General features: G+C 46.4%; 1 protein-coding gene across 1 annotated transcript; it reads right to left on the bottom strand.

The window, feature by feature from the left end:
- Positions 1-121,565: 121,565 nt before the first annotated feature.
- Positions 121,566-725,762, bottom strand: FA2H (fatty acid 2-hydroxylase). The gene is made up of 7 exons (XM_069217631.1): positions 725,314-725,762; positions 446,464-446,562; positions 266,859-267,001; positions 180,171-180,274; positions 147,805-147,977; positions 130,141-130,393; positions 121,566-124,555 (listed from the first exon to the last, which is right to left on the bottom strand). The coding sequence occupies exons 1-7, from the start codon at positions 725,722-725,724 to the stop codon at positions 124,482-124,484; spliced, it is 1,257 nt and encodes a 418-aa protein (XP_069073732.1). The 5' UTR covers positions 725,725-725,762; the 3' UTR covers positions 121,566-124,481.
- Between the last annotated feature and the right edge of the window lie 427,671 nt (positions 725,763-1,153,433).

Consider the following 1,153,433-nt stretch of genomic DNA (forward strand, 5'->3'; position numbering starts at 1 on the left):
AGCATGACGATGCGGTCGCAAATAGGAAGGGAACACCCCTTCCTATTTGCGAGTCGCATTCACATTTTGTGAGTCGGTACCGACTCGCAAAATGTGAATCTGAGTCGCGATGGCCATTTTGCATGATGCAAACTGCGTTTTTCGCAGTTCGCGACATGCAAACCGGTTGCTACATCTGGCCCTAAATTACAAAACGGTCCCAACTTTAGTAAGATAAAAATGTCTGATTCAGAGTCCAGAAACCAGGAGCTCAACCTGGAACCTTAAGAGGCATATAGCTATGACCAATTAGGGAAACTCTGCAGACTGTACAAAATTCAAACTGGAAAAAGCCCCAAAACAGAGAAACTTAGGTTTCTGATGGCCCAGTATGAAAGAGATCATCCCCCAGCTGGTGATGATGAATCTGAGGTGGATGAAGATCCTGTGGTGAATGGGGATGAGGGTAGCTCCTCTTCTCTCACAAGATTTATAGCACCCACAGATACAGCCCTGGAACTTGCCAAGCTGACCAAAAGACTGGCTTTAGAAAGTCATCTTTTGGAGATGGAACAGAAAAGAAAAGAATTAGGCTTGGCACCCATCTCTGGTGGCAGCATACAAGTGTTAAAAGAAAAAGCTTTTAACATCAAACTCCCCAAAGGAGTTGTCCCTCCCTTCACTGAAGGGGATGGTATAGTGAAATGGTTTTCTGCCTTTGAAAGAGCCTGTATTGGGTGAGAAATTGAAAAGAAACACTGGGGCACACTGATGTGGGAGTTATTCTCAGGAAAGTGCAGAGATAGGCTCCTGACACTGAATGAGGCAGATTCTATACTTTCCCCTTGGGGCCAACACAATTTTGATATACAGTTATCCTTGAACGAGCAGTCTTGTCTAGAGCAAGAGTCAAACTACGACATGGTGCCACCAACTATGATGTTTAGGCACTAATTTACGGATGCCCTGAGAATCTCTGTCTCACACACAACAGGTACCCTAAGTACCATTATACGGCAACGTCTGTGGTCTTTGGGAAGATCCTCCTCAGCTGAACACGGAGCACCTAATTAGGCTGAAGGTTATTCGAGCTCGAACTCTTAAAAGGACTTTCTCCTCACTTGGTGTTCCATCTCTTTACCCATTACACAGTATGGCTAACGCCATAGACATTCCTGGAAATGCCAGGCAAGCATTAACACTACACCTAGTAGTGCATGGCTTAACAGAAGAGGGCGGGTATGTCACATTCATCGTAGAAGCTAATGAAGCCTGCAAAACAGAAACATTCTACTCTTGGGTCACCTTTCCTCAGGAGGACCCTAGATCATTTACATTCCACACATACAGTATTGTGAATGTACCACAACGATACTACGCATACCAATAACTTGAAATACCGTTCACTTATCAAGAACATCAAAACTGGTTTAATGGCGCCCTCCCACACGTAATATAACCCGTGAAATTAGGTCCCTTAGGTAATGAAGGACCAAAGTGGCCTATGTTTGCCACATATACACCTCAACCTGGTGTACAAACCATGCAGGCAGTTGATCTGCGCAATCCATACATTGAGCTAGCAACACTATATAGACAACTTGTTCAGTTCGTATTGTGAACTCTGAACACAACACCACTACGTCCAGCACCACCAGCACCTGCTGGACATCAATTGGCCACTACTGGGATTAAGCCACAAACAGTACATTCTATCATGGGCAAAGTGCCCACAGAACAAGAGAAAATCCTGTTCTGGATAGCCCAGAAAAAAAATCAGCTGGAGGCTGTGTTTCCCCGTACGGACCACAGGAAAAACATAGATTTCTCACAATGTGCTTGCCCTTCGGGATGGTTCCCTCAGTGGAGGATTGTGCCACATTGGGTACAGTCTTCACTGCGATTTACACTGCCACACATGGTACCCCGACACTTGTCAATCTACCAGAAGTGTTAAAACAGATTCAAAACAAACACTGGGCTGCACCAGCCTAGATTTGGGGATGAAACTGATGTGTAACTTCGATGCAGTCTCCTCAATCATACTCAGTAACATTAAAGGGGAAGCGGTAGCATTGGCTATATTCCAGCGTCTCCAAGAATTTCCACACTTGGAACAGGAGAAACAGCTACTGAAGATAATTTCCGATACCTATATCAGTATAGGATGGGATAGTTTGGGAGCCAAGCGAAAAATATTGAAATTCAGAGTACCACCCCTAAGGAAGGTACTAAACAAGCAGTTGGATAAGCAAAGGCAAATAAAAGATAGACAAAGTCAGAGAGCAGATTCTTCACATCCGGAGAACTCTGAAAGGAGATATAATCTCAGCAATAGAGAAAATATAAAAGCTCCTGACAGATATACTGATTCACGTCCCTCTTGTTCCTTTCAGGACACACTGGATAGACGTAGCGAGAGAGTTGGCCAGTCAGAGCAAAGTCCTGACTATGTGAAACAGATGAAAGACTCACCACAGTCTTCAGACAAAATTGAAGATAAGTCCCCACAACAAAAGCCACAGTTTAAAATCAAAAAGGTGGCAGCACTTGAGAACATTGCTGAAGCACAAGACATGGGCAGTAACACTGCTAGACAGCACGGCAGAAGTCACAATATGTCGTTAGAGTCTGAAAGATCATCTGGGTGCAACAGCAACTAGCAACTTTATTGCAGTTGAGACTGTGGACGGGCTCATTTTCCCACCCAAAAGGGTTTATGATTTAAATATCCAGATTGAGGGAGACATAGAGCGCACCATTAGTGTGATATTCTGGGACAAACTTAGTTGTGATATCCTGCTGGCCACCTGAGCACGTCTGTAAGCTCCAACTTGGGGAAGCTGTAATTTTGCTTTCTGTCTCTGATCTTGTTCCAGAGGCGGTAAAAGAAGCATACGCTGTCAACTGGGCTTTAGTGCAGGCCCCTGCACTATACCATAACCATGTAGGTTGAGACAAGGATTCTCCTTGCCATGTAATACCTATTACGTCTACACCCCGGCCTCAGCCCCAATACCTCGTTAAACATGAAGCTAAAGCTTCAGTGGCGGAGATCCCCACTCAGCTTGAGTACCAGGGTGTAATTTAGCCATGTGTCTCTGCAATTAATAAACCATTATTCCCCCTTGCAAAACACTACCATTCTTACAGAATAGTCGTAGATAACAGACACCTAAATAGTCATACACACAAATGCAATACAAAACTCTCACAGCACTAAGGGGGTCATTCTGACCCCGGCGGTCTGAGACCGCCGGGGCCAGGGTCGGCGGGAGCACTGCCGACAGGGCGGCGGTGCCCCGCAGGGCATTCTGACCGCGGCGGTTCGGCCGCGGTCAGATGCGGAAAACCGGCAGTCTCCCGCCGGTTTTCCGCTGCCCTTGGAATCCCCCATGGCGGCGCAGCTTGCTGCGCCGCCATGGGGGATTCTGACACCCCCTACCGCCATCCTGTTCCTGGCGGTTCGCCCGCCAGGAACAGGATGGCGGTAGGGGGTGCCGCGGGGCCCCTGGGGGCCCCTGCAGTGCCCATGCCAATGGCATGGGCACTGCAGGGGCCCCCGTAAGAGGGCCCCACTGTGTATTTCAGTGTCTGCAATGCAGACACTGAAATACGCGACGGGTGCAAACTGCACCCGTCGCACATACCCACTCCGCCGGCTCCATTCGGAGCCGGCTTCCTCGTGGGGAGGGGTTTCCCGCTGGGCTGGCGGGCGGCCTCCTGGCGGTCGCCCGCCAGCCCAGCGGGAAAGCCTGAATGGCCTCCGCGGTCTTTCGACCGCGGAGCGGCCATATGGCGGCTCCCTCCAGGCGGGCGGCGACCGCCGCCCGCGGGGGTCAGAATGACCCCCTAATTTACAACATAGTGCATAAAAAATACAAAACAACCTTGGATATCTCCATAGTTTTTTTCTGCCAGAACTTAGCTCACTAAAGTCGGGACCTGAGTGCATTCTCATTTGACTTACAAAAACACTTCAGTTGTTTGCCCCAAGACTACAAGAACAGCCCAGAGCTATTCTTAGCCCATGTAACATCAGTATTGCATGATATTGATCCTGAGGCGTTGTCCTATGTGGAAATCATCTCTCTCACGTATAAGCCTCATTTTGTGCTGCTCAAAACCGAGTTGCCCTATGCATGCATCACAACACTTTGTAATGGTTGTGCAGGGAAGACGGCACAGCTGCCCTGCCTCAGCTTCATTATTGTACATTTGAATGGCAGCCCGAATGTGGCGCTTGGACTCTTCATACAGGAAACATACGACATGTACAGATCCTTAACCCTAACATGCTGCACTCAACCGAATCAGCACCTGTCATGCACATGCAAATAATGAACTTTGCATGGAAATGGGATACTTACCAACTGCTCCACCAATCTCGATGTCCAGGTGATCCAGCAGACCTTGCTCCCTTGTGATGAGGTCAGCCCAGCGGTGTTTCAATTGGTGGTCATTCCTTCCGGTGGCAAAAACTCTTGTCAGGTGGTGGAGCACCATGCCCCACCACAGCTTCCTGGCCTCTGTGGGGTAGCCCTGTATGACACGGCCACCCAGTACCAGCATCATGGGGAGGTAATGCTGTACCAGCCATATGAAACCCCCCAGCTCATCTGCCGACATCCTGGCCATCCTCCGTTTCCCTGAGAAAATGGACTGCAAATGCAGTTGACTGAAAAAATGAATCCCTAAGACTACCCCAACTACCCCAAATACCCACACAACTATACTACCCCAGATAAACACCCCACAGTACAGGCACAGATACAGAACACTTACCGTACAAAAGACAGATTAAATTAAAAATAAAACACAACAGCTTGTGAAGTGAAAGTGGACTCACTGTACTATGTATGCAGGCAGGATGTCCTGTTTCCTCAATTCCTGGGCCTGTGTGTCACGTTTACACTCATGATTTTTTTTTTTTACGCACGGCGGTCATGCGTCAATTGTTTTCCCATTGTTCGTGAAAAGGCCTGTGGACGTGCAATAGGCGTTCAGGGGCTATGCGCCCTTTTAGCTTAGGAGAAAAGTATGGTATATGAAAATGTGTGTAAATGTTTGATGCATGATGGTCATGCATCAAATTTGTCCTCATTTTGCCTGAAAAGGCCTGTGGACGTGCGATAGACGCTCAAAGGCCAGGTGTCTTTTGCCTGTGGAGACAAGTATGAGGTTTAGGTATTTGTGTCTATAGTTTTGACTCCTGACAGTCATGAGTAGATTTTTCACCATGGTGCGTGAAAAGGCCTGTGAACGTGTGGTAGATGCTCATGGGCTGGGGGTAATTTTTCTGACGTTGCAGATGGTAGATTTGAGAGTTAGCGTAATTTCTTTTTAACCCATGATGGGAATGCCGGGAATTTTGCAATATAGGCCTTGAGTGCACCCAGATTCACTCGGAGTATGTAGTGGACTAGGACTGGATTGACATCATGTTAGTACCGCTGCCAATTTGCATGTGCATGTGTGTCAACTCTGTGGTGTGTTGTTGATTTTGCCTTTATGATGCTCTGCTACACGTGTGACGTATAGTTCCCCATGCATCTTAGTAGCAGTAGATGGCATGTACACGTGTCACTGAAGGTTGGTATATGACGTGTGTGTGTAAAGATATGTATAGTGTAATTTCAGTAACATATGACCACAATGGTGTGTTCATGGGATGTGAAACCTCACATTACTATCTTCCTGCATGGACACATGTTGAACTTTGACAAATGCATGTGTAGTCATATCAGTGCTGTATGAAAGTACCATCTTTCATGGCATGTTACCCCCAAATTCTGCCTGTTTGTCAGTATGTTTTGCCTGTCTCACTGGGATCCTGCTGGCCAGGACCCTAGTGCTCATAGTTGTGTGTTGTCAGTAGTGCTTAACTGTGTCACTGAAGTTCTGCTAACCAGAACTTCAGTGCTTATGCTCTCTCTGCTTCCAAATTAGTCACTATAGTTTAGTGACTTCATATTCCAATCCCAATTGTCACACTGGATCCCCCTTAAAAGTCCCTAATATATGGCACCTAGGTACCCCGGGCATTGGGGTTCCAGGAGATCCTTATGGGCTGCAGCATTTCTTTTGCCACCCATAAGGAGCTCAGACAAAACTTTCTTCAGTACTGCCACTGCAGCCTGAGTGAAATAGTGCCCACACTATTTCACAGCCATTTTCACTGCACTTAAGTAACCTATAAGTCACCTATATGCCTAACCTTCATTTACTGAAGGCTAGGTGCAACATTACTAACTGTGAGGGCACCCTTGCGCTAGCAAAGGTGCCCCCACGCTGTCCAGGGCCAATTCCCCGGCCTTCGTGAGTGCAGGGATACCATTACACGTGTGCACTACATATAGGTCAATACCTATATGTAGCTTCACAATGGTATCTCCAAATATGGCCATGTGAGGTGTCTAAGATCAAGGAATTGTCCCCATCATTCCAAATCTAGTATTGGGGGGCCAGTCCCATGCATCCTGGGGGCTGCATCATGGACCCCCAGTACTGCCAAACCAGCTCTCTGAGGCTTGCACTTCAGCTACAACTGCTGCCACCTCACAGACAGGGTTCTGCCCTCCTGGGGTAGCCTCCCAGAGCCTCTGGAAATGCTTTGAAGGTCACAGGTGGTCCACTCCTTGCATAAGCCTGTCTACACCAGTTCAGGAACACCCAGTCCCGGCTCTGGCACACAACTGAACAAAGGAAAGGGGAGTGACCACTCCCCTGTCCATCACCACCCCAGGGGAGGTGCCCAGAGCTCCTCCAGTGTGTCCCTGGCGTTAACCATTTTGTTTTCCAAGGTGTGGGGACACTCTGGAGATCTCTGAGTGACCAGTTCCAGCTGGTGACATCAGAGGCCCCTCCTGATAGGTGCATACAGGGGTAGGTAGCCAATCCCCCTCTCAGGGCTATTTAGGGTCTCTCCTGTGTGTTCCTCTTCAGATTCAGCTTGCAAGTTTCCTCCAGGAATCCTCTGCATCATCTGCTTCAGCTTCTGACCGTCGGATCAACCGCAGACTGCTCCGTGAACCACTGTAACTGCAACAAAGTATACCGAAAGGCTACTGTGACCCTGCAACTTCAGCCCCAGCCAGCAACTGCAACAGTTTCCAAGTTGTGCACACTCTGAGAACTCTATTCCTTCACCCTGCACGAGAAGAACCGAAGGAATCTCCCTTGGAGTGTTGGAGTCACTTCCCTGCAGCTGCAGGCACCTTCTAAGATGACTACTGGTTTTCTTGTTCCCCTTCCAAATTAGCTGCTCCATCATCATCATCCCAGGGAACATTTGTTCTTATACATATGCTATGGAGGTTTTCATATGCCAGTATGATTTTACATACCAGTGGTGGAGCATATAAGAGGCTTCCACCTGTCAGGGCCAGGCAGCTGAACCTTGACTTCAGAAGCCCAAATGTTCTCTCCACCACATTGCATGTTCTTCTGTGTCCTTTGTTGTGTTCACGCTTTTCCACTGTTGTGGGATTGGCAAATGGAGTCACTACCCATGGCTGTATGCCATAACCTTGATCAGCTGCAAAGGAATGAGAGAAGATGTGTTGGTAAAGCTTGATAGTAGTTTGGAATATACTATGGCAGTTGTTAGATGTAGGTGGAGTAGTGATTCTGACTTGCTTGTGGTATAGTGTATGTTCCTGTGTTTGTGAAATGGTTTCATAGGTCTTTGTTGATGGACATGGCAATCTTGGGTAGTGGTTTAGGGACCTGGGAATTTTCAAAGATTTCAAACTGATGGTTGAACCATTGCAAACATGTGTTGTGTAGTCCATTTTTGAGGCAGTGTCCTATTGTTGGATGGAACCTACCACCTCCTTGCACCACAATGGTGTCAGACGAATGTATGTCGGAACAACGCATGCTGGAACAACGAGGTCTGAACAACTACCACGTTGTTACCACTAATGCCTTTACCAGGAATGCCTTAACAGCTATTTTTCGTTGTAAAGGCATTCCTGGTAAAGGCATTAGTGATAGGCATGCATGGTTCCAGCATGTGTCCCCCTGGCCCCCCACCCCCACCCCTAAAAATTACGCAATCCCCCTCCCCTAAAACCATGCCAACCCCCCACCCTTGCCCCTAAAACTACCCCAACCCCCACCTCGTCCCTAAAATTACAGCGACCCCCACCCTGCCCCTAAAACAACACCAAACCCCCACCCCATCCCTGAAACCTAAAGTACCCCAACCCCCACCCCTTAAACCTAAAACCACCCCCACCCCTAAACAACCCTGAGCCCCCACCCCTCCCCTAAAACCTAAACCCCCCAAACCCCCACCCCGCCCCTAAAATTACCCAACCCCTCAACCCACCCCTAAAACCTAAAACCACCCCAACCCCCACCCCTACAACAAATCCAACCCCCATCCCATCCCTAAAACTTAAACTACCCCAAGCCCCTCCCGTGAAACTATCCCAACACCCCTGCCCCTAAAACTACCCCGAGCCCCCACCCCGCCCCTAAAATTACCTGACCCCCAACCCACCCCTAAAACCTAAAACCACCCCACCCCTAAAATTACCGGAACCGCTCACCCTGCCCCTAAAACCTAAAACCACCCCAACCCCACCCCTAAAACCTAAACCACCCCAATCCCCCACCCCTAAAAACCTAAACTACCTGACACCCCACCCCCAAATACTAAAAATACCCGGCCCCCCCACCCCGCCCCTAAAACTAAAAATACCCCTCCCCCAAACCTAAACCGCCCGACCCCCACCCCTAAAACTAAAAATACCCTGACCCCCCACTCTCGCCCCTAAAACTAAAAATACCCCTACCCTCCCTCCCCGCCCCTACACCTAAACCGCCTGACGCCCCTCCCCTAAAGCTAAAACCCCAACCCCCCACCCCTGCCCCGAAAACTAAAAATACCCTGACCCCCCACCCTGCCCCTAAAACTAAAACCCCAACCCCCACCCCACCCCTAAAACTAAAAATACCACAACCCCCCACCCCGCCCCTAAAACTAAAAATACCCTAACCCCCTACCCGACCCCTAAAAAAAAAAATACCCCGACCCACCACCCCGCCCCTAAAACTAAAACCCCAACCCCCACCCCTGCCCCTAAAACTAAAAATACCATGACCCCCCACCCCGCTCCTAAAACTAAAACTCCAACCCCCCACCCCGCCCCTAAAACTAAAAATAACCCAACCCCAGCCCCTAAAACAGCCCCACTTACCTGACTCATTGCGTCGTCCTCCTCAGCCGGCTCCCTTGTTCTGTGCCTAAACCACGCATGTGAGTGGTTCAGCACATGCGTGGTTAAGGTACTAAACAACAAAGTCATGGTTAACGAAAGCGTTGTTGCGCTTTCGTTGTCAACAACTTCGTTGTTACGGAGTCATCGTTCAGGGCGTTTCCCGTGTCAGACGTAGAGATACCATGATAGCCCTACAAAGCCAAACTGTGCCATCCATGTTACCATGTGGCACTATGCATGCAGTGCGACACTTAGTTAGCCTTTGTGGAAGTTGATGGTTGTGCCAGCCATCAAGTGTACGAGGGGGTGTATCACACATTTTCTAGGATGATCTAATTTGGTGCAGTAGTGTCTCCTAGCTTCCAATACATGATTTATCACAGACACTTTCAACACATGCACCGTGCAGGCTTTGGGAGAGGGCACTCCTATTTTTCACATGGGTCCCTATGTACGGTGCATGCAAGGTCAGGCATGTCCTCTGTACTCCTGCCGAGTCATACTATGGCATCCATGATCTTTACAGTTTTGCACAAATTCTGCACCATAGTGTACCTTTTCTAGTATACGGAACAGACATGGGTGGTCATTACAACCCTGGTGGTACAAGACCGCCAGGGCTGTTATGACGGAAGCACCGCCAACAGGCTGGCGGTGCTTCCCAGGTCATTACGACTGCGGCGGAAGCGCTGCGGTCACACCGCCAGGGCCGGCGGTTTCCTGCCACAATGGCCCCAGCGGTAGTAATCCGCCAGGGCAGCGCTGCTAGCAGCGCTGCCCAGGGGATTACGAGTCCCCCTACCGCCAGCCTTTTCCGCCAGGAAAAGGCTGACAGTACGGGGAGTCACGGGGCCCCTGGCATGGGCAGTGCAGGGGCCCCCTGACAGGGCCCCATGCAGCTTTTCACTGTCTGCATAGCAGACAGTGAAAAGCGCAACGGGTGCAACTGCACCCGTCTCACGGCCGCAACACCGCCGGCTCCATTTGGAGCCGGCTCCTGTGTTGCGGGCGAGATCCCCGCTGGGCCGGCGGGCAGAAACTAGGTTTCCGCCCCCGGCCCAGCAGGGATCTCCAAATGGCCACGGCGGGGGTGTGGCCGCATTGACGGCCGCCCGGCGGTCCGATCTTCGTAATGAGGGCCATGGTGTTTGGGGGTGCTAATGGGCGCATGTGAGGTGGGACTGGAGTAGGTGCTGCCCTATGTCACATGATTCTGCCCCATGGTCTTTCATGGCAGGCTAATTTGTATTTGTATGTGTGCGACACAGTGCAGCAGACAGGTGTATGTGCACACTACAGGTATGTCAGGTATGTGTAGGTGATATGTAGTTGGCAATGGCACCACGTGGGTGACATTTGATATAGGGGCTACCAGAGGCTTGCACACCATGATTTATGTGGGGCTTTGCCTATGTGTGACTTTCTTTAAATGGCCGTGGTCTATGCCATTGACATAGTTGAGCTATTCTTTGTTTGGTGTAATGTGTGTGGATTCTGTATTTAGTTGTCAACCAGTGGACACTAGTAGTGGTTTGTTGGCAACTTCTATATGCAAAGGGGACATTGCTCTACCTGTCCACAAGTTGTGTGCCAGTCAGGTTGTGGCTGTGTTATGTACATGTGGGTGTATGTGTTTGTGATGTGCAATGATTACGGTGTAGTGTGGCATGTTGCATATGTGTTGTTGCCTGCCCATATGTATTTTGTGTGGTGTATGTCTTGTTTGTCCTACATGGTTGGTGTGTTGTGTGTGTAAGGATTGGTATAATGGCTTACCTACAAGTAGGCCATTGCCAAATTGCCCATCCTGGAACCGCTTATTGATAGTGGAATGACGGAATATGTAGGCATCATGGATGCTGCCGGGATATTTTGCTAGGATGTTAGTGAAGAGCCCATGGTGGTCCACAATGGCCTGCACATTGATCAAATGGGTGTACTTGTGGTTACTATATAGATGTTCTGGTTGCTGCAGGTGGCACCAGTTATTTTTGGGTGCAGTCCATTGCAACCAGCACATGCGGAAAACCTGCAATTTGGTAGTAACCTTGCTTGGTCTCCTGCTGCAGTTTCTAGGTGTTTGGGAAGCAGATGTGGTGAAGTGTGAGATGTATGATTGCGCCCAGGACCTTAGGTAGGAGGACTGAGAAGGATGGCTGGGACATACCAGCCACTTGTGCTCCCATTATCTGAAAAGATACAGACACCAGCATATAAAGGACAGCAAGGAGCTTTGTCATGAGTGATATAGTTGTGGGAATTGCACCCTTGCTGTGATTTGTGACGTAATGTGGTGCTGTAGGCGTACAATGGACTCCTGGTTCAGTCGGTACATCCTTATGACATCTTGTTCCCTGAGGCCAAGGATGGTTGTCCCCTGTCTGAAGATCTTCTCCTCCCTTCTGTGCTGCCTTTGTGGCTGCTGTGGTGGTGTTTGGGGCTGCTGCGGTGGTGGTGGTGGAGGGACCTGTTGTCTTCGCTGACGTCTGCGACCTGTGCCAAGCTGGAGCAGTGCCCCTCTCATGTTGTCCTCGAGGTTGCAAATGGTCCTTCTGTGTGTTTTCCTTGAGTGGTGGTGTGTGAGCCTCTTTTTAATGCCTGGTCTGACCAGATGTTAAATTTTGATGCTAATCAGACTTAGGCCCTTATTACAACCCTGGCGGTTGGTGTTAAAGTGGCGGTAATACCGCCAACAGGCCGGCGGTAATAAAAATGGGATCATGACCATGGCGGAAACCGCCAACACAGATAGCCACTTTAACACTCCGACCGCCACGGCGGTAGCAACAAACACTGTGGCGGTAACCGCCAACAGACAGGTGGAAGACAATGTACCGCCCAAACTATTACAAGGCACCAATCCACCAGCTTTTCCGGGGCGTTACCAACGGCATCAAAAGCACAGCGGAACCAGTACACAGAAGGGAAACCACTTACCTCTCGACACCCAAGGAGACGAATTGCAGATCCTACCCTTGTTGCTGTACCTATTAATATACCACGAAGTGGAAAGAAGGCGGCAGTGGCGACGACAACGGCGAGAACTGCACCTAGCACACAGGGGAGGGGAAGAGGGAAAAGAGAGTGACACACACATGCGACATGCAGCACCCACACCCCCCACCCACAACATACACACACACATATCCAATAAAATCACAGATACACCCCGTCACCCCCTGGAAGAACACAAGGACCAAACAAAATGAGTTTAACTAGTGTAATATTCGAACAATCTGATAGATCAAGAGAACAGCAAATAATCAGTATACACAAATATTTACAGCAAGTACACAAGTCTGTACACTGTCCCATGAAATGTCCGTGGACCAGTGGTCCCAAAAAGCCCGGGTGAAGCCCACACATGACACCTGCCTCAAAACGGAGTGAACACTGCAGGGGTATCAGGTTGAAAAAAAATAGGCACCTCAGGGGGAAGAGGAGGGGGGCACCTCAGCCGGATGATGGTATGACACCACTGCCCCTTGAGGAGGCTCCGTGCCCACTGCCTGGTCCTGGGGAGTGCAAAGCCACAGTCTCTCAAGTCTCTCAAGTGGGTGCACTGCCCACTGCTTGGTCCTGGGGAGTGCAAAGCCACAGTCTCTCAAGTCTCTCAAGTGGGTGCACTGCCCACTTCTTGGTCCTGGGGAGTGCAAAGCCGCAAATCTCCCAAATGGATGCCTTACTCAAGTGGTTCTGGAGGGGGCTTTGTGCCCAGCCTGCTTCAACCTGCAAAGGATAGGGTGAGTGGATGTATCTCTCCACTGGTTCTGGAGGGGGCTCTGTGCCCAGAGTGCTTTATCCTGCCAAAGCTAGGGTGAGTGGATGTATCTCTCCACTGGTTCTGGAGGGGGCTCTGTGCCCAGAGTGCTTCATCCTGCGAAGGATAGGGTGAGTGGATGCCTTTCTCCACTGGTTCTGGAGGGGGCTCTGTGCCCAGAGTGCTTCATCCTGCCAAGGATAGGGTGAGTGGATGTATCTCTCCACTGGCTCTCGAAGGGGCTCTGTGCCCAGAGTGCTTCATCCTTCCAAGGTCCCATCTCTTGCGTCAGTGGGTGCTCCGTCTATGATAGACCCCCAGAGTCCGCACTTCCTTGGCAATGGCACGCCAAATACCCTTCTTCTGGTGGGCGCTGACCTAGAGGAAAGGAACAGGAGGAAAGGAAATTACTCACCCGTCCGGACCATCATACTCATTGCCCACCATGGCCTGATGCACATACCCTCACCATCCTCATATGCAGTCCTCAGCCCCCGACATGTATCTTCCATCCACACCACTCCAAACAGGCATTGCCCACACATCATGCTCACAGTGTACTCACCTGTTTTTTCTGGAGCACCATAGAGTAGCGTGTACTAGGGGAGAACCCCATCCACCAGTTTGTCCAACTCCTCTGCGGTGGAGGCAGGGACCCTCTCCCCAGACACTTGAGCCATTGTCGCTTCCAGACTCGGGTCACAGCAGCACTTGCAGTGTAGGTCCTCTCCTGTTGAAGGTCAGGTATCAAGTGAGTGAACAGATAGAAAATGGCGGTCACGTCCGCGGCGGTGCATACCGTCACCGCCGGCGTACATCGTCATTGGCTCCTGGAACCCATTTGGCCCAGTGATAACTAATGCTGAATTGCGCGGTGGTCTTCGACCGCCTACCGCGACGTTGCACAAAGCCAGTGCAGTTACATCATTTCCCCTTGTCCCTCCTCACAGGTCAGGCAGCTGCCATTTCAGGGGGGCACATGGCATGGCACCTAACTGCGTCACAACACAATTTGGCAGATATACGGACAAACTACGCCGCACACGGATTTACTCACATTACTGCAAACACACTTGTGCAACCTATGTGGTACATGGCCCTCTGCTCACCATTCTCCTCCATAGGGCACATCCGCTGGGGCAGATGATGAGATGGCGTCATCTTCCAGTGTACAGACAACCGCTGGACCTGTCGACAATGGAAGACAGACACATCATTATCACCTACAGACTTGATTGTGCCGCAATCCAAGACCTGTGTGCCCAATTGGAGCCAGACCTGATGTCAGCTATCCGCCATCCCACAGGAATCCCCCCTCTAGTGCAGGTCCTGTCAGAGCTCCATTTCCTGGCAATTGGCTCCTTTCAAACTACAGTGGCCATGGCATCTGGGAAGTCTCAGCCAATGTTTTCTAACGTGTTGGCCGGAGTGTTGTCTGCCCTGCTGAAACACATGCGCAGCTACATCGTGTTTCCCCAGGTAGAGGATTTGCCCACAGTGAAAGCTGACTTTTATGCCCTGGGACATATCCCCAATATAATTGGTGCCATTGATGGTACACATGTGGCATTTGTCCCCCCGGGAGAAATGAACAAGTGTACAGAAATCGAAAAAGCTACCTTTCGATGAATGTGCAGATGGTGTGTTTGGCGGACCAGTACATCTCTCATGTGAATGCCAAGTATCCTGGCTCTGTGAATGATGCCTACATTTTGAGGAATAGCAGTATCCCTTATGTGATGGGCCAACTTCAGAGGCACCGGTGTGGCTAATAGGTGAGCCCAAGGTCCCCACACAGTATGAGTAGGTGTCTTGGTATGGGGTAGTCCCTAAGGGTTAGTGTGTGTCTAACAGGTATTCCTTGACATTTGCAGGTGACTCTGGTTACCCCAACCTGTCATGGCTACTGACCCCAGTGAGGAATGCCAGGACAAGGGCAGAGGAACACTACAATGAGGCACATGGGCGAACTAGGCATATTATTGAGAGGACGTTCGGCCTCCTGAAGGCCAGATTCCGGTGCCTCCATCTAACAGGTGGCTCTCTATACTACTCACCGAAGAAGGTGTGCCAGATAATCGTGGCATGCTGCATGTTGCACAACCTGGCATTGCGACGCCAGGTGCCTTTTCTGCAGGAGGATTTGCCCGGTGATGGTCTTGTGGCAGCGGTGGAGCCAGTGGATAGTGAGGAAGAGGAGGCAGAGGAAGAAGATATTGACAACCGAACGAACATCATCATGCAGTACTTCCAGTAACACACAGGTAAGAGACTGCCACTGTTCCTCACATTTCTGAATACAGTAGGATATTGTAAAAGTCAGCCTCTTCACCTCTGTCTATGGACACTGACAGTTCACTTTGGCTTTCCATTTTTCAGATCTGGGTACCTCATTCAGCCTTCTGCTATATGTACTGCTGCCCAACAACTGTCATACATTGGTATGAGCAAATGAAAATTTACATTGATATTTGTTGGTGATGTTGTAATAATACATTTGTGAAAGAACAGACTGACTCCAGATTGGTTTGTGATTCAAGGGTGTTTATTTAGGGGCTAATGTGTATAGGGGTATGTGGAAGGGGCTGGGGTGATGGTGGAGGAAGGTCCTTAGTAGAGTCCAGTCTCTTGGTATCACAGGTGCATTGTCCAATGGGGCCTAGGAAGGGGAGTAATGGCAGTTCAAGGTGGACAGGGTGACATAGTGGGACGGAAGGGTGACAATCAGGAGGGTCCTATTTTCTGGCGGGGGTCTTGGCAATGTTCTCTGTCTTCTGCCTGGATCGCAGGGACTGTTTGCGGGGTGGTTCTCCTTCTGCAGGGGGTTGGGTGCTGGTGGGCTGTTGTTCCTGTGGCAGGCCTCCTGTCCACTAGCTCCGGTGGAGGTGGAGGGCTGTTCCTCCACTTGGCTAGTGTCAGGGGCACTTTGTTGTGCCACTGCCTCCCTCATGGTCTTGCCTATGTCAGCCAGCACCCCTGCTATGGTGACCAGGATGGTGTAGATGTTGGTGAGGTCCTCCCTGATTCCCATGTATTGTCCCTCCTGCAGCCGCTGGGTCTCCTGAAACTTGGCCAGTACTGTGCCCATGGTTTCCTGGGAATAGTGGAATGCTCCAATGATGTTTGATAGTGCCTCGTGGAGGGTCGGTTCCCTGGGCCTGTCCTCCCCCTGTCGCACAGCAGTCCTCCCAGCTTCCCTGTTGTCCTGTCCTCCGTCCCCTGAACCGTGTGCCCACTGCCACTGACCCCAGGTCACTGATTTTCTTGGGTTTGTGTGGTTGCCTGGGGTCCCTGTAGTGGTGGACACACTGCTGATTGACGGGTCCTGGGGACAGTGGCATAGGCCGCTGGGTGGGTGCTGTGGTAGTGTTTCCTGAGGAGGGAGGTTCTGTGGTGGGTTGGAACTGTGGCCTGGGAACCGACTGTCCAGAGGTCTCTGATGGGCCAGGCTGGTCATCTTGATCCAGGCGTGCAGATATGCTGTTGTCACTGTGGCCCTCTTCTGTGGGGGGACTGGATATGGCTGGCACCTCCTGTCATGTGACGTTGGGTAGGGGTCCTGTTGGGGTGTAAATGCACTGTTATTTTATCTGTGTGTGCCATCTTGTGCAATGGCTGTGTTTCCCTCTATTACTGTGCTTGCACTATCGCCTTGGCCCTTGTGTGAGTGGGGATTTTGTGCCCTGGGTGAGTCTTTCTATTGGACATGCTATGGTGATGGGTGTCCATAAATGTCTGTGATGGGTGTCTATGCATTGTTGTTGCATGCAGGGCTTAGTTGTGGGAGTGGTGGGGCGTGATGGTGGGGTGTGTGGGAGATGGTGAAGTCATGGGAGTGAGGGTGAGGGTGGGAGTATGTGTTGGCATGCAGGTAGGGTGGAGGGGATATAATAGTAAAGATTTGCCTTACCAGAGTCCAGTCCTCCTGCTACTTTTGCGAGGCCCTCAGGATGCAGTATTGCCAAGACTTGCTCCTCCCATGTTGTTAGTTGTAGGGGAGGAGGTGGTGGTCCACCGCCAGTCCTCTGTACGGCTACCTGGTGTCTTGCAACCACAGAACACACCTTCCCCCGTAGATCATTCCACCTCTTCCTGATGTCATCCCTTGTTCTTGGATGCTGTCCCACTTCGTTGACCCTGTCGACGACTCTCTGCCATAGCTCCATTTTCCTTGCAATGGACGTCTGCTGCACCTGTGATCCGAATTGCTGTGGCTCTACCCGGACGATTTCCTCCACCATGACCCTGAGCTCCTCCTCAGAGAACCTGGGGTGTATTTGAGGTGCCATGATGTGGTGTGGGTGATGTGTGAGGTGATGGTTGATGTGATGTGTGGGGTGATATGTTAGGATGTTTGGTGTGTTGTGCATGGATGGTGTATGAGTGATGGTGTTGTGTGCCTCTGGATGCTGGTGTGGTCTTTGCTTTTCTCTCTCTGTGCTTCTTCCAAATTTTTCGGTGTAAGGGGTTGTGGGTAATGTGGGTGTGTGTTTCATAGTGGTCTGAGTGTGAGGGTGTGGTGTGTGTATGTGTGTCAGGTGTGTGTATTTTGAATTGTCCAATGTGGTGTAGTTTTAAAAGTGTGTGTGTATTTTGAGCGCAGCGGTGTGTACTGCCAATGGTTTACCGCAATAGAATGACCGCTGCGTTGATTCGTGGGTTGTGATACTGTGGGCGTATTCTTGTTGGCATGATGGTGTGGGTTTTGCTACCGCCAGTTTATCACTGACCTTTGGTCTGGGGGACTTGTGAGGGTGTCTGTATAGTGGCGGAATTCTCAGTGTGGGTCATAATACTCATTGTGGATTTCCACTGCGGACACAGTATGTTGGCGGACGCCGGAACGGCGGGCAGCGGGATTTACTGCCAGGGTTGTAATGAGGGCCTTAGTGTAATTTTTGAGGTCCGCTTCCTTGGTGTGCATCGTTTTTGCTTCAGGATGTAAATATGGCGCCAGAGGGCTATGGTCATTTTTAGGAAGGGAACGCCTACCTTGCATTTCATTGTCGCAGTGAGATGTAGGGTGGGTTGGCGCTTCCTATAAATGGTGCTAACTCCAATATTTTGATGCTAGATGGGTCTAGCAGTAAAATATAAATATGGAGTTAAGTTAGCACTGCTTTTGCGTTAAAAAATTATGCAAAGGTGGCGCAAAGTTTTCATAAATATGGGCCTCAGTTCCCAAACTAGGGTGGAGTATGTTGATTCCCTTTGCAGAGCACTGGATGGTTGGGTGAAGGTAGCGAGGTAGCAGACTATCAGCAGCTGTACAATTTTATTGCATGGGAGCACTGGTCTAGTCGTTGTTTTCTAGAGCTGCGCCCTCACTTGATTGCCAGCAACCTTACTGACCCCAGGAAGCTTGCCAAGGAGGCAGACCATTGGCTCGGCCCTAGGGTACAAAAGAAGTTGTATGTGGGAGACTCAATCAAGGGTGGGCAGGGTCCCCAACAGAAGAAGGAATGCGAAGTCAAGGGAGACACAGACAGGTCCCACGATAAGGGGGGAGAAAAAGGTTTCCATACCCCTTCTGATAGGAAGGAGGGCGGTTCTGGTAGGCGGGGGCCCAGGGCACCCCATTTTCAACCCTTTTGCTTTGAGTATTCCCAGCTAGGACACAAGAAAGGGACTCTGTCCTAAGAAAATCCCCACTGGTTGCCCCTCAACAGGGGTGGCCAGTGTGACCTTAGGGGGAGGTAATCCCCAGGGCCAGGTCATAGATCATGCTGTAATCTCCCTTAATTGGGAGGTGAACTATGAGGGTGAGTTGCTGATCCCAGAGGGTGCAAGTAGTCCCTTCTACCAGGTAAAAATTAAGGGGGTCCCAGTCACTGCTCTGAGGGACACCGTGCTAGTCAGACCATGATTGTGGAAAGGCTTGTTTCCCCATGTGAGAAAGTAGCCTCTTTCTAGCATGGTTACCCCCACTTTTGGCCTGTTTGAAACGCTGTAACTGCAACAAAGGGGGTCATTCTGACCCTGGCGGTAATTACCGCCATGGCGGAGGTCGGCGGTAGCACCGCCAACAGGCTGGCGGTGCACCGCTGGGCATTCTGACCGCAGCGGTTCAGCTGCGGCCAGAAACGGAAAGTCGGCGGTGTACCGCCGACTTTCCGCTGCCCTTGAGAATCCTCCATGGCGGCGGAGCGTGCTCCGCCGCCATGGGGATTCTGACACCCCCTACCGCCATCCAGTTCCTGGCGGTTCTCCCGCCGGGAACAGGATGGCGGTAGGGGGTGCCGCGGGGCCCCTGGGGGCCCCAAAAAGAATTTCAGTGTCTGCCTAGGAGACACTGAAATTCGCGACGGGTGCAACTGCACCCGTCGCACCTTCCCACACCGCCGGCTCAATTCTGAGCCCGCGTCCTCGTGGGAAGGGTGTTTCCCGCTGGGCTGGCGGGCGGACTTTCGGCGGTCGCCCGCCAGCCCAGTGGGAAAGCCAGAATGACCGCCGCGGTCTTTTGACCGCGGAGCGGTCTTTCGGCGGGAACCGCGTGGCGGGCGGCGACCGCCGTCCGCCGCGGTCAGAATCACCCCCAAAGTGTCTACAAGAGACACTTTTCTTCAGCAAGCTCAGCTCCAAGTCAGCAACTGCAACAGTTTCCATGGTGTGCACGCTCTGGGAACTCCCTGTCTTCATCCTGCACCAGAAGGACCGAAGAAATCTCCAGTGGAGTGAGGGAGTCACTCCCCTGCTCCAAGCAGGCACCTTCCAAGGTGATGGCCGGTACCCTGAGACTCCTCTCACGTAGACGAGCGTGCTCCTAAGGACACAGAAGGTGGACGTCATCAACATAGACTGTCCAGAGGTCCTGCTGAGGCAATTTGGAGGAGGTAATACCTTGCCTTCTCTGAGAAGGACAGTACCCCTGTGTATTGTGTCTTCTTCGCCTCCTGATGCCTCTGTGCACTCTTTGCAAAATTCCTTTGTGCATAGCCTGGCCCAGGTCCCAAGCACTCCACCCTGTGACGCTCAATTTGCTGAGTTGTTGTCCGGCGGCGTGGGACCTTCTTTTGTTGTGCTGCATCAACTACGTTTTGCACCTCCTTTGAACCCAGATCCTGCGGCTTCTGGGGGTGCTGGCTGGCATCCTCAGGACTCTCTAAAGTGCTGAGAGCCCCCTCTTCATCCTCACACAGAGTTGAGGCCCCCAGGTCCCTCCTGGGTCCATCCAGCGCCATTTTGATGAAAAACACGCCTTCCAATACGAAATCCCATCTGCAACGATCTTCACACCGTGAGACATCTTTTGCATCATGTAGGAACCCGCTGGCATCTTCCTAGGGTGCATTTCTGCAGTCTTCTACTAACCACGGACTCTTCTTTTGCACCCTCTTCTGGGTTGGCAGGGGCTCCTGTCCTTCCTGGAACTTCTATTGACATCTGGACTTGGTCCCCTTCCTCTGCAGGTCTTCAGGTCCAATAATCCAGCAGTTGTTCTTTGCAGACTTGGTTGGCTGCTGCAAAATCCCAAAAACAGCTGTATTGTGTCCTAAGGAAACTTGCAGTATTTTACTCCTGCTTTTCTGGGCGCTGGGGTGAGGTAATTTACTTACCTTTACTGTATTCTTACTCTCCCAAGATTCTGCACACACTACAGTTGTCTAGGGGGGAATTTGTGATTCACATTCTACTTTTTTAGTATATGTTTCGTGTTGCCCCTAGACCTATTTTCTCCCATTGCATTCTATAGGATTTCCTACTGTTTGCATTGTTCTATGACTATTTACTTGTCTAATTTTGGTGTCTAGTGTATATATTGTGTATAATACTTACCTCCAAGCAGGAGTATTGTCTCTAAGATATTTTTGCCACTGTGTCACCCAAATAAATACCTTTATTTTTGGTAACACTGAGTATTTTTTTAACTTGTGTATAAGTACTGTATAACTATAAGTGGTATTGCATGAGCTTTGCATGTCTCCTAGTTCAGCCTAACCTGCTCTGCTTTAGCTACCTCTATCAGCCTAAGCTGCTAGAACACTACTACATTTCACTAATAAGGGATAGCTGGACCTGGTATAAGGTGTAGGTACCCAAGGTACCCACTACAAACCCGGCCAGCCTCCTATATTGGTGGTGCAGAGGTGGGATAAGTACTTGCAATTGCTTTACCACTTTGTTTCCTGTGCTTTTCACAAAAAAGCTTGCTCCAATACTTTGAGCATATATAATATATACCTAGAAACAGTTTTCTAACTTTCTTAAAAGTTCCTTAAACTTTGCAAAAGTTTTTACAAAGTTCTGAAACGTTTTTGTCTTTTCTCTAAAAAGTTAGCTCTGTTATTCTACTAACTTTTTACTCACTTTCCTAAACTATTTTCTTTCAATATGTCTTCTGAAGAAGCCACCCCTAGAGCTGTCAAGACTACCTATGACAATTTAAACTATAAAGGCTTGAAGGGGCTCTGCATTGAAAGACATTTAGGGATTGGGAAGAATCCCAATAAGGAGTACCTCTTAAATCTACTCCTCCAGGATGACCAGGGAATCAGCACTGAGGAAGGGGTAGAGGATAACTCCAACCAGGGAAGCTCAGAGGAGCAAGATGACAATCCTAGGGAGGGTCCTTCCACAGACCTATCTGTCAACAAGCCCCCTAGTATAACTGGTAGCGGTAAGGGTTCACACACAAGTAGGGCTCCCTTCACCCCTAGAGGCCAAGTCACTAGAGTGGCCCCTGTTAGAGATAGGTATGCCTCTGCACACTCTCATCTTACCTCTCTTTCAGAGGCTTCACATAATTCTAACCATGAGGACTAGTCCCTAGATAGGGAACTCAGAAAGCTGAGGTTAGAGGAGGCCAGACTGAAGCTAACGCAGCAGCAGTTGCCTTAGACAGGGAATCCCTGGCTGTGGAGAAAGAGAGGCAGGGTTTGGGGTTAGTTCCCCATGGTGGCAGCAGCAGTTTTAGAAATACAAATGTGAGGGAACCTTCATTTGATTCTAGGAATCTGCACAAAGTTGTCCCTCCTTACAAGGATGGTGATGACATCAACAAGTGGTTTGCTGCACTTGAGAGGGCCTGTAAAGTTCAGAGGGTCCCTCATGTACAGTGGGCCGCTATCCTTTGGTTATCCTTCTCTGGCAAAGGTAGAGACAGACTTCTTATTGTCAGAGAGGATGATGCAGATAATTACCAGGTTCTTAAAAATTTATTCTTGGATGGTCTGGGCTTAACCACTGAACAGTACAGACTTAAGCTCAGAGAGACCAGAAACGAGTCATCACAGGACTAGACAGACATTGTGGACTTTTCTGTGAAGGCCCTAGAAGGTTGGTTACATGGCAATAAGGTGACTGATTATGAAAGCCTATATAACTTGATTCTAAGAGGGCATATTTTAAATAATTGTGTGTCTGACTTGTTGCATCAGTATCTTGTGGACTCAGATCTGACCTCTCCCCAAGAATTGGGAAAGAAGGTAGACAAATGGGTCAGAACAAGGGTGAGCAGAAAAGCTCATACAGGGGGTTACAAGGTTGGCAAGAAGAAAGAAAGTGAAAAATCTCAGGAAGAGCATGGGGATAAAAGTAAACATAAAGATCCTTCTTGAGGTCCAAAACACTCCTTTGGGGGTGGGGATGAAACTACTTCATCTTCTTCAAACTCTTCACACAAGCAGAAAAAGCCTCAGTGTTATGTGTGTAGAAATAAAGGCCATTGGCCAGGGGATAAGTCCTGCACAGGTAAAGCCCCTGAGCCTACCACCACTAAGACATCAAACTCTAGTGCCCCTAGCAGTAGTGGTAATGGTGGTGGGACTACTGGCAATAGTCAAACTAAAGGTGTAGTTGGATTCACCTTTGGGACCATAATAGAAACTGGGGTAGACAGTCCCAGACAGTTTCTGTCACACCTGGTGGCATTGGCCTTGCCACCTTAGCTGCTTGTCCCCTTAACATGGATAAGTACAGGCAGTCAATCTTAATAAATGGTGTTGACGCCCAGGCCTACAGGGACACAGGTGCTAGTATCACTTTGGTGACTGAAAACCTGGTGTCACCTGCACAACATCTCCTTGGACAGAAGTACCAAGTTACTGATGTCAATAACTCCACTCAGTCTCTCCACTTAGCTGTAGTTCAACTTCATTGGGGTGGAGTTACTGGCCCTAAGCAGATGATGGTATCACCTAGCTTACCTGTAGACTGGCTCTTAGGGAATGACCTAGAGGCCTCAGTTGGGCTGAGGTAGAGTTTAGTATCCATGCATCAATGCTGGGTATCCCTGAGGAATTACTTCCTCTCATTTCTGGTGAAATGAAAAAGCAAAAGAGAGAAAAAGGTCTGAAATCTCAGGATCCCTCTCCACCAACAGGTAAAAAGGATATCAAAGTATCCCGTCCCCACCCTGCCACTAAGGATACAATTCCTGTGGTGGGGGAAACCTCTCCTGGGGTGGAACCTGTACCAAAGGAGCCCTCAGCTACCACAGCTGAACTCCCAGAGGTAAAAGTACTTCTCTATGGAACTGCTAATCCAGATCTGCAAAACTGCACCATTTTACTAAATATGGAGCATCCCTCCAACCCTCCCAGAGAAACATTAGTGCAGCAGCCCTGCACTGCCTCTAAACACTTAGGACAGTAGCCCTGTCCTGGTGTGGAGCGTATAGGACAGCAGCCCTTCTCCAACTCAAGAGAAACAGCAACCCTGTTCTCTCTTACAGCCATATGGACAACGTGTTTGCCCAGCTATGGCTTTATTGAGACAGCATCCCTGTCTAGCATTTCCTGCATTTAACATAGGCCCAGTGGATCAATCCCACTGCCCAACTTTAAAACATACTAATAGGAACTCTTGAGAATTTACACTTACACTGTTGGTTAGGTAAAAGTCTCCAAACAGGGTGGTTTACATCCCCACAGGGAAGTAACAATATAGTGGATGATAAAGGGAGTAACCACTCTATTGCAGATCTACTCTCCACTTATCACCACTTAGACAATAAAGTCTCAACTGTCCAAGGTAAGCCTTATTGTCCTCCGTTTGGGGGGAAGTTGTGTGTGAAAGTAGCCCCTTTCTAGCATGGTTACCCCCACTTTTGGCCTGTTTGTGAGTGTGTGTCAGTGTGTTTTTACTGTGGCACTGGGATCTTGCTAGCCAGGACCCCAGTGCTCATAGATAAAAACCTATATGTCAGTGTGTTTTGCCTGTCTCACTGGGATCCTGCTAGCCAAGACCCCAGTGCTCATAGTTTGTGGCCTAATGTGTATGCCTGTGAAGTGCCTAACTGTGTCACTGAGGCTCTACTAATCAGAACCTCAGTGCTTATGCTCTCTGTGCTTTTAAACTTGTCACTGTAGGCCAGTGACTTCACTTACCAATTTCAATTGGCATACTGGACTTCCCTTATATGTCCCTAGTATATGGTACCTATGTACCCAGGGCAATGGGGTTCCAGGAGATCCACATGGGCTGCAGCATTTATTTTGCCACCCATAGGGAGCTCAGACAAACCCTTACACAGGACTGCCACTGCAGCCTGAGTGAAATAGTGCACACACTATTTCACAGCCATTTTCCACTGCACTTAGGTAACTTATAAGTCACCCATATGTGTAACCTTCACTTGCTGAAGGTTAGGTGCAAAGTTACTAAGTGTGAGGGCACCCTTGCACTAGCAAAGGTGCCCCCATATAGTTCAGGGCTATTTTCCCGGACTTTGTGAGTGCGGGGACGCCATTACACACATGCACTACATATAGGTCAATACCTATATGTAGCTTCACAATGGTAACTCTGAATATGGCCATGTCTATGGTCATGGAATTGTCCCCCCATTCCAAATTTGGTATTGGGGAGCCAATTCCATGCATCCTGGGGTCTCCACCATGGACCCCTAGTACTTCCAAACCAGCTGTCCGAGGCTTGCACTGCAGCTACAGCTGCTGCCACCTCACAGACAGGGTTGCGCCCTCCTGGGGTCTGGGCAGCCCAGTCCCAGAAAGGCAGAACAAAACATTTCCTCTGAGCACAGGGTGTTACACTCTCTCCCTTTGGAAATAGGTGTTACAGGCTGGGGAGGGGTAGCCTCCCCAGCCTCTAGAAATGCTTTGAAAGGCACAGATGGTGCCCTCCTTGCATAAACCAGTCTACACAGGTTCAGGGACCCCTTCTCCCCTGCTCTGGCGGGAAACTGGACAACGGAAATGGGAGTGACCACTCTCCTGTCCATCACCACCCCAGGGGTGGTGCCCAGAGCTCCTCCCGTGTGTCCCAGACTTCAGCCACCTTGCTTTGCCAGGTGTGGGGGCACTCTGTAGGGCTCTGATTGGCCAGTGCCAGCAGGTAACATCAGAGACCCCTCCTGATAGGTCTATACCTGATAAGGTAGCCAATCCCCCTCTTAGGGCTATTTAGGGTCTCTCCTGTGGTTTCTCTTCAGATTCTGCTTGCAAGTTTCCTTCAGAAACCCTCTGCAACAACTTCAGACTCTTCTGACCTCAGATCAACCGCAGCCTGCTCCAAGAAACGCTGTAACTGCAACAAAGTGTCTACAAGAGACACTTTTCTTCAGCAACCTCAGCTCCAAGTTAGCAGCTGCAACAGTTTCCATGGTGTGCACTCTCTGGGGAATCCCTGTCTTCTTCCTGCACCAGAAGGACTGAAGAAATCTCCAGTGGAGTGACGGAGTCACTCCCCTGCTCCAAGCAGGCTCCTTCCAAGGCGACGACCAGTACCCTGGGACTCCTCTCACAACGACGAGCTTGCTGCTAAGGACACAGAGGGTGGACATCATTGACATAGACTGTCCTGAGGTCCTGCTGACACAATTTGGAGGAGGTAAGACCTTGCCTTCCCTGAGAATAAGGGTACCCCTATGTATTGTGTCTTCTTCGCCTCCTGAGGCCTCTGTGCACTCCTTGCAAAATTCCTTTGTGCACAGCCTGGCCCAGGTCCCCAGCACTCTAACCTGCGATGCTCAACTCGCTGAGTTGTTCTCCGGCAGCGTGGGACCTTCTTTTGTTGTTCTGCATCAATCATGTTTTGCTCCTCTTTGAACCTGGATCCTGCGGCTTCTGGGGGTGCTGGGTGGCATCCTGAGTGCTCTCTAAAGTGCTGAGAGACCCCTTTTTCTCTTCACACAGAGGTGAGCCCCCTAGGTCGCCCCTGGGTCCATCCAGCACCATTTTGATGAAAAACACACTTTTGTCTTAGCCAAGGCTTGTTGGCGCTTTCCAACCCGAAATCTCATCTGCAACGATCTTCACACCGTGAGACATCTTTTGCATCATTCAGGAACCCCCTGGCTTCTTCCTAGGGTGCATTTCTGCAGTCTTCTACTAACTGGGGACTCTTCTTTCGCACCCTCTTCTGGGTTGGCAGGGGCTCCAGTCCTTCCTGGAACTTCTTTTGACTCCTGGACTTGGTCCCCTTCCTTTGCAGGTCTTCAGGTCCAATAATCCAGCAGTTGTTCTTTGCAGACTTGGTTGGCTGCTGCAAAATCCTAAAAACGAGGTGTAGTGTGTCCTAAGGAAACTTGCAGTACTTTACTCCTGCTTTTCTGGGCTCTGGGGTGCGGTAATTTACTTACCTTTACTGTATTCTTACTCTCCCAATGATTCTGCACACACTACACTTGTCTAGGGGGGTATTTGTGATTCACATTCCTCTTTTTTAGTATATGGTTTGTGTAGCCCCTAGACCTATTTTGTCCCATTGCGTTCTGTAGGATTTCTTACTGTTTGCATTGTTCTATGACTATTCACTTGTCTAATGTTGGTGTCTAGTGTATATATTGTGTATAATACTTACCTCCAGAAGGAGTATTGTCTCTAAGATATTTTTGGTACTGTGTCACCCAAATAGATACCTTTATTTTTGGTAACACTGAGTATTGTCTTTACTTGTGTATAAGTACTGTGTAACTATAAGTGGTTTTGCATGTCTCCAAGTTCAGCCTAAGCTGCTCTGCTATCGCTACCTCTATCAGCCTAAGCTGCTAGAACACTACTACATTTCACTAATAAGGGATAACTGGACCTGGTATAAGGTGTAAGTACCCAAGGTACCCACAAGAAACCAGGCCGGCCTCCTACACCCCAGAGCAGTACACTGGCCAGGTGGGTAGATTGCCTCCAGCCCATGGGCAGGACTTTCTCTGCCCTATGACTCTGGTGCCCCTAGAGTGGGGTAGAGAGGTGACCCAGTGAAGGGTCATAGTTAGACCCCAGATGCCCACAGACTGCATTCTGGGGAATGAGTTGCCCCCAGTATCAGAGGAATCAGGAGGAGTGGCTGCCAAAGGCGCTCTAAAGTTCAGTTTTCTTGGGGTACCACTTCAAAGCGGTAAGTACAAGACCCCAGCAAGAGAGACAGGAGTGGGGAGAGCCCACCCCTGTCCTCTGCTTATCCTGAGGGCAAAGACCATAATTTGAGTGGCCAGTCTCAGGATACCACCCCATAACTGGTAGGAGGTGAAGTTGAGAATGGGTGCAAGGCACCTGGGGCTACTGCCCCCCACTTTTCGAAACCACAGAGGCTAGAGACCGTGCGATGGCCTGGGGCTGGCTTTTGAAACTGACAAGCTGTCAGTGACCTCTGTTGGTTGTTGTTCTTGTGGTCAGAGATTTTCTTGAGTTGCAGACCGAAGTCAAACCCAATGGGTGGAATTGGCCCCACCACTATGTTGGCCATGGTATCACTGTGTGTCTACTATAACACATCTGTGCACAAATTAAGGGTAGGTGCTGCACAGATGGGGTCCACAGATTGGAAGAAGGATTCCCCATGGGTTAGCTTAGTGGGTTCTGAGATTATGGACAGAGTAATCCAACTGTGTTCAGAAAGGTGTAGAACTGGAACACACCCCTGCTGTTGCGGGCCAGGGTCTATGTTCTGTCACCATAAGCAGGGAAGTCCATCAAGGTATTGATTGGCCTACCCTGCTTTAGGCTGGAAGGCAGTTATGTTGGACCTGGCCTTTTTTGAAGGGTTATCCCTGAACTTTATACCTTCTTCATGATTTTTTTTTTCTGAGTTGTTTTGGTTGGCTGTAGGACTCTGAGAACTTTCCACTGCTAACTAGTGCTAAAGTGCATATGCTCTCTGTCTAAAATGTGTTGGTGTTTGGTTTAACCATGATGGGCATACCTGATGTAATAGTAGGACCCTAGTACAGTGCACCAGGTGTGCCCAGGGCCTGAAAATCAAATGCTACTCTTGGGCCTGCAGCACTGATTGTGCTACCCACTTGAGTAGCCCTGCAAACATGTCTCAGACCTGCTATTGCAGTGCCTGTGTGTGCAGTTTTACACTGCGATGTCAACTTGGCAAGTACACCCACCTGCCAGGCCCAAACCTTCGCATTTACTACATGTAGGTAACCCCTAAATTAGGCCCAAGACAGCCCCATGGACAGGGCACAGTATATTTAAAAGGTAGGAAATGTACAGGTGTGTTTTACATGTCCTGATAGTGAACCCTATCTAAATTTGTTTTTCACTTTTGCAAGGCCTGTCTCTCCCATAGGGTAACATGGGGATTGCCTAGAAAATCTTTTAAGTGTAATTTCCCATTGGGAGCAGATAGAGATGTGGAGGTTGGGATCTCCTAACTCACAATTTAAAAATACATCTTTTGGTGAAGTTAGTTTTTGAATTGTAAGTTTGAAAATGCCACTTTTAGAAAGTGGGCATGTTCTTGCATAACAACTCTGTGCCTCTGCCTGTCTCTTGAATACACATCTGGGCCAAGATGAAATTTGGGCTATTTGTGTATTTACTTCAGACAGTCACACAAAAAGGAGCTGCGGTGTACCCTGTATTTCTTGATTGTTCTTCCTGAGTTAGGTTGGTGGGAGGAGTTGACAATTGCACTTCAAGAGGGCTGTGCCTGTCCTTACTTAAAACAGTCTCCAACCCCCTGGAGTATGTTTGGGTCCAGGGCAGGGAAAGGGAGGGTCGTGTGCACTACAAAGTCTTCTCTTTGAAGCTTGCCTACTTCAAAGACAGAAAAAGGTATAAGTATGTGACCTCTGACACGACATAGTTAGAATCCTTCTGGACTGAGGACATTCTGCCAGGAAGAAGAGCTGGATGCTGTAGGAGTGACTGACACTCTGCCTCTTGCTTTGCTGTGCTGGTCTGCTGCTTGCTGCTTCTGTCCTGTGAGTGAAAGGACCGGACTTTGCTTTCTACATCCTGCTTCTAAGGGTTCTCTAACGTTTTGGACTGAGCTTCCCTCCTATTAAGTAAGAAGTCTCAGGGACTTCAAAGACCTGGGTTCTCTTGCTAAGAGTCCTGACTTGTCAGGTGGTGCCACATCCAGTTCCTGGGGCCCTTGAGAGTGAGTACTAGTGCAACCAAGAAGAAATCAAGTACATTGACTCCAGAACAACTTCGGAAACCAATGCCGCTGTTCACCTCCATGCCGCTGCCTGCACTGGAGTCGTGGTCCCTCCTGAGTGCAACGACCGACGCTGCCCCCACCCCTCTGACTTTCCACCACAGCGTGAGACCTGAGTGCCATGTCACTGACACCTGTGACACCAGACTCCAACACAGTACCTGTGGCCCCAATGGTTTGATCGCGACACTGCGAAGTCGACACCTTGCATCTTGACCTGCTGGATTCATCCACGCCGCTTTGTTGTAAGGAACTGATGCCTCGCCACCAATGCCTCAGCACCTCCCATGTAACCATAAGTAAACAACGCCTTACCTCCCCTGCCTAGTAGTAAGGAACTGACACCTAACCTCCCTGATAGCAGTAAGGAACCCACACCACACCACTCTGGCAACATCTAACCACCCCGACTCCGTGCAATGTCTTTGTTTCCTCGTTTTCCAGGGTACTGTACTTGGAGTCCATGCGAATCCGAGATCAACTGTCACGCCCTTGCGAGTGGCATCGGACTGTTGGGAACAACTCAGCCGAGACGCGGTGATAGTCCCTGTTGGAGATATTGTGGGACATATTTATACTTTTTGACGCAAAACTGCACCGGCGCAGTTTTACGACAAAAATATTACCGCCGGCTAATGCCATTTTGGTGCGCCGTGCAGGCGTCAAATTTATACTTTGACGCATGGCGGCACAAACCACAGGTGGGAGTCATTATTTTTGATGCACACCGCAGCGTCAAGTCGGGAAGCAAAACGACGTGAACGCGGCAGAAATGACTGTGGGTCGATTTACGACCCCGCAAACCGGATATGCGCCGTTTTTGGACACAATAGCGTCAAAAAACCCTGCGAACTCTGCCATTTCACCAGAGGAGAGCCAAAATGGATTCCAGATGCCACTACAGACCCCAGGAAGATGACAACAGACCAGGAACCATCCAGGAGGACCTTCACAAGAACTAGGACACTTGTAAGAAGAAAATAAAGTGTTGCTTCAGTGCAGAGGATCAGGAAAGTCTGGTTAAAGAGGTGACGGAACACCAGCACCAACTGTTTGTCACCTCAAAGTTGCCAATCATTAGGAGAGAGGCTATATGGCAACAAATTGTTGACAAGATTAACAGTGTGGCTGAAGTACGCAGAACAGTCATCGAGTGCAAGAAACGCTGGCATGACTGCAAGCACAGGACCAAGGAAAAGATGGTCAGGAACAGGAAGGCAGCACTGCAGACTGGAGGTGGGAGTCCAGCACATCAGGAGGCCCTGGACCACATGGAGGAGATGGTTGCAGCCGTCATCCCTGAGGAGATCGTCACATGGATCCAAGGACAGGACAGCGCAGACTACCAGGAGACAACGCACATGCAGGGTAAGTCGCATGATGAATTAAAATGCAATAATGTCATCTACAACCGGGGGGGATACTGACTACAAAAAGCATGGAAGTCATCATATACATGGAGTGGCATGGGTAAAGGTGGATGGCATGGGGGCATGGCCTGCACAAACAGAAGCTGGTGCACACCATTACACTACACCAACAACAGTCCCATGGGGGCATGCTGGGGAAATCCACGCCAGGAGGGAAGGCCACAACGTCAAACTGACATCCCAGCACACGCCAGCCACCATACCCCCTACATTAACTAGGGCCCTCTTAACAACCTCTAGCCATACTGACAACTGGAATGTAACTGCGACAACAGTTGACACTACCACTTCCGCTCTGTGTGCAGCTCAAGTAGCCAATGGCAGTAACCTCCCCATGGATCATACACACCTAAATTAGGGGGTTGAGGATGACAACTTCAACAATCCCCTGAAACAAGACAAAGGCCCCAGTACTGTCAAATGTCAATGCCCATAGTTGTTGCAAACATCAGCCAATGTAAACAACAATAGGAGCTACACAGCACTAAGGACATACCCATGCTGCAAATGTCAGGGTCCATCCTGTGCCTGGGTCACAATGTAACATCCCAAATGTCATACTGCTCTGACAACAGCATTGAGGGGGGGGCCACATGTAACTAGTCACTGAAATACACCTGCACAGTCAGAGGAGGAAATAGGACACTGATACGACAATCAGGTCAATCCAATGTACCACGCATTCCCCAATATCATCAGTACACATTACCAATGCCAACATCCATATCGTGTCATAACATTACTATGCATAGGATATGCCACATGTCAAATACATTTAAGTGGATGTGAAAGATCAGAGATTGGGGTAGGTCCAGATTGTTAAGTGTGCTGCCAGTGCCATCAGAGCACCCACAGCCAGTGAAAGGTCTCACCATGAGAATGGATGTAGACAGAGGCTTGAGTAGGACAAGAAGGTGGCAATTCTCTATTTGGCCAAAACCAACACCTAGAAGAGATGATGCCGACAAGTCTAATAACTCAATAACATACATGTGGCATGCAGGTGGAGCAAAGCCCTGGGAGAAGGCCCATCTGAAGGACTGGAGCAATGAACACAAAACAAGATCACAATGTGAATTCATCACAAGGCAGGCATGTCACATCAGTCATGCCACAACACAGACACACTAATTGTACCCGGTTTCATTGCAGAGGAAGATGGATCTCCTGCGGATATGCCTGTCCCAGATTACCCTGATGACATGGATGACGAGCCGATAAACATTCCCCAGGAGACTATCCAAAAGGTCCTTGAAACCCTCCAGACCCCCCTTCAGTCACAAGGAGGAGCACAGAACAAGCAGCCATCGCAGAGGATCCACCCACCACCCCAATTGTAAGACCTGCCAGCTCCAATACAGCTGAGGACTCCGACGACACTGGCACCATCTTTGAGAGAACTGTAGTTGGAGTACAGCGGGAGCTGGCCAAGGAGGTGCGGGTGGGGATGCAAACTATGGCAGCCAGCCTTGAGGGGGTGCGTTCGTGCATGATGTCATCTGCAGATCAGGCAGCAGCTATGCAAGCCCTAACATCTATCTTGCAGGAACAGCAAAAAACCCAGAAGGAAATCAGCACAGCTGTAATACAGTTGACCCAACACCTACAACACCAATCCTGTCAACGCGTGCAAGAATGCAACATTGAACCCCTCAGGGCCGACCTGGCTGCCTACCATCGTGATGTGGCTGCTATTCTCAAAAACCAGCAGATCCTCCTTGCTGCTGTACTGCCCTTAAGACCTTCACAGGGAGCAGCGACCGGGATGTCTGACTCCATGTCTTCTAACACTGAAGTGTGTTTTGGCCCTTCACAACCACCAACAACAAGGACAGAGGAGGCAACACACACATCAGAAGAAGAAGACATGGAACAGATCACATTCACAAGGAAAAGTACCCGGAAGCACTAGTCCCTGCCACATGGCCAACTATTACCAAGGTCCTGTGCTTTGTAACATGCCAGTCTTGCAACAACTCTACTTAATAACTGTTCTGCTTACCACTGTATATCTTTTCAGCCTGCCCAGTTATTGTCTCTCTCCTACTCATTGGCAAATCCTGTCCCTTTTCACTGTCTGAAACATCAACCCCAGCATGTCAAATGCATTTCCGTAACCCCTTGTGTACGATCACAATGTAAGATGTCACTATAATGGACTCACAATCATGGACAATGTACAGATAGCACTACAGCACTTTTCAATAAGTAGCACTTACACAACAAATCTGTCTCTGGGTAATGTGACATATCAACTGTGCAGTAGATAACTGAAATGTGTCTACTGTCAAATTACGTAGCTTGTCAATACAACTGTCCTGATATTATGTAGTCAGATAAATCTGCACAGTGCCCACGATTGCATCATACTCTGCCATCCTGAGGGACATATCTGATGAAGTGAGAAACCATACACCATCATGCTGTGTTGGGCAGAAGAATGCTTCCTCAAGGGATATCTAAGTCATCAAATAGTAGCCGCAAAATGTTGTCAGCATGCAATACTAACACATATAACAGTGCACACAAATCTAAGCAAACACTACAAAAACTGCATGAATGAAGGTGTCTGAGTTTACATACAAATAGGTAATCATGCTGAACTGTGTCACAAATGACGTATGAGTCATGAAGGCAAGAATACAAGAGTGCCTACGAGAACTCATCTTATAAGGGTGTCCTTGATCATCACACTGCAGTCAGACCTAATACTGTTCCCCCAATACCAAGTCTGGAAGCACTGTTTGTGACGTAGAAAACACACTTATCAACAGAAACACATTGTCATCCATATTTACTGTGATTGGTGGTTGCAACGAAGGGTGGAAACTTTGCAAGGTAGCTCTGGGGTAGCTGCCAATCGTACAGCTCAGTTGGGATTTGTTTGTAGCATAGGACACAAATGTAATAGTACAAAATTAATGTACACTGATTCCAAACCCAGGATCAAGTACCATTTAACACATACTGTTAAGGGTTAACCAAATATTTATTAAATGCTAATCACAGAAGAGGAAACTGAGGGAAAAATCTTACCTACCCTAATCTATCCTGACTACTCATTACCCCCAACTCTCCCTAACTAACCTAAGCTACACTTACTTATCACATGTAACAAAACGTTCTAAACATCCCCCCCCCCCTTATGAGACGGGACACATGGAGGACAACACATATTAACCTAAACACATACTATACTATCCGAAACAAATATATATTTTTTTGTATTTTATTTTGTATTTTTTTATGTTTTTTTTTTAATTAAACACACAAGAACCCCAACATAGCCACCCACCCACCCACACACTTAATAAGTAAAAATAGAAAGAATGAGGACCCCCCACCCACTAACACTAACTAAACTAACAGCCTATACTAACCTAACACTAAGCCCCTAAGCCCACTAACTATAAGAACAAGGAAAGAGGAGGGAGGGGAGGGAATCATGTCCATTTCAAAAACAGTCTAGAGGTTGGCCCTGCGGAGGGTCCTCTTGATTGACTTCACACGCCGGTTAATGTGGTGCACATCCTGGCTCAGGTGGCTTAACTTGCACAGCACACGGTCCATCTTCCGTTCCATGTTGTGGAAGGCTGCAGGATCAACAGATGGAACTGGGGCAGTCTGGGTACCGGTGGAGGAGGTCTATGTGTGTGTGGAGCCAAGGCCAGTGGTCTGTCCTGCACCTGTACCAATGCTGGGGCCTTGAAGTCTAGCAGATGTAGGCATAACAGCCCCAGCTGTGGGTGGGGCCACCTGGCTTGAAGTGGTGGTTGTGCTGGTGGTGGCTGTGGTGGGCAAAGTAGGGCCACCCTGTGGGAAGGCCCTCCATGCCCTGGAGGCCCGTTCATGGCGATATCGACAAGCCATGCTCCGAACCCCGACTCCACCAGCAGGATGTGCTGGTATCTCATGGCCCAGCGCTGGAATTCACAGACCTGGTCTGGAGTCATGTTTGCAGCTGTGTAGACAAATGCAAATATTCTACATTAGTAACTGCATTATGTGAAATGGCACAAGAAGTTAATCAGACGATACATCTACTGTACTTGTAACAGCTCATATCACAATACAGATCATTGAATGTCCCTAAGGAAGTACATGGCAGGCCAGCCTACAAAGGTCACATCACACATAGCACATCCATAACCTACAAGATGGGTAACAACTGGCTTTGACTTACCATCTGAGTGCTGCCAGTTATCAGCTAACAATCATGCTGCATATCCTCCGCCAAGACCTGGGCTACAAATGTCAGTGTACGGAATGCAAAACTAAAGCCACATGGTCTGCAAGTTGTAACTGGACTTGCCAGTATAGTACCAAGTGCCAAACCTGAGTGTGTATACTAGGTTCCAACCAGTCACTTATTCACATGTATGTGTAACATACTGGTAGCATCAGCACTAGGTACCCCATTCACAAACCCCTGCCTGTGTTTGAGGGTGGGGGGAGGATAAACAACTATCAATTTCCAACAACATGTACACCGAGGAGTGTTTGGCTCTACACACACACCACAGGTTAGGTCTATCAACAATGAGGAGTCATCAAACCCTAGACCAATCATACGGCCACACATGTCAGGAAATGCAGAACTTGGTACACAACATATACTTCCAGTAAGGCCTGACTTACATCAGACACAGAGTTGCAAGAACACCCATGATCATGATTAGCATGCACACCTAGGCCATTGCACTCAAGTTCCACATACTTGTAGCACTACATATGGAAGTACATGCTGCTAGGAGGTTCTACCTACAGTTTAATAAGTACCTTGGTAAATAGGGAAGCAGAAGTATATTGGAAAGCAATTTGCTGTACCAATCTTGGAGAATGTGGGTCTGACAGGCTGACTAAATTTGAGCTGACTTCCAGTGCAACTCTTGTTGATACAAGTGTCATCCACATGACTCACCCCAGTACTCACTGTGGGGCCTACAGGAATGGCCTACAATCCCTAGATAATACCATAGGATACGCAGTGGCCAACTCAAAACATTTGAGAAACTGAAATCCCACTCATGGAGCAAGAGAAATGATTGCCCAACGCATCACACCTTGCTATGCGTTCAACACACACAAGTCCATAACCAGCAAACACAACACATAACAGACATATCAACACTTACTGGAGTGGTCGGGGTCTTCAAATGTCACCACCTCTCCCACAGTGTAGGGTGCTGGTCCACCTGTAAGGCATGGAAGGAAGAAATGTGCTCAAAATCTGTGCACAGAGCAACAATTTCATTAACATATACAATGTGTAGGCTGAATAAGGAAATGGCAGCCATTCAGACATGATGATACTGCATCTGATATATCACAGCCAACTTGTACATAGCATGGGTCTCCTGTGACAGTTACACACATATTTGCACACATACATTGGCCCTAACTATCATGTGGTGGCAAACATGCCCCGTCATTGGTGACCTGAAAAAAATATGGAGTGTAATCGTCTCATCATGTGCATCCAAGAGAGCCATTCAAAGCCTGGTTACTTGAGGACTTCATTACCAGTCAAACTTCTATGTGGCCATGACACATTTATGACACATAGGTACAATGTACAGAGGGAGGGGCAGGGACTTTTGTAAGCCCTCCTGTTGTTACAGTTTAATCAATTGATGTGGCCCAGCTATGGTGATTTGCACCAACCATGGAGATGTGAACCCATGTGTATACCTTTGGACTGCCATCCATATTTGGAATGTGGCACAACTAACTCCAACAAACATTCTAAGATGTTAGCTGAGGGTACCTTACACCTTTTCACGATGTTTTCAAATCCAGATCTGACATGTATCCAAAAAGATAAAGGACCACAATAATCCGAAACATTCATAGTACTTCCATGAACGCTTTCCTTCCACACTCACCAGACTCACATGAGACATATGTCTGAGCCACTTTGCTATAATTAATTGACGTGAAGCCAGCACTCATTTTCTGCATCATGTAGTGATTCTAAAGTCAGTCTAGCTATAGTGTCAACAAAGCTAGCCAATATGTTGGTACATCTTTACTTCTCTGGCAAAAGTGCCCTATATAGACATGTTTGGCTCCTATTTTGTTTGGTTGTCTGACACAAAGGCCGCACCAATTTACTTAATGGAAAAGTATCCTGTACGTTTGCTGAGCACGTGCTACCTGACAGCTAGCAATTGTGATCCTTACCATAGTGCATCAATTATCCCTGTATGTTTCCCCAGCATTACACACAGTCAGCAAGTTAGCTGGCAGACAGAGTACAAATCATCTGATGTCACTACAGAGCATTTAATCGTGCACATTTACATGATTAGTACTCACCAACAGGGCCACCAATCACGATTCCCAGGTGGCCCAGGAGATCCTGCTCCCTGGTGATGAGGTCAACCCGCCGGTGCTTCAGCTGGTGGTCACTCCTCTGGCTGGCATACACATGCTGCAGGTGATACAGCACCTTTCCCCACCGGATTCTGCGCGCCTCTGTGTGATACCCCGTATCACCCTGCCTCGATCATCAGTGGCAAGAAATGGCACACAAGCCATATGAAGCCCCCCAACTCCTCTTCACCCACCCTGCCAAGACGTGGCCTACCAGACATATTAGAAATGTGAAAGGGAATAGGGGTTAAAGAAATAGAAAGGGGAAAAGGGGGAAAGTAGGGGTACAAATACAAAAGAAAAGTAAACTTAACCACTAAAAGAGCCCAACTATCCCCAAACTACCACTACCCACAACAGACTCCCACAAACAACAAAAACTCTAGGTAAATGGACAAATGTACACAAAACACAGTAGGACAGTATACAACAACAATATTTTTTTCACAAATTGACAATAGAGACAGCACACAGGAAAAAAAAGCACAAAATCTTAGGACACCGCTCTCTACACAGCCACACAGTCTAGAAGAATCATAGACTGCAAAGTGAAAGTGAAAGTACACCCACTGTACATGATCTGTAAACAGGATATCCTATTACATCACTTCCTGTATGAAATGTCTGCCCTTTTTCGCGTTATGCGTCATTTTTTGTCCACCAATACTGTATTTGTATCAATTTATTTGACGCACAGGAGTGAAAATTAGCCCGCATCCAAATAATAGTACATGGCCTGTACAAATATCTGGATGCGGCCTAATGTTCACTCCTGTGTGTAAAAGAAAATGACGCAAATACAGTATTGGTGGGCAAAAAATGACGCATAACACTAGGAAAGTCAACATTTCAGTGCATGAACTGGTTTTGGGCATTTGTTCTTTTTTTATGTTATGTTACATTTGGGAAACATCAGAGATAGGCTGATTGCACCCACTATGGTGTTGATGGTGTATGTTCACATGTGTGATATCATTTTGCAGCGGACCATGATCCGCTACTCACTTCACAGTATTTTTACGGTTGGCTGACGCAATAGATGGTCATAAGTGTGGCCTACACATATGTGTTGCACAAATTGGGAATGTTTGGCATAAGGAGAGGATAGCACTGTGACGCACATATGTACAATACCTAAATGCCTTTGACTCAATGTGTGTGCTTTGGCAACTAATGTATTTGTTGACCAAGTCTGTGTGTATCACATGAAGCATTATTGCACATATGCTTGTATGAATGTGACGTCCATGTGTCCAATCCTTAGATGCAAGTCATTGTGGAACGGAGAGAGGACATGTGTTAGTCATACATGTAGCCACATCCGTAATGTGGAATTCCAAGATTTAGGGTAACGTAGACACCACATGTGACAAAGCTTGCACCAGATAGATGGCAGACGCTTGTTCATGTCAATAGTCCACATTTTCAACATCCTATGTCCTAGAGTGTTGGTAACAGCTTCCTAGGCACTAGTTGGTGAATCTCACAGTGAGTCATACACATGCATTGAGGAAGTGGGTACCATGTTGTTTGCCCAGACAGACAAAGGTGAATCACAAATGTATGATGACACCACAGTTGAGGTCATAGAAGTGAGCCACAACTCTCAAGTGGCTGTGGTGGACCATCAGACGAGGCAGCACGTGTCCACATATTTCCAGTGATCAATTGCACATAGGTGTCTTGTTCATGTGTGTGGTCCAATGATGATCCTGTATATTGTTTGGGGTGTAATTTGTCACAGTTCGGTCCAGGACTCATCATGAGTCAGTGACAGCTATTCCTGTATCTACTGAGTATCCTTGGTTGATCAATGTGAGTAAAGTGGATGAGGACATGAGAACCTACATGGGGATGGTCCCACCCTGTCACTAAAGACGTGTAATGAGACAGTCAACAGGGCAACCTTGGTGGGCTGAGTGAGGTAATGTCTCAGGTGTCATGTTCCGGCAGGTGTCATTACAACATTTGTACACAGGTTAGCCTCTGCAATTCCCACTGCATCTGGGATTATCATAGCCTCTGTGCTGATTATTCTCGCAGCTATTAACCACACACGGCCCATCAATATGTTGTGAGCACTGTGATTCTGTGTGTGAACTGTCAGGGTCCTGACATGTGTGGATTTTTCATGGACATTATCAGAGGTTGCTGGTTCTGCTGAAAGCCCTGTACGCAATCCCTGCATACGCCCTGGGACAATGTCACACTTTGTCATTCATGCATAAATGAGACCCAGACAAGGGATGGGCCATGAATTTTGCTTTTCACAGAGGATTTAACTCAAATGGTACAGTTAAAAGGCAGATGATGCTATACAATGTATTTGGGCATGCACTGAAGAAGCCCATGCCCAATACCCCCTGATGAATGAGAGGTTTGCTAACGCAAGTGTGGTACATATGTAGACACAGGGATACTTTAGTGTGACGCACAGACAGATGCCAGTCAGGCTGACAGAATGCAGGGTGATTCAGGATCCAGCAGTTTGACAAGTTACATAATCAGTGGTCTGACTCAGACTGTTTGGAGGACGAACTAGACAGTTGACATGTCAAACTGTGTATGTCCTGTGTTTTTGAAGGTGACAAATGAACCCAAGGGCTGTGTTACACGGCTTAATTAGTATCAATGCTAAACGGTGTATTTGACATAATGGCAACTCCTATGCTGTTCCAGGCATCAGCAGGGGCAGTGCTTGTTGAAATGGGTGGTTTGCTTGGAGGTGATCACAGGTGTGGGCTGCATCTGTTTCTCACAAGTCCAGTAGGGGAGATTTGCATTCTAATGGCCAAAATACTTTTTCACACGGGAAGCAATCTACAGGTGCTAACAGAGCTTAGAAACTAGAAGACAGTGTATTAATTGACCTGACGTCCATGCAGTCAGATGTTCTATGACAATGGCATACCATAGGAAAGGGTGTAGCACACTGGACTGCTATTGTTAGTCTGTGTGTGTAGAGGAGGGAATATCAGGGTACACATCTTAGTATTCCAGGGACCTCTTCAGACAGATGGGTTGTGATTAGGTACATGGGTGTGTCAAGAGTTAGGAAATGGGCTGACATGTACATGGAATGTCATGTGTGCAATGCTGCTCATATGAGTGCCACTTGTGCTGTCTATGTTCTGCTTCTATGGAACTCTGGTCACAGATAGTCCTTGCAAATATTGGATGCAGTTGGACTTACTGTTGTCAAGGGTCTGGTCAGACATTCCTGTTACTGATGCAAAAGCACATCGACTGCCTCATATATGAGGCTTGTTTTCCCCTTATTGAGTGATGGTGTCTTAGTTGAGTGCCACATGCTGCGTTGGACTTTGATTTCAACATGTATGTGTGAAATAGGTGTGGTCCTCTGCTATTGGCCTTCAAAGGAGAAATGTACATGATATATGTAATTTACAGTGTGTGTGTGTGTGACCATTGTATGTTACGCATCACATTAGCTCTGGGATTTTCAGTGTCCTAATCAGTATATCAGCAATGCTCCATGAGGCAACACTCTTATTCTGATAAGTAGAGATGAAGGTGTGCAAAAATGATTAGCCAGACCATGTATGGTGATTATTATAGGTGTTTATTTAAATTAGTTCATTAAAGTGGTGATGGTGATTATATTTAAAAGAAATTGTTGACATTATGTTGCCGCCAGCGTATACCAGCGGCTGTGTTCTGTAGTTACCCCTCATGTTGCAGGCCACCATCCTCCTCTTCCTCCTCTTCAGGCATGTGTGGCTCTGGTTCCAGGAGGGGAATGTTCCTTTTGATGCAAATGTTGTGCAGTATTGCACATGTTAGGGTGATCTTACAGACCATCTCCGGGGAATATAGGAGGCTACCACCAGTGATGTCGAGGCACCGGAACCTTGACTTGAGGATGTCGAAGGTCCTCTCGACTATGGTGCTTGTCCTACTATGTGCGTCGTTGTAGGCACGCTCTACTGCAGTACTCGGGTTTCCAATAGGTGTCATTATCCATGGCTGGATGCCATACTCCTAATCTGCAAGAGAAAATGAATGGGATCATGTTGATGTAGCTGGCCCTATTGAAATGACCTTTCATGGCAGTAGTTGTCTTGTGTTGTCTGTGACTCTTTTATGTTATAATGTTGCATCCTAGGCTTCTAGGATGTACCATCTGCATTGTTTTGTTTCCTTGGCTGAACGAGTGTTTGTCTGCTGACCGTTTATCAGCAGTATGTTTTGGGATTTGCAGTACAGTGTGCCCTCCCTAGCATTGTGACTTGTGATACAGGGGTCCCTGTGTCTTCACTGGGGATGAGATGATAGTTCCATACACAAGTTAAAGTTGACCGTGTTGTTAACACGTTCATATCAATGTACCGTTGACATCCCATACCTTTAGACTTATGCAATGGATTAATGTAAACGTCATTGGGACACTTACAATTTGCAAGGTGACAATCAGGCAAACCACTCCACACGTTGTGATCATTGCCGTCTTAACATTAGACTGTACACTAATTTCAGATGTGTGACAGGTTCACTGCAGACCTATGAAACATGGCTAGCGATGTCACGACCTCAGTGTGTTCCTGTTCACATGTTGCTGTTGTCGTGTCTGTGCTGTGTGTCCTAGAGGGTTGCTGTGCAGTGTATATATAAGTAGGTTTTTGTACTTACCAACAAGTAGTCCATTGCCATACCGTCCATCCTGGAAGTGTTCATTAATGGTGCAGTGACGGAAGATGAAGGAGTCATGGACACTCCCAGGATATTTAGCCACGATGTTGGGGATCAATCCCTGGTGATCGACAATGGCCTACACATTGATGGAATACGTGTGCTTCCTGTTGCGGTAGAGGTGTTCAGTTGCCGTAGGTGGCACAAGGCGTACATGTGTGCAGTTGATTGCCCCAAGGACATGTGGGAAGCCACTAATGAGGTAGAACCCCTGTTTTGTTTCCTGCTGCTTCTGCAGTGTGTTAGGGAAGCAGATGTGGCGGGGTGTAAGTCCAATGATGGCATCCAGTACTTTGGGCAAAAAGGCAGAGAATGATGGTTGTGATATTCCGGCAACCAGGGAACCAGTTGTTTGAAAAGAGCCACTTGCCAGCATGTGAAGTACGGCAAGCAGCTTGGTTTCTGTTGGGATGGTGCAGAGTGTCAGCAAAGTGGGTGCCAACTGCGGTTCAATGTTTTGCAGCAGCTGCTGAATGGCCTGCCAGTTCAACCTGTACCTCTGGATGATGTTGTGTTCCCTGAGGACATGAAGGGTTGTTCTGGGGCGGAATATCCTCTCCTGCCTTGTGCACTGCCTTTGGGGTCCCTGCTGGTGTTGTTGTGGCTGCTGGGCTCTGCGTCTGTGTGCACGCTGGATAAGAATCACCTCGATGTCTCCCATTTGCTGCTCTGCTGTTGCTTCTGTGTGTTCTGACTAAATACAGGTGTGTTTGCCCCATTTTAATGCCTGCCCTGACCCATGCGTTATTTTTTACGCAAATCGGGCTGTGCGTCATTTTCTGGCTCCGCCTCCTGGTTGTGCGTAATTTTTGCCCGAAAGCATAAATACGATGCACGGCCGTTTAAGTCATTTTTTGGATGGGAACGCCTACCTTGCATATCATTAACGCAAGGCGGGTTGCCGCATCCAAAAAATGACGCACACGGCGGAATTTTGACGTCCACGGGCTCGGGCGTCAAAGTTTAAATACGGGGCAATGTTTGCGCTGAATGTGCGTCAAAAATGTTGACGCACATTCGGCGCAGACGGAGTATAAATATGCCCCTGTGTTTCTAAGTGCCATACTAAGATTTAATCTTTGAAAACAATTCTCTTTGCTTGTGTATGTTGAATTTTTGTCATTTTGGTCTTGGTTTACTGAGATAAATATTGGCTATTTTTCTAAACTGGTGGGGAGTACTTTTGGGGTGTTTTCACTGTGTTACTGTGTGTGTACAAATATTTGCACTTTGCCTCTGAGATAAGCCTGACTGCTCATGCCAAGCTACCAAGGGGGTGAGCAGGGGTTATCTTAGCTGTGTGACTCCCTTACCCTGACTAGAGCAAGGGTTCCTACTTGGACAGGGTGCAAACCACTGCCAAATAGAACCCCTGTTTCAAACAATCCCATACATGGGGGATAGAGGTGTGGCAGCAGAAATGTAGTGGACTTACAAAAGGGGGAGTCTGACAGTCACAGATTTAAGTGCGTTTGAAAAAAGGTGGGTGGGTCTTTAAAAGGAGCATGGCCCATGTGATCAAGGGCACAGCTTAAACATAAGCTAATTTTCTGTGATTTCTGTAGTGTGCCACTTGACCAGAATTTTGGTTCCATTTTAACCTTTCTGTTATTGAATCCATATATATAACCCAACAGCTGACATATACCTAAAACCAGCCAGGGCTGTTGGCTTTGTCAATGGTTGTTAGCTGTTTAAGATAAATGAACAACAATATTTTTTTGTAAATAACGTTACAATCCTTCAATTCTGAAAATGAGAGACTGAGTTAAACCTTTCAAAAGCACGTGGAAGGAATAGTGGCATTTGGAGTCCCTTTATGTTCACTCTGTGTTAGACAGAAATGCCCTTTTTCTCTCCACATCTCGTCAGCTTATTTTAAACATCAACTCTTTCATCTTCAGCTCCCTCTTTTTGTTTCTTTCCTGAATGCAGTTCTTTGCAACTCTTTTGTTTACCCGCCCCAAACACACAACGGACCCGCTCATTGATAAGCACTGCATTTTCTTTTCTTCCTTCTTGTTAGTATTTTTTAATTAAGTTTTAAGGAGTAAGTTTATTGAAAAATCATACAATAAACAAAAAATCTAAACACATTTGATAATAGTAATAAATTAGTATAACAACAGTTCAATTTCCTGAGAAAACACACATTAAAAAGAAAAACACTTTAAATATATTAATACTGTAAAACCGAAATATATATACATAAAATAAAAATACTATAAGAGATAGTTAAATATAAGTAGGTAAAATAGGGTAGGGAGAAAAACACAATTCATGGTGGTTTAGAGACCTCCTAATTTCTAGGAAAATTATTACATGAAGAATAAGCCAAAGAATTTAAATAATTTGTAATAGGTAACAATAGCGTGTCTCTTTTAATAGCAAGGGATATAGGGGAGACATAAGCTCTATCCAGTCTATGATTATAACACACACCATACCATCAAGCTTGAAAGGACAATTGAGACGAATCCTTCCAATTTTTCGTAATGTGTTGCAAGGCAACAGCCAATAATAAATCTAAAATTACAATATAATTTTTTGGAAAAGAAGACCGGTCAGCTGCCAGGCTACCTAGAAATATGTTGGCAAGGCTCATGGGAATTTCAGTTTTAAAAATAGTATTAATTTGACTCCATACTTTAACCCAAAATTGAAAAGTATATGAACACTCAAAAAGCATGTGCTTAAGTCCGGGGAGACAGGCCCAACAGGAGGACGGGGAGTTAGAATTCATTTTATATAAAAAAGAAGGTGTAATTAACAACCTATTGTATATAAAAAATAAAATGTGAATTGCATTAGCTGCTCTAGAGGATTTCCGTATTTTAATCCACACTCTATTACACAAAGAAGGTGAAAGTGAAATATCCAGATCCTTCTCCCACTGCAATTCTATTGCCGACTTAGGTCTATCTTCAGGAAGAGCTGTAATAGTTTGATAAAGACAAAAAGCTGATGCAGATTTTAATAACAAATTCTTAATTGGCAAAGGACGGACTGAAGGTGTTTGCTGAAGTGGAAAGGATTGATATAAAGCATTTATAACTTGTATTAGAGCTTCATATTTTTTATGATAAGAGGATGGAAACTAAAAAAGAGATTGTGCCTCTTCAAAAGAAAGAGGGGAATCATTTTCAAATAATTGATGTACCCATCTTAACCCCTTCAAATGCCATGATTTCCAATAGATGGTTCTATTATTCAACTTAATGAGCTTATTGTACCAAAATGACGAATTGAGAAACTGCACCTTTTCACTGGTATATGAAGCAAAAACAGGTTGTAAAATTCGACAAGAGTTGTTCAAAATCAGAAGGTAGATAGAAGTTGTTTTATTTGACAGAGTCAATATCTCCGGAAATGTAAAGGGAACAATGAAAGACTTTTCAACATCAACCTATAAAGGTAAAAAAATAGAATCATCATCCTTCAATAAACAAGAAGCTTGCTTAAGAGAAAATGCCATATGATAAGAGTAGAGATTCAGAAAATTAACCCCTCCGCTGCATTTAGGTCTCATTAACTTTTGAAGAGACATTCTGGGTTTCTTATTATTCCATAAGAATTTAATTAAAATGGAATTCAACTTCTTAAAGTAAAAACTTGGAATATTAATTGGAATATTTGATCAATAAAAGAGGATGATAGGGAGTAACACCATTTTGAGGGAATCTAATCTGCCCCACCAGGATAAAAATAAAGGGTTCCATTTAGAAATAAGAGAATCAAGAACAGAAAATAATTGTAAAAAATTACAAGCAATTGTATCTTTAAAAGAGGGTTTAAACCACAGACCTAGATATTTAATTTTATCATTATTCCAAATAAAATTTGAGGATTTAAAATCTTCAGGAAAACAGATTTTATTTAGGGGAAGCATTTCACACTTGTCTCCGTTTAACTTATATCCTGAAATAGAAGCAAAATTCTGTACTTCGGATAGAAAAGAAGGAATTTAAGATTTTGGATTTGATGTAAAAAGTAAGATGTCGTCTGCATAAGCCGAACGATTTATCTGTCTTTCCCCACATTGGAAACCATGCAAATTTGGATTAGCTCTGAGTTTCAATAAAAAGGGTTCCAAGGCAATAACAAACAAAAACGGTGACAACTGACAACCCTGGTGAACTCCTCTATGAAGTAAGAATGAGGGAGAAACAAGACCATTTAGAAAAATAGCTGCTGTAGGAGAAGAGTACAATAACAAAATTAAGTTTATGAATTTAGCTCCAAAGCCAAACCAGGAAAGTGTTGAAAAAATAAAAGACCAATTAACCAGATCAAAAGCTTTTTCAGCATCTAGAGCTATTGCAGATAGAGAATCTTTGCACACCACAGTCTGACTTAAAATATAAAAAAATAGGCGTGTGTTTGTCCGATAATAAGCATCCTTTAATAAAATCAGACTGCTCTTTACCAATTAACTTAGGTAGAATCAATTCCAAACGCATAGCAATAATTTTAGCAAACATTTTATAATCCAAATTTACTAGAGATATAGGTCGATAATTCTTACAAAACTTAGGATCTTTATTATCCTTTTGTGAAAGAACTAGGAACTGGAAGCACCAGACTGGAGCGACGATCACCGGGAAGAGGAGCGTCAAAGATACAGAGAAAGAACAGCAATCATTTCCAGTGGAAAGATTAACGAAGGGAGAAGAGGAAACGCCGCGGCAGACTGCCAAACCAGAGTTCCGGCCCGAGACTCGGAGTCACGAACCAGCGGCGCAGGAGGCGCCCAGCGCAAGCTCCCGCCAGGCTTGGGGGAAAGCGTGGCCCCATCAGGGTCCCTGACGCCGTACACCCAACCGCCCGGGACTTGCTTTGGCAGCCGCGCTCATATATCGGAGCTCGCGGCCGCCAAGTGAATTCCGAAGCGTCCCGCCGTGCAGCTGGTTCTTCGGCCGCGTCTGCGGCCCACGCATTCACCGCTCTGAGCGGTGCGACGCCTCCGGGGGCTTGACGCCGGAGACCGGACCCGCGCCTCAGCCAGAGGCTGTGAAACAGGAACTCCAGCCCTGCACACGGCGCTGGTGACGGGCGCGCACCCTTTGCTGCTCTGCCGGGCTGCGGCGCTGAGGCGGAGTGGATCCGCCGCGGAGCTGCGCCCCGCCCGTGGATGCCTGCTGAAGCAGGCTTCAATCTTCAAAACCCATCGCGCTAAGGGGAGGACTACAGGACTTCGCGCACAGGCTCCAGTGCAGCTGCACATGTCTGACCTTTCTTGATCTGACGCTGATAACCGGCATACTGGAAACTAGGGCATCTGCTTCAAGGCGAGTGGTGCTATCTACCCCTTTCTTTCTGCTCTCAATAAAGGTGCTGACGCCCTAAATCAGTGATTACCCTGGACGACAAGCTAACCAGACTTCTAAAGGACTCCTCAGAAGGCTCTGCCCACGGTGTTCACTGGCAGCGGGCGCGCTAGATATCCTGCTGTGCCCTGAAACCATAACCAGGGGATACCGTCGGACTTGCTGTTTGCTGCTGGTTTGCCTTTGGACTCTCCTCTACTTCGCGGGTCCCGCTGCGGCGTGAGAGCCGCTTGTGCAAAACCTACGGACAGTTTCAGTGAGGGACTGGGCGAGTGCAGGGGCTGCGAGCGTCAGGACAGGACTACGTCTCCCAGCAGCACTGTTAACCCGCGCCTCCTGTCACCTGGCCGCTCTCCCCGCAAGCCCCGCCCCACTCACAGCCTGAAAAACCACCTCTGAGTTCCACTCCCCTGGGATACCCTGGGATACCGTCGGACTTGCTGTTTGCTGCTGGTTTGCCTTTGGACTCTCCTCTACTTCTTGCGGAACCCGCTTCGCGGGTCCCGCTGCGGCGTGAGAGCCGCTTGTGCAAAACCTACGGACAGTTTCAGTGAGGGACTGGGCGAGTGCAGGGCTGCGAGCGTCGGGACAGGACTACATTTCCCAGTAGTCCTGTTAACCCGCGCCTCCTGTCACCTGGCCGCTCTCCCTGCAAGCCCCGCCCCACTCATAGCTTAACTTTTCTCTTATAAATTCAATCAGCTACTTCCGCGTCGCGGGAGCGCGAGGGAGCGCCCGGGGATAAGCCCGGGACAAGGGCGGGACCGTCTGTGGCCGTCAGGAGGCTGGGCTGGGCTGGGCCCACTCTCTTTCACCTGCATTTCCTTGATCCTACTTGGTATACCAAAAAGGTTCTGGGTATGCCATCATCAGCCCTAGGTGGAACAGCAGCGAAGGAGGGGGGAGCCAACACTGGGACTCTGGACAATTATTTTAAATCGGCAAAGGGTGATGGGGGAATCGAAACCTCTTTGGAGATGCGTAGGACAGAGCGTCGTCGCTCGATTGAACATATGAAAAATAGGCCCCTCAGTGACATAACTCCCTATCCTATCTCCCAAGAGGAAGGTTCCCTCAATGGCAGCCCGGATCTTTCATCCCAAGAAGACGTTCCCCTATTACTCCGGGATAGTTCTCCCATTTCTGGCCCACCTCCTAAACAAACTACGGACACCACTCCACTATTAGTTGCCAGTAGTTCGGCAGTTGACTTATTCACCCAAACACACACCAGAGCCAAAATCAAGATTAATAAGCTAAAGCAAACTGTGGTGGCAGAGGTGTATGACCTACCACCAAATAAACGCAGAAGGAAGATGAGGGGTGGTCAGGGGAAGAAAAAGATCCCCCACTCTGATTTTGGAAAGTCACTCAAGTCCGTACCTATGTTAGACAGGCCTTTAGTTAATGTGCAGAGGGCTACTCCCTCCAAGGGTACTAATATTATTACCACTGCTTCCATTAGCGACAAAGGGAAGAGCCCACTTAACACATTACTTCCCGGTAGCTCTTTGGGGAGCATTGAATCTTTAATTAGATCACTCTTGTTGCCCATTAGCGAGAGCTTGCAGAAAATAGAATTCAGGCTGACCACTCTGGAGGCAACTTTAACCACCCTGAAAATTTTGGACAACAAACAGAGTAGAACCACTGAGTCCATTCTACCAATAGGAACCTTCCCCAATATACAAAACCCACCGATCCACACAGGGCCTCCCTTGGGCACTACTGCCGCCCCTCTTTTACAGCCACTTATGGCTATCCCAGTTCCAATTTTACCTACTAACTCTAACATCCTACCATCAGAAACAGATGGCCCAGCACTCCAACGTATACTCCCTGGTAAGCCTGCCCCTAGACCACGAGGACCCGACTTACCACCAGAGGCTAACAGCCTCATGGTGGTGTTGGCTGGTGTTCCCTCTCTAGAATTGGGTGAAAATGAGAACTATCACTCACTCAAGAGGAAAACCATTAAATGGTTGAATTGGAACAGACCTCTTCCAGCTCACCTCAACAATGAGATCATTATGGTAAGAAGGGTACCATGGTTGGGGAAGTCGGGGAAATCAATAGCAGGGTACTGTATCATTGTGTCTTTTCGAGACCCTGGAACAGTACTATACATTTGTGCTGGGTCAAATAGATCACTGGATTCTACCATACAGACTTTGCCAGTTTCTTTCTTTTTCCCTCCCATTCGCTTGCACCATGACTTGTCACAAGGTAACTGGACAAGGGTGGAACGAAGATCTAGATACAGGGGATATGCTCCACGTCAAGTTTATCGACCTTCGGAGACTCCCTTTTTGGACCACAATCGTTTTAACTGTCTGAATGGTCTGGATGGTGTGGACTGACTGCCCCCAAACCCGAACTCAAATCCTGTGACCTTGGATAATGGTCCCAGTAAACTGCCTGATCCGGCTGAATCCACTTCTGAAAATGACCCTGTTAGAGTAATTGGTGTAGTTTCTGGCTTTGGTACTGGCTCTTCCCCCCACTCCATCCCTGCAATCTGTTCTGTGGCTTCTCCAGCGCACATGAGACTAATTTGGTGGAATGTGGCTGGTTTAGCCAGCAAACTGGGCACCCAAGATTGGATAACTTACATTGAGTCCGGGGATGTTTGCATGTTCCAAGAGACTTGGGCAAGGGAAGATTGTAACCATCAAGGTTACGAGTCATTTTCCATCTCGGCTAGGTGGGAGGGTAAGGGCCGCCCCTCTGGTGGACTCACAACTTGGGTGGCTTCCCACTTAGGATGTCAGGCTTCACGCCTACCGGTGCCATCAGATGATATCCTAGTGGTTTTATTAGCCTGGCCGAACCTAGCGAAACTTGCCCTGATAAATATTTACTCTAGGCCAGTGGGAGCTTCGCGGGAATCCCCCACTATAGAGGAGCTTTCAGTATATTTAGCGGAAATGCCAAGAGATATCCCTTACATAGTGGGAGGGGATTTAAATTCCCATTTCGAGCCGTTGGTCGGTCTCGTAGAGGGATTTCCCATGGAAGAAGAGTTCAGGTGGTCACTACCCTCTGTTGTAGCACCTTCTCCAAAGGCATGGACGCCTGTGGCTTTGCAGATTACTGCTCTCACCCTAAAGCATGGAATTAGAGCCTGCAATGGACGTATTAAGTCTGATGTACCAAGCAAAACCACGTACAACAGAGTGGGAAGAGAGTCCCGCTTGGACTATGCTCTTGTACAGATAGTGAACTGGTCTTCTATCCTGGACTTTAGGGTGGTGGAGAGACTGGATAGTGACCATAACGCCCTTGAACTCGATCTTAGCCATCCTGGGCCAAAGGCCTCCATAACAACCATGGGGGAGTCCAAACCTGAACTACTATTAGACAATAACAGGAGAAGAATCAGGTGGGATAAACTAGCTACGAGCCAAGTGAAACTTTCGAAGCTCTACGCAGGTTTAATCCCCATTTTGGAAAAAGTAGGAGAGCTAGCCAACGATGTGGGCAATATAGTCCACCATGAGAAATTATATCAGGCTCATGAGGACCTTATAAAGGGAGCGGCCTCTGAGCTTTTTACCAGGGTCCAGAATCAGAAGAGGATCCAACAACATAACTCCTTATGGTACAATGCAGTATGCAGGAAGGCAAAGGGAGAACTCCTCAGATGCATCAAGGTGGGAACAGATAGAGAGAAGCTGCGAGAAAGTAGACGGGCTTATAAAAAACTGGTCATCCATGCTAAAACCGAATGGGAGGAGAACCAGTGGGAGGAGCTTACCACTTCCCTCGCAACAAGAGATCACCGAATGTTTTGGAGAGTAGTAAACGGGGGGTCGGGGAACCTCCATTCGGCAATAGAACCAAATATTGCAGCAGGGGTGTGGCAGGCACACTTCCAGTCTCTCTACAGTTCCGAGCGGGGAGAAACTAAGATTGATTTCGGTACTGGACTGGTAGAGTATGGCGGGGATTTGATAACAGTGGGGGAGGTGAAGGTAGCACTAATGGGACTTAAAGCTGGAAAGGCGCCAGGATTGGACGGCCTGCCCGGGGACCTGTTCAAGCAGGAGCCCGGTGTTTGGGCCCCCTATCTGGCTGCAGTGTTTAATGGAGTTTTGTGTGGCATGGAAATTCCGAGTACTTGGCTGGGGGCAGAGGTGGTTCCTATATTTAAAAAGGGCTCGCCCCTGCTCCCAGCCAACTACAGACCAATCAGTCTAATTGACGTGTCACAGAAGCTGTTTGGCAGGATACTGCTGAATCGACTTCAGGACTGGGTGGAAGAAACGGGTGCCCTCAGTCCGTATCAGGCGGGATTTAGAAAGGGAGTTTCTACAGTGGACCAGGTTTTTCGTCTGAACGTTATCTATTGGAGGGCAGCAATATTGGAAGGGGGTAGTTTATACACTATATTTGTGGACCTGAGGGCTGCGTTCGACCTCGTGCCCAGAGGGAAACTCTGGAGTGTTCTGGCTGAGATGGGGGTCCCCCCAGACATCCTGATCATTTTAAAGAGATTGCACCATAATAACTATGCCCGGGTCAGGTGCGGGAAACACGGGGAATTAACGGACAGATTCGCCGTTGACAGGGGGGTTAGACAGGGCTGTGTATTGGCACCGACCCTGTTCTGCCTCTTCGTCAACGGGGTAATCGCCCATCTCAATGGAACTGAATACACTGATGCCCCAAATTTGAATGGCAGCAGGGTGCCTGCAATCATGTTTGCAGATGACACCCTGTTGCTGTCCAAAACCCCCATGGGGATACAGAGGATCCTTGATTCTTTTGTGGCTTTTTGCACAGATAGGGGGTTAGAAATCAATGCTAACAAAACCAAGTTTATGGTTATGAACCCAACCCCAAGATCACGCCCGAACCCCTTACTGGGAGCTTCACGTTTAGAGAGAGTCTCCACCTTTGAATATCTAGGTGTAACGTTGAATGAAACCATGTCCTGGGGAACTCACCAGACCAGGGTTAATCTTAAATTAGTGCAGACCACTGGCGGCATTGCTCGGTTGATGAGAAGCTCCACATATCGACCGCTGGGGCCGCTTATCCAGATATACAAGGCACAGGCTAGAGGAGCTCTGATGTACGGGGCGGAACTGTGGGGTCACACAGCTTCCTGCAGTTTGTCTATAACTGAGAACAACTTCATTAGACAGATAGTAGCACTCCCGCGCAGTACTCCGCTCCTCCCCCTGAGGATGGATCTGGGTCTGAGACCAATAGCAGATGAATTAGGTCTCAGACCCATAGTCTTCTGGCGAAGGCTATGGAGCACCGAAGAACTCTCTTCTTATAGGGCGGAACTGAGGGAGTTTTTAACCCACCCTAAAGCTCTACTGATCCCGTGGATAAAATACATAAAAAAGTCCTGTATGGGATTGGGCCTCCCTGACCTGTGGTCGGATCCAGCTAACGCCTCACTAAGGATCCCACGAAGAGCTTTGGTCAGTGCTTACCACGAGCAGAAATTAGCTATGGCCCTAGACTGCAAGAATGAGGGGTCATTAACATCTGTATTCGCGCAAAGCAAGGACTCATACCGCCTGGAGAGGGTTCTGGATGCTATGTCTCCTGTGCTGGCCAGGAAGCTATTTCTCCAATGGAGATATGGCACATTGCCTCTGCGATCTTACACCTGCTCCTGGTCAACACTGCCATCTACCAAGCTATGTCCGACATGTGTGGGAGCAGAGGAAAGCGATCTGCATGTGGTCTTGTTTTGTCCAACTTACAAGGCCGCCAGGAAATATTGGCTCCTACCACTTATTAGAAACCTTGGTTTTAGGGAGTACCTCCCGGTGTACAGAATTTTAAAAACTGATGTTTCAGGTCCAATTGTGTTTGCACTAGCCAAATTCCTTACCAATGTCTGGCATATTCGTACCCGTATTTTAAAGTTGCAGGCTCCTATCTAACTTTAAGTTTTTATTTTAATTGTATGGTCTTTTATCTGATGTGTTTCCTGTTTACTTTTCCTTGATGGTTTTACATGTTCATATGTGTGTTTTTTGTGTACATCTTTTATGGCCAAATTGGCCGAAATAAAGATTAATTGATTGATTGATTATTATCCTTTGGTATAAGAACTATTAAGGCTTCTTGAAAAGACCCTCCAGAGGATTGTGCTTCAACAAAATGGGTAAAAAGCTTAAATAATCTTTGAACCAATAATTTAGAAAAACGTAAATAGAATTCAATAGTAAAGACATCAGGGCCTGAGGCTTTACCTTTTTAAATAAGTTTTAGTGCACTAAGAATGTCATCAGTAGAAATATCATGGTCAAGTGCAGAAAAATCAAAAGAATGAAGCGCAGGTGGATTAATGGTAGACAAGTATTGATCAATAAGATCCTGAGCAGGGACAGAATCAGGAGTGTATAATTGTGTGAAGAAATGAACAAATTCCTCCAAAATGTCCTCGTTCTTATGTAATAAAATATTGGAGGACTTATAAATAGATTCTATCTTTGTTTTATCTTTTCTGATTTTAAGATAATTTGCCAACAATTTCCCTGATTTCTTTTGGCCCCCATAATACTTAGCACTAGACTTAAGAAGATAAGAATTTTTATTGAAGGCAAATTTAGCTTGACGTAAGTCATTAAGACAACTTGTAGATTTGGACGAGTAGTAAAGATTTTCTAATTGTTTGATGCGATTCAGTACACTAAGGGGGTCATTACGACCTTGGCGGGCGGCGGTACGCCGTGCGGCCGCACTCCCGCAGCCCCCATTACGTCATCCCTGCTGGGCCGGTGGGGATGAGGCCGCAACATAGGAGCCGGCTCCTAATGGAGCCGGCGTGTTGCGGCCGTGCGACGGGTGCAGTAGCACCCGTTGCGCTTTTCACTGTCTGCTATGCAGACAGTGAAAAGCTGGCCGGGGCCCTGTTAGGGGGCCCCTGCACTGCCCATGCCAGTGGCATGGGCAGTGCAGGGGCCCCCAGGGTCCCAAGGAAACCCCTTACCGCCAGCCTCTTCCTGGCAGTGCAAACCGCCAGAAACAGGCTGGCGGTAGGGGTGTCATAATCCCCAGGACAGCGCTGCTTGCAGCGCTGCCCTGGCGGATTATCACCGCCGGGGCTAAAACGGCGGGAAACCGCCGGCCCCGGCGGTGCGACCGCGGCGCTTCCGCTGCGGTCGTAATAAGGGCCTCCGTACCGCCAGCCTGTTGGCGGTACGGACGCTACATTACCCCTGGCGGTAATGACCCCCTAAGTAATTTTTTATTAGCCGTTTTCTTTTTGTTGGCAACATAAGATATAATAAAATCCCTAGAGGCTGATTTGAATGTATCCCAGATAATTTGAACCAATATCTGAGGAGTATCACTTTCTACAAAGAACTGTATGACAAAATTCTCAAAAAGCTGAGTTAAATTATTATCGAGAAGTAATGAATTATTAAATCTCCATCTATTACTTGTCCGATTATGTGCGATAAGATCCAGGTCCATGCTCACAGGAGCATGAACCGAGATTAATATGGAACCAATCTCTGAACCCAAAACATGTTGTGCAAGAGGTTGTGAGACAAACAGACAGTCAGTCCTCGATTGGGAAGAATGTACTGGGAAAAAAAAGGAAAATTCCTGTAATGTGGGGCTGCACAATCTCCAAACATCCGTTAATGCTCTTTGTTGAATCATGGAGATAAACTGTGAAAATATGGTGGATGGAACAAATCTAGAATTGGATTTGTGGTCAAGAAAGGGATCCATAACCATGTTACAATCACCTCCAAAAATCAAATATTCATCTGAAAGAGTCATTAACTTAGCTTATATTTCATTCCAAAAGGAATACACATTTAAATATAGTTAGAGGTACTTTATTAATATTCATTGAAACTACAACCCACCTACCCTGCTCATCAAAATCTTGAGAAAAATCAGTAATGGTCAAAGCCTTATGACACAGAATAGTAACCCCATTTCTTTTCCCCATACCTGGAGATGCAAAAACATGACCTACCCATTGTCTTTTAAGTTTAGCTACCTCATCACTTGTTAAGTTAGTCTCTTGCAAAAAGAGCAATATCAACTTTCAATTTTAAAATATGTGTTAAAACACTTTGACGCTTTATTGGGGATCCCAAACCTTTAACATTCCAGGAAAGAAATCTAATTGTCATTTAATATACATAAAATGTAATATAACCATGAAACTAATGCACATAAGCTACTTATTAATATGACAAAATTGAACCAAAAGAAAACCTTTGGTGTACAAAATAAGAAAAATAGAACTACGAGCATGAGAAAATAGAAAGAAGAAAAAAGGAGGAAAAAATAATAAGGGCAGAAGAGAGAAAGTGAAAGAACATAAACCTGACAAAATAAAAAAGAAAATATGAAAACTACGGAAAAAACACATAACGAGTAATAAACACATACCTATAAGACAAAAACAACATGAGGGTGATGAAACCACAGAGGGAAGACGACGCAACCTTCACTCCACGACTGCAGATACGAAGGGAAGAGGGACCAGGCCACACAGGTTGTTACCACATAATAAAAATGGGTACGTAAATGCATAAAGATCGAAAAAGAGAAGAACATAGGAAACAGCAAAAACCTTGGACAATTGAACACATTTAAGATTACAAAAACCAAAAATGGGCATATCTAGTAAATAAGAGTATAATAGAAAAACAAAAAACACAGGTTGTTACCACATAATAAAAACGGGTACGTAAATGCATAAAGATCGAAAAAGAGAAGAACATAGGAAACAGCAAAAACCTTGGACAATTGAACACATTTAAGATTACAGAAACCAAAAATGGGCATATCTAGTAAATAAGAGTATAATAGAAAAACAAAAAACAATACAATAATCAAGTCACTGATATTTTGGAAGTGTCCATTGTTTCACCTCTACAAGACTCAATAAATCGCTGAAGTGATACTGGATCTTCATATGTTGTGGTCTTATTATTGTAGGTCACCTTGAACAAACATGGATGAGAGAGACCATACCGAGCATTAAGTGACTTCAATGCCGGACGCGTATCCAGAAATTTCTTTTGTTTGTCCACTGTCGACTTAGCATAATCTTGAGCAAAAAAAAGATTAGAACCTGACCACGTGATCCGACCTTTAGCTTTTGCTGCACTGAGAACCTTTAGCAAGTCTACATACTCCAAAAAATAAAGTATCATTCGTCTTGGTTTCTTTGACATTGAAGCCAAATGTGAGGGATGACCAAGTCTGTGCGCTCTTTGTATATTCAAAACAGGAGAAATAGGCAGGTCCAGAATCTTGGGCAGAAATGCTTAAAAAAAGATAAAGAATCCAAGCATTCAATTCCTTCAGGTAGACCATAAATACGTAGATTATTTCTACGATTCCGATTTTCTATATCTTCTGCATGCTTTTTTAACATAGTAACTTCAGATTGCAAAGATTGAATAACCGCCACTGAATCCTCAAGCACTTCCACTCTTCGCTCCACATCAGAGACTCTGTTCTCCACAAGAGACCATTTGTTGTCCAATATTTGTAATTGTTTATTTGTTTCTTCCATATAGGGTTTAAGTGCTCTTATTTCCTCAAGGAGTAACTCCATAGATATGGTATCAACAACTTTAAGAGGAGATGGAGGATCTTTTTTAGCTCTCTTATTTGTGGACATCGAAACCGTTACTGGAAGCTTGGACAATACTTTATTAATAACAGAAGGGGGAGAAACAGGTGCCAAGAGTGTAGCATCCAGAGTAGCAGCCCCGGCATTCTCCATATTTGATAAAGGAGCAAATGAGTTTGACAGAGAAATATTTTCAGAACTTTTATTGCTCTGTACTTTGTTGCTAGTCAATTGCCTAGACCTGCGCAGTTCCTAGATCTGCCCATAAACAAAGATTAATAATTCTGCCCAATTTATAGTAAAAAACATATTTTATGATACTTTATGAAGTGAGGTTCATCTCAGAAAAGAGAGTAGTCAAAAATTCTCCTTAAGCTGGACCAAATCTTCCAAAAAAGGAAAATACGCTGACTAAAGAGCATAGATACCCACCTTTAAACCAAAAATTGCAAAAAGAAACTCTTAGACCGCGACAAATAGAGCAAAAAACGAAATTATGAGGTGAAAAGTAAAAAAAAACAAAATAGCATTCGCAGTAAATTCCTCAGACGATATAAGTCATTGAAAAAAAGCTTACAAATACCTTTTACTTCATTTCAAGGGGAATAATGCTGCCCAGGCATATTCCCCTAAGTTTTTCTCTCTTCAGATATAGAAAAATCCTGCAGGATATATGAGCCAGCTCCCCATGCCTCCGTCGCGGTCACGGAGCTCCGATGAAGACGGCCATCTTCTACGGCGCCAAGCACTGCCCCCTCCTCTTGTTAGTATTTTGAAAACTGTGGGCCTCGTTTACGAGGTTTTGGCACAGGGCAGTCCTGCAAGGGCTCTTGGTCGGAGCTAGCTGTTGGCCTGGGTAGATTCATATACAGTTGCAGCTGTGAGTTAATGCTGACACCTAGTGATGAAAAGCTGTATTTCTTTAAACATTCCCTGCATCTCACCCCATTGCCTTGGAATATCAATTCCCTTGCATTGTAACTGCAGAGATGACTTGAGAAACAAGCATTTGCAATGCAATAGGTCTTGCATTTAATTGAGTTGGAGCTATTGGCATTGTAAATGCATAACTGGACTTTTTTGCCACATTAATTGGTTAACCCTGCTGCATATTTTGGTCCTTTCTGCCACATAATTCTAGTGGCTCTGCATATAACTAAAGGGCTAGTAGGCTTACTAGAATATTTTTTTAAACAAGGCCTTAAAACAGAAACTACTCCCAGTTGGTACAGGAGACAGAGAGATTGTGAGATAGAAAGAAATAGTTAAAAAGAGAGAGAGAAAGAAAGCGAGAGAGAGTGAGAGCAAGAGAGTTGGAAGGAAAGAGAGAATGGAGAGAGAGAAAGGAAGGAGAGATAGAAAGAGAGGGGAAGAGAGGGAGGGGGAGAGAGAGAGAGTTAGAGAGACAGAGAGACAGAGGGAGAAATAGAGAGCAAGAGAAAGAGTTAGAGACAGATCTTGAAAGAGAGATAGAAAGAGAGAGGAGAGAACGAAAGAGAGCGATAAAAAGAGAAAGAAAGACGCAGAAAAGAGAGAGAGGGGGAAGGAGAGAGACATACAATTAGAAATAAGAAATAAAGAGAGAAAGTGGGGGAGAGAGAAAGAAAAAGAGAAATGTAGTAAGAGAAGAGAGAGACATCGTTAGAGAGTCAGACAGAGAGGGAGAGAGAGAGAGAAGAAAGTGAGAGAAAGAAAGAGAGAAGAGAGAGACAGAATGAGAGAGAAACAGAGTGTGAGCGAGATTAAGACAGAGAAAGAGATAAAAGGAGAGAAGAAAGAGGAAAATAGAAAGAGTGAGGAACAGAGCAAGAGAGAGGGTGGGAGAGAGAGGGGATAGAGAGAGAAAGGGGGGAGAGAGTTAGAGAGAAATAAATAGAGGGAGGGATAGATTTGGAGAGAAAGACAGAGCGAGAGAGAGAAGAAAGTGAGGGAAGAGAGTGAGAGAGAGAAATAGAATTAGAGAGGTATCAGAAAAAGAGAGAAGAAAGTAAGAGGAAGAAAGAGAGAGAAGGAGAAAGACAAGAGAGTGAAAGAGAGGAGGGAGAAAGACAAAGAGAAAAAAGAGAAAGTGAGAAAGGGTGAGTTATAGTGAAACATAGAAAGAGATTGAAAGAAAAAAAGAGAGAGAAATAAAGAATGTAAAATAGAGAGAAGAAAGAGAGGGGGAGAGAAAGAGAGGAATGAGAGACACTGAGAAATAGAGATAGAGAGACAAAGTGAGAGAGAGAACAAAAGAAAATGAGAGAAAGATAGACAGATGAGAGAGAGAAAAAGGTACGAAGAGAAAGCCAGACAGAGAGGGAGAGAGAGAAAGATAGGAGGGTGAGAGAGAGAGAAGGAGAGGAGGGAGAGTGAGAGAGAGAAAGGAGGAAAAGAGAGAGAGAGAGAAGGGAGAAAAACAGAAAGAGAGTAAAAACTGAAATAAAAGCAAAGCGAAGGCACCCAAATCTTTTGTGAAGGGAGACCGTAAATAAAGAGTTAAAAACTACTAATTCAGCTCCACAATAGCAGTGTTTGTGAAAGAGCGCTCCTGTCATGGATTAAAAGGAGAGTCCCTATTAGAAAAAGTAAATGAGCCAAAAAAACAGCAAATCAAACTAAACATACCATGTATTTCCTAAGTTAAAAAGAAACAACATGAAGGCACCCAAAGCACGTTTTTATGGGTGTTTGTTTAGTACACCTATGTTTTTCGCAAAGAATGTAAATTTAATTGTAACAATCAGATCTATAGAGAAAGGTAAAACCTGTGTCAAATAAAGCTGTATTTAGAAAAGTGGTTACAATTCCCAAGTAAAGTTTTTTTTTTTTTTTTAATATAGTTCGGCAAAATGGTAGGTATTTTTATCAATAAATGATTAAATAGCACCCGAACCAGCAAATCCAATAAAATGCACCGTGTTTTTTTAAATGTGAATTTGTTTGTTTTTCCATTAATGAATGAAAATAAAACTATCCTGGAAAGAATGCAGATGCATGGGAGGTTTTTCTCAAAGAAGTGTGAACTGGAGCAGCATGTGTTTAAAAGCACTTTATCTGCAGTTTGTGGCTGCTAAGTTCACATTGACAAAAGTTGGGAACGACATAACGAACAAAGGGCTTCGGGCCAGACCGCCAAATTCATTCCTTGAGGGAATGTGTTTAACAGCAACAAAGGAACCGGATTTTTCTTGCCACATTAAATGGAGAAAAAAAAGCGCGATCGCGCTGCTACAGTTCACTCGTAGTGAAACCTATCGCCAAAAGTGCAATTATCTACGTAACCGGCAAAAGTGCATTTAACTATGTAACAGGGTCAATGTCATGTAAAGCACTCGACTTCTGCCAAGCGGGATCGCGCTGCGAAAAAAGATAAAAAGTAGTTCACAAACCTGAAAGGAAACAGCGAGCATTGTATATTTTCAGTACTTCGTCGCTGCGCTCGAGGAGGGCTAACCACTGGAAAAGACATGACGTATGCGTGCCTTCCACTAATGAAAGCAAGCAGATTTTGAAAGGCAAGCCCACGAACCAGTGAAAGACACTGACGTGACATGGACGGGGCTCTGAGCCCTTTTCTAACTACTAAAGCGTCTCGCAAGCGAAACACATGCGCTTACGCCAACCCCTTACAGATAGAAAGGAATGGCATGCAAAAATTAAAGGAGGGTGCGCAAACTGAGACTACAAATCATAATGAGGAACACCTGAACAGGCACCAACGCATGCCCAAGTCCCATCCAGCAGCATCAAACCATGAAATGCTTTGAAGTTCCTTATGATGAAAAAATGTGTGCTGCAGACACTAATGATCCTGGAAATTCCTGGGGTGAGTCTGCTTTACACCTTAAAATGTGGATAAAGATTCTACTAGTGATTTTCAGGATCTTGTGTAAATACTCAACGTACACTGTACTTCTTTACTTCCACTTTCACTACTAAGACACAACAGGACCATGCTAACCGATATGCTCGCCAAACAGAAAGTCTAAGATTACACTTGCTCGAGGATTCAGGTGAAAGTGCAACATTTTGTGACATGAGAACTCCCGGCTAATTTGAGCAAATAAGAACTAGAAATCCCATTATAAGATGGGAAAATTGTAGATTCTTTAGTGGGCACGAATGAAACTCTGTGGTTCTTCTGAACACACGCACACAATTAAAGAAATGAAAAAAAAAAAATATATATATATATATATATACACACTTAAAAAAATAAAGGTTATAGGGACATTATAGTTAGGCTCACACTTCAAACATATGAAACCATAGAAATTCACCAGTTATAGTTAGAGTTACCTAAAGTAACTATAACTAATGCCCTAAGGTAACTAGAGCTTGCGCCCCCACCATGCACAGTGTCTTCATCAAAAGTTTTACATAAAATATTACATTAATATCATCAATGATGGTATCAAAGATGTCATGAGTGCCGTAATTTGTGGGGTAATTAGCAGTGCATGGTGAGGGCGCAAATTATAGTTCCCTTAGTGCACAAGTTATAGTTACTTGAGGTAACTCTAACTGGTGAATTTCTGTGGTTTCTTACATTTAAAATGTGAGCCTAACTATAACGTCCCTATAACCTTTGTTTTTTTTCAGTGAATTTCTATGTTTAAAAAAAATTACATTTCCTAACTATAACATCCCTGTAACCTTTGGTTGTTTTAGTGAATTTCTATGTTTTTTTTTTTAACACATAGTAATTTTCATTACTGTACGTTAATCCAGCCACCGCCGAACACAGCATTCAGCCATGCGCGTTGGTGGTTGGCCACAGGGCCGGAGGCCAAGCCCCTATAACACACAACTGTGCACATCCTTCACCCATGCTTAGCAGGGGTTACAAGCAAGGCCTGGCCTGCAGCCAGACTTTGCGGCCAAAGCCCCTAACCACCCAACCCCACACTGCGCACAGCCCTTTGGCCATGCATGGCAGGAGTTGACTGCAGCCTGTCTCTCTGGGTGTGAGAATAGGTCTAAGAGGATGTATCTGAGGATGAGAGTGGCTGTGAGAGTGACTGTCTGGGTGTGATAGTGCGTGGATTAGTGTCTTAGCGGTTGCGTCAGTGTCTACGCAGGTCTGTGAGTCAGTGCATGAGGGTGTCAGTGGGTCTGTGAGTGGGTGTGTGAGAGGCTGAGTGGGTGTGTGAGAGGGTGGGTGAGTGCGTTGGGTCTTGAGTGATTGCGTGAGGGTAGGAGTGGTGCTGTGAGTGAGTGTGTGAGGGGCTGAGTGGGTCTGTGAGTGTGTGCATATCTGTGAGTGGCTACGTAAGGGTCTGAGTGGGTGTGTGAGTGGGAGAAAGAGAGAGAAAGAAAGAGTGAGAGGGAGAGAGAGAGAGTGTGGCTGGCCACGTCGCACATAGGGCGACAATAAAGGGGACAGCTTCTTAGCGTCGCTCCCCTGTTAGAGGAAAAATTGGCCAGGGGGGGCCTCCGTACTAGGGAGGGTGGTCCACCACCGGTTTATGGCCCCAAAAGGTGCGAGGAGGGAGGAGTGAGGCCAGGAGGTCCATTTAAGGGGTGACCTCCCAGGGCTGGGCCTCTTTTGGCGAAAGGCGAGCAATGAGCAGGACGGGAGGGAGGCAGAGTCCTGATACGGACATCTGGCAGGGAAAATGTGAGGTGAGTCAGAGGAAAGGGGGGTACGAGGGTTGGAGGCAGTGGCGAATCCCTGCTTTTGTAAAGGGGATATGGGTCAGAGAAAGCGGGGAAGGCGCGAGTTCAGTAACCTGATGCCACCCGCTCCCTTCGGCCGCTGCCACCCGCAAACCCTTCCTCCTTCCTTTTCACCTTACCAGATCTGTTTCTCTCAGTTTCGGTTCGGGGTCCGAAGCTGATACCCCCTCTGTCTTGCCCTTCTCAGACTTTGCTTCGGTCACCGAAGCAAAGCCGCTCTCGCCTGCTCTCGTCCGGTGCAGGCGGCGGAATACTCGCAGGTTATCTTGGGGCCCCCGGGATAGTTAGGAACCCGGTTCCAAGCGGCGAATTGAGCGCAGCCGCCAACGGCATGCCGGGGCCTTTTCGCGCTGGTACCGGGGCGGAAAGGCTCACGAGGGAGCGCACGGGGATGGTTCGAGCAAGGGTGTCTCGGCCAGGGGCGGGCACCGCATGAAGCCTCGGCAGTGTTGGGCGCCAATGAAGCCTCGGAAGCGCTTCAGTCTCGTAGCCATGAAGTTAAAAAAAAAAATAATAATAATGATTGCGCGGGGGTCCCGAGGCCAAAAATCGTTTACACTAACAATAGTTAACTAATAACTATAGAAAGCTCATCGGGATTCGAAGCCGCCAGCAGCATTGAGTGGAAGGCTTCGTTCCGCAAGAGCGCCCCCCCCCCATTGCAAACACACCTACGGCCGCTCGATCAGAATACCACGTACCCCCGCCCGCTACAGTTCCTCACCTCAGTTCGTGTTCAGGGGGACGGCGCGCCATTTGCAGGCGCGGCTATATAAAGTATCAGAAGCGGCTGCAGGCGCTGACATGGCCGAGTCAGCATTGTCGTGTTTCTGTCAGGGTGCGGGCACATCGGGGCTAGCGAAAAGTTGCCGTTAGCGGCGCACAGTTGCCCTCACCAGGACCCGCGAAGGAACTGGGGGCGAGGGGCGGGCCGATGCCGCAAAGGGCTGAGTGGCGCTCGGCAAAAAAGTGCCCCCCCCCCCCCCCCCACTACTAAACACAGTCAGGGCCAACGGTCAGGGTTTTGTTGCAATGAACAGCTAGGGAATGCCGGTGTTTCCAACTGGCATTACGACATTTAACAACTTAAAGCATAAGCTAACCATGCATCTAGAAAATAAAGGAATAAATAAATGTTAAAAATATAAAGAAATTAATTGAATAAATAAGTAAGCTGAAGGGCGCCGTAACCGGCGTAACACAGTAAACTCCCGGGGTATCGCCGTATATGGAAGGATGGTTGCAAATAGTTATTGTGGTCAACAGGTTCTGGCCAGCGTGTGTTTACTAACAGCCTGCAGCACGCGCGCGCACGGCTCCCAGGTGGGGGTTGGGCAGTGTTATCCACAGCCGCTGCCTGCAGGCACTCCGAGGCGCATTGCTTCAGGCGGGGTTGTAAGTCGGGGACACCGCCGCCCAGCATACTTTAAGAAATACGTGTGTTCGGTTGCTCCAGGTGAGCGGCATTCGGGGGCGATCTCGGCTTCCCGAGATCTCCCCACGGGAAGAGAGTGCGTGGAGTCGGTTCCTCGCAGCTTCTTGAGCTGTGCAGGCGCCTTGCTGGTCAGAGCGGCGGCCGGGCTCGTCCTCGGCGGGCAGCTGATGCCAGAGTCGCCGGTTTCGTCGCCGCCCCGCCTAGCCTGTGTGCTACTGATGGCGGGACTCTGGCTCCATCGCTTCTGCTGCGGGCCCTTGGAGCTCCTGCGGGGACCTGACCAGATTGGCCAGATAACAGAACAGGGTAGGAGCCGCACAGAGACGGCCAGCGAGGTGAGGTGGCGCCCCCATAAAGGGCGACCTGCCTCCGGTCTACCCCAACAGGTGGTACCAGGTTGTGGATTCACACCTGATGCAGCGGGGAAATGTGCGCAATGCGACCGTACTGGGTGAGTGAATAGAGCTGCCAGGCAAGCATGGTGTCCTGCAGTGTTTCGTTTGTCGGTAAACTGGGAGTATTAAGTTTTTGGGTGCGAATGCTGGTTCGTGAAGCGTGGTTGCGGGTTAACCAACATGCCTAGAAAGCGCTTAAGCCCCCCCCCCTTGTTAATATACAAAGTGGGACTAGACCATACTAGGGTAAACCAGGCAGTATCAGAAGAGCTGCCCATACAGATGCGGGTGTGGGGGGGCTCTTGCTATCAGCCTACAAGAAAGTCAGCTACAGCATGTTCAAACGAAACACATATCCATTGCTTTAAAAACTACCCACAAAATAAACGGCCGGTAATGAGTAATCGGCCTGGGTCTCGATTTTCAACTAACGGCATTCCTATCACCAGTGCTTTAAATGGGCCGGCAAATCTATATAAAAAAATAAATAAAAAAAAACGTAATACTTTTAATTGGAGAGTACCGGCACTCCTCAGAAACTCTAGCACAGAGTACCCGCACTCACATTTTTTCCATTTCAAGCACTGCCTATCACCCCTAGAGCCTTTTCAGAGGAGCTTCTGGAAAGTAAAGTCCTGGTTCCCCAACAGACATTATAATTGAATGGTAGCCAGCGGATGGTGGCAACGAACTGGTATCGATTCGCTTTGCGTGGAGCGGCCCTGACAGGCCTGGCAAAGCGGCTTGTGTTGCTAGCTGGGAGATAAAAAAAAATAAAAAAAAAGGGGGGGGGGGGCGTCTGGTCAGGGCACCTTTATCAAGCTGAGGGGTGCGCAGTGTAGGAAGCTGGCCTGGCGTATAGGGGGCACAAGAGGTACTTACACCTTGTGCCTAGCCCATTTATCAATTATTAGTGTAGAAGAGGTGTTTCTAGCAGCTTAGGCTGATAGAAGGTAGATAGAGCAGAGCAGCTTCGGCTGGACTAGGAGACGTGCAGAGCTCCTACCATACCACGGGTGTCGTATGCACAATAGCAAAAAAAAAAAAAAAAAAAAAAAATCACACAATACACAGATATACTAAAAGAAAGGTCCATGATTATTATAATATGCCAAAAGGATCCCAGTGAGTGCCCTCAGTAGTTTACCATCTGGTCTACAATGGTGTCACACGCACAATATTATAGGAAACACAATACACAAAAGTACAAAAAATAAGGTACTTTATTTCAGGACAGTAGGCCAACAGTATATCAGGGAGTACACACAGCATGAGGACAAGTTACATACGCACGATCTGTGTACGCGTAAGGAAACCCCGCATCATCAAACCAATTGCCTGGCAAAACTAGGAACGGCCTTGTAATTGTAGCATTACGAAGAATTCCTTGGGGGTGCCACCTGGGGAGCTGAAAGCCACCGTTCAGTTATGACACAGGGATACACAACAGTCGTGAGGCATTAAGACATACGAGGCATGCGAAGTAAAAAAAAAAAAAAAAAAAAAAAAGAAAGTATATATATGTGTATGTATGTGGATATGTATATATATATATATATATGTATGTATATATATCTATATATATGTATATATGTGTGTGTGTGTATGTATGTAGATATATATATATATATAATAAATAAAAGAAAACATGTGTATCTTATCGGGACACTTAAGGTTGGTTTATATATATATGTATGCATATATATATGGTAAGGTCACACAGGGGAGGATGCGTAACAACTAGGGATGCCGCCTGAGGGGGGTGGGCAACATGTGTGCCCGATCAACACATCTCCGAGCTTTCCAATACCTCAGGTAGAGTGGGCGCAAATGAAGTAAACTAACAACGCTCTAATACCCTTGTGTCGAGTTTGCATTAATAGATCGACAACACAACGGTGGAGACAACCTTGAGCGGGGGAACCAGGTTCGGGGCTAGGCTTCAGCCCCTCGTCCCTCAAAACGGCCAAACCAGGGGGTCTATTCAATTAGGCCCATGGAATCGGGTGGGGCAGTAGGTTAACGGCCCCTTCGATAGCTCAGTTGGCAGAGCGGAGGACGGTGAGCAAAGTCAGGGATCTTTAGGTCTCGGGTTCGGATCCTGCTCGGAGGACAGGTTTACCCTAGGGTACCATTATCAACAGTATGTTACTGGTAACATGGGTAACACAGCGGCCCTATTATCAACAGTATGTTATGTGTAACATTGGTAACCCGGCTGCCTCCCCCACAAAAGGTTCACTGCGGTGTCACAGGACTTAGCGAAGGTGGGGCAGCGATGGAGAGTAGGACAGCACCACCAGATCTGACATGCAAGAACGATGGTGGCAGCATACATAAGAGATGGACTTGTTGGAGGGTTGAGTCAGGCGAACGATTCCAGGCGCATGTGCATTTCTGGACTACGCTTCGGGAACAAAACAAAAAAAAAAAAAAAAAAAAGATGTGTATATATATATATATATATATATACAGAATATTAATAAAATGAAATTAACATATATAAGTAAGTATAGCAATAAGGATGCGAAGCAGAAGCTTAGCCGCAAATAGCAGGTCTCCGGGGCAATTGACAGGATAGAACTAGCAAGATGGGACCTACCATCTGTAACTTATAACCTGCCTCCAAATTCTGTCTGACAGCCATATAGAGAGCAATGCGTGGCACTCGAACTTATCCTGACTTGTAATGTTAGGGACTTGTCATTTGAGGAGACAAAGGGAGTGATTGAGTTAGGAGGCAAAGGCCTGTCACAGGAGCCTACACAGGTAAGGAAACTGCGGCCCAGCTACCGAGATGAGACGTGTTGTTGTCAAGCGGATGAGGCAGGCCAGTGGGGCAGGAGTTTATGCAGGTAATCATGCTGGGGCCCCAGCTGCCTCTAAGAGTAGGGTTGTGACCAATCGGTGGCCAGCAGCGCTGGGGCCTGGATGCATACACGGAGTGGGGTTATCGAAAATTAATAATAATGAGGAATAAGCAGATAAAAGAAAGGAGCGACATAGGTTTAGGAATTTTAAAGGAATTTCAGCCGGGCCGAACTGTAGCCCGGCTGTAAGAAGCGGGCTCTGGAGGTATTATCTCAAAGTAAGAAAGGGCATGCACAGAGTACAAGGGTTCCCCTTAGAGGTAGGATAGTGCAAATGGAGAGAATTCTATGTGGTATTTTGTGGTGGTGTGGTCAGCCAGTAGGCCTATCAGGGGTTTGTGCGGAGGCATTGTGGTTCACATACAGGCAATGAATTAGGATCACACACATGCACGAAGTGGGGGGTTATTGGAAATTCAGAATAATAATGGATAAGCAGATAAACGAAAGGAGCGACATAGGTTTAGGAATTTTAAATGAATCTCAGCCGGGCCGAACTGTAGCCCAGCTGTAGGAAGCGCGCTCTGGAGGTATTATTTCAGAGCGAGGAATGGCATGCACAGAGTACAATCGTTCCCATTAGAGGTAAGATGGTGCGAAAGGAGAGAATTCTAATGCGCTGTTTTGTGGTGGTGTGATCGAGCAGTAGGCTTATCAGAGGTGTGGTGGGCGTTGTGGTTCACACACAGGCAATAAATTAGGAACACACACTCAGAGACAATTCCAGGCTAATAGGTTGTGTAGAGAAAATATCTTTCTAGTCTATTTTAAGAACCACAGGTGCAATATTTGCAAACAAAGGAAGTGGTGGCACAGGCGAAGAAAGGCACTTCAGTAATGCAGGGGAATGACTGCAGTAATGGCGGACACATCAGAGGAAGTTAAGGCATGGCAAAAAAAAAAAAAAAAAAAGGGGGCATGTAAATATATTAGAGCATTGACGAGCCATAACATGTGCGGTAACAGATGTCAAGAAGTGGTGAGGTAATGCTTCCCTTCTCGTCCATCTAGGGACTGCGACAGTATGATGATGGGGCCACTCCGTGGTGGCCAGAGCTGAACGCCTGGCCAGAGTGGGTGGCTGGAACCCGGTTTCAGCGATAGCAACTCGCCTGGATGGGAACCCCCTGAAACGTGATGTGCCATGTGTGAGCTAGAGTGGGCCAGCTGGTGGGCCAAGAAGGGGTTAAGCCAGCCTTTCCAGAAATCCACCTGGGGGGAAAACTAGCTAAACAACTGGCGGTAGAGGTCCACGGTGGCGGGCCGTCTTAACACTGGGTCTGGCCAGAAAGGTTGCCCGAGGGAGCTCTGAGGCATAATTGGGCCAAGAAGATCCCAGGAGAGGTGATTCAGGGAGCCAGGTCTCCAGCCCCAAGTGGAATGTCCAGGCAAAGAGTCAGCCCGCGCTAGTGTGAATCAGCATGGATGGTATTCAGCAGATGGGTACACCGGTCTGAGGCGGGCACAGACACTTCCTAACAAGGGTAGAAACCCTCTCGAGATAACAGCCTGGGAATTAATAAGTAAGGGAGGAGCACAGGTGGGGGGGCCTCGGTTATCGCGAGATGCCATCCCCGAGGCTTGGCAGAGTTACAGGGCGATCCTAAAGCTATAAATGATTAAAAGGCCTCCAGATGGTGATTCCTGGAGCAAAAAGCTATTCCTCAGGCTACTTGGAGCCTTTTACGGCGGGGCCTGGGATGACGTGACGGCGCTCCTTAATCCCGCAAGGGACAGTTGGAATCCTGAGCAACTGTGGAGACTGGCCTGGGTCTCGCTCTGACTTGTCAGGAGCATGACAAATTGATAAAGTGGTAAACCACAATAAAGGAACGAGCTGTAAGATGCTAAGCGTGCTGGTGCAGAGAACACCAGATGGAACAGCTCTAGCTTTCTCAGGATGGGTGTCGGCCAATGTTTAAGAAACTCATCGCTGACACCGGGATCGCCCGTAAGCTAACCCAACCTGTGTAAATAATAAACTTGCGACATATTATACCCACAAAATGTTGTCCTAGCATTTATTATGTTGCATGCATGATATTGTGATAAATGCCAATTGCACACCCACTAAGGGACTAGGGGTAGCAGCGCTAAGTTTTTTAGACTTTGATGCTTGATATATTTAGAATGAGATATTTCTGCACAAATTGAAAAGAAAAATATATTTGTCATTAAAAAGAGTAAGATTACCTTTCAGAACAAGCCTTAAACATTTGAGCCCCAAGCCCTCCCCCACGGTCCCACCCAATTGTTTTTATTTTATTTTTATTTTTTATCCTTTATGGGATGTCTGGGACCGTGGGGGGGAAACGTAAGCCCCCCCCCACATTCCCAGTCAACTCCTTCCTCCAGCACGAGCCTGCATTGCTCCAGCAAGCAGGTAGCTGCTTTTCATAGCAGCTTCCCGCTTGCTGGAGCAATGTTTTCATCTGTTTGACTGGTCCCGCTGTCAGAAAGCAGACTTTGTTTGCTGTAACTAGACTGCAGCAAACAGCTATGTCCTTGGCAGGTCCCATTGTCAGAAAGCAGACTTTGCTTGCTGTGTCTTGGCTGCAGCTGTCAAAGTTGCAGCCAAGCCACAGCAAACAGCTATGTCCCAGGAGGTGACGGTCTCCAGGGCCATTAGTGGCTCCTCGAGGTGGGCCGCGCAGCCCCTGTCAACGAACATAGCCCCAGGGAGGTGGTGGTCCCTGGGGTTTGGGGGTCCGAAACTGACCCCCTTCTTTCTTTTTAAAGCCTTGGGAGGTGGTGGTAGAAATTGGGTCTCCAGTTGGCAGTTGGTTTGCACCCTGTTCAAGTAAGGACCCTCACGCTAGTCAGGATAAGGGAGATACCTGCTCAAATACCCCCCTGCTCACCCCCTTGGTAGCTTGGCACGACCAGTCAGGCTTATCTCAGAAGCAATGTGTAAAGCATTTGCACATAACACACAGTAATACAGTGAAAACACTACAAAAGGACACCACACCAGTTTTAGAAAAATAGCCAATATTTATCTATATAAGACGAGACCAAATACGATAAAAATCCACCATACAGTAATAGATTTATGAATTCTGCAAGATTTACTCAATAGTACAATTCTTTGAAGTCAATAGCTCCATTTGGGGCTATACCGGCATTGTGATCAACAAAACCAACAGTTCAGGCCGGTCGCTGCGTCACAGGCCAGCCATGGTGTCGGGAACAGTACCTTGGATTTGTAGGGCGTCATGATCCTTGCGGTGAGTTCTGAAGAGCAGCGTCGCTGACATCGCGGTGTCGGTTCCAGAGTCTGTGCAGGAGTCGTCGGGCCCTTGAAGTCACATGCCTTGCGGATTGAACTCCGGGCTGATGAAGTCATGTGCGCCGGCATTGATGGTGCCGGGGCTGCAGTGCAAAGTGGGACGATGCGACATGCGGTACCCACAGGTCAACGTACAGGCAGTGGCTCGGTGACAGTGTTCAGCGGCATCAGTGAGACCAGGGCTGCCGTGTGAAGCGGGTGGTGCTACAAGCGTTTTCCACAGGTCACGGTACAGGCAGCAGCGGTGTTGTTGCGGAAGCGCTATCGTCAGTAGGCCCAAGCCAGCGGTGCGGGATGGGACGGTGCTTCGTGACCCTCACGAGTGGTGTCCACAGGCCACAGTGCAGGCAGGGCTGCCTGGTGATGACACTGGAGTCAATGGTGCTGGTGTCGGTGGACCGGGGCTGCGGTATGGGACGGGACTGTGCTTCGTGCTCCTCACGAGCAGTGTCCACAGACCACGGTGCAGGCAGTGCGTTGTCCGGGAGGCCCAGGCTGTGGTGTGAGCAGGCAATGCCGGAGTGCGGGACCCACAGGTCACGGTGAAGTTGTCTGATGACGGCGTTGGTGAGACCAGGGTCACAGTGCGAAGCGGGGCAGTGCGACTCTATGCCGGATTAGCAGGTCACGGTGCAGGCCAGTGGCTTCATTGGCAGCGCTGCAGTGGTTTTTCTTCTTGTACAGCCCAGAACACATAGTTCCCAGTGCTGCAGGTTGAGGAAACTAAAGTCTTTGGTGTCCCTGAGACTTCCAACAGGAGGCAAGCTCTACTCCAAGCCCTTGGAGAACTTTCTCAAGCAGGACACACAGCAAAGTTCACCCTTTGCACTCCTTTCAGGCAGAAGCAGCATCTGCAGGCCAGTCCAGCAAAGCAACACAGCAAAGGGACAGTACTCCTCCTCCAGGTCTTCAGCTCTTCTCCTTGGCAGAGGTTCCTCTTGATTCCCGAAAGATTCTAAAAGTCTGGGGTTTTGGGTCTTCTTCTTATACCATGTTCTGCCTTTGAAGTTAGCAAACTTCAAAGCAAAGTCTCAAGTGTTTGCAAGATCCTTTCTTGTCCAGGCCTGGCCTAGGATGCACACCAGGGGGTTGGAGACTGCATTGTATGAGGGGGAGGCACAGTCCTTTCAGGTGTGAACTATCACTTCTCCCTCCCCTCTAGCTCAGATGGCTCATCAGGATATGCAAACTACACCCCAGCGCCCTTTGTGTCACTTCCTAGAGGAGAGGTGTGAACAGCCCAACTGTCAAACTGACCCAGACGGGGAATCCACAAACAAGCAGAGTCCCAGAATGGTTTAAGGAAGAAAATGCCTACTTTCTAAAAGTGGCATTTTCAAACTCACAATCCAAAGACCAACTTCACTAAAAGATGTATTTTTAAATTGTGAGTTCAGACACACCAAACTCCATAGTTCTATCTGCCCTCAAAGGGAATCTACACTTTAAGGATATTTGAAGGCAGCCCCCATGTTAACCTTAACCTATGAGAGAGATAGGCCTTGCACAGTGAAAACCGACTTTGGCAGTATTTCACTGTTAGGACATATAAAATAATTTGACAGTATTTCACTGTTAGGACAAATAAAACACACTAGTATATGTCCTACCTTAAACATACACTGCACCCTGCCCCTCTGGCTACCTAGGGCTTACCTTAGGGGTGCCTGACATGGAGTAAAAGGGAAGGTTTAGGCCTGGCAAGAGGGTCACTTTCCAAGTTGAATTGGCAGTTTAAAACTGCACACACAGACTCTGCAGTGGCAGGTCTGAGCCATGTTTACAGGGTTACTAATGTGGGTGGCACAATCAGTGCTGCAGGCCCACTAGTAGCATTTGATTTACAAGCCCTGGGAAACTCTAATACACTTTACTAGGGACTTACCAGTAAATCAAATATGCTAATCATGGATAAACCAATCAACAGTACAATTTACACAGAGAGCATATGCACTTTAGCACTGTTTTCGCAGTGGTAACGTGCCCAGAGTCCTAAAGCCAAAACAAACTGGTCAGAAATTAGGTGAAGGAGGGAATAATACTAGGGATGACCCTGCAAAAAGAACCAGGTGCAACATAACCCCCCACCAACCTAAAGCCGGGGAGACCAATCAATACCTTGATAGACTTCCCTATTTGTGGCGATAGAACAGGGACCCTGGCCCACAACAGCAGGGACATGTTCTAGTTCTACACCTTCCTGACTCCAGTTGGATCCCTCTGTCCATGCTGTCAGGGTCCACTAAGCTAACCCATGGGGACTTTCCTCACTTGCGGATACCATCTGTGCAGCACAAACCTTATTTTACTCACAGATGTATCCCAGGGGGCAGATAGTACCACCATGGCCAACCCAGTGGTGTGGCCCACTCTACCCCCTTGGCAACTCTGTCCACCAGGACAGCAAGCCACAGTGGCCACTGACAGCTGTCAGGGATGAAAGCCAGGCCCCAGGCCTTTCAAGGCTCTCCCAATACTGTGACTGTGGAGAATGGGGGGCAGTAGCCCCAGTTGTCCGGTACCCTTTGACCACTCTCCCTTCCACGAGGTCAGGGATGAAAGTCTGATACTTGTTCTCTCCTCTGGGCTTCTGTAACCTCCCTCTAGAAGCGGCACCCCCAGAGTCTAGAATTGCCAGGCTGCTTGTGGAAGCAGTCGTGCACAATCCTCCCACCAGTGGAGGGATGTTAACCTACAACTGGTCTTCCAACCTGGGGTCTGTACCTTCAGGTTGGAGCATGCCCCGGGGTGAGGCTTCCCTCCCTCTGCCCTTCCTTCTGGGGTCCTGCACCACCCACTAGGAGTGGTCCCCCCAGAATCAAACACGGTAGGGGCACTGTTAGCAGTGTCCCCTCCCTCCAGGTCAGGGGGGACACCCTGAGCCTGGCCCTTCAATACAGGGTCTGTACCCTTAGATTGAACTGTGGTCAGAGGTGAGTCTCTCCCTTCCCTGCCCCCACTTCCAGGGTCCTGCATCCCCTCATCCTGAAGGGTACCCCTAGAAGTCACACCGGAGGGGGTGACTGGGCCAACCGCACCCCCTATTAGGTCAGAGTTTACCCCTGCACCTAATGCTCCACTCTAGGGTCTGTACCCTCAGACTGGATCATTGTCTGGCAATCCATGACTTCCTGGGGAGCACTGCTATCCCCCATTAGGTCGGAGCTTACTCCCTGCACCTGGCCATCCAACCCAGAATCACCATCCTCAGGCTGGACCACTGCCTGGCAAGCCAGGACGTCCTGGGGAGCTCATCTACCCCCCACAAGGGAACCACCTTCCCTAAGAGCCACATGAGACTTTGGCTGGCGCTGGTCCCCTGACCTCTGCCCACCTGGCATAGTCTGTTCACCTCCAGCCCAGAAATTGTATCACCAAGGTCATTCCTGGGGGACTCTGACCTCAGAGCTAACCCCTGCCCCTCCAGGTTCTCCACTGGGGCTCGCAACGCCCTCTCAACCCTCTGTCTGAACATCTGCACCCCCTCACTAAGAACGGTAGTGTGAGACACCAGAACTAGTGAGTGTAGGAAAGGACCATCTTTCTTGGCATGTTACCCCCATTTTTACCTGTATGTCAGTAACTTTTTGCCTGTCTCACTGGGATCCTGCTGGGCAGGACCCCAGTGCTCATAATTTATGGCCTAATGTGTGTGTTGTCAGTAGTGCTGACTGTGTCACTGAAGCTCTGCTAACCAGAACCTCAGTGCTTATGCTCTCTCTGCTTTTAAATTTGTCACTATAGGCTAGTGAATTCATTCACCAATTTCAATTGGTACCCTGGACCCCCCCCTTATAACTCCATAGTATATGGTACCTAGGTAGCAAGGGCAATGGGGTTCTAAGAGATCCTTATGGGCTGCAGCATTTCTTTTGCCACCTATAAGGAGCTCAGACAAACTCTTCCACAGGCCTTCCATTGCAGCCTGCGTGAAATAGTGCACACACTATGTCACAGCCATTTTCACTGCACTTAAGTAATTTATAAGCCAAATATATGTCTAACCTTCATTTACTGAGGGTTAGGTGCAAAGTTACTAAGTGTGAGAGCACCCTTGCACTAGCAAAGGTGCCCCCACATAGTTCAGGGCCAATTCCCGGGACTTTGTGAGTGCGGCGACGCCATTACACGAGTGCACTACATATAGGTCAATACTAATATGTAGCTTCACAATAGTAACTCCGAATATGGCCATGTAAGGTGTCTAAGATCATGGAATTGTCCCCCCATTCAAAATCTGGTAATTTGGATTAGAGTTATTGCAAGAACCAAGCAAGACTGCATACAACAAATGGTGGATTCCTGTACCTGAAGACCTGCAAAGGAGGGAGACCAAGTCCAGAAGTCGTAAGAAGTTCCAGGAAGGACAGGAGCCCCTGCCAACCCAGAAGAGGGTGCAAAAGAAAAGTCCCTGGTTGGACGAAGCCTGCAGAAATGCACCCAACGAAGATGTTCGCGGATTCCTGCGTGATTCAATGGATGTCCCACGAAGAGATGTTGGATGCAGGTGAGTTTTGGCACTAGATTCGTCCAACAAGCCTTGGTTCCGGCAAAGTTGCATTTAGCGTCAAAATGGCGCTGTCTGGACCCAGGAGGGACCTGGGGACCTCAACTCTGCATGAGGATGAAGAGGGGGCTCTCAGCACTTTAGAGAGCCCTCAGAAGACCAGACAGCACCCACGGGTGTCCCAGGACATAGGGACAAAGGAGGTGCAAAATGCATTTGGTACAGCACTTCAAAGGAAGATCCCACGCTGCCAGAGAACAACTCAGCGATTTCAGTGTCACAGGATAGAGTTCTGGGGACCTGGGCCAGGATGTGCATGAAGGAAGTTTGCAAAGAGTGCACAGAGGCCTTACCTCCTCCAAATTGAGACCACAGGACCTCAGGACAGTCTGTGTCGAAGGGGTCCACCACATGTGTTTCAAGGAGCACACTCGTCTCCAGGAGAGGAGCCCAAGAGAACCGGTCATCGAATTAGAAGGTGCCTGCGTGAGCAGGGAAGTGACTCCGTCACTCCACGGAAGATTTATTTGGTCCTTCTGGTACAGGGTGAAGACAGGGAGTCCCCAGAGCATGCACACCATGGAAACTGTTGCAGTTGCTGGCTGGAGCTGAAGTTGCAGAGGAAAAGTAGCCCTTCTGGATACTTTTTTGCTGTTACAGCGGTTCCTGGAGCAGTCTGCAGTCGATCCGAAGTCAGAGGATGAAGTAGTAGTTGCAGAGGATTCCTGATGGAAACTTGCAAGCAGAATCTGAAAAGAAACCCACAGGAGAGACCCTAAATGGACCTATCAGGAGGGGTCTTTGACATCAACTGCTGACACTGACCACTTAGAGGCCTCCAGAGTGTCCGGACACCTTGGAAAACAAGGAGGCTGAAGTCTGCAACACACTGGAGGAGCTCTGGGCACCACCCCTGGGGTGGTGATGGACATGGGAGTGGTCACTCCCCTTTCCTTTGTCCAGTTCCGTGCCTGAGCAGGGGCTGGGGGTCCCTGAACCGGTGTAGACTGGCTTATGCAAGGAGGGCCCCATCTGTGCCCTTCAATGCATTTCCAGAGGCTGGGGGAGGCCACCCCTTCCCAGCCTGTAACACCTATTTCCAAAGGGAGAGGGTGTAACACCCTCCTCCCAAAAGAAATGCTTTGTTCTGCCTTCCTAGCACTGAGCTGCTCAGACCCCAGGAGGGCAGAACCCTGTCTGTGAGGTGTCAGCAGCTGTAGCTGTATTGCAACCCTCAGAGCTGGTTTGGCAGTACTGGGGTCCATGGTGGAGCCCCCAGGATGCATGGAATTGGCTCCCCGATACCAGATTTGGAATGGGGGGACAATTCCATGATCTTACATGGCCATATTCGGAGTTACCATTGTGAAGCTACATATAGGTATTGACCTATATGTAGTGCATGTGTGTAGTGGCATCCCCGCACTCACAAAGTTCTGGGAATTGGCACTGAACTATGTGGGGGCACCGTTGCTAGTGCAAGGGTGCCCTCACACTTAGTAACTTTGCACCTAACCTTCAGTAAATTAAGGTTAGACATATAGGTGGCTTATAAGTTACTTAGGTGCAGTGAAAATGGCTGTGAAATAGTGTGTGCACCAATCGACACAGGCTGCAATGGCAGGCTTGTGGAAGGGTTTGTCTGAGCTCCTTATGGGTGGCAAAATAAATGCTGCAGTCTATAAGGATCTCCTGGAACCCCAATGCCCTGGGTACCTAGTTACCATATTCTAGGGACTTATAAGGGGGTCCAGTTTGCCAACTGAAATTGATCAATGAAGTCACTAGCTTATAGTGACAAATGTAAAAGTAGAGAGAGCATAAACACTGAGGTTCTGGTTAGCAGAGCCTCAGTGACACAGTCAAGCACTTCTGACAACACACACATTAGGCCACAAACTATGAGCACTGGGGTCCTGGCTAGCAGGATCCCAGTGAGACAGTCAAAACACACTGACATATAGGGTTTTCACTATGGTCAGTGGGGTCCTGGCTAGCAGGGTCCTATGGCACAGTAAAAACACACTGACACACTCACAAACAGGCCAAAAGTGGGGGTAACCATGCTAGAAAGAGGCTACTGTCTCACATAACCTCCCCCCCCCCCAAACGAAGAACAATAAGGCTAACCTTGGCCAGTTGAGACTTTATTGTCTAATTGGTGATAAGTAGAGAGTAGATCTGCAATAGAGTGATTACTCCCTTTATCATCCACTGTATGGTTACTTTCCTATGAGGATGTAAACCACCCTGTTTGGAGATTTTTACCTAACCAACAGTGTGAGTGTAAATTCTCAGAGTTCCTATTCGTATGTTTTAAAGTTGGGCACTGGGATTGGTCCACTGGGCCTATGTCAAATTCAGAAAATGCTTGACAGGGATGCTGTCTCAATAAAGCCATAGCTGGGCAAAAAGTGTGTCCATATGGCTGTAAGAGAGAACAGGGTTGCTGTTTCTCTTGAATTAGAGCAGAGCAGGGCTGCTGTCCTTTAAGCTCCACACTAGGACTGGGCTGATGTCCTAAGTGTTTAAAGGCAGTGCAGGGCTGCTGCACTGAAGTTTCTCTGGGAGGGCTGGAGAGTTGCTCCATATTTACTAAAATAGTGCAGTTTTGCACATCTGGATTAGTAGTTCCACGGAGAGGTATGTTGACCTCTGGAAGTCCAGCTGTGGTAGCTGAGGGCTCCTTTAGTACAGGTCCCACCTCAGGAGAGGTTTATCCCACCACAGGAATGGAATCCTCAGTGGTAGGATGGGGAAGGGATACTTTGATACCCTTTTTACCTGTTGGTGGAGAGGGAACCTGAGATTTCAGGCCTTTTACTGTCCTTTGCTTTTTCATTTCACCAGAAATGAGAGGAAGCAATTTCTCAGGGATACCCAGCATGGATGTATGGGTCCTAAACTCTACCTCAGTCCAACCTGAGGCCTCTAGGTAATTCCCTAAGAGACAATCTACAGGTAAGCTAGGTAATACCACCACTTGCTTTGGGCCAGTAACTCCACCCCAACTAAGATGAACTACAGCTAAGGGGAGAGACTGAGTGGAGTTGTTTACATCAGTAACTTGTTACTTCTGTCCAAGGAGGTGTTGTGCAGGTGACACCAAGTTTTCAGTCACCTGAGTGATACTGGCACCTGTGTCCCTGTAGGCCTGGGCGTCAACACCATTTATTAAGATTGACTGCCTGTACTTATCCATGTTAAGGGGACAAGCAGCCAAAGTGGTAAGGCCAATGCCACTAGACGTGACAGAAACTGTCTTTGGACTGTCTACCCCCGCTTTTATTATGGACCCAAAAGTGAACCCAAATACACCTCTAGTTTGACTATTGCCAGTAGTCCCACCACTATTACCACTACTGCTAGGGGCACTAGAGTTTGATGTATTAGTGGTGGCAGACTCATGGGCTTTACCTGGACAGGACTTACCCCTGGGCCAATGGCCTTTACCTCTGCACACATAGCACCAAGGTTTTTTCTGATTGTTTGAAGAGCTGGCAGAAGATGAAGAAGTTTAATCCCCACCCCCAGATGAGTGTTTTGGACCTGAAGAAGGATCTTTGTGTTTACTTTTATCGCCATGCTTATCCTGAGATTTTTCACCATCTTTCTTTTTGCTGTCTTTGTCACCCCCGTATGAGCTTTTTTGCTCACCCTTGTTCTGACCCACTTGTTTGCCTTCTTTCCCAGTTCTTGGGGAGAGGTCAGATCTGAGTCCACAAGATACTGATGCAACAAATCAGACACACAATTATTCAATATATGCTCTCTCAGAATCAAGTTATTTAGGCTTTCATAGTCAGTCACCTTACTGCCATTTAACCAACCTTCTAGGGCCTTCACTGAACAGTCTACAAAATCTGTCCAATCCTGTGAGGACTCCTTTCTGGTATCTCTGAGCTTTATCCTGTATTGTTTAGTGGTTAAGCCCAGACCATCTTAGAGTGCACTTTTACGAATGTGGTAGTTATCTGGATCATCTTCCCTGACAATAAGGAGCCTGTCTCTCCCCTTGTCAGAGAACAATAACCACAGGATAGCAGCCCACTGAACCTGAGGGACCCTCTTAACTTTACAGGCCCTCTCAAGTGCAGCAAACCACTTGTATATGTCATCTCCGTCCTTGTAAGGAGGGACAACTTTATGTAGATTTCTGGAATCAATTGAGGGTTCCCTAACATTAGAATTCCTGAAACTGCTGCTGCCAACATGGGGAACTAACCCAAACCCTGCCTTTCCTTTTCCACAGCCAGGGATTCCTTGTCTAAGGCCAACTGCTGCTGCGATAGCCTCAGCTTTCTGAGTTCCCTATCTAGGGACTGGCCCTCAGGGTTAGAATTGTGGGATACTTCTGAGACAGAAGTAACATTGGAATTTGCAGAGCTTGATCTGTCCCTAACTTGAGCCACCCTAGTGACCTGGCCTCAAGGTGTGAAGGGAGTCCAACTAGTGTGTGAACCTTTCCCACTCCCAGTTGTACTAAGGGGGCTATTAACAGACAGATCAGTGGAAGGACCCCCCCAGGATTATCAGTGTGCTCTGAACCTGCCTTGTAGGAATCTTCCTCTACTTCCCCTTCTGTCTCATCCTGACCAGTGCTAAGTCCCTGGTCATCTTTCAGGGGAAGATTTAAGAAGAACTCCTTGTTGGGGTTCTTCCCAATCGCTAAACTTCTTTCAGTACAGAGACCCGACAAACTTTTAAAGTTAAGATTCTCATAGGTTGTTTTCACAACTCTAGGGGTAGCTTCTACAGAAGACATATTGAAAGAGAAAAAGTTTAGGAAAGTGAGTAAAAAGTTTGTAGACTAACTGAGGTATCTTTTTAGAGAAAAGAAGAAAAACTTTTCAGAAACATTGTAAAAGTTTGGAAAGTTTATGTAACTTTTTAGAAAGTTAGAAATTACTTCTAGGTATAGATTATAGCACTGGTAACAAAGTGGTAAAGCAACTGCAAGTACTTATCCCACCGCTGCACCACCAATGTAGGAGGCTGGCCTGGTTTGTAGTGGGTACCTTGGGTAGTTACACCTTACACCATGTCCAGTTATCCCTTATTAGTGAAATGTTGTAGTGTTAGAGCAGCTTAGGCTGATAGAGGTAGCTATAGCAGAGAAGCTTAGGCTGAACTAGGAGACATGCACAGCTCCTGCAATACCACTTATAGTTACACAGTACTTAAACACAAGTAAAGACAATACTCAGTGTTACCAAAAATAAAGATTGTTTATTTGGGTGATACAAGGCCAAACATATCTTAGAGGCACTACTCCTTCTGGAGATAAGTATTATACACAATATATACACTAGTCACCAAAATAAGGTAAGTAGTTAGATATACAATAGTGCAAACAATAGGAAATGCTATAGAATGCAATGGGAGAAAATAGGTCTCGGGGCAACACAAACCATATACTAAGAAAGTGGAATGTGAATCACAAATGCCCCCCTAGACAAGTGTAGTGTGTAGCGAATTGCTGGGAGAGTAAGAATACAGTAAAGGTAAGTAAATTACCCCACCCTAGAGCCCAGGAAAGTAGGAGTAAAGTACTGTAAGTTTTCTTTGGACACACTACAAGTTGTGATTAGAGTTATTGCAAGAACCAAACAAAACTGCAAACAACAAATGGTGGATTCCTGGACCTAAAGACCTGCAAAGGAAGGAGACCAAGTCCAGAAGTCAGAAGAACTTCCAGGAAGGGCAGGAGCTCCTGCCAACCCGGAAGAGGGTGCAAAAGAAGAGTTCCCGGTTGGACAAAGACTGCAGAAATGCACCCAAGGAAGATGTCAGCGGGTTCCTGTGTGATGCAAAGGATGTCCCACGAAGAGATGTTGGATGCAGGCGAGTTTTGGCGCAGGATTCATCCAACAAGACTTGGTTCCGGCAAAGTCGTGTTTCGCGTCAAAATGGTGCTTTCAGGATGGAGGAGGGACACGGGGGCCTCAACTCTACATGAGGAGGAAGCGGGGGCTCTCAGCTCTTCAGAGAGCCCTCACAAGACCAGACAGCACCCACAGGAGTCCCAAGACACGGGAACAAAGGAGGTGCAAAATGCGGTTGGTGCAGCTCTACAAAGGAAGGTCCCACGCCACCAGAGAACAACTCATTGAGTTGTGCGTCGCAGGATAGGGTGCTGGGGACCAGGGCCAGGCTGTGCATGAAGGAATTTTGCAAAGAGTGCACAGAGGCCTCAGGAGTGAAGAAGACACAGTGCACAGGGGTACTGTTGTTCTCGGGGAAGGCAAGGTCTTACCTCCTCCAAATTGGGACTGCAAGACCTTAGTGTAGGAGGCTGGCCTGGCTTATAGTGGGTACCTGATGGTACTTACACCTTTTGCCAGGTCCAGTTATCCCTTATTAGTAGATTAGTAGTGTTCTAGCAGCTTAGGCTGATAGAGGTAGCTATAGCAGAGCAGCTTAGGCTGAACTAGGGGACATGCAAAGCTTCTACTATACCACTTATATCATATAGCACTATATCATAAGAATAACAATGCTCAGAGTTACAAAAAATAAAGGTACTTTACTTTAGTGACAATGTGCCAAAAATATCTCAGAGGATATACTCCCTTAGGCGGTAAGTAAAATACACAAAATATATACACAAACCAAAATCAGGTAAGTAAACAGTTAGAAAAGTAGTGCAAATACTGTAGAATACAATAGGATGCAATAGACCTAGGGGCAACACAAACCATATACTAAGAAAGTGGAATGCAAACCACTTAGGGGACCCTGGCTTAGTGTAGTGTGTAGAGGGTCGCTGGGAGTGTAAGAAAACACTAAGGGTGTCAAAGATACCCCACCCCAAGACCCTGAAAAGTAGGAGTAAATTGACCCTACTTCCCCAGAAACACACTAAAGTCGTGATTGGAGATTCTTCAAAGACCACAACAGACTGCAAAGCACTGAAGATGGATTCCTGGACCTGAGGACCTGTAAAGGAAGGGGACCAAGTCCAAGAGTCACAAAAGTGTCCAGGGGGGCAGGAGCCCACTAAACCCCGATGAAGGTGCAAAATGGCTCCCTCCAGGTAGAAGAAGCTGAGGATTCTGCAACAACGGTAGGTGCCAGGAACTTCTCCTTTGCACAGAAGATGTCCTACGGCATGCTGGAGGATGCAGAGTTGTTTCCACACAGAAAGACCACAAACAAGCCTTGCTAGCTGCAAGAGTCGCGGTTGAAGAAAAAGGGTGCTGCCTGGGCCCAGAAAGGACCAGGAGGTCGCCACTTGGAGGAGGAGACAGAATGGGAGCTCAGCCACACAGAGAGCCCATGCAGAAGCAGGCAGCACCCGCAGAAGCACTTGAACACTGGTTCAAGAGAACTGAGCACAGCGGTCGTCTCAACACTACAAAGGATAGTCCCACAAAGCCGGTAGTCAACTCAGTGAGTTGAGCAATGCAGGACGGAGTGCTGGGGACCTGGGCTGTGCTGTGCATGAAGGATTCCTTGCAAAACTGCACAGAAGCCCTAGCAGCTGCAGTTCATGCAGTACACAGGATTACTGTCTGGCGTGGGAAGGCAAGTACTTACCTCCACCAAATTTGGACAGATGGGCCACTGGACTGTCGGAGTCACTTGGATCCAGCTCCTGTGTTCCAGGGACCACGCTCGTCATGATGAGAGCGGACCCAGAAGACCGGTGAAGCGGAAGTTTGGTGCCTGCGGTAGCAGGGGGAAAATTCTGTCAACCCACTGGAGATTTCTTCATGGCTTCCAGTGCAGGGTGAAGGCAGACAGCCCCTAGAGCATGCACCACCAGGAAACAGTCGAGGAAGCTGGCAGGATTAGGCACTACAATGTTGCTGGTAGTCTTCTTGCTACTTTGTTGCGGTTTTGCAGGCATCCTGCAGAAGTCAGCGTTCGATCCTTGGCAGAAGTCGAAGAGGGAGATGCAGAGAAACTCTGGTGAGCTTTGCATTCGTTATCTGAAGAGAAACCCACAGGAGAGACCCTAAATAACTCTCAGAAGAGGATTGGCCGCCTAGTCAGGTAAGCACCTATTAGGAGGGGTCTCTGACGTCACCTGCTGGCACTGGCCACTCAGAGGTCTCCATTGTGCCATCACACCTCTGCATTCAAGATGGCAGAGGTCTGGGACACACTGGAGGAGCTCTGAGCACCACCCCTGGGGTGGTGATGGACAAGGGAGTGGTCACTCCCCTTTCCTTTATCCAGTTTCGCACCAGAGCGGGGTCTGGGGGATCCCTGAACCAGTGTAGACTGGTTTATGCAAGGAGGGCACCATCTGTTCCCTTCAAAGCATTTCCAGAGGCCAGGAGAGGCTACTCCTCTCAGGCCCTTAACACCTATTTCCAAAGGGAGAGGGTGTAACACCCTCTCTCAGAGGAAATCCTTTGTTCTGCCTTCCTGGGACTGGGCTGCCCAGACCCCAGGAGGGCAGAAGCCTGTCTGTGGGTTGGCAGCAGTGGTAGCTGCAGTGAAAACCCCAGCGAGCTAGTTTGGCAGTACCCGGGGTCCATGCTGGAGCCCCGGGGATGCATGGGATTGGCACCCCAATACCAGATTTGGCAGGGGGGGACAATTCCATGATCTTAGACATGTTACATGGCCATATTCGGAGTTACCATTGTGATGCTACATATAGGTATTGACCTATATGTAGTGCACACATGTAATGGTGTCCCCGCACTCACAAAGTCCGGGGAAATTCTCCTGAACGATGTGGGGGCACCTTGGCTAGTACCAGGGTGCCCTCACACTTAGTAGCTTTGCACCTAACCTTCACTAAGTGAGGGTTAGACATATAGGTGACTTATAAGTTACTTAAGTGCAGTGGAAAATGGCTGTGAAATAACGTGGACGATATTTCACTCAGGCTGCAGTGGCAGTCCTGTGTAATATTGGTCTGAGCTACTTATGGGTGGCAAAAGAAAGGCTGCAGCCCATAGGGATCTCCTGGAACCCCAATACCCTGGGTACCTAGGTACCATTTACTAGGGGATTATAAGGGTGTTCCAATGTGCCAATCAGAATTGGAAAAAATGGTCACGAGCCTGCAGTCACAATTTTAAAGGCAGGGAGAACATAAGCACTGAGGTTCTGATTAGCAGAGCCTCAATGACACAGTTAGGCACCACACAGGGAACACACATTCAGGCCACAACTATGAGAACTAGGGTCCTGGCTAGCAGGATCCCAGTGAGACAGGCAAAAACAACTGACACACAAGTAAAAACGGGGATAACATGCCAGGCAAGATGGTACTTTCCTACACAACCCCCCACCCTCAAACGAGGGACAATGAGGCTAACCTTGCCCAGATGAGTCTTTATTGTCTAAGTGGAAATATCTGGAGGGTCCATCTGCATTGGGTACTCCCAGGTCTATGTTCCACTGTATAGTCCATTCCCTGTATGGAGATGGACCACCTCAACAATTTAGGGGTTTCACCTTTTATTTCTTTAAGCCATAATAGAGGTTTGTGGTCTGTCTGAACAATAAAGTGAGTACCAAATAGGTATGGCCTCAACTTTTTCAGTGCCCGGACCACAGCAAAGGCCTCCCTCTCTATGGCAGACCAACGCTCTTCTATAGGGGTCAACCTCCTGCTGATAAAAGCAACAGGTTGATCCTGGGCCTCAGTGTTAAGCTGTGATAGTACTGCCCCTACCCCTAATTCAGAAGCATCAGTCAGGACTATGAATTTTGTGGAGCAACAAGGGCTTTTTAGGACAGGTGCAGAGCACATGGCCTGTTTTAGCTCATCAAAAGCCTTTTGACAGCTAGCTGTCCACAATACCTTTTTAGGCATCTTCTTACTAGTGAGATCATTAAGAGGAGCTGCAATGGAGGCATAGTTCTTAATGAACCTCCTATAGTACCCTGTGAGGCCTAAAAAGGCTCTCACCTGGGTTGGAGTTGTAGGGGGAGCCCATTCCATAATGGTCTGGATCTTCCCCTGCAGTGGTGCAGTCTGTTCCCCACCTACCAGGTGGCCCAGATAAACCACTTTTCCCTGCCCTATCTGGGACTTTGAAGCCTTGATAGTGAGGCCTGCCTTTTGCAGGGCCTCCAAAACTTTCCATAGGTGGACCAGGTGCTCTCCCAGGTGGAGCTAAAGACAGCTATATCATCTAGATATGCTGCACTAAAAGCTTCCAACCTTTGCAGTACTGTGTTCAACAACCTCTGAAAAGTAGCTAGTGCATTCTTCAAACCAAAGGGCATAACAGTGAACTGATAGTGCCCTGCAATGGTGGAAAATGCAGTTTTAGGTTTAGCATCTTCTGATAATTTAATCTGCCAATACCCTGCAGTTAAATGAAAGTGCTTAGATACTTGGCAGAAGCCAGTGTATCTATTAGCTCATCTCCCCTTGGTATAGGGTGAGTATCAGTTTTGGTTACTTGATTGAGACCTCTGTAGTCAACACAAAACCTAATTTCTCTTTTACCATCTTTACAGTGAGGTTTTCGGACAAGTACCACTGGGCTAGCCCATGGGGTCTCTGAAGGCTCAATCACTCCTAAGCCCAGCATTTTCTGTACCTCTTGTTTTGTTCAATCTCTGACATGGTCAGGCTGCCTATTAATCAAACTTCTGATAGGTAAACTGTCTCCAGTGTTGATTGTGTGCTCACACCAGGTAGTTGTACCTCGGACAAGTGAGAAGAGGTGAGCAAATTGGCATAGGAGATTTACACAGTTGTCCTTCTGCTCAGCAGTAAGGCAGTCTGCAAGCACCACTCCCTCCACCAAGACATCAGCTTCAGTGGTGGAGAAGAGGTCAGGGAGAGGGTCACTCTCTTCTTCCTGCACCTCATCAGTTGCAATGAGCAGGGTTAAGTCAGCCCTGTCATAGTAAGGTTTCAGGCGATTGACATAGAACAACCTAAGGGGACACCTGGCAGTGCCCAGGTCTACCAAAGAGGTAACCTCCCCTTTCTTTTCAACAATGAGATGGGGTCCACTCCATTTGTCCTGGAGTGCTCTTGGGGCCACAGGCTCAAATACCCACACCTTCTGTCCTGGGTGGTACTGGGTCAGGACAGCCTTCTGGTCATGCCATTGCTGTTGGAGCTCCTGGCTGGCCTCAAGGTTTTTACTGGCCTTTTTCATGTACTCAGCCATTCTGGATCTTAGGCCAAGTACATAGTCCACAACGTCTTGCTTTGGAGCTTAAAAGGTTGTTCCTAACCCTCCTTCACAAGTGCAAGGGGACCTCTTACAGGGTGCCCAAAGAGAAGTTCAAAGGGGCTAAGGCCCACTCCTTTTTGGGGTACCTCCCTATAAGCAAAAAGGAGGCATGGCAATAGGACATCCCATCTACTGAGTTTTTGAGGGAGTCCCATAATCATACCTTTGAGAGTTTTATTAAACCTCTCAGCTAGACCATTTGTCTGTGGATGATAAGGAGTAGTGAACTTGTAAGTTACATCACACTCCTTCCACATAGTTTTGAGGTATGCAGACATGAAGTTACTACCTCTGTCTGACACCACTTCCTTAGGGAAACCCACTCTAGAAAAGATTTCCAGGAGGGCTTTTGCCACAGCAGGAGCTGTAGTGGTCCTTAAGGGAATTGCTTCAGGATACCTAGTGGCATGGTCCACTACCACAAGGATAAACCTATTGCCTGAAGCTGTTGGACGGTCCAGGGGGCCAACTATGTCAACCTGTACCCTTTCAAAGGGCACCCCAACCACTGGGAGTGGAATTAAGGGGGCCTTAGGTGTGCCACCAGTCTTGCCACTGGTGTGGCAGGTCACACAGGAGCGACAAAACTCCTTAGTGTCCTCTGAAATGTGAGGCCAGTGAAACAATGAAACAAGTCTGTCCCAAGTTTTGCTCTGGCCCAAATGCCCAGCCAAAGGAATATCATGTGCCAAGGTCAGAAGAAACTCCCTATATTGCACAGGGATGGCCAATCTCCTGGCAGGTCCAGGTTTAGGGTCCCTTGGCTCAGTATAGAGGAGGTTATCTTCCCAATAGACCTTATGGCTATCAGTGATATCCCCATTCTGCTGTTTGACAGCTTGCTATCTTAAACCCTCTAATGTGGGATAGGTCTGCTGTGCCGCACTCAGCTCTTCCCTAGCAGGCCCCCCTTGTCACGGTGCCCTTTCCTCAGGATCTGCACGTTGCCGAACAAAAGGCCCATCTCCCGGCGTCACCAACTCAGAGAGCTATTATAGCACAGAGTTATGATGAAGTCAGGCGGGGGGAAGGGAATTAGGGTAGGGAACTGCAGGGAGAGAGATCTGAAAAGTAAAGGTTAGAACAAACATGCATATACTGATTCATAACATTATAACTCACCAATAGATTCTTGAATAAAATATCAGATTGAGACCCTTTATGAATTGGGCACAGCCCCTTCTTTGAATCATGAAACAAGAACAAACTGAGACCTCTGAACTTTGAGAAGGCAAGAGCCTTGGACTATGGACATACTCTGAATATCAATCATGCAACTACTATGCATTCATAAACATAAAACATTTGATCTCAGCTTAGAAATTCGCAAAGACTTAAATATGTATCTCACATATCCTCAAAGACTAAAATATGTATCTCACATATTATGCTTCCAAAAACAATGAAACTATGATTTGCCTATCTTTGAAACGTTTTCACATTTGCCACCTAGGCCTGAAGGTTTTACTCATGTAAACTTAAGCGCTTTGATTATTGGACCAAGGGTGCTTTACTTATGTGAAATGAAGCGCTTTGATTGCTGTGCCAAGGGCGCTTTACTCATGTGAACCGAATCGCTTTGATTTCGGTGCCAAGGGCGCTTTACTTCCTGTGAACTGAAGTGCTTAGAATGCTGTGCCAAGGGCACTTTACTCATGTGAACTGAAGCGCTTTGATTGCTGTGCCATCTGCGCTTTACTTCCTGTGAACTGAAGCGTTTTGAATGCTGTGCCAAGGGCGCTTTACTCAAGTGAACTGAAGCGCTTTGAATGCTGTGCCAAGGGCGCTTTACTTCCTGTGAACTGAAGCGCTTTGAATGCTGTGCCAAGTGTGCTTTACTCCTGTGGACTGAAGCGCTTTGAATGTCGTGCCGGGGGTGCTTTACCAATGTGGCCTGAAATGCTTTGCTCGTTATGCTAAGGGGCGCTTTACCTTTAGAGTAACAACTCCCTTCTAGATTGGGCTCATCAAGACCTTACCACTACGAGTACGACCTACTTGTATCTGAATTCACCATGGAAACAAGGATACTCCGAGTTACTGCCAATCTGCCCTGCAGGAATTCTGCTCTTCTTCAGAGGAAACCCCCACAAGGTCTGACTGCAACGAAGTCTTCCAAATAGTGAGCAACGTGCTTGGGTGTGGCTGGGCTTTATAGGCCTGCCACACCCCAAGATGGCTGCTGCCTCTAAAAACATGGGAATTGTAGTCCCTTCATAGGATAGCGCTGATAAGTGCATCTTGTCCACCAATGTCCTGAACCTGCAGCTACATGAGCTTTACCACAGGGCAGACAACTCTGATGGCCACTTTTGGAACAAGCAGGGATGACAAGTGGTGCACACAAAGCGCCTCAAATCTGCGCAATGGAGTTTCGGGTGGGACCTGGACCATGCACAGCCTTATTCCTGACACCCCTGCACCCAAAAGCTCAGCAGTGTCTGCTGCCAGCTCATCTGGTGTAGGTTCTGCACAGGGAGAGGATTCCTCTTCCTCAAAAGGGGAATCTTCTGGAGGGGGAGGGATAGTGGGCCAGAATTTACCCTTTCTACCCCTAGCGTTTGGGAGCACTTGGTCCATTGTTCCAGGATCCAGGCTTCCCTGTCCTCTTTGCTTCTGGGCCTGAGCCCTTGTGAGAGCAAAGAGATGCCCTGGAATGCCCAGTATTGCTGCATTAGCCTCCCACTCCACTTCAGTCCAAGCTGATGTCATCAAATCATTGCCTAGTGAGCAGTCTACAGATAAATCAGTGGCTATTACAACTTTCTTTGGACCAGTAATCCCCCCCCCAGTTGAGATTCACAACAGCCATGGGGTGGCTAAGAGTGTTGTTATGAGCATCAGTCACTTGGTGACCAAGTAGGTGTTGATCAGGGTGAACCAGTTTCTCAATCACCATAGTGACACTGGCTCCTGTATCCCTGTAGGCCTCAACCTCAACACCATTTATTAGTGGAAGTTGCTTGTACTTAGCCACATTAAGGGGACAAGCAACCAAGGTGGCAAAGTCAATACCACCATCATAGACTAAAGTAGCCTCTGTGGTCTCCCTAACAAGACCAACCCCAACTACATTACCAATAGTGAGCCCAGCTACACCCTTTGATTGGCTATTTGTAGTAGACTTCCCACCACAACTGGTATTACTAGGGGCACTAGAGGACGCAGTTGGGGTTGTGGTAGTGGGAGCCTTGGTGTTTTTCTTTGGGCAGGTGGAATCACTTGCCCAGTGGCCTTCACTTTTACATAAATAACACCATGGCGTCTTTTGATTGTTAGAAGAGGATTTGGACCCACCACCCCCAAAGGATTTTTGTGGGCTTGATGAAGACTCAGAGTGCTTTTTATCTTTGTCCCCTCCCTTGTCAGAAGACTTACCATCCTTCTTCTTGCCATCCTTGTCACCACCTGTCTGAATATTTCTGTTCACTCTTGTTCTGACCCGTTTGTCTGCCTTCTTTCCCAATTCTTAGGGAGAGGTCAGATCTGAGTCTACCAAGTACTGAGGCAACAAGTCAGACACACAGTTATTCAAAATATGCTCTCTCAGGATTAGATTATACAGGCTTTCATAGTCAGTCACCTTACTGCCATGTAACCATCCCTCCAAGGCCTTCACTGAACAGTCTACAAAGTCTGTCCAGTCTTGATTGGACTCTTTTCTGGTATCTCTGAACCTTATCCTGTATTGTTCCATGGTTAAGCCAAATCCATCTAAGAGTGCATCCTTCAAAACTTTGTAGTTGTTGGCATCACTTTCTCTGACAGTAAGGAGCCTATCCCTATGCTTACCAGTAAAAGATAGCCACAAGATAGCAGCCCACTGCATTTGAGGGACCAACTGTGCCATACATGCCCTCTCAAGTGCAGCAAACCACTTGTTAATGTCACCCCCTCCTTGTAAGGGGGGATTATCTTATGCAGGTTCCTAGAATCTTGTTATCTTACAGGATTACTATCAAGAACACTGCTGCTGCCACCGTGGGGAACTAACTCCAACCTCTGCCTTTCCCTCTCTAAATCTAGAGATTTCCTGTCTAAGGCCAACTGCTGCTGTCTTAGCTTAGTCTGGCCTCTTCCAACCTCAGCTTTCTGAGTTCCCTGTCTAGGGTGTCATTCTCAGGGTGGGAGGATTGGGAATTCTGAGACACAGAGGAAATGTGGGAATTGGCAGAACTGGACCTGTCTCTAACTGGCTGGACTCTAGTTACCTGGCCTTTTGGAGTGAAATGTGCCCTACTAGTGTGACCCCCTCCCACTAATAGTTTCACTATGTTGCCTGTTATCTTGCAGGTCTTTGGATTAACCCTCCCCAGAGTCCTCAGAGCCCTCCTCTGATTCTTGATGGATACCCCCCTTTTCTACCTCCTGATCCTGGGATGGACCAGACTGGTTCTGGTCACTTTCTAGGAGAATGGTAAGGAGAAGATCTTTAGTAGGGTTCTTGCCAATGCTTAAACCTCTTTCTATGCAGAGACCCCTCAAACTTTTAAAGTTGAAACTACCATAGGTTGCCTGGACAACTATGGGAGTAAGCTCTACTGCAGACATAGTTGTTAAGAAAGAGTTTAAGATAGAGAGAAAAAAGTTTTAGAACTTTTAAAGAAAAGAGAAAAACGTTTCAAACTTTTCAAAACTTTTCAAAACATTTTAGAAACTTTGTAGAAAGTTTTTAGAAAGAGAGTTAAACTGTTTAGGTTAACTCTATATATTTTTAAGTATTTGGAATATGTTTTTCTTATGAAAAGCACCAATGACAAAGTGGTAAAGCAGTTATAAGTACTTATCCCACCACTGCACCACCAATGTAGGAGGCTGGCCTGGCTTATAGTGGGTACCTGATGGTACTTACACCTTGTTCCCGGTCCAGTTATCCCTTATTAGTAGATTATTAGTGTTCTAGCAGCTTAGGCAGCTAGAGGTAGCTATAGCAGAGCAGCCTAGGCTAAACTAGGAGACATGCAAAGCTCCTACTATACCACTTATATCATATAGCACTATATCATAAGAATCACAATACTCTGAGTTACAAAAAATAAAGGTACTTCATTTTAGTGACAACGTGGCAAAAATATCTCAGAGGATATACTCCCTTAGGAGGTAAGTAAAATACACAAAATATATACACAAACCAAAATCAGGTAAGTAAACAGTTAGAAAAGTAATGCAAACACTGTAGAATACAATAGGATGCAATAGACCTAGGGGCAACACAAACCATATACTAAGAAAGTGGATTGCGAACCACTTAGGGGCCCCTGGCTTAGTGTAGTGTGTAGAGGGTTGCTGGGAGTGTAAGAAAACACTAAGGGTGTCCAAGATACCCCACCCCAAGACCCTGAAAAGTAGGAGTAAAGTGACCCTACTTCTCCAGACACACACTAAAGTCGTGATTGGAGATTCTGCGAAGACCACAACAGACTGCAAAACACTGAAGATGGATTCCTGGACCTGAGGACCTGTAAAGGAAGGAAACCAAGTCCAAGAGTCACAAAAGTGTCTGGGGGGTCAGGAGCCCACTAAACCCCGGATGAAGATGCAAAATGGCTGCCTCCGGGTGGAAGAAGCTGAAAACCCTGCAACAACAGAAGGTGCCAGGAGCTTCTCCTTTGCACAGAAGATGTCCCACAACATGCTGGAGGATGCAGAGTTGTTTCCAAGCAGAAAGACTGCAAACAAGCCGCAAACTAGCTGCAAAGGTCGTGGTTGAAGAAAAAGGGTGCTGCCCGGGCCCAGGAAGGACCTGGAGGTCGCCACTTGGACGAGGAGACAGAGGGGGCGCTCAGCCACACAGAGAGCCCACACAGAAGCAGGCAGCACCCGCAGAAGCACTTGAACACGGGTTCAAGAGAACTGAGCACGGTGGTCATCTCAACACTACAAAGGAGAGTTCCACGAAGCTGGTGGTCAACTCAGCGAGTTGAGCAATGCAGGACGGAGTGCTGGGGACCTGGTCTGTGCTGTGCACAAAGGATTCCTTGCAAAAGTGCACAGAAGCCCTAGCAGCTGCAGTTCACGCAGTACACAGGATTACTGTCTAGCATGGGAGGCAAGGACTTACCTCCATCAAATTTGGACAGATGGACCACTGGACTGTTGGAGTCACTTAGATCCAGCTCCTGTGTTCCGTGGACCACGCTCGTCACAATGAGAGGGGACCCAGAGGACGGGTGCAGCAGAGATTTGGTGCTTGCAGTAGCTGGGGAAGATTCTGTCGACCCACAGGAGATTTCTTCTTGGCTTCCAGTGCAGGGTGAAGGCAGACAGCCCCCAGAGCATGCACCACCAGGAAATAGTCAAGAAAGCCGTCAGGATTAGGCTCTACAATGTTGCTGGTAGTCTTCTTGCTACTTTGTTGCGGTTTTGCAGACGTCCTGGAGCTGTCAGCGGTCGATCCTTGGCAGAAGTCAAAGAGAAAGATGCAGAGGAACTCTGGTGAGCTCTTGCATTTGTTATCTGAAGAGAAACCCACAGGAGAGACCATAAATAGCTCTCAGAGGACGATTGGCCACCTAGTCAGGTAAGCACCTATCAGGAGGGGTCTCTGACGTCACCTGCTGGCACTGGCCACTCGGAGGCCTCTATTGTGCCCTCACACCTCTGCATTCAAGATGTCAGAGGTCTGGGACACACTGGAGGAGCTCTGGGCACCACCCCTGGGGTGGTGATGGACATGGGAGTGGTCACTCCCCTTTACTTTGTCCAGTTTCACGCCAGAGCAGGGGCTGGGGGATTCATGAACTAGTGTCGACTGGTTTATGCAAGGAGGGCACGTTCTGTGCCCTTAAGAGCATTTCCAGAGGCAAGGAGAGGGTACTCCTCTCAGGCCCTTAACACCTATTTCCAAAGGGAGAGTGTGTAACACCCTGTCTCAGAGGAAATCCTTTGTTCTGCCTTCCTGGGACTGGGCTGCTCAGACCCCAGGAGGGCAGAAGTCTGTCTGTGGGTTGGCAGCAGCGGTAGCTGCAGAGAAAACCCCAGCAAGCTAGTTTGGCAGTAACCTGGGTCCATGCTGGAGCCCCGGAGATGCATGGGATTGGCACCCCAATACCAGATTTGGCATGGGGGGACAATTCTATGATCTTAGACATGTTACATGGCCATATTCGGAGTTACCATTGTGAAGCTACATATGGGTATTGACCTATATGTAGTGCACACGTGTAATGTTGTCCCCGCACTCACAAAGTCTGGGGAAATTGCCCTGAACGATGTGGGGGCACCTTGGCTAGTGCCAGGGTGCCCTCACACTTAGTAGCTTTGCACTTAACCTTCACTAAGTGAGGGTTAGACATATAGGTGACTTATAAGTTACTTAAGTGCAGTGAAAAATGGCTGTGAAATAACGTGGACGTTATTTCACTCAGGCTGCAGTGGCAATCCTGTGTAATAATGGTCTGAGCTCCCTATGGGTGGCAAAAGAAATGCTGCAGACCATAGGGATCTCCTGGAACCCCAATACCCTGGGTACCTAGGTACCATATACTAGGGGAATATAAGGGTTTTCTAGTGCGCCAATCAGAATTGGTAAAAATGGTCACTAGCCTGCAGTGACAATTTTAAAGGCATAAGCACTGAGGTTCTGATTAGCAGTGGGATTAAGGGGGCCTTTGGGGTGCCACCAGTCTTCCCACTGGCTTGACAGGTGACACAGGAGCGACAAAACTCCTTTGTGTCTTCTGACATATGGGGTCAGTGAAAATGTGTAACAAGTCTGTCCCATGTTTTACTCTGGCCTAAATGCCGAGCAAAGGGAATGTCATGAGTTAGAGTTAGGAGAAATTCCCTGAACTGAAGGGGGATGACCAGTCTCTTGGTGACACTAGGTTTAGAGTCCCTAGCTTCAGTATAGAGGAAATGATTCTCCCAGTAAACTCTGTGGCTGTCATTGACATCCCCATTCTGCTGTTGACAGCTTGCTCTCTGAGACCCGCTAGTGCGGGGCAGGTCTGCTGTGCCACATTCAGTTCCTCCCTGGCAGGCCAACCCCTGCACCCAAAAGCTCAGCTGTATCAGCTTCCAGCTCCTCTGGTGTAGGTATTGCACAGAGAGAGTGTGAGAAAGTAGCCTCTTTCTAGCATGGTTAGCTTCACTTTTGGCCTGTTTGTGAGTTTGTGTCAGATTGTTTTTACTGTGTCACTGGGATCCTGCTAGCCAGGACCCCAGTACACATAGTGAAAACCCTCTATGTTAGTGTATTTTGCCTGTCTCACTGGGATCCTGCTAGCCAGGACCCCAGTGCTCCTAGTTTGTAGCCTAATGTGTATGTTGTCAGTAGTGCTTTACTGTTTCACTGAGGCTCTGCTAACCAGAACCTCAGGGCTTACGCTCCCTCTGCTTTTAAATTTGTCATTATAGGATTTCAATTGGCACACTGGACCACCCTTATAAGTCTCTAGTATATCGTACCTAGGTACCCAGGGCATTGGGGTTCCAGGAGATCCATATGGGCTGCAGCATTTCCTTTCGCACCCATAGGGAACTCACACAAACCCTTCCACAGGCCTGCCATTGCAGCCTGCGTGAAATAGTGCACACGTTATTTCACAGCCATTTTCAATGCACTTAAGTAACTTATAAGTCACCTATATGTTCATTACTGAAGGTTAGGTGCAAAGTTACTAAGTGTGAGGGCACCCTTGCACTACCAAAGGTACCCCCACATAGTTCAGGGCCATTTCCCCAGACTTTGTGAGTGCGGGGACGCCATTATATGTGTGCACTACATATAGGTCAATACCAATATGTAGCTTCACAATGGTAACTCCGAATATGGCCATGCAACATGTCTAAGATCATGGAATTGTCCCCCCATACCAAATATGTTATTGGGGAGCCAATTCCATGCATTCTGGGGGCTCCACCATGGACCCCCAGTACTGCCAAACCAGCTCTCGGAGGCTTGCACTGCAGCTGCAGCTGCTGCCAAGTCACAGACAGGGTTCTGCCCTCCTGGGGTCTGGGCAGCCCAGTCCCAGGAAGGCAGAACAAAGCATTTCCTCTGTGAGCAGGGTGTTACACCCTCTTCCTTTGGAAATAGGTGTTACAAGCTGGGGAGGGGTAGCCTCCACCAGCCTCTGGAAATGCTTTGAAGAGCACAGATGGTGATCTCCTTGCATAAAGCAGTCTACACCAGTTCAGGGACCCCTTGTCCCCTGCTCTGGCGGGAAACTGGACAAAGGAAAGGGGAGTGACCACTCCCCTGTCCATCACCACCCCAGGGGCGGTGCCCAGAGCTCCTCCAGTGTGTCCCAGACTTCAGCCATCTTGCTTTGTAAGGTGTGGGGGCACTCTGGTGGGCTCTGAGTGGCCAGTTCCAGCTGGTGACGTCAGAGACCCCTCCTGATAGTTCCATACCTGATAAGGTAGCCAATCCCTCTCTCAGGGCTATTTAGGGTCTCTCCTGTGGGTTCTGTTCAGATTCTGCTCGCAAGTTTCCTTCAGGAATCCTCTGCAACAACTTCAGACTCTTCTAACCTCGGATCAACCGCAGCCTACTGCAAGAAACGCTGTAACTGCAACAAAGTGTGTACAAGAGACACTTTTCTTCAGCAACCTCAGCTCCAAGTCAGCAACTGCAACAGTTTCCATGGTGTGCTCGCTCTGGGGACTGCCTGTCTTCACCCTGCACCAGAATGACCGAAGAAATCTCCTATGAAGTGATGGACGGAGTCACTTCCCTGTTCACGCAGGCACCTTCTAAGTTGATGGCCGGTTGTCTTGGACTCCTCTCCTGGCGACGAGCTTGTTCCTTGGAACACAGGTGGTAGAACCCTTCAGCATGGACTGTCCTGAGGTCCTGCTGTCCCAATTTGGAGGCGGTAAGACCTTGTCTTCCTCGAGTACGACAGTCCCCCTGTGCACCGCGTCTTCTTCACGTCCTGAGGCCTCTGTGCACTATTTTCAAAATTCCTTTGTGCACAGCCTGGCCCAGGTCCCCAGCACTCTATCCTGTGACGCTCAACTTGCTGAGTTGTTCTCCGGCGTCATGGGGCCTTCGTTTGTATTGCTGCACCCTCCGCAATTTGCACCTCCTTTGTCCCTGTGTCCTGGGATTCACGTGGGTGCTGTCTGGTGTTCTGAGGGCTCTCTTAAGTGCTGAGATCCCCCTCTTCCTCCTCACACAGAGTTGAGGCCCCCAGGTCCCTCCTGGGTCTAGATAGTGCCATTTTGACTCAAATGCGACTTTGCCGGAACCAAGGCTTGTTGGACAAATCCAGCACCAAAACACACCTGCATCCAACTTCTCTTTGTGGGATATCCATTTCATCATGCAGGAACCCGCTGACATCTTCCTTGGGTGCATTTCTGCAGTCTTCGTCCAACCGGGGACTCTTCTTTTGCACCCTCTTCTGGGTTGGAGGGGGCTCCTGTCCTTCCTAGAACTTCTTCGGACTTCTGGACTTGGTCTCCTTCCTCTGCAGGTCTTCAGGTCCAGGAATCCACCATTTGTTGTTTGCTGTCTTGCTTGGTTCTAACAATAACTCTAATCACGACTTGTAATGTGTCCTAAGGAAACTTCCAGTACTTTACTCCTACTTTCCTGGGCTCTCGTGTGGGGTAATTTACTTACCTTTTCTGAATTCTTACTCTCCCAGCAATTCTCTACACACTACACTTGTCTGGGGGTGAATTTGTGACTCACATTCCCCTTTCTTAATATATGGTGTGTGTTGCCCCTAGACCTATTTTCTCCCATTGCATTCTATAGCATTTCCTGTTGTTTGCACTGTCCTATGTCTAATTATTTACCTTATTTTGGTGTCTAGTGTATACCTCCAGAAGGAGTATTGCCTCTAAGGTATGTTTGGCCTTGTGTCACCCAAATAAACTACCTTTATTTTTGGTAACACTGAGTATTGTCTTTACTTATGTATAAGTACTGTGTAACTATCAGTGGTATTGCATAAGCTTTGCATGTCTCCTAGTTCAGCCTAAACTGCTCTGCTATAGTTACCTCTATTGGCCTAAGCTGGTAGAACACTACTACATTCACTAACAAGGGATAACTGGACCTGGTGTAAGGTGTAAGTACCCAAGGTACCCACTACAAACCAGGCCAGCCTCCTACATTGGTGGCAGCGGTGTGATAAGTACTTGCCATTGCTTTACCACTTTGTTAACTGTGCTTTTCACAAGAAAAGCTTGCTTCAATACTTATAGCATATATAATATATACCTATAAACTATTTTCTAACTTTCTGAAAAGCTCTTTAAACTTTGCAAAGATTTTACAAAGTTCTGAAAAGTTTTCTCTTTTCTCTAAAAAGTTAGCTCTGTTATTCTACTAACTTTTTACTCACTTTCCTAAACTTTTTTCTTTCAATATGCCTTCTGTAGAAGCTTTCCCCAGAGTTGTCAAGACTACCTATGAGAATCTAAACTTTAAAAGTTTGAGGGGTCTCTGCATTTAAAGAAGTTTAGGGATTAGGAAGAACCCCAATAAGGAGTTCCTCTTACATCTTCTCCTTCAGGATGACCAGGGACTCAGCATTAGTCCAGATCAGACATGGGAAGAGGTAGAGGATGACTCCAACCACGAAGGCTCAGAGGAGCATGATCACAATCCTGAGGAGGGTCCTTCCACAGACCTATCTGTCAGTAAGCCCCCAAGTATAACTGGTAGTGGGAAGGTTTCACACGAAAGTAGGGCTCCCTTCACCCCTAGAGGCCAGGTCACTAGAGTGGCACCTGTTAGAGATAGGTATGCCTCTGCAAACTCTCACGCTACCTCTGTTTCAGAGGCTTCACATAATTCTAACCCTGAGGACCAGACCCTAGATACGGAACTCAGAAAGCTGAGGATAGAGGAGGCCGTACTGAAGCTAATGCAGCAGCAGTTGGCCTTAGACAGGGAATCCCTGGCTGTGGAGAAAGAGAGGCAGGTTTTGGGGTTAGTTCCTCATGGTGGCAGCAGCAGTTTTAGGAATACAAATATTAGGTAACCCTCATTTGATTCTAGGGATCTGCACAAAGTTGTACCTCCTTACAAGGACGGTGATGACATCAACAAGTGGTTTGCCGCACTTGAGAGGTCCTGTAAAGTTCAGAGGGTCCCTCATGTATAGTGGGCTGCTATCCTTTGGTTATCCTTCTCTGGCAAAGTAGAGACAGACTTCTTGTTGTCAGAGAGGATGATGCAGATAATTACCAGGTTCTTAAAAATGCACTCTTGGATGGTCTGGGTTTAACCACTTAACAATTTAGACTTACGTTCAGAGAGACCAGAAAGGAGTCATCACAGGACTGGACAGACTTTGTAGACTGTTCTGTGAAGGCCCTAGAAGGTTGGTTACATGTCAGTAAGGTGACTGATTATGAAAGCCTTTATAACTTGATTCTGAGCGAGCATATCTTGAATGATTGTGTGTCTGACTTGTTGCATCAATATCTTGTGGACTCAGATCTGACCTCTCCCCAAGAACTGGGAAAGAAGGCAGACAAATGGGTCAGAACAAGGGTGAGCAGAAAAGATCATACAGGGATTGACAAGGGTGGCAAGAGGAAAGATGGTGAAAAATCTCAGGACAAGCATGGGGATAAAAGTAAACACAAAGATCCTTCTTGAGATCCAAAACACTCCTCTGGGGGTATGGATAAAACGTCTTCATATTCAAACTCTTCACACAATCAAAACAAAACTTGGTGTTACGTGTAGAAATAAAGGCCATTGGCCAGAGGATAAGTCCTGCACAGGTAAAGCCCCTGAGCCTACAACCACTAAGACATCAGACTCTAGTGCCCCTAGCAGTAGTGGTAATAGTGGTGGGACTACTGGCAATAGTCAAACTAAGGGTGTAGTTGAGGTCCAGGCCTGCAGGTACACAGTATTACTTTGGTGACTGAAGACTTGGTGTCATCTGCACAACACCTCCTTGGACAGAAATACCAAGTTACTGATGTCAATAACTCCACTCAGTCTCTCCCCTTAGATGTAGTTCAACTTAGTTCGGGTGGAGTTACTGGCTCTGAGCAGGTGGTGGTATCACCTAGCTTACCTGTAGATTGTCTCTTTGGGAATGACCTAGAGGCTTCAGGTTGGGTGTCTAGTGTATATATTGTGTATAATACTTACCTCCAGAAGGAGTATTGCCTCTAAGATATGTTTGGCTTTGTGTCACCCAAATAAACTACCTTTATTTTTGGTAACACTGAGTATTGCCTTTACTTGTGTATAAGTACTATATGACTATAAGTGGTATTGCAGGAGCTTTGCATGTCTCCTAGTTCAGCCTAAGCTGCTCTGCTATACCTACCTCTATCAGCCTAAGCTCCTAGAACACTACTACATTTCACGAATAAGGGATAACTGGACCTGGTGTAAGGTGAAAGTACCCAAGGTACCCACTACAAACCAGGCCAGCCTCCTACAGCGCTTTAATGATATTTAAAGGCAGCCCCCATGTTAACCTATGAGGGAGATAGGCCTTGCACAGTGAAAACCGAATTTGGCAGTATTTCACTGTTAGGACATATAAAAGAATTTGGCAGTATTTCACTGTTAGGACATATAAAACACACTAGTATATGTCCTAACTTAAACATACACTGACCCTGCCCCTCGGGCTACCTTAGGCCTACATTAGGGGTGTCTGACATGTAGTAAAAGGGGACGTTTTAAGCCTGGCAAGTGGGTACACTTGTTAAGTTGAATTGGCAGTTTGAAACTGCAAGCACAGACACTGCAGTGGCAGGTCTGAGCCATGTTTACAGGGCTACTAATGTGGGTGGCACAATCAGTGCTGCAGGCCCACTAGTAGCATTTGATTTACAGGCCCTGGGCACCTCTAGTGCACTTTACTAGGGACTTACCAGTAAATCAATTTTGTAAATATTTATGCCAATCATAGATAAACCAATCAACAGTACAATTTACACAGAGAGCATATGCACTTTAGCACTGTTTTAGCAGTGGTAAAGTGCAAAGAGCCCTAAAGCCTGCAAAAACTGGTCAGAAAAATTAGGAGGAAGAAGGCTAAAAGTCTGGGGATGACCCTCCAAAAAGGGCCAGGTGCAACAGCGGCCAACACTTCCTGGTTTGAAGTTTTGGCAGCCAATCAGAGCTGTGCATTTCCGTGCACAAGCTCATCTTTTTTTGTGAATCATTGCGAAGGATCGGCGTCCCTTGATATACAAATTAATTTTTCCTTTAATATCTCCAAAACTACTGAATAGATTTTCTCCAAATAAGTGAAAGCTTGATCTGTGTATGGAAAGCTAGCTTTCTGCCAAATCTGGTGTAATTCCATCCAGTGGTTTGGGCTGTAGTCATGCTTAAAGATCCTATGGGAATTAACATAGAGGGAACTGTGAGAAAGTGGCCTCCTTCTAGCATGGTTACCCTCATTTTCGGCCTGTGTGTCAGTGTTTGACAGTTTGTTTTTACTGTGTCACTGGGATCCTGCTAGTCAGGACCCCAGTGCTCATAGTTTGTGGCCTACTTGTCAGTCTTTTTCACTGTTTTTGTCAGTGTGCTTAACTGTGTCACTGGAGTCCTTCTAACCAGAACTCCAGTGCTTATGCTCTCCCTGGTTCCAAATTTGTACTTTCATACTGGTAACACAGTATTCCACTCCATATTGGTATACTGGAGCCCCCTTTTGAGGCCGTACTATATGGTAACTAGGTTTCCAGGGCATTGGAGTTCCAGGAGATCCTTATGGGCTGCAGCATTTCTTTTGCCGCCCATAAGGAGCTCATACAAACGCTTCTTCGGGACTGCCATTGCAGCCTGTGGGAAACAGTCTAAGCACTATTTCACAGCCATTTTCACTGCACCAGGTCACTTATAAGTCACCTATATATCTAACCTTCAGACCCTGAAGACTAGGTGCATAGTACCTGTGTGTGAGGGCACCCCTGCACTAGCAGAGGTGCCCCCACATCGTCCTGGCCCATTTTCCCGGACTTCGTGAGTGCGGGGGCGCCGTTATAAGTGTGCACTACATATAGGTCAATACATATATGTAGCTTCACAATGGTAACTCCGAAAATGGCCATGTGAGGTGTCTAACAATTGGGAATTGTACCCCAATACTGATTCTGGTATTGGGGGCCAATTTCATACACCCTGGGGGCTCCACCATGGACCCCCAGTACTGCCATACCAGCCTTCTGTGGTTTTCACTGCAACCCCAGCTGCTGCCTCCTCACAGACAGGCTTCTGCCGTCCTGGGGCTTGAACAACTCAATCCCAGGAAAGCAGAACAATACATTTCCTTTAGGAGAGGGGTGTTACACCCTCTACCTTTGGAAATAGGTATTACAGGCATGGGAGGGGAATCCTCACAGATGCTCTGGAAATGCTTTGAAGGGCACAGATGGTGCCCTCCTTGCATAAGCCAGTCCACCCCAGTTCAGGGCCCCCCCGTCCCTGCTCTGGCATGAAACTGGACAAACGAAAGGGGAGTGACGACTCCCCTGTCCATCACCATCCCAGGGGTGTTGCCCAGAGCTCCCCCAGAGTGTCCCTGGGTCTTGCCATCTTGGATTCCAAGGTGGTGGGATACTCTGGGAGCATCTGAGTGGCCAGTGCCAGCAGGTGACGTCAGAGACCCCTCCTGATAGGTCCAAACCTTGTTAGGTAGCCAATCCCCATCTGAGGGCTATTTAGGGTCCCTCCTCTGGGTGTTTCCTCAGATTCGGATTGCAAGACTCCAGCAGGACTCCTCTGCATCCTTTGCTTCACCTTCTACTGTTGGATCAACCGCGGAACTGCTCCAGGAACTCTACAACTTGCAACAAAGTGTCCAGGGCGACTACTGCAACTCTGCAACTTCAGCTCCTGCGAGCAACTGCAACAGTTTCCAGGTCTTGCACGCTCTGAGGACTGCCTGTATTCCTCCTGCACCAGAAGAACTGAAGGAATCATCTGTGGAGTGACGGAGTCACTTTCCTGCTTCAGCAGGCACCTCTCTGCAGCAACAACTGTTATTCTGGGTCCCTTCTCCTGACGATGAGCATGGATCCTGGAACACAGGTGGTGGACTAAAGTGACCCTGACTGTCCAAAGGTCCAGCTGTCCAAATGTGGTGGAGGTAAGAGATTGCCTCTCCGTAGCAGACAGTACCCCTGTGCACCGCATGTTTTGCAGCTCCTAGGGCTTCTGTGCGCTTCTCCAAGAATTCCTTTGTGCACAGCCTAGCCCCTGCCCCCAGCACTCTATCCTGGGACGCTCAGCTCCCTGAGTTGTTCTCTGGCGGCGTGGGATCCCTTTGTGTAGTGCTGCTATGACTACCATTTGCAACTCCTTTGTCCCCTTGTCCTGGGACTCCTGTGGGTGCTGCCTGGTTCTCAGAGGGCTATCTGAAGTGCCGAGAGCCCCCTCTGTCTCCTCATCCTGAGTTGAGACCCCCAGGTCGCTCCTGGGCCCGGGCAGCCCCTTTTCCCACCAAACGCATTTGTTGCATGAGCCAAGACTTGTTGGCCAAATCCAGTTACGAAAACCAGCCTGCTTTCATCTACTCGACGTGGAACATTTCCTTCACCAAGCAGGACCCCCCAGCTGTCTTCTTTGGTGCATTTCTGACTTTTTCTTCCAACCAGAGGTTTTCACATTTGCACCTTCATCCAGGTTAGCAGGGGCTCCTGTTCTTCCTGGACTCTTCAGCAGGTCTTGGACTTGGTCTCCTCTCTCCACAGGTCTTCAGGTCCAGGAATCCGTCATTCGTGTCTTGCAGTCTTGCTTGGTTTTTGCATTATTCTTTATCATTACTTCTAGTGTGTTTTTATGAAACTTGCTGTACTTTACTCCTTCTTTCCTGGGCTCTGGGGTGGGGTAGTTTACTTACCTTTGGTGTTTTCTTAAACTCCCAGCGCCCTTCTACACACTACACTTGCCTAGGTGGGAAACCGACATTCGCATTCCACTATTTTAGTATATGGTTTGTGTTTCCCCATGGCCCATTGTAACCTATGGTGATTTTCACTGTTTGCACTATTTTATGACTGTTTACTTATTTTGGTTATTAGTGTATATTTTGTGTATAATACTTACCTCCTAAGGGAGTATAGCCTCTAAGATATATTTGGCATTGTGTCACTAAAATAAAGTACCTTTATTTTTGGTAACACTGAGTATTGTCTTTCATGTGTGTGAGTACTGTGTGACTACAATGGTATTGCAAGAACTTTGCATGTCTCGTAGTTCAGCTTGGCTGCTCTGCCTCCAGCTACCTCTAGACAGCTTGTCTTCTAGACACAGACTACATTTCACTAATAAGTGATAACTGGACCTAGTTTAAGGTGTAAGTACCTATGGTACCCACTACAAACCAGGCCAGCCTCCTACAGAAACACAAAGTTTTTGACTAACCCTTTTTCTCGGTACCCGCTTGGCGGATCACCCCGAAACTTTCCATGTGCAACAAGAATCACTGGGCCACCTATTTTTGGAAGATTTTGTTAAGATTCGTCAAACGGTGTCAAGGATATAGGGAAATAAAAAATTGCTTTTTCTGTGTGAGGGCGTAGTGGTGATTTGCGGTGTTGGAGCAGTGCTCATTTATTTTAGTGTGGAGCTAGAAGGTGTTAATACTTTGGTGTTTGATTTTAGTGATGCTCTTGAAAGTGCAAGCCAAATGTGGGAATTTGGTAGGAGAATTTGTAATGCGGTTGAGGTTGTGTAACTGCTGTGGAAGGATATGTGGTAATATTGGGTGAGGGTGCCTCATAGTGTGCCATTTGGGGGGAAGGTAGTGGTAAGGTAAAGATGTGAAGAGGTGGTGCAGCATGGGGAAATTTTTGTAGCAATCGACGTGGTAGAGTGTCCCAATAGTGTAGTAGCCCAATATTTTGTCCATTAGTGCAGTTTTGGGATATGGTGGTACTGTTGTACTGGTGGTGAGTTAGAGGGTGGTAGTGTGGTGCTGGATTGTGGTAATTATGTGGTTTTGGCATAGAAATGATGTGGTGTTAGGGGTAAATTACAGTGATGCTGCTAACGCGTCCCGTCCTAGCTACTTTACCTCATTGGGGACTCGCTTTAGGTCAATGAACCTTTTGACCCTGATTGGAGACACCTTAAGACGAGATAGGTATTTGGCATTTCAATCATAAAATCAATAACCTCATCAATATTTCCAATAACAAATCAATCAAATTTGTTAATGACATTAATAAGAATCGAAACACACCATGACCTTTCAGCCATGAATAATCAAACCAATTTAGTAAGATTTAGGATATTTATTCTCTATTTGTTACATTCAACTAGCAAGTTTATTAGTCTCAATACCATAAAACACATCAATAATGTTACAATATGGCAACTTGTATAAGACTTTCTCAAAGCAAGGATCATGAACATTAGAATAAAACACGACGCCAACATGAATTAACTTTAGAAGAGTATCGTTAGCGCATTATTCAACAAAGCATTGATTCAGTCATTTGTCTATTTGCACCCATTATTAGTGAACTCCTTACCTAACCTCGAATTAGCTTCAGCATGTTGGCCTTCATGCGGAACAATTTAGTAACATGAATTTAGAAAAACATCTAACTAGGGCCTCTATCAAAAGAGCAGTTGTTACCTAGAAAGAAAAGGCAAACAGACAATTACAATTTCATTATCAAATAGTTACCCTCTGAAACGGGTCAGCATACAGAGTCAGTCTTCGTCCTCAGGACATCAGCAAGGTAGGGCAATAGGATCTTCCCTCATAAGGAGGAGAAGTAAGTATCGGGCAAGGCAAGGAAGGTAAGGATGGTTTGAAGAATCAAACAGCAAAGTCTTAAGGCAGAATATCAAAGTAACAGCATAAGTGTCCCTCTAATGACTGATTTCTCCTTGTAATATGTCGTTATATCGAATCCAGCTAACAAGCTTCTAATTTCCAATTGGGTAATATTTGGTGCATCATTATCTCTGTCCAATGATCCATCAATCACCTTACTAGAATTTTCACTTAAGTCAGTTTTCACGTATTTTATTGGCTCCTGTAATTGACGTCTTCAACTGGTAGAATGTCAGGTAAGAAAAGTTACACTGGTAGCTTCAGTCAGTAGTTCCGTTGTCTTGTCCCAGCACAGGCGACCTTGCACCTGTTGCGAATTACACTGTTTCATTTAGCAAGAATGTCTCCTTGAGGAAGTTGGGTTTTATGAGAAAGAATTTACTATGGTTACACACGCATCTCTAGCTCCTGGAAAAGTACAGTTACATTTCCTTCATGAAGACAGCACATTGCATGTTAGAAAAATGCATTTAATATGAGACCAGGCAGCTAGGCCCAGACCCTTGCTAACTAAGGTATAGTGATTAACTTAGCAAAACCTTAACATATAACTCTTAATGCTAATATAAAATCATACATTAGTACATTATCAATCCATAATTAGTCAATTTCATTAATCGTCATATACATTGGTGGCCACTCCCTGTGGGCACATTTCAAACGCGTACATTAGTATTAGTCTATCACGTTTTCTATGCAGCTTCATTATACATTATTTCACAAGCATTTCATGTTAATATTGATTATAGAAGCTACACTCCAACAATCCCTCCTCTGATGACTCTTGTCATCACACAAATCCCTTTCTTTCACAATTCATTCATTTTCTTATCTCTTTCATTTCTATTTCTCCCCGATTTTGCCTTTTCAAATTTTGCTCTGAACAATTTTTCCCTTTTCTTTTCTTCCCTCCTCGCATTACGTTTTGCCAATTTTGCCCTAATTCTTTTACTAATTTTGCATGATAACCACAACCCAAATAAACAGGCCAAAACAATCACTCTTCCCTGTATTATTTTTCCCAATATCACATGCCAAATACTACTAAACCAGCTTCCCACTTTAGCAAGTCCCTTTCCAACCTTTTCCAAAACTCCTGGTTCTTTCAGTTCCTTCAAGTCTGCACTATCTCTTGTTAGGTTAGTAAGCATACTTCTAATCTCATTGCTATTGTCGGGTATATAGGCACAGCAGTGACGCTCATTAAGCATCTTACAGACTCCGCCATTTTTCGCTAAAAGAATGTCTAAAGCAAGCCTGTTTTGAAGAGTCATAGCCCTCTCTGCAGCAAGTTCAGTATCCATCAGGAGTATAGCTCCTGTGAAGTTTGTCAGCATGTTATCCACAATAGTAGACAACTTTAGAATTTTTATGGAGTTCAAAATAACTCCCACTGAAGGAATTATTGCTCCAAATATGTCTCCTACTACACCAGCAGCACTTTCTCTCTTTTGTCTAGTACGATGTAATTCAGACACTTTCGGGAACTTCTTTAAGTCTTCTAGCTGATATATCTTTGGGAAAACTATCCTTAAATAACATGTCCCATACCATCCCTTTGGAAGATGGTAATAAACATTAAGTCCACAAATATAATAGACCCCAGGGATCGCTGGATCCTGTCCATTTAACATGAATGTCCACTTACTCTGAAACAAAAAGACATGCTTACATTCACTCGTTCCCACAAACACATTGTCATAATGCAGTATCCCTGAAATCGGAAGAAAACAGGCTCCGGTGTCGGCGTGCAGGCAAAGTAAGCTTACTTTTCCTGCACGCCGACACCGGAGCCTGTTTTCTTCCGATTTCAGGATTACGGTTTGATGGGCTTATCATGGCATCTCATCGACCAGTGTTATAAGATCAGAAACCTTTTGCTTCCATGGATACTGCATTTCAACTATCGGGAACTTCCATCCTGGAGTTACTTCTTGCCGCCTCAAGACTACCTGTTTATTTAACTAATTACATGGGAATTTCGCGTTTTGTACTTATTCGCCTTGAAAAAGTCCCTAGGACGAAACACGTGTTGGCTGTATTCTGGATAATGCATATACCCTGTTGACACAAGGAATTAAAGTCCAAATATTTGTGAAAACGACCTGTTTGAATCTTTGACTCTTTTTTTCACATTGGACTACACTTTTGCGGACTGCTTTCAGGAGTGCCCTGGTTTCTTTTTCTGAAAATTACCTTTCCAGCACAGTTCAAATTACGTTTTTTTGTTTCTTTCTCTGATCTAGTGCATCTAATACCCTTGGTGGTTGGGTGTCACTACCAGGTTCAGCACCAATCTAGGACCCTTTGGATCTACCAATTAGACATTACTATTTGTGCAGATGTGCAAATGTTAGGCACTGTTGTTTCTGTACATTGTCATAATATGACTTAGGTCGCGTTATGCAAAGCTTACCTACATGTAGTGCATCTAAAGCTAATGTCACTTGTTCCCTAACCCCATTGGAACTACCACTATTAATGAAGGATCGTTGCTGCAAGCCTTTTTCTAATTTCCCCTTTAGAACCCTCCTTCTATCTTCAGTGTGATCTAGAAAGCTTTTCTCTACAGGTGTAAGCAAGCAAGTCAAATTATTACGGTGTGCATAAGATGTACTAATTGTTACTCTAGCTTCAAAGAACCCTTAAATCAACTTTATGCCATAATATTTAGCTACACTATTCAAATCTTCTATGATAGGCACATAAGAGAACACAAGGTCATAATTAGAGTAAAAATATTGCACCTCTTCTTGGTTATAGAAACGTGTTAGTGGCAAACTACAACATATCCCATAGGTTAGTGGCAAACTATGATAGGTGACTCCCTCTTGCACTGAAACAGGAATTTGTGTACATACATAGCAAGCTTTTGCATCCATAGTGTCAACATACTCACTCAGCAAGCGATAGAAAACATCAGTAGACAGTTCTCCCTTTGTGTTAGTTTCCTCATGCAAATACTTCATATCTTGCTCAAACCTCTTCCAAGGAGTTAGTGTAGCAGTCTCAGAAATTGTAGCATTGTTAGCTTCATTCTCACCCACCAATGGCATTTCCACAAAAAAAGCTATTATGAATATCACACATACAACACCCAAAGCAACACCCAGATATTTACAACGTCTACTTCCCTCATTATCATCTCCCATGCTAGGCATGATCTGTAAAGAATCAGAAAGTAAAGTGCTACAAGTGTAAACAACCAACTGAGGATGGTTAAAAGCTTTTTTTCGCTCTTTTGTTTTTTTCTTTCAGCAAAGCTAAGCAAAGTCTTTCTTCAGCAAATATTTACAGCTTTCTCATTCACTCCCAGGATACTTGTCAATTCAGGTTAGCAGCATGTCACAATCGTTTTTCAAAAGTCAATTCAGGTTAACAGTGTCACATTCAGTAATTTATCAGTCTCTTTTCTCAGGTTTCTTTAGCTCACTTTTCAACTTAACACAGTCTCTTTGCATCGTGGCCAAACTCAGGTACCAGTATTGACCTGAGACTTCTCGATCAAAACAGAATGCCAAGAACTTGTGTTGCCACTCAGCTGATGGTTGCATAAGCCCATTCAGGACCTGCTTATCTTCGGTTTGCTATTCTCTTTCTTTTCAACTTGCGGTCACCTTGCAATTCTCCTTCGCTCAGGTCTTCTTTCCTTGTGGTATCGACCTCTTCATCTATCGTTTCATCAACAGCCGCCTTTCCTTTTGTCACTTGCGATTCTGGCCACTTATCTCCTTTCACTGTCTCTCTGGCATTTGATTTCCCTTGTGGCAATTAGTTGCCCTCCTCTTGTTCTATGGTATTTTTTCTTGCTGGACCTGCAATTGGCTCAGGAGGAGTCTGGACCCTCTGGCTTTCTTCTGTCTCAACTCCTTCGCCTTCTGGGTCTGTCAGGGGTTCAACTTCAAACCCATATCCGTCTGCTTCTGGGAGAACCTCTCTTTGGGTCCGTCCTACTGGTGCCTCAGTTGAGATAGGCTCACCGTCACCCCTCTGGATCCCATTTACTGTTTGAGTGACCAAGCCGTCCTCAACGGGCTCTCCTTCAGTCTCAGTTCCCCTTTGATCACTCTCCGGCCCTGAGACTTCCTTTTCTGTAGCTGTTGTTTTCGACAATTCAATTTCCTCATCAGTTGGGCACGTCACTTACTTTGTGTGGCTGGCATGGATCCAGTTTGGAATTCCCGCACACTTCACAGCAGAAGTTGTCAGTATTACTAGCTATGGGCCCTTCCAACGTGGCTCCAAACACGACTTCCTCATGTGTTTCTTGACAACAACCCAGTTACCATCTTTCAGGTGGTGACCTGGATCATTTATCGGTGGCAATGTGGGTGCTTCCACCTGGTGAGAGAAAGAGCGGACCACGTCAGCCAGACCCTTGCAGTAGTCCAACACCATATCATCATTGATATTCACAAGAGCATTTGCAGGCACTGCGGGCAATCTCATAGCTCGGCCCATTAGAATTTCACGAGGAGACAATCCTGTTTTCTTGTTGGGTGTATTTCTCATTGACATTAGCACTAAGGGCAATGCATCAGGCCATTTCAAATTTTTAGCTGCACACATCTTTGCCATTCTTGACTTAAAGGTACCATTCATCTGTTCCACTAATCCTGATGCTTCAGGGCGATAGCTACAATGCAACTTCTGTTCAATGTTCAATGCGGTACACAAGAGCTTAACCACCTCATTGTTGAAGTGACTTCCTCTATCTAATTCTAAAGAGATCGGGAACCCGAAACGCGGTATCAATTCCCTAAGCAGCAACTTCGCTACTGTAAGGCTGTCATTTCTGCGTGAAGGGTATGCTTCAATCCAGTGACTAAAGATACACACAATCACCAACACGTATATCAAACCTCTACACACAGGCATCTCAATAAAATCCAATTGCATCCTGCTAAATGGACCTCCTGCTCTCCCAATGTGGCTCAAATTCACCACTGTTCCTTTCCCTGCATTCATCTGCTGACAGATGATGCACCTGTGACAAATCACTTCCGCGGCTTGTCTAAACTTCGGGTTGAACCAATCAATCTTGAACAACCGGATCATGGCATCTCTCCCAATATGTGGTTGACCATGGTAAAACCTTGAAAACTGTGACAAAAGACTGTTTGGCAAAACCATTTTCCCCTCATCTGAGACCCACAGATCATCCGATCTTTGTACGCATTGCATCTAAAGCCAAGAGCGCTTCTCTTCTCTGCTGGCACGCCCCTGCAACAATTTCAGTTCCTCCAATCTGTCACCCACCCTTAATGCGTAACCTGTGCATGTCTCATTTTCTGTTTCAGGTAACAATTCCCACTGATCTTTAAACGATATACAGTTCAATGCACAAAACCTTGTGACTTGATCTGCATATCCGTTTCCCATTGACACAAAATCTTGTGATTTCACATGCGCGCTGCATTTCACCACAGCAATTTCAAGAGATAACTGAATCGCGTGCAACAATTCCTTAATTCTTTCACCATTTTTCACTGGAGAACCAGAAGAAGTCATAAAACCCCTCTGTGACCTTAGTTGGCCAAAATCATGGAAAATTCCAAATCCGTACCTGCTGTCAGTATAGATAGTGACCTTCAGCTTATCGGCAGCATGGCATGCTCTAGTAGGAGCAACCAATTCAGCCACTTGAGCAGAGTATACTCTTTCAAGCCAAGAAGCTTCTAGGATACCAGTGATTATACACACAGTATATCCGGCTCTCGGTACTCCTACTGAGTCTCTCAAGCAAGAACCATCAACAAAGATAATGTAATCATTTTCTTCCAATTGGGTATCTTTAATATCAGGTCTCGGTTTGGCACACAGTTCTGTTACCTCAAGATAATCATGTTCTACCTCCTCAGCATTATCAACCTCTGTATTCTCATTTGGAAGCAAAGTTGCTGGGTTCAACACAGTACATTGTTTCAGTGACACATTAGGTGACCCCAATATAATCGTTTCATATTTCGTCAGTCTGGCATTTGTCATGTGCTGAGTTTTAGTTCGGGTCAGTAAAATTTCAACTGAGTGTGGGACCATAACTGTTAAGGGATGTCCCATCACTATGCCTTCACACTGTGTGAGGCTTTGACCAACTGCTGCTACTGCACGCAGACAACCCAGTAAGGTTGCTGCAACTGGGTCCAAAGTAGCTGAAAAATATGCTACTGGTCAGTTTGCACCTCCATGGACCTGTGTCAGGACAGACAAAGAACATGCATCACGCTCATGACAAAACAGGACAAAAGGCTTTGTGTAGTCAGGCATACCTAAAGCTGGGGCCCTGCACATGCACTCTCTCATCTCAATGAACGCCTTCATCTCTTTCTCAGACACAGTTAAGGTATCTGGGCCATCCTTAACCTCCTTAACCGTCAGTCTCACCAATGGCTTGGAGATAACTGAGAAATTCGGGATCTGACCATCATCCCCCTCATCATCACAGTTTGTCTGCACTTCAATCCCTTCATTGGAGCAGGTTATTGAACACCTTGTCTTGCACAGTAAGTCTCTTCCCAGTAGGGACACAGGACTTGAATCACAGACTACAAACACGTGCAATCCCTGAAAGGTACCAATCTCGACCTGAACCGGATCTGTGATCAGGTTAGTCAGGAGCTGATTTGCTACTCCTACTACCTTTATTGTACGCCCTGAGAGAGGCAGCTTCGGAACCTCTGCACTTCTGACTGCAGAGCGTGTAGCTCCTGTGTCTACCAGAAATTAAACTTTGTGACCCATCACTTTCCCTAGCACGTAAGGTCCCCTCTGATCTACTTCTAGGGACGCTGCAAGCCTGCACTCCTTAATGTCTGAGCTACCATCCGACCATTCATCGTTTATTCCATTCTCACCACGCAATGGGAACTGTTGTACTGCATTATTTTGACTCATCCCTTGACCTGTGACCTTTTGAGGAAGCATCAGCTGTTGCTGTCCTATTGGTGCGAAGGGCAACTGCATTTGCTGTCTATATACCTCAGGAATCTGCTGTTGCACTTGCTGCATCTACCCTGGTTGTACATGTGGCAACTGTACTTGTTGCATGGGTTGAAGACCCTGCATCTGAACCAGGTTATTCTGAAAGTTTGGGTTTGGATCCCTCATTCTTGGTCCCTTTACATTTTGGAATGCGTTGACATAATTGCTTTGTTGAACAACACCCTCCTGCACCATCATCGGGCATTCACGCTTCCAGTGTCTAAAGCCCCCGCAAGCATGACATGGTAACACCTTCTTCATCCCTTGCATATCATTTTGAACTACTACAGTATTCAGGTTTGGACCACGGTTCACAAAACTTCCTCGGCCTCTGCCTCTCGCTTGCGCCTAAAACATTCAGTTTCCCTGCGGCTTTTGCACCATTTGTTGTACTCCGTTTCCCTGCATCCCTGCTTGCGCTGCCTTAATTTGCATCACCATCACCTTCTCCTTCAACTTCCTTCAATTTTCTCTGCTTTAACTGAATTTCGTCACTACAGTACTTCGCATACTGCAACACCTCATCAATCTGATTCTTGAGCATCTGACTAATCTCCGGTCTCAGCCCTTCAACAAACCTGAACACAAGGTGATTCATGTCTCTCACCTCTATAACCACTGCACCACTGTAGTGCTTGAGCGCCTTTAACAACCTCTCATAGTAGGCATGTATTGACTCTTTGTCCTCCTGTGCTGTTCGATCAATCTTTTGCCAATCAATGTTTTGCGGCGACACTTTCTGCTTTAAAAACTCAATCACCTTATAGTAGTACCTCATCACCTCAGGAGATGGTGCTCCAGTAATCCTGTCCCTTGCCAGTTCTTCTGTTGGCCAGGCCACACTTCTCTTACACGTAAGCTACAAATCAGCTGGAACTATGATCTCAAACAGTGTGTTTAGCTCTTCCCAGAGACATTTCGCAAGCTTCACAAACCTGCCTGTCTGCTGATACCACTCTATCGGCTTCTCCCTCAATCTGGGAGTCATTTGTGAATGACAAAATGTCACCTCTAGACCATGGTACATGGACAAGAACCCCTCCAGCCATTTCTCTCATTGGTAACATCTTTATTGTACCCGTATTTGGCACGGCTTTCGCCTGCTGCTGTTCCGAGCAGTCACTTTTCCTTTTATCTCTTTTCTTTGCCCATCTACCTTCCCACTTCACTAATGCTCCCCAAACTTGAACACTTTGTAGTATTTCTTTAAGGTGGGCCTTCCTTCCAGTAGACCTCATGTGATCAAAATCTTTTGGGTCGAAGTCTAACCTGTAGCTCCTCTTCAGATGTTTTGTATTGTCTAGATCTATGCCATTTGTCTGCCTATTCGCTAAACTCTGGTGCACTTTACTCACTTCTTTAGTTATCTTTTGGCATAAATACCTCAATTCTGCTTCAGTGTATGATTCTAGCCTATTCACCCCCATACTCTACAAGCTCAGCTTCTTCCACGCCTAACCTCACAAAATCCAGGTACTCTTCTCTTTCCGACCTTTCTGCTGTCGCAGGAGTGGTCTGTGGTGAATTCAACTTGTCTAACCATTCATCCAATTGTTGCGCCGTTAGACCTTGCAACAAGATATTTCCAGCCTGTATCATAGGCGTTTGTGGCACATTTGCACTTGGAATCTGCGGAGTCAGCAGTCCCAAACCTGATTGTCTCATTGGATCTGGAAGAATCCCAATCGGACTGAAGTCTAATAGGGATCTAGACCTCTCAAGTGTCTGTTCTATTGGAGTCATCCCTTGAGAGTTCCCTATGAACCCTCCTCTTGTCATCTCTTGAGTCATTACTCCCTGATCACATACACTAGGCTTTGCCTGTGCATACAGCGGTACTGGTGGACCAACCGTAATAGGTAAGGATATGGCAGCTGGCGCCTGTCTGTTTACTAAAGCCTGTGGAGCATTAATTCCCATATTCTGATTCATTATGGGTGCTGCGGCTGACTGCGGTCCTGTGACCGAAGTGTAGCTCGGAACCATCTGCTGCTGCGGCTGGGTCAGCAAAGAGGAGTTGGCTCAATCTGCACCAACTTTGGTCTTGCATATGTCTGATCAGGTGGCACCATCAAGCTCGTAGTTGTCTCTAATACTGGGACATCAGGGTAGAGCCTCTGAACCGGTGGTGGCTGCAACTGTGTCTGCATCTCTGGAGCAGTAGATACACTGACACTATTCTGTATCGGAGCTGGTGTTGTAACATTATTTACCTGTACCTGGTTTGTTGTTCCCTGGGTTTGCGTCGAATTTACAGGACCTGCACTAGTACTTGGTCTATTGTCATCTATGGCATATGGTAGCGGTCGATCATGTTAAGAAACTCATCATCATCTGAGTCATCTGCCCAAGACTTCTTAGTCTGCTTTTCCTTACTAGAGCCCTTGTCCGTTTTACAAGTGGCCTTTCTTCCCTGCGTGTCGGCTTCTTGAGTTATTGCCGGAAACATCCTAACTCCGTCTATTTCCCTTCTCCACATCCTGTGCTCACTATCCCACCTAGCGCTAGTGTCTTCTCTGCTTTCCTCATTCTCCTCTCAAACTTCTGTTGCCTCTGTCGTATGGCCTTTAGTTCCCAAATCGCTAGCGCCTCAAACTGGGCTTGTCTCTATTCTCTGGGAATGCTAAACACCCATCTTTCTCTGTTAATTTGCACCATTGCTTTAGCCAAAGACATGGCGCGACTCCTTTCTCATCCATTACGGCATAAGCCGGAGTATCCTCTGGCGGTGTAGGCTCCCCCACACTCACTGTAATGTACACATCTCCCCTCAAAGTGCTCCTTAGAGCCTTGAAAAACTTCATTTTTGCATCTTTTATTTTTGTTGTGATCGAATCAGGAAGTGACTTTAATTCCCAGAACACTCTTCGCCTACCTTCTCAACCAATTGCCTCTCACGGACGGCTGCCAATCTGTGCGCGACCCTTCTCACTAACTGGCCTATCCCAGCGCGGCTCCAATGACGTCACACTCACACACACTGCGGCTGACAAAGTCTTGCGGCTTGTCCTCCTTACTCTCTATTCACCCAAAAACGAATGCAATATATTGCGAGCACTTAACAACAGAAACTCAAGTTTGCCGGTTTACTACAGGAAGGGTAACACAGGGTAACACAATCGCTTCAGGACTTTACAGGGATTTCACTTGAAGCCTTGGCCGCTACTCTCTCCTTCTCAGATCCCGCACTCATAAGCAAAATTTGACCCGCAAATTTTACTCTTGACTTGTCAATGGTTTGTCCTAGTGCACTTTAGAACTCGCCAAATCTCCATCGAAGTTTTCATTCATGCACATTGACTCAAACTCGACTCGAAAACCACGCCCGATTGACCTATTAAGCCTCGCAAATTACAACATAAACCTAGTGTCTCATACACTTATCAGTATACTCCTGAGTCTTAGAACACGCAGGGTCCGTACATCACCAACGACCACGTGGACAATTTGTTTTAGCACAAAGCGCCACACTCACATGATGGTCGCCCACTTCCCTACTCTCATACTGCAGAGTACGCCCACTCCTACTAAAACATCACCTGGCCTAAAATTCTCACAAACCTCACAATTCACCTGCGGTATGCATAAGCTGTGCAAGCGCAAATTCTATGTCACTCACTTTATCACTAGAACGCCGAGAACATACCCAACTAACTTCGGCAAGCTCCAAGATTCCGGGAAAGTCATTTGGGACTTAGGGGCACATCATCTCTCCAATTTGCATTATTCCGAAAACACTTCTAAAACAACAATCCCTCGTCTTAGGGCCCCAAAGGGCCGAAACCGTCCTCTGCTACCAGAACTGCTAATGCGTCCCGTCCTAGCTACTTTACCTCATCGGGGACTCGTTTTAGGTCAATGAACCTTTTGACCCTGATTGGAGACACCTTAAGACGAGATAGCTATTTGGCATTTCAATCAATAAATCAATAACCTCATCAATATTTCCAATAACAAATCAATCAAATTAGTAAATGACATTATTAAGAATCGAAACACACCATGACCTTTCAGCCATGAATAATCACACCAATTTAGTAAGATTTAGGATATTTATTCCCTATTTGTTACATTCAACTAGCAAGTTTATTAGTCTCAATACCAGAAAACACATCAATAATGTTACAATATGGCAACTTGTATAAGACTTTATCAAAGCAAAGATCATGAACATTAGAATAAAGCACGACGCCAACATGAATTAACTTTAGAAGTGTATCGTTAGCGCATTATTCAACATAGCATAGATTCAGTCATTTGTCTATATTTGCACCCATTATTAGTGAACTCCTTAACTAACCTCGAATTAGCATCAGCATGTTGGGCTTCATGCGAAACAATTTAGTAACATGAATTTAGAAAAACATCTAACTAGGGCCTCTATCAAAAGAGCATTTGGTACCTAGAAAGAAAAGGCAAACAGACAATTACAATTTCATTATCAAATAGTTACCCTCTGAAACGCGTCAGCATACAGAGTCAGTCTTCGTCCTCAGGACATCAGTTGATTCGCCATCGGCCAGGATAAGCATCAAAGTCTCAGCAAGGTAGGGCAATAGGGTCTTCCCTCATAAGGAGGAGAAGTAAGTATCGGGGAAGGCAAGGAAGGTAAGGATGGTTTGAAGAATCAAACAGCAAAGTCTTAAGGCAGAATATCAACGTAACAGCATGAGTGTCCCTCTAATGGCTAAATTCTCCATGTAACATGTTGTTATATCGAATCCAGCTAACAAGCTTCTAATTTCCAATTGGGAAATATTTGGTGCATCATTATCTCTGTCCAATGATCCATCGATCACCTTACTAGAATTTTCACTTAGGTCAGTTCTCATGTAGTTTATTGGCTCCTGTAATTGACATCTTCAACAGGTAGAATGTCAGGTAGGAAAAGTTACACTGGTCGCTTCAGTCAGTAGTTCCATTGTCTTGTCCTAGCACAGGCGACCTTGCACCTGTTGCGAATTACACTATTGCATTTAGCAAGAATGTCTCCTTGAGCAAGTCGGATTTCATGAGAAAGAATTTACTACGGTTACACACGCATCTCTAGCTCTTAGAAAAGTACAGTTCCATGTCCTTCAGGAAGACAGCACATTACACGTTCGAAAAATGCATTTAATATGAGACCAGGCAGCTAGGCCCAGACCCTTGCTAACTAAGGCCTAGTGATTAACTTAGCAAAACCTTAACATATAACTCTTAATGCTAATATAAAATCATACATTAGTACATTATCAATCCATCATTAGTCAATTTAATTAATCGTCGTATACATTGGTGGTCGCTCCCCGTGGGCACATTTCAAACGTGTACATTAGTATTAGTCTATCAAGTTTTCTATGCAGCTTCATTATACATTATTTCACAAGCATTTCATGTTAATATTGATTATAAAAGCTACACTCCAACAATGCTGAGGTTGTAGTGAGATTAAACAGGATATTGGGATGTTTTCCATGTGAAGTTCTGAGGAGAAGATCCTCTTTTTGCACATCAGGGTAAGTCACCTCAACCCACAGACATATTGCGCACTGATTTGATTCCTACTACCAAAATGGACAACTTATTCATATTCTCATTTTTCTGATTTACATTCTTTTCAGATGAAAAACATTCCTACATGAACTGAACCTAGGGCATAAACCACCTGAAGGTCACTACAATCACATGAACCACTCGCAAGTCAAATACTGAGGAGGAACTCTCGATAAAGTGGGGTTACCTGAGTCTTAATGACAGGCGCATGTGACTGTGTCTACATGGGGTCAAGTAATGTAAAGTTTTGTACTACTAAAGACACTTGTTTACCACTTGCCAACCTCACTTTTCCTGAAATTATAGTGTGGAAAGTATCACTAGTTTGCTGTGTTCATCGCATCGTCAGTCACTTTCAAATGGTTTTATATTTCCTTGATTTCACTTTATTGATTGTAGTACAGAATATCAAGCATGAACTGTGGTGCTATCACATTGACAGGCATGTGTAGAGGGAGGTATAGATTTAACATTCATAAACATTTAAATATCTTGAAGATATTTACATGTTCAAGGTACATAGATGTGGAGTGAGGTAGAAAATCTATAAATACTTACTTGTCAATATTTTTGTCCTCGATATTTTAGCTACGATATTAAGGTAACACAATATTCTATGCTTGAAATTCCAGACTCATACCACTTTATGCTGTATTTCATTGCTATTTTTCTATACATGGCACAACATATATAATACATTTTATTTTCAGCCTTACAAAAGACCCAGACAAAAGCGTCACAGGGTGTCAAACCCATGTTTGCTGATGCTGCGACATTATGTACAAGACGTGACCCCAAAGACTCTAAAAAGAAACTAAGGGCCTCATTTACAAGAAACTGACACATTGGCCCTCATTTCGACCCTGGCGGTCATGGACCGCCAGGGCCGGGGTAGACGGAAGCACCGCCAACAGGCTGGCGGTGCTTCCTGGGCAATTCTGACCACGGCGCTAAAGCCGCGGTCAGAAAAGGGGAACCGGCGGTTTCCCGCCGGTTTTCCCCTGCCCCAGGGAATCCTCCATGGCGGCGCTGCATGCAGCGCCGCCATGGAGATTCCGACCCCCTTCCCGCCAGTCTGTTCCTGGAGGTTTACACCGCCAGAAAGAGGCTGGCGGGAACGGGTGTCGTGGGGCCCCTGGGGGCCTCTGCACTGCCCATGCCACTGGCATGGGCAGTGCAGGGGCCCCCTAACAGGGCCCCATAATGATTTTCAGTGTCTGCTTTGCAGACACTGAAAATCGCGACGGGTGCCACTGCACCCGTTGCACCTCAGCAACTCCGCCGGCTCCATTCGGACCCGGCTTCATTGTTGCTGGGTCTTTCCCGCTGGGCCGGCTGGCGGCCTTTTGGCGGTCGCCCGCCGGACCAGCGGGAAAGCCAGAATGGCATCCGCGGTCTTCTGACCGCGGAGCGGCCATTTGGCAGTTCCCGCCAGGTGGGCGGCTCCCGCCGCCCGCCAGGGTCAGAATGACCCTCATAGTCATCGATGCGTCAGATTTCTTGTGCCTGCCGCACATCCCCTAATGACGCCATGGATGCGCTGTATTTACAATACAGGGCTTCGAGGTGCACACAGATGTACCAGAAATTGTGATGCATATGTTAACGCTAAAGTGACCCATTGCTGGAGTTGTGTCGTTAAATTGGTGCAACTCCAGCAATGCGGGGAGCGTCCCATTGGAAAAGCCCTGTATCAATTTTATGGCTCAGCATGTGGTAAAATTTTGATGCAGTGAAGTTGTAGAATGATGGCATCCTGTTCTTTCCTGTGAGGTAGGACAGTATTGTGAGGACATCGAGATTGAGATGTTCCAGACGGTAAAATCAAGGCTGGTGTTTTCCTCATCTGTACAAACACCAGGCAGTTTTGACTCCTTACTCACAATCAGGGCCTAGAACTCAAAAGCACATCACAAACAAGATGCACATTTAAAATTATACATTTTTATTCATTATTGATTCCACATTGTTTGACAAAGAAGCCTAAATGCATTACTTATACCTTCAGTCTGACAGTGAGGAAAGAGCTTTGAAACCGTAATAAATTATTTTTATTTACATTGCAAAGCCTTTAGAGGAAGTAATTCTTAATCTGGAAGTGAAGCATTTACAGTGTACACTTACCCTCTTCGTAAGTTGTGCTCTGTTTAAAATCTGCAGCTTTTCGCCCATGCATCACTGAAATAGCCGATTTTTATTTCAACATGACGTTGGAACCAGTTCTTCATTATGTTGTAGTCGGGGATAGCTGACAGCAGCTACCTCTGGACCTTGTCATTACTTGTTCCCTCTCTGCTAATTTTTCTTGGTGGTGGAACACATTTACAACATTTCTGTACAATATTGTGTAAAAGGAATGTTTTTTTAGTGACCCCTCGACCGTAGTCGCTGCGTTGAATCACGGTCCCTATGCTTTTTAAACGTAACCTTCTTAAATGCAGTTCAAGTACATCAACTCTGAGTTCCCCATAAACCATGCACTAGATGAGGACAGCACTGTCTTCCCATTCACCTGACAACAGCAGTCCATGCTCCAGCATCTCAGCTCTGTTGGCTGCTTTTGGGTTAATCCTCCTAAAGTGTGTCAAATCTTCAAGCATTGGGCACACGAACTCAGTTTCACAGGCTAAGTGATCACATCAGAGTCCAATAAAAAGGAACACAACTTGATGAAACTGACTCCTACTTCCTTATTCCACTCAATGTCTGCAACCTGTGTAATTTGACAAAAATAATGTAGCCCTCACTAGAATTTTCCCTGGACATTCAATGGTTACACCTCCCTTCCATTGATACAAGGACCACCCAATGGCATCCTTCTTACAACATGTAATGATCATTGCTTGTTTAATCAATAGTGCGTTTCAGATAAGACCTGCTATAACACTGTAGTCTACAAATTGACATGTGGCCGAGTTAGGAGTAAGGCAAAATCCCTTCCTTCACACAGACTGGTAGCATTATCTATTTACTAGACACTGCTCTGCGTAAAGTGCACATCAGATTTTTCCTATAAGTCACTTTCAATAGGCAGGGACCTCCACCCTAACTCAGCAGGATGGGAATGTGGAACAAATCTGAATAATGACTGAAAGGAAATTCACATATTAAAAAGCAGTCATCATAGGACCACAGCAGAACCTAGGCTTGTGCTCCATCCGTTGCTTCTTATATTCTCAATATTCACAATGGCTTATGATTAACTTGTTCACATACCATCATTACAATATTTTATTACCACGTCTTCACCTTTCAAAATAGAAATCACAAGAAACAAGTGTATTTTGCTGCCCGAGAGGCTACCATAGTGGCTTAACTCCTGAAATGTTGAAAGGTCTGAGGCAAAACACTTGCTGAACTGCCTATTGCTCCAAAAAGGCCTCACAGTTACAAAGACAACAGCAAAGATTCTCTTGGATGCACTGTTATTTCACCAAAAAACCTTTTGCATTCACAAATCGTGTTTCCAGGTGCATTATGGTGCATTTACAATCCATACATTAAGTGGAAATACGTTATCTTAGTCCCATATAAGCGTATTTTAAAGGGCATCTGAGATCTTCTGAAGTTGCCTTATTTTTACTTTTAATTGTCCCTTAAAGATAAAGGCCCTCATTCTGACCTTGGCGGGCGGCGGAGGCCGCCCGCCAAAGTCCCGCCGTCAGGTTACCGTTCCGCGGTCGAAAGACCGCGGCGGTAATTCTGACTTTCCCGCTGGGCTGGCGGGCGGTCTCCTTCAGACCGCCAGCCAGCCCAGCGGGAAAGAGGCTTCCACGATGAAGCCGGCTCGGAATCGAGCCGGCGGAGTGGAAGCTGTGCGACGGGTGCAGTTGCACCCGTCGCGTATTTCACTGTCTGCGCAGCAGACAGTGAAATACATGTAGGGGCCCTCTTACGGGGGCCCCTGCAATGCCCATGCCAGTGGCATGGGCACTGCAGGGGCCCCCAGGGGCCCCGCGACCCCCCCTACCGCCATCCGGATCTCGGCGGTCCGACCGCCGGGATCTGGATGGCGGTAGGGGGGGTCAGAATCCCCGCGGCGGTGCAGCAAGCTGCGCCGCCGCGGAGGATTCAATGGGGCCGCGGTACACTGGCGGGACCCCGCCAGTGGTGCCGGTCCGACCGCGGCTTTACCGCCGCGGTCGGAATCCCCATTGAAGCACCGCCGGCTTGTCGGCGGTGCTCCCGCGGTCCTCCGCCCTGGCGGTCAAAGACCGCCAGGGTCAGAATGAGGGCCAAAGTGCTTATAAGTGATCGTGATGTATTTACACTGATTGGTAATCTTAGGAATATTACGTTTTTGATAATTTATTACTATTCAGTATATTTGTTATCAGTGTTAATTCATGAAAAAGTGGCTATAAACAGTACTTAGAATGGATCACGAAAACATGAGTAAATAGTAATTGGAGATCCTGTTCGGCAGTCACCAGCAGATCAAAACCTCAGGTGACCATGAAGACGCATGAACAGCCATTTCTCCTCACCAAGGCGATCACCCAAGGACACCACCTTTTTGACCCAGGTGGCAAGTTAAACTGTGCTTAGACTAGTCACTGTGTTCAATCTAATGAACTCTTGCTGGTGAGGTAGGAAAATGCATTTTGCCGAACGCATATTGAGTGAAATGGACCCATTATTTTAATTCAACAGTGCAGCACCACAAATGAATACGAGAAATTGGTAGACTTCGTGATTATTGCAACTTGCTTAGTACTCCCTGGTTGGCGTCTTTCTTGTATGACATTGTTTTATTGGGAAGTAAATAAAATGCCTGAACTCATAAGTTTTCAGTTCAGCAACCTAGTTTTGGTATGTCATTGCATCAAAAACATAATTGGCACTGTTCATTGATCCAGTCCACAAACAGGCAAACTTTGAGAGACATTTGGATATTGTAGTTGGGGTACGTACAACCTGCATCAATTGCCTAATTATGTGAAATTTTGAGAAAGTTACACAAAATTATGGAAACTGCAAATCTGTTATTTTGCTCTATATTTTAGCGTTGAGTTCTCACAGGAATTTTTGCATTTCCTGCAAAAAACACAAAACTCATGAACAATAGCCACTTTCATGCTAGCTGTTCCCATTGTTCATGTGCTCCCAAGCATAAATGTTGCCAGGAAGGCAGCATAATTATGCGAATGTGGCATAATGGCGCAAATTCAGCAATTTTGCATAGCAAGCATAATGCAGAATTCCCCAAATTACTCAAATTACTCTAGCACAATAACCATCACCCAGGTGTAATTGCAATTCTTTGGACAACAAACCTACTTATACTCAGAAATTATTTCAATTTAAATAGTGAGCAGAGCCGCAACAGATTATTGAGTAGCCTTTAAAGAGAGAGAGGGAAACCTAGAAAGAGACTGTGGGCCTGATAAAGACCTTGGCGGATGGGTTACTCCGTCACGAACATGACGGATATCCCGCCCGCCGTTTTACAAGTTCCATAGGATATAATGAAACTTGTAATACAGCGGGCGGGATATCCATCACGTTTGTGATGGAGTATCCCATCCGCCAAGGTTGTAATCGGGCCCTGTGTGTGTGTTTATCTGTATTAGTGCCATCTGGAAATATTAGACTACATGATCCAGTGAGACATTTTTAAAACTGGATGAGGTGTGGGGACTCATTGATTCCACTTCTGCACCTGTGAAGCTGGTGATATAATCTGGCAAAGAGAGATGTGTACTTGTCATCTCTCTAAAGTGATTCAGAAGGCATTGGGTACCTTTATTGAGAGTTGCGTGGACTAGGGCTACCACAGTAGTGTTACTACCATTCTAAGCAACAGATAAGGGAACTTATTAGTCTCTTTTTTCATCTCCTTGCACGGGAACATCCGGGGGCATATTTACAAGCTTTTGGTGCAGGGCAGGTCTGCAAGCCTTCTTGTTGCGCTGCCCTGCATAAAAAAAAAGCGCCGGAATGTGCGATATCCTCAAGATATGGTGCATTTCTGTCCTTTTTCCCTGCACTGGTGCACAATGGACTGCCATGTGCCAACACAGCCACCCTTGATCCATGGTGCAAGGGTGTGGGGATGATTGTTTTTGTGCAGGAAGGTGCCCCTTCCTGCACAAAAACAATCTAGAGAGCGTTTTCCTTTTTCTTTCTGTGGCAGCACACATAGAAAAAGGAAACAAACAAGGAGAAATAAAGGTATTTTTCCTTGTTGTGCCTCCCTTATGTCTCCCCTGTTGAGGCATTGGCTTTTGACGCATTCACAGGTTTACAAATCCTTGTTAATCTGTGAATACATTAAAATCCATCAGTGTTGGGTGGGAACACCCACCGTAACACCCATGGAAAGTCTCCCTGTTGCAAGGTGAGTCAACGCAGCCACTTGCATTGTGTTGACAGTCCATATTTACAAAGTCATGAAAAGCCATGCAGAGTGGCTTCATGTGGCCCTGTAAATATGGCCCTGCGGTGTGCGCTGCCGGACCGTCACTAAAAGTGTTGTTCTGGTAGCGCAAAGGACCTTCTAAATATGGCCCCAAAGGCTCAGAAGTAGACTGCCAGCAATATGAACTGCTCACTGCCACCACCTCGTTTTGTGCCAGAACACATTGTCTCCTGTCATACCCACTTTTTTATTTCCATCAACCTTAGAAAAAGTATGTATATGCTATTAAAATGCAATATTTGCTGAATAATGGCTCAGTGTCTTGTGTTTATGTAAATGAGCCGTACTCATTGGTCAAAACCTATTGTCTTCTAGTGCCCCCTAAAAAAATCACAAATTGGGGATCTAGGCAGCTACAGAGAAAACTATATTCTATCAGCACTAACCAGTCAGGCATCACATGAGACAGAATATCAAAAGCATCCCACAATTCAACAGCAGAGATTTTCAAAGTCCATGTGATGGTGGTAGTGTAAATACAGCCATATCTTATTTCTGAAGCAAAGCTGCGATGTCTCAGAGACGTCAGCGAACTCCTTGTTATATATTCACTTTAATTTCGCCTTTTGTCTAACTGCCACAAAACACATTTAGAATTGTAATTTTGTTTTCTGTTCGATCGAAGATCCATCCGTGGATAGCTTGTGCATTAAAGATGTCACTTCTAAAAGGGCATAGGTCTTGGTCCAGTGGTTTACGAGGCTAGGGTACAGGGCCATGCGATCCAAGGGAAGATTATCACTCCTTCTCAGTGTCCTCTGGGATTAATGTATTGAAGGGGTGGTCCCAGAGAGTGCTGGTGATCCCAAAGCCTAGAAACAAAGGAGGTGGCAGAAAGAAAACAGAACAATTATTTGAAATATTTTTTCCTCTTCATCTTCTACACACATCTTTCCTTCTACTATGTATGGTTTTAACCATTTCCCTTCAGTCTTCCTTCTCTCCCTGAAATTCGGAATGACACTTTTACTTCTCAGATTCCTTCATATCATCAACACTTGAAATACTTGATCTGGGTGAGAAGAAGATTGGAAATGGTGTCTACACTTTTAAAAGGTGCAGATGTGTAAAACAGCAGGACAGTCCCACAAGTACAAGTAGCTCTTTACCTCACGTGTGATGACTGTGTACCCTTTCGCTTTGGTGTGACACACAGTGATAGGACATTAGTTAGTCGAATGCTCCTAATGTTCCATTACCACTGTGTAACTGCTGAAGTACCAGCCCTGGGCACTCAGTCAGACTACAACAATGATCTATTAAGGAGGTGTTTGAAAGCTCTCATCCCTAAGCGCGACCCCAGTTCCAACCGCCAAGAAAACGTCCCTTGCTGTTTGGACAGGGATTTCCAGTCCAAGTGAGATGCACCAAAAGACAGTAGTGAGATTCACCAAACGACAGAAACTGTGGAAACCTTCATGTTGTTTGCTATCCTATCACTTGTAACAAAGATGGGATTACATTTCTTTACCCTGTTAATATGGGGATGCAGTTTGTTTCACATTCATGTAGTGGGTAGTTTTTCACCCGAGTGAAATTTAGACAAAATAGACCGAAAGATTTACTTTGAGGTTTATTTGAAAGCCTGAAATTACATTTTTCATTAGTGCATTAGTGAAGGACGAGTAAACGAGATCACTATGAGTAAAACAATAAGTAAGATTCAGACATAGGTGATACACACTCCCGGTCTGAGCCTTTACTTTTTAATTGATAATATCTCATTGCAAGTAGCAATTTATTTGTTCTTTGACGTGATTTAGGGATCAATGCAGCATGATTCCGATCCATGCTCTTAAAAGACACCTTAACTATGATGAAAGCAAAGGCTACTGATATCTTTGAAATTGATTTGCTCAAAAGTGTTAGGATACTTTAGAAGTATATTATTTGGTATATAGAGTTGTTTACTTTATATATCAGGCTATTGCAAGGAACTTGCTCGAGGGCCTGACACTTTGGATTCTGGTAGGCACCACATCAACAGGGCCGCCACACAAGGAGGACAAATTGAAAATTAGCAGCCCACACTGAGAAAAGGCAACCTGCAGAAAATTAAATAAACCAGGTAAAAGTCCCTAGGAATTTAAAGCTGGGGCACCATTACTAATTCTGTGCCTCTCTTAATGGAAGGCAATGTGCAGATATGTATGGTTGGACATGGGTTGCAAAGGAGGGATCGAAAAGCGTTGGCCCCCTTGCTTCGCTTTTTAAAACTGGAACCAGATTCTAATCTTTTCAGCATAAGACGTCCGGTACGACAAATGTTACAAGAGTGAAGGTACTTGACTATAAAAAAACCCACTTGAGTTAGATTACTACTGCCTGCCCTGTTTTCTCAACAGGATCTATCTAACCTTTTCCCATGCAGCATCCAGTCCTGAGCAGTTCATGTTCTTGTCTCCTGCAGCAGTTTCTACTCACAATACTCTTTCTCTAGTCCCTTTCTTGCCCCCAGAGGTTTGTGCTTGACTATTCCTCTCACTCCTCTTCTTCAGACTTCTGCATTGACAACTTCCAACTCTCTTCAGTCTGCCTTAAATATTTCCAATTTAGGGCCAGATTTCATGGAAAATGACGGTGCACGGCGCTGCGCCAAATTTGACAGTCGTGCACCATCATTATCAAAATGCAGGGATGCAGCATATTTACTAGAATACGGCTCACTCCTGTGTTTCCCTCTGCGCTGGTGCTAAATTTGCTGCTGTGTGCCAACGCAGCCACCCTTGCACCGTAGTGCAAGGATCGCTGTTCTGAGGGGGAGATTGCTTTTGTGCAAGAAGGAACACCTTCCTGCACAAGAACAATCTTAAATTGTGATTTGCTCTTTCTATGTGTGCTGCACACATAGAAAGAGCAAAAAACAAGGAGAAATTAAAGCATTTCTCCTCGTTGTGCTTATCTAACACCACTGCTGGGGTGGTGTTAGATTTTGGCACTGCCTCAGGTTTACGAAAACACATAAATCTGAAGCAGCGTCAAAATGTAATGGGTGTTGCTGTGCCACACCCACAGCAAAACCCATTGCATGCCCCTTCCACGCTAAGTGCTGCGTGTGAAGGGGCCGTATTTACAAGGTGGCATTAAGCCACAAAGAGTGGCTTAAAGCCACCTTGTAAATACAGCGCTGGGCATAGCACCACCTCTGGTGGCACTAGGGGCTCTTAAATATGCCCCTTAGTGTTTTCACAAAAGCCTCATTCACTGCCTTTAATTTACAGCTCTCATGTGCTAGCTGGTTAAAATGTTCTCTCATCAAGTGAGCAAGCTTAATGGAGAAATATAGGGTCTAGGGTGGGTCCTCCTTTCAAGAAAAAAATGAAAAAAGATGGACAAATGGTGAATTTGAAAGCAAATTAATTTAGTTAGAAAGCAAGGTTTATAAAGCAGTAGAATGTATGCTCTTGAAATATTAAACACATAAAAAACTGCCACATATCTTACTGCATTAACATGTTCAACAGTTACGTTAATGTGAAAATTGTACAGCGCAATAACTTCAGGCCCTTTAAAGTGTGTGCTTGCCCAGTGTCTTGCACTGCATGTGGCTTAAAATTTGGAAGAAAATGCTCTAACCAGGCAACAGGAAGCCCCCTCAGCTGCTGGATGCAATCAGTCTTACAAAATATGTGCAGACAGGTCTTTAAGTGGAATGAAAAAAGCTCTAAAGGGAACATGTAAAATACATTTCTGTGATTCCCATAGAGTGCTACCTGACCTGTATTTTGGTTTCTCTTTGAGATGTTATTGCATCCAGAAATATAATACAACAACAGACATACCCCTAAAACCTGTCAGTGTTATTAGGGTTGTCAATGGTTGTTAGCTGTCTACGATAAATGAGTAACAACAATTAGATATAAGTAATTAACATTGGAAATGTTTCAATTCTGAATTTGTGAGACTGAATTAGATATTACTAAGGCCTATGGAAGGAGTATGACCTTCAGTTATGTGTGCTTTACATTAGATATGAATGCCCTTTTCTCTTCACATCTCATCCATCTGCACATTTTCAACCTCCTCGCTTTCCTCTTCAGCACCCTCTTTTCACTTTCCCCTGAATTCACTTCCTCACATCTCCCTCATTTACCACCCCAAACATACACTGCACTCATTCACATTTAAGCACTTTATTTCCTTTGGCTTTTGCCTTTTAAGTATTTTGACTTCTGTGCACCCCGTCACACAACCTTGCGAAGAATTTCAATTGTAACTGGAATACATGATCATTGTTCAGTGTTCTCTGCAGAGAGACCAACCCACTTACTGACACTTTGCTTTACCTTCAGCCTGAGCACCAGCCCTCTCAATCAAATCCCCTCATAAACATCTGGCACCAGTCAAAGTGTGCACTATGCAAGAGCAATACAGAAATACAGCATGACGAAACCACTAACTCTCTTGGGAAATGCAAGATTAAGTCAAATATGTTAAATAAGAGAGGACCCAAATTGTTGACACATATTACCTTAATGTTTTAACATTCATTGTTTGCATATAAATCCATGTTTTTGGCATTAATGCTAAGGGCATGATGATAGGGCCAGTTTTAACACCATACAGCAGATAACTGCCTTTACTGTAAGCACATATTTCTCCCCTTGCGCTTGACTCAGATATTTGGATCAATTTTGCAAGAGAGCAAGAACCCTACTCCTCTTTTGGAACACTTTAGCGGGCAAATAAATACAGCAGCTCCACTTCTAAAGGAGCCAGTGGTCTGCAGCCAGGGCCTGGGTTGTCACAGTAAGGAAGGTTAGTGTGACAAGGTGGCTCAGTACAATAAAAATGACATAAGATTAGCATTATAACACTTACCATTACCGAAGGCAAGGCACTAGGGGCATATTTATACTTGTCATGCACCGAATTTGACCATTTTTTAAAATGTAAATTCAGTGCAAAACTAACTCCATATTTATACTTTGGCGATAGACCCGTCTAGCGCCAAATTTATGAAGTTAAAGTCATTTTTTGGACGTGGAAACATAGTTTGCGTCAATAAGATGCAAAGTAGGCATTTCCGTGCAAAAAATGACTCTATGGCCTTAGCACTATATTTATTCCCCTGTGCTAAAATCACGCACGGGAAGGAGGAGGGGTAAAAAAATGGTGCAAAGCTTGCTTTGCATCATTTTCTAATGCCTGGGTCAGGGCAGGCATTAGGGGACCTGTGGGCCTATTTTGATGGTGGGACACCATGGACTAAGACCACAGGTACCCTCCCCAGGCGCCAGGGACACCCCAACCCACACCAGAGGGACAGCGAAGGATGGGGTACCCCATCCCAGGTAAGTAAAGGTAAGTATTTTTTTTAAGTGCCATTGGGGGCCCTGAAATTGCCCCCCCCTACATGGCACTGAGTGCAATGGCCATGCCCAGGGGACCCTGGTCCCCTGTGCTGGCCACTGGGGTGGTAGGCATAACTCCTGTCTTTTCTAAGACAGGAATCATGTGGTATGGATGGTTTGGTGTCAGAAAATGACTCTAGGCAGGTTAGAGTCATTTATTTTACTCTAACTTGCCTAACATAATTTCTTGGTGCAAAACTCCCCTTCTTCCACACCGCCATCCCCACCCGACTAACGTCATTTTTTGAAATGCTAGCCTACTCTTTGCACCGGCTTGCACCATTCCATAAATATGGTGCCTGGCTGGTGCACAGACGTGGTGCAAGCTGGTGCTAAACCTTTTGGTGCAAAACTGCATTAGTGCAGTTTTGCACCAAAAAGTATAAATCAGGGCCTAAATCCCACATGCTTGCATCCACTCCCGTGGCATGCTGAATGGGGAAAGGGTGGGATCTATGCCTGTGAATGACAGATGGCTGCTCTCATGCAGGGATGAGGACTCTGATGCCCGAAACCATGACGCAAAAGCGTCACTGGCCTATAGTTGTTACTGCCATAGACCACAATGGAAATAAAGGGCTTTCGAGCAGTAAGCCCTGCGTCATGCGCCACAGTGTAGAAAGATGATTTACAGCCTGCTTCAAAGCTAGACAGGCCAGGCAGCCTGGGACAGACAGCCCAGACTTACATGCATGGATTTGCATAGAGATACGATCGTATCTCTTAACAAATCTATCTATTTAATATTTTTTTCTATAAAAGTGTAGGTATTTCAGAGGAACGCAGCCTCTGAACCCTAAAAGAGAAACTGCCCCTGTTAACTATAGATGGGAAACAACGCCAATTAGAAACTGTGGGGTGCATGTAGACACTATTGTTCATGCTTGTATTTTTATGTCTGTATTCTTCTCCCACTGACATTTGATATGCTTATTGCTTGTCATTTGGATTCCTTTTTGGTTGCCACCTGCATGCCTGCACACAAATCTTCAACCCCATTTTCTTCTACCGCCTGCTTCAACCTGCTGCTGGTCAGCTCATACCTGACTTCTGGTGCTTGAAGTGGTGTTTGACATGGTAGGCCTTCAATCCGTACAAGTAGGTTCCCTCTGGTGGTGCTCCATAGTGTAGGTAGTAGTGAGTCATGTCATAGATGATATAGCCACACAGAACACCAGCCACTAATGACTTTGCTATGATGTTTGGCAAGACGAGGTGTATTAATCCATATAAAGCTCCGAACAACAGTGATGCTGGCACTGGCGGAAAGACCAGCCGGGAGCTATCATAAGGAGACTGGAAGGAAACAAAAGAAGCACAGCATGAGCAGAGTAGTTATAACATATAGGCACCATCATGCAACTTTAGTATAACGGTGAGGGCTCCTCTTGTGATCAACGCTATAGTTTTCAGTCTGGAACAGTCACCCAGCCCTGGAGCATTATGTTTAGCAGCAGTAGTGGTGTTCTACTGCCATATACAAAATAAACACTGTGGTGTCTGCTTGTGGTTATATCTTTGCCATATATCTAAGGCTGCTGTTGAGCATTTCATGCAATGATCATTATTTGAAGGGGTGCTTTGTGTGGAAGTGTGCCAGTCATGCATGCCAAGGGTGAAACACAAGATGCAGGTGGGCCCTATATGGACCTAACCTACAGGGGACCCCGCATCTACCTCTGTAGCCTGTGTACAAAGAAATAGACGGGTTAGATAGCAGAGAGAACAGACATGTGTGAGTGTGAGAGAGCCAGACAGGTGAAAGTCATCTGAGAGAGAAAGAGGGGTGGGGGACCGGTGAGAGAGGTAATACACAGATACAGAGGAGAGGAAGGGGTAGCTAAGTGAGGTAGGTGGGAAGACAGAGAAAGGGGAGTGAGAGACAGGGGTGACAGAAAGGAACAGCTGAAAGTGATAGGAAGAGACAGGTATTGGACAAGCAGAGATAGACAGTTGAGCGACAGCTGAGTGGGACAGAAGGGAAGAGAAGTGATAGATCAATAAGGAAGATTCATCTGAGACCGGGAGAAACAGGCATGTGATAGGGAAATAGATGAAGACAGCTGAACAATATAGAAGGTGACACCTGTGTGAGAGCGGTGATAAAGCGTTAAAGAATGGTGAGAGACGGCTTAGAGAGAGGCAGGGAGAAAGGGGGCACGTGAGAGAGAGCAAGGCAGGTGAGCAAGGTAGAGTGAGGTAATGCATTTACGTCTTAGTTCCTACAGAGACAAGCATACATGCTGAGAAAGCACACAGACACACAAACAGTTAAAATAAAGTTACAACGTTACCAGCAAGAATAATGTTGTTGTTAGCCACATCAGCTAATAACAAAGATCAGTAAAGTCAATGGGCCAGGACTTAATATGCGAAGGTATGTAAACAGCATATGTACGTACCTATATACTAGTGCCTTGTTTACAAACTAAGGGCCAGATGTATCAAAGCTTTTTGCATTCGCAAACGGTGCGGATGCCCATTTGCGAATGCAAAAAGCTATTTCAGAATGTATTAAAGGCATTCTGAATGCAATTTTAAGGAATCGCTAAAATAGCGATTCCTTAAAATTGTGACCCTGTTTAGAGAGTCGCAACTTGCGACTCTCTAAATAAGAAATCGCAAATAAGGATTGCTTATTTGCGATTGCTAAGCACATGTAAGAAGCAATCCCTTATTGAGAACTGGGCATTAAGGAATCACTATTTACCACCAAGTTGAACATGGTGGTAACCATGTGCAAATTTTAAAAGTGCATTTAAAATGCATTTTTAAAATGTACATGTAAAGCACACATGCCCTTTTGGCATGTGTGCACCTTACACGTCCTAAATATCTTTTTGGGGTGCAGCAGTGGGGGCCTTAGGCCCCCCAGCACCCTGGGGTTTTGCATTTCCAAAATTGCGATTTCCAGTTAAGAAATTGCAATTTTGGAAATGCAAAACATTAGCAAATATGGGCCTACAGGCCAATAGGTGCGAATGGGGCCAGTTTCGCAATTTGCGATTCGGTAATAGCATTTGCGATTTTTAAGAAATCACTATTACTGAATCGCAAATGTGATACATTGTATTTTGCGAATCAGAAATAGCGATTTCTTAAAAATCGATATTTCCGACTCGCAAAAGGCCTTCTTGGTACACCCGGCCCAATGCCTTTACACTTTGTCTGCTCTACTTTTCATACACAACATACAGCCTGATCTATTACGATTCCTATTAAGAAATCGTAAATTGCATGAAATCACAATTTGTAATTTGTGATTTCTTATTAGGAATCTAATAAAATGGATGTGGTAGAAGTCGGTGCAATTTGCACACAGACGTCTACCAAATACGTTGCTATTTTGTGAACCAACCTATGTATTAACAGGTAGTTTGTAGTGGGTCGCAGCCCAATCTAACTTATTAACATGCATGAGGTAGGTCACAAATGGAGACTCTCTTCAATTGGTTGGAGTCACAGACATGGTTCCCTGCTGCAGGCCACCATACCCGCGATTGCTTTAAAATAAAGAAACTTAAACAAACTTTTTTTTTAACGTAGCCTGTTTTCCTAATAGGAAAATGGGATGCATTTAAAAAAGAAAAAAAATACTTTTATTAAATGACATTCACAAAAGGGAAGGGATCTCTAGGGTTCCCTTTCCTGTTTGTGAATAGTTATCACGAAATGTGATTTAGTGGTAAAATATCAATGTTTTGTGAACGGATTTCGGTTGCAAAACATTAATACATAAGCTGAAGAATAGGTATTTGGAAGGGATGCCCTTTCCAAATAACGATTATGTATTTATTCTAAAACCAAAACTGTGATTCAGTAACCTTACTTGAATCACAGTTTGGGTTTTGTATATTTAAACACGTCATTTTCTGGTAGCAAAGGATCAAATTTGATCTTTGCGACTGTAAAACCGCTTGGTAAATCAGGCCACTGGTACTGAGTGCAGCACGCAACATTTTAACCATATTATACTTTATAGCACTTAGCATATATCGTAATAAGGGTATGATAAAACTAAGCAAGTTTTTAGAGTTTAATAATGGACAAGTTCTACCCCACTGATTGAATGCCTGGGCTTCTATACTATTCACCTTTAGAATCCCAAGTTGTCCCTTCCATTTGAGAAGGTCCACCCCTCCTTTTTGGTAATGCCTCTCTCATAGTCCCCTGTAGTAATGTGGTGTAAGATAGAGCGTGCGTGTGTGCCATGTGTGATGTAAGAAACAGTGATGTAAGATAGAGCATGCTTGTATAGAATGTGAGTGAGGAAAGGTTGGAGATGTTTTGAAATGTATACGGAATATAACAATTAGCAGTTGTAGGAAGGAGGTACAGTGGATGTGCGTACTAAATAAAGATACGTTAAGCTTACTGTGGATGTTGTGATCATTGCCAGGTGGGCTGCTACAATCCCCTATTAGTCTCCACCAACACCACTGTTTTTATATTGTAGTACGATGGGGAGTAAAACTTATCATTTTGGACCTTTAATCTGACTTTGTAGTAAATGCCTCTAGGGAGGCTTTCCACGTTCCTAGTTTAGCACATTTGTCTGGCCTTATTGTCAGTGTACTTAGTGGCTATTTCTGCTTTGCCTAGCAGATCCCGTTGGCTCTCCATGCTGCACTTGGTTGGACAGGAGCTTATTAACGGATTGGTTTTGACAGAGTGCAGATGTTTATTCTGAAATCTTTTTTACAGACGGTGAAAGGAATTCATTTCACAGAATGTGGATGAAGGAGGGTGGTGAGGAATCTGTGGTTAGATAGATTGCCACCCAGAAAGAGCATTAAAGAAGTTTACTAACTTGTCCTTCTGATGGTTAGCTCTAACTGCAGATTCCTCATCTTCTGAATACCTACCAAAGCAATACCGCCCCATGTAGTAGTTCTGTGGAGTGGCTCAGACCAGAAAATCCTGCAGGACCGAATGGGCAAAGTACCTCTCTCACTGTATCTGGCTATTAAGGCATTAGTGCTATGTGAACACATAGCGGTAGGTGTCCAGAATGGACACTGTGTGTAAATATAGTGGTACCATCATTGGCTCTCGTGGAATAAGCCCTTGGCCTTTCTGGGGTCTACTTAGCCAGTATGTTGCAGAACCTTATACAAAGGACAATCCACCTGTGAGAAAGTAGCCTCTTTCTATCATGGTTACCCCCATTTTTGTCCTGCTTGTCAGTGTGTTTTGAATGTGTCACTGGGATCCTGCTTGTCAGGACCCTAGTGCTTATGGCTAATGGCTTGTTTGACAGTGCGTTTCACTGTTTTCTAAATTATCACTGGAGTCCTACTAATCAGGACCCCAATTTTCATGCTCACTCTGGTTCCAAATTCGTCCTTACATACCGGTAAACCAGTATGTCACTCCAAATTGGCATACTGGACCACCCTTTATAAGTCCCTAGAATATGGTACCTAGGTACCCAGGGCATTGGGGTTCCAGGGGATCTTTTGCCACCCTTAGGGAGCCCAGACAAAGGCTTCTACAGGACTGCCATTGCAGCCTGTGTAAAATAGTGCATGCACTTTTTTCACAGCCATTTTCACTGAACCAGGTCGCTTATAAGTCACCTACATGTCAGGCCTTCAGACCCTGAAGGCTGGGTGCAAAGCACCTGTGTGTGAGGGCACCCCTGCACTAGCAGAGGTGCCCCCACATTGTCGAGGCCCATTCTCCCAGACTTTGTGAGTGCGGGGATGCCATTTTAGGTGTGCACTGGACATAGGTCAATACCTATGTCCAGCTTCACAATGGTAACTCCAAATATGGCTATGTTAGGTGTCTAACAACTGGGAATTGTACTTCAATACTGATTCCAGCATTGGTTGCACAATCCCATGCACTCTGGGGGCTCCACAGTGGACCCCCAGTACTGCCACATCAGCCTTCTGAGGTTTTTCAGGCAGCCCCAGCTGCTGCCACCTCACAGACAGGCTTCTACCCTCCTGGGGCTTGAGCAGCTCAATCCCAGGAAAGCAGGACAAAGCATTTCCTTTGGGAGGGGGTGTTACACCCTCTCCCCCTGGAAATAGATGTTACAGGCATGGGGGGGTATCCTCCCATAGCCTCTGGAAATCCTTTGAAGGGCACAGATGGTGCCGTCCTTGCATAATTTAGTCTACACCAGTTCAGGGACCCCCAGTCCCTGCTCTGGCGCAAACCTAGACAAAGGAAAGGAGAGTGACCACTCCCCTGTCCATCACCACCCCAGGGGTGGTGCCCAGAGGTTCTCCAGAGTGTCCCTGGGTTTTGCCATCTTGGATTCCCAAGTGGTGGGGCACTGTGGGAGCATCTGAGTGGCCAGTGCCAGCAGGTGATGTCAGAGACCCCTCCTGATAGGTGCTTACCTGGTTTGGTGACAAATCCCCCTCTCAGGGCTACTTAGATTCTCTCCTCTGGGTGTTTCTTCAGATTCAGATTGCAAGACTCCAGCAGGAATCCTCTGCATCCTTTACTTCCATTTTCTACTGACAGATCAACTGCTGACTCCTCCAGGGACTCTACAAAACTGCAACAAAGAAGCAAAGTTGACATCTGCAACATTGTAACTTCAGCTCCTGCCAGCAACTGCAACAGTTTCCAGGTCGTGCATCCTCAGAGGACTGCCTGTCTTCAGCCTGCACCAGAAGAACCAAAGGAATCTCCCGTGGAGTGACAGAGTCAATTCCCTGCCTCAGCACCTCTCTGCAGCAACAACCAATGGTTTGGGTCCCCTCTCCAGATGACAGGCGTGGATCCTGCAACACAGGTGGTGGACTAAAGTGACTCAGATGGTCCCAACGCCCAGCTATCCAGCTTTGGTGGAGGTAAGAGCTTGCCTCCCCACGCAAGACAGTATCTCCCTTGCACCTCATGACTTGCAGTTGCCAAGGCTTGTGTGTGACCTTCCAAGAAGTTCTTCGTGTACAGCACAGGTTAGGCCCTCAGCACTCCATCCTACGATCCACAGCTTCCTCAGTGGTTCTCTGGCGGCGTGGAGATCCTTTGTGTTGTGCTGCGTGGTCCTCCATTTGCACCTTCTTTGTCCCCGTGCTGTGGGACACCTGTGCACTCTACCTGGTCTTCTAAGGGCTCTCTGAGTTGCTGAGAGCCCCCTCTGCCTCCCGCTCCTGGGTAGAGGCCACTAGGTCCCTCCTGGTCCCGGGCAGCGCTGTTTTGCACTAACCACCAGCTTTGCGGGTGCCAAGTCTTATTGGCAGAATCCAGCGACGCAAATCCAGACTGCATTCATCCATCCAGCGTGGGACATCTTCTGCACCAACCAGGAACAAAAAATCTGTCTTTTCTGGTGCAATACTGACTTTGTCTTCTCACGGGTTGTTCCTCTTTAGCACCTTCATCTAGTTTAGCGGGGGCTCTTGTTCTCTTGGACTCTTCAGTGCTTCTTGGACTTGGTCCCCTTCTTCCACAAGTCTTCAGGTCCAGAAATCTATCGTTGGTGTCTTGCAGTCTCTTCTGGTTCTTGCATTATCTTCTATCACTACTTCTAGTTTGTTTTAGGAAACTTGCTGTGTTTTACTCCTGCTTTCCTGGACTCTGGGGTGGGGTATTTTACTTACCTATGGTGTTTTCTTACACTCTGAGCGCCCCTCTGCACACTACACTTGCCTAGGTGGGAAACCGACTTTCTCATTCCACTACTTTAGTATATGGTTTGTGTTCCCCCTAGTCCCATTGCAACCTATTGTGATTTTTACTGTTTGCACTGTTTTCCTAGTGTGTACTTACCTGTTTTTGGTTACTAGTGTATATATTGTGTAATGTTCTTACCTCCTAAGGGAGTATAGTCTCCAAAGTATTTTTGGCATTGTATCACTAAATAAAGTACCTTACTTTTTGTAACACTGAGTATTGTCTTTAATGTGTGTGAGTACTGTGTGACTACAGTGGTATTGCAAGAGCTTTACATGTCTCCTAGTTCAGCCTTGGCTGCTCTGTCTACAGCTACCTCTAGACAGCCTGGCTTCTAGACACTGACTACATTTCACTAATAAGGGATAACTGGACCTGATATAAGGTGTAAGTAACTTTTGTACCCACTACAAACCATTCCAGCCTCCTTCACCACCTCATTATAAACCTTTTACAGAGACTTCTCCACCTTAATATGGTCCTTTTCTGCACCACCTTATCATTTTTTGCTCCTAAAGTCAGACAAAGAGCTGATCGTCCATCCAATGGTCTTTGGTACAATTAATGTGAAAGCTGAAGCTCTTTTAGGGTCCAAACACTGGATATCTCTTCCTCTTTTGAGGCAGGAGGTGGAGCAAAAAATGCCAGAAGGCAATATCTAGCATGAAAGGCTGTCACAACTACCACCAAACATGCTGCTCTAGTATGGAAGACCAGTCTGTCCAAAGAGAAGGTGATATGTGGTTGATGAACAGAAAGAGCCTGTAGATGAGTCACGTGACAAGCTGAGGTTATGACTGTGATAAAGACTGTTTTGAGAGTCAGAAGCATCAAAGGACAACTGTAAATAGACTCATATGGCGTATGCATATGGACCAGACCTCTAAGTCATGCTTCAACTTTGTATGTTTCTTTTTCTATTTGGACTTACCTGACAACTTGCAAAGGGAAGAGGGACTTTCACACTAAGGGCCTTAAGAATAAGAATCCTTCTGCATCCTCCCCTTTGACTTTCCTTATGCGTGTTGACTTTGAGCTTGGCTTTGTGGACCTGAATCACTTTAGGTTTAATCCTGGCGCAGTCCCTGCAAGACTTGGGGGTGTGCGAAGACTCTAGGCACCAAAGACATAAATGGTGGGAGTGTGTCACAGAAATCTGTTTGTGACAGTCCTTCATCAAACAAAATAGGGGAAAAGGAGACTATACTGATGAGCCTATCATAATTTTCATCAGTCAAACAAGGTAAGAGCCCCCTAAGCAGAATAAGTCAAGAGGCCAACTCCGTGACCCCCCATGCCTAACCCACTAACGTTATAAAGCGGACCTCACCCTCAGAATTTTGTGGTATGTTTTATCATTGAACCCATCACCCTAGAATGACAGTGCATTAGAGTGGGCTCAGCGGATGTCTATGAGCTCCTAGGTATTTTAGGGTTGAAGGGAAATACAATGTTCTATGGTGTAACCACATAGAAACTAGTTAATACCCTGATAAGGTTAAAAAACATTTAGGCCCATATTTAAAGGAAAATGACAGAGTGCGACGATGTGCCAAAATTGGCAACGCTGCACTCCGTCATTTTCACAACACAGGGATGCGCCATATTTAATTGAATACGGCGCACCACTGTGTTAGCCTCTGTGCTGTGGCTAAATTGAGCTGCTTGACGCCAACACAGGCATCCTTGCACCATCGTGCAAGGATTTCTGTGTTGAGGGGGGTTGATTCTTAATATGTTTCGTTAATATAGGTGTCCCTTCCTGCACTTAGACAATCACTAATAGTGATTTGGCACTTCTATGTGTGCTGCAGAATGGAACACACACAGAAGTGCCAAAGCGTCATTTTCAAATGATTGTTTATGTGCAGGAAGGGACACCTTCCCGCACATAAACAATCATGTCCGGCATTTTGCTCTTTCCATGCGTGCTGCAGAGTGAAGCACACATAGAAAAAGCAAAAAACAAGGAGAAATAAAAGTATTCCTCCTTGTTGAGTTTTGCTAACGCCACCCCTGGGGTTGCGTTAGTTTTTAGCGCTGCTTCAGGTTTACGAAAACTCATAAATCTGAGGCACCGTCAGAATGCAATGGATGTTGCTGTGGCACACCCACAGCAACACCCGTTGCACGCCCCTTCCACACAAAGTGCTGCGTGTGAAGGGGCCATATTTACACGGTGGCGTTAAGCCACAAAAAGTGGCTTAACGCCACCTTGTAAATAAGGCACAGGGCATTGCACCACTGGAGCGTCACGAAAAGTGACACTCCTGTGGCACTAGGGGCTCATAAATATGCCCCTTAATATTTTAGTAATACTATACATGGACGCCTGAGTGTAGTAATGGCCTCTACTTCCTTTATTGTGGTCTATATGATATGACCATTGTTTCCCCACCCAGATCCTGCGGCCTTCATCAGGACCAGAATATCCCTAAACATTATAAAGAGGACATAGTAACATGCTAAGTGATTCTCAACATACTAATGCCTGCACACTCTTAAGCAGACCTACAACCAGGGGACGACACATTGGTGATCGACAGGAGCAAGGAAGAAGATCAAACTATGATTGTTAAAAACTCTTTTTTCATGTGGGTGAAAAACACACTTGGGATTAATTTAAAAGGCATGGTCACTGTATACACTGCAAACATGATGGTGGCAAAAGTGAAAGACTGACAAACAGACATAACAAGACTGAAAATGGAAAATGGAAAAGCCTGCCCATCAGTATGTGGTAAAAGGTCACTGGTTTCTGACGTAAACTTACCCCAGTTTGGGGTAGAGGGTAGCCCCATAAGCAGCATGGATGGACCAGTCTGTAGTCACACTCTGTCAGGTGAATCAGACAGTACAAGAATTCAAACTCAAAACTCCAGGACTGAGTCATAACAGATTAAAAGGTGGCCCAATTAACAAATCAGCTGAAAGAGTCTAGCTTGACAGTCCTTGCAAGGTTTAAACTCTGTAGTATTTGGGGGCTACATGCCCCACCACACACTGTAAAGGAACCGTTTGACAAAGCACGTCAATATGACAAAAAAGTTGAGGAAGCAAGATCTCACTCTGCAGCAAAAGGCGTGAAAAAAAGGAACTGATTCTAGCGAGTTAGGATGGTGCGAGGGTGGCACATTTATGTGGCCCAGGTGTCACTTCCGGGGCGAGATGAAGCCATGTGGAGACACACAACTCCACTTCCTGGCACGCGGGAACAATGCTAAAAAAATGTTTGGGATCCATTCAGACAAATCCATGAAGTCTAGGAGTGTTCCCAAGGGGAGGAATTTATGGTTCGAAGTGTAAATCACAAAAATGTTTGCTTTCTTTATACAGCACTTCTATGACAAAGAATTTAATGGGTAATGATTCTGTGTGCTCTTGAGATGTAAAACAGTTGGGGTGGATCATCCACAATGGCGGAGGAGCGGCACCCCACTGGCTAAGACCCAGCAGCTAAAAAATAAAACAATATTTTACTATGGAGGGGGAAGGAGGAGTGGAGTGAGTGCACTTAAGTGTGCATGTCAGTTTGGCCAGCCGTCTTAGGCCAGCCAAACTGACATGCACACTTAGGTTTCTCCAACCCAGCTGTGTTGCACAGCCGGGTTGGAGAAACAGCACAGACTCCAGTGCACTGTCTGAGCGGCAGAAGAAACCGCTAGAACCAATCCTGACACCGCTCTCATGCTGGGTATAGCATGAGAGCAGCATCAGGATTGCATGGGGAGCCTGTGCTGGTGTCCTAGGGCCTGCTGGGACACCAACACCATCGGGAGGGAAGAGGGAAGAGGAAAGAGGCGGCCGGCGGTGGCCAGGTAAGTTTTTCAAAATGTATTTTGTATTTGATTGTTTTCCCCATCCCCATCCAAACCTCCCCTTGAGATTTGTGGCAGCCGCCACTGAAAAAGGTCCTAGTGTATTGCAATGCAAGCACTCAGAGGTGAAATAATACATCAAACAGATAATGGCTTGAAGTGAGAGAAAATTACTATTCTGGGCAGAGCCAAAGCCAAATCAATGTGTATTTTCAGGAATTGGTAGAAAGAGGCATTACAGACAGCTTTGTTGTCAATCCAGTCATGAAAAGGAACCTCTCCAAGGTGAGACTAGATTGGAACATTTCTCATAATGACATTAAACATTTCATCTTCACCCTGGTATCTCACTTGGAGCAGCAAATCAGACACCAAATCCACATGATATCGGGGTTCACATTGTTAAAAGCCCAATCAGAAGCAGTACTTTCGGTAGCAGCCTCATTAGAAATATGGAGAAATGGACTAATACAGATTCTGATGAAATAGTGAGGCCAAGTAAAAGGAGAGACCCCCTTTCCTAACTGCCATGCACGCTTCTAATCTATCTTGACTTTCTGTCCTACATTCTTGCCGTATTTTCTGACTAGATATATATATATATACTTTGGCAGCCTTAATGAATTGGGCAGAAGGGCGACTGGAGGTAAAAAAGCTAGTTAAGGAGACCACTCGGTGCTCGGATATGATCAGAAATAGCAAGAGGTGTGGCTTGCAGGCGTTCTTTTTTTCGCACTTAATGCCCTCCTACCACAGGCACAATGATCTGCTGTGCACACCCCAATACCTGCCAATCCACCCACATTTGGCGGGTGTCATCCCTTTTTTACCTGCATTCACCTGCCTGAAAAACATGTCTTCACAAACTTCAATTAAATGACATGCTTTTCAAAAGTATATCATCCACCAAAAAGTGTTTATTCTCCATTCATCGTAATGAGATCACCCTCTTAAATGCCTGCCTTCCCCCTTATTTTTGAGTCGGGAGATTGACAGGTATGACATACATCTTGTGACTACATGGTGTAGAAACTCCTGGGCATATTTAAGAAAAGTGGGGCTGCACACAGTTCAGCGCCACTTTTATTGCACCCCTGAGTGTCCCCCTAAAGCCACCATGTGTGCAACGTATTTAAAATATGGTGCACCATGGTGGTAGCTAGGGGACTAGCGTCTGAATTTTTTATGCTAGTCTGGCGCTTTGCAGGATTAGTGTAAAACATTCTGATGCTAGTCCTGAAAACCATGCAGAGGCCCATTGTAAGCAATGGAAGCCTCCTTTTAACGCCTGCTCTGAGCAGGCATTAAAAGTGCCCAAAAAATGTCGATTTCCTTGTGCCATTTTTTTGCCTCCCCCCCCCCCAACGGGGGAACGCCCCCTTTGCGTACATTATGCCTGGCGCAGGCATAATGTAGCGCAAAGTGTTACAAAGTAGCACAATCATGCATTGAGCCACTTTGTAAATATGGCGCTACATTTTTGGCCTTCTAATGCCACACTAATGTAAAAAAATGACGCTAATGTGGCGTTGGAATGGTGCTAGGGGCTCTTAAATATGCCTCGCTTTATCTGGGCAGACGATGAGGCAAAGCTGTCTAAAATTGCTGATGGCAAAAAAAAAAGGGGAGCGAGAGAGGGAAAGAGAGAGAAATGAGGCGATTTAAAAAAAAAAATTTGTGAAGAGATAGTTCATCCTCCTCTTAAAATCCTCTGTAGAAGCTGGACTAAAACCTGTATTGATTTAATGTAATATAGGGCGGATATTTATGTTTTTGCCATGACTGCTTTTGGCCCCCAGTTTGACCCTTGGTTCCACCTGGCCTGTTGCCCTTCCCTATGATCTTACTGGACTGAATTTAATGACCAGTTCTGCTTTCAGAAGTACCTACAATAAGGTACCATTCTCAAGGAATCTGAGTTGTGTGATGCCCAATCTACAAAGAAATGGCAATCTGTATCCCAGGGCCGGCTTTAGAGCTGGTGGCGCCCGGTTTCGCCTCCTTACCCATAACCACCTCCTCAGATTCCCTCACTACCACTGGGCAGAAATGCCCCATAACTCCAAACTCACATACATTTGGTTTTTTTTAAAGCACTGGTAAAGGCTGGCTTTCCTAATAAAAATGTATATCTATCCAAACAAACTCTTTTTCGCAAGGTGAGAAATAGGCAAAGAAAGACTGGGGAAAAACATAGGGGGTCATTTTGACCTTGGCGGACGGCGGAGGCCGTCCACCAAGGTACCGCCGCTGAATGACTGCACCGCGGTCAAAAGACCGCGGCGGCCATTCAGACATTTCCTCTGGGCCGGCGGGCGCTCTCCAAAAGAGCGCCCGCCGGCCCAGAGGAAATGCCCCTTCAACGAGGACGCCGGCTCAGAATTGAGCCGGCGTAGTTGCTAATGTGGAACAGGATGGCGGTAGGGGGTGTCAGAATCCCCATGGCTGAGGAGCACGCTCCGCAGCCATGGAGGATTCACAAGGGCAGTGGTAAACCGGCGGGAGACCGCCGGTTTACCCTTTCTGGCCGCGGCTGAACCGCCGCGGTCAGAATGCCCTCGGAGCACCGCCAGCCTGTTGGCGGTGCTCCCGTGGTCGGTGACCCTGGCGGTCACCGGCCGCCAGGGTCAGAATGACCCCCATAATGTCCTAACCTATATTATGCAGTTTGCATGCAGCTCTTTGATGACAGTTTGTAATAGTCGCTGTTTTGTTTTCGGGTTAGATCTTATGAGCTGTGGTAACTAAAGGATCTCTGTGACAAAAGCAGTAATCCACTCAGCTATCCACATAAAATATAGATCCGTGATCTGCACGGTATGTTTCAGGCATATTAACCCTCTGCACAACATTATGGTGAGACAAAACTGCCCCTAGACTAAACTCTAATCTCTCCCTAGCAGGACCATTAATCGCATTATTTATCGTGACATTTTCAAGGTAGATGCATAAGGAACTCTGCAGCAGGTGTTTTTAAATCGTAAGTTATTACTGAACATAACCCCCCTCCCCCTGAGGTCAGGACCCTCCACCAAAGGTCAGCGCTCAATGCGGCTGCACCGATTGCACCACCCCCAAAGATGACCCTGCTGTAGCCTACTTCTTTGGGATGGGCTGATAGTGCATTGAAACGCAGGTAGACCCAACCCGAGACGTGTGACCAGTCTCTCTCTCCCCCAAGAAACATCTCCTTGGCACTTTACTGACTGTGTCCTCCCCACCATTTGTGGAAAAGTCTGTAAAGATGTGCATTGTACTGATTAGTCAGAGCCTGATTTTTGTAGGTGTATATATTTTTATAGGCCCCGGCTTCCTGTCAGTGCTCCCAGTACTGTGTACGAAGTGACACTCCAGAGCCATTTCATTATATTCCCATTGCACTCAGATGAAGGTGCCCGACCAAGATGAGCACAACCTGCCTTGCTCTACTCACTAGTCTAGAACACCGGAGATGTTGCTGTTGTACCCCGCCCTGGAGGTTGAGCTGTTGGAGTGGCTAGTGAGAAGAACAGTTACTCGGACCACCACGTCAACGGACTAGGCCCAGATGAGTGAAGATCTGGGTAAACAGCACCTGAAATAAGTGACCTCAACTAGGGTGCGCAGCATCTTGCAGTCTGGCTGTATGTGACTGAACGGGGCACAGGAAATGCAGGTTGTGTTCAAGAACTGCATTTGTGATGATCCAGCACTGCCCTTGTAGCAAACTATGTGAGAACCTGCATTGATCCATTGCAAGCCTGAAAGGGGAATCCGTTTTCTTTAAGTTCCCACTCCTTATTTGCTAACTTAAATTAGTAGTTTGAGAAGGTTCCCATGTCTGGTTGATGTTCTGTTCATTTGAAATTTCTACAAAGGTGAGTACTATTGGTCATAGACTTGGGCTAGCATACATATTGGGTCTTCTGGGGATATGGAATGATACAGGGCTGTATCTCATGAACGATTGGTTGTGGTTGAAATTTTTAAATGACCAGGGCACCTGCTTGTCCTGCTAGCTCAAACTAGAAAATGAGGAGCTGGAATGTAAAGTCTCAACATCTTCGGAACTTGAGATTGTTCAAGAGTTCCTTAAATTGTTGCCTGGACCAGTGTGAAATGCCTCATCTAAGAGAAAATTAATTACACTGTAAGATATTTATGTTTCTTCATTCTGTGTGCTCTACCCACTTTAACTTGACATCTCCACTGTGCCCTAGTTCATGCTGTGGGAAGTGAGAAGGGCTTACATCAGCCTAACTAGATAAAGACTGAAAAGTGTGTGACTAGGATTTCCTTAATTCTGAGCTAGATATTGTGCATTTAATGACTTAGGGCAGGCTTCTCCAACATGTAGCTCGTGAGCTGCTGATAGCTCGCTAGCTACCTTCAAGTAATTACAGTGCTTAATTTAAGCCAGTGGTTGCCAGTGGGGATGCCACCGGCACTTATTCTTGGGGACCAGCACTTATTTTGCCACCTCATTAGGTTGAGCTCCAAAGCACTCTCGTGTAGTAATCTATCTGTGGGCTTTTAACCACGCCCACCGCACGCCCATCACTATCACTCATTCATGGGCTTGTCTTTCAAAAATCCTTTATCATCATTGGTAAATGTTTTATGTTTGTACCTACTTGGGGCGATTTTGTTACCACCTTGGCCATCGACCTTGTTATATGGATAATTGCACGTTTGCTGATACATTTGACTGCTTCTTTTTACTTTTGTGTCTCTCCTTCGCACTCACGGTGGCCGTAGCGCTTTTAAATGGCTTGCTTATGTCAACCGTTTTAATTTTAATTTTCAATTTTTGTGGCAAGAAAAGCCCAGTTGGGAATTTACAACGCTAATAGCTCTAACTCGAGCAAACGCGAGACCTATTGCATTGCATATGCTTGTTTTTTTACAGAGTGCAAGAGAGGGAAATTACACAGTTCGGAAAGATGGACGAAGAGAAGGGCAGCAAAACCATCACAAGAGAAGATAGCAGGAACCTGCAAGGTGAAATAACAGGAGAGGGAGTGTCCTGTAGTAGGTTAAATAGGTATGAGGTGGTTTTAAAACTACCAGCCTTGGTTTACCATGCGACAATGCATAATTACACTGGCTGTGAGGTTCTGAGCAGGATTTCAGGCACCAGCACTCATTCTATCACAAATTAAGCACCGAGTACCTCTCCTGTGTGCAGCCCAGTGAAGTAAATTAGAAGCTTTTGCTTGGTTGATTTAATATATGTATGCCAAAATTAAAAAGCATGTATTTGAAATGAAAATGTGTGTATTTTCAGAATTCATATGCTGATGTTTGGAGAAAAACCATTATATTTCTAAAAGATATTTAAAGTTGATATTTGAGTGATAAAAATCAAACAGTGTTATGGAGACTATTACTCATAGTATTAACTTGGTGCTAGATTCATTGCAGGAATGGCTGTTATCTATTACCCATGTAGAGGCATTCCACATTGACAAAGTATTTTTTACAATACTGCTGGCAACACTGCTTGAAGCATGGAGGTGGTCACTGCTGGTAATATTGCAAATGGTGGCCACTAATATAATCATGTCTGATGTAGTTATTACTACATGTCTAAGAATATTAGTGATCAGAAGGATTTTCATTGAACCTAAGTGGAGACTCCTGATTTAGGAACACATAAGTGTATGATCCGGGTGACCACTAAGGGGAATAGATGACTCATAGTGTTAACTTGTCACAACACTAATACAGCACAGATTTTACTGCTCTGGCGGTGATCTACAAGTTATGAACCAGAAGCTGGGTTGGAGTTAGCAGGCGCAGGATCACAAGAAGCTTTCACTGCTGGACCTGTATTCTGATATTTCTTTTGCTGGAGGAATTTGACAGGATAGTAGGGCAATAAACCAAACTGGATTTTGTAGTACCTTATGATGGAATCTTTGCAGTGCTCCTGAATGCACTTTACCTGTTCTCTGTGTAAAGCCACCTGCTGCCTATTGTGCACCTATAACCTTTGAGGGAAGCTTGCAAAGTTTCTGCATGTTTCGCACCTATCCTTGTGTGTGAGGGGTGCTCTCTGAGCTATATTGGTTGTGCACGAGTGTAAAGCTAGCTTCCCTTCTGGACATGCTGCACTTGTTCTAAGTGTGCGGAGATATAAACGTCTTCTACCTGAGCTGATTAGGTTGTTGAACCTGTGCTGAGTGAAGGGAGTCTGCATTGCTGCAGCACATGTTGCATCTGCTCTGCTTGCATCCTGAAGCCTGCAAGGTCACTGATTGCTGTGTATGGGAGGCATTCACTGCCTATGTGCCTGCAGCACTTGGTTTGTCGATAAATAATTACTCTATCGTAAGCTGTACTCTGTCTCCCCATCACCATATACCTGTATCAATCTATCCTCTATCCCCACTCTCTGACTTATCCCAAACCCATTCTACTAAAATGATATCCAAAATCACTCTGCCTAAGCTCTTACCTCCTCTACCACTCCTGGCTCACCCGAGCTTCAGTTTACTACTATGATCTCGCTAACAACCCTACTAAATTCTCCCTCACTTATCTCACCTTTGACTCATCCAAAACCCCTTCTACTACTATGATCTACCTAACCCCTTTCTACAGACTATTCCCTCCTCCATCTCTCCTTTACTCATCCCTAGCCTCATCCTATTACTATAAATCCCCTATTAACACTTCTGGATTCTTCCCTCCTCTATCCCTTTATTATTCTATTCAAACCTGCTAACAAACTCACATATCCTCTGCTGAAATCAACTCACACTAATACTAATACTGTACTCATATTTCCCTATACTAATCAACCATTAACCCTTTTGCATTCTGGAGTAGCGTGCTACTCTCTGAAAAGCACTTAGATGCCTCATCAGGGGTAGTAAGCGTTATATAAATCCAGTTACAGTACAATACAATACAAATAACAACATATTGTTATTGTGGTCTGATACTAGCAACTGTGACCTGCAGTGTCACCTTTGACAAGATGTATATTTAGTTGATGATGCTTGATTGATATTGCATGGTGAAGCTATTACTCAGTCCACGCATCTTTACTGTTCAGTATCCTACAGCAATCCCACCTCCTGTCCACTCAACAACTTTCCTCCCATATCGCACTTACCGTGTGTGACCTCCAAGCAGCATGTAAAGTAGGGAGATGGGTTAATGATGAGATAGAATGCAGAGTTTACCTGTTCTTCCACATCTTCACACCTCTATGGTCTCCCACTGCCCCTCGCTGGGCTCTGTGCCGCCTTTCAACCTTACCTTGTGGTGCAGTCCATGGAGCAGGAAGTGCAGGGTGATGAGGAGGTAGCTGCGGGCAGGAGCATTCATGTGAAAGACGAAGCGGTGAATGCAGTACTCTAGCAAGGACCAGAGAAACACTCCGAGCAGGAAGAGCAACAGGAAAAGCAGCTTGTGCACAGGTACTGAATGCTCTGTATATCAAAAAGAAAGAAGAGAGTGAATGAGCACAAATCAAGCAAGATCAAGCGAAAATGTGTTCTCTATTAGGGAGTGACAATATCTACCAAGAGAAGAGGTTAAAACCAATTTTATCATCCAAAGGTATTTGAGACTGATTACATCATTCAGAGTCTGTGGTGGAAATACAGCATTTGTTAATCAAAAAAAATCCCCGGACCTCATGTCATCAACTAAACAAAGAGAGAGAGACCATGGAGTTACACCATCAACTAATCAAATGGAGTGGCTAAGTACTGGCTAATAACATACAGATGATCAAAAAAGAATTATTAGGGTACAATTCCCAGTTGTTAGACACCTTACATGGCCATATTCGGAGTTACCAACAACCGGTTCTCTGGGACTCCTCTCCTGGTGACGAGCATGCTCCTTGGAACACAGAGGGTGGACCCCATCGACACAGACTGTCCTGAGGTCCTGCTGTCCCAATTTGGAGGAGGTAAGAGCTTGCCTTCCCTGAGAATGACAGTTCCCTTGTGCACCGCATCTTCTTCACCTCTTGAGGCCTCTGTGCACTATTTGCAAAATTCCTTCATGCACAGCCTGGCCCAGGCCGCCAGCACTCTATCCTGCGATGCTCAACTTGCTGAGTTGTTCTCCAGTGGTGTGGGACCTTCTTTTGTAGTCCTGCGCCAACCGCATTTTGCACCTCCTTGGCCCCTGTGTCCTGGGACTCCCGTGGGTGCTATCTTGTGTTCTGAGGGCTCCCTGAGGTGCTGAGAACCCCCTCTTCCTCCTCACGCAGAGTCGAGGCCCCCAGGTCCCTCCTTGGTCCAGATAGCGCCCTTTTGATGCAAAACGCAACTTTGCTGGAACCAATGCTTGTTGGAGGAATCCAGTGCCAAAACTCACCTACATCCAACTTCTCTCCGTGGGACACCCAGTGCATCACGCAGGAACCCACTGACATCTTCCTTGGGTGCATATCTGCAGTCTTCTTTTGCACTCTTTTCTGGGTTGGCAGGGGCTCCTGTCCTTCCTGAAACTTCTTTCGACTTCTGGACTTGGTCTCCTTCCTTTGCAGGTCTTCAAGTCCAGGAATCCACCATTTATTGTTTGCAGTCTTCCTTGGTTCTTGCAACAACTCTAATCACAATTTGTAGTGTGTCCTAAGGAAACTTGCATTACTTTACTCCTGCTTTTCTGGGCTCTGGGGTGGGGTAATGTACTTACCTTTACTGTAATTTTACTCTCCAAGTGATTCTGCACACACTACACTTGTCTAGGGGGGAATTTGTGATTCGCATTCCACTTTCTTAGTATATGGTTTGTGTTGCCCCTAGACCTGTTTTCTTCCATTGCATTGTTTGCACTATCGTGTGTCTAATTACTTACCTTATTTTGGTGCTTAGTGTATATATTGTGTATAATACTTACCTCCAGAAGGAGTATTGCCTCCAAGATATTTTTGGCCTTGAGTCACCCAAATAAACTACCTTTATTTTTGGTAACAGTGAGTATTGTCTTTACTTGTGTATAAGTACTGTGTAACTATAAGTGGTATTACAAGAACTTTGCATGTCTCCTAGCTCACCCTAAGCTGCCCTGCTAATAAGGGATAACTGGACCTGGTGTAAGGTGTAAGTACCCAAGGTACCCGCTACAAACCAGGCCAGCCTCCTACATTTGTGGTGCAGCGGTGGGATAAGTACTTGCAATTGCTTTACCACTTTGTTACTAGTGCTTTTCACAAGAAAAGCTTGCTCCAATACTTAGAGCATACATAATAAATGCCTAGAAGTAATTTCTAACTTTTCTAAAAAGTTCTTTTAACTCTGCAAAAGTTTTACAAAGTTTTTGAAACGTTTTCTTCTTTTCTCTAAAAAGTTAGCTCTGTTAGTCTACTAACTTTTTACTCACTTTCCTAAACTTTTTCTCTTTCAATGTGTTTTCTGTAGAAGCTACCCCTAGAGTTGTAAAAACTACCTATGAGAATTTACATTTTAAAAGTTTGAGGGGTCTCTGTATTGAAAGAAGTTTAGGGATTGGTAAGAACCCCAATAAGGAGTTCCTCTTAAATCTTCTCCTCCAAGATGACCAGGGACTCAGCACTGGTCCAGATCAGACAGAGGAGGGGGTGAAGGAAGATTCCAACCAGGCAGGCTCTGAGGAGCACACTGATAATCCTGGGGAGGGTCCTTCCACTGATCTTTCTGTTAACAGGCCCCCTACTATAACTAGGAGTGGGAGGGGTTCACACACTAGTAGGGCTCCCTTCACTCCTAGAGGCCAGTTCACAAGAGTGACTCCAGTTAGAGAAAGATCAGCCTCTGCACATTCCCATGTTACTTCCGTTTTAGACGTATCCCACAATTCTAACCCTGAGGACCAGTCCCTAGATAGGGAACTCAGAAAGCTGAGGTTAGAGGAGGCCAGACTGAGGCTACAGCAGCAACAGTTTGCCTTAGACAAGGAATCCCTGGCTGTGGAAAAGGAAAGGCAGGGTTTGGGGTTAGTTCCCCATGGTGGCAGCAGCAGTTTCAGAAATTCAAATGTTAGGGAACCTTCATTTGACTCTAGGAATCTGCATAAAGTTGTCCCTCCTTACAACGATGGAGATGACATATATAAATGGTTTGCTGCACTTGAGAGGGCCTGTAAAGTTTAGAGGGTCCCTCATGTTCAGTGGGCTGCTATCCTGTGGCTATCTTTCTCTGGCAGGGGGAGGGACAGACTCCTTATTGTCAGAGAGGATGGTGCAGATAACTATCACATTCTTATAAGTGCACTCTTAGACGGTCTGGGCTTAACCACTGAACAATACAGGATAAAGTTCAGAGAGACCAGAAAGGAGTCATCGCAGGATTGGACAGATTTTGTAGAATGTTCAGTGAAGGCCCTAGAAGGTTGGTTAAATGGTAGTAAGGTGATTGAGTATGAAAGTCTATATAACTTGAGTCTGAGAGGGCATGTATTGAATAATAGTGTGTCGGATTTGTTGCATCAGTATCTTGTGGACTCAGATCTGACCTCTCCCCAAGAATTGGGAAAGAAGGCAGACAAATGGGTCAGAACAAGGGTGAGCAGAAAAGCTTATACAGGGGGTAACAAAGACAACAAAAAGAAAAATGGTTAAAAATCTCAGGACAAGCATGGGGATAAAAGTAAGCACAATGATCCTTCTTCAGGTCCAAAACACGCCTCTGGGGATGGGGATAAAACGTCTTCATCTTCTTCTCACTCTTCACACAATCAGAAAAGGCCTTGGTGCTATAGTTGCAGAGGTGAAGGTAATTGGCCAGGGGATAAGTCCTGCCCAGGTAAAGCCCCTGAGCCTACCACCACTAATACATCAAACTCTAGTGCCCCTATCAGTAGTGGTAATAGTGGTGGGACTACTGGCAATAGTAAAACTCACGGTGTAGTTGGGTTCACTTTTGGGACCATAATAGAAGACAGTCCCAAGACAGTTTCTGTCACGCCTGGTGGCATGGGCCTTGCCACCTTGGCTGCTTGTCCTCTTAACATGGACAAGTACAGGCAGTCAATCTTAGTAAATGGTGTTGAGGCCCAGACCTACAGGGACACAGGTGCCAGTATCACTTTGGTGACTGGAAACTTGGTGTCACCTGCACAACACCTTCTTGGACAGAAGTACCAAGTTACTGATGTCAATAACTCCATTCAGTCTCTCCCCTTAGCTGTAGTTTAACTTAGTTGGGGTGGAGTTACTGGCCCTAAGCAGGTGGTGGAATCACCTAGCTTACCTGTAGGTTGTCTCCTGGGAAACGACATAGAGGCCTCAGGTTGGGCTGAGGTAGACTTTAGGACCCATGCATTGTGAAATGAAAAAGCAAAGGAGAGAAAGACGCCTACCACAGCTGGACTCCCAGAGGTAAAAGTACCTCTCTGTGGAACTACTAATCCAGATGTGCAAAATTGCACCATTTTACTAAATATGGAGCATCCCCCCAGCCCTCCCAGAGAAACTTTAGTGCAGCAGCCCTGCACTGCCTCTAAACACTTAGGACAGCAGCCCTGTCCTAGTGTGGAGCTTATAGGACAGCAGCCTGCCCTGCTCCAACTAAAGAGAAACAGCAACCCTGTTCTCTCTTACAGTCATATGGACAAAGTTTTTGCTCAGGTATGGCTTTATTGAGACAGCATCCCTGTTTAGCATTTACTGCATTTGACATAGGCCCAGTGGACCAATCCCACTGCCCAACTTTAAAACATACTAATAGGAACTCTGTAAATGTACACTCACACTGTTGGTTAGGTAAAAATCTCCAAACATGGTGGTTTACATCCCCACAGGAAAGTAATCATACAGTGGATGATAAAGGGAGTAACTGCTCTATTGCAGATCTACTCTCCACTTATCACCACTTAGACAATAAAGTCTCAACTGGCCAAGGTTAGCTTTATTGTCCTTTGTTTGGGGGGAGGGGAGATTATGTGAAAAAGTAGCCTCTTTCTAGCATGGTTACCCCCACTTTTGGCCTGCTTGTGAGTGTGTGTCAGTGTGTTTTTACTGTGTCACTGGGATCCTGCTAGCCAGAACCCCAGTGCTCATTGTGAAAACCCCATATGCCAGTGTGTTTTGCCTGTCTCACTGGGATCCTGTTAGCCAGGACCCCAGTGCTCATAGTTTGTGGCCTAATGTGTGTGCTGTCAGTGGTGCTTGACTGTGTCACTGAAGCTTTGCTTACCAGTGTAGGAAAGTACCATCTTGCCTGGCATGTTACCCCCATTTTCACTGTATGTATGTTTGTTTTTGCCCATGTGTCACTGGGATCCTGCCAGACAGGACCCCAGTGCTCATAATGTATGCCCTGTGTGTGTTCCCTGTGTGGTGCCTAACTGTATCACTGAGGCTCTGCTAACCAGAACCTCAGTGTTTATGCTCTCTCTGCTTTCTAAAATTGTCACTGCAGTCTAGTGACTAATTTTACCAATTCTCATTGGCACACTGGAACACCCATATAATTCCCTTGTATATGGTACCTAGGTGCCCAGGGTATTGGGGTTCCAGGAGATCCCTATGGGCTGCAGCATTTCTTTTGCCACCCACAGGGAGCTCAGACAATTCTTACACAGGACTGCCACTGCAGCCTGAGTGAAATAACATTCACGTTATTTCACAGCCATTTTTCACTGCAAGTAAGTAACTTATAAGTCATCTATATGTCTAACCCTCACTTGGTGAAGGTTAGGTGCCTAGTTACTTAGTGTGTGGGCACCCTGGCACTAGCCAAGGTGCCCCCACACTGTCCTGGGCAAATTCCCCGGACTTTGTGAGTGCGGGGACACCAATACTCGCGTGCACTACACATAGGTCACTACCTATGTGTAGCGTCACAATGGTACCTCCGAACATGGCCATGTAACATGTCTAGGGTCATGGAATTGTCATCCCAATACCATTCTGGTATTAGGGGGACAATTCCATGATCCCCCGGGTCTCTAGCACAGAAGCCGGGTACTGCCAAACTGCCTTTCAGGGGTTTCCACTGCAGCTGCTGCTGCTGCCAACCCCTCAGACAGGTTTCTGCCCCCCTGCGGTCTGGGCAGCCCAGTTCCAGGAAGGCAGATCAAAGGATTTCCTCTGAGAGAGGATGTTACACCCTTTCCCTTTGGAAATAGGTGTGAAGAGCTGGGGAGGAGTAGCCTCTCCCAGCCTCTGGAAATGCTTTGATGGGCACAGATGGTGCCCCTCTCTGCATAAGCCAGTCTACACCGGTTCAGGGATCCCCCAGCCCTGCTCTGGCGTGAAACTGGACAAAGGAAAGGGGAGTGACCACTCCCCTGACCAGTACCTCCCACAAGAGGTGCCCAGAGCTCCTCCAGTGTGTCCCAGACCTCTGCCATCTTGGATTCAGAGGTGTTGGGGCACAATGGACTGCTTTGAGTGGCCAGTGCCAGCAGGTGACGTCAGAGACCCCTCCTGATAGGTGCTTACCTCTTTCAGTAGCCAAGCATCCTTTCTTAGTAGCCAAACCTCCTTTTCTGGCTATTTAGGGTCTCTCCTCTGGGCTATTCCTCAGATAACGAATGCAAGAGCTCACCAGAGTTCCTCTGCACTTCCCTCTTCGACTTCTGCCAAGGATCGACCGCTGACTGCTCCAGGACGCCTGCAAAACCGCAACAAAGTAGCAAGACGACAACCAGCAACATTGTAGCACCTCATCCTGCCGGCTTTCTCGACTGTTTCCTGGTGGTGCATGCTCTGAGGGCTGTCTGCCTTCACCCTGGACTGGAAGGCAAGATTAAATCTCCCGTGGGTCGACAGAATCTTCCCCCTGCCAACGCAGGCACCAAACTAATGCATCACCGGTCCTCTGGGTCCCCTCTCATCCTGACGAGCGTGGTCCCCAGAACACAGGAGCTGGGTCCAAGTGTCTCCCACATTCCAGTGGCCCTTCTGTCCAAATTTGGTGGAGGTAAGTCCTTGCCTCCCCACGCCAGACAGCAAAACTGTGTACTGCGTGATTTGCAGCTGCTCCAGCTTCTGTGCCCTTTTCCAAGGATTCCTTTGTGCACAGCCTAGCCTGGGTCCCCAGCATTCCGTCCTGCATTGCCCAACTCGCTGAGTTGAAATCCAACGTCGTGGGACCCTCTTTTTGTGACTCTGAGTTTACAGATCTTCTAAGTGCCTGTTCCAGTACTTCTGTGGGTGCTGCCTGCTTCTGCAGGGGCTCTCTGACTTGCTGAGCACCCCTTCTGTCTCCTCCTCCAAAGTGCGACATCCTGGTCCTTCCTGGTCCCCAGCAGCACCCAAAATCCTCAACTGCAACTCTTGCAGCTAGCAAGGCTTGTTTGCAGTATTTCTGCCTGGAAACACTTCTGCCACCTCCAGCACGCCGCGGCACATCTTCCATCCAAAGGAGAAGTTTCTAGCTCTCTTCGTTGTTGCAGAATCTTAAGCTTCTTCCACCGAGACAGCCCTTTTGCACCTTCATCTGGGGTTTTGTGGGCTCCTGCCCCCCCTGGACACTTGCGTGACTCTTGGACTTGGTCCCCTTCCTTTACAGGTCCTCAGGTCCAGGAATCCGTCTTTAGTGTATTGCTGGTGCTTGTGGTTCTTGCAGAATCCCCTATCACGACTATTCTGTCTTTCTGGGGTAGTAGGGTAACTTTACTCCTACTTTTCAGGGTCTTGGGGTGGGGTATCCTGGACACTCTTACTGTTTTCTTACAGTCCCAGCGACCCTCCACAACCTCCCATAGGTCTGGGGTCCATTCGTGATTCGCATTCCACTTTTGGAGTACAGGGTTTGTGTTGCCCCTAGACCTATATTTACCTATTGCATCCTACAGGGAGTGCAGAATTATTAGGCAAATGAGTATTTTGACCACATTATCCTCTTTATGCATGTTGTCTTACTCCAAGCTGTATAGGCTCGAAAGCCTACTACCAATTAAGCATATTAGGTGATGTGCATCTCTGTAATGAGAAGGGGTGTGGTCTAATGACATCAACACCCTATATCAGGTGTGCATAATTATTAGGCAACTTCCTTTCCTTTGGCAAAATGGGTCAAAAGAAGGACTTGACAGGCTCAGAAAAGTCAAAAATAGTGAGATATCTTGCAGAGGGATGCAGCACTCTTAAAATTGCAAAGCTTCTGAAGCGTGATCATCGAACAATCAAGCGTTTCATTCAAAATAGTCAACAGGGTCGCAAGAAGCGTGTGGAAAAACCAAGGCGCAAAATAACTGCCCATGAACTGAGAAAAGTCAAGCGTGCAGCTGCCACGATGCCACTTGCCACCAGTTTGGCCATATTTCAGAGCTGCAACATCACTGGAGTGCCCAAAAGCATAAGGTGTGCAATACTCAGAGACATGGCCAAGGTAAGAAAGGCTGAAAGACGACCACCACTGAACAAGACACACAAGCTGAAACGTCAAGACTGGGCCAAGAAATATCTCAAGACTGATTTTTCTAAGGTTTTATGGACTGATGAAATGAGAGTGAGTCTTGATGGGCCAGATGGATGGGCCCGTGGCTGGATTGGTAAAGGGCAGAGAGCTCCAGTCCGACTCAGACACCAGCAAGGTGGAGGTGGAGTACTGGTTTGGGCTGGTATCATCAAATTGTGGGGCCTTTTCGGGTTGAGGATGGAGTCAAGCTCAACTCCCAGTCCTACTGCCAGTTCCTGGAAGACACCTTCTTCAAGCAGTGGTACAGGAAGAAGTCTGCATCCTTCAAGAAAAACATGATTTTCATGCAGGACAATGCTCCATCACACGCGTCCAAGTACTCCACAGCGTGGCTGGCAAGAAAGGGTACAAAAGAAGGAAATCTAATGACATGGCCTCCTTGTTCACCTGATCTGAACCCCATTGAGAACCTGTGGTCCATCATCAAATGTGAGATTTACAAGGAGGGAAAACAGTACACCTCTCTGAACAGTGTCTGGGAGGCTGTGGTTGCTGCTGCACGCAATGTTGATGGTGAACAGATCAAAACACTGACAGAATCCATGGATGGCAGGCTTTTGAGTGTCCTTGCAAAGAAAGGTGGCTATATTGGTCACTGATTTGTTTTTGTTTTGTTTTTGAATGTCAGAAATGTATATTTGTGAATGTTGAGATGTTATATTGGTTTCACTGGTAATAATAAATAATTGAAATGGGTATATATTTTTTTTTTGTTAAGTTGCCTAATAATTATGCACAGTAATAGTCACCTGCACACACAGATATCCCCCTAACATAGCTAAAACTAAAAACAAACTAAAAACTACTTCCAAAAATATTCAGCTTTGATATTAATGAGTTTTTTGGGTTCATTGAGAACATGGTTGTTGTTCAATAATAAAATTAATCCTCAAAAATACAACTTGCCTAATAATTCTGCACTCCCTGTATTGTGATTCTACATGGTTTGCGCTACTTTTCTTACTGTTACTTACCTGGTTTGTGTACATATAATTTGTGTATATTACTTACCTCCTGAGTGAGGGTATCCTCTGAGATACTTTTGGCATATTGTCACTAAAATAAAGTACCTTTATTTTTAGTAACTCTGGCCCTCATTCTAAGTCTGGCGGGCGGTGGAGGCCGCCCGCCAGACTTCCCCCCTCCAAAGTACCGCTCCGCGGTCCAGAGACCGCGGAGGGTATTCCAAGTTTTCCCCTGGACTGGCGGGCGGCCGCCAAAAGGCCGCCCGCCAGCCCAGGGGAAAACGACCTTCCCACCATGAAGCCGGCTCGTAATCGAGCCGGCGGTGTGGGAAGGTGCGACGGGTGCTACTGCACCCGTCGCGTATTTCACTGTCTGCTATGCAGACAGTGAAATACTAGCGGGGCCCTCTTACGGGGGCCCCTGCAGTGCCCATGCCATTGGCATGGGCACTGCAGGGGCCCCCAGGGGCCCCACGACAATCCTTACCGCCATCCTGTTCCTGGCGGGCGAGCCGCCAGGAACAGGATGGCGGTAAGGATTGTCAGAATCCCCTCGGCGGCGCAGCGAGCTGCGCCGCCTTGGAGGATTCTTAGGGGCAGTGGAAAACCGGCGGGAGACCGCCGGTTTTCCCTTTCTGACCGCGGCCAAAGCGCCGCGGTCAGAATGCCCAAGGGAGCACCGCCGGCCTGTCGGCGGTGCTCCCGCCCCCGTTGGCCCTGGCGGTTCTCTACCGCCAGGGTCATAATGAGGCCCTCTGTGTATTGTGTTTTCTTATGATATTGTGCTATATGATATAAGTGGTATAGCAGGAGCTTTGCATGTCTCTTAGTTCAGCCTAAGCTGCTTTGCAATAGCTACCTTCTATCAGCCTAAGCTGCTAGAAACACCTCTATTCTACTGATAAGGGATAACTGGACCTGGCACAGGTTGTAAGTACCACAAGGTACCCACTATAAGCAAGGCCAGCCTCCTTCATTGGTGGTGCAGCGGTGGGATAAGTACTTGTAACTGCTTTACCACTTTGTCATTTGGTGCTTTTCATAAGAAAATGATACACCAAATAGTTCAGTATATGTACATTGAACCAAAACAGTTTACTTTTCTATTCTAAAACGTTTTGCTAAGTTTCTGAAAAGTTCGGAAAACTTTTAAAAGTTTTCCAAAAGTTTGAAAAGGTTTTTTCTCTGTGCTTTCTAAAGTTCTAAAACTTTTTCTCTCTCTGTCTTAACCCTTTTTTTATCATGTCTGCAGTAGAGGCTACTTCCAAAGTTGTTCAGGCAACTTATAAAAGTTTAAACTACAAGGGTTTGAGGGGTCTCTGCCTGGATAGAGGTTTAAGCATAGGTAAGAATCCAACAAAAGAGTTTCTCTTTAATCTGCTCTTACAGGATGACCAGAACCATTCCGGCCCATCTCAGGAAAGGGTAGAAAAAGGGGAGGCTTCCCAGCCAGACTCAGATGAGTTCCCTGAAGATGCTGGGGAGGGTTCTTAAAAAGTCCTGCCCCCTAGCAGGGCACCTAGTGACACTGGTAGTGTTAGAGGGTCACACATTAGTAGGGCATCGTTCACTCCTAGAGGCCAGGTTACTAGGGTCCAGCCAGGAAGGGACATGTCTCTCTCTGCATTTTCCCAAATCTCCTCGGTGTCCAAACATTCCCAAGCCTCCAACTTAATGGAAAGGGAACTCAGAAAGCTGAGGTTGGAAGAGACCAGACTGAAGCTTAAACATCAGCAGCTGGCCTTAGACATGGAATCCCTAGACATAGATTGGGAAAGACAGAGATTGGGGTTAGTTCCCCATGGTGGCAGCAGCAGTATTTCAGATAGTAATCCTGTTAGAGGGCAAGATTCCAGAAACCTGCATAAGATAGTACCCCCTTACAAAGAGGGGGATGACATTAATAAGTGGTTTGCTGCACTTGAGAGGGCCTGTATGGTACAGTTGGTCCCTCAAAGGCAGTGGGCTGTTATCTTGTGGCTATCTTTCACTGGAAAGGGTAGGGATAGGCTCCTTACTGTCAGGGAAAGTGATGCCAATAACTACAAAGTTTTGAAGGATGCACTCTTGGATGGATTTGGCTTAACCACTGAACAATACAGGATTAAGTTCAGAGACACCAGAAAAGAGTCCTCTCAAGACTGGACAGATTTTGTTGACTGTTCAGTGAAGGCCTTGGAGGGTTGGTTGCATGGCAGTAAAGTATCTGACTATGAAAGCCTGTATAATCTGATCCTGAGAGAGCATATTCTTAACAATTGTGTGTCTGATTTGTTACACCAGTACCTGGTAGACTCAGATCTGACCTCTCCCCAAGAATTGGGAAAGAAGGCAGACAAATGGGTCAGAACAAGGGTGAACAGAAAAGTTCATACAGGGGTGACAAGGATGGCTAGAAGGATGGTAAGTCTTCTGACAAGGGTGGAGACAAAAGTAAATAGCCTGAGTCTTCACCAGGCCCACAAAAATCCTCTGGGGGTGGTGGGTCCAAATCCTCTTCAAACAATCAGAAAAAGCCTTGGTGTTATTTATGTAAAGTAAAAGGCCATTGGGCAAGTGATTCCACTTGTCCAAAGAAAAACACCATATCTCCCACCACCACAACCCCAACTGCAGCCTCTAGTGCCCCTAGTAATAGGGGTGGTGGTGGGAAGTCTACTACTAATAGCCAATCCAAGGGTGTACCTGGACTCACTATTGGCATTGTAGTTGGGGTTGGTCTTGTTAGGGAGACCACAGAGGCTGTTTTAGTCTCTAATGGTGGCATTGATTTTGCCACCTTGGTTGCTTGTCCCCTTAATATAGGTAAGTACAAGCAACTACCCCTAATCAACAGCGTTGAGGTTGAGGCCTACAGGGAGACAGGAGCCAGTGTAACTATGGTGATAGAAAAACTGGTCCACCCTGATCAACACCTACTTGGTCAGCAGTACCAAGTGACTGATGCTCATAACAACACTCTTAGCCACTTGATGGCTGTTGTGAATCTCAACTGGGGGGGTTACTGGTCCAAAGAAAGTTATGGTAGCCACTGAATTACCTGTAGATTGCTTACTGGGCAACGATTTGGAAACATCAGCTTGGGCAGAAGTGGAGTTGGACGCTCATGCAGCAATGCTGGGCATTCCTGGGCATATTTCTGCTTTGACAAGGGCTCAGGCCAAGAAGCAAAAAGGACAGGGAAACTTGGATCCTGTAAAAATGGACCAAGTGCTCCCAAAAACTAGGGGTAGAAAGGGTAAATCCCAACCCACTATCCCTCCCTCTACAGATGATTCTCCTTTTGAGGAAGAGGAATCCTCCCCTGTGCAGAACCTACACCAGAGGAGCTGGCAGCAGACACGGCTGACCTTTTGGGTGCAGGGGGCCTGCCAGGGAAGAGCTGAGTGTGGCACAGCAAACCTGTCCCACATTAGAGGGTTTGAGACAGCAAGCTGTCAAACATCAGAATGGGGATGTCAGTGATAGCCATAGGGTGTAATGGGAAGACAACCTCTTGTACACAGAGTCAAGGGACCCTAAACCTGGAGCTGCCAGGAGATTGGTCATTCCCTTGCAGTACAGAGAGTTTCTTCTCACCCTGGCTCATGACATTCCTTTGGCTGGGCATTTGGGCCAGAAGAAAACTTGGGAAAGACTTGTCCCCTTGTTTCACTGGCCTCATATGTCAGAGGACACAAAAGAGTTTTGTCGCTCTTGTGTGACCTGCCAGGCCAGTGGCAAGACTGGTGGCACTCCAAAGGCCCCTCTAATTCCACTTCCAGTGGTTGGGGTGCCCTTTGAAAGGGTAGGGCATGACATAGTTGGCCCCCTTGACCCTCCAACAGCTTCAGGCAATAGATTTATCTTGTTAGTAGTGGACCATGCCACTAGATATCCTGAAGCCATCCCCTTAAGGACCACTACAGCTCCTGCAATGGCAAAGGCCCTCCTGGGAATCTTTTCCAGGGTGGGTTTTCCTAAGGAAGTGGTGTCAGACAGAGGTAGCAACTTCCTGTCTGCATACCTAAAAGCAATGTGGAAAGAGTGTGGTGTGACTTACAAGTTCACAACTCCTTACCATCCACAAACAAATGGTCTGGTTGAGAGGTGTAATAAAACTCTTAAAGGTATGATAATGGGACTCCCTGAAAACCTCAGAAGGAGATGGGATGTCCTGTTACCTTGCCTCCTTTTTGCTTACAGGGAGGTACCCCAAAAAGGAGTGGGCTTCAGTCCCTTTGAACTCCTTTTTGGGCACCCTGTAAGAGGTCCACTTGCTCTTGTGAAGGAGGGTTGGGAACAACCTTTAAGAGCTCCTAAACAGGACATAGTGGACTATGTACTTGGCCTAAGATCCAGAATGGCTGAGTATATGAAACAGGCCAGTAAAAACCTTCAGGCCAGCCAGGAGCTACAAAAGCAATGGCATGACCTGAAGGCTGTCCTGACTCAGTACCACCCAGGACAGAAGGTGTGGGTATTGGAGCCTGTGGCCCCAAGAGCACTCCAGGACAAATGGAGTGGACCCCATCTAATTGTTGAAAAGAAGGGCGAGGTTACCTATTTGGTAGACCTAGGCACTGCCAGGAGTCCCCTTAGGGTGATTCATGGCAGTCGCCTAAAACCCTACTATGACAGGGCTGATCTCACCCTGCTCATGGCAACAGATGAGGGACAGGGAGAAAAGAGTGACCCTCTCCCTGATCTCTTCTCCACCACTGAAGCTGATGGCTTAGTGGAGGGAGTAGTCTTAGCAGATTGTCTTACTTCAGAACAGAAAGACAACTGTATCAATCTCTTATGTCAGTTTTCAGACCTCTTTTCACTTGTACCAGGTACAACATCCTGGTGTGAACATACAATTGATACTGGAGACAGGCTGCCTGTCAAAACTAAAATGTATAGGCAGCCTGACCATGTCAGGGACTGCATTAAACAAGAGGTGCAGAACATGTTGGACTTAGGGGTGATTGAGCCTTCAGAAAGCCCCTGGGCTAGCCTAGTTGTGCTTGTACCAAAACCTCACACCAAAGATGGAAAGGGGGAGATGAGGTTTTGTGTAGATTACAGAGGGCTCAATCAGGTAACCAAGGCAGATGCTCACCCTATACCCAGGGCAGATGAGCTCATAGATACACTGGCTTCTGCCAAGTATCTAAGCACTTTTGATCTAACTGCAGGGTAATGGCAGATTAGACTATCAGAAAATGCTAAACCCAAGACTGCAGTTTCTACCAGTGGAGGGCACTACCAATTCACAGTAATGCCCTTTGGTTTGACAAATGCACCTGCCACTTTTCAGAGGTTGGTGAACACAGTCCTGCAAGGGTTAGAAGCTTTCAGTGCAGCATATCTAGATGATATTGCTGTCTTTAGCTCAACCTGGGATGATCACCTGGTCCACCTATGGAAAGGTTTGGAGGCCCTGCAAAAGGCAGGCCTCACTATCAATGCCTCAAAGTGCCAGATAGGGCAGGGGGAAGTGGTTTATCTGGGCAACCTGGTTGGTGGAGAACAGATTGCACCACTACAGGGGAAAATCCAAACTACCATGGATTGGGTTCCCCCTACAACTCAAACCCAGGTGAGAGCCTTTTTAGGCCTCACATGGTACTATAGGAGATTCATAAAGAATTATGGCTCCATAGCAGCCCCCTTTAATGATCTCACTAGCAAGAAAATGCCCAAGAAGGTATTGTGGACAGCAAGCTGTCAGAAAGCTTTTGAGGAGCTCAAACAGGCCATGTGCTCTGCACCTGTCCTATAAAGCCCTTGTTACTCCAAGAAATTCATTGTACAAACTGATGCATCTGAATTAGGGGTTGGGGCAGTACCATCACAACTGAATTCTGAGGGCCAGGATCAACCTATTGCTTTTATCAGCAGAAGGTTGACCCCTAGAGAAAAGCGTTGGTCTGCCATAGAGAGGGAGGCCTTTGCTGTGGTCTGGGCACTGAAAAAGTTGAGACCATACCTGTTTGGTACTCACTTTATTGTTCAGACAGACCACACACCTCTACTTTGCCTAAAACAAATGAAAGGTGAAAACCCTAAATTGTTGAGGTGGTCCATATCCCTACAGGGAATGGACTATACAGTGGAACATAGACCTGGGAGTACCCACTCCAGATATTTACACTTAGACAATAAAGACTAATCTGGGCAAGGTTAGCCTTATTGTCCTTCGTTTGGGGGGGGGGTTGTGTAGGAAAGTACCATCTTGCCTGGCATGTTACCCCCATTTTCACTGTATGTATGTTTGTGTTTGCCCATGTGTCACTGGGATCCTGCCAGGCAGGACCCCAGTGCTCATAATGTATACCCTGAATGTGTTCCCTGTGTGGTGCCTAACTGTATCACTGAGGGTCTGCTAACCAGAACCTCATTGTTTATGCTCTCTCTGCTTTTAAATTTGTCACTATAGGCTAGTGACTTCATTTACCAATTTCAATTGGCACACTGCCCCCCCCCCCCTTATAAGTCCCTAGTATATGATACCTAGGTACCCAGGGCATTGGGGTTCGAGGAGATCCTCATGGGCTGCAGCATTTCTTTTGCCACCCATAAGGAGCTCAGACAAACCCTTCCACAGGCCTGCCATTGCAGCCTGCGTTAAATAGTGCACACACTATTTCACAGCCATTTTCACTGCACTTAAGTAACTTATAAGTCACCTATATGTCTAACCTTCACTTGCTGAAGGTAAGGTGCAAAGTTACTAAGTGTGAGGGTGCCCTTGCACTAGCAAAGGTGCCCCCACATAGTTCAGGGCCATTTCCCGGGACTTTGTGAGGGCGGGGACGTTATTACACGCGTGGACTACATAGGTCAATACCTATATGTAGCTTCACAATGGTAACTCTGCGTATGGCCATGTAAGGTGTCTAAGATCATAGATTTGTCCCCCCATTCCAAATCTGGTACTGGGGAACCAATTCTATGCATCCTGGGGGCTCCACTATGGACCCCCAGTAGTGCCAAACCAGCTCTCTGAGGCTTGCAATGCAGCTACAGCTGCTGCCACCTCACAGACAGGGTTCTGCCTTCCTGGGGTCTGAGCAGCTCAGTCCCAGGAAGGCAGAACAAAGAATTTCCTTTGGGAGCAGGGTGTTACACCCTCTCCCTTTGGAAATAGGTGTGACAGGTTGGTGGGGGTAGCCTCCCCCAGCCTCTGGAAATGCTTTGAAGGGCACAGATGGTGCCCTCCTCGCATAAGGCAGTTGACACAGGTTCAGGGACCCCCAGTCCCTGCTCTGGTGTGAAACTGGACAAAGGAAAGGGGAGTGACCACTCCCCTGTCCATCACCACCACAGGGGTGGTGCCCAGAGCTCCTCCAGTGTGTCCCAGACTTCAGCCATCTTGCTTTGCAAGGTGTGGGGACACTCTGGAGGCCTCTGAGTGGCCAGTGCAAGAAAGTGATGTCAGAGACCCCTCCTGATAGGTCCTTACCTGATAAGGTAGCCAATCGCCCTCTCAGGGCTATTGAGGGTCTCTCCTGTGGGTTTCCCTTCAGCTTCTACTTGTAGGTTTCCAGCAGGAATCCTCTGCGACTACTGCTTCATCCTCTGACCTCGGATCAACTGCAGACTTTTTCAGGAACAGCTGTAACAACAACAAAGTATCCAGAAGGGCTACTTTTCTTCTGTAACTTCAGCTCCAGACAGCAACTGCAACAGTTTCCACGGTGTGCACGCTTTGGGGACTCCATGTCTTCACCCTGCACTAGAAGGACTGAAGCAATCTCCATTGAAGTGACAGAGTCACTTCCCTGCTCACGCAGGCACCTTCTAAGTTGACGACCGGTTCTCTTGGACTCCTCACCTGGTGACGGGTATGCTCCTTAGAACACAGAGGGTGGACCCCATCGACACAGACTGTCCTGGGGTCCTGCTGTCTCAATTTGGGGGAGGTAAGACCTTGCTTTCCCCGAGAACAACAATACCCCTATGCACTAAGTTTTCTTCACCTCATAAGGCCTCTGTGCACTATTTGCAAAATTCCTTCATGCACAGCCTGGCCCAGGCCCCCAGCACTCTATCCTGTGATGCTCAACTCGCTGAGTTGTTCTCCAGCGGCGTGAGTCCTTCCTTTGTAGTGCTGCACCAACCGCATTTTGCACCTCCTTTTTCCCAGTGTCCTGGGACTTCCGTGGGTGCTATTTGGTGTTCTGAGGGCTCTCTAAAGTGCTGAAAGCCCCTTATTCCTCTTCATGCAGAGTTGAGGCCCCCAGGTCCCTCCTGGGTCCAGATAGCTCCATTTTGATGCAAAATGCGACTTTGCCGGACCCAGGGCTTGTAGAACGAATCCAGCGCCAAATCTCACCTGCATCCAACTTCTCTCCGTGGGACACCCAGTGCATCATGCAGGAACCTGCTGACATCTTCCTTAGGTGCATTTCTGCAGTCTTTGTCCAACCGGGGACTCTTCTTTTGCACCCTCTGCTGGGTTGGCGGGGGCTCCTGTCCTTCCTGGAACTTCTTTCGACTTCTGGACTTGGTCACCTTCCTTTTCAGGTCTTTAGGTCCAGGAATCCACCATTTGTTGTTTGCAGTCGTGCTTGGTTCTTGCAATAACTCTAATCACAACTTGTAGTGTGTCCTAAGGAAAGTTGCAGTACTTTACTCCTGCTTTTCTGGGCTCTGGGTTGGCCTAAGCTGCGCTGCTATAGCTACCTCTATCAGCCTAAGCTGCTAGAACACTACTACATTTCCCTAATAAGGGATAACTGGACATGGGGTAAGGTGTAAGTACCCAAGGTACCCACTACAAACCAGCCCAGCCTCCTACAACTGGTGTACGAATCAGACACACAACTATTCAATATATGCTCTCTCAAAATCAGGTTATATAGACCCTCATAGTTAGACACTTTGCTGCCATGTAACCAACCTTCTAAAGCTTTGACGGAACAGTCCACAAAGTCAACCCAATCTTGTGAAGATTATTTCTTTGATTCCCTGAACCTGATTCTGTATTGCTCAGTGGTGAGCCCAAAACCATCAATTAGTGCATTTTTCAGAATGTTATAATTGTCTAAGTCCTGCTGCCTAATAGTGAAGAGTGTGCCTCTCCCTTTATCAGAGAAGGACAACCAAAGAATAGCAGCCCACTGCCTATGAGGGACCCCCTGAACGTTACAGGCCCTGTCAAGTGCAGCAAACCACTTTTGGATTTCATCCCCCACCTTGTATGGGGAAACAATTTCATGTAAGTTTCTTGAGTTAATGGTGTCCTCCCTGACCCCATAACTTCTGAAACTACTATTGTTGCTGCAGCCATGAAGCACTAACCCCAACCCTTGTCTTTCCCTTTCCACAGCTAAGGCTTACCTATCTAGGGCCAACTGTTGCTGTTGCAGCCTCAGTCTAGCGTCTTCCAACCTCAACTTTCTTGAGTTCCCTGTCTAGGAAGTTATTCTCCGGATTGGATATGTGGGAAGCTTCTGAGACTGAAGTGACATGGGAATGAGCAGAGGCAGATCTTTCCCTGGCTTGTGTAACCCTAGTAACCTGGCCTCTAGGTGTGAAGGGAGCTCTACTTGTATGTGACCCACTGCCAGCTACACTAGATGGCTTACCAGGAGGAAGATTTTGTGAAGGACCCTCCCCTGCGTCCTCAGGGCCCTCTCAAGATTCTGGTGAGTGCTTAATTTGTGCTTGTTGTTTCTGGTGCTGAGCACCGGCACTTATGTTTGAGGGCTGGGGCTTATTCTTCTGCCTCAAGCTTTCGCTGCAAGCAAAAGACACACATGGGAAAGACGGAGGAAGGGAAAACCGAAAAAGCATCACAAAGAGAGAAAGCAGAAAGCTGCTAGAGTGAGTTGAAGAGGCAGGGAGTTTGCTTTAAATGGATTGAAGAGGCCTGAGATGGCTTCAGGATTATGCCGCCTCAGTATTTCGTGTTCCACACTTAATTGCTGCAGCTGCATGTTTAAGAGGAGGGCTTTGGCCACCGGCACGTTTTTATTTACAAATTAAGCACTGATTGTGGTGGGTTAGAATCCCCCTCTCTCTCCTCTATCTTGTTACCAGATTGCTCCTGGTCATCCTGGAGAAGGAGATTTAAAAGGAAATTATTGTTATTGTTCTTCCCACTCCCTAGGCTTCTTTCTAAGCAAAGCCCCCTCAAACGTTTAAAATTTAGGTTCTCATAAGTAGTTTTGACAACCCTAGTGGTGGCCTCAGAGGAAGACATAGTGATAGAAAGTTAGAGTAAAGTGAAAGGAAAGAAAATACCTACTTTATCTAACTTTTAGAATTTTAGAATGCAAGTGAAAATACTAGGTATACGTTTTGTATAGCTCCAAGTACAGAGTACACTTTCCTGTGGAAAGCACCAGTGACAGCGTGATAAGGCAATTGCAAGTACTTATCCCACCGCTGCACCACCAATATAGGAGGGTGGCCTGGTTTGGAGTGGGTACCAAGGGTACCTACACCTTATAACAGGTCCAGTTATCCCTTATTAGTGAAATGTAGTCAGCGTCTAGAAGCCAGACTGCCTAGAGGTGGCTGTAGGCAGAGCAGCCAAGGCTGAACTAGGAGACATGCAAAGCTCTTGCAATACCACTGTAGTCACACAATACTCACACAACAGAAAGACAATACTCTGTGTTACAAAAATAAAGGTACTTTATTTTAGTGACACAATGCCAAAAATACTTTGGAGACTATACTCCCTTAGGAGGTAAGTAAATTACACAATGTATACACTAGTAACCAAAAACAGGCAAGTACACTGTAGGAAAACAGTGCAAATAGTGAAAGTCACATTAGGTTGCAATGGGCCTAGGGGGAACACAAACCATATAGTACAATATTGGAATGCAAAAGTTGGTTTCCCACCTAGGCAAGTGTAGAGTGTAGAGGGGCACTGGGAGTGTAGGGAAAGGCCAAAGATAAGTAAAATACCCCACCCCAGAGCCCAGGAAAGCAGGAGTAAAACACAGTAGAAGTAATGATAGAAGATAATGCAAGAACCAGAAGAGACTGCAAGACACCAATGATGGATTCCTGGACCTGAAGACCTGTGGAAGAAGGGGACCAAGTCCAAGAAGCACTGAAGAGTCCAGGGAAAACGGTAACCCCTGCTAACCCGGATGAAGGTGCAAAAGAAGAACCACCGGTGAGGAGACAAAGTCAGTATTGCACCAAAGAAGACAGATGTGGGTTACTGGTTGGTGCAGAACATGTCCCACTCCGGATGGATGAATGCAGTCTGGGTTGTGTTGCTGGATTCCGCCAACAAGCCTTGGCTCATGCAAAACACGCGGGGTGGAAAATGTAGCTGCCCAGGACCAGGAGGGACCTGGTGGCCTCTACCCTGGAGTGGGAGGCAGAGGAGACTCTCAGCAACTCAGGGAGTGCTCAGAAGACCGGGCAGCACACACAGGAGTCCCACAGCACAGGGACAAAGGAGGTGTAAATGGAGGCCCATGCAGCACAACACAAAGAATTCCCACAATGCCGGAGAACCACTCTGGAAGCTGTGTGTCACAGGATGGAGTGCAGGGGGCCTAAGCTGTGCTGTGCACAAATAACTTCTTGGAAGGGTGTACACAAGCCTTGGCAACTGTAAGTCACGCTGTGCACGGCGGTACTGTCTTGCGTGGGGAGGCAAGCTCTTACCTCCACAAAGTTGGATAGCTGGACATTGGGACTGTCGGAGTCGCTTTAGTCCACCACCCGTGTTGCTGGATCCACGCCTATCACCTGGAGAGGGGACCCAAGGCACCAGTCGTCACTGCAGAGAGGTGCCTGCTGAAGCAGGGAAGTGACCCCGTCACTCCACGGGAGATTCCTTCGGTTCTTCTAGTGTAGGCTGAAGACAGGCAGTCCTCGGAGGATGCACGACCTGGAAACTGTTGCAGTTGCTGGCAGGAGCTGAAGATACAATGTTACAGAAGTTGTCTTAGCTTCTTTCTTGCAGTTTTGTAGAGTTCCTGGAGCAGTCAGCGGTTGATTTGTCAGTAGAAGATGAAGCAAAGGATGCAGAGGATTCCTGCTGGAGTCTTGCAATCCAAATCTGAAGAAACACCCAGAGGCGAGATCCTAAATAGCCCTGAGATGGGTATTGGTCACCTAACCAGGTAAGCACCTATCAGGAGGGGTCTCTGACATCACCTGCTGGCACTGGCCACTCAGATGCTCGCACAGTGCCCCACCACCTTGGAATCCAAGATGGCAAATCCCAGGGACACTCTGGAGGAGCTCTGGGTACCACCACAGGGGTGGTGATGGACATGGGAGTGGTCACTCCCCTTTTCTTTGTCCAGTTTCATGCCAGAGCAGGGACTGGGGGTCCCTGAACCAGTATAGACTGGATTATGAAAGGAGGGCACCATCTGTGCCCTTCAAAGCATTTCCAGAGGCTCTGGGAGGCTACCCCTCCCAAGCCTGTAACACCTATTTCCAAAGGGAGAGGGTGTAACACCCTCCTCCCAAAGAAAATGCATTGTTCTGCCTTCCTGGGATTGAGCTGCTCAGTCCCCAGGAGGGCGGAAACCTGCCTGTGAGGTCACAGCAGCTGGGGCTGCCTGGAAAGCCTCAGAAGGCTGGTATGGCAGTACTGGGGTTCCACTGGGAGCCCCCAGAGTGCATGGGATTGTGCAACCAATACTGGAATCAGTATTGGGGTACAATTTCCAGTTGTTGGACACCTTACATGGCCATATTTGGAGTTACCATTGTGGAGCTGGGCATAGGTATTGACCTATGTCCAGTGCACACTTAAAATGGCATCCTCGCACTCACGAGGTCTGGGCGAATGGGCCCAGACAACGTGGGGGCACTTCTGCTAGTGTCTGATTGCCCTCACACACAGGTACTTTGCACCCAGCCTTCAGGGTCTGAAGGCCTGACATATAGGTAACTTATAAGTGACCTGGTGCAGTGAAAATGGCTGTGAAAAAGTGCATGCACTATTTCACACAGGCTGCAAAGGCAGTCTTGTAGAAGCCTTTTTATGGGCTTCCTATGGGTGACAAAAGAAATGCTGCAGCCCATAGGGATCCCCTGGAACCCCAATGCCCTGGGTACCTAGGTACCATATACTAGGGACTTATAATGGGGCAGGCTCGGGATAGCGGCTCCTGACAGGATTTTCTCAGAAATGCCGATGACTGGACTAGCACAGATAAGAAATGGCTGACAAAGCTCTGGAGAGTTTAAACAAACTCAGTTTGACCCAGGATGGTCTCCTAATGCGCAGACACAGGTTGGTGATTCCCCTCCGCAACAATGAGTAATCATGCTAGTGTATGGTGGACACCAAGGCACAGAAAAGATGAAGGTGCGCGTGAAGGAAAAGGTGCGGTTTACCGGCCCTGAATCCAAAGTAGATGACTTTGTGAGGCAATGCCTGGCCTGCCAATTAATGAGCACCCCAGATGTGCTGGCGCCAGTCATGACAGAGGAACAATGCACCAAGCCACGGTCCAAAGTCAGCCTTGATTTTTTGGACCTTTCCCAATGACAGTATCATGTTGGTTCTAATGGATAGATACTCAGAATATCCAGTAGTGGAAGTAATTGACTCCACTTCATTCAGCAATGTTGCACCAGTACTTGAAAATATATTTGCAATTTTTGGGCTCCTAGAGGAGATTTAAACAGACAATAGTCCCCCTTTTCAAGGAACCGAACTCCAAGCAAGAGTTAATGAGGAGCCTGTGCATCCAACACCGATGGATTACCATGCAGTGGCCTCAAGTCAATGGTGAGGTGAAATGCTTTATGTGTATGCTCAAAAAGCCCTACGGATCACCACCCTGGAAGCCAGTGACCCCTAGCTCAGCCTTCAACGTTTTCTAAGGGAATATAGAAGTACAAATCCCTGTACCACGCGATGAGCCCCATGGTCCCTGATTCTAATAGGGGAAAGACGGGGCACCATCCCAACCCACCCAAGGTGGCAGCCACCTCCATAAAGCCCGAAGAGACACAAGCAAGACAGTGAGAGACGAATGATCGGGCAAGCAGGAGGAGACGTGTGGTGGCGCGACATCTAATGATTGGTGTTCAGTGATCATCAAAGACCGAAGATCTGGCTGAAAGTTCCGAATGCCATATGAGCCTGCCATGCACCATGGTGACAACAGAGAAAGGAGTTGAGAAGGTGAACCGGGGATATTTATTGTTTCTGAAAAGCAACATTTGCAGGACCTCAGGTGAGGCGTCTGATCTCTATTAAACCAACTGGGAATCTACATGAGACAAACAAAAACCTCGGGATGAGACAGGTAGGGAATCAGTGCCTGGATCAGGCACGCCCAGGCCCTGAGCCGACAGTTGTCCTACACTCAGGAAAGAGCAAGCCAATCCCATCACCAGCGATACAGTCTCCAGCCTGATCCACAATCCATCAGACTGGAGGATTTTGTGTGCTGTCTGAGCAATTGAACATTCAAACCAAATTGGGGAGGGATGTAATACTGCTGTGCAGTTCTTGACGGCATGTGTTATTGTTTGTTCTTTAACCGAGATGTACAAGGAACATATCCTCTGGCCAGGTGTGGCCAGAAGGTATAAATAAATGGCAGATTCACCACCTGAGGTCTTTTGGCTGCAAACATACTCAGGTGTGTGTGTGTATTTACTCAACTGCATGCTCATCGCGCAGCGCCATCGTCGGGCCTTGCACCAAAGTCGCTACACGATACTGAACAAAATGCTGCTCAGCATCAGCAACAACCATAGGCAAAAGTTCAGCTAATGCCTTTCTAAAGATGAGAACTATTGGCTTTGTCATTGCGTGTTTGTTTTCAGTAAGGTCATTTTGATTATTTGCTTCTCCACTGTTTCTCCAAGTTTTCACAAATGCAGGACTAGAAGGACCTAAGGTCATTAAGTTGCTCCCTTTTTCGACTGTATATGGGCAATTAAATGAAAAATAACATTTGCAAAACTATTAGGTCTGGCAGTAGGGCGGTGCGACTGGTGCCAACGCACCAGTTGCTGACTTTGGGTGGGGAGGTCCTGTTTGCCAGTATATTATGGTTGCTTTCAAAAGCACCTGCTCCCACGTTCCTTGTCTTCAGCAATTTTCATGAAACAATAAAATGTCAAGATAATTCCGGTGACTAATGTTCTTCGTGGAGAGAGTTAGGAGTTTTGTCTAGTGGAAGTTTTGACTCATCCTAAGGTAGCACAGAGGGTTAACTTGTCTGCTGCAAAAAACATGTACCATGAAGGTCACAGAAGTGCATATAATGTAAATGGTCAGTGGGTTATTGTTTTTGTCAGAGAGATGATTTTGGGCCAGATGCATCAAAGCCCCAGTTTGTATTTCTTAAATAGCGAATTTTAAGATCTCTCTATCTGAGAAAATGCAAAATGGGATGTAAGAAAATAGCGAATCCCTAATAGCGATTTCTTAAAATTCGCAATCACTATTAGGGAATCGCTATTAGGGAATGGGACTCCATTCATCCCTATGGGCTGAAGGTGCATAGGTGCGAATGGTTTTTGCCATTCACAATTTGTGAATTCCTAATTTAGGTAATGCAAATCCATAGGTGCTGGGGACCTAAGGCCCCCTTTGAATCACCCCCCCAAAAGAAATTATGCACATGTAAAGCACACATATGCCCTAGGGACAAGTGTGCACTACATGGCACTTTTAAAAATGCATTTTAAATGCATTTTATAAATTGCACATGGTTACCACCAAATTGGATTTGGTGGTAATTGCATTTCCTAAATGCCCAGTTCGTATTTAGTAAATGCATGATACATGTGCTTTGGATAACGCAAATAGGAATTTCCTATATGCGATTTCTTGTTTAGGGAATCGCAGTTTGTGATTCCCTATTCACAGTCGCAATTTTAGGGAATCGCTAAAAATTGGGATTCCCTAAAATTGCACTGCACTGCCTTTCATACATACTGAAACACGATTTTGCGTTTGCAAACGCTGGAATTTACTGATTTGCGCCATTTGCGAATGCAAAATCCTTTCATACATCTGGCCCTTTGTTACTTGCAGTTTATGTTAAAATCCTAATATAGAACAACTGTCATCAAAGAACTGGATGTAAACTGTAAGGTATAGATAAAAGCGTTATGATTTTTTCCTCAATCTTTCATTATCCTAATGTCGCAAAAAGGGTTTATTTGGGTCGAAATCTATTCTTCTTATTAAAGAGAATCCCTAACCCCAATGGTGTTACATTTTAAATTCTGATTTGGTGCTTCTCCCGACCAAGCCCTCTTAAACTATACAGCCTACCTGTATGGATGACATGGGACTCCTACACCTTGTAGTCAGTTTATATACCATTTCCTTAACACTGATTTACAGACGTATGATTGATTGTCTCTATGCTCTGACACCTCTGACACCCTGCACTGGTGTGAGTGGCGCTATGACACCTCTGACACCCTGCACTGGTGTGAGTGGCGCTATAAAACCTATTAAATGCATCTGCGAGAGAGTGGCTTTAGAGACTTGAGGGGTGGTGGTTAGGGAATCCATGGTGGAGGAGGTCACTGGGGGGCGCCAACAAACATTGTCGCACCCGGCGCCACCAGCGCTAAAGCCAGCCCTGATTAGGTGCTAATGCGTGGAAAGGTAGGATGCGCAAAAGAAAATGTTTTAGCAACATTCCTGGTTTCACTGGAATAAGTAGAAAGTAAGTCTTACTGTGGAATAAACGCAAGGGACGTTGTTAGTATGTTAAAGTCTCACCACGAATAGACCAACAATACAAAAGGTAGGATTACTGCACAGGGTTCTCAACTGCAAACATGGTGACCATTTTAGCAAAGTGTAACCATAATGTCTGTGGAGCAAATGAGGCCTTCGCACTGCTGTTTTCAAATGTGATTATTTGCAAGAATAAAAAAAAAAAAGGAAAACCATGGTATGCACAATCGAAATTCCCTGTGTATAACAAGCAGGACGCTGTGCACAGATCCTCACTTCTGCAGATCAGACCCCACAAAAGACAAACAATTAAAAAGGCCACGTGAGTGGAGGACACCTGCTAGATCGAAAGACAGCGTGGGGCAAAGCTCAGCTAAGTTAAACACAGCATCCCCTGACCATGACTGAAGCCACGCCCCTTCTCTTCAACACAGTGGGCTGTGAGAGGAGTAAGAACATGTTTCCAAGGGCGACTGTTACAGCGGAGTAGGCAAGGTTAGGTAAGAAAGGTTTAGGCCCATATTTATACTTTTTGACGCTAAACTGCGCTAACGCAGTTTAGCGTCAAAAAGTTTTGCGCCGGCTAACGCCATTCTGAAGCGCCATGCGGGCGCCGTATTTATTGAATGGCGTTAGCCGGCGCAAGCAGACCGGCGCTGCCTGGTGTGCGCGAGAAAAACCACGTACACCAGGCAGCGCCGGCGTAGGGGGAAAATGGCGCATGGGCGTCTTAAAATGGGGCAAGTCAGGTTACGTCGAAAAAATCGTCGTAACCCGACTTGCGCCATTTATTTTCGACGCCCATCCCCCATCAACATGACTCCTATCATTGTAAAGATAGGAGTCATGCCCCCTTGCCCAATGGCCATGCCCAGGGGACTTCTGTCCCCTGGGCATGGTCATTGGGCATAGTGGCATGTAGGGGGGCACAAATCAGGCCCCCCTATGCCAAAAAAAATTATTAAAAAAAAATAAAAAAATACTTACCTGAATGTCCCTGGGGTGGGTCCCTCCAGCCTTGGGTGTCCTCCTGGGGTGGGCAAGGGTGGCAGGGGGGGTCCCTGGGGGCAGGGGAGGGCACTCTGGGCTCATTTTGAGCCCACTTGTCCCTTAACGCCATGCCTGACCCAGGCGTTAAAAAGCGGCGCAAATGCGCCGTTTTTAGCCACGCCCACTCCCGGGCGTCTCTTTTGCCCGGGAGTATAAATACCACGTAAAGGCCTGGGAGTCATTTTTTAGACGGGAACGCCTCCCTTGCATATCATTAACGCAAGGAAGGGGTTCACGCTAAAAAATGACGCACATTCCGGGAACTTTGGCGCTATTCGCCTCTAACGCCATAGTATAAATATGGCGTTAGTTGGCGTTAGTTTAGCGTCGAATTTGCGTCAAAAAAAACGACGCAAATTCGGCGCAAACGGAGTATAAATACGGCCCTTAATGTGTTTAAACCATCTAAAAGTCAGTTTGCTCAGCAAACGTGAACAAGTGCCATGTAGTCACTAAGACAGCTGCCAAGCTTTCAGATTGTTGTGTGTGATTTTTTCATAATTTCAGAGTAATTATGAGTGACATTTCAACACAACACTTTCAGGACTGTTACCTGGTGCCACAAATGAAGCACTGCCTTTGATACATTAAAACGTTACTTAAATATAATCCTTGTTCTCACCAGGGGCTTAGATTCAGATCGTGGAGGGGAGGGGAATGTTACACCCCACTAACAAAGGTATCTTGTGAAAAATAGTTGGACTGAGGTGCTTTCAGTCGGGTATGTTGAGGTGTCATGTCGGATTTCACCAGGAATTTTACACACACAAACAAAAACGCACGCACACCTTCTCCCTCAATCTTCGTGGGAATACATGAAAAATGTTGGTTATTTCACAAAATAATGTGGTTTCTCTTACTTAGGGGCAGATGTATCATTTATTTGAATAGCCATTACCTAATTTCGATTTTCTGCAAATCGCAATTAGGTAATCGCTATTTGAATGTATGAAACCCCAGGAGTTTCATTTAGCGATTCCCAATGGCTCGCAAATCGACCTACCTCATTAATATTCATGAAGTAGGTCAAAATTCACGACCCATTAGGAAACGCTAAAATCACAGGGATGGTGGTCTGCTGGGCTCAACAGACGACTGTGTCAGTGATTGCTTTTAAATAAAGCGGTCTGGTTTTTTTAAATGCAGCCCTTTTTCCTTGAAGGTTTAAAAAAGAAAAATGAAGTTTTTTTTTTCTTTTTTTTTTAAGAGTAACAGTGGTCCGTAGAACCACTGCCTGCTCTTAAAAAAATTTCTTGCATGCATTCACAAAGGCGAAAGGGTCCCAAAGGAACCCCTTCCCGTTTGCAAATGGGCGTCCACCTACTTGAAGTTGGTGGTAAAATGCGAATGTTTCGCGACCTCATATCGGTCAAAAACATTCCTACATACCGCTGCAATTCGGTATTAGGAATGATCACCCTTAACAAGCCCCTTCCCAATACCGGTATGTAGACGATATTCCAAATTGTGATTCGTTAACAAGTTACCGAATCTCAAATTGGAATTCATACATACCAAAATGCATTTTTGTGGTCGCAAATAACCCAGTTGGGCCATTTGCGACTGCAAAAATGCATGTGACATCTGGCCCTTAGTGCCCCTACCAATCTGCATTCCTCTCCCTTGCCGCTGCCCCTGTGCGCCAGATTGTCATATAATGTATTAGAACTTTATGTGACAGCGTGATTATTGGGAAATGTGAAGCTCACCCCCACCCACAAATGTTACAGACAAAACTACGCTCCTGGTTCTCAATCATTGAAATCAATGCTGACTTCAGGAAGAACTCTACCTCCTCGTGGGTGTCAGCAAACCTAATAAATCGAAACATAGCGTGGATTAAAGCAGTGTGTCTTTGGCTGGCAGGTGGCGGAGATGATAAATATTTAATTACGTTGGGCCAGATTTACAAGGCCTTAGTGCCTCCTTGTCCCTCTTTAGTGTAATTTTGTTTATGCTAATTTGGCTAAATGAGGCAAAAATCACTGTGCCATATTTACAAAGTGGCACAGTGCACCACTTTGCGACCCCTTGCGCCACATTATGCCTGCGCCAGGCATAATGTATGCAATGGGGGCATTCCGGCGTTAGAAGGCCCGCAAAAATGGTGCAATGAAATCTACAAGATTTAATTGCGCAATTTTGGGCGTAATTTTTAACACCTGCTCAAAACAGGCATTAAAAGGATGTACCCATTGAAATCAATGGGCCTCCTTGCACTTTGCTGCATTAGCATCAAACTTTTTGACGCTAGTACAGAAAATTGCCACAATAGCGTCAACATTTTTTACGTTTTGACCTAAAGTGCGCCATGGTGTGCTATATTGTAAATACTGCACCCCCATGGTGTCGTTAGGTGCTGGGGAGGGGGGGTACAAGAAATCTGCTGCATCAGTACTGATGCACCAGATTCTTGTAAATCTGGGCAGTTGTGTGCTGCCTTGTTCTATGACATGCTTTTGGCATCCTTCTGGTCGCTATGGCAAGGCTACCCGTGAAAATTCAATAAAATATGTTGATAAATATTTGGGAACAGATTTAAGAAGCCTCTAGTGCAACCTTGCATCACAATTGCATAATTTTTGTTTTATGCAAATGTGGCATTAAGGTGGCATTTTCCCCACCCCATTTGTACAAAGTTAAGCAATGCATGCATTGTGCCACCTTGTATCCCCTTGCATCACATCAAGCCTGCACCAGGCATAATGTATGCAGGGGAGCGTTCCGGTGCTTGGAGGCCTGAAAAAATGGAGCAGTAAAATTTAACAGATTTCAATGTGCTATTTTTTGTGTCATTTTTAGTGCCTGCTCAGAGCAGGCATTAAAATGACGCACCCATTTAAACCAATGGGCCTCCTTGCACTTTGCTACACTAGCGTCAACATTTTTGATGCTAGCATAGCAAAGCACCACAATGGCATCAAAAAATTTGATGTTGTTATTCTAACTACCGCCATGGTGCACCATATATTTAACATGGTGCAACCATGGTGTCTTTAGGTGCCCGTGGGGGGGTGCAGAAAAAGTTGATGCACCACATTTTCATAAATCTGGGCCTTCGTTTGAATAACACTCATCGCATTACTTGATTACTCTCTGCTCACTCAGCGGCCGCCCTCACCAGCCAGGAACTACAGGAACCACACTCCTTTTATTCACCAACTTACAATTAGTCTGTGCAGAAAGATCCAGCAGCCACACGTCTCAGAGAGGCCTAGTGGGCTGGGAGAGGAAGCACTAGCTGGTTTTGCATGGGAAAGATACAATGGGGCATATTTAAGAGCCCCTAGCACCACTGGTGCGTCATTTTTCGTGGCGCTCCAGTGGTGCTAAGCACTGCTCCATATTTACAAGCAGGTGCAACTCCACTTTTTTGTGGTGTTACGCCTCCTTGTAAGTATGGGCCCCTCCGACGCAGTTTTCTGCATCAAAGGGGCGTGCAATGGGTGTTGCTGTGGGCATTCCACCGCAACACCCATTGTTTTTAATGCTGCCTCAGGTTTACGAGTTGTAAACCCCTGGGGTGGCATTAGCATGGCAAAATGAGGAGGAATGCTTTTATTTCTCCTAATTTTTTGCTTTTTCTATGTGTGCTGTAAGCAAAATGCCATGACTGATTGTTTATGTGCAGGAAGCTGTCCCTTCCTTCACATAAACAATCATTCAGTATGACGCTTTGGTACTTCTATGTGTGCTGCATTTTTCCATTATAGATTGTTTATGTGCAGGAAGGGACACCTTCCTGCACATAAACAATCTAACCCCTCAACACAGACACCCTTGCACCATGGTGCAAGGGTGCATGCGTTGGCGCTAGGCACCTTAATTCAGCGCCAGCGCAGAGGAAAACGCAGGGGTGCACCGTTTTCCTCTAAATACAGTGCAACCCTGAGTTTCAAAAGTGGCACAGTGTGGCACTACTATTTTTGGCGCAGCACTGCGCTGCCCCTTTAGCATAAATCATGGGCAATGTATTCCTGTGTGCCATCTCACTATAACAAGGAGTCTTTCAGGCCCACCGGCAGGGTAAATTGCTTTACAGGCAGAGCAACAGTGCAGAGATTAAATGCTGCACATCAAGCTGTTTGTTTGGAGTGCCCCTCCTCACCAAAATCATATCAGGGAGTGCGTGATCAATGCATTTTAATGCAGTGATGCAGTCACCAGCATTAAAATGTGTTAGTCTAATCACTGATGTGTGATACTTGGCAGGGCTGTTAAGACAGTCGTAGCGCAAGAAAGGATGGCACAGTATGCAATCCCAGAGATGCCAACATCTGCCACTGACCACAAAACATAAACCTATGCAATGCTCCTCAGGACTGAAATACATATGGAAGACACATTAAATAAGAAAAGGTTGATGGAAGGGTCACAAAGTGACTAAATGGCTTGAACCCAGAGCACCTCTTGTGTATTTTTTTAAGTTTTAAATGAAGAAAGGTTAAAAAAATGGAGAAGAATGACGTGGGTCTGGGAAACCGTAATGGAAAATCCCATTAAAAGCAACAAAAGCTACATAAAAAATAAATAAGCACTTACTTGATACATTATCTAAATAAGAATGTAGACACTTTACAATTTCTGTTGGGTCTATGTAGTTTTGGCTGCACAGAAAAAATGATTTCATTGAAAAATATGACCCTACTAAAGCTATAATGCTTTATATATTAACTTAGATTTTGCCTTTAGTAGGGGAAGCCTTTTTAGGGTCGAGCCTGCATAGCATGCGCTAACGCATGCGTATCACTTGCGAGACGCTGTAGTAGTTAAAAAAGGGTTCGGAGCCCCGCCCATGTCACGTCAGTGTCTTTCATTGGTTCGTGGGCATGCCTTTTAAAATCTGCTCACAGGTCTATGCATTTCCCGGTGGTTAGCCCTCCTCGAGCGCAGCAAGCCAGTACTGAAAACATACGAGGCTCGCAGTTTTCCGTCCGGTTTGTGGACTACTTTTTCTCTTTTCTTCGCAGCGCGATCGCGCTTGGCAGAAGTCGAGTGCTTTGCATGACATCGACCCTGAGACCGTTTCTATTTCCATTTCCATTTTTTAGCAGCGTGATCACGCATGTTTTTTTTCCACTTAATGAGGCAAGAAAAGTCCGGTTGGGAGTTTACAACTGCTAATAGCTCTAACTCTGAGAAATGCGAGACTCATTGCATTGCAAATGCTTGTTTAAGATGGCTTCGCTGTTCACCAGATAGGGCCGTCAGCCGCTGCTGCTCCTGAAAACAATGAACCTCATGCACTGCAATGGAAGCACTCCTTAGAAGGTGGATTAATCACCAATATTGAGATGGTGAGGCAAAATTACTGCTGCAGACTTTTTCAAGATATGATTTGCACGGCCCCAAACCTGTGGGTTAAGGGGGCTGACCCAAACCCACCCTCTGTGCCTATGTATGTTTTTAAAACAACAGATCTTGGTAACTAAAACATTAAAAGCCACATAGAAGGTTATACAAACCTTTATGCAGACTCAAATAGTTCTATATAAGCAACAGTTTCACATACTCACAGATAAGAAAGCCAAATGTATACAAGCACACAGATACATAAATGAATATTCCCAAACACACATACGTAGGGTGCCAAGCTGAGGCTTCATATGACATTACCTGTGCCGAGAGCAGAGAGCCTTGTATCTTCATTGGCCATGGCAGTGTAGCAATAGAAGCAAAGGTACAGCAGCACAGGAACCCACACACTGAGGACTATGTACCTACACAGAGGAAGAGACAAGCAGAATGAAGGATTGAAATAGCATTAAGGAGATATAGCTGCTACATCTGGTAATCATACTCTAGATCGAGAGAGTATGAGCCATAGAATACCAGAATGCCCACAAGTAGGAATAAACGTATTTCCCTTTGTTACACTTCACCTAGGAAGGTTTCGTTTTTTTATGCAGTCCCAGGTTTATTAGTCTTAGCAAATCAGGGAATGCACCAAAATCCACGGGTGGGAACACCCACGCTCCACCCACGGAACACCTTCCCATGGCAGAGTAACACAAATTGTTACTCTGGGCAGTGTCTAAAAGAAGTGCAAATTATATGTACCAGTAATTGTAGCATTGCTACATTTCAATTACAATTCACACGATCTAATAAACAAACGATTAACACAATTCCTTAAACTAACTAAATAGTTTAAACAGTTCTTTAAACTAATTGAAGCTCTGTGCAAAACTTTCACTTCTCTCTCAATGGTTGGTAATCTAATATGACTCAAAAAGCGCGTTTTCACGAGGGAGGCGGCGGCGGCTGAACCACAAAGGGCAGGAGCCCTTTAAATTGAACTCTCGCGCTCCCGCCCTGTGGAACGCGTGCGGCGCCCGGGCGGGCCCGTCCTGCGCCCGTCAGCATCTGACAGAGGCTGGGCTGGGCCACCCCCCCTGGCCATTTTTATTCGGATACTACTGGTATCTCTTCTTGGTCAACTATATACGGTAGGGGTGTGTGCTTTTTTTTCATTTTGACTCAGACTACATCATCGAATGTGTTACAGGGCCACGAGGAGACGTTCAAAGATTTGAGCTGCTGCCAGTGTTGCCTCTATAGACAGGGGCAGGAGCCCTTTAACAACCCTTTTCTCTGCACTTTTGTGTTGAGCCCGCCAGAGCCCAGAGGAGGCTGGGCTGGACTCATTTTTGCTGTTATTTGTTGTTATTTGGCTTAGTGACTTGCATATACTTCGTTGTGACTAGATAAAAGTGTTTAAGATAGTAACCCCATATATATAACATACATAATGGGGAGAAGAAAGCAAAACCAAATAGGGAATGGTATTAATAAAAAAAAACAGGGAAGTACTAATATGATCACAAATTACCTTACAGATGCAATGGGGAAAATTAATGAAGAAATTATCAATGCTGAAGCACGCTTAGTGACAACAAAAAATTTCCTACACGAGGCCATCATAGAAGTGAGCACTGAGGCTGTAGGCTTAATTACTGAACTGAAATCCCCAAAGGGAAAAGGTACTGGGACGGATCCTAGACCTTCCCTAGGCTCCCTTTTACCTACAGATATAATAGAAGAAATTGATTCCTTGAACAGTAATGATGATCAAACTCCCTCACCACCAAAGAAAAAAAGAAGTAGGCAGACTACTAACTCTAAAATTATACAACCAACCTCACAGTTTTCTAAGGGTAGAAAATTAATAACTGAAACGCATGGGGGACATGCAGTAACACTATCACCAGACACCGATGGCCCCTTTAAAAAACGTATGGAAACTCTTTTCAAGAAACTGCATGGCAAGCTAGACCAGATAGAGTCAAAAGTATTGCTAGAATTTAAGGAGATAAAAGAATGTATAACTAAGATAGAGGCAAGTGTTAATACAATGACTAAAGCGAAAAATTTGTCCCATGGTTGTGACACTATACCAAGTGTAGATATAAGGAATAATGCAATGACAGGGATAGAAGATTCCAATGAAAGAAGTATAGGAAACCGGCACCCCATACAGAAAGAGACTCCATTGCCTAAGGATCCCACGAGCAATCATATGGAGCAATTGGATAGGAATCATAGATGCCAGTCCTTATTTAGAAATAGACCTGTGAAAGAGGTATTACAACTACCACCAGATGCTATAATATAAACAATCATTTTAAAAAATGTGTCCAAACTTGGACCAAATATCACTGAGACCTGGACGGATTTACGTAACAAGGTAGTACACTGGATGGCAGAGTACATATGTATACCAGATATACTATTTCGTGAAATCTTATATGTAAGAAGAGTTGATTGGGTGGGATATTTGGAGAAAGAAGAGGGAGAGTGTATTGTGGTTAATTTTCGCAACCCTCGTTTTGTGGGCCAATTACTAGCGGACTTGGATAAAAGATATCAGACTCGCAAAAATTGGAGGAAAGAGATTATGGCTGTTCCTCTAGGATATTTTTATAGAACGATGAATACCTTAGGCACAAGAGACACGGGGGTTACAGAGAAAACATCCAGTAAACTGGTGAGATATAACAAACTAGAGTGCTCCAATCGATTTGCTCCCCTGAGTAACATGGTGGATTTGGATTGACAACAGGAGGACATGAGTAAAAAAGAGATTCTGCTACCGGATAAAATACAACCTACTATTGTAGCCCCCTCTCTCAAATTTCCAGGTTGCAATGGTAATATTGAGACAGATAGGAGACCCCTAGCAGGAGACTTAATTATATTCATGTCATGGAACATAGCTGGAGTAAAAACGAAAATGGACGAGAAGGAATGGCAGACCACAATAAGTTCATCACATATAATCTGCCTACAAGAGGCCTGGCACACGGGATCCTTTTTTATTGAAGGATATGCCATTTTTTCCGCCCCAGCTACTGCCTCACCTAGCGGAAGGGCAAAGGGAGGATTAGCAATATTGATCTCAACACTGGTTTCTTATACTCTGGTGAAATCTTCCCTTGATTCCCCTTATTATCAGTTTTTATTTCTCCGGATAGATGGGATTCCAGGGATTGTTTTAATAAACTACTACAATAATAAATTTGATGGCACCAATAGAGTAGTGGCATCGACTCTTCAGGAAGAATTGCAAACTTTTGTAAATGATATAACTTCAAGCTATATAATAATATGGTTTGGAGACTTTAATATTGAGACATGCCAGAATACTATAGGAAAGACATGTGGATTTGTCGATGATAGGGAAAGTGCACAATTGCACTTCTTACATAACAACTACGGAATTGTATTGAATAAAATATTATTTAGATATGATCTAGAATTGATGGAGCAAGACAGGCTCAAAGGAATGAAACTACCATCATTTATAGGAAGAGGACATTTCTCATTAATTGACCATATACTAATGTCAAAGAGCAATATGGATATGGTCGAATCCCTGAAGATTGAGCCAACCATCTATAGTGATCATAATCCCTTGGTGCTAACTCTGAGATTGGTTAAACCTTTTAATATAGGTGAACGATTGGCAAGGAATATAGGAATAAGAAGGGAAAATGGCATTGTAATTAAATGGACTGGGGTAAATGAAACAGATGTGATGGAAAAAGTTGTAACACGACATCATCAAGACATTCTCATATGTACAGAACCTAACCAAAGCCCAAATGAGATCCTAGGATCTTTCATCCAGCTTAGAAATGCCATTGCAGGAAACCTAGTGAGAACATTATGGAACAAAAAGAGCAGGAAAGTGGGGTGGTTTGATCATAACTGTTCACTAGCAAGTCAGGAATTAAAACAAGCCCTGCAGGCTCGACCAAGAAACAGGGAAGAGGTAATTATTAAACGTTCTAATTACAAACTTGCACTAATGACAAGGAAGGCACAATTGAGAGCTATGGCATGGGCTGATCTTGAGCAAGCAACAACATTAAAAGATAGTACTTTATTTTGGAAAACAATTAATCAACCATTCCTAAAAAATAATGATGTACTCCAAATAACAGCACATGTCCCGTCATCAGAATGGCTTTCATATTTTGGCCTAATTTTTAATCCAGATAATCTGACTACCCATATACCGAATAGGGGGATAATCGAGATAAAGCCACCCTTTTTGCAACCAGTCAGTATAGGGGAAGTGAAATCTGCTATGGGAAGATGTTTGAAAGGGAAGGCACCAGGCCCTGATGGGGTGCCAGTAGATGCCTACTTGACATACATTGATTTGTGGTGCCCTATTTTGACCCAAGTCTTTTTTAGTGTGACAAAGGGATATATATTAACATCTTGGACTGAAAGCATAATTGTCCCCATTTTTAAAAAGGGAGATAGAGGTGATCCTAAATGCTATCGGCCAATCTCACTACTAGATACCTCCATCAAATTGTTGGGAAGAGTGCTCCTAGAAAGACTAGAATTATGGGCTACCAAAAACCATATACTCACAGAGGCCCAATTGGGGTTTAGGCCTGGGGTTGGTACTCTGGAACAATGCATAAATCTTAACCTAATAATAAGTAAATATACAATAGCGAGGAAGGGTCATATGTTCCTCTGCTTCGCTGATCTTAGTAGTGCTTTTGATTTGGTGAACCATGTCAAGCTGTGGAAAGTTTTGATAGACATGGGTGCACCCCTAGATATAATAAGTTTTTTGGCACAACTATATAATCATTTAACAGCACGGGTGAGATATGGAAGAAATGGTGAGTGTACCCCAGGTTTTAGGATAGGGAGAGGAATACGTCAAGGCTGTGCCTTGGCACCCCTTCTATTCTCCCTTTACATAAATGGAGTAGATGCCCATTTAAAAAATATGAAAATCGATACCCCAAAAATAGGAGAATGCTCTATCCTAGTTCTTCTATATGCAGATAATGCTGTATTGTTGTCACGAACTGCAAATGGGTTGCAGAGGCTAATTGAGGGGTTTGTGGAATTTATGGAGGAAAGAGATATGTTGTTGAATCTGAGCAAAACTGTTGTAATGACTTGCGGGCAGGGGAAAGTCAGGAACAAAGCTTTTTTTTATTAAATGTCACAAATGTGAGGAGGTGAATGGATTTACATATCTGGGTATACAATTTTCTAATATGGGACATTGGAAACAACATCTAGAAATCATTAAGATGAAATATGTTAGGACAACTGAGGCTGTTTTTAGATTTTCAAAAACAATTGGTAATAAACCCCTTAGGGAAATGCTGCAAATCGACAAAAGCAAATCAATTAACAGCATTACGTATGGTTCTGCCCTTTGGGGTTCGATGCCCGAGATCCGCTCCTTACAAGTACTAGAGAATACCTTTTTTTGCAGACTATTGGCAGTGCCAAATACCACTTCCACATTTATGGTACATAAGGAGTTGGGTTGCCCTTACGTGGAAGATCTAATATACACCAATGCGTTGCTGGCTTGGTATGGTATTTGGTCTAAAGAAGGGACGCTTTTTACCCAAAAGATTATTAAAGATTGCCTTACATTAGAATATTGGGATAGAATTCCGTGGTTCATGCACCTAAAAGATTTGCTGAAAGGCATAAATCTAGTTCCAAATTTGGACAACCCAGATATTATCCTTCAATTTAGCAAGAAAGAATTGAAAGATCAACTTATAGCATGGAGGGTCTGCAAAAGAGAAAATAGGGAACGTAGGAAGATAACAGTAGCACTTTATATGACTGAAAATAATGAGCTAATGCCAAATTATTTGATGAAAGTAGCATAGATTTTATCTGACTCGAATGCGTTTTAGAACGATACACTTTTTGGTAGCTTTCCCAAAGATGAGGATTTGGAGTAAAAGTCTACCTAAGTGCCCCTGTGTGGGACAGTTTGCACAATCCACAATGCATTTTATTATATCTTCTAAATTTTATCACGATGCTAGGAAGAAATTTTTAAAACCCTTATTTATTACTAGTAAATTATTCTATTGTAGAGAGGTATTTAACTACTTATGTAATTTGGATACTAAAGAGAAATGTGATGCAGTGATAACATTTATCCTAAATGCCATTGAATTAAGGAAAAAGCTGTCATATTTAGAAAACCTTTGGTATGAGAATGAATAATTCTACAATTTGTAGTAGTAAGGGTTTTTATTTATTTATTATTAATGTTTTTTTCTTCCGTATTTTATTCTATTGTATATTTTATTATTATTTTAAAGAGACTGTTTTGATCTTTTGTGGAGTAAAATCCGAATAAAGATTGATTTGATTTGACTCAAAAAGCACAAAATACAAGACTCAGGCCCTCTTTACAAGTGGCCCAGAACCTGTGACAGGTTTTCCTCACATTGGATTCACAAATATTGGTGGTGCTGTAACTCTGGGTGTTGGGGATATGTGACCCATGAGGAGTTGGACCATGAGGATACACTAAGAAATGAGGACTTTCATGGAAAAATAGGTAATTCTGCATTCAGTTCCCTCAGTAATTCCTCATTTTCTCTGGATTTTCACACATATATTCTGAGAGAGCGTTGCTTATATAATCTGTATTAACATGAAATGTTTATGAACTAATGTGTAATAATGCGCATAGAAAATGTATTAATATGTTTTGCTAAAACGTGCGCTTGAAATGTGCCCACGGGGAGTGGCCACCAATGTATACGGGAACTAATAAAAATGACTAATGTTGATGAATTCTTATACTAGAAGATAGTTTTATACTAATTGTTAATGATTATGTTATTAAAGTTTTGCTAATAAATCTTTTAGGCCTTAGTTAGCATGAGTCGAGGCCTAGCTTCCTGACTCTCATATTAAATGTGTTTTTTCTAAATGTGCAATGTGCTGACTTGCTAAAGGACATGAACTCTTGTTTTCTTCAAACTAGAAACAGAATGTAACTATAGTAGATCCGTTCTCATGAAGTTCACCGCTCTTGTAGAAATGTATTAACTGAATGCAACAGTGTAGACTACAGGGAGTGCAGAATTATTAGGCAAGTTGTATTTTTTAGGATTAATTTTATTATTGAACAACAACCATGTTCTCAATGAACCCAAAAAACTCATTAATATCAAAGCTGAATATTTTTGGAAGTAGTTTTTAGTTTGTTTTTAGTTTTAGCTATGTTAGGGGGATATCTGTGTGTGCAGGTGACTATTACTGTGCATAATTATTAGGCAACTTAACAAAAAAAAATATATACCCATTTCAATTATTTATTATTACCAGTGAAACCAATATAACATCTCAACATTCACAAATATACATTTCTGACATTCAAAAACAAAACAAAAACAAATCAGTGACCAATATAGCCACCTTTCTTTGCAAGGACACTCAAAAGCCTGCCATCCATGGATTCTGTCAGTGTTTTGATCTGTTCACCATCAACATTGCGTGCAGCAGCAACCACAGCCTCCCAGACACTGTTCAGAGAGGTGGACTGTTTTCCCTCCTTGTAAATCTCACATTTGATGATGGACCACAGGTTCTCAATGGGGTTCAGATCAGGTGAACAAGGAGGCCATGTCATTAGATTTCCTTCTTTTATACCCTTTCTTGCCAGCCACGCTGTGGAGTACTTGGACGCGTGTGATGGAGCATTGTCCTGCATGAAAACCATGTTTTTCTTGAAGGATGCAGACTTCTTCCTGTACCACTGCTTGAAGAAGGTGTCTTCCAGGAACTGGCAGTAGGACTGGGAGTTGAGCTTGACTCCATCCTCAACCCGAAAAGGCCCCACAAGCTCATCTTTGATGATACCAGCCCAAACCAGTACTCCACCTCCACCTTGCTGGCGTCTGAGTCGGACTCGAGCTCTCTGCCCTTTACCAATCCAGCCACGGGCCCATCCATCTGGCCCATCAAGACTCACTCTCATTTCATCAGTCCATAAAACCTTAGAAAAATCAGTCTTGAGATATTTCTTGGCCCAGTCTTGACGTTTCAGCTTGTGTGTCTTGTTCAGTGGTGGTCGTCTTTCAGCCTTTCTTACCTTGGCCATGTCTCTGAGTATTGCACACCTTGTGCTTTTGGGCACTCCAGTGATGTTGCAGCTCTGAAATATGGCCAAACTGGTGGCAAGTGGCATTGTGGCAGCTGCACGCTTGACTTTTCTCAGTTCATGGGCAGTTATTTTGCGCCTTGGTTTTTCCACACGCTTCTTGCGACCCTGTTGACTATTTTGAATGAAACGCTTGATTGTTCGATGATCACGCTTCAGAAGCTTTGCAATTTTAAGAGTGCTGCATCCCTCTGCAAGATATCTCACTATTTTTGACTTTTCTGAGCCTGTCAAGTCCTTCTTTTGACCCATTTTGCCAAAGGAAAGGAAGTTGCCTAATAATTATGCACACCTGATATAGGGTGTTGATGTCATTAGACCACACCCCTTCTCATTACAGAGATGCACATCACCTAATATGCTTAATTGGTAGTAGGCTTTCGAGCCTATACAGCTTGGAGTAAGACAACATGCATAAAGAGGATGATGTGGTCAAAATACTCATTTGCCTAATAATTCTGCACTCCCTGTAATGTTAAATACAAGGTTGCCCAAACCGGTACAGACAATGGAGCTACTGACTGAAGATGTGCAAAGAATTACAAAAGGATGAAATTATACCGGACATTCTACCTCTAAAGACGTCACTTATATGGACCAATAAAATGCCTGAGAACTGATGCAGGGTGAAAGATTCAATGACATAATGCATATTTAATTGGTTAAAGATAGTGGGGTGCAACCTCTTGTCCAATTAGATTTTAGCGGAATGTACAATGAAAAAGGGATAAAACCCCTTGACACGCGGAAGTGACCAGATTAGTTAGGGAGGGAGATGCTGCTATGATCCAGAGACTTTGTCACTTTGCCTAGTGACTTCACTGATTTTACCCTAAACCATCCTTGTTCTTAGATTGCCCATTTATACTTTACCTCCTTATGAGGCAAGTACTCCTTTGCCCTTCCTGCCTGAGCTGAGTTCCTGACTGATGGCGAATCAACTGATGTACTGAAGACGAAGACTGAACCTGAGTGCTGACCCCAAGTGGAGGGTAACTATGACAATGAAATTGTGATTGTCTGTTTGCTTTTCCTTTCTAGGTACCAACTGCTTCTTTTGACAGAGACCTTAGCTAGATGTTTTCCAAATTGGTGTTCTAAATTGTTTTGCATGAAGCCCAACATGCTAATGCTAATCAGAGGTTAGTTAAGAGGGTTCACAAAACTGACGCAAATAGACAAATGACTGAATCTATGCTTTGTTGGATAATGTGTTAATAATACTCTGCTAAGGACAGTCTATGTTCACGTCTTGCTATATTCTGATGTTTGTGATTCTTGCTTTGATGAAATCTTATCAGAGTTGCCACATCGTGACAATGCTATTATGTTTTTTGGCTTTGAGATTAATAAACTTACCAGTAGTATTGTAACAAATAGGGAATAAATATCACTATACTAAACTGGTGTGGTTATTCATGACTGAAAGGTCATGGTGTTGTCTTGAGTTTAATTAAAGTAATTGACTAAAGTGAAACGCATTGTTGTGATAAGTATTGATGATATTATTGACGTGTTGATTGACATGTTGATTAGCTATTTCGTCCTAAGGTGTCTCTCAACTGGGTCAAAAGATTAATTGGCCTAAAACGAGTCCTAATGTGTAATAATTTATCATAAAGGGACGCGTTAGCAATTCCCTCTGTTTTCAACAGCTGAAAATTCAATGTGAAAGTAAAAGCAGTAGTTACCAGGTCCATTGAAATGAAGAGCCCACACATAAGGAGGGTCAGTGTTGAAACAGCATAGTAAATCCATCTTGCTCCTTTTGCTTTAAAACTACAAATTTACAGAACATATTACAACTATACAAACTACAGCTCTAAATTACCCCAAAGGGAAACACATCTGAGAAGTGTATCAAAGCAGGGACCAAGAGGTAAAATTATATGGCATTTTTAAAGTTGCCCAGAGTATTATGAGGGGATATACAGTAGAACAATCTTTAAGATCAAAAGAGGTGAGTTGGATTCACTGGATCTGAGATCAGATGGAATTTGAATAAGAACTGTCGCTTCTCTCTATGGCCCATATTTATACTTTTTGACGCTAAACTGCGCTAACGCAGTTTAGCGTCAAAAAGTTTTGCGCCGGCTAACGCCATTCTGAAGCACCATGCGGGCGCCGTATTTATTGAATGGCGTTAGCCGGCGCAAGCAGACCGGCGCTGCCTGGTGTGCGCGAGAAAAACCACGTACACCAGGCAGCGCCGGCGTAGGGGGAAAATGGCGCATGGGCGTCTTAAAATGGGGCAAGTCAGGTTACGTCGAAAAAATCGTCGTAACCCGACTTGCGCCATTTATTTTCGACGCCCATCCCCCATCAACATGACTCCTATCATTGTAAAGATAGGAGTCATGCCCCCTTGCCCAATGGCCATGCCCAGGGGACTTCTGTCATGGTCATTGGGCATAGTGGCATGTAGGGGGGCACAAATCAGGCCCCCCTATGCCAAAAAAAATTATTAAAAAAAAATAAAAAAATACTTACCTGAATGTCCCTGGGGTGGGTCCCTCCAGCCTTGGGTGTCCTCCTGGGGTGGGCAAGGGTGGCAGGGGGGGTCCCTGGGGGCAGGGGAGGGCACTCTGGGCTCATTTTGAGCCCACTTGTCCCTTAACGCCATGCCTGACCCAGGCGTTAAAAAGCGGCGCAAATGCGCCGTTTTTAGCCACGCCCACTCCCGGGCGTCTCTTTTGCCCGGGAGTATAAATACCACGTAAAGGCCTGGGAGTCATTTTTTAGACGGGAACGCCTCCCTTGCATATCATTAACGCAAGGAAGGGGTTCACGCTAAAAAATGACGCACATTCCGGGAACTTTGGCGCTATTCGCCTCTAACGCCATAGTATAAATATGGCGTTAGTTGGCGTTAGTTTAGCGTCGAATTTGCGTCGAAAAAAACGACGCAAATTCGGCGCAAACGGAGTATAAATACGGCCCTATATTTCTGTAATTTGCACTGCTGACATGAATGATTGCTCTAATCATGTACCTATCTGCCATTGTTGGCGATGTTTGTGCTCATGTTTAAACTGTAAAACTTGATATTTCATTTATCCTGTAGATGAAGCTGCAACCTAACAATTCTCTTTGCTTTTGTCACAGATTTAAACTAGTATGCTGTTTCATTTCGAAATGCTTCGTTGCCACAGCACTGCATAAAAAAAACTTGCGCTGGAGTTGAGGTATTTTCTTACGACATGGATTTGTCATATTCATGGTACGGTGCACCACGACTCAAGGTCCGAAGGAGCATCAGACATTCCAACGCAACGTCGAGAAGTATCACACATCTGCCACCTATGTGATGCAAAGCTGATTAGCGTGTTTTACAACACTTTTAAGTGCTGCAAATCAGCATTGTGTCACTTAGGAGTGCATTGCATGACGGGAAGTGTAAAAAAAATGGATGCATTTCAATACACAGAACAGCAGACCAAAAATAACTTTATAAAAATGCAGGGAACAGCATCTACCAGGCAGGAGGGCAACGACTCAAACCAGAGCCAAAATGACCAGACAGCAGGCCAGGGGAGGAGGAAGAGGAAGACTAATTTCAGTGAGGAGGAGAAGAAACTATTATTAGCTGAGGTGATAAAGAATGAACACCTTTGCTTTGTCAGCCCAAAACTGCCATTAAGGAAGTAGGAATCTATTTGGCAATCCATACTGGATAAAGTCAACAGTGTAGGGCAAACAAACAGGACAGTGCTAGAGTTGAGGACGAGGTGTCACAACTATAACCACAGGACCAAATTGAAGTGGCCAAGAACCTTAGGACAGCCATGAGGATCGGAGGAGGACCTGATGTCCAGGAGGAGTTGGACCCACTGGAGGAGCAGGCGGTGTCATTCATCTCAACAGAGTTGGTGGCAGGAGCTGCAGAACAGGGCAGTACTGCAGTCAAGTACCAGGAAGATCTACGGAGTAAGTGAATATAAGGGACCCTATGGTTGAAACTGTCCTGCGGCACAACAAGACACTTTGCTGCTCTGTGCTGTGGGCATGTGAAAGTGCAGGAATGTCTCACATATGAATTTGTTTATCACATACCTTTGAATTAATTGCCCGGACACATGTTTATGTCCATCCCTGACAAGCTTCTCTGATCTATGTGTGATATGTTGGTGCAGTCCAGAGTGTCCATTTAATCCTCTGACTTTTAGTGTCATCCACAACATGATAGACTAGGACTTCAAAACCCATAATATAAAGCAAAAAACCAAGACTGAAGCAGCACATCATGCAGGGACCTTGGAATCTTTGCTGATATGTCAGGGCCAATGCCAATCCCCTTGCACCATGAAACAAGTGTGCTTGCCCTGGGGCTAGGCAGCCAAAAGAGGAATGTAAGCTAATGTAAAGTAATGTGCTTTGCCAGAGGGTTAACTTCTCACCCGAAATGGTATCCAGGTGTTGAGAAAGAGCTAGTTGTACAGGCACTAGCACTAAACCATATTGAACAGAGCTGTCCTGATGTGCTGGGTGAGGTCTTTACAGATGTTGGCTGCCGTTCTATAGACCACCCTACCTCCGGTTTTGCCCATATGGATATTGGGGTGGGGGTTCATGCAAGTGAAGCACAGAAGAGTTCCATGATTGTTTGTTGGAAGCATAGATGGTGTATCAGCTCTGTGGGGCCTGGGTAGTGTAGTGCCTTGTAGTTGTGTGTATTGAACTTGGAGTGTTTTTGAATAGGGAGACATTGGGCCATATTTACAACAAATGACTTATAGCTGTGTTGCAGAAGCGAGGCGTCAAAAACAGTTGCGATGTGCAGGAATCTGTTACAATGCCAAAGATGCACCATATTTACAATATAGGGCACCATGGCACAAGGACTCAAGATGCGCCTGAAATTCTGACGCATCTGTGGGAATTTTTTTACATAACCATTCCGTCAAAAGTGGTACATCGCTAAAGTTGGCCTCAAAACAGACACAACTTCACTGATGCATCACAATTTAGAGGTGCTGCACCAGTTTAAAATGATGCAAATAGCCTAATGCTTTAGGACCAATGTAAAAGTCTGTAAAATGGTGGAATTTCACCATCTACATTTTTACATTGGTGCTGTATGTAAGAGTACATGCATGCAGTAACTCTACGCCACTCCACTCTGGGCTATTCCACTCTATACCTCTCCACTCTGCACTACTCTACTCTATTGTGTGCTATGTCACACTACTCCATTTGTCACTTGAGATGTCATCAGTGATGACATAAATGATTTCATAGAACATTTCATGAGCGATGTAATATGTGAAGTCATAAGCAGTGCATGGCGGGGTTCAAGTTATAGTCAGCTCTGCAAACTATAACTGGCGAATTACTGTGGTGGTGTTTTTCAGTTCAAAACGTTAATGTTGTCACTGACATACTCACCTAACTATAACATTACTTTAACCTCTGTTTTTTTGTGTGATTATACATATATATATATATATACATATATATATATATATATATATATATATATATATATATATATCCTAATGGCCAGTAGGAAGTTATAGTTAGGACCTAGTTTCCATAGACAAAGCATTTTTTGCTTTGCCAATAAATGTGGTGCTGTTTGACAAATATTCACAGACTTTTCAAGACAAGTTTGCCACTCCCTTCAGCTGATGTGTGGAAAGTTTAAGGGTGATTCGTCAAGCAGGAGTCAGAAAAAAGGGAGTGTCCCAAAACACGTTTTCCCCATTCAATTTCCCATAGGGATTTTAGACACAACCACAGCCCAAACCGCTGGACGGAATTACACCAGATTTGTCAGAAAGATAAATCTTGGTCCAGAAAGAACCCTTTTTGTAATTTAGTGTAAAACTATTCAGTAGTTTTGGAGCTATTTAAGAAAAAAGAAATATAGAAATCTAAGGAAGCGGAGGGTCCGCACATCTGAGAGATCCCATGGTGAAATCTGATTGGCTGCCAACACTAAAGCCAGGAGGTGTTGACAACCATCTTGGGACTCTGACTCATTCGAGTCCCAAGGAAAAAGTTTAAAAAAATAAAAAAATCACAGAACGGGGCAGGGTAGGAATATGCTGACCCCCTAGGCCTGGTAATGGTACCACAGGCACCCTGCTGGGTCCCAAAAACATTTTTTTTTTTTTAAATGTTGCCACAAATTCATGTAGGATCCGCAAATCCACGGCAATTTTCGAAAAACAAATCAAGCATGTCGCCGGCGCTTGTTTTTTAATTTGCCCCCTGGGTAGGTCAGGTCCCAGGAGTGTATTCATTAATGTAGTTAACAACCCAGACCTGCCATTGGACGAGAGGGTGCGTTTGGAGGCAACCAGTGGCTGGAAGCAGCATTCGTTGCCCAGGCCTCGTCCATAGCTGCCACTGTAGTACAGCTCCTCGTGGTTGTGATGCTGCTGCTGCGTTGGGGGCTCCGCTGCTGGGGGTTAGTCAGAGGATGCAGGAGAAACCTGGACCGCAGGAGCCTCAGTATCCCTGGTGGGGAATGAGGCACCCTGCCGAGGGTGAGTCAAACTAGGCACTGGTATGTTAACCGAGGCAGTGTGGGCGGTGGGCTGCCTGGAAGATGCCCACAGATGTGCAGTTATCACACAGTGCCAAGGACATGGGATGTGCAATGTGTGGGGAAGGAGAACAGGCCATGTGCCACTAGCCTGTGACAAGCAGTGGAGGATAAGTACTGCAGCAGGCATGGTGCCCAGCTCCATGCTCAATGTATACACCGCCAGTCCACAGGCAGGAGGCCAACACCTGCTCATAAAAGTCTCCCCAAATCGAACTTTGGCCCAGATTTATGGTGCCTTAGTGCCATTCCAAAACCACACTAGTGTAATTTGTTTTACGCTAATGTGGGGTTGGAAGGGCAAAAACGCTGCACCGCATTTACAAAGTGGTGCAATGCTTGCATTGTGCCACTTTGTAACCCCTTGCGCCACATTATGCCTGCGCCAGGCATAATGTATGCAAAGGGGCATTCAGGCACTAGGGGGGGCTGTAAAAATGATGCAAAGGAATCTATAATATTATTTGCGCCATTTTTATAGGCATTTTTTAATGCCTGCTAAGTGCAGGCGTTAAAAAGAGGCCCCCATTGTGTTCTATGGGTCTCTGGGTGCTTTGCAGGATTAATGTCAAAATTCTTTATGCTAGTCCTGCAAAGCGCCAGACTAGCGGAAAAAATTATGATGCTAGTCCTGCTGACTACCGCCATGGTGCGCTGTATTTTAAAAATGGCGCACACATGGTGGTATTAGGGGCTGATATGGGGCGCAAAAAAAGTGCTGCTGCAATAGGTGCAGCGCCACTTTTCAGAGATCTGGGTCTTTGTGTCTGCAGTTGACATGAGACATATTGAGACTCCTGTGCTAAGGAATGGTGACGCAGTCATAACACCAGTACTTGCTGCGCTGACAGACTAGGACAAGATGCACAGAGCACTGAGTGTGTCCATCTTGCAACATGCTCCCCTACCTTGTCGGTGTATTCTATTTACAAATAGAGGCGCTACCAGTGCTCTGAGTCCTCCTGCTCATGACGTCTGGCGACACCTCATTTGCAACCTTTCATCCTTCGTCCAGATAAATTCACCTAGACTAGGATAAAGTGTAACCCTTGTTCAAAATGCACTTTCCTGAAGTAGCTAACAAAAAGCCGTAACTGCGAAATGTAGTGTGCTTCAGGAAGTACCTGTTCCAAATGCGATACATAGTGCCTTAGCACAGCTCCTTCTTGCTACTTTCGGCACTAGAAGAACCATTAGAATTATAACTGAACTGAGCTCCAAAGCAATCCTCACAGTCTATGCTGTGTTGCCTTAGTTACATGTGCCGGCCTTTACAAAATTACTTAAATACTAATTTGCAAAATCGCTACATCTACAGGGCGTTCTTTTTGTTAAAAAAGAAGCATTTGCAATGCAGTAGGTCTCGTAATTGCTTGAGTTAGAGCTATTGGCACTGTAAATTCATAACTGGACTTTTCTTGCCACATAAATTGGTCAACTCTGCCTCATAATTTTGTCTTTTCCTGCCATATAATCCCAGTTACCCTGTATATAATAATGTTGCCATTCAGCATCCTAATTTAAATCTGGCATGCTAATTCCAATAGAATACTACTTTCAACACCCCACCATCAGAGTTGCTGGCTGGCTAAAACAATTCTCCAATAAAAGACACAAGACAGCCACAGAGAGGAAATAAACTAGAAGGGTCGCCCAAACATATCAAGAGTCTTCACGCAGTCATAGTGTAATAAGGGGGTTAGGTTGGCCTGAATTATGGTCATAATTGTAATAAGGAGAGATTATTAAAATATATATACTTATCATAAAAACCTTTATGAGAAATAAACTTTTGGCCTTAGACTGTAATGCTCAAAATATCTCCTAGTGGGCACCCTAACAAAAATACCATTTGTAAGAAACATGGTCATGTAACCATATTGTGAGCCCCTAGAGTGCATAACCCCATGAAAAAAACAGGAGAAAGAAATGCAGTGTAACCATATACTTAGCCCCTAAAGGGCATTTTAAGGACTAGCAGGCCTACTGCAATGATATTAAAAAACAAGGACTTTAAAACAACACTTATTCCAGCTGTAAAACAAAAGTTCTAGTCTTGAGAAAGCTTAAAAAACCATGAATGATGGGAGGGGTTATTATTTTGGGTTCCCCACTAACCAAGTGTGGGGACCCAGAGATGATGTAGACAGAGAGTTTTGAAGGTGGTCCCATTGCCCTAGGACTGCCACAGGCTGAGTTATGAGCAACAATGTTTTGTAAAAGTAATGCCCTGCAAAACATTATGGGTTGAGTTTCCCGAGTGCAGTGAATATTGAAGTATTGGCTCCCCCACTGTGCTGGAAGAGCCGCTTTCGCTTTGAGGATTTCTGTTTTAACGTAAAACACTTATCACTTTCAAGTGTTTTAAGGAGAGAGCCACAAGAAATGACTCTGATTAGGTAACTGTCAACAATGTGACTAGCACTCCAATACCGCCGATCAGGTTCATGCTGTTGTGCCTGTTCATGCTATGAGAGCCATGGCCGCCATGCAGCACGAAGGGGAGGGACAAAAGAAAAATGGTGCGTCCACGCTGAAGTATATTGGCAATCGTGCAATAATCCATGTAACAGGTGCAGTCTGAAAGGCATGACAAAAACAGCCTCATTGTGGGACAAATGTAAAGCATTTACCAATTACATCAGGGGCCTGATTTATGAAACGTTAGCGCCGCCTTTGCGTCATTCTTTGATGCAAAAGCGGGGCAAACTTCCAAAATATCATTGTATCAAGCCCCAAGTGGTTTTTGAAAGGCAAGCCGAGGAACAAACTAAAGTGAGGGGCATGAGATGGACGTGGTTAAAAGCTCAACAGGTCAAAGCGACCTAAAAAGGGTGACCTAAAAAGGATGACTGTATGTTTATTGCCTGGTATACACACTTTTGTCCCTCCTGCATTTGGAGTCATACATGCCCGCACTTAATTATGCTTTTGAAACTACTGACAGTGCATACTCCTCCAAGTGGAATATTAAATATAAAATGCATACAGCCATACACCAGCTGAAACACTGCACACTCTGTAAATTTTAAAACATTTCCAATGCTGCAATCCATACACAGGGGATCCAGCCGGGAGGAACCAACACGTGAACTCCAATCTTCTCCACGGGCCACGGGTGACGGGTGCAGAAGTTTTTATGAGCAACAGGTTTTTCTCCACTGGAGCCCTTGTGGTTCATGGTGCCTGTGTGCAGAGGCTGCAGGTGGCGTTGGTGAGTCCACAGTGGGGAAGTCCAAGGTGGACTTTGTCTCTGGAGGGCTGGGGGACCAGTTTTGCATCATTGGTCCACTCTAACATTGGATAGGTGGCACGGATGCAGTGGGTGTTTTAAGGTGTCTGGTTTTCTGTGGTCCGGAGACCTCACAGTTGTCGGGCGGGGAAGCAGCTCCACTGCTCCATTGGAAATTCTGGGGCTTTTTTGAAGGCAGTCAGGCTTCCCAGGCTTTTTGAGGCACACTAGCATGCAGGATGAGTCTACTTTGGTGCAAATCAGCAGAGAAGGCAGGCCGACAGGGCTGGGGTCAAATCAGGTGCTTCTTCCTCCAGCTTTTCTTTTGTGACTCTTGGATGTCCTTCTTCTTCGTAGGTCACCAGAAATCTGATTTCCTGGAGCCAGGTGCACCCCTAAATACTGAGGTTAGGGGTGTTTTGGGGAGGTAAGGGTAGTAGCCAATAGGCTACTTACCCCCTGGGTCAAAGCACCCCCTACATGACCACTTCCTGTGGGAAGTGGGCATAACCATGTCCAGAGTTCCTAAATCGTCCAACACCAAGATGGCAGATTTCTAAATGTAGCGTCCACATCAGGCAGCTCACCTTAGGGGTGGGACTGACCTAAGGGGTTGACACACATCTCTGATGTTAGACCTGACAACCTTAGGGTCGTCATTCCCCAACCTTTTCCCTGCCTCCTTCCATTTTTGTGACACTTTCTTTGCTGGTTTTAGGACTCTGCACACTTTACCACTGCTAACCAGTGCTACAGTGCATGTGCTCTCTCACCTAAGCATGGTAACATTGGTTCCTACCCAAATGGCATATTTAATTTACTTGTAAGTCTCTAGTAAAGTGTAATGCATGTGCCCAGGCCCTGGAAATTAAGGGGCATATTTATACTCCGTTTGCACTGAATTTGCGTCGTTTTTTTCGACGCAAATTCGACGCAAAACTAACTCCATATTTATACTTTGGCGTTAGACGCGTCTAGCGCCAAAGTTCATGGAGTTAGCGTCATTTTTTTGCGTGAACACCTTCCTTGCGTTAATGATATGCAAGGTAGGCGTTCCCGTCTTAAAAAATGACTCCGATGCATATGCGTCGTATTTATACTCCCGGGCAAAAATGACGCCCGGGAGTGGGCGGGTCTAAAAAACCCGCATTAGCGCCAGATTTTAACGCCTGGGTCAGGGCAGGCGTTAAGGGACCTGTGTGCTCAGAATGAGCCCAGAGGTGCCCTCCCCTGCCCCCAGGGACACCCCCTGCCACCCTTGCCCACCCCAGGAGGACACCCAAGGATGGAGGGACCCACCCCAGGGACACTAAGGTAAGTTCAGGTAAGTATTTTTAAAAAAATGTTTTTGTGGCATAGGGGGGCCTGATTTGTGCCCCCCTACATGCCACTATGCCCAATGACCATGCCCAGGGGACATAAGTCCCATAGGCATGGCCATTGGGCAAGGGGGCATGACTCCTGTCTTTGCTAAGACAGGAGTCATTTCAATGGGGGTTGGGCGTCATAAAAAAATGGCGCAAATCGGGTTGAGGCGATTTTTTTGCCTCAGCCTGACTTGCACCATTTTTGGACGCCCATACTCCATTTTCCCCCTACGGCGGCGCTGCCTGGTGTACGTCGTTTTTTTTCACGCACACCAGGCAGCGCCGGCGGCTAACTCCGGCTAACGTCATTGAATAAATACGGCGCCCGCATGGCGCTTCAGAATGGCGTTAGCCGGCGCTAATTTTTTTGACGCAAAACTGCGTTAGCGCAGTTTTGCGTCAAAAAGTATAAATATGGCCCTAAATGCTAATAGTGGGCCTGCAGTACCAATTGTGCCACCCACATAAGTAGCCCCTTAACCATGTTTCAGACCTGCCATTGCAAGGCCTGTGTGTGCCGTTTCACTGCCACTTCCACTTCCACTTGGCATGTAAAACTACAGGCCAAACCTTAAACTCCCCCTTTTCTACATATAAGTCACCCTTAAGGTAGGCCCTAAGTAACCCATAGGGCAGGGTGCTATGTAAGTAAAAGACAGGATATGTACTTGTGTGTTTTACATGTTCTGGTAGTGGAAAACTCACACATTTATTTTCCACTACTATGAGGCCTGCTCCTCTCATAGTCTAGTATTAGAACTGCCCTCATACACTTTTAAGCGGTAGATTCTGACCTGGAAGGAGTAGTCCTGTCATGTTAAGTATGGTCAGAATGATAATAAAAAAATCCTTATTGGTGAAGTTAGATTTAATATTACTATTTTAGAGATGCCACTTTTAGAAAGTGGGCATTTCTCTACACTGACTGCCATCTGTGCCTTACAGCCTATCTCCAATCCACATCTGGTCTGTGCTGGTTGACAGCCCCCCTTGTGCATTCCACCTAGACAACCACAAACACAGCACACTCAGTCACATCGGCATTCATCTGCATACTGAATGGGTCTCCCTGGGCAGGAAGGGTGGAGTAGCCCTGTCATGTTTAGTATGGTCAGAATGGTAATAAAAAATCCTTATTGGTGAAGTTTGATTTAATATTACTATTTTAGAAATGCCACCTTTAGAAAGTGGGCATTTTTATGCACTTACTGCCATCTGTGCCTTACAGCCTATCTCCAATCCATGTCTGGTCTGTGCTGGTTGACAGCCCCCCCCCCTTGTGCATTCTACCCAGACAACCACAAACACAGGACACATAGTCACATTGGCATTCATCTGCATACTGAATGGGTCTCCCTGGGCAGGAAGGGTGGAGGAGCTCTCCCTTACATTTCAAAGACCAGTGACCTGCTCTCAATCAAATAACTGATAATCCCCCACAGGGATCCTGTCAGACAGATCTGGGCTGAAATGGGCACTTGTGCATTTCAAAACCACTCTTTGAAGTTTACCTCACTTCAAAGGCATTTTGGGTATATAAACTGGGTATCTGACCCCAGCAAAGGAGACACTTCTGGATCTACACCTGAACTCTGTCAGAGGGACTGCCTGCTGCCCAAAGGACTCATCTTGACTGCTTTGCTTAGAAGGACTGCTGCCCTACTTGCTGCCCTACTGGCCTCTGACTGTGCTGGAAGGACTCTGCCTTCCCCAAAAATGCTCTCCAAGGGTTTGGATTGAGCTTGCCTCCTGTTCTGAAGCCTCGGGAACAGCGAAGACTTCATCTACTAGCTTTTAGCTAGTATTCCGACTTCAATGACACCTGAAACGATTTCAGCGACACCAGTCCTGCCGCCACAGCCCGTTCCATGGACATCACTGCATGCAAAGACTGTGGCCTGCAATGCAAGTCCGACGTTGTAGCAACACTGCTGACATCATGCAGTGTTATTGTGACATTATGAAGTCGACACATCACGTCTTGACAGACTGGCTCCATCAACCCCGCTGGATCACAAGGAACTGATGCATCGCCACGACGGTGCACCAGCTCCCCCAGCAACTAGACAGAACCAACGCCTTGCCTCCCACTGCCTCGCAGTGCGGAACTGACCCCACACCTCCCCGGACACCGTAAGGGACTGACACCCCCCAGGGCCCCAGCAACGCCTCACCCCCACGACTCCCTGCAATGGCTTTGTTCTTTGTTTTCGAAGGTACTGTACCTGGGGGGGGGTGTGTGACTCAGTGACCGGCGCCTGTGGCCTTGGCTAACTGGGAACGACCCACTTGGAACTATTGTGTTTCTAAGTGCTTTAGTGGGATTTAGTCTTTAAAAATTCATAACTTTGTTTGTGTACATTGGATTTTCATTGTTTCAACATTATTATTTTATTCAGATAAATATTCTCTATTTTTCTAAACCTGTGTGGTATATTTTTGTGGTGGTTTCACTGTGTTATTGTATGAGTTCTTGCACAAATACTTTACATATTTCCTTCTAAGGTAAGCCTGACTGCTCAGTGCCAAGCTACCGGAGGCTTGGTACATCATAAATTGGATTGTGTTGTGACTTACCCTGACTAGGATTGTGCTCCCCATTTGGACAAGGGTGTATACCTCTGCCAACTAGATACCCTATTTCTAACGTCTGCATACTAAATTTTCTGCCTGTCCTGGTGCCAAATCGGCCCGGATGTCGGGGGAGTCAGCACCTCTCCTGTGAGTGAAGCCAGGTCTGCATACCAGGGGCGGTGGGCTTCTATGAAGCCCTTGACCTTGGAATGTACAGTCGTAGGTCATCCTGTTGGATGGGGTGTGTAAACACCTTTCTCAGAGTAGGCGTAGTTTATGACTGCTCCGTGAGTAAAGGCTCTCACCCTTGGGAGGGTCAGACTCGTGTCTGGTGGTGGCAGACTGGCTAACACTGGTCAGTCAGCACACTGGTAGATATTAGGTTTTCAGGGAGCACCTCTAAGGTGCGCCTTTGGGAGCATGTATTAATAAATTCATCACTGGCATCAGTGAGGGTTTATTAACATTAGATGTTTGATAACAAACATACCCATTTTCGATGAAGCCGTCATGTAGCTAGGAAACTCGTCTTCACCAGTGTCCAGCAAATGTACTTAAAATGGCTTCCCTGCGCACTCAATATGTCTAAGAATCGATAAAGACATAGCAGGGCAATATCTGTTCATGCAAATCTGTCCTCACATGTAATATAAAGACCCTACCTTAGGGTTGCAAGGCCTGCTGTAGGGGTGACTTACATATATTGCATACAGTGTTAGGGGACATGACACACAGGCTGTGTGGTATGTCATTTATTCACTTTTAGCTGCACCAAGACACTAAGCCTATAATGGTATTCTGCATGTGCTAGGTGAGGGCCCCCTGAGGGTTGCTTAATACATGCTGCAGCCATTGGGGACCCTCTCTGGTACCCATGCCCTAGGTACCGGGGTACCATTTACTAGGGACTTACAAAGGGGCCAAAGGTATTGCCAATTGAGGAACACTAGCACTATTTTCAGGAAATAGATCTGGCACTGGGGACCTGATTAGCAGGATCCCAGTGCACTTTCAATTGCAATTGCATCAAATACCAGACAAAAAGTGGGGGTGACTATGGCAAAAAGGGGTACTTTCCTACAATATCACTTCAGGCTCTGGGGTCCATGTAAGATGTCACTTCTAGGACAGAGCCCAAGGATGACCAATGTCTGTGTCATTGTTCATGGTTGGTGCCACTTCTAGGTAGAGAGACAAGAGTGTAGTCACATCTGTGTCAGGGTGCAGGAGTTAATTTACTTCTAGGAGGGACTTTGAGGTTGTTGGTAAGAAGAAAGGCAGCCTGCATGGCTCTGAAAAGGGTATGGCTCTGTCTCTAATTCCCCATATCAATTGGTAGTGTTTATCCAATCTAAGAACACAAGACATTCGTGCGTGTGCGCAGAGGCCCTTCTGTGATATAGAGTGAGACCTAGTGTGGAGATCTCTGGTCAGAGGGACATACAATGTGCACCTCTGTTTTGAAAAAGGTGAGTATTTGCAAGTCACAGGTCTGTAGAAGAATGAAAGTGATTGTCACAAATTCTTTATTGTTGTAGGGCAGGCCTTTCTGCCTGTTGCCTGCCAGGAAGCACAATCTAGCGGTCTTGCTCATGTTATTGTTTGACTGCCGTTCATCTCTAACCGTGTCCTATTCCCATTTATGTCAGAGACAATGTCATGTGTGTGAATTTGTTTACATGTTTGGAAGTAGTACATGGAGTTTATTTGGTGCATGTCGATGTAGCTACACTGGTTTCCAAGTTGTATTTTCCAGAATCTGGTGGTACCTAAGTAGGCAGGTCATACAGAGCCCTGCCAAGCTAATGTGAACTGGAGCACTCTTTCAGATATTTCAGGAATCATGTAGGGCACAAGGTTGGAAAGTGTCTACGTGTCTAAGAGAGAGGCAATGGTTCCCTTTGAAGCTAGGTAATCTGTACCTATCCTTTCCTGCCTCTTTGTTCTTAGAAAGTGCTTTTCTCCACATGTTAAAATGTAATTGTTAAAATGTAATTGAATGGGAGAGCCGCATGATTTGTGTACCTATGTTGGGTTCTCCTTATAGGAGACTCCCAGCTCCACCTCACCTTCCTGGTCATACTTTGGACAAAGACCATGGATGGCCCAGTCTGCCTGGAAATAGCAAAAGTACAGAACTGCCCAGAACCTGTTACACAGCTGAATAGACAAAGACTGTCCACAACTTGAGTATAACAAGCATTTGCAATGCAAGTGGTCTCTCATTTGCAAGAGTTAGAGCTATTGGTGCTGTAAATGACAATGTTTTTTACCTATAAGTTTTGGTTTGGAGTGTAGTGGATGCCAGCAACCCTCTCAGACCTGTTGCTGCAAGAGAGAGGACACAGGAAGGCCGCCATCTTGGGAGTGTTTTTGCCTCATTCCTACAGACTGGCTGTGATACCCTAGAGATGCAACCCTTTCTAGAGTGTTTACCTAAAATTATTACTATCTTATCCCGGATGATTATTTCGTCAGGCCTAATGGGGAGTTGCATACATTGTTGTGGTACAGTGGCCACCCCAGAAGAGGACTACAAACCTTACAGCAGAACCCATACAATGGGGGAATAGCACTTCCCGACAACTGGGCATATTACTGGGCAACCCACCTGATAGCCGTTAATGGCTGGGGACACTTACCTTTCTATCATACTTCATACACTGTGGAATGTCTCTAGTTCTAAACTATGTCATATCTGCACAACCTCTACGGAGGCAAAGGAATACAGGCATTACTAGAGGCTACACACGTAACAATAGACTCTTGGACTAAAACACTGAGATGCATAGGATGGGATGGGAAATACACCAGACAGACCCCACTCTGGTTAGGAGCAAGGTTTAATGAGATTAGCAAATTAACAGGTTTTAAAGAGTGGGTTCTTATAGGGACGCTATGTAGGAGGCTGGCCTGGCTTATAGTGGGCACCTTGTGGTACTTACACCTTGTGCCAGGTCCAGTTATCCCTTATTAATAGAATAGAGGTGTTTCTAGCAGCTTAGGCTGATAGAGGTAGCTATGTCAAAGCAGCTTAGGCTGAACTAGGAGACATGCAAAGCTCCTACTATACCACTTATATCATTTAGAACAATATCATAAGAAAACACAATACTCAGAGTTACTCAAAATAAAGGTACTTTATTTTAGTGACAATATGCCAAAAGTATCTCAGAGGATACCCTCACTTAGGAGGTAGGTAATATACACAAATGATATGTACACAAACCCAAAACAGGTAAGTAACAGTAAGAAAAGTAGTGCAAACAATGTAGAATCACAATAGGATGCAATGGGTAGACATAGGTCTATGGGCAACACAAACCATATACTCCAAAAGTGGAATGTGAATCACAAATGGACCACAGACCTATGGGAGGTTGTAGAGGGTCGCTGGGACTGTAAGAAAACAGCGAGGGTGTCTAAGATACCCCACCCCAAGACCCTGAAAAGTAGGAGTAAAGTTACCCTACTACCCCAGAAAGACAAAATTGTCGTGATAGGGGATTCTGCAAGCACCACAAGCACCAGCAAAACACTGAAGATGGAAATCCTGGACCTGAGGACCTGTAAAGGAAGGGGACCAAGTCCAAGAGTCACACAAGTGTCCGGGGGGGGCAGGAGCCCACAAAGCCCCGGATGAAGGTGCAAAAGGGCTGCCTCTGGGTGGAAGAAGCCAAAGATTCTGCAACAACAAAAAGGGCTAGGAACTTCTCCTTTGGATGGAAGATGTCCCACGGCGTGCTGGAGGTTGCAGAATTGTTTACAGGCAGAAATACCGCAAACAAGCCTTGCTAGCTGCAAGAGTTGCGGTTGAGGATTTTGGGTGCTGCTGGGGACCAGGAAGGACCAGGAGGTCGCCCCTTGGAGGAGGAGACAGAGTGGGGCGCTCAGCAACTCGGAGAGCCCCCGCAGAAGCAGGCAGCACCAGCAGAAGTACCGGAACAGGCATTTAGAAGATCTGAGGACTGAGTCACAAAGAAGGGTCCCACGACGTTGGATTTCAACTCAGCGAGTTGGGCAATGCAGGACGGAGTGAAGGGGACCCAGGCTAGGCTGTGCACAAAGGAATACTTCAAAAAGTGCACAGAAGCCGGAGCAGCTGCAGATCACGCAGTACACATGATTACTGTCTGGTGTGGGGAGGCAAGGACTTACCTCCACCAAATTTGGACAGAAGGGCCACTGGACTGTGGGAGACACTTGGACCCAGCTCCTGTGTTCCAGGGACCACGCTCGTCAGGATGAGAGGGGACCCAGAGGACTGGTGATGCAGAAGTTTGCTGCCTGCGTTGGCAAGAGGAAGGTTCCGTTGACCCACGGGAGATTTCTTCTTGGCTTCCAGTGCAGGGTGAAGGCAGACAGCCATCAGAGCATGCATCACCAGGAAACAGTTGAGAAAGCCGGCAGGATGAGGCGCTACAATGTTGCTGGTAGTCTTCTTGCTACTTTGTTGCGGTTTTGCAGGCGTCCTGGAGCAGTCAGCGGTCGATCCTTGGCAGAAGTCGAAGAGGGAAGTGCAGAGGAACTCTGGTGAGCTCTTGCATTCTTTATCGGAGGAATAGACCAGAGGAGAGACCCTAAACAGCCAGAAAAGGAGGTTTGGCTACTGAAAAAGGAGGCTTGGCTACTGAAAAAGGTAAGCACCTATCAGGGGGGGTCTCTGACGTCACCTGCTGGCACTGGCCACTCAGAGTCGTCCATTGTGCCCCAACACCTCTGAATCCAAGATGGCAGAGGTCTGGGACACACTGGAGGAGCTCTGGGCACCTCCCCTGGGAGGTACTAGTCAGGGGAGTTGTCACTTCCCTTTCCTTTGTCCAGTTTCGCACCGGAGCAGGGCTGGGGGATCCCTGAACCGGTGTAGACTGGCTTATGCAGAGATGGACACCATCTGTGCCCATCAAAGCATTTCCAGAGGCTGGGGAGGCTACTCCTCTCCAGCCCTTCACAACAATTTCCAAAGGGGGAGGGTGTAACACCCTCTCTCAGAGGAAATCCTTTGTTCTGCCTTCCTGGGACTGGGCTGCCCAGACCCCAGGGGGCAGAAACCTGTCTGAGGGGTTGGCAGCAGCAGCAGCTGCAGTGGAAACCCCGGAAAGGCAGTTTGGCACTACCCGGGTTCTGTGCTAGAGACCGGGGATGCATGGAATTGTCCCCCCAATAGCAGAATGGTATTGGGGTGACAATTACATGATCCTAGACATGTTACATGGCCATGTTCGGAGTTACCATTGTGAAACTACAAATAGGTAGTGACCTATCTGTAGTGCACAAGTGTAATGGTGTCCCCGCACTCACAAAGTTCGGGGAATTTGCCCTGAACAATGTGGGGGCACCTTGGCTAGTGCCAGGGTTCCCACACACTAAGTAACTTGCCACCTAACTTTCACCAAGTGAGGGTTAGACATATAGGTGACTTATAAGTTACTTATGTGCAGTGAAAATGGCTGTGAAATAACGTGGACGTTATTTCACTCAGGCTGCAGTGGCAGTCCTGTGTAAGAATTGTCTGAGCTCCCTATGGGTGGCAAAAGAAATGCTGCAGCCCATAGGGATCTCCTGGAACCCCAATACCCTGGGTACCTAGGTACCATATACAAGGGAATTATAAGGGTGTTCCAGTGTGCCAATGAGAATTGGTGAAGATAGTCACTAGCCTGCAGTGACAATTGTGAAAGCAGAGAGAGCATAAACACTGAGGTTCTGGTTAGCAGAGCCTCAGTGATACAGTTAGGCACTACACAGGGAACACATACAGGGCATACATTATGAGCATTGGAGTCCTGCCTAGCAGGATCCCAGTGACACATGGGCAAAAACAAACATACATACAGTGAAAATGGGGGTAACATGCCAGGCAAGATGGTACTTTCCTACACACTATGGGCCTGATTACAACTTTGGAGGAGGTGTTAATCTGTCCCAAATGTGACGGATATACCAACAGCCGTATTACGAGTTCCATAGGATATAATGGACTCGTAATACGGCTGGTGGTATATCCGTCACTTTACGGTCACTTTTGGGACGGATTAACACCTCCTCCAAAGTTGTAATCAGGCCCTATATGTCCAATATGTCCAATGTGCACGCTCAGAGACCTAGTTGAGAATGGAGAGTTAATTACCTTTGACTCCCTCCAAATAGAGTATCTATTGCACGACTCACAATATTATAAGTACATGCGGTTACAACACACATGGCAAGTAGAAAACCTAGATGTGACAGATATCCCTGACTATTGCCCCCTGGAAGGCAGACTACTCCAGGAGGAACTCCAAGAGAAGGCAGTCTCATACACCTACAAAACCATTAATAACAATATACCAGACAAACTAAAGAAGCTAACAGAAAAATGGGAGGCTGAAATGGGCAACCTAGACAACACAGACTGGGAGGTGGGTTTGATGCACCTATTCTATCTGATTCTAAGGGAAGTTGCGATCAAGTCAAAACTTCGATTTATCCAATATAAGATCCTTCATGGAGCTCACTATGACCGGGCCCGACTACATCACTTTGGAAGGACAGAGACACTGTATTGTTTGACATGTGGAGAACAGGTCATTCTATCATACTCTCTGGGAATGTCCACACATGCGTACATACTTGTTGGAGATCACTACGAAACTAAGTAGGATCCTCGCCATAGCAATACCATTAGATCCAAAATATATAATTCTTGGTATCCCAATGGATTTAGACGTCCCAAGGGTCCAACTCCTCTTTAGTAAACTGGGACTGATTGTGGCAAAAAGAGAGGTAGCAAAACATTGGGGAGCCCGTGAGATGCCCACCTTGGCGGATTGGCGTGGGGGGATGGACCAATACATGGTAGCAGAACAGGTCATGTGTAAAGCTAGAGGCTGCCCCAGGAAGTTTGCTAAGATCCAGGGACCATGGTGTAAATATTATGGCCTGAGTGTGCTGACTGAAACGCTTGCAACAATGCAGGAATGATACCTTTGATCATCAAGATTCAAAAACATGATGTTGTAGAGTGGTATGGAGTAGGCTAGCCTGGGACAATTGATTCTGAGATTAGAATAGACTGTCATAAGCAGTGTGCGTCAAAGTATGTTGCTAGGGAGAGATGACCGCAATTAAGGATTTGGTGAGTTACTTTATTGTATTATTTATTGGAAAAATGAAAAGAAATAGTTTAAAAAAAAAAAAAAAAAGCTTGAGGCTGTGAAGTGCTTGGGTCTGGAGTTATTCTCCTTTTCTACCATTTTGGAGACAACACCTTTCACCATCTTCTTGCCTAGAAGTAACCTATGTGCTTAGTTGGCGACCCTCCGGAGGTTATCAAGAGCAGATGCCACAACCTAGTGTTAAGCTCTCCTCAGGTCAGTTGGTTATTGCACCACTGCAGAGGTCTTGACAGAACAAGAATGGCATAGATTACAATCCTGACATAGCTTTTTCACCTCTTCCATCTCTGCAAGGTTGATGCATATCAATTATCGTGATTTTGTGAACAATAGCACCTTCTTTGCAGAGCTATGATATGGCAGAACCTGTATTACCAAGCACTATATAAAAAAATGAGTTATTACCCGACTCCCCCAATACGCACCAGAAAAAGAACCCTGGGGAGATGATGTGGCGTAAGGGCCAGAGCTGCCGACTTTGAAGCTGGGGAACATGGTTCATGTCTTGGCACCGGCTCAACAACCTGTGATTCTGGGCAAATCGCTTAATCTCCCCTTGCTACCAAAAATGAATGTGCTCTTGTGTAATGTAACTGATGCTCATGTAAAGCACTGTAATACCTTTGTGTTGAGTTTGTGTTATATAAAACTGGGGAAAAAAAAGGACCCCAATACCTTTGTGTTGAGTTTGCGCTACATAAAACTAAAAAAAAAAAAATGAAAAATCCCCTGCAGACATCGCAAAGAAACAGCAAGATGCCCAAAACCAAGGAAGGTTAAGAAACAACATACTGCCATTAGCGAAGCGGCAAGGCAAAAAAACAAATTGTGTGCCATCCTAAGGTATCTCACCGATCCTGCAATAATCAATGTCAGTCTCCTAGGGGGTAACAAACCAGCCTCAAGGCAGGCCAAAATGTAAACCAATTACCAACGACATCAAGGGATTTTTGAAAGGCAGGCCCAGGAACGAATGAAAGTGATGGTCTTGAGATGGGTCTGGTTAAAGCCCACAGAATAGATTACAACATGTTCAGAAGAGCAGCTCTTGTGTGTTGCTATGCGCGACTTAAAAATGGTGCAGAAACTGCCAGTCTGTGTGCCAAGATTTCCAGACCAGAAGCCTGTGGTCCCACACCATTGGACACTCAGATAATTCTTACAGTGCCTCTTTTCAGGTTAAGGACCATTAACCTTAGGAAATGTGATGATTACTCCAGAAAGGGTTGCCTGGACCTTACTTTATGGACAGAGGTGGCTAGCTTCTTAGCATGGGTCCTAGTGGTGCACTTGAACAAGTAAATATCTGAAGGGGTTGTAAAGGTTGCCCTGGAAGAGACCTGGATTACTGTGCTGTTTGTGAGGCTCAAGGTCCCTGAAGTGTCCCAAGCACAGGTGAACACATTGACACCTGAAATAAAAGGTGCCTGGGAACTCAAGCTGGGACTCAAGTGCCTAGCACTGAGAAGCATCCAGACACTAGAAGGGGGTGACTGCTATTGTGGTTGAAGTACAAGAGGAAACTTACAAGAGTTGTTAAGAAAATGGACCCACACAAGGCCATCACTTGTGCAACCCAGGGTGGGCACCTAGTTTGGGGGTGAGTTATGATTGGGCCCGAGGAAGAACCCAAGTGGCAAGAATACCACGACCATGAGTACCTCAGCATCCAGGCAGCCTCCACTTTGCTGGTGCTGAAGCTACAGACCTGATGCAGCTGCTGGCACTCACAATACAAGAGTGCAAACATGTCAGATAGGCCATGCAGAGAAGGCTTCTCCTCTGCTTGTTGGGAACTGCCAGAAGCACACCATTTCGGCGGTATGTCCCCATTGACAGTGAACTGTCAGGCATGCCCTGCTCACAAAGAACTACATGAACTTAACTGGACAGAGAGGTGTTTTGACATTGAACACAAACGAAGGGGGGAAAGGATGATTATTAGAAATTGGGTTGTTGTGTCAGGGATGCATTACACAGCTGAGGTGATGCGTTGGTTCCAATGAGCGCTGAGGTTGCAATGTGGAGCTGAAGCATCATCATCGAGACTGCCATCAATAAGGGATGCAAGTAGCTGGTGCAAAAGTGTTGTGCATGATGGTTCCGAAGGTGATGCGCTGGTCCCAAGATGCAGTGATGCGAGTCAGTTGCGTCTGTTCCGACCCACAAAGTAGCAGTGATTTGTTGGTTCTGCTCTTGCAGCAGAAGATGCATCGGTTCTGCTGGAGCAAATGCCTTAGGCACTTCCAAGGGTTCAGGACTCTTTACAGGGCAGGCTCACAGACAGCAGATTCCAAGTAAAGGAGCAGGGTGGTTGGCAGTCTTTTATGCCCCTGAGACTTCAGATCAGGAGGCCAGCCAGCTAGCCCTTGGAGTCACCCTGGGTTCAAGTGATGCAGGTCCAATCCTTCACCTCCAGCCAAGGGAAACAGCAGGCAGCAGGGCAACCGAGCAAGACAGGAGTCCAGCAAAGCGACAGTGAAGCAGACAGGCAGTCATTCAGCAGCACAGCTGTCCTTCTCCCTGGCAGAGTATTTACAGGTCCAGAAGTTTACTGAGTTGGGGTCAGAGGTCCAGTAGTTATACCCAGTTGGGCCTTTGAAGCGGGGGAGACTTCAAAGACTGGCCTCCGAAGTGCTCAGAGGTCCTGACCTGGCTGAATACATGGGGTTATACAGCTCTTTGTTTGGGGAAAGGACACAACCTATTCTGGTGTAAGTGTGGCTTTGCCAAGCTCCTCCCTCCCATCCTCCCAGGATGGCCCATCAAGTCACACCTAAACTCCCATTGCGTGTGGCAGTCTAGAGAGAATATAAAACGCCCAGTTCTCACCCACCCAGACAAGTGATCAGAGACAGACAGCAGTCATCAAATGGCTAAAGTCAGAAAATGCCAACCAAAGGTTGGGCAGAGCATGAAATAAATGTTTGTTTCTGTGCCCACTATATGCCACTACATGGGCCAAGTGGTTAGGACATGTCATAAGAAATGTGGCACATGCAAGCTGAAGCAGGTTTTGCAGATGTTTAATAGATGGAACTAGAAGAAAAAAATACACAACTACAATCACAATCTTTCTGGTGAATATTCAACCTGCAGGTTCCTAACCTTTATATATCTCAGGTGCAAGACTGGACCTGGAAACTTCTGAAATAGCTCTCCAGTGTCAACGGTGGTGCTGACTCCAAATCAGTCTGAGGATTGGTACCACAATGACACCTTTGCACCCAGTGCAGCACCACTTTCCTTGCTCCCCTTAGAGCCCCCCTCCCGCCACCATGTGTGCGCCGTTTCTAAAATATGGCACACCATGGCACAGGGTAGGGGGCAGTAGCGTCAACATTTTTGACGCTATTGATGTACTGTTCAGGGTTAGCACCAAAATGTTGGCTGCTAACCCTGAATAGTACATAAGGGCCCACTGTAAACAATGTTGTGCCCCCTTTTAACGCCTACTGTAAGCAGGCATTAGAAGTGGCGAAACAAATGACACAAAGAAATCTCTTAGATTTCTTTGCTTCATTTTTTCAGCCCCCATGACAGGGGAACGCCCCCTTTGCATACATTATGCCTGCTGCAGGCATACTGTAGCACAAATGGTTACAAAGTGGCTCAGTGCATGCATTGCATCACTTTGTAAATATGGAGCAGAGAATAGGCAATCTTAGCACCGCCTTGGCATAAAAAAAATGATGCTAAGGCGGCGCTAAAATGGCACTAGGCCCTTTTAAATGTGGGCCAAAGTGCCCTTTCTGGCACACTGATGCACGTTCTCTTGAAGAGGTGCAGCGCAAGAACTAACTTGGCAAATTATTAAATGATGGAGGAGTTTCCTTCAGAAATGGGGGGGGGATGGTCGCTGAGGAAACTGCAGGTAGATAAGAACGATTGTTACTGAAGGAAAGTAACTTTTTCTTCTCATGGATACCTCTACCTGCAGATTTCTCGTCTTTCAATAGATTACCAATCATTGCTCCCCTACGAGGAGGATCTGAAGAAAATAATACAAGTCTTCCAGGATAGAATGTCCAAAGTTCCCTCCCTCTTCCAAATGGTAATGTTTGGCAAAGGTGTGCAGATGTGCAAAAAGGTTGCCAACGGCACTCCCATGTCTAACGCCATAGATGACTTTGCTCTGGAAGAGTGGGTTTGAATTTCCTCAGGTGAGTCCTTCTTCATCAAAGTGAATAGATCTTCACACACCAGCTAATCCAGCGAAAACAGTTATTTTGTGGCCCACCTTGCCCTTCTTGCTGCCAATATAACCAACAAAGAGCTGATCATCAGATATGATGTCTTTTGTGCAGCTGATGAAGAAATTCACTGCATGTCTGGGAACCAATGTGTGCAGCCTTCCTTTTCCTTGGTGGGGTGAATGGTGGGTGAAAGTTTAGCAAGGTAATTGAGTATTTCAGGTGAAAAAAGAACACCACTTTAGAAAGTAAAACAGCTTTAGTTCGGAGAACTAGTTCCCCTGGGAAGAAGCACATAAGAGAAGGATATACACTCAAAGATTGAAGCTCGCTAACTTTGTGAGCCGATGTATTGTCCACTAAAACAACATTTTAAACATAAGAGGCATTAACTATCAACTGTGTAAGAGTTCAAATGGAGCCCCCATCAAGAATGTCACATCATGATTCAGGTCACACTGATGCATGATAAATGGAACATGTTTGTCAAGTCTTCCAAAACTCTGAGCACCACCAGTGACTTTAACAGGGACATTTGATCTGGGGGACATAGAAAGATTGATAAAGTAGTCAGATATCCTTTCCTTGTGGCTACTGTGCAGCTCCTTTGGGCTAAGGATAATGCAATATGCAGTATATCAGCCAACAGCCCTGAACACACCAACTTAGTTAATGGGCTGAAAGGATCACATCGACCTCCTCCGATGGTAGCTGGAAAGAACTCTGCTGGCCTCACTCAGTCTACAACACAGCAGATCGACAGGCAGGGACAAATTCAATCATTACTTTAGAAAACCAGTACTCACTCCTGATTTCAAGGGTAAATTCCTTTCCCTTATTTATTTAACTCATTTGTAAAGGACAGCAGTAACTCATCATAATAGAATCCATCACGTAGTTATATACACAACATAGATATAAATATAACAATAACATCACAAACATTTGTAACAAAATAACTATTTACAACAAAAGACCTAATCAAACCATTGACTGTATAAACAAAAGGAGGGTTATGCCTAACATCATTTCTTTACATTGCGGTCACTATTACAAGATTATGAATGTGATCCACTAAGCTGTGATGATCAAGGGATTTAACTGCACCGTGCAGCACCTGCGCATCATTCTTTCTTATGCTCCAGTTGCGCAGTGTGCCGACCCCTATTTACAAGGCCATGCAATTCCACCTTGCCTGGCTTTTCAGGGCCTTGTAAATATGTCCCCCTTTCATGCATAACTCTGTGTGAAAGGGGGGTTCAATGGGTGCTGCCAAGGAATATGACAGAATCTGACGCATTCCAGATTTACAAGGCTGGAAATGCGTCAGATTCCTACGACACCTCAGGGGTGGCGTTAAATTGGCACAACAGTGAGAAATAACAGAACAACGGCATTCTGTAGCATACATAGAAAAGGAAAACGCTATTTGTGATTGTTTATGTGCAGGAAAGATTTCTTCCTGAACATAATCATCCGTGCAACGCAGGCACCCTTGCCCATGGTGCAAAGTTGCCTGCGTTGGCCCTAGGCAGCAGTTTGTGCGCCAGTGTAGAGAAAAGTACAGGGATGTGTCATATTTCTGTAAATAGAATGCATTCCCTGCACTTTCAAAATGACACAGGGAGGCACAGCAAGCTGGCTTACAGCACCAATCAGAGACCAGTGGTGCGGAAAATCATTGAGGCAGTAGTCCTCCCATAGATTTAGAGTCAGCAACCCTGCCGGGGCCAGAGAGTTATTTCAAAGGCTACTGGATTCAGTCGGGCATCCGGGGTAATCAAAGGTGAGCAATCTGCAGACAGAAGTATCCATCAGAAGGGAATTTTTACTCTCTCACGCTGTTTACTGGCGGAATAGATTGCCAAGCTTCGTTGTATCAATTGTTGATTGTATCATGACAATGAATGACTATGCTACTTTATATCATTTTATTGTTTTTATCTGGTTTCATGGGTTGTTACCCGAAATAAACTTGCTAGGACCTTATCTGTTTCCTTGAGTCAGCTTCGGTATTTTCACTTCCGTCAAATCCCTTGGATTAAAAAAACATTTTGTTTAAATGATAGTCACATAATCGAGTACTTAAAGCCAGTATTTTTGTTTACTTTACTCGGAGGCAGTGATTTATCTTGCTTTACTTAGTTTCTGCAAGTTCAATCACATATTCTTGTAAACTGGTGTGGACGTATTTAGGTTGTGAGTTTTCAGTTTACACGAGACCTTTTTCAAGGCTTATTATTTTACAGACTGGATAATACAGTCAATACTAGAACCCTCATTATAAAGTGGGGGATATTTTCCTTTCCAATACGATTGGAAAGTAATGTTTTACCTTTAACAAACATCCCTAAATGAAATGACCTCCACTAACCTCCTGGACTAGTCCACCCAGCTGCTGCTTCCCTAGAAGGAGGCACTGGAGTCTTCATCCACAAGGCGCTCAGAGCGCTCCATGTTTCCATTGGGCTGGAAGGCTCGTCCTTCGGTTTTTCCACGCAGTACTATACATTCACACTGCAACAGGGAGATGGGATGGAAGACAATACATTACACTGAGGTGTGGAATGTGAGGTGCTGTCATTACCACCTCAATGGTATTCCCGTGTATGAACCTGGGAAGGGTGAAAGGCCGAGTCCCCCCTCAAGATTCTAACCCGGGAACATGCATGTTATCCAGGTGACTGCGGCGGGTGCACTGACAAGCTGAACTGTCTTTCAAGAATAAGAAACGTACATATTATCCAGCGAAGTATGTTGAGCCAAAATATCAGCAATATTTTAGATAGTGGGCATAATTCAGGTGAGGATAGAACTAGACTGTGAGAATGCCTCTCTTTTGTGATTCCAGTGCCGGGCAGGATGCCAGTACACTGTGAGAGCTCCACATATAGTTCAGTACTGTTATAGTGGTGTACGAAGTTCTAGGTGGGATGAGGATACATTGTGAGGGCATACACCGCAGGCGTGGAAAGCTTCAGCAAGCTAAACAAGCATTTACAATGCAATGGGTCTCGCGTTTGCTCATGTTAGAGCTGATCGCGTTGTAAACTCCTAACCCGACTTTTCACCTATCGGGCAAAAGTGCATTTATGTACATAACCCGAAAAAGTGAAATCAAGTATGTAAAGCGCTCGAATTCTGCCAAGCGAGATCGGGCTCGTCAATTAGAGGGAAAAAAGTCCACGAGCCCGATGGAAAACAGTGAGCCTCGCATGTTTTCTGTACTTGGTCGCTGCGCTGGAGGAGGGCTAGCCACCGGAAAAGGCATGACATATGCTTGCCTTCGACTAATGAAAGCAAGCAGATTTTATTAGGGAAGCCCACAAACCAATAAAAAACACTGACGTGAAGTTGACAGGGCTCCGAGCCCTTTTCTAAATACAAAAGAGTCTCGCTGCGATAAGCATGTGCGAGAGCATGCAATGCAGGCTCGACCCTAAAAATACAAAGCTCTCTGCAGAGCGCTCACAATGCACGTCTACCCAGACACACACCTATCCTAATTTGCATTGCTTGATGTTAGTGTTGGTAGTGAGGTTTTGTATATGTTGTGCCAGGTGAATTATTTGGTCATAGGAAGAGGTTCAATTTAATCAATTTCATTACCTTTATTGATTGATTAATTAAACCCGGGACAAAACATCCTAAATTAGATTAGCAGAAACAATCATCCCTGGCCTTAAAAACAGAAACTAATAAAAGATAATCACATGTGTAAACAATACATTAATAAAACAGCAAAAAAAAATCAGCTTTCAATCTACAGTTTCAAACAAAATACCCAATTTGTTAAGTGAACTAGGTAAACATGTCATGGTAAATATAACAGTGTTTTGTCCATAAATTTGATAGCACACCCTACAAGACGTGGGCTGGCGCTGTTCAGCCATGCCAAAACTGCACCTTTACACCTCCTTACAATAAACAAGCATTGGCAAAGCCAATAGTTTTTCACAATCCGACAGCTGGTCGTGTTGTCAATGTCTTTTAGCCATTTGTTATGTGTGGAGTGGATATATGTGGTGTGGAGCTGAAATATGTGTAGTGTAAATATGTGGCTTGGTGTGGGCTGGAATTATGTGAGGTCTAATTATGTTGCATGGTGTCGATTTACGGCATTGCATTGTGGGGTGTGGAGTGGCATGTGATGGAGTTGAATTATGTGGCATGATTTTGAACTATATTATGTGGATTGCAATTATGAGGTGTGGAATAATGTGGGTTGGAGTGGGATTATTTGTAGAATTGTGTGGCATGGAATTGTGTGGTGTGCAGCGATGTGCAGTGGACTTATGTGACATGTTGCAGTGGAATTATGTGGATAATATTTATGTGGTATTGAGTGTAGTGGAATTATGTGGAGTAGGATTGTTTGCCAGAGAGTGTAATTATGTGGAATGGTATTGTGTGTCATTGGGTGCCATTGACTGAAGTGGAATTATGTGATGTGGTGTTGAATTATATGGCATGATGTAAAATTCTGTGGTGTGGATTGGATGTGTGTGGTGTGTAGGAAATTATGTGCTGTGGTGTGGAATTATGTGGGTTGGTGTGGAATTATGTGTGGGAATGGAATTGTGGGAAGCTGAATTTTGTGGCATGGAACTGTGTGGCGCTGAGTGAAATTATGTTGAGTTGAATTATGTAGTATGGAGTAGAATGTAATTTATGTACAGCTGGATTAGTGGTGTTGAGTATTATGTGGAGTGTTGCGTGGTGTGAAATTGTGTAGCATTGAATTGTGTGGTGTGGAATTGTGTGGCGTTGTGTGGAGTTAGGTGGTATGTGCGGAGTGTAATTATGTGGCATAGTGCAGAGTTGAACTTTGTGGATTGTAATTATGTGTTTTGGAGCTGAGTGGCTATATGTGGAGTGTCATTATGAGGCATGAAGTATAACTATGTAGATAGGAGTGTAATTATGTGTAGTGGAATTATCTGGAGTTGTATTGTGTTTCGTGGAGCATAATTATGTGGTTTGGAATGGAGTGAAATTATGTTGCGTAGAGTGGTATTATGTGAAGCGAATAGCATAGAAACAGAAAAGAGGTCACACATGCACCACGTGTGTTGTTTTAGAGGTGCCTCACTTGTTTAAGTGTGTTGTAGTGTTTCTTATGTGTAGCATGGCTTGTATTTGTGTTTTCTGTATGAATTACAAGTGCCATTTGGCTGGGTGATGGTGACATTAGCACCACATGTTTGAGAGCTGCATTTATGCTTTTATTTTATTTTCCTTTCTCTTCCACAGGTTTTCCCAACAGGATAATGTTACTGATGGGTACTATTTCATTTATTTAATTGAGTTATATACATTACCTTACCACATAGCGAGTAGTAACAGTACTTCTAACAGTGGCAGGTGCACAAGGAGTGACACTAGAGAGTTCACTTTGGTCCTGAGGAAGAGCCTAGGGGTAGACTCCGAAATATGTTGACCATATAGGAGGACAGGTACATAATATACCCACCCTCCCCATACCCCTTTTTAATCATACCACCTCTGTGAGACGTATTAAATTGGTAATATCATCCAGAGGGTAGTATTTTTAACTCACCAAGACCCCACCACTCCTATCCCTTACTAGTATGCACATTGTTGAAACCACTAGTGCTCCCACATGTTCCGTCGGTCTCAGCACACCTCGTTCTGCAGCAGAGCGGGAAGAAACCCAATGATGAAGCATGCCACCAAGGGGTAACCCTGGTGGGTGAGGGTTTTCCAACCAGAAAGATTTGTTTTCTCCCTGTGGAAGTTTCTTTTCTGGGCTGGGTCTTTATGTACGTTTACTGGAGACTTAAGGAGGATAGACCCAGTCCCTCTGAACCCTCCTTCTTCCCTTTAGTTAGTATATTCAGGCAGCGTGCAGCTGCAGGAGTCTTTTTTCATGAAACCTCTTCACACTCACACGGGTAGGACAAGTAGCACATATGGCGGAAATCACAGGACTAACTTTCTCAGCTGAGGAGGTTGAAAGGATCTTAGCATCATCATCGCCATTAGGTGACACACCCACATCTGGGAATATAGGTGATAGCAAGGATTGGGATGAAATAAACACCCTTAAAACAGACCGGGTGTAGACCATGATCCAAGGTAAAATGATCACTGAGTACCCGAGGGCAAGTGCAGCACCACAGGGCCTAATAGTGAGGAACAAACCTTTCATTTGCCAGAATGACAAGATTTTCTAAAAAGACTGGACACTTATATCATGGCATTGCACTCGCGATTGGTAGATTTTGATTATAAAAATGGCCATGCGTCTTTCAGAAGAACTCAAGGGCGAAATCCTCACCATAGAGATTTGCCTAAAAGCATTCATGTCAACAGGGGCCGTATGACGTATATTCACAACAGACTAAATACCAGAAACTCAAGAAAGATGTCAGTAAATTCTCCCATGAGAATGTATACCCCTACATCAGAGATTACCATGTACCCTCAGGGAGGAAGCCAGGGTATAACAGTGACTCAGACTCATCTGACTCAGGCTCTAGCAATTCTGACTCCAACACAAAATCATTTTTTTCAAATAGGGGTCAAAATAGGAGGGCAAGGAGAACAGGCTTCAGCTCTGGGAGAGGGTGGCCTAGGTACTCCATGTACCCACCGCATATAATGGAAGGCCCTTTTATGCTAGGCCCTTTTTCACAAGGTCTCATGCCACCTCACGGGTACCCTCTACCTTTTGAACATTGGGGTCCATAGGGAGGGCATCACCCACAGTAACGTCCTTTTTTAGGGACAGGGCAGAATAAAGAGACAGCCTCAGGTCCATTGGGCACCGTATGCAAGACAGGGGAGAATGCTGACCCGGAGTATGACAGTGGAGAATTCACAAGGTCGGGACACCCAAGCGGGCCCAAGCAACCACACAGCTTAATTTTTAACTTGAGTGGTTTGACACTTGCCCCAGCACAAACAAGTGTCCTGGAGAAAGGTTTAGGATTTGTCCCTATTGCCCTGTTAGACAAACTCAAGCTATGTATGGAGGTCAACGAATTCATAAGGAAGGGTAAGCTAAGATCCTACTTTGGGCGCTGCTTATCCACTGTGGGCCCCACTATGGGTGACACTGGTCTACACAATAAATCCTCTTTCACATCACCTAGTGCTTCTATCCCAGTGGAAATCTTGGCGTTTGAACAAGCGTTCATGAAAGATATTAATTACATTGATTCTACCTCTCTACGGGTATTCCATAATACAACAAGGGAAGAAAAGAAAGCACTACAAGACCTAGCCAATAATACAAGCGTAGTCATTAATCCGGCAGACAAAGAGGGCACCCTCGTCATTCAGACTATAGACAACTATAAGAATGAGTGCTTAAGACTACTGGGCGATACATGGAATTATGAGAAACTACAGGAAGATCCAACTAGCTTCCTGCAAAACAAGATCAGCAGTATGGTTGAGCAAGCATTGGCACACGACTGGATTTCCCAAAAGAGGGAGAGTTCCTGATGAACAGGAACCCAGTGACCCCATACTTTAACACTATTCCCTAAGTCCACAAAAATATGGAAACACCACCAGGGAGACCCATTGTGGGGGTTATTACAACTTTGGAGGAGGTGTTAATCCGTCCCAAAAGTGACAGTAAAGTGACGGATATACCACCAGCCGTATTACGAGTTCCATAGGATATAATGGACTCGTAATACGGCTGGTGGTATATCCGTCACTTTACCGTCACTTTTGGGACGGATTAACACCTCCTCCAAAGTTGTAATAACCCCCTGTGTCTGGCATAAACTCAGTTTTGGAACCACTGTCCCGTTTTGCTGACGCTTTCCTCAGACTTGTAGTCCAAAACACGGGCACGTACTTGAAGGACACGAAGGATGTACTATGTCTCCTTAAAGACAGACCTTTTGATCCTACTAATGAAACTATGTTGGGTTTGGATGTGGAGAGCTTCTTTACCAGTCTACTTCACTCTGATACTTCACGCATTATAGAGGAGGTCATTTTTTATATGGACTGAGAATACCAGACACCATGCAATTTGGTTCTGGAGTACTGCTTCTGGGCATTAACCAAGAACTTTTGCAGTCTTGAAGACACTCTGTACATTCAGAAACATGGCACAAGCATGGGAAGCACCTTTGCTCCGAGTACAGCAAGTCTTAATGTGCACCACCTGGAGAAGGAAATAATTCTTAAAACCACCAACCCAAATAGGGAAAACACCACTCTATGGAAAAGATACATTGAAGATATCCTAGTCATTTGGAAAGGGAAGGAAACACAAATAGCCCTTTTTTGGCATGGCTCAATGTGCAGGATCAGTTCCTCAAATTCACTCTAATGAAGATTAAAGAACAACTAGTTTTCCTTGACCTTAACATTATAGCAACTAATGGCATCCTAAAACCTACCACCCATGAGAAACCAACAGCCAAGAACTGTTTGCTATTATTTGACAGTGCACACCCTCGCCATTTACGAGACAACCTTCCCTTTGGCCAGTTCCTCAGACTCTGGAGAAACTGTTCCAAGGTATCTGACTATAAACAGCAAGCACAGAACCTTGCATCAAAACTGGAGGCTAGAAATTAACCCCCCCAGAATCATCAACCGTGCCAAAAGAGCACGCAATAATAATAGAGAGGCCCTTTTAGACACCCCTCCTCAGAAAGAAAAAGAGGCAAGGCCCATATGTATTACAACATTCAATGCAGCCTCCAACGTGGTGAATAAGATCATCAACAAACATTTGCGCATTTTAAATAGCGTTCGTCTGGACTTAACCAAACCTATGTTTTCCCATACGCGTGGCAAAAGCATAAAAGACATACTGGTACACACCTGACCACGCCCACCAAAGAGGGGGTTGAACACCACCAACCTCCTACCTCCACCAACTGGACATTACCCTATGCTGCAATTGCAGTGTGTGCCATTCGACAAGCGCAATTAAGAGGGTTATTTTTAATAACAACTCCACATGGGAAATCAGGGGTTTTACCAACTGCAACACCCAAGGAGTAGTCTATATGATTACATGCCCATGCAATCTGCATTACATAGGAATGCCTACCCGTAAAGCAAAAATCCGCATTGGGGGACATCGCAGCAACTTAAGATGTGGGCGCGCTACCACAAAAATGTCCTCCCATTACATCAGTAGCGCACACACAGTTGAAGACTACCAATGGGTCATCCCACAAGGAGTTTAGGTCTGAATCCTTCCTTCTCGAAGGGGAACAATGCTGGGTTTTCAAATTATGCAACCCATCAATGTGGTCTGAACGAGAACATCCCATGGTGACAACTAACGCAACACTAACTACTGTCCCCCTCCTTTGAGTAAGACACCCACACGTTCAATACCACATTCAGATATACCTAACATAGATTCCTTAAAATAACCACCAAGATACTTTATAAACATTTTCCACTAGCCCTAACATATGGCAGCTATCTCCTCGCATATATATATATTTTTTTTTTAACACTCTTCATTACTCACTCGTCACTTCCCTTCTCTTGGTTTTTCTCTTTTTATTCTCTTTTTTATTCTCTCTTCTCTATGACCTTCCCAAATAACCCCCCTTTTCTCTTTCCCCCTAACAACTTCCCCCTTACCCTTCTAGCTTTTTTCCAATTTTTCTCCTTGCACCCCTCTTTCCTTCTTCTTCCTTTTTTCATTTCCCCTTTTTTCCCCTTTCCCCCTTTCCTAAACCTCCCAAGCCCCTACCTTCTCTTCCCCCCTTCCCCTAACCTTCCCCTCCACCCTTCATCCCCTGTGTCTTCCTTCCCCCCGCTTGCCTTCTTTTTTAACAATACCTGGTGCCAATCACCTATTTTTTTAAACATGCACCGCAAGGGGCACCCGTAAGTCAGGGCACTCACAGTCCTCCTTTAGGACACTGACGACCGCCATTTTGGGAGGTCGTCGATCTAGTCTTCAACACGCCCACAAATTGGGACGCGTGAGCAGTTTCCTTCACAAATACCAGATCCCAGCTGGGATTGCGGTGTTATTCGGGCCCCAGGCGAGAAGTAGGCTAATAGCGGGAGTGCTGCTTTGTAAGTTTGCACAATGTTTTTGACCACCTGCAGTAGTAACAACGTGCTCGGTAAATCTGACCTAAGATGCTAAGCATAGATACAGAAAGTAGGCCACGCATGCATCATGTGTGTTTTCTTTAGCAGTGCCTCACATGTTTAAGTGTGTTGTAGTGTTTCTTATGTGTAGTACGTCTTGTATTTGTGTTTTCTGTATGAATTGCAAGTGCCATTTGGCTGGGTGATGGTGACATTAGCACCACACCTTTGAGAGCTGCATTTACGCTTTCTTTTGTTTTATTTTCCTTTCTCTTCCACAGATTTGCCCAGCAGGATAACATTACTGATGGGTACTATTTCATTTTTTAAATTTAGTTATATAATTTAGTTATTTAGTTATATACATTACCTTACCACATAGCGAGTTGTAACAGTATTTCTATCAGTGGCAGGCGCACAAGGAGTGACACTAGGGAGTTCACTTTGGTCCTGAGGAGGAATCTAGGGTAGACTCCGAAACATGTAGACCATCTAGGAGGACAGGTACATAATATACCCACCCTCCCCATACCCCTTTTTAATCATACCATGTATTAAATTGGTAATATCATCCAGAGGGTAGCATTTTTAACTCACCAAGACCCCACCACTCCTATCCCTTACTAGTATGCACATTGTTGAGACCAATAGTTCTCCCAGATATTCCGCAGGTCGCAGCACGCCTCGTTCTGCAGCAGAACGGGAAGAAACCCAATGATGAAGCATGCCACCCAGGGGTAAGCCTGGTGGGTGAGAGTTTTCCAAACAAAAAGATTTTGGGCCTGATTAAGGACCGCCAGGGCCGGGGTCGGCGGGAGCACCGCCAACAGGCTGGCGGTGCTCCTAAGGGCATTCTGCGCCGCCATGGGGGATTCCGACCCCCTCACCGCCATCCTGTTCCTGGCGGTTTCGACCGCCAGGAACAGGATGGCGGTGAGGGGTGTTCTGGGGCCCCTGGGGGCCCCTGCAGTGCCCATGCCAATGGCATGGGCACTGCAGGGGCCCCCGTAAGAGGGCCCCACTTTGAATTTCAGTGTCTGCTTAGCTATTGCACCCGTCGCACACCTTCCACTCCATTCGGAGCCGGCTTCCTTGTGGAAGGGTGTTTCCCACTGGGCTGGCGGGCGGCCTTTTGGCGGTCGCCCGCCAGCCCAGTGGGAAACCCAGAATGACCGCCACGGTCTTTTGACCGCGGTACGGTCTTCTGGCGGTTCCCGCTTGGTGGGCGGCTCCCGCCGACCGCCAAGCTTGGAATGACCCCCTTTGTTCCTCCCTGTGGAAGTTTCTTTTCCAGGCTCGGTCTTTATGTACGTTTATTGAAGCCTTAAGGAGGATAGACCCTGAACCCTCCTTCTCCCCTTTAGTTAGTATAAGCGGAATTATGTGACATGGAGTGGAATGCGGTGAAGTTAAATTTTGTGGAGATGCTGAAATATGTTGTGTGTGGAAATATGCAGTGTGGATTTGTGTGTTGCGGAATAGTATGGCAGTTAATTGTGCAGCATTGTGCTGAATTATGGGGAATTGAATGCTTGTTGTATTCATGGGCAGGCTGAGTGCGGGACACAGTCTACATCGGTTTGCTATATTGTCCAGTGATCTCTGCGGAGCTTAGAGTGCTGTTGACTTGGAATGCAGGCAGCATATCTACTGCAGTGCTCTGGGAGGTGGGATGATATTTTTTCTCTTTTCTGTCCTTCTCAAGACCTGAAATTGCCTAGAACAGTGTGAATGCCATCCAGCAGCTGTTGATGTCTCCCCTGCCAGCGCTTGAGTCTTGAAATGACTCCTGCTTTGGGTTGTTGGATTTATCCTTGCTTTGAGGTTTCAACAAAGGCTCTGCTGGAGTAGGGAGCATGGTGATTAAAGGCAACTCACTGAGTAAAAATGCTTATGGTTCTTTGTTTTCTGACGTATCGGAAGTGGTTTTACATTTTCTCTTCCCTCATTTTGAATCACCTCAGATTCACAGCTCAAGGGTATAATACAGCTGAAGGGTGGTTATTCTGTGTTTTTCCAAATGCATCTGTCCGGTTGGTTCTAGTGGGGCGAAGGGAGGGGTTACAGAAATCACTTTCAGTCACAGGTAGCTTAAGAACGTGAAGCCACAGAGGCTACCAGACTGTTTTGTTTTTTTGGCAAAACTTTTTATTAACTTTTCTTGTTCAGTTACATCAGAGCTCCTATGCCTTCCACATTCAAAACAAGCAACAATAGATATAGCAGTATTGGAAATCGGTATCATGATAAAACTTTTCTCAGGAACAGCAGTGAAACGTATCCGCAAAAGTGCAATTATCTATGTCAGTGGTTCCCAACATGTGGTCCAGAAACCCCTGGGGGTCAACGAAGCTTCCTCAGGGGGTCCGCGACTGCTTGGAAATGTAAATAATATAGACAGATTAGGGCCCTAGCTTTCAGTAATGACTTAGTGGGGGGGTCCCCGGATTCCAATAATGATTCAGTGGGGGTCCCTGGGTCCCAGTAATGATAAAGTGGGGGTCCTAAGAAGTCAAAAGGTTGGGAACCACTGATCTATGTAACAGGATCGATGTCATGCAAAGCGCGCGACTAGTCCTCCTTCCATGCCTTTGCGATATTGCTCTTGGCAAGCACCAGGCCCAACCACAAGAGTGTTTTTTGATGATGTGTGCCACCCAGCCCATCAGTTATGTGCAGAAGGATCAATTTGGGATCTCTTGGAATTTCCCAACTCAACGCCTCCTTGAGCTGTCCCAGGACATTCTCCCAGAAACCGTCGAGAAGAGAGCAGTGACAAAATGTGTGAATTAAGTTTCCTGGTGTATCCCAACAGCACAAGCAGGTGCTGGTGGCCAGAAAGCCCATGCGGTGAATGCGCAACCTGGTGTAATAAGTGCGATGGAGTAGTTTAATCTGAATGTGTCTGAACTGTGAAGCTATGGCTGTCTCTTTGGGTGCCTCCAATGCCTCCCTCCAGTCATCTTCATTTAGGACCTCCAGATCTGTTTTCCAGACCTTAAGCACCGTCTCCATGGGGTCCAGCACATTCCTGAGAAGCATTTTATATGTCTGCGATAGCTGGTGTTCTTTCTTATTTGTCAATAGGAGCTTATCCTCTAGGAGCAAGATTTCCAGTACCCATGGGAGCATCCGAAGCGTGGGTGTCAGGGCATGTCAGAGTTGATTTGAAAAACTGAGTGCGAAGTAGTGCATAGTCCCTCTGTAAATCTTGAAAGGATTTCAATTTACCCTTGTCCATTATGTCACCAAGGGTCATAATCCCCACCAGGTTATGAAACCCTGCAGGGCCGTGGCCCGCTGGAGGTAGGTACCCTGCCATAATGGTATTTCTAGAGTTAGTCTATTTTTCCTTCCTGTAGCCTTTTTTGCTTCTTTCCACATCCCCAACACCACCTGAGTCACTGTGGCAGCTACTTCCCCACGGCCCCTCTGTAAAGCAGATGTGGGAGACCCCGCAGTGCTATGACCGTTCACTCAAGAGCATAAGCCGGGTCTGCAAACCCTCCAAACCACCAGTCATTAATTATAAGGAGATGCACTGCCCTGCAGTACAGCCAGATATCTGGTGTGGCTATGCCTCCCTCAAACACGAGGCAACAGCATTTGCCGAAAGAAATAAGCAGGACCCTACTCCCCCACAGCAATGTACGAAGTTGGGTGTTTACTTCCTGAAAAAAGGACCTAGCGATGGGAAACAGATGATTATGCAAATGGTATAAAGGTGTGGTAGTGCCACTATCTTGAATATGGCTGAGCGCCCCAGTAGAGATAACGGTAGAGCGTTCCAAACTGAATGTCTTTAGACAGTCTCTTCATCAGCGGTGTCAAATTCCTCTTGAAGGAACTGTTTGCCTTCCCTGTAACAAGGCTACCACACTGTTGAACATTGGTTAACTAAGAAACACGCACACCTGTTTCTGTTTTTGATAAGAGAAATTTGATTTGGTCTAGTAAGTGCTGATGAGTATAACAAAGTACCTTTAATTCTAGTCACCAGATAGGGATGTTAAAATGTAATTTTAATTTATCATTGGCATATTAAGGCCGAACCCCATTTGGATTTAAAAGGTACATGGCCGCTGAGTATCTGTAGGATCTGTGGAGGGAAAGAAGCAACAGGGATGGGGGTGTGTGGGAGGAGATGGAGCAAGTGAAAAAACATGCACTTGTGTGGAGTGCTCAAAGACAAAGAAAAAAGTAGCTCCAAAAGCGGGATCAATGGATGGACATAAGTACTTGGTGTAGGAGGCTGTCCTGGTTTGTAGTGGGTACCTAAGGTACTTACACCTTATACCAGGTCCAGTTATCCCTTATTAGTGAAATGTAGGCACTGTTCTAGCAGCTTAGGCTGTCTAGAGGTAGCTGTAGCAGAGCAGCGTAGGCTGAACTAGGAGACATGCAAAGCTCCTGCAATGCCACTATAGTTACACAGTACTTATACACAATAAAATACAATATTCATTGTTACCAAAATATAAAGGTACTTTATTTTAGTGACACAAGGCCAAAAATATCTTAGAGACAATACTCCTTCTGGAGGAAGTTTTATACACAATATATACACTAGTAACCAAAACCAGGTAAGTAAACAGTCACAGAATAGTGCAAACAGTAGGAAATACAATAGAATGCAATGGGCCTAGGGGCAACCCAAACCATGTGCTAAGAAAGTGGAATGCGAATCACAAATTCCCCCCTAGACAAGTGTAGTGTGTAGAGCGTCGCCTGGAGTGTAGAAAACACTGAAGGTAAGTAATATACCCCACCCCACAGCCCAGAAAAGTGGGAGTAAAGTAATGCAGGTTTCCTTAGGACTCACTACAAGTCGTGATAAGAGATTTTGCAAGAACCAAGCAAGACTGCAATCAACAAATGGTGGATTCCTGGACCTGAGGACCTGTGAAGAGAGGAGACCAAGTCCAGAAGTCGCAGAAGATTGCAGGAAGGACAGGAGCCCCTGCCAACCTAGAAGTGGATTCTCCAGTAAGAAGAAGAGTACAGAAGAGCACCAAAGAAATGGCTCCGGGTTCCTGCGTGGGGCAGGAGATGTCCCACATCGAGTTGTTTGATGCAAACTGTTTGGGTCGCTGGATTCCGCCAACAAGCCTTGGTTCACACAAGTATGTGGTTTGCGTCAAAATAGAGCTGCCTGGACTCAGGAGGGACATGGGGGTCTCCACTCAGACTGAGGAGACAGAGGGGACTCTTAGCACTTCAGAGAGCCAACAGAAGACCAGGCAGAACCCACGGGAGTCCCAGGACACGGGGACAAAAAAGATGCAAAGTGCAGTCGTCGCAGCACAACAAAGGGAGATCCCACGCTACTGGAAAACAACTCAGCGAGTTGTGTGACGCAGGATGGAGTGCTGGGGAACTGGGCTACAGTGTGCAAGAAGGATTCTTTGAAGAAGTGCATAGAAGCCCAAGGAGCTGGAGATAATGCGGTGCACAGGGGTACTGTCCCAGCACTGGGAGGTATGTCCAAATTTGGACAGCTGGAACTTAGGACAGTCTGGGTCACGTCGATCCACCACCTGTGTTCCGGGAAGCACGCTAATCATCAGGAGAGGAGTCTCAGAGTGCCGGTTGTCGTCGCAGAAGGGTGCCTGCAGAAGCAAGGAAGTGGCTCCGTCACTCCAAGGGAGATTCCTTCGGTTCTTCTGGTGCAGGATGAAGACAGGCAGTCCTCAGAGCATGCACACCTTGGAAACTGTTGCAAATGCTCACTGGAGCTGAAGTTGCAGGTCACAGGAGTCATCCTGGATACTTTGTTGCAGTTACAGCGGTTCCCGGAGCAGTCTGCGTTTGATCCGACGGTCAGAAGCTGAAGCAGAGGATTCCTGGAGGAGTCTTGCAAGCCGAATGTGAGGAAACACCCAGAGGAGAGACCCTGAAGAAACAGCAGTGGAAGGGGCAGAGCTGTCTATATCTATCCAACAGGAAGCAAATAGATATCAAGTGCCTAGCAACTCCAAGCATGATATCCAGCCTTTGCATAATATTAGTCCGCCTGATATAGGAAGGCCAGCTAGGAAAAGAAAGAGAGTTTTAACTTCAAAATGACTAGCGGGCCAGCCCGGTTTAACTGTTTCAACCGAAACCATGTCATTAACGGATGACCATTGGGATTCTTTAAAATCATATATTTGTGATCTGTTAGATACCAAACTGGCCCCAAAACAATTAAAAGCTATTTGATAGTGCCCTAAGCCAATTATCAATTTTAAAAAAGGCCAGAAGGCTTTAGTGAAGACCTGGTGGGCAATATTGCGCATCCCAATCTTATTACTTCACCGCCTGCAGATTGATCAGTCCCCGAAAGGGTAGTGGGAAGAGATCCATGTCCTGAAAGGCTTTAAGTATCAGCAGGTAAAGGGCGGCAAGTGACTGGTCAACTAACACCCCAGCCTGTATTAATGCACAGAAAGTCTGTCAATCCCCCTTACGTTGGGCTGTCAGGAGTGGATCAGACTATAGGTCCACAGTTAACCAAAGCAACCCTAGTGGGTTTGCTTTATCCCACCTTTCTCGCCCTTCTCTAAGAATTAGATTAATGTTAGCCATGTCAGATACTTCAGATTCATAGATTATACAGGCTAATTATCAAAGTTCCCCTGTTATTATTGATTTACCATCGGCTACGAGCCCCTTGGTTATTACAGTAATGAACGTCCTTCAATTGCCACCCAATGCTCCAATCATTTATGTCATTGAAAAATAGAGTCATGCATTGATTGAACAATAATATAAAGCATGACTGAGACCTTGCACTGGAAAAATCAGGGTAAGGAGGGAATAGGTCCATTGAAGGAAAGCTATGAGGGGGATACTGTTTTTGTAAACTTTTGGAACCCCATGGTAACCGAGTATTTCCTGTACCAAGTGCATGAGACCATGATTAACCATAAAGTTATGAAGATTCTGCCTTTGGGTTATCATTATAGGCTTTGGCCCCATCCTTTATGAGGGAAAATAGGGTGTGGTAGCGCAGGTTTAAACATTGCATGCCAGTGCCTGAGCCACCTCTTTCCTTGGGAAATCGTTTTCTGGTGCTATTGGACTTAGATGAAAATGATTGACTTTGGGCAAATAAGGTTGACGAGGCTCCTTTTGCTTTGGACCAAGATTCACAGGTTGGGGCACAGGGTCCCCCTCAAGCCCCCACCCCTTGTTGCTTCTAGGGTATTGCGAAGAGCCCAGGGGGTGTACAAGAAATATTTCTGGTTTCTCACCACACTTTCCCTTTAGCCTAGGAGACACAGGGAGTAGTGCAAGGCATGACATTATTATCATGGAATGTGGCCAGCCTTCAGAGAAAGCTGTGGAATATGGATTGGCTGCCTTTTATTGGGATGTATGTTATTATTTGCTGTCAAGAATCCTGGGCCTTAAATACTGTTGTCATAAATGGGTATAAGTCTTTCTGTGTGAATCCAACTCCTTCGGCTTAGGTTCTATTATCTAGGCAAGAGGTTTTTATATTCGTAAGTGTCTGTATGAGGGAGCCATTGTATGTGGTTGGATTGATGATCAGGCCACCGATCTGGGCCATTTTATACACACCACGTATGGCGCAGCATTGAATGAACTGGTTGTATCTTTATCCCGAGCTTTCTCTTTGCCAAATAAGAATGGTGGGAAGCAAAATGTACCTACATTCACAGGTCGAGGTAAGGGTTCTATTATTGATTATATTGGTTTTGAGTGATTTTGCGCAGCATTCGCTGGATTGTGAAATTCATCCCCTATTGTTTAGTGACCACAATCCAGTGAGCTTAGGAATCTCCCAATTGACCATTGATAAGTCACGATCAAGAAAGGTGGCTCCTGTGATACAACCAACAAAAAAAAAAAAGAGGTATGTTTATGGTGGAACTCTGTTCATCCCGAACAATTTTTAGAAAACCTGGTTATCACACATCAGAGTGAGATTCAGGGTTGTTGTCTCAACGGCCCCTGATTTTATTGCTATTTTATCTAATTATAGAAATGTATGTGAGGCGATCACTAGAGGACAAACTTCAAATTAACCTAAGAAAGCTCGCCATGGTCAGTCTTGGTTTTCATAGATTGTTCTGCTGCTCTTCAGGCTTTAAAATCTGCATTTAATGCTGACCCTTTCAACGTTTCAAAAAAATAGGTTTGCAAGATTGAATATAAGTATGCCCTAAAGTGGCAGAAACAAGAACTTAGGTTAAAAGTTTGGGAAGATCTTCAGAAGGCCTCACACCTTAAAGACTCACCATTATTTTGGAGCACGGTGAATCACACCTTTTTTGGGCAGCCCCCCTCTGAGTGAGATTACATGTAACATCTCTGAGCATGAATGGATAGTTCATTTTTCTAAAACGTTTAATCCAGATCAAAAAGTTCTATTGGGGAATGTGAGCAAAGCCCTGTGTGGCTGAATTAGTATACTTGACAGCTGTGACAAATGCTGTAGAGAGTGCCTGCAGTGGTAAGGCACCTGGACCAGATGGGGTGCCTGTCGATCTGTACAAAGCAAACCTAGGATTATGAGCTCCACTGATCTTGAATGTACTGATGGCTGCAATACAGGGGGCCTGGTACCATCATGGAATGAGTCAGTATTAGTTCCAATTTTTAAGAAGGCTGACAGGCATGCTCCTGCTTGTTAATGCCCCATCTCATTAATTGATTAAGTGGCAAAAATTCTGGGCAGAGTTATTTTGGGGAAGTTTGAGTCCTGGGTGGAAGAAAATACTTTTTTAGACCTCTGCAATATAGTTTCCGACCAGGCCAGGGAACCCCAGAGCAGGTGCTCAACCTCATCTTAGATAAGTATGTGGCGGCCAGGAGAGGAGTAGTACACATGGCATTCATTGATCTCTCCTGTGCCTTTGATATGGTTGACAGGGATATCCTCTGTGGAATGATGGGGCAGGTGGGGATAGACAACCAGTTGTTGACTTTGATAAGGCTTTTGCACCAGTAGTAGTCTACAGAAGTGCGCTTTCCTATGAGAGAGGATTGTACCACCCCTATAGGAGTGGTCAAAGGAGTTCAGCAGGGCTGTATTTTAGCCCCCTTCTTATTTCTATTTTATATTAATTCTTTGGGCTCCTTCTTAACAAAGTGTATGGAAGATGTTCCAAAAATAGGTACCCTCTCTGTACCAGTCTTGTTATATGTGGATGACGCCGTCTTTCTGGTGCGTACAGCAAACGACCTCTAGAAACTTCTTGATGGTTTTAATGAGTTTATGAATAATCTTAAACTTAAAATTAATTTGCAGAAATCGTTTGTCATGTTGAGTGGTCCCAAGAATTTTAAAACAATATCCTTATATTTAGGAGGCAAAATGATTGGAAAGGTTTCTACTTTTAACTATTTTGGATTCCTTTTTGATGGAACAGGAAATGGGATTGGCTAGTTACTGTCAGATCACAAAAAATGGGGGCGGCAGCTGATGCAGTTTTTAGGTTTACTTCAAGATTGGGATGTAAAGCGGGGCAAGAGCTCCTCGAAAACTATATTAGCAAATGTACAACGATAGGCACATACAGCGCACGAGTCTGGGGGTTGTTTCTGTAGGGAAGCCTCAGACTGTGGAAAATAGATTTCTAGGGAGACTTATTGCTGCACCAAGAAACCCAACAAACTGTATTTTGCATACAGAATTAGGAGCTGCTTATATAGGAGATCCTATTAAACTGCCTCCTATATGCCTGTGGTCAAAGATAAGGAGTACCCCTCAAGCAGATTTCTCTAGACAAGTTGTGAGGGACTCTATTAAACAGGATAGTGTATCTTCAACCCCCTGGCTCGCTTACATAAAAGCTTCTTTTTACAATCTTGGATGCAGAGATCTATTTTATAACCCAGAGCATATTACATGTGACACTAGATTGAAATTTAAGCAACGCTATGGATCCTATGTGGAGGAATTAAGTTTAACTGCCATATTGGATAAAATAATGGTTATACGCTATCTCCAAGTTAATGTTACTAAGGGTATGGTGCCGTATTTGGTATGGATCAGAAATCTGGAGCACAGATTTTATTTGATTAGACTAAGGCTGAGTCTCGTCCATTTATTTGGTGCCTTTCCTACTGTTTGTAAATAGCATTCTGCCTTGTCACTATGTCCTTTTGAATGGGATACTCCATACTCCACACCTTATTTTATGCTTTTTTGCACTTTGTACAAAGCCCCCAGATTGCAGTTGTTATGCCTAATTTTAAAGAAGCAACATTTTAAGTCATATAAGGAGGGTTTATTATATTTACAAAGTCTCCCATCTACTGAATCATGTTTTTCTATTTTGAGTTATATAACTGCTGCTGTTTCATTAAGGAAACTTTATGCCTCTTAAAATCAGGTTATGTATGTTGAAATTAGTTTTCAAATGTAATGATGATGAGGGAAAAGTTAAAGATTTGGTATTGGAAGTTCGTATTTTTATGAATCAAAGTAATGAAGTATTTTAGTTATTTATGTGATCTTTTTTTAATAAATGGTTGTGCCTTGCTTTGTTTACTTTTATGGCCTTTTATGGCCTTTCCTTTGGACGAATAAAGTTATTTATTTGATTTGAGTTTCAAAGTGCTTCTGCAGGCACCTAAAATATGCGTCAGAGATTCTACCTCATTACAGCTGGTAGGACAGCCTACTTTCCTCCCAAGTTTCTTTCCAGTTTGACTAAATTCCAGTAACGAGCGTAAACAAAATCAAAACATTATAAATATGCTCTTTTGATGAATAGTTAGCCCAGAAATTAAATATTTCTGTATCTGATTATAAACATATGAGTCGAATGACTCAGCCAAGCATTCATAAGATGAGGTACAGGGTTAGAATTTCTATAACTTTGAATAGTCACTTGGGGAAATATACATCAAACAATTTCTCAAAACCGTGAAGATCTTTTGTTTAAAGGTGTAGGTCATTATTAGATGGGTCATTTTTGTACTCAGTTCATGGGACACATAGAACCTCACTATCAATAACTCTAGAGGTCAACTAGGTATGGGTTGGGAGTTCAGACCATGGCTTCTACGCGCAAATGGGCGAAACATCTCTCTGAATAATAGGTGCTGGGTTGGGGTTTGGGCACTTGGGCTCAAAAAGTTTCATTTTTTGGCAAGCACAGGTGTTAGAAATGAGGTCTCTAGTTGGCAGAGTTATACACCCTTGTCCTAGTAGGGACCAAAATCCTAGTCAGAGTAAGTCACACACAATCCAAATGATCCTGTGCCCACCCTCTGGTAGCTTGGCACTGAGCAGTCAGGCCTAACTTAAAAGGCAATGTGTAAAGTATTTGTGCAATAAATCATGCAATAACACAGTTAAAACACTATAAAAATACACCACACGTGTTTTGAAAAATATACAATATTTATCTGGTGAATTAAGGTCAAAACAATCAAGATTTGATAAGTACAAGTTGAAATATCACTTTTAGAATAAGAAGAGTCTTAAGTTTTTAAAAAGCAACAAGTGTATCTTGCAAGAACAAGGTACCTGGTATGTGTCAAAATTAAACGCACGGAGACCACAGAGAAAGAGATGCTTGAAAAACGAAGGGTGTGCGTTGGATTTACGGGTGCACACAGACGATGCGTCAATTATTTTCCACACAGCAAGGACTTTTCATCGAATTCCGGTGCGCAGGCTTGAATCCTCTTTGCGATACAGGGTCTTTTGACGCCCAGAAATGATGCGTGGAAATACTACGGCTGCTGGACGAAGTCAAAGGTGCTGCGTCGATCCGGTGGGTGATGTGGTGGAGTTTCTGTCACAGGGCAGGCGCTGCGTCGATTCCTCTGGCAGGATGTCGGTCTACGTCTTTCCAGCTTGGTGATGCGTTGATCCGAGGGGCTGTGCGTCGAAGTTCTGGTCACAATGTTGGCGCTGTATCGATTTCCACTCGGGAAGCTGGGCTGCGTCGGTCCGGTTTGGCGATGTGGTGATTCTTTCACCGCTAGGCAGACTGTGCGTCGATTCTGGCAGGCTGTGCATCGATTTTCACCGCACAAAGAGTTCCTCTGCAGAGGTGAAGTCTTTTTGGCCCTGAGACTTCAGTAAACAGGAGGCAAGCTCAATCCAAGCCCTTGGAGAGAACTTCTTAGCAGAGCCAGAGGCCTGCAAGTCAGCAGGGCAACAGCAATACAGCAGCCCTTCAGAGCAAAGCAGTCCACTTGAGTCCTTTGGGCAGCCTGGAAGCTTCTCTTGGCAGGTTGCAGGATCTGTCCCAGGAAGTGTCTAAGTTGGTAGGGTCAGGGACCCAGTTTATATACCAAAAAGTGCCTTTGAAGTGGGGGAGACTTTAAAGAGTGGTTTTGAAGTGCACAAGGTCCTCTTTCAGTACAACCCTGTCTGCCAGGGTCTCAGTAGGGGGTTTGGCAGTCCATTGTGTGGGGGCAGGCCACTATCCTTTGAAATGTGTCAGGCCCTCCACCCTTCGAGCCCAGGAAGACCCATTCAGTATGCAGATGTGTGCAGGTGTGACTGAGCATCCTGTGTTTGTGGTTGTCTGAGTGAAATGCACAAGGGAGCTGTCAACCAGCCCAGCCCAGACGTTGATGCTAGACAAGCTGTAAGGCACAGAAGGATTTAAGTGCAGAGAAATGCTCACTTTCTAAACGTAGTATTTCTAAAATAGTAATATAAAATCCAACCTTACTAACAAGTAGGATTTTGTATTACCATTCTGGCCAAACTAAATATGACCTGTTTACTCCTTTCTGATCAGAATCTACCACTCAAACAGTTTATGAGTGTAGCCTTAATGTAAGCCTGTGAAAGGAGCACGCCTCACAGCAGTGGAAAACAAATTTAGGAGTTTTCCACTACCAGGACATATAAAACACACAGATATATGTCCTGCCTTTTACATACACAGCACCCTGCCCTATGGGTTATATAGGGCCTACCTTAAGGATGACCTTTATGTAGAAAAAGGAGAGTTTAAGGCTTGGCAACTACTTTTAAATGCCAAGTCAAAGTGGCAGTGAACTGCACACACAGACCTTGCAATGGCAGGCCTGAGACATGGTTTAAGGGACTACTTATGTGAGTGGCACAATCAGTGCTGCAGGTCCACTAGTAACATTTAATTTACAGGCCCTGGACACATGTAGTGCACTTTACTAGGGACTTGCAAGTAAATTAAATATGCCAATTGGGTATGAGCCAATGTTCCCATGTTTTAAAGGAGAGGGCATATGCAATTTAGCACTGGTTAGCAGTGGTAAAGTACACAGAGTCCTAAAACCAGCTAAAACTGTGTCAAAAAGTGGAGGGAGTTAGGGGGTAACAGTTCTAAGACTGTCAGGTCTAACAACAGGGAAAAAGCATATCAAGCTTTTATGCCTTTCAATACAATGTGGAGTGTGGTTTCAGGTAGGGAATCCTGACTGCACAATTCAGTAGTTATATGAAAAAATAACATGTATACGGTTTCTGGCATATATAATTTTATGTTAGTACCCTTCTAAAGTGTCATATTTGTGCTGATTACAAATGACCATTTCAAGTAACCCAAGAAGTGGGCTGTACTTGCCTATTCCAGATAGAGAATGGGTCCACAATTCAACAAGTCCACATCCAAAAAAGCTGGTCAGCTATCGAAGTGAGTTGAGCATATGCCTCCGTGATCAATATGTAACCTTCAGGTAAAATCTCAACAAGTTAAATGAAGGGTTCTAGAACTTAATGCAGTGATCTGTGTGTAACCTGCAGGTCACGGGCTTTAATCCACTCACCTGTCTTACTAACATTAACATACTTCCTCTGTAGAGACCTTAGTGTAACTTGAAGGACGTGTACTCTAAACCCACTATGAGGGTTCTGATTGTTCATATGTTTGGCCGAAAGATTTCTGTACGACCTGCAGTTTGCAGGTACCAACCACAGTAAGATAACCAGGGGAGTTAACGTTTGGTACAACATTACCTGGATACTCCGAGATTTCAGCTTGTTAGAAGGACACGGCACTATTGTTGGTCACTTTTTACAAAGCGGGTCTCAAACTCAAAAATATACTTGCTTATGTTTATGCCCATTTAGGATATATTTCTGGGTTCGAGGCACTCACAAAGAAAGCCATGAATAATTCTGGAAACCTGCTTCACCTGCAGATTTTCAGGAATATTCCTAAAGGCAAAATATAATGAAACAGATTTTCCGCTGGAGGGAAAATCCGCATGAATAATCACATGCAAATATCTTTTTGTACTTGTAACGTTCATATTTTTTCTTCTCAAGGAAAATATTTTGCCCTCTGAACACACCTCTTCTGCTAACCCCACCTGAATTATGGGCGACAAGGGTTTGGATGTTAGCTAGCACAGGGTAACAACAAAATTCGTACAGTTACGAGTATGTGCCGGAGAAATCACTCCAGTTGTCAAATAATAAGTTGCATTGATTACATTTTATGGTTACATTTATTTAATAAATTATTCCGCACATTTTGGAAGCAGATCGGATGGAGGAGCCTAAGTATGGAAGGATGGAAAGGAATATGGCGAGGCATGGCGGTCCCTTCCCTTCACTATAGGTGGGCTAGTAGAGGGCATTTAGGATTCGTGACTCCATAGGGAACAGTGCCTGACATTTAGCCCCAAACTGCCCCTTCCCCCTTACAAAGTTCTTTGGGGAGATTTTTCAGCTCTTCCAAGTACCACTCGTGTTAGATTAACGCTTTTTTTGGTAATATTCCCGCACACTGCAGAGACAGAAATTGTCATAAAACACTGTGGCACATGGTAGGGCTGGCACAGCTGATCAAACAGAGCTGCGCTGCATCTTACAGTGTCTCGGCACAGCAACGCCAGGCCCCGATCGCTCCCTTTTCACACTTCTATGGCTGCACATCAGAGGCCAGTTTAAGATGTCAGAGAGGAACTTTGGGTAACAACTTCATTGATCCTGCCCTCAACATTCGAGCTTCGCTCACTCCCGGTACTGGCTACCCTGACACCATGTAGCAAAGGAGTCCACAAAAAAATATCTCTCCCACGACCTTCACCATGCACAGCCCCGAAAAAGTGCTGCCCTGGGTCTGCTCTACGAACACTCACCAGACCGCAAAAGGAGCGACAGACCGTCCCTCTGGAGACCTCCCAGTTGCGAGACAAGCCTTCACCAGTGGTCTGCCAGTTGTAGTCTTAGCGCTTTGTGTGTCCCTACTGTTGCACCCCGGGGTAAACTTGCCTACACTCAGGGCCACCTCTGCCAACAAGTATTTGTACAAATTAAATGTAGGTTGTAAATGTAAGCCATACCACTAGCCCTTAAAAACCTTTAAAGTAATGTGTAAAATATTACGGTCCAAATTTACTAAGGGCTTGCGTTGCTCTTGTGGCTCACAAGGCAACGGAAAGCCCTTGACTCAGATTTAGTAAACCACGCAAATCTAGCTGCATGACTCTGTACGGCTTAGTAGGCAAGGCAGTGCAAATTGCTGCCTTGTGTTACTCTGCATTGCGAAGGCGTATTATGGGTTGAGTGTGGATGTTCCCATGCATCCGCCATTGGATTTTGGTGCACTTTCGGATTTAGTAAGGGTAATAAACCGGGGAATGCATCAAGGTGCTACACCATCCCAACAGAGGTGTAATGAGGAGAAATGTCGGTATTTCTCCTCATCATTTCCTTTTTCTAGATAAATGCCACTGAGGATTGTTTTTGTGCAGGAAGGTATCCGTTCTTGCACAAAAACAATCTTGCGTATAATGCGGGCACCTTGCACTATGGCTCAAGGGTGCCTGTGTAGGCATTAGGCAGCACTCAGAGCACCACCACAGAGAGAGCAGGATTGCACCAGAACTTAGGAAATACAGTGAATGTCTGTTCTCTCCATTTGACACAGTGCAGCAAATTGCCTTGCTATGTTGCGTTTGCATTAAATGTTAATGGATGTGGTCAAAAGCCAACGGTTTGTGGGAAGCAATTACAGCGTCCCTCAAACAAGATGGGTCTATGCTCAAATCACTTTGTGTACGTACATTCGCAACAAAAAGGGACCACTTCACACTCACAATCAATATAAAAGAAAACAGAGTTCAAGAAAGCTAGCAACATGGAGATCCATTTTCCTCACCCGCAAAATTCCTGGAAGTTCTCAGTTTGGTGAAGGTTGAAAGCACACATTTCTCCTCACGTGCAACCTGAGACTCCTAATTCCCAATTCATACATGTGACCCCTAATTTTTAGTCGGTACACTTCAGTAAGCCAAGCAGCTGGCCTAATGATTACCTCTAAACGAAAAAATAATCAAAGCTAATGAAACACTATTAGACTTTTAGAAGAAGAACTTGGACGACTGAAGCCTCACCGTGACACTAGCTTCCAGTTAGGTGCTTATCTGTTCACTCTCACAGTACCACATGATCTGCTTTGATTTTGTCTTAGCTGTCAAGCTGTTCTGTTTGTCACTTCGGCCAGTCCTCAGCATGGTGATGTATAGGATTGATTAACCTGGAGTAGGGAGAGCAGGGGACAGCATTATAGAAAGAGGGCCGAAAGGGGTGTGAGTGATGAACAGAGAGGGAGACAAACGGAGGAGGGAGAGGGTGAGGACACGTAACAAAAAGACAGGCAAAAGGGGACAGGAGGGAGAGAGCGATTTATAGAGAATGAGAGAGGGTAGGAGAGTGGCAGGGAGGTGAAAGAGGGAGAGAGGCACAGAGAGGGGACAAAGGCAAATGTAGGAAGGAGAGGAGAGGTGGAAGGAAGGAGCAGAGGGCGAGATAAAGAGAAAAGGGGAGAAGAAGAAAAAAGAAGCAAAGGAAGTTACATGAGAAAGGATATGGGTGAGAAGGAAACAAAACTTGGGTGGAGGGATGAGAGGATGGAGAGATAACAGGAAAGAGCAGAAGTAATGTTGCAATGAAGGAGGAAAAGAGATAGAAAAGAAGAGAGATGAAGATGAGACGAAGGGAGAAGACAAGAGTGGGAGAAGGGAAAGAGACATGAGGTAGAAGGTGGAAAATAGGAAGAATATTAAGTTGAGAGAAGGGGTGAACTAATGATTATCACAGAAAGAGAGTGAGAAGGGAGCAGGGTGTGGGTACAGAGTGAGAAGAAGGAGGAATCCAAAAGTACAGTGGAGAGTAACAACAAATAGGGAGAGAGAGAGAGAGAGAGAGAGAGAGAGAGATGTGAATGTAATTGGATAAAGCTTAGAGAGAGGAGGAACAGAGCTAGGCTGAATGATGGAGTGAGGTGGTGCGAGGCAGTGCTAGTCTTTGAGAAGAGAAGGATAGATACGGCCGAATTTAATAAAAGTGGCGCTGCAACCAATGCAGCGCCACTTTTCTTGCGCCCCTCTAACGCTACCATGTGTGGGCTGTATTTAAGATACGGCGCAGCATGACAGTATTAGGAACAAAAGCATCAACATTTTTGACACTATTGTGGCGCTTTGCTGCACTAGCATCACAAATTCTGACGCTAGCGGGGCAAAGTGCAAGGAGGCCCACTGATTCCAATGGGTGCGTCCTTTTAATGTGCCAGACGGCCCCCTTACAACATTATGCATGGGGCATGCATATTATGGCGCAAAGGGTCACAAACAGTGCTTAATTTGTAAATAAAAATTTGCCGGTGCCCAAAGCCCTCCTCTTAAACAAGTGGCTTCTACAATTAAATCTGAGAACACCGAATATTGAGGCAGCCTAATCCTGAAACCATCTTGGGGGTCTTTGATCCATATACAGCCACTCCCTGCCCCTTCAGCTCACTCTAGCAGCATTCTACTTTCTCCCTTTTTGACGCTTTTTCGTTTTTCCTTTCCTCTGTCTTCCCCATATGTGTCTTTTGCTCACAGCAAATGCTTGAGGCAGAAGAATAATCCCCGGCCCTCAAAAATAAGTGCCGGTGCTCAGCACCGGAAACAACAAGCACAAATTAAGCACTGGTTACAATGCATGCATCGTGCCACTTTGTAGATATGGTGTGGTGTTTTTGGCAATCTAAAGCCACATTAGCATCAGAAAAATTAGGCTAAAGTGGTGTTAGATGGTGCAAGGCCATCCTTAAATTTGGGCCATGTTGTCTCACACTTACTACCTTAGTTCCTTTGTGAGCTAGTTGTCTAGGAGCTAGAGTTTGAGGTAGGTTTTAATGGAGAGAGTTCCACATTCTTGGAGAAAGTACCAAACGTTAAAGGAGAGTCCACAAGTTGAATTTCCTCCACCATCAGAATAGTATGTTAAAGGGAATACCACAGTTGTACTCTCAAGGTCAGGTTGTTAGTTTATTCACTGATTGTCCTCTGTGCCAGATGCCAGGCTGTCGAGCCCAGCTTCTCTGAAAAGCCTTTTTTGGAGTCCAACCCTTGAAAGAATAGGATGCAACAGGAAGGGCTCCCAGTATCAGCTTATGTATGCTTCATGGCTGTAGGATCAGAGCTGTTATGTCAATATACTCTTCATCTGTGTCTGTTCTAGGCTGTTGTACTTGCTGTAGCCCTTTTAAAGGGCTTTTTAGACAATTCAGAAAAGGGTGTCATTGTTTTAAATAATCTACTTACACTGATGCAACCTCCTTGCTTGGCTCAAACTGTAGTGCCACTCAAAAGTGGCACTACAGTATGCCACTTTTGAGTGTGGCCCATGAGGTCTTGAAATGTCATACATACCGTTGTACAAAAAAATAGAAATGGCGCACATAAGCAAGCTGATAACTTGGTAGCTATGATTTTTAGGTTGAGCATTGCAGCGTGCAAACACTCCTTTTCTGACGTGTTGGTATGTATCTGGGCTTTTGAACCACACCCACCTCACGGCCATCACTATAGCTTGTTCATGGGCTTGCCTTTCAAAAATCATTTGTTATCATTGATAAATGGTTTAAATTTGTCCCTCCTCTGGGCAGTTTGGTTACCACCTTGGCTATCGACCCTGTTGCATGGATAATTGCACTTTTGCCGATAACTGTGACTGCTGGCGAACTCCGTTTTCCTTTTGTGTCTCTCCTTAGCGCTTACGCTCATGGCGGCTGTGGCACTTTGAATCGACTCACTCATGTCAACTGTTTTACTTTTTATTTTCAATGTATGTGAGAAGAAAAGTTCCATGAAGATTTTACAATGCTAATACCTCTAACTCAAACAAATGCAAGACCCATCGCATTGCAAATGCTTTTCCCTTTGGCTGAAGCGGCTCGAAGAGTCAGGCAGTCAGGCGGCATGGAGCACTGAGGGAGACAATAGCACAGTGGACCTCTGTTGTTCTTAAACACAGCGACGCAACACTGAGCCAACAAATTTGATCCTCCCCCACGGTCGGCAGAACTTTAAAAAAAGAAAGAAAAGAAAAAGAAGGCAAGGAGGCTTATTAGGAACGAGTGTGGGGGTTGGGCCTAGCAGCACCACTAAACCGGAGTGCACAGAAACAGGTCAAGGCCAAACTGTTTGAGGATTTTTAACCAGTGGGGCATCACACAGGTACAAGCAAAGGAAGGCGGAGCAGCAAAAGAAGAAAACCAGCAAAAAATAAAAATAAAAAAATGAAATAAAATAAATAAAACATGGAGGAGCAGGCACAAGTTCAACAGACAGATGACATCAATGAGATGATCACCAAAATAAGGACAGAAGTGGAAACAAAGGGAAAGACAGGCTGCAGCAAAAAATGGCAGATGGAGACGACGCAACAGCAGGACCTAGTAAGGATGGCTCCCCCTTACAAAACCCGAGGAAGCAGCAGAAGAGCGATGTCAGCGTGTCCAAGAAGGTCACCAAGAGGAAGGAGCCACAAACCTTTGCCAGCTCAACAGCCCCAGGGCCCAGCAGTAAGGGAACGGAGAAGACAACAGAGGGTGAGCATATTACCGCTATCATAAAGGAGTGTTTTAAATCCTTTGCGCCCCTGAAATTTAAAACCCCAGGTGCAGTGCAGAGTCAGGCTACCGAGGGAAATGGGGCAGGCGGTGCAACCCCCAGCGGCGCACACAACATACAAGGACAGGGGGCGGAGCCGACCAGGTCCAAACAGGGTTACCCACACTAGCATGAGGCGCAGCATGAGGAAGCAAGGGCCCCATCAATATAAACCTGCCGGCATCAGGCATGGCACCCGAGGCATATACAAGGCCCTCATTAGGGCATCCAACAATGATCACAAGGGCCACTGGGCTAACAAGCGCAATCCAGCTGGCTGTGAAAGAAAGGGTATGGAGGAGAGAATATATCGGCAAATTCACCTTGTTAGAAATTCAGGTGGAAGGGCTAGACCTTAGGAGGACAGACGTGAAAGGAAGAAAGCCAGGATAGAGAGGAACTTTGAGAACTAGTTGGATGCATTTAGAATGATGGCATGTGTGATAGTTGAAAAGTTCCCCCAGTGCGCAGCAGATCTGTGGTTATATGATTCAAAATTTCATGAAGCGCATTAACAATTTTCAGGGGATGCGTGGCTAGAATACGATAAGGGTTTCAGAGTAAAGATGTAGCCCCATCCAGAGATGGAATGGAACGAGGAGGACGTGTCTAGCTACGGCCATAAAATGATGGTGGCAAAATAAGTAAAAGCATGGGCAAGGAAGGGCGAGCAGCCCTTTCGGAGCACTTATGTTAGATGAAAACAGGAGAAGTTTCAGCCAGCAATAAAGTATAACTCAAGCCACAGATGGAAGACCTCCGTGGATAGGGGTCCACAAGCGATATGCTGGACATTCGAGTCAGATCAATGCACTTGGGGATCAGGATGCAAGTTTAGGCACGCATGGGGGGGACCATCCAGCATAGAGTTGCAAACCTACACACCGGTCAGACAAGAAGGAGAAGCGGAAAAAGTCATGGGGAAAAGAAGGCACAAAGGGTGGGGGGTGCAAAGAATTGGTCAGATTTTCAGCTACCTAAATCCCCCATCAACACACACTTGCTTAGGACACTGGCCAATGGTTACACTAGTAGGGTTGATGCAAGGCTATTGATAGAGGGCTTTTGGGAAGGTTTTAAGATACCTTTGAAGGGCAGCATCACAGGGAACCTGAAATCTGCTGAGGAGCACCCAGAGGTGGTCCAACAAAAGATAGAAAAAGAAAAGGGCATGGGCCGCATTGAAGGCCCCTGAAAATGCCTCCCCCGCAGATTTGGTAATCTCCCCTCTAGGGGTTGTCCCAAAAAAAGAGCCAAGACAGTTCAGACTGATTCATCACCTCTCCTTCCCAGAGGGGACATCTGTCAATGACGGTATAAATCCAGAGGCCTGCTCGGTGGGCTACGTAACAGTAGACAACACAATTGACATATAAATGCATCAGGCATGAGGGCAGTCATGGCAAAGGCGGACATTGAGTCTGTTTTCTGCCTCCTCTCCGTACACCCGGACAGTTACCATTTACTGGGTTTCCAACATAAGGGCCTTGTGTATTTTGACAAAGCCATGCCAATGGGTCGCTCCATCTCATGCGCATATTCCAAGCGTTTCAGCACCTTTCTGGAATGGGCATTACATAAGAGGCACCCACAAGGCAGCAAACTTCATTACTTGGACGACTTCCTGTTCGTAGTTCGAGCAAGCTCAGACGAATGCGCAAACACACTAGAGGCATTTCAGGAGCAGGCAAGAGAGCTAGGAATCCTGCTAGTGGCAGAAAAAATGGTGGGTCCCACCACAAGATTAGTTTTTCTGGGCATCGAGCTAGACACAGTAGCCGGGACTTCCAGATTGCCACAGAACAAGGTGTCAAAACAAAGAGAGGAGATCAGGGCCCTATCGAGTAAAGAAAAAGCTACCTTTAGAGAGTTATAATGCATGATTGGCAAACTCAACTTTGCAGCAAGGATCATACCAGCAAGGTGGGGTTTTTTGCAAAAACGCTAGCAAAACTGACAGCGGGGCTGAGGGAGAAACACCACCACATCAGGTTGGGAAAAGGAGTGAAAAGCGATTTGTGGATGTGGGATGCTTTTCTGGCCCGTTTCAACTGTCTCCTCATATGGAGTGAGGGGTGGGTGATGGCAAAATAAATTGGGCGGGCAGCTGCGGTTTTAGCGCCATCCTATGAGATGAATGATGTGCAAAAAAATGGCCAGCCAGGTGGCACCATTTGGGCATTACAAAGAACATTACATTTTTGGAGCTGTTTCCAACAGTGGTAGACCTCTGGATATGGAAGAATCAGCTGCGTGACAAGAAAATCACTCTGGGGTCAGATAACCAGGGGGTGGTGCTAGCCATCAACAGGGTAACAGTGGCGTCACCAGATATCCTAAGGCCCATAAGGTAATTTGTTAGATTCCAACTGGAAGGTTATCTGGATATTAGGGCCAGGCATGTTTAAGGACTAAAGAACTCAACAGGAGATGCTCTCTCTCATTCCCAGATGGACAGGTTCAGAAGGTTAAAGGTTAGAGCCCAGGTGGATATGACACCCTTTCAAGAGGAGCTATGGGAACTAGCCGAGCCAACCTGTCCATATTAGTGGAAAACGCCCTCGCACTTGATACTGCCAAACGCTACAACAAGTACACCAATAGAGTGATGCAGTTAGCGGGTTTACAGTCCCTTAATGACCCGGAAGCCACAGCGCGGGCAGTTGAGAAATGTACTGAATGGGCATACCTTCAAAAAAGAGCAAGTCATTGGCCCAGAGGCACCTAGCGGCAATAGCCCATTTTTCAAAATTAGCAACAGGTGGAGACCCCATGGCTTCACATTACATCAAGACTGCCATGAAAGGATGGAAAAGGCTTGAAGGAAAGAAACAGGACACGAGGCACCCTTTAGATTTTGCAAAGCTAAGGGGAATAATTGACGCATTGGAAGGGGTAGCAGACAATCAGTAAGAAGGGACATTTTTCAGAGCAGCTTTCGCAACCGCATTCTTCGGGGCTTTCAGGATCAGCAAAATAGCAGCACCAGCAAAGAGAGACACAGGGGTATCCTGCCTTCAGGTATCGGATATTAGGCTGGAGGAAGGAAAAGCCCATCTGCTTCTTAGGAGATCCGAGACAGACCAGACAGGCAAGGGAGTGTGGGTGCACTTCTAATGCATAGAGAATACTAAATATTGCCCAGTTTGCTGCTTACAGGACTACTTGCTGGCCACCCAGGGAGGGAGGGACCCCTCTTCATACTCAGTAATGGCGAACGGATGAGCAAATACCAATTCACAAGGGTTATGCACAAAGCGCTATGTCACGCAGGCTATGCACCAGCTAACTTTGGCCCCCATTTGTTCAGGATCGAAGCAGCCACAACAGCGGCCCAACATGGTCTGCCAAAAGAAGACATCATGACAGTGGGCAGATGGCACTCCTCCTCCTACAAAAGATACATATGCACCCAATGGTTGTGAGCACAGCATGGGGCCCACCTAGGCAAATGACAGCAATTTTTTGTTTTTGTTGACAGGGGCCCACCTGGGCAAATGACAGCAATTTTTTGTTTTCATTAACAGGAACCCGGCCCAGAACGGTATGGGTGGTCCGGCATTCATTCATCCATAGGATGGGGGCATGGTGGAACCAAGGCAGTGGTCAAAGGAAGAGCCCGAAGGCAACAGACATCAAATGGTGGGAGTACCCTGGCATGAGATGGGCCCAGCTGTCGGCAACCCTTAAACAGCTACGAGTGGCAGAAAACACACACCCAGAGGTTTTGATCATTCACTTAGGGGGCAATGACCTGGTGCAATGGGGCAGAAAAGACCTGCTCACCGACATACGGGTGGGGCTAACAGAGACAGCGAGGGCCCTTGGCCAGGTCACCATAATGTGGTTTGAAATCATACCCAGGATCAGGTGGCGAGGGGCCGGATCCAACAGCGCAGTGGATAACTCCAGGCGGAAGCTGAATATTGCAGTCAGCAAATACTGCAAAAGCAATGGGTTAGAGAGCATTAGACATGGCCTCATTCACCCAAGGCGCCCGGAGCTATACACATCAGATGGGGTTCACCTCTCAAAGAAAGGCATGGAGATTTCCTGGGAGAATTTATGAGCAGCCATTGTCAAGGCGGGTTGCATATAAAATAAACACTATAAATAGGGAACACTGGGGGAGCCGCCTGGTGACGTGAGCCACACAGGCCTCGTGGCGGAAAGAACTGTTGGTATTAAGGCTCACCTAGTAAGGCGGTGGGCCAAAACAGGGGTCACTCACCTGGGGATGCCTTACGGCAGGGTGAACATGGCCAGCAGGGGGAGTAAGCGGAGCAGGGCACTCGCACACCAGACCTGCCGGATGGACGGCAGGGCAGACACAAAACATGGTAGCAAGTTTGGCCTAAACAAAACTGGAGGCTACCCCCCTCTGTCAAACAAAGACAAAATCAACAATATGCCAAGGACATCCCCTCAAGCGGCATGTATGATTGCCGAACAAGGAAAAAGACAGAAAAACAGGCCAAGCAGAGGCTAGGAGTGGACTGAGATATGTCATCTTTGGAGTTATGACCTAACAGCAAATGTAAAATTTTGATGGCCTGTCATCTGTGATTGATTTATGACCTTGTTGGCAATGATTTATGCCTTGCATGATTAATGGTATTCATGTTGCTTTGAAACTGAAATAAAGTTGATAACTAACCTTTGCAGTGATGATCAAGCATGTTTAAATAAAAACTGTGGCCTTTATACAGCCCATAAGTATCCAAGAGTTCTTTAATATTAAGACAATATTGTTGCACCCTAAAGGGGTTTGGAGTGTTCCAAGTGCGGGAGTTAAACACTTGGGGAGGTTAGAGCTAATTTCTTAAAACACTATTGGCAAGTAGCCTCGCATCAGTGTGCACTATATTTACGCAGCCAGCCAAGTGGATATTGTTCTCTTTTGCTGTGCTCGAGTCACAGGGGATCCAAGGAGGTGGTCTGATTGCTCTGCACATCGTGGGCTTTTACATCACCGACATACTATACGGCTGGGGTACAAACCACAAGAACCGGCAATACACAGATTCACTGGCCTTTCCAATCCTGTTTTGCAGTACAAAAACTTCAGGGCTAAGAAAATGTACCCACTTGCTCTAACCTGGTTATTGCCTTTTCCTCTGCTATCCACGAAGAAGGAGATAAGGTCGAGGCGGACAACTGAAGAACAACCAGTTCATAAAAGCAAACCAGAATGTATAAAGCACCTTCCCCTTAGGATCACAAAGTTTGCACGGTTTCACACACATTGCTAAAGGACTCCTGATAAAGTACAACAGATGTGGACTTTTCACGCAGGGTTTGGTGCAGCCTATTCAGTTCACATCTGCAACCCAGGTTTGGCAGGCAGCTTTGTAAAATTGAAAAAAAAACATGAAGCTTTCAAAGTCACACGCAGAGTATGGCCACCAGAGATAGGCTCCAGAGCAAAAGCACAGTATACCAACTCAAGTGCCTTCTTCAGTGATGGCAAGCTGGGCACACTGTCCTTTCACAGAGCACAGGGCTGGCTGCTGGAATTCCTTAACGCATCAAGGGCCAGATGTAGCAACCAGTTTGTGACTCGCAAACGGCAAAAATCGCCGTTTGCGAGTCGCAAACCGGAGTTTGCTATGCAGAAATGCATTTTGCGAGTCGGGACTGATAGAGCGAACCGTAGTAACAATTTACCTGTGTTCGGACGCTCTTTAGGCTGATGAATCTTTTGACTAAGTGGGAACTCTCTGTACTCTTAATCGATCAATCGCATCAAATCAATAATCAATAACGAACATAAGCAATACCCTGATCAACATAACACTTAATGATTAATCCAGAATACATTTCGGCGAACCCTGACCTTTCAGTCAGGAATAACCACACCAGTTTATTGCAAAGTTAGTAAATTTTTATTTCCCTATATTAACAAAGCTAGCACAATATAGATGTGCCTCAACACCAAATGATAAACATATATGAACATTAATAGCTGTCCATAGCGTCGAAACAAGTGTAATCTATGTAGCATTTGAATCACAAGGCATTTGATAATAGCAATGCAAAGCACTAATACGATAATCTGTAATGAACTAATTGCGTACATTTAGTCAGCATAACAAGATCTCAAATTGCATCGTGCGATATATGGAATCCTCATCTAACCTCAAATTAGCATCGGCATGTGGGACTTCATGCAAAAACAATTTAGCAAACATAAATTTAGAAAACTCCTAGATAGGGACCTTATCAAAATCAGCAGTTGGTTACCTAAAAGAAACACAATGCAATTTTACAATTTCCTTTCATATTTACCAATTACGATCAGCATACAAGGAAGTCTTCGTCTCACAGGTACCGTTTCTCGATCAGCATGGGACGGGACAAAGGGGCAAGGGTGTACGGGGCAATTGCCTCACGGCGGCAAGGTAGAACTACTACTTCATGCAGGGGGATCAAATCAAAGTTAAAGTCTCTAGGGCAAGAATCATTAAAGTCTCTTTCTCTCGACTAGAGAAAGCATCAAAGTCTCTCAAAATGGCGTCGCAGCAAAGTGGGCCATAATAGCTACGAAGTCTGCAAAATGGCGGGTATCGAGCTGGTAATGGCCGCAAAAGGAAGCTACCTTCTTCTCGTGCACCTGGGTTTTATAGACAACAGTTCGAATCCAGTAGGGTCTTCCATTGGAGGGTTCATAGGTTAGCTTCAAATTGTCCAATCAAAAACGACAGTTCTCAAGCTTTCACTTAAGCATACATTATCCTTGGAGATGGGTACGCAAGTTGCAACATTGTCTATCAATTAGCTCACTTTCAGAGCCTCCATTGTCCGCACCTGCAAGTCGACCTTGAATTAAAGAGAAAATATGCCAGGCTGGCACGAAACTTTAAGATAAGCATGTGAACAGTTTCTGTGGAAAAGTACAGCTTCAAGCAGAAATACACGTTTAATAGCACATTGGAAAAATACAAGCATCTAAACCGTGAGACCAGGCCACTAGGCCAAAGCCTCCTCTAAAGTAATGCTAAGCTAACGTAGTTCGAACAAGCAAATCGTAGCACACGTTTATGATTATGTCGGATTAGTGCAATTCTAATACACTACGTTACATAAAGCATGCGTATAAATGTTGGCAAACTACTCTGAGGGCACATTTTGTCCCCGTACAATCTTTATTAGTTCGGTTAATGTCACACAAGATTATTTCACACTACGTTTATGCGTTAATAAATCAAAACCTTCATTTTCTGCTTCATCAATCCCTCCTCTGATGACTACTTGTCATCACACAAATTAAGCCCACAAATTTTATTCCATTAAAATTCTGTCAGTTCCCTTTTCCTTTTAGTTCCCCTAGTTTGCGCTTTGTATTCTTCTGCCATTCTTTTCATAATTTTCTCCTCCTTTCTTCTTTTAATTCTTTCCATAATCATTATTATTCCCCTTTTTATTCCCCAAATTCCAAATACACAAATTATCACTATTAAAATTCCCTCTATTATTTTTAGCAATATTCCATTCCAAATTCCCCCAATCCAATGTCCCACTGAAGCAAGTCCTTTTCCAACCTTCTCCCACACTCCTGGTTCTTTCAGTTCCTTCAAATCTGCACTTTCTTTTGTTAGATTAGCAAGCATAGTTTTAATTTTCACACTATTGTCAGGTATATAGGTACAACAGTGTCTTGCACCAAGCATTTTGCAAACACCACCATCCTTTGCTAAAAGAATGTCTAAAGCAAGCCTATTTTGAAGAGTCATAGCTCTTTCCGCTGCAAGTTCAGCATCTATCAGGATTATAGCACCTGAAAACTTTGTCAACATGTTATCCACTATAGTAGACAACTTTCTTATTTTGATGGAATTCAGCACAACTCCCAATGAAGGAATCATTGCTCCAAATATATCACCTACCACAGCAGCTGCGGTCTCTCTTTTCTGGATACGATGGGATCCAGATGTCTTTTGAATCATCGATAGGTCATCCAGTTGATAAACCTTTGGGAACACTATACCCAAATAACATCTTCCCCACCATCCCTTTGGAAGACGATAATAGGCATTATACCCACAAATGTAATATACCCCTGGAATGACAGGGTCAAGTCCGTCCATCATGAATGTCCATTTGGCCTTAAAGATAAACGTATGTTTACACTCACTCGCCCCTACAAAAATGTTGTCATAATAAGATTCACCTCGATATATACAAAATTTCCCTACATGCCAAGCATCTAAAGCAATTTTCCCTTGTGTCTTTATTGCAGCAAAATCATAATTATCTACTGAAGTCCTCTTATGTAACTCCTTTTCTAATTTCGCCTTCATTTGAGCCCTTCTATCATCCGTGCGATCTAAAAAGCTTATTTCTACTGCAGAGAGTGAGCAGGTAAGGTTTTCCCTATGAGCGTGAGCCGTTTCAAAAGGTAGCATTGGCTCGAAAAATTCCCTCATAATTTTAGCATCCCAATCTTTAGCAGTCTGGCTTAGCTGCGCTATTATAGGAACATAAGCAAAGGTAACATCATAATTTGAGTAAAAATACTGTATGTTAGTTTGACCATAAAATCTAGACATTACTATACTACATGTAATCCCGTATGTAAGAGGCATGTGGTGATATGTCACCCCTTCCTTCACTGATGTCGGTATCTGGGTACACACATAACAATCTTTCGCATCCATTGTCTCAACATATTCTGTTAGTAAGCGATAGAAAACATTATACGAAAGCTCTTTCCTATCATGCAAGAGTCTCTCATCCAGTGCTAGCCTTTTCAATGCGGTTAGTTCAGTGACAGTAACAGGAGCAATAGTAGAAGCCTCAATATTCTCATTCTCACCCTTTCCATGCATTCCAAGCACAATTGCCATTATTATTAGTACACATGTAACTACCAAGCCTATACACACATATTTACAATATTTCTTTCTATTGTTTTGCGTCATGATCTGTATAGAATCAGAGAGCTAGAAGCACTTATAAATGAAACTATTTAGCAATTCAGTTACAAAGCTGGGCGAGCGCAATGTTCACACCGTCTTCTTCAAGGGCCAGTCACCTATCTGTTAGCAGCATTTGTCTCAATTCGGCAATAACTCAGTCTTTATCGGTTTAGCAAATGTCTCATCCGGTTTAGCAATGTCTCAGCTGGTTGTTTATTTCACGTTAGATTGTAGCAAGCAATATCATTGATCACCCTTTCAATCAACACTGTCCATAAAACTTTTCTTTTCTATTGGTATCTCTTCCTCTTCTTCGTTCTCGATGCTTAGAGATACAAACTCGTCAGTCCAATCGTCATTGACTGCATATGCCCATTCAGGACCAGAATATCTTCTGTTCGGTATCCTTTTCCTTTTCAATTTTGCTTCTCTTTTCGATTCTGCCTCACTGGTACTTTCCTCTTTTGTCAAGTCCTTTTCTTCACTCGAGGTTGGTACCTCGACAGACACTTCTTTTCTTTTCTCTTTTACTTTTGGCCTTTCTCCGTCGTTCAAACCTTCTCCAGACCTTTGTTTTACTGGTGATATACTTAATCTCCTCTTTGCACTGGCAATTTCAGCGCTTCAACTTCCTCATCTGTGGGACACAACACCTTCTTTGTGTGACTGGCGTGAATCCAGTTGGGAACCCCCGCACACTTCACAGCGGTAGTTGTCGTCAGGATCACTTGGAAAGGGCCTTTCCAACGGGGTTCCAGACACGACTTCCTCACGTGCTTCTTTACCACGACCCAGTCACCTGCTTTCAGTGCGTGTCCTGGACCTTGGATCGGTGGCAAGGTGGTTGCTTCCACCTGGTGAGAGAAAGAGCGAACCACGTCAGCCAGACCTTTGCAGTAGTCTAACACCATATCATCTGTAATATTCAAAAGCGCGTTTGCGGGAACTGCAGGAAGTCTCATAGCCCTGCCCATGAGAATTTCGTGCGGAGACAATCCAGTTTTTCTATCAGGAGTGTTTCTCATTGACATTAGCACTAAGGGCAATGCGTCAGGCCATTTCAAATTTGTCGATGCACATATTTTCGCCATTCTTGATTTCAATGTACCATTCATCTGCTCCACCAGTCCTGATGCTTCAGGGCGATAGCTACAATGCAGTTTCTGCTCAATGTTCAGCGCTTCGCAAAGTAACTTTATCACCTCGTTGTTGAAGTGACTTCCCCTATCTGATTCTAAAGAGATCGGGAATCCGAAACGTGGTATTAACTCTCTCAATAATAGCTTGGCAACTGTAAGGCTGTCATTTCTACGTGTGGGGTATGCCTCAATCCAGTGACTAAAAATGCACACGATCACCAACACATATTTCAGACCTCCATGCACAGGCATCTCAATGAAGTCCATCTGCATACGACTAAAAGGACCGCTTGCCCTACCAATGTGACTCGCGTTCACAACTGTTCCCTTTCCTGGGTTCATCTGCTGGCAAGTGACACATCGATGGCAAACTGCTTCTGCCGCTTGACGAAATCTGGGGTTAAACCAATCAGTTTTGAACAATCTTATCATGGCATCTCTCCCTAGGTGAGCTTGCCCATGATAGAACCGCGCAAGCTGTGATAAGAGACTATTTGGCAAAACAAATTTTCCCTCATGTGAAACCCATAACTCGTCTTGTCTCTTTATACATTGTGATTTAATCCAGGAATCTCTTTCATCCTCTCTGACATTATTCTGTAGTGCTTTTAGTTCCTCTATTGTATCTACGACCTTCAAGGCAAATGCTTCAGCTGGTTCGAGTTCTGGCTCACTTATTGAGTTCCATTCATCTCTCAGTAATATACAGTTCAAGGCACAAAATCTTGCGACTTGATCCGCATATGCATTTCCCAGAGAAACATAGTCCTGTCCTTTCGTGTGAGCACTGCACTTTACCACTGCAACTTCAGCTGGTACTTGAATGGCATGTAACAATTCCCTTATTCTTTCCCCGTTCTTCACTGGGGACCCTGAAGAAGTCAGGAAACCTCTCTGTGACCATAGTTGTCCAAAGTCATGCACAATCCCAAACCCGTATTGGCTATCAGTGTAAATGGTGACTTTCATCAATGCAGACAGTTGACATGCTCTGGTAAGGGCTACAAGTTCTGCTACTTGTGCAGAATAGACTCCTTGGAGCCATCCCGCTTCCAAGACCCCTGTTACAGTGCATACAGCGTATCCTGCTTTCAAAATCCCCATCCCGTCTCTTAGACATGAACCATCAACAAAAAGAATTTGGTCATTTTCATCAAGCTTAGTATCTTTAATGTCCGGTCGAGGTTTTGTGCAAAATTCAGTCACCTGAAGGCAGTCATGCTCGACGTCTTCAGCGTTCTCAATTTCGGCATTTTCTCCAGGAAGCAAGGTTGCTGGATTCAACGTAGTGCACCTTTTCAGCTGCACATTCGGTGAGCCCAGAATAATCGTTTCATACCTTGTGAGTCTTGCTCCAGTCATGTGTTGTGTTCGGGAGCGGGTCAAAAGTATCTCAACTGAGTGAGGGACCATGACTGTTACTGGGTGTCCCATCACTATTCCTTCACTCTGAGTGAGGCTGATACCAACTGCGGCTACGGCGCGCAAACACCCTGGGAGTGCTGCTGCGACCGGATCCAAAGTAGCTGAAAAATACGCTACTGGTCTGTTTACGCCACCATGGGCTTGAGTCAAGACAGACAAAGAACATGCATCACGTTCATGGCAAAACAGTGTGAAAGGCTTTGTGTAATCAGGCATACCTAAAGCTGGAGCCCTACACATGCATTCTTTCAATTCGACAAAAGCATCCATCTCATCTCCTTTCAGCTCAATTTGATCCAAAGCATCCTTCTGGGTCAGTTTCAGTAAAGGCTTCGCTAGAGTCGAGAAGTTGGGAATCCACTGGCGACAGTAGCCCACCATTCCCAAAAACTTCCTCACGTCCTTTCTCGTCTTGGGCGGACTCATTTGAAGTACACTCGTTATTCTTTCCTTCATTATTCTCCGTGATCCCTTCTCTATCTGGTGACCCACGTATTTCACTTTCTCCTGACAGAACTGCAATTTGGCAGGAGACACCTTGTGTCCATTCCTTCCCAAATGGTTTAACAGAGCAATGGTATCGGCTGTGCAGCCACTTTCTGTCTTTGATGCAACCAGTAAGTCGTCAATGTACTGTACTAGGGTTGACTCAAATGGCAACTCTAACTCTTCCAAGTCTTTCTTTAGAACCTGATTGAATATCGACGGTGACTCCGAAAACCCTTGAGGAATTCGACACCAACTGTACACTCTGTCTAGGAATTTGAAACAAAAGAGGAATTGGCTGTCCTCATGAAGAGGCACAGAAAAGAATGCTTGTGACAAATCGATGACTGAGAACCACTCAGCATCGCAAGGGATCTGAAACATTATCACAGCTGGATTCGGTACAACAGGGCAACATTTGACTATGATGTCATTTATTTTCCTCAAGTCCTGCACAAGTCGGACCTTTCCACTTGGCTTTATTAGTCCCATTATTGGTGAATTACATGGACTGCTTAACACTTCTTTCAGTACCCCCTGTTTCACAAATTCGTCAATGAGTTGGGCAACTTTCATGAGGGTATCTTGTGGCATGTGGTATTGTGGGGTCTGGGGAAAGATTGCATTGGGCTTTACAGTCACTTTCACTGGTTCCACTCCTTTCATCAATCCCACCTCTTTCCCTGTCATGTCCCACACTTCCTTCCCGACTGTTTCCCGTAATTCAGCTGGAATATCTTCTTCAGTTATCATCGGGAAAAGACAAATCAGAGGATACTCTTCATCTACTGTTTCCATCTCATCCCCCTCTACACTGTCCTCTTCTTCCCCGTCACTGCTCGTCTGGATTGTTATTCCTTCGTTCGAACACATGATTGAACATCCCAATTTGCACAATAGGTCTCTCCCTAACAGTGCTATTGGGCTTGAGTCACATAACACAAACTGATGCAACCCTTGATAGTTACCGATGCTGACTGGTACCGGATCTGTTATTGGGTTCGTCAGGTGCCTGTTTGCTACTCCCACCACTTGAACTGTCCTCCCTGAGAGTGGCAAATTTGGTACTTCACTGCTCTTAACAGTTGAACGTGTGGCTCCCGTGTCCACCAAGAATGAAACACGATGACCCATTACTCTTCCCTCTACGTACGGACCCTTTTGATCAACTTCTAAGGATGCTGCAAGCACACAATCTCCTTCTTCTTCTGAGCTTTCACTCTCCCATAAATTGTTTATTCCACTCTCACTGTGTAATGGGAACTGTTGTACGGTGCCATTTGTACTCATTACCTGTCCCGAGACCTGTGGAGGAACCATCACTTGCTGCTGACTCATTGGTGCCAAAGGTATTTGCATTTGCTGATTAGGTACCATGGGTAACTGCTGTTGCATCGGCTGCATTTGCGTCATCTGCATACGAGGCATCTGCATCTGCTGCGGCTGCATAGGTTGTAATCCCTGCAATTGATTTATGGTCTGAAAATTTGGGTTTGGACCTCTCATTTTCGGTCCTCTCATTGTCTGAAATGCATTGACATCATTGTTTTGCTGACCAACACCTACACCTGCACCTGCACCTTCCTGCACCACCATCGGGCACTCGCGTTTCCAATGACCTACAATTCCGCACGCGTGACACGGCATCACCTTCTTCATTGCCTGCACACCCGTCACAACAGTGTTTAAATCCGGACCATTATTCACAAAACCTCCTCTGCCTCTGCCTCTCGCCTGTGGCTGAAACGCCATGTTTCCCTGCAACTGCGGCTGCGGTACCTGCTGTTGGAACCCTTGCATCCCTTGCAAACCTTGCAGACCTTGCAAACCTGTCTGAGCTGCTTTAAGTTGCATCATCATCACCTTCTCTTTCAGCTTCTTCTGTTTCACCTCAATTTCGTCGCTACAGTATTTCGCGTAAGTCAAGACCTCGTCAATCGGTTTAGACTGCCAACAAATCAAATGTGACTTTATCATTTGACTTATCTCTGGTCTCAACCCTTCCACAAATCTAAACACAAAATGAAGCATATCCTTCGCCTCAATTGTTTCCGTGCCACTGTAGTTCTTAAACGCCTTCAACAACCTCTCATAATAACTATGAATCGATTCTTTAGCCTCTTGGGCAGTTCGATCAATCTTCTGCCAATCCACATTTTTCGCGGCAACCTTCGTCTTCAAATGCTCAATCACTTTATAGTACAAGCTCATCACCATAGGTGATGGTGCACCCGTCTCCCTGTCTCTCTCTGGTTCACTTGTCGGCCAACCTACAGCTCTTTTGCAATCCTCCCACAAATCTGCTGGAACCACGATCTCAAAGAGAGTATTCAGGTCTTCCCAGAGACATTTTGCAAGCTTCACAAACCTATCAGTCTGTTGATACCATTCAATCGGCTTCTCTCTCAGTTTGGGAAAATCATCCGTAAATGACTGAATGTCGCTTCTGTGCCATGGTACATGTATTAATTTTCCACCTGCTGTCTCCCTCATTGGTAACATGGTTACTGTCTCGCTGCTCTGCGGTCTTTTCTCGTTGTGCTCTGTAGCACTGTCCCTCCTCTTATCCTTCCCCTTTACCCACCTGCTTTCCCACTTGTCTAAGCACCTCCACACTTGGGCACTCTGCAACAATTCTCTAAGGTGTGCCTTCATGCCTGCTGACCTCATGTGTTCAAAATCTGTGGTCCCAAAATCCAACCTATAGCTCCTGCTCAAGTGTTTCGTCTTGCCTATGTCAATCCCGTTTCTGTCCGCTACTTCCTGCAAACTTTTATGTACCTTGTTCACTTCTTTCGTGATCTTTGGACATAGATACCTCAGCTCCTCTTCCGTGTAGGACTCTAACCTATTCACACCCATATTCCCTTCCACCAATTCTTGTGCTTCCATGTTCAGCCTCATCCTATTCAAGTAATCTTCTCCTTTCCCACTGTCTGAACTTTGTGTGGAATTCAAGCTGTTGAACCACTGTGTCAGCTGTTGCGCATTTACCCCCATCAGTGTAGCATTCACATCGACTGCCATTGATGGTTGCGGCAACTTTTCAGTGTTCGATGTTAAAGGTATTATCAGTGGGGGACTCGACCTCACCAGTGTAGACTGAGCACATATGGGACTAAACTCCATCAAGGACCCAGATCCATTTGGCTGAGCCGCTATAGGAGTTATCCCTGGAGTGTTTTCTATGCACCTCCTTTCTGTCCCATTCTGCAGTATTGATCCCTGACCGATCATGCCTAAGTTAGGCTGACTGTACAGAGGTACCGGTGGACCTACAGTAATGGGTAGTGATATCGCGTCTGGGTTCTGTCCATTTCCCATGTTCTGAGGCATGTTCATCCCCATACTATGGGTCATCATTGCCGGCATACCCATCTGACTCCCCGTCATCTGAGCATGTGCGTTTCCTCCCTGCATCTGCTTTTGAGGCATCATAAACTGAGTTGATTCAGCCTGTATCATTGTTGGATTGTGACCATTCTGTACTCCCCTTACTGTTTGTTCTAGAACCATTCTTCCACTATTGTCACTGCTGTAGTACCCTGGCATCTGCGGTTGATAATTTTCTGCTGGTTTCATTATGGGCACATCTGGATCTATCCTCCTAACCTGCGGTATCTGAGGGGTGAACAGTAAACTCGGGTCCTTAGACCCCGATGACGCTCCTGAACTCTGGGTTTCACTGTTCTGTACCGATGCCGGAGGGGCAGAACTGGTACTTGGACCTTGTCCATTCTCCGCATAAGGTGGTGGACGGTCGTTCAGCAATTGCATTATTAACTCCTCATCCTCTAACTCCTCTTCTCTTCTCAATTTTTCCTCATCCTCTCTATCCTTGGAACACTTCCTGTCTGTCTTACAGGTAGCTTTCTTACCTGTCTCCTCTTCTTCCTTAGTAATTGCGGGAAACAATTTTATCCCCTGCAATACATCTGACCTCCACACCTTCTGCGCATTATCCCACCTAGCACCCGCTAGTGTCTTTTCTACCTTCCTCATCCTTGTTTCAAACGTATTCTTCTGTTGCTGTCTAGCCATTAATTCCCAGATTGCTAGAGCCTCAAACTGTGCTGGCCTTGGAGGCACCTTCATGTCATACATCGTGAATCTCAAATTCTCTAGGATCCTTATATTGAATGTCCCATGTATCGGGAACGCTACGCTCCCATGTTTCTCTGTCAGTTTGTGCCATTGCTTTAGCCAAAGACACGGAGCTACCCCTTTTTCCTCCATTACAATGTAAGCTGGAGTACCTTCGGGCGGCGTCTCCTCTCCTACGCTCGCTTTAATGTAAGACTCCCCCTTCATTGCACTCCTAAATGCTTTAAGGAATTTCATTTTCTCGTCTTTTATTTCACAAAGTTTATAATCAATAGGTCACTTTTATTCCACAAAATTTGTAATCAATAGGTGACTTTAATTCCCGGAATACTCTTCGCTTGCCTTTCCCCTTCCAAACGAGCCCCACGGACTGCGTCCAATCCGTGCGTGACCCTTCTCTCCAACCAACCTATCCCAGCGCGGCTCCTAGTGACGTCACACTCACACACACTGCGGCTGACAAAGCCTCGCGGCTAGTCTTCCTTCATTCGGCTCCTCCCGTAACAACTTCTTGCATGTATCGGGAGCTACCAAAAACTAAAACAGATCTGTCGGTTTACTACAGGAAGGGTAACACAATCGCTTCAGGACCTTAGGGACCTTTCACTAGCCTCGGCCGCTATTCCGTCTTTCTCAGTCCCCACGTTCGCAAGCAAATCTGACCTGCAGATCTACTCTCAACTTGTCAATGATCTGTTCTAGTGCACTTAGAATCTTGTCAGAGCCCGAAGTCGAAGTTTCTTTCACTCCCTAACACACGTGCCGACTTGTTGACCACGCCCGATCAACCTACTAAACCGCCCAGACCACAACATGGATCAACATACTCCGGAGTCTCTTGACCTCGCAGGGCCCGTCTCAACAACAACAACCACGTGGACCTTTTTATGCACGAAGCGCCACACGCACATGAAGTTCGACGACTTCCCTACTCTCACACTCGGAGCCGCACCTCCGCTGTTTCTATGAAGTTCGACGACTTCACTACTTCTACACTCGGAGTCGCACCTCCGCTATCCTCTAAAAAGAAAAAATCCTCGCAACCTTTTCACACACCCTGCGGCAATAAGCTGTGCAAGCGCGAAAACCCTAACTTCACTCATACCATCACTAGTACCGCCAACGCTGTTTCCACACCTCCGTTCTCTCCATTCGCAAGCTCCGAGATCCCGGGAAAGTCGCGGTGGACCTAGCCCATCATCATTCTGTCAATCAGTTTTATCCAAGAAAAATCTAATTCAACTTCTCGAATGAGGCCTCAAAATGCGTAACCGTTAATTCAACACCATGTACTCTAATAGTACAGGGTCCCAAAAGACGGAACCGTCCTCTGCTACCATCTACTGATAGAGCGAACCGTAGTAACAATTTACCTGTGTTCGGACGCTCTTTAGGCCGATGAATCTTTTGACTAAGTGGGAACTCTCTGTACTCTTAATCGATCAATCGCATCAAATCAATAATCAATAACGAACATAAGCAATACCCTGATCAACATAACACTTAATGATTAATCCAGAATACATTTCGGCGAACCCTGACCTTTCAGTCAGGAATAACCACACCAGTTTATTGCAAAGTTAGTAAAATTTTATTTCCCTATATTAACAAAGCTAGCACAATATAGATGTGCCTCAACACCAAATGATAAACATATATGAACATTAATAGCTGTCCATAGCGTCGAAACAAGTGTAATCTATGTAGCATTTGAATCACAAGGCATTCGATAATAGCAATGCAAAGCACTAATACGATAATCTGTAATGAACTAATTGCGTACATTTAGTCAGCATAACAAGATCTCAAATTGCATCGTGCGATATATGGAATCCTCATCTAACCTCAAATTAGCATCGGCATGTGGGACTTCATGCAAAAACAATTTAGCAAACATAAATTTAGAAAACTCCTAGATAGGGACCTTATCAAAATCAGCAGTTGGTTACCTAAAAGAAACACAATGCAATTTTACAATTTCCTTTCATATTTACCAATTACGATCAGCATACAAGGAAGTCTTCGTCTCACAGGTACCGTTTCTCGATCAGCATGGGACGGGACAAAGGGGCAAGGGTGTACGGGGCAATTGCCTCACGGCGGCAAGGTAGAACTACTACTTCATGCAGGGGGATCAAATCAAAGTTAAAGTCTCTAGGGCAAGAATCATTAAAGTCTCTTTCTCTCGAATAGAGAAAGCATCAAAGTCTCTCAAAATGGCGTCGCAGCAAAGTGGGCCATAATAGCTACGAAGTCTGCAAAATGGCGGGTATCGAGCTGGTAATGGCCGCAAAAGGAAGCTACCTTCTTCTCGTGCACCTGGGTTTTATAGACAACAGTTCGAATCCAGTAGGGTCTTCCATTGCAGGGTTCATAGGTTAGCTTCAAATTGTCCAATCAAAAACGACAGTTCTCAAGCTTTCACTTAAGCATACATTATCCTTGGAGATGGGTACGCAAGTTGCAACATTGTCTATCAATTAGCTCACTTTCAGAGCCTCCATTGTCCGCACCTGCAAGTCGACCTTGAATTAAAGAGAAAATATGCCAGGCTGGCACGAAACTTTAAGATAAGCATGTGAACAGTTTCTGTGGAAAAGTACAGCTTCAAGCAGAAATACACGTTTAATAGCACATTGGAAAAATACAAGCATCTAAACCGTGAGACCAGGCCACTAGGCCAAAGCCTCCTCTAAAGTAATGCTAAGCTAACGTAGTTCGAACAAGCAAATCGTAGCACACGTTTATGATTATGTCGGATTAGTGCAATTCGAATACACTACGTTACATAAAGCACGCGTATAAATGTTGGCAAACTACTCTGAGGGCACATTTTGTCCCCGTACAATCTTTATTAGTTCGGTTAATGTCACACATGATTATTTCACACTACGTTTATGCGTTAATAAATCAAAACCTTCATTTTCTGCTTCATTAGGACCGACTCGCAAAATGCATTTCAGAGTCGCAAATAGGAAGGGGTGTTCCCTTCCTATTTGCGACTCGCAGTGGTATGCAACTCAATTTGCGACCGCGTACCATCCACTTGAAGTGGATGGTAACCCACTCGCAAATTGGAAGGGGTCCCCATGGGACCCCTTCCCCTTTGTGAGTGGACCCACCAATATTTTTTCAGGGTAGGCAGTGGTCCAAGGGACCACTACCTGCGCTGAAAAAATCCGAAACTAAAGGTTTCGTTTTTTTTTTTTTAAGTGCAGCTCGTTTTCCTTTAAGGAAAATGGGCTACACTTGAAAAAAAAAAACTGCTTTATTTCAAAGCAGTCACGGACATGGAGGTCTGCTGGTCCCAGCAGGCCTCCATACCCGTGAGTGCCCATAGTCGCTATGGGGCCGCAATTTGCGACCCACCTCATTAATATTAATGAGGTGGGTCTTTGCGACCCCATAGCGACTCGCAGACGGTGTCTGAGACACAGTTCTGCATTGCAAATTGCGAGTTGCAATTTGCGCGTCGCTCGGACTCGCAAATTGCAACTCGCAATTTGCAAAGTTGCTACATCTGGCCCCAAGCTACTACAGTTAAGTAACAGGCTGACCAATTTCAATTTTATGCAGCAGACATTAAAAGATTCCGAATATATGTCCACGGACGAAAAGAATACAACATTTCTAATGCGTTATTCACTGACTCCACAAGTGTGCGCAAGCCATCTTTGGGTTTCTCCTTAGTGTTACTGCATTACACTGTATAGCTAGAGTACATTAAGACTCAGAAAGTTTTTATTTTGCACATTGCCTTTACATACTTTTATAAACCTTGTCACAAAGCTTTTACCATTAGCGACCCCAGTCTTCCATCATTATGCTGAGTTTTTGGACAGTTTCTAAATTATCAAGTGCATTATTCACTGACTGGGCACCACTCCGTGCCATTGTTTTATATCCAGATTTATAAAAAGCGTTTTTACTATTCTTTACAAACAAGCGCGGGTCCTCGCGAGCCACGCGTCTCCAAGTAAATCCCATACGACACCTACATGTTATCTGCCCCCTTCCACTCCCACCATAAAGAATAGATTATTATGTATTACAAAAGTTAGTGCCCTGCAGTGGGGCTAAAACCAAAGTGGCTTACTCCGAGACTCTACAATTACATTTTAAACCGGGTTCTAAACACACGAGGCCGTCACTGCCGCCCTCTATTTGTCTACCAATACAAACTATATACCATCCTGAGATAAAATCAGGAAAAAGTAAGACTTTGTGAACACAGACAATTCCTTCAGCCAAGACAACAAAGCAGGAGTCGCTTGCTTTTATGGTTGGCCCACAGTAGGTGGGATATAGTACTACTTTCAAACAACAGATGGTGGTTTATAGCTGTTGCAGCTTTAGTGTGCTTTCAAAAACAAGCAGATTATACCCAGATAACATCTTTACAGAACTGTTAATACACTAGGTTATAAATTAGAGCGGACTTACTTTACAACAAAGTCTGAAATTTTGTCACACAACTATGCTACATGTGACTCCATCCATCCTACACCTACCTTTGCATACACCTACCTCTACCTACACCAACCTCTACCTCTGCCCTGTTGAGATGAAAGGTGGAAGCCTCCTAACCTCTTATGTTCACGTGCCCTTGGACTGAAGCACTTTCGTATAACCACAGCTTAAAATGATTATTTTCTCCCTCCACCCCTGATTCCTTTTCTACCGCAGCATTTTGTAATTTGATTACTTTTTAGAATAATGTACCACTCACTTTTCTTCGTTGGGCCCTTTAACCTGTTTATACTTCCTCCTCCTTTCATTCTTCCTGAAAAACGTAATTATGCACTTCCGCCAGCAAATAATGAACTTATATTCTTATGTTAAAAAAGTGATTATGTACAATCACGAAAGAATTTAAGATTGTTTGGGCCTTTACTCTGTCTGACTTCGTCCACCATGAATAATTATACATTTGCTCAAGCACAATTAACTTTTTTGTATTAATGAAGAATATAATCATACACTTCCCCGACAGCAAATAAAATATATTTTTTGTGGCCTTCAAACTGTGTAGAGATAGATGTAGGTAGAAGTAGCCCCTCCCTACCTCTACATACACCTACCTCCACCTCCCCTACCTTTACCTCTACCTACACTTTCCTCTGCCTACAGCTACCGCTACCTACCTCTGCATACCTCTACCTACACCAACCTCTTCATACCTCTACTTACACCTACCCTCCCTCCACCCACATCTACCTACATCTACCCCTACCTACCTACACCTACCCCTAAGTATACCTACCTCTACCTACACCTGAGGGGCCTCAAGTGATCCCAGGGGGTGGCAGGCTCTGGCCAAAAGAAAGATTATGCAGATAATAGTGCTTTGTTTCAAGTAGAAAAATGTTTATAGCATTTTAAAAAAGGCAACAGAATTAACTGCAATGTTTAAATAACTCTAGCTATATCTAAACATTGCCAACTTAATAGAATAATTATGAACAATTCTGAGGTGCCCAAATAATTCTTTTTTCCCCACTTGGGGAGGGGGGGGGGGGATTGCGGATTTAACAAGTTTAAAAAACACTGCTCAACCTACACCTACCTCTACCTCCCCAACCTTTACCTCCACCTTTCTCTACCCACACCTACCTCTACCTACACCTACCTCTACCTACTCCTACTTACACCTACCTCTACCTACTCCTACTTACACCTATCTCTACCTACACCTATCTCTACCGACACCTACCTCTAACTCGACCTACCTCTACCTAACTCTACCTGCCTTTACCCACACCTACCTCTTCCTACACCTACTGGTACCCACACCTTCCTCGATCTCTACCTACCTCTATCTACACCTACCTCTACATACCACTACTTACACCTACCTCTACCTACACCTTCCACTACTTACACTACCTTTACTTACACCTACCTTGACCTCTACCTACACCTACCTCTAACTACACCTGCATCTACTTACACCTACCTTTACCTTTACCTACAACTACACCACTTACCTCCCCTAACTCCACCTACCTCTACCTACACCTACCTCTACTTGTACCTACATCTACACATACCTGTACCTACCTGTACCTACCTCTACCTGCACCTACCTCTACATATGCCTACACCTACCTTTACTTCTACCTACCTCTCCCTACACCTACTGCTACCTACACCTACCTCTACCTACACCTACCTCTACTTACACATACCTGTACCTCTACCTACACCTACCTCTACATGCCTCTACTTACACCTACCCACACCTACCTATATCTGCCTCTAATTACACCTACCTTTACCTCTACCTACACCTACCTCTACATCCCCTACCTCTACCTCCTCTACCTCTAGCTATGCCTACCTCTACCTACAATTACCTTTACCTCTACCTCCATGTACCTCGACCTACACCTACCTTGACCTCTACCCCTTACCTGTCTACACCTACCTCTGCCTCTACCTACCTCTGCCTAGCTCTTCATACACCTACCTTTCCCTACACCTGGCTTTCCCTACACCTACCTCTACCTATGCCTACATCTACCTGTACCTACCTCGACCTCTACCTACACCAACCTCTACCTCTACCTCCTTTACCTTTACCTACACCTACCTCTACCTTTACCTACACCTATCTTCACCTCTGCCTGCACCAGCTGCACCTCTACCTACCTCTACCTACACCCACCTCTACCTACACCAACCTCTATCTCTACCTACACCTACCTCTACCTAACTCTACCTACCTTTACCTACACCTACCTCTACCTCTACCTACACCTCCCTCAACCATTACCTGCACCTATCTCTATCTCTACCTTTACATACACCTAACTCTATATTTAACTTTACCTCCACCTACCTCTACCTACCCCTATCTGTACATACACCTGCATCTACCTCCACCTACTTCGACCTATATTTACCTCTACCTACCCCACCTGTACCTCCACCTACCTCCACCTACCTCTTCCCTCTACCTACACCTACCTCTACCTACACCTGCCTCTACCTACACCTGCCTCTACCTACACCAACATACACCTACACCTAACTTTACCTACACCTAACTTTACCTACATCTGCCTGCACCAATCTTTACCTCTACCTCTACCTACACCTACATCTCTCTACCTGTACCTATTTCTACCTCTACCTTTCTCTACCTCTACCTTTCTCTACCTAAACCTACCTCTACATACCTCTACTAACACCTATCTTTTACAACATATAGATCCCCCACACTCCAAATTAAAACACATAAATAAAATACATTGTCATGTACAACGCCAATAGCTGTAACTCTCGCAAATGCGAGACCTATTGCATTGCAAATGTTTGTTTCCTATTACTGCTCTTCTATTGAGCTGTGTCTGTACATTCAGGTCCGCTTGTAGTTTCCCCAAAAATGTCTCCAAGGACAGATGCAGCGTTTACATTCGCAGGACAGATGCAGCATTTACATAACTCACAGGCGGGGCTTGAGTATGTACCGCTTTCAGATCGCATTACGGCGATCAGAAAACAGAGTGAGAGATATCTCTATGCGCAGGATAGCCCGCCCGTTAACCAACAGCAGTAGAACTGAATGTTTAATAGCTCAATAAAACCCTCTGCAGCGGGAACGCTATCAGGTGAGATAAGGCCCCCAGAGAGAAAGCGCCCGCGTGACCTTTAGCCCCTCTACGCGCAGGTTCCACGAGTTGCGTCAGGCGTTAGTGAGATAAGTGTCGGTCACAAGGGCGCGAGGGACGAGGGAGTGCCCTTTCAGCACAAGGTGCGCACGTCCTTACCAGGCCGTCTTGGAGCAGGACTCGATGACGTCTGAGTGGAAGAGGCGGATGGGCCTGTCCACTGGCTGGTGCACCCACATCTCATACTTATCCCGCAGGTGGCCCACTTGCCAGAGGAGGGGCTTACTCCAGTCCACCAGGTCCTGAAACAGAGAACAGGGGGAAACTGGATGAATATAAGCAACACATCCTGCATGTTATACGGCGGTGTACTGGCAGAGGCATGAGGAGTCTTTTGTCATTTGTAAAGCAGCTCACCTGACAGCCCAGTGCACAATTGTCCTCTTGGCTTAGGTGTTCCCAGTGGAACGTCTTACCCATAACTTGTTGAAAAAAGTTTACACCTTTTCTCAATGCCTAAAGTTGCACACATAAGAGTTTTCAATTCTTGAATGGAAAGTGTCGAGATAAAATGGTTTGTGCCCTTTGAGAGTGTACAATGCAGCAAATCATGAAGCTTTGGCCCGAATTTAAGAAAAGTGGTGCTGCATCCAATGCAGCGCAACTATTCTTGCGCCCACCCTGCACCCCCCTCACACCACCATGTGTGCGATTTGCTCCACTAGTGTCAAAAATTCTGATGCTATTTGAGCAAAGTGCAAGGAGGCCCATTAATTCAATGGGTGCGTCCTTTTAATGCTTGCTTTCAGCAGGTGTTAAAAATGACGCAAAAAATGGTGCAATGAAATCTTGTAGATTTCACTGTGCTATTTTTACAGGCCTCTTTGCATCATAACACCCCTTTTGCATGCATTATGCATGGTGCATGCATAATGTGGTGCAAAGGGTCACAAAGTGGCATAATGCATGCACTTTGTAGATATGGCACAGCGTTTTTGGCAATCTAACGCCACATTAGTGTGAGAAAAAGTATGCTAATGTGGTGTTAGATGGCGCCAGGCAATCCTTAAATTAGGGCCTTTATTTTTTCCTAATCGAAGGCATAATAACAGAAACGTCTCTGTGATCGAAGCACGTAATAGGTGAAATAGAAATACAGGGAGTGCAGAATTATTAGGCAAGTTGTATTTTTGAGGATTAATTTTATTATTGAACAACAACCATGTTCTCAATGAACCCAAAAAACTCATTAATATCAAAACTGAATATTTTTGGAAGTAGTTTTTAGTTTGTTTTTAGTTTTAGCTATGTTAGGGGGATATCTGTGTGTGCAGGTGACTATCACTGTGCATAATTATTAGGCAACTTAACAAAAAAATATATATACCCATTTTAATTATTTATCATTACCAGTGAAACCAATATAACATCTCAACATTCACAAATATAAATTTCTGACATTCAAAAACAAAACAAAAACAAATCAGTGACCAATATAGCCACCTTTCTTTGCAAGGACACTCAAAAGTCTGCCATCCATGGATTCTGTCAGTGTTTTGATCTGTTCACCATCAACATTGCGTGCAGCAGCAACCACAGCCTCCCAGACACTGTTCAGAGAGGTGTACTGTTTTCTCTCCTTGTAAATCTCACATTTGATGATGGACCACAGGTTCTCAATGGGGTTCAGATCAGGTGAACAAGGAGGCCATGTCATTAGATTTCCTTCATTTATACCCTTTCTTGCCAGCCACGCTGTGGAGTACTTGGACGCGTGTGATGGAGCATTGTCCTGCATGAAAATCATGTTTTTCTTGAAGGATGCAGACTTCTTCCTGTACCACTGCTTGAAGAAGGTGTCTTCCAGGAACTGGCAGTAGGACTGGGAGTTGAGCTTGACTCCATCCTCAACCCGAAAAGGCCCCACAAGCTCATCTTTGATGATACCAGCCCAAACCAGTACTCCACCTCCACCTTGCTGGCGTCTGAGTCGGACTGGAGCTCTCTGCCCTTTACCAATCCAGCCACGGGCCCATCCATCTGGCCCATCAAGACTCACTCTCATTTCATCAGTCCATAAAACCTTAGAAAAATCAGTCTTGAGATATTTCTTGGCCCAGTCTTGACGTTTCAGCTTGTGTGTCTTGTTCAGTGGTGGTCGTCTTTCAGCCTTTCTTACCTTGGCCATGTCTCTGAGTATTGCACACCTTGTGCTTTTGGGCACTCCAGTGATGTTGCAGCTCTGAAATATGGCCAAACTGGTGGCAAGTGGCATCGTGGCAGCTGCACGCTTGACTTTTCTCAGTTCATGGGCAGTTATTTTGCGCCTTGGTTTTTCCACACGCTTCTTGCGACCCTGTTGACTATTTTGAATGAAACGCTTGATTGTTCGATGATCACGCTTCAGAAGCTTTGCAATTTTAAGAGTGCTGCATCCCTCTGCAAGATATCTCACTATTTTTGACTTTTCTGAGCCTGTCAAGTCCTTCTTTTGACCCATTTTGCCAAAGGAAAGGAAGTTGCCTAATAATTATGCACACCTGATATAGGGTGTTGATGTCATTAGACCACACCCCTTCTCATTACAGAGATGCACATCACCTAATATGCTTAATTGGTAGTAGGCTTTCGAGCCTATACAGCTTGGAGTAAGACAACATGCATAAAGAGGATAATGTGGTCAAAATACTCATTTGCCTAATAATTCTGCACTCCCTGTATTAAGAAGACACTCCCTGGTGTACATTATAAGGATATTGCTAGTCACCAAGGAGTTCTACAAACATACAAAGGAATGAGACTAAAGGTTGAGTTCCTTTTTCTTTCAAATGAAAAAGAAGGTATGGTTGCAGAAATGAAACAGAAATATGAACTCTAATGGAAAATTAAGCACATCAAAAAAGCAGTTTGTAATTTATTGCAAAAGGATATTAGAATCAGTCCAATGTAAGTCAGATTCAAAAAGTGCAGAGGCTGAGAATGTGTAGAAAAGGGGAGAGAGATTCTATTTTTCCTGTATTGACCTTTAGTTGGCAAAAACTAAGCAAGCTGCCATAAATATCTTTTCTGCTTCCTTTAGAAAAACACACCACAAGAATGAAATTCCAGTTTTAGTGGTTGTGCCTTGTTTAAACTACAGCTGCAATTATGCTCCATGACCTGCCATGCACCTGGGCTGTTGGCTCTGGTAGGAGGCATTATGATGTCAGAGCTCAACTGTAATAAGTTGTTACAGTTGAGAATCAGCGTCATTTCACTATTACACAGGACAAGAGGTGTCAGAAGTCACATAGAATAAGGAAATTAGAAACAAGAATTTATACAGGGATTGCAGGCTCTCATATGTAATATTAGGCAATGTTAATGCAGATGGGTCTGGCTGTTTTTGTGAGACCTAGGGCCATATGTACAAACACATTTTTCCATAGACACAGAATGGGTAAAACCCTTTGATACATCTGGCCCCTAGTGTCTAGGTTCTTTCAAGAACTTTTAGTTGTCATTTTGTCTTAGGAAAATCAGTCCTCAATATTGACTATTGTGGGCAGCGTAGGAGGCTGGCCAGGCTTATAGTGGGTACCTTGTGGTACTTACACCTTGTGCCAGGTCCAGTTATCCCTTATTAGTAGATTAGAGGTGTTCTAGCAGCGTAGGCTGATAGAGGTAGCTATAGCAGAGCATCTTAGGCTGAACTAGGAGACATGCAAAGCTCCTATACCACTTATATCATATAGCACTATATCATAAGAAACACAACACTCAGAGTTACAAAAAATAAAGGTACTTTATTTTAGTGACAATATGCCAAAAGTATCTCAGAGGATACACTCCCTTAGGTAAGTAACAGTAAGAAAATGTAGTGCAAACAATGTAGAATCACAATAGAATGCAATAGGTAGAAATAGCCCTAGGGGCAACACAAACCATATACTCCAAAAGTGGAATGCGAACCACGAATGGACCCCAGGTCTAGTGTAGGTTGTAGACGGTCGCTGGGAGTGTCAGAACACACTAAGGGTGTCCAACATACACCACCCCAAGACCCTGAAAAGTAGGAGTAAAGTTACCCCACTACCCCAGAAAGACAGTAAAGTCGAGATAGGGGATTCTGCAAGGACAACAACTGCCAGCAAAACACTGAAGACGGATTCCTAGACCTGAGGACCTGTAAAGGAAGGGGACCAAGTCCAAGAGTCACGCAAGTGTCTGGGGGGGGGGCAGGAGCCCACTAAACCCCGGATGAAGTTGCAAAAGGGCTGCGTCCGGGTGGAAGAAGCCGAAGATTCTGCAACAACGGAAGGTGCCACGAACTTCTCCTTTGGTCAGAAGATGTCCCACGGCGTGTGGAGGATGGAGAGTTGTTTTCACACAGAAAGACAGCAAACAAGCCTTGCTAGCTGCAAGAGTCGCAGTTGAGGATTTTGGGTGCTGATGGGTCCCAGAAAGGACCAGGAGGTCGCCGCTTGGAGGTGGAGACAGAGGGGGAGCTCAGCAACTCAGAGAGCCCCCACAGAAGCAGGCAGCACCCACAGAAGTACCTGAACAGGCACTTAGAAGATCTGAGGACAGCGGTCGACTCAGAGTCACAAAGGAGGGTCCCAGGACGTCGGAGCGAGATGGACAATGCAGGGCGCAGTGCTGGGGGCCTGGGCTAGGCTGTGCATGAAGGAAGTCTTGCAAAAGTGCACAGAAGTCGGAGCAGCTGCAGTTCATGCAGTACACAGGATTACTGTCTGGCGTGGGGAGGCAAGGACTTACCTCCACCAAGTTTGGACAGAAGGGCCACTGGACTGTGGGAGACACTTGGACCCAGCTCCAGTGTTCCAGGGACCACGCTCGTCAGGATGAGAGGGGACTCAGAGGACCGGTGATGCAGAAGTTTGGTGCCTGCATTGGCAGGGGGAAGATTCCGTCGACCCACGGGAGATTTCTTCTTGGCTTCCAGTGCAAGGTCAAGACAGACAGCCCTCAGAGCATGCACCACCAGGAAACAGTCGAGAAAATCTGCAGGATGAGGCGCTACAATGTTGCTGGTAGTATTCTTGCTACTTTGTTGCGGTTATGCAGGCATCCTGGAACAGTCAGCGGTCGATCCCTGGCAGAAGTCGAAGAGGGAAGTGCAGAGGAACTTTGGTGAGCTCTTGCATTCGTTATCTGAGGAATAGCCCACAGGAGAGACCCTAAGTAGCCCACAGAGGAGGATTGGCTACTGAGAAAGGTAAGCACCTATCAGAAGGGGTCTCTGACGTCACCTGCTGGCACTGGCCACTCAGAGCTGTCCATTGTGCTCTCACACCTCTGCATCCAAGATGGCAGAGGTCTGGGATACACTGGAGGAGCTCTGGGCACCTCCCCTGGGAGGTGCTGGTCAGGGGAGTGGTCACTCCCCTTTCCTTTGTCCAGTTTCTCGCCAGAGCAGGGCTGGGGGCTCCCTGAACCGATGTAGACTGGCTTATGCAGAGAGGGCACCATCTGTGCCCATCAAAGCATTTCCAGAGGCTGGGGGAGGCTACTCTTCCCCAGTCCTTCACACCTATTTCCAAAGGGAGAGGGTGTAACACCCTCTCTCAGAGGAAATTCTTTGTTCTGCCTTCCTGGGACCAGGCTGCCCAGGCTCCAGGGGGCAGAAACCTGTCTGAGGGGTTGGCAGCAGCAGTAGCTGCAGTGGAGATCCCGGAAAGTTAGTTTGGCAGTACCCGGGCTCTGTGCTGGAGACCAGGGGATCATGGAATTGTCTCCCCAATACCAGAATGGTATTGGGGTGACAATTCCATGATCCTAGACATGATACACTGCCATGTTTGGAGTTACCATGGTGACGCTACATATAGGTATTGACCTATATGTAGTGTACGCGGGTAATGGTGTCCCCGCACTCACAAAGTCCGGGGAATTTGCCCTGAACAATGTGGGGGCACCTTGGCTAGTGCCAGGGTGCCCACACATTAAGTAACTTTGCACCTAACCTTCAGCAAGTGAGGGTTAGACATATAGGTGACTTATAAGTTACTTATGTGCAGTAAAAAGTGGCTGTGAAATAACATGGACGTTATTTCACTCAGGCTGCAGTGGCAGTCCTGTGTAAGAATTGTCTGAGCTCCCTATGGGTGGCAAAATAAATGCTGTAGCCCATAGGGATCTCCTGGAACCCCAATACCCTGGGTACCTAGGTACCATATACAAGGGAATTATAAGGGTGTACCAGTGTGCCAATGAGAATTGGTAAAATTAGTCACTAGCCTGTAGTGACAATTTTAAAAGCAGAGAGAGCATAAACAGTGAGGTTCTGGTTACCAGAGCCTCAGTGATACAGTTAGGCACCACACAGGGAACACATACAGAACATACTTTATGAGCAATAGGGTCCTGACTAGCAGGATCCCAGTGACACATAGGTAAAAACAAACATACATACAGTAAAAATGAGGGTAACATGCCAGGCAAGAAGGTACTTTCCTACAGGTAGGCTTTTTAAAATGGTGATACCTGGTAAGCAGTGATTATTGACCATTCAGTTCCAGGAGATTTAGCTGCTAAACACACCTGTGCCTGTGGTACGCCTTGAAATTAAAACCATGAAAGCAGAGTCAGATGCCTAAAAACCAAATGGAGAATAAGCATTGGCAAAGTCAATAAATCTGACTTTGATGTGCTAGTGCATGCACATGTCATGCCTATGCCCATGACTATGTTTGCTTGTGCTAGCTTGTTAAAGCCAGACCTATTAACTTTGCCAGTGCCTGATGTGCCAATGCAGGCAATTACGAACATCCTGCTTGAACATCCCGGCTCTGTAAAACGTGGAAGGGTCTCACAAAGTTGCAGTACATCAAGCCATTACTAGATGTCAATATTGAATCAGACATAAATGCTTAAGGAGACTTTCACAATGGTGCAGCACAGAAAACCAATACTAGATGTCCTTCTTGAATCATAAACCAGACCTTGCTGTACAAGGCTTCCGCACAAGATGCCATTACTAGAGGCTTTAATTAGAGGTCTCTTGAGTCATCCACCACTGTCCACTTGATCTCGATCTCAGGTTACTAGAGAATTATGAACGGAGCAGACATATTTGACTGTCTTTTTTAGTTGAGAGGGGAACATAAATGTACTTTTGTTTTGAGCATGGCACATCAATGAATGCGTCCAGCCTCAAAATATACATTCGCATACACTTTGGCTGTCTGAATATTTGCAATTGCTTTTGATGAGATGTATATGCCAAATACAGTGGTGATCGTCACTATCACGGCTTAGTTTATCTCTTCTATGTCTGGTAGAAGCAGCCGAAGACACGCTAAACTTTATCGGAATTACTACCCACTGGTTCTTAGAAAGTACTTTTATTTTGTACATCCTCCTGCTCATTAGCTGTTTGTCTAGAGGGTGTTCCTGGAAGGGGTAGGAGCAACATGGGCAGAGAAGTTAACCAATGGGAAAAATGCACGAATAAATGCAGTCATCTACAGGCAATTGGGTACCATAGTTTTACTTGAGCCAAAGTTGGCCGTTATGGTTTGAAAGAGAGGACAACAACAATAAACAATGCTTAACACAGTGGGAAAAAACGAAAAGGGTTGGTTTCTTTATAGAATGTATGGAGGAGACAATTAATGGAATGTGACGATTTAATGTACGTCTCAGATTTAAATTAGTCCCCGAAGCTTTGCAGTGGAACATTTGAAAGGAGACAGAATGATACATGAGCCAGTAAAGAGCACGAGGGGAAAGATGTGCATTACGCTGGACTGATCCAAAATGTGATTTACAAAGTCACAAAGCAATGGCTGAAGAGGATAGTCTTGCAGGCGTCTGCGCTCTCCGAACAAATCTAAAAAGGCAGAGTGAGGTTAATAGGATGAATTATAAGGAACCCGTTGCAAATTTTATTAAGGCTCTTCTCAAAGCCCAAAGTTTGTTGTGACAGTAAAAACACTTCGGAGCCCTATACTTTTACGAGGCAATGATTCAAGACCTTGAATAACCCACCTTCCCCTGAGTATTTTTATATTTAGATAACTTTAAAATGCTATGTGTCTTTCAATTGCTTAAGAGCACTAACTAGGCCAAAGTCTGTTTTGAAACAAAAGCATGTTAGAGTCCAGTCAGTAAATTATGAATCCTATGGTAGCACACCTATAGTTTAAGATGCTAGTTTTGTAACCAAACAAAAACATAATAGTTTAGAAAGAGTAGTGGCAGACAGGTGAGGTATTCAACAAATGTATCCCCAACACAACAAATGTATCCCCAACACAACAAATTACAAGCCTTAAGCTGCTCCCACTGTGGACTTTTTGTATAGCCGTATTATGCCTCACAAACCAGAGTTCAAGGCATAAGTCATATGGGCCTGATCTGACCACAGTACTACTAGAACCGATGACCATTCTTTTTTTGTTGACATGTGTCCTGCATTCTGCACATGGGGTCAGATGTGTAATTCTTCTCTTTCGCTCTTCTTGTGTATGCAAATCTTACAATAAAGAGCAATTTAAAAAAGAAATAGCAAGCCATAAATAATGTTTTAAGGGTATTATCACTTTGCAATTTGTACACTGTTTCTGAGGATAGATAGTCTTTGTAATCTTCTACCCAGATCACGGATCCTAATGAACAATGTTCCTGTGAAAGTCAGCCCTTATTAAAAGTGGACTACATGCCTCATCGTAATATGGAAGCCAGTTCACAGGAATAAATTAAAGATGCTCATCTTATAAAATATGGTGGAAGCATCCAGTTTACATAATATAATAGGGTTCTGACCAAAAATGTACAGTACAAAGTAAACTCCGCCAACACGTTTTGTTCTAACTAGGAACTACTTAGAAAAATGTTGTTTATAAGAACGAGCTAGTAAATCCAAGTAGATGTCAGAAAATGTGTAAACTAGTAAATATATGAGCCAGTCACTTCAGAACTGTTTTGTAGTTAGCAGAAAGTCAAAGAGCATTAACAAGAACTGGCTGTCCACCCTAGAAACCATTGGAGAGCCAATCACTAAAGAGGGAACTCAGTTTGATTTTCCTCAATCCCTACCTCATTACGTAGGTGTACATCCATGTTTAAGTTGTTGAAAAGGCCTTTGGGTGATGAGGTATGTCATGATCGTCATTGAGTTCAAGTGGCATTTTAGACATGGCAGATATCATGATCTTTTACACAAATAATAGGCCTCATGTAGGTGAATATGATTTTGCATCACCTAGGAGCAAGTAGAATGCTTTCAGTACTGGTTGAATGTGGTCAGGCATCCTCTGGTTCAAGCACATTTCAGAAGCCTGAAATTGAAGCATGTGGATCTTATTGAAGAACCTGCTAATTAGCATCAAGAATAACAACACTCTTATAGAAGTCCAAGCACATAGTCATATATCAGACATTGCTCAACTCTAACCAAAATCAGCTCAGAGAAGTGGAAAGATTTTATGATGAAGATAAAGTTCATTGACCCTCGCATGGGTAAAAACAAGATGTTGGATTTGCTTAGACTAGTAGATTTCTAAATCTTCGTTTACTTGAGGGGGGCTTACCAAGGTTCAGAGACCAATCAAATTGTGCCACACTGGATTCTGTATTTCCCAGCACAGAGGGTAGAGGATAAATAATGAATTGAAAGTTACTGGTCACAGATTGCGACCAGTAAAGAATTCTAAGAATCAACCTGTATACTATTAAGTAAGTTCATATAATTCCACACCGTAGTGGGCTTTAAACCAAACTACCTCAAGAATATTAATGAGGTAGGCCACAAATTGCGACTCATTACAGTTGGAGGGCATCACAGAATCTGGGGCCTGAAGCGGTCAACAGTTCATCATGTCTGTGATCGCTTTGAAATAAAGCAGACTTTTCTTTAACTTACTGCCTGCTTTCCTTAAAGAAAATGGGATGCTTTTAAAAGGCAAACATTTGTTTTTAGAGTTGACAGGGGTTCGTGGACCACTGCATATTCCCCAACAAACGTTTTTTAACTTAACAAAGGGGAATAAGGTCTCCAAGAGGCCCCCTCCATTTTGCAAATTGATTATTACCTCATTTGAGGTCTCCGTACCTTTTTAATATTTTGTGGCCAGATTTTAGTCATCACAAAACATTGATACATAGTATACCGATTCGATATTTGGAAGGGATGCCTACAACACTCTCTTTCCACTTCACTTCTAAAATGGGATTAGTGCATCTGAACATGCATTGTTGCCATTGCAAATGCTTAACCTGAGTGTTTTCACACATAAAAATGGGTTGCGCATCTGTCCCTTGGATCTCAGACTTGACTCCAAACAGTGGAAGGTCTATGTTTGACCAAACTGAACATGTTGTTCAAGCATGGAGAATAAATGGCTTTTTAAACTGTTTGAGTGTTAGAAATGAATTTGAGTGTCATAGGCATACATTTTTAAGTTCACCTGATAGACCTAAAGGAGTTGCATCAGGACACAAATAGATATTGAAAAGGAAACAGGATAAGGGTGACAGTTGAGGAATGCTTAAGGTCGCCTTGCTTGAGGGTGCTTCCACCAACTCATTCCAGATTTGCTGACTGCTATTAGAGAGGAAGCTACATGCCCATTCGAGGACAAATCCAGATACTTCATCCCATTTAAGGGGTCTACTTAGCAGTCATTTGTGTGTTCCAGTGGTGTACATATGTGAAATATGATTTGTGCTGTACACAGCTGAGAGTTGATATGAATGATAACTGTTGTATATTTTCATCAATTGACAAGAGGAATTCTTTGACACTAGCAGCTAGGGCGACACCTTGCCTCTCACATGCCTGAACCCGGTTCTGTGGAAGTGCAGTATTCCATACATCTAAACAACACTTTACCCCTTCCCAATGAGCAATAAGTTAAGATAGCTCTTTAGTAGCACAAATTTAAACCACGAGGAGGAGGCAATTTAGATAACCTGACTGTCCCCTAAATGCCTCCCTTTCGTGTACTGATTTTATGACGTTAACAACGGATGTTGAGGACAGGTTCCAAAGTCTACAGGTGGCTGTGATGTCTATGTAATCACAACAAGGTGCAGTGGTTTTCAAATAACTCCTCTCAGACCCTCTATTAAGAGGTGTATTCCAAAATCCCGTTTGGGTAAGCTAATGATCTGTCCGGTCGTGTGAAGGAGAAAATCCTATTTCAGGAAGAGGAGGCCTCACACCCTAATTGTGTGTGAGTCCTGCTCTTCGTGCTTCATCATTGGCAACCTCTCCCCACCCAGGTAGGACAATGCCACCAGGGTGGACTCAACCTCCTGTAGAGTAGACAGTAGGAGGGAGTTCTTAGATAAATTATGCTGTACAAAGGCAGGATCCAGATAAAATTAAAAACACCATGTGGTACTCAGGCTATCATCTTAATCAATTGGGACCATAGATATGGCTAAAAACATCTGTGAGATGGTATGTGAGAGAGGTGACTCACACCATCACTTAGGCCAGCATGTTTTTGGCCTTCTAACAGCCTAACTCGTCTTGGGCATTCGTCAGGGCTCCAGGAGAGCAAAGAGGCAAATCCTACCTGAGTATTCTGGTAAAGTACGTAAATGAAAACTATAAGGCACATCACCATAAATTATTGTGGTAGCTGGCTGACAACAGTTAACACATACAGCGCATATGCGCTAGCCACTCTTCATGCAAAAACATAGTTCCATTGAGTGAAGATCAAACAAGTGACACTGCAAACCAAACCACACTACAAACATGATAGGAAGTTGCATAAATACATGCACACAATTGTCACATACATGTAAGAAAATGATGGAAATTAACTAATCTTGTCCTTACCCTAAAATACCAGACAAATAGCCCCTGGTCTGGGAGGAGGCGGTGTCCTCTATAGTCACGCATTGTACAGCATATTCAATTAAACAAGAAACACCATAATCAAAAAGGGGCCAAAATGGGCTTTCAGTTCTCTTCCTAAAAGTGGGTGAGGGGGTGGGGAGGAGTAGAGGAAGATCTAACTCGACCCAGGCTACCTTCAATGGGGTGAATAATTCCAAATTAGGACCCATTCACAATCACCCATAAGACGCTGTGGTTTTATAACTGCATACTGGTTCTGGAGAGAAGAAAGATACATTTCAGAGAAAAAAACAGATGTGCATGTAGATAAATACGCATGAAAATGCATCATCATCAACGGCAGCAGGCACAATATTATGCAATCCGCCTTAATGTCTATTTAAAACAAGCAGAATAATAGGGAGGTATCATTGGAGTCGTTAGGGGATGTGCGGCAGGCCCAAGAAATCTGATTCATTGATGACAATGCGTCAGATTGTTGTAAATGAGACCCTTAATTGACTAGGGCTGGGTGACCAGTTCCATCTGGACAGTGGTCTAGGGGGTCAGAGTGGACAAATTGGACAGTTACCTGGCTACCAGAACATTTTTTAAGGCAAGTTCCAAACTTTTCCAGGACAACTGCCATAGACATACATGGTTTAGTCCTGATCCTGATGATATGGGCAGAAGATTTTCAAAGTATGCTCGGGTTGTGGTCCAGTTGACAGAGGTGTCTTTGTGGTCCCCCTTGGTCCACGGTTGATGTGGAGTGACATTGGCCACAGAGATCGGGGTCCTTAGAAGTCCTCTACATTGCAGTAGCAGGCCAGTCGATGATGGGCTGCTCGTCTCCATGCACTGTGGTTGGGGCGAAATCCTAAGGTGGGAGCTAATGCCCCCTGGGTGCACTGAATCTGGACTTGGATAGCACTCCTGGGTCACACAGGCGTGGGTGCAACTTTTGGCTATCTCAAATGTGTCCTTTTGGATACCCGGTGACTGGTAGCAACAAAAAGTCTGCAGTGGCTGCCAACTTGTCGGTTTCAGCTTCTTTACCTCTTGTGTTTGTGGAGCTGGTTTCAGGAGATCAGCCGGTTGAATCTTGGAGTCGCTGCATTGTTCTGGAGTCAGGAATCAACTTTTTTCCAAGCCAGGAGTTGCAGGCACGGTCCAATCTTCACTAGTCCAAAATGCAGCAGGTGCAGTCCTTCTGAAGGTGCAGCCTCTCTTTATGTGATTCCAAGGGCAGCTTGGCAGTCCTTCTTCGGTCCTCTCACCAAATCTAATGTGATCTGAAGGGGAAGGTGCTAAGGGGGCTATATTTATCCCAGGAAAGTGCCATGAGGGGACCACGCAGTCACTAGCCAATGGACTACTGGCTCCTCTCTTACCTAGTGATGAAGTTCCTATGATGTGTGCATCTGGTTATCCCAGAGTGCAACATTCTTGGCCCTTTCAAGATGGCAAGACTATTCTTTGGTTGCCAGGAGCTTGGTAGCCCACCCTAGAGATGTGGCTATCAGAAGGCTACATGCCCACAGAAAAAAAAGATTGGGGTGAGTTTTCCTTCTCTGGCCATGTTTCCACTTTGCCTGCAGGAAGAAAAGGCATCCTAGTCATGGGTGTTATCACTACTTCCTTCACAAAGGCAGCTTTACCCTTGAAGCTCACCTTTTTGGCTAACATCCTGAGTGGCCATCCTGGGGGAGGAGGTAACACCTCACTCTGCAGCAACTGCCTTTGTTCCTGAGCCTGGGAGTCTTTCACGTCTCCACAAGCGGGCAGAAAGCTGCATGTGTGCCAGGGCCTTTGTGACACAGCTGGGCTAGCTGGAGTATAGAGTTGCAACTTTCTAAAGGTTGCTCAACTTTAATGGTAGTATTAAATACGACCTGGGCATCAGGTCAGGTGTAATGCCACGATTAATCTGATACCTTACACAACTCAGTTAGGTAGTCCCATTCAGAAGTTAGCCAGGTTGGGATTCCAACCGTTAACCCTGTTTTAGCAAACAGGGCTACTAACTTATCCACAGCAAAACAACAATTTAGAAGTGATGCTGTTAAGACATATGAAAGTGATATCTCCTACTTAACAATACACCGCAACCTGTCATAGGGCTCTATGGGTCTTCCTTAGTGGAGACTTACCTATACTGTTAAGGGAAAGGGCAGCTTTGCCATTGGTTTGAGTGGCAAAGTTGACCTCACAGGTCATACACTGTCCTTTCAGTCTGCAGCAGTAGGCTGGGAGCCATTTCGTACTTTGTCACGCATAGGGTGGCACAAACAGTGCTGCAGCCCCAAGTTGACACTCTGTCTTACATGCCCTGAGTACCATGTTGTCAGGACATATAACTAAGTTAGTCCTTGCTAACTGGGTGTATCCAATTCAATATGTAATTTGTATAGGGTCAGAATTCTCACAGTCCAAAAAGGTGGGGGGCGAACACGAAAATAGAGGCATTTCCTTGCAGCCATTGTAATAGCATTTGCTTAAAGATGGACAAAAAGACATGCATTTTAAAAAACTATTTCTTACATTTGTCTTAGAGTTCAAGAAAACGCAAAGCAACATTAATTGCATTTATCCGTGATCTACAATGGAACACATTCAGTATTCTTAATCGAGAAGAACATCCACGTGTCCTAGTAATAAAAGACATTCATGATGCAGAAGTAGTACCAAACTGTAGTACAACCAACAACAGAAGCAAAACATTTAGCGATTCTGTAGTCAATGCAAAACAAAATATAGATACTAAACTTGAGCAAACCTAATTCCAGGTGCAACAGAAAGACATTCATGTATTGAATCCACTGATGTGAGATGTACGTGAAATGGCTTGATTACATGGCAATGATTACTGACTGGAAAAATTAAAAATATATGTTATTATGTATGTTACAAAATAAAAATAAAAAGATATTTTAAAACTATCAACTTATTGAGCCAAGCACTTCCTTGTAGTCTCATTAGTTAGTTAGCTTTATTTCAGTAAAAGAAAATACCATCAAAGCACATAGACAAAACACATAAATACTTCAGAAGATAAAAAATAAAAAAAATCATAAAACCTCTAGCTAATAGTGAAGAGCAATAAATATAACAATTCTGCCACATGAAACATCTAATTGAAGAATACAATATAATAAAACACATTTAAAAGTTAAAACAGCAGTATTAGGATCATAACTACAAAGTAACAGCACATCTCATGTTCTAAATTAGAAACTAGTTCTCATAGGTACTCGCAAAAATTTTGGGTTTCAATTTACAATTACTAACTCATAACAATAATAATGCTATATATCATGATTGGCACTCCAAAGATTTATGTCTAATGGGCCAAATTGCCTGCAAGAATTTTGCCAATGAACATGCCACATTGCCATACGCATTTGATTTAAAAATCCTGAGCGCAAGTACCCCGCTCCTAAAACCCATGGATCTGCAGAGTGGTATAAGCCTACGTGCCCTCGGCTTAGAATAAGCGGGGCAATTAAATAAAACGTGGGCTATGTGTTCAGAAACTCTGCATCCCATGGGACATAATTCGTTGTCAGTGACAGAATTGGTCCATTTACAAGTAAAAGTGCAAAGTGGTAATGTTCCTAGCCTAAATCTAATGTAAAGTGACCGTGCTAAGGGAGATACAATGAAGTCCATAAAATGCTCAAATTCATAGTGACATTTCAGAGATAAAAAGCTGTCAGTTAGACTAAGCGAGGGAACCTCTGCAAATTTTTTCATTTGTACACTCAACCAATATGCATCTTTCACAACCTGCGCAACATTTTCTGGAAGATGGAAAGGGTCTGTCCAATAATCTCCCTGCCCAAGATTAAAAAAGGTTTTTCTGACATAATTGCACCACCTAACGTTCTTTGAAACTTGCGTACTCCTCAGGGCACTAAGCCCAGCTCAATATGGGCCAAAAGTGTCCAAGGACCATATCCTGATCCAGTGCATCAATGACCTTAAGACGAGATAGGGTGGAGATTCAAATCCAACCTAATGGGCAGGGTCAGGGAACTTCCCGGTATTTTTAATAGCACTTTCATGAGGAGATTTTCAGCCTTCTCCAGATCGTTCAAATTACAATAACCCCATAACTGTTGCTTGAGCTTTGTATATCTCTATTACTGGAGTAATTACAAAGCTGGGAGATTTAGCACCATATCTCAACATACACCCAGATTTTTGTTTTAAACTCATCACAGACGTCGATAAATGGGCCTGCCATGAATGGGAATCCTCAATCTTATTCCCAGATAATCGAAGTCAGTTACTCTTTCCAAAACTTCTCCCTCCAAGAGTATCTTCCTCCTCATTTTTTTTTTTAGATCACCAAACACCATATATTTGGTTTTGGAAGTATTCATTTCCAGGCCATGATCTTTGCAAAAACCCATGAACTTCTCAAGCAGATTGGTGAGACCTGAGGCAGTTTGAGATAATAACAAAGTATCATCTGGAAAGAGCAGACAAGGAATCCTCACCCCCTCTATTTTGGGTGCATCACTGACACAGTCCATTAGGTAGGAAATGCAAGTATGATAAACAGTAAAAAGAGTGTAGGGGCCAGCACACATTCCTGCCTCACCCCTCTACATATTGAGATCTCGCCTGTTAATTCCCCTTTTGACCCCCATCTAATTCTGGCATAACTCCCAGAATACAGCTCTTTGATGAGATTTAGCAGAGGGCCCGGTACTCCAACTTTATTCATGACTTCTCAGAGTTTTCTGCGTGGAACCAAATCAAAGGTGGACCTAAGATCTACAAAAGGTTTCCTAGCCTCCAGGTCTATTTATTCCTTAAGCCTGCTCAATACCTGGTAACAAAAAGTGCTTTGTAAATTATCCAGGAGGCTAATTGGTCTGTAAGTTCCCGGTACACCCCTCTCTCCTTTTTTTTAAATAGGTACGATGCTTGCTCCCTTCCAGGTTCGAGGGTGAATGCCACTTGCCAGGACGGCATTTGACACCCTGTTGACATAGGGACATAGGGACCCCAATAGACAAGATCAGATTTAAACATGTCCGCAGGTATACCCAAGGGCGTTTCCTGATTTTCAGGCCCTGATGGCAGTCTCGGTTTCCTTAAGAGAGAAGGGGGTAAAACTAGATATAGGAGGCAGCTCCTCAGTGGGTTCATTCTCAAAGGCAAGAGGGGAGGCAAGCTCGCAACTGTACAACTCAGAGAAGTGGATGGTCCAATCTTCAGGAGAGATGTGACAGTCAGGTCTGGAATTTTCATTACGTCCATTTCTGGCGACTGGGGATCAAAAGTGGTGGGAGTCTTTGTCCCTGGCCGCCAGCAGTAACTCCTGCCAAGATGTTTCTTCCCATTGGTTTTTACTAGTCTTGATTGCGAATGCGTATTCACGCCTTGCATGGATTAGCTCAACTCTATCTTTTCGTTTTATTGCTCTTAGGAGATTGCTCTTGGCGTCTCTACATATCTTACCAAATCACCTGTGATGCGGGCTTGCTCCCAAACATTTATTCACACCACCAGTTCTAGTAAATAGCCCTCTCATGGAAAAAAAGACCCTCATGCAGGTCCATTACCTCATTCGGTGTACATGAGGAGGAACCATTGGGTAATTAGTAGGTTAGGACTAAATTACAGAGTTTTTCCCATAGTTTATGTGAGTTTCTAAGTGAATCCCATTTCAAGGCACGCTTGCTAGAAGATAGATCTAAAGGAAGAGGGGCTTTGTGATGTAATTGCACACCTTTTTTTATGAAAAGCTGCCTTTCGTATATTAACAAGAGGGGGCATGGTCGCTATTATATTGGTCACCCACCTTAATATCTTTGATAATGTACCATAATCTCACGTCAATGAGTAAAAGATCAAGAATACTACTGTAAGACCCTCTGAAATACGTGGGTTTAGCAGGGGCATCAGATGGAAAATGACCATTCCCTGGACAAAGGCCATGAGTTAATATGAGGTCTATAACTTGGAGAGCCCTGGCATTGGATTTTAACTGCTTTCTCTGAGGTGAGTACGGAGGAATATTCCATATCGTATTCTCTATCTGAGTAATATCACAAAAAGCAGAATTGGGTTCCAGGGACACAATAAAGTCGCCAGCTATGATGATAAAATGAGAAGAGCGATGGTCAAGCACAACAGCATTCAGAGTCTGAATAGTTTTAGACATTTGGTTTGGCTGATCTGGTCTTTTATAGACATTAACACAAAGCAACGATAAGCCTTGCTTTGTCTGAATAGACAAAGCCAATATATCAGGAGACTCCAGATGAACTTCTTTAACTTTGCCCACCTCAGAAATTCTTATCCAAGTAATAAGCCCTCCAGCTGCTCTACCAGTAGGGGACCACCTAGCTTCCTTACAAAAGGAACTATACCCCTGTCTATGAATATTTGAAGTAGCCCAAGTTTCCTGGAACAAACATATACTAAATTTGTCTATATACATCCCCCAGTCAACACTGTCTATTTTATTTCTGATTCCCTCCACACTCCGTGTTATAAATGTTGATGTTAAAGTCTCATAGACCCTAGAACCCTTTTGGGACAACTCGAAAGAGCCCACTCCAACATGGCTCTCTGTAGATTGTGGTTTTGGCGTAATGGCTTTAAGCAGCGAAGCCAAACTCTTCTGAGGGGGAGGATCTAAGACCAAATCTCTAGCTACATTTGTGATGATTTTGGAAATGGATGAATTGCTGTCTTTGGAGACTGTCAAAGCTGGCAGTCAATCTATATCTGAAACAGCACCTGTTAGACCTGTCCCACGTGGGCTTGACCTCCATTCTGCAAAATCATGTTTCTTAATTTGAGACTCATCTGGTAAGCCACCTCCTGTATAATCATATTTCTGGTTTTGGGACTTGACTGATAAGCCACCTCCCAACTTGTAGGTCTTGGTGTTTGCGAGAGAAGGCATTGCGTTCGGTTTAGGACTATTCTCAGGTCGAATACTTTGGAAACAGATACTTGACCCATTTTGCATGGGATGGCGAGCTTCCATAGATAGCGATCCCTTTACCAAGCTTGAACTGGCTAAAGTTAACTTGATAAAGTCCCATTGGCCTGCCTTTTCAGTGAAGCGTTTTGCCAAGATTATGTCTGAATAAATAATAGAACCACATTGTCTGGTATGTCTTATCTAATGGACAGCCTTATTTATCAATCATGATTATCTTCATGCGACTTTAGAGGTAAGGGAGGTACCTTACACATATAGAGTGAATGATTCTCACTAGGACGCATACAAGATGTTTGAGTGACCATAGAGTCCCACACCATTTTTACATACGGTCGTGACCCAGATGCAGCTCTAAGATGGTCCTTAGAACACAATGGACCATAGGGCTTGACCGGGGGGGGGTCTCTTATATCATATACTGGCCGAGCAGAAGCACTAAAGCCAGTTGCATTCGCACTGGTTCCATGTTGCAGGGAGTTGGGGATGTTAGTGGTGGGAGGTTCTTCTTTTTGTGCACATACAGTGTCTCCTGTCAGGCTAATAGAGTGCAAGGTATTTAATACTTCTGTTAGTACTTGCTTTAGTTCCCTCACCTCTTCTTTTAAACCCAATATAAGAGAAACCTCCTCCACCTGAGAGGGAACCATAGGGAGTAGATGTTCTGGAGATCGAGAACTTAAAGAAGGGCCCCCTTCATCACAGGTTTGGACCTGTAGGTCCAATGGCAGGAAGTGATTAGAGCATGGGATGTTATGTAAAGTCACAATGTCTGGCGTGGGGTCACCTGAGTTTAGATGTACTGTGCTATGTCCCAAAGATTTTACATTTTCACCTTCAGGCTGGGATATAAATACAGGCGAGGGGTCTTCATTTAAAGAGACACTTCCTCTAGAAGGGAGTCTTGCGGTCAGAAAGGGAGCAAGAGTATCAGATTTCAACCCTTTCTGTGGAATCTTCTACTTTTTGTTCAGTAAAGATTCAATCTCTTCAATCAGGGTGTCAATCTCGTTAGATACACAGTTTGAGAGGGTGTATGAAGTTTGGTGGAGCTTCGAGAGTTTAGATTGCACTAAGCCCGCTACAGGACTTCCTTTCGCCTTACACTGCCCCATTTCAAGACAGTATCGCCTTCACACAAATTCAAAATGTCAAACAGAGACCTTCCAACGTTCCTACCCCAAAACCAAGGGGGGTGGCCCAGCCTGGCCTCAAACGGTCTAAGACGGGCGCCGATGGGCCTGCCCTTGGCCTGGGCTTGGCCCGGGAGCGTCCCGCGTTGTGGGGCAATACGACACGCTAAAAAGCGCTCGTTTCAGGCTCAGCTCCCTCCTTGTTTCATGGGGCTCCTGGGACAGGGAGCCTCTTGCTGCTGGTGGAATGAGGACGCGTTGCGGGGCAATACGACACGCTAAAAAGCGCTTGTTTCAGGCTCCCCCCCTCCTTGTTTCACGGGGCTCCTGGGACAGGGAGTCCCTTGCTGCTGCTGCCTGTTGAAATACAGTGCTATAACAATATGTTCAATGGTCATTTCTCGGTTACATTATTCTAATGCACTGTGTGGAGTATTTCCCTAGAATCTCAGAGTGAAACTGCATAGATTGTTATGTTATGTGTATTTGTAAAGTGCACTACCACCTGACTGAGAGGGTGTCCTAATTATATATAATGGCTAATGGCTTGGTATGGCTAATGACTTGATAACAATACAGCTTCATTTCTTATTCCATAAGGAGGCACCCAGCTGAGAAGTTTAAGCCCAAATGTTCTTTAAAGAGACTAAAGGCGGTTGGACAAAACCTTTTTCGAGGCCGCGAATGGCCCAATTCACAGAACCGGGAAGTTTGCAACTGCAGAAAAGGTTTGAAAATGTACAAAAGCTAAATTGTGATTAGGTAACCTGCCACTGAATTACAATTTTTGTATTTTTTGTGAATCAGTATTTGCAAGGAGCGTGTTTAGGGCGTCCCTTTCTAATACTGATTTGCAGTGGTATGCATGAATGTTTTACAACCAAATTACGGGCATAAAATATTCATTTTTTATCAACACCTCAAGGGTGGTGGTAATCATTTGCAAATGAGAAGGGGTCCCCATGTGAATGGTGATACACATATTTTTTAAGAGCAGCAGTGGTTCTTACTCTTAAAAAACGAAACATAAATGTTTCATTTCATTCTTTTTAAACACACCCTGTTTCCTTCAAAGAAAATGGGCTGAATTTAAAAAAAAGATTGCTTTATTATTAAGCAGTCACGAACATGTTGGTCTGCTGACCCCAGCAGGCCACCATTCCTGTCATGGCTACAATTGCTAAAGGTTCACACACACTGCAACCTGCTTCATTAATATTCATGAGGTAGGTCTAATGCTACCCCATTAGGAATCACTATTTCCAACTTATAGGTTTTTGTACATTAGGATTGTGATTTCTTTGTGAATCGCAATTAGTAAATTGCAATCCCTAAATTCTGTGCATATGGCCCTAAATCCGGTGATTAGAATAAGGCCCTGATTTATACTTTTTTTTGTGCCGTATTTGCGCCATTTTTTTACACAAAAGCAGCGTAAACTTACAAAATACATTTGTGCTGCTTTTGTGTAAAAAAATGACACATTGTATTTTGTACGTTTACGTCACTTTTACGTAAACAAATTATGCAAATGCGGCGCAAAAAAAGTATAAATCAGGGCCAAAATATCTTAAGGAAATAGTTTCTGATTACATTTTAGAAGATTTCATTGTTCCTCCCAAATATGAGAAATTGCATCATTGTTGCCACACCAGTAAGGCAGAACACAAAAATATTGACATACTGTGTTGCATGTTTTCACTCCCAATTCAACCATGTTCTTCTGTCACATGACATGCACATCTTTGCCCATTTAGAGGTTCAGTCATTGCTTGATTTGAGCTGGTGGGGGACATTGCCACTTATTTTTGGAGACTGGCACTTGTTTTTTCTGCATCAGATATTTACCAACAACAAGAGAGGGAAAACACCTAGATCAGAAAAAGAGAGGAAGAAAAAGAACAAAACCATCACAAACAGAAAGCAGGAACTTGCATGTGTGAGAAAAAGGAGCAGGGAGTGTATGGTAATGGATTAAAAATTACAGGCCTTTGTTTTTGAGCTGCAGATGTTTAATTACACTGGCTGCCGCCATCTGAACAGACCTTTATGCGCAGGCACTCTTTCTTTTACAAGTTAAACACTGGGTTCAGTTGCTCACCAGCTCATTGTAAAGACCTTGGATCCTGCTTGCCATGGTGTGTCAGGCAGACAACTACAAGAAGGACATCACACACCTGTCATCCATCAGTCAGGGAGGTGACTGCCTTCAGGGCCGTAACTACACTCTGTGCACTCATATATGACAACATCTCTATGAAGTCTTAGCCAGTGCTATGCATCTGTCAGCACTTGCGACACATCAATATCTATTTGTGTCAAGCCACACTCCTTTACAAATCTAAGTTCTCTGCATAGGCGTGGTTTCAAATGGACACTTCTGGTGTGACACCCCCCAAATAAATGTATTCTTGTCTTTGTAGTTGGGTCTGGGTGCCCTGAATCGGATCTGCTATGTCTGTATTGTTTCTCATTGTCATGGTTTCACCTTGAGATTTTACCTTGTTCATTTTTTTGGATCAGGAACGTATCAGGAAATATATTTAGTAACCAATTCACCAAAAATTAGCAAATCTACACCCTTATAAGTACTCCTTGAATGATGCAAATGTACTACTTTTTGGAATTCACAAACATTGGCAGTAGTAGGCTTGGCAAGCTCCGCCAGCCTCACATTTCCAGGCATACTACTAGCAATCAAACACCTAAAAGGTGATGGGACGAACGCTTGCTAATAGTCTAACCACTGGCAATTCTTTGAAGTGGCATTCTGGACTATTATTTTTTTGCCCACTGTGCCATTCTAGACAGAGGACCCGATTTAGGGTTTGGCAGATGAAGTAAAATTAGACAGAGTGGTAGAGGAATTTATGTCTGCCACCCTCCCTTTACTCCACCTGTCAGATATAGAGATAAGGGACAATACAAAAGCTATTCAACTGTTCAGTCTAAAATGGAAAATGGTCGGATGGCTTACTTCCAAGGGCCATCAGATGACATTGTACACCAACTGAGTACATTTTACTCCATCTGTGGAAAACCTGCACCCTGTCCATAATCGGGTGGGTAGACCTAGAGTTCTGCAGACAGCATACTCCGTTGCTGTTGCAATAGAGTATTTGCCATAATGACCAGGACATTGCCCCCTGCAAAGACTAATGATGCCAGCTGTGATCTAGTCTGCATCTATCACACATGTCATCCAGGAATCCTTTCTGATACAGAGCTTCCCTTATTTGGAACCTTTCAGGTTGCATGCCCTCCAGTGCTTGGGCCAGTGACACAACTGCTTGTCCCTGCTGCACAGGACTCATCCAGTCATCCTATCCACCTCTCAGGTAACAAAGATGACATGTTTCTCCTATCTCACACTCTCTCCCAGGTGCATTGTCAATAGTCAGTCCTTATGGACACACAAAGTACTTTTAGGACATTTATGGCTATCACCAGGCCTCCATTTGCTACGTCGCACATCCCCTGTGGTTACACTTCCAAATTGTGTCCCATCGTCAGGTAAGGAATGATGCCACTCAGCAAAGGAGGAACCTGGGAGTTGCATAGAAACCTCAGAATTAATGAGGCCAGAAAACACTAGGGATCAAAACGATATTGTGGGCTAGCCAAGAACATATAACACATCAGCCATGCAACAACAGGCATTACCATCCATCAAGCATACAAGCGTGACAAAGACAATGTTATTTGTTCACAGTATCTAATATGTAATACAATATGGCTGGGACAAGAAATACGGGCCCAGATTCTTAATGATTTAGCATCAGTTTAGCGTTGCTTTTGTAACGCTAAAGTGACACTAAACTTTTTTTAGCATTCACAAACCAATGCAAATAGGTATTTGTATTGGTTTGTGTGGCAAAGTAACGCAAAGCAGCGCAAAATGCCGCTTTGCATTAATTTATATAAAAGGGGAGTTACATGAGTGGTACAAGGGTATCCCCATGCTACCACCCATGCTTTTGATGCTAAATCCTATTCTGAAAAATCAGAAGAAAGGGATTAGCGCCAAAAATTAACACCTTTGAAAAGCAGATGCTAAATGGAGAAATGTTTTTATTTCTCCCTGCTTTTCCGACTTTGCATGTGTGCTGCACTGTACGGTACACTTACAAAGTAGGAAAAGATTTTTCACTTGTCTGGGCATAGTGTTCTATAGTATAGTCATAGCATACCCTTACTATACAAAACCAATGGTAGACACACACACAACACACACACACACACACACTAAAACTATAGTGCTAAGGTTTGTGCGTGTCTGAAATCCACGCCGGCACTAGGTGGAGAGGAGGAGAGGGCCATCTATGTGAATATGGCACTCTCCCCGTGCTCTCTTCTTGTCATGCAGTGCAGCTCTTTTGACTGCTGCACTGCGTGACACCTTAGGGAATCTGGGCCACGGTTTTCAAAATTGGACTATGGGTTCAAGAAGTCCACGTGCGCTGCACATACACAGACAAAATGACTAGGACGGGCTGACAAACCTGAAAAGGGTAAGGGTATTAAAAACGTCCCAATAACACCAAGCAAAAAAAGACAGTTATAAATGATGGTGAATATACTAAAGCACAAAAATGTCCAAAGTTCAAACAGATTGACAAATAGCATACAAGGGAATTTTAAAAATCACTCAGTCTGAATTGAAATTGTGGTCTTGTGGTTTAAGGGGATACATTCTTCGACATCTTCACTCACAGTGAAGGAGGCCAAGTACTCTGGTACAGGCAACGAGACAGGAAAACCAAGCCCGCACCATCTCAGAGAAATCAGATAAAGGGGAGGGTTGAGGATGATGGTATGTAGAAATCTAAAAAACAAAAGAGATGGAGAGGGAAGATCATATTCCTATTGTGGGCAGCATTAGTGCGATCAACCCCTTATCCATCAACTGGGTCAACAGACTCTGGACCTTTGTGTACTTCCCAAAGATCTTCCGAAGACCCTGCTGCTAGCCAAGTGATGCCTGATAAAACTGCCTTCCCAAAACTTCTGGTTCAGGTTAGGTAGGAGGAACATTCATCTGAGGTAATATGTGCAAAGAACCTGCTATACCTGTTTGTATTTGGTGTTGAGCTTTGCTTTTGATGATGAGATGTTAGGACCCTATCAATTGCTGTCAGTGTTACTTTGTGCACAGGAAATCTGCCCTTTACACTTTCCTCATTGGCCTAGGAGAGGTTGAGTACTATCAACTCTTCTTCTGTGCCTGAGTCCTGGAGCAGCTGGCAAAGACTGTAATTGACCTCTGGGAGGATAGTGGGACTAGGATCTGTTGGAGTTTGCCTGACTGACAGCTGTTGGGGAAATAAAGCGGAATGCCTATCATATGAAATATAAAATACATTTGATGCATTCATATGACCCTGACCGAGGGCAGCAACAATTTTCCAAGCAGCACTTGAGTATGTGCGTTCCAGGCCTGTGAATTCCATGAACATTCCAGAACAATGACCACATGCCCTCATGTGTAAAAGGCTGTGTGATCTTCTCATCAAGTTGGCGTGCTCTACTACACATGCTAATATGAAATCTGACTCCATTTTGACAAGCATGATGGTTTCAGAAATGCACCAAAAACATTATAGGCATCTATGATTACTTGACAGTCAAAAATCATGATTGCACACATTTGATGTGCTATCGACGTCAATTGATTCATGGTCCTCAACCTATGATACATAAAGTTTATTTCCCACAACAATTAGCAGTCCATTTTCCAATGACGGGTATGGCTGTGTCCTTACCAAATGTTGACAACTGAATGAAACTTCGACCTATGGATGCAGAGATCACTGATGGTGAAGCTGACATATTTTGCAAGGCACATTGCTGAACATTTCATCAAATCAAATGGATGTAAGAATTTTGTATGTGGGCTTACTGTGCAATCAATACTTAACAAATCATTTTCTTACAATACACTGCGACAACACAGATATCAACTTATCACCTTAAGTGTTAGACTAGGTAACACACAAAACAAGACCTTCAGTTTCATTAATCAGTGTAGCAAGTACCGTGACATTGGTAGGGATGGAGTAAGAGGGGGCTGTGTGTAAGGTAACTCCAGTTACTGTTCTGCAACCATGTCCAGGGCCACTTATAAAAAATAAATTGTGATCCTTTGCCTGAATATCCTTATTCTCGTCTTCCAATGTAATCATTTTTGGTTAGCTGGGTATCACCTACATTAAGTTTCCTTTTCTAATGCTCAGATTACTTAATAGTAATCTTTATTACTCAGATTCTTCATACTTATCCCAGTATTTACTGCTTGGGGTGAATGTGCTTATTCACCAATTCTTCATCATTCAAAGCTACTTTCTATTTCCACTAAAAAGTAGAGAACCTTCCCATAATACACCCTACCTTCCCCAGTACTTCTTGTTTCTAGCTTCTAACAAGTAGCTGATAAATAAAGCCAGGAGCCGGGGGATCGTAAGTACTGTGACGATTACAAAGAACTGAAGTAATGAACAATACTGTTAAGTCATTCCTCCTCTTCTTCTCCCGCATCCTATTACTTACTTTATAAGGAGGGGCGGCTCCTCCGCGAGGAGCGTCACTCCCCCCATCACTAGCAGCAGGAGCTGCAAAACGTTTATAGAAACAACATAATAAACCCAGTTTATTATGTTGTTTCTATAAAAGTGGGTGGGCCATGGGAGTGATGTGGAGAGAGGGGGAGCACACAGCACTCCCCCTCAGTGTGCAAGTATGTTTGGCCGGCCATCTCGGGCTGGCCAAACATACATGTGCACTGTGGTCTCTCCAGCATGGAACTATGCTGCCGGGTGGGTGAGAGCATACACAGACTCCCAGTCTGGTGGGCTGGCCGAACATCCATGCGCACTGTAGTCTCTCCAGCCTGGTGCTGTGTTGCCAGGCTGTAGATAGCATACCCAGCCTACCAGTCTGCCTGGGTGCTCCCAGCCAATCCTCACGCTGCTTTGAGCAGCATCAGGATTGGCAGTAAGGCAGGCTGGGAGCCTGTGGCTGAAGCCTGCAACGACGGAGCAGAGCGGATGGAGTGGCGCGGGAAAAAAATGTAAGTTTGATTTTTATCTATTTTTTTTGGGGGTGTCCCCCACCCTCACCACCATGCTCTGCACCGCCCCACTCCTTTTCCCTCCTGCGAGCCACAACTGTTTATGAAGTTTGCTAAAGCAAATGTTCCTTCATCAGTGATAGTCATATTGAGACAAAGAGACATCATAGAGGAGACAAAATCACACTTTATCTGAAACCAACACACTTCGGCTCCATGAGAATCAGAAAAGAAACCGGCAACCAAACACAAATCTCTAGGAAGGCATGGAACCTAAAACTACTTATTCCCCAAAAGACAACTTAGGTCCCTGAGCCAGGTTTAATTTATAAAGAAGTATAAATGTGGAAGGGAAAGACCTGGGGCCTTATTTATACTTTTTGGTGCACAACTGCACTAACGCAGTTTTGCACCAAAAAGTTTTACACCGGCTTGCACCATTTTTTAGCACCAGCTGGGCACCATATTTATGGAATGGTGCAAGCCGGTGCAAAGGGTAGGCCAGCGTAAAAAAAAAACAACATTAGGCAGGTTAGAGTCACAATAAATGACTAACCAGATTAGCGTCATTTTTTGATGCTAAGGGGCATATTTATACTCTGTTTGCATTGAATTAGCGTCACTTTTTTTTCCTCTAATTCGGTGCAAAACTAACTCCATATTTTTACTTTGGTGCTAGACCTGTTTAGCGCCAAATTTATGGAGTTAAAGTCATTTTTTTGAAGTGGAAACCTACCTTTCCTTAATGAAATGCAAGGTTGGTGTTCCCATGCAAAAAATGACTCTATGGCCTTAACTTTATATTTATACTCCCATGCAAAAATGGTGCAAGGGAGGAGGGGTCAAAAAATGGGGCAAAGCTTGCTTTGCCCCATTTTTTAAAGCCTGGGTCAGGGCAGGCGTTAGGGGACCTGTGGGCCTATTTCCATGGTGGAACACCATGGAATAAGCCCACAGTTGCCCTCCTCAGTCCCCAGGGGCACCCCCACCAACACCAGAGGGACTGCGGAGGATGGGGGACCCCATCCCAGGTAAGTACAGGTAAGATTGCATTTTATTTTTGAAAGTGCCATATGGGGCCCTGAAATGGGCCCCCATACATGGCACGGGGTGCAATGGCCATGCCCAGGGGACCCTTGTCCTCTGTGCTGGCCATTGGGGTGGTGGGCGTGACTCCTGCCTTTTCTAAAGCAGGAGTCATGTGGCATGGTAGGTTTAGCACCATAAAATGACGCTAATCTTGTCATTTTGTTTTTACTCTAACCTGCCTAAAGTCATTTTTTGGTGCTAAACCCTCTTCTTCTATACTGCCAGCCCCACCCGTCTAAAGTCATTTTTTTTTACTCTAGCCTACCCTTTGTACCGGCTTGCACCATTCCATAAATATGGTGCCCGGCTGGTGCACAGAAATGGTGCAGGCCGGTGCTAAACCTTTTGGTGCAATACTGAGTTAGAGCAGTTTTGCAGCAAAAAGTATAAATAACGGCCAATATTTTGTAAGTTTGTGCCACTTTTGCATCAAAAAATGACATTAATGCGGCGCACAAAAAGTATAAATCAGGGCCTTGGTGCTAAATGGGTCTAGCACCAAAGTATAAATTTGGAGTTAGTTTTGCACCGAATTAGAGTAGAGAAAATGAAACTAATTCGGTGCAAACAGAGTATAAATATGCTGCAGAGTATAAATATGCCCCTAAATATGGCGTTAAGGCCATAGAGTCATTTTTTGCACGGGAACACCTATCTTGCATCTCATTAAGGCAAGGTAGGTCTCCACTTCCAGAAAATGACTTTAACTCCATAAATTTGGCGCTAGATGGGTCTAGCACCAAAGTATAAATATGGAGTTAGTTTTTAACCGAATTAGAGTAAAAAACAATGATGCTAATTCGGTGCAAATAGAGTATAAATATGCCCCCAAGTGGCCACTCTACAAATATCCACAACAGATACAACTACCTACTCTGCTCAAGAGGCCACTAGTAGAGTGAGCTTGAATTCCATCTGGGATATCTCTACCCTTCCTCCTTCTAATATGCCAGGGACATAACAGATTGTATCCATCTTGCCAAGGTGAAGGAAGCAGACCTTTCTGCCATCCTTACTGGCCCAAAATGAACTAAGAGGGCACCCGAAACTCAGCTGACCTTTTCAAATTGATAGTGACTCCTCTCACCAAATCCAAAAGGCAAAGTGATGAATCAGGGTAATTTGTCTCTTGAGATTATGCAGCCGTATAATCTCAAGACTCCTATGAAAAAGAGAGTTGACCTTTGGAAGTTATCTGGGATCCAAAGTGAGGACAATCTGATCATCCAACATCCTCAAATAAGGTTGTCAAACTAATGCCCAGATTTAAGGGGGCATAGTGTCTACTTGCACCACATTAGCGTCATTGTTTTTGCGCTAATGTGGCCCGAGGCCAAAATTGCTGCATCAGATTCACAAAGTGGAGCAATGCATGCACTGCGCCACTTTGTAACCCCTTGCGCCACATTATGCCTCCCCGCTAGGGAGGGTGAAACAATGGTGCAAAGAAATCTAAACAAATTCCTTCTGCCATTTTTTGCAGCATATTTAACACCTGCACAGAGAAGGTGTTAAAAGGAGGCACGCCATTTTTTATAATGGACATCAATGTGCGTTGCAGGATTAGCGGCAAAATGTTTGATGCTAATCCTGCAAAGCACCAAACTATCATCAACATTTTTTACGCTACTCCCCTAACTACCGCCTTGGTGCGCTATATCTTTAATATGGAGCACACATGGTGGTGTTAGGGGCACGCTAAGGGACGCAAGAAAAGTGGCGCTGCATTGGACACAGCACCGTTTTTTAAAAATCTGCCCTTAGGGCTCTCTATTCACCCAAATGCCTTGCTGTGGTAATGTCTACAAGGAAAACGACCTTCAATGCATGACCCTGGGTCATAGTAAGCCAAAACCCCTTAAATAATCTGGAAACTAGGAATTATGCAGAGGAGAGCTCCTCCCAGCAAGAACTGAATGCCTTTATCAGAGTCCATTGTGATCTTAGCATCGCAACTGCCAAACGCCTTTTAAAGCCCTCCCGCAAAAATTGGAGGATATTTGAAGTTAGAGAAGTAACAGGTGGGAGACCTGTACTCCTATAACAAAGAATCAAAGTAGGCCCAATGATGAGAGTTAGCCTTGTTGGCAGAAGTCCTTCAGAACACCTACGAAGAAGAAGACACCAAAGAGACAAACCTTTTCTCAAGAACCTCTCCCTTTCAACCTCAGACAAACAGTCTTAACAGACCTAAACTGTCTGGAGGAAGAGGGGGATATGCTAGAGGAGGAGGGAACAAGGGAAGGATCCATTCTGTAGCCGTCTGAAGAAATATCAGAAGAGGAAACTAAGGTTTCCTTGTCCAAAAAAGTAGTACTATGCCCATCTCTACTGATTTTCTTCGAATTCTGGCCAGTACCTTCAGATTTGGGGGTGAGAAGCTTACAGAACTTCCACTGGCTAGGGGCTGGACAAGGCATCTATGCCAATTCCTCTCTGATCCCATAACTTGGAGAGGAACAATGGGAGGTGGGAATTGTTCCCTGATGCAAAAAGGTCTAATAGAGGGACACCCCACCTCCTGCATGTCTCCTGAAAGACATCAGGGCTCAGAACAATGTCCTGAGGGGAAGGAAAGATCCTGCTCAGGGGGTCCACCTGGGAATTTAATGAGCCGCTGATGTCAATGGTATTGAGGGCTAGGAGCTTTGGTTGTTCCCACAGGAATATCTGCTGAGCAATAAGATTGAAAGAACGGGAGCCTGTACTGAATTGTCGGTTCAGGTTCAACATGGTCACCAAGTTGTCTGTGCGAAGTCACTGCCTTCTCCAGGAAAAGCTGGTGAAAATGTTGGATCACCCTCCAAATGGTCACCCGTTCCCTCCAATTGGAGGAATTGCACACTTCCTTCTGTCACCAGAGGCTCTCAACCGAATAAACCCCCCAAAAAACTCCCTAACTCAGACTACAGGCATCTGTAGTAATTATGATCAAGGTGGGATAGGAAAAGATAGTTCCACCGTCCAATGAGGGCATCATCCACCAGGCTAGATACTCTTGGATAGATGGAGTAAATGAACATCTGGTCATTGTCTTTCTCAGTAGAGCTCCAGTACTGAAAAACGTGCATCACCAATTCCCCCAAATAGAATCTGGACCAATGTAGGATATCCAGGGTTGCTGCCTGAAAAGGGAGAGAAAGGAGAAGTAATTACTCCAGGTGTCCCTGTAGATAGGGCCACTAGATCCGAGTGAGAATGGTAGCAAAGAAAAAAGGAAAAATTACTAGAAGTTACCATATGCCCTTGTATGCACAGCCAGTCCTTCGCTGGAGCCTTGTCTCAGAACAATAAACTCTGCAAAAGGTTAACCAGCTTGATTTTGAACTTCAGCAAAAACACCTCTCCCTGAATCGTGTCAAACTTGGCCCCAATTTACTATAGGATGGGCTTTGGATTCAGAGGATGCGACTTCTGACACTTGATGAGGAACGCAAATCCTTGTGGAGTCTCTAATGTCAGGTCTGTATCTGGCATCAACTGACCTTAGAATGGGGACTTAATTAAAAAGCCATCTAAATATGGGTAACATATGACCCTTTGCATATCTGGGCTAGGATCTTGGTGAATATCCAATGCAAAGACGTGAGCCCAAAGTGTAGCAACTGGAATTGCCAGTGCATGTCAGCTATCACAACTCTGAGGAACCTCTGATGGGCAGGATCTATGGGCATAAGTCAATAAGAATACTGCAAGTCATCATGAGGAGATCCTCCTTGAAAATAAGAGGTATGACTCAACAACAGAGTTCATCTTGAATGGACCATCTGGAATGTACTGGTTGAAAAATCACAAATGTATGATCATTCGGTAATTACCTGAGGTCTTCTGAACTAGAAATACTCTGGAATAACATCCCAGTACCTCTTTCCCAGGGGACCTGGGGTGAGGCATTTCTAAAATGGCAATGTTATTGCAAAGAGAATTCTTCTTGACTGTGTTCTCTCACCATGAGGTCCAAACAAAATAAGGTTCTGGTAAACTTTGAGATTCCTCTAAATAGTAATCCTTAAAGATGATCTGAAGTGTTCAGTTGTCGGAAATTAATTGCCTCCAGAAGTGATGAAACAGATGGAGACGTTACCCTACTGACACTAAAGGCTGCTCTGCATAGTTAGAATTTTCTACTGGTATTCTGCTTAACTACCGACTGCTTACAGGAAGAACAAGATTGCCCCTTTGGCTGAAAACTAGACTTGTTTTAAAAGGGGTCTGAACTCCTTCTTCATGATAAATCATTTAGTCTTTTGCCCCTCCTAAGACCTTTGTCGATGGCAAAAATGTTGCACATGCCTTTGATTTTTAAAGGAGTTGTGTAATACTTCCTACAATTCTTTACCAAAGAGATTACTGCTGGACAAAGGCATCTTTACAAGGCACTTCTTTTGAGATGCATCAATTTTCTAGTACCTCAGGTGAAGATGTCTCCTTTCAGCAACTGACCCTGCCAAAGCCATTGCCAAAGCCTTCAAATTATCGAATATGATATCAGATATACATTTTGCCTGGACTTCCATCATGTTCAGGAATTGTGAAAAATCTTCCCCTTCTTATGTACATGAATTTAAAGCTCCAAATCCCTTTACTAAGGATTGGAAAGCATAAACTGAATATATTTCAGGGAATAAATCACAACTTAATCAAGCCTGAGATCTATGGAGAGCTCCTGCCACCCTTTTATCTACCTGGTCAGATGACACAAAATTCTCAAACAAAAGGGAGGAGTTTCCCACTAAATTAGGCATTACAAGGTCTACAGTCAAAGAATGTGGCAACTTCATTTTACCATTCACCAACAGGAAGAGACAGCACATACATCTATCAACAGCAGGTTCTTTCCACTCCCGCTTCAGAACGTTCTTGATAGCAGAGATTACTGGCACTCTGGGATAGGAAGGCTTCTGAAACTGCTGGAACCACTCACAACTAGTGCATGGTTGCTTCTTCACTGTAGGTAGTTGTAAATTGGAGGACAGATAGGTCAGAATCCATTTGAGGATCTCCCTTTGAATACATTTCCCTCTAGGAGCAGATGAATCCCCTGCAAACAAACATCATTTTCATCATATACAGGAAAAGCCCACATAGAGTAGAACGATGGAGAGGAGACTAAGTAGGAAAATTAGTCAGAAGAATCAGGCAAGGACTGCGAGCGGGAATACTTCCTACATTGGAATTATATGCCTCTGACAAGGACCTAACCATGTCCCGTAGGTCTTTGTCCAAAAGCAGAGAAGAAGGTTAACCTGCGCTCTTATCTCTATGAAGATGTCTCTCGAGAAGTATGGTGTGAGGTCCCAGAATGCTTGCCCACATCGAAGAATTCACAGGAGTAAAAGCACTAATGAGAAAGAAATGAAGTTGGATGAAATACAAGCAAAGGATCCTAAACCTAGAAGACCATCTAAGTGCCTGACAGCTAACCAGCAACAGGCAAACACAAAGGGCATACCAAGATACTGATAAAAAAGGCACAACAACAGACACTAACTTTGCCAAAATCACAGGAAAAGACACAAGGTAGGATCTGCTTACCATCTTTCATTACGTTGCATGCTCACAGCCCTGCAACAACAAGACAAGCACAATATCTAAAACAGTGCACCATTGACTGCTATGTAGAAATAAATCACTCATGGTGCACTGGAGGCAGCTGAACCACCGTGCTTTTCCCGCACAAAAGACGATGGTGCCCAGACAGCCAAGAACAAGAGAGTGTCAACAAAGGCAGGATGCCCAGGCGTCCCCAAATAGGGAACACAGGTGCATAGGCAACACGGGGAAAAGGAGCACAGGCATCTAGGCAGCTCAGGAAAAGTGAAATTACAGACACATTTGCAGCCTAGGTGCAGAACAGAGGACCCCTCAGCCTCTGGGGTGGGTAGGGCCTGGTGTCCTTGTTTTTGGAGTGGTGCCACCTCACCCTCTAAGTCGTGCTATTGCAACCTTTGCAAAATGTGTGCAACGGCATGGAATTAGAAATAGTTAAACACTCTGGAAAGCCGCTCTGCTTTCCTGAGCAGGACCCTGCATCATGGGGTGGGGGGTCAACTGTTCAGAGGGCCCCTATGGAGCCCAAGAGCAATGAACATCTGTGAGACCTGGGAAATTCTGGAGTCCATCATCACATTAGCAGGGGGGTCCCATCATTTTGCGTAACGCCACTGAGGCAGCCCGGGAAGGGATACGCTGCCCATGCAGCCTAATTCTCCAGTCACTGAGAGTTACCCACATATGTCAGAAGAGACAGGGCATTACAACTATAAACAAATAAATTCCCTCTTGTACAGTCACTTACCAAATTTATCCTGTTCAGGTTTAGTCTAAATTCAAATAGGATGCACTAGAACACTCACAGTTTAATTACAAGTCATCTCATAATGGATGCAATATTATCTTATGCAGGGTTATCCTCCCCTGAAAAAACTTGTTCTCCCTCTGTTTCCAATAACATTCCACCAATTTATTGACCTTTCATAAAACAAGCATTCTATGCTCTTCAACACATCATTATACACAATGTGTCGTGTAGTGTGTAGTGCAGGGGTACATATATGGCTATGGGACAGTATATGTGTGTGTCACTCACCTCTCTACCATAGCCCCTGGCATTGTAAGAAGTCCATTGGGTCCTGATGCCGTCTACCTCTGCCAGCAAACTGCCACCAGTCAATCTGCCTGCAGAACTGCAACATTTAAATATGGCAGGTGGAAGAGCGCCGACTTGACGTTTTTCTTGGGTCCGATCTGACACAGCTTGGCAGTATGACTGCCGAGGTCTAAATCGGGCTCTTAGTTGGACTATGAGGTGGTGGATGATAAAGTGCAAGAAATTGAAATACCGCTTGTGCAGGAAGTGTGTAAAGCCCTTCAAGAGAGACAAAGAGGGCATCTGAATTTTTTGGAATCATCTTTATTAGGGTTTTTTGGCATTAGCAATACAGTATGTATGCCAGCACATGCTGGCCAAGCAAATATATTGGTACAAGCAGTAATTTCACTGCACTCCCTGCAATCATGCTATGCTCTTCCTAACCAATCAGGAGATATAGGGTTCTCATATCAATAAACATAGAATAAATCAAACAATAAGCCAAAAGGGAAGCAGTTCTAGCTAGAAAATATCAAGGTGGTGGAACTGTCCCTCCAATCCCTCAATTCCTGAGCATAATGGAACCACATCCCCAATGCGATAGGTCCCATCATCTGGTAGGTGTAAACACATGATCCGCAGCTCGCTACGTTTTTTGCCTCCCTATTCTCTGAACTGTTCTGTATAAAGTGGGATGTCCCTTTTACCAAGGTCCTCTGGAGGCATCTGTAAGGTGTCCAGCAACCCTTCCCAATCTGCTGCAATGGGTCTCTTATGTAGTCCCCGCGCCTCCTCCTGCTGCAACTTCACTACATCTGTTCTACCCCACTTAAGCATCAACATGCTCCAATGTCCCACCCTAGGCAGTACTCTAGCTTTCCAATGCATGGTGATCTGTCATCGGAACCTCAGTATTGCTAAGTTTATAAAGCGATTGGTAGCGCCACCTGCATGCTTTCGCCTATATAGTCCCATTATGTCACTTGCCATATTGTATAGATCAGTGTGACCCATTAGTTCAGTGAGTTTGTCCATGACCTCTAGCCATAGATCATCAGCTGTTGGGCAGTTGCAGAACATGTGTGCCTTGTCTGCCCCAGGGTCCACGTACTATGGGCAGGTTGAAGAGGTTCCTGTAAAATTCCTGTGGAGCCTCACCGGAGTGAGGTAAGGCCTTATGGGAGAACTTCCTGGGATATAGGCCCTGTGAAGTGTTATTAGGGGATCCTGTGATAGATGCCAAAGGTCTTGGGTCATCCATGTTATTTAGAGAAGATCTTTGCCCACAGTGTGCATGGTGTGCATAAGTGGGTGCTGATTGGGTTCCGTGTCAGTGATTTGCCACAGCCATCCAAGCTGTCACCAGCAGGCATGTGTCTTAGCTTGGTATGCTTTGTAGTCCAAATGCCTCAGCGATTGGATAAGATGTGCATGTCGCATTCTCACTGCAGTCAGGGATGACTTCTTAGCGGGGTCCCTGCGCACTGCAGTCTCAGGGGCTTCCATTGAAGCCTCTGTCTGAACCAAATCCCAACGCAGGGCAGCTCACGTGAATATCACTGTTGCATTGCAACACTACCTTCATGGCTTCCCATTCTGTCGATCTAGTGGTAGCGGTGTCTCAGTTGTCTGTTAAGTAGTTTGACTGTGTGGTATTTGTTGAGTCACAGAATACCAGATCCTTCAATGCAGCAGGTTGTAAACACCAATTTAGCACTACATTAGTTGAGCTGAATGGGGTTATGATCCGACAGAGTGCTCCCTAACTATTCAGCACTCGTTATATGCAGCTGGGTGGACTGGCATGGTGACAAAGGATGCAATCCAGTTGCACGTGAAGCGCATGCAGCAGTGAGCAATAAGAATACTCCCTGGTGTCTGAGTGCATTATGAGCCAACTATTTACCATGGACCAATGTGTAAGCCACTGGGACAAGTAAGTTGCAGCAGTCCCCAGGGGGAACACCAGCAGGGGAGGGGGTGATCCTTCCAGCTGTGGGCTCAGCACACAATTGAAATCTCCGCATAAAATCCAGTGTAAATGGGTCCTTCTGGTCAGTATGATGAAGAGGCATGCCAAGGATGATTGTTGCACCACATTCAGAGTGTAAATGGTTTCCAGTAACAGGGGCGTGCCATTCAGTAGTCCCTCTACAAAGACATAACACCCTTTTTGGCCTATTTCTGTTACCGTTCCCTTAACGGGCACTGATGGTCTCACACATATAAGGGCCCCTCGAGCAAACCCTGAGTATGCAGTGCTATAACACTGACCCAGCCACCATTTCTGGAAGCGTATATCTTCCCCTTTGGATATGTGGGTTTCCCAATTAATGCAATCTGGACATCCCTCCTCTTGATTTATTGTTGCACTGTGTCTCTTGTGCTGTTCCAATTCCACTGACATTCCAGGTGATAAAACGCAATCTAGTCATACTAGCTGCTATCAAAGAGTTTAAAACGGGTCGGAGATCCACTCATAAGATGCACTGAAACGGGTTAGGCGGTGATCAGGCTGGTGTCAAAGATGCTGCATTGCTCAAGTAAAACTAAAAACAGAACCCCCAACTCCCATTCCCAGGGCATTAAAGCAACATCTTACTCCCCAAACAAACACATACATCTACACTTGCAGGGTCCTCCAGTCTGTATGCCATGGCACACAACAGCTCACTTTGAGAGTGGGGGGGGGGCCCAACCCACCACAGTTAACTCGTGCAGAGCCAGTGCACATCTGGGTAATAAGTGTGGGGGGAAGAGGGTACAACCCTTTCAAAGTCAATCATTGCATTGATGTTGAAAGCCATCAAGGGTGGCCATAGATGGTGTCTGATGTATGATGCTGGGATGTCCAGAGCTGATTATAGGAGGAAGTGCTGGCGTTTGGTAGGGTAGCAACATGGAGGAGAGATATCCAGATGATGTTTTTGGGGATAAAAGTTGAGTAACACTTGCCAGGGAGCAAAGGGAGCAAATTCACCATTAATGAAAGGTATGACATGTTGACAGAATAAGTAGGAAGCGGGGCACCAGGGCACAGAAGTGTTGCAATGGAGGTCCTTGGTAGTGTGGTCAGAGAAGGTGGAGAGATTAATAGATAGTTCCAGGTTAGTGCACATAAGGTGGTGGGTATAGTTGCAAAGAAAGGGTGAGAAGAGTAAGATCAGGCAGCAAGTAAGGTGGCTGGGGGCTCAGGCAAGAAAGCAAAGGTAGTTAAAAAAGGGGACAAAACAGAGGCAGATAGGAAGAAAGATAAAGCAGAGAGAGGGGCTAGGAGGGTGGAAAGTGAAAAGAAAGCAAGTAAGATGTACCAAAAGATGTTTCCCTGAGGGGAGCATCTGCGCTGTTGGAAGAGCACTTATCAGCAGCCACCAAGCACAACATTTGGAAAGGGGAGTTCATGGATGTGTACAAATGACTGTACAGAGAGATACAGGCCAAAGAGGGTTCAAAGGATGAGTGGTTCCTAGCTCATAGTCCTAGTGTATCTACCAGTATAGATACATAGACAACAGCGTATTTAATTTACGCCAGTGTACACTGTGAGAAATATCCCAACAGGGAGGGTGGGAAACTGGGGAAAAGGACTGTTAGGATGGAAAAGTCCTCTGCATGGTAAGAGATGTGTACCCCAGCCCTGAGTGCCAAACCGTACTGTTGTCTGGATCTCTAATGCTGATTTTCTGCCATATGTGAACACAGACCATGCATTTGCACCATTACATAGGCCTGTCTCACGGACTGTGGTCTTGTTGGACTAGAAGGGGCACCCAAAACGCTACCCTCATAGTGGTGGAATTCTTCCGCCTTCACCAGGAGTTAAGCAGCACGTGCGCAGTGGTGGCAGCATACCATGTAGTGGTTAATAGATGTGAACAGGACATTTTTATCCTGCGTCACTGGAGTTAGGCCTACAGATTCACTCACCTTTTCAAAAGTTCCACTGCTGTGTGTTTAACTCACCCGTGGCCTATATAAGGTAAGTTGTGGAGTGCTGTGCAGCTCAGGAGTAGTGACTCTGCTTTAGTTGTATGTGTGCCTGGGAACGGTACAGTACAAGAATGGAACAGTACTGTGCAGTGCATGTGTGGTGCATTTACTGGGTGTCTGTATGTTGAGAGAGATACATTTCATGAGAGATGTAGCGCTGTGCAGTGCATGTGTGAATAAAGCATATGCTGAGTGTATGTTTATTTGCCTCAAGTACAATACATGAAGGGCGAAGAATGGTGCAGCGCACACATAGTGATTGTATGTGCTGGCAGTGCGCAAGTTTTGAAATCACACACCCTGGTTAAAGATAGAAAAGTGTCAGTGCTGAACAGTGCGCGCAGACTGAGTGTGTGTGCTAAATGCATGTGCACATGTGAGGGCACAATACATAGAGGTATTAGTTCTGAACAGAACGTGTGCTATGAACGTTCAATAGGTAAGTGTGCTTGCAATAATACATTGTATGGAGGGCCAAGGGTTCCATTTTGGGAAGCCTAGGCCTGCCTGGTAAAAATATCACAAGGAAGGGGCCTGGACTCATCGCAGGCAGGAGATAGGGCTGAGTAGAGAATAATAAAGAGTAGGGCTGGGGGTCTTGGATTAACATTTTGATGCACACATCACTGTGGCTGACATCCAAGTGTAAACTCTGGTTACACCCATGAATTGTGTCAGCTCCAGAGCAGTGGCTGCTGTGACAGACATAATTCATGAAGGAAGTTGAAAACAATAAGTGCCTACTTTAAAAAAAGCACATCCCCAACATAAAACTTCAAACACCCAGACTCTAAGTCACATTTGGTGTCTGAAAAAGGACTATAAGAAGGAGAGGATGAATCCCCAGAAATGTGTCATCTGCCAAGCAGCCAGACTGGTTGTATGAGTAAGGGAAGCTCTGCAAGACTGTCCAGGTCTGGGGGCCAGTGCCTGCTAGTCTCCCTGCTGGGTGAGGGGACACCATTCAGGAAAACCAATATCACCTGCCCTGGAACCTGGAGCACCAGTGCATGCCTACTTGCCAAGACCAGTGTGCCTGTGAGGAAGAGGAGAGTGTTGAAGATAGAGAGGTCCAGTGGGGAGCCCTACAGTGAGGACTCACTGTACAAGGCGTGAGGGTTCAGCTGTGCAAGGATCAGACTGTAGCTCGTATGCAAGACTCTTCAACCACTCACATATGCCAAGAAAGGGCCACTGTAGACTGTGTCAAGTATCTAATGCTGTGTGGTGGGTACCAAGCCCACCCGGTCTCACTGCGTTGACCCAGTGCTTGATTGTATATAAAAATGTGCTGGTGCCCAAATCTCTCCTTTGAAACATGAGGCTGCTGCAATTAAATGGACGAGCATGGAATACTGAAGCATCGTAATCCTGAAGCCATCTCGGGCATCTTTATTTCATTTACAGCCACTCCTTGCCTCTTCAGCTCACTCTTGCAGCTTTTTGCTTTCTCCCTTTGTGGCGCTTTTTCGTTTTTCTCTTCCTCTGTCTTTCCCATATGTGTCTTTTGCTCACAATAAGTGCTTGAGGCAAAAAACAAGTACCAGCCCTAAAAAATAAGTGCTAGTGCCCTGCACCAGAAACCACCTGCTCAAATTAAGCACTGCGTTGACCCCGTATGCCAGAAGTGTCCACTGGTGAAGAAGTTGTGTGACCAGAATTCCAGGGCTTGTGAACGACTGAGCAGCAACCCCATATGCATGGTGCATGTGTTTGCCCCATAGAAGTCTACTTTGTATCCTAAAGGTGCTGCAGCAACCCCGTATACCGAGGGGGGTTGCTGGGACCAAATCATTTAAGATTTTGGACTATCACCTGGGACTGAAGTGAGGCTGTGACCTGGAATTATCCACACCAAAGAATCGGCACTGACTGATCTCCGTGGATGCCAAAGAAGATGACGTGCCCTCGTGGGACTCCAGTCTGGAACCGGAGGACTGAATTCCTCCGCCAGGGACAGTCTGACTTAAATAACTGTGGGCTGGAAGCTGTTCCAGTTGCTGCGGCGAGAGCGAGTGCTCCACTCCAGAGAGTGAGGCTGCTCCCGCCTGAGTCTGCTGCTATACCACAAGCAGTCTGACTTCTCCGAGCAGGATCGGACATTGTGATTACCCACGCTGAGGGCACCTGCTGTAACGACAAATGCGCGTAAAACTTGAACTAGAGCCATTGGGTCCCCAAGATGTTCACTGCTAAAGGTGTTGTGGCACCATAGACACTTTTAACTGAAACCCTGAAGAATCAGAAGGAAACTCGTGAGTTTGGCCTAATAGTTCACGTCCCCTGATGCATCCACCAGTGAATGGGGAATAATCTTGAGCATGTTACATGAAGGAGGATGGGACAGGGATTTGCCTGACATCTACTACAGCCCCGACCTCCCTCAAGGGGGGTTATGTTGATACTTCTGAATGTCATACTGCATTGCATGTGTGGAGTTAGAACTAAAATACTACTTTTCTTACATAAGCAATTATTTGGCTGAACATGTATTTATAGTTCATACTGTTTGCACTGTGAGTTATGAGCCTTGACTGCTTGACCACAGCTACCAATGAGAGTGAAGGGCAGACAGAGTACTTGGCCTAGATAAGTTGGATCCATAGTAGACCAGGCTCTGAGACATCAGGAGTAAAAGGCCCCAACTACCAAGGCTAGGCCCAGTAATCCCTGCTTGCTCTGTGGCCCTCTGAAAGGGGTTCTGACAAGGGCATGCAGTGAATGTGCGGTCCTGTTGCAGCTTTAAAAGAGGATTGTGTGCATGAGAATAGCATGTAAATGTAAGCATGATTGCTCCAAATATGGTGTAAAGCATCCTGTCACTCAGTGTCTCAGGAAGGTGTCAACAGGCAGACAGTGGAGCCAGGCGAGGGGCAGATGCCAGCAACAGAACAAGGGAAAGGGCACCTACACCGGTTAAATACAGAAGTTGTCAGAATAGTTACAGTTGTACCCAACTGGGACAATGGAAAAGTTACTTGAGTGGGGAATTGTGCAGGTTTTCAGGGTGGGGCAACAGGGCATATATATTTTTCAAATCATGGGTGTTCTGAAAAGGATCTGCTTAAGGTCGTTAGGCAGATATTGTTGAAAAGTGTGCAGGAGGGTAGAATAGCAGGTGCATTTGACTACGGGCCTAGGTCAGATTTGGTTGTGTCTCTTTTGGAGGTGGTTCCAAAGAAGGGGGTTGGTGAATTCAGGTTTATTGATCACTGCCATGTACTGATATGTTAGTCAATTATTTCATTGCAAAAGAAGATGTCATTATACGCCATTATGTGTCAGTGGATAATGCAATCAGGATCGTGTTTTTGTGAAGAATGGGAGCAGAGGTGGTGAAACCGGAGTAAGGGAAACTGTTGCTTCCAGAATACAATTTCAGAACTGCTGTCCAAGCCTTTTTATTCTTGCACCTGGATGGTGGTAAAGCCCTGATCCATAGCCTCTCAGGTTCCACACCAGCACTCCTTAAGAGTATCCCACATTTCGCAGCCGTTCTTGTCCTGGGCCTTACAAAATATGATCACATCTCCCCCATCCTGATGGAGCTCCATTCGCTTTCCTCGCTGGCCACACCATCTTGCAAACCAGCGGCTTCATTTACAGAGCAGTCACAACCAGCACTCTGCTTATCTAGGAGGCAAGCTCAATATCTCAGGTGGTTTTCAGCACACCTGCAGCCAGGGTTCTGCTATACTGCATAATCAGAGGTGTAAAAAAAGGTAAAAAAACAAGTCTTTTTCACCTGTGCACCCAGGAACTGGAACAATAAACCTTTATCCATCAGGACCACCCCAAGTTTAGGAAAGTTTGACGACACATCTCTTTGTGGAACACTACATCACAATATATTAACACTCCACAAACCAGCTACCTTTTCTATAGCAAGCTGATTGTATGCTTGTCTTCGACCCTATACAGCCCTCTGCTGTTTTTAGATAGACTTGTGCTGAAGAAATACCATACACATACTTTCATACATACAAGGTGATGTGTGGCGTAAAGTCAGCGTTCACGTTGCTTTTGGCAGGATTATTAGTAGCCCATGCAATTTGAAACTTGGATTTTTGTTGAGTAAATGTTGTCAACGGGCTGTGCAGTAACCCGATCATTGTTTGAGACCCTCAGTTTTTTCCTACGGTGATGTTTTTTCAGTTTTGTCAGTTTACTATTCGGTCACTCTGAGGTCAGGTGCATGTCTACAGGCTTTGCAACATTTTCAACAGATGACAGAGGATTTGGGATGGCCGTTGGCACTTGAAAAGGTGGAGGGGCCCAGATGCGTGTTAAACTAAGTTAACAGCTTGTAACGTCAGTAGAACTCTGGGCATGAAAGTCGGGGAAGCCAGGTTACCAAGGCAAAGACTGAGGAGACTGTAGGGGTGATGGATGCAGCAGCGGTGGTGATGGATGTGAAAAAGGAGGTGGGAGGCTGGGGTCTTGCTGGAGCACTTGAACCTTTCATGCAGAGTGGCATGCGCTAGAAGGATTGTTTGTACGAAGTTGAGTTTTGCACTGGCGAGGCCACTGCTTTCATATCACAGAGTGAGTTTGTCAGAGGGGGTGAGATCTGCTTTACAACAGTGGATATACCTGCATTATTTCAAAGGTGTGACAATGTAGTCATTGCAGGATGAAACATTGTAATGAGTGCAGATGTTTCTGGACACGGCTGGAGCAGGTGGTTTGGGTTAATTTGAGAAGGCAAGTGGCATTCTGAGTGGTATCCACAGAAATTGATTAAAAGTCAGAAAATTGTATTTTTGGACTACTTCCCCTAGTTGGTAGATTTCGGGCCGCTGGATTTTGTTGTGGCCCACAGAAAGGTGACATTTATTGTGAGCAAGGAACTGGAGGTGGGGCTGGTGAAGGGGCAGAAGGTGAAAGGCGCACCCATGCTGAGGCTGTTTCATGTTGGGAAGAGGGCACTACAACATCGTTTGTTAGCGTCATGCCAGTGTGAACAGTAACATTTCGGATACCTTCTTCAGATGAGAGTGGCAGACATTTGAACACGCTGGTGCTGGGAGCAGATGTGAGGAAGAAGGATGGGCAGGTAAACAAAGCAATTGAGAATGAAGGCGCGGAATGAAGGTTAATAAAAGAAATGTGTCTGGGTTGTTAGGTACAGGGTCATGGAGTGACACACCATGTCTCCATTTCACAGTATGAACTTTACATTGTTCAGGCCAGATTGGGTACAGATGTATTTCATAAGAAAATCACATTATTTGCCGGAGTTAGGACTGTTTTAGTAGAATTGTCAGGCGTTGTGTTTTGTATTAGTTCAGATTACTGTTTGAGTGACACCAAAGATTTCGGGCGAGTGTGAAGCCCAACTAGAAGCAGATGAAGATAAGCTGACAGAGGGTGATGGAAGTGGGTGGGTTCTAACGCTCCCCTTATCCAGCTGAACTTTAATCCTGTGGGAGCCTGTGGCGGTTGCCGTGTTTTCTCCTCTTGCCCATCCCATGTTTGGGGTGTAGGATAAGGAAGGAGGCCCTCACTAGGTTCTTAGAGTTGCTTGTTTGGATGGTTGTTTGTGGTACATTTTGAAGTTTGGTGCTGGTGGGGGGTGGAGGTTGTTAATGATAGGAGGAATGGGGGACAAGAAGCACAGGGGACTTTGGTAGGTTAGTATATTGATGAGTTATGTAGACTTTGGACCGCTTTCTTCGGGTTACCTGGATTTTGGTGACCATGATTTAGTTTGCCACATTAGGGCAGGTTGTGGCAGGAGAAAGAAAGGTGAAAGCACTAACTACAAGTTGACAGGGGTATCACAGAGCGGGTATATCCAGCTGGGGGATGAAGGAGGGGAGTGGGTAGTGCACATGACAAGGCTGTGGTGTGGGGGAGTGCAGGACATGGTTCCATCGTCGGATTGTGTTTTTGGATGACTTTGGGTTGTGAGTGTGGCTGTTTCTGCCTATGAGTGTTTGGAATCCAGCTGGATTAAGGGTGGGATGGGGATAGGTAATGTGCTCTGTATTAGTGAGGTAGTTATACATTAAAGGATATATCGTACCGTTTAACCAGCATTCTTCCCTGATAAAGCTGCCTTCTACACTCTCAAAGAGGTCTGTGTGTTTACTGCCTCATCTCGCCCGAATAACCTTAACTGGTTCTGACCAGCCCGACTCCCCGGTCATCACTTAGCAGACATTGAGACTCAACATCCCACACTCATGCATGCACACTCATACTTTCACTGAGTACATTTATCCTTGCGGGATAACTGTACTCCATGAAAACAAGAAAGGCCTAACGGAAATCGGTTTGCAGAAATATATGATAACATTAGTTAATGCAGGAAAAGCCCTCACATCGTCTAAACACCATATAGGATTATGCACACCTGTCACCACTGGAATAGAGGATAAAAGTTTAAATTAAATGCTAGCAGATGGTGTGCACAAGCTGTAGGGAGAATGCGAAAGAAGTCCAGGCTCTTGAAGTACAGACGCAATGCATCGCACAGCAGAATAATTAGGATTGCTACACCACAGCCGTTCTTATCGAAGTTCCCATCGTATCACTTCAGAGATTCCATAGTTTTTTCTTTTTCACATGTCCCGGTTGTCCCTAGATCCCACGAGTGACCTGTACCTGTACTCCAGTGCTCTTCCGAAGCACCTTGCCCTGGTGCTGGACTATGGGCAGTGTTTAATTTGAGAAATCAAGTGTCAGTGTCTAAGGTATTTCTCAGAAGACTACTACAGCTTGCACCATCCGCTGTCCTTGCCAGCACTGTGACATGCCATAACTGGCAATTGTTGTAAACATCATGCTCAAGGGTGACAAACTGGACGATTCCAGGTCACCAGAAGCTGTAAGAATGGCTTTGCTTGCTGGTATTATTGTTTTTACATGTTTATATCATTATTAAAGACGATTCTGATGTGCTCTGGTTAAAATAAGACATTGTCACCCTTTGTTGGAATGTCTTATAAATGTGCTGGAGCTATGCAATAAGTGTCAAGCCCCAGAAAACACAGCAAAAATTAAGCCCTGAATTGGAGTGCCAAGGAGTATCCATACTGTAGCAAGGTGAAAGTATTGTGTGGTATGACTGGGGAGTCTTACCATGTAATACTAGCACATTACCCAATAGTGGACCACGGTTTCACACTGGTAAACCTTAGCTCAGTCCTAGTAGTGTGGCAAAGAGCAGTCAGGCTACTTGGAGGAACATGTGTAAAGTATTTCACAATAACAACATGGACGATAAGTAAATGACACGACTTGAAAGAAGTCTGACACCAATTTAGGTTACACACAACCGGAGTTATACATTTTAGAAGCTTTGGAAAATAAGCTATTTTCACTGTTTAAATAGCTCCCATTGAAGTCAGTGGAGAAAGTCAAGGTGTGCACTCAGGTGCTTGCCCGGTGAGTTCAGGGGAACTCACTCGGACTCATGGTTCTGCAGGGCCCTAGACCAAGAGTCAACAGTTGGTTTCTTATGACCTTGCCCAGGGAGTCCGGATGCAGATGCGATTTGGCGGGTCAGCGGCTGCTCGTGCATTTGCCACACTTGGCAAACGGTTACTTGGGGGTGGACACACTCTCTATCCTTCAGATGTAGAGGTCTTTGGGGAGCCAGGAACCAGCAGTTGGAACTTCGCCACCACATTCGGTGGCTCTGGGTGCAGAGGTGGCTTCTAGCTATCAATCACGGGAGCTGATTGTACCAAAGATGCTTTGCTGCTCCTCTTGAGGTCACTCTCTTCAGGATGCAGAAGCACAAGAGAGGGGTCATTACTGACATCAGTCTCTAAGCTGGGGGTCTGCTCTGGAGTTGGTGGCCATCGGTGTCTGGATTGGCAACAAACATGCCTTGGTAGCTGCAAAGGTGGTCTGCTGCTACTTGGACAGCTGGAGGTCGTTCAGCAGGGAGTAGAGGCTTGAATCTAAGCAGGGCCTCACTCCCACTGTTTGGATGCTGGACACCAAGGGCCTAGTGCCACCAAAGCGTCACTTTTTGTGATGCTCCGGTGGCGCAATGCTCTGTGCTGTATTGACAAGGTGGCGTTAAGCCCTTATTTGTGGCATAACGCCACCTTGTAAGTACGGCCCCTTCACATGAGTCCTTTGCGGCACCCATTGCATTTTGACCCTGCCTCAGATTTACGAGTTTTCATAAACCTTAGGCAGCACCAAAATCTAACGCCACACCAGGGGTGGGGTTAGCAAGCCGCAACGAGGAGGAATACTTTTATTCCCCCTTGCTTTTTGCTTTTTCTATGTGTTCTGCATTCTGCAGCACAAATAGAAAAGTGCAAGATGCCAGACATGATTGTTTCTGTGCAGTAAGGTGGCCCTTCCTGCACATAAACAATCCTTTCAAAATGACGCTTTGGCACTTCTGTGTGTGCTGTATTCTGCAGCGCACACAGAAGTGCCAAACCGCGATTAGTGAGTGTTTATGTGCGGGAAGGGACACCTTCCCACACATAATCAATCAAACCCCTCAATACAGACATCCTTGAACAATGGTGCAAGGATGCCTGCGTAGGCACTAGGCAGCTCCATTTAGCGCCAGTGCATTGGGCAACACTGGGGTGCGCCAATTAAATACGGCGCATCCCGGCGTGGTGAAAATGACAGAGTGTAGCGCTGCCAATTTTGGCGCAGCGTTGTGCTCCATCATTTTCTGTTTAATATGGGCCCACGTTTCCTGACGCTCACTCACACAGAGCCTGGCAGGTTGCAGCTCTCTGACTTCAGCATGTTGTTTACTTCTGCAGATCACAGGGGACTGGGACCACCAGTATGGGGAGTCTTTCTTGGCTTCTCAATGTTCACAGGAGTCCCTCTTGCGGGGACCAATGAGCTTTCACCTTGGGCACATGTCGTTCAAACAGTTCAAGTGGTGATCTCCTTAGGTCAAGTCTGTGTCCTCTCTTCGTGCTGCGGCTGGACTCCAAGTCCTGTTGTCGGTGACAACGTCTCCTTTGTGTCTCTTCTTCTTTGCAAGTCAGATCTAACATTCTGGTGCCAGGGGAGTCCCTTAAATCCTGGTTTAGGGAGCTTTAAGAGGGAGGGGCCAATGGGGGACTGGTCCCTGTGGCTAGCCCACCCCTGTAGTGACCACTTCCTGTGGGATTGGGACACATTCCTACCCAGAATTCACCAAACCTAAGGGTTTCCAAATTGGTAGAATCCTCTCTCAGCTGTACAGACCTCCAAGCCCACCTAAAGGTGTGGCTAGCATTTTGGAGGTGTACACCTCCTGCATAACTAATTTCCTGCCTGTTGGGCTAGACCGTAACTAAACACAGAAGGGGAGCACCCAACCTAATCCGCTACAGTCTTGGGCCACTAACTATTCAGAACTGAAAAGTGACTATAGAGGGATCAGTACAAAAACATTTTATCAACAATAATATCTCAATTATTATAGAATCAAATCTATTTACTAAACTCTTTTTATGTGTTTTGTTAATGTTTACAAAAAACACAGACACTGTAAGAAAAAAGAATGAAGACCTTGTCTAATGCATGTACTATGTAGAGTTCTTCATTATGGGCTATATATATTTGGCCATCAGTGTTTGAAGTTGTAATATAAGGATAAGCGAGGATATGAGTACTGATTTTAACAAATGTTGGGTGATTGTTATGTATTTTTTGTTGTAAATGTACGGTTGTCCATAAATCCTTAGCACTGTGGCTCAATTCAGACATATACATGAGAAGTTCATAAATAAAAAATATAACAACACATTTTACAGATAATGGTTAGGGAAATAAAGAACTGCTATTTGAAATGGGAACCTTTAATAGTATGGTATGCGCACAACTGGCATCGGCATCCAAGAGGATAAAAACAATTTGGGGTGCTGTGCAACGATATGGTGTGCAAAAACGAGAGGATTTGATGGACAGTAAAGTGGGTGTAGCTCTTCGAGCAGACAGGGGAAGCATGGGCGAGATGTTAAAACATTAGGAATGCCGATTTCCTAATTGCATTTCCCTCTGAATTGGAACTAGGAAATCGGTATTCCTGATTAATGAAACTCATTGAATTTCTTCTAGAGATTCCTTGTGGGTCTCAAAATGACCTACCTCATGAATACTAATGAGGTAGGTTGCAGTTTGCAGCCTATTAAAAATCACAGCCATCACAGGGATGGGGGCCTGCTGAGGTCAGCAGATCACCATGCCTTTGATTGCTTTTTAATAAAGCAGTCTATTTGGTTTTAAAATGCAGACTGTTTTCCTTGAAGAAAAATGGCATGCGTTTAAAAAGAAAAAAAATGAAACATTGAAGTTTCATTTTTTTTGAGTAGGCAGTGGTCCCTAGGATCACCTCCTGCTCTTAAAAAATATTATTATTTCCATTCTCACAAGGGAAGAGATCTCTTGAGTACCACCAGTTTTAAACTGGTGGTAAAGCATTACTGTTTTGCAGCTAGAATTTGGTTGCAAAACAGTAACACAAACTGTACCGATTCGGGATTTGGAAGGAATGCCCTAAACACGCCGTTTCCAAATACCAGTAGTAATAGAATAGTAACAAGTTCCTGAATCACATTTTACATTTTTTACATTTGAAGACACATTTTTCTGACCGCGATCGGGCCGTTTGTGACCGGAACAAATGCTTTGTACATCTGTCCCTATGTGCTCAACCGATAGCAAAAAAATGAAAAAAGGATATGAAAAGGCAAACAGAGAAATCACAAATAGTGACGGAACTTGGGAGGGAGTAAGGAACCATGACACTAAAGGGCTCCATCTTTGCAAAAGCAGCACTCCAGAGAAAAAAAAAAACAAGTGCTAGCAAAGCCAGTAGGGCTGGCATTCGCAACTACCCATTTGCCTTTGTTAAAGCTCATTTTGTCGGTCCCTTGCCAATATGAAAAAAATAAAAAGCACACTCAAGTCTCACAAACCACATATTGCCATAGCAGTCCCTAGTAGTGAAGGGATTTACTTTGCGTTGATGTGCTGTTTTTGAAAGAGAAGAATGACAGCCCTCACATTGAAGTTAGCAGGTACCGGATTGAGCTGACCCACTGCCCCATGCGGTATACTGTAGTAGGCACAGAAATAAAAACAAGCATTGACAAAGTCAAAATGTCGCACCTATACAAAGGCTATTGGCTTTGTCAATGTGTTCTGCCATGTTGACACCAGTATGGCTCCTGTCAGCTGGCTAAAAGTTAGTGATGTGAAGTGTCAGAGTGGAATGGGGGAGTAGAGTGTCATAGAGTGGATTTGCTGGAGTGTCATAAAGTGGAGTAGAGTTGAGTAGCGTTCAGTGGTTCAATGCAGAGAGTGTTGTAGAGTGGAGTGGAACTGAGTAGAGTGGATTGGAGTGGATTGAGGTAATGGGGTGGATTGGCTTGGTGTATAGTGGGATGGATTGGATTTGGGTGGAGTGGGGTGGATTGAGTGGAATGGGGTGAATTGGTGTGGGATGGACTGGAGTGAGTGGGGTGGACTGAAATGGGGTGAGGTGGATTGGATTGGGGTGTATTCGTGTGGGGTGGATTGGATTGGGGTGAATGGTTTGAATTGGAATGATAGGGCTGTGGTAGGTGGACTGTAGTTGGGTTGATTGGATTGGAGTGAGGTTGAGTGGGGTGGACCAGATTGGACTGGAGTGGAGTGGATTGGATTAGAGAGGGTGGATTGGATTCACTGGATTGGAGTGGGGTGGACTGGACAGGGGTTGGGTGTATTGGATTGATGTGGGGTGAATTGGAGTGAGGTGGATTGGATTAGAGTGGGGTGGATTGGATTTGATTGGAGTAGGGTGAGGTGGAGTGGGGTGGACTGAACTTGGATGGAGTGGGGTGGACTGGATTGGAATAAAGTGGGGTGGACTGGAGTAGAGTGTGATGGATTGGAGTGAGTGAGGTGGAGTGGGGTGGATTTGATTGGACTGGGGTGGACTAAACTGGGATGAGGCTGGGGGAATTAAATTAAGATTGGAGTAGAATATGGTGGATTGAAGTGAGTGGGGTGGGGTGGATTAGATTGGGATGTTGTGGCTGCAATGGGATGAATTAGATTGCAGTGGGGTGGGGTGGGTTGAACTTGAGTGGTGTGTGCTGGACTGGGGAAGATTGGAGCAAGGTGGATTGGAGCGAGATGGATTGAATGGGATGGACTGGAGTGTGCATTGAGGTGGGTTCGATTGGAGTGTGGTGGGGTGGATGGATTGGACTGGAGTGAGTTGGAATGAACTGGGACGGGGTGGGGTGGGTTGTATTAGCGGGAGGCGGGGTGGATTGGGATAGAGTGAGGTAGATTGGAGTGGGGTGGATTGGAGTGGGGTGGAGTGGAGTGAAATGTGTTGAAGTGGACTGTAGGGGGTGGATTTGATTGAAGTAGGGTGAGGTGGATTGGATTGGGATGGCATTGGGTGAATTAAGTTACAGTGGTGAGAGGTAGGGTGGACTAGAGTGGAGTGGATCAGATTGGGGAGGGTGGGGTGGACTGGAGTGTGGTGAAATGGACTGAGTGAGGTTGACTGGATTGAGTAGGGTAGATTGGATTTAGTGGGGTGGATTAGGGTGGGGTGATAGGACTGAGTGTGGCAGATTGGGGTGGAATGGATAGGGGTGGGGTAGAATGAATAGAGGTGGGTAGATTGATTGGATTGGGGTGGGGTGGATTGGAGTAAAATGGATTGGGTGATGTGCATTGGGATGATTGGACTGGAGAGGAATGGGGTGGATTGGATTGGAGTGGGGTGGATTGGATTGGAGTGGGTTGACTGGATTGGAGTAGCATAGAATACAGTGGTTTGGAGTTGGATTGATTGGAGTGGAGTAGGGTGGAATAATGTGGACAAGATTGGACTGGAGTGGGGTGGATTAAAGTGGATTGTATTGGAGTGGGATGGATTGGGGTGGTGAGGGTGGATTGGATTGTAGTGAGATGGATTGGGTAGCAGTGGACTTGATTGGACTGGGGTGGATTTGAGTTGGTGAATCAGTTGGATTGGAGTGGTGTGGGTTGTACTGGAGTAGAGTGGGTTGGATTGGAATGGGGTGAGATGGATTGGACTGGGGTGGGTTGGATTGGGGTGGGGTGAACTGGACTGGACTGGAGTGGGTGGATCGGAGTGGATTGGGGTGGAGTAGATTGTATTGGGGTGGGGTGTGTTGGAGTGGAGTAGACTGGACAGGGCTGGACTGGGGTGGATTGGATTGGTGTGGGGTGAGGGTGGATTGGTGTGGGGTGGACTGGATTGGAGTGGGGTGGATTGGAGTGGGATGGAGTGGAGTGAAAAAGGATGTGGGCTGGAAGGGTGGCATTAGGTGAATTGGATTATAGTGGGGAGGACTGGGATGGGGTGGGGTGGGGTGGGGTGGACTAGAGTGGAATGGATCAGATTGGGGTGGGGTGGATTTCAGTGCAGTGGACTGGATTGAGTAGGGTGGATCGGATTGAGTGGGGTGGATTAGGGTGGGGTGAGGTGGATTGGATTGACTGTGGCAGATTGGATTGGAGTGGAATGGATAGGGGTGGGGTGGATTAGAGTGGAGTAGGGTAGGGTGGATTGGAGTGGGATGCATTGGATTGGAGTGGGATGGATTGGATTGGAATGGACTGTATTGGGATGATTGGACTGGAGAGGAATGAGATGGATTGGAGTGGATTGGAGTGAGTTGGACAGGATTGGAGTAGGGTGGATTGGATTGGAGTGGGGTGGAATGGATTGGAGTAGGGTAGATTAAGGTGGTTTGGCGTGCAATAGATTGGACTGGGGTAGGGTGGAATAATATCAACTGGATTGGACTGGAGTGGGGTGGATTAAAGTGGATTGTATTGGAGTGGGGTTGATTGGGGTGGTGTAGGTGGATTGGATTGCAGTGAGATGGATTGGGTAGTAGTGGATCTGATTGGAGTGGGGTGGTTTTGTTGGTGGATTGGTTGGATTGGAGTGGGTTGTACTGGACTAGAGTGGGCTTGATTGGAGTGGGGTTATATGGATTGCAGTGGGGTGAGTTGGACTGGAGTGGGCTGGATTGGAGTAGGGTGTATTGAAGTGGAGTGGATTGGGTGGGGTGGATTGGATTGGGGTAAGGTGTATTGGAGTGGAGTGGGGTAGTTTGGACAGGGGTGGATTGGGGTGGATTGGATTGGCGTAGGGTGGGGTGGATTGGTGTGGGGTGGGCTGTATTGTAGTGGGGTGGATAGTAGTGGGGTGTATTGGAGTGAAATGGGGTGCGATAAACTGGAAGGGGTGGATTGGAATGAAGTAGGGTGTGTTAGGGTAGATTGGGCTGGGGTCGCATTGGGTGAATTGGGATGGAGGGAGGTGGATTGGATTGGAGTGGGACAAATTGTATTAGGGCGGATAGGAGCAGGGTGGATTGGATTGGAGTGAGGTAGATTGGATTTGATGGAAGTGGGTTGGATTGGATGGGAGTGGGGTGGATTGGAGTGGGGTGAATTGGGACGGAGTGGGGTGGTTGGATTGAGGTTAGGGGATTGGATTAGAGTAAGGCATATTGTTTTGAATTGGAGGAGGCAGATTGGAGTGGGGCGGATTGGAGTGGGACAAATTGGTATGGATGGGAGTGGGGCAGACTGGAATGAGGCAGATTGAGGTGGGGCAGATTGTTTTGAACTGAAGTAGGGCAGAATGGAGTGGGACAGGTTCAAGTGGGACAGATAGTTTTGGATTGGAGTGGGGCATTTTGGAGTTGGGGAGGTTGTTTTGGATTGGGCATATTGGAGTGAGGCAGATTGTTTTGGAGTGGTCTAGATTTCTTTGGATTGGAGTGGGGTGAACTGGAGTGGGGCAGGTTATATTGGGGTGGTTGGGGGTACTGGAGTGGGGTTGATTGGAGTGGATTGGATTGGGGTGGGGTGGGGTGGACTGGTGTGGTGTGAGGTGGGCTGAATTTGTGTGGCATGTAGTAGGGTAGGTGTACAGCAGAATGATGTGTTAAAGCATCATTTCAGTAATTACACATAACAAAGAAACAATATTGCTTTGCAATATTTAGAAGATCATAATCATCAACTTTTAAGAACAGCTCCCACGGGCAAGAAGAAAAGAAAATATTAGTGCAAAGTGAGAAGAGACTACTTGCAACGTAAAAGAAAGTTAGCTATAAAAAACAAAACTTTGCAATTTTGTTGGTCCTGCTGGGCACGTTTTTGACAGTCATGCATCTGTTTGCAGGGCACTAGAAGTTAATAAAAACAAAATAGTACCTCAATTACGTCGGGAGCAGTGGACAGCACTTATTAAGTTGAATCAATCAGTGCTTGGTCCGTGCTGCACACAGAGGTACAGAAATGATGATACACCTGCAGTGATGAATTACGAAGCTGTAAAGCAGAGTGCCACACAAGCTAACAAATGGTAAGCGACAGGTGGGCTCCAAGCCCTTTTCTATACACAACAGTCTTGCAAGTGAGACGTATGCGCTAGCGCATGCACGCACACGCTCAACCCTAATGAATGACTTAACAACAGACAAATGGAAGAAGAGGGCTTCCTCAAAGCCCCTATAAGTAAGTGTATTATATATATATATATATATATATATATATATATATATATATATATATATATATATATATATATATAATTTCAGTAAAATTAAAAGGTCTTGGCTAACACCAGCCCTAGTCATCTATCTGAACATGTAAAAGTGGGCTGATAATTGAGAGCATATGGAGGTGTCCGCTGGATTGTATATAGGTGGGTGATACCTGCATTTAATACCAATCAGCAGACAACGTCATTAAATATGATTTACAAAGACACGTGAAACTCGACAGGAGACTTTCGCATTCATCAGGGCGTAGTTTCACACATTTTAGGAATTAACTAAACTACACCACTTTACATATGGGAAGCTGTGCGAGTCACAGCTTTCCAATAATAATCCTGTAAAAGTTTTGTGAATTCACTTTTTATCTTTGGCATTTTCAGAATGTGGAATTGTACGAATGGCACACTTTTACATTGTGGAAAGGCAGCACCTTTGTGTAATGACACAATACTTTGTATTACTTTTTAATTCCCCATAGGTAAAATATGTTTTCCTGAGAAGAAACCCCTTCTCATAAGCCATTATGAAGCCTGGCCTGGTTTATATCCCTTCCCACCTAGGAAAAAAATGTATTCCTCACCTTGACAGAGGTAAATCTTTGACCATTTTTGGGCTGAAGGAATCGGAGTGTAGTTTGTGCCTACAAACACGTGTTTGTAGGTGTTTACGAATTTCCAAGGCTAAACAACCCTTGTCGGGGATTTATTCCTGTACAAGATTACCCAATCATGAGTTAATATTATTAAGGAGTACAAGTGTGTAACCTGCAAAGTTACCTCATGTGAATTCATTGCACTGTTAATGAAAGCTGTTTAGGTTGTAAATCTTATTTGTGAGCACATGTTGCTTTGTGAACCCGGCCCGCTATGTTTATATGTACTTTAATTATCACAAGGAATCGGGGTTGGTATCAGATACGCTATTTTAATGCAAGACTAATTATTTTGCCCAATCCTTCCTCACACTACCTTTTGCACTCACTAAATATTGTCTTTGATCCTTTTGGCAACCTGCCAAGATTAGGATAACCAAATGACTGCATATATAGTGGAACAGCCTCTGCCTATGAATGAGTCGGGGAACCATTGCACTGGCTCGCTTATAAGTGAATTAAAGCAGTAAACTAGTGTAACCGTCTTCCATTCCATGTCTTTAAAACCATAGACTAGTATGTTTATTAATATTAATTAGTATCATAAACAATATACACAAAGGTCAATTTGGTCGCTAACGTATATTTACGACCAAACTTACCTCATTTTCCCTCTGCCAAGAGTTCACAGAGGGATTCCTAGTGGGCATTTGTGCATTAACTACTGTGGATTTCTCCACCAAGCGTTTGGAGGCATCCTAAGTAGTAAATTCCACTTAAGGGGGTGTGTAAAGGCATACTTTGCCTTAACATTTTAAGAATGTCCACAAACATGTAAATTTGTGAACATTATCACAGTCCTGTATGACTTCTCCCACCCCCGGAAATCCACTTCCAGGATGCAAGGCGGAACTATTCACCCCATTGATTGCTAGGGTATGTAGGGCAAGGGCTAACTCCATGTGAAGTTTTTCTCCCCAAAGAGAAAAAAGTGGGTTTGCAAAGGATGCTCCATTTTTCCCCTGTACGGAGTTCGCCACGGATTACAGAAAGCCACATGATTTTCCAAGAAATAGGCTTGGAAAGCTACTCTTGGCGCAGATTGCTCTGACTGACAATAATTATTTCTTTTCAACAGTATTCTCACTTGCTCGTCAGTTTCTTTACTCCCAGCTTTTTCCTCCGAGGCAAGTAAGGAAACTGGCGAGTGAGGGAGAAGGCCCTCTAACAAAATATGTAGTCCAAGTCAAATTGAAGTACTCGGATTTGGAATGAAAAGGGGGTCGAAAACCCAGGAATCCAAAAAAGCTTCTGCCATCAGGAATCGATTGGAAAAGTACACATTCCTGGACAATTAAGATTTTCCAAACAATAGCAGGAGCATCCTGTATCAAGAAGTCTATTTAAAAACCCGATTTTCTTCCTCTTGCAATACTTCCTCATGAATCTCAGGACCCATGCACAGGTGCGACTCGCCCCGCCTGCTGCGCAAACACAAGTAAATAAAATGGTATAATAATGCCATTTTATTTTGCCATCGGAGCGTGAGGGCAGGGGGTGGGGCTGAATCCTGCAATTGTAAGATGACTGCTGCCCCTTTTGGTGTGCATGCCAGGTTGGCAGGCTGTCTAGCTACAGCCAGCCCAACATGCACATTGTAGACCCAGCAGCCCCAAGGTTTCAAATAGTCTCAAAATGAGCCCTGGGTTAGCCTGCTCCCACCAATCGGGGAGCTGCTCTCATGCTGAAAACAGCATGAGAGCAACTCCTGGATTTGTTGAATTTGCATTCCACTGAGCAGGAAGAAAGTTCTTCCATTTCTACTTGTGGACGCCAGGAGAGAAGTACCGCACCTGGGGGAGCCACGAATATGGTGAGTTTGGTGTCATCTCACCCCGCCATATATGAGTACTGCAGGCCGCCATTGCCCGTGCGGGGGATGATACAGATTAATTGTACTATTCCTTTATCAATTAACAGTCGTGGAAGAGGCTCACTGGATTCAGATTCATCATTTTTTAAATGCATGATCATGTCAATATTTTTGGGTGAGTATATGTATTGATTTATGTTTTTTTCATTTTATTTTCTTGTCTTGCTTTTCATGTATTAATGTTATACTGTTAAAGGTCTTTCTGTTTGTGGAAATATCGGACCTGGCATAAATAATTAAGAATTATTGAAGGAAATGTAAGGATGCATGCTGAATTAAATCCACATATAGACACTACACAAAACCTGAATCAGAATCAATAGTGAATAAAGGAACTTCACTAAATACAATGCCACTTGTCTCATTTCTCCCAAATCTTGGTCCACCAAATGGTGTGCAACTTTTGGGTTATCATTTTCTGACAGAAAGAAGGACAGTGTATTTCTGATTGTCCTAGGTGGCTGTGTCCGGTGCATGGAAAAGTAAAGTGATGGATGTTTTCTAATCCTTTTATGGAACCAGAGCATGTATTAGAAGTGGCATCTTTGGCGTGGTTTCCTCTAACTTATTTGCCTTCTGACCTCCTGCTTGCTGACTTTGTTTTCGCTGGCCTAAGGACTCTTGGCACTTTACCACTGCAGACCACTGCTAAAGTGCATGTACTTTTCCCCTAAAACATGCTGTAATTGGCTTATCCACAATTGGCTTATTTAATTTACTTATAAGTCCCTAGTAAAGTGCACTACATGTGCCCAGGGCCAGTAAATTAAATGAAACTAGTTGGCCTGCAGCACTGATTGTGCCACCCACTTCAGTAGCTCTTTAAACATGACTCAGGCCTGCCATTGTAGAGCCTGTGGGTTCAGTTTTAAACTGCCATGCCAACCTTTTAATACAGAGAGATATCGCATAAGGGAGTTGGCTTCAGCCCCTGTATGGGCACCCTGTGAGAGGGCCTCTCAGTTGGGTTAAGGAGGGCTTGGAGCAAGCTCCCGGGAGAGCCCCACAGGATGTGGCCAGCTACAAGCCAGTTTACAGAAACATGCCCAGGAGAATCTGGAAGCTAGCCTGGAGGACATGAAGCGCTGGTAGGACCAGAATGGCACTCTGCTTGAGTTTCAGCCTGGCCAAAAAGTGTGGGTGATGGACCCTGTGGAGTCTCTAACTCAGCAAGACTGCTGGCTTGGGCCCTATGAGGTAAAGGAGGGCAAGAGGGAGGCCATCTTCCTGGTGGAACTCAAGACTCCTAGAAACCCTTTGAGAGTCTTGCATGTTAATTACCTCAACCGCCACTTTGAGAGGTCTAAGATTACCATGCTCCTGTTTAAAGATGACGGGTGGAAGACAAGAGTGAACCTCTCCCGACCTGTCTTTCAAGGAGCAGGATGGGTCAGCCTCTCCCATACACTGACGCTAGATCAGCAGAGAGACTGCTGCCAGTTGCTGGGGAAGTTTGCCTTTTGGTTCTCCCTTACCCCAGGAATCACTACATGGCGTACCCATGATATTGATACTGGGGACACCACACCTGTAAAGAACAAAATGTACAGGTTGTCTAAGGTGAGACAGAATTAAAGTGGAGGTGTCCAAGATGCTGACATTAGGGGTAACTGAGCCCTTAAGCAGCCCTTAATCCAGTGCATTGGTGTTGGTCTCCAACGCTGCCCCTCCAGGTGTCACACCTAAACTCAGGTTCTGTGTGGACTACCGCATACTCAATGCAGTCACCAAGATTGACGCGCACCGCATCCCCAAAGTTTATGAGCTCATAGATCGGCTTGGAGCTACCAAGTTCCCCAGCATGTTTGACTTAACATCTGGATAATCGCAGATTGCCTTAACTGTGGTGGCAAAAGAGAGGTCTGCATTCTCTACACCAGAAGGGCACTTCCAGTTTTGGGTAATGCCCTTCGGGTTGAGGATTGCCCTTTCCAATGGTTGGTCAACCAGGTCCTAGCATGGTTGGAGAACGTAATTGCTGCCTACTTTGGTGACATCTTGGTCTTCAGTTCTAGCTGGGAGGACAACTTGTGCCACCTTAGAGAAGTGCTTCAGGCTCTACAGAGGGCACAACTGGCTATCAAGACCAGTAAGTGCCAGGTAGGGCATGATTCGGTGGTCTACTTGGGTTGCAAAGTGGGAGGTAGCGAAGTGCAGCCTCTCTAAACCAAAATTGAGACCATTGTGGCTTGGGAACCCCCCGGAACCCAGTGAGAAGTGAGGTCCTTCTGAGGCCTCTCTGGTTAATACAGGAGATTCTTCAAGGGGTATGGCACCATTGTTGCCCTCTTGACAGAGTTGACTTACAGGAAGCAGTCACATCAGGTGATTTGGACGGAGGGTGTCAGAAAGCTTTTGACACCCTGAAGAAAGCCATGTGCACACCACCCTTGCATAAGACCCCTGAATTATCCCAATAATTTATTGTTCAAGCAGACGCCTCAGAGCATGGTGTAGGAGTCATGCTCACAAAGCTAAATAAAGATTGCCTGGATCAACCTGTAGCCTTCATCAGCATGAGGCTACTCCCTAGGGAACAGAGGCAGAGTGCAATAGAAAGGGAAGCCTTTGCTGTAGTCTGTGCGCTGAAGGAGCTAAGGCCATACCTGTTTGGCACTCATGTCTGGGTTCAGCCAGACCACAGACCCCTCAGATGGTTAATGCAGATGAGGGGTGAGAATCTCAAACTGCTGAGTTTGCCAATCTCCCTACAATGAATGGACTTTATGGTGGAACACCGTCCTGGAACAGACCAAATCAATGCTGATGGTCTCTCTAGGTTCTTCCGCCTTAGTGAAGAGAACTCCTGTGGGGTTGGGTAGCTCTCCCCACCCTAAGCTGGGGGGGACATGTGTTAGACCTGGCTTCCTTGGTGTGGTTCCCCTAACTTTTTCGCGTTCTGACCTCCTATTTGCTGACTTATTTTTTGCTGGCCTTAGGACTCTGGGCACTTTACCACTACTGACCACTGCTAAAGTGCAAGTGATCTTTCTCTAAAACATACTACAATTGAATTATCCAAAATTGTCATACTTAATTTACTCCAAATTAAGGTGCACTATGTGTGCCCAGGGCCTATGATTAAATGCTACTAGTGGGCCTGCAGCACTGATTATGCCACCCACTTCAATAGCCCTTTAAACATGGCTCAGGCCTGCCACTGCAGAGTCTGTGAGTGCAGGTTTAAACTGTCATGTTGACCTGGCAAGCTAACCCACTTGCCAGGCCCACACCTTCCTTTTTAATACATATAAGTTAGCCCAAAGGGAGGCCCTGGGCAGCCCTGAGGGCAGAGTGTGGTGTAGTTGAAAGGTTGGACATGTACTTTTTAGTTTTACATGTCCAGGTAGTGAAAAACTCTTAAATTCATTTTTCACTACTGCAAGGCCTATCTTTCCCATATGTCAAATTGCGATTGCCTTATTCCATTTTCTAGGTGGAATTTCCAGTTTGGAAGTGATGGGACCCCCAAGTTTGATGTCTCTCAAATCACAATTTTAGATCACAGTTGATTGTGGAGTCGGATTTTAAAATGTAATTCTGAAAATACAACTTCTAAAAAGTTGGCATTTTCTTACCTTAAATCATCTAGTGCCTCTGCCTTCCTTTGAATATATGTCTGGGGTGGGTGACAGCTGTGCTTTGTGCATTGCCTCTAGACATCCACAAACAAAGGGAGCTTAGGTGTGCCTGATATGCAATCCACATCCTGCTGTATCATTAACATCTTGATGGGTCATCCTGAGCAGGAGGGGTGGGAGGAGCTGACACTTGCACAGGAATGGGCTGTGCTTGTCCACACACAAAGAGCTGCATAACCCTGTAGTGTGTCTGGAGCCAGGGCAGGAAGGGCAGGGACTTTCTGCACTTCAAAGGCCTCTCTTTGAAGTCTCCTCCACTTCAAACACACCACTGGGTAAAAAAAAGTGGACTTCCGACCATACCAAATCAGTGCACTTCTGGACTCGAGGACATTTTGCCAGGAAGAAGGACTGCTGAGCTGCTGAAAGGACTGTCACTCTGCTGGACTCTGCTGGTCTCCTTCTTTGCTATGCCTGCCCTGCTGCTTACTGCATTCCTTGCCTGGGAGTGAGAATGACTGGACCTGCATCTCTACATCCCCAGAACCAAAGTGACTCCAAGGGCTTGCTGATTTGCCTCCTGTTCTGAAGTCTCAGGGACATCAAAGACTTCACTCAATCCTGCTAAAATCTCTGGACTCTGCCAACTGTGAGTCCTACCCTGCCAAGTGGTGCCAATCCAGTCCTGCGCCCTTGGAAGTGGGTTCTTCAGGTGTTTCTACCACAAATTCATGCATCACCGTTGTTGCGACGGTCAGAAGTGTTGGGTCTCCCCTCCATGATGCCAACTCGCCACCGAGGACAAAGACATCCTATCGCCGGCTGCATGACTTGACAATGCATCACCTTCATCGCAAAGGGTTCAACGCCACACTGCTGCTCGAGGACATTGCACTGACTGCGCGGATCAGAACTAAATTATCGCCTGTGTATCATCCCCTCTGCGCCTCGCATCAGATTTTCAACATCAACGCAAACTTTCACACAAGGTACTTTTTCAGGGGGACAAGTTTGGACCCTGTAGCTGGGCTGCTGTCCATCGTGATCAGCCTGAACTTTGGGATTTACCCCAGTCTAGAGTGACCAGAAAGTCCTGGTTGGTGCTTCAAGCATCGAAGCACTACATTTGTAGATATTTTTTAAAAACTAATATCTCATTTTCTACTTATTGGATTTTTTCATATTGGTCTTGTTTTACTCATAAAAATATAATATATTTTCTCTAACTTGCTGTGGAATCTTTTTTGAGGTGTTTTCACTCTGTTACTGTTTCAAGTGTTGCACAACTACTTTACATATGGCCTCCTAGTTTAAGCCTGCCTGCTCTGTGCCAAGTTACCAGAGGGTGACCATAGGTTAATGTGTGGTGTTTAACTGAATTACCCTGACTTTGACAATGGTCCCTACTTCAACAGGATTCATACCTCTGCCAACTAAAGACCCAATTTTTACCAATGTGTCATTGGATCCCATTTTTTGACATGGTTGTTCATTGGTAGGTGGTCTGCTATTGCCAGGATAAAACATTAATCACATGCCTATGTGCAAGAGAGTGTCTAAATGTATCTTGAATACGTCATGTTTTCAGAGGATAGTCTACCAGATGGGACTGCAGAGCTTCTATGACTTTCCATAATGTGGTTGGTTGGAAAGGAATATTCCCTTGGGGGTCCAAGTTTCTTTAGGATGAAAGTTCTCTTATCAGATGCATACAACACCTGAAGGAGTTTTTGCGAGCAAGTATCAACCAGGCGTTTGGTGGTAAAACAAAGCATGCTCTTGCATCCTCCTGATCCATTTTTTTTCACACAGCTAACTTCTAAATAAACTGAAGGAAATGCTGGTGGGAGATGAAGCCTATTTTTCCAAAGCTTTCATTGCATTGTTCCAAGTGTTTTAGGGCAATAGCTCTGACCTATTGAGTATAATACATTCCATTGTTGGTTGGATGACAAGTGGAACATAATAAATATAAGGAGCTATCCCTAAACCTGATTTTGTAAATCTCATCATTCTTTTCACTGCCATCTCTGTTTTCTTCTCAGCTTTAGCCCTGTGATAGGACCAAGACAAGGAAGAGGTAAAGCAAATGCCAAGGTAGAACATGTTCTTACATTTCTCTAGGTTGTTTCCTGCCAGGCGGAAACTAAAGGAGTTATTTCTCTTATTCAATGGTCCCCAGGTAAGAAACATTCTGATGTGGGTGGTCTCAAAGAGGAACGCATAATTATGGGTGTTGGTGTCACCATGGCTATATGAGACATTGCAAAACACTGGAAATTCACTCAAGTCCCCTCTTTGGCTGATTGGAGAGCAGCAATGGACTTGTGCACTAAGTTGGAGCAACCGATATACCAGGCATGGGGATGCCTCCACAAACATGGAAAATTCTAGGGGAGGTGATAGTCCTACTGCAATATACTTGTGTTTTAATGATGGAGATATGACTTCTTTTATTTTCTCTATACCTATTCTCCCATCACCAGCTGGGGGAAATCGCAATGTGTGTTTGATGTCTCTTTTTCTTTCGGTGTTGTTTTTTTATCAATAAAATTTATAAAATTTGGTTAGCAAAATACTTAAGGAAACATTCATATTTTAAAAAGTAAGTGAAATAAAAAGGTTTTCAGTACTTTCAAAGGAAAAAAACAAAGTGCTTCTATTTGTAGAACACATGAATCAAATGTAATTTTAAGAAGAAGATCAAGCTAGAGAAAGGGAGGGCACTCATGAGTGAAACGGAGGAAACAGTTTTAGACAAAAAAGAACAGAGAAATAGTTTCAGACAACAAAGAACTTTAGAGAACACCGCTGGAAAGCTTGAACAAGGAAACCTGGGTTGCTAATCATGTCTATCCTATTTGACCAGAAACTGAGTGACCCTGAGCAAATTTTTATCTCTCTGTGACTTAGGTCCCTAGTCTAGGAAAGTCATTGCACCTAGAAAAAGGCTGCTGATAGATGAATAGCCTGACATTTATCTGTGCTAATGGTCATTTGAAAGATTTGAAATCATCAGAGTGAGCCTTTCAGAAAGAGCTGCAGTCTGCTTCTGATGTAGACAAAATAGAGAACAATAGGATGCTGGGCAGCAGTTGACGTGTGGCAGTATGGTCCCCAGGCATGTTGATTAGGTGGTGCAGTCTGGAGGACTACAAATTGCTGATTGGTCATCCTGATGGGCAGTGGTGAAGTCTGGGCAGTTACCTTACGAGTTTTGGGCTGCCAGCAATCCATTTTAAGGAAGATCACACTGTGGCTGCTAGTATAGGCAGGCAATTTGTGTTGCTGATGAACACGTGTTTTGCTGGCAGTGTGCAAAGATGTTTTTATGATTTGAAACAGTTTTATTGCTTGTTGGGTTCTGTGAAGCAGTTTGAAGAGATGGGAGTATGCTCACACTTGAAGCAGGCGAAAAGTTGAAGGTTTACAGTTACCAAGTAAATGCAGTTCAGGATGTAGGCAATAGATGCAGAGACAAGCAATTAAGTTAGGGGACTTGTGGAGATGGGGTAAGGGTGGGGGCTAGGCCAGGGGGTAAGTAAACTGATATATAGCAAGGAATATAGTTTGCACGCCAGTTTCCCTCAGGTTATATATGCATGTTGTGATTTGCATGTGTTTTATTAAAGTGGAATGTTCAAACTACAAGTTGACTGTGGTCTGTGCTGCAAGCTCTCGCCCAAGTGGTAGTTGATGCTGCATATGACTGTCTTGCAGTGGAAACTTTAAATGAGCGATGGACATTGCACTGACTGCGCGGATCGCAACTAAATTATCGCCTGTGTATCTGCGCCTTGCATCAGATTTTCAACATCAACGCAAACTTTCACACAAGGTACTTTTTCAGGGGGACAAGGTTGGACCCTGTAGCTGGGCTGCTGTCCATCGTGATCAGCCTGAACTTTGGGATTTACCCCGGTCTAGAGTGACCAGATAGTCCTGGTTGGTGCTTCAAGCTTCGAAGCACTACATTTGTAGATATTTTTAAAAAACTAATATCTCATCTTCTACTTATTGGATTTTTTCATATAGGTCTTGTTTTACTCATAAAAATATAATATATTTTCTCTAACTTGCTGTGGAATCTTTTTTGAGGTGTTTTCACTCTGTTACTGTTTCAAGTGTTGCACAAATACTTTAAAAGTATTCCTCCTCGTTGCGCCTTGGGAACGCCACCCCTGGGGTAGCGTTAGATTTTGGCGCTGCCTCAGGTTTACGAAAACTCGTAAATCTGAGGCAGCACCAAAATGCAATGGTTGTTGCTATGGCATGCCCACAACAACACCCATTGCATGCCTCTACCACGCAAAGCTGCTTGTGAAGGGGCTGTATTTACAAGGTGGCTTTAAAGCTACAAAAAGTGGCTGAATGCCACTTTGTAAATACGTGTGGGGCATTGCGCCAATGGAGGGTCACAAAAAGTGACGTTCTGGTGGTGCTAGGGGCTCCTAAATATGCCCCTCAGTATGGATTTTCAATGAAGGAGCTAGTGGGAAGTAACAAGGTAAGGTAATATTACTCACAGTATTACCAACACCGGGCGCTATTACCGTTCACTTACCAGGCGATTATGAATCCCAACATCTGCAATGGGAAAGAGGGGAAAAATTGTGTTACTGGCACATTTTCCGTATGTTTTTCCTGAATTCCGCTCATTTTTCGGGCATATTTCCCTCTTCTTTGTGCAGGTGGATATGTGCATGGAATTACCAGCATACTTGTAATCCCATTTCGGCTGAAAACAGTTTTGTCTGCCCTTTAACAGGGTTATCAAAACATCTTTTATCGTCCCCATTAGTTGCTTACTGTTGGATACAAGGTATAGCTTTTAGAAGTGGAGCATGTGCAGTATCACCGAGGCCAAGAATGTAAAGGGTCAATCGCACCCAATTACAACTGCTTTTATCTCCACATTGGGGGATAGAGGGGCCCATTATTTAACCTGCATTACCGGCCACGACACCCTTGCTTCGCCCCTGTTTGTGTCCGAGACTGGGACTTTCTCTTGAGAACAGTCGAGCACCATGGCTCAGGCAGAGTAATCTGGACAGACAGGGAAAGTGGGACATGGGACTTGTCCATAATCCTTTTTGTTGTAATTTGTTGTTTAGATAACGAATCCCAATGAGACCATGCCTTTCGCAAAAATCTTAAAAATAATCCAAGAGCGTGATTATGGAAAAATGAAGAAAACGGGACAGGATGGTGTACAATAATTTGCTAATGGTTACTTTAAAAGTAAGAGCGGGGCAGAATGTTTTCAAAGCACAAATTGTGTGTTTTTTTAAAATTCTTGTCATTAATTGTTTACATGGACTGGTTTATCCAATAAACTATTGACCAGGCGTGAGGCAAACCTAGAAGGATATTGTTGGAAAAAAAAGATTGGAAAAGAAGAACAATCGATTTTTGGAAATTAATTCTGGAGGAATGGTTAGACGATAGAAAGAGAAGACTGGTAAGGGTCAGGATATCACCAAGAAGAAAGATTTAGCTGCAGAGGTAGAGATAGCAGAGAAAACTAAATACATGAATAGAGATTTGAAATATCACGGAATGATTCCCAAAGTGGAAGATGAGGATATTAGGGCAATGGCGCCCTTTAGGAGCAGTGACATCTTGAGGATTTTGGAAGACCCCAGCAAGATGTTTTTTTTTGGGGAGTGGGGGGGGGGCTGCTATGAACAACTGAATTTTATTACAGTTTATGCTAATTCAAGTTCCAAGATGACAAACAATATTGAATTCTGTGTTAAAGCCAAAATAGAAAGAAATGAAAAAAAGAAAAAGTTCCTTTTCGCAGAGACCCAGTAGAAAGGGGGGGGGGGGCAACTGCCCACATTGCTATTCCTTAAAACGACTTGTTGCTGTAAACATTTTGCACAGGGTGAGATTTTCAGAACAGCCTTATGAAACCCAGTGTTTGCTTGCAGTTATCTCTTGGCAGTACCACACCCCTCTATGCTTCAATGAAGTGTAATGATATTGCAGCTTCTAAGGCACCCTTCATTGAACTGTTTTGCAAGTTATTTTCTTCCTCTCACACCCTGGTGAGTTTTTGCCAACGAATAAGGTACCACAGACATGTGATATCCTGCCTTGTTGACATCAAGCGTAAGAGGAGTCTTGAGACTCACAGATGGCTTCATTAACCCTTTTCCAGCATGCCCGCTGACAGGCTGGGCACAACACTTATCTGTTCCTCGCTTGGGACCAACTGCCTCCTAGCAGGCTGGGTCCTGAAATTATAGACCACAGTAGTAAAGTTGCTGCTGTCATAACTTCATGCTCTATGTGGATGCCGCAGCTGTGGTAACCTTGCCATTATTTTGTCTGCCCAGAATCAATAACTACAGTGTTGGTATCCCTCAACCCTCAGGGTACTTATTTTTACCAAGTCTGCACGTTGATTTCAGGGGCTGGAGTTTTACAATCCAATTTTAAATTGTTAAGAATCACCTGAATATCACCTGAATATATGTATATATTCATATATAGCTGAAAGGCAGTCGTTACTGTGAGCTCATCTTTCTTCCCTGATCTTTATGTTTTGTACTTACAGAATGTGTGTACCTTTATTCTGGACATGTCTTTAGAAAGAATGAGGTAACTAACCAATGAACTAAGAATGCTCAATGGCACAAGCAACTGAGGGGGTGCAAGAAGATAGTCCCAAGACTGTGGAGCAAAAAAACCTAGGCTCATATTTATACTTTTTGATGCTGAACTGCGCTAACGCATCTTCAGGCTTAGCATAAAAAATTAGCAGTTCCAGAATGGGCGATATGGGAGTAGCCTACTTGTTGATAAGTAAACCTGAACTATACAATACATCGACTAATATGTAAAAATGTATAACAGAAAAGCCATATCTGTGTCTGTTGACAGAGCTAGGGCCATCTTTACAAGGGGTGTGCCTCAAATGTCCACCATGCATCCCAGTACATGCATACTGTAACTCCATAACTCTGACGTGTCAAGGCACAACAAAGCACCTTTGGATGGTTTTCTATGTCAAAGCATGTAGGACAAATGCAACCTTGTGCAAAATTATGTGTTGCTTCACTGTGTGCAAGGGAGGTGTCACGTTTTTTGTGTGGGTGTTTCCATTAAACTGTCAGGGCTGATGACATATGTCATCTATACCAAACAAGGAAAATCTGTGAATGTGTATTAAAATAGTGCCCTCCAGCTGATGTGTAAGAAGGATAAATAACTATAGTCTCTGAAGTCACTACTGCTTACTAAGTGTACTTCATTCCATGGAACACACACAGTTGACTACGCCTTTAAGGGTTATATATGTGCAGGACTGTGTCTTATTGTGCACAAAGAGCAATCTTCATGCAACACAAACACCCTTGTACCATGGAGCAAGGGTGTCTCTGTTTGTAGTAGGCAACTCATTGAGTGCCAGTGCAGGGTGAAAGGACAGGAAGGTGCTATGTGGCCAAAACACAGGGCAACATTGCCCTTTCCCAATAATGCAGTGTAGATAGGTGACTTTATGTGCTGCACTGTCCACCTTCCAGCTTTTCTAATGTACAACAACATGTACCTAATGATGTCACCTACTGACATTCCTACACTAATTGGTCTATCAGTAGCTACAGTACATCTGTGAACAGTAATGTGTCACTCTACTCTGTGTGAAAGAATGGAACCACATAATCTGTACTGGTTCAGGTATCACGCCAAAATGTATGTGTATGCCTGAGAATTTCAAATGAGTACAAAGGCTACACAATAGATAATTATGAGATGAGTGTCTCCTCAGTGGTGTACGTACTCCTGGGATCAATCAAGTGTCCACATTCTGAATGGTGTGATAACAAATACTATCATAATGAATAAGTGTGTTAGACAGGCAAGTATGCTTGTATGTTGTACAAACTTACAGGACAAACACTGGAAGTAGTCTATGCAAAGATCATGTGTGGCATGCAATGTAAGTGTAGGCCCAGAAAGTTTTTTGAGATTCTATATTGTGTAACTTTATGACATCCACAGTACTAAACAGATACATGTCTCATCCATACTGATAGTTTAGGTACACACATATACATAGTGAATAAGCCACATCGACATATGTAAGTAAAGTGATAGTACATAGGTTTTGTGGTGTCATTCGCCCAAATGAAATGCTTATCAATACTGCAATGTGAAACTCACAGAATCCAACACATTGCTGAGAAAAATGTCAGACATCAGGCAAGAACATAGATTAAAATGCAACAAATGCAACATGTTCAAGCCATTAGAGTTTACTTAGGATACCAATGTCAACATTCAGTGGTCACAGCAGTGATGACAGAGTTAAGACGTAGAAGTGCAGATTGCCCTACAAGTTAGTCATTCACAGGCATGTTAAAAAGTAAAGTATTCTGTCTAAGTGTTCAGTAGACAGGTACTTGTAACTACATCAGTTTGCCCCACATAATGATGGCCCACATTGCAAGACATATGTGTCAATCAAAGTGCACCACAACAACTTCTCAGTCAAAAACAATAGCTGATGTTGGACAATAAACTGGCTACCAATAAATGTTACATGTATGCACCAAAATCACATGTGACAAGAAGTGAACAATTAAATGGCAATGTCAATGCCATGTAGGCCACTTTGAACCTGAGTGGTTTTACATGGACATATATTTGTGTCAGTGTCTAAATTGTTGCCAAGGTCATTACCTACCTAGGACAGTCCAAATGTCTAAACAATATGATTAATAATATGTCATTTAACACGTGTAGTGAGTACACATAAAATGGAGTCAGCAAGAACCTCTCTAACTACCCATCATAGTAAGCTACCGGAGAAGCATGAAAGTCAGGATGTTGAAGTGTCCAAAGTATCAGGCCATGCTCATCACTTGCTATTTCACAGAGAACAGGAAGAGAAGCCGTTGTCAAAATGTGTATGTAATACATAATATGAAATACTGTAAGAAATGTGTATGAGTTAATCTGTACACATAACACTAATGTACTGAAATGTTGCTGAAATAAAGAGCAAAATCACTTACATATATCATGTCTTTTCCACTTTCAGCTGACCAAGGATATGGTCTGCATCCTTTGATCATGACCCCAATAGCACATCCACAAACTGACCCAGAACACAACTACAAATAGGCACAGGCATAGACCCACAATATTGTGAAGCGCACATTTGGTGTGCATAAAGTCCAGGTTTAGGTGCATGGACATGTCAGGGGGCAGCCTGCTATACTCGCCACCTATGGTCTGCAAGATCATACTAGTCTGTGCCATCCTCCACAACATCTGAATAAGAACAAATATCCCATAAGACAATGACCCAGATGTTCGGGAACCAGTGGAGTAGGATGAGGATGATGGAGGGGAGATATAGCATACAGTGGCTGGCAGTCGGCGACGCAGCCAGATTGTGCACATTGTTTCTGCTTATGAAACTTGAACTTTTATGGACAAAGTATTGCTAAAATGTTAAATGTTTAACATAGAAATAAATATTTGAATCCAACCTTTGTATATGCTTTTATGTCACTGTCCCAGTAAACCTCAAAGCATCCACATCTTGTCAACTAGAACTAGGGCTCAATCATGTCATAAGACCCATTTAGTAAAGTGGGGCCATGGCTGTCATTAATTAATTACATTTAAACAGAAATGCAATGTGATGCAGTGTGGGGCAACATGACAACATTGTACATCTCCAAAATCAAATTAAACATAAGTTTCAACACTCACTTAAGAAGTGCCAAGCTTCTCAGCTAGGAGTTTGCTGTGTTCTGCATCAGCAAAGTGTGTTACAAATGACACACAGTCACGTTTGAAACACAAACCAACAACTACAATACCTTTGACAAACCTCATATTGTAGTGTGTTTCACCAATGTGGTAGCATGCAGAATGGCTGCATTTTGCTTAAACTGATGTTGTTGCAGATACAGTCAGATATAATGAATGACAGTTGTCATGGTCAAACAGGGCCGCCCTAAATTGGATTGACCAGGACAGCATCCTGGGAGGAAACAAAATTTGGTATTTGCTGTGGAGGTCGTTGCAGTGTGATGGCAGGAGGTGTGAGAGGGATGGGAATAGAGCAGAGGGTTTATAGTGAGCTAACAATTAGGCAGAGGTTCTTTAAGAGATGAGTACAAAGTCTTTAACGGGATTGGGACCAAGTGGGATAAAGGAGCTGCTCTTACCATTACATAAAGTCAGACAGCTGTGTTGTTGGAATATTGGTGCTCTGGGTCTGGGCACAGCTCCGCCATGGCCAAACCTTGCACTGTGGACAAAAGCCTGAACATGTAAAAACTATCCCTTCTAAAGAATGCATACATGTGTGTGAGGCTTTCCTCAAACAACAGCACACGTGAGCCAATTCCTTGCTAGATTGTCACATATGCCACATCATGCTACAGAAGATAATTGACAAAATAGCCATGCATTTCACGGCAATAAAATCATGAGCAAAGGCTAATTAAAAAATAAAATGGGCTGATTACATTGTGCAGTTAAAAACTAGCCAGAGCAAAATGAAATTGCTGATGTCTGATGCTAACATCTGAACATCTGAAGAATACTGAGATGTCAATAATTTGATTTCGCTTGGACCACAAGGCAGACAAAACTGTGTGTGTGTGTGTGTGTACTGTAAAAAAATGCACATGGTCAAATTGAGTGATTTGGAGATTAATTTACCGTTGCATGGCACAAGCTGTTTACCTCTGACCTGAGTGTACAACTGCATAGCTGAGGGGATAACAAATCTTGTATCATCCCAAAGGGGAAATGTAAATAGAGTGTGTGCCATTAAATATGCCTGTGTAGTATCCTTGTACCAGGAGACACACACAAAGCCCTGCACTCAGAGTAGATTTATTGCTACTAACGCTGACAGGAGTAAGACAGAGATAATTTGTGTATGACAGTATTATGTTATTTCAACATCACCAGCTAAACTGACTATTTGACCACATCACACTGCAGTGGAGCCTAAAGGGGTCAAACCCCTATTCCAAAGGTCTGTTGGTGTGTGACACACTCACCACTGACCACGAACATGTTTCCTGAAACCTGTGCATGTCATAACGTGTGCAGCACATGTGCCTGTGCAAGACATACACAACATAAAGTGAGCAATGTGTAACAGTTTGCACATGCTGAGATGGTGTGGGCTGCTACAGTGTGTTCTGCTTCATAGCCTCAACCACAGTCCAAAGGGAGTGTAGGTCCAAACACTGTGCAATGACTGAGTGTGTGAGCTGCCCTTCATAAAGTCTGTTTTCCTCTAGCATATGTGGAACACAGTATAGTCTATATATTGTCCTGTGAGTGGAAACAGATGGCCATATGATAGGCATGGACACACAGTGCAGCACAGATAGTCTCTGTTCGCCACAGCTATGTCTGCAGGCAAATTGCAAAAATGTGCACTGTATCTTTCAAAATACTTTAAAATCCTGCTTTTTGCCTTGTGTCAGGGCTGCATTGGCTGCATAGGACAAATGCATGGACACTTGCACCATCAGGTAAGTATGCAACTGTTACATGCAGGAATGTATGTGACTGTGATGGGGTGTCTTTCTGCTAACCAATATATGCTGTGAACCATGATGCATGTTCAATGTGGGCTGCTGTACACAGGACACAATGACATGTAAAGTAATGAGGAGATGTCAAGCTCTAACTCCATGTAAAGTCAGTCCTGGTAAGGTACTATTTACTGAAGCATTTTCTTGTTTGTGTGGTGTTGTCTCTTAGCAAATGGATGATGACCATCTGATGTGAATGGCTACACATGTGTGAAGGTCAAAGAACCTCTCTCAGGTGCACAGTAAAGATATACAGTGATTTGCTATATATTGTGTCACTCGTGATCAATCACACTTGTCAGGACTACTCAAGCTGAGCTTGTCATGCTCAAACTACAGGCAAACAGAATTGCAAAACACAGTTAGCAAGGAGCACTGTGAATGCGCCACACACAAACTTCCATACATAAAGGATCGACTACAGATATATCTGTCCTGCAATGTTAAATAGTCGAAGTTGCCTAGTTCAGTGTGCAAATTAATGTCTCCCGGTTAATTACAGGGGTCATAATGGTCATACACCATTCCTACCATAATCTTCTGGTTAGTCAGTAAGCTGGATGCCACGTACGCTGTAGACTGGCTGACCCAGCGTCCGGACTTCCCTGAGTGTGTAATCCATCTGTAACACATCTTATGGAAGGTATCCAGGCAAATGGTTTGAATGTAGATATTGTGCAAAATAGATAATACAATAGTTTACTCCCCAGTTAATTAAGTTCATCCAAGCATACTATAAACCGAAAAATACACAAAAATTGGTGAAAATATTTACACATTACAATATTTATGTGTCATCCACATAATTATTGGTCCACCAATATGCCAACACTAAGAAAGAAAAAATTCACACATAGGCACACTATAACCACTGATAAATCACACATCAGAAAATTAACCTGTCAGTTAAGAAAAGAGGAGCAAGGGAATTGATCCCAAGGTATTTTTCCTGCATTGCACAATTCCCTAAAGTGTATCCCAAACAACATGCCACTTGCATGGGTCAGAACCCATTCAACGAACCACTTGTACATCACATTAACCCAATCGCGCAGGTCATAAGCTGTGCTTGAGGGCCAATGTGTTGAAAATGCTTGTTGGCTAATGCTTTGTGCAATAATCATGCATTGGCAATTTCTGTACCGATGTGTCATAAATAATGACACATTTGTAAAAAACGGGCAAGGTACACCCAGGAGGTGACACTTTCTCTTACTCTGTGCTCCGTGTTGGATATATTTTGAGAGTGCCGGAGGACATATTGCTTTTCGGTCTTATCAGTGTGTGTTCTGTCCCTATTTTCTCTGAGTTGGGGGCGGGGGGGGCTTATCTGATTAATTGTCCTTACCCTTCCAAGGATGCTTGGCGCTGGTGGCAGCGTGAGCCAGGGCTACCCTACCAGGGAATAAAAGGGTAGGTGGGAATGTGGCACCATGAAAAGATATTCCATGTGGACCATACCACAGTCCAAATGAAACACAAGATTGGCAGTTAACATATCCCAGGAGGCAGACGTTATTGACTACCTTGGACTGAAGATCAATGGACCAGGAGGTAGGTATGTATGTTTTGTTTGCTTTTTGTGATGTACCTTTATCAGTAATGCCCAAAATAAACATGGAATGTATCTCATTTGTGTTTTTGAGCCTCACAATGCCTACATCAATGAAACGTAAAACACCAGTTATTTTTCTGCAGATATCTTTTGGTAATGCTTGTGTGGGTACACCTCACTTGACATGTACAGTAATTGCTATTCTTTCATAAATATTTACAAATGCAGAGCGGTGTGCTTTTAAGTCCAAACTAACAACATTATAGGTGCTGAGAAGCCATGCAGCCTTACACAAAGTTGGAACATACTACAGCTCACTACTACTCAGCACTCTATACATCAGTGCCAGTACACAGTTATATATCTTCTATTATGTTATATAAGGTGTATTTGTGTCCTTTTCCATCATAGCTACACTTAAGTATGCCTACGGCCAAACATGTCACCTATGTTTCATGGTACACTGGATTCTGAATTTATGCTGGCCATCATTACTACAAAGATCACTTCCTTGAGCCATGCTTCAGGCATGTAATGATGGATACATCTAAACATGTGCATCCAGCCAGGTCAGGCCTGCAAGTTGGCTAAATGCGTTAAATAATGTAGGACTATTTAGATGTGTGTGTGTAGGAGCCAGCATGTGCAGGTAGGGCTGAGGCTGGGCTGTGGGAGGGAGGAGGAGGAATGGAGTAAGTGCACAGTTTGGCTGGCTGTCTTAGGCTCTGCTGAGACTCCAGTGCAAAGTGTGAGCGGCAGACCAGCCCCACTCAGACCAATACTCGTTAGGTATAGCATGAGAGCAGTGCCAGGATTGCGCGGGGAGCCTATACTCGGCGGTGGCGGACAGGTACTTTTTTTTTATTGTTCCCCAACCCGTACCCGTACCCCCTATCCCCTGCCCTCCTTGAGATTTGTGGCAGTCAACATTGCCTTCCAGGGCCCCAATGCCACTTATAAGTGTTATAAGTACATGTATGTACCATTTTGACGTCTGCGTGTGATATTTGTGATATGTTATATTGTGATGTGTGCTGGGAGGTATTACTCAGCTACCACCAATTAGCGGACAGTCTGTGAATCAGAACAGGACCTGCCCGTAGATCCTTTAGTGCTGATAACGGAGTAAAATATTTGATACTGTAAGGTGTATGTAAGCAGGCCCACAGTAACTAAACATCTCTACATTTATTTTTTGGGTAGTGGCACATCTTTAGTCATGTGGCTTTGGGCGCATGGCTCATGTGGCACAAACTCTGCATGTGTTCCACAGAAACACAAGATATTGTACAACAAATGGCAGAAACCCAGATATTCTGGAGTCAACATATGTGGTAGCACAGTGATTTCTGTTTTGCTAAGAAAGTGTGGGCAGGGATTATTTGTATATGCCCAAATTTATGCATGACCCATGGCAAGATGATGTGCTATATTTCTACACAGGGACTGTTCCCAAACATGGACAGGATAGGTATCATAGAATCTGATTCACACACTGTGTGATTATACAACATATGTACTATCAACATGCAGTATAATGGCTTCAGACATGCTGCATGTTTTTGTACACTCCAAATAAGAAAGGTTAGCTTTACTGGCCATAAAGGTGGACTGCCATACCTGCTGTGTTGCACATGTTTTGTCTGTAGAAAACAAAACTATCCCTGTAACAGGATGAAAATACTAAAGTAGAAAACGTAAACACATATTACATTGGCATCAGGCTTGCCATCACAATCTGAGCAAATTTGGATATGGTAGTTGCAGCATATGTTTCTGCTGAAGGACCAACATATTCTTAAGTTATGTCTTTGGTCAAACACCGACAACACATGACATGCCTACATGTGTGTCTGTTCATGTGTTTGTTCATTATTGTATGGACATATAGGCCCTCATTACGACCCTGGTGGTCGGTGATAAAGTGGCGGTAGTACCGCCAACAGGCCGGCGGTATCTGCCACCAAATTATGACCATTGCGGAAAGATCTCTGAAATACAGCCAATGTACCACACCCACTGTAAGAGGCTGGACTGGCTTGTAGTGAGTACCAAGGGGTACTTACACCTTGCACCAGGGCCAGGTATCCCTTATTAGTGTATAGGGGTGTCTAGCAGCTTAGGCTGATAGAAAAGGTAGCTTAGCAGAGCAGCTTAGGCTGAACTAGGAGACGAGTGAAGCTCCTACAGTACCACTAGTGTCATATTCACAATATCATAAGAAAACACAATACACAGATATACTAAAAATAAAGGTACTTTATTTATGCCAAACGTATCTCAGTGAGTACCCTCAGTATGAGGATAGCAAATATACACAAGATATATGTACACAAGACCAAAACTATGCAGTATAGCAATAGAAAACAGTGCAAACAATGTATAGTTACAATAGGATGCAATGGGGACACATAGGGATAGGGGCAACACAAACCATATACCCCAAAAGTGGAATGCGAACCACGAATGGACCCCAAACCTATGTGACCTTGTAGGGGGTCACTGGGACTGTAAGAAAACAGTGAGGGTTAGAAAAATAGCCCACCCCAAGACCCTGAAAAGTGAGTGCAAAGTGCACTAAAGTTCCCCAAAGAGCACAGAAGTCGTGATAGGGGAATTCTGCAGGAAAGACCAAAACCAGCAATGCAACAATGATGGATTTCCAGACTAGAGTACCTGTGGAACAAGGGGACCAAGTCCAAAAGTCACGACCAAGTCGAGAGTGGGCAGATGCCCAGGAAATGCCAGCTGTGGGTGCAAAGAAGCTGCTACTAGGCAGTAGAAGCTGAGGATTCTGCAGGAACGACAAGGGCTAGAAACTTCCCCTTTGGAGGATGGATGTCCCACGTTGTGAAGAGTCGTGCAGAAGTGTTTTCCCGCCGAAAGACTGCAAACAAGCCTTGCTAGCTGCAAGCTTGCGGTTTAGGGTTTTTGGATGCTGCTGTGGCCCAGGAGGGACCAGAATGTCGCAAATTGCGTGAGGAGACAGAGGGGGCGTCCAGCAAGACAAAGAGCCCTCTCAGAAGCAAACAGCACCCAGAGAAGTGCTGGAACAGGCACTACAAACTGGAGTGAAACAGTGCTCACCCGAAGTTGCACAAGAGAGTCCCACGCCGCCGGAGGACAACTCAGGAGGTCGTGCAATGCAGGTTAGAGTGCCGTGGACCCAGGCTTGGGTGTGCACAAAGGAAATCCTGGAAAAGTGCACAGGAGCCGGAATAGCTGCAAAAGACGCGGTTCCCAGCAATGCAGTCTGGCGTGGGGAGGCAAGGACTTATCTCCACCAAACTTGGACTGAAGAGTCACTGGACTGTGGGAGTCACTTGGACAGAGTTGCTGGATTCAAGGGACCTTGCTCGTCGTGCTGAGAGGAGACCCAGGGGACCGGTGATGCAGTTCTTTGGTGCCTGCGGTTGCAGGGGGACGATTCCGTCGACCCACGGGAGATTTCTTCGGAGCTTCTAGTGCAGAGAGGAGGCAGACTACCCCCACAGCATGCACCACCAGGAAAACAGTCGAGAAGGCGGCAGGATCAGCGTTACAGAGTTGCAGTAGTCGTCTTCGCTACTTTGTTGCAGTTTTGCAGGCTTCCAGCGTGGTCAGCAGTCGATTCCTTGGCAGAAGGTGAAGAGAGAGATGCAGAGGACCTCTGATGAGCTCTTGCATTCGTTATCTAAGGAATTCCCCAAAGCAGAGACCCTAAATAGCCAGAAAAGAGGGTTTGGCTACTTAGGAGAGAGGAAGGCTAGCAACACCTGAAGGAGCTTATCAGAAGGAGTCTCTGACGTCACCTGCTGGCCCTGGCCACTCAGAGCAGTCCAGTGTGCCAGGAGCACCTCTGTTTCCAAGATGGCAGAGGTCTGGAGCACACTGGAGGAGCTCTGGGCACCTCCCAGGGGAGGTGCAGGTCAGGGGAGTGGTCACTCCCCTTTCCTTTGTCCAGTTTCGCACCAGAGCAGGGCTGAGGGGTCCCTGAACTGGTGTAGACTGGCTTATGCAGAAATGGGCACATCTGTGCCCATGAAAGCATTTCCAGAGGCTGGGGGAGGCTACTCCTCCCCTGCCTTAACACCTTTTTCCAAAGGGAGAGGGTGTAACACCCTCTGTCTGAGGAAGTCCTTTGTTCTTCCTTCCTGGGCCAAGCCTGGCTGGACCCCAGGAGGGCAGAAACCTGTCTGAGGGGTTGGCAGCAGCTGCAGTGAAACCCCTGAAAAGGCAGTTTGGCAGTACCCAGGTCTGTGCTAGAGACCCGTGGGATCATGGGATTGTGCCAACAATGCCAGGGTGGCATAGAGGGGGCAATTCCATGATCATAGACATGTTACATGGCCATATTCGGAGTTACCATTGTGAAGCCACACATAGGTAGTGACCTATGTGTAGTGCACACGTGTAATGGTGTCCCCGCACTCACAAAGTCTGGGGAATTTGCCCTAAACAATGTGGGGGCACCTTGGCTAGTGCCAGGGTGCCCGCACACTAAGTAACTTAGCATCCAACCTTTACCAGGTAAAGGTTAGACATATAGGTGACTTATAAGTTACTTAAGTGCAGTGGTAAATGGCTGTGAAATAACGTGGACGTTATTTCACTCAGGCTGCAGTGGCAGGCCTGTGTAAGAATTGTCAGAGCTCCCTATGGGTGGCAAAAGAAATGCTGCAGCCCATAGGGATCTCCTGGAACCCCAATACCCTGGGTACTTCAGTACCATATACTAGGGAATTATAAGGGTGTTCCAGTATGCCAATGTGAATTGGTGAAATTGGTCACTAGCCTGTTAGTGACAATTTGGAAAGAAATGAGAGAGCATAACCACTGAGGTTCTGGATAGCAGAGCCTCAGTGAGACAGTTAGTCATAACACAGGTAACACATTCAGGGCACACTTATGAGCACTGGGGCCCTGTCTGGCAGGGTCCTAGTGACACATACAACTAAAACAACATATATACAGTGAAAAATGGGGGTAACATGCCAGGCAAGATGGTACTTTCCTACACAACCCCCCCCCCCCAAACGAAGGACAATAGGACTAGTCATTTCCTGATGGGTCTTCATTGTCTAAGTGGAAATATCTGGAGTCCATCTGCATTGGAGTGGGTACTCCCAGGTCTATGTTCCACTGTATAGTCCATTCCCTGTAGGGATATGGACCACCTCAACAATTTAGGATTTTCACCTTTCATTTGTTTTAGACAAAGTAGAGGTTTGTGGTCTGTCTGAACAATGAAGTGAGTGCCAAACAGGTATGGCCTCAACTTCTTCAGTGCCCAGACCACAGCAAAGGCCTCCCTCTCTATGGCAGACCAACGCTTTTCTCTAGGGGTCAACCTCCTGCTGATAAAAGCAACAGTTTGATCTTGGCCCTCAGAATTAAATTGTGATAAGACTGCCCCTACCCCTAATTCAGATGCATCAGTTTGGACAATGAATTTCTTGGAGTAACAGGGGCTTTTCAGGACAGGTGCAGAGCACATGGCCTGCTTCAGCTCCTCAAAAGCTTTCTGACAGTTTGCTGTCCATAATACCTTCTTAGGCATTTTTTTAGATGTGAGGTCATTAAGAGGGGCTGCAATGGAGCCATAGTTCTTTATGAACCTCTTATAGTACCCAGTGAGGCCTAAAAAGGTTCTCACCTGAGTCTGAGTTGTAGGGGGAACCCAATCTATAATAGTTTGGATTTTCCCCTGCAGTGGTGCAATCTGTTCCCCACCTACAAGGTGCCCCAGATAAACCACCTTCCCCTGCCCTATCTGGCACTTTGAAGCCTTGATAGTGAGGCCTGCCTTTTGCAGGGCCTCCAAAACTTTCCATAGGTGGACCAGGTGATCATCCCAGCTGGAGCTAAAGACAGCTATATCATCTAGATATGCTGCACTAAAAGCTTCCAGCCCTTGCAGGACTGTGTTCACCAACCTCTGAAAAGTGGCAGGTGCATTTTTCAATCCAAAAGGCATTACTGTGAATTGGTAATGGCCTCCAATGGTTGAAAATGCAGTTTTTGCTTTTGCATCTTCTGATAATTTGATCTGCCAATACCCTGCAGTCAAATCGAAAGTACTTAGATACTTGGCAGATGCCAGTGTATCTATTAGCTCATCTGCCCTGGGTATAGGGTGAGCATCAGTTTTGGTTACCTGGTTGAGACCTCTGTAGTCAACACTAAACCGCATTTCCTTCTTTCCATCCTTGGAATGAGGTTTTGGTACAAGTACCACAGGAGAAGCCCATGGACTTTCAGGGTGCTCAACCACTCCCAGTTCAAGCATTTTCTGCACCTCTTGCTTTATGCAGTCTCTGACATGGTCAGGCTGCGTATAGATCTTACTTTTGACAGGCAAGCTGTCTCCAGTATCTATAGTGTGCTCACACCAAGAAGTGGTACCTGGCACAGTAGAGAAGAGTTCAGAAAACTGACCCAGGAGATTTATGCAGTGGTCTTTCTGCTCAGCAGTAAGACAATCTGCCAGTACAACACCTTCCACTAGAGCATCTTGTTCTGTGGAAGAGAAGAGATCAGGGAGAGGGTCACTCTTTTCTTCCTGTCCCTCATCAGTTGCCATGAGCAGGGTGAGATCAGCGCTGTCATAGTAGGGTTTCAGGCGATTGACATGGAGCACCCTAAGGGGACTCCTGGCAGTGCCTACGTCAACTAAGTAGGTGACTTCACCCTTCTTTTCAACAATTATGTGGGGTCCACTTCATTTATCTTGGAGTGCTCTTGGGGTCACAGGCTCCAAGACCCACACTTTCTGCCCTGGTTGGTACTGAACCAAAACAGCCTTCTGGTCATGCCATTGCTTCTGGAGCTCTTGGCTGGCCTGAAGGTTTTTACTGGCCTTTTTCATGTACTCAGCCATCCTTGATCTGAGGCCAAGTACATAGTCCACTATGTCTTGCTTTGGAGATTTTAAAGGTTGTTCCCAACCCTCCTTAACAAGTGTTAGAGGACCTCTCACAGGGTGACCAAATAGGAGTTCAAAGGGGCTGAAGCCCACTCCTTTCTGGGGTACCTCCCTGTAAGCAAAAAGGAGGCATGGTAAAAGGATATCCCATCTCCTGCAGAGTTTTTCAGGGAATCCCATAATCATGCCTTTGAGAGTTTTGTTAAATCTCTCCACCAGTCCATTTGTTTGTGGATGATAGGGTGTGGAGAACTTGTATGTCACACCAAACTGCTTCCACATGGCCTTTAAGTAAGCAGACATGAAATTGCTTCCCCTGTCTGATACCACCTCTTTTGGGAAGCCCACCCTGGAAAAGGTTCCCAGGAGGGCCTTTGCCACTGCAGGAGCTGTAGTGGTCCTTAGAGGAATTGCTTCAGGATATCTGGTGGCATGGTCCACTACCACCAAGATAAACCTATTGCCTGAAGCAGTAGGAGGGTCAAGGGGGCCAACTATGTCAACCCCTACCCTTTCAAAGGGGACCCCAACCACAGGCAGTGGAATAAGGGGTGCCTTTGGAGTGCCACCTGTCTTGCCACTTGCTTGACAGGTTTCACAGGACTTGCAAAATTATTTTGTGTCCTCTGACATTCTAGGCCAATGAAACAAGGGAACAAGCCTGTCCCAAGTTTTCATTTGCCCCAAATGTCCAGCTAAGGGAATGTCGTGGGCTAGAGTTAGGAGGAACTTTCTGTACTCCTGAGGAATCACCAATCTCCTGGCAGCTCCAGGTTTTGGATCCCTTGCTTCAGTGTACAAGAGGTTGTCCTCCCAGTAAACTCTGTGAGAGTCACTGACATCCCCATTTGCTTGTTTGACAGCTTGCTGCCTTAGACCCTCTAGTGTGGGACAGGTATGCTGTGCCACACTCAGCTCCTCCCTGGCAGGCCCCCCTTCACCCAAAAGCTCAGCAGTGTCTGCTTCCAGCTCCTCTGGTGTAGGTTCTGCACAGGGTGGAAATTCTTCTTCCTCAGAAGTAGAATCCACTGTAGAGGGAGGGATAGTAGGTAGTGTTTTACTTCTACTAGCCCTAGCTTTGGGGAGCACTTGGTCCATTCTTCCAGGATCCAAGTCCCCCTGTCCTTTTTGCTTTTTGGCCTGAGCCCTGTTCAAAGCAAAAATATGCCCTGGAATGCCCAACATTAATGCATGAGCCTCCAACTCCACTTCTGCCCAAGCTGATGTCTCTAAATCATTTCCTAATAGACAGTCCACAGGTAAATCTGAGGCAACCACAACTTTCTTTGGGCCAGTAACCCCCCCCCAGTTGAGATTCACAACAGCCATGGGGTGGCTAAGGGTGTTGTTATGAGCATCGGTTACTTGGTACTGGTGACCAAGTAGGTGTTGTTCAGGGTGGACCAGTTTCTCTATTACCATTGTAACATTGGCACCTGTGTCCCTGTAGGCCTGAACCTCAACACCATTTATTAGGGGTAGTTGCTTGTACTTATCCATGTTAAGGGGACAAGCAACCAAGGTGGCTAAATCAATAGCCCTCTCAGAGACTAACACAGCCTCTGTGGTCTCCCTAATCAGACCAACCCCAACTAAGTTACCAAAAGTGAGCCCAGCTACTCCCTTGGATTGGCTATTAGTAGGTTTGCTCCCACCACCACTGATATTACTAGGGGCACTAGGTGTAGCAGCAGGGGTTGTAGTGGTGGGAGGCTTGGTGCTTTTCTTTGGACAACTGGGATCTGTTGTCCAATGGACTTTTATTTTACATAAATAGCACCATGGTTTCTTTTCTTTGTTTTGATTTGAAGAGGATTTGGGCCCACCACCCCCACCAGAGTGTTTTTGTGGGCCTGATGAAGACTCATTTTTAGATTTGTCCCCACCCTTGTCAGAAGACTTACCATCCTTCTTCTTGCCATCTTTGTCACCCCCTGTATGAACTTTTCTGTTCACCCTTGTTCTGACCCATTTGTCTGCCTTCTTTCCCAATTCTTGGGGAGAAGTCAGATCAGAGTCCACCAGGTACTGGTGTAACAAATCAGACACACAATTATTAAGAATATGCTCTCTCAGGATTAAGTTATACAGGCTTTCATAATCAGTAACTTTACTGCCATGTAACCACCCCTCCAAGGCCTTCACTGAATGGTCAACAAAGTCTACCCAGTCTTGTGAAGACTCCTTTTTGGTTTATCTGAACTTCATCCTGTACTGTTCAGTGGTTAAGCCATAACCATCTAGGAGTGCATTCTTAAGAACTTTGAAATCATTGGCTTCACTTTCTTTCACAGTAAGGAGCCTATCCCTACCCTTTCCACTAAATGATAGCCATAGGATAGCAGCCCACTGCCTTTGAGGGACATCCTGTACAACACAGGCCCTCTCAAGTGCAGCAAACCACTTGTTAATGTCATCCCCCTCCTTATAAGGGGGAACTATCTTATGCAGATTCCTAGAATCATGCTCTTTTGCAGGATGACTATGGGGAATACTGCTGCTGCCACCCTGGGTTTCTAAACCCAATTTCTGTCTTTCCCTTTCCATTTCTAAGGACTGCCTATCTAAATCCAGCTGTTGCTTCTTGAGCTTCAGCCTGGTTTGTTCCACTCTCAATCTATTGAGCTCCCTTTCTAACATTCTGTCATCAGGGTGGGTGGGAGAGGCATGTCTAGAAACAGTCGTATGCTGAGATTGAACAGAAGGAGACCTGGCCCTAACAGATGGCACCCTAACAGCCTGGCTAACAGAAACAGCACTTCTACTATGATGAGAAGGAATACTCTTACTGTGATGTGAGACAACACTATTACTATGATGTGACTCTACATCAGTACCAGCTATGCTAGGTTGTCTGCTGATGGGCAGGCTAGGAAGTTTCCCTTCTAAATCGTTTGCTAGGGGTGCCCCAGGGTCAGATTGGGAACATCAGCTAATTTCTCAAAAGAAGTGCCACCTCTGGCCTTATCCTGTTCAACAAGCATATTAACCAACAGTTCTCTACAGGGATTCTTCCCTACACTTAAACCTCTTTCTATGCAGAGACTCCTTGCTCCTTTCCAGCTAAGGTGATCATAAGCAAGTTTGGACAGATCAACAGTTTGGCCTGTGCCAGACATTTTAGAAAGTGTTTAAGTGATAGAAAAAGTGAGAAAAGGTTTTTCAGAACTTTTTGAAAGACAGAAAAAATCTTTTAAAACTTTTTAAGAACTTTTTAGAAAGTTTAGAGGTACTTTTCAGCACTTAGAAAAGAAGTGAGAGGAGAAAAGCAAAACTTTTTGGTTAGGTGTACATACACTGAACTTGTTTTGTATATTTTTCTCTTATGAAAAGTACAATGACAAAACTGGTAAGTAGTTGCAAAGTACTTATCCCACCGCTGCACAACCAATGTAAGAGGCTGGACTGGCTTGTAGTGAGTACCAAGGGGTACTTACACCTTGCACCAGGCCCAGGTATCCCTTATTAGTGTATAGGGGTGTCTAGCAGCTTAGGCTGATAGAAAAGGTAGCTTAGCAGAGCAGCTTAGGCTGAACTAGGAGACGAGTGAAGCTCCTACAGTACCACTAGTGTCATATGCACAATATCATAAGAAAACACAATACACAGATATACTAAAAATAAAGGTACTTTATTTTTATGACAATATGCCAAAAGTATCTCAGTGAGTACCCTCAGTATGAGGATAGCAAATATACACAAGATATATGTACACAAGACCAAAACTATGCAGTATAGCAATAGAAAACAGTGCAAAAAATGTATAGTTACAATAGGATGCAATGGGGACACATAGGGATAGGGGCAACACAAACCATATACTCCAAAAGTGGAATGCGAACCACGAATGGACCCCAAACCTATGTGACCTTGTAGAGGGTCGATGGGACTGTAAGAAAACAGTGAGGGTTAGAAAAATAGCCCACCCCAAGACCCTGAAAAGTGAGTGCAAAGTGCACTAAAGTTCCCCAAAGAGCACAGAAGTCGTGATAGGGGAATTCTGCAGGAAAGACCAAAACCAGCAATGCAACAACGATGGATTTCCAGACTAGAGTATCTGTGGAACAAGGGGACCAAGTCCAAAAGTCACGACCAAGTCGAGAGTGGGCAGATGCCCAGGAAATGCCAGCTGTGGGTGCAAAGAAGCTGCTACTAGGCAGTAGAAGCTGAGGATTCTGCAGGAACGACAAGGGCTAGAAACTTCCCCTTTGGAGGATAGATGTCCCACGTCGTGAAGAGTCGTGCAGAAGTGTTTTCCCGCCAAAAGACCGCAAACAAGCCTTGCTAGCGGCAATCTTGTGGTTTAGGGTTTTTGGATGCTGCTGTGGCCCAGGAGGGACCAGGATGTCGCAAATTGTGTGAGGGGACAGAGGGGGCATCTAGCAAGACAAAGAGCCTGCTCAGAAGCAAGCAGCACCCAGAGAAGTGCCGGAACAGGCACTATGAAGTGGAGTGAAATGGTGCTCACCCGAAGTTGCACAAGAGAGTCCCACGCCGCCGGAGGACAACTCAGGAGGTCGTGCAATGCAGGTTAGAGTGCCGTGGACCCAGGCTTGGCTGTGCACAAAGGAAATCCTGGAAAAGTGCGCAGGAGCCCGAGTAGCTGCAAAAGACGCAGTTCCCAGCAATGCAGTCTGGCGTGGGGAGGCAAGGACTTACCTCCACCAAACTTGGACTGAAGAGTCACTGGACTATGGGAATCACTTGGACAGAGTTGCTGGGTTCAAGGGACCTCGCTCGTCGTGCTGAGAGGAGACCCAGGGGACCGGTGATGCAGTTCTTTGGTGCCTGCGGTTGCAGGGGGACGATTCCGTCGACCCACGGGAGATTTCTTCGGAGCTTATAGTGCAGAGAGGAGGCAGACTACCCCCACAGCATGCACCACCAGGAAAACAGTCGAGAAGGCGGCAGGATCAGCGTTACAGAGTTGCAGTAGTCGTCTTCGCTATTTTGTTGCAGTTTTGCAGGCTTCCAGCGCGGTCAGCGGTCGATTCCTTGGCAGAAGGTGAAGAGAGAGATGCAGAGGAACTCTGATGAGCTCTTGCATTCGTTATCTAAGGAATTCCCCAAAGCAGAGACCCTAAATAGCCAGAAAGGAGGGTTTGGCTACTTAGGAGAGAGGATAGGCTAGCAACACCTGAAGGAGCCTATCAGAAGGAGTCTCTGACGTCACCTGCTGGCCCTGGCCACTAGAGCAGTCCAGTGTGCCAGCAGCACCTCTGTTTCCAAGATGGCAGAGGTCTGGAGCACACTGGAGGAGCTCTGGGCACCTCCCAGGGGAGGTGCAGGTCAGGGGAGTGGTCACTCCCCTTTCCTTTGTCCAGTTTCGCGCCAGAGCAGGGCTGAGGGGTCCCTGAACCGGTGTAGACTGGCTTATGCAGAAATGGGCACATCTGTGCCCATGAAAGCATTTCCAGAGGCTGGGGGAGGCTACTCCTCCCCTGCCTTAACACCTTTTTCCAAAGGGAGAGGGTGTAACACCCTCTCTCTGAGGAAGTCCTTTGGTCTGCCTTCCTGGGCCAAGCCTGGCTGGACCCCAGGAGGGCAGAAACCTGTCTGAGGGGTTGGCAGCAGCAGCAGCTGCAGTGAAACCCCTGAAAAGGCAGTTTGGCAGTACCCGGGTCTGTGCTAGAGACCCGTGGGAGCATGGGATTGTGCCAACAATGCCAGGATGGCATAGAGGGGGCAATTCCATGATCATAGACATGTTACATGGCCATATTCGGAGTTACCATTGTGAAGCTACACATAGTTAGTGACCTATGTGTAGTGCACGCGTGTAATGGTGTCCCCGCACTCACAAAGTCCGGGGAATTTGCCCTGAACAATGTGGGGGCACCTTGGCTAGTGCCAGGGTGCCCACACACTAAGTAACGTAGCACCCAACCTTTACCAGGTAAAGGTTAGACATATAGGTGACTTATAAGTTACTTAAGTGCAGTGGTAAATGGCTGTGAAATAACGTGGACGTTATTTCACTCAGGCTGCAGTGGCAGGCCTGTGTAAGAATTGTCAGAGCTCCCTATGGGTGGCAAAAGAAATGCTGCAGCCCATTGGGATCTCCTGGAACCCCAATACCCTGGGTACTTCAGTACCATGTACTAGGGAATTATAAGGGTGTTCCAGTATGCCAATGTGAATTGGTGAAATTGGTCCCTAGCCTGTTAGTGACAATTTGGAAAGAAATGAGAGAGCATAACCACTGAGGTTCTGGATAGCAGAGCGTCAGTGAGACAGTTAGTCATAACACAGGTAACACATTCAGGGCACACTTATGAGCACTGGGGCCCTGTCTGGCAGGGTCCTAGTGACACATACAACTAAAACAACATATATACAGTGAAAAATGGGGGTAACATGCCAGGCAAGATGGTACTTTCCTACACCCACCACCAGGGCGGAAACAACAGCCACCACAGCGGTAGCCGCCTACAGCCAGGCGGAAGTCAAAGTTCCGCCCACCATATCATGACCAGACAATCCGCCACCTTTTCCGGGGCGAACCAATTACATCAAAAGCCTGGTGGAAACAGACTTTAGAAGTGAAAGGACTCATGATTGGAAACACAGGAAAGAACCAAGCCGCCATGGAACCAGAACTGTGTGTTTTTCCGATGATATTCTACGTTATACTCCACCACGAACACTAACGCTGGCGAAGATGACAACGGTGAGTACAGCCGCCTAGCACACAAGGGAGGGGGGAGGAATTCGACAGTGACACACACACACACAACACACACCCCATACACACAACCAGATGCACAAGAAAACAAGTTAATCCCTCTAAATTGCCTGAAAAATGCAAGGACAAAAGTGTCTGTAATAAGATCAACACAGTAGAAATTATAAGTTAGGCAATATAACAGATATACACAAATTTACAGAAAAAAGGGACACATCCCAATCCTCAATTTGCGTGGCCAAATGGCCACCGGCCAAAGTCCAAGGCCCCACTTGTCACCTGCTTCAACACGGAGAGAACACTGCAGGGGCATCAGTTGGTAAATATGCAGGGGGACGGGGGGCACCTCAGCCTGGAGGTGAAACAAGACCACTGGTTCTGGAGTGGGCATCATGCCCTCTGCTTGGTCCTGGGGAGTGCAAGGCCACAGTCCCTCGAAAGGGTGTCTTTCCCACTGGTTCTGGAGGGGGCAACATGCCCTGTGCTTGGTCCTGGGAAGTGATGGGCCACAGTCTCTCGAGTGGGTGTCTTGCCCACTGGTTCTGGAGGGGGAAACATGCCCTGTGCTTGGTCCTGGGGAGTGCAAGGCCACAGTGTCTCGACTCGGTGTTTTGCCCACTGGTTCTGGAGGGGGCAACGTGCACTGTGCTTGGTCCAGGGTAGTTATGGGCCACAGTCTCTCGAGTGGGTGTCTTGCACACTGGTTCTGGAGGGGGCAACATGCCCTGTGCTTGGTCCTGGGGAGTAATGGGCCACAGTCTCTCGAGTGGGTGTCTTGCCCACTGGTTCTGGAGGGGGCAACATGCTCTGTGCTTGGTCCTGAGGAGTGTTGGGCCACAGTCTCTCGAGAGGGTGTCTTGCCCACTGGTTCTGGAGGGGGCAGCCCGCACAGCAGCCCATGGAGGCAGGATTACATTGCGTCTGCCGGCAGTGACAGCGGCACTGTGGTGGTGCTGCTGGTGATGGGAAGCTCCCGCACATCCCCTGCACCCTCGGACGGATGCACAACCATGATTGGTGGTGGGGTCTCCGTCACAGCTACTGGTGCAGGCTCCCTGGCCTTCCTGCCTGCTGGTGCAGGCTCCTTGGCCTTCCTGCCTGCTGGTGCACACTCTTTGGCCTTTTGGGTGGCAGGTGCAGGCTCCTTGGCCTTTCGGGTGGCAAGTGCAGGCTCCTTGCCCTTCTTGCCTGCTGGGGCAGGCTCCTTCCCTTTTAGGCTGGCTGGTACAGGATCATTCCCCTTTAGGCTGGCTGGTGCAGGCTCCTTCCCCTTCAATACATGTGGCCTAAATCCCTTTCCACCACGAGTGGGTGCGGTTAGGACTGGGCCCGTGGACTGTGTGGCTGAGTTCATGATACCCTGGCCATACCTGCAGGATGGGGGGAGGAGTAGGGAAGAGGTCAGTGGTGGATAGGAACAGTTTTTGGGGACATTTGGGTGGGAAGAAGGAGAAGGAATGGGAGTGGAGGATGTGGGAGTGGTTGTTGGAGGTGTCTGTGGATTTGGCCGCAGGTGCATGGGCTGTATGCTGTTGTGAGGTGGATGGCTGTTGGGTGTCTGAGTGCTTCTAATTGTGTACTTTAGGAGGAGGCAAACAGACACAGTGGGAGAGGACATAGGGGACATGTGCATGGATGTTGTGGAGATGTCTGCCAGTGAGGTGTGTGTTATGCTTGGTGTGGTGATGATGCTGGTAGTGGATGATGATGTAGTGCATGCAGGTGTGAGTGTGGACGTGGTTGGGAGGAAGGTGCTGAAGGGGGAAGAGGGAGGGACAGTGGAAATAGTGGATGTTGTTGTGTCTGCAACTGGATGGTGTTTGTGTGAGTGCCTGTGGGATAAAGTGTGGTGCTTGTGTTTGCCTGTGCCACTCTTGGGTGTTGTCTTGTGTGCATGCTCGTATATGTGTGTCTGGGATGGGTTGGGGTTGAGGAGAAGGGGACTGAGCAGTGGAAGTTGGAGGGGTGACGGTAGAAACAGGGACAATGGCTGCCATCAGAGAGGAGGCCAGAGCCTGAATCGATCTCTGTTGGGCTGCCAATCCAGTGTGAATGCCCTCCAGGAATGCATTAGATTGTTGCATCTGGGCTGCCATTCCCGGGATCGCATTCACTATGGTTGACTGCCTTACAGAGATGGATCTCAGAAGGTCAATAGCCTCCTCACTCAGGGCAGCAGGGCTCACTGGGGCAGGGCCTAAGGTGACTGGGGCGAAGGAGATGCCCACCCTCCTGGGTGAGCAGGCACGGGCAATTTGATGAGGGGCTGCTGGGAATGCGGTGCTAGTACGGGTTGGCGAATGTACCTGTAGCTGGAGTGGTCACAGAAGTGTCTGCCACCACCAGGGAGCTTCCATCAGAGGAGGTATCTGTGTCTGAAGTGTCCCCTCCAGTCTCCGCCATGGTGCTGCCCTCGCCCTCTGTCCCACTGGTGCCCTCACTGTCAGTGGACTCTGCCTCCTGGGTCCTGTGGGATGCAGCTACCTCTATCGCCGGTGCCTCTGCTTCTCCAACAGATGATGCTAATGCACATAAGGACAGAACAAGAAAGGGGGGGAAGAGACAAAGGAAACAATGGGTCAATGGCTGAACCAACACCACCGTTGGCGTACACAGCACACTCACACACAGGGAACAGTCCTACACACTATGCATTGCCCTACCAGAGAAATTGCTAGCCACCAAGGAATGGGAAGGAGCCCACACAGGCAAATGCAGCACACCTGGGACCCATGCAGCCCTGACCAGTAGTGGATGCCTACGAGCTAGATAGCAGGATTATCCCTTCAGAGCCCAAGCCACCAGGGGACCTATGCTGCAATGTCAGGCCTGGCCTAGGAGCACCCACTGACACACATCCACCACCCGGATACCACCCTACCATGCATAAGTCGTAATAATGGGCACTGTACTCACCCCTTGTGGCTGCTGTGATGCCCTCAAGCGCCCACCCAGTTCTAAATAGGCCCGCCAGTATGCGGGCCATCAGATGGGTCAGGGTTCGACAGGGACCCCTTCCTCGTTGGGAGGCCATCTTCCATACCAAGCGTCTCAGCTCCTCCCACCGTTTGTAACAGTGGGTGCTCCGCCTGCCATAGACCCTCAGGGTCCACACCTCCTTGGTGATGGCACACCATATACCCTTCTTTTGATGGGCGCTGACCTGCAGAGGCAATACACACAGGAAAATAACACCAGACAAACAGTCCTGCCTGTTACAAATATGGCCCACCATACCCGTTCCCAACACTATTGCCACACCCACATGGCCCAGCACACAACCTGTACGCCGCCAAGAGGACATCCACCCACCCCCCTTCCACGAGGCCTTCACACACAGAACTCCATGCATTCATGCCACATGCATTGTGCCCACAGTGTACTCACCTGTTGGTCTGAAGGTCTATACAACAGTCCATACTGGGGTAGGAACCCATCCACCAGTCTCTCCAACTCCTCTGAAGTGAAGGCTAGGGCCCTTTCCCTAGTCACACGGGCCATGTTAGGTTCCAGACACAGGTCACAGGTCACAGCAGTACATGCAGTTAGGTCTTCTCCTGTGGAAGGTCAGGTAGCAAGTGAGGAATATGATAGAAAATGGCGGTCACGTCGGTGGCGGTGCATACTGTCACCACCGGTGTAGATCACCATTGGCCTCTGCACCCCATAGGGCCCAATGTTAACCAATGAGGAGTTGCAGGGTGTTTATTGAAGTGCTAACATATAGGGTGAAAGTGCAATGGAATAGAGTGATGATGGAGGAAAGTCCAGGGTATTGTTCCAATCTGTTTGTAGCACAGGTGCATTGTCCAAGAGACCATAGGAAGGGAGCAATGGCAGTTCACGGTGGGCAGGGTGACTGAGTGGGACACAAGGGTGACAATCAGGAGAGTCCCATTTCCTGGCAGAGGTCTTGGCAAGTGTCTCTGGCTTCTGTCTGGGTCACAGGGAACGTTTGCGGGATAGTTCACCTTCTGCAGGGGCAGGGGTGCTGGTGGCCTGTGAGTCCTGTGGCGGGGCCTCCTGGCCACTAGTGGCAGCGGAGGTGGCAGGCTGTTCAGATGTCTGGCTAGTGGCAGGGGCCAGCTGGTGTGAGACTGACTCCCTCATAATGTTGGCCATGTCTGCCAGCACTCCTGCTACCGAGTTCAGGGTGTTGTTGATGTCCTGCAAGTCCTCCCTGATCCCCTTGTACTGTGCCGCCTGTTCTCCTGCACATTGTCCAGGATCTGGCCCATCATGTCCTGGGAATGTTGATAGGCTCCCAGGATCTCAGCGAGTGCTTCCTGGAGAGTCAATTCCCTGGGCCTGTCCTCCCCCTGGTGCACAGCAGTCCCCCCAGTGTCCCTGGTGGCCTATGCCTCTGTCCCCTGAACCATGTGCCCACTGCCACTGACACCAGGTTCCTGATAGTCTTGGGGGCGAGGTGTGCTCTGGGGTCCCTGTAGAGGTGGACACTCTGCTGATTGACATGTCCTGGGGACAGAGGTGTAGGTACGCTAGGTGGGTGCTGTGGTGGTGTTTCCGGATGGGGAGACTCTGTGGTGGTGTCTGACTGGGCCTGGGTATCCAGCTGTCCAGTGGTCCCTGATGGGCCAGGTAGGTTATCCAGATCCTTAAGACCAGAGTTGCTCTCATCACTGTGGGCCTCTTCAGTTGGGGGACTGGATAGTGCTGGCACCTCCTCTCCGCTGACATTGGCTGGGGTACCTGTGGGGATGTAAATTATGTGTTATGGTTTCTGTGTCTGACATATTGTACAGCTGTGGCTTCCCCTTGATGGTTTGTTTTGCCCTGCCAGCTTTCTTGTGTATATTAGTGTATGGTGGGATAATTAACTCTCTATGGTGTGCATGCTTTAGTGATGAGTGTCCATGCAGGGCTGTGAGGGGTGTCCATGCATTGGTACAGCATGCAGGGCTTGGCATTGGGATGAGTGGGTTGGGATGGTGGAGTGTTTGGGATGTTGTGGAGTGATGGGAGTAAGGGTGAGGATATGTGATGGCATGCAGGTAGGGGGGTGATAACAGTGGAGAGTTGACTTACCAGAGTCCAGGCCTCCTCCGACTCTGGCCAGGCCCTCAGGATGCAATATTGCCAAGATTTGCTCCTCCCATGCTGTGAGTTGTGGGGGAGGAGGTGGGCGTCCACCGCCAGTCCTCTGGATAGCGAGCTGGTGTCTTGCTGCTATGGAACGTACCCTCCCCCATAGGTCGTTCCAACTCTTCCTGATGTCATCCCTAGTTATTGGGTGCTGTCCCACGTCGTTGATCTTGTCCACGATTCTCCGCCATAGCTCCATCTTCCTGGCTATTGATATCTGCTATACCTGTGCTCCAAATAGCTGTGGCTCTACCCTGACAATTTCCTTCACCGTGACCCTTACCTACTCCTCTGTGAAACGGGGGTGTCTTTGTGGTGTCATGGGTGTTCTGTGAGATGTGTTGGTGAGAGTGTGTTGGGTAATGTGTTGGAGTGTGTGATGTGTAGTGCGTTAGTGGTGTATAGGTGTGAATAGTGTGTTATAATAAGTTGTGTAGGTGGTCGTGGTGTCTCCCTGCTGGCAATGGTTTGTAGTCATAATGGGTTGTGGGTAATGTGGGTGGGCGTTTTATAGTGGTGTAGGTGTGTGGGTGTGGTGTGTGTATGGGTGGCAGGTGGGTGTTGTTCGAATTGTCCAATGTGGTGTTGTTTTGTCTGTGGGTGTCCATTTTCAGCGTGGCGGTATGTACTGTCAATGGTTTACCGCCGTTGAATGTCCGCTGTGGTGATTCATGGGTCATAATGTGGTGGGCGTTGTTCTGTTGGTGTAACAGTGTGGGTTTTGGTACCCTCAGTTTATCACTGACCTTTGGTCTGGCAGAGTTGTGTGTGTGGCTGAATTCTGTCAGATTGGTGTGTGTGTGTTATAATATGGTGAACGGATATCCGCTGCAGTGGTGGTAAGCTGGCAGCCGTCAGTGTGGCGGTAAGTGGGATTTACCACCAAAGTCATAATTAGGGCCATAGATCTTCAATGCGTTAACCTATCCCCAATCTGTGTGTTGTAATCCAGCCTCAGAGGTACTTGAACCTCCCTCAGAGTTGTGGTGCAAAGGTCCATGCATCATATCAAACATTTTTTTTGACCAGGTGAGTAGTACGGCAAGCATACACACAGTACTGAGGTGCTATGTAGACTTAATGATGTATACATCCAAATGCAGCCTTGAGATGAAGTGTGTTCATAAGCTTCCTAGTGCTATTTCCTACCTACAAGTCTGAAACTGGAGATACTTGTTACATTTCTGTACAACGGCCTGATCCTCAATGTTAGTAATGTTCCACAGTCATGGTCTATAGGAGGTGCACAACAACCCTGGATCCATGTACTAACTATCAGACAAGAGTAAATAAAGGCAGCAATGTATCCATGCTTATGGTACTCCATATGGGGTCGGAAAAGGCCAAACCACAGGGCATAGACAGCATCTCCTTATCCACTTATGTGGATGATCAATAATCAGCACATTTGCATGATGCAACTCAAAATCCCAATGTGGTGAAATAGGCCCATGTGTCCAAATTTAACTATGGGCATCAACATGAGTATGGCTTCTAGTCCGGTATGATATGGTATTTATGTCATTGTGACTAATGTTACATTTTACATTCCCACACAGATGGAGTCTCACTCAGTTTTCCTGACTCATGTAGTGGATGTCTATGTAGTGACAATATATTGCCCATTCATCCATATCTATTGATGGTATTGGTTTGGTCAGGGACACATTATTTTGTTACTATGTCAGACTATTTCTCACACACATCATGTACATGTACAGTATGTGCTATTTTTTCATTTTCACCCTATGACAGCTGAGAACACCTGTGGATATGAGATGCAGCGTAAATGTTTCCGCCATTTGGGAAACATATCCAAGGCATGCAGGAAGATGCACAACCTGTATGTACATGTAAAGGCAGTGGGGTCCTGGGATATTCCTAGACCAACAACAGCTGCAATGCCCACATCTGCCAGTGGACAAGAGAGACCAGGGCCAAGCCACCAATTGGCACCCCAGCCACCTACTCCACTGGCTACTCCTGCAGTCACACAGCAGAAACCTACATTGGTCAGGAGGCCTCACAAGAGGGAATTGGTGTTCTGTTGAACTACACCATAATAAGAAAACTAAGAAAGGTGAACAGAAATTTGGGAGGAGCAGGCCAGTTTTCTCATGTGCATGACAACCCTTGATGAGGGAGCAGATCTCCCAACTGTTGTGAATAGTTTCATTTATCATTTTTTAAATATTTTTCTATTGTAGCATTTTTCTAGCTAAGATGTTAGTTCTTTGATATGCTAGGTTTAGATAAGGAAGGTTTTACCTTTTTAAGATATTTTATAAGTTCTTGTTTTTATATATTTAAATGTTTATAAGAGTTTAGTGGGCGGAGGATAATGTTTAGGCTTTGTTATAAAAAAACACAAAAGAAAATACCAAAAACATGTCTTTTTGTTTAGATTTTAATGTGGAGTTAGTTTATTTACAGGTGTAGTTTATGTTTGTATTGTGTCACTCTATATGTGTTAAAGAGGTGGGGGCTTGATGTTTAACATGTCATTTGTGCTTAATGGTTAAGTTACTATAAGATAAGTTTGGTTTAGGATAGTTAGTTTAGGATACATAGATGTAGTTAGATAATGATAAGTGTAATTATTTTAGGTAGTGTTTAGGTTAGGTAGTGTAGTGAAGGTAGGTTTAGTTTTTTTACATGAAGCTCTATCTAGTAAATATAGTTTTCTACATTCACAACCTCGTAATTATTGCATCATTGTGAGTTTCTAACATTGACTTTGTTGAATTGAGTACATGATGCTGCTATTGCCGTGCTGTCTTTAAATGTGTATGTGATTTTGTAAGAGGGACTATCGTCAACAGGTTATGTATACTATTTGACAATCTTAATTTTTGTAAGTGGTCACCCTAGATGTCATACACAGGCCAAAACAGACACTCATCCATTGTAGCACTGTGTGTGAAAGAGAGAGACATATCATTTGGATGGTTTTGTGACAGCATATTACAGGATATGGGCTATGCTGGAACACACACTGGTGCATGCCTCTGACTCACACACCCTTGCACAATTTAGCACGTATATACTTGTTGTTAGCCAGTTACAACTCATGCATGTGCCCCCCCCCCCTGTCTGGAGAGCATCAATCAATCCTTGGCATTGTGTACCTGCTAAGTGTGGCACTACATGCAAGTAACTTTGTGCAACATCTTGCAATGTTTTTAAAACATAAGTCTCCTGTTTCCTCTTATCCTAGGGAGGTTTTGCTTTGTTTCTGGGTCTGTGATCTGTCTCAAAATCAGTAATATGTTTGGATATTGTACAATTGATGTGTGGTTATACTCATGAAGGGAGTGTGGCCAGCCGCTGATGCTGTAGGTCACGCTTACTGGAGTTCCAGCGTGATGATACCCCACCCAATGCCATCCTGAATCAATCTTTGGAATTGGGGGCCCCAACACCATTGGAAGACCCCCCTGCCTCTGTTACATGGCTCAACCAGTTTTGGATGTACCCAAGAGGCAGTAAACCGCAGATGACAACATCACTGTGGCTCTAGTGTGCAGGCGAGACCAAAATGGCGTCCACGCTCTCGTGAGCCCCACGCTGCCTCTGGAGCCTGAGAGGAGCTTGAGTCCTCTGCAGGGGGCCAGTAATGGGGCAGTGATTACATCACTGGCACCCCTTGACACTTAGAACTGGTAAGCGGAGATCATGGGTTCTCCACTGAGATGGAGACGCTCTTGGCGGGTTTTCCTAGCACGGCCGCCGGGTGGGCCTGGAGCAATAAACGCCAGGGCTCGGCAGAGCTGCAGATAGATGGACGCTTGAAACTAAGACATTGCTTGCAAGCTGACACTGGAGGGCTATGGGAGGTCCTTGTGGGAACCCCACCACTTCAGTTAGGCCCCACTGCCTCAACTACGTGGCAGAGATCACCACCATTCCTCCGTTGAGGATGCAATGCGCTGGGGCCTGTCCCAAGGTAGGAAGCCCCATCTTTAACTATCTCTGGCAGCGGGATGTGAGGATCGCTGTGAGAGCAGTGACATGTAATTGCTGGCGACCCACCAGAAGGCTCTTGTATGGCATGGGGTGGCCCTGTGGACAGTTAAAACTGAGAAATCGGAAGGACGGGAGCACTGACCCTCGCGACGGTGGTGTGCAGGACAGCCCAACTGGTACTACATTTGACTGGCCTACTGTGAGGCCTACCTACATGTGTGTACCCTGCTCCCACCTCTGACGATGAGTGGTGCAATGCTGGGCCTAGAACGAGCTCTTGAGTGGTGTAAACAAGTTGCAATCAGTGTATCTGGCTGGCTAAGGGATCAAAGCCAGGGGAAATGCCGGCTGGGGACACTGACCTAGAGACTGGCATCTGCTGCATCAACGACTGCTTGATGGGGCCTGAGAGTTTCAGCACTCAGCCCATCATCCTTTTGTTTTGCTAAAGTCACCCTAAGTGGCTAGGGCATGCCCAGACTTGGGTCCCTTGCTCACTGTGTCATTGGATTCAAGATAGCCTGCCTGAGGAGGTGTGATAACTCAAAATGGGTCCCAGGATGCTTGTTTCTGGTGCACGGAGGACCTGACCTGGCATTTCGGGCTTGGGCTGGATTGTTACCATGGGGGACAGGGTCAAGATTAATTTGCATAAGGCTGGGTCCAAACTGGGGTGGAATGGTGAGCAAAAGAACGCTGGATTAAACCCAGATCTGTGACTGGGGGAGAGTGTTTGAAAAGTTTCAGCACTCTGTCCATCATCCTTTTGTGTTGCCCGAGAGACTGGCCTGAGGCCTATTTATTGGTGAGTGAGACCTTACCTGTTTGCTTGGCATTACCTGGGGAGCGAGCCTTTGGGACCCCACTTGGAGGCTTGAAGTTGGTTATGGAGCAGACTGAAAGTAGCGTCCGGCCTTTTCCGCCATCTGGAATCTTGAGGGGGTAAGTGACACCTGAATTCCACAGTCTACTCCCTCTGAAGTGCGCAGTCACTCGGCTAATGCTCTGGGAGATGTGGGTTCCTCCCAGCTACCAATTCCCCATCATGGTCAAAGCCACCAGTAAAAAGGACCTGGATACAGGAACCAAGCTCCCAACCACCATAAAAGTTAGTGCAATTATGGACCCCACTCCAATGACTCAGATGGGACCCCAGGGAGGCCACACTCTACAAGATATTCTACAGGCCATCACTGTGTCCGGAGAGGCAGTTGAAATGAAGATTGACCTACTAGGAGTAGATCTGAACATCCTGCTTAGCGGTGCAGGACACAATGACAAAGCGGATGGTGGTGGATATCGCCTCTGATGTAGCAGCGATGAGGCAATGGTTCACACTTATGGAGGGAAAGGTGCGGGCCCTGAAGATCAGAGTGGAGGATGTTGAAAAAAGATCATGGAGGAACAAAGTCCTACTGATCGGGCTCCCCGAATGCCTAGCACTATCTCATATGCTAGAGTCCCTGGAAAAATGGCTTTGTGAGGAGGTGGCCCTGGAGAACCTCTTTCCATTCTATAACCTGGAGAGAGCACAAAGAGTCCTGGCATGCCCATCTCCACCCGGTACACCAACATGGCTTGTAGTAACCAGACTTCTATATCCTTAGGACGGTACCATATGTTGGAGCAGGCCAGGAAAAAAGGAAAACTTAAGGTGAACAATTACAAAATCATGATATTCCCAGGCTTCACAAAGGAAGCACAAAAACAGTGCTGTTCCTTTCATGAGGCTCACACCATCAGTTAGGCCTCAGCTGTCATGCTATACCCAGCTAGACTAGAAGTTGCGACATCGGAGGGAGTGCATTTCTTCTAGATCCTGCATGAAGTTTGGGATTGGATTGAGTCCCACCCACAGGCTGATGCCAGCCGGTGGTCCCTGAGGTATGCCCCCAGGCAGAGAAGACTTAGGAACAGGAATGGGGGTGGCCCTGGATCAGCCCCCTCAGATGCGGAATCCCAACAAGAACAGTGTATGTCGTAGCAGCCATGAGTGGAGGGGGAGGCTCATGATTCACATCCTGACTCTGACTCCAACTCCGAGGAGCATACAGATGGCGAACTGTCCAGGGTGACTCCTGGAACCGCTGATGAGCTTCTCTGAACTGGAGGTTGAGGTGCAGGACTCTGGTGTGATGGTGGGGGGCAAATTCTGATGTTTGTGAACTTTCAATCTGTTACTATGGCCCTCAGACCCTGTGATTACACATTTACCTTCTAGTCGGGCGGGGGAGAGCGGGCGAGGGGCTCTCGAATGGTCACCAAGCCCTCTTTTGCAACTATAGTGAGATGAGCACACCCACAAATGCATGTCTGTTAGATGTTGTCTTGGATGGGAGACTTTCACCAGCTTGTTCTAGGGAATGGGTTTATTGTATGTTTGTTAAGAGGGGGAATACGGATGATGCCCTAAGGAGCTGCTGCTTCTTTAGTACACATTGGGTGGTTCCTGATGCCCAAGATGATATTGCCCAGTGCTGTCCACTGCCTCACCACTTACTATACATAATGGCGAACACCATGACCTATAAAGTTCTCTCTTGGAATGTCAGAGGCAAGCACACCATGGCAAACAGATACAAAGACTTTTCCTGTCTTGACAGACGAGGGCTCGAAATTGCACTTCTGCAAGGAACGCATCTTATTGCCAAAGAGGGAGCAGTCCTGCAGAATAGGAGAGGACACGCCTATTACACTGCTTTCCTGACCTACACTAGTGGAGTTATGGTGTTAATAGGCCTGGGGGTTCCCTCCAAGCACACTGGTCACCTAATAGACCCAGTAGGTAGATTTGTTGTTCTTGCTGGTTGGTTGAATGGCTGCAACATAACTATAGGGAGTACCTGTGGCCCAAATGTAGACCAAACAACCTTCTTTGCAGAGATTTCAATAGTCCTAAACCCCCATCCGGTGGGCTTCAGCCTACTGCAGGAGGATTACAATTGTATGGCTGACCCCAATCTGGATTGATCACATCCCCTGCTGAGAGACTCCCCGACAACCAGAATAGCTTGCATGTTTAATGACTGGCAGAGAGAATGGGAATTGGTAGGCTCCTGGTGCTTGCAACGTCTGGGGAACGGGACTATTCCTTTTTTTCAGATGTGCATGACCTGCATGTACGCTTGGATACATTCCTAAGTACGGCAGATATGCATGGTGCTGTGTATAGCACAGAATACCTCTCCAGAACTATATTGGATTACAACCTGCTGTTGCTGCAATCGGCTGGGAGAGAGCGCATCCTGCTATACCATTGTGGCAGCTGAAACAGGGGTCCCTGGAGGACCTGCTCTTCTGGGACTCCACAGAGACTGCCATTAGTCAACACTTTGAGGACAATGCTGGCTCAGCGTCCTCCCTGCAAGTAGAGTGGGATGCTTTCAAGGCAGTGATAAGGGCAGGTGCATAGCTGAATCGATGGGGAATCACTGGACATTTTTAAGTCCTGGCTTCTGAAGAGGTCCTATGGGCCATGGAACAATGCTGGCCTCGTCACCCTGAGTTACAGCCTGACCTCTTAGAAACCAAAGAAAGGGGTGTGGAACAAGCGGAAAGGCTGTGATGCTTTGATTATAAAAATTATATGGTGCGAACGCAGGCAGAGAGAGGACAAACCGGCTCATTGCTGGCAATGCGTGTGAAACCAGAGGAATGTGGCTTGGTAAAAGTAGAACTTGAGTCAGATTGGGGTACTGCTGTATACTCTCAGGCAGATATCAATCAAGAATTGTATGCATATTACTCCAATCTGTACAGCAGTGCCACTGAACAATCACTTGCCAACATAGAGGCCTTACCTTTACCAACACTTCCTACTGAGGCAGCTGAGGTACTAGGGAATGAAACTGGACCCAAAGTCCAGGCAGTCATAAAATCCATGGCCTGGAATAAAGCACCTGAAATCAATTGACTCCTCACTGAATTTTACTCTACATATGTGGAGGACCAATTTAGTAGATCTTTACAAGGTGGCTAGAGATACATGTTTTTTTTTGTCCTCTACATGCAATGGCATGATCGTACCCTTACTGAAGCCTGGGAAATCAGCCAGGGATAAAAAGGTTTATCAGCCGTGGTTGATTTTGAACACAGACTACAAAATACTTAGTAGAATACTAGCCCCCGGTCTACTTCATCATATACTCACACATCCAGCCAGACCAAGCAATACAGCACTTGATATGCAGAGTCCTCATCCTGTTAAAGGCTGACACTTACGATTGGAAAATGGCGGCAACATTCGCTGTAGATATAGAAAAAGCCTTTGATACCCTAGAATGCCATTTTATGTACAGCATCATGAAACACTTTGGATTGGGGCAGTGGTTTGTGGCTTGGACCAAGCTGCTTCACACAGACCTCATAACCAGGGATTGCACGGGTCGTGTTATTTTGGACAGCCATAGGGTGGCTGGGGACCAGACAGGGCTACCCTTTATTGTCCTCGCTTTTTTCCCTGCAACAGAGCCCCTGGCTTGCTGTGCCAGAGCTGGAAATACATATCAGAGTATTCTGGTGGGTACCCAAACCCATCACATTGAGTTATATGTAGATAACCTATTGATCTTTTTACATGATACAGCAGCGGCTCTTTAAGGGTGCCAGAGACCTCCTGGAGGGATTTGGCTCCCTGTCTGGACTCAGAGTCAACTGGCAGAAGTCCCGCCTGTTTCCCACAACTGCAGGCTGAGATCCCCCAGAGGGACTGATGGAGTTACAATGGGAACCCCACTGCTTACAATATCTTGAGGTAAAGATTTAGCACAATTCTAATGACTTATTTGAAGGTAACGTGGAAAGGCTTTTTGAGCACTCAAATCAAGCAAAGCATTTTGGAAAACTCTTCCTTTATCTATAGCAGGACGTGTTGCTCTGATGAAAATGATATCCCTCCCTCATTTACTCAATTTTTTAGTAACACTCCCAACCTGGATACCCCGTGTAAGGTTCTGAGTGTTAGACACAATCCTCGCTGCCTTTGTTTGAAACTAAGGCCACAGGAGAGTAGCTCTAACCACTCAGAGGCAGGTGGGAGATGGAGGATTGGCAGTTCCTGACCTTGAGACCTATTATCTAGCCGTGCAGCTCCAGTGGCTGATGCAATGGCTGGTGGGGAGACTTACCTCTGGATAGAAGATGGGCCCCCTGATGCCAGACCTACCTCGCTTGTGCTAGATGTCTACAGAAAACATGAGTGTCAGTCTCCTACTCCCCCGATATACCACTGACACTTTTAGAGGTACTAACACATGGCGAGAGCTGTTGAGCTGGATAACAGCCAGCACAACAAAACTTGGGGACCTGTATGAGACTGAAGCACCCCTCACATTTAAAGAATTCCATACAACATAGGACCCACCTTAGGGCCACCTCCTTCTCCATGGAGCACTGACGACAAATCAGCAGACACTGGGGAACAGGAATATCGGAACCTCCCGACTCCAAATGTTGCCAATACCTTGTAATCTCTTCAGGGACCTTTAAGGCTGTCACTTGCCTTTACAGAAGAATTCAAGGAGACTTGCAATTACCCCTCAGCACAATTAGAACCAAGTGGGAGGAGGGCCTGAAGGCCCCTATATCAGAAAAAGACTGGGTGCACATCGTTCACAGGGTTCCCAAACCCTCGAGGAACGCCAGGTTTAAACTCATCAATCTATACATCTTAAATAGGCCATACCTCGTCCCTGGTATCCCTGGTAGAATAAACACTTTGCAGTAGTGGAGGCACAATGTCAAAGGTGTGGGGAAATAGGAGCTGAATTCCTTAATGTATTTTGGAGTTGCCCAGAGCTCTGGCCTACTGGAGAGAAGGTATCCCATGTACACCTAAGCTCGGCTTGTTAAGCTGGTTCCCGCACACAACAAAAACCATAAGTAAATTTCAGGACTCAGCTTTTGACCTGGCGAAGTTCGGGAATACTAGGAACTGGAAGGCTCTTAGGGGGCCCCAGGTAATGGCATTGAGATGAGAGTTCATAAGATGGGCAGACCACAAGGGTATACTACTACTCTGTGATGCCAGGCGAGGGCAAGGATCACTAGATACAGCCTGAGCTTGGGAAGCCTTAGCAGATTCCCTGACACACCCTCAGCCCTCAACCTGAGAGGAGGTGCCTGATAACCATTGGAAATGTTACCACTCTTCAGGTCATATCTCCCCTTAAGTGAACAATGGACAAGGTATACGTAGGCGGAACTCCACAGAGGCCCGCACTCATAATCACAGAAGTAGAGAGATACCTACATACTAGAACCACCTTCCTATACCCCTGTAGGAATTACCAGAGCTCAGGTCATACCAGAGGGGGGAGGCGGGAGGGAATAGAGAATCATTGTTTTTGACTGTTTATTTTGATGATGATATGTCTTTCACAGTCACTGCAAAGAGAGCTTCAATACTGTGACGTACCAGCAACTGTACCTTACTGCTAAATGCTATTAAACTCTGTTTTGAAAAAAGGTGCAGTTACGCTCACGCTCAAAACATGTGAGGCCTCTCAGGAACACATTAATCCTACACCCAGTGGATTTTTCAAAAGTAGTAAGCATTGCTACGTGGACCACTAATAATTTGGAATTTCATTTAATGCATACTTACATGCAAGGTGTTTGACTTACTTTGTATATCCTTGTGCAGCATAGGCATGATGCTAAATCCTAAGGAGTGTGGCCATGAGTACCTGCATATAATCAGTACTAGAATAATAACAGAAGTTTAGAGTCTCTTACGTGTAAGCATGGAGCTATCATATGTGCTTGTTAGGGTTTTCACGTTCCTAGAGCTCTTAATTTGTGCATTAGTGAAACATATTAATTGGATCATATGCCTCACAGCCCCCATTTGTACCATGTACACATTTTTGTGTTTAGTCAAGCCTTTTCAGTACGTGTGTGGCAGTTCAGTACTTGAAGCTATTTTCACACCATGACTTTAAATTTGTAGACAAGACATTCTGCATAATGCAATGGCAGTGGATGTACATGTTTGCCATTTTCAACAAGGGCAGGTGTTAGTGACTGTAGCTAATTCTCCTTGAGATGCTAAAATGTTGGTTCTGTATGTACATATATAACTTGGTATAAGTAGTCTTTTCTGCAACAGACATCCAACACTCAGGATTATAGGAGTGAATTTATTTACAGGTGTGGGCTGTGAGCTTTTATACTTTGTTTGAGAACACAAGAATAGATAGTCAGCAAAGGCTGTCCGGACAGAGTCTATTTGGGAGACATGTCATGCGACATGTAGAGGTGTTGGGAATTTCAGTGAGGTGATACACGTTGCCATTAGGGAAGGTAGGCCACTTTACAAGTACACAGGTAGATAAGATAAACAGGTGCACAAACAAAAAGTGATAGCATGATGTTAGACACAGGACCAATTGGGAATTGTCCAGGGGACACTGACAAATGTAATCTGGCAGTTCTCCTACGGGAATTGGAGACATCCACATCTTCACCCTCTGGTGGATATTGTGCCTCCCCTGCAGTTGGTGTTTGTGTGAGGGTAATCTGAGGCACAGACACACCAGAGACAGAAGATGTGGCTCCTCTGTCCCCAGCAGCATTTGCTGGAGCCATTAAGGCAGCCAGCAAATCCCTGACAAGGGTCTGGTGGCTGGCCAACAAGCGACAACATTGTGATTGAGGTCATCCATTGTTGATATATAGGAGTCCAACTTGCGCTTCATGGATTCCATAATGTTACGGATGTCCCACAGCTGTGTGGCTACTTTACTGGTGTCAGAAGTAGAGGACTGATGTTGTTCCTTTGCTTCATGACACCAGCAATGTCAGCTAGGAAGTCACTCATTCTATGAAGGCAAGTGTAGGTGCCTTTTATAGCCTCAGATGTACCCTTATTTGGACTGAGGCACTTACAGATTCCTTCTGGGGTGCTTGCTATAGGCTCCCTCCCCGCACGCACCTCATCAACCATCCACTGCTGGACCCCTACCACCCGCCATTGAAAGACAACTATGGGGTCCTCGGAGTCTACAGCTGTGCTTTGACTGGCTGATGGGACATTTTCTGTGGGTGGTAGTTCATCTGGAGACCCTTCAATTATGTCATCCCTTGCCAGGTCCAGAGAATGAAATTCTTTGGAATCCAGGAGTTGCGGGAAGGTGTCATCTGCCCCCTGCCCCCTGTAACAACTACTGCCAGGCCCACATCACATGTCAAATGTAGTGCATTATGCCCTCTTCTACAGCATCCCTTCCCATCTACTACACATGTGCAACACTATCAAAAAGAAGCAGTGCATAACTTTCACTCAGGCTACCTTGCACACATATATCACCCCTCTCCTCCTTGAGATCCAGCAGTTCCCCTTTAGACCCATTGCCAGCTCAATGAGATCAGCCACACCTACAGGGCACTACACTGACAAGGACGCACAAAGGTTCCACACATCTATGCTTCCGACAAGCAATTATGGTGTGCATCACATGCATTCCCCCCACCCCAAAAATAATTAGTAGTACAAGACAAGAAGTAGTTTTATCTCTAATATGGCAGATGACATCTGTGAGATCTGGCCCAATACATCAGAACATCTATTTGCATTGGGCGTTGATGCTAGTGACTGTACACATGGCTGTTCACATGATCCTCCATGGAGATACCCCACATACTAAAGGGCTGGATCCCCTTGGTCCTCTGGCAATCCCACACCATTATTTTACACTCCACTTTTGGCTCCTTAACCCCTAAACAAACACATTTGCCTCATGGTACAGGGGGCCTGCCTTTTAACAGCCTGGTTGGGCAGCTTGCTCATGTCCATGCATGACGTGGTGCTCCATTCAAGATTTTTTGCTTTGCATTGTGGGACTTATAACACTGGTTACTCATTTAAAACATTAGGCCACAACTTGCAGCATTCAAAGGACAACCTGGACTGGGGAAGCACATCATGCATGGACATGAGAAACGTGTCTAAGCTGGAATAGATCGGACAAATTGTCACTTAGAAAACTGACTTACATTTCTGTGATGTGTGGCTTGATGTGTTAGACATTCTTGCCCTTTCCCTTGGAGACAGTGCAATGCCGCACAGCAAAGTGTGTTGTTGCACTGCACAACATGAGATGTTTAACCTTATTGTTAATTGATGACACTTACCCTGTAGATCATTCAGGTCCTCAACGGTAGCACTGTTTTGTTTGACAAGCCCTACCGCCAACTCTGTTGGGATTATGGAAACCATCTGCTCCTCCAATGGGTCCAACTCCTCTAGTTCCTCTGGTCCTCCTCTGGCACACATGGCTGCCCTCAGGTTCTTGGCCAGTTTCCTGTGCATCCATGTCGCACCGCTACTCAAGTTTTTCTGACACATTGCTGTGCTGCTGCAGTGATGCAATAGTTTTTATAAATCCAGGCCTCAGAGTAGAAACGGAAGGGAGCAGAACTGCATATGTGTCAGCAACATCACTGGTAGGCGCTTAAAGGGCAGATTTAAGAGCCCCTAGTGCCACCTTAGCGCCGCCATAGCATCATTTTTTTATGCTAAGGTGGCGCTAAAGTGGCCTTTACCCTGCGCCATATTTACAGAGTGGCGCAATGCATGCTTTGAACCACTTTGTAACCCTTTGCGCCACATATGCCTGTGCCAGGCATAATGTATGCAAGGGGGGCATTTCCCTGTTGGGGGGGGGCTGTAAAAATGGCGCAAAGAAATCTAACAGATTTTTTTGCATATTTCTTTCCGGGATTTTTAATGTCTGCTCAGATCAGGAATTAAAATGAGGCTCCCATTAGTTTCAGTGGGACTCTGGGTGCTTCGCAGGATTAGCATCAACATTTTTGATGCTAGTCCTGCAAAGCACCAAACTAGCAAAAATGATGACGCTAGTTCCCTAACTACCGTCATGGAGCAGCGTATTTTAAACAGTTTTTTTTGCATATTTTTTTCCGGGATTTTTAATGTCTGCTCAGATCCGGAATTAAAATGAGGCTCCCATTAGTTTCAGTGGGACTCTGGGTGCTTTGCAGGATTAGCATCAACATTTTTGATGCTAGTCCTGCAAAGCACCAAACTAGCAAAAATGATGACGCTAGTTCCCTAACTACCGCCATGGAGCAGCGTATTTTAAATACAGTACACACATTGTGGCGTTAGGGGGCGCTAAGGGGTGAAAGAAAAGTGGTGCTGCCCAAGGTGCAGTACCACTTTTCATAAATCTGCCCCCAAATCTTTAATCCCGTCTCCTAGTTTAGGAACAGGGCACCTACCTCAACACATCACTACCCTCTGCTTAGTCAACAAAGGAGAAAGGCCGTAAAGCTTTTCAGCATAGGGGAAACGACCCTGATGTATTACAGGAACGGCACTAGGGGGAGATAATGTAACTCATACTGTACCATTTTCTCTACATCAGGGTAGATCTTTTCCCAATTTGCTGTTACACCCTGGCACAAATAGGCCAGGTGCAGAAAGTTGGCCCTTTCATGGGAACATCTGACATAAGCAGCTTCTGCAGTGAGTTTAATACACACAGCTATGCAACTGTATTACAGTATTGTTGTATACATTTCAAGTGTAACAGTGTAGGAGGCAGGCCTGGCTTGTAGTGGGTACCTTGGGTATTTACACCTCATACCAGGTCTGGTTATCCCTTATTAGTGAAAGGTAGTAGTGTTCTAGCAGCTTTGGCTGATAGAGGTAGCTATAGCAGAGCAGCGTAGGCTGAACTAGGAGACATGCAAAGCTCCTGTAATACCACTTATAGTTACACAGCACTTATGCACAAGTAAAGACAATACTCAGTGTTACCAAAAATAAAGGTATTTATTTGGGTGACACAGTACCAAAAATATCTTAGAGACAATACACCCTCTGGAGGTAAGTATTATACACAATATATGCACTAGACACCAAAATTAGACAAGTAAATAGTCATAGAACAATGCAAACAATAGGAAATGCTATAGAATGCAATGGGAGAAAATAGATCTAGGGGCAATACAAACCATATACTAAGAAAGTGGAATGCGAATCACAAATTCCCCTCTAGACAAGTGTACTGTGTGCAGAATCGCTGGGAGAGTAAGAATACAGTAAAGGTAAGTAAATTACCCCACCCCAGAGCCCAGAAAAGCAGGAGTAAAGTACTGCAAGTTTCCTTAGGACACACTACACCTCGTGAGCGGTATTTTGCAGCAGCCAACCAAGTCTGCAAAGAACAACTGCTGGATTCCTGGACCTGAAGACCTGCAAAGGAAGGAGACGAAGTCCAGAAGTCAAAAGAAGGTCCAGGAAGGACAGGAGCCCCTGCCAACTTGAAGAGATTGCGAAAGAAGAGTCCATGGTTAATCGAAGACTGCAGAAATGCACCCTAGGAAGACTCCAGCGGGTTCCTGCATGATGCAAAGGATATCCCATGATGTGAAGATCGTTGCAGATGTGATTTTGTGTTGGAAGTCGCCAACAAGCCTTGGCTACGACAAAAGTGCATTTTGTGTCACAATGGCGCTGGATGGACCCAGGAGGTACCTGGGGGCCTCAAGTCTGTGTAAGGAGGAAGAGGTATCTCTCAGCACTTTATAGAGCCCCCAGGATGCCAGCCAGCACCCCCGGAGGTCCCAGGACATGGGGACAAAGGAGGTGCAAAACACAATTGATGCAGCACAACAAAGGAGGGTCCCACATCACTGGAGAACAACTCAATGAGTTGGACATTGCAGGATGGAGTGCTGGGGATCTGGTCCAGGCTGTGCACAAAGGAATTTTTCAAATAGTGCACAGAGGCCTCAGGAGGTGAAGAAGACACAGTACACAGGGGTACCGTCGCTTTCTGGGAAGCCAAGGTCTTCCCTCCTCCAAATTGTGTCAGCAGGACCTCAGGACAGTCTATCTCGATGATGTCCACCCTCTGTGTCATTAGGAGCACGCTCCTTGCTGTGAGAGGAGTCCAAGGGTACCGGTCGTCGTCTTGGAAGGTGTCTGCTGGAGCAAGGGAGTGACTCCATCACCCCATAGGAGATTTCTTCGGTCCTTCTGGTGCAGGATGAAGACAGGGAGTCCTCAGAGGTGCACACCATGGAAACTATTGCAGTTGCTGAGTTGGAGCTGGGGTTGCTGAAGAAATGTGTCTCTTGTGGATACTTAGTTGCATGTACAGCGTTTCTTGGAGCAGGCTGCGGTTGATCCGAGGTCAGAGGAAGCAGAAGTTGTTGCAGAGGATTCCTGAAGGAAACTTGCAAGCAGAATCTGAAGAGAACCCACAGGAGAGACCCTAAATAGCCCTGAGAGGAGGATTGGCTACCTTATCAGCTAAGAACCTATCAGAACCTTCTGGCACTGGCCACTCAGAGGCCTCCAGAGTGCCCCCACACTATGCAAAGCAAGATGGCTGAAGTCTGGGACACACTGGAGGACGTCTGGGCACCACCCCTGGGGTGGTGATGGACAGGGGAGTGGTCACTCCAATTTCCTTTGTACAGTTTCACACTAGATAAGGGGAGAAGGGGTCCCTGAACCGGTGTAGACTGGTTTATGCAAAGAGGGCACCATCTGTGCCCTTCAAATCATTTCCAGAGGCTGGAGGAGTCTACGCCTCCCCAGCCTGTAACACCTATTTCCAAAGGGAGAGGGTGTAACACCCTGCACTCAGAGGAAATGCTTTGTTCTGCCCTCCTGGGACTGGGCTGACCAGACCCCAGGAGGGCAGAACCCTGTCTGTGAGGTGGCAGCAGCTGTAGCTGCAGTGCAATCTTCAGTGAGCTGGATTGGCAGTTCTGGGGGTCCATGGTGGAGTCCCCAGGATGCATGGAATTGACTCCCCATTACCAGATTTGGAATGGGGGGACAATTCCATCATCATAGACATGTTACATGGGCATATTCGGAGTTACCATTGTGAAGCTACATATAGGTATTGACCTTTATGTAGTGCACAAGTGTAATGGTGTCCCTGCACTCACAAATTCCGGGGAAATGGCCCTGAACTATGTGGGGACACCTTTGCTAGTGAAAGGGTGCCCTCACTCTTAGTACCTTTGCACTTAACCTTCGCTTCAGCAAGTGAAGGTTAGACATATAGGTGACTTATACGTTACTTAAGTGCAGTGAAAATGGCTGTGAAATAACATGTGCATTATTTCACGCAGGCTGAAATGGCAGGCATGTGCAAGGGTTTGTCTGAGCTCCCTATGGGCGGCAAAAGAAATGCTGCAGCCCATATGGATCTCCTGGAATCCCAGTGCCCTGGGTAACTAGGTACCATATACTAGGGACTTATAAGGGGGGTCCAGTGTGCCTATTGAAATTGTTAAATGAAGTCACTAGCCTACAGTGACAAATTTAAAAGCAGAGAGAGCATGAGAACTGAGGTTCTAGTTAGCAGAGCCTCAGTGACACAGTCAAGCACGTCCTACAACACATACATTAGGCCACAAATTATGAGCACTGGCGGCCTGGCTAGCAGGATCCCAGTGAGACAGGCAAAACACGCTGACATATAGGTTTTAATCTATGAGCACTGGGGTCCTGGCTAGAAGGATCCCAGTGACACAGTAAAAACACACTGACACACACTCACAAACAGACCAGAAGTGGGGGTAACCATGCTAGAAAGAGGCTACTTTCTCACAAACAGTCTCTACATGCTCTTCAGGAATACACTTCTTGTCTGAAAGCAATAGTAGCCCTCCTGATCTTATGTTCCAACCTGCCCCAAATCCTTTTCTCAACTACACTTAGCACCACGTGGTGTTGCATCTTGAACCTAGAGCGCATTTGTGCACTGGGAGTACTAATCATCACAGATATTACTGTAGGCAGGGTATGAGGCTTCCCAGGGAACAGTGGAAGTAAACCAAACATGGCCACTCCCATTGTAATGAAGCACAGCACCATTTCTATGCATTTGGAAGTATTTAGCCACAGTTTTATTTGTTCAAATGGATTTACAGCCTGTGCCCCCATTTACTCATTTGGGGCCATATATCATTCTGCCTTCTTGCAGGTCATAAATCAATCACTGTTAAGGTAATTGTCATCAATGGTTAAGCATAATCATGAATCAAGCCACAAAGATAGTCGGATCATCATAGATCGTGTCATAAATGAACTAGACAGGATTATTGCAGGTTTGTTATACAGTCATAAATCACACTAAAAATCATCTTGATAGTTAGCAATGTCATTGGAGTCTTTGAGTGGAGTTTTCTTTCTGTTTGGGGAGCCAACCCACAACCTCTTTCAAGCTTAACTCACTACCTTCACCTGCTTGGTGTGATCTCCTGTCTGGTGGGCCTGAGATGCAAGTACTGTGTTTTGTGTACCCCCTATCATTGACCACCTTACTCTGCTGTAAGGCTAGGTAAGTAGGCTAGTATGTCACAACACTCTGATTGGGTGTGGCCTTCCTTTACTGACCCCTTTGCTCACTGCAAGAGTACCTGCTGTTAGGTGTGGGAGCGTATGTCTTCCTGACGCTGTGCCACTTTTCCTGACAGTGAGGGACTCCGCCCATGGCAGCACCTTAAGCTTCTCCTGCCCCCAGAGGCAATTTTGAATCAAGCTCTACCCCTCCATTTGCCATTTCTTTCCTTTTGGCACCACCGCTTCCCTTTGTCTCCCCCCCCTTCTTTTGGGGTGGGGGTGGCACTTTCAGCCTCTTTTGTTTGTCCCTTCGGGATCCCACCGTACGTAGAAGCCTTAGCATGGTTTACACTGCTGGTCGCTCTAGGCACCCTTCAGGTGCAGGCCTCTGACCAAGTCCCTTTAATGTGTTTAGAAAGATGTCCAAAAGTCTTAGGATTGCTCTTGAAATTACCATCTTTTGAATGGTCTTCCCTAACGCCTTTACTACATATATGGAAGAGAGGGATCTAAAGGTTAACTTGAAGAAAATGTTTACAATGACTTGTGAGAAGGGAAGGTCTGCGTCCTGCCCACACCATATAAAAGGCACAAACCGATTTCTGCCTTCTGTTGCTGAACCTATTTTTGTTGGCCATAGAACTCTGTGTACGTTACTCCTGTCAACCAGTTGTAAAGTGCTCATGCTATCGTTTTCAGTCATTGTAAAATTGGAATACACCTGATTGGCACATTTAGGCTCATATTTATGAGAGGCTTATGCCACCGTTGCATCACTTTTAGTGACGCAGTGGCAGCATAAACCTCTCATCCATATCTATGAGGCCACGCAAAGCCACCTTGCATGGCTCTGAATGGCCTCATATATGTGGAGTAAGGCAAGGCAGCGCAAATTGCTGTGTTGCCTTACTTTGTGCCAGGGTGGCATTCCATGGGTTTTTGCTGTGGGTTTTCACATGCAACACACACGGATTTTGACGCATCCCCGGATTTACAAGAGCCTGTAAATTTGGAGATGCAACAAAACCTTATGCCTCCCTAGGGAAGGGGCAACAAGGAGAAATATCTTAATTTTCCACACAGAGGAAAAAGCCCCCAGGGGCACTTTCCTGCTCAAAAACAATCCTGCTGACAAAGGAAACAGACTTGCAACCATGGTGCAAGGATGCCTGCATTGGTGTTCGACAGCCAAAAGGACACCAGCGCATTTGGAAGGGTCAGGAATGCTCTGTATCACATAGATACGGTCATTCCTGCCCTTTCCTTTTGACACAGAGCAGCGCAGCAAGATAACTTGCTGTGCTGCCCTGTGGCAAATTCTCATAAATTTGGCCTTTAGTTTGCTTGTAAGTCCTGCTAATATGGCACCACCTGTATCCAGGGCCTGCAAATTAAAATACAATAGGGGGCTGCAGCACTTATTGTACCACCTACATGTAAGACATCTCTCCAGGCCAACTACTGCAACAGAGGTGTGCAGTTTTAAACTACCATTTCAACCTAGCAAAATAAAACCTTTTTCTAAACCTAAATGTTATTTTTTAATACTTATAAGTCACCCCTAAGGTAGACCTTAAATGCCCACAGGACAGGGTGCACTGTATTTTAAAAAAGTAGGGCATGTATTTTTAATGTTTTAAATGTCCTGGCAGTGGAAAAACTCCAAAATCGTTTTTACTGTGTCAAGGCTAGCTCTTATATAGGTTAGTAATGGTTTACACCATCACATTTATTAAGAGTTAAATCCAGTTTGGGAGTAACTAGATAAATGATCTGAAGACAATTTACAATCTTACGAAATGGACAAGTCAAATTTTATATTACTATGCTCGGTATGACACCTATATAAAGTTGTTAGTGTCCTACCTAAAACCAAAGGCTTTCATGCCAGTGTCCTGCTGTCACCTGACCTCTAATGGCTCCCCTATCGAGATGTGCATTGCTCCCAGACAGAGGAAAAAGGGCTTTGATGTGGAGTGGTATTTTTCTTCCTTTAGTAGGATGGCCTTTGGCTGTGCCCAACCCCTTCCTGTGATTTAAAAGATGCCTACTCTTACTGGGAGATGTAGCTCACATCTAGATCTGCCTACAACTTGTCTTCCTAGTCACCTTGGCTCCAAACACAGTGGTGAGTGGGAGATGTCCAAGAGCAGATCTGGAATGACCACAAGGGAGTGTTTGCCCACTACCCTAGCAATGCTCCTAGGTGGGCACAGGGAGTTCTGACCAGGGGAAGAAATGTTCTACCATGTTGGATGTATGAGGATAGGGGTACTGTGGGGAGGTTTACAGTAAAACACGCAGTATGGGCAGCAAATGTGGGTAGAGTTACCACTAGGAACTTCTACCCCATTGATTAGGGACTGGCGTGGAGTTGCTCCTGCACAAAAGTTGGCACCAAGCAGAAATTTGGCAACCCCAGTGCTGTCTTCAGAACACTCCTGTACCTGTGAAGAAGCGCTGCCCTGCTGTCTGAAGAAATTAATGTGGGACTGAACCTGCTTGCCTTGAACCCAGGACCCCAGAGGTTACTCCAAGGGTCAGCTGGTTGACCTCCTGTTTGAGTTACAGGGACACACCAAGCTTCCCTGTGACCTCCCAGCTGACCAGTTCTAACTAGACCTGCCCTGGACCCTGCTGCTGGCCTCTGCTGGATTGAGTCCTAACACCCAAGTAGTGCCCAGGGGAGTATAATTAACCCCCACAGTGCGGGGGCCCCGACCTCCAGAAGGCCTCTCAGCACAGTACACTGTGCAAGGGTGGCGTTCCTCTGGCCTGAGAGCTACTGACTGGGTTCAGGAGGGGGCCTACCTCCATGCACTTTGCAGGGGGAACCCCTCAAGTTTTCGTACACCACTGGTAGTGCCTCCAAGCCCTGGACTCTTGGCTGACATTTGTGTGTAATCCTCCTGTTGGCCAAACTGCAAGAAGTGAGACTTAGAGACATTTTGCCAACTTTATGCCTAGGTAACCGACGGAGTCCAGGGACACAATTCAAGCTGCAACCACTGAATTGCTGGTTGGGTTCAACTTGCTGGTTTATCACACTGGAGGAGGTCTGGGTTCCAGAAAAGGTTCTAAGTCTGAGCGGCACTGTTGGAAATGGTCCTTTTTGCAGGGTCATCCCTAAACATTTTGCTTCCTTCCTCCTATTTTTACTGACGTGATTTTGTTGGTTTTAGGATTCTGGGCATTTTACCACTGCTAACCAGAGATAAAGTGCATATGCTCTCTGTGTAAATTGTATTGTTGATTGGTTTTTCCATGATTGGCATATTTTATTTACTAGTAAGTCCCTAGTAAAGTGCACTAGAGGTGTCAGGGACGGTAAATGAAATGCTACGTGTGGGCATGCAGCAGTGGTTGTGCCCCCACATTAGTAGCCCTTTAAACATGGCTCAGACTTGCCACTGCAGTGTCTGTGAGTGCAGTCTTGCACTGCCAATTCGACTTGGCAAGTGTACCCATTTGCCAGGCCTAAACCTTCCCTTTTTATACATGTAAGGCACCCCTAAGGTAGGCAAAACATAGCCCCAAGGGCAGGGTGCAGTGTATGGTAAAGGTGGGACATGTACTGATGTATGTTACATGTCCTAATAGTAAAATACTCCTAAATTCAGTCTTCACTGTTGCAAGGCCTATCTCTCTCATAGATGAACATGGGGGTTGACTTTAAATAACTTTAATTTCCTTTGAGAGCAGAGAGAAACATGGAGTTTAGGGTCTCGGAACTCACAATTTAAAAATAGATCTTTAAGTGAAGTTGTTTTGTAGATTGCTAGTTTGAAAATACCACTTTTAGAAAGTTGGCATTTTCTTGCTTAAACCATTCTGTGACTCTGCCTGTTTGTGGATTGCCTGTCTGGGTCAGTTTGACAGTTGGGCTGTTTATGAATCTTCTCCAGACAGTGATATAAAGGGAGCTGGGGTGTAACCTGCATATCCAGATCAGCCATCTGTGCTAGGAGGGGAGGGGGGAGTGGTCACTCACACCTGAGAGGGCTGTGCCTGCCCTCACATAATGCAGTCTCCAACCTCCTGGTGTGTGTCTGGGGCCTAGCCTGGGCAAGTCAGGATCTTGTGAACAACATTCGTTTGAAGTAGGCCTACTTTAAAGGCAGAGAGAGGTATAAGTATTAGACCCAAAACCACTGAAAATTAGATTATTTTCGGAACCAAGAAGAACCTCTGCCAAGGAGAAGAGCTGGAGGAGGAGTACCTCCCCTTTGCCTGTGACTGTGCTTCGCTGGGTTGGGCTGCAGCAGCTGCTTCTGCCTGAAAGAGGACAAAGACTGATTTTTGTGTGACTTCCCACTGGTGAAGAATCTCCATGGGCTTGAACTGAGCTTGCTGTCTGTCGTTGAAGTCTCAGTGACATCAAAGGCCTGCCAGCACCTGGACTCTCTGCTGATACTCCTGCCCTGCCAAGTGGTGCCCTAACCTGTCTCTGGGCCCTTGAATGGTGAATCTGGTGGAAAAGGACAGAAATCCACGCACAGACTGCCGTGCAGGGAAACTTTTGACACACCATCCTCTACGCGGCTGATAAACGACACGCCACCAGCCTCGTGGCTAATATCGATGCTCCACCTGCTTCGTGGCTGGGAGATTGCCGCATCGCGGCTGGAGGAACAATATACAACACCAGCACAGTTTCCCGACACTGTGCAACTGGATTTTGACACAACATCGCTGGGTGTGAAAAATCAACACAAAGCCTGCCCGGACCTGAGGTGCCCGTCTGGGGATCGACGCATCGCTCTCTTGCGGGAGAGAGGAAGCAACGTACACTGACTCTACTGGAGAAGAAACTGTGCACGATCTCATTTGTGAGTGAGAAATTGACGCATCACTGCCCTTTTTTGATGCATGCTCGCCCGTGCAGCTTTATTTTTGACGCTAAACAGGTACTTTGTGTAACAGCAGCATTCTCACTGTTTCCTAAGGATTAAGACTCCTATTCTTTTAAAAATTCATATCTTGAGTGTGTATGTTGGATTTTTGTCCTTTTGATCTTGTTTGATTTAGATGAATATTAACTATTTTTCTAAACCGGTGTGGTGTCCATTTTATAGTGTTTCACTGTATTAGTGTGTGTGTTGGTACAAATACCTTACACATTGCTTTTAATATTAAGCCTGGCTGCTCGTGCCAGGCTACCAAGGGGATGAGCGGGGGTTAACTGAGGGTGATTCTCCTCTACTCTGGCCAGAGTGAGGGTCCTTGCTTGGATAGTGGGGTGACCTCACTACCAACCAAACACTCCATTTCTAACAGGCACCGAAAGTGACACCGAGCTGAAGTGAGTCGACGCTGAGGTCTTCCTGAGCATGTACTTTGGACTTTGTTCACTTGGAGATTTCCCATCTTCATCAATCACTGCACTGGGAGCCCACCTTTCAGCTACGTGCCATAATAAAGCCCAGCTTTGGATCCAGCCTGCAGCTTGCTCTGCCAACAACTTGTCAACAACCACTTTTTTTCCATAAGCTTTTCTAAGTCAGAAGTTAAACTTTCCTGCAGGATGAGCCTGCTCCTGTATCTGACCTCACTTCATTGTAGGTGGCCTTAACTTTTGACTCTGAGTCTGGCCTGCGTGACCAGATAACCATGGTTGTTTTTTTTGGGGCATTATTCTTAATTCAAGCTTTAAAAATTCATATCTCTGGTTCTACTTATTGGTTCTTTCTTTTTTCAGTGGCATTTTACTTATTACAATATTCTCTAGTTTTCTAAATTGGTTTGTGATGTTTCTTATGTTGTGTTACTTTAAAACTGTTTGAGTGCTGCATAAATACTTTACACATTGCCTCTATGTTAGGCTTGACAGCTTTGTGCCAAGCTACGAGATGGTTAAATCAGGTTTTGTAATGACTTTATTGGTTCATCCTAAATCTCACAATTGCATTATCTTCTTGGAACTGTGACAACAGTTTAAACAGCCCTTCCATGAATAGGTCTCCTATGCAGGTCACCTGCAGTCTAGTCAGCTGCTGTTTCACCTTTAGTTCAGATGTCAGTGGGACCATGAGTTGTCCTCAACTGGTACCTATAGAGAGTACTGTGTCCGTTCTGCCCCCTAAATGACCAACCAGGAGCAGAACTACAGTCTTAAGGGCCTATTGAGCTGCCATCTTTGTCGCAGCAACCCCATGAGGAAATTCCTGGTGCATGTAAAACTAAGTGTGTGCAGCCCTTACCTGGGCAACATAAAAAAAGCTTAAGATCATGGGTGGAGAGGCCGTAGCCTTTCTATGGCAATGGGAGAGTACTCCAATTCACTTGGGGCTGCTTATCTGCCCATATCAATTTTATCATTAGTGATTTATGAGAGTCAACAAAGCAAACGTTGGGGTATTAAGTATACTGTCAAAGAGGTAAAAAAGCATGAGGAAAGCCATAATTTTGATGATTGGGATTCGGCCCACTATAATAGTGGAAACCATGACCCAGAGATTCACTTAGTCAGCTACCTTGTTCATTGTCAACCCACTGTTATCGGCATATACAACCGAGGCATCACTCAGTACCATGCCACCAAGGAAGCTCAGTCTTCCTTCCACTGCAGTAGAAACCCTGAAAACCTTAGTCCTCTTTGTGAGTAATGATCAATCAGCACGCTGGTCAGCTGCTTGATCACCAGGGCTTATAACAGTGGGGACAGCGTGTAGCCCTGATGGGTGCCTCTGCTAATCATGAATGCTTAGCATATCATACCAGCAATGCTAACCATGGTAGTTCAGTCTGAGTAAAGCAAAGAGAACAAGGATAGTAACATGGATCCAAGTCTAAGAAGGCAGCTATCTTTATACTAGGCTTCTTTTACACTAGAGTTGTGAAGAATATGCATAATTGTAATCATCGATTGGTCCAGTACAAATCATACCCCACCATGTAGGACTAGTGGAGTCTTATAGGGGACATGGCAATGAACGATATTTCTGGCCAGGATTTTAGAACCAGTAGTGAATAGCAAAAAGGGACAGTATGTGCATGAAGACTTATGCTTTCCTGGTTCACAACCGAAACAATGATAGACTATTTAAGGTACAGGAGAAGGCATCTGCATTCATGCTTTTTAACAAACATATCAAGGATATTCAGGGCCCGGTTGTCAATCGTTTGTCTGTAGAAGTCTGACATTAGACTGCACGAGCCAAAGGCTCAACCATTATGAACATCTCCCATGGGCTTTTTATGACATATATTGTAATGGCCAGCATCAATATTTCTCTTTCTGAGCTTTCAATTAATGCCATAGTCAGTTTCTTGGAAGAGAAATAGACCTCAGTCTAAGAGTAGGGGGGTTTGGACAACTATACCTTCTCATAATAGTCCTTGAAACAGTTTAGGATGCTAGGAGAGTCATATACCATTGGCCAGAATTACAAACATTTTGCATTGTGTTTGCATCACAACAATGTTGCAAAAGAGTCCAAAATAGTTTTTTTTTTAAATATTACTTTCCAGCACGAAACTTGTTTTGTGCTGGAAAGTTGCCCAAAAGAAAGACAAAGCAGCCCGAAGCACTGCTTGGCTTCAAGGGGGCATTACGTGGGTGGGTACATGGGTGCTCCCATCCATACTTTTTGATGCAAAACTCTATCTACTAACAATAGTAGTTAGGGTTTGTGTCAAAAATTAACTCCACCTGAAAGCAGACGTTAAAAGAAAAAGTGTTTTTATTTCTCCTTTCCGACTTTGCAAGTGTGCAGCACTGTACAGCACATATACAAAGTTGGAAAGGTTTTAAAAACTTGTCGAGTTACAGTTTTTTGTACTGGAAGGGAAGCCCTTCGGTACAAATCCTATGCTAGACTCACGCACACACACTTGATCTATGGCACAAATGTGTGTGCATAGTGCTCAGAGGCAGAATTCTGTGCCATTGCTAGGGAGAGTGGAAGAGTGTGCCATATCTCCGTAGGTCTGGCACCCTCCTGCTTCCTCCTTGTCATGCAATGTGGTGCAGCATTTTTGGCTGATGCACAGCTTTGGGTGACACTTTAGTAATCTGTCCCTATATCTGCATCTGGTCCTCAATGGTAGTTTATACCTCCCTCTGCCCAAGCAGGTCGAAGGATCCTAACAGGCATCTTCCCTGGCCTCTCACCCTCCCCACAGGAGTGCCCTATAGCAATACAGAGTTACTAAGCCTCACACTGCCTACAATTGATCATTCCTGCGGGGACATCGTAATGGTTTCAGGGGCTTAGGGTCACACATAATTTGGGGCACCATTCACAGAACAACTCTGAATGTATTATACATTTTGAGCTCATGCCCGACCTTGACAATGATGGTTGGAACATAGGAAACCATCTTCCTTGGCTAGCCTCATCTGGGGCCAATCCTAGAACAGTCTCCCTTTATGGCCAGCAACAGAGAAATTGAACAACAGATAGTCTGAACATATAGTTGCATGTGGACATGTGCATCACTTTTGGACCTGTGTCTTTTTTCTGTTGACTGCACTCCTGTTTTGGCTCTATGAAGAACAGGGTATCTGAGTCGGTGGGACTAGATGCTGGTCACACCGACCTATCAACATCACCAGATGGACAGTGCAGTCATGGAGGGAGCATATAGTACAGCACTGCACAGTATTTTTACACATGGCCTGCCCTCAGGCCCTATTTTGGTGAAGTGGTCTTCAGTAGGACTCCGTCAGAAAAGCAGATAGACTAGTGATCCAGTCAAACCTTCTACCTACAATGTGTGATGTATCTGGTATGTAGGCACTATTCTGGCATATGGTGCTTATAAGAACTTATTCACAGGAATTCACAGCCCTGCGTTTCCCCCTGTGCCAATGCTAAGTTAACCTACCTGCACCAATGCAGGCATCCTTGCACCATAGTGCAAGGGTGTCTGCGTTGAGGGGAGTGATTGTGTGCAGGAAGGTATCCCTTCCTGCACATAAACAATCTACAATGGTGATTTGGCACGTCTATCTTTGCTGCATTCTGCAGCACACATAGAAGTACCAAAGCTTCATTTTTGAATGATTGTTTATGTGCAGGAAGAGACACCTTCCTGCACATAAACAATCATTTCTGGTATTTTGCATTTTCTATGTGTGCTGCACAATGCAGCACACATAGAAAAAGCAAAAAAGGATGAAGAATAAAAGCATTCCTCCTCGTTTTGCCAAGCTAATGACATCCCTGGGGTGGCGCTAGTTTTTGGCACTGCAACAGATTAACAATTTCTCATAAATCTGGGGCAGCATCAAAAGCAGTCGGTGTTGCGGTGGTACGCCAACAGCAACACCCTTTGCACGCCCCTCTGACGCAGAAAACTGCACCGGAGGGGCCCATATTTACAAGGAGGTAAAACGCCACAAAAAGTGGCCTTACGCCTCCTTGTAAATCTGGAGCAGTGGTTAGCGCCACCTGAGCATCACAAAAAGTGACACTCGGGTGGCAATAGGTCCTTGTAAATCTGGCCCTACTTATTTGAAAACTCTAGACATTCTGGGACTGTTTCAAAAGCTTAACAAGGGGCCTCTTGAAAGTAGGGACGCTAGGTCAGGGCTTTTTTGCCAGTGTTGTCTTCTTTTGGAGGCCCCAGGCAAGAAATATTTTGGGGACCCCTGTTTGAAACAACTTTGAATTCTATTACCCATTTTCTGCAAATTCAAGCCCCATGATGCCCAACAAAATAAAAGTAAAATAGATGAAAAGTTCACTTTCCCATTGGCACCCTTAAAAGGTAAGGGCCCTGGCAAACTGCCCATTATGCCCATGCCTTAAAACATCTCTGATCTCTAGTAGTGGCATAAAGTAATTCAAGCCTCTGCATGTGCTTCTACAGCCCGTCCAGGCTACCTTGGATAGATTTGAGGGCCACAGGTTGCAATGTGTATGATGCGGATATAGACTATAAACGCCTTCCACAAGACTGCGTAGCTAGAAAGAGAACCTGAGTTAATAAGAAAGTATTCTGCATTTCAGTTCTTTTCTCAGTCTTAAAAACTGCATCTAGCAGGGTATCTCAGGGAAAACAGCACATACGGGCACGAGTCACAAAGGTAGCTCAAGGTCCAGTAAGATTGAGAAATTGTCTGATGTGGTGTGTAGGAGGTGTAAGTAACTACGGGCCAACCAATAACCTATGTGTGACTGCATGCCGTGCAAAGACGAATAAAAGTGCACTCTGTCACTAGGTATTGCCTTAGCTGCCAAGAATCTACCATGCCGGCATGACATGATTTCATGGATCACCCTGGCTGCTGCTGACGATCCTTAGGGTGATGTCCCTCATCGGTCCAAGTCTATATTTAATATTTGTTGAAGTCTCCCCCACCAATGATAGAACAAAGATAGAGATCCCAACATGCAGTGTAATGTTCAATGTAGAACTGTAGGTAATTGATATTCGGACTGGAGACAGTAAGAAAGGTGATATGTAGTCCTTCTATCAAGCGCTAAGCTGCCATGTATATGTGTGATGTCACATTGCAACTATTCTGGTCAATCAGTAATTTAGAAAAATCAGATGTCACAACTGTGTAGAAAAAACAGTAACCCTCCAGAGGCATCATTTAGGGGTCGCCAGGGGTCAAAGCTGCTTCTTGGGGAACCCTTGTGCCCCCTGGCAGTGCCTTTGTGACCCCTAGCCTCAGAGGTGACAAAAGCAGTCCCAAGACCAAAAAAGAAGCATTTGCAATGCAACGGGTCTCGCATTTACTCGTGTTAGAGCTGATAGCGTTGTAAACTCCTAACCCGACCTTTCACTCGTAATGAAACCTATCAGCAAAAGTGCATTTATGTAGTTAACCGGAAAAAGTGCCTTTCCTGTGATCATAAATTAAAAGTTCTAACAATGAAAAATAATATTGTTAGCCAAAAGTATTAGATCACGACCATTTGTGGTAGAAATATCTATGGTTTCTAGTGTCGCTCTTTATTTTCTGACACTATATCCTACACTTCGAACAAAATAAAAAGCGTAATGTTTTCCTGGCGTGTAATGTTAGCATCCTAATTAAAATAGCGGTGGCATATAAAATAGAACTTTGTTTGTGTTATTATCTGTTGTGGTAATATATTAATTGAGCATCTATTATGGGATTTTTAATGTCAGGCGAAGGTCATATGATGTTGCTTCTTAATATCTCAAATGATGTGTTCTGCCACTTCCGCTACCCCTGGCATTTTGATGCATCGACATCTATGTAGCCCTCCTTCCTACCATCCACCCTGCCTTCCCCAACTAGCAGTAAGGAGAACGTCCAGTGAACCCCAAAACGCTGGGGATTGAACTCCACTATCCGTAAGCAACAAATGGGGATCATGCCAGAGGTAAAGGACGAAAGGCTCGACACCAACAGCTAATATGAATCAGTGTCTGCTCAATTATAGTTAAACACGAGAAGCACAGATAACATCCCCATGTCTGTATATGTTCCAAGTCTGCATCAGTTACAACGACAACTCTACCAATCACAGCAATTATGTACACATGCTTTTTAACAGCAGATGGGAAGATTTGTAACCATCAGAGGAAACAATACGGAGCATAAATGGGCCACCAACAGTCTGAGGGGGCGACCAGCTTCAGCACTCTAAGAACAAGGGTAGTGGGCAGTCAAAGTTGAAATATAACACAAGGTGCACCATGAATATATAGTTCATGTAGTGTCACTTAATGTGTATTATTCTACTTTAAATACAGAGATACTGCATTTGAATGAAAATACACTATATGAACTATATATTCATGGTGCATTGTGTGTTTATATTCCAACGTTGACTCTTCACTACCCTTGTTCTTGGATTTAATTTTAGTTAGTGGGATAACTGACATTAGTGGGTGAGTGTGCAGGGCCTATTCTCGGTTTATCCAGTATGGCCCTTCTCAATCTTTAGCACTCTTTCTGGTGTCAAGGCACTGACAGTTTCTCTATTGGAGCATCTTTAAAGCATTGCATATGCCAGCTGGGGGTCGCTGAAAATATTTGTTTTTGTCATGTACTGTGAATTTTAGCACTGCTGAACATACTAGATAGGAAACACTATTTGACTGCAATTTCCTGGCATTACTGAAGGATCTGCAAGCTTCCTAGGCAAAGAATGTGAAGTCTGGAAAAAGCTATTTTGATGTCCCAGTATATCAAAGATTCCACTTCTCTCAGGCCAACCACAAAGCCTCATCATGGTTTCTGTAACTTAACAGGATGGCTATGATTGGCCTCGGTAGTGTACCCAGATCTGGCTTTAGAGCGATTGACCTGTCTGTCATCTCATCAATAAAAAGAGGTGAACAGTTAGCTCTAGAGAACCAGTCAGTGAGAAGTGACTCCACAAAGGACTTCACCTACCTGTATTTGTGGGTTTCCAGGATACCTGTTTTCCTGATGTTCTTGAGCCTAACGTGAGCTCCGAGGTCCTCATTTTTAGCATAACCTCGAGGACCTTTTTTCATCTTGAGTCATTTTTCAGCTCATGTCAACATTTCATCCTTGATGTCTGACATTTAATCTTCAAATATAATAATATGTCCAGTTTTGATGCATACTGATCAAGGCACTCAGGCATACTGCCTATCTCTGAAGTCAAGCTGTTGATCTTACTATCTATTTTTCTTCAACTATGCCTTATGTCACTTAATACAGATGTAATGCCCCAATCCTTAAAGGATTCTGGAGTTGGGAGCACACACAACTCCTAATGTAAAAGGAGAGGATAGCTTGGATTTCTTCAGATCTACTTTGCCCAAACTGCAAAAATGATGCAACAGGGCTTGTGGCACTGTGGGGTGCCCCCCTGTGAAAGGCTCACCTTATGAGTCCCAGCCACCTCCGGCTCCTACTCATGATTAATCTGCCAAGTTAGTTCACATCCTTAATGTGATCAGTGACAGTCCACAAATGGAAACCTCAAACTTGGTCATTTATGTAGTTTCCATCCACTGATCTTCATTCAATATACAGTAAGTTTCCTTATCTCTTCTTCTGTTTTGCATTATGCAGCATGCAGCATGTGCCTGGACTGTCGCACCACAGAGACGTGCCTTGTTTTTTTTGCCCCCAATGGCATGGATGAATGCATCCGGTCAAGGAAGCCCCCAGGCCACTTCTGGTGGCAATACCTCTGTAGTTCACTCCACGTCAGTGCCCAGCCACCTGCACTTCATAATGATCACCCCTGTGCAGGAACAGCCAAACTTCACAATGTGAGCGCAACAGTCAAATTATGTGAGTGGCCAGAAAAGCTGCATTAAAGTACAGTGATTTTCCAGCATGGGAAAGAACAGCAACCCTGCAGAAGTAAGAGTAAACAAGCATTTGCAATGCAACGGGTCTCGCGTTTGCTCATGTTAGAGCTGATCACATTGTAAACCCCTAACCCGACTTTTCATCTATCGGCAAAAGTGCTTTTATGTACGTAACCCGAAAAAGTGAAATTAACTGTATAAAGCGCTCGACTTCTGCCAAGCGAAATCGCGCTAGGAAAATAGAGAAAAAGTAGTCCACGATCTGACAGAAAACAGCGAGCCTCGCATGTTTTCTCTACTTGGTCGCTGCACTCGAGGAGAGCTAACCACCGGAAAAGGCATGACGTGGGCATGCCTTCGACTAATGAAAGCAAGCAGATTTTACTAGGCAAGCCCACGAACCTATCAAACACACTGACGTGACGTCGACAGGGCTCCGGGCCCTTTTCTAATAACTAAAGCGTCTCGCTGTGATACGCATGTGCGAGCGCATGCAACGCAGGCTCGACCCTAAAAAGGGTCTAAACCCATAATTCATAAAATCCTATTGTATCGGGACTGCCTGGTTGACACGCTAAAAGGCTTACTTTAATGAAATAAAGATGCAAGCACATTTGGAAAGTTATTAAAACATATATATTTTTTAATTCAAAAACATTTTAGGACTTTTTTATTCTTATTTTTGATGGCTCGCTACTCTACAAATTTCTATGGACACTGTCCAGTCAATGACTCGCTTTAAGTGACATAAGCACAATGGTGGCTTACTTCAATTGGCTTGCATCCCAGTAATCGCTTAGGAACTCATTCCATGGGTGGTACCCGGGCTTCCTGTGCATCCACCTATGGTTTTTTACGCAAATCCATACCTACAAAGAATTGTAGACATAGATTTCCACCAAAATCCTAAGCCTCCCTGAGGCTGGCAAAACTAGGAGAAATATTTGTGTATGTCCTTGTTTTTTGCTCTTTGCATGTTTGCTGCATTCTGCACAAAACAATGCTGACTACAATACAGTCACCCGTGCCCTATAGCACAAGGGTGTGTGTCTTTGTGGAAACATGGATGCTGAAAGTCCAGTACAGGAAGAGAGCAGAACTGCGCCACTTCTTTGGGTATATAATGCACGGTTCTGCTCTCTGCAGTTCATGCAACACAGCACGGCACCTTTGCTGTATTGAGTGGACTCTGGAAATCTGGGCCTGCATATACTTGAGTGCTAGGCAATTACTTTACTTCTTTTAAACTTCGTTTATTTCATTTATGCATTTATACTCAATTGCCTTGACATAATACCTTTTTGTCCCTTATGTTAAATAAATAACGACCGCTGTTCAGACAGTCTACGCTATAATACCCAGGCTGACCCTATTCCTTCCTCTATTGTTACCCCCGCGTGCAGCCAACACGTTGAACATTTATTCAGGAACATCCCCGTCTCTATAGGTGCGGTGACAACCATATGGGGGCATAAACACAGCATGTCACATGCCAATAGCAAAAAGGTGTGGAATTAAAACGAATATCGCCTCTCTGCCCACTTTCGCTGGTGATTTATCTATGCTGGGTGTGTAGTGCCAGGCTCTGATCAGCAAGAACAGGCTGTGACGATGCCATAAACTGTCGGAGCAAAGGTCGAGTGGTCGGAGATATCACTGAAGACACCTGATGACTGACGTCTCCACATAGGACGTCACCGTGCACCACAATGCTGCCTTTAACGCAAACATACCACCGGGAGGGACTATGTGTATTTCCCGGTGCTTTATGACTTCCTTATGTAAGATTTGCAAATGCTATAAAGCTGATTAGTACAATGAATGTAGTTCCTTCAAGGCGGCAGTGTTTTCCTCTCCCCTCCTCCCACCATGCAGCAGTGAGTCGTCCAATGCCCCGGACGTCTTTCATTGCAGATCTGCAGGAGCTCCCAGAGTGACCCAAGTAAGGTCCGACCTCGGATACGGCCCAACACCCACAGAAGGTGCTCATAAAGCTTCAGGTGGAAGATATCAGGTAGAACTATCGTCCGCCTCCCCTCAAAGTCATTTTAGTTCAGTCCGTGCCGTTAAGTACAGACCGATAAACAAGTGTTCGTTTCCTCAATTTACACCCGATGTCACTGACCAAACCTAAGGTCTGAGTTCCGAAAAGGGGGAGATCTCGGACCAGTTCCAGTTCGGACGCGCATCTCTCCAATGCTACGTTTTCGTTTTCCGTTTAAGACGAGACGGTCGTAGGGAATCAGAGAGCGGACAGACGCCATTGCCTAGAGGTGTCTGAACTCGCGTCAGGCGCACGCAGCCTGACCCACAGGATGAAACTGGTCCCTGCGAGGAGGCATCCCTCCCCCTTGGGAGTCGGAAACAAGCAGCTCATTGTACCTCAGATAAAATGCATATAATATATGCGAAGCAAGCAGCAAAACAGTACCACAATTAAGAAATCAAGAACTGTACATTTCCAAATCAAATATCATAGGAGGACGATAAACACAGAAAAATATTTCACAAGACTTAGACAACCAGATATAAGGATCAAAAGCTGTAAATTATACAAAAACAGTCTTTGAGGAAAGCGTTGGGAAACTTTCTTTGAAGTTATCATGTAGGAAATTGATTTTTTTTTTAAATCAAAGAGTTTCATCTAAGTGGGTGAATGGAACCAAAGCAGCTTTGTGACTGACCACGGCCAGGAAAAGGGTGGTAGTTAGTCCTGCTGAACATTTTGGACTTCAAAACCTTTCCGGGGATCAAAGATGGTTAGTAGGACACACCTGATAGACGTAGCTTTAAGTGGCTCCACAAAGTTGGCTGCATTGAGTATAACCTCGAACGCCCATATATAAGGCTCAGAGCCAGAAAAACGAATAGATAAAAAACTTGCCAGGTCGGTTCAATTTTGTGCATGGTTGGCAGGTAGTCTCTGTCCTCCTCGAAAGAAAAGTGTTCTGGTACCACTGCTTCCTGGAAGACAAGTCCTCATATCATCAGGGCCTACTCCTCAGACTCCATTCTACTTTTCCCAGTTGGAGGATGGCTCCTACAGCTTTGCTTTCAGGTCCTAATAATGTGTAGTTCCCACTTGTCAAAGGGACCGACAGCTGCAGCCCTGGAGACAAAAATAAATACTAAATAAAAAGATCAAGAAGGAGCTGGAGACGACTTTCTCCAGTACACAGGCAGGCAGAAATTCTTTAATGTTGCAGCAGACAAGAGAAGTTTGAAGTAAGCGTCTGTTTCACGTGGATCAAGCAGGGTATTTAAAGCGTAAACCGACTTATGTTGGTGACGAATCATGAAATGTCCAGATTTACCGCTCACAGTTTTGCAGCACAGGGATGTACCCTTTTTCTGGGGACATGCTTTGTGGCAACAAAACTATTGCACAAAAAAGGCAAAGTGATGACTCCCGAGTCACCTGTTTGGAGCTCGCCTCTGCCACAGGACTCCACCCTTTGCCGTCGGTGCACTGGACTTCAGAGCCAATCCTGTGAGCTACCACATAATCGAGGTCTTCTGCAGAGCATGGATCCACTGGGTCTGAAGGGACTGCTTCTAATACTCGGAAAGTTGCTACTGGAATCTAGACCAACACAGAAATCCCTCTTGGCAGCCCCTCGGGCTACCTTGCTATATCCTGGGCTTGTATGGCAAGTTCATTAAAGTAGCAGTGGGCAGGCCCAGCTTCCAAAAGTATGAATGGGAAGGGAGATCACAGACGAAAGTATTTATGTATATAAAAGTATTGAAATTCACTTCTGTTGAGGTGAAGCACAATATAATCCATATTTCAAAAGTATTATAATGAGTGATTATCAAAATGACTTTACAGCCCATATTAACCTATTCACTGTGATGTTTGCGAATACAAACAGTAAAGACAAACATGTATCTGAAATACAGTTAGGAGTTTATATGCAATAACAAAGAGAAAACAGTGGTCAGAATGTTTATATTGTGAGGATCTTGCCTGGTAACATATGCTCTCCATAGCCTTCGGGTGTCAAGAAATGTAATTTTAGTTTTGTTTAAAACCCTGTAATACTGGCCTGCCACTGATGTTCGGTGGGGGAGTATTTCATTAACCTGGTCTAATGAGGTGGAAGAGTTGTAGTATTGATGGGGGGGGCTGTAAGGAGGTGCAGGTTGGCTGAACTTAAGTTGCTAGAGAGGCTAAATTGTGGCAAGGTCTCTGAAAGGTAGACTGAGGTTGTCCTATGTTTGGCTTTGAAGACCAGGGTCAAAAGTTTTTAGAGGGCTCTGTTCTAGAAATAGAGCCAGCCAGACAGGGAAGCACAGGCAGAGAACGACCCACTAATAGTCTACTGCGATAATCCAGTTTGTTAATAACCAGAGAGTTAATCAGTACTTTGGCAGTGCGTAAGCAGATAGGAGGGTGGATAATGCGTATATTTAGGATTTGATATCTTGTTGCAGTGGCTGTGACGATAATGAAAAGTTCCATAGAAATCAGGAGTTGAAAAGTATATCTAGTTTTCTGACCGAGGTGGCAAAACTGAGCATGTCTTGCTGGAAGTAAATGGAGCTAGGAGTGTAGGGAGTTCTGGAGAAAAAGAAGCGAAAGAATAGGACTTCTGTTTTAGTAGAGCTCAGCGTGAAGAGTAAAGCCAGCCAGTGATGAATGGCAGCAAGGCAGTCTTATATACAAGATTGCAGAACTGGAGAAAAAGTTGGAATAGATAATAAAACGTGGGTGTCATTAAACGTACAAGTGGTAGAAACCAAATGAAGATTAATAAAAGTAATACAGCACTGGTCAGAACCCTTTTGGGGGCCGCAAGGTACATAGGGGTTTCTGGGCCCCAACTGTGGTGGTTGGGCTCGTTTACCACTGAACTGTGGTGTGTGCTTCTATGGCACTGCCAACTGGGCTCTATCACACTTGAGTCTTTTGACAGCAAGGGCGAGCAGTTCAACATCTCCCAGAAGTAGTGAGAGGGTAAAGGGTTAGAGCTCAACAGTCACACAACAGACCGAATTAGCAAATGGCTAACCCAAATGCTTTTCTTTTTTAAAAGAGAAGTACATTAATCACATCAGAATATAATACGGTACAAGAGGAAGAGGCAGCATCACTGGGGTGATCACTAACCAATCCTCATGGCGTACCACACAATAAAACAGCAAAGGTGCACACCACAACGGCTAAAATGGAACAGCTTTTCCACTGTCTGTGACCTGTAAGTCAGTCCATTCTCTGGCAAGGCAAGCCTTATTACATAGTCCCATCAAGCCCTTCTTTTTAGCAAGTTCATAGTCAGCGTTCTCAGGTGTTGTTGCTTGGTCATCAATGTGGGGTTGTGCAGTGCCATTGTGTGTATGCCCTTATGTTGCAGCATTGGTAAGAAGATGCACTTGTGATCCCCAGAGCTTGTCTTAGTGATCCTGCCTCGTTTGCTCTGCGTCGGCAGGCAGCAGCTCGGCAAAGGGTGCAGAGGCCTTACCACATACGGTGCGAAATCAGCTCCTTCTGGTTCAGGCACTGAGGTGCAGACTTTGAGTATGGTGAAGTTAACATCTGCACCTTTTTTGTCTTCTTCCATGGACGTCACAGATTTGTGCGCTAACTTGAATCTCCTCAATGCCAAACATGATCTTTGGTTGAATATGGAGGGCAAGAGCCCTCATATTTAATCAGGTTCATTCTGACACTCTCCCTGGGAGAAACCGATTTTTCTGGACCCCTCCTCTTCTGGGCACAGCAGCTGGACTTCTCCTCCTCAAGCAGCCGGCCCCTCTATGATAAATCTTTCTCCTTTGCCCTCTCAGCAGGCAGGAAGAATACCCGGTCTCAGGCATACCTGGAGTTTATGCAGCAAGACACAGTGTTTGAGATGATGTTCCCTTCCCTCGGGGAGACTGACCAACAGCAATATCTGCCTTGCATCACAGCAGCTCTTCACGTACTGTGCAGAGTACCCCCGTCCTTTATCACTGAAGCACCTAGAACTTGAACCAAGTGGGAAGGTCTGATTCCTTCTTTTATACAGAGTTTTCAGATAGAGGATGATGATCCACTGTCTACAGGTCGGGAACCAGTTTGGAGTAGTTCCTTTTCATAACTTCATCTTTCTTCTGCACTGCAGACACTTCTTTGTGTAAGGTGATGGCTCTCACAGAACATTTTAGAGATACTATCTCCAAGCAGGAGTAATGATAACAGGAGTCCAATGGTGTGCACCTGGCTGTCATCAGCCTTCCTGAAGGGGTCCGTCAGGGCAAGGTGAAAGGCCCAGACCCTGTTCTTAGACTGTTCTAACCCAGTAACAACTAAGCCTTCTGAAAATCTATAACTGGAGCTCTCTTTAGCTGTTCGGCTATTAGCCCCCTCTTTGTCTCCCAAATGCCCCATTTCCACTTGATTTGCATACCATGTAGACCTAATACAATTTTACTACAGAAATGTCTGACCTCAATATTATCAAACAGGGCACTTCAGTAACATCATATGTGAGACTTCACCACTTCAAAGGATTTTACTTCAAGAAACCAAAGAGCTCATCAACCACTTTGATATCCTCGACCTCAAGGAACAAGTAACTGAAACAACCCACTCCCAAGGAAACACCAAGCTTTGTCTTCATCTCATGCTGTCCCGACTGCCACCCCATGATGTCACTGAAGTCGACATACTACCTTGCTCTTCTCATCCATTTCACCCTCCTTATTGGACTCTTTTACTCTCAGCCTGATTGCCTGCTTTGATACTGCCATCGTTCTGAAACTGGAGTCCATCGCAATCCAAGCCGTCTGTACCCTGGCACACCCAAAGACTCAACGGTAAAAGGTCCTTCCACAAGCAAGAAAAGATGGTGAAATTTACCATTCAAAGAAAACCTGAAAAAATGTAAGTGTTTTGCTATATACCTACAGTGACCCATTCACTACAACCAAAGATTGCTCTTAAAAATCAACCACCACAGAAAGCTCAGGGAGTAGCACAGCCTTCTTTAAAAGCATTATCTAATACATAAACCTACCCCCAAACAGTCCAAGAACCCACACAGTTGAGTGCAACATATCAACCAATTATTCACTAAAAAAATAGATAAGATCAGGTACTCAAGAAACATCATATGGCAGAGTACCACCATCCCGGGTGAATCTATAATACAACATTGAATGTTTGCACATATATAGATGCTCTCAGTGGCATATCTAACTAAAATTGTCACAGACTCATTACCATCACATTATCAATGTGACATCCTCATATCTGCCATTTTGATATCACAGAAAAATCTCCTCTCCTTAACATCATTAATGTTTCCCAAAAGGACCATCAACAAAGATGACACATACTCTCAATACTGAAGAAAGCAAGGTATGTCTTGTCACTCATCTACCAATTTGCATGCACAAAACCGAAAAAAACAGTCACTATCCAACTATAAAACCAAATCAGCTGCAACCTTGTGTCGAGTCTGGCATTATATCTAAATACCACAGGGAAGGCGCCAGAGAGCCAGCAAGTAAAATCACCACATTGCAGTGAGGCACTTGCTGTTGCAAACCACAATCTTTCAGCATCTGCACTATATCACCTCGGAGATCCACCGTATGGCAAGAGTGGAGCAGTGGAAAGCATTGCTCTGAAAAACTGGGATGAGAATATGCTGGAATAAGCTACAACTGCGTATGGCAAGGGAAGCAAGATTGCAGTCATGCGGTGAGAACGCTGCTTCCAATAATCATTCAGCATGAGAATTCTCCAGAAGAGAAGACAGGGGAAGCCTGATTATGTCGCCAGTTTGAGGCAATGGACCAGGAAGCCAAAAACATAAATAAGTTCTGGAGACATCAGTGATCAAACCAGAAAGTGGGGGGAGGACTGATGCATAGAGCTCTGCTGGGACCAGCGTGAGACTACAGGTGATGCCCCAGGTTGAATGAGTATTCCTTGCTGCAAGGCCTGGCTTGCACGGACAACTGCCCTGGAATCGGGCAGTACTTTATTGGCGGGTGGGTGTCCCTGCTAGTCAAGCTAGTAGGTCCTGCAGGAGTTATAGGTGATGGGTGACATACTGGGGTGTGTCGGGTCTGGTCATTATTGCTGCTAGACCTCCTAGGAGGTAGCCCCCATGTCAGGTTCTGGGCCTCTCTTAACACATAAACTGAACACAGGACCCCAGGAGCTTAGATGCCTACTCTGTGCCCTAAAGTGATAGCCCTACTCCCACCTTTTAATAGCAGACAACAGGGATGGTGACTCGGTCCGCTCAGGTCCGCATAATCCCCAGCCCACCTTTCTATACATGTAAGCTCCAAAATAAAGATATGGGGAAGGTAGGACTGGAGAGGTGCCTGCTGTCCCAGAAAGGCTGCAGAACATCAGGGGATCGCCCTACTGATGCGCTGAGGACCTGAGACAGAGAACCTCACTCTTTATCTTTACCTAACCACAAGACAAAAGGCAGTGATCTTTGTGGTGCAGTGTTAATAATAAAGTTCTCCAGTAATCTGGAGATACTACGCTATCACTCACTTGAGAACTACATGGAAATTGCCCCCCAGTAGCCCTCTGTAAGGCACAGTGACCCTGCTTCAACACACCAACAATGGGCAAATCTGATGTGAGGCAAGTAAAATAACCATTTGACAGCAGGCAGGGCCCAAAAACTGCAGGCTTTGAAAGCAGTGTGATTGTTCCATCAGAGCCTAACTCGAGAGATGCCATGAAGATACTACTCCAGGCAATTCAGGAGAGCTTTGGTTCTATCGAGAATAAACTGAATGCCCTCTCAGCTCGAATGGACTCCATATCCCACAAATTGGGAAAACATGATGACAAACTGACAGAAGCATAACAGAGGATACTAAAAAGAGAGGACAGCACTGCTAGCAATGGAAATACTCTACGAAACATGGAGAAGGTGCTTCAGGTTAAAACAGCAAAAAAAGAACATTTAGAGTCAGGATATCGCCTCAATAACCTACATATACTGAGAGTGCCAGAGTCAACTAACACAGGGAGGATGGAGAAATATGTGAACCGTCTGCCTGCAAAACTGTTTGGCCAGGAGACCTTCTCATATCTCCAAGTGGCGGAAAGAGCTCACAGGACTCTGAACGCGACATCTCCACCCATTATAACGTCAATGCTTAACCTCACAGATGGATACAGTGCCCTCCCTTTAGCCCAGAAAAAACACACCCTATCATTTGAGGACAATGAGATAGCGATGTCCCCATTCCTTTTTTTAAATTCCATTTTAACAAAAATACAAACAGGGACAGAAGCATATCGAATTTTACTCCAACATGACAATTCCCTGCATACCTATTACTCAACAAAAAATACACTAAAAGTTCAGGAGAGCATTTGGGGTGTATGGGGGTGGCATTATGCTATGTTTCTGATCACAAGCTGGATCCGGCTGAGGGGTGGGTCAGCCGATAATAAGGTGAGAGCTGTGCCAGCTGCTGCAAATCTGAAGTGGTGGGGCGGGGGCTGGAGGAGGTCTGTGGGGCGGGGATTAGGGATATAATATAAAATAAACTTTCCTGCCCTGCCGCCGCCCCCCTCGCTCCTCTTCATTCCTGCTCCTGATGGTGTCCCAGTAGTCCCTGAGACAGCAGCACAGGCTCCCCACGCAAACCTGATGCTGCTCTCATACCATACCTATAAAGGATTTGTCCCAGCAGCTTGGTCTGCCGCTCAGACAGTGCATTGCAGTCTGTGCTGTTTCTCAAACCTGGCTGTGCAACACAGCGTGGTTGGAGAAAACTAAGTGCGCATGTCAGTTTGGCCAGCCTAAGGCGGCCGGCCAAACTGACATGTACACTTAGATGCACTCCACTCCTCCTCCCCCCTCCCATGGCCCAGCCCGCCCCTCCCTGCACACACTGGCTCAGTCAGTAGCTGAAAAATAAAAAGATAATAAAACATTGTATTATTTTTTAGCTGCTGGCTATGAGCCAGTGGGGCGATGCTCCTCTGCCATTATGAAGGAGTCGCTGATGGGTAAGTATATCCTGAGTTGGACTAAAGGGAGTTACCTGCGGCTGAGAATGGAGCAGTCGGACCAGGGATCAGACAGCTGGGGAGAGCCAAGGAAAGAAGCGAGGAGGGAAGGGGTGGGATCCTGCACAGCTACGCTAAGAGCTGCGCTAAGGATGAAATTATGTGGTCATCAATGGGTGGGAGGGAGCCCCACATCCTCAGCCGCATCCTATTGAGGAAGTCCTTCGAGATCTAGGGCTGGCTTGGAGACATCATCCGACATTGAGGGCTCAGTAGGTGTTGGAAGGTTTGTCAGTCTGATACTAAGGGGCAGATGTAAGAGCCCCTAGTGCCTCCTTGCGCCACATTACCGTCTTTTTTTTTTTACGCTAATGTGGCCCAACTAGGACAAAATTGCCATGGCAAATTTACCAAGTGGCAGAATGCATGCCACTTTGTAATTCTTTGTGCTACATTATGCTTGTGCCAGGCAATATGTATGCAAAGGGGGCGTTCCTCCGCTGGGGGGGGGGCACAAAAATGGCGCAAAGAAATCTAAGAGGTTTCTTTGCGTCATTTTTTTCAGCACTTTTAACATCTGTTCAGAGCAGGCGTTAAAAGGAGACACAGCATTGTTTACAATGGGACTCAATGGGCTTTGCAGGATTAGTATAAACATTTTTTACGCTAATCCTGCAAAGCTTGGAACTAGCGTAAAAAAGTCTGACGCTAGTTCCCTAACTATCCCCAGGGTGCACCATATCTTAGATATGGCAACCCACATGGTGGCGTGAGGGGGGTGCTAAAGGGCGCAAGAAAAAGTGCAGAGCTATCTTTCTTATTTCAGGCCCTAAGTTTTCCAGGTGTGGTTGATAGGGTGACGATGGAGGCACATGACCTCTTCTCAGCAGAGGGCCTCAGACTCGGCCCTCACCCACCTGATGAAAGTGTGCTCCCAGGCCTCGGTGGCTGATGGTAGTGGAAGTTTTCACCTCACTGTAATGGAGCGCTTAGCTACTATTAGGGCCAAGTCTAGAAAGCGGGTGCAAATCTACCTGTAGTCCTGTGGCCACTTCAAGATGGTGAAGCACACTATCCCAGAATGGGTGGATTTGGAGGTAATACTAGAGAATATGTTTTAGCCCTGCAGCCGGGGCAGTGTATTTGGCACATGTATCCGAGGCCCCCAGAAGAGTTCAAGCGATGTATTGGGGAAAGAGGTAAGATCTGTGGAGCAGGTAGAATTGAATCAACTTGTGGCGACCGTTCCTGGAGACCTTCCTTATAAAGGCCTGGGCCTACGCCCATACCTTCTTGTGTATAGCTGTGCCAAATTCTTCTTCTCATGTCTCCCTTGCCATCTGCAGGGAGGCCTGGGCCTGTTCTGTGAAGGATCTAGCCATCCAGCTAATCAACCGGTGCCACCCTCCATGGCACATAGTTTGGAGGAGGGATGACTATCAGGTTCCTCGTCCTGAATACACTAGGTCTCAGAGCGTGCCCTTCAACACTGCATTTACCAAGAATTGTCCCTTATGAAGTCCAAACTGGTCCTGCAATGCCATTACGGGCAGAACCTGGCTTTTTTGGAACATGTCCCCTAGAGTGTTAAGGCTGACCTTTGCCCAGGATTACAATCATTGAGTTGTAGTACATCCGTCATGGGTTTGCAGGCCCAGTAGTGGAGAAGGCATGGGGGATTTGTTGGGGGCCAGATGCGCCACCGGGGATAAGGGGAATACACACATTTAATGTTTACTGACTCAGAGTCCTGAGAGAACACCAAACTCAAACAATAGGTGGACGATCAGGGAATGGTCAGCAGATGGGTCTCGAAGATAAAAAAGGATACCATCGGCATATGGCGTGATGGTGTGTGTGTGGTGTCTGGAAGAGGTATGCCACAATCTCTGCCCTATTGTTGGCCCAGGACCACCAAGGGTTCTATTACCAAGGCATGAAGGAGGGGAGAAAGGGGGAATCCGTGCCTCGTTCCCCACCATACCGACATGGATCCAGAGATCTGTTTCCTATAACGTATCCTGGCAGTGGAAGCTGGGTTAAGTATGTGGATTAGGCAGGTAAGCCGGGTGCGATGCTGATTCGTGCCAACACACTGAGTAAAAAGTCCCAGTGCAGGGTATCAAAAGTCTTGTGGAGATCCAGGACTAGAGCAGCTGCTCTGGGTTAAGAATTCTGTGCAGGCCTCCATGACCCTGTAAAGGTGGTGGAGATTAAGGGAGGTGTTCCTACCAAGGACAAAGCCTATTCTGGTCTATCTGAATAAGAGGTGGTACTACTTGTTGAATACTGTGCCACAATGTCACAATCCTGCTAAAGATCCTGTAGTCCATATTTAGGATGGCAACTGGGCGACAGGAGATAAGATCGTTGGGTCCAGTCCGTGTTTGAGGAAAGACCAAGGATGCCCCTTGAAGGGTGGCAGGAAAGGAACCCTCCCCAGGGACAATCTCAAATAGCTTCATTAGCTTGGTTTTCAGAATCCCAGGCAAATGTTTTTTAGAATTCCACTGGGAGACTGTCTGTCCTGGGAGTCATCCCCCCTCATTATTCCTGCTATAGCTGCACAGTCCTCCTGAACTTTGGTAGAGGCATCAAGGTCTGCCTGTTTCTCCATGGGCACGGGCACCATAGTCCAGTATCGCTGACTCTGGGGCAGGGGTGGAGAGGGTAGAGTATTAATTAGTAAAGGCCCAATGAATTTCGTTTTGCTTGTGGAGTAGGGTCTCCGTGGGGTCATGGACCGACCTATCTGGGGGGAGACAGGATTCCTTGTTGACTAACAACTCCAGGAGGAGACTGGACATGACACCCTCTGAGTGCACCCAGGCTGTGTAGGTTGCATACTCTAGGCAATGCAAGTGTTCCAATAGTTGTGCTTTAATTTCCAAGAGTCATGAGAGCTATGGTCACAGCGAGGGATCTTGTTTGATGTACTCCCTCTCTACTGTGTCCAAGGTTCTGAGAAGTGCCTTCCGCTCCCCAGAAACCATTAAGATACAGAAGCCCCTGCCCAGCACCGTGAAAGCTTCCCATTCAACTGAAGGTGACGAAGTTGAGTACTCATTAAGTTTGAAATATTCTACAATGCTGATGGAGAGTGCATGCCTAAAGATGGAGTCCTCAAGAGTGGAGTTTTTCAATCACCACGTGGGGATGGAGGCGAGAGGGAGTTGTGGGTCCATTTTTAGCTCCTTGCCGGACCCAGTATTAGGCTTAGCTTAGGCTTGCGGTGTAGGGAAGTACCATCTTGTCTGGCATGTTACCCCCATTTTATACTTGTGTGTCAGTTTGTTTTTGGCTGTCTCACTGGGATCCTGCTAGCCAGGACCCTAGTGCTCATAGTTGTGGCCTGAATGTATTCCCTGTGTGGTGCCTAACTGTGTCACTAAGGCTCTGCTAACCAGAACCTCAGTGCTTATGCTCTCTCTGATTTTAAAATTGTCCCTGCAGGCTAGTGACCATTTTTACCAATTCTGATTGGCACACTGGAACACCCTTATAATTCCCTAGTATATGGTACCTAGGTACCCAGGTGTTAGAAATGGGGTTTTTGGTTGGCAGTTAGGTTGCCCTCTGTCCAAGCAAGAACCCTCACTCTAGTCAGGGTAAGTCACACACAATCCAAAATCAGCCTGTGCTCACCCTCCGGTAGCTTGGCACGAGCAGTCAGGCTTAACTTAGAAGGCAATGTGTAAAGCATTTGTGCAATAAATCATACAACACCATAGTATAACACCACAAAAATACACCACACAGTGTTTAGAAAAATAGAGAATATTTATCTGGGTACTTGTAGGTCAAAACGATCAAAGTTGCAATACGAATTTGTAAAGATATCACTGAAAAGTGATATTAAGTGTCTTTAAGTCTTTTAAAAAGCAATAAAGTGTCTTTCAAGCACAGAGTACCTGGTTTCTGGTGGGAAATCTCCTCAGAGGGCCACAGGAGAAGAGATGCGTGGAAAAAGGGGTGTGTGCGTCGATTTCTCCTCAGCACACACAGACATGCGTCGTTCTTTTCCACGCGGGGAAGTCGGGCGTCGTTTTCCGGCGCGCAGACAGTCTCTTTTTGTGGATCGCGGGGATTACCAGATGTCCCGGGTCTGTGCGTGGATTCTCCTGCTTATTTTCCGGCTGCGCGTCGTTCTGCGGGGCTGCGCGTCGAAGTTTCGATCTCACGGTAGGCGTCGCGTCGATTTCTCCTTGGAAGTCGGCGGCGTTGACCTTGCGAGGCCGTGCGTCGAAATTTTGGTCTCACGGCAGGCGTCGCGTCGATTTCTCCTTGGAAGTCGGGCGGCGTTGTCCTTGCGAGGCCGTGCGTCAAAGTTTCGCACTCACGGTAGGCGTCGCGTCGATTTCTCCTTGGAAGTCGGGCGGCTTTGTCCTTGCGAGGTTGTGCGTCGAAGTCTCGATCGTCCCGAGGGCGTCGCGTTGATCAGCGTCGGTGTGCGGCGTTTTTCTCGCCGCGAAACAAGCTGTGCGTCGAAATTTTCGGCGCACGGAGCGTCCACGTGAAAGGAAGAAGTCTTTTTGGTCCTGAGACTTCAAGGAACAGGAGGCAAGCTCTATCCAAGCCCTTGGAGAGCACTTTCACAGCCAGACAAGAGTTCAGCAAGGCAGCAGGGCAACAGCAAGACAGCAGTCCTTTGGAGAAAGCAGACAGGTGAGTCCTTTGAGCAGCCAGGCAGTTCTTCTTGGCAGGATGTAGTTTCTGGTTCAGGTTTCTTCTCCAGCAAGTGTCTGATGAGGTAGGGCAGAGGCCCTGTTTTATACTAAGTTGTGCCTTTGAAGTGGGGGGTGACTTCAAAGAGTCTCTAAGAAATGCACCAAGTTCCCTTTCAGCTCAATCCTGTCTGCCAGAGTCCCAGTAGGGGGTGTGGCAGTCCTTTGTGTGAGGGCAGGCCCTCCACCCTCCCAGCCCAGGAAGACCCATTCAAAATGCAGATGTATGCAAGTGAGGCTGAGTACCCTGTGTTTGGGGTGTGTCTGAGTGAATGCACAAGGAGCTGTCAACTAAACCTAGCCAGACGTGGATTGAAGGGCACAACAAGATTTTAGTGCAAAGAAATGCTCACTTTCTAAAAGTGGCATTTCTAGAATAGTAATATTAAATCCGACTTCACCAGTCAGCAGGATTTTGTATTACCATTCTGGCCATACTAAATATGACCTTCCTGCTCCTTTCAGATCAGCAGCTGCCACTTCAACAGTGTATGAGGGCAGCCCCAATGTTAGCCTATGAAGGGAGCAGGCCTCACAGTAGTGTAAAAACGAATTTAGGAGTTTTACACTACCAGGACACATAACTACACAGGTACATGTCCTGCCTTTTACCTACACAGCACCCTGCTCTAGGGGATACCTAGGGCACACATTAGGGATGACTTATATGTAGAAAAAGGGGAGTTCTAGGCTTGGCAAGTACTTTTAAATGCCCAGTCGAAGTGGCAGTGAAACTGCACACACAGGCCTTGCAATGGCAGGCCTGAGACAAGGTTAAGGGGCTACTGAGGTGGGTGGCACAACCAGTGCTGCAGGCCCACTAGTAGCATTTAATCTACAGGCCCTAGGCACATGTAGTGCACTCTAATAGGGACTTACAGGTAAATTAAATAGTCAATCATGGATAAACCAATCAATAGTACAATTTACACAGAGAGCATATGCACTTTAGCACTGGTTAGCAGTGGTAAAGTGCTCAGAGGTCAAAAGCCAACAACAACAGGTCAGAAAAAAAATAGGAGGAAGGAGGCAAAAAGTTTGGGGATGTCCCTGTCAAAAAGCCAGGTCCAACATGACCCCCCACCAGCCTAAAGCCAGGGGAGAACAATCACTATCCTGATGTACTTCCCTGTTTGAGGCGACAGAACAAGGACCCAGGCCCACAACAGCAGGGGCATGCTCCAGTTCTTCGCCTTCCTGACTCCCATTGGATCCCTCTGTCCATACTCTCAGGGCCCACTAAGCCCATCCATGGGGAACCTTTCTCCTTTCCTGCAGATCCCATCTGTGTAGCACCTAACCTTACTTTGCTCACAGATGTATCCCAGGAGCAGGATAGTACCACCATGACCAACATAGTGGTGTTGCCCACTCTACCCCTGGGGTGTGACACTTGTCCCTTCCCCAGGGATAACTCTGTCCACCCGGACAGCAAGCCACAGTGATTACTGACAGCTGCCAGGGATGAGAGCCAGGCCCCAGGCCTCTCAAAGCTCTCCAACCACTGTGGCTGTGGAGAGTGGGGGGCGGTAGCCCCAGGTGCTGGGCACCCTTTAACCACTCTCCCTTCCACCAGGTCAGGGATGACAGCCTGAACCTGGTCCTCCCCTCTGGGGTTTGTACCCTCCCTCCTGGAGCGGTACCCCCAGGGTCCAACATGGTCAGGGTGCTTACAGAAGTCACCCTGTACCATTCCTCCACCAGTGCAGGGCTGTTAACCTGCCACTGGCCCTCCAACCTGGGGCCTGTACCTTCAGGTTGGACTAGGGCCCGGGGTGAGGCTTCCTTCCCCCTGCCCTCCCTTCTGGGGTCCAGCACCCTCCAACTAGGAGTGGCCTCCTCAGAAGACAACATGGTAGGGGCACTGTTATCAGTAGCCCCTCCCTCCAGGTCCGGGGGGACACCCTGAACCTGGTCTTCCAGCCCAGGGTCTGTACCCTCAGACTGGATCACTGCCTGGCAAACCAGGACTTCCTGGGAGGCACACCTACCCCCCACCAGGTCAGAGTTTAACCTCTGCACCTGCCCATTCAACTCAGAGTCACCACCCTGAAGTTGAACAATTGCCTGGCACGCCAGGACTTCCTGGAGGGCACCCTGACCCTCCACCAGGTCAGAGTTTAACCTCTGCACCTGACCATTCAACTCAGAGTCACCACCCTGAAGTTGAACAATTGCCTGGCACACCAGGACTTCCTGGAGGGCACACTGACCCTCCACCAGGTCAGAGTTTAACCTCTGCACCTGACCATTCAACTCATAGTCACCACCCTGAAGTTGAACAATTGCCTGGCGCACCAGGACTTTCTGGGAGGCACACCTACCTCCCACCAGGTCAGAGTTTAACCTCTGAGCCTGGTTCCCCAACCCAGGGTCACCACCCTGAGGTTGGGCAATTGCCTGGCACGCCAGGACTTTCTGGGGGGCACACCTACCCCCCACCAGGTCAGAGTTTAACCTCTGAACCTGGTCATCCAACCCAGAATCAACACCCTGAGGTTGGACAATTGCCTGGCACAGCAGGGCTTCTTGGGAGGCACACCTACCTCCCACCAGGTCAGAGTTTAACCTCTGAACCTGGGTATCCAACCCAGAGTCACCGCCCTGAGGTTGAACAATTGCCTGGCACGCCAGGACTTTCTGGGGGGCACACCTACCCCCCACCAGGTCAGAGTTTAACCTCTGAACCCGGTTATCCAACCCAGAGTCAGCACTCTGAGGTTGAACAATTGCCTGGCACGCCAGGACTTCCTGGAGGGCACACTGACCCTCCACCAGGTCAGAGTTTAACCTCTGAACCTGGTTCTCCAACCTAGGGTCACCATCCTGAGGTTGGACAACTGCCTGGTACACCAGGGCTTTCTGGGGGGCACACCTACCCCCCACCAGGTCAGAGGTTAACCTCTGAACCGGGATATCCAACCCAGAGTCACCACCCTGAGGTTGAACCATTGCCTGGCAGGCCAGGACTTTCAGGGAGGCACACCTACCTCCCACCAGGTCAGAGTTTAACCTCTGAGCCTGGTTCTCCAACCCAGGGTCACCACCCTGAGGTTGGGCAATTGCCTGGCACCCCAGGACTTTCTGGGAGGCACACCTACCTCCCACCAGGTCAGAGTTTAACCTCTGAACCTGGCCATCCAACCCAGAGTCGACACCCTGAGGTTGGACAACTGCCTGGCACGCCAGGACTTTCTGGGGGGCACACCTACCCCCCACCAGGTCAGAGTTTAACCTCTGAACCTGACCATCCAACCCAGAGTCAACACCCTGAGGTTGGACAATTGCCTGGCACAGCAGGACTTCTTGGGAGGCACACCTACCTCCCACCCGGTCAGAGTTTGACCTCTTCACCTGGTAAGCCAACCCAGAGTCACCACCCTGAGGTTGAACCATTGCCTGGCATGCCAGGACTTCCTGGGGGGCACTCTCACCCCCCACAAGGGACACGCCGTCCCCAAGGGCCACACAAGAGTCTGGTTGGCGCAGGTCTCCCGACCTCTGCCCATCCGGCAGAGTCTGGGTTTCCCCCAAACCAGAAACGGTTTCACCTGGGTCATTCCTGGGGGGCTCTGCTCTCAGAGCTGACCCCTGACTTTCAAGATCCTCCACTGGGGTCGGCCACCCCCTCTCAACCCTATGTCTGGACTTCTGCACCCCCTCACTAGGAGTGGTACTGCCAGACACCAGAACTGTTGGGATGCTGTCTACAGTCATCCCCCCAAGTTCTTCTGACACTGCGGGGCTTCCCTCAAAAGGTAGCCCTACGGTACAGGTTAGGCTCTGAGACCTACCTGGGACACTACAATCCTCTCCCACCTCACTTGGTCGGGAACCACCTAGACCACTCCCTTCAGGAGCACCCCCAAATGCCTCTTCAGACTCTCTGGTACTCACCCAAAAGTCTGCCTCCACTGTAAGTTCCCTGGGGTCAGAGAACTCACACTCCACCTGGTGTTGGCGTAGCTCTGGAAAATAAGGACCAGACATATGCTCTCCAGCAATTACATCACTCTGCCCTTCACATGTATTAACCACAGTACCCTTCACCCAACCACCCAGTAACTCAACCTTGGAAAAGCACTCTACTTCACCCTCCTGAGACTGGTGAGACAGTATCTGTCTGTCCCTGACACTCAACCCAAACTCTTCTGGGATGTCTCTACACTCTATATCCAGGACGTCCACCAGGGGGGAACCCTTTTCTCTGTCACTCTCTGCTAGAGTCAGTAAAGTGTCCCTCCCCCCAGTAGGAATATGACTCCCTGTGCCAGTTCCCCAATCCTTCTCAGGGACCCTGTGCATAACGGGAACTACCTCATACCCTTGAACCGCCTGGGGTGTGTCAACTCTCTTCTTCAAGTTGGGTACCACATCTCTGGGCTTGTGCCCTTCTTCAGCAGTACTAGATGCAAGATTTTTGCTGCCACCATCTGAACTGGACTCAGCCCTTCCGGCCTCCAGTTTCAGCTCTTTACAGCTCAGCTCTTGAGCTGCAATCTTTTCTTCTTCCAGGGCTAAGAGACTTGCTGCCTCAGCCCTTTCAATAAACTCATCTAGCTCTTCCATCCACCGTGCTTGAGCCATGAGCCATTCTTTTTTCACTGGGTCTCTTTCCTCATCTGAGTCGTCCTCCTCCTCCTCTGAGGGGTACTTAGTCATTTGGTTTCTTGCTGCCTCTCTCTCTGCCCATCTGTCTTCCTCCCAGACTATGTAGGCATGTAGCATCTCTGCTTTAGTAGATCTCTTTGCTACAGGAAGGCCACATTCTCTGCAAAGCTTCCTTAGGTCAGCCTTAGTGAGGTGGTCAGTAGGCAAAAAGAATAAGTAGGTAAGCGATCCCATTCTGATAGGATCTTACCAGCAAAAACCAAAATCCAAAGTCCAAAATATCAATAGTATATCCAGGAGGACATCAGAGACCAAAAGTCAAAAAAGAGATAAAAAATCAAGTTGACCTTCAACTGTGGGTAGGTAGTGAAATACTTAGCTACTGTATGTCACTGCACAAACACAAGTCCTATCCTCACCGCTGATCACCAATGTTAGAAATGGGGTTTTTGGTTGGCAGTTAGGTTGCCCTCTGTCCAAGCAAGAACCCTCACTCTAGTCAGGGTAAGTCACACACAATCCAAAATCAGCCTGTGCTCACCCTCCGGTAGCTTGGCACGAGCAGTCAGGCTTAACTTAGAAGGCAATGTGTAAAGCATTTGTGCAATAAATCATACAACACCATAGTATAACACCACAAAAATACACCACACAGTGTTTAGAAAAATAGAGAATATTTATCTGGGTACTTGTAGGTCAAAACGATCAAAGTTGCAATACGAATTTGTAAAGATATCACTGAAAAGTGATATTAAGTGTCTTTAAGTCTTTTAAAAAGCAATAAAGTGTCTTTCAAGCACAGAGTACCTGGTTTCTGGTGGGAAATCTCCTCAGAGGGCCACAGGAGAAGAGATGCGTGGAAAAAGGGGTGTGTGCGTCGATTTCTCCTCAGCACACACAGACTTGCGTCGTTCTTTTCCACGCGGGGAAGTCGGGCGTCGTTTTCCGGCGCGCAGACAGTCTCTTTTTGTGGATCGCGGGGATTACCAGATGTCCCGGGTCTGTGCGTGGATTCTCCTGCTTATTTTCCGGCTGCGCGTCGTTCTGCGGGGCTGCGCGTCGAAGTTTCGATCTCACGGTAGGCGTCGCGTCGATTTCTCCTTGGAAGTCGGGCGGCGTTGACCTTGCGAGGCCGTGCGTCGAAATTTTGGTCTCACGGCAGGCGTCGCGTCGATTTCTCCTTGGAAGTCGGGCGGCGTTGTCCTTGCGAGGCCGTGCGTCAAAGTTTCGCACTCACGGTAGGCGTCGCGTCGATTTCTCCTTGGAAGTCGGGCGGCTTTGTCCTTGCGAGGTTGTGCGTCGAAGTCTCGATCGTCCCGAGGGCGTCGCGTTGATCAGCGTCGGTGTGCGGCGTTTTTCTCGCCGCGAAACAAGCTGTGCGTCGAAATTTTCGGCGCACGGAGCGTCCACGTGAAAGGAAGAAGTCTTTTTGGTCCTGAGACTTCAAGGAACAGGAGGCAAGCTCTATCCAAGCCCTTGGAGAGCACTTTCACAGCCAGACAAGAGTTCAGCAAGGCAGCAGGGCAACAGCAAGACAGCAGTCCTTTGGAGAAAGCAGACAGGTGAGTCCTTTGAGCAGCCAGGCAGTTCTTCTTGGCAGGATGTAGTTTCTGGTTCAGGTTTCTTCTCCAGCAAGTGTCTGATGAGGTAGGGCAGAGGCCCTGTTTTATACTAAGTTGTGCCTTTGAAGTGGGGGGTGACTTCAAAGAGTCTCTAAGAAATGCACCAAGTTCCCTTTCAGCTCAATCCTGTCTGCCAGAGTCCCAGTAGGGGGTGTGGCAGTCCTTTGTGTGAGGGCAGGCCCTCCACCCTCCCAGCCCAGGAAGACCCATTCAAAATGCAGATGTATGCAAGTGAGGCTGAGTACCCTGTGTTTGGGGTGTGTCAGAGTGAATGCACAAGGAGCTGTCAACTAAACCTAGCCAGACGTGGATTGAAGGGCACAACAAGATTTTAGTGCAAAGAAATGCTCACTTTCTAAAAGTGGCATTTCTAGAATAGTAATATTAAATCCGACTTCACCAGTCAGCAGGATTTTGTATTACCATTCTGGCCATACTAAATATGACCTTCCTGCTCCTTTCAGATCAGCAGCTGCCACTTCAACAGTGTATGAGGGCAGCCCCAATGTTAGCCTATGAAGGGAGCAGGCCTCACAGTAGTGTAAAAACGAATTTAGGAGTTTTACACTACCAGGACACATAACTACACAGGTACATGTCCTGCCTTTTACCTACACAGCACCCTGCTCTAGGGGATACCTAGGGCACACATTAGGGATGACTTATATGTAGAAAAAGGGGAGTTCTAGGCTTGGCAAGTACTTTTAAATGCCCAGTCGAAGTGGCAGTGAAACTGCACACACAGGCCTTGCAATGGCAGGCCTGAGACAAGGTTAAGGGGCTACTGAGGTGGGTGGCACAACCAGTGCTGCAGGCCCACTAGTAGCATTTAATCTACAGGCCCTAGGCACATGTAGTGCACTCTAATAGGGACTTACAGGTAAATTAAATAGTCAATCATGGATAAACCAATCAATAGTACAATTTACACAGAGAGCATATGCACTTTAGCACTGGTTAGCAGTGGTAAAGTGCTCAGAGGTCAAAAGCCAACAACAACAGGTCAGAAAAAAAATAGGAGGAAGGAGGCAAAAAGTTTGGGGATGTCCCTGTCAAAAAGCCAGGTCCAACACCAGGGTATTGGGGTTCCAGGAGATACCTATGAGCTGCAGCATTTCTTTTGCCACCCATAGGGAGCTCAGACAATTCTTACACAGGATTGCCATTGCAGCCTGAGTGAAATAACGTCCACGTTATTTCACAGCCATTTTACACTGCACTTAAGTAACTTATAAGTCACCTATATGTCTAATTCTCACTTAGTGAAAGTTAGGTGCAAAGTTACTAAATGTGAGGGCACCCCTGCACTAGCCAAGGTGCCCCCACATAGTTCAGGGCAATTTACCCAGACTTTGTGAGTGCGGGGACACCATTACACATGTGCACTACATACAGGTCAATACCTATATGTAGCTTCACAATGGTAATTCCAAATATGAACATGTAAAAGGTCAAAGATCATGGAATTGTTCCCCCATGCCAAATCTGGTATTGGGGTGTCAATCCCATGCATCCCGGGGCTCCAGCATGGACACCGGGTACTGCCACCAGCTCTCTGCGGTTTTCACTGCAGCCACCGCTGCTGCCAACCCACAGACAGGCTTCTGCCCTCCTGGGGTCTGGGCAGCCCAGTCCCAGGAAGGCAGAACAAAGGATTTCCTCTGAGAGAGGGTGTTACACCCTCTCCCTTTGAAAATAGGGGTTAAGGGCCTGAGAGGAGTAGCTTCTCCTGGCCTCTGGAAATGCTTTGAAGGGCACAGATGGTGCCCTCCTTGCATCAACCAGTCTACACCGGTTCAGGGATCCCCCAGCCCCTGCTCCGGTGTGAACCTTGACAAAGGAAAGGGGAGTGACCACTCCCCTGTCCATCACCACCCGAGGGGTGGTGCCCAGAGCTCTTCCAGTGTGTCCCAGACCGCTGCCATCTTGAATGCAGAGTTGTGAGGGCACGATGGAGGCCTTTGAGTAGCCAGTGCCAGCAGGTGACGTCAGAGGCCCCTCCTGATAGGTGCTTACCTGACTAGGTGGCCAATACTCCTCTGAGGGCTATTTAGGGTCTCTCCTGTGGGCTTCTCTTCAGATAACGAATGCAAGAGCTCACCAGAGTTCCTCTGCATCTCCCTCTTCGACTTCTGCCAAGGATCGACCGCTGACTGCTCCAGAACGCCTGCAAAACTGCAACAAAGTAGCAAGAAGACTACGAGCGACATTGTAGCGCCTAATCTTGCCGGCTTTCTCAACTGTTTCCTGGTGGTGCATGCTCTGGGGGCTGTCTGCCTTCACCCTGCACTGGAACCCAAGAAGAAATCTCCCGTGGGTTGACAGAATCTTCCCCCTGCTAACGCTGGCACATAACTTCTGCTTCACCGGTCCCCTGGGTCCCCTCTCATCGTGACGAGCGTGGTCCCTGGAACACAGGAGGTGGATCCAAGTGACCCTGACAGTCCAGTGGTCCATCTGTCCAAATTTGGTGGAGGTAAGTCCTTGTCTCCCCACGCCAGACTGTAATCCTGTTTACTGTGTGAAATGCAGCTGCACGGGCTCCTGTGCACGTTTGCAAGGAATCCTTTGTGCACAGCACAGCCCAGGTCCCCAGCACTCTGTCCTGCATTGCTCAACTCACTGAGTTGACCACCGTCTTCGTGGGACCCTCCTTTGTAGTGTTGAGGCAACACCATGCTCAGTTTTCTTGAACCCATATTCAAATGCTTCTGCGGGTGCTGCCTGCTTCTGCATGGGCTCCCTGTGTTGCTGAGCGCCCCCTCTGTCTCCTCCTCCAACGGGGAACCTCCTGGTCCTTCCTGGGCCCGGGCAGCACCCATTTTCTTCAACCGCGACCTTTGCCGCCAGCAAGGCTTGTTTGCATTCTTTTTGCGTGGAAACAACTCTGAATCCTCCAGCATGCCGTGGGACATCTTCTGGGCAAAGGAGAAGTTCCTGGCATCTTCCGTTGTTGCCGAATCTTCAGCTTCTTCCACCCGGAGGCAGCCATTTTGCACCTTCATCTGGGGTTTAGTGGGCATGTGCCCCCCCCCGGACACTTTTGTGACTCTTGGACTTGGTCCCCTTCCTTTGCAGGTCCTCAGTTCCAGGAATCCGTCTTCAGTGCTTTACAGTCTGTTGTGGTCTTTGCAGAATCGCCTATCACGACTTTAGTGTGTTTCTGGGGAGGTAGGGTCACTTTACTCCTACATTTCAGAGTCTTGGGGTGGGGTATCTTGGACACCCTCAGTGTTTTCTTACACTCCCAGCAACCCTCTACACACTACACTAGGCCTGGGGTCCCTAAGTGGTTCGCATTCCACTTTCTTAGTATATGGTTTGTGTTGCCCCTAGGCCTATTGCATCCTATTGTATTCTACAGTGTTTGCACTACTTTTCTAACTGTTTACTCACCTGATTTTGGTTTCTGTGTATATTTTGTGTATTTTACATACCTCCTAAGTGAGTATATCCTCTGAGATATGTTTGGCACATTGTCACTAAAATGAAGTACCTTTATTTTTAGTAACTCTGAGTATTGTGATTCTTATGATATATTGCTATATGATATAAGTGGTATAGTAGGAGCTTTGCATGTCTCTTAGTTCAGCCTAAGCCACTCTGCTATAGCTACTTCTAACAGCCTAAGCTGCCAGAACACTACTAATCTAGTAATAAGGGATAACTGGACCTGGTGGCACAAGGTGTAAGTACCATCAGGTGCCCATTATAAGCCAGGCCAGCCTCCTACATTGGTGGTGCAGCGGTGGGATAACTAATTGTAACTGCTTTACCACTTTGTCATTGGTACTTTTCATAAGAAAAACATATTCCAAATGCCAATATACACAGTTAACCTAAACAGTTTAACTTTCTTTCTACAAAGTTTCTAAAAAGTTTTCAAAAGTTTTGAAAAGTTTGAAAAGTTTTTCTCTTTTCTTTAAAACTTTCTGAAACTTTTTTCTCTCTGGCCTAAACTCTTTCTAACAACCATATCTGCAGTAGAACATACTCCCACAGTTGTTCAGGCAACCTATGGTAGTTTAAACTTTACAAGTTTGAGGGGTCTCTGCATAGAAAGAGGTTTAAGCATTGGTAAGAACCCTACCAAAGATCTTCTCCTTAGCCTTCTCCTAGAAAGTGACCATAACCAGTCTGTCCCATCACAGGATCAGGAGGTAGAGGAGGGGGGTACCCAGCAAGAATCAGGGGAGGGCCCTGAGGACTCTGGGGATGGTTCATCCAAAGACCTGCCGGCTAACAGGCTATCTAGTGAAACTGTCAGTGGGAGGGGGTCACATACTAGTAGGGCACCTTTCACTCCAAAAGGCCAGGTAACTAGAGTCCAGCCAGTTAGAGACAGATCCACTTCTGCCAATTCCGACATTTCCTCTGTGTCTCAGAATTCCCAAGCCTCCGACCCTGAGAATGACACCCTAGACAGAGAGCTCAGAAAGCTGAGGTTGGAAGAGGCCAGACTGAAGCTGAGACAGCAGCAGTTGGCCTTAGACAGGGAATCTCTAGATGTAGAGAGAGAAAGGCAGAGGTTGGGGTTAGTTCCCCATGGTAGCAGCAGCAGTGTCCTTGATAGTAATCCTGTAAGAGAACAAGATTCTAGGAACCTGCATAAGATAGTCCCCCCTTACAAGGAGGGGGATGACATTAAAAAGTGGTTTGCTGCACTTGAGAGGGCTTGTATGGTACAGTTGGTCCCTCAAAGACAGTGGGCTGCTATCTTGTGGCTATCTTTCACCGGTAAGGGTAGGGATAGGCTCCTTACTGTCAGAGAAAGTGATGCCAATAACTACAAAGTTTTGAAGGATGCACTCTTAGATGGATTTGGCGTAACCACTGAACAATACAGGATAAAGTTCAGAGATACCAGAAAAGAGTCCTCTCAAGACTCAACAGACTTTGTAGACTGTTCAATGAAGGCCTTGGAAGGATGGTTACATGGCAGTAAGGTGACTGACTAAGAAAGCCTGTATAATTTAATCCTGAGAGAGCATATTCTGAATAATTGTGTGCCTGACTTGTTGCATCAGTACTTGGTAGACTTAGATCTGACCTCTCCCCAAGAATTGGGAAAGAAGGCAGACAAATGGGGCAGAACAAGAGTGAACAGAAAAGGTCATACAGGTGGTGACAAGGATGGCAAGAAGAAGGATGGTAAGTCTTCTGACAAGGGTGGGGACAAAGATAAAAAACATTCTGAGTCTTCATCAGGCCCACAAAAAACCTCTGGGGGTGGTGGGTCCAAATCTTCTTCCCACAATCAAAAGAAGCCATGGTGTTATTTATGTAAGAGTACAGGCCATTGGGCAAGTGATGCCACTTGTCCAAAGAAAAACACCAAGACTCCCACTACCACAACCCCAACTGCAACCTCTAGTGCCCCTAGTAATAGCACTGGTGGTGGGAAGTCTACTACAAATAGCCAATCAAAGGGTGTAGCTGGCTCACATTAGTAGTGTAGTTGGGGTTGGTCTTGTTAGGGAGACCACAGAGGCTGCTTTAGTCTCTGATGGTGGTATTGACTTTGCCACCTTGGTTGTTGTCCCCTTAATATGGGTAAGTACAAGCAACTTCCCCTAATAAATGGTGTTAAAGTTGAGGCCTACAGGGATACAGGAGCCAGTGTCACTATGGCGATTGAGAAACTGGTTCACCCTGATCAACACCTACTTGGTCAGCAGTACTAAGTGACTGATGCTCATAACAACACTCTTAGTCACCCCATGGGTGTTGTGAATCTCAACTGGGGGGGTTACTGGTCCAAAGAAAGTTGTGGTAGCCACTGATTTACCTGTAGACTGCTTACTAGGCAATGATTTGGAGACATCAGCTTGGGCTGAAGAGTAGTTGGAGGCTCATGCAGCAATGCTGGGCATTCCTGGGCATATCTTTACTTTGACAAGGGCTCAGGCCAAGAAGCAAAGAGGACAGGGAAGCTTGGATCCTGGGACAATTGACCAAGTGCTCCCAAAACCTAGGGGTAGAAAGGGTAAATCCTTGTCCACTATCCCTCCCTCTCCAGAAGATTCCCCTTTTGTGGAAGAGGAATCCTCTCCCTGTGCAGAACCTACACCAGATGAGCTGGCAGCAGACACTGCTGAGCTTTTGGGTGCAGGAGGGCCCGCTAGGGAAGAGCTGAGTGTGGCACAGCAGACCTGTCCCACAATGGAGGGTTTAAGACATCAAGCTGTCAAACAGCAGAATGGGGATGTCACTAATAGCCATAAGGTCTATTGGCAAGACAACCTCCTTTATAATGAGTCAAGGGACCCTAAACCTGGAGCTGCCAGGAGACTGGTTATTCCTTTGCAGTATAGGGAGTTTCTTCTGACCTTGGCACATGACATTCCTTTGGCTGGGCATTTGGACCAGAGTAAAACTTGGGATAGACGTATTCTATTGTTTCACTGGCCTCACATGTCAGAGGACACTAAGGAGTTTTGTCGCTCCTGTGTGACCTGTCAAACCAGTGGCAAGACTGGTGGCACACCTAAGGCCTCCTTATTCCACTCCCAGTGGTTGGGGTGCCCTTTGTAAGGGTAGGGCTTGACATAGTTGGCCACCTTGACCCTCCAACAGCTTCAGGCAATAGATTTATCCTTGTGGTAGTGAACCATGCCACTAGGTATCCTGAAGCAATTCCCTTAAGGACCACTACAGCTCCTGCAGTAGCAAAGGCCCTCCTGGGAATCTTTTCCAGACTGGGCTTCCCTAAGGAAGTGGTGTCAGACAGAGGTTGTAACTTCATGTCTGCATACCTCAAAGCTATGTGGAAGGAGTGTGGTGTAACTTATAAGTTCACTACTCCTTATCATCAAAAGACAAATGGTCTGGTTGAGGGGTTTAATAAACTCTCAAAGGTATGATTATGGGTCTCCCTGAAAAACGCAGGAGATGGGATGTCCTGTTGCCATGCCTCCTTTTTGCTTACAGGAAGGTACCCCAAAAAGGAGTGGGCTTTAGCTTCTTTGAACTCCTCTCTGGGCACCCTGTAAGAGGTCCCCTTGCGCTTGTGAAGGAGTGTTGGGAACAACCTTTAAAAGCTCAAAAGCAAGACATTGTGAACTATGCACTTGGCCTGTGATCCAGAATGGCTGAGTACATGAAAAAGGCCAGTAAAAACCTTCAGGCCAGCCAAGAGCTCCAAAAGCAATGGCATGACCAGAAGGCTGTCCTGACCCAGTGCCACCCAGGACAGAAGGTGTGGATATTGAATCCTGTGGCCCCAAGAGCACTCCAGGACAAATTGAGTGGACCCCATCTCATTGTTGAAAAGAAGGGTGAGGTTACCTATTTGGTAGACCTGGGCAATGCCAGGAGTCCCCTTAGGGTGCTCCATGTCAATCTCCTAAAACCCCAATATGACAGGGCTAATTTAACCCTGCTCATGGCAACTGATGAGGGGCAGGAAGAAGAAAGTGACCCTCTCCCTGACCTCTTCTCCACCACTGAATCTGATGGCTTAGTGGAAGGAGTGGTGCTTGCAGATTGCCTTACTGCTGAGCAGAAAGACAACTGTATAAATCTCCTAGGCCAATTTTCTGACCTCTTCTCACTGATACCAGGTACCACTACCTGGTGTGAGCACACAATCAACACTGGAAACAGTTTACCTATCAAAAGTAAGATCTATAGGCAGCCTGACCATGTCAGAGATTGCATAAAACAGGAGGTACAGAAAATGCTGGACTTAGGAGTGATTGAGCCTTCAGAAAGCCCACGAGCTAGCCCAGTGGTGCTTGTCCCAAAACCTCACAGCAAAGATGACAAAAGAGAAGTGAGGTTTTGTGTTGACTACAGAGTTATCAATCAAGTAACCAAAACTGATGCTCACCCTATACCCAGGGCAGATGAGCTAATAGATACACTGGCTTCTGCCAAGTATCTACAAACTTTTGATTTAACTGCAGGGTATTGGCAGATAAAATTATCAGAAGATGCTAAACCTAAAACTGCATTTTCCACCATTGGAGGGCACTATCAGTTCACTGTTATGACCTTTGGTTTGAAACATGCACCTGCCACTTTTCAGAGGTTGGTGAACACAGTCCTGCAAGGTTTGGAAGCTTTTAGTGCAGCATATCTAGATGATATAGCTGTCTTTAGCTCCACCTGGGATTGGCACCTGGTCCACCTATGGAAAGTTTTGTAGGCCCTGCAAAAGGCAGGCCTCACTATCAAGGCTTCAAAGTGCCAGATAGGGCAGGGGAAAGTGGTTTATCTGGGCCACCTGGTAGGTGGGGAACAGATTGCACCACTGCAGGGGAAGATCCAGACCATTATGGAATGGGCTCCCCCTACAACTCAAACCTTCTTAGGCTTCACAGGGTACTATAGGAGGTTCATTAAGAACTATGGCTCCATTGCAGCTCCCCTTAATGACCTCACTAGTAAGAAGATGCCTAAAAAGGTACTGTGGACAGCTAGCTGTCAAAGGCTTTCGATGAGCTCAAACAGGCCATGCGCTCTGCACCTGTCCTAAAGAGCCCTTGTTACTCCAAGAAGTTCATAGTCCAGACTGATGCTTCTGAATTAGGGGTGGGGGCAGTGCTATCACAGCTTAACACTGAAGGCCAGGATCAACCTGTTGCTTTTATCAGCAGGAGGTTGACCCCTAGAGAAAAGCGTTGGTCTGCCATAGAGAGGGAGGCCTTTGCTGTGGTCTGGGCACTGAAAAAGTTGAGACCATACCTGTTTGGCACTCACTTTATTGTTTAGACAGACCACAAACCTCTATTATGGCTTAAACAAATGAAAGGGAAAAACCCTAAATTGTTGAGGTGGTCCATCTCCCTACAGGGAATGGACTATACAGTGGAATATTGACCATGCAGATGGACTCTCCAGATGTTTCCACTTAGACAATGAAGCTTCATCTGGGCAAGGTTAGCCTTATTGTCCCTCGTTTGGGGGGGGGTTGTGTAGGAAAGTACCATCTTGCGTGGCATGTTACTCCCATTTTTTACTTGTGTGTCAGTTTGTTTTTGCCTGTCTCACTGGGATCCTGCTAGCCAGGACCCCAGTGCTCATAGTTGTGGCCTGAATGTGTTCCCTGTGTGGTGCCTAACTATGTCACTGAGGCTCTGCTAACCAGAACCTCAGTGCTTATGCTCTCTCTGCTTTTAAAATTGACACTACAGGCTAGTGACCATTTTTACCAATTCTGAATGGCACACTGGAACACCCTTATAATTCCCTAGCATATGGTACCTAGGTACCCAGGGTTTTGGGGTTCCAGGAGATCCCTATGGGCTACAGCATTTCTTTTGCCACCCATAGGGAGCTCAGACAATTCTTACACAGGACTGCCACTGCAGGCTGAGTGAAATAGCATCCACGTTATTTCACAGCCATTTTACACTGCACTTAAGTAACTTATAAGTCACCTATATGTCTAACCCTCACTTAGTGAAGGTTAGGTGCAAAGCGCTTATGTGTGAGGGCACCCTGGCACTAACCAGGGTGCCCCCACATAGTTCAGGGCAATTTCCCCGGACTTTGTGAGTGCAGGGACACCATTACACGTGTGCACTACATTTAGGTCAATACCTAAACGTAGCTTCACAATGGTAACTCCGAATATGGCCATGTAACATGTCTAAGATCATGGAATTGTCCCCCCCATGCCAAATCTGGTATTGGGGGTGTCAATCCTATACATCCCTAGGGCTCCAGCACGGTCCCCGGGTACTGCCAAACCAGCTCTCTGAGGTTTTCACTGCAGCTACCGCTGCTGCCAACCCACAGACAGGCTTCTGCCCTCATGGGGTCTGGGCAGCCAAGTCCCAGGAAGGATGAACAAAGGATTGCCTCTGAGAGAGGGTGTTACACCCTCTCCCTTTGGAAATAGGTTTTAAGGGCCTGAGAGGAGTAGCCTCTCCTGGCCTCTGAAAATGCTTTGAAGAGCAAAGATGGTGCCCTCCTTGCAGAAACCAGTCTACACCGGTTCAGGGATCCCCCAGCCCTTGCTCTGGCGCGAAACTGGACAAAGGAAAGGGGAGTGACCACTCCCCTGTCCATCACCACCCGAGGGGTGGTGCCCAGAGCTCCTCCAGTGTGTCCCAGACCTCTGCCATCTTGAATGCAGAGGTATGAGGGCACAATGGAGGCCTCTGAGTGGCCAGTGTCAGCAGGTGACATCAGAGACCCCTCTTGATAGGTGCTTACCTGACTAGGTAGCCAATCCTCCTCTGAGGGCTATTTAGGATATCTCCTGTGGGCTTCTCTTCAGATAACGAATGCAAGAGCTCACCAGAGTTCCTCTGCATCTCCCTCTTTGACTTCTGCCAAGGATCGACCGCTGACTGCTCCAGGACGCCTGCAAAACTGCAACAAAGTAGCAAGAAGACTACCAGCGACATTGTAGCGCCTAATCCTGCCGGCTTTCTCAACTGTTTTTGGTGGTGCATGCTCTGGGGGCTGTCTGCCTTCACCCTGCACTGGAAGCCAAGAAGAAATCTCCTGTGGGTCGACGGAATCTTCCCCCTGCTAACGCAGGCACCAAACTTCTGCTTCACCAGTCCTCTGGGTCCCCTCTCATCGTGACGAGCGTGGTCCCTGGAACACAGGAGGTGGATCCAAGTGACCCTGACAGTCCAGTGGTCCATCTGTCCACATTTGGTGGAGATAAGTCCTTGTCTCCCCACGCCAGACAGTAATCCTGTGTACTGCGTGAATTGCAGCTGCTAGGGCTCCTGTGCACTTTTGCAAGGAATCCTTCGTGCACAGCACAGCCCAGGTCCCCAGCACTCTATCCTGCACTGCTCAACTCGCTGAGTTGACCAAGGGCTTCGTGGGACCCTCCTTTGTAGTGTTGACATGACCGCTGTGCTTAGTTTTCATGACCCGTGTTCAAGTGCTTCTGCGGGTGCTGCCTGCTTCTGCGTGGGCTCTCTGTGTTGCTGAGTGCCCCCTCTGTCTCCTCCTCCAAGGGGCGACCTCCTGGTCCTTCCTGGGCCCAGCAGCACCCATTTTCTTCAAACGCGACCTTTGCAGCTAGCAAGGCTTGTTTGCGGTCTTTCTGTGTGGAAACAACTCTGCATCATCCAGCACACCGTGGGACATCTTCTGTGCAAAGGAGAAGTTCCTGGAATCTTCTGTTGTTGCAGAATCTTCAGCTTCTTCCACCCGGAGGCAGCCATTTTGCACCTTTATCCGGGGTTTAGTGGGCTCCTGCCCCCCTTGGACACTTTTGTGACTCTTGGACTTGGTCCCCTTCATTTGCAGATCCTCAGGTCCAGGAATCCATCTTCAGTGCTTTGCAGTCTGTTGTGGTCTTTGCAGAATCGCCTATCACAACTTTAGTGTGTTTCTGGGGAAGTAGGATCACTTTCCTCCTACTTTTCAGGGTCTTGGGGTGGGGTATCTTGGACACCCTTTGTGTTTTCTTATTCTCCGAGTGACCCCCTACACACTACACTAGGCCTGGAGTCCCTAAGTGGTTTGCATTCCACTTTCTTAGTATATGGTTTATGTTGCCCCTAGGCCTATTGCATCCTATTGTATTCTACAGTGTTTGCACTACTTTTCTAACTGTTTACTTACCTGATTTTGGTTTGTGTGTATATTTTGTGTGATTTACGTACCTCCTAAGGGAGTGTATCCTCTGAGATATCTTTGGCACATTGTCACTAAAAGAAAGCACCTTTATTTTTAGTAACTCTGAGTATTGTGATTCTTATGATATAGTGCCATATGATATAAGTGGTACAGTAGGAGCTTTGCATGTCTCCTAGTTCAGCCTAAGCCGCTCTGCTATAGCTACCTCTATCAGCCTAAGCTGCTAGAACACTTCTAATGTACTAATAAGGGATAACTGGACCTGGCACATGGTGTAAGTACCATCAGGTGCCCACTATAAGCCAGGCCAGCCTCCTACATGCGGCCTGTGTCCTTTCACCCAGATAACATGCTGTGTTTTCATTTATTCGTTTTATTCATTTTAGCACAGCTTGTTTTAGTGTTGATGTTTTTAATTTTATAATCAGTTGCTATTCTGCGAAAGAGTCACTATCTGTGTTATGCATGACATATTTTCATCATGTTCTTCTGCCCTGGGTTGACAAGAACAGAAAGCAAAGAACACAAGATAATATTTTTGTATTGCCGCACAAACAGTCTAACACTTAGGTACATACCCGAGCCAGGCTTATTGTGCAAGAAAAGAACATGTTCCTTATATAAACACCTTGTAGGACAAAGGGCTTTAGAGGGGGTTCCAGGTAGAATTTTACATCTACACTGCATGTCAGTTATCAGCCGACATCAGCCTTTGTGTCTCTACGAAGCCTGATGTGGAGACTTGAGGCCCGACCTTGTACTAAGGTAATGGGGATGGGGTATGCTTCTCATAGACATTGTACGGACAGATTAGTCTTACACTCATGCTCATGCTCTCGCTAGGGGATAGAGAATAGGCCTTAGGTAGGAATTATATATTTGTGTTTATTGCAATATGTTGATCTTTACAATCCTGATTTTGTTACTCCTCATTATCCTAATTATTGCAGCTCATGCATTTTATCGTAGATTGCAGGCTTTTCAACAATTATATTGAAAATTATCATGCAACTCCTTTCTTCCCTGTGTGTGTAAGAGACTTGTATTTAGAGAAAAAGGGGTAAGACTTGTTCACCATGACTTCCCTGGAGGGTCTGCAGAGTTCCATGTGCTAGGCTGTCACAAATCACCTTTACCGTTTGGGTTTGGGTGAGGTGCTGTAGGAGAGCTGGGAGGACTGGGCCGCCAGCTGCCAATTGCTCTGGGAGTGACTCTGTTGCCTACAAGCAGAGGTGCTGCCACCCCAAATCCAGCAGTCTTGTTGAGATTCAAGAGTCCTTACGACATGGTGCCACCAACGATTGTGTAGGCACTCATTTTATGGGTCTCCTGGGTATCTCTGTGTCACACACACTGAAGGTACCCTAAGTACCATTATACGGAGACATCCTTGGTAGTAGGGAGAATCCTTCTCAGCTGAATAGGGAGCACCTTTCTAGGTTGTAGGTTGTTCAAGCTTGAACCTCAAAAGTATTTTCCCCATTGGTGTCCCCAACTTTGATACCTATTCTTTAATATGGCAAACACAATAAATATTCTGGAGAACTACAGATATCCACTCATGCAGTTTCTATTAGTTAGTGGCTTAACAGAAGAAGGCAGGGAAGTTATATTTGTTGTGGATGCCCACAACACATTCCGAACAGAAATATTTTACTCTTGGGTCACCTTCCCTGAAACAGAGGCAAATACACATACATTTCACACATACACAATAGCAAACATACCACAACAGTACCAGCTTATCAATACTTAGAAATACCTCTCTCTTATCAAGAACATCAAAACTGGTTTAATGGCGCCCTTGAGATTAGGTCCTTTAAGTAATGATGGTCCGACATGGCTCACACTTGGCACATATACACAACATCCCAATGTGCAGGCTCTGCCAGTAGCTCAAGTACGCACACTTCACAATAAACTAGTAGCAATATATAGACGTTTAATACAATTCGCAAATGTGGACTTTGAACACCGCCCCATTAAGGGCTGCTCCAGCTGTTCATCAATTGGCTGTTACAGGAATGAATCCACAAACAGACCACTTAATAATAGGAAAAGTACCCATGGAGTGGCAGAAGATTCCGTTCTGGATTGCACAAAAAATCAAGTCAGCTGCACGCAGTTTCCCCATACTGGACCCCAAGACAAACATAGGGGATCATTACGACCTTGGCGGGCGGCTACCGCCGCCCGCCAGGCGGTAACCGCCGTGCAGCCGCCAATGCGGCCGCACTCACGCAGCCCCCATTATGACATTCCCGCTGGGCCGGCGGGCGCAAACCAAGTTTGCGCCCGCCGGCCCAGCGGGAATGAGGCCGCAACATAGGAGCCGGCTCCTAATGGAGCTGGCGGTGTTGCGGCCGTGCGACGGGTGCAGTTGCACCCGTCGCGCTTTTCACTGTCTGCTATGCAGACAGTGAAAAGCTGGCCAGGGCCCTGTTAGGGGGCCCCTGCACTGCCCATGCGAGTGGCATGGGCAGTGGAGGGGCCTCCAGGGGGCCCAGGACACCCCTTACGGCCAGCCTCTTCCTGGCAGTGCAAACTGCCAGAAACAGGCTGGCGGTAGGGGGGTCATAATCCCCAGGGCAGCGCTGCCCTGGCGGATTATCACCTTCGGGGCTAAAACGGTGGTAAACCGCCGGCCCCGGCGGTGCGACCACGGCGCTACCGCCGCGGTCGTAATAAGGGCCTCCGTACCACCAGCCTGTTGGCGGTACGGATGCCACATTACCCCTGGCGGTCTCTGACCACCAGGGTCGTAATGACCACCATAGTTTCAAACATAGACAAACATAAAATCTTTCAATGTGCTTGCCTTTTGGTATGGTTCCCTTAATAGAGGACTGTAACACGTGGACCCATATTTATGGGTGGTTAGCATCGCCTTAGCGCCAATTGTTTTGGTGCTAAAATGGTGCTAACCTAACTCCATATTTATATTTTGACGCTAGACCCATCTAGCGTCAAAATATTGGAGTTAGTGCCATGTTTAGAATGCGCAAAACCACCTGTCGTCAATGAGATGCAAGGCAGGCGTTCCCGTCCTAAGCACAAAGCTAACCCCCTAGCGCCATATTTACCTCCTGGCGCAGAAATGACACGCAAGGTGGAGGCGGACCTAAATAATGGTGCTAAGCCCGTTTAGCACCATTATTTAATGCCTGGGTCAGACCAGGCACTAGGGTGCAAGTAGGCTGATTTCCATGGCTAAACACCATAGAATGGGCACAAAGATGCCCATCCCAAGCCCAAGCAACAACACCACCGACACCACAGGGACACTACAGGTGGAGGGGGCCAATCCCGTGTAAGTTGCAGATAAGTGTTTGTGTATGTGTGCATTGTGCCAATGGGGGCCCCTTGCATTTGGCCCTCTGACTGGCACTCTGTATTTTGGGCTTGCCCAGGGGACACTGGTCCCCTGTGGTGGGCATTGGGGCGGTGGGCATGACTCCTGTCTAAACTCACAGGAGTCATTTTATGGCTGCTTGTGCGTCAGAAAATGATGCTAGACCGATTAGCAGCAGAATTTTTGCCGCTAACCAACCTAACGTCATTTCTGACCCACTTGCGCCATTCCCCCTAACGTCACCGCCCCCCCCCCCCCCGCTAGCGGCTTTTTTTTTTTTTACGCTAACTATTCCTTAGCACCATCGTGCATTCATTACTTATATATTTCGAACGGCTGGCGCTTTGGAATGGCGTTAGCTCGTGCTCCATAAAATGACGCACAACTGCGTTAGTGCAATTGTGCGCCATTTTAAATAAATATGGGCCTTAATGTACAGTCTTTGCCACAATTTACACTACCACACATGGTAGCCCGACACTTGCCAATTTACTGAAAGTGTTAAAACTAATTCAAAATGAACATGGGGTAGACGCGGCCCTGGACCTGGGCATGAAACGTATGCACAATTTTGACACAATGTCCTCAATTATTTTAAGCAACATTAAAAGGGAAGTAGCAGTGTTGGCCATTTGCCAACGGCTCTGGGAAATTCCTCAACAGGAGTGCAAGCCGCCAAAGATTATCTCCAAAACCTTTACTAGTATAGGATGGATGGTCTGGGGTCAGACCAACTAAACAACAAATTCAGAGTACCACCCCTAAGGAAGGTACTCACAGGCACAAGAGGGTTCTAAGAAATGCTGAGATAAACAAAAACAAAATAAAGACAGAACAAGCAGAGAGGAGAATCTCCACAACTGGACACTTCTGAGAGAAGATATAGGTGGTCATTATGTTTCTGGCGCTCTTCTGACATCCAGGGATAATGTGGTGGTATGACCGCCAACAGGCTGGCGGTACATACTGCCACATTATGAGATTGGCGGGTTGGCTGCAGCTAACCTGCCACTTCTCCACTCATACCGCCATGTCTGTATGAGCCACCGGGCCGGAGATGTCTATCTCCAGCCCGGCGGCCGACACAGTACCGCCCATGGCATTATGAGCCAGCCTACCACCATGGTTTTCGTGGCGCTAGTAACACCACAAAAACCATGGCGGTAGGCCCTAATGGTGACGGGGAATTCCTTCCCTGTCACCGGCAGGCAGCTCCCCCACCGCCCCAACCATTACCTGACACCCCACTTCATCCAAACACACCCACCCTATACACAAACTAACCCCTGCCAAACCACTCACCCCCACCTCATACATGCACACACCACACAACTGCCCACACACCCCACAGCCACACACGCACACATCACCCTCCTTCCCCCACCCCCACTACAGTCACACCGCCCCACAGCCCCCTGCCCGCATACTCGCACACAGACACCCACACGCACCACGCATACACCCATTCGCTTACACTGGCATACACGCATTCATTCACACACAGACATACATGCATACTTCCAGACATACTCACACACATTCTTACACACAAGCACACTGACATGCAGACACACACTCACTTCACCATTCTTACATGCATTCACTCACACGAATACAACCACACAAACAACACAACACACACAAACACATTCACACACACAATCACACATTCATGCAAACACTCAGACACACACAACACCCCCCTGTCAGAAGCCCAACTTACCTTGGGCGAGGAGGTCTTCAGGCCAGCAGCGCCCTGCCAGCAGAACACTGCCAGGTCGTATTACTGGTCATAATATAGCTGGCGGGATTCTACTGGCGGGGCAGTGCTCATGGTCCGCCAGTATGAACACATCTTTATTTCCATTCTTATTGTGGCGGAAGTCAGGTAGTGCTCATAATATGGCGGATGAATGGAAGCCGCTGTTGCGGTATGTTGGCGGCAGTCACCGCAGCGGTAGGCAGTATCTACCGCCAATGTTATAATTACAGCCATAATCTCCAAAATAGATAAACTTTAAAAACTCTTGATAGATACCAATATACTGATACACGTCCCTCTCATTCCTTTCAGGACACACTGGATAAAAGGAGTGAGAGAGTGGGACGACCAGAAATGCGAAGTGACTACACAAAGCTGAAGAAGCTGACGTTTAAAAAGAGGACAAAACTCCTTAACTAAAGCCCCAATTTAAAAAGAAACAGGTGGCAGCAATATCCATTAAACATGCCAGCCACGCTGAAAATATTGTTGAAGAACAGAATGTGGGCAGTGATTCTGCTAGACAGTATGGCAGAGGTCACAAAATGTTGCCAGAATCCTATAGGTCATCTGGATGTGACAGCAACTAACGACTTTCTTGTAGTTGAGAACATTATTCAACTCCACTTGTGGGGAGCTCCTAAGTATATGTAAACAAGTTTGTGTATTTGACGGGGCATGACACTACTAATGCTGAGGCATATTTTTTCAAATTGCCATCTTCTAGAGTGAGGAAAACCTTGCTAACCAACACAAAATTGATCTATTCAGATTCCTTTGTTTCCCAGCTTACTCTTGGAGGCTATGAGTATTGGAAAAACACTATTGATTTGAGAAGTGTGTGGGGAACAAAAAAATGGTAGATACAGAGTAGGGTAGCTTTGTTTAGAGCATGTCTTATTTCTCTACAAATTATATTTTTAAATGATACCATCACACAAACATCCTGTTTGGGGTTAGCAAAAGTAAAAGAATTGAATGTGCCTAGTATCCCCAAACAATCTAACTTTCACAGTTGGCAAACATTTTTAAATGTTACTGAAGAACAGCTTACAGCTTGAGATCAGAATGGTACCTTTATTCCTCACTTTCGATTCCCGGCAGGTGGTTATTGTGACCAATGGACTGGCACATTTTGTTAATTCCTCAGGGGGTTTCAGAGTAAGCCGGACAGTCCCTAGCTATGTCTCAGCTCAACATTGAGGTATCGTTATTATATAGAGTGTGGGTAAACTGTGCCAACAAGGATTACGTTCTTCCACCTTAGCAGCTGTCAAAGAACACCTTAGACTCCTTTCAAAGGAAATCAATTTACAAGATTTCGTGTTAGGACCCAGGAAGCCATGCTCAAAATGCTTCCTTTATGCCATATATAAAGAGATCTGGAAACGTTACCAGATGGAAGCTGCTGCACGTTTAAGGCAGATTGATAAGGAAAACATGGAAAAGGCTTTAGCTGTTGTCAATAATGGCATGAACACTTTGTCCAACTGAATTTACACCTTAAATAATATGTGTCATCTACAGTTGATATTATTCAGAATGACATGTCCGTTTTACAACATGGACAAAGCCAGCTGCGCTCCATCATGCAGTTAAGTCGGACACTGCAGGTTCTCAAAAGTGGCTACATGCCATGGAAGCATGTAATAGTACTGAATTGTTTGCCACTTTGAATCTGACTATACAGCAACAGATAATGGCTAAAAAAGAAGCTAGTTACATCATGCTTAACATTGAGAAGCTGGAAAAATTGCCTTTTATGGTAGCAGAAATCCCCTCGGTATGGTTAATACCTGGAGTAATAAATCTACCCATTTCCACCTTTTGTTTCACAAAATACTTAAAGCATTTGTAGTAGGCAGGTTTGAGCGGCTACAAGACAGTCACATACACAAAGTTTGGGAGCTGCCTTTTGATTATAAGTGTCTGAATGTGAAACAGGTCTTTCTTAGTGGAAGCAAATGAGAGACTGCTGTTAGTCATTCTATGATCTGTAAGCAAGTGTCTTTGCAATTCCTTTGCAACACAGAGGTCACACATTTGGCATGCTATCTAAAGGCACTCCTGTTTTTTTGATTTGTTTAGTATTTCAGATACTTTCTAATGGAAGGTATGTGGTCCTGAACGATCAAAGCTGCTGTGGGATGAAGCCAGGAATCGCTTATGTGATTTTGGTAGCTCAAATGGTAACTTGTTGCGGCTATGTTTTTTATACCTACACAAGAGATAAAAGTAGCAGACTTGTGGCCCCATATTGCTACTTCTAATGTAAATTTTAACAAGAGGAGCAGTCTAAAGGCGCTATTGTTCCAAAAACTTGTGGCTCTGACATTAGTCAAGGAGACCTACGATCTCCATATAGCAAGGTCATCAGCTGAAATACATTTGTTTTTAAATACCAACGTCCCCAAACATTTTGGAGAATTGATGAGTAGAATTTTCAACACATCAAATACTGCAGTGATTGTGCACTTTTTTAAGGCTGTGGGCTCTGGATTTGTCAGTACCTTCCAGACTGTGTTTGGAGTCATACCTTCAGCCACACATTCACTCTTTTTGAGTGTTTTTGCCGGATTCCCTATAACTTTGGCATTACTTGACGGAATTTTGCTTCTTCTATTTTTGATACACAGTGGCTGTCCTATCTCAGCAAAGCGGAGTGATGGAGCTACCACCAGCCCAGCTGTATCATGATCGCATGATGCAGTATTTCGGAGCTTCCTTGCTTAAAAAGCTGGAGCTAGATTGGTCATTGACATTCTGACCAATCCGAACATGTGTGCAGCCAGTTTTCCATTGCATTTGGTACCTCTTCGAATGTCCACCTATTATGTGTCTTGCAGTGCAGCCTGTGCCTCCAGTGGACAAGGATCTGTTAATGTTGTAGATGAGGGTTCATTCACAGACATGCCCCTGGAGACTGAGGTTGATTCGTGAGACATCCTATGAGCACTGGTTGTGGATCTACTGGCTCCAGCCACCTCTGGCACAATGAACAGTTGCCCTTTCGCAGTTCACTCTGCGCCTGAGGTTTCTGCACACTTCTGCTCTGTGGATTCCTCTGCCAAAACATTGATCAACTTGTCACCTGCGAAGTGGAGTCCTTTTTGGTCTCAGTCTCCCTTGATGACATCAGAGATTTTCTGCAAGACCATAATTACTGTTAGAATTTGACCACTGGCTTTTCAAAGTGTAAAATGTGACACCAAATTGCCTTTTAATTCGGCCTGTCTATTGGCATTCTATTCTTGTCGACTTTGCTAAGCCACAGGACATTATGGGCCTGATTACAACTTTGGTGGAGGTGTTAATCCGTCCCAAAAGTGACGGTAAAATGACGGATATACCACCAGCCGTATTACGAGTCCATTATATCCTATGGAACTCATAATACGGCTGGTGGTATATCCGTCACATTGGGACGGATTAACACCTCTTCCAAAGTTGTAATCAGGCCCTATATTTGAAAAACATTTTTAAGACACTGAACTTACGCTCATGCAGACTGGCCATCATTAGCTGGCTTAGCGGACTTTCGATCCCGTTTTCATGTCGAAGGACTAAATTCATGGTACAGGCCCAGAAAGAAGTAGTGAATAAAGTCGAAGCCGAGAGTGCAAGGGCCACTACTTAGGATTCTCACTCGGCTTCACTCATTTACTATTATCGTGTTCGCAAGGGAGCAAGAAAGTCCTAAAGTTAAGTTCAAGATCAAGGTTGGAATTAGTGGAGAACATTTTAGATTGCACAACTCTTTAATCATGATATGTTTTAGTTTCAAATAAGCTTTTATGTTTTTTTATTATGGCTCTCCACTAACATGTTGAATAGGCAAAGTTTTTATATTATTATGAATTTTGGAATTGTGATGGTTTTAATTAACGGTGTCAATAAACTTACTCACTAACTTACTTGTCGACTTAGACATTTTATCTCTTATGGTGAATTTGAATGATTCTTTTAAGTACTTATTTGGAGTATTTTTAGGCGTTAGGCTTTGGACTTTGCACCCTTGTTTCAGCAATAGTGGAGGATGTTGTGGTTACATTTTTAGCTCCTTGCCTGGGCACAGTATTTGGCTTAGCTTAGGCTTGAGGCCTGTGCCCTTTCACCTAGATAATATGCTCTGCTTTCATTTACTTGTTTTATTAATTTTAGCACAGCTTGTTTTAGTGGTGATGTTTTTATTTTCATAAACAGGTGCTATTCTGCAAAAGTATCACTATCAGTGTTATGCATGACATATTTTCATTGTGTTCTTCTGTCCCGGGCTGGCAAGAACAGAATGCAAAGAATACAGGTTATTAATTTTGCATTGCCACCACAAGACTGCACAATCAGTCTAACACTTAGGTGCATACCCACATCAGGCTTATTTTGCGAGAACAAAACATGTTTCTTACACAAACACCTTGTAGGACAAGGGGCTTTAGAAGGGGTTTCAGGCAGGATTTTCCATATACACTGCATATCAGTTTGCAGCCAACCTCAGCCTTTGTGTCTCTATGGAGCCTGATGTAGAGACTGGCGGCCCGACCTTGTACTAAGGCAATGGGAGTGGGGTGTTCTTCTCATGGACACTGTACTGACAGTTTGGCCTTACACTGCCATGCTCTTTCTAGAGGCAAGAGAATAAGCTTTAGGCAGGAATTATATATTCATGTTTATTGCAACATATTGGGGTTATTCATCTTTACATCTCTGATCTTCACAATACTGATTTTGTTATTCTTCATTATCCTAATCATTGCAGCTTATGCATTTTATTGTAGATTGCAGTCCTTTCAATAAATGTATTGAAAACTATCATGCGTCTCCTTTCTTGCCTGTGTGTGTAAGAGACTTGTATTTAGAATAGGGTAAGGATTGTTCACCACAGCTACACTGAGGGGTCTTCAGAGTTCCATGGGCTAGGCTGCCACAAATCACCTTTACCATTTGGGTTTGGGTGAGGTGCTGCTAGAGTGCTGGGAGGGTTGGGCCTACAACTGTCAACTGGTGTGGGAGTGGCTCATTCATCTACAAGCAGAGATGCTGCCACTATTAATCCAGCAGTCTCGTTGAGATACAAGAGTCCTTATGGCAAGGCCTTTTCCGACAAAAATACCCAGTCAAGGGGCTATGATCCAACAGCTCTCAGCCCAGGCACTCCAATAAGGTTATGTAGGGACATAGCTCTAGAGAGCCAACAAGGTGGCCCAGACGGATGTATATGTCATGCACCCGGGAACAGTAAGAGTAGAGGTGGGTGTCCGGGTGATAATGGCGCCAGACATCTGCCAGGGACCATTGGCGGAGACATGCCACCAATCTCCAGGCATTCATTATAGTCGGGGTATTGGTAAGTGAAGGGTGGTATCGATCTAGCGCGGGGCTCACTGCAACATGTGAGTCCAGCTAGCCTGGTAGGAGGAGAGGTGCTGGAGGAATTGTGGTTGGTCAGTATTGTGGGGGAAGGGTTGGTGAAGAAATGGGTCTTGTTGTCAGAGATGATCTTCAACTTGGCTGGAAATAGGATAGTGTACGCAACACCCATTTCGTGGCGGTCTCGTTTGACTCTGAGGAACAATGTACATTGCCTTTGGACCGCCAAGGTGTAGTCCAGCAATATGAATATTGACTGGTTGTGTCTCAAAACAGGTTCTGCCTTTTCAAAGACAGCATCCTGATCCTTTAACGATTTTCACAACTATCTAACGGTGAGGCCCTTTTGACACGAGGTACAGAGCCTGTTCTTGGTGGGCTTTTTCAATTGAGATCAGGGTGAAATCTTGAAGGTCCTTAAGCCAGGTTTCTAGGAAGTCCAACAGGTTGGGCCCTCTTCGCCTTCTGGCAAACCAACCACTCATATTGCTACACCGGGTGGTACAAGAGAACTATAAGGTAATGCTCCCCAAGATAACAGAACAGGTCACTCGCGAGATAGCCCTCCCGGTGTTCCTTGCTGTGTAAATAAGCCTTTTGAATATGTAATCTTACCCAAACTTCTATACCAATTTGTGAATGCATGTATAATCATCAATACCTCTTTTTTCCTTGCAGTTCAAATGTAACTAAGACAGCTATCATGGGGAAGCAAAAATAAGCTGGGACACACTTATGCTGCCATTCAGCAAGGTGAGTTTCGAGACCCTTGACCCAAAACTTTACCATTTATGGGCCTGCGTGATCTTCACACTTTACTGGCATTGCCCCTCCACATACACGACAGATGTAGCAATTGAGAAGGACAGTGTGGCCCCAACCCAGCTCAAGTCTGTGATTGGTATCCCAGTTTCATGCTTGGATGACAAAACATCCACAGTTGTGTGAACGGTTAGGGCCTAGGAGGGGCTGGGTAAGAGGGTGTGACGAGATGTCATTTACTCTCCACATATCTCGCTACACTATTATTCAAGACTTCCTGTGACGCATGAGCCTAAGGCATGGTCACAACTCCAAAAACTGGGTATCCTAAAATGAGGAGACCTCTATATCAATTGCACTTTCATCACACAGGTGGAATTCAGGGGACCAACTTGTGGCACCCCTTTAGATATATTCTTGTACTACCACGTGTAAGGTGCAAGCATGATAGCCACATCTGACTTCCCAGCATAGCTCACCAGCCTTCAGGTATTAAATAAAAAGTGTTGGACTTAGTGTACATCAAAAACCTGATCTCTAATTTGTACAGAACGGCGAAGGCGGACTTCTTAGATTGGGATCAGTCCGCTGGATGGGAGAAAGAAATGGGCTAAGAGATAACAGTAGACACCTGGGAATGTTTCTGTACTCAGAGAGGAGCAATCTCCTTTAGCAGAAGACTATGCATTATACATTACAAGATCCTTCATCATGCATACTATACCATTGGGGCCCTGTGGCAGTATGGCCTCAGGGAAGGCTTGCAGTGTATGAGATGAGAGTCTCCGGTTGCCAATTTCTTACACCTAGCATGGGCATGTACTGCAACACTTAAATACTTAAGGGATGTAATGGGTGCACTGGCCATGATGATTGTGACATTCCATTAGACCCCAGGGCTGCCCTGCTGGGATGGATTGCTGTGATTGCTCCAGTGCGATGTCAACAGTAAGCGTCTTGGTTCTAATGTTTTTTTTCCTCTTTACAAAAACAATAAAAAAATAAAAATATAAAATAACTAACTATCACTCTGGGAAGCAGCCATACACGTGGTTTACACTGTGGTGCACATCAAAGGCAACAGTGATCCTTGCCTCCTGGTCCTTCTAGATTCTCTGTAGCGTTCATTATGATTAACTAACAAGCCCAGATAAACATTTAATCACAATGCTGAAGTTTGGCAACACTGTACTAAGCCTTTTCCTCCGACCTTTTCCATCAACAACAGCTTGTCCAAAAGGGCTCTCTCAGCTGTGGCGTATCAATGATCTACTGTCACCATGCAATTTGGAACTTGTACACAGTATTTTATGTACTCCCAATAATTAACTTGTTATATAATTTCACCAGTATACCAGTGATACAGAACTCCATTTGACGGTTTGCACGATGAAGTGCATCCATGGACTCAAAGATTTCACCTCCTTTATCCTAACCTCATTGTCAAGTCCATGCACCATGCTTAAACTGACCTGATGAAGCCTGAACAACTTTTTAATTGTCCACATGCGAAACAATCCCATATCCAGGTATGGTGTTCTGGAACAAATCGAGATAGGTTCAGTTTATCACAAATGTAACCTCTCCTTCAAACCCAGAGAGACTGACAAAGCTCTCCCTTCAATACTGAGCCAAACCCTTCCCTCCAGAATTCCAATTCCCCATCCAAGAGCAGGTCCTCCTTTATCTGGGTGGTTTTAGAGCACTACACACCTGTATACTTGCCTCCACCTTTGCTACACAGAATGGAGTCTTGCATGCTACTGCACACCTCGCCAAAAGATTAAAAACCACAAGACTTTAAATATAGATGTGCCAAATAAAAGACCAGAAGACAATTATTCCCAAGATATGCAACTAGAATCGGCAGCATCCTCCATTAATGCATCAGTTTTGCCCATTCCATTCTGAACTTCAATGCACTTAGCTGTAACTCATTCATGAGCACTTCATCTGCCATTTACAAGGAAAATGCTGAAGTCCCGGCCTAGAGGTCCAAAACCATAAATAGTTTCTCCTCTGCCGTTTGACTATGTGCATATTTGTGCAGTTTTATAGTGCAGATATTACCCAAAGGTGTTAGAGAGCTTTACAATATGCATGTAGTATTACATAGGGCGCATTAATTACACAGTCAAATAATGAGAAACAGAAACACAAACGCGCTGTGTGGCTGACTACAGGCAGCTGAACGATCTCCCGGGGACTCCAGCTACCAGCTTCCCTTGGGACAAGCCCGCCCACTGCTTGCATCGCGCTAGGTGGTCCTGGGATTTAACAGCTGCACTGATCCAGGTGCGTGGCACGTGCGTGGGGGGTACCGGGCGTGTGCGCGGGGAAGGCTGGGCCAAGAATGGGACCAACTACGCCCAACGAAGTCTCGGCCAGGCCACCCCTCTTGGCTGCGTTATTCGAAGTTTGCTGCCCACTTCGGATAGCAGTGACCTAGTTGGACTTGACGTAGGAGCACGAGGAAAATAAAGATGTTAACAACCCACTTGGCTGGGGACACCATAACAATTTTAGATTTGTTTCTGTTGCACGCTGCTTGCGTGCTCTCCAAAGAGATTGAGCTAATTGAGTGGCGGCTTTCTTGGGAAGTTGGTCTTCATATCGCCCCACCCCCCCCACCTAAGATGCTGGAGACAGGGAGCAGGTAGGGTGTTGTGTGACTGACATCATATCTGAACATCCATTGCCTCCGTCTGGCCCTAGCCTGTCCGATCCTGTTTTTCTGACTTCTAGGGAACCCCAGTAAAAAAGAAGAAAGGGGAGGGGTCTTCGCAGAAAAGACCCACTCCCAATTCCAAGGAGATTTTGGTACCACAGCGGGACCCTGCAGAGTCACATAATATCAATGAACTTTGTGGTAGGGTGGAAACTAGGATGAAGGTCCTCCTGAAACCTTTGCCAGACCGCCTTGATGTCATTGAGGTTAAGTTGTCCCCCTGGTTGGCCCAGCATAGCGCATATCCCACGTTAAACACTAGGGGTGGGCAGGCACCTGTCAGTGGCATGCTGGGGATGGAGACAGAGGCAGTAGCTCGACTTCACATCAGCCAATATTTACTGTAAATGTGAATAGGGCCTTGGATCCCACAGGATTGAACACTCTCACAGAAGGTGGCCACAATGGCTGCCAGTGTTGTGCCCGTCAGCAATAATGTAACCCCCTTTCTTCCGACCAGGTCACTCCATATCGCAAAAAAAGGGGAATCCTGCTGGAATGCGGTTCTGCAGGGGTGAAACCCACCTGTCCGGCTACAAATAGAAATAGTTCTGCACCAGTGACAATCCTGAGGAGTGATGCATGCCATATGAGGTTACATCTTCCCCTGGCCTTGTGCCCATATGTTCTAATCCTTACAAATGTCTCACGCCTTAGGCCTGATCAGCCTGAAACTACAGAACAGCTAATTGCTTAAGTCACATTTGGTTTAGTACAGTTTTTGGTAGGGGCATGTTGCTTTAGATGAGATTCTTATGGCCAGCAGGGTGAATTGGGCAGGTTTGTCTTCTAAGTCCATTCCTGAGGATTGTGTAGTGGTAAACTTCAGGTCCCCCGGGGTCAGTGGTCGAAGTGAGCAGGATCGGAGAGGCACGATGTGCCCCTACATTTCTGATTTATTAAAGACCATTCCCCTACTTTTTGTACAAAAGGCAACTGCCCTGGGTCAGTTAATTCCGAACCCTTTAAATGAGCTTGAACTGACGAGCCATTCAGTGCTGTGAAGACGATGCTGGCAAACAGCTAAAAAGCCTTCCTGCTAGGAAGCTTCTGCCTGAAAGAAATGCAAATATGACTAACAAGTTAATCTGCAAATGTGAAGGATAACAGCAAATGTAAAGGACGCCTGGGAGCCGGTACTGGCTTTAATTCATCGAATCACTTAAAACTTTGGATGACAAAGATTTCTTTTTAATTGGTACTGCAAAGAGTTAACAATTTAGCTGTGAAGTGCGTGCTTTTAATTTAAACTGTATTCATATAGCTCTTACTGCCCCTGAAGAGGTGTTAAAGGGACAGTTATGTAAAAAACAAATATTATGTACAGTCTGGGTATTACTAAAATCTATATTTTGAAATCATCATTTTATCTTTAACCTTTTAAATTAATTTTGTATGAGTTTATATTATAAGGTGCGTAATGCAAGTTTACAGTAATGACTGACATATTCAAACAAGCTCTGACCTTGTAGAACTAAAATACACAAATCACTATTCTCCACTGCACCAATCAAGATTTGGGCCCATGTTTGTGAAAAATGACGCTTAACTGCGCTAGTGCATTTGTGCGTCAAAAATGTTATTCACAAGCTAACGCGATTCCTTAGAGCCATCTGCGCACCATATTTATTAAATGACGCACAATGATGCTAAGGAATGGCTAGCGTCATAAAAAATAACGCTAGCCGGGGCTGAATGGCGATAGAAAAAATGGTGCTAGGCAGATTATATAGGCAAAATATATGCCGATAGTCAGCCTAGCGTCATTTTTTGACGCCCAAGCAGCCAAAAAATGACTCATGTCTAAGTATAAACAGGAGTCATTACCACAACCCCAATACCCACCACTGGAGACCAGCGTCCCCAGGACCACCCTAGCAGACCCAGTGCCAGTCAGGGGACCACATGCAAGTGGCCCCCAGTCGCACTTAACAGTAAAACACATATACTTACCTAAATTTACCTCCTCCGGTAATGTCCCTGTGGTGTGGGTGGGGGTGATGTGATGCTGGGTTGGGGTGGACATCTATGTGCCCAAAGTAGGGACATAGGTGGAATCCATGGTTTTTCCCTTTGAAAATGTACCTAACTGCACTTTAACGTCTGGTCTGACCAGGCGTTAAATTTTGACTCTAATCTGGCTTAGCGTCATATTCTGGGTCCGCTATCTAGGTGCACGTCGTTTTAGCGGCGGAAGGTAAATATGGCGCTAGGGGGCTAGAGTCATTTTTAGGATGGGAACTCCTACCTTGCATCTCATTGTCGCAATGAGACGCAAGGTGGGCTGGCGCTCCCTAAAAATGGCACTAACTCAAATATTTTGACGCTAGATGGGTCTAGCACCAAAATATAAATATGGAGTTAAATTAGTGCAGATTTAGCTTAAAAGAAATGACGCTAAAGCAACGCTAACTTTTAATAAATATGGGCCTTAGTTCTGTGGCTCTCTGGTTACACACAGGAATGCAGTGCATTAACTAATAGAGGTTTAATAATGTACTTTAGTGCATTTGCCACTGAGTAGCAACTTTTTCAAATTTATTTTTAATTTACACTGCGTGTTATTTTAAATGTAGCTACCTGATGGTAAAAGACCATACAAAGTACAGAATATTTAGTTTTTAGCCACACCCTTGACCCTGCCCCCATGCTCACTGACCCCACCCCATTGCATACAGTATCACAGTTCCCATACTTTTTGTTAATGCACTTTAACCACTGCCCAGGGTAGTCAATAAGTTATTGAACCAGGCTTTTAATTGTTTACATTGGCCTTCAGCTATCACTATTTGTCCATTGGGGTATCTTTATAAACCTCCTTATCATTCACCACCAACTTATGAGGTGACCACAGGGATCTTTAACATGCCTAACAAAGAGGACCTTTGAGGTGATGTCACAGGGCTTTCCCTTACTAATAAGTTTGCGCCACCAGTGAGATCTCTCACAGGGTGGTAGGTCAGCCCTCACTTGGCCAATCAACAATAAATCCCCCCATTAGACAAGGTGGAGTTTTTATCATGGATTATTTCAGGGCTAGCTAAGAAGCTGGGTGACCCCAAGTGGGTGGACTTAATGGTGAAGTACCAAATCATCTGTTTGCAAGAAACTTGGATAACTGACATGTGTGTGTTCTAGATGGATATCAAGTATTCTTCTTGCCTGCCAGACCTTATAAGGTGGGCATGGCTAAGGGGGGCTTGGTTACTTTAATATCAAATTCTTTTAAGGGAAAAGTCTATGTGCATCATACCCCTTCCCCGTTCTTACATTGTATTTTTCAAGCCGTAGACAGAGAATGGGATCTTCTTTTAATTCATTTTTATAATAATTCTTTTGACGGGTCAGCCCCAGTTGTTATAGATGTATTAGAGGTGGAGATTCAATGGCTTTTTCTGGACCATAAGAAACCATTGGAGATCATATGGACTGGTGACTTTAATGCTCACCATTGCCCATTATCTACTAAATCGAATTGTGGCCTTTCGAAAGAAGCGCAGAGAGATTTGTGCATTTTAGGCATGATGATTATGGTAACGCCCTCAATCAATTTGTGGTAAAATATGGAGTGTTCTAAAGCTCTTGCTAATCTCCACACTGATCAATGTGCTGAACCAAGGGATAAAACCCTGATGAAGAAGGCCATGGCCAATTATCTGAAAGCAAGACAAGTGCGGGGTAGAGCGATCAGGGACAGGGTATATGAAGATCTCAGGATGGTGAGTCATTCTAAAGATAGTGCCGCCTTTTAGTTCCCCCTATTTTAAAGCTCGCTCTGAACCCTCTATGGAGGTGCATGTTAAGGAGAGTCAGTGGATTGAGCATTTCTCTAAAATATAATAATGCGCGCAGGGGGAGGTAGAGAGTGGGGGCGATATGCCCAACTGAACCCTACCAGAAGCCGGTGTTTGAACTAGAAGAGGTCATGGTGGCTTTCTGGGAGAGTAGTAGAGGGAAAGCCCCGGGCCCAAATAAGTTCTGGTGGATCTTTTCCTGGAGTGTCAGGATCTGTGGAGCCCATTATTAACCAACGTGTTTAACACGATTGTAAAAGCCGGCCCACCCTGCTCATGGAAAGTGTCTTTTATTGTCCCTATTTATAAAAGGGGTGACAGGTCACTTCCAGCAAATTATAGACCTATTTCTCTGCTTGACTCCACTGCCAAATTAATGGGATGTATTGTGCTCCATAGAGGAGTAGGCAAGCAGTAATAATGTCCTTGTAGATACACAATATGGGTTCAAGAAGGAAATGGGTACTATAGACCAAAGTCTGAAACTGAGCCTGATTATATCTAAGTATGCTGTTGCCAAAAAGGTACTTTGTTTATGGCATTTATGGATGTGTTGGCAGCTTTTAATTGTGTCACAAAATTCAAAGTTATGGAAACTCATTCTGGAGATGGGGACAGACAAAGACATTTTTATTTTTATTAGGCAGCTATATTCGGAGGCGAAAGCATCAGTCTGCTATGGAAAAGATGGGGAGTGTACCGACCCTATTTGATATCAAGCGTGGTGTGAGGCAAGGCTCTGTCTTAGCCCCCTTTCTTCATCATTGCACACAAATAAATTAGAGGCTGCCCTTTCTCTTAGATCAAGAGACACCCCATATTTGGATTCCTGTCCTATTCCAATTCTACTCTACGCAGACGACGCGGTTTTAATTGCAAGAACTAGTCAAGCATTACAGGGCCTCAGGGTTGCTTATATTGCTTTTATGAAAGACCTTGACATACAGGTCAACTCTAAAACAAACTTTTTTTATGAGGTGTGGGAAGTATCCTTAGATAATCCCTTCTTTTTTCATTAATAACACTAGAGTTAAGGAGACAGTAACCTTTTCTTACTTGGGAGTGCTCTTTGACAGCAGATTATCCTGGAAACCAATGGTGGCAAGCAGAGTAGCGCTTATGGAAAATCCATTGTTGGCATTGAAAACCTTTATAAAACGTTGGGGGCAAGACCTGTGAAAGAGATCCTGTCCATCTATGCAGCCAAGTCAGTATCAATTGCTATGCACAGGGCAGGCATATGGGGCATAGTGGACAGTGGAGGGTTCAGAGGGTTGAAAACGCTTTTTTTCAGGAAACTTCTTGCTGTTCCACAGTGTTGCTTTACCACTTTGTGCCATGTTGTACTTGCCATGCCCTACTTAGAAGATAAAATCAAATTGGCTTGCTCTTGCTTTGAAGGGCTATTTGGGCAAGGGAGTCAGCTCCACTTATTATCAAAGATTGCCTAAATCTTTCACAAGAACAGGAGATTCCTTAATTGTGTACATTAAATCGTCATTTCATGAGATTGGACTATCTGAACTGTTCTCATGCCCTAGTTTGTGCAGGAGCTGCCCAAAAGATAGTCTGATAGAGAAATATATGGGGAAAATCATGACTATGAGGGGACTTGACAACCACATTAAAGTGTCTGTGTGTTTGTACGAGAGGATGCTCCCTCAGGAAGGGACCCACATGTATATTTCCATTGTCCAAAATTACCAGTATCACTTTGTTCTTACTACATTTCATTTAATTATTTCCCATTGTTATTGGGCTATCTAGCGAAATGTAATTCCCTCACTGAGCTTCCCTTTTGTTCTTGTGACTGGAAATCCATTCAATCAACTATGCATATTATGTTTTTTTGTTGGTTTTATACAATTCCAAGGAAAATGTTATTGTTCCCGTTTCTCAAACAATTTAACTTTCGTCAGTGTAAATCGGTGCTATTATTTATTCTGCAGTTACAGTCCCCCTTGGTGTGTTATGTTGTGGCAAATATTATTTGGCAGGTATTGAAATTAGAAAGGCATCTGTTTAACTGGCAGGGTGTTATATTTGTTTGCCTCCTTGGCTATAATGTTTTATGCATATAAGGCATTCCGTTATTTTTCATTTTTTTTATTTTTTTTTTATACTTTGTGTTCGTCTTGTTTTTATTGTGTAGCTTATCTGGCTGACTTTGTTATAGTTTAATTACATGTATTTCTATGCATTTGTAGTTTTTAATATGTACTTTTATGCTGAAGAAATGCTGTGAATAAAGTATTTTTGACTTGACTTGAGTAACAGAATTAAAAAGGTGTAAGGCTAGGGAACTGCCAAATAAAAATATTGAGCCAGAGAGGTAAATCTCAATGCACTGATCAGTGTGGACATTCCATAGGAACATGCAAGCTTTACAGAAGAAATAGAGCATTATCTCAGGTGCAAAAATTACACAATTATAAATATTGAGTAATGGTACGTAAACAGTCATAACAATTGAGTAACAAAATAAAAAAACGTGCAAGGTAATGAAAATGTCAAATAAAATCGAGATAGAGAGGTAAGTTTACCTACCTAGGTTAGTGCTTCTTCTCAGAGGTGAAGAATTCCAGACTCTAGTTGCTCCCTTAAAAGGATTTGGCCATAACTCATTCCTTTTTATTTGGGGTTCTAGAATCAAAGCTTTATTATTCCGTGATGCTCTAGGCTCCCCATAAATCTTTAAGCCCAGATTTAAGTGGGCCTAGTGCCATCGAACGACACATTAGCATCATTTTTTCACTCTAATGTGGAGTTAGATGGCCAAAAACGCTACACCATATTTACAAAGTGGTGAATTCATGCATTGTGCCACTTTGTAAACCTTCGCACCACATTATGCCTGCAGGAGGCATAATGTATTCAAGTGGGGCGTTTCCCCGTTAGGGGGGGATGCAAAAATGGCGCAAAGAAATCTAAGATTTCTTTGCGTTATTTTTTCTAGCATCTTTAACGCCTGCTCAAAGGCTCAGAGGTTCAGGGTTAGGGCCAATATATTGGCCCTAACCCTGAACAGTACATCAATAGTGTCAGAAATTCTGACACTATTGCCCCCTACCCTGTGCCATGATGCGTCACATTTGAAATACGGCGCACACATGGTAGCGGAAAGGGGGGTGAAAGGGGCCGCAAGAAAGTGGCACTACATGTAATGTAGTGCCACTTTTCTTACATTTGGCCCTTAGTTTAGTGTCCAGGTAATGTGGCATAGATGTGAGAAGGGCCATGTGCATGATGCACACAATTCTGTACAAAGCTCTGGCTTCATTGAGAAGCCAGTAGAGTGCTAACCATACAATTGAAATATGGTCTTGGGCTTTAAGGCAAAACGTGCTGCCACATGTAAAACTCCTTTTACTGGAGATGAATTTTAGGAAGACCAGTCAAAATTAATTGTAGTAATCGAAAATAGACAGCACTAATGATTGAGTCCGTTTTGAGATCTTGCAAAGCAGCAAGTTCCCCACAGAAGATGCAACTGAATGAGTGCATTTCTGGCCAATGTTCTAACTTGTCACTATAGATTGAGACTTTTGTCAAGGATGACTCCTAGTGATTTGGCACATTCGATGATGATAGGTTTACAGTTGAGGATTCTGACTGAGTCTAAACAATATTTGTTTTGGTAGTGGTGAATGAGATGCATAAATAAGGAGAAAGGTGGGAGATCTTGGGGAGTCCTTTTGATCCATTTAAATTCCATCTGAGTCCGTTCCTCAATATTACGAGTCTCACTCTATTGTTTCCTAGCTAAGGATGAACTGTATGCATATTAATACCAATAGCAAAGATAATATTCCATCATCCGGAATACATTTTCAACATATGTGATGTAGTGACCCAGGTGAGAGAAATATATTTGTAACGGGAAATAATGCAGTAACCCTACTGGATGCCAGTTAAAACATTAACTAGCACAGTGACTGAGTAATACAGTACCTAAACTGGGAGGTGAGTTTCGAATGTTATTCATCAATTAAACTTTAAGGTAGTTTCAGAAACTTAGGCCCTGATTTATACTTTTTGGTGCAAAACTGCAACAACTCAGTTGTGCACCAAAAAGTTTAGCACCGGCTTGCACCATTTCCGAGCAACAGCCGGGCACCATATTTATGAAATGGTGCAAGCCGGTGCAAAGGGTAAGCTAGGGTAAAAACAAATGAGGTTAGCCAGGTAGGGCTGGCGGTATGGAAGAAGGGGGTTTTACACCAAAAAATGACGTTAGGCAGGTTAGAGTGAAAAAAAAATGACTCTAACAAGCCTAGCATCATTTTCTGATTCGAAACCATCCATACCACATGACTCCTGTCATACAAAAGACAGGAGTCATGCCCACCACCCCAATGGCCAGCACAGGAGACCAAGGTCCCCTGGGCATGGCCACTGCACCCAGTCCCATGTAGGGGGGCCCACTTCAGTGCCCCCAATGGCACTTTAAAATGTATATATATACTTACCTGTACTTACCTATACTTACCTAGGATGGGGTCCCCATCCTCCACTGACCCTCTGGTGTGGGTGGGGGTGTCCCTGGGGTCTGGGAGGCCACCTGTGGGCTTATTCCATGGTGTTCCACCATGGAAATAGGCCCACAGGTCCCCTAACGCCTGCCCTGTCCTAGGCGTTAAATAATGGTGCAAAGCTTTTGACCCTTCCTCCCCGTGCTTGACTTTAGCACAGGGGGATAAATATGGCGCTAAGGCCATAGAGTCATTTTTTGTATGGGAATGCCTACTTTGCATCTCATTGACGCAAAGTAGGTTTTCATGTCCCAAAAAATGACTTTAACTCCATAAATCTGGGGCTAGACGGGTCTAGTGCCAAAGTATAAATATGGAGTTAGTTGTGCACCTAATTTGCGTAAAAAAAATGATGCAAATTCGGTGCAAACAAGTATAAATATGCCCCTTAGTTCTATACCTCAACTCGGTGGTAGTATTGGAAGGTTGGAGGTGTAATGTCTCAGTTGGAGGATAGAGTTGGAAAGTTAGTAACGTACAACTGGATAGATAGGCCTAGATTTACTAATTTTCCATGCAATGCACTGCAACAGCCAACTTTGCTGTAAAAACACAGTGCAGAGCCATATCTACTAAGATTAGTCTGCTGTGGCTGTTATCCTCTAGTTCTGAGATGAGTGTGCACTTGTGTGGCCTATGATTTGCACTAGAAGCAAATCCTACCAATTAAAATTCATTCCTGTGCTTAGACAAACTCAAAAGCGTCCCACAGATTGGAAGTGTGCTGTGTCCCGCAGCGTACGTGCAATGTGTTGGTTTGTTTGAGAAAAGAGCACAATAACCCTTGTTTCGCCTGCTTCGAGCAGCTGTTGTTGATGCAAAGCTCAGTCAAGTTCTCTTAGTAGACTTGGCTTTGCGTCAATACCTATAGGTGTTTGCCTTTATCTACCCTAATAATATTCACTTGATGCAAAGCAACACAAATCAGCGCCTAGAAGTTATGCACTGAAGAAAGGTCACATATTAGGTGCAAAGCGCATTGTGAGGTGAATAGTAAATACCTTATGGCATTTTGTGTTGCTCTGTGCAGGTGCAAAGGCTTACTAATTTTGATCCTTAGTTTTGTAACTTGTAATTTATGAGGTACAATTGGGGAAAAGATATAGCAGCACATCTGTGAAGTAGTAGCGGTGTTGTGCTTCACCTGGGTGGAGGACTGGCATTAACAGAGTTACAGTATTTCACTTGTGAGATCGAATTGGAAAGTCAGAGCTGCAGCATCAAGTCTGGGAGAATAAATTGTTAGATTTATTGTGCTTGTGAATTGCAAGCTTCATGGAGGGAAGATAACAATGGATAATGAGTAGTGCAGGTACCTCTCCCTTGTACTCACATTGTCTGGATCCAGATCTGTAAATACGGCATCCTTATTTGAGTATTTCGTAGTCCGTGAATCATTTTCCACATGCTGTGTCGTTCGAAGTCTTGGAAACTGGAAAAAACGAAGGAGGAGTACATTATAGATGCTTCACTCTAGCAAGTCTATGCATTTCCAGGGCACAGGACAGGTGGGCTGATAAACCTGAGTTAGAAAGTGTGTACTGAGGGACTTCACCATGTAAACCTGCATACGCTGCGCATTCCAACAAGCTACTCCTCGCTGCTTCACCTCTGTGCAAACAATACTGGCTTGGACTAAAACCTTGAGATGCAGACATTTCCCATTGCCAGGCCGGAAAACAATTACGAAATAGATTCTCTTCAAGATGTGTAATGAGAATATATAGTACTTATAATACTAATTATAACAAAAATCATCACAGCACAACATGCTTCAACTTTTCCGACACAAGTGATATGTTGCTGGGTCTCACTAGGCTTCACTATACGTTTTATCTAAAAAACTGAATTTTAGGCCAGTTTTCTTTGGCCCAGGCCCATTGACTCTGTTGACTGACCAGTTATGCATCCAATGGCAGTAATCACTTCATGGACTGAAGTTTCTGAAGCAGAGAGAAGAGATCTGTTCTTGCTCTGGGTTGCTGACCACTAGAATCCTGCTCCACCCGCCCCTACTTTCTTGTTTTTTAAGCGATTATAGGCGCTGGAGGAAGGGGTGCTGGGGGTGCTGCAGTAACTGTCCCACAACCATGCTGGAGTTCAAAAGGTGAATGAGTTATTAAGAAGCCTTTACATTTCGTTTATATTTTCCCACATTTGCTGTACACTTAAAGACAGAGGTCACATGACAGGCTATGTCTTCTGACAAATTGCTGCTTATTCTTTTAACATGGACATTGGTGTTTACTTTTCTTTTTCAGATTCCAAAGTGAAAGGATTTTGTAAAGTGAATTGTGTGAACTACTTTACAATCTTGCTGGCATGCAGATGGTATGGAAGAAAAGGATGCAGGGTGTCTATTTTTTGTAACAAGCAACAAAATGTAAATATCTGTAAATGAACTGTACAAATATTTCAAAATACATCAGTAGTTAAAAAAGCACATTTCCTGCAGTTCAGAATGGTGATGTACAAAAAAAATTTAATACGATGAAAACAAATTAAAACACTACTGTATGCAAATGATATATATATATTCACTCAAACCCCACATATTATCTATTGTTTTGCCTTATATAGTTGTATCAGTAAAACTGCATGCCTGTAAAATGTTTATTTGCAAATTAAATAGAAAATATGCCTGCTGTAAATGACAGTGTACTTTCACACCTTGCTTTACTAAATTATTTTGACAGGGTACTCCAAACTGCACCAGCAGCTACCCAGTACGTTCTTTACTACTCTCCTGCTGAATGAGGTGGCTCATTTGCTACACTTGTTCTTTGTGTGGCAATTGGATTTTCACAATCCCTGTGAAGTCATTGATGCAATATTGATGTGAGCTCCTCCACTGTGATACTAGTTCCAGCTCCTCTGGTTGCCCATAAGAAATACACATGAATATTTGTGTACATTAGCATTACCCTGAAAAAGTACATAGGAAGTTTCACGTTAAGGAAACAAATAACAAACGTCTATCATATGCAACAGAAAAGATGTCCTATTGAAATCCAGACTGGCCCACTGGGCATCAGACATTTCCCCAACAGGCTGGAATGGTGTGAGCCTGCTCTTATTGCTGGGTGGTCGGTCTTGTAGCAGGGCAGCAGTTTCAAAAGCATTGCCAAGTTCCTTGTATATCCAACACTATTCAAGCAACAGTAAAAGTGCCAAGATAATTCTCGTGATTAATGTACCTGCTGGAGAGAGATCAAAGTTTGGTCTGGTGGAAGTTTTGACTCATCTAACGTAGGGCAGAGAGTAAATGTGCCTGCTGCAATGAGCACATACCTTGCAGATCACAGAACAGTATTTTATGTGCAATGCTCAGTGGGATACCGATTTTGTCATAGAAATCCTTTTGTATTCATAAATTATATCATAATCTAGCACATTGAGCTATCAACTGTTATCAAAGTACTGCATGCAAACTGCATGGTACAGGTTAGAAAGTTATGTTTTTTTCCCCAGTATTTGATTATCCTAATTGTGCTAGAAAAGGTTTGGGTAGAAATAAATTGTTATTAGTAAAGTCAACCCTAGCCACTGTGTTACATTCTCAATCCTGAGTTCATGTCTCCCCAGACCAAGCACTCTATAAAATATACCTACCAGTAAAGACAACATGTCAGTCCTACACCTTGTAGCCCTCTTTGTCTTATGTACCATTTTCTGTGCACTGATTTACGTACGTATGATTTATTGTCTCTGTATGTGTGTTATGTAAAGTGCTCCAACACCCTACACTGGCAAGAGAGGCTCTATAAAACAAATTAAATACATGTGAGAGAGGGGCTATAGAGCGGTAAGAGACACTGTTAAAGGGTGATGGTGAGGGAATCATTGAAGAGCCCCTATAAATATTTCAGTATCCTGGTGCACTTCACTGTAAGGTCATCATTTACTATGCTTTAAAAACGTATACAATTGAATATATAATGAAACATTTGTTGTAGAATATACAGTTTTGCCATTTTTTGCCAAATGTTCTAGGGGTTGGAGAACCACCAAAGCTTCATTGTAATGGTCAGGCACCCTCACTATGCATCCTATGGGGGCTGAGCTGACAAAATTTGCCAGGGCTGCTTTGGGTTCCCAGTCTTGCTCTGGACAAACTGTACCGTCCCACAGTACACAAATAGACAATTGGAAGTAGTACTGCTGACTAATCAAGCTACAAGCCTGTACTGTTTCACATCTGCTCCTACATTAATAGTTAATGTTTTCTTTAAATACATTAATTCTCACCAGTACAATCAAAGTTAAACTTGTAGTGGCACTTACAAAACCACAGGCTTGGTATGAAATCCACCCTTGCTTAGGATCAAACAGTTTCATCCGCAGAGGAACTAAACTTTAAAGACCGTAAAATCAAATTGTGCATTCTAGACGTTAGTTTTGCAATACGTTTTCTGTTACACATTAAAATGTCTTAAATTATTAATGTTATTAATTATAAATGTCTATTAATTATTAAATTAATAATACTCTAATGACTTTCAAAGTACAGTCCTCAAACCTTCATCAGTCACTAAAAAGGGACAGAGGAGACTACTAGAGTTTAATTGGTTTACCATATTTTTAATTACACACAATTTAACTATACAGTAACACTTGATGCCTTTCTTGCCTTCCCGAGTAGCATACAGTGAGGCCCACAAGTTAAGGTGTGATTCCCTATTCCAAACCTCAACACCAGAAGTAGCACAACTTCAATTACATAACAACAAAAATTGAGTTTTATTTCTATACATTAAGGGGTTGTTGGCAGCGGGTTACCTTTGTGGTATTTCCAATTTCTCTTGCCTGTGGAAAAACTATGCTTTCAATATCTGAATGCCTTTTAGCCATTCGCACAATTCAAGAACTGAGTTTCAGTGAGAGCTAAGCTTTGTTGGGCATCACTACATAGCCATAGGCTGTACTCCAGGATAGGGAAAAGCAAAGGATCCTTATTGAGGGAATGAGACCCAAAAGATCGTCGGACAAACTTAAACAATTAATTATGATCGTTCACAAGGGGAATCAGTCATCATAGACCCCAATGGTTCCTTACCAGATCATCTGGAGCGGGTATTGAGGCTTATGTCTTTTTAGTTTTCTTCTAGCGCCAGGTTGATCCCCAATTCCCACCATACCCTACTCCCACCCAGCAGCTTCTCTGGCAGGGTTTTTTTCCTGCCCTAGAGACATGAGGGCCAATTGTCCGGGAAACGATTATGAGGTCTATGCATCCATTGTTCTGGTACTTGTATCATATTGATGTTATGTGCACTAGAGTCCTAGTGGTTCTGAGTGGAATTGAACAGAAACTATGTAATGTGTGGGGGGTTGTTAAGGTGTGGTTAACAGAACGTTTGATGTAACAGCACTTGAGTGTATGCTGAGGAATAAAGTAATGTTTGACTGCAAATCTTGTGTGGCGTAATTCATCTGTATGCTCACTAGCTGGGAAAGACGCTACCACTGGCGACGAGTAGGGGATACTTGTCCAAGAAAATAAGACTGTGCTCCCTGAGAGTTTGCAACAATACAGAAAACTGCTTGTGCGTGCCACATGTGCCCAGAATCAATATGGAGCAGTCTGCGACTGGCACATGTGGAGTCAAATCCAATGCTCCTGCTCGCACACAGTCACAGAAGAGATTAAAGACCCTGCAGAGGAGCACATTCAAAATGTCCTGCAAAACCGCTGATGAGTCAGTTGACAAAGAAGCTGTGCCGTACCCCAAAATACATAACAATCATTCAGTCGAAGCAAGAAATAATGATAAGGTCCTGCATGCGTTGTGCCACTCTGTAAATACGGCGATAGGAGTTTGTCCTCGTTGGACCACATTAACGTAAAAAATGGTGACGTTAATGTGGCGCAAGGTGGCGCTAGGGGACTATAAATATGCCCCCAAGTGTGGTTCCCTTGTTTAGTTGAGCCAGTCAAAAGATAGCTGAAGACATGCCATATTTGAAACTATTTGTTCCCTAAGGTGAAGCAGCACCCATTGGCAATGTCTGATCTTTTTACCCTTGCCTAGGAGAGAGTTGCAGTTGACCTTTTTGGACACCATCTCATGGTAGTCCTAGACAAATATTCATGGTTTCCTTTTGTGGAAGGCCTATCGTCAACAACCAGTGGCCAAGTCATTGAATGGCTTGATGACATCTTTTCAACGTGGGACATCCCCAAAATTCTCAAATCTAATAATGGCCCGCCCTTTACCAGCAAGGAGTTCACCGGATTTCTTGACTGATTCAGCATCAAACACCAAAAGAGTACATCCATCTGGCCCCAAGCCAATGGTGTAGTTGAATGATTTATGAGCACCCTCAAGAGGGTTTTTCAACAAGCGTCCATGGAGGGAATCAATCTGAACCAAGCCATGTGTCAAACCCTTTGGGCCTATCAATAATCTCCTCACTCAACAACTGGTGAGATTATAGCCACCTTGCTATTTGGGAGAGCCATCAGAACAAAACTCTCTCAATGAACCCCGGAACGATCGGTGGACACTGACAAGATCCGAGACACTGACGCTGGTCGGTAAAGGACGGTGAAAACATACTCAGATAAGTGTCGCCATGCCAAGAAGACCATTTTTGACAAAGGAGTCTGGGTATTTGTCAAGTGAAAATGTAGATGGAAAACTGACACTCCTTTTCCTGCTGATCCGTTACAGGCTGTAGTGTGTAGAGTACACATGATGACAGCAGATTGTCCTGGACAATCCATTACTCGGGACACTTCACATTTCAAACACCTACTGCGATGTTTATCCAGTCCTGAAACTGCCACAGGAAGCAACCCCGTCAACAGATCTGGATCAAGCACGAGCGTCTATGTCGCCACTGCCTGCTCAGTGTGGACCTCGATCATCTTGGATCACCGAGTTAGCAGAGAAGTGATAAGAGAGTCACTGACTCATTGAAGGAATGTAATGTGTGATGTCTGCTGACTTTTTATTTAACAAAAGGGGAGATGTAGCATATTGATGTTATGTGCACTAGTATCCTTGTGGTTCTGGGAGGACTCTGAACAGGAAGTTCGTAATGTGCGGGGAGGTGTGAACGTGTTGTTAAGGGAAAGTATGATGTAATGAAAAGTGCGTGAGTGTAGGCTGAAGAATACAATAATGTTTGATCACAGCTCCTCTATGGTGTAATTCATCTGCATGCTCATGGACTGGGGAAGACACTACAGTTCCTACCCTGCCTTACAACCAACCAGAGTGACTGCCTGTGCAACATCCAAAATCTGATCTCTGTCTCCTAGGCCCCCATAGCTGGGTCTTACTGCATCCTGAAATTGGTCCCTGCCCCTCAGCGAGTTCAGAAACTCTAAAACTGCCACGTCATGTGATCGTAAATAGAGAGCAACTAATGCTGCACATTTTACCAAAAGGATAAAAAGGCCTTCCTTGCAAATACACTATTTTACTTATCTGTATGATTAGCTTCTTGCTGACTCATCATAAAGCAGCATATGCAACAAGTTTCCCAATCACTGCTTGTTTATGGTATTTATTACATCTGTCTCATACTATGTTATTTCCATGACTATGTTATGTCACATATGCTGAATAAATTAAAATAAGTAAAGACAAGTAGAGTAAATAATTAAGCAGTATGTATTTTTGTATGGGATTACCCTGCCTACTTCAGGAAGCTAATCGCTCAGTACACATGCAGGATGATGGTACAGGACTGTTCAGTTGTTACCTCTATTTCTCTCTCTCACACACACACACACACAGGCACATACACAGACACACAGACACAGACACACACACACTTAGTGATCCTTCATGCTGACCACTTCAATCATCTGTTGTGCTATAGTGCCCTGGACCCAGGCCACCTAGGCCAATTGGAGAGGTGAGGCATCAGGCGATTATAGGATGCTCTGGATAGGCCTATTTTGCATCTGCCCAATCCTTAGACTGCCCCTAGAATCAGTCTAATTCATGGTATGACGTTTCTAAATCAGGCTGCTCTAAGTGAAACCACCTAGAGTTAATCAGCCTCACAGAAGGCTTTCCTCCTACAGGCACAGTCAACTAACTCTTGAGCTGGACTTTCCTCTCCCTGTGCAGACACCATGGATACCGTTGCATCCACCTGGTCCATCACGTGCTTGCATCATGCAGACTGACAGCCAGGCCCAACCTAGGCTTTTCATCAGGCCACCTTTCTTTTTTCAAATGAAACGTTATGCCACAATTGTAGGCTCTGTTTCGCACTTAAACATAATTAGAGTAAAAGGCGGATGGACACAGAGCAGTCTTATTCTCCTCGTTAGGACACACTACTATGACCTAGCATGCATTCAGTCATCCCCTCAATCAGGAGGGACGCTTACAAGTTTGAAGCCAAATAATAGGCACAAAAACCAAAAGAATAGAAGTGAAGGGACACAGTTAAGCTTCATTGATAAAAAGGAACATGCACTGTAAATGCTCAATATTTGGTTTAGGTTGAGAGCAAAGCCATTGTGTTTTTTTGACCAGCATCTTTCAGACTTCGATTTGAGACTTTCTATTGATCACTTCTTGGGTCACCTCAGATAAATATTTCTTTCTCACCTCATGCTTTTAGGCTGTTGGGATACATCTTTAGTCTCCAATATAGTGCTTGTAGTCCTCCCATGAGGTTTATTCTTCACTTCTCACTCCCTGCACCACCTCTTGTTCCTGCCTGCTGTTCCTTCCACTTTTCATCATGTGCTCCTCCTTCCCTTTGCCCACCAGCTTTTCTTGTTCCTCCCTCTAGCTCCTCCCTCTGTTTTCGTTGTGCTCCTTTGTGCTCCTCATTCTCCCCACGACAGTTGGTGGACCTCTCCTGTGTTCCCAGAGGCCTCTAATTAGTGCTGCCAGACCCAAGCATTTTAGGCCTGGCTTATTTGATACAAGACAAATATTTGGGGTGGACTTTGGATCAGCCCATTGATAATGACTGCTGTCTTTCTTCTTTATCTCATTTGCTTGGTTCCTATTTAATGGTTTTCCTTCCTCCTCTTGTGTTTGTCCCTCCCCTGAAGCATAGTTTTTTTCTACAGCATTTCAAGGAAGTGCACATTTTCTTGCTCTCTCCTCATGTGTTGCATCTGCGCCCACAACTACCTTGTGCTCTCATTGTTGCTCTTCCCCTCCTCCCCGATTGTCCATTGTTTGCCTAGTGCCTAACTGTCATGCTTGTTTTTTTTGTATTCCTCTACTCCTCCAGGTCATCCATTTCTCCCTCACCTTCCCTACTCAGCGTTGTTACTCAGTGTTCACTTTTTCCCTCACTTCTAACTGCTCCTCTGCCTACCAGTCAAGGTTTTTTTTTTTTTACTTATTTTTTACTAATTTAGCTGCAAGGCTATCCCTTTCTTTAGAATGACCTTCCACCATATTGGAACAATGACTTTAGAAAATCCTAAATGGCCGCTGCATCATCATCACATATGTTCATGTATATGTGATGTATATGTGATGATGCATTCAAACAAAATCATCATCAGTCTGTGCTTGACTGGATCACGTCCTTCCTCTCCGACTGAACGCCAAGAGTCTGCCTTCCTCCCTTCCTGCCGGGCCCACCAAAACCATCTGCAGCGTTCCCCAAGGATCCTCTCTCAGCCCAACCCTTTTTAACATCTACATGGCACTGCTCGCCAACATCGTCTGATCCCACAACCTCAACATCGTCTCCTATGTCGACGATACCCAGCTGATCCTCTCACTCACCAAGGACCCTGCCACCGCCAAAACCATCCTCCACAACAGACTACACGCTATCGCCACCTGGATGGAGAAGAGCCGCCTCAAACTTAACTCGGACAAGACAGAGCTCCTCATCCTCGGCTCCAAACGCTCCGCATGGGACGACTCCTGGTGGCCAGCCACCCTAGAAACCGCACCAACACCCACCACCCACGCACACAATCTAGGCTTCATCCTAGACTCATCGCTCATCATGACCCAGGAAGTCAACGCCATCTCATCTTCCTGGTTTAACACCCTCCGCATGCTTCGCAAGATCTTCAGGTGGATCCCCACCGAAACATGCTCTCGTCAGCAGCAGACTGGACTAGGGCAACGCGCTCTACGCAGGGACCACAGCCAAGCTCCAGAAGAAACTACAACAGATACAGAACGCCTCTGCATGCCTTATCCTCAACATCCCTCGCCGCGACCACATCTCAGCCCACCTCAGAGACCTGCACTGGCTCCCTGTCACCAAGAGGATCACCTTCAAACTCCTCATCCATGCTCACAAAGCCCTTCACAACATAGGCCCGGCCTACCTCAACGAGCGACTCACCTTCCACACTCCCACCCGCCCACTGCGCTCCGCCAACCTTGCCCTCGCCGCCGTCCCTCGCATCCATCCGACTACAGCCGGCGGCAGATCCTTCTCCCACCTCGCCGCCAAGACCTGGAACGCCCTCCCTGCCCACCTTCCACAGACCCAGAACCTCCTGAACTTCAGAAAACACCTCAAACCCTGTTTTTTCAAGCAGTAGCAGTCCTTCCTCCCCCGTGCCTTGAGACCCTAGCGGGTGAGTAGCGCGATTTACAAATGTTTGATTGATTGATTGATTGACAGGCATTTAGATGTTTTTGTGGCAAAGGTTGTTCAACATTGCCAAAAGTGTTTATATTGCCATTGCTGTACAAAACTGACACAGGCAAAATACGGGACTGAATCGAATGCAAAGGAGCATTCCAAACAGAACACTTTTTGTTTCATTGTGTGGCTTTATTGTGCTAAAGCTCATGCGTTAGCACTGAAACTCACACCTATTGTGTTTGCCCATGCTCTGTCATTTGCTTTTACACTATAGATTCTTTACTTATCAGGACAAACAAAAAATTAAGGCGGCACAGAAAGGAGCATGTGAGAAAAGGCTTAACCATTGCTGATGAGATGTCTAAGCAACAAACTTTGCTAAAGGTAGCAGTTGTCAGGCAGACAAATAAAAGATTCACTTAAAATGGTGCACACGATGCACAGTGAAATTGTATCAATAACCAAAACTTAAATGAGCAGACCCAGAACAGTAAGAAATTGAACTGCTAAACAAAAAATGGGAATCATTTTAAAAGGTGCTAAATAGTATCTAGTATGTATGATGCAGCTCAAACGGAGACTGTTAGAAATTGGGTTATTGGTTGACTGGGGTGTGAGCCCTGGTCAAGCAGCAGCTACAAATCCTAGTCAGCGTAAGTCACAAGCAAACCCCAAATTATGCTGGGCTCAACTCCCTGGTAGCTTTACACAGAGCAGTCAGGCTTCCCTTTGAGGCAATGTGTAAAGTATGTGTTCAAAACCTCAAACATTAAAACAGTGAAAACACCACACAAAAAGATCCCACATCAGGTTTGAAAAACAAAGTTTAATTTAATACACAAAACAAGACCAAACTGGCATAAATCCGTAGAACTGGAGTTATGATTTTTTAAAGAATAAACTGTACAAGGCAGTGCCTAAAAGTCGTAAGCACAACCCTGGCCATCTGGTCGAGCTGGACTGGGTCAAAGACAAATGTTCAGATGGATCACCTAGGATCTAGGGTCGGATAAAGTCTCAGATTAGTCCAGCAGAAGTTTTGCCTTCTCAGGTTCTGTCCTCAGAGTCCTGTTCGCACTGGGTAGGGCTGTTAGGAGCAAGGAAAGTGTCAAGGGTGGTAGTCGGTATGAGAATGTAGCCATTTTCTAGCTTGGCTACCCCAATTTTTGGCCTGTTTGTCAGTGTGTCTGACTGTGGCACTGGGATCCTGCTAGCCAGGACCCCAGTGCTTATGGTTTTTGACCTGTTTGACAGTATGTTTGACTGTTTTGTCTCCCAGATAAGCCTTGGCTGCTCATCTACAGCTACCCCTAGACAGCCTGGCTTCTAGATACTGACTACATTTCACTAATAAGGGATAACTGGACATGGTATAAGGTGTAAGTACCTTTGATATCCACCGCAAACCAGGCCAGCCTCCTTCAGTCGGTATAGTGTGAAGAGCAGGCCAGGTGTCGTAGGTGGACAGGTAGGAGTTTCGCGTTGGTGACTTTCAATGGGCTGTTAATGCTGCTGTAAGAAGAGACTGGCTGGCAGCAGCTTGTGCTGAATTTCGGTGCCAGAGGCACAGTTTGAGTGAAAACATGTCCATTTGTGGTCATGAAGAGCCCAAAAGCTTGCTTTAAGAGCCCAGTGAACCACACCAAAGGCACAGGACCTGAGGGGCATTACTTGGGAGTCAGGAACTTGCTGCAGCCGGCCCCAGAAGCTGTTTGGGGGGCCTTTTAGCTCCCTGAGGCTCAGCTCAGGAGACCGAAGGCTTGCCCTTGGAGTCACTCTAACGTCCTGGATTCAAGTTGAAATTGTAGGTCCAGTTCTTCTTCCCCAGGCAAGAGGGCAGCAGGTCAGCATAGCAGGTAATCATTTCCTTTAGAGCAGCAGTCCAGCAGAGAGTCAATCCTTGTAGCGGCATAGCGGTCCTTCTTCATTGCAGAGTATTCACATTTCCAGAAGTGTAGTGAAGAGGCCCTTCTTGTACACACAGCTGTGCCTTTGAAGTGGGGAAAAGCTTCTAGAGGCATACCTTTGAAGTGCACAGGTGTCCTGCCTTCCTGGCTCCAGACTAATTACAGGGGGTTTGCAGCCCTCTGAGTGCAGTTATGACACAGCCTATTCAAGTATGAGTGGGGCTGTGCCTGGAGCATCCCTCCAATCCTTCCAGTTATGGCCCATCCAGTCACGCCTATGCTCCCATTGTGTATAGCTGTCTAGGAGGAATACACAAAGCCAACTGTCACCCACATCTAGCCATGGGAACCAGAGACACTGTGCAGGAACCAAATGGCTAAGGCAAGAAAATGCTGACTTTCTAAAAGTGGCATTTTCAGAATTGAAAATTAAAATCTTACATCACCATAAGTTAGGATTTTAAATTGTGATTCCAGAGAGCAAAATGTGAACAAATTACATTTTCCCGTTTAGAAATTACACTTATAAAAAATAATAAGGTAATTCCAATGTTATCCTATGGCAGAGGTAGACCTTGTAGTAGTGGAAAACAAACTAAAGAGGTTTTCACTACCAGAACATGTAAAACTAAAAAGGTACCTGTTCTACTGTTTAAATAAATTGCACCCTGCCTTCTGGCTGTCCAGGGCCTACCCTAGGGGTGACCTATATCTATTAAAAAGGAACGTTTGGGCACTGCAAAAGGGTTACGTTGCCAGGTTGAAATGGCAATTTAAAACTGCACACACACACTCTGAAATGGCAGGCCTGAGAAATGTTTAAAGTGCTACTTAATTTAGTGGCACAACTAGTGCTGCAGGCCCGCTATTAGCATTTAATTTACAGGCCCTGGGCACATGTAGTGCCACTTTACTAGGGATGTATAAGTAAATTAAATATGCCAATTGGGTGTAAGCCAATGTTATCATATTTTAAGCAGAGAGCAAAAGGACTTTAGCACTGGTTAGCAGTAGTAATGCGCAGAGTCCTAAGTCCAACAAAAGTGAATTCAGCAAAAAAGTAGGAATAGCACAGGCAAAAAGTCTGGGGATGAGCCTGCAAAAAAAGGACCAAGTCCTACAGAGACCATTTTGAGACAGCACCTAAATCAAACAACTACTGAATAAATTAACAATTTGGCTGCTGTAAAAGCAACAACTGATAGGAAGTGTACCAGTTCCAACATTTAAGTCGTTGGGCTAAGTGTCAATAACAGTAGGAATCAAGAAAAGTGTATTGAAGTGATTTACCAAAATCAGACATCTTTATATAGAGCTTACCTTGCCAACCCACAGCACTTTGACTGTATCAAAATGATGTGTATGCATGTGAGGGATATCTGTGCTACAGAATAAAGAGAATATTAAGTAGAGCAGACAAGGAGAAAGCTAATTTTGGCAGGCTACTTCAAACCAGGGAGGCAGTAACCTTGCACAAAATCTATATAGCTACCACGCACAAGATTTTTAATCCCTTTGTGGAATTTCACATATTCAAATTCAAGGCAAAAAGGCTGTGGAAGAAAGTGCAAAGGTACTTTCCTCACAAATGTGGACTTCATCAACCTGTTGAAGATAATTGTGTTTAGGGTAGTCAATCATCTGGTTATGAATTTAGTCATGAAAAATCGAAGTGGATATTTTAATTACAAACCATCAACGTTTTTGGATCCCATCTGGTTTAAATATGGAAGCTGCTAAAGTCACAGTATATGAGCATTGTTACATTTGAGCCAGTGGTTGCAGGTAGAGTCCATTGGCACTTTTTTTTTAGGAATTTGCGCTTTTTTTCCTCATCACACTTTGACTGAGAGCAAGAAAAAAACTAAAGGGAGGAAAGAGCAGGAAGAAAAAGACAGCAAAATAGTGATGGAGGAAGAAAGCAGGGATGGATGAAAATGACTTGTAAAGAGTGAGATAAAGTGGCAGAGACTATCAGGTGGAAGATTAAGAAGGCATGAGGCAGAATCTTCTTTTACCAATCAAGTCTACATATGAGTCTAATTTGACTATCATGACTTTTAAGCAAGCTAAGAGAGAAGATAAACATGGGTTGGTGAACTCAAACTACAAATAAGAAGTACTCATTCCTGTTTTGGAGGATTTTTTACTAATGGAAATTAATTTCTAGTTAATTTCTAGTTTCTAGTCTAATGCACTCACAGGGAAACGCTCTGAACGCTGACTCCGTAACAACGAAGTCGTGTACAACGAAAGCGGAACAACGCTTTTGTTAACCACGACTTCGTTGTTTTGTGCCTTAACCACGCATGTGCTGAACAACGCACATGCGTGGTTAAGGCACAGAACAAGGGAGTCGGCTGAGGAGGATGACGCGATGAGTCAGGTAAGTGGGCGGGGGTGGGAGGTCAGGGTTTTAGTTTTAGGGGCGGGTGTGGGGGATCGGGGTATTTTTAGTTTTAGGGGTGGGGGTTGGGGTTTTAGTTTTAACGGTGGGGGTGGGGGATTGGGGTTTTAGTTTTAGGGGAGGGGCATCGGGCGGTTTAGGTTTAGGGGTGGGGGAGGGAGGGGAGGGGTATTTTTAGTTTTAGGGGTAGGGTTGGGGGGTTGTGGTTTTAGTTTTAGGGGCGGGGTGGAAGGTCGGGGTATTTTTTAGTTTTAGGGGCTGGGGTGAGGGTTTGGGGGGTTTTAGTTTTAAGGGAGGGGTGGGGGGTCGGGGTATTCTTAGTTTTAGGGGCATGGGTGGGGGGTTGGGTTTTAGCTTTAGGGGAAGGGCGTCGGGCGGTTTAGGTTTAGGGCAGGGGCGGGGAGGGGTATTTTTAGTTTTAGGGGCGAGGGTGGGAGGGTTGGGGTATTTTTAGTTTTAAGGGTGGGGGGCCGGGCGGTTTAGGTTTGGGGAGGGGTATTTCTAGTTTTAAGGGCGGTTGGGGGTCGGGTATTTTTAGTATTTGGGGGTGGGGGGTCAGGGTGGTTTAGGTTTTTAGGGTTTAGGGGTGGGGTGGGGGATTGGGGTGGTTTAGGCTTTAGGGGTGGGGGTGGTTTTAGGGGCGGGGTGAGGGGTTGCGGTAATTTTAGGGGTGGGGTTTGGGGTGGTTTTAGGGGTTTGTTGGGGGGTCGGGTTATTTTAGGGGCGGGGTGGGGAGGTTGGGGGGTTTAGGTTTTAGGGGTGGGGTGGGGGGCTCGGGGTACTTTTAGGGGCGGGTGGTCTTCGGTTTAAGAGGTGGGGGTTGGGGTACTTTAGGTTTCAGGGACGGGGTGGGGTTTGGGGTTGTTTTAGGGACAGGGTGGGGGTCGTGGTAATTTTAGGGATGAGGTTGGGGTAGTTTTAGGAACAAGGGTGGGGGGTTGGCGTGGTTTTAGGGGAGGGGGTTGGGGGGTCGCGGTAATTTTTAGAGGTGGGGGGTCAGGGGTGACGCATGCTGGAACCAAGCATGCCTATCACTAATGCCTTTACAACGAAAAATCATTGTTAAGGCATTCGTGGTAAAGGCATTAGTGATAACAACGCGGTCGTTGTTCCGACCTCGTTGTTCAGGCATGCGTTGTTCCAGCATGCGTTGTTCCGACATACATTCGCACTTACATGGCCATGTCCACTGATCAACCGGTTTCTGATATTCCTAGTGGCACAGGTTAGTCTCCAGCCTATTCGTGCAGGGTTATGTACCAAATGTAAGTTAGGATCCCTGACACGGGCTTGAAAGCAAATGTCTGAAACTATATTAAGGGACGTCCAAACATCTGCTTTTGCAAAACACATGGAATCCGAAATCCATAAACATACAGAGAATTTGTGGAGAAGATCGTGTTCAACCAGTGACAACAGAACAACATTGGGGGGGATGTAATGCTAGAAGGAAAGGGCCAGGGCCATTTTAACCATAAACTTTATATGTTGTTGTGGAAACAGTCAGAAATCAAGGGTGGAATGACTTGAAAGCAAGATAGGCACAGGTGAGGTGTGCTACCACTCAGGTGACGTTATAACAATAATATGTGGCAATTCTGTGTATTCGATCTAAGGCAAACCTGAATGCAGAAATTCATTTTACTTTTTAAACTACAACACCAAAAACGAAATACACCTCTCCTCGCTATTTATAAGGCAGACATCAAAGGCGTGTCCAAGGTTCTTCATAATACTACTAGCGCATTGACGGATTCCTTCCTGTATGGGACTTTTCTAAAGTCCCTCTAGACGTTGTGATGAAGTTCAGAGAGGAACTGTCCTGGCACTTTGGGCGGGACTGTTCTTATTAGAGCAGGGTCAACGCTGATTCTCATAAGGTAGTTCCTATCTGAGGTGGCAGAATGGACAAAAAAATCAATTAACTCGATGCAGCTCTGTGTAATTACCAGTGGCTGAGATTAATTCAAACATTCCATCCATCAAGTTTTTACATTTTGTTCCTTATAATTTCTACAAGGGTTGTTTTTGGTTCTCCATCATCGTATAAAAAGAGAATAGCTCATAATCACGCGAGATGCTGTCACTTCACCTTTTGGACAACGCTTTCAGTATAGAGCAATGCTCACTAAATGTTTTAGAACCACAACCCACTTTTCGGAACCACAAACCTTGGGACTTACCTACCTTTAATTGACATGAGGCAGGGCCTAAATGGAATGGAACTAAAGCACTGTGCGTAGCGCACGGTCATTTACAGACCACACATTTTTCATTGAAATGGCCACTAACTTTGCACAGAAATACAGTTTTACTGCTAATACTATATAGGGCACAAGTAATGCGTGGAAATTGGGTTTCTGTGTTAATCAGACTAGTTGCTCAGTGGATGGGGATAGGGATACTTTAAAACACATCCCCCCAAACATTTTTTTGCTTAGAACAATTAGTCACTAGACAAGGGGGGAAGTTACTAAGGGAAGTTGTTTTCCAAGCTGTGGTGTGTGAGGATCATTCATCACTGTGTGCAGTGGGAATTTTGGAGAGCTGGCCATAAACAAGGTATGAAGTGGTGAGGGTGAATATTGTTAGAGGATATAGGGCCCTATTAGGAGTTTGGCGGTCCAAGGACTGCCGAACCCGCAGTGGCAGTGGGACTGCCGCACTCCTGTTGGTCTGACTTCCATATTAAGACCCTGGTAGTCCCACTACCACAACAGGATCATGGATTCTGGCAGGGTGGTGGCGGTGGGAGTCGTGGTCAGCCACGGTAGCGCTGAGTTTAGCGCAGCCATGCTGATCACGAGTCCTCTTTCTGCTCAACATTTCCTTGTTCAATGCACACAGAAAAACAAGGTCTTGTCACAAATGTTCTGTTGTGAGCCATGTGTGATGTTTTACAATCACTTGCATATGGAAAGGCATATGCTTTGTTTGATTGCATAAATAGTTTATTTTAAAGTGTAGTAAATTAATATCATACTAACACTTCTTGAGAAAGTTATGGCAAATCCAGACCTTGCCGCCACCAAACTTTTGTAAATCTTACCTTAGTGCCTGATTTTACGACTGATAGAGTATCAGCCACTGGGATGTAGAAGAACATTACATCTGCCATCCCCATGGAATCACGTCCATCAATTTTAGTGATGGCCGCTGGCCTGGCGGTCATCTCTACTACACCTTGAAAGGAATCACAGTGACAGTGACAGTGGTTCCCTCAAAGGCAGAAGAAAATGTTTGGTGCACACTCGCCATCATTTCTGATATATCTGTTGACCCAATGTTTGCTTTTTTTGTTTTCAGTAATAAAATCCCACAGCAGGAGTTTGTTTATGAAAAACAAACCTAATGAGCCCCACACCTTAGGACGTTTCTCCCATGATGAGGGGATTGTTATTTGTTTTTTTCTCTCACCTCCAGGTTTTACAGAAATTAAAATGGCATTGCAGTGTCCACCCTAAATAGGGCAAATGGTTTTGTCCTCCGACATCCCTACTGTGTTTAGCCATTGGAGAAAGCCTTCCGTCAACAGATCCAATGTGAGTTCTATCAACAGAAAACTGGTGGTCATTCTGGCTCCTAAATAAGGCAACAGACTGAGGGCTTGGCAGAGAGTATACTTTGTTGCATTTGGGACAAAGCACCCTATCGCCAAATTCTAAATCAGCCTCTAAGTTAGGAATATGCCTTTTAGCGAGATGGCAATCCTTACAGATGCTCCTCATACCACCCTGGATCCTAGGCTTCAACCCTGCTGCTATAAAATGAGAAACAAATGGAAGAGTACAATACTTTTTGAAAGGAGGCAACAATGAGCCATCAATGCTTATTGGCACAAAGGGAGGCAAAGGTGCCTCCCACCCCATAAAAAAGAAGAAATGCAGCAACTACAGGATAGCAGGCCAGTCTTCAAAATGTAAATTCTGACCCTCTGGCAATCTCCAAACACCACCTTCTACTGCAACTTTGTCAGAGAAATCTGACAGAAGTAAATTTCGAAGAATCAGGTACAAGATGCTGTGGTCTTATTTGCTGAGTAGGCAGCCCAAGACCAAATAGAAAGCCCCCCAACAGATGTGTGTGCCTTATTGTTAGAAATGAGGCCTCTAGTTGGCAGTCGTTTACACCCTGTCCACGTAGGGACCCTCACTCTAGTCAGGGTAAGGGAGTCACACAGCTACAATAACCCCTGCTCACCCCCTTAGTAGCTTGGTTTAAGAAGTTAGTCTTATCTCAGAGGGAGTGTGTAGAGTATTTGTACAAGAATACACAGTGAAAACATCAGAAAAGGAATCCACACCAGTTAAAAAAAATAGCCAATATTTATCTGTAGGAGGCTGGACTGGCTTGTAGTGAGTACCAAGGGGTACTTACACCTTGCACCAGGCCCAGGTATCCCTTATTAGTGTATAGGGTGTCTAGCAGCTTAGGCTGATAGATAATGGTAGCTTAGCAGAGCAGCTTAGGCTGAACTAGGAGACGTGTGAAGCTACTACAGTACCACAAGTGTCACTTGCACAATATCATAAGAAAACACAATACACCGGTATACTAAAAATAAAGGTACTTTATTTTTATGACAATATGCCAAAGTATCTCAGAGTGTACCCTCAGAGTGAGGATAGCAAATATACACAAGTTATATGTACACAGTACTAAAAATATGCAGGATAGTCTTAGAAAACAGTGCAAACAATGTAGTGGTAGGAGGCTTGGTGCTTTTCTTTGGACAACTGGGATCTGTTGTCCAATGGCCTTTTACTTTACATAAATAGCACCATGGTTTCTTTTCTTTGTTTTGATTCAAAGAGGATTTGGGCCCACCACCCCCACCAGAGTGTTTTTGTGGGCCTGATGAAGACTCATTTTTAGACTTGTCCCCACCCTTGTCAGAAGACTTACCATCCTTCTTTTTGTTGCCATCTTTGTCACCCCCTGTATGAACTTTTCTGTTCACCCTTGTTCTGACCCATTTGTCTGCCTTCTTTCCCAATTCTTGGGGAGAGGTCAGATCAGAGTCCACCAAGTACTGGTGCAACAAATCAGACACACAATTATTAAGAATATGCTCTCTCAGGATCAAGTTATACAGGCTTTCAAAATCAGTAACTTTACTGCCTTGTAACCACCCCTCCAAGGCCTTCACTGAATGGTCAATGAAATCAACCCAGTCTTGTGAAGACTCCTTTTTGGTCTCTCTGAACTTTATCCTGTATTGTTCAGTGGTTAAGCCATAACCATCCAGGAGCGCATTCTTAAGAACTGTAAAATTATTGGCATCACTTTCTTTCACAGTAAGGAGCCTATCCCTACCTTTTCCACTAAATGATAGCCATAGGATAGCAGCCCACTGCCTTTGAGGTACATCCTGTACAACACAGGCCCTCTCAAGTGCAGCAAACCACTTGTTAATGTCATCCCCCTCCTTATAAGGGGGAACTATCTTGTGCAGATTCCTGGAATCATGCTCTTTTACAGGATGACTATGGGGAATACTGCTGCTGCTACCATGGGTTTCAAAACCCAACTTCTGTCTTTCCTTCTCTAGTTCAAAAGACTGTCTATCCAAATCCAACTGTTGTTTTTTAAGCTTCAGTCTGGTTTGTTCCACTCTTAACTTGTTGAGTTCCCTTTCTAACATTCTGTCATCAGGGTTGGTGGGAGGGGCATTCTTAGACACAGAAGAATGAACAGAAGGAGACCTGTCCCTTACAGAAGCCACCCTAACAGCTTGGCTAACAGAAACATCACTTCCACTGTGGTGTGAATAAATGCTCTTGCTATGATGTGAGACAACACTATTTGTATGGTGTGGCTCTTCATCATTACCAACTATGCTAGACTGTCTAGTAATGGGCAGGCTAGGAAGTTTCTTTCCTGAATCTTTTCCTGGGGGAGTCCCTGGATCAGATTGGGAACCATTTGCTACTTTTTCAACAGATGTGGCCCCTTTGGCCTTATCTTGTTCTCTAAGCATATTAAGCAACAATTCCAAGGAAGGATTCTTCCCTACACTCAAACCTCTCTCTATGCAGATACTCCTTGCTCCTTTCCAGCTAAGGTGATCATATGCAAGTTTGGACAGATCAACATTTTGGCCTGTGCCAGACATTTTTAGAGAGAGTTAAAGTGATAGAAAAAGAGAAAAAAGTTTTCTGAACTTTTTAGAAAGACAGAAAAAAAACTTTTTAAACTTTTAAGAACTTTTTGAAAGTTTAGAAGTACTTTTCAGCACTTTAGAAAACAGTGAGAAGAGGAAATGCAAAACTTTTTAGCTATGTGTACACACACTGAACTTGTTTTGTATATTTTTCTCTTATGAAAAGTACAATGACAAGAGTGGTAAGTAGTCTCAAAGCACTTATCCCACCGCTGCACAACCAATGTAGGAGGCTGGACTGGCTTGTAGTGAGTACCAAGGGGTACTTACACCTTGCACCTGGCCCAGGTATCCCTTATTAGTGTATAGGGTGTCTAGCAGCTTAGGCTGATAGATAATGGTAGCTTAGCAGAGCAGCTTAGGCTGAACTAGGAGACGTGTGAAGCTACTACAGTACCACAAGTGTCACTTGCACAATATCATAAGAAAACACAATACACAGGTATACTAAAAATAAAGGTACTTTATTTTTATGACAATATGCCAAAGTATCTCAGAGTGTACCCTCAGAGTGAGGATAGCAAATATACACAAGTTATATGTACACAGTACTAAAAATATGCAGTATAGTCTTAGAAAACAGTGCAAACAATGTATAGTTACAATAGGATGCAATGGGGACACATAGGGATAGGGGCAACACAAACCATATACTCCAAAAGTGGAATGCGAACCACAAATGGACCCCAAACCTATGTGACCTTGTAGAGGGTCGCTGGGACTATTAGAAAATAGTGAGAGTTAGAAAAATAGCCCTCCCCAAGACCCTGAAAAGTGAGTGCAAAGTGCACTAAAGTTCCCCAGAAGACAAAGAAGTCGTGATAGAGGAATAATGCAGGAAAGACACAAACCAACAATGCAACATCGATGGATTTCCAATCTAGGGTACGTGTGGAACAAGGGGACCAAGTCCAAAAGTCACAAGCAAGTCGGAGATGGGCATATGCCCAGGAAATGCCAGCTGTGGGTGCAAAGAAGCTTCTACTGAACAGAAGAAGCTGAGGTTTCTGCAGGAACGAAAAGGGCTAGAGACTTCCCCTTTGGAGGACGGATCCCTCTCGCCGTGGAGAGTCGTGCAGAAGTGTTTTCCTGCCGAAAGAACGCCAACAAGCCTTGCTAGCTGCAAATCGTGCGGTTAGCGTTTTTGGATGCTGCTATGGCCCAGGAGGGACCAGGAGGTTGCAAATTGGACCAGGAGGTAGAGGGGACGTCGAGCAAGACAAGGAGCCCTCTTAGCAGCAGGTAGCACCCGGAGAAGTGCCAGAAACAGGCACTACGAGGATGCATGAAACGGTGCTCACCCGAAGTTACACAAAGGAGTCCCACGCCGCCGGAGACCAACTTAGAAAGTCGTGCAATGCAGGTTAGAGTGCCGTGGACCCAGGCTTGGCTGTGCACAAAGGATTTCCGCCGGAAGTGCACGGGAGCCGGAGTAGTTGCAAAAGATGCGGTTTCCAACAATGCAGTCTGGCGTGGGGAGGCAAGGACTTACCTCCACCAAACCTGGACTGAAGAGTCACTGGACTGTGGGAGTCACTTGGACAGAGTTGCTGGATTCAAGGGACCTCGCTCGTCGTGCTGAGAGGAGACCCAAGGGACCGGTAATACAGCTTTTTGGTGCCTGCGGTTGCAGGGGGAAGATTCCGTCGACCCACGGGAGATTTATTCGGAGCTTCTAGTGCAGAGAGGAGGCAGACTACCCCCACAGCATGCACCACCAGGAAAACAGTTGAGAAGGCGGCAGGACCAGCGTTACAGAGTTGCAGTAGTCGTCTTAGCTACTTTGTTGCAGTTTTGCAGGCTTCCAGCGCGGTCAGCAGTCGATTCCTTGGCAGAAGGTGAAGAGAGAGATGCAGAGGAACTCTGATGAGCTCTTGCATTCGTTATCTAAAGTTTCCCCAGAGACAGAGACCCTAAATAGCCAGAAAAGAGGGTTTGGCTACCTAGGAGAGAGGATAGGCTACTAACACCTGAAGGAGCCTATCAGAAGGAGTCTCTGACGTCACCTGGTGGCACTGGCCACTCAGAGCAGTCCAGTGTGCCAGCAGCACCTCTGTTTCCAAGATGGCAGAGGTCTGGAGCACACTGGAGGAGCTCTGGGCATCTCCCAGGGGACGTGCAGGTCAGGGGAGTGGTCACTCCCCTTTCCTTTGTCCAGTTTCGCGCCAGGGCAGGGCCAAGGGGTCCCTGAACCGGTGTAGACTGGTTTATGCAGAATTGGGCACATCTGTGCCCAAGAAAGCATTTCCAGAGGCTGGGGGAGGCTACCCCTCCCCTGCCTTCACACCATTTTCCAAAGGGAGAGGGTGTAACACCCTCTCTCAGAGGAAGTCCTTTGTTCTGCCATCCTGGGACAAGCCTGGCTTGACCCCAGGGGGGCAGAAACCTGTCTGAGGGGTTGGCAGCTGCAGCAGCTGCAGTGAAACCCCAGGAAAGGCAGTTTGGCAGTACCAGGGTCTGTGCTACAGAACACTGGGATCATGGAATTGTGCCAACAATGCCAGGATGGCATAGAGGGGGCAATTCCATGATCTTAGACATGTTACATGGCCATATTCGGAGTTACCATTGTGAAGCTACATATAGGTAGTGACCTATATGTAGTGCACGCGTGTAATGGTGTCCCCGCACTCACAAAGTCCGGGGAATTGGCCCTGAACAATGTGGGGGCACCTTGGCTAGTGCCAGGGTGCCCTCACACTAAGTAACTTTGCACCTAACCTTTACCAGGTAAAGGTTAGACATATAGGTGACTTATAAGTTACTTAAGTGCAGTGTAAAATGGCTGTGAAATAACATGGAGGTTATTTCACTCAGGCTGCAGTGGCAGGCCTGTGTAAGAATTGTCAGAGCTCCCTATGGGTGGCAAAAGAAATGCTGCAGCCCATAGGGATCTCCTGGAACCCCAATACCCTGGGTACCTCAGTACCATATACTAGGGAATTATAAGGGTGTTCCAGTAAGCCAATGTAAATTGGTAAAATTGGTCACTAGCCTGTTAGTGACAATTTGAAAGAAATGAGAGAGCATAACCACTGAGGTTCTGATTAGCAGAGCCTCAGTGAGACAGTTAGTCACTACACAGGTAACACATTCAGGCACACTTATGAGCACTGGGGCCCTGGGTTACCAGGGTCCCAGTGACACATACAACTAAAACAACATATATACAGTGAAAAATGGGGGTAACATGCCAGGCAAGATGGTACTTTCCTACATTATCTGAGTAAAACAAGACAAAACAACATAAATCCAACATGCACAAGTCAAAATATCTCCTTTTAAAAGTTTGAGCAAGTCTTGATTCATAGGAATCAATTGATGTCTCCCGTTAACACAAAGTACCTGGGATGCGTCAAAAATAAAGACGATGCAGGGAATAGGGAAGGGGGGCACCGGAAAAGCAAGGTGATGCATTGGTTCCTTACTGTGCAGAGGAGGTGGTGCGTCATTTCTTTCCTTGCAGGTGAGGCAATGCGTTGGTTCCTTACTGGCAAGGGAGATGATGCGTTGATTCTTTCCTCACAATAAAGGTGATGTGTCAATTTCCAGACACACAGTCTTGGTTCCTTACTTCAGTGCGTGGTTGATGAAACATTGGCACCCAAGGGTGATGCTTGGAAAACCCAGATGTGCTGTGTTGATGAAACTGCGGTGAAAGGTACTGCACTGATTTTTCCAGCACCGCATGTTGATGCATGGATTTTCCCCTTCAGATCATCAGCTTGCACTTCCGAGGGCCCGGAACTTGAGTTCGCACCACTTGACAAGGTAGAACTCTCAGCAGAAGAGCCCAGGCACTGGGAAATGAAGACTTTAATGTCCCGGAGACTTCTTAACAGGAGGCAAGCTCAGTCCAAGTCCTTGGAGAACCTTTGGAAGCAGGATGTAGAAAGCCAAGTCCAGTCCTTTCATTCCCAAAAAAGCAACAGGCAGAATGCCAGCCCCCCTACAGCATCTAACTCTTCTTCCTGGCAGAATTTCCCCAGTCCAGAAAACTTCTAACTATATGGCTCCAGTACATATACACATTTCTGTCTTTGAAGTAGGCAAACTTCAATGATAAGTCTTTGTAGTGCACAAGACCCTACCTTTCCCTGCCCTGGCTCCAGACATGGGTTGGAGACTGCTTTGTGTGAGGACACACACAGCCCTATTCAGGTGCAAGTGCCGGCTCCTCTCACCACTCTAGCTCAGGAAGACCCACCTTCCTGAGTGATGGGCTTTCAGGCTATGCAGGGCACACATTAGCTCCCTTGTGTGACTGTCTAGAGTGAATGCACAAACAGCCCAACTGTTATCCTGACTCAGATGTGTTTTCAGTAGACAGGTAGAGGCACAGAATGGTTAAGCAAGAAAATGCCCACTTTCTAAAAGTGGCATTTTAAAACTCACAATCTAAAAACAATTTCACCAAAAGATGTATTTTTTAATTGGGAGTTCAGAGACCACAAACTCCAAATCTCTATCTGCTCCCAATAGGAACCTACACTTAAAAGATATTCCCATGTTACCCTATGGGAGAGATAGTCCTTGCAATAGTGAAAACGTATTATAGCAGTATTTCACTATCAGGACATGTAAAACACACTCGTACATGCCCTACCTTTTAAATACACTGCACCCTGCACATGGGGCTTCTTTAGGCTTACTTTAGGGGTGACTCACATGTAGTATAGGTTAAGGTTTCAGTCTGGCAAGTGGGTGCACTTGCCAGGTCGAACTGGCAGTTTAAAACTGCCCACACTGACACTGCAGTGGCAGGTCTGAGACATGTTTACAGGGCTATTCATGGGTGGCACAGGCAGTGGGCACACCTAGTACACTTTATTAGGTACTGACTAGTAAATCAAATATGCCAACCACGGATAAACCAATCACCAGTACAATGTAGACAGGGAGCACTTGCACTTTAGCACTGGTCTGGCCAAAAAAAACAGGTCAAAACAAATAGGAGGAAGCAGACAAAATGTTTCAGGATAACCCTGCAAAAAGGGCAAGGTCCAATACGTACTTAAATCATTTCATTTCATTCTAATTTTAACCTGGACACATTTACTGTTCTCTCTTTCTCTAGTGTTTCTTCAGATATTTTGTCATAATTTATGGCACCTGCTGCACCTTGCTGACTCAAATTGTTTAACAAATCTGTCAACTGGTATGCTGTAAAACCTTGTAAACTGATTTTATTTCTCTGGGGTACTTCTACTTGCGGGGTACTGCAAGATACATTTAAAATATGATCAGGTCGGGCATGTAAGGAAGAGGAGTTCCCTGTGGAAACCTTGCATCAGGAACAGGTCCTGCTTGATTTAACATCAGGTTAGGTTCTGTAATTCATGTAGGGGCTAGTGGTGGAATAAAAGAAGCTGTTCTCTTCATCTCTGCATTGTTTGAGTACACAGATCTCTGCACACCAATTGGTGATATCCTTGTAAAGGTAGCTAGTGTTTCTGGAACAGTTTGACATTTATTCAATGAACATTACTTCCAGTATTACCTGAAGCATACAAGGAAATAACTGGACCTATTGTCACAGGGACTGCCAATGCATCGGGACCAATAGGGTTTGTCTGATTTTGGGGAACTGACATTCCAGTACTCTGTCTTGTTAAAACAGTACTGAATCTTTGACCTGTTTGACTCAGGGTTAACAATTGACATTGATTGAGCTGGAGTAAACATTGGCACAAACTGATTTTGAATAAAGTTCTGCACCGGCGCATTCACATAAGGTGTTGGCACTGTTTGATTCACAACTAGAACTGATTCAGGCTGAACTCTATTAACAGTCAGGAATGGTGGATAACCCACAGGTACTTGGGTCACTAAATTTAGAGGTGTACCTGGAACTATCTGATTTGGGGTCTACTCAACTGGAGCAGTTGGCACATTTGGGGCTACATCTTGTACTGCGTGACTTCTCGTATCTTACTCAACTGAATGATACAGAAGTGGACGAATCGTTAAAAGCTGATTTATGAATACATCTTCCAAATCACTTTCACATATTAGTGTCTTTTTGTTCTAATTGTTTTCTGCTGTCTGCTCTGCGTCTACTGTGCGTCTCATTCTTCTCTTAGGTTTAGTGCTTTCTCCTTTTTATTTAAAATAGCTTAAAACATTTGTGTGACTTCTAAAATATTTGCACTCCACCTTTTCTGTTCTGCATCCCATCTAGCTTCTGAAAGTGTCTTAAGTACTTTCTGCATTCTACTCCCATATTTGGTTGTTATTTGATCTTTGAAATTTAGGGGCATATTTAGGAGCCGCTAGCACCATTCCAACGCCATATTAGTGTCATTTTTTTAATGCTAATGTGGCATTAGAAGGCCAAAAACGGTGCACCATATTTACAAAGTGGTGCAATGCATGTATTGTGCCACTTTGTAACCCTTTGCGCTACATTATGCCTGCGTCAAGCATAATGTATGCAAAGGGGGCATTCCCACGTTAGGGGGTCCAAATAAATGGTGCAGGGAAAGCTAAGTGATTTCCTTGCAACATTTTTTTCACCATTATTAACACGTGCTCAGAGCAGGCGTTAAAAGGAGGCTTCCATTGGTTACAATGGGCCTCTCGGTGCTTTGCAGGATTAGCGTCAGAATTTTTGGCGCTAATCCTGCAACGCACTGGACTAGCGTCATAAATTATGATGTTAGTCCCCTAACTACAGCCATGGTGCGCCATATTTTCAATACGGGGCACACATGGTGTCGTTAGGGGAGCGCTAAGGGGCGCAGGAGAAGTGGCACTGCACTGTGTGCAGCCCCATTTTTCTTAAATATGCCCCTTAATTTTTGCCTAAATTCAATTAATCACAATAACTTTCATTCGAATTAGGAATTAACTTCAATCCCACAATCCTTTTCACAAGCTGTTCTCAACCAATAGCAACACAATACTGTCCACCAATACCAGTGCGACTTCACACCAACCGACCTATACCAGCACAGCACAAAATAAAGTCATACTCACTTCTCTCAGCGACTGCAGTCAAAAAGACTGAAGTCTATCATACAAGACTTGTGCACTTCTAATGCAAAAACCAACAACCTGTCTGCACACTACAGGTAGGAGCTCAAACACTTCAAAGCTGTACGGGCTTACAGTTTCCGTCTACAGTGTTTACAATTGCAAAATGAGTTAACTTGACCAGCAATTCTCATTCAGGTTGAAACAGATCCTCCATGTGCACTCAGGATTCACTTAATACGAACCACAACTCACACTTATTCAAAGAAACTACTGCCACTGTCAATGACGTCTCATGACAAGTATCTCACTGTAGATAATAAATTAACCAAGTGTCTTCTACACTTGTGCATTATCCTGGAATCTTAGGCCTTGACGGACCCGTCAACAACAACAACCAGGGACATTTTTTGCAATAGACGCCACAATCACTTTGAATATAATGACTCCACAAAACACTTGACAACATCACACTTCACCGCAATCTTCAAGCCAAAAGCACTGCAAGCGCCAAACCCTACTTAGACTTGCATACGTTACTTGTTGGTACAACGCTGGAAATTCATCAATTTTCAAAATAAACCATGAGACAAAATGCAGGTTGGGCAATTATTGCACCGAATTATTGCAATGGTCAATCCTAACTCCCTATACTATCCAAAATTATGGTTCTCCCCTTTTGTGGGACAAAACCTCAGTCCGCTATCAGATCTGCAGGAGCATTTTCATCCTTCGCAGGAATCAATGCTCATCAGAGGTCGACAGACCTTTTGACCCAGCAATCAAGTGTGGGAGAACCATTGAACAAAATCAAATCAACATTCAACAAAATGTAAACAGTATGACCCATTTGGCCTTTCAGAGAAACTCCAAACAAAAATCAGGTTAACATTTGTATTCCAAACTCAAAATTAAAGTCACGTAGCTTATACTCAATAGAAAGGTATAGATGCATTATTACCAGGGGTTGCCCAAGGCGATGAAAGAAGTTTAGTCAAACTAACATTAACACAACTAAACATTCAAGAAGAACAGTATATAACATTAAAAGGAATATCTTAAATACAGAAATCCAATATTGTTCAGGGTTAGCAATCATTAGAAATATCAATTTAACAAGGTTAGCAATTCTGGCTGGGCAGCGGAAATCCCTAAACCAGCCAAATCAGGAAAATGCATGTGTGGGACGAAACACAAGCAGGCAAAATACAAAAAGCACAAAAAGGACAAAAAAAAATTGGAAAAAGAGAACCTCAGACAGTAGGTTGCTAACTAAAATAGGCAAAAGACAGGTAAAAAGGGATAGCGCCAGCATATCAGAAGCTCAGTGAAGAGTCTCCTGAAAGGGGAACAAAGATTTCTAAGGCTCGAAGAGACATCTCAAAAGAGGCAAAGTAGAGAGGGGGATGCCTCTCCAGGGAGCATCAGGGATGGAAATCAAGGCAGCATCTCCTAGCATCTGAAACTGCATCTGCATCTCTGCCCAAAGTCCAACTGGGCACCGCAATATTAAAAGTCACTAAGCATTCTGATTCTCCAAAAGTATCAGTCCATGTCACTCTGAAGGGTATCATCCAATGATAATCGATCACAGGATTCCAAATGGTAACACGCTCTTCCTTTCCCAAACTTTCCTTGAGAACATTTTCCATCCATGAAACACCAGGCAAGTTTGAAACAATTGTATACACTGTCTGTCCATGTTCCACACTGTACAGCTCCCACGTGTGATAAGATACATTCTCTCTATGATTAAACAATGGGGTCTATTAACAAACTCTTAGCTTCTCATGGGAACATAGCCTACAGGAAAGTTCACGTTAAGAAAATGAATCTGCATTTTTAACCCAACTACAAATGCAAACTCTACAGGCCTCACTTGTGCTAGGACACAATCATGACATTACATTCAATTAATATGTTTTAATAAACATAAGTATTATGCAAACTTATAAATTCAATGTTAATAATACTTCAGTAATATGAGTAATGCATTTCATTTCAGGCAAGGAAGCTTTGTTAATACACTTCATTAAGTATAGCAGAGAAGCACATTTCTCTCATTTCCGCACACATTTTAAACTCATTAATCGTTAAAATCCAATATCATTTCAATATATTTTGTTAGTCTAGAGTCTAAATTACATTTTAATACCACATTAATCCTTCTAACATTCAATTTAATTCAAATACCTCCTAAGTTGAACTCACATTCATAAAAGTGTCAATGCAATTATCTACGTTTTAACAGTTTGTGCTCTGAATCTAGTAAAACATATATTGTCACATTCTGATGACATTTTGTGACACGAGGAACACCATAACATTTTCAAGTTCTATCACGCCCACAGTAAAATGTCCAAAACCGAACAATCCAAAACCAAAAAATCTGGCGCATTACATGGACAGACCCCATTTTGCAATAGTGATGTGAAACATGCTGCTTTAAATCTGACATGGTGAGCTTGCTGTTGTTTTTTTTTTAATTCACTACTTTTGAAAAAACTTTTTAAGACTACAAAACAAAAACTGTTGGTATAAAGACAAGAACTGAGTACAGTTAACAAGTCATACAGATTTACATAGTTTGTTGGGTGATGTATGTATTTGTAAGTATTAATCGTTCGACTCAGCTAAGGAGGAGAATAATAAACATGCAACTGAGTGGTGTAAACAAAATAAGAGAAGCGGAGGGTAGTACAAAGCTGAGAAAGGAAGTGGGTGAGGAAAGGAAATTGAGGTAAAGAGGGGAGAAAAGTGGTGAATCCTTAATACTTCTAAAGTAGGGTATAATGTTAGTCTATGTCCAGCTATGTGTAGGAAGTTGGCCTGGTTTGTAGTGGGTACCTAGGGTACTTACACCTTATACCAGCTCCAGTTATCCCTTATTAGTGAAATGTAGGCAGTGTCTAGAAGCCAGGCTGTCTAGAGGTAGCTGTAGCAGAGCAGCCAAGGCTGAACTAGGAAACATGCAAAGCTCTTGGAATACCACTGTAGTCACACAGTACTGATACACAAGATTAATAATACTCAGTGTTACCAAAAATAAAGGTACTTTATTTTAGTGAGACAAGGCCAAACATATCTTAGAGACTATACTCCCTTAGGAGGTAAGTAATACACATAAAATATACACTAGTAACCAAAATCAGGTAAATACATAGTCACAAAATAGTGAAAATAGTGAAAATTACTATAGGCTAGAATGGGCCTAGGGGCAACACAAACCATATATTAAATAGTCGAATGCGAAAGTAGGTTCCCCCCTAGGCAAGAGTAGTGTTTAGAGGGGCACTGGGAGTGTAAGAAAACACCAAAGCTAAGTAAAATACCCAACCCTGAGCCCAGGACAGTAAACACACAGCAAGTTTCCTAAAACACACTAGTAGTCGTGGTAGAAGACAGTGCAAGAACCAGAAGAGACTGCAAGACACTAACAATGGATTCCTGGTCCTGAAGACCTGTGGAAGAAGGGGACCAAGTCCAAGAAACACTGAAGAGTCCAGGGAGAACAGGAGCCCCCGCTAACCGGGATGAAGGTGCAAAAGGAGAAGCACCAGTGAGAAGACAAAGTCAGTATTGCAGCCAAGAAGATAGATGCAGGTTCCTAGATGGTGCAGAAGATGTCCCACACCGGATGGATGAATGCAGTCTGGTTTGCGTAGCTGGATTCCGCCAACAAGCTTTGGTAAATGCAAAACTCGAGTTTCACAAAAAGTGGCGCTGACCAGGCCCAGGAAGGACCAAGTCAAATCTACCCAGAAGGGGGAGACAGAGGGGGCTCTCAGCAACTCAGAGAGCCCTCAGAAGACCAGACAGCCTGCACAGGAGTCCTACAGCATGGGGACAAAGGAGTTGCAATTGGCAGTCATCGCAGCATTACACAAAGGAATCCCACGCCGCTGGGGAACAACTCACGGAGCTGAGCGTTGCAGGATAGAGTGCTGGGGACATGGGCTATGCTGTGCACAATGGAATTCTTAGAGAAACGCACAGAAGCCCTAGGAGCTGCAAAACACTTGGTGCACAGGGGTACTGTCTGGCACGGGAGGCAAGCTCTTACCTCCACTAAATTTGGACAGCTGGACCTTTGGACAGTGAGGGCCACTTTAGTCCACCACCTGTGTTCCAGGACCCACGCTCATCATCTGGGGAGGGGACCCAGAGTACCGGTTTTCGCTGCAGAGAGGTGCCTGCTGAAGAGGGGAAGTGACTCTGCCACTCCGCAGGAGATTCCTTCGGTTCTTCTGGTGCAGGATGAAGACAAGCAGTCCTCAGAGCGTGCACAACCTGGAAACTGTTGCAGTTGCTGGTAGGAGCTGTAGTTATAGAGTTGCAGTAGCCTTCTTGGATACTTTGTTGCAGTTGTAGAGTTCCTGGAGCAGTTCTGCAGTTGATCCGATGGTAGTAGGTGAAGCAGAGGTTGCAGAGGAGTCCTGCTGGAATCTTGCAAAACTGAATCTGAGGAAACACCCAGAGGAGAGACCCTAAATAGTCTTCAGAAAGGGATTGGTCACCTAACCAGGTATGGACCTATGAGGAGGTGTCTCTGACATCACCTGCTGGCACTGGCCACTCAGATGCTCCCAGAGTTCCCTGGCCATCCTGAAAACAAGATGGCAGAACCCAGGGACACTCTGGAGGAGCTCTGGACACCACCCCTGGGGTGGTGATGGACAGGGGAGTGGTCACTCCCCTTTCCTTTCTCCAGTTTCGTGTCAGAGCAGGGACTGAGAGTCCCTGATCCGGTGTAGACTGGATTATGCAAGGAGGGCACCATCTGTGCCCTTCAAAGCACTGCCAGTGGCTCTGGGAGGAAACCCCTCCCATGCCTGTAAGACCTATTTACAAAGAGAGAGGGTGTAACACCCCTCTCCAAAAGGAAATGCATTGTTCTGCATTCCTGGGATTGAGCTGCTCATGCCCCAGGAGGGCAGAAGCCTGTTTGTGAGGTGGCTGTAGCTGGGGCTGCAGTGAAAACCTAAGAAGGCTGGTATGGCAGTACTGTGGGTCCATGGTGGAACCCCCAGGGTGCATGGAATTGCCCCCCCCCCATACCAGAATCAGATTGGGGGTACAATTTCTAAATCCTAGACACCTCACATGACCATATTCGGAGTTACCATTGTGAAGATACAAATATGTATTAACCTATATGTAGTGCACACTTATAATGGCGCCCCCACACTCACGAAGTCCGGGAAATTCATCCTGGACAACGTGGAGGCACCTCTGCTTGTGCAAAGGAGCCCTCACACACAGTAACTTTGCATCTAGCGTTCAGGAACTGAAGGTTAGACATATAGGTGAATTATAAATTACTTGGTGCAGTGAAAATGGCTGTGAAATAGTGATTGCACTATTTCACTTAGGCTGCAATGGTAGTCCTGAAGAAGTGTTTGTATGAGCTCCTTATGGGTGGCAAAAGAAATGCTGCAGCCCATAAGGATCTCCTGGCACCCCAATGCCCAGGGTACCTAGGTACCATATACTACGGACTTATAAGGAGGGTCCAGTATGCCAATTTGGAGTGGAATACTGGGTTCCCAGTATGTAATCACAAATTTGGAATCGGAGAGAGAATAAGCACTGGAGTTCTGGTTAGCAGGACTCCAGTGACACAGTAAAGCATACTGACAAAACAGTAAAACATACTGACATGTCGGCCACAAACTATGAGCACTGGGGTCCTGGCTAGCAGGATCCCAGTGAGACAGTAAAAACACACTGACAAACACTGACAAACAGGCCAAAAATGGGGGTAACCATGAAGAAAGTGGCTACTTTCTCACACTATGGAGCGGTGGTGGTTCGACGCACTGGATTAGAGGGGTTGACAATTTCCATGTCTGTATCGAGATTGTTCCATAGATAGAGCTTTGCCTGCCAAAATCCAAGGCTATTGCACTGAAAAGATGGATTGGGTGCTCCCAATGTACTCTAACCACTCCCACCAAGTATTTTTTGAGGCGTTTCCTAACGGTTTCCAGGTGGACATGATACTTTGGGTGCAAAAGTAAATAGTAAGTCAGTTAAAAGTAGGTCTTCTCGCCATAGGGTCACATTAAATGAGGGATGGAAGGTACCACAGACCGAAAATGAGAATGTTCTGGGCAGCTTAATTTGAATGATGTTGTCAATGGTGTCACAGACTTTAGTCTAGTAGTCGTGGAGCTGGGGGTAGTCATATAACGTGGCACAAGTCTGTGTGAGGTGCACTGCAGCTCAAACAGTTGTCACCATATAGTAAACCAAGGGCTAGAAGTCTGTGTGGAGTATAATATGCTCTGTATAAGATGTGTAGTTTGGTTTGGGCAAGATTTGGGGTGATTTTTTTGGTAGATGGAGATGACCATAATTTATATCAGTTGATGTCTGGGGTGGTGTAGGCTATCTTGGGACAAGTCATTCTGCCATTTCCTTTTTATGGAAGCGCATCATGGGCTGGACACTTGTCTAAGTTTGGTGTAAATCTTGGAGACTATATGGCCACCCTTTTGCATCATTGCTAGGAGGGTCGGGAGTGAAGCAGGTTTGAAAGGGAAGGCTTTATATTTAGAAATTGCAGCTTTTACTTTAAGGAAGTCATAAAAATCAGAGGGGGTAGATCATATTTTTAGAGATATCATAGAACGATTTAGGGTATTTTTTAAAGCCAAGGTCTTCTACCAAAGATATTTTTTTAGTCCTCCATGAGCAGGCGATGGGTAGGTTTGGATCCAGTTTGATATCCCCATTGTGCCAGATTAAGGACTGTAGAAAGTGTCTAACTTTTATGGTTGAAAGCCATTGTTCAAGTTGCAATAGGCTGCGTCTGATGTGGTTTAAGTTTAAGTTGTCTAAAATAGGATGATTTTTGCTGAAAGTTAGAAGATATACTGTAGGAAGGTTAACTTTTACTAAATGTTCCAGAGTGAGCCATGGTGGGGTGAAGTTGTGGGTGTTGTCCAGCCTTTTCATTGCCTGAGCTGCTTAGAAGGCTAATTGGTATTTTCTGAAATCAGCGATGTTGGCCCCTTCCTAATTTTTTCGGTACACATTTTTTTTTACGGAGATACGTGGCCTCTTTGAGTTCCAAATCAATTTGTTGATGAGGAAGTCTAGATTATGGAAAAAGGTATCAGAGCACAAAATGGGGGACATGTTTAGCAGGTAATAAACTATTGGAGTGATTAATCATTTTTTGTATTCAAGTTTGCCCGACCAATTTCTGTGACCAGCTTTCTACCTTCTGGAGAACCAGTGATTCATTGTGCTTGATAGATCCTGAGAGGTTATCAATAAATTTGAGGCCTAGATATTTAAGGAATTTGGGTTGCCAGGCTAATCCAGATTCTCCTAATACTTCTTTGGTATAGGGTGTGTCCCGAAACTGCAGCATAATCATTGATTTTGGTCATAATTTCAGAGATGGCAATTTCTGCGTGTCAGTAATGATTAAAATGTCATCAGTGTATGCTGCTGTTTTAAAGGATTCACCCTTAACATTCATACCTATGGAGTTTTTTTTTTCATTAAGGGATGCTAAGAGCGGTTCAATGGCTAGTAAAAAGAGGAAGGGGGAGAGAGAGCAGCCTTGTATTGTTCCTTGCTTGAGTAGGAATGAGTCTGACAAAATTCTATTGGTTCTTATTTTAGTAGGTGTTTGGAGTAGAGGACCATTGCCATTTTTATGAATGTTTCATCCAAGTTAAAGCAGGAAAGGGTGGCTCTCAGAAAGGGCCATGCAACTTTATCGACTGGCTTTTTCAGCACCAAGTGCTATAGGGGTTACTGGTGAGTTCTTGAACTTGGCTATTTGTAGGATATGTCCTAAAACTCTGACATTGTTAGTTGGAGAGTCTACCCTTGAGGAAACAGCCTTGGTAGGGACCAATCAGAAGTGGGAGTACTTCTTCAATGTGTTTTGCCAGGATTTTGGCGTATAATTTACAATCCAAGTTAATGAGCAATATTGGTCTGTAGTTTTTAGGGTGTGTGCAATCCTTCCCCTCCTTACGTATTATTGCTATCATAGCTTTGCAGTGGTACCTTCAACATGCCCTGTTTCCGTGTTGTCATGGAAAAGGAGTAGTAATGGTTTGCGTAGTTCTTCAATTTAGCATTTGTAGAATTGGGCAATAATGCTGTCTGGGCTGAGGACCTTCCTGACTTTGAGGGATTTAATTGCTGATGTTATTTCTGACTCAGTGATAGGATGATTTAGCAGAGATTGATGCTAGTAGTCGAATTTGGAAAGGTTTAGCTTACTGAGATGATTCCCACTATTAGCCAGGTTGATGTTTGGGTTTTCATTGTATAATGAGCTATAAAAATCTAAGAAGATCTTCGAAATGTAAAGGGGTCTAGTTGTATTTGTCCCCGCCTATCTTTGATGGGCGTGAATTGTGACTTATTCTGTCTACTCTTTAGGTAGCGAGCAAGGATTTTACCAGCAGAGTTGTTAGCACATAATTGCAACAAATTACATTTAGTCACCCGTAGACCCGCCCTTGCACTTAGAAGTTTACTGTGTTTGTATTGTTTCCGGTTTAGGGCATCTAACAGAGAGTGCCTTTCTTGGAGTGAAGTCTGGACCCTAGTTACTCTATTTCGGTTTCCAGCTTTTCTAATTGGGTGTTTGCCGCTTTATTAATATGAGCACTGATGTTTATTATTATCCCCCAAATGTAGCCTTAAAGGCATCCCAATATGTTTAAGGTAGATATTCATTGGGGGGATTTTCAAGGAAGAAGCTCTTGATGGCTTTGCGGATTGTTTCTAGGTATTCTTTATCTTGCAAAATGTCTGTATTTAGTCTCCAAGATTTAGTGGTAGGATAGGTTGTGCCCCAGTCAAAAGATGCTAGTATGGCAGAATGGTCAGAGACAAGTCTGAGCTCTATTGATGGATCAGAAACCACTCTTGCCAGTTTCTTGGATACTAGTATGTGGTCAATTCCCAAGAACGATTGATGTGGTTGGAAGTAAAAAGTATAGGCCCTCATTCTGACCTTGGCGGGCGGCGGAGGCCGACCGCCAAAGTCCCGCCGTCAGGTTACCGTTCCGCGGTCGAAAGACCGCGGCGGTAATTCTGACTTTCCCGCTGGGCTGGCGGGCGGTCGCCTTCAGACCGCCAGCCAGCCCAGCGGGAAAGAGGCTTCCACGATGAAGCCGGCTCGGAATCGAGCCGGCGGAGTGGAAGCTGTGCGACGGGTGCAGTTGCACCCGTCGCGTATTTCACTGTCTGCGCAGCAGACAGTGAAATACATTTAGGGGCCCTCTTACGGGGGCCCCTGCAATGCCCATGCCAGTGGCATGGGCACTGCAGGGGCCCCCAGAGGCCCCGCGACCCCCCCCTACCGCCATCCGGATCTCGGCGGTCCGACCGCCGGGATCTGGATGGCGGTAGGGGGGGTCGGAATCCCCGCGGCGGTGCAGCAAGCTGCGCCGCCGCGGAGGATTCAATGGGGCCGCGGTACACTGGCGGGACCCCGCCAGTGGTGCCGGGCCGACCGCGGCTTTACCGCCGCGGTCGGAATCCCCATTGGAGCACCGCCGGCCTGTCGGCGGTGCTCCCGCGGTCCTCCGCCCTGGCGGTCAAAGACCGCCAGGCTCAGAATGACCACCATAGTCTCTTGTATCTGGGTGTTGGATACGCCATGTGTCTCTAAGGAAGAATTTAGAACATATCTTGTGTAATAATTTATGGGATGGTGAGGATCTAAATTTGGCTCTTGAGCTACGGTCAATCGAAGGGTGAAGTGGAAGGTTGACATCACCACTCCTGATCAGTTGTGAGTCATTAGGAAGATTTGAAATCAATTTGCCTGTGTGATTCCAGAAGTCAATATCATTAGAATTAGGGGCATAGATGCTCAACAAGTAAAATTATTTACGAGATTTGGTCAATTTATTGAGTTTCTGCCCCCCATTCTGATCAGCGAGAGTGCCCAGGACCAAGATTTTTGCTTGCTTTTGTTGATGATGGTGAGAACTCCATTTTTCTTTTTTGAGCAGGCGAGCTAATGACTTCTGAGAATCAAGACGCTTTAAAAGAAAGAAAGAATGTCTGAGGAGGCGAACTTGAACTCCTGTATGAGTATTGAGTTTCCTTTGAATTTGAGTATTCAGTAATTATTCTCCTCTTAACAGGGTGATTCAGCCCCTTGGCATTGAGGGAAAGGACTCATAGGCTATCAGGCGTCGACATGGGAAGTGAAGGGCGAGCCTAAGACATAACGGTATGCGGGTCTGACTATTGTATTGAATATTCGGCTCATACTCCCAGGGAGTCTCATATGGCAGGATAGGTACACCCCTTATTTCTGAGCTAGAACCTCAGTTAATGTAGACCAAGGACAAGCCATGCCTGAATGGAAGGGTAGAGTAGTCACCAGAAAAGTAATAAAGGAAAGCAAGAAGAGAGAAGGAGAGAAAGTGAAGAGACAATACATGAACCCAAAGAATGGGAGCATGCCAGCTCCAAAGCCCAATCCCCACACCCACCTGTAATAGGAACTGCATGGGGCAGAAATGAGGAGACTCTCCGTCTCACTTCCGCCACAATATGGGCTCATAAATTATTACTGAGCTATGGGTGGGAGTCAGGATGAGCATAATGCGAGATTTTGATAAGTCAGTGGCATTTGTGAACTTGAAGGAAATAAGGAAATCCGTTAGTCCAATTCTCAGCAGGTGCGCGCCACTACACTAGCACTCAATTACTCATGTGTAAAAAAAGGAGGTGGGTGTGACTGCGCGCAGATTAGAATTGTTTGAGTTTCTTACAGGAAATTAATTAGATCACTGAGAAAAAACAAAGGGCCTCATTTACATGCCCCTTGTACCACCATAGCATATTTTTTACGCTACGGTGGTGCAAACAGTCCCCCGCAGAGCACTGCATTTACAAACTGGCGCAATGGTACCCTTGCGCCAGTTTGTAAAGTCTTGCACCACATTATACCTGAGGCAGGTATAATGTGTGCAAGGTAGGCATTCTCCTGCAAAAAGCCCCGCAGAAATGATGCAGTGAAATCTGCAAGATTTAACTGTGCCATTTTGTACAATCACAGCGTCATTTGTTTAATGCCTGCTCAGGGCAGGCGTTAAAGTGATGCTGTGCTGTTTTCAGTGGGGCCCCCTTAGCATTGCTGGACTAGGGTCCAAATATTTGATGCTAGTCTAGCAATGCTAAGGTTTAGCGCCACAACTGAGTCAGAATTATTGATGCAGTTGTGGACACTGTGCACCATAAAGCACTGTACTATAAATAGAGCACACCATTGGCATTGTTAGGGGTCACAGGATGGCACAAGAAAACTGGTGCGTTGATCACGATTTGTCAAATGTTGTCTCAAAATTATTCAGTGTCTTCATGAGGGTCCACAGGCCCTGGACCAACCATCCCGGACATAGGACTACCAGGAGATCATTGACACATATAGGTTCAACAGTAGACTATTTATATAGAGACTGTCTTTTTGATTGCTTGTGTTAAGCTGGGAAGTTTGCGGATATTGTAAGGGCTTTGTTTCAATAGCAACCATGCTAACATAGGCGTGTTAAGTATAGAAGTACAGGAGCCATATAGCATCGCTCGGTTACACCCAACATCTCATGTCAGTCTAATCATCATGTCTATTAGTAGGAAGGACATCCAGGGTCAATGAAAAGCATTTGACAGTATAACTGTTTAAATGAGCTAACAAAATCTGTCTTATTTATCCTGCTAGGCATGATAAGCATAATTTGGGACCCAACACAAGTCCAGACATCTCTAAACATCAAACAGTAACATATAGAGCAAGATTTACAAGGCCCTTGCACCCCTTAGCACCACACTTGCGGCAACATTTTTGCCGCAAATGTGATGCTAAGGGCCACTACCATTGCACCATATTTACAAGGTTTGTGCCACCTTGTAAACCTTTTGGGCCACATCATGCATAATATATGCATGATGTATGCAAAGGGGGCGTTCCCTTGTTAGAGGGTCATTAAAAATGGTGCAATGGAATCTACAAGATTACTATGCGCCAGTTCTACTGTCATTTTTAATGTTAAAATGAGGCTCCAACTGATTTCAATGGGTCTCCTAACACTATACTGGGTTAGTGTCATTTTTTATGACACTAATCCAGCATAGCGTTACAATAGCGTCAATAAAATGACGCTATTACCCTTAGCATGCACCATGGTGCACCGTATTGTAAATACGGTGCTACCATAGTGGCGTTAGGGAATGCAAGGGGGCCACTCTCTTGTAAATATGTCCCTTAGTATCATAACCCTTTGTATCTTATGCTCTTGTACACCATCTTGCCCCAATTTAGCATTTAGGTGCGGTGCCGCTTAATATCTTGGTGGGGCCAAATAGGTACAGCCTAGACATGAATACAGGCATGAATTATGGGCAGCCTGTTCCCGGGAAGGCAGAACAAAGGATTTCCTCTGAGAGAGGGTGTTAAACCCTCTCCCTTTGGAAATAGGTGTGAAGGGGAGGAGTAGCCTCTCCTGGCCTCTGGAAATGCTTTGAAGGGCACAGATGGTGCCCTCCTTGCATAAGCCAGTCTACACCAGTTCAGGGAGCCCCCCCAGCCCTGCTGTGGCACGAAACTGGACAAAGGAGAGGGGAGTGACCACTCCCCTGACCAGCACCTCCCAGGAGAGGTGCCCAGAGCTCCTCCAGTGTGTCCCAGACCTCTGCCATCTTGGATGCAGAGGTGTGAGGGCACAATGGACAGCTCTGAGTGGCCAGTGCCAGCAGGTGACGTCAGAGACCCCTCCTGATAGGTGCTTACCTTTCTCTGAGGCCAATCTTCCGCTGAGGGCTATTTAGGGTCTCTCCTGTGAGTATCTCACCAGATAACTAATGCAAGAGCTCAACAGAGTTCCTCTGCACTTCCCTCTTCGACTTCTGCCAAGGATCGACCGCTGACTGCTCCAGGACACCTGCAAAACCGCAACAAAGTAGCAAGAAGACTTCCAGCAACATTGTAGCGCCTCATCCTACCGACTTTCTCAACTGTTTCCTGGTGGTGCATGCTCTAAGGGCTGTCTGCCTTCACCCTGCACTGGAAGCCAAGAAGAAATCTCCAGTGGGTCAACAGAATCTTCCCCCTGCCAATGCAGGCACCAAACTTCTGCATCACCGGTCCTCTGGGTCCCCTCTCACCCTGACGAGCATGGTCCCTGGAACCCAGAACCTGGGTCCAAGTGACTTCGACAGTCCAGTGGCTGTTCTGTCCAAATTTGGTGAGGTAAGTCCTTGCCTCCCCACGGCAGACAGTAATCCTGTGTACTGCGTGAACTGCAGCTGCTTGGGCTTCTGTGCACTTTTGCAAGACTTCCTTTGTGCACAGCCTAGCCCAGGTCGCCAGCACTCCGTCCTGCATTGCCCAACTCACTGAGTTGGACTCCGACGTCGTGGGACCCTCTTTTGTTGCTCTGAGTCGACTGTCGTCCTCAGATCTTCTACATGCCTGTTGAGGTGCTTCTGAAGTTGCTGCCTGCTTCTGCATGGGCTCTCTTTGTTGCTGATTGCCCCTTCTGTCTCCTCCTCCAAGGGGCGACCTCCTGGTCCTTCCTGGGCCCTGGCAGCACCCAAAATCCTCAAATGCAACTCTTGCAGCTAGCAAGGCTTGTTTGCGGTCTTTCTGCATGGAAACAACTCTGCATCCTCCAGCACACCGAGGGACATCTTCTGACCAAAGGAGAAGTTCCTGGCACCTTCTGTTGATGCAGAATCTTTGGCTTCTTCCACCCGGAGGTAGCCCTATTGTACCTTCATCCAGGGTTTAGTGGGCTTCTGCCCCCCCGGACACTTGCGTGACTCTTGGACTTGGTCTCCTTCCTTTACAGGTCCACAGGTCCAGGAATCTGTCTTCAGTGCTTTGCAGTCAGTTGTTGTCCTTGCAGAATCCCCTATCTCGACTTTACTGTCTTTCTGGGGTAGTAGGGTAACTTTACTCCTACTTTTCAGGGTCTTGGGGTGGGGTATCTTGGACACCCTTAGTGTTTTCTTACACTCCCAGCGACCCTCTACACACTACACTAGACCTGGGGTCCATCCGTGGTTCACATTCCACTTTTGGAGTATATGGTTTATGTTGCCCCTAGGCCTATTTCTCCCTATTGCATTCTATTGTGTTCTACAGTGTTTGCACTACGTTCCTAACTGTTACTTACCTGATTTTGGTTTGTGTGTGTATATTTTGTGTATATTACTTACCTCCTAAGGGAGTATATCCTCTGAGATACTTTTGGCATATTATCACTAAAATAAAGTACCTTTATTTTTAGTAACTCTGAGTATTGTGTTTTCTTATGATATAGTGCTAAGTGATATAAGTGGTATAGTAGGAGCTTTGCATGTCTCCTAGTTCAGTCTAAGCTGCTCTGCTATAGCTACCTCCATCAGCCTAAGCTGCTAGAACACCTCCAATCTACTAATAAGGGATAACTGGACCTGGCACAAGGTGTAAGTACCACAAGATACCCACTATAAGCCAGGCCAGCTTCCTACAGGTACTAAGCATCACAATATAATGTGTCACTGTAGAGAGCAGTCAAGCTTCATCTTTGGGCTCTGGGCTAAATTTGGCTATATGCTATACAGAGGAACAAGAGCCCATACAGTATCACCAGATATGCCTCAACAAGGACCAGAACTTCAAGTTCACTTTGTGTTTAAATTTGGGGAAGGTGTCTCAGTCGGTAAGCTTGTATGAATTTATGAGGTGTCCACCGATTCTATCTGTCTCTGTGGTACACCCGCCCTTGCCCTCTCGTCTCTCCTCACAGTCATTGTGGTCCAAGTCGCAGTCTCCATCTGGCTGCTCCCAGCTCTCCAAAATCTCACCCCATAATCCAGCTATGGGACGCTTCCAGAGAACCCTAATTTCCTGTTGCGGAGTATACTCTCCTCAACCCTTGCCCAGGTAGAGACATCTCGTGCCCAAGTCTCCAATACTGGTCCTACTTGTGATTTCCCGCCAGTGCAAGCCTACGTCTGGCCAACGCCAATCCTAAATTCAGGAATCTGGAGCCTACCCTATGAGGTGCAGGTTGGGTAAAACCACTCAGAAGGCAGGTGTCCACCGTGCACGGCAGCGGGCACCCCACAGCTCCACTGAGGCACAGCAGGACTGCACCCCAATAAACCTGCAACATTCGGCATCCCCATACCATATGACAAAAATCTGCATCCGGGAATTGGCACTGTGGACAACCAGTGGTCTCTCCCATATACAACTCACAGTCTATGCGGAGTAAAGAATGTCATGTGTAGGAGATTAAATTGTGTTGAGGGAGAACGTCTTGGGGTAGTCCAACATTCTATCCCATTCCCTATCTGACATGCTGTGTCCCAGAATATTTGTCCAGATAGCCCTGAGGGTCTCCAATTGCTCCCATCCCAAGTCCTTAAGTGCCTTATATATCTATGTCACCTGTTGCCATGCCGAGCCAAGCTAAAACAATAATTGAAGGACTGGGATTTGTGAGGGTTCCTCTCTACCTCATGCCCACAGGCCTGCACAAGTCGCACAAATGTCCTATAATTGAGGAATTGACCACTAGGTAGGCCACAGCGTTCACAAAATTCCTCCCTCAGCAGGAGAGAACCAGCTTTACAGTAATCCCCCACTGTGTTTACACCTGCAGAGGTCCAGGTTCGCAGCTGGTCTTATGTAAAGTATCTGATTGGTGTTCCATATGGTAGGCAGACAGTCGTATAGCTGGAGCATAGAGTGGAGTCTCATCAGTTCTCACTTGTAGCAGCAACCCTGGCCCCAGCACCTCTACCTCAAGTTGCAACATCTTGGCAAGTAAGAGTTTCCAGTGAGGCACCAGACCCAGCATGTCCAAGCTACTCCTGGTGAGCGTCCCGAGCCACCTGACCACCCACTGCAGCTGTGCTGCTATAAAATACAGTTCAAAGTCTGGGGTCCCAGACCTATTGGGTGCCGCAGACCCCAAGATACACCCTGTGCATACTTCCATCCAAGATCACCTCTTAGAGCAGCCCATCCAGCCGTTTGAACCATGTCCTGGGCATCTTAACTGGTAGGTTTGTGAAAAAATAGAGTAATAGCTGGAGCATCACCAACTTGGAGATGGACACTCAAGCCATCAGCGAGAGGTGCAGGGATCTCCAAAAGGCAATACAGGTCTGCAGGGATTGAACCGTTCTACCTAAGTTCCCTTCCATCATATCCTCAAGTGTGTGATACATTTGAATTTGCAGATGGTCAACCCAGATGCGATATTCCCAGGTTCCAATGGGCCCAGAAACCCCTCACGAGGCCCTGGTGTGCTGGTCAACAAATGCCACCACCTGTCACCCTCCAGGGTCACCTCAGGCCCTCTCCACTCTCTGTTAGCTCCTACCTTCTCAACAAGAGTCTGATGTGGTCTCCGCTAATGGGGGCTGCCGCACTCAGCTGGCCCACATCTCCCCACCATACATCTTCGCTAGCAGGGCTGTCCTTGCTGTAATAAGCTTGCCCAGCTCTGCTGCCCAATTGTGCAGGACCAACCAGCCCGTGGCCCACAGCAACGAGGCCGCCCAACTCTTTTTGCCTGTTTCACGTTGCTGAGCTCCTCTCACCTCCAACTCTGCAGGGTCTGCTGGTGCTGTCACTCATGGGGGGCTCCAAGTGTAGTCCAAGCCCAGCAGGTAACTCTGTGTAACAGCCAAAGCGTGCCCTTCCCAGCTCTCGGGCAACAGTCCCTCTCCAACAGGAGACCTCTACGACAGCCGCGGCCTAGGCCCGTCCACCTCACTGCCTCCAAGTGTTGCTCCTTGTGCCCAAAATTACCCAGGCACTGCCCCCTGTGGTGCTGTCTGAGCTACTCGAACTAATGGGTTGGATGGACCCCAGGGCCACGATCTGAACAGGATTAAGGAGCTGGCTGGTGCAGAGCAGTAAAACCCCATGTCAACCATGATGGCTTGCTAGCCACGCCCCCTTACCACCACAGTTGATATTGGAGCAGTGGCACTCACAGATCACGCCCCACTTATTATCACTATACCCCAGCCAGGCCTGACCCCCACAGCACTGTACCTGGTGCCTTAACCATAGACTCTTAGCATATGAGACGCTTGCCGCAGAGATAAAGGGACCAATCTGCAACTTCTTAGAAACCAGAGACAACACCGATACCCCCATAGCACTTTTATGGGACACCCTGAAGACAAAGCTTCCAGGCCGGATGATCGCAATGGCTGCACATTTGAAAAGCGATAGAAGGGAAAAGAGGACCACACTCGAGGGGCCGGTGAAGGAAATAGAGGAGACACACAATAAGGGGCACACAAGATACATCTCAAACTCACAGTAGACTGCAAACAGTTTAAGGCCCTAGATATGGATAGGGGAGAATATGCTCTGTTATACAGCAAACAGAAGTACTTTGTATGGGGTAACAAGGCAGGTTGCCTTTTTGCACAGCGTTTATGTGCCCAAGCTGTTAGTTAATGGGTAACTGAAATCGAGGAGCCGCAAGGCAAGCAGTTCCTCCATGATGAGCAAATTGCCCACTCCTTCGAGCGCTTTTAGGCTGACCTTTATGCTGCTGAAGATTTAGCGGAGGAAGATGCTTCCTCCTACTTGGTAAGGCCCCTTTGGAGCAATTAACACCACAGGATACCTCCCACTTGGACCGTGACATTCAGTTGGATGAGATGTTGACTGCAATTTCTCATTTGCAATCAGGTAACTGGCTCCTATTACTTATCCAATTATATAACTCATTTAGCACTACGGGCTCCCTAATGGACACTATGAAACAGGCCACCATCACAGTGCTGCCCATGATCGGCAGGAATCCCTTGCCTTGCTCATCATACCAGCACATTTCTTTATTAAATGTGAACGTTAAGATTTTTACCACAATATTAGCAACCTGCCTGGCTCCATATATGTAGGGCCTCATAGATCCAGACCAAGCTGCATTTATTCCTGCGAGGAATTGCAGCGAAAATATAAAATGTCTATGCCAGCTCTCAGATAAAATTTAACGTTCCCGGGTTCCTGCGCTATTGCTGTCGGTGGACACCGAGAATGCATTGGACCAGGTACATTGGCCCTATCTGTTCAAGGAGCTCTGAAGGATGGGCCTTGGTTCAGGCACTAGGTCTGGTGCACATATAAGGGTCCCCAGGTGACTGTACGGGTTAATTGCTTGATGTCCTCCTCTTTTGACATTGCCTCCGGTATGCAACAAGGCTGCCCCTTGTCCCCACTGATTTTTACCCTGTATATGTAGCCTCCTGCAGAGCAAATTTATAGGACTCTCACAATAACGGGCATCACAATGGGAGGGAGGAACCATAAGCTGGATCTCTACGCAGACAATTTCATGATAGGCCTGACACATCTCCTCAATTCCTAGTCCCCTTTATTGGCTGAACTTTAGGCTTTCAGGAATGCCTCTTGGCTTAAAGACAACCTCCAAAAATCACAGATTCTCAATTTAATAGTCTCGACAGCCAACCAGCTTAACGTTGAACACCTCTTTCTCTTCTCATGGACCACACAGGAGGTAGTATACTTAGGGCTCCAAATTCACCCAACACCAGAGAGATAAACTATGGCACCCTCCTGTCGAATGTGAGGTCTGACCTTCATACTTGGAAAATCTATACACTCTCTTGGCTTGGGCATCTAGCAGCTATTAAGATGACTGCTGACTAAGATTTTACATGTTATGCAGACCTTACTTTTACAACCCCCTCCACATGCTATGAATAAAATACAACATCTTATGGAAGACTATGGGCCAGATTTACAAGAAAGTGGCACATCAGTACTGATGTGCCACTTTTCTTGCGTCGCCCTTGCTACACCTAGCAATACCATGTGTGCGGCGTACTTATAATTCGGCACACCATGGTGGTCATTAGGATAATAGCGTCAATATTTTTTAAGCTATTGTGGCGCTTTGCTTCACTAGTATCAAACATTTTGACACTAGTGTAGCAAAGTGCAAGGAGGTGCATTGATTTCAAAGGGTACCTCATTTTAACTCCTGATCTGAACAGGCATTAAAAATGACTCAAAAAATGGTGCAGTGAAATCTTGTAGATTTCACTGTGCCATTTTTGCAGGCCTCCTAATGCTGGAACTCCCCACATGCATATATTATCCCTGACACAGGCATAATGTGGCGCAGGGGTCACAAAGTGGCACAATGAATGCATTGTGTCACTTTGTAAATATGGTGCAGCAAAAATTGCCTTCTTGAGCTACATTAGCAGGAAAAAATTATGCTAATGTTGCGCAAGGAGAGGCTAGGGCCGCATAAATCTGGCCCTATATCTGGGCGGGTAAGAAAGCACGCGGAGCCAAAAAACAGGCATACATATCCCCGACAGAGGGCAGCCTTAGGATTCCCTGTCCTACTCATTACTGCCAGGCTGCACAACTACGGTACATTGTAGAATGGAACAGGCCCCACCCTGAGAAGCTCTGGTGCTTCATTGATCAGGCAGTCACAGGTGTACACATTTGGAAGGTGCCTTGGCTACCTAAACATCACAGGCCGCCTGGGGTGTATATCTCACTGGTTCTTGGAGCGACAATGGGGACCTGGGACAGGGTTTCGATCTCAAAATGGTTATCAACAATCATCTCCCCGCAAACGCTGTTTATCTGCAATCCAGCTTTTCCCCCAGAATGCCAGGGTACTAGCTACACACAATGGCAACAAACAAACTGCAAAAAAATAGGCAACTTCTTTGACCACACAAAGTAATTGGACTTTTCTCAGATTCAGCACCATTATAACATCCCATCCACCACCCACTGTCAGTACCTGGCTATACCTCACTTGGTTACCCAACCCTCCATTCGCCCACATGCCAGTCATCCTTTATTGCCATTTGAGAAATAGCTACTCACTAGAAATACTAACATATATGCCTTTCTCATTGCCCCACAGAGGCAGGTCTAATCGTCGGCGCAGCTGCGCTGGGAGAAAGAGTGTGAATGCCAATTTAGATCTAAAGAATGGTCCGACATCCAAAAACAAGCTCAGTCCTCTGCACACAGTGCTTCTCAAAATAGTCCACTATTATTACACCTCTGCACGAAGGGCTCAGGGGATGAGGGATGGGAATGCACAATGCTGGAGGGGGTGTGGCCAAGAAGGGACCTTGACTCATCTTAGGCAATGCCCGAAACTGCAACATTACTGGGCGTATGTCCTTATCACCATTCATCAAATGTATGACACTGAACTCCCCAGATTTCGGTGTTACATCCTGCTTGCTCCCTCTCGGGCGCGCTATATTACCCTTTGTGCTGCCAAACAGGTTTTGCTGACACGTTGCGGTATGGCCAAAATACCTACTCACTTGGTCTGGCTATGAAAATATGGGATCTCCTTAGCATGGAAAACTAACAGCCTCAGTGGAGCAAAAAAGCCTACATTTGATAAGACATAGAGACCCTGATTGACTGCGCGTCCTCTGTCTCACGGTCACAGATCACACTGCCTATTGATTCCCCCTAGCACTGACACATGCACCCCTCTTCTGTCTCTGACTGGGTGGCACGCTTTGTCCAGACTCTGAAGGTCTTAATCATAATATGGTGGGTAGCCCCCTCCTCTCTTTATTCTAACTAGCCTTTTTTTCTTTGATTACTCTTCTTAACTCCTATTTTTCACCACCCATGGTTCCTCGCCAGCCAGTGGATGTAGGTGAGGTAATTGTTGTATTGTTATTCGGCCGTATCAAAACAATAAAAAGATTGAAACCTAAAGGGCAGGGTAAACAGCCAAGACAAGAACGCATGGGCAGACAGCCAGAGATAAGTATATTACTTCTGTGTTCGGTGCACCCCGGCTGCATGCATGGCCATTGACTGTTGCTGCAGGTGGGGGACCCCGACTGGAGCCCCCTCTCGTGCTGTGCTAAGCGGTAATGGCATACTTCTGGTTCCCAGGGGCATACTTACTCACCGCTATCTGACGGTAAATGTGACTTTGGGCTGCTTGGTGTTGTAATCTTATCCTGGGTAACAAGAGGGATGCCAACAGGCAGAAGCTGATGGAGTAAACTGGCAGTGCTACTTATGGATAAAGGTTGTTCTTGCGCTGGGGTGGGCAAGGTGAGACAATTCAAAATAGTTTGCAGCACTAACTGAATAGCATGTGTAATCATTCTACAACAATCCTCAGAAAACTGCTTATCTGCCCTCCCCCCCTTAACCCTCCCCCCCCCAACAGGGACACTTGGGATTCGGTGGCTGGCTCTGTGACAAGTGGGGAAACTCCACGCTTCTCCTTTTGTTTCTTTTTAGACATATTCCCTGTTAGGGATAGCAAGAGATGGAGACCAATGATTTCATTACAAGCTCCACACTGAAATTGTTGCGGGGTCAATTTTGGGGCCCAACTGAGGCCCAGCCTAATCCCTCGCAATATTGAATCCTAAAGGGGCCTCAATGGATCTCTGATCGAGTGAAAGTCGGCATCCATTCAGTGCACTTTAATTTGTAATGATCCCCACAGCCCTCTCCAACATTTTGTTGTTTGTGGTACGTTAAATGAGGCAGCTGGAGCACTTGTCACTTTCCTTTTCCCCATAGCGTCCACCAGCACTAGAATGTAAAAATGACTTCCTTTAGCAGGGATGACGCTGAAACAAATGTCTGAAGATGAAAGGGAGTGGACCCAGCCCAGCTTCCTCAGGGTGCAGATGGGTCCACTCTTGGCCCGGTCTTCACCCAAGCACAACCTGCGCTGTGGGAACTGGCAAGCTCGCTATATAGTGTTGGGGTTGCAGTGCTCCTTCTCCTGCCCCACCTCCAGGCTACACTGGCTTGTGGGCCTTGGAGTCCTGGCCCCATCAACAGTCACAGCATTCTGCACTGCATTAACTGGCAAACACACTATATAGAGCTAGGGCTGCAGTGCCCCATCTGCTGGCTGCACTCGCCTGCGGGGCTAGGATTCCTGGCCCCACTAACAGGGATGGAGTATCGTGCCGTGGGAACTGGCAAATGGGCTACATGGCACTAGGGCTGCCGTGCTCCTCCTCCTGGATGCACTGACTTGTGGGCCTATCCCCACCAACAGCCACAGCGACCCGCATGGTGGGAACTGGCATATGCGAAATATAGCTGTAGGGCTGCAGTGCTCCTCCTCCTGACCCTCCACCTGGCTGCACTGCTTGTGGGGCTTGGAGTACTGGCCCTACCAACAGTTCCCACTAGGAACTGGAAACGTGCTATATAGTGCTAGTGCTGCAGTGTTCCTCATCCTGCCCCTCCACCCATATGTGTGCATAGATGCACACACATAAACACAAAAGGCATGCGTGGTAAAGACGTGTTGTAATGCTGAGATTACTCATCGAGAGACAAGCTAGCGATCACAACCCCATAGTGCTAGACTTTCATCCACTTGTGAAGCCCAAAACTATATCTATAGAAAAATCTTTGTCCGTGGGTGGACATAGCCTCAAACAATGGGGGGAATTTCTTTGGGGGCTAGTTGATACAGACAAGCAGACTAACCATACAGTCAAGACTAATATTACATCTCTTCTTAGGGGCCTGGACCAAGCTTTGTTCAATAATTCTGGGCGAATTTCAGGAGATAAAAAATGCAATCGCTAATTCACTCATGAGAAAGTAACAATACCTTGACAAAATAACTATACCTGGTTCAACACTAACTGTAGAAACGCTAGGCTATAATTATGGGTACTGTCAATTTTCCCCAAGGAGTAATGGGGTAGTAATAGTTAGGACTACAAACTACAGGCAGGTCACATAAGCAGCAAAATTTGAAGGTAGCATAGATGCATAAATTGAGTCAGCTGATGAGTGCCTGCAACACAATTACAAACCTTTCTTGTGCACTTCATAGATGCTGTTATCCCGAAAGAGGACAGGTTTATCTGTTTCAGTAAATTGTATGTAAACAGTGATATGTCATGTAATCTCAATCTCCCTAGGATTGGTCATGGAATGCAGATTTCCCTGCGAAAGTGCTGACGTCAGTCAACCTAGCACTACCAACAAGAGCTCAGGTACCCATAGAGCTAGCTGTTGAGCTTTATAAATATAATCCATCTCTTTGGGCTCTATTATTGCCCAAAGTACTGACTGCTGTCTACAAATCTAGCTATTTGTCTGAATCTTGGCGTTTCATCATTATTTTACCTTTATTTAAAAAAAAAAAAAAACAAGTTGCCAACAGCCTAATTCCCTTTTGGGCTCCACTGTGGAACAGATTAAGGTAAGTGGGCAGGAAGTATAGAAGCCTTCTCTGGGGTCCAACTGGGTTTCTGTGAATAAATGTTTACTAGAGAACACTGCCTAAACCATTACCTCCTGGTAAATGCATGAAGATCAAAAGAGTGATTCTTCTTGCATTTATGGATCTGACTGTCTTTGGTCATTTTGGCAGGTAGAAACGATGTCAAATAATGAGAGGGATCCTCAACAAATCTGGCATGTTAATGAGGCACCTCTCCGCTCATTAGCAGTGTCACCACTTTCTGGCTTCCTGTTTTGGCCCCACCCATGTGAACAGCCTCATTGCCGCCTTGGAGCTTTGATGCTGTGAGGGTGTAAAGAACACACTGCTTCAATGGATGGACTTTGGAACCTACCCTATGGATGAGCCCTATACAGCTGTGTCCTGCAGCCTGAGATTTGCGAACTGTACTATTACAGCTGCTGGAACTGCTGGATTCATAGAGTTTGGTCGCTCACCAAGCTATGATCCGGGTCAGGTGGGGTCATGTGTGTTTTAAGCTGGATGAGTACTGATGGTTGGATGTGTTTAAGGGGGCAGATGCCGGAGATGTGATGGCTACTGGAGCTCTCTAGGTTCTTTCAATACAAATTGAATTCACCCGCGCTTGTGTTAAGGACGGTGTTTGCTGTGCTGGTATGTTGACCCGTGTCTGCGGGCCTATTGACCAATTTCACCTTTCCCAACTTGTTCCCTCATCATAGGACCTAAATGCTTCCTAATCCTGAGGCTATAATGCTTAAAAGTGTATATTTTCATTTATGAAACCTCTAGCCCTGCGGAATCCTCATAGTGCTAATCAATTGAAGGCATACCTCCTAAATCTTCCAAAGAGCAGAAGGGGTGGGGGGGTTAGACAACTGTGATCTTCATCAAAGGAAATAAGAAACTGATTGGAATTGCAAGAGCAATAAAAGAATGCAATTATGGTCTCGCAATCACCATCCCTATAGGCAAAAGAGGGAAACTCAAGGGGGAGCTTCAGACAGCTCTCTTCTGTCTTTCAAAGCCACCCCACAGGAAAACTTGTTCATTGTCTCCGAGGTGGCCTAAGCGGCTGGGGGTGACAGTGATACCCGCCTCCCCCAGGCGATACTGATTTAGTTGCAGAAAATGGGCAGACTCCTAAAGAAATATTTGTCCATTACAAAAACAGAACGACATAAAGAATAGATATCCCCTTTAAGTGTAGCTGCAAAGAAGCTTATTGAGGTTTTCCGTTGTTCCAAACGAAGCAAAGTATGAAATCAACCTATGCAATAGGTACCAAAAAGGGAAGCAACTGCTGGGTGAGTGTTCCGAGCTCTCGGAGTGATTGCATGATTAATCCTCTTCCATTCAAACTTCCCCTGCTTCAGAAAAGGGAGCGGGTCTAGGCAATCAATGCCATTACTAGATGAGATCTTGGGGGATTAAATCAGAGATGCAACAACAGTCTGATATGGCAAATAATTTTAAAGGGCACTTGTCTAAAATACACGCCTAATTGGTACAAGTAGCTGAGAAAAGTGAGGGAATGGAACAATGGGTCTCAAGCTGCAAGACAAGCTTTATGCGGCCAGTCATCAAGCAGCACTATCACAGCCCCGTGTGACAAACATGAACCGTAATTCTGACTCACCTTCTTTCCGATTATCCACAAGATCTAGCTATAATAAGTGCTCATAGAGTCCCCTCACAAATTCAACATCATGCCAAATATCCACGCACAAAATTAATTTTGTAGATTATCGAGTTAAAAAAATATTTTTTGTCAAAGCAATCAAAAAGAGCCTTCTCCGTACAAAATGAATTCTCATTTTGCTTATATTCTGATATGACTGTTGAGACTGCTCGCAGACGCAAGTAGTTAAAGAACAGCCCCGGGGTTCAGGGCAGGTTAGTTTAAAGGTCAAAACTGAAGGTTCTTTGAAGAGGTCAATTCCGTGCGTTTGGTAAAATTAAGGATGCACACACTGTTTTGAATAATCTCAGAAAGATGTGATGGACAGGTGTAGCTTGAATAATGGAACTGACTGCTGGCATTAGATAATGAGCAAGAGGGGTAAACTCTAGGCTAATACCTGAGTCAAGAGGATATAGAATGGTTGCTTAAGACGAAGAATATCGGCACACGGGGTGAAGAGGGCACAGGGCTATACCATCTGCAGGAACCAGAGAGCCTCGGCACCCTGCCATGGTGCCAGAACCATTGTGGCAGCGGGTGGCTGCCAGGGATAGGTATGTGAGTAGGTTACTTTCTACAGCACAAGTGTAGGAAGACGGGTGGTGGGTGTTACTGAAAAATGAGTCAATTGCGAATTTTCTTTCCAACATGCACCAATGCCATGTCATAATTGTAAGCACTTTATAATCTCAACGGGCAGTGGGCACCACGGCCACTTAATTGTCAGCATTCCAAGTACTTTATAGACTTCCTTTAGGCACGGAGGATACAGACACTGTGTTTTAGGTTAATTTATGTCTAAGACTCCTTGGGCCACATATATTAAGCTTTTTCTGAGCGCAAACAGTCCTATTCGCAGAATCGGGCCATTTGCAAACAGAAAAAGCATGTTCCTATGTACAAAACCCCTCTTTGCTACCTGGTAAACTAGGGCCAGATGTACAAAGCCTTTTGCATGTCGCAAACTGCGAAAAACGCAGTTTGCGGCATGCAAAAGGCCGAACGCGATGCTCGACCTCAAATTGCGAGTCGGTACCGACTCACAATTTGGGGATGCGACTCACAAATAGGAAGGGGTGTTCCCTTCCTATTTGCGACCGCATCACCATGCTGAGTTGCTTTGTGACCGCGAATGCGGTCGCAAACCAACTAGCAGTTACCACCAGTGTCACACTGGTGGTAACTCATTCGCAAAAGGGAAGGGGTCCCCATGGGACCCCTTCCCCTTTGTGAATGCCGAAAAAAATATTTTTTCAGAGCAGGCAGTGGTCCTATGGACCACTGCCTACACTGGAAAAAACGAAACCAAATGGTTTCAGAAGTTTTTTCATTTTGCAACTCATTTTCATTTAAGGAAAACGGGCTGCAAAAAGAAAAAAAAAAAACTGCTTTATTAAAAAAGCAGTCACCGACATGGAGGTCTGCTGTCTCCAGCAGGCCACCATCCCTGTGAGTGCAGGGACTTGCTATGGGGTCGCAAACTGTGACCCACCTCATGAATATTGATGAGGTGGGTCTTTGCGACCCCATAGCGAGTCGCAGAAGGTGTCTGAGACACCTTTCTGCATCCCATTTTGCGAGTTGCAAATTGCGAGTCGGTCAGACTCGCAATGCAAGTCGCAAAATTTTAGTTTACTACATCTGGCCCCTAGTACCGAATCACAAAATGGGTTTGCGACTCGCTAATAGGAAAGGGTGTGCCAAGGACGCCCATTCCTGTCTGCGACTTGCAGGGGGTGTATGATTGTTTTGCGACCCGTAATGCGGTCTCAAAACAATGGCAGTTACCACCAATTTCAAATTGGTGGTAAATTGAATGCAAATGGGAAGGAGTCCATAAGAGACCCCCTTCCCCTTTGTGAATGTGGGCGCTAACATTTTTCAGAGCAGGCAGTGGTCCCATGGACCACTGACTGCTCTGAAAAAATGAAAAGGAAACTTTTCATTTTGTTTTTTTGCAATGCATCCCGTTTTCCGTTAAGAAAAACTGGCTGTTTTTTAAAAAAAAACTGCTTTATTTAACAAGCGTCACAGGCATGGTGGTCTGCTAACCCCAACAGGCCACAATCCCTATGAATTTTGCAATTCACAGTGAGTCGTAAATTGTGACCCACCTCATTAATATCAATGAGATAGGTCTATTTGTGACGCACTGGAAATCGCAAATGAAACTCAATGGAGTTTCGTACATTTGGAATTGTGACTTCCTAATTACGATTCGCATGGAATTGCAATTAGGAAATCGCAATTCCAAACATTCGTACATGTGGCCCCTTGTGTACACAAGTCAAAATTATTTATGCAAGGGTGAAAAAAAAGTTGGGTGCATTTTACTACGATGGTGTTTGCTTTATATTTGTTGTGACAGCAATATGACCAATCAAAAGAGGCAGCTGTTGCAGAGTTGACTAAGAAATCCCCATGACTGACTTATTGAAGATTTCTTCCTTTATTTTCAATGGGTTAAAAATGCTAGGAAAGCACTATATATAAAATCATGGATATTGACTCATTACACCCCTTGAGGGTCATACTACAGGAACACACATCTCTTTAATAAAATTAAATGAGTTCAAGGTGGTTAAAACATGGGCGTTTTTTAATGCTTCTCATCAGCAGGGATTGCATATAGAGACAAGGCAATCCTCATTGCAAAGTGTGGAACCTCACATATACATTCATGGCAACACGATAAAGAAGGCTGGTGATGAATGGTCAATTGCAGTTTCGCCTCCCCCTGCATTACCTGGTGGGCCTTTATACTCCGAATGGGGGCGATCTGGGCTCATTATTCTAGCTTTTCCATTCGCTTATTTTGAATACAGGTACAATTATTACAGGTGAAGATTTTATTTAATTTCCGACAAAATCCAGCCATAGGCACTCCAAAGTTGGGTAAAAAACGAGTTAAACCCAAAATAGCGAGTGTAGTGAGCCAATTTAAGGCTTGTTGACCCATTGAGAGTGCAGTTTCCTAATAAGCGGGAATATTCCTGTGCCTCTGAGAGATTTCGATCAGCCACTTGTATTACTTTATTTCTTACCACTACCACAGTCAAATATGAGCACATGACAGTATTATTGAATGTTTTTCCAGCTCACTCGGCTTTGAAACTACAGACAGTACAGTTCTATATGGCTGCGACTCCCTTAAGATTGTTTTTTTACCCTTACTCTAAATCACCCATGAAGGTTCCCAGGCTGGGAACTAATCAGTTAAATTGTTGTATGTTTGATCTTATTTTCTCCTCACATATAGCTCATACTAGATTGCATGTCGCAAAATACATATACCTGCAACGGACCACAGCAAGGCCACTAGGGAGGGCCCCTATCTCCCCCGACACAGCCAACCAGACACATTTGCCACCCAACGATTAAAGTTCTAAGCCTTAACGAAGGTTTGAATTCCCCAGTCAAGCGTCTAGTGCTCTTCTTACTACTGAAGGACTCATAATGTGACATTTGCCTCATCCAGGAGACGCACCTCCTTAAAGCAGATTGGAAGCGCATGCGCTCAAAATGGTTTGACAGCCAATACTTTTCCTTTGGTACAAAGAAAACAGCCGGAGTAGCGATCCTTTTAGCCACACACTTTCTGGGGAGGATGGTCCAGACCCAATATGAATTTACGGGCAGGACACTTTCCCTGCGCATCGCCATAGAAAGTTATACCTTTACGCTAACAAACATATACGCCCCTAACGACCATCAGCAGGCATTCCTGGAGGAGGCGGTGGGAGAAATATTGACCACTCTGGACAGAGATATTATGATCAGGGGTGATTTCAACTTGGTCCCAGATGAATCATTGGTTAGGTCTATGCAAAGGTCGGGCCAAGTGGGAGTGCAGTCCAAGGCCTTTCGTTAATGGCTAGCAGAGACAGGCCTGCTGGATGCCTGGCGACTGCGTTACCTGATTAAAAAGAGCTACACATTCTCTGCCACAGTCCATCAATCCTACACAAGGATTGACTATTTTCTCCTCTCACACCACTTGAACATAGGCACTACAGCAGCAGGCAATGGGGTAGCAGCACTCTCAGATCACTCGCCCATTACCATCTATTGCCGCTTGCCGGGTCCCTCAGTCCAGCCCCATACCTGGCCCCCAAACTATACTCTTTTGCATCAGGAAGAGACAATTTCAGAAATGACTTCCGCTATCACTGACTTCTTACAGATTAATGACACTCCAGAGGTCCCAGTCGCCTTACTCTGGGTTACACTAAAGGCGGTGATTCGCGGTCACATCATGGCAAGAGCGGCCTGTCTTTATAGAGTTAGGAGAGATAGAGATAGAAGAGATAAGAGGGCCCAGTTAGAAACTGAGGTAAAGCTATTAGAAGATGAACATAAACGCACAAGAGCTATTAGAATAAGGAGGCAATTAACAACTGCCCACAAACAGTTCAAAGCCCTAGACATTGGCAAAGCCAAATATGCCCTCCTGCATTTAAAGTAGGAATACTATGCTGAGGGTAAACAAAGCGGGGCACTTATTAGCACACAGACTTTGCACACGAACCCTCTGGCACAGAATAGTGGAAGTTGACTTCCACTGCAGCCGGGTAGTCCACGATGAACAAATAGCACAAGTATTTGGACACTTCTACACCACACTATATACCGCTGAGTGCTTGAAGCCAATTCACATAGAATCCTATCTTACACAGCTGCCACTGAACTGCCTTTCTGACCCGAGTCATCTGTCCTAGAGAAAGACATCCACACTAATGAGGGGCTGCAGGTCATCCAAAAGCTTACCATCGGTAAAGCACCAGGTCCAGATGGCTACACGGCAGACTTTTATAAGATCTTTGTGCCTCTCCACGCACCAATTTTAACTAGACTCTATAAGTCCTTTAGCACAAATGGCACTCTTACTGACACCATGCAACAGGCTACTATTACAGTCATCCCCAAGCAAGGCAAGGACCCTGCCTATTGTTCGTCATACCCACCTATTTCATTGTTAAATATAGATGCTGAGATTTTTACCGGAATCTTGGCTGCTCGCCTAGCCCTACATATGTAACATCTAGTTGACCCAGACCAAGCAGGGTTCATACTGGAACGTAATTGCAGTGACAATACTTAAGAATTTGTCACCTCATCAAAAAACCTCATCGGTCTCATACCCCCAGTGCTCTCCTCTCTGTTGATGCTGAAAAGCATTTAACAGAGTACACTGGCAGTATCTCCAGCTGGTCCTCATAAAATGGGCCTTGGATCGAGGTTCCGAAGGTAGTCAATGGTTGTGGGCTAGTTACAAGTAACCTAAAGTGACCCTTTGCCATTAATCGGGGTACTTGTAAGGGATTCCCTTTGTCCCCTTTATTATTTGCTCTATATATGGAGCCTTTTGCAGCTGGTACACCTTAACAACAGCATTAAGGGCCTGTGGATGGGGGCAGGGAACAATAAACTTGTGCTCCATGCTGATTACGTGATAATTGTGTTGATGGATCCCGCTTCCTTGCTGCCCCAACTCATGGAGGAGCTAAAGAAATTTGAGGGGGCTGCCGGTTTAAGATTAATTATGCGAAATCTAATATTCTTACCACGCACTGCTGAAAGCAATTACACAAAGCTATTGCATGTAGCTAGATCTGAACTGTCTGCCTGGAAGAGACACATAATCTCGTGGCTGGGTTGATTAGCAGCAGTCAAGATGATGCTGATACCAAAACTGTATTATGTTATGCATACTTTACCATTGCAGCCCCCTTCCGCTCCTACTAAACTGCAGCATCTTATTGAAGATTTTATCTGGAGTGGCAAAAGGGCATGAATGGCGAGAAAACATGCCTACCTGCCCCCTGAGGAGGGCGGATTTGGTGTCCCTCACTTAACACGATATTATCAGGCTGCTCAACTGTGGTATATGGTGGAATGGGCCAGACCATTCATGGAGAAGCACTTGTGCTACCAGTAATCAGGCAGTGGCTGGCATGCACATCTGAAAAATACCCAGCTACCTAAACCTTACCGGCCACCCAGCGTGTACATCTTGCCAGTCCTACAAACAACCATGAGTGTCTGGCACATAGTTCAGACCCGTCATAAACTACCCTCCCACATCTCACCCCTGACACCCTTTATAGACAACCCTGAGTTTCCTCCAGCAGCACGAGGCACCTCCTTCGATACTTGGCAGACGCCGGGATATAAGAGGCTGGGAGATGTCTACAATGTGGAGGGCTTCATGGATTTCCTGCAACTTCAAACCCATTATAGCCTCCCCTCTACTTTTCACTGGCAATATATGGCCCTCAGGCACTGGCTACAACAGCCTCACATCTGCCCTCATGTGAGTCGCACTCTGGCTCCGTTTGAAAAATGGCTGATTACTCGATCAACTGACAAGCGCATGCTTTCAGATATTTACAAATTTCTCATCGCCTCCCTAGATCCCTGCAAGTCCCCGGAGCAGAAACGCTGGGAACTTGAATGCAAACACGTATTCACCATCAAGGAGTGGAAGGATATTTAGCGCAGGGCACACACATCAGCTTACAGCACTATTCGTAAATAAATATGCCTTAAAATAGTCCACTACTGCTATTACACGCCAGCCAGGGTAGCCAAATGGAAAAAGGACAGTGACGGATGATGCTGGTGACACTGCGGACAGGCGGGCATGCTCGCACACGTGTTGTGGCACTGTCCCAAGGTTCAACCTTTTTGGGAGGAAGTGATGTCTGACATTGACAATATTTGGAATACAGAGCTACCCAATTTTCCCAGCTATGTCCGTCTGGCACTCCCTAACCCACTTACTTACCCCTTACAATCGCTGAAGGGGTGGGCTATAACACTGACATTGTGGGTGGCAAAACGAGTTATATTGGCACGTTGGGGATCAGACCAAATACCAACACATCTGAATTGGCTCTACAAAATGTGGGACCTCCTGGGCATGGAGAAGTTAACAGCCAGTACATTGCATACACTGCCATGTTTCGATTAAACCTGGGGAGACTGTATTTGCTTTCTATTTGAAGAATTTAGGAATTCACATGCCCGGCATACCTACGAATCTCGGGTCTTACTTGCACATCCCTCACTACTTCCTGACTATTGGCAATGTTCTAACCCATATAGTCCGATAACCTCTAAGCAGGCAGACAATAGCTATGAGAACTAGTGAGGTTTTGTTTCTTATCCTTTCCCCTGCTCTACCTGCCTCCCATACATGTTCCCACCCCCTTTCCCTCCCCTCCTTGTTTCAGATGTGTTTTTGCCCCACTGGCTATTGTTTGTAGGTGGAAGTATGTTGTATTTCCATGGTTCAAACAATAAACAGATTTAAACCATAAAGTTGGTTTTCAATCAAATATATTTGGAGAATAAAAGTTGGGAAGAGAAAATAAAGGCAGAGATCTCCAAGTTCTTCATGGGAAATCGGGAATTTGCCTCACAAGAAATGCTTTGGGATGCATTTAAAGTCTCCCAAAAGGCACTAATAATATCTAAGGATAGTTTAGTTAGAAAGAGCCAGAAAGCTGAAAGTTAGATTTTGAAACCCAGTTCAGAAGAGACAATAAAGAAAACAGAACACTCTTTGGAAAGGCTAAAACTAATTTGAGTCAATAATATTATGACCCGACCTAAGTGAACAACTCAGTATCCCATCAGAATTATATGCAACTTGGTTATGTAGTGAAAAGGCTGCCAAAACATTATGAGCATGTTAAGGTGTACAAAATCCAAATCAAATTAATTTCAAATAGGTTTAATGCTGTAACCAGTAAGTTAACACATAGAGACCAGAGGCTACTGCTGCAGACCAGTACAAACTACCTAACAGAAGCAATAGACATTTTCTCCATGAAACACGTACCCACAATGATTTTACTTTACAATGCCGAAAACGCTATTGACCTGGTGGCAAAGGATACTCTTTTTTACATACTGGGGAAATTTGAGTTTCTAGCACAAATCACAAAGGTGATCCATTGACTATATGATGGTGCAATAAATAGGTTGAATATTAATTTATCAAATGTGGGCAGCCTTGAAGTTAGAAGAGGGACCAGACAGGGTTGCCCCCTCTGCTCTTGTTATAGAGCGTCTTCCTATTGGGATTAGAAAAGACATTACTAATTGCCCTCCCATCCCGTATATGGAATGAATTTAACTATATGCGGATGAAATCATGTTGTTTTTAAAGCCTCAAAATGTATGTCAGGAGCGAGCATTTGAAATTATTACATTATACCCGGCGGAGGTACACAAGATCAATTAGCTCAAGATTGAAGTATTACTGTGCAGTTGTTCCATTGAGAGTCTGATTCCAGATCTTCAGGGCTGTTATAATCAACATCAAAAACGCTATCTCTGCATTAAATTTACCAACAAAATTGAAGATCTTTATTATTTAAATTATAAACCATTATGAGCAAAAACTAAACCCCAATTACTAAAATGGTTGATTGACTGATTGATTGATTACCCATCTTATAAAGCGCGTAGCTACCCATTGGGTTTCCCAGTAATGGAAGCCATTACTGCTCACGATCCTTGGCAGAGTCATCCTAATCAAAATGATGATACTGCCAATGCTCAATGTTTATTTTTCTGCTGCTCCCTGTGTGTTGTATGCGACTTTTTAAATTAATTTAATTATTGTTTACATCTTTTATGGCAAGAATCTCATTCCAGATTAGCACTCAGCACTTTATATTGTCTGAGTAATGATAGGGGGCTAGCATTACGAATTTTAATACCTACTACTTTGCTCTCTTTACACAATATTTCTGCAGATTTAGAGCAATACCACGGCTGCAACCTTTGTTATAAATTGTTAGACATGGTGGGGCAGGACAATAATATTGGAGACACACTTCCCCAAATAAGATCACCAAAAAAGCATGACACAAGACAATACATTGGTTTCTAGTGCGAAGAAGTCAATACTTTAAGAATACCTCGATTTAATGTGTTAATGTGTCAACCAGCCTTGAAGAACTGTCTTTTAAAAATCAAGTGCACATGGATAGAGCAGTAATAGCATGATGGAAATTAAATTGTTTTTTCAGAAAAAAATGATTTCATGGCAGGACACCGCTAGAAAACGTGGGCCGAAAGAGAGCGAAAAATTAAAATAAATAAGAATATAATTCATTGGTCATATAACATTGCCATTTCTCACTCAAGAAGCTTTCTTCATCAATGATATTTGACCAGGGGGAATCGGTTTATGATTTAGTTGAAAATATTAACTTATAAAGAGCAGGGAGTTGGAAACAATACCTCATGATTGTAAGCAATCAAATCTATTTAAACAATATCTAATAAATGGGATACACTTGAAGACACCTCTTTATCTACTGATACTTGGAGAAAAGATAATGAGTTTAATTTTTCAATCCTTCTGGGCGCCAATCTTCTCAAAATCCAGTTCACTCAAAATGTTGTTTTTTATTACATTCCAAAGCATTTGAGTAATATTTATCCATCCAAGTCTCCAATTTCAGATGCATACACGGCTAGCTAGTCCCACATCTTTCGGCAATGTCCCAGAGCTCCATTTTTAGGTCGAGCATAGCAGCTCTCAAGCGATGTTTTTCCGATGTCTTTGTAGTTATGTGGGCTTTTAACTAAGCCCACCTCACGACCATCACTATCACTTGTTCATGGGCTTGGCTTTCAAAAATCCTTTGTTATTGTTGGTAAATGCTTTACGTTTGTCCCTCTTTGGGGCGGCTTTGTTACTGCCTTGAGGACCGATCCTGTTACATGGATAATGGCATGTTTGCCAGTATGTTTGATCGCGCACAAACTAGTTTTTCCTTTAGTTTGTGTCCTTCGCTAACATGCTCATGGCAGCCGTGGCACTTTGAATCATCTTGCTTATGTCAACTGTTTTACTTCTCATTTTTCCTTTTGTCTGCCAGACAGAAAACATTGTGTTTTTTGTATGTTTCATTAAGTTATTCACATTTGATTGGCCAGCTAAAACGGTAAACACTGCATATGTTTCACAGGCTTAGTGTAGTCAAGCAGGTTATAAATAGTCCTCTGTCTGTCTCATGGTTAGTGATGCAAGACAGCAAGAGGGGAAATGCTGCCTGTTTGTACAGCGTGTTTAGGGTGAGATGCCACATCACAGGCAGAGACAATGGACTGTTGTATGGTGCTTATTGTAGGCAGACAGAGACTGCTTTTGACTGGCAGCTATAAGAGACTGATGTTTTTACCTTTTGCATAGTGTAGGCAGACAGGAGAGATTGCACTGTTTGTAAAAATGTGAGCAGACACTAATGCACTGCAAGTGACAGGCATCTCTCACTGTATTTACATTTTGAAGAAGTACTGAATGTTATGTATCAAGCTTAGACTTGTAACATGCTCTTAGATCCTGGGTACATGAAGTACCTGCTTTGGAAAACCTAGACTGAACCAACTCTGTTTTCTTAGCTTCCCCACCTCTCTCACTCACCTCCCCCAGCTCTATCATTCTTCCATCTCATACTGAATTTCCACTACCAGTAGTTCTCCATCTTTTTCTCCCATACCTTGCACTTCTGGATCTCCTCGCCATCCTCTCTCCACCCCTTTCCCTGCTTAAACAGTTACTTTTCTTTCTCTGCTGCACTTCACCTGTTTTCCCAGTGTGTCTCTTTTGTTGCTCTTTTCTCCTCTCCTTTTAATTAGCCTTCCCCTTCTGTGTCTCTGTCCACTTCTCTCTGCTCCTTTCTCCGTCTGTCATTTCTGTCCCCTACACCTTTGTTTCTGAAGTCTTTCTCCATCTTTAGGTAGAGCGCTCAAGCACTTTGACCTGTTGTGAGTATTGTGGGCTTTTAACCACGCCCATCTCACACTCATCACTTTCACTTGTTTGTGGGCTTGGCTTTCAAAAATGCTTTGTTATCATTGGTAAATGCTTTATGTTTGCCCCTCCTTGGGGAGGTTTTGTTACCGCTTTGCAGACTCACCCTGTTACATGGATAATTGCATGATTGCTCATATGTTTGACTGTGAGCAAACTCCTTTTTCCTTTTGTGTCTCTCCTTCGCACTCATGGTGGCCATGTTGCTTTGAATTGGGTCGCTTTCGTCAACTAATGTTTTACTTTTTATTTTCAATTTATTTGGGAAGAAGAATCCAGTTAGGAATTTACAGCGCCAATAGCTCTAACTGGAGAAAATGCGAGACCCATTGCATTCCAAATGCTTGTTCAGTATTTTGATAGGCTATTCCTTATTCAACCTTGACAAAATGCAATTATTCCATTTTTGGGATATTGCCTTTTGCAGGGAACAGCCAGGAGATTTCAAAAGTCGATTTACAAAGCAACGTTAGCTGCTCATTCACTAATACTACAGAAATGAGAACCCCATATTTACAGATTAGTCCAACAAAATGTTTAGAGTTCTGAAGCATGAAGAATTGTATTCTAAATGAGCTGGTGCCTGCTCAAAATTCTCTACCACTTGGGGCACATTCTTGTGAAAAGTAACATCGAACAATTGGTGGATAAGGGGAAAGAAAAATATTTATACATCCAGTTATCTGCTCTTTAAACAACGTTGTTGCAAATTTGGAAAAAAATGTGATATGACTGCACTTTACTACTTTGCACACTTTGGATCTATTATACCGCTATTAGTTTTGCCTATGTATTTGTTTCTATTTCCTTTTGTATTTGTATTCTGCATCTATTCAATATGCATTAAATCTACTTGATGTATGCTTCAGAAAGCAATTAAAAAATTAAAAAATAAAAAATAATGAGAGTGATGGGATGATGGAAGCTGATCAGGTAAACAACTTTAAAAATGACATCACTCACTATAGTCATCAGTATGCTACAGGTCAAGGGGAGAAAGTACCAGACGATTTAAGTCAGTCATTGAAGAAAAGCAGAGATGTGTTTTAGCACCTTTTTTATTCTAGTTGTTCATTAATTATCTAGAGAAGGACCTTATTAGCATGCCTTCTGGCCTGTCAGTGATACAGAGGACAAACTCACGCCAGTCTGTTTCATATGGATAATGTAATTTTAATTTTGAGAACAGTGTTTGGTTTTGAGCGATTAGCATCTGTTGGAAATAGTCCTTTCTGCAAGATTATCCCCAAACTTTTTCCCTTTCTCCTCCTATTTTTCTGACCCTCTTTTTGTTGGCTTTAGGAATCTGGGTACTCTACCACTGCTAACCACTGCTACAGTGCATCTCCTCTCTCCCCTAAATCTTGGTATAAATGGCTTACACTTGTTTGGCTTATTTAATTTACATGTATGTCCCTTGTAACACCCACAGAAGCAGCCTTTCAAACTTGCCTCAGGCCTGCCACTGTAGTGCCTGCGTGCACAGTTTACTGCCACATTAACGTGTCAATTCAAACTATTTTCCAACGCCTAAACTCCCTTTTTACTACACCTAAGTGTACCCTAAGGTAGGCCTTAGCTAGCCCTATGGGCAGGATGTTGCACATGTAAAAGTTGGGACATTTTCTTATATGTTTTACATGTTCTAATAGTGACAAACAGCCTATTTCTTTTTCACTACTGGGAGGGCTGCTCCTCTCATTGGTCAGCATTGGGAATTCCCTTATCTATTCTTAGGTGATAATTTCTGATCTGAAAGGAGAATCGTGGGCATGTTTGGTATGTTTGGAATGGTAGTGAGAAATCCTGCTTACCGGTGTAGTTGGATTTTACATATACTATTTTAGGATGCCACTTTTAGAGAGTGGCCATTTTTTCTGTGCTTATAGTTCTAGTGTTTTGCAGCCTGACTCCAATCCACGTCTAGGGCAGAGTGACCATTACACTTGGTGCATACCACAACACAGAAGGGGGCTGAGTGTGAGAGAAGAGGCATCTGCATACTGATAGTCGTCCTGGGCTGGGGAGAGGGAGAGTCATTCACACCTCACATGTCAATAAACTGTGTCCTGCCCTCACACAGTAGGCTGATATTCCCTACTGATGTCTGGAGCCACCGCTGGACTGAAAGGGGCTGCATTACACTTGAAAGGGTTTCTTACAAGTTACCCCTCTCTTCAAATACATTTTTGAGAATAAGTACAGGGGTTCTGACCCATGATTTTAGAGCACTTTTCAAACTGAGACTGCGCCTCTTTCAGAAGGACTGCTGCACAAAGGACTCATTTGGACTATTCTTCTGTGGTTGCCCTGCCTGCTGGGTGGCATAAAAGACTCCCTGGATTGCTTTTCTGCTTGTTGCCCCGCTGCCAGTTGTTCCATGGCCCAGGTCTGACCGAACTCTCCAGGTTGCACAATTGCCAGAGGACTGCTGATTACTAGGAAGGACAGCCATTTGCATCACTTGCTCACATGTGCTAGCCTACCTGTCTGTTGCTTTCTGCTCCATACCCAGTATTCACAGAGGGCTTGTTGGTTTGCCCCACCTGTTGATGAGGGAATCTCAGGGACAACAAAAGATTCTCCCAAAGTGCTGTATCCTGCTTTTGTTCTTCTACGAGACTAGCATGTGGGGAGCACTCCTTTTTAGTCAGTGCTTCATCTTCTCAAGTTTTAGTGCGTGGTGAGCGCTCTCCGTACTTCCTAGTGTGTGGTGAGTGCTATTCCTTCATGTTTTGCCTTGGACTTTTCCCAGCACGTCAGGTGCTTTCTCTTCTCTAGGGCCGGTGCGTCTGAAGCACCAAGAGAAGTTCTGGGTTTTGTGCTCGTGCCCGGCCTCTGACAATAGGAGCCACGTCACCGCCAGCTGCAAGGAAATACTCCAGTGCAACGCCCCTCCACACGGGGGGCCACAACATACTATTCCGGGGAGAGAGGTGCTGTCTCGAAGCACCCTCTCCTTGCCTATTCGCCATGCCGGCGAGCTGAAGCACCCCTCAGTGCCCCCCCACCGATTAGAGAAAAGGAGAGGCAAGGAACTTTGCACAGCAGCAGCAGTGCTGAAGCAAAGGGGACATCTCCCAGGGGCTGTCCCAGCGATCCTTCTCAGCAGCAGAGTAGATGACCCTCGTCCTATAGAAGGTACTGGGATAGGCAGCTGCACCGCACGTTTGCAGGCTGCTGCTGCAGTGAGAAACCCAGGGGAGACCGAGTGAAGTCTCTCTGCATAGACATATGGTTGTACTTGCCCCACTTCCCTGTTGAGGACGTACCACCGGGAAGCATTCCAGATTACCGTCATTATTAGAGCCATGTGGGAGAAGAACACGCGCACTACCACTGATGTTTTCATTCTTTCTAAAAAAAAAGCCAGCATTTTGTGGACACCTTGTTCTCTCCTGGAGGATTGTGGGAATATGCTTAAAGAGTATTGTGAGCATTATATTTCCCAACATATTATTTCTGATATGTGTTCTTTTGCCGTGCACTTTTACTATAACATGTATCATCTCAGCATTTTCATGGTATGCACAGTACTCATGTTTTATATCATTTATGGTCTAACGATATGTTTACAATACAAGAACTCTATGTATAATCTGGTGTGGAGCCTCAATTTGTTGTATATGTATTGTGTTATTGGTGTTAGTATGTTGCGCAAATGCTGTACACATGACCTCTGGAGATAAGCCTGACTGCTCTGTGCTAAGCTACCGGGGTGAGCCCTGGTTATTTTTGGTGTACAACTTACTTGCCCTGATTAGAGTGGTGGGTTATGCCTGGCTTATTTGCATACCCTACCCAATAACAAAACTAATTTCTAAAAGTCTCCAAATATGTAGAATTTATGGATTATCTTTTTCTTAAAACAAATGTTTTAAAATCTAAGGTCATTTCACTTGGCCCCAAGAATCTTTAAAAAAATGGGTCTGGTTTAAAGAGTGTGCAAAAAGTAGTGTGAAATTGCACACTGACTTTTTGTGAATGTGTTCCTGTTTTGCACATCTACCTATTTATAAATACTAAATAGCAGGTGTCACAGAACAACCTGCCTAATTAATATTCATTTAATAGATAACAATTTGCCACCGCCTGTTACTGACCACAATCACAGGGATGGGCCTGTAAGGGTCAGAAACCCACCATATTTGTGATTGTGTTTAAATAAAGATAACTTATTTTAAAAAGTGTAGCCTTTTATCAGTAGTGGAAAAGGGAATACTTAAAAAAAAATTACAAAAAAAAAAGTTTCACGGGGAAACCTTACAGTAGGCCTCTTGACCACTGCCTCCTCTTCCTGTAACGTTTTCAACATTTACAAAGGGGATGTGATTGAAAGGGAATTATTTCCCCTTTGGGAATCATTTACCACTCGAACTTGAGAGTTGGTAACTGATCGGTTGTTTATGACCAGAGAAGTACAGACACACAGCGTCGCTTCCTCCGTGGGAGTGAAGGAGCATTGTCCCCCCACACTTCAGTACAGAAAGCGTCAAAAATAAAAAAGGTAATAAAATGATTTTATCACCATTTTATTTTTGACGCTTTTTGCCAGCAGAGTGCAAGGGCATGGCAGGCCAGTGTGTCACTGTGCCCATGATTGGCAGCAGTGAGGAGTGGCCACTTGACTTTGAAGTGCGCATGCTGGTTTGGCCAGCTACCTTGCTGCGTCTAAAGCACCATGATCAAGTCAATCCTCTCCAACCTGCCTGTCTTGACCACCTGGGTTGGAGAACAGGCACAGGCCTACAGTGCCTGTTGGAGCGTGGAGACAGACTGCTCCAGCCAACCAAGGAGCTTTCTTCATGCTGTTTCACACCATTAAAACAGCGTTTTGAGTGGATGAGGGAGTTGACTGTCAACTTTGCGTTCGGAGGACGTGCTGCAGAACATCAGTAAGGTAAGTTATTTAATATTTATATTACTGTGTATGTGCAGTTATATTAGTGTGCTATGTATTATGTGTAGTGGTTTGTGTATGTGTTTTTGCCCCTCCTTTTGCCACCAACCCCCCCTGCAGACACAAACCATTGATACATCAGGGTATGAAGTTCAATTTGGAAACAATGCCCACAGTATATAAATACCAATTTCTACATCATTTCTGAACACATTCACCTTTTCTGAAACAGAGGATTTGCAACTGTTAAAAGGTTTAGGCCCTAAAAATGTTAAGAGTCAATGAGATCCCAGTAGAAAATGTACTATCCTTTTCTTATCAGGGAGTCATTGTTGACTTATTTTAATTGTGGCCATTTACACTCAGCTGGCAAAACTCAATTGGAGCAAACTGAGCTCTACCAGAAGAAGACTGTGCATACATATGCCATCTATTCTCAAAATCTATAAGGCAACCGAATGCAAGATGCAGTTGTCATGCTAATTTGACAAAATCAATTTTTTCAGACATACTAGAGGTAGAATCTCCCTTCTATCCCTTGGCTACATTAGATTCAATTGGGAACGATTGGTTTCCTTAAGACCTCTGGTGTGTGGCGCCTCTCCTTAGGTGTTTCAGCATGAGGGTTATGCCAGAGGGTGTGTATCCTCCGGCTGCAGCCTTTGATCATGTTGACTGGCTCGTGTGCAGACTTGAACTTGGAGGAGTCACAGGATTAAACCAAACAAGATTGCGTAAGGATAGCAGAATTTGACTACCATATTGTTTTACGACTGAGGCTGTTTTGGCTGGCGGTTTGTGGACATGTACATAAAATTCGCTCTTTGGGAAGAGAGTGTGCTATTGATTGTGTTGGCTTATTTTAAAAAAACGTTTATTAATGTTTTCAAGGTGTCATAGTTTTCATCAACTTACATGGCAATTACGGGTGCTGTTTTCATTTTTGTAGAAGGCATCTATCTTTACATCTCAGAGCCATACATGTAGATCTAATAAGGTACACCTGTAAAACGTTGCACAGCCATCTAGTTGCGATTTTGCATTGCACGTAATTCATTTTTAGTACAATTCCCCATTCAAACCAAGTAACACTCCCCACCAAATCTGAAATTCGTGCACCCTGGAGCACACATTTTTTATACGTGGTCTCAAAGATATTACTTATTTGTTGAAAGTGGAGCAGTTTGAGAGTATATCCCTTCTCACCAGAAGGAGTGCGTCATATGTTGTAAGATACGTATATTTTCCATATACTTGCAACCCATTAAAAAATTAATTTAATTTACATGCTGGTGAGATTAACAGCAGTTGTTCGTTGGATGTTGTAGGAGGCTGACCTGGTTTGTAGTGGGTACCTGTAGGAAACTACCATCTTGCCTGGTATGTTACCCCCATTTTTACTTGTGTGTCAGTTTGTTTTTGCCTGTCTCACTGGGATCCTGCTAGCCAGGACCCCAGTGCTCATAGTTGTGGCCTGAATGTGTGTTCCCTGTGTAGTGCCTAACTGTGTCACTGAGGCTCTGCTAATCAGAACCTCAGTGCTTATGCTCTCTCTGCCTTTAAAATTGTCACTGCAGGCTAGTGACCATTTTTACCAATTCTAATTGGCACACTGGAACACCCTTATAATTCCCTAGTATATGGTACCTAGGTACCCAGGGTATTGGGGTTCCAGGAGATCCCTACGGGATGCAGTATTTCTTTTGCCACCCATAGGAAGCTCAGACAATTCTTACACAGGACTGCCACTTCCGCCTGAGTGAAATAAAGTCCACGTTATTTCACAGCAATTATACACTACACTTAAGTAACTTATAAGTCACCTATATGTCTAATCCTCACTTAGTGAAGGTTAGGTGCAAAGTTACTAAGTGTGAGGACACCCTGGCACTAGCCACGGTGCCCCCACATAGTTCAGGGCAATTTCCCCAGACTTTGTGAGTGCGGGGGCACCATTACACGCGTGCACTACATATAGGTCAATACCTATATGTAGCTTCACTATGGTAACTCCGGATATGGCCATGTAAAATGTCTAAGATCATAGAATTGTCCCCCCATGCCAAATCTGGTACTGGGGTGCCAATCCCATGCATCCCTGGGGCTCCAGCATGGACCCCGGGTACTGCCAAACAAGCTCTCTGGGGTTTTCCTTGCAGCTACCACTGCTGCCAACCCACAGACAGGCTTCTGCCCTCCAGGGGTCTGGGCAGCCCAGTCCCAGGAAGGCAGAACAAAGGAATTCCTCTGAGAGAGGGTGTTACACCCTCTCCCTTTGGAAATAGGTGTTAAGGGCCTGAGAGGAGTAGCCTCTCCAGGCCTCTGGAAAAGCTTCGAAGGGCACAGATGGTGCCCTCCTTACATAAACCAGTCTACACCGGTTCAGGGAACCCCCAGCCCTGCTCTGGTGCGAAACTGGACAAAGGAAAGGGGAGTGACCACTTCCCTGTCCATCACCACCCCAGGAGTGGTGCCCAGAGCTCCTCCAGTGTGTCCCAGACTGCTGCCATCTTGAATCCAGAGGTGTGAGGGCACACTGGAGGCCTCTGAGTGGCCAGTGCCAGCAGGTGACGTCAGAGACCCCTCCTGATATGTGCTTACCTGATTAGGTGGCCAATCCTCCTCTGAGGGCTATTTAGGGTCTCTCCTGTGGGCTTTTCCTCAGATAACGAATACAAGTTCTCACCTGAGTTCCTCTGCACCTCCCTCTTTGACTTCTGCCAAGGATCGACCACTGATTGCTCCAGGACGCCTGCAAAACTGCAACAAAGTAGCAAGAAGACTACCAGCGACATTGTAGAGCCCAATCCTGCCAGTTTTCTCGACTGTTTCCTGATGGTGCATGCTCTGGGGGCTGTCTGCCTTCACCCTGCACTAGAAGCCAAGAAGAAATCTCCTGTGGGTCAAGGGAATCTTCCCCCCGTTACCGCAGGCACCAACTTCTGCTTCACTGGTTCTCTGGGTCCCCTCTCATCGTAATGAGCATGGTCCCTGGAACACAGGAGTTGGATCAAAGTGACCCCGACAGTCCAGTGATCCATCTGCCCAAATTTGGAGGTAAGTCCTTGCCTCCCCTCACCAGACAGTAATCCTGTGTACTGTGTGAACTGCAGCTGCCAGGGCTTCTGTGCACTTTTGCAAGGAATCCTTTGTGCACAGCATAGCCCAGGTCCCCAGCACTCCGTCCTGCATTGTTCAACTCGCTGAGTTGACCACCGGCTTTGTGGGACACTCCTTTGTAGTGTTGAGATGACCGCCGTGCTCAGTTTTCTTGAACCTGTGTTCAAGTACTTCTGCAGGTGCTGCCTTCTTCTGCATGGGCTCTCTGTATTGCTGAGGGCCGGCCCCCTCTGTCTCCTCTTCCAAGTGGCGACCTCCTGGTCCTTCCTGGGCCTGGGCAGCACCCATTTTCTTCAACCGTGACCTTTGCAGCTAGCAAGGCTTGTTTGTAGTATTTCTCCAAAGAAACAACTTTGCATCCTCCAGCATGCTGTGGGACATCTTCTGTGCAAAGGAGAAGTTCCTAGCATCTTCCGTTGTTGCAGAATCTTCAGCTTCTTCCACCCAGAGGCATCCATTTTGCACCTTCATCTGGGGTTTAGTGGGCTCCTGCCCCCCTTGGACACTTTCGTGACTCTTGAACTTGGTCCCCTTCCTTTGCAGGTCCTCAGGTCCAGGAATCCATCTTCAGTGCTTTGCAGTCTGTTGCGGTCTTTGCAAAATCTCCTATCACGACTTTAGTGTGTTTCTGGGGAAGTAGGGTAACTTTACTCCTACTTTTCAGGGTCTTGGGGTGGGGTATCTTGGACACCCTTAGTGTTTTCTTACACTCCCAGCGTCCCTTTACACACTACCCTAGGCCAGGGGCTCCTACTTGGTTCGCATTCCACTTTCTTAGTATGTGGTTTGTGTTGCCCCTAGGCCTATTGCATCCTATTGTGTTCAACAGTGTTTGCACTACTTTTCTAACTGTTTACTTACCTGATTTTGGTTTGTGTATATATTTTGTGTATTTTACTTACCTCCTAAGGGAGTATTTCCTCTGAGATATTTTTGGCACATTGTCACTAAAAGAAAGTACCTTTATTTTTAGTAACTCTGTATTGTGATTCTTGTGATATGGTGCTATATGACATAAGTGGTGTTGTAGGAGCTTTGCATGTCTCCTAGTTCAGCCTAAGCTGCTCTGCTATAGCTACCTCTATCAGCATAAACTGCTAGAACACTACTAATCTACTAATAAGGGATAACTGGACCTGGCACAAGGTGTAAGTACCATCAGCTACCCACTATAAGCCAGGCCAGCCGTCTACAGTACCTTTGGTACTTACACCTTATACCAGGTCCAGTTATCCCTTAAGAAGTAGTGTTCTAGCAGCTTAGGCTGATAGAGATAGCTATAGCAGAGCAGCTTAGGCTGAACTAGGAGACATGCAAAGCTCATGCAATACCACTTATAGTTACACAACACTTATACACAAGTAAAGACTACCAAAAATAAAGGTATTTATTTGGGTGACACAGTACTAAAAATATCTCAGAGGCAATACTCCTTCTGGAGGTAAGTATTATACACAATATATACACTAGACAACAAAATTAGACAAGTAAATAGTTATAGAACAATGCAAACAGTAGGAAATTCTATAGAATGCAATGGGAGAAAATAGGTCTAGGGGCAACACAAACCATATACTAAAAAAGTGGAATGTGAATCACAAAATCCCCCCTAGACAAGTGTAGTGTGTGCAGAATCGCTGGGAGAGTAAGAATATAGTAAAGGTAAGTAAATTACCCCTCTCCAGAGCCCAGAAAAGCAGGAGTAAAGTACTGCAAGTTTCCTTAGGACACACTATACCTCGTTTTTGGGATTTTGCAGCAGCCAACCAAGTCTGCAAAGAACAACTGCTGGATTATTGGACCTGAAGACCTTCAAAGGAAGGGGACCAAGTCCAGAAGTCGAAAGAAGTTCCAGGAAGGACAGGAGCTCCTGCCAACCCAGAAGAGGGTGCACTCAAGGGAGATGCCAGTGGGTTCCTGCATGATGCAAAAGATGTCCCACAGCGTGAAGATTCTTGCAGACGAGATTGTGTGTTGGAAGGCACCAACAAGCCTTGGCTATGGCAAAAGTGCGTTTTTTCATCAAAATGGCGCTGGATGGACCTAGGAGGGACCTTGGGGCCTGATCTCTGAGTGAGGAGGAAGAGGGGGCTCTCAGCACTTTGGAGAGCCCTAAGGATGCCAACCAGCACCCCCAGAAGCCACAGGATCTGTGTTCAAAGGAGGTGCAAAGCACAGTTGATGCAGCACAACAAAAGAAAATCCCACACCGTCGGAGAACAACTCAGTGAGTTGAACATCACAGGGTGGGGTGCTGGGGACCTGGGCCAGGCTGTGCATGAAGGAATTTTGCAAAGAGTTCACAAAGGCCTCAGGAGGTGAAGAAGACACAAACACAGGTTACCATCGTTCTTGGGGAAGGCAAGGTCTTACCTCCTTCAAATTGCATCCGTAGGACCTCAGGACAGTCTATGTTGATGATGTTCACCCTCTGTGTCCTTAGGAGCACGCTCGTCACTGTGAGAGGAGACCCATGGTACCGGTCGTTGCGTTGGAAGATGCCTGCTTGGAGCAGGGGAATGACTCCGTCACTCCACGGGAGATTTCTTCGGTCGTTCTGGTGCAGGATGAAGACAGGGAGTCCCCAGAGCATGCACACTGTGGAAACTGTTGTAGTTGCTGACTTGGAGCTGAGGTTACTGAAGAAAAGTGTCTCTTGTAGACACTTTGTTGCAGTTACAGTGTTTCTTGGAGCAGGCTGCTGTTGATCCGAGGTCAGAGGATGCTGAAGTTGTTGCAGAGGATTCCTGAAGGAAACTTGCAAACAGAATCTGAAGAGAACCCACAGGAGAGACCTTAAATAGCCCTGAGAGGGGGACTGGCTACCTTATCAGGTATGGACCTATCAGGACGGGTCTCTGACGTCACCTGTTGGCACTGGCCACTCAGAGCCCTCCACTGTGCCCCCACACTTTGCAAAGCGAGATGGATAAAGTCTGGGACACACTGGAGGAGCTCTGGGCACCAACCCTGGGGTGGTGATGGACAAGGGAGTGGTCACTCTCCTTTCCTTTGTCCAGTTTCCCACTAGAGCAGGGGAGAAAGGGTCCCTGAACCGGTGTAAACTGGTTTATGCAAGGAGGGCACCATCTGTGCCCTTCAAAGCATTTCCAGAGGCTGGAGGAGGCTACCCCTCGCAAGCCTGTAACACCTATTTCCAAAAGGAGAGGGTGTAACACCCTGCTCTCAGAGGAAATGCTTTGTTCTGCCTTCCTGGGGCTGGGCTGCTTGGACCCAAGGAGGGCAGAACCCTGTCTGTGAGGTGGCAGCAGCTGTAGCTGCAGTGCAAGCCTCAGAGAGCTGGTTTGGCAGTACTGAGGGTCCATGGTGGAGCCCCCAGGATGCATGGAATTGGCTTCCCAATACCAGATTTGGAATGAGGGGACAATTCCATGATCTTATACATGTTACATGGCCATGTTCGGAGTTACCGTTGTGAAGTTACATATAGGTATTGACCTATATGTAGTGCACACGTGTAATGGCGTACCTGCACTCACAAAGTCCGGGGAAATGGCCCTGAACTATGTGAGGGCACCTTTGCTAGTGCAAGGGTGCCCTCACACTTAGTAACTTTGCACCTAACCTTCAGCAAGTGAAGGTTAGACAAATAGGTGACTTATAAGTTACTTAAGTGCAGTGAAAATGGCTGTGAAATAGTGTGTGCACTATTTCACGCAGGCTGCAATGGCAGTCCTGTGTAAGGGTTTGTCTGAGCTCCCTATGGGTGGCAAAAGAAATGCTGCAGCCCATATGGATCTCCTGGAACCCTAATGCCCTGGGTACCTAGGTACCATATACTAGGGACTTATAAGGGTAGTCCAGTGTGCCAATTGAAATTGGTAAATGAAGTCACTGGCCTACAGTGACAAGTTTAAAAGCAGAGAGAGCATAAGCACTGAGGTTCTGATTAGCAGAGCCTCAGTGAGGCACTACACAGGCATACACATTAAGCCACAAACTATGAGCACTGGGGTCCTGGCTAGCAGGATCCCAGTGAGACAGGCAAAACACACTGACATATAGGTTTTTATCTATGAGCAATGGGGTCCTGTCTAACAGGATCCCAGTGACACAGTAAAAACACACTGACACACACTCACAAACAGGCCAAACGTGGAGGTAACCATGCTAGAAAGAGGCTACTTTCCTACAGATGTATGATATGTGGAGACCTCATATATTCAGGGTGGTCTATTGACGTTGTCCCGCTCCGTTTTAAAGGTATGCATTATTTCATCCCACAGGTCAGCAAGGAGCTTTTTTTCAACCTCTTCAGTTCCCCGTTTCTAAGCACCCTGCCTTCAACTTCCACCCAATATAGGGCCTCTCAATTCCAGGTGTCCAAGCCAGAGTATTTTTGCACCTTTCATTACATTGTGATGGCCCTCTTGGCCAACAACCCTGCTAGGTTAGCAAAATTCGATGCCGCCTTTGGTGATTTGCGCTGGGCATGCATCTCCACTAGGGAACCTTCTGTGCTTCCCTCAGCCAGTCTCCCCATCACATCTATTTTGTGTATGCAGCACGGGCCAGCTCCACAGCATGTGCTGCAAGTTGGCAACGTCGTGCCCACATCTATGGCAGGCCACCAGTGTCCATGGGACCATCTGACCCACCTTGCATTGATCATGTTGGATGATGATCTTTTTGCTTATCATACCAAGATGAGATCTACCCTTATGAAAGCAAGATTGGACTGCACATTACCAGAGTACAGTCACCCGGTCTCCATGGGCTCTATTAGACCTCCCTCCATCTTGCGAATGTTGCTTTCACAGTAAGAGCAGAGCTTTCCCAGGCTAACACTACACTCCTGAGAATGGTCTTTACAACTTGTTAACAGGACCGAAGTGTTGACTCCTTGAGGTATATTTACTAAAAAGTCTCACAACGCAGTTCAGCAAATAAAGTTGCTGCATTACATTGCGTGATAGGGAAAGAGCAGGAGAGCACTATAGCTAAAGAGATATGGCACTGTCCTTTCTCCACGGTGTCCCTGCAAAATCAGGTTGCCAGAGCCACACTCACACCTTTGCACTCTTATGCATCATGTGTAGTATAGGTTTTGTACTGGAAGGATACCCTTCCAGTACAAAATGCTATGCTTAGACCAACTTTTAAACTTTTCCCACTTTTGATGTGTGCAGTTGCACATCCACACTGCTGGAAAAGATTGGAGAAATAAAAGCATTTCTCCTCGATAAAGCCAATGTCAAAACAGTATTACTTTTTATTCACAATCCTCTGTACCAATTTTAGTATATAGGGTTTTGCATCAAAAACCATGGGTGTTTGCATGGAGCGCATATGAACCACCCTTGGTACGTCCACTTGAAGCAAAGAAATGCACAGCAGTGCTAGGTGCTGATTTGTGTTACTTTCAGCTGACTTCCCAGGACAAAACAAGTTTCGGAGCCCTGACTTTTCTTCCTTGCGTGATGATTCCCTTTGCACTAATGCCTATTTTGCCACTATTTTTCTCCAAGCCAACAGCGTTGGAGGTAGGAGAGATTTCATATCATCGGTATTGCTATTTTTGCTACCAGAAAACTGAGATCAATTAATTTTGTGGCATCCTCATTTTTCTTTGTTGAGCTAGTAAGCCAGTAAATTACTTTCTATATAGTCCAAGTCTGTGTGTCCTACTGTCCTGGGTGTATCATCCAAAATTCTGTTCTGAACTGCATTACTGGTGCACACCCCCAAAACAGGGGCCAGATTTAAGAAAAGTGGCACTGCACCCAGTGCAGGGCTACTTTTTTTGCACCCGTAGTGCCCCCTTAACCCCACCATGTGTGCACCATATCTAAGATACGGCACACCATAGCAGTAGTTAGGGAACTAGCGTCAACATCTTTTACGCTAGTTCAGAGCTTTGCAGGATTAGCGTAAAAAATATTGACGCTAATCCTGCAAAGCCCATTGATGCCCATTGTAATCAATGGTGTGCCTCCTTTTAACGCTTGCTCTGAGCAAGTATTAAAAGTGCCTAAAAAATTACGCAGAGAAATCTCTTAGATTTATGTGCATCATTTTTTCAATTTCCCCTAACGGGGCAACACCCCCTTTACATATATTATGCCTGGCGGTGTAGTGTTTGGAAGCTGTGCAAAGTTTTTCCTTCGATAATTCTCCATAACAGCTGGAAGTTGTGTCAATTGTTTCATAGAGCTGCTCTAAAAGAGTGTTCCTATGGACGTCAAATCACCAAAATGCCAGGAGTACCTGAAGTGACATCATATGCCTTTTGACCTTCACTTTCACTAGCACACATACATACACACAAATACACAAATAGAAACACTGGCTCTCATATAAGGACACTCTCACCTGCAAGCACGCACATAACATACTTTTAAAATCATTTATGTACATACCTCTGCTGCAAGGGAACGTCACATTTCCGTTATTGCACTCCATTTTTTAATAAACCAAGAGTGATTAATATAATATTATTTGCTATTAGTGTAATAAAAAAAATTGACAGAAAATCAGAAGAGTGGAACCACAACCGACGTCCATAAGAAGAAGCTGGCCCTGTTTTTCTGCCACTGATTTTGCCACTTCTGATGTCAGGGGTCAGAAAGGGAGTGCCAGGACAGCAATGGCATAACGAAACTTGAGGGGCCCCCTCCTCCCTGGACCCAGTGAGGGCCCTGCTGTCCGTACACAGTGTACTGCGTTGAGGCGGCCTCCTGGAGCTCGTCCCCCGCCATGACCCCCCTCGCCACCCCCACCCAATGCGGGGGATGCGGGGGCCTTTTTTACGTCAGGGGTCGCAAGGGGCAAGCCAGGGAACGCAGCTGTGGCCCCTGGCGACTCCTAAATGACGTCCATGAGTATTCCCAGCAATATCAATTTTATTTTCTCTCCGCCCTTTGAAGCAAAAAACACTCTATTTTAGTTCTATTTTATTTCCTCTCTTTACACCCATCTGTTTTCACACCTGCAACATGCACATCTATCTCACCAATAAGACACTATTCCTTTTTCAGCCATGCACCAAAGAATGATATCCCAAAACTGAGCGCTCTGAGGGCGTGATTTTCACTGCACACATCTGAACAGCTCTGAAAATAAACATCATTCTGGACCTGTAACACATGGCTATCGCTGCACTAAGATATCCTACGAGCTCTTACAGTGCACCTCTTCGATCGTCACTACATACTGTTCTTCGAGTACTGAAACATCCACCAAGCTTTCATAATGCACCTGTACTCAAGTGCTGGGCACCCAACAGAGACGCCACAATACTAATCTGATTGGAGCATGCACAGATATATCTGTTGATGTCCCCATTTATTTAACTAAGCACACACTGATACCCGTAACGTGGCATTGTCAGTGCTGCCATGATACGTCTGAACACTCAGCTGCCCCACACCCTCATTTCTCAATACCAAGACATTCATGTGGCACCCATGATACGCTCTTAACCTAGAATACCATAGACTTGAGAGGGATGCGGCGCACTCTTGTTAGGCTGTGCATCTAGGTCAGCCGGTCCCTGTCCAGCAGCAGTCAGATCGAAGTCGCAGAGGACGCCGGCTATGCGGCAACTACAAGTGTGGATTCCTGAGCCCTGCCTGCCCCTCATGCCCTCCCCCGACTAAACGCCTGCTGTAAATTGGAGCTGGGATGTGGGAGCCCTGTGCCATTTGATGCAGCATCTTTCTGGCTGTAGATCCGGTGGAAACCCTGTGCATGAGATTGAGGGTAGCCAGGGGGGGCAAAGGCCACATTCTATCTCCTCCGGGTGACTTTGTGCGTTTGGCACATACCATAGAGCTTTTGGGACAGGTATTGCTGAGGACAATATTTGGGGGCATAGCTTAATAAACCTATACAGATAGGGCGCATAAGTGTTTTAGAGCCTTCTGCCAGACTCCAGTTTGTGTGGGGTGAGTTAGAAAGCTTTAGTAATTTTTTTCGTCACATTTATTATTCATTTGTTCAAAAACGTCTTGAAGGTCAGTTTACAATAATTTCTGGAGAGGGAACCATGTGCGGTGGCTCAGGAGGTTTTGCACATGTTATGAGCAGCTAGCAGGGGCAACGCTTTGAGGCCTGTGGTCCTTGAGCAAGCGTGGGTGGGCATGTCAAGGCCCGAGGCAAGTAGCAGGCCACGAGGCAGCGGCTGTCGCCGCATGTTCGCCATTGAAAGTCAGTAGTCCCTTAAAGAGCCTTTGGCCTAGGTGCAAGGCTGAGAAGTTCAGTGCATCCGGAAAAACCCTGAAGAAGTGAAGGGAAGGCTTACCGGGGCTGCAAGGGGTTGCGCGTTGCAAGGAATCCATGGACCGTGGGTGAGCCTCCATGAGGTGGAACTGGAAAAGCACAGGGTAAAGGGATTTTACTAACTGTGAGCCAAGAAGTAGGTACCCTGAGCAGACTGCAAAATAAGGGGAGAGGTGGCAATTAATTTGGTTTCCGGAGATAGAGGAAAGACAGGTATTTGAGGGAGCTGGAGCAGCTCACAAGTTTCAAACAACTGGAGAATCTTCAAGTGTGAGTGACTTGGGAAAAACCCAGCATTTCACATTGGACGAGTCTAAGGAAGGTTGTACGTAGATGGCAGCGGAGCATGCTGCAGCTCCATGGAAATGTCTTCTGTGGCTTTACCATCAGCACAGGACTGCATAGCCAGAAAACCGCCTACTACTTCTGGAAAAAGGAGCTAATAAGATGGGGTGTGGGTGATGACATGAGGAAATGAGTGAGCGACTGAGATGCAGGTGCATAGGTGGATGAATTGATGTTGGATTATGATGATGAGGGTGATGAATTAGAGGAGAGTGAGGTGCATGATAATAAGGTACTAGTGGATAAAATGGTGATAGATCCATTGTTGTAGAGCCATGTTAATGATGTCTCTGGGCACGTTATTTTAGCAACTAGGTCAGCTGCTTGTGCCTGTTAGTCTAGTAACATTTTATTCTGATTCATTTTATTTTTTTAGAATCGGCCACAATCATGGTAGTGTTTTATTTTCTTTCTTCTGATGTCCTTATCCTAGGAAAGCATTCCATTTCTTAGCATAACATTCTTTCACTCTGTGCTTTCCTCAAGGCTGCAGCGAGATAGGATTGTCGGCACAAGCGGTACACTGTACGTCTCTAACATTCACAGAAACAGACGTATTTTTACATGGAGACATTTTCTCAGAACATCATTTGTTTTATTATAAAAACATTTCCCTGTCCCATGCACGTTAGAGGGAGGCTCCAGCCAGATGACCACGACTCCATGCTGTCTGACTTTGTTACAGCTGCTTGCTGAGATCACCGGTTCCCTGGCCCACACGGGGATGGTGTTTTTATACATAACAGACTTCTTCACTACTGTCATACTCAGGTATGGGGGGGTGATGTCTTCCCAGGGGGAAAACCTGAATTGTGGATCAGGGCTTTTCCTGCTGTTACTGGCCAATGAAGATTGGCCACTAGAATTTGTATGTAATCTCCCACATAGGGAACAGGTAATAGAACCCTCTTTCCCACCCCTTGTTCCAAGAGAGCTCAGGGAAGCTTGTAATTGTAATTGTATTTATATAGCACTTACTACCCCTGATGAGGCATCAAAGCACTTTTTGGCGAGTAGCACGACACTCCGGAACCCAAAATGATTAGTGGTTGATTAGTATAGGGAATATGAGTACAGTATTAGTATTAGTGTGAGTTGATTTGAGCAGAGGATCTGTGAGTTTGTTAGCAGGTTTGAATAAAATAATGGTGGGATAGAGGAGGGAAGAATCTAGAAGTATTAATTGGGGGTTTATCGTAATAAGATGAGGCTTGGGTTGAGTAACAGAGAGCTGGAGGAGGGAGGAGTCTAGAGAAAGGGGTTAGGGAGATCATAGTAGTAGAAGTGGTTTTGGATGAGTCAAAGGTGAGATAAGTGAGAGAGAATTTAGAAGGGTTGTTTGGGAGATAATAGTAGTAAACTGAGGCTCGGGTGAGCCAGGAGTGGTAGAGGAGATAAGAGCTTAGGCAGAGTGATTATGGAGATCATAGTAGTAGAATGGGTTTGGGATGAGTCAGAGAGTAGAGGTGGAGGATAGATTGATAGAGGTATAGGGTGATGGGGAGATAGAGTAAAGCTTATGAGAGAGAGTTTTTTTTCTTTTTTTGTAGGACTAAAATAATAACTAAATAGATACGTGAATACATAGTAAGGGGATCTATGTGTAAGGAATATAATGGATATAATATTTGGAGATTTAAAATTGTGTTGTATAAACCCAGACTTTAAAGTTTAGCAATATTTGAGGTTAATTTATTTGTGTAGTTTTTTAACATTATTTTATCTTTCCTCAATTTTCAATAGCAAAATGATAGCTGATAAAATAATTAAGATAACATGCTCATTGTGATAGCTAACATTAAAGCAAGGATTCATAAGTATCTAATCTAACAACTTATCTAGGAACCATCCAATGACCTATGGACATGTTAAGCATAGGATAATATACACATACATGTATACATACACATACATTGTATACATACTTGGATATACATATATGCATATACACATATCTATACATTTAACCATGAGTAAATATACATTTGTTAAACAGGCTTAAAGAGTATGTACATATTTTATTATTAAATATTGATTGGGCGTTGGAGCAGGCACCTGTGTTATATCGCAACCATGTGGGTTTGGATAAAGACCCTCTCTACCACATAATACCAATTAGATCCCAACCCCAACCTCAACCTCAACCCCAATATCCAATAAAGCATGAAGTTAGAGCACCCCTGAGGGAAATCCTCACACAGCACCAGGGTGTAATTGAACTCTGTTTCTCACCAATGAACAACCCATTGTTCCCTATAGCTAAACCGGACCATTCATATAGAATAGCATCAGACTAAAGACATTTAAATAGTCACACACGCACATTTGCCATTCAAAATGCACCCAATACTGCACTTATTAATCATATAGGGCACAAAAAATACAAAACAACCTTGGATATTTCCAGGGCGTTTTTCTTCCAAAAATCAGCACCTTAAAGTAGGGATTTAACAAGTTTTAGTGCTTTAGGCTCACAGAAAAAAATTGCCAACTTCCACAACCACAATGGTATAAAAACAGTCCAGGCTTGTTTTCAGCTTGTGTTACTTCAATTTTCCACGGCATTGACCCTGTGGCATTGTCCTATATAAATGATATCTACCTTACAGATGATGATCTCGTTCAACATATAAAACGGGTAAGCCGCATTGTAGTGGGATTTGCCAAATAAGGCTATACATTTAATTTCATAAAATCGTTCTTGGATACAAACTGTCCGATGAAGGCAAGAGCCTAATGCCCCAATGTTTAGAAAAATGCACACAATTGCAACCACCAAACAGCATCAAAAAGCTCCAGTCATTGTTGGGATTTTTAAACTTTGGCAGAACTTACATTCCAGATTATGCACAATGCATTAAACCATTATATGACTTAATCCGTCCTGACTTTTCAAACAAATACTGGACAGTTGAACACACTTGCATTTTCAGAGTATTGCAACAAGACATGCTTGCAGCTAAACACTTACACACAAGAGACAATAAAACGCATTTGGTCATCAGAGTATTTGCTGTTGGCATTGGTTTCACCTATGTTACGTTCAATGAGGGTGATACAATCCCTATCACATACAAATCACATTTGTATTCCACAGCTGAACAACGTTTTGCTCCCACTAAAAAAATCTGACTGCTGTTCAGATGGCTATCATTAAAGAGAGATCTCTGGCCCAGGGGAAATGCACTATTGTTGTATCTCCGATCCCAGCCCTCGAGGCTGTCACAAAAGCCAGCATTCCTAACGCTAAGGCAGTAATCCAGGTTGGAATCAATGGGTCATGTCTCTGATGGTCACTGATGTTGATTATGTTTTTGACCCAAAATTACAAACTCAAAAATGTCTCCAATATGAACTAGAATACCCTGTTCCAGCAAACGCTTTGCCTGTTGAACATTATCAAATAATAATGTACACTGATGGCTCAGCCCAACCAGCAATAGGCACTAAACATCAATACTCTGCCGCTTGTGCAGTTGTGAGTGGCAACATGAAGGATGGTGAATTCCATCCACAACACACTTGCATGCAGACCTTAGGGGACTGCACTGCACAACTAGCAGAGCTCAAGGCTCTGTTGATGGCACTGGAACACACGGATCCAGGACAGTTAACACTAATTGTCTGTGATCCGTACTACTGTGTCCAATACTTCAATGAATACCTGCACTACAGGTACCAGAATGGGTTCAGAGATTCAAAAGGTAACACCATCAAACACAGATTACTGTGGGGGAAAATAGCAGATGAGAAAGAAACGCTACCCAGTGTCCATGTACTTCATACCTTGGGACATCAACATGTTGGAATACACATTACCGGCAATACCTTGGCTGATGAAGCAGCCAAGTCAGCAGTAGCTACGGCTTCTGTTGCTGCAATAATCCGTTCACAGAAGAGGTTGGATGATGAAACACTGGCTTCTGTGAAAGCTTTGGCTGATGGCAAGCCCATGCCAAAGGTATATCCTGCCAAATATTCCTACCGCATGTCTAGCCTCAATACTGCCCTAGTAACAATATCAGGAGTGGGTGATCATGTGATCCCAAACAAAGATCAAGACCTGTGTTGATTAAAGCAGTGCATGAGGGAGTTGCTTCTGCCCATACTGGTGTGATGGCTACTATTTCACTATTACAAGCATGGTATTGGTGGCCAGGTCTATACAACCAGACAAATCAGTATATCCTTTGAGGTGGCATCTATCAGCAAAAAAGTGGTCCGCCGTCAAACGCTGTGAGAAGGTAGCCTCTTTCTAGCCTTGTTACCCCCACTTTTGGCCTGTTTGTGAGTGTATGTCAGGGTGTTTGTCACTGTTTTCACTGTCTCACTGGGATCCTGATAGCCAGGCCTCAGTGCTCATAGTGAAAACACTATGTTTTCAGTATGTTTGTTATGTGTCACTGGGATCCTGCTGGTCAGGACCCCAGTGCTCATAGGTTTGTGGCCTATATGTATGTGTCACTGGGACCCTGTCACACAGGGCCCCAGTGCTCATAGGTGTGCATGTATATGTTCCCTGTGTGGTGCCTAACTGTCTCACTGAGGCTCTGCTAACCAGAACCTCAGTGGTTATGCTCTCTCATTACTTTCAAATTGTCACTAACAGGCTAGTGACCATTTTTACCAATTTACATTGGCTTACTGGAACACCCTTATAATTCCCTAGTATATGGTACTGAGGTACCCAGGGTAATGGGGTTCCAGGAGATCCCTATGGGCTGCAGCATTTCTTTTGCCACCCATAGGGAGCTCTGACAATTCTTACACAGGCCTGCCACTGCAGCCTGAGTGAAATAACGTCCACGTTATTTCACAGCCATTTTACACTGCACTTAAGTAACTTATAAGTCACCTATATGTCTAACCTTTACCTGGTAAAGGTTAGGTGCAAAGTTACTTAGTGTGAGGGCACCCTGGCACTAGCCAAGGTGCCCCCACATTGTTCAGAGCCAATTCCCTGAACTTTGTGAGTGCGGGGACACCATTACACGCGTGCACTACATATAGGTCACTACCTATATGTAGCTTCACAATGGTAACTCCGAATATGGCCATGTAACATGTCTATGATCAAGGAATTACCCCCTCTATGCCATCCTGGCATAGTTGGCACAATCCCATGATCCCAGTGGTCTGTAGCACAGACCCTTGTACTGCCAAACTGCCCTTCCTGGGGTTTCACTGCAGCTGCTGCTGCTGCCAACCCCTCAGACAGGCAGCTGCCCTCCTGGGGTCCAGCCAGGCCTGGCCCAGGATGGCAGAACAAAGAACTTCCTCTGAGAGAGGGTGTGACACCCTCTCCCTTTGGAAAATGGTGTGAAGGCAGGGGAGGAGTAGCCTCCCCCAGCCTCTGGAAATGCTTTGTTGGGCACAGAGGTGCCCAATTCTGCATAAGCCAGTCTACACCGGTTCAGGGACCCCTTAGCCCCTGCTCTGGCACGAAACTGGACAAAGGAAAGGGGAGTGACCACTCCCCTGACCTGCACCTCCCCTGGGAGGTGTCCCGAGCTCCTCCAGTGTGCTCCAGACCTCTGCCATCTTGGAAACAGAGGTGCTGCTGGCACACTGGACTGCTCTGAGTGGCCAGTGCCACCAGGTGACGTCAGAGACTCCTGCTGATAGGCTCCTTCAGGTGTTAGTAGCCTATCCTCTCTCCTAGGTAGCCAAACCCTCTTTTCTGGCTATTTAGGGTCTCTGTCTCTGGGGAAACTGTAGATAACGAATGCATGAGCTCAGCCGAGTTCCTCTGCATCTCTCTCTTCACCTTCTGATAAGGAATCGCCCGCTGACCGCGCTGGAAGCCTGCAAACCTGCAACATAGTAGCAAAGACGACTACTGCAACTCTGTAACGCTGATCCTGCCGCCTTCTCAACTGTTTTCCTGCTTGTGCATGCTGTGGGGGTAGTCTGCCTCCTCTCTGCACCAGAAGCTCCGAAGAAATCTCCCGTGGGTCGACGGAATCTTCCCCCTGCAACCGCAGGCACCAAAAAGCTGCATTACCGGTCCCTGGGGTCTCCTCTCAGCACGACGAGCGAGGTCCCTCGAATCCAGCGACACTGTCCAAGTGACCCCCACAGTCCAGTGACTCTTCAGCCCAAGTTTGGTGGAGGTAAGTCCTTGCCTCACCTCGCTGGGCTGCATTGCTGGGAACTGCGACTTTGCAGCTACTCCGGCCCCTGTGCACTTCCGGCGGAAATCCTTCGTGCACAGCCAAGCCTGGGTCCACGGCACTCTAACCTGCATTGCACGACTTTCTAAGTTGGTCTCCGGCGACGTGGGACTCCTTTGTGCAACTTCGGCGAGCACCGTTTCACGCATACTCGTAGTGCCAGTTTCTGGCACTTCTTCGGGTGCTACCTGCTTTAGTGAGGGCTCTTTGTCTTGCTCGACGTTCCCTCTCTCTTCAGGTCCAATTTGCGACCTCCTGGTCCCTCCTGGGCCCCAGCAGCGTCCACAAACGCACGATTTGCGTCTAGCAAGGCTTGTTGGCGTCCTTCCGGCGGGAAAACACTTCTGCACGACTCTCCAAGGCGAGAGGGATCCGTCCACCAAAGGGGAAGTCTCTAGCCCTTTTCGTTCCTGCAGAAACCTCAGCTTCTTCTGTCCAGTCGAAGCTTCTTTGCACCCGCAGCTGGCATTTCCTGGGCATCTGCCCATCTCCGACTTGCTTGTGACTTTTGGACTTGGTCCCCTTGTTCCACAGGTACCCTAGATTGGAAATCCATAGTTGTTGCATTGCTGGTTTGTGTCTTTCCTGCATTATTCCTCTAACACGACTATTTTGTCCTTAGGGGAACTTTAGTGCACTTTGCACTCACTTTTCAGGGTCTTGGGGAGGGTTATTTTTCTAACTCTCACTATTTTCTAATAGTCCCAGCGACCCTCTACAAGGTCACATAGGTTTGGGGTCCATTCGTGGTTCGCATTCCACTTTTGGAGTATATGGTTTGTGTTGCCCCTATCCCTATGTTTCCCCATTGCATCCTATTGTAACTATACATTGTTTGCACTGTTTTCTAAGACTATACTGCATATTTTTGCTATTGTGTATATATATCTTGTGTATATTTCCTATCCTCTCAGTGAGGGTACACTCTAAGATACTTTGGCATATTGTCATAAAAATAAAGTACCTTTATTTTTAGTATAACTGTGTATTGTGTTTTCTTATGATATTGTGCATATGACACTAAGTGGTACTGTAGTAGCTTCACACGTCTCCTAGTTCAGCCTAAGCTGCTCTGCTAAGCTACCATTATCTATCAGCCTAAGCTGCTAGACACCCTATACACTAATAAGGGATAACTGGGCCTGGTGCAAGGTGCAAGTACCCCTTGGTACTCACTACAAGCCAGTCCAGCCTCCTACATTGGTTGTGCAGTGGTGGGATAAGTGCTTGAGACTACTTACCACTCTTGTCATTGTACTTTTCATAAGAGAAAAATATACAAAACAAGGTCAGTGTATATACACATAGCCAAAAAGTTTTGCATTTCCTCTTTTCACTCTTTTCTAAAGTGCTGAAAAGTACTTCTAAACTTTCAAAAAGTTCTTAAAAGTTTAAAAAGTTTTTTTTCTGTCTTTCCAAAAAGTTCTGAAAACTTTTTTCTCTTTTTCTATCACTTTAATTCTCTCTAAAAAATGTCTGGCACAGGCCAAACTGTTGATCTGTCCAAACTTGCATATGACAACCTTAGCTGGAAAAGAGCAAGGAGTCTCCGTATAGAGAGAGGTTTGAGTGTAGGGAAGAATCCTTCCTTGGAACTGTTACTTAACATGCTTAGAGAACAGGAAAAGGCCATAGGTGCCCCATCTGTTGAAAAAGTACCTAATAGTTCCCAATCTGATTCAGGGACTCCCCCAGGAAAAGATTCAGGAAAGAAACTTCCTAGCCTGCCCATTACTAGACATTCTAGCATAGATGGTAATGATGATGAGCCACACCATATAAATAGTGTTGTCTCACATCATAGCAAAAGCATTTATTCTCACCATACTGGTAGTAATGTTTCTGTAAACCAAGCTGTTAGGGTGGCTTCTGTAAGGGACAGGTCTCCTTCTGTTCATTCCCATCATAGCTCTGTTTCTAGAAATGTCCCTCCCACCAACCCTGATGACAGAATGTTAGAGAGGGAACTCAATAAGTTGAGGGTGGAACAAACCAGACTGAAGCTTAAAAAGCAACAGCTGGATTTGGATAGACAGTCTTTTGAACTAGAGAAGGAAAGACAGAAGTTGGGTTTAGAAACCCATGGTGGCAGCAGCAGTATTCCCCATAGTCATCCTGCAAAAGAGCATGATTCCAGGAATCTGCACAAGATAGTTCCCCCTTATAAGGAGGGGGATGACATTAACAAGTGGTTTGCTGCACTTGAGAGGGCCTGTGTTGTACAGGATGTCCCTCAAAGGCAGTGGGCTGCTATCCTATGGCTATCATTTAGTGGAAAAGGTAGGGATAGGCTCCTTACTGTGAAAGAAAATGATGCTAATAATTTCCAAGTTCTTAAGAATGCACTCCTGGATGGTTATGGCTTAACCACTGAACAGTACAGGATAAAGTTCAGAGAGACCAAAAAGGAGTCTTCACAAGACTGGGTTGATTTCATTGACCATTCAGTGAAGGCCTTGGAGGGGTGGTTACATGGCAGTAAAGTTACTGATTATGAAAGCCTGTATAACACAATCCTGAGAGAGCATATACTTAATAATTGTGTGTCTGATTTGTTGCACCAGTACCTGGTAGACTCTGATCTGACCTCTCCCCAAGAATTGGGAAAGAAGGCAGACAAATGGGTCAGAACAAGGGTGAACAGAAAAGTTCATACAGGGGGTGACAAAGATGGCAATAAGAAGAAAGATGGTGAAAAATCTCAAGATAAGCATGGGGATAAGGGTAAAACCAAAGATCCCACTTCAAATCTTAAACACTCTTCAGAGGGTGGGGATAAAACGAATTCTTCCTCTTCTTCTCAACCTGCACACATTAAAAAGCCTTGGTGCTTTGTGTGTAAAAACAGAGGCCATAGGCCAGGGGATAAGTCCTGTCCAGGTAAACCCCCTGAGCCTACCACCACTAATACATCAAGCTCTAGTGCCCCTAGCAGTAGTGGTACTAGTGGTGGGACTGCTGGCAACAGTCAAGCAAAGGGTGTAGTTGGGTTCACTTATGGGTCCATAGTGGAAACTGATGTCATCAGTCCCAAGACAGTTTCTGTCACACCTAGTTGCACTGGCCTTGCCACACTGGCTGCTTGTCCCCTTACAATGGATAAGTACAGGCAGACAGTTTCAATAAATGGTGTTGAGGCCTTGGCCTACAGGGACACAGGTGCCAGTTTCACTTTGGTGACTGAAAACCTAGTGCACCCTGATCAACACATCATTGGACAACAGTATAAGATTATTGATGTCCATAACTCCACTAAGTTTCTTCCCTTAGCTATAATTCAGTTTAGTTGGGGTGGAGTTACTGGTCCTAAGCAGGTGGTGGTATCACCTAGCTTACCTGTAGACTGTCTCTTAGGTAATGACTTAGAGGCCTCAGGTTGGGCTGATGTAGAGTTTTATCCCCATGCAGCCATGCTGGGCATCCCTGAGGAATTGTTCCCTCTCATTTCTACTGAAAGGAAAAAGCAAAGGAGAGAAGGCCTGAAAACTCAGGATCCCTCTCCATCAACAGGTAAAAAGGGTATCACAGTATCCCCTAACCACCCTACCATTCAGGATACCATTCCTGTGGTGGGAGAAACCTCTCCTGGGGTGGCACCTGTTCCAAGGGAATCATCAGTTGGCAAAACTGTACTCCCTGAGGTGGAAGTACCTCTCTGTGGGATAACTAACATTGGTGAGAAAAAGAGCACCATTTTAGTTAACATGGAGTATCCCTCCAACCCTCCCAGAGAAACTTTAGTGCAGAAACTCTGCACTGCCTCACAACGCTTAGGACAGCATCCCTGCCCTAGTGTGGAGCTGATAGGACAGCATCCCTGCCCTGCTCCAACCCAAGAGAAACAGCATCCCTGTTCTCTCTTCCAGCCATATGGACAAAGTTTTTGCCCAGCTATGGCTTTTCTGAGACAGCATCCCTGTCTGGCATTTCCATCACTACAAATAGGTTCAGTGGACAATTCCCACTGCTCTAAACTAAAACTTACTGATAGAAACTCTGAAAATACACCTTCACATTGTTGCTTAGCTAAAAAACTTCAAACAGGGTGGTTTACATCCCCACAGGGAAGTAACCATATAGTGGATGATAAAGGGAGTAACCAGTCTATTGCAGAGCTACTCTCTACTTATCACCACTTAGACAATAAAGTCTCAACTGGCCAAGGTTAGCCTTATTGTCCTTCGTTTGGGGGGGGGGTTGTGTGAGAAGGTAGCCTCTTTCTAGTCTTGTTACCCCCACTTTTGGCCTGTTTGTGAGTGTATGTCAGGGTGTTTGTCACTGTTTTCACTGTCTCACTGGGATCCTGATAGCCAGGCCTCAGTGCTCATAGTGAAAACACTATGTTTTCAGTATGTTTGTTATGTGTCACTGGGATCCTGCTGGTCAGGACCCCAGTGCTCATAGGTTTGTGGCCTATATGTATGTGTCACTGGGACCCTGTCACACAGGGCCCCAGTGCTCATAGGTGTGCATGTATATGTTCCCTGTGTGGTGCCTAACTGTCTCACTGAGGCTCTGCTAACCAGAACCTCAGTGGTTATGCTCTCTCATTACTTTCAAATTGTCACTAACAGGCTAGTGACCATTTTTACCAATTTACATTGGCTTACTGGAACACCCTTATAATTCCCTAGTATATGGTACTGAGGTACCCAGGGTAATGGGGTTCCAGGAGATCCCTATGGGCTGCAGCATTTCTTTTGCCACCCATAGGGAGCTCTGACAATTCTTACACAGGCCTGCCACTGCAGCCTGAGTGAAATAACGTCCACGTTATTTCACAGCCATTTTACACTGCACTTAAGTAACTTATAAGTCACCTATATGTCTAACCTTTACCTGGTAAAGGTTAGGTGCAAAGTTACTTAGTGTGAGGGCACCCTGGCACTAGCCAAGGTGCCCCCACATTGTTCAGAGCCAATTCCCTGAACTTTGTGAGTGCGGGGACACCATTACACGCGTGCACTACATATAGGTCACTACCTATATGTAGCTTCACAATGGTAACTCCGAATATGGCCATGTAACATGTCTATGATCATGGAATTACCCCCTCTATGCCATCCTGGCATAGTTGGCACAATCCCATGATCCCAGTGGTCTGTAGCACAGACTCTGGTACTGCCAAACTGCCCTTCCTGGGGTTTCACTGCAGCTGCTGCTGCTGCCAACCCCTCAGACAGGCAGCTGCCCTCCTGGGGTCCAGCCAGGCCTGGCCCAGGATGGCAGAACAAAGAACTTCCTCTGAGAGAGGGTGTGACACCCTCTCCCTTTGGAAAATGGTGTGAAGGCAGGGGAGGAGTAGCCTCCCCCAGCCTCTGGAAATGCTTTGTTGGGCACAGAGGTGCCCAATTCTGCATAAGCCAGTCTACACCGGTTCAGGGACCCCTTAGCCCCTGCTCTGGCGCGAAACTGGACAAAGGAAAGGGGAGTGACCACTCCCCTGCACCTCCCCTGGGAGGTGTCCAGAGCTCCTCCAGTGTGTTCCAGACCTCTGCCATCTTGGAAACAGAGGTGCTGCTGGCACACTGGACTGCTCTGAGTGGCCAGTGCCACCAGGTGACGTCAGAGACTCCTGCTGATAGGCTCCTTCAGGTGTTAGTAGCCTATCCTCTCTCCTAGGTAGCCAAACCCTCTTTTCTGGCTATTTAGGGTCTCTGTCTCTGGGGAAACTGTAGATAACGAATGCATGAGCTCAGCCGAGTTCCTCTGCATCTCTCTCTTCACCTTCTGATAAGGAATCGACCGCTGACCGCGCTGGAAGCCTGCAAACCTGCAACATAGTAGCAAAGACGACTACTGCAACTCTGTAACGCTGATCCTTCCGCCTTCTCGACTGTTTTCCTGCTTGTGCATGCTGTGGGGGTAGTCTGCCTCCTCTCTGCACCAGAAGCTCCGAAGAAATCTCCCGTGGGTCGACGGAATCTTCCCCCTGCAACCGCAGGCACCAAAAAGCTGCATTACCGGTCCCTTGGGTCTCCTCTCAGCACGACGAGCGAGGTCCCTCGAATCCAGCGACACTGTCCAAGTGACCCCCACAGTCCAGTGACTCTTCAGCCCAAGTTTGGTGGAGGTAAGTCCTTGCCTCACCTCGCTGGGCTGCATTGCTGGGAACCGCGACTCTGCAGCTACTCCGGCCCCTGTGCACTTCCGGCGGAAATCCTTCATGCACAGCCAAGCCTGGGTCCACGGCACTCTAACCTGCATTGCACGACTTTCTAAGTTGGTCTCCGGCGACGTGGGACTCCTTTGTGCAACTTTGGCGAGCACCGTTTCACGCATCCTCGTAGTGCCTGTTTCTGGCACTTCTCCGGGTGCTACCTGCTTCAGTGAGGGCTCTTTGTCTTGCTCGACGTCCCCTCTCTCTTCAGGTCCAATTTGCGACCTCCTGGTCCCTCCTGGGCCCCAGCAGCGTCCTAAAACGCCAAACGCACGATTTGCGTCTAGCAAGGCTTGCTGGCATCCTTCCGGCGGGAAAATACTTCTGCACGACTCTCCAAGGCGAGAGGGATCCGTCCACCAAAGGGGAAGTCTCTAGCCCTTTTCGTTCCTGCAGAAACCTCAGCTTCTTCTGTCCAGTCGAAGCTTCTTTGCACCCGCAGCTGGCATTTCCTGGGCATCTGCCCATCTCCGACTTGCTTGTGACTTTTGGACTTGGTCCCCTTGTTCCACAGGTACCCTAGATTGGAAATCCACAGTTGTTGCATTGCTGGTTTGTGTCTTTCCTGCATTATTCCTCTAACACGACTATTTTGTCCTTAGGGGAACTTTAGTGCACTTTGCACTCACTTTTCAGGGTCTTGGGGAGGGTTATTTTTCTAACTCTCACTATTTTCTAATAGTCCCAGCGACCCTCTACAAGGTCACATAGGTTTGGGGTCCATTCGTGGTTCGCATTCCACTTTTGGAGTATATGGTTTGTGTTGCCCCTATCCCTATGTTTCCCCATTGCATCCTATTGTAACTATACATTGTTTGCACTGTTTTCTAAGACTATACTGCATATTTTTGCTATTGTGTATATATATCTTGTGTATATTTCCTATCCTCTCAGTGAGGGTACACTCTAAGATACTTTGGCATATTGTCATAAAAATAAAGTACCTTTATTTTTAGTATAACTGTGTATTGTGTTTTCTTATGATATTGTGCATATGACACTAAGTGGTACTGTAGTAGCTTCACACGTCTCCTAGTTCAGCCTAAGCTGCTCTGCTAAGCTACCATTATCTATCAGCCTAAGCTGCTAGACACCCTATACACTAATAAGGGATAACTGGGCCTGGTGCAAGGTGCAAGTACCCCTTGGTACTCACTACAAGCCAGTCCAGCCTCCTACAAACGCCCACCTCAGAAACCCCTCCTAATTTCCAACAAACCTCTACAACAGTGGTTCCCAACCTGTGGTCCAGGGACATCTAGGGGTCCGGGAAGCCTCCTCAGGGGGTCGCGACTACTTAGAAAATTAAACAGATTAGGTCCCCAGCTTTCATTATTGATTCAGCGGGGGGGCCCCAGATTCCAATAATGATTCAGTGGGGGTCCCCAGGATCCTGTAATGATAAAGTAAGGGTCCACAGAAGTCAAAAGGTTGGGAACCACTGCTCTACAATGTATGTAACTGGATCACTGTGGTCCCTTGACACCTGATGGTGCATACAAACACATCCTAGCCGCTGTTGACTTATGCTCCAGATTTCTATGGGTATGGCCACAACTCATGGCTGACTCCTAAACTGTTATCAAAGGTCTGCAAGTCAGTATCAGCACATATGTAGTTGCAGCTTTCCACTCGGACCGGTGCCCTGCTTTTGCCTCAAGGGCATTCAGGGACACCATGGCTTCGTTAGGGGTCCAACTGTATTATTCATCTCTGTGTCATCCTGAAGGAAACAGTATTGTGGAGTGAAGAAACCTGGAATTAAAGCAATCCTTAACAGCTAGACTACTAGGCACAGGTTGTAGTTGGTGTAATTAACTGCATGGAATCAAGAGAGCACTTAATAATCTGCCCAGAAGATCCCTGGAAGGGCATACACGTATGAATGCCTGTTTGAAACACAAATGTATGCTCCAGATCTTGAAGGTTCTGGTACGGAGGTGGTAGATACAACTTTTGACATAAATGAATATGTCACTGTCTTGCAGGACAGTTCCGTGATGAGAACGCATCTGCCAGTGCCGCCTCCCTGGGAATAAGAGATGCACCAATAACATCTACCAGCTGGATTCCAAAAGTTGAGGATCTAATACGTGAAAAGATTGCTGTGAAAAAGGAGTTTGGCCCTTCCTATCATTCTCCAGTTCCAGTCCTGGGAATACACAGTACCAGAACTGTTATTCAACCATCACTGCCTGGTTCTAAAGAAAACCGCTTTGTCTCCATCTACAATGTCAAACTACACCATATGGCCAATCCTGCACAGCAGACCTACAGGACTCCTGGGTAGTACCCGACTCCCTCTCACTACAGACCAGGATGTTCCACTACAGTTTTTAAGCAGCAATGCTGCCACCTCTCCAGATTTGGAGAGGGTGGAAAATGATCTTTCATTAATCCCGTTAACTTCTGCAACAAGCAATGTCAACAATATTGAGCAATTTTACTCAAATTCCCCCAAAAAACGGATGGAATAGTCTACTATGAACCGCCAAGAGAGACTTCTGCCAGTTCTCCCCTGTACTTTCCTCAAGGCTTCAGCAAGATAGGATTGTCGGCACAAGTGGCACACTTCGTTTTTAACATTCACAGAAACACACATATTTTTACGTGGGGACATTTTCTCAGAACACCAGTTGTTATATTATAAAAACATTTCTCTGCCCCATGCACGTTACAGGGAGGCTCAAGCCAGATGACCATCACTGCATGCTCTCTGACTTCATTACAGCTGCTTGCTGAGATCACCAGTTCCATGGCCCCATGGGGATGGTGTCTCTACAGATAACAAACTTCTTCACTACTGTCATACTCAGGTATGGGGAATGATGTCTTCCCAGGGGGGAATCCTGAAGAGGAGATTAGAGCTTATCCTGCTGTGCTCTGAGATAGCTTAGGTAGGAAGTGCATATATTGTACATAGTGACAGTATGGTGGGACTTTTACTGTGTTACTTTTCTTGGCACCATTTTGCTTCTAGTATGTTTCATCCTTTTTAATTATTGTATTTAATGTCATTTTATCTAAGACACAACTGATTCAAAAAATCTTATTGAGCCATTTTCTGCCTCTGTCTTTGCATGCGTGAGACTAATGTAAATGAAAGAAAAGGATGAGATCTGATCCACCATGATTTCCCTGAATAGTCACAATGTCATGCACATGGTTGCCCCAAAACGTCCCTGCCCCTGGGCAGAGATGAGGTGCTGCTAGTTGGCCGGAAACAAATTAGACCAACAGTTGTCAAATGGTGTGGGATTGGACTCAGATCCCCACAATTCAGATGAATCTGTCACCCAAATCCAACAGCCTCATTGGTACAATGAGACCCAATGCAACACACTCAAATGTGGGGTGTTGGGGGACCTAACTGGGGGTAAGTGAAGTTTTGATGCCTTTCAGAGGTCAAGATTAGACAAAAGAAATGCCACAAGAGGTGTCACAGAGGAGCAGGTCGGAAGGCTAAGCTGTTGATAGTGGTCACAGGACAACGCTACTCAGAGGTAAGGGAGAAGGCTGGCCAGTATGGAATATACGGAAAACAGGGAATTCTATAGTGCACAAAAAATTGGTGGGGGTTGGGGAGTGGGGTGATACAAGAACAAAAGAGGGATGATTCTGTTGTGAATTCCAATAAAACTAAAAAAGTTGCTGAAAGTGCAAAGACAAAAGGGGGAAAAGTAATGAGTGATAAGGAAATGCAGTATGAAGAGAAGAAAAAAGGGGATAACAATGACAATAAAGATGATGATGATGATTCACAACATGGGAAAAAGCTACCTTATATTGGGATAGTAATCCCATTGGGATCACATTTATCAGAAAAAACAAAGAATTACGGCCCTCATTTCAACATTGGCGGGCGGCAAGCGCCGCCCGCCAAGTTGAAACTGCTGCGCGGCTGCCAATGCAGCCGCACTCCCGCGGTGGCTATTTGGAGATCCCCGCTGGGCCGGAGGGGATCTCGGCCGCAACATGGGAGCCAGCTCCAAATGGAGCCGACGGTACTGTGGCTGTGCGATGGGTGCAGTTGCACCCATCGCTCTTTTCACTGTCTGCAGGGGGCCTTCGACTCACCTTTCCACCAGCCTTTTCATGGCAGTTCATACCGCCATGAAAAGGCTGGCGGGAGGGGGACTCATAATCCGCTGGGCAGTGCTGCAAGCAGCACTGCCCTGGGGGATGGCAACCGCCGGGTCAAAAGTGGCGGGAAACCGCCAGTCCCGGCAGTGCGACTGTGGCGCTTCCGCTGTGGTCGTAATGCCCGAGTTTGTACCGCCATCCTGTTGGCGGTACAAACTCCAGAACAGCCCTGGCGGCCTTTGACCGCCAAGGTTGTAATGAGGGCCTAAATTTGGAAACATGAATTTATTGATGTGTTTAAACTTTTACACAGGGACTTACAATCAAAAGACGGGTCAAACGAAGAGGAATTGGAACTGGTAAGTCATCCTGAGAACCATTATCAGTGTTAATAGCGTTATTGTTCAGTTAATTAAAACAATTACAATATAAAATCACCAATACACAATTATCTTAATTAAACGTTTGTGAGTGCCTATCGTTAAAAATAAATAAATATAAAAATAAATGTATCAACAGTAAAATAGTGCAAATGGAAAGTGTGAATAATTACTCTCAGAAGACATACACTACCGTCCGAACAAAGGACTCTGCGACAATGGACTAAAGTGCTAGTGCAAGCACATCAGATAGGATTATATCAATTGTACATCACTTTTCCAATAAGTCCTAGTTGCTGTTAACAGTTGAGTTGTATTGCCAGACGGGCTGGGCACTTTAATGCTGTGAATGAGCACATACTGTATCGCTTCTTTTAATGTCCGTGCTAACCAAGCCCTTTGTGCTGCTTTATAGTCTGGGCTGCCCTGCCTTCTGGATTTTCTACTAATGGCCCTGTGCAGAAAACTAAAGTACTAGTGCAAGAAACATACCGTTGCAGTTCTGTCAATAACTCTGCCCTTTTCTCAGACAGAACTTTACTTCTAGGCATAAGTTAATTTATAGCCAGGCGGGCAGGGTGTTGTAATACTTTGTACAAAAACACATACTGTGTCACTGATGTCAGTGCCCATAATTCTAAACTCTCTGCTGCTATTTTGGTGAAACTGCCTCACCTTCTGAGCTCCATGCTAGCCACCCCCACTGACAAGGAGAGCAGCCGCCTTAGTACAGTGACATATTTTGCACATCTGGCCAGGGCCTAAGCCGCCGAATGTGAGAAGCAGATGTTAGATGCTTCCAGACATGAGCGCGTCCCCAAGGCCAAAGCAACTGGTTTAATTAGCTGTCTCCTCTGAGATTCTAAAGAGGGGCAGCATCAAAGAAGGTGTAGCCAGGTTTCATGCTGGTGTGAACAGAGCCTACAGGCTCTTTTAACTTTATGAGTGGACCAAGAAGGATGAAAATCCTTGGTTGACAGAACCAATATGCACATACAGAGAATCTGCTTTTGGATTTCCGCACTTATTGATTCTAAGAAATATGGCTATGGAGCCCCAACCAGGTAGGAGTCATTTAAACCCAGCACTGCAGATGGAGATTTGACAATCGATAACTCTCGTTCCCTTGACATTTATTTTAATCAACTATTAATTGTTGTTTACCAGGTATTATATGGAATGCTTTCTCCCAGCTGAATAGAGTTTCCCATTTCGAAAGTCTTCAGCGTGTTATTTGCTTGTATATACCAAGGGCTGCCTGAAGTTTCAAAAATAAATTTAAAGTGGCATTTTGGTGATTGTGTATCTGCCTTCCTGACCCTTATATAGGACTTCAGAATAGACGCTTGGCAATCTAATTTCTGAGACACTAAGCCCAATTCTAATCTTAGCCTGGAGTGTCAGACGTATTTTGGTTGTTGTGAGATGCTCTACATTGAGTGTGCTTGTTCCAAAGTTGCATCTAGGGATCCTTGATATGTCAAGTGGCCATACTGCAGGGCAGGAAGGAGAGTCACCTTTGTTACCCACATTATTGAGGTTTCTGATGTGCTTCTTAGTTGCTTAATTTAGTTGGGCAAACCCATATATAATTTCAGCAGACTTGTTTTTAATTGCCCTTATCTGTATCCCTGCCATGTTATGTTCACTGAATCACACACACCGATGTAGTTATATTTCCTCGTTGTGCCGACAGTCTGACATCCAAGTTGCCAGGTTGTGATCTTTCAATTTTGTACCTTCCAAATATGAGGAACTTTGTTTTTAGTTGATTAACTTGCAGCTGATTGGCTAAGTTAAGTGCATTCAGAGCATTAAGGCCCTCATTACAACCCTGGCAGTCAAAGACTGCCAGGCTGTTTAGACGGAAGAACCGCCAACAGGCTGGCGGTGCTTCCCATGGGATTACGACCGCAGCGGAAGCACTGCGGTCGCACCGCAGGAACCGGCGGTTTCCTGCAACATTGGTCCCGGCGGTTTCCCGCCACGTTGGTCCTGGCAGTTGTAATCCCCAAAGGGCAGCGCTGCCCAGGGGATTACGAGTCCCCCTCCTGCAAGCCTTTTCATGGTGGTATGAACCGCCATGAAAATGCTGGTGGAAAGGGGAGTCGCAGGGCCTCCTGCCACGGCCCCATGGAGCTTTTCACTGTCTGCATAGCAGACAGTGAAAAGCGTGACGGGTGCAACTGCACCCGTTGCACCGCTGCAACACCGCCGGCTCCATTTGGAGCCGGCTCCCATGTTGCGGCCGAGATCCCTACCTAGTTTCTGCCCAGCGGGGATCTCCAAAAGCCACCGTGGGAGTGTGCCCGCATTGGCGGCCGCGTAGATTAAATCAGGGCCTAAGTGCCCACTGTAAGCAGATTCCTGTAAAGTCCATTATCACAATGTCATCATCTTATTGGTTGATTTGAACCTTGGTGGAACTGATCTTCGGTGGGATCAATCCACTAGCCTCCAACCTATTCCCTAAATCCACTGTATACAGGTTACGCAACAGTGGGGCAAGGACACACCCCTGCTTTAGGCCTCTATTGGTTTCAATTCTCTAGGTCATCGCACCAGAACCTGTAGTCACTCGAACACATGTACCTGAGTATAGTGAGATGATGACACTTAGGAGCTTTGCAGGGATACCCCATGCTGCCAGCTTTCTCCATAAAGTTGCTTGGTCGACCCTATCAAATGCTGCACTTTAATCCACAAAACAGCAGAATAACGGAAGATGATTGTGTTTAGCCACTTGCTGTCTCAAGAATGACAGTGCTACGATGTTATTCACTGTTGCCCCAGATCTGCAGCCAGATTGAAAAAAATGCAGGATTTGGTGCTCCTAGGCCCAAGCCCCCAATTGGTCCAGCAATATGCAGGTGTACATTTTAGCCTCTACATCCAAGATAGCTATTAAACAATAGTTTGAGGCAACCGTACAACCCCCCTTTTTGTAGATTGGACAGAGTGGTCCCTCTCCAGGAGTCCCCAACAGCAGCCAACTGGAACGCACTAGTGAACAGCAGATACAGCCTCTTTGTCCAGTCTGCTGAGGAGCATATAAACAGGGATGCTGGCAAACCGTTAGGACCAAGGGCGCCATCCTACCTCATACACTTGATGATGTTTTCTATCTTCCTGTGGGAAATGTATTCGGGACCCGCATGTTTTAGTTTGTCAGAAACTACTGACTGCTGTGGCCTATGGACTGCATTGTTCTCTAGCCTCCTTCTACCTCCATGGTGAGCGCTTCATTGGGGAGAGAAGGTGAATTCAGGATGGTCTCATTCCTCTTGCTGGTCATGCCCGAAACCAGCAGGTTAATTGTGTATAGATTTGTGACATGGATGACCCATGCAGCCTCTGATACACCATTCTCCCTTGGGACATCACAATTCTTTAACTTATTTACACGTTTTCAGAAGAGAGCATGATATGGGTCCTGTAGTAATTGAAATAACATTTCCAATTCTTGTTTATCTTTTGCCACCTTCACTGCCAGATTATTTTCTTAAGAGTTCTATTGTTTTTTATCTGGGCCGGAGTATAATTTGTTGGTTTTTGTTTATGCTCATGTTGTGCTCTGCGAAGTGCAGCTTTATCAAGTTGTAGAGCTGCACTTCTGACCAACCCAGATCTAATTGGGTGAGCACCGGGAGGTTTACCTTGTAGGAGAGATATAAGGTCATCCAGGATCTCCTCCCACCACTTAAAGGTCAAGTCTGTTTCAAGGGAATGGGTGTTTAACCAAGAGGCTATACGAAATGAATATTCTTGTCTCCATTTGATTCTTCTTACTAAATGTACCTTCTCTGTGCCACTAGATGCCCCCACCAAAATGTTTTATTCTGGAGGTTGAAAATGGAGATCTATGAAGCATTTTAACAGGTTATGTTCACTCTTCATCCTTTTGGAGACCTTAAAGTGAGCCAACCGCAAGGTCAGACTTTCTGACAGATACACATAGTTGTTAGAAAATGAGTCTCTGGTTGGCAGTCAGTTTGCATTCTGTCCAAGCAGAGACCCTCACTCTAGTCAGGGTAAGGGAGTTACCCTCCTAAGACAACCCCTGCTCACCCCCTTGGTAGCTTGGCACTAGAGGTCAGGCTTATCTCAAAGGCAAGGTGTAAAGTATTTGTACAATAACACACAGTGACACAGTGAAAACACCACAAAAGGACTCAGCACCAGGTTAAAAAAAATCCAATATATATCCGAGTACAACAAGATAAAAATGACAAAAATCCAACATACACAAGCCAAGTTATGCATTTATAAAGATTAAACTTCAATATAACACTTAGAAATACAAATGCTTTAAATTGGTGATATCACAGCATCATGATGTAGCCGTTCCCAACAATCTGAAGCCAATGGTTCCGGACAGGGAATCGCATGGACCTCCATGTACAGTACCTTGTGAAAATGAGGAAACAAGCAGGTGCATGGGGTCAGGGAACGAGGTGCAGCATTGGTTCCAGGGCTGTGGAGCTGAGGAGCAGAGGTGTTGGTGTGAAGTGTCAGGTCCTCGCTGCAGAGCTGTGGAGGTGAGGCGGCGTCAGTTCGAACCGGCGGATCCTTGCACTTCTGAGGGAGTCGGTGTCATGCACGTCGGTGACACAGCACTTCGGTACTCACAGAGTCGTGGACTTCAGCGAGGCTGCAGTGGTGGCTGGCCGGGATCCGGCTGCAGCGTCAGTCCTGGCATCATCCTAAGTCAGTGCACTTGATTATTCTTTGTTTTTCACCAGCTTCTCCTTTCAAGGGCTCAGGGACTGGATTAGGCACCACTTGCCAGGTTAGGAGTCTTAGCAGAGAGTCCAGGTGATGGCAGAGAAAGTCTTTGATGGCCCTGAGACTCCAGAACAGGGGCAAGCTTAGTCCAAGCCCTTGGAGAAACTTCACAAGCAGGATACACAGCAAAGTCCAGTCTTTGTCCTCTCTAAGGCAGATGCAGCAAATACAGGCCAACCCAGCAAAGCACAAACATCAAAGGGGCAGTACTCCTCCTCCAGCTCTTCAACTCTTCTGCTTGCCAGAGGTTTCTATTGATCCAGAAGTGTTCTAACAGTCTGGGGTTTTGGGCCCACTACTTGTACCCCATTCTGCCTTTGAAGTAGGCAAACTTCAAAAGAAAGACACTGTTGTTGACAAGATTCTGCCTTGCCCAGGCTTGGTTCCAGTCACAGACCAGGGGATTGGAGATTGCATTGTGTGAGGACAGGCACAGCCCATCCAGGTGTAAGTGTCAGCTTCTTCCTCCCCATTCTATCCAGGGAGACTCATCAGGATATGCAGGCTAAGGCCACACTCCAGCTCCCTTTTTGTCACTGTTTGGAGGGAATTCACAACAGCCCAACTATCAGTCTGACCCAGACTTGGAATACACAAGCAGGCAGAGGCACAGAATGGTTGGGCAAGTAAATGCCCACTTTCTAAAAGTAGGGGGAAATGCATGGTCCTTCTGTTTGGGAGAAATGCATGGTCCTTCTGTTTTATCAAAAACTCCTGTTGAGCTGATGTTCATTTGTAAGATGCCACGAAGTCCTGGATGGATTGCCACCCTCTATCTTGAAAGGTGACTTCTGGTCGGCCGCCTAACCTGCTGACATTGAAATCTCCGAACATTAATATTTTGTGACCAGGATAGTGAAGCATAACATTGTTCAGTAAACTCTGAATTGTCCCTAGCTTTAGTTTTTGGGATTGTATATATAGCAGTTAATCAAGATCAAGTCTATTTTTTGTGCTCAATTTTCAGGCCTCTATTAGTGAGTGCTTGGGGTGTACTACTGTTAATTGGAAGATTGGTGACCACCAAATTGGCTGACTGCTTAATAAAGATGGATAGACCACCAGAAGCAATATGACCATGCTTGGTCATATTGCTGACAAGAAGATCATAAAACAACGTAGCAGAAGAGATGGGACAATTTTACAGGTGTCCTGAACACAGATGATATAATTTGAATTCAAGTAGGCCCATGCTTCCCTGGACTGTATGATGCTCCTGAGGCCTGCACATTCCACGACAGGATTGACAGTGATTTAGTTGATTGTGAGGAATGAAGGGCAGAACCTTCTGTAAGGCTAGGGCCTGTGCCTCTGTTAGTCGAGTTCGTGAGACTCCTGCTCCCTCCGCCGACTATGTGTGTGTCCGGATGCACCTCTCTCCGATTGTGTGTACAGACAATGGTAAGCCAAGGCCTCTGGATTGGAGGTCGAAGCCTTTCTTGCTCCTTCTTGGACCCATTAGAACACTTTTTGGCATTTCCCTGGGGGATGTATTTAGTAAAATTAATAGATATTTAACCGGAGGAATATGTAAATTGATGCCCCATTCTGCAAAAGTCGCTCTTTTGAGCCATATGGCGGCTCTCTGTGCAGCTCTTTTCCAGATTGTTTTTGCATTTAGAAAGGGTGGCTCAAACCTGACCCAGTCCATATCCTCCAAGGATAGGTGGCTGAGTGCTGGGTCTTGACTAAAGAGCCATAATAAATTCCCCCTTTTTAAGGTATCCATAAGGCCTTTTGGATTGTAGTGTGTAATAAAGAATAGTTCCAGGGGGTCCTGTCCAGCTGCTTTGCTTGATGTGTGTCTGGTGGGCGACAAGGCCTGTTGAGACCCCAGCAGACTGCTGGGAGCTCTAATCTGTAAAGGGGCATCCATTCTGGGATGGCCGCTGAGGTTGGGACTCGTCACCAGGCTGTTAGACGTCTCCCTGCTACTCATGTTGATGTGTAGCCCTAAGGCCTCTCCAGGGTTTTGGGTTTGTGACGTATGTAAGCCAACTAGCAATGTATGCTAAACCGCTTGGGCATTACCTGGACTAGAGTGCTCCATTGAGCCACCATCCGTTAGTGAAGCTACTGCCATTGTCGCCAGATTTGCTTCAGAGAAATTCCATTCGGCTTGAGTTTCCTGATCCAGAAGAATTCTCAGAGAACCCAGTCTCCCTGCTGTAGTTACTGCTTCCCCCGGTGGCTATTCCAAATAGGGGGGCTTGCCCAATATGTTCGGCTGCCACTGTCCTCCTTGATGAAGCTGACAATAGAACAGCGGCATGTTCCGCAGACGGGTCTTTTTGAATTGGCCTAGACAGGAATATTGGGAACAACTTAACTGGATTGATACCTTCCTGGACTTCTGGAGTGTTAGTCACTTTGTTTTATGGCCGTTCTGCTTAGACCTCAATGCCATGATCGCCATATGCCCCTTGACCGAAAGGAAGACCACAGCACAGCAGCCAGCACACCTAGGGCCCTCATCGTTCACCGTGACTCAATGGCACCTCCTTCCCTCTTCAAAGGGGGGCCCCAGTAGGCCCTTAAAGGCCCTGCTGGTGCGGGAAGGCAAGTGCACAGGCAACCATGCACCTTGGTCCTGTGACTCGGCAACGCTGCCTGCTCCCGCTCTGGCACATGCCTCTTTCGGCCTCCGCTCTATCTCTGCACCACTCCTCACATTGATCACCTTCAGGAGCCCCTCCGCATCCTATGTCCTGTGTCCAACTTCAGACTTCACTTCGGGTATGGGTTTCAGTACTTTCGTCTCGCCAAACGAGCAGTGAAATACCCGAACCAAAAATAACTGGACATCAGCATTTTTTTTTATGCTAGTATTTATTCTGAGAATTAAAGCAACAGAGTTGTGGCATTGTTTAAATATAAGGTTATCATACTAAGGATCATATGTCTATTGGAGGGTATGCTCGGCTGTATTATGATGAGGAATTTAGAGCTAGGGTAAGTTTGAACCCTGAAATACCCAGGGTTGACATTGACTCAGAGCTATGGCTACAGTGGGACTCCTCTACTAACCCACCAGCAACTACACATACTGCTATATGTTGCCAATCACCCATCTGCCTTTTCAATATAGGCCATAGGTGGTTTCATTGAGTAGAGGGCAGGTCATTGGGGTTTCAACAGAGGCTACTCCCCTAGGTAATTCTGCAAATATAAATACAAATGCTCAAAATGTGTGTGATTATCATCCATTAGCACAATGTTTTACAATAACAGTGGAGACCAGAAATAGGGAGGGGACAACCAGCACACCTATACAAAAGGGCCCATACTCCAAATTAACATTACGAGATTGAGATGGTGGCTACAATTTTATCTTAATGGAGAGGCAGTATCTTGTTTGGAATTGGGTTTTCAAAAGGTTTTCAGGCTGGGGTATCAAGGACCCAGGATGACAAGGTGGGCAGATAACTTGGGATCTGCTAGAGAATTACCAGAAATTGTAAAACAAAGGATAGAAAAAGAGTTAAAGGAGGGTAATGTTGTAGTACTTTTTTGGGACTGGCCTTTGCCTAATGTGCTGATTTCTCCTTTGGGGGTAGTACCCAGGAAAGTGGCATTGGAGTATCATTTGATGCATCACTTGTCATGGCCAGAGGAGGAGACAGTAAATGATTACACTGTGGAAGAGAATGCCTCTGTATAATATGTGTCAGTGGTTGATGCAATGAAATTGGTAAGGAACAGGGGTGTTGTGGACAGTGAATCTGCATTTTGTTTAATACCTGTTCATCCTTCAGATTTCTCTTTGTTGGGAATGCAGTTCAAGGGAGCCTTTTGTTGACAAAGAGCTCCCAGTGGGTTGTGGCCTATCATGATCTCTTTTTGAGTTGTTTAGCACTTCTCTGGAGTGGGTCTTCACACACTATAGTGGTCACATTTGGTTTGTCACTAGCTCGATGATTTTTTGTTTATTGGTGGGAGTGAAACAGGCAAATGACAGCAGACATTACACTATTTTGAGGAGGTAGCTCGGGATTGCGCAGTTCCTCTAGTGGTTGAGACAGAAGGGCCAACCACATCATTGACCTTTTTGGGAATTTAATTCTGTGCAAATGATTGCTAAATTACCCAACACAAAGGTGAAGGAAATACAAGTTTTCTTGGACTTGTTGCAAAGAAAGAGAAGTTACTACTGCTCCTGGGTTATTTTAATTTTGCTTGCAGAGTGGTCAGAGCAGGAAGGACTTTCTGTAGAAGACTGGTTTTGCCATGACAGGTGCCTTTTCCCCCACCACAGAGTCAGGATTTTGATGACTGTGCGGGCGGATCTTAGTATTTGGAGAACCTTTTTGGATGATTTCAATGGTGTTCCCATGGTTTTCCTGGAGCACGAAACAAACTATCAGTTACATATATTTTCAGACGTTGCTGGAACAGACGGTTTTGGAGTTTTCTGGGATGGTAGGTAGTGTGCTGAAGAATAACCAGTACATTGGAAAGCACAGGGTAGTAGCATAACTTTTTTGGAATTCTTTCCATTACTGGTTGCTTTGACAGTTTGGAGAGAGAGTAACAGAAGTTGGCAGTGATATTCAATGTTGACTACATGACAGTTGTAGATTTAGTAAGCAAACAAAAGGCGAGGGACCTGAGAGTTTTAAGGCTACTGAGATTTATGCTACTATGTTTACAATTAAACATGGTGTTTATAGCAAGGCATGTGCCTGGGGCGAACAATAATATAGCAGATGCTTTGGGCCTGATTTTGATCTTGTGGAAGGGTTACTCCTTTGCAACAGTGACAGATATCCCATCCGCCGAAATCTAAATACCATAGAAAACAATAGTATTTAGATTTTGGCAGACGGGATATCGCCACTGTTGCAACAGAGTAACCCCTCTGCCAAGATCTGAATCCAGCCCTTTGTCTTATTCCCAGTGAGAGAAGTTTTTTACGTTGGCCTCAGGAGATGAAGGCAAGAAGACAGATTTACCACAGACAATCTGGGAGTGGGGTGAATAAGAGTAGTTGATCTGGTGAAGAAATCAGTGGCAACATCAACAAAAACGTCTTGTCTACAAGCTTGGCAGGCATTCATACATTTTGGGTGTTTTCAGCCTAATGATGTGGAAGTGATTAATAGAGAAAGGGAGAGCAAAATTGTCAGGTTTGTGCTGAGTTTAATTGAAAGAGGTTTGTCCACACTACTACTGCAGGTAAACTGGCATGAATATCATTGTATGGGATGTTGTGTTGGGTTACGATCTGGCAGAGCGTGTCCTAGCGAGAAGAATACTGCGTGGTTGGGATAAGGAGAGGTGTAGACAAGTTAGTATTCTGGGACCTGTGATGGCAGCCTTGTTTGTAAAATACTAGCTGTGTTTTCACAAATATCACTTTGATGCATCTGAAGTGCAGTTGTTTTGTTTAACAATGATTTGGATGTTTTTTGGTGCATTTAGAGTTTTCAAATTGCTAGGTATTAGAGTACCCTCAGTACTGTTATACAGTGAAGTGATGAAGAAAAGTGCTTGAGAATTTGGCTAAGAATGTCGAGGACAGATCAGAAGGGGAGGGGTTGATGGATTTGGCTAAATTGGGAAAGTATAGCCGACCTTTGTCCAATACAGGAATGGAAAATAATTCTGGGAGGACGGGTTAAAATTTGTGATGAATTATTTTTTCATAAAAATGGGTCCAGGATGTCGGCATCAAATTTGTTGGCTGTAATGAGAATGGCTTTGGGCTATTAAGGGCTTGAAATAGAAAAAAATCGCACACGTTTCTTTAGAATATGTGCAACAACGGAAGAAGCATGGTTAGGTTTTTCATGGAGGAAAATGCATAGAATTAGTATCAATCAATCAATAGTTTATTCGGTCCAGATTTGGACCATTTGAGAAATTAAAAAATAATCATACATACAGAAGGATAAAAACCATAGACCATCGGGGAAAAAGAGACATTAGCATTTAGTACACTGCTTATATAGAAAAAGGGTTCATAAAACTACATAAAAAGTTTCACAAATAATTAAGACAAGACTCTTAAAATAGTGTCTGGATCTTGCCCTATACAAGACGCTGAATGCTAAAATAATACGAATCAATTGTTAAAAAACATATAAACTATTCTAAGACGGATTTGTACATAAAATAAGACATAGAAACTACATACAATAGGTCCTGTTTGCAAAAGTTAGAAGTCAACCAGTGGAAAATGGAGCCCTAAGTTAGTCAGTTCTCTTAAATAAGTTGATCAGATAAGTTGCATCTTGCCATTTATAAAATTATATGCGCCAAGGAGCTATGAATCACTTCAATTGGGGTAACCCACTAGACAACATGCTCGGAGATACAGTCTTACGTCCTCGATAGATCGCACTAATGATTTTGCCCAGACTATTGTGACAGGATGCTAATTCGCTAGCTTCTAGACCGTTCTTCAACCGGTGGATTAAGATCTGTAATGATTCTACTGCGGATTTTCCATGCTGCTGACAAATATTTAGAAACAGAGCTCACTATCAGCGTGGAAGTGTCATATTTACACATTCTATATACACTGTTTCGGTTTTGTGTTGACAGTGTTTTACACAGAGCAATAATCCACTTCCCTCGATGGCATTTGTATAAAGGACAGAAAAATAGGACGTGCTCAGAAGTTTCCTTGCATAGATGGCAGTTTATGCATTTGTCAGATAAAGGACTATTGGTCGACCAGCAAGCTGTAAAGCTGTTGACTGCCAATGTTCCATATCTGAACTGAAGTAGTAAACAGCGGGCACGGGCTGGTATAGGGAGATCCAGGAAGCTTTCAGGCAAAGGTTCATGCTTGACCAGCAGAAACTCTGCTGTCAGCCGACCTAACCCAATTGAGCCGAGAGATTCCTCATGAATTTTTTCCCAATATCGGTCTTTGATCAGGCATCTAGCGTTACCAGGAATCGTTTCGGGATTCTCCCAATAATGGGATAAATTCAGTTTGACCCAAGCCACTTTCATCTCCCTTAGCCACCTTACTTTTTCCCATCCGTAGCAAGGTGGCAATAGTTCTTTAACTGCTGACCTGAGGGGTTCGAGTTCTTCAGTTTTCCATAGTCTAACCCAGTACAGAAGTGGTCTTAAGCATGCTGTATCTTTAATGCTATTTAGACCCAGGTCCAGTCTTAGGGGGAGCATCGGCGTGCCCTTCCCTAGTCTGGATATGTGTCTAAGGAAATTATTTTCTTTGATTTGGAGAGTGTCCAGTTGTCTGTGAGATCCCTAAATTTCCGCTCCATATAGGGCCGCAGCACGGATTTGGGCTTTGTAAATTTCTGAGATAAGCGTCAGAGGGGGGCTTATTGCAGTGCAAGCCTTACGTCCTATCACTCCACATCTTTGGCTGATGGTTAATGCCCCTTTCCTTATAGCTGCATCCCAACTGCCCTTATCAGATAGTCTGATGCCCAGGTAATCGTATTCCATTACCCTCTCCAGGTGAATTGAATCCATCTTTATATTTGCTCTAAGCTTCTTGTTCGGGGCACTGTATATCATGAGTTTGGTTTTCTTAACATTTATATCTAACCCATGATCTGCAGAATACCCCGAACTGGTTAACCAGATTCTGGATTCCCATAGATGATTTAGACAGGAGGATAGTGTCATCTGCATAAAGTAGGCATGGAACTTTGATCCCGGCCAGCTTTGGGGAATCATTAATGCAATTTTCTAAATACTTAATACAATTATTTATGTATAGAAGAAAGAGAGTAGGGGCCAAAACACACCCCTGTCTGACTGCCCTCTCGATAGCCACTGCTTCTGTTAGATCACCATCTTTACCGCTCCTGATTTGTGCATAAGTATTCTCGTGTAATCGGGCGATAAGTTTCAAGAGGCCGTGTGGGATACCCATATTGGCTAGTGTCAGCCATAGCTGGTTTCTGGGGACCAAATCAAACGCGGCTCTAAGATCAATAAAAACTACAAAAAGGTTGCCCCCTCCTACTTCCACAGTCTTCCATTTTATTGTTAAAAATCTTAGCACCTGATCTATGGTACTAACTGCTGGCCTAAACCCTGCTTGTAGATCAGAAATGGCATTGGTTTCCAGAATCCATTCTTCTAGACGGGACAGAATTTGCTTTGCAAAAAGTTTTTGGAAGTTGTCAAGTAAGGAGATTGGGCGGTAGTTGACAGGGTTAGAGGGGTTACCTTTCTTAAAGATGGGAACTATCTCTGCTCCCATCCAGGAACTCGGGACAGGTGCTCCTGCAGTTACCGCATTGGAAATGAGGTTCAGATATGGGGCCCATACATCTGGGTTTGTCTTGTATAAATCGCCTGGTATTTTATCAAGGCCGGGGGCCTTTCCCCATTTCAGTGAAGCGATCGCAGCCCTGGTTTCAGCCAGGGTAAATTCAATTTTGGGGGTCTCGGTAATCATGATATGGCTCAATTCCCTGGTAGTAACACCGGTGATCCCAGAATATAATCGGGAAAAGTGATCTGTCCACTCTACAGGGAGTATTGAGGCACCAGGCGAACGATTAGGTGCTTCACTGGCATCAGCCACCAGTTTCCAAAATTTCGAGGTGTCGTTTATTTTAGCAGACTCCAGGAGGGAAACCCATCTAAATTCATCCCATCTCCTACGGACTCTACTTTGTTCCTGTTTATAATCTTTCCTGGCTTCCCTTATATGATCTGACTGGCCTCCTCTTAAAGCTCTCAGCAGTTTGTGCTGTGCTTCCCTGCATGCAGCGTTAAACCACCTTGCGTTGCACTTCTTTTTAACTTCTTTTGCAGGCTCTTTATTAAAAAAAAAATTGGGGGAGAATTAAAAAATTGAGAGTGGGCTGCTATGAGCCCACCACTATCTTCTAAAGGCTGGGAAATGCGATCCATGTGATCAGCCAACTGCCTGTAGACAGATGCCAAGGTGACTGTGTTGGTGCTCAGGGATTCCCATCTGACATTTCGTCTATTGTTGGTCAGTGCGAGCTGTTGTTCGTGAGTCTTATGAGAGGAGACTTCAAGTAGGGGTAATAAATTCCTAAGAGATAAAATCAATGGCTCGTGGTCACTTTCCTTATAGTAGTATATAGTAGTATAGAATTAGTAGGTGGAACTCACAGTGTTGTACGAAATATATGAGAGAGTAATTTATGATGTAAGTTAACAAATGTTCTAGTTGACTAATATTTATGTTATTTTTACTTAGGTTGTATCATTCTTTTATCTGTTGGGCAGCACACTTTGCGGACCTGCAGGTTTATAGCACATCATTGGGAGCTTTTGACCACAAGGTATGAGTTTTTCTAGAAGGGCAAGATCGGAATGAGATAGGGTGATTTGCTATCATTGCTCGTGGAACTGTTTGTCACCAGGGGAAGCCGGAACATCTTGATAATTCATCTTGGGGAGAGTTATTTAGTTCAGCTTTCAGGATTGACTTTAATTAGGCAAATCAAACATGATTTGCAGTTGATTAGTAACATGTGGGCTGGAACAAACATAGTATGGACTAAACTTCTACCTAGGAAGCAATGGAGAGGTGCAGTGAAACAAGCAGCAGCAGACAAAGCGAGGTGCAAATTGTTAAACAGGGCTATGAAATGTTTTTGTCAGTCATTGGAGTAATGGTTCTAGCACACATGCATATGAATAAGAAGAAGAGTTTTTGTTTAGTTCAGATGGTCTTCAGTTGTCAAAGTTTGTGATGGTCTTTTACTTGTTGGAATTGAGAGAGTTATTGTTGGATATGTGGAAGGAGCGTTTGTGGTGTGATGGGCAGTAGTTATGGGTTGTGAAAACATTTATGGGGGTGTGGGGCAGGAAAACACCTTTTCAGGGTTTCCTGGTTGGCACTTTTTGGTGAGGGTGGAGAATCAGGTACTGGAATATCCACCCATTGGGGTGGAGGGGGCCAATGGGGGAAAGAGGAGGTTTGAGAAGAGGAGTTTGTATGGAGATGATTGGTAGCGTGTGTGAGAGAAAGATTAGGTAATGCAAGGAAAGGACTGCGACGGGAGGATGAAAGATGGTGTTGTGCGGTAAGGGGAGTTTAGCTGTTCTGGGGAATTGTTACAATGTTTGGGAGATGTTAAGAGAGGTGGGATGTTAGGAACTCTTTATTAGCATATTTAAGAGACCCTAGAGCCTCCTTGCACCACATTAGCATCATTTTTTTCATGCTAATGTGGCCCAACGAGACCAAAATCCCCACGCCATATTTACAAAGTGGCGTAATGCATGCATTGCGCCACTTTATAATACTTTGCACTATATTATCCCTGCGCCAGGCATAATATATGCAAAGGGGGCGTTCCCCGGTTAGGGGGGGCCAAAGAAATGGCGCAAAGAAATCAAACAGATTTCTAGTTTATAATTTTTTTCGGCACTTTTAAATACCTGCTCAGAGCAGGTTTTAAAAGAAGGTACACCATTGATGACAATGGGCGTCAATGGGCTTTGCAGGATTGCCGTCAATTTTTTTTACACTAATCCTGCATAGCTCCGGATTAGCATAAAAAAATTCTGACGCTAGTTCCCTAATTACCGACATGGTGCGCCGTATTTTAAATACAGCACACACCTGGTGGCGTTAGAGGGCACTAAGGGGCGCAACAGAAGTGGTGATACACTGTGTGCACCACCACGTTTCTTAAATATTCCCCCTTCTGACTAGAGAGGATGTTTTATCTAATGTACTTTTTGTAATAATGAATTTGACGACTATAAACCTGCCCTAATAAAGTGGTCTTTGATGCTATACAGATGAGTGCTGAAGAGTTGGTAACAGCAAAATATAGTGGTTCAAATGTACATTACAAAAAAGGCGCAGAGTCTCTCCTTCTCTGCTGTTGAAAATTATCGCTATGCGATGAGAATGAAGCTTGAAGTATTTTTTGCCAAGAATACATTGACATAGCGCAAGATTTATAAGAAAATGACGGTGGTGGCGCTGCGCCAAATTTGGCAGCGTCGCCCACCGTCATTTTCAAAATGTAGGGATGTGCCGTATTTACTAGAATATGGCGCACCCCTGTGTTTCCCCCTCCATTGGCACTAAATATGCTGCCGTGTGACAACGCAGCAACCCTTGCACCATAGTGCAAGAATAGCTGCGTAGAGGGGGACATTGTTTTTGTGCAGTAAGGAACATCTTCCTCCACAAAAACAATCTTAAATGGCTATCTGCTCTTTCCATGTGTGCTGCAGAATGAAAATGAGCAAAAGACGAGGAGAAATGAAAGCATTTCTCCTCGTTGTGCCATACATTAAATCTGGGGCAGCACCAAAATGTAATGGGTGTTGCTATGGCATGCCCACAGCAACACCCATTGCACGCCCCTTCCAGGCAAAGTGCTGCATCTGAAGGGGCTGTATTTACAAGGTGGCGTCAAGCCAAGGTGGCTTATCGCTACCTTGTAAATACGGAGCAGTGCATAGCGTCACCGGAGCGTCACTAAAAGTGACGCTCCTTTGGTGCAAGGGGCTCTTAAAAATGCTCCATAGTATTTCCAATGATCTTTCGATAAGGGTAGAACGCAGCAGTAATCTTGCAACCTTTTAACTATTTATTTGTACAATTTCTCCACTCAGGTCTCCACTTTAACCCACACTGAACCACATATTGGTGCTGCTCTTACCAGTCTGGGCCTCCGGAAGGACCATGTTGTGCTTTTTCTCTGAACTAACTGCAGAAGTGCTGTTTGGTTCTGGACACTTATGGAAAGATATGGTTTGTGGTTGATGGTCGCCATCTGTAGCTGACAAGTCTACTACACTAGTGATTTTGACTTGCCACAAGGCTTGTTATTTTTATGTAAATAAATTACACTCTCTTTCGACTCCTCAGGGATGAGCTAAGGTATGCTGGATGAGGTTGGGGGAGACAGCATGAACCTGAGGTTGGAGGCCGGAAGTACAATCAAAGGATGTTGGCACCCTGGTTGTAACATACATCCTAATGAGATAAGGGTAAAGGAAGAAAAAATAATGTATATACTTGTGTTAATTGGACTCATCACAGTTTTGTAATTTCTCACTCCATGACATGGTCAGAACATCTCCACGCACCCCAGTGAAGTATCGAAACTAACTGTTACAACGTTCTAAAGCTAACAAAATGGCCTAGCCCATACAAGGTTCTTGACCAAGCTACAAAAAGGTGAACTTGCAAAGTGCCAGATGTGTATTGAATTGGAATCAATTTTATCTATAATTTGCTTTTCCTTATCTGATGCTTTGGTATTTGAGGAAGTGGAAAATGACACCTCAGAACCTAATTCATTGCATAACATTATACTCAAGCCCTTGCTAAGTTAATTTGATAATGAGCTGTTTTTCAGAATAAAGAAAAAGAAAGTGTCCTAAGAGGTCTGAATGTGGTCAACTGCAAGGATACTCACACCAAAATGACACCTCACTGCATGCAATTTTGCCTGCTCAGCAAAGTCATTTGAGGATCATCCTATATTCCACTACAGAATTATGAAGAAAGACATGTTTCTGGGTTTTTAGGGAGAACTCACAACAGCCAGAGAGTTCTTTAGAAACACCTGTTATTGAACTCGCTAATCTGAATTTAATAACAATAATGCCAGGAATACAAGATGGAAACCAGAGACAAGCCTAGATCTGTTCATACACAAAGCTGAGCCAGTGACTAATATTAAAATATTCTAGTTGCTTCAATAATTGCTCTGTGAGGTCCAAGGGATAAAAACATCACAAATGACAACTATTTCATTAAAAAAATACTAAGACTGGAAATATTAATAGTCATATTGAAATCTTCTTTGGCCACATTGAAGCCTTAGCATCTCTGAAATCGAAGATAATCATGCTTTTTCACAAACTTAGAATTCAGCTTGTACTAAGGAGATATCTAGTCTTAAGTCAATGATTAAAGCTCTTGAGAACGACTCACAGAGATGCAATGTTTGTGTGGTTAGGGTTCCCAAAGGGAAAGCATATGAAAAATATACAACTAATTTTGTTACAAATCTCATTTAAAAAGTATGTGTATCTGGATGCTCCTGATGAATTACTTATATCATCTACCAATCAAGCTCCCTTTTCTACTCTGAAACCTGGTGCTTGACCTCACACTATATCAGTTATTTTCATATATTTTTGGGTAAAGACCTATTCTAACTAAAGCTTTAACAATCAATCCATGATGATCATTATTATCCCTTTTGTATCTATTTTGACATTTCTTATGATATAACCCAGAAGAAGATCAGAATCAAGCAGGTGACTGAGAAATGTAAGAGTAAGGGACCATAGGCACATCTTTTGAAACTAGTGAAGCTTAAAGTACTATGGCCCAATTCTTTCCATGTCCTTTAAGAAAACTCCGCTGCCCAAGCTCTATTAATTGAAATCCAGCAAGTCAATTCCCTAGCAGAAAGACAATGGAAGACCTGATGCATGTTTCTGTATGTGTATGGATGCACATGTGGGAACGTGCTTATGTAGGTGGATATTTCTTTAGCTCTTATTGATCCAACATATTGCATACCTCTGCAGCCTAGAGTGTTTCTGTTTTTTACTTTTACTGTCACAAGACTTGGGGCCAGATGTAGCAAATTTAAAATTTGCGAGGTGCAAAGTGTGAGTCCATGCGACTTGCACTTTGCACCTCGCAAATTGGTATGCAGTACGGTGTCTCAGACACCGACTGCAACTCGCTATGGGGTCGCAATGACCCACCTCATGAATATTCATGAGGTGGGTCGCAAATTGCGGCCCCATAGCGAGTATAGGCACTCGCAAACATGGAGGCCTGCTGTCGTCAGCAGACCTCCATGTTCGTGACTGCTTTTAAATAAAGCAGTTTTTTTTTTTTAAGTGTAGCCTGTTTTCCTTACAGGAAAACGAGCTGCACTTAAAAAAAAAACGAAACCTTTAGTTTTGGTATTTTTTCAGGGCAGGGAGTGGTTCCTTGGACCACTCCCTGCCCTGAAAAAATATTTGTGGGTCCAGTCACAAACTGGAAGGGGTCCCATGGGGACCCCTTCCAATTTGCGAGTGGGTTACCATCCACTTGAAGTGGATGGTAACTGCGATGCCATTTGCGACCGTGTACGCGGTCGCAAATGGTATTGCATACCACTCAGACTCGCAAATAGGAAGGGAACACCCCTTCCTATTTGCGAGCCGGAAATGCATATTGCGAGTCGGTACCGACTCGCAATATGCATTTCTGCATAGCAAAGAGGCATTTGCACCTTGCAAACGGCGATTTTCGCCGTTTGCGACGTGCAAATACTTTGCTACATCTGGCCCTTAGTCCCCAGCATTGGTGCAACATCTTTGCACCACATTGTGTGATGGTGGGTGGCACTTCTATAGTTTGAAAGGTTGTCTACAGTGGGCACTAGTGTGGTTTTTTTCTGCTCTTTTTATCTATTCTTTTCTTGGAATGGAGTGGGGAGATGTGGGCACCTGTGGCATGGGGCAGTAATATATAAAAGGGCGTTTGTTGGGGTCAAAAAGGGGAAAAGAAAATGGGAGTGCAAAATGCTTTTGGTTTTGATTGCCTGTGTGTTTTTCTGTCTAAACTGATAATTGATGGTATTCGGAAATTATAGCTACAATGTGAATTTCTAAATAATAGGTTTACATGTTCATTAATCTTTGACTGGCAAAAAATATGCAAACCTGCACTAATACTTCTGCAATAAACTATTTTTTTCGACAACAAAATATACAAAAGTAATTGCTTGTGGTTGGAACAAGTTTGTTTTTCATCACCCTCCACTGCTGTTTGTAGAGTCACTAGCCTTGTCAAGAAGAAAAACACAAAACTGAAGCGGTAATTACTTAACGAATATTCCGAGGCAGATGGTTGATAGTACACTTAAAAATTGGCCACTATCAGATTAGCTTAGTTTCTTACTTCAGTCCAGCATTTGACGATTCCTCATATTTAAAAGAACAAGCTTGGCAATTGGCTTAATTGGTTATTTTAGTCTGTATAGGCTGAGACAAATTTTTTTGCAGAAACTGGACAGTCTAACCCCAAGCCTGAAAAGCTGTTTTAGACTTTCACGACTACTTTTGGTCTGATTGAGCCCAATGAGCTGAAATCATCAGAAGGACTGATTATACTCCCGTTTTCTCCAGGCGGTTTAGGGCTGCCTCATGGATTGATTATGTTTTAGTCTCTTCTTTATTGTCAGGGGTCAAAGTGATATGTGAAGCAGCACCTTTTTCAAATCATCCCTTCATTTTACTCCAACTTGAGGTCCTCCTTTCACAAACTGTTCCTTTAATCAGGTGGAGGTTATTGCATACCCTGCTGCTTGAGCAATCATTTCTCTGCAAACTGTAAGCATGGAATGCATTTAAAACTACAAAGCAGGCATATTTAAGAACCCCAAACACTTAGCTTGGTAAAGCGTAGTTGGGCATATTCTCTCTTCTTTAACAAAAATTGACTTTTGTAGGAAAACCAATTTCTAAATGTCCTTCTCATTTCAAATGTAGGTTTATTACGACTATAGTCCTTTAAACATAAAACAGTAAAATACATCACATCATTGATTATATTGTTGTCTGTAAGTAAAAATATATTATATAATAGTACAATTTTTAATCATTGATAAAAAGCATCCAACGGCGAAAACAATATCTAAAAACTGCATTGAGAACAGAAAATTCATTGCTTCGCATCACTTATGCACTCCATTCTTCATTAAGATTGGTTTTTAAAATATGCCAATACCCATCAATTGGGACACCATCCTGACTGATTTTCAGAGCACCACACACCATGTCACCAACACCACTACTAGTCCAGTGGAGGGGGCGGGAGTAGGAGACAACTAAAGCTCCGCTTAACCTCGGAGCCTCTACAGGGTGGCAGGCCTGTTCCTTGTTCACTGTGTTCCAGGGTCCAGTACTGTTATATTGATCATCTTTCTAATGTGCTCTCCTGAGTGCACAAAGAGCTTGTGGCTGACTGGGATGGGTGCAAACTCACGTTTCTTTAGTTGTTGAACTACTTTAAATTGTTTTATTACTCAAAAATGTAATTGTTTACCCGTTTCTCCATAATTAATACTGTAATGCATATGTAACTGGTGCGTGTTCTATTGTCAGTATGACTTGTCATCAACTCAAAAATTAATAAACAAATTCAAACAAAACAAATGTTTTAAAAATCTAAGCCTATCCTTTTATACAAATAAACAAGCTAATAAAATATGGGAACAATAGCATTCCGCTCTTGTTCCACATTTGCAAACCCCTTCACTTTCTGTTAACCATCCTGCCATCTCAAGTCAGGCATAATATGTTTTTTAACCAGTTCTAAATTTTAGAATTGCATGCATCATTTCAGGTCTAGGGAAAGCTGGTATATACAGGGAGACAGGTGTACTCAAAAATAGTTAGCTAAAATCCATGTCCGTTGATACTTTTTCGGTCCTTATTAGTATTTTAGATCTATAGAGCTTTACAGGAGATAAAAAAGGGAGCTTTTAGCGAGAGTTGTTATGTAATTTTATCTAATTGCTCTCTGAAATTCACAGCCCACTTAACTCACTTTCTTGGACTTCTTCCCTACAGTAGGATGGATTTGTATCGTCTCTTGATGTTAACAGTCTATTAAAAAATCATAGTGCTAACCTCATCGAAATGTGATGTCTTTTATCCATCCTTATTGCATGATACATGGATGATTTGGGGATATTCAACGCATTTTTCAGACGTTGTGCCTGTCTACCTTCCGAATTCTGCATCCCAATCATAAATACAATTTCTGTCTCATATAACAATTTTGTTTGTACTATTGCTTTCAATGCAGTGAATACTGGCACTTAGTAGAGGCCCCCATAATCCGTTCTACATTTATGCAGGTAGTGGACTGCACTTCTTAATTTCAAAAACAGTTTTCCGGGTTAAATTTGCTGAGAACTGCATACTTGGGTATCGATAAGATTGTACCTCATCCACATTTGTGTTACTAAAGAACCATCTAAACATGTTCTTCTTGTGCCCAAAACCATTCTTTTTGTTTTTTCCATATTGAAAGTAATTTTTTTTAAATTCATAATTCCTGTGAAAACAATGCAGTTTCCTCTGCAGACCAAATTGCCTCACATCCATTATCATTAGATTTTCTCCATAAAGGAGGCATGACACAAATAGTGACCTCCTATCTTTGGAGAAAAATAAGCTGTCCTCAACAAGATTGATAGCATATCCCACAGATAAAGTGCAAATAAAGTAGGTGCCAACACACAGCCTGCCACAGCCCACCTCTTATTACAATTTTCTCAGATAAGGTGCTACTGTGGTCCAGCTCCACTCTCACCCAATTTCCTCCGTTAAGTTCTTTCAGGGTGTTTAATAAACCACTTATGATTTTCAGCTCCTTTAAACTATCCCAAAGTATCTCTCTGTTTATTAATTCAAAAGCTGCCTGGAAGTATACATAATGACTTAAGAAATCCTCCTTGATCAGCTGTCGAGCATAGACTGAAGCAATGGCCCGATGTTGAGTGGCCTTCCCTAACTCCACCTTGTCTGATGTGAATTAGTCTATTTTCCTCGGTCCATGCCTTTTGTATCTAGAGTATAAAGTTTGCATAGACTTTGGTCCCTATGTTGGGTGGCTTTTTAGTTTATAATCTTTGGGTTTGTGGGAGTGCCTTTTTTATAGGTGGGGTTTATGATCGCAATTTTCCAGCTTTCTGGAAATGTCCCTATTTATTACAGTTATAGCATTAAATACTACCAGAAAGATCCTAGCCTACCAATCTACATTATTATGGCTGGGAGACTGACCAGTCCAGCTGCTCTTAAAAGGGAGAGTGTCTTAATAACCTCTTTTATTGCTCTATCAGAAAACATTTCAACCACATAACTTTCTTAGATGGGCTCAAGATGACATTACTATATGTTTTGTTCAAGTGGTTCATTCATGTCACTTCAGGGACCATGCAACTTACAGTACTTTGTTTCCTTTCCATTTCAGTTTGGACTAATTACCAGTTTTTTACATCTTTTGTAAGCCCTCTGTTATTTAGTACTGGTTTATACTCTAATCTTAACCTCCAGATTTTCTCTTTTACATACTCAGCTTGCTCTTAAAAATTTGATTCTGGGGGAACAAAACACTCTCTCTTGCTATCTGTCATTCTTGATTTCCGTGTTAATAACCCTTCAGTCATTTTATATTATATTATTTAGCATTTGACTTCTACAAGTACTGTTTGACTATACCAACTTTTTATGACCGCGACCCCTACTTCAAGCTCTCCAACCTCCCACTGAATTTGTAGCTCACCTAATTTTTCTAGCTGTTCCTCCTCTATCTGTGTTGTTAGTCGATTAGGGCAATTATCTTTTCCCTCTCCATGATACACCTAGTTGCAACAATATTTGCAGTGGATAATCATGACTGTTTTTTCATAATAATACACAGAAATCCAAAATTAACTCGGGGTACCAGATTAGGATGAATACATAGTCAATCAAACATCCCTTTGAATTTATGGAAAATGTTTGTGCTGCTGGAGAATCCACTGAAAAATAAAGACAGTCAAAGATTTAAATCCACTATTTCTCATGAGGTCTTTCCAGTTATGATCAATCTTGTAGGTTTTACGGTTCAGGAAAAAAACTGTCAGGATATGATAATCAGATAATAAATCATTCTCTATATAGGATTCATCAAAAGGGTTACTTCTTGCATTCAAATCTTCCATTAATACCATTACAGAATTTGAAACAAAATTCATATAACCACTCAAATCATCTGTAAATTACTTCAACTGTTCCTCCTTATACTGCCTTTCAAACAGGTTTACATAAACATCTAACTTGATGCAGTGGCCGAGGTTCCCATTAGGGATGACAATGTTTTCCGTCCATTATTTCCATTTACTCGCTGCTGGATATTTATACTGCCTTCATCAATGACCTGTGTGCTGCTGTCTAATATAGAATTTAAAGGATAAATCTCCTTATTATGGCCAGCTGGATTCTGACCATCCATTTTGCTTGCAATATTCTGTCTCTCAACCAGTAAATTAGGAGAGGATGATAAACGTGGTTCCAGAATATCTGGAAATAAGGAAACATTAAATTGAGCTATTCTTGTTGGAGAGGAAACTTCCTCTTGCATTTCTGTACTTTTATGCTTGTTAACCTAGACGTCTGAGGTAGCCCCACTTGCCTTGTTTTAAAATGTTTTCCTACAAACTTTTTTTTATTAAGGAAGCCAGAGTAGATGTTGAAGGTTCAGTATTTGAACCATTGATATCCTATGTCAGGGATGATTCACTTCCCGCATTGTTGTTATTTGGATCTGTATTATGTGTAGAGATCATCACAGTTTGGGGGGCAATGCTCCTAGTACCCTTAATATGCAATAGGTTTTCCAGACCTTTCCTCCTTGTACTGCTTCTCCGTTTTTCAGTTGACTGTAAATTCATTAGTAGCTTTCTCATACTGACTTGCATTTTCTCAATATTGTTAATAAATCAAAGTTGGTGGGGTATATTTTCGTTTAAAAAGAGATACGAATTGTACTATAAAACCGTGATTTAAAAAATACTTTGCAGGACTCAACTCAGGACTCAATGCACCTTACTGAACAGCTGTGCCCTATTGTGAGCACCTTACCCCTCTGATTCAACTCAATACTTTTGCCTGAATTCCCTTCTGCCACAGCCCTGGTCAAATTAGATTCCATTACGTCAACTATAAAAGAACGATTTATGCAAAAAGCTTTAATAAAAGAGCAGATACACAAGATTCACGCCAACAAGGAACGTGAAAAAAACTGGCAACATGTTGGCCTGATTTATCATAGAAAAAGAGAGAAAACATATAACATCAGTCATTCATCGAGGAACTAAAATTATAACTTATGGTCAAGAAACAGTTTCTTCTTTATTTTTACATCATTATGTCAGTCTATGAAAAACCTGACCCCCAGCGTGAAGGCGGAATGTAATACTGTTTCGGTCTCACCTTCCTCTGCATCACTTTCCCCTTTGGACTCCGATCGACTGTCGGAACCAATAACTGCAGATGCGCTTAAAAGCAATTTATTGCAATTGGCTAGAGGAAAGCCCCTGGATAATACAGGTTCAGTTTCGATTTCTATCAGATTTTTGCATCCAATTTAATTTCTCCTCTTGCGCAGCTTATTAATCATATATTTCTTGGTGGAAATCTCCATCCTTCAGAAAGAGTGCCATTGTTTAGTTTTTGAAAACTTGAAAAAGCTCACAGGAGCTTGGTCCATATCGTCCAATTACACTTCTCAATAACGATCATTACATTTTGGCCAACATTATTTCTAATCGATTATTAGAAGTAGACTCAGGTTAATTCATAGTGATCAAAGCATCAAAAAGAGTAATTTTCCACTGTACACGTTTGATTGTATTGCCCTTAATAAAATGTCTGTTTTACCACTATTTTTCATTTTACTATTTACTATTCCATGTTATTAAACAAATGCGCTTTTTCTAAAACAGGCAGCATTTTTCCGGCTTTATTTGGGCCAACTAAAAACAACAATCTGTATAAAAATCCTCAAACTTGCAAAAGATAAGGAAGGTCTGCCTACCCCAATCTTCATTTATAATACTTGCCTTCTGTCGCAATCCAGCTTAGAAAGTTGACAACTAATACGAATTTGTTTGCCAACTCAATAGTAACACAAATGCTTGAATAAATCAATATATGTTAATGTATCCTTGTTCGTTCAGCAATGTTGACGAGTCAAAAATTAATAAATTGTTTTACTGGGCACTCAAAAGTTATAATTTTCACTGTATGGCACTTTTAACCAATATATGCTTTAGCACATGCCTCTAAAAATTAATACATTTTCTTACTGGCTTTTAGACACTTATCCAAGATGTTTTAATAGCCCTCTCTGGGACTGCAAGCTAATGTATTTCAAATGCCACCCCAGTTAAATATTGGAATAATAGTTTTAGTTTGTTAAGTGAAAAATTAAAGGTTCACCTTACACCACCGCCAAAAGCAATCTTCCAACGTCTCAAAAGAAGTATATTTATTGTTATACGTCCGGTATTTGTAACCATTATTATTCATATTTCGGTTGTACTTTACATCTCATATGGTTTTGTTAATTTTAGTTTTGTTTTTTCGTATGATGAAATTTTGTATCTTCCCCTAATTAAAAATAAAAACCGTGGAGCAACACGAAAATAAGGGCCTTGTCGCGCAGCAAGTCACCTTGTTGCGCTGCATGACAGAGAAAGGTCAGGAATGCACCATATTTACAAGAATACCGTGCATTCCTCCTCTCTCCTTGCTCTGAGCCGTTTTGGCAGCCTAGCGCCAACATAGGCACCCTTCCACCATAGTGCAAGGGTGCCTCCGTTTTAAGCAGAATTGTTTTGTGCAGGAAGGACCATCTTCCTGCACAACAAAATCCCCTGAGACCTATTCCTCTCTCTATGTGTGCTGCAGAACACAACGCAGCATCTGTGCTGCGTTACATTACTCCAGATTTATGAAGCCACGCAAGGCCATCTTAAGGTGTTACGTCACACATGCATCACTGCGTGGTGCAAGGGGAACACAACTAGGGCCATAAATATGACCTCAAACGTCAAGCCTGCTGCCACATGCAATGCATCACACCCATTCATCTTAGCACTGACATCTATTATGTAAAAGCCTCTGAGCGTTTGTTCTGCACAAATATAGGTGTCAAACTAACCTCCCCTTGGTCATCATTGTGATGAAACAGGATAAACTTGCCTACCTTGGCCTTTCTCCGCTTAGCTGCCCAAAAAACCCCAACAAGACTCAAGTTAAAACTGGATAAGGTCAATCGGACAGGCAGGAGGCCACTTTCGTATTGCTGGGAGTAGGAGAGGGAGCAAGCGGTTCTTAGTGCCAATCAAAGTGCATCAATTGGACGTTTGACCTGTCCTCAAAATTCAGAAATTATCCGACTATGACTTAACAATGGAGATTAAAGTCAAGTGGAATTTTAAATTTGCCCTGAAGATGTCCTGTTTTTAAGGACGAAACGTGTTGACTGTGTCCAATGCTACAAAGATGTTTTTGAGAGGAAATAATATAAGAAGATTTTAACTACTTATATATGGATTTTGGACTGTTCGAGAAATTATTTCACATGTATTTCTGGAGTTAACACTCAAGTTAAAAAATAATACTACAAATTACCCTTTTTCTTTACCCAATATAAATTCAATACACATACGTGGTTACAAAGGCAGGACCATTTTTTTCATATTCATATAGGTAGTGTACAGAGTGTATGATGTTCATGATATCAAAGCACAACATTGTTGCATTGGCTCTGTAGCCACCATTTTATAGCAGCACACAGGTGGAGATGAATCTGCCCCGCTGACACACAATCCCTACATTCACACATTTACCTTCTGGGCTGCATCAGTATTAAAGAGTGTCCAGGGGTATATTAATTTCTACCTCTCTGGCGTGTGTAGCATAGTTAACCACACACCACTCATTTTGCAATAGGATCTCTTAATGAAATTGAAATTTGTAGCAAAACAACCATACCATGACTTGCATTTCAACCACAGTGCAGGGTACCTCGTGTGTTGTTCATGAGGTCAGAAGCTATCATTGTGCTCTGTCAGCGTATCTCCTTCAGAATATAACATCAGCTTCCGCAAATATCATCCAGGAAAGACTCTATATTATTGCTATTTCTTTTTTTCATTACTTAACCTTTGTAATTAATGTAACTATTGCTCTAGACATTACTTACAAAATGTTTTTAATTGTAACTCATGTGCCCAATTTTTCCACATGCTGCAGTGCTTCTCAGACTGCACACGTGCATGGGCTCGATCCACTCTTTAATATTTTTACTCCACTGCTACATCTCTACAACAAATACACGCACAATCGATGCATGCTGCTCTTCAATTTTATTCTAGTGCAGGCTAAAGCAAACCAAATGCATTTTGGTTACGTATGCAAGCCTTGTTCACGGGATGTTGCAATTGTAGAATTCACGCAGTGGTAAAAAGTGAAAACTGAGTGGCATTAGTCTTTCTTCAAGGTCAGGCGATTTTTATGCTGATGTACATCGTAGCAGGACTTGCACTTACCTGGTTGGGGACTCTTTCTCTCATGGCCTGACTCCATGTAGTATCTCTAGCTTTTCTGAGCACTACTGCCATGTTTGGCTATTGTTGCTCCTGGATTGAATTCACATTATATTTCCTGACAGTTTAACAATACCGCCAGGGTTGGTTTCCGTTCCTTCTATGTTGACTCCACGTAGTGTTTCTAGTATGACTGCCAGGATTATGATTCTGTCACTTCTAGGCTAACTTCATATACTATTTCCACCTGGCTTAGCACTACAGCCACGGTTGGTCATCTGCTGCTCTTGGCTTGTATCCACATACTGTTTTCTGTGGGCTTAGCAGTACTGGTGGTGTTTGGGGTGCTATAGCTCCTGGGTTTATTCCACATAGTATTCCCATAGTATTTGGCTTAGCACTGCCACCTGGTTGGGGCTTTTGTCAATCTCGGGCTGACTACATGGAGCATTTTCAGGTGGCATAGCACTGCCAACAGGGTTGGCTTCCGTTGCTCCTGTGTTGCCTCCAAGTAGTATTAACTGCAGGCTTAATACTACAGCCAAGTTTGGGCTTCTGCTACTTTTGGCTTGCCTCCATATAACATTTCAAGCTGGCTTAACACTACCACCAGTGTTGGGCTTCTGGTTCTGCTGCTCTGACTCTATGTAGTATTTTCCGCTGACTTACCACGGCCAACAGGGTTGGCTTTGTTGCTCCTAGATTGACTGCAAGTAGTATTACCTGCTGCTATAGCATGAGTGTCAGCGGTGGGCTTCTGTTACTCTTGGATAGTCTTTACATAGTATTTCCTACTGGCTTTGTGCTAACATTAGGGGTTGGGTTTCTGTCTCCTGGGTTGCCTCAATACAGTACTACTCGTACAACTACTCCTAGATAGATTGCATGGCTACGTGCATGACCACTCGCATCACAGCTTGCATGACTGTCAGGGACTTAAGCTTAGTCAATGAGATTTGGGGGAATCTCAAATTTCCCAGCTAAAAAAGCAGTGGGCTGCAGGGTGAAGTGGTGAGATGACTCAGTTTTGGGATGGACTCTTTTCATGAAGAACAGGGTCCTTATTGATTTGCATTAAGTGGGCTTCTGTCTAGAGCGGCACAGTGAGCATAAAACAATGGGTTGGAACGGAGCCCAGAGAGATTTTCACTGGTTTGCCTATTTGTAAGCGTCATTCCATCAGCTTTTGGGTATTTCATTGCCAGTAGTATGCCTGTAAAATTTAGACTGGCGCAGCTGGCCAAGATGTCTACTGCCAATCTTTGTTAATTATAAAAAGAGGTAAATTTGCATCCATTTCAGGAGTACTCCTATGGGTGCAGATTTACTACTTTTTTCAAAAATCAGTCAATATATATACTTAAGATTCCAATCCAAACAAGAATTTGCAATGCAGTAGGCCTCACGTTTGCTTGAATTAGAGATATTAGTGTTGTAAATTCCTAACTGGACTTTTCTTGCCACATAAATTGAAAATAAAAAGTAAAACATTTGACATAAGCGAATCGATTCAAAGTGCCATAGCCACCATGAGCACGGAGAGGCACAAAAATAAAAAGAAGTTTGCTCGCACTCAAACGTATCGGCAAACGTGCAATTATCCATGTAACAGGGTCAATGGCCAAGGCGGTAGGAAAACTGCCCAAAGGAGGGCCCAATGTAAAGCAATTACCAATGATATCAAAGGATTTTTGAAAGGCAAGCCCATGAACGAGTGATAGTGATGAGAGTGTGGTGTGCATGGTTAAAAGCCCACAAATAGATTACAATAGGCCACAGCACTTGTGCGCTTGACCTAAAAACAACACTATTTAATTTCAGAACAATAACTGAAAAAAAACGTTAAAGCAATAGAGGTCAGCGATGTAGTCCTGGTTTTAATTTCACATGTTTTGCACAATCTTAACTTAAAAATTGTTTGTTTTTTCTAGGGTGCTGTGCTTCTGTTTTTCGGGCTATCAAAGACTACAAAGCCCCCAAAGGAGAACAACAATTATTTACAAACATTATAAGCAGCATAGGTGCAAGATGCGTTAAGAGTAATCTTTTATTTGTTCACATATAAACATTAAAATCCTATTTATATAATTGTTTAGTAGGAACAACCCATCATAAAACCAACAAGCATTTACAATGCATCGGGTCTCGCGTTTGCTCATGTTAGAGCTGATCGCGTTGTAAACTCCTAACCCGACTTTTCACCTATCGGGCAAAAGTGCATTTATGTACATAACCCGAAAAAGTGAAATCAAGTACCTAAAGCGCTCGACTTCTGCCATGCGAGATCGGGCTCGTAAATTAGAGAAAAAAAAGTCCACGAGCCCGATGGAAAACAGCGAGCCTCGCATGTTTTCTGTACTTGGTCGCTGCGCTGGGAGAGGGCTAGCCACCGGAAAAGGCATGCCATATGCATGCCTTCGACTAATGAAAGCAAGCAGATTTGATTAGGGAAGCCCACCAACCAATAAAAAACACTGATGTGAAGTTGACAGGGCTCCGAGCCCTTTTATAAATACAAAAGAGTCTCCCTGCGAAACGAATGCGCGAGCGCAGGCAACGCAGGCTCGACCCTAAAAACGGAAGGACAAACCAGTACAAAAAATAAATAAAAAGTGCTTGTGTGTAACAATAAAGAAAAAGAATAATCAGTATCCCAATGAACCACAGACTGTATAAAGATAAAAAGGCAGCCAGTTGGTTCCTCTTTCACTGCATTAAATCAATCTCGAATTTTTGGAGATATAAATCTGCTTATTGAGTCCTTCCTTGAGATCCTAAGCAAAAACCAATCCAGGCTGAAATATTCACGTCAACGTTTCGACCCCTTTCTGTCCTGGGCCGATTCACAGCTCTACAACGGGTCTTCTTCAGGACTGACTGATGGGAGTCTCCTATCTTCTAAAATCTTATGGACACCTCCTTCTTCCCAGAATTTAAACTTGCCAACCGACTGAATCTATTTGTTTATTCCACAGTTAATTATTCCAAATATATCCCGTATGCGACGCCTCTATCCTTCATTTAGTTCAATCTCTGTACGGGTCGTATCTTCTTCCGGATAACGTGTCAGGTCACTCTATGACTGTTTTTCGGGCATCGTATTTCTTTTGTGTAGAGCGTACTTTGAATTGACTTGCCTATAGGTGTCTGTTTGAATTTGAAGCTGTGTGTGGGTTAGTATATAAGACCACAACTGAGAGCTTGGAGTTCAGGGTGAATGTAGTGTCGGTTTTTCACATTGACTATCAGTGGTTTATGAAGATGCTCTGTATATGTGCTCATCCAGTCCTTGGCCTCTTTGCAGATCGCAGAGAGCTATGGTCACTTATGCCAATTGTAATTGTGACTGTACTGGAACTGGAAAGTGTGTGAAGGAGGCAGGCAGCTGTCGAAATGTTGAGGGGGAAAGGTAGAACAAAATCCATTGCTTAGAGGTGAATGGGTCTGTTGTGTGTGTAGGGGGAACGGTGAAGACGACACAAGAAATGACATGCAGGAGAGACTGAAAAGATGGTGCTGAGGAAAACGATATGAGGTGCAAGATATGCAGATAAAGGGTTCCAGAAAGATGTAGGAAGACAAGGGCATAAAGACTGCAGACGAAAGTGGTGTGAGGGGAAGGGCAGGAGTGACTGTGACACTCCGAAGACCACTGCCCCTAGCATGGACCCACTAATGTTTGATTCATAATGTCATATGTCAAAAGTCGAAACGTTTTCACGTATATATATTCACAACAATATCAGTGTTATTTGGCTGATACTGCTAACAAGCACTGCAAAGCCAATAGGTGCGGCTTGCTGTTGGTGCATGTACGTTACTGCAGATGCAAAGTTCACAGAGAGGCACCAAATTACTGGTCGGGTATAACACTGTAGAAAGCACAGAAGTTTAGTTTATATGTTTTAAGCCATGCCCTTAATCAAATATGCTACTCCTCTTGGAAAGAATTCCTAGTTAGGATATTAGACAACGCCTACTTTTACCCCCCAGCCCCCCACACACACACACACACACTTTTGTCATCCCACTTACAGCCCTTAAAGGCTTCCTTGCAGAGGCTTGGTAGAGCAATAAATATCCTGTATTAACTTTTCCCACAGTCCAAATTAACTCGGTTTTACCGCCCTCAGAAGATTCAGGTTGCACAGACATCTGGGCTGTGGAGCAGGTGCACCAACCCACTTAGCTGTTTCGCCTGTAAAATGTATGTTTATCTCAAAATGATTTCACATTAGACAATTAAACTCAAAACTATGCCCTATCAAGATCACAAATTGTTTGTATTGTGTATACCGCAGAGGCTACTTGTATATTTCCCGGAAGCCTAATTCAATGTGATTCACACACAATCTCTCATCAGGAGTACACATGTAATGACATGAAATTGGGAACATGGACATAATACTTCATTTTACAAGTGTAAAGTGATCTGACAAAATATCCAGAAATTGTGACTCTTTCTTGGACAAGCACCGCAAGAGCTTGTGGTCATTTAGTACTTTGATTTGTGGAGCACCACTTGAAGTCTGCTTCAAGGCGCCATTCTTAGACCCTTCTAAGTTCTTACAAAACTTATAATTGCTTAATTGGCTGGAGCAAGGATTCACCGCTGAGGTCACAGTTCTTTTGCTCTTCACGTTGGGGCTGTGTTTCTTTGTTTTCAAGGAAAGAGATGGGGGGACACTCTCAATGGACTGCAGGGGGCAGGGGGCCGGGAGAATCCGCTTTTTACATCATAGGCAGGCCAGGGCTAATCCCTTTTAATGAATCGCTATGTACAGGGTAGGACAACATGCACTGGGATGACACGGGTCATCGTAAGCAAACAAGTTTGGAGCCCCACAACCCCTCTGCGCCCTCGTTTTCTAGAGAAAAAAAACAAAAGCAAAAAAACAAACCAGCTTCCCTCCGATCTGCTTGGAAAACTATTGTGGACTGACAGCCTTTATGTTTTTCTTTTGTAAAAAAAATAAAAATCTTTCAACTCGCCATTACCTTTACTCCTTAATTTAATGCATTGGTGTCAAAAAACAAAGGTCAGCTCTGCCTGGCCAAGACCAACACCTCACCCCTGTAAAATAATAAAAACAAGAAACGGTCTATAAATTGACCCTACTGTGGCAGCAATGATTGAAATAAATAGTGTAGTTCATTTATAACCAGTTCCTGGACAGATGCAAAAATCGTTCAGTTTAAAATGACTACAAATAGGAAAAAGGTTTAATAATCAGTCGTTCGGCATTTGCGGGCATAAATCTATCAATACCATACCTTAATGAAGTGGGACGCGGTAGAACAATAATTTACGATTGCTTGGAAATGATGCCCTAGGCTGACTTTCGCGCAAAAACATTTAGTTTATCACAGTACAATTTATAACGCATTTTGTGATAAGGATGTTGTTATGAAGTTTGCTGCCCTCCAAGACTTGCCATTTCGAGAAATGAATATCCTTGCAAAAAGGCTTCACAAAAAGAACAATGACATCACAGCAGAACTGCATCTGTTAGCAAGATTGGAATCGTATTTCTTTGTTTCTTTGTTTGTGTAGTGCATGTGCTGTCAGAGAGTTAGTGCTCTGATTAAATGTACTCGCTGGCCTTTCTCACCCATTTAGGTAGTTCCAGCTGTCTAATTACATATTAATTATGTTATCGACTTTAGCAGTAGAAAGGCCAAGATGCCCCCACCAGGTCGTGGAAAGAGCTTGTGACTTGAAAGTTACACTTGAGCATTTTCCGAAGTTGAGACACTTTGGGGCATATTTATATTTGTTTTGCACCGAATTTGCGTCATTTTTTAATGCAAATTCGGTGCAAAACTAACTCCATATTTATACTTTGGCGCTAGACCCGCCTAGCGACAAATTTATGGAGTTAAAGTCATTTTTTGGACGTGGAGACCTACTTTGCGTCAATGAGATGCAAAGTAGGCATTGCCCTTGCACCATTATTTAACGTCTGGTTCAGGGCAGGCATTAGGGGACCTGTGGGCCTATTTCCATGGTGGAACACCATGGAATGAGCCCACACATGCCATCCCCAGGTCCAAGGGACACCCCCACCCACACCAGAGGGACAGGGGAGGATGGGGGAACTCATCCCAGGTAAGTACAGGTAAGTTTATATATATTTTTTAAAGTGCCATTGGGGGGTCCTGAAGTGGGGCCCCCCTACACGGCACTGGGTGCAATGGCCATACCCAGGGGACCCTGGTCCCCTGTGCTGGCCATTGGGGTGGTGGGCATGACTCCTGTCTTTCCTAAGACAGGAGTCATGTGGTATGGATGGTTTTGCATCAGAAAATGACACTAGGCTGGTTAGAGTAATCTTTTTTACTCTAATCTGCCTAATGTCATTTTTGGGTGAAAAACCCCCTTCTTCCATACAACCAGCCCCACCCGGCTAACAGCATTTTTATTTATGCTAGCCTACCCTTTGCACCGGCTTGCACCATTCCATAAATATGGTGCCCGGCTGCTGCTCAGAAATGTTGCAAGCCGGTGCTAAACTTTTTGGTGCAAAACTGCGTTAGTGCAGTTTTGCACCAAAAAGTTTAAATCAGGGCCTTTTTGTTTACATCCAGCTGTTAATCCGTGCAGGAAGTTCCCTCATGATGCCTTAATGTCTGACTCAGACATGTGGCTGGCAGCATCCTTGGTGCAGTGGCTGTGCTCTTAATGCACACTGTGGTCTCCAGTTTGGCGTAGATGTTGCCCAGCGAGCCCTGGAGGTGCTGTGGTGGGAGTGGAAAGTGCGGCGCTGGATACGCCTCAATAGTGAATGAGCTGTACTCCTACATCGTGTATTAATGACCCTAAGAGCTCTACATTATGCTTTTAGAAACTGCTACGCCTGAGGAGTCGGCACTTCTTGTTCTAAGCTGTAGCCTGTCTTGGGGGGCGCCGGCCATTAAGATACTGCACTTCAGGAGTCTCCGGCAACCTGTTTGTGCTTTGTCTGGCTTTGTGATCTGGGGCAAATTGTTTCACGTGACCCATAAAGGAATGGAAAGTTGGAAAGATACTTTTAAGCTGCAATAAAATCTTATTTATGTCTATTTAGTATCATGTGGGTTACATCCTGTTCGAATTCAGAACACTTTATATAGAGTGTAAACATACAATGTTTACTTAGAAACAGCACTGTATGGAGGAAAGTACCAAAGTAAAGAAAAGTCAAAATGACAGTGTGAGAGGAGGCCTCTTTTTACATGGTTAGCCCCCACTTTTGCCTGATGTTGATGTATTCTAGAAGTTGGTAGTGCCCAGGGCCCCACCCCTGCTAACAAGGTTCCCTGAGCCAGAGCTCTTTCCCTAAATCTGTTGTGATGCTTAGCACAATTGGATACTGTAAGGAAATGCCTCCATGGCATGGTTACCCCCTGACCTTTTGCCTTTTGCTGATGCCAAGTTATGATTGAAACTGTACTGGGACCCTGCTAACCAGGCCCCAGCACCAGTGTTCTTTCCCTAAACTGTACCTTTGCTTCCACAATTGGTACAGACCTGGCACTCAGATAAGTCCCTTGTAAATGGTAACCCTGGTACCAAGGGCCCTGCTGCCAGGGAAGGTCTCTAAGGGCTGCAGCATGTCTTATGCAACCCTAGGGATCCCTCCTCACATCTTGTGTGTGCTGGTGGGGAGAAAATGAGTAAGTCGACATGGCACTCCCCTCAGAGTGCCATGCCAACCTCACACTGCCTGTGGCAGAGGTAAGTCACCCCTCTAGCAGGCCTTACAGCCCTAAGGGAGGGTGCACTATACCACAGGTGAGGGCATATGTGCATGAGCACTATGCTCCTACAGTGTCTAAGCAAAACCATAGACATTGTAAGTGCAGGGTAGCCATAAGAGTATATAGTCTGGGAGTTTGTCAAACACAAACGCCACAGTTCCATAATGGCTACACTGAAATCTGGGAAGTTTGGTATCAAACTTCTCAGCACAATAAACACACACTGATGCCAGTGTGGCATTTATTGTAAAATGCACCCAGAAGCCATCTTAGAGATGCCCCCTGAATACAAATCCGACTTCTAGTGTGGGGCTGACCAGTTTCTGCCAGCCTGCCACAACCAGAGGAGTTGCTGGCCACATGGGGAGAGTGCCTTTGTCACTCTGTGGCCAGGAACAAAGCCTGTACTGGGTGGAGGTGCTTCACATCTCCCCCTGCAGAAACTGTAACACCTCAAAGGCTCACCCCTTTTGTTACAGCACCTCATGGCATCCCAGCTAGTGGAGATGCCCGCACCTCCAGCCACGGCACCCACTTTTGGTGGCAAGGCTGGAGGAGATAATTAGAAAAACAAGGAGGAGTCACCCACCAGTCAGGACAACCCCTAATGTGCCCTGAGCCGACCCCTACCTTTAGAAATCCTCCATCTTAGTTTTGGAGGATTCCCCCAATAGGATTAGGGATGTGCCCCCCTCCCCTCAGGGAGGAGGCACAAAGAGGGTGTAGCCACCCTCCAGGACAGTAGCCATTGGCTACTGCCCTCCCAGACCTAAACACACACCTAAATTTAGTATTTAGGGGCACCCCAGAACCCAGGAAATCAGATTCCCACAACCTGACCTAAAGAAGAAGGACTGCTGACCTGCAAGCCTGCAGAGAGGACGGAAGACGACAACTGCTTTGGCCCCAGCCCTACCAGCCTGTCTCCTGACTCGAAAAACTGCAACAACGGCGCATCCAACAGGGACCAGCGACCTCTGAAGCCTCAGAGGACTGCCCTGAACCCCAGGACCAAGAAACTCCTGTGAGCAGCGGCTCCGCTCAACAAACAGCAACATTCTTGCAACTTTTCTACAACTTTCCAAGACCTCACTCTTAACGCCGGAAACGTGAGACTTCACACTCTGCACCCGAAGCCCCCGGCTGGAGATCCAGAGAACAAATACCACAGGGAGGACTCCCAGGTGACTGCGACCCTGTGAGTAGCCCGAGATGACCCCCCGGGCCCCCAGAGAGAATCCAGAGGCTCCCCCTGACCGCAACTGCCTGTAACAAGGGACCGACACCTGGACCAAGCACTGCACCCGCAGCCCTCAGGACCAGAAGGAACCGAACCTCAGTGCAGAAGTGACCCCCATGCGACCCTCTGCCTAGCCCAGGTGGTGTCCTGCCCGAGAAGCCCCCCGTGCCTGCCTGCACCGCTAGAGTGACCCCCGGTTCCCTCCATTGTTTCCTATACAAAACCCGATGCCTGATTTGCACACTGCACCCGGCCGCCCCTGTGCCGCTGAGGGTGTTTTTTGTGTGCCTATTTGTGTCCCCCCCCAGTGCTCTACAAAATCCCCCTGGTCTGTCCCCCAAGGACGCGGGCACTTACCTGCTGGCAGACTGGAACCGGTGCACCCCTGTTCTCTGTAGGTGCCTATGTGTTTTGGGCACCTCAATGACCTCTGCACCTGACCGGCCCTGAGCTCCTGGTGTGGTAACTTTGGGGTTGCCTTCAACCCCTAACGGTGGGCTGCCTATGCCCAGGAACTGAGACTTGTAAGTGTCTTACTTACCTCACAATCTAACCAATACTGACCTCCCACAGGAACTGTTGATTTTTGCACTTAGTGTCTACTTTTAAAATAGCTTATTGCCATTTTAACAAAAACTGTATATGTTATTGCTCTGACTCAAAGTTCATAACTTACCTGTGTGGAGTACCTTGCATTTTATGTATTTACTTCAAATCTTGAACTTGTGGTTCTAAAAATAAATAAATTAAGAAAATATATACTTTTGTATATAAAAACTATTGGCCTGGAGTTAAGTCTTTGAGTGTGTGTTCCTCATTTATTCTCTGTGTGTACAACAAATGCTTAACACTACCCTCTGATAAGCCTACCTCTCAACCACACTACCAAAAAATAGAGCATTAGAATAATCTAATTCTGCCACTATCTTACCTCTAAGGGGAACCCTTGGACTCTGTGCACACTATCTCTTACTTTGAGATAGTATATACAGAGCCAACTTCCTACAGACACACTTTTACATACCCCTGTAAGACCCTAGTTAATAGGTACCCTATTATCCAGGGCAAGAGATAGTAGGAGTAGACCTCTGAGGGCAGCAGCACTGATTGTGCAACCCTCTAGGCTGATTGTACTGGGGCAAACCTAAAAAGCAAACTCGACATGGCACACTCCCTGTGTGCCCTGCCCACCCTACACTGTATATGATATCAGTAAGTCATCCCTCTAGTAGACCTTATAGCCGTAAACCATGGTGCACTATACTATATGTGAGGGCATAATTGCATGAGCAATATGCCCCCACTGTGTCCTTGCCAGACCTGGGACACAGTGAGTGAACAGAGTAGCTGTTTTAAGTGTATGTACTGGACACTGGTCAAACAGGCTCCCCAGCTACATGATGGCAACTCTGTGCCCTGGATTGTTTGGTATCAAACAACTCAGAATATTAAATCAAAACTGGTACCAGTGTTGGATTTAACCCTATCTGTAGCCAGGGGTCACCTTTGAGGTGCCCCCTGCAAAAGCTTACCTAACTGGCATAGTTGCTGACTGGTTTCATCCAGTCTGCCAATCCAGACAACCAATATACAAACCTGGGGGAGAGCCATGGCTCTCTGGTTTGTAAGACAAAGCCCTTCCTGGGTGGAGGAACTAACAACCCCTCCCTCAGGAATGTGGAATACCCTGGCGGTGAGCTTCAAAGCACTACTGCCCCTGAAACTCAAGCCTCCAGGCCTGCTGCTAGCAGCAGAAGGCTCTCCCATGCCAACTCCCACTTTTGGCAGGAGCAAAGGCGGAAAACCAGACAAAGGGTAGGAGGAGTAGCCTCACTGAGCATGCACCACCCGTAGGATGCCATGTTGGATGGCAGGAAAATATCCAATAGGGTTTTTTAGGGAAGTGACCCTTCCCACAGGAAGCGGTCACTGTGGTGGGTGTAGCCACCCAGAGGTACTTGTCCCATTGGACACTACCAGGTTCCCCCTAAAACACCCACTAAATTCAGTATTTAGTGGGCTCCCCTAGACCAAGACTTTAGATTCATCCAGAAGAAAAGATGATTGCACCAAAGAACCCACCAGAGGGGAACTCAGCACAGAGAGGAGGGGCATTTCACAAAATGCACCAATAAAAATTAGGCATTTAAGACAAGAACAACAAAGAATGAATAGCATGAGTGGGTGTGGTTAAAAGCCCACAGAGAGATCACAACAGGCTCTAGAGCGCTTACGCACTCGACCCTAAAAATAAACAAGTTAAAACCTCTTAGGAAATAGGAACAAGGAAAACCAATGCATACATAACAGACCCGACTCAGGGTCCCCAGACCCAACTATGACTATTGTGACGTAATTTGCATAATATCAGGTAATTCGCATTTAACTTCCTGAAATGAGACCACGCCAAATAATTACTGAGCTATTCACAACAGAATTATAGCACTGGAGCTACGCGATCAACCAAACTACAAGCGACTGTTGTTTGTGGGAACTGTGTTTTTCATGCTCTTTTTTTTAGAGCAAAATGCACCCTGGCGTCATAAATTGACTAGAGGACGCATTTCATGCAAAAATATAGCAGTAGATGATGGATTCACAATTCCCGTTATTATGTGTAGTTTAATGTTTTTTCCCAACACCGTGTGTGCAATTATGCGAAAGCGAGCTTCCTCAATTTCACACACGATTCGTTGAAAACTCAGTGGTAGAGAGCACTTCGACCTACGATACGTCACGGGAAGTATTGCTCAACTCCAGCCTGCCTATCCCTTCTAGAGGCCTACTGCGATACTTACAGAGCATTAGGTCAGCAAATGAAGATACTTGTCGTTCCTAAGTGAGCCATCCGAAATCAATAAACACCTGCTTGGGTGTTACAGTTGCGGTCCAAAGTCTGTTTGATTATGTGTTCTTTTGTCCCATGAAGTATGATTCGGGCGTGGGAGGCCTGCTGATGTCCCTGGCTCGGTGAGAGCAAAGATTGTATATCCTGTGTCACAGCAAATGTCCCGATGGGAAACGCTTTATTGTAGCACCGATTCCTTACTATGGGTCGTGTTGCTGTATATGTGGTGATGGGAAAATGTGTACCTTTCCTTTCTTCAATTAGGGACATTATTTGGGGATGATAGACTAAGGCCCGTATTTATACTTTTTTTAGCGCCGCATTTGCGTCGCTTTTTGACGCAAAACGGCGCAAACCTACAAAATACAATGGTATTTTGCAAGTTTGCGCCGTTTTTGCGTCAAAAAACGACGCAAATGCGGCGCTAAAAAAGTATAAATACGGGCCTTAGAAAGTTTCCTAGAAAGTGGGAGGTGCTCAAACATATCTTTTCTAACGCCATCTTCTCTCCTCGCTACACCCCTGTTCCATTGTCAATTGTCTGTTTAGGCTCCTGTCTGTTTTCTTCCCTCAATTTAGATCCAGGCATTTCTGCTAGGTCAGATCTTTCAAGTTACTCTTCTTTTGACTACGTTACCCTTCATTTCCCATTGAGACTGTGGTAGTAGCAGGAGTATCTTTATTCAATTATTGCACAGATAATCATTAAAGGGCAATAAATACTATAAAAAACTAGAATAAAAAAACACGGTTGAATGCAAAGTCAGCCAAGCAGAATTAAAGTACCATCGAGTTCAGGTGTGCCACCACACATTTCACGAAGCTCCACACAGAGAAAAACATGAAAGGATGGCTTAAGGTGTATAAAAAATAAAGTGCATTGCATTGAGATAGCAGCTGACCACACTGCCTTCAGGGTAACATTGAGGGGTCAGTATCCTGGTGTTGCTCCTCTGCTAAGATACGGTATTGTTTTATTCCTAAAGGGCCAATGTAGGTGGGGAGGGCTCCCCTCAGTTTACTGCTCCATGCGTCAGGAGGAGAGAGCTCAGGGCAAAGTGGATCTTATAAGGGGTCAGCAGAGAGGGCTGGGCCGCTTTATGGTTGGCATTCCCCATCTAGCCACACACCCATACCTTTGCACAGGCAGGAAAAAAAAGATAACTTGGTTGTGAAGGTTTCTTTCAGCATTTAAAGCAAAGTTGCAGGGCTGTCCTAAAGCTTTAACCAACTACAAGGGCTTCCAAACAGTGTATCTAGGAGCCAAAAAGGGAATCCCTCAGGTCAATGGGAGGCATTACAGACGGCGGGGGATGATGTGACAGCTCTCAATAGCCGCTCGATAGACAGTTTGAATCCTGAGCAACTGTGGAGACCGACTTTGGTCTTGTTTTGACCTGTCAGGAGCATGACACAAATGTAAAGAACACTTTCAGTGAATGAGCTGTAAAGAATAAAAGTGCACTTGATAGCACCAACAGGACAGCTCAAGCTTTCTCAGGATGAGTGTCAGCTTCTCAATGAACTCACAGCTGACAGCTAGATGGCCCATAAACTAACCCATGCTGCCTAATCAATAAACATGCATCATAATTTTATCCACAAAGAGTTGTCAGCTGTTGTGCCCCATGCATTGTATTGCACGTTTTCTATTTCTATTTTTCTAATTGAATTTATGTCGTGCAACTGTCACTCCCAAGGGAGCATTCTGGTACAAAAGTGAATCAAAAATATTTGTTAAAAAAGAAACATGACGTCAGAAGCCTGATATTCACAGAATAAGAGAATAGCCTAGTGTATCGGGGATCTCATAAATCCAAGTTTTAAGATGCTTTCGGAAAATAGCTTCCTCATTTATGAACTTTAGATGTCTGTAGAAAGCTGGCCTGGTGTTTACTGTGTACCTAAGGTACTTACACCTTATACCAGGTCTAGGTATCCCCTATTAGTGAAGTGTAGGCAGTGTCTAGAAGCCAGGCTCCCTATAGGTAGCTTTAGATGAGCAGCCAAGGTTTATCTGGGAGACATGCAAAGCTCATGCAATATCACTGTAGTCACACAGCACTTACACACATGAAAGAATACACTTAGGGGGTGATTCTAACCCCGGCGGTCTTAGACCGCCGGGGCCAGGGTCGGCGGGAGCACCGCCGACAGACCGGCAGTGCCCCGCAGGGCATTCTGACCGCGGCGCTTTGGCCGCGGTCAGTGCAGGAAAACCGGCGGGCTCCCGCCGGTTTTCTGCTGCCCCTTGGAATCCTCCAAGGCGGCGCAGCTTGCTGCGCCGCCGAGGGGATTCCGACCCCCCCTACCGCCATCCAGTTCCCGGCGGTCCGCCCGCCGGGAACCGGATGGCGGTAGGGGGGGTCGCGGGGCCCCTGGGGGCCCCTGCAGTGCCCATGCCACTGGCATGGGCACTGCAGGGGCCCCCGTAAGAGGGCCCCTAAATGTATTTCACTGTCTGCTGCGCAGACAGTGAAATACGCGACGGGTGCAACTGCACCCGTCGCACAGCTTCCACTCCGCCGGCTCGATTCCGAGCCGGCTTCATCGTGGAAGCCTCTTTCCCGCTGGGCTGGCGGGCGGCCTGAAGGCGGCCGCCCGCCAGCCCAGCGGGAATGTCAGAATTACCGCCGCGGTCTTTCGACCGCGGAACGGTAACCTGACGGCGGGACTTTGGCGGGCGGCCTCCGCCGCCCGCCAAGGTCAGGATGAGGGCCTTAGTGTTACAAAAATAAAGGTACTTTATTATGGTAACACAACACCAAAATTACTAAAGAGGCAATACTCACTTGGAAGTTAAGTAATACACAAATTATATACACTAGTTGTCAGAAATAGGCATAAGAATAGTTAGAAAACAGTGCAAATAATGTAAAACACATAGAAAATAGTGGTCCTGGGGGAACACAAACCATATACTAAACAAATGGAATGCAAGAATGTCACCCCCACCCAGGTAAGTGGAGTGTGTAGAGGTTTGCTGGGGAAAGCAAGGAAAGCACAAAGACAAGTACTGCAACACCCCCCAGCAACCAGAAAAGCAGGAGTAAATTACTAGAATTCCACCAGAAAACCCACTTAGAAGAAAAGAAGAGAATTGCAAAACCCAGAGACGACTGCAAGAAACCAACGTTGGATTCCTGAAAAAGAAGACCTGTGGAAAGAGGGGACCAAGTCCAGAAGACACAGCAGAGTCCAGTGGAGGCAGGAGCCCCTACCCACCAAGCTGAAGAGAGCAAGAGTTGGTCGACAGTGAAAAAAGACAGTCAGCACTGCAGCCCGGTAGACAGAGTCGAGTTCCTGGAGGATGCAGGTGATATCCCACACCGGAAGGGAGAGTGTAGTCAGGTTTGAGTGTTCGGATTCCACCAAGAAGCCTTGGCACAGGCAAAACTCACATTTGGTGAAAAGTGGTGCTGCCGGGGACCAGAAAGACCAAGGAGGACTCAACCCAGGAGGGGGAGCTAGAGGGGGCCCTCGGCATTGCAGAGAACCTACAGTAGCACAGGCAGGATGCACAGGAGTCCCACAGGATGAGGACACAGAAGGTGCAAATGGAGCCCACACAGCACTACGAAAAGGAGTCCCATGCTGCAGGAGTGTTGCTCATGGAGCTGTGCGTCACAGGAAGGAGTGCTGGGGGCTGGAGTTACCTGAAGACTGAAGACCCCTTGGAAGAAGTGCCAATAAGCCTTGGCTGCTGCAAAAGACGCAGTGCAAGGGGGTAAGTCCTTCACCTCAGTTGGACAGCTGGTAGAGAGGACCGTCTCGACCACTTTTGACAACTACCAGTGATGCAGGATCCACGCAGCTCAACAGGAGAGAGGATCCACACAGCCAGTCGTCATTGCTGTTGGTGCCTGCGGATGCAGGGGAGTGACTCCTTCACCCCAAGGGAGATTCCTTCTTCTTTCCTGTGCAGACTGAAGACTAGCTGTCCTCAGAGTATGCACTTCAGTGGAAATATTGCAGAACTGGAAGGAGCCGTGGAAACAATGTTGCAGGCAAAATATTTGTCTTTGTTGCAGATTGCCGGGTCGTGGAGAGTCCAGATGAAGCTTCTTTGGTCAGAAGTCGAAGTAAGGGATGCAGAGGAATCCTGCTGGAATCTTGCAAGCTGAATCTGAGGAACCACCCAAAGGAGACCCTAAATAGCCCTGAAAAGGGGATTGGTCAGCTAGCTGGGTGACCACCTATCAGGAGGGGGCACTGACATCACCTGCCTGACCTGGCCACTCAGATGTTCCCAGAGTTCCCTGTCAACCTTGGATTCAAGATGGAAAAATCCAGGGACCCTCTGGAGGAGCTCTGGGCTCCACCCCTGGAGTGGTGATGGTAAAGGGAGTGGTCACTCCCCTTTCCATTGTCCAGTTTCATACCAGAGCACGGACTGGAGGACCCTGAACCAGTGAAGACTAGTTTATGCATGGAGGGCATCACATATGCCCTTTTAAGTATGCCAGTGGCTTGGGGAGGCTACCCCTCCCAAGCCAGTAACACCTATTTCCAAAGGGAGAGGGTGTAAGACCCCTCTCCCAAAGGAAATCCATTGTTCTGCCTTCCTGGCCTTGAGCTGCTCAACCAACAGGAGGGAAGAAACCTGTCTGTGAGGTAGCAGCAGCTGGGGCTGCCTGGAAAACCTCAGAAGGCTGTGAAAGGAATGATGGGCGTCCTCTAAGGAGCCCCCAGAGTGTGAGGAATCCTACTTCCAATACTTGCAACAGTATTGGGGTATGATTCTGACATGTTTTATACCATACAAGCCTAAGTTCGGATTTACCATTATGTGGCTGGACATAGGTAGTGACCTATGTCCAGTACACATGTAAAATGGCATCCCTGCACTTACAAAGTCTAGGAAAATGGGTCTGGAGTTTGTGGGGGTACCTCTGCTAGTGCAGGGGTGGCCTCACACACAGGTACATGCACCGTGCCCTCTGGGCTGAGAGGACCTACCATAGGGGTGACTTATAGTGACCTGGTGTAGTGACCTGCAGAGAAAACAGGTGCATGCACCCGGTTCACACAGATTGCAATGGCAGGCCTGCAGAACCCTTTGCATGGGTTCCCTATGGGTGGCAGAACAACTGCTGCAGCTCATTGGGATCCCCTCGAACCCCAATGCCCTTGGTATCTGGGTGTCCTATACTAGGGACTTACATGGGGGCACCAGAATGCCAATTGTAGGAGGAAATACACAGTTTTAGGAGAGAGAGCATAATCACTGGGGTCCTGGTTAGCAGGATCCTAGTGAACACAGTCAAGCAAAGTGATATCAGGCAGAGAAAGGGGGTAACCATGCCAAGAAAGAGGGTACTTTCCTACAATGTCTGGGCAAGACATTCCATGCTTTGGTACCGAGAGCAGAACAAGGTTTACCACCTCTGGTTTTCAATCTAAAAGGTGAAGGTTTAAGCAGGTTTGCCCATGATCTCAAAATCCTACCAGAATTATAGTGAATGAACCTAGCTGTCAGAAATTTAAGACCAGTGGCAATAAAGACTTTAAAAGTCATGACAAGGAGTTTAAAAAGGATTCGGCAACCAATGTAAGGTTTCTAAAGCAGCAGATGCGGATGACCTTGTAGGTAATTTAAGAACTGTTCTAGCAGCTGCATGTTGGACCACTAGTAGTTTGTGTATGGTCTGCTTGGAAGAACCCTCATACAAAATATTACAATAGCCCAACCAAGAGGTATTAAGCGCACAGGCAACAGTTTTCCTTGCTGATAGGGGAAAGAGGTCGAAAACTTTCTTAAGGGATTTAATTTACTTGAAACAAGTCCTGCAACTGTCAAAGCCTGAGGTCGGAATGACAAGGAAACATCAAATTTTACCCCTAGGTTTCTTATGACCTCCATTGTAGCTTGGGGGGATGACATCAGGCCAACATTGCAAGGGCACAAAATTATTAGATTTGCCGTACCGCATAGTCATGTTTTTTCTGTATTACATTTCAGTTGGTTGGTGTACATCCACCGAATGGTGGCTGTTAGACGGTTTTTGAGATTCTGCTCAGCACCCAGTAAAGACTTATCTTGTTCCTACATCCGCTAAGGGCTAGTGGTGGCCATACTAAAATAGTGGCTGCCATGCCGACCTTCAGCCCTCTTTTACAATACTGAACTGCGTCCTGTTAACTAATAACATCCATAAGGCTATGGTAACCGGATTTCTAGATGATTCTGTTTGGTACATTCTTCTTGCCCCTCTCGATGCACTATCGCCTACTCTCTGCTCTGGTTTCTGCTGTTCTAACATATTTGGCAGGTTTCTGCTCAGCCCTGATGATTTGCTTTGCACATCGGGCTCGAAGAAGCTGAGAATGAAGAACCTGGCTCAATCTTTAGCAGCCGTACTGCTGATGAGAGGAAGAACAGTTATTGTCTTGATTAAACCTTGGATAGAATGGCTAGAAATTCTCGCCAGCTGTGCTTCGGGCCTGCTTGCCATTGGACATGGACCCACAGATAATACCTGCTGTCCCGAAACTTGTGGAAATCAGACGTCTCTTATTAATGCTTTACTTTCAATGTGCGTGAATATTTGCCAGTGTCTGATAAGGCCTATTTTCTGATGCCTCTGGTGGAAATTAAGCCTTTCTCGTTAAGAAGGCTCCAAGGTGCTGGGATTTTACCTGACCTGCGCATTCTTCATAACTCCTCTGAGACACCAGACTCAAAGGGGACATCCAATATCCCTGCTAAATCGAGTTTAAAAAAAATAAAAACTGGATTGCAAGTAATCCAGAAATCCTCAAACTGACAGTCTGAATTTGGAATGTTTTAGTCAGGCCCTGGTCTTTCCTGAAAGCACCAGGGGAAAAGGGTTGTGTCCCTGTTGTCCCACGCGATACACCATAATTTGTATTGAATTGTGGGGTGCAGAGGCCCACGTTACTTCTAGTGCCATTGTATTTGCTGCACATAATTGACTGCTTCATGCATGGAAACAGTCAGCTGGCCTCTGGCATGTCTCTGCACATCTCGGGCTAATTTAAGAGCCAGTTTGCGTCCCTTTTGCACCATGCAACATGTCGCGAGAGCGTCGTAGACCTTACATGTGATATATGGAGACATGTAAGGCCACTTTGCGTGGCCCTGAGTGGCTCTATAAATCTGGATAAAGGCACCACAGTGCAGATCGTTGCGTTGCATTACTCTGCCACGGGAATGCATTCCCACGCAGCTCCCATGGGTTTTGACACATTCCTAGATTTACCAGAACTGGTAGACCTGAGAATGCACCAAAAAGAAACGCCTTCTCAGATGAGGCGTAATGAGGAGAAATATCTTTACTTCTCCTTGTTACTTCCCCATCCTATGTGTGCTGCATTCTGGAACACACATAGAAAGAGGAATATGCCTGGGGATTGTTTGTGTGCAGGAAGGTGTCCCTTCCTACATAAAAACAATCCTGCAAGGTGACTTGCTGCGCTGCACTGCGTGACATCCCCATATGCCCCCTCGTTTATTTGAAATAGGTGAAACGATGATAATATCCTGTTGGCTTTTGGTGGAAGATGATAGCCATTTCTAAAATAATGATGATACATAATTTAATACTGCAACGCCCTGTTTGTAACATTTTCTATACAACTCTACAGTGTCCAGGTGCGAGTAATATAAACAAAAACCAAAAGCAGACCACAGAGAGAGGGAATCGGGACGATCAGAGAAACAGCAGACCCAGTCTAAGATGAGGATTTTATTCTACAGATGCCCTATTTTTGGGAAGCTGCACAATTATCTACTAGAAGAACTGGCCTTCGAAAAAAGAACCTTTGGGCATCTGGCATACCAGGAAAGGGTGCTCCAGATTTTCCGAGCGCGGCCTGCTGACATGAAATCAGAACGAAGCGATAGTTTAAAAGTTCTTAAAGTGTGTTGAACAATGTATTAGGTCGATTTTTACATTGTGTTTGTTTTGCAATCGTGAACTAGTGCTCTGTAGTGTGGCCAAGAAAATTTTGGACAGGTAATTATTGATGACAAGTGCATTATGCTTAAGACAATGATTTGTAATTTAACTTAGTAAAGTATGGGACAGTATCACACGAAGTGACCACAGGATGTGTTAATATAAGAAAGGTTCTCTTCCACTGTTTTGGGCTGACTGGTGTGTTAAGTAGTCAAAGAGCTGGAGCAGCGCTATCTTACCACATTAAAAAGTGGTAAATGTTTGCGTGTTGCAGGAAATGTTAAGGCATATTCTGGTTTTGGCTGGAAATCTTGCAGCATTTTTTGACATATCTAAAGTAAATAATTCAAAATATCACAACAACATGCACAAAGCAATATAACAATTAAAATATACCAGGACACCGCAACAAAACAGTCAAAAAGCAGCACAAACATTTCAGTACAACGCAATCACATTGCAAAAATGCACAGCAACATGCAGAACAAAATAATGCAGAATCACTGTTTCCAGTCCATAACATATACCAGGAGTGAGCTTTGGGTCCTGGCCGTAAATCGATGCCTTTTCTCCCTATTTTTGGGTGTGTCCCACCAAGAAGCCTTTCGATCTCACTGTGTTATGTTTAGGTGCAGTGTATCCTTGTAGGAGGCTGGACTGGCTTGTAGTGAGTACCAAGGGGTACTTGCACCTTGCACCAGGCCCAGTTATCCCTTATTAGTGTATAGGGTGTCTAGCAGCTTAGGCTGATAGATAATGGTAGCTTAGCAGAGCAGCTTAGGCTGAACTAGGAGACGTGTGAAGCTACTACAGTACCACTTAGTGTCATATGCACAATATCATAAGAAAACCCAATACACAGTTATACTAAAAATAAAGGTACTTCATTTTTATGACAATATGCCAAAGTATCTTAGAGTGTACCCTCAGTGAGAGGATAGGAAATATACACAAGATATATATACACAATAGCAAAAATATGCAGTATAGTCTTAGAAAACAGTGCAAACAATGTATAGTTACAATAGGATGCAATGGGGAAACATAGGGATAGGGGCAACACAAACCATATACTCCAAAAGTGGAATGCGAACCACGAATGGACCCCAAACCTATGTGACCTTGTAGAGGGTCGCTGAGACTATTAGAAAATAGTGAGAGTTAGAAAAATAACCCTCCCCAAGACCCTGAAAAGTGAGTGCAAAGTGCACTAAAGTTCCCCTAAGGACAAAATAGTCGTGTTAGAGGGAAACTGCAAGGAAAACACAAATCAGCAATGCAACAACGATGGATTCCTGACTGAGGGTACCTGTGGAACAAGGGGACCAAGTCCAAAAGTGACAAGCAACTCGGAGATGGGCAGATGCCCAAGAAATACCAGCGGTTGTTGCAAAGAAGCTCTTACTAGGCTGAAGAACTGTGAATACTGCAGGAACGACAAGGGCTAGAGACTTCCCCTTTCGAGGATGGATCCCCCACGCCTTGGAGAGTCGTGCAGAAGTGTTTTCCCGCCGGATGGACGCCAACAAGCCTTGCTACACGCAAATCGTGCGTTTGGCGTTTTTGGACGCTGCTGGGGCCCAGGAGGGACCAGGAGGTCGCAAATTGGACCTGCAGAGAGAGGGGACGTCGAGCAAGACAAGGAACCCTCACTGAAGCAGGTAGCACCCGGAGAAGTGCCAGAAACAGGCACTACGAGGATGCGTGAAACGGTGCTCGCCGAAGTTGCACAAAGGAGTCCCACGTCGCCGGAGACCAACTTAGAAAGTCGTGCAATGCAGGTTAGAGTGCCGTGGACCCAGGCTTGGCTGTGCACAAAGGATTTCCGCCGGAAGTGCACAGGGGCCTGAGTAGCTTGCAAAGTCGCGGTTCCCAGCAATGCAGCCCAGCGAGGTGAGGCAAGGACTTACCTCCACCAAACTTGGGCTGAAGAGTCACTGGACTGTGGGGGTCACTTGGACAGCGTCGCTGGATTCGAGGGACCTCGCTCGTCGTGCTGAGAGGAGACCCAAGGGACCGGTAATGCAGGTTTTTGGTGCCTGCGGTTGCAGGGGGAAGATTCCGTCGACCCACGGGAGATTTCTTCGGAGCTTCTGGTGCAGAGAGGAGGCAGACTACCCCCACAGCATGCACAAGCAGGAAAACAGTCGAGAAGGCGGCAGGATCAGCGTTACAGAGTTGCAGTAGTCGTCTTTGCTACTATGTTGCAGGTTTGCAGGCTTCCAGCGCGGTCAGCGGTCGATTCCTTATCAGAAGGTGAAGAGAGAGATGCAGAGGAACTCGGCTGAGCTCATGCATTCGTTATCTAAAGTTTCCCCAGAGACAGAGACCCTAAATAGCCAGAAAAGAGGGTTTGGCTACCTAGGAGAGAGGAAAGGCTACTAACACCTGAAGGAGCCTATCAGCAGGAGTCTCTGACGTCACCTGGTGGCACTGGCCACTCAGAGCAGTCCAGTGTGCCAGCAGCACCTCTGTTTCCAAGATGGCAGAGGTCTGGAGCACACTGGAGGAGCTCTGGACACCTCCCAGGGGAGGTGCAGGTCAGGGGAGTGGTCACTCCCCTTTCCTTTGTCCAGTTTCGCGCCAGAGCAGGGGCTAAGGGGTCCCTGAACCGGTGTAGACTGGCTTATGCAGAATTGGGCACATCTGTGCCCAACAAAGCATTTCCAGAGGCTGGGGGAGGCTACTCCTCCCCTGCCTTCACACCATTTTCCAAAGGGAGAGGGTGTCACACCCTCTCTCAGAGGAAGTTCTTTGTTCTGCCATCCTGGGCCAGGCCTGGCTGGACCCCAGGAGGGCAGCTGCCTGTCTGAGGGGTTGGCAGCAGCAGCAGCTGCAGTGAAACCCCAGGAAGGGCAGTCTGGCAGTACCAGGGTCTGTGCTACAGACCACTGGGATCATGGGATTGTGCCAACTATGCCAGGATGGCATAGAGGGGGCAATTCCATGATCATAGACATGTTACATGGCCATATTCGGAGTTACCATGGTGAAGCTACATATAGGTAGTGACCTATATGTAGTGCACGCGTGTAATGGTGTCCCCGCACTCACAAAGTTCAGTGAATTGGCTCTGAACAATGTGGGGGCACCTTGGCTAGTGCCAGGGTGCCGTCACACTAAGTAACTTTGCACCTAACCTTTACCAGGTAAAGGTTAGCCATATAGGTGACTTATAAGTTACTTAAGTGCAGTGTAAAATGGCTGTGAAATAACGTGGACGTTATTTCACTCAGGCTGCAGTGGCAGGCCTGTGTAAGAATTGTCAGAGCTCCCTATGGGTGGCAAAAGGAATGCTGCAGCCCATAGGGATCTCCTGGAACCCCAATACCCTGGGTACCTCAGTACCATATACTAGGGAATTATAAGGGTGTTCCAGTAAGCCAATGTAAATTGGTAAAAATGGTCACTAGCCTGTTAGTGACAATTTGAAAGTAATGAGAGAGCATAACCACTGAGGTTCTGGTTAGCAGAGCCTCAGTGAGACAGTTAGGCACCACACAGGGAACATATACATGCACACCTATGAGCACTGGGGCCCTGTGTGACAGGGTCCCAGTGACACATACATATAGGCCACAAACCTATGAGCACTGGGGTCCTGACCAGCAGGATCCCAGTGACACATAACAACCATACTGAAAACATAGTGTTTTCACTATGAGCACTGAGGCCTGGCTATCAGGATCCCAGTGAGACAGTGAAAACAGTGACAAACACCCTGACATACACTCACAAACAGGCCAAAAGTGGGGGTAACAAGGCTAGAAAGAGGCTACCTTCTCACACAACCCCCCCCCAAACGAAGGACAATAAGGCTAACCTTGGCCAGTTGAGACTTTATTGTCTAAGTGGTGATAAGTAGAGAGTAGCTCTGCAATAGACTGGTTACTCCCTTTATCATCCACTATATGGTTACTTCCCTGTGGGGATGTAAACCACCCTGTTTGAAGTTTTTTAGCTAAGCAACAATGTGAAGATGTATTTTCAGAGTTTCTATCAGTAAGTTTTAGTTTAGAGCAGTGGGAATTGTCCACTGAACCTATTTGTAGTGATGGAAATGCCAGACAGGGATGCTGTCTCAGAAAAGCCATAGCTGGGCAAAAACTTTGTCCATCTGGCTGGAAGAGAGAACAGGGATGCTGTTTCTCTTGAGTTGGAGCAGGGCAGGGATGCTATCCTATGAGCTCCACACTAGGGCAGGGATGCTGTCCTAAGTGTTGTGAGGTAGTGCAGGGTTTCTGCACTAAAGTTTCTCTGGGAGGGTTGGAGGGATGCTCCATGTTAACTAAAATGGTGCTGTTTTTCTCACCAATGTTAGTTATCCCACAGAGAGGTACTTCCACCTCAGGGAGTCCAGCTTTGCCAGCTGATGATTCCCTTGGAACAGGTGCCACCCCAGGAGAGGTTTCTCCCACCACAGGAATAGTATCCTGAATGGTAGGGTGGTTAGGGGATACTGTGATACCCTTTTTACCTGTTGATGGAGAGGGATCCTGAGTTTTCAGGCCTTCTCTCCTTTGCTTTTTCATTTCACTTGAAATGAGAGGGAACAATTCCTCAGGGATGCCCAGCATGGCTGCATGGGCATAAAACTCTACATCAGCCCAACCTGAGGCCTCTAGGTCATTACCTAAGAGACAGTCTACAGGTAAGCTAGGTGATACCACCACCTGCTTAGGGCCAGTAACTCCACCCCAACTAAACTGAATTATAGCTAAGGGAAGAAACTTAGTGGAGTTATGGACATCAATAATCTTATACTGTTGTCCAATGATGTGTTGTTCAGGAGGCACTAGGTTTTCAGTCACCAAAGTGAAACTGGCACCTGTGTCCCTGTAGGCCAAGGCCTCAACACCATTTATTGAAACTGTCTGCCTGTACTTATCCATTGTAAGGGGACAAGCAGCCAGTGTGGCAAGGCCAATGCCACTAGGTGTGACAGAAACTGTCTTGGGACTGATTACATCAGTTTCCACTATGGACCCATAAGTGAACCCAACTACACCCTTTGCTTGACTGTTGCCAGCAGTCCCACCACTAGTACCACTACTGCTAGGGGCACTAGAGCTTGATGTATTAGTGGTGGTAGGCTCAGGGGGTTTACCTGGACAGGACTTATCCCCTGGCCTATGGCCTCTATTTTTACACACAAAGCACCAAGGCTTTTTAATGTGTGCAGGTTGGGAAGAAGAGGAAGAATTTGTTTTATCCCCACCCTCTGAAGAGTGTTTAAGATTTGAAGTGGGATCTTTGGTTTTACCCTTATCCCCATGCTTATCTTGAGATTTTTCACCATCTTTCTTCTTATTGCCATCTTTGTCACCCCCTGTATGAACTTTTCTGTTCACCCTTGTTCTGACCCATTTGTCTGCCTTCTTTCCCAATTCTTGGGGAGAGGTCAGATCAGAGTCTACCAGGTACTGGTGCAACAAATCAGACACACAATTATTAAGTATATGCTCTCTCAGGATTGTGTTATACAGGCTTTCATAATCAGTAACTTTACTGCCATGTAACCACCCCTCCAAGGCCTTCACTGAATGGTCAATGAAATCAACCCAGTCTTGTGAAGACTCCTTTTTGGTCTCTCTGAACTTTATCCTGTACTGTTCAGTGGTTAAGCCATAACCATCCAGGAGTGCATTCTTAAGAACTGTAAAATTATTGGCATCACTTTCTTTCACAGTAAGGAGTCTATCCCTACCCTTTCCACTAAATGATAGCCATAGGATAGCAGCCCACTGCCTTTGAGGGACATCCTGTACAGCACAGGCCCTCTCAAGTGCAGCAAACCACTTGTTTATGTCATCCCCCTCCTTATAAGGGGGAACTATCTTGTGCAGATTCCTGGAATCATGCTCTTTTGCAGGATGACTTTGGGGAATACTGCTGCTGCCACCATGGGTATCTAAACCCAACTTCTGTCTTTCCCTCTCTATTTCTAAAGACTGTCTATCCAAATCCAGCTGTTGCTTCTTGAGCTTCAGTCTGGTTTGTTCCACTCTCAATCTATTGAGCTCCCTTTCTAACAATCTGTCATCAGGGTGGGTGGGAGGGACATTTCTAGATACAGAGGTATGATGGGAATGAACAGAAGGAGACCTGTCCCTTACAGAGGGCACCCTAACAGCTTGGCTACCAGCATAATGTGAGAGCACACCATCAGTATGGTGTGATTCAACCTCTGTACCAACTATGCTAGACTGTCTAGTAATGGGCAGGCTGAGAAGTTTCTTTCCTGAACCTTTTCCTGGGGGAGTCCCTGGATCAGATTGAGAACCATTAGCTACTTTTTCTACAGATTGGGCACTTATGGCCTTATCCTGTACTCTAAGCATATTAATTAACAGTTCTAAGGAAGGATTCTTCCCTACACTCAAACCTCTCTCTATGCAGAGACTCCTTGCTCCTTTCCAGCTAAGGTGATCATATGCAAGTTTGGACAGTTCAACATTTTTTCCTGTGCCAGACATTTTTTTTGAGAGAGTTAAAGTGATAGAAAAAGAGAAAAAAGTTTTCAGAACTTTTTGGAAAGACAGAAAAAAACTTTTTAAACTTTTAAGAACTTTTTGAAAGTTTAGAAGTACTTTTCAGCACTTAGAAAAGAGTGAAAAGAGGAAATGCAAAACTTTTTGGCTATGTGTATATACACTGACCTTGTTTTGTATATTTTTCCCTTATGAAAAGTACAATGACAAGAGTGGTAAGTAGTCTCAAGCACTTATCCCACCACTGCACAACCAATGTAGGAGGCTGGACTGGCTTGTAGTGAGTACCAAGGGGTACTTGCACCTTGCACCAGGCCCAGTTATCCCTTATTAGTGTATAGGGTGTCTAGCAGCTTAGGCTGATAGATAATGGTAGCTTAGCAGAGCAGCTTAGGCTGAACTAGGAGACGTGTGAAGCTACTACAGTACCACTTAGTGTCATATGCACAATATCATAAGAAAACCCAATACACAGTTATACTAAAAATAAAGGTACTTTATTTTTATGACAATATGCCAAAGTATCTTAGAGTGTACCCTCAGTGAGAGGATAGGAAATATACACAAGATATATATACACAATAGCAAAAATATGCAGTATAGTCTTAGAAAACAGTGCAAACAATGTATAGTTACAATAGGATGCAATGGGGAAACATAGGGATAGGGGCAACACAAACCATATACTCCAAAAGTGGAATGCGAACCACGAATGGACCCCAAACCTATGTGACCTTGTAGAGGGTCGCTGAGACTATTAGAAAATAGTGAGAGTTAGAAAAATAACCCTCCCCAAGACCCTGAAAAGTGAGTGCAAAGTGCACTAAAGTTCCCCTAAGGACAAAATAGTCGTGTTAGAGGGAAAATGCAAGGAAAACACAAATCAGCAATGCAACAACGATGGATTCCTGACTGAGGGTACCTGTGGAACAAGGGGACCAAGTCCAAAAGTCACAAGCAACTCGGAGATGGGCAGATGCCCAAGAAATGCCAGCGGTTGGTGCAAAGAAGCTCTTACTAGGCTGAAGAACTGTGAATACTGAAGGAACGACAAGGGCTAGAGACTTCCCCTTTGGAGGATGGATCCCCCACGCCTTGGAGAGTCGTGCAGAAGTGTTTTCCCGCCGGATGGACGCCAACAAGCCTTGCTACATGCAAATCGTGCGTTTGGCGTTTTTGGATGCTGCTGGGGCCCAGGAGGGACCAGGAGGTCGCAAATTGGACCTGCAGAGAGAGGGGACGTCGAGCAAGACAAGGAACCCTGACTGAAGCAGATAGCACCTGGAGAAGTGCCAGAAACCGGCACTACGAGGATGCGTGAAACGGTGCTCGCCGAAGTTGCACAAAGGAGTCCCACGTCGCCGGAGACCAACTTAGAAAGTCATGCAATGCAGGTTAGAGTGCCGTGGACCCAGGCTTGGCTGTGCACAAAGGATTTCCGCCGGAAGTGCACAGGGGCCGGAGTAGCTTGCAAAGTCGCGGTTCCCAGCAATGCAGCCCAGCGAGGTGAGGCAAGGACTTACCTCCACCAAACTTGGGCTGAAGAGTCACTGGACTGTGGGGGTCACTTGGACAGCGTCGCTGGATTCGAGGGACCTCGCTCGTCGTGCTGAGAGGAGACCCAAGGGACCGGTAATGCAGCTTTTTGGTGCCTGCGGTTGCAGGGGGAAGATTCCGTCGACCCACGGGAGATTTCTTCGGAGCTTCTGGTGCAGAGAGGAGGCAGACTACCCCCACAGCATGCACAAGCAGGAAAACAGTCGAGAAGGCGGCAGGATCAGCGTTACAGAGTTGCAGTAGTCGTCTTTGCTACTATGTTGCAGGTTTGCAGGCTTCCAGCGCGGTCAGCGGTCGATTCCTTATCAGAAGGTGAAGAGAGAGATGCAGAGGAACTCGGCTGAGCTCATGCATTCGTTATCTAAAGTTTCCCCAGAGACAGAGACCCTAAATAGCCAGAAAAGAGGGTTTGGCTACCTAGGAGAGAGGAAAGGCTACTAACACCTGAAGGAGCCTATCAGCAGGAGTCTCTGACGTCACCTGGTGGCACTGGCCACTCAGAGCAGTCCAGTGTGCCAGCAGCACCTCTGTTTCCAAGATGGCAGAGGTCTGGAGCACACTGGAGGAGCTCTGGACACCTCCCAGGGGAGGTGCAGGTCAGGGGAGTGGTCACTCCCCTTTCCTTTGTCCAGTTTCGCGCCAGAGCAGGGGCTAAGGGGTCCCTGAACCGGTGTAGACTGGCTTATGCAGAATTGGGCACATCTGTGCCCAACAAAGCATTTCCAGAGGCTGGGGGAGGCTACTCCTCCCCTGCCTTCACACCATTTTCCAAAGGGAGAGGGTGTCACACCCTCTCTCAGAGGAAGTTCTTTGTTCTGCCATCCTGGGCCAGGCCTGGCTGGACCCCAGGAGGGCAGCTGCCTGTCTGAGGGGTTGGCAGCAGCAGCAGCTGCAGTGAAACCCCAGGAAGGGCAGTCTGGCAGTACCAGGGTCTGTGCTACAGACCACTGGGATCATGGGATTGTGCCAACTATGCCAGGATGGCATAGAGGGGGCAATTCCATGATCATAGACATGTTACATGGCCATATTCGGAGTTACCATGGTGAAGCTACATATAGGTAGTGACCTATATGTAGTGCACGCGTGTAATGGTGTCCCCGCACTCACAAAGTTCAGTGAATTGGCTCTGAACAATGTGGGGGCACCTTGGCTAGTGCCAGGGTGCCGTCACACTAAGTAACTTTGCACCTAACCTTTACCAGGTAAAGGTTAGACATATAGGTGACTTATAAGTTACTTAAGTGCAGTGTAAAATGGCTGTGAAATAACGTGGACGTTATTTCACTCAGGCTGCAGTGGCAGGCCTGTGTAAGAATTGTCAGAGCTCCCTATGGGTGGCAAAAGGAATGCTGCAGCCCATAGGGATCTCCTGGAACCCCAATACCCTGGGTACCTCAGTACCATATACTAGGGAATTATAAGGGTGTTCCAGTAAGCCAATGTAAATTGGTAAAAATGGTCACTAGCCTGTTAGTGACAATTTGAAAGTAATGAGAGAGCATAACCACTGAGGTTCTGGTTAGCAGAGCCTCAGTGAGACAGTTAGGCACCACACAGGGAACATATACATGCACACCTATGAGCACTGGGGCCCTGTGTGACAGGGTCCCAGTGACACATACATATAGGCCACAAACCTATGAGCACTGGGGTCCTGACCAGCAGGATCCCAGTGACACATAACAACCATACTGAAAACATAGTGTTTTCACTATGAGCACTGAGGCCTGGCTATCAGGATCCCAGTGAGACAGTGAAAACAGTGACAAACACCCTGACATACACTCACAAACAGGCCAAAAGTGGGGGTAACAAGGCTAGAAAGAGGCTACCTTCTCACAATCCTTCCCCTGTATATCTCAGAAACCGTTATGTCTTTTTAAAGTTTTCAGGTCCTTTGCACACTGTCTGGGCCACAGCCAGACAGCACTGTGCTGTTTCTCCACGCAGCCAACCATGCGGCAATAATCAACCCCCCCCCCCCCCCTCGCAGATGTTGCTGTAGGTGTTGAAAGGACTCCTGTGCTGAATACACTTGAGATCCTTTTCTGAACTGGCATTGGATTGGACCAAAGCAGCTCAAATGCTTATGATAACAGATTGAATGTCAGTGAAGTGTAGTGAATAACAGTTTAACAAAACGGTAATGTTGTAGATAGTGAAACATTTGATTTCACTTCTATCAATGGTCGGTAGTGTGCGCCACCATCAGCTGCTGAATCAATAGTCTTCACTTCTTTGCATGCTGCGTCTCCTTTAAGTTGTTCAGCAATTGTGGGAACTATTGTCTTCTCTGGGGATGGGAATGGTAAATGGGTGTACAGATGTGTACTGATGCTCTGAGTACCAGACTGCATGTGATACTTGTATCCTGACTTATTTTGTCCCTGAAGTAAGGCTAATCTAGCATGTATGGAGAGACTTATGCCTGCCTCTGTGCAAGGTCCGGGACCAGTCCTGTGATCTGTTGGTGGGCACCAAACATCTCCTCCTACTAGGCAATAGAACACCGTCTCTGCCGTGGACACTTAATGTAAAGCAGTGGTGACAGTGTATTGTGTTTTGTGACTTAGTAGCGTAACCAGACCTTTTTCTCTATGTCAGTGACAGCATCATCCAATTTACCTCCGCTGACACGGACGTGAGGAGGATGGAAAGAAAGCTCCTTATAAAAATTAATTGTAGTCCTTGTTAGCAAAGAACTACTGATTAGTTCTTCCAGAGCACTACCGTTTGGTGGATGGTGGGGGGGAAGGGTGAGGCTGCAGTTTCTGTTGTTCAAAGAGAGGAAACTCCAGACGGAGGCTGCACTTTCATCTATTTCTGATTACTGCTTCAGGAAGGATGATGACAGCCAACAATAGAATTGCCACAGTTCATTGTACCCCTGTTTTCAATACTCCTGATTGTAACCATCCATATTTCTACCTGCTGTGTGAAGCATCACTTTGTACAAACTCTGTGTCGAGAGAGCAGCCTTGAAAGTACCCTTGAAAGAGAGCAACCTAAACCGGTTCTGAAGCCTTAGAAAGTGAATCTACATCACCTGTCTGGTACATGTGTATAAAAGTGGGATACAAACCACACACCTTTGTTCCAGTCCTGTGTTTTTTCTTGACAGAGGAAGGGAAGTGCTCTGCAGAGTACTTGAAGAGCTGCTATGTAAACTGGGCAGATGTCTGCCTGACAACCAGCCTCCCAGAGTTTAGGGAACTTCACCTGAAATCTACACTTTTCTGCTGAAAGAGCAGCTGAGGATGTGACTAAATAGCCTAGTATCATATCTGCCTGTTGAAAGAAGGAAGGTGTGTTCCTGGCCCTTCAGGAGGGGGGACTGTCCAGGAGGAGAAGCCCAGCATGTTCCCAGAATGAGGAGAACTCAGAGGAAGCTGATAAACAGAGGAAAGCAGGATTTATTTGTGCTTCAAAGGGGTTCCCTCCACCACTCTGCACAGTTCCTGATTAAACTGTATCATGACATTTGCTAAAATGGCCGTTTGTGAGGGCAGTCCAGGGCACACTGGGCATTCTTTTCCCTTTTCAATCTTTAATTATGCTGTTATATACTGACCTAGTGGCGTGTATTCGGGTAAACTGTTCAATCTTCAAATCATTCCACATCTCATGGGGTACTTGGCAGGGGGTGCCCTCTGTGCTCCCTTCTTTATATCCTCTTGATGGACCCATCGGTCCTCTACATGCACGCTGTTAGAAATGGGTTTTTTGGTTGGCATCAGGTTGCCCTCTGTCCAAGCAAGAACCCTCACTCTAGTCAGGGTAAGTCACACACAATCCAAAATCAGCCTGTGCTCACCCTCCGGTAGCTTGGCACGAGCAGTCAGGCTTAACTTAGAAGGCAATGTGTAAAGCATTTGTGCAATAAATCATACAACACCATAGCATAACACCCCAAAAATACACCACACAGTATTTAGAAAAATATATAATATTTATCTGGGTATCTTCAGGTCAAAATGATCAAAGTTGCAATACGAATTTGTAAAGATATCACTGAAAAGTGATATAAAGTGTCTTAAGTCTTTAGAATATTAACAAAGTCTCTTTCAAGCACAAGTACCTGGTTTAGCGTGGAAAAATCTCCTCAGAGGGCCACAAGAGAAGAGGTGCGTGGAAAAAGGGTGTGTGCGTCGATTTCTCCCCAGCACACACGGACTTGCGTCGTTATTTTCCACGCGGGGAAGCCGGCGTCGTTTTCCGGCGCACAGACTGTCTCTTTCTGTGGATCGCGGGGATTACCAGATGTCCCGGGTCTGTGCGTGGATTTTCCTGCTTGTTCTCCGGCTGCGCGTCGGTCTGCGGGGCTGCGCGTCGAAATTACGATCTCACGGCAGGCGTCGCGTCGATTTCTCCTCTGGATGTCGATCTGCGGGGCTGCGCGTTGAAATTACGATCTCACGGCAGGCGTCGCGTCGATTTCTCCTCCGGATGTCGATCTGCGGGGCTGCGCGTTGAAATTACGATCTCACGGCAGGCGTCGCGTCGATTTCTCCTCTAGAGGTCGGGCGGCGTTGTCCTTGCGAGGCCATGCGTCGGATTTTCGATCGTCCCAAGAGCGTCGCGTCGATCAGCGTCGGTGTGCGGCGTTTTTCTCGCCGCCGAACAAGCTGTGTGTCGAAATTTTCGGCGCACAGAGCGTCCAAGTAAAAGAGAGAAGTCTTTTTGGCCCTGAGACTTCAAGGAACAGGAGGCAAGCTCTATCCAAGCCCTTGGAGAGCACTTTCACAGCCAGACAAGAGTTCAGCAAGGCAGCAGGGCAACAGCAAGGCAGCAGTCCTTTATAGAAAGCAGACAGGTGAGTCCTTTGAGCAGCCAGGCCGTTCTTCTTGGCAGGATGTAGTTTCTGGTTCAGGTTTCTTCTCCAGCAAGTGTCTGATGAGGTAGGGCAGAGGCCCTGTTTTATACTAAGTTGTGCCTTTGAAGTGGGGGTGACTTCAAAGAGTCTCTAAGAAATGCACCAAGCCCCCTTTCAGTTCAATCCTGTCTGCCAGAGTCCCAGTAGGGGGTGTGGCAGTCCTTTGTGTGAGGGCAGGCCCTCCACCCTCCCAGCCCAGGAAGACCCATTCAAAATGCAGATGTATGCAAGTGAGGCTGAGTACCCTGTGTTTGGGGTGTGTCTGAGTGAATGCACAAGGAGCTGTCAACTAAACCTAGCCAGACGTGGATTGAAGGGCACAACAAGATTTTAGTGCAAAGAAATGCTCACTTTCTAAAAGTGGCATTTCTAGAATAGTAATATTAAATCCGACTTCACCAGTCAGCAGGATTTTGTATTACCATTCTGGCCATACTAAATATGACCTTCCTGCTCCTTTCAGATCAGCAGCTGCCACTTCAACAGTGTATGAGGGCAGCCCCAATGTTAGCCTATGAAAGGAGCAGGCCTCACAGTAGTGTAAAAACGAATTTAGGAGTTTTACACTACCAGGACATATAACTACACAGGTACATGTCCTGCCTTTTACCTACACAGTACCCTGCTCTAGGGGTTACCTAGGGCACACATTAGGGATGACTTATATGTAGTAAAAGGGGAGTTCTAGGCTTGGTAAGTACTTTTAAATGCCAAGTCGAAGTGGCAGTGAAACTGCACACACAGGCCTTGCAATGGCAGGCCTGAGACAGGGTTAAGGGGCTACTGAGGTGGGGGGCACAACCAGTGCTGCAGGCCCACTAGTAGCATTTAATCTACCTGCCCTAGGCACATGTAGTGCACTCTGCCAGGGACTTACAAGTAAATTAAATAGTCAATCATGGAAAAACCAATCAGTAGTACAATTTACACAGAGAGCATATGCACTTTAGCACTGGTTAGCAGTGGTAAAGTGCCCAGAGGTCAAAAGCCAACAACAACAGGTCAGAAAAAATAGGAGGAAGGAGGCAAAAAGTTTGGGGATGTCCCTGTCAAAAAGCCAGGTCCAACACACGCTAATCATCTTCACATGGGACATAGAGCTCACCCATGGTCCCCTGTTACTTTCACTTTATGCAGACGACCTCATGCTTTTCATGCGACACCCAGCTGATAATCTTGCCCCCATAATACAAGAAATCACCAGATATGGTAACCTATCAGGTCTCCAGATCAACTGGTCTAAATCTGAACTAGTTCCATTAACCAATGCTGCCCAGCCTGTCCCTGGGGAGTACCCTTTCCGTGTGGGTCACAGACGACACTAAGAGGCAGATTTAAGCGCCCCTAGTGCCTCCTTGCGCCACATTACCGTCATTTTTTTTTATGCCAATGTGGCCCAACAAGGCAAAATCGCCGAGCTATGGCCCATATTTATACTCGGTTCGTGCTGAATTAGCGTCATTTTTTTAACGCTAATTCAGCGCAAACCTAACTCCATATTTATACTTTGGCGCTAGACAGGTCTACCGCCAAAGTTATGGAGTTTACGTCGTTTTCTGGAGGAGAAAATCTACCTTGCCTCAATGAGATGCAAGGTAGGCGTTCCCACCCAGAAAAGAAGGATATGGCCTTTGCGCCATATTTATCCCCCTGTACTAAAATCTAGCACGGAGGAATGGGGGCCTTAAATAATGGCGCTAAGCTTGCTTTATTAACGCCTGGGTATGGGCAGGCGTAAGGGGACCTGTAGGCAGATTTCCATGGTCTGAGACCATGGAAACTGCCCACAGGTGCCATTCCCTGGCCCCTGGGACACCCCACCCAACCCCACCCACACCAAGAGGACACCTAAGGATGGGAGATACATCCCAGGTAAGTCCGGGTGAGGATTTTTTTTTCCCCAACAGGGCACTGACTTGGGGCCCCCTGCACAGCACTGGCCCCAGTGGCCATGCCCATGGGACATTTGTCCCCTGGGCATGGCCATTGGGGTGATGAGCATGGCTCCTGTCTTTTCTAAGACAGGAGCCATGTCCATGGGGGTTGTGCGCCAGAAAATGGCGCTACACTGCTTAGAGGCAAAAAATATTCTCTACATAGTGTAGCGCCATATTTTGAAGCACAAGCCCCGGCTCCCCCTATGCCTCCCCGGCCATGTTAACGTCCTTTCCAAGGTTGCTAGCAGGGCCTTAGCACTGGCTAGTGCCATTCCATAAATATGGCGCCTGGCCGGCGTCTAGGAATGACGCTAGCTGGCGCTATACTTTTTGTCGCAAACCTGCGAAGCGCAGGTTTGCCCCAAAAAGTATAAATATGGGCCTAAATTTACAAAGTAGCGCAATGCATGCATTTCGCCACTCTGCAACCCCTTGCTCTACATTATGCCTGTGCCAGGCATAATGTATGCAAAGGTGAGATAAGTGGTTCTGCACTGGGTGTAGCGCCACTTTTCTCAAATCAGAGTCTAAATACATGGGTATCCGACTACAGAGAGATATAAACCAAATATTTCAACTTAATTATGGCCTGGCAATAGTGCATCTTGATGGCCAGGTGACCCGATGGATTGTGCTCCCCCTGTTCCTGGCGGGCCTAGTGGCTATAGTTAAAATGGTGATCTTTCCCCGGTTCTTATACCTATTTTGGAATATTCCCATACCACTCACATTGTAGTTTTTCCATACTCTGCGCGATCATCTCCTGCGCTTGGTATGGGCCAGTTTGAGACCATTGGTTCGCTGGGACAGTTTGACTCTCCCACCTGAACGAGGTGTGTTTAGGGTCCCCAACTTTTACCTCTTCTATCTCGCTGCCCAATGTCAGTACACACACTGGTGGTATCATCCGGACACACGTGTCCCATATTTGCGACTGGAACGTTGCTACACCGGTTGGGAGAGCTACACCATAAACAACTCTTACCTAAAGGCATCCCCCTTGACCCTCAATATATCCAAGCTGTGTCCTTGACATGTTGGGCATGGAATAGACTTTGCCGATTATTCGGCTGCGGACCGCTATCCTCTGCAGCCCTGCCACTAAATAACAACCCATTGCTTCCCTTCACCCGCGAGGCATGGTTCACCGTACGCTTCAACGACATGGTCTGCACACATTAGGGGACTTGGTTCCCGATGGCCGTGTCCTGCAACTAGTGACGGGCCAACATCAACAGTCGGTCTCCACCATGGATCTCTTTGTCTTTCGTAGATTACATAACACTTTGAGATCCCTCATCCCCACTTACCCACTTGCTCCCGATACTTCCCACCACTGACACATGTTTTGACAGACATGGAAGGGGACCACCTGATTTCAAGACTGTACAAACTCAGATTCACCCTGAAGCCAGACACAACTACTCAAGCCTGAGATCTGTGGGCTGGGGACTTTGGCAGTCCCCTCACTAACAGGGTGCTGCCCCACTGCTGTACTCAGACAAAGCAAGTCTCAATAAACCATCAACATAAATTGATACATTTTAAATTTCTCCATCGCTGCTATGTCTCACCATCTGACATAGCTAAATTGACCCAGACCGGAAGTATCACTGTCCCAAATGCCACTCTTCTGGTGCAGACTTTGCCCATATTTCCTGGACCTGCCCCCAGATCTCTTGATGCTGGATCTCGGTGTTCAAGCATGTCAGATATGTTGGTTACTGATATAACCCCTGATCCTTTAAAGGTCCTTCTGGGATACACTAGGGACCTTCTACGATTGACACAACGCCTAGCCTCAATGGCCCTCTTGCTGGCCAAATGTGAACTCGGGCTGCACTGGGGGGGGGGTTAGGGCCACTGTTCCCATGGATTGGATTGACATACTGTGACAAAGTTAGTAAAGACTATGCCATTTTGCAACCTACGACATCCAGGCCCATAGATATATGGCAACCCTATCAAGAAAATCTGCATACCATCGAACACGACTCCTCAGCTTATCAATGTCATCCTCACCTGCGTAACGGATGTGCTGCATTCCACCCCGTCATATGCTCCTATATGTAGCTCTCACACATCTACATGACTCCTTATTGCCCTATCATTTGTGGTGTATCGTTTTTACAGCCCCAGTGTTTTCATTGCAAAATATTGATGATGTTTGGCACTCCAATTGCCTATTGTTGTATGTCTGTTATATATGAAAAATAATAAAAAACTAAAAAAAGAACTGTATCATGACTGCACCAGAGTAAATATTTTGGTCTTGCCCACTCGTCCACCACAGGCATAAGATGTAGGGTATGGCTCTATGTGATTTCATAGAAGAATGCTTTAATGGAATACTATTACCGAGAAACAATTTCACATGGACCATTTTATGTAAATGTGCAACATGAATGGCTTTTACCATTTCATAAAAACGATTAATAGAATATCTTGTTTAATTGACATTGACTTTTGTATGGTTATTTTTTAAGGTGTTGAACCAATTAATCATTATATATATATATATATATATATATATATATATATATATAGAGAGAGAGAGAGTTGTAAGTGTAGGTTCATGGCAGTAGGCCTCTAAAGGTGGATTTTTAATACCCTGTATTATTAAACCCTATAGATAGGTATTTTGTTACATGTAATCTCACATATTATCTTTCTAGGGAGGGCATTATCGTGTTGTGTACCAGCTATGAAAAACCGTAGGAGTCGAACATTTCTACTGTAGTAATTCTTTCTAGAATTCCTTCATCCCTTCCCTTCCGAAGGCCTGACAGGCTAGTAATAAAAAATCATCAAACAATTCATGCATCTATATATGTATGTATATATATATACATATATATATATATTTATAACCTTTAGAACAGACTCTTCTGCCATTGTCTGAGTGTCATTTATATTCTGACTCCATCCATGATAGCATTCTGCCTGAGGTATTCTTCAGTCGATATCAGTCATTGGCTCTTTGGCTTGGCCTTGTCAATGACAGCAGTTTCTGTTTATATATGCACAACCACGTTAAAATTAATGCACCTGAGTGTCACGGTTTGTCAGCCAGTCCTTTAGTTTTCAACTTTCTCCTTTTATAGTTTGTCTTTTTATTTTTATTTTTCCTATGAGGATATGACAGCTCTCTAGGCAGTGCTAATGGATCACTTGCTTGGCATTTATTTAATCTACAGTGCTTTCAGAGGCCGGGGGGACGAGGACTCCAGCTCCCAGGTGCAACACAGCAGGAGGGCCGCTTTTCGTCATTGCATGCACCCAGAGGTGTATAAAGCTAACTTGGTGGTCCCCCTGCTTGGGGCGCCTGTGGGTGCGTGCTCGGGTGAAGACTGGGCCAAGAGCGGGCCCATCTGTGCCTGTCCATGCCCAAACGAGGCCGGGCCACTGCTGCAACATCTGCTCTGCTGTAAGTTAGTTTTTCTAAATTTGGTGGAGTTTGCAAATTGGGGTTTTGAGTGCTGGGAGTAGCAGAGTTGTATACTATGGGAAAGTGTAAAATCAGGGGAAATCCCGCCCCTCTCTGCAAGCCAACTAACATTGATGTAATGCTGGAAAGAGTAATTGGGGTAGTATCCACAGCGATTCAGTTGACCGAATGAAGATTATCACTAAGTGGCAAAGGAAATACTAATCAGGGGCCGGTTAGGATAATGGACACTTCCCATAAGAGCGTTCAAAGACTAGGGAAAGGTGGGCTAATGGTTATCCCCCCAGCAGTTATCAGAGCCAACCAGGGTCCTGCCATTAGCCTGAATTTGACTGCAAATGCCAATGAAGATGGGGGCACTCCTTCTTCCTATGGGGGCAATGCGGGTGCTAATAGGGTTGTGGAACCCTTGGCAAGGCGCAAAAAGCTTAACAGCCTGGCCCCTCCTATAAGTGCTAATCTAAGACGGGTGGTCAGGAGAAAGAACACAGCCCAGAAAAATGCGAACAATGCTGGTAACATTACTATGGAGGACATTCATGCAGAGTTTGTGGCGATTTTAGAAGGACAGCTTTGCCAACTCTTGGACTGTGGGTGAGCTACAGAAAATCATCTCTCTGCCATGGGCAGTCTACATTTCCCCCCAGTGAACCACATGGGGGAAAATGAGGCAAGCACTGAACCTGTACCACCTCCGAGACTCGTGGCGGGCGGGAAAGATCATGCCAATGGGAGATTGTCAAAGGATTGTGGTGTGAATTGTGTAGAAGTTGGGCCTGGTCCATCAAATGTAAATGGGAAAGATCAGTCTCTAGGCATTGAGGGGAATGGGCAAACTCATACCAGCGAACCGGTAAGGAATATTAATGATGATAATACTGCCCAAGATGCACAGCCCAGTTTAATTTGCAACTCCACAGTGTTACACCTCCCCCCTGACGCATGCCCTTATGTCCTGGTGCTGTCCAGTGTGCTGCCATTGAATGGAGATCAAAGGGAATCCTGGTTTCAGGTCTGAAATAAGATGATACATTTGTTATGTAAACACAATAATTTTAATATTGAATAGGCAAATGACATACTGATGATTCGCAGAGTTGGTTGGATTGGCTCACAAGACAAAGACATTGGGGGAATTTGTTTGGTGGTAAACTTTAAATCCCCTAGCCTAGTAAGAAAACTGTTGAACTTTGGGAGATGCTTGCGGAACGTTGGAACCAATGTTGTAGCCTTGCCACTGGGATCGAAAAGCGCTTCGACGCCTCGTCAGGGGTAGTAAGCGCTATATAAATATGATTACAATACAATACAATACAATATATTTATAAGCCCCCCCAAAATGATGCATCGTATGCCTGTGTCCGTGCAGCCTGCCTCATGTGGTCCATTACCACAACCAACACCACAACTTCCATAATAATGATTTTATTAACATGCTGAATCATTGTATTTTGGGTCTGTCTGAGTGTATTAAAAAAATTGTACAAAAAAATATGTCTCCAGTGGTCATCAGTTTTACCTGTGTCTCGCAGGAAACTTTAATACAAACATTTTGACCTTAGCGATGGGGAGATTGGAGGCTAGACTTAGGCTCAAGGGGGAAGAGCTGCTAAATCTTCTTGCTAGGCGTGACCTGCATGATGCATTAGACCTTGTAAGGCTACGTAATGAGAGGTAGCCCCCATACAGGGGGAGGGGTTGTGCTTCTGGGATTGATTATATTTTTGTCTCCCGTAACTTAATTAACAAATTATTGGCTGGGGAAGTGGTTAATATGGTCTATGGGGATCATAACCCACTTGAATTAATATTAGATCTCCCAGGAAGGGAGACCGTTAAGATCATTGTGAGCCTTGGTAACCTAACAGCCTCTACAAATAATCTGAGGCTCTTTTGGAAGTTATCGGACCCCTGACTCATTTAGGCAAGGTGGTTAATGAGAATATGGTTTTATTCTATCATTGCCTCCAAGACGGGTGCATGGATGGTGGGATGATAGTTAAACATTTTACCAATTTGTGTTTTTAAAGATTTATCAGTTGCTTTGTAAACCCAATAGGCCTCCTTTGCACATCCTGTGGTGGTTCAATCGCTATTGCTCGTGGGCAAATCATATGCTCCGCCAGGCCCTGCCCTAAGTACCTAACTGAGAGATAGTGCTATTGTAGCATCCCTGCGGAAGCAGTACAAAGTTGAGACAACAAGGAGGAAGAATTAAATCGTTTCCTCCCATCAGGAAAGACTAGTGGGTTTGGCCTATGCTAGAGACCGTAAAAAGTTCTGGACTACTGTGCATAATATTCAGGCCCATATTTATACTTTTTGACGCTAAACTGCGCTAACGCAGTTTAGCGTCAAAAAGTTTTGCGCCGGCTAACGCCATTCTGAAGCGCCATGCGGGCGCCGTATTTATTGAATGGCGTTAGCCGGCGCAAGCAGACCGGCGCTGCCTGGTGTGCGCGAGAAAAACCACGTACACCAGGCAGCGCCGGCGTAGGGGGAAAATGGCGCATGGGCGTCTTAAAATGGGGCAAGTCAGGTTACGTCGAAAAAATCGTCGTAACCCGACTTGCGCCATTTATTTTCGACGCCCATCCCCCATCAACATGACTCCTATCATTGTAAAGATAGGAGTCATGCCCCCTTGCCCAATGGCCATGCCCAGGGGACTTCTGTCCCCTGGGCATGGTCATTGGGCATAGTGGCATGTAGGGGGGCACAAATCAGGCCCCCCTATGCCAAAAACAATTATTAAAAAAAAATAAAAAAATACTTACCTGAATGTCCCTGGGGTGGGTCCCTCCAGCCTTGGGTGTCCTCCTGGGGTGGGCAAGGGTGGCAGGGGGGGTCCCTGGGGGCAGGGGAGGGCACTCTGGGCTCATTTTGAGCCCACTTGTCCCTTAACGCCATGCCTGACCCAGGCGTTAAAAAGCGGCGCAAATGCGCCGTTTTTAGCCACGCCCACTCCCGGGCGTCTCTTTTGCCCGGGAGTATAAATACCACGTAAAGGCCTGGGAGTCATTTTTTAGACGGGAACGCCTCCCTTGCATATCATTAACGCAAGGAAGGGGTTCACGCTAAAAAATGACGCACATTCCGGGAACTTTGGCGCTATTCGCCTCTAACGCCATAGTATAAATATGGCGTTAGTTGGCGTTAGTTTAGCGTCGAATTTGCGTCGAAAAAAACGACGCAAATTCGGCGCAAACGGAGTATAAATACGGCCCTCAGTCTTTTAATAAGCATTCAACCTCCACTAGTTGTCATATAAGTAGGGCAGATGGGGAGGTCCATTTTGCGCCAATTTATCAAGCCCAAGAAATATCAAGCTTTAGGCCGGTTTCGAATGTCCCTCCTGCGTGGATAGAAATATCGGTCCAAGAAGTAGCTATTGCAATACAACAAAGTAGGGGGGAAGCCCCAGGACCCGATGGCATGCCCATTGACTTAATAAAATGCAAGATGGAGTTATGGGCACCATTGTTGTCAAATGCTTTTAATAATTTAAGCACTTATAGTATTACGTCCTCTTGGACAAGTTTGGTAATTGTTCATGTATTTAAGAAGGGCGATTGCTCTAAACCAGAATGTTACCGCCCAATATAATTAGTTGATATACCGACAAAACATTTTGGTAGAGTATTTATAATAGGGTATTAGAATGGGTGCAAGAGAACAGCATCTTAAATATCTGTCGGTATGGCTTTTGGGCGGGTACTGGCACAGTGAAATAGTGCCTAAATCTGAACCTAATCATCGATAAATATACAGTAACGAAAGATTCTGTTATTTATTTGGCTTTTATGGACCTCTCAATGGCATTCAACTGCATCAATCAGTCTAAACTGTGGCATTTGCTTTCAGGGATGGGTTTGGACCATGATTTACTGCATGTGATAATGGCATTATATACTAACACAAAGGCCAGGGTGCAGTTTGGAATGAATAGAGAGGTCACAAAGGAAATAAGTACGAATCGGGGAATGTGTCAAGGATGCATACTTGCCCCACTGTTATTTATTTTATATATTAATAATCTTGTCCCTGAACTGAATTTGTGTACGTCTGATGTTCCAAATAAAAATGGTTCCCAGCTGCCAGCTCTGCTGTACCCAGATGATGCCATGCTTATGGCATGTGCGCCCTTAGCGCTTCGGAAGTTAGTGCACTCTTTTGTGCACTTCACCATGACATGTGGTATGAAGCTCAGGAAATCTGTTCCTGTATACGAGTTGGAGAGCATGGTCTGTCATGTATTGGCACTTTCCCTTATCCTAGTGTATCCTTTAGTGCATCAGGTTCATGGGCTTCGCAGGTTGTGATACGCCAAACGAAATTGGCAAGGACAGTGGGAGCCCTTCTTAGCTTACCATGCCATGCTTGTCAGGGGGGTGGGCGTTAACACGGATGATCCGAGTATATTCAGCACAATGTGTCCTCATAGTGACTTATGAGACTGAGGTGTGATGCAATAAGTAGTATGAGACCTTACAAAGTGAGGAAAATCATTTCCTGAGGAAACTATTGGCGGCCCCAATGTCTAGCCCCCATTATGTTTGCCACAATGAGTTGGGGGTTCATTATTTAAGTGATTACATTAGTATTAAGCCTTCCCTATTGTGGCTTTCTGTGTGGTTTTACATGTGGAAGAAAGAAGAGGCTACACTTACTAGAGAAATTCTAATGGATTGTTTAGCATGTGACAAGAGTGCCCTTTTACCATGGTTGAGCTAAATTAAAAGGCCTTTCGCATCAATTGACCTGTCTCACCTTTTTACTGATAGGGAGATGTGTTTTGGGGTAGACAGCGAGTTAGTGCGGGCATCTGTATTAGCACAGCAATTTTTGGAAAGAAATAAAGTAGAGAGATTGAAATCCTCTGTGGCAGTTTAAATGGATTTAGCACCTGATATCTCACCGACCAGTTACTTGTGGCACGTGAAAGGTCAATGGACACGCTCCCTACTGTTCTAGTTTAGGGCAGGTTTAAGTAAGTTTTTGCTTTGCTTTTCCGTGGGGTTTCAGCCTGGCCTGGAAAGTATGTGTTGTCCTTGTGACGATCGCTCCAAGCAAACAATGATGCATTTTCTATTTTTCTTTGGTTTTTATAAAAAAAATTCAAAACGGTATTTGGGGCCATATTTATACTTTTTGACGCAAAACTTTAATCCGATTTACGACGTTGCAAACCGGATACACACCATTTTTCGACGCAATAGCGTCAAAAGGCGGTGCAAACACAGCAAAATGTGCAAAGGAGCCCCAAAATGGATCCCAGAAGCCATGAGAGACCCCAGGAAGATGACAACCGAACAGGAACCAGCCAGGAGGGCCCACACAAGACCCAGGAGAGGGAATAGAAGAAAAGGAAGTGTTGGTGCAGTGCAGAGGAGCATGAAATAATGGTAACAGAGGTGACGGAACACCAGCATCAACTTTTTGTCACCTCTAAATTGCCAATTGGGAGGAGACAGGCAATTTGGCAACAAATTGTCGATAGGATCAACAGTGTGGCAGAAGTACCGAGTGCAAGAAATGCTGGTATGACTGCAAGCGCAGGACCAAGGAAAAAATGGCAAGGAACAGGAAGGCAGCACTGCAGACTGAGGTGGGAGTCCAGCACCGCAGGAGGCCTTGGACCCCATGGAGGAGATGGTGGCAGCCGTCATCCCGGAGGAGATCATCACAGGGATTCAAGGACAGGACAGCGCAGTCTACCAGGAAACAACATAAATGCAGGGTAAGTTGCATGGGGGATAAAAATGCCTAATTGTTAACTGCAAGCAGGAGGGGAAGTACCTACTACACAATGCATGTCAGCCATGATAATCAGGTAGTGAAAAGGGCAAAGGGCCACAGCACGGGTGCATGGGCTGTGCAGGGCAAACCTGGGGTACAGCACAACACTGCACCAATAACCTTTGCAAAGGGGGTACTCTGCCATGCCAAGGATGTTGCAAAGGCAAAGCCAGTCCAGGAGGGTAAGGTACAATGTAAAACTGGCCTGCTTTCACACAACACCTGGTATTGTCGCTACATGAACTAGGGCTCAAATTCCAGTCTCAGGCCATATCCGCAAGTGGTATTTACCAATGACAACAGTTGTCACTACCACCTCTGCTGTGTGTCCAGGTCAAGTAGCCAATGGCAGTTACGTGCCCATGGATCAAACACACCCAAATTAGAGGGTTCAGGATGACAACTTTATCAATCCCCTGTAATTAATATAAATGTGCAAATCCTGTCAAATGCTCATGTCTATAGGCGCTACAAACATCAGGTATTGTATTTAACATTATGAGGTACACAGCAGTTTTGTCATACCCATGCTGCACATGTCAGGGTCTACCCTGTGCCTGTGTCACAATAGCTGCAATGCCACCATGCAACATCTGAAGTGTCAGAGTGCTAAGATAACACCATTGAGGGGGAGTACATATGTTTCCAGCAAGTGAAACACACTTGCACAGTCAAAAGAGGAAATGGAACACTGCTAGGACCACCAGTGCAGTCCAATGTAGCACACATTCCCCAACATCAGAAGTACACATTACCAATGCTGACACCTGTATCGTGCCATGCCAATGCTGTACATAGTATATGCTAGGTTTCAGCAACATATAGGTGGATGTGAAATAACAGAGAGTGGGTCAGTTCCAGATTGTTAAGTGTGGTGCAAGTGCCATCAGAACACCCACAGCCAAAGCAAGGCCACACAATGCTAATGGAAGTAGACAGAGGGTTGAGTAGGACAAAAAGGTGGCAACATACAATTTGGGCAGAACCTACACCTACAGGATGTGACGCAGACATTTCCCCAAATTGCCCACACTACATGTGACATGCAGGTGGGGCACAGGCCTGGGAGAATGCCCATATTAATTACAGGAACAATGAACCGGAACCAAGATCACAATGTGCAACTAATCGGAAGTCAGGAACGTCACATTACAAATGCCACAATACAGACACACTAATTGTACAATATCTCATTGCAGAGGACGGTGGCTCTCCTGGGGAAATGCCTGTCCTGGACTTCCCTGATGACATGGATGACGAGCTGACAAACATGAGCCAGCAGACTCTCCAAGATGTCCTTGGAACCCTCCAGACCCCACCTTCAGTCACAAGGAGGAGCACAGAATTAGCAGCCATCACAGAGGACCCGTCCACCACCCCAATTGTACGACCTGCCAGCTCCAACCCAGATGAGGACTCTGAGGACACTGGCATCAGCTTTGAGAGGACTGTAGTTGGAGTACAGAGGGAGCTGGCCAAAGAGGTGCGGGTGGGGATGCAAAATATGGCAGTCAGACTTGAGGGGATGCGTTCGTACATGATGTCATCTGCAGAAGAGGCAGCAGCCATGCAAGCGTGAACATCTATCCTGCAAGGACTTCAACAAAGTGTAAAGGAACTCAGCACTACAGTAAGGGAGTTGCCACAACACCTCGCACACCAAACCGTTCACTGCGTGCACATATGCAATCATGGCCCCCTCAGGGCCGACCTGGCTGCCTACCACAGTGATATAGCTGCTATACTTAAGAACCAGCAGCTCCTCCTTGCTGCAGTACTGCCCTTAATAGCCCCACAGTTGGCAGCTACCATGATTTCTGACTCCACGTCTTCAAACACTGAAGTGTGTGTTGCCCCTTTAAACCCACCACCACCAAGGGCAGAGGAGACGATACACACATCAGAAGATGAAGACGTGGAAAAGATCACCTTCACCCGTAAGAGTACCTGGTAGCACAAGTCCATGCCACATGGGTACTTATATCCTAGGTCCTGTGCTTGATAACATGCCAGTCTAGCAACAGCTGCTCACATGTGCTGTTCTCCAGCCCACTGTTACCTTGACACTGTGCTCTGTAATTGTCTCTCACTACCTCATTGGCAATTCATGTTCCTCTGCACTGTATGACACTTCACCCCAGCATGTCCAATGACATGTCCCATTGCACCTGTGTAGTATCAGAATAGAAGGCATCACACTAATGGACTCACAATCCTGGACAATGTAAATATTGCACTACAGCACTTTAAAATAAATAGCACTTACACAACCACTTTGTCTCTGTGTAATGTGACACATCAACCGTGTAGGAGATTAGTCATGATTGTCACATATCAATGGCCATAGAATGTCAATACAACCGCCTTGAAAGATTGTGGGCTGATAACTATGCACTGGGATCTGGATTGTATCATCATCTGCATTTCCTGAGGGTTATTTCTGAAGTAAATAGAAAATTAACAGTATAATGCTGTGTTGGACTGAAAAAGTCGGCTTCAAGGGATGTTTAAGCTGTAAATCAATGTGTTCAAAATTCCTTTCAAGACAATCTTTATGTATGTGACATCTGACTATAAACTTTCATCACGCACACATACACCATACAGCAGGAATGGATATGTACGAGTGTGTGGACAAATATGTAACCTGGGAGTACAATGTAAGAAAGGATAGGTCTGAGTTATGTATATAATACTGCATACGAATATACCATCACTCACCTTATCAGGGTTCACATGAACATCAGGCTGCAGGCAGACGTACCACAGTGCCCAAGATTCCAAATCTGGTCTCAAATGATGACAGTTTGAAAACACACATCCAAACTTTACAATACATTGGGACCCATAGTAACCTTGAGTGGTGGGTGCAATGGATGGCAGATGCATAGAGAAGTAGCTTTAGTGTAGCTGCCAATGTGACAGCTCAATTGGAATTGTGAATAACCATGTCAATAATGGGATTTGGATGCAGGATGGAGCACAAATGCAAATACAAAATTGACACTGTTCACCCATGCCAAGGCCCTGATCCCCAAGCATATGGCACATACTGTAAAGGAGTACCTAAATATTTATTTAACAGTAAAAAAGGATACTAAAACTAGGGAAACACCTTAACTAACCTAACCTATCCTAACTACACATTACCCACAATTGGCCCTAACAACCCTAATCTAAACTTACTCATTGCTTTTAACTAAACATTCTAAACATCAACCCCCCACCCTCCTTATATGACGGGACACATGTAGGACAACATATACTAAACTAAACACATACTATCTTATCCTAAACAAATATATATATTTTTTGGGGGGGTTTATATATATATATATATATATTTTTTTATACACATAAACCCCAACATCATCCCCCACCCACAAAAAAAACACATGTAATAATATAACACCCACCACCCTTAACACACTTATGCTAACTAATCTAACAACCTATTCTACCCTAACACTAAGACCGCTAAACCCAATAAATATAAGAACCAGGAAAGAGGAGGGAGGGGAGGGAATCATGGCTGAGGGTCCAACAGTCACAAGTTTGCCCATTGCAGGATCTTCTTTATCCCATGCAGTCTCCTGCTATTGCGGGACACCGCCTGCTGCAGCCTGTCCATCCTGCGCAACATCCGTCTCATGTTCATAAATTCGGCATTGTCTATGTCTGGAGCGGAGGTTGTCTGTGTACCACTTGTGTATGGTTGTGCTGGTGTCGGTGCCGTGCTTGGATGGGGAGGTGCAGGAGCTGCTGTCTGTGGGCCTGGAGCTAATGATGTAGAGGGACCTGCAACAGTTGCCGTCATCCTTGGTGCCACTGTGGTCGGAGTGGTGGTGCTGGTGGCTGTTGTGGTCACGGATGGTCCCCCTTGGGCAAATGCCCTCCAGACCCCTGTGGCTCTCTCATGGCGATAACGCCATGCCATGTTGCGGAACCCAGACTCCACATCCAGAATGTGGCTGTAACGCATCGCCCTCCTCTGGAATTCCCTGATCTGATTGGCATCCATGTTGGCAGCTGTAAAAATAAGAGAAAGCCAAACATTAGTTACATCATTGTGTGATACATCTACTGATGATATTCTAACACTTCCTCTAAATTAGCTTAAACAGTCCAAATCACGGTACAGATCATAGATTGTCCTTGAGGAATTACATGCCAACGCAGCCTACACATCTCCTATCTAACAACAAAGCAATGCTCAAAAAGGTGTACCTACTTAAATGATCTATGCATCATTGTTCTGCCATTAATCACATAACAAATGCTGCAAGTACTCCACATGTGACAGGCCAACTACTGATTATCTTCTGGATGACAATCAAGGGCCACAAGATCTGTGATTTGTAAATGGAATTGCCAGGACGGTATGCAGTTGCTAATCACGAGGGGGTATCCTAGGTTGGAACAAATGAATGTTGGAATTACATGTCTGTCTTCTACACTGGGATCCTCACACCTAGGTACACATATTTCATAAACCTAACCCTGTGCCTTGGGGAGGGGGGTGGACATGCAACACATACTTTCAAACATCAAGGACAGCCATGAAGCTTTGAACAGCTGTCCACCACAGGTAAGGAGGGCTGCCAACTAGGATAGACACAAACATTGGACAATCACATCCACATTTATGTTCCTAATTAAGGACAATTGTCAACATCAGTTTGATCTCACTAATACCTTTCCAAAAACAAGCACATAGATGCAAGCACCGATCTGGGCTTGAGCTGCATGCACACCTATGACATTCTACTCAAGTGCCACATAAACGTAGCACAACATGTGGAGCTAGATGATGCTAGGAAGTCAAACATACAGTCCTACATGTTCATTAGTTAACAGGGAGGCTCAAGTCTGTCGGTAATACTTCGGCATCACTGGTCTGTGTGAATCAGAGTATGACTTGCTGACTAAATCATAAAAATGCCTACCTCCAAACTTTTCATTGGCATAAATGTAGAAACAAATATCACCCTGTTCACCTGCCCATGCCTACAGGGCAGCACTAGATACCCAAAATATGACTCTAGGCCACTGATTGTCCAACTCAAAAATGGGACAAAATGTCAAACTCCAGTCAAGTCACATATCAGATCATGTTGCAGCACATCATACCTTGCTATGTGTCCGACACACAGAAGTCAATCACACAACACAGAACTAACATATCAACACTTACTTGATATGTCTGGGTCCACAAATCAAGCCACTTCTCCAATTGTGTAGGGGGCTGGTCCACCTGTAAAACATGGAAGGGTGAAATGTGCTCAATGTCTGCTCACTGTACAAAACTTGGAACAAAAACTCACTGTGTGTGACAATTTATATGATAGACCAGCACCTCAGGCATGTAGACACCCCCAACAGACATACCACTGCAAACATGTATTGACCCTGTCGCTCCAGTGAGTGATAGACACACATATGCACACATGCACTGCCTCTAACAATCATGTGGTGACAAACATGATTACTCAATTGGGTGCAGAATTATTTATAGAGGGTACTCCATTTCTTTATTTGTTGTTATGAGAGACATGCAAAGCCACATTCCTGGTGCACTGCAATACCAGTCACTCAGGTATTGTGGCTTGTGCATCAAGGGACATTCAGTTACTGTGTGATGCTCATGTGGGTTAAGTTTTGCTCATGAATTATTATGCTTTCTATGGTCCATTACATGTGGGACTGTGTTGTCTGTAGGTTACATATGCCACATTGCCAGTGTACCCAGAGCCGTATATGTCCCCTATGACACCATGATGGCAGGGATACTGGTGTTACCTGAGGACAATGTTACACTAAACATGGATTGGCTATTTATCTAAATCAAATCAACAAATAAATATATGCTGACAGTGTCTAATTTGATCATCCATGACAGAATGCATGGGCACAGGTGTAGTCATTGCACCTGAAATGTGTTACTCATGGCCCTGTGTACCTATAGCAGGTATTATAAATCACAGGTAGCCCTATTCATCATCTTACATTTGCTAAGTTGGGTGATCTGTGGTCTACGAACTGACACTGTCCTCTAATTGAAACATGGTTTCGAAAATGTCCTACTGTGGCAATCTTGATGAGGTAGGTCTCAATTTGTATGCACCTTGGGAATGGCAGTAGTCACAGGAATGCTGGTCTACTGATCTTAGCATACACCCATGTCTGTGATAGCCTTCATACTGAAAAGTTAACTATTGTACATATGCTGCACTAGATCATCAGGTGTATACCAAACATAAACTAGCAAACTATTTTGTCACTTTAAATGTATGATGGAAGCAGTCCGGGGTCCTTTGCACAACATCATGCTAATAAATAATTTGTGACCATGCATTCACCAAGATCGGGGATCCCATGATGACCCATTAACTTAGGAAAATTGCTTGGCTATAAAGTGACACAGATGGCAAATGCATCAGCTTTGTACCAGCAATTGTGCCCAAGGCAAATTAAAACACACAGGAACAATGAACAGAGGGTAAAATATTCTTTTTTTTTACTGTGTAGCATTTGTTTCATGTTTTTACGCTACAGCTATGGAAAGTAGCGCCAAACATTTAGATATCGTCTCATGTGCATTACTTTGGCATCCATTTCTAATTTAAATGCTGCACAAACCAAGTCAAAGTATCAGCCTAAGATATTAACAGAGGTTAGGAAGAACCTTGTACGTATGGCCATGATTACAGTTCAGACATGTATTCCAAATAATTGGGAACTACATTCATTCCTTGCTTTAGCATGTGAAATACATCTCATTCCTGGTACACTCACAGACCATGAATAAAACATATGTTTGAGCTGCATTACCATCATCTATTGACGTCAAAGCAGCAGTAATTTACAAGATCAAGTTGTGTTTTGTAAGTTTGTGCAGCTTTTGGGTCAACAAATGACGGAAATGTGTAGCAAATATTGTATAAATCAGGGCCACTGTATATTTAACTTGCATTCCACATGTCCACAAACATTGCATGCAGCATGTCAACAAATCTGCTACTGTCACTACAGAGCATTTAAATGTGCACATTAGTCTGATTTGTACTCACCAACAGGGCCACCAATAACCAAACCCAGTTGGTCCAGCAGGTCTTGCTCTCTGTCCACAAGGTCAGCCCAGCGATGCTTGAGTTGGTGGTCGTTGCGCTAGCTGTTGAATACTCTCTTCAGATGGAACAGCACCTAGGACCACCTGAGCCTCCTCGCCTCCATGTGATACCCCTGTATCACCCTGCCACCAGCCTCTAACATCAGGGGGAGGAAGTGGCACACCAGCAAATGAAAGCCCCCAGCTCCTCCTCACCCATTCTACCCAGACGTGGCCTTCCCAACATCACAAAAATAATAGGGATAGGAAAGGGAAAAGAGGGAAATACAGGGAAAGGAGGTAGGAAAATGAAACTTAAATACCCCACAAACAGCCCAACAATACCCCAACTAACAATACCCACTACACACTCCCAATAGTACAAAGAAAAAATCTGACACAAAAAATGACAAATACACACCTACACTGATTTACTGAGACAATTACAAAAACAACAGATGACAAATGGAATGGCACACAGGAGACAAAAGCACAATTTGGACAAACAAAACTCTCAGCACAGCCACACAGTCTAGAAGAATCACAGACTGCAAAGTGAAAGTGAAAGTACACCCACTGTACCATTTCTGTAAACAGGATATCATATTACACCACTGCCTGTCTCAAATGCAGTGCGTTTATATTATGATGCGTGAACTTTTTATGATGCTTACGGGCTTTGCGTCAATTTTTTTTTACGCAAATGCTTAAAAATTCCCCCGCATTCAAAGATCAATATATTTTTCATGGATAACCAATTTAATGGGGTGCAGTGTTGGAATTACCGGTAGGGACCAATGGATGTATAATGGCTATGAGCGTCATTTTTCAACGCATATGCAGCAAATTTTGATGCATATGCGTCTTTTTTTACACGTTTGCATCAAAATATCTGTCTTTAACTGTGTTTGTGTCATTTTTCTCATTTTTAACGTACATGAAAGCTGTAACTATACAGAGATGGGCTGTTAGGGCCTGCTGTGTGTGTTCCAGTGTTTGGGCACATGTGGCAGACCACAATACTGCGGACCATAATACTCACGTTGTTGTGCCAGATTAGCACAGCAACCCAAACATTTGGAATAAAAATTGGTATTCCCTAGTTTGAGCAGGTGGTGCGTCAATAGAGGATAGCAAGGCTACGCAACTTAATACATTCAGTCATGGCCTGTGTGTATATGTCTGTGAATTGGCTATTTCAATTGTTGTTGTGCCTCTGTGTGAACGACACAAGACGTGTTTTGCATTATGTGGTTGTGTGCATGTGTTCTAAATGTGGATAACCATCAGATGCCATTCATTGTGGTACATCAGTCACGATATGTGTTTCTCATAACCGTAGCGTCTAATGCTGTGTGAACTTCCCTGACTTTTTTGGGGACAAAACATCTCCCATGACAAACTATGCACAGGATAGATAAATGACAGTTGATAATGGCAATGTTACAAGGGTAAGCCATCACATGTACTGGAATGTTGGATACCACTTCCTGTTCACTTGTTTGTATACTACCCAATAGTCAGATATTTGAACATGCTAGGTAGGTACAGTGTTTGAGACACAGAAAACAATTCAAAAAAGTTATGTTACACCACATTTCGAGTCATATACATGACCTATGTTTCTCCTGTGGCAGTGGAGGACCAGCAGACCATGCTGCATGTGTTCACATATTTCTAGTGGTTCAATGCACAAAGGTGTCCAGTTCAAGTGTGTGGCCATGTGTACCTTGTGTCAGTATTGGCCTCCATGTTGTCACAGTTACATGCAGGTCTAGTCATGAGTCTGTAAAGCCATTCCCTGCAAAAACAGAGTATCCTTCAAAGCATAATTGACCTAAAGCCAAAGATAAATTGACGACACACATGGGGATAATCCAGCTATGGCACTGCAGAACTTTTTTAAGGCTGACAACAGAGCAACCTTGGTGTGCTCATAAACTTTATGGATCAGTAATAGGCAGGTTTCATCACAACATTTGTACCCAGGGAGGCCTCTAAAATTCCCAATGCAACAGGTAACATCAGTGCCTCTGTGCTGATTAATCTCACAGCTAGTCACCACGCAAGCACCATCAATATGGTGCGGCGGATGTAAATCTGTGTGTGGACCGTCAGGGCACAAACATGAATTGTCCTTTCATACACATTCGCAAACGTTGTTTGTTGTGCTGGAGGCACCATACCAAATCCATGCATACAGCCATAGTACACTGTCACTGTTTGTCACTCATGAATACATGAAACCCAATCAAGGGATGGGGGCTGGAATAGGCAATTTGAATACATGTCCCAGCCCATAATACTATAAGTAAACTGATTGCACTATACTATCTATTAGAGGATTCCTCGTCGACCTACCAGACACAATACCCCATGAGGAAAGAGAGGGCATGGAAAGCACAAATGAGACAAATATAGCCACAGGGAACCTCTATGGTTAACGCAAAGACAGGAACCAGTCAGGCTAACAGGATACAGGCTCTGTCAGGAACAAACATGAACAAGGAAAATACACAGTGAGCAGACTCTGACTGGGAAAAGCTGGAACAACACTGTGGGAACTAAAAACTGTATTTGTGCTGTGGCCTGCAACATTACACAATCCACCAAGGGCTCTGTTACCCAAGTGATTATACGGCAATGCACAAAAAGGATATTCAGAAAATGGCGGCTTCTAAGCAGTTCCAGGCAGCAGCAATGGCAGTGCAGTTTCAAATGGCTGGTCTGCATGGAAGTTCTCACAGGTGTGTGCAGCCTTAGTCTCTCACAAGTCCTGTAGTTGAGAATCAAGTTCAAAGGGCCAACTGGACCTTTCACATGGGAAGCAATGGACAGCTGATTACAGCTCCTACCTACTACCAGGAAGTGCATTATCGGACCTGAAGTGCATGCAGACTGATGAACTATGACTATGGCATGCCATACTGAAGAGGGAAGCACACAGGAGTCAGAATGGGAGTCTGGGTGTGTGTACATGAAGGTTATCAGGGTACAGAGAGTCCATTTACAGGGCCCCCTAGAGAAGGGTGGGCAGAAACTGAAAACATGGCAGTGGCAGGACTTATTACCTGGGATGAACTGCGGAGGGTATGTCTTGTGAGCAATACTTGTCATACCTGGGGCACTCTTGCTATCCATTTCCAGCATAGTTGGACTCCTTGTCACACATGCTCCTTGCAAAGATAGCTGATGTCACACTTACTGCTGTCAAGGGTCTGCTCATACATTCCTGTTACCAATGCAATAGCACATCCACTGCCTCATGTATGGAACACTATTTTTCCTTATGATTGATGGTGTCTTAGTTGTGTATCATGTGCTGCAATGAACCGTGTTGGCAACATGCATGTGTGTCATAGCTGTGGTCCTCTGATTCTGCCCTTCACATGTGAAATAGACAGGACATATGTCATTTCCACTGTGTGTGATGTTGGGTGTACATTCAAACCCATCAAATGTGATGTTGCTTTTTCAGTATCCATGAGGCTAAACTCTGATTATGATTCCTAGGGATCATGTGATGCATAAAAAATTACCCAGAGCATGATTGAGTGATGACGTTAGGTGTTTAATGACATATGGTAAGAAATTGGGGATGGTGACTATAGTTCGAAGAAGTTTTGTACAATGTGTTGTCTCCGACTCAATCCTGCTGCAGTGTTTGGATGGTCCCCCTCATGTTGACGAACAGCATCCTCCTCTTCCTCCTCTTCAGGCATTTGTGGGTCTGGTTCATAGAGGGGAATGTTCCTCCTTACACAAATGTTGTGCAGGATGGCACCGGTCAAAATGATCTTGCAGACCATTTCAGGTGAATATAAGAGGCTGCCACCGGTGATGTCGAGGCACCTGAATCTTGACTTCAGGATACCAAAGGTCCTCTCTACTATGGTGCGTGTCCTCCGATGTGCCTCATTACAGGGACGCTCTGCTGCTGTGCTTGGGTTGGCAAATGGGGTCATGATCCATGGCTGGATCCCATAACCCTGATCAGCTTAAAAAGAAAATAACTGTAAATATTTGGATGTTGGTTGCACCTTGATTATCACTTTGCATGGCAGTTGTTATCTTGTGTCTTCTGTGACTCATCTGTGTTTGTGTTATTGTATGGGATCCTAGGCTTCTAGGATGTTCTTTCAGCATCGGGTTGTTTATTTATCTAAACTGGTGTTTGGCTGATTGACTGGATGTCAGCAGTATATGTGTAAACTTGCAGTTCATTGTGTATCTCCCATGCATTATGTCATGTGAAAGAAGTGTCCATGTGCTTTCATTGAAGGTGACATAATACTTCCACACACAGAATCGATTCCACTGTGGTGGTAACACGGTTGCACTATATGGCCTGAACATCCCATCCAATTCAACATATGTAAAAGCATGTGAAAACAACAGTGAGGCCCTTTGATTTGGCTAGGTGACAATGTACAACACATCTCCATATGTTTGTAGCACTGAAGTGTTCACAATTGACAATGCACAAATATCCCATGTGTGACTAGTTCTATGCAAACCTATTTTTGTGCCCTCACCGAGTTGGCTCATGTGCATATGTGTACCTACACTACTGAACCTGCTCCAGGTAAGCTGGCTAACTTGGTTGTGGGGTGAAGGTTTAAGTGTCAGAAGGTCTATGTGCCTGTACATCTGTTGTGTATATGTGTAATTGTCTCAATCTGTAAGCGTAGCAATGTGCACTTTGCAATATTGTCACATCAATATGTGTTCTTTGCACAGTCCACTTCCTTATTGGTAGCGGGCAATGTCACCCCAGGAGTGATGTGCGATGTTGGTACTGCCTCAATGTTTCCATGTCACCTTCATTAGAGCCAGCATCATCATGCCATGTGTCTCATGGTGTTTGACCGGCAGCGAAACACATTACACACCCCTTACACAATACGTAGTGCTTGGAAGGGAGTATGATTGAGTGTTATTGATGTGATATTTGAAGATTCATCTTCCAAGTTGTACTGCAAGTTAAGGCCATGTCATTGTCACTGTGTGGTTTTAACTTGGTCCCTTGTGGCTCTGGAGTGGCATATGTTGTTATTTGCATCTGTCATTTGTCCATGGGTGTGTATCCCATCGGGTCAGGATTTCAAACATGACTAGCAGTGTCACAACCTCAGTGTCTTCCTGGCCACGTGTCAATGTAGTGGTGTATGTGTTGTGTGTTATACAGGGTTGCTGTCGAGTGTGTATATAACTAGGTTTCTGTACTTACCAACAAGTAGGCCATTGCCATATAGTCCACCCTGGAAGTGTTGATTGATGGTGCAGTGGCAGAAGATGAATAAATCATCTACATTCCCAGGATACTTTGCCACGATGTTGGTGATCAATCCCTGGTGATCCACAATGGCCTACACATTGATGGGAGTGTGTGTGCTTCATGTTGCGGTATAGATGCTCCGTTGCAGCAGGTGGCACAATCCGTACATGTGTACAGTCAATGGCACTAAGCACATGCAGGAAACCATGAATTTGATAAAAGCCTTGTTTGGTCTCCTGCTGCTTCCGCTGTGTGTTGGAGAAGCTGATGTGGCGGGGTGTGAGGGAGATGATGGCATCCAGTACCTTGGGTAGGAAGGCAGAGAATGAAGGCTGTGAGATCCCGGCAACCAGGGCACCAGTTGTTTGAAAAGACCCACTTGCCAAAATGTGGAGGACAGCTAGCAGCTTGGTCTCTGGTGGAACGATGTGGGGTGTCTGCAAACTGGGTGCCAACTGTAGCTCAATGTGGCATAGCAGCTGCTGTATGGCTTGCCTGTTTAGTCTGTACCTCTGGATGATGTCATGTTCCCTGAGGACCTGAAGGGTTGTCCTGGTCCGGAATATCCTCTCCTGCCTTCTGCGTTGCCTTTGGGGTCCCTGCTGGTGTGGTGGAAGCTGCTGCTGTTGGTCCTGTGCTCTGCGTCTTCGTGCATGCTGGATGAATAGCACCTCCATGTCTTCCTTTTGGAGCTCTGATGTTGCTTCTGTGTTCTCCTTAAGTACTGGTGTGTTTACCCCATTTTAACACCTGCCCTGACCCAGGCGTTAATTTTTGGAGCAAATCGGGCTGTGCGCCATTTTTTGACTCCACCTCCCAGCCGTGCAGGATTTTTGCGCGGTTGGATAAATATGGCGCACTGGTGTTTAAGTCATTTTTTGGATGGGAACGCATACCTTACATGTCATTAACGCAAGGCGGTTTCACGCATCCAGAAAATGGGGCACACTGAGATATTTTGACGTTAGCGGGGTCTAGCGTCAAAATATAAATATGGTGTTCGTTTTGCGCCAAATTTGCGTAAAAAAAATGACACAAATCCAGCGCAAGCAGAGTATAAATATGCCCCTTAGTGTCTTTTTTAAAAAACAGGAATTTTAGAAGCTGTACAAGTGCATTTTTTATCTTCAGCAACTGCCAGATGAGGAAACCTGCCAATGTGTTAGCTTTTCTCTTCGCTCTGCTGTGAGATTGCGAAGTTCCATGTTTGACTAGGTTTTATATGATTGCCTAATGGTTTTAATTCAATTCTGATGTATTTTTGTGATTTTTTATTTTTATATGGATGTTGTGCTTTTATGGTTTTGAATGAACTGATTAAAGTTATTTATCCATCCATCTATCTTCTGCAGTGCATCACTCCTATGCGGCCACTTCTTCTAAATCAGGCAACAGTTATGTAATGCTGCTGTCCACAGTGTATCTTTATTTTACCACTCCAATGTGACCACGCTTTGGTTCTGAATTTTGCAGCCATGCTGGAACAAAGGTCTATGTACAACACATCTCCAAGACAGGCACACGCTGCTATGTTTAATTTCATTATTACAAGCATATGTACGCTGTGTTTAAATGACAGCATGATTTCTTTTTTCTACTTGTATTCTTTTAATTTATGTTGCATATGTTGTTTGGTATGTGTGTGTTTCATTGTGGTTGTGTAAGAGGGTGAAGGCATGAATCCGTCAGTGGACAGATGAATTGATGCACAACTCAAAGATGAATGACAGGGTGCATTTACGATGACTCATTGAGAGTCTAAACCCATTTGTGGCTCAAAAGGCCTGTTAACTCATAAGCCAAACCTATTGGCATTGCCAATGCTTGTTGATACATTTAGTAAAAAGTGGTATATTGTGTGATTTTTAGCACTAGGAACTTTAGAGACAGAAACTTGACTACAGTATAAATGAGAGACAACGGGGGTGGTGCGGTGCTTTACTGTTAAATGAAATTGATTATACTTTATTCCTGTTTTGTAGCATTTAATTTGGGGGTTTTGTAGTTTGCAACTTTGCTGTATGATTAAAATAGTTTCTTGGCACTGGACCAGACACTACGTTATTGTATATGTTGAGTCCCCCCCCCCCCCCTCCATATTGCCTGTCTGAGAAGTCTATGACTGCTTTCTGCCCTCAGAATCAAGTGCAGAAAGGTTGTACTTTATCCAGATTGCACAGCCATAGGCGAACAGACATCTGGACCCCAGTGATAAATGACTGCAACACCCATGGTTGAAACCATGAAAATCTTATCACTTGGGGGACTCCGAAAGAAGTCTGACATCTTCACTTCTGTGTACTGCTGTGCCTCCTTGAATTTCTTTCAGCAGTCACTACTAGAAGAGAGCAGCACTACGTAATAGCTCCTCAAAAATGCACTGAAACACCTACCAGTGTGATAACCCTTTTGATGATCCATGGCAGCTTTTTAATGTAACTTCTGATTGAGCCAAGTGAGATAACGGTGCTCTCACAATAGGAGTCCAATGCCTCGATTCTACCCTGCAAGCCTGCTCCTGTGAGATGTCCACTTTACTCATAGACCTTATTAACAACCTGTGTTCTTTTTTATGGCAGTGAGGTGCCTGATGGCCTCAGGGATTTGCCCCATTGTTTTTTTTTTGTATCCAGTAGGTAGATGCTCATTTCATTCAGAAAAGCTATACCAGCTCTCTTATTAGAGGAATTTCTGGCAAGGACCAAAGCATCTTGCTCCAGCAGCAAACCGCTCCACTATGCCCCAACATTTCGCTTGCACCCGCTCTAAATGGAGATCATAGGGAATTGTCTGGCATTATCAACAGTGGTGGCCGGTGATTTTGGGAGGTAGGGGGGCAAACGGGACAATCGTGCACCCATACACACTCACTCACACTCATTCATACACACATGCGTGCACACACACATCCATTCACAACACTCATTACCAAATATTCAAACATAAACACACACGGACATTCATTTAAAAAAAAAACACACACACTTACCTGCAGCTCAGTTTCGGAAGGTCCCAGGATGGTTGGGACTACTGACTTCCCTCACTGGATGACCATAGATCAGTCAATGAGGGAAGGCAGCAGTCCTAAGCCTTGCAGGTCAAAGGAGAGTTGGGACTGCTCCCTTCCCTCACAGGCTGACCTTGGGTCAGCCAATGAGGGAAGGAAGAAGTCCCAACCTTGTCCCAGAGTGGGATGGGGTCAGTGAAACTGCAGACCCCACCCCACTCTGTAACAAAGTGTCACTGATTGTCACTCAGCCCTGGGTGCTTCAGTATCACGAGGACCTTAGTTGAGCTAAGTAGGTCAACCCCTCAGGAGCTGTGACCTCCACAGCCCAGTCAATTTCAGCTCAGGCATCCAGGAGCCTTTCCATGTCTAGCTCCTAGCTGTCTGACCTGAAAATGAAGAGTGTCTGTCAGGCTGGCCTTTGCTTCGCGTGGCAGACACTCTTCTTGAGGGACAAAAGGCGAGGGGGTGTAGCCCCTCAGCCACACAGGACGGGCCGAGGCTGACTGTCAATACCATAAATGGCTATACCAATTGATCCTGGGACATGCTGTCACCCACCCATAAACCCATGCATTCTCACTCATTCATGCAGCCACCCATCCATGCACTAATTCACATATCCCCCAGGCGTTGACTCAGTCACACTCTCCCCCACACATTCCTACTCCTCAAGCACACACACACAAATTACCAATAAATGAAGGAGTACTCTTCTTTTATAAACCAGCCCTACTGGCTTTGCTGATGCTAGTTTTAAATAGTATTCATGTGAGCCACGTGTTTCATTGCTCTCACCTCTCTTTTTTCCTCGCTCCCCTCCAGCTATTACTCCCCTTCCACTACCTGTCCAACCGCTGACCTTAGGTCAGCCAATTAGGGAAGGCAGCAGTCCCAGCCTCGTCACAGAGTGGGATGGGGTCAGTGAGACTGCCGACCCCACCCCACTCTGTGACAAAGTGTCACTGATTGACACTCTCCCTGGGCGCTTCAGTGCTTAAACCTGAAGCGCCCAGGTCGAAGTCAATAGTTGACACTTTCCTCATCACCCAGGGGAGGACCTCGAGGCACCTTTGCTGAGCCGAGGAGGTCACGCCCATAGGACAGACACTCTTCATGAGGGGCAAAAGGTGTGGGGGGGTGGTCCCTCCTCCCTAAAGGACGGGCCGCGCCTGCATTATAGGTAAAGTGGGTGAGGTAGGTCTGGGCAGCCGAGCAGTACGTGGTCCGGTGCCATGGTCCAGAGATGCACTGCTTTAGATACACTGTTTGGACTGACTATGTTGTGAAGGAACATATTGGTTCATGTAATACTGATCGATTTTATTATGCACAGTAGTTAGGGTTGGCACCTGGCCGGGTTTCCGCTGGCACCACTGGTATTTGAATGCCCTGGCCGGTACAGCTGTAAGCAAGATGACCTAGAGCTGGTATCTTTAGCTCCTATCTGCAACTATAAATAGGAGGCACTTTTAAATGGGGTTGCCTTAACTACCCCTAATTATTAAAGGAAACAAAAGCAAAAAAGTCATGTCACAAATGAACACATTCAATATAGTTTAAAGTTCTATTTTGGATCATGTCCAGGCATTTGCAGCCTCTCAACATCAAATAACCGGTATTTCTTTTTGAAGGGTTGTAACCCGAACAATAGTGCAGACCTGCCTTGCTGGGCTATGTATGTCTTACAGTAAGACTGTATAGGGAAGATGGTGTCCTGTTAGTCATGTTGTGGGAAGTTATGCAACTCAAGGTGCCTTGTTGTGTAATATGTGTAGTAGGCGCAGCACGTGAGTTCTCTCTTGGCAGACAATGCAGTGCAGGGAACCCAGGGTTCTGTATCACAGACCTCAGAGTCCAACTCGCTATAGGGCAATCAAGCAGTGTTCTATGGTGTGGTCTCACAGATCTGTGTGTGGGCCAGTTTTTAACAGTTTGTCGGCCTGTTTTATGATTTGCTCTGCTTTTTTTACTGTTAATTTTCCTGATATTACCACAAACAATGCCTGCAGCAAACACGAATGCATACATTCTCCCATCCCCCAAAAAACCTCATACGGGATGTCTTTAGAAGTTCAACACTGGCCTGATTTCCAAATGTGAGCCTCTATAGCTGGAGCCCGGGGCTATTCTTTCCCCATCCGACCCTGCAGACCTGAGCTGTAGGTACAGTACCGTGGGTGACCAGCCTGGGGACAGGGTTGCAGAGCATGTGGAGAATCCGAGCTGGCCTTGTCCTTGAATGAGAGCCAGCGGGGCCTACGGAGGGTGGAGCCGGATGTGTGCAGAAGTCTGCTCAGCGCGGTGGCACCAGGCAGCGATAGGGTTGGTGTTTACTCTGAGATCGATACTGCACCCTCTTCCCTGCCACTGGGCAGACACTGGGTGTTAAGAGGACAGCACACAAAGCACAATGTAGCCAGCTCGGGCTCCCTGGAGGGGTGGGGAACTCATCTGGTAGTGGGTATTATACCTCTTAATCTATAATCAGTCACAAGCAGAATGATTTACACGCAGTAACAAACATTTGGCTATACCGTTTCGTTAAAACAAATCTGCCTTACAACTCCCGGTCAGGCAAGCTACATGAGCGCGTGCGTAGTGTATAGTATTTCATCCTCTGCATACAGAATGACAGTGATGAAAATATTTAAGTCAGTAAATAAAGCCGCCGCTCAGCGGAGGGACTGGAGGACACACATTTACAAAGTGAGTTATCACGGAATCGGATAAGCATTGCTGAATACCTGCGATTCTGCCGCGTCAACAGCCAGAAAAAAACCTCGAACAGAGGGGACATAGAAAAACACTCATCTAGAAAATCATTTGTGACTTCAGATCACAGATGCCATTTGTTTTGTTCTCCCTCCTACAGCTACTTGGACCACGCTAAGAACAAGCACTGGCAAAGCCAAAAGGTCTGGCGTTAGTCAGCATTTTGGCTTTGTGGAAGCTTCTTCAGTTTTGTCTTAGTTTTTGCAAAACTTTATTGTTGGGGAACCTGTTGGGTCCCATCAATCTAAAAAAAACTCAAAAAACAGTATCTAAAAGCAAACATTTTTTTAGTCTCTAAAATAAAGCGTTGCCAAAGGAATCCATGGCACTTAATGTAACTACTTTGTATACGAATGTGCTGCTTGTGAAAGGGCAGAATGCAATGGATGTCATAGATCTATCAAGGACATACACTGCTGACAGGCCAAGAAGTACAGTGCCCACCAGTGTAACATAGGCGGTAGAAAGGGAAAGGCGGTACCCACACCCAGCTCAAACTCTTTCTAGATCAGTTTCAGTAACTTCTAAATGAAACATTCTGTACTTTTGTTTCATTTGCTATAGTGTATTCAAGAAACCACATGCTTAATTTTACTGTTTAATGTTGTACTCAAAATATATTCCGGAAGGAGAGCGTTTTATTATCCCAATCCACGGGAATTATTATAGATTTAGAAAGGAAACCAAAGATTTTACATTTTCTGTGTTGTCTTTTTTGAAGGATTATGTAGTGTTTTGGAGATTTGCGATTGTAGGGATTGGTCTCATTTATAGAAGATTTTCTTTTTTAATAATTAAAAAATGTAACAGTTTGAAAGAAAATTTGGGATATAGTTATATCCATATAATATGTTGACTTATACGTGAGCACCTCTTTGAGATTGGCGAGATGTCGTACGTGACTCTATGCTATAGGTCAATATGTGCTAATGCCCACTGGGGCATGATTTCTACTGCAGACACTAATAAGATGTAGATGTATACAACACACGATTTAGGCTATGCCATTATTTTAAATGGACCTGAGATATAGCAATGAATCTGTCATGGATCACTAATAGTGATGTGATTAGAATGCTTCCTGAGACCAGGTAGCTCTTAATCATGTAAAGTGGACCTCAATGTGCATTATTGCATGTGCGATTTGCATATTTGTCATTTTCATTGCTTACATTTGGTTAATTGAACATTTATTATTAATTAAGCTTACTCTTTGACTTTTGTATTGTTTTCAAATAATGATACCATTACATGTTTGAATAAGAGTTTTTAATGGTTCATTTAGCATATTATCTGCGGGAAATTGCCTAAGTTGGTAGTGTGTTTTCAGTGTCCAGTGCTTTGTTAGTATATATTTTTTTAATGGTGGTAGGGCACATTCACCTTGAGAAAGGCATCTAATGCCGAAATGCGTTGGTGGTATGGATTTATTCTGATGAAAATAAAATGCATTGATTAGCTACACACCCAGAGTGCCCGTTTTCCTTGTTGTCCTTCTGGCATTATTGGAGTTTTGTTCATATGTGAAGCGGGGATTCACACCTGCTATGGAGCACCTGCACCAGAGGTAGGTGGATGCAACTATTTCTCAGCGAGGGCAGTATTATATATCTATATATATATCAATATATATCATATGTATATATATATATATATATATATATATGTAGTTTAGGTTTCTTTTCACTTAAAAAAAACAAAAGTTACCGGGACGCTATAGTTAGGATCTGAATATACTCACACAAAACCATAAAAATTCTGAAGTTATAGTTATGTTAGCTCAAGTAACTATAACTCATGCCCTAAGGTAACTGTACCTCACACCCTCGCAATGCACAGTTTTATTCTCAATAATGTTACTGCAAATGTTACATTGATATTGTCAGTGAGGTTATCAAAGATGTCATGAATGATGTAGTATGTGGGGTAATTACCAGTGCATGTCCTCTCATCTAAATGACTAAGTGCTTCTTTGTTTTGTGGAGATGTCCTCATATTCCTCGTCATCAAGAATGTACCACCAAAATCGATGGGAAACTCATTGGGGGGCCCATTGGTAAACTGTCCATCATCCTGGCAAAAGAACAGAAAGACATTTGCATACTACTGAGGTGGACAGTACTGAGCCAAGTGGGCGCAGCTTCCAGGTGATTTGCAAATTTGCATGCTCATAGCAATTTTAAAGGAGAACAATGGACCTTACTCTCATCAAGAGGGGACAAAAAATAGTCCACTCATCACAGTCACATACAAATTGCGCTCCAATAGATCAGTGGTGCATTCTCCTCCATAAAGAATTTTAGATTGTTTTCCAATATGGAATCACTAAGTAAACATTGATCTCAGCCCCGGGGACCCAATTCCCTGGGGCCTAGTATTCAATAGGGAAGGGGGGGCCACGTGGCCCTTTCCACGGGTTGATGTAGACCCTGGGGACCCCATCCACCAGGGCCCAGCTTTCACTGAATAGGGGAGGGGACCCCCCTCCCAAGGCCGATTTCAGCCCTGGGACCTCATCCCCCAGAGCCCCCTGTAAACAATTGGAGGAGAGGGCTGCATGGATCCCGAGTCTGATTTTGGCCCAGAGAACCGGTCTTCAATCAATAGGGGCAGGAGTTGCCACCCCGGGACATAGCAAGAGCTGACCCTGGTGTTGGTGGTCCCCAGGGCCATCAGTGGCTCCTTGAGGGGGGCTGCACAGCCCCCCCTCCAACAAAAAGACCCCAGGAACGTGGTCACCAGAAGTGTGGGGGTCCAAAATGGACCCCCTTTCCATTTTTTTATATTTGTCCCAGGGAGTAGGTGGTCCCCGGGGCCGCGGGAAGGCAGCACGGCCACCGCATAGAATAACACAAATGTCTCAGGGAGATGGCAGACCCCGGCTCTGCGGGGGGAGCCACATGACCCCGTGTACCTACATTCTTGAATGCTGTGAGGAGAATGTGGTCACTGGGGCTGTGGGGGGGGGGGGGGGCTGGTCAGCCCTCCCACCCCACTGAAATCAGATCTGTGACTTGGGGAGGTGGCCGTCACCGGGCTGCGAGAGGGTTGGGTGGCCCCCCCACATTTAATATAATTAGAGCTCCAGGGAGGTGGTGGTCCCCGGGGCTGCAAGGGGGTACTCGGACCCCCAGCATTGAAAAATGAAATACCCCAGGGACCTGGCCCACCCAGGGGTATGATAGAAACCAAGCACAGGACCCTGTGCTTGTTTTTATTTTATTTCTTGTCCGGATTCGCAGCCCCATCGCAAATTCTCAGGAAAAATGTCAATGACAAGTGATTTTTAGCCCTGGGGCAGGTCCCTCTTTTTCTCGACCCCCGCTTGATGGATCACCCAAAAACTTTCCTGACAGCAGCTAATGTGACAGCTGTTGTTTTTTTGGAAAATTTTGTGAAGATTCATCAAATGGCACCAAAGTTATTAGCAAAACAAAAAATTATTTTTCTAAGTCCTAACATATATGTACATTTATATTTATACTTACTAGAGAAATGCAAATAAATAATTATATAAAAAAAGCTAACTATATAAAAAATATTATATTTGTGCATACATATATGTAGAATTTTATTATTATATCCAAATCTGAGTAGATCAGTACTTCAATAAAACAAAAGATGATGAGCGTATGCTTATGGGTTTACTTTCCAATAATAAGACATATCAGTCACTATGTGTAAATAGGATTATAGTAATTGTATATATAAGTGCTTCACTACTGTAATATTGGGGGACTAATATTTCGAAGCGAACGAGTGCCTTGTAAACGGACGATTTTTGTGTCAGAAACCGGGTGCGGCTCCTTATGGAGGAAAGGATATTACGAAGAAGTTGGCACATCTATATATATATATACACACACACACACACATAGTGTTGGCCGCCACTAGTTAAGACCATTTTTTCCCTAGAGTGCTTTTTCTTTTGCCAATAACTTTGGCACTGTTTGACAAATCTTCACAAAAAGGTCAAAACTTATACTTTGGTCATGCTGTCTTGAAAGTTGTGGTGATCTGTCAAGTGGGGGGCTGAGAAAAAGAGGTAGTAGTCCAAAAACACTTTTTACCCATTCAATGTCAATAGAAATTTTCAAATTTTTTAACACAACTACAGCCCGAACTGCTGAATGGAATTACAACAATTTTGCAGAAAGCTAGTTCTTGGTCCAGAAAGCACACCTTTTGTGATTTGGTGTAAATTCCTTCAATAGTTTTTGAGACATTAGAGCTTAAAAAATATAGATATCTGGGCATGCGGATACTCCTCGGATCCAGGTGGCCGATGCTGAGATCTGATTGGCTGCCAACACTTCAACAAGGAAGTGTTGGCAGCCATCTTGGGACTCGACTTCAGTCGAGTCCCACAAAAAAAATTAGAAAAAAGCAAAGGGACCAGGGTAGGATCACCCTGACCCGTCAGCTCTGTTGCTGGGGTCCCAGAGGGACACCACCAGAGCTTTTTAAATGTCAGAAAAATCTGCTGATACGGATCTGCACATTTTTCTGTTGTTTAACAAAAACAGATTGTTTCCCACCATTTTCTTTTAAATAGCTCCCGGTTAGAGCAGGTCCCGTGGCACTGGGAGCTTTCAAAAGGAGCGAGGCACACGGGCCCCCTCCTTGGGCTTCTATTAGCCATGGGTACTGTCTTCTTCCTGGTGCAAGTACAAATGAAAATGTGGGGGCACGTGCCCCCCCAACTGCCCCGAGCAACGCCACCTCCCTGGGGCAAAGATTTAATTGTATATGGGGACCATCATGCACAGTTTTTTCTTCAATAACTTGACTCCTAATGTTACACTGATATTTTTATTGACATTATAAAAGTTGTCATGAGTGCTGTAATATCTAGGGTAATTAGCAGTGCATGGATTGGATGCGAGTTATGGTTACCTTAGGCTGCGAGTTATAGTTACTTGAAATAACTGTAACTGTAACTGCTGAATTTCTATGGTTTTGTGCAAGTAAATTCCTATCATAACTATAACGTTCTTTTTAAGAAATATATATATATATATATATATATATATGTATATAATCAATCTTTAAGTTACAGAAGAAACGTAAAGCCTGAGTTTTTAGATATTTATCCATGCCTGTACATTTGGGACTTTTACCACTACACTTTTATATCTTCAGATTGTTTCCATATGCTTACCATGTTAAAATATCTATGTATGTATATCTCTTATGTTTGGTGTTAGAAATGTGGTCTCTAGTTGGCAAAGGTATACACCACGATCCTAGTCAGGGTAAATCACACACAATCCAAATTATCCTGTGCCCACCCTATGGTATCTTGGCATGGAGCAGTCAGACTTAACTTGGAAGGCAATGTGTAAATTATTTGTGTAATGAATCATACATTAACACAGTGAAAACACCACAAAAATACACCACACAGGTTTAGACAAATAGATGATATTTATCTGAAGAAAAGAAGGTCAAAACGATAAAGATTCAATAAGCGCAAGTTAAGATATCACTTTTGCAGGTTTAAAAAGAGTCTTAAACTTAAATCTCAGTAATCAACAGTTGTCTCTTGATAACACAAAGTACCTGGTTTGCGTAAATAAGATATGCATCGGATTTTCTGACGAGGTACATACATTGCATTGTTTATTTCCATGCTGCAAGGGGATTGCGTCGATTTTTGGCGCTCACTCTTCATTCCTCACTGCAATGGGGGGATTTTTTGACGCCCAGGGACAATGCGGGGAAATCCTGGGTGTGCTGGAAGAAGTCACAGATGTTGCGTCGATCCAGGAGAGTGATGCGTTGAATTTTCTGTCACACGGAAGGAAGGCGTTGCGTCGATTTTCAACTTAGGGAATCAGCTGCGTTGTTCTGGTTCGGCTGTGTGTCGATCTAGTTGGACGTGCGTCTAATTTTCTGTTGCAAGTCAGGCGGTGCGTCAAATTTCCACTTGGTAAGTCGGGCTGCGTCGTTTCTGCTTCAGCTGTGTGGAGATTTCTTGGTCTCAAGGCAGGCTGTATGTTGTTTCCAGTAAGCTGTGTGTCATTTTTTGGTACACAAGGATTTTCCTGAAGAGATTAAATCTTTTTGGCCCTGAGACTTCAGAAAACAGGAGGCAAGCTCAATCCAAGCCCTTGGAGAGCATTTCTCATCAAAGTCAGAGGTCAGCAGGGCAGCAGGGCAACAGCAGGGCAGCAATCCTTCTCAGCAAAGCAGTCCAGATGATTCCTTTGGGCAGCCAGGCAGTTTCTCTTGACAGGTTGCAGGTTCAGGTCCAGAAGTGTCTGTGTTGATGGGGTCAGAGATTCAGTTTATATACCCCAAAATGCCTTTGAAGTGGGGGAGGCTTCAAAGAGTGGTTTTGAAGTGCACATGTTCCCCTTTCAGTACAAGTCTGTATAGGAGACTCGCCTGGTTTGTAGTGTACCTAAAGTACTTACACCTTATACCAGGTCCAGTTATCCCGTATTAGTGAAATATAGGCAATTTCTAGAAGCCAGGCTCTCTAGGGGTAAATGTAGCTTAGAAGCCAAGGCTTATCTAGGAGACATGCAAAGCTCATGCAATACCACTGTAGTCACACAGTACTCACACACATGAAAGAAAATACTAAGGGGCATATTTATACTCCGTTTGCGCCGGAATTGCGTCGTTTTTTTTTACGCAATTCCGACGTAAAACTAACTCCATATTTATACTTTGGCGTTAGACGCGTCTAGCGCCAAAGTCCATGGAGTTTGCGTCATTTTTTAGCGTGGACACCTACTTTGCGTTAATGAGATGCAAGGTAGGCGTTCACGTCTAAAAAATTGACTCCGAGGCATGTGCGTCGTATTTATACTCCCGGGCAAAATTCACGCCCGGGAGTGAGCGGGTCAAAAAAAATGACATACGGCTGCTTTTGCGCAGTTTTTTAGCGCCTGCAAAAGGCAGGCGTTAAGGGACCTGTGGGCTCTGAAGGAGCCCAGAGGTGCCCTCCCATGCCCCCAGGGACACCCCCTGTCACCCTTGCCCACCCCAGGAGGACACCCAAGGCTGGAGGGACCCATCCCAGGGACATTAAGGTAAGTTCAGGTAAGTCATTTTTTTTTCTTTTTTTTTGTGGCATAGGGGGTCCTGATTTGTGCCCCCCTACATGCCACTATGCCCAATGACCATGCCCAGGGGACAGAAGTCCCCTGGGCATGGCCATTGGGCAAGGGGGCATGACTCCTGTCTTTGCTAAGACAGGAGTCATTTCTATGGGGGTTGGGAGTCGAAAAAAATGGCGCAAATCGGGTTGAGGCGAAAAATTTGCCTCAACCTGACTTGCCCCATTTTTTGACGCCCAGGCCCCATATCCCCCTACGCCGGCGCTGCCTGGTGTACGTCGTTTTTTTCCACGCACACCAGGCAGCGCCGGCGGCTAACGCCGGCTAACGTCATTGATTAAATACGGCGCCCGCATGGTGCTTCAGAATGGCGTTAGCCGGCGCACATTTTTTTGACGCAAAACTGCGTTAGCGCAGTTTTGCGTCAAAAAGTATAAATATGGCCCTAAGTGTTACAAAAATAAAGGTACTTTATTTTGGTGACACAAATGCCAAAATTACCATAGAGACTATACTCCCTTAGGAAGTAAATAATACACAAATTACATACACTAGTAAGCTGAAATAGCTGTAAAAACAGTTAGAAAACAGTGCAAATAATGAAAATCACAATAGTTAGAGATGGGCCTGGGGGAACACAAACCATAAACTAAGAACGTGGAATGAGAAAGTCGGTTTCCCACCTAGTCAAGTGTAGTGTGTAGAGGGGCACTGGGAGTATTAGAAAACACCAAAGGTAAGTAATAGAACCTACCCCAGAGCCCAGGAAAGCAGGAGTAAATCACAGTAACTTTCCTATAACACACAAGGACACGAGAAAGAAGATATTGCAAGAACCAGAAGAGACTGCAAGACACAAATGATGGATTCTTGGACCTGAAGACATGTTGAAGAAGGGGACCAAGTCCAAGAAGCACTGAAGAGTCCAGGAAGAACAAGAGCCCCTGCAAACCCGGATGAAGGTGCAAAAGAAGAACCACCGGTGAGGAACAACAGTCAGTACTGCACCCAAGAAGATGGATGCAGGTTCCTGGTTGGTGCAGAAAATGTCCCACGCTGGATGGATGACTGCAGTCTAGTTTGAGTCACAGGATTCCGGGAAACAAGCCTTGGCACACGCAAACCTTGCAGGTAGCAGAAAATGGCACTGCTCAGGACCAGGAGGGACCTGGTGGACAATACCCAGGAGGGGGAGTCAGAGGAGGGTCTCAGAAACTCAGAGTGCCCACAGAAGACCAGGCAGCGTGCACAGGAGTATCACAGCATGAGAACAAAGAAGGTGCAAAAGGGGGCCCATGCAGCACTGCAACAAAGAGTCCCACGACGCTGGAGAACCACGCAGGAACCTGTGCGTCACAGAAAAGAGTGCTGGGGGCTGGAGCTGCATGGTGCATCAAGAAGTTTGTGGAAGGATGCTAACAAGCCTTGGCAAATGCAAAACATATGGGGCACGGGGGTACTTCGGTAGGCAAGCTCTTACCTATACCAAAGTTGGACAATTGGACGTCAGGACCTTCAGGACCACTTCAGTCCACTACCCGTGATGCAGGATCCATGCAGCTCGTCAGGAGAGGGGTCCCACACAACTGGTCGTCGTTGCAGAGAGGTGCCTGCTGAAGCAGGGGAGTGACCCCTTCACTCCAAGGGAGAGTCCTTCGTTCTTCTGGTGCAGGCTGAAGACAAGCTGTCCTCTGAGGATGCACGATCGGGAAACAGTTGCCGGTGCTGGCAGGAGCTGAAGATACAATGTTGCAGAAGTCATCTTTGCTTCTTTGTTGCAGTTGTAGAGTTCCTGGAGGGTCCAGATGCATTTTTTTCTGTAAGAAGGTGAAGTACAGGATGCAGAGGATTCCTGCTGGAGTCTTGCAATCCGAATCTGAAGATCCACCCAAGAGAGAGACCCTAAATAACCCTGAAAGGGGGATTGTCAGCTAACAGGTAAGCACCTATCAGGGAAGGGCTCTGACGTCACCTGCTAGCACTGGCCACTCAGATGCTCCCAGAGTGTCCTACCAACCTGGAATCCAAGATGGCCAAACCCAGGGACCCTCTAGAGGAGCTCTGAGCACCACCCCTGGGATGGTGATAGACAGGGGAATGGTCATTCCCCTTTCCTTTGCCCAGTTTTGTGCCAGAGCAGGGACTGGGGGTCCCTGAACCGGTGTAGACTGGATTATGCAAGTAGGGTACCATCTGTGCCGTTCAAAGCATTTCCAGAGGCTCTGGGAGGCTACCCCTCCCAAGCCTGTAACACCTATTTCCAAAGGGAGAGGGTGTAACACCCATCTCCGAAAGGAAATCCTTTGTTCTGCCTTCCCGGGCTTGAGCTGCTCAAGCAACAGGAGGGCGGAAACCTGTCTGAGAGGTGGCAGCAGCTGGGGCTGCCTGGAAAACCTCAAAAGGCTGTAATAGCATTACTGTGGGTATTCTAAGGTGCCCCCAGAGTGCATGGAATCATACAACCAATGCTTGCAAAAGCATTAGGGTATGATTTGAACATGTATGATACTAAACATGCCTATGTTTGGAGTTATCATTAACTAGCTGGACATAGGTAGTGACCTATGTCCAGTACACGTGTAAAATGTCATCCCGCACTCACCAAGTCCAGGAAAATGGTCCTGGAGGTGGTGGGGGCACCTCTGCTAGTGCTGGGGTGTCCTTACACACAGGTACTCTGCACCCTGCCTTCAGGGCTGGAAGGCCTGCAATAGGGGTGACTTATGAGTGACTTGGTGTAGTGGAAATGGAAGTGAAACGGTGCATGCAGGCTGCAATGGCAGTCCCGCAGAAGCCTTTGCATGGGCTCCCTATGGGTGGCAAAAGAAATGCTGCAGCCCATAGGGATCCCTTGGAACCCCAATGCCCTGGGTACCTAGGTACCATATACTAGGGACTTATAAGGGGGTGCCAGTATGCCAATTTTGGGTGAAATACTGGGTTACCAGTATGCAGTGACAAAGTGTATAGGAGAAGGAGTATAATCACTTGGGTCCTGTTGAGCAGGATCCCAGTGAACACAGTCAAACATACTGACATCAGGCAGAAAATGGGGGTAACCATGCCAAAAAGAGGGTACTTTCCTACAATCTGTCTGCCAGGGTCCCAGTAGTGGTTTGGCGGTCCATTGTGTGAGGGCAGGTCACTAGCATTTGAATTGTAAGTGTCAGGCCCTTCACCCTTTAAGCCCAGGAAGACTCATTCAGAATACAGATGAGTGCAGGTGGGACTGAGTGTCCTGTGTTTGTGGTTGTCTAGGTGAAATGCACAAGAAAGCTGTCAACCAGCCCAGCACAGACGTTGATTGGAGACAGGCTGTAAGGCACAGATGGATTTTAAGTGCTGAGAAATGTTCACTTTCTAAAAGTGGCATTTCTAAAAAAGTAATATAAAATCCAACCTCACCAATAAGCAGGATTTTGTATTACCATTCTGGCTATGCTAAATATGACCTAGTTACCCCTTCCACATTCTTATCAGAATCTACCACTCAAACAGTATATGCGGGTAGTCCTAATGCTATCCTATGAAAGGAGCAGGCTTCACAGTAGTGGACAATGAATTTAGGAGTTTACCACTACCAGGACATATAAAACACACATGTACATGTCCTGCCTTTTTCCTACATAGCACCCTGCCCTATGGATTACCTAGGGCCTACCTTAGGGGGGACAGATATGTAGAAAAAGGAGAGTTTAAGGCTTGGAAAGTACTTTCAAATGGCAAGTCAAATTGGCAGTGAAACTGCACACACAGGTCTTGCAATGGCAGGTTTGAGACATGGTTAAGGGGCTACTTATGTGGGTGGTGCAACCAGTGCTGCAGGCCCACTAGTAGCATGCAATTTACAGGCCCTGTGCACCTGTAGTGCACTTTAATAGGGACATACAAGTGAATCAAATAGGCCAATTGGGAAGGAACCAATGTTACCATGTTTAGGGGAGAAAGCATATGCACTTTAGCACTGTTTAGCACGGATGTTTTGCAAATCTCAACATGATGGAAAAAGTGTGCAGTTGGGCTGCCAGGGATTTTACAGTGGCAGTAGGGCAGAGGCTGGCACAGTACTGATGAGTTGCTCCTTCAGCCGCCCTGTGCACCCACCTGCATCACTGGGTCGCTAAGCACCACTTCAGAGTCAGCAGTGGAGAATGTTAGGGGCTCGTGAAATGTAAGTGCTAGTTAGAGGGGTGACATTTAAAGTGTTTCATGCTTCAGTGGGTGCAAGCTCGGAGGGCAGCTGAGCATTTAAGAGGGAGAAGATGCTACACTGCTGGGAGATTTCTTCATTTATTTGGTATCTTGAGTTCATATTACGAAAAAGAAGGGCTTTGTTGATTTTCAAAATATCGCCACTGGCCTAGGCATAGAAATGCTGAAAAAGCCAATAAAATACATGTGGGGTTGTAACCCTACGCATGCTTCACATAAAACATATATTTTTATAATTCTTTCAAATCATGCACGGATCACAGAATATGTTTACATTATTGGGTGCCTTATATGATGGCTGGTCAGTTGTCCAGTATTGTTGGCATGGGTGAAATTTCTCTTACATGGGAGTAATCTTGTGTAATTTCGGTAATTTTATGTTACACGGAGTTCCAGAAATTACACTATTATGTCATGTCATATAAATAAGGGTCATTTGTGTCAAAAATGTAGCACGTGCATACAGGAACAATTTGAATGACCATAACGCAAGTAGCTGTTTATTTAGTGGGAAATGTCTGCAGCGTCCAAAATAGGTGTGAAGATGCATTTTTCATGCTAAAATATAGCACTTGAAGCCGGATGTACGTCCCTTTCATTTTGCGAGTCTCTAATTGTGATTCATTGCGAACCCTCGAGACTCGCAAAAGGAAATGTACAAATGTGTCTTTAGCAATTCCCAATGGGTTCGCAAATGACCTGCCTCATTAATATTAATGAGGTAGTTTGCAATTTGCAACCCCATTGGGAATGGCTGCACTCACAGGGATGGTGCCCTGCTGGGCTCAGCAGACCACCATGTCAGCGACTGCTTTTCAATAAAGCAGTTTTGTTTTTTAAATGCAGCCTATTTTCCTTAAAGGAAAATGGATGCATTTCAAAAAGAAAACGGAAAAGTTTCCTTTTCATTTTTTCAGAGTAGGCAGTGGTCCATGGGACCGCTGTCAGCTCTGAAAAAATATTTCCTCATGCATTCACAAAGTGGAAGAGATCCTTCCTGTTTCCAAATGGGTTAACATCAATTTGAAACTGGTGTTAACTGCAATTGTCTTGCGATCGCATTCACGTTCACAAAACAATCATACATGCCACTGCGACTGGCAACTCAGAAGGGGTACCCCACGGATGCCCCTTCCTAATTGCTAGTTGCGATCCCTATTTTGCGAGTCGGTAATTGCATACTGACTCGCAAAATAAGGATGGCACATCGTACCTGGCATTTTTTAGGTTGCAGACGGCAATTTTTGCCATTTGCGACCACAAAAAGGCATGTACATCGGACCATAGATGTTGGGTTTGCATTTTGCGTGATTTTCTATTCCTCAAATTTCACACAGATGGAAATTATGCAAACTTCACACACCCCTAGTTTTGTGCTTATAATCTATGTATACTTATCCTTTCATTTTCAGAACGACGCTGGGTAGCAGGTAACTTTGGGCCAGATGTACAAAGCATTTTTCCAGTCGCAAATGGGGCGATTCGCCGAACCGGCCCGGTTGCGACTAGAAAAATGCTTTTTTGGATGTACATAGCCCAAACTGCCATTCGGTAACTTGTTACCGAATCGCAATTCAGTTTTGCGATTGGGTATTAGGAGGGGGCGTGTCCAGGGCGTCCCTTCCTAATACCGAATCTAAATGGTATGTATGATTGTTTTGTGACAGTGAATGCAGTCGCAAAGCAATCGCAGTTAGCACCAATTTCAAATTGCTAAGGAACCCCTTCCCCTTTGTGAAAGCATGCGAAAAACTAAGAACAGGCAGTGGTCCCAAGAACACTGCCTACTCTTCAAAAATGAAACTGAAAAGGTAATTTTTTTTCTGTTTGAACGCGGCCTGTCATCCTTTAAGGAAAACAGGCTGCATTAAAAAAAAAAAGATTGCTTTATTTAAAAGCAATCACAGACATGTTGGTCTGCTGATACCAGCAGGCCACCATCCCTGTGATTTTTTCGATTCCCTGTGGGTTGCAAATTGCGACCTGCCTCATTAATATTAATGAGGCAGGTCTATTTTGCGAACCGCCGGGAATCGCAAAAGAAACTCAATGGAGTTTCTTACATTTTGAATTGCTATTCCCTAATTGCGATTTACATTTAATCACAATTAGGGAACCACAATTCCAAATATTCGTACATGTGGCCCTAAGTTTCAAGGTAATATTTGTGAGGCAATGCAGTGTTTGAATTCACATACTTGACATCATCATTTCTTGATCTTAGGACTTGTTTATTTTAATCCATAGGTTGTAGCCAAGGAATCTCTCTAGCAAGCTCATTATCGTGTCAAGGTCGGTGACATATTTTCAGTACCATATCTACGAGGTGTTGGCCAATGGGTGAAGTGTTTTAAAATCTATGAAATCTATGATGCAGACTGAAAAGGGTTGTGGGCAGGGTAAATGACATGGTTAAAAAGAACAAAATACTCTAACGATTCGGTTAGTCTTTCATCTTCATGTAACTACATATAAAATACAGCACGCATATTAAATAAAAAATAAATGCAAGTTAAAGTAATCGGGGAGAAATACACTCTTTTACATTACGAAATCTCAGTTGTTTAATGCAATACAAGTAGATGTTTGTGTGTGTAACCAGTGAATCACAGAATTCAATTCAGGTTGGTGCAGTGAGGAATAGTGACTTCCGTATTTATAGTGCTATGCGCTCTCAGTTTATGACACAAAGCACTGTGAATATATGTCATTATTTTAAAATGTACTACACATAGTATACGATAGACTGCCGCAAAGTGTGCAAACAAATGTAGGGGCATATTTACAAGCCTCTTGCACCACCTTACTGCCACCATAGGATAATGTTTTTGACGCTAAGGTGGCTTTTCTACGGCACCATATTTATAAGGTGGCGCAATGCTTGCATTTCACAACTTTGTAAACCTTTGTGCCACATTATGCCTGCATCAGGCATAATGTATGCATGGGGGTATTCTGGCACAAGGAGCCATGAAAAAATGGTGCAGTGAAATTTACAACATTTCACTGTGCCATTTTTTTGTCATTTTTAATGCATGCTCAGAGAAAGCGTTAAAATGACACGCCCATTAAATTCAATGGGTCTCCCTGTGCTTTGCTGCACTAGCGTCCAAATTTTGGACGCTAGTGTAGTAAAGCTCCACAATAGCATCAAAAATGTTGATGCTATTGTGCTAATCACTGCCATGGTGCGCTGTATTGTAAATATGGCGCAACCATGGTATTGTTAGGTGCCAGTAGAGGGGGCACAAGAAAAGTGGCACATCATCTATGATGCACCACTTTCTTGTAAATATGCCCCTTAGGCCTAAATTTAAGAGGGCCTAGAGCCTCCATGCGCCACATTTTTTATGATGCTAATGTAGCCCAAGGAAACCAAAATCGCTGCACCATATTTACAAAGTGGCACAATGCATGCATTTTGCCACTTTGTACCCCATTGCGCCACATTATGCCTGCACCAGGCATAATGTATGCAAGGGGGGGCATTCCCGCTATCAGGGGAACTCAAAAATGGTGCAGTGGAATTTAAGAGCTTCCACTGTGTCATTTTTTTTGCGGCTACTTTTAAAGCATCCACAGAGCAGGCTTTAAAGGGGGTGCACCACTGCTTTCAATAGGCCCCTATGTACTGTGCAGGATTAACGCCAACATTTTGTACATCAATTGCGTCAAAAATTCAGACACTATTTCCCCTACCCTGTACCATGGTGCGTTGTATATTAAATACAACGCACCATGGTGGCGTTAGCAGGGCGCTAACGGGTGCAAGAAAAGTGGTGCTGCTTTGGATGCAGCATCACTTTTCTTAAATCAGGCCCCTAGTGTTTAAGATAAAAAAAAAAATCAAAAGATATTTTTAATACTATGCAATAGTTCAAAGAACATTTTCAAGTGTCCATTAAAAGGATACACTCCATTACTCAGTAACACCTGTGAATGACCTCTCAAAAAGAATAGGTGTTTGTCACCATGATGCTTCTAGTGACTCAGTCAATTGAACCTACAGTACCTCCCAGGCAGCCATTACATTTGCTGAATAACTAACTGCACACATACATTTCTTTCATGTAGCAGGCCCCTTAGTGAGAAGGTTTGTTGTTTCATCTTAGCTCTCTGTCCTTCTGTCAGCTTCAGAGAAGAGGGGTAAACCCCTTACCGTCTCTTTCAGTCAAAGCACCCAAAGGAAGGTCTGCACTAACTGTTAAGGGGTGGTTGTTTATCAAAAAGTAGGAAAACTGTTTTTGTAAAAATAAAATGGTACTACCCACTTCAACCACCGGTGTTAGCTGTTTTTCCAAAGGACTGCAGCTGAAATGTTTATCTTCTGCTATGTCATGTTCACACTGATATACTGGCCGTCGTGGGCCTTAGTGTAAAACAAGCATCGGCAGTGCCAATAGGTTTGGCTTATAAATTAAATCGCCCGTTCAGTCACTGATGTGTCATTGATGCATTTAGGCACTCTATAGATCTTCATACATGCAGTTCGAGCATTGCAAAATCTCAATCATTCCTTAATGGTCACTAGGTTTTCAGGCAGTGGCGGTGTGGAATGTGGCATTCTGCTCATGAAATGAGTGGCAAGCCAGCGGCTCAATAGTACTGTCTTTGGAGCTGTAGTAAGCTCTATAACAATGAAAAGAAGAGAAGAAATGAAGGGGGCCTATAAAATGAAAAAATGGAAAATTAAAAGGCTTTGGCAGAAGCCTTGGCACCAGCACTAAGTGCCGTGTGTATCACGCATTTTTGTGATCGTAAACGGACTGACTGGACCATTTGCGACCGCAAAAATGAATTTTGGTATGTATGAATTTGAATTTGCGATTGAGTTGGAATTGCGCATGCATACCGAATCGGTATGAGGAAGGGGGTGTCAAGGGTGTCCCTTCCTAATAACGAATCGCAGCGGTATGTAGGAATGTTTTGTGACTGTAATGCAGTCACATAACATTTTCATTTTACCACCTACTTCAAGTAGGTGGTAACCCATTCGCAAACAGGAAGGGGTCCACAAGGGACACCTTCCCCTTTGTGAACGCAGAAACATTTTAAAGAATGCAGTGGTCCCATGAACCACTGCCTACTCTTAAAGAATGACTTTTTTTTTTCATTTTTCTTTTTTAACCGCATCCCATTTTTCTTTAAGGAAAACGGGCTGCATTTAAAAAAAAAAAGATTGCCTTATTTCAACGCAGTCACAGATAGGGTGGACTGCTGAGCCCAGCAGGCCACCATCCCTGTGATTTTAGCATTTTCGAATGGGTCGCAAATTGCGGCATACCTCATGAATAATAATGAGGTAGGTTGATTTGCGAGCCATTAGAAAACGCTTAATGAAATTTTTGGAGTTTCATACATTCAAATAGCGATTATCTTATTGCAGTTCACAGAAAATCGCAATTAGGTAATCACTATTCTAAATAATGATACATCTGGCCCTAAATCACTTAGGGCCAGATGTAGCAAAAAGCCAATTTGCGACTTGCAATTTGCGAGTCCCTGCGATTCGCAATTTGCAACTCGGTGTCTCAGACACCGTCTGCGAGTCGCTATGGGGTCGCAATGACCCACCTCATTAATATTAATGAGGTGGGTCGCAAATTGCGGCCCCATAGCGAGTCTAGGCACTCGCAAACATGGAGGCCTGCTGTAGTCAGCAGACCTCCATGTTCGTGACTGCTTTTAAATAAAGCAGTTTTTTTTTTTTTTAGTGTAGTCCGTTTTCCTTAAAGGAAAACGAGCTCCACTTAAAAAAAAAAACGAAACCTTTAGTTTCGGTATTTTTTCAGGGCAGGTAGTGGTCCCTTGGACCACTACCTGCCCTGAAAAAATAGTTTTGGGTCCATTCACAAAGTGGAAGGGGTCCCATGGGGACCCCTTCCAATTTGCGAGTGGGTTACCATCCACTTGAAGTGGATGGTAACTGCGACACCCTTTGCGACTGCATATGCGGTCGCAAATGGTCTTGCATACATTCCGAATCGCAAATAGGAAGGGAACACCCCTTCCTATTTGCGATTCTGAAATATGCATTTCTGCATTGGAAACTGGAATTTGCGACTCAAAAACGGCATTTTTTGCCGTTTGCGACTCGCAAATAGTTTCCTGCATCTGGCCCTTATTTTCAAGCAGATGAGAACATATGATCACCAAATGCTATCACTAAAAGTACAAGAGAATCACCTTCAAACTCCTCACCCACGCTCACAAACCACTGCACAACACCGGACCAGAATACCTCAACAGATGACTCTTCTTCTACACCCCGACCTGGCATCTCCACTCTGCTGACCTCCCCCTCGCAACCGTCCCACGCATCTGCAGAACTAGAACCAGTGGTAGATCATTCTCGCACATCGCCGTCAAAAACGTGGAACACTCTTCCCACCCACCTGCGCCAGACCAAAGACCTCCGTACCTTCAAGACCTGGAAGACCTGGAAGTTCGAGCAGTAACAGCACCCCCCCATCCCCTCCTCAGCGCCTTGAGACCCTCATGGGTGAGTAGCGTGCTTTACAAATTCCTGATTGATTGACTGAGAGACAATTACCTAAATGGGCTGACCGATTTCCTCATTCTGAATGCTGACATGAATGAAAAAAGTTTGCAAATAACACTTATAAAGGCATACTAATCAATGGCAAATAAAGGTTGAACCAAAGTGTGTATGTGTGTGCGTGCATGCACGTTTGTTTCTGAGTAAAAAACAAAGATTAAAGTGATGTTACAGGTAGGCATGGTAATGGGATCTTAGACTATGTTTAAGAAAATCACTAAAAAAACACACGTTACACTGACAATATAGTTAGGTGTTCAACTGAGATAAGAACTAAAGTTTAAAAAATGAAAAAAAAAAAAACTTGCACAGCCCCCTTCATGCACTGGTTATGACTTCAAATATTACATCACCCATGACACTTTAAATGACTTACATTGATGATGTCATTGATTACAACCCCGGGCAACCTGCATCAACCCTCTCCCCAGGAAGCAGTAAACCCGCACAGTGCACAACCTTTCTCTGAGTGAAGCAGAGATTGGCCCGCAGCCAAGCCCAACACCCAACATCACGGTGAGGAACAAAGCTCCACTGTGCATGGCCTTCGACCATCAGATGTGCACAACAAGGATTGGTCGCCAAGGGTAGCTGCCCAACCCGCTGTGGAACGTGAACCCCCTTAGGCACAGCTTTTAGAAGTGAGCAGTGGTGGTTTAACCTTGTCCCCGAGTCTACTACAGGCAGCATATCCTCAGTCTCCATGCCCTATAGCCTGCACAATGAAAGTTTGTTGCCATTGTGGAACCACAGTATTGTGTGTTTTTTTGGTAACACAGTTCCAGGGTGCCACAAGGGGTGCTGTGCTGTATACCATGATCCTCGGTTCTGGTACTACCATACCAGTGACTAGAAATATATAATTTTACTTAGGGAGGGTCCCCTTTGGGACCAACCTACATGGAGCAAGTGTGTACTCACCCTACCCCATTATGTGGCCTTTCATTTTTTTCAAGAGTCGGGGACTAAGGTGGTCATTATGAACATGGCGGTTCGGCCGAACCGCCACATAATGAAGAGGTTGACGGCTGCCAGAGGGGCACCCCTGGGGGCCCCTGCACTGGCCCCCGTCTTGCATGTCACTGCCCGATTTACGGGCAGTGACATGCGTGACGGGAGTTGCTGCACCTGCCGTACACCAACATTGGCCTCAATGTTGCAGCCATGTTCCCCGCCAGGCCGGCCGGCAGAGACACTGTTTCCGCCCGCCGGCGTGGCGGGTAAAACATTATACGGCCGGCGGGTTTCCCAGGAGGCTGGCGGCCGATGGAAAGACCGCCAGCCTGAACACGGTGGGAAATCCCACTGTGTTCAAAATCACCGCCTAAGTCCTTGACCCCTGTAATAACAGCTGCAACATTCTCTTCAGTGTTGTGTCCAGCCAATCTGATCGGTACCACAGTACCAAAAATATTGATGGGAGCAAAATCTCACACAGCCAATTAGAAGGCCTTGTGTTTTATAAATCTTTCTGGCACTGCAGGATTCACCCTGGACCACCCGTCGAGATATACTTAACTTTTTTTTAGCATTAACCCATTCATGCTAAACCCCAGCCCTGAAATTGTATTACAAGGTTTCTGGCAGACCATTTACCCTCTCAGGCCTTCCAAAGAGACTGTAGGACACATTATTTCAGTGCAGGTCTGTTACTAATAGGGTTTGTCAAAAGGGATAATCAACACAAAACACCTTGCCTACAAATGAAATCTGTGATATTTCACAATTTCACGTAACAAAATACGTGTGTTCAGAATTTAACATGGGGCAATAACAATCCAATAATTTTGTTGGGACACAATATCGAGGTCAGAATATCGAAAATAAAATATCGACAGGTAAGTAGGTCTAGATTTTATATACCTAAGTCGACATATATTTACCTACACTGAACAATATATCTTCAAGATGTGGAGTTACAAATAGTAAATCTACACTTCCCTATATGCACTTATATTTTATTATTTTGTTCCTCAATATTATATATTCAATATCCTTATACCACGATATTATTGGTGCCAATATTCAGTAATACAACTTCCAACCTTAAATGTCTATTAGCTTTAACATATGCATTTCATTATAAATACAGCAGACTTACTGACTTCGTTATACCTTTTCTTACTAAACAGACCAGACCTATGGTATCAGAAATACCTCTTGCCAATGTTCTAATCAGGCTTGGCATCACAACCAAAGCAGACCTACTGTACTGAGCATAAACTCTAAAAGGCATCATTCAAGGGCTGTATCATGAACTGCTTGGCAGGCTCAGCGCAGAGCCGAGTGCCAAATTCTATACACTTACAGTGTGTAAAGTGAATTAATTTAACCCAACATTTCTCTTTGTTAGTGTTTTATTTTCAGAGAGCACAGCTCAGAAACACTGAGCAGGGTGTACCTCGTTCCCTTTATGAGCTGTGCTGTCTCAAAATAAATCTCACCGTCTGAGAATTACCAGGTTAAATAAACTCACTTTACATGCTGCAGCCACAAAACTCAGGAGCACAGCTCTGCTCTGAGCCAGCAAAGTCCATCCTGGTTCAGTTAACGTATACCCTAAATACATTAGAAATATGTACACAATCAGAGTGGTGAAAACAATATACATTTCCTCTTAAAAAGGCCTCATAAGGATTATCATAGTGCATATATTTTGTCCTCTATATTGGTTTAGTGGGTCTCTAACACCAAAACCGTTGCCTATGAAACAGTAAACTGTAAAATTCCTAGTAAAATATACCTATCTACAGGCTTTAGGACAATGAACCCATAAGCCTACAATACATGCTTTTCACAGCAAGTCGGCCCACTACAAATCACATCTATGTTAAAACCATAGATTTTGAAAACTAAAAAAGCACATCAAATATATAATCTGCCATATTTTTTTCAGTGATCTAATAATGCATATTGCCTTAACTTTTGAATCGACACCATAACCAAATGGGCAACAAAAGTGTGCATAAACTGGTAACCATAATCTCTATACATTAATAAAATTACAAATATGTACACAATTACATTAAATTATTATTAATACTTGGTATATGATGGATTTCATTGTGCTGCAAGAGTTTGTTTTTCCTTATTAGTTTATTTCCCTATATGTGGTGCCCTTAGTAAAGTTTATCAGTGCTCTTTTTGCTCTGCAGCAGAGGATTGTAGACGGGGCCGCATGAGAACAGTGGTACTCTCTGACTGCAAGAGGGCTCTGAATGGCTGCCCGGCTGTGCTGACAAGCATTTCGCTACTCCGTGGATTACGCACTGACAAGGGAACTAACAAGTTTTTGCAATGGAGCCTTGGCCCTCCCCGTCCTGCCTGGAAGCATTTACACCCCATGGGGGGTCTGTATTCTATATATGCACACAGCTGCATCTATGCCTGATACGGTCAGGTTAGTATTTGGTTCCCCATTTTCTTGGCACATGGTGCCAGCGGGGGAAGTGCTCAGGCCTGCAACCTCTTAGGGACAAAGCAATGTATTTGTTCCAGAACGTGACCTACCTTGTGTTCTCCAGACACATAAATATCAGCTGGTTTTGCTCCAGGACCATACCAGGAGCCTATCTAGAGCTGCAGGACTCTCTTGCTTAACATCCCTCCTACATACAACATGATGCATGAAGAGGATTCCGCAGAGGAAGTGTCAGTCTCCATTCTTCCCCTGGATGATGAATTCTCTGAGGCTGTCGATGCCTTCAAACACCAAGGATTGGCTTCAGTCATAGAACCTCTTGAGAGGAAACTTATGCAGATAGCATATGTTTATCCAAGCCTCCCAACCTAGGGCTAGAACAACCGTACCCGCAGGACTCCCTCCAACTAGTTGGTAAGGAAGGGATTACACCTGTGCAATGCCCGACCAAATGCAAGCAAGACATGGGAGTCGATTTGAACACCTTTGAGAGGATAAAGAAAGCTTTTTTGTTGCGCTTCTGCCCCAATATGGGAGTTCATTTGGGGGGGGAGGGGGGACAAGGCAATCAGCTTAGACTCAAACGACATAGCTGGCCCTTCAAGGCCTTGGCGTCCTCCTTCTCCAGCTGCCCCTTCCCAGGTGCCTCAATCTACCTCCAATGAATTGGGAGCTCCTGCCGTTGATATGTTGGACCCAGAAGATCTCTTACACCCAAGGTCTTCTGAGTGGTCGCCAGCAGAGAAGGTTGCAAACTATATGGCCAGCCACCTTTGTAAGCCCATAGAAAAGGCAGTGAGAGACACCTTCGAGCAGAATGCCTGCGTCAATCCTTGTTGGGAAATGTCCCCCTCAACCCAGAAATTGACACCAGTATGGTCACCTTCCTAGGGAAATACACATGAGACTCAAAGAAGGACATCAACCGCTTCTGGTGGTCATGTCAGGATAAATTGCTTGATGTCACAGGATCCTAGACATGGCAGAGGAGGCCAAGCACTCTGGCTCCCTCATACCTCCAGATGTCCTGTCAGGGTGGGCCCAGAGGACCATCATATTCTTAGGGAACACGAACTGTGTCCTATCGACTGAACCTCATTCCCTCCTTATAAAGGTAGATCCCATATTGGGAGACCTGGCAACATCCAAATTAGGTGCAGTAGCGCATGGGGGCCTATTTCGTGACCCATTCATTAACGAACTAGGGAAGTTTGTATCCACATGCATTTCCTTGGATAAGGCGCTTTGCCAGGGCTGGTCATGGCATAATGTGCTTGACTAACCAATTTCTCTCCTAAGGCCCTCCAATACGGCCTGGCGATGTTTTGCTGGCGGACGCTGCTGCAGCTGCCAGCAGCGCTGCGTCCCATCTCCTGCCGGAGGACCACCTGCAAGCAGGTAAGTCGGGTTCTCCAACAGGAGAGGGGGGTGGTGTGTGCGTGTGTGGGGGTGTTGCATGTGTGTGTGTCTGTTTTTGTATGCGTGCATGCGTGTGTGAGTCGCGTTGGATGAGTGCGTGAATGACTGAATGTGAGTGTGCATGTATGTTGTGTGTTGTGAATGCATGTGTGCGACAATGCATGTTGTTGTGTGTTGCGGTGTGTGGGTATGTATGTGTGCAGGCATGGGTGGATTTGGGTATGCGTGTGTATGAGTGTGTATGTGTGTGGGTGTGTAAATGTGCGGGGGCAGGAGAGGGAGGGGGAAGGTGGGGGTGGGCTCTAGGAAAGGGGAGGGTGAGGGGGGGCACTGATAGTGCCTGCCGCCATGATTTTTATGATGGTATGCTTACAACGAAAACCATGGCGGTAAGCGGGGTCATAATCCAGAGGGTGGGATTGTGACAGCCGCCTGGCTGGAGACTGAAGTCTCCAGCCCAGCGACCGTTACCACCCTGGCGGACGGAGTGGTACATTGGCGGTTTGGCTTGAGCCAAACCACCAATGTCATAATTTGGGAAAAGGTACCGCCAGCCTGTTGGCAGTCCCATTCTCCAAATTACCGCCGACCGCCAGGGTCGTAATGAGGGCCTATGTTCCTGTTTTTTTTTATCAAATCTTTAGAAAATATGCTGAGCCTTCCCTTGCAGAAGGTGGCATAGATTCTGCTGGACCTACGCAAAACTCCACTGAAACAATCAACATCCTTGAGACAGATTGCCCCCATAGTCGGTTTTCTGTCCTCCTCGACACAGGCGATATTCCCAGGCCCACTCCACTACAGCGCCCTTCAAAGATTTAAGATGTATCATCTTCACAGAAGCCTGAAGTACTCAGTGGTGGTCCGTCTGATGGACAAGGTAAAGGAAGAGATGGAATGGTGCTCACACATATGGAGGCTTTTGAAGAGGAGAGCAATCTTTGGTTCAGATCCGGACATTGTAATAGAATCATATGCCAGCAAGTCAGGCTGGGGAGTACAATGCAGGGAATCTTGTGCAGAAGGAAAACGGTCAGCTTAAGAACAACTACATATAAATTGCCTGAAGTTGATGGCCGACTCTTTCACCATATAGTGCTTGACCAAGGAAAAGGTTAATTGTTGCATCCTCTTGAAAGATGGACAACATTTCAGATGGTGTCTGCAAGAAGGTGCAGATCCAGTGGAGTCCAATACTGTCCAAGTCATGAACTTTTTACCCTCTTTAGCAACAGAAGACTTTGCATATAGATCGGTTAACACCTTTAGTTCAGACAAATCAGTGGGCTACATCCCGCTAGATGGATAGCCAGTGGGTGAACATCCCTTGACGAGTAAATTAATGAGGGTCATTAGCAGTCCCCTCTTCCAGAGCTGAGATACTGCCCCTTATGAGATGTCAACAGAGTTCTGAATTTGTTCCTATCACAGAAGAATAATTAGTATCTTTCTAGAAAGGAACTATCAGGTAAGATGGCCATGTTTTTATGTTTGCTTTCTTGTCGCATAGGCTCGGTTGTTCGAAGGCTGGACATTTCAGGTAGAATGTTTACCTCAGATGGGATTACATTCATTATTTCCAGAAGGATGAAATACAACTCGAGGATGGCTTCTTATCCAGCTTTTGACAAAACACCCAAATTGTGTGTTGTACGCTGCCTTAAGGCCTATGAAAATATGACTGATGAGTTAAGACCTCCAGAAGGACGTAAATTTCTGATTTCCCTTAAGAAGCCCTTCAAACCAGTATACTACCCAGCCAAAGCTGTCTGTGCGTTGGACGGTGCTGGGCATTGAATTTTCAAAGTTTGGGGTCCACTCCATAAGCGAGCCCCAGATATGGCATCTTTGGTGGTGGAAAAGCTTTGAACAAGCATAATCCTCGCCTCCAGTCCTGACACAGAATGTAAAATTTCCTACATTTTGCATTGGAAAGTATTAATTCAATTAAGGACATGGTAGTGAGGATTATTGTCACAAGGAGACCGATCCCCACCCAAGAATTCAAGGCAGCTACCTGTGTTATATGTTTAGAGCATACCGACAAACCTCGTATAAGCATTTGCAATTCTTTTTGATTATATTGTGTTAGAAATGGGGTCTTTGGTTGTCAGTCAGGTTACCCCCTGTTCAAGCAAGGACCCTCGCTCTAGTCAGGGTAAAAGAGAATCACCCTCAGCTAACCCCTGCTTACCCCCTTGGTAGCTTGGCAGAGCAGTAGGCTTATCCTCAGAGTGCTAGGCATAAAGTATTTGTACCAACACACACAGTAGCTCAATTAAAACACTACAAAATGACACAACACAGGTTTAGGAAAATAGGAAATATTTATCTAAACAAAACAAGACCAAAATGACAAAAATCCAACATACACAAGTCAAGTTATGAATTTTTAAAGATTAAATTAAAAAACAGCGCTTAGAAACAAAAATGCTTCGATGAGGTGTTAACACGGCATCGTGACGGAGTCGTTCCCAACAAGCCGACACCAGCGGCACCGGACACGGAGTCGCGTAGACCCCCAAGTACAGTACCTTTGGTGACGAGTGAAAACAAGTCGATGCGCGAAGTCGGAGATCGCGGCGTCGGTGCGAAACGTTGAATCTGCGCACTTCGAGCGGCATCGGTCACGACGTGGTGCGGCGACTTCCACGGAGACGTGGACTTCAGTGGGGCTGCAGCGGCATCGGGGCTGCAAAGAGCGTCGTGTTCCAGCAAACGTCACGGCGTCGGGTGCAGACGGCGTCCCCGGATTTAGCAGCGCCGTCGGTCCGAAGTCGTCTGAAGTCGATTTCCTTGGATTTCCACCAGCTTTCCTTTCAAGGGCCCAGGGGCGGGATAGGACACCACTTGTCAGAGCAGGAGTCTCTCCAGAGACTCCAGGTGCTGGCAGAGAGAAGTCTTTGCTGTCCCTGAGTCTTCAAACAACAGGAGGCAAGCTCTAAATCAAGCCCTTGGAGATTTCTTCACAAGAGTGAAGGCACACAAAGACCACTCTTTTCCCTCTTACTCTGGCAGAAGCAGCAACTGCAGGATAGCTCCACAAAGCACAGTCACAGGTAGGGCAGCACTTCTCCTCAGCTCTTCAGCTCTTCTCCAGGCAGAGGTTCCTCCTGTTTCCAGAAGTATTCTAAAGTCTGAGGTTTTGGGTGCCCTTCTTATACCCAATTTCTCCTTTGAAGTAGGCCTACTTCAAAGTAAAGTCTCTATTCAATTTGAAATCCTGCCTTGCCCAGGCCAGGCCCCAGACACTCACCAGGGGGTCGGAGACTGCATTGTGTGAGGACAGGCACAGCCCTTTCTGATGTAAGTGACCACTCCTCCCCTCCCTCCTAGCACAGATGGCTCATCAGAAAATGCAGACTACACTCCAGCTCCTTTTGTGTCACTGTCTAGTGTGAGGTGCAACCAGCCCAACTGTCAAACTGACCCAGACAGGGAATCCACAAACAGGCAGAGTCACAGAAATGGTATAAGCAAAAAAATGCTCACTTTCTAAAAGTGGCATTTTCAAACACACAATCTTAAAATCAACTTTACTAAAAGATGTATTTTTAAATTGTGAGCTCAGAGACCCCAAACTCCACATGTCCATCAGCTCCCAAAGGGAATCTACACTTTAATCAGATTTAAAGGTAGCCCCCATGTTAACCTATGAGAGGGACAGGCCTTGCAACAGTGAAAAACGAATTTAGCAATATTTCACTGTCAGGACATATAAAACACATTACTATATGTCCTACCTTAACCATACACTGCACCGTGCCCTTGGGGCTACCTAGGGCATACCTTAGGGGTGTCTGACATGTAGGAAAAGGGAAGGTTTAGGCCTGGCAAGTGGGTACACTTGCCAAGTCGAACTTACAGTTAAAACTGCGCACACAGACACTGCAATGGCAGGTCTGAGACATGATTACAGAACTACTTATGTGGGTGGCACAACCAGTGCTGCAGGCCCACTAGTAGCATTTGGTTTACAGGCCCTGGCACATCTAGTGCACTTTACTAGGGGCCTACTAGTAAACCAAATATGCCAATCATGGATAAACCAATTACATACAAATTTTGTAAAGGAGCACTTGCACTTTAGCACTGGTTAGCAGTGGTAAAGTGCCCAGAGTAACAAAAACAGTAAAATCAGAGTCCAGCACACATCAACAACCTGGGGAACAGAGGCAAAAAGTTAAGGGAGACCACGCCAAGGATGAAAAGTCTAACATACTGCATGTTAATACTAAGCTATGGCATTTGAAATTGATGTTGAAGAATCTTCAGAGTTCATGACAAATACATTTGGGTGAGATAGGTGATTATGGCTGTAGGAAGTTGGCTCTGTATATACTATCTCAAAGTGAGAGATAGTGTGCACAGAGTCCAAGGGTTCTCCTTAGAGGTTGATAGTGGCAAACATAGATAATACTAATGCTCTATTTTGTGGTAGTGTGGTCAAGCAGTAGGCTTATCAGAGTGTAGTGTTAAGAACTTGTACACACACAGGCAATAAATCAGAACACACACTCAAAGACTTAACTCCAGGCCCATAGGTTTTTATATAAAAAATATTATTTTCTTAATTTATTTTAGAACCACAAGATTCAGAATTGAAGTAAGTACATAAATTGTAAGGTACTTGGCATAGGTAAATCTGGAACTTTGAATTAAAACAGTAATGTACACAGTTTTGGCAAAAATGGCAATAAGCTATTTTAAAAGTGGTCACTTCAAAAATCAACAGTTCCTGGGGAGGTAAGTACAAGTTAGCTTATCAGGTAAGTAAAGCACTTACAAGTTCAGTCTTTGGGGCATAGGCAGCCCACTGTTGGGGGTTCGAGTCAACCCCAAACACCCAGCACCAGCAACACAGGGATGGTCAGGTGCAGAGGTCAAATTAGAGCCCATATATAGGCACCTATGGAGACTAGGGGTGCTCCGGTTCCAGTCTGCTAGCAGGTAAGTACCTGCGTCCTTGGGGAGCAGACCAGGGGGGGTTTGTAGAGCACTGTGGGGACCACAAACAGGCACACAAAATACACCCTCAGCGGCACAGGGGTGGCCGGGTGCAGTGTGCGAAGTAGCTGTCGGGTTTCAGGTTGAAATTAATGGAGAGACCCGGGGGGTCACTCTGGCTATGCAGTCAGGGCACAGGCGGGCTTCACATGCCAGCCACCGACTGGGCAACGATGACTGTGGGCAAGGCTATGCAGGTGGCAGGTTCTTGGTCTGTTGATGCAGTGCATGCAGGTTTGAGTGAGGATGTGACTGTGAGGGAGGAGGGGGGAGACAGTGGAGTCCATGGATGATGATGTGTGTGCATCTGGGTGTTGGCTGTGTGAGTGCTTATGGACTGAACTGTGCTGCCTGTGTTTGTCTGTGCGAGTCTTTTGTGTTGTTTTGGGTACATGCTTGTCAGAATATGTTCGTGGGATGGGTTGGGATGAGGAGACTGGGACTGGGAAGTGGTAGTTGGAGGGGGACGGGTGAAACAAGAACACTGGCTGCCCTCCTTGAAGAGGCCAGAGCCTGAAACAATGAGGTGCCTGGGGCGAAGGAGATGCCCAACTTCCCGGGTGGGCGGGACAGGACACTCAGTGGAGGGCTACTGGGAGGGCAGTGCTGGTACGGGGGTGGCAGTAGAACCTGTAGCTGGGGTGGTCCCAGAGGGGTCCGCCACCACCAAGGAGCTCCCATTGGAGGAGGAATCAGAGTCAGTGGTATCACCTCCTGTCCCTGCCATGGTGCTCCCCTCACCCTCCATCCCACTGGTCCCCTCGATGTTGGTGGACTCTGCCTCCTGGGTCCCGTGGGCAGCAGCTCCCTCACTCGCCAGAGCCCTTGCTCCTTCGCCAGATGATGCTAATACACACATGGACAGGATGACAAAAGGAGGGGGGAGGAAGGGGGCACAGGGTCAATCAAAGCACCAAGAGCACAAATGGCATACACATCACTGTCACACACTGAGACTGAGAATGTGCAGTATGGACCACACTGGCATACGACTGGCTAAGTACCACAGCAGGTAGGAGCCAAACACTGCCAGCTACACCCCAACTGGGACCAGCTAAGCCCATGGGAAGCCAGCTACCAAGCTATCAAAAAGATGCATTTCACCCTATTAACCTAGGCTGGACCAAGCAGCAATGTCTAAACTGGCATATTGGAACATCCACTGACTAGTACCCTGCACCCAAATCCCAAGCCAGGCAACAGAGACAGTTGTCAAACACACTGTACTTACCCCCTTGCGGCTGCTGCGATGCTCTCAAGCGCCCATCCAGCTCTGAGCAGGCCATAGCCAATGTGCAAGCCATCAGGGGGGTCAGGTTCCAACGGGCACCCCTTCCTCGTTGGGAGGCCGTCCCCAACTGGGCCTCCGCGGTCTTCCGGGCCCAGCGTCTCAGGTCCTCCCACCGTTTCCTGCAGTGGGTGCTCTGCCTGTTATAGACCCCCGGGGTCCGCACGTCCTTGGTGATGGCATGCCACAAACCCTTCTTCTGATGGGCGCTGACCTGCAGAGGAAACACAAATAGTGGGAGAACATTAACTAGACAATCCAGCCTGACACACATATGGCCTCCAAAATGCATTATCCCTCATCAGGCACACACATGACCCATACCCCTGCATTAGCGCTGCCACCAGCCATACCACCCCCATATGACACAATGCTAGCACACACAAACATCTCCAGGCAGCCATGTTGCATGCAACGTACCTATGGTGTACTCACCTGTTGGCTTGGGGGTCCATACAACTGCCAATACAGGGGTAGGACCCCATCGATGAACCTCTCCAGCTCTTCCGACGTGAAGGCTGTGGCCCTTTTTCCTGTTGCACGAGCCATGGCAGGTTCCAGACACAGGTCACAGCAGCACACGCACAGGGGATGTCGTCCTGTTGAAAATCAGGAATCAAGTGAAGTGGTAGAAATAAAATGGTGGTCACGCCCACAGTGGTCAACACCATCACCACCAGCCTTGATCATCACTGGCTCCCATACTCCATAGAGGGCTTTAATAGCCAATGAGGAATTGCACTGTGGTGCAGACCGCCTGCCGCCATGACGCAAACGCTGGCAGAATGCGGTCACTTCCACCTGTCCCTGAATACAGGACAGGCGGTGCCATTTTCTAATGCTGGTACACATGTACAGATTGATAAGTGTGTAATTTTAGTTGAATGTACTCACCTATACAATTCCAGTGTCCAACATACAGGCATGCTCTGTGTACACTGCTGTAATGTGTTCCTGGTTCCTGTTGTCACTCCCTTCTTACTTTTGGGTCCCTTAGGTACCAACCACTGTGGAGGAATAAGAGGAGACCCCTTGTGGACTTGGCTACACTGGAGGACAGGCACATCATACTCACTTATTGTCTGAACAGGGCCACAATCACAGAGCTGGGCGCACAATTGGAGCCTGATCTGCTACCTCCCATCTGTTGCTCCACAGTAATACCCCCTCTTGTGCAGGCACTCTCAGTGATCTATTTCCTGTCAACTGGCTCCTTCCAGGGGACAGCGGGCTTTGCTGCAGGAATGTCACAGCCAATGTTCTCTATTGTGCTTGCAAGGGTTTTGGCAGCCTTGCTCAAACACATGTGCAGCTACATCGCATTCCCCTACGTAGATGATTTACACAATGTGAAGGCTGTATTCTATGCAATGGGGCATGTACCACATGTAATTAGGGCCACTAACGGGACCCATATTGCCTTAACGGCCTCCCCCCCCCCCGGGCCAGTGAACAAGTGTACAAGAATCAGAAGAGTTTCCACTCACTCAATGTCCAGATGGTGTGCCTTGCTGACCAGTACATCTCCCAGATCAGTGCTAGGTATCCAGGGTTGGTGCAGGATGCCTTTGTCTTGAGGAATAGCAGTGCCCAACAGCTGATGGCACAACTACAGAGGCACAGAGTTTGGCTAATAGGTGAGCCTGAGTCCCCACCCAATGTATTTCAGTGTATGACTTCGTGAGTCATAGCCCATGCCATTGTAGTGTATGACTTTGTGAGTCATAGCCCATGCCATTGTGCAGGGCTAATGTGTGTCCCTTAATTCTTGCAGGTGATTCCGGCTACCCAAACCTGTCCTGACTCCTGACCCCTGTTAGAAATCTGAGAACAGGGGCTGAAAATAGGTACAATGATGCTCCGGGGTGTACCAGGAAGATTGTTGAAAATACCTTGGGCTCCGGAAGGCTAGGTTCAGGTGCCTCCATCTGACAGGTGGATCCCTATGCTACTCCCCTGAAGAGGTCTGCAGAATTGTTGTTGTGTGCTGCATGTTGCACAGTTTGGCCCTCAGATGGCATGTGCCCTAGCTGCAGGAGGAGGGGGGTGACAATGCAGCTGTGGCAGCAGTGGACACTGAGGACAGTGAGGAGGAGGAAGAGAAGGCGGATGTGGGCAACAGGTCACATATGATCCTGCAGTACTTCCAATGACACTCAGGTAAGACTGTTGAACTAAACATTTCTGCATTTTAGTGTTGTGCTGTGTGACTGTAGCATAATGCAAGTCATTACTTTTGCATCCCACCTGACTATCACCTATGCCTTCCCTTATTGCAGATGTTGGTGTTGTTCCAACCGTGTACTGCTGTGATGTATACAGACTGCTGAGACACATTTGTAGGATGGATCAACATGCTACTGGACATTTACATAGGATCATGCAGTTCATTACAGTTTAATACATTGTACATTACCTGTAGCTAAAGCTCTATTACTCAAGTTGTGTCCAAGGGTGTTTATTGAAAATTGGTATACAATGGGAAGTGTAATAGAGTGGGGTGATGGTTGGGAATGGTCCAGTGTAGTGGGTCAGTCTGTTTGTAGCACAGGTCCAATGTCCAAGGGGCCATAGGAAGGGGACCAATGACAGTTCAAAGTGGACAAGGTGACACACTGGAACACTAGGGGGACATTCAGGACGGCCTCATTTCCTGGCGGTGGTCTTTGTCTTGGCAAGTGTCTCTGGGTTCTGTCTGGGTAGCGGGGTGGTTTACCTTCTGCAGGGGGAGGGGTGCTGGTGGCCTGTGGGTCCTGTGGCAGGGCCTCCGGTCCACTAGCTGCAGCAGATGTGGAGGGCTTGTCAGTACACTGACTAGTGGAAGGGGACCGCTGGTGTGCTGTGTACTCCCTCATGATGTTGGCCATATCACCCAGCACCCCTGCAATGGAGACCATGGTGGTGTTCAGGGCCTGCAATTCTTGCTTGATCTCCTAATGGTGTCCCCCCTGCAGCCGCTGGTTTTCCTGCATGATGCTTATCATCTTGTCCTGGGATTGTTGATATGCCCCCAGGACATTAGTGAGTGTCTCCTGGGCAGTCAGTTCCCTCGGCCTGTCCTCCCCCTGGCACAAAGCTGTCCTCCGACCATCCTGGCCTCCTGTGTCCCCTGAATGGTGTGCACATTGCCACTGATCCCTGGACCCTCATTGTCTTGCCTGTGAGGTGTGGACTGGGGTCCCTTTACAGATGGGAACACTGCTGACTGACGTGTCCTGGGGACAGAGGTCTGGGGACGTTGGGTGGCTGCTGTGGTGTTGTATACTGAGGGGGGAGGCTCTGTGGTGGCCTGGGCGTGGGCTGGGGTAGCTGACTGACCAGTGGTCCCTGATGGACCAAGGAGTTCATCTAGATCCAGAACTCCAGAGTTGCTGTAATCACTGAGGGGATCTTCTGGTGGGGGACTGGGTAGCCGTGGCACCTCCTCGCTGCTGAGATTGGCTGGGGCACCTGTGGGAATATAAGTGGTGTATTATGCTAAATGTCTATGACATATTTTGCATCCCTAGCTTCTATATTATTGCTGTTGCCCTGCCACCTTTGTTTGTGTATGGTGGTGGACTGTGGGATTGCTAGTTCTCAATGTTGTGCATGCTTTGGCGGTGGGTATACATGCAGGGCTGGAAAGGATGTGCATGCAGTGGGTATGGCATGCAGGTCTTGGCATTTAGGTTTGTTGATTGTGGTGGTGCACTGTGTGGGACGGAGTGGGGTGATAGGAGTCAGGGTGGAGGTCGAGATGGCATGCAGGCATGGGGGGTGATAGAGGGTAAATGTTGACTCACCAATGTTCAGTCCTCTGGCAACTTCAGTGAGACCCTCAGGATGCAGGATTGCCAAGACTTGCTCCTCCCATGCTGTCAGCTGTTGGGGAGGAGGTGGAGGTCCACCGCCAGTCCTCTGGATAGTGAGCTGGTGCCTTGCTGCAATGGAACGCACCTTCCCCCGTAGGTCGTTCCACCTCTTCCTTATGTCTTTCCTTGTGTGTGGATGTAGTCCCACCGCGTTCTCCTTGTCCACGATTCTCCGCCATAGTTCCATCTTTCTGGCAATGGATAGCTGTTGTACTTGTGCTCCAAACAGCTGTGGCTCTACCCTGAGTCCTCAACTATGACACGCAACTCCTCATCGGTGAAACGGGAGTGCCTTTGTGGGGACATGGGTGTTGTGTGGTGTGTTTAGGTTGTGCAGGGGTGATGTGTGATGTGGTCGGGTGTGTGGTGCCTGTTGGGCACAAACAAAGTTCTGATTTAAAGAGCCATCCGCCCTTCTTTTGTTCAAGTATCTTCCTGTTTTGGAGTCATAAGGAGAGCAACATCTAGATGTCAATGTAGTGGAAGGAAACAAATACATATACCTTACCACTTCACAAGTACTATGACATAGAAGTACGTTTTTTACTTTGCTCAGCCCCTCAAGTAAGAGATGAGTATGCAGTGTAAGAAAGCCAGATTTATACAGGGAGTGCAGAATTATTAGGCAAGTTGTATTTTTGAGGATTAATTTTATTATTGAACAACAACCATGTTCTCAATGAACCCAAAAAACTCATTAATATCAAAGCTGAATATTTTTGGAAGTAGTTTTTAGTTTGTTTTTAGTTTTAGCTATGTTAGGGGGATATCTGTGTGTGCAGGTGACTATTACTGTGCATAATTATTAGGCAACTTAACAAAAAACAAATATATACCCATTTCAATTATTTATTATTACCAGTGAAACCAATATAACATCTCAACATTCACAAATATACATTTCTGACATTCAAAAACAAAACAAAAACAAATCAGTGACCAATATAGCCACCTTTCTTTGCAAGGACACTCAAAAGCCTGCCATCCATGGATTCTGTCAGTGTTTTGATCTGTTCACCATCAACATTGCGTGCAGCAGCAACCACAGCCTCCCAGACACTGTTCAGAGAGGTGTACCGTTTTCCCTCCTTGTAAATCTCACATTTGATGATGGACCACAGGTTCTCAATGGGGTTCAGATCAGGTGAACAAGGAGGCCATGTCATTAGATTTCCTTCTTTTATACCCTTTCTTGCCAGCCACGCTGTGGAGTACTTGGACGCGTGTGATGGAGCATTGTCCTGCATGAAAATCATGTTTTTCTTGAAGGATGCAGACTTCTTCCTGTACCACTGCTTGAAGAAGGTGTCTTCCAGGAACTGGCAGTAGGACTGGGAGTTGAGCTTGACTCCATCCTCAACCCGAAAAGGCCCCACAAGCTCATCTTTGATGATACCAGCCCAAACCAGTACTCCACCTCCACCTTGCTGGCGTCTGAGTCGGACTGGAGCTCTCTGCCCTTTACCAATCCAGCCATGGGCCCATCCATCTGGCCCATCAAGACTCACTCTCATTTCATCAGTCCATAAAACCTTAGAAAAATCAGTCTTGAGATATTTCTTGGCCCAGTCTTGACGTTTCAGCTTGTGTGTCTTGTTCAGTGGTGGTCGTCTTTCAGCCTTTCTTACCTTGGCCATGTCTCTGAGTATTGCACACCTTGTGCTTTTGGGCACTCCAGTGATGTTGCAGCTCTGAAATATGGCCAAACTGGTGGCAAGTGGCATCGTGGCAGCTGCACGCTTGACTTTTCTCAGTTCATGGGCAGTTATTTTGCGCCTTGGTTTTTCCACACGCTTCTTGCGACCCTGTTGACTATTTTGAATGAAACGCTTGATTGTTCGATGATCACGCTTCAGAAGCTTTGCAATTTTAAGAGTGCTGCATCCCTCTGCAAGATATCTCACTATTTTTTACTTTTCTGAGCCTGTCAAGTCCTTCTTTTGACCCATTTTGCCAAAGGAAAGGAAGTTGCCTAATAATTATGCACACCTGATATAGGGTGTTGATGTCATTAGACCACACCCCTTCTCATTACAGAGATGCACATCACCTAATATGCTTAATTGGTAGTAGGCTTTCGAGCCTATACAGCTTGGAGTAAGACAACATGCATAAAGAGGATGATGTGGTCAAAATACTCATTTGCCTAATAATTCTGCACTCCCTGTATGTGTGCATGCGTAATTACACTAATAATGATTTATATGGCACCTAATAACTTATTTGTTAGTTTATTTAAACCACTACTCATCCCAGTGTAGGGTATCAGAGCACTTTACATCACACATAGGATGCAACAGATCATAGAAGTGTGTAAATCAGGTGTCTCCAACCAGTCCATCACGAGCTACCAGTAGTTCACAGATATCTTCAGAGTAGCTTGAAGCCTTGAGTTCATTTATTAAATAAGCACAGGGACACATTTTCCTTTTAAAGTTAAGGGAAGGCTATCTCTACTTTACATTATTATCATTAGGCTGCAGATAGAAGAGCCTGAAAGTGAGCAGTGCTCAGTCAGATTTATGATCCAGTCTGGGGCACAGCGGTGAAGAACTGAACCACAGAGGTATTTAACTGATACATAAAAGTCTTTGTCAACTCACAATTGAATTGTGAGAACAAAATAATGTTTCTGAAAGCTATAAAATGGATGAAAATTAAATTAAGAGTTAACTTAATAATCAAGGTAACTCTTCCTTTTAATTTTCTCCCATTTCAAAGTGCTGCATTTACAAATAGCATGACTCTTGCTCCCAGTGGCCAGTAGACCCTCTGCTGTATAACTGAAATATAACGTAATTTTTTTTAAATGGGAGAAACTTTAAGTGAAAAAAATATTTCTATGTAACATTCAAATTTTTTTTCCTCCACTTTAACCCCACGGGTGCCCATGACGTAATGGTTATGCCCTTGTTTGCACCGCTAGGGTGCCGAGGACGTAACCGTTACGTCCTGGTATGGGCCCTCGGGGGAAGCCCCCTCCCATGGGCAAGGATGAAAGGGGAATCACTTCCCCTTCCACCCCGCCCCCCTCCCCGGGGCGTCTGATGACGTCAGCGCGAAATCGCACGCTGATCCCATCAGAGGCTACCCCCTCCGAGCTGGAGATCGGAAGAGAAATGCTTTAGCATTTCTCCTCCAATCACGTGGAGTGGGCGAGAGAGGCATCAAAGGAAAGGAAAGGCCTTTCCTTTCCTTTGATGTCTCTCTCAGCATTTCTGGCAGCAGAACTGTCCACTAGACACAAGGGAGTTTATTTTTTTAAATTTACTTATAAGAGGAGCGGCCCCTTGGGCAAGGGTCGCTCACCAGGGGGGCAAATTATTTGAAGGCCATTTCTGCCCCCCCAGGGGCAGACCGGCCTATTATAATTATGTTGATCTGCCCCCGGGGGCAGAAACCGCTAGACACCAGGGATTATTTTTTGTTTGTTTTTGTTCTATTTTTTTATATGTGCGTAGCGACCCCTTAGGCAAGGGTCTCTCCGCTGGGGGCAAACTTATCCTTAGGCCATTTGTGCCCCCCCTTGGGGGCAGATCGGCCTATTTTTATTAGGCCGATCTGCCCCCAAGGGGGGCAGAAACTACTATACACCAGAGATTTTTTATTTTTGCTTAGTTTCATGTAAGGGGAGTGACCCCTCAGGCAAGGGTCGCTCCCACGGGGGCAATTTATTTTAGGCCATTTCTGCCTCCCTTGGGGGCAGATTGGCCTATTTCTGTTAGGCCGATCAGCCCCCACGGGGGGCAGAAACCACTTAGTAATCAGGGATTGGTATGTTTGTATGTTGGGGGGCAGCCCCTTGGGCAAGGGTCGCTCCTTGTGAGGGCACATTACTGTTGGCCATATCTGCCCCACTTGTGGGCAGATCGGCCTATTTTTGGAAGGCCTATCTTCCCCCAGGGAGACCAAGGAAGATTTGTTTTCCAAAAAAAGAGAGTGGGGGTATGGCCAAACCTCCACCACAAATAAATGGTGCCAAAGATGTTCTGTCCACCGGTGGGCAGATGGGGCAATTACCCCCGATCTACTCCGGAGGGGGGCAGAAAGCCTACTAGATTCCAGGGAATTAAAAAAATAATAATGAGGTGGTGGCTACCAAACAGTATGGGAATGATTAAGCCCCCACCCCAACTGAAGGGGGTAACAGTTTTTCACTTCTCCCCGCACACTAAAACATCTTATCCCACGGCAAGCAAGAGGACATTTGATTATTTTGGATTTTGGTTTTACATTTGGGCCATGAGAGCTTGTCTAACTCTCAAACATGTCCCACTTGGAATGGTGAGGGCTCCACTTTTTGGACTTTGGGATGCTGCCATGTAGAAAAATCCATAAGATGTACACACATCTGAAAACTAAACATCTGGGTGAGTCCAGGGTGGTGTGCTTCACATACAACCTGCACCATTTTCTTACCCACAATGCCCTGCACACCTCCAACTTTGCTGGAAATCACACATTTTTCCCACATTTTTGTGATGGAACCTTCCGGAATCTGCAGGAATCCACACAATTCCTTCCACCCAGCATTGTCACATCTATACCGATAACAATTCTGCCACACTTGTCAGACTAAAAATATTTTTTTTCAAACTGCCCTTTTGGAGCTGCTTTGGTTCCCCCTCAATTTCGACATGTTTTTGGCTCTTCCCTGTCACAGGCACTTGTCCCACCTACACAAGTGAGGTATCATTTTTACCGGGAGATTGAGGGGAACGTTGGGTGGTAGGAAATGTGTCCTGATGCTATGATCCCACACAGAAATGTGGGAAAATGTGATTTTTTAGCTAAATTTGAGGATTGCTGAGGATTCTGGGTAAGAAAACACTGAGGGATTCATGCAAGTCACACTACCCTGGACTCCCTCAGGTGTCTAGTTTTCATAAATGTTTGGGTTTGGTTGGTTTCCCATATGGCTGCTATGGCTAAACCCAGGACCTAAAACGCAGGTGCCCCCTACAAAACCAGGTAGTTTTGTATTTGATAATTTTGATGTGTCCACATAGTGTTTTGGGGCATTTCCTTTTGCGGGCACTAGGCCTACCCACACAAGTGAGGTACCATTTTATTGGGAGATTTGGGGGAACGCTGGGTGGAAGGAAGTTTGTGACTGCTCTTAGATTCCAGAACTTTCTGTCACCAAAATGTGATGAAAAGTGTTTTTTTTATTTTTTGCCAAATTGTGAGGTTTGCAAAGGATTCTGGGTTACAGAACCTGGTGAGAACCACACAAGTCAACCCATCATGGATTCCCCTAGGTGTCTAGTTTTCAAAAATGCACAGATTTGGTACGTTTCCTTAGGTTCTGGCTGAGCTAGAGGCCAAAATCCACAGCTAGGCACTTTGCAAAAAACTGCTCTGTTTTCTTTGGGAAAATGTGATGTGTCCACATTGTGTTTTGGGGCATTTCCTGTCGCGGGCACTAGGCCTACCCACACAAGTGAGGTACCATTTTTATTGGGAGGCTTGGAGGAATGCTGGGTGGAAGAAAATTTGTGGCTTTTCTCAGATTCCAGAACTTTCTGCACCGAAATGTGAGGAAAAAGTGTTTTTTTTTACCAAATTTTGAGGTTTGCAAAGGGTTTTGGGTAACAGAACCTGGTGAGAGCCCCACAAGTCACCCCATCTTGGATTCCCCTAGGTGTCTAGTTTTAAAAAATGCACAGGTTTCCCTAGGTGCCGGCTGCGCTAGAGATCCAAATCCACAGCTAGGCACTTTCCAAACAACATATCAGTTTTCAATGTAAAAATGTGATGTGTCCATGTTTCGTTTCCTGTCGCGGGAATTAGGCCTACCCATGCAACTGAGGTACCATTTTTATCGGGAGACTTGGGGTAGCACAGAATAGGAGAAGAAGTGTTACTGCCCCTTGTCTTTCTATACATTTTTTCCTTCCAACTGTGAGACAGTGTGTAAAAAAGACGTCTGTTTGAGAAATACCCTGGAATTCAGATGCTAGTATGGGCACCCCAGAATTCAGAGGTGTGTGAATAACCACTGCTTCTCAACACCTTATCTTGTGTCCATTCTGGAAATACAAATGTTTCCTTTATACCTATTTTCCACTCTTTATATTTCACCAAATGAAGTGCTGTATACCAGGTATACAAAGAAAACCCATTGCAAGGTGCATCTCCTTTATTGGCTCTGGGTACCTAGGGTTCTTGATGAACCCACAATCCCAATATATCTCCGCAGCCAGAAGAGTCCAGCAGACGTAACAGTATATCACTTTTGAAAATCTGACATCGCAGGAAAAAGTTACAGAGTAAAATGTGATTTTTTTCACCTCAATTTCAACAATTCGTATTTTTCAGCTGTTGTTTTCGGTAGGAAAACCTTGTAGGATCTACACGAATGACCCCTTGGTGGATTCAGAATGTTGTCTACTTTTTAGAAATGTTTAGCTTTCTGGGATCCAGCACTGGCTTCACACTAATTTCTATCACTAAGTGAAAGGAGGGTAAAAGCACAAAAAATAGTATAATTGGGGTATGCCCCAGTAAAAGGCCTAAATTGTATTGAAAAATGTGGTATTCTGATTCAAGTCTGCCTGTTCCTCAAAGCTGGGAAGATGGTGATTTTAGCACCACATGTTGATGCCATTTTCAGGGAAAAAAACACAAGCCTTCTTCTGCAGCCCTTTTTTCCCATTTAAAAAAAAACGACGACATTTTCGCTGTATTTTGGTTCATTTCGTGGTCTCTTCCAGGGGAACCCACAAACTCTGGGTACCTCTAAAATCCCTAGGATGTTGGAAAAAAAGGGTGCAAATTTGTCGTGGGTAGCTTATGTGGACAAAAAGTTATGAGGGCCTAAGCGTGAACTTCCCCAAATAGCTAAAAAAAGGTCTGCCACCTGAGGGGGAAAAGGCCTGGCAGCGAAGGGGTTCCATTAAGCCAGCCAATATGTTTTTTTTTTTTTTTTAAGCATGTTTCTTCATTTTAAATTCCTCCAATTTAAACACATCGGTGTATCTTCTGTTATAAATGTGGCACCAAGGGCCTGATTTACAAGGCATTTGGGCCACGATTAATCCTTTTTTTGACGCAGCAGTGGCGCTAGGCAGTGCTTTACACTGCTCCATATTTACAAAGTGATGCATCGGTCTAGTACCGTCAGTTTGTAAAGCCATGCATCACATTATACGAGCACCCGAGCAAAAAGCCATGCAGAACTGATGCAGTGAAATTTACAACATTTCACGGTGTCCTGCGACTTCACTACATCAAAAATGTAACGCCTGCTCAGAGCAGGCGTTAAACTGACGCAGGGCTTTTTCCTATGGGAGTCTTCCACGCATTGCTGGAGTAGCATCATTTTTTTCACTAGTCCAGCAATGCTGCAGTTTAGCACCACAGATGGGTCAGAATTTCTGATGCAAATGTCGTGCACGAAGGTAATCTGTATAATAAATTCAGAGCATCCATGGCGTTGTAAGGGAATCGCTAGGCAGTGCAAGAAATCAGACACATCTGGGCCAATGCGTCAGTTTCTTGTAAATGAGGCCCCATGTCTACAGGTCACTGGGTGCAAGATAAATACAATAAGTACACTGTTCCAAAGACAAGAAAGAAAAATGAGGGAAACCTTGATCTACAGGAGTCAGAGCCCTCAAGCATCACATTGGATGTCTGGTGTCATCATTGGGAGAGATTCCTCTCTAGGCCGGTGTTGCAATGCCTAACGGGGCTCCCTGCGGGGAGCTCTTAACCATATTGCAGATGGAATTGAGTTGAAGTACTCACGCAATAATGGAGAGAAACTGGTAAAATTGGTTATCCATCTAATAATTATAATCATAAATTTTAATCAGTTGTGAAAAGATGGAGACCAAGGTTAAAAACAGAGAGAGAGCCAGGGGTGAGTGGTGATGCTCACGTGCTCTCAATATTTAAACAAGAGGAACTAACTAATTGTTGTCCTACTTGATGGAAGGTCTACATGTTTCGCGTCTATTGGCCCAGCAGGGTCCGCTGACGCTTCATCAGGACCAAGGGTAACAATAACTTCTCCAACAAAAATTAATAAACCCTACTCGGGAAAAGGATAATAAAACAGTCACTTACTTTAGTGCGTCTATTATGTCAAAAAGGTCGCCCTACAAATAAAGTTAATCATGGAAAATACAGTCATAAATGAAAAATGTATAGTACATCCATCATAGTGAACAAAGTGATATAGTGCACCACTCGTGTCAAAACAATTTTAAAAGAACTGAGCTTACCGTCCCCGGTTTTAGGAGAGAGCTCCTTGGGATCGCTAGTCAGAAACTGGAACTGACGTTCTAAATATTGGTAGTCATAAACAACAAGAAAACATGGCAAAATAGCTAAACATAAGTTCAATGAGTATGTCAATAAAGGGTTAAACTATAGGCACTGAATATGTCCATCAACAATAAAAATGAATTCATAATTCAACTGTCATTGTATATTGTTTTATAAATTCAAAAGACACCTAACGTCCTGAGTAGCTGAATATGTGGAGAGTTTCCCTTAATTCACATCCCCTACTGATTTTTCATGATGCATTATAAAGGGAAAGTGTTCTTGCGAGTCGCTTTCATGTTTCATTACAAGTTACGACTTCTCTATATAGCGGTTACAGCTGATTGCGACAGCGCCCATTCACTATGGATCTTACATGATATATTAGAAAAGGGAAGTGATCACACACTGAATTTTTAAACATTCGTCAAATCAAGAGTGCTAGACGCTTAGAGGTGACGATCAATCCCTCACTAAATTCATTATTAGCATGAATGTTTGGATATTTCACTTGTTCATCCTTGTTTTTGAATTAAGGGAAACTCTCCACATATTCAGCTACTCAGGACGTTAGGTGTCTTTTGAATTTATAAAACAATATACAATGACAGTTGAATTATGAATTCATTTTTATTGTTGATGGACATATTCAGTGCCTATAGTTTAACCCTTTATTGACATACTCATTGAACTTATGTTTAGCTATTTTGCCATGTTTTCTTGTTGTTTATGACTACCAATATTTAGAATGTCAGTTCCAGTTTCTGACTAGCGATCCCAAGGAGCTCTCTCCTAAAACCGGGGACGGTAAGCTCAGTTCTTTTAAAATTGTTTTGACACGAGTGGTGCACTATATCACTTTGTTCACTATGATGGATGTACTATACATTTTTCATTTATGACTGTATTTTCCATGATTAACTTTATTTGTAGGGCAACCTTTTTGACATAATAGACGCACTAAAGTAAGTGACTGTTTTATTATCCTTTTCCCGAGTAGGGTTTATTAATTTTTGTTGGAGAAGTTATTGTTACCCTTGGTCCTGATGAAGCGTCAGCGGACCCTGCTGGGCCAATAGACGCGAAACATGTAGACCTTCCATCAAGTAGGACAACAATTAGTTAGTTCCTCTTGTTTAAATATTGAGAGCACGTGAGCATCACCACTCACCCCTGGCTCTCTCTCTGTTTTTAACCTTGGTCTCCATCTTTTCACAACTGATTAAAATTTATGATTATAATTATTAGATGGATAACCAATTTTACCAGTTTCTCTCCATTATTGCGTGAGTACTTCAACTCAATTCCATCTGCAATACGGTTAAGAGCTCCCCGCAGGGAGCCCGTTAGGCATTGCAACACCGGCCTAGCGAGGAGTCTCTCCCAATGATGACACCAGACATCCAATGTGATGCTTGAAGGCTCTGACTCCTGTAGATCAAGGTTTCCCTCATTTTTCTTTCTTGTCTTTGGAACAGTGTACTTATTGTATTTGTTAGATGTCATTAGGGAGACTGTACACTGGACCATGAATCTCCCGGTCCCTCTTTTGTGATTTCCACTGGGTGCAAGATGCCTGCTGTTTGTAAATGCGACACTTTGATATGGGAGAATTTTTTTTTAAAGTGTTTGATGAAATCCATATAAATATAAAGTTAACTTTTCTATGTAAGAATCACATATCAACCATACTTGTAGACATTATTTGTTAAGAGTGAGCGATGGAAGAAACACTAAGGGGCATATTTAGGAAACATGGTGCTGCACTGTGCGCAGCGCCACTTTTCTTGTGCCCTTTACCACCCCCCCACCGCCACCTTGTGTGCGCCGTATTTAAAATACAGTGGGCCATATTTATACTCCGTTTGCGCCGAAATTGCGTCGTTTTTTTTGACGCAATTTCGACGCAAAACTAACGCCAACTAACGCCATATTTATACTATGGCGTTAGAGGCGAATAGCGCCAAAGTTCCCGGAATGTGCGTCATTTTTTAGCGTGAACCCCTTCCTTGCGTTAATGATATGCAAGGGAGGCGTTCCCGTCTAAAAAATTACTCCCAGGCCTTTACGTGGTATTTATACTCCCGGGCAAAAGAGACGCCCGGGAGTGGGCGTGGCTAAAAACGGCGCATTTGCGCCACTTTTTAACGCCTGCTCAGGGCAGGCGTTAAGGGGCCTGTGGGCTCAAAATGAGCCCACAGGTGCCCTCCCATGCCCCCAGGGACCCCCCCTGCCACCCTTGCCCACCCCAGGAGGACCCCCAAGGATGGAGGGACCCACCCCAGGGACATTCAGGTAAGTTCAGGTAAGTTTTATTTTTTATTTTTTATATTTTATTTTGGTGGCATAGGGGGGCCTTATTTGTGCCCCCCTACATGCCACTATGCCCAATGACCATGCCCAGGGGACAGAAGTCCCCTGGGCATGGCCATTGGGCAAGGGGGCATGACTCCTATCTTTACAATGATAGGAGTCATGTTGATGGGGGATGGGCGTCGTTAAAAAATGGCGCAAGTCGGGTTAAGACGATTTTTTCGACGTAACCTGACTTGCCCCATTTTAAGACGCCCATGCGCCATTTTCCCCCTACGCCGGCGCTGTCTGGTCTACGTGGTTTCTTCCCACGCAAACCAGGCAGCGCCGGTCTGATTGCGCCGTCTAACGCCATTCCATAAATACGGCGCCCGCATGGCGCTTCAGAATGGCGTTAGACGGCGCAAAACTTTTTGACGCTAAACTGCGTTAGCGCAGTTTAGCGTCAAAAAGTATAAATATGGGCCAGTGTACCATGGCACAGGGTAGGGGGCAATAGCGTCATTTTTCATGACTCTATTTATGTACTGTGCAGGAGTAGCGCCAGAATGTTGGTGCTACTCCTGCGGAGTACATAGGGGTCCATTACAAATAATTGAAGCCCCCTTTTAACGCCTGCTCTGAGCAATCTATTAGATTTCCTTGTGCCATTTTTTCGGCCCCCTTAACGGGGGAACACCCCATTTGCATACATTATGCCTGGCACAGGCATAATGTAGCGCAAAGAGTTACAAACTGGCGCAATGCCTGCATTGCCCCACTTTGTAAATGTGTTGCAAGGATTTTGGCCTCATTGGGCCACAGAGTAAAAAAAATGACGCTAATGTGGTGCAAGTCCCGCTATGGGTTTATAAATATGCACCTAAGTGAGAATATAAAAGAAAATGCCGGGATTGGGGTTGTCTGTATTAAAAAGACTTTATTACTACCCAAAGGAACCCTCCTTTGCAATCTTAGAATAACAACTCATTGTGAAAAAAACAATAAGGATCTAAACCCATTACATACAGTTTGCATGTAGCGTCTTCATGTCGGTAAATAGATCACTGTGCTGTATTAGAATGATTGCAACTTATGAACTAAAGGCCATATTTATGACCCAGTTTGCGTCGCCCTTGCGCAAAGCAGTATGGTGCAACAAATTGCGCAAACCTTATGTGAGATTTATGAAGCCATGGAAAGCCACCTTCCATGGTACTGCTTGCTTCATAAATCACGAGTAATGTAACACAGAACAAATTGCTGCATTACTTTACTCTGCACCAGGGAGGCATTTCCATTGATGTTGCGTTGGTGTTTCCATGCAACATCCATGGATTTTGACACATTCCCAGATTTACAAGAACTTGTAAACCTGAGAGTGTGCCAAAAAGATACACCTCCCCAGGAGAGGCACAACAAGGAGAAATATGTTTATTTCTCCTTGTTTTTCCCTCTTTCTATGTGTGCTGCATTCTGCAGCACATTTAGGGAGAGGAAATAGCCTCTGAGCATTGTTTACGTGCATGAAGGTGCCCCCTTCTGCACAAAAACAATCCTGCATGCAATGCAGGCACACTTGCAGCATTGGCTCTAGGCTGCCTAAAGGGTGCCAGCACAGGGGAAAGGACAGGAATGTGCGGTATTCTTTTAGATACAGCACATTCCTGCCCTTTCTCTGTGACTTAGGCAACTTGCTGCGCTGCCTTGTGCCACAAAGCTCATAAATATGGGCCTAGATGAGTAAAATGATCTCAGTGTTAAAAGCAGTTGCCCACTTTCCTGTCTATGTAAAATGCAAATCTTTGATCTGCATGTTACACTATGTACTCTGCAGCAGCAATATTACCCTCTCTGCTACCTTATGAGTCAGAACTGAACTTTCCCAAAACTGCGCTAACCACCAGAGATATCTTACTGCTCCAAATTGCTGGTCACACAAAGTTCTCTGCAGCAGGTATCGTATCCCTGTAAGATAATTTAAATGCACATTCTTTGTGATGAATTAAGTAAATTAGAACAGATTTAGAGTAGTTCAGTAGATTATTTTTAACTAAATGTATAAGGTGATTGCAAGACTCTGCCCCTCATGATTCCAGCCCATTTTACTGCACCACGCCTTGACCCCCAATTTTTGGGTTGCCAGAGTGCTTTGTTTACCAATCTAACACTGGCTGTGACATTATGGTATGGGCATCCAGGCAGTATGAAGATAAAGCTGTGGTTAGCAGAGGTTGCATGAGCACCAATGCAAACAAGGACAGCAAAAACACTTTGCTTTGCCCCCTCAAAAGCAGCACCACTCTCACAAGCACAAAGATATTTAAGATAGCAGGTTGGAGAAACCACTCACAATTGAGGTGAAGTAAGCCCCTCACTTACAGGTGACACAAAACTTGCTGCACCTGGTTGGTACTTACGCCTATTTATTGAGGAGTTTTGTTAGCCAATGAGCTGATCTAGCACATTTCCACATTTAAGTTCAACCAATAGACTTGTGACCTCACTATTAATGTCATGAGGAGACAAACACACTACACTTAGATGACGTTATTACAGCGCAACGGGAACAACTGCAGCTGAGTTAAGAAAAGTGTTCTACATTAAATCTACACCCACACACTATCGATCTATACAGACATTGGGTTGAATATCCCCATCCCAGCAAGGAGAAGTGCCCCAGAGAAGCCCAGTTTTTCTCCATTTATTTCCCTTGAGTAACGCATTGGGCCTGGGCATAGCACTCTGCTAGGCCAGTGGAGTATGTGGAATTCGGGCACTCTAGGGCGGCTAGTGAGTGTGGAAGAGGATTTGTGTTCACTCGTGCTGTTTTTGGCAGTGAGCAAGACTTCGTGTTTAACTGCGCCGCTTCCGGCCACTGCGGCAGCCAAAATAGTCTCGCTATCGAGCGTGAATGCACCGGGAGGAGACTTTCCCCTCGAGAAACATAAAAATCTAGTCAAAAAGAGTTTTTTTGGAGTGGATTTTCTTCTCCGATGGACCCTTCAAGTTGTTTTTTTAGCGGGAGAAGCTTTTTTTCTTTTTTTTCAATCAAGAAAGAAGTGCTCCAAAAACTCCAACTTCCTGTTCCTTTCTAGCAGGCTCCTCCCAGTGCTTTGTCCATCTCCTGGTCACTTTTCACCTGGATTTCGAGGGGGAAGGATCAGCCTCTTTGTCCCCTGGATATATATTTGTTTTTGTGAAATCACACAAGTAAGTTCCAAAAATATTGAATAAGGGTGCTGTATGTTTGCTTGGGCATGCATCAATATCTCTTTGTACTTTAATCTAATTTTAAAAAATTATAGTGGTGGGTGGTCTGGAGTTTTAGTATGGGCCTAGGTATTATGTATTTTGCATTTCATTGATTTTTCATCTTTTATAAAGGAAAATTGTTGCACAGCTCAGTACCTTTTCTACATGTTTGTAACATGTGCAACACTATTTTACCATGTGGCTTACATTTCCAAAGGGCCATCTAGCCAGTAGGCCCAGTACTAGTAGTCATAATCGCATGAAATACATGTTTCAGTGGCATGTATTTTTAAAATGAAATTTAGGGCAGGGATGGCATTGGATTAAATTAAAAATGTTGGCTATTGCTTACATTTTATTTTATTTGCAAACAGTGTATAAGAATTTGGGTAATATTTGTTGGCATGGGAAGATGTGTACTGTTGTTGTGAACTTTTTCTAGCTCAGTTAATTTCGTATTTTGCATTGATGAATTAATGTTAGTGTTTTCTTCAGTGTTACCACAATGCATCTTTATGTGCAGTGTGTGTGTCTGTGTTTGTCATCGTCTACCACTTGTCTTTGTTCTCCATGCTGTGTGGCCAAGGGCCATTTGTTTAGTCTATGTCCATAGTCTTGCATGTGTTCTTTGTTCTCCATGCCTCCATGTTTGCAGTTATTGGTTGACCATGTGGCTGGTGGCCATTTCTGCATCCAGTCAGTGTGTCTTTGTCATAGGCTTGCATTGGTTCTTCTTTGTTCCCCATGTCTCCTTGCTCCTTGTTGTTTGATCATGTGGTTTGCAGCCATTTTCTGCATACAGCCAGTGCCCCCTTGACACAGGCTTGCATGTGTTCTTTGTTTGCCATGCCTCCTTGCTCCTTGTTGTTGTTTTACCAAGTGGCTGCAGACATTTTGTTCATCCAGCCAGTATGTCTCTGCCATAGGTTTGCATGGGTTCTTCTTTTCCCCCCTTCCTCCTTGCTGTTGTTGTTTGACCATGTGGCTGTCGGCCATTTTCTGCATCGAGCCAGTATGTCTTTGGTTTGCATCTGCTCTTGTTTGCCATGCCTACCTGCTCCCTGTTGTTGTTTTACCGTGTGGCTGGCACTGGCAGTCCATTTTGTGCATCCAGCCAGGGTGCTTATGCCATAGGCTTTCATGGGTTCTTCATTTTTCGCCATGCCTACTTGCTCTTCTTTGTTGTTGTTTGACCATGTGGCTGGTGGCCAGTTTCTGCATCTAGCCAGTGTGTCTTTGCCATAGGTTTGCATGTGCTCTTCTTTGCCATGCCTCCTTGCTGTTGTTTTACCATGTGGCTGGCACGAGCAGCCCATTTTGTGCATCCAGCCAGTGTGTCCTTTCCATAGGCTTTCATGGGTTCTTCTTTGTTACCCATGCCTCTTTGCTCCTTGTTGTTGTTGGTTGACCATGTTGCTGGAAGCCATTTTCTGCATCCAGCCAGTGTCCCTTTGCCATAGGTTTGCATGTGTTCTTTGTTTGCCATGGCTTCTTGCTCCTTGTTGTTGTTTTACCACGTGGCTAGCAGCTATTATGTGCATCCAGCTAGTGTATCTTCACCATAGGCTTGCATGGGTTCTTCTTTGTTCCCCATCCGTCCTTGCTCCTTGTTGTTTAACCATGTGGCTGGCAACCATTTTCTGCATCCAGCCAGTGTCCCTTTGCCAAAATGCTGGCATGTGTTCTTTGTTTGCTATGCCTTCTTGCTCCTTGTTTTATCATGTGGCTGGCAGCCATTTTGTACATGCAGCCAGTGTGCCTTTGCCATAGGCTTGCATGCAGACATCAGCAATTATTCATCATCTGTTTATTTTAAGTTTATATTTATTTTTTTTAGTTTAATTTTCTATTTTAACTTTCTATTTTGTTTGTTCTATTTTTAATTTTAATTTTTAATTTTATTTTTTATTTTATTTTATTGTTTTTATTTTAATTTTTTAATTTAGTTTTTTTAATTTCTTGTTTTTATTTTAATTTTAGTTTTTTTTCTCAATTTTTGTTTTCAATTTTTATTTCATTTTATTTAATTCTGCATTTTGCCTTTATCCTTCTATCCACATCCATTCCTCCCTCCATCCACCAAATGGGCACAGCTGCGCTATGGATTCTTTAGGTTTATAATAATTCCATTTCCTCCTGGACACCCTGGCTGCGGTGCACTGAAGACAACTCAGCAGCATAATTCACTTTTTAAAATAATTATTCTATTTCCCCTGGACCACCTTGCGGCCATGTTTTTTTTAAGGATTATTCTATTTACCCATGAACCTCTGACTACCACAGGTTTCTACTTTAAAACAGATGGAGATAAAGCAAAGAGCCATATCTGCATGTTGTGCTGCCTGATTTTAAATAAAATGTTATGGTGTGGTGGTGTGGTTTGACTTTACAGTGCTTGACTAAATTGGTATTTATTACATAAGTAACCAACCGCCCAAATTTTGCATTTGTCTGTAGTATTTCAACATGCCACATTTTACTAACTACATATTTTTCCAGCTTAGTTGCTTTTAGGTACACAAGAGAAGAGATGTCCCATCACCCGCAGTACTGCCAAAGAGAAGGCCTGTACAGTTAGACCTCCAATCTCTTCCACCTGTGCAGCTTAGTGCCACTGCCAACTGAGAGCTTTAAGATGGTCCAAATAAAGCTGCTCCCAAGAAAGTGGTCAGTGAGAAGAAGCAACTTTCCACCAGTGGGGTGCTGACCCCAATCTTTTAAGGGAGACGTGTGCCTGCCACACCGGCCTCCGGGGAGGAACCTGGGAGCAGCACTCCTAGATCTACATCACAACCCCAACCTAGGCCCAAGACCATGTCTGTCAGTGAGGCAGCCACTGCAATCATGGCAACGCTGACGAGCAGTGACATTGAATTGGATGTGTCCCTTTTGCAAAGTAGTACCCAATTGTTTCAGGAAACAGAGCAAAATGGACAGCAGCCAGCAACAGTAGATCTTCTAGAAGTTGGAGCAGGACAGGAGGTCAAGCTTCCTGCCGAGCAAGAACCCCCTCTTTTAGAATCAATGGCCCCCAGATCTGCAGCAAGAAAAAGGAATGGTACTACTCCACCATCTTCTCCAAGCACCACTTCTTCTGACGATGATAGGAACATGGAGTGGACCCCGGCAGAGTCCCGGAGACGCCAGGAGAGGCAGGGGAAAAGAAAAGTTCTAGAAGGCCTTAGAATCATTGAAGGGGATGATGATGAGGAGGGTGATGATGACGAGCCAGTCATTGTGGAAGTTGGCACAGAGGAGTCAAGCATTACTATCCAACCTGCTCCAAGGGATGTGGCACAAGTAGCACCGCCTGCTCCCATATTTATAAAGCCCCAGCAGAGACCTGCACTAAACCCCTACCTCAGTAGAAATACACACTGCAGAGAGCAAATCGACACACCCACCTACCTCCAGTTCTTCTTCAAGCACTTGCAGTGGCCCAGTGAAAAAGTACTTCTCCCCAGTTTGGGACTTTTTTATGATTAACAAACAGAAGGATAATATTGTGATATGCTCAATTTGCCACACCAGCGTTCCTCGAGGTAAGGCTAGTTCACATTATGGTACTGGAGGCCAGGTGACCTATATGAAAAACACATCATGCAATCCGGTGGGAGGAGCACCTTAAAAAAATAACTGAATGTGGTTGCGGTGATGAAAGTGAGGGGAGCCGGCAAACATCAGTTACAACTTGTCATATCACGGTGGACGTGAGGAAGAACAGGATGACATCCTCAGGCAAAGCTGCCCTGTCCCAAGCAGTGCACCAGAATTACCTGCTTCAGCAACCTTACAATGGTACAGGCAGACTCACAGTCAGATGGAGACACCATAACATACGATGACTGCACCACGACGCACACTGAGTCTACCACCACCTACATCTCAAAGTTGCCTGAATCAGTGGCCCAGGAAAGAAGAAAATCCAGGCTACTATTATGGGCGTGTTTAGGCAGGAGGGGACCTATGACTGTAACCACTTAATGGCACGTTTGTACAATGGGAAGCTGGAGAAAAATGCTCACGCTGGACTGCCTACCTTTTTCTTTTGTGGAAGGAGTGGGATTTTTAGAGTTTGTGGCAGCCATCTGCCCGAAATGGAAGATTCATGTCGGTCCTTGTAGGAAAGTACAATCCTTCTTAGCATGTTAACCCCAATTTCTATCAGTGTGTTTTTACTGTGTCACTGGGATCCTGCTAGTCAGGACCCCAGTGATTATAGTTTGTAGCCTAAATGTCAGTATGTTTTACTGTGTTGTCTGTATGCTTGACTGTGTCACTGGAGTCCTGCTAACCAGAACTCCAGTGCTTATGCTCTCTCTGTTTCCAAATGTGTCATTATAGTCTAGTGACTCCATATTCCACTCCAGATTGGCACACTATACCCCCCTTATAAATCTGTAGTATATGGTAACTAGCTACCCAGGGCATTGGAGTTCCAGGTGATCCTTATGGGATGCATCATTTATTTTGCCACCCATAAGGAGCTTATACAAACACTCCTTCAGGACTGCCATTGCAGCTTGAGTGACGTAGTGTAAGCATTATTTCACAGCCATTTTTCACTGCAACAGGTAACTTATAAGTCACCTATATGTCTAACCTTCAGTTCCTGAAAGCTAGGTGCAACGTTACTGTGTGTGAGGACACCCCTACATTAGCAGAGGTGCCCCCACATTGCCGAGAACCAATTTGCGGGACTTCTTGAGTTCAGGGACACCATTTTAAGCATGCGCTACATATATGTGAATACATATAAGTAGCTTCACAATGGTAACTCTGAATATGGCCTGTGAGGTATCTAAGACTGAGAAATTGTACCCCAATCCGATTCTGGTATGGGGGGGGGTAATTCCATACACCCTGGGGGCTCCACCATGGACCCTCAGTACTGCCAAACCATCTCTCTGAGGTTTCAACTGCAGCCCCAACTGCTGACACCTCACAGACAGGTTTCTGCCCTCCTGGGGATTGAGCAGCTCAATCCCAGGAAGGTAGAACAATGCATTTCCTTTAAGAGACAGGTGTTACACCCTCTCCCATTGGAAATAGGTGTTACAGGCATGGGTGGGGTATCCTACCCGAGCCTCTGGAAATGCTTTGAAGGGCACAAATGGTGCCCTCCTTGCATAATCCAGTCTACACCAGTTCAGGAACCCCCCAGTCCCTGCTCTGGTGCGAAACTGGACAAAGGAAAGGGGAGTGACCACTCCCCTGTCCATTACCACCCCAGAGCTCCTCTGGAGTGTCCCTGGGTTCTGCCATCTTGTTTTCAGGATTGTTAAGGAACTCTGGGAGCATCTGGGTGGCCAGTGCCAGCAGGTGACATCAGAGACCCCTCCTGATAGTTGCTTACCTGGTTAGGTGACCAATCCCCCTTTCAGGGATATTTAGGGTCTCTCCTCTGGGTGTTTCCTCAGATTCGGTTTTGCAAGATTCCTCCAGGACTCCTGTGCAACCTCTGTTACACCTTCTACCATCAGATCAACTGCAGAACTGCTCCAGGAACTCTACAACTGCAACAAAGTATCCAAGAAGGCTACTGCAACTCTGTAACTCCAGCTCCTGTCAACAACTGCAACAGTTCCTAGGTTGTGCACGCTCTGAGGACTGCCTGTCTTCATCCTGCACTAGAAGGACCAAAGGAATCTCCCATGGAGTGATGGAGTCACTTCTCTGCTTCAGCAGGCACCTCTCTGCAGTGACAACTGGTACTCTGGGATTCCTCTCCTGTCAACGCGCATGATCCCTGGAACACAGGTGGTGGACTGAGGCGATCCTGACTGTCTTAAGGTCCAGCTGTCCAAATTTGTTGGAGGTAAGGGCTTGCATCCCCGAGCCAGACAGTACCCCTGTGCACCGCATGTTTTACAGCTCCTAGGGCTTCTGTGAACTTCTTCCAGAAATCCTTTGTGCACAGCTTAGCTCCGGTCCCTCAGCACTCTATCCTGTGACGCTCAGCTCCCTGTGTTGTTCTTCGGCGGCGTGGGATCCCTTTGTGTAGTGCTGCAATGATCGCATTCTGCCACTCCTTTGTCCCCATGTCCTGGGACTCCTGTGGGTGCTGTATAGTCTTCTGAGGGCTCTCTAAAGTGCTGAGAGTCCCCTCTGTCTCCTCAGTCCGAGTTGAGACCTCCAGGTCCCTCCTCGGCCCAGGTAGCGCCTTTTCCCGCCATCTGTGACATTTGTGTGATCCAGCGATGAAAACCAGCCTGCATCCAACGACTTGACGTGGGACATCTCTTGCACCAAGCAGGAACCTGCAGATGTCTTCTTTGATGCATTTCTGACTTTTTCCTCCAACCAGAGAATACACTTTTGCACCTTCATCCGAATTAGCTGGGGCTCCTGTTCTTCCTGGACTCTTCGTCTGTTTTTGGACTTGGTCTCCTCTCACCACAGGTCTTCAGGTCCAGGAATCCATTGTTGGTGTCTTGCAGTCTTGCTTGGTTTTTGCATAATCCTTTACCACGACTCCTAGTGTGTTCTGCGGAAACTTGCTGTACTTTACTCCTGTTTTCCTGGGCTCTGGGGTGCGCTACATTACTTACCTTTGGTGTTTTCTTAATCTCCCAGTGCCCCTCTACACACTACTCTTGCCTAGGTGGGGAACCGACTTTCGCATTTCACTATTTTAGTATATGGTTTGTGTTGCCCATAGGCCCATTCTAGCCTGTGGTGATTTTCACTATTTGCAATAATTTGTACTTACCTGATTTTGGTTACTAGTGTATATTTTATGTGTTTTACTTACCTCCTAAGTGAGTTTAGCCTCTAAGATAATTTTGGCCTTGTGTCACTAAATTAAAGTACCTTTATTTTTGGTAACACTGAGAATTGTCTTTTTGTGTGTGAGTACTGTGTGACTACAGTGGTATTGCAAGACTTTTGATGTTTCCTAGTTCAGCCTTGGCTGCTCTGGATACAGCTACCTCTAGACAGCCTGGGTTCTAGACGCTGCCCAAATTTCACTAATAAGGGATAACTGGACCTGGTATCAGGTGTAAGTACCATAGGTGCCCACTACAAACCAGGACAGCCTCCTACAGTCCTGTTTTACCAGAGTTGCTTTTCCAGTGCTGCATTATGAGGCACTGCAATTGTTTGGACATGTTTTGCAGCAAAGTGTTGTCCACACTATCCACCTGACAACAAACATGTGGACCAGTTGTAAAGCTACTGATTACATGTGCATCACTGCACACTGGGTCGCTTTTGCTGGGGTAAAGCAACAGCTATCTACAAGCCTTGGCCCTGAAGACATTTTCAAGAGTGTTCAGCGGCATGCAACAGTAGCCATGTTTGCCATGGAGAAATCACATACAACTGCAAATATCTTAGACAAATTTATTAGCAAATTGTCTGAATGGCTGCAGCCCAGAGGTCTCCAAATTGGATGTGTTGCCATGGACAATGGCAGTAACATAGACTAGGCCATGGCAGACAGTGGCTATTTCAGTGTACTGTGTTTGAGGCATTGCATCAACCTGGTTGTGGAAGACTTTCTCAAAAAAGAAGGCATAGTCAGCAACATACTGACTGTAGGAGGCTGGCCCTCTATGTAGTGTGCAAAACTAGGCAACTGTGCATGGGATCCAGGCAACCACACAGTTTCCAGAGGTAAAAATCACATAATCTAATGCTCCAATTTTTGTGGTAGTTGGTCGAGCAGTTAGGCTAATCCAGGCGATGTGCTAAGCATTTGTTGTACTCACAGTATCAATCATGCACTTCACAAACTCAATTAATAACTAGAGACCAGAATTTATAACAATACTTCAGATTTTTTATATAAAGTTTAAGACCAAAATGGTTACGATACGTTAAGTACTTTTTGAGTTATGATTTTTCAAAGTTTTAATAAAGTTAGTCTTTCTGTGCTTAATTATGCACCATAGGAATCAATGTAAGGCCATCTGTAAATAATGCATATAAAATCACAAGGTTGAGTTACCAGTCTCTTCTTTTGCAGGGTGGTCGATGAGGGTGGTGGGCACACTGTGCCAGCTGGAGAGCCACAGGGGGCTCTCGGTTCCAGCAGCAGAAGAGCCGGAAAGTCTCTTGGCACAGGCAAGGGCCAGCTGAAAAAAGAGCTGGTTTGCAGAATTAATGGTGGTGCTTCAGGGACCCCTTGGGCTGTTGAGATCGCAAGGGGTTAGGGACCCATGGCACACAGCTGGTTACACAATGCAGGGCTCATGGCGGCTGGATGCAAGGCGAGTTGGAGGTTTTGGAGGCAGTGTGCTCTGGAGCCCTTTGGAGCTGGAGGTAAGTCTTCTTCTGGGGCCTTGCAGGACGACGAGAGCACTCTAGTGGGAAGTCTGTGGTGTTCCTGAAGTCCCTTGACTGGGGCTTCCTCCTGGTCCAGTTGCAGCTCTGGGAGAGCTGCTTTTGCTGTAGTCCGACCTACAGTGACCAGTACCTGGGGAATGGGCACAACTTGGCCACGGGAGGGCACAGTGCCACCAAATTGGCACACTTATGGATCTTGTCTGTGCTATCATTGGTATGCCATCGGGTCCGGTTGCAACTTCTGGTTCCGGAGATATCGGGCCAGTCGGTAAAGGGACCCTCACTGGTTTGCTGGTTCTTGCTGGTTTATTTGGTTCTTGAGTGGTGCCTCCACTCAAGAGGGAGATCTTGGGCTATTTGCAAAGCCTAGAGGTCCTCTGGGTCTTTTGAGGTCGGTACAGTGGTCAGCTCCTCCGCAACGATGATTGGCAGGACTTTGGTGCAGCAAGCAGGAGTCTTGGAGCCTCTTCTGGTGCAACAGGTCCTCTGTTCACGTGCTGTCGGGTTCTTTGGTGCTGTCTTCTTTTCTTTTTGATGAATCTGATTTCTTGGTCTAGGGGAACGCACTAAATACTGAATTTAGTGGGTGTTTTAGGGGGAACCTGGTAGTGTCCAATGGGACACTTACCCTTGGGTTCTACACCCACAACAGTGACCACCTCCTGTGGGAAGGTTCCCTACCCTAAACCTCATTGGCTATTTTCCTGCTATCCAACATGGAGGAAAATGAAATGGAGGGTCCACTTCGCCTGCAAGCCCCTATGGGTGGTGCATGCTCAGTGAGACCCCTCCTCCTATCCTTTGTGTGGTTTACCATCTTTGCTCCCATCAAAAGTGGAGGTTGGCAAAGGGGGAAGCCATCTGCTGCTAGCAGCAGGCCTGGGGGCTTGAGTTTCAATGGCAGTAGCCCTTTGAAGCTCACCGCCAGGGGAATGCATATCCCTGAGGGAGGGAGTGTTAGCTCCTCCACCCAGGAAGGGCATTGTCTTACAAACCAGAGAGACAGGGCTCTCCCCCAAGGTTTGTATATTGGCTGTCTGGAGGTGGCATGTTGGATGGAACCAGTCAGCAACCATACCAGTTAGGTTAGCTTTTGCAGGGGGCACCTCTAAGATGACCCCTGGGTACATTTAGGGATAAATCCAATACTGGTACCAGTCTGGATTTATCATCCGGAGTTGTTTGATACCAAACAACCCAGGGTGCAGAGTGGCCATCATGTAGCTGGGGGAACGTGTGTTTGACCAGTGTCAGCACATGCATGTAAAATGGCTGCTCTGTTCACTCACTATGTCCCAGGTTTGGCAAGGACACAGCAGGGGCATATTGCTCATGCAGTTATGCCCCCACATATAGTATGGCCTTAGGACTGGAAGGCCTGCTAGAGGGGTGACTTACCCATACCATATGCAGTGTAGGTTGGACAGGGCACACAGGGAGTATGCCATGTCAAATATGTATTTTTAGGTTTGCCCCAGAACACTCAGCCTGCAATTGCAGTGCTGCGTGCTTAAGGATGCAGGGTCGTAGAGGTTGGCACAATCAGTCCTGCTGCGTTCAGGGGCCTACCCCTAACATCCCATGCCCTGTGTACAAGTGTACCTATTTATTAGGAACTTACATTTAAGAGTGTATCAAATTGTGCCAAGCACCACAACAGATTTAGGGAAAGAGCTGTGGCCCAGGGAACCTGATCAACAGGGGCCCTGGGCACTACAACTTCTAGGACACATCAACGTCAGGCAAAAAGTGGGGGTCTAACCATGTAAAAAGAGGCCTCCTCTCACACTGACCACCTGCAGACGATTCTGCACTCATTTCTGCCATTCTTTTAAATCCTGGGAGCATTTGCAGATTATTCAGTGTGGTGACAGAGTACCAGTTAAAGCCCTGATCTAGGAGGGGCTAACACATTAGAAGTCGACAAATTATATGTTGCAATGTCTTTTTGAGCAGTACAGACAGATCAATGACTATACCATTCTAAGAAGAGGGGATGCAATTGTTAAAGCTATGACTATGAATGAGGGCCAATGTGCCCTAGACAAACGCCTGACACAGATGCTGCTCCCTTTTGAGGTTTTCACGCTGGAAGTTCACAAGGAGGACAGTATAATGGGCCGAGCTATCTAGTTGCATCTGCTACAGGAGCATCTAAAGAAGATGTCTGAAGGGTTCCCACTCGGAGGTGTGCATAAAACTCAGAAGCGCATGCCTTGGTTGAGGGCCTAAGCATTTGCTTGACTTGTAATGCAAGGCTGCAAAGTGACATTATCAAGTCCAAAGCGTACATCTGTGGCATCCTACTTGATCCAAGCTACAGACAGATTCTTCCCACCTTCTGTCCTTTTTATGAAGGTGATGTTTCAAAATAGAAGAGGTGGATTGTTGAGCAAACCAGAGAACTGGAAGAACAATGGCTGGAACTTAGAGTCCCACTCCACATTTCTGGAGTGCCGCCTTCAACGTCCAGCAAGAGTAGTCTTGTCTGCAGAAGCAAACACCAGCGAGAAGAATACAGGAAACAATAGCATCAAAAGAATTGGACCCAACCTCTGCACTGGCTTGGTTTCAAGTGGCAGGTTTTAAGTCCAGTGCAGAGGCGAAGGCAAAAGAGGTTGAGCAAGTGGCAGCAGCAATTCACATCAGAGGATGTTTCTCAGCAGGTTGGCTTGTCCTGTAGCCAGTCTGTCTGTTGAACGTGTGTTCTGTGCATCTGGCGTAGGTGTTACACTGAGAAAATACAGTCTGTCACCTCAACACATGGAGTGATTAACTACAAATCAAAATGAACCAGCATTTTATACCATCTGATTACACTGTTCCTGAAACACCACAGAAGGAGGAAGAGGATGATTGGTCAGAATTAAGTGTGTTTGCGGCTAACTTCATGATGAACCACCAGAATTTGAGGACAAACTCTATTCCTGGACTGAGTAATGCAGTGTCACCACAGAACTTTTTTATTATTTCTCATTGAACTTCTTTCTTTCTTTGCAAAAAATAGCTAGTGGAACGTAGTGTCGGCTTTATACTGCCCCACCATTTTAATAATCACATATATGACTGGATTTAGAGCTGGATCAGTGTACAGTGAAGAAGCCCCCACATTCCCTTCAGGACAGTTGAGACAATGCCTGCCTCCCTGACATGCCATTGGCAACCTTTTTTTTTTTTACATCACCTAGCAGGGCTGCCCCAGAAGATCGTTGATTGAAAGACTGTCAGTGCCAAATTCCAATGTATTGATACCATCGAAGAAGGGATAATATGTTGTACCTACCACCGTGCTTGGATTGGAAGAGGTAACTACCACCTATTGAACCAGTGAGTGGTGATATATTGAGTGATTGTGAGTGATGATTGATGATGTTTGTGCGGGCTGACATTGAGGGATTGAGTTCAACAAATTTGTAAACTTGATTTTGATGATTTAAAATGTTTGGGGCTGATGGGTGACAGTTTTTCCTGAAAGTGATTGGACTTTCAGACTCAGTGAAATTCACTTGCAAGGTCCACTCCTTTATTCTGGTTCCACAGAGACCAGTCACTTTAGGTACCAAACGCAAATCTACACAAAATACTCCAATTCTATTTCTCTATTTCTCTATTTACTCTTCAACAGTGGTGGACTATACAGGTCTACCTTGTTGGGTTTGCGACTGGGATGGAGTTACTCAGAATCAGGAGAAGGAGAAGGAGGATGAAAGGATTCAGACCGGGACTATCTCAACAGCTAGAAGGAAAAAGTTATTGAGTTCAAAGAGAAACAATGATGATGGTGAAGATTCTGAGACCTAGTACTCACTTGGCTCTGTGACTGGAGAGAGGTGTGTTGATTTGGGAAATGCTGCTGAGTGTGTGTTTTACTGCATTGCTGGCTCAAAGCATGAAACTCCTCTTTATGTTCTTGCTCTGCCTCTGAGTCTTCTTGGTACACTCCTGACTCCTCATAAAGCTAACCTTGCTTCCCCCTTTGTCCTTCTACTTTACTCTATAATATAGTTACTATTTTTCTATATGCAGTCCTTCTCCTAGTCCACTCCTCTCCTGCATGGCACCCAAGAGTGAAGGACATTCCAAGAAGAATGGAGATGCACTGCCCAATTTGGCAACACAGTATTATTTTCCTTTTAACTATCATAATTTTTAGAACTGGGTGGGTTAACTTCATTCCTCCATAATTTGTATTTTTAAAACCTAAAAGACAATATTTAGAGATATTCTATCTCTGGAGCAGAATGGCTCTTTGCAATGTATTTAACTGAACTGTATCATACTTATCCTTTCCACAACAGATGAATGATGGTGTGATGTTCAATGCCCCAATGAATATTGTTGTGGTTTCTTTTGTGAGGTGTTTGTCTTTGTCACACCTTTCCCCAAATGTCCTTTTCCCGTCCATTCATCGAGCCCCTAACCCTCTTCCCCTGGGTGTGTGATTTATTGAAGTGTGACTGAATTTTACACCATAAATGGGTCACACATTTGCTGGGGTGGATGTGATGGAAGCAACACCAACTCACTACATGACCCTCCATTACCTGAGCAATATTCCACTTCTGCCCCATTAACATCATCATGAAGGCCTTGTGTTGTGTAAATGCTTAACCTTGCCCAACCACTCCTGACTCTGAGCCCACTTCCCCTGACTCAATGATTTCATTTCCTAAGCTTAGCTTTTAAATACTAGCTCCCCATTGCAAAGAAGAAGTTGGTATTTCTAGGTTTTATTATCATAGCAGGTCTTCTTTGTTGTGTGGCAAATACTGTCATTGTGGTAGTCTGGTCTCAGTCTTTTGAAAGTTATAATATATGACCCACTATCTGTTTTCTTTCGATCTAGTGGACAGTGATGGATAACCCTTTGAATAATCCTGCAGTAAGACTTTGCATAGTTGGGAGTGGCACTTTGGGGGTCATTTTGACCCTGGTGGCCGGCGGTAAGGTGGCGAGAACACCACCAACAGGCTGGCGGTGTCCCCCAAGCTATTATGACCGTGGCACAAAAGCCACGGCCATAGCGCCGGCCCCTCCACTTTACCGCCAGGTCTCCGCCTGGCGGTCATAATCCCCAGGGCAGCGGTGCAAGCACCGCTGCCCTGGGGATTATGAGTCCCCGACCGCCAGCCTGTCCGTGGCGGCAAACACCGCCATGGAAAGGCTGGCGGTAAGGGGACTTGGGGTGCCCCTGGTGGCCCCTGCACTGCCCATGCACTTGGCATGGGCAGTGCAGGGGCCCCCAAGCATAGCCCCGTCGTGCATTTCACTGCCCGAATTTCGGGCAGTGAAATGTGCGACGGGTGCTACTGCACCCGCTGCACATCAGCATTGCCGCCGGCTCTATTACGAGCCGGCAGCAATGTTGATGTGACATTTCCGCTGGGCCACCAGACGGTAACACTGTTACCGTCCGCTGGCCCAGCGGAAATGTCATAATAGGGAGGCAGGAATACCACCAGCAATGGCAGTATTCTGTCTCCCGCGGCCTCGGCGGTCTTCTAGGAAGACCGCCGAGGTCGTAATGACTCCCTTTGTGTCTTCCCTGTTAGCACACTAGATGACTACTAATACCACCACCCCCTTAAGTTGCCTCCTTGGGAAAAACCCTGCAGTAGGAAGACTGAGGTATTAGCCCTCGCTTCATCTATTCAGGTAAGCGAAGAACTATGGATTGAAGTGAATTTGTTTAGTTAGTAATTAACGTCTACTGAAGAAGATGTTGTTTGCGTGTATCTGGGTTTTTGTAGGGAAAAAAAGCAATGGCAAACATCCCCAGGTCGTCAATATAGCTACAGAGGGCTGCAAGGTAAGGGTATAAGTAAATGGCATACTCTTTTTTAGCAGATTTTAAAAACAGGATACACTGAAAGACAGCAGTGCAAACTAAAACACCAAAATAAACATTTAAGGCATAAATTGTGAGAAAGTAGCCTCTTTCTAGCATGGTTACACCCCCTCCCCCCCTTTGGCCTGTTTGTGAGTGTGTGTCATTGTGGCTTTACTGTGTCACTGGGATCCTGCTAGCCAGGACCCCAGTGCTCATAGATAAAAGCCTATATGTCAGTGTGTTTTGCCTGTCTCACTGGAATCCTGCTAGCCAGGACCTCAGTGCTCATAGTTTGTGGCCAAATGTGTGTGTTGTCAGTAGTGCTTGACTGTGTCACTGAGGCTCTGCTAACCAGAACCTCAGTGCTTATGCTCTCTCTGCTTTTAAATTTGTCACTGCAGGCTAGTGACTTCATTTACCAATTTAAATTGGCACACTGAACCCCCTTATAAGTCCCCAGTATATGGTACCTAGGTACCCAGGGCATTGAAGTTCCAGGAGATCCATATGGGCTACAGCATTTTTTTTGCCATCCATAGGGAGCTCAGACAAACCCTTGCACAGGCCTGCCATTGCAGCCTGCATGAAATAACGCTATTTCACAGCCATTTTCACTGCACTTAAGTAACTTATAAGTCACCTATATGTCTACCCTTCACTTGCTGAAGGTTAGGTGCAAAGTTACTAAGTGTGAGGGCACCCTTGCACTAGCAAAGGTGCCCCCACATAGTTCAGGGCCATTTCCAAGGACCTTGTGAGTGCGGGGATGCCATTACACGCGTGCACTACATATAGTTCAATACCTACATGTAGCTTCACAATGGTAACTCTGAATATGGCCATGTAACATGTCTTAGATCATGGAAGTGTCCCCTGTTCCAAATCTGGTATTGGGGAGCCAATTCCATGCATCCTGGGGTCTCCACTGTGGACCCCCAGTACTGCCAAACTAGTGCCGTGAGGCTTGCACTGCAGCTACAGCTGCTGCACCTCACAGACAGGGTTCTGCCCTCCTGGGGTATGGGTCGCCCAGTCCCAGGAAGGCAGAACAAAGCATTTCCTCTGAGAGCAGGGTGGTGAGCTACTAGTTCATCTAGTGTGCAGGGGTACAAGCTCATCAGGGAGATTTTGGGGCCAATTTGGGCCTGAGTGAAACGTTGTTTCTAATTATGTGGAAAAGAAAAGGGGGAATGCATTGTAGGGATTTGGTACAGTGCCTAAATGGAACAATAGTGTGTGGAAGGGGGCCAAATGTGCTGGTTTTTCACCTAGGAGAAATCGACCTTGGGAAGCAGAAGGGCATAGTTTTAATGAGGGCTATGAAAAAGGACTTGCTACAAATCAAGGTAAATTGGTCCAGCTGCTTTGTCTTATGGACAGAGTTTATCCCGAGGAGATCTTGGAGAAGTTTAGAAAGGGGTCTGGGGGCTGAAAAAGTTAGCGGGCTCTCTTTTTCTGAGAGGTAGAGGACTTCAAAGTTTTGCAGGACTTGTCAGAAGTTTGGTTGGCATTGCCAGTTGGTGAACCAGGTCCAAAGGGAGGATAGGCAGGTAGTTCAAGGTTCATTTTAGGATGTTTTGTTTCTTAGGGTTTCATACATGCAGTCATAGGGTGCAGGGGAAATGTAAAGTTTAAAATGTTGAAATGCACTACAGTTAAATAAAACAGCTGCAGGGTGGGCTTGTGGGGAGGACCGTAGGGGTGGGGGACATTGGTTAGTTACATTTGATGTTTAGAAAGGTTTAGCTTTGTAAAGCGGTTTGTCAGGTGAAGTTTGTGATGTGCACCTGTTTCAATAAAGCAGCCTTTTCACACAAGGTGGTCTGTGATATGTGCTGCGCCCCTCTCTCCCAAGGGGGATTTCAGGAGCAGCCGAATACTGGGAGGTCTGCCCCCTGGGCAGATTGGGAGGGTGGTGCAGGCTATGAGCTGCCAGTTGGTGTTGGGCTATTTTTGTACCCACAGATAGCCCAATCTCTATATAGTTTCCCATTAGGCTACCTGTCACCATTTTGTATTCAAGTGACCTGGTGGCTGGTGACAGGGAGCTGTTTGATGTTTTTCCCCGCCTGCCCATCCCTTAGACTAAGGTTTTTTCATGGGGGCCCTGTCAGTCAGTGGTTTGTTTTTGTTAGGCTCTGTTGTTACAGGTGGCAAGGTTGTTGAGATTTTATTCTTGTCACTTGGAACAGGTGCTTGCTGAGAAATTGAAAGATTTGCAGGACTTGTCAGAAGTTTGGTTAATGTTGCCAGTTGTTGAACCAGGTCCAAGGGGAGGGTAGATAGGTAGTACAAGGTCCATTTTAAGATGTTTGGTTGCTTAGGGGTTCGTACATGCAGTCATATGATGTAGGGGAAAGATATTTTTTTTAATGTTGAAATGCACTACAGTTAAATGAGATAGCTGCGGAATGATCTGGTGGAGGGGTAGCGGGTGAGGGACATTGGTTAATTACATTTGATGTTTAGCAAGGTTTAGTTTTTTAAGGTGGATTGCCAAGTAATGTCTGTAATGTGTACCTATTTCAATAAAGTGGCCTTTTTCACACAACAAGGCGGTCTGGATATGTGCTGCACCCCTCTCTCCTGGGAGCCGATGGAAAGCTTTGTTTGATATTGATATTGAGCCACAAAGCACTGGTATGTTTAGCAGCCAAAGGCTAGTTAATATTATTTTATAGTCACCATACTGTTCGTGGATCCCCATTTACTATTATTGGATATGTATGGATCTCTACGCTTACGTTTTCGGTATTGAGGTGATTCAAGGACTCATTGCCCCACTCACTGATAGCATATGGGCCTCTGAGTCGAGCCCTAGTCTAAGGCCCCATATGGTGGCCCTTGATTAACAGCGCTTCTGAAAACATGACAGAAAACAGATAAAGTAATGTTTGATGAACAAAGAATATAACAAGGTAACACTTCAAAAGTGCTTGGCAGAACACATGGTTACTAGAAAAAGCAGCAGTAGGCAAATACGATGAATACAGGGGATATCCTAATCTCAATTAATTACCTTTTAATGTCGTTGTACTGGTGATTTGAAGAAATTAATAAGAAAATACACTTTAAAAGCAGGTAAGAGGTAAAATATATATTGTTCTTTCCATATCATAAACTGAAAGCTATTGTCTGCTTTGCACTCACAGTATTGTGGTCAGAGAAATGGCCTTTTTTAAACTCAATGGCCTTCTTAGCGCTACATGAAACTGGCAATCATATTCTGTGTGGCTGTGCAAACGTGGTTCAGCATTGTGGCTTACTACTGTATGAGCACTTTCTGTTTAATCACTTTTATATGGAGAACAATTAGTTAGAGGTATTACCAGGCTCCGCCTGTCACATCTGCCCAAAGAGTGACTCTTCAATCGTGCTTTAAGCAACAGATACTGCATGTAGGTTTCATTCATTCCACCTTTGCTGCAAGGATCACTGCTGATATGCATTTGTCTGAATATAAATATTGAGTCCACTCCTGTTATTCGTCATCATCACAGATAGAGGTCGAAGTGGGCGGGATCGGAGGGGCACGACGTGCCCATACTTTTTTGATTTATAAAAAACGGTTCCCCTACTCTTTAGAAGAAGAAGTCCCGGGATGGTTAATTCCGATATCTTAAATGCTTCAGCTGAAGTGTCATTCAGTGAGTCTCCTGTGCTGTGAAACCAAAGCTGGGTATACAGTTGATCTGCAAATGTAAAGGATGCTTGGGAGTCCGTACTGGCTTTAATTGATTAAATCTCTCAAAGCTTTGTGATGACAAAGATTTATTCTTTTTGAGTGGTAGTGAAAGGAGTTAACACCTGAGCTAGGAAGTGTTTTTAATTGTAAGTGTATTTATATAGCACTTACTACCCCTGGAGGTGTTGAGGGGAGAGTAATGTACAAAATTGCATTACGTACTGTCTGTGCATTACTAAATTGTATATTTTGGAAGAAACATTTTATCTTAAACCTTTTTGCACATTTTGTAGCAGTCTATCTTATACTGAGTGTAATGCAAGCTTAAAGTAATGGTAAATATTCACAGTGCTTTCTGTCACAGGCTGTGCCCTTGTAGAACTAAAAATACAGAAGTCACTACCCTCCACTGCACCAGCCGAGATTTAATCCTGTGACTTTCTGGTTACACAGAGACCTCTGCAGTGCAGTAACTGAGAGAGGTTTCATAATGTTCTATAGTGCATTTCCTACTGAGTTTTTAATTTATTATTCATTTAAGCTGCGCGTTGTTTTATATATGACAGGTAAAAGAAAACAAAATGACTTACAGAATAGTTTTTTTTTGCCTCACCTTTGACCCCAGCCCCACGCTCACTGACCCCACCCCAGTGCATGTAGCATCACAGTTCGTATACTTTTTTAAATGCACTTCGACCGCTGATCACAAACGCTGATGCATGCCCCTGTTCTACACCACCCTATACCCTTCTCTGTGGCACAGCATTCATGGTTACTCTTAGACAGCCTGGTGGGGCTGATGTCCTTTTTTTTCAGGAGGTGCACTCAGTTCAAAGGCAATGTCTGGTATTCACTTAAGGTTCCCAGGACAGTACCCGGTGCCCAGACCATATTCTCCTTCAAGCTTGCAGTCATCCTAAGTGGGACGGGCCAGATCACACCTCCATGTTGAGGAAGAATCACTGCAGGTCAAGCAGGTCCAAGTTCGAGGTATAACCCATGTCAGCGTTCCAAGAAGCCACTATTTTTCAGTTTTTGGGGGTGAACAATAAAGAAGTCTTGCTCGATCATACCAAGAGCTATGTGTCAATGACGAAGTCAACACACCAGGAGCATGGGGCACTTCATCATTTTTATCTGAGGTAGGGAAAGGGGCTGTCTCAGAGAGGATTTCTGCCATTGATCCCCATAACCTGAATCACAAATACCGGGGTAAGGGGATCTACAAATAATTACACAATTCCAGCGGAAATGCTGCAATTCATATGAAAGGGTAAAAATACACAATGGAGTCCTCCTGAGCAGTCCTTTCAAATGTCATTGCCAAAGCAAAATATTTCTTGATCGACAAATAAAGTTAAAAAGGTGATTTGGCACACGATGAAAGTGATTAGAACAGGAAGGGGAGGTCTGTCTACAGAGGGCAAAGGTGGAATGGTTCGTCAGAGAACTGGGAGACTTTACTGATAGGCTTCCAAGGAAGAGGTTAGGTTTGCCCATATTCCTGCCACTCTCTGTTTCAGGCAAAGGTATTGACAGGTGGGAGAATGGGTGCACCCACAACCTAAGAATACCCTCACTATTGCGACGAACATCATTCATTGCATAGTTTCATGCGAAGAAGCAAGTTCCATGTTTTAAACATCCACGGCCCTTCAAGCACAGGAGAGCAAACCAAAATGTGACTCCAGTAAGGCAGGGTAGTAGCTCTGACCTGTGCAGAAGGAATGGTGGTAGTGGAGCTCACAGCTGTGAGAGGCCCTCTACACACATCCCCACGGACATGATCTCTTTCACTCATCAACCAGGCAGGGAGGCCCATTTTCCTTGCTCGAATTATGGCCGATGACAAACCTCCTGTGTCACTGCATAAAGGTTTTTAAAACAATCGACTTAACGATAAACAATCATGCAAAAACAAGTGACTGGGAAATTCCCATCAAAACAGACTGCAATTATATCAAATCACGTCACAAATCTTTCATTTAAGTTCGGAGTTTAAAACATCATGACGCTGCTGTACTGCTTGTCACCAGAAAGCTTTGCTCACATCTTACACACACAGACGTTTGTTAAATAACTGAAACTCCACAAGGGTGGCCATTCGTCACTTTGTGTCGCGCTCGCTCTTGGTATTACTGAAAATGTTATCAGTGTTGGTACTGGGGTTCCGGTGCCAAACAGGGTCGCTCTGGGACAGAAAGTGGGCTTGTACACCGAATTAAAAGTGGCCCTATTGATGAATCAGATTGCTAAAAAAAAGTGGCCTACATTGAGAAATCAGGGTCGTTTTAAAGTGTAAATGCATTTGTTTGCTGCAGGAAGTGCTGGGAGCAATGTCAGGGAAACCAACAGTAGCAGGCATTGGTATATGCATTAGGCTTCGCCTATGTGATTATTACTATTTTTGTAGTTGTAAATTTGGGATGAATGATAACTGGTGGGATTAGGAGTAGAGAACGAAACTAAATTGAAACTAAATGGCAGAAAAGAGGCCATGAAGTAGAGGGAGTTACAGATAGCAAAGTAGCAAGAAGAAAGAGACCCAAGAAAAGGAAAAAATGAGAATATAACGAGAGGGGAGACATCATGGCTAAATTCATTGGTAAAGCCAATAGGTCTCGCCTGTGGGACCTATGGGTTGTGCCAATGACATTAGCCATGATGCACATCATTTCTCACCAAATGGCTTCTTGGCGCTATATAAACCAGTATATCGAAAACACATTTGATGACACATAGCACCTTAAAATCTGCTCCATTCAATCAGTAATATTGAGTCGGTGAGGTTGCACCAACATGGAGGCTCCTGTAGCCCCCTGCCGGCTCCTTCCTCCTCTCTGAAGCTTGGCAAGGACACACCCTATCTATGCTTCTGGTCCCTGCTCCCAAATGAATCATCCCTAACCAACCTCTAGTGCTGTCACATAGCTCATGGTTTTACTGCCTCCTTCCAGTTTTTATTTTATTTTTAAATGTATCTATCTTAAAGGCAAGCCCAGTACACAGAAAAGTACAGTAAAGAACACCTTATTTGGTATGCTTGCATTTATCATTTATTTATCTTACAATACTTAATCTCAGCTCTGCCTCTAACACAATGAAAATTCAAGTAGGAGGCAAGATTTGGTATGGAGAATGTTCCAAAAAATGGCCTTACTACTGTTCCAAATAAGGAAGTCCAAAGTGCTCTGGAGTACAGTCAAATGTGGCAGACTGAATCCTGTGGAGTTTTGAGCATGCGTTTTTAGAAGAACAATTTGTTGGTAGACTGGTTTGGGCTTTAAATTTGGTAAGGTCTAGAAGGGTGCACTCCAAAGTTAACTTTTTATCGAAAGCAGAAAAGAGGCAGCATAATATAGCTGTGAAGAGTGTAAAGCCCACTAAAGTTTCCAGTACAAGCCACCTTATCTGTGTTGTACCCACTCTCTCCTGCTACTCGTAGCTCGTTTTCAGGCCAAGATTCCCCCAACAACCACTTGTTTCACTTCGAATCCACTCCCTGTGCTCAATCTCTCACTCTCCACCAGAGTACATTTCCCAGAGACGATTCAAGCTAGAGTGTGTGCAGTGACATCAAATGACTTGTAAGGTCCGCACCGTCAGATGACCACTCTAGAGAAACTTGGACAAGTGTTGTTTTGTTTTTGAACACAATGCAGTACTAATGCTATGTGACCTTGAGGCTGATGTCACCAGATACCTTGCTTTCTGAATATGTTCTCTTGGACATGTCAACAACGCACACTCACAGGACACAATGCTGAATGTCTGCGGTTTTCTTTTACAAAGCATTCTTTTAGATGGACTGACTGAAACCATTCAGGACTACAACTCCCAGAAACCATTAGGTTGTTAAGTTAAGCCATCGGGAATTGAGTACTACCTCCTTGATTACATGATAACCTTAACACTCAAAGAGTTAAATATGAAAAAGAAGCAACCAAGTTACTAATGAGTATTACAATCAACCAAGTGACCAATTGCTAAATTAAGTGATTGCTTGTGTAGTGTCAATGTCTGGGTCATGCAATTATATGATCTTGTTCCATTTTAAATTCCAAAGTGTGCCTCAATTAATCAGGACTGAGAACACAACAAGGATACATACATTTAAGGTGAGCATGGTAGCAAGGATTATGGGGTGAATCATTAGAATTTTCCTACTTCAGCCTCAGTCAGTATTGTTCCAATGGAGAGTGTGATTAAAACAAGCACGTAAGACTTGCAATACCAGTTCACCAAACGTTGCATAAATGCATAAATATCGGGTCTGAAATCTGTTGCTAATTAACCAATCAGCAGTCTGAAGTAGCCAGGGGAGAGGTTACTCTATATGACAAATGCCGGCATTGCAACAAAAGGGAGGACAAGAGTGGGTGGTGCCTGCTTCGGCCCTGGGGGGACTGGTGAGTGCTGTTGCGATGTGATTGAGTCTCAGTGTGAGGCACAACATCTATTGACTCTACTGGACACTTGCCTCCGTTTTGCTGTATGGCAGGGCACAGCTGCTGCTTCTGTGCCCTGCGCACACACATTTAATGACAATTATTTATATAAAAGACAAACGCAGCTGCAAAGGTGTCTCTTGTAGGAGGTTTGGCTGGAAACAAAGCAGAGGACCACGGTACTTGGGCTTCGGGACACTGATAAGAGCAAACACATGTGGAACAAGCATTGGTAAATGCAAGAAAATAGTGTGACAGCCAATAGAAACAGGGAAAAAGTAAGTGGCAAGCACAGCAACCAATGAAAGCAAGGGGCATCCCGCTTTTAGGATTTCTATTAAATACAATACATGTCACAGGCATCTTTCATAAAGTATTTCGCAATGTGCCCAATGAGAAGAATCACTCACATCAAGCATTTATATTTATATGCTAAAACGTTTATAAATTAAACTACTTTTGCTGGCAAACTACAAAAAAGTCACTGCCTGGGGCATTATTAAAAAAACAAAATAAGCTCCATTTAAAGAATATCACAAAAACACGTGCTAATGTTGCATACATTATAAATTCCTTCCTATAATATTCAACAAATATAATTAATATCTTTTCCATTATAGCTGTAAAGGTAAATGAAATCTGTGACAGAGATTTTAAATGTTAATAAAACAACTGCTTATTATGATCAATGTTCTTTCTTCTCAGCCATATGTAAACTCGATTTTAATTAACAATGTACGGATATCGGAACTAATAATGGGACAGTCAGACTTTTCCTTAGGACCAAGTAAAGTTTTGCTTATAAATCACGTTTCTGTGAATCTGAATTTCAAATGTAAAAGCAGAAATAACATGTTTTAGACTTGCTGATATCACCCACAAGCACAAAGATTTGTGTGGATAGTTTACACTCTGAAGAAGACGGAGCACGTGCAGTATATGCAACTTCCTGCGCTATACTCCCACGCTTAGCCATTAAAACACATGCATTATTACAGTGCTGGAACACAGCAGCAGCCCTTGCGCCCCATACAGAGATCTCCCCACCCTGGACACACTCCATCTCACCACCTCTCTTCAATGCTCGAGTCCACATGAGGCAAAAGCGCTGAGGTGCCACACCAGCGGCAGATGCACACCACACACATCACGCAACATTTACTCACACCAGTGTTTCATATTGATGCATTTTTTGTTTCCTGTACAATTTTAACCTTTAACATAAAGGCTACTACATAAAATAGTCTCCAAAAAGTTAAAAGTCCCCAAAGTAAAACAAATCAGAAATTGTACAAAGGCTGCACGGAATATTCTCCTACTAGCCGATAAGCTCGCTTATCTAGGAACATAAAAATATGCGTAGGAAGGATCACATTTATGAAACACGTCAACAGAAATAAGTACTTAATTTGCATTTTAAAGCCATTCGGAGTAGCGAACCCCCCGCACAAATATCTTGAGGCCCAGAGAAGCCTGCCCTGCATAGATTGCTAAACCTCAAACAGAACACACTCCCTTCACGGGCAGAAGTTCTATGGGGGAAGATCCCCACACGCATGCAACGAATGAGGCAACACACACCGGTTGAAAGGAAATTGCTTCCCGAAACCACTTGCGCTTTCAGTATTGTCACGGCATATCCTTCAATGTACTTGTGCAGGACGTATTCGCTACTGTGACGAAAACAGCTCGCCGGCGCATTCCCACCTATAAATAAGGAAGGACTTTTACTAATACATCATGATGGGATTAATCCTTCAAATGCATGTCTGGACAACTCTAGGAATGTAATAATAGAAAGCCATCACGAATATTACAGGCAAGTTAAACTATGTATTTTCGGGGGCTTTTGTTTTTTGAGTAAGCACTGCTGGTATATCATTTTTAATTTTCTGGTTTTCAAGAAATCCATCAACTCGCCGAACAGCCGTCTCCAAATGCTTTTCTGTGTTATGGCATGCCGGCCCCGCAACATGTGGAGCACTAGAGTGGGAGCCGGCTGCGTCCTTGGGGGGCTGGTGACTGCTGTTGTGACGTGATTGAGTCTTGATGTGAGGCACAACATCCAGTGGGCAGCCGGACACTTGCTATATAGCAGGGCGCAGCTGCTGCTTCTGTGCGCTAAAACGCTTTTAATGACAATTATTCCTCTAAAAGACAAACGGGGCTGCAGGGGTGTGTCCTGTAGGAGGTTTGGTTGAAAACGAAGCGGAGGAACACAGTACTTTGGGCGAGGGACACTGAAAAGAGCAAACAAACTTAGAACAAGAATTGGTAAATGCAAACAAAATAGCGTGACATCCAATAGAAATGGAGGAAAAGTAAGTGGCAAGCACGGAAACCAAGGGCGGTGGGAAGTAAGTCCCTTTTAAGATTTATATTAAATACAATAGATTTCACAAGGACAGCGCAAGCGCTGTGCCAGGAACACCTACAAACTGGCCCACAGACCATAAACAGCCAAAAAAACAACCCATATACTGATTTGTCAGACCACTCCATTCCGCACTGTCAGATTGCCCTGTAGGCCAGTCCGATCCTGGTACAAAACGAAGAAGCCACAGGAATGAGTAGGAACCTTGAAACAGTCTACATTCAAGAATTTTTTCCATACCCCCTTTCACGGCCCATTTGTTACATCACAAAGGCAGACCTAGCTTCTCTGGGCTATCACCCCAAAAAAGATCTCTTAAAAACCATAACTTTTGTGTTAACCCCTTACCTGCTCCACCTACGGTGAGGACTTTAAAGGTCACCTACCCCTGCTCTCTCTTTTGCACCTGTCTTTTGAGTTTGGTTTTTTGAGAAGGGGCACTGGGGATGCTTCTGGGTGTATCTACGCACTGTCCACCCTCTTATGCTCTCCAGACATCTGATGAACCCTAGTGCATAATATTATGGAACTGGATGGTGTGTGAGGTGTGGAAGGGATGAGGTATGTGGTTCTGCACTGTATGCATTTTTGATTAGCAGTAGTGGCTTAAAGCAAGAGTGATGTAAGTGGCTCATTTGACAGGGATGCTGTTTATCCTTTGGTAAAGTCAGGGATGGCCTATTCTCTTCTGGGCTGATATTGTAAGGCCCTGCCAAGCTTGGTGTTTTTCTTTTCAGGGCTCAGAAGTCGGAAATTGAAGGTCCCATTCTCCTGCCTTTTTATTAGGGCTGGCGTTATCCAAGCCCCTTTGATTTTACTCAAATTATATGTATAAAATACTTACATATAGGGTCTTTCAGCTGGCCTTTTTTCATCCATTGTGTCATTTAAAATTGTAATTGACATTTCTCTCCCACCCACAACAGCACACAGCATGGGGCAGGGAGTCGGCCCACTTAAGTCATTGGCTGACTTCACTGTGAGTGACAGCATTATGTTCTTTCATGAAAAGCTGATTCACACTCAAATTAGTTCTCTTCAGGGCCAGAGACTATTATGGCAATGTGAGCTTTGAGACACCACAACATATTTTTATGTTTAGACAAGTATTATTTTAAAGTTAACGAGAACCTGACTGATTCCCTAACAATAAAGTTCTGCAGATTTTGCAAAGTCCATTGACAAAGCCCAAAGGCCGGTGGCAGTTGCTAGACCTATTGGTTTGGCTAAAACTTGTTCATATGTTGTAACAGTGTCTGATACGGTTCCAGTAAGCGTGATTCAGATGGCCCACTGGTCAGATACTTTAAGGTAAATTATGTTTTTCTACCACTTGCTGTCTGTCACATCTCCAGAAGTTGTATATTTTGGGGATAATTAAACTTTTGTCTGTAGGATGAGAAGTGGCATTTTCAGTACATGTTTTCTCGTAATGACCATGTGACTGGCCACCATTGGGGAGTCTCTGTGAACCTGCATTCTCGCAGCTTGGGACAGCTGCTTGTTTCAGGTAGTTTGTGTCTACCGTTACAGCCTGGTGGATGATGAGTAAGCATGCCCATAAGAGTCACCATAAATTTCTCTCCCAAAACAGGGATGAGTCGAAAAGAAGCCTTATAGAGGGATATGTTGCTCTCCTTCTGCACTTTCTCAGGATAAGGTTACGTTTTCAGGTTCCTCTCCTTCTGTGCCCTCACCTGAGCATCCTCCCCACCCAGTTGATGGTGACGATGATGAAGCTGATGGGATTATAGAAGAGGTTTGTGTGAATAGAGGGATGTATGTCCAGAAGACAAATCTACAACAAACGGGGAGCTACGTATTGTGAATCTTCATTTACCTTCAGATGAGTGCAGCTTGGTCCCAGTGGGGAGTGTTTTTTTCTAGTTTCACAGGCCTACAGTACCGGCACTCCCAGTTAAATTTGCTGTACTAGGTCTACTGATGAGAGAGTGGAAATATAGTAAAGGATCAGACTTCAGAGCCACTGTTCATGGGTAAGCTTTATCCATTGGGCAAGAGTGGCTTGGATCTTGCTTGCTCCCTTTATTTGGACCCTATGCATGCTAACCTCATGGCCCAGACAGCAATTCCTACTGAGGATGTTGTGCTCACAGATGAGGTGGATAGAAATGTTGAGTTCACCTTGAAGTGCTCCTGTGCAGGTTTGTGTTGGCCGTGCCAGCTGGGATCTATGTTGTTCTTGCTTGACTGTCTTTAGCAAATAGGCCTTCGGACCACTGTAGTAGGCGATGTGAAAAGGGGAATGTTGCTTGCAGTTACTGGCCCACATTGAGACAGAATCAAAATGTTGTCTGTTGTTGCCTTTGATTTCTTGAATACTTTTCCTATGGCATCCGGGGGGGTCATCCCAGCCAGCAACGTTTGCATCGAAGTGGATGGACGGTGCATCAGACTCAGAAGTCCTGCTTATTCAGTGGGCCATTTTAGGCCCCAAATTGTCCAGGGACAAACTGGAAACTGTCCTTTATAAGTCTTACACGAATAAAATATGCTAACATTTTAGCCCTCCTGAAAAACCCTCTAAGATGGACAGAAAACTGAATGTTCAATACAGGCCTAGGATATACGCGCCAGCATCCAATTACTGGGCTTTCAGAACTAACAGTGGTCGTGAATATGCCGAGTTCCAGTAGCTGGACAATCTCATAATGGGGCATTCTGACTTTGCTTTAATAGATGTGGTGGCAGTAAGTGTTATACAGAATCCTGTGAATGGAAGAGTAAGAGGGAAAAAGATCTCAGGATCACCATAAAAATAGGTCATCAAAAAAAGGATCCTGCAAGGGAACAATCCATAAAAAGCTGTGAGGTCCTCCAGCTATAGTTCAAAGTGTATGGTACTAAAGAAAAATAATTCTAAATGTATCAGTCACAGGGTTCTTCTGAACATAAGAACTACTTCATAGGAAGACGGAATAAGACAACCCATTTACTTGAGTGAGAACAATAAAGCCACCTCATGTGAACACTGGGGTGAGTGGGGGGTGGTCAAAGACAAATTTCAAAAAGATTAATGTTTGCAAGGCGTTGGCACAAGATAAAAAAAAAATGGGAGAGCAAGCAAACTTTCCTTGAGGCTACACCCTGCCGCATGCCCTTAAGAATGCTGTGCTACTTCAAAACTAACCCTTAAGGGTTAAGTACAAACTCTTTCTAGAAGGCGAAGGGTGGATTACTGGGTAGAATTTGTGGGGATTCCATTTCTAACATTTGCAGGGCTGCCACCTACCCACTCCAGGGCGTGATTTAGAGTTCAAAGGACCCCCTACTCCATCACAAACGTGACATATATCCCGTCCACCATAGTACAAGTGCCACTGGATGTAAGGTAGTTGTAATACCACGGTTGGGATATACGTCATAGTTGTGACGGAGTAAACTGCCCACCAAACTCTACACCAGGGCCTTTGTTACATACTCATGACAAGGACTGGAACGACGGCGGAGTGGAGGGGGTAATGGCTGGCTATTTAGCCATGATCCTCAATACCTGCAAGATGACGTCTACGCTGAGGGATTTTGGTGGCTGAGGCCTCTTGTTTTTAACTGCTGTAGCCAATGTATTACCTCCCCAGTAATGCCCTCTCCATCATTGATTGCTTTACAAGGGTTACCTAATGATATGATCCTTTAAACATTTCTCTAGATACCGTTTTCTGTTTCTTAGCCGAACGTGTTTTGGCACTGGCTTTTGCTTCTTTTTCGCTTATTTTCGCGTTAATATTGATCTTATCTGTCTTTTCCTGTGAAAAGTGCCGTTTGAACTGGAAGCAGGGGTGCAATGCAACAAAAGACCAGCTATCACAAAAATAAAACGTACAAATTAATCAACCAAATGCAACATTTCAGCTTCAACACTAAAAATATCAGGTGAAAAGGGCTAGGACTTATAGTTTTCAAATCTCTGAGGGGCATATTTATACTCCGTTTGCGCCAAAATTGCGTCGTTTTTTTTGACGCAATTTCGACGCAAAACTAACTCCATATTTATACTTTGGCGTTAGACGCGTCTAGCGCCAAAGTCCATGGAGTTAGCGTCATTTTTTTGCGTGAACACCTTCCTTGCGTTAATGAGATGCAAGGTAGGCGTTCCCGTCTAAAAAAATGACTCCCAGGCATGTGCGTGGTATTTATACTCCCGGGCAAAAATCACGCCCGGGAGTGGGCGGGGCAAAAAACCCTGCATTTGCGCCGGATTTTAACGCCTGGGTCAGGGCAGGCGTTAAGGGACCTGTGGGCTCAGAATGAGCCCAGAGGTGCCCTCCCCTGCCCCCAGGGACACCCCCTGCCACCCTTGCCCACCCCAGGAGGACACCCAAGGATGGAGGGACCCACCCCAGGGACATTAAGGTAAGTTCAGGTAAGTATTTTTTTTATTTTTTTTTGTGGCATAGGGTGGCCTGATTTGTGCCCCCCTACATGCCACTATGCCCAATAACCATGCCCAGGGGACAGAAGTCCCCTGGGCATGGCCATTGGGCAAGGGGGCATGACTCCTGTCTTTGCTAAGACAGGAGTCATGTTAATGGGGGATGGGCGTCGTAAAAAAATGGCGCAAATCAGGTTAAGGTGATTTTTTGGACTCAACCTGACTTGCCCCATTTTGAGACGCCCATACGCCATTTTCCCCTACGCCGGCGCTGCCTGGTGTACGTGTTTTTTTTCCACGCACACCAGGCAGCGCCGGTCGGCTAACGCCGGCTAACGCCATTCTATAAATACGGCGCCCGCATGGCGCTTCAGAATGGCGTTAGACGGCGCTAATTTTTTTGACGCTAAACTGCGTTAGCACAGTTTAGCGTCAAAAAGTATAAATATGGCCCTAAATGCTCTCTCTACACGGCTAATACTAGCTCTCAATAACAAAGGAACAGATCACTTTATTTCAAGAATTCCTTGTGACACGACTGGAATCTTTACCCAGCAGAACTAAAGTAATCTAATCTAGCCAGTAAATAGTTCCACATGCTGCTAGCCTTTTAAACACTAACAGGGAATAAAGTTCTCTTATGGGTGGAGATAAACGAGAGCAAATCTTCAATGGAATATGAACCCCCGCGATCTCACGCCACGTCGCAGATGCAATAGCGGACATAGAATATTTATTGAGAAAGGGCTACAAGCGTTTACATCAAAGGCCGGTTCCTGAAATGAGTCACCCACCCTATGATGCAGCAAAGGTGTCAAAGGGTGGTGCAGGGCCAAGGCGCTGGTGATAACACGATTGTGCACAACATGGTTCCTCCAGAGGCAACAGGGTACCCTCGCTCATGAGACAGCAGCAGGTCATAAGAATGATTCTTAGCGAACCTAACACTTCATATTTTTAGCGTCATGCCATTGTCACCCCCTTTCTACACAAACTCACAGGCCTAGAGTAAAGTGTCCTAACTGGAGCGCTAGATCAACCTGTGAAGGTCTAGGCCAGATGGCTACCCTTTACAAGCACGTTGGTGCCCCGATCTATGTAAAAAAAGCCAGGTGGTTTAGGCCTAATTAGCAGGTGCATAGTTTCCGGGGTGTTTGGGGTGTTACATCTCCCCAATAAATGTAATCTGTAGTAAATAGTCAGGTACAGGTGCTTTAAGTTGCTATTGTGAGGTGTCTGTCGGATTTCACTTGGGATTTTTACATACACCCTCCACCACCCGCAGGCTTGTCCCTGTGCCTCATCCCTGGTGGTCTAGTGGCCATCACAAGTATTTTCCTTTACTTTTCTTCTCTCTGTCCCTCTTTCATTCTTGCATTTTCTGCCTTTCTCTTCTATCATTTGCCTTTTGTTTTCTTCTCTCTGTCACTCTTTCACTTTTGCATTTTCTTCCTTTTTCTTCTATCACGACTCTTTTTTCCCTAGTGCTTTTTCCTTCTTCCCCTCTTCCTCTGCTGCCCCATACCCCTCCAGAAGCACCTTTCCCACCCTCTTGCCTCCCAGCTGACTGCTCCCCTCACCCCTCCTCCCCTTCTTAATGGCGGCCCCGCCACTGGCGCGCCAAAGGCAAGCCCATCTGCGCCTGGACTGCACCAAGCTCCAGGAACCCTGGTGGCTTCGGTTGAGGTCCTTGCCCCAGCCCCCCCAGCGCCTTGAGACCCTCATGGGGTCATTGATTGATTGATTGATTGATTGATACATACACAGACAGACACACGCTATCTCTGTTTTAAAGGTCTTAAAAGTGTTTATTTTACAAAGAGAGTTAAGTACCCCAACAATCAACTCCCCACTACCTTCCTACTGCTCCTTAAGCCCCCTCTCATACCCTTCTTCTAATATAATGTATTTGAACTCATGTGATTTTTGCGAAATCTGAAGCTCACACCCCTTAATCTTACAGACCAAGATACGCCCCTGCCAATAAGAGCTCTAGACAAAAATGAGGGCTCAGGTCTGATGACAGCTTCAAATGACCCTAGTGGGGCACTCAAACCTGTAGGAGCCTAGGTTCTTAGGAAAAGTCTTTATAAGCGTATGCAGTCACATAATAGAATTAGAGGATGGGCTGACATGACCTAACCATGCCCCACTGCCCCATTCTAGCTGTGGTCTGTTCCATTGGCTGTTAACATCTGAAGATAATTTGACACTGGGGAGTTCAAAAGAGACAGGGAAACAAGCAAAGCTAAGAGATTGGTATTCAAAACACTTCAAAATTGAAAGCAGTCTGAAATATGGAGCAAATGAAATAGACGGCCACTCCAGTCTTTGGGGCCATATTCAAGTCTGTGGTGTATATTTGCCAGGCAATAGGTATACTCAAGCCTGCAAAGTCTTACTCAGTTCAGTGGGTCTTCAGGTGCCTGTGGGGGCCATACTCGAAGTTATGGGGTTCAGGTCAGAAGATTTCCCTAAAGAAGATTTAAGGAGTCCCTCTCAGGTGTGTGAGAACTTAGGTTCTCGTTACAGCCCTCCAGTCCATGGCAGGATGGTAGAAATGACAGGTGGAAAAAGGTGGGTCGTAGAAGTCACCTTACCAGAGGACAGCTTGTGACCCTTTACAGAAAAGGACAAAACTGTTCATGTTCTGGTTAAATGTAGTTCATGGCTTGCAACGGAACTGTGGGGGTAGATTTGATTTGATATCACATTGTTTTAAAGTTCAAAGTCACTTTGCCATCTACACTTGGCTCGAATTCCAAGCAGAAGCTGTAAGAGATGGAACACTGTTGACCCTATGGCACTTTTGAAGTATCAGGTGAAGAGGATATCACACCTTAGACAACTATTTTGTTTAACCCCCGCTTGACCAATGGGCTATGGTGCCAAGTCACGTCATATGTTTGAGAAACGTTATACATAACAGGAGTATGCACACCAGCTGATGAAATAAATCCCTATTTGCTTACATTATCCGATGTTCGTCAGATATAGCACAAACTCTGAGTCAGCATGTAGCCTTTGGGTGATTCCTCAGTATCTGAACATGTTCGGGGGTAATGGGACAAGCAGGGACTCCTGTGATACAGCCCTGTGGGCTGGGGGCGTTGGCCTCTGATATCCTGGGGTCTGCCCTACTATAGTGTGGAAATTGGGTGGAGTACAACCTCTTTAGCACTCAACTCTTAGTGGTAGGGATGGCGAGCAGCCACAGGCTTCTCAGGGAGGTTAGTGTGGGGATTACAACAGGTTCAGCACTCAACACAGTCCCAAGTGCACATTAACATGGTTGTCAAGCCCAGTGCTTATCTTTGAAAAATAAAAATATTTTATTAACAGTAAAACACAATATTATACACTATCACAAATATATCAGAGACCCAAAGTTTGTGTACCACTCTATTACTTACAATTGAGGAAGACCCTCCCCGTCCGTTCCCTTCCGCCTCCCTTACACTACGGTCTCTTTGCTGTGGGTCTCCGTACAGGTTCAGCACCCCACCCTTTTGGTTACAATCTTATGCGGTAATTGCAAGCATTCAGTCTCTCACGCTTGAATTGGTTCTGCGGTAGGCCTCTTGTCGGAATTTTGCAGTTCAGTTCTTTTCCCTTCCTCAATTGGGCAGAAGGTGTGCTGGTTGCATTCTGGCCAGGCACCTGCTCTTTTCTTAAAGGCAGACACAGGCCTAACAGTTATATGGAGGTGGTGCTGATTGGCACTGTCTTCAGGCAGCAGTGCTTTCCTGGGTGGACAGCGTAGATAGCCGGGGGCCCTCTGGTTACAGTCGTGCCTCACTTCTCTGAGCTGGGTGAGACTTTGGTTCAGCCTCTAAGACATCCCTGGATCAAAGCATGATGCAATCCTCCTCATGATGCAGGTCAGAAGTTGACAACCGGGTCGCTTTAGGGTGCTGGGGAGCAGAAGCACCTAGATCCAATCGGGCATGTTTCTGGGATAGCATCATAGGCAGCCATCAGTTGCTCAGCAAACAATGACATGTACCTCGAAGTAGCAGCTTCCAGTAGTGTAGTCCACATGGTATACAAATGGCAAATGCGAGAGCTAGCCTCCCTATCAGTCTGTTCTGGCACACTTAAAGCAAGTGCCACAGCTTCACCTGTTCCTTCTTCAGTGACACAGTCTGCTCAGGCATACTCAGGTTAATGCTTACGCTGTGACAGTAGGGTCAATAAACAGACCTGCATGGGCACACATTTTGACAGTGACGCAAATTCTCCACTTCAACAACAATATCTAGCTCTGAGCCAGGGGCATGCCAGTCAAGCGCTTCATGAGTCTCTGATACACAAACCCACAGCAGAGGGGTCAACTATTCTTGTCCACACTGGTAGCCAGCTCCTTCTGCAGAGATGGCTTCCTCCTTCCCACTTCTTTCAGGCAGGACTCTCCAAGAGTTCCAGGACAAGGAATGAGCTCATCCTCCAGGTGATGTCCGTCATCTCTAGGAATCTGGCTGTCAGGCAGACACCACCCCTCGTTGAGCAATAGTGCTCTAGGTACTCTGTCTAATCTGTCCTCACTTCAGTGTTTAGGGTAGTTCCCTCCAGTCTCAGGGATGTCAGTAATACACTTCCACTGTTTGAAAAATGAATCTCATCTCCATAATATGCACATGTACAGGCTACATGTTTCCAAAATGGAACCTGTGGGCCTGTGTCACTTTGGTTCACTCAGACACTCACTTATGTGTGCAACTTGCAGCCTACACACAATTTAAATATGCTCATATGCTCAGGATCTTAGTTCAAGAATTAGGAGTTATCCGTAGCAGGGGGATTTTATACAAGTGAGGCAGTAGACCTTCACCCCTGTCACCCTGGTGAAAGGTCTGGTTACACTGGGATTTTCAAACACAGGATTTCACAGAAATAGCAGATAACCCCTTTGTTTTGATAGACTGCATGTGATAGAGACTGTCTTGTATGTGCTTCTAGAAGCAATCAGTCAAAAGATGTGGTCAAATGTTCTCAAGAACAGACGGGCAGCAGAGTGGAGGACTATTATGAATGCTTTAAATCTGACCTTGTGAATAGAGAATTGTTATATTCCATTCCAGATATGACCAAGTCTTGAACTAAGGTCTTCAGATCAGATCTGGGCAGGACGTGCCTGATATTCGTATGATTCTGAGATGGTAGTTGGCAGACTTTGCAGATGCCTTTATGTAGGGTTTTCAGGCTTAGTTTTATGCCTAGAATGACACATAGAAGCTCTACAGAAGATATATTTTGTTTTAATGATCAACTTGCTCAGATGTTCAGCAATCCAATCAGTTATTAGTTAGCAGCTATTTTATATTAAAGGACACGGATCTTGATTTTCTGTGAGATCAGCTTTAGTTTAATATTTTTCATCCAAGTTTCTATTTCTGATGTGCATTTGGTTAGGGTCAGGAATTTATTGGGGCAATCACATATCAAGTAAATATGTGTATCATCTGTGGTTGGTGGAAGGAGAATATGGTGTTTCTGGAGAATTTGGCTGAGATGCTCAACAAAGAGGTGGGATGAGATACCAGCCATTATTGAAGAAGGTGAACTTAGCTTTACATAGTTTTTGTTGGCATGTCTTTAGGTACTTCTTCCATTTCAGTCCACTGATCTCTGTGTTTGCCTTTGTGTGTTTAGTTGGTGAAAATACCAATGGGGTGCTATTTTCTCCTTTTTTTCATCAAGCCACAAGTGCATGGTGTCCAGTATGTGAGTTAGTCTGTGGTTGAAATCTTGGAGAAGTGAGCTACTTGCATAGCTCACACTGGAAAAGTGACCAACAAGGTGACCAACAAAATGCTGACTCCGGTCACTATCATTCACTATATTAGTCATAGAATCCTTGCCAGCACGAAGGGGCCACAGTCTGACATAGTAGTAGCAAAATTGGAAAAGGGTTCAAGTGTTGAAGCAAGGTGTAAGAAATTTGAGGATTTGGATAATGGCAGAAATCTGGACCGTTGCCAAACACCAGAGGACAACATTGTTTTCCCCTATAAACAACAAGTGATGAAATGAAACCCATTGTGACCTTCACACAAACACAAGAAGATCTACTTGCCACAAACCATATTATTCCATCCATGGATTCATAAATAAACACTGTAGAAATTAAGCTATGTGCATAATAGTGTTTATGCCCATCCTCTCCTATGACACCAGCTCCTCTCTATCTCTTCCTTTTCTATCTCCAAGTCTTCAGAAGAAGCCTTGTCTCATGTTTTCAGCCGTCAGCCATTACTGAGATAGACTGCCTCGAATGTTACCAGTTGACACAACTCTGCATCCCTGTGTTGTGTTTGCCTAGTTCATCGATTCTACAGCAAATTTCTACCACCAGACCTAGTCCCCTTATATGTTTTGCCTGCTACTGCACAAATACCTCACACACCCTTACAATGAGCCCTGTAATGTTGCACAGACAGAACGCCACTCAACGAACTTTGGACAACAACTCTGGGGCAATATTACAGAGAAGTTGTGCTGTCCCAAGTTCTCCTAATGGGCACCTTTGACTAAGGCCAGACTGAGACAGTGTGCCCAATTAAAGCAAATGCACTGCACACAGACTAGGAGTGAACTTGGCCCCTCCCTACGAACAGCACAGAAATGAAAATTGGACTGGGTATTTGAAGCCACCTGTCATCACTTTTAAAGAAGGAGCAGGACCCACTCTTTTTTGTGACTATGCACACCTGCAGGCGGGTGGTTTGTGAGTCCTTGGGATCCCTGTTGCCACCTCCTAGGACACACAGTGAGTGCATCTCTTGGCAGCTTCTTAACCTTTGCACCCACGTCTGTAACATGGCATGCACTGCATGAGGTGATGCCCCATATAAATGAGAACACACCTGCCAGAATAATGCTTATGGGCATATTGCACTGGTGCAATCCGAATTATAGAAAAAACTGTGCAAGCATCTACTGCCACAATAGCTTTAAGTGGAATGAAGAAAGTGTGTGGGGGGACTCTAAAAGTGTCATGGCCTATGAAGTTAAGAGTGTGGTTAAACACAGAATCTACATTTCTGTGATACCCATAAGGTGCCCCAACTGATATTTTGGTTCCTCCCTGAACTTTTTATCATGGCATACGTATATAGAACACAGCAACTGACATATATGTAAAACCAGCCAGGATTATTGGCTTTGTCAATGGTTGTTAGCTGTTTGAGATGAATAAGTAACAACAATAATTTTGTTGTAAATTATTAATATTATCACGTCTGAAGCTGTAAGACTGTAAATTAAACATTACTGAGGCTTGTAGAAGATGTAGTAGTCCTCAGAGTGTCTCAATCACTAATTTTATGCTCACTGTGTTAGACAAGTACACCCTTTTTGGCTCTACATCTCCTCCATCTGCATATCTAAAACCTCGTCTCTTTTATCTTCAGCCTCCTCTGACATGAATGCATTTCCTTGCATATCTTTCACTTCACCACTACTATTAGAAGTGGGGTCCCTAGTTGGCCGTGGTTTGCACCTTGTTCATGTAGGGACCTCACTCTGGTCAGAGTGAGTCACGCAGCTAAGATAACCCCTGCTCACCTCCTTGGTAGCTTGGCACGAACAGTCAGGCTTATCTCAGAGGCAATGTGTAAAATATTTCCGCATGAACACAGTAACGAAGTGAAAACACCACAAAAGTACTTCACACTAGTTTAGAAAAAAAGCCAATATTTATCTGAGTAAAACAAGACCAACAATACAAAAATCCAACAAACACAAATAAAGATATCACTTTTTAAAGGTTTAGATAAGTCTTAAACCATAAAAAATCAAAGGTTGCGGGCTGCAGGGGAGGCGAGGCACTGAAAAGCAAAGCAATGCATTGGTTCCTTCCTGCACATGGGGAGGTGATGCATCAATTCTTACCTCTCAGAAGAGGCGATGCGTCAATTCTTTTCTCACAGGAAAGACAATGTGTTAATTTCCGGACATGCAGCCTCGATTCCTTACTGCAGTGCGGGGTCAATGAGAAATTGACACCCCAGGGGCAATGCGTGGAAAATCCAGATGCTCTGTGTTGATGGAGACGCAGGGAAACAGGAGCAGTGTTAGTTCTGCAGCAGCGAGACAGGTGCTGTGTTGATTCTTCAGCAGCGGGACAGGCGCTGCGTCAATTGTTCTGCCACGGTGCATGGATTTTCTTCTTCAGGTCACCAGCTTACACTTCCAAGGACCCGGGGACGGGGGTTGGCACTGCTTGGCAAGTCAGGACTCTCAGCAGAAGAGCCCAGGCACTGGCAGAGGAAGTCTTTGATGTCTCCGAGACTTCTTAACAGGAGGCAAGCTCAGTTCAAGCCCTTGGAGAAACTTTTAAAACAGGATGTAGAAAGCAAGAAAGCAAAGTCCAATCCTTTCACTCCCAGGACAGAAGCAGCAAGCAGCAGGCCAGCACAACAAAGCAACGGGCAGAATGGCAGTCCCTCTTCCGGCATCCAGCTCTTCTTTCTGTCAGAATGTCCTCAGTGCATAAGTGTTCTAGCTTTGTGGGGTCAGAGGTCCAGTACTCATACCCATTTCTGCCTTTCAAGTAGACAAACTTCAAACAAAATTTATTGGAACCCACAATAACCTCCCTTTCCTGCCCTGGCCGCAGACACGCCCCAGGGGGTTGAAGAATGATTTGTGTAATGACAGGCACAGCCCTATTCAGGTGCGTCAGCTCCTCCCCCCATTCTAGCTCAGGAAGACCCATCAGCATATGCAGAGCCCATCTCAGCTTTGTGTGACTGTCTAGAGTCACAAACAGCCCAACTGTAATCCTGACCCAGAAGTGAATTCCAAAAACAGGCAGAGGCACAGAATGGTGAAGCAAGAAAATGCCCACTTTCTAAAAGTATTCATATCAGTACAAATATATAATGTGCAGTCAAATGCTCAAATAAACAGTCAACATTACAATGTCAGTAAATCAGTCAATGGCCAGCTTATTTGTTTCATGCAAAATAATTACTTTTATGTATGTCCAGAAACAACCCAATATCACATTAATCACACAACCAGCCTATACAATTAATTCTGACTATCTGCACCTGCGCCCCCTGCAATCCCCATATTCACATCAACTGGGGATTAACAGAAGTGCACATCCTCCTGAGCATAACAGTATAACTCTCAAATTTCCATGTAGTTTTATCTTTATAATTGCAGTCTTTCAAGGACTGAAGTTGCCAATGCAAAGAATTATGTCAGAGAGGAAATATTGTTGACGTTTCGGGCTCAATCGGCCAAAAAAGTCCATAAGACCATCCTCAGGACTCAATCTTGAAAAGTGAGTCAAGCCTGCAAAAGCTGGTACAAACCACATAATAAAACCACTATTAAAATTATATACACACAATTTGCCAAATGTATGTGCATTGCCTGCCCACAAACCAGTGCAAACGACTACCAAACAACACCAGGGTACAAATAATATAAGTGCTCCCAAGTGCCCGACATACTAGCACACAAACACACTTTACCAATAAACCTGTGCCATAGGAAACTCATGCCTGAAAAACACCCACTTTTGGTATTCCTCGGCGGCCAGAAAAACAGCCCAGTATCAAGTGAGAAGGCCATAAAGAGTGAGACACAACTCCTCATATAAAATAGGCTAACAGTCTGTAGCGGGGGAAGATAAACAAAAGTGCTATGTGTCTCAACTTATATGATTCGTCCTGGAATTTACATCCATCAAAAGGAAGGAATCTTACCTGAAAGCAGGTTCTAGAACATCTCAGTACATGGTCAATCAACCTAGTCAACAAATAATGGCAAGTTAATAAATCGGTAAACCGAAAGACCACTTCATCTACTTGGACCAGAAAGAAATAAAACCCTGTACTTACTTATTCTCCAATGTCTCAAATAAATCGAAGAAGTCCACAGCGTCTTGTCTAACGGGCTCAGGCTCCTAACTTAAAACTATTGCAACGCCAAAGGTGACATGCCTGATCCAGGTCAGGTGTGGTAAATATGGGGGGTGGGCCAACTTTGAAGGGTAGAAAGTGCATCAGTAATACAGGGGTCTGCTACATCAGCATCTCAAAAACCCAGGCTTAGCCTCCCCACATAGTTACTCAACCCCATAATCATGAATGACTACAGTAAACTAGGCAATGTCTTGCCACAAAATTAAACGTAACGCTTTGCCTAGGGAGTCACACCTTTAAGATGTCACATCTAACATTTATAAGAAGGGAGAGGCTACCTTGCAACAGTAAACACTGATAAGACTCTGATTGAACAATCTACCCACCCAATGGCTATATATCCAACATAGAACCAAATCACTCTCTATTCTTTAATTAGAATCATACTGTAAGGGCCACAACGATTCCCTATCATACCCAATATTCCAACAGAATAGAAGTGTAATGTTTAAAAAGCATATCAAAATTTGCTAAACTGGAATGACTGAAACACCAGTCTCCAACATTACTTGAAGTCAATAGGAGGACTGAAAACATATGGTCTACTGGCCCATGACAATACAATCACCAAACCCTGAGGGGAGGAAATCTATAATGTGGCCAGAATCTGCCATTCCACTTGTTGATTAAGCCCCTTCTTAACTGTATGCACCATCCAAATCTACCCATTCTCTTGTATTGTAGGCAGGTGATCCACATCAAGTCTGCGTTTGGAACATTTCACTACTTCAAACACAAACCATTTCATGGAATTAGGTGCATGTAACTTTGTCAAATAATGATCAACCAGAGGAGCACCTATTACTTTAAAACAAATATGTGACTGATGTTGCATGATTTGTTTTCCTACTTCCTGAGTGGTTTTTCCAATGTAAAACATGGTACAAGGACATTCAATGCGATACATTACATTCTCAGACACACAATTGGAATGATGTTTTAGAGTCCAACTTATTTCATTGATCATAGATGTTTTCACCACAGTCGTAGTCTTACATGCCATACAAAAGGGTAATGTCCAGTCACAGGTCCCAGACCCCATAATTGATGTAATGAGACGCGTTCAGGGTCATTGCATGCTTGAACCAAACGGTCCCTTAGACTTTTACCTCTTTTAAATGCAAAAAGGGGTCTCACCCAGTGTGTTTGGGCTTGTCCAACAAGTAATTCAGTCCTATAAGTTGTTACACGTTATTCTTGTCTGAGCCTGTCATCCCGTAACTTGAAGCAAAGCATCACAGTATTGTACTATGCCCTTTTTAATGATCACTTAACCAGGTGGAATAGGTAGCCTCGGTGTACCAGCTTCAAAAGCAAGGCCCTGGCCTCTACAAAATATTCCTTCTTCCTGGTGCATTTGTCTTCGATGAGTAAGAACCGCCTGAATGGAAGGTTGTCCCTCAAATTCTTGGGTGATGGCTTGTATATTTAAGGAGAGTATTCCTTGCTGTTGGCTTGGTATACAAACCATCATCATCAATAATTTTCAGGTACAGAAAATTGATTGTATAGCTGTTATTCTTCATTGTAAACAGTAGATGATTATTCAGATTATTGAGCAATTTATGAAATTCCAAAAGTTGTATAGCAGATCCATGCCAAATGAACAGGACATCATCTATATATCTTAGCTGTTTTCTCACGTTATCGCTAAAGAGATTGGTGTCACTGTAGATAATTTGTTTCTCAAATGCCTCCACATAAAGGTTTGCAATATCTGGGGCGAAAATTGCTCCCATGACAACTCCTTTTATTTGCGCATAAAACTCTCTATTAAAAATAACATAATTACGTTCCAGTGCAATCTTAGCACAATCCCTGATGAAACCAGTTGGTACATTATAAGGTCTTGGTCTTAAATCTAAGGTCTTTTCAATAACTTCTAATGCTTCTACCTGTGGGATGCTGGTGTACAGACTCGCAATGACCATTGTCACAATAACGTCATATTGGGCATCAAATTCTGTGCCTTCAATTTGTATAATCACTGAAAGGCTATCTCTAGTATAGGACTTTGTGTGTGGGATAAATGGTTTTATGAAGAAATCCACATATTCAGCTAAAGGTTGTAAAATTGATTGAAAACTTGCCACAATAGGCCTTCCCATGGTTTTTTGGTCATCTTTGTGTATTTTTGGGGGTGTAAAGAAGCCCTGTATGGTGTAATCTTTTCTTTTCAGAGAGTAAAACTCTTTGCGACTCAACCATGAGCCGTCTAAACCTCCTGAAGTCAGTGTCAAAATGTAATTCCTAATCGATGAAGTAAGATCTTTAGGCAGTCTAAAATAATGTAATGTTGTAGCTGTCTCAAAACTTCAGCATCATATTCAGTTTTATCCTGTACAATAGTGCTACCCTCTTAGCCTCTGGTTTTACTATAATGTATTTTCGATTTGCTAATGAAACCAGGACATCATTCTGTTTTTAATTAAAATTGTACTCTACATATCTGTTATGTTTCAATATCTGCTCCACTTCCGCCAATACCATACTTTCAAATGTTAAAAGTACCTTGAACATAAGATTAGTCGGAGGGTAAAAAGTTGATGGACAATGTAGGGCTGTAGTTTCATAGGTCTGACTAGGGGGTGTGATGGAAAACAGGTATTTCAATCTTAGAGTTCTAAAAAACTTACAAAGTTCAATTTGGGTAGTGAATATATCATTTCTACACGAAGGAATGAAGGAGAAACCCATACTTAAAACTTCAGTTTCTACAGTGCTGTGCTCAAATGATGATAAATTTAAAATAGGAACCACCTCTAAATGCTTATGGGTCACATAGGCATCTACCACTTGCATTATGGTTCTGTGTCTGACGAAACCCCTGTGGGTATTGATTCCTGCAACATCCTCATCTCGAATTCTTCATTCGTTGGCCTCGTGCACTTCTATTATTCCCCAGTTGATGTGAATATGGGTATAGTAGTGGGCACAGGTGCGGATGGTCAGAATTTATTGTACAGGCTGGTTGTGTGATTAATGTGATATAGAGTTTTTTCTTTACACACATGAAATTATTTTGCATAAAACTAAAACACTGCTTAGTGACTGATTTATTGACATTGTATTTTTGACTGATTAATGGGGCATTTGACTGCCCATTATTATATAGTTTTACTGATTTGAATATAAATAATTCCTTGAGGAACCCTTATACTTTATTACCCAGTTTCTTGGGAGAAAGTTGGGTTGCCCTGGATTCTTTAGCATCTCCTAAAAGTGGTGTCTTTGAACTTACAATTTCAAAACCAACTTCACTAAAAGATGTATTTTTAAATTCTGAGTTCAGAGACCCCAAGCTCCATATCTCTAGCTGCTCCCATTGGGAAATTTCATTTAAAAGATAGTTCAAGGCAATTCCCATGTTACTCTATGGGAGAGATAGTCGTTCAAATAGTGAAAAATAAATTCATCAGTATTTCACAATCAGGACATGTAAAACACACCAGTACATGTCCTACCTTTTAAATACACTGCACCCTGCCCATGGGGCTGCCTTGGGCCTACCTTAAAGGTGACTTAAAGGTAATAAAAGGGAAGGTTCGGGCTTGACAAGTGGTTGCACTTGCCAGGTCCAAATTGCAGTTTAAAACTGCACACATAGACATGGTAGTGACAGGTCTGAGACATGTTTTCAGGGCTAATATGTGAGTGGCACAATCAGCACTGCAGGCCCACTAGTAACATTTGATTTACAGGCCCTGGGCACGCAGGGTGCATTATACTAGGGAATTACTAGTAAATCAGATATGCCAATCATGGCTAAACGAATTTAGACAGGAAATACTTGAACTTTAGCATTGGTCAGCAGTAGTAAAGTGCCCAGAGTCCTAAAGCCAGCAAAAACAAAATTCAGCACATGGTCAAAAACAGGACTGCAGAAGCATAACGTTTTGGGATAACCTTGCAAAAAGGGCCATTTCCAAAAACCACCCAAACACACAACTCACCCACTCACCTGCAAGCACTGCATTCTCTTTTACTTTCTCCTTGTCAATAATCATAATTGTGTACCGTTGTCATACATGCCTCACAAATGTACCTGGAATATGGGACCATTACTCTGTGTGCTCTTCAGAGCGGCCAAAGATTGGATAACTATGTATTCTGAACACTGTTTAAATCTATTGAAAGGAACTATAAGAAACTCAAACCGCCTTGTGCCTAAACACCAGAGCTGCCTGTTATAAACACATGGAGGTGACTCAGCTCAAAGTAACCACTATACAAGAGAAACATTAAACAGGGAAAAAACATCTAGAAACACAACATCTTGGCAATACCTAACACTCTTTTGGAATTCAAGATTTAGGAAAACATGTAAAATATAAACAATAAGTAGATTGGTGACATGGACTTCCTTAATGCTTTTTTCATCCTTTCTGTAGAAATCGATCAGTGTTTGCCATAAAGGTTACGGACATGAATATAGGGCCTGAGAGGGACCCCTTTCAATGTCCATTTTTAATTTTAACCAGGTCTGAGACTCACAGGGTCCTGGCCCACCTAAAGCCCTGGCTGCTCCTTCTGTAACACCAAAGGGCTCCGGAAATACAAAACACCGATTCCACCTTAGGAACAATAGGCACAATAGGCCCCAGTGGACTAATGCAAAATGATGGGTGCCTCCTCAGAATTTGAAGAGGGGACCCAGAGTCTCCCATATCTCACAGGTATTCATTGGCTTTGAGCTTAAAAGTGCCCCTTACTTGTTGGGAGCCCCCTGTAATGCAGGGGTTGAATGGGCCTGGGTTATGCCCCTATACGGTCCCAGGTGTACCTGTTCTCCAAGGTGCGAAAAGGAATCTGGAGAGTGTGGGGGGTATGTAGAACGCTGCTCAGCCTCAGAGCCAAATGGATGGCTCTATAGACACTATTAATATGGTGTGACAATCTTACTATCTGAATGATTGCAGCTCACATGTTGATGTTCCTGATCAAGTTACAGACTTCATGCCTTTCAGTAACTCAAGTTATGCTCCTGTAGCCGGTATCAGTAGCGCAGTGCTTAATTTGTAAATAAAAAGGTGCTGGTGCTGGTGCTCAAAGCTCTCCTCTTAAACACGTGGCTGCTGCAATTAAAAGTGCGAGCACATAATAATGAGGCAGCCTAAACCTGAAGCCATCTCGGGGCTCTCCAATCCATTTACAGCCACGCCCTGCCCTTTGAGCTCACTCTTGCAGCTTCCTGCTTATACACTTTCTGACGCTTTTTCGTTTCCCTCTTGCTCCATCTTTCCCAGGTGTCTTCTGCTTGCAGTAAATGCTTGAGACAGAAAACTAAGCACCGGCACCGCACCGGAAATAACAAGTGCAAATTAAGCACTGCATGCAGGAAATAAAAGCACTACGAAACCATACAGATTGAAGAAATGTGAAATTCTAACGTAACAGTAATGTAAATGATCATTATTTCCTCTTCGTCCTTCCTCATCCCATTCTGAACAAATGGAGTTAAGTGCCCATTCACTCCTCACGTAACGTCTAGAAAGTTACTTCTTCCCTTTCTATAAAAGGGAAGAAGGACAACGAGCATATAGGCCCTCCTCTCCCCCAAAACTACCTGTTCTTTTTTTGGCCCTAAACGTCTTCTGTTGGATGCTGTGATGGGCTGCCTGGGCACCCTTAGGAGTTCTTCTTCCCTTTGTGTGGGTGCTGCTTTCTCCTGACTTGCCACCTAAAGGGGTGCGTGATGGTGGGATTCGCCGTCACTGTCCCCCGGTTCCTGACGCCCAACTCCAGGACATGGTTCGACAGCTGTTGGATGCTTATAATTTGCAGGAGGGAAAGTCCTCCCCTTTTTCTCCTGCATCTTCTTCTGGTCAGGGCCTCTGGTCCATGGAGGAGGCTTTAATGTCTTCCAATTAGAGGGGTGTACGGGGGGTCTGGAATGCCCTCCAGGTCTTTGCCTCCCTCCTTCGGGATCACTTGGTGGTGGTCAGGGACAACCGAGTGGTGATGCCTTACATCAATCGCCATTTCGGCACCAGGTCCTCCTCCTCCCTCAATCTCCTTGCCAGCCTCATCCTGTCCTGGGCAGAGTTCCATCTCCTCGGGTTATAGACCATTTACAGTCAGGGGGTGCTGAATCATCAGGCGGATCTTCTGAGTCAGGTGTTCCATCCTCCCTGGAGTTTGTTATGGCTCCTTTGGTGATTTCTCAGATTTGCAGTCGCTGGGGTGTTCCAACAGTGGATCTCTTTGCTACCCCCTTGAATGCCAAGCTTCCCCTCTTCTTCATCCGGTTCCTCACTCGGGGTGCGTTGGGGACCGATGCCCTCACGAGTCCTTGGCCTCTGGGTCTTCTTTACGCCTTTCCCCCAATTTCCGTGATGCAGCAGTTCCTGTCTCGCCTGCTCCGCGAGGTGGCGGAGGTGGGAGTGGTCCTTCTTTTTTGGCCTCGGAGACCTTGGTTCCCTCTTCTCCATCTCCTAGGGATGGGGCCAGAGTGGTGTTTTCCTCTGACGCCTTCCCCTCTGTCTGTCCCTCTCCTTCCTCTGTGGACTCTGGCATGTTTACGTCTCACGGTCTGGAGGTTGAGAGGGACGGCCTTTTGAAGCAGGGTCTTTCTTTGCAGGTTTCCCATTCCCTCTAGTCTTCTAGTCAGAGTTCCTGTAACAAGGCTTATGTGCATCATTGGGGTTCCCTTCATGCGTGGTTGCAGGGCCCAGTCTTTGTCTCCTGTAACTGCCCCTTCCTCTGCAATGATTCAGTTTCTTCTGGAAGGTTTAGATAAGGGTCTCTCTGTGGCTAGTCTGAAACTTCAGTGGTGCTTTACTAAAACCTTTCAGGGTCCATGGGATGATTTATCATCGTTTGCAGGCATAGCCTTTAAGTTGTTCTGTGGTTTCTGCCTTCTTCGTCCTCCTCTTTGGAACCCTTTTCTCCCCTAGGACCTTCCTGTGGTGCTTTCCCATTTGAAGTCCTACTTTATGTACCCCTGGAATTAGTGCCCCTTAAATTCCTGACTTTTAAATGTTTTTTTTCTGGTCGCCATTACCTCTGCCAAGCGTCACATGTCTAGCACAGGTCTGAAAGGTTTTTTTTTTGGGTGGTTGGGGGGGGGGCAGCCACGCAGAACCCATCTGACACCGCATCATCAGTCTGTTTGCCGTAAGTTTCCGGGCCAAGCACATTAATGGTCTTTAAGCATCAAAAACACAGGATTTAATAAAGGTGTTTGATTCCATCTTTGTGGCCGCATGAGGCCATTCCTCTGAATCTGTAGTAATGCCAGCTACTAGTAAGTGTAGCGAAGCTGTACCTAACGCGATCTTATGTTCCCAAATCTAAACTTTGATCTTCTTCACCAGGGGGCTATTCCTCTGCCTCTCCCCACACGTCACCTGTTGTCCTTTCTTTGGACACACTTCGTCTGTTACCGTAGCTCTATTTCCACGACGCAGCCTATACGCACACTCCATGACCACTTGCCCTACCTCTGTCTACCGCCTCCCCAGCCCCTTAACGAGGCAAACCTCGCTAGACCCCATCACGAGCACCTCAATCTCATCGATTACCTGGGGCTTCGGGTCCTTGAGGCTGTCCGACTCCTCGCTCAGGAGGGTACCCACTCTGTACTGCTCCATCCATCGCAGGGCGTTCTCGGAGTGATGGTGTGGGGGTCCACGGAGGAGTGCGCTTACATCCTGGCCTGCGTTCTCCCGCAGCAGCCGTTCCCCTCCCGGGTGCCGTCTGATGAAGCCGGACACATCATACACAGCTCGCCCGCACAGCACCAAGCAGGAGCCGGCCTTGCATCGCCGCCGGACCTCTGATGGGGTGAGGCACTCCTCCGTCCCCGGGAGCTGAGATGAAGGCTGGACAGCGGCCGGGAGGAGCTCCTGCGCGCTCGGATAAGTTGGTGACTCCTTGGATCCCGACCTCCGGGGAGGCGGCGGCACGAGGAAGGGACCTGCTGCGCGCTCCATTGTCAGTACGAGGATGCTGGTGACTGCACTCCCGACCCGAGCTCTCTGTGACAGGCAGAGCCCTCTCCGGACCGGAGACACACCTCTCAAGAGGCAGGGACCATTACCTGCTTATCAGCTATGCAAGGCACACCCCTGCTGGCAACCGTTAATCTTTGACCAACACACCTCTGCGACTGAAGGGACTTGGGATGAGCTGTACAAAGAGAGCGGAGTCCATCCTGTCAGGATGGAAGTAAAGGATTAAGGCGTGAGAGACTCTTTGAAATAATGGGCACGACAACATAGGGGAAACGCACCGCCTGCAAAGTGGTCTGCACTTCACCAGTAGCCAGTGAATGTGCAGCTACTATGCTGTACAGTTTACTTACAATTCTGTAACTTGAAAGGGAGAGTGTCTGCACTTCTCAGCACGTCTGCGGTACATTTAATTGTAGAGCATCAGCATTTCTCGATAGCAAACAGGTACTATAGTGAGTACCTGCACTTCTACATTTCTATTTAAAACCACTGACAGAATTCCTCCACTCAGAGCCAGCCTTTGCTAGGATAGCACCTCAGTCTTCTTCAAATGGAAAACCGGTTCATGCTGAAACCCGCTTCCATGACATACAGTGCTGGGCACCAAAACACCCTTGGATGCCAAATAGAGAATCTGAACGCATCAGAAGAAATGAGATATGTGGCAACAAGGATAATCTCATGTTAGAATTTACCCAAATATTTAAACAAAACTCTGCACCAATCCTTCTCTGGAACAGACCCATCAATCTGGAATGACATCCTGCATTAATGCACCAAGCATCTCATTCTATTGAAATTGCATATATATACAGTGCTTGAAATGGAAAAATTAAAGGGCAGGTACTCTGTGCCAGAGTACCTGCTTGTTTCCCAGAAGTGCCGGTACTCTCCAATTAAAAGTATTACGTTTTTCTTAAGATGTGCCGGTACTCTCCCTCTCAAAATAAAAAAGTGACGGTACTCAGTACCGGACAGTACCGGCCCATTTAAAGCACTGCTCTTGCTACACATGACGAGGCGTTTGAGCCCTTTATGGTGGTAGCACGCTGCCCTGGCGCCTAAAGTTGAAGGTCAATGCATTGATTATCAGGATTAGTCTTGTGCTCTCGAAACATTTCATACATGCGCTTCAGTTTCTTTCGGATATAGTAATGACTTTAGTGTGGTCATTTGAGCGGTATATAGGTATTTGCAAACCCGGAAAAGACACCTATGCATAGATACTACAATATTACATTAAATACTATGAAATATTGTTACAATTTATGCATGCAAATTATTCTATATCATACAAACCACACCCAGAAACGCTGTTAGAAATTGGATTACTGTTGACCAAATCAACCTGTACTCAACACCCTAGTAGCTTGGCACAGTGCAGTCAGGATTAACTTAGAGGCAATGTGTATAGAATTTGCATAACACTTCAAAGAGTAAAACAGTGAAAACACCACACAAAAAGATTCCATACCAGGTTAAAAAATAAAGCAAACTTTAATAAATGAAACAACAAAAATCTAATGAGTAGAACCGGGGATATGAATTTTTAAAGAATACATTTTACAATAGCACCTAAAAGCATAAAGCGCCAACCATGAATTTCTAGTCACTCTAGCGTGGGTGAAATTCAAATGTTCAAGCCGACCTCAATGGAACATGAGTCGGAGACAGTCCCAGTTTAGTCCAGCTGAAGGTTTACCTTCTCAAGTTTTGTGCCAAGTACAATTCACATGTTGCGAGATCACCGGGAGCATGGAGACCCTCACTGGCCATGGTCAGTGTGACGCGAAGAGCTTGCCGGGCGTCGCAAACAAGCAGGCTGGTTCTTTGAATTGGCAAGCCACATGGGCAATTGATGCTTGCTGTGTGAAGAGGCACATTTGTGGCGGCTCGCAATACCTTTTTGTGTGAGCGTCGCAGTTCCGATGTGAGCAGGCCTGTTTGCGGTCACAAAGAGCCTAAAAGCTTGAATTGAAGAACTCAAGAGCCACACAAAGGGCCTAGGACCTGAGAAGCGCCTCTTGGAGGTCAAGAACTCACTGAAGTTGGGTCCAGGAGCTGTTTGGGAGCCTGTTATGTCCCTGAGGCTCAGATCAGGAGGCCAGTAGGCGACCTCTTTCAGTCACTCTGGGGTCCTGGGTTCAAGATGGAGTTGCAGGTCCAAGTATTCTTCCCCAGGCAAGAGGTCAGCAGGTCAGCACAGCAAGGAAGCTGCTGGTTCAGTATAGCAGTCCAGCAGAGTGGCAGTCCTTTGATCAGGACAGCAGTCCTTCTTCCTGGCAGAGTAGCCACAGGTCCAAAAGTGTACTGAAGTGGTGGTGTCTGAGGTCCTTCTTTTATACAAATTGTGCCTCTGAAGCAGGGAGAAGCTTCTAGAGGCATGTCTTTGAAGTGCACAGATGATCTGCCTCCCCTGCCCTGGTCCAAGCTGGCTGAAGTAACAGTACAGGGTCATTAGGGCCTTTGTGTGGAGATGGGAAACAATCTATTGAGGTGTATGTGATGCTGGGCACAGGTCCCTCCTCCCATCCTGCCAGTGATGGCCCCTCCAGTCACACCTAAAGTCCCATTGTGTGTGGCTGTCTAGGAGGAATACACAAAGCCCAAATGCCAACTACACACAGTCAAGTGACCAGAGACAGACTGCAGGCACTAAGGGCCAGATGTAGGAAACAGTTTGCGACTTGCAAACGGCAAAAATTGCCGTTTGCGAGTCGCAAACCGGAGCTTCCTATGCAGAAATGCATTTTGCGAGTTGGAACCGACTCGCAAAATGCATTTCCGACTCGCAAATAGGAAGGGGTGTTCCCTTCCTATTTGCGACTCGCAGTGGTATGCAATTCCATTTGCGGTCGCAAATGGAGTCGCAGTTACCATCCACTTGAAGTGGATGGTAACCCACTCGCAAATTGGAAGGGGTCCCCATGGGACCCCTTCCCCTTTGTGAATGGACCCCAAAATATTTTTTCAGGGCAGGTAGTGGTCCAAGAGACCACTACCTGCCCTGAAAAAATTCCGAAACAAAAGGTTTCGGATTTTTTTTTTAAGTGCAGCTCGTTTTCCTTTAAGGAAAACGGGCTACACTTAAAAAAAAAAAACTGCTTTATTGACAAGCAGTCACGGACATGGAGGTCTGCTGACTACAGCAGGCCTCCATGTTAGTGAGTGCCCATAGTCGCTATGGGGCCGCAATTTGCGACCCACCTCATTAATATTAATGATGTGGGTCTTTGCGACCCCATTCCGAGTTGCAAAACCAAGTTTTGCTACATCTGGCCCTAAATGGCTAAGGCAAAAAAAGTCAACTTTCTAAAAGTGGCATTTTCAGAACTGTAATTTAAAATTTGACTTCACCATAAGTTAGGTTAATGGAAACTACACTTATACAACGTAATAAGGCAACTCCACTGATATCCTATTGGAAAGATAGGTCTTGTGATATTAAAAAAACAATTGAAGAGTTTTTCACTACCAGAAAATGTAACACTTAAAAGTACATGACTAACTTTTTAAATGCATTGTAAATACACTGTACCGTGCAGTTGGGGCTGTTCAGGTCCTATCTTAGGGGTAACATATGAATTAACAAGCATGTGCAATGCAACAGGTCTCGCATTTCCTTGAGTTAGAGCTACTAGCATTGTAAACTCATAACCAGACTTTTCTTGCCACATAAATTGAAAGAAAAAAACGGAGCGCAATCGCGCTAAGTAAAACCTAACGCGATCGTGCTTCGTGGAAAACAAAAAGATCCAGTACTGCAGAAACCAGGCTGAAAACATGGAGCCTCGTATGTTTTCAATAGATGCCCGGTGAGCTTGAGGAGGGCTAAACACCGGAAAAGGCATGACGTATACATGCTTTTCACTAATGAAATCAAGCGGATTTTAAAAGGCAAGCCACAAACAAATGAAGGCGACAGGCGTGACATGGGCGTGGTTAAAAGCCCAAAGAGAGATTACAACAGGGACGGAGCACTTGTGCGCCCGACCCTAAAAAGGAAGGTTTGAGCCTGGCAAAAGGTTTATTTTGCCAGATCGACATGGCATGTTAAAACTGCACACATAGGCCCTGCAATGACAGGCCTGAATCATGTTTGAAGGGCTACTTAAGTGGGTGGCACAATCAGTACTGCAGGCCCATTAGTAGCATTTAATTTACAGGCCCTGGACACACGTATCGCCCCTTTACTAGGGACTTACAAGTAAACTAAATGTGACAGTTGGGTAAAAGCCAATGTTGCCATGTTTTAAGGAGACCCTGCTTAAGGTAATGGCAACCTTGTGGACATTTTTGGGACAACTGTCTGGTCATGCTATGAAGAAGGGCAAACCATCTGTAGTATTTCTCAATGATGTCTGTAGTCATTTGTAGAAAATGTTAACTTATCTGTTTTCGCAATGTGTGCTGTTCAGTGCTTGTAACAGGTGCACCATCAGTATTATTGAATGCCTATTTTGCGATCAAATAACATTGTGAAGCATTTGACAGTGCAATTATGTTTTAATATTTCGTCCAGTTTGACATTCAGGCCCTTATTACGAGTTTGGCTGTCCAAGGACCACCACGTGGAGGTGGCGGACACACCATCGCGGTCATGGTGGTGCGGACTGCCATATCATGAGCACGGGGATGGAACCAACAGAACACAGCCAAGTTTTCGCCCGAACCACCAAAGCTCTTGCAATACCACTGTAGACACACAGTACTTTCACACGAAAGACAATACTCAACGTCACACAATACCAAAAATACTTTGGAGACTATACTCCCTTAGGAGGCAAGTAAATTACACAATACATACACTAGTAACCAAAAACAGGTAAGTACACCGTAGGAAAACAGTGAAAATAGTGAAAATCACAATAGGTTGCAATGAGCCTAGGGGGAACACAACCCATATACTAAAATAGTGGAATGCGAAAGTCGGTTTCCCCCCTAGGCAAGTGTAGTGTGTAGGGGCGCTGGGAGTGTAAGAAAATCCCAAAGGTAAGTCAAATACCTCACCCCAGAGCCCAGGAAAGCAGGAGTAAAACACAGCAAGTTTCCTAAAACACACTAGAAGTCATGATAGAATATAATGCAAGAACCAGAAGAGACTGCAGGACACCAACAATGGATTCCTGGACCTTAAGAGTCCAGGAAGAACAGGAGCCCCTGCTAACCCGGATGAAGGTGCAAAAGTGGAACCACTGGTGAGAAGACAAAGTCAGTATTGCACCAAAGAAGACAGATGAGGGTTCCTGGTTGGTGCAGAAGATGTCCCACACCGGATGGATGAATGCAGTCTGGTTTGCATCGCTGGAGTCTGCCAACAAGTCTTGGTACACGCAAAGTGCATGGTTAGCAGAAAATGGCACTGCCCGGGACCAGGAGGGACCTGGTGGCTTCTACCTAGGAGGGGGAGACAAAGGGGGCTTTTAGCAACTCAGAGAGCCCTGAGAAGACCAGAAAGCGTGCACAGGAGTCCCACAGCATGGAGGCAAAGGAGGTGCAAATGGAGGCCCATGCAGCACGACACAAATGATTCCCATGCTGCCGGAGAACCACTCAGAAAGCTGTGCATCACAGGATGGAGTGCTGGGGGCCTAAGCTGTGCTGTGCACAAAGAACTTCTTGTAAGGTCGCACAGAAGCCTTAGCAGCTGCAAGTCATGCAGTGCAATGGGGGGACTCTCTTGCATGGGGAGGCAAGCTCTTACCTCCACCAAAGTTGGACAGCTGGACAGTGGGACTGCTGGAGTCACTTTAGTCCACCACCCGTGTTGCTGGATCCATGCCTGTCATCTGGAGAGAGGGTCCAAGCCACCAGTTGTTGCTCAGAGAGCTGCCTGCTGAAGCAGGGAAGTGACTCCGTCACTCCACAGGAGATTCCTTTGGTTCTTCTGGTGCAGGCTGGCGGCAGGCAGTCCTCGGAGGATGCACAACCTGGAAACTATTGCAGTTGCTGGCAGGAGCTGAAGTTATAATGTTGCAGAAGTTGTCTTTGTTTCTTTGTTGCAGTTCTGTAGAGTTCCTGGAGAACTCAGCGGTTGATCCGTCGGTAGAAGGTAAAGTAAAGGATGCAGAGGATTCCTGCTGGAGTCTTGCAGTCCGAATCTGAAGAAACACCCAGAGGAGAGACCCTAAATATCCCTGAGATGGGGATTGGTCACCTAGCCAGGTAAGCACCTATCAGGAGGGGTCTCTGACATCACCTGCTGGCACTGGCCAGTCAGATGCTCCCAGAGTTCCCTGACCATCCTGAAAACAAGATGGCAGAACCCAAGGACATTCTGGAGGAGCTCAGGCACCACCCCTGGGGTGGTGATGGACAGGGGAGTGGTCAATCCCCTTTCATTTGTCCAGTTTCACGCCAGAGCAGGGACTGGGTGTCCATGAACTGATATAGACTGGATTAGGCAAGGAGGGCACTATCTATGCCCTTCAAAGCATTTCCATAGGCTCTGGGAGGATACCCCTCCCATGCCTGTAACACCTATTTCCAAAGGGAGAGGGTGTAACACCCCTGTCCCAAAGGAAATGCTTTGTTCTGCATTCCTGGGATTGGGCTGGCAAAGCCCCAGAAGGGCAGATGCCTGTCTGTGAGGTGGCAGCAGCTGGGGCTGCAATGGAAACCTCAGAGTGCTGGTTTGGCAGTACTGGGGGTCAATGGTGGAGCCCCTAGGGTGCATGGAATTGGCCCCCCAATACCAGAATCAGATTGGGGGTACAATTTCCAGTTCCTTCTCACATGGCCATATTCGGAGTTGGCATTGTAAAGCTACATATATGTATTGACCTATATGTAGTGCACACTTATAATGGCGTCCCCGCACTCACAAAGTTCGGGAAAATGGGCCTGGACCAAATTGGGCCACCTCTGCTAGTGCAGGGGTGCCCTCACCCACAGGTACTATGCACCTAGCCTTCAGGGTCTGAAAGTTGGACATATAGGTGACTTATAGGTGATCTGGTGCAGTGAAAATGGCTGTGAAATAGTGCTTAAACTATTTCACTCAGGCTGCAATGGCAGTCCTGAAGAAGTGTTTGTATGAGTTCCTTATGGGTAGCAAAAGAAATGCTGCAGCCATAAGGATCTCCTGGAATCCCAATGCCCTGGTACCTAGGTACCATATACTAGGGACTTATAAGGGGGGTCCAGTATACCAATTTGGAGTGGAATACTGGGTTACCAGTATGTAAGTACAAATTTGGAATCAGCGAGAGCATTAGCACTGGAGTTCTGGTTAGCAGGCCTCCAGTGACACAGTTAAGCATACTGACAAAAACAGTGAAACAGACTGACAAGTAAGCCATAACATATGAGCACTGGGGTCCTGATTAGCAGGCCTTACTACCTGATATAAAGTGCACTGAAGATACAGAATCATACCAAATAAGGGATGTGAATGCTGAACTTAGATTTTAATTGATCTGACTTAGATATAGCATTTTGTATTTTGCACTATATGGCGGCTCTCCCCACCTAGGTCTCTGGTCTCATTGTTAGCTTTTTTTTGACAAATCTACTTAATAAATTTAACACATTAGATGCCTTTTTTGTAACTTGGCGCACCTAAGGTTGTAATATCCCTGCCACTACTATGCACCTGTTAGCGTGTCTGACCTTAATAAGCAAACTTGCAAGAGACACGAATAGGTTGATGAACCTTTTGACTCGCAATTAAGATGTTCCCACCAGAACTCCAGTACATGCAGATCAATAATCAATAATTAATCAATATCATTAACAATCAATGATAATCAATAGCATTAATAAGCAATAGGAGTCAGTAATTTTCACACACCATGACCTTTCAGTCATGAATAACCTCACCTTTAGTAAAATTTGAGTATTTATTTCCCCACATTAACAAGGGTAAAGTCATGTAAAATAATCTCAAAATCAAATGATACACATACAGAAACATCACTGGCTATCCAAATCTGCGGGAGAAAAGCTATCTAATCAAAGCTTGAACTACTACACATTCTAAAGTTTCAGTACAAATCAATAACAAGAATAAATGAGCAGACAAAATCAAATACATTTAGATTCAGCAAAATAATACATCAACATCATTCTCTAAAGCAAAATCCCTTTCCTAGGGTTGCTGAGCCAAATTCCCACTGAAGCAAAACCCTTGCCAACTTTCTCCCAAACACCTGGTTCTCTTAGTTCCTTTAAATCAGCACTTTCATTAGTCAGATTAGTACGTAAGGCCAGATGTCTCAAGCTCCCCGTTTGCATTTCTTAAATAGAAAAGTTTAAGAAATCGCTATTTAAGAAATGCAAAATGGGATTTATGAAATTTGCGAGTTGGTAATACCGATTTCTTAAAATTCGCAATCATTATTACCGAATCGCAGTTAGGGAATGGGACTCCATTCATCCCTATGGGTCTGTCGGCCCATAGGTGCGAATGGTTTTGCATTTCCCAATTTGCGAATTCCAGTTAGGAATTTGCAAATTAGGTGATGCAAACCCCAGGGTGCTGGGGGCCTAAGGCCCCCTCTGATGCACCCCAAAAAATATTTGCGGACATGTGAAGCACACATGCCCCGGCGGCATGTGTGCGCTACATGTCATTTTCAAAAATGCATTTATAATGCATTTTTAAAAATTGCACATGCTTACCACCAAATTGGAATTGGTGGTAACTGCATTTCCTAAATGCCCAATTAGCATTTAGGAAATGCTTAATACATGTGCTTTGGAAATTGCAAATAGGAATTCCCTAGTCGCGATTTCCAATTTAGAGAATCACAATTTGTGATGCACTAAATGGGGTCCCTATTTGAAGGAATCTCTATTTTTGCGATTCCTTAAAATTTCACAGCAAAAGCCTTTCATACATCTTGAAAGGCATTTTTGCATTCGCAAATGGCTGAATTTTGCGATTTGCACCGTTTGCGAATGCAAAATTGCTTGATACAGCTTGCCCTAAGGCCCTCATTATGAACACAGCGGTTAACACCGCTTTCTATAGACCGCCAGCCCCCCTGGGACCCTGCTGGTCATATAATATACATTCTGCTGGGCTTCCGCCCGCCGGCCCAGCAGAATGCCTGGCCGGGACATTGCTGGCGGCTCCACATGGAGCCGCCGTCAATGCCTCTGTGTGATGGGGCACTGCACAGGGGCCCTGGAGCACCCCTTCCGTCGGCCTTTCTCTGGCGGGGGAACCCACCAGGGAAAGGCTGGAGGAAATGGAATCATTATCCGAGGGGCAGCAGCGCTGCCCTGTCGGATAATGATGCCGTCCGCAGTCAGGCTGCCTGTCAGAGGCAGCCTGGCAGTAGAGGAGGGCCGCCTATGGTGGCCCTCCCTGTCTTCATTATGTGGCGGTCTGGGCCGCCATGCCAGATGGTGGTATTTCCCGCCAACGCCGGCATGGCAGCACAGACTGCCAAGATCATAATGAGGGCCTAAGTCTCTAATTTCTTTACTATTATCAGGAATGAACGAACAACAATGCTTAGAATTAATCATCGTACAAACTCCACCATCCTTTGCTAAATGAATGTCTGAAGTAAGGCGATTTTGAAGTGTCATAGTTTCAGTATTTATCAGGAGTATGGCTCCTGAAAAGCTGGTCAGCATGCTATCCACATTAGTAAACAACTTTCAAATCCTTATCAAATTCAGAACAACTCCCACTGAAGGAATCACTGCTCCAAATATATATCCCACTATACCAGAAGGAGACTCCCTCCTCTGTCTCATATGATGTAATTTAGTCACTTTCGGAAATTTCTTTAAGTCATCCATTTGAAAAATCTTTGAGAAAACTATTCCCAAATAACATGTCCCATACCATCCTCTTGGAAGACGGTAATAAGCATTTGGACCACAGATGTAATATATTCCAGCAATAGCTGGGTCCTGTTCATTCAACATAAACGTTAATTTACTCTGAAACGAAAACACATGTCTACATTCACTCATTCCCACAAAGTATCAGTGTGTGATTTAGGCCTATACATACAAAGTTTCCCTACATGTTGTACATCTAGATCTAATTTGCCTTGTGTTTTAATTGCACTATAAGCATAATCGTTCTTGTAAGTCCTTTTCTCTAAGCCTTTTTCTAACGTCTCCTTCAATGCCTTTCTCCTGTCATCTGTGTGATCTTAGAAGCTCTTCTATAAAGGTGTAAGCAAGTCTGTTAGATTATTGTGGTGTGCACAAGCTGTGCCAAATGTCAATGTAGGTTCAAAGAAACCTCTAACTAGTACTGTCATTATCCTTAGCTACCCTACTCAAATACCTAATTATAGGGACAAACAAAAACACCATATCATAATTGGAGTAGAAATACTGAATGTAGTCCTGGTTATAGAATGTTGTTAGTAGCAAACTACAACCTATTCTATATGTTAGAGGTAGACTATGGTAAGTAGATCCTTTAACTAATGAAAGAATCTGCATACACACATAACAATTCCTTGGATATATCGCCCCAATATACTTACTCAACAAGCTATAGAAAACAGTAGAAGAAAGTTCTCCTTGTGCATTAGTATCCTCATGCAAATACTTCTCATCTAACCTAAACTTCTCTATTGCCGTTAGTACAGTAGATGTCTCAAAAGCAGAAGTATGGTTGGATTTGCTCTTATCAAGAACAGACATTCCCACAATCAATACCACAAACAATATCCCACACACAATTGCCAAACTAACACTCATAATTTTACAGCATCTATTGTTCCTATCCTGCTGGCTAATGTTACTCATGATCTATAAAGAATCAGAAAGCAGAAGAGAAAATTAGGAAACTGCAGCAAAAATCAAAAATAAAACAAATTCTTCTTTCAGCAGTTATTTACAGGTCTGTCTTTCTTCCAGGATCCCTTGTCAAAAATCGGTAAGCAGCTAGCAAAATCAGGTTTCAAAAGTCAAATCCGGTTATCAAAGTCTCTTCTGGTTACTTTCCAACAGTCTTTCTCTCAAACATTTTCCCTGATTGTTTCAACAGTTCAGTTCACCAGCTTCCTTCAAGTGCCAAAATACTGACCCGGAACGTCTCTATCAAAAAAAAAAAGAAAAAATTATTGCTTCCATTCACTTGTAGTTGCATAAACCCATTCAGGACCTGCGTATCTTCGGCTTGCTATTCTCTTTCTCTTAAACTTTCGATCACCATTCAATTCTCCTTCACTTAGATCATCTCTCCTTGTTGTATCCACTTCTTCTTCGATTGTTTTTTTGACAACTACTTCCTTTCTCCTTGCTTGTGACTCTGGCCACTTATCTCCTTTCAGTGGACCCTTTATCAGTGCTCTCTTAAATATTGTACTTGTGACTTCTTTTTGCTATGTGGTGTTTTCTTTTGACGGACCTGCGACTGGTTCAGGAGGAGTTAGATCACATTGGCTTCGATCTGCCTCAACTCCTTACCCTTTGGGGTGTGGCATTTGCTCTGTTTGTCTCTCAAGATCGTCTGCTTCTGGGAAAGCCCTCCTCTGACTAGGCTCTCCTATTGCCTCAATTGAGAGAGGCTCTCTCAGTTCCTCTTTGTTCTCCTTCCTTCCCAAGACTTGTTCTGCTGTTGTTGGTATTTCCAACAACTCTTCATTCTCAACCGTAGGGCATATCACTTTCTTTGTGTGACAGGCATGTATCCAATTTGGAACTCCAGTGCACTTCACAGCTGTGGTAGTTGTCAGAACTACCTGAAAGGTCCTTTCCAACAAGGCTCCAAACATGTTTTCCTCATGTGTTTCAGGTGCACAACCCCGTCACCAGCCCTCAGATTGTGCGCTGGATCATGGATGGGTGGCAGCTTGGTGGCCTCCACCTGCTGAGAGAAAGAGCGAACCACATCAGCCAGACCTTTGCAGTAGTCCAACACCATATAATCTATAATGTTGACAAGTACATTTGCAGGTACCGCTGGCAACCTCATGGGTCGGCCCATAAGGATCTCATGCGGCGGCAATCTTGTCTTCCTGTCGTCATCAGAACTAAAGGCAATGCGTCAGACCATTTCAAATTCGTGGACGCACTCATCTTTGCAACTCTTGACTTCAAGGTACCATTCATCTGTTCCACCAGTCCTAATGCTTCAGGGTGGTGACTACAATGCAACTTCTGCCCAATGTTCAATGCTGCAAACAGTATCTGAATTACTTCATTTTTGAAGTGATGTCCTCTATTTGATTCTAAGGAGATCGGAAACCCAAAACGTGGTATCAGTTCTCTAAGCAGTAGTTTTGCTTCTGTGAGACTGTCATTTCTTCATGTGGGGTATGCTTCAATCCAGTGACTAAAGATGCACACAATCACCAATACATATCTCAAACCTCCACACACAGGCATCTCAATAAAATCCATCTGCATTCTGCTTAATGGACCCCCTACTCTTCCAATGTGGCTCAAATTAACCACTGTCCCCGCGTTCATGTGCTGGCAAATGACACAACGATGGCAAACTGATTCAGCATTCTGTCTAAACCTTGGGTTGAACTAATCGTGTTTGAACAACCGGATCATGACATCCCTCCCAACATGTGCTTGACCATGATAATACCTAGCCATTTGAGTCAACAGACTATTTGGCAAAACCAATTGACCCTCTTCTGAAACCCACAATTCATCTTGCCTTTGCACACACTTCATTTTACTCCATGAACGTTTCTCCTCCCTGTCAACATTATTCTGCAACATTTTCAACTCTTCCAAGGTATTAATTACTTTCAATGCAAAATTCGGACATGTTTTGTCTTCTTCAGGTAACAGTTCCCACTTATCCTTGATCGATATACAGTTCAATGCTCAAAATATTGCGACTTGATCCGCATATCCGTTTCCCAATGACACAAAGTCCTGTGACTTCAGATGTGCACTGCATTTTACCACGGCAATCTTCTCAGGCATTTGGATAGCATGTAACAGTTCTTTAATCCTTTCACCATTTCTCACTGGTGAACCAGAAGAGGTCAGAAAACCTCTCTGTGACGATAACTGGCAAAAATCATGGACTATTACAAATCCATCCTGGCTATCCGTATAGATTGTAACTTTCAGCTGAGCAGAAACATGGCACGCTCTAGTAAGGGCTACCAGTTCCGCTACTTGGGCAGAATACACTCCTCGAAACCAATAAGCTTCCAGGATTCCAGTAATTGTGCACATGGCATATCCTGCTCTCAGTGTCCCTGTATTGTCTCTTAGACAAGAACCATCAACAAAGATAATTTGGTCATTCTCTTCCAATCGAGTGTCTCTAATGTCAGGTCTCGGTTTTGTGCACAAGTCAGTTACTTCAAGACAATCATGCTCAATGTCTTCCAGTTTCTCAATTTCAACATTCTCATTTGGAAGTAACGTTGCCTGGTTCAGCACTGTACATCTTTTCAATGACACATTTGGTGACCCTAGAGTACTCGTTTCATATCTGGTCAATCTTGCACCAGTCAAATATTGGGTTTTCTTCTTTGTAAGTAAAATCTTAATAGAGTGAGGGTGTCGCGCAGCAGCAGGTGGCACGAGCCGAACACTCGGCTCGGACCGCGGCGCGCGGCGGTAGGACACGCTGCGCCCCCAGTATCTCCTGCTTAACTCGAGGCCCCAAATTAGGCATGGGGCCTCGCATCTATTCTGGCGCAGCGCACCCCCATTAATACTTATCGTTTTTTCCACTTACCTTTTCTTGTGTTCCTTTCCTCTGGCTGTCGCCCTAGTTTTTTCTCCCTTTTTATGTTTTTCTTTTCCCACGGTTCCACTCTCTTTCCCAGGTTACTTTGGTTCCCTACTCACTATGGTGCCTTATCTATTGCCTTCTATGTATTGTTACCTATCCAATATGGTGTCCTTTTACTTCCTGTCGGTCGTTTCCTGTTCTATGGGTATTTAAGGGCTGTGATTCTTGCGCTGCAACACTTCCTTTTGGATGGTGGTCTTCGCTCCTTCTCTTTTGCATCAGATATTGATTCCGCTTTTTGTTCCATTTTATTCCTGTTCATTTTGTCTTGTGTTCTGAATTTATTGATCTTTTTGCTCTATTTTCAGGAGGTCTTTTTTGAGTTTTTTTCACCTTTTTAGTTTTTTTTTCCCCTCTGGCACTCCTTCTGAAGGACACGGACTGCCCTTGGCGTTCCCATCACATGCAGCACCGTGGCTACCAGAAAGAGTCACCCCTATCTGGGCCAAGGCAGAACCTACAAGAACAAGAACCTCGTCACACGTTCAGCAGACTCCAGGCACAAGCAACGAGTAAGTTGTCACAGAGGGACCATTATAGTCAAAGGATATCCCATCCCAATGCCCTCACACTTTGTAAGGCTCTATCCAATTGCTACAACTGCACCGCAAACAACCTAGTAAGGCTGCTGCAACTGGGTCCAAAGTAGCTGAAAATATGCTAGTGGGTGGTTTACACCTCCATGGACCTGTGTCAAGACAGACAAAGAACATGCATCACGCTCATGACAAAACAATGTGAAAGGTTTTGTGTAGTCAGACATACCCAAAGCCGGAGCCTTGCACAGACTCTCTTTCAATTCAATGAATGCTTTCATTCCAGTCTGGTCTAACAATATGGGATCAGTGACGTCCTTATGAGTCAGCTTCTGCAATGGTTTTGAAATGACTGAATAATTTGGAATCCATTGGTGACAATAACCTACCATCCCTAGAAACATCCTGACATCTCACTGTGTGGTCGGGGGGTTCATCTGCAATATGGTTGTAACCCTTTCTCTGGATAGCTTTCTTGATCCTTTCTCAGTCTGGTGTCCCAAGTATTTCAATTCTTTCTGACAATATTGCAATATGCGCGGGGACACTTTGTGTCCATTCTTTCCCAAATGGTTCAGCAAGGCAATCGTGTCATACTTGCACTCGTCCCTGGCTTTGGACACAATCAACAAGTCATCAATGTACAGTACCAAGGTCGATTGGAAAGGCAATTTCAACGACTCCAAATTCTTTTTCAAGATCTGATTGAATATGGAAGGTGACTCTGAAAACCCCTGTGGAATTCTGAACCAACAATAAACTCGTAAAAAAATTTGAAACAAAAGAGAAATTGTCTCAAATTTGAAGCAAAAGAGAAATTGTCTTTGTATAAGTTTGGGGATTCGAAGTTCTTTAAAAGAAATTGATTTAAGATATTACATGATTGGGCAGTGTTGTGGTATGAGGTGAGGAAGATCGGTTGTCATATTATAATGAGTATGCGCCGATTTGGGATTCTCCTGGCTCCCCGGAGTGGACTAAAGACGCCCTGGCTATTCTTCTGAAGGAGGCAGGTTTTGTGCAATGGAGATATCTCTGTTATAATGGTGAATTTAGGGAGTTTGATAACCTTAATATGGAGGTAGGAGGAAGGCTGTCTAAGTTTAAATGCCTTCAGATGAAGACTTGGGTTGGCAATGTGACAGAGGAAGTGGGAAGTACTAACGGACTTGTGGACCAGATGAAGCTGGATACTTCAATGAAGAAAGAAGTGGCTAGATGGCATTGGCTGATGATCGACATTGTGGATGGTGAATTTAACGTCCCGGAAGAAATCTGGAGGGAGTGCTTGCCGGAGCTGCAGCTTAACCCCTTCCCCGCCACGGACGTAATGGTTACGTCCATGGCAGCGCCCGTGTGGCGCCATGGACGTAACCATTACGTCCTGAATGCTTCCCTCGGGAGAAGCGCTAGCGCTCCTCCCGAGGGCCGCCCCCCCCACCCCCCTAGGTCAGGGCTGACCGGGGAATCCCTTCCCCTTCCACCCCCGACCCCCCCCCCACCCCCCCCTGTGACGTCAGCGCGCGCTGATTTGTCACAGGGGCCTCCCTAGTCGCGCTGGAAGCTCTGCAAAAGCATTTCTTTTTCAATCACTTGGGAGGCCCGGAGGGGCTTCAAAGGGAAGGAAAAGTATTTCCTTCCCTTTGAAGTCCCTCCGAGGGTTTCAAAAGCCGGATTGCTTGCAATCCGGCTTCTGAAACCCCACTAGACACCAGGGATTTTTTTTTTTTTCATTGAAATTGACCAAAGGGAGCGACCCCTTGGGCAAGGGTCGCTCCCAGGGGGGGCATTTTTTTGAAAAGGCCTTTTCTGCCCCCCCTGGGGGCAGAAACCTCTAGGCACCAGGGACCATTTTTTTTTTTTTTTTTTTTTTTGTTTCATTTTTTTTTATTGAGGTGGGGAGCGACCCCTTAGGCAAGGGTCGCTCCCCTTGGGGGAAAATTATATTTTGGCCATTTCTGCCCCCCTTGGGGGCAGATTGGCCTATTTTGATGAGGCCATTCTGCCCCCAAGGGGGGTAGAAACCACTAGACACCAGGGAGTTTTTTCTTTGCGTGAATTTCACGCAAAGGGAGCGACCCCTTAGGCAAGGGTCGCTCCCTGGGGGGGAGGGCAATTTATTTTAGGCCATTTCTGCCCCCAGGGGGGAAGAAACCTCTAGGCGCCAGGGCAAATTTTTTTTTTGTGTTTTCTTTTTTTTAGAGATGGGGAGCGACCCATCAGGCAAGGGTCGCTCCCCTGGGGGGCAAATTGTATTTAGACCATTTCTGCCCCCCTGGGGGCAGATTGGCCGATTTTAGGTCAATCTGCCCCCAAGGGGGCAGAAACCACTAGGCACCGGGGATTTGTTTTTTGGCGCCAATGTCACGCAGGGGGAGCGACCCCGTAGGCAAGGGTCGCTCCCGGGGGGGGGGGGGGTGGGGGGGCGGGGTTGGGGGGGCAAATTTTTTTTAGGCCATTTCTGCCCCCCGGGGGACAGATCGGCCTATTATTAGGCCGAACTGCCCCCCGGGGGGGGGGGCAGAACACTCTAGGCGCCAGGGCAATTTTTTTTTTTGTGTTTTTTTTTTTTTGTGGTTTTTTTTTTTGTTGTTTCTTTTTTTAGAGATGGGGAGCGACCCATCAGGCAAGGGTCGCTCCCCTGGGGGGGCAAATTGTATTTAGACCATTTCTGCCCCCCTGGGGGCAGATTGGCCAATTTTAGGTCAATCTGCCCCCAAGGGGGCAGAAACCACTAGGCACCGGGGATTTGTTTTTTGGGGCCAATGTCACGCAGGGGGAACGACCCCGTAGTCAAGGGTCGCTCCGGGGGGGGGGGTGGGGGTTGGGGGGGCATATTTATTTTAGGCCATTTCTGCCCCCCCGGGGGACAGATCGGCCTATTATTAGGCCGAACTGCCCCCCAGGGGGGGGCAGAACACTCTAGGCGCCAGGGCAATTTTTTTTTGGTGTTTTTTTTGTTTGTTGTTTCTTTTTTTAGAGATGGGGAGCGACCCATCAGGCAAGGGTCGCTCCCCTGGGGGGGCAAATTGTATTTAGACCATTTCTGCCCCCCTGGGGGCAGATTGGCCAATTTTAGGTCAATCTGCCCCCAAGGGGGCAGAAACCACTAGGCACCGGGGATTTGTTTTTTGGCACCAATGTCACGCAGGGGGAGCGACCCCGTAGGCAAGGGTCGCTCCCGGGGGGGGGGGTGGGGGTTGGGGGGGCAAATTTATTTTAGGCCATTTCTGCCCCCCCGGGGGACAGATCGGCCTATTATTAGGCCGAACTGCCCCCCGGGGGGGGGGGCAGAACACTCTAGGCGCCAGGGCAATTTTTTTTTTGTGTTTTTTTTTGTTGTTGTTTCTTTTTTTAGAGATGGGGAGCGACCCATCAGGCAAGGGTCGCTCCCCTGGGGGGGCAAATTGTATTTAGACCATTTCTGCCCCCCTGGGGGCAGATTGGCCAATTTTAGGTCAATCTGCCCCCAAGGGGGCAGAAACCACTAGGCACCGGGGATTTGTTTTTTGGCGCCAATGTCACGCAGGGGGAGCGACCCCGTAGGCAAGGGTCGCTCCCGGGGGGGAGTGGGTGTTGGGGGGGCAAATTTATTTTAGGCCATTTCTGCCCCCCCGGGGGACAGATCGGCCTATTATTAGGCCGAACTGCCCCCCAGGGGGGGGCAGAACACTCTAGGCGCCAGGGCAATTTTTTTTTGGTGTTTTTTTTGTTTGTTGTTTCTTTTTTTAGAGATGGGGAGCGACCCATCAGGCAAGGGTCGCTCCCCTGGGGGGGCAAATTGTATTTAGACCATTTCTGCCCCCCTGGGGGCAGATTGGCCAATTTTAGGTCAATCTGCCCCCAAGGGGGCAGAAACCACTAGGCACCGGGGATTTGTTTTTTGGCACCAATGTCACGCAGGGGGAGCGACCCCGTAGGCAAGGGTCGCTCCCGGGGGGGGGGGGTGGGGGTTGGGGGGGCAAATTTATTTTAGGCCATTTCTGCCCCCCCGGGGGACAGATCGGCCTATTATTAGGCCGAACTGCCCCCCGGGGGGGGGCAGAACACTCTAGGCGCCAGGGCAATTTTTTTTTTGTGTTTTTTTTTTTGTTGTTTCTTTTTTTAGAGATGGGGAGCGACCCATCAGGCAAGGGTCGCTCCCCTGGGGGGGCAAATTGTATTTAGACCATTTCTGCCCCCCTGGGGGCAGATTGGCCAATTTTAGGTCAATCTGCCCCCAAGGGGGCAGAAACCACTAGGCACCGGGGATTTGTTTTTTGGCGCCAATGTCACGCAGGGGGAGCGACCCCGTAGGCAAGGGTCGCTCCGGGGGGGGGGGGGTGGGGGTTGGGGGGGCATATTTATTTTAGGCCATTTCTGCCCCCCCGGGGGACAGATCGGCCTATTATTAGGCCGAACTGCCCCCCAGGGGGGGGCAGAACACTCTAGGCGCCAGGGCAATTTTTTTTTTGTGTTTTTTTTTTTTGTTGTTTCTTTTTTTAGAGATGGGGAGCGACCCATCAGGCAAGGGTCGCTCCCCTGGGGGGGCAAATTGTATTTAGACCATTTCTGCCCCCCTGGGGGCAGATTGGCCAATTTTAGGTCAATCTGCCCCCAAGGGGGCAGAAACCACTAGGCACCGGGGATTTGTTTTTTGGCGCCAATGTCACGCAGGGGGAGCGACCCCGTAGGCAAGGGTCGCTCCCGGGGGGGAGTGGGTGTTGGGGGGGCAAATTTATTTTAGGCCATTTCTGCCCCCCCGGGGGGCAGATCGGCCTATTATTAGGCCGATCTGCCCCCGGGGGGGGGGGGGCAGAAACCTCTAGGCGCCAGGGGAATTTTTCTTTTTTTTCTTTTTTTTTTTTTTTTTTGAGATGGGGAGCGACCCATCAGGCAAAAGTCGCTCCCCTGGGGGACAAATTGTATTTAGGCCATTTCTGCCCCCCTTGGGGGCAGATTGGCTGAGTTTAGGTCAACCTGCCCCCAAGGGGGCAGAAACCACTAGGCACCGGGGATTTGTTTTTTGGTGCCAATGTCACGCAGGGGGAGCGACCCCGTAGGCAAGGGTCGCTCCCGGCGGGGGAGGGTGGGGGTTGGGGGGGCAAATTTATTTTAGGGCATTTCTGCCCCCCCCCCCCCGGGGCCGGCTGAGCTACAGGCCAAACACCACACGTAGGCACCTTGCAAAAAACACCTCTGTTTTCTGTGAAAAAATATGTTGTGTCCACGTTGTGTTTTGGGCCATTTCCTTTTGTGGGCGCTAGGCCTACCCACAGAAGTGATGTACCATTTTTATCGAGAGACTTAGGGGAACGCTGGGTGGAAGGAAATTTGTGGCTCCTCTCAGATTCCAGAACTTTCTGTCACCGAAATGAGAGGAAAAAGTGTTTTTTGGGCCAAATTTTGATGTTTGCAAAGGATTCTGGGTAACATAACCTGGTCAGAGCCCCGCAAGTCACCCCATCTTGGATTCCTCTGGGTTTCTAGTTTTCAAAAATGCACTGGTTTGCTAGGTTTCCTCAGGTGTCGGCTGAGCTACAGGCCAAAATCCACAGGTAGGCACTGCTTTTTATAAAAAAATGTGATGTGTCCACGTTGTGTTTTGGGCCCTTTCCTTTCGTGGGCGCTAGTCCTACCCACACAAGTGATGTATCATTTTTATCGGGAGACTTGGGGGAACGCTGGGTAGAAGGAAATTTGTGGCTCCTCTCAGATTCCAGAACTTTCTGCCACAGAAATGTGAGTAACGTGTATTTTTAGCCAAATTTTGAGGTTTGCAAAGGATTCTGGGTAACAGAACCTGGTCCGAGCCCCGCAAGTCACCCCTCCTTGGATTCCCCTAGGTCTCTAGTTTTCAGAAATGCACAGGTTTGGTAGGTTTCCCTAGGTGCCGGCTGAGCTAGAGGCCAAAATCTACAGGTAGGCACTTCGCAAAAAACACCTCTGTTTTTTTACAAAATTTAGGATGTGTCCACGTTGCGCTTTGGGGTGTTTCCTGTCGCCGGCGCTAGGCCTACCCACGCAAGTGAGGTATCATTTTTATCGGGAGACTTGGGGGAACGCTGGGTGGAAGGAAATTTGTAGCTCCTCTCAGATTCCAGAACTTTCTGCCACAGAAATGTGAGGGACATGTGTTTTTTTAGCCACATTTTGAGGTTTGCAAAGGATTCTGGGTAACAGAACCTGGTCCGAGCCCCGCAAGTCACCCCTCTTTGGATTCCCCTAGGTCTCTAGTTTTCAGAAATGCACAGGTTTGGTAGGTTTCCCTAGGTGCCGGCTGAGCTAGAGGCCAAAATCTACAGGTAGGCACTTCGCAAAAAACACCTCTGTTTTTTTCCAAAATTTAGGATGTGTCCACGTTGCGCTTTGGGGTGTTTCCTGTCGCCGGCGCTAGGCCTACCCACGCAAGTGAGGTATCATTTTTATCGGGAGACTTGGGGGAACGCTGGGTGGAAGGAAATGTGTAGCTCCTCTCAGATTCCAGAACTTTCTGCCACAGAAATGTGAGGGACATGTGTTTTTTTAGCCAAATTTTGAGGTTTGCAAAGGATTCTGGGTAACAGAACCTGGTCCGAGCCCCGCAAGTCACCCCTCCTTGGATTCCCCTAGGTCTGTAGTTTTCAGAAATGCACAGGTTTGGTAGGTTTCCCTAGGTGGTGGCTGAGCTAGAGGCCAAAATCTACAGGTAGTCACTTTGCTAAAAACAGCTCTGTTTTCTGTGATATGTCCACGTTGTGTTTTGGGGCATATCCTGTCGCGGGCGCTAGGCCTACCCACACAAGTGAGGTATCATTTTTATCGGGAGACGTGGGGGAACGCTGGGTGGAAGGAAATTTGTGGCTCCTCTCAGATTCCAGAACTTTCTGCCACAGAAATGTGAGGAACATGTGTTTTTTTAGCCAAATTTTGAGGTTTGCAAAGGATTCTGGGTAACAGAACCTGGTCCGAGCCACACAAGTCACCCCTCCTTGGATTCCCCTAGGTCTCTAGTTTTCAGAAATGCATAGGTTTGGTAGGTTTCCCTAGGTGGCGGCTGAGCTAGAGGCCAAAATCTACAGGTAGTCACTTTGCTAAAAACAGCTCTGTTTTCTGTGATATGTCCACGTTGTGTTTTGGGGCATATCCTGTCGCGGGCGCTAGGCCTACCCACACAAGTGAGGTATCATTTTTATCGGGAGACGTGGGGGAACGCTGGGTGGAAGGAAATTTGTGGCTCCTCTCAGATTCCAGAACTTTCTGCCACAGAAATGTGAGGAACATGTGTTTTTTTAGCCAAATTTTGAGGTTTGCAAAGGATTCTGGGTAACAGAACCTGGTCCGAGCCACACAAGTCACCCCTCCTTGGATTCCCCTAGGTCTCTAGTTTTCAGAAATGCATAGGTTTGGTAGGTTTCCCTAGGTGGCGGCTGAGCTAGAGGCCAAAATCTACAGGTAGTCACTTTGCTAAAAACAGCTCTGTTTTCTGTGATATGTCCACGTTGTGTTTTGGGGCATATCCTGTCGCGGGCGCTAGGCCTACCCACACAAGTGAGGTATCATTTTTATCGGGAGACGTGGGGGAACGCTGGGTGGAAGGAAATTTGTGGCTCCTCTCAGATTCCAGAACTTTCTGCCACAGAAATGTGAGGAACATGTGTTTTTTTAGCCAAATTTTGAGGTTTGCAAAGGATTCTGGGTAACCGAACCTGGTCCGAGCCACACAAGTCACCCCTCCTTGGATTCCCCTAGGTCTCTAGTTTTCAGAAATTCACAGGTTTGGTAGGTTTCCCTAGGTGGCGGCTGAGCTACAGGCCAAAATCTACAGGTAGTCACTTTGCTAAAAACAGCTCTGTTTTCTGTGATGTGTCCAGGTTGTGTTTTGGGGCATATCCTGTCGCGGGCGCTAGGCCTACCCACACAAGTGAGGTATCATTTTTATCGGGAGACGTGGGGGAATGCTGGGTGGAAGGAAATTTGTCACTCCTCTCAGATTCCAGAACTTTCTGCCACAGAAATGTGAGGAACATGTGTTTTTTTAGCCAAATTTTGAGGTTTGCAAAGGATTCTGGGTAACAGAACCTGGTCCGAGCCACACAAGTCACCCCTCCTTGGATTCCCCTAGGTCTCTAGTTTTCAGAAATGCACAGGTTTGGTAGGTTTCCCTAGGTGGCGGCTGAGCTAGAGGCCAAAATCTACAGGTAGTCACTTTGCTAAAAACAGCTCTGTTTTCTGTGATGTGTCCACGTTGTGTTTTGGGGCATATCCTGTCGCGGGCGCTAGGCCTACCCAAACAAGTGAGGTATCATTTTTATCGGGAGACTTGGGGGAACATAGAATAGCAAAACAAGTGTTATTGCCCCTTGTCTTTCTCTACATTTATTCCTTCCAAATATAGGGGTGTGTGTAAAAAAGACATCTATTTGAGAAATTCCATGTAATTCACGTGCTACTATGGTCACCCCGGAATTCAGAGATGTGCAAATAACCACTGCTCCTCAACACCTTATCTTGTGCCCTTTTTGGAAATGCAAAGGTTTTCTTGATAGCTATTTTTTACTCCTTATATTTCAGCAAATGAATTACTGTATACCCGGTATAGAATGAAAACGCACTGCAGGGTGCAGCTCATTTATTGGCTCTGGGTTCCTCGGGTTCTTGATGAACCTACAAACCCTATATATCCCCGCAACCAGAGGAGTCCAGCAGACGTAACGGTATATTGCTTTCGATAATCTGACATTGCAGGGAAAAGTTACAGAGTAAAAAGTAGAGAAAAATTGATGTTTTTTTCACCTCAATTTCAATATTTTTATTTTTCAGCTGTTATTTTCCGTAGGAAACCCTTGTAGGATCTACACAAATGACCCCTTGCTGAATTCAGAATTTTGTCTACTTTTCAGAAATGTTTAGGTTTCTGGGATCCAGCATTGGTTTCATGACCATTCCTGTCACTGACTGGAAGGAGGCTGAAAGCACAAAAAATTGCACAAATGGGGTATGCCCCAGTAAAATGCCAAAATTGTGTTGAAAAATTGGGTTTTCGGATTCAAGTCTGCCTGTTCCTGAAAGCTGGGAAGCTGCTGAGTTTAGCACCGCAAACCCTTTGTTGATGCCATTTTCAGGGGAAAAACCACAAGCCTTCTTCTGCAGCCACTTTTTCCAATTTTTTTGAAAAAAACAAAATTTTCCCTGTATTTTGGCCAATTTCTTGGCCTCTTTCAGGGGAACCCACAAAGTCTGGGTACCTCCAGAATCCCTAGGATGTTGGAAAAAAAGGACGCAAATTTGGCTTGGTTAGCTTATGTGGACAAAAAGTTATGCGGGCCTAAGCGCGAACTGCCCCAAATAGGCAAAAAAAGGCCTGGCACAGGAGGGGGAAAAGGCCTGGCAGCGAAGTGGTTAAAGACCATTGGCAAGTATCCACTACACTTCTGTATAATACTGTTAAACTGCTGCGTTAAGGAGAAATCATCTATTTTCTATTCACAGAGACTTTTGGGCTCCCAAAAAATTGTCTAGGTTGAGACAGGATAACGTGGTGAGGTGTAAGAAGTGTGGTTCTGCATCAGCTGATGATCTACATATGTTTATTGAGTGCCCTTTACTCTGTAAGTTTTGGCAAGAGGTGGGTGATGCAATTAAGGAGATTCTTCCCACAAGCCCGAAGGTTAGACCTCTGATAGTGATGTTTGGCTGTTCATATGAGGCGCAGAAGATGGGTAGGGATGGAGCTAAACTGTTGCTTTATATGATGCTTGTGGCAAGAAGGGAGATTTGTAGGAAATGGATTAGCCCTGTTCCCCCTACGTTTGTTGAATGGAAATACTCTCTAATTTACCATCTTAAGTTAGACTGTCATAAAGTTTGTAAGAGGATCAGATTTTGGAATCCGCTTAAGCAATGGTTGGGAAGTGATGAGGTGTGACTAGGTAGGATGTGATCCTATGATTATACTCTTTCCTCTGCCTTCCACACTGGAGCTTGGGTGGAAAGTTTGTCCCAGACAGGGGTGACGAAGTCGGAGATGGGTGGTGAGCAGTTGTGTGAGAACCTTCGCTGCCCCCCCCCACCCCCAGCCATGTGAGGGAAATTTGGAGGTAAATGAGGATAAAAAAAAAGAATAAAAAAAAAAAAAAAAGAGAAATTGTCTGGCCCCTTGAAGAGGCACAGAAAAAAAAGCTTGTGACAAGTCAATGAAAGTGAACCATTCAGCATCACATGGAATCTGAAACATTATACAGCTGGATTTGACACCACGGGACAACATTTGACCACAATCTCATTTATTTTTCTCAAATCCTGGACAATTCAAACTTTCCCACAGGGCTTTTGCAAACTCATTATTGGTGAACTACATGGGCTGCTCAATACTTCCTTCAGAACCCCTTGCTTCACAAAGTCTGCAGTTATTTGGGCGACCTTTATAGGGATATCTTGTGGCATGAGATACTGTGGAATTTGAGGAAAAACTGCATTCGGCTTTATGTAACTTTAAGTGGCTCAACTCTCTATATCAGACCTATCTCTTTTCCTGTTAGATCCCACACCTTCTCCTTAACCGTTCCCTGCAACTCAGGATGAAGCTCCTTCACTGTGAACATTGGGAACATTTAAATCAGAGGATATTCCTAATTTGTAGTCTCACATTCGGTCTCTGGGGCTTGACCATCTTCATCATCACTATTTGTCTGAATCTCAACTCCATCATTTGAACAAGTAATCGAGCATCTTGTTTTACACAGCAAGACTCTTCCCAGTAGGGATACTGGACTTGAATCACAGACTACGAATTTGTACAATCCCTGAAAGTTGCCAATTTTAACCTGAACTTGTTCTGTAATTTGGTTGGTCAAGTACTGATTTGCTACCCCTACAATCTGAACTGTTTTACCTGAAAGGGGCAAGTTTGGAACTTCTGCACTTCTCACTGTAGAGTGTGTAGCTCCTGTGTCAACCAAGAATGAAACTCTGTGACCTATGACTTTTCTCTTCAAATAGGGACCTCCCTGATCTACCTCTAAGGAGGTTGCAAGCACACATGGCTCCTCATCTGCACTTTCGCTCACCCAATCATTTATTCCATTCTCACTGTGCAACGGGAATTGGTGTACTGTGTTATTACTTTGGTTAAGCTTTGGACCTGTGACCTGTTGAGAAAGTATAATTTGCTGCTGTTCCATTGGGGCTTGAGGTATTTGAATTTGCTGTCTAGGTACCATGGGAACCTACTGCTGCATTGGCTGTGGCTGTGTCATTTGAACACATGGGATTGGCACCTTCTGCATTAGGGCCTCTCATTCTCGGTCCTCTCATGTTCTGAAACAAATTGATGTCATTACTTATGCTGAACAACACTTTCCTGCACCATCATCGGACCCTCCCGTTTCCAATGTCCAACGGCTCCGCAAATGTGACAAGGCAACAATTTCTTCATCCTTTGCACATCAGTCTGAACCACTGCATTACCCAAGTCAGGACCACAATTCATATTACCTCCGCAACCTCTACCTCTCATCTGGGGCTGAAACGCCATGTTTCCCTGCTGCTGCTGCTGTTGTAGCTGTTGTGGAAAAATCCCTGCATCCCTGTTTGTGCAGCTTTATTCTGCATCATCATCGCCTTCCCTTTCAGCTTTCTTTGTTTCATCTCAATCTTATCACTACAGTACTTTGCATACTGCAGCACCTCATTAATCAGCTTTGCTTGCCAGCAAATCAAATGACTCTTAATCATCTGGCTAATTTCAGGTCTCAATCCTTCCACAAATCTGAACACAAAACAAATCATGTCCTTTGCCTCTATTGTCTCTGTACCACTGTAATGCTTGAACGCCTGCAACAATCTTTCATAATACACATATATTGACTCCTTTGCTTCCTGAGCTGTCCTGTCAATTCTCTGGCAATCAACATTCTTGGGCAAAATTTTTGCTTTAAAAAATGTAATCACTTTATAGTAATATTTCATTACCTCGGGAAACGGTCTGTATTTTTATCTCTCTCTGGTTCGCTTGCTGGCCAATCTATACTCCTCTTACATTATATCTACAGATCAGCTGGGGCCACTATCTCTAGTAATGTGTTCAAGTCCTCCCACAGGCACTTTGCAAGTTTTATAAACCTATCTGTCTGCTGATACCACTCTTCTTGCTTCTCTCTCAACTTTGGATAATCATTGGTAAATGATAGAATGTCACTTCTGCTCCAAGGAACATGAATAAAATTCCCTCCTGGAACCCCTCTCATTGGTAAAATCTTCACTGGCTCTTGGCCTTGCTGCACATTTGCAGTCAGCTCCACAGAATCCCTTTTACTTTTGTCTCTTTTCTTTACCCATCTGCCTTCCAATTTGTCTAATGCTCCCCATGTCTGGGCACTTTGAAGCAATTCCTTAAGGTGTGCCTTCATTCCGACAGATCTCATGTGTTCAAAATCTTTAGCCTCAAAATCTAATCTGTAACTCCTCTTCAAATGCTTTGTTTTCTCTATTTCCATGCCGTACTTCTCTGCCAGGTCTGCTATCTTCCGATGCTCATTACTCACTTCCCTTGTAATCTTTGGGCACAGATATCTCAATTCTGCTTCCGTGTAGAATTCTAACCTATTCATACCCATAGTTCCTTCAATGAGCTCACCCGCTTCCAAGCTTAGCCTAGCATAGTTCAAACACTCCTCTCCCTTAGGAGCACTGTGCAGAGTATTTAGTTTGTCTAACCATTCAGTCAGCTGCTGAGCTGTCAACCCTTGCAAAGAGATGTTGCTGGCTTGGACTGGTGGCACCTCCTGTGCAACTGCATTCAGGGTGTGCAGTGTCAACGATTTCAAACACTGGCTAATGTTTGACCCTACCATAGTATCCAGAAGTACTCCAAATGGAGTAAGGTCTAACAGTGATCTTAATCCATCAAAAGTCTGTCCACAGGACACATACACTAGGTTTCTTCTGTCCAAATAAGGGTACAGCTGGACCAACAGTAAAAGTTAAAGATATAGCATCTGGGGTTGGTCTGGTACTTAAGTTCTATGGGAGGGTAACCCCCATGTTCTGATTCATCATTGATGATATATCTGTGTCCCTGTTACTGGAATGAATCTCGGCATGACTTGTGGCTGCACTTGGGGCAGTAAAAGTGGAGTTGGTTCTGTCTGAACCAACGTCGGTCTCGCAAAAACCTGTTCCATAGGCACCATTAAGTTCAAAGTCATTTCCATGATGGGTACATCAGGGTAAATTCTCTGAACCTGTGGCGGTTGCACCTGATTTTGCACTTCCAGAGTAGTAGGCACATTAAGACTACCCCTCATCGGACTCTGTGTCAGGCCAGTATTAACCTGCACCGGACTCGGTATCCCATTAACCGGTGTCGGAGCTGTAGGATCAGCACTGGTGCTTAAATCACTCTCATGTGCTGCAAATGGTGGTGGACGATTTCTAAATAACTGTAAAATGAATTCATCATCATCTGATTCTTCCTACACTGCTGAAGACTTTCTAGCCTCCCTACTTTCGGACAGGCTTCTGTTAGTCTTTCTAGTAACTTTCCTTTCTTCTTTCTCAGTGTCTTGTGTAATCGCCGGAAACAACTTAATTCCATGCAAAGTTTCCATCCTCCAAACTCTCTGAGCACTATCCCACCTAGCCTCTGTCAATGTCTTTTCTGCCTTTCTCATTCTCCTCTCGAATTTCTGTTGCTGTTGCTGTCTGCCTACTAGCTCCCAGATTGCTAATGCCCCAAACTGTGCTGGTCTCGGAAGGGGCTTCGATTCACATAGCACCATCCTTAAATGCTCTAAAATCCTAATGGTGAACCTTCCATTTGTAGGAAACGCTAAATTCCCATCCTTCTCTGTTATTTTGCACCATTGCTTTAGCCAAAGACATGGCGCAACACCCTTCTGTTCCATTACAATGTAAGCTGGTGTACCTTCTGGCGGTGTAGCTTCACCTATACTCGTTGCAATGTATGTATCTCTCCTTGAAGCACTCTTTAAAGCCTTGAAAAAGTCATCTTTTCAACCTTTTGGTTAATCAAATCAAATCAGGAAGTGACTTTTAATCCCAGAATTCTCTTCAACCACTTTCTCTACCAACTGCCCCTCACGGACAGATGCCAATCCGTGCGCAACCCTTGTCTCTAACCAACCTATCCCAGTTCGGTTCCAATGAGGTCACACTCACACAGACTGCGGCTGTCAAAGTCTTGCGGCTTGTCCTCCCAAACTTCGATTCACACAAAACTAATGCAAAAATTGCAAGCACTAATCAAAACCAAAAAACCAAATCTGCTGGTTTACTACAGGAAAAGGTAACACAAATCGCTTCAGAAACTTTACAGATTTTCTACTGACGCCTCTCGCTCTAACAGCTACTCCTTCTTGCTCAGTTTCCCAACCTCGCAAGGAAAATTAGATCTGCAAATTTTACTCTCAGCTGGTCAGTGGGTCTGTCCTGGTGCACATTGGACCCACTAGATCTCAGTCAAAAAATTATTTCACTCACTTTGACTCACACTCTGACTTGTCAACCACGCCCTTTGACCTATTAAACCAGACAAATTACAACATAAACCAAGTGTCTCATACACTTTTCCATATACTCCGGAGTCTTAGACCACTCAGGGTCCGTACATCACTAACCACATGCACAATTTTTTAGCACAAAGCGCCACACATGTGAAGTTCGATGACGTCCCTACTGTCACACTGCGGAGTACGCACACTCCTTCTACAACCTAATTTGGAGTACGCAAACTTCCTAAACCCTCACAAATATCACAATTCACCTGTGATTTGCATAAGCTGTGCAAGCGCAAAACCCTACTACATTCACACTATCACTAGAACGCCAATAACATCCTCAAACAACCATTGGCAAGCTCCAAGATCCTGGGAAAACCATTTCTGGACTTAAGGAAACATTTTCTCTCCAATTAGCATCATTGAAAAATAAAATCCAATCTCAGTAATAATGAACTCTCAAAAGACCAAACAATCAAGCTACTACCATCTCTGGGAACACCTATGACGGGCTCTTAAGGAGACGAACCATCAAGCTGTCACAATCTCTGTGAAAACCTGTTATTCTATACCGGACATCTATGATGGGCTCCTAAGAAGACAAACCATCCTCTGCTACCATCTCTGTTAGCGTGTCTGACCTTAATAAGTAAACTTACAAGAGGACGCAAATAGGTCGATGGACCGTTTGACTCGCAATGAAGATGTTCCCACCATAACTCCAGTACAGGCAGATCAATAATCAATAATTAATCAATATCATCAACCATCAGTGATAACCATTAGCATTTATAATCAATATGAGTATGTAATTTTCACACACCATGACCTTCCAGTCATGAATAACCACACCTTTAGTAAAGTTAGAGTATTTTCCTATAATAACAATGCTAAAGTCATGTAAGATAATCTCAAAATCAAATGATACATATACAGAAACATCACTGGTTGTCCAAATCTGCAGAAGAAATGCAATCTAATCAAAGCTTGAACTACTACACATTCTAAAGTTACAGTGCAAATCAATAACAAGAATAATTGAGAAAACGATAACACATACATTTAGATTCAGCAAAGGAATACATCAACACCATTTTCTAAAGCAAATTCTCCTTAGTGAGGATCCTTATCTGACATCAGATTAGCATCAGCATATTGGGCTTCATGCTAAACAATTTAGTAAACACAAATTTGGAAAACATCTAAGTATGGCTCTATCAAACCAGTGCGGTTGGTACCTAGAAAGAAAAAGCAAATATGCATAACAAACACGTGGGTACAAGAATACCTTTTCTCAATTGGATCGGCAAGCTATAATCTTCGTTATCAGGACATCAGTTCAGTCAGCAAGGCATCAGGATTCAGCATCAAAGTTCAGAAAAGGCAAAGTCTTTAAGCAACTCGAAAAAGAATAGAGGTACACCCTCCAGAAGAATAGAGAGAAATGGCTTGGCAAATGACAAAATGCACAATGCTGGTTTCTTCTCAGTGCAATCCTGTTAAGTTAAATTTCCTAAAACTAATTCCTAAGTCCCTATTGGTCAAAGGATTGTATGTTCATACTTTATCTAATAAACCTAAACCTTCAAATCTATGAATTCTACCACTACTCCGTTCACATGCCACTGATTGGCTTCTCCTGTAATGTCCTCATCATCCAGCTTGTCAGGTAATAATATTGTTGCAGCTTATACTCCAGGCAGTGTCTCTATTGTTCTTCTCCTGAGCAAGCCAGTCTTACACACATTACACTCACAATGTTACATTTAGCAAGAACAGCATCTTCTAGCAAGCAGTTCTCATGAGAAAGACTTTTAGCTATGAGTACATTTAGACAGTACAGTGGAAAATAACAGTTTAATTCTCTAAGACAGCCATTTTATTAAACGTTAAGAAATACAGATTGACATGAGGCAGTGCAACTAGACCAAGACCTCCGCTAAGTTAAGGCCTACAGTTAATAAAGCTAATACATAATGCATAACCCTTAATATGACATATTACTACATTAATCAAACATATACTCAACATTTCATATTAGTAAGCCATTAATAAGTACAAATTGTGAACACTGAAGGCCACTCATCGTGATTACATTTTCAAATGGGTGCATTATTTTTCTACGTTATTACATTTTCTACACAGATCCATTACTTATAGTACAAGAACACTCATTCATATTTTTTATTAAAACACCTGCGCTAGCATATCGTAAGCTTTCGATCTCATAAAGAATGTTAACAGCATCCCAAATATCAACTTTAGCTTTAGAATACCATTATGTGTTACAAATTATGCACACCAAGTTTTTAGTCCCAGAAAATCGCTGAGTAATGTTGGTTGTCAATATGGGGTGTGAATATTGAATCTAGACTCTAGTTGACGTGATCCAGATTCAGCACTTGCACTTTATGGCAGCTTTCTTTCAAAGGTTGTAATACCCGTGTCCATTCCTATGCACCTTAGATCTTAGATCCTATCAAGAAAGTTCATTATATTTTAACCCTCAGACTTAGAATACTGATATGTGTTATAAATTATGTATGTCAAACCTGAGATTTAGAAAACTGCTGAATAATGTTGACTTTGATGAAATTTTAATGGTTACATGTTTGGCTATTATTTAGCTGCAAATTGATTAATCGCCTAGGCACTGTGTGACCGAATCATGTTTTTTTTAAATTATTTACCTTATGTGGTGTTTTTATTGATATTTATAAGTATGTTTTACAACTGTTGTTTTATTATGGTATTATCCTTTTATGGCTTTTAGCCGAATAAAGGTCTTTGAAGAAAATGATGATTCTTAGAAAAAGTCAAGGGCCGTCAGCATGGGTGCTGTGCACATGGCCTCTTTCAGGGTGTCAAAAGCTTTGCGGGCACGCCTCTGTCCAGATCACCTGATGTGGCTACTTCTTGGCAGTCAACTCTGTCAAGGGGGCAACTGGTGCCATACCCCTTGACAAATCTCCTGTAGTAGCCAGTAAGGCCTAAGAAGGCTCTCACCTCTGTCTGGGTCTTGGCGGGTTCCCAAGCCTGAATGCATTCCATCTTGGCTAAGAGGGCTACACCTTGCCTCTTCCCACTCAGTGACCTAAGTAGACCACTGAACCCTGCCCTATCTAGCACTTACTGGCCTTGATAATCAGGCCTGCACTCTGCAGAGCCTGAAGCACTTCTCTGAAGTGGCACAGTAGGTCCTCCCAGCTAGACCTGAAGACCACAAAGTCATTCAGATAGGTGGCACTAAAGTTCTCCAACCCAGCCAGGACCTGGCTGATCATCCTCTTGAAGGTAGCAGGGGTGTTCTTCAACCCAAAGAGCATGACCTGGAACTGGAGGTGACCTTCTGGGGTAGAGAGTGCAGACTTCTCTTTAGCCCGCTCGGCCAAGCCAGTTTCCAGATGTTTAATCAGACTTGCTGAGGAACTTGGCAGCTTTTAGGCGATCTGTGAGCTCATCAGCTCTGGAGATGGGGTGTGTGTCAGTCTTGGTTACTGCATTTAGCCCATGGTAGTCCGCACAGAACCTAAGTTCTGGAATGACACCACGAGCAGCAGCCTTGGGAACCAACACCACTGGGCTGGACCAAGGGCTGCTTGAGGGCTCATATAAAACTCCAGCATCTTAGAGATCCCCTCCTTAATGCTGGCTCTCACCTTGTCAGACAGCCTCTAGAGTTTACTCTACATAGGCATGCTGTCCCCAGTATCAATATCATGGTTACACCATGTAGTGAGTCTTGGTGTAAAGGAGAATAAAGAGGCAAACTGCCCAAGCAGTTGGAGGCAGTCTCACTGTTGTTCTAGGGTCAGTGTAGGGGAGAGGCTGACACCCTTCACTGACCGATCCTGCTCCTTGGAAGAAAGGAGGTCAGGGAGATGTTTACTCTGCTCTTCCACCCATCATCCGTGACTAGAAGCACAGTTAAGTCAGACCTCTCAAAATGGTGCTTGAGGTGATTGACATGAAGGACCCTTAAATGGTTCCTAGGAGTCTTGAGGTGCGCCAAGTAGGTGATCTCACTCTTGTGCTCCTTCACCTCAAAAGGCCCTGACCAGTGGTCTTGCAGGTCTCTGGGCTTTGCGGGCTCCATGACCCACACTTTTTAGCCAGGCTTAAACTTGACCAGAGTGACATTCTGGTCATACCTTCATTTCATGCATTCCTGGCTGGCTTCTAAGTTTTCCTGTACTTGCTTCCAGAAGAGCTTCATCTGGCTATGGAGTGCCAGCATGTAGCTGATCTTATCCTGGGAGGCTCTCTTGGGAGCTTAATCCAAGCCCCCCTCCTACATCAGACAGAGAGATCCTCTCACAGAGTGCGCTATAGAAATAAAAAAGAGACCTAAGCTAACCCCCTTCTTTGGTACCTCCCAGTAAGCAAATAAAAGGCATGGCAGGAGGATGTCCTACTTTCGCCTCATGGGATCCAACTGGGCAATTATCTTTTTTTACACAACTCTTTTATTGACATTTCAGACACAACTGTTGTCCACACAAATGACACTACCATGGATTTCAAATCTTCAGCCAACACTCATATCCCTCCTAGTCACCTAGCCCACCCCCTTCACTTCTCAGTGAATTCTTTCATATTGTCTCCATGGCATAGCATTGCATCTTCAGGTTGGTGCAGAGTCTCACATATTTGATCTTTATAGTCATTCTAGTTCTTCTAGATTTTCCATCACTTCCTGGGGAAGCGTCTGCCCTCATAGATCACCCGCTCAGCTATCCTGCAACAGTCCATTTAGCGTTTCCAGGCCTCTATGTGTGGGGCTGACTGGATCCCCGTAGTCTCACAATATTTCTCTTGGCTACTATCAGACCTATCCAGTTACATAGACAGAGTGGCCTGATGATATCTGTATCACCCACCCTTTTAGGATACATTGTTTTACTGAAACCTCTGTTTCTCCATCCCCTACTTCTTCCAGACATCTCACCACCTCCATCCAGTAACCCTGCACCATCGGGCAGTCCCAAAGAATTTTAGGAAATGTGACCGTCTGCCTGCAACCCCGTAGACAATTGTTGTGTTCTGCCCTTCCCTTCATAACCATAGTAGTTCTTGCAGAACAGAAGCAGTGCAATATCCATATTTGATTTAGTCTAAACGCAGACTGGATGGCTATCTCCCAAGGTACTATCTGGGACTCCTCCTATTTTCCGTCTTTGATATCTCCCACCTCCGGCACCTATTTTCCCTTAGGTATATCAGGGCATTTAGTGTATGACTGAGTATTTTCTTATATGTCAGTGATGTAGCCTTTTGAGGCATAAATTAGTCTAAGAGTCTATCCTCTAGGGGTGATGTCTCCCAGAGATCTATGGCCCATATTTATACTGTTTTAGCGCCGCATTTGTGCCGCTTTTTTAACCAAAAGTGGGGCAAACTTACAAAATACAATTGTATTTTGTAAGTTTGCACCGCTTTTGCATAAAAAAATGACGCAAATGTGGTGCTAAAAAAGTATAAATATGGGCCTATGTATTTCGGCAGGGCTGTTTTGAGCATGAGGTGGATTTGCATGTATCTGCCAGTCTCGGAGTTGGCTAACTGATTTTCTTGTTGTAGGTCGGGCAAGGGGGTGATGCCACCCTGAGTCCAGATATCAACCACCTTAGAGATTCCAGTAAGTTCCCAATTGTCAAACCCTGGCTGTCTCCATAGATTACCTAGGATTCTTGTGTCCTAGAGCAGGGTCAGCTGCGGGGTCCAGTTTCTCCACCCTAAGGCCCTGATTTATACTTTTTTTGTGCCGCATTACTGTCATTTTTTTATGCAAAAGCGGCGCAAACTTACAAAATACAATTGTATTGCAGTGCCGGACATTCAGAAATATTACTGCACGTCACAACAGATTATTATTAACCAATGGGTCTTCCATTTCCCTATTGGAGCCTGCACTTCATAATGATCGATTGGTACGAATCCACTTTACAGGGACCAAAGCTAGGAGACTTGCCGGGCCCCATGTGGTCAGTAATACAGCTATAGCACAGAGCTACATCATACTTAGGCCCTGATTTCTACTTTTTTTGCGCCGCATTACCGTCATTTTGTGACGCAAAAGCAGCGCAAACTTAAAGTTTTACTTTACTTATACACAATATATACACTAGACACCAAAATAAGGTAAGTAATTAGACATAGGATAGTGCAAACAATAGGAAATGCTATAGAATGCAATGGGAGAAAATAGGTCTGGGGCAACACAAACCACATACTAAGAAAGTGGCATGCAAATCACAAATTCCCCCCTAGACAAGTGTAGTGTGTGCAGAATCCCTGGGAGAGTAAGAATACAGTAAAGATAAGTAAATTACCACACCCCAGAGCCCAGAAAAGCAGGAGTAAAGTACTGCAAGTTTCCTTAGGACACACTACAAGTTGTGATTAGAGTTATTGCAAGCACCAACCAAAAAAGCAAACAACAAATGGTGGATTTCTAGACCTGAAAACCTGCAAAGGAAGGAGACCAAGTCCAGAAGTCAAAAAAACTTCCAGCAAGGACAGGAGCCCCTGCCAACCCAGAAGAGGGTGCAAAAGAAGAGTCCCCGGTTGGACGAAGACTGCAGAAATGCACCCTAGGAAGATATCAGCAGGTTCCTGCATGATGCACTGGATGTCCTACGTTATGAAGTGCAGGTGAGTTTTGGCACTGGATTCCTCCAACAAGCCTTGGTTCTGGCAAAGTTGCGTTTGCATCACGTAGGCACTATCTGGACCCAAGAGGGACCTGGGGGCCTCAACTCTGTGTGAGGAGGAAGAGGGGGCTCTCAGCACTTCAAAGAGCCTCAGAGCACCAGATAGCACCCATGGGAGTTCCAGGACACGGGGACAAAGGAGGTGCAAAATGCAGTTGGTGCAGCACTACAAAGGAAGGTCCCACGATGCCGGATATCAACTCAGCGAGTTGAGTGCCGCAGGATAGAGTGCTGGGGACCTGGGCCAGGCTGTGTATTAAGGAATTTTGCAAATAGTGCACAGAGGCCTCAGGAGGTGAAGAAGATGTGGTGCACAGGGGTACTGTTGTTCTGGGGGAAGGCAAGGCCTTACCTCCTCCAAATTGGGACAGCAGGACCTCAGGACAGTCTGTGTCGATGGGGTCCACCCTCTGTGCTCCAAGGAGCACGCTTGTTGCCAAGAGAGGAGTCCAAGAGAACCGGTCGTCGACTTAGAAGGTGCCTGCGTGAGCAGGGAAGTGACTCCGTCACTTCACGGGTGATTTCTTCAGTCCTTCTGGGGCAGGGTGAAGAGAGGGAGTCCTCAGAGCGTGCACACTGTGGAAACTTGCAGTTGCTGACTGGAGCTGAAGTTGCAGCAGAAAAGTATCCCTTCTGGATACTTTGTTGCTGTTACAGTGGTTCGTGGAGCAGGCTGCAGTTGATCCAAGGCCGTGCTGCTCTTCCCAGACTTGCCGGGTTTCTTGTGGCCCTTCCCCAACTTGGAAGGTGTCACAGCTGACTCCACACTCCCACCGGGACCCCTGGGAGCGGCTTTGGTGGCTGGAGTCTTCCCCCTCTCCCGCCGGGCACTGGGCACCTTCTGATGCTTCACAGGTGGGGGACTGTTTGTGCTGTGGCTCCGTGCCACACTGGCTGCCCTGGTGGCTGGTGCACTCCAGATTCCGGTGACTACAGTCACCACTGGTCCCGGAGATGTTGTGGCTGAGGTGCTAGTTCGGGACCTAGGAGACGGACGGGGTGGGGGAGGTGTGGGAAAGAGGTCAAGGGTGGACAGGAAAAGTTTTTGGGACACACTGGGATGGGTAGCTGGAGGGGGTTTGGGAGTGGAGGATGAGGTGGTGGTTGTAGGAGTTGTACGTTTGGTGACTTTGGGTGAAGGTGCATGCGCTGGAGGCTGTCGTGAGGTGGATGGCTGTTGGGTGGGTGTGTGCCTGCATCTGTGTATCTTGGGAGGGGGCGTCACAGACACACTGGGAGAGGACACAGGGGACGGATGAATGGTAGTGGGGGTGGTGACTGCACGTGAGCGGGGTGTGGTGGTGGGTGTGCTGGAGAGGGACGTAGTGGCTGTAGAGGTAGTGCATGCAGGTGTGAGTGTAGACGAGACTGGGAGGGAGGAAGGAGACGAGGAGGAGGGAGACACAGTGGAGGCAGTGGATGTTGGTGTGTCTGCATGTGTCTGATACTTGCGTGAGTGCCTGTGGGATGTGTGGTGCTCACGTTTGCCAGAGCTTCCCTTGTGTGTTGACGTGTGTGCATGCTGGTCTGTAGGTGTGCTTGGGATAGGCCGAGGTACAGGGGATTGGGTCTGGGTGGAGGAAGTTGGAGGGGGGAGGCTAGAGACGGGGACAATGGCTGCCATCAGTGCTGAGGCCAGAGTCTGAAAAGCTTGCTGAAGGGCCGCCTGACCAGAATGAATGCCCTCCAGGAATGCATTTGTTTGTTGCAACTGCCTCTCTACACCCTGGATGGCATTCAAAATGGTAGACTGCCCAACAGTGAGGGACCTGAGGAGGTCAATGGCCTCCTCACTGAGGGCAGCAGGGGTGACTGGGGCAGGGCCTGAGGTGCCTGGGGCAAAGGTGATGCCCACCCTCCTGGGAGAGCGGGCACGGGGAAAAGGCTGAGGGGCTGCTGGGAGGGCGGTGCTGGTACGGGGGGTGGCGGCTGTACCTGTAGATGCGGGGGCACAGATGTTGCTGCCACCACAAGGGAGCTCCCATCAGAGGACGAGTCCTGTCCCCGCCGTGGAGCTCCCCTCACCCTCCATCCCACTGGTGAACTCTGAGTCCGTAGTCTCGCCCTCCAGGGCCATGTGGGATGCAGCTCCCTCGTGCTCAGGTGCCACTGATCCTCCGCCTGATGATGCTAATGCACACAAGAACAAGGAGACAACAAAAAGGGCGGGGACGACAGAAGAAAGACATGTTGAGTGCATGCATTACCGCTACCGTTGGCGGACACGACAGACACAGAAGCCCTCTGCACTACGCCGCGCTCTTGGGGTCCACTGTTCAATTCCTGGGAAATGGCCTACAAGGCTATGGGCGACATCTGCACACATAGATGACACAGGGGCATGACTAGGTGTACTTGGTACTCTACAGAGGTGGGGTGGGGTGCCACATGGCCTGCCTTACGGAGGGGCCTTGCCTACGGAACTCGCCCTGGCCTAGGGTAACCCACAGCCCACCTCCCCCACCCAGACAACTCCACTGCGTGCAAATTCAGCAGAATGAGAGTGTACTCACCACCTTGTGGCTGCTGTGATGCCCTCAAGCTCCCATCCAACTCCGGGTAGGCCACCGCCAGGATCCTGAACATCAGGGGGGTCATGGTGCGAGGGGCACCTCTCCTACGTTGGAGGCCATCCCCAGCTGAGCCTCCGCCGTCTTCTTGCTCCAGCGGCGAATGTCCTCCCATCTTTTCCGGTAGTGGGTACTCCATCTGTGGTAGACCCCCAGGGTCTGGACGTCCTTGGCGATGGCACGCCAAATATCTTTTTTCTGGTGGGCACTGACCTACATGAAATGTACAGGGGAAAAAGAGAAGTTATTACCAACTGCACCATCAAACTGATTGGCCCCATTCCTACCCTTGCCATGTGGCACATGCATTCACCGTCTTTCATGCACGCAGCACTCTCCCCCCTTCCTTCTTACATCCAGCCCTATCCACACAGGCATAGCCCATACAACATGCTCCCTGTGTATTACCTGTTTGTCTGGAGGACCGTAGAGTAGCGTGTACTGGGGGAGGACCCCATCCACGAGTTTCTCCAACTTCTCCGATGTGAAAGCAGGGACCCTTTCCCCTGACACTCGAGCCATTGTCTCTTCCAGACCAAGGTCACAGCAGCACTTGCAGTGTAGGTCCTCTCCTGTCGAAGATCAGGTATCGAGTGATTGAACAGATAGAAAATGGCGGTCACGTCCGCTGCGGTGCGTACCGTCACCGCCGGCATATATCATCATTGGCTCCTGGGACCAATAGGGTTCAATGTTAACCAATGCAGCATTGCGCCACGGTCTTCGACCGCCTACCGCGGCGGTGTACAACGCCAGCGCAGTTACCTCACATCCCATTGTCCCACTTTACAGGTCAGACAGCCGCCATTTCAGGGGCCCACATGGCCTCATTTTCAACTGCATCACACATACCTAGGCCTAGACTGTACACACATACAGGCCATCTTTTGTGTATGAATGGTGTTCTGTGTAAACTGTGGGTACGTACCTCTGAGTTGTTTGACTCTGTGCTCGCTGTTGTCCTTCATAGGCACCGTCCACTGGGACATGTGAGGAGATGGCGGCATCCTCCGGTGTACCGACCGTTGGTGGACCTGTCGACAATGGAGGAGCGACATGTGATTATCACATACAGGCTTGACCGTGCCACAATACAGGAACTGTGTACCCAGTTGGAGCCAGACCTGATGTCAGCAATCCGCCATTCCAGAGGAATCCCCCCTCAAGTGCAGGTGCTGTCAGTGCTCCATTTCCTTGCAAGTGGGTTTTTTCAAAGAACAGTGGCCATAGCATCAGGGATGTCCCAGCCTATGTTTTCCAACGTATTGTCCAGAGTGTTGTCTGCCCTTCTGAAACACATGTGGAGCTACATCGTTTTTCCTCAGGTGGAAGAATTGCCTACAGTGAAAGGTGATTTCTATGCCCTGGGACACATCCCCAACATCATAGGTGCCATTGATGGGACCCATGTGGCTTTGGTCCACCCCACAGGAGTGAACAGGTGTACAGAAACCGGAAGAGTTATCATTCGATGAATGTACAGATGGTATGTTTGGCAGACCAGTACATCTCCCATGTGAATGCCATGTTCCCTGGCTCAGTGCATGATGCCTACATCCTGCTGAATAGCAGCATCCCTTATGTGATGGGTCAACTCCAGAGGCACCGGGTGTGGCTATTAGGTGAGCACCTGGAAGCAAGTCAGTGGGAATGGTTGTCTGGGTCTGGGGATATCCCTCCAGGTTAGTGCGTGTCTAACAGTTGTCCCTCACCGTTTGCAGGTGACTCTGGTTACCCCAACCTGTCATGGCTGCTGACCCCAGTGAGGAATCCCAGGACAAGGGCAGAGGAACGCTACAATGAGGCCCATGGGTGAACTAGGAGGGTGATCGAGCGGACCTTCAGCCTCCTGAAGGCCAGGTTCAGGTGCCTCCATATGACAGGTGGATCCCTATTCTACTCACCAAAGAAGGTGTGCCAGATCATCGTGGCCTGCTGTATGCTTCACAACTTGGCTTTGCGATGACAGGTGCCTTTTCTGCAGGAGGATGGTCCAGATGGCGGTGTTGTGGCAGCTGTGGAGCCTGTGGACAGTGAAGACGAGGAAGCAGAGGAAGGAGACATGAACAACAGGGACTCAGTGATCCAGCAATATTTCCAGTAAGACACAGGTAAGAGTACAGACCTTCCTACTACATGTACTTTAACACTACTACCTCTCTACTGTCTGTCGTTTTCACCCAGTGTATGGTCACTGAGTTCTCACTTTCCCTTACGATTTCACAGATGTGGGTCCCACTGTGTGACATCTGCTTAGATTCCTCATGGACTAGAGCTGTGTGACATAGGTGTGTTGACATTACAATTGAAAGAGCATTTTGTCACTGTAATTGCTAATACACTATTTCAAAATCACAGACAGACTCCAGATTGTTTTGTGCTTTAAGTGTGTTTATTTAAGTGCTCAATATTGGAGGGGGTAGTGAAATGGTGAGGGGTGATGGCGGAGGAATGTCCATGGCAGAGTCCAGTCTATTAGTCTCACTGGTGCATTGCCCATATGGGCATAGGAAGTGAAGCTGGGGCAGTTTAAGTATGGACAGGGTGACAAAGTGGGACAGTAGGATGACAATCAGGGTGGTCTCATTTCTTGGCGGGGGTCTTGGCATCGTGCTCTGTCTTTGTCCTGGATCTCAGGGACCGCTTGCGGGGTGGTTCTCCCTCTGCAGGGGGTGGGGTGCTGGTGTGGTGGTCCTGTGGCGGGGCGTCCAATCCACTAGCGCCGGCGGAGGTGGTGGGCAGTTCATCGTCCATGCTAGTGTCAGGGGCCCCTTGTAGTGCCACAGTGTCCCTCCTGGTGTTGAGTACTTCCTTCAGCACCCCTACGATGGTGCCCAGGGTGGAGCTGATGGTTCTGAGTTCCTCCCTGAAGCCCATACACTGTTCCTCCTGCAGGCGCTGGGTCTCCTGAAACTTGGCCAGTACCGTTGCCATCATCTCCTGGAGTGGTGGTAGGCTCTCATGATGGAGGAGAGGGCTTCGTGGAAAGTGGGTTCCCTTGGCCTGTCCGCCCCCTGTCACACAGCAGCCCTCCCAGTTCCCCTGTGTTCCTGGGCCTCGGTCCCCTGGACCATGTGCCTACTGCCACTGCCCCCAGGTCCCTGTTGTTGTTGGGGTGGTGGGTTATCCTGGGTTCCCTGTAGTGGTGGACACACAGCTGATTGACATGTCCTGGGGACGGAGGTATGGGCCCGCTGGGTGGGTGCTGTGCTGGTGTTTCCAGAGGGGGAAGTTCTGTAGTGGCCTGTGATTGTGTGATGGGAACCGAATGTCCGAGGTCCCCGATGGGCCGGGCTGGTCGTCTAGATCCAGTTGGACAGAGCTGCTGTCATCACTGTGGGCCTCTTCTGTTGGTGGTGTGGACATGTCTAGACCCTCCTGTGCGGTGACGTTGGGTAGGGGTCCTGCAGGGGTGTAAAAGCATGATTATTGCATCTGTGTGTGCCATGGTGTGCAATGGGTGGTTGACTGTGTACCCCAGTGCTTGCATTCCTATGTGGGACCTTGTGTGAGGATGGTTTAGGGGGGTGTATGGGTTTGTGCAGTGGGCATGCTTTGGTGTTGGTTGTCCATGCTTTGTTGTTGCATGCAGGGCTTGGTGTTGGGATGTGTGGTTTGTGATATTGGGACATTTGTGTGGAGTTGGAGTGATGGTGGTGAGGGGGAGGGTGGGGGTATGTGATGGCATGCAGGTTGGGTGGGGGATGTAATAATTAAGATTTGTCTTACCAGAGTCCATTCCTCCAGCTACTCCTGTGAGGCCCTCAGGATGCAGAATCGGCAATACCTGTTCCTCCCATGTTGTTAGTTGTGGGGGAGGAGGTGGGGGTCCGCCGCCAGTCCACTGAACCGCCAGGTGGTGTCTTGAGACCACGGAACGCACCTTCCTCCGTAGGTCGTTCCACCTCTTCCTGATGTCCTCCAGATTTCTTGGGTGCTGTCCCACTGCGTTGACCCTGTCCACTATTCTTCGCCATAGCTCTATCTTCCTTGCTATTGAGGTGTGCAGCACCTGTGCTCCAAATAGCTGTGGCTCAACCTGGACGATTTCCTCCACCATGACCCTGAGCTCCTCCTCCAAGAACCTGGGGTGTCTTTGCTATGCCATGGGTTGGTGTAGGTGATGTGTGGGGTGGAGTGTGTGGTGATAAGTGTGCTGATATGTAGTGGGGTGTTGTGTGAGGTGCGTGGAAGTTCTGTGGGTGATGGTGTTGTGTGCCTGTGGATGCTGTTGTTCTTGCTGGTGCTGTCTCTCTCTGGCCTTCTTTTGGAATTTTTTGTCATAGGGGTTAGTGGGTGATGTGGGTGTGTGTTTTATATTGTAATGGGTGCGTGGGAATGGTGTGTGTATGTATATCAGGTGTGTGTATTTCCAATTGTCCAATGTGGCTGTGTTTTGTAAGAGTGTGTGTATTTTGAGTGCGGTGGTGTGTACCGCCAATGGAATACTGCAGTTGAAAGACCGCCGTGTGGATTTGTGTGTCGTGATAGTGTGGGCGTTTTTCTGTTGGCGTGACGGTGGAGGTTTTGTTTTTGCCAGTTTATCACTGACCTTTGGTGTGGCAGACTTGTGGTGGTGTCTGAATCTTGGCGGATTCCCAAATGTGGGTCATAATAGCTGTGGCGGAATTCCGCGGCCGCGGCGGTGTGGTGGCTGTCTTCTGCACGGTGGTAAGCGGCTTTTACCACCAATGTTGTAATGAGGGCCTTAGTTCTTGGGAAGTAGGTAATTTTTTCAGGGCAGTGAAGTGAGCCATCTTAGTAAAGGAATGGTGACCATGATAACCCGGTTTCCTGCTGATGGAGGTAGTGAACACATGAAATCAGTAGAAATGGTGTGCCAGGGAGCCGGTGGAACAGGTAATGGTTGTAGAAAACCTGCAGGTCTGGTACGGGGGATCTTTACTTGAGCACATATGGGACAAGCCTAAACGTATCTTTCGACATCTGATTTCCAGGTAGGCCACCAGAAAGATCGCAAGAGTAGTTCTTGTGTGGCTTTGATGCCTCTGTGACCAGCAACCGGCGAATCATGGCACATTTGTAGTGCCTTTTCTCTTAATCCATTAGTAGGGAGGAACAACAGGTTCTTATAATAATAATACCCTTGCAGTTTACATATTAGGGGGTTTAGTTTCTTTAATTCTTGATCAGACAGGTTGGAATATTCCAGTTGTACCTCATCTAGGAAAGACTGAGCTACTCCGATGATGGTACTGGGCTCAAGTAGATACTGTGATGGGGTAGGTGTACGATCTGGATAACGGCGAGACAGAGCATCGGCCAGAATGTTTTGGGATCCAGGAATATAGGTGATATAAAAGTCATACTGACTGAAGAAAAAGGCCCAACGAGCCTGACGACTGTTTTGGCATAAAAAATTACGTAAACATTGTAGATTACAATGGTCTGTTCTCACCTCAAAGGGCTCTTTGGAACCCATAAGAAACTGTCTCCACTCTAGGCAGGGTGTTTTCAGAGCTAATAACTCCCTTTATAGTACTGAGTAATGTTGTTCTGATGCAGAGAGTACATGGGACAAATAGAAAACAGGATGTTCAAGACCGTCATCTTCTTGTTGGAGTAAGGCAGCTCCGATGGCTCTTTCGGAAGCATCAGTAACAACAATAAATTGTTTGTTGGTATCTGGGTGTCTCAATATCGGTGGTTGAGTGAAAGCCTTTTTTAGACTCTGAAAAGCTATTCCAGCCGCCCTTGTCCAGACAAAGCCTTTCTTTAAATTCTCCTTTTTTAATGTTTGAGTTATGTGCCTGGTTTGTTCCGCAAAGTCTAAAGATAAACTGCAGATAAAAATTAGCCAATCCTAGAAAACATTGTGTTTCCTTAATAGAGGAAGGAGAAGGCCAGTCTAGGATGGCTTGTACCTTTTCCTGGTCCATTGCTATTCCAGTGGGACTAAGGTGATATCCCAAATATCTGACTTCGGTCTTGTCAAACTCACACTTTTCTGGTTTACAGGACAGTTGATGTTCTCGGAGTCTTTGAAGGACTTGATTCACGTGAGAGGAATGAAGTTCAGGACGTCTAGAATAAATAAGGATATCCTCTAAGTAGATGACGACCGTATGGTTCAAGAGATCAGAGAACACTGATTCCATAAATCTTTGGAAAATGGAGGGGGCATTAGTGAGACCAAAAGGCATAACTCTGTACTCATAATGACCAAATGGGGTCCGGAAAGCAGTCTTCCACTCGTCTCCTTCTTTAATACGCAAAAGGTGGTAGGCTCCACGAAGATCCAGTTTGGTAAATTGTTGAGTCCCTCTGACTGCCTCTCGTATATCCTTGATGAGGGGCAAAGGAAAACAGTCTTTTATAGTTATCTTATTTAGACCTCGAAAATCCAGGCAGGAACGAAGATCCTTCGTCTTCTTGGGTACAAAAAAGATCGGAGCCCATGCCGGAGAGGACAATGGTACAATAAGACCGCTATGTAAGTTTTCTTGCAGATACTCCTTTAGAACTTCCCTTTCAGGTTCCGTGAGTGAATACATCCTCCCAAAGGGAACAATAGCTCTAGGTTCCAGGGGAATAGCACAATCGTAATCTCGATGTGGGGGTAACACAGGTCTGGATGGTTTTTGGAACACATCTTGAAATTCTAGATAGTGATCGGGGACTCCTTGGACTGTATTGAGGGAACATCCGGTAGTAATTTCAGTAGGCATCTACCTCTTGGGTGACCAGTATGTGTCTGAAGCAAAGCAGTTCTCATGACAAAACTGTGAGGACAAGGAAATAGTCTGGGTTTCCCAATTTCCATAAGGGTTATGTCTTATGAACCACGGGATTCCTAAAATGATAATATGATTGGGGGATGATATTAGATCAAATGAGATGTGTTCTTGGTGGTTTCCAAATTGTAAACTTAGTGTCAGGGTGTTAGTATCAACTGGACCAGAGGATATTAAGAACCCATCCACTGTGTGAACTTGTTCTGGGATTTCTTTGGGTCGTGTTGGTATTTGTTGAGTCGTGGCCCAAGTCTTATCCATATATATGCCATTAGCACCACAATCAAGTAAAGCCATTGTTCTTTCTTGACGGCCGTCCGGTAACTGTAAAGTCACAGGTAACATAAACAAAGTTGTGGCGTTGTCATTGAATGAACTGATGGAAGGTATAGCAGATGATCCCGTCCCCTCCCTTCTTACAGAGGACGGGAACTGGTGTTTCCCGATGGCCTTGGAGGACGAACGGGGCAGGTACGAAGCATTTGGCCGGCAGCACCACAATACAGGCACAATCCTTTCTTACGTCTGTCTTCCCGTTCGCTAACGGAAAGCGGGCCTTGAGTGGTATCCACCTGCATAGGTTCACCTTCTGTGTCTCTGGCGGGAGGACGAGGTTCCTCGGGACGATGCAAAAAGACACGTGAAGCGCTTGGATGGGAAGAACCTCTACTCTTTCTCTTCTCCATACGTTGTTCTTGGAGACGGTATTCGATGGAAAGAGCTTGATCCATCAGACAACGAAGATCTTCAACTCGGGTGGAGTGTACTAACTCATCTTTAATCTCTTCTTTAAGTCCTCTACGGAATAAAGTCACCAGAGTTTGTTCCACCCAGGTGGTCTCAGCCGCTAGCTGTCGAAAGCGGGTAATATATTGGAGGACATCTTGTGAGCCTTGTTGGATGTCACATAAGGCTTCTTCCGCAGAGGCCTCCAATCCTGGGCGACTAAACATCTGTTTAAACCGACTCACAAAGGCGGGATAGTCCGTCAATACTGGGACTTTGGATGATACCATCTGGGTTGCCCAGGCCAAGGAAGGACCGGATAGCGCACTGATAAGATATCCCAGCTTTGTCTTGTGGTGGGAGAAGTGGGTAGGTCGGAAGGCAAAATACACAGTTAATGCATCGAGGAACTCTCACAGTTTAGTTGGTTCACCGGAGAAACGAGGAGTAGAGGTGGAGACGGCCGGAACATCTGCACTGCGGAAAGCCAAAGACTATCGTAAAGCAGCATTCTCATTGCGTAATTGTTGCAGTTCCTGAGCCTGTTGCTGAATGGTTGCCAGAAGAGATTGTTCAGGATCTGCAGCAACCGCCACTGTATCATCCATGGTGTTAGACAACGTCGGGAGTATTGGGCGCTGCAATCTGTCACGACTTACATGCTGCTTTAACCTGGAGTCCGCAGAACGAGTGGCGTGGATCTTGGTCTTGAATGTTCGGTCTTGGCCCAGGTAGGGGCGATTCTTTCTGGTAGCCACGGTGCTGAAGGCAATGGGTACGCCAAGAGCAGAACGTGACCCTCTGAAGTAGTGCCAGAGGGAAAAAAACCCTGAAAGGGGAAAAAAAACACCAAAAAGATAGGTTCCTGGAACAGGAGCAAAATACAGGAAAATACACTGGAACCGACGAGAATCAGCACAGGAATACAAGGAAGCAGGAGCAAAGACACCATCCAAACAGAAAGTGTTGCAGCGCAAGGAGAGAAAGAATCACAGCCCTTAAATACCAACAGGCAGCAACCAACAGGAAGTACAAGGACACCATCTTAGATAGGGAAAAACACATAGAACAGGATGGACTAGGAGCCATAGAGAGTAGGGAACAAGGAATGCTGGGAAGAGAAGGGTAATATGGGAAAGGGAGAAAAACATAAAGGAAGGCACAACAAGCTGACAAAAAAAAGAAGAAGAAGAAAAGAACAGGTGAGCGGGGGGTCAGGCCTGCCTGTGAGCACGGTGCGCTAAAGAAGAATGAGGCCCATGCCCAATTTGGGGCCCCGTAAGGTGCAGAGCAGGCTGGGGACACGGCGCATCTTGGGACCGCGTGCCGCAGCCCGAGCCGAATGTTCGGCTCGTGCCACGCGCAGCGGCGCAACACGTTCAACTCGCTGAGTTGTTCTCCGGGAGCATGGGACCTTCTTTTGTTGTGCTGCACCAACCCGCATTTTGCACCTCCTTTGTCCCCGTGACTTGGGACTCTTGTGGGTGCTGCCTTGCATCCTGAGGGACTTCTAAAGTGCTGGGAGCCCCCCTTTCCTCCTCACACAGAGTTGAGGCCCCCAAGTCCCTCCTGGTCCAGACAGCGGCATTTTGATGCAAAACGCATATTTGTCGTAACCAAGGCTTGTTGACGACTTCCAATACAAAATCACATCTGCGTCCTTCTTCACGTCGCCAGACATCTTCTGCATCATGCAGGAACCTGCTGGCATCTTTCTAGGGTGCACTTCTGCAGTCTTCATCCAACCGGGGACTCTTCTTTTGCATCCTCTTCTGAGTTGGCAGGGGCTCCTGCCGTTCTTGGAACTTCTTTTGACTTCTGGACTTTGTCCCCTTCTTTTGCAGGTCTTCAGGTCCAGGAATCCAGCAGTTGTTGTTTGCAGACTTGGTTGGTTACTGCAAAATCCCAATAACGAGGTGTAGTATGTCCTAAGGAAACTTGCAGTACTTTATTCCTGCTTTTCTGGGCTATGGGGTGGGATAATTTACTTACCTTTACTGTATTCTTACTCTCCCAGTGATTCTGCACACACTACACTTGTCTAGGGGGGAATTTGTGATTCGCATTCCACTTTCTTAGTATATGGTTTGTGTTGCCCCTAGACCTATTTTCTCCCAGTGCATTCTATAGCATTTCATATTGTTTGCACTATCCTATGTCTAATTACTTACCTAATTTTGGTGTCTAGTGTATATATTGTGTATAATACTTACCTTCAGTGTCACCCAAAAAAATACCTTTATTTTTGATAAAGCTGAGTATTGTCTTTACTTGTGTATAAGTACTGTGTAACTATAAGTGGTATTGCCTGAGCTTTGCATGTTTCCTAGTTCAGCCTACGCTGCACTGCTATAGCTACCTTTATTAGTGTAAGCTGCTAGAAGACTACTACTTCACTAATAAGGGATAGCTGGACCTGGTATAAGGTGTAAGTACCCAAGGTACCCACTACAAACCAGGCCAGCCTTCTACACCACCCTGAAGGTTGATATGATCGTTGTCCACCACCATGAAATGACAACTGCCTGTCCTGTATGTAGGGACAGGTGGAAGTGAGGTAACTCCGCTAATGCTGGGCATTGTGGCAGAAGGCGGTCTTGCACTTCCATGCAATTCCGCATTGGATAATAAGGGGCTCTATGGAGCACAGTGGCCAATGGGGTTCTGCGCCGGCAGTGACGGTGTATGGCGCAGCGGACGTGACCGCCATTTTCCATCAGATTCTTAACGGGTTTCCTGACCTTCAACAGGAAAACACCTAAAGTGCTTGTGCTGCTGTGACCTGTGTCTGAAACCTACCATGGCCCGTGTGAGTGGGGAAAGGGCCCCTGCCTTCACTGTGGAGGAGTTGGAGCAATTGGTGGCTGGGGTCCTACCCCAGTACAGACTGCTGTATGGGCCTCCAGACCAACAGGTAAGTACACCTTGGGCATGATGCATGTGGGAAGGATACATGAAGATTGTGTGCAAGCATTGTGTCATGGGGGATGTCGTGGTGGTGTACATGGTGTGCGCCTGGTGATGTGTGTGCCATTGGTGATGGAAACGGGATTGGTGGGCCATATGTGTGACAGGCTGGATTGTATGTGTAATGGTGTGCTCCTGTCTGTATTACCTCTGCAGGTCAGCGTCCATCAAAAGAAGGGATTGTGGCGTGCCATCGCCAAGGACGTGCGGACCCTGGGGATCTATGGCAGGCGCAGCACCCACTGTCAGAAACGGTGGGAAGACCTGAGACGCTGGGCACGGAAGGCTGCAGAGGCCCAGCTGGGGATGGCCTCCCAACGAGGAAGGGGTGCCTGTTGGAACCTGACTCCCCTGATGGCCAGCATACTGGCAGAGGCCTACCCAGAGCTGGATTGGCGCTTGAGGGCATCACAGCAGCCACAAGGGGGTGAGTACAGTGGGTGCTACAACTATATTTGGTAGGTGGCATAGGGTCCGGGTGGTGGGTGTCAGCTAGTGTGTGCCCCTTAATGCCAGGTCAGACATTGCAGCGTGATCCAGCTCAAGGTAATGGGTGCATAGCAAATGCTGGTAACCTAGCTTGTTAGCATTCCATGTCAGTCAGGGCTTTGTGGGTCCCAGGAGGGTGCAGTTGGCGGTGTTTGGCCCTTATCTTGCCGTGGCATCTAGCCAAATCAATGGCAGTGCAATGCATTTTGCTCAATCCTTATCCCAGTGTTTGACGGTGCTGTGTATGCCAACTGTGGTGTTGTTGCAGTAATTGACCCAGTGTTTCATTTCTCTCTCTCCCCCCCTTTTTTCTTCTGTCATCCTGTCCATGAGTGCATTAGCGTCATCTGGCGGAGGAGCAGGGGCACGGGTGACTGAGGGAGCTGCATCCTACAAGACCCAAGAGGCAGAGTCCATTGATGCAAGGGAACCAGTGGGACAGAGGGCGAGGGGAGCACCACGGCGGAGACAGGAGGTGGCAACACAGACTCAGATACCTCCTCCGATGGAAGCTCCCTGGTGGTGGCGGACACCTCTGTGACCACCCCAGCAGCAGGTATAGCCGCCACCCCCATACCAGCACCGCCCTCCCAGTAACCCCTCAGCGATTTGCCCGTGCCCACTCACCCAGAAGGGTGGGAATCTCCTTCGCCCCAGTCACCTCAGGCCCTGCCCCAGTGAGCCCTGCTGCGCTGAGTGAGGAGGCTATTGATCTGCTGGGATCCATCTCTGTAGGGCAGTCAACCATTGTGAATGCCATCCAGGGGCTGGCATCCCAAATGCAGCAATGCAATGCATTCCTGGAGGGCATCCACAGTGGATTGGTGGCCCAACAGAGATCGTTTCAGGCTCTTGCCTCCTCTCTGATGGCAGCCATTGTCCCTGTTCCTACCGTCCCCCCTCCAACTACCACTTCCCAGTCCCAGTCTCCTGAACCCCAAATCATCCCATGCACACATACAGACGAGCATGCACACAAGACAACACACATAAGTGGCACAGGAAAACACAGGCACCACACTTCATCCCTCAAGCACTCAGGCAAACAAAAGACAGTTGCAGACACAACCACATCCACTGTCTTCACTGTCTCCTCCTCCTATTCCACCTCCCGCATAGTCACGTCCATACTCACACCTGCATGCACTGCATCAACATCCACCACCAGCATCACAACACCAAGCAGCACACACACCTCACTAGCAGACACCTCCACTACACCCACCCACGCGTCCCCTGTGTCCTCTCCCCCCGTGTGTCCCCCCAAAGGACACAAACGAAAAGCACTCAGAGGCCCAACAGCCATCCACCTCACATTAACACACTGCCCATGCACTTGCACCCAAGTCCAGCAGACATACACCTGCAACAATCACTCCCTCAACCTCCACTCCCATCTCTCCTCCCTTATCCCACCCCACTGTCCCTAGGAAGCTTTTCCTTGCCCAACGTGACCTCTTCCCTCCCCCTACCCCTCCCCTTGTCCTGCCCGTGAGAGCAAGGTCTCAACGACTTAGCCCAGCACCTCAGCCAAACAGTCCACGCGGACAGTGGAGGCCCCTCCTAGTCATGGAGACAAGACAGTGAAGGATCCCACTCCATCAGCCAGGAAGGGTGAGGATCCCACACCTCCTGCCATGAAGGGGAAGAAGCCATCAACTCCTGCCATGAAGGGGAAGGAGCCCACACCTCCTGCCATGAAGGGGAAGAAGCCCTCAACTCCTGCCAGGAAGGGCAAGGAGTCCACACCTCTTGCCATGAAGGGAAAGATGCCCTCAACCCCTGCCAGGAAGGGTAAGGATCCCACACCTTCTTCCATGAAGGGGAAAAAGCCCTTGGCTCCAGCAGAGGCTGTCAGGATGACACCACCACCACCACCCGTGGTTACGGAGCCCTCACCGTCAGCTGAGCCAGTGCAGCCCAATCATCATGCAGAGGCTGAAAAGGAGGTACCTTCACCTGCTGAGACAGTGCTGCACTCACCTCCAGCAGAGGCTGCCCAGGAGGCACCTTCACCTGCTGACACAGTGCAGCACTCACCTCCAGCAGAGGCTGTCAGGGTGACACCACTACCACCAGTGGTCACAGAGCCCTCACCGCCAGCTGAGGCTGCCCAGGAGACACCTTCACCTGCTGAGACAGTGCAGCCCTCACCTACAGATGAGACAGTGTAGCTATTACCACCAGCGGAGGGCATGTAGGCCACCCTCCAGAGACTGCTGTACAAGGGGCCCCCTCCAGAAGCAGTGGGCAAGTCACCCACCTGAGAGACTGTGACCTTGCACTCCCCAGCAGAGAGAAATGGGCATGGAGCCCCCTCCAGAACCAGTGGGCATGTTCCCCACCTGAGAGACTGTGACCTTGCACTCCCCAGCAGAAAGAAATGGCCATGAAGCCCCATCCAGAACCAGTGGGCATGTTCCCCATCTGACAGACTGTGACCTTGCACTCACCAGCAGAGAGAAATGGGCATGGAGTCCCCTCCAGAACCAGTGGGCATGTTCCCATTTTTGGCTGAGGTGCCCCCCACCCTCCATCCCCCAGAGGTGCCTGCCCAATTGCAAACTGATGCTCCTGCAGAGTTCTATCCGGACGATGTCAGGAGTCGAATTGGGCCTTGGACTGTGCCTTGTGGCCATGTGGACCCTTAATACTTTGGACTGGGCATTGGCCCTTTGTATACATTGGTACATATCTGTTTTTCATCCAATTGGTTCATTTGGTGGCTGTTAACATTTAATACATTCTCATTACTGCATTCTTGCTGTCCTTGCATTATTATGCCATGTGTCATGTGCCATTGTTTTTTGTCTGCAGCTGGTTGTGTGTATGGTGTGTGTGTGTCGGATGTGTGTTGTGCATGTGTGTGTCACTTTCCTTTTCCTCCCTCCCTCCCTTTTGTGCTAGGCGGCTGTACTCACTGTCATTATCTTCATCGGCGTTGGTGTTCCAGATGGAGCATCGCACAGACTTGCAGTTTCGGTTCCATGGCGGCTTTGTCTGTTCCTCCGATGGTGAGTCTTTTGTCTTCTGTGTTCTGTTTCTGCCAGGCTTTTGATGGCGTTGGTACCTCCCCGGGAAATTGTGGCGGTTTCCTGTGTCATGATATGGTGGGCGATACTTTGTCTTCTGCCTGGCTGTTGACGGCTACCGCCGTAGTGAGTGTTGTTAACGTTGTGGCGGTTGGTGTGGTACATTGGCTGTCTATGGGAGTTATCACCGCCAATGTCATTATGAGGGCCTCAGTGTTACCAAAAATAAAGGTACTTTATTTTAGTAACACAAGGTCAAGATAGCTTGCATATCTTAGAGGTAATACCCCTACTGGAGGTAAGTATTATACACCATATATACCCTAGTAACCAAAATCAAGTAAGTACACAGTCAGAAAATGGTGCAGTGAAAAACAGAATAGGTTGCAAAGGGCCTAAGGGTAACACAAACCATATACTAAAATAGTGGAATGTGAATGTCGGTTCCCCCTAGGCAAGTGTAGTGTGTAGAGGGGTGCTGGGAGTGTAAGAAAACACCAAAGGTAAGTAAAATTCCCACCCCAGAGCCCAAGAAAACAGGAGTAAAGTACAGCATGTTTCCTCAGAATACACTAGAGGTTGTGATAAAGGATTTTGCAAAGACCAAGACAGACTGCCAGAAACCAGGAATGGATTCCTGGACCTGAAGACCTATGGAGAGAGGAGACCAAGTCCAGAAGTCGCTGAAGAGTCCAGGAAGAACAGGAGCCCCTGCCAACCTAGATGAAGGTGCAAAAGTGGATTCTCCCGTTAGAAGAAAAGTATAGAAATGCACCAAAGAAGACAGCTGCGGGTTCCTGCTTGGTGCAAGAGATGTCCCATGTCGAGTCATTGGATGTCGGCTGCTTTCGTCGCTGGATTCCGTCAACAAGCCTTGCTTCACGCAAGAACGCGTTGTGCATCAAAGAGGCACTGCCTGGGCCCAGGAGGGACCTGGGGATCTCAACTCAGACTGAGGACACAGTGGAGGCTTTCAGCACTTCAGAGAGCCCCCAGAAGACCAGGCAGCACCTACGGTAGTCCCAGAACATGGGGACAAAGGAGTTGCAAAGTGCTGTCGTTGTGGCACTACACAAAGGGATCCCACGCCGCCGGAGAACAACTCAGGGAGCTGAGCCTCGCAGGATAGAGTGTTGGGGACTTAGGCTACGCTGTGCATGAAGAATTTTTGGAAGAAGTGCACAGAAGCTCATGGAGCTGCAGAAGACGTGATGCATAGAGGTATTGTCTGGCACAGGGAGGCAAGCCCTTACCTCCACCAAATTTGGACAGCTGGACCTTTGGACAGTCAGGATCACTACGGTCCACCACCTGTGTTCCAGGGATCAGGCTCATTGACAGGAGAGCAGTCCCAGTGTACCAGTCATTGTTGTAGAGAGGTGCCTGCTGAAGCAGGGAAGTGACTCCGTCACTCCACGGGAGATTCCGTCGGTCTTTCTGGTGCAGAATGAAGACAGGCAGTCCTCAGAGTGTTCACAACCTGGAAACTGTTGCAGTCGCTAGCTGAAGTTGCAGGGTCACAGTAGCCTTCCTGGATACTTTGTTGCAGTTACAGAAGTTCCTGGAGCAGTCTGTGGTTGATCCGACAGTCAGAAGCTGTAGCAGAGGATGCAGAGGAGTCTTGGTCGAGTCTTGCAAACGGAATCTGAGGAAACACCCAGAAGAGAGACCCTAAATAGCCCTGAGAGGGGGATTGGCTACTTAACCTGGTATGCACCGATGAGGAGGGGTCTCTGAGGTCACCTCATGGCACTGGCCACTCAGATGCTCCCAGAGGGTCCCCACACCTTGGAATCCAAGATGGCTAACACCAGGGACACTCTGGAGGAGCTGTGGGCACCACCCATGGGGTGGTGATGGACAGGGGAGTTGTCACTCCCCTTTCCTCTGTCCAGTTTTGCACCAGAGCAGGGACTGGGGGTCCCTGAACCAGTGTAGACTGGATTATGCAAGGAGGGCACTGTTTGTGCCCTTCAAAGCATTTCCAGAGGCTCTGGGAGGATACCCCTCCCATGCCTGTATCAACTATTTCTAATGGGAGAGGGTGTAACACTCCTCTCCTAAAGGAAATGCATTGTTCTGCCTTCCTGGGATTGAGCTGCTCGATCCCCAGGAGGGTAGAAACCTGTCTGTGAGGTGGCAGCAGCTGGGGCTGCAGTGGAAACCTCAGAGAGCTAGTTTGGCAGTACTGGGGACCTATTGTGGAGCCCCCAGTGTGCACGAAATTGACCCCCCCATACCAGATTTGGATTGGGGGTTGAATTTCACAATCTTAGACATCTGACATGGCCATATTAGGGGTTAGCATTGTGAAGCTACATATGTGTATTGATATATATGTAGTACACGCTTATAATGGTGTCCTCACACTCACAAAGTCTGGGAAATTGGTCCTGGACAACGTTGGGGCACCTTTGCTAGTGCAAGGGTGCCCTCACACACAGTAACTTTGCACCTAGCCTTCAGTTACTGAAGGTTAGACATAGGTGACTTATGAGTTGCCTGGTGCAGTGAAAATGGTTGTAAATTGTGTGTGCACTATTTCACTCAGGCTGCAGTGGCAGTCCTGAAGGAGTGTTTGTATGAGCTCCTAATGGGCGGCAAAAGAAAAGTTGCAGCCCATAAGGATCTCCTGGAACCCCAATGCCCTGGGTACCTTGGTACCATATACAAGGGACGTATAAGGGGATCCAGTGTGCCAATATGAATTGGAATATGGAGTCAGAAAACTATAGTGACAAATTTGGTAAATAGAGAGAGCATAAGCACTGGGGTTCTGGTTAGCAGAACTTCAGTGACACAGTCAAGCATACTGACAACACAAATAGGCCACAAACTATGAGCACTGGGGTCCTTACTAGCAGGATCCCAGTGAGACAGAAAAAAAACACTGACAAACAGGCAGAAATTGGGGGTAACATGCCAAGAAACATGGTGCTTTCCTACAAGGTGCAAAAGGAGAACCACCGGTGAGAGGACTAAGTCAGTATTGCACCAAAGAAGATAAATGTGGGTTCCTGGTTGGTGTAGAAGGTGTCCCACGCCAGTTGGATGAATGGAGTCTGGTTTGCGTCGCTGGATTCCACCAACAAGCCTTGGTAAACGCAAAACTCGTGTTTTGTGAAAGATGGTACTGCCCGGGTCCAGGAAGAACCAGGTTGACTCTACCCAGGAGGGAGAGGCAGTGTGGGCTCTCAGCAACTCAGAGAGCCCTCAGAAGACCAGGCAGCGTACACAGGAGTCCCACAGCACGGGACAAAGGAGTTCCAAATGGCGGTTGCCGCAACACTACACAAAGGAATCCCACGTCTCCGGGCAACAAAACACGGAGCTGAGCGTCGCAGGATAAAGTGCTGGGGACCTGGGCTACGCTGTGCACAAAGGATTTCTTGGAGAAGTGCATAGAAGCCCTAGGAGCTGCCAAACATGGTGCACAGGGGTACTGTCAGGAGCGGGGAGGCAAGCTCTTACCTCCACCAAATTTGGACAGCTGGACCTTTGGACAGTCAGGGTCCCTTTAGTCCACCACCTGTGTTCCTGGATCCATGCCCGTTCAGGAGAGGGGACCCAGAGTACCGGTATTCACTGTAGAGAGGTGCCTGCTGAAGTAGGGAAGTGACTTTGTCACTCCACAGGAGATTCCTTAGGTTCTTCTGGTGGAGGATGAAGACAGGCAGTCCTCGGCACGTGCACAACCTGTAAACTGTTGCAGTTGATGGCAGGAGCTGAAGTTAGATTGTTGCAGTAGTACTTTGTTGCAGTTGTAGAGTTCCTGGAGCAGTTCTGCTGTTGATCCAACGGTAGAAGATGAAGTAAAGGATACAGAGGATCCCTGCTGGAGTCTTGCAATCCAAATCTAAGGAAACACCCAGAGGAGAGACCCTAAATAGCCCTCAGAGGAGGATTGGTCACCTAACTAGGTATTAACCTATCTGGAGGGGTCTCTGACGTCACCTGCTGGCACTGGCCACTCAGATGCTCCCAGAGTTCCCTGACCATCCTGGAAACAAGATGGCAGAACCCAAGGACACTCTGGAGGAGCTCTGGGCACCACCCCTGGGGTGGTGATGGACAGGGGTGTAGTCACTCCCCTTTCCTTTGCCCAGTTTCGTCCCAGAGCAGGAACTGGGGGTCCCTGAACCGGTATAGACTGGATTATGCAAGGAGGTCACCATCTGTGCCCTTCAAAGCACTTCCAGATGCTCTGGGAGGAAACCCCTCCAATGCATGTAACACCTATTTCCAAAAGTAGCAGGTGTAGCATCCCTCTCCTAAAGGAAATGCATTGTTCTGCCTTCCTGGGATTGAGCTGCCCAAGCCCCAAGAGGGCAGAAGCATGTCTGTGAGGTGGCAGCAGCTGGGGCTGCAGTGAAAACCTCAGAGGGCTGGTATGGCAGTACTGGTGGTCTATGGTGGAGCCCCCAGGGTGCATGGAATTGCCCCCCAATAGAAGAATCAGATTGAGGGTACAATTTCCAGTTCCTAGACACCTCACATGGCCATATTTGGAGTTACCATTGTGAAGCTACATATATGTATTGACCTTTATGTAGTACACACTTATTATGGCGTCCCCGCACTCGCAAAGTCTGGGAAAATGAACCTGGACAATGTGGGGTCACCTCTGCAAATACAGGAGTGCCCTCACACACAGGTACTTTTCACCTAGCCTTCAAGGTCTGAAGGTTAGACATTTAAGTGACCTTGTGCAGTGTAAATGGCAGGGAAATAGTGCTTAAACTATTTCACTCAGGCTGCAATGGCAGTCCTAAATAAGGGTTTGTATGAGCTCCTTATGGGTGGTAAAAGAAATGCTGCAGCCCAAATGGATCTCCGGGAACCCTAATGCCCTGGGTACCTAGGTACCATATACTAGGGACTTATAAGGGGGGGTCCAGTATGCCAATTTGGAGTGGAATACTGGGTTACCAGTTTATAAGTACAAATTTGGAATCAGAGAGAGTATAAGCACTGGAGTTCTGGTTAACAGGACTCCAGGGACACAGTCAAGCATACTGACAAAACAGTAAAACATACTAGCATGTAGGCCACAAACTATGAGCACTGGGGTCCTGACTAGCCGGATTGCAGTGATACAGTAAAAACACACTGACAAACAGGCCAAAAATGAGGGTAACCATGCTAGAAAGAGGCTACTTTCTCACAGCCACCACTCTCAATTTGGAGCTCTGACCAAAGTAAAATGCAGGAGTAAGCTCACCCGGCAACTGGTCTAGCAATAGGGTGACACATAAGGCCTCACACTATTTGAAGGGAGCAACGCTCTAAATATTGCACTCTGAAAATCAGAGACACAGGGGCCATTGAACCACACTCTGACCCCCACCAGTACATGAAAATAACAATCAGAGGTCTGGGGAAACGCACAAGAGCAAACAAAGAAGCCCAAAGCTAGCCCTACTGAAGACTCAAGAAAAAGGACTTAGTTAGGTCACCTGGCACCACTTGGGAGGGTCACTTAGCACACCACGTACCGAGAGCAGAAGGGTGCACACGTGACTTCAGGGCACATTGTAATTGCCGACCAACATCCAGTACGACACACCTCCTCTTTTACATCCCTCCACAAATGTAGGCTAGAAACACGGCTCTGCACAGATGACACCCCTATGCACACACCAGTGTGCTGAAAGGCTGAAAACACCAACATAGCACCAGGTAAAAGTTAAATACTACCTGCATCCATGAGAATAACCCCATAACGCATACAGTTCAAATGTTTACTTGGTCAAGCACGAAGAGGGAGGAGACCTGATAACGTATAAAAATAAAATGTTTATAAGGGTAACCTATTGCTTCCAGAACCAGGTATCCTAATTGGGGGTCACCCTCTGGTGCCTCGCCAAATGTCATGGAAAACACAGAAATTCTTAAGGCTTCATTGGCGATATACAGATATGCAATGTTCTTTTCTTTTATAATGACCAAACATAGCTCTTGCCCAACAGGTCTGCAGTCGAGCAGTTAAGTGCACCACCTCTACAGGTCACCATCGCTTTCTCAGCAGCCACACCAGAACCCCCAGCAAGATAAGAGTTGCCACACACCACAAGGACTTTTCACATCCATATCCCGAATGGGATCCCGTACCACACCTTGCTCCAAATACTTTTTCTGAACTGTTTTCTAGCTCAGGGACTCCTGGCACCGAAAAGGCCACAGACATATTAGCCAGAATCACCTCAAGACATACATTGTTCCCTAAGTTGTGTGTCTTCATGCATTTATACATTCTCTGGTTGTTAGGGATGGTAACGCATTCATGTATTTCCAACGGACAGTCTGATCTAATGAAGTCTATTTGAAAAATGTCACCACACTTGCATAGGGACCTCACTCATGTCACCTTTAATTACATTGCACCCAACATTAGCATCACAAATGCACTACACAGCACTCTTTTACACAAAACATGGTATCAGTACATGACCGCTGTGGGCTCCAAGACATTGGCCGGGTCATGTTATGTCTGTTCGCTGACACCACATGCAGTAGGTGCAGAGAGATTGTACTTATCCAAAGAGGTAGCCCCTTAAAAAGTAAAATGCCTTCTCTATCTGTACCTTTGTAGAATTAGGGCCAAAATGTAACCTAATAGATTAGAGCCCCATAGGGTAGTCATAAACCGGACCCGCTAGGAGATCAATCCTATAACACTGTACCTTCCTACTGAGCCTAGCAATATACAAACTGAGCTAGACAGGTTGTGCAGGAAGGAAGCTATAGGGGACACTGTTTGGCCTGAGCTTTTTACAAGAAGAGATTCTTGGAGGCAGCTAAACTGCCAAACCAATGCACAAACATGTCCGCTCCCACTCCCATCTGTGGTCCCACGGTGGCTTTTAGCGTGTCTGGGGCTATCAGTTATTAACAAATGGACCCCAGACTTCGAGTTTCAGTGCAAGGCCATCCACTTTGATGACATGAAGGGAAATAGGTCTTGTATGGGGAGGGTTAAACCACAGTGTAGATATCGCGTGCCGGGCGATCTGGGACACTGAGCTAGACAGGTATACGTGGATAGAAGGGAAGGGGCAATCCCTAATTGTATGGAAACTCACATTGGACAACTTATGTTTTAGAGGCAAAAGAACCATTCCGCTGGGCACGAACGAGAATTGTGGCATAATACTGCACATTCTGGACATGCAATGAGGCACCTCCACAATGATGGACACGTACTGGCAGTGTAGAGAGTTTGCGTACACCCAGCTCATCCCTGGAAGGCGTGGCCTCTGCTCCCTCGTCACCCTACACACCCCAACCCTGGTCATCCCAAAAAAAGATCTGTCTGAACTGTACCGACATCCCTTTGGAAGAAAACTACACTGTTGCATCAGGCTTGAAGGAGTAGAGCTGCTGATTATGTTGACTGGTCTCAGTACAAGGACATTCCAGAGGAATTTAGACAGTTCACTGACACCCATGTTTCAGTGGGGAGGGTCTGTACCTTTCTTCACCTTGCAGACAAAAGCAAATGCCCACTGGTTGCAGGTAATCCAGTGGGAAATGCTCAAAGTGATGAACAGTACTGAGCTCGGTCTTAATGCAATAAAGGAAGAACTGAGAGCCATCCGCCTCATAGTGATGCAACATTGGTATGTTTTGGACTTGATGACTGCAATGGATGGTGGGATGTGCACCAAGATCAGTGCATCCTTCTGCACTTTTATACCTGGCAATGACATGGACAATGGAACACTATTTCTTGCCATTCAAGCATTGCACCGACTGCAGAAGGACATGCATGAAGAGAAAGGTGCCCCTGAGCAGGAGTGGTTCAGGAACTGGTTCTCCTGGCCCCCGCTGGCTGACTGAATTGTGCATGTCATTGGTGGCCGTTTCGTCGTGTTGCTGTTTTGTATGTTTTCCTACAATTGGTTGTTTCCTTCTGCAAAAACGCAGTCCCCAAATTGGGTAGAGTACACGTAGCGAGGGAGGTGGGGCAACAACACTGTGACAGTCATGAATTATGGGTTTGATGGTATAGTTGAAAATTCAACTAGAGGGGGGAATGTTGATATTGGATTAGATTTATCAATGATGATTCGCACAAGAAGAAGACATCTTTGTACAAAAAAAATAAATTTTCATACACATTAGAAGTCACATCACCATTGTTAGATTCCCCCTTAGTGACCTCTCTGTCAACGCCACCATGTAAGTACGTGGTCAGACAGGCTCCTTGACCCAGGCCTGAAGGTTAACGACTGTCAGGACACAGGAGGGGGTTGCTGGCAGCCAAATGCACAAAAAGGAAAACTTAGACCAGATCCCACAGATAGGAAGCAACACTACAATGGTCCCCGGAGATTGGGCCTGATAAAACACTTGTGGCAGGATGGATGCATGCATTCCCAAAACACCATAAAGTTAGATGCCACATGCAGCCAGGTACACTTAGCCAATCCAGACACAGCACACACAGTGACCACACTCCCCTCAGGCCGGACGTCTGGACATGTACTCACTGGCCCACATTGTGTTCACACTAAGTTGATGCCCACCTGCATTCCCTATCTGGAAATTGTATTTATGACTCCTTGACAACCATTCACATTTTTATCATGAAAGGAATCTTTTCTATGACTTTCTTACACCCAGAGAAATGTATAGAGCTTGAATCAATTCAATGTAATATGAGAGACAGCCTCAAATGCTGATTCTGTAAATTCTCTCCCGGAAGTAATTTTTAATTAAAACAATTGCTTTTTGTTTTTTAAGGTACATTCTCATTTGGAGCTACATGAGGATAAGATCCTCTAAAAAGAGGCCATCACTGGGGCCTACTGCCCTCTCCAGGATCCCAACAACTCTTAAATTGTTTCTTCTAGAGCAGACTTCATAGTGAGCTAGTCTTGCTTCCAAAGCCTTTGCACCAGTTCATAGCACAATCAAGTGCTCTTTCAGTGTCTTAGTTTCTGTCATGAGTGCCACCACCGAGTCCTCCGCCTCTTTCATTTTCTCTCCCAGTGTGCGCAAATTAGCTCGGAGTAGCGTCACTTCAGTAGTGACTGTGGCTATCTTTGTTTCTGAGGAGCTACGGAGGGAGGGTCCCTCCATGTCTAGAGAACTCCCACGGCCAGCTTGTTTGCTGCCTTTTTAGGTAGCGTGTATTTGTCTAACTTTGTTTGATGGGAGGGCTGGGTTCCCTTCCTCCCGTTATCCTGGGTGGTTTCACTATAGTAAGCCAGACTTGGCACTGTGGAGGTACTCACCGCAGCCAACCTGGGCGCTTCTTCTCACGGTGCTCTCCTGCGGCGTCTCACATTTCTCTTCGCTAGCAGGTAGGTTTCTCTTTGCTGCTGATTATGGTAGGCAGAGAGAGCAGTGTCCTTGGATCACCCCAACCAATGCCGTTTTGGATTCCGTCTGCCCTGAAGCTGGTCGAGCAGGATGATAAGCTCTATTTCCAACCTTGTGCAACTGGCTCTGTCACTTTACGACAACTTCTTGCTGTCCCGCCCACTGGCAGTTGCCTGGAAAGCATCGGCCTTTAGTTGGTACCTGCTGTCCCCCAGGATCGGGTATCTTGGCTATTCTCTATGCCTCTCAACCTTTCAGGCTTCCAGAAGTCCATGGGGGGGTCTGCCTTGCCTCACCCCCATTGTGCCTTGATGACAAGATGCTCACGAACCCTTTGCACTTCTCTTGCTCCGCCATAGGACTGGGGTGGTGCAAGAGGGAGCAGGGGCTCCACCATATTGCCACTCGTAGACAGGATGTTGCAGAGGTCCCGACTTTGCTGAGGCGCCCGCCAGGCCCTATTCTACTCTTTTTGGCTTCACGTCTGCTTTGGGCCTTCGCTGCCCGATGCTGCTGTGCTGCGCCCCTGTGCCAGTCTCACCTCATGGTGCGGCACATATTCAAAGGACTGGAGATTGCAGCCCCCCAGGTATTGTGGCTCAGACTCCAGACTCTTCAGAAGGAAGGGGAGGAGGACCCACTCTCACCTGCCTCCAGGGCTATGGCAGTCATGGAACTCTCCTAGCCCGCTAGGAGGGTGGGTGATGGGGGGAGGGCCCACTGCATCTGCGGCAGCCCCACAGCTATAGTCAGGGTGTCTCTGACTCCCTGCTTGATCTGGTTAGTCTTCTTGCCTGTCACAGCAGGACTGCTTCCTCTTTGGGCCACCTGCACCCGAAGCTGCGGCTTCCCATGCCTCCACAGGCCTCAGATGCCGGCATGATTGTCCAGAGTCGTGCTGGGTCTGGGACTCCGGCAATTGGCTCCCTCCAGCTCTTGCTCTCACCGGATTAATGTACAGATTGCGGTAGGTGCATCTGTTGAAGCCTGGCATGAAGTTGGTACCACGGTCTGACACCACCTCCTTGGGGAACCCCATATGGGTAAAGATCCCTATGAGTGACCTGACCACTGCGGCCACACCTACTGTCCTAGGAGGGATAGCTTCTGGGTACCAGGTGGCATGGGCCACAAGGACCAGCATGAATCTGTTGCCCATGACTGTTTTGGGATCAAAAGGCCCAATAATGATGACGCACACCCTTTAAAAGCGAGTGCCAATGACAAGAAATGGTTGCAGGGGAGCCTTGCGCTTCCACCCTGACTTGCTGCTGGCCTGGCAGGTAGAACAGGACCTGCAGAAAGCATATGAGGCCCTTCTCATTAGATGCCAGCAAAAGTAGGTAAGCCTGTCAAAGGTCTTGTTATGGTTGTGGCACAGGAACTCATCTGCAAGACTCATACTGGACGCCCCCAGAAGGACCTACATTATACCCCTCAGAAGGGATGCCAGTTCAAGATGCTGCACATGCCTACAAGGCCCTGTGTAATGAAAGACTAGCATGCATCAACAAACGCCTGATACCTCCATTTAGCTTCCCTCTCTCTCGCAGACACCCCACAGACCTGTTGAGCCAACAGCGGGGGACGCTCCTTCTCGCACCTGCAGACAAGACTTGGAACAACCTTCCCCTGCACCTGAGGACTGGACTGCTGCTCCAGCAATTCAGGAGAGAAGTAAAGACCTGGAAGTTCGAATGGTCATACCTTGACACATCTGTATATAGCTCCAGTGCCTAAAGACCCTCACAGGTGATTCGCCGCAAATGTTTGATTGATTGACTGCATACGGTACATCATGAGTCAGCTCCTGTTGGAAGGTCCTGTAGCACTGGGAAACCACAAACACATAAGTTGTATGAGGCTCAGGAACCCTAGGGTCACTATACAGCAGACAGTTCTCCCTTTAAATTAGGTGACCACTAGAGGTTTTGCCAGTTGCTTGGTCCTCTGCCTGTTTTCTTAGTCCCACAACAACAGTAGGGCATTCCCTCTGCACCTTGCTGAACTCCTCCTAACCCCTTCCCTCTGCCAGTTGACCAACTCAGGTAGGTCCCCCATGTCAGCAACATCCTCCCTTGTAGGCTCCAGTTTGTGCACCTCAGGTTCAGTGTAGTCCCGGACTGTGAAAATCTGAGGAGCCGGTTTCTTGCATCCCTTGCTCCAGGTCCTCCTGACTACCCTATTCGGCTACTGTGGACCACGTGGTCATACACACCCACTGTTGCAACCCTAGCATCTCAAAGTGGGGTCTAAGCTCCACCTCCTTCCAGATGGTGTGCTCCACATCATTGCCAAGCAGACAATGCAAAGGCATGGACGGACTCATAGCTACCTTCAAGGAACCTGAGACACCCCCCTCTCAAAGGGAACCAAACCACTGGATAGTGACTCATGGTTGTCAGCTGCAATAGCTTGGTGAAATGCATTAAAGACCCCGCGCTCTGAGGTCACCAGATGATGTATGACAGTTGTCATAGTTGTTCTAGTGGCTTTCAGAGTCTCCACCCTCTGCCCATTGATGGTGACCAACTGTGTATACTAGGCATGAGAGCGCTCTTCACCATCTCTCCTCTCTCCTTTACTCAGAGACACTGGGTTAACCTCTACTCTGTCGCCACACTACCTGAGACAATCTCCTTCCCAACCACTGCACTAGCCAACCCCAATGACTGTCTTTGGGTGGGGGACTGTTCCCACTTGGGACATTTGGCATCCCCCTTGAAGTACCCTTCCTCATGACACGCATAGCACTTAAGGGGTGCCTTCTCTGAAGAATTACAGTTAGGGAACCATCTCTTCTTTTTCTCAGTTGGGGTAGGGGAGTCCTGACTTGTGAAACTAGTTTGGGGCCCTTAAGAAATCTTTAGAAAACTCGTTGTTATGTTTATCCCCCCCTCTTTTTTCTGATGGGGACCCTGCCCACCCTTGTGGTAATACCCCCTAGATAGCTCCTTGTGGATCCTGGTGCTGACCCAGGGGTCCGTCTCTTTAGCAAGCTCCCTGAGGTCAGTGAGCTTACTATCAATCAAGTGTTAGCACAGATCTGCAAAAGAAAGACTGAACATGTGCTCCTTTGCAATCATATTGTACAACCCCTGATAATCTTTTACTTCACTGCCCTTCACACACCATTCAGTGCCTTGCAAAAGAATTCCACTCGATCCATCGAAGGCCTGTTGGGTCAGCTGCTGACTTCTCTGGGATTAGGACATACTTCCTGACAAGGGCTTCCTTCATAGGGCAATACCTCATCCTGTCTCCCTTTTCTATGGCCATTAGGGTGTCTCCCCCCTCGCTCGGGGTATGCCTCCACAGACTAGTCCTCCAATCCTCCTCAGGGATCCTGTACATCTGTATGGCAAACTCATAAGCCTCAAACCACTTGTCAATATCATCTTCCACAACACGGTCAGGGACCAGGCCTTTCGGAATATGGACCCTTTGTCAATTTCCTGTCCTCTGCGGCCAGTTTCTCAAGGTCCAATCTAGCCAGCTTTAGCTTGAACTTCCTTTCTTCCCTCCTGTCTTCCAACTCCTCAGGACTCAGACCCCTGGAAGACACACTGCTCCCTGCGTGGGGAGAATGTACCAACTCAGCGGCCAAATCACCCCCCTTAACTGAAGGAGGGACCACAGGAAGGTCTTCTCCAGGTCTTTCACCCTTAGAACTGGTATCCAAAGCCTTTCCATCTCTGTCCATCTCATCTTCTCTTTCTGCTGCTGAAGCCAATGACTGGTGGACTACTTCCTAGGCCCACAGTGCCTTTTGCAGCTACACCTTCCTGGTACGGCTCTTTACTGGAAGTTCCCTCTCCTTACAAAACTCCTCGAAAGGGGCCAAAGTTTGGGTCTCCAAGTTAGCCAGTTCAAACTCCATGCTGGTAGAGGTGGGCTCAGGCACAGTAGACAGAGAGAGAACTTAGGAAAAGCATAAGCACAATCATGGAGGATTTACACCCAAATTGGTTTTAGATATGGTGCAGCAGTGTACACCAATTCACCATATGGCACTGCACAAACACAAGTCCTACCCTCACTGCTGATAACCAATGATAGAAATTGGTTTACTGGCTGACTGGGTTGTGAACCCTTGTCAAGCAGCAACTGCTGTGCTAGTCAGGGTAAGGCACAAGCAAACCTCAAGTTAATAAACTGTGCTCAAACCTCTGGTATCTTAGCACAGGGCAGTCAGGTTTAACTCAGAGGCAATGTGTAAATTATCTGAGGTAAAACAGTGAAAACACCACTCCAGTAAAAATAGAGCAACATTTAATAAATAGAACAAGACCTAAATGACAAAAATAAAATCAATAGAACCGGAGTTATGAATTTTTAAAGAATAAACTGTAAAATAGCACCTAAAAGCATAAAGCGCCAACTGGGAATGTCTGATTACACTACACCGGCTCAAATTCAAAAGTTCAAGCTGATCGGAATGGAGCGTGAGTTGGATGCAGTGCTAGATGAGTCCCTCTGCAAGCTTACCTTCTCAAGTTTTGTGCTGAGTCCTGTTCGAGTGCAGGAAGACTGCAGGGAGCAAGGAAAGCATCGCTGGTGGTGATCAGTGTGGCACGCGGACCAGGTCGGGTGCCACGGACAAGCAGGCTGGTGCTTCACTTTAGCTGTCCACGTGGGCATAAGATGTTTGTTGTACAGGGAGACGAACTTGTGGTGATTCACTTTTTTTCTATGACAACATGGTGGTTTTGGTGTGAATGGCCATTTGCGGTTGCGACGTGCCCAGAAGTTTGAATTTAGGAACTAGTGAGCCACACAAAGGTCCCAGGACCTGAGAGGCACCTCTTGGGGGGCAGAAACCCACTGAAGTTGAGTCCAGGATCTGTTGGGAGCCTGTTCTGTCCCTGAGGCTCAGGTCAGAAGGCCAGCAGGCTAGCCCTTTTTGTCATTCTGGAGTCCTGGGTTCATGATGGAGTTGCAGGTCCAAGTCTTCTTCCCCAGGCAAGAGGGCAGCAGGTCAGCACAGCAAGGTAGCAGTCCAGCAGAGTGGCAGTCCTTTCAGCAGCACAGTAGTCTTTCTTCCTGGCAGAGCATCCACAGGTGCAGAAGTGCACTGAAGTGGTGGTGTCTGAGGTCTTTCTTTTATACACAGTTGTACCTTTGAAGTGGTAAGAAGCTACTAGAGCCATGCCTTTGAAGTGCACAGATACCTTGCTCTACCCGTCCTGGTTCCAAGCTGTCTGAAGTGACAATTCAGGGTTGTTAGGCCCTTTTTGTGGAGACAGGACACTGCCTATTCAGGTGTATGTGAGGCTAAGCCCAGCTCCTCCCTCCCATCCTGTCAATGAGGGGCCATCCAGTCACACCTAAGCTCCCATTGTGTGGCTGTCTGGGAGGAATACACAAAGCTCAACTACCAACTGCACTCAGTCATGTGACCAGTCATTTGACCAGAGGCAGGCTGCAGGCCTAAAAGTGGTATTTTCAGAACTATAATTTATAATCCAACTTCACTATACGTTAGGATGTTAAGTTGGGATTCCAGAAACACCAAACATGAACCAGACATCTCTTTCCATTTGGAAATTATACTTATAAAATGTAATTAGGCAACTACAATGTTATCCTATGGAAGAGTGGTCAAAAACAAATTTAAGAGGGGTTCACACCAGGACATGTAAAACGTAGAAGTACATGTACCACTTTTTGAATATTTCTATTTATCACTTGAGCGAGTGAGAAGCAATAGTTCAGGATACCCTTGGCTTCCCAATGCATTAACTTTATCACAAAGAGAGGGCACTCCTGTGATTTATTGTTCCGTTGTGTCTACGTCCCAGAAGACTTTGGTGGTGGTGGACAGGAAACCTGGAATCTCTTAGAATATATAAAAGGATCCTCACCCCCCAGTAGTACCACCAGTGGCATACTCCATTGTCAGATCCTCACCCAGTGCACCTACTGTGAGTTGGTAGGCTCAACGCTGTTAGTGGAGCTCCTATTGCTAAGGGATCTGTGGTTTAAACTGCCTTCAGATTTCTCCAATCACAGCTGAGTTAGTTTCTTTATTGTGGCTACCTTCGGGAACTTTGAAAACATCTAGGAGAGGATGTTATTAGGGTATATTATGTCCCCAAACATCTTAGGTTGACATGTTTCAGCCACATTAATTACCAAGAAGAGTCAGAAGGCTTTCTTCAGGGCTGAGTTCCCTCTAGATCCCTAGGTTAGCAGTCATAATTTATCACTATTAAAATAAAGTAATTTACATTTTGAATGAAGCCAACATCTTTTCCAGTAAACTCAGAAACCTCTCTTTTCACTGTCTGTCTTAAATCTGAAGGAATGTTCTCTTCAGTGTTCACTAAAAATACACCACTTTACATTTCTTGTGATTTAAATTTCAATTCTACACTGGGATCCTTTGTGTGAATGTATACACCAGCCAGTGTACAATAAATCGAATAACTCATATTACATAAGAGGTCACAACCTAGCAAACTTACTGGACTAGTTTAACTAATCACGAATTCATGTTCATTTATCGCTGAACCCAATTTTACTAGAAGATTTGTTGTCATCGTATTACTTACTTATATATTTTTTGAATTGCCTACAAATTGGACTTCTTTTCTCAAAAGGAGTAGATTAGGAACGTTCCCTGGTCTACATGTGGAACGGGTAGCTCCACTAACAACCAAAAATGGTATAGAATGGCCATTCACTTCTCCTTCTATAAATGGACCATTCAGGTCTACCTCAAGAACTGTACGTAGAATACAGATCTTCTCCCCGACTCAGGCACTATCATTGCTATCATTTCATCTGACTTGGTCCTTCCGGAACTTAAAAGGGTGGGCACAAATTGTGGAAATTATTCACTAATCACTGATGATCTCACTTAGGGTAGAACAGAATTTTGTTGAATTTCAAAATTATGTACATTTTCCTGCTGCCAGAAACATTTTAAAGCATGGGAAAAGTAGGCCCTGGCCTGGGGCCCCAGCCTTTCATGGGGCCCCCTGATAGAGTCAGCTCTATCTGCAGAGAGTCTAACCATGATAACCGTGAATAAATCTTAAAACAGATTCTGTGGGGTACCGTTTTCCTTAAATTTATTTTTAATGTGGGCAATGTGTGAGACTGTTTTACAGACATTTCGCAGATACAATTTTTGTTTGTTTCATGAAACATCCATAAAAAAAGTTTCTCTTAGATCAAAACAGGACCTCACATATGAGAAACGGGAGGGTGTCACAGAGATTATTTGCAGGAATATCAGTGAGCTGCTGCTGTGTTACAATATTACAACCACACATCACTATCTCTTAATATTAGATATAAGCACATTCAGAATTTGGATGACAGTTCATGTGCACTGCCAGTGACCTGGCCACAGAGGGCACAAATGAGCTGGAACTGCATTATAAATTCAAAGCAGTTTCGAAAAGGAGGCCTCAAAATACATTTGGCCCAGGTAGAGATGTTTTAAGGCCCTGGCTCAGGGCCCTAGTCTTTCAGGTGTTCCCTGATGAAGCCAGTGCTGCAGAGAGTCTCAACCTGATTACCTTGTATAATTCTCAAATATATTGCTTGAAATACCATTTCCCTTAAATGTATTTTTAATGTAGGAGATGTGTGAGGGTTTATTACAGACATTTTGGAAAGAAATGTGTTTATGTTTCATACAAAATCCATAAAAAGTGTTTATTTAGATCAAACCAGGACCTCACATATGAGAAATAGGATGGTGAAACAGAGATTATTTGCAGTAATATTAGTACTGTCCCCGAATATTAGATGTAAACATATTTAGATTTTGAATGTGTGCCTGCCTTTGCACTATTGGTGAGCTGACCAAAGAGGACATGAAAGAGCTGAAATTGGATTATAAATTCAAAGCTGTGATGAACAGGGACCCCCAAAATATGTCTGTCCCAGGGCCCCCAAAATCCTTAAGATGCCCCTTGGCCCAGGGCCCAAACAATCCCTAGGACGTTCCTGTCTAATATGCTATTCTCCTTCCTGATGTTGTACAACTCGAGTTGAAAGCATAGTTCCACTAAACTGCCTTGTATTCTGGATATTCTGTACAGGTGTCTGTAGTGCTGAGCTCAATGGCTTACTTGTCCCATTCTTTTCCATGGGAATCATATTCTGTTGCATAGGGTTCATTTGAGGCACCATTTGTGTGCCATTAGCATATGATTTTACATTACATCTACAACTTTTCTTTCAATTATTTTTCTTTACCATAAATGTGACAAGCTCCATATCTAAGATCTATTGTTAGAATTGGTTTTGAAACTTCTGCTTCCACCTCAAAAATCACTACCATCTTTAGGAGGAACCTGAAACTGAGCACCACCTCCTTGTGGCACCAATGCTTGCCCTCCTTGATGAAAGAATCCAGGTCTGTGCTATCATCAACTTTTCTTTTGTCAATGTATTTTTACATTCACAATAACCACTGCAAAAGATTGGTATGTTAAGATCTCATCTACTGACTTTGCTTGACAGCACATTGCACTTTGCTGAAGCTGTGAATGTAAGTCCAGACGCAAACAAAACACAAAAGCCAAAACAAATCCCAAAGCATCTTCTTTCACTGGATCCTCTGTTCCACTGTTTTGCCTATAAATCCACACCAGTCTCTCAGAGTATGAATGCAGAGACTCCTCCACAGTCTGAGATGCCCTCTTGATCTTTGACCAATTAACCTGTTTTTCTGGAACCATTGTTTTCAATGATTAATGACTGGTAACTACATTTTCATCACCACAGATGAAGGCTCAGAACACAGAACATTTCTAAGCAGTTCTTCACCTGGCCACTGAACTGAAATTTGCAATCAGTCTACAAATCGTTCTGCACAAAAATAAAAGCCAATGCATCAAAATCTGCCCACATTATCGTAGGTACTGCAACAATTCTTTCGACCAGTGCATTCAATGGAAAATCTTTTGTAAAAGTCCATAGATCATTCCTACTCCAAAGTACATGAACATAAAATGGACCAAGTCTTCCTGGTACTTCGATGCACATTGCCCCAAAACATAATCACAATCACAACCCCTCATTACTCTTTTCACTTCACCTTTCAGTTGGTTTTCAACCTATTCTCACCTTTGACTGAAGGATTTGAAAGAGCACCCGGTCTTCTGCTGGTTCTGGACTGACCAAGGTAAGGGCGACCCTTTCTAGTAGCCACAATGTTGCTTGACAGGAAACACCTAAGCAGACCGTACCCTCCAGAAGGAGTCCCAGAGGGAAAAAAAAACAATTAATGTGGGAAAAAACCTCAGAACAGGAACTCCTGAAAGAGGAAAAAACAAGAGTGAAAAAAGGAAAAAATTAGGAAAAAATCTCAATCAGAGCAACAAGAACTGGAGAAAACACGACGAACAGGAGCGAGGATTACCATCAGAAGGAAGTGTTTGCAAAACTCAATGATGTGTGGAGAGGAGGTGTTGGCGATGACGGGATAATGCATCTGCCACTAGATTCTGGGACTCAGGTATGTAAGTTATCATAAAATCCTATTGGCTAAAAAAGAAGGCCCATCTTGCTTGATGACTATTATGGCACTAGAAGCTTTGAAGACATTGTAAAATGCAGTGTTCAATATCAAGGTGTAGCAGCAGACACGGGTGGTACATCCATTGACCGGGAGGACAGGACTTGTCTTAGTGCAGTATTTTCAGCCCGCAATTGCTGTAACTCTTGAGCTTGTTGTTGGACTGTCTGCAACATGGCTTGTGCATTTTCTACTATATCTCCCTGTGGTCCTTCCATTGTTGTCTCACAACGCAGATGATTTTGGCGTTGCAATCTGTCACGATTTGCACAATGCTTCTCACCTTTGACTGAAGGATTTGAAAGAGCACCCGGTCTTCTGCTGGTTCTGGACTGACCAAGATAAGGGCAACCCTTTCTAGTAGCCACGGTGCTGCTTGACAGGAAACGCCTAAGTAGACCATACCCTCCAGAAGGAGCCCCAGAGGGAAAAAACCCAATTAATGTGGAAAAAACCTCATAACAGAAACTCATGAAAGAGGAAAAAACAAGAGTGAAAAAAGGAAAAAAATAGGAAAAAATCTCAATCAGAGCAACAGGAACTGGAGAAAACATGACGAACAGGAGCGAGGATCACCACCAGAAGATAGTGTTTGCAACGCAAAGCAGATCATGACTGAGTGACTTATATACTGGAAGACAGGAAGTGACAACACAAGAAAGAGAAACAGCGCCATCTTAGATTGGGAAAGGCCCATAGAAAAGAATAGGAAAAAGGTAGCAGTGTAAAAGAATTCAAAGTGTGTTTGAGTGCTCTTGCTTCTGAGTTATCAGATTCCCCCGATATGCTTGCTCAGACCCATCTCAACCTACGGATTGTTCTGTTTCCTTTTCTGATTCTTTTAGTAACTGCATACTCAATTTGTATGCATATCAATATTATCAACCATCCCGCACAAACACAATACCATAGCACAGCACGGATGTAATCATCAACAACGCAACATACGTCTGCAAATCATACCAGGTTTGGTGATGCAGCTGAACATACTACAATTCTAAGAAGTCACTATACTAGGCACATTTCCCTACTGATACTCACCAACCAAATCTTTTTGAGTTGCATCGCCACCGTCAGACTCCAACCATATCACCACTTCATCATCGGACACCACAAACCAAGATTCTCCAATTGAGGGTCTAATTACCTAATTAGCCTCCCTTATTAATTACCAAATCTGTACTAATAAGTTCAATTAGCCACTCCTTTAGCATTCTCTGGCAAAATATTGACTATTTAGCCACTAATTAATTAATTTGCCCGTGGGTAATTTGAATGCTTATTGTCCACCAAAATCTGTTTCCGCCAAACATTTCTAATTATATGGGGGGATCAATCCAAGGGAAAGGGATAAATCATGGTTATCATATATTCAGCCAAAAACATTAAGGAAAATGTTTGAGACATTAATCTCAGTTTTGATAATTTATTAAAATATTAATGTAATCATTACAGAAGGCAAAAGGTTAGTTAATAAATTAAAGGAATTAGAATAGTCACATCATAAAAAAGACTATAGTTAGCTAGCTCTCTCTATCAAACAGACTGATGTAAGGTCTGTCTCATTCAAAGTTTAAGCAAAGTCTGTTCCAAACTCCATTCCTCACTGCTCTGAAGCTAACAATGCCTAAAATCCTGGCTATTGCCCAAATAGCATGTTATTTTTATAATGTTTTAGGCAAAGAAATAACACAATTTTCATAGCATGACATTACGTAAATTTACAGTATGGAAATGTTATTTGCACAGCACAAATCACATTAATCTGATAAATAACACGGTCTTGCACTGGCTAGCAATGCACATAATTTATTAGTGCAAAACACAAGAGGAAACAATTAACTGCTTTTGCACATAAATGGCATTGGCACAGTAACAGAGGCTCAGATGAGAAGCCTTGCAATGTTACAATATCAGTACACAATTTGCTAGGGAGCTACCAAAATCTGGTGAGGCCCAAACATAGCTAATTTTATGGGGTCAAGTTGCGCGAAAGGGAGAAATCGTGGTATCATATAGTTAGACTATAACATTATAGAAAAGGCTTGAGACACTAATGTCAGTTCGGTTAATTCATTTAAACATCAAAATGATGAATACAGAGGGCAGAAATAAGCATATTCAAATCATAAGCAAAAGCATACGTCAGCCCTCTCATAACGTCTATCTCATTCATAGTTTGAAGCTAATCTCTAAAATAACTGTAAGAACAAAGTTTGATAACTGCACTGAAAAGACAGACATACATAGGTAAGCTTTATTCACAACCACCAACCACCACAGTCTGCAGCAACTGCCTCCTCACGAATCAAACACCCTCAATGTTCCATGCAAGGAACATGGAACTCTGCTCCGTCAATGGTCCATACAAGAAACTAACCACACACACCCTCCTTCTTTCACAGTCAAAATTAACAAGAACTATTACCAAACCCAAGGAAATGCAATAACTATAACATAAAACAATAAAAGAAACAAGAAGAAGCTATAATAAAAGGACAAGGCTGCCAAAAGCGGATGGAGAAAAAAGGCAGTGACGAGCAAGCAAAATGCACAATTGACATTATGAATTAAGATAACTATCAACTCAAAGGTAAAAGGGACCTTAACACAGTGCAATATAAATTAATATGCCCTGAACCCTCCCCGCAAGACAAGGAGGAAGAAACCAACTGGAAAGTTGCTAGCAAAAGAACAACATATAATTATTTCATAACCAAATCCTTGAACCTCGCAGGACATATTGTAATTCTCTGTGGTATCCTAGGTTGGTGCTGGTCACACTCACCTTGTACACGATCTTCTGTTCCTACACATACTCCCATCTTCTCAAGCACAAACTTGGAATTGGAGTCAGGCACCACAGTAACAAAGCCTTTTTTCACATCCTTCCATTTTTAAGGACAACCATATGCTCCTTCACACCCTTTACTTGAGCAGACCGCGAGAACCAGGAAAATTATTTTTTACCTGGCAGTCTGTTGTAAACTTTGCCCACTGTGCTATACTTATTTTGCACCACACATCTCACATCCACAACATCACTCATCTTTATGACATCAACACTTTTCCGATCCATCCATTCTCTGTTCATCTTTGCTCTAACAACCCTGCCCCTTAATAAGGTAAACAGTGACATACCAGTGCTAATATGAGGTGTGGACCTCATAACCCAGATCACAACCCTCATCATGGACTTCCATTTCAAACGATTCACCAACGCCATCTGATCCTTTATAATGCGATTGCCTCTCTCCACTAACCATTTGCTACGGGGTGATATAAATATGTTCTAATGTGTATGATGTCAGCTAGTTCTAAAAATTCTTCCATTTCCCTCAACACAAACTAGCTGCCATTGTGGGTCACCAAGTCATAGGATATGCCTCCCACAGAAACACCTCTCAAAAAAACAGTGACAATACAAGAATTCACACTGTCCACAAATCTGATCCCAGGCCACTTCATAAAAAAGGCAATCAATACATAAGCATACTTATGTGGCTACCCAAAACACCATGGGGGTTATTCTAACTTTGGAGGAGGTGTTAATCCGTCCCAAAAGTGACGGAAAAGTGACGGATTTACCACCAGCCGTATTACGAGTCCATTATATCCTATGGAACTCGTAATACGGCTGGTGGTATATCCGTCACTTTACCGTCACTTTTGGGACAGATTAACACTCCTCCAAAGTTAGAATAACCCCCCATATGGTCCAGATATGTCAAAAGCCAGTTTATGTCATGGCAAGTTTACTGTGGTTACAGAGGTAATGGGACTAGAACAAATCACTTGGGTCTCGTTACTCCTAATGCACACACGACATTCCCGGGTATATAGTTCCATTGCCATATTAACCTCTGGCTACCAAAAATTCTCACATAGTCTATGCTTCTTGGCACAGATACCAATATAGCCCTCTGTTCTGCTTTCCTTCTCTTATCTCATGACCGAGCTTACAAAACCTCTCTGGAATGCACTTCTTAGTTTAGAGAAGACATTTATTGTTATTATTACTTCACCACGAGGTTCCTGGAAGACGAAATTAGTAGATTGGAAGCACACGTTTAAAAGTAGTTGCAGCAATGAAAGCAAAATATATAAAAGTACTTCTCAGTTGCAATGTACACAGCAAACACATGTGATTATATTATAGCATAACTTCAAAGCAAAGCATAAAAGTAAAAACTGCATCAACGTAGGGCCTATAACTCAGCTTCATCTTTCTGGGGCTTCAAGTTGATGACTCCGGTTCAACTGCGAGAAAGAGATTTTCTACCCAAACGGGGACAAGCAACTGACGTCCGTTCCTGTCTGAAGTCAAGATATTTCTCCTCCCGCTGTTGCCCAGAGCCATCGTTAAAAGTGTGAGAACCGAATAAACTTGGAGAGTGGCCAATTCTCCAAACTTCACGTGTTCTCAGACTGGATTGAGAGGTAAACACAACATCTACACGCTCTTATCAATTAGGGTTTGGTGTGAAAAACACAGCTTGGAAAAACACAGCTCATCTTCAATGTCTCAACTGCAATGTCTAACTCCATGTTAAAGCCAATAGGCAGCTAACCTAAATACCAAATGTAATGTCTAATGCCATGTTAAAGCCAATAGGCAGCTGACCTGAATACAGAATGTAATGGCTAACTCCATGTTAAAGCCAATAGGCAGCTAAACCCAAATACCAAATGTAGGGGCATATTTATACTCTGTTTGCGCCAGAATTGCGTCGTTTTTTTTTACGCAAATCCGACGCAAAGCTAACTCCATATTTATACTTTGGCGTTAGACCCGTCTAGCGCCAAAGATCTTGGAGTTTGCGTCATTTTTTAGCGTGGACACCTACCTTGCGTTAATGATATGCAAGGTAGGCGTTTCCGTCTAAAAAATGACTCCAAGGCATGTGCGCCTTATTTAAACTCCCGTGAAAAAATGGCGCACGGGAGTGGGCGGGTCAAAAAAAACAACGTCCAGCCGCTTTTGCGTAATTTTTTAGCACCTGGTCAGGGCAGGCGTTAAGGGACCTGTGGGCTCGGAAGGAGCCCAGAGGTGCCCTCCCATGCCCCCAGGGACACCCCCAGCCACCCTTGCCCACCCCAGGAGGACAGCCAAGGATGGAGGGACCCATCCCAGGGAACTTAAGGTAAGTTCAGGTAAGTAATTTTTTTTTTTTTTTTTTGTGGCATAGGCGGGCCTGATTTGTGCCCCCCTACATGCCACTATGCCCAATGACCATGCCCAGGGGACATAAGTCCCCTGGGCATGGCCATTGGGCAAGGGGGCATGACTCCTGTCTTTGCTAAGGCAGGAGTCATGTCAATGGAGGGTGGGAGTCAAAAGAAATGGCGCAACTCGGGTTGAGGAAGATTTTTTGCCTCAGACCGACTTGCCCCATTTTTTGACGCCCAAGCTCCATTTTCCCCTACGCCGGCGCTGCCTGGTGTGGGTCATTTTTTTTGACGCACACCAGTCAGCTCCGCCGGCAAACGTCATTCCATAAATAAGGCGCCCGCATGGCGCTTTGGAATGGTGTTAGCCGGCGTTAACATTTTTGACGCACAACTGCGTTGGCGCAGTTGTGCGTCAAAAAGTATAAATATGGCCAGTAATGTCTAATGTCCTGTTAAAGCCAATAGGCAGCTAACCTGAATAATGTGCTACTGGTGAACATTGAGCAACTAATATGCGCAGTGGTGAAACACGAAGTCATTGGTCAAACACAATTAATAGCATCACACCCTCATGAATTAAAGTTAGAACTCTGTTGTGCAATGCTGATGGGATCACCAACAATCCACACCCATATAAAACCTCACTAACAACAGATAATTAATCAGAAACTCTAACATAAGGAATTAAACTCTCCTGAACATCCTTAACAGATGGCCAGCGACTGGCAACAAATTCCCTTATGCATTGCATGTCACCATCACTTGCTAATGGTTCCATCCACTCCATCTCCGACAGAGCACCAGTCATGGCAACATTTATTGAACTCACCACACACACCATATCCAACTCATCTTCCATCCCCGACTGGGTTCCAGGCTCAAACAATGATCGTCTTGGCTAACAGTCAGCAAATATATTCCTGGCAGCAGCTACATACTATAATATGTACTGAAGCTCCTGCAATCTACATTGCCATTTGGGAATAGAAGCAATGTCATTTAGCTCTTTTGCCCTTACATGTGCTCAATAGGTCTGTCAATGGTTTATGATCCCTTCTGAAAATAAAAGTACTGCCCTACACAAAATCTCTAAAATTCTGCTACCCTCCTTCTCTGTTGTGGAATAATTGGTCTCCACCCCTTCTAAAGTACACACAAAGCAAATTCAATGATTTCTTCACCACCATTGTTTCGCTTCTGCATAAGTATGGCCCCAAGGCTTAAAATGCTGGCATCAGTGGAAATGATACAGAATTAATTTACATCAAATTGCTTAAGAGAGCGTGGCACCACAATGTCATGTTTGACCAGCAAACATCCTGTCAGACTCATCATTCCAGACATACTTCACATTCTTCTTAAGCAGATCCCTCAAGCATGCTGTCCTACCTGCAAAGGTTCCCACAAATTTGCCATAATATTCTATTAAGCCACAAAACTATACAGTATAAGTTGATCCTTATTGACCGGTTTAGGAACCTTCTGAATACTTCCAGCGTTTTGACTTTAGGTTGTAGATTGTTTTTTGACATATGATGTTCTATATAATCTACCCCATCCAGAGAAAAGTTGCACTTATCTTTCTTGAATGTCAATCCAATAGCTCTCAATGTGTCCAGAACGCAACTTAACCTTTGATCATGGTCTCATTTATCACTACCATACACCAAGATACCTTCTTGAAAATATGTCACTCCCAGAGTATCTTTAAAAAGCTTGCCCATTAATCTCTAAAAAACAGCTGATGCAGATGCTAATTCAAATGGCATCCAAACATAGCGACATGAGCCATCTGGTGTGACAAAAGATGTGAGAAGTCTGAATTCTTGACACAACTCAACCTGGTGTTAGGCAGCTGACATATCCAATAATGTAAAAAATACCACCCCCTTTAAGGTTGCCAACATATCATTATTATTGGCAAATAGTTAGCGATCAACCCAAATATTAGCATTCAGATCTTTTAGAATTAACACACAAACTCATCAGACGTACGTGTTAAAACCACCGCAGCAAGCCACTCTAAACCTGCTATATGTTCAAAGATGCCCAAGTCGCACACCTTCTTCTGTTCAGATTTCAATTCATCATGCAGCCCCAAAGGTACCCTGAGTACTTTGTGTACAACTGCTCAGGCATTGCCTTTCAATACAATGCAGTAGTCATTTTACCTACATTTTCATTGAAAACATCAGGATACTCCATTCACACTCTTTAGCATGATCTAAATACATCTGTTATGTGAATCGTGTATTTTGTTGACTGAAATTACCATAGCAGGATGATTGGATCCAGTACCATGTCCAATTCACTCTGTTCATTCTAGCCCAACAGATTGGAGACTTCTTTCATTCCATACACCAGTCGCTTGGTGAAATTGTCCTTGAATTCCAATGTTGCATCAAATTTACCCTCAACTTCTACCTTTTTCCCTAGTATGCAAATATCTTAATGTGTGAAGCATGTAATTGTATGTCCTGGAACACCTCAAAATCCTTCACATTTATAAGTGTGAAAGGAGACCCTGAATCTGCCATGAATTTAATGACTTTCCCATTTTCAGCAATTCCACACTCAGGAGGTTTCCTTCTGGAACACCCATTCATAGTGGATTTTTCCACAGTTTCATCGTACTGTGACAAAATTACCATTAATATACTATATCATCATTCTCAGATATGTCATTCTCTAATGACTTTACCACTACTGAACTACTCTGTTTCTGCCCTGAATTTGATTTACATACAACACACAAAGGGGGTCATTATGAACACAGCAGTATACACAGTCGACTGCCGTGGCGACGGTGAACAGAAGACTGCCATTGGCGGTGAACAGAAACCCGCCATACAAAGATGCAAATATCAGAATCCTCCAAAAAAATACCAGCCACCAGTCACCGCCAGGACATTGTCGGCGGAAATGCAGGACCTCACACCATGCCACCACCGAGTACACAAACTCCCCGCCCTCCAAATAATGATGCACAAATCACTGCGGCAACATTAGGACAACTGATACAGAGAACCCCAGAAGCAGACACTGAACGTCACAATACACAATACATTCACCCAACCACACAAGAGCACCCTCAACTAGATCCACACAACACACCACTCACAACACACACCATGGCACCCCCCAAACACCCATGCTTTACAGAAAGGGAGCTAAGGACCATGGTGGACGAGATACTGAAGGATGAGCCACACACCCATCGCCAGGAAGATGGAGCTATGGCAGACAATAGTGAACAAGATCGATGCAGTCGGACATTATTAACGCACAAGGGACGACATCCGCAAGAGATGGAATGACCTGCGCCAACACCACCCAACTACACTGACTAGGAGGAAAAGGTACTGGCCATCCTGCACCCTGAGGGACTCACTGGAAGAATGGAATTGGGTAAGTCGTCTACAAATACCCCATATCCATCACACCTGTAATGCATGCACCACCCCACCCCTCCAACAGCCACCAGGACCACTACCCCACCCAGGCCACATTCACAACATCCAGTCACCCTGCATGCCCCCAAACCCATGAACAGGCCCACATCCCTCCCCCTGTGCACAGCCACCTGCCCATGCAAGGAATCACAAAGGCACTACACCACCCACAATGCACCTCCACATCCTAAGCAAGATGCAATGGCAACCCCACAAAGGCACCCTGCATGGCCCAAAAGTGGAAAGACCTGCACAAAACAGCCCAGACATGTGCACCCCATCCGATCATGCAATTGTAACAGACATGTCCATTCCCCCCAACAGGCACCACCACCCATGCCACCCTGATGGACAGGACAAGAAGTGGCAGTGCCCCACATGGAGATAGAGGCACCACCCAGGACACTGGAGAAGCAACCCTGGACATTGACAAAAACCCTGGCCCCTCACACAGTCCCTAGACTGTCACCATCCAGCAGCCCCACCACGGAAACCACTGACACCCCTACCACCCAGCAAACAACATCAGCCCAGGTCAACCGGCCCCACACCTGTGTATCCAGACCACAGACTGGTGGAACATGGACAGAGGCCACAGTCACCCCCTACCAACAGGCAGGAAGACGAGGGCCCCAGTAGAAGTGGTACTGCCAGACCTGGGCACAGGGGGCTAGGCCCAGTGGGAGGGCATCACTGGCCCAGGGTGGAGGCCACAAGATGGATGCTGCAGCCCAGGACATGATATCTGAGGTCCTGGGAGCATACCACCATACCCAGGACAGATTGGCACCAACAATTTCCACCCTGGAGCAGAGTCAAAGGATGCAGGTAGCACACCACCAGGAGCACAGCCTGAGGCATCCACAGACCAGGAAGCCCCTACTAAAGGGCAAGCTATTGACCGGCTAACAACATTGTCAGCAGCAACTGGAGACCTGCATCTCAACCTGTACAGGCCAACACCAGGCACCCAAACAGTCCTCCAGGCCCAAATATGGGACAGGAACATCTGCCATGACCAAGGCCCCTCAAAGAAGTAACTTTGGCAAGAACTGTCCTCCAAGTGTGCCACTGAACCAACATCCACACCGTGCAAAAACAACCTCAAAAACTGGAAATCATAGACGGACATACCACTACTGCCAACAAACGCTGGGACCATGGAGCCATATTGGACAACCACCAATAGCCCACTCCCAACACTGTAAACTGCATGATGTAATCCCCGCACCAAATAAAACACTAGTTCACCAATTACAATGTCCCCTGTCATTATGTCAAAACAAATGGAAGTGTGGATGCAATTGTCTTATAAATCATTTATTCTTATCTGAGTAGCAGGAATTGCACCCCACGCATAACATGTGGTTGTGCCAACAGTATTGTCACAAATTTTACCATAATGTTACATGTCCTATGCAAGCCTGGTCACAGTGACAGTATCTATAGACCCAACACCCTCCTAGATGAAAAGACACACTGACAGTATGCTTCACAGACAGGAATCTAATTGAATAATCCCACATAGTTACTGGAAGTAGAGTTGTATCAGTTGGTTCCTGGAATGGACATCTTCCCCTGCCTCATCATCACCATCACTCTCATCCCCTCTCTGAGGAAGCAGGTCTGGATATACAGCACCCTCCTCCTCCAAGAGGGGGATAGAATTCCTCACAGCCACATTGTGCAGCATGCAGCAGGCCACCACTATTCTACACACTTTTTCAGGCTCATAGGCCATGGCTCCGCAAGAGGTATATAGGCAATGGAATCTAGCCTTCAGGAGACCTATTGTGCACTCTATCACCTTCCTAGTCTGTTCATGGGCCTCACTGTAATTCCTCTCTGCATCTGTCCTAGGATTCCTCACTGGTGTCAGGAGCCAACGCATGTTAGGGTAGCCAGAATCACCTGAGAAAGGGGGCAAAAAAGGGCTGTCCCTGACAACCCTCAGTGGCAGGCAGCCTGGCTGTCTGCTATGTGCCAAAAAGTGTCAGACACACCTGCCTATGATCCATCCTCTGTCCCCTTGTAGTTGTTCCATCTTGTGTGGCACACTGCTGTTCCTCAGCACAAAGGAATCATGACTGATCCAGGGAACGTGGCATTCACATGTGAGATGTACTGGTCTGCAGTACACACCAATTGAATGTTCATGGAGTGAAAGTTCTTCCTGTTTCTGTACACCTGTTCACTGACTCTTGGTGGGATGAGAGCAATGTGGGTTCCATCGATTGCACCTATCACATGGGGTATGTTGGCAAAGGCATAGGAGTCTGACTTGATGGCAGGAGGTCAGCACTTTGGGGAAACCTCACATAGGACTGCAGGTGTCTTACAAATGCATTCAGGAATCTGGACAGTATAATGCTAAACATTGGCTGTGAAAAACCTGCACCCATGCCCACTGTCACTTGAAATGAGCCTGTGGCCAGGAAATGGAGTGCAGAGAGCACCTGCAATTCAGTAGAGATGGCATGCTGATTACAATTAGCCGGTCTCAGTGCTGGATCCAGTAATGCACAAAGTTCATGAATAGTAGCACAAGTGAGTCTGTAATTGATAATGATGTGACGCTCCACCATGGTCTGCAAATCAAGAAGTGGTCTGTACACCGATGGGGCCCTCCCTCGCCACAAGGGTCTGTACCTAGGAGGAGTATAGAACACATGTGAGAAACACACATACACCTGCCCACAATGTTTCCTATTCAGCACAGCTGGCATGATTGTCGACGACACATATGCATAGTAGGTGGACACTGTAGTAACATGTCCTCAATGATACATCAGGACTGTTCAGGTGAGTAAATGTATATTTGTTCATGCCTATGGGGGTTTGGGGACAATAGGGAGACAATAGGGCCTGCATGGGGCAGATGTGTTACGTACTGCGACGGACTTCTACCTCTGGATTTCGGATTGGCGAATACACCAAGGGGGTGATTACAACTTTGGCGGGCGGCCTCCAATACCGCTACGCGGTCAGAAGACCGCCGCGGTAATTCTGTGTTTCCCGCTGGGCTGGCGGGCGACCGCCAGAAGGCCGCCCGCCAGCCCAGCGGGAAACCCCTTCCCACGAGGAAGCTGGCTCCGAATGGAGCCGGCGGAGTGGGAAGGGTGCGACGGGTGCAGTTGCACCCGTCGCGATTTTCATTGTCTGCATGGCAGACACTGAAAATCTTTTTGGGGCCCACTTACGGGGGCCCCACGACACCCCTCACCGCCATCCTGTTCCTGGCGGTCAAAACCGCTAGGAACAGGATGGCGGTGAGGGGGTCGGAATCCCCATGGTGGCGCAGCAAGCTGCGCCGCCATGGAGGATTCCTCAGGGCAGCGGAAAACCGACGGGAAAATGCCGGTTTTCCGTTTCTGACCGCGGCCATACCGCCGCGGTCAGAATGCCCTTGGGAGCACCGCCAGTCTGTTGGCGGTGCTCCCGCGGTCGTTGACCCTGGCGGTCAATGACCGCCAGGGTCAGAATGACCCCCCAAGTCTTCTACAGGTCCTGGATACTCCCAAATAAGGGCGACCCCTTCTAGTAGCCACGGTGCCGCTTGACAGCTACGCCAAAGCAGACCGTACCCTCCAGAAGGAGTCCCAGAGGGAAAAAACCCCAACACTGGGGAAAAAACCTCTAACAGGAACTCCTGAAGGAAAACAAGAAAAAACAGGACTTGACAACAGGACACAAAAATAGGCAATATCCAGGTAAAAGGCAGGAAAAAAGGAATAGGCAAAAATATCGCAAGGCAAAAGCAGGAACAAAGAACAGGCAAAAATCTCCCAAGGCAAAAGCAGGAACAAAAAACAGGCAAAAATCTCCCAAGGCAAAAAGGCAGGAACAAAGAACAGGAGTGAACAGCACAACCAGAAGGAAGTGTTTGCAACGCAAGGAGGAACAAGACTGACTGACTTATATACTGAGAAAAGGGAAGTGACATCACAGGAAAAGGAAGTAACACCATCTTGGATTGGGAAAAGCCCATAGACCAGTATAGGAAAAAGAAAGTAGTATAAAAGTAAAACAGAGCATGCTGGGACAAAAACACGAAGAAGACAGGATGGACACAACATGGATAGAGACAGGCAAAAGGACCAACAAAAACCCACCACCAACAACAAAAGAAGAAAAAAGGGCTACAAGAAAGTGTAGCGCGACCGGGAGCGAAATATATGCTTCCCAGAAAGCATAGTCAAAAAACGTGGGGAACGGCGCTCCGAATGTCGGTAGCGCGTTCCACCCACGAGGACAGAAAGAGACGCTGCGTCAGAGAGCGGCGTTACAGTAGGTCCCTTCCCCGAGGCACCAGGTTTGTCAGGAGATTGTAAAAAAAAAGGCGAACCAAACGGGGAGTATGGACGGAGGGAGCATCCTCCCAAGAACAGTCACTGAGGGGGTACCCTTTCCAATGGACCAAAAACTGTAGTTTGCGTCGAAAAATTCTGGAATCACAGATCTCCTGGACTTCATACTCAGGCTGTCCGTTGATAGAAAGAGGAGGTGGACGTGGGAAATGGCGATGGTAAGGATCAGGAACAAAGGCTTTTAACTGAGACACATGGAAAACAGGATGAACCCTCCAGGTATGAGGTAAGCGGAGACGCACAACTACAGGATTCAGGATGTGCGAAATTCGAAAGGGTCCATAAAAACGTGGTTTGAACTTATTGGTGGAAAACCGGGATGGTAGAAATCTGGAAGAAAGCCATGCATTGTGGCCCACTTGATACAAAGGTGCGGCTTGCCGATAACGATCCGCCTTTCGCTTCATAGCTTGTTTCGAAGCTAGAAGAGTTGTGTGAAGTAGACCCTGGATTTGACGGATCTTTCGTGAAAAAGAGGTGACTGCAGGCACAGAAGAGGATGTTCGAGAAACAGTAGTGAAAGTCCTCGGATGAAATCCATAAGTACAATAAAAGGGTGTGGTCTTGGTCGCACTATGTATTGTGTTGTTATAGGGGAACTCAGCAAGAGCAAGATATTCCGACCAATTGCTTTGTGTGGCATTACAGTAACATCTCAGATACTGTTGAAGTTCTTGATTCACTCGTTCAGTTTGCCCATTCGTTTGTGGATGGAAACCCGAGGATAAAGAAATCTCAATGTTAAAGAAGGCACAAAAGGCTCTCCAGAAACGTGATACATATTGAGGTCCTCTGTCCAAAATTACCTCTTGAGGAAGACCATGGAGGCAAAAAATATCCCATAGAAAAATGTGACTCATTTCTGGGGCCGTTGGTAGTTTCTTCAAGGCTGAAAAATGGGCCTTCTTGGTGAATGAATCTACGGTCACTATGATTACTTGGTTACCAGAGGAGATAGGTAGAGAGCATATGAAATCCGTGGATAGAGTACACCAAGGAGCGGAAGGAACCGGTAAAGGTCTTAATAAACCTGCCACCTTAGTTCGGGGTGTCTTAGTCTGGGCACAGACTGGGCATGCTGACACATAGGTTTCAGTGTCTGTCTTTAGCGAAGGCCACCAAAAAGATTGCTGAAGCAGCTCCTGGGTCTTCCTGATACCTCGATGACCGGCTATTAGAGAATCATGGCACATTTGCAGAGCTTCTGTCTGCACTTTCTTGGTAGGTAGGAAAAGAGCATGTTGATGATAGAAGTAGTTGTCCTTCTTCTGCAAAAAAGGAGTCAGTCTATCCCATTCTGAAGCAGACAGAAACTGGTACTCGGATTGAATGCGTTCTTGAAAAGATTGAGTAGCTCTGATGATTCTGCTAGATTCAATAAGATGTGGAGAGGAGTTCTGGGCTATGTCAGGATATCTGCGGGATCAGGCATCTGCCACTAAATTCTGGGAACCAGGTATGTACGTGATCACAAAATCGTACTGGCTAAAGAAGAAAGCCCATCAAGCCTGACGACTGTTGCGACACTGAAAGCTCCGAAGAGAGTGGAGATTACGGTGATCAGTCCTAGCTTCAAAAGGCTCTCTGGAACCCATCAGGAAATGCCTCCATTCCTTACAAGCTACTTTAAGAGCGAGTAGTTCTCGTTCCAGTACAGAATAATTTCGTTCAGCCTCTGATAGGATATGAGACAGATAAAAGATAGGATGTTCCAATCCATCATTGTCTTGATTCTGCAGCAGAACTGCTCCAATAGCTCTGTCTGAGCCATCAGTCATGACAATAAATTTCTTGGTATTGTCAGGATGACGCAACACGGGTGCTTGGGTAAAGGCTGTCTTTAATTCTTGAAACGCGCGTTCAGCCTCCTTGGTCCAAATGATACCCTTCTTCAGGTTCTCTTTCTTAATTGTTTGTGTTATGAAACTTTGTAGGTGGGCAAAGTTCTGAATAAACTGACAATAAAAGTTTGATAAACCAAGAAAACATTGCGTTTCTTTAATGGACGTTGGAGAAGGCCAATCTAATATGGCACTGACCTTGTCAGGATCCATGGATATTCCGTGTTGATTAATACAAAACCCGAGATACCTTACTTCACATTTATGGAACTCACACTTCTCAGGTTTACAAAACAATTGGTTTTTCTTGAGTCTTTCCAGGACTTGCAGGACATGATCTACATGGTGCTCAGGATCACGGGAATATATCAAGATATCATACAAATAAATGACTACATATTGATTGAGTACATCAGAGAACACTGAATCCATAAATCGTTGAAAAACAGAAGGGACGTTGGTCAGTCCATAGGGCATAACACTGTACTCATAGTGCCCAAAAGGGGTACGGAAAGCTGTCTTCCATTCATCTCCTTCCTTGATCCGCAATTAAGTCTAATTTGGTAAATATCTTGGCTCCTTGAATGGCATCCAATATATCTCTGATTAAAGGCAGTGGATATCTATCCTTAATCGTTATTCTGTTGAGTTCACGAAAGTCCACACAAGGACGCAGATCCTTAGTCTTCTTTGGGACGAAGAAGAGAGGAGCCCCAGCGGGGGACGTGGAAGGAGCAATCAAACCGTTGTGTAAGTTGTCGTCAAAATATTCCCTTAGCACCTTCTTTTCTTGGTCTGTCAGAGAATACATTCGACCGAAGGGGACGACTTCATCAGGAATTAAATGAATAGCACAGTCATAACTGCGATGAGGTGGCAAAATAGGATTACTAGGTTTCAGAAAAATCCTGATATATTCCTGATAACAATCTGGAACCCCCTGGATAATATTGATAGAGTTAGTGTTATCCTTAGTTGACTGACAGGACCTTTTTGGAGTCCAATAAGAAGTAGTGGAATAACAATTATGTTGACAAAATGAAGACGTTAGGGCTATAGTTCGTGTTTCCCAATTGATATAGGGGTTGTGTCGGGCTAACCAGGGAATTCCCAAAATCATGATGTGATTTGGTGAGGCTATAAGATCAAAGGCAACGTGTTCTTGATGCCCCCCAAATGTCAAACAAAGAGTAGGAGTTGAGGCCACCACTGGTCCTGAGGTTAACGGAGAGCCATCCACTGTGTGAACCTGCTCAGGAGTTTCTTTAGTAATGCGGGGAATTCCTTTACTCGTAGCCCAGGTCTCATCCAGATAGAGTCCACTGGCTCCACAATCAAGGAGAGCCAGAAGATGTTCTTCTTGATCTTGTGAACTTCGTAACTTGACCGAGAGGATAAACAGGGTGGACATGCTTTCTTTGGAGGAACATATTGATGGTACTTCAGCTCCTCCCGTCTCCTTCCTCCTTACAGGGGACGGGAGCTGGCGTTTCCCGCAGGCCCTGAGGGACGTACCGGACAACTATGGATCAGGTGGCCAGCCTTACCACAGTATAAGCAAAGTCCCCTTCGTCGTCGTTCCTCCCTTTCTGACTCCGTCAATGGCCCACGAACCAGATCTATCTGCATGGGTTCTTCATGGGTAGGTGGAGAGGCTTCAGATGGACTATCTTCCGTTCGCCGACTGATAGCACGGAAGGTACCAGACTGGTATGGAGCTCTAGTTCTACGTCTTTCCATCTTGTGCTCCCGAAGTCTATACTCGATGTTCATAGATTGATCCTTTAATTCTTTCAAAGAACAAGCTGGAGAAGAGTGTACAAGCTCATCTTTAATTTCTTCACGCAGGCCTCGGCGGAAAAGGGTTACGAAGGTGCATTCTACCCAGGAGGTTTCAACTGCCAGCTGTTTGAAGCAGGTTATATACTGCAGTACATCCTGATTACCCTGCTGAATGTCACATAAGGCTTCTTCAGCTGCTGCTTCTACCCCAGGTCTCTCAAACATTTGTTTGAAAACAGTCAGGAAAGCGGAATAGTTAGCCAGGACTGAGTCATCTGCAGAAACCAGAGGAGTTGCCCAAGCAAGCGCTGGACCAGACAAGGCGCTGATCAGATAGCCCACCGTAGCCTTATCCGAAGAAAACTGGAGTGGACGAAAGGCAAAGAAAACCATCAGGGCGTCCAAAAATTCCTTCATCTTTAAAGGATCTCCGGAATATCGAGGAATAGTAGCAGATACGGGTGGTATGTCCATTGATCGGGAAGACAAGACCTGTCGTAGTGCAGTGTTCTCTGCCCCTAACTGTTGTAACTCTTGGGCTTGTTGTTGGACAGTCTGTAACATGGCTTGAGCATTTTCTGACGCCTCTCCCTGTGGATCTTCCATGGCGCTCTCGCAACGCAGAATCTTTTGGCGTTGCAATCTGTTACGTACTGCACTGGACTTCTCACCTCTGGATTTCGGATTGGCGAATACACCAAGTCTTCTACAGGTCCTGGATACTCCCAAATAAGGGCGACCCCTTCTAGTAGCCACAGTGCCGCTTGACAGGCTACACCAAAGCAGACCGTACCCTCCAGAAGGAGCCCCAGAGGGAAAAAAAACCAACACTGGGGAAAAAACCTCTAACAGGAAATCCTGAAGGAAAACAAGAAAAAACAGGACTTGACAACAGGAAACAAAAATAGGCAATATCCAGGTAAAAGGCAGGAAAAAAGGAATAGGCAAAAATATCCCAAGGCAAAAGCAGGAACAAAGAACAGGCAAAAATCTCCCAAGGCAAAAGCAGGAACAAAGAACAGGCAAAAATCTCCCAAGGCAAAAAAGCAGGAACAAAGAACAGGAGCGAACAGCACAACCAGAAGGAAATGTTTGCAACGCAAGGAGGAACAAGACTGACTGACTTATATACTGAGAAAAGGGAAGTGACATCACAGGAAAAGGAAGTAACACCATCTTGGATTGGGAAAAGCCCATAGACCAGTATAGGAAAAAGAAAGTAGTATAAAAGTAAAACAGAGCATGCTGGGACAAAAACACGAAGAAGACAGGATGGACACAACATGGGTAGAGACAGGCAAAAGGACCAACAAAAACCCACCACCAACAACAAAAGAAGAATAAAGGGCTACAAGTAAGTGTAGCGCGACCGGGAGCGAAATATATGCTTCCCAGAAAGCATAGTCAAAAAACGCGGGGAACGGCGCTCCGAATATCGGTAGCGCGTTCCACCCGCGATGACAGAAAGAGATGCCGCGTCAGAGCGCGGCGTTACAAGATGATGATTTAACAACTGCGTAGTTAAGGCCAACATGTCTGCCCCCTCTAATCCAGAAATGTTGTAGTGGAAGTGACCCCATTCCGCTAGCGGTTGAAGTAATAGCGTAAGGCGGTGTTTACTGCCGTGCGCCAATTCATTGGTTAACATGGTTGTCAAAAGGGATTATTAGTGTATTATAATATCTTCCGGCGGTGACGGTGCACACCGCTGCGGTGCGTAGGCTAACTCATCACTTTAACTTCACTTGACTTCCGGATCCCGTGCATGCAGGTACTCCACTGAGTGTGCTGTTGTGTCCTGCCTCTGCTCATGGAAATGGCACGTGTGGCAGGGAAAGGGCGCCGGCATTCACCAGCGAGGAATTGGCAAAGCTCGTGGACGGGGTGCTGTCCCTGTACGCCAAGCTCTACGGTCGACCAGAGGTACAGGTGAGTAGGAGTATTGGGGGACATGGATGTGTGGAATGGTGGTAGATGGCTGTAAACATGTGTGCACGATTGACACTGTATGGTCCAGGGTTCCTGACATGCTGCCTGTGTGTGCTGTTATGCTGTTATAAATGGCCGTCCCTTAGTGGAGGTATAGCCAGCTGTATGTAATGGCCATTGTCTGACCTTTTTCTGTGTGTCTCATACAGGTCAGTGCCATCAGAAGAGGGGACAATGACAGGCCGCCAGAGAGGAGCGGACCCTGGGGGTCTACAACCGGCAGAGCACTCATTGCAGGAAGCAGTGGGAGGACCTGTGGTGCTGGGCGAGGAAGATCTGCGAGGCCCAGCTGGGGAAGTCTCCCAACGAGGAAGGGGTGCCTGTCGTGCACTGACCCTCCTTATGCGACGCATTCTGGTGGTGGCATACCCGGACCTGGATGGGCGCTTGAAGGCTGCACGACAGTCACAAGGGGGTGAGTACAGAAACCATAGTATGGCTCCTTGATGGATGTGTGAGTGTGCAGTGGTATGTATGCTGTCTAGTGGCAGGAACTCTGACTGATGTCCATCTACATAATGGCCCCCATGGGGAGTAGGGTTATGAGGGTCAGGTCTGCAGTACTTCAGGCCCTTCAGTGCTGTGGGGGATGGCTGTAGAGTAGGGTTGTGGCCACTAGTCAGGGGCATAACCATGTGTATAGCGGCAAGTGCTGCATGGTCTAAAAGTTGCAGGGTGGGTGTATGTGTGAACCACTTATGTACCTCCATTCAGGTATTTACAATTGTCTCTCCTGTTTTGTCTCCCCATCCCTGTTCTCTTGTGTTGTCTATGTACATCAGCATCATCTGACGAGGAAGCTGAAGCACCGGCGAGTGGGGGTGCATCGGCTCCACGGAGGCAGAGTCGTCCGACGCCAAAGGGACCAGTGGGTTGGAGGGCGAGGGGAGTACCACGGGGGAGGCAACTCCCACTGGAGGTAGTGACTCTGATACCTCCTCCGATGGGAGCTCCCTTGCAGTGGCAGACCCTAGTAGGCCCATCCATTCTGTGTCATCTTCCGCCACCCCATACCATCACCACCCTTCCATTTGCTCCCTACCGAGTTGCCCGTGCCCGCTCACCCAGAAGGGTGGGCATCTCCTTCATCCCAGGCACTTCCTCCCCTGCCCTAGTCAGCCCTGCTGCCCTCATGGAGGAGGCTATTGGCCTCCTGAGAACCATCTCTGTAGGGCAGAGAACCATTGTCAATTCCATCCAGGGGCCAGTATCAGAGGTGCAGCAGACCAATGCCTATCTGGATGGCATTCACGGTGCCGTGTCTGGCCTACATAGATCTTTTCAGGCTCTGGCCTCCTCTTTAACGGCAGCCAGTGTCCATGGTCATTCCATCCCCTCCAACAACCTCTACCCCTTCCAGCACCCCACTCCCTTCACCCGTCCAAAGCACACATTCTGACACGAAGGCACACCCCTCAACACACAAGAAGGACACTTCAAAACACAAGCACCACACCTCTCTAACAGAGGCATACACACAGCGAACTTACACAGGCACACACACCAACATCCTCTTCCCCCAGTGTGTTCGCATCTTCCGCCTCCCTGTCTGTCCCCTGTACATGCACACCCACAGGCGCCCTCATTCAATGTTGCTGACCCTATCCTTGCAGTCACCACAAAATCAGACATCCATTCATGCACCCCAGATACCACACCTGCACTCACCACACCGACTTTAGTTGAACACACTCACCAAACTTGCAGACACACAGACAACATACATTTACACTGCCAATCTGTCTTGTCCCACTGTGTCCACCCCCCTCCTCCCAAGACACTCAAACGCACCAAAACACCCACCCATCACACATCCACCACACCTCAGCATACTGTCCAGTCACCTGCAGCCACGTCACGCACACCTACACCTGTCACAACCACTCCCTCTACCTCCACTCCCACGCCTTCCTTCAGGTCCTCTCCAATTGCCCCTAAAAAACTTTTCCTATCCCGTGTTGACCTATTGGAACCCACTGGCCCACCCCGTCTCATCCCCAAACGTGCCCACCTCCTTGCCCTGTCCACTCCTCCAACGTCACAGCCCGCCCCTGTGCTACCTCCCCGTTGTGCAAGAGACCCCGTGCTGGCCCTGGAACATCTGCCCCACCCCAGGCCAAGTCAGCTCCACCTGTTTCAAGGTCCAGATCCAAGCCCCCACCACCTTCTAAACGTAAGGACAAGCCCCCTCTCCCCGTCGTAAGTCCCCACCCCCACACCCCCCAGCCCCTGTTCCCTGAGGTGCCTGGATGCCCCATTGTTGCCCCTATGAGGTGGAGTACCTTTGCAAGTTTGGGCCAATTTGTCCCATTGGACTACGTACTCTGGACTGGCCATTGGCCTTATGTTGCACTTATGTTGCTCATTGAGCTGAATTAAAAATCATGTGTGGCCAGTGTTGTTTATGGTACACTCAGGATCCGTGGTTCACTGTTTCTTTAGTTGGGGGTGTTGGGCACATGTGTGTACTTTGGGCAGGTTGGATTTGCCTTGTGTCAGTTAAGTACCTCTTGCTGTGGGGTGTATGGCTTGTGCTGTTGTGAAGGGTTGTGGGTGCGTTGCGGAGTGCGTGGAGTGGGTGGGTATGTATCTGTTCCCTTTCTTCCCTTGTTTAGTAGGTTGCAGTACTTATCGTCGTTGTCTTCGTCGGCGGTCTCGGTCGTGGAGGTATATGGCAAGGAGCAGGGCTGGTATGATCTGCAACTCTCTATCCATTTCTGCTCGGCGTGTTGTGCGTGCCTCCAGTGAGTATTTCCTTTTATTTGGTTTGTTTCTGCCTGGCTCTGCGTGGCAGTGGTTTCCGCCCCAGAACTGACGGCGGTCTAGTGCATCATTATTTGATGGGTGGGTAGGGCCTTTCCGTCGGCCTGTGGGGGGGCTCTGCCATCGTTGTCGGCACTCCTATGCTGGCAGTGAGTGGTTTTCAGGCTGCCTGTTTTTAAGGTGGTTCATAATTTGGCAGTCCAGACAGCACGACTGTTGGCGGTTGTTGCTGCCACCACCACCGCCGCCAGTGCGGTGTTTACCGCCGTGTTCATAATGAGGGCCTAAGTGTCCTTTCTTTCCAACACAATATGTTTGGTTGACAGCATTACAACATTTCGCATTACTCAAGTGAGACTTGCTGCCACATTGGAAACACAATACAAGTCTCATCCCAGACGGACTCGACGTGAGCCACTTCATGAAGAGCTTTTCCACATTCTGTTTTAGACAACTGTTTGTCAGAATGTCTAGAGTTCATTTGAACCTCACCGGATTTAGAACTACTGTTAATTTCTTTCATGCATTGCTCAGTATTCGACACTTCTTGCTATCGCGAATGGTGTTTCCAAATCAGGATCTTCAGTGGCTAGAAGTCTCTTCTGAATTTTCCTATTGTTAGTCTGTCCAATTTGGTGGCCATGAATAATCTCATACTTAAAGACTCCCCAGACAGTTGTGAGCACTGCAAAAAGATATGTTGTTTCAGAACAATATTTATTTTCAGATTTTGTCCCTCATTACAACCCTGGCGGACGGTGTTAAAGCGGCGGTAAGACCGCCAACAGGCCGGCGGTAAAAAATTTGCAATTACGACCGTGGCGTAAACCGCCAACAAAGACAGCCACTTTAACACTCCAACCGCCACGGCGGTACAAACAAACAGCACGGCCGTCACCGGCAACAGACAGGCGGAAGACAATGATCCACCCACACTATTATGACAGGCCAATCCGCCACCTTTTCCGGGTTGGATTCACCGCAGATAAAAACATGGCGGAAACAGGAATTCCGAAGGGAAAACACTCACCTCTACACACTCCACGAAGAACGAGGACACCATGTAACCGGAACGCCAAATTCTACCTGCGATAGTTTTCCTGCTCCTGTACCAGGAGCACGAACGCCGGCGGCGAAGACCACGGTGAGTACTGCACCTACGACACAGGGAAGGGGGAGGCAAAATACAGGGACACACACATGCAACACCGCCACCCACTACAACACACACATTAATACATATCTATATATTATAGTTACACCCCCCAAGCCCCCCGGAAGAATGCAAAGACCAAAGGAAATGATTGTAACCATTGTAATCAATTAAAATACAGTACTATAAAATATATATAGACTATAAACAAATATATGCACCAATAATACAAGTCCAGGTATTGCACCATTTACAGTCCGTGGACCACTGGGCCCAAAATGCATGGGCGAGGCCCACACTCGATACCAGATCAAAACAGAGAGAACACTGCAGGGGCATCAGATAGAAATACAACAGGCACCTCAGGGGGAAGGGAAGGGGGGGCACCTCAGGCAGATGAGTGCACGACACCAGATCCACGAGGGGGCTCAATGACCACTGTTCAATCCTGGGGAGTGCAAAGCCACAGTCTCTCAAGTCTCTACAGTGGGTGGGTTGCCCACTGTTTAATCCTGGGGAGTGCAAAGCCACAGTCTCTCAAGTCTCTACAGTGGGTGGGTTGCCCACTGTTCAATCCTGGGGAGTGCAAAGCCACAGTCTCTCAAGTCTCTACAGCGGGTGGTTTGCCCACTGTTCAATCCTGGGGAGTACAAAGCCACAGTCTCTCAAGTCTCTACAGTGGGTGGGTTGCCCACTGTTCAATCCTGGGGAGTGCAAAGCCACAGTCTCTCAAGTCTCTACAGTGGGTGGTTTGCCCACTGTTCAATCCTGGGGAGTGCAAAGCCACAGTCTCTCAAGTCTCTACAGTGGGTGGGTTGCCCACTGTTCAATCCTGGGGAGTGCAAAGCCACAGTCTCTCAAGTCTATACAGTGAGTGGTTTGCCCACTTTTCAATCCTGTGGAGTGCAAAGCCACAGTCTCTCAAGTCTCTACAGTGGGTGGTTTGCCCACTGTTCCATCCTGGGGAGTGCAAAGCCACAGTCTCTCAAGTTGATAACAGTCTCCACTGGTTCTGGAGGGGGACTGGTGCCCAGAGTGCTTCATCCTGTGAAGGACAGAGGTAGTGGATGGATGTCTCCACTGGTTCTGGAGGGAGACTGGTGCCCAGAGTGCTTCATCCTGTGAAGGACGGAGGTAGTGGATGGATCTCTCCACTGGTTCTGGAGGGGGACTGGTGCCCAGAGTGCTTCATCCTGTGAAGGACGGAGGTAGTGGATGGATGTCTCCACTGGTTCTGGAGGGGGTGGTAGTAGGAGGTGTACGTTTGGTGCCTTTGGGTGCAGGTGCATGCGCTGGAGGCTGTCGTGAGGTGGATGGCTGTTGGGTGGGTGTGTGCCTGCGTTTGTGTATCTTGGGAGGGGGCGTTACAGACACACTAGGAGAGGACACGGGACGTGTGAATGGTAGTGGGGGTGGTGACTGCACGTGAGCGGGGTGTGCTGGTGGGTGTGCTGGTGAGGGACGTAGTGGCTGTAGAGGTAGTGCATGCAGGTGTGTGTGTAGACGAGACTTGTAGGGAGGAGGGAGAAGACGAGAAGGGGGACACAGTGGAGGCAGTGGATGTTGGTGTGTCTGCATGTGTCTGATGCTTGCGTGAGTGCCTGTGGGATGTTTGGTGCTTATGTTTGCCTGAGCTTCCCTTGTGTGGTGAGGTGCGTGCAGGCTGGTCTGATGGTGTGCTTGGGATAGGCAGAGGTACAGGAGATTGGGTCTGGGTGGCGGAAGTTGGAGGGGGGAGGATAGACACAGGGACAATGGCTGCCATCAGTGTTGAAGCCAGAGTTTGAAAGGCTCGGTGAAGGGCCGCCTGACCAGAATGAATGCCCTCCAGGAATGCATTTGTTTGTTGCAACTGCCTTTCTACACCCTGGATGGCATTCAAAATGGTAGACTGCCCAACAGTGAAGGAAACGGGGGAGGTCAATGGCCTCCTCACTGAGGGCAGCAGGGGTGACTGGGCCAGGGCCTGAGGTGCCTGGGGCGAAGGTGATGCCCACCCTCCTGGGTGAGCGGGCACGGGGCGAAGGCTGAGGGGCTGCTGGGAGGGTGGTGCTGGTAGGGGGGGTGGCGGCTGTACCTGTAGATGCGGGGGGTACAGGTGTTCCTGCCAACACAAGGGAGCTCCCATCAGAGGACGAGTCTGTGTCGCTGGTCTCAGCTCCTGTCCCCACCGTGGAGCTCCCCTCGCCCTCCGTCCCACTGGTGAATTCAGAGTCCGTAGTGTGGCCCTCCATGGCCATGTGGGATGCAGCTCCCTTGTGCTCCAGTGCCACTGCTCCTCCGCCTGATGATGCTAATGCACACAAGAACAGGGAGACCACAAAAAGGGGGGGGGGAACAGAATAAAGACATGTTGAGTGCATGGATTACTGCTACCGTTGGCGGAAAAGACAGACACAGAAGCCCCCTGCACTACGCCGCGCTCTTGGGCTCTACAGTGCAATTCTTGGGAAATGGCCTACAAGGCTATGGACGACATCTGCACACATAGATGACACAGGGGCATGAATAGTAGTACTTGGCATTCTACAGAGGTGGGGTGGGGGGCCACAGGGCCATGCCTTATGGAGGGGCCTAGCCTACGGAACTCGCCCTGGCCTAGGGAAACCCACAGCCCTCCTCCCCCACCCAGACAACTCCACTGCGCGCAAAGTCAGCTGAATGGGAGTGTACTCACCCCGTTGTGTCTGCTGTGATGCCCTCAAGTGCCCATCCAACTCCGGGTAGGCCACCGCCAGGATCCTGAACATCAGGGGGGTCATGGTTCGACTGGCACCCCTCCCACTTTGGGAGGCTGTCCCCAGCTGAGCCTCCGCCGTCTTCTTGCTCCAGCGGCGAATGTCCTCCCATCTTTTCCGGCAGTGGGTGCTCCGTCTGTGGTAGACCCCCAGGGTCCGGACGTCCTTGGCGATGGCACGTCAAATATATTTTTTCTGGTGGGTGCTGACCTACATGAAATGTACAGGGGAAGATGAGAAGTCATTACCAACTACACCGTCAAAGTGAGTGGCCCCCATCCCTACCCTTGCCATGTGGCACATGCACCCACAGTCTTTCATGCACGCAGAACTCTGCCCCCTTCCTTCTTACATCCAGTCCTCTCCACACAGGCATAGCCCATTCAACATGCCCCCTGTGTACTTACCTGTTTGTCTGGAACACCGTAGAGTAGCGTGTACTGGGGGAGGACCCCATCAACGAGCTTCTCCAACTCCTCCGATGTGAAGACTGAGGTACTGGGTTTTTCAGAACCGGTACTGATCCGGTAACCCAGCGGTGCCAGGGTACACCCAAAGACCTCGGGTACTTTCCTGATTCAGACTACAGAAACTCAGAGTCTTCTAGGTGAAGTCAAAGATCGAATTTATTGGCTGCAACCAATTGACAAGTGTCCTAGAAGTACAACAGCACGATTTGTATGTTCTCAGGAGACTGTGTGTCAATGCAAAATCAGGTTTCCTTATATACAGTTTTTTAAGCTTCAGGCAAACATTCTTGACATTTTGGTTGGTCATTCACATGTTTTCACTACAAAGGAAAAACCAGTGTCATGATGAAACCTCATATTTCATGTCATTCAGCCCATAATAAATTACCCGGCAAGGCCTAGAATTTCACATCAGATAAGTGTGGACCCCCAATAAAAACGGGCACCTCCCCCTCGTAAAGTAAGAAGAAGAAAAGAGCAGGTGCAGGTGTGAGCAAGTTAGGCAGGGTGTGTGAGCGATAATAAGGGTTTTATGGCCTGGTGTGCCTTGATGCTATCTGATTCGGCCACTGGGAGAGGGACTGACCAAACAGGTTTGGCCTGAGGCAATGGTTCCAGCTTGCCCAGGTCAGAGAAAAGTCAATCAAGGTGTACGTGTCCTTGGAATCAAATCTGACTGTATTATAAGCCTATGTGAGGGCAACTTTTAAAAATGGCTGCCGTGTATAAAATGGGAGCCACGAGTGCAGGACGAAAATGGCGATTTCGAGGTGAAAACGCTGCTGGAATTGAGCGAAAATGCTCATGCTTAGTGTACTAGTCATTATCGGTCTTTTGATACTAAAATCGTACTGCTGTGGCAAAGTAAATTACATGGGTCCAGAATTTTTAGAACCACAAACCCTCCTTTTGCCCTTACATAGGCAATAAACCTATTCTCATGCTAATCTGAGTCCAGGTCTATGTTTATAAGGCCATGGAGATGTTGCTGGAGCAAAATTCTAGTACTTGGTAACTCTCTCTGGACAGGTCTCCTTGAACATGAAGTAGCACAAAAGGCCACATATGGCAGGACAAAATAAGGAATACCTCTATCTGCAGTAGGTGGCATAAGATCACACACCCAACAATTAGTGATGTTCACTACTAACTAGTGTTGATGCAGAAGCTGTACAAAAGAATTGCTTACGAATTCTGATCTTCTAACCTGCTCATGTTCAGGAAAAGGGTGAAAAGAGTGCAAAGAAACAATAGTAGGAAAAGACATAGGTTGGGAAGTGGGTGCAGAAGTCAATTGAGTAGAGAAAAACAATCCTACCCATAAATGACAACGTCATGTTTAAAAGACACTAGAAAACACGTTATTAAGAACATATAGACAACGGGAGAAAGTAGTGACCACTATTTACAAATGAAATAATAATTTTTCACAACCCTAACCAAAAAGCAAATCCTAAAATTATCTAGTAACATTTTTAGGGCTCCTCTGCATTTCAGTAATTTTTGTATGTTCAGGTGGAACAGTGGTGACTCTCATCAATGCTCTAAGGTGAAAAGGGGGTACTCTTTCCACAGAAAATTGACTTTATTCTGCTTTTACTGAACAGAATATTACTTTAAAACAATGCCAGCAAAACAATCAGTCTCCTAACACCTAGTCTATACAATCACACGGAAACCTCTTGTGAAACCAACTATGCCCAGAGTCCGTTCAAAAAGCCTCTCTGGCAGGCTTCTATTGTCCATCAAATTCTCTTTTGTTGTTTTCTTTCGCATGGGCCTCTTAATTCAGGCCTCTTCGTGAGAAAAGTACTGCTTAGTTGGAGTGCCCTCCTGGCAAACACCCACAGCTCACTCGAAAGTCTCAATGTCTTAAAGCAATGCACCAGTGTCTCTCCTCTGTGGCAGATACTACAAACAATGTGCTCTTCATTGATCAAGGGCACAAATCATCTCGTGCAGACCCAAGCAACATTAATTGGGAAATAGCTCAAGCTCAGCAGCACTTTCAGACTCCAACACTCATTATTTAGTGTGAGAGGACGCTCAAGCTGCTCTTTCATGGGCACTAAAATATAGTGCCTTTTTCCAAACTTGAAATCTCCGGTGCACTGCCCTTCTTCCGTTGGAGCAAAGAAAAGGGGGTGTGTGGCCAAAACTCAGGCCAAGGGGCTCAAGGGATTGCACACTGTCAGAGGTTACCAGCACATGACAGGTAGAGAAATGAAACCTCAAAACAGCTCTGCCATCAACAACAGGAATCCTTCTCTTTAGCTCTTTTACACTGAAACTTTGGTTTTGTGATGTCCAACGCCGTCTGATGGAGCAAGTACGATACCATGCGCTGGCGATCGCTGTCCAGCTTTGCTACTTCCTGGGTGCTGAGACTGTAGGGCCAAGACGTCCGTCTTTCATCTGTAGCTGTCACTGATGGGAATTAGGCTTAAATCAATGTCCTGCAGGTTATTATGACTTGATACCTGCAGAATCTAGTGACGTAGGAAGTGTGCCACAGCTGTTAGTTTCCTTCAATTTAGTACAAAAACAGTTCATGGTTTTTAACAAGGGGACTGCAAGCAGGTGGTCTGCAATCTTTAAAGGAGTAGCCATACACCATGGGCATAAAATACAAAGACAAAGGCAGAAGGGCAAAACAGGGTCTGTAGCATCTTTAATTCAGTTCTCTCCATTATTCTCTGCCATCTATAGCTACATGAGAATTCTATCTGAATGGATTTCCTCACACAGTGGCATTGTCTAATGGGGTAAACACATATTTGCCTCAATGATTAAGTCTAGGTGTTCCTCCTTACCTTAGAACATCTCAATAGAGAAATCACATGATACCGATTATCAGGGACATGTAGAAACCTTCCTTTAAAAACTGTGCATCAGGTGCACTATGCAATACACAGGCTAATAGTCAAATGTGCAAACAAAAAGACAAGAACTAGAGGGTCCTGATATTTGCATGATTAGGACACATCTGATCCCACCAAAAATTAAAGTAGCAGGAACAGAAGGGAACCGAAAACCAAATTAAAATAGACATTGAAAATTCGTCATGTTCAAAAAGGTAAACATAAGATATCTCCTATTGAGATGGAAAACTTGTCTTACTATAATATTGAGTCAGTTAACCAGTCTATCGCTACCCTCACAGTCAGGCTGGAAAACATTGAAGCAGGCCTAAGGCAAATTCTTGAAAACCAGTCTGGTCATACCAAAGGGAATTATACATAACATGGGGGTCCCTGGTACATCACTGCAGTCTGGAAATGTGAACCTGAACAATACATCAATAATAATAAAAGGGCTGACTGGTGAAAGGAATTCGAAAAAGAGAAATGGGACTAGGACATAGCTAAAATCTCAATAACTAAGCATGATGCGACATTGGTCAGGGGAAGTAACAAAAGAAAAAATCTATAGGAAGAACAAAAAAAATTATTTGGGTGATAGTCAGGCATGTGACACAACACCGAGAGTACGGGTGATACACAAAGGCCAAAGTTACACAAATTTTAACTCTACCGTTGGCGACTACAACATATACGGTACTCCTAGCTAATGTTTCAGTTCCTTCTTCAGGAAAAAATGAAAACCTGGTTTTCTTTTAAGGAACGAAAGCCATATGCTACTTAGGAAACACAACATCATTAACTAATGTAATATAGAAATTAGGCCACCTTGAGTCACAGATCTATAATTTCATCCTTAGGTCCAATCAAGGATACATAAATGTAGGGCTGCCTGTTCCTTTAAGGGAAGGGGCAGTAACGTGACTAACTGCAGGTGACACACTTTGATCCTGTATATCTCTTTTTATTTTCCTTCAATACCATTATAGCCAAATAGACATTCACTGGTGAAGTGTTGTCTTTTATGTTCACAGCATGAAATATCATTATCTGTGGAATTTAGTAACCAGAACAAGTTCAACCAACTGTTGCGTAGCGATGGGCATCGTCATGACCATCCCCTCACAACACAGGGGAGCTTGTAATAGTATCAAAAGCAGCAACAAACATGCAAAAAACAAATAAAAAATAATAAAAACGCACAAAACGTCAAGCCATCAGATATACTTGCTGTGTATCAAGCACAAAAAGCATAGACAAAACAATAGCATGTGTGAATAAGCGGTGACACACAACACCATGTCATGTACTTTATGCACTGTAAACCTGCAGCCCAAAACCCAATATTTGGGCCTGTTTAATTTGTCAGGTTTAAAATCCTTACCCTCCTTTTGACAGTAGATCACCAGGCAATGGAAATCTGCTGTCAAATATAACTTTACTGTTTCTCTTCTAACATACAGGACCAGCAAGAACAATTCATGATAGGACCAAATACATGAAAATAAATTTCCATTACTTAACTGTTACCCTCTTGTCAGTTACTTCGCAACATCAAGCCACCTTAGTTTTACCTTTCTAAAAGTAAAAATTGTTACACTGACACTCCATATTAATTTGGCACCTACAATTTCCACTGTGAAAAATAAGTCTTAATTGGCAAATCGTTCTCATTAAGGCATGTAGCCTTCAAAATTTGAGAAAAGGGCTGCATCTTATTTTCTGTCTAAGACTTAATGCAACACTTTGTTTTCTGTCAAATAAAAGCAACTAGCAGGCATCATTTTATTTTTTTAGAGCGGAGACACAAATGTATCAGTTCTGCAGAGCATTTAACATGATGTTGGGACTTTCGAAGAAACCCCTTTTTTTAATATTTTCCCTTTGGAATTAAGTTCTTTAATTGTATTGATGTTCTTCTGGAGAAACCAGAAATCCCACTTTTAGAGGCCCGTAGGGTCATTCTGCATTTTACAGAGACAAGGCCCTAATTTAAAAGGTCACAAGTGTCAACACAACAGCCTCCTCCATTGTTTATGGGAAAACTAAAGATAGCATCTCAGCAGCATGACTTGAGCCAGCCTCTGTAGCTCTCCTAACTTCTGCCACTCTGAATCTGTCAAAGACAGTAGGCCTTTCTATTTTCCTTCTAACCTGCAATAATTCACTCTATTTAAAAAAATTTTTTTTTCCTTTTTAGGCGCTAAAAAAAATTATCTCTATTTCCAGATTATTAAACTACATTTACTGTGAATAATTCACAAACCTTAATAACACACATACCAGTTGTTAGAATAAATGCTTGTTGCAATCCCATGCAATGGTACATATTTCATCAACCTCGAATGAATGAACGTCTCAGTAGGCCCAGCTGAAGTTAGAACCTTCAACCTTGATATTAAAACAAGCCTTTGTACTGGCACATTGACTCATTGAATCATAAGAAGGCACAACCTGCAAATATATATCAAACCTATAAATGTATGCATTTACTGAAGCCTGAGACACTTTAAAAAGTACTCTGAATGAAAGAAAATGCAGTTTAAACAGTGCTTTTGCCCAAAATCGACTTTGATATTTTAGGCATTAAAAAATCAATATCCTACAATTTTCTTGCATAATATGCATTACCAGAATGTCTATTACACAATCCATGAGTCAGCCATTGAAAATATTAACTTATACTTTATAGAAATGAGCTTGTTTGCTCCTGCGCCAAGGGAAAATTGCACATACAAATGTCATTTTAGTGGTGCAACATAACTTGAATTAAATTTTAATGTTAGGAGGTCATAGTATAGGTATTAAGCTTTATAAATATTAAAAAACGATTTTGAAAGGCACTTATTTTTTTAAATAATTTTTCCATAATTAATAATTTTCTTTAAAAAAAAATAAAAACCCAATTATTCTTTTTTTTGTGATAATTCCACATATAAAAGCAAGCTGCATCCCTTGCCTATTATTTGGGATACATTAACTCACAAGCCTAAGCCTAACTTGAAATGCGTCACATTTTTGCGCCACTTTCATTTAAAAGGAAGGTTATGCAAAATTCCACCCATGTTTAACTGGGAAAGTGCTGGCTGAATTGAAAATAGATAATTTCGTTTTTTTTTTGGGGGGGGGCCCTATTTATATCTATTGAATGTGTTTTCTAATTTATTAAGCATTTAACGGCAGTTTTGTATATGTGCACAATTGCTCATTCTATAAATTAAAGAGCAACATATAGCTATGTTAGCACATCACATGGTTCATTTCTGGATTTTTTCTAAGTTTCTACTTAATATTAACTAACCAACATTTTACTTAACAAACTGTAAACATCAAGAAGACCCACAAACACACATTGAGCTCATTTCAGATATAAACAGAAAACACTCAGTACACATAATACAGCGCGCTTTAGCCATTTTTCATAAATAGCGCCGTCGCAATTTACTTACAGAACCGTTTGCAGATCCTAGTTGTAAGTCATATTTACAAGAAGAAAAAAAAAAAACTTTTCTCAATTATTTCCAAGAATAGCGGACCCATACTTTATTAAACGTGATGGGGCCTACTCCGTGCTTCACATATAGTTCATAGGTTGGAGTTCCAATCGGAGGAACCGGACATGAGTCCTCCAACCGGGAGTCCCTTTTACAACCAAGACAAAACAAATTTCCAAGTCTGCTAAGACCAGGCATCTTCGCTCACTAGTCTAGCATCAAACTTCAAAGGATTATCGTTTACGATAGTCTCGTGAATACACGAGTCCTTCGGCTTTGGTACTTGCAAGTTCCAAATCAAAGTGATCCCAAAGGGATACCAAACCAAATGTCCAACTAAGGACCAAACCAAGTGTCCAACTAAGGACCAAACCAAGTGTCCAACTAAGGACCAAACCAAGTGTCCAACTAAGGACTGGGAGACGCTCCACTTATACTTAACTGAAAATATCAATGACGTCACCAGAAGACTCGTCTTATCGTTTCGCTCTACCAAAAATCAAGGGTCCAAATCAGGGCGATAGCCAGGGCAGCAGTCCTTCATAGCCGTCGGGAAGCGGGGAACCTCGCAACAAAGACTTTCGGACCACGTCGACATGCAGGGGTCGATGAAGTGGCGGCCTTCCTCCAGAATTTTCACACGAAGCTCCCCACGGACCTCAGGCTTGGACCGGTACCGCTGGTATCGCCCCACGTTTGGGTGCCAACTGAGGTACTGGGTTTTTCAGAACCGGTACTGATCCGGTAACCCAGCGGTGCCAGGGTACACCCAAAGACCTCGGGTACTTTCCTGATTCAGACTACAGAAACTCAGAGTCTTCTAGGTGAAGTCAAAGATCGAATTTATTGGCTGCAACCAATTGACAAGTGTCCTAGAAGTACAACAGCACGATTTGTATGTTCTCAGGAGACTGTGGGGGTCATTCTAATTCTGGCGGGCGGCGGAGGCCGCCCGCCAGAATTCCGCCCCCATAATACCGCTCCGCGGTCAGAAGACCGCGGAGGGTATTATGAGTTTTTCCCTGGGCTGGCGGGCGGTCTCCAAAAGACCGCCCGCCAGCCCAGGGAAAAACTCCCTTCCCACGAGGATGCCGGCTCGTAATCGCGCCGGCGGAGTGGGAAGGTGCGACGGGTGCAGTAGCACCCGTCGCGTATTTCAGTGTCTGCAAGGCAGACACTGAAATACCTTGCGGGGCCCTCTTACGGGGGCCCCTGCCGTGCCCATGCCATTGGCATGGGCACGGCGGGGCCCCCAGGGGCCCCGCGACCCCCCCTACCGCCATCCTGTTCATGGCGGCTTTCCCGCCATGAACAGGATGGCGGTAGGGGGGGTCAGAATCCCCCATGGCGGCGCAGCAAGCTGCGCCGCCATGGGGGATTCTGAGGGCAGCGGTAAACCGGCGGGAGACCGCCGGTTTACCTTTTCTGACCGCGGCCAAAGCGCCGCGGTCAGAATGCCCTGCGGGGCACCGCCGGTCTGTCGGCGGTGCTCCCGCCGACCCTCGCCCCGGCGGTCGAAGACCGCCGGGGTTAGAATCAGGGCCTGTGTGTCAATGCAAAATCAGGTTTCCTTATATACAGTTTTTTAAGCTTCAGGCAAACATTCTTGACATTTTGGTTGGTCATTCACATGTTTTCACTACAAAGGAAAAACCAGTGTCATGATGAAACCTCATATTTCATGTCATCCAGCCCATAATAAATTACCCGGCAAGGCCTAGAATTTCACATCAGATAAGTGTGGACCCCCAATAAAAACGGGCACCTCCCCCTCGTAAAGTAAGAAGAAGAAAAGAGCAGGTGCAGGTGTGAGCAAGTTAGGCAGGGTGTGTGAGCGATAATAAGGGTTTTATGGCCTGGTGTGCCTTGATGCTATCTGATTCGGCCACTGGGAGAGGGACTGACCAAACAGGTTTGGCCTGAGGCAATGGTTCCAGCTTGCCCAGGTCAGAGAAAAGTCAATCAAGGTGTACGTGTCCTTGGAATCAAATCTGACTGTATTATAAGCCTATGTGAGTGCAACTTTTAAAAATGGCTGCCGTGTATAAAATGGGAGCCACGAGTGCAGGACGAAAATGGCGATTTCGAGGTGAAAACGCTGCTGGAATTGAGCGAAAATGCTCATGCTTAGTGTACTAGTCATTATCGGTCTTTTGATACTAAAATCGTACTGCTGTGGCAAAGTAAATTACATGGGTCCAGAATTTTTAGAACCACAAGGCAGGGGCCCTTTCCCCAGACGCACAAGCCATTGTCTCTTCCAGACTGAGGTCACAGCAGCACTTGCAGTATAGGTCCTCTCCTGTCGAAGATCAGGTATCGAGTGATTCAACAGATAGAAAATGGCAGTCACGTCCGCGGCGGTGCGTACCATCACCGCCGGCGTACATCATCATTGGCTCCTGGGACCCATAGGGTCCAGTGTTAATCAATGCAGCATTGCGCCGCGGTCTCCGACCGCCTACCGCAACGGTGTACAACACCAGCGCAGTTACCTCACATCCCATTGTCCCACTTTAGACGTCAGGCAGCCGCCATTTCAGGGGCCCACATGGCCTAATTTCCAACTGCGTCACACATACCTAGGCCTAGTCTCAACACACATACAGGCCACCTTTTGTGTATGATTGGTGTTCTGTGTAAACTGTGGATACGTACCTCTGAGTTGTTTGACTCTGTGGTTGCTGTTGTCCTTCATAGGCACCGTCCGCTGGGACATGTGAGGAGATGGCGGCATCCTCCGGTGTACCGACTGCTGGTGGACCTGTCGACAATGGAGGAAAGACATTTGATAATCACCTACAGGTTTGACCGTGCCACAATCCAGGAACTGTGTACCCAGTTGGAGCCAGACCTGGGGGCATATTTATACTCCGTTTGCGCCGGAATTGCGTCGTTTTTTTTACGCAATTTCGACGCAAAACTAACTCCATATTTATACTTTGGCGTTAGACGCGTCTAGCGCCAAAGTCCATGGAGTTAGCGTCATTTTTTAGCGTGGACACCTACTTTGCGTTAATTATATGCAAGGTAGGCGTTCTCGTCTAAAAAATCGACTCCGAGGCATGTGCGTCGGATTTATACTCCCGTGCAAAATTCACGCCCGGGAGTGGGCGGGTCAAAAAAAATGACGTACGGCCGCTTTTGCGCCGTTTTTTAGCGCCTGCAAAAGGCAGGCGTTAAGGGACCTGTGGGCTCTGAAGGAGCCCAGAGGTGCCCTCCCATGCCCCCAGGGACCCCCCCGTCACCCTTGCCCACCCCAGGAGGACACCCAAGGCTGGAGAGACCCATCCCAGGGACATTAAGGTAAGTTCAGGTAAGTATTTTTTTAAATTTTTTTTGTGGCATAGGGGGCCTGATTTGTGCCCCCCTACATGCCACTATGCCCAATGACCATGCCCAGGGGACAGAAGTCCCCTGGGCATGGCCATTGGGCAAGGGGGCATGACTCCTGTCTTTGCTAAGACAGGAGTAATTTCTATGGGGGTTGGGAGTGGAAAAAAATGGCGCAAATCGGGTTGAGGTGAAAAAATGGCCTCAACCTGACTTGCCCCATTTCTTGACGCCCAATCCCCATATCCCCCTACGCCGGCGCTGCCTGGTGTACGTCGTTTTTTTTAACGCACACCAGACGGTGCCGGCGGCTAACGCCGGCTAACGTCATTCAATAAATACGGCGCACGCATGGCGCTTCAGAATGGCGTTAGCCGGCGCTAATTTTTTTGACGCAAAACTGCGTTAGCGCAGTTTTGCGTCAAAAAGTATAAATATGGGCCCTGATGTCAGCAATCTGCCATCCCACAGGAATCCCCCCTCAAGTGCAGGTGCTATCAGTGCTCCATTTCCTTGCAAGTGGGTCATTTCAAACAACTGTGGCCATGGCATCAGGGATGTCCCAGCCTATGTTTTCCAACGTATTGTCCAGAGTGTTGTCTGCCCTGCTGAAACACATGCGGAGCTACATCGTTTTCCCTCAGGTGGAGGATTTGCCTACAGTGAAAGGTGACTTCTATGCCCTTGGACATATCCTCAACATCATAGGTGCCATTGATGGGACCCATGTGGCTTTGGTCCCCCCCCACAGGAGTGAACAGGTGTACAGAAACCGGAAGAGTTATCATTCCATGAATGTACAGATGGTATGTTTGGCAGACCAGTACATCTCCCATGTGAATGCCATGTTCCCTGGCTCAGTGCATGACGCCTACATCCTGCGGAATAGCAGCATCCCTTATGTGATGGGTCAACTCCAGAGGCACCATGAGTGGCTATTAGGTGAACCCCTGGAAGCAAGACAGTCGGAATGGTTGTCTGGGGTTATCCCTACAGGTTAGTGTGTGTCTAACAGTTGTCCCTCGCCATTTGCAGGTGACTCTGGGTACCCCAACCTGTCATGGCTACTGACCCCAGTAAGGAATCCCAGGACCAGGGCAGAGGAACGCTACAATGAGGCCATGGATGAACTAGGAGGGTGATCAAACGCACCTTCTGCCTCCTGAAGGCCATGTTCAGGTGCCTCCACATGACAGGTGGATCCCTATTCTACTCACCAAAGAAGGTGTGTCAGATCATTGTGGCCTGCTGTATGCTTCACAACTTGGCTTTGCGACAACAGGTGCCTTTTCTGCAGGAGGATGGTCCAGATGGCGGTGTTGTGGCAGTTGTGGAGCCTGGGGACAGTGATGAGGATGAAGCAGAGGAAGAAGACATGCAGAACAGGGACTCAGTGATCCAGCAATATTTCCAGTGAAATACAGGTGAGAATACATTCCTGCCTACTACATGTACTTTTACACTACTACCTCTCTACTGTCTGTCGTTTTCACCCAGTGTATGGTCACTGAGTTGTCACTTTCCCTTACGGTTTCACAGATGTGGGTCCCAACGTGTGTCATCTGCTTAGATTCCTCATGGACTAGAGATGTGTGACATAGGTATGTTGACATTACTATTTCAAGAACATTTGGTCACTGCAATTACAAATACACTATTTCTAAATCACAGACAGACTCCAGATCATTTTGTGGTTTAGGTGTGTTTATTTAAATGCAAAATATTGGAGGGGAAAGTTAAATGGTGAGGGGTGATGGCAGAGGAGTGTCCATGGCAGAGTCCAGTCTATTAGTCTCACAGGTGCATTGCCCATATGGGCATGGGAAGTGGAGCTGGGGCAGTTTAATTATGGACAGGGTGACAAAGTGGGACAGTGGGATGACAATCAGGGTGGTCTCATTTCTTTGCAGGGGTCTTGGCATTGTGCTCTGTCTTGTTCCTGGATCTCAGGGACCATTTGCGGGGTGGTTCTCCCTCTGCAGGGGGTGGGGTGCTGGTGTGGTGGTCCTGTGGTGGGGCGTCCTGTCCACTAGTGTCAGGGGCCCCTTGGAGTGCGACAGTGTCCCTCCTGATGTTAAGTAGTTCCTTCAGCACCCCTACAATGGTGCCCAGGGTGGCGCTGATGGTTCTGAGTTCCTCCCTGAAGCCCATATACTGTTCCTCCTGCAGCCGCTGGGTCTCCTGAAACTTGGCCAGTACCATTGCCATCGTCTCCTGGGAGTGGTGGAAGGCTCCCATGATGGAGGAGAGAGCCTCGTGGAGAGTGGGTTCCCTTGGCCTGTCCGCCCCCTGTCACACGGCAGCCCTCCCAGTTCCCCTGTGTTCCTGGGCCAAAGTTCTCTGGACCGTGTGCCCACTGCCACTGCCCCCAGGTCCCTGTTGTTGTTGGGGTGGTGGGTTATACTGGGTTCCCTGTAGTGGTGGACACACAGCTGATAGTGTTCCTCCTGCAGTCGCTGGGTCTCCTGAAACTTGGCCAGTACCGTTGCCATCGTCTCCTGGGAATGATGGTAAGCTCCCATGATGTTGGAGACTGCCTCGTGGAGAGTGTGTTCTCTGGGCCTGTCCTACCCCTGTCGCACAGCAGTCCTCCCAGCTTCCCTGTTGTCCTGTGCCTCTGTCCCTGAACCGTGTGTCCACTGCCACTGCCCCCAGGTCCCTGATCGTCCTGTGTTAGTGGGGTTGTCTGGGTTCCCGGTAGTGGTGGACACACAGCTGATTGACGTGTCCTGGGGACGGAGGTATGGGCCCGCTGGGTGGGTGCTGTGCTGGTGTTTCCAGAAGGGGGGAAGGTCTGTGGTGGCCTGTGCCTATGTGAGGGGAACCGACTGTCCCAAGGCCCCCGATGGTCCGGGCTGATCATCTAGATCCAGTTGGACAGAGGTGCTGTCATCACTGTGGGCCTCTTCTGTTGGTGGTGTGGACATGTCTGGACCCTCCTGTACGGTGACGTTGGGTAGGGGTCCTGCAGGGGTGTAAAAGCATGATTATTGCATCTGTGTGTGCCATGGTGTGCAATGGGTGGTTGACCGTGTACCCCAGTGCTTGCATTCCTGTGCGGGACCTTGTGTGAGGATGGTTTAGGGGGCTGTATGGGTTTGTGCAGTGGGCATGCTTTGGTGTTGGTTGTCCATGCTTTGTTGTTGCATGCAGGGCTTGGTGTTGGGATGTGTGGTTTGTGATATTGGTACATTTGTGAGGAGTTGGAGTGATGGTGGTGAGGGGAAGGGTGGGGGTATGTGATGGCATGCAGGTTGGGTGGGGGATGTAATAATTAAGATTTGTCTTACCAGAGTCCATTCCTCCAGCTACTCCTGTGAGGCCCTCAGGATGCAGAATCGCCAATACCTGCTCCTCCCATGTTGTTAGTTGTGGGTGAGGAGGTGGGGGTCTGCCACCAGTCCGCTGAACTGCCAGCTGGTGTCTTGAGACCACGGAACGCACCTTCCCCCGTAGGTCGTTCCACCTTTTCCTGATGTCCTCCAGATTTCTTGGGTGCTGTCCCACTGCGTTGACCCTGTCCACTATTCTTCGCCATGGCTCCATCTTCCTTGCAATTGAGGTATGCTGCACCTGTGCTCCAAATAGCTTTGACTCTACCCGGATGATTTCCTCCACCATGACCCTGAGCTCCTCCTCCAAGAACCTGGGGTGTCTTTGCCGTGCCATGGGGTGGTGTAGGTGAGGTGTGGGGTGGTGTGTGTGGTGATAAGTGTGGTGATATGTAGTGGTGTGTTGTGTGAGGTGCGTGGAAGTTGTGTGGGTGATGGTGTTATGTGCCTGTGGATGCTGTTGTACTTGCTGGTGGTGTCTCTCTCTCTGTGCTTCATTCTAAATTTTTGTCGTAGGGGTTTGTGGGTGATGTGGGTGTGTGTTTTATATTGTATTGGGTGTGTGGGAGTGGTGTGTGAATGTGTATCAGGTGTGTGTATTTTGAATTGTCCAATGTGGCTGTGTTTTGTAAGAGTGTGTGTATTTTGAGCGTGGCGGTGTGTACCGCCAATGGAATACCGCGGTTGAAAGACCACCGCATGGATTCATGTGTCGTGATAGTGTGGGCTTATTTCTGTTGGCGTGACGGTGGAGGTTTTGTTTTCGCCAGTTTATCACTGATCTTTGGTGTGGCGGACTTGTGTGGGTGTTTGAATTTTGGCGGGTTTCGAGATGTGGGTCATAATAACTGTGGCGGAATTCCGCAGCCACGGCGGTGTGTTGGCGGTCTTCTGCACGGTGGTAAGCGGCTTTTACCATCAATGTTGTAATGACCGCCTTAATCTCTTATCTAGGATCTTGATGATAGACACATGCTCGTCCATGAGAAGTAAAGTATCACCACCCTCACCCGTTTCTGAAGGAACACTGAGTACTTCTAATGGTAGCATTGTGAAAATATTCCTGCCTTGAGGACCCAAATTGAATATCAAAAGTCCTTTTTTTCTTTTTAGAGGTGAATGTGTCACTGTTGATTGCTTCCAGATTTGCCTCAAATGCTTCCTTCCGATGTTTCCAGTTAAGTGAAGGAGTTCCCGGGACGTCTAAAAATGGTGCAGAAGCAGGTATCTTATCCATGAGTGGGCAAGTTGCTGCCACCAATACCACAGTTACCAGAAAAGCTATTGAAAGTAATTACAGTGAGAGGTGTGCCTGTTCTCTTGAACATAGGCTTATCTCCAATGCTAGTAACAATTTATTCTAAATAGAATGTCATTTTAGAGGATCATCACAGTAATAGGGTGTGTCTGTCACCCAAAACGGGATCTGTGCTAGAATACTTGAATAGCTTCCCAAACTAAGATGGTCGCTAAAACGCAGTTATCAGTTTCTAAGGCGGATTGGCCACAGGTTCATTCTACTTCAACAATGGTTGCCAGCAGTAACATGGTTGCCTGTAATTGGGTAAGCTTCCCAACTCTACATAACTCTGTTCAAACAGACCGCCAGAATACTGGTAAAAACTTATAGTCACAATTCAGTAGAGAGATTGGACAAAAGGATTCACATAGAGTTCTTGCATGGTTTTACAACTAATGACATCACTCCTTCATTACAAGACTCAGGTATTGGCTGGCATTCTATCAAGATCAAATTAAACAGTTTAACACAGATGGGAATAATCCCATACACGATTGCAGAATAAAGCTCATTAGGGATCTCATCCAAGCATGCAACCTTTCCATTTTTTTATCTTCCTGAATGTTACTAAAATGTCACTGCCAGTTATCTCTTGTCCCAAAAACTGTTGTTGATCCTCAGAAAATTTAGGGAGGAGCTTTCCCACTAACCAGTCATCAATAAGACCCTGTTCTACACTCAGGGTTTCTGTGTAGAGTTCCTGAAAAAACATGTTGAGGACACCCTATGGGGCCTATTTGTATTTTTTTATGCAAAACTGCACTAACGCAGTTTTGCATCAAAGAGTTTAGCACCGGCTTGCATCATTCATGGAATGGTGGAAGCCGGTGCAAAGGGTGGGCTAGCAGAAAAAAAAATGACGCTAACCGGGTGGGGGTGGTGGTATGGAAGAAGGGGGGTTTGCACCAAAAAATGACGTTAAGCAAAAAAAAAAATGCCTCTAACCCGCCTAGCGTAATTTCCTGACGCAAAACCATCCATACCACATGACTCCTGTCTTAGAAAAGACAAGAGTCATGCCCACCGCCCCAATGGCCAGCACAGGGGACCAGTGTCTCCTGGGCATGGCTATTGCACCCTGTGCAATGCAGGGGGCCCCAAGTTGGGCCCCAATGGCACTTGAATTAAAAAAACTATATACTTACCTATACTTACCTGGAATGGGTCCCTCATCCTCCGATGTCCCTCTGGTGTGGGTGGGTGTGTTCCTGGTGCTTGAGGAGGGCACCAGTGGACCCATTCCATGGTGTTAAACCATGGAAATGGGTCCACAGGTCTCCTAACACCTGTCTGACCCAGGCGTGAAATAATGGTGCAAGCTTTGCATCACTAGTTAGCCCCTCCTCCTACCTGTGTGTCATTTTAGCGAAGGGGGAATAAATATGGGGCTATAGGGTTAGCACCATTTTTCAGATGTGACTGCCTACCTTGCATCTCATTGACGCAAGGTAGGTTCACGCATCTAAAAAATGGTGCAAACTCCAATATTTTGACGTTAGATGTGTCTAACGTCAAAATATAAATATGGAGCTAGTTTTGCGCCGAATTTGCGTAAAAGAAATTACGCAAATTCAGCGCAAATGGAGTATAAATATGCCCCTTGGTTCTACTACTCTCTTCAGTAAACATCTTCGTATCACTCTCCATAATCCTCCTGCTACAGTTCTGGTTTCTATCTAGCCTAGCTTTCCAGGCTAGCAATTTTCCACAGCACTCCCTGTGTATGATGTCTTTAGCTCTACTTGCTTCCCATTGCTGTTGGACTTTCCACTCTAGTTTAACCCTGAATTTCAATTGGAGGTCTTTGAGCATTAAAAACCCCATGCTTCTGTCTACAATATTCTGTGAATGTGTCTTTAATAGTTCCTCTGCTTTTGCTATATCCTTCTCCAATTGCCCTATCTGCACTTTCTCCTTCCTAACCCAATTTACTGAAGGACTTTTAAGCATTCGCCTCAGCCATGTCTTATAACTATCCCAAACTATATGTATAGGTGCCGATGGGATGTTCCAAGAAAATAAATAGTCTGTGCCGTGCAGCACCTCAGCAACTATCCCAGGCTGCAGGAAAATCATCCTGTTCACTGTCCACCGCCCAATCTAATTCCGGTTTCTCAACTCAATTTTTAGCAGCATCGCACCATGGTCTGACGGATGGTTTGGGAGGTGTTCTATCCCCACTATCTTTTCTACTTCCCTATTATCCATAAAGACGTAGTCTAATCCAGAGTAGTAACCATACTTCTTACTACGGAAGGTATACTACCTATCCTTCCCTCTGACCTTGCGCCACACGTCGCAAAAGTTAAAAGTGTCTGTCATATCCAACAGCTATCTCCTCATTTTTAGGGAACTACACTGAACCTGATTTGAGGACCTATCCAGGTTATTATTCAGCAGGATATTAAAATACCCACCCAAGATAAAAGGAGCCCCAAAATCCACTAAAGTGGTAAACAGTTGGGTCAGGGGATTACCATTGTCTGCTGTATCTTTATCTCTGCAATAATCCACTTCCCTTCCTCATCTGCTCTGTATCGAATTAGCTCCACAAAGATTTTGCCTTGAATATTATTACTATACTTTTTTTTACAGTGTGACTGATCTGTTGCTAACACCGTTTCAACCCACCTTTACTTTAAAAAGAGAACTCTACACTCTTGCCGTATAAGATGGTTTTCCTGAAGCATGATGATTTGGGCTTCACTCTCTTTTAAATATTTAGAATAAGACACTGCATTTTTTTTATATGCAAACCATTAACATTTCAGCAAAGGATAAGAAGGACCTGGGACCTAGCCAGGTCTACACTTCCCTTACCTAACAACATCCCTAAGGACAACCTGAGTGTGGTTGTCTGATGCTTTGAAAATACATCCCTTATGATACATTGAGGACTTTAAAATGTTTTCCTTTTGTCTCCTATGCTCCCCACCGCGTGTTCCCCCTCCCATGGGAACCCTCCCATGGAAACCCTTCCAACTCCCAAAATAGGCATAGCTTATGCCTGATTTAAGCTCACCTCCCACGAAAGTGTCAGCTAATACAATAGTACTTCTCCATTTACCTCCACCCTCTACTTGATATAATCCTTATTTATCTGAACTTCCCCTTTTTTTTTGTCCATAATGAAATTATCGACCTCTTCTGAGTTTGAAAAGTTATGTGATTTGTTCTGCCACATGACCTTCATGATCCCAGGAAATCTAAGTTGGACAGTGGCTCCCAACTTCCTCAGCTCCTTCATTTTGCTACCTAGCTCCCACTGCCTACCTGCTGTCTCCCTGGAGGTATCTGACCTAATCTCAAAAGTAAGGCCCATTGATTGCAGAGACTTCTCCTTCAGGGCTAGGCTCAAGATCTTCTTCTTCTTCACAGAGTAAGTCAGAAAGTTGATCAAGATTTTCAGTTGATCTCTGAATTCAATTTAAAGGGATCCCTGTGTACACGCTGAATCTCTGACTTGAGATTGACTTGGGTGGCACTCAGCGGGGAGATACTTTCCAATAAACTAATCACAAAAGCTTCAATGTCTCCCCCTCCGCGCCCTCTGTCACACACAGGACTTTGATGTTATTCCTCCTAGCATTATTCTTTAACTTTTCAAGCTTCTCAGTCAGAACCGTTTCTTTTTTCTTCAGAGGTAACACCTCTTGAGAATTCTCTTGGACTGATAGATGAAAGTCCTGCATTTGATTCTCCAGATCCTGCATCTGCTGGGCTAGGCTCTTAATCTTCCCTTCTAGACTAGAACCAGCCTCCTGTATTTCTTGGACTGCTTCCCATCCCTTGGGGTTACCCCCCACAGTGTTGACATTCTCGTGATTGGCGGCCTGATCTGCCATTGTTGCACTTATGTTCTCACACACTGCCCCTTCGTTGGCCACCTCATCCATTGCCAATCAAATGGGTTTCCTGCCTGGGAGGAATATGAGGGAGTTAAATCATACCTTGATTGAATATATTGACCTGGCCATAGCTTTGGGAGCCGCCATTAGCAATTATTACCTTAGATGCCACTGAGGCTTTTGTCCGGGTCAACTGGAGTTACCTCATGACCATTCTGCACCAGCTTTATTAGATACTCTTTTCAAGATCTATAGTGCTCCAACTGCACAAATGTTGGTGAGTGATAGTCAGCTCGGAACCAGTGAAAATTGGAAGTTGGAAAATTGGACCAGGCAAGGCTGCCCCCTCTCGCCTGCCCTTTTTGATCTGTATATAGAGCCATTTGCACAAAGTTTAAGGCTGAGTGAGGGAATAAGACAATTCAGGCAGACGATTTAATGGTCTACACCTTGGACATCGCTTCAGCCCTACCACATCTTATGGCAGAGGTGGGAAACATTGGTAGGTTTTCAGGCTATGAGGTCAACAAGGCAAAAACATAGATAATGGTCTGGAGTCAGCGCTCCAGTGGAATCACAACAGTAGCAGAAATGAGATATCTAGGTTTAGAGATCATACAGGACCCTGACAAAATAGCAGCAGTGAACCTTGAAAAGATAGATGGCAAAATACGTGCACTTTTAAAAAGATGGCAGAACCTACTACTCACTATATACGGTTGGATTAACTTAGTGAAGATGTCAATCCTCCCTAAACGTACTTTTTTATTTGATATTATTCCGCTTGAATTCGATAAGAAGGCTCTCCTGAAATTACAAGGGAAAATAACATCTAGGAGCGGAATTCGGCTCGCCTGGAAAAAAACTGAGAAGGGGAACTGAGGCTAGAGGACTGGGTCTGCCAGATCTTCAACTTTATTGCTGAAGCTTCCCACTGAAAAAAAACCAGAATGCTTCTTCTGCACCCAAATGAGATGGTAGTAGGGGTGATGTTCAGTTCTATGCTAGCAAGGCTGCCAGACAAGGGCTTCTCATACAAGTTTGGGCCCCTCAAGTAGTTTAAAAAGGTTAGGCTGAAATGCTTGCAGGCAGCAGGCAAAATATTGTGCGAGATTAGATTGCTCTTAGGCATCGGCTACGATAGTAAACTGTCTCCCATATGGGACTCTCCTGGGACACTGGAGTGTTTACTTGATGGTCTTGTGAAGCTTCTGAGACAGAGAGACATAGATTATTGGAGTCAGTTGGTGACTGACAAGCAGGGATTGTCCTGGAAGTATTGGGATAGTAAGACAAATGGGTCTCTTTCCAGATTTAAGTCTATCAGGTAAATGCATAGCTTAAGAGTCAGGGTTGGTTGGATAAGTTGGATAATGAGCCTGGATAGATAGAAATAGAGCTCCCAAGAATCCAGAGTAGCGAGGAAGGAGGTGGTGCACCGGTACCATCACTTGTTGACGGCAGCCAAATAGAAGATGAAACCTCCACATCATGTATGGGATGGAGACTTGCCGGAGGTAGAGCTGGAAAAGACATGGCAAGTATTTCTGTCTACACTTTAATTTTTCACTCTTTATAGAATAAATTGTTCACCGAATAAATTGCCAAAAATAAGGGGGAGTTATAAGTCGAAGGGGAAGCTGACGATGTGCATATGTTGTCCACCTGCTTAAACCTGGAGGAATTTTGGTCTGATGTGGGTAAGACAATTTCCGACTCCATAGGATCAGCTCCAGAGGTAAGCCTCTTACAAATGATTCTTGTGGATGCACAGCTGGTGGTGTCCAATTCGCGATCCCTGTCAATGCAACGTAATTTGTTTTTCTACCTAATTTTACTTGCAAGAAGGGAAATCTGTAAGGTTTGGTCACAGCCCCTTGCCTCTAGCTGGCCATCCTAGAAGAGGTCAGTGGTGTTTTTCAGGGAGTTTGCAAAACAGTGGAAATGAGGGAGAACATTTCTGAGATTTGTTGAAGCTTTGATGAACCATCAAGTCCTATTATTACGCCCTCTTAAGTCAAGTCAGGTGATATTAGGACAGAAAAAAAGCTTCCCAACTCTAAAATAGCTGCTGACGTTAGACATGCAGAACGTGTTTGTAGAGGCAATATGGACAGAGCGTGGTTCAGGCTTCTAGCACAGCACAAGAGAAACATATGACTCACCGCAATTAACATCAAACGGCAATTGGCCTGGACCTGCATGGATCGTGTTGAAGCAGATATGCTAATTAAGAAAATTATTAATGATGTATATGTGTTTACTAATGAGAAATGCATAGAGAAATTAATCATAGAGAAAATAATGTACACGTTTGAAAATGTGCCCTCGGGGAGCAATCACCATGTGTACTAATATGACTGAGAATGTGCAAAATAATGAAAAGATATAAGAAAAAAGTAATAATATGTCATAACGAGATGTATAACCTATTTTTGCATTAATTTGTAGTGCTAAGTTAGCCGAACTAAAGGCCTAGTTTTCCTGAGCCTCACACATGCGAAGAGCTGAAATTACTAAACGATTTGCCAAGGACTGGAGGCATGCAATGACCCTGACCTGCTGGATGTTTAAGTTACTTAGCTAGAATATTCTGCAATGTACCAGCGGACAGGAGATGATGAAGACAATTTGTTACAATTATGTGTAGAGTAGGCTAACTGTATTTTACCAGGACTTGAACACTAGAGCCACTGACTGAAGAGGAACATGCAACAATTTTGATACCCGAAGAGCCGGATGATGAGTACATCGCATGGTAAACCAATCCGCATCTTGTGAACGAACTAATATTGAAATTAGTAGATCCGGTAAACAAAAGCTATAGGTTAAAGCCATATCTGCTGACTGACTGACCAATTAGCAATTAGGGGGATTGACTGGGAGACCCTAATAAAAAGTCATGACAAGGGGCAAAAATCAGAGTTGCGGGGAGAGAATTGATGATATCAGGAGACCCTGTCTGAGGTGCTGATATTGGGCTCATACTCCATGAGCCTGAGCCGTAGCTGACTAATTGATGACCTGAAGACAAAGACTGACTTGGTGCTGATCCATCCTGGATAGGTAGCTATGAAAATGTGACTGACAAATTTCGTGCCTTTTCGTCTAGGTACCAACTGCGCTGGTTATAGATATTCTTATTGAGATAGATTTTTTCCAAATTAATGTTTTCTCTAAAAGGTTTTCGCATGAAGTCCCACATGCTGATGCTAATCTTGGTTCGATAGGCTATTAAAGGAGACGCTGATAGTGACAATTGACTGACGGACTAAATTGCTGAACTTCGCTATTAATGCTGGTATTCTTAGTTTGTGGAGTTGTATTTACGCATATGTTTCCTTTAAGTGATGATGTTTTCTAATGATGCATTAATAAAAAAAGTGGTTTTGAATAAAGATCTCATTAACAGATGCTTAGAGCTGTAATCAATAGGGAAATAAAAATTGCCAACTCCTTCCTGAGTTGTGGTCATTCATGAGTAGATGGTTTCAAGCTGTTTTCATATAAGAAGTTTCTTGGTTATTGATGTTAATTATTGATCCAGAGGTCACTGCATAACTAGGATACTCCATGCGATTCAAAAGGTTCATCAGCCTATACGCGTCCCCTCGTAAGTTTACTTACTAAGGACAAGGCGCGCTAGCAGTTTTTGGTAGCAGCTTGATGGTTAGTTTCCTTGGAGAACTAGTTATGTGGTGAATATTGGTTATCTTAGTAGTTTAAGTTAGGGTTAGTTGTTCGTATTTTATGAGATTTTAATTTAGTTTTTCTGAAATGGCAATTGTAGCTTAATCCCAGAAATAACTTTCCCAGATCCAGGATCCCGCTAGTAAAGTTGGGTATGTTCTCGGCGTTTTTTGTGATAGTGTGAAAGTGGTAGGTTGCGCTTGCACAGGCTTAAAGCAAAACCGCAGGTGATTTGTGATACATGTAAAATAAAGTCAGGAGTCGGCGTACTCCAGTTGAGGTTAGTAGGAGTGTGCGTACTCCGCAGTATGAGAGTAGGGAAGTTGTCGAACTTCACTTGTGTGTGGCACTTCGTGCTCAAATATTATCCATGTGGTTGTTGGTGATGTATGGACCCTGCGTGGTCTAAGACTCCGGAGTATATTGACAAGTGTAGGAGACACTTGGTTTATGTTATAATCTGTCTGGTTTAGAAGGTTGATCGGGCGTGGTCAACAAGTCGGTGTGTGAGATAAATGAGTAAAATACATTTTTTGGCTGAGATTTGGCGAGTCCTATGTGCACCAGGACAGACCCACTGATCAGTTGAGAGTGAAATTTGCGGGTCGAATTTTGCTTGCGAATGTGAGAGACTGAGAAAGAGGAATAGCTACATGAGCGAAAGGGCCATTAGTGAAAATCTGTAAGGTCTCTGAAGCGATTGTGATCCGTTCCTGTAGTAAACCAGCAGGTTTGTTTTAGTTATTGGTTTTAGGTAAGTGCTCGGAAATAATTTGTCTTAGTTGTGTGAGTTGAGTTCAGGAATGCAAGCGGCAAGACTTTGTCAGCCGTTGTGTGTGGGTGTGATGTCAGAGTGTGCCGCGCTGGGATAGGTTGGCTAGTGAGAAGAGTCGCGAACGGATTGGCAGCCGTCCGTAAGAGGCAATTGGTTGAGTAAGTGGGTGAAGGGAATCTTGGGAGTAAAAGTCATTTCATTATTGAATCGAAATAGATAAAACAGACAAAATGAAGTTTTTAAAGGCATTCAGAAGTGCGATGAAGGGTGACTCTTACATTAAAGCGTCAGTGGGGGAGCCAACCCCACCGAAAAATTATCCGGCTTACATTGTAACGGAGGAGTGAGGTGTAGCACTGTGTCTTTGACTAAAGGAGTGGTGTAAGCTAACAAAGAAGTGAGGGTCCTTAGCCTTTCCAGAGCATGGAACATTTAGTTTGAGAATTCTGTATGAATTGCGAATAGCATTATATGAGATGAAGCCATTACTGAGACCAGCACAGTTTGAGGCTTTAGCGGTTTGGTACTAGTGCCGCTACTACTGCTCCAGCACAAGCATCAGGAACAGAGGGTGCAGGACAGACAGACAGTGGACAGATACCAGGGTTAGTACAGAGTACACCGAATGCAGGGACTACTACTGTGGTACAAGCGCAGATGCATCCACCATCAGTACAGAGAATTTACTAAGATGTGCCAGTTCTTGAGACAGTTTCGAACATAGTGGTGCCAATGGAGCAAGTACTCCCAAGGCCAATTCTAGTTCAGACCGACCCGACTCCAATGTTAGAGCCTGCAGCACAGCCTCAGGGTTTGCCAAAGTTTACACCAATTACAGGAACACAGTCAGATATTACACCAGTTATGAACCAGGCGATGGGGGTAGCATTTCCACAAGGTGCGAGTGTCAGGGACTCTCCAGATGCAATATCTTTACCAATTACTGTAGCTCCAACGGTACCCTTATTAGCTCAAAAGAAAGCGAATGCAGGAGATCAAAGTGAAATGTCACAGAGTCTTGTGAAGAGAGGAGTGAGTGATCCTGTGCAGATGATGTCATCCGCAGGTCAGACTTTCAATGGATCTAGACCTTTATTGGATCTTAGTCCACTTGTAGCACTTCCAGATGCAGTGAATGGCCCGAATGCAAGTCAAAGTTTGAAACTTTGGACGCCGCAAGCTTCAGGTGCCTTGATGCAACAGGTATCAGTGCCAAACACAAGTAATATCACATTACAGGGATTGTCAGCGCAGCAACTGAGTGAATGATTAGACAGTTTAAATACACCACAGAATACATCCAAAGGGGAAGAACAGATAAATCGTGTGAAATTAAATATAGAAGCAACCAAGTTAATTGAGGGAACAATGGGTGTGAATAGGTTAGAGTCCTACACTGAAGAAGAGCTGAGGTACTTGTGCCCAAAGATTACAAGAGAAGTGAGTAAAGTTAATCAGAAATTGGTGGAGTTAGCAGAGAAACATGACATAGAGATAGAGAAAACAAAGCATTTAAAATGCAGTTACAGATTAGATTTCAAGGCAAAGGATTTTGAACACATGAGATCAGCGGGAAAGAAGGCTCACTTAAGGGAATTGTTGCAGAGTGCTCAGATCTGGGGAGCATTAGAGAAATGGGAAGGCAGATGGACAAAGAAAAAAGATAAGCGAAAGCGAGATTCACAAGAAGGGTATGAAGATGTTCAGAAAGAAAGGGAATCAGTAAAGATGCTTCTGATGAGAGAGATTCCATGGGGAAGTTTGTTCATGTCCCATGGCACAGGAGTGATATATTGTCATTCACAAACGACTACCCAAAGCTGAGGGAGGAACTGGTCGAGTGGTATCAGCAGACAGACAGATTTGTAAAACTTTCCAAATGTTTGTGGGAGGACTTAAACACATTGTTGGAGATAGTGGTTCCAGCTGACTTATGGGTTGCGTGTAAGAGAGCAGTGGATTGGCCAAAAAGTGAACCGGAAGGGGATAAAGTAACGGGTGCACCTTCACCTGAGGTAATGAAAAATTACTATAAGGTGATCCTGTTCCTGAAGAAAAGAATTTCTCCCAAAAATATTGACTGGCAGAGAATTGACAGAATGGTTCAAGAGTCCAAAGAGTCAATACATACTTATTATGAAAGATTTTTAAAAGCGTTCAAAGATTACAGTGGTAATAAGCAATTGAGCCAAAGGACATGTTGCATTTTGTGTTCAGGTTCGTCGAAGGATTGAGACAAGAAGTAGAACAGATGATAAAGAGTCATTTGATTTGCTGGCAGACAAAGCCGATTGATGAGGTGTTGCAGTATGCAAAATAATTTAGTGATGAGATTGAATTGAAACAGAAAAAGCTGAAGGAGAAAGCAATGGTGATGCAGATAAAGGCAGCTCAGACAGGAGTGCAAGGAGCTTTAGTACCACCTATGCCGCCGCAGCAGCAGAGAGCTGTTATGTTTCAACCTCAGATGAGAGAAAGGGGCCGTGCAATTGACATGATGCGTGGTCCTGACTTGAGTACTGTAGTGGTTCAGAATGACATGCAGGGGATGAAAAAGATGTTACCATGTCATTTGGGCGGAAATGTGGGACACTGGAACCAGGAGTGTCCATTGATGGCACAGGATGGTGTCGTTCAGCAAGGTGGTGATGTCAGTACATTTCAAACTGTGAAAGTCCCAAGAATGAAAGGATTTATTCCTAATGTTCAGAATCAAGTACAGAATTTTCAACCTGTGCAGCAAATGCAGATGCCACGTGCACAATTAACACAGTGGCAACCAATACAGCAGCAGGTTCCTATGGTACCTAGACAGAAAATGCAGATACCTCAAGCCCCGATTGAACAGCAAAAGGTGATGCTTACTCAGCAGGTCACAGGTCAGAGACAAGACAGTAGTAATAACACAGTACACCATTTTCCATTTTACAGTGAGGATGAAATAAACGAAGAATGGATGAGTGACAGTTCGGATGAAGGACCGTATGTGCTTGCAGCATCCTTAGAAATAGATCATAGAGGACCTTTTGTGAAGGGAAAGGTCATGGGTTACAAGGTCTCATTCTTAGTGGACACAGGAGCTACACGCTCTCCAGTGAGAAACTTGGAAGTCCCGAATTTACCTCTTTCAGGCAGAACAGTTCAAGTTGTGGGAGTGGAGAATAGACAGTTGACAAACCCAATCACAGAACCAGTGCAGGTTGAAATCGGCAATTACCAGGGACTACATAGGTTTGTAGTGTGTTGCTCGAGTCCAGTATCTCTACTGGGAAGAGATTTAGGCACTCATTACAACCCTGGCGGTCGATGTTAAAACGTCGGTAATACCGCAAACAGGCCGGCAGAAAAAAAATGGGATTATGACCGGTGCGGAAACCGCCAACATAGACAGCCACTTTAACACTCCGACCGCCACGGCGGTACAAACAAACAGCACGGCGGTAACCACCAACAGACAGGAGGAAGACAATGTACCGCCCACCCTATCACAAGATGTCTATCCGTCACCTTTTCCGGGGTGGAACCAACACGAACAAAAACATGGCGGAAACAGTACACAGAAGGGAAAACACTCACCTCTCCACACCCCATGAGGAACCAGGATGCATTGGAGCCCGAATTGCAGATACTGCCGATGCTGGTCTTCCTTCTCTTCTATCAGGAGCTCCAGCGACGGCGGTGACGACCACAGTGAGTACTGCACCTACAACACAGGGGAGGGAAAAGAGAGTGACACACACGCACACACGCAACAAGCAACACCCCCACCCCCACCCTCACCCACAACACCATACACACAAATACATGCAGCAACAGTACACATACACCCCTCCCACCCCCTTGAAGAACGCAAGGACAAAAGGAATTGATTTGAACGAATGTAATCATGTGAAATATCATTATCAAAGTTCAAATTCCAGTAAACGCAATTATGTGCACCAACTACACAAGTCCGGATAGTGCACCAATCATTGTCCCTGGCCACTGGGGCCCAAAATGCATGGGTGAAGCCCACACCAGATACCTGACTGGAAACGGAGAGAACACTGCAGGGGCATCAGATCGAAATGAAACAGGCACCTCAGGGGGAGGGGGGCACCTCAGCCAGATGAACGCACAACACCACTGCTGCACGAGGGGGCTCCATCCCCATCGATATATCCTGGGGAGTGCAAAGCCACAGTCTCTCAAGTCTCTCCAGTGGGTGGTTTGCCCATTGCTTTATCCTGGGGAGTGCAAACCACAGTCTCTCAAGTCTCTCCAGTGGGTGGGTTGCCCACTGCTTTATCCTGGGGGAGTGCAAAGCCACAGTCTCTCAAGTCTCTCCAGTTGGTGGTTTGCCCACTGCTTTATTCTGGGGAGTGCAAAGTCACAGTCTCTCAAGTCTCTCCAGTGGGTGGTTTGCCTACTGCTTTATCATGGGGAGTGCAAAGCCACAGTCTCTCAAGTCTCTCCAGTGGGTGATTTGCCCACTGCTTTGTCCTGGGGAGTGCAAAGCCACAGTCTATCAAGTGGATAACAGTCTCCACTGGTTCTGGAGGGGGCTTTGTGCACAGAGTGCTTCATTGTGCCAAGGACTGAGGTAGTGGATGCAATACTCCACTGATTCTGGAGGGGGCTTTGTGCCCAGAGTGCTTCAGCCTGCCAAGGACTGAGGTAGTGGATGCCTTTCTTCACTGGTTCTGGAGGGGGCTTTGTGCCCAGAGTGCTTTATCCTGCCAAGGACTGAGGTAGTGGATGTGATACTCCACTGGTTCTGGAGGGGGCTTTGTGCCCAGAGTGCTTCATCCTGCCAAGGACTGAGGTAGTGGATGCCTTTCTCCACTGGTTCTGGAGGGGGCTTTGTGCCCAGAGTGCTTCATCCTGCCAAGGACTGAGGTAGTGGATGTGATACTTCACTGGTTCTGGAGGGGGCTTTGTGCCCAGAGTGCTTCATCCTGCCAAGGACTGAGGTAATGGATGTGATACTCCACTGGTGCTGGAGGGGGCTTTGTGCCCAGAGTGCTTCATCATGCCAAGGACTGAGGTAGTGGATGCCTTTCTCCACTGGTTCTGGAGGGGGCTTTGTACCCAGAGTGCTTCATCCTGCCAAGGACTGAGGTAGTGGATGTGATACTCCACTGGTTCTGGAGGGGGCTTTGTACCCAGAGTGCTGCATCCTGCCAAGGACTGAGATAGTGGATGCCTTTCTTCACTGGTTCTGGAGGGGGCTTTCTGCCCAGAGTGCCTCATCCTGTCAAGGACTGAGGTAGTGGATGTGATACTCCACTGGTTTCATCCTGCCAAGGACTGAGGTAGTGGATGTGATACTCCACTGGTTCTGGAGGGGGCTTTGTGCCCAGAGTGCTTCATCCTGCCAAGGACTGAGGTAGTGGATGTGATACTCCACTGGTTCTGGAGGGGGCCTTGTGCCCAGAGTGCTTCACGTGCAGTGTGGCCGGTACAATTCCCTCACCTGGGTGTGTGTGCCATGAGATTGCTGAGGTACAGGTAGAATGATACGCCATGGAGGCAGAGACATACCCCACACTGCTGTGGCTTCGTATTCCATATGCAGGTGACAACTGTGATGACAGTAAAGCTTCATGGAAGCTGCCCAAGGTCCTGGAACTCACCACCAGCCTCGGACGACTGACCACCGTGGATGGTAGGCATGTCTGCAGTGATGCCACTGTCTGAGGACGTCGCCGGGCCACTGGCGGTGCTTGCGGTGGTGTCAGTCGTGGTGGTGCTTGCGGCGGGGTCACTCGTGGCGGTGCTTGCGGTGGTGTCAGTCATGGCGGTGCTAGATGCGGGGTCTGTCGTGGCAGTGCTGGCTGCGGGGTCTATGGCGGCAGTGCTGGTTGCGGGGTCTGTGGCGGCAGTGCTGGCTGCGGGGTCTGTGGCGGTGGTGCCGGCTGCAGGGTCTGTGGCGGCGATGCTGGTGACGGGGTGGCGCAGTTGTCTTGCCACTATCCCCTTTCGTTTTCACTGACCCCTTGGTGGCAGGTGTTTTAGGCTTCTCCCTCTGGGATGTGGGCATCTTTTTAACCTTGGCAGGTGGCGGAATGTCCTTGCCCTCGCTCCGTGGCACACTGGTAGCCCTGATGGTTGGCGTACTCCATGTCCCCGCAGTTGCTGGCACCACTGTGCCTGGGGATGTGGTGGTTGAAGTGCTGGGCTGGGACCTGGAAAGCCTGGCCCTAGGGGAAGGATGGGGGGAGGTGAAGGGAACGAGGTCAAGGTTTGACAGGAAAAGTTTTTTAGACACACTGGGACGGGTAGATGGAGGGGGTTTGGGAGTGGAGGAAGAGGTAGTGGTTGTAGGAGGTGTACGTCTGCTGAATTTGGGTGAAGGTGCTTGGGCTGGAGGCTGTTGTGAGGTGGATGGCTGTTGGGTGGGTGTGTGCCTGCGTTTGTGTACTTTGGGAGGAGGGCTAACTGACACACTGGGAGAGGACACTGGGGATGTGTGAATGGTAGTGAGGGTGGTGAGTGCACGTGAGCGGTGTGTGGTGATGGGCGTGCTGGTGATGGAGGTAGTGGCTGAGGATGTAGTGCATGCAGGTGTGAGTGGAGACAAGACTGGGAGGGAGGAGGGAGACGTGGAGGAGGGTGACACAGTGGAGGAAGTGGATGTTGGTATGTGTGCATGGGTATGATGTTTGTGTGAGTGCCTGTGGGATGTGTGGTGCTTATGTTTGCCTGAGCCACTCTTGTGTGCTGATGTGTGTGCATGCTGGTCTGACGGTGTGCTTGGGATAGGCTGAGGTACAGGGGATTGGGTCTGGGTGGAGGAGGTTGGAGGGGGAGGCTGGACACAGGGACAATGGCTGCCATCAGTGCTGAGGCCAGAGCCTGAAATGCTCTCTGTTGGGCTGCCTGGCCAGAATGAATGCCCTCCAGGTATGCATTTGTTTGTTGCATATGCCTCTCAACACCCTGGATGCCATTCAAAATGGTAGATTGCCCAACAGTGAGGGATCTCAGGAGGTCAATAGCCTCCTCACTGAGGGTAGCAGGGCTGACTGGGGCAGGGCCTGAGGTGCCTGGGGCGAAGGAGATGCCCACCCTCCTGGGTGAGTGGGCACGGGACATGCTGAGGGACTGCTGGGAGGTTGGTGCTGGTGGGGGGGTGGCGGCTGTACCTGTTGATGCGGTGGGCACAGAGGGGCCCACCACCGCAAGGGAGCTCCCATCAGAGGAGGAGTCGCTGTCGCTGGTCTCTGCTCCTGTTCCTGCTGTGGAGCTCCCCTCGCCCTCTGTCCCACTGGTGGCTTCAGACTCCGTTGCTTCACCCTCCAGGGCCATGTGAGATGCAGCTCCCTCCTGCTCCAGTGCCAATGCTCCTCCGCCTTCTGATGCTGTTGCACACAAGAACAGGGAGACCACAAAAAGGGAGGGGAAAGACAGAAGAAAGACATGTTCAGTGCATGCAACACCACTACCGTTGGCAGACACAACAGACAGTGAGCAGCCCTCTGCACTACGCCATGCACTTATAGTTCCTAGATTAATCACATGCCCATGGGGTACTAGGCCTTAACCCAATTGCTGCACACCTGGAAGTCACAGGAGCCTGACTAGGTATAGATGGCTCTAACCACTAGTGGGGTTGGGGTGCCACATAGCCTGCCTCACGAGGGACCTTGCCTACTAAGATCGCCCTGGCCTAGGGGAACCCACTGCCCACCTCCCCCGCCCAGACACCTCGTAATGCGCGCACAGTCAGCTGAATGAGAGTGTACTCACCCCCTTGTGGCTGCTGTGATGCCCTCAAGCGCCCATCCTACTCTGGATACGCCACCACCAGAATCCGGAACATCCGGGGGGTCATGGTGCGAAAGGCACCCCTTTCACGTTGGGAGGCTATCCCCAGCTGGGCCTCCGCCGTCTTCTTGCTCAAGCGGCGCAGGTCCTCCCATCTTTTACGGCAGTGGGTGCTCCATCTGTGGTGGACCCCCAGAATCCGGACATCCTTGGCGATGGCACACCAAATAGCCTTCTTCTGGTGGGCGCTGACCTAGAGGAATGGTACAGGGGGAAAGGAAATTCATTACCCATCCGGACCGTCATATTCATTGCCCCCTGTTCCCACCCTTGACCTGACACACACACACTGACCATCCGCACATGCAGGCCTCAGCCCCCTACATGTATCTTTCATCCACACCACTCAAAACAGGCATTGCCCATTCAGCATATTCACAGTGTACTCACCTGTTTGTCTGGAGGACCGTACAGTTGCGTGTACTGGGGGAGGACCCCACCCACTAGTTTCTCCAACTCCTCCGAAGTGAAGGCAGGGGCCCTTTCCCGAGACACATGAGCCATTGTCGCTTCCAGACATAGGTCACAGCAGCACTTGCAGTGTAGGTCCTCTCCTGTTGAAGGTCAGGTATCAAGTGAGGTAACAGACATAAAGTGGTGGTCACGTCCGCGGCGGTGCGTACCGTCACCACCGGGGTACATCGTCATTGGCTCCTCGGGCCCAGAGGGCCCAATGTTAACCAATGCAGAATTGCGCCGGGGTCTACGACCGCCCACAGCGACGGTGTACAACGCCAGCGCAGTTACCCCACATCCCCTTGCCCCACCTTACAGGTTAGGCAGCCGTCATTTCAGGGGGCCACATGGCATTACTAATAACTGCGTCACACCTATCTAGGCCGGATATACACACAGTTACAGGCACATTGTGGATTTATAAATTTGTGCTAATTACATTTTGTGATGCCTCAGTGTTGGCTGACTCTCTGCTCGCTGTTCTCCTCCATAGGGCACGTCTGCTGGGGCAGGTGATGAGATGGCGGCATCCTCCAGTGTACAGACCGCTGGTGGACCTGTCGACAATGGAAGAGAGACACATAATAGTCACATACAGACTTGATCGTGCAACAATCCAGGAACTGTGTGCCTAGTTGGAGCCAGACCTGATATCAGCTATCCGCCATCCCACAGGGATACCCCCTCTAGTGCAGGTCCTGTCAGTACCCCATTTCCTGGCAAGTGGTTCCTTTCAAACAACAGCGACGGTTGCATCAAGGATGTCCCAGCTAATGTTCTCTAACGTGTTGTCCAGAGTGTTGTCTGCCCTGCTGAAACACATGCGCAGCTACATCATGTTCCCTCAGGTGGAGGATTTGCCCACAGTGAAAGGTGACCTCTATGCCGTAGGACATATCTCCAGCATCATTGGTGCCATTGATGGGACACATGTGGCATTGGTACCCCCCGCAGGAGTGAACAGGTGTACAGAAACCGGAAGAGCTACCATTCAATGAATGTGCAGATGGTGTATTTGGCAGACCAGTACATCTCCCATGTCAATGCCAAGTTTCCTGGCTCAGTGCATGACGCTTACATTTTGAGGAATAGCAGCATCCCTTATGTGATGGGGCAACTCCAGAGGCACCGTGTGTGGCTAATAGGTGAGGCCAAGGACCCAATACAGTGTGAATAGATGTCTGGGTATGGGGTTGTCCCTAAGGGTTAGTGTGTGTCTAACAGTTGTCCCCCGATATTTGCAGGTGACTCTTGTTACCCCAACCTGTCATGGCTACTGACCCCAGTGAGGAATCCCAGGACAAGGGCAGAGGAACGCTACAGTGAGGCACATGGGCGAACTAGGAGGGTGATTGAACGAACCTCTGGCCTCCTGAAGCCAGATTCTGGTGCCTCCATATGACAGGTGGTTCCCTCTACTACTCACCAAAGAGGGGTGCCAGATAATTGTGGCCTGCTGTATGCTGCACAACCTGGCTTTGCAATGGCAGGTGCCTTTTCTGCAGGAGGATGGGCCAGCTGGTGGTCTTGTGGCAGCTGTGGAGCCTGTGGACAATGAAGAAGAGGAGGCAGAAGAAGAGGATATCGACAACCGAAACAACATAATCATGCAATACTTCCAATGAGGCACAGGTAAGAAGATGTCACTGCCTCCCACATCTCATACAATTTCTGGAGCTAGCATAAGTCTGTCATCTTCACGCAGTGTATGGACCCTGACTTGTCACTTTGCCTTTCCATTTCACAGATGTGGGTCCCACTTTGTGCCCTCTGCTATATTTCCTCCAGGCCTACAGCTGTGTTACATCAGTATGTGCACAAGTAAATTGACATTGCTATATTCCATGGTTATTGCAATTACAAGTTTGTGAAAGCACAGACTGACTCCAAATTGTTCTGTGATTGAAGTGTGTTTATTTCTGTGCAAATAAGTGGAGGGGTTTTTAAAATGGGCTGGGGGGATGGTGGAGGAATGTCCATGGCAGAGTCCAGTCTATTTGTTTCACAGGTGCATTGTCCAAAGGGGCATAGGAAGTGGAGCAATGGCAGTTGAAGGATGAACAGGGTGACAAAGTGGGACAAAATGGTGACATTCAGGGGAGTCTCATTTCCTGGCGGAGGTCTTGGCAATGTTCTCTGTCTAGTTCCTGGATCTCAGGGACTGTTTGCGGGGTGGTTCTCCATCTGCAGGGGGTGGGGTGCTGGTGTCATGTTCCTGTGGCAGTGCCTCCTGTCCACTAGCGCCGGCGAAGGTGGAGGGCTGTTCATCGTCCAGGCTAGTGTCAGGGGCCCCTTGTTGTGCCACTGTGTCCCTCCTGGTGTTGACAAGGTCTTGCAGCACCCCTGCAATGGTGACCAGGGTGTTGTTAATGGACTTCAGGTCCTTCCTGATCCCCAGATAGTGTTCCTCCTGCAGCCGCTGAGTCTCCTGAAACTTGGCCAGTACCGTTGCCATTGTCTCCTGGGAATGATGGTAAGCTCCCATGATGTTGGAGAGTGCCTCGTGGAGAGTGGGTTATCTGGGCCTGTCCTACCCCTGTCGCACAGCAGTCCTCCCAGCTTCCCTGTTGTCATGTGCCTCTGTCCCCTGAACCGTGTGCCCACTGCCACTGCCCCCAGGTCCCTGATCGTCCTGTGTTAGTGGGGTTGCCTGGGTTCCCTGCAGTGGTGGACACACTGCTGATTGACGTGTCCTGGGGACAGGGGGATGGGCCCGCTGGGTGGGTGCCGTGCTGGTGTTTCCTGAGGGGGAGGCTATGTGGTGGCTTGTGCCAGTGTCAGGGGAACTGACTGTCCCGAGGTCCCTGATGGGCCGGGCTGGTCATCTTGATCCAGTTGTGCAGAGCTACTGTCATCACTGTGGGTCTCTTCTGTGGGGGGACTGGATATGTCTGGCACCTCCTATCCGGTGACGTTGGGTAGGGGTCCTGTAGGGGTGTAAAGGAATGACTATTGCATCTGTGTGTGCCATCGTGTGCAATGGGTGAGTGACCCTGTACTCAAGTGCTTGTATTCTTGGCTTGGTCCTTGTGTGATAGATGGTTTGGGGTCTGTGTGGGTGTCTGTACTGGACATGCTTTGGTGATGGGTGTCGCATGCAGGGCTTTGTATTGGGATGGGTGGGTTGTGATAGTGAGGCATATGTGAGGTGTTGGAGTGATGGGGGTGAGGGTGAGGGTTTGATTGTGTGATGGCATGCAGGTGGGGTGGGGGATATGGTAATAAAGATTTGCCTTACCAGAGTCCAGTCCTCCTGCTACTCCTGCGAGGCCCTCAGGATGCAGTATTGCCAAGACTTGCTCCTCCCATGTTGTTAGTTGTGGTGGAGGAGGTGGGGGTCCACCGCCAGTCCTCTGTACAACAATCTGGTATCTGGAGACTGCGGAACGCATCTTCCCCCGTAGGTCGTTCCACCTCTTCCTGATGTCATCCCGTGTTCTTGGATGCTGTTCCACTGCGTTGACCCTGTCGACAATTCTGCGCCATAGCTCCATCTTCCTTGCAATGGAAGTCTGCTGCACCTGTGATCCGAATAGCTGTGGCTCTACCCAGACGATTTCCTCCACCATGACCCTGAGCTCCTCGTCAGAGAACCTGGGGTGTTGTTGAGATGCCATGATGTGGGTGATGTGTGAGGTGGTGTGTGTTGTGATGTGTGAGGGGATGTGTTGGTGTGTTTTGTTTGAGGTGTGTGGATGTTGTGTAAGTGCTGGTGTTGTGTGTCTGTGAATGCTGGTGTTGTTTTAGGTGGTGTCTCTCTCTGGCGTGCTTTTAAAATTTTGGTTGTAAGGGTTTGAGGGTTATGTGGGTGTGCTTTTTATATTGGATTGGGTGTGTGGGTGTGGTGTGTGTATGTGATTCAGGTGTGTGTATTTTGAATTGTCCAATGTGGTTGTGTTTTGTAAATGTGTGTGTATTTTGAGCGCAGCGGTGTGTACCACCAATGGATTGCTGCGGTTGGAAGATCGCTGCACTTATTCGTGGGTGGTGATAGTGTGGACGTATTCCTGTTGGTGTGACGGTGTCTGTTTTGTTATCACCAGTTTATCACTGACCTTTGGTGTGGCGGACTTGTGTGGGTGTCTGCATTATGATGGATTCCGAGCTGTGGGTCGTAATACCTGTAGCCGAATTCCACGGCCGCAGCGGGATGTTGGCAGTCTTCTGCACGGCAGTAAGCGGCATTTACCGCCAGGGTTGTAATGAGGGTCTTAATGTGTAAGACAAGATGTTCCATTAATTGTTTGGACACTGGGATAGAAGTTCAAACAAATAGTGATGACGAAGAAGAGCAGGTGACTGAAATGGTGATTAATAATGCTAGTGAAGAATACCCATTGATTGAATTTTTCCCAATGTTTACTATAAAAGAATTACATGCAGACTTACAGGGAATGGTGAAAGTTTGGGATCTGACAGGTAAAGAAGTAGGTCTGATTAAGGGAGTGGAGCCGATTAAGATCACTTAAAAGCCCAATGCAGTATTTCCGCAGCTTCCTCAGTATAACATGCCGCAAGATGTTCTGATGAAAGTGGCACAAATAATTGGCGATTTTCTAAAACAAGGAGTTTTGAAGGAAGTGTTAAGCAGTCCATGTAATTCACCAGTAATGGGCTTAAAGAAGCCATGTGGGAAAATGCGCGTTGTGCAGGATTTGCGAAAAGTGAATGATTTGGTATTCAAGTGTTGTCCAGTGGTGTCAAATCCAGCAGTGATACTGTTTCAGATTCCTTGCGAAGCAGAGTGGTTCACAGTGGTTGACTTGTCACAAGCTTTCTTTACTGTGCCTCTTCATGAGGATAGTCAGTTTCCTTTTAGTTTCAAATTCCTAGACAGAGTCTACAGCTGGTGCAGGCTTCCACAAGGGTATACAGAGTCACCATAACTGTTTAATCAGATCTTTAAAAAGAACCTGGAGTCATTAGAAGTGCCATACCAATCGACTCCAGTACAGTACATTGACGATTTGCTGATCGCATCCAGAACAAGGGATGAGTGTAAGTACGACTCGATTGCTCTGTTGAATCATTTGGGAGAATTTGGACATAAGGTTTCACCTGTAAAATTACAGTATTGTCCAAAATCAGTGAAATACCTGGGACACCAGATTGATGAGGGATTAAGGAGAATCTCCAGAGAAAGGATTACCATGATACTGCAGAGAAGTCCTCCGACTTCACAGAGAGATGTCAGGATGTTTCTGGGAATGGTGGGGTACTGTAGACAGTGGATTCCGAATTTTGCCGAAATTGCCAAACCATTACAGCAGTTGACACACAAGGAAGTTACAGATCCCATTACCCTAGATGAAGATAAGATGAAAGTGTTCACTGAATTGAGAGAAAGTTTGTGCAGAGTTCCAGCATTGGGAATGCCTGATTACACAAAGCCTTTCACATTGTTTTGTCATGAACGTGATGCTTGTTCTTTGTCTTTTTTGACACAGGTCCATGGAGGTGCTTATCTCCCAGTGGCCTATTTTTCAGCTACCTTGGACCCAGTCGCAGCAGCTTTACCAGGTTGCCTGCGTGCAGTAGCCGCAGTTTGTCAAAGTTTTTCCCAATGTGAGGGGGTAGTCATGGGATACCCTTTGACGGTAACAGTACCACATTGAAATTTTACTGACAAGGATGAAGACACAATACTTGACGGGTGCAAGACTGACAAGGTATGAGACGAGCATATTGGGAGCACCAAATGTAACATTGAAGAGGTGTACAGTGCTGAATCCAGAAACATTGCTTCCAAGTGATACTGTTGAAATTGAAAAAGAATACAACATTGAGCATGATTGTCTTGAGGTAACTGAGCTGTGTACAAAACCAAGGCCTGATATTAGAGACACATGTTTAGAAGAAAACAACCAAATTGTCTTTGTTGATGGTTCATGTCTCAGAGATGGAACAGGGACATTGAGAGCAGGATATGCCGTGTGCACAATTACAGGCACATTAGAAGCTTCATGGCTTCCAGGTGTATATCCTGCACAAGTAGCAGAATTAGGAGCTCTTACTAGAGCATGCTATGTTTCTGCGAGACTAAGAGTCACAATCCATACAGATAGTCAATATGGATTCGGAATTGCTCATGATTTTGGTCAGCTGTGGTCAGAACGAGGTTTCATGACCTCTACTGGAACACCAGTGAGAAATGGCGACAGAATAAAAGAATTGTTGTACGCAATACAGTTACCTGAAGAAATTGCAGTGGTAAAATGCAGTGCACATCAAAAGTCACAGGATTACATTTCATTGGGAAATGGATATGCAGATCAAGTCGCAAGGTTTTGCGCATTGAACTGTATATTGTTTAAAGACAAGTGGGAATTGATGCCTGAAGAAGAGAACAATTGCGCAAGTTTTGACACTCTAGAAGAATTTAAAACATTACAGGAAAATGCAGACAAGGAAGAGAAATGACTTTGGGTCAAGCTGAAATGTATTCAAAGATCTGATGAAATTTGGGTTTCTGAGGAGGGCCAGATGGTGTTGCCAAATAGTTTGTTGACTCAGATGGCCAGGAACCACCATGGCCAGGCGCATATTGGAAGGGACGCCATGGTCAGGCTGTTCAAAGTTGATTGGCTCAATCCAAAATTCAGGCATCGATGTGTAATTTGTCAGCAACTATATGTGGGGAAAAAAGACGGTGGTGAATTTGAGCCACATTGGAAGAGCAGGAGGTCCATTCAGCAGAATGCAGTTGGATTTCATTGAAATGCCTGCATGTGGTGGTTTGAAGTACGTGTTGGTGATTGTGTGTGTCTTTAGTCATTGGATTGAAGCATACCCCACACTAAGGAATGACAGCCTCACAGTAGCAACGTTGTTGCTTAGAGAGTTAATACCATGGTTCGGATTTCCGATCTCTTTAGAATCAGATAGGGGAATTCACTTCAATAACGAAGTGATCAAACTCTTATGTGCAGCACTAAGCATTGAGCAGAAGTTGCATTGTAGCTATCACCCAGAAGCCTCAGGACTAGTGGAACAAATGAATGGTACTTTGAAATCAAGAATTGCCTAGATATGTGCCGCTACCAATCTGAAATGGCCAGATGTATTACCTTAGGTGTTGATGTCAATGTGGAACATACCTGGCAGAAAGACAGGACTGTCGCCCCATGAGATCCTCATGGGCAGAGCAATGAGATTGCCAGCAATTCCAGTCAATGCACTTGTCAATATCACAGAAGATATGGGGGTTTATTCCAACTTTGGAGGAGGTGGTAATCCGTCCCAAATGTGACGGATTTACCACCAGCCGTATGACGAGTTCCATAGGATATAATGGACTCGTAATACGGCTGGTGGTATATCCGCCACTTTACCGTCACTTTTGGGACGGATTACCACTTCCTCCAAAGTTGGAATAACCCCCATGGTGTTGGACTACTGCAAGGGTCTGGCAGATGTGGTTCGCTCTTTCTCTCAGCAGGTGCAGGCTGTTACCCTGCCACCCATCCATGACCCAGGTCACAATCTGAAAGCTGGAGATTGGGTCTTCATCAAAAAGCACGTTTGCAAAACTTGTTTGCAACCGTGCTGGAAAGGTCCATACCGGGTGGTGCTAACAACTACAACAGCTGTAAAGTGTGCAGGACTGCCGAACTGGATACATGCAAGCCATACAAAGAGAGTGGTGAGTCTGCAAGATCATGAAGAAGTGTTGTTGAAAGCACCAACAACAGCGAAACAAGTGGCTGTAAATGAGCCAGAACAAGAGCAAGCTGAACCTCGAAGTTGAACCTGAGCTGATGGAAGATGGATCTATCACCCCTGTAAGTGACGAGAGTGAAGAATTACAGGAGGGTGAGCAAGAGCCTAACTCAACGGATACAGCAGGAGAACCAAGCACAGCAGGGGTTCTCCCAGAAGCAGACGTGCTGAAAAGCCAACCGAGTGAGTGCCAAATCAAGAAGAGGAAAGGGTTGAGACAAATCCAAGTCAAAGTGACCTGACTCCTCCTGAACCTGTTGCAGGTCCATCAAGAGAAAACACCATTGAGAAAGAAAAGGAAAAGAGTCCAATTCTGAGGAGAATATTGACAGAAGGAACGAGAAAGGGAGATAAGTGGCCTGAATCACAAATTGGGAAAAAGAAAGAATTGGTCATAAATGAAACAATAGAGGAAGAAGTGGATACTATGAGAAAGGAAGAATTAAGTGAAGGAGAATTAGGTGGTGAACAAAGGTTGAAAAGAAAGAGAGTAACAAGTCGACGATATGCAGGTCCTGAGTGGGCATTTGCAGCTGCCAGCGAATGGCAAAACAAGTTTATGCCCTTTTGTATCGAAAAAGAAGTTCCGAATCAGTACTTTGATGCAACCTGAAGGTGATCAATAGACTGAATTGTTGAGCTAATCTGAAGAAACCTGAAAAGAGAGACTGTTAAAAATAAAACTGGAAAAGACATTGATAACCTGATGTGACAATTGAAAACCCAGATTTGACAAGCTGCTAATTGATTTTGACAAGTGAAGAAAGGGTTCCTACGTGTGAAATTGAACTGAGAGAAAGAAACATTTTCCCTTCATTTTTTGATTTTTGATTTCTCTGTTGCACTTTTTCTAAGAGTTACTTCTACTTTCTGATTCTTTATAGATCATGGCTGAATTAGATAATCACATTAGGAATATTAAATATTGTAGATATTTAAGTGTTGGAGTGGCAATTATGTGTGGAATAATGTTTATAATAATGATTGTGGGTATGTCTGTTCATGAAATGAAGGAGGCTACTATTGCTTCTGATCCTGAGACTACTACACTAACAGCTTTAGAAAGGTTTAAGCTAGATGAAAAATACTTGCATGACTATACTAATGCTCAAGGGGCGCTTTATTCTAATGTATTCTATCGTTTTTTGAGTGAATATGTTGAGACGATGGATGCAAGGAATTGTCTTGTGTGTGCGAAAATTCCTTCCTCTGTGGAAGAGGGGGTTACGTACCATAGTTTGCCTTTAACCTATGGCATAAGGTGTAGTCTGCCACTAACAAGATTCTATAATCAAGAATATATACAGTATTTTTATTCTAATTATGACATGGTGTTTTTTTTTTGTTCTTATTATTAGATATATGAGTAAGGTAGCTAAGGAGCATGATATAGTATATAATATAAGCTCACAAAAATAATCTAACCTGCTTGCTCACCCCATTAGAAAAGAGCTTTATAGGGCATACTGATGACAGGAGAAAGGCATTGAAGGAGAAGTTAGAGAAAGGATTAGAGAAGAAAACTTATAAGAATGATTATGCTTACATTTCTATTAAAACGCAAGGGAAATTAGCCTTAGATGCATTACATGTAGGCAAGCTTTGAATATAGAGGCCAAAATCATGCACTGATACTTCAATTGTGGGAACAAGTGAAGGTAGGCATGTGTTTTTGTTTCAGAGTAAGTGGACTTTTATGCTGAATGGTCAGGACCCTGCAATTCCTGGGATCTCCTATATTAGTGGACTTAGGGGGTCATTCTGACCCTGGCGGTAATTACCGCCATGGCGGAGGTCGGCGGTAGCACCGCCAACAGGCTGGCGGTGCACCGCTGGGCATTCTGACCGCGGCGGTTCAGCCGCGGCCAGAAACGGAAAGTCGGCGGTGTACCGCCGACTTCCCGCTGCCCTTGAGAATCCTCCATGGCGGCGGAGCGCGCTCCGCCGCCATGGGGATTCTGACACCCCCTACCGCCATCCGGTTCCTGGCGGTTCTCCCGCCAGAAACAGGATGGCGGTAGGGGGTGCCGCGGGGCCCCTGGGGGCCCCTGCAGTGCCCATGCCAATGGCATGGGCACTGCAGGGGCCCCCGTAAGAGGGCCCCACGAAGAATTTCAGTGTCTGCTTTGCAGGCACTGAAATTCGCGACGGGTGCAACTGCACCCGTCGCACCTTCCCACTCCGCCGGCTCCATTCTGAGCCGGCGTCCTCGTGGGAAGGGTGTTTCCCGCTGGGCTGGCGGGCGGACTTTCGGCAGTCGCCCACCGGCCCAGTGGGAAAGCCAGAATGACCGCCGCGGTCTTTCGGTGGGAACCGCTTGGCGGGCGGCGACCGCCGTCCGCCGCGGTCAGAATGACCCCCTTAATGCTTATTACCGTCTTCCTAGAGTATGGTATGGGACATGTTTTTTGGGGATACTTTTCCCTAAAATCTATCAGATAGATGATTTAAAGAAATTTCCGAAAGTGACTGAATTACATCATAAGCGACAGAGGAGGGAAACCTCTTCTGCAATTGTAGGAGAATTTTTTGTGCACTAATTCCTTCTGTAGGAGTTATTTTGAATGCAATTAAGATACAAAGGTTGTCTACTATTGTGGATAACATGCTGACAAATTTTACAGGGGCAATACTCCTGTTAGATACTGAATCAGCCGCGGATAGCGCTATGATGCTTCAAAATAGGCTTGCTTTAGACATAATTTTAGCAAAAGATGGCATAGTCTGTAGGATGATTAGTGCGAGGCATTGTTGTTCTTCCATACCCAATAGTGATAAGGAGATAAGAGACTTAGGGGGTCATTCTGACCTCGGCGGTAAAAGGCCCTTACCGCCGGTCAGAAGACCGCCATAACACCGCCGCGGCCGCGGTTAACCGCCACGGTCATTCTGACCCACAACGGCCAAACCTCCAAAAATCCGTCCTCCACTGCAGCCTGCCACATCAGCGGGCAGTGAGAAACTGGAGATGACCAAACCTCCACCGTCACGGCAACAGAAATACGCCCATGCCATTACGACCCACGAATCCACACAGCGGTCATTCAAACGCGGTATTCCATTGGCGCTACACACCGCCGCGGTCAGAATACACACACAGCACCAAAACACAGCCACATTGGACAATTTGAAATACACACACCTGATACACATACACACACCACTCCCACACAATCAACCAACTATAAAACACACACCCACATCACCCACAAACCCCTGCGACCATAATTACTGAGAGAAGGAGAGAGAGACACAGCAGACAATCCATAGCAAGACACACTGAGGCACACTACATAGTAGCACAAAGCACCACTCACCAACATACTTATCATCACATACACCACCCCACACCTCACCCACACCACCCCATGGCACCCCAAAGGCACCGACGCTTTTCGGACCAAGAACTCCGGGTCATGGTGGAGGAAATCCTAAGAGTGGAACCCCAGCTCTTCGGCTCGCAGGTGCAGCACACCAGTATAGCTAGGAAGGCGGAGCTATGGCAGCGGATCGTGGACAGGGTCAACGCGGTGGGACAGCATCCCAGGAATAGGGAGGACATCCGCAAAAGATGGAACGACCTACGGGGGAAGGTCCGATCGATGGTCTCCAGGCACAACATCGCGGTCCAGAAGACTGGCGGCGGACCCCCACCCACCCCTCCCGAATTCACATCGTGGGAGCAAGAGGTCTTGAACATCCTGCATCCTCAGGGCCTCGCAGGAGTAGCCGGAGGAATGGACTCTGGTAAGTCCAATCTCAACTACTATATCCCCCCCACCCCACCAGCATGCCAACCCACACCCCCACCCTCACCCCCACCCCCCAGCACACATCCTCCCTGACAATGTCTCACCAGCACAACCCACCCATCCCAACACCAACTCCTGCATGCCAACACAAATCATGGGCACCCATCACCTAAGCATGACCACTGCACTAACCCCCCCCCCCCACTAACTACCCTCACAACACCTCCCTCAAGGGAATGCCTGAACTGGGGGACAAGGGCACCCATAACACGCACGCTATTGCACACACAGAAACAATAACCAAACTCTCTTACCCCATGCAGGACCCGAACGACAACACACCAGCCAGGAGGGTCCAGAAGTGTCCATCCCACCACCGGAACAGGCCCACACTGAGTATAGCAGCTCTGTCGACAGTGAACCTGATGACCAGCCCGGACCATCGGGGACCTCTGGGCAGTCGGTTCCCCTCAGGCAGCCACAGGCCACACCAGACCCGACCCCCTCTGCCAACACCAGCACAGCTCCCACCCAGCGGGCCCATGCCTCTGTCTCTAGGACAGCTCAATCAGCGGTGTGTCTGCCACTACAGGGCACCCAGGCTAACCCAACACCCCAACAACAACAGGGACCTGGGGGCAGTGGTAGCGGGCACACCGTTCAGGGGACAGAGGCCGGGGGAAACCGGGCAGCTCGGAGGGCTGCTGTGCGACACAGGGGGGAGGAGAGGCCCAGGGAACCCACTCTCCAAGAGGCCCTCACCACCCTCATGGGGGCATACCACCACTCCCAAGAAACAATGGCGACGGTACTGGCCAGGTTCACTGAGATCCAGGCACAGCAGGAGGAACGCTACATGGGGTTCAGGGAGGAGCTGAGAATCATCGGGACCGCAATGGGGACCATCGTCCTGGCCCTCCACAGGATAGAGGACGCGTTGCGGGACCATGGTGCACCACACAGGGCCCCTGTCACTAGCCCGGACCAGGAACAGCCTACCACCTCCGCCGGCGCTAGTGGACAGGAGGTCCCAACACCTCGACAGCCCCCCAGAACCCCACCTCCTGCTGAAGAACAACCACCCCGTAAGAGGAGCCTGAGACCAAAAAAAAAGACATAGTAGGATGTCAAGACCCCCGCCAGCAGGACATACCCCCTCAAGTCTTCCCACTGTCCCACATTGCCACCCTGTCCAACCATGAACTGCCTATGCTCCATCCTTCCACAGGCAAAAGGACAATGCACCTGTGAGACTGAGAACTGGACTCTGCCATGGATATTCCTCCACCCCCACCCATCACCCTTAGAATCACATGTACCGATATCTAGCACTGTAAATAAATCACATTTTGCACACAAATCTGTTTTGAGTCATGCTGTATTATTAACAAATGTATTACATATTACTGTTCAATTTCTGTTCTGTCAATTAGTCATGACAACATACCAATGTCAATACGCTGTATTTCATGGGCGAACCAAGCAGAAGTCAGGTACTGAGTCAGACAGCACTGAGAAGGGAAGGGAAAGGCAAAAATTACTGAAAAACATCTGTGGGGAACTACAGAAAGTACAGATGCAGGAGGCTATAAGCAATTGTGAAATGGCGTGGGTGATTCTTACCTGTGTGTTACTGGAAATACTGTTGTATCACTCTGTCCCTATTGTCTGTGTCGTCCTCTTCGTCTTCCTCCTCTTCACTCTCCACAGGCTCCACGGCTTCTACAACACCACCATCTGGACCATCCTCCTGCAGGAAAGGCACCTGGCGTCGCAAAGCCAGGTTGTGGAGCATACAGCACGCCACGATGATATGGCACACCTTCTTTGGTGAGTACATTAGGGATCCACCTGTCATATGCAGGCACCTAAACCTGGCCTTCAGGAGCCCAAAGGTTCGCTCAATCACCCTCCTAGTACGCCCATGGGCCTCATTGTACCGTTCCTCTGCCCTGGTCCTGGGATTCCTCACTGGGGTCAATAGCCACAGCAGGTTGGGGTAACCAGAGTCACCTATTAGCCACACACGCTGTCTCTGTAGCTGTTCCATCACATAGGGAATGCTGCTATTTCGCATAACATACGCGTCATGCACTGACCCTGGGAACTTGGCATTTACATGGGAGATGTACTGGTCAGCCAAACAGACCACCTGGATATTCATTGAATGGTAATTCTTCCTGTTCCTGTACACCTGTTCATCGTCATTTGGGGGGACTAAAGCCACATGGGTCCCATCAATTGCACCAATGATGTTGGGGATGTGTCCAAGGGCATAGAAATCAGCTTTCACTGTAGGCAAATCACCCTCCTCTGGGAAAATGATGTAGCTCCGCATGAGTTTCATCAGGGCAGACAACACTCTGGATAAGATCTTGGAAAACATAGGCTGAGACATCCCAGATGACATGGACACTGTTGTCTGGAATGAGCCAGTTGCAAAGAAATGGAGGACAGACAGAACCTGCACTAGAGGGGGAATTCCTGTGGGTTGGCGGATGGGGGACATCAGGGCTGGCTCCAGCTGGGCACACAGTTCATGGATGGAGGCTCGGTCAAGTCGGTATCGTAGTATTATGTTGCGTTCTTCCATTGTGGACAGGTCCACCAGCGGCCGGTACACGCGAGGATTCCTCCTTCTCATCGCTAGTCCCAGCGGACGGTGCCTAGGAAGGAGAATATGGAGTACAGAGTCAATCCACTCACAGGTACGTACAACACAGCTTGCACAGTACAGGTAAATGTATGGTTTGATATGTTTGTATGTGTGCCATTGCAAGGCCTAGGCCTGTGTGACGCATTAGAAATTAAGCCATGTGGGCCCTTGAAATGGCCGATGCCTGACCTGTGAAGTGGGACAATGGGATGTGAGGTCACTGCGCTGGCGGGGCACACCGTGGCGGTAGGCGGTCGAAGACCGCTGTGCGAAGACGCATTGGTTAACATTGAAGCCTATGGGTTTCAGGAGCCAATGACGATGTGCGCCGGCGGTCGCGGGACGCACCGTTGCGGGACGCACCGCCGCGGTACGCACCGCCGCGGGCGTGACCGCCATTTTCTATCTGCTCAATCATTCGAGACCTGATCATCCACAGGAGAGGACCTATACTGCAAGTGCTGCTGTGAACTCGGTCTGGAAGTGACAATGGCTGCTGCTACTGGTGAAAGGGCCCCCGCCTTCAGTTCAGAAGAGTTGGAGAAGCTCGTGGACGGGGTCCTCCCCCAGTATGCGCTACTCTACGGTCCTCCAGACCAACAGGTGAGTACACTCAGTGCACATTGAATGGGTTATGCCTGTGTGGAGGGGGGGGGATGTAAGTTGGTGGGGTGTGGAGGGAATGAGGAGTGCAACGCACGACAGATGAGAGAATGGGAACCATGACAAGGTTGGGGAGGGGGGGCATGTACTCCAAACATGCAGATATGTGACGGTTTCTCTTTCCCACCCTGTACATGTCAAACAGGTGAGCGCCCACCAGAAAATCGATATTTGGCGTGCCATCGCCAAGGAAGTCCGGAACTTGGGGGTCTACAACAGACGGGGCACCCACTGCCGCAAGAGGTGGGAGGACATCCGCCGCTGAACGAGGAAGACCGCAGAAACACTGCTGGGGATGGCCTCCCGACCTAGGAGGGGTGCCAGTCGCACCATGACCCCCCTGATGTCCCGGATCCTGGCGGTGGCCTACCCTAATTTGGATGGGCGCTTGAGGACAGCACAGCAGACACAAGGGGGTGAGTATCCGCACATTCTCCTATCTGTATGCGCATTGGAGGCGTCTGGGTGGGGGAGGAGGGCTGTGGGTGACATTAGGCCAGGGCGCTCTCTGTAGTGTAGTCCGCTCCCTTAGGCATGGCCCTGGGCCCCCGCCCCCCACCTCTGTAGGGTGCCAAGTGCAGCTACCCATGCTCCAGCATCACACATGTGCGCGTGTGTTGTCCCTAGACCTGTTTGCCTAGTCAGAAGTACTGAGTAGTGTACCCCAAGTTCGCGACTTAGTGCACGAGGCACCTGTGTCTGTCCTCTCCGCAAAGGGTATTGCTAAGGCATGCACTCAACTTTGTTTCATTTCTCCCCCCACCCTAAATCTTTGTCTTCTTGTGTTTTAGCATCATCAGGCGGAGGAGATTTGGCGTCGGAGCAGGAGGGAGCTGCAGGTCACCAGGCCCCGGTGGGCACTGACACAGACACCGAGGGCACCAGTGATCCGGAGGGCGAGGGGAGCACCACAACGGGGGCCGATGGAGACACCAGCGACACGGACACGTCCTCGTTTGGGAGCTCCCTAGCAGTGGCGGCACCATCTGTGCCCCCCGCAACAACAGGTACAGCCGCCACCCAGCGCACCAGCACCACCCTCCCAGCAGCCCCTCAGTCTTCGCTCCGTGGCCGCTCGGCCAGGAAGGCGCGCGTCTCCTTCGCCCCAGGCACCTCAGCCCCTGCCTCTGTTACCCCTGCTGCCCTCAGTGCGGAGCTCATTGACCTGGTGAGGACGGTCATTGTTGGGCAGACTACCCTTCTGAATGCCATCCAGGGGGTGGAAAGGGAGGTGCATCGGAGCAATGCCTACCTGGAGGGCATTAATTCGGGTCAGGCTGCCCATCAACGAGCGTTCACTGCTCTGGCCTCAGCACTGACGGCAGCCATTGTCCCTGTCTCCAGTCTCCCTCTTCTATCTGCCTCCACCCTTTCTCTGTCTCCTGTACCTCAACCTATCCCATCCACACCATCAGACCAGCCTGCACACACCTCAACACCCAAGGCCAGCTCATCCAAACATAAGCACCACAGAAAACACAAACATTCACCCAAGCAACACACAGATGCAGACATATCAACAGTCACTACCACCTCTGTGTCCCCGTCCTCCTCGTCTCCCTCCTCCCTCCCTGTGACGTCTACACTCACACCTGCATGCACCCCAACATCAGCCAGTTCTTCCACCACCAGCAAACCCTCAACTACAGTCCGCACACCTGCAGTCACCACCCCCACTGGCATTTACACGTCCCCTGTGTCCTCTCCCACTGTGTCTGTCACCCCCTCTTCCAAGACACATAAACGCAGGCAGACACCCAAACAACAGCCAACCACCTCCCCACAGCCTACGTCCCAGTCACCTGCACCCAAGGACAGCACACCTGGCTCTCATACAACCACATCCTCTTCCTCCACTTCTCTCACCACTACTCCTACCCCTTACCTTGGTCCCAAGAAAAATTACCTCTCCAGTTTTGACCTCTTTCCCTCCCCTGACCCACCCCCTCCAACTGGGAAAAGTCCCAAGGGCACCTCAGCCACCACCAGCCCAACTTCTACAGTGCAAGTGGTGCATGGCATGTGGAGTCCACCCTTTGGCGGCAGTAACACACAGCCAGCCCCCCCCCCAGGCAAGAGGACCCGGAAATTGAAGGGCCGCCGTGAGCGGACAGAGACGGCTGCCCCCAAGAAGGTGACTCCGGCCACTTCACCGGCCACAGCAGCCAGGGGAGGCAAGGGCCCGAGAGCCCCATCTAAGGAGCGGAAGGACAGCAGGGCGGAGAGGACAACCACCAGGAGCGCGGAGCAGGAGGGCCCCACAAGCCCCATCCCGGCTGCAAGGGACGACACCAAAGGGCCCAGGACTCACTCCCCGAAGGGGCCTGACACAGCACGGTCGGAGGGCGAGTGAGCAGGGTGTCCAGGCCAGGTATGACTCCCTTGACATACTGCAAGAGCACCGCTGAACAGGGCCCCGCCGTGAAGACAGGTACCGCTGAACAGGGCCCCGCCGTGAAGACAGGTACCGCTGAACAGGGCCCCGCCGTGCAGAAGAGCACCGCTGAACAGGGCCCCGCCGTGAAGACAGGTACCGCTGAACAGGGCCCCGCCGTGAGGACAGGTACCGCTGAACAGGGCCCCGCCGTGAAGACAGATACCGCTGAACAGGGCCCCGCCGTGCAGAAGAGCACCGCTGAACAGGGCCCCGCCGTGCAGAAGAGCACCGCTGAACAGGGCCCCGCCGTGAAGACAGGTACCGCTGAACAGGGCCCCGCCGTGAGGACAGGTACCGCTGAACAGGGCCCCGCCGCGAAGACAGGTATCGCTGAACAGGGCCCCGCCGTGCAGAAGAGCACCGCTGAACAGGGCCCCGCCGTGAAGACAGGTACCGCTGAACAGGGCCCCGCCGTGAAGACAGGTACTGCTGAACAGGGCCCCGCCGTGAAGACAGGTACCGCTGAACAGGGCCCCGCCGTGAAGACAGGTACCGCTGAACAGGGCCCCGCCGTCCAGAAGAGCACCGCTGAACAGGGCCCCGCCGTGAAGACAGGTACCGCTGAACAGGGCCCCGCCGTCTCAAGCACCGCTCCGCTGGGCCCTTCCTGTCAAGCACCGCTCCGCTGGGCCCTTCCTCTCAAGCACCGCTCCGCTGGGCCCTTCCTCTCAAGCACCGCTCCGCTGGACATCGCCATGTCATGCACCGCTGCGCTGGGTCCCGCCGTCTCAGGCACTGTTTATGGTTCACTGTGCCCACCATGCCTCCTCCTTGACCAGTGGACTCTGTAATCAACCTGAGAGACTGCGGCTTTGCACTCCCCAGGATGGCACAGTGGGCAATCCACCCACTGTAGAGACTTGAGAGACTGTGGCTTTGCACTCCCCAGGATGGTCCAGTGGGCAATCCACCCACTGTAGAGACATTGAGAGACTGTGGCTTTGCACTCCCCAGGATGGTCCAGTGGGCAACCCACCCACTGCAGAGACTTGAGAGACTGTGGCTTTGCACTCCCCAGGATGGTCCAGTGGGCAATCCACCCACTGTAGAGACATTGAGAGACTGTGGCTTTGCACTCCCCAGGATGGTACAGTGGGCAACCCACCCACTGTAGAGACATTGAGAGACTGTGGCTTTGCACTCCCCAGGATGGTCCAGTGGGCAACCCACCCACTGCAGAGACTTGGGAGACTGTGGCTTTGCACTCCCCAGGATGGTCCAGTGGGCAACCCACCCACTGCAGAGACTTGGGAGACTGTGGCTTTGCACTCCCCAGGATGGTCCAGTGGGCAATCCACCCACTGTAGAGACATTGAGAGACTGTGGCTTTGCACTCCCCAGGATGGTACAGTGGGCAACCCACCCACTGTAGAGACATTGAGAGACTGTGGCTTTGCACTCCCCAGGATGGTACAGTGGGCAACCCACCCACTGTAGAGACATTGAGAGACTGTGGCTTTGCACTCCCCAGGATGGTCCAGTGGGCAATCCACCCACTGTAGAGACATTGAGAGACTGTGGCTTTGCACTCCCCAGGATGGTACAGTGGGCAATCCACCCACTGTAGAGACATTGAGAGACTGTGGCTTTGCACTCCCAGGATGGTACAGTGGGCAACCCACCCACTGCAGAGACATTGAGAGACTGTGGCTTTGCACTCCCCAGGATGCTCCAGTGGGCAACCCACCCACTGTAGAGACATTGAGAGACTGTGGCTTTGCACTCCCCAGGATGCTCCAGTGGGCAACCCACCCACTGTAGAGACATTGAGAGACTGTGGCTTTGCACTCCTCAAAATGGTCCAGTGGGCAACCCACCCACTGCAGAGACTTGAGAGACTGTGGCTTTGCACTCCCCAGGATGGTCCAGTGGGCAATCCACCCACTGTAGAGACATTGAGAGACTGTGGCTTTGCACTCCCCAGGATGGTACAGCGGGCAACCCACCCACTGTAGAGACATTGAGAGACTGTGGCTTTGCACTCCCCAGGATGGTACAGTGGGCAACCCACCCACTGTAGAGACATTGAGAGACTGTGGCTTTGCACTCCCCAGGATGGTCCAGTGGGCAACCCACCCACTGCAGAGACTTGAGAGACTGTGGCTTTGCACTCCCCAGGATGGTCCAGTGGGCAACCCACCCACTGCAGAGACTTGAGAGACTGTGGCTTTGCACTCCCCAGGATGGTCCAATGGGCAATCCACCCACTGTAGAGACATTGAGAGACTGTGGCTTTGCACTCCCCAGGATGGTACAGTGGGCAACCCACCCACTGTAGAGACATTGAGAGACTGTGGCTTTGCACTCCCCAGGATGGTACAGTGGGCAACCCACCCACTGTAGAGACATTGAGAGACTGTGGCTTTGCACTCCTCAGGATGGTCCAGTGGGCAACCCACCCACTGCAGAGACTTGAGAGACTGTGGCTTTGCACTCCCCAGGATGGTACAGTGGGCATGGTGGCTCCTCGTGGATCTGGCGTCGTGGACTCATGTGGCTGTGGTGGCCCCCCCTTCCCTTCCCCCTGAGGTGCCTGTAGTTTTGACATCAGATGCCCCTGCAGTGTTCTCTCCAAAGGACTCAGGTCTCGTGTGTGGGCTTTGCCCTTGTTTCGCAGAACCTTGGCCCACGGACATGTTAGATTCGTAGGATGTGCAGGACTTGTTACTTCAGTGATACACTGATGTGTATATCTTTTTGGTTTTTGTAAATATTTTTCACGGTTGCTCAATTATTTCCAGGTGCTTTTTTTGTACATGAATATTTATTCCAAATTTGGTTGTGTCATTGTATTTTTAAAGGGTCTTTGTGTGGTGTCACTGTGACTTCCTGCTCTGCATTGGTGTGTACATATTGGGGGGGAGGGGGGGTCGCATATGTGTATGCCCGTAACCTTTCTTCCTCCCCCCTCCCGTGTGTCGTAGGTGCAGTACTCACCGTTGATGTCTGCGCCGGAGTTCGTACTTGTGGTAGATGAGCAGGTAGACGAGAGCAGGTATGATGTTCAATTCGGGTTCCATGCTGTCCGGATTCCGCGTGGAGTGTCTTGAGGTGAGCGTTTTCCATTGGAAATGTCTGTTTCCGCCGTGTTTTTATCGGCGGGGCTCCCGCCCCGGAAAAGGTGGTGGATTGTTGGGTCGTGATAGGGTGGGCGGTACATTGTCTGCCGCCTGGCTGTTGGCGGTGACCGCCGCGCTGTTTGTTTGTTCCGCCGTGGCGGTCGGAGTGTTAATGCGGCGGGCTGTGTTGGCGGTTCCCGCCAGGGTCAGAATTGCATTTTTTTGTCCGCCGGCCTGTTGGCGGGTTGGCCGCCGCTTTATCACCGACCGCCAGGGTCAGAATGACCCCCTTAGGGCCAGATGTAAAAAGGCGTTTGCGAGTCGCATACGGCGAAAAACGCAGTTTGCGAGGCGCAAAAGCCTCACCGGTATGCAGAAATGCATTTTGCGAGTCAGATCTGACTCGCAAAATGCATTTCCGACTCGCAAATAGGAAGGGGTGTTCCCTTCCTATTTGCGACTCGCAATGCAATGCAATTTCATTTGCGACCCTCGAAAGCGGTCGCAAATGAAATCGCAGTTTCCATCCACTTGAAGTGGATGGTAACCCAGTCGCAAATGGGAAGGGGTCCCCATGGGACCCCTTCCCCTTTGTGAATGGGAAAAAAAAAAAAAATTCAGGGCAGGCAGTGGTCCAATGGACCACTGCCTGCTCTGAAAAAAACCGAAACTAAAGGTTTCATTTTTTTTTCCAAGTGCCTTTAAGGAAAACGGGCTGCAGATGGGAAAAAAAAATGCTTTATTAAAAAGCAGTCACGGACATGGTGGTCTGCTGACTCCAGCAGGCCACCATCCCCGTGAGTGCCCATACACGCAATGGGGTCGCAAAACTGCGACCCACCTCATTAATATTAATGAGGTGGGTCTTTGCGACTCCATTGCGAGTTGCAGAAGGTGTCTGAGACACCTTTCTGCATACCAAATTGCGACTTGCAATTTGCGAGTCGCACGGACTCGCAAATTGCAAGTTGCAATTTACAAGCTACCTACATCTGGCCCTTACTTACTAACTTAACTAACTCAAGTAAGGATTTGAAAGAATTGAAGGAACCAGGGGTTTGGGAAAAAGTTGGAAATGGATTTGCTTCAGTGGGAAATTGGTTTAGTCAAATTTGGAGAAGTCAAGCTACATCAGAGACTGAATTGTAAAGTAATGGTAAAGAAAGATTTGATGACATATTTAGTCATCAGAGGAGGGACTTTTGAAGCAGATATGCTAATTAAGAAAATTATTAATGATGTATATGTGTTTACTAATGAGAAATGCATAGAGAAAATAATCATAGAAAAAATAATGTGCACGTTTGAAAATGTGCCCTCGTGGTGCGATCACCATGTGTACTAATATGACTGAAAATGTGCAAAATAATGAAAAGATATAAGAAAAATGTAATAATATGTCATAATGAGATGTATAACCAATGTTTTGCATTCATTTGTAGTGCTAAGTTAGCCAAACTAAAGGCCTAGTTTTCCTGAGCCTCACACATGCGAAGAGCTGAAATTACTAAACGCTTTGCAAAGGACTGGAGGCATGCAATGACCCTGACCCGCTCGATGTTAAAGTTACTTAGCTAGAATATTCTGCAATGTACCGGTGGACAGGAGATGATGAAGACAATTTGATACAATTATGTGTAGAGTAAGATAAAAGTACTTTCCCAGGACTTGAACAATGGAGCCACTGACTGAAGAGGAACATGCAACAATTTTGATACCTGAAGAGCCAGATGATGAGAACATCGCATGGTGAACCAATATGCATCTTGCGAAAAAAATAATATTGAAATTAGTAGATTTGGTAAACAAAAGCTATAGGTTAAAGTCATATCTGCTGACTGACTGACCAATTAGCAATTAGGGGGATGGACTGGGAGACCCTAATAAAAAGTAATGACAAGGGGCAAAAATCAGTGTGCGGGGGGAGAATTAATGACTTCAGGAGACGCTGTCCGAGGTGCTGATATTGGGCTCATTATCTGTGAGCCTTATCTGTAGCTGACTAATTGATGACCTGAAGACGAAGACTGACTTGTTGCTGATCCATCCTGGATAGGTAGCTATGAAAATGTGACTGACAAATGTTGTGCCTTTTTTCTTCTAGGTACCAACTGCGCTGGTTATAGATATTCTTATTGAGATAGATTTTTTTCCAAATACATTTTTTTTCTAAAAAGCTTTCGCATGAAGTCCCACATGCTGATGCTAGATTTGGTTAGATAGGCTGTTAAGGGAGACGCTGAAAGTGACAATTGACTGACGGACTAAATTGCTGAACTTCGCTATTAATGCTGGTATTCTTAGTTTGTGGAGTTGTATTTACACATATTTTTCCTTTAAGTGATGATGTTTTCAAATGATGCATTAATAAAAAAGTGGTCTTGAATAGAGATCTAATTAACAGATGCTTAGAGCTGTAATCAATAGGGAAATAAAAATTGTTAACTCCTTTCCGAGTTGTGGTTATTCATGAGCAGATGGTTTCAAGCTGTTTTCATATAAGATGTTTCTTGATTATTGATGTTGATTATTGATCAAGTGGTCACTGCATGACTAGGAAACTCCATGCGATTCAAAAGGTTCAACAGCCTATACGCATCCCCTTGTAAGTTTACTTACTAAGGACCAGGCGAGCTAGCAATTGCTGACAGCTTACCACCAAGGTGCCGGGTCATCAACTGCACTTGCTGCAGTACTGCTGTACGGCACCTCTGCACACCACAAAGAGAGATTCTTCACAGAGAAGAAAGGTAGTGCACCGATAAAAACTGAGAGGCTAACAGCGATTTGCCACTGAAAAAATTGACATGCAGAGATTAAAGTAAGCTTTATTGATAACCGTCAACCACCACAGCCGGCAGTAATGGTCTCCTGATTAACCCCATGCCCTCAATGTTCCATGCAAGGAACAAAGAACCCCTGCATCCTCAATGCTCCATGCAAGGAACATAGAACCCCCGCATCCTCAATGCTCCATGCAAAGAACCAACCGTACATGCACTCAAACAGAATCCCATGGAAATCATGGTTGTTCGTTTATAACGCTTTAGATAAAGAAAACACACAGGCCCGTATTTATACTTTTTGACGCTTAACTGCGCTAACGCAGTTTAGCGTAAAAAAAATTAGCGCCGGCTAAAGCCATTCTGAAGCGTCATGCGGGCGCCGTATTTATAGAATGGCGTTAGCCGGCGTTAGCCGACCGGCGCTGCCTGGTGTGCGTGAAAAAAAAACACGTACACCAGGCAGCGCCGGCGTAGGGGAAAATGGCGTATGGGCGTCTCAAAATGGGTCAAGTCAGGTTGAGTCAAAAAAATCGCCTCAACCTGATTTGCGCCATTTTTTTACGACGCCCATCCCCCATTAACATGACTCCTGTCTTAGCAAAGACAGGAGTCATGCCCCCTTGCCCAATGGCCATGCCCAGGGGACTTATGTCCCCTGGGCATGGTCATTGGGCATAGTGGCATGTAGGGGGGCACAAATCAGGCCCCCCTATGCCACAAAAAAAAAAAAAAAAAAAAACTTACCTGAACTTACCTTAATGTCCCTGGGGTGGGTCCCTCCATCCTTGGGTGTCCTCCTGGGATGGGCAAGGGTGGCAGGGGGTGTCCCTGGGGGCAGGGGAGGGCACCTCTGGGCTCATTCTGAGCCCACAGGTCCCTTAACGCCTGCCCTGACCCAGGCGTTAATTTCAGGCGCAAATGCGGGGTTTTTTGCCCTGCCCACTCCCGGGCGTCATTTTTGCCCGGGAGTATAAATACCACGCACATGCCTGGGAGTCATTATTATAGACGGGAACGCCTACCTTGCATCTCATTAACGCAAGGAAGGTGTTCACGCCAAAAAATGACGCTAACTCCATGAACTTTGGCGCTAGACGCATCTAACGCCAAAGTATAAATATGGAGTTAGTTTTGCGTCGAATTTGCGTCGAAAAAAACGACGCAAATTCGGCGCAAACGGAGTATAAATATGCCCCACAGTTTTCATAGCATGACAGCACATAAATGTGCAGTACTGAAATGTTACTTGCACCTCAACAATCACATTGTTATTTTAAAACAACGCATAACTTCATTGGCTAAGAGTGCACATAATTTGTTAATAAGCACTATATAAATACAAGCGCAATTACAATAATACAAATTATGAGAGAAAACAATGAACTTGATTTTTCACTTAGCTAACATCGACAGGGTAATGTAGGCTCAGCTGAGTGGCCTAACATTGTTACAACATCAGAACATCCTTTCCTGAGGAAGCTTGCAAAATATTATTCTTTTACATGCAAGTAGAGATCTTGGTTTGCAGCTGAATTAAAAAGATTTACCGAAACAGAATGAAAACATGAATATTCAGGGCTCGTTCACACAGATTTACAGTCACCCTTTTAAATGCTACAAGCTGATATGTCAGAGCCAAGTTAACCAAAGGTAACATAAATAGAAAATATACTCCACAATCGTGCAGCATAAATCTCACCCACTGGTGGTGGTGTCCACTGGAATGGGGGCTCTGGATGTGGTGGAACCTGGGCACAGTCAAACAACACATAACGCAATGATTGCTGGGAGAAAGGGAGCGAGAAGTTAGTTGACTACACTCGCCAGATAACTCAGTACACTGCTGCATCATTACATTTAAATGCAAGGGAGATCTCAGGAGAAGAAAATCCATAGCGAATCCATTTAATTCATGCATAACTTCCGTCAGTCACTTAGTCAAAAATACTTTATTGGAGTATAAATCTATAAACATAAAAGTTGCAATCAATCAAAGATGTATTATAAATATATGACCAAAAAGCTGCAATCAATCAATCTTAAATATTAAAACATTATGAGAGTACAATGTAGCTAAACAGATTATCAAAAATGTTAAAACAGCAACACCGACTCCATGACTGCACAACAATTGAAAGAAACAGTGCAATTCTACAGCGATTCTACAGGACAGTAAATGGCATATGGCCCCTTGTCAAAATTGGTTCAGAAGACCTATTTCCCAAACTCCAATGCTCATCACAAGACACGTTCAATAAACATAGTAGCCTGGAATGGAATATTGGTCCTAAATGAGGATTTCTTAAGTTCTGTTTTCTTTTGCAAGACAGACACAGGTCTGAAATAACAATTTCTCTATTAGTTATGAACAATTAAATTACTTTGTAGGCAGGCTTACACAACTGCTGCACTGCTACCAAATCAAATGCCTATAAAGAAGTAGATCAACAAGAAAATAAACTGAAATCTATTGGGCAACTTTAAAATTGGACACAAAACTGAGCACCAAGTACATCTTCTATACACTTGACAAGCAGGGTAGCGAGGCTGAGCAGTTGAAGTCTTACTTATGAAAGTGGTGTGGATCAGAAACTCAGATCTCCTCAAAGCAAACAATCAAACTCAATATCAATGTTCAGTCAGTGTTTTGACTTTTCTAAAGTGTATGTGGTAGTGGCCCTTTAGTGCTGAGCTGGACACTCAGGTTTTAGTTAATTACATGGCCTGTGCCTTTAAACACACAAATATACTTTATTCATTATCATTTATTTAGCAGACCTGTTTTTTTGTGCATTTCTTTATATTTTCAATCAGCTTCCTCCTTCAACGAAGACAGAGGCCCTCATTTTGAACATGGCGGTAATGACCGTCACGCCGGCCGTAGCGGTCATTACCACCAATGGCATGAAGGTCCAGACCACCATATTCTGAACACAGTAGTGAACTGGCTGACTACTACCAACCGCCAGGCCAGAATCGACCGCCGGGCCAACGGTAGGCACTTTCGACCTGGGAGTGGAGGCTAGTCCGGAGTCGGGATAATGATCCCATTTCCACCATGGATTTTCTGCCGGGAGACCCCGCTAGGTAATCCTTGGCGGAAAGCATACTGGTGACAGGAATTCTCATTCCTGTCACCCGTATGTGATATGCCAGGGCCCCCTGCCACAACCCTCACCCACCCACCAAACCCCTAGAATCGCCCCACCCCCCCACACACCGAACCCCAAAAACCAAACCTCCATCGCTCCTCCCTCCAATCTCCCTGTTGGCCTCCTCATACCCCCCTCACCATCCCCACCTCCACACAGGTCCCCCCAAACCCCAACCCCCATCCACATGCATCCATATTCCTGCATGCACCCACACATTCATACACTCAGACACACATCCCCCTACACAAACACACACGCACACCCCCATGCACGCACGCACTCACTCACTCACACACACATCACAAAACCCCACACCGCCCTCCCCCCTTCCCTCTCTGCTAGCACTTACCTGTTCCGTGGCGCTGCTCTGGGAGGGAACGGGCTCCTAGGATGCTGCTCCGCCGGCATTGCTGCATCTCCATTCACCACCACGCCTATGACTGCATCATTATAGGCGTGGTGGTGTCTGGACTGATGTGGCAGTGAGGGTGGAGCAGCATTCACCCCGCCACCGACCAGCAGCATGGAACCTGGAGGCCCTCACCGCCTGAGACTCCAGGTGTCATTATTTGGCAGGATGCCGACCGCCGCCACTGGCGGTCTTTTATTGACCGCCGACACAGTTGTTGGCGGGGCATCCCGCCAAAAACATAATGACCACCAGAATATGTACTGCACATTTTTATCAGCCTTTAGCACAACACTCATTCTGTGCCTTTTCCAAGGCTGTTATGTTCAGGCAGGATATGCCAGCTTGGACTGTCGCCTCAGGAGACAATTCATATCCTCTAAGCACATCATGACATCAGGCCTACTTCCACGAACTGTATAGGGTTTGTTATTTAAACAGCACATAGGACAAAGGAGGGCAGAGGGAATTCCAGTCATGAATGACCTGGGGCGAACATTATACTGCACGCAGCGTTGCTGATCCTGATGTTGACTCTTCGCCCCCCAACAGGATTGCCAACCAGACAACAGGCAGACCCCAGCTATCCATTTCAGGTAGAAGGATTCCCTGTTTGGTATTTTAATCTCTGAATGTCGTCTTACCGAAATGACACAACCAGCAAAAGTAATAATTCCAGTAAACTGTAGACAAGCAGTCACACAGTTTTTTCTTTTAATGGGCTTTGTAATGAGGGTGGAGATGTTACATTTGTGGTAGAGGCACACAATGCTTACAGAACAGAGAAGTTTTATTCCTGAGTCACGTTTCCTGTGGTTGTTGCAAATTCAAATACATTTCACACACACACACAGTAGCTAATGCACTGGCACAATGGTGCCTCATGGGCAGTTCTAGTTGCGTACACACCATTTCCAAACATACAAAATTTACAGGCAGCAGATCTGCACCCACTATATACTAATTGAGTTAGAATATATAGACCCTTAGTACAATTTGTAATGCAAACTTTGGGTACTGCCCCAGTGAGGGCTGCTCCAGCTAACCTGCAATTGGCAACACCTGGTATAAATCCAGTAACTATCAATGCAATTATGCGTAAGGTTCCCACAAACGTGAAGAAATTCCATTTTGGATTGCACATAAAACAAGCAGTGTTTCCCCATATGGGACTTTAGGATAAACACAGAATTCTATCAATATGCTTGCCATTAGGGATGATCCCCTCTGTAGATGACTGTGCCTCCTGGGGCACAGTAATTGGTGCACTACATACCAAAACACATGGTACACCAACACTAAATAAATATAGAATGAACACATGGCTGCCCCTGCCCTGGATTTGGGGATACAATTAATGGGTAATTTTGCCACAGTCGCCTCAAATATTTTAAGTAATGTAAAAGGGGAAGCAGCAGCATTGTCACTACACCAGCGGCTCAGGGACGTTCCTCAAATAGATCAGGAGCGTGAGCTACCGAAACTTATAAAAGTATCGGTTGAGATAGTCTGGGGGCCAGACCTAATAAACCACAATTTAAAGGTAATTCCAAAAAGGATAATACCAAGCAAGCGCAAGAGGCTTCTAAAAAGCTCTTGGACAAACAGAAATCTAATAAAAATCAAGTTAAACAACAAGGAGAATCTCCACAGTCGGAGACATTAGTGAAATGTTACAATTTAAGAAATCATGATAATTTGAAACTTCCTGACGGGTATCAGTATACTGATACTCGCCCTTCAAGTATCTTTCAGGATTTATTGGACAAATGAACAGAGTGAGGTGGGTGGTCAGATCACACAAATGAGTATGTGAAACTGAAAAAGGAATCACAATGCTCATCTGACATCATGATAACGAAGGAAGAGAAACTTCCACAACAAAAAAAAACAATTTAAAAAGAAGGTTGCAGGAATTTAGGCTAAATATGCCACACATATTGAGAAGATTACTGAAGAAAAGGACATGGTCAGTGACTCTGCTAGACAGTGTGGCAGAGGTCACAATAACTAGCCAAAATCTTCAAGAGCTTCTGGAGGTGACAGCAACTAACAACTATCTTGAAGTAGAAACACCAGATGGGCACGTTGTCCCACCCAACAGGTTTACAATTTAAAAATTCAGATTGAGGGGGATATTAAGTGCACAATTAAAGTAATTTTCTGGGAAAGAATAATGCTAAGCTATGACATTCTTCTGTCAGAAGAGGATTGGCTGCCAGAGTTTGTCTGAATACTCCAACAAGGGGAAGATGTAATTTTGTCTTCTTTCTCAGTCCTTGTTCCAGATCCAATAAAATAAGCCTATGCTGCAGAATTAGCTCTAGCACAGGTACCTGGACTGTACTGCAACCATGTGGGCTAGGATAGGGATTCTCCTTATTATGTTATATCAATACAGTCCAACCCACAAAGACAATCTCAATATCCTATAAAACGTGATGCAAAAGCCCCAGTGAGGAAAATACTATTACAACTTGCATTCCAGGGAGTAATTGAACCCTGTGTATCAGCTATGAATAACCCTTTGTTTCCCGTAGCTGAGCAGGCTCATTCTTACAGAACAGTCTTAGACTACAGACATCTAAACAGTCATGCAAGCACATTTGCCATTCAAAATTCACATATCACAGTCCTTATGAATAACATTGTGCGAAAAAAATCATAAAAAACCTTGGGCAGTTCTAACATTTTTTCCTACCAAAATCAAGCACCTAAGAGTAGAGATCTAAGTGCATTTTCTGTGTTAGGCTCTCACAGTCATTTTAGTCATCCTCCCGAATGGTATAAGAACAGTCTAGGACTGCTCTCAGCCCGTGTGACATCAATATAGCATGATAATGATCCTGAGGCATTGTCCTATGTAGATGACATCTATCTGGTGGATGATGACCTCAATACAATACACATTTAGCCAGGGTAGATCACATTGTATTGGGATTTGCCGAATGTGGGTACAAATTCAATTTTAAGAAAACTAAAATAGCTTTCCTCAGTGTCCTGTTTCTGTGATATGAGTTGTCAAATGAGGGAAAGAGTCTGGGACCACAATTCCTAGAGAGGTGTGCACAACTACAACCACCAAATACAACAAAAAAGCTACAATTTCTAGGATTCCTCAGTTTTGGAAGAACCTACATTCTGGATTATGCACAGCACATAAAGCCACTGTATGACCTAATACATCCAGATTTCTCAAACAAACATTGGACGCTGTGGGAGACTGGCCTGGTTTGTAGTTGGCACCTAAGTTACTTACACCTTATACCAGGTCCAGTTATCCCTTATTAGTGAAATGTAGGCAGTATTCTAGCAGCTTAGGCTGTTCAGAGGTAGATGTAGCAGAGCAGCTTAGGCTGAACTAGGAGACATGCAAAGCTCCTGCAATACACACTATAGTTACACAGTACTTATACACAATAAAAGACAATACTCAGTGTTACCAAAAATAAAGGTACTTTATTTCAGTGACACAAGTCCAAAAATATCCTAGAGGCAATACTCCTTATGGAGGTAAGTATTATACACAATATATACACTTGTAACCAAAATCAGGTAAGTAAACAGTCATAGAAAGTGCAAACAGTAGAATCTACAATAGGTTGCAATGGGCCTAGGGGCAACACAAATCATATACTAAAATAGTGGAATGTGATTCACAAATTCCCCCCTAGGCAAACTGTAGTGTGTAGAGGGGCTCTGGGAGTGTAGGAAAACCCAAAGGTAAGTAAAGTACCCCACCCCAGAGCTCAAGAAAGCAGGAGTAAAGTACAGCAAGTTTCCTCAGGATACACTACAAGTCATGATAAGAGATTTTGCAAGACTGCAAGCAACAAACAATGGATTCCTGGACCTGAAGACCTGTGGAGAGAGGAGACCAAGTCCAGAAGTTGAAGGAGAGTCCAGGAAGGTGGTGCAACCTAGAAGATGGTGCAAAAGTGGATTCTCCGGTAAGAAGAACAATACAGAAGAGCACCAAAGAAGATGGCTGTGGGTTCCTACTTGGTGCAGGTGATGTCCCAAGTCGAGTTGCTGGATGCAGGCTGTTTGCATTGCTGTATTCCGCCAACAAGCTTTGGTTCAAGCAAGTATGTGGTTTGTGTCAAAAAGGAGGTGCCTGGACCCATGAGGGACCTGGGGGTCTCAACTTGGACTGAGGAGTTAGAGGGCACTCTCAGCACTTCAGAGAGCCCTCAGAAGACCAGGCAGCACCCACGGGAGTCCTAGAACATGGGGACAAAGAAGATGCAAAGTGCGGTCATCGCAGCACTCCACTGAGAGGTCCTACGCCTCCGGAGAACAACTCAGGGAGCTGTGCATCGTGGGATGGAGTGCTGGGAGCCTGGGCTACACTGTGCTTGAAGGATTCTTAAAAGAAGTGCACCAATGCCCAAGGAGCTGGAGAAGACGCAGTGCACAGGGGTACTGTTGCAGGATGGGAAGGCAAGCTCTTATCTTCACCAAATTTGGACAGCTGGACCTTTGGACAGTCTAGGTCACTTTGGTCCACCACCTGTGTTCCAGGGAGCCCACTTGTCAGCAGGAGAGGAGTCCCAGAGTACCGGTCGTCGGCGCAGAAGGATGCCTGCAGAAGCAGGGAAGTGACTCTGTCACTCCACAGGAGAGTCCTTCGGTTCTTCTGGTGTAGAGTGAAGACAGGCAGTCCTCAGAGCATGCAGACCTTAGAAACTGTTGCAAATGCTGGCTGGAGATGAAGTTGCAGGTCACAGGAGTTCTCCTGGATACTTTGTTGCAGTTACAGCGGTTCCTGGAGCAGTCTGCGGTTGATCCGACAGTCAGAAGCTGAAGCAGAGGATGCAGAGGATTCCTGGAGGAGTCTTGCAAGCTGAATCTGAGGAAACACCCAGAGGAGAGACCCTGAGAGGGGGATTGGCTACCTACCCATGTATGCACCTATCAGGAGAGGTCTCTGACGTTACCTGCTGACACTGGCCACTCAGAGGTCTCCAGAGGGTCCCTACACCTTGGAATCAAAGATGGTTAACGCCAGGGACACTCTGGAGGAGCTCTGGGCACCACCCCTGGGGTGGTGATGGACAGGGGAGTGGTCACTCCCCTTTCCCTTGTCCAGTTTTGCACCAGAGCAGGGACTGGGGGTTCCTGAACCGGTGTAGACTGGCTTATGTAAGGAGGGCACCATCTGTGCACTTCAAAGCATTTCCAGAGGCTCTGGGAGGCTACCCCTCCCAAGCCTGTAACACCTATTTACAAAGGGAAAGGGTGTAACACCCTCATCCCGAAGGAAATGCATTGTTCTGCCTTCCTGGGATTGAGCTGCTCTGTCCCCAGGAGGGCAGAAACCTGTCTGTGAGGTGGCTGCAGCTGTGGCTGCAGTGGAAACCTCACAGAGCTGGTTTGGCAGTACTGGGGGTCCATGGTGGAGCCCCCAGGGTGCATGGGATTGGCCCCCCAATACCAGATTTGGAATGGGGGGATAATTACTTGATCTTAGACACCTCACATAGCTATATTCAAAGTTACCATGGTGAAGCTGCATATATGTATTGACATATATGTAGTGCACGCATACAATGGTATCCCCACACTCACGAAGTCCGGGAAATTGTCCAGGACAACGTGGGTGCACCTTTGCTAGTGCAAAGCGGCCCTCACACACAGTAACTTTGCACCTAGCCTTCAGTAAATGAAAGTTAGACATAAAGGTGACTTACAAGTTACTTAAGTGTAGTGAAAATGGCTGTGAAATAGTGTGTGCACTATTTCACTCAGGCTGAAGTGGCTGTCCTGAAGAAAGGTTTGTCTGAGCTCCTTATGGGAGGCAAAAGAAATGCTACAGCCTATAAGGATCTCCTGGAACCCCAATGCCCTGGGCACCTAGGTACCGTATACTAGGGACTTATAAGGGGGGTCCAGTGTGCCAATTAGAATTGGAATATGGAGTCACTAAACTATAGAGACAAATTTGGTAAGTAGAGAGAGCATAAGCATTGGAGTTCTGGTTAGCAGAACTCCAGTGACACAGTTAAGCATAATGACAACACACATGGGCCACAAACTATGAGCACTGGGGTCCTGGCTAGCAGGATCCCAGTAAGACACCACAACATACACAAATTCTCAGATCATAACACACGGACATGCTTGAAGCAAAACATTTACACACATGTGTAAACAAAACGTATTCAGTGATCCGGACAATCCCCAGTGCCATTGGTTTCATATATGTTACATTCAAAGAAGGCGAGACAATTCCAATAGCATCCATCACATTTATACTCAAATGCTGAAATGAACTTTGCACCCACAGAAAAAAATACTGACTGCAGTTCAGATGGTGACCATCAAGGAGAGACCACTAGCCCAGGGAAAACGCACTATTGTTGTTACCCAGTACCAACCCTTGAGGCAGGTACCAAAACTAGCATTCTGAATGTTAAGGCATTATATACGAGATGGGTACAATGGGCTACCTCCTTGATTGCCACTGAAATTGATTTGAAGTTTTTGATCTAAAACTACAGACCCAAGAATATCTCCAATATGAGCTTGGATACTCCATGCCACTAATGCCATGCCTCTTGACCTTTACAGAATCATCATTTGCACGGATCAGCCCAACCAGCTATAGGTACCAAACATCAGTACTCTGTGGCTTGCGCAGCTGTCTGTGGCGTACTGAGAGGTGGCTTGTTCTGCCCTCAGCAAACCTACATGCAGTCCCTGTTTGTCACTGGAACATATGGATCCAGATCTATCAACACTTATTGTGTGATAACTATTATTGTGTCTAGTCCTTAAATGAACATTTACACTACTGACGCATGAATGGGTTCAGAGGTTCCAAAGAAAACACCATAAAAGGCCAATTTTTTGTGGGGGAAAGGGGCAGAGCTTAAAGGCAAGCTGCCACGTGCTCATTTAATCCATACACTGGTGATCGTGTGATTCCCCAAAGAAGACCGTAGGCTAGAAGTGATCAAAGCATCTCAGGTTTCTGCTCATGCCGGTGTGTCCCTTGCAATTGCACTACTACAAAAATGCTATTGATGTCATGGTCTATACAAACAGACCAAACAGTATGTCCCTAGTTGTGGCATCTGTCAACAAATAAAAGGTTCCACCATTAAACATCCACGCAGACACCCCTCCGCACATCAAATAAGTCTCTGCAGTGTGTTTACTTAGACCACTGCGGTCCCTTACATTCAAATGGTGCATCCAAATACATTCTACTTGCAGTACAATCTTGCTCTAGATTCTTATGGGTGTGACCACAACATTCAGTTGAAACAGACTGTTATTAAAGATTTGCAAGTCTTTATCAGGACAAGTGCAGTTGCCACTTTCCATTTGAACCAGGGCCCTACTTTTGCCTCTTGGGCTTACAGTGATGCCATTGGAACATTGGGGGTAGCGGTGCATTGTTCTTCACCCTACCATTCATAGGGAAATTTGGTAGTGGAGAGATAAAAACAGAGACTTAAAGCAATGCTTAACAGCTAGAGTACTAGGTTCAGAGACTCACACATGACAAAGCCAAACTAGAGATTCAAACTGAATTTCAATATCTTTATTGAAACAATTGCATCCTAGTACAAAAAGCATGGACTGCAATAATATGGAAGATGAAACATAATACAGTGATCACCATTACAATGGGGGTGAAAAATATATATATATATATTTTTTAAACGATTTGTATGGTTCTAGAAAGTCTAGTGATTCTTTCCTAATCCCTATGTATGAGAGCATAGTGGTAGTAACCCATCTGCCCATCCTGATCTAAGGGAGGAACCCCGACCCCATACCTGAATTGGATAGCAGGGGTTTGCCTGTTGGCAATCCTCTCAGGGAGCTGAAGGGCATGCGTCAGGATCAGCTATGCTGGCTGCAGTATGATGTATGCCCCAGGAGGGTCATGACTGGAATGCCCTCTGCTTTCCATAGGCCTGTGGGGTTTTTGTATAACACACCCTACACAGTTTGCTGAAGTAGGCCGGGTGTCAGGCTATGTCTAGAGGATAGAAACTGTCTCCTGAGATGACAATCAGAGCTGGCATATCATGTACCGAACGTAACAGCCTTGGAGAAGGCATAGAATGTGCTAAAGGCTCATAAAAGTGAGTACTACGTACTCTGTCTTCCTAGAAGGAGGCACCTGATTTGATTAAAAATATAAACCATTGAACTAAAAACAGGCTGTGCTAAATAAATCATCATTAATAAAATATATGAGTGCGTTTAAAGGCACCGATCATGAAACTAACTAAATCCTGGGTGTCCAACTCAGCAAAAAAGCCCTTGTCGGTTCTGGAGTGCAGATCCTGGTAAATATAAAACTATAATGAAACCCCCAAAATCTACAAAATATATAAAACCTAATGCTATTAAAACACTAGAGTATTAAACTGCATATTAAAGGAATATAAAAAAGATAAACGGTCAGATGTATGAAAAAAGCCTTTTGCGATTCTGAAATAGTGATTTTTAAGAAATCGCTAATTCTGAGTCGCAAAATGCTATGTATCATATTTGTGATTAGGTAATAGCGATTTCTCAAAAATCGCACATGCTATTACCGAATCGTAAATTGCAATGGAGCCCCCATTCGCACCTATGGGCCTGTCGGCCCATATTTGCAAATTTTTTCTTAACTGGAATTCGCAATTTGGGAAATGCAAACTCCAGGGTGCTGGGGGCCTAAGGCCCCCTCTGCTGCACCGCAAAACAATTTTGGAAGACATGTAAGGTGCACCCATGCCAAAAGGGCATGTGTGCGTTACATGTCAATTTTAAATGTATTTTTAATGCATTTTTAAAATTTGCACATGGTTACCACCAAGTTCAATTTGGTGGTAATAGCGATTCCTTATTGCCCAATTCGCATTCAGGAATTGCTTCATACATGTGCTTAAGAAATCGCAAATAAGGATTCCTTATTTGCGATGCCGCATTTAGAGAATCGCAAATTACGATTCTATAAATGGGGTCGCAATTTTAAGGAATCGCTATTTTAGCGACTCTTTAAAATTGCACTGCGAATGCCTTTCTTACATTCAGAAAGGTGATTTTGCATTCCCAAACGGCTGAATGCAAAATTCTTTGATACATCTGTCCCAAAATGTCTAGGTCAACAAGCAAAACAACCAAAGAAACAAGGCCAAATCAAAATATTTTTGGAAAAAAGAAGTGCTAAATTAAAGTCAGTGGAATCCTGCAGGAAGTCATCCAATACATCAGTAGAGATAGAATCCAGACCACACTATACTTCTGCAGACAATAGATCCACAAGTTTTTCATTTAAAAGGTACACATGATCTGTTATCCATAACCACAGCCGAAGTGCCAGCATTCCACATAGTGCCAAAGAATGAGGCACCAGGAGGCACAGCCAGGTGATCCAAGAAGGCTGACTCATAGAATCAATCAATCAATCAATCAGGATTTCTAAGCGCACTACTCACCTGTAAAGGTCTCAAGGAGCTGAGGAGGGGGGGGGGGAGAAGTCGGGGGAGAAAGGGGAGAGGTGCTGCTACTGCTTGAACAGCCAGGTCTAGAGAAGTTTCCTGAAGGTAAGTGTGAGAAAGTAGCCTCTTTCTAGCATGGTTATCCCCACTTTTGGCCTGTTTGTGAGTGTGCATCAGTGCGTTTTTACTGTGTCACTGGGATCCTGCTAGCCAGGGCCCCAGTGCTCAAAGATAAAAACCTATATGTCAGTGTGTTTTGCCTGTCTCACTGGGATCCTGCTAGCCAGGACCCCAGTGCTCATGGTTTGTGGCCTAATGTGTATGCCTGTGTAGTGGCTAACTGTATCACTGAGGCTCTGCTAACCAGAACCTCGGTGCTTATGCTCTCTCTGCTTTTAAATGTTTCACTGTAGGCCAGTGACTTAATTTGCCAATTTCAATTGGCACACTGGCCCCCCCTTTATAAGTCCCTAGTATATGGTACCTAGGTATCCAGGGCATTGGGGTTCCAGGAGATCCATATGGGCTGCAGCATTTCTTTTGCCACCCATAGGGAGCTCAGACAAACCCTTGCACAGGCCTGCCATTGCAGCCTGCGTGAAATAACGCACACGTTATTTCACACCCATTTTCACTGCACTTAAGTATCTTATAAGTCACCTACATGGGTAACCTTCACTTGCTGAAGGTTAGATGCAAAGTTACTAAGTGTGGGGGCACCCTTGCACTAGCAAAGGTGCCCCTTCATAGTTCAGGGCTATTTCCCCGGACTTTGTGAGTGCGGGGACACCATTACACTTGTGCACTACATATAGGTCAATACCTATATGTAGCTTCACAACTCTGAATATGGCCAGGTAACATGTCTAAGATGATGGAATTGTCCCCCCATTCCAAATCTGGTATTGGGGAGCCAATTCCATGCATCCTGGGGGATCCACCATGGACCCCCAGTACTGCCAAACCAGCTCTCTGAGGCTTGCACTGCAGCTACAGCTGCTGCCACCTCAAAGACAGGGTTCTGCCCTCCTGGTGTCTGGGCAGCCCGGTCCCAGGAAGGCAGAACAAAGCATTTCCTCTGAGAGCAGGGTGTTACACCCTCTCCCTTTGGAAATAGGTGTTACAGGCTGGGGAGGGGTAGCCTCCCCCAGCCTCTGGAAATGCTTTAAAGGGCACAGAGGGTGCCCTCCTTGCATAAGCCAGTCTACACAGGTTCAAGGACCCCTTGTCCCCTGCTTTGGCGCGAAACTGGACAAAGGAAAGGGGAGTGACCACTCTTCTGTCGATAACCACCCTTGGGGTGGTGCCCAGAGCTCCTCCAGTGTGTCTTAGACTTCAGCCATCTTGCTTTGCAAGGTGTGGGGGCACTCTGGAGTCCTCTGAGTGGCCAGTGCCAGCAGGTGACTACAGAGACCCCTCCTGATGGGTCCTTACCTGATAAGGTAGGCAATCCCCCTCTTAGGGCTATTTAGGGACCCTCCTGTGGGTTCTCTTCAGATTCTACTTGCAAGTTTTCAGCAGGAATCCTCTGCAAATACTATTTCATCATCTGATCTTGGATCAACCCCAGCCTGCTCCAGGAACCGATGTAACAGTAACAAAGTATCCACAAGGTATACTTTTCTTCTGCAACTTCAGCTCCAGCCAGCAACTGAAACAGTTTCCATGGTGTGCACTCTCTGAGGACTCCCTGTCTTCATCCTGCACCAGAAGGACCGAAGAAATCACCTGTGGGGTGACGGAGTCACTCGCCTGCTCACGCAGGCAACTTCTAACTCGATGACCAGTACCCTTGGACTCCTCTGACAGCGGCAAGCATGCTCCTTCCACACAGACTGTCCTGAGGTCCTGCTGACGCAATTTGGAGGAGGTAAGACCTTGCCTTCCCTGAGAGCAACAATACCCCTGTGCACCACGTCTTCTTCACCTCCTGAGGCCTCTGTGCACTATTTTCAAAATTCCTTCGTGCACAGCCTGGCCCAGTCCCAATACACAAGAAGGCTTCGGTTATGCTATTTAAGTCGATGCCAACTTTGGTGATAACAGGACCTCGGACAAGTTTACATCTACCCTAGGTCAGCTGCTGTTTGATTCCTCTTCCCACCGCAGCCTAGGCGTGCTATTGTGGTGAATATCAGTTTCACCAACCTAGCTGCAGTATTTTTTCTTTCCATTTATATGGAGAGCAGCATTGTTTTATGGTGAGAACCAGTAGGTCTCACCACAAGGATCCATGGAGATAATTCTCCTTTCACGTCAGAGACCTAGCGCAGCAGCTGCAGAGGTATGAGCAGTGAAGCCTTTAGTTACATAAAGGCATGGGTGTGCTCCACATGAGGGTAGTTAACAGGACATATGGCTCTATGCACCTAACTATGCTGGGTCTCACACTTACCGGGGTCCAGGTACTGGTTTAATTAGCTTCACTTGGATGCTCTATTGGTCCTCCATTACTAGTGGATTTAACTCTTTTACAGAAGAGACCAGACACCTGTACCAAGATCACCACACTAGAGGTGTGCGGGGAGTTCCGCTCCACTGATGGAACTAATGGAGTTTTTGGTATATCCAAAAACTCATCTAGCCCTGCCAGTGGAGCAAGCTTACCTGGTGCACGCTGCAGCCTGTCAGATGAGGAGGACCCCCTGGGAGACCCAGGTAAGTCATTGTCTCTTTATCATTGTTTGTGCACACTAGTGCATAAACAAGGACTGAAACAGAAGCTTTCGCTGCCTACAGCCCTGGCCTGAATTCAGTCCAGGGCCATAGGCAGTGAAAGCTGCCGTTTCAGGCCTCTTGTTCACAGGCCTGTCCCATGTGCACTGAACACAGGGCAGGCGGGTACACAACAGGACTGGCAGCTTTCACTGCCTACTGCCCTGGCCTGAATTCAAATTAGGGTCATAGATAGCCAAAGAAACTTGCTGTTTCAGGCCTCTTGTGTACCGGCCTACCCTGTGTGCAGTGCACACGGAGCAGGCCAGTGCACAAGAGGCCTGGCAGCGTTCACTGCCTATGGCCCTGGCCTGAATTCAGACCAGGGTCATAGGCAGCGAAAGAAAGCTGCTGCGTCAGGCCTCTTGTGCACCGGCCTGCCCGGTGTGCACTGCATCCGGGACAGGCCGATGCACAAGAGGCCTGACACAGCAGCTTTCACTGCCTACGGCCCTCTCCTGAATGCCTCTGATCTCAGAAGTGTGAAGCAGGGTCGGGCCTGGCTGACCAGGACCGACCCCGCTTAGCACTTCAGAGATCGGGCTCACTCAAGACTCCGCTGGTCACAGAAGTCCGCCTCTGCGGAATTCCCTGGAGTTTTTTTTCAACTTCATGGAATTCCACGGACTCCGCCCAGGCCTACACCATACTCCATTTAATACCTAATAGTGACACACGAGTAGGAGAAGGTGTCCCCCATATTCATCTCTGTTTTTCATTATGTTAAATAATCTTTTACTTTCAAGATATAGTCGGTGTGCCACACTTGCACTATATATAAGGGCTCTTTTTGCTATAGAGAATTTTAATTGGATCCCATTTGATACTGGGTATTAGACCTCACAGCCACAGGGTGGTCACCCTCAACTTCTTACCTGCCTTCCTCCACTTTTTTTTACACTGTTTTTGCTGGGTTTAGGACTCTGCACACTTTACCACTGCTAACCAGTGCCATGGTCCATATGCTCTCTCCCTTTAAACATAGTGACATTGGCTCATACCTAATTGGCATATTTAATCTATTTGTATGTCCCTAGTAAAGTGCACTGCATGTGTCCAAGGCCTGTAAGTTAAATGCTACTGGTGGACCTGCAGAACTGATTGTGCCACCCACATAAGTAGCCCCTTAACTATGTCTCCGCCTGCCATTGCAAGGCCTGTATGTGCAGTTTCACTGTCAATTTGACTTGGCATTTAAAAATACTTGCCAAGCCTTGAACGACCCTTTTTCTACATATAAGTCACCCCTAAGATAGGCCCTAGGTAACCCATAGGGCGGGGTGCTGTGAAGGTAAAAGGCAGGATATGTACCTGTGTGTTTTATATGTCCCGGCAGTAAAAACTCCTAAATTCGTTTGTCACTGCTGTGAGGCCTGCTCCTTTCAGAGGCTAACATTAGGGCTACCCTCATATATTGTTTGAGTTGTAGGTTCTGATCAGAAAGGGATAGACCTGTCATATTTAGTGTGGCCAGAATGGTAATACAAAGTCCTGCTGACTGGTGAGGTTAGATTTTATATTACTATTTTAGAAATGTCACTTTTAAAAATGAACATTTCTCTGCACTTAAAAACCTTCTGTGCCTCACAGCCTGTCTCCAATCCACGTCAGAGGTAGGCTGGTTGACAGCTCACTTGTGCATTTCAACCAGACAACCACAAACACAGGATGCTCAGTCACACCTGCACACATCTGCATACTGAATGGGTCTTCCATGGGCTGGAAGGGTACAGGGCCTGACACTTACATTTCAAAGGACAGTGGCCAGTGGCCTGCCCTCACACAATGGACTGTCAAACCCCCTACTGGGACCCTGGCAGACAGGATTGTACTGAAAGGGGACCTTGTGCACTTCAAAACCACTCTTTGAAGTCTCCCCTACTTCAAAGGCACTTTTGGATATATAAACTGGGTCTCTGACCCCACCAACTCAGACACTTCTTGGGAAAGAAACTACACCAGAGCCTGCAACCTGTCAAGAGAAGCTGCCTGGCTGCCCAAAGGACTCACTTGGACTGCCTTGCTGTTGCCCTGCTGCCTTGCTGGCCTCTGGCGCTGCTGAGAAGTGCTCTCCAAGGGCTTGGATTGAGCTTGCCTCCTGTTTCCTGAAGTCTCAGGGCCAAAAAGACTTAGGGGGTGATTCTAACCCTGGCGGTCGGTGATAAAGCAGCGGCCAACCCGCCAACAGGCTGGCGGTCCAAAAAATGGAATTCTGACCCTGGCGGGAACCGCCAACTCAGCCCGCCAACTTAACACTCCGACCGCCACGGCGGTACAGACAAACAGCGCGGCGGTCACCGCCAACAGACAGGCGGCAGACAATGTACCGCCCACACTATCATAACTCACCAATCCGCCACCTTTTCCGGGGCGGGAGCACCGCCGATAAAAACACGGCGGAAACAGACCACGAACGGGAAAACGCTCACCTCTACGCACTCCACGAGGAAGGAGGACAGCATGGAACCCGAATTAAACATCCTACCTGCTCTCGTCTACCTGCTCATCTACCACGAGTACGAACGCCGGCGCAGACGACAACGGTGAGTACTGCACCTACGACACACGGGAGGGGGAAGGAGGAAAGGTTACGCGCACACACATATGCGACCCCCACCCCCCCAAACTATGTACACACCAATGCAGAGCAACAAGTCACAGTGATACCACCCAAACCCCCCCGGAAAAATGCAAAGACATCATTAAAATTACCAAAATATTTATGTACAATAAAGGCTTTGAAAAGTATTGGTCAACTAGGCAAAAAACAATACCAAAATAATTATATATACAGTGCAATGGATAACCGAGGCAATGAGTCCTGCACATCAAAAGAAAATCGAAGTGTCCGTGGGCCAAAGTGTAACAACACAAGGGCAAAGCCCACACAGGAGACCTGAGTCCTTTGGAGAGAACACTGCAGGGGCATCTGATGACAAAACTACAGGCACCTCAGGGGGAAGGGAAGGGGGGGGCACCACAGCCACATGAGTCCACGACGCCAGATCCACAAAGGGGCCACCATGCCTACTGTGCCATCCTGGGGAGTGCAAAGCCACAGTCTCTCAAGTCTCTACAGTGGGTGGTTTGCCTACTGTGCCATCCTGGGGAGTGCAAAGCCACAGTCTCTCAAGTCTCTACAGTGGGTGGTTTGCCCACTGTGCCATCCTGGGGAGTGCAAAGCCACAGTCTCTCAAGTCTCTACAGTGGGTGGCTTGCCCACTGTCACATCCTGGGGAGTGCAAAGCCACAGTCTCTCAAGTCTCTACAGTGGGTGGCTTGCCCACTGTCACATCCTGGGGAGTGCAAAGCCACAGTCTCTCAAGTCTATACAGTGGGTGGCTTGCCCACTGTGCCATCCTGGGGAATGCAAAGCCACAGTCTCTCAAGTCTCTACAGTGGGTGGCTTGCCCACTGTGCCATCCTGGGGAGTGCAAAGCCACAGTTCATCAGGTGGATTACAGTCTCCACAGGTCAAGGAGGAGGCATGGTGGGCACAGTGAACCGTTAACAGTGCTTGACAGGAAGGGCCCAGCGGAGCGGTGCTTGAGACGGCGGTGCCCAGCGGAGTGGTGCTTGAGACGGCGGTGCCCAGCGGAGCGGTGCTTGACAGGAAGGGCCCAGCGGAGCGGTGCTTGAGACGGCGGTGCCCAGCGGAGCGGTGCTTGACAGGAAGGGCCCAGCGGAGCGGTGCTTGAGACGGCGGTGCCCAGCGGAGTGGTGCTTGAGACGGCGGTGCCCAGCGGAGCGGTGCTTGACAGGAAGGGCCCAGCGGAGCGGTGCTTGAGACGGCGGTGCCCAGCGGAGCGGTGCTTGACAGGAAGGGCCCAGCGGAGCGGTGCTTGAGACGGCGGTGCCCAGCGGAGCGGTGCTTGACAGGAAGGGCCCATCGGAGCGGTGCTTGAGACGGCGGGGCCAAGCGGAGTGGTGCTTGAGACGGCGGTGCCCAGCGGAGCGGTGCTTGACAGGAAGGGCCCAGCGGAGCGGTGTTTGAGACGGCGGTGCCCAGCGGAGCGGTGCTTGACAGGAAGGGCCCAGCGGAGCGATGCTTGACAGGAAGGGCCCAGCGGAGCGGTGCTTGAGACGGCGGTGCCCAGCGGAGCGGTGCTTGACAGGAAGGGCCCAGCGGAGCGGTGCTTGAGACGGCGGTGCCCAGCGGAGCGGTGCTTGACAGGAAGGGCCCAGCGGAGCGGTGCTTGAGACGGCGGTGCCCAGCGGAGCGGTGCTTGACAGGAATGGTCCAGCGGAGCGGTGCTTGAGACGGCAGTGCCCAGCGGAGTGGTGCTTGAGACGGCGGTGCCCAGCGGAGCGGTGCTTGACAGGAAGGGCCCAGCGGAGCGGTGCTTGAGACGGCGGTGCCCAGCGGAGCGATGCTTGACAGGAAGGGCCCAGCGGAGCGGTGCTTGAGACGGCGGTGCCCAGCGGAGCGGTGCTTGACAGGAAGGGCCCAGCGGAGTGGTGCTTGAGACGGCGGTGCCCAGCGGAGCGGTGCTTGACAGGAAGGGCCCAGCGGAGCGGTGCTTGACAGGAAGGGCCCAGCGGAGCGGTGCTTGAGACGGCGGGGCCCTGTTCAGCGGTGCTCTTCTGCACGGCGGGGCCCTCTTCAGCAGTGCTCTTCTGCACGGCGGGGCCCTGTTCAGCGGTGCTCTTCTGCACGGCGGGGCCCTGTTCAGCGGTGCCTATCTTCACGGCGGGGCCCTGTTCAGCGGTGCCTATCTTCACGGTGGGGCCCTGTTCAGCGGTGCTCTTCTGCACGGCGGGGCCCTGTTCAGCGGTGCTCTTCTGCACGGCGGGCCCTGTTCAGCGGTGCTCTTCTGCACGGCGGGGCCCTGTTCAGCGGTGCTCTTCTGCACGGCGGGGCCCTGTTCAGCGGTGCTCTTCTGCACGGCGGGGCCCTCTTCAGCGGTGCTCTTCTGCACGGCGGGGCCCTGTTCAGTGGTGCTCTTCTGCACGGCGGGGCCCTGTTCAGCGGTGCCTATCTTCACGGCGGGGCCCTGTTCAGCGGTGCTCTTCTGCACGGCGGGGCCCTGTTCAGCGGTGCTCTTCTGCACGGCGGGGCCCTGTTCAGCGGTGCTCTTCTGCACGGCGGGGCCCTGTTCAGCGGTGCCTATCTTCACGGCGGGGCCCTGTTCAGCGGTGCCTATCTTCACAGCGGGGCCCTGTTCAGCGGTGCTCTTCTGCACGGCGGGGCCCTGTTCAGCGGTGCTCTTCTGCACGGCGGGGCCCTGTTCAGCGGTGCTCATCCAGTAAGTCAAGGGAGCCATGACCTGGCCTGGACTCCCTGCTCAGTCGCCCTCCGACCGTGATGTTGCTGGACCCTTCGGTGACGGAGTCCTGGGCCCTTTGGTGTCCTCCCTAACACCCGGGATGGGGCTTGTGGGGCCCACCTGCTCCGCGCTCCTGCTGGCTGACTTCTCCGCCCTGCTGCCCTTTCGCTCCTTAGATGGGGCTCTCGGGCCCTTGCCTCCCCTAGATGTTGTGGCGGGTGAAGTGGGCGAACTTTGCTCCTTGGGGGCAGCCGTGTCAGTCCTCTCACGGCGGCCCTTTACTTTCCTTGTCCTCTTGCCTGGGGGGGGCTGGATGTGTCCTTGCTGCTGATCGAAGTGTCACTGCTGGCAAAGGGTGGACTCCAGAACCCATGCACCACAGTGACACTCGAAGCTGGGCTGGTGGTGGCTGAGGTGCTCTTGGGACTCTTTGCAGATGGAGGGGGTGGGTCATCGGAGGGAAAGAGGTTAAGATTAGCGAGGAAAACTTTTTTAGGACCAAGGTAAAGGGTAGGAGAAGTGGTGATGGGAGTGGAGGAAGAGGATGTGGTTGTAGGAGAGTCAGGTGTGCTGTCTTTGGGTGCAGGTGCTGGTGCTGTAGGCTGTGGTGAGGTGGATGGCTGTCGGGTGGGTGGCTGCCTGTGTTTGTGTGGTTTGGAAGAGGGGGTGACAGACACAGTGGGAGAGGACACAGGGGACGTGTAAATGGCAGTGGGGGTGGTGACTGCACGTGTGCGGACTGGACTGGAGGGTGTGCTGGTGATTGAAGCACTGGCTGATGGTGGTGTGCATGCAGGTGTGAGTGTAGACGTCACAGGGAGGGAGGAGGGAGACGAGGAGGAGGGGGACACAGAGGTGGTAGTGACTGTTGGAATGTCTGCATCTGGGTGTTGCTTGGGTGAATGCTTGTGGGTTCTGTGGTGCTTGTGTCTGGATGAGCTGCCCTTGGGTGTTGAGGTGTGTGCAGGCTGGTCTGATGGTGTGGATGGGATAGGCTGAGGAACAGGAGACAGAGACAGGGTGGAGGCAGTCAGAAGAGGGAGGCTGGAAACAGGGACAATGGCTGCCGTCAGTGCAGAGGCCAGAGCATTGAACGATCGTTGATGGGCAGCCTGACCCGAATGAATGCCCTCCAGGTAGGCATTGCTCCGATGAACCTCCCTTTCTACCCCCTGGATGGCATTCAAAAGGGTAGTCTGCCCAACAATGAGCGTCCTCAGGAGGTCAATGACCTCCGCACTGAGGGCAGCAGGGGTGACAGGGGCAGGGGCTGAGGTGCCTGGGGCGAAGGAGACGCCCGCCTTCCTGGGCGAGCGGGCACGGAGCGTAGGCTGAGGGGCTGCTGGGAGGGCGGGGCTGGTGCGCTGGGTGGCGGCTGTACCTGTAGAGGCGGGGGGCCCGGATGTTGCCGCCACCGCTAGGGAGCTCCCATCCGAGGATGTGTCGGTGTCGCTGGTCTCACCACCGGTCCCCGTTGTGGTGCTCCCCTCGCCCTCCGGATCACTGGTGCCCTCGGTGTCTGTTCCTGGGCCCACCGGGGCCTTGTGACTTGCAGCTCCCTTGTGCTCCGATGCCAAATCTCCTCCGCCAGATGATGCTAATGCACACATGCACAAGAAGATGAAGAAGAAGGGTGGGGGGAGAAAAACGAAGACCAGGTGGAGTGCATGCAATGTCAACACCGTTGGTGGAGAGGACAGACACAGGAGCCTCATGCACTAAGCCGCGCATTCGGGGTACACTACTCAGTACTTCTGACTAGGACAACAGGTCTAGAGACGACAAACGCGCACATGTGTGATGCTGGACCATCGATAGCTGTACTTGTCACCCTACAGAGGTGGGGTCCGGGAGCACAGGGCCATGCCTAAAGCAGAGGACTACACTACAGAAAGCGCCCTGGCCTAATGTCACTCACAACCCTCCTCCCCCACCCAGACGCCTCCACTGCGCAGAAAGATAACAGAATGTGCTGATACTCACCCCCTTGTGTCTGCTGTGATGTCCTCAAGCGCCCATCCAAATCAGGGTAGGCCACCGCCAGGATCCGGGACATCAGGGGGGTCAGGGTACGACTGGCACCCCTCCTAGGTTGGGAGGCCATCCCCAGCAGTGACTCGGCGGTCTTCCTGGTCCCGCGGCGGATGTCCTCCCACCTCTTGCTGCAGTGGGTGCCCCGTCTGACGTGGACCCCCAGGGCCCGGACTTCCTTGGCGATGGCACGCCAAATGTCCACTTTCTGATGGGCGCTGACCTATTTGACATGTACAGGGTGGGAAGGAAACATTCATCAATGTACTGCATGTTAGATGTGATTGGCCCCCCCTACCCAACCTTGCCATATGGCACATGCTCTCATCTGTTGTGCGTTGCACTCCTCATTCGCCCCCCACCCCACCAACTTACATCCACCCCACTCCACACAGGCATCGCCCATTCCATGTGCACCCGGTGTACTTACCTGTTGGTCTGGAGGACCGTAGAGTAACGCATACTGGGGGAGGACCCCATCCACGAGCTTCTCCAACTCTTCGGAACTGAAGGCAGGGGCCCTTTCCCCAGTCTCAGCAGCCATTGTCACTTCCAGACCGAGGTCACAGCAGCACTTGCAGTATAGGTCCTCTCATGTGGATGATCAGGTCTCGAGTGATTAAGCAGATAGAAAATGGCGGTCACGCCCGCGGCGGTGCGTACCGCGACCGCCGGCGCACCTCGTCATTGGCTCCTGAAACCCATAGGCTTCAATGTTAACCAATGCGGCTTCGTATAGCGGTCTTCGACCGCCTACCGCCACGGTGTGCCCCGCCAGCGCATTGACCTCACATCCCATTGTCCCACTTCACAGGTCAGGCAGCTGCCATTTCAAGGGCCCACATGGCATAATTTGTACTGCGTCACACAGGCCTAGGCCTTGCATTGCCACACATACACGCCTTTCAATACATAGATAACCGTGTGCTATGCAAGCTGTGGTGAACGTACCAGTGATTTGCTTGACTCTGTGCTCCATGTTGTCCTTCCTAGGCACCGTCCGCTGGGACTTGCGAGGAGAAGGATGAATCCTCTCGTGTACCGACCGCTGGTGGACCTGTCGACAATGGAAGAACGCCACATCATACTACGATACCGACTTGACCGTGCCACTATCCATGAACTGTGTGCCCAGCTGGAGCCAGCCCTGATGTCCCCCATCCGCCAACCCACAGGAATTCCCCCTCTAGTGCAGGTTCTGTCAGTCCTCCATTTTTTGGCAAGTGGCTCATTCCAGACAACAGTGGCCATGTCATCTGGAATGTCTCAGCCTATGTTTTCTAAAGTTTTGTCTAGAGTGTTGTCTGCCCTGACGAAACACATGCGGAGTTACATTGTATTCCCTGAGGAGGAGGATTTGGCCACTGTGAAGGGTGATTTCTATGCCCTTGGACATATCCCCAACATCATTGGTGCCATTGATGGGACCCATGTGGCCTTAGTACCCCCAAAAGACGATGAGCAGGTGTACAGAAACAGGAAAAGTTACCATTCTATGAACGTCCAGGTGGTCTGTTTGGCTGACCAGTACATCTCCCATGTGAATGCCATGTTCCCTGGGTCAGTGCATGACGCGTATGTGATGCGTAATAGCAGCATCCCTTATGTGATGGAACAGCTACAGAGACAACGTGTGTGGCTAATAGGTGACTCTGGTTACCCCAACCTGCCTTGGCTATTGACCCCAGTGAGGAATCCCCGTACCAGGGCAGAGGAACGGTACAATGAGGCCCATGGGCGAACTAGGAGGATCATAGAAAGAACCTTTGGCCTCCTGAAGGCCAGGTTTAGGTGCCTGCATATGACAGGGGGATCCCTGATGTACTCACCAAAGAAGGTGTGCCAGATCATAGTGGCCTGCTGAATGCTTCACAATCTGGCATTGCGACGTCAGGTGCCTTTCCTGCAGGAGGATGGTCCAGATGGTGGTGTTGAAGCAGCTGTGGAGCCTGCGGAGAGTGAAGAGGAGGAAGACGAAGAGGACGACACAGACAACAGGGACAGAGTTATCCAACAGTATTTTCAGTAGCACACAGGTAAGATTCACCCACGCCATTTAACATTTACTGAAAGCCCCCTGCATCTTTACTTTGTGTATTTCCCCCCAGTTCTTTTAAACTGATGTTTGATTTTCCCTTCCCTTTTCAGTGCTGTATGACCCACTGCGTGACTTCTGCTTGGTTAGCCCATGGACTAAGGCTTATTGACATTGGTATGTTGTCATCACAAAGTTAACTGAACATTTTTGCTCAGTAATGTGTTATACATTTGTAAATAATACAGGCTGACTCCTGAATGATTTCAGTGCAATGAGTGATTTATTTTTAGTGCTAGATATTGGTACATGATATTAGAACGGTGATGGGTGAGGGTGGAGTTATGTCCATGGCAGAGTCCAGTTCTCAGTTTCACAGGTGCATTGTCCATATGCCTGTGGAAGGATGGAGCAGGGGCAGTTCAAGGTTGGACAGGGTGACAATGTGGGACAGTGGGATGACATCAGGGGGTATCTTATGCTGGCGGGGGTCTTGGCATCCTACTCTGTCTTCCGGTGAGATCTCAGGTTCCTCTTGCGGGGTGGTTGATCTTCAGCAGGAGGTGGGGTTCTGGTGGCCTGTCGTTCTGTGGGGGCCTCCTGACCACTTGCGCCGGCGGAGGTGGTAGGCTGTTCCTGGCTAGTGACAGGGGCCCTTTGTGGTGCCACATGGTCCCGCAATGTGGTTTCTATCCGGTTGAGGGCCTGGACTATGGTCCCCATAGCGGTAGCGATGGTCCTGAGTTCATTGCTGAACCCCATGTAGCGTTCCTCCTGCTGTGCCTGGATCTCGGTGAACCTGGCCAGTACCATCGCCATCGTCTCCTGGGAGTGATGGTATGCTCCCATGATGGTGGTGAGGGCCTCTTGGAGAGTGGGTTCCCTGGGCCTGTCCCCCCCCCCCTGTCGCACAGCAGCCCTCCCAGTTGCCCTGTTTCCCCGGGCCTCTGTCCCCTGGACGGTGTGCCCACTACCACTGCCCCCAGGTCCCTCTTGTTGTTGGGGTGTTGGGTCAGCCTGGGTGCCCTGTAGTGGCGGACACACCGCTGATTGACGCGTCCTAGAGACAGAGGCATGGGCCCGCTGGGTGGGAGCTGTGCTGGTGTTCCCAGAGGGGATTGGGTCTGCTGTGGCCTGTGGCTGACTGAGGGTAACCGACTGTCCAGAGGTCCCCGATGGTCCGGGCTGGTCATCAGGTTCTAGGTCGACAGAGCTGCTGTCCTCGCTGGGGGCCTGTTCTGGGGGTGGGATGGGCAAATCTGGACCCTCCGTGGCGGTGTGTTGGCGTTCGGGCCCTGCAGGGGTAAAGGAGTATGGTTATTGCTTTTGTGTGTGCCATGGCGTGCATTTTGAGTGCCCTTGTCCCCCAGTGCTGGCATTCCCTTGTGGGAGGTGTTGTGAGGGTGGTTGGGGGGGGGTATGGGTATGTGCAATGGTCATGCTTTGGTGGTGGCTGTCTATGGTTTGTGTTGGCATTCAGGGGTTGGTGTGGTTTAGGGTGGGTGGTGCTGGTGAGACATTGGCAGGGAGGTTGTGTGCTGGGGGGTTGAGATTGGGGGTGAGGGGGGGGAGGTTTGGCATGCTGGTGGTTGGGGGGGGGTGAAGTAGTTGAGATTCGACTTACCAGAGTCCATTCCTCCGTGTACTCCAGCGAGGCCATCAGGATGCATGATGTTTACTACCTCTTGCTCCCATGCTGTGAATTGGGGTGGAGTGGGTGGGGGTCCGCCGCCAGTCTTCTGCACAGCGATGTTGTGTCGCGACACCATCGAGCGCACCTTCCCCCGTAGGTCGTTCCATCGCTTTCTGATATCTTCCCGATTTCTGGGATGCTGTCCCACAGCGTTGACCCTGTCTACTATCCTTTGCCATAGCTCAGCCTTCCTTGCTATAGTGGTGTGCTGCACCTGTGTGCCGAAGAGCTGGGGCTCAACCCTTATAATTTCCTCCACCATGACCCTGAGTTCTTGGTCCGAGAACCTGGGGTGTCTTTGTGGTGCCATGGGGCGGTGTGGATGAGGTGTGGGGTGGTGTTTGTGGTGATGTGCGTGGTGATGTGTGCGTGTATGTGGTGTGGTTGATGAGGTTGGGTTCCTGTGTGTGTTGGGGTTTTCTATTGCTGTGCTCGCTCTCTCTATCTCTCTCTCTCTCGCCTTCTCTCCGATTTCCAACTAGTGGGGGTTTGTGGGTGATGTGGGTGTGTGTTTTATAGTTGATTGGATGTGTGGGAGTGTTGTTGATATGTGTGTCAGGTGTGTGTATTTCAAATTGTCCAATGTGGCTGTGTTTTGTAATGGTGTGTGTATTTTGAGCGCGGCGGTGTGTACCGCCAATGGAATACCGCGGTTGAAAGACCGCCGCGTGGATTCGTGGGTCAGAATGGCATGGGCGTGTTTGTGTTGGCGTGGCGGTGGAGGTTTGGTCATCTCCAGTTTTCCGCGGCCCGCTGATGAGGCGGCCTTCCTTGGATGTCGGGTTTTTGGCGGATTCACAGTTGGTGGTCAGAATGACCGTGGCGGTTTACCGCGGCCGCGGCGGTAGAATGGCAGACTTCTGACCGGCGGTAAGGGCCTTTTACCGCCGAGGTCAGAATGACCCCCTTAATCTCTGCAAAGAAACTCCTTGTGTGGCGAAAACCTATTCACAGCCTGCCAGAATCGACACACAGCCTGACATGTGGTGAGAAATCATTGCATCGCCGAACTAGAAGGACGCAGCCCGGCTCCCCGAGTGGCGATCAACGCATCACCAACGTTGCGATCAGAACTTCGATGCACAGCCCACCAGATTGATGCATCTTCGAGCCGGAACGACGCAGCCCGACTTCCTGCAAAAGGAATCGACAAAGCGCCAGCCGTGCAGCAGAAATCCCACTGCATCCCCCACCTGTCAGGAATCAGGCCAGGTGTGGTCCAGGTCTCACCAGAAATTCTGCTGCACGACTCTGCAGCGCTTTATGTGCACCACTTGTCACCCCCTCTTGTTCCAAAGGTGACCATCGGCGTTGTCTGCCCTGTGGCAAAGCTCATAGAGCTGCAGTTTCAGGACACTGGTGGACAAGATGCACTTATCAGTGCTATTCTATGAAGGGACTACAATGCCCATGTTTTTAGAGGCAGCAGCCATCTTGGGGTGTGGCAGGCCTATAAAGCCCAGCCACACCCAAGCACGTTGCTCAATATTTTGAAGACTTCGATGCAGCCAGACCTCGTGGGGGGTTCTCTGGAGAAGAGCAGAGTTCCTGAGTGGCAGAGTGTTATCCAACAGAAGTATCCTTGTTTCCATGGTGCATTAAAAAACGAGTAGGTCGTACTCGTACCGGTAAGCCCTTGCTGAATCCAAGTTTGGAGGAAGTTGTTACTTCCAAAAGGTAAAGAGTCCCTTAGCATAATGGCCACACTGGTAAAGCACCCCGGGCACGTCATTTAAAGGGCTTCAGTTCACAGGAGTAAAGCGCACTGGGCACAACAGTTAAAGCACTTCAGTTCACAGGAGTAAAGCTCACTTGGCATTGTGTTCAAAGCGCTTCAGTTTACAGGAGTAAAGTGCACTTGGCATGGTTTTCAAAGCGCTTCAGTTCACAGGAGTAAAGCACACTGGGCATGACATTTAAAGCGCTTCAGTTCACAGGAGTAAAGCAAACTTGGCATGGTATTCAAAGCGCTTCAGTTCACAGGAGTAAAGCGCCCTTGGCACAGCATTCAATTTGCTTCAGTTCACAGGAGTAAAGCATCCTTGGCATGACATTTGGAGTGCTTCAGTTCACAGGAGTAAAGCGCACTTGGCATGGTATTCAAAGCACTTCAGTTCATAGGAATAAGGTGCACTTATCACGACATTCAAAGCGCTTCACTTCATTGGAAGTAAAGCACCCTTCATACAGCAATCAAAGCGCTTCAGTTCATATGAGTAAAGCGCCCTTGGTCCAATATTCAAGGCGCTTCAGTTTACCTGAGTAAAACTTTCAGGCCTAGGTGACAAATGTGAAAACATCTCAAAGATAAGCAAATCATAGTTTCATTGTTTTTGGAAGCATAATATGTGAGAGACATATTTAAGTCTTTGATGATATGAGAGATACATATTTAAGTCTTTGCGAATTTCTAGACTGAGACCAAACGTTTTATGTTTATGAATGCATAGTAGTTGCATAATTGTCCATGGTCCAAGCTCTTGCCTTCTCAAGGTTCAGAGGTCTCAGTTCGTTCTTGTTCCATGATTCAGAGAAGGGCCACGCCCAGTTTTGTTTAATGCTCAGGACACCCTGAAGTATCATGATTTTACTAATTGTTCTTGTTCCATGATTTAGAGAAGGGCCACGCCCAGTTTTGTTTAATGCTCACGACATCCTGAAGTATCATGATTTTACTAATTGTTCTTGTTCCATGATTCCGAGAAGGACCATGCCCAGTTTTGTTTAATGCTCACGACATCCTGAAGTATCATGATTTTAATAATTGTTCTTGTTCCATGATTCAGAGAAAGTCCACGCCCAGTTTTGTTTAATGCTCATGACATCCTGAAGTGTCATGATTCTACCAATTGTTCTTGTTCTATGATTCAGAGAAGGGCCACGCCCAGTTTTGTCTAATGCTCATGACATCCTGAAGTGTCATGATTCTACCAACTCTTGCACGCACGGAGACGCCTTTGTTTATTCCATAAGGGTCTCAACACTTGCATTCACGGATACGCCTTTGTCTATTCCATAAGGGTCTCAACTCTTGCACACACGGAGACGCCTTTGTCTATTCCATAAGGGTCTCAACTCTTGCAGTCGCGGTGACGCCTTTATTTATTCCATGAGGGTCTCAACTCTTGCACACATGGAGATGCCTTTGTCTATTCCATAAGGGTCTCAACACTTGCATTTACGGAGACGCCTTTGTCTATTCCAGAAAGGTATCAACACTTGCATCCATGGAGACGCCTTTGTCTATTCCATAAGTGTCTCAACTCTTGCACACACGGAGACGCCTTTGTCTATTCCATAAGGGTCTCAACTCTTGCAGTCGCGGTGACGCCTTTATTTATTCCATGAGGGTCTCAACTCTTGCACACACGGAGATGCCTTTGTCTATTCCATAAGGGTTTCAACACTTGCATTTACGGAGACGCCTTTGTCTATTCCAGAAAGGTATCAACACTTGCATCCATGGAGACGCCTTTGTCTATTCCATAAGTGTCTCAACTCTTGCACACACGGAGACGCCTTTGTTTATTCCATAAGGGTCTCAACACTTGCATCCACAGAGATGCCTTTGTCTATTCCATAAGGGTCTCAACTCTTGTACATACGGAGACGCCTCTGTCTATTCCATAAGGGTCTCAACTCTTGCATTCACGGAGACGCCCTTGTCTATTCCATAAGGGTCTCAACTCTTGCATTCACGGAGACGCCTTTATTTATTCCATGAGGGTCGCAACTCTTGCATTCACGGAGATGCCTTTCTTTATTCCATAAGGGTCTCAACTCTTGCACACACGGAGATGCCTTTGTCTATTCCATAAGGGTCTCAACACTTGCATTTACGGAGACGCCTTTGTCTATTCCAGAAAGGTATCAACACTTGCATCCATGGAGACGCCTTTGTCTATTCCATAAGTGTCTCAACTCTTGCACACACGGAGACGCCTTTGTTTATTCCATAAGGGTCTCAACTCTTGCATTCACGGATATGCCTTTGTTTACTCCATAAAGGTCGCAACTCTTGCACACACGGAGATGCCTTTGTCTATTCCATAAGGGTCTCAACACTTGCATCCACGGAGACGCCTTTCTCTATTCCATAAGGGCCTCAACACTTGCATACATGGAGATGCCTTTGTTTATTCCATAAGGGTCTCAACACTTGCATTCTCGGAGACGCCTTTGTCTGTTCCATAAGGGTCTCAACTCTTGCATTCGTGGAGACGCCTTTGTTTATTCCAAAAGGGTCTTAGCACTTGCATTCCCGGAGACGCCTTTGTTTATTCCATAAGGGTCTCAACACTTGCATCCATGGAGACGCCTTTGTCTAATCCATAAGGGTCTCAACTCTTGCACACACGGAGACGCCTTTGTATATTCCATAAGGGTCTCAACTCTTGAATTCGCGGAGACGCCTTTGTCTATTCCACAAGGGTCTCAACTCTTGCATTCACGGAGATGCCTTTGTTTATTCCATAAGGGTCTCAACTCTTGCATTCACGGAGATGCCATTGTTTATTCCATAAGGGCCTCAACTCTTGCACACACGGAGACGCCTTTGTCTATTCCATAAGGGTCTCAACACTTGCATTCACGGAGATGCCTTTGTCTATTCCATAAAGGTCTCAACACTTGCACACACGGAGACGCCATTGTTTATTCCATAAGGGCCTCAACTCTTGCACACACGGAGACGCCTTTGTCTATTCCATAAGGGTCTCAACACTTGCATTCACGGAGACGCCTTTGTCTATTCCATAAAGGTCTCAACACTTGCATCCATGGAGACACCTTTGTCTATTCCATAAGGGTCTCAACACTTGCATTCATGGAAACGCCATTTTCTATTCCATAAGGGTCTCAACTCTTGCACACACGGAGACGCCTTTGTCTATTCCATAAGGGTCTCAACATTTGCATTCATGGAGACGCCTTTTTCTATTCTATAAGGGTCTCAACACTTGCATTCATGGAAACGCCATTTTCTATTCCATAAGGGTTTCAACTCTTGCACACACGGAGACGCCTTTTTCTATTCCATAAGGGTCTCAACTCTTGCATTCACGGAGATGCCTTTTTTTATTCCATAAGGGTCTCAACACTTGCATTCACGGAGATGCCTTTGTCTATTCCATAAGGGTCTCAACTCTTGCATTCACAGAGACACCTTTGTTTATTCCATAAGGGTCTCAACACTTGTATCCACTAAGACGCCTTTGATTATTGTATAAGGGTCTCAACACTTGCATTCACAGAGACGCCTTTGTCTAAATGTATAATTGAATGTTAATGCTGTTATGAACAAGTATATACATGCATGCTTAACCATTTTTCCTTTTCAGATCTCACTCGCTGCTGTTCCCTACCCTAATTCCCTTCCCCCCGACTGGCTTCACCATAACTCTGTGCTATAATAGCTTTCTGAGTTGGTGACGCCAGAAGGTGGGCCTGTTGTTCGACGGCGTGCAGATCCCGAGGAAAGGACACTGTGACACCACTGGATCGATGAAACAGCTATGACTTCATCCCGCACGCCCAGGATTTTCACGCATTGTCCCTGGGCTTCAAAAAGACCCTGAATCGCAAAGAGGATTCAAGCCTGCACGCTGGAATTCAACGCAACGCACTGACTGCTCATTGCCAAGCTACCGGAGGGTGGGCACAGGATAATTTGGATTGTGTGTGACTCAGCCTGACTAGGATTGTGGTCCCTACTTGGACAAGGGTGTATACCTCTGCCAACTTAGAGACCCCATTTCTAACACTGGGTTATTTTGTTTTATGTTTATTGGCTTTAGGTGAAGAGAACACACTCCATGTAGAGTTCCAAGGAGGCCAGAAACAAACAGGCCAAAATGCATCAACATTTTTTCCACAAGGAGTCCACTCTGAATATTAAAGAATTTAAGAACACAGGGTTTACCAGCCTAACCACATTAAGCGTGACATACTTTGGACAATCCGCAATTGGTTTTGAAACAATGGACTACCTTACTGACGGACCTAACAAGAAAGAGCAAAAACGCTCCGGCCGTCACCTTTGAAATATTTGGTTATAAGGACAGTGTTTGATGCAAATTGCTACTTTTGTAATATATATAGGTCTTTACAATTATGTTACCAGTTTTTGATTGGTTGTGCAATATATGTTTTCATAATCTGGTCATGAGAATGGTATTCATCGATTCTAGTAGTGTTTGACATAAGTGAAATATTCAAAAAATGATATTTGGTAAATAAAAAAAATTAGTTGAATACTAATTGGCATATTATTGTTGACAAATAAGCTTCTTTCCCTAAAGAGTCAATCCTTGATTCAATAGTTGTAGATACGCCAAAGACTCAATAGGGTTAGTTTGGGCTTACCTTGTGTGTGTGTATGTGTATGTGTGTATATATATATATATATATATATATATATATATATATATATATATATATATATATATATATACACACATATATATATATTCTGGAAGCAAATGATTCCTGCAGTAGCGCTGGATCGCTGGATGTGTGCTTGCTCAGGGCTGACCATAAAAAAAACTAGTTGAAAGGGTGGGGGAGAAGGAGTCCACTCTACCTCGACTGACCCCACCAAGTACCAGAAGATACAGGCCAGATAAAACCCATGGAGCAGGAAATAAAGGCCCTAAAAGAAACCTGGATGATGTTGAGGGCAGTTCCCGGCATACTAGCATCTGCCGGTTGGGATCGCCGAAAAGGCCCAAGGCTCCAGCATGGAACTTTTCGTTGAGGATTGGCTGGGGTTGACAGCCTCCAGTCTGTATACATTAGAGCGGGTACATATGGGTCCAGGTCAGCTGCCATACCCTAGGCGCCCAACCATGGGCCATAGGGTCAGCCTTCTAAATTTCACAGACAGAGACAACATCCTCCATGTGGCCCATGCTCATGGTCCCTGGCAACTAGAAGGAAGGACTGTGAATATCTATCAGGATTACACAACAATAGTACAGTGCCAACGGGAAATCTTCGTCACAGTCAACACCAATTGAAGCTGCTGGATCTAAAATATGCTCTAATTTTCCCTGCAAGACTGCAGATTACAGACCACAACAGTGCACATTTTTTAACCTTGGCACCCAAGGCCTGGGCCTGGCTGCCAACCCAGGGACATAAGCTTCCGGAGGGGAGAGAGACTGACAGGCCCTTGGGTTCGAGGTGACAGAACAAAGTTGCTGACCATGCTGCAACCTAAATGTGGTGCCTACCAGTGACCAAGCTGAATCACAGGGGGAGAAAGCTGTGGTGAACACAAAGCTCCAGCGGTCACGGGCCGGTGCCCACAGATGGGTGGTGCTAGAAGGGTGGTGCTGGGGGAGACCAGAAGGGGTCTGATGGAGATCAGGATAAGGAGCCCTGCAGTGCTCACCCAGATGATGTCGGACACAATCATTTGAATTGACCATGTAGAGAGCTGGGGACTTTGAAGTCATAGCAACACAGAATGAGTCCTGGGGAGGGGTGAAACTTGAAGGCTGATGTAAGTGAGTTGATGGGTGTCCATTGGGACTCACACCCCCACACCCGGATATACAATCCCTTTTTGATGGTTGTTGGGGCATTGATGCATAACTACATGGAAGAAAAGAGACACAATGGGCACACAAATGACCAACGCTACAATCTTCCATGACCGAGGAGACCAAGCCGTCAAGGTGCTCTCTTAGAATGGCAACAGCCTTGGAGATAAGTTGAAACAGAGGGTGGTTTGGAAATACCAAAATTGGCAAAGCCCAGATACAATCCTGCTACCAGAAACAGACAGCGGCAGGTTCAGGTTCTTTGACCAAGCCAGGTATATGCTATTAGGCAACGTAGAATACTTGTCCGGTGAAAGGAGGGTGGGGGTCTTGGTACAAAAGACATTCCCGGTAATGCAGACCTGGATGGATGTGGGAGGTTGCCAGGCGGGTGTGTGTGGTAGATTGTGTTGGTACTTTCCACTGGGCCTACAAACAAGGAATCTAGACAAGTTGGGAAACTGGATATTGAGCATTGCGAGGCTCTCCTAATAATAGGCAGGGACCTAAAGCTATCCCTGAGGGGAGACCTGGAGAGTTACAGCGACCAGGATGGAGCCAAGAGCAGACACAAGACTACACACTTTTCTGGAGGCAATGGGGATGGCAGACATATGGAGAGAGAAACCCTTGAGGTGTCCCAGTATGCCAATGTATCTAATTTGATGTGCTTTAGGTCACCCTTGGACCACGTTCTGGTACAGAGACCCCAGCGTGGAATGTTTGAGACACATGTCTGCTGCCTTGGGGAATATCAGATCATACACTGGTGGTCATTACAGTCAGATTAGATACATTAATATGCGGCCAGGGTGGTATCTGGACCCCTGGGATTTGGTGGACTGAACTACAAAGAAAGTGGTCACGGAGACCACAGACCACTACTTCAAAGAGTATTCCGAGACTGTGGGCTCAGGAACAGCTCACTGAGAGGCATATAAGGCTGTGATGAGAAGGCAGCTGATTGTGCATGTCTCAGCGAAGAGAGAGAGTGTGTACAGTGCTGACGTGATACGTAGTGGACTTTGTGGTGCACCAATCTCCAACCCTGGTACTCTTATAGAGTGCACAAGAGACGAGTATATCTCCCTAGCCCAGTGGTTTTCAAAGTTTGAATGCCGTGCCTCCCCAGCGGGGGAAAAAGTAATCGGGTCCCCTCTCACAAATTTTCACAATTATTCTAATAAGTTGGCAATGTTTAAATATGTCTAGACATTTAAACATTGTGGTTAAGTTCTGTTACCTTTTTAAAAATGTAATAAACATTTGTCTCCTTCAAACAAGGAACGGTTATCTGCATAATGCTTCTTTTGGCTGTGGCCTGGGTCCCCTCCCCCGGGATCACTTGAGGCCCCCATAGGGGGGCCCATCCCCCAGTTTGAAGACTCCTGCTGTAGCCCAGCAGGAAGCAGAGGCAGATTTTAGAGCACAACAGGGAAGACTCTACGAGACTGAAGACAAAGCTGGGAACTACTGGTGTGGGTCACCCACAAGGAAGAGGTGCAGAAGTGGGTAAATGTGGTGCGAAATGAGAAGAGGGAAGTGGTATGAAAGCCCACCGAGGTTGCATGGGCTTTCAGAGCATACCTGGGTAACATATACCGCTCACAGGGAGTTGGAGCAGAAGGCAAGCTGGACGGCTTCATCTCAAACGTCCTGGTCCCGAGATTGGAGGAGGACACATAGCTGCACCTGGAAGCAGATTTACTGAAGCTGAGATGTCTGAGGCTGTGACCTCGCTGAAATAGGGTAAGGCCCCAGGCCTGAATGATCTGCCTCCGGAATTTTTCTAGTCCATGCATTCACAGGTTATGAGACCGCTCTGAAATATGTACTGTGAGGCTCAGAAAGTAGGCATTCTCCCACCGACTTGCGACAAGCCACAGTAGTCCTGCTTTACAAGAAGGGCATGGCACTAGAGGACTGAGCATCCTACAGGCCGATATTGCTACTTAATGCAGAAATCAATGATCTGCCGAAGGTCCTGGCAAATCGTTTGATAAAAGTAGTAGACACAGTATTAGCCCCAGATCAGTAAGGCTTCATGCCTTTTAGGGTAACAAGGTACAAACTAAGGAGAATGTTTCTGTGTTGGCGAAAAGAACCACCTTAGAGTACCAGTGGTGCTGCTCTGCTTGGACACAGAGAAGGCGTTCAACTCCTTGGAATGATCTTATCTGATGGTGATCACATGTAAGATGGGCTTTGGCCCCTCATTTTTGCAGTGGGTGAGTTGGCTCAATGGACACCCCATGGCATGTGTGAGAGTTAATGGCACATTTACTTCCAGAGTTTTTCAGGGCAGGGGAACAGGGCAGGGTTGCCCACTCTCTACTCTGTTTTCATAGTAGCCAATGAGTCGCTCATGGCATGACTGTAGGGTAATGCACATATCCGGGGACTAAACTGGGGGTATATTTCTTTATGCCTGCGACATTCGGCTGTATTTGGCAGACTCAAACCGATCCTTCCATAGGGTCCTGCAAATCCTGAAAGTCTTTGGCACTTTTTCTGGCGTGAGCATCAACTGGTGCAAATGAGTAGTGTACCTGTTAACAAAATGAAGGCTTCATGAGACCTGGGAGTGCCCTCTTAAGTGGGAAGAGGTCAGTTTTATATACCTCATGATGTACATTATATTGGATCAGATGCTCTTTCTCAGGAAAAATCTAATCAGGATACTCAAGAGCTACAAGACAGACATGGGGCACTGGCAGGGGGTGCCCATGATGCTCTTGGGCAGGGCTGCTCTCCATATAATGGTATATCTGCCTACGTTTTTGTATGCCTTGTAAAACTCCATGTTTGCCACATCAACGAGGAAGTCGATAGAGGGCGGCAGTGCCCTAGCAAACCTGCTGCTCTACTACTGACTGACTAACCTTCTAGTAATTATTGACTAGCTTTCGTGGAGCAAAGGGAACCACCACTTCTGGCAGACAGGCAATGGATCCCAAGCGCTATGTCCAAAGGCTGTATGGAGGGAGGGGAGTGAAAGAGCTACCGGGCCTCACAGCCACTGCAGTCAAGATATGGAAAAAGGCCACACAGTTCATGTGATGGAATGGCAGGTTGACGATGGAGACTCCTCTCCAGGAGGCCGAGGCACTGAAGGGACTGAAAGGCATGGAGGGCTATAGGAAGTGGGACTCACTGAGTATTTCCAAGGAGTGCTACATTTGGCAAAAAGTGGCGATGATTCCGTTCTCAGAGCTGCAAGAACAGTATTATTTGGGGGGGGGGGGGGAGGGGAGTCAATATCTCAGCTACCAAAGCTTCAAATTCCTTATGCAGAGTTAAGCCAAACAATTGAGTGAGATAAATTAGGAAACATCTCTACAGTACAGGTTGCTAGGGGTCCCACTGGCAAGGCATGCAACCTCTCAAATATATAACTCACTCATTGGCAACAGCTTTCTAGAGCTGAACAAGCTGAGAGATAGATGGGAACACGATTAGGGGGGGCTACAGAACAAAGCCTGTAGATACCTCCATGGGGTACCATAAGTGGGGGTAGAGGGGGGGTCATCTGGTCTAGCTAAAGATCCTCCACAGGGCCTATTATACGAGAGCCAGGCTTTTTCACACGGGCAGGTGTGAGACTGATATTTGCCTGAGGGTCTGTAAACAAAGGAGATTTATTGACAGACATTGTGGGGCTGCTCATCAGCACAGGAATACTGGGGCACAGTTTGCTGAAGGATATCAGCAGTTATAGATGTTCTGGTGGATCTCACTCCACAGCTGGTACTGCTCGGTATCTGTGGGGGGGGGGTGGGCAGTCATTAGATAAATACACACTATTCTTCTGCAATGTAGTGCTCATGGTGGAAAGCCAGGCATCGCCAGGCACTGGATGGGTGCTAGGTAGTTTCCGACTATCCAAGAGTAATAACACAATATGGATTGGTGCATGCGGGCTGAACGACTGATCTATAGGGCCAGGGGCTTCCCAAGTAAGTTTGAGAAGATATGGGGTCCATGGACAGGAAGAGAATGAAGGAGGAGGAGGGCCTGTAGGGAGCACATCATAGTTGTAGACCGGATAAAGAAGGAGGGCAATTGTAATAACTGAGTGTTGTTAGCACTAGAAATAATACAACTATTTAAAAAACATTATTTGCTAAGCTATTGTTTGCTCCTGTATACCTTATAAATGCTCTGATAAGAAAGGGAGGGGTCTAATTTGGTTTGGCCCAAGGGGCTACTGAAGAAAAGGGCCCCACCTTCCCATGAAAGTCCATCAAAGACCATTATACATGTTCTACCCCAACCCTGCCCACCATCTTCTAACTGGTAATATTTCCTGCTATCCCTCCTTGGCACAAACATTGATCTGCTTCCTCTCCGTTTCGCGTTCATGGAAGCCTTTGAACATGTAGCAGAGACACAGCATCAAATGTTTTTGTTCTTGATATTTAACATTGCTTTTTGCTAAAAGAGACTCTTCCAATTGATACTATTCAGGTACTGTTTCCATCCCAAGATGGAGACGGAATTTCCCATTGCGGAAGTACCAGCTGAGCGACACTAATTAAACAGCATTATGATACCATCACAGTGCACATGTTGTGCTTAAATGGTGGTTTCTTCGGTTAGCAGCAGTGTTGCAAAACATTTTTTGTTAACTTTTGCATCTATAAGTTTGAATTATTTTTAGGAACATGGAGGTGTTTATTATTATCAGCAGCTCATTACCAAAGCAAAGCAATAGAAGTTCAGTAACCACCATACCATACCATACCACAAAACTCATGATCAGAATCCAAAAGTATCTAAGGCACATACACACTTCAGTAACCATCTTCTCCTCTTTCTTGAAGTGAGGAGTCCTCAATCTAGATGGACCACTTTCATTCCACTAGCTACATTAAACTGATATACAGCATCCCTTCATATTTATCAGAACATTTCCAACACTATAAAGGGAAGGCGAGAAAATGCAGACAAGCATGGCATTTTGAAAGTGACTTTAACAACTGGACTTTAATTAATTAGATTCACATCACTAACTTCAACTACGAGCCAGTGCAAATGGATTTACAAAGGAATTAGAAGTTGAGAACTGCCTCTAGACTGGAAACCTCTTTTCCTGCCTTCATATTTTTGAGACAACGTACAATGTTCAATTTGGCCTGGAAAAGCTGGGTAATAAATTGACCTAAGAGACATCTTAGTCTTTTCAGCAATGGCAAAGGTGTCACCATCTGGAATGCGCGTTCTTTCATCAAGGTCAAGTTCACAGACCTATTTTCTTTTTAAGATCTCATTCACATCTCAGAAAGAGGAACACCTCAATGCATTAGGAACGGAGACCTGGATACCTTTCAATAATCTTTCTATCATAGAATGCGCCACTGGCATATGACCCACCGAAAGTTCACAGCTATAAGAATTCATTGTATGGTAGGTTAGTCTGAAGCCAGCCAAATCAGCCAGGAAATTGGAGATATTCACAACATCTGTCCCCAAAAGATTGGAATTTCGTTCAGAACATCAACTGGTTCCTCTAGACCATGCAGACTCACATAATTTCTTATTGCCACTGGCCCAGGCCTGCAGCATAAACTTTTAAGACAGTCTCAAAAGGCCTTCAACATTCCTTTGTTTCTACAGATTTTGCAAGTCATCAGTCGAAGCTGTCCTGACAAGAGTATAGCATGAGGTTGGCCTGTCAGACTGATAAATAGATTCTGTGTCGGAGGAAGAAATGGAGGAGCACAGCCCAGCTCTAGAAGTACATGAGGCTAGGGCTAGTTCTGCCAGTTGATGCCTGACCAGTGTTGTGACTCTCAGGAGCATCACAAAGGATGGAAAGGTGTAAATCAGATCCACTGAGCAGTCTTGGAGAAAAGTACCTGTGGCCACCGTCTCAGGATCTGGCCTCCAATTGAAGAACCTGGTTTGTGACTCAAAGACCCAAAAGTTCATCAGTGCTTGAAAATATTTTGGGTATAGTTTCTACTCACTGGAGTCTCTGAGATACCCGGAGTTCAATCTGAAACTATATTGTCTTTGCCTGACAAGTACGCTCCTACCACTGAAACGTCATGTTGAAGGCAGCGATGCCAAAAATCTTTTGCCAAAAATCTTTTACTAAGTCTACTAGAATCCTGAAGCCTGTTGATATGTAACGCTGGGATGCTTTCCATCTTCAGCAAGAAGCAACAGCTTGTTTTTGTCTTTTGCTGAGGTCTTGATTGCAAAAGATATTGGGCGCTCCCTCTGCAATAGCAGAGAAGCGTCGCCCTCTGGCTAAGAGTCAGCAGCAGAAAAATAAAATGATACATCAATATCGTTTTATTTTTCTGCTGCTGGCTCAGCCAGCATGTGAAGCGAAGGGGAGGGCTGGGACATGGGAGGTGGGATCAGGAATGGAGTGCACTAGGGGGCAGATTTATGAAAAGTGGCACTGCACCTAGTGCAGCATCACTTTTCTATGGGCCCCTTAGCGCCCCCCTAACGCCACGAATGGTAGAGCCATATTCAAACTACGGCGCACCATGGTGGTAGTTAGGGTGACTAGCATCATAATTTTTTACTCTAGTCCAGCGCTTTGCAGGATTAGCGTACAAAATGATGACACTAAGACGGCAAAGCACCCAATGTAATTAATGGGAGCCTCTTAGAAGGCATTAAAAAATGCTGATAAAAATGGTGCAAAGGAATCTCACAGATTCCTTTGCGCCATTTTATGGCCCCTCTAGTGCCAGAACATTCCCTTTGCATACATTATGCCTGGTGCGGGCATAATGTATCGCAAGGGGTTACGAAGTGGCGCAATGCTCACATTGCGCCACTTTGTAAATATGGCGAGACGTTTTTCCCCTTCCAACGCCAAATTATCACAAAACAAATGACACCAATGTGGCATTGGAACGCCACAAGGCCAGCAGAAATCTGTCCCTAAGCGCACATGTGTGTTTGGCTGGCCATCTTCGGCCGGCCAAACACACATGCGCACTTAGGTTTCTCCAGTCCGGCTGTGTACATAGCCAGGCTGGAGAAACTGACCAAGCCCCAGAGTTGTGTCTGAGCGGCAGTCTGAGCTGCTCAGACCAATCCTGATGCTGCTTTCATGTTAGGTTTAGCATGAAAGCAGCACCAGGATTGTTGGGGGGGCCTGTTCTGGTGTCCCAGTGAATGCTGGGACACCAGAAAAGGTTAGGAGCGACGAACGAGGCGGCAGGAAATGGCGAACGAAACAGTAAGTCTTTTATAAAAGTTTTATTACTTGTTCTCCACACCCCGTCATCGTCCCCCCACCCCTCCCCTTGAAATTAGCAGCCACTGCTGCTGCAAAATATCCCATAAGCAGCTCCCAACCGTTGATTTCGATAGTCACCTCCTGGATCGATCAGGTTCCTCCTGTGGAAGGAGAACAGCACCTGCCCCCATCATCTGGCATCGGATTCTATGACTATAGCCCTCATTATGACATTGGTGGCAAATCCTGCTTACCGCCATGCCGACTGCCGCCAACATAATGCGGCGGCGGCAGACAACCGCCAACCATAATATGACACACACATACCAATCCGTCACTATACAGCCACATACACAAGTCCGCCATCCTAAAGGTCAGTGATAAAGTGGCGGTATCCAAACCCACACTGTTATGCCAATAGAACAACGCCCACAACATTATGACCCACGAATCACTGCGGCGGACATTTAATGGCGGTAAACCATTGGCGGTACATACCACCACCATCAAAATACACATACTCAAACAAAACAACACCACATTGGACAATTCAAACTACACACTCCTGGCACACACCACACTCAGACACCCACACCAATATAAAACACACACCCACATTACCCACAACCCTTTACGACTACAAACAAGTGCCAGCAGAGAGAGACAGCAAGAGCACTCACACAACCAGAGCCACATACCACCTTCACCTACACACCACACATGCACCTCACATCACATACCCCAACATACCACCCCACACACCCTCACCTACACCCACACCACTCACACTACACCCATGGCACCACAACGACACCCCAGATTCTCTGAGGAGGAGCTGAGGGTCATGGTGGAAGAAATCCTCCGGGTAGAGCCTCAGCTATTTCGATCACAGGTGCAGCAGGTCTCCATTGCTAGGCAGATGGAGCTATGGCAGAGAATCGTGGACAGGGTCAACGCCGTGGGACAGCACCCCGGAACAAGAGATGACATCAGGAAGAGGTGGAACGACCTACGGGGGAAGGTATGTTCCCTAGCAGCAAGACATCAGCTCGTAGTACAGAGGACTGGCGGTGGACCCCCACCTCCTCCCCCACAACTAACAACATGGGAGAAGCAGGTCTTGGCAATCATACGTCCTGAGGGCCTGGCCGGAGTAGGAGGAGGGCTGGACTCTGGTAAGTCAACTCTATACTACTATCACCCCCCTTACCTGCATGCCATCACATACACACACCCTCACCCTCACTTACATCACTCCACCACTTCCCACACACCCCACCATGACATCTCACTTATCCCAATGCCAAGCCCGGCATGCAACACCAATGCATGGACACCCCTCACTGACCTGCATGGACACCTATCACCACTGCATGCACACTAGAGACAATCACCTAGCCCACCAAATAACAACTCACACAAGGCAAAGCTTCCAGGGCAATAACAAACATAGAGGGCAACACACCCATGCACAATATGTCACACGCAGAAACAATAACACTGCATTTACATCCCCACAGGTAACCGACCCAATCTCACCAGCGAAGAGGTACCAGCAACATCCAGTCCCCCCGAGAAGAGGCCCACAGTGATGACAGCAACTCTGGTCGCCTGGATCTGGATGACCAACCTGGCCCATCAGGGATCTCTGGACAGTCGGTTACCCGGGCACACTCTCACACCACCACACAGCCTCCCTCCTCATGAAACACCACCACTGCACCCACCTAGCGGGCCCATACCTCTGACCCAAGGACACATCAATCAGCAGTGTGTCCATCAATGCAGGGACCCCAGGCCACCCCACAAACACAGGACGATCAGGGACCTGGGGTCAGTAGCAGTGGGCACGCAGTTCAGGGGACAGAGGCACAGGACAACAGGGAAGCTGGGAGGACTGCTGTACGACAGGGGAAGGACAGGCCCAGGGAACCGACTCTCCAGGAGGCTCCCACCATGATCCTGGGAGCCTACCAACATCCCCAGGATACGCTGGGCCAGATACTGGACAAGTTGCAGGAGAACATGCGGCTGCAGAAGAGACAGTACCTGGGGATCAGGGAGGACTTGAAGGGCATCAACACCACCCTGGTCTCCATTGCAGGGGTGCTATCAGACATGGGCAACACTATGAGGGAGGCAGTGGCACACCACCGGGCCCCTGACACTAGCAAAACCGCCGAACAGCCCTCCACCTCCGCTGCCGCCAGTGGACAGGAGGCCCCGCCACAGGAACAACAGGCCACAAGCACCCCTCCCCCTGCAGAAGGTGAACCACCCCGCAAACGTTCCCTGTGATCCAGGCAGAAGCCAGAGACTATTGCCAAGACCCCAGCCAGGAAAAAAAGACTCTCCTGAATGTCACCCTTGTGTCCCACTCTGTCACCCTGTCCACCTTCAACTGCCATTACTCCCCTTGCTCTGTCCTCTTGGACAATGCACCTGTGATACAAATAAACTGGAATCTAACCTGGACTTTCCTCCATCATCATTCCAGCCCATTGCACTTGCCCCTCTACTTCTTAGCACCTAAATAAACACCCTTTGAAAAAATACAAGTATGGAGTACGTCAAATGATTCAAGTATGTTTTTGTTTAACAACGTTTAAATACAGTAATGTTTACATTAGAAAGACCTGCAGTTGGCTGCACTGAACACACCAGGAGCAATAGTGGGGAACCAACATCTGCAAAAAGAGATGCCAAAGGGTACTGTGAGTGGGCATAGAAGTAGGAATACACATCCTGCCAGTGACAATGTCACACATCACACTGTCAATTATATGTGTATCAACACTGTCTTACCTGTGTCTCATTGGAAGTATTGACGTATAATTGCACTTCTGTTGTCCTCATCCTCATCCTCTGCCTCCTCATCTTCACTGTCCACAGGATCGAATGCTGCCACATGGCCATCTCCAGCTTCCTCCTCCTGCAGAAAAGGCACCTGGCGACGCAAGGCAAGGTTGTGCAAAATACAGCATGCCACGATGTTCCAGGTGAGCAGCACAGGGATCCACCTGTCAGATGGAGGCAACAAAATCTGGCCTTCAGGAGGCCAAAGGTCCTCTCTATAATCCTTCTTGTTCGCCCATGTGCCTCATTATAACGTTCCTCAGCTCTTGTCCTGGGATTCCTCACAGGGGCAGTAGCCATCAGAGGTTGGGGTAACCAGAGTCACCTGCAAATACCGAGGTACAACAGTTAGCCACACACTAACCTTTAGGGCCCACACCATACCCATACACCAACATATACTGGGTGGGAACCAGGGCTCACCTATAAGCCACACCATGTGCCTCTGGATATGGGCCATCACATTTGGGATGCTGCTATTCCTCGGGATAAAAGCATCATGCACAGACCCAGGATACTTCGTATTGACGTGGGAGATGTACTGGTCCACCAGGCACACCATATGCACATTCATGGAGTAAACGCTCTTTCAATTTCTGAACACCTGTTCGTTTCGCCGGAGATATGTCCCATTGCATAGAAATCAGCTTTCACTGTGGCCAAATCCTCCACCTGGGGGAAAACGATGTAGCTGCGCATGTGTTTAATTAGGGCAGACAACACTCTGGTCAGCACTATTGAGTACATTGGCTGAGACATTCCTGCTGACAAGCCCACTGTCACTTGGAAGGAGCCAGTTGCCAGGAAATAGAGCACTGATAGCACTTGCACAAGAGGGGGGATCCCGGTGTGGTGACGGATAGCAGAAATTAGGTCAGGCTCCAATTGGGCACACAGCTCCGTGATTGGGGCCCTGTCAAGCCTATAGGTGAGGATAATATGCCTGTCCTCCATTGTTGCCAAGTCCACCAGGAGTCTGTACATGGGGGGATGGCTCCATCTCCTATTCATCCGCAGCGGTTGCAATCTAGGGGCCAAAAGAGTGAGCTGCTGGTCATTATCTCTACATTCCAACCACTATAGTTCAATGCATGTTGGGATTTTAACAGTAATTTGTTGGAGATGACCAAATGGCGCATTTGTGTACTGTGACGCAGTTAGGATCAATGCCCCCCCCCAAAAAATGGTGTCCGCCTGTCCTGTATGGAGGGACAGGTGGTAATGACTTAATTCCACTGACGTTATGCGCCGTTGCGGGAGATGGTCGAGAACTGCTGTGCAGCTCCTCATTGGTTATCATTGGGCCCTATGGGGTACAGTGGCCAATGGTGATGTATGCCGGCGGTGATGGTAAGCACTGCCACCGACGTGACTACCATTTTCTAGCTGTGCACTCGCTTGCTACCTGACCTTCAACAGGAGAGGACCTACACTGCAAGTGTTGCTGTGACCTGTGTCTGGAACCGACCATGGCTCGTGTGACTGGGGAAAGGGCCCCTGCCTTCATTTCGGCAGAGTTGGAGCGACTGGTGGATGGGGTTCTACCCCAGTACCAACTGCTGTATGGGCCTCCAGACCAACAGGTGAGTATACCGTGAGTGCGACGCATGGGCCGCGAATGCATGGAGTGTTGTATGTGAATGCCTCGTGTAGGGGGGGGTTGGTGGATGGGCCCTGGACAGCGTGCAGCATGTATGGTGGGCCATGTCTGTGCTAATGGGGATTGGAAGGGGCATGGTGGGCCATGAGTGTAACAGGCAAGACGTTCGGACTAATACCTTTCCCTGTGTCGATTTCCCTGCAGGTCAGAGCCCATCAAAAGAAGGGTATATGGTGTGCCATTCATGCGGACCCTGGGGGTCTACGGCGGGCGGAGCACCCACTGTCGGAAACAGTGGGAGGACCTGAGACGCTGGGCACAGAAGACAGTGGAGGTCCAGCTGGGGATGGCCTCCCAACGAGGAAGGGGTGCCCATCGAACCCTGACCCCCCTTATGGCCTGCATGCTGGCGATGGCCTATCCGGAGCTAGATGGGTGCTTGGGGGAATCACAGCAGCCACAAGGGGGTGAGTTCAGTGCCCATCATTACAACTTACGCCTGGTGAGGCGGTATCCAGGTGAGGGGTGTGGGCCCTGTGGGTGCCCCTAGCCCAGGCCTGGCATTGCAGGGTATGCCCCATGTAGGGAAGGGTTCTGATATGAAAATACACCTACCAAGCTAGTAGGCATCCACTACTGGGCAGGGGTCTTCGGGTCTCAGGTTTGCTGCAATTTGCATTAAGTGTCCCTATCCAAGGGCTGGTGACTAGCATTGTGACTGATAGTGCATTGCCTAGTGCATAGGGCTGTTCCCTGTGTGTGTGTTGTAAATGCCAATGGTGGTGTTGGTGGCGCCATTGACCAAGTGTTTCCTTTGTCTCTTCCCCCCCTTTTTGTTTTGTCACCCTGTCCTTATGTGCATTAGCATCATCTGGCGGAGGAGCAGGGGCACCGGTGACGGAGGGAGCTGCGTCCCACAGGACCCAGGAGGCCAAATCCACCAACGGTGAGGGCAACAGTGGGACAGAGGGCGAGGGGAGCACCACGGTGGAGACAGGAGGGGACAGTTCTGACACTGATACCTCCTCCGATGGAAGCTCCCTGATAGTGGCGAACACCTCTGTGCCCACCCCAGCTACAGGTACATCTGCCACCCCCATACCAGCACCGCCCTCCCAGCAGCCCCTCAGTGAGTTTCCCGTGCCCGCTCACCCAGGAGGGTGGGCATCTCCTTAGCCCCAGGCACCTCAGGCCTTGCCCCAGTTAGCCCTGCTGCTCTGAGTGAGGAGGCTATTGACCTTTTGCGATCCATCTCTGTTGGGCAGTCAACCATTGTGAATGCCATCCAGGGGCTGGCAGCCCAAATGCAACAGACAAATGCATTCCTGGAGGGCATTCACACTGGCTTGGCGGCCCAGCATAGATCAATACAGGCTCTGACCTCCTTTCTGATGGCAGCCATTGTCCCTGTATCCAGACTCCCCCCTCCAACTTACTCTTCCCAATCCCATTCCCCTCAACCCCAACCTATCCTAAGCACACAGTCAGACCAGCATGCACACAGGATAACACACAAGAGTGGACATGGCAAACACAAGCACCACACTTCATCCCACAGGCACTCACACAAACACCATCCAGAAGCAGACATACCAACATCCAATGCCTCCACTGTGGCCCCCTCCTCCTTGTCGTCCACCTCCCTCCCCGTTGCGTCTCCACTCACACCTGCATGCACTACATCCTCATCCACTACCACCATCACCAGCACCAGCACACCTATCAGTACATGCCCCTCACTGGCAGTCGCCACCCCCACATCCATGCACACGTCCCCTGTGTCCTCTCCCACTGTGTCTGTGCACCCTCCTCCCAAAGTACACAAACAGAAGCACTCAGACACCCAGCAGCCATCAACCTCACAATAGCATCCAGCCCATGCACAAGCACCCAAACACAGCAGACTGACACCTCCTACAACCACTTCGTCTTCCTCCACTCCCAAACCATTTCCTGCTTCCTGCCCCAATGTCCCTAAGAAGCTATTCCTTGCCAACATTGACCTCTTCCCTACCCCTCCCCCCGTCCCGCATGTCAGGCCAGGGTGGTCAAAACCTAGGCAAGCATCTCAGCCACCCAGTTCACAGGCACAGTAGTGTCCACAGCTACTCCAGGTGGGAGAGGATCCCGGGCATGAGGCAGCCACACTGAAAGGGTGCCTGCACCAAGTGCTGCAAGGAATGGCAAGGTGGCACCCCTAGCTGCTGCAAGGAAGGGCAAGGAGGCACCCCCAGCTGCTTCAAGGAAGGGCAAGGAGGCACCCCCAGCTGCTAAAAGGAAGGGCAAGGAGCAATCCCCTGCTGCTGCCAAAAGGAGCAAGGAGCCATCCCCAGCTGCTGGCAAGAAGGGCAAGGGGCCTGCACCAGCAGGCAGAAAGGGCAAGAGGCCTGGTGCTGGGACTCAGTCGGAGCCCCCACCACCAATCATGGTGGTGCAGCCGTCCGAGGCTGCAGGGGTTGGGCTGGAGCCTCCCCCCACCACTGCCAGCACCGCCACCAGCACCACTGCCAGCAGCAGTAGCCCCAGTGGGCAGCCATCTGAGGCTGCAGGGGAAGGGCTGGAGCCTCCCACTGCCAGCACCGCCACCAACACCACTGCCGGCAGCAGCAACCCCAGTGGGCAGCGGTCCGAGGCTGCAGAGAATGGGCTAGAGCCTCCACACACCACTTTTTGATTTGGATGCACGTATTTATACTATTTTATCTTATTACACTCACTTTAATCAATTCATTTTGTCCTGTGTCCTTGCATTATTCCTTTGGAGTACGGGGTGAATATGTAATGTTACTGCATCTATTTGTGTGTATGGTGTTGGGGGTGGGGGTGTTGCGTGTGTGTGTGTCACTCTCTTTTTCCTCCCTTCCTCCCTTGTGTGCTAGGCGGCAGTACTTACCGTGGTCATCTTCGCCGGTGTCGGTCTTCCTTGTGAAGCAGAAGGTAGAAGAGCATGGGGAACACATGGCAATGCTCAATGGCAGCTTGGTTGTTCCCTGAGTCTCCACAGGTGAGTCCTTTGACTTCTGAAATCTGTTTCTGCCAGGCTTTTGTTGGCGTTGGTACCGGGGGAAAGGGGTAGGGAAGAGGTCAAATTGGGAAAGAAAACGTTTTTTAGGGACGGTGGGGAAGGAGGAGAGAGGAGTAATGGGAGTGGAGGATGAGGGAGTGGTTGTTGGAGGTGTATGTCTGCTGGACTTGGGTGCAGGTGCATGGGCAGTATGTTGATGTGAGGTTTATGGCTGTTGGGTGTGTGAATGCTTGGGTTTGTGTCCTTTAGGAGAGGGGGGGACAGACAAGGTGGGAGAGGACGCAGGGGACCCGTGCCTGGCTGTTGTGGAAGTGTCTGCTAGTGAGGTGTGTCTTCTATTAGGTGTGGTGATGCTGGCACTGGATGTTGATGTAGTGCATGCAGGTGTGAGTGTGGAGGTGACTGGGAGGGAGGAGGAGGAGGAGGGGGAGACAGTGGAGGCAGTGGATGTTGTAGTGTCTGCAACTGTATGGTGTTTGCGTGAGTGCTTGTGGGTTGAAGTGTGGTGCTTGTGTTTGCGTGTGCCACTCTTGGGTGTTGTCTTGTGTGCATGCTCATCTCTATGTGTGCCTGTGATGGGTTGGGGTTCAGGAGAATGGGACTGGGAAGTGGTAGTTGGAGGGGGGACGATAGAAACAGGGACAATGGCTGCCATCAGAAAGGAGGCCAGAGCCTGAGTCGATCTCTGTTGGGCCGCCAATCCACTGTGAATGACCTACAGGAATGCATTGCATTGCTTCATCTGGGATGCCAGCCCCTGTATTGCCCTACAGAAATGGATCTCAGGAGGTCAATAGCCTCCTCACTCAGGGCAGCAGGGCTCACTGGGGCAGGGCCTGAGGTGCCTGGGGCGAAGGAGATGCCCACCCTCCTGGGTGAACGGGCACGGGCAACTCGCTGAGGGGCTGCTGGGAGGGCGATGCTGGTATGGGGGTGGCAGCTGTACCTGCAGCTGGGGTGGTCACCGCAGTGTCTGCCACCACCAGGGACCTCCCATCAGAGGAGGTATCTTAGTCTGTGTTGTCTCCTCCAGTCTCCGTCATGGTGCTCCCCTCGCCCTCCGTCCCACTGGTTCCCTCGATGTCAGTGGACTCTACCTCCAGGATCCTGTGGGATGCAGCTCCCTCTGACGCCGGTGCCCCTGCTCCTCCACCAGATGATGCTAATGCACACTAGGACAGGATGACAAAACAAGAGTGGGGGAGACAAAGGATACACTTGGTCAATGACTGCACCAACACCACTATTGGCATGGACATCACCATCACAAACAGGGAAGGGGCCTAAGCACTATGCATTGCACTACCAGTGATATGGCTAGTCACCAAGGCAAGACGAGGAGCACACACAGCCAACTGCAGCACACGTGGGATCCACGATGTCCTGCCTGAAAGGGACTACTAACAAGTTAGGTTACCTGTATTTGCCATGCAAACATTACCCTAGAGATGACCCACGCTGCAATGTCTGGCCTGGCCTTAGGGGCACCTACTAACACACAAACACCACCCGGATACCACCCCACCAGTCAAAATATGTAATGAAACCCACTATACTCACCCCCTTGGGATGCTTTGATTCCCTCAAGTGCCCATCCAGCTCAGGGTAGGCCACCGCAAGTGTGCAGGCCATCAGGAGGGTCAGGGTCGGACGAGCACCCCTTCCTCGTTGGGAGGCCATCCCCAGCTGGGCCTCCACAATCTTCTCTGCCCAGCGTCTCAGGTCCTCCCACTGTTTCCGACAGTGGGTGCTCTGCCTGCCATAGACCCCCAGGGTCCGCACATCTTTGGCAATGGCACGGCATATTCCCTTCTTCTGATGGGCGCTGACCTGCAGAGGCAATACAGACAGGAGAACACCATTAAACAAACAGTCCAGTCTGTTACACAAGTGGCCCACTATACCCATTACCATCACCATTGGCAGACACATCGCCCAGCGCACACCATGTACACCGCCAACAGACAATCCCCCCACCCACCCTTACACGATGCTTGCACACACATCTCCATGCACCCTTGACACATTCATTGTGCACAAAGTGTACTCACCTGTTGGTCTGGAGGCCTATACAGCAGTCTGTAACGGGGTAGGACCCCATCCACCAGTGGCTCCAACTCCTCCGAAGTGAAGGCTGGGGTCCTTTCCCCGGTCACACGGGCCATGGTAGGTTCCAGACAAAGGTCACAGCAGCACACTCAGTGAGGACTGAGCTAGAAAATGGCGGTGACGTCCGTGGAAGTGTACACCGCCGGCGTACATCCCCATTGGCTCCTGTACTCCATAGGGCCCAATATGATCCAATGAGGAATTGCACGGTGGTGCAAGTCCGCCACGACGCCCAACATTGGCAGAATTACCTCACTTACAGGACAGGCGGTCCCCATTTCGGGGGGGGGCGGAACAGGCCTATTGACAGTTACTGCGTCACAGGTTAAATAGGCACATACTTTGACATTTACACTGTCCCAATACTTAGATGCACCATGTGGGCTGATGTTGTGGTTTAGTTGTTCAAATAGTGACAGGCTACTCACTCTTGTGTCCCGTAGATACCTACCGCTGCAGATGAATAGGAGGTGGAGACAAAACCCTGTGTACAGACCCCTGGTGGATTTAGCTACACTGGAGGACAGGCACATTATTCTCACTTATAGACTGGACAGGGCCACAATCACAGAGCTAGGTGCCCAGTTGGAGCCTGACCTGATCTCATCTATCCGTCGACAGACTGGGATCCCCCATCTTGTGCAAGTGCTATCAGTGCTCCATTTCCTGGTGACAGTTTTTTTCCAAGAGACAGTGGGCTTGCCATCAGGAATGTCACAGCCAGTGTTCTCAATCGTGCTGGCTCAAGTGTTGTCTGCCCTGATAAATCACATGCGCAGCTACATTTCTTTCCCCCAGGTGGAAGATTTGGCCACTGTGAAGGCCGGATTCTATGCAATGGGACATAACCCCAATATTATTGGGGCGATTGACAGGACACATATTGCGTTTGTCCCCCCGCCAGAATGAAGAGGTGAACAGGAATCGTAAGAGTTTCCACTCCATGAATGTGCAGATGGTGTGCCTGGCGGACCAGTACATCTCCCACGTCAATGCTAAGTATCCTGGATCGGTGCATGATGCCTTTGTCCTGAGGAATAGCAGCATCCCAAATTCGAAGGGCCAACTACAGAGGCACAGGGTGTGTCTTATAGGTGAGCCTTGGTCCCCACTCAGTGTATGTTAGTGTATGCCTCTGATGTTAACCTCATAGGATAGTGTATGGGTAAATGTTGCCCCCTATACCTGCAGGTGGCTTTGGCTACCCAAACTTATCGTGGCTGCTGAACCCTGAGAAGAATGCCAGGAAAAGGGCTGAAGAACTCTATAATGAAGCACATGGGCCAACCAGGAGGATCATTGAGAGAACCTTCGGCCTCCTGAGGGCCAGGTTCAGGTGCCCATGCTGCATGTTGTACAACCTGGCCCTCAGACGCCATGTACCTTTTCTGCAGGAGTAGGAGACTGGAGATGCCCCTATGGCTGCAGTAGACCCTGATGACAGTGAGGATGAAGAGGCTGAAGATGAGGATGAGGACAACAGAACATCAGTAATCCATCAGTGTGAGAACGTAGCCTCTTTCTAGCATGGTTACCACCACTTTTGGTCTGTTTGTGAGTGTGTGTCAGTGTGTTTTTACTGTGTCACTGGGATCCTGCTAGCCAGGACCCCAGTGCTCCTCATAGATAAAAACCTATATGTCAGTGTGTTTTGCCTGCCTCACTGGGATCCTGCTAGCCAGGACCCCAGTGCTCATAGTTTGTGGCCTAATGTATGTGTTGTCAGTAGTGCTTGACTGTGTCACTGAGGCTCTGCAAACCAGAACCTCAGTGCTTATGTTCTCTCTGGTTTTAAATTTGTCACTGTAGGCTAGTGACTTCATTTACCAATTTCAATTGGCACACTGGACCCCTCTTCTAAGTCCCTAGTATTTGGTACATAGGTACCCAGGGCATTGGGGTTCCAGGAGATCGATATGGGCTGCAGCATTTCTCTTGCCACCCATAGGGAGCTCAAACCCTTACACACGCCTGCCATTGCAGTATGAGTGAAATAACGCTCACGTTATTTCACAGCCATTTTCACTGCACTTAAGTAACTTATAAGTCACCTATATGTCTAACCTTCACTTGCTGAATGTTAGGTGCAAAGTTACTAAGTGTGAGGGCACCCTTGCACTAGCAAAGGTGCCCCCACATACTTCAGGGCAATTTCCCGGGACTTTGTGAGTGCGGGGACGCCATTACACACGTGCACTACATATAGGTCAATACCTATATGTAGCTTCACAATGGTAACTCCGAATATGGCCATGTAACATGTCTAAGATCATGGAATTGTCACTCCATTCCAAATTTGGTATTGGGGAGCCAATTCCATGCATCCTGGGGGCTAAACTGTGGACCCTCAGTACTGCCAAACTAGCACTCTGAGGCTTTCACTGCAGCTACAGCTGCTGCCACCTCACAGACAGGGTTCTGCCCTCCTGGGGTCTGAGCAGCCTAGTCCCAGGAAGGCAGAAAAAAGCATTTCCTCTGAGATCAGGGTGTTACACCCTCTCCCTTTGGAAATAGGTGGTACAGGCTCGGGAGTGGTAGCCTCCCCAGACTTTGGAAATGCTCTGAAGGGAAGAGATGGTGCCCTCCTTGGATAAAATAGTCTACACAGGTTCAGGGACCCCTTGTCCCCTGCTCTGGTGCAAAACTGGCCAAAGGAAAGGGGAGTGACCACTCCTCTGCTCATCACCACCCTAGGGGTGGTGCCCAGAGCTCCTCCAGTGTGTCCCAGACTTCAGCCACCTTGCTTTGCAAGGTGTGGGGGCACTCTGGAGGGCTCTGAGTGGCCAGTGCCAGCAGGTGAAGTCAGAGACCCCTCCTGATAGGTCTATACCTGATAAGGAAGCCAATCCCCCTCTCAGGGCTATTTATGGTCCCTCCTGTGGGTTCTCTTCAGATTCTGCTTGCAACTTTCCTTCAGGAATCCTCTGTAACTACTTCAGCATCTTCTGACCTCAGATCAACTGCAGCCTGCTCCAAGAAACGCTGTAACTGCAACAAAGTATCCACCAGAGATACCTTTCCTCTGCAACCTCAGCTCCAAGTCAGCAACTGCAACAGTTTCCACGGTGTGCACGCTCTGAGGACTCCCTGTCTTCATCCTGCACCAGAGGTACCGAAGAAATCTCCTGTGGAGTGATGGAGTCACTCCCTGCTTCAGCAGGCACCTTCCAAGATGACAATGGGTACCCTTGGACTCCTCTCACAGCGACGAACGCGCTCCTAAGGACACAGAGGGTAGACATCATCGACATAGACTGTCATGAGGTCCTGCTGATGCAATTTGGAGGAGGTAAGACCTTGCCTTCCCTGAGAGCGACGGTACACCTGTGTACTGCATCTTCTGCACCTCCTGAGGCCTCTGTGCACTGTTTGCAAAATTCCTTCACGCACAGCCTGGCCCAGGTACCCAGCACTCCATCCTGCGATGCTCAACTCGCTGAGTTGTTCTCCGGTGGCATGGGACCCGGATCCTGCGACTCCCGGGGGTGCTGGCTGGCATACTGAGGGCTCTCTAAAGTGCTGAGAGCCCCTTCTTCCTCCTCAAACAGAGTTGAGGCCCCATGTCCCTGCTGGGTCAATCCATCGCCATTTTGATGCAAAATGCAATTTTTGTCGTAGCCAAAGTTTGTTCGCGACTTCCAACAAGAAATCACATCTGCAACGATCTTCTTTTCGTGAGACATCCTATGCATCATGCAGGAACCCGCTGGCATCTTCCTAGGGTGCATTCCTGCAGTCTTCGACTAACCGGGGACTCTTCTTTTGCACCCTCTTCTGGGTTGGCAGGGACTCCTGTCCTTCCTGGAACTTCTTTCAACTTCTGGACTTGGTCCCCTTCCTTTCCAGGTCTTCAGGTCCAGGAATCCAGCAGTTGTTCTTTGCAGACTTGGTTGGCTGCTGCAAAATCCCAATCACATGGTGTAGTGTGCCCTAAGGTAACTTGTACTTTACTCCTGCTTTTCTGGGCTCTGGGGAGGGATAATTTACTTACTTTTACTGTATTCTCACTCTCCCCACGATTCTGCACACACTACACTTGTCTAGGGGGTTTGCATTCCACTTTCTTAGTATATGGTTTGTGTTGCCCCTAGACCTATTTTCTCCCATTGCATTCTATATCATTTCCTATTGTTTGCACTGTTCTATGACTATTTACTTGTCTAATTTTGGTGTCTAGTTTATATATTGTGTATAATACTTTCCTCCAGAAGTATTGTCTCTAAGATATTTTTGGTACTGTGTCACCCAAATAAATACCTTTATTTTTGGTAACACTGAGTTTTGTCTTTACTTGTGTATAAGTACTGTGTAACTATAAGTGGTATTGCATGAGCTTTGCGTGTCTCCTGGTTCAGCCTAAGCTGCTCTGCTATAGCTACCTCTATCAGCCCAAGCTGCTAGAACACTGCTACATTTCACTAATAAGGGATAACTGGACCTGGTATAAGGTGTAAGTACCCAAGGTACCCACTACAAACCAGGCCAGCCTCCTACAGACAGTACATGGGACAAACCATATACTAAGAAAGTGGAATGCAAATCACAAATTCCCCCCTAGACAAGTGTAGTGTGTGCAGAATCGCTGGGAGAGAAGGAATACAGTAACGGTAAGTAAATTACCCCACCCCAGAGCCTAGAAAAGCAGGAGTAAAGTACTGGAAGTTTCCTTAGGACACACTACACCTCATGATTGGGATTTTGCAGTAACCAACCAAGTCTGCAAACAACAACTGCTGGATTCCTGGACCTGAAGACCTGTAAAAGAAGGGGATGAAGTCCAGAAGTCGAAAGAAGTTCCAGGAAGGACAGGAGTCCCTGCCAATCCAGAAGAGGGTGCAAAAGAAGAGTCCCTGGTTAGTCGAAGACTGCTGGAATGCACCCTAGGAAGATGCCAGCGGGTTCCTGCGTGATGCAAAGGATGTCCCACGACGTGAAGAAGGATGCAGAAGTGATTTCATGTTGGAAATCGCCAACAAGCTTTGGTTACGACAAAAGTGCGTTTTGTGTCAAAATGGCGCTGGCTGGACCCAGGAGGGACCTGGGGACCTCAACTCTGTGTGAGGAGGAAGGGGGGCTCTCAGCACTTTACAGAGCCTTCAGGATGTCTGACAGAACCCACAGGAGTCCCAGGACATGGGGACAAAGGGGGTGCAAAACACGGTTGGTGCAGCACAACAAAGGAAGGTGCAAGCACAACAAAGGAAGGTCCACCGCCGCCGAAGAACAACTCAGCGAGTTGAGCATCGCAGGATGGAGTGCTGGGGACCTGGGCCAGGCTATGCACAAGGAATTTTGCAACTAGTGCACAGAGGTCTCAGGAGGTGAAGAAGACACAATACACAGGTGTACCATCGCTCTCAGGGAAGGCAAAGTCTTACCTGCTCCAAATTGCATCAGCAGGACCTCGGGACAGTCTATGTCGATGGGGTCCAACCTCAGGGGGTCCAACCTCAGGGGGCTTAGGAGCACGCTCGTCGCTGTGAAAGGAGTCCAAGGGTACCGGTCGTTGTCTTAGAAGGTGCCTGCAAGAGCAGAGGAGTGACTCCGTCACCCCACAGGAGATTTCTTTGGTCCTTCTTGTGCAGGATGAAGACAGGGAGTCCTCAGAGCGTTCACACCATGGAAACTGTTGCAGTTGCTGGCTGGAGCTGAAGTTGCAGAGGAAAGGTATCCCTTGTGGATACTTTGTTGTTGTTACAGCGGTTCCCGGAGCAGGCTGCAGTTGATCCGAGGTCAGAGGATGAAGTAGTAGTTGCAGAGGATTTTTGAAGGAAACTTGCAAGCAGAATCTGAAGAGAACCCACAGGAGAGACCCTACACAGCCCTGAGTGGGGGATTGGCTACCTTATCAGGTAAGGACCTATCAGGAGGGGTCTCTGACGTCACCTGCTGGCAATGGCCACTCAGAGCCCGCCAGAGTGTCCCCACACCTTGTAAAGCAAGATGGCTGAAGTCTGGGACACACTGGAGGAGCTCTGGGCACCACCCTTAGGGTGGTGATGGACAGGGGAGTGGTCACTCCCCTTTCCTTTGTCCAGTTTCACGCCAGAGCAGGGGACAAGGGGTCCCTGAACCTGTGTAGACTGGTTTATGTAAGGAGGGCACCCTCTGTGCCCTTCAAAGCATTTCCAGAGGCTGGGGAGGCTACCCTTCCCCAGCCTGTAACACCTTTTTCAAAAGGGAGAGGGTGTAACACCCTGCTCTCAGAGGAAATGCTTTGTTCTGCTTCCTGGGACTGTGCTGCCCAGACCCCAGGAGGGCAGACCCCTGTCTGTGAGGTGGCAGCAGCTGTAGCTGCAGTGCAAGCCTCAGAGAGCTGGTTTGACAGTACTGGGGGTCCACAGTGGAGCCCCCAGGATGCATGGAATTGGCTCCCCAATTCCAGATTTGGAATGGGGGGACAATTCCATGATCTTAGACATGTTACATGGCCATATTCAGAGTTACCATTGTGAAGCTACATATAGGTATTGACCTATATGTAGTGCACGCGGGTAATGGTGTGCCCGTACTCACAAAGTCCGGGGAAATGACCCTGAACTATGTGGGGGCACCTTTGCTAGTGCAAGGGTTCCCTCACACTTGGTAACTTTGCACCTAACCTACAACAAGTGAAGGTTAGACATATAGGTGACTTATAAGTTACTTAATTGCTGTGAAAATGGCTGTGAAATAACATGTGTGTTATTTTATGCAGGCTGCAATGGCAGGCCTGTGCAATGGTTTGTTTGAGTTCCCTATGGGTGGCAAAAGAAATGCTGCAGCCCATATGGATCTCCTGGATCCTCAATGCCCTGGGTACCTAGCTACCATATACTAGGGACTTATAAGGGGGGGGGTCCAGAGTGCCAACTGAAATTGGTAAATGAAGTCACTAGCCTATAGTGACAAAATTAAAAGCAGAGAGAGCATAAGCACTGAGGTTCTGATTAGCGGAGCTTCAGTGACACATTCAAGCACTATCCAGACACACACATTAGGTCATAAACTATGATCACTGGGGTCCTGACCAGCAGGATCCCAGTGACAGAGGCAAAAACATACTGACATACAGGTAAAAATGAGGGTAACATGCCAAGGAAGATGGTACTTTCCTACAGGCATTACCCAATTTTTACCTATACTTACTGTCGCCTATGGATTCTCATTTTACAGATGTTAGAGCAATAACATCTGTGTTCTGATGTGGTGACTACAGCCAGCTGCAGGTCATTAATTCTATGCTCTCACACTGTACAGTTCATTCGCAAAGGATATGACATGTTCCATTAAAATACTGTTTCAACACATGACATACAAGTATTTGAGTGGTGTCCAAATGTGTTTATTGTAGTGCTAATAAATTGAGGGGAAAGTGCACTGGAATGGGGTGATGATGGAGGAAAGTCCAGGGTATTGTTCCAGTCTGTTTGTAGCACAGATGCAGTGTCCAAGTGTCTATAGGAAGGGAGGCAAAGGCAGTTCAAAGTGGACAAGGTGAGAGTGTGGGACACAAGGGGGACAACCAGGAGGGTCTAATTTCCTGGCTGTGATTTTGGCAAGTGTCTCTGGCTTCTGTCTGGGTCACAGTGAACATTTGCGGGATGGTTCACCTTCTGCAGGGGGAGGGGTGCTAGAGGCCTGTGGGTCCTGTGGCGGGGCCTCCTTCGCACTAGCGGCAGCAGAAGCCGAGGGCTGTTCAGTTGACAGGCTAGTGGTAGGGGCCCGCTGATGTGCTGTTGCCTCCCTCATTATGTTGGCCATGTTTGCCAGCACCCCTGCTATGGAGATCAAGGTGGTGTTGATGATCTGCAAGTCCTCCCTGATCACCTGATACTGTCCCTCCTGCAGCCGCCTGTTCTCCTGCACATTGTCAAGGATCTGGCCCATCGTATAATGGGAATGTTGGCAGGCTCCCAGGATCTCAGAGAGTACCTCCTGGAGAGTCGGTTCCCTGGTCCTGTCCTCCACCTGGCGCAGAGCAGTCCTCCCAGTTTCCCTGTTGCCTGTGCCCCTGTCCCCTGAACCATGTGCCCACTGCCACTGACCCCAGGTCCCTGATTGTCTTAAGGGCGAGGTGTGGCCTGGGGTCTCTGTACAGGTGAGCACACTGCTGATTGACGTGTCCTGGGGACAGAGGTGTGGGTACGCTTGATGGGTGCTGTGGTGTTGGATCCTGATGGGGAAGGCTCTGTGGTGGACTGTGATTGTGCTTGGGTGACCGGCTGTCCAATGGTCCCTGATGGGCCAGGTAGATCCTCCAGAACCTGAAGTACAGAGTTACTGTCATCACTGGGGCATCTTCTGTTCGGGGACTGGATAGTGTTGGCACCTCCTCTCCACTGACATTGACTGGGGTACCTGTGGGGATGTAAATGATGTATTATGCTTCATGTATCTGACATATTGTACATCCGTGGCTTCCCCTCTATCGTTGGTGTTGGCATACTACCCTTTTGCTTGTGTATGGTGATGTATTGTGGGAATGTTAGTGCATTCTTTAGTGATGGGTGTCCATGCAGGGCTGGGAGGGGTGTCCATGCATTGGTATGGCATGCAGGGCTTGGCATTGTGGTTAGTCAGATGTGTAGGTGCAATGTGTGGGATGGAGTGGAGTGATGGGAGTGAGGGTGAGGGAGTATGATAGAATGCAGGTATGGGGGGTGATAAGTGTTAAATGTTGACTTACCAGTGTCCAATCCTCCAGCTACTCCAGCGAGTCCCTCAGGTTGCAGTATTGCCAGTACTTGCTCCTCCCATGGTGTGAGCTGTGGGGGAGGAGGTGGGGATCCACCGCCAGTCCTCTGTATGGCGAGCTGGCGCCTTAAAGCTATGGAACGTACCTTCCCCCGTAGGTCGTTATACCTCTTCCTGATGTCGTCCCTTGTTCCTGGATGCCGTCCCATGGCGTTCACTCTATCCACGATTCTCCGCCATATCTCCATCTTCCTGGCAATGGATATTTGCTGTACCTGTGCTCCAGACAGCTGTGGCTCTACCCTGACAATTTCCTCCACCATGACCCTTAACTCCTCAGTGAATCAGGAGTGCCTTTGTGGTGTCATGGGTATTGTGTTGTGTTTGTTGGTGAGAGTGTGTTGAGTAATGTGGTGGGGTGTGTGATGTGGAGTGCATGAGGGATGTATGGGTGTGAGTGGTGTGTGTGTCTAGTTGTCTCTGTGCTGTTCGTGTCAATCTCTTGGTAGTAATTGTTATTGGTGAAGGGTTGTGGGTAATGTGGCTGTGTGTTTTATAGTGGTGTGGGTGGGTGTGGTGTGTGTATGAGCGTCAGGTGTATGTTTTTCGTATTGTCCAATGTGGTGTTGTTTTGTATGTGGGTGTCCATTCTGAGCGTGGCGGTGTGTACCACCAATGGTTTACCGCCATTGAATGTCCGCCGTGGCATCACACCTATAACAAGCATTTACAATGCAACAGGTCTCGCATTTGCGTGAGTTAGAGCTATTAGCTTTGTACATGCATAACTGGACTTTTCTCGCCACAGAAACTTTTCAACCGTGCTGCATAATTTTGTCCTCTCTGCTATATAACTCCAGTGGCACTGCATTATACCTAGTAATAGGGTGGAAAACAGTGAAGCCTCTCGCTACAGCACTTTGAAACTGGTATGAAACACTACATGAAACTAGAATAATATTATTAATAACAATACTGATAATAATAATAATTGTTGTTTTTATTAGTAGTAGTGTAAGTGTTCCTATAATGAACTTTGCTTTTGCTGATATTGGCTATGTTATCCAGGTCGCATCAGAGAATAAAAGGGTCCCATGTCATAAGACTGCTTTTAATTGCAAACTAATTCAAGATTGCCCGAGCTAGAATGGCCGTCTATCAGTCACTCAGTGTGACGCCTTCACCGAGCGACTTCAGAAGGTTTGACAATTGCTTTTATTAATAGTTTTGTGTTGGTGCCTGCAGCGCTAACAGCTGATATTTACAGACTTTTGAAGTGTGAAGACCAACGTTAATTTCTTGCCTAAGGTTATACTTTGAAATTAACGCAGAGCCCCGAAGCCTCTTGACGTTCTTTGGGTGCATCCTTCCTGCAGAGCCTCGAATGACCCCAGAGTCTGCAGGGCACACCGATGCCCACCCACACTCGGGTACAATTAAGTCGCCCACATATACGATTAATTCGTGATTCTTTACTTTGTCTCAGACAGCAGATGTTGGCCTAGCGAAAGTGTCTTTTTTAAATTACACGCAGAATGCGATTTGTTTCCTCATTGATTCATTCAAATAGTATGAGGGGAGAGAAGAGGGGCCGGCGTGTCCTATCTAAGAAGTTTTGCACCAACTGTGACACATGGAACATTTGCTGCTGCGTGGAGGGGGACAAAAGGTCGGGGATCCACAGAGTCTGTTAACTGCCCCCGATATCATTAGATGCGTTGAGATAGTCCACGGTTTTACATCTATCTTGTAATTTTATCCACATTAATACACCACATGGCTGTTTATGTAACTCAATTCAAAGCGCTATTTAAAGGCGTCGAACAGTGCCTCTGTGAGCGTCTCCGCTGCAGTAAGAATGTCTGCATAAATGTGCAATGACCAGAGCGTGAATGTGCGCTGCATGCAATGCAACCCCGGGTCATTCTAGACACAAATATTCCAGTGTCCACGCTGCTCGTTGGCCACGTTACTCCTGGGTGCTATTATGTATGGGATGAAGCATCCCCCGCTGTCCCTTAAAGGATAGTGCACGTCACTGAGCATTTCTGTGACCATACAGAACTAGAGGGGGTAAACGCCAAAGAAGGCATGATGTACACATGCCTTCTCTGATGCACATGCATGCGTCAGGAGGCAGTGCAGACGAGTTGTGAATGGGTTTCCTTTAATTGTAAATACGTCCCAGGACTGGCAGCTAGGCACTAGAAAGTAGCAGCGTTTTATGACTCCTCACTCTGCGATTGCCAGATGATTACTTTCAACCTGGACGTCCCGTGATGTGACATAAGTTTGTTTGCCAAGATATAGACTTGTTCCTTTGTAAATCACGCGAATAAGTTTGTGCTTTCAGCCGTTCACCCGGGAAGGGCAGGAACCAACCGAGGCCACGCCTCTTTCAAAGAAACTCCCGCCCCTGACGTCAAAGAGCCGTGGTCATACAGGGGTGACCCATGAGTGGCTTACGGACACAGTTTATGTTCTTTCTGCTGCAGATTTGCACAAAGGGCAATCACATTTTCATTATTTTAATTAGTTTCTAAGCACATGCACCTCCTGCTAAACACACTCGTGGAGGTAAACCAAAGTCAGCATTACACATACCTAGTGAGAGAGGAAAATGATAAGGTCTTGCAGGGCCATTAGCTCGTCCCTTTTAGTAATTAACATCAATAAAAATAACCTGTTTTTGTTGTTATGCAAAGTAGGAAGAGTATGTCAGCCTGAAAATGGCCTGCTGCAAAACAATGAAGCCGGAGATTTCAATCAACTGGTGCTTGAACTGTATGGATTCCAAGGTCACTGGTGCCCTCTTGTGGCTGAGAAGAAAATACTTCTGCGATGTCAAATCACATGCTTTCTGTGCTTTTTCAGTACAAGATGGAATGTTTTCCATGAAACCCATTTGAGTAGAAGAAAGGAAACCTTTTCTAGCTTTCGAAAGGCACTTCAGCGCAGCAGGAGCAGGTCAGATCATGTTTAGATGCAAAAGAACGTTGTAAACTCCTAACTGAACTTTTCATGTAGATGAACTATGTTACCACCACTGTGGAATTGATTCTGTGTATGGAAGTATCATGTCACCCCCAGTTAAGACACATGGACACCTCTTTCACATGACATAATGCAAGGGAGTACACAATGTACTGCAACTCTACAAAAATACCGCCGACATCCGGTTAATCAACCAAACACCAGTTCAGATAATGAAACAACCCAGTGCTGATGGTACATCCTAGAAGCCTAGGATTCCACACAATAACGCAAACACAGATGAGTCACAGACAGCACAAGAGAACAACTGCCATGCAAAGTGATAATCATGGTGCTAGCAATATCAAAATGTTCTCACTCATTTTCTCTTTCAGCTGATCAGGGGTATGGGATACAGCCATGGATCATGACCCCATTTGCAAACCAAGCACAGCATCAGAGTGTGCCTATAACGAGGCACATGGGAGGACACGCACCATAGTTGAGAGGACTTTTAGCATCCTGAAGTCAAGATTCAGGTGCCTCAACATCACCGGAGGCAGCCTCCTATACTCACCAAAAAATGGTCTGCAAAATCATTTTGACCTGTGCCATCCTGCACAACATTTGTGTAAGGAGGAACCTTCTCCTCTATGAACCAGACCCACACATGCCTGAAGAGGAGGAAGAGGAGGACATTGTCCATCAACATGAGGGGGACCATCCAAACACAGCTGCAGGATTGCGTCGGAGACAACACATTGTCCAAAACTTCTTTTAACTCTACTCAACATCACCAATTTCCGTACCATATGCCGTACCATTAAACACTGATTCTAATCACTATATCATGGTCTGGGTAATCATTTTTGCATCACATTATCCCTAAGATTCATAATCAGAGTGTAGCCTCATGGAGCATTGCAGGATTACAAATGGGATACTGAAAAATCCACATCACATTTGATGGGTATGAATATACACCCAACCTCACACACACTGTGAATGACATATATCCTGTCCATTTCACATTTGAAGGGCAATAGCAGAGGACCACAGCTATGGCCCGCATACATGTTGGCAACATGGTTCATTGCAGCATATGGCACACAACTAAGACACCATAATTTACTAAGGAAAAAAATGCCTCATACATGAGGTAGTGGATGTGCTATAGCATTGGTAACAAGAAGGTATGACCAGACCCTTGACAGCAGTAAGTGTGACATCAGCTGTCTTCAAATCCATGTAAGCAGCAAATGGATAGCACGAGTGCCCCAGGTATGACTAGCATTGCTCACAAGACATCCCCTGCACATGCCATCCCAGTCCTGTCACTGCCATGTTCTCTTTCTCTCCCCACCCTTCTAGAGGGGACCCTGGAAATTGACTATTTGTACCCAGTTAATCCCTCATCTACATACGCCCAGACTCACATTCTGACTCCAGTGTGCTTCTCTCTTTAGGATGGTATGCCATAGTCATTGTTCTTCAGTCTGCATGGACTTCTGGTCGAATAATGCACTGCCTTGTAGTCTGTAGGACCTGTAATCACCTGTCCATTGCTTCTCATGTGAAGGGTATTGTTGGCCCTTTGAACTTGATTCTCAACTACAGGACTTGTGAGAGACTGAAGCTGCACACACCTGTGTGCACCTCCATGCAGACCCGCCATCTGAACATGCACTGCCCTTGCAGCTGCCTGGAACGGCATAGAAACTGCCATTATATGTTTATCACTGTTAGGCATTGCCGTATAAATCACTTGGGTAACACAGGCCTTGGGTTATTGTGTAACATTGCAGCACATAGGACAAATACAGTTTTCATTTTACACAGTGTTGTTCCACCCTTGACCAGTATCAGTCTGCTCACTGTGTATTTGCCTTGTTAATTTTTGTTCCTGATTGACCCTGCATCCTGTTAGCCAGACTGGTTCCTGTCTTTGCATTACCATAACGGTTCCCTGTGGCTACATTTGTCTCATAGTTGCTTTCCATGCCCTCACTCTCCTCCTGGGGTATTGTGTCAGGTAGGTCTACAATGAATACTCAAATACATTGTATAGCGTAATCAGTTTACTTATCATATCATGGGGTGGAACTTGTCTTCAAATAGCCTAATCATGGCCCATCCCTTGTCTGGGTTTCATGTATACATGAGTGACAAATAGTGACAGTGCACCATGGCTGTATGCATGGACTGGGTATGGTGCCTCCAGCACAACAAACAACTTTAGATAATGTGCATGAAATGTTAACACATGTTTGTACCCTGACGGTCCACACACTGATTCACATTGCCCCCAATATATTGATGGGGCTTGCATGGTGAATAGCTGTGAGATTAATCAGCACAGAGGCACTGATGTTCCCGGCTGCAGTGGGAATTTTAGAGGCCACCCTGTGTACAAATGTTGTGAGGAAACCTGCCTGTTTAAAATTACAGATTTATTTACTTTGTGAGGACACCAAGGTTGCCCTGTTGTCATGCTCATAAAACTTCTGCAGTGCCATAGCTGGACTATCCCCATGTGTGTTTTCTATTTCTCTTTGGCTTTCGTTCAATTCAGCTGTGAAGGATACTTTGTTAATGCAGGGAATGGCTCCACAGACTCATGACTAGACCTGCACGTAACTGTGACAACATGGACCCCAATAATGATACAGGCTAAACATTGGCCCACACACTGAAACTGGACACCTTTGTGCAATTAACCACTGGAAATATATGAACACATGCTGCTTGGTCTGCTGGTCCTCCACTGACACAGGAGAAACATAGTTCATTTATATGACTCAAACTGTGGCGTGACATTACATTTGTGGATTGGTTTTGGGACTCGGTGTCACAAACACCATACCCACATAGCATTTTGCAATGCCTGACTCATGAGTAGTATACAAGCAAGTGCCCAGGAAGTGGTGTCGCATAGGCTCTCATTATCCTAATGAGACTACAGGATTTTTGGGTGGCAAGATCGTTCACAGTGTGGGGGACTAAGTCTGACCCACGGTGAAGGACCCTTGTCACCCCAAACCTGGTTTTTGCTCCGGCTAACTGGCAGTGCCTCATCTCCTCCGAAGGGAGGAGACAATTGGGCAGCCGAGCGCATGACATCTTAGTACTTCCCAGAGAAGTCGTGGTCATTCAGGTCACAACCGGTTCTCTTGTACACAGTGCGGTCCCATATATAAATGACAAAGGCAGTTTGAGTTTTAAAGATTGGTTTAATAAAACAACTGCATTTTAGATAACAAAGCGTGAGCTGCAATAACCAGAACTATACAACACAATAGGATTGAAATAGTAACGAGGAGAGTGAAGCACAAGAATAAAGCTATCAGAGTGCAACTAGATTATGTTCTCTCTAAGTTATATGTTGAGCACAGCCTGTCAAGCTCTAAGCCTACCTTTCAGGTTCCCCCAGGAGGACATCAACCCTCATACTTGAGCAAAGGCCTGTAACCTGCATCAGCATGTGCAACGGGGCAGTCAGCATCTAGTTGTGGGTTCCTGGTCGGAATCTCCCTCTTTCGTGTACTAGGACTAGAAAGTGTTTTTATAACTAACACGCCAATGTTCTAAGAAAAGTCCCTACGTAAGGATGTGTACTTTCTACGAACCCCAAAGACTAAACTTCTACCACGTCTATCGCAATGTACCAGACTGTATCCTTGACTGAAGCACAGAGCGAGCAAGAATGTATTGTTTGAGAACACAGGGCTGAAGTAAGCTAAACAGTGTGATAGAATGAAATAAAAACAAGACAGTGAAACTGTTTTTTGTAAAATAACGGTGCAAGGTTGAATAAAATGCATCTAGGGCAAAGTGCACAGAGGCCTAATACTTTAAGCAAATGTGCATAAAGCTATAATAAAAATGGCTACACTACACCCTCCCCTTGCCGGTAGAAAGTAGTCTAAGCCAAAACTAAAAAATGCCCTAGGCTAAAATATCATTAAACTCCTATCAAATTTCAACAAGTTAAGAGGACACTAAAGCATATCAATCCTCAATTTAGAAAAATAAGCATGCGGCCAAATGCCGAATTCAAATGACAATGTCAATTTAGAATAAGTTCAATTCAAACAGTGGTCATGGAAAGCAGGGGATTCTCCACTTCGGCTGATGACAAAACCGTAAAATCCATGCCAAAGACTACCAAGGAGCAGGTGTGTTCCAAAGCTGCAGTGTCAACCAAGGCGGCATCCCGTGTAGAGCCTGTAAACGAGTCAATATCTACTTCCTCCAAGAAGGGTATCTCGTAAGTAGCCTCTCGAAGCAAATGCAGCTGCAGCGCGCATATCTGACAATGAGCCCTCATCGGGAACATCAACAGATCAGCATCAACCACTGGGGGGCATCACTGTGAGAGACAGACGTCTAGTGCATGTTCAAAAAAGCACCAACGGCACCGAAACACGGTCTGCACACAATCCAAAACCGGTCTGAATGACAGAGACCAGTCACACTCCAAATGTTCCAGAGTGTTGCTCCAGAGTGCTGCATCATGCGTTCACGACACAGCTGCACTGATGGGAGCGCCCTCATTTGTCCTTGTTGCAGCGGGACAGCCATTGCGGAAAAACAACAGCAACAGTAAAATGCTGGCTAATAAAGCCAAAGTTATCGGAAATCCCCCCAAAATGCTTCCGAAAATTGAATGAATGGCCAAAGGTATTAAACCGAATATGGAAGAGAAGGTGTGAACGAAACCAACACCAACGGCTTTGAAAAAATCTGCTAATCTAGCTGTGCTGGACGCATTAAATATACGTCCCACGAGTTCACCAAAGTGGCTCAGAAAGTTGGTATGTATTTCCGTTGATGACCTTGCCACCTGAAGTGCTTCTGAAACAATAAAGCCTTTAGTCTCCTTAACTTGTCGAAATTCACCTTGGAAGTAGCAATGTGAGGCCAAATATCCGCTACCTCCCTCAATTTAGTGGGGGGAAACAGCACACTCCCGCAGCAAGTGACGACCTTAGTGACCGAAACAACGTAAACTATTCCGGCCCGCATGCCACAACAGTCTTCACTATTGAGGAGGACGTAGCTGCCGTTTGAAAGCACCTGGAATGTGCATTTAATCAATGGGACCGGAACTCCCTTCAGATAGCAAGCCAAGTTTGCTACCGAGGCATTACATGCCCCATGCAAGGACAGCTGCTTACAAATCATCGAATGGCTGACGGAAGTCTCGAATTCACTACCGCTAAGAAAGACTTCTTTCATGCCATTGAGGCATTTGTACAAGCAGGGAAGCTCCCACACCTCATGGATGTAACTATCTCCCAACTTTTTAAATCAACATTTTTTTACCAATATTCATAACCTACAACCTACAATTGACAATCAGGAAACAAAGGAATCTGAATATATGAACTTTGTGTTGGTCAACAACATTTGTTTATCTTTAGTAGGAGTTAACCTGAAATAATATGACTTAGCATTCTTTTGATGATGCACAGAAAAATACGTAAATTTATCAAAATACATTTTGGAACTCCCTTGCGGGGGAGTTGGGCAATGTTCCCATTGCGTATAGTCAAATATCGTTTTTGGACTACTTGCTCTATGTATGAAGTGGTGCCCATAATAATTATAGCAAAACATATCACCATAATTCTCTTTAAACTGGTAAATGTCTTCATTTTCATGGACAGTATAATATTGCAATTCTGTCATCATTGAATCAACAATCTGCACATCCAATCATCAGATACAGTGCCTGGTATTACTATATCATTCATAGACAACTTTAGTACATATGGTATTTGAATTATCTCAGTGGGACCGTATATATCAAACATTACTTTATCCCACACAATCCCATCTGGAATTGGTACTGCAGATATGTTCACAAAGGACAAGTCTCTTCGAACCCTATGTGATGAAAAATATGGTTTCAACACCTCCTCCACCTGTTCAACCGCTGATCTCTCAGGAAGAAAATGACCATGTATCAATAGAAAAAAGGTGATAACAAACCCAATCCAAAGAAAAAATGCTGTCATAGTCAATATGAGCCACAGATAGTTCCCTGGAAAAACAAAATACGTATCTTTAAGCCAACACATCAGCTTACGTGGACCTGACAGGTCAGTAGTCGAAGAGGCAAACAAGTCCGATAGACCATCGTTGTTGTCGGAAAAGTAACCAGAGGCAGTTCGTGCAAAAGGCGTCGCCGTAGTCAATGGAGGAGTTGGTGTTTCTTGCGGTGGTACACTGTAGACAGCACCATCCGTCACGTCTGTAGCCATGGTGACTTGATCAAATGTTTCTAAATTAGTTGTTGTTAGTGGAACTAATGCTAGATCATTATCCACCCTCCCCAATCTCGGAGAGGCAACAGTGTTAGTATAGATGACTTGAAGCGGAACTACTTCTCCAGTAGTGAGAGGGATCCGGGAACCACTGGACGTTCCTCTTGGTCGGCTGTGTAGAATCGGCCACATGTTGTAACTTGACATTGTCAATAGAAACAAAGCAATTTTCTTTGGCACCTGGCAACAGGGGTAGAATAACAGTTCTCGTTCCGTGTATCCCCAACACTGGGACTGGTGCACAATAAGAAGGACCAAATTCTTTTTTCACTGCAACCTTTTCACACACAAGATCCCCAACCCTGGGAATCCAGCCGGTAGGCGTTACTGGCGTATCCTTAATTCCTGTGGAGGCTGCACTTTTAGAAGAGTTATCTTCACGGAACTGCTGTAATTCCTGTAAAACAGTGACATGATCATTTATGTCAAAAGGTGTTTCCGCCGCCTGCACACCAGGACCATCAAGATCTGGAACAAACATTTGTGTTCTGAACAGGCACTCATATGAAGTACGACCCCCCAGGGACCTTCTAGGCAGGTTATTTAGTGCTCTCTGAACGCCATACAGGTGGGTTAGCCAACTACGACCCGTACCTAAGACTCTGGCTGTTAAGGATTGCTTTAAATCACGGTTTAATCACTCCATGACAGAATTTCCCTCGGCATGAAATGGAGACGAGTACTGAAGCTGGACCCCCAACGAAGCCATGGTGTCCCTGAATGCCCTTGAGGCAAAAGCAGGGCCCTGGTCCGAATGGAATGCTGCAACTGCATATGTATAGACAAAGACTCGCGAATCTTTAATAACAGTCCGAGCGTCAGCCGAGCGCTGTGGCCACACCCACACAAATCTGGAAGGAGAATCTACAGTGACTAGTATATATTTGTATGCACTATCGGGTGTTAGTGGACCGCAATGATCGAACTAAACACATTGTAATGGTCTGTTAGATATTAAGAGGGGTGTCCGCGGCGGGCGCTCTTAGCTGTAGAAACTTTAATTTGTTGACAGATATCACAACAAAGGACGTACTGCTTAGTCTCTTTATAGAGGCCAGGCTACCAGTAACGGGCCTGCAATAACGATATTGTAGATGCCACGCCAGCATGTGCAGATGCTACTCCCTCATGCACTGCTTTAATCAATTGTGATCTTACATCTTTATTGGGGATGTCGCGTACGCCTACGCTAGGAATTTTAACTTCAGCGTTCAGCATACTTCCCATGAGGTATTGATATTTATTTGGAAATCCTTTTGGATAAGGCGTTCCATCAACCGTAGCTTTTATGGTAGCCATAATCTCTGTGTCTGGTTTGGAACTCGAACGAGTCACTGTAGCTACAGTGGCAACTGCCACTGCCGATTTTGCGGCTTCATCAGCCAAAGTATTCCCAGCAACGTGTGTTCCAATGCACTGGTGTCCTAGTGTATGCACAACATGGACTTTGGGTAGAGTCTCTTTCAGGTCTGCTACCTTCCCACACAATAGTATGTGTTTTATGGTGTTGCCTTTTGATTCCCTGAACCTATTCAAGCGCCAGTAATGTAGATATTCATTAAAAGACTGGATGCAATAATACGAATCACAAACAATCAGTGTGAACTGCGTCGGATCCGTATGTTCTAGTGCCATCAGTAGAGCCTTTAGCTCAGCCAATTGTGCCGTACAATCCCCTAGAGTTTGCGTATAGGTATGTTGGGGGCAGAATTTCTCCCCATCCATATAGCCGCTCACTACCGCACATGCAGCAGAATGTTGGTGTTTTGTTCCAACCGCCGGTTGCGCAGAGCCATCGGTGTACATAACTACTTGATATTGATCAATCGGCAACGTGTCGGCGGGAACTGGATATTCAACTTCATATTGCAGAAATTCCTGAGTTTGTAACTTTGGGTCAAAAATTTAATCTACGTCAGTGGCTGTTAAAGACGTAGCCCATTGTATCCATCGTGGGTGAAGTGCTTTCGCATTTGGGACACTAGCTTTTGTAACAGCCTCGAGGGCCGGAATAGGAGAAACGACAATAATGCGTTTCCCCTGGGCAAAAGGTCTTTCTTTAATAACAGCCATTTGTACAGCAGTGAGAATTTTCTCTGTGGGTGCAAAACCTTGTTCAGCAGCAGAATACAAGTGTGACTTGTATCCTATCGGGACTGTCTCACCCTCGTTAAATGTGACATATGTAAACCCAATGTCCCCAGCTATCACCCTGATGACCAAATGCGTCTTATGGTCCTGTGTGTGTAAATGTTTTGCTGCTAGCAGATCTGCTTGTAACTCCCGAACGGTAAGTGTATGTTCAATTGTACAGAATTTGCTTGAAAAATCAGGACGTATCAATTCATATAAAGGTTTTATGCGTGTAGCATAATCAGGAATGTATGTTCTGCCAAAACTTAGAAAGCCCAACAATGATTGAAGTTTCTTAATCATATTTGGTGGTTGCAATTGGGCACATTTTTCCAAGAATTGTGGCACTAGGCTCTTACCTTCATTTGACAGCTCATATCCCAGGAATATGACGCTGAGGAAGGCAATTTTTGATTTTTTGAAGTTAAATTTGTAGCCAACTTCGGCAAACCCCACAACAATGCGGGCTACCCGTCTTAAATGTTGTAGTAACTCATCATACGTGAGATATATATCATCCACATATGACAACGCTTCAGGGTCTAACTCGTGTAAAATAGCCATCACACGAGCCGCAAATAGTCCCGGGCAGTTCTTATACCCTTGAGGCAAACAACAGAAGTTTTCTGGGAGCCTAGTGCGCTAAAGCTTGTTGAATCTCAGCTTTCAGGAGCGATTTTCTGGCAGAAGAATCCATTTGAGATATCTAGAGTTGTTTTAAAAAAAATTCGCACAATGTTGCTCATTAGTGCTGCGCTATGCGAGTTCTGTATAGCATATGTACGGGTATGTCCGTTCAAATGTCTGTAGTCTAAGATGGTTTAGCTAAGGGAATAAGGGATTATTCATCGGTGAGACACAGGGTTCTATTACCCCCTGGTATTCCAATTGTGTAAGTATTTCTGTCACCGGTGCCCTTGCTTCATGTTTTATTGGATACCGCGGTTGTGGCTGAGGATCACCTTTAATGGGAATTACATGGTATGGAGAATCCCTGTCCCACCCTATGTGATTTCTATAAAAGGCAGGTGCTTGTGCAAGAGCCCATTTAATCGAATAAGACTCTGCGAGTTCCTCTGGAACAAGGGGCGAGAAGGGACGTTCAATAACCTCCTCCCCTGCTGGGCAGGTGCAGACAAAATCAGGCGGCCAATCTTGTTCGGCCTGCAAGATGTCATATATCTTAACTACACGATTCCAAAAGATTGCGTGTATAGTGCGCTCAATGTCTCCTTCCAATTGTAGTCACTGTATACACCCTATCGGGTTAGGAGACACGCATATCTGCTGTTTCTACTTGTATGAAGTCATCAGTTGCTTTCACCTCCAGATGCTCTAGAAGATTCCGGCAAACTATTATGACCTCTGCCGCGCTGTCTAGCAGTGCTAGAGCCCATGTCTTGTTCTTCAAGAGAACCCTCTTCCTGTATGGCATGTCTAACTGAGACTGCCGCCACCCTTTTCTTTTTAAACTGTTGTTTTTGTTGTATTGGTTTCTCTTCCTTCTTGACAGAAACCTCCGAAGAGCGTTGTGATTCCTGTCTCGGTTTCACGCACTCTGTTCTCCGCTCTGACCGCCCACCTCTCTCATTTCTCTTTTCAGATGAGTCCTGAAAGGAACGAGATTGGCGTGTATCAGTATATTGATAGCTATCAGGTGTTTTTATATTATCTCTATTTCTGAGATTATACCTATTCTGTGGGGTCTCCGTACGTGGAGATTCTCCCCTTTCTTTTTTCGGTGTTTGTTGATTTTTCTCCCAGCGCTTCTTATGACCCTCAGGTTGCTGTTTAGTATTCTCTTTATGAATTTTTCCCTGAAATTGGTTTTTTTGTGGTCTAGCCCCTAGGCTATCTCGACCGATACTGGAATATGTTTCCGCTATTATTTTAGGCAGTTCCCGCTCCTGATCTTGTTGCGGGACGTCACGAAGACGCATGCGCACTGCAAGTGCAACTGCTTCCCCTTTAAGATTGCTTAAGATTATTGAAGAAACCGTGGCAAAGTTGCCCATCAGTTGCATTCCCAAATCTAAGGCAGGGGCAGCCCCATATTCATCTTGAATTTGCTTAAGTACTTCCGGTAGGTTGGCTAATGTCGGTGTACTGTGTGCCGTTGTATAGAGCGCCGCAAATACCATGCCCCATGTATTACAATGTTCCACTGTGGGAACCATCCCAAAGGGTAAACACATAGTTAGTATTCTACGTTTGTCCTGAAGTCCAGTATGGGGAAATATTGCTTCCAGCATATTCATTTTCTGCGCTAGCCAAAATGGAGTCTCCTCTCGTTTTGCTGGTACTTCATCCATAATAGAGTGTACAGTCACCGGATTTATACCTGGTGTTACTGCATGTGGTTGTGCTGGAGCAGCACGCGCTGGGTTTGTATTTAGTGTCTGCATCAGAAATTGTACTAATCGTCTATATATTGCTATTAGTTCAGTATATAAGCGTCGAACCTCAGCCACCGCCATATTAGCAGCCGCAGGATGTGGTGTATATGTGGCCAATAAAAGCCAGGTAGGACCATCATTGCTTAGTGGACCTAACCTTACTGGTAATATTGTATGGGGTAGGGCGCCATTAAGCCAATTATTATGTTCTTGATGAGATAGAGGTATCTCTAAGTATGCGTACGCCCTGTATTGTCCAGGCACGTTCACTACTGTGTACGTACGAAATGTATGTGTGTTCCCATCAACTGCTGGAAGTATCACCCAAGAGTAAAACAGTTCTGTTCTATATGCTGCGTGGGCGTCCACCACAAACGTGACTGGACCACCCTGGGTCGTAAGGCCATGTGCTAGCAAATGTGCTGTGAGCGGTTGTCTGATATTAAGAGCTATTTGTGCAACCTGGGGATTCACCTTTCTAAAACCACCAGAATTCAGAGAAAGCACCTTTTAAGGTTCAAGCTTGAACAACCACCTGCTGTAAATAGGGTTACCTATACAGCGGTGGTGGAAATCCTCAGTGCCACGGACGTCTCCGCTGAAGGAACTGAGGGATCATTATATTATATGAGACCGAGAGAAACCTGTGGACCTGAAAATTAGAGCCAGACCAAACGTTGGCGGCGCCATGTCGCGCAGGCTCTCATTATCCTAATGAGACTACAGGATTTTTGGGTGGCAAGATCGTTCACAGTGTGGGGGACTAAGTCTGACCCATGGTGAAGGACCCTTGTCACCCCAAACCCAGTTTTTGCTCCGGCTAACTAGCAGTGCCTCATCTCCCCCGAAGGGCGGAGACAATTGGGCAGCTGAGCGCATGACATGGGAAGTCGTGGTCACTCAGGTCACAACCGGTTCTCTCGTACAAAGTGCGGTCCCATATATAAATGACAAAGGCAGTTTGAGTTTTGAAGATTGGTTTAATAAAACAACTGCTTTTTAGATAACAAAGCGTGAGCTGCAATAACCAGAACTATACAACACAATAGGATTGAAATAGTAACGAGGAGAGTGAAGCACAAGAAGAAAGCTATCATAGTGCAACTAGATTATGTTCTCTCTAAGTTATATGTTGAGCACAGCCTGTGAAGCTCTAAGCCTGCCTTTCAGGTTCCCCTGGGAGGACATCAACCCTCATACCTGAGCAAAGGCCTGTAACCTGCATCAGCATCTGCAACGGGGCAGTCAGCATCTAGTTGTGGGTTCGTGGTCGGAATCTCCTTCTTTCGTGTACTAGGACTAGAAAGTGTTTTTATAACTAACACGCTGATATTCTAAGAAACGTCCATACGTAAGGATGTGTACTTTCTACGAACCCCAAAGAATAAACTTCTACCACGTCTATCGGCAATGTACCAGACTGTATCCTTGACTGAAGCACAGAGCGAGCAAGAATGTATTGTTTGAGAACACAGTGCTGAAGTAAGCTAAACAGTGTGATAGAATGAAATAAAAACAAGACCATGAAACTGGTTATTGTAAAATAACAGTGCAAGGTTGAATAAAATGCATCTAGGGCAAAGTCCAAAGAGGCCTAATACTTTAAGCAAACGTGCATAAACCTATAATAAAAATGGCTACACTACAGTGGTATCCAACATTCCAGGACATGTGATGGCCTAGTCTTGGAACTTTGCCATGATCAACCGTCTTCTATCTATCCTGTGCATGGTTTGTCATTGGAGATGCTTATATCCCAAAATATCTGGGAAGTTCACACACCATTTGTTGCTACGTGTATGACAAACACATTTCCTTTCTCATTTCCACACTGAATAGCATCTGATGGTTGGCCACATTGACAACACGTGCATACAAGCACACTTAAGAAAACACGTCTTGTGATGTTCACACAGTGGGACAACTACATTTGTAAGAGCAAATTCACACACATTGACACACATTGACACACTGTATTGAGTTGCGTAGCCTTGCTATTCTCTATTGACGCACAACCTGCTCAAACTGGGTAATACCAATTTGGATTCCACACGTTTGGGCATCTATTGCGTCAGTGAAGAGTGCAAATCCGGTACAACAACTAGAGGATCATGGTCCGCAGTAGTATGATCTGCCACATGTGCCCATACACCGGAATGTACAATGTGGGTGCAAACAGCATATCTCTGTATAGTCGCACCTGTCATGTACTAATAAAATTGAGAAATGACCCAAACCCAGTAAAAGACAGAAATTTTGATGCATATGTGTCAAAAAAGACGCATATGCATCAGAAAATGCTGCATATGCGTCGAAAAATGACGCTCACTGCCATGATACATCTATTGGTCCTGAGCGGTAATTCCCACACTGTACCCCATGAAATTGGTTAACTACGAAAAATATTTGGATGCAGGGTCATTTCTAAGCATGTGCGTAAAAAAAATGATGCACAGTTATAACGTTATAATATTTTGACGCATCATAATAAAAACACACCACATTTGAGGCAGGAAGTGATGTAATAGGATATCCTGTTTACAGAATTGGTACAGTTGGTGTACTTTCACTTTCACTTTGCAGTCAGTGATTTTTCCTGACTGTGTGGCTGTGTTTGGACTTGTCTCTTTGTGAAGATTGCGAATTTGTCTCCTGTGTGCTCTTTATATTGTCTTTTGGTGTTTCCTAAGTGCCTGTGTTATCCTGTGTAAGTATATTTTTGTCATTTCTGGTGTCTAATTTTGTCTTTGTACTCTTGGCAGTCTGTTGTGGGTAGTGTTAGTTTTGGGATAATTGGGCTGTTGTAGTGTTCTTTACTTTTTATTTCCCTCTCCTCCTTTCCCTTCATTACCCTCTGTACCCCTTAATTACTTCTTTTTTTTCAAGCATGTTTGGTAGGCCACGTCTTGGTAGAATGGGAGAGGAGGAGCTGGGGGGATTTATTTGGCTGGTGTGCCACTTCCTTCCATTAATGATTGAAGCAGGTGGCCGTGTGATACAGGGGTATCACACGGTGGCAAGGAAGCTCCAGTGGGCAAAGGTCCTGTACCATCTTAAAAGAATATACAACACACCGCGCAACGACCACCAGCTAGAACACCGTTGGGCTGACCTGGTTGCCAGGGAGCAAGACCTGCTGGACCACCTGGGAATTGTGATTGGTGGCCCTGTTGGTGAGTACAATTCAGAGTAATGTGCACATTTAAATGCTCTGTAGTGACAGTAGCAGATTTGTTCATATGCTGCAGGCAATGTTTTTGGACATGTGGAATGCAAGTTAAACATACAGTTGCAGTGAGTTATACAATAATTCCTACACATTACCGTCATTTGTTGACGCAACAGCTGCACTAACTTACAAAACACAACTGGAGCCTCTAAATTAGTGCTGCCTTCACGTCAATTGATGATGCAAATGTGGCTCTAACATATGTTTTATGCATGGTCTGTGAGTGTACCAGGAAAGACATGTTTTTAATCCGGATATTTTCAAGAATTAATGTGTCCCCCAATTATTTTGGCTACATGTCTGAACTGGATTCTGACACATACGTAGCAAGTTATTTCTGACCTCAGGTAACATTTTAGGCTGATAGTTTGACTTGGTTGTGCCGCAATTAAATTAGGGATGGATGCCAAAAGTAATACACACGGGTTCATATCAAAATGTTTGGTGCTACTTTCCATAACTGTGGCACATAAAATGAAGCAAATGATACAAATTGAGGGGTAACAACTATCCACAGCCCTCTGTTCATTGTCGAACAAAAAAAGAGAGGGGCTAAAGTGGGATGGGAGGTTTGGGAATGAATTCCTGGTCCTGTGTATAATACTCCCATCAGATATGTAAAGAAAAAATGTATATACACAGTTCCACTACAAAGGTGTAAACCAATAATTCAAAGGTTCCTGGGTGTTCAAATCATTGAAGCAAGAGCCCTCACTCACCATCTGGTGACACGCTTCATCATAGGGCTTTGCTCCTCGTCAGGCCGGCACTGCAATGCCTGACGGGCCCCACAGGGGGGCTCTTTGCTGGAGATCTTTTCAATGGTAACCAGCTGGTCAAAAAGGGGTAGTGATGTAGGTTTGGTATGAAAAAGAAGAGTGCTGTTAAAAATGACTAGAGGTAAAACATAATTTATTGTGATATCCAACCTCTGTCAAGTGAGGGGAGACAATAAATTGAGGTCTAAACTCCCTTGATCAAATGAGATAAGTATCAGTAGTTATCACTAATTCCATAAGTTTAGAGTATAGTGAGGTAGATACAGGATCCCCTGTACTACTATTAAAGCATGGTCAACATGTTTCTCGCTTAATAGTCTTAATGATCTGTTGAGTTTTGTCAGGACCAGTACACCTACCTAATCCTTAGAAAAATAACCCATACTTGGAGGAATAACATTTAGCAGGAACCTAGAGGTATGGAAAGAAACAACATGATTGGTAAACAGGTAGCGGACACTCAATTATGTGCAGTGAGTCAACAAATCAAGGCTGCATACTTGTGAGAACTCCCTTCCATGATGTGCAAAAACAACAGTGAAGGAAAAAAATTTGATATTAACATATACACACAATGAGGCGAAATTGCCACAAGTGCTTACCCTCCTCATATTAGTGGATGGGCTCCATCGGGGAAAGTACCAAGCTTGCGTGGTCCAATATGGTCTAAGTATATAGATGCAAGATAAAGAACTGTTAGACTGAAAATATACATCATGTCAATACAAGGTCAGGCCAAAAACGCCCCTATGAAAAGGAAATTATCTTTGATGCATATAGAAGGTACATCCTTAACTCTATCTTGAAAAAAAATAGAAAGGTGTCTAAAAAACAGTTTATTTTTAGTATCAACCAGGTATATATCCTACTGGTAAAATCTATCACGGAACACTCACTTCATGGCAGAGAAAATAAACATGTCTATATGGTGTGTGACCAGAAAAGTCAAATAAATTATTTAATCTGATTAGGTAAGCATAAATAAACATGGTCTAGACTTTCCTACAGGGAAGCACTTTTCTATCATGACGTATAGTGCAATGTATACATGATACATCCAGTTCAAATCAAGAAAGTAGTGTCAAAGAGCCAAGTACCAACGATTTGTAAAGGCCAGTTAAATATGTATGTATTCTAGGTGCAAGAATGCCTTCAACAAGATGATCAGTACAGGTATTACACCTCGGCGTGACCTAATGCCGAGGTTTTAAAGAGATAGAACTCCATCTCTCATACAAATGGAAAATAATCATGCAGGGATACAGCGCTTCTAAATATAGACGCCGGGACCGTAGTACCCGGTCCCGGAAGCTGGCATGTGGATAATCCCCCTAGAACCCACTCTGGCTCAAATAAATATACCCGGCTATAAAAACCGGGGAGCCGGTACAGCAAAAGCGGGGGTCTCCAAAATCGTAACAAGGCAGAAAGTGAAAGGGCACAAAACAAGAAACTGGCACTTACTTGAAATTTAATCATGATTAGTGGGTACTCCTACTTCGGCTCGGTGCTCCCGGGATACTGGGGCTTGGGTTGAAGGAGGAGCTTTTGAGAGAAGGGAAATGCATGGAAAAAGAAAAAGGACTATCATGTCTCTGCCTCGTAAGAGGTAGTAGACACTAAGGCCCATATTTATACTTTTTGACGCTAAACTGCGCTAACGCAGTTTAGCGTCAAAAAGTTTTGCGCCGTCTAACGCCATTCTGAAGCGCCATGCGGGCGCCGTATTTATGGAATGGCGTTAGACGGCGCAATCAGACCGGCGCTGCCTGGTTTGCGTGGGAAAAAACCACGTAGACCAGACAGCGCCGGCGTAGGGGGAAAATGGCGCATGGGCGTCTTAAAATGGGGCAAGTCAGGTTACGTCGAAAAAATCGTCTTAACCCGACTTGCGCCATTTATTTTCGACGCCCATCCCCCATCAACATGACTCCTATCATTGTAAAGATAGGAGTCATGCCCCCTTGCCCAATGGCCATGCCCAGGGGACTTCTGTCCCCTGGGCATGGTCATTGGGCATAGTGGCATGTAGGGGGGCACAAATAAGGCCCCCCTATGCCACCAAAAAAAAATATAAAAAATAAAAAATTATACTTACCTGAACTTACCTGAATGTCCCTGGGGTGGGTCCCTCCATCCTTGGGGGTCCTCCTGGGGTGGGCAAGGGTGGCAGGGGGGGTCCCTGGGGGCATGGGAGGGCACCTGTGGGCTCATTTTGAGCCCACAGGCCCCTTAACGCCTGCCCTGAGCAGGCGTTAAAAAGTGGCGCAAATGCGCCGTTTTTAGCCACGCCAACTCCCGGGCGTCTCTTTTGCCCGGGAGTATAAATACCACGTAAAGGCCTGGGAGTCATTTTTTAGACGGGAACGCCTCCCTTGCATATCATTAACGCAAGGAAGGGGTTCACGCTAAAAAATGACGCACATTCCGGGAACTTTGGCGCTATTCGCCTCTAACGCCATAGTATAAATATGGCGTTAGTTGGCGTTAGTTTTGCGTCGAAATTGCGTCAAAAAAAACGACGCAATTTCAGCGCAAACGGAGTATAAATATGGCCCTAAGGCCCGTATTTATACTTTTTTAGCGCCGCATTTGCGTCGTTTTTTGACGCAAAAACAGCGCAAACTTGCAAAATACCATTGTATTTTGTAGGTTTGCGCCGTTTTGCGTCAAAAAGCGGCGCAAATGCGGCGCTAAAAAAAGTATAAATACGGGCCTAAGGGGCATATTTATACTCCGCTTGCGCCGAATTTGCGTCGTTTTTTTCGACGCAAATTTGGCGCAAAACTAACTGCATATTTATACTTTGGCGTTAGACGCGTCTAGCGCCAAAGTATGAGGAATGAGCGTCATTTTTTTGCGTGAACGCCTTCCTTGCGTTAATGAGATGCAAGGTAGGCGTTCCCGTCTGGAAAAATGACTGCGACGCAAATGCGTCGTATTTATACTCCCGGGCAAAAATCACGCCCGGGAGTGGGCGGGGCAAAAAACCCTGCATTTGCGCCTCTTTTTAACGCCTGGGTCAGGGCAGGCGTTAAGGGACCTGTGGGCTCAAAATGAGCCCACAGCTGCCCTCCCATGCCCCCAGGGACCCCCCCTGCCACCTTGCCCACCACAGGAGGACACCCAAGGATGGAGGGACCCATCCCAGGGACATTCAGGTAAGTTCAGGTAAGTATATATTTTTTTTTGGCATAGGGGGGCCTGATTTGTGCCCCCCTACATGCCACAATGCACAATGACCATGCCCAGGGGACTTGGGCAAGGGGGCATGAGTCCTGTCTTTACTAAGACAGGAGTCATGTAAATGGCGTCTGGGCGTCGTTAAAAATGGCGCAAATCGGGTTGAGGCGATTTTTTTGCCTCAACCTGACTTGCCCCATTTTAAGATGCCCTAACGCCATTTTCCCCAACGCTGGCGCTGCCTGGTGTACGTGTTTTTTTTCCACGCACACCAGGCAGCGCCGGTCTGCTAGCGCCGGCTAACGCCATTCAATAAATACGGCGCCCGCATGGTGCTTCAGAATGGCGTTAGCCGGCGCTAAACTTTTTGACGCTAAACTGCGTTAGCGCAGTTTAGCGTCAAAAAGTTTAAATATGGGCCTAAGGGGCATATTTATACTCCGTTTGCGCCGAATTTGCGTCGTTTTTTTCGACGCAAATTCGACGCAAAACTAACTCCATATTTATACTTTGGCGTTAGACGCGTCTAGCGCCAAAGTTCATGGAGTTAGCGTCATTTTTTGGCGTGAACACCTTCCTTGCGTTAATGATATGCAAGGGAGGCGTTCCCGTCTTAAAAAATGACTCCCAGGCATGTGCGTGGTATTTATACTCCCGGGCAAAAATGACGCCCGGGAGTGGGCGGGGCAAAAAAAACCGCAATTGCGCCTCTTTTTAACGCCTGGGTCAGGGCAGGCGTTAAGGGACCTGTGGGCTCTGAAGGAGCCCAGAGGTGCCCTCCCCTGCCCCCAGGGACACCCCCTGCCACCCTTGCCCACCCCAGGAGGACACCCAAGGATGGAGGGACCCATCCCAGGGAAGAAAAGGTAAGTTGGGGTAAGTATTTAAAAAAAAAAAAAATTGTGGCATAGGGGGGCCTGATTTGTGCCCCCCTACATGCCACTATGCCCAATGACCATGCCCAGGGGACATAAGTCCCCTGGGCATGGCCATTGGGCAAGGGGGCATGACTCCTGTCTTTGCTAAGACAGGAGTCATGTTGATGGGGGATGGGCGTCGTAAAAAATTGCGCAAATCGGGTTAAGACGATTTTTTTGCCTCGACCTGACTTGCCCCATTTTTAGACGCCCATACGCCATTTTCCCCTACGCCGGCGCTGCCTGGTGTACGTGGTTTTTTTTCACGCACACCAGGCAGCGCCGGTCGGCTAACGCCGGCTAACGCCATTCTATAAATACCGCGCCCGCACGGCGCTTCAGAATGGTGTTAGCCGGCGTTAATTTTTTTGACGCTAAACTGCGTTAGCGCAAATTAGCGTCAAAAAGTATAAATATGGCCCTAAGGCCCGTATTTATACTTTTTTTGCGCCGCATTTGCGTCGTTTTTTGACGCAAAAACGGCGCAAACTTGCAAAATACCATTGTATTTTGTAGGTTTGCGCCGTTTTGCGTCAAAAAGCGGCGCAAATGCGGCGCTAAAAAAAGTATAAATACGGGCCTAAGGCCCATATTTATACTTTTTTTGCGCCGCATTTGCGTCACTTTTTGACGCAAAAGTGACGCAAACTTGCAAAATACAATTGTATTTTGTAACTTTGCGCCGTTTTTGCGTTAAAAAGTGGCGCAAATGTGGCGCAAAAAAAGTATAAATATGGGCCTAAAAAGGTACGACAAGCAGGGAGGCCATATTAGGAGAGGGAAACAAACCTCCGGGTTTTGAAAAAATTCGGAAATCAATGTATAGAAAACACTATTATTGAACGAATGTCCTGGGATCTGTATTATTAGGTTAATGTTTAATGCAGTATTATGGGGACCGGTAAGATAGTAAAGAAATTACCATACTCAGGAGAGACCTGGCTCTTGTAATTTCGCAATCAGGATAATTGAATTGAACAGAAAACGGAGTACTCCTATAGATGAATGAAACTGTTCCAAGGTATATCATCACTAAGCCCCACTTGGTGTGTCTCCAATCTAAAAACCCAACGCTGTACCTTCTCAAATAACTGAGTAGTACTGTACCTGGTATCCTTAACTGTTTCCAAAATAATCCATCTCAGGTCATTGCGTGTGTGATTCTTTTCAATGTAATGGTCTGTCATTTTTGTGGCTGACCTACGACACCTGATAGTGCTACGGTGCTCATTCATGCGTGTTTTGACCATTCTGGTAGTCATGCCTATGTATCGTAAGTTACAGGGACACGTAATCATGTACAGTATATACAATTCTTAGTATGGCAGTTAGTATGTCTTATTAACTGCCATTTCCTTGGTTCACCCAAATCCAATTCTTGGGTGCTGGTAGTGAGCTGGCAAACATTACATCCACCACAAGGATGGTGCCCTCTAACACCCAGCCAATTCTCAGTAATGGAAGCGGCAAATTGGCAACGAGGTCTCGGTCTAGTGTGTACCACGAGATCCTTGATGTTCTGGGTTCGTTTAAAAGCAAAAAGGGGCTGTTCTAGAGATTCCCCAGCGCTATTACCAATAGGCCAATGTCTCTGAATGATCTTCTTAATACGATTACTCAATGGAGTAAAAGTGGTCACGCATGTCATTCTAGACTGTGGGTCAGGCGTCGAATGCTACTAGCTAATTTTTTCACCTGTTTAATAATAGACTTGGGATAGTTGCGTTCCTTCGGCTCACCACATAAAACATCTGCTTGTGCATGGAAGTCAGCTAGCTCTGAGCAGTTATGTCTAATTCTCAAAAATTGGCCAAAAGGAAGGTTACTTCTTAAGGCCTTAGGGTGGTGGCTATCATATAGAAGAAGAATGTTCCTATCAGTAGGTTTGTGAAACACAGAGGAGTGTAAATCTCCGTTTAGCAATGTGATACGTAGGTCAAGGAAGGACACTTCTTTATTAGAAAAGTTAGCGCTAAAATGCAGGTGGATATCCAAGGTATTGACCCACTGCGTAAAGGCTTGTGCCTGTTCTTCATCGCCCTTCCATACTACCAAAATATTATCTATGTAGCGCCACCACAGTCTGATATTGGAGAAAAAGGGTTGGGTTGGTGTCAATATATGCCGTAGTTCAAAAGTATACATATACAAGCAGGCTAGACTAGGCGCAAAAGTGTTTCCCATAGAAGTACCTTGTATTTGGTGGTAGAATTGATCTTCAAATTGGGAACAATTCTCTTTGAGAGCCAGACTAGCACACTGCATAATGAAGCTGATATATAAGGGGTATTGTGAGTCCAGACGGTTGACCGGAGTATATCTTCTACTGCAGCTAGGGTAGCTTCTTGTGGTATATTGGTGTACAGTGCTTCGACATCGAGGCATATCAACATGTCGGTGGTGTCGTTATTGTTGAGGTCTTCTAGTGAGAGCAAAGTGTCTTTAGTGTCTTCCAAAAAAGTAGAAGTCTCTTGAATGATAGGCTGGAAAAAGAAATCGCAAAATTTGGACAAAGGTTCCAGAATGGATCCTATCCCTGATACAATGGGGTGGCCAGGTGGTGGGTTGCCTTTATGGATCTTCAGAAGACAATAGAAATAGGGTACTTTGGGGTTACTAGTGTCCAAAAACTCTGCTTCTTGTTGAGTGATCCAACCAGCTAGTTCCGCTTCAATAATCATCCCACGGATTGTACGTTGTAAGCGTGCAGTTGGGTCGGTAGCTATAGGTTCATAGTATTTGCTTTCACTGAGCAACCTGAGACATTCTTGTCTGTAGAATGTAGTGTCAAGCACAACAATCGCGCCCCCTTTATCCACGGGCTTGATTGTAATGTCCGGGTTGTTAGACAGAGACTGAATAGCTGCCCTTTCCATTCTAGATGTATTCTGAAAGGGATGCAGAGGTTTTAATTGTAGGACTTCATGGCGTACCGCCTTTTTGAAGGTAAGCACTTCTATCGGGACCGAAGTGGATGGGGGCATGGACGTGGATGGATTCCTCAAGTTAGTGTCACCCCTTGGATCATGTAGAGGGCGGTCTTTGAAAAAGAAGTTTAACCGGACTTTCTGGAATAAGGCTGTGATTTCGCAGTTCAATCGAAATTGGTCTTCCTTGGGGGTTGGTACAAAACCCAAACCTTTCTCAAGGACTGAGAGATCAGATGGAGACAAGAGAGTACCTGATAGATTAACAACTAAGGTTTCTTTTGTCGTATCACACTCCGGCTCCTGGTTATCATTTGTGGTTCTTCTTGTGCCCAATGCATGTTTCTGCCTCTTCTTCTGTTTCTGACTCTGCCTCTGCCCCGGCCTCTTCCTAAAAAAGGATTGTAGTTATACTGTGGCTGGGGTTGAAAGAAAGGGAAAGGGGCTTGTTGCCAAGGAGGTATCTGTTGGTAGGGAAACGGTGGGTGGAAAGGTGCAGGGGGGACATAGCGATTCTGATTAGATCTATGTCCATCGTCGCTACTCCATTCATCTGAAATAGAACTGTAGTGAGACGCCCGTGGTTTGCGTTGAGGGACATCAGAATCATCTGAAGTCTCTGGGGCTCCCTCACATTGATAGTCATCCTTAGTGTATGGGTAGATCTTCTCTTTACTGAATTTCTTGATGTCTTTTTGTAGGTTGTTAATTTTCTGTCGTGTTAAGTATTCCTTGGTCTCATTAAGTTACAGATTAATCTCTGCAAGGCGGGATTTAAACTGTGAGAGTTGGACCGTGGTCTTGATGGACGTTTCTGTAATAGAAATCTGAATGGTGATGGAATCAGCCAACCGTTTTGAGGTATAATCAAAACCAGCCAGTCACGAGTGCTTTCATTGTACCTGTGTGTTTTACATTGGTCTTAGTCACAATAGCTGGACCCGAGCTAATGCATTTGCCATCTGTGTTACTCTATTGCCATGTACTGCTCATAAGGTATGGGATCATCATGTGATACCTGACGTTGGGGAATGCATGATCACAATGGATTAAGTGCATGATGTCGTGCAAGGGACCCCTGACCAATTCCATCATACATATAAAGTTGACTAATACTTTGCTATTTTAGTTTGGCACACTAGTGCAGCATATGTTTAATAACTAACCTCCCAGTATGGAGGCTGTCACTGACATGGGTGTATGCTAAGATCAGAAGACCAGCATTCCTGTGACTGCTGTCATTCCGAAGGTACATATAAATTGAAACCTACATCATCATGATTGACAGAGTGGTACATTTGCTAAACCATGTATTAATAATATCACAGTGTCAGTTTGCTGTATATCAACCAAATTGGCAAATGTAAGATGATGAATGTGGCTCATCTGTGAATTCCGAAACCCACATTGGGTAAACAGAGCAATGAGTGACACATTTCAGGTGCAATGACTACACCTGTGCCCATGCACTCTGTCATGGATGACTACAATATACACTGTCAACATATATCTCCTTGTATCCAAATATGAAAACTGGTCAATCCATGGCTAGCCTCAAACTGTCACCAATTAATGCACAGGATCCCTGCCATTATGGTGTCATAGGGGGCATATGTGGCACGGTACCCTTTTAATGTCGCATATGTAACCTAGACACAGCACAGGCCCTACATGTAAGGGACCATAGAAAGCATGATGAATCATGACCTCAAATCAACCCACAGGTGCAACACACAGTAAAGGATTGTCCTTTGATGCCCAAGTCACAATACCTGAGTGACTCGTATTGCAGTGCTCCAGGAAAATTGTCTTTGCATTTCTCTCATTGATACAAATTATGAGAGGAGTACACTCCATAAATGAGTCTGCAAACAAATGATGGCGCATGTTTGCCACCACATGATAGTTGGGGCCACTACATGTGTGCAGATATGTGTGTATCACTCACTGGAGTGACCGGGTCTGCAGATGTTTGCAGTGGTATGTCTGTTGCAGTATCATCATGCCTGAGAGGCTGGACTTTCAGATTTAATGTTACACACAGTAATTGTATTTGAAAGTGTTGTACAGTGCACAGACATTGAGCACATTTCTCCCTTCCCTGCTTTACAGGTGGGCCTGCCCCCTACACAATCGGAGAGGTCGCTCGATTTGTGGACCCAGACATCTCCAGTAAGTGTTGATATTTCTGTGTTGTGTTTGCAGCTGTTGTGTGATTGGCTTCTGTGTGTTGGACACATAGCAACATATGATGTGCTGGTAAATGATTGGATATGTTACTTGAGTGGAGTATGATTTTTTTCCATCTTTGAGTTGAACAATCATTAGCATATAGTCATATTTTGGGATTGTAGAGCAGCCTTGTAGGCATAGCCATGTGAAACGTTTATTAAGAAAATTTAGCAGAGGACCATATTTATGATTTAGTCAGCTAAGTTTTGCCAATTTGAGCTGTGACTGCGTCTTTCTTGAGTGCTAGTGTAGTGCCCCACCACACCGCTGTGAAAAGGAGAAAACATTTGAGAGATGCCAGCGTGTCTCAGAGGAAACACATTTCGAGGTCGCCTAGGGGTTGGAGCAGGGACGCAGCTTGGTCAGTAAAACTGGGGGAAGTGTGAGCAGTGGTGGCCAGTGGAGTTGAAGAAGTTTCCGCGGCAGGCTCCAGCGACAAAGCGGCGAGAGAAGGGAACAGTACTGCTGACACTTTATCCAAGGTCAAAGGTGAGCTTAACCCTCCCACCTGGAAACCAAGGACCAGATGTAGGTAGCAAAAAAATTACGAGTCGGAAATTGCGAGTCTTTGCGACTCGCAATTTCCGACTCGCAAACAGGTATCCAACAAGAAAAAGCGACTTAATTTTGCGACTCGCAAATGAAGTCGCACCGCAGATTGCGAGTCCGCAGTTTGTGAGGTCGCTTTTTACGAACTCGCTAAAAACGAACACGCAAATTACGAGTGGGTGACGCAAATTGCGACTGTGCCGCAAATTGCATGCAGGTGCAGCAGAACACTCTGGAAAACACTTCCTTGCTCTTGATGATGACATCACAGCCAGGAAGTTTGCAAATACACCTGGGAGGAGGGAGGACCACACCCATTTCCAAGTGCTGAACAATCAACAGGAGGAACAGCAGCAATAATAGAGGAATCAGGCAGGAAGAGGAAAATCACATTTTCTGAAAAGGAACTGGAGGTGCTGACAGATGAATGCTGCCAGCACCATGATCAACTTTTTGGAAGAGCAGCCCTCAGTGTGCCTGAGTCGGACAAAAGGAGAATTTGGATGGACATCCATGAGAAGGTGATTGCAATTGGGGTGAGCCACAGGAGCATAGACGAACTGAAAAAAAGATGGTATGACCTGTGCTCCAGGACGAAGGAGAGGGTGGCAGAGCGCCTCTGGGAGATGAGGGGCACAGGAGGAGGCCCATCTACCGTCCCACCACCCACACCCATGGAGGAACGAGTGCAAGAGACCCTGGAGCCAGAGGCAGTGACTGGAATAGGAGATCTGGACACGTCAGTGCCAGGACCATCAACCAGTGAGTACCATGAAACATGCATGTACACCCATATCTGCCATACCCCCAACCACCCAGTACACAGCAGCATGCACAACCAAATTAGCTCCATTTCAGAGTAGCAACCACCAGAATGGTGCATTATGGGCAATGTAGTCCAATAGGCAGCTGATAGGCAACAGTTTATTAGGAAGCATACAACAGATGATAGATACTGACAGTGTGTTCCCTATGTCCCACAGGTCTCCCACAAGACACCACCATCAGCCACACCGTCCAGGGTGCAGAGGTCAGCCAACAGGCAGCACAGGACCCAGGAGCAGCCACCACAGGGCCCTGCACCACCCGACCACAGTCCCTTCCAGATGCACCAGTGGCCATAATGGAGATTGACCCAGCACCCGGTCCCAGCCACAGTGCCAGCCAACAGGACCCTGATGCTCCACCACGTCGCAGACGACGTGTGCATGTCCCTGCAGTGTCCCAGGGAGATGTAGGGGACTCCTCCATGTCCGCCACCGAGGCAGCACTCATCGAAGGTCAGCGCCTGCAGACAAGGCAAATGAGACTGATATCAGGGGCCATGCGACGAATGGAGTGGAATCAGACAACAGGGCTGGCACAGGTCCACACAGACCTTCAAAACCTGAACAGTAATGTAGGTGACCTTGCACTCTCCATCAGGCAACTAGTGACTGAACTTGTTACGGAGAGAGAGAGTGCAAGGCGCCGTGAACGCCAACTAATCTACCGTTTAGACCGCATGGCTGCCTCCATCGTCCGCCTGGCTGTGAATACTACAGGGCTGTCACGCCGCACAGTCAGTCTACAAGTTGACATGGGCCACTTTGCCAGCGATGTGGCTCGCGGCCTGGGACGGATAAGCCACGATGTGGACATGATGGAGGCAAGACAGGTGGGAAAGGGGCACGGCAGACACGCCACAAGATAGTGAGGAGGGCTCTACTATCAGTAGTGCATCTGCCACAGACACCAGGGTCTTGCGGAGTGGCAGTGCACGGCAGGGATCTGCAAACGCTCCAGGCATGCTGGGCTTTCCAGGCATAGGATTTGAGCTACGCACTTACAAACAATTGAGGCACATTAGGTTAATGTGTCCTCATAGCAGGTGGACATTTACAGCCCCTGACCAACAGTTCAGTTCTATAGTTTTTTGGTTCACTTAATAAAAGTTCTTGTTTGTTCCAGTTCACACCTGGGCTCTTTGTGTGTGACATTCGTGTGTGTGGTGACAGGCAGCACATACCTTTCAAAGTATTGGTTTGCAATGTGGTCCTGTCTCTGTCTGCCTTGATTTGCAATGCTTCTATCCCCATGATGGCGATGTGGTGGCTCTTGCTCGTCATCCTCCGAATCTGGGTCTTCAGGGGTGAGATGTAGCCCACGTCTGGTGGCAATGTTGTGCATTATAGCGCATGCGCCAACGATCTTGAATGCTGTTATTGGGGCATACTGGAGGGCACCTCCACTTCTGTGGATGCATCTGAATCTTGCCTTCAACAGTCCAAAGGTCCTCTCTATAACATTTCGGGTCCTCCTATGTGCACTGTTGTATTGCCTCTCTGTCTCATTGCTGGGTGTTAAGTACAGGGTAAGTATCCATGGTCGTAGTACATATGCACTGTCACCTGTTTGGCAAAAATGAACAATGTTAGCAGGGCATGGATGGGTTCCACATTGACCTGTGTGTATGTTTGCAAGGTGTATTCAGCTATACCTAATAGATATCCGTCTCCAAACTCCCCACATTCTAGGCGTTGGTGTATCCCACTGTGCCTGAAAATGTAAGAGTCATGTGTACTTCCTAGAAATTTGGCTACCATGTCAGTGATAACATAATGGGCGTCACATACCACCTGGATGTTCAGTGAGTGGGTACACTTCCGGTTGCAGAACAGATATTCCAGATTTGCAGGAGGGCATATTTGTATATATGTGTCCCGTCTACACAACCTATTACATGCGGGAAGTTGGCAATCCTGTAGAATTCCAACTTGGTGCTGTTGATTTCTGCCTCATTCCTGGGTAGGTATATGTATCTGGACATGTGTGTGAGTATGGCATCTAGGAATGATCTGACAAACCGTGAGAGTGCACTTTGGGATACCTCACCTGCAACAGCAATGACCCCTTGATAGCTACCTGAGGCCAAGAGGTGCAGTGAGCATAGCCCTTGCACATGTGTGGGGATGGCGCTGCCGCGCACAGTCTGTCGTTGAAGCTGCGGATTGAGTAGATCTATTAATTCTAATATTGCTGCACTGCTGAGTCTGTATTTATCATATATCTCCTCCTCAGTTTGTTGGAAAAGTGTCTGTCTGGTTCTGTATATCTTCTCCTGTCTCTGGCTCCTCCTCCTCATCTGCTGTGCGGCGTGGGCTCTCACCTCCTTGCTATTACATATATCTCCGCCATCTTGAGTAACCCAGGTGCCTTCTGGGTCTCCTTTTATACTTTGGTTCTGGTGACCAACGGCTCTGAGTTAGTGGTAAATTGGGTGTGCAAAATGGGCTTTTTGCGACTAGTCGCAATTTGGGAGTGGCGTTTTCATATGGTTTGCGACTCGCAAATTGCGTCTTCCTATTTGCGGGTCGCACAATGGGGTCGCAATTTTTGCAAGTCGGTAATGGCTCGCGGCGCAATTTGCGATTCGGAAATGGGGTTTTTGCATCCCATTTCCGATTTTGCGGGGTCGCAAATTGCGATTCGGCCCATTTGCGACTCGCAAAATTTTGCTACATCTGGCCCCAAGGGAGGACGCCGGATGCTACTGCCACTAGACAAGGAGACTCAGGCCCCTCCTTGTCTTTAGCCCCGTGTGTGTTGTACGCCGAAGAGGAGTTCTGGTGACCTACTACTCGCGGAAAGGCATAGCAGGTGCCAGTGCTTTGCGACTGAAACTGCTACATTACATCCCTAACTCAATTTTGAAAGGAACGCCTTATTCATCCTGAAGTGCTAAATATCAAAGGAGGGCCACACGTGCTCGTGCCCCTCAAACTCGAGGTGTGTCGGCGTGTCTATTTGGCCAGGAAATAGAAAAGAAAAGCATTCAAGCTCCTGTGCCCCTCATTTGAAGACGCTGAGGCATCTTCCACTTTGTAAAAGCAAGGAGAAATAACAAAAAAAAGACAAAAATCTACATAACGGGAGGATGAGGTCCGGGAAAGAAAGGGCTCTTCAGCCTCAACATAAGAAAAACAAGAAATCAAATAAACTCTCATCCTCACCTACAACTCCAAAAGGGGAAGGGAAGTCAAAGACAATACACCAATCCTTGATCTCCCCCATAGCACCTTTTTTTGTTAGGAAACAAAGATCAGGAAACGTTTTCAACAAAGCCGACTTCCTGAAAGACCCCTTGGATGTAATTTTCTCCCCACCTAATGGTGCTGCGACACTACCCCACCCAATTTCCCCCATAAAAAGCAAATGTAGTCTGCTACATGAGCAGGATGACATAAGCAGACTCAAGGAAAAAGAGGGGACGGAGAAGACTTCATCGGGAGATAAAACTAATCAAATGGAAGATAACATCAAAGAAAATGACTGGGGCTCATTAAACGATCTGGAGTTATTGACCCTCCGGTCATCCTCACCTTCTCCCGCTACTTCTAACTTACCTCCACTGGTAAACCAAACCGATTTCTCCGATCTAGGTACCAAACCCCCGTTGGAGGTAAACATTATTATTAAAGGAGCAGCTGATTTCTTTCAAAGTGAATCTTCCCCAGCGTTACAAGGCCATAGCAAAACAAATGCAACGAATCTTCACTCAGAATCCGAATATAACCTGGAGAAACACCAATGTCAAGATCGAGATCTGAGCTCTACAATGCTCAATTGTAATAAGTCTTTCAATCACGATATGGGGGCGCTCCCGCAATTACATACAATTGGAACCTCAGAAATTAAAACAAATAGTTCTCTTTTTAGAACCAGATCCCCAAATGCATCTCTCATATTAAAAAGGTTAATAAGGGAAGATGAGGAGGATGACAACGAAAATACCCCTCCACCAGCAAACACCCAGGACCGACTGGATCAAAATGCGGTATGGAACATTTTCTTCAAAACCTCACAGCTAATGCCGGATGCTTTACCTTACCAGTCTTCAAAAATGGATGTCCAGGTGGATATACTGAATACTATGGCCAAATCCATAGCAGGCATTGATCAGAAACTGGCAAATTTAAACAATCTGATTAAGAGAGCTCAAAATTTAGCTGAAATGACAATAAATGACTGCACCTGTGAGCCAATAATCAACAAGTTGGCTTTCCTTCCAGAAGTCCTAAACTCGTTGATTACGAACCTCAAAGACAATTTAAACATGAGACATGATGAACAAACCACAACCGAAGTGCCACCCTTGGATCAGAGGGAGATAAAGGATTCCAGAAACTTGGGAGACGGAGCATATGGGTGCCCGAGGAAACAAACTGACAAAGTGGTGCAAGCCCAGGAGGAATTTAAACGTGATCAGGTTGGAGACCATAAGGTAAATACAGGCCCCTCTATTCTCCCTAAATCAGTAGGGACTCTGTCTCAGCCAGTGAAGTCTCTTACAAAAAGACAAAAGAAACAACGAAGAAAAGTGAGAAACAAAAAAGCAGTAATTTCACCGGGCCCAACGGTAAAAAATCTGCGTCCCACCCTAAGCATGGACACAGAAGACAAAGGGGGTTATTCCAACTTTGGAGGAGGTGTTAATCCGTCCCAAAAGTGACAGAAAAGTGACGGATTTACCACCAGCCGTATTACGAGTCCATTATATCCTATGGAACTCGTAATATGGCTGGTGGTATATCCGTCACTTTACCGTCACTTTTGGGACGGATTAACACTCCTCCAAAGTTGGAATAACCCCCAAAATGTCCAGGTCAAATGACTCCTCGACAACTATAAATGGAATATTAACAACAAATAAACCTTTTCCAATATTTAATACCAGAGCGGGCCAAACCACACGTATGACCCAAAACTTAAAATGAAAAAATGAAAACGCACAATCTTCTACTGTGGGGGATATGATAATTAACGACCAGCAAACTACACTAATATTATCTGAATTAGGCCAATCAGAAATGGCTTCTCAGGTTACAAACCTATAACAGCAGGAGAACAAAGACAAAAAAAAAACGACCCCTAAAATAAGCAGGAGTTCTTTTGAAGAAGAGGGCACAATATTCAGGATCACAAACTTGAGACATGCTTATCCACAAGGGGCTCAAATTGGAACCCAACCAGCCCAATATCGGGGAAAAAAAGAGAAATGTCAAAACTACCTTGGGAGGATGACTACTCAAACAGATTAATAACAAAGCAAATTACCATAAAGTCAAAACGGCCTGCCAGAGTAGTAGAAGATCTAAGGCTCGCCCAACTTGGTGAACAGGAGGACGAAATAGGCAGCCCCGACCCAGGCATGTCAAATGACTGTTTACAACTAATACTGGAACCTCAATACTAGTCTAGGGGGCGATTTGACATTTTGAACAGGGGAAACATATTGAAGCTACTACAAGTTACTCCAACACTAAAAGATATAAAATCCACTGATATTGTTTCTATAAAGTTCGTCTCAATGGAAAAGACAAGTAAAGGAGTCCCTAACGAAGCAACTCTGGTAACCTGGAGGACACCATTTCTGGTAAAAAGAGTGGTTGATGAAAAATGTGCCTTTCTAAAATGGGGAATTAAGCTCAGCACCCCCAAGCAAATTGGTTACCCCGATCCGTTAGAGGAATACAAAAACCCATCAAACCAACAAATATTAAAAGAGTTGGGTAAACCCTTTTCAGTTCTTAGGTCGGCAATTGGAAAAACCGAGGGTTACCCTCTAGGGGGCACTCCTTTTAATATGTATCCTTTGATACATTTTGAACCAGGCCAGATATCAGATCTAACTTATTTAGAAAAACGTCACTGACTAGTAAGTAGCAGGGCGCATAACATGGTAACAAACCGATATAATACCCCCTTTCAGGTCTGCTCATGGAGTATTAACGGGGTCAGACCAAACACAAACCAAAAAGATCTATAAACCCTACTGAAGAATTTCCATATCATCCTCCTTCAAGAGACTTGGGCTACAAACCCTTTTAAAATCAATGGATATATTGGGTTTTTTCCCCCAGCAATAAAGGAGAAAAAGTAAGGCCATGCCTTGCTACGTTCATTTCAGCAGGTTTAAAATTATTGTGTACTCGAATATATGTTGAAAACAAAGATTTCCTGGTAGTGAAGCTAAATGGGTGGCATAGGGATCATTCAAACCCCCTCCTCCTAATCAATGTTTACATCCACCCAGATGCCCAATCCAAAAAATACATGTCATCGAAATTGATAGATATAATCGTAACTGCCCATCAAGATCTAGGCCCCCTGGAGCTTCTGATAACTGGAGATTTCAATCAAAAATAATTAAATCCCTTTGAAAGGGATACACAAACCATTTTGCAAGATCACCTATGGGCTGTACCACAATTGACTATACTGTGGTCTCACTATTTCTGCTTACTTTAATTACAATGTTTTTTATCATAAAATCAGACATGAGTGATCATGGCCAGCAATGTCTGGAAATAGGATATGATCCTCCTACTCATAACTCTGCACAAACCATGCCAGGAGACGTCACAACAATAAACTATAAAAAACTCTGATGGTCCGCAAAACTAAAGGAATCTATAGGGGTCCGATCAAGGGCAATTTTTGCACAATGTAACATGGACATAACCAGGGACCCAATAGAAACTTGGTCGCTCTTCCTAAACAATTTTGTGGTTAGTCTTCTTGTAGATCAACCACAAAAGAGACATCGAAATAAGGCGCGGGGTGCAAATACAAACATAAATATGAATTATTCAGCGCATATCATTAAATTAAGGAAAGAAAGAAATAAAGTATTAAAATTATACAATAAATACCCGACAATTGGCTGTACTAAGGCTAACTTAAAAAATCTAAATAATGCATATCGAAAACAACTATGGGAACATAAACACCAGAAACATCAAGACCTCTGGGCAAAAGCCCTATTTCTAAGTAAAATCAAAATACTCAGGGTTTTTGGAAAATGGTCAATGAATTGAATAAGGCCCCGAGCCCTTTGTTTAGTTCAAATATCCCGGAACCCGTCTGGATTGACTATTTAAATCAACACTTTGATGAATCCAAGCTAGTTGATAAAATCTTAGAAGTGGCTACAGAAAAATTAAGTCCAGGGAAAATGATGTAAAAATCCCTTTTCGTCCAAAAGGAAAACAAATAAATAACTTTCACAGCAACAGAAGTTAGCAATTTAATTAAAAAAAGTAGAAATGGGGGTGCTCCTGGCCCCAACGGGATCCTGAATGATCTGTTTAAACTAGATTCGACTTACTGGGGTGAAAATCTTGCCCCTACTTTGAATCATTGTATATCGCCAAGAAGTATTCCCAAATCCTGGAAAGGAGCGATAATTCACCCAATATTTAAAGGAGGTAACAAAACAAAACCTGAGAACTACCGACTAATAACTTTAATAGACGTAGAAGCCAAATACTACGCAGGTCTCTTACTGGAACACCTCCGTAGCTGGGCAGCGGAAAATAGTATTATCCCTCCTAATCAGACAGGATTTAGAAAGGGCCTAGGCACTGCTGCAAACATATTAACCTTATCAATGATTATTGACAAATGCAAACACAAAAAACAGCCCCTATATCTGTGTTTTGTGGACTTTAAATCGGCTTTTGATCTGGTCCTGCGACCTCTCTTATAGGAGAAACTAGCTTCCTGGGGAATACCGGAGACTTTATTAAAAGCCATACAGCAGCTACATACAGACACGTGGGTAAGAGTCAAGATAGGGGATGGCTCCTTCCTTTCAAGGAAAATAATGACAAAGCAGGGATTGAAACAGGGCTGTGTGCTGGCCCCATACCTTTTCAATCTCTTCTTATCTGATTTATCTGTGGAATTTAACAGGGTAAATGGGCACTCTTCAAAGCTCGGCGATATGATTATTTCAAATCTCCTATATGCCGATGATGTGGTTCTCCTGAGCCAAACTAAAGTAGGACTACAGCGACTCATTGTTAAGATATTTGAATACGCAGAGCAGAGTGGAATGGAAGTTAACCAGGATAAAACTAAAGTAATGAGAATTAGTAAAAAATCCTTAAAAATCAAATGGAGCTCACAAGGGGGCCCTCTGGAACAAGTAAATCAGTACAGATACCTTGTTGTACTTTTTGATGAACGCAGCTCCTTTTTTTCACAGAAACAGGAGTTATATAGAAAAGGCCACGTGCTATTATTCGCTTTCCAAACTTTAAAAAAATCCCTAACCGGCCTAGCTATCGGCCCCTGCTTAAAGTCATCGCAACCAAGCTAATTCCAACTCTAGGATATGGAAGCTAAGCTCTGTGTGGGCAAGACGCTACTATCCTAAATAAAATCATTGGAAAAGTCTTTAGGTCCCTATTTCAGCTACTGGGATACACCTCATTAGCACAAATTAGGCTGGAGTTTGGCTATGTAAACCAAAGCATAGACAGAAAAGCCAGCTACATCAAAGCCTGGAAACAGTTACAGCTGGCAAAGGAAAATCCGCTCTGTCGTGCCCTTTGGAAAGAGATCAGCTCAAACACTGCAGCCACTGGGCGCCGGTACTTAGACCAGGCACTAATCGACCTAGGGGCAGTGGAGTTATGGGACTCAAATATCTCTTACACTTCTTTTTTTTAAAAATTAAATCGGATTGCGAAAAAAAGATCACTAATCATTGACAAGGATTTACTAGCTACTAGATCACACTCGTGGATGATCATCAACGATTACAAGCTGCTTCAGCCATACCTGGAGGCAGGGTGGACCAAGACAGATAAAGATCTTTTTTATTAAATATAGATGTGGGATTATTCCGGGCAATGCCCACCTAGTCCCATGGGAACGCTCTCTAAAAATCCCACAGTGTAGGCTATGTGGTAACGGACATGAAGATATAATTCATTTAGTTTGTATTTGTAACGTTTTAAGAACCGAACGCAAACTTCTATTGAAGTCATTATTTAATCAGAGGGGTATACGGTCTTGCCGGCAAGCAGTGTTTGCCTGCCTCAAACCCCAGGATATTGTTTTAAATGCAAAGTTTTTGCATTTTCTACGCTTGGTATCTCAAAAACTTCTAACGTTAGAAGACAATTAATATAAAAAATCTTTGCATAGGAGTGTGGAAACCCTTTTTAGATATTAACAGGTTTTGGTATTCTTTTTATCATCTAAATTGTAGAATGTAAAACTGATATTTTGTATTGTATATTTATAATTTTTTTATAGAAAAATGTGACGTATCGATGTATTGATTTTTATTAATTACGCATCAAGAATAAACTTGTAACTTGTAACTTGATTTAGTCAGCAAGTCAGACCCTGAGTCTCACAGAATAGGGATGCCAAAGTCTTACCTACTGACTTGAGCCTCCCTGTTCACTAATGAACATGTTTGACTGTATGTTTGACTTCCTAGCAGCATGTAGCTCCACATGTTGTGCTACGTGTATGTGGCACTTGAGTACAATGTCATAGGTGTGCATGCAGCTCATGGCCAGATGTATACTTGCATCTATCTGCTTGTTGTAAGACAGGTATTAGTGATATTAAATGATGTTTACAATTGTCTGCATTTCCAAACATAAATGTTGATGGGATTGTCAAAGGGTTGGGTGTATCCTAGTTGGACATCCTCCTTACCTGTGGTGGACTGCCCAAACCCATGTACAGCTGTCCAAAGCTTCCTGGGTATCCTAGATGTTGGAAAGTATGTGTTGCTTGTCCATCCTCCCCCTCAGGCACAGGCATAGGGTTATTAAATGTGTACCTAGGACTGATGATCCAAGTTTAGTACACAGACATGTAAATCCGTAAATCACTTGTCCAAACCTAGGAGACCCACTCATGATTAGCAACTGCATTCTATCCTGGCAATTCCATTTACAAATCACAGATCTTGTGGCCCTTGATTGACATCCAGAAGATAGTAATTAGTTGGCCTGTCAAATGTGGAGGACCTGCAGCATTTTTTTAAATGGCTGAACTATGATGCATAGGTCATTTACGTTGTTACACATCTTTTAGAGCATTGCTGTGCTATTAGATAGGACATGTGTAGGCTGCGTTGGCATGTACTTCCTCAGGGACAATCTGTGATCTGTATGATGATATGGCCTGTTTCTGGTGCATTAGATGTATTGTCTGATTTACTTCAGTAGCTATATCACACAATGAAGTACCTAATGTTTGGTTTTATCTTTTTTTTAACAGCAGCCAATATGAATGCCATCCACATTCTGGAGTTATCGCCATGAAAGATCCTCTGGAGTGTGGAGGGCATTTGCCCAAGGGGGCCCTTTGGTGTCCACCACAGCCACCACCACCAGCACCACCACTGCCACCCATGTGGCACCAACCATAGCAGGCACCACTGCAGGACCATCAACCTCCACTGCTCCCGGACCTATCACAGCACCACCTGCACCTCCTCCTACACGCATGGCACAGACAATGGGACAAACATCTTCAACTGGCACCCAGACCACCCCTGCTGCAGTCATTGACCCTGCAGATTTCCAACGGATGCAACGTGGCATTGAACGTATGTTGAGGAAAATGAACAGGCTGCAGCAGGAAGTGGCACAAGTTAATAAGAGGGTGCGTGCCATAAAGAAGACCCTGCAGAGGGCGAATTTGTGAACAATATACCCTCAGCCATGATTCCCTCCCCTCCCTCCTCTTTCCTGGTTCTTTTAATGAGTGCGCTTAGGGGGCTTAGTGTTAGGTTAGAATAGGCTGTTAGTTTAGTTAGTAGTAGTGGGTGGGGTATGATACTTTTAATATCTGTTTTTTATTATGTGAGTGGGTGGGTGGGTGGGTGGGGGATGATGTTGGGTTTTGGTGTTTTAAAAAAAAAATACATATATATATATATATATATATAAATATAAAAATCGAAAAATATATATATATGTTTAGTATACAATAGTACTGTATGTGTTTAGGTTAGTATATGTTGTCCTCCATGTGTCCTAGTCTTATAAGGGGGTTGGGGGTTGATGTTTAGATTGTTTAGTTAAATGTGATGAGTAAGTTTAGCTTAGGTTCGTTAGGGCCTGTTGTGGGTAATGTGTAGTTAGGATAGGTTAGGTAAGGTGTTTCCCCAGGTTTTATCTTCCTTTTTTACTGTTAAATAAATATTTAGGTAATCATTTACAGTATGTGTCACATGCTTGGGGATCAGGGCCTTGGCATTGGTGAACAGTGTCTCTTTATTATTTGCATTTGTGTCCCATCCTGCAACCAAATCACAATTGAGCTGTTACATTGGCAGCTACACCAGAGCTACTTTGCTAAGAATCTGCCATCCATTGCACCCACCACTCAAGGTTACTATGGATCCCAATGTGTTGTTAATTTTTTATGTATGTTTTCAATCTCACCTACTTTGGGACCAGATTTGGTTTTGAGGACACTGTGTTAAGTCTGCCTGCAGCCTGATGTTCAAGTGAAGCCTTATAAGGTGAGTGGTAGTATGATCTCATGTAGTATGGTATACATAACTCACATCTATCATTTGTTACATTGTTCAGCCAGGTTACTTATTTGTACGTACACTCATACACATCCATTCCTGCTGTATGGTGTGTGTTAGGAAAAATTTGGGTCAAATGTCACATACATAAAGATTGGCTTGAAGAAAAAGTTGAAGGCAATAATAATTGGCTTAGACATCCCTTGAGGAAGACATATTCTGTCCAACACATCATTATAATGTATAGTTTCTATTTCCCTCAGAATTAACCATCAGGAAGGGTAGATGATGGAACAATCCAGACCACAGCCCAGAGTTATCAGCACACATTCTTTTAGGACAGCTGTTTTGACATCCTATAATCATTGACATAAGGTAAACATCACTGATCTCCATCACGGTTGATGTGTCACATTACACAGAGACAAAGTTGTTGTGTAAGTGCTATTTATTTTAAAGTGCTGTAGTGCAATATTTATATTGTCCATGATTGTGAGTCCATTAGTGTGACACCTTTCATTGTGATCCTATACAAGTGCAAAAGGACATGTCATTGGACATGCTGGGGTGAAATGTCAGTCAGTGCAGAGGGACAGGATTTGCCAATGAGTTAGTGAGAGACAATCACAGGGCAGAGTATCAAGATAAACAGTGAGATGGAGAAGAGTGCTTGTGAGCAGCTGTTGCAAGACTGGCATGTTACAAAGCACAGGACCTTGGTTATAAGTGGCCAGGTGGCAGGGACTAGTGCTACCGGGTACTCTTACGGGTGAAGGTGATCTGTTCCACGTCTTCATCTTCTGATGTGTGTGTTGTCTCCTCTGCCCTTGCTGGTGGTGGTTGTGAAGGGGCAACACACACCTCAGTGCTTAAAGACGTGGAGTCAGACATCCCGGTAGCTGCCAACTGTGGGGCTATTAAGGGCAGTACTGCAGCAAGGAGGAGCTGCTGGTTCTTAAGAATAGCAGCCACATTACTATGGTAGGCAGCCAGGTCGGCCCTGAGGGGGTCAATATTGCATTCGTGCACACAGTGAAAGGTTTGTTGTTGGAGGAGTTGTGTCAACTCTCTTACAGCTGTGCTGATTTCCCTCACACTTTTTTCAAGTTCATGCAAGATTGATGTTCGTCCTTGCATTGCTGCTGCCTGTTCTTCAGTTGACACCATGCACGAACGCACCCCCTCTAGGCTGGCTGCCATATTTTCCATCCCCACCCGCACCTCCTTGGCCAGCTCCCGCTGTACTCCAGCTACAGTTCTCTCAAAGCTGGTGCCAGTGTTGTCAGAGTCCTCTGCTGGGTTGGAGCTGGCAGGTAATACAATTGGGGTGGTGGGTAAGTCCTCTGTGATGGCTGCTGTATATGTGCTCCTCCTTGCGACTGAAGGTGGGGTCTGGAGGATTCCAAGGACATCTTGGAGGGTCTGCTAGCTGATGTTTGTCAGCTTGTCATCCATGTCACCAGGGAAGTCCAGGACAGGCATATCCCCAGGAGAGCCATCGTCCTCTGCAATGAGATATTGTACAATTAATGTGTCTGTGTTGTGGGATTTGTAATGTAACTTGGCTGCCTTCCTATTTGTTACACACTGTGATCTTGGTTCCTGTTCATTACACTTGTCTTTAATATTAGCATTCTCCCATGGCCTATGCTCCACCTGCATGTCACATGTATTGTGGTCAATTTGGGGACTTGTCAGCATCACATCCTCTAGGTGTTGTTTCTGGCCAAATTGTGAATTGCCACCTTCTTGTCCTACTCAACCCTCTGTCTACTTCCATGCCCATGGTGAGGCCTTGCACTGGCTGTGTTTTTTCTGATGGCACTTGCAGCACACTTAACAATCTGGAACAGAGCCAGTCTCAGATATTTCACATCCAGCTATATGTTTCTGAGACCTATCATATACTATGTATAGCATTGGCATGGCACACTACAGATGTCAGCATTGGTAGTGTGTAATGTTGATGTTGGGGAATGTTTGCTACATTGTATTGCACTGATAGTCCTAGCAGTGTTCCATTTCCTCTTCTGACTGTGAGGGTCAATTTCACTAGCCGGTGACATGTGTCCTCCCCCTCAATGCTGTTGTCTGAGCAGTATGACATTGGGATGTTGCATGGTGTCATTGGAGCTATTGTGACCCAGGCATAGGGTTGAACCTGACATATGCAGCATGGGTATGTCATTAGTGCTGTGTACCTCATAATGTTTATGACAATGGCTGATGTTTGTAGCAACTATGGAAAATCACATTTGACAGGATTAGAACATTTTTATTGATTAGAGGGGATTGGTAACGTTGTCATCCCGAACCCTCTAATTTGGGTGTGTTTGATCCATGGGCACGCAACTGCCATTAGCTACTTGACCTGCACACACAGCATAGGTTACAAAGTGGCACAATGCTAGCATTGTGCCACATTTTAAATATGGCACCTCAGAAATGCTTACATAATGCCACATTCGGGTAAGAAAATGAAACTAATGTGGTGCAAGGGTCTTGTAAATCTGGCCCTAAATGTCATCATTACTTTTGTATTGCATAAATTTAACAAAATGCCCCATTGCTCCCTTCACAAGTCATTTTCTACATCCAAGTTGTGTCATAAAATAACACAACTATTTTCGGACATAACTAAGACTTTTTCTAATTCAGCTGTTCGTGACATATATTTCGCTATGTTCAATAATATAGTAGATAATGTTTTTGTTATAGGAATATTTGCTCTTTGAGGTTAAAAGGAATCTTTGCACAGTAAATTTATAATTTCTTATTTTTCCATTGATAACAGTCCCATATTTAATTCATTGCATTCTTTTAGGGTTGGCACCAAACAAACAACAAAAGAAGGGAATGCATAACTTCTCCATCAGTTTTTAAACCTGGGAATAAAGTGGATATACTTGTCTGCAGTTTATTTTTCGCACTGTTACAATTCCTTGTATAATATCTTTCAAAAAAGTTCCATGCAGTTCATCATCTGCGTGTCTCATTTTTTATGTAAATTCATGATATGAAAAATGTAATCAAATATTAACATTATCTATCCTAGCCAAGGAGCTTCTTGTTTCTTTAGCTGTCACATTTTTAAAAATCGTCTTTCCTTCAACTGGAGTAAGTTGAAGTAGATCGCCAAAAACAATGACATGTTAAACACCAAAGAGATTATCTTGGGGCATCTTCAGTATTATTGTCATATGTAAATGAACAAAAGCCATAATCAAGTTGGATACCGCACTAACCTTGTCTATAATCAGAATGTGTATTTTTTCCAGATATCTACGACATTGTTGTGAAGTATCATTATTTAGTTTTACATATTTTAATTTATTATTGTGCTCCACTGGTAGTAATATTAGTTGTGTAATGTTAGTCCTTTAATATTATGTATGCTAAACCTGTTGGAGCAGTAACTACACAATATACGGTTGAATTGGTAATTTTTTAAAGGTAAGCTGTTATTACTTTTATAAAGAAACGTTTCCCTATACCAGCTAGTCCTGATATGTATTTTAATAGAAACTGATATTCTGAAAATATACACAAAACCTGTTCATGTTGTAGTCCATGATCAACACTTGTTTTAATCTCCTCAAATATTGCAAGCTGATCACAATTTAATTGTGATGACATGCAGCCAAAGTTTTCACCATCCTTACACATTTCTAACATAGCAAGTTTTACCTCACCCATAGCTATTATTTCTTCATTTAAAATCTTTGGTACCTTAAGTGGTTCTGCAGGACAAGTATGCAAATAATATTTCTGTCAGGATGTTTTTTTTATCTAAAATGTCCTAGTCCAACATATCAACATAAATCTTGAACTCTGGTGTTTTAATATTGGGGATTGTATTCATAAAAGGGTTCCTCATAAGATAAAAAATATGTTCCAATCAATTCTTCCTCTTTACACCATGATTTTAAAAAATGGAACAGTGCTAAAAATATAAAATCTTTGTTTGCAGGGTTATATGAATGTTTAAGGTGATTCCCGTCTGCTCCCTGCACATGAAATTTCCCACTGCGAACATCCTCCACCACAATATTCCTGTAAGTAAAAACTGAGCTAATTTATATAGTGACAAGATTTCCAATAATGTATTTCTATCAGGATAGTATGTGTCTCCTAAATTTGTTTTCACAATGTCCTTGTTTTCAAGCTCAGAGTGAGCAAGATATTCAGGCCCAGATTTATGAGAAATGACGCATCACTGTGGCAATACAGCGATAAGTCAGAAAAACGTGCACTGATGTGCGACACTTTGAAGGGACATGGATGCTCTATATTTACAATATGGCACACCATGTTGTAAGGACCTAAGGTGCGCCAAAAATGTTGATGCATCAGTGGGAAGGATGCTGTACACTGTCTTAATGCATCTGCTCCAAATGTGACGCCAAGGTTCATGTGTGGCACGTAAAGCAATTTGTACGTTCCACAAGTCAGATGTGTGTCACACTGGAGTGTGTCATGCATTGGAAAAGCCAAAAAAAAGGACGCATTTAAAAAAAAAAAAGTTTAGGAAACAACATAAGCAAGAAATGGAGGAAGCAGCATGCAGTTAGAGCAACAACACCAGTCAAGATGTCCAGACAGAATTCCATGGGAAGAGGAAGAACAATTTCAGTGAGGAGGAGAACCAAATATTAAATGCCGAGAGTACAAAAAATTAACTCCTACTCTTTGCCACCTCCAAATTGCCATTAGGATAGAAGAAAGCCTATTCATTAACAGTGTTGGGCAAACAAAGGGTACTGTGTCTGAGCTGAAAAAATGTGGTATGATTATAAGTGCGGGACCAAGGTCAACCTGGCCAAGAACCTGAGTGCAGCCATGTGAACTGGAGGAGGGCCAGAAGACCTGGGGCAGTTGGACCCATTGGAGGGGCAGGTGACATCACTCATCCCAACAGTGTTGGGTGGCAGCAGTTGCTGGACAGGACAGTGCTGCAGTTGAGGACCAGGGTGATCTACAAGGTAAGTGTCATCAATAAACAATGAGGTTAAACATGTTAGCCCTTGTTTATGGGCTCTGTGGCACAGGCCAGCACAGCACCTCACCTTGGAGCGCTGCCCTTCGTCACAGAGAAAGGGCAATGCACTGTATTTATCCAATATGGGGCATTCCTGTCCTTTACCCCTGCACGGGGTCACCTTCCTACATAAACGCAATCCTGAGAGGCCTTTTCCCCTTTCTATATGGAAAGATTAAAAAAGAGGCAAAATAAACATATTTCTCCTTGTTATGCCTCTCCTGGGGAGGAGTATATTTTGGGTGCATTCCCAGATGTACAATTTCTTGTAAATCTGGGAATGCATTTAAATACATGGATGTTGCATGGACTTGCCTAGGCAACACCCATGGAAAAACCTCTTTGGTGCAGAGTAATGTAAGGCAGCATTTTGTGCAATGTAACATTACTCAAGATGTTTGAAGCCACTCAGGGCCATAAAAAGGGCCCTTGTGTGGCCTCATATGTCTCACTGAAGGTCTGCGTTGCTCTTGCACCATGTTGTGTGGAGCAAGAGTGAAGCTAACCAGGCCATAAATATGGCCCTTCATGTGTGCAAAGGAAAGGGCAAGAATGTCTAACATGTCAACCCACACATCATGTAAATGTCAGTTGCTTTTTTAAAGCGAACATTTGTCCTGTGCAGCTCTGCCATGTTTCACATGTCAATGTGTGGTATGCTCTCCAGTCCAGGTTGTCCTTTGAATACTGCAACTTGTGTAATGTATGACATGAGTGTCCAGGACTACAAGTACCACAATACAAACAGAAATATTGGAATAGAGCAGCACAACACGCATGTACAGGACAAACCCACCTAACCATACTGTGACAATGCCGGTCACCTTGTACCATGAGGCAAATTTGTGTGTCTTGGTACTACCCAGCCAAAAGTGGAGTGTGAAAGAATGGAATGGTGTTGCCAGAGGATATACATTTCACCTGAGAGGCGATCCAGGGTCACTATGTGGAGTATCTTCCAGTAGATTTATGTGAATGGTCATGTGTACAGCCACTAGCATTAAACCACAATGCCCGTAGCTGTCCTGATGTGCTGGTTGGGATCTCAAAGGTGTTGCCTGCCATGTAATAGATAACACTATCTCCTGTCTTGTACAAATGAAGAATGGGGGTGGAGGAGAATGCAAGTGATGCCCACCAGAGGTCACCGAGTATTTGTTAGAAGCATAGATTGTGTGAGAGTTCGTTGTGTACCTGGTAGTGAAGGCCCCTGTAGTTGTAGCTGAGCACATTGACCTGCCAGTAGTTATGAATGGTGAGCCTTTGAATTTAGGGAGGAGAGAGGTGTTGTTTTTGGGACAAGGTGCCTCAGTGACAGTTATGCACAGCTTCTTCTTGATAGTGTTGCACTTGTGTAGTGGCTGGGAAGGGATGTTGAGGAAGAGGGCATTTGTGCACTACACTTGACATGTAATTTGGGCGTGACAGAATGTGTTGTAGGTGTCAGGAGGGAGCCTTAACCACAAAGGTCTGACTATGCTACCTATGTCAAAGCAGGAGGAGGTTAAACAGGGAAATGTCAAGTGGCAGGATGAGTCATTTGTCTAGGAAATTGGGCATTTATATGGATGGTTGGAGGGTGAGGTGTTGGAGGCTAGTTGTGTTAGCAACCAGGATAGATAAATGTCACATATAATCATCACTACTCTCTTGTGCAGTTCGACATGAGCCATAGTTCTGACATACAGGATAGACATGTTTGCCAAATGTATATTGCACCTAATAATGCTTGTGTCAGTGTCTCCAGAGAGTCAGTGTATGATCTGGGTGTCATCAGTGTCTGAGAGTAAGTCCTGGCCTAGGACCAAATGATGTATGATAGAGAAGCCATGCCAATCTACAAATGATCAGGGTTGAGTGAACAGTTGTGTGCTGTTCTGCAGAGGACAAACGTGGCTAATTACAAAATGTTGATAAAAAGAATTGTAGTATTTTTCCAAGTTTGTGGTGCATAGCCTCTCCAGAGATAGTTTACAGTTCCTATTGGGCTGGACTCTGGAGAAGTCTCTGTGTGTTAGGAAGCCACAGGAGTACACACAAATAAGAAAACCGTGCCCTAATCAAGGCCTACAGTGTTTTAAGGGTGCTTGCTGTTTATAGGTGTGTGGATGTGTGTCAGGTATGAGTCCTTGGCCACATGAAGCACACATTGCATGCAATACAGCACTGCTAGGTAGATTGGTGTGCTGTACGGTGTGAAAAGCCGAGTGATGTACAAAAAATTATAGTTGAGCAAACTAACAGCTTGTTTTTAGTAGGTGTGAGTTAAGTAATGGCTACAGGGAATACAGGCTTCCTGGTGACAGGGTGAAGTGCTCTCTGTAGTAGTGTCAATAAGTGAACATTACATCAATATAGCCATGACATTTAAAAACATTCTTGCTACATAGTAAATGGTGGCATGACAGGCCAGCAAGCTGGGTAACTGCCTCACACTGTTTGCAATGACACACAAACCGTCACACAGTGGTTTTGTAAACAGTTGTTGGAAATAACCCTTTTTGCAGGGTTATCCACAAACTTTTTGCTTCTGACCTGCTGGTTTTTTCCCAGTGCTAAATTTAGTTTTTGCTGGCTTTAGGTGTCTGGGAACTTTACCACTGCTGACCAGTGCTAAGGTGCAAGTGGTCTCTTTCTAAATTACATTGATGATTGGTTTATCCATGATTGGCATATTTGATTAACCAGTAAGGTCCTAGTATAGTGCATCAGATGTACCCAGGGCCTGTAAATCAAATGATACTAATGGGCCTGTAGCACTGATTGTGCCACCCACATGAGTAGCCCTGCAAACATGTCTCAGGCCTGTCATTGCAGTGTCTGTGAGTACAGTTCTAAACTGTCATTTTGACCTAGCAAGTGCACCTACTTGTCAGGCCCAAACCTTCCCCTTTACTACATGGAAGTCACCCCTAAGGTACGCCCAAGGCAGCCCCATGGGCAGGGTGCAGTGTATTTAAAAGGTGGGACATGTACTGGTGTGTTTTACATATCGTGATAGTGAAACACTGCTAAATTCAGTTGCAAGGACTATCTCTCCCATAGGGTAACATGGGGATTGCCTTGAAATACCTTTGAAGTGTAGTTTTTTATTGGGAGCAGATGGAGATGTGGAGTTTGGGGTCTCTGAACTCACAATTTAAAAATACATCTTTTGGTGAAGTTGGTTTTTAATTTTTAAGTTTGAAAATGTCATTTTTAGATAGCGGGCATTTTCTTGCTTAACCATTCTGTGCCTCTGTCTGTCTGCGGAATATACATCTGGGTTAGGATGACAGTTGGGATGTTTGTGAGTTCACTCTAGACAGTCACACAAACGGAACTGAGGTGTGCCCTGCCTATCCTGAAGCGTCCTCCTGAGCTACAGTGTTAGGAGGAGCTGACATTTGCACCTGAATAGGGCTGTGCCTGTCCTTACACAAAGCAGTCTCCAGCCCCCTGGAGTGTGTCTGGGGCCAGGGCACGACAGGCAGGGTCTTGTGCACTACAAATATTTTTTTCTTTTAAGAAAAGACTTTTCTTTTGCCTACTTCAAAGGCAAAAATTGGTATAGTACTGGACCTCTGACCCAACAAAGTTAGTCCTTCTAGATTGAGGACATTCTGCGAGGAAGAAGAGCTGGAAGCTGTAGAAAGAGCTGCCACTCTGCCTGTTGCTTTGCTGTGCTGGCCTGCTGCTTGCTGCTTCTGTCCTGGGAGTGAAAGGACTAGACTTTGCTTTCTACATCCTGCTCCATAGCTTCTCTAAGGGCTTGGACTGAGCTTGCCTCCTGTTAAGAAGTCCCAGGGACATCAAAGAGTTGATCTGCCAGCACCTGGGCTCTCCTGCTGAGAGCCCAAGAAGAAACAAGCACATCGACTCCAGAGCGACTTTGGAACTGGCACCACTGCTCAACTCTGTACCACTGCCAGCACCAGAGCCGCAGGCCCAATGCCGCCACAGAGCTTCCAATGTCCCACCACAGCATCATGAGTCCTAAGTGTGGTGTCACTGACGTCCGTGACATTCGACCCCAACTCTGCCACAGCACCTGTGGCCCTGTGGTATGATCACGACACTGCAAAGTCACCTCCTCACGTCTTGACCTGCTGGATTCATGGATGCCATCTTGTCGTAAGGAACCAGCGCCTCACCTCCCCTGCCTAGCAGTAAGGAACTGATGCCCCACTTCCCTGGTAGCAGTAAGGAACCGATGCCGCACCGGTTCCAGTGACGCCTCACCTCCCTGACTCCGTTCAACGTCCTTGTTTCCTCACTTTCCAAAGTACTGTCCCTGGGTTCCTTGCACTCCATGACTTGCCCACACTCCCTCATGAGAGGCTTTGGACTGTTGGGAACGATTCCGTCAAGACGTTGTGATAGCCCCAGTTGTATCTATTGTGTTTCTAAGCACTATACTAAGATTTATTTTTGAAAATTAGTATCTTTGCTTGTGTAGGTTGGATTTTTGTCCTTTTGGTCTTGTTTTAGTCAGATAAATATTGGCTATTTTTCTAAACTGGTGTGAAGTAGTTTTGTGGTGTTTTCACTGTGTTATTGTGTGTGTGTGTGTGTGTGTGTGTCTACAAATACTTTACACATTGCCTCTGAGATAAGCCTGACTGCTTGTGCCAAGCTACCAAGGTGGTGAGCAGGGGTTATCTTAGCTATGTGGCTCCCTTACCCTGACTGGAGTGAGGATCCCTACTTGGACACAGTACAAACCACTGCCAACTAGAGACCCCATTTCTATCAACAATATACAGATATCTCCATTGGAAAAGCTAAAATAGTGAAACCTGGCTTCATTCACTCTGATTAACACATGTTCAGCACATCTATCTATGTGTAACATAAAGTGAATGTTGATAAAGTCTGTTTGTCTTCTAAAATGCTATTGACAACATCTGTTATAAGTCATTGTAAAAATAAATATGATTCTTTGCAGGCGGACATTCAACACCTCTTGTACAGCAGCCTGTCCTGGATGACCCACCTGTGTGTGCTGAGCTCCTGCCCTCATGGATGATGGCACCTTTCAGCAACTCTTGGATTCCATAGAATCTCCTTCTCCGGACTTGGAAGGGATGATAGCATTGCAGGGTCTCCAGATGAAACACCAGCCACAGAAAATGGCACATCTGCCAGTACAAGTACAGCTGTGGACTCTGAGGACCCTCAAGTTGTCACCCAGCGGCGAGTGGTAGGAGTCCAGCAGTGGATGATTCATGAGGTGCATGTAGGGATGGAGATCATAGAGGGCACCCTGGAAAGAGACGGTAGGTGTCTGAGCCCCAATAAGGGTATGGGTAAGGCTGTTACTTCCTGACACCAGTGAAGTAGCCACACAGCTGGGGGCTTTCCGTAACATCAGGGTATCCATAGAGCCCAAGTTGTACTCATACTCAACAGCAAAGGTGACCTGAATTGCAATGTTGTTGCTTTGATGGCAAACCACCAGACCCTTGTTAGGGATTTGCTGGCTGCCTTACTGGCACAGACAAATGCTGCCAGGAACAGGAGAGCCACATCTTCTGCCTCTGGTGTGTGTGTGTGCCTCAGATGAGTCACACAAACATCAGCAACTGCAGGTGAGGCACAACACCCATCAGAGGAGGAAGATGTGAATTTCTCAAATGTTCGTCAGTGAATTGCCAGGTAACATTTGTCTGTGCCCCTATACAGTTACCCACTGGTCCTGTGTCCATCATCATGCTACCTCGTTTGTTACCCAGAACTGTCACTTTTTGTTTGTGCATCTGTTCATCTTATCCACCTATGGACTTGTGAAGTGGCCTACCTTTCCTAATGGCAATTTGTATCTCCTCACTAACATTTTCAACACCTCTACATGTCGCCTGACATGTCTCCCAAATGGACTCTGGCTAGACATCCTTTGATAACTATCAATTTTTGTTTGTTGCCTCAAACACATGAAAAACTGCTCCGGATGTCAAACCCACACATGTAAATTAATTGACTCCTATAAACCTTAGTTTTGGATGTCTGTTCCAGAAATGACTATCATGGTATATGCGTACATGCACAACCTACTTTTTAGCATCTCAAGGAGATTGAGCTACAGACATTATCACCTGCTCTTGTTGTATATGCCACAACATCATGTACACCCTCTGCCATTGCAGTATGCAGAATGTATAGTCTACCAATTGAAAGTCATGGTGTGAAAATAAGTTTTAGTTACTGGACTGGCACACAGTGCAATGGCCTGATTAAACACACAAATGTGTACATGGTCAAACTGGGCATGTGAGGCAATGAATATGTGTCACTCATCCACATATTTCTAGCTCTGGGAACATTAAAATGTCAATAAGCACACATGATAGCCTCAATGTTTACACTGAAGAGACCCTAAAGATCTTTAAATATGCTTGCAAGGATAATATGCAGGTACTCATGGCCAGACTCCTTCAGAATGTGCATCATACCCATGCTGCTTAAGAATGTACAGGGTCAGTCCAACACATTGCATGTTACTATGGATGAAATGCAAAATCATATTATGAGAGGTCCATTCGAAAAGGTCCACTGGGATATGTAGGACAAATGTGTTCCTCTGTCCCGGAGAGGACTCACCAGTGTTGAGTATGAGTGTAACCACACATGACATCAATTATACAATATACACACATATTACAGATTTGGAGACCGAGCACAGACCCAGGTATAATGCAACACCTCCCCAGGCTAAGAAGAAATGGTAGGTGTATGTGTTCAAAATATTGCAAGTAGCTGCACAAACTTCAATGCATGTAGTGCCACACTTGGCGAGTATTCCATGCCAAGGATTATTGAGGTTCACAAAGGCAGGTGGGGTCCACGTACATGCTTTGTAATCAGCTAACAACAAGTGCCTACTTGCAGAATGGTGCAAAGATGTGTGTGTTTGTGGCAGCCGCCAGTGTGTGTCCCAGCACAGCCTTTAATATGTTGTCATAAAACCATCCACGTTATACACAGTCTATCTCTTTCACATCCAGTGGTACAGTGGGTCAGTATCTGTGTTGGGATGTGTGTCAAATCACTCTAAGATGACCACTTACAATGCATTAAGATTGTCAAATAGTCCTCAAGTAACTCATACGTGAAAAACTCTACCTGCTGACCCTAGGCCTCTCATAAAATAACATGCACCTTTAAAGACTGCAGGGCAGTAGCAGCATAATTTACTCAACTCAACATAGTCAATGTTAGAAAACTCACAATGATGCAATAATGACTAAGTTGTGAAAGTTTAAAAAGTTTTACTAAAGATATATCTATGTAGGAAAACGAAACCCACCTAAACTACACTATTTAACCTAAACACTACCTAATATTCTTTACACTTATCCTTAACTAACCACATTTATCTATCCTAAACCAACTATCTTTAACACTACCCAACACTAACTTAACTTAGCTTAGTATTTACTTAACTACTAAGCACAAATGACACGTTAAACATAAGCGTCCCACCTCGCTTAACACACCTAGAGTTACACAATACAAACATCAACCACACCTATACATAAACTAACTACACAAATAAATCTAAACAAGTACATGTTTTTGTTTTCGTAACATTTTCATGGTTCTTTGTTTTTTTAACCAAGCCTAAACTTAAACCCCCATTCACTAAAACCTTACAAATGTAGAAATAGATATAAACAAAATGTACCTATAAATTAAGATACAAATCTAAAACCTAACTAATCTAAACCTATCCTATTAACTAACTAACTATTACCTAAAATTCTACAATATGAAAAAAGCTATAAAACATTGAGGGGGTTATTCCAACTTTGGAGGAGGTGTTAATCCGTCCCAAAAGTGACGGTAAAGTGACGGATATACCACCAGCCGTATTACGAGTTCCATAGGATATAATGGACTCGTAATACGGCTGGTGGTAAATCCGTCACTTTTCCGTCACTTTTGGGATGGATTAACACCTCCTCCACAGTTGGAATAACCCCCTGAATGTCTATACAAGCTGGTAGGGCTGCTTCATGGCCTCCTCCATGTTTGTCATCCTCACACATGAGATGGCCTGCTCCTAACGAATAGCATCCCGTTTTTGGTTCACCTTTCTCAGTTCCTTTATGATGGTATGGTGGAATATGGATTCCCTTCTTCTAGGCCTCCTGGCCTGTGTGGGTCTTTGCTGTGTGGCTGCAGCGGTAGCCAGTGGTATTGGTATTTGGGATGGCTGCTGGCTTGGGCTTGCACTGTCCTGGCTAGTGGCAGATGTTGGCATTTCAGGTGTGATAGGTCAAGGGATGTCCCAGGACCCCACTGCCTTTGCACGTTCATTTAACTTGTTAATCTTTCTGGATGCCTTTGAGACATCCTTCACCTGGCTTTAGTGACCAGTCACATTTTGAAGGTTCTTGTCTCTACAGCTGTCATGTTGTCTATGGTATAAATGTGAAAAAAAAAGTTAGCACATGCAGTACATGTACATGATGTCTGTGGGAAATAGTCTGACATTGTAACACAATCGTATGTCCCTGATCAGATCAATACCAGCAATGTAGATGGATATATGGACGATAAATTGCCACTACATAGACATCCACTACTTGAGCAAGGACAACTCAGTCAGGTGCCATCTGTGTGGGTGTGCAAACTTTAACAGTACTCACAGTGGGATAACTACCATATCATACAGGACAAACATTCACACTCATGTTGATGTCTGTGTTTAAAATTGAACACCTGGGCCTGTTTCACCAAATTTGGGATTTAGAGTTGCATCATGCAAATTTGCTGATCATTGATTATCAACATTATTGTAAGTGGACAAGGGTAAACAGTCCAGGCAGTGTGGCTTGGCATTACATACTCCATCTTGAGTATCACAAGGCTGCACACATACTATGTGTCAGATAGGTAATAAATGGATAAGGGGTTGTCATGTTCCTCCTGTAGACCATATCTGGGGAACATCACTAATATTTACCCTCAGACAATTGTACAGAAATGTGACAATTATTTCCTGCTTCAGACATGTAGGGAAAATCAAGAGGAGCTATATTTAAACATGTTTATGTATACACATCATCCCAAGGCTGCATTCCACTGCATACATCACAAATTCTGCATAGTATCCCAGTAGTGTGTGTATGCTTGTCGGACTACTCATCTAACCTAAACAAAAATTGATATGATGCATGGCCCCCTGCACCATAAATTTGAGGGGGGCTCAGGCACCACTGAGGCTGGATTACAACAGACATACCTCACAGTAATCTAACACATCGAAGATCTATATGCCCATCCAATAGCGAACAAACACATCAATAGACACACGTCGGCATGTCATTTATTGTCTGTCATGGCCTAAATAAATTACTTATAAAGTTGTAGGTCCATCACAAAAACATATCCTGCAACTACCATATTCAAATGTTGTTAAATTTTTATGACAACCCAGATGCTACTGTCATACATGTTTACATATTCCTGCTTTAGTTTGGTCATACTGCTACAGGGACAATTCTGTTTTCTAGAAACATATTATGTGTAACACAACAGGTATGTCTGCCCACCCTTATGGTCTGTAAAACTGAAATGTCTTATCTGGAGAGCGCTAAAGCATGCAGCATGTCTGAACCCATTATGCTGCATGTTAAATAAATATATGCTGTATAATCACACAGTGTGTGAATCTGATTCCATGATACCTGTCCTGTCCATGCTTTTTAACAGTGCCTGTGGATAAATATTGCACATCATCTGCCCCTGCGTCATGCACAATTTTGGGCATATACAACTGATCCCTGCCAAGACTTGCTTAGCAACACAGAAATCACTGTGCTATGACAAATGTTGACTCCAGATTTTTCATATTTGTACCAATTGTTGTACGAAATAATGTGTTTGTGTAGAACACATGCAGAGTTTGTGCCAGATGATGCACACTGTGCCCAAAACAACATGAATATAGATATGCCACTATAAAAAAAATGTAAAGATGTTTTGTTCCTGTGGGCCAGCTTACATACACCTCACAGTCTCAAAGGTTTTACTCTGTGATCATTCTTAAAGGATCTGTGGGCAGGTTTGGTTCTGATTCACAAACTGGCTGCTAGTTGACGGTAGCTGAGTGTTACCTCCCACCACACATCACAATGTAACATGTCACATAGATCACACACATACATCAAAATGGTACATATTTGTACTTATAACACTTACTGGCAGCATTGGGTTCCATTAAGAAGTCAGTGAATATCATCTTTACTGTTTAGTTAGTAAAAACCATAACAATCATCTCATAATACAACATGTTTAAAGATAAAACATCTCTAAAATTCTATAAAATTCCGTAATTTCCTTGGCCGTGAAACCATGCGAGGATCTAAAAGCAGTTTCTTAATTCTAAGATGCAAAAAAGTGCGTGATTAAGTATGCGTTCCGGATGGCAGGTTTACGTCTTTGGTGTGTGCAGTCAAGAATTTGATAAATTTGCATATTGATTGTGGGTCATTTGGATCAAACATTGACATCACCGCTGACCGGCAGGAACGAGTCCCATTTCTCATAAAAAGCAGTTTTAATAGTTGTCTGCGGGCTTCTTTTAAGGCTGGACAAATACAAATCAGGTGAACCATATATTCTTTTGGGCCTTTGCATAGCCTGCAGGAAGTCTCTCCTCTATTCTTCCACGATGGTTGATCCGCTCTAGCAGGAAATGCTCCCAAACGCAGAGTCAAGAAGCGATGCTTGATGTGAAGTGCGAAAGTTTCGGCCAAGTATTGTGACGAGGCCATGGTGGTATAAGTGTGCATTACCAGCCAGGCGTGTGAGCGTTGCGCAAGTTTAGCCTTATCATCTAGAAAAGATTGGATACTTATTTCCTTTTTTATCGCTTGACACAAAAGGGAATACGACATGTTGGAATCCCATAGGTACTTTGTTTTCGTCTCTTGCAAGGAGTTGTTCAGGTATCTATTGTATACTGAATTAGGATTGCCGTTTACTGACCTCCATAGTGCCGCTACTAGCGGGCTGACAGTGTTTTTACTTATTTTGTACCAGATCTTTATTGTGTGGGCCTTTCTGTGGAGGTGCTGTTGCGTTAGATCAAATTCCAGCCTTATCTGTGCAGGGGAAGCAGAGCGAGGGAGATTGAAGACCTGCTTATAGATTTTTATTTGCTGCCTTTCCAGGAGGCTAGCATCTTTCCCGTATTGGGCTGCGCTTCCGTACGTAATTGCTGGAAGGAGTTTGGCCGACATAACCAACATTAGTGGTTTATATGATGGGTCCTTTATTCTTTTGGCAAGAGTGCAGAAAGCGAACGTCAGGGCTTTGAACTTCTGCAGAATATACTGGTTTTGCGGCACAAAATTGATCTTATTGTCTACTGTAAATCCAAGATTTTTGTAGCTGCAGATCGTATCGAGAGTGAAACCGTTTAATTTAGTTTTATTTGCAGGATTCAAAGGGCAGCCTATTGACATTGTTTTTGTCTTTGAAGTGTTAACCCCTAGTTTGTTTGTCTTTGCAAATTCGCCCAAGGCAGTAACCAGTCGTTGCAACCCTATTTTTGTGTGGCTTAACAGAACAATGTCATCAGCATATGACAGATGTGTTATAGCCAGACTTCCCATCCTTGGAGAATGTGAGTTGGTTGCGTCTAGTTTTGCAGAGAGATCAGCCATGAAGAGGTTGAAGAGGTGCGGGGCCAACACGCAGCCTTGCTTTAATCCTATATTTGTTGGTATATTCCTGGAAACTTTTGAGCCGCCTGCTACCTTGATTCGTACCCAGGTTCTGTCATACAGAATTTCTATACACCTCAAAATACGTTCTTGCAAACCCCAACTCCGTAGTTTGTTCCAGAGAATTGCTCTGTCCACACAATCAAAAGCACTTTTGAAGTCCACAAAACATATGTGTAAATTTTTCTTTAAGCACTTTGCTCGGTTGGCTATATCTCCTAGCGCAAGAATGTTAGTCACTGTGCCGTAGCCCTTCCGGAAACCAGTTTGATTCATAGGGACCAAGTTATTTAAATTGGACCAGGTGAGCAGGTCTGCTAGGATTAAAGAGGCAAAGTATTTGGTCTCACTGTCAATTAGAGCTATCAGCCTATAGCTAGCTGGGTTTGCCCTGCTGCCTCCTTTGTATATAGGATTAATGATGGATCCTTTCCAACTATCAGGAATGGTACTATTACGTTCGACTTCGGCATATAATATTGACAGAGTGGCTGACCAATAATCGAGATCTGCCTTAAATATAGCTTGGGGGAGACCATTAGGGCTGGGAGCCCCGTCCCTACGGCTCCTTCTGATCACCTGGGCTACTTTATTGGCACTGAATTTCATATCACTCTGAGGAACGTCTGTAGGTTTTAGTGAAGCCTTCCGTTGCTGATTTTCTACAGGAGGGGTTGGCTTAAAAAAGATGTCTAACAGGTACTCCACCCATTTATCTTCTGAAATTGAAGTACAGTTTATTACTCTTGCTTTTCTGTCTATTTCATTCACTGACATCCAGAATTCTCTAGTATTAGCCTTTCTTAAGTTGAAAAGTAATTTGATCGAGAAATCATCCTCCTTTTGGGTTCGTATTTGCCATAGCTGTTTCTTATAATTTTTCCGAAGGGTTTTTATTTGGGCACATAAAGGGCCATATTTATACTTTTCGACGCACAACTGCGCCAACGCAGTTGTGCGTCAAAAAATCTAACGCTGGCTAACGCCATTCTGAAGCGCCATGCGGGCGCCGTATTTATTCAATGACGTTAGCCGGCGTTAGCCGGCGGAGCTGCCTGGTGTGCGTAAAAAAAAATGACTTACACCAGGCAGCGCCGGCGTAGGGGAATATGGAGCTTGGGCGTCAAAAAATGGGGCAAAATTTTCGCCTCAACCCGATTTGCGCCATTTTTTTTTACTCCCAACCCCCATTGAAATGACTCCTGTCTTAGCAAAGACAGGAGTCATGCCCCCTTGCCCAATGGCCATGCCCAGGGGATTTATGTCCCCTGGGCATGGTCATTGGGCATAGTGGCATGTAGGGGGGCACAAATCAGCCCCCCCTATGCCACAAAAAAATATATATATACTTACTTGAACTTACCTTAAGTTCCCTGGGATGGGTCCCTCCATCCTTGGGCGTCCTCCTGGGGTGGGCAAGGGTGGCAGGGGGTGTCCCTGGGGGCATGGGAGGGCACCTCTGGGCTCCTTCCGAGCCCACAGGTCCCTTAACGCCTGCCCTGACCAGGCGCTAAAAAACGACGCAAAAGCGGCTGGACGTCATTTTTTTTTACCCGCCCACTCCCGGGAGTCATTTTTGCCCGGGAGTATAAATACGGCGCACATGCCTCGGAGTCATTTTTTAGAAGGGAACGCCTACCTTGCATATCATTAACGCAAAGTAGGTGTCCACGCAAAAAAATGACGCAAACTCCATGAACTTTGGCGCTAGACGCGTCTAACGCCAGAGTATAAATATGGAGTTCGTTTTGCGTCGAATTTGCGTAAAAAAAAATGACGCAAATCCAGCGCAAACAGAGTATAAATATGGCCCAAAGATTCTGTAGGAGGTCTATCTTTTGTGGATCTGAGTTTACGTCTCAGATCCTTTCTTAATTCTGAGATATTTGGTGGCATAGTTAGTGGCCTCCGGTTACGATTTGGAGCTTGACGCCTGGCCGAGCCAAGAGATGGTACTAGCTGTAGAAAGCTGGCCCACACTTCCCCAGCTGAAAGATCTTGGCATGCTGTTGATTGAAGCAGGGTTTTTATATTTTTGCACAGCTGTGGTAAAGAGGACTCTGTCCAAAACAAGCAGTTTAGATTGACAGAGGTTACTGTTCCTAATTCATTTATTGCTGGAAGAAAACACGGAGCGTTCCAAGCCAATTCTATGTGCTGAAGCGAGTGGTCGTTGTGAAGAGTAGGTATGATTTTGAATTTTTTAACATGTGCCAGCAGGGGGAGAGAGACGGCATTATAGTCAATTGTAGTTGCAGATTTTGCACTATGATGAGTAAAGCTGGGCGGGACATCACCTTTCACCCTGCCGTTTAGCACCCTCATACTCAGATGTTCTAAGGCCTCGACCAATTGCTTGCCCCTTATATCCAGTTTCATCTGTATTGATGGTAACTGTGGCAGCACTGACCAAATTGCGTTTTCTGCTGCCAATTGCTCGTCCGGTTCTGGAGTATATATCAGATTACTGTTAAAGTCGCCTGTTACTAAGATGTCCCATGCTGGATTAGCGCACTGTATCTCTTCTACATTTTGTAGTAACTTCTCATAGAGAAGTACTTTGCGATGTTTCCGAGGATGGGCGTAGACATTAAAGATAATTAGAGGAGCGTGACGATTGAAACTAAAATTGATTTTTATTGCCTGTAAGTCCGTTGATGAGAAGGCCAGCTGTTCTGTTGTGACCTGAAGTGCCGTAGAGATGTATGTGGCTAGACCACCGCTTGCCCTGCCTGATTTGTTTGATTTTTCAGCTCCAATGTGGTGTAAAGAATAGACTCCTAGTTCTATCGGGTCTACCAGCCATGTTTCTTGCAGCACTATTATCGAGTAGTTGCAACTGGACATTACTGTAAATCCTTCTGTAATAATTGCTTTTGCTCCCGCAATGTTCCAGGACATAATAGTAACGGTCGGCCTTTGATCTGTATCTGGTGTATTACGCATGGTGGGTCAATTACTTCTCCTTGAATTTAGGGTACGTGCCATCCATCTCCATTCGTTTTGTACTCCATTCCCTACAATTAGGGGGTCAATAGAGGTATTTGAATATTTTTCCCCCCATTTGGATTGACGCTGTTCCGCTTCCCCGACGTCTGGGCCCCATCCGCGCTTGCGGGCCTGTGATTCCGTTTTGTGAATTGGTTCATTTTTCAGATTTAACAATAGGGGAAAAGGATAACGTGGGCTGGTTGGTTGTGATAGCCGTATACCCCAGATTTCAAACTGTTGCTTAACTGCCATAATTGAAGCAGCGATTTAGCTTGTTCTCCACATAGTCAGAGTTTGTTCCCGGTCATTCTGAGTGGTGTTGGAGAGGAATTTCAGTGATATTAAATCTGGGGACATGATTTTCTTAGTTGAAGGAAGCTCTGCCAAAAGCCTCAGAATGTTGCCCCTGTTCAGGCTATCTTGTTGGCCGCGTGAGTTATAATCTGGGGTTAGAATTACCTGCCTTGATTCCCTATCATTTTCAATAACATGACTAGATTGGGAATGCTCTATAATTCTGTGTGGCATAGGCCTGTTCCGTTGACCATCCTCCAACTTGTTTCTACTTGGGGCCCTTTTGAGCGTGCCTGGTTGTTTGCTTAAAAAGGCTTTATTTTCAAGGTCTGTTGCGGCTATTTGAGTATTTTGAATCGTTACTTTTGTCTTTATTCGTCCATCATGATGAGTAGTTGCGACCTCCCTAGAAGGATATTTGAGATTTAGGGTCAGTGGCAGGTGTGTTTCTCTGGTGCGAGGATTGAGTCTGGACTGCGAGTCTTCTGCTAAAGGAGTGAGTTTATTGTTCTTTGTGCCTGCAGGGATAACTATAACCTGCCCCGCATTGACCTGGGCGGATGATCTTTGCCTGGAAGATGTTTTGAGACTCGACAAGATGCCCTGGGTCTTGTCCGGAAGGGTTATTGTCGATAGTGAGGAAGTGGCTTGTGCGACAGCTGCATAGGAGGGTGGCTCTGGTGGAATCCTCACTGGTAATTTGGGCATCTAAATGGATTTCAGATTTATCCTTATAGATGCAATTTCCTGCCCTTAGGTCTCCCTGACACGGAGCTGCCAACCTCGTGGCCAATGCGTGCCCGTTCAATTGGTCTTGGGATGTTGGGTGTGGCATGTTATATTTGGGCGACATTGGCGAGTCAGCAGGTAGATGTTCTCCAGTGAATTGTTGTTCTGGACTGGTGACTACCCCCTCCCTTATGGCTTTGAAGCTATTTGAGATTTGCATGCTGCTTGCGGTTCCTAAAGCTCGATTTTGCGGTTGCCGAGGGGTTGAAAATATGGGATACAGATTGTCATTAATAGCTTTGGCACGTGTTTGTTTCCTTGCCTTTCTTGCTCGCTTTTTTTGTCTCTTTGTTAGGGGTTTCAGTGCTGGAGCTGGCTGTTCAATTATACTCTCCAAATTGGTAGACGCTGTTTGTTCCGACTGTGAAGATCTATCTGATCCGTCTGTGACCATTGGGTTAATGCAATGAATGTTTGCATCTTTTTTTGCTGGGCTGCTTACCCCAAAGGCTGGTGTCTTTTCAGATGTATCTTGGTTCCTGGAGATGGCCTCATTGGTTTTCCCTGCTTTGAATTCCTGCAGAATCTCTACTAAGACTTGTGGTAATGTGCACAGTTTATCTAATATTGGGCCACAATTACAAGGAAGGAGCTGGAGGTTGGAATTTTGTTCAGTTGGATGAATGGCCAGCGAGTCCAGTTTGTAATTGATGCCAGCTATGCATGTGGCCATTACCTTCATTAGATCCATTTGTAAGTCTAATTTATCTGATTGCATGTTAAGAACCACTGTTGAAGTATGTAGAGCATTCAGCAATGAGGTGTGTAGTCTTGTTAGATCTCCCATTTCACAAGTAGGGAGGCCTACGTGAGTGGGATTTTTTAATAGAATTTCCCTGTTAATGGACTCTGAGGGGATATTATTGGAAGGTGAAGCAATCAAGTTGCTTTTTACCATTAATTCCTCAAGTGATTGTATTTTGGACATCTCGCTAGAAAGTTCAATAATCGGGTTAAAAGTTCTTTCTTGTTGGTGTGTAGTAATACTGTTTTTAATTCTTTCTACCACCAGAGGATAGCTCGACTGCTGGTCCTTAGGATTCACTAGATCAAAAGTGTTTAAGTCCAGCGCTTCTCCCAGGTCTTTGTTATTTGTTATAGAGAGCGACTGTAACCAGGAATCTTCCAACCCTGTAATTACTTCGGAACCAATGACCAGTCTCTCATTGTTCCCCTGGGTGTTGAAATTTGACCGCGGGATTGGGGTTGATTATTGGTGGGTTTTTACATACCCAGTGTCATTATGTACCTCTGTCGCATTACCCGTAGAGATTGGAAGCTCGGAGTTATTTGGGTTGCCCGTTAAAACCTGTAGATGAGCACCTAGAGAAGTTTCCCGCTCCTGGGCATGTACCTGAGCCATAGTCACGATTCTACCTGCTTGCGAATTTTTGTGCGCTATTGGGCTACTTAAGTAACTGAAGTTGATTTGTTGCCCTTGGAGCAGGGGATTACTAAGCTCTTCAGGTGCTTGGGCCTTTGATGTTTCCTAACCGGGGAGGGCTACCCCTAATTGTTGTGTCGGGTTTGTTAACAGCCCGGGCCCCAGCTGCCCCGTGATGAGAGGTTGTGGAATCAGTGGGGTTGGAAGGCCCAGGTCGGTGGCAGGATTTGAGAAAAAAGCCGCTGCTGGATCTTTCAAAAAGTCTGCCTTGTTAGTGAGTTCTGTTTGTTTGAGGTAGAGCTGAAAAGGAGTGAGGGGCGCTACCAGCTGTTCCTGTCTGCTACTTTGCGGACATGGCGCTGAGTGCTTCGCTGAGTACTTTCCCTTCCCTTGCGTCCTCCTTTGGGGTTTTAAAGGTTTGACTTTGCCCTCTGCTAGAATCCTGAGTCACCCGATCTCATGGTGGCTATCTCTTGGCCTGGTTCGGCGAAAGAGAAGCGCAATTTGCTTTTTCCTGATGTTTAGGATTGCAGGGAACAGTGTCTGACCGCGGCAGGTGAGCGGGGCACCCGGGGGATTCACAAGCTGCACCCAACCTAGCGGGCTGCCTCCGTGTAACCCTGGTGCACTCTCTCTGCAGCAGTTTACAAGAACTGCTGCGCTCACTGCGGCCTGTAGAGAATGGTGGGCCCTGGTAGACCCTGCGCACTACACCCTCTGCTTAGATGATAGTAGGTGAAGTAGTACACACAACAACGTACAGCAGTGGGCTCGGAGTCCGAGGGCTGAATGCTCATAGGTTTGTAGGTTTCGTAAGTGAGGAGGTAGGTGGGGAGCGAGGTGCAGTTGGGAGGTGCGGTGAGTAAGTGGGCACACAGGGCCCACAAGCTGCACCCAGACCTGGCTGGGCCGCTTCCGTGTGGCCCTGGTGCACTCACTCCGCTGCTGTGACTGACACAGCTGCACTCACCCTGCCTCTCTCAGTAGCCTTCACGGCAACAGCAATGTCCGCAACGGCAGCGGATGCCCTCGTCCGTGTCTACAGCGGCGCCCTTGTTAGCGCATCGGCTCCGTCTCGCTCGCTCGCTCCGTCACACTCAGTGCGTCCCGTCTCACTCAGTGCGTCCACTTGAGTACGTCTCCTCCTGCTGCTTCAGGGCTTTGATTCGGGCCCCATCTAGTGTTTCATATGAGGGCAAACATGCTGTGGGAGCCCCGCGCCGGGAAACGAGTCTCAGATTCGCCGCCTGTATCTCGGGACAAAGCCCCTGAAGTTTCCCTCGCTTTTTTTGTCTCTTTGATTAATCAAGCAAATCTACCAAAAGGACAACAGATCTGGAAGCGCAGGAGAGGGCCGCTCCTGATGCTGGGAGTGGGTGTTTTCCTGCAACTGGCAGGTGGAAACTCCCGTGGTTCACCCACCGTGCCGCTTCCAAGACGCTGCCGTTCACTGTGCTCCCCGGGAAGTTTGTGCGCACACGTCCTGGCCGTGCTGGGAACAGACAGAGAGATGCTCACTCCCTTCTAATGGAGAGAGAGAGGCCGGGCTCAGCAGTCAGAGCAGGCATTAAGAAGTCCACATCTTCCCTGGTGAATGGAAGATGTCCACCTAGGCTACATGAATGAGGACATAGCATTGTAAATTTTTCTTTCCCATTTTACATTTTTACAAAACAAACTATGCTATCCCAGTATTTCAGAAGTACTCAACAGCTTAAACACACATACCAGTATGCCCAGATTATTCAGTGCATCTAGTCCACTTGTAGTCCTGAGTGGCTGTATGCCAAAGTTCAGATGCACCCATCATGCCATGCCTGAAGCATGCCTCAAGGATGTAATCTATTTAGAAATTCTGGGCAGCATAATGTCAAACTAAAGTTTACCATGACACATGGGTGACACGATTGACCCTAGGAGTAACTAAGGGCCTCATTATGGGGAGGACGTCACTGCCACAGCAGTGGTGTCCCCCCATAAGCGTATTACATTGTGTTATGCCATTATTGCCAGTCTGACTCGCGTGGACAAAGCTACGGTATTGGTCTAGGCTCCCTTAAGGAGGCGAGGCCAATACCGTAGCACACCAGCACCATCGGAATGAGCACTGTCCGCAAAGCACAGCCCACTAACCATCGAATTGCCCCTTGTGGCAGGGTATGGGAATTGTGTAATTTAACCAGTGCTTGTTTAACATTTGCTTGATGTAGGCACTCTGAGGCTCACTACGTTCAGTTACTTTATGTCATTTCCTTCAATAAATTTATCCTGAAATGCATCTTACATGTTGTAATATGGGAAAAAGAACACAAATGAAGTACAATCTATGTTTATGTTTGGCATTACTGATAAAGGCACATCCCAAAATGCAGACAGAACATACATACATACATACCTACGGGTTCACCGATCTCTAGTCCAAGAAAGTTGATTATATTGGTCTCCCGTGCTATAATATCAGCTCATTGTTGCTTCATCTTTATGGTGATTCAATCCATTTTAAAGATTTGTTGATGGTGCCAGCGCATACGCTCCTATCTGTCCTTCTTCTCCTTGAAAGGGTAGCCCTGGCTCACCCTGCCACCAGCCACCAGCATCCTTGGCAGAAAGTGGCTGTCAGTCATATAAGCCCTCTGGCTCAGAGAAATTCCTACTCTTCCAAAACACAATACACCCAAATAAAGCCCTACAAACTTTAACTAACCCAAAAACAAACCCTAAAATGACCATACTCCAACAGAATGATACAGGACCAAATATGTAAGACATAGATACAAATATAGACAGAACACACACTGACAAGATGCAAATGCTTGATATTCTCTCACACATTCTCCAAACACCTCCAACACCAAGCACAGAGAGTAATAAAAGGTAAAAGTAACTTCACAATTCCTGGCTTGCAGCCTGCCACACCCATTGCCTCACTTCATGGGTGTACCCCACCCGTTTTTTACAAATGTGTTGTTTTTTATGACTCATTGGTGCAGACGTTGCCAATGCGTGATTAACATACAATGCATTAGCCACAATGCATTGGCATTCATGCACTGGCATTGATGCATGAGCAATGCAACGCACAAATTTGTCGATGCCTGGGTTCTGACCCATGCAACTGGCCTATTGTCTGGGATACACTGTAGGCAATTATGTAATGCAGGAAAACACACCTTGGACTCACTTTCCTTGCTCCTCTTTTCTTACCTCATGGGTTTAATATTTTCTTATGTGTGATTTATGTGTGGTCATAGTGTGCCTATGTGTGAATGTTTACCTTCTTATTGGTGGTATATTGAGTGACAAATTATTTCTTTTTATTTATTTGGAAAACAAATAATATTGTAATGTGTCGAGACATTTCCACGTTTTTGTTCATTTGTCAGTTTGTAGTATGCTTGGGTGAAAGTAGTAAGACGCACATTAGGCAGATTTTTGTCAAATATATAGCATTGCTATGCCTATGAGCAACACTATTGTGTTTCCTATTATACACAATAGCTACATTCAGACATCTGTCTAGATTCCTGCCATAAGATTTGTTTTGGATGCAATACACACTCAGGGAAGCACAGAGACTGTCCGGTTTGGTCAATCTACAGTGTATGTGGTATCCAGTTTACAGATTAACTGGATGAATATGATAGATATGTTGTAAGACTAATATGACACCTGTGATTGTCCGGCAGCCATTTATTTGTGACAACTTCTACCATGCATGTTGTGGTTCATATACATTTGCAGTCAGGTCTATATGTCTGAAATAATATGTATGGTGCATGCACAATGCACCTTGGTGAATGTGTTTAGCAAATCCTTTTGTGGGCGGTGTGGCTAATTGTCCAAGATGGCAGACACACTTTTGTGAGACACCTGACAGGCAGCCGGGACCTTGCAAAATCCTGCAATATCCTGCAACTTATAAGCAACATCCCAATGCTCAAGAAGGGGTAGGAGCAGCGCAGTGCCAATAGGTCCTATCTTAGCCGCAGGAGGTGGAGGGAAACTGCAGTAACTCCCCACATTGACCCAGGGCGAGGAGGCCTGTCCGAGCCATGAGGCAACTTAGACGGGCCTGATCCGAGGTGAACCCGCTCCCGCCCACCTCTGATAGCTTTGATCAAGGTCTATGGAATGGACCCCATATTGAGGCAAAACAGCAGTAAATTACGGCTGATCAGACAGGCACAATAACAAAATAGCTGCTTCCCAAAGCCCCGAAGATGGGAGAGGTATCGGAGAGGCAGACTGCCAACTCGCAATCTCCTGATGGGACTGTGGGACAGATGTAGCAAAGTTTTGCGAGTCGCAAATGGCCCGAATCGCTATTTGCGACTGTGCAAAATCGGAAATGGGATGCAAAAACCCCATTTCCGACTTGCAAAAAGTGATGCGAGCCGCTAGCGACTCGCAAAATGTGCGACCCCATTTTGCGACCCGCAAATAGCAAGTCGCAATTTGCGAGTTGCAAACCATATGCAATTGCAACTCGCAAATTGCGACTAGTCGCAAAAAGCCCATTTTGCACTTGCAATTTACCACTAACTCAGAGCAGGTGGTAACCATAACCAAAGTATAAAAGGAGACCCAGAAGGCATCTGGGTCACTCAAGATGGCGGGGATATACCTGATAGCAGTGAGGAGGAGAGTCCACGCAGCCCAGCAGAGGAAGAGGAGGGGCCACAGACAGGAGAAGATATATAGAACAAGGCAGACTCTTTTTCAGCAAACTGAGGAAGAGATATACGATAAATACCGTCTTAGCAGCGCAGCCATACTAGAATTAATTGATTTACTAAAACCACAGCTAGAACACCAGACTCTGCGCGGCTGCGCCATCCCTACGCATGTGCAAGTGCTATGCTCAATGCACCTCTTGGCCTCAGGGACTATCAGGGGGTCATTGCTGTGGCTGGTGGGGTATCTCAAAGTGCAGTGTCAAGGTTCCTCAGGGCATTCCTAGATGCCATACTCACACACAGGTCTCACTTCATATACCTACCCAGGAATGAGGCAGAAATCAACAGCACCAAGCTGGACTTTTACCGGATTGCCAACTTCCCCCATGTCATAGGGTGTGTAGATGGGACACATATTCAAATGTGCCCCCCTGCAAACCTGGAACATCTTTTCCGTAACAGAAAGTGTACCCACTCACTCAATATTCAGGTTGTTTGTGACGCCCATTATGTCATCACTGACATTGTAGCTAAGTTTCCAGGCAGTACCCATGACTCCTACATTTTTAGGCACAGTGGGATACAACAACGCCTGGAACGTGGGGAATTTGGAGACGGATATCTCCTAGGTAGAGCTGCATACACCTTGTAGACATACACACAGGTCACTGTGCACACCAACCAGGACTTTCTAACATTGTAATGTTTGTGCCCAACAGGTGACAGTGCATATGCTCTACGGCCATGGATTATGACTCCGTACGGCCATGGATTATGACTCCGTTCTTAACACCCAGCAATGAATGTGAGAGGCGATACAACAATGCACATAAGAGGACCAGGAACCTTATCGAACGCACCTTTGGATTACTGAAAGCAAGATTCAGATGCCTCTACCGCAGTGGAGGTGCCCTCCAGTATATCCCCATTACAGCATTCAAAATTGTTGTTGCATGCACCATCCTTCACAATATAGCCACCCGACGTGGGCTACCTCTCACCCCTGCAGACCCAGATCCTGAGGATGAAGAGCAAGAGCAACCACATCGCCATCATGGGGATCAGAGTATAGCTAATCAAGGCAGACTGAGACGGGAACACATCGCAAACCAATACTTTGGAAGGTACGTGTCAACTTCAACCATACTCACCTATTGACCATAGACTCCATTTGTTAAGTGGAACAAAAAAACTATTTAATTTGTGCAGAAATACAACTATTTACAAATAATAACTGTTCATGGTCATCTAAATGCAAACCATGCATGGGGCACATTGATGTCATGTGCCACATCATCAGGGACAGGGTTATGTCTATGTCCTTCGGCGGCCCCTGCCAGCCTGGCTGGTCCCTGGTGGTTCTGCAGTGCTCTGCCTGGTACTCCCACTCCGGAGCACCCTAGTGTCACTGGCAGAGACACTGCTCACTGTAGAGCCCTCCTCGCTGTCCTGGGGGTGTGTCCCCTGTGCCCCTGGACAGATGCCGTGCCTCCATTAAGTCAATCACGTGTGTGATAAGGCCCAGGCCCCTAGCCACATCTCCAGCAAAATGGCCCATTTCGACCTGGAGGACAACTGTCCTTCTCGACAGGCCAGTGGTGTTCACAGCCAGTCTGCCGATTGATGTGGCCATCCTATCAAGTCTTTATAGGAGCTGACGGTCCCTGCGCCGCCCACCCTCGCCCTGTGCCAGTAGTCCTGCCACCAGATCCCTCATGGACAGGGCTAGGTCCCCAGTGTTTGTGGCAATAACGTCAATTCTGGAATTTAGATGCTGCATGCTGGCCTCGTTATTTCTGACAAAGCGGTGCAGCACACCACTAATCCGCCCTAATATATTGTTTTGCAAGCGCTGACCACGCAGCAGCTGTGCCTCACTGTTGGTGGTCGGTTGACGGCCGGACGCAGCCTGCAGCCCTGATCTCCTGTACCTGCGTCGCCTGCGCAGCGGTGGCTGCCCTGTGTGCTCAATTGTGCCACTCCTGCCTGTTGCTGGACCAGCCTCATGGAACACAGTTGCAGCTGGTGTGGACATAACAGGGATGGTGTTGGTCGTGCAGGTGGGAGTGGTGGCGGCTCCTGTGCTGTCCTCATGGGGCTGGCTGCTGTGGGTTGTGGTGCTGTCTTGTGGGAGACCTGTGGGACATGGGGAACAGACTGTCAGTGTCTACTATCTGTTGCACCCTTCCTAATAAACATTTGCCTATGAACTGCCTACTTGACTACATTTCCCATAATGCATCATTCTGGTGTTTGCAGCCCTGAAATGGAGCTATCTTGGTTGAGCATGCCCCTGTGTACATGGTGGGTGGGGGTATGGCATTGATAGGGGTACAGGCATATCACATGGTACTCACCGGTTGATGTAGTGGGCTCTGAGGTGTCCAGGTCTCCAAATCCTGACACTGCCTCCTGCTCCAGGGTCTCCTCCACCCTTTCTTCCAGGGGTGTGGGTGGTGGTACTGATGATGGTCCCCCTCCTGTGCCTCTCATCTCCCGGAGCCTTTCAGCCACCCTCTCCTTGGTCCGGGAGCGGGGGTCATACCACCGTTTTTTTATCTCTTCCACACTCCTGTGGCTCACCCCAGGGAGTTGATTTTTTCCTGGATCTCCTGCCAGAGTTGTCTTTTGGTGGCTTCTGGCACATTGAGGGCTGCCGTTCCAAATAGTTCATCATAGTGCTGACAGCATTCGTATGTCAGCACCTCAAGCTACTTCTCTGAGAATTTTAGTTTTCTTTTTCTATGAGTTTCTTCCATTGCAGCTGCTGTTCCTCCTATGTGCAGTTCAGCAGTTTAAAATGGGTGTGGTCCTCCCTCCTCCCAGGTGTATTAGTTAACTTCCTGGCTGTGATGTCATCATCATGTGCCAGGAAGTGTTTCCAGAGTTTTCTGGAGTGGTTTCTGGAGTGTTCTGCAGCATCTGCAATCAATTTACCTGGTACTCGCAATATGCGACACCCACTCGCAAATTGCGAGTTCGTTTTTTGCGCGGTCGCAAAAAGCGACCTCGCAAACAGCGGACTCGCTCTCTGCGTTGCGACTCCGGGTGTGGGTCGCAATTTGTACACTAACAATCTTCCTGCATTTCTATTAGCGACACGCAATTTGCGAGTCGCACTTACTCGCAAATTGCGAGTCGCTAATTTTTTCGTTCCTACATCTGGCCCTGTGTCTCAACAGCATGCCGGCCTAAACAAATGAGCTCCGGTGGCCTGAAAGGCGGTGACTATCTGTATGAAGAGCGCTGTCCAGATCCAGTGAAGCTGAACGGTGCGTAGTGCGGGTATGGATGGGCGGCGCTTCCCACTGGCCAGAGGATGCCCCCGCAAAGTGAGAGGAATCCACAGACCCCAATCAGGGTCGCTCCCTGTGGCGGCTGCGGATGGGGGACTCAAAAGGCCATGCCCATTGTACCAACTGTTTCAGGGGCCACCTGAGGATGCCATAAGAAACCTGACCCCTGCTCTCCTTATAACTACATGTGAAGACGCCTCTCACATCACCTAGGGGGTCATGATTAAACATCAGTATCATCGTGTGTCATAAATAACCAGCCCTCTTGCACCACTCAGCTCACCAAACTCAGGGGGTATTGAGCGAGACTCACCTTGGAGGTGCAGTGATAAGCTGGACATTTGCCCTTTCTTCTAGCAGGCATCGGAGGAGCCACTTGCTGTATTTAAAGAGACTAATCCCTGCAACCCAAAATATGTAATGAAGCATAATACAGCCCTTACAAGTTTTACTTGATACTGCAGCACCATCAGAACCTAGTTACTGAGTGCAGGGGTGACTGCATCCAACTCACACCTGCTCATGGTCTGACTACAACATAGGGGTTGCGTCACATAAGCTGTTGTGCTCAATGACCTACATGGACCCTAGAAAAAGTTGTACTACATAGCAGGCCACTGAATCCAGAACTGAGCCAAGACAATTCCAGACAGGTTACTCTCCAGTTGCACAGCCGATGGTGCGCTAAAAGGGCCTCTGTCCTCCCGAAGCGAGGGACTGTTTGTACTTTTCCTGTTGGGGGGGCCTGATCACTTGGGCCATCGGACCACAGAGGACTTGCCACCATCAGGTGCAACATGCCTGGAGGCGTAGTTGAAGAGCCGTTCTCCCTTGGGGGCGGGACCCCCAGCCGACGATGCTCTGAAAGCTACTCCGTCCTCTGCAGCGCACGGCTGTTTGCACTTTACCTGTTGGGGAGCCTAATTACTTTAGCCATCGGGACCACAGAAGACTTACAAACAGCCAGGTGCAACACGCCTGGAGGCATGGGGGTGGGATCCCCAGCCGACAACGCGCTAAAAGTGCCTTTGTCCTTCTGCAGTGTGGGATGTGCTGAGGCCTCACCCGGGCAAAGCCCTGGCCAAGGGTAGGCCCGTCCGTGCCCATCAGCGGCTGGGCTGGGCCCAGTCCCTTGGTTCAGTATTTTTGGCTCAGTATTTTTTGGTACCATATATGTAACTGACCAATAGTGACCTGTAACTGCCTGGCCCAGTAACAAGGGCTAACCCAGGTCTGCATTTATTTAGTCCTTTGTGGGTTATTAATAGCGGAATTATAGGCAAAAAAGGCAGTTGTAATAAGGCCCCAGCAGGGGGTAATCCAACTACAATTGACTCATTTTTGGCACAGGCTGTCAGTATTGTCTCCAAAGAGGTCGGCTTAGCGGAAAGATGCTTGCCTTTGGGTTGTGTCACCCCCCGTCCACTATCCGGCTTAGAAACAGAGGAGGGAGGGCATAACCCTATTGATTTGACAAGCCCTGCTTTCACTCTCAGCCAAGGAGAGCCTGTAGCTGGCAGGGTTGTCCCTGAGCTTTGTGAGGAGCGGCAAGTCTGTGCTTTACCTGTACCTTCACAAGCCCCTAAGCCCAGGAGGAAGGCGAAGCATATGAACGGTTCATCCCCACCTCTAATAGAGGCAAGCACCGGGGAACTGAATAATGCAAAGATTTCACAGATCCCGGGTTGGGATATAGCCCTTCATATAAGTTCATAGCTACCTTGAATGAGTGCTTGATCCTTTGAGGGAGAGATTGGACACACTAGAGGTAGCAGTGGGGAAAATCCTTGATGTACGTCAGGAACAGCAGAAAGCGCTTTTTAAGGGGTCTGTGTTTGAGGGAAGGAGCCAAGAGGCGGCTCCGCCGTCTTGCTCTTTTCCTCAGGAGGTTTCTCCCCCTGAATGTACCAGTCAGGAGGGACAAAAGGGATATCACCAACCGTGGTTTGGGGTTGGTCCACTGCTTAGTCAGTGCCCGATAGTTTCAGCTTCAACACCGAGTTTATCCATTTCTACCGCAGCCCCAGAGGCTTTTTAGTAGGGTTTCACTAGAGCCTCAGCCTGCTAACCTACTGGTGATTAACCCTCCTCCTGCTTGTTGTCCATATGTCGTTTTAGCTGGTGTCCCCTGTGTGCCCAATCTCCCTCAGGAGTCAACCCCTCAGCTCCAGAGTAAGGTGTGCCACTGGCTAGTTAACCATTCTAATTTTGATGTGCGTGATCACGGTAATATTGTACTGGCGCTCCGTGTTGCTTGGGTTGGCCCTTCTACAAAGCGTATCCCAGGCAACTGTATCATTGTTAATTTTAGGCACCCTCAAATTGCAGAAACAATTTTGGCCCAGAATTTTCAGGCCTTGGGCAGGGCTAGTGCTATTAGAATTTTACCCCTCAGTTATTTCTATAGGCCCTCTAAATCAAGACAGCACATTGTCCCACCTTCGGCCCCTTCTGCATTAAAATCCTTGGGTGATATAGATGTGACATGTAATAACCGCTTTGAGCCATTATCGGATCTAAATGAGCTGTACTGACAGTGTATGGAGCTTCAGAAACAAGCTATAAGTATTAGAGATAGGGCAGCAAATCACGGGCCTTTTAGCGGGTTTGCTGCACATTATAATATCGCCAAATATACCTCTGCCTGCGTCTCTGAAGTGGATATAATCAGTGCTTTAAATGGGCCGGTACTCTCCGGTACTGAGTACCGGCACTTTTTTATTTTGAGAGGGAGAGTACCGGCTTATCTCAAGAAAAACGTAATACTTTTAATTGGAGATTGGAGAGAATTTTTAATTTGTGGGGATTTTAATGCAAAAATGGGTATCGATACCATTGAGCTCTATTTAGGGAGTACGACACCGGAAGTTGCCCCATGGGATTTGAGGGGTAGAACCTGAGGCACTTAGTGGCACGGCTGGATTTGGTAGACACCATTTTCAGGGTTCCTGTTTAGGAAAGCCAATGAATAGAGGAGGGGGCCATAGCTCAGTTGTCGACTACATATTTGCCTCCAAAAACTGCTTGTGTTGGTGTATTAATAGTGCTGTGATCGAAACGCAGTAGAGCGACCACAACGTACTTTATGTTGAAGGTGCCTTTCCTATTGGTAGGAATAATAGACCTGTATTCTGCAACAGTATCAGTAAACACACACATGATGGGTTAACGGTAGAGTGGCACCTTAAAAACACTGTAGCAACTTGAAATAGTTTCTAAAGATAATCTTTCGACTTTTTTGGGCTGCCTAGAGGAAGGCCCTGGTAATAAGTTGTTTTCGTGTTATCACCATTTGTGTGAAATCGTTAAGAACTTCCGATCGAAACCTATAAAACTCAAGACAGAATGCCCTTGGTGTGACGCCAAACGTTCAGCCGCTAACCGCTGCCTGAAGAAGGCACTAGCAGGGTCCCCCCGAGACTTCACAGGAGTCCAGGAGGTCAGGCGGCGGCACAAAGAGGCCGTTAAAGAAAGGAAGTGCGCCATGTTTAGTAAAGACTGGGAAACGCTTGCACTGGCCGCAGCGCGCAATAGCAGCAAGGTATTTTGGGAGAAAGTAAATAGGCTTTACCAACGAGATGCCCCTCCAACCAACTGCCTGAGTGGCAACATGTCAGGAATGGGTAGCGCATTTCACTGGGGTGTATCAAAATAAGGCGGACAGAGCGCGTGTGATTGCTCTGCAACAAGCCTTTGCCTGTTCAACCCCACTTCCGATCACTGTGCAAGAGGTTTACGCTGCCATTGCTGCCAGTGCGGGCGGCACGGCACCAGGCCCGGAGGGGATCCCCACGGATCTCTTCAGCTGGAGTCCTGATCTTTGGGGGCCCCTGCTTACGAATGTATTTATTAATTCCCCATGCAACAGGATCCCAGAGTCTTGGAACCTTTCTATAATTGTCCCAATTTTATAAAAAGGTGATAGTGATTCACCAAAATGCTATAGGCCAATATCTTTGGTCGACAGCTCTGTTAAAACAATAGGGAGGGTTATTTGTAATCATAAGCAGAGAACAAAATATTGTCCCCATGTCAGTTTGGTCTTCCCCCAGGGCTCGGTACAGTAGAGCAGTGCTTACATTTACATCTGTTAATAAGCAAATATACAGTCCCCAAGTGCTGCCCACTGTACCTGGCTTTCAAGGAGTTGTCAACTGCTCCTGACAGTGTGAACAGAAGCAAATTACGGTTGATGGTAATTAATTTAGAACTAGATGTTACCCTAGTTGATTTCTTGCATAACCTCCATGGAAATCTGGGCACCAGGGTGCAATACGGTCCGTGTGGTGAACTATCGGATATTTTCCCTTTAGGGAGTGGTGTTTGACAGGGTTGTGTGTTAGCACCGCTCCTTTTTGTTTTAGACATAAATGAGTTATGCGCCACTTTAACTAATCTAACACTGGATGTACCAAAAAACGTCAACTCCGCTGCCCCAATCATATTGTATGCCAACGATGCAGTTCTGCTGGCCATTACGGAGTTTGGTTGATGCTTTTGTAATTGTCGCGTGTAAATTAGATATGAACTCAAATTTTGGGAAATCTCATGTCATGGCCACAGTGGCTGGCAGGAAAACAGTTCCAGGCTTGAAAGTGGGTGATAATTTACGTAGTGCTATCGAAAATTGTTGTTATCTAGGCTTAGATTTCTCCTCTAGTAATTCCTGGGCCACGCAGGTAAACTCTTCCCGGCGGGTTCCCTTTAAAACTTAGTAGAGAGTGCAGGTCCACAATCTCTCCTTCCATTAACTTTTTAACATGCAATGCATTCCTACAGCTGTTTACGGTGAAGGAGTATGGGAGGACCATAATTCTACAGCCAAACAGTTAGAAGAAAATATAATCTGCAGAGGGCTGCTGAATCTCCCGCCTACGAGTGCCAATTTTATTTTACACTTTGAGCTGAGGCTAGAGTACATTTCCATAGGATAAGTGTGGCGCCTCTCTTGCTTTGGGTGAGCGTGTGGTGTAACAATGAGGCAAGTCTCAACAGGGAATTAACAATGGCCTGTATGAGCCTGGATGAAGGGCCCAATACCCCCTGGTTGAAGTATATAGGTAAATTAATGACTAGTATCGGTCTTACTGATTTCTTTCTCAACCCTGGCTTAATTACTAAATCTGACAAAAGGGTTGTGCGGCTGAGATTTGATTAATTTGAGGCTCTACAGAGAGTTCAGGACGCCATCTGTAGACCGAGTATTCGCCACTATTACTCCATTTTAGCAACTGGCGTTAGGCCCTTGTATCTTACACTAGAGCTAACGAGTTGGGGAGATCGCTGCTTTTTAGATTTAGGGCTGGGAGTGTGTGAAAGTTGCTATGTTTTTAAAAATGGAATAATTCATGGGGCCCCCTACTCTCCCTTGTCCTCGTAATGGTAAGGCAGAACAATCTGTGTTGCACTTTATGTTTTTCTGTGGCTTTTACCGTAGGTTTTTTCAATTTTGTCTTAAACCCTTTTTAAGAAGATTAGCCACCCGCAGATGTGGAGAGGCCTTAGTTTTCCTACAGATGTTAAATAATCCTGACATCTGCTTTAGAGTATGTTGTTTTCTGAAGCAAGCCACCTGGAGCCAAAAAACAATTGAGGGCAACTAGCCTGAGCAGTTATGAGATTAGACTGGTCTGTCTCATATTTTTTTTTTTTAGTTTTAGAAGAGTTTTAATTTTTAGAAAAAGTTTTTAATGATAATGAATTGTGTTGGTTAAAATGTATAATTGTATTGCTTTTTGTGCACTTTTATGATTTTGTATGAACGAATAATGTTTATTGGATTGGCAGCACTTGCTACAATGTCTACTGTTAACCAATGCCGGTCTCCACACTCCTTGTTCAGCTCCTTGTACAACGCATCGGGCTCAGACTCAAATGCTAGTGCAGCATTGTTCCCAACAGTAGCGCCTCAAACATCTGACACAATCATATGACTCTCCCCATATTTTTCTAAAACACAGTATCCTTTATTGGCCTATTTGAGACTGTCTTGATTTCCGTTGCCTAAGCTGCTGGTTGAACTACAAATGGTTTGTAAGTCTGACACAGTACGAGGGCTAAAAGTTGTCGCAATTTTTGTAATAAGGTATTGGTTCCTGGGTTACCTGAGGGAGTCATCCACTCTTTACCTCAACTAATAGCTGAGTAGATTACTAAACAGACAAATACTGTCTGCGATAATGTTAGCCTATCCTCGGACAAATGCTCCCAAACACATGTTGTGTTATTATGTTTGCTATTGTGGTCGAACGACTGGTTCTCTTTGGACTGATAATTAAGGTTTATCACTTACGAATGGGGCTACTGCTGCTCCAGTGTTCTATTACAGAGGGGGGTGCCTTGATGGATGAACAGAGCACACAGGGCTGTGTTATATAATGGGACCCTACAGAAGTCACAACAATGCCAACAAGAGCTAACTTATACAAAGTAATAACATGGAATGTTAGAGAGAAGGGTTCTGCACAGAAGCGGCAGAGAATGCATGGTCTAATGAGTTGCCAAAAAGTCGAAGTGACATATTTGCAAGAGACACATCTCTTCTCCACAGAAATGTTAAAACTTCATAGTAAGTGGTGAGGGCAACTTTTTGCCACAACCTACTCAGCATACAAATATGGAGTTGCCATTTGGATACGTTCGGGTGTACCATTTGAAGCACTAGAATCCAAAATAGACACACAGGGGAAATATGTGCCGGTTCTGGGAAACTTGGATGGGAAGCCATTAGTATTGGGATGTGTGTATGCACCAAACACAGAAAAGGACTGTTTCCTATCACAGCTCTCTTTGGTTTTGGCGGCCTGGTCCCAAATTCCATGGTTCATTGGTGGTGACTATTATGGAGTCCTTGATATTCTTCTAGATTGTTCTCACCCTCTTCTCCCTAATGCGGCTCTGATTTGACAAGCCAAGGCCATGAAAGAGTGAGCCGAGGGGTGGTTGTTGCTGGATAACTGGCAGGAACTGAATGAGGGGATGAGAGAATACTCATTTTACTCAGTCCCGCACAAACTACACTCATGATTAAACCGCATATTTTTTCACCATATCTACTTCCAGACATCTCACACACAACATACTTGGGTAGAACCCTGTTGGACCATGATCCGTCAGAACTGCATATTGCATGGCGACAGATCCACTCCCTGATCCCCACCTGGTAACTCCAACCTAGTCAGCTGGAAGATACAGTCTTTAAAGATACTTCGGCCACTAATCTCACCATCAGTTGAACGGGAAGCATTTAAAGTGGTTATATGGAACGCCAAACGATATTATGAGATATAACAAAAGTTGAAAACCGGTTGAGAGCACTAGATCAGGAGGCGGCCCACAATGACACGAAAACCAAAAGAACTACAAGATTGCCACCTCCCCATTTGCCGAACACTTAGAATACCCCCGGGTGCTGGATTATGATGCTTACACAAATAGAATGAACTCCGAAGGAGATAAAGCAGGGTCCTTGTTGGCTCACCTGATTCACCCACAATTGTCCCCAGTGGCTATACTATTGATATGCACACCTTGGGGGACTAATACTCAAAAACACAAGAATCCATCAACACTGCTTTTCAAGAATATTACACACAATTGTATGAACCCCATAAATCCCAGCCTATATGTCACCTCCGTAAACTTTTGAACTATATGGCACTACCACAAGTCCCTAAGACAAAGATTGCAGAACTGAGTGTCCCTCTAATACAGGAAGAGATCTGTTGTGCGATAAACGATCTCCCACTAAATAAAACACCAGGACTAAGTGGCCTGCCAGTTGAATTTTACACCACCTAGGCCACCGCATAAATCTACACTTAGAAAAGCTATACAATACATCACTTACAATGGATCCCTCTCACCCACTACTTTTCAAGCCCTAGTGACCTCACTGCTTAAGCCTGGTAGGGAACCATAAGACATTTCATCCTACAGGCCATTATCCCTACTCTTCATGGAATACAAGATATTGAGTAAAGTTCTGGCTATGATATTACTTCCTCTATTACCAAATCTGATACATACAGATCAATACAGGTTTACACACCGTAGTAGTAAATCATTAAACATTAGATGATTCTGCTAAGTGATGGAGGTCGCTAAAACCACCTACCTGAATACTGGAAGCCTTTCAATTGATCTCCAGCAAGTTTTTGACACTTTACGCTGGGACTACATGTTTGCAACACTGGAGAAATTTGGCATCCTCTAGTCATATATCAATTGGGCGAAATTACTAAACACAAACCCAACTGCTCTCGCCCGAACAGGTTCTCACATTTCCTCTGATTACTCAATTTTCAGGGGCACTACACAAGTATGTCCGCGGGCACCTCTCATTTTTGTAATGGCCAGGGAAGCACTGACCTACACAATACAACAAAGAGCAGCAACCTGGGGTATTCCACAGGGGCAAACCCACCATGCAATTTCTTACAATGTGGACGACTTTATATTATACCTATGTGATCTGACAATGTATGTGTCACCACTAAATGTCGTCCTTATTCAATTTGCAAAACTCTCAGAGCTCCACTTAAACCATAATAAATCCTGTGCCTTCTTTTTCTGGGAGGATGCTCTAGGTGGAGACATAGACATGGGAACGAAGACTATTCCTGTGGAGCCATGTACTTTCTGTTATTTAGGAGTCCAAATTCACAGAGCCGCTTTTGATCTACTAGAAACTAATTTAAACAGAACGATCGCTTTCCTCCACTCACAGATTTGATTTTGGATCACTCTTCCTTTGTCGGTGGCCAGACGGATAGTACTATCAAAAATGGTAATGCTGCTCCATGTATTATATTATTTTGTTGACCTACCAGTGGTAATCCCAATGGCCCATTACAGGCAAATCAACACATTACTGATGGATCTAGTTTGGGGTACGAGGGAAGACGCAGGGTGAGCCTTGCTAAATCACAACTCCCCCTAGACAGACGCAGACTTCAGGGCATATTGCTATGCAGGGTATTTGCAATGGTTGGCATACTGGCTGGCAGGTCTCCACCTGACGGAAATACATTTCACAATGTGGGACTTAAAACAGGGAAAGTTACAAACACTATTATTACAGGGTGTACATCGCCCGAGCTACCTATGCTTTTAAATAATGCTCCAGTATGAGGGAATCAAGCTCTAAAATACACATAGAATCCACTACCCTATGCACCCAAGATACTTTTACTTGGCATACAAACACCCCTGGGCCCGATTACATGAGTACACATCCGGAATATGGAATACAATAGGTATACACACAATTGGTGACTTATCTGAAGATGGCGTTTTAATGCCCCACCAGGAATTTACTGAAACGCATGGATTACCAGAATTCCTCTTTCTTTTACATGCTGGAATATCCTGATATGTTTGTAAAACCTGGGCACGCGAAGGCACGGAATCACAAACACATTCGCCAGTTCAGGTGCTACATGAGTGGGAACAGAGAGACACATGGTCAACTGGCTTTACAGGGGCATACGAGAACATTCATACATATCACTGACAACTCTAAGGACTCGTTGTGAGGAGGACATAGCTCGGGCCCTGAATGACAAAGAATGGCATTTCATGCTAGAATACCCAAGCAAATTATGACACAATTACTGCTTTAAATTTATACAGTTCTCCCTATTGCATAGGGCATAATATATGCCACAGAAATGACAAACTATATTCCCCGCAGCGTCCCCAGATTGTCCCAGATGCCGTAATGGTCCAGCAGACCTTGTGCATTTGCTCTGGTCGAGCCCTTGCCTATGAGCCTACTGGGCAGGTGCTCATACTGCCCTGTCGGATCTAGCAGAAGTTCCACACTGGAACACATTAGAATATTGTATATTAGGCCTTTACCCTCATCCGACATCTTCAAAAATCCTTTCCAGCATAGTGGATCTGGCTTTACTATTAGCCAAGAGACAAATAACAAGGCAATGGAAGTCACTTATGGGCCCCACGATTGATAGCTGGTGTAAAGAAGTAGATCATTGGGGACTGGCTGAAAACTCAGCACTACGCAGAGAAGAATACCTCGGTCTCCATAAAAGACTCATCTCTCTACAATGGGACGCCTTACATGAATCACTCAAATCACAAACTACAGAAAGTACTGCAGGGGGACAATAAAATAGCCAAACTGGACTAACAATCTCGGATACCCAGATTCCTCGGCTGACAATCTATTGCAGGGGGTAGAACACTGCTGCTCACTGCACATTTTGCTCTGAGATTATATATTTAAGATATCAGATACCCAGGTGAAGCCCCATCTCTCATACACTATTCCCCTCCCTCTACCTGTCCACCGACAAATGCCTTTATGTCATTTCTCTCTCACCTCTATTTTACACTGGAAGCAACACAGTTGCGTGAGGAAGGGGGGAAGTTAAAAGTAATCAGAAACACTATAAAAATTAATTCCATTGCAATGTATTGCGATAATGGTACAATGAAACTGTACTTACCAAAAATAAGCAATCCAAGAGGATGAACACTACACTGACTATCCTTTTGTAAAACTTTGAGTGACAATATATGGCATGACTGTCATCTGTTTGTTGCAAAAACAAAACCCAATGAAACTGTTTAAAAAAAAAAAAGAAGTGTAGCAAATCTGTTTCCCTATAGTTTGATCATAACGCGTCCAGCTTGAGTAGCCCTTACAAGTGTGATTAATTACGAGTGCCACAATATAGAGCAAATCACCGCATTGCATTACTCTGCACCAGAGGGAGGCTCCTTGACATTTGCATGTGGGTAGCCATTCACATCAGATGGTAATATATGTAATATATACATTTACAGATGACATCTGGCAAACCTGCAAATGCATCAGTAAGTAGTATCTTCCCAGGAGTGACACTACATGGAGTTAGACCATAACATCTTCTTGTTACTTTAATGTACTTTGTGTCCTTTGTACAGCAGCACACATAGATGGAGCACTGTGGCTCACAGCATATATTGATCAGCAGTAAGATGCACCATTACAGTCAAAGACATTACTGCATGGAACAGTTGCATCCTTGCCTCGTGGTGCAAGTGTGCCTGCATTTGGCCTAGGCAGCCAATGCAGCACAGACACAGGGTAAAAGGCAAGATTTTAAAGTGTTTTGTTTGATACAGGACATTTCTTGCAATTGGCAGGCAAACATAGCTTTGGTGAAAGAAGGCTATCTGTGCTGCACTGTGTGGCCATGCCCATTATATGTCCATCTGTTTACACTCACAGGACATTATGTAGACAATACTGTGATCCACAAATGTAAGAGGGAAACAAACATCACACACTCTCAGTCTACCACACTCCCTTTGGACTGTGGTAGACGTTCTGAAGATGAACACACTGTAGCAGCACACACAATCTCAGCATGTGCACACTCTTACAAATAGAAAACGTTATGTTGCATATGTCTTGCACAGGCAGACATGTTCTGCACATGGTATTATCATGCACACATATTTTCTGAAAACATGATGTTGTTCAGGGGTGAGTGTGTCACACAGCAACAGACCTTTGGAATAGGTGAGAGAGCCATTAGGCATCACCGCAGTGAAACATGGCAAACTAGTCAATTTAACTTGCGAGGTTCAATTAACATAATGCTGCCATACAAACATGATCTCTGTCTTACTCTTGTCAATGTTAGTTGAGGTACATCTACTCTGAGGGCAGGCCTTTGTGTGTGCCTCCACGTCAGAAAATACTGCATTCCCTGCCACAGGCGTATGTAATTGCACACACTCAACTTAAATTTCCCATTTGGGATGATACAAGATGTGTGATCCCCTCACATATTCACTTCTACACTCAGGTCAGAGGTAAACAACTCTAGCCATCAAAGGTAAGTTCATATACAAATCACTCCATCTGGCCATGTGCAATGAGTTCGTGTGTATGCACATGCAGTTTGTGTGACTTTTGAGCCAAGTTAAATCACACTCTGGATGTCTCAGTATTCTTCAGGTGCGCAGATGTTAGCATGGAACATTTCCAATTTCATATTTTTCTGGCTTGTTACTCACTGTTCACTGTAATCGGTTCATATTGTTTTTTTACTAGCCTTTGTTCCTAATTGCATTGCAGTGCAATGCATGACTGTTGTGTAATTTATCTAATGTATTATGATGTGGTATATGTGTCAGTTCATGCAAAATGCTGCTATTCTGCATGCTACTGCATTGGTGAAACACACTGTGTGGTTTGTCTCAGTTATGGTACTTGTTGGTTTGAGCCCCAAACTTCACTTAGTGGCATCTATGGCACACTTTGCAGATGAAGAACACAGCAAGACTGCTAGCTGAGCAGCTCAGCACTGCTTAAGTGCATGAGGAAACCTATGATCAATTTTGCTTTGGCAATTTGGCATGCCTGGCTTGTCCCTTTAATGCACCATACTTGCTTCAAATTGCATTTCTGTTTGGATGGAATTGATTAATGAGAGGAATGTCCCCATGTTACTCAACAGGTCTGAAGACATGATTGTAGTCCATTGAGCCATAGCTCTAGTTGATGCAATGTGGGTGCCTTAATATTATTGTGACTGTGAAATAAAAGCATACACAAAGATTGGATTCAAACATTTATTGCTATGTTGAACATTTATCTTATTTTCAAATATATTTGTCCATCAAAGTTTAAGTATGTTAAGAAAAAATAAATTGCACTATGTGGTTGCATCACGGACTACCAGCCACTGCGTGTTGTATCTCCCCTCCATCATCCTCCTCCTCCTCCATTGGGTCCTGCTCATCTGGATCGACATCCCATGAGACATTTGTCCCTATACAGATGTCGTGGAGGATCGCACAGACAAGTATCATCTTGAAGACTATAGGGGGCGAGTATAACAATCTGCCCCCTGAGAGGGCCAGGCATCTGAACTTGGACTTCAGCACACCAAACGTGTGCTCCACGATATTGTGGGTCTTGACCAGTGCCTGTTTATACTGTCATTCCAGGTCAGTATGAGGATGTGTTATTGGGGTCATGACCCTAGGCTGAACACCATATCCTTGGTCAGCTGAAAGTTAAAAATTACATATGTAAATGATTTTGCTCTTTGTTTCAGTGACATTCCTGCCCATGTGTGTTATGTGTACTGCAATAGTCAAAAATGTTTCTTACAGTATTTCATATTATGTGTTATATATACAGTTGGACATAGGCTTACACATATATCTTCCAGTTCTCTGTGTAATCGCAAATGATTACCATGGCCGGATACTTTGGACACTTCTGCACACTTTAATGTTTTTCCAGTAGCTTAATGTGATGAGATGTTCTTGATCACTCTATGTTATGAGCACTCACTACATGCGTTAAGTGACAGATTATTGATCCAAGTTTTTTGACATTTGGTCCACCTTAAGCAGGAAGTGACATGGCCAACATGTTAGACACTTACACATACACATGCCCATGTCAATCCACTGATGTTGTTGGTGGCCTACATAGCACAGCCTTTTAATAGTACAACTTACTTTAACATGATTTTGGTGCATACATGTGGTACAGTTCAGGCATGTAACGTGTATTGTTATACAATTTATTGTCAGACTTCAGCTATTGTTTATTACTAAGAAGTTGTCATGGTGCACTTTGATTGGCACATATGTCTTGCAATGTGGGCCATATTTACGTGGAACACAGTGATGTTGTTACATGTATCTGTCTACTACAAACCTAAACACAATACTTTGGTGTCTAACATTTATGTGTGTGACTCTAACTTGTAGGGGAATCTGTGTGCCTATGCCTTAACTCTGTCATCATTAAATGTTGACCTTGGTATCCCGAGTACACAGTAATGCCTTTAACATGTTGAATTTTAATCTATGTTCATGACTGATGTATGGCATTTTTTTCCGGCATTCTGTTAGACTTTGTGAGTTTCAAATTGTTGTACCGATACGCATTTTCTGTGGGCGACTTACACCACAAAATTGGTGAACTATCACGTTGCTTACATAAGTCAATTTGGCTTAATCCCTATGTATATGTGTGTACCTATACTGTCAGTATGGGTGAGACATATGGCTGTTTTATAATGCTGGTGTCAAAAAGTTACACCCTATTCATATTTAAATCTTTCTGGGGCCTACACTTACATTGCATGCCACCTGTCATTTTGAACAACATGCAAGTATATTTGGAAGTGTCAAACACTTATACATTACTACAGTATTTGTTATCACACCATTCAAAATGTGGACATTTGACAGATACCAAGAATAGATACACCATTGATGAGACACTGATCTCAAAATTATGTATTGTGTTGCCTATGTACTCATATTGACTTGTCTGGCATGCACATGGTTTTTCACGTGATTCCTTAAGCATTGCAGATGATGTGGTTATGTTCATTTACACAGAGAGGAGTGACATATTACTGCTCATAAATGTTCTGTTACCACTGGCATTGACAGATTAGTTTAGGAATGTCAGTATTTAAATCCTTAGCTACATGTTATTATATGTTGTTCCCACTATGTGCACAACACTAGGGGCCATAAATTTAGGAAAGTCGCACAATACAGCACATCAAGTCAGCTATCTACACTTCCCTGCGTCACTGGGAAAGGGCAATGTTGCACTGTATTTTTACCAAAGAAAACTTTCCTGTCCTGTCACCCTGTACTGGCACACAATGGGCTGCCTAGCACAAACATAGGCACCTTTTCACCATGGTGCAATGGTGCCTGTGTTGCATGTAGATTACTCTTTGTGGAGGAAAAGACACATTCCTACACATCTATAACACTTAGAGGCATAGTCAATTATGTGTGTGTGCCACGGAATTAAGCACACATACGAATCAGTAGTGAATTAAGGGACTACACTTATTTATCCTTCTTACACATCAGCTGGGGAGCACTATTTTGTGGATGCATTCTCAGGTTTCCCTTGTTTGGAATAGATGACATAAGTCATCTACCATGACAGTTTAATGGAAATATCCACACAAAACACATGGAACATTTTGCTCAGGTTTTCATAAGTCCTACATGCTTTGACATTGAATACCACCCACAGTTGCTTTGTGTGCCTTGACACATCAAAATTAGGGCTTTGCATTATACTTGTCCATGATACATGGTGCATGTTTAAGGCACACCCCTTGAACAGATGACCCTAGCTTCATCAACACACACAGATATGGCTATTCTGTCACACATTTTTACATTTCAGTTGGTGTATTGTATATTTAGATTTTCTTATCAACAATTAGGCGATTCCCTTAGCACCCATTCTAGAAGTGGTCATTTATGATTCTGTGCTTGAAGATGTATACATCATGTGCGCTTCCCTGGTATTTTGCTAGCACACTGTTGAACCTCCCCAGATGATCCTCGATGGTCTGGACGTTGATGGAATATGTGTGTTTCCTATTGCAGAACAGGTGTGCTGTTTCTACTGAGGGGACCAAATGCCCATGTGTGAGGTCCATAGCCCCCAAGACATGTGGAAAGCCTGCAATGGCAGAGAATCCTTGCTTGGTCTCCATCTGTTGTTTTTGTGTTCTGGGGAAGTGGATGTACTGTTGTGTGAGGCAAATGATGGCATCCAGGACAGTGGGCAAGAAGGCAGAAAAAGATGATTGTGATATTTCTGCCACTTCTGCTGTTATGATCTGAAATGACCCAGAGGCCAGCATTTGTAGCACAGCCATCAGTTTCACCTGGAGAGGAATGTTGGTGGGTCTAGCAGTTGGTAGCAGCAGACTTGTCCCAATCTTTGGCAGCAATTCTATAACGGACTCCCTCCTGAGCCAAAAGAATTTGATCACCTCATCTTCCCTGAGGTTGATGAGGATGATTCTCTGGCAGAACACACGCTCCCTCCTCCTTCGCTGCCTATGTGGTGGTGGTATCCTCACTACTCCTTGGTACAGAATGACGACCTCCAGTAGCTGAGCTTGCCAAAGTGTTTTTGGATGTTCAGGTTTATATGGTACAGCCACTGCATCATTTCCTAACCCAGGGTTAGTGATGCAATGAATATTGTGCTGCATTCAGGATTTGCGTGTTGCATCCATTCGATGCAGCACACATTGCCACTGCCATAAATATCCCTGCTTTAGTTTTCTGTGACTTTTTAGGGGCTGCGCCTACCTTGCATACATTTATTTCTACGTGGTGCAGCTGGTTAGGGCACAGTATTTAGATAAAACAAATGTTAAAGAGCTATGCATTTGGGCATATGCATCATCTCCTAGATTTGAAATAGTTCTTGCACAGCCAATGCATGAAATATTTTTGGTGCAATGGCGGCACAAGCCTCTCACAAATATCCCTCTTATTTTCTGTCAAACTATTTGAAATTCTTCTTCGCAAGGACGCTAATCCTAAGCAAAGCTATGTAATAGGCCAAGATTTAGCAGATAAATGGTCACACACGTCATAACTATTAACCTCTCTGTGAAATAGCATTTAAAGGCTAAAGTGATACAGCCTTTTTATTAAAGATTTCTCAGCAGAAATTTCTTCCCATACTTCCATCATATCAGTTTGTCAGTTTTAGTAACATATGAAGTCATTTACCGGGCAATAGCAGTTGAATAATCAGCTACAAATTGGATATCAATATTAGCAATCCAAATATGAAGTATTAAAGTTATAGTCATAGACCCGCTCTGATGCCTGCCCTTTTTTTAAATTGTATGTGGTTTTCGAGACTTCCCTTTAACAGCATGCCTAAGAGAAGACATAAGATTATTCACTGTTCCTTTTTTTAAAAAAAATTGGCCTTGGGAATCCGAAATGACTTGATACTGTTTTGATCTGTTCCGAAATTTCCCTAAACTGTATTATCCACATTTGTGACTTTGAAGTTTAATAACTTGGTCAAACAATTGTTGTTTGTTTTTTATTTGGAATGTCACTAGTCACACATTGTTCAATAAAATGAAGAACCAATTCATCAGAGTCATATCCAAATTTTGGTGCATTTTTTTATTCATAACAGCATGTGGATATGAGGTGACTTCTCCCTCGGTATATGTTTCTCCAAAAGAAACAACCTATCCTAGTGTTTTTTTTTTTGGTTTGTTGTGAACTTCAGGATGGTTTGGAATTTGTGATTTAAAAAATCAAAAAACATTTGCCAAATCTAAAGAGCATAATTCCACTGGTGTTTTGAGAGTCACATCTGGCAAATTATTGTTAGCCTCAAATAGGAAAGTGCATAGGTCATCCTATAGGTATTCCATGCAGCTTAAAGGTAGAAACCAAGTTGATGGGTCACAATTTCTCAACATACATGTTAGTTCCCCATGTCTTCTAAACCAATATTCATTAGTACCTCTTTGACATGCCACTTTAATTAGGAAACCTTCAGCTGTTATGTTAATAAATCCTGTTCCAGTTTGTGTGACACGTGCAACATCATAAGAGGTAACTGATAATTCAGTTTCATATACTAAAGTGAAAATATAAGGTATGTTTTACCTGAAACATGGGTTTTCATAATATAGTGTTGTAGAACAATATTCCGATGCAGACATTCTGAATAGGATGATCATCATAATGCCCTCCTTTTTCTGTTGGAAATAAAATTGGATAGCATCAAGCTTCTAAAGTCTTTTCCCAAACACTAACATGATCTCCTGTAGCCTCTCTCATATGATAAAGATTTAGGGCATCACCCATTACATCTTTTGAATACACTGGGTGTATTCTATAGTGCTCGTATATTTGTTCTGAGTGTTCTCTAGTCATTTTTTGAAACTGCCCTAGATTAGTTTTGTCTGAAAGTAGTAGGTCATTCATAGCTATGAAATAATTCACTTAAAAATGTAAATAGTTTATATTTTCTAACAAGTATGAAATAGCATCTTGTACTCTTGAAATGCTTACTAATTCTTGCCAATATTTTTTTTATCTTTAGTTAGAATTCCATTAACTAATATAACAAGTTTCTTCTAATTTATGGTCTGCTCTCAAAGTGTCAATATTTTTTGGAATCTTATGGTAAAAAAAAAACCTTTCCTTTCTTGAGTTTGAAACTTTCCTGATTTAGGTTGCATTCAAATAATAGTTTGAAAGGATGTAAAGTTTCAGTTGCTTTCATATAAATTCAAACGTTGTCATTTCTGCAGGTATAGGGTAAATTTCTGAATTGCATGTGAAGTCATAAAGCCATGGTCAAGTTTCCCAAGGCAATAATAACATACATTTTGATCATACCAAACATCATATCTGTTTTTCACAATACAATGCATAACAAGTTTTCTCCAAACTACTGTACCTTCTTTTTTCATTTTTCCAGAAAATCAATGTTTTTAAATTGTTTCCCATAATGTGTGCATCTACAGCAAATGCACACTTTAATTGGATTTTCTTCTATTGTTTCCTGGAGTAACAAACTATCCAAACTATACTGTTGCAAGTCCATGTTTGTGTTCTCCATTATAGTTTCTGTGTATATGTGGTGAGTTGTCATCTTCAGACTTGCCACCAAAGTATTTTGATTCCATTTATTGTGTAATTAATAGCACCTTTTGAGGATTACAGTGTAGTAAACATCATTAATTTGCTCCAATTGTATTGCAGACCCTTTACAAAGTATAAAGTTCTTACAAGCTTTCGCATATTGGAGTGATGAATTGCAAATGGAAGTGGAATTACACCTATTATTTTTACGACAGGCTAAATTCTAGCCTTGCAGTTATGTAATGTTGTCGCATTGACATTTGTCTAAGGTTCGCAAATGTTTAATTTTACCTTGCAGATTTTTTTTTTAATAGCAAAAACCTTTAGAAGTGTTTCCATATTCCAAATATATCCTCCAAATACATTTGAGAAATTCAACCTATTCAATTTTTTTGCCTAACTTATATCATTTAAAAGTTCAAATTAAACCTGGGAGTGTTTTCATGTGATCATTGGTATTTTTTTCACTGCAGTCTTTTTTCACAATTAACTGAACATTTGGTTTATGTTTCAGTTTAGCAGTACAATTTTTATAAGAAAGATAAAAGAAGGTTTTGGAGCATCCCTAGGTTGACATGGTTTTGTACATCTGGGGAAGTGTCAGAATCCATGGGTGTTGCGTGGGAACACCCACCTCAAGGACCATGGAACGCCTCCCGAACGCAGATTAAAGCAACTCAGCGAATTGCGTTGTCTTGACTTATTCTATATCTATGAGGCCGTTCAAAGCCATGCAAAGCGGCTTTGTGTGGCCTCATAGATATTATTTTGTAGTTTGCATCACCAGAGAGTCACAAAAAGTGATGCTCCAGCGGTGCAAGGGGCTCATAAATATGTCCCTTAGTGCTTAACAATTGTTATGTACGTAAGCCAACTAGAGAATTAACAACCCCATGTCCAGCTTGAGGCAGTCTGAAATAATGTCTCTATTCATGTTAGCCTCCTTGTTGGCCCACACTCTGATCCAAAGTAAAAAAAAAAAGTGCTGATTTAGCTTTTTCAGAAATATGTTGCAGACTGAGTTCAAAATGTATAATTAAAGGTGAACTCGTGGGGGGCAGACACAAAAGCTGCCTACAGATGTGATCTTCCTTCCTTCATCTGCAAGATAGTAACATCCTGATAACCCCATACCCAAGCTCCATAGGGTGCCGCTGGTGCACACTAAGGGGGAGATTTACAAAAAGTTTACACAGTTTAGCATCACAAAAGTGATGCTAACCAGCACAAAATGTTTTCACCTAATTTACTTTCCAGAGCAGAACTTGATTTGCACTGGAAAGGAACCTAAAAGTAACTCAAAGCAGCACGAAGCACTGCTTCGCACTACTTAGCGCTAAGGTGGATTTACATGGGTGGCACATTGGCATTCCCATGCAACTACCCATGCCTTTTGACACAAACCCTAACTACAAACAATAATAGATAGTGTTTTGCGCCAGAAGTTAACACCTTTTAAAAGCAGACGTTAAAAGGAGAAATATTTTAATTTCTCCTTTCTTTTCTGACTTTGCATGCGTGCTGCATTGTTCAGGAAACATACAACTTAGGAAAAGGCTTAAAGTGTGTCTAATCATAGTATTTTGTACTGGAAGGGTACTCTTCCAGTACAAAACCTATGATAGACTCAGGCACATGCAATATGATGCAAAGGTGTGTGCGTGGCGCATGGCAGCTTAAATCAGCACCAGTGCTAGGGAGAAGGGAGGAGATATGGCGCTCTTCTGCTCCCTCCCTGTCACGCAGCCCAGCATTTTTCACTGCTGCATTGCACTGCATGACTATAAATCTGGGCCTGGGAGTTATAAATAATTAAAAAAGAGGAAACTGTCCCCCTGCTAGCTGCTTGTGGTAAATTAAATAATGGACCCTGTAAGAAAACAAGGCTGATTGGAGAGGCCCCCTGACTTTTTGCCCCCATTTTTAATCTTTTGCTGGTGTTGTCCTGACTCTGATGGTGCCTTGGGTACTCCTAACCAGTCCCTGGGCCTGTGCTCTGTATAAAATGAGTATTCAAATTGGGCTAATTATAATTGGCTAAGTCAACCTACCTATACGTCCCTAGTATATGGTAGGGCATGAAGGTTTAGGGACCCCAGCATATGTGGTGCCCCCTTAGGAGCACTACTGAGGTGCCCAGTTTCATTGTAAAAGCAGGCCTGCCTTACTGGCTGCTTTTAAATTAAAGTTACATGCAAATTCGACTTTGGAATTAAAAGTAGTTTCAAAGTCTTAAACTACCTTATTTTTATATATATATATGTCACCCCTAATGTGGGCCCTATGTGCCCCTAGGGTGGGTGCCATCTAACTTTAAGCAGGGACCTTATAAAAATAATTTTATAAGCCCTGGTGAGCTAAAACAGCCAAATTCGTTTCCCCCTTATTGTAGGGAATGGCCTCCACAGGCTAGAATGGGGAGACTTTATTTAATTTATGAAGTCCCCTTAAGTGACAGATACCACAAGTTTGGTATCAAATTAATTGTTATAATAAATCCCACAACCTACAATTGTTAGATTTAATATAACTTGTTCAGGTAAAGAGTTTTAAATTTTACCTGAAAAGTTGCAAACTTCAGCCCTACAGTGTTTTTCTGCTTTGCTCTGATTGGCCAGCCTCTGGCAGTCTAGCCACGCTGCCTTGATGAGGTGTGAAGTAGCCTGGCTCAACACAAAGAGATGTGCCTGGGGGGAGGAGATCTTCCCTCAGCAGATGGTGAAGCAGGAAGGGAAAGGGCTGCAAAACTGGTCTTCAAAGGCAGGAAAGGACATTTGGAGCAACCCACCACCTCCCTCACATCCTACAAACCCAGACAGTTAGGTGCCCCCTGATTAGATTAGGAGAGGGCAGGAGAAGGGTGTGTTTAAGATTTTTAGCCACACCAGTGGGTGGGCTCAGTCAGATGTAACCTCCAGAAATCACTTTCAGCCATGATGGATTTTTGAGGAATGTTGCTCCCTGGGATTGATTTTTGCCACACTTCCCAGGAAGTGGTCATCACAGGGGGAAGGACCGTGCACCTGTTTGAAGAACCAGGACCCCCCAGTTTTTCACCCAGGAGCAAGGATAGAACTTGCAGACCTGTACCCACACCTCAGATCCCTACCAGATTCCAACAAGGAAGAACTACAGAAGAAGAGGGACTGCCCTGCTGGACCCCTGACCTGCACCTGGACACTGCACTCTGGAGGACTACACCAACTGCACGATTGGGCTTCACCACAAGAAGGACTTTGTCTGGCTTCAACTGGTTCAAGGAGGGACTCCCTGTTTGCTAAATGTGAAAACCTGCTAACCGGAGTCCCCTGCACCAACTCCTGAAGAACCTGACCAGCTGACCACTGTCCAGTGGCCAACAGGAGTTTGTGCCAGGTGCTTTCTGGTTGTTGTAGTCCGCACCATCAAGGAGCATCTCAGAGCTTCTGGAACCTTGGGGTGAGCTGTGGACCTCAAGAGAACCTTAAAGGAACGTCTGGAAGAAGATCCAGAAGTTTGGAGAACTTTTGAAAAAAAGCTCCATAAAGGGACTGAGCCGCGGCGGCACATCTAGCTGGCTTGCCTCAACCACGACCCGGCTTGACTTGCAGGTTCAGCCCAGTGAAGAAAATTGCCAAAAAAGTGACTACGTCCGAACGTAGGAAGTTAACCGGGACCTCCCAGGCAGTGTATCCGAAGAGGGCTCCAGGGACGTCGTATCAAGATTCAGGTTTGCCCTGGTCGAAGGATTTTCATCTCAAAATAATTACTGAGTCCGAAGGTAAAAACCTCCATGAGGGCTAAAACGATGGTGGATATCTGGACCTTACCTGGGTCGCACACCATTATCTGTGATCTCCCATAGTTTGGGGCCAGATCTTATTACTCATAAAGGACATAAAAGAATTCACCAACAGTCCCTGTTGTTTGTGCCATGAGTATCGCTTCATCTGCGTAAAGCCACTCCAATACTGGTACTTATGAAATCACCTGGATGTCGCAAGTGGCTTTAGCCAGGGCAGGACACAGATGATAACATATATATTAAAAAGCAAGGGGGCCAAAATACACCCTTGCCACACTCCACGGGCTAAGGGAAATGAGTCTAGAAAATTCACCCAACCAACCATACCTAACCTTTGCTTCCAAGTTCTCATGTACCGTGTCCAGAAAGTTAACTAATGGCAGCTCCATCCTATAGTCCAGCAACAGAGATCATAAATTATATTTATTAACACAGTGAAAGGCTGTGGACAAGTCCATAAAGGCCAGGTACAGCGGACACTGCTTGGCTATCGTATATTTACCAACAGTCAGGTTCAAGTTTAAACACTGTTCCACTGTGCCCAACCCCTGGCGAAATCCAAACTGGAAGGGACACAAGGTGTTGTTAGAATTTGCCCACAGCTTCAAATGGTATAATGCCACTTTATTGTTATTTACCTTTGATGCAAATTAACTCTGCTATGTTTTTCATAAGAACTGAGCAGTTTTAAACAAATAAGTGTATTTCAAGCTTCACTTGAGCTACAGTTTTAATACAGCAGAGCAAGTAATGTTAATGCTCTTCACAGAACCCTAGTACAATTGGGCTATGTTTGTAGCCAAATGTATACCAACTAATATTATTGGTTAGTTTTTGCTATGTGACTAAAGGTAGTTTCACCTTGACTTTATTTTGCCAACTAACCAGCAACTACATTCCAAATAATTACTGTCTTACATTATTAATAGTATAGTCTATTGGTTTACTTTGTCATGCAAATTTAAATTGCAATGAAATAGCTGTATTTAGTCTGTAGTATGATAAACGTTTACCTTCTTTCTACAAATGAACAGGCTTCTCTTGTAATCTTTGGGTTACATTAGTAGCCCAACATCATCTTGAACCTATCAGTCTGTTCTTTCATAACTATATAATGTTACATAGAAGGTCATTGGCCACAATCGTGTATAGAACTTTCATTTTGCTGCATTTGCTGAGTGCTTTCTCAAGGTTTTCTCTTGTGCTAAAAAAAGATGCTTTGTATGCGGATAATTGGCCACAGTTATGTATTTTGTGGTAAGAAGTATGCAAAGAAAAGAGGAATTAAACAAAGTTTAGTTATGTCAAATATTGAGATCACATGGATGGTTAAAGAGGTTTAATGTGGAATAACATCCTACATCTCATTTCATCACGTATTAATTGTGTGCATCCACATTTTATAATACTTTAATAATAACTAATTTGTAGAGGTAATGATATTTGACATCTCACTCATGTAAAAATTGACATTAAGATGAAAGCAACTTCCACATCTTTAATGCTTTTATTTCCTCACACCCATTTTGTCTGTTCTAATATTTGCCAAAGGATAAAGCGGAAGTACTCAGTTAAAAATGCAGCAAAGTATGAAAAAACATGCAGACATATCAACAAAACTGCAACTGCGTTCTTACAAGATCACAACATGCCTCCATATATGATCTAAACATTATGGGGCTTATTTACAAGAAGCTTGAACCACTGTTGTGTATTTGTTTTTACGCAGTGGTGGTGCTATGCTAGCTCTATATTTACAAAGTGACCTATTTGGCCAAATGTGTCACTTTTCCTGGCCTTTTGGGATCCGGCTGCATCACATACATTTCAATTTATGCAGAGTTGGTGTTCCATCAAAAAAAGACACTTTCAAATGACGCAGTGGTATTTACAAGATTTTCCTCTTTTGACGCTTCTTCAAGATATGTCACGCAGAGCTTGCAATGCATCAGAATTCCAACGCCACCAAAACCCAGTCGTAGGTAATGACGCAGTGTGCCTCTGAAGCAGAAATCTGGCCATTTGAAGTAATTTCACACCCTGGAAGATGTCTGTTTTGCACCTCCCCACAGGGAGGGGGAGTAGGTCTACACATGTGTCAATCATGTTGTAGGACCTCCCTGACCAACCTGGGACTTTGGCACCTCTGATTGCATTATCCACTACAGCAATACAATGTGATGTTGTGTACTTTTTTCAAGGGACAGGCCAGGATTGTCAATTCTTCAAGGAGGAATCGATCCCCAAGTCCAGGTCTCCGTACTCCAAAGGACAACAGGTAAGTACACACATTAGGTAGGTAACACATGTATGTCCACTTCGTATTCCAACATATACTTATATTCATTCTTATATTCATTTACATTACACTGCCACTCACCAAGTCTAACATACTCAGGTCTCTGCATACACATAAGTAGGCTATGCCCACTGTAATGTGACACATAGGTGGTCATTACAACCCTGGTGGTCGGTGTTAAAGCGGCGGTAAGACCGCCAACAGGCTCGCGGTAAAAAAATAGCAATTAAGACCGTGGCAGAAACCGCCAACAAAGGCAGCCACTTTCTCACTCCGACTGCCACGGCGGTACAAACAAACAGCGCGGCGGTCACTGCCAACAGACAGGCGGGAGACAATGTACCTCCCACACTATTATGACAGGCCAATCCGCCACCTTTCCCGGGGCGGATTCACCGCGGATAAAAACATGGCGGAAACAGGAATCCCGAAGGAAAAATGCTCACCTCTACACACCCCAAGAGGAACGAGGACGTCAAGGATCCGGAACTCCAAATTCTACCTGCAATAGTCTTCCTGCTCCTCTGCCAGGAGCACGAACACCAGCGACGAAGACCACGGTGAGTACTGCACCTACGACACAGGGGAGGGGGAGGGAAAAAACAGGGACATACGCACGCAACACCCCCACCCTCACCCACTACAACACACACACTAATGCAAATCACAGTTACACCCCCCAAGCCCCCCGGAGGCATGCAAAGACAATAGAAAATGAGTGTAACCATTGTAATATATTAAAAGCAAGTAGGCAGAAATATATATATACACCATGTACAAAATATATACCAAGCATAGTAGTCCAGGTAGTGCTCTAAGAAAGTCAGTGGAACACTGGGACCACACGGTATGGGCGAGGCCCACACAAGATCCCCGACCATGACGGAGAGAACACTGCAGGGGCATCAGAGAGCAACTAAACAGGCACCTCAGGGGGAGGGAAAGAGGGGGCACCTCAGCCACTTGAGTGCACAACGCCAAATCCACGAGGGGGCCACATGCCCACTGTTCCATCCTGGGGAGTACAAAGCCATAGTCTCTCAAGTCTCTACAGTGGGTGGTTTGCCCACTGTTCAATCCTGGGGAGTGCAAAGCCATAGTCTCTCAAGTCTCTACAGTGGGTGGGTTGCCCACTGCCATATCCTGGGGAGTGCAAAGCCACAGTCTCTCAAGTGGATAACAGTCTCCACTGGTTCTGGAGGGGGCCTGGTGCCCAGAGTGCTTCATCCTGCTAAGGACAGAGGTAGTGGATGACAGTCTCCACTGGTTCTGGAGGGGGGATGGTGCCCAGAGTGCTTCATCCTGCTAAGGACAGAGGTAGTGGATGACAGTTTCCACTGGTTCTGGAGGGGGCATGGTGCCCAGAGTGCTTCATCCTGCTAAGGACAGAGGTAGTGGATGACAGTCTCCACTGGTTCTGGAGGGGGCATGGTGCCCAGAGTGCTTCATTCTGCCCGTGACGGACTAAGTAGCGTCAGTGCCCTTGGCGCTCATGGGCCAGCGGTGCTTGAGACAGCGGTGCCCTGTTCAGCATTGCTTGAGACGGCAGTGCCCTGTTCAGCGGTGCTTGAGATGGTGGTGCCCTGTGCAGCGGTGCTTGAGACAGCAGTGCCCTGTTCAGCGGTGCTTGAGATGGCGGTGCTCTGTTCAACGGTGCTTGAGACGCCGGTGCCCTGTGCAGCGGTGCTTGAGACGGCGGTGCCCTGTTCAGCGGTGCTTGAGACGGCGGTGCCCTGTGCAGCAGTGCTTGAGACGGCGGTGCCCTGTTCAGCGGTGCTTGAGAGGGTGGTGCCCTATGCAGCGGTGCTTGAGACGGCGGTGCCCTGTGCAGCGGTGCGGTGCCCTGTGCAGCAGTGCTTGAGATGGCGGTGCCCTGTTCAGCGGTGCTTGAGACGGCGGTGCCCTGTTCAGCGGTCCTTGAGATGGCGGTGCACTGTGCAGCGGTGCTTGAGGCGGCGGTCTCCATTGCAGGGACTCAGCTGCTGGCGGTCCTTCATGGCCCAGCGGGGCTTGTGCTGGCGGTCCTTCATGGCCCAGCGGGGCTTTTGCTGGCGGTCCTTCATAGCCCAGCGGGGCTTGTGCTGGTGGTCCTTCATGGCCCAGCGGGGCTTGTGCTGGCGGTCCTTCATGGCCCAGCGGGGCTTGTGCTGGCGGTCCTTCATGGCCCAGCAGGGCTTTTGCTGGCAGTCCTTCATGGCCCAGCGGGGCCTGTGCTGGTGGTGGCCTCCTTGGCAGGTAGGCTGGTGCTGGCAGGCCCCTCCTGGGCAGCTGGGCTTGTGCTGGCGGTCCTGTCCTGGGCAGCTGGGCTTGTGCTGGCGGTCCTGTCCTGGGCAGCTGGGCTTGTGCTGGCGGTCCTGTCCTCGGCAGCTGGGCTTGTGCTAGCGGGCCTGTCCTCGGCAGCTGGGCTTGTGCTGGCGGGCCTGTCCTGGGCAGCTGGGCTTGTGCTGGAGGTGGCCTCCTGGGCAGCGGGGATGATGGCGGTCTTCTCTGCCATGCTGCTCTTCCCAGACTTGCCGGGTTTCTTGTGGCCCTTCCCCACCTTGGAAGGTGTCATAGCTGACTCCACACTCCCACCGGGACCCCTGGGAGCGGCTTTGGTGGCTGGAGTCTTCCCCTTCTCCCGCCGGGCACTGGACAACTTCTGATGCTTCACAGGTGGGGGACTGTCTGTGCTGTGGCTCCATGCCACACTGGCTGCCCTGGTGGCCGGTGCACTCCAGATTCCGGTGACTACAGCCACCACAAGTCCCGGAGATGTTGGGGCTGAGGTGCTAGTTCGGGACCTAGGAGATGGACGGGGTGGGGAAGATGTGGAAAAGTGGTCAAGGTTAGACAGGAAAAGTTTTTGGGATACACTGGGACAGGTAGCTGGAGGGGGTTTGGGAGTGGAGGAAGAGGTGTTGGTTGTAGGAGGTGTACGTTTGGTGACTTTGGGTGAGGGTGCATGCGCTGGAGGCTGTCGTGAGGTAGATGGCTGTTGGGTGGGTGTGTGCCTGCGCTTGTGTATCTTGGGAGGGGGCGTCACAGACACACTGGGAGACGACACAGGGGACGTGTGAAAGGTAGTGGGGGTGGTGACTGCACGTGAGCGGGGTGTGGTGGTGGGTGTGCTGGAGAGGGACGTAGTGGCTGTAGAGGTAGTGCATGCAGGTGTGAGTGTAGACGAGACTGGGAGAGAGGAGGGAGACGAGGAGGAGGGGGACACAGTGGAGGCAGTGGATGTTGGCGTGTCTGCATGTGTGTGATGCTTGCGTGAGTGCCTGTGGGATGTGTGGTGCTTATGTTTGCCTGAGCTTCCCTTGTGTGTTGACGTGTGTGCATGCTGGTCTGTAGGTGTGCTTAGGATAGGTTGGGGTATAGGGGATTGGGTTGGGGTGGAGGAAGTTGGAGGGGGGAGGCTAGACACAGGGACAATGGCTGCCATCAGTGCTGAGGCCAGAGTCTGAAAAGCTCGCTGAAGGGCCGCCTGACCAGAATGAATGCCCTCCAGGAATGCATTTGTTTGTTGCAACTGCCTTTCTACACCCTGGATGGCTTTCAAAATGGTAGACTGCCCAACAGTGAGGGACCTGAGGAGGTCAATGGCCTCCTCACTGAGGGCAGCAGGGGTGACTGGGGCAGGGCCTGAGGTGCCTGGGGCGACGGTGATGCCCACCCTCCTGGGTGAGCGGGCACAGGGCAAAGGCTGAGGGGCTGCTGGCAGGGCGGTGCTGGAAGGGGGGTGGCGGCTGTACCTGTAGCTGGGGATGACACAGATGTTGCCGCCACCACACGGGAGCTCCCATCAGAGGACGAGTCCGTGTCACTGATGTCAGCTCCTGTCCCCGCCGTGGAGCTCCCCTCGCCCTCCGTCCCTCTGGTGAAGTCTGATTCCGTAGTTTGGCCCTCCATGGCCATGTGGGATGCAGCCCCCTGGTGCTCCGGTACCACTGCTCCTCCACCTGATGATGCTAATGCACACAAAAACAGGGAGACCACAAAAAGGGGGGGGAACAGAAGAAAGACATGTTGAGTGCATGCATTACCGCTACCGTTGGCGGACACGACAGACGCAGAAGCCCCCTGCACTAGGGCGCGCTCTTGGGCTCCACTGTTCAAATCCTTGGAAATGGCCTGCAAGGCTATGGACGACATCTGCACACATAGATGACACAGGGGCATGACTAGGTGTAGTTGTCACTCTACAGAGGTGGGGTGGGGTGCCACATGGCCTGCCTTACGGAGGGGCCTTGCCTACGGAACTCGCCCTGGCCTAGGGAAACCCACAGCCCACCTCCCCCACCCAGACACCTCCACTGCGTGCAAAGTCAGCAGAATGAGAGTGTACACACCCCCTTGTGTCTGCTGAGATGCCCTCAAGCGCCCATGCAACTGCTGGTAGGCCACCGCCAGGATCCTGAACATCAGGGGGGTCATGGTGCGACGGGCACCCCTCCCACTTTGGGAGGCCATCCCCAGCTGAGCCGCCGCCGTCTTCTTGCTCCAGCGGCGAATGTCCTCCCATCTCTTACGGCAGTGGGTGCTCCGTCTGTGGTAGACCCCCAGGGTCCGGACGTCCTTGGCGATGGCACGCCAAATATCTTTTACAGATGGTATGTTTGGCAGACCAGTACATCTCCCATGTGAATGCCATGTTCCCTGGCTTAGTGCATGATGCCTACATCCTGCGGAATAGCAGCATCCCTTATGTGATGGGTCAACTCCAAAGGCACTGTGTGTGGCTATTAGGTGAGCACCTGGAAGCAAGACAGTGGGAATGGTTGTCTGGGTCTGGGGATATCCCTCCAGGTTAGTGTGTGTCTAACTGTTGTCCCTCGCCATTTGCAGGTGACTCTGGTTACCCCAACCTGTCATGGCTACTGACCCCAGTCAGGAATCCCAAGGCAAGGGCAGAGGAACGCTACAATGAGGCCCATGGGCGTACTAGGAGGGTGATCGAGCGGACCTTCGGTCTCCTGAAGGCCAGGTTCCGGTGCCTCCATATGGCAGGTGGATCCCTATTCTACTCACCAAAGAAGGTGTGCCAGATCATCGTGGCCTGCTGTATGCTTCACAACCTGGCTTTGCGACGACAGGTGCCTTTTCTGCAGGAGGATGGTCCAGATGGCGGTGTTGTGGCAGCTGTGGAGCCTGTGGACAGTGAGGACGAGGAAGCAGAGGAAGAAGACATGAACAACAGGGACTCAGTGATCCAGCAATATTTCCAGTGAGACACAGGTAAGAGTACAGACCTGCCTACTACATGTACTTTCACACTACTACCTCTCTACTGTCTGTCGTTTTCACCCAGTGTATGGTCACTGAGTTGTCACTTTCCCTTATGATTTCACAGATGTGGGTCCCACCTTGTGACATCTGCTTAGATTTCTCATGGACTAGAGCTGTGTGACATAGGTATGTTGACATTACAATTAAAAGAGCACTTTGTCACTGTAATTGGTAATACACTATTTCGAAATCACAGACAGACTCCAGATTGTTTTGTGCTTTAAGTGTGTTTATTTAAGTGCTCGATATTAGAGGGGGTAGTAAAATGGTGAGGGGTGATGGCGGAGGAATGTCCATGGCAGAGTCCAGTCTATTAGTCTCACAGGTGCATTGCCCATATGGGCATAGGAAGTGAAGCTGGGGCAGTTTAAGTATGGACAGGGTGACAAAGTGGGACAGTAGGATGACAATCAGGGTGGTCTAATTTCTTGGCGGGGTCTTGGCATTGAGCTCTGTCTTGTTCCTAGATCTCAGGGACCGTTTGCGGGGTGGTTCCTCTGCAGGGGGTGGGGTGGTGGTGTGGTGGTCCTGTGGCGGGGCGTCCTGTCCACTAGCGCCGGCGGAGGTGGGGGGCAGTTCATTGTCCATGCTAGTGTCAGGGGCCCCTTGTAGTGCCACAGTGTCCCTCCTGGTGTTGACGAGTTCCTTCAGCACCCCTACGATGGTGCCCAGGGTGGAGCTGATGGTTCTGAGTTCCTCCCTGAAGCCCATATACTGTTCGTCCTGCAGGTGCTGGGTCTCCTGAAACTTGGCCAGTACCGTTGCCATCGTCTCCTGGGAGTGGTGGTAGGCTCCCATGATGGAGGAGAGGGCCTTGTGGAAAGTGGGTTCCCTTGGCCTGTCCACCCCCTGTCGCACAGCAGCCCTCCCAGTTCCCCTGTGTTCCTGGGCCTCCGTCCCCTGGACCGTGTGCCCACTACCACTGCCCCAGGTCCCTGTTGTTGTCAGGGTGGTGGGTTAGCCTGGGTTCCCTGTAGTGATGGACACACAGCTGATTGATGTGTCCTGGGGACGGAGGTATGGGCCTGCTGGGTGGGTGCTGTGCTGGTGTTTCCAGAGGGGGGAAGGTCTGTGGTGGCCTGTGACTGGGTGAGGGGAACCGACTGTCCAGAGGTCCCCGATGGGCCGGGCTGGTCATCTAGATCCAGTTGGACAGAGCTGCTGTCATCACTGTGGGCCTCTTCTGTTGGTGGTGTGGACATGTGTGGACCCTCCTGTCCGGTGATGTTGGGTAGGGGTTCTGCAGGGGTATAAAAGGATGGTTATTACATCTGTGTGTGTCATGGTGTGCAATGGGTGGGTGACCGTGTACCCAAGTGCTTGCATTCCTGTGTGGGACCTTGTGTGATGATGGTTTAGGGGGTTGTATGGGTATGTGCAGTGGGCATGCTTTAGTGATGGGTGTCCATGCTTTGTTGTTGCATGCAGGGCTTGGTGTTGGATTGTGTGGTTTGTGATGTTGGGACATATGTCAGGAGTTGGACTGCTGGGGGTGAGAGTGAGGGTGGGGGTATGTGCTGGCATGCAGGTAGGGTGGGGGATGTAATAGTTAAGATTTGTCTTACCAGAGTCCATTCCTCCACCTACTCCTGCGAGGCCCTCAGGATGCAGAATCGCCAAGACCTGCTCCTCCCATGTTGTTAGTTGTGGGGGAGAAGGGGGGGGTCCGCCGCGAGTCCGCTGAATCGCCAGTTGGTGTCTTGTGACCACGGAACGCACCTTCTCCCATAGGTCGTTCCACCTCTTCATGATGTCCTCCCGATTTCTTGGGTGCTGTCCCACTGCGTTGACCCTGTCCACTATTCTTTGCCATAGCTCCATCTTCCTTGCAATTGAGGCGTGCTGCACCTGTGAATCGAATAGCTGTGGCTCTACCCGGACGATTTCCTCCACCATGACCCTGAGCTCCTCCTCCGAGAACCTGGGGTGTCTTTGCCGTGCCATGGGGTGGTGTAGGTGATGTGTGGGGTGGGGTGTGTGGTGATAAGTGTGCTGATATGTAGTGGTGTGTTGTGTGAGGTGCGTGGAAGTTCTGTGGGTGATGGTGTTGTGTGCCTGTGGATGCTGTTGTTCTTGCTGGTGCTGTCTTTCTCTGGCCTTCTTTCTGGATTTTTGGTAGTAAGGGTTTGTGGGTGATGTGGGTGTGTGTTTTATATTGTAATGGGTGTGTGGGAGTGGTGTGTGTATGTGTATCTGGTGTGTGTATTTCGAATTGTCCAATGTGGCTGTGTTTTGTAAAAGTGTGTGTATTTTGAGCGCAGCGGTGTGTACCGCCAATGGAATACCGCGGTTGAAAGACCGCCGCGTGGATTGGTGTGTCATGATAGTGTGGGCGTATTTCTGTTGGCGTGACGGTGTCGGTTTTGTTTTAATCTGTTTATCACTGACCTTTGGTGTGGCGGACTTGTGTGGGTGTCTGAATTTTGGCGGATTCCGAAGTGTGGGTCATAATAGCTGTGTCGGAATTCCACGGCCATGGCGGTGTGTTGGCGGTCTTCTGCGCGGCTGTAAGCGGCTTTTACCGCCAATGTTGTAATGAGGGCCATAACATATTTTATACATTATCTCCATGACTTAAGTAAAAGTGTAGATGGTGACATTCCACCATTTTACAGTCTTTTACATTGGTCCACACACAGGCTCCTTGTGTCAATCTGAACTGATGCATAGCCTCAGATGTTTGCCGAATTGCTGAAGTTGAACCAGTTCTGGCACCAACATTAGCAATGCGTCAGTTTTTGAGTGGATGCTGTGCGGCATCCTTCCCTTGAATGCGTCAGTATTTCTGACGCATCCTGGGACTCTACGCCATGGAGGGCCGTAGTGTAAATACGACACATCCATGTTGTCGTAAACTTTTTCCCTGCAGCACAAGTATTTCTCATGCATCAGTGCTGCAATGCAGCAATGCGTCAGTTGCTGTAAAGGAGGCCCTATGTTTTCAAATACGTCCCTTTATCATGCAGCTGGTGTCCATTTCACTGCAACTGGCAAAAACATCTTCATTAATAATATCCACTGACTGCTACAACAGCATATCTAATTCCAAAACACTTAATTATAAAACAGGCGCTTTTTAGAGCCAACATAAAAGGAGCAAAAGTGAATATTATTATATATGGTTATTGTTTTAAGAAATAGTACTACTGTACCACTGTACTCTCTAGAGTCCTGTGCATTTGAACCGCGGTACTCCATACATTTTTAAAAACACTTAATACATTTACTTTATTCGCTACATCACATCTATACTAACCTCTGCTACAATTGCAAACCTAAACTAAAAGCATGTTCAAACTGTATTCTACAAAACACTCAAATTAGTGTGTAGAACAACATGGCTGCTATGAGGTTTTGGAAACCTCCATTTTAGCCAGTGAGAGAATCCCTTGTCATTGCTATATACCGAGGTTGAACCGTGGCACTACCACATTCACAGATTTAGCTAACCAAAAAAAACCTAATAACTTCACTTTTAATTACTGTACTTGCTAGCAGTAGCCTCAAAAAATCATCTACACCCCCTTCTACGCAATACTTCAAAAAATTTTAAAATTCCAGCTGACGGTTTTCGCGCTACACAAAATGCTAAAGTCTATGGAAAAAGCTTTGAATTTGCAGGCGGTTTTGGACCCTACCAAGGTCTCGCCTAACAGCGTGAATGTGCTGTTACTATGAGGGGTATTGTTTACAGTAAAGGGCTTGAAGCCCGCTCACTACTTACTATTTGGTGGCTTCATTTTCACTCTTCTTGGCTGCATCCTAATCGGCCACCATATTGCTTGCTTCACTTTCTTTTATCTCTCTGGCACACTGACCAAGGACTTATTGATTTAATTTGATTAGTGTCCTTGTACTGCCTCTTCATGCTTGCCCATCCCCCGACCTCCACCCTCTTTGCTACTTGCCTGCCCCTCCCTGCCTCCCTTGCTGCTGCCGCTTGCTCCCTCCTAGATCGTTGGTTCCCGTTCCTACTTGTTTAGTATGTTGCCTAGTTGTGACTGAAAAAACGTCCTTATGCCCAACTGTGGTGCACAGATGGAGCCGTGAGATGAAAATACTTGTTCAGAGTAGTATCTCGGTGGAGTGCATTGTAAATTTTTTGCTTTCCCCTTCATTGTTGCTTCCTCTTTCTCCTGTCGTTGCTTGCCTGTCCCGCCATACCCACTACACCCTCCCAATTTGCTGCTAGTATGATTGTTTTGACTTTTTAGGTTAATACACAGTATTCTACTCTATCACCACTAACATATGGAACATACATTCCTCCATGCAACCTCTCTTGTTTTCTTGAGGCTAATTTGCAATAAAGATTCAGAATGCACTATTCCTTACAAATTACATTAAATTTAATTTCAGTGCCGCATGGTGGGACATTGTAGGAAAGTAGCCTCTTTTTCGCATGGTTACCCCCACTTTTGGCCTGTTTGTGAGTGTGTGTCAGTTTCTTTTTACTGTGTCACTGGGATCCTGCTAGCCAGGACCCCAGCGCTTATAGATAAAAACATATATGTCAGTGTGTTTTGCCTGTCTCACTGGGATCCTGCTAGCCAGGGCCCCAGTGCTCATAGTTAATGGCCTAATGTGTATGCCTGTGTAGTGCCTAACTGTGTCACTGAGGCTCTGCTAATCAGATCCTCACTGCTTATGCTCTCTCTGCTTTTAAATTTATCACTGTAGGCCAGTGACTACATTTACCAATTTAAATTGGCATTCTGGACCCCTCTTATAAGTCCCTAGTATATGGTACCTAGGTACCCAGGGCATTGGGGTTCCAGGAGATCCATATGGGCTGCAGCATTTCTTTTGCCACCCATAGGGAGCTCAGACAAACCCTTGCACAGGCCTGCCATTGCAGCCTGCGTGAAATAACGCACACGTTTTTTCACAGCCATTTTCACTGCACTTAAGTAACTTATAAGTCACCTATATGTCTAACCTTCAGTTGCTGAAGGTTATGTGGAAAGTTACTAAGTGTGAGAGCACCCCTGCACTAGCAGAGGTGCCCCCACATAGTTCAGGGACATTTCCTCGGACTTTGTGAGTTCGGGGACACCATTACACGCGTCCACTACATATAGGTCAATACCTAAATGTAGCTTCACAATGGTAACTCCGAATATGGCCATGTGACATGTCTAAGATCATGGAATTGTCCCCCCATTTCCAAATCTGGTATTGGGGAGCCAATTCCACGCATCCTGGGGGCTCCACCATGGAACCCCAGTACTGCCAAACCAGCTCTCTGAGGCTTGCACTGCAGCTACAGCTGCTGCCACCTCACAGGCAGGGTTCTGCCCTCCTGGGGCCTGGGCAGCCCAGTCCCAGGAAGGCAGAACAAAGCATTTAATCTAAGAACAGGGTGTTACACCCTCTCCCTTTGGAAATCGGTGTTACAGGCTGGGGAGAGGTAGCCTCCCCCAGTCTCTGAAAATGCTTTGAAGGGCACAGATGGTGCCCTCCTTGCATAAACCAGTCTACACCGGTTCAGGGACCCCTTCTCCCCTGCTCTGGTGGGAAACTGGACAAAGGAAAGGGGAGTGACCACTCCTCTGTCCATCACCACCCAAGGGGTGGTGCCCAGAGCTCCTCCAGTGTGTCCCACACTTCAGCCATCTTGCTTTGCAAGGTGTGAGGGCACTCTGGACGCCTCTGAGTGGCCAGTACCAGCAGGTGACGTCAGAGACCCGTCTTGATAGGTTCATACCTGATAAGGTAGCCAATCCCCCTCTCAGGGCTATTTAGGGTCTCTCCTGTGGGGTCTCTTCAGATTCTGCTTGCAAGTTTCCTTCAGGAATCCTGTGCAACAACTTCAGACTCTTCTGACCTCTGATCAACCGCAGCCTGCTCCAAGAAACACTGTAACTGCAACAAAGTGTCTACAAGAGACACTTTTCTTCAGGAACCTCAGCTCCAGGTCAGCAACTGCAACAGTTTCCATGGTGTGCATGCTCTGGGCACTCCCTGTCTTCATCCTGCACTAGAAGAACCAAAGAAATCTCCCCTGGAGTGACGGAGTCACTCCCCTGCTCCAAGCAGGCACCTTCCAAAGTGACGACTGGTAACCTGGGACTCCTCTCACAGCGATGAGCATGCTCCTAAGGACACAGAGGGTGGACATCATCAACAGAGACAGTCCTGAGGTCCTGCTGGAGCAATGTGGAGGAGGTAAGACCTTGCCTTCCCCAAGAACGACGGTACCCCTGTGTATTGTGTCTTCTTTGCCTCCTGAGGCCTCTGTGCACTCTGCAAAATTCCTTCATGCACAGCCTGACCCAGGTCCCCAGCACTCTACCCTGTGATGCTCAACTCGCTGAGTTGGTCTCCGGTGGTGTGGGACCTCTTTTGTTGTGCTGCGTCAACCACGTTTTGCACCTCCTTTGAACCCAGATCCTGCGGCTTCGGGGGGTGCTGGATGGCATCCTGAGGGCTCTTCAAAGTGCTGAGAGATTCCTCTTCCTCCTCACACAGAGTTGAGGCCCCCAGGTCCCTCCTGGGTCCATCCTGTGCCATTTTGATGAAAAATACACTTTTGACGTAGCTAAGGCTTGTTGGCGCCTTCCAACACGAAATCTAATCTGCAACGATCTTCTCGCTGTGGGACATCTTTTGCATCATGCAGGAACCCGCTGGCATCTTCCTAGGGTACATTTCTGCAGTCTTTGACTAACCAGGGACTCTTCTTTTTCTCCCTCTTCTAGGTTACAGGGGTTCCTGTCCTTCCTGGAACTTCTTTCGACTTCTGGACTTGGTCCCCTTCCTTTGCAGGTCTTCAGGTCCAATAATCCAGCAGTTGTTCTTTGCAGACTTGGTTGGCAAAATCCCAAAACAGAGGTGTAGTGTGTCCTAATGAAACTTGCAGTACTTTAATCCTGCTTTTCTGGGCTCTGGTAATTTACTTACCTTTACTGTATTCTTACTCTCCCAGCGATTCTGCACACACTACACTTGTCTAGGGGGGATTTTGTGATTCACATTCCACTTTTTTAGTGTATGGTATGTGTTGCCCCTAGACCTATTTCCTCCCATTGCATTCTATAGGATTTCCTACTGTTTGCATTGTTTTATGACTATTTACTTGTCTAATTTTGGTGTCTAGTGTATACATTGTGTATAATACTTACCTACAGAAGGAGTATTGTCTCTAAGATATTTTTGGTACTGTGTCACCCAAATAAATACCGTGATTTTTGATAACACTGAGTATTGTCTTTACGTGTGTATGAGTACTGTGTAACTATAAGTTGTATTGCAGGAGCTTTGCATGTCTCCTAGTTCAGCCTAAGCTGCTCTGCTATAGCTACCTCTATCAGCCTAAGGTGCTAGAACACTACTACATTTCAATACTAAGGGGTACCTGGACCTGGTATAAGGTGTAAGTACCCAAGGTACCCACTACAAACCAGGCCAGCCTCCTACATACATGCAAAACATGCTGCAAACACGGAAATGCTGTCAGCCTTTAAAGGCGAAAGAATGGAGTTCTCTGAATAAATTGCACAAAATCTGAAGTAAACGCAGTGAATTTTACATAGCTTTTTTTATCATGAACACTCGTGCCCTCGAGCACTGATTCAGTTTCCGTGAGATACACACTGTAGGATTATTTCTCAATGCAGTGTTTTTGTCACTGGCACTATGTATAAGCATCTGAAGCAGGCTGCACTAATATGTACATCATAAAAGCACCACAGAACATTAACCCATTGGTTTCTACAGAGATGATCGAATCAATAATGGTGTTACATGTTTAGCATGAGTGTTAGGAAAACGTCAGATAGTATTAGGGTCAGTATGTGTTTCCATCTAGCATGTGTTCTGTCTCCAGTGTCTTGCAATCAACCACCTTTTACCTTCTCACACCTTTGTATCCCCCTTCAAAATCACTTATTTTCCTTAAATGAGGTTCTGCATCTGGCTTTACTATTATTTTTCGTTTCGTTGTCGGCCTTTCCTGAAAAGCCACGCTCCTTGCACACCATCGCTAAATGACCTTCCCTATATCTAGTCACCTTAACTATAACTACAGAGTTGCTCCTGCCACTCTGTAACACACACACACACATATATATATATACACACACATACATATATATATATATATACACACACATATATATCTATACACATATATATATATATATATATATATATATATATATATGTATAGACTTTATTTAAGAACACTTAAAATAAATAATTAGAATTATTTTAATGTGATAAAGAAAATTAATGAATTTTATTGGTTCTCTAGAATTCGGTATATGTTAATCCTTTCAAACTTTTAATAGACATTTTGGGCCTCATTATGACCCTGGCGGGCGGCGGAGGCCGCCCGCCAGGATCCCGCCCTCCAAATTACCGCGCCGCGGTCAAAAGACCGCGGCGGGTATTACGAGTTTTCCCCTGGGCTGGCGGGCGGTTCCAGTTAAACCGCCCGCCAGCCCAGGGGAAAACGACCTTCCCACGAGGATGCCGGCTCGTAATCGAGCCGGCGGAGTGGGAAGGTGCGACGGGTGCTACTGCACCCGTCGCGTATTTCACTGTCTGCAAGGCAGACAGTGAAATACATTTTGGGGCCCTCTTACGGGGGCTCCTGCCGTGCCCATGCCATTGGCATGGGCACGGCAGGGGCCCCCAGGGGCCCCGCGACCCCCCCTACCGCCATCCTGTTCATGGCGGCTTTCCCGCCATGAACTGGATGGCGGTAGGGGGGGTCAGAATCCTCATGGCTGCGGAGCGCGCTCCGCAGCCATGGAGGATTCCAATGAGCAGCGGAAAGTCAGCGGGAGACCGCTGACTTTCCGCTTCTGACCGCGGCTGAACCGCCGCGGTCAGAATGCTCATTGGAGCACCGCCAGCCTGTTGGCGGTGCTCCCGTGGTCGGTGGCCCTGGCGGCCACCGGCCGCCAGGGTCAGAATGACCCTCTTTATTTATTAAGTGTACTTTTTAATTTAGTATTTTTTGTTGTGATTTTGCTTAGTATTTCCTCATCATTTGGTATACAAAATATAGCAACTGTAATGCAGCACCTGTATACACATTCTCTCTAATTACATTGTCATGTTTCGTTCTGTGCTTAGTCTGTGTGTTAAAAATGACATATTTAAACGTGACATTAAGGGGCAGATTTATGGGAAGTGGCGCTGCACCAAGAGCACCACTTTCCCTGCGCCCCTTAGCACCCTCCTACCACCACCATGTGTGCGCCGTATTTAAAACATGGCGCACCATGGCTCAGAGTAGGGGGCAATAGTGTCATTTTTCATGACTCTATTGATGTACTCTGCAGTAGTAGCGCTAAAATATTGGCACTACTCCTGCAGAGTACATAAGGGTCCATTAAGAATAATGAAAGCCCTCTTTTAACGCCTGCTCTGAGCAGGCATTAAAAGTGGCGTAAAAAACGGCGCAAGGAAATCTCATTGATTTCCTTGCACCATTTTTTCGGCCCCTGATGGAGGAACACCCCCTTCGCATATATGATGCTTGGCACAGGCATAATGTAGTGCAAAGGGTTACAGAGTGGCGCAATGCATGCGTTGCGCCGCTCTGTAAATACGGCGCAGGGGTTTCAGCCTCGGTGGTCCACATTAACCTCACGTATAATGATGCTAATGTGGCGCTAGGGGACTATAAATATACCACTAAGTAAGTTTAATTCAGTAACATTTTTACTTGTTTAAAAATGAAAAACAACATTTGGTATCTATTTTCAGAAGACTTTACTAGGCATAATGCAAGGTTGATGTAATTTTTATAGAGGACTTGTATTACATTTTTAAACATTTCATTTATTTACTGTCACTACTGAAAATAAACGTACAATATTATTATGCAGAATGACTGATCCTTCTTTATGCCAATTGAAACACCTTGTACATGTAACCTAAGGTATAAATCTAAAGAATGCTACAATAGCATTATGGTTGCTTAAGATTCTTTTCCTTTACACATATACTTATATCAAAATACCTCACTTGTTTGTTTTGTTAAACATATTAAGCTAAACATATAACACATTCAATACATTTGCAACAGTTATCAAAATATTTTGGAAAGCATTGTTACAAACCAAGAGCAAAACTTTTTTATGTATACAATTTAATTCAGTGTAAACGCACCGGGAGCAACATGGCGTCGGTATCAGAGTAACTGCGAGGTAGCAGTCCCACCAGGAACCTGAGCGCACAGCCGCCGCCGCGGCCGCGGCGGCCGCAGCGGAGCAGCTGAACAAGCGGGCGAACTCGGCTTGTTTTCACTGCCGAAACGAGGAGCCTTCCTCCACCGGGTGCCCAGGTGCCTGGCCATCGCTCTTTTTGCGGGAGAGGCGAGGGGAGGCGAGGATATAGCGGCACTCGGGTAGAGGACGCCGAGCGCCGCAGGAGACACAGAGACTGATTGAGGGTGAACGCGCTGGACCCCCAGGCAGTACAGGGCTGGAGGCCTTCCCTGGAGACCTGAATTAACGAGTTTGGACCAATTCTGCTCACACCCAGAGGAGAAGAGGGTGTGAGCAGCTCTGAAGCTTGTAACCAACCAGGTACCAGGAGGAGGCAGGAGGAGAGTCCAGCTTACTCCACTTCGCAAGTAACCTGTTCTTTTTTTTTTTTTCTAAAGGAAAGGAAAGGAAAAAAAGGGGGAGAAATTTTCGCTAAAATGTGGTGAACCCTAAAAAGTCCGATACAGTCTCTATCACCTAATGCTATTTGATATCCCCCCTTCTTTTTGCCCTGCAACAAAAAAAAAGAGGAGGGAGGTCATCCCAAAAAAAAAAGGGGGGAGAGGTATAAAAGGAGAACTAAAGAACTGGGGGCTCTGATGTTGTTGGGTTCGCAAGTCAATCCATTTTGGCATCTATATACCCCCTCACGGCCCTGGAAGAGCTTGATAAAACAAACAATTTTTGATGCATTATCAGCATTATCAGCACCGGCCGGAATAACAGGACTTTTGAGGCTGTTGTCGCATGTATTGAAAACTAAGATGGCTCCCAAAGCCACTTGGAATCCTGGAGATGAGACTGAAGGAGTAAAAGCGACGCGTGTTGGTAGAGGTAAAGGAGAGCTACCTGGAGTAAACAAACGCCCGACGGCAATTTCAGTCAAACCAGCTGGGGAAAACATGTTGAGTTTGGGGAAAGATGTTAAGATAAGTGATAGCACTACTACTCCCCAACTGGAAATTAAGGTAAAAGGCAAAAGTCAATCTACTATTACGACTTTTCTTGCAGGTGGGGCACAGGACAGTCGGTCTGCACATATAACCCCCCCCTCTGAAATTAACATGCCAGGGAAAGAACCTACTCTCCTGAGTACCAGCATCAAGAAGGTGTGTACTGTAAACAACGACCCCCTTATTAACCTTAGACAAGGCATTGAGAGTGTGCCAGAGATGGAAGACAATCATAGGGAGACAAGAGAGAAGGAGCTCTGCCCTCCTTCTGAGAACAAGCAGTCTCAAGTACAACAATTCGACCAGTTTAAGCAACTGGAGCATCAGGGTGGGGAAGGAGGTGTAAGTATATCAAGACCTGCAACAGAAGGAGAGAATCTACATAAGTCTTTAGGAAGTTCTAAAAAGTGGGGCAAAATAACAGGAAAAGACCCCCAATTTGTGGAGTGGGGCAAGGATAATAGCGATAAATTCTACTCTCTGACAGAAGAGTCCGTTCTCAGTAGCGGCGATCACAGCTTTGGTGGATCTGATGATAGCGAAACATCGGAGGCCGAAAATAAATCGCCAAGTAACGAACCTACAGTGCGACAGCCGCGCCAACATCGGAAATCTGTTAAAACATGACACTGTTCTCAGGAGGCTCTCGAAAACTTGACATCCACGGGTGGTAGGACTTTAAAGTGGGATTATTCTGGTATTGGATTAGCAGATTCTTCGTCCATGACTAACCAGGGCTCAGTTAATGGTAATAAGGAACCAGATACAGGGCTCCCCACTTACAATTCGTCTACGATGGGTGCCGAGGCAGGGATGCTGCAGTCGATATATAGTTCAATTAAAGAGCTGCAAACAGAGACTAGGATTGAAAGCCGACGTGCGAGGATCGCTACAAAGAGATTACAGGCAACGGTTCGCAAGGTTGCAAAATCATGCACAGAAATTAAGACTAAGCTATGTTCAATGGAAGAAAGGATAGTGGCAGTCGGGGAGGATGTTGATAATCTTAAAGAGCAGAGCACTACGAGAGACGAACAATTGACAGATGTAATGTGGAAATTGGAAGATTTTGAGAATAGACAGAGAAGGAATAATCTTCGATTTTTGGGTATACCGTAAGGGCTAGAAGGAAGCAATATACAGATGTATATGGTCAACCTCCTGCGCTGGGCTTTCCCGGAACTGGGGAATTGGAACTGGGAGAATGAACTGCAGCGTGTTCACAGGTTTCCGGTAACCCGGCGGGAGGAGGGCCAAGGGGCAGACTCTAAGTACCCTAGAGCTATTCTAGTTTATTTTGGAAATTACTTATTGCGACAGGAGATATCTGATAAAGCCCTTCCTAATACCCCTCGCACCGTGGATGGGGTTACCTTTTTCACTCGCCCTGATATCTGTCATGCCACTGTCGAGCGGAGATGGCGGCTCCGACAGCTTATTAAACCAGTTTCAGATAAAGGTGGGGAGGCGTATCTGCTGGCCCCTGCTCGCCTTAAAATAATAATGAATGGGAAAATAAAAGTATTCACTTCTGAAATTAAAGCAAAAGAATACTTGATGGGGGTCGAGTAGCAAAGGGTGGAGATACTTAGAAGGCAAAGGTGCTCGGGAGACTGGTGGGTGGGCCGACACATACACGACGCCAATACTCAGGCCATGGGTGGTCTGATTGCTCAACAGGATGGGGGGTCAGTCCCGGGGAGGGAGGAAGCATGGGAGGGGGATGGAGGAGTCTGGTCTAGGGTGGGGGGGGAGGGGGAGGGGAGGAGGGAGGAGGAGAGGGATAGGGGAGAAGGGTAGGAGATGGAGGGAAGGGATAAGAAACCAGGGGAATAAAATGGAAAGGAAAGGATCAAGGGAAGCAAGGGAAATGGAAAGAATAGGAGGAGGGGAACAAAGAGAGAAGAGAATTCAAGAGAGTGTGCCGTCGGATAATAGAAAGAGAAAAGAAATAAAACAGTGGAGGGAGGGGAGGAAAAAAAAAAAAAGAGGAAATGGCTAGACTTCGAATCGCCTCAATCAATATATGTGGACTAAATGACCCTCGTAAAAGAAGGAGAGTGGCTGAAGAATTAAAGACTTTTAAGGCAGATATTTATTGTCTACGGGAGACACATGTGGAATATAAAAATTCTAGAATTCTTGCCTCGCTTGGTTTGAAAGTGATTGCCCGGACAGAACAAGAGGTCAGAACTAAAGGGGTGGCAATATTAGATCGGACTAATAAATTAAATTTCAGCATGCAGAAGGCGGACAGGGGTGGGAGATGGGTAATTGTAGAGTGCAGTTACGGCCATAGCAGTTTCTCATTATGTTCTGTATATGGGGCAGTCACGGACGAACCAGTAGTTTTAGATACCCTCGCTATTGAGCTAACAGGATGGCCCCCTCCCTATATTCTATGTGGTGACTTCAACTTCAGTGGCTCTTGGGAGGGACTGCAGGATATACTAGCACCCACAGCTAAGAAATATCAGGGGCGTAAACCTCAGGTATTAAGGCAATGGTCGCTATTCAGAAAGAATTAGGACTAGTAGATGCTTGGGTGAAACTATGTAAGCCAGACCCTGGATATACTTACTATTCGGCCCCTCATGTGAAATTATCTCGACTCGATTATTTTTTTATATCTCCTGGAATAATTAAGCAGGGTAGGATGGAGTCTTACCCACGGGTTATATCAGATCATAACCCCCTGGTATTCGATCTGGAATTGGGTGGGCTTGAATCAAAAGTCAGGAGATGGACATTTGAAAGAGGGCTTCTTAAGGACCCGGAATATTGTAAATATATGAGAAAGTGGATAGTTGAATTCTTAGGGTTCAACCAGGGATCAGCTCCAGTAGAGATAGTCTGGGATACCTTAAAAGCAGGAATTAGAGGTGAAACTTTGAGCTTTAGCTTTAGAAAGCAGAAAAACTCCCAAGATAGAATAAAAGACTTCCAAACAAAGCTGAGGGTAGCTGAAAGACAATTGGTCATAGCTATAGAAACTGGGGAGGGTGTAAAGACTGCCCAGGAGGACGTTGCTATAGTCAAAGCAGTAATGAATGAGGCTATGGCTCAAAGAATAGCGGAGAAATATCTAGCGCAGCGCTCACAAGCGTATGAGTATGGAGAAAAATCCGGTCGCTTGCTAGCAATAAGGGCAAGTCAGAAGATAGCATCTGGTGTGATTAGAGAGATTAGAGACTGGCAAGGACAGATAGTATCTGAAGTGGATGGAATTAGGAAGGTGTTTCATAGATACTATACGGAACTACATAACGATAAATCGGCATATCTGGAGGGAGAAATGGTGGAATTTTTACACCCTATTAAGGTAAACAAGCTATCTGGGAGCGATAATCTATATATGGGAGAACAGATAGATATCTCGGAAATTGACAAGGCAATGAGTGATCTTGCCTCTGGAAAGGCCATAGGCCCTGACTCGATTCCTCCAGAGTTTTATAAAACTTTTAAATAATTATTATCTCCGGTAATGATAGAGCTATTTATCCAGGTTCAGAGTGGAGGGGAAGCCCCCCCATCATGGGATATGGCCAATATGGTAATGTTTTTGAAAAAAGGGAAAAAACCCTTAAATCCGGCTTCATATCGGCCGATTACATTAATTAACAGCGATGTGAAAATATATTCAAAAATATTGGCCGCCCGATTATCTTTGGTGATAAGGAAGCTAGTTTTCCCTAGGCAGCATGGGATTGTACCAGGAAGGGATACTACCAATCATATTCGAAGAGTTCTCTCACTCTTTGATGCTACGGAAGTAGCAGAGGAACCTATGGCAGTCGCATTACTAGATGCAGAGAAGGCATTTGACCAGGTGAACTGGAATTACCTGTGGTGTGTAATGGAACGTTATGGGTTAGGGAAGAAATTCATTGCAGCAGTAAAGGCGCTATATAGATCACCGGTAGTGAAAATACAACTAATGGGAGGACAGTCCGAGGGTATCCAGGTCAGGAGGGGTACTAGGCAGGGATGCCCATGCTCTCCGCTCCAGTTTGCTTCATATATAGATCCCTTGCTTAGGCAGTTGGAAGAGAACTGCAAGATTTCGCCAATACGCAGGCAGGGATGGGATACAAAAGTCCTAGCATATGCAGATGATATAGCTATATTAACCCCCACCCCTGATTCGGCATTGAGAGAGGTTGAAGAGGTAACGATGAAATTTGGAAGATTCTCAGGGTACCTGCTAAATAGAGCTAAAACGCAGTTATTGGCTAATCAATATACAAGCACCCGGGACACTCGGAGGGTGGACCATGCAGTATACTTGGGTATAAATATTACACCAAAAGTAGGAGAAATTGTTACCTTGAATCTGGATCTCATACTTTCGAAAGCCAGAAAAGATATGTCCAGATGGAATAATTTACATCTGACTATTATGGGGAGGTGTAATATGGTGAAAATGATTTTCCTTCCAAAGCTGTTGTATCTGTTTCGTGCAATACCACTGAGTTTCACAAATTTAAGATTCAAGGAGATAGATAGATTGGTTATGAGATTTATTTGGGCTTATGGTAAGTGTAGAAGAGCAAGTAAATTTATGTCTCTTCCGCGAGAAAGAGGGGGGTGGTCCTTACCGAATATAAAATTATATCAAATGGCTGCAGCTTTTCAGTATATGCGCCCACTATGGGGTCCTAAGAGAGAGGAGATTGCGGAAGAAGATTGCCCTAATATATACGAGCTGCAGATAGGAGCAGCAGCCAATGGGTGTTTGGTAACATTTCATGAGCCCGAATATCATAAGAAAACCCGATTTAAGGTAATGGAAGTGGGCATATAAGTGTTGGCGATTATGGTATAAAAAGAAAGGACTTGGTAGATATAATTATTACACCATGATTGAGAAGAATCCACTGCTTCCCGAAATATTCAAGGATAGGTGTATGACAAGGTGGGCCTCCTTAGGTATAGCGAGGTTAGGGAATTTTTTTGATAATTCTGGGGTCAAGTCATTTGGGGATCTACAGGAGCAGTACGGTTTAGAGCGAAGGGACTTCTTTAAATATCTTCAGATACTAAATTTTCTTACATGGAAAACAGGGGGTGTGCAGGGATTTAGAAGTAATCAACTGTTGAATGATATCTTGGTTAACCCCAATATAGCAATTAGATCGATTTACGCGTTACTGCTGGCAGGACAGCCTGATGATTTAGAAAAAAAACAAGGAGAGGTGGAGAAAGAAGTTAGTGGACGGGAGTAATATTTTTATAAGGTCATTAGAGCTGGGATATTCCATCTTACTTTCGTCGTTCCTGCAAGCACAACACTATAAAACCATATTTGACCTGTACCATACCCCAGCCCATCTTGTCAAATGGGGGAGTCTGTCAGGAATAAACTGCCCAAGATGTGGGATGCATGGAACAGACATTGTACTTATGATATCTATATGTGGGGAGCTAATGGCTCTGAGGGAGGGTATTCAAGCCATTTTGAAAGGGGTTCTGGCATATGATCTGGTTCTTACCCCAGAGATTATTGTTTTAGGAGTCGCTGGAGAAGTGGGTGGCCCACATAGAGCATTTATTTTTGTGGCCATGGCAGTGTATCGAATATGTATATCATCTGCGTGGCTGAATGTACGACACCCGTCCTGGCAGCAATGGCTGGCTAGATTGTTGTCTGTATATTACTTGGAGATGGCACTATACGAAAGTAAGGGGAAACGTGGTTGGAGGAAAGGGAAGGCAATCTTGGGGTCACTTCAGGATTGGATCCTGGCTCATAATGATCAATGTTTAAATTGAAAACCAGATTATCCTCCCCCAATTTAATTTAATTTTAATATCTGGGAAATCGCTCTCCGTCTGGATTAGCTGGCCTGATGTGCTTCTCAGTATAGATTTTGGTGGTGCCTCCCTTCTAAGGCTCTTTTGTCTTTCTCTTTGGTTTGGAATTCTTTTTTTTTCTTTCATGAAGTGTAAAGTGATGTAAGAGTATATGTGCTGTATTATTCCTTTCCAAATAAAAAATTTATTACATTTTTTTTTTTAATTCAGACAGAAATAATACGTTTGTGGAACTTAAATGTTCATTTTATGGGAAAACATATATATAAAAAATAGATGGCTCCAACCATTAATCTTGTCTCCTAGGTTTTTCCAGCTTCGTCCTACTCTAGGCTGTGGTGCTGCTTCAGGAGCAGATACTATCCAGGCACCTACTTCTCAGGAATGTAGGGAAATGTCAGGGTAGGGCATGACTCTTCTAAGGAAGGAGGTTTAAATGAAAATGGTGGACGGTGTGGTGTGGGTGGGTAGGGGGATAAAGGAAGTGTCTGTTCTTTGAGTGTGTTGTGCTGATTGGAACCATTGCTGTTTGTGTGGGTATTTGTTTATGTTTTCTTTTGTGTACATGATTATTTGTGTGTGTGCCGTTTTGGGTGTCTCCGTGGATGTGTGTGAAAGTTTGGAGGTTTATGTTTCTGAGCATTTCAGTTGATTTATGTGTATGTTTTGTTTTGTGTTTTATGGGCGATGTGTTTGGATATGATGACTTTAATGTATGTGTGGGTGTATACTGTTCCCTTTCTTTGGTTTTCGGGCCGCCCGACCCAGGGGCCGAAAGCCAAAAACAAATTAAAAAGAAATCATACTGCAGAGCCTGCTCTTTTATTATAAAAGCACAGAGGAGATGGCCGGTGCTTATTTTTAAAGGGAGGGGGCGTGCAGGACCCGGGGATCCCCTCCCCTGGGGAGAATATTACTTTTCTGGGGGGGAGATGTGCAGCCTACCCTCACCAAGGTATTTGAAGGCCCAAGGGAACCTGTTCGCTTGGGCCAATTATTGTTATTTTGATTGAGGAGACAAGCGACCCCCACCTCCTCAACATTTGAAGACCACTGAAGCCCCATCACCTGAAGTCAAATGGTAAGGCCTCATGGACTCCATTACATGGGGCTGATTGACTGATGGAGTCTTGGGTACCCCATCCCTGCCCATGAGAGTACAGGCAGGGAAAACTTCAGTGATCCCACCCAGCAGGAACAAAAAAGGCTTTAGCCAGGTGGGAGCTCAAATGTTTCTCCCTGCCCACGCTGTTATGGGTAGGGAACATAGAACTGCTGCTGCCTAGCAGGAGCAGAGAGAAAAGCTTCTCCCAACTGGGTGGGAGCAAAGCTGGCTCCTACAGCACTCATGATGGGTGCTGCAGGGGGACACACAGGGCTGTGAAGGGCATGGGATTCTCCTTGAGGCCCCAGCATTAAAAATGTGGCAGGTTACCCATGTGGGACCGGGGAACCCAATTCTTTATTTTGTAAAAAAAAATGGAATGGGGCTGCAAAAAATAAAGTTGTTGGTGTCCCGGGTGGGACCGGAACACCCACAAAAAAATAATATGTGAACAAAAAAGAAGGGAAGGAATAGTAAATGAGGGGCCAGAGTCCCTCATTAATTATTCACTGCTCCTGGCTCCTTTCATGGGCTAAATTAAATGTGGGGAACATCCAGCATGTTTTGAAGTGTTGTGGGGGGCTGCAGTTAGTGCAACAGCCCCCCGAAAGACTTTAGAAAAATTAATCCTATGTTTTCTAGGGTCTGTAGAACATAACTCTAGGAAAAGTTGATGATACTAGTAAATATTCTTGGAGCTGGAGCTTTTGCTCTTCAGCTTGGGAATGCAGAGACTTCTTGTAGTTGGTCTTATGGCGATATTATGGCCCTCATTTTGACAATGGTGGTAAAAAACCACCTACCGCCGCAGCAACGGCCGCCAAAAGACCGTTGCCGCAGCTACCAGCCGTCCACCGTATTATGACCACAGCCGGATTTCCGCCAAAAGGATGGTGGAAATCCAGCTGTGTCCATACCAGCAGATGGCAATAAGGTGGCGCTGCTGCCACCAGCAGCGCCACGTTAGTAGACCGCCGCCAGCCGTATTATGACCCATGGTGGCAGCAGCTCCCCGTTCCGTCTCCTGCCGGAGGACCCCCTGAACACAGGTAAATCGGGTCTCCGACAGGGGAGGGGGTGGGGGATGTTGTGCGTGTGTGGGTGTGTGTATATGTTTGTGTGCGTGGATGCAAGTGTGTGTTGTGTGTTGGATGAAAGTGTGCATGTATGGAGGTGTGAGTGCGTGTATGTTTTGTTTTGTGACTGGGTGTGCGTGTATGTTTGAAAGTGTGTGCAGGTGTGTGTGAGTGGATGTATGCATGCATGGATGTTTGTGGGAAAAGGGTGTGTGTATGTATGTGTGCGTGTCAAGGGGTGTGTGAATGTTGGGGGGCTTTGGAGAGGCAGGGGGCTGGGGAGTAACTGGAGAGGGAGACCTCTATCAGTCACAGGGAAGGAATTCCGTGTCACTGATAGTGCTTACCGCCATGGTTTTCTTGGCGGTAAGGAAGCCACGAAAACCATGGCAGTAGGCGGAGTCGTAATCCCGCAGGCGGAACAGTGACGTCTGCCGGGCTGAAGATAGATGTCTCCAGCCCGGCGGCTGTTACCGCCATGGCGGTCGGAGTACAATGTCATAATATCGCGGTAAGTACCGCCAGCCTGTTGGCAGTACTTACTGCCATGTTACCGCCGACCGCCGGGGTCGTAATGACCCCCTATGTGTCCCAAGAAATGTAAGAGACTCCAACGTATATTTAATGTTGTTTTGAGTACAAATGCTTTTTTAAATTGTTTATTGATAGGCATTGCAATGGTGTCCTGACTTCTTGATAATACCAATGGGATTGTCTTATTTTTGATGTAGTCACCTCTTGACAAAATCAGTAGGCCTGCCTTTTATACATTGATTGACTTACATTAAAACAATCTTAGAAATTCACTGCAAAAAGAATAAAAGGTTAAAGTAACAGTTATAGCTAGGTTTTCCAAAACTGTTAGGTATTCACCAAAGAAACAAAGGTTAAAAAGACATTGTGCTTAGGTGACAATATCAGCTACAACGTAAGATTTTAAACTAAAAGAAAACACTGAAATTCACCAGTTATAGTTAACTAACATAACTATAACATGCACCATTCACTACGCATACCCTCACATATTACATCACTCATGACAAGTTCAGTGACAGCATTGATAACATCTGAAATTACATAACTCATGACAACACTGTGCATAGTGGCAGTGCGAGTTATAGTTACCTCTAGACCTGTGAGAGTTAAGGTGCAATGCATTGAGGAGGTGACAGAAAACATGCAGAAGTTGATTCTAGTGGGAATTGCACTGTAGACCAAGTGTATGGTGTTGTTGGTGGTTGATTGTCCACTATTAGGTGGTTGGTAACATTGTGATGGTTCTAGCAGATTCTAGGCCACATTATACACTCATGATAAGAATTTGGAAAATATATTGGGTCCTGAGAAGATTGAATTGTTTCCTCCTGACAACTGCTCTGTGGGCAAAAGGGAGGGGGTCCAGGACTGATGTGATAGTTTTCACCATTTTGAAGGTTTCTTTGGTGAAAAATATGCCATAGACAAGGTATGCATGGCAAAACAAGGGGGCCACCTTTGCAGTGGGAGCCCTAGGTGGATTTGAGGATCCCAATACTTCTGACCAAGTAATACAAGGAAGCAGTTTGAGGGAGACCAAGGACATTGGGTTTCAGAAACAGAATACTTCTGTAACACAATACCAAGCCAGTGTTTTATAAGGCAAAACCGTTAACTAACCTCTTGGGGCATTTGCTGGAGGAATTAGACAAGGTGTTATGTTTGGGTATCATAAAAAAGAAAGAAGCTTTTGAGTGATTGGAATGTGTTGTTCTGACACAATATCAGGATCAACGTAGATCTTTAGGATCTTAATCAGAACATCTGGAGTGTTCATCAATTATTGAGGACGCAGGGGGTGAAGAGGCATTGGCACCACCCAAGAATCACTGCTGATTGGGCCATGAGGGCTGCACTGGCCCTGCATTGTGGAGTACCAGGCCTCAATCAGGGCAGGAGTCCTAGTGAAGGGGGGCCCAAGCAGTGGCTGGCTGGATTGGGCAGCTGAACCTGCACCAAGTTGGAGCCAGAGCAATGGCAGCCAGGGACACAGCAATTGCAGCTCATGGTGACTGTAAAAATTATGACCTAAGGTGAGAAGAGTCAAGGGACTGAGCCGCAGTCCAGGAAGGTGACTATGAGCGACCCTAAAAACAGGGCTCGGGGTGGGGGGGGGGGCAAAGTATTATTTCCAGTGCACAGGACTGCTGGGTGGGGGTTGCCAGGAGTTGGAGAACAGTAACTCCCACCATCTTACTGCAGAGACCTCTGTTGTTACCCCCCCAACAGTGCTGATGGCCCTCGGAAGTATGCGCCAGCATCTGATCGAAGCACAGAGGGGTAGCTGTTGTTCGACCACTCCAACTTTAGTAGGAGCTGTGACTGATCATGGAGAGAATGCGCTGGGCTCTAGAGGGGACCTTGGGGGACTCTCGCTGTGTGACCTTTGGGAGGGGAACAAATTTTGTGCGATAAGAGCCAGCCACAATGAAATATCTAGGGGTCTGCGTTTACTGCACAATGGACCAACTTCTGGACGGAAATATTCTGGCAACTGCAGCCTTCTTGTAGTAGTCTCTATGTAATGGGCAGGATTGCCCAGACAAAGATGATCCTCCTCCACAGTCTTCTATACCAATTCACAGGCCTCCCAACAGTAGACCCTACAAAGTGTTGCAGGGCATAGATGCCCTTATCCTGGAGGTTACCTGGGGTGCCCACAGAAAGAGAATATTGTTTGCAAAACTGAAATTACATGGCTCAGAAGAAGAAATAGTGGATCCACACCTGGAGCTTTTTACCTGGCGGCATAGTTGCAATGAGCAGCGTAATGGCGAGATCATTGACTGGGAGACTGCTGAGTGGACAGTGCTCACTCCACCCCCACCGAACCATCTTGGTGCACTTGTTGCCAGCCCCTGTGGGCAGCCTCATGCACAGAATGAAGGTATCCTAATAGCAACTATCCATTAATCGTGGACACATGCGCTGCAACACATGCAAACGTGGGCTCCCTATGCTCAGGAACTTATCCTCACATCTCTCCTCGCCCTGCTGCATAGAGGCAATTCAAGTGGACCTTGGGAGTGGATTGCGCTGGGGGGAACTAAAGTGGGCGACCTTTATATTAAGGACACACTGGTGAATTTCAAGAGCCTACCGGCAAAATATGAGACATGCATGCTATTTCTTGCTACACGGCGTGCTTGCTAGGATATTGAGCCAATGGTGTAGCACTGAATTGACCAAACCTCCAACTCTCATGGGTCTTCAATGTATCTGCGAGATCGCTGGATGCTGGCATGCAGCCTTTTTGATCGAAAAGTAACTTGGAGTCACTCCAGAAGCAATGGGCTTTAGACCCTGGATTCCCCATCAGCGACTTTGATTGGACTAAAATATTAGCACACACTTGCACAGTGTCACACAATGTGAGAGTCAAGCTTATGCAGTATTTTTCCTCCATAGGGTATATTCCGCGCCTAACTGCGTGAATTTGAGGTTCCCAAATGCGTGGGTGGCTTTCCCCAAATGTGGGAAGGGCAATGCTCCATTCTTCCACATGGTCTAGTTGTGCCCAACCTTTACTAGATACTGTGACTGGGTGATAGAAATAGTGACAGTGGTGACAGGCAGGTTGATGGCCACAACATCAAGGATCTGTTTGCTGGGCTGATTCACCTGAACAAAAGCAAATACTGTCACTTCTAGATTCACAGACATGGCACTAATACTGGCTAGGCATCAGCTGGCAATAGCCTAGAGGACCCCTGTGGGCCTTAGGCTACAGAGCTGGGTGCCAGAACTCCACAAGTGGGTTATTGTGAGGAGGCAGTGTTGAAGATGGAGGGGACTGAGGGCAGGCCTCCGGGAACTGATGCCTGGACACTGGGCAGAAACCTGGAACCAAAAATGACTAAACATACCCCAATCAGGGGATAATAAGCAGTTAGTGTGCCATGAAGCTGATGGAGGCTCAGCTTGAATAACTATGAATGGGTGGGAAGCCCATGAAGCAAGGGTCACCTGTCCACCGGTAGCAGACCCCTGCCTTCAGCCATAGTAGGCGAACAATGGACCTCTGATACACCAAAAGTGATACTCATATAAATACATTTGGTTTACCAATGCACTGCTTCTCTCTGGCAGGGCTATTTTATTTAATTTTACTTGTTTGAACATTACACTTAATTCTGTATTGTAAAATGTTCAGAAACATTTATGTTACACCACTAAGTATGCTATCACATGCTATTGGGGGACAAGTGGTGAGAGGTGTGAAGGAAATGCATATGTTGTACCTGTAAAACTCAATAAACTTTGTTTCAACAAAAAACATTGCCCAACAAATAAGAGGCATTGTTCATGCTGGGTAGAGTGAATCTGTTCAATGTTATGGATCTTTCTGCTGCATACCATCAAGTGCTTCTCCATGAGGATTGCAAGGTGGTAACATTTTTGCCATGTTGCTCGATTCATATAGATTTGCTAGAAAGTCTTTTGGTTTGGCATCTCCAGATGCTTGTTTTCAGAGGATAATGAAGCTTATGTTGGTAGGAATTGTGTCATGTTTTTCCAAGACAAAATCCTTGTGTATGGTAAAGATATGGAGAATCACAATGTGATGTTGAGGCAGACTGAGAGAGAGTTATCTCTTGGTCAAAAGAGGAAAGTGCAAGGTCCTGGAATGGGCAATGTCATACTTAGGTCTCACAGTATCAGGTGAAGGTATTAATTCCAAGGTGGAGTTGGCAGACTCAGTTGTGAAGGCACCAATGCCCTGTAAATAATGACCAGGTTAGGTCTTTCCTAGGTTGGGCAGACCATTACCCAAAATGTGTTTGAAATTTTGCTAGTGCGATTCAGCCTCTGAGCAGGTTGTTGGAAAAAGGAATAGGATTAGTTTGTGATGACAACTTTTGTATTGTGGACGAGGAGATTGGCAAGTTGCCTATTTTGGCATATTTCGATGTTACTGACAGCATGAGGCAGGTTGGAGTAGTTTTCTCCCAACTAGTATATGGAAATCAGAGAGTGGTAGAATGTACATCACATTAGCTTAAGCAGGGGGCAAAGATTCAGTTGGTCTTTGGACATGAGGCACTTGCATGTGCAAGTACTGCATCTGTAGGAGGCTGGCCTGGTTTTTAGTGAGTACCTAAGGTACTTACACCTTATACCAGGTCCAGCTATTCCTTATTAGTGAAATGTAGGCAGTGTTCTAGCAGTTTAGACTGTCTAGGGGTAGCTGTAGCAGAGCAGCCAAGGCTGAACTAGAAGACATGCAAAGCTCCTGCAATACCACTATAGTTACACAGTACTTATACACAATAAAAGACAATACTCAATGTTACCATAAACAAAGGTACTTCATTTTAGTGACATAAGGCCAAAAATATTTTAGAGGCAATACTCCTTCTGGAGGTTAGTATTACACACAATACATACACTAGTAACCAAAATCAGGTAAGTAAACAGTCATAGAATAATGCAAACAGTAGAAAATACAATAGATTGCAATGGGCCTAGGGCAACACAAATCATATACTAAAATAGTGGAATGCAAATGTCGAATTCCCCCCTAGGCAAGTGTAGTGTGTAGAGGGGCGCTGGGAGTGTAAGAAAACACCAAATGTAAGTATTGTACCCCACCCCAGAGCCCAGGAAAGCAGGAGTAAAGTACAGCAAGTTTCCTCAGGAAACACTATGCTGTGATGAAGAATTATGCAAGAACCAAGCAAGACTGCAAGCAACAAACGATGGATTTCTGGACCTGAAGACATGTGAACAGAGGAGACCAAGTTCAGAAGTTGAAGAAGAGACCAGGAAGAACAGGAGCCCCTGCCAACCTGGAAGAAGGCGCAAAACTGGATTTTCCAGTTAGAAGAAAAGTATAGAAATGCACCAATGAAGATAGCTGCAGGTTTCAGCTTGGTGCAAGAGATGTCCCACGTCGAGTTGTTGGATACACACTGTTTGTGTCACTGGATTCCGCCAACAGGCTTTGGTTCAAGCAAATACGAGGGTTGCATCTATGAGGAGCTGCCTGGACCCAGGAGGGACCTGTGGGTCTTAACTCAGACTGGGAAGTTAGAGGGGGCTCTCAGCACTTCAGAGAGCCCTCAGAAGACCAGGCAGCACCCATGGGAGTCCCAGAACACAGGGACAAAGAAGATGCAAAGTGCGATTGTCACAGCACTACACTGGAGGGTCCTACGCCGCCGGAGAACAACTTAGAGAGCTGTGCATCGCAGGATGGAGTGCTGGGGACCTGGGCTATGCTGTGCACAAAGAACCTTTGGAAAAGGTGCACAGAAGCCCAAGGAGCTGCAGAAGACGTGGTGCACAGGGGTACTGTCGCAGCACGGGGAGGCAAGCTCTTACCTCCACCAAATTTGGACAGCTGGACCTTTGGACAGTCTGGGTCACTTCAGTCCCCCTCCTGTGTTCCAGGGAGCCCGCTCGTTGTCAGAAGAGGAGTCCCAGAGTACTGGTTGTTGTTGCAGATGGGTGCCTACTGAAGATGGGAAGTGACTCCGTCCCTCCACAGGAGATTCCTTTGGTTCTTCTGGTGCAGGGTTAAGACAGCAGTCCTCAGAGCATGCACACCTTGGAAACTGTTGCAAATGCTGGCTGGAGCTGAAGTTGCAGGTCACAGGAGTCATCCTGGATACTTAGTTGCAGTTACATTGGTTCCTGGAGCAGTCTGTAGTAGATCCGATGGTCAGAAGCTGAAGCAGAGGATGCAGAGGAGTCCTGGAGGAATCTTGCAAACCGAATTTGAGGAAACACCGAGAGGAGAGACCGTAAATAACCCTGAGAGGGGGATTGGCTACCTACCCAGGTAGGCACCTATCAGGAGGGGTGTCTGATGTCACCTGCTGGCACTGGCCACTCAGAGATCTCCAGAGGGTCCCCACACCTTGGAATCCAAGATGGCTAACATCAGGGACACTCTGGTGGAGGTCTGGGCACCACACCTGGGGTGGTGATTGACAGGGGAGTGATCACTCCCCTTTTTCTTTTGTCCAGTTTCGCACCAGAGCAGGGACTGGGGGTCCCTGAATCGGTGTAGACTGGATTATGCAAGGAGGGCACCATTTGTCCCCTTCAAAGCATTTCCAGAGGCTCTGGGAGGATACCCGTCCCATGCCTATAACACCTATTTCCCCTCTCCTAAAGGAAATGCATTGTTCTGCCTTCCTAGGATTGAGCTGGTCAATCCCCAGGAGGGCAGAAACCTGTCTGTGAGGTGGCAGCAGCTGGGGCTGCAGTGGAAACCTCACAGAGCTGGTTTGGCAGTATTGGGGGTCAATGGTGGAGCCCCCATGGTGCATGGGATTGGCCCAACAATGCCATTTTGGTTTGGGGGGGTCAATTCCATGATCTTAGACACCTTACATGGCCATATTCGGAGTTACCATTGTGAAGCTACATATATGTATTGACAAATATGTAGTGCACGCTTATAATGGAGTCTCCGCACTCACGAAGTCCAGGGATTTGGCCCTGGACAACGTGGGGGCACCTTTGCTAGTGCAAGGGTGCCCTTACACACAGTAACTTTTCACCTAGCCTTCAGTAAATGAAGGTTAGACAAATAGGTGACTTATAAGTTACTTAGGCCCTTATTACAACCCTGGCGGTCGGTGATAAAGCCGCGGTAATATTGCCAACAGGCCGGCGCTCAGATAGACAGCCACTTTAACACACCGACCGCCAAGGCGAAACCAACAGGCACCACGGCGGTAGCCGCCAACAGCCAGGCGGAAGACAATGTTCTGCCCAAAGTAATATGACACACCTATCTGCCACCTTTTCTGGGGCGGTACCAACGACATCAAAAGCCTTGCGGAAACAGAACACAGAAGGGAAACAACTCACCTCTGGAGACTCAGGGAAGAACCACGCTGCCTTGGAGCCCGAGCTGCATGTGTTCCCCATGCTCTTCTACCTTCTGTTGCATGATAAACACCAACGCCGGCGAAGACGACCACGGTGAGTACTGCTGCCTAGCACACAGGGGAGGGGGGAGGAAAAAGAGACTGACACACACACGCAACACACACTTCCTCCACCCCCATACACACAAGCAGATGCAGCAACATGACATATGCACCCCGTACCCCTCAGGAATAATGCAAGGACAACATCAATAGATTAAAATGAGTGTAATAAGATAAAATAGTAGAAATATATGCATCAAAATAAAAAAGTATATACACATTTACAAATGTAGGGACACTGCCCAGTCCTCAATGTCCGTGGGCCACAGAGCCACATCACATAGTCCAAGGCCCCACCTTACTCCTACAACAACACGTAGAGAGCAGTGCAGGGGCATCAGGTCAAAAATTGACAGGCACGTCAGGGGGACGGGGAATGAGGGGGGACCTCAGCCGGAAGATAGTACAAAGCCACTGGTCCCGGAAGGGGCAACATGCCCTGTGCTTGGTCCGGGGGAGTGCAATGCCACAGTCTCTCAAGTGTGTGATTTGCCTACTGCTTGGTCCTGGGGAGTGCAAGGCAACAATCTCTCAAGTGGGTGATTTGCCCACTGCTTGGTCCTGAGGAGTGCAAGACCACAGTCTCTCAAGTGGGTGATTTGCCCACTGGTTCTGGAGGGGGCATTGTGCCCAGTGAGCTTCATCCTGGGAAGGATGAGGTGAGTGGATGGCATCTCCACTGGTTCTGGAGGGGGTATTGTGCCCTGTGAGCTTCATCCTGGAAAGGATGGGGTGGTGGATGGCTTCTCCACTGGTTCAGGAGGGGGCATTGTGTCCAGTGAGCTCCATCCTGGGAAGGATCTTCTCCACTGGTTCTGGTTGGGGCATTGTGCCCAGTGAGCTTCATCCTGGGAAGGATGGGGTGAGTGGATGGCATCTCCACTGGTTCTGGAGGGGGCATTGTTCCCAGTGAGCTTCATCCTGGGAAGGATGGGGTGAATGGATGGCTTCTCCACTGGTTCTGGAGGGGGCATTGTGCCCTGTGATATAGATCTTGGGGAGTGCAAGGTCACAGTCTCCCAACTGAGTGTCAGACCCACAGGATTTGCTGGTGCCAGGCTGCACAACAGCCCATGGACGCAGGACTACACACTGTCCACCGGCGGTGATGGCTGCTCAGTGGTGGCAGTGTTGGTTCAGCTGGTGGAGCTGGCAGTGGTGGGGAAGGCTCTAGGCCATCCCCTCAAGCCTCAGACGGCTGCCCACTGGGGCTGCTGCTGCTGGCAGTGGAGCTGGTGGCGGTACTGGCAGTGGTGGGGGGAAGCTCCAGCCCATCCCCTCCAGCCTCGGACAGCTGCCCACTGAGGCTGCTGCTGCTGGCAGTGGTGCGGGTGGCGACACTGGTGGCGGTGATGGTGACGGAGCTGGTGGCGGTGCTAGCTCTGGTGGGGGAGGCTTCAGCCCTTCCCCTGAAGCCTCGGACGGCTGCCCACTGGGGCTGCTGCTGCTGGCAGTGGTGCTGGTGGCTGTGCTGGCATTGGTGAGGGGAGGATCCAGCCCATCCCCTGCAGCCTCGGACAGCTGCCCACTAGGGCTGCTGCTGCTGGCAGTGGTGCTGGTGGCGGTGCCAGCAGTGGTGGGGGTAGGCTCCAGCCCATCCCCTGCAGCCTTGGATGGCTGAACCACCATGGTTGGTGGTGGGGGCTCCGACTGAGTCGCAGCACCAGGCCTCTTGTCCTTTCTGCCTGCTGGTGCAGGCCCCTTGCCCTTCCTGCCAGCAGCTGGGGATGGCTCCTTGCTCCTTTTGGCAGCAGCCAGGGACTCCTCCTTGCCCTTCCTCTCAGCAGCCGTGGATTGCGCCTTCCCCTTCCTTTTAGCTGCTGGGGGTGCCTCCTTGCCCTTCCTTGCAGCACTTGGTGCAAGCACCCTTTCAGAGTGGCTGCCTGATGCCCAGGATCCTCTTCCACCTGGTGTAGCTGTGGACACTACTGTGCCCGTGGATAGGGTGGCTGAGGTGCTTACTTGGGTTTTGACCACCCTGGCCTGACGTGGGGGATGGGGAGGAGGGCTCAAGAAGAGGTCAATGTTGGTGAGGAAAAGCTTCTTAGGGACATTGCGGCAGGAAGAGGGAGATGGTTTGGGAGTGGAGGAAGAGGGAATGGTTGTAGGAGGTGTCTGTCTGCTGTGTTTGGGTACAGATGCATAGGCTGGATGCTGTTGTGAGGTGGATGGCTGTTGGGTGTCTGATTGCTTGAATTTGTGTACTTTGGGAGGAAGGTGCACAGACACAGTGGGATAGGACACAGGGGACATGTGCATGGAAGTGGGGGTGGTGACTGCCAGAGAGGGGTGTGTGCTGTTAGGTGTACTGGTGATGGGGGTAGTGGATGAGGATGTAGTGCATGCAGGTGTGATGTAAGTGGGAGGGAGGTGGAGGATGAGGAGGGGGAGGACACAGTGGAGGCAGTGGATGTTGGTATATCTTCACCTGGATGGTGTTTGTGTGAGTGCCTCTTGGATGAAGTGTGGTGATTTTGTTTGCCATGTCCACTCTTGTGTGTTGTCCTGGGTGCATGCTCATCTGCCTGTGTGCTTGGGATAGGTTGGGGTTGAGGGGAATAAGATTGGGTAAAGGAAGTTTGAGGGGGACGCTAGAAACAGGGACAATGGCTGCCATCGGACAGGAGGCCAGAGCCTTGATTGATCTATGTTGTGCCGCCATGCCAGTGTGAATGCCCTCCAGGAATGCATTTGTCTGTTGCATTTGGGCTGCCAGCCCCTGGATGGCATTCACAATGGTTGACTGCCCAACAGAGATAGATCGCAGGAGGTCAATAGCCTCCTCACTCAGGGCAGCAGGGCTAACTAGGGCAGGGCCTGAGTTGCCTGGGGCGAAGGAGATGCCCACCCTCCTGGGTGAGCGGGCATGGGAAATACGCTGAGGGCTGCTGAGAGAGCAGTGCTGGTACAGGGTTGGCGGCTGTACCTGTAGCTGGGGTGGGCACAGAGGCCTCCACCACCACCAGGGAGCTTCCATTGGAGGAACTGTCCCCTCCAGTCTCCGCCTTGGTGCTCCCTTTGCCCTCTGTCCCACTGGTGCTTTCACCGTCAGTGGATTCGGCATCCTGGGTCCTGTGGGATGCAGCTCCCTCCGTCTCCGGTGCCTCTGCTCCTCCGCCAGATGATGCATAAGGACAGGGTGACAAAACAAAAAGGGGGGGGGAGAGACAAAGGATACACTTAGTCAATGGCGGCAACAACACCACCGTTTGCGTACGCGACACACACACAGGGAACAGCCCTACGCACTAGGCAATGCACTACCAGTCACAATGCTAGTCACGAAGCCATGAATAGGGACACCTAACACCAATTGCAGCATACCTGAGACCCACAGACCCCTGTACAGTAGTGGATGCCTACTAGCTTGGTTGGAGGAATTTTACATCAGAACCCTGCCCAACATGGGACCTACTCTGCAATGTCAGGCCTGGCCTAGGGGCACCCACAGGCCCACATCCCCCACCCGGATACCACCCCACCAGGCGCACGTTGTATATTGGGGCACTGTACTCACCCCTTTGGGGCTGCTGTGATGCCCCGAAGTGCCCATTCAGCTCTGGATAGGCCACAGCCAGTATGCGGGCCATCAGGGGGTCAGGGTTCGATGGGCACCCCTTTCTCGTTGGGAGGCCATCCCCAGCTGGGCCTCCGCCATCTTCCTTGCACAGTGTCTCAGGTCCTCCCACGTTTGCGACAGTGGGTTCTCCGCCTACCATAGACCCCCAGGATCCCCACGTCCTTTGCGATGGCACACCATATACCCTTTTCCTGATGGGCACTGACCTGCAGGGAAATGGACACAGGGAAAGGTATTAGTCCGACCGTCGTGCCTGTTACACTCATGGCCCACCATGCCCCTTCCCATCCCCATTAGCACAGTCATGGCCCACTATACATGCTGTCCAGGGCCCATCCACCACACACCCTCTACATGTGGCCTTCACGGACAGCACTCCATGCATTCATGCCCCATGCATCATACTCACGGTGTACTCACCTGTTGGTCTGGAGGCACATACAGCATTCGGTACTGGGGTAGGACTCCATCCACCAGTCACCCCAACTCCGCAGAGGTGAAGGCAGGGGCTCTTTCCCCAGTGACACAAGTTATAGTCAGTTCCAGACACAGGTCACAGCAGCACATGCAGTGTAGGTCCTCTCCTGTTGAAGGTCAGGTAGCAAGTGATTGAACAGATAGAAAATGGTGGTGACGTTTGCGGCGGTGCATACCGCCACCACCGGCATACGTCACCATTGGCCACTGCACCCCATAGTGCCTAACTTTAACCAATGAGGAGTTGCACAGCGGTTTTCGACCGCCTAACGCAACGGCGCACAACGTCAGCTGAATAACCTCATTTCCACCTGTCCCTCCAAACATGACAGGCGGATCACATTTCAGGGGAGTTGCAGGCCATGGCTCCTAACTGCGTCACAGTACACATGTGCACCATTTGGACCTCTCTAACACAATACTGTTACAATCACAGCATGCATTGAAGTGTAGTGGTTGGAAATAAGAGATACTGACCAGCTGCTCACCATTTTTCCCCATAGATTACAACCGCCGCGGATGAATAGGAGATGGAGACATACCCCCGTGTACAGACCCCTGGTGGACTTGGCAACAACGGAGGACAGGCACATTATCCTCACCTAAAGACTGGACAAGGCCACAATCACAGAACTGTGTGCCCAATTGGAGCCTGACCTAATCTCTGCTATCTGTCACCCCACCGGGATCCCCCCTCTTGTGCAAGTGCTATCAGTGCTCCATTTCCTGGCAGCTGGCTCCTTCCAAGTGACAGTGGTCTTGTCAGCAGGAATGTCTCAGACAATGTTCTCAATAGTGCTGACCAGAGTGTTGTCTGCCCTGATTAAACACATGCACAGCTACATCGTTTTCTCCCAGGTGGAGGATTTGGCCACAGTGAAAGCTGATTTCTATGCAATGGGACATATACCCAACATTATTGGGGCAATTGATGGTACACATATTGCATTTGTCTACCCCGGTGACATGAACAGGTGTTCAGAAATCGAAAGACCTTTTACTCCATGAATGTGCAGATGGTGTGCCTGGCGGAACAGTACATCTCCACGTCAATGCAAAATAACCTGGGTCTCTGCATGATGCCTTTATCCTGAGGAATAGCAGCATCCCATATGTGATGGCTCAACTCCAGAGGCACAGGGTATGGCTAATAGGTGAACCCTGGTTCCCACCCAGTATATGTTGGTGTATGGGTATGGTGTGGGCCCTAAGGGTTGGTGTGTGGCTAACAGTTGTCCCTCGATATTTGCAGGTGACTCTGGTTACCCCAACCTCTCATGTCTACCTACCCCTGTGAGGAATCCTAGGACAAGGGCAGAGAAACATTACAATGAGTGACATGGGCGAACTAGAAGAATTATAGAGAGGGCCTTTGGCCTCCTGTAGGTCAGGTTTTGTTGCTTACATCTAACAGGTGGATCCCTGTACTACTCACCGAAGAAGGTCTGCTAGATCATCGTGGCATGCTGTATGGTGCACAACCTTGCCTTATGTTGCCAGGTGCCTTTTCTGCAGGGGGATGAAGCTGGAGATGGCCGTGTGACAGCAGTGGACCCTGTGGACAGTGACGATGAGGAGGCAGAGGATGAGGATGAGGACAAAAGACATGCAATAATTTGTCAATACTTCCAATGACACACAGGTAAAACAGTGTAACTTCACATTTAATTGACATTTTTGTGTTTGACATTGTCACTGGAAGGCTGATTTTTCCACTTCTATGGCCACTCACTGAACCCTTTGGCATCTCTATTTGCAGATATTTGTGCCCCACTATTGATCCTGGTGTGTTGACTGCAGCCAACTACAGGTCATTCCTATGTATACATTACTGCACAGTTGATTTTCAATGTTTAAACCTTGTTAAACTAATACATACTCAAATTATTTGACATACTCCATACTTGTATTTTTTCAAAGGGTGTTTATTTAAGTACTAAGAAATAGAGGGGGATGTGCAATGGGCTGGGGTGATGGTGGAGGAAAGACCAGGATAGAGTCCAGTCTATTTGTATCACAGGTGCATTGTCCAAGGGGGCATAGGAAGGGGAGCAATGGCAGTTCAAGGTGAATAGGGTGACAGAGTGGGACACAAGGGTGACAATCATGAGATTCTTATTTCCTGGCGGGGGTCTTGGCAATAGTCTCTGGCTTCTGGCTGGATTGCAAGGAACGTTTGCAGGGTGGTATCCTTCTGCAGGGGGATGGGTGCTGGTGGCCTGTTGGTCCTGTGGTGGAGCTTCCTATCCACTAGGAGGTGGAGGGCTGTTCATCGGTTTAGCAAGTGTCAGGGGCCCGGTGGTGTGCCACTGCCTCCCTCATAGTGTTGGCCATATCTTCCAGCACCCCTGCAATAGAGACCAAGGTGGTGTTGATGTCCTTCAAGTCCTCCCTGATCCCCAGGTACTGTCCCTCCTGCAGCCGCATGTTCTCCTGCAACTTGTCCAGTGTCTGGCCAGGCGTATCCTCTGAATGTTGGTATGCTCCCAGGATCGCGGTGAGTGCCTCCTGGAGAGTTGGTTCCCTGGGCCTGTCCTCCCCCTGTCACACAGCAGCCCTCCCAGCTTCCCTGATGTCCTGTGCCTCTGTTCCCTGAACCGCATGCGCACTGCCAATGACCACATGTCCCTGACCATCCTGTGTTTGTGGGGTGGCCTGGAGTCCCTGTAGTGGTGGACACACTGCTGATTGACGTGTCCTGGGGACAGAGGTATGGGCCCGCTGGGTGGGTGCTGTGGTGGTGTTTCCTGAGGGGGGAGGCTCTGTAGTGGTGGGAGAGTGTGCCTGGGTAACCGAATGTCCGGAGATCCCTGATGGGCCAGGTTAGTCATCCAGATCCAGGTTGGCAGAGCTGCTGTCATCACTGTGGGCCTCTTCTAGGGGGGGCTGGATGTTGTTGGCACCTCTTCTCCGGTGACGTTGGCTGGGGGACCTGTGGGGATGTAAATGCAGTGGTATTGTTTCTGCGTGTGACATCATGTGCATGGGTGTGTTGTCCTCTATGGTTGTTGTTGCACTGGCAGATTTGCCTTTGTGTGAGATGCTGTTTGATGGGCTAGGTGATTCTTTCAGGTGTGCATGCAGTGGTGATAGTTGTCCATGCAGGTCTGTGAGGGGTGTCCATGCATTGGTGTTACATGCAGGGCTTGGTATTAGGATGAGTGGGTTGTGATGGTGGGGTATGTGGGAGGTGGTGATGTGATGGGAGTGAGGGTAGGGGTGTGGGTTTGTGATGGCATGCAGTTAGGGGGGATGATAGTAATAGGGATTTGACTTACCAGAGTCCATTCCTCCTACTCCTGCGAAGCCCTCAGGATGCATGATTGCCAAGACTTGCTCCTTCCATGTTGTTAGTTTTGGGGGAGGAGGTGGGGCTCCAACGCCAGTCCTCTTTACAGCTAGTTGGTGTCTTGCTGCTGTGGAACACACCTTCCCCTATAGGTCGTTCTACCTCTTCCTGATGTCATCCCTTGTTCTTGTGTGCTGTCCCACGGCGTTGACCCTGTGCATGATTCTCCGCCATAGCTCCATCTTCCTAGCAATGGCTGTCTACTGCACCTGTGATCCAAATAGCTGTGGCTCTACCCAGATGATTTCCTCCACCATGACCCTTAGATCCTCCTCTGAGAATCTGGGGTGTCGTTTTGGTGCCATGGGTGTAGTGTGAGTGGTGTGGGTGAGGGTGTGTAGGGTGATATGTTGGGGTATGTGATGTGAGGTGCCTGGATGGTGTATAGGTGATGATGTTTTGTGGCTCTCGTTGTGTGGGTGCTCTTGCTGTATCTCTCTCTGGTGGCAATTCTTTCTAGTCGTAAAGGGTTGTGGGTATTGTGGGTGGGTGTTTTATAGTTGTGTGGGTGTGGTGTGGTGTGTGTATGTGTGTCAGGTGTGTGTAGTTTGAATTGCCCAATGTGGTGTAGTTTTGTTTGGGTGTGTGTATTTTGAGCGCGGCGCTATGTCCTGTCAATGGTTTACCGCAGTGATTCGTGGGTCATAATGTGATGGGCATAGTTCTGTTGGCATAACGGTGTGGGTTTGGATACCGCCAGTTTATCACTGACCTTTGTGCTGGCGGACTTGTGTGTGTGGCTATATAGTGACGGATTGGTATGTGTTTGTCATAATATGCTTGCCGGTTATCCGCTGCGTCGTCATTATGTTGGTGGCAGTCGGCATGGCGGTAAGTGGGATTTACTGCCAATGTCATAATTAGGGCCTTAGTGCAGTGGAAAATGGCTGTGAAATAGTGTGTGCACTATTTCACTCAGGCTGCAGTGGCAGTCCTGAAGAACGTTTTGTAGGAGCTCATTATGGGTGGCAAAAGAAATGCTGCAGCCCATAAGGATCTCCTGGAACCCCAATGCCCTGGGTACCTAGGTACCATATACTAGGGACTTATAAGGGGGGGGTCCACTGTGCCAATCAGAATTGGAATCTGGAGTCACTAAACTGTAGTGACAAATTTGGTAAGCAGAGAGAGCATAAGCACTGGAGTTCTGACTAGCAGAACTTCAGTGACAAAGTCAAGCATACTGACAACACACATAGGCCACAAACTATGGGCACTGGGGTCCTGGCTAGCAGGATCCCAGTGAGACAGGTAAAACACACTGACAAACAGACAGACATTGAGGGTAACATATCAAGAAAGATGGTACTTTTCTACAGTATAATTTGAAGTTTTTCCTCTGGGCCTTTAACTTGTAATTAGGACGGACCAAAGGACCTAAGTGCAGATTTTTACTTGCAGAGGTAAAGAGATGGCCACACCCGATATCCAAAGATGGATGGAAGGACTGAAAGAATTACATTTAACTTGGAATATCTCCTTGTGGATACGAATGCTTCTGCTGACTGTTTGCCAAACCTGGATAAGTATGTGATAATGGAAGAAGAACCAACTGTTATATGGGTTAGAGAAGCTGTGAAGCTGCTGTGAGTATAGGAGAATGACAACACAAGACTGATCAGGAAGTGGTAAGCCACTAGGCCATGAAGTATGTAGTTGAAGGAGGGCTTAGTTCTACAGAGTTATCTAAACTCCTGAATGAATTTGGTTTTGCGAGGACTGATCTTAGACCCTCATTATGAACATGGCGGTCCGGACCGCCATGCCAGCGGTGGCGGAAGTAACCGCCACCAGCATGGCGGTCTGGACTGCCATATAATGGACATGGATAGATCGCCAGAGGTAGAACTCCACCAGGCTACCGCCGCCAGGCAGCCTGGCGACGGCAGAGTTCCTTATCTGACAGGGCAGCGCTGCAAGCACCTGTTTTCCCCCAGCCTTTCCCTGGCAGTTAAGGCCACCAGGGAGAGGCTGGCGGAATGGGTGCCCCGGGGCCCCCTGGGGGCACCTGCGCTGCCCATGCACTTGGCATGGGCAGTGCAGGGGCTCCCATTCACAGCCCGTCGCGCCAGTGATATGCGCTACGGGTGCTGCTGCACCCGGCGCACTGCTACATTGCTAACGGCTCCATGTGGAGCCGTCAGCAATGTAAAAGCCCTGCATTCTGCTGGGCTGGCTGGCGGAAACACTGTTTCTGCTGCCAGCCCAGCAGAATGTTGTTTATTTGTCCGGCAGGGACTTCAACGTGCTGTCGGCTGTTGTTTCGACCGCCAGCACCGAACTCGGCAGGATTTCCTGACGAGTTCATAATGAGGGCCTTAATCTTACTAAGGATGAATAATGGAAAAGTCATAGACTGATACGCCCAGTAGGTCATAGGGAAAGGATCATCAACTTGACTCCTGAAGGACAGCAAGGGAGAAATGTCTCCCAAGGCTGTAGTGACAAGAAAGGTTGGCCCAAAGTGGGTGCGGAGTTGAAGGAAGTGGTTAAAGACTTTATCTTGAGTGCCGGTAATGACATGGTCAGTACTGTGAGAAAAAATGTAATTGTCATCAGCAAATGTTCCTGAAACACCTTGGCGAATGTTGGAACTATATATCATGGGCCCATTTGAGCTGTTGTTCCCTGCATAAAGATATGTGTTGGTTGTGGTGGATTACACCTCTAAAGCGGTCATTGTGTGAAGGATGTGTTTGCCTGATGTGCACCAAACCTTAGTGATGGGCAATGATGCCCAGTTCGTTTCACAAGAAATTAGGGATTTCCTATGTGATCTGTCCATCATCCATCTTAGACCAGCACTTTATAAGTCTACATATAATGGGAAGGTCAATCACATGAATAGAATAGTGAAGGCTTGTTTTTGGACAGCCCTTGAGCAAAAGGCTACCCTTCAGGAAATCTTGCAGGAAAAGCTGTGCATGCCCAATAGAATCTCCAGTGTACCTACTATTTTCTGTTTGAAGGGGGGGGGTGGCTGGTTCAAAGCTTCTGGGTGAGTCATTAGGACAGAGTTAGGGTCAGTGTAAATGGAGAGAAGTGCAAAAGTTACCAGTTGTGGTACAAATGACAGTATCATAAGTATCATGTGAAAGTGGGTACAGGAACATTGGGGAAATGTTATAAAAAAAAAATCCTGGTTCAGTACCAAAAGCAAATATTTTAGTCCAGTGAAAATAACTGAAGTATGAAGGAATGTTGATGTCCTCGAGTCTGGTGAACTTTGGTGTATTTCTACAGTGTGAGAGCGTGGTCAAACCTGTACCTGGCATTCATGGAAGTTCTGGGAAGGTTGGAACTCCCATGCAGAAGTAAGTACAGTTCGTTATTATGCAGTTACAACAGGTACAGTGTTGTTAACTTAACTGTCAGATGAAGAAAAGACATGCTGACTAGCAAACATATATTCTGTACTGAGTTCATTTTGATTACATGGCTTTATAGTCCTTAAGGGCTGCAGCCTTTGGACAACCTTTCAATTTACCCTTTTGATAGTATTTACTTTCCTTTTAATCTATGGGGCATATTTACAAGGAGCTCGCGCCACCTCTGTGTCATTTCTTTTTCATGTAGCAATGGTGCATTCAGTGCTCCATATTTACAAAGTGACACATTAGGCACAGTGCTTCACTTTTCTCTGTCCTGCATCGTTTTTCACATGTGCTACACCTGGCTGCATCAGGAAACGTTAATCCAAGGCAAGACTGACGCATCCATATTTACAAGTATTTTGGTGACGCATCATTGGCAAATGAGTCCAAAATGTGTCAAAATTCCTGCGCATTGACAAACCAGGTGTACAAATGACACATTGGCACTGGTACCGGAGCAGAGCATATCCAAAGCACTTTGGCAAGCTCAACTACACCATGCAGCTACTCATACTGCAGCTCGGAATAGGAAGAATACGATCACCACCACCTCCACCATCACCATGGAGGCAGTGCAGGAGAAGGGAGCGGACATACTCGCAGAGGACTACCCTCATTGACCTCAGTGAGGAGGATGTCATCACCTATTACAGGCTCCAAGGAGTCCATTGTCCATCTCCTGCACCAGGTTGCTCCAAGGCTGAAGGCAACATCACAGAGGTGCACCAACATCCCTCTGCAGGCCAAGCTAATAGAAGTACTACACATGCTGGCGCCTGGCTTATTGCAAACCACCACAGCCAGAGTGGCTGGAATATCAGCCATCCTTCTCTGCTTTCCTCCCCTCCATCCTTGAAGTCATCATAAGCCTTACACCCCAGGACCTCATGTTCCCCAAAACACAGCAGACATAACTGGAAAACAAGCAGGGCTGGATTTCCACATGTGTTGGTGGTAATAGACTGCACTCATGTGCAACTGATGCCTCCTGCTGCTACATCCCACCTGTATTACAATTGTAAGCACACATATTCAATCAACATGCAAGAAATAGTGGACCATCTGGGGATGTTCATCAATGTGCTGGCAAAGTACACAGAGAGTGCTCATGATGCATACATCTTCAGACGTTCCATCATAAATGAGCACTTCCAGAATGGGAGCTATGGGAATTGCTTACTGGTTAGTAAGTTGATTTCAAGTACATTACTAAACTCATGAAAGGAGAATATTTTGGGAAAAAAAAACATATTTGTGTTGAGTGAATAAGACAGTGCACACGTAGCAGGTGTTGCATCATATTGTACCATACCACATGGCACATGTGCAATACAATTTGCAAATCACACATCTTGAGACTTGCTAAGTCACTGTAGTGAAATCGTTGTAGGAGTGCCCTCAAGCATCACATTAGGATGTCAAGCATCATCATCGGGCTAACCCCTCGCCAGACTGGCACTGCAATGTCCGACGGGCCTCCAACCGAAGGGTTTGTTTTTACAAGGAGAAGTAAAATGTTATCGGTCCTGATGAAGCGCCAGTGGATCCATGTGTGACCGTGAGGGCGCGAAACATGTCGACCATATGTTAGGAGCAAACAATTTGCCTCCTCTCTAGTTCTGAAGGAGTATTGGGAACATCGTTTTCCTGTATACTCTGAGTTGTGTTTTTAACCTTGGCCTAATCCTTATTGAAAGTATTAAAATTATTATGAGGTTTAGAGCCAATTTTAGATTCTTGTCTCTCCTTTCTTTCCCCTGTCAATATGGGCTGCAGCCTTTGATTAAACATCTTCTTGGTTGAAGAGCCCCCATCCTTCGGTTGGAGGCCCGTCGGACATTGCAGTGCCAGTCTGGCGAGGGGTTAGCCCGATGATGATGCTTGACATCCTAATGTGATGCTTGAGGGCACTCCTACAACGATTTCACTGCAGTCCTCTCCAGTCCCCTGTGTTCACCTTGTCTGGAACAGTGTACTTATTTGGTTTATAGTTTCATGTTAAGGGAGATAGTACACTGGACCATTAAACTCCCTGTCCCTCCTGTCTTTTGAAGTCACTGTAGGCCTCATGAACAAGAGGCCTGTGCTGCCGAAGCATCAATTTCCATGATGCTCCGGTGGAGCAGGACTCTCAATCATGTCAATGAGGCAACCCTTGCATGGCCTCATAGATATGGACTAAGGCGAGGCAGTGCAAAGTGCCACATAGCCTCACTCTGCATAAAGGATGTGTTCCGTGGGCCTTACATTGGGATTTCCCACACACCACCAATGGGTTTTGACACATTTCGAGAATTACAAGGTTTGGTAAAGCATGAAATTTGTCAAAAATGTGGGCCTCCCCAGGGGAGGCATAACAAGGAGAAATCACTTTATTCCTCCTAATTGATTACTCTTTCCATGTGTTCTGCTTCTGGCAGTACACATACAAAGAGAATACAGCCTCCATTGTTTATGTTTGTGCAGGAAGGTGTCCCTTACTGCATAAAAACAATTGCGCCCACAATGCAGGCACTCCTGCACCATGTTTGAAAGGTGCATGTGCTGGCACTAGTCAACAATCTGTGACCTTGTGAATGCAGAAGGAACACCAATGTGCCATACATCATTGATACATTTGACACAGGGCAGTGCAACTAAGTGACTTCCTGTGTACCCCTGAGGCAACAACCCCTAAACAATGCCCTGTGTGTTTGGAAATGGTAGAAAGATCCTCAGCAATGTCACACTTTACAATTCTGTGTCACAATACTGTGTTGAAGGAAGGGCCACAATTTCTGTTGTCTGTGTGTCCACAGGTAACTACCATGGTCATGAGGCATGTCAGGCATCAAATACCTGCGAAACTGAGAAAGTGTAAAATATTTAACCTTCCCAAGTCATGTGTACCATGGTCAAGCACATTAGTCATCATATATACACACTTGCCATCCTAAGTGAGCTTGATTTCGTGCCACACAAACCTACTCTATCAGTCCTCCAAGAATTCAGACTGTGCAGCAAGGTAGACCCTCATGCATACCGTACAGCTCATAGGATAGTCTCCCACACATTCTACATTCATGTAATGTGTCTGTCTTGGTGCAATGCTGCCCATTGTCTGCCACTGCAGGCTGCAAACTCAGGAAACTGCATCATGTTGGGAAATATGCCCTATAAGGTCCTCAATAGTTCTGTTCTGAGAGTTTACCAGTTGCACTGTACAGCGCAAGATTCCCAGAGATCTCTCCCCTTGTGAACTGTCAACAAAGTGGACACAGTGCACTGCCATGTGTAGACTATCATGTCCCACAGTTACATGCACTTAATCTCTCCATAGCAGTAGCTAACTGCTACAAATTGGGTCTCTGGTTGGCATTCAGTTCGCACTCTGTCCAAGCAGGGACCCTCACTCTAGTCAGGGTAAGGGAGATACACACCTAGGATAACCCCTGCTCACACCCCTTGGTAGCTTGACCCAAGCAGCCAGGCTTGTCTCAGAGGCAATGTGTAAAGTAGTTGTACCAACACACACAGAAACACAGTGAAAACACCACAAAAGTGACACAAGTTTTAGAAAAATATCCAATATTTATCTAAATCAAACAAGACTAAAACAACAAAAATCCAACATACACAAGCAAAGTTATGATTTTTGAAAGATTAAACTTCAATATTGCGTTTAGAAACACAAATGCTTCAAATTGGTGTCATCACAGCATCGTGAGGGAGTCCCAACAATCTGACGCCAGTGGCGCCGGTCATGGAGTCACACAGACCCCTAGGTACAGTACCTTGTGAAAGTGAGGAAACAAGTCAGTGCACAAAGTTGGGTATCAAGACATCACTGGACCCAGTGTGGAGTCGCTTCCGGTGCTGCGGAGCGGAGGTGTCGGTGCGAGGCATCGGGTCCTTGCTGCGTAGCAGTGGAGTTGAGGCGGCAGCGGTTCCTTACGCTCTGGCGGGGTCAATGTCTGGAGGTCAAGACACGGTTGGGTGACCTCACGGGGTCGCAGTCACGCCACGAGGCTGCAGGCACCACGGTGGAGTCGGGTGTCACGGACATCGGTGATACAGCACTTCGGGACTCATGGAGTTGTGGACTTCAGCAAGGCTACGGCTGCGTCATGTCTACGGAGTCGGTTGGGGTCATCGCACTCCAGCGGTGCCCACGGCTTTGGTAGCATGTGGTGTTGCAGGATCAGGCAGCAGCGTCGGTCCTGGTATCATCCGGAGTCAGTGCACTTGTTTTTTCTTGATTTTCAACCAGCTTTCTCTCCCAAGGGTACAGAAATAGGAATAGGCACCATCTGGCGAGTTAGGGTCCACAGCAAGTGAACCCAGAGGCTAGTAGGTGAAGTCTTTGCTGTTCCTGAGACTTCTTAACAGGAGGCAAGCTCAGTCCAAGCCCTTGGAGAAACTTCACAAGCAGGATACACAGCAAAGTCCAGTCTTTGGCCTCTCTAAGGCAGAAGCAGCAACTGCAAGCCAACCTAGCAAAGCACACACAGCAAAGGAGCAGTACTCTCCTCCAGCTCTTCTCCTTTGCAGAGGTTCCTCTTGATCCAGAAGTGCTCTAAAAATCTGGGGTTTTGGGTCCACTACTTAGTCTCCTTTCTGCCTTTGAAGTAGGTAAACTTCAAAGAAAAGTCTCTGTTGTTCACAAGATCCTGCCTTGCCCAGGCCTAGCCCTAGACACACACTGGGGGTAGAAGACTGCATTGTGTGAGGGCAGGCACAGCCCTTTTTAGGTGTAAGTGTCAGCTCCTCCCTCCCCACTCTAGGCCAGGAGACTCATCAGGATATGCAAGCTACACCCCAGCTCCCTTTGTGTCACTATCGAGAGGGAATTCACAACAGTCCCACTGTCAGTCTGACCCAGACGTGGAATACACAAGCAAGCAGAGGCACAGAATGGTTAAGCAATAGGTCTAAAAGTGGTATTTTCAAATTGACAATCTAAAAACCAATTTTAACAAAAGAGGTATTTTTAAATTGTGAGTTCAGAGACCCCAAACTCCAGATCTCTATGTGCTCCCAAGGGGAAACTGCACTTAAAAGATCTTTAAAGGCAGTCTCCATGTTAACCTGTGAGAGAGAGAGGACTTGCAACAGTGAAAAACAAATTTATCAGTATTTCACTGTCAGGACAAGTAAAACACATCAGTACATGTCCTACCTTTAACATACACTGCACCTTGCCCATGGGGCTACCTAGGGCCTACCATAGGGGTGCATTACATGTACAAAAAGGTATGGGCCTGGCAACTGGGTACACTTGCCAGGTTAAATTGGCAGTTTACAACTGTACACACAGACACTGCAGTGGCAGGTCTGAGCCATGTTTACAGGGCTACTCATGTGGGTGGCACAATCAGTGCTGCAGGCCTACTAGTAGCATTCCATTTACAGGCCCTGGGCATCTCTAGTGCAATCTACTAAGGACTTACTAGTAAATCAAATATGCCAATCATGGAAAAGCTAATTACAAAAACAATTTACACAGAGAGCACTTGCACTTTAGCACTGGTCAGCAGTGGTAAAGTGCCAATAGTACCAAAACCCAGAAAAAACAAAGTCCAGCACACTGTAAAAACATGGGAAACAGAGACAAAAAGACAGTGAAGACAAGGCCAAGGATGCCAGGGCTAACACATGTCCCCTCCAGCTGAAAATTGAGAGAATTACCCAACCTCATGGGCGTTCTCATCACTAAGGCGGAAGAATCTGGACAGACCATCAGCATTGGCGTGTTCTGTACCAGGACGGTCAAAACATAAGAAGCAGAGGCAAAAAGACAGGGGAGACTACGCCAAGGATGCCAGTTCTAGCACTAATGTACAACAGTGGCTACTGCTATCACATCCAAAAATGTGTGAAGGAATTTTGATAAATCTGACATGTATTGCTTCAGAAATGACAGTAGTCCAAGCAAACATAATAAAGGAGTGTGAGAGAAGTGTTTCCTCAATGACACTCACAAGTATCAATAATACTAAGGCTCAAATTTATGAGAAAATGACAGAGTGCAACGTTGCACCAAATTTTGGCAGCACCACGCTCCGTCATTTTCAAAATGCAGGGATGTGCCATATTTGATAGAATACAGCGCACCTCAGAGTTGCCCCCTGCGCAGCACAAAATCTTATGCTGAGTGCCAACGCAGCCACCCTTGCGCCATGGTGCAAGGACGGCTGGCTAGCGAGGGAGATTGTTGTTGTGCAGGAAGGGACACCTACAGGGGGGATGCCCCCCTTGTATACATTATGCCTGGCGCAAACATAATGTGGTGCAAGGAGTTACAAAGTGGAGCAATGCATGCATTGCACCACTTTGTAAATCTGGCGCTGCGTTTGTGCCATAATATCGCTACATTCGCGTAAAAAAAAATGACGCTAATGTGGAAATATGTGACTGTGAGCCAAGGCACATAGTTTGTGCCTAGGAACACATTCCAAACCATACAGTCTACATATGCTACATCAGTGTCTGCAGGCAAATATTAAATCCATTGTGACATCACACAGCACACAGATAAATTCAAAATACTCAACTGTGACAGTGTAAGATTGGCTACCTAGTGCAAATGCTGCCACGCTTGCCCCACTATGCTAATATGCAAATGGAACAAGCTCGGATGAATCAAACCATATTGGTGTGTTGCACTCAGATACAAACAATAGGTAACAATAGGTACACTCCTACAGCTACATTTTATGTGTGACTGTAAAAACACAACACAAAGAGTCAGAATATGAAACATTTGCACAGAAGAAATGACTAAATGCAAGGTGAATCCAGCCAAGGTACCATGCACTGATGTATTCCAGGTCATAGTGGCAGAATGTGAAGGTAAAAGACCAGGTGGCCATCTTGTGTGCATGTATACCCACATCCTAAGCACAGGTAACTCCTCAATATAGCAACATATTGTGGTGCATGTCAATAGCAAACAGATCTCTCCTAGGACTGTATCGGACTAATTTTGGTTACCCAAGCTGACCTTGAGATCACCCAAAAATAGAGATTGATTTGAGGCAAACACTAATGTGTATTGGCACTGTGCATGTGCCACAAATATCCTTACCAACCCATGCCCATACAGCAGATGTGTGTGTACCACCACATGATATGGTAGTTGTTGAATATGACTCTCTGGTAACTGTTGGTATGATCATAGCAAAATGTGTCATATGTGCATAGACATATCCATTGCTAATTTAGGCAGTCAATCTGTTCCCTGGATGCCACATATACTGAACTAGCCAGTGTATGTTGGTCCCTGAGTGGGTAATGCATCCAAAAGACATCCTAGTTTAGCAATGTATACAGTTATGGGCCTATGTACTCCAGGCTTGGGCTGCTGGTGTCTCACTACTCTTGGACCTCAGGTGGCACAAGCCTCTTACCCATATCCATTAGATCATGCTAAATCACCCTGCGTGGCTCATCCTGGGCTCATAGCTATGGAGCAATGAAGGCTCCTCAATAGGCTGCCTTGGTCAACTCTGTGTCATTGGTGCATTGCAGGGGCCTTGCAGGTGGGGGGGCAGACAACAACCAGACAGCCATGTATATTCAGTATGACTCATGCAAATGTATGCATGTGAACCTGATGTTGTAGAAAAGGCTTTTATGTCTTCAACCAATCTGACATCAAGTTCCATTATGGTCCTCTCTGCACCTTCCTGCACATAAACCATCCATGGACTTGTTTGGCATGTGCTAGGTGTGCTGGAGAATGCAACACACATAGAAATTGAAAAGGAAAGGTTATTTACTAACAATACTCCTTCTTATGCCTCTTCTTGGGATGTATACATTTTTTGTCAAGCACCCGCTTTAGAGAGTCTGATAACCTGGGTCACTGTCAGACTCAATGGATGTTGCATGTGAACACTCACTGCAAGGCACATGCAACATCTCGTTGATGCAGAGTCAAGCTATTCAGAACCTTATGTCGCCTTGCCTTAGGCAATGATTATGAGGTCCCGCATAGGCATGCATGGTGGCTTTGCGTTGCACCATTAGTCTGGTTGAGAGTCCTGCACCCCCCAACTTTGAACAAAGTGGGTCTCCTGTGGCGTTGGGCCCTTGTACATGAAGCCCCTAATGTCAACCACTTAAGAACACTCGTGGCTAAATTTCATACCATTTTGTGCCATCTTTGCACCACTATTGTTGCACATTCAAGACACAAAATGCCATGAGGGAATTCAAAAGCCAGGCAAGGGGGCAATCTGCCACACCATGTGTTCACTAGAAAAAAAGGTAATGCAAGTCAGCATCTTGTTGTGCATTGCATAACATTACATGCTGGAAGGCGTTCCATGGGTGGAACATGGGCATTCCCATGCATTCTCCCACGGATTTCATGCAATCCCAGATTAGACAAGGTTTCTATCCCAATCAAATCAAATCAAATCATTAACATTTATAAAGCGCGCTACTCACCCGTGCGGGTCTCAAGGCGCTAGGGGGGAAAGGGGGGGTTATCGCTGCTCGAACAGCCAAGTCTTTAGGAGTCTCCGGAAAGCGGAGTGGTCCTGGGTGGTCCTGAGGCTGGTGGGGAGGGAGTTCCAGGTCTTGGCCGCCAGGAAGGAGAAAGATCTCCCACCCGCCGTGGAGCGGCGGGTGCGAGGGACGGCAGCAAGTGCGAGGCCAGCGGAGCGGAGGGGGCGGGTGGGGACGTAGAAGCTGAGGCGTCTGTTGAGGTATTCCGGTCCCTTGTTGTGGAGGGCTTTGTGTGCGTGGGTGAGAAGACGGAAGGTGATCCTTTTGCTGACTGGGAGCCAATGCAGGTGTCTCAGGTGTGCGGAGATGTGGCTGTTGTGGGGTACGTCGAGGATGAGGCGGGCCGAGGCGTTTTGGATGCGTTGCAGGCGGTTTTGGAGTTTGGCGGTGGTCCCGGCGTAGAGGGTGTTGCCGTAGTCCAGGCGACTCGTGACAAGGGCGTGGGTCACGGTTTTTCTGGTGTCGGCGGGGATCCAGCGGAAGATCTTGCGGAGCATGCGGAGAGTGAGGAAGCAGGCGGAGGACACGGCGTTGACTTGCTTGGTCATGGTGAGAAGAGGGTCCAAGATGAAGCCGAGGTTGCGGGCGTGGTCTGCGGGGGTCGGTGCAGTGCTGAGGGCCGTGGGCCACCAGGAGTCGTCCCAGGCGGACGGGGTGTTGCCGAGGATGAGGACTTCCGTTTTTTCAGAGTTCAGCTTTAGGCGGCTGAGCCTCATCCAATCTGCGACGTCCTTCATACCCTCTTGTAGGTTGGTCTTGGCGCTGGCGGGGTCCTTGGTGAGGGAGAATACAAGTTGGGTGTTGTCGGCGTAGGAGGTGATGATGATGTCGTGCTTGCGTACGATGTCGGCGAGGGGGCTCATGTAGACATTGAAGAGTGTCGGGCTGAGCGATGAGCCTTGAGGTACGCCGCAGATGATCTTGGTGGGTTCTGAGCGAAACGGAGGGAGGTAAACTCTTTGGGAGCGGTTAGCGAGGAAGGAGGCGATCCAGTCCAGGGCCTGGCCTTGGATCCCGGTGGAGCGTAGGCGGGTGATTAGGGTGCGGTGACAGACGGTGTCAAAGGCAGCCGAGAGGTCGAGGAGAATGAGGGCGACTGTTTCACCGTTGTCCATCAGGGTTCTGATGTCGTCTGTGACTGAGATGAGGGCGGTTTCCGTGCTGTGGTTGGTTCGGAATCCGGTTTGTGAAGGGTCGAGCAGGTTGTTGTCTTCCAGGAAGGTGGTCAGCTGTTTGTTGACGGTCTTTTCTATTACCTTGGCTGGGAAAGGTAGAAGAGAGATGGGGCGGAAGTTTTTCAGGTCGCTTGGGTCAGCCGTAGGTTTCTTTAGTAGGGCGTTGACTTCAGCGTGCTTCCAGCATTCGGGGAAGGTAGCAGAAGAAAAAGAAGAGTTGACGACGGTCTGGAGCTGCAGGGGTCCGAAGGGGCGCCGGGGTGGATAGAGTTCATGATGGATTTGGTTTCTTCCGTGTTGATGTGGGTCCAGTTGTTGAGGGTGATGTCCGGGGAAGCGGGTTCAGTGGTGTATGGTTGGGTCTGGTGTCCGAAGCTGTCGTGGAGGTCGCTGATCTTGCGATGGAAGAAAGTGGCGAGGGATTCGCACAAATCCTGTGAGGGCGTGACGGCGTTGGCGCTGGCGCTGGGGTTGGAGAACTCTTTGACGATGCTGAAGAGTTCTCTGCTGTTGTGGCTGTTTTTGTCTAGTCTGTCGGTGAAAAAGTTCCTTTTGGCAGTGCGGATCAGGTGGTGGTGTTCGCGTGTAGCGTTCTTGAGGGCGGTCATGTTGTCAGCGGTGTGGTCCTTGCGCCAGGCCTTCTCAAGGGCACGACAAGTTTTCTTTGATTCTTTGAGGGTGTCAGAGAACCAGAGAGGTTTTTTGGTGTTGGTCTGTCGATGCGTGCGTTTGAGGGGAGCAAGGTTGTCAGCGCAGTTGGAGATCCAGTTTGTGAGGTTGAGAGCTGCGTCGTTGGGGTCGGTGGTGAGGGTGGGTTGGTTGGCGGCGAGAGCGGAGAAGAGTTGCTCTTCAGGGATCTTGTTCCACTGTCGATGAGGGATGGGTTGAGTGCGGAGGTGGGAGGTCTCGCGTCGGAATGTGAAGTGGACGCAGCTGTGGTCGGTCCAGTGTAGGGCAGAGGTGTGGCTGAAGAAGACGTGTTTGCTGGCGGAGAAGATAGGGTCGAGCGTGTGTCCGGCGATGTGGGTGGCGGTGTTCACCAGTTGTTTGAGGCCGAGGTTGGCGAGGTTGTCGAGCAGGGTGGTGGTGTTGGGGTCGTTGTTTTGTTCCAGATGGAAGTTGAGGTCGCCTAGGAGGATGTAGTCCGGTGAGGCGAGGGCGTGCGGGGAGATGAAGTCGGCGATGGCGTCGCTGAAAGAGGCGCGAGGTCCGGGAGGACGGTAGACGAGGGATCCTCTGAGGGTGGTCCTTGGGTCGGTGCGAATCTGAAAATGCAGGTGTTCAGCGGCGAGGGGGGGTCTTCGGTGGAGGTGGTGACGCTGATGGAGTCTTTGAAGATGATGGCGACACCTCCTCCTACTTGGTTGGTGCGGTCTTTTCTGGAGATCTTGTAGCCTTCGGGGATGGCGGGTAGCGATGTCTGGAGCAGAGGAGGCGTTCATCCATGTCTCCGTGATGAAGGCGACGTCCGGGGCTGTGGAGTCCAGGAGGTCCCAAAGTTCAACGGCGTGCTTGTGGACGGAACGAGCGTTGATCAGGATGCACTTGAGGTGGTTGATGGCGCGTGGGCTTGTGGTCGTGGTAGTTGCGTGGTGGAAGATGCGTTTGCAGGAGTTGCAGGCGAAGGGTCCATGGGTGCGTTTGGGGTGAGCTAGGAAGCAGGTTTTGGAGCGCCCTGGGTTGAGGGCGTGGAGGGTGGTGGGGTCGTAGCGGATCAGCGGGGCTTGGGGGAGCTGGGGGGCGGGGGCGTGCAGGAGGTCGCGGCGGGAAAGCGCGAGGGAGGGGGGGGGGACAGGTAGAGTGAGAGGAGCTGGGGGAGGGGGTTTAGGGTGGAGGAGGGTGAGTGTTAGGAGGTTTGGAGATTAGGGAGAGAGATAGGAGAAGGGTTGTGAAGATAGGGGAGGGGGGGTTGTAGAGGTGGGTGAGGGAGAGAGGTAGAGTGAGAGGATAGGGAGATAGGTAGTAGAGGGGGTGGCGGGAGGGGGGGAGAGATAGAGAAATAGATAGAGAAAATAGATAGAGAAGTCGATAGATAGGGAAATAGATAGATAGACAGATAGGTAGGTAGGAGGAGGTGGAGAGTGGGGGAGTTAGATAGTGAGATAGGGAGCTAGAGAGATAGGAAGATAGGAGGAGTGAGGGAGGTAGATAGCGAACGAGTTAGCTAGGGGTGAGAGAGGGGGAGGCGAGTGAGGGAGGGGGATGAGGAAGGAGCAGGAGGGCAGGCTCGGGGGAAGAAGACGGAGGAGGTAGAAGAGCCGAAGACAGGAGAACAGAAGACAGAAGAACAGAAGACAGAAGAACAGAAGACCGGAAGAGCAGAAGACAGAAGAACAGAAGAACAGAAGACAGAAGAACAGAAGAACAGAAGAACAGAGAAGAACAGAGAAGAACACAGAAGAACCGAGAAGAAGAACACAGAAGCACCGAGAAGAACAGAGAAGAAGAACACAGAAGACCGGAAGAACACAGAAGAACAGAAGGGAAGAACAGAAGAACAGAAGAACACAGAAGAAGATTGCAGAGGGGGAGCGAGGAGGAAGAGACAGAGAGGAGGAAAAGAAGCAGGAGCAGGAGAGAAGGTGAGTGGCGCGGGGCAGGGCGAGGGGCTGGGAGGAGGGGGGTACTTACAGTTAGGTAGGTCTCAGGAACACAGGAACTCGGGAACTTGGAGGAGCTGCAGCGGCAGGGGGAGCGACCTACCCTTGGGTCAAGGGTCGCTACCACTGTCGCGCAGCGGCCGCCATAAGAGGTAGGAGGGGGGGGAGGGGTCAGCTGGGGGCGAGTGGGAGCTGGGGGGCGGGGGCGTGCAGGAGGTCGCGGCGGGAAAGCGCGAGGGAGGGGGGGGACAGGTAGAGTGAGAGGAGCTGGGGGAGGGGGTTTAGGGTGGAGGAGGGTGAGTGTTAGGAGGTTTGGAGATTAGGGAGAGAGATAGGAGTAGGGTTGTGAAGATAGGGGAGGGGGGGTTGTAGAGGTGGGTGAGGGAGAGAGGTAGAGTGAGAGGATAGGGAGATAGGTAGTAGAGTGGGTGGCGGGAGGGGGGAGAGATAGAGAAATAGATAGAGAAAATAGATAGAGAAGTCGATAGATAGGGAAATAGATAGATAGACAGATAGGTAGGTAGGAGGAGGTGGAGAGTGGGGGAGTTAGATAGTGAGATAGGGAGCTAGAGAGATAGGAAGATAGGAGGAGTGAGGGAGGTAGATAGCGAACGGGTTAGCTAGGGGTGAGAGAGGGGGAGGCGAGTGAGGGAGGGGGATGAGGAAGGAGCAGGAGGGCAGGCTCGGGGGAAGAAGACGGAGGAGGTAGAAGAGCCGAAGACAGGAGAACAGAAGACAGAAGAACAGAAGACAGAAGAACAGAAGACCGGAAGAGCAGAAGACAGAAGAACAGAAGAACAGAAGACAGAAGAACAGAAGAACAGAAGAACAGAAGATCGGAAGAACGGAGAAGAACAGAGAAGAACAGAGAAGAACACAGAAGAACACAGAAGAACACAGAAGAACCGAGAAGAAGAACACAGAAGCACCGAGAAGAACAGAGAAGAAGAACACAGAAGACCGGAAGAACACAGAAGAACAGAAGGGAAGAACAGAAGAACAGAAGAACAGAAGAACACAGAAGAAGATTGCAGAGGGGGAGCGAGGAGGAAGAGACAGAGAGGAGGAAAAGAAGCAGGAGCAGGAGAGAAGGTGAGTGGCGCGGGGCAGGGCGAGGGGCTGGGAGGAGGGGGGTACTTACAGTTAGGTGGGTCTCAGGAACACAGGAACTCGGGAACTTGGAGGAGCTGCAGCGGCAGGGGGAGCGACCTACCCTTGGGTCAAGGGTCGCTACCACTGTCGCGCAGCGGCCGCCATAAGAGGTAGGAGGGGGGGGGGAGGGGTCAGCTGGGGGCGAATGGGAGCTGGGGGGCGGGGGCGTGCAGGAGGTCGCGGCGGGAAAGCGCGAGGGAGGGGGGGGACAGGTAGAGTGAGAGGAGCTGGGGGAGGGGGTTTAGGGTGGAGGAGGGTGAGTGTTAGGAGGTTTGGAGATTAGGGAGAGAGATAGGAGTAGGGTTGTGAAGATAGGGGAGGGGGGGTTGTAGAGGTGGGTGAGGGAGAGAGGTAGAGTGAGAGGATAGGGAGATAGGTAGTAGAGGGGGTGGCGGGAGGGGGGGAGAGATAGAGAAATAGATAGAGAAAATAGATAGAGAAGTCGATAGATAGGGAAATAGATAGATAGACAGATAGGTAGGTAGGAGGAGGTGGAGAGTGGGGGAGTTAAATAGTGAGATAGGGAGCTAGAGAGATAGGAAGATAGGAGGAGTGAGGGAGGTAGATAGCGAACGGGTTAGCTAGGGGTGAGAGAGAGGGAGGGGGATGAGGAAGGAGCAGGAGGGCAGGCTCGGGGGAAGAAGACGGAGGAGGTAGAAGAGCCGAAGACAGGAGAACAGAAGACAGAAGAACAGAAGACAGAAGAACAGAAGACCGGAAGAGCAGAAGACAGAAGAACAGAAGAACAGAAGACAGAAGAACAGAAGACCGGAAGAGCAGAAGAACAGAAGACAGAAGAACAGAAGATCGGAAGAACAGAGAAGAACAGAGAAGAACACAGAAGAACCGAGAAGAAGAACACAGAAGCACCGAGAAGAACAGAGAAGAAGAACACAGAAGACCGGAAGAACACAGAAGAACAGAAGGGAAGAACAGAAGAACAGAAGAACACAGAAGAAGATTGCAGAGGGGGAGCGAGGAGGAAGAGACAGAGAGGAGGAAAAGAAGCAGGAGCAGGAGAGAAGGTGAGTGGCGCGGGGCAGGGCGAGGGGCTGGGAGGAGGGGGGTACTTACAGTTAGGTGGGTCTCAGGAACACAGGAACTCGGGAACTTGGAGGAGCTGCAGCGGCAGGGGGAGCGACCTACCCTTGGGTCAAGGGTCGCTACCACTGTCGCGCAGCGGCCGCCATAAGAGGTAGGAGGGGGGGGGGAGGGGTCAGCTGGGGGCGAGTGGGAGCTGGGGGGCGGGGGCGTGCAGGAGGTCGCGGCGGGAAAGCGCGAGGGAGGGGGGGGGACAGGTAGAGTGAGAGGAGCTGGGGGAGGGGGTTTAGGGTGGAGGAGGGTGAGTGTTAGGAGGTTTGGAGATTAGGGAGAGAGATAGGAGTAGGGTTGTGAAGATAGGGGAGGGGGGGTTGTAGAGGTGGGTGAGGGAGAGAGGTAGAGTGAGAGGATAGGGAGATAGGTAGTAGAGGGGGTGGCGGGAGGGGGGAGAGATAGAGAAATAGATAGAGAAGTCGATAGATAGGGAAATAGATAGATAGACAGATAGGTAGGTAGGAGGAGGTGGAGAGTGGGGGAGTTAGATAGTGAGATAGGGAGCTAGAGAGATAGGAAGATAGGAGGAGTGAGGGAGGTAGATAGCGAACGGGTTAGCTAGGGGTGAGAGAGGGGGAGGCGAGTGAGGGAGGGGGATGAGGAAGGAGCAGGAGGGCAGGCTCGGGGGAAGAAGACGGAGGAGGTAGAAGAGCCGAAGACAGGAGAACAGAAGACAGAAGAACAGAAGACAGAAGAACAGAAGACCGGAAGAGCAGAAGACAGAAGAACAGAAGACCGGAAGAGCAGAAGACAGAAGAACAGAAGAACAGAATAACAGAAGAACAGAAGATCGGAAGAACAGAGAAGAACAGAGAAGAACAGAGAAGAACCGAGAAGAAGAACACAGAAGCACCGAGAAGAACAGAGAAGAAGAACACAGAAGACCGGAAGAACACAGAAGAACAGAAGGGAAGAACAGAAGAACAGAAGAACACAGAAGAAGATTGCAGAGGGGGAGCGAGGAGGAAGAGACAGAGAGGAGGAAAAGAAGCAGGAGCAGGAGAGAAGGTGAGTGGCGCGGGGCAGGGCGAGGGGCTGGGAGGAGGGGGGGTACTTACAGTTAGGTGGGTCTCAGGAACACCGGAACTCGGGAACTTGGAGGAGCTGCAGCGGCAGGGGGAGCGACCTACCCTTGGGTCAAGGGTCGCTACCACTGTCGCGCAGCGGCCGCCATAAGAGGTAGGAGGGGGGGGGAGGGGTCAGCTGGGGGCGAGTGGGAGCTGGGGGGCGGGGGCGTGCAGGAGGTCGCGGCGGGAAAGCGCGAGGGAGGGGGGGGGACAGGTAGAGTGAGAGGAGCTGGGGGAGGGGGTTTAGGGTGGAGGAGGGTGAGTGTTAGGAGGTTTGGAGATTAGGGAGAGAGATAGGAGTAGGGTTGTGAAGATAGGGGAGGGGGGGTTGTAGAGGTGGGTGAGGGAGAGAGGTAGAGTGAGAGGATAGGGAGATAGGTAGTAGAGGGGGTGGCGGGAGGGGGGGAGAGATAGAGAAATAGATAGAGAAAATAGATAGAGAAGTCGATAGATAGGGAAATAGATAGATAGACAGATAGGTAGGTAGGAGGACGTGGAGAGTGGGGGAGTTAGATAGTGAGATAGGGAGCTAGAGAGATAGGAAGATAGGAGGAGTGAGGGAGGTAGATAGCGAACGGGTTAGCTAGGGGTGAGAGAGGGGGAGGCGAGTGAGGGAGGGGGATGAGGAAGGAGCAGGAGGGCAGGCTCGGGGGAAGAAGACGGAGGAGGTAGAAGAGCCGAAGACAGGAGAACAGAAGACAGAAGAACAGAAGACCGGAAGAGCAGAAGAACAGAAGATCGGAAGAACAGAGAAGAACAGAGAAGAACAGAGAAGAACACAGAAGAACCGAGAAGAAGAACACAGAAGCACCGAGAAGAACAGAGAAGAAGAACACAGAAGACCGGAAGAACACAGAAGAACAGAAGGGAAGAACAGAAGAACAGAAGAACACAGAAGAAGATTGCAGAGGGGGAGCGAGGAGGAAGAGACAGAGAGGAGGAAAAGAAGCAGGAGCAGGAGAGAAGGTGAGTGGCGCGGGGCAGGGCGAGGGGCTGGGAGGAGGGGGGTACTTACAGTTAGGTGGGTCTCAGGAACACAGGAACTCGGGAACTTGGAGGAGCTGCAGCGGCAGGGGGAGCGACCTACCCTTGGGTCAAGGGTCGCTACCACTGTCGCGCAGCGGCCGCCATAAGAGGTAGGAGGGGGGGGGAGGGGTCAGCTGGGGGCGAGTGGGAGCTGGGGGGCGGGGGCGTGCAGGAGGTCGCGGCGGGAAAGCGCGAGGGAGGGGGGGGGACAGGTAGAGTGAGAGGAGCTGGGGGAGGGGGTTTAGGGTGGAGGAGGGTGAGTGTTAGGAGGTTTGGAGATTAGGGAGAGAGATAGGAGTAGGGTTGTGAAGATAGGGGAGGGGGGGTTGTAGAGGTGGGTGAGGGAGAGAGGTAGAGTGAGAGGATAGGGAGATAGGTAGTAGAGGGGGTGGCGGGAGGGGGGGAGAGATAGAGAAATAGATAGAGAAAATAGATAGAGAAGTCGATAGATAGGGAAATAGATAGATAGACAGATAGGTAGGTAGGAGGAGGTGGAGAGTGGGGGAGTTAGATAGTGAGATAGGGAGCTAGAGAGATAGGAAGATAGGAAGAGTGAGGGAGGTAGATAGCGAACGGGTTAGCTAGGGGTGAGAGAGGGGGAGGCGAGTGAGGGAGGGGGATGAGGAAGGAGCAGGAGGGCAGGCTCGGGGGAAGAAGACGGAGGAGGTAGAAGAGCCGAAGACAGGAGAACAGAAGACAGAAGAACAGAAGACCGGAAGAGCAGAAGACAGAAGAACAGAAGAACAGAAGACAGAAGAACAGAGAAGAACAGAGAAGAACACAGAAGAACACAGAAGAACCGAGAAGAAGAACACAGAAGCACCGAGAAGAACAGAGAAGAAGAACACAGAAGACCGGAAGAACACAGAAGAACAGAAGGGAAGAACAGAAGAACAGAAGAACACAGAAGAAGATTGCAGAGGGGGAGCGAGGAGGAAGAGACAGAGAGGAGGAAAAGAAGCAGGAGCAGGAGAGAAGGTGAGTGGCGCGGGGCAGGGCGAGGGGCTGGGAGGAGGGGGGGTACTTACAGTTAGGTGGGTCTCAGGAACACAGGAACTCGGGAACTTGGAGGAGCTGCAGCGGCAGGGGGAGCGACCTACCCTTGGGTCAAGGGTCGCTACCACTGTCGCGCAGCGGCCGCCATAAGAGGTAGGAGGGGGGGGGGAGGGGTCAGCTGGGGGCGAGTGGGAGCTGGGGGGCGGGGGCGTGCAGGAGGTCGCGGCGGGAAAGCGCGAGGGAGGGGGGGGGACAGGTAGAGTGAGAGGAGCTGGGGGAGGGGGTTTAGGGTGGAGGAGGGTGAGTGTTAGGAGGTTTGGAGATTAGGGAGAGAGATAGGAGTAGGGTTGTGAAGATAGGGGAGGGGGGGTTGTAGAGGTGGGTGAGGGAGAGAGGTAGAGTGAGAGGATAGGGAGATAGGTAGTAGAGGGGGTGGCGGGAGGGGGGGAGAGATAGAGAAATAGATAGAGAAAATAGATAGAGAAGTCGATAGATAGGGAAATAGATAGATAGACAGATAGGTAGGTAGGAGGAGGTGGAGAGTGGGGGAGTTAGATAGTGAGATAGGGAGCTAGAGAGATAGGAAGATAGGAGGAGTGAGGGAGGTAGATAGCGAACGGGTTAGCTAGGGGTGAGAGAGGGGGAGGCGAGTGAGGGAGGGGGATGAGGAAGGAGCAGGAGGGCAGACTCGGGGGAAGAAGACGGAGGAGGTAGAAGAGCCGAAGACAGGAGAACAGAAGACAGAAGAACAGAAGACAGAAGAACAGAAGACCGGAAGAGCAGAAGAGCAGAAGAACAGAAGAACAGAGAAGAACACAGAAGAACACAGAAGAACACAGAAGAACCGAGAAGAAGAACACAGAAGCACCGAGAAGAACAGAGAAGAAGAACACAGAAGACCGGAAGAACACAGAAGAACAGAAGGGAAGAACAGAAGAACAGAAGAACACAGAAGAAGATTGCAGAGGGGGAGCGAGGAGGAAGAGACAGAGAGGAGGAAAAGAAGCAGGAGCAGGAGAGAAGGTGAGTGGCGCGGGGCAGGGCGAGGGGCTGGGAGGAGGTGGGTACTTACAGTTAGGTGGGTCTCAGGAACACAGGAACTCGGGAACTTGGAGGAGCGGCAGGGGGAGCGACCTACCCTTGGGTCAAGGGTCGCTACCACTGTCGCGCAGCGGCCGCCATAAGAGGTAGGAGGGGGGGGAAGGGGTCAGCTGGGGGCGAATGGGAGCTGGGGGGCGGGGGCGTGCAGGAGGTCGCGGCGGGAAAGCGCGAGGGAGGGTGGGGACAGGTAGAGTGAGAGGAGCTGGGGGAGGGGGTTTAGGGTGGAGGAGGGTGAGTGTTAGGAGGTTTGGAGATTAGGGAGAGAGATAGGAGTAGGGTTGTGAAGATAGGGGAGGGGGGGTTGTAGAGGTGGGTGAGGGAGAGAGGTAGAGTGAGAGGATAGGGAGATAGGTAGTAGAGGGGGTGGCGGGAGGGGGGGAGAGATAGAGAAATAGATAGAGAAAATAGATAGAGAAGTCGATAGATAGGGAAATAGATAGATAGACAGATAGGTAGGTAGGAGGAGGTGGAGAGTGGGGGAGTTAGATAGTGAGATAGGGAGCTAGAGAGATAGGAAGATAGGAGGAGTGAGGGAGGTAGATAGCGAACGGGTTAGCTAGGGGTGAGAGAGGGGGAGGCGAGTGAGGGAGGGGGATGAGGAAGGAGCAGGAGGGCAGGCTCGGGGGAAGAAGACGGAGGAGGTAGAAGAGCCGAAGACAGGAGAACAGAAGACAGAAGAACAGAAGACAGAAGAACAGAAGACCGGAAGAGCAGAAGACAGAAGAACAGAAGAACAGAAGACAGAAGAACAGAAGAACAGAAGATCGGAAGAACAGAGAAGAACAGAGAAGAACACAGAAGAACACAGAAGAACCGAGAAGAAGAACACAGAAGCACCGAGAAGAACAGAGAAGAAGAACACAGAAGACCGGAAGAACACAGAAGAACAGAAGGGAAGAACAGAAGAACAGAAGAACACAGAAGAAGATTGCAGAGGGGGAGCGAGGAGGAAGAGACAGAGAGGAGGAAAAGAAGCAGGAGCAGGAGAGAAGGTGAGTGGCGCGGGGCAGGGCGAGGGGCTGGGAGGAGGGGGGTACTTACAGTTAGGTGGGTCTCAGGAACACAGGAACTCGGGAACTTGGAGGAGCTGCAGCGGCAGGGGGAGCGACCTACCCTTGGGTCAAGGGTCGCTACCACTGTCGCGCAGCGGCCGCCATAAGAGGTAGGAGGGGGGGGGAGGGGTCAGCTGGGGGCGAGTGGGAGCTGGGGGGCGGGGGCGTGCAGGAGGTCGCGGCGGGAAAGCGCGAGGGAGGGGGGGGGACAGGTAGAGTGAGAGGAGCTGGGGGAGGGGGTTTAGGGTGGAGGAGGGTGAGTGTTAGGAGGTTTGGAGATTAGGGAGAGAGATAGGAGTAGGGTTGTGAAGATAGGGGAGGGGGGGTTGTAGAGGTGGGTGAGGGAGAGAGGTAGAGTGAGAGGATAGGGAGATAGGTAGTAGAGGGGGTGGCGGGAGGGGGGGAGAGATAGAGAAATAGATAGAGAAAATAGATAGAGAAGTCGATAGATAGGGAAATAGATAGATAGACAGATAGGTAGGTAGGAGGAGGTGGAGAGTGGGGGAGTTAGATAGTGAGATAGGGAGCTAGAGAGATAGGAAGATAGGAGGAGTGAGGGAGGTAGATAGCGAACGGGTTAGCTAGGGGTGAGAGAGGGGAAGGCGAGTGAGGGAGGGGGATGAGGAAGGAGCAGGAGGGCAGGCTCGGGGGAAGAAGACGGAGGAGGTAGAAGAGCCGAAGACAGGAGAACAGAAGACAGAAGAACAGAAGACAGAAGAACAGAAGACCGGAAGAGCAGAAGACAGAAGAACAGAAGAACAGAAGACAGAAGAACAGAAGATCGGAAGAACAGAGAAGAACAGAGAAGAACACAGAAGAACACAGAAGAACCGAGAAGAAGAACACAGAAGCACCGAGAAGAACAGAGAAGAAGAACACAGAAGACCGGAAGAACACAGAAGAACAGAAGGGAAGAACAGAAGAACAGAAGAACACAGAAGAAGATTGCAGAGGGGGAGCGAGGAGGAAGAGACAGAGAGGAGGAAAAGAAGCAGGAGCAGGAGAGAAGGTGAGTGGCGCGGGGCAGGGCGAGGGGCTGGGAGGAGGGGGGTACTTACAGTTAGGTGGGTCTCAGGAACACAGGATCTCGGGAACTTGGAGGAGCTGCAGCGGCAGGGGGAGCGACCTACCCTTGGGTCAAGGGTCGCTACCACTGTTGCGTAGCGGCCGCCATAAGAGGTAGGAGGGGGGGGAGGGGTCAGCTGGGGGCGAGTGGGAGCTGGGGGGCGGGGGCGTGCAGGAGGTCGCGGCGGGAAAGCGCGAGGGAGGGGGGGGACAGGTAGAGTGAGAGGAGCTGGGGGAGGGGGTTTAGGGTGGAGGAGGGTGAGTGTTAGGAGGTTTGGAGATTAGGGAGAGAGATAGGAGTAGGGTTGTGAAGATAGGGGAGGGGGGGTTGTAGAGGTGGGTGAGGGAGAGAGGTAGAGTGAGAGGATAGGGAGATAGGTAGTAGAGGGGGTGGCGGGAGGGGGGGAGAGATAGAGAAATAGATAGAGAAAATAGATAGAGAAGTCGATAGATAGGGAAATAGATAGATAGACAGATAGGTAGGTAGGAGGAGGTGGAGAGTGGGGGAGTTAGATAGTGAGATAGGGAGCTAGAGAGATAGGAAGATAGGAGGAGTGAGGGAGGTAGATAGCGAACGGGTTAGCTAGGGGTGAGAGAGGGGGAGGCGAGTGAGGGAGGGGGATGAGGAAGGAGCAGGAGGGCAGGCTCGGGGGAAGAAGACGGAGGAGGTAGAAGAGCCGAAGACAGGAGAACAGAAGACAGAAGAACAGAAGACCGGAAGAGCAGAAGACAGAAGAACAGAAGAACAGAAGACAGAAGAACAGAAGAACGGAAGAACAGAGAAGAACAGAGAAGAACAGAGAAGAACAGAGAAGAACCGAGAAGAAGAACACAGAAGCACCGAGAAGAACAGAGAAGAAGAACACAGAAGACCGGAAGAACACAGAAGAACAGAAGGGAAGAACAGAAGAACAGAAGAACACAGAAGAAGATTGCAGAGGGGGAGCGAGGAGGAAGAGACAGAGAGGAGGAAAAGAAGCAGGAGCAGGAGAGAAGGTGAGTGGCGCGGGGCAGGGCGAGGGGCTGGGAGGAGGGGGGTACTTACAGTTAGGTGGGTCTCAGGAACACAGGAACTCGGGAACTTGGAGGAGCTGCAGCGGCAGGGGGAGCGACCTACCCTTGGGTCAAGGGTCGCTACCACTGTCGCGCAGCGGCCGCCATAAGAGGTAGGAGGGGGGGGGGAGGGGTCAGCTGGGGGCGAGTGGGAGCTGGGGGGCGGGGGCGTGCAGGAGGTCGCGGCGGGAAAGCGCGAGGGAGGGGGGGGACAGGTAGAGTGAGAGGAGCTGGGGGAGGGGGTTTAGGGTGGAGGAGGGTGAGTGTTAGGAGGTTTGGAGATTAGGGAGAGAGATAGGAGTAGGGTTGTGAAGATAGGGGAGGGGGGGTTGTAGAGGTGGGTGAGGGAGAGAGGTAGAGTGAGAGGATAGGGAGATAGGTAGTAGAGGGGGTGGCGGGAGGGGGGGAGAGATAGAGAAATAGATAGAGAAAATAGATAGAGAAGTCGATAGATAGGGAAATAGATAGATAGACAGATAGGTAGGTAGGAGGAGGTGGAGAGTGGGGGAGTTAGATAGTGAGATAGGGAGCTAGAGAGATAGGAAGATAGGAGGAGTGAGGGAGGTAGATAGCGAACGGGTTAGCTAGGGGTGAGAGAGGGGGAGGCGAGTGAGGGAGGGGGATGAGGAAGGAGCAGGAGGGCAGGCTCGGGGGAAGAAGACGGAGGAGGTAGAAGAGCCGAAGACAGGAGAACAGAAGACAGAAGAACAGAAGACAGAAGAACAGAAGACCGGAAGAGCAGAAGACAGAAGAACAGAAGAACAGAAGACAGAAGAACAGAAGAACAGAAGAACAGAAGATCGGAAGAACAGAGAAGAACAGAGAAGAACAGAGAAGAACACAGAAGAACCGAGAAGAAGAACACAGAAGCACCGAGAAGAACAGAGAAGAAGAACACAGAAGACCGGAAGAACACAGAAGAACAGAAGGGAAGAACAGAAGAACAGAAGAACACAGAAGAAGATTGCAGAGGGGGAGCGAGGAGGAAGAGACAGAGAGGAGGAAAAGAAGCAGGAGCAGGAGAGAAGGTGAGTGGCGCGGGGCAGGGCGAGGGGCTGGGAGGAGGGGGGTACTTACAGTTAGGTGGGTCTCAGGAACACAGGAACTCGGGAACTTGGAGGAGCTGCAGCGGCAGGGGGAGCGACCTACCCTTGGGTCAAGGGTCGCTACCACTGTCGCGCAGCGGCCGCCATAAGAGGTAGGAGGGGGGGAGGGGTCAGCTGGGGGCGAGTGGGAGCTGGGGGGCGGGAGCGTGCAGGAGGTCGCGGCGGGAAAGCGCGAGGGAGGGGGGGGACAGGTAGAGTGAGAGGAGCTGGGGGAGGGGGTTTAGGCTGAAGGAGGGTGAGTGTTAGGAGGTTTGGAGATTAGGGAGAGAGATAGGAGTAGGGTTGTGAAGATAGGGGAGGGGGGGTTGTAGAGGTGGGTGAGGGAGAGAGGTAGAGTGAGAGGATAGGGAGATAGGTAGTAGAGGGGGTGGCGGGAGGGGGGGAGAGATAGAGAAATAGATAGAGAAAATAGATAGAGAAGTCGATAGATAGGGAAATAGATAGATAGACAGATAGGTAGGTAGGAGGAGGTGGAGAGTGGGGGAGTTAGATAGTGAGATAGGGAGCTAGAGAGATAGGAAGATAGGAGGAGTGAGGGAGGTAGATAGCGAACGGGTTAGCTAGGGGTGAGAGAGGGGGAGGCGAGTGAGGGAGGGGGATGAGGAAGGAGCAGGAGGGCAGGCTCGGGGGAAGAAGACGGAGGAGGTAGAAGAGCCGAAGACAGGAGAACAGAAGACAGAAGAACAGAAGACAGAAGAACAGAAGACCGGAAGAGCAGAAGACGGAAGAGCAGAAGACGGAAGAGCAGAAGAACAGAAGACAGAAGAACAGAAGAACAGAAGATCGGAAGAACAGAGAAGAACAGAGAAGAACAGAGAAGAACAGAGAAGAACCGAGAAGAAGAACACAGAAGCACCGAGAAGAACAGAGAAGAAGAACACAGAAGACCGGAAGAACACAGAAGAACAGAAGGGAAGAACAGAAGAACAGAAGAACACAGAAGAAGATTGCAGAGGGGGAGCGAGGAGGAAGAGACAGAGAGGAGGAAAAGAAGCAGGAGCAGGAGAGAAGGTGAGTGGCGCGGGGCAGGGCGAGGGGCTGGGAGGAGGGGGGTACTTACAGTTAGGTGGGTCTCAGGAACACAGGAACTCGGGAACTTGGAGGAGCTGCAGCGGCAGGGGGAGCGACCTACCCTTGGGTCAAGGGTCGCTACCACTGTCGCGCAGCGGCCGCCATAAGAGGTAGGAGGGGGGGGGAGGGGTCAGCTGGGGGCGGGTGGGAGCTGGGGGGCGGGGGCGTGCAGGAGGTCGCGGCGGGAAAGCGCGAGGGAGGGGGGGGGGACAGGTAGAGTGAGAGGAGCTGGGGGAGGGGGTTTAGGGTGGAGGAGGGTGAGTGTTAGGAGGTTTGGAGATTAGGGAGAGAGATAGGAGTAGGGTTGTGAAGATAGGGGAGGGGGGGTTGTAGAGGTGGGTGAGGGAGAGAGGTAGAGTGAGAGGATAGGGAGATAGGTAGTAGAGGGGGTGGCGGGAGGGGGGGAGAGATAGAGAAATAGATAGAGAAAATAGATAGAGAAGTCGATAGATAGGGAAATAGATAGATAGACAGATAGGTAGGTAGGAGGAGGTGGAGAGTGGGGGAGTTAGATAGTGAGATAGGGAGCTAGAGAGATAGGAAGATAGGAGGAGTGAGGGAGGTAGATAGCGAACGGGTTAGCTAGGGGTGAGAGAGGGGGAGGCGAGTGAGGGAGGGGGATGAGGAAGGAGCAGGAGGGCAGGCTCGGGGGAAGAAGACGGAGGAGGTAGAAGAGCCGAAGACAGGAGAACAGAAGACAGAAGAACAGAAGACAGAAGAACAGAAGACCGGAAGAGCAGAAGACAGAAGAACAGAAGAACAGAAGACAGAAGAACAGAAGACCGGAAGAGCAGAAGAACAGAAGACAGAAGAACAGAAGATCGGAAGAACAGAGAAGAACAGAGAAGAACACAGAAGAACCGAGAAGAAGAACACAGAAGCACCGAGAAGAACAGAGAAGAAGAACACAGAAGACCGGAAGAACACAGAAGACCGGAAGAACACAGAAGAACAGAAGGGAAGAACAGAAGAACAGAAGAACACAGAAGAAGATTGCAGAGGGGGAGCGAGGAGGAAGAGACAGAGAGGAGGAAAAGAAGCAGGAGCAGGAGAGAAGGTGAGTGGCGCGGGGCAGGGCGAGGGGCTGGGAGGAGGGGGGTACTTACAGTTAGGTGGGTCTCAGGAACACAGGAACTCGGGAACTTGGAGGAGCTGCAGCGGCAGGGGGAGCGACCTACCCTTGGGTCAAGGGTCGCTACCACTGTCGCGCAGCGGCCGCCATAAGAGGTAGGGGGGGGGGGGAGGGGTCAGCTGGGGGCGAGTGGGAGCTGGGGAGCGGGGGCGTGCAGGAGGTCGCGGCGGGAAAGCGCGAGGGAGGGGGGGGGACAGGTAGAGTGAGAGGAGCTGGGGGAGGGGGTTTAGGGTGGAGGAGGGTGAGTGTTAGGAGGTTTGGAGATTAGGGAGAGAGATAGGAGTAGGGTTGTGAAGATAGGGGAGGGGGGGTTGTAGAGGTGGGTGAGGGAGAGAGGTAGAGTGAGAGGATAGGGAGATAGGTAGTAGAGGGGGTGGCGGGAGGGGGGAGAGATAGAGAAATAGATAGAGAAAATAGATAGAGAAGTCGATAGATAGGGAAATAGATAGATAGACAGATAGGTAGGTAGGAGGAGGTGGAGAGTGGGGGAGTTAGATAGTGAGATAGGGAGCTAGAGAGATAGGAAGATAGGAGGAGTGAGGGAGGTAGATAGCGAACGGGTTAGCTAGGGGTGAGAGAGGGGGAGGCGAGTGAGGGAGGGGGATGAGGAAGGAGCAGGAGGGCAGGCTCGGGGGAAGAAGACGGAGGAGGTAGAAGAGCCGAAGACAGGAGAACAGAAGACAGAAGAACAGAAGAACAGAAGACCGGAAGAGCAGAAGACAGAAGAACAGAAGACCGGAAGAGCAGAAGACAGAAGAACAGAAGAACAGAATAACAGAAGAACAGAAGATCGGAAGAACAGAGAAGAACAGAGAAGAACCGAGAAGAACCGAGAAGAACCGAGAAGAAGAACACAGAAGCACCGAGAAGAACAGAGAAGAAGAACACAGAAGACCGGAAGAACACAGAAGAACAGAAGGGAAGAACAGAAGAACAGAAGAACACAGAAGAAGATTGCAGAGGGGGAGCGAGGAGGAAGAGACAGAGAGGAGGAAAAGAAGCAGGAGCAGGAGAGAAGGTGAGTGGCGCGGGGCAGGGCGAGGGGCTGGGAGGAGGGGGGTACTTACAGTTAGGTGGGTCTCAGGAACACCGGAACTCGGGAACTTGGAGGAGCTGCAGCGGCAGGGGGAGCGACCTACCCTTGGGTCAAGGGTCGCTACCACTGTCGCGCAGCGGCCGCCATAAGAGGTAGGAGGGGGGGGGAGGGGTCAGCTGGGGGCGAGTGGGAGCTGGGGGGCGGGGGCGTGCAGGAGGTCGCGGCGGGAAAGCGCGAGGGAGGGGGGGGGACAGGTAGAGTGAGAGGAGCTGGGGGAGGGGGTTTAGGGTGGAGGAGGGTGAGTGTTAGGAGGTTTGGAGATTAGGGAGAGAGATAGGAGTAGGGTTGTGAAGATAGGGGAGGGGGGGTTGTAGAGGTGGGTGAGGGAGAGAGGTAGAGTGAGAGGATAGGGAGATAGGTAGTAGAGGGGGTGGCGGGAGGGGGGGAGAGATAGAGAAATAGATAGAGAAAATAGATAGAGAAGTCGATAGATAGGGAAATAGATAGATAGACAGATAGGTAGGTAGGAGGACGTGGAGAGTGGGGGAGTTAGATAGTGAGATAGGGAGCTAGAGAGATAGGAAGATAGGAGGAGTGAGGGAGGTAGATAGCGAACGGGTTAGCTAGGGGTGAGAGAGGGGGAGGCGAGTGAGGGAGGGGGATGAGGAAGGAGCAGGAGGGCAGGCTCGGGGGAAGAAGACGGAGGAGGTAGAAGAGCCGAAGACAGGAGTACAGAAGACAGAAGAACAGAAGACCGGAAGAGCAGAAGAACAGAAGATCGGAAGAACAGAGAAGAACAGAGAAGAACAGAGAAGAACACAGAAGAACCGAGAAGAAGAACACAGAAGCACCGAGAAGAACAGAGAAGAAGAACACAGAAGACCGGAAGAACACAGAAGAACAGAAGGGAAGAACAGAAGAACAGAAGAACACAGAAGAAGATTGCAGAGGGGGAGCGAGGAGGAAGAGACAGAGAGGAGGAAAAGAAGCAGGAGCAGGAGAGAAGGTGAGTGGCGCGGGGCAGGGCGAGGGGCTGGGAGGAGGGGGGTACTTACAGTTAGGTGGGTCTCAGGAACACAGGAACTCGGGAACTTGGAGGAGCTGCAGCGGCAGGGGGAGCGACCTACCCTTGGGTCAAGGGTCGCTACCACTGTCGCGCAGCGGCCGCCATAAGAGGTAGGAGGGGGGGGGAGGGGTCAGCTGGGGGCGAGTGGGAGCTGGGGGGCGGGGGCGTGCAGGAGGTCGCGGCGGGAAAGCGCGAGGGAGGGGGGGGGACAGGTAGAGTGAGAGGAGCTGGGGGAGGGGGTTTAGGGTGGAGGAGGGTGAGTGTTAGGAGGTTTGGAGATTAGGGAGAGAGATAGGAGTAGGGTTGTGAAGATAGGGGAGGGGGGGTTGTAGAGGTGGGTGAGGGAGAGAGGTAGAGTGAGAGGATAGGGAGATAGGTAGTAGAGGGGGTGGCGGGAGGGGGGGAGAGATAGAGAAATAGATAGAGAAAATAGATAGAGAAGTCGATAGATAGGGAAATAGATAGATAGACAGATAGGTAGGTAGGAGGAGGTGGAGAGTGGGGGAGTTAGATAGTGAGATAGGGAGCTAGAGAGATAGGAAGATAGGAGGAGTGAGGGAGGTAGATAGCGAACGGGTTAGCTAGGGGTGAGAGAGGGGGAGGCGAGTGAGGGAGGGGGATGAGGAAGGAGCAGGAGGGCAGGCTCGGGGGAAGAAGACGGAGGAGGTAGAAGAGCCGAAGACAGGAGAACAGAAGACAGAAGAACAGAAGACCGGAAGAGCAGAAGACAGAAGAACAGAAGAACAGAAGACAGAAGAACAGAGAAGAACAGAGAAGAACACAGAAGAACACAGAAGAACCGAGAAGAAGAACACAGAAGCACCGAGAAGAACAGAGAAGAAGAACACAGAAGACCGGAAGAACACAGAAGAACAGAAGGGAAGAACAGAAGAACAGAAGAACACAGAAGAAGATTGCAGAGGGGGAGCGAGGAGGAAGAGACAGAGAGGAGGAAAAGAAGCAGGAGCAGGAGAGAAGGTGAGTGGCGCGGGGCAGGGCGAGGGGCTGGGAGGAGGGGGGTACTTACAGTTAGGTGGGTCTCAGGAACACAGGAACTCGGGAACTTGGAGGAGCTGCAGCGGCAGGGGGAGCGACCTACCCTTGGGTCAAGGGTCGCTACCACTGTCGCGCAGCGGCCGCCATAAGAGGTAGGAGGGGGGGGGGAGGGGTCAGCTGGGGGCGAGTGGGAGCTGGGGGGCGGGGGCGTGCAGGAGGTCGCGGCGGGAAAGCGCGAGGGAGGGGGGGGGGACAGGTAGAGTGAGAGGAGCTGGGGGAGGGGGTTTAGGGTGGAGGAGGGTGAGTGTTAGGAGGTTTGGAGATTAGGGAGAGAGATAGGAGTAGGGTTGTGAAGATAGGGGAGGGGGGGTTGTAGAGGTGGGTGAGGGAGAGAGGTAGAGTGAGAGGATAGGGAGATAGGTAGTAGAGGGGGGTGGCGGGAGGGGGGGAGAGATAGAGAAATAGATAGAGAAAATAGATAGAGAAGTCGATAGATAGGGAAATAGATAGATAGACAGATAGGTAGGTAGGAGGAGGTGGAGAGTGGGGGAGTTAGATAGTGAGATAGGGAGCTAGAGAGATAGGAAGATAGGAGGAGTGAGGGAGGTAGATAGCGAACGGGTTAGCTAGGGGTGAGAGAGGGGGAGGCGAGTGAGGGAGGGGGATGAGGAAGGAGCAGGAGGGCAGACTCGGGGGAAGAAGACGGAGGAGGTAGAAGAGCCGAAGACAGGAGAACAGAAGACAGAAGAACAGAAGACAGAAGAACAGAAGACCGGAAGAGCAGAAGAGCAGAAGAGCAGAAGAACAGAAGAACAGAGAAGAACAGAGAAGAACAGAGAAGAACACAGAAGAACACAGAAGAACCGAGAAGAAGAACACAGAAGCACCGAGAAGAACAGAGAAGAAGAACACAGAAGACCGGAAGAACACAGAAGAACAGAAGGGAAGAACAGAAGAACAGAAGAACACAGAAGAAGATTGCAGAGGGGGAGCGAGGAGGAAGAGACAGAGAGGAGGAAAAGAAGCAGGAGCAGGAGAGAAGGTGAGTGGCGCGGGGCAGGGCGAGGGGCTGGGAGGAGGTGGGTACTTACAGTTAGGTGGGTCTCAGGAACACAGGAACTCGGGAACTTGGAGGAGCGGCAGGGGGAGCGACCTACCCTTGGGTCAAGGGTCGCTACCACTGTCGCGCAGCGGCCGCCATAAGAGGTAGGAGGGGGGGGGAGGGGTCAGCTGGGGGCGAATGGGAGCTGGGGGGCGGGGGCGTGCAGGAGGTCGCGGCGGGAAAGCGCGAGGGAGGGGGGGGACAGGTAGAGTGAGAGGAGCTGGGGGAGGGGGTTTAGGGTGGAGGAGGGTGAGTGTTAGGAGGTTTGGAGATTAGGGAGAGAGATAGGAGTAGGGTTGTGAAGATAGGGGAGGGGGGGTTGTAGAGGTGGGTGAGGGAGAGAGGTAGAGTGAGAGGATAGGGAGATAGGTAGTAGAGGGGGTGGCGGGAGGGGGGGAGAGATAGAGAAATAGATAGAGAAAATAGATAGAGAAGTCGATAGATAGGGAAATAGATAGATAGACAGATAGGTAGGTAGGAGGAGGTGGAGAGTGGGGGAGTTAGATAGTGAGATAGGGAGCTAGAGAGATAGGAAGATAGGAGGAGTGAGGGAGGTAGATAGCGAACGGGTTAGCTAGGGGTGAGAGAGGGGGAGGCGAGTGAGGGAGGGGGATGAGGAAGGAGCAGGAGGGCAGGCTCGGGGGAAGAAGACGGAGGAGGTAGAAGAGCCGAAGACAGGAGAACAGAAGACAGAAGAACAGAAGACAGAAGAACAGAAGACCGGAAGAGCAGAAGACAGAAGAACAGAAGAACAGAAGACAGAAGAACAGAAGAACAGAAGATCGGAAGAACAGAGAAGAACAGAGAAGAACACAGAAGAACACAGAAGAACCGAGAAGAAGAACACAGAAGCACCGAGAAGAACAGAGAAGAAGAACACAGAAGACCGGAAGAACACAGAAGAACAGAAGGGAAGAACAGAAGAACAGAAGAACACAGAAGAAGATTGCAGAGGGGGAGCGAGGAGGAAGAGACAGAGAGGAGGAAAAGAAGCAGGAGCAGGAGAGAAGGTGAGTGGCGCGGGGCAGGGCGAGGGGCTGGGAGGAGGGGGGTACTTACAGTTAGGTGGGTCTCAGGAACACAGGAACTCGGGAACTTGGAGGAGCTGCAGCGGCAGGGGGAGCGACCTACCCTTGGGTCAAGGGTCGCTACCACTGTCGCGCAGCGGCCGCCATAAGAGGTAGGAGGGGGGGGGAGGGGTCAGCTGGGGGCGAGTGGGAGCTGGGGGGCGGGGGCGTGCAGGAGGTCGCGGCGGGAAAGCGCGAGGGAGGGGGGGGGACAGGTAGAGTGAGAGGAGCTGGGGGAGGGGGTTTAGGGTGGAGGAGGGTGAGTGTTAGGAGGTTTGGAGATTAGGGAGAGAGATAGGAGTAGGGTTGTGAAGATAGGGGAGGGGGGGTTGTAGAGGTGGGTGAGGGAGAGAGGTAGAGTGAGAGGATAGGGAGATAGGTAGTAGAGGGGGTGGCGGGAGGGGGGGAGAGATAGAGAAATAGATAGAGAAAATAGATAGAGAAGTCGATAGATAGGGAAATAGATAGATAGACAGATAGGTAGGTAGGAGGAGGTGGAGAGTGGGGGAGTTAGATAGTGAGATAGGGAGCTAGAGAGATAGGAAGATAGGAGGAGTGAGGGAGGTAGATAGCGAACGGGTTAGCTAGGGGTGAGAGAGGGGAAGGCGAGTGAGGGAGGGGGATGAGGAAGGAGCAGGAGGGCAGGCTCGGGGGAAGAAGACGGAGGAGGTAGAAGAGCCGAAGACAGGAGAACAGAAGACAGAAGAACAGAAGACAGAAGAACAGAAGACCGGAAGAGCAGAAGAACAGAAGACAGAAGAACAGAAGATCGGAAGAACAGAGAAGAACAGAGAAGAACACAGAAGAACACAGAAGAACCGAGAAGAAGAACACAGAAGCACCGAGAAGAACAGAGAAGAAGAACACAGAAGACCGGAAGAACACAGAAGAACAGAAGGGAAGAACAGAAGAACAGAAGAACACAGAAGAAGATTGCAGAGGGGGAGCGAGGAGGAAGAGACAGAGAGGAGGAAAAGAAGCAGGAGCAGGAGAGAAGGTGAGTGGCGCGGGGCAGGGCGAGGGGCTGGGAGGAGGGGGGTACTTACAGTTAGGTGGGTCTCAGGAACACAGGAACTCGGGAACTTGGAGGAGCTGCAGCGGCAGGGGGAGCGACCTACCCTTGGGTCAAGGGTCGCTACCACTGTCGCGTAGCGGCCGCCATAAGAGGTAGGAGGGGGGGGAGGGGTCAGCTGGGGGCGAGTGGGAGCTGGGGGGCGGGGGCGTGCAGGAGGTCGCGGCGGGAAAGCGCGAGGGAGGGGGGGGACAGGTAGAGTGAGAGGAGCTGGGGGAGGGGGTTTAGGGTGGAGGAGGGTGAGTGTTAGGAGGTTTGGAGATTAGGGAGAGAGATAGGAGTAGGGTTGTGAAGATAGGGGAGGGGGGGTTGTAGAGGTGGGTGAGGGAGAGAGGTAGAGTGAGAGGATAGGGAGATAGGTAGTAGAGGGGGTGGCGGGAGGGGGGGAGAGATAGAGAAATAGATAGAGAAAATAGATAGAGAAGTCGATAGATAGGGAAATAGATAGATAGACAGATAGGTAGGTAGGAGGAGGTGGAGAGTGGGGGAGTTAGATAGTGAGATAGGGAGCTAGAGAGATAGGAAGATAGGAGGAGTGAGGGAGGTAGATAGCGAACGGGTTAGCTAGGGGTGAGAGAGGGGGAGGCGAGTGAGGGAGGGGGATGAGGAAGGAGCAGGAGGGCAGGCTCGGGGGAAGAAGACGGAGGAGGTAGAAGAGCCGAAGACAGGAGAACAGAAGAACAGAAGACAGAAGAACAGAAGACCGGAAGAGCAGAAGACAGAAGAACAGAAGAACAGAAGACAGAAGAACAGAAGAACAGAAGAACAGAAGATCGGAAGAACAGAGAAGAACAGAGAAGAACACAGAAGAACCGAGAAGAAGAACACAGAAGCACCGAAAAGAACAGAGAAGAAGAACACAGAAGACCGGAAGAACACAGAAGAACAGAAGGGAAGAACAGAAGAACACAGAAGAAGATTGCAGAGGGGGAGCGAGGAGGAAGAGACAGAGAGGAGGAAAAGAAGCAGGAGCAGGAGAGAAGGTGAGTGGCGCGGGCAGGGCGAGGGGCTGGGAGGAGGGGGGTACTTACAGTTAGGTGGGTCTCAGGAACACAGGAACTCGGGAACTTGGAGGAGCTGCAGCGGCAGGGGGAGCGACCTACCCTTGGGTCAAGGGTCGCTACCACTGTCGCGCAGCGGCCGCCATAAGAGGTAGGAGGGGGGGGGGAGGGGTCAGCTGGGGGCGAGTGGGAGCTGGGGGGCGGGGGCGTGCAGGAGGTCGCGGCGGGAAAGCGCGAGGGAGGGGGGGGACAGGTAGAGTGAGAGGAGCTGGGGGAGGGGGTTTAGGGTGGAGGAGGGTGAGTGTTAGGAGGTTTGGAGATTAGGGAGAGAGATAGGAGTAGGGTTGTGAAGATAGGGGAGGGGGGGTTGTAGAGGTGGGTGAGGGAGAGAGGTAGAGTCAGAGGATAGGGAGATAGGTAGTAGAGGGGGTGGCGGGAGGGGGGGAGAGATAGAGAAATAGATAGAGAAAATAGATAGAGAAGTCGATAGATAGGGAAATAGATAGATAGACAGATAGGTAGGTAGGAGGAGGTGGAGAGTGGGGGAGTTAGATAGTGAGATAGGGAGCTAGAGAGATAGGAAGATAGGAGGAGTGAGGGAGGTAGATAGCGAACGGGTTAGCTAGGGGTGAGAGAGGGGGAGGCGAGTGAGGGAGGGGGATGAGGAAGGAGCAGGAGGGCAGGCTCGGGGGAAGAAGACGGAGGAGGTAGAAGAGCCGAAGACAGGAGAACAGAAGACAGAAGAACAGAAGACAGAAGAACAGAAGACCGGAAGAGCAGAAGAGCAGAAGAACAGAAGAACAGAGAAGAACAGAGAAGAACACAGAAGAACACAGAAGAACACAGAAGAACACAGAAGAACCGAGAAGAAGAACACAGAAGCACCGAGAAGAACAGAGAAGAAGAACACAGAAGACCGGAAGAACACAGAAGAACAGAAGGGAAGAACAGAAGAACAGAAGAACACAGAAGAAGATTGCAGAGGGGGAGCGAGGAGGAAGAGACAGAGAGGAGGAAAAGAAGCAGGAGCAGGAGAGAAGGTGAGTGGCGCGGGGCAGGGCGAGGGGCTGGGAGGAGGTGGGTACTTACAGTTAGGTGGGTCTCAGGAACACAGGAACTCGGGAACTTGGAGGAGCGGCAGGGGGAGCGACCTACCCTTGGGTCAAGGGTCGCTACCACTGTCGCGCAGCGGCCGCCATAAGAGGTAGGAGGGGGGGGAGGGGTCAGCTGGGGGCGAATGGGAGCTGGGGGGCGGGGGCGTGCAGGAGGTCGCGGCGGGAAAGCGCGAGGGAGGGGGGGGACAGGTAGAGTGAGAGGAGCTGGGGGAGGGGGTTTAGGGTGGAGGAGGGTGAGTGTTAGGAGGTTTGGAGATTAGGGAGAGAGATAGGAGTAGGGTTGTGAAGATAGGGGAGGGGGGGTTGTAGAGGTGGGTGAGGGAGAGAGGTAGAGTGAGAGGATAGGGAGATAGGTAGTAGAGGGGGTGGCGGGAGGGGGGGAGAGATAGAGAAATAGATAGAGAAAATAGATAGAGAAGTCGATAGATAGGGAAATAGATAGATAGACAGATAGGTAGGTAGGAGGAGGTGGAGAGTGGGGGAGTTAGATAGTGAGATAGGGAGCTAGAGAGATAGGAAGATAGGAGGAGTGAGGGAGGTAGATAGCGAACGGGTTAGCTAGGGGTGAGAGAGGGGGAGGCGAGTGAGGGAGGGGGATGAGGAAGGAGCAGGAGGGCAGGCTCGGGGGAAGAAGACGGAGGAGGTAGAAGAGCCGAAGACAGGAGAACAGAAGACAGAAGAACAGAAGACAGAAGAACAGAAGACCGGAAGAGCAGAAGACAGAAGAACAGAAGAACAGAAGACAGAAGAACAGAAGAACAGAAGATCGGAAGAACAGAGAAGAACAGAGAAGAACACAGAAGAACACAGAAGAACCGAGAAGAAGAACACAGAAGCACCGAGAAGAACAGAGAAGAAGAACACAGAAGACCGGAAGAACACAGAAGAACAGAAGGGAAGAACAGAAGAACAGAAGAACACAGAAGAAGATTGCAGAGGGGGAGCGAGGAGGAAGAGACAGAGAGGAGGAAAAGAAGCAGGAGCAGGAGAGAAGGTGAGTGGCGCGGGGCAGGGAGGAGGGGGGTACTTACAGTTAGGTGGGTCTCAGGAACACAGGAACTCGGGAACTTGGAGGAGCTGCAGCGGCAGGGGGAGCGACCTACCCTTGGGTCAAGGGTCGCTACCACTGTCGCGCAGCGGCCGCCATAAGAGGTAGGAGGGGGGGGAGGGGTCAGCTGGGGGCGAGTGGGAGCTGGGGGGCGGGGGCGTGCAGGAGGTCGCGGCGGGAAAGCGCGAGGGAGGGGGGGGGACAGGTAGAGTGAGAGGAGCTGGGGGAGGGGGTTTAGGGTGGAGGAGGGTGAGTGTTAGGAGGTTTGGAGATTAGGGAGAGAGATAGGAGTAGGGTTGTGAAGATAGGGGAGGGGGGGTTGTAGAGGTGGGTGAGGGAGAGAGGTAGAGTGAGAGGATAGGGAGATAGGTAGTAGAGGGGGTGGCGGGAGGGGGGGAGAGATAGAGAAATAGATAGAGAAAATAGATAGAGAAGTCGATAGATAGGGAAATAGATAGATAGACAGATAGGTAGGTAGGAGGAGGTGGAGAGTGGGGGAGTTAGATAGTGAGATAGGGAGCTAGAGAGATAGGAAGATAGGAGGAGTGAGGGAGGTAGATAGCGAACGGGTTAGCTAGGGGTGAGAGAGGGGGAGGCGAGTGAGGGAGGGGGATGAGGAAGGAGCAGGAGGGCAGGCTCGGGGGAAGAAGACGGAGGAGGTAGAAGAGCCGAAGACAGGAGAACAGAAGAACAGAAGACAGAAGAACAGAAGACCGGAAGAGCAGAAGACAGAAGAACAGAAGAACAGAAGACAGAAGAACAGAAGAACAGAAGATCGGAAGAACAGAGAAGAACAGAGAAGAACACAGAAGAACACAGAAGAACCGAGAAGAAGAACACAGAAGCACCGAGAAGAACAGAGAAGAAGAACACAGAAGACCGGAAGAACACAGAAGAACAGAAGGGAAGAACAGAAGAACAGAAGAACACAGAAGAAGATTGCAGAGGGGGAGCGAGGAGGAAGAGACAGAGAGGAGGAAAAGAAGCAGGAGCAGGAGAGAAGGTGAGTGGCGCGGGGCAGGGCGAGGGGCTGGGAGGAGGGGGGTACTTACAGTTAGGTGGGTCTCAGGAACACAGGAACTCGGGAACTTGGAGGAGCTGCAGCGGCAGGGGGAGCGACCTACCCTTGGGTCAAGGGTCGCTACCACTGTTGCGTAGCGGCCGCCATAAGAGGTAGGAGGGGGGGGAGGGGTCAGCTGGGGGCGAGTGGGAGCTGGGGGGCGGGGGCGTGCAGGAGGTCGCGGCGGGAAAGCGCGAGGGAGGGGGGGGACAGGTAGAGTGAGAGGAGCTGGGGGAGGGGGTTTAGGGTGGAGGAGGGTGAGTGTTAGGAGGTTTGGAGATTAGGGAGAGAGATAGGAGTAGGGTTGTGAAGATAGGGGAGGGGGGGTTGTAGAGGTGGGTGAGGGAGAGAGGTAGAGTGAGAGGATAGGGAGATAGGTAGTAGAGGGGGTGGCGGGAGGGGGGGAGAGATAGAGAAATAGATAGAGAAAATAGATAGAGAAGTCGATAGATAGGGAAATAGATAGATAGACAGATAGGTAGGTAGGAGGAGGTGGAGAGTGGGGGAGTTAGATAGTGAGATAGGGAGCTAGAGAGATAGGAAGATAGGAGGAGTGAGGGAGGTAGATAGCGAACGGGTTAGCTAGGGGTGAGAGAGGGGGAGGCGAGTGAGGGAGGGGGGTGAGGAAGGAGCAGGAGGGCAGGCTCGGGGGAAGAAGACGGAGGAGGTAGAAGAGCCGAAGACAGGAGAACAGAAGAACAGAAGACAGAAGAACAGAAGAACGGAAGACCGGAAGAGCAGAAGACAGAAGAACAGAAGAACAGAAGAACAGAAGATCGGAAGAACAGAGAAGAACAGAGAAGAACAGAGAAGAACAGAGAAGAACAGAGAAGAAGAACACAGAAGCACCGAGAAGAACAGAGAAGAAGAACACAGAAGACCGGAAGAACACAGAAGAACAGAAGGGAAGAACAGAAGAACACAGAAGAAGATTGCAGAGGGGGAGCGAGGAGGAAGAGACAGAGAGGAGGAAAAGAAGCAGGAGCAGGAGAGAAGGTGAGTGGCGCGGGCAGGGCGAGGGGCTGGGAGGAGGGGGGTACTTACAGTTAGGTGGGTCTCAGGAACACAGGAACTCGGGAACTTGGAGGAGCTGCAGCGGCAGGGGGAGCGACCTACCCTTGGGTCAAGGGTCGCTACCACTGTCGCGCAGCGGCCGCCATAAGAGGTAGGAGGGGGGGGGAGGGGTCAGCTGGGGGCGAGTGGGAGCTGGGGGGCGGGGGCGTGCAGGAGGTCGCGGCGGGAAAGCGCGAGGGAGGGGGGGGACAGGTAGAGTGAGAGGAGCTGGGGGAGGGGGTTTAGGGTGGAGGAGGGTGAGTGTTAGGAGGTTTGGAGATTAGGGAGAGAGATAGGAGTAGGGTTGTGAAGATAGGGGAGGGGGGGTTGTAGAGGTGGGTGAGGGAGAGAGGTAGAGTGAGAGGATAGGGAGATAGGTAGTAGAGGGGGTGGCGGGAGGGGGGGAGAGATAGAGAAATAGATAGAGAAAATAGATAGAGAAGTCGATAGATAGGGAAATAGATAGATAGACAGATAGGTAGGTAGGAGGAGGTGGAGAGTGGGGGAGTTAGATAGTGAGATAGGGAGCTAGAGAGATAGGAAGATAGGAGGAGTGAGGGAGGTAGATAGCGAACGGGTTAGCTAGGGGTGAGAGAGGGGGAGGCGAGTGAGGGAGGGGGATGAGGAAGGAGCAGGAGGGCAGGCTCGGGGGAAGAAGACGGAGGAGGTAGAAGAGCCGAAGACAGGAGAACAGAAGACAGAAGAACAGAAGACAGAAGAACAGAAGACCGGAAGAGCAGAAGACAGAAGAACAGAAGAACAGAAGACAGAAGAACAGAAGAACAGAAGAACGGAAGAACAGAGAAGAACAGAGAAGAACACAGAAGAACACAGAAGAACCGAGAAGAAGAACACAGAAGCACCGAGAAGAACAGAGAAGAAGAACACAGAAGACCGGAAGAACACAGAAGAACAGAAGGGAAGAACAGAAGAACAGAAGAACACAGAAGAAGATTGCAGAGGGGGAGCGAGGAGGAAGAGACAGAGAGGAGGAAAAGAAGCAGGAGCAGGAGAGAAGGTGAGTGGCGCGGGGCAGGGCGAGGGGCTGGGAGGAGGGGGGTACTTACAGTTAGGTGGGTCTCAGGAACACAGGAACTCGGGAACTTGGAGGAGCTGCAGCGGCAGGGGGAGCGACCTACCCTTGGGTCAAGGGTCGCTACCACTGTCGCGCAGCGGCCGCCATAAGAGGTAGGAGGGGGGGGGGAGGGGTCAGCTGGGGGCGAGTGGGAGCTGGGGGGCGGGGGCGTGCAGGAGGTCGCGGCGGGAAAGCGCGAGGGAGGGGGGGGACAGGTAGAGTGAGAGGAGCTGGGGGAGGGGGTTTAGGGTGGAGGAGGGTGAGTGTTAGGAGGTTTGGAGATTAGGGAGAGAGATAGGAGTAGGGTTGTGAAGATAGGGGAGGGGGGGTTGTAGAGGTGGGTGAGGGAGAGAGGTAGAGTGAGAGGATAGGGAGATAGGTAGTAGAGGGGGTGGCGGGAGGGGGGGAGAGATAGAGAAATAGATAGAGAAAATAGATAGAGAAGTCGATAGATAGGGAAATAGATAGATAGACAGATAGGTAGGTAGGAGGAGGTGGAGAGTGGGGGAGTTAGATAGTGAGATAGGGAGCTAGAGAGATAGGAAGATAGGAGGAGTGAGGGAGGTAGATAGCGAACGGGTTAGCTAGGGGTGAGAGAGGGGGAGGCGAGTGAGGGAGGGGGATGAGGAAGGAGCAGGAGGGCAGGCTCGGGGGAAGAAGACGGAGGAGGTAGAAGAGCCGAAGACAGGAGAACAGAAGACAGAAGAACAGAAGACAGAAGAACAGAAGACCGGAAGAGCAGAAGACAGAAGAACAGAAGAACAGAAGACAGAAGAACAGAAGATCGGAAGAACAGAGAAGAACAGAGAAGAACAGAGAAGAACACAGAAGAACACAGAAGAACCGAGAAGAAGAACACAGAAGCACCGAGAAGAACAGAGAAGAAGAACACAGAAGACCGGAAGAACACAGAAGAACAGAAGGGAAGAACAGAAGAACACAGAAGAAGATTGCAGAGGGGGAGCGAGGAGGAAGAGACAGAGAGGAGGAAAAGAAGCAGGAGCAGGAGAGAAGGTGAGTGGCGCGGGGCAGGGCGAGGGGCTGGGAGGAGGGGGGTACTTACAGTTAGGTGGGTCTCAGGAACACAGGAACTCGGGAACTTGGAGGAGCTGCAGCGGCAGGGGGAGCGACCTACCCTTGGGTCAAGGGTCGCTACCACTGTCGCGCAGCGGCCGCCATAAGAGGTAGGAGGGGGGGAGGGGTCAGCTGGGGGCGAGTGGGAGCTGGGGGGCGGGGGCGTGCAGGAGGTCGCGGCGGGAAAGCGCGAGGGAGGGGGGGGACAGGTAGAGTGAGAGGAGCTGGGGGAGGGGGTTTAGGGTGGAGGAGGGTGAGTGTTAGGAGGTTTGGAGATTAGGGAGAGAGATAGGAGTAGGGTTGTGAAGATAGGGGAGGGGGGGTTGTAGAGGTGGGTGAGGGAGAGAGGTAGAGTGAGAGGATAGGGAGATAGGTAGTAGAGGGGGTGGCGGGAGGGGGGGAGAGATAGAGAAATAGATAGAGAAAATAGATAGAGAAGTCGATAGATAGGGAAATAGATAGATAGACAGATAGGTAGGTAGGAGGAGGTGGAGAGTGGGGGAGTTAGATAGTGAGATAGGGAGCTAGAGAGATAGGAAGATAGGAGGAGTGAGGGAGGTAGATAGCGAACGGGTTAGCTAGGGGTGAGAGAGGGGGAGGCGAGTGAGGGAGGGGGATGAGGAAGGAGCAGGAGGGCAGGCTCGGGGGAAGAAGACGGAGGAGGTAGAAGAGCCGAAGACAGGAGAACAGAAGACAGAAGAACAGAAGACAGAAGAACAGAAGACCGGAAGAGCAGAAGAACAGAAGAACAGAAGATCGGAAGAACAGAGAAGAACAGAGAAGAACACAGAAGAACCGAGAAGAAGAACACAGAAGCACCGAGAAGAACAGAGAAGAAGAACACAGAAGACCGGAAGAACACAGAAGAACAGAAGGGAAGAACAGAAGAACAGAAGAACACAGAAGAAGATTGCAGAGGGGGAGCGAGGAGGAAGAGACAGAGAGGAGGAAAAGAAGCAGGAGCAGGAGAGAAGGTGAGTGGCGCGGGGCAGGGCGAGGGGCTGGGAGGAGGGGGGTACTTACAGTTAGGTGGGTCTCAGGAACACAGGAACTCGGGAACTTGGAGGAGCTGCAGCGGCAGGGGGAGCGACCTACCCTTGGGTCAAGGGTCGCTACCACTGTCGCGCAGCGGCCGCCATAAGAGGTAGGAGGGGGGGAGGGGTCAGCTGGGGGCGAGTGGGAGCTGGGGGGCGGGGGCGTGCAGGAGGTCGCGGCGGGAAAGCGCGAGGGAGGGGGGGGACAGGTAGAGTGAGAGGAGCTGGGGGAGGGGGTTTAGGGTGGAGGAGGGTGAGTGTTAGGAGGTTTGGAGATTAGGGAGAGAGATAGGAGTAGGGTTGTGAAGATAGGGGAGGGGGGGTTGTAGAGGTGGGTGAGGGAGAGAGGTAGAGTGAGAGGATAGGGAGATAGGTAGTAGAGGGGGTGGCGGGAGGGGGGGAGAGATAGAGAAATAGATAGAGAAAATAGATAGAGAAGTCGATAGATAGGGAAATAGATAGATAGACAGATAGGTAGGTAGGAGGAGGTGGAGAGTGGGGGAGTTAGATAGTGAGATAGGGAGCTAGAGAGATAGGAAGATAGGAGGAGTGAGGGAGGTAGATAGCGAACGGGTTAGCTAGGGGTGAGAGAGGGGGAGGCGAGTGAGGGAGGGGGATGAGGAAGGAGCAGGAGGGCAGGCTCGGGGGAAGAAGACGGAGGAGGTAGAAGAGCCGAAGACAGGAGAACAGAAGACAGAAGAACAGAAGACAGAAGAACAGAAGACCGGAAGAGCAGAAGACAGAAGAACAGAAGAACAGAAGATCAGAGAAGAACAGAGAAGAACACAGAAGAACACAGAAGAACCGAGAAGAAGAACACAGAAGCACCGAGAAGAACAGAGAAGAAGAACACAGAAGACCGGAAGAACACAGAAGAACAGAAGGGAAGAACAGAAGAACAGAAGAACACAGAAGAAGATTGCAGAGGGGGAGCGAGGAGGAAGAGACAGAGAGGAGGAAAAGAAGCAGGAGCAGGAGAGAAGGTGAGTGGCGCGGGGCAGGGCGAGGGGCTGGGAGGAGGGGGGTACTTACAGTTAGGTGGGTCTCAGGAACACAGGAACTCGGGAACTTGGAGGAGCTGCAGCGGCAGGGGGAGCGACCTACCCTTGGGTCAAGGGTCGCTACCACTGTCGCGCAGCGGCCGCCATAAGAGGTAGGAGGGGGGGGGAGGGGTCAGCTGGGGGCGAGTGGGAGCTGGGGGGCGGGGGCGTGCAGGAGGTCGCGGCGGGAAAGCGCGAGGGAGGGGGGGGGACAGGTAGAGTGAGAGGAGCTGGGGGAGGGGGTTTAGGGTGGAGGAGGGTGAGTGTTAGGAGGTTTGGAGATTAGGGAGAGAGATAGGAGTAGGGTTGTGAAGATAGGGGAGGGGGGGTTGTAGAGGTGGGTGAGGGAGAGAGGTAGAGTGAGAGGATAGGGAGATAGGTAGTAGAGGGGGTGGCGGGAGGGGGGGAGAGATAGAGAAATAGATAGAGAAAATAGATAGAGAAGTCGATAGATAGGGAAATAGATAGATAGACAGATAGGTAGGTAGGAGGAGGTGGAGAGTGGGGGAGTTAGATAGTGAGATAGGGAGCTAGAGAGATAGGAAGATAGGAGGAGTGAGGGAGGTAGATAGCGAACGGGTTAGCTAGGGGTGAGAGAGGGGGAGGCGAGTGAGGGAGGGGGATGAGGAAGGAGCAGGAGGGCAGGCTCGGGGGAAGAAGACGGAGGAGGTAGAAGAGCCGAAGACAGGAGAACAGAAGACAGAAGAACAGAAGACAGAAGAACAGAAGACCGGAAGAGCAGAAGACAGAAGAACAGAAGAACAGAGAAGAACACAGAAGAACACAGAAGAACACAGAAGAACCGAGAAGAAGAACACAGAAGCACCGAGAAGAACAGAGAAGAAGAACACAGAAGACCGGAAGTACACAGAAGAACAGAAGGGAAGAACAGAAGAACAGAAGAACACAGAAGAAGATTGCAGAGGGGGAGCGAGGAGGAAGAGACAGAGAGGAGGAAAAGAAGCAGGAGCAGGAGAGAAGGTGAGTGGCGCGGGGCAGGGCGAGGGGCTGGGAGGAGGTGGGTACTTACAGTTAGGTGGGTCTCAGGAACACAGGAACTCGGGAACTTGGAGGAGCGGCAGGGGGAGCGACCTACCCTTGGGTCAAGGGTCGCTACCACTGTCGCGCAGCGGCCGCCATAAGAGGTAGGAGGGGGGGGAGGGGTCAGCTGGGGGCGAATGGGAGCTGGGGGGCGGGGGCGTGCAGGAGGTCGCGGCGGGAAAGCGCGAGGGAGGGGGGGGACAGGTAGAGTGAGAGGAGCTGGGGGAGGGGGTTTAGGGTGGAGGAGGGTGAGTGTTAGGAGGTTTGGAGATTAGGGAGAGAGATAGGAGTAGGGTTGTGAAGATAGGGGAGGGGGGGTTGTAGAGGTGGGTGAGGGAGAGAGGTAGAGTGAGAGGATAGGGAGATAGGTAGTAGAGGGGGTGGCGGGAGGGGGGGAGAGATAGAGAAATAGATAGAGAAAATAGATAGAGAAGTCGATAGATAGGGAAATAGATAGATAGACAGATAGGTAGGTAGGAGGAGGTGGAGAGTGGGGGAGTTAGATAGTGAGATAGGGAGCTAGAGAGATAGGAAGATAGGAGGAGTGAGGGAGGTAGATAGCGAACGGGTTAGCTAGGGGTGAGAGAGGGGGAGGCGAGTGAGGGAGGGGGATGAGGAAGGAGCAGGAGGGCAGGCTCGGGGGAAGAAGACGGAGGAGGTAGAAGAGCCGAAGACAGGAGAACAGAAGAACAGAAGACAGAAGAACAGAAGACCGGAAGAGCAGAAGACAGAAGAACAGAAGAACAGAAGACAGAAGAACAGAAGAACAGAAGAACAGAAGATCGGAAGAACAGAGAAGAACAGAGAAGAACAGAGAAGAACACAGAAGAACCGAGAAGAAGAACACAGAAGCACCGAGAAGAACAGAGAAGAAGAACACAGAAGACCGGAAGAACACAGAAGAACAGAAGGGAAGAACAGAAGAACACAGAAGAAGATTGCAGAGGGGGAGCGAGGAGGAAGAGACAGAGAGGAGGAAAAGAAGCAGGAGCAGGAGAGAAGGTGAGTGGCGCGGGCAGGGCGAGGGGCTGGGAGGAGGGGGGTACTTACAGTTAGGTGGGTCTCAGGAACACAGGAACTCGGGAACTTGGAGGAGCTGCAGCGGCAGGGGGAGCGACCTACCCTTGGGTCAAGGGTCGCTACCACTGTCGCGCAGCGGCCGCCATAAGAGGTAGGGGGGGGGGGAGGGGTCAGCTGGGGGCGAGTGGGAGCTGGGGGGCGGGGGCGTGCAGGAGGTCGCGGCGGGAAAGCGCGAGGGAGGGGGGGGACAGGTAGAGTGAGAGGAGCTGGGGGAGGGGGTTTAGGGTGGAGGAGGGTGAGTGTTAGGAGGTTTGGATATTAGGGAGAGAGATAGGAGTAGGGTTGTGAAGATAGGGGAGGGGGGGTTGTAGAGGTGGGTGAGGGAGAGAGGTAGAGTGAGAGGATAGGGAGATAGGTAGTAGAGGGGGTGGCGGGAGGGGGGGAGAGATAGAGAAATAGATAGAGAAAATAGATAGAGAAGTCGATAGATAGGGAAATAGATAGATAGACAGATAGGTAGGTAGGAGGAGGTGGAGAGTGGGGGAGTTAGATAGTGAGATAGGGAGCTAGAGAGATAGGAAGATAGGAGGAGTGAGGGAGGTAGATAGCGAACGGGTTAGCTAGGGGTGAGAGAGGGGGAGGCGAGTGAGGGAGGGGGATGAGGAAGGAGCAGGAGGGCAGGCTCGGGGGAAGAAGACGGAGGAGGTAGAAGAGCCGAAGACAGGAGAACAGAAGACAGAAGAACAGAAGACAGAAGAACAGAAGACCGGAAGAGCAGAAGACAGAAGAACAGAAGAACAGAAGACAGAAGAACAGAAGAACAGAAGAACAGAAGATCGGAAGAACAGAGAAGAACAGAGAAGAACAGAGAAGAACACAGAAGAACCGAGAAGAAGAACACAGAAGCACCGAGAAGAACAGAGAAGAAGAACACAGAAGACCGGAAGAACACAGAAGAACAGAAGGGAAGAACAGAAGAACAGAAGAACACAGAAGAAGATTGCAGAGGGGGAGCGAGGAGGAAGAGACAGAGAGGAGGAAAAGAAGCAGGAGCAGGAGAGAAGGTGAGTGGCGCGGGGCAGGGCGAGGGGCTGGGAGGAGGGGGGTACTTACAGTTAGGTGGGTCTCAGGAACACAGGAACTCGGGAACTTGGAGGAGCTGCAGCGGCAGGGGGAGCGACCTACCCTTGGGTCAAGGGTCGCTACCACTGTCGCGCAGCGGCCGCCATAAGAGGTAGGAGGGGGGGGGAGGGGTCAGCTGGGGGCGAGTGGGAGCTGGGGGGCGGGTGCGTGCAGGAGGTCGCGGCGGGAAAGCGCGAGGGAGGGGGGGGACAGGTAGAGTGAGAGGAGCTGGGGGAGGGGGTTTAGGGTGGAGGAGGGTGAGTGTTAGGAGGTTTGGAGATTAGGGAGAGAGATAGGAGTAGGGTTGTGAAGATAGGGGAGGGGGGGTTGTAGAGGTGGGTGAGGGAGAGAGGTAGAGTGAGAGGATAGGGAGATAGGTAGTAGAGGGGGGTGGCGGGAGGGGGGGAGAGATAGAGAAATAGATAGAGAAAATAGATAGAGAAGTCGATAGATAGGGAAATAGATAGATAGACAGATAGGTAGGTAGGAGGAGGTGGAGAGTGGGGGAGTTAGATAGTGAGATAGGGAGCTAGAGAGATAGGAAGATAGGAGGAGTGAGGGAGGTAGATAGCGAACGGGTTAGCTAGGGGTGAGAGAGGGGGAGGCGAGTGAGGGAGGGGGATGAGGAAGGAGCAGGAGGGCAGGCTCGGGGGAAGAAGACGGAGGAGGTAGAAGAGCCGAAGACAGGAGAACAGAAGACAGAAGAACAGAAGACAGAAGAACAGAAGACCGGAAGAGCAGAAGACAGAAGAACAGAAGAACAGAAGACAGAAGAACAGAAGAACAGAAGAACAGAAGATCGGAAGAACAGAGAAGAACAGAGAAGAACAGAGAAGAACACAGAAGAACCGAGAAGAAGAACACAGAAGCACCGAGAAGAACAGAGAAGAAGAACACAGAAGACCGGAAGAACACAGAAGAACAGAAGGGAAGAACAGAAGAACAGAAGAACACAGAAGAAGATTGCAGAGGGGGAGCGAGGAGGAAGAGACAGAGAGGAGGAAAAGAAGCAGGAGCAGGAGAGAAGGTGAGTGGCGCGGGGCAGGGCGAGGGGCTGGGAGGAGGGGGGTACTTACAGTTAGGTGGGTCTCAGGAACACAGGAACTCGGGAACTTGGAGGAGCTGCAGCGGCAGGGGGAGCGACCTACCCTTGGGTCAAGGGTCGCTACCACTGTCGCGCAGCGGCCGCCATAAGAGGTAGGAGGGGGGGGAGGGGTCAGCTGGGGGCGAGTGGGAGCTGGGGGGTGGGGGCGTGCAGGAGGTCGCGGCGGGAAAGCGCGAGGGAGGGGGGGGACAGGTAGAGTGAGAGGAGCTGGGGGAGGGGGTTTAGGGTGGAGGAGGGTGAGTGTTAGGAGGTTTGGAGATTAGGGAGAGAGATAGGAGTAGGGTTGTGAAGATAGGGGAGGGGGGGTTGTAGAGGTGGGTGAGGGAGAGAGGTAGAGTGAGAGGATAGGGAGATAGGTAGTAGAGGGGGTGGCGGGAGGGGGGGAGAGATAGAGAAATAGATAGAGAAAATAGATAGAGAAGTCGATAGATAGGGAAATAGATAGATAGACAGATAGGTAGGTAGGAGGAGGTGGAGAGTGGGGGAGTTAGATAGTGAGATAGGGAGCTAGAGAGATAGGAAGATAGGAGGAGTGAGGGAGGTAGATAGCGAACGGGTTAGCTAGGGGTGAGAGAGGGGGAGGCGAGTGAGGGAGGGGGATGAGGAAGGAGCAGGAGGGCAGGCTCGGGGGAAGAAGACGGAGGAGGTAGAAGAGCCGAAGACAGGAGAACAGAAGACAGAAGAACAGAAGACAGAAGAACAGAAGACCGGAAGAGCAGAAGACAGAAGAACAGAAGAACAGAAGACAGAAGAACAGAAGAACAGAAGATCGGAAGAACAGAGAAGAACAGAGAAGAACAGAGAAGAACAGAGAAGAACACAGAAGAACCGAGAAGAAGAACACAGAAGCACCGAGAAGAACAGAGAAGAAGAACACAGAAGACCGGAAGAACACAGAAGAACAGAAGGGAAGAACAGAAGAACAGAAGAACACAGAAGAAGATTGCAGAGGGGGAGCGAGGAGGAAGAGACAGAGAGGAGGAAAAGAAGCAGGAGCAGGAGAGAAGGTGAGTGGCGCGGGGCAGGGCGAGGGGCTGGGAGGAGGGGGGTACTTACAGTTAGGTGGGTCTCAGGAACACAGGAACTCGGGAACTTGGAGGAGCTGCAGCGGCAGGGGGAGCGACCTACCCTTGGGTCAAGGGTCGCTACCACTGTCGCGCAGCGGCCGCCATAAGAGGTAGGAGGGGGGGGAGGGGTCAGCTGGGGGCGAGTGGGAGCTGGGGGGCGGGGGCGTGCAGGAGGTCGCGGCGGGAAAGCGCGAGGGAGGGGGGGGACAGGTAGAGTGAGAGGAGCTGGGGGAGGGGGTTTAGGGTGGAGGAGGGTGAGTGTTAGGAGGTTTGGAGATTAGGGAGAGAGATAGGAGTAGGGTTGTGAAGATAGGGGAGGGGGGGTTGTAGAGGTGGGTGAGGGAGAGAGGTAGAGTGAGAGGATAGGGAGATAGGTAGTAGAGGGGGTGGCGGGAGGGGGGGAGAGATAGAGAAATAGATAGAGAAAATAGATAGAGAAGTCGATAGATAGGGAAATAGATAGATAGACAGATAGGTAGGTAGGAGGAGGTGGAGAGTGGGGGAGTTAGATAGTGAGATAGGGAGCTAGAGAGATAGGAAGATAGGAGGAGTGAGGGAGGTAGATAGCGAACGGGTTAGCTAGGGGTGAGAGAGGGGGAGGCGAGTGAGGGAGGGGGATGAGGAAGGAGCAGGAGGGCAGGCTCGGGGGAAGAAGACGGAGGAGGTAGAAGAGCCGAAGACAGGAGAACAGAAGACAGAAGAACAGAAGACAGAAGAACAGAAGACCGGAAGAGCAGAAGACAGAAGAACAGAAGAACAGAAGACAGAAGAACAGAAGAACAGAAGAACAGAAGATCGGAAGAACAGAGAAGAACACAGAAGAACACAGAAGAACACAGAAGAACCGAGAAGAAGAACACAGAAGCACCGAGAAGAACAGAGAAGAAGAACACAGAAGACCGGAAGAACACAGAAGAACAGAAGGGAAGAACAGAAGAACAGAAGAACACAGAAGAAGATTGCAGAGGGGGAGCGAGGAGGAAGAGACAGAGAGGAGGAAAAGAAGCAGGAGCAGGAGAGAAGGTGAGTGGCGCGGGGCAGGGCGAGGGGCTGGGAGGAGGGGGGTACTTACAGTTAGGTGGGTCTCAGGAACACAGGAACTCGGGAACTTGGAGGAGCTGCAGCGGCAGGGGGAGCGACCTACCCTTGGGTCAAGGGTCGCTACCACTGTCGCGCAGCGGCCGCCATAAGAGGTAGGAGGGGGGGGAGGGGTCAGCTGGGGGCGAGTGGGAGCTGGGGGGCGGGGGCGTGCAGGAGGTCGCGGCGGGAAAGCGCGAGGGAGGGGGGGGACAGGTAGAGTGAGAGGAGCTGGGGGAGGGGGTTTAGGGTGGAGGAGGGTGAGTGTTAGGAGGTTTGGAGATTAGGGAGAGAGATAGGAGTAGGGTTGTGAAGATAGGGGAGGGGGGGTGGTAGAGGTGGGTGAGGGAGAGAGGTAGAGTGAGAGGATAGGGAGATAGGTAGTAGAGGGGGTGGCGGGAGGGGGGGAGAGATAGAGAAATAGATAGAGAAAATAGATAGAGAAGTCGATAGATAGGGAAATAGATAGATAGACAGATAGGTAGGTAGGAGGAGGTGGAGAGTGGGGGAGTTAGATAGTGAGATAGGGAGCTAGAGAGATAGGAAGATAGGAGGAGTGAGGGAGGTAGATAGCGAACGGGTTAGCTAGGGGTGAGAGAGGGGGAGGCGAGTGAGGGAGGGGGATGAGGAAGGAGCAGGAGGGCAGGCTCGGGGGAAGAAGACGGAGGAGGTAGAAGAGCCGAAGACAGGAGAACAGAAGACAGAAGAACAGAAGACAGAAGAACAGAAGACCGGAAGAGCAGAAGACAGAAGAACAGAAGAACAGAAGACAGAAGAACAGAAGAACAGAAGAACAGAAGATCGGAAGAACAGAGAAGAACAGAGAAGAACACAGAAGAACACAGAAGAACACAGAAGAACACAGAAGAACCGAGAAGAAGAACACAGAAGCACCGAGAAGAACAGAGAAGAAGAACACAGAAGACCGGAAGAACACAGAAGAACAGAAGGGAAGAACAGAAGAACAGAAGAACACAGAAGAAGATTGCAGAGGGGGAGCGAGGAGGAAGAGACAGAGAGGAGGAAAAGAAGCAGGAGCAGGAGAGAAGGTGAGTGGCGCGGGGCAGGGCGAGGGGCTGGGAGGAGGGGGGTACTTACAGTTAGGTGGGTCTCAGGAACACAGGAACTCGGGAACTTGGAGGAGCTGCAGCGGCAGGGGGAGCGACCTACCCTTGGGTCAAGGGTCGCTACCACTGTCGCGCAGCGGCCGCCATAAGAGGTAGGAGGGGGGGGGAGGGGTCAGCTGGGGGCGAGGGGGAGCTGGGGGGCGGGGGCGTGCAGGAGGTCGCGGCGGGAAAGCGCGAGGGAGGGGGGGGACAGGTAGAGTGAGAGGAGCTGGGGGAGGGGGTTTAGGGTGGAGGAGGGTGAGTGTTAGGAGGTTTGGAGATTAGGGAGAGAGATAGGAGTAGGGTTGTGAAGATAGGGGAGGGGGGGTTGTAGAGGTGGGTGAGGGAGAGAGGTAGAGTGAGAGGATAGGGAGATAGGTAGTAGAGGGGGTGGCGGGAGGGGGGGAGAGATAGAGAAATAGATAGAGAAAATAGATAGAGAAGTCGATAGATAGGGAAATAGATAGATAGACAGATAGGTAGGTAGGAGGAGGTGGAGAGTGGGGGAGTTAGATAGTGAGATAGGGAGCTAGAGAGATAGGAAGATAGGAGGAGTGAGGGAGGTAGATAGCGAACGGGTTAGCTAGGGGTGAGAGAGGGGGAGGCGAGTGAGGGAGGGGGATGAGGAAGGAGCAGGAGGGCAGGCTCGGGGGAAGAAGACGGAGGAGGTAGAAGAGCCGAAGACAGGAGAACAGAAGACAGAAGAACAGAAGACAGAAGAACAGAAGACCGGAAGAGCAGAAGACAGAAGAACAGAAGAACAGAAGACAGAAGAACAGAAGAACAGAAGAACAGAAGATCGGAAGAACAGAGAAGAACAGAGAAGAACACAGAAGAACACAGAAGAACACAGAAGAACCGAGAAGAAGAACACAGAAGCACCGAGAAGAACAGAGAAGAAGAGCACAGAAGACCGGAAGAACACAGAAGAACAGAAGGGAAGAACAGAAGAACAGAAGAACACAGAAGAAGATTGCAGAGGGGGAGCGAGGAGGAAGAGACAGAGAGGAGGAAAAGAAGCAGGAGCAGGAGAGAAGGTGAGTGGCGCGGGGCAGGGCGAGGGGCTGGGAGGAGGGGGGTACTTACAGTTAGGTGGGTCTCAGGAACACAGGAACTCGGGAACTTGGAGGAGCTGCAGCGGCAGGGGGAGCGACCTACCCTTGGGTCAAGGGTCGCTACCACTGTCGCGCAGCGGCCGCCATAAGAGGTAGGAGGGGGGGGGAGGGGTCAGCTGGGGGCGAATGGGAGCTGGGGGGCGGGGGCGTGCAGGAGGTCGCGGCGGGAAAGCGCGAGGGAGGGGGGGGGACAGGTAGAGTGAGAGGAGCTGGGGGAGGGGGTTTAGGGTGGAGGAGGGTGAGTGTTAGGAGGTTTGGAGATTAGGGAGAGAGATAGGAGTAGGGTTGTGAAGATAGGGGAGGGGGGGTTGTAGAGGTGGGTGAGGGAGAGAGGTAGAGTGAGAGGATAGGGAGATAGGTAGTAGAGGGGGTGGCGGGAGGGGGGGAGAGATAGAGAAATAGATAGAGAAAATAGATAGAGAAGTCGATAGATAGGGAAATAGATAGATAGACAGATAGGTAGGTAGGAGGAGGTGGAGAGTGGGGGAGTTAGATAGTGAGATAGGGAGCTAGAGAGATAGGAAGATAGGAGGAGTGAGGGAGGTAGATAGCGAACGGGTTAGCTAGGGGTGAGAGAGGGGGAGGCGAGTGAGGGAGGGGGATGAGGAAGGAGCAGGAGGGCAGGGTCGGGGGAAGAAGACGGAGGAGGTAGAAGAGCCGAAGACAGGAGAACAGAAGACAGAAGAACAGAAGACAGAAGAACAGAAGACCGGAAGAGCAGAAGACAGAAGAACAGAAGAACAGAAGACAGAAGAACAGAAGAACAGAAGATCGGAAGAACAGAGAAGAACAGAGAAGAACAGAGAAGAACACAGAAGAACCGAGAAGAAGAACACAGAAGCACCGAGAAGAACAGAGAAGAAGAACACAGAAGACCGGAAGAACACAGAAGAACAGAAGGGAAGAACAGAAGAACAGAAGAACACAGAAGAAGATTGCAGAGGGGGAGCGAGGAGGAAGAGACAGAGAGGAGGAAAAGAAGCAGGAGCAGGAGAGAAGGTGAGTGGCGCGGGGCAGGGCGAGGGGCTGGGAGGAGGGGGGTACTTACAGTTAGGTGGGTCTCAGGAACACAGGAACTCGGGAACTTGGAGGAGCTGCAGCGGCAGGGGGAGCGACCTACCCTTGGGTCAAGGGTCGCTACCACTGTCGCGCAGCGGCCGCCATAAGAGGTAGGAGGGGGGGGGAGGGGTCAGCTGGGGGCGAATGGGAGCTGGGGGGCGGGGGCGTGCAGGAGGTCGCGGCGGGAAAGCGCGAGGGAGGGGGGGGGACAGGTAGAGTGAGAGGAGCTGGGGGAGGGGGTTTAGGGTGGAGGAGGGTGAGTGTTAGGAGGTTTGGAGATTAGGGAGAGAGATAGGAGTAGGGTTGTGAAGATAGGGGAGGGGGGGTTGTAGAGGTGGGTGAGGGAGAGAGGTAGAGTGAGAGGATAGGGAGATAGGTAGTAGAGGGGGTGGCGGGAGGGGGGGAGAGATAGAGAAATAGATAGAGAAAATAGATAGAGAAGTCGATAGATAGGGAAATAGATAGATAGACAGATAGGTAGGTAGGAGGAGGTGGAGAGTGGGGGAGTTAGATAGTGAGATAGGGAGCTAGAGAGATAGGAAGATAGGAGGAGTGAGGGAGGTAGATAGCGAACGGGTTAGCTAGGGGTGAGAGAGGGGGAGGCGAGTGAGGGAGGGGGATGAGGAAGGAGCAGGAGGGCAGGCTCGGGGGAAGAAGACGGAGGAGGTAGAAGAGCCGAAGACAGGAGAACAGAAGACAGAAGAACAGAAGACAGAAGAACAGAAGAACTGGCATTGAGGGCCCCTACAAGTATTTCACTGTCTGCTTGGCAGACAGTGAAATACGCGACGGGTGCAACAGCACCCGTCGCACCTTCCCACTCCGCCGGCTCGATTACGAGCCGGCATCCTCGTGGGAAGGGAGTTTTTCCCTGGGCTGGCGGGCGGTCTTTTGGCGACCGCCCGCCAGCCCAGGGAAAAACGTAGAATACCCTCCGCGGTCTTTCGACCGCGGAGCGGTATTTCGGAGGGGGGAACACTGGCGGGCGGCCTCCGCCGCCCGTCAGGGTCAGAATGACCCCCTTTGTCTCCTTTGCTAATTTATGATTTGTATCCAATGACTATGTGGGTCACATATGGTTGAGGCTCAAAAGCCCATGTCTCCGCCAAGCTATGCCAAAAAGGAAAAGCATGCCACAGAGGCATTTAAACACTGAGCTGGCATTAGCCCATACAGACCAGGTAGTGCATGCCAACCCCAGACGTGTTTCTTGCCCCACCAGCACTTGGCAGGTACTGTTGTCACTGGGCATTCCAGGTCCTTGCTGACACACAAATGTGAGCCTCATTCCCTAATGTATGGCGCAGAGCAGTTAAACAAGACTTCCTGCTCCTCTGCCCTGTCTCAAACAGAAAGGGCAGGACTTGACCCTATTAATGACATATGGGACATTCATGTCTTTTCTGCCTGTGCAGGTGATCAAACTGGGGCCTTTTGCAATCCCAAGCACCCTTACACCATGGTGCAAGGATGTCTGCACTGTTGGCAAGATTGTTTTTGTGCAGGAAGGGACACCTGCCAGCACAAACACAATCCATTGAGGTGTTTTCCTCTTTTCTATGTCTGCTGCAGAATGCAGTACACATATAACTCTTAAAAACACAAAGATAAATAAAGATGTTCATCCTCGTTATGCATCCTCTGGGGAGACATGCAGCAATGACGCCTTCCCAGGTTTTCATATTTTTGTGAATCTGGGAAGGTGGCAAAACCCATGGGTGTTGCTTTGGATAAGCAACCAGAATGCACATGGAATGTTTTCTTCACGTAGAGTATGGCTACGCAGTGCTTTGCGCTGCCTTTCCTTACTCCATATCTATGAAGCCATGTCAAGCCACACAGGGTGGTCTTGCATAGACTCATAGACATGATCAGAGGGCTCAGCCCTGGAGCTTTTAATGAAAATGATGCTCCAGTGGCACAGACCTCTTCAAAATGAGGCCCAATGTATTTCACAGGTGAACCCACTCACATGTATTTATCTCAAAATGTCTGACAGGCTGTGTCATTTCTGATGTATGCTGGAGTTCAGATGTTCACAATCCCTTATTGTGCCTGTACAGGGCACAGATTGACAATGTGTATTTACTGTGCAACATTGACAGGGATTGACCTCAGCGAAGGCAAGAAAGATGCATGTCTACTGTCGGATGTATATAGCTTTGTCATGGACATGTAAATGTATGAGAAAGGTACAGCTAATGCAATACTTTGTAGAGTGTGGTATGTGAAATCATTTGGTTCACAAACCCCTGAAAGGCAGGTAGTTGTGCCATTTTGTAAGTAGTGATGTATGTGTACTTGGTGTTCAATCTGGGCACCAGATGCATGATTAGGCACATCATATCGATGTACACTTTACCCTGCCTTACCTTTGTGTATCATTAAGCCATGTCAACTGTGCCACAACCTTCATGATTAACATGCAGACTTCCATAGCCAATTGCTAATTCAATGTCCTGTGCTTCTCACATCCACAGTGTATGTGTTCTACATTCACAGTGCAATGTACCATGTTATGTCTTATAGATGGACCAGCACCATACGCAATGGATGGTGTGGAGAGCTTCAGCGATCCAGATGCTACCAGTGAGCGTCTCCTGAATGGTTACTGTGTTGTACAAGGATTGTGTGTGATGTTGAATAATGTTTGCAATGCCACGTTTAATGGGCATCCCAATTCCAATGAAAACATAACTTACAGATATGGTACAACATAATAAACGATGTCAAAGTTGCATGTGCATTAGCTTCTGACTAATGTCAAGGCGAATGTATTGCCAATCTCTGCAGGCCCACATGATAGACTGGCTGACAGAGGAGCCATGACCAAAATGCCATAGTGTGTTAAAATGTGGCAGTGCATTCATAGGAGAACATGGCTGGGGATGGTTAACCTTCTAAGTCCATGTCAGATGCTTATTGCTACTGTCGTCATCTACATTGCATTCTATGTCCATTTTGTATGGCTAGTCCACACAGGATGTAAGGATTCACACTTCAGTGAAGACACAATGAGTAAGTGTGCAGGTTCAGATGTCAGCACACCACACATAGTAATACAGTTGAAGGCCTCACTCATGTAGTCCATGGCCCCATTTTCATTACTGGATATACAGACATACCTTTGTGATGTCTTCTTAACAGAAATGCCAAGGTGACTTGAGACCTGTCTGCATAGCATAGTTATCTGACAGTCCAATACACAATCCACCTTTTGGTGGTGTCACCCATGATGACTTGCTAAAATATTCTTACTCACGCTTAAGCTTTGGGTAACACTTGCTAAATACATCACAAAGTACCTGTGCAGATGAGATGTACAGCATCCATTCACACACCCATCATATGGACATGGTGAGTGATGATGTGCAGCAAGGTTACATTAAAGGCTGACATGTAGTGACAGACACTAGACTATGTAGAGGAACTTATGCTATTATTTTGCCTCCATGTGATAATCCATAGCATGGTTCACCATGGCTTTACATTAGTCAATATAGGAGATGAATACAACATCTCTGTTTGATGTGAGTTAGCTAGCCAGCCTCCATTCATATTTTTAAACCCAGGGACATGGTAACTCTATTTAGCCATATGTCCTGCGATGTCTCCTTGCCATATCAGGTACATAATGTTGAGACACAATACATGTACTTGGCAGACATTGCTCATCTTACCTCACTTAATGGCAATTGAATCAAACCCATTGCAGGCTGCAAAAGGTCCACAAATTACCAGTAATAGGGAAATGTGTACAATACCATGTGTACACAACAGCATTGTTCCTAAGCATAATCTGTACTGACATGGTTATACCTAGATTTCGCCCAAAAAATGCAATTGCAATAGTCAACATTTGCAACATCTTTGTACTTTGGCCGTATTACATTTGGAGAAGAAAATGTATTTGTAGATGGATGGGCACTTTATCCTTACATATGAATTTGGGGTTTTAGCGATGGCACATGCAATGTTTAATACTAAATGAATCACTATGATGATTGACCTTGTTCCTAGTTACACTTTGTCCGATAGATTTTCATTCCTCTCCAAGAGACAACATAACCTGGGAGCAGAAGAAGGCCCACCTCAGCCATGCCGAACATCACATCTGTCTCATAGTAAAGAGGTATTGTATAATGGCTAAACAGTTTTTGGAGGAGCGGGCAGACGGAACCTGGCGAATCACACCCCAGGCCCCTGCCAAACCTGCCTAGCCAGGCAAGTCTCATGACGTTGTAGTGGACCAGGGCGGTGCATCTGAACCTATGCCAGGAACATCCCCCACCCAGCCCACAGGACCAGCAGTGCCCCTATCACAGACTCCAGGACGTTTCAAGATTTGAACAAACATCGACAAAGGACATGTCTGACCCAAAGTTCTAGGTGGCAGGGTTGAAACATAAGATGCACACTGCCATTTGCATGTTACAAATTTCAGCAGGCCGTCGACTGGATTGCTGGGTTAATGTAGGCCACAAGGACCCTTTCTGCCCTTCTCCATGTTTTAGTTTTTGTTTTTCATGTACTGTTTTTATAGCATAGTTTAGGGATAGTTAGTTTAGACATCATTTAGGTAGAGTCATTTTAACATTTTTGAGGTGGGGTGGGTTATTTCTCTGTGTCTTTGGGTGTGTAGGGTATTTAGTGGGTGGGGGGGGTTGATGTGTAGGGTATGTGTTTAAAAAAAAATAAATATATATATATATATATATATATATATATATATATATATATATATATATCAGAAAATCCTGAAAAATAAAAACTAAATCCTTGTTTAGGTTTATATGTTTATGTAGTTTGTGTATAGGTATAGTTTCTTTTGTTATTGTATGAAGATGTGTATTAAGGGGAGGGGGTGATGTTTAACATGTCATGTTATATGTGTAGACTAATCTAAGTTAAGATGAGGTAGTTTTAGATGTTTTTAGGATAATCTAGTGTAATTTAGATAGCATATGTTACTTTACGTGTAGTTAAGGTAACATAGGTAAGGTAGTGTAGGTTAGGTAGTTTTATGTAGGATACGTTTTATAATTACATTAAATATCTTTATTTTCTACAGAAACGTTTACGTCATGATTTACCATGTAGGAGTTATCATGTCTGACTAGGTAATCTTATAACGCTGTTGGATTCCCTAGCAGTGATTGTAGTTATGTTTGACTAGGTTAAAGACCCATGGAGAGGAAAATGACAAGCTAAACATGGAATGACATATAGATAGACAAACATAGTTGTGCACTGTAAGTGGCACTCAATGTGAATGGGTAGACAGGCCAAAGCAGATATTCACATTCTGTTGCTCTGTGTGTGTAAGTCATGCAACAGACATTAGAGGGATGGTGATGTCAAACCATTGTCAATAATCAAGGAGTTTCATGGTCACAAATTGATGGTAGCTCCGTATACACTGACCCTTGCATCATTTGCTTGTCACAGCAGTGTTGTTTGCTGGCTAGTGTCCCTGGATAGACTCTCCACCAATGGTGTGATTTAATTCACCATCAACATTAACTGCATGTTACTGTTGCACTTCTCGCTTGGACCTTGAGTAATTACTTGCTAATCTACATACAGAGAGGGTTCATCAAATATATTTCCCACGGCCTGTGTGGCTGTGTCCATGGCTCCATTACACACACACATCCCTTTGGAGAGTAATTGGTGTCTTAGCCTCACACAATCCACCATATTCTACTTAGTCCAGACAGCAAAGAACAAGCAACACACAGGTTTAACTCAGTGCATTTATTTTCATGTACTACAATTAGTAGAATCACAGGCACAGTTATTAGGAGAACAAACCCAAACATTTGTTTTAGTCATTTAATGTCCAGACAGAGCCCATGGATGATACAGTGTGTGTGTGACATGTGGAGGGGAGGAGTGTTTCAGTGAGAAGGAGATGTCACAAGCCATTTTATGTTGAAAATAGGTGAAGTCCACATCTTTCTCCTCTGATCTGTGTGGTGCTTCCTGTGAGGGGGGAGTTCTAGGTGCTGGAGGCAACAGAGGAACACACATCAGGGGCTGAAGATGTGGAGCCTCAGTCCGAAGCAGCATTTAGCTGTCTCAACAAGTGAGGCAGCACTACCCTGGAAAGGGCCTGCTGGTTTGCCAGCACAGCACCAACCTTGCGGTGGTAGGCACCCCTTATGGTGATGTATGTGTCTGCTTCCACTTCATGGACTCAAGGATCTTGCAGATTGCCCCCAGCTGTGTGGTATCCTCGCTAGTGCCACTTTGGCAGGCAGTTGTTCGTGCCTCTACCTCAGGACACCAGCAATGTCAGCCAGGGAGTCCACAGAGCGGAGGGTAGGTGCCTCGTATAGCAGCTGAGGTGTCTTTATTTGGACTGATGCAACTATGAACTGTTTCTAGGGTGCTCACCATGGTCTCCATTCCCCCCACACCACATCTAGCATTACTCACTGGACTCCTACTGCACAATGTTGAAATTCGACTTGGGGGTCCTCGGAGTTCAGGGATGGGAGTGGGGTGGCAGGTGGTGTTTGTTGGGTGCTGGGGCGATCCTCTGGAGACCCTTACCGCACCCAGAGGTAGTGTGTTGAAGGAGGCCAGGATTTGCCAGAGGCTGTCTTGGTCAAGGGTTGGCAGGCTCTCATCGTCAGCCTGATCGTCATCCCAGATAGGCAGCTGCTCAGGAGGTGTAGGTACATCCTCTGCAATGAGAGAGAGAGCAATGTTAATTGGGTCCTAGGTTATATGTCAACATGGGTAATCTGATTGACAGTCTCACTTGCTAATGCATGACTTTAAATACAACTTTGATGCGTACCATGCCCACTCATGGACCACCATGCCCCTTCCCAACCACATTAGCACAGACATGGCCCACCATACAAGCAGCACGCTGCCCAGGGCCCATCCACCAATCCCCCCCCCCACCATGAGGCCTTCACACACAGCACTCCATACATTCACTCCCCATGCATTGTACTCACGGTGTATTCACCTGTTGGTCTGAAGGCCCATACAGCATTCAATGCTGGGGTAGGACTCCAACTCCACCGAGTTGAAGGCAGGGGCCCTTTCCCCAGTGACATGAGCCATGGTCAGTTCCAGACACAGGTCACAGCAGCATTTGCAATGTAGGTCCTCTCCCGTTGAAGGTCAGGTAGCAAGTGAGTGAACAGATAGAAAATTGCGGTGACGTCCGCAGCGGTGCATACCGTCACCGCTGGCGTACATCACCATTGGCCACTGTACCCCATAGGGACCAATGTTAACCAATGAGGAGTTGCACCGCCGGTGTACATCACCATTGGCCACTGTACCCCATAGGGACCAATGTTAACCAATGAGGAGTTGCACAGCGGTTTTCGACCGCCTCCCGCAACAGCGCACAATGTCAGCGGAATTACCTAATTTCCACCTGTCCCTCCAAACAGGACAGGTGGATGCCATTTCAGGGGGGTGCAGGCCATTACTCCTAACTGCGTCACAATACACAAATGCACCATTTGTACCTCTCCAACAAAATACTGTTACAATCATGACATGCATTAAAGTGTAGTGGTTGGAAATAAGAGATACTGACCAGCTGCTCACCATTTTGCCCCCTAGATTGCAACTGCTGAGAATGAATAGGAGATGGAGATATACCCCCGTGTACAGACCCCTGGTGGACTTGGCAACAATGGAGGACAGGCACATTATCCTCACCTATAGACTGGACTAATCTCTTCTACCCGTCACCCCACCGGGATCCCCCTTCTGGTGCAAGTGCTACCAGTGCTCCATTTCCTGGCAACTGGCTCCTTCGAAGGGACAGTGGGCTTGGCAGCAGGAATGTCTCAGCCAATGTTCTCAATAGTGCTGACCAGAGTGTTGTCTGCCCTTATTAAACACATGCACAGCTACATCATTTCCCCCAGATGGAGGATTTGGCCACAGTGAAAGCTGATTTCTATGCAATGGGACATATCCCCAACATTATTGGGGAAATTGATGGTACACATATTGCATTGCCCCCCCCCCCGCCGGCAAAATGGAAAGGTGTTCAGAAATTGAAAGACCTTTCACTCCATGAATGCAGATGGTGTGCCTGGCGGACCAGTACATCTCCCACGTCAATGCAAAATCTCCTGGGTCTCTGCTTGATGCCTTTGTCCTGAGGAATAGCAGCATCCCAAATGTAATGGCTCAACTCCAGATGCACAGGGTGTGGCTAATAGGTGAGCCCTGGTTCCCAACCAGTGGATGTTGGTGTATGGGTATGGTGTGGGCCCTAAGGGTTGGTGTGTGGCTAACAGTTGTCCCTCGATATTTGCAGATGATTCTGGTTACCCCAACCTCTCATGGCTACTGACTCCTGTGAGAAAAGCCCAGGACAAGGGCAGAGGAATGTTACAATGAGGCACATGGGCAAACAAGAAGAATTATAGAGAGGACCTTTGGCCTCCTGAAGGCCAGGTTTTGTTGCCACCATCTAGCAGGTGGATCCCTGTACTACTCACCCAAGAAGGTCTGCCAGATCATCGTGGCATGCAGTATTTTGCACAACCTTGCCTTACATCGCCAGGTGCCTTTTCTGCAGGAGGATGAGGCTGGAGATAGCCGTGTGGCAGCAGTGGACCCAGTGGACAGTGAAGATGAGGAGGCAGAGGATGAGGACAACAGAAGTGCAATAATTCGTCAATACTTCCAATGACACACCGGTAAGACAGTGTAACTTCACATTTAATTGACAGTTTTGTGTTTGACATTGTCACTGGCAGGCTGATTTTTCCACTTCTATGGCCACTCACTGTAGCCTTTGGCATCTCTATTAGCAGATATTTGTGCCCCACTACCGCTCCTGGTGTGTTGACTGCAGCCAACTACAGGTCATTCCTATGTATACATTTCTGTACAGTTGATTTTCAATGTTTAAACCTTGTTAAACGAATACATACTTAAATCATTTTACATACTCCATACTTGTATTTTTTCAAAGTGTGTTTATTGCAGTGCTCTGAAGAAAAGGGTGAAAGTGCAATGGGCTGGGGGGATGGTGGAGGAAAGTCCAGGTTAGAGTCCAGTCTATTTGTATCACAGGTGGATTGTCCTAGGGGGCATAGGAGGGGGAGCAATAGCAGTTCAAGGTGGACAGGGTGACAGAGTGGGACACAAGGGTGACAATCAGGAGAGTCTTATTTCCTGGCGGGGTCTTGGCTATAGTCTCTGGCTTCTGCCTGGATCGCAGGGAACGTTTGTGGCGTGGTTCACCTTCTGCAGGAGGAGGGGTGCTGGTAGCCTGTTGGTCCTGTGGTGGGGCCTCCTGTCCACTAGCAGCAGTGGAGGTGGAGGGCTGTTCATCGGTTTGGCTAGTGGCAGAGGCCCAGTGGGGTGCCACTGCCTTCCTCATAGTATTGGCCTTGTCTTCCAGCACCCCTGCAATGGAGAGCAGGATGGTGTTGATGTCTTTCCAGTCCTCCCTGATCCCAAGGTACTGTCCCTCCTGCAGCTGCACGTTCTCCTGCAACTTGTCCAGTATTTGGCCCATCTTCTCCTGGGAATGTTGGTATGCTCCCAGGATTGGGGTGAGTGAGTAGGTTTCCTGGGCCTGTCCTCCCCCGTCGCACAGCAGTCCTCCCAGCTTCCCTGTTGTCCTGTGCCTCTGTCCCCTGAACCAAACCGTGTGCCCACTGACCCCAGGTCTCTGATCGTCCTGTGTTTGTGGGGTGGCCTGCGGTCCCTGTAGTGGTGGACACACTGCTGATTGACGTGTCCTGGGGACAGAGGTATGGACCCGCTGGGTGGGTGCTGTGGTGGTGTTTCCTGAGGGGGGAGGCTCTGTGTTGGTATGAGTGTGGGCCTAGCACACATAGGGGCTTATTTACAAGCCCCTGTGGCGCAGGATGGTGCAGCAAGTGTCTTGCTGTGCTGCTCTGTGGCATTGGATAGGGCATAAATGTGCTGTATCTACAAGCTATGACCCATTGTGCAGGGGTGTCTGTGTTGCAGGGAATGATTGTTTATGTGCAGGAAGGATTCCCTTAATGTAATATAATCTTGGGGCCATGTCCAAATGAATGTGGTTGTTTCGTTTGATGGTTTGCCTTTGTCTTTTGTTTTTCATTGAAAACAGCCAAAGCGACATGTGCCTGTCGTATCTTGGTCGATACCATAACTGCACGTCAATCTTCTTCACTGGTGCTTGATAATGACATTTGAGACCCTTTGTAAGATGAGCTTGACGATGCTCTAATTTGGCTGGTTTCTACTTGTTGTAACTGATGTTACCTTTTGGCCTTGTGGGCATAGCAAGAATGCTTCTGGAACCTTCTGCCTTCCATTTTCTCTTCTCACTGTGATGTATTTGGTTTCTCTACATCAGAAAAACAAAACAACTCTTACAGCCATTAGTATTTTCTCTAAACTGAACATGTCTCTCAATATGCTTCTTTTGAAAGAGTCTGAAAGACAATCATCGATGATTCTGAGGCGTAGGGCTTCTTCATTACTAAATTCACTAAACGTATGGAGTTTAATAAGCACATCAAGTCTTTCAACAAACTCAACCATTGTTTCACCATCTTTATTTCTCAGCATATGATCACACACTGCACTGTGATGGCATCATAACCATTAATAACCACACCCTAACACCTCCCAGCTAGTTACCTAATTCCTCTGTTGAGTCCGCCCAGAAACTCAAGCTTCCTAGTGCACAGTCTCACAATACTACAGCAACTAGATCACAGGTTTAGTAAGAGGAAGTGTAGTAGCAAAAAGGCTGATCTGCCTACTGGTCCCCTAGATCGATATAGAACATTTAAACTTTCCATCCCTAGTAGTGAGGTGTAGGAGGCTGGACTGGCTTGTAGTGAGTACCAAGGGGTACTTACACCTTACACCAGGCCCAGGTATCCCTTATTAGTGTATAGGGTGTCTAGCAGCTTAGGCTGATAGATAATGGTAGCTTAGCAGAGCAGCTTAGGCTGAACTAGGAGACGAGTGAAGCTCCTACAGTACCACTAGTGTCACTTGCACAATATCATAAGAAAACACAATACACAGTTATACTAAAAATAAAGGTACTTTATTTTTATGACAATATGCCAAAGTATCTTAGAGTGTACCCTCAGTGAGAGGATAGGAAATATACACAAGATATATGTACACAATACCAAAAATATGCAGTATAGTCTTAGAAAACAGTGCAAACAATGTATAGTTACAATAGGATGCAATGGGGACACATAGGGATAGGGGCAACACAAACCATATACTCCAAAAGTGGAATGCGAACCACGAATGGACCCCAAACCTATGTGACCTTGTAGAGGGTCGCTGGTCTGTAAGAAAACAGTGAGGGTTAGAAAAATAGCCCACCCCAAGACCCTGAAAAGTGAGTGCAAAGTGCACTAAAGTTCCCCAAAGAGCACAGAAGTCGAGATAGGGGAATTCTGCAGGAAAGACACAAACCAGCAATGCAAAAACAATGGATTTCCAGTCGAGGGTACCTGTGGAACAAGGGGACCAAGTCCAAAAGTCACAAGCAAGTCGGAGATGGGCAGATGCCCAGGAAATGCCAGCTGTGGGTGCAAAGAAGCTGCTACTGGACAGTAGAAGCTGAGGATTCTGCAGGAACGACAAGGGCTAAAAACTTCCCCTTTGGAGGATGGATGCCCCACGCTATGGAAAGTCGTGCAGAAGTGTTTTCCTGAAGAAAGACCACCAACAAGCCTTGCTAGCTGCAAATCGTGCGGTTAGGGTTTTTGGATGCTGCTGTGGCCCAGGAGGGACCAAGATGTCGCCAATTGCGTTTGGGGACAGAGGGGGCGTCGAGCAAGACAAGGAGCCCTCTCAGAAGCAGGCAGCACCCGCAGAAGTGCCAGAAAAGGCACTACAAAGAGGAGTGAAACGGTGCTCACCCGAAGTTGCACAAAGGAATCCCACGCCGCCGGAGGACAACTTAGAAAGTCGTGCAATGCAGGTTAGAGTGCTGTGGACCCAGGCTTGGCTGTGCACAAAGGATTTCTGCCGGAAGTGCACAGAGGCCGGAGTAGCTGCAAAAGACGTGGTTCCCAGTAATGCAGTCTGGCGTGGGGAGGCAAGGACTTACCTCCACCAAACTTGGACTGAAGAGTCACTGGACTGTGGGAGTCACTTGGACAGAGTTGCTGGATTCAAGGGACCTCGCTCGTCGTGCTGAGAGGAGACCCAGGGGACCGGTGATGCAGTTCTTTGGTGCCTGCGGTAGCAGGGGGAAGATTCCGTTGACCCATGGGAGATTTCTTCGGAGCTTCTAGTGCAGAGAGGAGGCAGACTACCCCCACAGCATGCACCACCAGGAAAACAGTCGAGAAGGCAGCAGGATCAGCGTTACAGAGTTGCAGTAGTCGTCTTTGCTACTTTGTTGCAGTTTTGCAGGCTTCCATCGCGGTCAGCAGTCGATTCCTTGGCAGAAGGTGAAGAGAGAGATGCAGAGGAACTCTGATGAGCTCTTGCATTTGTTATCTAAGGAATTCCCCAAAGCAGAGACCCTAAATAGCCAGAAAAGAGGGTTTGGCTACTTAGGAGAGAGAATAGGCTAGCAACACCTGAAGGAGCCTATCAGAAGGAGTCTCTGACGTCACCTGCTGGCCCTGGCCACTCAGAGCAGTCCAGTGTGCCAGCAGCACCTCTGTTTCCAAGATGGCAGAGGTCTAGAGCACACTGGAGGATCTCTGGGCACCTCCCAGGGGAGGTGCAGGTCAGGGGAGTGGTCACTCCCCTTTCCTTTGTGCAGTTTCGCGCCAGAGCAGGGCTGAGGGGTCCCTGAACCGGTGTAGACTGGCTTATGCAGAAATGGGCACCATCTGTGCCCATGAAAGCATTTCCAGAGGCTGGGGGAGGCTACGCCTCCCCAGCCTTAACACCTTTTTCCAAAGGGAGAGGGTGTAACACCCTCTCTCTGAGGAAGTCCTTTGTTCTGCCTTCCTGGGCCAAGCCTGGCTGGACCCCAGGAGGGCAGAAACCTGTCTGAGGGGTTGGCAGCAGCAGCAGCTGCAGTGAAACCCCTGAAAAGGCAGTTTGGCAGTACCCGGGTCTGAGCTACAGACCCGTGGGATCATGGGATTGTGCCAACAATGCCAGGATGGCATAGAGGGGGCAATTCCATGATCTTAGACATGTTACATGGCCATATTCGGAGTTACCATTGTGAAGCTACACATAGGTATTGACCTATGTGTAGTGCACGCGTGTAATGGTGTCCCCGCACTCAAAAAGTCCGGGAAATTTGCCCTGAACTATGTGGGAGCACCTTGGCTAGTGCCAGGGTGCCCACACACTAAGTAACTTTGCACCTAACCTTTACCAGGTAAAGGTTAGACATATAGGTGACTTATAAGTTACTTAAGTGCAGTGAAAATGGCTGTGGAATAATGTGTGCATTATTTCACTCAGGCTGCAGTGGCAGGCCTGTGTAGGATTTGTCAGAGCTCCCTATGGGTGGCAAAAGAAATGCTGCAGCCCATAGGGATCTCCTGGAACCCCAATACCCTGGGTACCTCAGTACCATATACTAGGGAATTATAAGGGTGTTCCAGTATGCCAATGTGAATTGGTGAAATTGGTCACTAGCCTGTTAGTGACAATTTGGAAAGAAATGAGAGAGCATAACCACTGAGGTTCTGGATAGCAGAGCCTCAGTGAGACAGTTAGTCATAACACAGGTAACACTTTCAGGCACACTTATGAGCACTGGGGCCCTGGCTGGCAGGGTCCCAGTGACACATACAACTAAAACAACATATATACAGTGAAAAATGGGGGTAACATGCCAGGCAAGATGGTACTTTCCTACATGAGGCAAGTGCCAAACCTATGGAAATTGGCACTAAAGGCTCACCCCTTTGGAAAGAAGAGAGAGTCTCATAGCTGTAACGGTTTATGCATTTATGAGGAAAGATGGGGCATTTCATTAGGGAATGCCCTACTAAATCAAAAGGAAAAATTGGCATAGAAGAATTAAAGAAAGATTTGGTTGGGGCAGCAGTTGAGGTAAAGAAGGAAAACTAAGTGGATCAAAATCCCAAAAAGGGAGTGCTCTAGATAAAAGTTAAGAAAACGCTTCTTTTGAACCATTTCAACTGAGACACAGTAATCCATTTGGTCATTCCCATGTTCTAAGGAAAGCCAAATTTCAGTCGCATTTGGAACACAATAGACTCTGGAGATAACAGTAACTCAGATGGCAATACACCTTAAGCTTCTAGTAGAAAAGGAAAAGGTACCAGAAGTAGTAGTAGCAGTGTATTGGACTAAATTATCACTGTAAATACTGAGGTTTTGATTTTTAAGTATACTACTAATGAAAGTACTCACATAGAAACGATCCCCAAGTCAATATAATTGATGCTTTTTCAGCATTATTTTATGTCAGGTATGTCCTGGTTAATGGCTCATAGTCCAAGCTTTGACAAAGGTTTTTTGCTCTACTTTGTTTACAGAGAATTGTTTGATAGAGGACAGTTCAGATTTTGAATCTCCTATACAACCGTTGATACAAAGATATGCGGAGGTTATGGCAACCAAAAAAATATATGTTTTTTCCATCTCAAAGTCAGTCTATGTCCTTTGCTGATGCATTTGTCCAAAAGATAGCTGAGGAGTTATCTCCTCATTTGCCATATTATTGTCACTTAAATTTGATTTCTGGGTCTGAGGTTTAGAATTGTTGAATCTATGTTATGACTGAAGCAATGGTAATAATAATGTATTTGTTTGATAAAAATACCTTTCAGATAAAACTGACATTTCACAATTTACAATAATTTAATACATTCATTTTGCAAGCTTTTGCCCCCTCCCCATTTTCATAATCTTCATAATTCCATACTCCACCCCAACCTACTAAAATCTTTCAAAATTCATCTCTGTACCCCTATTGCTGTTGTATTTCCTTTAAAAGTCTTAGTCCCTATTTTTCCTAAAATCATTTCAGAAAATGTCATCAAATTAATGCAAATTAACGTGCTTTCACAGTTCACCACCACAGATATTACTTCTCTTACTTTCAGATTTTGCAGAGATTTCAGTGCAAGTAATTAAACAGATCTTCTCTCCTTCTTAAAGTATGCATACAACAGATCATTACAGAGGTCACAAAAGCGGGACAAGTTAAATCACAAACAAAAGAGGTCCAGCAGAGGTCTCTAGAATACAATGATGTCTCATTGTACCATGGTGTGATCGTGTAGAACTACAGATGTTTCAGACAGGAAAGGCAGACTAGTGCATCTTGGGACATCGGGTGTAAGCAATAACAGCGCACGAGCAATCCGGCCCTTAATCAGTATTTACAATTAACAAATAAGAGCATAATGTGTTTCAGAAGTCATGTGGTCGAGCAGCTGGAGGTAAATTTGCAGTGTATGATACGTCCCCGACCAGTCCTCGCATGTCCTTCAGACAGTCCTGAAATTTCGGTGCATTTCTACTTCCCCACAGCATGGCCACTCTCTTTTGCTCAGGAGCAGACTCGTGCAGTGAACTTACGGAAATTTGTAGGCACATCTTTAACATAACCAAGCAGAACCATAGTGAGAGTGAGTTGAAAAGCATGCTCTGTTATTTAAAGCAGCGCTGCTAGAATCTGGTTCCAGAAATTGGCCACCGCTGGGCAAGACCATACTAGATGGAGAAAATGCGCTCCCCAAGTACCATATTGCTTACATTTGGTGTCACCATTGTGATAATAGCGGGTGAGGTCCACTGGGGAGAGGTACGCCCTGTGTACATATTTATAACAAATTAAACAGTATCTACCATTAGGGGACACCCCCTTGGTCTCTTGACAACAAAATCGCACAGTACATCTGATAAGTTGTCCCTCAAGTCACCTTCCCACGCAAAGCGAGCAATGGAAGGCTCTATCAAAACGCAGTCCCTCACTGCAATGTATAATCTTGTTATGAGTTTAAATGGTTATGGATTAGAGAGCAAGATCCCTAATACGGGCCATTCTGGGGGCTCCGCTGGAAAGATGACTGAGGGGGCAGTGAGCCTCATGGGAAAGCTTACTGTAGTCAATAACATTCAGCAGAGTGGCGGGGGAGTTTCCTAAATACTCTTGGCAAGATTTAAATCTATGTGCCGTGAATAAATTATCTATAATATGTTTCTTCCCAGGAGACATCAATAGCTCAGGGGAACAATCTAACTGTAGCAAGTGGTAATACCTGATGGCATGTGCAGGGAATATAGCACTGGGACATTGAAGAAAGAGATCAGTCTGTTCCAAGCCCAAACAGTGTATTTGACTGTGTTAATTTCATGAGATGGCCCAGGAAGTGGCACATAAACTCATTTTTTACTACACCTAAGTCACCCCTCAGGTAGGCCCTAGATAGCCCCATGAGCTGGTTGCTGTGTATGTAAAAGGTTGGACATGTACCTATATGGTTTACATGTCCTGGTAGTGACAGCCTATTTTGTTTTTCACTACTGTGAGACCTGCTCCTCTCATAGGTTAGCATTTGGAATCCCCTTATATATATATCTAAGTTGTGATTTCCAATCTGAGAGGAGTAGCATGGGCATGTTTGGTATGTTCAGAATGGTAGTGAGAAATCCTGTTTACTGGTGTAGTTGGAATTTACATTACTAATTTAATTTTAGAAAGTGGGCATTTCTCTGTGCATATAACTCTAGTGTTTTGCAGTCAGACTCCAATCCATGTCTAGGGAAGAGTGACAGCGACACTTGGTGCATACTTTCCAGAAAGCCATATCACAGGAAGGGCTGGATGAGGCAGATGAGGCATCTGCATTGGAAGGGGGTTGTGCTTCACTTGAAGGGGTTCCTTTGAAGTCACCCCTCTTTTCAAAGACATTTTGGAGTATAACTAAAGGGGCTTTGACCCCATGATTTTGTTAGCACTTTTGGAACTGGGACTGAATCTCTGCCAGAAGGACTGATGAGCTGCAAAATAACTCATCGGGACTGCTCTTCCGATGTTGCCCTGCTGCCTGCAGTTTGCCTGGGTGGCATAAAGGACACACTGGATTGCTTTTCTGTATGTTGCCCTGCAGCCAGCTGCTCCATAACTCTGGACCACCTAGGCACTTCTGGACTACCAGGAAGAACCGCTGTTAATTACTTGTGTGTGCTAGCCTGCCTGCTCATGTTGTGCCCCCCTCCAAAGGCCTCCCAAGGGGCCCAGAGCAGGGGAAGCTCTGTTTCCTGGTCCTTGGTTTGTTCAACTACTGCTTGGTGAGCTCTACATGTTGAGCTACTCTTGCTCCACAATTAGCACATGAGGTGCATGTAATATTTGTTGCCCTATCTATGGCTAGTGCATGGTGAATGCTTTACTTTCCTCCCCAATCTTCTTATGGCCAGCGGCTGGTGAGACCTTCCTTCTCACCTCCTTACGGTTAGCGCTACATTGCTTCCCCACTCACTGAGCCACTGTGCCGAGGAGGAGAGCGGAGTGCACATGCTTGGGGGCTGTCACCTCAAGGGAGGCCCCTTTCGGTATCTGGACCACCACGCCAAGAAGGAGAGTGGCTTGTGTTCCTCTCGTGCCACTGCACTTCTAGAAGGAGGAGACAAGCATTGACCCGCCGCCCCAGGCTCAGAGAGATCGAGCACAGTGCTATGCTGCGTCCCCAGGCACTCCTGGTGAGCTGAGACTCTCCCGAGGTCAGATTTGTTCCCACAAGGAATTGTCTGGTGAGTGGGGCCCCCTAGGGGAGTTGTGTAGCCGCCCGCTGCAAGGTGCCTTGTTTTTTCTTCTGAGACCGGAGGGACGCAGCCTGGTGATTAGCCAGGGCATTGTTTTGTGCCTTTGGCAGCTGTGCTGCATGCTCGTGGGCAGCTGCCTTTTGTCCAGCTTGCACACGGGGAGACCCAGCGAGGCCTCCCTGCCAAACCCTACAGTGGGTGTCCCCCATGCCCAAAGATACTTGTACTGTGGGGCACCAAATCCCCTGCGATTCCTGCAAGGCAGAACCTCGACGGAACCCCCCGCTTTGGGGATCGAGAGACATCACAGAGAAATTATCATATAAAGATTACTAGGAGCCAGGTGTGCAGTGCCCTATTAGTGTGCCTGATAATTGGTGTTCTTTTACAACCAGGAGATATTGTGTACACTAATGTAGTGACATACGTACCTTTCCTCTCTTCTCGTAGCCTGTTGCCTTCCATGGCCTAGGTATTTACAGACCTTAGGATGCATATCATGATGATATTTTGTATTATCAGGATACTGAGTCTCACTACAGGAATTGTATAGAATGCACAGCAGTTATGATCTATGATGTTGTTGATTTGATGGTATATTTAGAAGATAAGGCCTGTATTTTTAGATAATCCTGCATGGAGTCTCTTTTTTGGTGTATTTATTGTGTCACTGGTGTGAGTGTGTTGCACAAACACTTTACGCATTGCCTCTGGGGATAAGTCTGACAGCTCTGTGCCAGGCTACCACGGAGTGAGCACAGTTTACCTTTGGTGTATAACTGACTTGCCCTGACTAGAGTGGTGTGCTCTGCCTGGCTGATATGCAAACCCTAGCCAAGCAGAAACCAGATTTCTAACAGGTGGCATGGACTGAAACTTCCATATTGCAGGGGAGGTATTGTGGCCCCTGTTTCGAAGTGTATTACATGGTTGTGAGAAAGTAGCCTCTTTCTAGCATGATTACTCCCACTTTTGGCATGTTTGTGAGTGTGTGTCAGTGTGTTTCCACTGTGTCACTGGGATCCTGCTAGCCAGGACCCCAGTGCTCATAGATAAAAACCTGTATGTCAGTGTGTTTTGCCTGTCTCACTGGGATCCTGCTAGCCAGGACCCCAGCGCTCATTGTTTATGGCCTAATGTGTGTGTTGTCAGTAGTGCTTAACTGTGTCACTGAGGCTCTGCTAATCAGAACCTCAGTGCTTATGCTCTATGTTCTTTTAAATTTGTCACCATAGGCTAGTGACTTCATTTACCAATTTCAATTGGCACACTGGACCCCCCCCTTATAAGTCCCTAGTATATGGTACCTAGGTTCCCAGGGCATTGGGGTTCCAGGAGATCCTTATGGGCTGCAGCATTTCTTTTGCCACCCATAAGGAGCTTAGACAAACCCTTTCACAGGACTGTCACTGCAGCCTGCGTGAACTAGTGCACACATTATTTCACAGCCATTTTCACTGCACTCAAGTAACTTATAAGTCACCTATATGTCTAACCTTCATTTAATGAAAGCTAGGTGCAAACTTACTAAGTGTGAGGGCACCCTTGCACTAGCAAAGGTGCCCCCACATAGTTCAGGGCCAATTACTGGGACTTTGTGAGTGCAGGGACACCATTACATGTGTGCACTACATATAGGTCAATACCTATATGTAGCTTCACAATGGTAACTTCGAATATGGCCATGTAAGATGTCTAAGATCATGGAATTGTCCTCCATTCCAAATCTGGTATCGGGGAGCCAATTCCATGCATTCTGGGGGCTCCACCATGGACCCCCAGTACTGCCAAACAAGCTCTCTGAGGCTTATAATGCAGCTATAGCTGCTGCCACCTCACAGACAGGGTTCTGCCCTCCTGGGGTCTGAGCAGCTTAGTCCCAGGAAGGCAGAACAAAGCATTTCCTTTGGGAGCAGGGTGTTACACCCTCTCTCTTTGGAAATAGGTGTTACAGGCTGGGGAGCCTCCCCCAACCCTTTGGAAATTCTTTGAAGGGCACAGATGGTGCCCTCCTTGCATAAGCCAGTCTACGCCTGTTCAGGAACACCCAGTCCCTGCTCTGGCACGAAACTAGACAAAGAAAAGGGGAGTGACCACTCCCCTGTCCATCACCACCCCAGGGGTGTTGCCCAGAGCTCCTCCAGAGTGTCCCAGACTTCAGCCATCTTGCTTTGCAAGGTGTGGGGACACTCTGGAGGCCTCTGAGTGGCCAGTGCCAGCAGGTGACATCAGAGACCCCTCCTGATAGGTCCATACCTGATAAGGTAGCCAATCTCCCTCTCAGGGCTATTTAGGGTCTCTCCTATTAGCTCTCTTCAGATTCTACTTGCACGTTTCCAGCAGGAATCCTCTGCAACTACTACTTCATCCTCTGACCTCAGATCAACCGCAGACTGCTCCAGGAACCGCTGTAACAGCAACAAAGTATTCAGAAGGGCTACTTTTCCTCTGCAACTTCAGCTCCAGCAGCAACTGCAACAGTTTCTATCGTGTGCACGCTCTGGGGACTCCCTGACTTCACCCTTCGCCAGAAGGACCAAAGAAATCTCAGAGGATTGAGAGTCACTCCCCTGTTCAAGCAGGCACCTTCTAAGTCAACGAGCAGTTTGCTTTGACTCCTCTCCTGGCGATGAGCGTGCTCCTTGGAACTCAGAGGGTGGACCCCATTGACCCAGACTGTCCTGAGGTTCTGCTGTCCCAATTTGGAGGAGGTAAGACCTTGCCTTCCCAGAGAATGACAGTACCCCTGTGCAGCGCGTCTTCTTCACCTCCTGAGGCCTCTGTGCACTATTTGCAAAATTCCTTCATCCACAGCCTGGCCCAGGTCCCCAGCACGCTATCCTGCAACACTCAACTTGCTGAGTTGTTCTCCGGTGGCTTGGGACCTTCCTTTGTAGTGCTGCACCAACTGCATTTTGCACCTCCTTTGTCCCCATGTCCTGGGACTTCCCGTGGGTGCCATCTGCTGTCCGGAGGGCTATATGAAGTGCTGAGAGCCCCCTCTTCCTCCTCACACAGAGTTGAGGTCCCAAGTCCCTCCTGGGTCCAGATAGCGCCAACTTGATGCAAAATGCAACTTTGCCGGAACCAAGGCTTCTTGGAGAAATCCAGCGCCAAAACTCGCCTGCATCCAACTTCTCTTCGTGGAACACCCAGTCCATCATGCAGGAACCTGCTGACATTTTCCTTGGGTGTATTTCTACAGTCTTCGTCCGACCGGGGAATCTTCTTTTGCACCCTCTTCTAGGTTGGCAGGGGCTCCTGTCCTTCCTGGAACTTCTTCCGACTTCTGGACTTGGTCTCCTTCCTTTGCAGGTCTTCAAGTCCAGGAATCCACCATTTATAGTTTGCAGTCTTGATTGGTTCTTGCAATAACTCTAATTATGACTTGTATTGTGTTCTAAGGAAACTTGCAGTACTTTACTCCTGCTTTTCTGGGCTCTGGGGTGGGGTAATTTACATACCTTTACTGTATTCTTACTCTCCCAGCAATTCTGCACACTACACTTGTCTACGGGAGAATTTGTGATTTGCATTTTACTTTCTTAGTATATGTTTGTGTTGCCCCTAGACCTATTTTCTTCCATTGCATTCTATAGCATTTCCTATTGTTTGCACTATCCTATGTCTAATTACTTGCCTTATTTTGGTGTCTAGTGTATATAATGTGTATAATACTTACCTTCAGAAGGACTATTCCCTCTAAGATATTTTTGGTAATGTGTCACCCAAATAAACTACCTTTATTTTTGGTAACACTGAGTGTTGTCTTTGCATGTGTATAAGTACTGTGTAACTATAAGTGGTATTGCAGGAGCTTTGCATATCTTCTAGTTCAGCCTAAGCTGCTCTGCTATAGCTACATCTATCAGCCTAAGCTGCTAGAACACTACTACATTTCACTAATAAGGGATAACTGGACCTGGTGTAAGGTGTAAGTACCTAATGTACCCACTACAAACCAGGACAGCCTCCTACACTGGTGACACAGGTGCAGTTCATCCACCATTGGTTCCATAATAGTAGACAGCCCCCCATAATATCTTTGGGTGTGGCCTAATTTCTCCCACTCCACTCCCTGCCACCCCTGCCGCACAGAGTAATGCCTTTTTTCTAAAAGTGGCATTTCTAAAATAGCAATGTAGAATCCAACTACACCAGTAAATAGGATTTCTCACTGCCATTCTGAACATACCAAACCTACAAAATTAAAACTTAGACATGTAAGGGAAGTCTCAATGCTAACCTATGAGAGGAGCAGGCCTCACAGTACTGAAAACCAAAATAGGCTGTTTGTCACTACTAGGACATGTAAAATATCTATAAGTACATGTCCTACCTTTTACATACTCAGCACTCTACCCATAGGGATATCTAGGGCCTGCCTAAGGGATGACTTAGGTGAAGTAAAAAAGGAGTTTTTGTACCACTGCCTATGCCATCTCATGCACTTAACACCGTCACCACATTTTGGGCTTGGAACAGACTGACCTCTTCATTCAATGTCCCAGTTCCATATTCCCTGCACATGCCCATCAGATATTGGCACTTGCTACAGTTTGATAGTTCCCTTGAACAGTTGATGTGGCAAGTAGTTTGAATTGCCACGTCAATGTGGCAGTAAACTGCCCATGGAGGCACTGTAATGGCAGGCCTGAGACTGCTTTGAACGGCTACGTATGAGGAAGGTGCAATCAGTGCTGCAGGCCCAGTAGCAGTATTTAATTTACAGGCCCTAGGTATATTTTGGGTTGCCACTTTACAAGGGACTTACAGGTAAATGAAATATGCCAAGCAGGTGTAAGCCAATCATACCACATTTTTAGGGGAGAAAGCACATGCACTTCAGCACTGACGAGCAGCAGTAAACTGCCCAGAGTCCTAAAGTCAATAAAAAAAGGGTTGGAAAAATAGGAGCTCCCACTCTGCCTAATCTATGCATGTCAAGGTTAGCCTATTTAGGCAGGCTGTCAAATCTCCCGGAGTCACCTGTGATTGGAATGTATACAGCCACTGGTCAAAGGTGACAAGTTCCTGCATTATGTCAGCTGGATTATATAACAATTGCCCATCAGATGTATCCACACAATGAACATGGTTAGCAGCCCATTTAGGTTTAACCAGTGCAACAAGAGTGTGCCCATATTTCCTGGCTTGGGACTGTTTACTCAGAAATTTCAGTTCTCTGTCAGCCTCATCTGGTAACTCCAATAGGAGAGAACGCATGGGGTTTAACAGGATATTGTTCTTAGTCACATCATAGTGGAGTTCCAGGGCAAGAAGATCTGGCTTCAAAAGAGCAAGTCTACCTCTGATATATTTAAGGATACCATGACCTTTAGCTCTACATTCGCCCCAGATAACCACCTTCAAAGCATCCCAGAAGGTGGCAACCGAGTTTACGGAGTCCTCATTTAGTGTAACGTAATCCGCAATGGCAGCTCAAACCTCTTCTTAAAAAAATACAGTATCTAGTAAGTTTTTGGGTTGGACTCGCTACAGTGGCATGCAAGATCAGGTAGAGCTATTTGTAGTACCTCCAGGGAGTGGTCAGACAAAGTTCTCTGCTGTATCCTCTTCACCCACCCACCACATCCCAAGACCCCACCCAGAAGTCAAGCCAACATGAAGTGTTATGTACAGATGAGTGTAAGGTGCATTCACGAGTCCCCTCATGTAGTGACAGCCAAAGATCGACCAAGTCAAACTGCGCCATGGCATCTAGAAAGTCTGCACTTGCTTTGGTGAGGTGATGCTAACGGAAGTCCAAACAGCCTAAGTCAATATTCAGGACAAGATTTTGGTCTCCCCTACCTCCCCAAATAATCGTATGATGGTAGTGTTTGAGCACAGATTGAAAACAATTCTGGGTAATGTTTGAGCACAGACTGAAAAAATACAGGACCGCACGAATAAGGACCATGTGTGTTTACTGGTGTAACATGTGTTCAATCAATTAGGTCCTGCACCAATAAATACCGACCGTCAGGGTCTATAAAAGTGAGGAGCGGAAGAAGGACTGACTTCTGAATAATTCTGGCATTCCCTCTAGAATAGGAGGAGTAAGAAGGAAAGTAATGGTAAGGGCCCCATGTGGTGAGTAGTGTTGATTTCTTCCCAGGCAATAGGTGCATCTCCTGAAAAAATATAGTATCCACCAAATGCCAGGTGAAGTCGGGTAGAATATGCCGGCATTTAGAAGGGTTATTAAATCCTCAGACATTAAAGGAGATAAGTCTCATTGAATGAACGTTTTGATCAGGTGTGTGTACCATTGAAAATAAGGCACTGAGGTCTGACAGGATAGTGTGTGTGATATTCACACCTCAAAATGTTGACTAAACTCACTGTTATATCAAACGACCCTTCCACCCTACCTACCCACACCAGCATCGAAAGTGATATCCCAGAACATTGTAAATTGACAAAACTAAAATAGAGTGACAAACTATACCATAATCCTATATCATAGTACAGAACAAGGCCTAAAGCAGGAGGCGGCCAGAGCACTTGTAAGGATAAAACAGCCATCCAAATAATCGCATAATGGCAGATAATGACCATTATGACTCAGCGATAACATGTACAGATAAGTCGTGACAAACCATTGCAATGATTCAATCATCAGTGGCTATCCGATTTTATCATAACAAAAGTTGTATCAGGAAACCCAAACATACATAGATAACATGAGAGCAAGTAAATATCATAATATAAGTGGCATAAATGGTAACATAAAGACATTAATGATATCTCATCAAGAAGTGAGCCATTGTTGGCATTTCCATAAGACGGAGTGGCTCCCTGTGATGTAGGGTGTTTTTTCAGAGAGGCAAGTGCAGCAGCGAATTTGGTAGAGATCCTAGGCTTCCCTTTCCAGGAAAAGCGTAATTTAGCTGGATAGAGCGTGGCATATGTTATGCGCTCTCCTGCAGTTTCTTATTAACCAAAAGAAATTTCCTGGAAGCATCTTGAACATTTTGCTTGAAGTCAAGAAAAAAAGGTAAGACACTTTCCCTCAGAGCAGTGCTCCTTTTGCTTCACGAGCCAAGAAAAGCAGCTGATCCCTGTATATGTAGTTTAAAAACTTGACAATGATGGGCATGTGAGGTGCTCCTGATACCGGTCAGGGGGCTAGTGACCGGTGGGCCTGCTCAATCAAAAAGGACTGGGAGAAGCGGAGAGCACCAAACATATTAAGGAGTAGGTTTTCTATGTAGTCGTCTGTGCACCCCATCACTGTGGACTCAGGAATGCCAAGGATGCATATGTTATTTCTATACCTCGCTTCTAAGTATTCGTTCTTTAGTTGCACTTTGCACAGTTCCACTTTTAGCTCCTCTAAGGTTTTGACCTGTTGATTATGCACATGTTCTACATTAGAGATATAGTGCTCTGCATCTGTCAGTCTCGTATGCTGCTTGTCCATGCGATCTTTCAAGTCCTCCATGCATCTTGTGAGGGACTCTAGTCTACAATCAATGGCAGTTAGACGAGTTTTCAACTCCAGTGTGAGCGCTTTAATGTCCTCAGTGCTGGGGGGAATCACTCTCCACATTCCCCTCACCAACCAGCGGCTGGTCAGTGATTGACGCAGGCAGTACAGGTTGTCTCCTGCTCCAAATCTGAGGCGCTGCTGTTTAGCTTCTGATTTGCCCATGCTTAGTGGGGGCGAGTCAACCATTCAGATTGCATAAAGCAGATTAGGGCAACAATGATGCTTTGACTGAGTGCACCAAGGCAGTTCAATCAGCCCACTCTTGGCTGGTAATAGTAGGATCACACCTCACCACCCACCATGAGACGTGACGCTGGTGAGGGTTAAAAAGTCAGCATTCATGGAGGGCTTCACAAGGCCAGCATCGAAGTAGCAGGCATAGACATTGCCTCTATAGAGATGCCCCCTTAGTTGTTGGGCAGCATACGGCACATAAATCACTGCACTAACTGGGCTGGAGGAAGGGAAGGAGAGCATGCAGGGCAATTCTGAGTGCCAGTGTTAGCTACAACGAGCCTCCCGTTGCTCTGGTATCCACCCATGGCAACCAGGATTACTTTAGAAGCCATCCCAGAGTAATTGGATGATCATCCAACTATCTTAGAAGTCGTTTTCACATCATCAGACATCATCAAGCTCTTAAAGTCATCAGCAGAATTTAGAAACATGTGCTGGATGATTTGAGGATGCTTCGAAAATGACGGTCCGATTACTTGGCAAGCTTGGTTTGTTCTTGATGATTTCACAAAATGGGATTATTATTGGTTATTTGAAATGAGTATCTGATTACTGCACGAGATGGGATGGTTCTTGAGGCTACTTTAAAAAAGACTAACAGATTACGTTCAAAGTACTAACAAATGGAAATGCTTCCTGATGATTTAAGGATGCCTTACTAATTACCTCAGGTCCGTGACTATCATTTTGGTTTCACTTTTGTTAGAAAGTTGTAAACTGTGGCATGGTTTCAAAATTATTTGCAGACTATTGCAAATTGAAAACCATTTAGATGGTATATACGTTTTACACTATTTGCAAATAAGCATGAAATATGCTTCAGAAATAGATGTGTAAGGTTAATAGATTTATTGGGTTGTATGCACACTTTAAATGAAACCTGTGATTTCAAAATTGGTTGCAAATTGTGTTAGCACAAGATTTTAAGTGAGGATGTAGCTCCTTTAGCACACAGCTTTCTCGTAGGTCAACGAAAATTGTGCCAGCCGTTCCCTAAGTGTTTACTAAGTTGTGTGTTCTAAGGTAGTTCAGTAGGCTGATTGCCTGCTGCACTGAACTGAATAAATGCAGGCTTCTGGTTTGAATCTCAGCATGGTGATGACTCATTTTCCACTGCACAAGATGGCTAAAATGAGAACCTTTGGACAATGATGCCTTTTATAAGTGCCACTGAAATGGTCTATGGAGTACTACATTATGTTGCAGGGATGAATATATAATGTAATGGCAAAAGATGCAAAACTGCTCGGCACGTTCTGCACCTGTCAATAGTTTGACATGATAACACACACTGAAACAGAAGAGATCCCAGCACTACAGAAAATATAAATATTTTACAGTTAAAATTATAAATATTAAGTAGTACACATTCTAAATGTTATCTACCAACAAATATTTATGAGTCATGAATTTTCTCCTAAACTAGAACTGAAGTCAAATAGTTCTAAGCGGTAAAAAGTTAAAATATTGCTATAACTTGCTGTAAAAATCACGCATCTCCTTCGTAAATGTAGCTTGTTGACATAAATGACTAGCAGATTAGGAAGACAGTGCCTGCTGCAGTGAGGTGCATGTCTGCAGGCCACTCTGAATTTGAAACAAACAAAATGAGCATATTTATTGTGAATAAGCGTAGCATCTAATAGTGTGATGCCAGCATATCGCAAAAGATATTTAACATGAGGAAATTATCTAAGAAATAGACTATGAAATCGGCTCCCAAATAGAAATCAACACAGCGCTTCCTGATAAATGTGCAGCATCTACACGATGTAGCATGGTGTCCTTATAGACAGTTGTTACCATATCATCAACCCAAATCAGTGTGCCTTGGAGTGAGTTCATTCTCAGCAAACAACAAGTAATTATTTTCTGGGACGTTCCCATTTAGATTTTCACACCTCTGCGCATTGTGAATGCTTCGCACCAGGGCTGTAGGTTATACCAAAATAAAGAAAAAAAGGAACATTATTACAAAAGTTTCTAGAACATAAAGCATTTTGTACTTCCATGGTACTTACAAAAATGAAAGCAAAGCAGCCATAATTAAAAAGTCCGCATTATGAGTGTCCTGGTGCCCTATTCTAAGTTTACAATTAATTGAACACTCCCCCCATCCTTCAGGAGGCTGGCGGCATAACCCAGGCTTCCTTTCGATACATTGAACTTTACTCAGTAGTTGAGATCGAGAATGAACATATTCAACATGCAGACTGAACGCATTACAATGCCTGGTGACACGGAGATTCTGAGTTCCATGAAACATGGATGCCCCCAGCCAGGGTCGGATTGGTAAGGCGGGCACTCGGGAAATGGCCGATGCGCGGGTATATGAGTGGCAGCCATGGGCTGCTTTGTTGGGCAGCGTAGTGTCCGATTTGGTCTCTGTCTGTGCGGTTTAGGTGCTGTCAGCGGCCCAGTGAGGGGCCGAGCGGCCTTTGTGGAGGCCTGTAGCTGGAAGCAGAGGAGCCTCTGTTAACATCCTTTCATCAACATACCAGAGGTGTCATTTCAAGTCCCCACTGGGCCGGCCCATTAATAGGAAATGCTGACTTGGGCTGCTACAGGCACATTAATGTATGCAAATGCTCAGGGGGTCTGAACAGAAGAGGCTTCACTGATATTCAGGTGTGATTCACTAGTGTGAACCAATCCATGCACAAGGAGTGCTGGCAATGTTTGCATTTGTTTTATTCTCAGATGAGTTAAGAAAACAAGTGTTAAGTGTCAATATGTACTTGAAAGACCTTTACAGCTAGACTGGCAGCCCTGTAGGTTAATTTGCTCACTGCATGATTATTTTAATTGTCAAAAAGTCACAGCTACACTCCAGTACCCCATACTGCCATGGTTATAATAATGTTAACTGCACTCATAAGCACCAAGTCCTGTGTTCAGGTGGGATATATGCTGATGCTTTTGGGGAACATTGTTTTCTGCTGGGACTTTGACTCCTCATCAAAAGGATTACAGCTTACCTAACTGGTAGTTTTTCATGGTTTACTGTTCATCTTCTAATGCTGAATTTAGGAACACCATCTGAATACAACAGAGAAATAACAGTGAATTACTCAAATATCAGTCAGGCACAGAAATCTAGTTCACATTTTTTAAACCAGATCCTTAATTACATGGACAATGCTTTTTAGAAATAATTCAGTTTCACTTTTTTGGTCATGCCTGTTTTAAAGAGCCCCTCCCAGTTCTTTTCATGCTACTTAAAACATAGAAGCAGTGTTTTGCGAAAAGGTGCAACCTGCAAATGTGGGCCACTTTTATTGTGGTGCCCGGGCCTAGTTTTGATCCCAATCCAACCCTGCCCCCAGCAGACTGACAGAGACA

The sequence above is a fragment of the Pleurodeles waltl genome, chromosome 12 (genome assembly GCF_031143425.1).
Source record: "Pleurodeles waltl isolate 20211129_DDA chromosome 12, aPleWal1.hap1.20221129, whole genome shotgun sequence".
Lineage (NCBI taxonomy): Eukaryota > Metazoa > Chordata > Amphibia > Caudata > Salamandridae > Pleurodeles > Pleurodeles waltl.

What these genes read in the sequence shown, in the direction of transcription:
- FA2H (XM_069217631.1), bottom strand. Translation starts at nt 725,724, where the DNA reads ATGGAGCGCGCAGCAGGTCCCTTCCTCGTGCCGCCGCCTCCCCGGAGG. An exon ending in CAGATCTGGATCCAGACAAT is followed by an intron (nt 267,002 to 446,463) that starts GTGAGTACAAGG and finishes TCTCTGTTTCAG; the next exon opens with GACCTGGTGGACTGGAGTAA. An exon ending in TCCATGGACTGCACCACAAG is followed by an intron (nt 130,394 to 147,804) that starts GTAAGGTTGAAA and finishes GTTTCCTTCCAG; the next exon opens with TCTCCTTATGATAGCTCCCG.